Source organism: Bubalus bubalis, chromosome 24 (assembly GCF_019923935.1).
Source record: "Bubalus bubalis isolate 160015118507 breed Murrah chromosome 24, NDDB_SH_1, whole genome shotgun sequence".
Taxonomy (NCBI): Eukaryota; Metazoa; Chordata; class Mammalia; order Artiodactyla; family Bovidae; genus Bubalus; species Bubalus bubalis.
The window spans coordinates 18,427,378-19,481,743 of NC_059180.1; the positions used below are offsets into that span (position 1 = coordinate 18,427,378).

Sequence of the window (1,054,366 nt, forward strand, 5' to 3'; positions counted from 1 at the left end):
GATAACCATGTCTCCAATTTGTACAGGAGGCAAAGGGGCTTGAGGATTCCCGAGTGCATTGCAGAGTTTGGCCAACAGTGTCGGGTGGAGGGTGGTCAGGAGAATGGAAGGTTCAGGGAGAACTCTGGGTGTGACTATGGGCCTTCCATACATGATCTCTAAGGGACTCAGCTTGAGGGGCTTCCTTGGCAGGGCTTGTACTTTAAGAAGAGCAGTAAGTAGGAGTTTGGTCCAGTCCAGGTGGATTTCGAGGGTTAATTTGGTAAGGGTTTCTTTGAGTATCCTGTTCATCAGTTTCACCTCTCCTGAGGATTGGGGTGGTACAGGATATGGAACTTCCAGTGGATCTGTAAGAATTGAATGATCTGTTGTGTGATCTTAGAAGTGAGTTCTGGGCCATTGTCTGACTGGAGGGATGAGGGTAGGCCAAATCTGGAGATGATTTCTGTGAGAATTTAAGCTACAGTTCGGGCTCTTCTATTGGCTGTGGGAAATGCTTCTACCCATCCTGAGAAGGTGTCTATGATGACCAGAAGATAGCTGATCTGTCGAACCAGGGGCATATGAGTAAAGTCTATTTGCCAATCTGCCACTGGAAGGCTGCCTCACATCTGATGAGTAGGGAAGGGTATGGGTTTGAAGTTAGAGTTAGGGTTAATGCATTGGCAGATCTGGCAAGACTGGGTGAGATCATCTAGATATTGTCCATCTGTAGGTGATGTGTGGATGTGGTTTGGGATTAACTACTGGAGCACCTTGGTGGAGGGGTGGAAGAGAGAGTGTAGATAGGAAAGAATTTCTTTGGTTGTGGGTGAACCAGTCAGGGTTAGGGTTAGGACAGTGAGGGATTGGAGGGAGGGATGGGTTAGGGCTACTTCTTTGGCTTTTTGATCTGCAGCATTGTTGTATGTTGATATAGGGCCTCCCCTTTGGGGTCCCCTGCAATGGAGGATGGCAGCTCTCTTAGGTAGGAGTGCAGCCTCTAGGAGCTTGTGGATGAGGTCAGAGTTGACGATAGGTGACCCTTTTGAGGTAGTTATCCCCTTTCTCTCCATATTAGAACATTTGAATGGAGTATGTTGCAGGCATATTTACAGCCAGTGTATATATCGACCTGTGGGCCTTTGGCAAGGGCAACAGCCTTCTGCCTGTTGGGAAGTGGTGTGAGGTGGTAGGGGCAAGGCCTCTATGGTCTCCATCTAGGACATGAGGTGGAGGTCACCTTGGATTATGGCATATCCTGCTGAAAAAGGTGGGGACTTTTGGGAACTACCATCATTGAACCAGTTAGGGGTATCAGGGTCTAGGATATGTTGATTTGTTAGGTGTTGGAAGGGGTTTGGGGTAAGGCCAACTGTTTGGCTACAGTGGTGTGTGGGTTGGCTCCTGTTAGAGGGTGTGGGCAATAGGCTGGCAGGGTTGAGTGGGGTACAAGGGGAGAAGGAGATCTGGGGGTCAAGTAAAAAAGCATGTAGGATCTGTACCCAAGATGGAAGAAGGGAGAGAAAAGCCTGGTGTGACAGGAGATCTCGGAGTGTGTGGGGGGAACAGACCATAAGGGGAGCATGTCTAGAGAGTTGATTAGCCTCAGGTACCAGGACTGCAATGGCGGCCATGGCTTGTAAGCAGGGGGCCACCCGTTTGTCACCATGTCAAGCTGTTTCCATAAGTATGCTATTAGAGCCCAAATGCCCCCAGTCTGTTGGTGCAGGAGGCCCAGAGCTTGGCCTTGGTTGACATGAGTAAAGAGAAAAAATGGCCGGGTGTACTCTGGCAAGTGGAGGGTTGGCATTAGGAGGAGGCTCTGTGTGAGTCAACATATGGGAAAGGCCAGTGAGGAGGGGCTGGAAAGGGGTTCATCTAAGGGCCCCTTTGTAGCTTTGTACAGTGGCTTAGTGATGAGGGAGAAATTGGGAATCCAGATGTGGAAAAAGTTTAAGAGGTCAAGGAAAGACAGAAGCTCTCATTTTGTCCAAGGAGGAGGAGAGTCAATTAGGGCCCAGATCCTATCGGGCAGGATAGTCTGTTGCTGGTGTGTCAAGGAGAGCCCCACGTAGGTGACAGTTGTCTGGGCCCCCTGAGCCTTGGATCGGGACACCTGGTAACCCCAGGAGCCTAAGGCATTAAGGGGTTTAGCCGTATGTTGGAGACAGAGTTCTCAGGTCGGACTGTAGAGAAGGAGGTCATCTACATATTGAAGGAGGTGACTGGGGTCTAGGTTAAGCAATTGTAGGTCCTTTTGTAAGGCTTTTCCAAAGAAGTGAGGACTATCCTGGAATCCTTGGGGGAGAATGGTCCATGTCAGCTGCTGGGAGATTTGGGTCTCAGGGTCTTGACAGGTGAAGGTGAAAAGGGGTTGAGACCGGGGCTGAAGGAGGATGGTAAAGAAGGCATCCTTAATGTTTAGAACTGTAAAGAAGGTCACAGCCAGAGGAATGGAGGACAGAAGGGTATAGAGACTGGGGACCACAGGGAATGTGGGTACGGTGGCTTCATTGAATTTTTGGAGATCTTTGACCACTCCCCAGGAATCTCCCTTCCTTACTGCCAGGATAAGGGTGTTGTGAGGTGAATGGATGGGAACTAAGATAGAAGCTTGGAGAAGGCACATGATGATGGATTTAAGTCCTTTATGGGTTTCTGGGGTGAGAGCATATTTTCGGGTGACTGTTATTGATGTGTCTTTTAGGGTGACTAGGACAGGGGGATGGTGATCAGCTATGATGGGGTAATCTGTTTCCTAGACCCTGGGATGCATGTTCAATAGATCATGAGGAAGTTTGGGAGCTGGGGTCTGGGAGGATCCAGGTGCCATCTGCATACAGAGCGTAGAGATGAGTCAAGAGGAGGTATAGTAATGGAGACCCTTAGTTTGGACAGTAGATCCCTTCCCAGGAGTGGGATTGGGCACTGGGGCATTATAAGGAAGGAGTGTATAAGGGTCAATTTTCTGAATGTGCAGACTAATGCGGACTTATTTTAGGTCTTATGGGGACTCCAGAGACTCCGTTTATTGTTACTTCAGATATTTGGGTCAGACCGGAGAAGGAGGTCAAGAGAGAGAAGGCGGCTCCAGTGTCTACTACAAAGGAGATCTTTTGCCCAGCCACCACTCATGTCTGGGACACAGGCCGGAGGGCTGGAACCTGGGCCCCATCAGTGGAATAGTTCTTGCGGGGTTGGACTGGGGGTCCAAGGGGAAGCATGGACCTCCCCAGGGGAGCCAGGGTGTCTCTGTGGGCATTCCATCTTCCAGTGTCCCCACTGGCTGCAGGTCGGACAGGCTTTGGTGGGGGGCCGTGGGTTTGGACATGCCTTTGTCTAGTGCCCAGGTTGGTTGCATTGGAAAGAGGGTCCAGGAGGGGTCTTAAGCCCAGGTCAGGGAGGGTTTTGTCCGGGTTGATCCGGTTCTCTTATCGCTGCTGCCAGAAAGGCATACTTGGCCCTTCTCTTACGGTCTTTTTCCTTTTTGGCTTCATCTTCTCTGTTATTAAATACTTTTAAGGCCACCTCTAGGAGGTCCTTTTGGGGAGTCTCAGGTCCCTTCTCCAGTTTTCTGAGTTTACATCTAATATCTGGAGCAGTGGCTATTAAACTGGACATGGAGGTAGAGGATCCCAGTGGGGGTAGTGATATCTAAGTTAGTATAATTTTGGATAGTCTCCATGAGGCGGGCCAGGAACAAGGCAGGATTTTCATCTTATCCCTGAGTGACCTCTCTTACCTTATCATAATTGACATGGATATGGGCGTTTTTCTGCATGCCCTCAACAAGGCAAGTGATCATGTGATTGAGCCTCCAGGTGCCAGGGTCATCAGGCTGGTACGTCCATTGAGGTTCAGTATGTGGTACCAGCGACTGGATTATGTCGGTCCTGGGTGTGTAAGTAATCGGCATGGGCTCAAGCTGCTTGCCAGATGCGGTCTTTCTCGGCAGGAATGAGAGTGACATTAAGGATATAGTATATATCACTCCATGTGAGATGATAGGCCTGAGTAAACCTCAGGAATTCCTTTTTGTACTTGCTAGGATTTTCAGAGACGGATCCCAATTTCTCCTGTATCTGGCTCATGTCCGATAATGAAAATGGCACATGGACTGGAGTGTGGCCCTCCAGTTCTGCGACCTCTGTCAAGGGAAACGTGTGTTGGGTACGTGATCGTGTGGCGGGGAGCATATGAAGGGGGAAGGGGGTCTTGGGGAGTGTGGGGAGGGGGTCGAAGGTGGCTCGGAGGAGGCCCCAGCATCAGGGGGAGAATCGGGATATGTAGGTCAGCGGCCTGGAGGAGGTGGGGGAGGGGGTGAGGGCATGAGCGGTATGAGAGGGTTCATCTTCGGGGTCAGACTCAGGGAGTGCAGAAGGTTGTGATCAGCTGCTAGGTACGGAGGAGGGGTCTTTTTGTTTAGGAGGCAAGGTGCATGAGAACCTCGTGAGTGGAGCACCTTTTGCATAAGGAAGGTCTACTCCGAAGAGCCCAAAAAGCTTGGGCATAACAGACCTCCAAGCACTTACCATTCTGTTTGAGGAAATCAGTGAGGTCTTGGAGAATGTCGAAATCAAATGTGCCAAATTCAGGCCAGTGGTTTTGGTTATCCAAATGGTATTGAGGCCAGATTTGCATGCAAAGCTGCTCTAGGTGGTTGGCCTTGAGTTCAGTGAGTAAGAGCGGTTTGAGATTTTTGACGACACAGACCAGGGGAGTCTTTTGGAATAGATTGGCCAGACCCCATGATTGGGAAGCAAATAGAGGCTCTTACTGTGAGTCCGGATCATCACCTGTGGTCAGAATAGGAGTGTGTAAGGAGATCTCTGTATCGATGTGAGGCACCCCCCACTGTCGATTACAGAGTGGCTGAAAACCTAGAAAGTACAGTATTCTAGGGTACTGCTAGAATATGTCCAGATCTTACCTCGATTCAGGGGCCAGCGGGAGTGGAGTGTTGCATGGAGAGTGATCGAATGGCAAGAGTTCCCCATTCTGGAGGTCGTCAGAGGAAGAGGGGGAGATCAGTGAAGCTGAAAGCCTGGGGGTATGCAAGCCACCAATAAAGCCTTAGAATAAGACTTGCACCGCTCACGTAGGCACAGGGCGTCCCCAGAGGGAACTTAGGAGCTCGGGCAAGAAATGAGCTCGGCAGGTAGCTGTGCTCCCAGGTCTCTGAGTATAGAAAGAAAGGGAGAGTTAGGAGGGTGTCTTGCCCCAGTCCCGGGTTTCGGCACCAAAACTGCTGACTTTTCAGAACTCAAATCAAACATTTAAACCTCTTTCAAGCCATCCCCCAAAGCCTAGGATAATTCAACCTTATGCAGCCAATACTCAGAAAATAATCCATTGTCTCTGATCCCCCTGAAACTTTTACAATGATCTCAGAGCTCTTAACACATTCTGCTGTATTTATCTGCATGTCTGCCTCCCTCACTGGGAAACTTGGAGGTTTAGGGAAATATAGCCAGAGGTTGAGAATTCAGGCTATGGTCTCATAAAGTTCTAAGTTTAAATCTTGGTTATGTCACAGTATGGCCCTGGAGTATTTATTTACCTCTACACTTGAGAAATCTTAATCTGTAAAATGGCCCCAATAGTTACCAATTTGTGTTCTTTCTATGATAGGGACTGAGTATAGAATGCTTAGCAACACCACTGCTTGGTTTAGCGTATCGCACATAAAACATACAGAGGTAATAAGATGAAAATGATCAACATATGTTTCATGTCCATTCATCTTCTCATCCCTACAACACAATGCTTGGAACAAAGGAGGTATTAAATATTGTGGAATGAATGAAGTAAGCTTTCATAGTGAGGTGTGGGGACATACCCATGTCTTCTGTCTGTACTCATGGACTGGAATTTCACCATCCAGCTTTGTGTTCTTCCAGGCACAGAAATTGGAGATTTGATATTTTCCCCATCAACCATCCTTGAACCCTGTCTGTGCTTCAGGTTACTGTGCTGTATGCTTTCATGTGTAAGCCCGATAGGAGCACCTCCATTTGTATTTTATTTGTTGACCATGTGAGATGCGGGAATCCTAGTTCCCCAACCACAAATGAAACCTGTGCCCCTTGCATTGGAATTGCAGAGTCTTAACCACTGGACATCCAGGGAAGCCCCCAAGCATCCCCATTTATAAATGAGAAAATAGATGCAGTGAAGGTAAGTAAGAGGTAAGAAGCACTGGAAGGGCTTAAACCAAGATCTGCCTGATTCCAGATTCTAAACTCCAGCTCCTCTAGTTAGCAGTAGCAGGATTTTTCCCAATTGGAAAGCTCTCTCAGGTTTCCCAGGTGGCCCTGGTGTTTCTTAGCAGAAAAAGATTCAAAGCATAGTCCATTATGCCGAGGCTGTTGCCTTGAAACATAAATAGTCACTCACTGTGGAACTGTTTGTTATGAAGAATGTGCGGACTGGAGAGAAGTGAGACATAAAATCATTATTTCATGCAGAAAGACATTGCCAAAAGGATAGAATTACTTACTATATTAATTCTGTCCTTCAGCCCCCAGCTCATCTCTCTGCATAATGTCTTAGTCACAGAATGTATTGTTGGGGACTTTTCCACGCTGATTTTTTTTTTGCAGAAATTGAATCATCTAAGACTTCCCATTATATTCCCTTTCTCTCTAACTATCTCTCTTCTTTTGGTCCTTCAAATCGTCTCCCTCCACTCCACCCTGTTTCACCCTACTTGTTAGTCCCATTTCTTCCCACCAACCTCCCTTCCTTCCTTCTACTACTCACTCATATGCCTCCTTTATTCCCCTTTCTCTTCCTCCAAACCCCTCTGTTAACCCTCCATTTCTCCTCTCTCGTTTTTCCATCTGCCAAAGGTCATCTTCTACAATAGGCTGGAGGAGCTCCCAGTGGAAATTCCACATTAGCCTTAAAAATGGTACTGTGGGGAGGGTGCACATAAGGATCATTTAGAGACTCATCTAGAAGCATCCTGTAGAATCACTGGATGGTTATACGGGTTGACTCACTCTGGAGTCAACCTGTATATTCATCATGTAAAGCTATCCTAGAGAACTATCCTATAAAACCATCACACAGAGCCTTCATACAGCATCTCAGAGTTAGAATAACAATGACTAAGACAGAGGGGAGGTAAACAGCATCCGTTTACCTCCGTGTTTATATATCCACAAATCATTCTTAATCCAAGTCATTCTCCTTTTTTTTTTTTTTTTTGCCACTTTATTTTTTTTTAATTGAAGGATATTTGCTTTATAGAATTTTGTGGTTTTCTGTCATACATTAAGAATCAGCCATAGGTACACCCATGTCCCCTCTGTCTGGTAACTCCCTTCCAATCCCCTCCCTACCCCACCCTTCTAGACTGTCACTGAGCCTCTGTTTGAGTTCCTTGAGTCATACAGCAAATTCCCATTGGCCATCTATTTTACATATGGTATTATAAATTTCCATGTTACTCTTTCCATACATCTCACCTTCTCCCTCCTGCCCTCTCCCTATGTCCTTAGGTCTGTTTTCTATGTCTGTTTCTCAATTGCTGCCCTGAAAATAAATTTATCAGTACCATCTTTCTAGATTCCATATATATGCATCAATATGCGATATTTATATTTCTCTTTCTGACTGACTTCACTCTGTTTAACAGGCTCTATCATTCTTAATGGCAGAACATTCTTAATGGCATTTCCAATTCAGTTAGAAATCCAATAGCTTGAGCTTCCCTGGTGGCTCAGTGATGAAGAATCCGCCTGCAATGCAAGAGACCTGGGTTGGATCCCGGGTCTGCGAAGATTCCACATGCCACGAAGCAATTAATTCAGAGTGCCACAATTATTGAGCCTTCATTCTAGATCCTGCGAGCCACAATTACTGAAGCCCATGTGCCTGAGCTCATGCTGTGCAACAAGAGAAGCCCTGAAATGAAAAGCCCTTGCACGGCAACTAGAGAGTAGTCCCTGCTTCCACAACTAGAGAAAAGCCTGCACAGCAACGAAGACCCAGCACAGCCCCCCAAAAATAAATAAAAATAAAAATTTTAAGAAGAAATCCAATAGCTTTCATTTGATGTATTTGGATGGGTCTGGCAGGAAGTGTAAAGCAGGACTGAACAATAACAGAAAAAGAGTTGAAACCATAATATTCCAACTTGGATGATGTTTGCTGTCCTGTGGCCTCACTTCAAAAGATTTATGGGCTAATTGTACCAGGTGCATAGAGAGTTGTCATGTGTAAGAGGAATTTTCTTTGTGGTCTAGCATGATCGCGATTATCTAATGCTGTTCTACAGTTTCTTTTAAATTAACACCGACTCTTACCATCACGAGTTGAACACCTGGTGTGTTGGGCACTGCTCTGGGAGTTTTAAATTTACCACCTCATTTAACCCTCACAGCATCTGTGAGAGTCAGGCTGAGCATGTCCAGTTCAAACATTAGCAGAGGAAGCTCAGAAAGGGGAAGTAATTTTCCCAATATTATAATGCTAGAAATATAAATAGTAGTTATAACTGTTGCAAGGAGGACACAAAATTGTCAAGATCAATAAAAATAAATGCTACAAATACTTACTGAGAGTTCATAAAAGTAGACTGAAAAACTGAGACTTACTATGTTTTTGTCTGGCAGAATAATATTTTAAAACTACTAACTCTCCTAACTTATGAGTGTAAACAATTTCAACCCAAATCTGAGTAATTTTTCATATCTTAACAAAGTGATTTTTAAATTTTAGAAACAAACCTCCTGGAACAAATAGAAACATATTAATAAACAGTGAGAAGAATGTATGGAAGTGTAAACTAATAAACCAATTTACTAACATAATGTGTTGCTGTTCAGTCGCTCAGTCATGTCTGACTCTTTGTGACCCCATGGGCTGCAGCACACCACGCTTCCCTGTCCATCACCATCTCCCAGAGCTTGCTCAAACTCATGTACATTGAGTCGGTGATGCCATCCAAACATCTCATCCTCTGTCATCCCCTTCTCTTCCTGCCTTCAATCTTTTCCAGTGAGTCAGTTCTTTGCATCAGGTGGCCAAAGTACTTGAGCTTCAGCTTCAGCATCAGTCCTTCCAATGAATATTCAGAGTTGGTTACCTTTAAGATTGACTGGTTTGATCTCCTTGCAGTCCAAGGGACTCTCAAGAGTCTTAAAAGCATCAGTTCTTCAGCACTCAGCCTTCTTTATGGTCAAATAAAAAATCATTACATATAACAATGTAAAGATATGCTAATGAATAACATGTGTATAGATTATAATACTAATAAACTAATATACTTTTTAAAGCATTATGGAACTGGTTCAAGAATGGATGCTTTGATCAAAGAAAAAAGCAGAGATGGCCCATGAAGAGATCAATATATATATGAATACATACAATATGATAAATATGGCATTTTCCATTCGCAAGAGAAGGAAAACTCTTATTCTATATATGGTCCATCCACTATACATTTTAAAAATGATAACAGAAGAAAGACAAGCATAAAGGAAACATTGAATGGCTGCTTGAATATATTAAACAAAATAAATAAGTGGATTAAAGCATTGTAATTTTGCAAGCAAAGGAAGAAAGTAGGGAAAGAAGGAAGGAGTGGAAACTAAAAATAATGAAAGATACTCTGGGTAACAAAATGTGGCATAGATAGGAAGACTTTTTAGTGTAACTCAAAAGGAAAAATAAAAGAATATATTGACAGATTTGATTACCTTAAACAATTTTAAATAAAATACTTATATCAAAATATCATAAAACTGAAAGACTAATTACAAACTGTGAGAAAGGTTTTATAAACAGAAATAAGATAGTTACGTTTTTTTAATGTTTAGGTTTATTCCATTACCATTTATGTAACATTTTAAATATGCAGAGCTCTTATAGATCAATAAGAAATTATTGATAGGAAATTCCTGATAGGAAAAATGGGCAAAGGGTATGAACTAGCTGTTCCCAGGAGGAAAAAAAAAAAAAACTTAATAAACACATGGAGTGTTGGATTCACATCAGTTAAACAAAAAGCAAAAAAATGATTGTGAACCATGTTTCACTCATTGACTTGGGAGTGAATTAAAACCACTGCTGATGAGAGTGTGAGGTAAAATACATGTTCATACAATAATGAAAATGGGCAAGGAGCTATGTATCAAAAGCCTTAGGAAACATTCATAACGCTTGACCCTGCAATAAACATACGTGTAATCCAACTTAATGAGTCTCCTAGAAAATGCATTCCAAATAAGCAACATGTACAGCGATATGTATGTGGATGAAGATATCTCCAGCTAAGGGTGTAGATATTCACATCAACCTGTGGTAGGCAGCTTCTGACATTGAATTACTCTATCTTCTACTATTTACATCTCTGTGTCACCCCTCTAGCCATTTGCACTTAGCCACTTGCTTCTATCAGATCAGTTCAGTTCAGTCGCTCAGTTGTGTCCGACTCTTTGCGACCCCATGAATCGCAGCACACCAGGCCTCCCTGTCCATCACCAATTCCTGGAGTTCACTGAGACTCACGTCCTTCGAGTCAGTGATGCCATCCAGCCATCTCATCCTCTGTTGTCCCCTTCTCCTCCTGCCCCCAGTCCCTCCCAGCATCAGAGTCTTTTCCAATGAGTCAGCTCTTCGCATGAGGTGGCCCAAGTACTGGAGTTTCAGCTTTAGTATCATTCCTTCCAAAGAAATCCCAGGGCTGATCTCCTTCAGAATGAACTGGTTGGATCTCCTTGCAGTCCAAGGGACTGTCAAGAGTCTTCTCCAACACCACAGTTCAAAAGCATCAATTCTTTGGCGCTCAGCCTTCTTCACAGTCCAACTCTCACATCCATATACCACCACAGGAAAAACCACAGCCTTGACTAGACAGACCTTTGTTGGCAAAGTAATGTCTCTACTTTTGAATATGCTATCTAGGTTGGTCATAACTTTCCTTCCAAGGAGTAAGTGTCTTTTAATTTCATGGCTGCAGTCACCATCTGTAGTGATTTTAGAGCCCAGAAAAATAAAGTCTGACACTGTTTCCACGGTTTCCCCATCTGTTTCCCATGAAGTGGTGGGACTGGATGCCATGATCTTTGTTTTCTGAATGTTGAGCTTTAAGCCAAGTTTTTCACTCTCCACTTTCACTTTCATCAAGAGGCTCTTTAGTTCCTCTTCACTTTCTGCCGTAAGGGTGGTGTCATCTGCATATCTGAGGTTATTGAGATTTCTCCCAGCAATCTTGATTCCAGCTTGTGCTTCTTCCAGTCCAGCGTTTCTCATGATGTACTCTGCATGGAAGTTAAATAAGCAGGGTGACAATATACAGCCTTGACGTACTCCTTTTCCTATTTGGAACCAGTCTGTTGTTCCATGTCCAGTTCTAACTGTTGCTTCCTGACCTGCATACAAATTTCTCAAGCAAATAGAATATAGCAAAATGATGGGCTGTATCTTCTGTGATTAAAGTTACAAAGACTGATGTCTGTCCTGCTGGCACTCCCTTCTCCCTTTTGCTTTCTTGATTGCATTGATGAAGCAAACTACCAGGCTATGAACTATCCCATGCAGAGGTCGGTGTGAAACAGGACTGAGGGAGGCCTCCAGCCAATGGTGAGGACCTGAGACACTCAGACCACCAACCTGTTCAGAACAGAGTCCTGCGGACAACCACATGCATCTTTAAGAAGTGGATCCTTCCCAGTCAAGCCTTTCAGTTCAGTTCAGTTCAGTTCAGTTGCTCAGTCGTGTCCGACTCTTTGCAACACCATGAATCTCAGCACGCCAGGCCTCCCTGTCCATCACCAACTCCCGGAGATCACTCAGACTCCTGTCCATCGAGTCAGTGATGCCATCCAGCCATCTCATCCTCTGCTGTCCCCTTCTCCTCCTGCCCCCAGTCCCTCCCAGCATCAGAGTCTTTTCCAGTGAGTCAACTCTTTGCATGAGGTGGCCAAAGTACTGGAGTTTCAGCTTTAGCATCATTCCTTCCAAAGAAATCCCAGGGCTGATCTCCTTCAGTATGGACTGGTTGGATCTCCTTGCAGTCCAAGGGACTGTCAAGAGTCTTCTCCAACACCACAGTTCAAAAGCATCAATTCTTTGGCGCTCAGCCTTCTTCACAGTCCAACTCTCACATCCATACATGACCACTGGAAAAACCATAGCCTTGACTAGACGGACCTTTGTTGGCAAAGTAATGTCTCTACTTTTGAATATGCTATCTAGGTTGGTCATAACTTTTCTTCCAAGGAGTAAGTGTCTTTTAATTTCATGGCTGCAGTCATGCCTTTAGATAAGAGCAAATCCCCAAAGAATCAAGGGGTTCCTTGATTAAAGTCTATGAGGCCCAGCACATGCTCAGATTCCTGACCACAAAAACTGTGAGATCATAAATGTAGTTTTAAGCTACTAAACTTGGGGATAATTTGTTATATAGCAATAGATAGAATTATCTATATCTAGACACAGTCTTATTTATAATGATACAAAACTGGAAACAATAAAAATGTTCCTTGAGAAGAGACTGAGTCAACTATGAAGCATCCAGATAACCATATACTGTGATTATATTAAAATTTTATTTATTGCTACAGGAAAAAGTTTATGACATACAGTAAGTGAAAAAGCGAACTACCAAACAGTATATGCAATAGGAAATTATTTTTATAAACTAAATAAATCTGTATGAATGGAAACATACTGAAAGAATACACAAAGCTTTCCTTATGCCTTTTGTAAGACTCAATAATAATCTATGGGTGGCTAGAAGGTAGCAAAACATAAACAGCAGGAATCTCACTCATTCATTCCTTAATTTCCATTTAACAAGCTACTGTGGGTTAAACAGTGAACACAAAAGTCCTTATCCTCATGAGTTTTACATTTTAGAGGGAGACACAGTTAACCCATCAGTCCATAACATAAAGCCATGGGGTCAGGAAGGGATAAGTTTATGAAGTGGAGTGAATGATGTAAAATAAAGGGGCAGGTTTTCTTGGTGGCTCAGTGATAAAGAATCCACCTGCCAAGGCAGGAGACACGGATTCGATCCCTGGTCTAGGAAGATCCCACAGCCATTCGAGCAATTAAGCCTATGCGCCACAACTTAGCCTATGCTCTGGAGCCCTGACCTCAAAGCTCCTGAACCCACTTTCCACAACTACTGAAACCTGCTTCCCTAGAGCCCGTGCTCTGCAACAAGAGTAGCTACCACAATGAGAAGCCCACACACAGCAACTAGAGAGTAACCCCCACTTGCCAAAACTGGAAAGAAAAAAAAAAAGCCTGTACATGGTAACAAAGACCCAGCATGGCCAAAAATAAATAAACAAGTAAAATTATAAAAAGCAAAATATAAGGGAGAATGTTATTTTATACAGACAGGATGGGAGATCTTGAAATGACATTTGTGCAGAGACCTGAATGTGTGCATGCTAAGTCGCTTCAGTCATGTCTGACTCTGTGCAATCCTATGGACTGTAGCCCACCAGGCTTCTCTGTCCATGGGATTCTCCAGGCAAGAATACTGAAGTGTGTTGTCATGCTCTCCTCCAGGGGATCTTCCCCAACCAGGGATCAAACCTGTGTCTCTTACATCTCCTGCGTTGGCAAGCAAGTTTCTTACCACTAGGGCCACCTCAGAAGTCCCAGAGATCTGAATGAAGTGAAAGAAAGTCACCCAAACATGCAGAAAGTGAACTGAAAGTTGTTCAGTTGTGTCCAACTCTTTGCTACTCCATGGGTATAGTCCATGGAATTCTCTAGGCCAGAATACTGGAGCGGGTAGCCTTTCCCTTCTCCAGGGGATCTTCCCAACCCAGGGATCAAATCCAGGTCTCCTGCATTGCCGGTGGATTCTTTACCAACTGAGCCATGTAGGGGAGGTGATTTCCAAGCAACGATAACAGCACGGGTCCTGAGGCAGCATCGTGTTCCTAAAATCCAAACTTGAATTTGCTGCAGTGCTATAAGAAGTCATGACTGGAGACCATGAAAACAGGTTCAAGGACTCAACCCTACTTTCTTCTGGGGGCCCTTGAAAGAAGCTGATCAGAAAGTTTTAAGGCACAGTTTCCCAGAGTCTCTCCCAATGGAATTAAATCTTTCTCCCTCTCCAGGCTCTCCCTTCTCTATCTCAGACAGTCTTGACCAGCATGAGTGTTAATTGTTGGCAACTGGGACCTGGAGTCGTTACCATGGACCAAAGCATAGAGACGGGCTTTAAGGCAGCATCTCCCCACCCATGTCAGTTTGTTGGCGTCTGTCTGCACCAGGTGTTGCACAATCCACCTGGGCGAATATTGGTCACTACATGTGACTGGACTTCTAGGTTATGCTCTCTGTCATGCTGCTGATTAGACCAATGGCCAAAGCTCTTCCCCCAGTCTGCTTAGTACTAACTATTGCTATAATAACTGACAATTATCAAGTACTTGTCTGTTATAAGAGCATTGTAGACATAATCCCATTTAATCCTCTCCCAAATATGTGAGGTAGGTGTGACTATGAGAAAACTCGGGTTCAGTGTGGGGTGAACTCATTAGGTGTCACAAACTCATAAAGTGTCAGGATTGAGATAGGAGCCCGGATTTCCCTGATTTCAGGACTTTTTATTTGCCTTTCCCCAAGAAATCACATTTTGATGTCTTGGTTTTTTCCCCCTCCTTCCTTCCTATCTCATAGTGTCTGACTTGGGGTGCTTCTTGGTTTTTGGAAGCACATCCAGCAGAACTGTTTCCTGACCTTACAACTCCTCTACACCTGCAGTGCTAGCCTCCGAAATTGAATCTACCCTTCATCCCAACATCATCCCAGTCAGGCCTTGCCTTCCTCACCCATGCTGTCCCCTGCTATGAAATGATGGAGGCCAGTTGCAGTGCGAACTGTAAAGTGATGAGTACCTGAGGGTGACCCTATGGATGATGTGGGATACTCAGGGCTTCTGCTCTGGGTCCCTGTGTACAGCTTGTTCAGTGTATAACCTAGGGAGCTTATGAGGTGGCCCTGCATCCCTTATTGTAAGTTTTGGTGTCTAAAATCCACTGGTTTCCCACCCAAACCTAGGCTGCACAGCAGAATCGCCTGACATCAGAAAGAGGATAGAAAGACAGGGAGAGTGAGAGAGAGAGAGGCGGCAAGGGAGGAGTGCAGAGAGAGAGTGAGATCGGGAAATCCCCGAGTTTCACTCCAAACTCAGAGAATGGAAATTGGGGAGTGGAACTGGTAATCTTTATTTTTAATAAGTATTTCATGGAATTTTCAAGAAGCCTCTCTATGTCAGAAATTTCCTTTGCCTGAATGGATTATGGGCTCTCCTGGTGGCTCAGATGGTAAAGAATCTGCCAGCAATGCAGGAGACCCTGGTTTGATCCTTGGGTCGAAGATCCCCTGGAGAAGGGCATGGCAACCCACTCCAGTGTTCTTGCCTAGAGAATCCTGTGGACAGAGGAGCCTGGTGGGCTACAGTCCTTGGGGTGGCAAAAAATCAGACACAACTGAAGCGACTAGCATGCACGCAAATGTGTTATATCTATAGCACCATTCAGGTGATCGTGCAGGTGAATCCCAGGTCCTAGGGCTGGTTGTCCAGGAGGTGAATTACCTGGTCTCTCTTTCATCCTCTAGCCTTCATCACAGAGGATGGAATTTCAGGCATGGTCAGTGAATCTGTGGGAGGTCGTGTGAAAGACCGTGGAATTTTCTCACTGAGGGATGACCACTGAGCAGTCTATTGGCTTCACCCTTCAGCCATTCTTGTTTTTGAGCCCAGCCAGGCTTCAATTAATTTACTTAATCCATGTAACTCATAGACTGTAACAGTGTGCTAAGTCTATGTTACAGGCTTCCCATCATATGTTACATGATGTTCCCTCAAAATCCATGTTAAAGTCCTTACTCCCATAAGCCCCAGTATTTGGAGATAGTGCCTTCAAAGAGGTGATGAAGTTAAAGTCCAATATGACAAGGCGTCCCTGGTGGTCCGGAGGTTGAGAATCTGCCTTGCAGTGCAGGGGACATGGGTTCAGTCCATGGTTTGGAAAGATCCCATGTGCTGCAGGGCAACTAACCCCAGGCCCTGCAGCCTCTGAGCCTGTGATCTAGAGCCCATGTTTCACAACAAGAGAAGCCTCCGCAGTGAGAACTGGAGAGTAGCCCTCACTCGCTAAAGCTAGAGAAACCCCACGAACAGCAGCAGACCCAGGACAGCCAAAATATAAAATAAAATCCAATACGACAGATGTCCTTTTAAGAAGAGAAGACGTGAAGGACGCAGGCACACAGAGAAACAGCCCCACAAAGAGGCAGCAAGAGAGTGGCCAGCTGCGAGCCGAGGAGAGAGGCCCCAGAGGAAAACCAAACCTGTTTGTTCAAGCTCCCCATCCCTGATTCTTTGCCAGGGCACCCTGGGCTCATCGTCTAGGGCTGCCATAGGCAAAATGCCACAGACTACCTTTTCCCTGAGTGTCTGTGTCCTAATCTCACCTCCTTTTAAGGACACCAGTCATAGTGGATTAGGTCCCTTAGGACCTCATTTACCTTAATCACCTCTTTAAAGATCCCATCTCCAAGTTCACTCACCTTGTGAGGTCCTGGGGATTAGAACTTCTACATAGGAATCTGAAAGGGATACAATTTAGCCCATAACCGAACCTTAAGAAAGATAAGGAGAAAAACGGGGACTTCCCTGAGGGTCCAGTGGTTGAGATTCCACCTCCCAAGGCAGGGGATGTGGGTTTGATTCCTGGTCAGGGAGCTAAGATTCCCCCATGCTGCAGGGCAAATAAAGCCTGTGCCACAACTACTGAGCCCACATGCTTTTTGCCTGGACACTGCAACTAGAGAGAAGCCAGCAACAAAGATCCCACATGCAGCAAATAAGACCTGACCCCACCCAATAAATAAATAGTTAAAAAAATAAAGAAAGAGAAAGAGAAGAATACTGGCTTCTCTGAATAACGTGCTTTGGCCCAAACCCTGTACTGGGTGCACCCAATTCTTGCAAAAGCTCCAGGAGGGAAAGCAGATGGTCTCCCTTTTAAAAGTGAAAGAGCTGAGTCCTGGAGAGTAAACATCCATTCACCTCCACCCCCAGGTGGGCAGGGAAGGGCTTGCCTGGTCTGAATTTCTTCACAGTGCAGCCCTGGGTCACCTAATCAGCCTCTTCTCTAGCCTTTCACAGCTCCCCACCACAACCAATTTTTGTAGAACTGGCCAGTCCCAACTGGGAAACTAATGGGACTGAGCTCTTAGGCTCGCAAAGGCCTGAGATCGCTGTGCAGAGCACTCAGCGAAGTGCTCAGACCTGGCAAATGCTCTAAACAGTGAGGGCTCTGCTCATCACGGTGATTATTGTGTAGCCTCGAAAACTCTGGGTGCAAGAAAAAGAGGTCATCAAATTGGTGATTTTACCATCTGCCTCTAGGTACCTCGGCCGACACAGGGAAACTGAACTAAAGATGTTTTCACACACATTAGCAGCCCTGGGATTGCAGTCCCTGGGGTCTCAAAGAGACGGACACAACTGAGTGACTGAACTGAACTGAGCAACCCTGGGAAGGAGGCATTGTTATTATATTCTGTGTAGCGATGTCCCTAAAGAGGCCCAGATGAAAGTGCAGAAGTCCAAGCTTTGTCAGCTCACTTGAAGGGGCTCATCTCAATCGGAATGACCACCAATCTCAGCCACTGTCCCACCTCCACCCCTTATGCTTCACTGTGCTTATGCTCTGAGCATCCACATCCCTGAGATGTAAACCCCAGCAAGTCTCTTCTCAGCCAGAGAACACAGAACCTCATCCTGTGTCCCACCTTGACTCCTTCCAGTCTTCACTAGTCAAAGCTTCTCGGTCTTAAAAGGTCATCCCTGCAGGTCCATTCCTGGGTCTTTGCTAGTCCCCTGAGGAATCTTCCATGTCAAAGTGTAGAGGAAAAATACCTAGCGGAGATAAGCACCGAGGATGGACCCTTCAGACCCCATATTCTTTACTGCTCCTAACTGGCCCAGACTTTAGGGATGAGTGAGGTCATAAAAATGTTCATATATTTTTTTCTGTGTTTAATTTGTAAGCCTCCAACCAATGTTACCAATAACGAAACCAAGAGTGGTCTGGTGAGATGCTAAGGTCAATTAGCTCCTGAGATGAAGCCAGGATCAGAAATGAGTTCTTCTAAGTCCAGAGGTCCAATCAAGGATCATTTATGTATTCAACATAAATGAATGGAGCTGAAACAAAGAAGCAACCTCAATCTACTGATGGATGAATAGAGAAGCAAAATGTGTTCTATACATGCGATAGCATATTATCCAGGCTTAAAAAGAAATCCTTACATATGCTGCGACATGGAGGGACCTTGAGGACATTATGTCAAATGAAGTAAGCCAGTCATAAGTGGAAAAATACTGTATGATTCCACTTCTATGAGGTACATAGACTAGTCCAACTCATTAGAGACAGAAAGTAGAATGGTGGCTGCCAGAGTTTGGGGAAGTGGGTGATGGGGAGTTCCTATTTACTGGGCCCAGAGTTTCAATTTTGCAAGTTGAAAACAGCTATAGAGATGGAGGGTGATAACTCTTGGATGATATTATGAGTGCATTTAATACCAGTGAACTATATGTGTAAATACAGTCTGGATGACAAATTTTATGTTATGTGTATTTACCAGAATTAAAATATCAGAAAAATACATGGACTAAGCACCTGCTGTGCCTTAGGTCACCTTCTAGTCACTGAGCATTCGGTCTTTTCCATGCCTTTCTAGCGGGGGGGAGGGTAATGTACAATAAATGTAACAGGAATAATCTGAATACTATGTTAAGAAGTAGGGAAAGTTAAAAATTATGGGGCAAATGGTGGAAATTTTATTTTTTGTTTTTGAGATTTGTTGTTGTTTTTGTTGTTGTTGTTGTGGAACCTTTTTTAATGTCTTTGTTGAATTTGTGATTATATTGTTTGTTTTATGTTTTGGTGTTTTGGAGGCGAGGTACATGGGATCTTAGTTCCCCAACCAGGATTTAACCTGCACCCCCTGCATTGGAAGGCTAAGTCTTAACCACTGGACCACCAAGCAAGTCCCATGGCAATTTTAATGTTTTGTTTTTGGCTATACTGGGTCTTCAGATGCTGCTTGAGCTTTTCTCTAGTTGCCGTGTACAGGCTTCTTATTGCAGTGATTTCTCTTAGTGTGGAGTGCCGGCTCCAGGGCACACAGGCTTCAGTCATTGTAGTTCCGGGGATCTAGAGTACAGGCTCAACAGTTGTGGCATACAGACTCCATTGCTCTGGGCCACTTGGGATCTTCCCAGATCAGGGAGAGAACCTGTGTCTCCTGCATTGGCAGGTGGGTTCCTTACCACTGAGCCTCCAGGGAAGCCCCCATGGGGCTTCCTTCCCCCATGAGTAAGAAGGCAACCTTTGAGCTTGAAGGAGGAAGAAGAGCAAGGCCGTGGTTACCAGCATGAAGAGCATCCCAGACAGAGCAAAGACAGAGAATGAACAGGGCACTGGGGCACACTGGCTTGATACACAGCGAGAAGGCCAATATGAGTGAAGCCAAGGCAGGAATAGATGATGACAGAGAGGAAGATGAGCCATGAAAACCACTGGGAAGACATGGCTTTCTAATATGAGGAATACCGGAAAGTCCATATCACAGACTCCATTGTCCCCATGGGCCCAGCTGGAGATGTGCCCCCAGGATGGCTCAGGTGGGACTGTGGCAAACCAGAGTGCTTGCCTCATCTGAATGGAGCAACCCCCACTCACATTCATTACAAGTGTCCCCAAAGGAGAAGGCGAGCCTGATGTTGCATGATCTGCTTTTCAAAAGAAGCCAGAAATCTGGATTTTTATATGAAGACTCCTGATTTTTTTTTTTTTAATGTTAGCAATGAGTTCCTTTTTGTCAGAGCACCATGTCTCCCCCTGAGAAATCTCTGATTATAGAATTGCAACAAATTGACCCAGTTTGAGGTCTTTGCATTATACAGGGTTGCCATGTGATCCTCCATCACCAGACCTGTCTGATAGATTTTAAAGCATTAGAGAAGAATCAGGCCATTATACTCATTACCTATATTCAGACATGAGATTTAACCTCTGTCCATGCAGCTACCAGAGAAGGCAATGGCAACCCACTCTGGTACTCTTGCCTGGAAAATCCCATGGATGGAGGAGCCTGGTAGGCTGCAATCCATGGGGTCGCTAAGAGTCGGACATGACTGAGCGACTTCACTTTCACTTTTCACTTTCATGCATTAGAGAAGGAAATGGCAACCCATTCCAGTGTTCTTGCCTGGAGAATCCCAGGGACAGGGGAGCCTGGTGGGCTGCCATCTATGGGGTCGCACAGAGTCGGACGCGACTGAAGCGACTCAGCAGCAGTAGCAGGATCCAGCTACCTCCCTGCATTGCAATGATTTGTGTATATGTCTGTTTCTTGTACTAATTTGTGAGCTAGTCAAGGCCAGATACTGGGTTTTCCTTGGTTTTGCAGTGCTAGAGGAAGGCCACACCCATAAGAGGAGTCCAGTAGAATTTTTTGAATAAAACCATAACGGTGAATGTAAAAATAGCTTGCATAGGTATTGAGCATAGAACGGAAAGAAAAGACACAAAAATAAAATGTAGATTGTATTAGAGGTTGGCATGCAAGGAATTTATTTTCTTTTGTTTTCCAAATTCCTCATAATGTTATTACACTGATTTTGGAACTGTTAAGCGGAGAAGCTGAGATGGCTGGATAGCATGATCGACTCAATGGACTTGAGTTTGAGCAAACTCGGGGAGATAGTGAAGGACAGGGAAGACTGGCATGCTTCAGTCCATGGGGTTGCAAAGTCAGACACAACTTAGCAACTGAATGACAATAACGACAACAATGAGAGAAAATGTTACAATAAAAAAAAAATCAATTAGTCTTCCAGGCCTCTCCTTCCAGAGCCCTTGCCCTGGGATACAGATTCTACTGGGGAGAGTTCTCTACAACATCATCCTTGCTGGCTCTAAGCACTTGCTGGCATCACTGAGCTCAGAACCAGTACAACATTATAGTTGTACATATGGGAGTTCCCAATCCAGCCCAGCCCAGATAAGTCTCACTAAATTTCCAGGATCTTTCTAAGAGAGGTTGTATTTAAGAAATACTGGTGTTTCTGCAGCGAGGACAAGTCTGGAGAGAAGCAGGGTCTGGGTGATGGGACAAAAAGAGATGACATGTTGACCTCACAAATCATAGTGGATGATCCGCATACCATGTCTTAAGAGGTGTGAGTAACTGTGTGGGAATTCAATTTAGTAGACAAGGCATCAAAGAGCAGAAGCCAAGTGACAACTGAACACTGGGGACAAAATACATAATAAACATCCATCCACTTCTTTTTGAGTCTACCACTCCATGTACTCCATTTTGGTAAGAGGATGTGATTTGAGTATTTATAAACATGCCATCATATGCAGATGTACTGTGCATGGAGGGGAGGAGGGGGTCCATGTAGGCTCTGATGTGTGAACAAAACACTGGTATATGAGGCAGCAGAACTGATCATCCTAACTGGAAGGACCTATTTACAAAATCTCTGTCCTGTGGATTAAACCAAGAGGAAGAGGAAAATGGAACCCACTGGCTACGATGGATTCTGGTACTGAAGACCCAGTTCAATCCTGCTCCAGGGTCTGACTACAGAGAATAAAGAAGCTAGTAGTCAAGTGAGAACTCAGCCATCAGCTTTATGAGAAGCCAAGTCCCTCCTTGACCCCCTTCTCTCCACAGTGGGAGGGCATGGTTTGAGACTGACCCTAGAGTGGAGGTTTCCAATTCTACTCCTGATGTTTAGGGGTGATGTTGTTTTGTATAACAGACCCAGAGCTTTCCATTCCATGATTGAATAGAAAGATAATGGGGAACTGAGCTATATCCTCCTCCAATAACAGGCAGGTCCAAGAGATTAAGATCCAAGATTCATGTGAGCAGTGACTAAATCCATAGGCAAGTACTTCTCAGCACATGGCATGCTCTCAACAGTTACTACTCTACCTCACATGAGGAAGAACAAGGAAGATGGGTGAAAGCTCTCCTTACATCCTTTCTTGAAAGGTTGGAAGCTTTAAACAAACATTCCTTTTTCTGTGGAAACACAAAAATGAGGAGGAACACATCTACTGTGGATTAGACAGTGTCCTCTCTGCTTTGTAGGAATGCTACCATGGATCGAGGGGCCTCCCTGGTGGCTCAGCAGTAAAGCATTTGCCAATGCAAGAGACATAAAAGGTGTGGGTTTGATCCCTGGGTTGGGAAGATCCACTGGAGGAGGGCATGGCAACCCACTCTAATATTCTTGGCTGGAGAATCCCATGGACAGAGGAGCCTGGCAGGCTACAGTCCAGGGTCACAGAGTTGGACCCTACTGAAGAGACTTAGCATGCACGAATGCACCATGGATCAAGCCCTTCCAGTGCTCCAGTGTCTTTCCATATATTCACTCATTTAACCCTCCAAACAATCTTATGGGGTAACTAAAATGAGATGAGTCCCAGAGCGACCAAATGATGCAGTTAGGAAGTGACCACACCAAACCAAGAACCTAAGGACATCACACCAGAGTGTGAACTCTGCTTTGGAGCTGACGCATGCAACCCTACACCAGCCCTTTGTCCTTGTTTGACAGGTCAAACTTGAGGTTTGCCCAAGATGACAAAGAAAGGTGGGTCTAAACTATATGCCTGTTTGAACCCAGAGCATGTTCAAATACACCGTGAAAAGATTGCTGCATATAAACAGGTGTAAAGCCCTGAAAGCCTTGTATTGGATGGACAGGTCAAAACTCACCTGAGATGATCCCACAGTTCCAGTTGAGGCAAAGCATCATGGTTCAGGCCTGTTATTTAATCTTAAACTCCAGTCAACTGAATGCAAATGAGACCAGAGGAAGGCAGAAATTAATGTGCTGTCTACCTCTCTGGTCTGGAAGGTGTGAGTCTACAGTTGGTGAGGGTGCAGGCTGTCCTGTCGTCCACATTGCACAATAGACCCACTTGGGATAAATGTTTAAAAGCACCTTTTTTTTTTCACATTTCTTTAAATTTATTTATTTTTAATTGAAGGATATTTGCTTTACAGTCTTGCGTTGGTTTCTGTGTGTGTGTGTGTTTGTCATTCAGTTGTCTCCTACTCTTTGAGACCCCATGGACCGCAGCCCACCTGGCTCCCCCATCCCTGGGATTCTCCAGGCAAGAATACTGGAGTGGGTTGCCATTCCCTTCTCCAGTGTTGGTTTCTACCAAATATCAAAATGAATCAGCCATGTGTCTATAGGTTCCAATGTAACTGAGCTGAAGTGGAGCCCTGGCATAAAGGTGTTTTTGATTTAAGTTCCCCACGGGATTCTAATGCACAGCAATTGTAGAGAAACACTGGGCCGGAAAATATACCCTAAACTGACAATTAGAATTAAAATCTTCCCCTAACCTAAACTTCATCTAGGATACCTGGGGCTTGACTGAGCACTGACACTTGAAATGGAAACCATCTGCCATTATTTATGGAGTTTAATTTCAGCTCATGATACTAATGCTGGAATCTGGGAGGAGGGCTTGGGAAGGGGAACTTGCGGGGAGGGTGAAGGATGAGGCCATACATATGGGAAGAGATTCAGCAATACACTGCCCTTGTTTAGCAAACACACCCAGGGCTTAATGGTGCCTAATGGTGCCTGTAATTGATGTCTAAAGTTATTTAAAAATAAATTTACTAGAAAATAATTAGCAATTTTATAGTTCACTACTTCCTCATTTTGTGGATAAAAATTTCAGTGGTTTTGAAAAAATCAGGCACCTCAATACTATAGTGATGTGAAATCAGTTGCCCAAATGGAGGGAGACATGGATCCCCTAAAGAGATAAATACACTTAGAAATTGCTTAATTAGCTATTTTCATTCATTGGAATGTAAGCCTATCTTTCCCTCCACCACCACTCCCACCCTGCCAATCTCCCATTTGAATCTGTAATGAATTATCCTTAATCAACATCAAGGGGAAGTTGTAGAAAGGCCATTTGGGGATGGCTTAGATTTGACCTTGGGAGTTCTTAACCTTAGCAGAGGGAGTAGAGAAGAAAATTGTTTCCTCATTAGGCCAGACACATCTTTCCTTAATGAGCTTGTAGGAATATTCATTACCCCCCATTAGCTCACCTCTTCCTCTTTCTGCCCAGCTAGCCCAGGGCTGCAAAGACAGATGGAAGACAGAAATAAATCTACTAAAGATTTTGTTAAACATTTTACTAAAGAAGTTGCTTGGACGTCTCTTTCTGGAGCCTTCTGCTCACAGCCAGTGGGGAAAGGAGTTGCTGTTGTTTTCAGTTCAGATAGAGGCTCTCCATGTCTTTTACAGACTTTCTGTAAGTGAGTACCACTTTCCACATCTGTGAAATGGGTGAGATAAGTCTTTCTTCTGCTTGTTCCTAAAAGTTTGGTCCATGGCTCTGCAGTGTCAACATCCTTGGAAGCTTGTCAGAAATGCAGAATTTCATGCGCCTTCTCAAAACTACTGAAAAAGCATCTCCAGAGATGTGGACTAGATATTCGTGTCTTGGTAAGTTTTCAGGTACTTATGCATGCTTGAGTTTAAGAACCAGTGCTTTACAGGAATACTGTGAACAGCAAATAAGATAAGTGAGAATATCCTCTTGGAAAAAAATTGGAAGATGCTCTCAAGATTCTGGTTATTACTGTTTCTGCTCATATTATAAAGTGTAAATGTCACAAAAGTATTAGGAGGTTTCGGTCTAGAAGACTCATTCTGTAGCTTCTTCAAAATCCTCTATGTTGTTAATTTGAAACTTTTAGACGTAGATGCATACCATAAAGCAGACTAATGCAAGACTCTAAGGACAAGTGGGCAATGGGATGAAGTAGGGACACATACCCTTCCCAGGAGCACTCCAATTCTGTATAAAAACAATGCAATTGTGTAGGCCAGAGACAGTGGTTCTGCAAGCTGAATTTGGTCTGAGGACTAGTGATTTGCATGGGATAAATGTTTGAACTGTGCAAGAAAACCGTGTTCCCAATATTCTTTTTATTACTTTTCTTCAATTTTTGATATTATAGAAGTCAGTTGTTTAGGAGTCTAGTGAATGTCAGTCCAAAAGGTTCTGCCTCGTATGAGGTTTCCTGATCATTTAGTTTTATTTTCATATGACTTTTGGTTAGCTGTGTTTCACTGAATATTTTCATTTCTTGGATATCAGTTGTTAGAAAAATAGCGAAATATGACACTTTTTTACTGAATGTATTGGGTTTATGTCTGGGTATTTACTTATGACTTATTTTTGCTAGGAAAATATTATGGCTGCAATATTAACTTCTTTCAGCATTAACATTGTGTTTGAAATGTGAACTAAACTCTTTTAAAATATTTTTTTCCTATTTTAAAATCCACTATGGTATAATGTAGCAGTTAAGAATATGAGTTTTTAGAGAAAGACAAGCTTGGGCTCAAATAGTAGTTCTGTATACAGTAGTTCTGTATCTAATTGTGTATCTCTGGAAAAATAACTTCAGCTCTTTATACCTCAGTTGTATTATCTGTAAAATGAGGTCAATAATTTCTACCTTACAATGCTGTTTTAAGAATCAATGAAACCTTGTACCTTGCAAAAAAATAAAAAAATTAATCAATGAGATAGGAGGGAGTTTCCTCTCAGTCCAGTGGTTAAGAATTTGCATTCCAATGCAGAGGGTGTGGGTTTAATACCTGGTTGGGGAGTAAGATCTCACATGCCTTGTGATCAAAAAACTAAAACATAAACCACAGAAGCAATATTGTAACAAATTCAATGAAAACTTTAAAACTGGTCCACTTCCAAAAAAAATCTTTAAAAAAAAGAATAAGTGAGGTGAGAAATGAGTTCTAAAAGTTTAATTCAGTTGCTCAGTCGTGTCCCACTATTTGCGACCCCATGGACAGCAGTACTCCAGGCTTCCCTGTCCATCACCAACTCCTGGAGCTTACTCAAACTCATGTCCATTGAGTCGGCGAAGCCATCCAGCCATCTCATCTTCTGTCGTCCCCTTCTCCTCCTGCCCCCAACCCCTCCCAGCATCAGGGTCTTTTCAAATAAGGCAGTTCTTCCCATGAGGTGGCCAAAGTATTGAAGTTTCAGCTTCAGCATCAGTGCTTCCAATGAATATTCAGGACTGAATTCCTTTAGGATGGACTGGTTGGATCTCCTTGCAGTCCAAGGGACTCTCAAGAGTCTTCTCCAACACCACACTTCAAAAGCATTAATTCTTGGGCACTCAGCTTTCTTTATAGTCCAACTCTCACATCCATACACGACTACTGAAAACCAAAGCTTTGACTAGATGGACCTTGGTTGGCAAAGTACTGTCTCTGCTTTTTAATATGCTGTCTAGGGTGGTCATAACTTTTCTTCCAAGGAGCAAGCATCTTTTAATGAGTTAGTATCATGCTATATGTGTCATTTATTATTATCATTATTTATTTTAAATTTTATATAGTATAATATTGCTGCTATGTTTGTTCCTAGAACAGTATATTGTATTGGCAGATGATATCTGGTAGGAGAATGGTTCCTTATGAAATAAACCAATTTTGAAAAAGAAGCTAGTGGAGTCCAGTAGTTTTCCTAAGTGACAGATCATTTGAGGCATCTCCCCATGGTCTAATAAGATCACCTGGGAGAAGATGTTATCATTTCCCTCTGGGGAAGGGGCTCTGTTTATTCTTTCTGTACACAAAGTACTTTGTAAGATCAAGAATGCAAAAGGGAGAGGGGGCTGACTAGAGTAAGGTCATCTGGGGGAGGCTTTCCTCAAGGTCATCCTTAGTAACACTGGTTAACCATGAAGAATAGTCTTTTTGTTTGAATGAAATATAATAATACAATGGCCATTTTTTTTTAAAAAAGAAGAAAGGAGGGATTTTGCAAATGGAATGGTCCTTACCCAGCAAGTTGGAGAACTATGAGGAAGTTCCTTTCTAGCAAAAATGATCAATGCTGCTGCTAAGTCACTTCAGTCGTGTTCGACTCTGTGCGACCCCATAGACGGAAGCCCACCAGGATCCCCCATCCCTGGGATTCTCTAGGCAAGAACACTGGAGTGGGTTGCCATTTCCTTCTCCAATGCGTGAAAGTGAAAAGTGAAAGGGAAGTCGCTCAGTCGTGTCCGACTCTTAGCGACCCCATGGACTGCAGCCTACCAGGCTCCTCCGTGTATGGGATTTTCCAGGCAAGAGTACTGGAGTGGGGTGCCATTGCCTTCTGCGAAAAATGACCAATAGCCTTGCATATTCTGGGGGGCAGAAGGCCTTGGTATAAGTTCCTGTTCTTCCTGCCTGCTTCCTATGTGGCTATAAGCTGTTCACTGCCTGCAGAGGCAAGCCGGGAAAAGGAAGCTAGACAGAGTTGGAAAACTTCCTCTGTGGCAGATCACTTAACCTCTCTATCTTTTGTTTCTTTCTCTGCAGAATGGGAATCATAACTGAAATCTGAGTCCATGGATGGGAAAACAATTTATAACCTGCAAAGACAAGAAGTCAGCCCCATAACTCATCTGTGTCAGTCCAGCAATAGCTCAGTAAATCTCTTTCCTCTGGGGTCCACACGGTGACAGAGAATGGTTGGCCTGGGAAAATGTCGCACTAAGAACTTGAATGTAAAATCTCATCTTGGCTTTTCTAGAGGAGCCTAGAGATTCTCCAAAGAGGGAGATGCTCAACTGGACCCTGGGTGGGATTCTGGCACTGCCGCCTATTAGTTACATGACCTTAAAGTGACCTCTTAACCCCTCCAGGCTCCAACTTCCTCATCTATAAAATGGAACGATATGACTACCTACCTCATAGGGTTGTTTCAAGTAGAGAATGGCAATCCATTCCAATATTCTTGCCTGGAAAATTCCATGGACAGTCCAGGTGGGCTATAGTCCATGGAATGTGCTGGTCGCAAAGAGCCAGATGTGACTGAACATGCATGAGCTTAGGGTTGTTAGGTAAAGTTAAGTACAATAATCTATGTGAGGTGCTAGATATGTCTTCATTGGCTTGGTGAATATTTATTGAGTGCTTACTGTATGCAAGGTGCTCCTGTATTTCCAGGAGCTCAGGGCAGAGTGGTAGACCACATCCAGGAGGGTCTTTGCCCACCTTCAACGCCACCCCCTCCCCCCCGCACTGGGTTAGGTTCCAGTGGACGAGACAGAGAGTGAGCAATCAACCGCATCATGGTGATGCACACTGTCATGCAACAGCAGGCACTGAGAAGTGCTGTGTACAAAAATAGTACTGGTTAAAGGCACACAACCCCAAGGCGGAGGGGTTCTGACTGTAGACGGAGTGGTCAGGGATGGTCTTTCTAAGATAGGGATCTTTGAGCAAAGACCTGGTGGAATGATGCCATGGGTCACGCAGACATCGGGCTAAAGAGCATCCCAGGTGGTGGCGACAGTACTTGACACCTAGTGCTCAATGAACGCTAGCTTAAAATAAAGGGAACAGATGGCCTCTCATGCTTGTGCTCAGCTGCTAAGCCAAGGACTGGAGCCGGCCAGGCTCCTCTGTCCATGGGATTTCCCAGGTGAGAATACCAGAGTGGGTTGCCATTTCCTACTCCAGGGGATCTTCCTGACCCCGAGATCAGACCCACATATCCTGCATTTTGGCAGGTGGATTCTTTATCACTGAGCCACTTAGATGGCATTTCATCAGACATAAATGTGGGGAGTTTTATCCATGATGATAACATGCTGAAAGGAACATTGATTGAGATCTGGAGTCTCCAAGGCCTTGTCTCCAAAGAGATAAAAACTGTCTGGACAGTTTACCTTACCTTTTGGAGTCCTTAATGATGTTTTCCAGAGGAAAAATCAGATGCCCATCCCAACCTGGCAAAATACACAGTGGGGATGTGCACAGCTCTTCTCTTTCTTTTTTCCATCCCTTCACAAGAGAGCGGTATGCTCAGGGGGTAAACAAGCAACAATAGGAAAGTGGGATTAAGAGAAGGTAACCGGCCTGTTGTAAGTCAAATAGTGCATATTAACACACATGCACGGGATCTAGAAAAATGGTACAGACGAACCTGTTTTCAGGGTAGGAACAGAAACAGAGATGTAGAGAAAAGACATGTGGACACAGCGGGCAAAAGGGAGGATGAGATGAGCTGGAAGATCAGGTGTGACGTAAATACACCAGGCTTCTCAGGTGGCACTAGTGGTAAAAAACTGGCCTGCAAACGCAGAAGACCTAAGAGACCTGGGTTCGATCCCTGAGTTGGGTAAGATCTCCTGGAGGAGGACATGGCAACCCACTCCAATATTCTTGCCTGGAGAATCCCAAGGACAGAGAAACCTGGTGAGCTACGATCCATAGGGTCACAAAAGGAGGTACACAACTGCAGCGACTTAGCATGCATGCCCAGGACCATGTGTAACATATAGCATGTGGTAACAGATAGCAAGTGGTAACCTGCTGTAAAGCACAGGGAGCTCAGCTTGGTGTTCTGTGATCACCTAGAGAGTTAGGACGGAGGGTGTGGGAGGGAGGTCCCAGAGGGAAGAGATGTACGTATACATATAATTGATTCATTGCATTGTACAGCAGAAATGAACACAGCATTGTAAAGCAATTATATTCCAATAAAAAAGCCCCCCCCCACACACACCAAATAATTATGTAGCAAGGAGTGCACTCAAGTGAACTCAGATGAAGGCTGAAATCTCTTTGCCGGGTGCTCTCCTCAGCAAATAACATGTTTACTCACTCATTGCACTCTTCATTCATCCCTTTGTTCAATATTTGCTGTATCAATCCTAAGATGTGGCATCAGTGGAAAAGAGCTGAATGAGACATTCCTACCCTATCCCCCCAAATGATGGCTCAGAGAAATAAGTGATGGGGTCTCCATGGCATTGTAGAGTATTTAAAATGCAGAAGATGGTACAGCCAATTCAGCAAGGGACTCATGGAAGGAACATGTCCATCAGGCCTTTAAGCATGAATACTATTTTGTAGGAGAAGAAAGAATTGTTGGAGGGAAACTATCACAAGTACAGGTAGAGCAGAAACTGTATGGGATGATGACAAATCAGTGTGGCAGGACCGCTGAGCATGCAGTTAGGGTTAGGGTTAGGGGTTAGGGTTAGGGTTAGGGTTAGGGGTTAGGGTTAGGGTTAGGGCTTAGGGTTAGGGTTAGGGTTAGGGGTAAGGGTTAGGGTTAGGTTTAGGGGTTAGGGTTAGGGTTAGGGTTAGCTTTAGGGTTTTGGAGTAGGAGACTGGAAGGCATGATTTGGGAACAGATTGTAAAACTCTTTATGTGCTAATGAGGAAATTGGAATCTATCATGAAAATGAGAAACTGATAGAGAGCCATGAAAAACATTTTATCAACTTGCCAGCATGTCCTTTTGGAATAATTCTCCCCCTTTCAATAATTATGTTTTCCTAGTCATAAAGGCCAGGGGCTGGCTCTGTTTGGCCCTCAGGTGGGACTTAAGCTGGGCTAGGATAGTCCTTTAGGACTTTGGTCACAGTGATTGGTTCCCGAGTGGCCATGGGACCCATTCTTGATGGCGTTCTTAGGAAAATATGTTTTTTGGGGAACTGTTTAGTATTATGTTGGTTGGACTGCAAACAGTCATAGTAATATAATATGAAAAGACTCTGAGAATAAGACTCTTAGAAGAGATCCGTGAAAGAGAAGGCAAAATATTAGAAAACAGAATGAGTGAAGGAGAAAGTATTGAAAAAGATGAAACTCACTGATATTATTCAACCCTTGAATCTCTACTTTAAGCCAACACCTTTTAGAAATCTCAGGTTCAATGAGCCAGTAAGTTCCCCTTAGTCCCTAATCTCATTTGAGTCATGCTGTCTGTCGCTGCCAGTAAATGAGGTGACTGACTAATATAAGAGGCAGGAGTAGTTTATTAGTTGTTGCTCAGTTGCTAAGTCATGTCCAGCCCTTTGTGACCCCATGGACAGCAGCATGCCAGGCTTCCCTGTCCTTCACCATCCCCCACAGTTTGATTAAACTTGTGTCCAGTGAGTCGGTGATGCCACCCAACCATCTCATCCTCCATTGTCCCCTTCTCCTCCTACCTTCAGTCTTTCCCAGAAACAGGGTCTTTTCCAGCGAGTCAGCTTTTCGCATCAAGTGGCCAAATTATTGGAATAGGATGTTGTCATTAGTTTCCCTTGTCAGCTTGCATAGCTCCAGATTCAGAACTGATTATAAATAAGAAAGGGACTAAATTAGTGGAGGGGTGACCACTGATGATAAGACCTCAGAAGACCATAAGGGAAATGTAAATTTTGAGTATAAATATGTCTTATGCAATTATTTGCTAAAGCTGATAGTCCTAAGTGGAGGTGATGAGAAGCAGCTGAATTCTGGATATACTTGCTTTTAAAGTATATACAAAGGATAGAAGGAAGAGAAAAATGAGGATGAATATAAGTTTGGGGCTTGGAAAGACAAAGAAGCCATTTACTCAGATGGAAAGACATTGCGGGGGGAACGGAAGTGGCTGGGTTAAAACACCTGGAATTTGACTTGAGTGCATTATGATTGAGACACCTTTTGTAATCCCCAAATGGGCAAGTCAAGGGTTTGTTTGATATAAGAATCTGGAGTTCAATAGAGAGATCTGGGCTAAAAGTGTGGGAATGAGAGTCACCAGCATAGGGATGGTGTTTAAAACCATGAAAATATATGAGATCATCTGGAATAAATATAGATGAAGAAAGACTAAACCCTGGACAATGAGGAACCAGAAGGTAAATTTGAAAAGCAGCCAGTAGTGTAAAGAGAAAACATAGTAAGTCAGTGATGTGAGACCACATAAGGAAGGTGCTGTATGGACAGATGAGTGATCAGCTACTGAACACTGCTTATAGGTTTAGAGGGATGAATATACAATTACTCAAAATACATTAACTATCACTATTCTCAATATTTGTCCTTAACTCAGGATAGAGATTTTGGGAGTTGTTTACCCTAATAGGGGTTGTTGACATCCTGAGTGGGATTTAATAGGACTCCTCTAACCTGGAATTAGAAGAATTGATGCTTTTGAATGGTGGTGTTGGAGAAGACTCTTGAGAGTCCCTTGGACTGCAAGGAGATCCAACCAGTCCATTCTAAAGGAGATCAGTCCTGAGTGTTCATTGGAAGGACTGATACTGAAGCTGAAACTCCAATACTTTGGCCACCTGATGTGAAGAGCTGACTCATTTGAAAAGACCCTGATGTTGGGAAAGATTGAAGGCAGGAGGAGAAGGGAACAACAGAGGATGAGATAGTTGGATGGTGTCACTGACTCAATGGACATGAGTTTGAGTAGACTCCGGGAGTTGGTGATGGACAGGGAGGCCTGGCATGCTGCAGTCTATGGGGTTGCAAAGAGTCAGACATGACTGAGCGACTGAACTGATCTGAATATGCAAAAAAATTATTTATAACTACAAGTGTCTCAAGCCCCAGTGATGTTTCTCCTGTCACTTGACAAAAAGCTTGGAGGTAGGTAGTTACAGGGTTGTGTGATTCAGCAGATCAATAACGCCAACAAAGAGCTAGGCTCTTTTCTTGAGTCCTACTCCAACATCCTCATGTTGGCTATGCTTGTCCTCCTGGTTACAATATGGCTGCCACAACTCTAAATCTATCATCCTTTCACAATAACAGTCAAAAGAAGAAAAAAATGAATTGCTATCCTTCCTTATCTTATCACTGGCCACTTTTTATTTTTTAATCTTTAGAGATTATATTTCTCAAAAGCCCTGAGCTGTCCACTGTTCAATTTTCACTGGCCATAAGTCTCCTGGCAATTGGGGAATTAAATGAGCATAATTGCTTATATTGGTCTTGGTTTATTCCTTGGTGTTGTGGAAGAGGTCCACTTTCTATGTGTATATTGTCATGTCTTTCCAGAACAAAACCAGGGTTCTGTTGTTATCAAGAAAAAGGGGACTAGATAGTTGTTGAATAAGCTATCAACAACATTTGTCAAAATAATTATGGCCATTGGCCCCATAGGTGTGGGAGCTAGCTTATGACATAGTTGAAACCATAGGAGTAAATGAGACCACGCAGAACGTCCACATAATGAGAAATGGACAAAGGACAGCAACCTCCACCATTAATGGGGAAAAAAAGAAAGAAGAGGAGGCATCTACGAAGGAGAAAAGGAAAGAGGTGGGAGAAGTTTGAGAGAGATGATATGGCAGATAAAGCAGGAGTGCTCATGGAGCGCAGGGGTAATCAACAGTGTCAAATGTTAAAGAGAGACTGAGTAGATAAAGGTTGAAAATGCCCCTTAAATTTGGCAATTGCAAATTTTATTTTTGCTCTTTAAGGGTTGCCAAGAGTCGGACATGACTTGGAGACTGAACAACAACAGAAGCTGATAGCAGAGCTCAGGTCAGGGATGTGAGAAGAGGAAAGTAAGAGAATGCAGAGGGTAGAATCTATTTTCCAAAACTTGAGCTCCAAAGGTGGGATGGTGTATGGGGTCTTGAAAAGAGCTACATAATGTTTTTGTCTTTAAATTAATGACAGGACCATCTGTTTTAGATTGACATTAAATGTAAAGACCAGGGAAGACGGGGGTGAATGAATAAGGTACATGATTCCAGAGGTTAAGAACTGGGAATTCTTAGGAACTTCCCTCGTGGTCCACTGGTTAAGACTCCGAGCTTCCACCACAATGGGTACAGGTTCAAACCCTGGTCAGGGAACTAGATCCCACATGCCATGTGGAGCCGCCAAAAAATTAAATAAATAAATGAAATTAACAAAGCAAAAAAATGCTTTTAAAAATTGAACAATAACAATAGAAAAAGAGTTAGGGATTCGAGGCAAAGTAGGACATGAGTCATGTGTGGAGGAATTAAGGATTCATACCGTAGCTAGCAATTTATAATTTAGAAAAAGAAATCTATCATAATGATAATAATAGCTGGCTTACTGAGCTCTTTCTTCCCGCCAGTCCCTCTTTTAAGTCCCTTAACTGTGTCATCTCTTAGTCTTCACTCTCTCTTTTGAGGTAGGCACAATTGTTTCCATCTGATGGATGAGGGAAGGCAAGGCCAAGAAGCGGAGAAAGATGACCTTGACTTTCTCCATGACATCCACTTTCTTGACCAATCGAACACAGGGGAGGGGAATAGATAGGGAATACAAAGTTTGAAACAAGGTGGAAATCTCTGAAACAAATACAAGGGATCTGGGGGAAAAGAGTTATCCAGGGAGAAATAAAGGAATGAGTAACAGAACTGAGAACCTAACTGAGATTAGAAACCAGGAATTTATAGAGACCCCCCCATCTGCACTCTTTGCCAAGAGCTCCAGAGCAGAATATATAGATGATGGGATTTATCCTGGCTGGAGGACTGGTCTGTGAGTCTATGATTTAGACTCAGTGCTCAGATGTGCCGCCTGTGGCATAAACAGTTCCCATTTCATTTTATTTTTTTTGCTTTTTCTTTTCCTCTCAGCAGTATGGCCAGAGTAATGAAAGCCCTTATTTCCAGAGCCCTTCCCCCAAGCATTCCCAGAAGCAGATCCTTTCCCCGGCACCCTTTAGAAGCCCTATCTACTGGGATAAAAATGAAGAAATCTTTTCTTCCTGAAATGACAGAAGAGAAGCTATCTCCTGCTCCATCACACAGTCTTGCCTTTGATCGTCGAAGCCACAGTGGAATCTGTAGCCATTGTCTCGAATGTTACTTGCTCTTTCCTCTTGGGATAGAAGGAAGCAAAGTGATTGCTAAATATTGCTTTTTCCATGAGTTATCAAAAAGAACAAACACAACTTTTTTTTAAAATACCATTTATTGGAGTTTTTAAAAAAAATTTATCATTCCCAAGGCTGTTCCCATGATCTTAGAAACAAAAGCTCATCCCCTAAAGACATGTACATTGAAGGGGAAATATCCTTTATTACACAGACGCTTGTGTAATCGAGTTGCTAGTAAAGATATGGCAGAGGTGGGTCTGCCAAGGGGGTTGGGGTTCTTGAATTTTTTTAGGGAAAAAAAAAACTAACTCCTTTTATCCAGCACAGAGCTGAATGAAGGCTCCTCTGTACTGTCCCACCTCTGCCTTGGGGAACCCACTCTCAAGGTGTGTGGGACATGAAGTGAGAGGCTTTTAACCTTTCAAGAACTGCCATTTGTCATTTTTCCAACCTGGTTCTAACCTAATCCTACAATTCCAGCTCTTCTCATTCTCTTTTCTCTACCAGGATATTTTGTGTTTCTTCCAGGCAGGGAAAAGTTAAAAAAAAAAAAATTAGACATGTCCAAAAAGCTTAATACCAGCTCCTATCTTGAGTTGAAGCTTAAAGGAAAGACATGTCCAACATCTTCTATAGCCCCAGAGGCCCTTAATAATCAAATTCCAGAACTTAATGTCCCCTGGGAAGCCATTCTAGCCATTCTCACTTATTAACTGGATGGCTCTTGTATCTTTCCAGACAGATGGGCTTCTCTTTTTCCTATTAAAGCTTCATGAGGATAGGTCACCAGACTTCTTGTTCACCACCTTTCTCTTAACAGCTAGCACCGCTATGAAACAAATTCCTGCCAAGTAAGTGATGGAATGGAATAAGTGGCAGGGATTTCACAGCCTACTTGGTTTGCTTTTTTCAGTTTTTAAAAAAATTTTGTGTTTTTAATGTTTACAGTGTTGTGTTGGTTTCTGCCATACAGCAATGTGAATCAGCCATAATTATACATATATCCCCTCTCTCTTGAGCCTCTCTCCCTTCCCCCACCCACCCCTTCTAGGTCATCACAGAGTGCTGAGCTCCCTGCGTTATACAGCAACTTGGTTTGCTTTAACAACTATCACTGCCTAAAACTTCCCTCTTGAGACTAATTCAGTGGATTCGAGGTAAAGTTGATTCCCTGTGGTCTCCTTGGGACTTCATCTTGCTCCTTATCCAGAGGTGCCTCTCCTGGTTGACAGATGAAATGTAGACTTGACAAAGAGCAGTGGAAAGATGTGTGCAGTGGTCAAACACACGCAGGTCTAGGTCCACACAAAGGTGTGTTCTTTGCAGAACTCTAGAACACTCTCACCCCTGCATCATTGGTATCTTGGAAGGTAGGGCCTCTGACTTTAGCAAAACCATTAAGAAAGATTGGACTGCATTCCAACAAGGCAAGGTGGGGGCACATTCAGAATCAAGCACAAACTCAACCCTTGCTTCCTGTAAAAGTCTCCCTGTTAATTTCTGTAGAAGCACCCATTTCTGAGATGCATCTGTTAGACAAAGCTACTTTTAGTACCCTTGGTTGGTCCCCTTAATCTCTGATGTGAGGGTGTGGAAAGTGCATTGGGCTACAAGTCAGTACATCCAGGTTGGGAGAGTGGCTCTTCTGTTACCCTAAGTCAAACAGTGCTTGCATGCGTGCTGAGTTGCTTCAGTCATGTCTGACTCTGCTACCCTATGGACCATAGCCCACCAGAATCCTCTGTCCATGGGATTCTCCAGGCAAGAATATTGGAGTGGGTTGCCCATTTCCTCCTCCAGGGGATCTTCCCAACTCAGGGAATGGACCCTTATCTCTTATGTCTCCTGCATTGGCAGGTGGGTTCTTTACCACTAACACCATCTGGAAAGCCCCAAGTGAGACAGGATGCTCCTTAATTTTGCATGGATAAAGTGAAGACTTAAGACAAGATTCTCTACAAATTCTCTCCAGAGAATTCTCTCCAGATTTCCTCCAGAAATAGAGACACATTTCTCTATTGGCCTGCACCTGGAGTCCCACATTACCTTATTCTAGTTCTCAGAGAACCCTAAAGGTTCTTCCTAACTTTCTATTGCCTTTCTTCTCAGAATAACCTGTCCTGCAGCTCCAGGATCCAGGTTCCCCGGGCACATGGAATAGATTATCTGGCATCTCTGTAAGGGAAGGCTTCTCTCAGTAGAGACAGTGAGACATTAGGGTGGTGGAAGATGAGAGCCAAGGATGAAAAATTAATTAGGGAAATAAGCTGTCCAGGAAGGAGCCATCCAGGACATCTGCTAGATAGTACTTCCCGGGGCCAGGCAGCTGAGAGAGGGATCAGCTGCTCTGGGTGTCACTGTGAATACAGATCATGTTTTTCCTTAAAGTTGCCATCAAACTTGTTAGAATATTGCTTCTGTTTTATGTTTAGGTTCTTTGGTCCCAAGGTAGGGAGGATCTTAGCTCCCTGACCAGGGATCAAACCCACACCCTATGAACTGGAAGGTGAAGTCTTAACTGCTGGGCTGCCAGGGAAATCCCTAGATCTTTGTTTGATCTTGGACCAAGGGGCAGGGAATGAGTTCATGATGCTTAAGACTGGCCAGTGAGGTGTTAACCCAAATGAACTCTTTGTCTCACATTCAGCCCTACGTATATCCCACAAATGTCATAACAGCAGGGTGTCATGGGTCCACTCAGAGCCAGAAAGAAGCTGTGATGAAGAGCTTCCTGACGCCAAAACACGCAGACTGTTCTAACTCTTGTCTACTCACGGCCTCAAGGCTGAGCACTGACTGGTCATTCATTTTAAAATCATCCTTTTCCAAGTGGTCCAAAATGATTAGATGGAATCAGAGCTATTCAAGGAAAGCTGCTGAAGCCCAGGAGAGGTCTTTGAGAAGAGATTACAAAAATACGCTTTGAAACATTTCCTGCTTTTCTTTAGGACAGGCTGTACTGACCCCTTCTCTGCTGCAATCCACCAGTGCAGCAGCATGTCTTGTGGTCTTACTGCAGTCATTACGTAGATGTGCAACTTTGGGAATGTCCCTTAAATTCCCAAGCCATCATAATTCCCATCTGCAAATTATAAGGTAAGACTTGGTCATCCCCAACCTAGAGGACAAGTCTGTATCTAACTTAAGATGTGTGACTGCATGTGTCTTCATTTTCACTATTATTGCACATTTTCAGAAAAGTTGGATTTCTATTGATTTGAAATCTTTCTTGCTATGTGAATCAACAAGTAGCCAATAGCCAAGGAAAGAGTGGCACCATTTGACCTTGGACTTAGGCAATGCCTAGGTGGTGGTGGTGGTGGTGGGGGTCTCTGGAAGGACTTGTGTTCCCTATTAATGGCTTGGTTATGGTCACTTAGAGATACACAACTTTTATTCTGCCAAAAGATTATCTTTGATAGCAATGATCCTCATGCATAATTTTCTCTTTCTCCCCCTAGCCCCCCAACCCCAGCCAATATCTGCCTTGTAGCCTTCTTAATTATCCAATCTTGTATTTTTAACATTTTATTTTGCTAGTGTCTACCTCTTAGTGTGTTAGCCTAACTCTAAAGCGTAATAGTTTTATGATTTGAGATGAGGCAAAATGCTGCCAAGTAGGGTCTTAGATGCCATGAACCTGGTAGTCTTTGCTTTGCCTTAGTTATCACCACTGCCCCTACTTCATGTTTCCATAGCAACGTGTGCCCCCTCATAACAGTGCAAACCTATGTATTTCATTTTTCCCGTATCCATCTTCCCCACTAGGCTGGGATCCCTGTCAAGGCAAGTCAGCTTTGCTATCTACTGCCCCTTGGTTACTCTACACATATTTGTGGAATAAAATCCGAATGAAACACGGTTGTCTCTGGACCACAACTGGTTTCCTGAATCCAGGGACACTCAGGATGCTTGGCCATCTTCCATTCTGGGACTCACATTTCATGCATTTTCTTGGCCTTTATTTTTTGCCCTGATGGTGGATGATGTACTATTATTACCTTGAAATAATGTATTTTCACAATTTAAATAAGTGGTTTCCAGTATCTCTGATAGGTGGAAATGATACATCCTCACCCCCTTGATAACCTGGAAATCACATGAGCTCATCTACCCCCACCAGCACACTAGTTTGCTACACAAAGAAACCGAGGAGGTCTCCCAAGCCCAGTTTATTATGAGACTTGCTCCCAAGCCCCTGCCCTGATTCTCAGCCATCTTCATCTTCCAGGTAAGCTCTTAGGAGTCAGAGTTGTAGGTACCAAATTCATAGCTTGGAAGCTTGAAAACGTCATCCCCATTTCCATCTCAAAAGGATCTGTGTGGCCCTTTGTGAATGAGCCTAGGAGTCTTGTAGCATCTAAAAGAACCTTTTAGAGTGACAAGCAAGAGAAAGGCCAGAGTGAGGTGACCCCATCTGGGTATGGGGTGGTGGCAGAAGGGGCCTGACCTGGGTAGGGAGAAGTTTTCTCATTTAATTGCCTGAAATTCAGCCAGTTCTGAGCTATTTATAGAGGATTTTTTTTTTTTTCTTTTGACCTCAGCTCACAGCAAAATCAGTGGTGGTTCTCTTCCTCCTAGCATTCTTGTAATTGTCCAGTCTAAGTAAAGATACACCCTTGAAACACTTGTTGTTCTAGAACGGCTATCAGGAATCCCCTTTCTCTTCCTCCTTCTGCTCTTCCATAGTCTTCATCTTCTTCATGATTATCATCATCATCACTTCGATCACTATCCAGTGTTGCCAAGGAAGCACTTTATTCTTTTCAAATACCTTCCCATCTATTGATTCAATTTGGCCCTCACAGTCACTCTGGATGATATTTCAGTAGGGATTCAATATGCCCATTTTTGAGATAGGAAAACTAGAGTTCAGATGGGGAAGGCTACTTGTCCAAGATAGAAGCAAGGATAAAACCCGGCTACCTCTCTTCTGAAAGTAGTGAGACAGAGGTTTTTTTTGTGGGGGTGGGATGGTGAATAAGGAGGTGGAGGATGGGCAAACGAGAAGGGGCAGGTCAGACCAGGAAGATCTAGACGGCAGAACCAAGGGACTGAAGTTTTAAAGATGTGAAACTCAGATGAAGACTCCCAGTACCATGGAACTGAAAGGACCACTCTTTCCAGAACTTAAAATTGGGTCTTGTTTAGTTGCTAAGTCATATCCAACTTTTTTGCAACCTCAAGGACTGTAGATTACCAGGCTCCTCTGTTCATGGGATTTCTCAGGCAAGGATACTGGCGTGGGCTGCCATTTCCTAATCCAGGGGATCTTCCCAACCCAGGGATCAAACCTGAGTTTCCTGCTTGGTAGGTGGATTCTCTGCTGCTCAACCACCTGGGAAGCCCCAAAATTGGGTCTGAGAGGCTCATCATGGTGCAGGGAATTCCCATCAAATGGCCACATCCTTCCAACTCTGAAGTGAGGGCTTCCATAGACAGTCTTAAGATAAATGGGGCTACTGAATGTTTTTGTTATTATTGCTGTTGTGTTTTGAGCTGGGAGGTATCAGTTAAAAAGTCAAGGCATTCATACCTTTCAGGTACAAACTATTATGTGCAAAAAGCAATGAAGATGAGAACATTGCCAGCTGCACTATTTGGAAGGATGGATTCTCCCTTTCTCATCTCTGAACCACTCGCAGCCGCCTTTCCAGAGCTGTGAATCATCCATTCGAGGGAAGGGAGGGGAATAGAATGTTAAACACAATCTATGCTTTGCTAATTGAAATCAAATACAAAATTCAGTCTCCCGTGAGTTGCCATGCTCATGTTTAAGTAGGGTGGGAGTGTCACTAACCCGAGGCCGTTTTCATAGGCTGACTTAGCTTTGATGGATAGGAAGCAATTCCTTTGTCAAGTTTCCCCACCAAAGAAGGGGATGTGGCTTGGTGATTCACTCCAAGTCACAAGAATCAAGCTAGAGAAGACACTGCTGAAAAGAGAACTTAAACGTGCCAAGTTGGCAATTCTCTTCAGAACCGAGAGCTTTCACCCATATCACCAAACAGACGCTTAAAACAAAAATTCTCCAAATATCAAGGCTTAGGCCTCTGCCCTAGTTCTCCAGAGAACTTTAGCCTGCTGTTCTGTGCAAGAGGGATAAATACTTAGGGAGAGTTTCCTACTTTAATTTCCCAGGTCAGAATGGCTTGTTAACCATGGGCTAACCATTTAAAAAATGGATTTGCTTTTCCTAGCTAAGTGAGGAAGCAGTGTTTGAGGGCTTCCTTGGTGGATCAGACAGTAAAGAACCTGCCTGCAATGTGAGAGACCTGGGTTCAATCCCTGAGTTGGGAAGATTCCCCTGGAGGAGGAAATGGCAACCCACTCCAGTATTCTTGCCTTGGGAATGTCATGGACAGAGGAGCCTGGTGGGCTACAGTCTATGGGGTCACAAAGCATTGGGCACAACTGAGCGACTAACGCTTTAAGGTCTTGATATTCTGGGTTTATAGGGACAGGTAGACAGCCAGGGAGGTGGGACATGGACAGTGGTGTGACTGAGGGGCTGAGCTAGTGGATTAATATAGCTAATCCACTATATAAGAGATGGAGTAGGCTAGAGCAGTGGTCATTCTTGCGTGCGTGCATGCACGGTGGCTCAGTCATATTTGACTCTTGTGACCTTATGGACTGTAGCCTGCAAGGCTCCTCTCTCCATGAGACTTTCCAAGCAAGAATATGGGCATGGGTTGCCATTTCCTTCTCTAGGGGATCGTCCTGATCCAGGGTTTCCTGAATTGGCAGGTAGATTCTTTACTGCTGAGCCACCGGGGAAGCCCACTGCTCATTCTTATCTCATGGAAAAATATCTTTAAAGTTTTCCTACCATGAGCTGCTCCTTTGACCTCCTAAGTTATAAGATTGCCCCTTACTTAGTTGTCATTAAACTCCAAAAGAGACCTATTCCTCCAAGGAAGCCATCAATCCTAGGGACCACCTCATTCAGAAGTGATCCCCACAAAGGCATGAAAGCAGGGGAGGAAGGAGGATGAGAGAAACAAAGAAATACACAGGTGAGACTTCCCTCATTCTCCATCCCAGCTTCCATAACACTAGTTTTGAAAGGGTAGATGTCTGGGCCCCACCCGAGAGATTCTAACCCTTTAAAAATTCTGCAATGCACCTTAGGACATTGTAGCTTGAAAATACCCCCACAGCTGCCTCTAATACGTAATCAGAGCCACTCCTTGCTTTGCTCATGAAGTTAGTTAGTGTTAGTTAGTTGTGTTGGACTCTTTGCAACCCCATGGACTGTAGCCCACCAGGCTCCTCTGTGCATGGAATTCTCCAGGCAAGAATACCGGAGTGGGTTGCCATTCCCTACTGCAGGGGGATCTTCCTGACCCAGGGACTGAAAACTGCATCTCCTGCGTTGCAGGCAGCTTCTTTACTATCTGAGCCACCCGGGAAGCCCTTGCTCATAAAACAAGGCTCCAAATCAGTCATCCCACACTACATTCTTCTGATCAAGCAGGCCCTGTCTTCTTTCAAATAGGTGTGAATGTGTACGTGTGGCACAGTTTTATTTGTATCTTCATTTACTTTGGTGGTTTAGTCACTAAGTTATGTCTGACTCTTGTGATCCCATGGACTGTAGCCCACTGGGCTTCTCTGTCCATGGAATTTTTCAGGCAAGAATACTTGAGTGGGTAGCCATTCTCTTCTCTGGGGCATCTTCCCGACCCAGGGATGGAACCTGCCTCTCCAGCATGGCAGGCAGATTCTTTACCACCGAGCCATCAGGGAAACCCTTTTTACTTTGGTAGTAAAGGGATATATGCTGCCTTCAACTCAATAACTATTTTTTTAATCTGGAAAAAATTGTCAGATTGTTTCTGAATCTTGCACATCAGTCTGTTCCTTGGCAGGATGGGTTAAGAGGGGAGGACACCGCACCCTTTATAGGAACTGCTTCCTTTGTGCTGTTTCAAGAATCATCCTGCCCTGCAGATAGAATTCCCTGGCAGTCGATAACCTGGGTCGTCCTGGCTACCCCAGAGAAGGGATGCTCCCAGTATTCAGGGGGGTGGAGGTGGGAATGGAGGTAACCAATACAAACACACCATCAAAATCCATCAATCAGATTGCATTAAGCTTTATAACAACACAGTTTTCAGTTAGCGGGAGAAATGACAGTTTAATAACAGTTGAACAGATTTCACTCCCTCCCCCCACTCATACATATTTCCAATTTTGCTAGAACAGTTCCTGGTTCTGGAGATCTGTGAAGAGTGTTTTATGTCAAATGCTGCATTTTAATGGAATCAAACTAATGCGAAGGGACATCTGATGCAGCAGCCCTTGATGGGGGTGTCCACAGACAGCCCTTACCCTCCCCCACCCCCTGACACTGGATCTGACAAAGGGAGTCAGCCTGCTTGTTGCTGCCCCAATATGTGCCATCTCTGAATCGAGCAAACGAAGCATAAGATGACCACGAAGGGGAGATGGTGGGACAAAGAGAGAGATGGTGATCAATCCCCTGTGGGTTGGGTTGCTAAAGGTTATTGAATAACAAAAGACATGCCAGCTCTCTGGGCCCTGCCCCACTGGGGACCCTAAAGGACAGAGCCCCTCCAATAGCTCGTCTCAGATCCATGCTGCTGAGGGTCTCAGAGATGGAGACCTCCCACCAAGAAGACTGGTTTTCTTTTTTCACTCCCAGAGATGGCATTCATCTTTCCCAACCTCAGAGCTCTGGGCTCAGCTGCCACTCCCTTGCTCTAAGAGCAGTCCTGCGAGCCTGATTCTGAGGGCCTAGGCTAAGCTTCTTTACCACCCAGGATACTCATGAAGAGAGGGACCCAACTGCCCTTCGAAAGCTCTTAGAAGGAAGGCTTCCAGGGATGTCAGCTTTTTTTTTTTTTTTTTTTGGTGAGGAACGTGCATGCCTCTGCCTTCATCAGATGAGGAGTGAGGAAGTCAAAGGGTTGTGGGATGAGACCTTAAGGAGAAGGCTTGAGACACCTTAAGAGGGTGGGTCTTGCTCCCTAGGAGTCCTGGAGCAGTCAGCCACAATTAGTATTCTGGCGAAATGCCAAAGCAGAGGTTGATCGAGCAGGGGGCCTTTGCCAGATATGGGGCTAGAACTCGGGCTTCTCAAATTAAAGTGAGAGGCCCCTGCCCAAAGTAGACCGTCCCTTCTTTCTTATCATTTAAACAAACATTCATGGCACTGTCTCTGACCTTGACCGCTGTTTATCCTGTCTTCAGACTAGATTAACCAACAGAAGACAAGAATTAGCAGTGGATTCTGGTGGCCAGCTGGTCAACCAGATGCTGCTACCCAGGCAGGCCTGGTACCCTATGTGCATGCCAGGGGATCCATCTCTCTGCCTAAGCCAACAGCGTTGGAAGCAATCCTGACTGGACAAAGGAGGAGATCTACTTGGCACTCCAGCAAGGCTGAGGCTGCAGACCCTGGGGGATTCAGGACTCGGGTCAGGAGCCTCCCTAGAAACTCGCCAGCCTTCCCGCCCCATCGCGAGCCTCATTTGTCACCCTCTTCCTGTTCCCACTGGAAATCTTGACCAGTCATTTGGTAAAACATCATGTTGAAGGGTTTGTAGAACTTCCGCAGTCTGTGGATCACATCTGGGTCGATGCGAGGATGAGTCCGACCCTTGCTCTTGCCTAAGCACCTGGGGGCACTGCTGTCTTCTGGCTTCTTTAAGCAAGGGAACCCCTTGGTTTTGTTGAAATAGAAATGTTTCTCAGTCACAACACGCTTGAGGCCTAGAAAATCCTGTACTTTGGCCATTTCCCCGGCAGGGTCTACTATGAGTCGCTCACCGCTGACGAAGAGGATCTGAGAGAGGGGGAAATACTGGAGCCAGTTTTCCAGATGCAGAGCATAGATCCCTATTCGAATGGCGCTCCAGGAGGCGTCAATCAGCCCTAGGGTCCGATTTTTGAAGGCCAGCACCTCGAAGGTGGGGATCTCGGGTTTCTTTGACAGGGTCTGGGTGTAGTCGGAGATGGCCCTGGTCACAGGGTTCCTCACCACCACGATGAGTTTGATGTCCTTGGCCATGGAGTGGATGCGCTTGGGAGCCTCGTTTGTCACAAAGTAACTTGGTGTCTTCTCCATGGTTAACTGCCCATCCAAAGTCTTGGGCATCACATTTCTAGAAGAAGGAGGAAAACAAAAGAGTGGTTATTCCTATCCAGAAATAACTGAACTTGTCCCATGAAACATATGATATAAACATCTCAGTGGGGAGAGCTACCAAATAAAATTCATATACACTTGGAAGTTCTTTTTAGACTTGTTATTTGCTCAGTCGTGTCCGACTCTTTGGGATCCCATGGACTACAGACCCCCAAGCTCCTCTGTCCATGGAATTCTCCAGGCAAAAATATTGGAGTGGGTAGCCACTCCCTTCTTCAGGAGATCTTTCCGCCAGAAATTGAAGATGGGTCTTCTACACTTCAGGCAGATTCTTTACCATCTGAGCCACCAGCAAAGCCCTTTTTAAACTATATGTCCTGCTATAGTTCTGATTAAAGTATTTTCATAAAAGGCAGCAAAAAGCTTGTGCATTCATTCTTGGGAATGTTATACACCTGGCATTTAAATTGCAGCTCTATCTCTTGCCAGTTATGTTTAACCTAGTTGGACTCTTAATTTCTCTGTGTATTAGTTTTATAATCTCTGAAATAAAGATAATGATAGCACCTACTTCACATGGTTGTAAAAGGCTTAAAGGAGATAATGCTTTTAAAGCATTTAGCACAGAAGCTGGCATGTGTAAAAGCTTAATAAATCAAGGATAGATTGTTTGTAGTGGCTTTCAGAAAGCGTTTGAGCTCAGCAAGACCTCAAAGGTGATCTAGCCTAAGGGTGGGCAAACTACTACCTGCCTCCTGTTTTTGTATGGCCCACAGGTAAGAATGACTTCTCATCTTTAAAGTGAAGTGAAAGTGAAAGTCACTCCGTCATATTCTACTCTTTGTGACCCCATGGATTGTAGTTCAGATGGGGGAAAAACAAAAATAATAAGACTAACATTTTGTGGCACAAGAAAATTGTAGGTTCACACTTCAATGCTTATAAATAAATTGTCATTGGAACATGGCCATTCATTCCTTTCTGTAAAGTCTGTGGCTGCTTTTTGCATCTACATCAGCAGAGTTGAATAACTGCAAACAGAGACCCTATCACATGCAAATCTGAACATATTTTCTAACTGGTTCTTTAAGATATCATTTGCTGACCCCTGGCCACCTCATGCGAAGAGTTGACTCATTGGAAAAGACTCTGATGCTGGGAGGGATTGGGGACAGGAGGAGAAGGGGATGACAGAGGATGGGATGGCTGGATGGCATCACTGACTCGATGGACATGAGTCTGAGTGAACTCTGGAGTTGGTGATGGACAGGGAGGCCTGGCATGCTGCAATTCATGGGGTTGCGAAGAGTCGGACACAATAGAGCAACTGAACTGAACTGAACTGAATCTAGATTAAAAGGGTCCATCTAGTCAAAGCTATGGGATGGCACCCCACTCCAGTACTCTTGCCTGGAAAATCCCATGAATGGAGGAGCCTGGTGGGCTACAGTCCATGGGGTCGCTAAGTGTCAGACACGACTAAGCGACTTCACTTTCACTTTTCACTTTCATGCATTGGAGAAGGAAATGGCAACCCACTCCAGTGTTCTTGCCTGGAGAATCCCAGAGACGGGAGAGCCTGGTGGGCTGCCGTCTATGGGGTCGCACAGAGTCGGACATGACTGAAGTGACTTAGCAGCAGCAGCACGTATGGATGTGAGAGTTGGACTATAAGGAAGGCTGGGCACCAAAGAATTGGTGCTTTCGAACTGTGGTGTTGGAGACTCTTGAGAGTCCCTTGGACTGCAAGGAGATCAAACCAGTCAATCCTAAAGGAAATCAACCCTGAATATTCACTTAAAGGACTGATGCTGAAGCTGAAGCTCCAATACTTTGGCCACCTGATGTGAAGAGTGGACTCACTGGAAAAGACCTTGATGCTGGGAAAGATAGAAGGCAGGAGGAGAAGGGGACAATAGAGGATGAGATGGTTGGATGGTATCGCCGACTCAATGGACATGAGGTTGAGCAAGCTCCAGGAAATGGTGAAGGACAGGGAAGCCTGGTGTGCTGTAGTCCATGGGGTTGCAAAGAGTCGGATATGACCGAGTGACTGAACAACAACAAACCTAGTCAAAGGGTTTCCATGGTGGTTCAATGGTAAAGAATCTGCCTGAAATGCAGGAGACACGAGTTCAATCCCTGGGTTGGGAAGATTCCCTGGAGAAGGAAATGGCAACCCACTTGAGTATTCTTGCTTGGGAAATCCCAAGGACAGGGGAGCCCATGGGGTAGCAAGTGAGTCGTATATGGTTGAGCAACTAAACACACAATTGTCCAATCTAGTCCAAAGGCGTCTTTATGCAAATGAGGAAAAGGAAGCCCAGAGACAGGGAATCAAGCAGGTTTTGTGACTTCAGCAAGTTGAATCACATCCCTGAGCCTTATTATCTTCAACTTCAAAATCCTGAAACTTAACTCAAATTCAGCTGAGAATGAAATGAACGACATATATCAATAGTGTGACCTACAGTGTGACAACATCTAGCACAGATCTGGCTTCATACATGGGATTTCTTCCTTTTTGGCTCCCAAGTTTGCTCAGTAAGGCCATGATAGGTCCCACATGTGTGTGCTTAGTCACTTCAGTTGTGTCTGACTCTTTGTGACCCACTGGACTGTAGCCCACCAGTCCCCTCTGTCCATGGGATTCTCCAGGCAAGAATACTGGAGTGGGTTGCCATGGCCTCCTTCAGGGGATATTTCCAACCCAGGGATTGAACCCACATCTCCTGTGTTTCCTGCATTGCAGGTGGATTCTTTACCACTGAGCCACTGGGGAAGCCCGATAGATCCCACACCAGGTTCCATATCTCTTGGTTTCCTTCCCAAGATTGCTTCTCAAATCCATCCCTCCATCCCTGTTCACCTTAGGAGTGGCCTTGTCTTATTTGGGAGCTTCAAGGGACTAAAGGAGTTTGATGCTATTGGTCTTCGAATACCAATGTGGCCAGTCTATCAGTGAGAAAATGAGGCTCAAGATCCTATTATACAGTCAATTTGCTGCAGGCATATGTGGACCAAAGTTAATTGATGATAAACCCGTTGCATACCTGTTAGTACGGCAGGGCATCTGCCACCATGTACTCCATTAAGTCTGTTCACTCCTGAGCCTTGCACCAAAGTGGTACATTTAGGATTACACAAGACCTCTTTGTTATGATGACACGCTTTTAAATGTCTCAGCTAATAAAACTTAATACAGACGAAGATCCCTCAGCTTCCCTACCATAATTAAATTTATTTACTATCGCCTGTGTGGAGAAAGAATGACTTTTCTTTTATCTCTAATTCACATGCTCTGTCAATAATTAATTGCTACTGGGTTTTGAGCTTTCTCGGCAAGCACTTTTATTAGGCAAGAGGAATGTGCCTCTTGTCTAATGCAGAGATATTCACATGGCGTTTGACGTCGTTTGGGTATAATGATTGGGCAGCGAGCAGTTTTTAGATCAAAGCAGTAGCTCTGGCCATAAGTAATCATACTCATCTCGAACAGACATCATCTCCCCAGTATTTCGAACGTCTTCACATTTGTGTGCCTCTCTGGTTTTCGTCAGATTTAATTATGTTGCTTGGAGGGGCAGTGCTAAGGAACATAGTTTTGGGGGAGTCACACTTGTTTGATTTCAGAGTTCTGACTACCCATATCACCTTGATGAAGTGACTAAAGCAACCAGTATTCTTGGGCTTCCCTTGTGGCTCAGCTGGTAAAGAATCTGCCTACAATGAGCGAGACTTGGGTTTGACCCCTGGGTTGGGAAGATCCCCTGGAGAAGGAAAAGGCTACCCACTCCAGTATTCTGGCCTGGAAAATTCCATGAACTGTATAGTCCCTGGGGTGGCAAAGAGTCAGATACAACTGAGCCACTTTCACTTTCACAAACCACTCTGACTCTCCATTTTCTCATCCAAAAAATAGAGTTAATAAGTGAAAGTGTTAGTCACTCACTCATGACTGACTCTTTGTGACCCCCTGGACAGTAGCCCCCCATGCTCCTCTGTCTGTGGAATTCTCCAGGCAAGAATACTGGAGTGGGTAGCCATTCCCTTCTCCAGTGGAATCATCCTGACCTAAGGAGTGAACCTGGATCTCCTGCATTGCAGGCAAAGTCTTTACTGTCCAGGCCACCAGGGAAGCCCAGGGTCAATGAGAGTCCCTCTCTTATAGGATTGTAGAGAAGATAATACAGGTGAATCACTTTGAATAGTGTCCAACGAATGCCAGAATTTTAAAAGCTTAAGCCAGGGGCACAGAATCATTGGGACAGCAATTATTAGAGAAGAATAAGGAGAAAATATTTATGTTTAACCAAATGGAAAAGTTGAACAACATGGAAACTAAGGAACTGATATAGAAAAATAAAAAAGAATATTCTGATTCAAGCCCGTATCATCATACTTCCTGATCAGGGGAGCTGCTATTAGTTTATCTGGAGGTGAAGGAATATAGTGATATCCCACTTTTATTCCAATTACAGAGATTCTCTTATTTTATTATGAAACTCATGTCATAGTATAAAAATACTAAATAAATGTTGATGCAAAAAATACTAAAGATAGATATTTTTAATACATGACCTTTTCAGAATTTTGCCCCTCAGTATATATACATTGCTCTTTTATTTTTTTGCTTTTTTTTAAGCTGCTAGGGTTTTCTTCTCATCCAGTCTCTGCCGTTGACTTCTTAGAGCTCAGTGTTTATCTTTACACTGACCTCGTTCAAATTCATCTCCTTCACTTCAGCTAATTGCTGCAGTCTGTCAAGATCTTTGTGGATCTTGAGTTTTTTATCTGAAGCATCTGAGATAAATGGTATCCAGCCTGTAAGCCAGTGTACATAGGGGAGTAAGTGTGTGCCTAGTTCAGTGATCAATGCAAAAAAATGGTATCTAGTCCTTATGGCTGAGACGGTAAAGAATCTGCCTGCAAAGCGGGAGACCTGGGTTCGATCCCTGGGTTGAGAAGATCCCCTGGAGGAGGGAATGGCAACCCACTCCAGTATTCTTGCTTAGAGAATTCCACGGACAGAGGAGCCTGGCAGGCTACAGTCCACAGGGTTGAAAAAAGTTGGACACAACTGAACAACTTTCACTTTTATTTTTCAAGCCAGTGTGTATATAGGGAAGTAAGTGTGTGCCTAGCTCAGTGATCGATGCAAACAGCCATGAGAGGAAGGGGCTAGAGAAGGCAACAGAGAGAGTAGTGGGGAACAGAGATGCCTAAATGGCTTCGATTGTCATGTTACAGATGGATACCACCAGGCATTTGAGAGTTCCTGCATTTGGGGCACACATGGGAAAACCGTCTCATTTGTGGAATCTAGAAAAATGGTACAGAAGAACCTATTTCCAGGGCAGGAATAGTGACACAGACATAGAGGACTGATACATGGACACGTGGTGGGGGGAGGGGAAGGTAGGATGAATTGGGAGATTGGAATTGATATATATACATTGTTATCTGTAAAACAGCTAGCTAGTGGGAAGCAGCTATATAGCATAGGCAGCTCAGCTCAGTACTCTGTGATGACCCTAGAGGGGTGAGATGGGGGTGGGAGGAAGGTCCAAGAGGGAGGGGATATATGTATACTTATAGCTGATTCACTTCAGAAACTAACAGTGTTGTAAAGCAATTATACTCCAATTTAAAAAAAAGATACAACTATTGTTGTGTAAGATATACCGGAATTTTTGCCAGTAACAAGGTATCCAGTAGATGCTCAAAATCAATGAAGTAGCAGTCCCCCCTTTCCAAAAAAGATTCTGAATCAGTTATATTCATTCATTCATTCCATAAATGCTCACATCCATAAATGGCAATATACTAGTGAACACAACAGACAAGGCCCTTCCCCCCACAGAGCTTCTGGTATAACTGCTACATCCGATGAAAGGAGAGTTCTCTATAGTATCACATAAATAACTATTTTGATCAAAGGAGCAGGTATTATTACTTTTCACTTTTACAAAGAAGGAACCGGACTCAGAACCTGAAGATACTTTTTCAAAGTCTCGCTGGGTGAGCTTATTCTTGGCTCCTAAGCTCAGTGGCCAAGCAAACATCTACCCCCAGCTCCTGGCAAATAGCAGGTGCTCGGTAAATATCTGTTGAGTGAATAGATGAGTAAGCCATTAGGCTCCTGTTCTAAGGCTTTGTTGTGATAGGTTTTGCTGCCCTAATCTCACCAGTTCTCAGCCCTTATCCCCTCACCAATCTACTCACCTGGGTCCTTATTTCAGCAGCAATTTCTTTACATAGAAATAGCTAGATATTTCTTGATATCTGTCTGTCTATCTATCTAGGTATTTCTAGATACCAGCTATTTCTATATCTAGAAATAGAGCCTCCCTCTTCCTAAAAAAATAAAAATAAAAAAACAACTAGAGGAGACAGCTCTCTAACATGTAAGACCAACCCCTCCCCACATGGGCTTTGAATACTATCTCCTTCTACCGTCTCAGGAATTTTTCATCCCAACTTTCCTTCTCTCTCCTGGTTTTAGGTAAGTTCTTTTTGACTGGATCTGACATTTCACCAAGCCCATGCTCTCACATCTTTATGTGCTTGAGGAATGGGGAGGTGACCAGTCGTGCCAGAGGGGAGAGAGCAAAGCTAAGGAAGTAAGGAAAAAGGTCAGGGGGTGTGGAGGAAAAGACCATGAGGTTGGGGGGTGCTGGTTCTTATGGGCCACGGGCAAGACACTTGGTTTTATTCCATATGTGATGAGAAACCACTGGAGAACATGAAAGAGGAGAACATAAGCTTTACATTTTCGGAGATCTTTCTCCAGCTGCTTTGCTGAGAACACACAGGTATGTGGCAAGAGCAGAAGGAAGACTGCCTGCTAAAAGGCCATTGCTGGAGGGTGGTCAGAGATGAGGGTACAGGGATGCAGGTGGAGAGGGCAACCTGGGAAGTAGCGTTCAGAGTTGGGATGTCTTTAAAAAGTAGGGCCAACAGTCCTTTAGGATGGGTGGGATGTGTGTGAAGCGAGTGTCATAGAAGACTCCAAGACTGTTGGCCTGAGCTGATGATTAAGTAGTAGTTTATCAAAGTGGAGAACACTGGAAAAGAAGCCAGTTTCAGGGGAAGAAACCAAGTCTGATTTTGGACGTGTAATCTGAGATACTCACGTGGAGGAGTGGATACGAGAGTCTGAAATTCAAGGGAGGTTCCAGTTAGAGGTGGACATATACATCACGTGTTCACAATCCACTTGCCAGAAAAGCAGGGTGAAGGGATGTCAGAGTCTCTTCACCTTCACTAGGAGAAGGTGGGGCATGACCTTTGCCTATCTGGGGAGTCCTTCTGAAGAGACACAGGAGACACAGGTTTGATCCCTGAGTCAGGAAGATCCACTGGAGGAGGAAATGGCAACCCACTCCAGGATTCTAGCCTGAAGAATTCCATGGACAGAGAAGCCTCATAAGCTACAGTTCAAAAGGCTCACAAAGAGTTGGACATGACTGAGTGACTACGCACACACCTGAATAGGAAAAGTGTTTAGACACTGATGTGCAAAAATAAATTTTAACTCCATCACCAAGATTTTCACCAACTCTTTTGAATTCCCAGGGTCCCTGATAACTTTCTGTGTTACACAGCTTAAAATAATGTCATCATATGGTTAGGATAAATGTCATAATGAGAGAAGGAAGTGGCAACCCACTCCAGTATTCTTGCCTGGAAAATCCCAGGGACAGAGGAGCTTGGTGAACTACAGCCCCAGGGGTCCCAAAAGAGTAAGACATGACTAAGCAACTGAACAATAAACATCATAATAGGGTTGGTTCCCATGCCCTCCATGGCTAAGCTCAGTTTCTGGAAGACTTGGGCAATGTTTCATTCACCTGTGTATCCCCCGTGCTTGACGCAGTCCCTACTGCGTGGCAGCTGCCCCATAATGATGTGTGGTTGTTGGACGAATGAATGAATGACATACAAATGGAAACATGATCCTTGGAAGTCAGGAGAACTGGGGCAGTTTGGAGGGCTCCTCTAAGTAGGTTTCTAGTGCATGGGGTTCAGCATTTCTGAATTCCACGTCATCTCCTGTCTGAAGCACCCTGCACTGCAGCATGGACCATATGGTGAGGAAACACTGCATCTGTGCTTGGAACGGCTTCTTAACAGTATCTGGGGTGCCCAGAGCAGCCGCGACATCGGCATCAACACACCATCCTGAAGCCGAGAATCATCCCGCAAGATCACGCAGTTGCTCTCACAGCCCCAAATGTTTATGAGACACGAGCCAACACGCTCTCCAAGCTCCCCCACCTCCGCTCTGCTGGTGGGGGCACTGGGCTGGGCACAAGCCCCATCTGGATGCAGGTCACCATCTGGGACAACAGCTTTAACAACAGAGATCCCACAGTAGTTATCAGATGCCATTTACTGTACGTGCTGCTTGGAGGCTGAGAGTTCAAATTCTGACACCAGATCGAGGTCGCCAAGCACTTTCAGACACTGGGCTCCACAGCCTGGTGCTTAAAAAGCACAGACTCCAGATGAACCAAATCTGGATTCACTTACTGTGACAGAGTAGACCCTTCCCAGGACAGACCCTCCCCATATACTTTGCTTTAGCTCCGCTCTGAAGTCCCTAGATAATAGTAACTGATGCACATTTCCTGAGTTGTTTTACAGATGCTAAAACTCCCACCAAATTAGATGTTAACTATCAATACTAGTTATCTAGTTATCAATACTAGATAATCATGAGCACACAGCCCCCCTGGCTTCTCAGATCCTAAGGCCTGGTAACATTAATGCCTGTGATGCCACCATCTGATTGGCTGATACTTTACCATCAATCAGAGCATTGTGCACAAGTGCATCACATACCCTGTGGTCGCCCTCCCTCTCTTGGCCTTTAGAAATGCTTTCCTGAAACCTCTCTGGGAGCTTGGGTGTTTTGGGCTCCAGCTGTCATGGACTCCCTGTGTGCTGCCATGCAATAAGCATTGCATTTTCCTTCCCCACAACCAGCAGCTGGTGTCAGGTCAGTTTTATTTTGGGTGGGCGAGTGGACCTAAGTTTGGTTCAGTAACGTTATTACCCGTGTCACTCTGGGAAAATTACTAACCTAATATTTTGTGGCTCCATTGCATAATCTGGAAAAAAAAAAAAGCTGTCATATTGATAATACCTATTTCTTAGGGATTTGGGGAAGGTTACTTCATATGGCCACCTCATATGAAGAGTTGATTCATTGGAAAAGACTCTGATGCTGGGAGGGATTGGGGGCAGGAGCAGAAGGGGATGACAGAGGATGAGATGGCTGGATGGCATCACTGACTCGATGGACGTGAGTCTGAGTGAACTCCGGGAGTTGGTGATGAACAGGGAGGCCTGGCGTGCCGCGATTCATGAGGTCGCAAAGAGTTGGACACGACTGAGCGACTGAACTGAACTGAACTGAACTGATATGAGTTAATGGGCTTCCCCGGTGGGGCTAGTGGTAAAGAACCTGCCTGCCAATGCTGGAGATGTAAGAGACACAGGTTTGATCCCTGGGTTGGGAAGATCCCCTGGAGGAGATCATGGTAACCCAATCCAGTATTCTTGTCTGGAGAATCCCATGGACAGAGGAAACTGCAGGGTTACAGTCCATAGGTTTGCAGATTCTGAACTATTGAAGCGACTTAGCACCCACGCATATGAGTTAATATCTGAAAGAGTGCCTCACAGATAGTAGGTTCTCAATACATTGGTTGTGAATTTTTAAAACAACTTTCTCAAAAAGGTACTACTATCCTCCCTACTTTAGAGGTCAGGAAACTGAGACTCAGTGAAATTGATTTGTTGTCCAAAGTCACAAAAGGTGGAACTGCAACTCAAATCCCAGGTCCATCCTGCACATTAGCCCAATGCTCTTAGTTACTGCCTAGCAATGTTTCACCAAACAACAGAGGCTCAGCAAAGTTACATGACTGGCCCAAGGTCACACTGCTGGCAGGTGGCAAAGCTGGATTTTAAGCCTCATTATATGTGTTGTAAAGGTGGGCTGTCACTGACTCACCACTGGGAGTTACAGAAACCCAGGCCAGAAGCCCCAGAAATTCTTGCCAGATCAAACTCCATCGTTTAATTTCTGATATCTCTCTCTGGGGTATCATCAACTGAAGCAAATGGACACCATCATGGACACTGAGGGACAAGGTGATCACCCATGTAAGATGTAAAGAGTCCATTCTCTCTGGAAGGGTCAGCAGCTGAGCCTGCTTTTGGCTTGCCTGAATCAGATGTACACAGGCACCTCACGTTTTCCCAAATGCATTATCCAGTGGGATAAATGGTGCATAAATGAGCAATATTTTCTGAGCCCTCCTGATAAACTGTAACTCAAGAGAATGGTTGTGAGAGCAAGGGCATGAGGCAGGGCTGTCTCCTCTGCAATGAAGAAAGAAACTTAGAGAGTCAATCGGGTACCTGCTACTTGCCCAGCACTGAGCCAGGCAATTTCACGTATTATGCTGGCTCAAGCTCACCAGTGCCATATGAATCCCTGAGCCCATTACAGAGATGTGGAAACTGAGTCCAAGAGACAATAAACCCTGCTCCGGACCACAGAGCTAGACCCTTTTCTGCCTCATCCTGTTGGAGTTCATGCTGCTTTTCAAAGTCAACTTTTAGAAACCTTGAAATCCCTGAAGGTGAAAAGTCAAACCCTTGGGAAATCACATTTCTCATAAGGAAGACCCAAGAAAAGCAGCCTTTGCCGGGGCCATGTGGCTAAGGGCCAAATTGAAGCTGAGAAAGAAGGGATCCTGAGTGATAGCTCTGACTTCAGACTTGCCAAATGGGTTTAAGACAGGGATTTTTCTGTTTCTGGACCTGTACCATGAAAGGGCTTTGCTAATACAAATGCTCTCATTGATTACATCCAGCTTTGCTGGTGCTTAATATGTCAAGTATACAGTGATGATAAAGCGGGCATGATACCTGCCTGGCAACAGACCACGAGTTCCTTGAGGGACACACATGAATTTCCCACTTAAAAAAAAATTATTTATTTACTTGTTTATTATTTTTGGCAGCTCTAGGTCTTCATTGTTGCACACGGAATTTCTGCAGTTGCAACAAGCGGGGACTCCTTTCCATTTGTGGGGCACGGGCTTTTCACTGCGGTGGCATCTCTTGTTGTGAACCTCAGGCTCTAGGTGCACAGGCTTAATTGTCCCGTGGTGTGTGGAATCTTCCCAGACCAGGGGTCGAACCCATGTCCCCTGCATGGGCAGGCAGATTCCCAGCCACTGGACCGCCAAGGAAGTCTGAGTTTCCCATTTTTGTAAAGTGACCTGTGGCTCAAGATGCGGCGTCTCTGTTGTGGGCAGAAGTCTCTTTTCAGAGAAAATTGCACCTGCCTCTAAGAGAGAGAAGGGGCTGACAGAAAAAGTGTGGGTAGGGGGAGGAGAGGGGGTAGAGAGGAGAAGGGAAGGATGAAGGTGATTAGAAAGGAGAAGAAAGAGAAAGAAAGACAAGAGAAAGGGAAGGAGTGGGGAAGGAGGAGGAGGAGGAGCCTAGGCGGTGAGGAAAGGCAAAGAATGTAACTAACTGGAGAAGAAAGAGGAAAGCGTTCCAGGTTTGAATGACATGCAACCCCATGGTGGGAGACAAGAGCATACCCAGACCTCAGGAATATTTGTGGTTTCAAAGTTAGGGCCAGGCAGATACAGATACGTTAGGATTTATGAAAGAAAAGACAGAAAACCATTTCATTAATTTGGCCACTTCTTGTGCCAACTCTGTGCTGAGATCAAGAGAGAAAATGAAGAGCGAGGTCCTGAAGAAGTCTTCGTCTTCTAAAATAGCAAAGACAGTCTATTGCTGTGTTGGATTGCGGAGGCCAATCCTTGTGTCTTGGGATACACAGAGGTTCACGAGTTTCAGAGAGGGGAATCATTGACGGAGGGTTGACTTGATTCCAGAGTCCACGATCACCTTCTTCAGAAGTTCATCAGTGGGTGGTCGTCCTGACAAAGGCGGGTGACCCAGTGTTCAACTTTGGGGTTCCATCTCTGAACCACAACTCGCTTTGAGCAACATGTTTCATGTCTTCGATCCTCAGTTTCATCATCTGTCAAATGGGTGTAATAACACCTCTTCCTCATTCACAGGAAAAGGTGCCCAGCACAGCACAAATATTGGTCACTGTCCCCCCTTGTTATTACTGCTAGTGTAACGTAGCACATGGTAGATGCCAACAAATCTGTGTGTTGCATGAGTGAAGGAGACGAGTCCGCTTAAATTCTGAATCTAAACACCTATAATCGGTTGCCTAATACATATGTTGTTGTTTAGTCGCTAAGTTGTGGCTGACTCTGCAACCCCATGGACTGTAGCCTGCCAGGCTCCCCTGTCCATGGGATCTCCCAGGCAAGCAAATTGGAGTGGGTTACCATTTCCTTCTTCAGGGGATCTTCTTGATCCAGGGATCGAACCTGCATCTCCTGCATTGCAGGTGGATTCTTCACCACTGAGCCACCTGGGAAGACTCCATAATACATATCAGTTCAGTTCAGTTCAGTCGCTCTGTCGTGTCCAACTCTTTGTGACCCCATGAAATGCAGCATGTCAGGCCTCCCTGTCCATCACCAACTCCCAGAGTTCACTCAAACTCACGTCCATCGAGCCAGTGATGCCATCCAGCCATCTCATCCTCTGTCGTCCCCTTCTCCTCCTGCCCCCAATCCCTCCCAGCATCAGAGTCTTTTCCATCTGTATATGATGACCTTGATTCACAGAAACTGACTTCTTCAATGGGCATTAATACGACCCATTCTGAGAGCACCGAAAAGCTTCTGTTTGGCATAGAATCCAGGGAATTTCTAGAAATCTCATTTGCTGTGCCATCCCAGGGTGCCCAAGCACTTGGGAAGCTTCAGTGATAGACAGAGCTTGGCCACTTTATAGCGCCCATGCCTCAAACTGAACGAATCACAGGCTTGCTTTTATTTCTCCTTGTCATCTCTGGCTTCTCCCAGTTCGCCCACTGGGCTTCAGCATCAACAGACCACGATATGACAGAAGCTGAATCGCTCATATGGCCTGATTTCAGAAAACACATATGGACAAAAAGCAACTAAGAAGTCAACAATCCCTTAAAATGAATTTGTGACAGAGTCTTCACTGAATCTACATTTTTTAAATTGGCTATGTGCGTGCCTGTGGGATTTTTAGATTAAGTTGCCACTTATTGATTAAGTGTTTGGTATCTCTAGGGATGTGAGGGTCCTGTGCAATAATTCCCGAGCCCACAGGTTGGGAAGCAGGGCTCTAAAACCTAAGCCTGTGCTTACTGACAACCTCAGCTCCATCAGCGTCGTCTTATCTACAAGGCTCCCTCCAATCCTTCCTCTTTCGTCAGTGGCCCACCTCACTCCAGAGATTCGAAAGCAAGATGCTTCCTGATTTTAAAGGAACAGGATTATGGCTCACTTCACCTGCCCCTGACTGGGGACTCCACCCAGAATGTACTTCTCTGATACTTTACTCACACACATTCAAAGAGTGCCCCGCCGCAGAACCTCACACACCAACTTCTATCAGCTATTTTATTGTAGCTTCTTTCCTCCGGGCTCAGCATTTCCAAGGGCAGGTGCCACAATTAACTGATGATTACAGAGATGTCAGCATTGTCTGTCCGGGCACCGTGTGCTCATGATTTAACAGACGGTGACAGGAGAGGGCTCCTTTCGGGAAGGCGGCATTCCAGCTCTCTGCACCTCACACTGCGCTCCCAGCTGTGTGTCAGCTCAGCACTGCCTCGGGGATTCTGCCAGCCCTGCTTCCTTCTCACCAGCGTCCTGCGTCTGAGCCAAGCCCTGCTTGCTCCGGCTGAGTCTGCCTCTCTCACCCTTATTTATGCACGTCTTAACCCTCCTCCCTGGCTCTCTTCCTGGCTCTGCCATCCTCACCCTAAAGGACTTTGGGCTGAGACTTCCCTGGCAGTCCAGTGGTTAAGACTCCACACTTTCAATGCAGGGATGCCGGGGATGTAGGTTCCATCCCCGGTCTGGGAAATCAGATTCCACATGCTGCATGGCGTGGCCAAATAAATAAATAAATGATAAAAATAAACACAGGACTTTGGGAAACCTATTTAATCACCCCCAGTCTCAGTTTCCTCAGATGATGAGGATCCCAAGCAAGATATCTCAGAACATGTCAGGTCGAAAGGGCTGGTGCTTATGATACTGCAGTAGATAGAATGAGTGTTTGTGCCCTGCCCAAATCACATGTTAAGTCCTAACACCCACTGGGATGGAATTAGGCGGTGTGGCCTTTGAGAGGGGATTAGGTCATAGGGTGGTGCTCTCATGAATAGGATTAGCACCCTTGTGAAAGAGAGCCCAGAAAGCTCCCTCCCTACTTCTGCCAGGTAAGTACATAGTGAAAAGATAGCCCTCTCTGAACCTGGAAACAGGTCCTCAGCAGACAGTGAATCTGCCAACACCTTGATCTTGAAATTCCTAGCCTTCAGAACTGTAAGAAATAAATGCTTAAGCCACCCAGTCCATGGTACTTTTGTTACAGCAGCCCAAAAAATGAAGGCTCAGCACAGTGCCTGGAAGGAATTAACTGATCAGTACAAGTGTTAATTACTGTTGCTCTATTTATGAACCCTGTTTATTCACTGTGCATTCACAGAGGATGCCATCCCTGAGACTTGTGCTGGTGGTGAGGTTATTCCACGTTTACCTCAGGTGCACCTTAAAACAAACTTTGTTTCTGTAAATTGTACATGTCTCTTCCTTGCTGATGCAAGGAACCTGATCAGCTAGAGGGATAAGGCTCAGTCAAAGCACTCGATGTTTTATTGGTGGAAATGTTGCTCAGGTCAACTCATGCCTGGCCATGGACATTTGTAAATAACTCGATCAAGATAGAAGCATCCATCCATACTTGACAGGTGTGAATTGTGCTGGGAAGAAGAGTGCTTCATCACACGGCCAGGCACCAGCTCCAGTGTTGAAGGAAACTCTTCTCTGGGATGAGAGACTGCAGCCCAGGAACCCTTTTTCTCTATGTGTGGCCAGAACAGCAGGACCTCCTGTCCTACAAACTGCCCAGGTAAGAACCTTCCACGAATGTCCTTCAGATATGTCCTTCATAAAGTTGCATCCCCAAATCAAGATCTCTAGCTTCAACGATGCACAGCACAATCACTAATTAATCAGTGCACCCTACCAGGCCTGTACTTAGACCCGACTTTCACAACTTGGGGTGCATGAAATACTAAACAGATTTTCAAACCCATCCATCCGATCATATAACAGATGGAGAAATGACAGATAGGAAAGAAGATCAGTGCACACCTAGAAAGATATACACAAACACACACACAATGCCTCAAAGATTCTAATATTAGATCACCAGATATTCATGTATACCCATCCCTTACAGAGTGTTTCCCTCTGTTTCTTTCTCTCTCCCCACCCCACCCCCCCACACACCCCTGCTTTTCCCATTACTGGTTCCTTCTCATTATTCAACTCTTGGCTCAAACATCCCCAACTCAGAGGGCAATCCCCTTACCCAGGCACCATCTAAATCACTCTGCTTCACACTGGTCTCTTTTGTTCACTTCCTAGGGCTCCTTGTTATCTGACATTATCTTGTTTATGTGTTCATTTTCTTGTGCTTGGTCTGTCTGTGCTAAAGGAAAGTGAAATGAAAATCACTCAGTCATGTCTGACTCTTTTCGACCCCATGGACTGTACAGTCCATGGAATTCTCCAGGCCAGAATACTGGAGTGGGTAGCCTTTCCCTTCTCCAGGGGAATCTTCCCATCCATGGGTTGACCAGGTCTCCTGCATTTCAGGGGGATTCTTAACTAGCAAGCTCCAAAGAAGGAAGACAGTCTGGCACTCGTGTATATTGCTGAATCACTCAGCATCTCACTTAGTGCCTAGAATTGAGACATGGGTCACAATAAATATTTGCCCAAGAACTGGAAGAGATAAAGGAAGGAAGGAAAAGACAGAGCCCAGCTGGAAAGATGAGAAGGGAGAATAAAGGAAAAGAAGAAGGAAGAAAGGGAGGGAGGTTCAGAGAGAGGGAGGCAGAAAGGATGGGAGTAAGAATGGAGAGTTGGCTTCTTGTCATCATTCAGGTCTTACATTAAATGCATGACTTTGGGCTATTGTGAAAGCCATGAGTCACATGGAAATATTTAAATGTAAATTAATTAAAATTAAATTGAATTAAAGATTTAATTTCTCAGGGACAGTAGCTATATCTCAAGTGCTCAATAGCTACAAATGGCCAATAACTACCGTGTTGGAAGTACAGCTCTAGTACATTCCATCATCACCTAATGTTCTATTGGATGACGCAGGTCTGGTCCATCAGCTATAATTTTTGTGACATCACACAGCACATAAAATTCATCTCTCAGAGAGGCTCTCTCTGATCATTCTACCAAAAGTCATGCCTGCTCCAAGTCACTCTCTATCCCATTGTTCTGCTTTCTCTTCTTCTTCACACTTCGTGGCATTGGTCAAGATTTGGAATTATCCACTTTACTTGTTATTGGTTCACATGATTTCTGCTGCCTTTCTATCTGAAATTGAACTCTTCAATGGCAGAACTTTGTCTTGTTCACTAGGTATTATATCTATCTTTAATAAAGCATGGTATATAATAGGTACTTAATAAATAACAGGAAATAAATGGATGGCCCCTCTGAATGGGCACATTCGCATTCTTACACCCTATACACTCATTTCATGCATCCACACAGCGGGACAAGGGAGGTGAAGTAAGGGCTAAGTTGGTGGCAGGTGGGCCTCCATCTCTTCACCACTAGTTGATGTGTCCATGCTTTTCTGCTCAGTAGCGTCTGACCCTTTGTGATCCCATGGACTATAACTCGCCAGGCTCCTCTGTCTGTTGGATTTTGCAGGCAAGAATACTGGAGTGGGTTGCCATTTCCTCCTCCATGGATCTTCCCAATCCAGGGATCAAACCCTTGTCTCTTGCATCTCCCACATCGCCTGCATTGGCAGGTGGATTCTTTACCACTGAGCCACCCAGGAAAGTGAGAAGGTAGAAAAGGCTGAGTGCTCATACCTGCTCTTGCCTACAGCCCAACCTCCTTCACTGAGGCTCTACACAGCTTGCCAGACTCGTCAGGGGCTGGACTCAAGAGTCCTCACCAGGCTCTAGCACCTGGGGGAGGGAATCTTGGGACGATCCAGGTCCAGGGTGTGGAATCTGTGCTGCTGGCTGGTCAAGGAGGGGCATACACAACGTCACAGCCTTCATTTCATGTCTGATCAATTGCCTACAAACTTCTTCCTCTCATATCTATCTATCATGATCAGGCAGTCATTATATCAATGTGTTAAGATAGCTCCAGTTTTGGAGAATGTTTTCAGGGGGAATAAATATTCCCTTGCTGTTCTCTTTCTATGCACCTACCGAGACCCTCTCATGATAGTCCCAGCAGAGTAAGAGTCTGCTTTTGCTGAAAGATCCCAGCGAAGCACGGCACTGCCCTCAGATGATTGTGAATCTCATCTTCTGCTTGAACTCACTCTGCCTGGTCTACAGAATTTCTGGTCCCACTCTGGAGCTCAGCACACACTTGGTATGCTGCCTGGGGAAACAGGCTTCCCTTTTACTTGTCAACCTCTCTGGATACATTCTTTTTCAAAAATTTTTATTTAGATTTGGGGAATAGACAATTAACAAAGTTGTGATAGATTCAGGTGCACAGCAAAGGGACTTGGGCTTATATATACATGTATCCATTCACTCCCCAACTCCCCTCACATCCAGGCTGCCACATAACATTGAGCAGATTTCCATGTCCTATATAGTAGATCCTTGATGGTTGTCCATTTTAAATGTAGCCATGTGTACATGTCCATTCCAAACTTCCTAATTATCCCTTCCCTATAAGTTCTTCTATTTTTAAATAATTGTATTTATTTATTTTTGGCCGTCTGGGTCTTCGTTGTGGCGCGAGCTTTTCCCTAGTTGTGTCAGGCAGGGGCTACTTTCTAGCTGCGGTACACAGGCTTCTTTCTGTGGCGGCCTCTCCTATTGTGGAGCTTAGGCTCCAGGGCATGTAGATTTCAGTAGTTGCGGCTCCTGAGCTCTAGAGCACAGGCTCAGTAGCTGTTCCACACGGAATTAGTTGTTCCACGGCATGTGGGATCTTCCCAGACCAGAGATCAAATTCATGTCTGCTGCACTGGCAGGCAGATTCTTTACCACTGAGCCACCAGGGAAGCCCCCCATATGTTGTTGTGAAAGTATTAGTTGCTTGGTCCTGTCCGACTCTTTGTGACCCTGTGGACGGTAGCCCGCCAGGCTCCTCTGTCCATGGAATTCTCCAGGCAAGAATACTGGAGTGGGTAGCCATTCCCTTCTCTGGGGATCTTCCAGACTCAGGGATCGAACCCAGGTCTCCTGCACGGCAGGCAGATTTTTTACCATCTGAGCCACCAGATAATAAGTTGCAAACCAGGGTGCCTTGAGCTGGGATATGTATGCTACTCGGATTCCAAGGGAATCAAATGTTTCCCTGTCCAGACCCAAATGGCTGACTTGAGAAATATTAACACCATTGCCTCCTTTCTGGATAGATGCTTTCCACCCCCTAGAGCTCTCCATCTGCCTGCAGCCACCCCTGACCCTCTTGCCTCATTCGTCTCATAGCTTAGCGCTCCTGCACAGAGCCCTGTTCTTCAGGTGGGCATGTACACACACGGGAGTGTGCTGACACGAACAGCATCCCACCCTCCGTAGCCTTCTAAAATTTGGGCTTTCTACTCAAGAATGCTTCTTGCGATTGTCCTTTATCAGTTCACATCCCATTTTTCAATGGATGTTGCTTTCTGTAGCATATGCAAACCACAACATGCAAACCAAATATGTTTACATAGCCATTTCCCTGTACAGGGTCTTGGATTTTCATCACTTTTCCACAACAACAAATAAGGCTAAAGTGAGTACCCCTGCACATGCCTCTCTTGGATGTTCTTGTTTATTTTCCTAACAACAGCCCTACAGAAGTTGGATTGTTGGGTCATGGGAGTTTGAATCTAAAGGTCTTCATAGATACTGGTACATTGCCTTCCATAATGGTCATGTCAAATCATGCTTTCACATTATGTGTAAAGGCTTCCCTGATAGCTAAGTGGTAAACAGTCTGTTTGCAGTGCAGGAGATGCAGATTTGATCCCTGGGCTGGGAGGATCTCCTGGAGAAGGAGTTGGCAACCCACTCCAGTATTCTTGCCTGGAGTATCCCATGGATGAGGAGCCTGGTGGGCTACAGTCCATACAGTCATACTGTTTGGTCATACACAAACTGTGTAAGAGTACCCTGTCCCCTCACCTAATTTCCAATTCATTTTCACAAAAAGGAAAACTGAAAATGAATGTTTTTGGATTAAAGCTCAGGGGTTCATTTTTTTCCTTTTGTATGTGTCCAGATTCTAAATACTCCTGATGTGCATGCTGACCTTTTTCATTTCCACCACCCTGGTGGTAACCATCCTTCAGGACTCAGCTCACACGTGATGAGACACCTCCCTGCTCTGGACTCAGCTGCCTGCTCTGTTTCTACCATTGGCCCATCACACCATATGGCATGTATGTATTTCCTTGTCTTCTTTATCAGACACTGAGTAACTTGGGGAAAATGCCAAACTAGGCTCCCAGGAAAAGATTGACACCCTGCTCTGTCCAGATGCTACAACAGGCCTTTGCCAGGAATGCATGTGCCCCTGGTGGCACCAGGAACAGGTGGAGTGTCATGTGAACTTTGAGCATTAAGGAATATTGATGGGAAAAGAATTATTTGCAGGACGAATGTGATTGGATATAAGTGAGCAGAAACAGGACTTCCCTGGTGGCTCAGATGGTAAAACATCCGCCTGCAATGCAGGACACCCAGGTTTGATCCTTGGGTTGGGAAGATCCCCTGGGAGCTCAGCAGGTAAAGAATCTGTCTGCAATGCAGGAGACCCCAGTTTGATTCCTGGGTTAGAAGATCCCCTGGAGAAGGGATAGGCTACCCACTCCAGTGTAGAAATGTCCCATATATATATATATATATATATATATATATATATATATATGAAGTAAAGAAACAAAGCATGCAGCTCTCTGGGAGAAACCTGTTCTAAGCACAGGAAACAGCACAGGGGTCCTGGGGTAGGAGTGTTCTTGGTGTGCACAGAGTCAAGGTGGAGGCCAGTGGGGCTGGAGACCACAGCAGAAGATGAGATCAGAGAGGGAATGGGAGGTCCAATGATGAAATTTCATTCTAAGTGTGACAGTAAGTCCTTGAAGTTTTTTATGCAGAAGTATCATGATCTGACGGAGAAGGCAATGGCACCCCACTCCAGTACTCTTGCCTGGAAACTCCCATGGATGGAGGAGCCTGGTAGGCTGCAGTCCATGAGGTCGCTAAGAGTCGGACATGACTGAGTGACTTCACTTTCACTTTTCACTATCATGCATTGGAGAAGGAAATGGCAACCCACTCCAATGTTCTTGCCTGGAGAATCCCAGGGATGGGGGAGCCTGGTGGGCTGCCGTCTATGGGGTTGCACAGAGTCAGACACGACTGAAGCGACTTAGCTTATCATGATCTGAATTGTAATCTTCCAGGACCACGTGACCCGATACATTGGAAGGGACTAAGCAGGGATATAGAAGCAGGGTAGCTCTGAGGAAGTGATTGCAGCAGGCCAGATAAGAGATGGTGGTGGGAGTGATGCAGTGGGAAGAGTCTGGGCATCCTTGGAAGGAAGAGCTAATAGAATTTTGTAGATGGATGATATTTGGATTGTTAGGGGAAGGGAGGTATCAAGGTGACTTCAAGTCAACAGTCCTAAACAAAAACTGAGAGAAGATTTGGGTATGGAGTAGGGGGAGATCAGGAGCTCTGCTTCAGATATGTTATCCTCGAGATGGTTTGTAGACATCCAGATGGAAATGTCAGGTAAGCAGTGAGTCCAGAAGAGATGGGGAGAAACATTTAAAAGTTGCCATATACAGATGGTATACACTAAAGTATATACAGAGATGAGAAAAAGTCCAAGACTGCCTTGGGACATTTCTACACTGACCTCACAGGTTGTGGGTGTGGGGAGATGGACATGCCAGGAGATAAGCCTGCGAGGTGTCTTCAAAGGGACAGGGCATTTCTCCTCCAGTTCTCCGCCAATTTTTGCCTCCCAGAACTGTGATCCACTGCCAGGGTACCAGCACCATGCCCAGTTGCTCCCTCCCCTCTCTTCCTCCACCCTGAAATGAATTACTAGCACCAGTTAATGTTTGCTCTGGCTCATAAATGCATAATGCCTACCACACAAACCTCAACTGCCTGTAATTGAGACTCATGCACATGCAGAAAAGATTGTGTGCATGGAAGATATAAATGATGCTGTCGCCTGAGGTTGCTGCAGGGAACAGGGCCACTGACATGGAAATTGCATTCTGCATTTACTACCTAAACAGCCTGCCTCCCTTTGCCACTGCCACCCTGGAAGGTAGAAGGAATTAGTTGTAAATATTTTACAGTTGGTAATTTGTGGGAGTAAATCACAGTTCGTTTTGCCAGAGAGTGAATGGAACAAGCATGAATTTTTTTCCTTTTAGGGGTTATTTGTGATGTCATCGTCCTGATTTCATCCTGCATTTAATTTAGTCCTCAGCATGTTTATGTCTTTGTCATAGGGCTTCCCAGGTGGTGCAGTGGAAAAGAATCCGCCTGCCAATTCAGGAGAGGCAAGAGACGTGGGTTTGGTCCTTGGATCGGGAAGATCCCTTGAAGTAGGAAATGGCAACCCATTTCAGTATTCCTGCCTGGAGAATTTCATGGACAGAGGACTCTGGTGGACTACAATCCATGGAGTTGCAGAGAGTCAGATACAACTGGGCGTGTGTGCGCACACATGCACACACGTGCACACACACATAGTGTGAGTTATTGTGTTTCTTTTGTATGGGCAGGAGGGGTAAGGTAGGGGTGGGGTTGGGAAAGGAAGCAGGATTTCTCTTAGTGCACCAAGACTGAGGCCCACTGGGTACCAATGCTCATCACCCAGCAATTTATTCATTCATTTACTAAGCAATTTCTCATTGATAACTAGATGGTCTGCTAAGTCCTAGAAGATGAAGATCAATATTATTGGTCCCTGTCATCAAGGAGTTCACAGTCTATTTGGGAAATCCCTGATAATAACTAAAACTTACTCATACCAACAAATGTTCAGTATTATTATTTATTGAGATCTTACTGTAAGTTCCAAGTGCTTTACAAGATTAAACCCATTTCACCCTTACAACAATCCTCTGGAGTGAAAATTACTTTTATCCCTGTTTTACAGATAAGAAAAGTGAGGCTCCAGACAGTTCAATGACTGGTCGGAGGTCACACAATGAGCAGGATTCCAACAAGGCAGCTCCCTTAACCCCATCAATGTTTCCATTTCATATGTAAACAAGTAAGAAGAGGAGGTTAATTATGATTAAGCATCTATTTCATTTGCTTTATGATGTAGGTCTGTGCTTGGTGATTTCTACAACAAATTATTTAATTTCTAATTCTGGAAAATAAGCTCTATGATTTTATCCATTTTACTAAAAAATGAGGCTCAGAGAGTAACCCCCAAATATATCCAAACAACATGCCACCAGGCTGAGATTTGAAGCCAGAACTTTCTGACTCTACACTAGGCTCTTTTCATTCTTCCGTGGGATGAGGGCTGCTGTAGACAAAGATCTATTCAAGGCACCATGGAGCAGGGAATAACTAACCCTTGAGAGTTTGGGGGGATGGTGAAGAGCGGTGACCTAGTCTAAACTGTGAAGACAAAAAAGAACATTTTAGATAATCAAGGGCTGTAATGGCAAAAGCAGCAGCGACCAGCAGGAGAGCAGCACTGAAGTGAAATATACTTGCTGGCTTTCTTTGCCTAAGTTCTTGCACACAGGGCACTTCAAATCCTTCTGCCCCCAGCAGAGGAGATGACACAGTGAAGGTTCAGGAGAGAGGCTTGGGAACAGTTCCCAGGAGATCTCTCTCTCCCTCCACATCTGTGCTGGGGGACAAGCACCTGAACAAAGTTATCTGGTATCTGGTTCTATTCTTTTCCGCTTACATTTTTCTTGTTTCTGAGCAGGTCATTGGTCTGGATTTTTACCCAGCCTCACTGGTGTTAACTGTTGTTGTTGCTGTTCAGTCACTCAGTCGTGTTCAACTCTGCGACCCCATGGACTGCAGCACAACAGGCTTCCCTGTCCTTCACCATCTCCTAGAGCTTGCTCAAACTCATGTCCCTTGATCGGTGATGCTATCCAACCATCTTGTCCTCTGTCATCCGCTTCTCCTCTTGTCCTCAATCTTTCCCAGCATCAGGGTCTTTTCCAATGAGTCGGCTGTTTGCATCAGGTGGCCAAAATATTGGAGCTTCAACTTCACCATCAGTCCTTCCAATGACCACTCAGGGTTGATTTCCTTTAGGATGGACTGGTTTGTTGTTAATAATATTCCCAAAATTATCCAAAGGCAGGGGCTGAATGCACTGTCCCTGTTCTAAACAGAGTCTTGGTCTGAGTTTCATGATCATGAATGAAGCCCCTTCGGGTTATTTAAACTTCACACCCTTCAACGTTCAACTCTTGCTTTTCCTTCAAGTTATATGTATACTTTTTGGTTCATCATTTAGAACACTTATTTTCAACAGGAAAAGCTTCTGGCTAGCTATCATAAATAGGGAATTTATTCAAAGTGTGTATGAGGTGATTCATAAGGAATAGCTTGTGAATAGGCTTGGAAATGGTAGGAAATGGGGAAAATTGGGAACACAGGCTATAGGACCTGATCTATAGTTTTTTTTGTTGTTGTTGTTTTTTAAGGCATCACCATAGGCTTGGGACAGATTCAACTGTCTCCCTTTCTCCATTTGATTCTTCTTTTGTTCCTTATTTATCTCCTTTCCTTCTTCAAAACAAAAATCTTCTTTTTAGGCTTCACCACAGAGCCCCTGGGATTTTAGTTCCTTGACTAGGAATCAAACCCCAGTCCCTTGTCAATGAAAGCCCCGAGGCCTAACCACTGAACAGCCAGGGACTTCCCTTGTTTTTTCTCTTCCTCTTCTTCTCCTTTTACATACCAACCCACTAAAGATCCAAAGTCCTGGTAGAAAACATCTGATGGCTCCAGTTTATCATTCAAATGAGTGACAGTCCCAAACTACATACAATGCAATAGAGGCAATTCTCTGAGTGCAACCTGGGATGCCTTAAAGCATAAGACAAGGTCAGAGGTAGGATCTGAATAGGGTTACAGAATAAGCCTGGTTGTAAGCCACACACAGAAAGGTAGAGGAAACAGACCTTGCAAAATTCTGGGGTGAACGTGTGTCTGGTGTGTTCAAGGAGGGAGGGAGCAGAGTGACTAAAAAGAAGTGTGAGATTGAAAGAGTGGGAGAGGATCAGGGCAGGAAAGCAGCGAGGTCCAGATAATGTAGAGCCTTAAGGCCTTTGTAATATCTTTGGATTTTGAGTAAGCGAGGAGCCTGGACCTTGGACTGCAAAGAGATCAAACCAATCAACCCTAAAGGAAATCAGTCCTGAATATTCACTGGAAGAACTTATGCTGAAGCTGAAACTCCAATACTTTGGCCACCTGATGTGAAGAACTGACTCACTGGAAAAGACCCCAAATGCTGGGAAAGACTGAAGGCAGGAGGAGAAGGGGGTGACAGAGGATGAGATGGTTGGATGGCATCACTGACTTGATGGACAGGAGTTTGAGGAAGCTCTGGGAGTTGATGATGGACAGGGAAGGCTGGTGCGCTGCAGTCCAAAGTCAGACATAACTGAGCAACTGAACTGACCTGGACTGAACTGAGGAGCCTGGAGGAGGGCACGGCAACCCACTCCAGTGTTCTTGCCTGGAGAATCCTGTGGACAGAGGAGCCTGGTTGGCTACAGTCCACAGAGTCACAAAGAGTTGGACATGACCGAGGCGACTTAGCACACATGCACGCAAGCAGGGGCCAGTAGATGGCTTTGAGGAGGAGAAGGACTTGGTCAGCCTTACACATTGGGAAGATCATGGGGATTCCTGTGTTGGGAAGAGGTTCTGGGGGTAAGTACTGAAGGAAGACCAATTAAGAGGCTACGGAAATCATCACGGTGAAAGTCGATAGAGGCTTGGGCAAAAGAGTTGTAAAGACATGTGGCAACAACATCAGCCTTTGCTTATAGATTGAATTGAAGGCATGCAAGAAAGAGAAGAACCAAGGATGACTCTAAGATTCTTGTCCTAAATAAAAGGAAGAGCAGAGCCAAGGTTTTCTGAAAAGAGGAAGAAGACTCAAGAGGAGTGGAGTTTGAAGAGTTGAAAAACAAAGAATTTGCTTTTAGACGTGTTAATTTTGTAGTGCTTCTTAGATATCCAAGTGCGAATGTTGAAGAGGCAGTTGGATTTACAAACCAAGAATTAATATGTCTGGATTGAGAGCTGTCGGGTGAAAACCAGGATACAGGAAATGCTTAAAGCTTTGAAAGTGGCTGAACTCATAAAAGGAGTGGTGAAAACAGAGAGAAGTTCTGAGAACGGAGTCCTGGGTTCTCCATGAGCCCCGACTGAGCTTTCAAAAGAAGAGATCAGCTAATTCTTTAACAAGTGCTCCCAGCCCCCAAAACAGTCATGTTTCAGTCATTTAATAGAGTCAAAAGAGTGAGGCTAAGGAGACTTCATCTTACTGGCATATTGACCTTTGTCAACCAAGTCAATCACGACCAGCATTAAACCTGGAGACATGTAGAGACTGGAATGGGTTGGTGAGAGAAAGTCTGGGTTCTCAGGCTTTCATGAAGACAGTCTGGTCCCTGACATATTTAGGGAGGGTGACTAATTGGTTACAGTTAGGGTACCAGAAGAAGGGACACCTTCATACAAGATAATGCTTAGGTCTACAGTTGGTTTAACAGAAGCCAGTTCATCTAAATCAACTTCTCTTAATGAGCAACCCACCTAGTGGTCAGGTCATAAAACTCATACTTCCTTTGAGGAGTTCTAAATCTAGTCAAACATATTAAAAAAAAAACTAAAAAAAACCCCAAAACCCTCATTAACAGCACTTTAAGGTCTAAATGATATGTTTAAAAGCATTCCAATTTAGCTTTGTGTTTGTAGTGTATGTTTGTGTGTGTATGTATTTATCAGATTTGCACATTTTATGAAAGTTGGGCTTTCTCTCTATTGGTGTGGGCACTGTATTATATCTTATCTATTTTCAAATACTTCATGTAGCTTTTAGTGACACTGATAAAAACTCAATTTTTAAAATTTGGTTTCCAGGGGTAAAGAGTATAGGATACACAAATGGATGTAGAACACGCAAAGGTATTGAATTTTAAAGGATATGGTCATTAGGTGAACTTATTGTTTGATAAAATAGCATTAGATTAATTGAGCTTGGAAGGTTTGGGTTAATCATGTACCAAAAATCTCATTCATGGAGATCAAATAAAGTAGCCAGACAGACTCTTTGAAGGAATAAAGTCAATGTATTTACAGAGATGACATCTGGGGATATAGGAGGTAGGGTAGGTAGATAAGAACTTCCCAACCAAGATGGCAAATGTAACTCCTGTCTATCTATCCAATGAAGTCAATGGCGGGGGGAGATTATGCTCCATTACAGCTCTCGTGGCAATTTCAATGACAGCCAGAGTGGGATCTTTTTCTTAGAGAAGAACTGTAATTTCTGAGAAGAAAACTGAGGTGGAATCACATAGATCTAAGTTCAAATCTAGATCCTACGACATATTAACGGTAACAGTGGTGTGTTCTCTTGCAGTTTATGTCTTGGGCCTCAGTGTCTTCACTGATGAAAGTGATGACCAGATTTCTTTGCTATTGTGAGGATTAAACAAGGCAATTATGTAAAAACAGCCAACTTTGGGTGGCAGAGTTAGGCTAGCTACTGCCCCAAACTTATTTTCTCTTTCTTCTGGGCAGATAACTAGGGTGCACTTCTCAGCTTCCCTGACAGTTAACTGTGGTCACGTGATTGAGTTCTGGCCAAGAGGATATAAGCTCAAGTGATATATTCACTGCCGGGTCTGCCCCATAAAAGTTCCCCACTCATAATGTCCATGGTCTTTCTTCTTCTGCCTAATGGATGTTTGCATCCTAGACTAGTCTTAGCAGCTACAGAGCTTACTTACCGCATCAGAGCCTCTATGAGCCTGAGCTCCTGAATCACTGTGTGGAGGAAACCTTTTCTCCTCTCACCCAGTAATCTACAATCCCTTGACTGCTGTTGTAAGTATAAAATAAACTCCTACTGTATTAGCCTGTCCAAACAGAAACAGATTCTGACACCTAGTAACAAAGAACAGGAGCAAATGAGCAAAAACCCAGAGACAGTAAATCACCGAACATTATACAACAGAGATGGCAGGTCTACATAACACATGGCGATTGACGGGTGGAGGTGCGATGTATTTGTTTCGTATGTACCAGATCTTGAATGGGATAATGAGCCTCATGCCGCCCAAGGGAGAGCTGTTTCTAGGAATGGTATTTTGCTTTGCTTGATTTGTTACCATGTGAGGAAACGGATATGAAGAAAATGGTAACAGCAGGGGATAAAGAAAGAAAGAGGAATGGTGGTGGGACCCTCAAGAAACCCAGAGGCTTTTCCCTGCAGCAACACAGAGAATTCAAAGAACCACCATTTGTGAGCCTGGAGGATCAGTGACAAATGCCCCAGCAGGTAGGGAATATCAGAACTCAGGATCCTAGGTGATGATGATGTCAAATACCTTGGAGGCCTTCTTGATAGAAAAATCCTTGCGAGACTGAGCCAAGATTATAGAAACTGGATTTTTGCATTACTTTAGGCTTTCAAGTGTCATAGGCCAGTTTCAGAATTGTTATATTGACCCATTCACCCTGAATTGAACCACTGAATGTAAACTAAGAGTGCTCGTAGATGCAATATGCTTTTGTAGTACACAACTGGTTTTACTTATATCCTTGGAAGAAGGGAACAGATACCCATAAAAGGTAATACTTTCCAAAAAACCCTGGTATTGTGGTAGAGCCCCTCCAGTAGGGGTCACAGAAGAATCTCTTGCCTGTTAGGAGAATACAATCTTGAGACACATTTCGAAAGGTGATAGAATATTGCAAAAAGGAAAAGGGGCAATCACAGAAAGAATATAGCTTGGGGACTTCCTTCGTGGTCCATTGGTTAAGAATTCACCTTCCAATGCAGAGGATGCAGGTTCAATCCCTGGTCGGGGAACTAAAATCACACATGCCTTGGGGCAACTAAGCCTGGGTGCTGCAACTGCTGAGCCTACACACCACAACTAGAGAGAAGCCAGTATGCTCTAACAAAGAGCCTGCACACTGTAACAAAAGATCCTGCATGCCACAAGGGAGATCTCACCTGCCACAACTAAGGCTTGAGGAAGCCATAAATTAAGTAATTAAAAAATAATATAGCTTGGTCATTTGGTTATGAAAAAAAGAAAAAAATCTATGAGATCACAAAGTAAAAAGTATATATCCATCTTTCTATCCATCCATGCATGCATCCATCCCCACATCCATTCAATAACCATTAATTGAAGAACTTCAATACCTAAAATGGGCTTCCTTGGTGGCTTAGTCGGTAAAAAAAAAAATCCACCTGAAATGCAGGAGAGTGCCTGCAATGCAAGAAACCTGGGTTCGATCCCTGGGTTTGGGAAGATCCCCTGGAGAAGGAAATGGCAACCCATTCCAGTATTCTTGCCTGGGAAATCCATAGACCGAGGAGCCTAATAGGCTGCAGTACATGGGGTTGCAAGAGTCGGACACGACTTAATGACTAAACCATGAATACTTAAATACTATGCATATAAATGAAAAGTATCAGGACAACTAACCAGGAATCCTATGGAAAAGAAGACAGTGGGACATAATGATTAATAATATAAGTAACCAACATAATGCTTCATTTCACCCATATGTTTAAATTCATGCATTTATTCCACAAGTGTTTACTAAGCACCACCCAGATTCTGGGCAATGTGATGATAGCCACCTTCTTGCCACCATGGAACCTACTCTCCAGAGGTGATAGGGTGCCACGAACACAGGTAAACACATCACAAAATAAAGGACTAAGAAATTATAAATTTTAATGAAGGAGGGGTCAGGAAACCTCCCTGCAAAGGTGACACATTTAGGTTGAGATCTACAGGAAGAGAAATGGGGTCACAAAGAGTCGGACACGACTAAGCGACTGAACTGAACTGAAAGGAAGAGAAAACAAAGCCCAAGAACAGTCAGAGGCAGTAGCATTCCAGGTATAAGGGGTAGCATGTGTTTGGGCCCCGAGTCAAGGATATAAAAAGTAGCCAACTGGCCACAGCATAACCAGTAGGAGAAAGGCTGGAGGGGAAGGTGGGGTCCAGGTAGGGCCCAGCAGTCTGGATTTCATTATGATTTGGGGGGCGAGTCCACTGGAAGCAAGACCTCAGTCCTTGTCTTCTTTGAAGAAAGAATTCAGCAAAAAATCCCAAGACTGTGAAACAGATAAAGGGTTTATTAGAAAAGAAGGTCTTCGCTAGTAGCTCAGCTGGTAAAGAATTTCCCTGCAATGCAGGAGACCTGGGTTCGACTCCTGGGTTGGGAAGATCCCCTGGAGAGGGGATAGGCTACCAACTCCAGTATTCATGGCTTCCCTGGTAGCTCAGCTGGTAAAGAATCTGCCCACAATGTGGGAGACCTGGGTTCGATCTCTAGGTTGGGAAGAACCCCTGGAGGAGGGCATGGCAACCCATTCCAGTATTCTTGCCTGGGGAACCCCCATGGACAGAGGAGCCTGGCGGGCTACAATCCATGGGGTGACAAAGAGTCGGACACGACTGAGCGACTAAACACAGAAGCAAAGAACATGTGGAAGAGCACATGGGTGAACTCAGAGGGCGCTGTTCCCAGTAGAAGTGGGTTGGATTGCCTACGTGGGGCAGTCTTCTGGGCTGTCTTTGGCCAATCATCTTGCTTGTGCCCATGTCTGGCCTGACTCAAAGACCCTTCCTGGTGTTCCTGTGTATCTCTCAGCCAAGATGAATTCCAGCATGAGTGTTTCCACGAGGTTGGCAGGACATAGTACGGGCTGGCAGCTCCTCCCTCCTTTGGCCCCTTACCGCCTCTGAGGACCTTTTTCGCATGCATGTGGGCTGAGAAATCCCATGGACCACATGAATGAGAAAAATATGATCACTTTGTCTGACTTAGTCAGTTCTCTGCTCCTGCTGGTCTCTTATCTCAAGGGTCAGCAGGAGACTGGATGGAGCGGCTCAGCCTGGGATCCGTCTATCTCCTACTTCAAATAGAAAGCCCTTAAAGTAAAAGGATGCCTTGAAGGGGGTCGATTTTGAAGAGTCCACTCAAGCTCCAGTTGGGGAAATGGACTGGAGATGTGAGGGAATTTGAAAATAGAAGTGAGAGGCTATATAAGGAGAAAGATGGCAGCTTGGTCTTGGTGCTGTTTACACAACTGGAAGATGGTTAGACCCAGCCCTCATCTCTTGCCTTTGGCCCTGACTGAGCTGGGGAGCTCCTCCTGCCCTATCTGCAAAATGGGGATAATTGTAGCTCCTTAAATAGCTCCTAAAGCTAGTAAGAGGCTCGCAGGAAATAGGGGGGTGACAATGAGAAGGCTAATGCAGGAGTTGTGGGAAGAATGAGGCTCTCCACGATGCCACGTGATGGTTCAAGTACATTTTTTTTCAAGACCTGTCCAGATGATTCCAGTTTAGCTGCGGAGATTTATGAGGCATGAAAATAATACAAGGGGATTCATTTTCAAAATCAGAGAGGAAAAGTTTTCTCCTTGTTGTATGGTTGCACCACGCATCGGTAAGAGGTGGAAGTGAAGTGAATGTTTGTGACCGCATGGACTTTACAGTCCATGGAATTCTCCAGACCAGAATACTGGAGTGGGTAGCCTTTCCCTTCTCCAGGGGATCTTCCCAACCCAGGAATCAAACTGGGATCTCCTGCATTGCAGGCGGATTCTTTACCAACTGAGCTATTAGGGAAGAGGTGGGAGGGAAGGTGAAAATGGGTGACTCAAACATACCATAATGAGCCCTGCTTGCCTCAAAATCTAGGGCAACTAAGTCATGTTTAGATGCCTTGGGGAACCAAGAAGGCACTTGCTCATGGGCATGGATCTGGAGCATTTGAGAGGGCATCTGTGGCTGAGGGTAACCAGACTTGTCCCAAATGTGCTGCCACTCTGTGGGCTTGAAGCAAGCACCCAGTGTTAAGTAATCACACCTTTTCACACATAACACTGGGGAGGATAATGTGTTATGGGTACCATTGTGGTGAAAATGACATGATATAATAGATAGGAATGTTCTTCCCCCAGCTATCTACTTGGCCCCTCCATAGTTTCTGCTCTTTACGCTCAGGGACACCCCATTCCTTTCTCTACTGAATTGTTGTTCAGTCCCTAAGTCATGTCTGACTCTTTTGTGACCCCATGGACTGTAGCCCACCACTCCTCTGTCCATGGGATTTCCCAGGCAAGAACACTGGAGTGGGTTTCCATTTCCTTCTCCAGGGGATCTTCCCAACCCAGAGATTGAACCCACATCTCCTGCACTGGCAGGCACTGAACCACCCGGGAAGCTCTTTTCACTTTCACTTTCCATCACAGGTTCTAGAGTCAGCACCTAGAGCCTCTACCCCATTAGACCTAATGATCATCAGATAAGATGCCTTGGGGTAGTGATGATTAACAAAGAGCAGTGGGAGTCACACTGCTTAGCTGTGGCCGGTCTCCTAGTGATAGCCCTATGCTTATTGGCTGATCCAGTTCACATCACTTCACTCTGTAAGCCAAACAGAGCTGGGAATTGTCCTGTGGAGAAACTTCTTATGGCCAATTCTCCACCATGTTTGTTTGTTTGTTTTTCCTGCCAAGGGAAATGCAGCCATGAATAGGATCAAGCACAAGACAAAGACATCCCCGAACAATAATACCTCAGGAGGAGGGAGGAACCTAGAGGTCCAAAAATATAATTTCCTGTGCCTACCCCATTCTGTTGTCTTTTTGAGAAGACTCTGGTTTCCCCATGCAATGATGCTCAGAACATGTATATAATCATCAGGGACCTCAACTCAGCATTTCCAGATTTTATCCAAAACCTTTGACCTCCTACTACTCTATCACTTCTAATTCTATAACATGCGTACGTGCTAAGTCACTTCAGTTGTGTCCAACTCTTTTGTGGACTGTAACCCACCAAGCTTCTCTGTCCATGGAATTCTCTAGGCAAGAATACTGGAGTGGCTTGCTATGTCCTCCTCCAGGGGATCTTCCTGATCCAGGGATTGAACCCGTGTCTTCTGCACCTCTTCCATTGTAGGTGGATTCTTTTACCACTGAGACATCAGGGAAGCCCTGTCTAACGTGCCCCTTCAGTAGAATTTAAGCTCCATGAGGGCAGGGGTTTTCATCTCTTTGACCACAACTGTGTCCCCAAACCCAGGGCGGTACTTGGCACATGGCAGATGCTCAACATATGTTTCTTGAAAATGAATTCTTGAAATGTTTGCTTCCTGGGTCTCACTTAGATTTGGAGTCCTTGGTTTGAATTCTATAAAATTCTTGGCACATGATGGAAACTTCATCACTAATTCCTTCTCTTCTTCCTTCCTACCTATTCTTGATATTGGAATTACTGGCTGGGATTACTGCAGTTACTCTTTTGGGTGGCAACCCAAATATTCCATTACTAACTTCATTTTGGCATCTCCTTAGGACGTGCTATCTTCCTTTTGCACCCATATCTGTGGCTTAGTAGCACCTCCTTCAGTTTGTCCTTTGCACAGGGGTCTCCAACAGCAAAAGTGGAGCAAAGGCTGGTCATCATGTGTACCTAAGGTGTCAGGAAACCAATGCCCAAGGACATGAAAGATGGGCTTCAATAACAAATACCACCTTGGAAAGGCTGGAAGCAGGTGGTCATGTTCTCTGCTCCTTTAAAAACAAACCTGTATGTGGATCTGATCAGGCATGATTTATATCCAGCAAGCATTCATTGAATATCTCTATGTGCCAGATCCTATGCTAGATGTTTTCAATATATCTGTTGATTAATCCACACAACAACACACCTGACAACATCTACTGAAGTTATAGAGGCTTAATATGACCATAGATCAAGGGAAACATTCCAAGTGAAAAAAAAAAAACCACACGCACACTTCATAATTTCCCATATATTCCTCTTCTTTATTAGGAATTGGTTAATTATCCAAAAGGCAGAGTGATTTAAATGTGCAGACATCTGCATATAGACATTGCTTTTGCTTCTTTCTTTAGTCTAGCTTCATGGTTCTCAAACTTTAATGTGTCTAAGAAAAACTTTACAGGGTTGTATAATAAAACCTCATAGACTGTACTTTAAGGGTGATTTAAGGAATTCTCCAGGGTAATGCTCACTCTGGATGTTGAGTGAGTCTCACGTGCTCACTCTAGAAGCTAGCCTAATAAATGCGACTTGACTCCATTCTATGACCTCATCTTTAACACAGGCTCCTCACAAGTTCCCTGATGCGTTCTTAGGGCCAGGGGAAGGGGGCCCAGGCTGGCGGAGGATCCATTAGCTCTTTCTGGCACCATTCCACTATTTTTATAACTCAGTGTAACTGATTCTTCTTGTTGTTGCTTGGAGGTCTGGCATCTCCAAATTAAGACCTCTTACGACTCTGATTGCACACTCTTTGGATGGTGGTACCAATCTTCCACATGGCTCCCAGGGCTATCCATGGGGAGGGATGCCGTGTGGCAGTGCAGGACCCTCAGGTTCCTTTTATGAATCTTGCCACTTTTACGTCTTTATGTTGGCATTTTGGGTGTCTTTTACTGATTCTCGAGGATGCTCCTTTTCCTGGAGGAAATTAGATGTGCCCTTTCCATGTTCCTCTGCAGAATGAAAAGAATGGGCCGTTCTCTAGGTAGGGCCCTAAAGGCTTTATAAACAATCATCCCCAATATCTTTCAGCCCATATACCTTGGGGAATCCTGGCCAACTTGGACACAGCTCAATGATTAATGACTCCTCCAGGCTGGATGAAAGGACCATAAACATCCAAATGCTGGGAGGTTTCATGTGATTTATTCAATTCTTCTTTTCAAGGAGAACTCTGGAACTGCAAATGGCTTCCAGGCAAGTCTTGCTCTTTGCATGTTCCAGTTGTGTGATCTAGGAAAAGTTTCTCAACTAATCCAACTCCCAGTTTCATTTTCTGTAAAATTATCCATAAGAGAGTTGGGAAAATTTGGAGAAAGAAAAAGAAGGGACTGATGTTCAGTGATGGCAGTGTGCCTGCTACTCACAGATAGAATTTCATGGAAGGACTATTAACACAATTATGAAAGTGGAATTAATAATAATAATGAGAGAGGGGATATTTACAATGAACCTGGTACTAGGCCAACTGTTCTCTGTGCGTTTTCTCATAGGGTTCACAGGGTCCTATCAAGTAGGCGGGGCTATTTGTCTGCAGAGAAACTGAAGCACAGAGGTTAGGCAACTTGCTCCAAGTTGCACAGTCCAAACATGGGGATCCAGGATTCAAATTACCAACACACCGGGTTGTTGTGTTGGTACAAAAGCCCACGTGTGCTATCTTATCTCCTAGTATCATTGTTCCAATTTCTTGCATGTGGAAAATAAAACTATGAGAGACAAAACAACCGGCCTCCGGTGACACAGATTGTAAAAGGCCTATCCGGGGTCTGCCCGATCCTGAAACATGCTGCCTCTAGGATTTTCTTAATGGTTTTTATTTATTTTTGGCTGTGCTGGGTCTTCATTGCTGCACAGGCTTTTCTCTAGTTGCCGCAAGGGGGCGCTATTCTCCAGTTGTGGTGTGCTGGTTTCTCATTGTGGCCTCTCATCCTAGAGCACAGGCTCTACAGGGAGTGGGCTTCCGGAGTTACAGCACGTGGGCTCAGTAGCTGCAGTTTCCCGGCTCTAGAGCACAGGTGAAATAGTTATGGCACATGGGCTTAGTTGCTCCGTGGCATGTGGGATCTTTCTGGACCAGGGATTGAACTCGGGTCTCCTGCAATGGCAGGCGGATTCTTTACCTGTGAGCCACCAGGGAGGCCTGCCTCTAGGATTAATACGCCCATATTGTCAAAGCCAGCAGACCACTTCCTGGCACGAAGGAAGCGTTCAGCATACGTGAGCAGCCTTGCCTCTTTCCTTCAAGAGTCCTTGTCCTTCTAGCTGCTCTTCAGACACTCTCTGCAATGACACTTGGTGAGTTGTCCCTTTTCACAGACCTACCGTAACCTCTCTGGCTTGGGCATCAAGCCCTCGTCCTCCACCAGGCTTGACAACAGCTTGCAGAATCAGGCCGGATACACCTTCCGTCAGGTCTGACAGGTGGTACCTGCTCCGCTCTCAGCTGCCACAGGCTGGGAGCTGTCCTTCCACCTTTCAGCTGAAAGAAGTCAACCTGCACCATCTGGAGATGCAGACGGTCCTGCTCTGATTTCTAGGGGTTCTTAGGTTGCCTCCTCATATGCACCTTCTCAGAGGGGCTGAGAGGTTTGGATAAAGATCTTATAGGATGGAGAGTGGGGCTAGGACCACTCTGTTATACCTGCTAAGAAAAATTCGCAATTCTAAGGACATGTGTGTGCAGGTGTGCATGTTTGTGCATACACACACACACACACACACACATTTACACAGACCACACACATAGACATGGAGCCTCTGCAGGAACCCTGGAGGAAATCTCCAAGCAGGCAACAAACAAGAGAAGACAGATCCTCAGGGCAGACCCATTCAGAAGCAATTCAGCTTCCGTTATTGGTGTGTCTTGACTACACCAGAAGAAAATGGCTGGATGTATTTTGTGGATTTACAGGATGTCTTTTGGATGGTTTGACATGAAATGTAGCCTACATGGCCTAAGAATAATTTATGATTGGGGGTGCCAAATAGAAAGAGAGTTTTGCTCCAGTTTAGATGAAACAGGGAAAGTGAGAGGCCTGTGTGATGGCTAATTAGAGAAGGCGTGGCATCCCTGCTCACCCACCCAGGATGTATGAAGTGCGATTCACCATCTGATCTGAAGCCCCTGATCACAGGTGCTGGTTTGTAATATGCAGCCTCCCCCATGACGACCTCACACTGCAAACTCCTCCCTCACTCATTCATAGAGCATAACTGACATGGATGTGTTTGGGGCATCGTACCTGAAGTTAGAGTTGAATGAGCTCATCAGCCTCCCATTCACAGCACAGTCAGCCGGCTAATACCACCAACAACCAAACAACCCAAACATAATCCACAGTATCATCAAATACCATCATAACTAACCACACACCTTGACAGCCAATCAATCATGACAGCCAACCAAACCTCAGGGCACAAAACCAGCCATCACCATGGTTGGTCACTTCCTCAACCAACCATCCACTACAACCAACTAGACAAGATTGCAATCAATCACAACCATCCATCAACCACAACCATAGTTAATCAAAGACCATCAAAGCTAACCAATCATCTCAACCAACTTCTAACACAATCAACCACCAACATAAACAACCAATCAAATACCTTTATATTCAACCAGTCACCCTCACAACCCAACACCACCACAGGTAACATACAGCTAGTACATTCAGCAGCCACCACAATTAGGTAACTTTTATTTAGCATTTACTATATGCCAGGAGGGCTTCCCTGGTGCCTCAGATGGTAAAGAATCTGCCTGCAATGCAGGAGACCTGGGTTTGATCCCTGGGTTGGGAAGATCCCCTGGAGAAGGAAATGGCAACCCATTCTTGTATTCTTGTCTGGGAAATCCCATGGACAGAGGAGTCTGACGGACTACAGTCCATGGGGTCACAAAAAGTCAGACACGACGGAGAGACTAATGACTAACACTTGCACTTCACATGCCAGGAACTGCGTTAATTACTTCCTGTGGGTTGACTCATGTTATCCTACCTGACCCAGCAGGATAGACATTACTGCTGTTGCTGCTGCTACTACCGATAGCGTGATATTACATCATAATAGTTATATTATACCCCGAGGCAGGGATCATCACAACCACCGATGCAGAAGGTGTGCTGGAGAGGTTAAGTAGTTTGCTCAGAGTCACACAGCCAGTAAAGCGCAGATTTGGAGATGGAATTCAGGTGCACTGGCTTGACGCTAAACACTCATGCACTAAATAAAATTTCTCTGAATGCTAGGCATTGTAGGTAGACTGGGCACGTCCCCAAAGACCAGGGCTATGCACTGCCACCCCACAAGAAGTCTGTCGTCTTGGTGGGGACATCTCTTGTCAACACCATGTGGGTGCTGAGCACTCTGCTAAGTCCTGGGAGAGGCAGCCCATCACGTTCCCTGGTGAGCCCTGCATGTTCTTGCTGAAAGTGCCAAACCACCAGACTGCTCTGATACTGCTCTGATACTGCTCAGGTACTGAGCCATTTCTCCAGCTGGTCACATGGGCAACTTAGTAGGTCAAGGCAACCATGGACCTGCTCCTTCTCAGGGGAGGGCAGAACCTCGTTCAAGCCCGCTTCTTATGGTGCTGGGCTCTTGGCTCTTGGTTCCTCAGCAGTAAAACCGAATGGGCAGCATTTATTTGGGGAGTGAGGGAGCCAGAGGCATAGGTAGGTCTTGGATTTGGGCTTGGCTCAGCAGGATGACAGGTGTTCTTGGTTCCCTTAGGGAGCCTGGGTTCGGCTGAATCCCAATTCCGGTACCAGCTTGTCCCTTATGGGGAAAGGAAGGGTCCCTGGTGAGCAGGTGGCTCATTATGCAACTCTCTGGGGGCAGAATGGGGCTTGTTCTAACCAAATCCAGGGGATTGAAATCCTATTCATTGTAAGTAAATACATCTAGCCCCTCAGAGGCGCCCACTCTGCATGGCCAGCCTCATGCCTGCCACTGACTTGAATGGTCCAATCACATAAGCTTGAGCCCCATCAGGCATCTGTGAAAGAGACGCTGGCACACCCTTCATGATCCTGGCCCTTCCAAGTGTCACAAAATAAACAGGTGTGGAAACTGGAACCCCCAACGTGTTTAAAGAACAGTTAGTCAACATGTTCCACGTTAAAGGCTTGGGAAAACATCCCTGTACATTGAGGTGGTCTGGAGCAAGATTGTTTGCTTGACAATGACAGCAGCGGGTGAAGAAGGCGGGAGAGAAGGAAGCAGCAGCGGCTGCTTTGCATCTGGTCCAATATGTGCAGATGCCTGAGACCCAACTAAACTGTGGTCAGGTTATCAGAAAACACAGAGAAGAAAACCTAAAGATCCAACTGAAGATTACTTGATAGAGAGAAAAGTGAAGGAAGGAACCCATATTTCTTAAAGGTCAAGGGCTTCCTGCATTCATTCATTTGGCTATGAGTCAGGCATTGTTCCAGATGTTTGGAAAACAGATGGCAATCCTTACCCTCATGGTGCCAACGATCCAATGGGTGCATCAGACAACAGAAGATAAGCAAATAAACATGATGCACTTGTTTGTAATTATAAGGACCATACAGAAAAATAAAATAGAGTATTGAGAGGGAGGGTTCAATGAAGGGGTGACATTTGAACAGAGGCCCTGAGTGATGTGAGCAAACAAGCATTGGGATTAACTGGGGGAGTCAGCATTCCAGGCACGTCTCAGATAAATTCCATTGAAAGTTCACCACCTGTTTTATAAACCCATTTTACAGATGAGAACATCGAGGGCCAGAGAGATGAGCTGATAGTTCTGGAGTTGGAAAGCTTGTAATTGGCAAAGCTGAGATTTGAACCTGCACTGGTCTGCCTTTCCATCAGCTGCTCTTTCAACTACACTCAACTGCCTGTCTGCTGTGAGGTTTCATTGAGGCTTCTATCAGTGTTCTGTTCCTCAAATAACCAAAGATAGATTCTATTTTGTTTTTTTAGTTGTGAAGTTGTATCCAGCTCTTTTGTGACCCCATAGACTGTAGCCCACCAGGCTCCTCTGTCCATGGGATTTCCCAGGCAAGAATCCTGGAGCGGGTTGCCATTTCCTTCTCCAGGGGATCTTCCTGACCCCAGGATCAAACCCTTATCTCCTGCATTCGTAAGCAGATTCTTTACCACTGAGCCACCTGGGATAAGGCTGGCTTAAAGAGCCAGGGTTCAGCTGACAGGAGACATAAAAGGGAGTAGAGATGGACAAAACATCGGTCACAGAAGAAAGGAGGATGGATCTCTATTCCTAACTTGACTTAACCAGAAACTCTCCATGTGCTTCACTTCTCAGTATTATAAAATGTAGGTGCCAAGGTTAGGAGAACATTGAGTAGATCACAGCTGTAAACTAAGAGTTCAATCAGTAACAGCTATGAAGATGGCTACAAACCTCCCATGTGTTCTTTGAGACCCAAGGATCACCCCCTTGTTGAGATTTTCTGGATCCCTCCAAGAAGAAGTCATCTCTCATATTCTTGTTTTACAGATCCCCATTAAAGTATTTATTTACCTTTAAATAGATATATAAAGTATGCTTTTTGGAGGGTGAGACTAAAAACTTTTATGTGGCTTTAAAGGCCTCTGCTATACCCTGTGGAATTTTAATCAATGTCTTCATGGTTGACATAGGATATACAATCTAAGATGCCCTAAGGATTCTTTTGTATCAGCATATATGAAATTCTGAAGAAAAAAAAAAAAAGAAGTATCTGGAACATGAACCACAGGCTTTAAACAATCATTATAAGAATTAAAAAGATTCTGCTCCTACCCCAGAAAAGCAAGACCAAATAAAATAAAACCAGTGCTGAATACTCAAACTTCCAAGGTTTTAATCAGAATAATCTTGCTTCCTAACGTGCACAAAGCCATAAATTACAGCATCTGGAATTCCACCATTCTTTCCGCTATAATTGAGCAGCATACTTTATTGGTTAAGAACATGGTTTTAGAGGCAGGTTGATCCACCTAAGACCCAAATCCAAGCTGTGGTCCAATGGTTGTTTTTTCTTTTCATTAAATATTTTATTTTTCTTCGTTTAAAACTATTTGTTAAGTGCAAAACTATATAAGAAGTGAAAAATTTTCAAACACAACATACAACAGCAAGAAATACACAGTGGGAAATTCACCATTCCCATAGCATTTAAGGAGGTGGACTAGTTTCTGTCATTATTAATGTTGAAAGTGGGAAACCACCTTCATTTTCTCAGTTTGTGAAAAAGTTCATACGAGAAACTGGGCAGGCAGGAAGGAGAGAAAGGGAAGCTACAAAACTGAGAGTTAAAAACTACATTTTTAATGCAATGGATCAAAGAAATTACCACCAGGAAACAAAATTGGACCCCCAAAGTATTAAAAAAATCAAACTACAGGCAATCCTAGCTTGATACAAGGCAAAAAGAAATGGACACTCTTGGGCAGGATGAAGTTTTAAAAGATGCAACGAAGCTCTGTACTGTTAGAAAATGATGAGAGAAATGAATTCAGAAAATACCCAAAATATTAATAAATGGTTAAGTTTAAGAGGGAAAAAATGTCTAAGAAGGAAACCCAAAGATTTACCAGATTGGAAATCTATTATCTGTTGACCCAGGGTTAGTTGCATAGCTTTTTAGCCTCAATTTTCTGATGTCTAAATTAGGACTAATATATATCTTTTTCATAAGGACTAATGAGATCATTCATATGTAGCACAATGTGTGGTTAAAATAACATTCAATAAATGGCAGGATGTTATTATTTCTGCCCAGAGTGTAGGCCTCATAAAGGCAGTACCTGGGCCCAGTAATCTATAACACTGCTAAATCTCTGGATTCCTACACAGGGTCTGGTATATACAATACCCTCAATAAATGTTTGTTGAATGAATAAATGAATGAAATCACTTTGCAAGATGCTACCTCGTCTTCACACAGTCCTGTGAGATGGGTATTACTGATATGGTTCCCAAGTTTTGTTGTTGTTCAGCTGTTCAGTTGTGTCTGACTCTTTGTGGTTCCAAGGACTGCAGCACACCAGGCTTCCCTGTCCTTCACCATCTCCTGGAGCTTGCTCAAACTCATGCCCATTGAGTTGGTGATGCCATCCAACCATGTAAAGAGATGAGATAATGGAGGCTTCCAGACAGGGGGAAGATAATTTGCCCCAGGTATAGAATTGCTAGGGAAGGGTCAGGACTTGAATCTAATTTTTCTGGAGCTAAACCCTCGCCTCATTTCACCTCACTGAATTCCCTCCAGAAAATGCCAGGATGCTGAATGGGAGAGGAGCCAGTGAAGACAGGATTCTCATTCAAAGAGTCCTATCTGGAAGGCCAGGAGCTGTGTCCCACTGGGTGAGCCACTGAATGGATGAGAGTTACCTCCAGATGCAGGGTCTGTAGGGAGCATAGCAAAGGCATTAACAACCAGGACTCAAGGGATTTATAAAGAACAAAGAAAACTATGACAAACTCCGGTCCTTTGATTGGCAAAAGGAGGATCTTAGGAGATTATAAACGTGATGGGAGCTAGATCCCTGTTCAGACCAGGGAGCATTAAATACTTCAGTCCCAATAATCTTGCAGGAGAAAGAAATGGGAGATTAACTGTGGTGTGAGGTTTGAGACTTGACTTCAGAAAGCAAAGCAAAAGGAAGCAGGGCTGGGGAAGTGAATTCCAGTGGAAAGGCTATTTCTAAAGGTCCCTGGTGGCTTGGGAAAGACAAATTCTCTAAAGTCTCCACAGAAAGCTCTTGGCTGGAGGCACTGAAGCAACAGAGAGGGATTAAAGAAATTAAGTCTGCTTAGTTTGGATAAGCAGGGCTAAAGGGGAAGTATAATAACCACTCACCAACATCTTAAGAAAGGAAATGCCTGATGGGGATAGGGGCAGATATTATAGACGCTTGCCCATGGGGATCTGGCCAGGAACAAAGGAAAGAAGCTAAGCCAAGGCAAACTGGACCATCAGGGCAAAGTCTAAATTTGGCAGGAAGCCATCACTCCAGGAGCTTAGTCCTTTTGCTCTTCCTCAACATACAATGTCTGCTCCTGCCACAGGACCTTTGCACTGTCACTCCTCTGTAATTCTGTATTTCTTTGTAATTCTCTATTCCCCAGATCTGCAAGCTCATCTTATATGTTTGCTCCCTCAGAGAGGCTATCCTGACTTCAAATCAAGTTAGCCCTCTAACCTCCTCCCAGCAACCATCAAATGGTTTTCTCTTATTCAGGGCACTTGTCACATGTGAAACTGTTGCCTTTATTTAACTCTCTATGGGTTTATTTTTATCTTATCTGCACTAGAATATAAGAATGTAAGCCTCCATCTGTCTAGATCAGAGAATTGGCCAAGTACTGACCATGGGCCATATCTGGCCCTTCACTTGCTTTTGCAAATAAAGTTTTATTGGAACACAGCAACACCCACCCACTTACGTATCACCAAAGGCCAGTTCACTTCACAAAAACCAAGTTGGAAAATGTGACAGAGACCTTATGTTCTGCAAAGTGTAAAATATTTATTACCCAGCCCCTTACAGAAAAAGTGTGCCAACCCCTGGCCTGGATAGCACTGAATACTGAAGTGCGTGAGATAGATGTTATAGAATTGATGAATAGAATGAAATCAAGGCAGGAAGAGGACAAAAGTCTATGATGCTTAAATCAGAAGTATTTACATTAATGCAGCTCACTCAGTTTAATACATTTTTCCAAACACCCACTCAAGTGCCATGCACTGTGCCTACAGCTGGGGAAGAAATAATAGAAATATTAATAGATAGTGTTTGAGGGTTGGAGATTCTAAGAGTTGCTGTTGGGGAGAAACTAACAAATAAATTGTCATGATTCTATATGCTGCAGAGGTACAGAGGATGTGTGGTCAGAGGGCAGAGGAAGAGTAGGCAATTACTCAGACAAGGGAACAGAAGCAGGTGAGGGAAAGCATCACTGAATCCATGTCCTTTCACCTTGGCCTTGAACATCATGCATAATGGCTTCTATTTATTGAGCATTTCCTTTGTGCCAGGCACTGTATAAAGTCTTATCACATTCTGTCCTTATAATAGGTTAGGTTATACTGTAGTGACCACCGATGCCATGATTTCAGTGTCTTAAAGTAACCAAGGTTGATATATTGTTCATATAACTTGTGCAATACTGAGGGGATGGGGCTGAGTTGCATTGTGAAGTCAGCACATAGGACTCCAGGGTGTCAGACAGTCCACTACCTAATGAAGCGACAATTTTAACATGAAGCTCCAGTTTTGCTACTCCAGGGTAGGAGAGGATGGAGAATCACATCCTGTTCTTAAAATCTGTGCAGAAGTGGCATGTGCCATTTTTCATTGGTCCAAACAAGTCACATGACCATGCCTAATGTCAAGGTGCTTCAAGTGCCCCAGAAGGAGAAACAGGAAATAACGGTTGAGCATTAGTGATGTCTACCAAAGTGTTAATCTACAAATGATGAAACCGCAGCACAGCGAGGTTCGGTAACTTGCACAAGTAAACACGACTAGTGAGAATGCAGTCTGGATTCAAAACCCAGTCTGTGTGATCCTACCACATGTGCCCTTGACCAGGATGGCTAAAATGATCCTAAAGGTTGGACAAGAGCTTCTCAGGGATAGAAGGGGAAAGTTAAGACATCTTTAAGTCATCATTAAAAAAAAAAAAAGGGTAAAAATCAGCCAGGCACTGAGAACTGATGGACCACAGCATGTGTGCCAAGTCACTTCAGTCATGTCTGACTCTGCGACATTATAGACTGTAGCCCACCAGGCTCCTCTGTCCATGGGGATTCGCCAGGCAAGAATACTGGAGTGGGTTGTCATGCCCTCCTCCGGGGGATCTTCCCAATCCAGGGATCAAACCTGCATCTCTTATACCTCTTGCATTGACAGGCGGGTTCTTTACCACTAGCGCCACCTGGGAAGCCCCAGAACACAGCATAGCCATCACTGAAGCCTGGAAACGAAACTTCGTGAAGAACAACTGCAGTGATGTCAAGGCTTGGAGAATTTTAATGGAATATAGAGTGATTAACAGGATGCTCAGAACTCATCTCCTTAAAGGCAATGCTATGCAGACCCTATGGAATACGAGTTCTGCTAGTTTCTACCTCCCTCCCACTTCAAAGAATACATCCTCTGAGTTAAATGGCGTCTGCCTCTACTGGCTGTTCCTAAACGACTTGGTGTCCACTTCTTGGCTCCCAACTCTTGGTTCATGGCATTTCCCTCCCTCAGACATTCTTCTGATTGTTTTCACCTGGATCAGTCCCCCTGACCCCAAGACACAATTTGGACACATCCTCCCTTGGAAGCTGAGCAGAGTGTGTGCCCCAGAGTGGACCTCCCATGACAGCGTAAACTTACTTTAATCAACAGACCTAGTGCACAGGATTTGCAGTGCCTCACAAGCTCCTCAAGGGCCCAGACTGGGACTTATCCATCCTGGGCTCCTCTGCACCTAGCGGAGTGCTTGGCACACTTGAGATGCTCAATAAATGTCTACTGAATGAATGACTATATTTGGAAAGAATCCTGTAACCACTGCTTCCCAAACTTTGATGTGTATATGTATTATTTAGGGATATTTTAACACCATATTTTGACTTAATAGGGCTGGGTTGGTGCCTGAGATTGTACATTTCCAATAAGCTCTTAGGTGATGCTACCTGGTAGGTGTGGGTCCATAGACACACTTGCACTGGACACTCAGGCAAGGCTGTAGGGATGCTGTGGTACCCAACCATATCCTCTCGTCTCATTGTTTCCATAGATGTAAGCAGAATACAGCTGCCAGCACCTGCAACTTTTTGCTTGAGGTCTTTCTCTGGCTGCTGGACCCCACTCAGCCACATAGGGGGCAGACTGGAAGTGGCTTAGAATTAATACCTCCAGGAGAAGCCATCAATTGGTGACTGAAGGGTATTGGTGAATAAATACCCCAGCTCCCTCATCCTTGGTTGGAGGAGCCCTGATATGTCCTCCATGGTGTCTCCCAGAGTTTCCCTGTGGAACTATGCTTGCGTTGCCCACACTGGTCACCTGCCTGATCATGGATTAGCTATTTGCTTTCTTTGCTTCTGTCCTACTCCCTTCCTAGTGTTTCCTAGCATAACTACCCAAATGAACCACTTGTGGTCTCAAATGAACCCTCATGGTCTCAGGCATGCTTTCAGAGCAAACCAACTTAACTCAAATCTCTAAAACTGTAGCTATCGGCTCTGTCTGGCCTTGGGCTTCTATTAGATACTCATTCATTCGTTCATTCCATAAGTAGGCAGTAGCAAAAATCAATCAGTAGTTGGGGATAGGGAATACTTTTGGTTTTTTCCTCATGTTCCCAATTCCTAGCAGAAAAGCAGACAAAAACAGGTTTCCAGAAAATGTTGGTTGGTGAGGGAAGGACAAAAGGGAGGATGGTGCTCTCCAAGTATGAGGAGTGAGGCTGTCAAGTAGATATGTTCAATTTTCTCTTCTGCCAATTTCTCAAAAGGAACTTGAATTCTCTGCCCTTTGGTATCCTCATCTTTAAAACCAAGCTCTCAATAGGACTTATTTCTCAGTATAGTTATCATTAAGATTAAATGAGATAATGGATGAATATCAACTCCCCAAACACGCCTGACACGGTGCTCAGAAAGCAGTAGATTCCATGATGTCATTATCATTGCTGCTGCTGCTGCTGCTGCTAAGTCGCTTCAGTCGTGTCTGACTCTGTGCAGCCCCACAGATGGCAGCCCACCAGGCTCCGCCGTCCCTGGGATTCTCCAGGCAAGAACACTGGAGTGGGTTGCCATTTCCTTCTCCAATGCATGAAAGTGAAAGTGAAGTCGGAAACACAGTAAGTGTCCGACTCTTCGTGACCCCATGGACTACAGCCTACCAGGCTCCTCCGTCCATGGGATTTTCCAGGCAAGAGTACTGGAGTGGGTTGCCATTGCCTTCTCCGTCATTATCATTAGCTTCATCCAAAAAGTCAACTCTAGTGCTAAAGCCTTTATGATGACTATATTATCTGTAAAAGTCCGAACAGGGGCAGGAGGCAGAGCTTGATATGTAGGCGCTAAGAGGAAGTTCTCTTCCCTCCACCTGAACATAAATTGCTTTGCCTATCACAGTGGAGGTCCTGGAACCAGACAGACAGACCTGCATTCAAACCCCAGCTCTGCTACTGGTGATTCTGGACAATTACAAAAACCTCTCTGGACTCAGTTTCCTCATCTGTCTAATGGGCATAGTAATAGTACTCACCTTAAAATACTAAGATATTGTGATGTTTAAATGGTGTCAGGCATACGAAGTACCTGATAGATTATAAGAGATGGTAATGCTGCTTACATTATCATCATTTCTGTTATTCATATCAGACCACAGGAAGTGACAGGGCTTTTAGCTCAGCCAGCATTTGCTTTTTTGTGAATCCAAGAGTCCAGGCTGGACTGGTTCTCCTTGCCTGCCAGCTTCAAAAGAGGGCTTTATTTTTCAAAGGATAGGTTTGTTAAGTTTGTGAATTTGCATGCTGCCCAAAGCCCCCTGTGGCGCCTGTAAATCCAGATTATTCTGTTTATTCCTCCAGTCCCAGCTGCCGTTGATCATGTAGCGGTATCTCATTTATTATGTCTCTGACTTCCCAGGCGCCTGCTCAAGGCAGCCTTTGTGAACTCCAGCTGCCAACGCTGCCACCGAGTGATATGTTGACGGCGGCACCCGCGGTCCTGGTCAAGGGGCCTGAGAAGATGCCGGGGCTGAGACGTTCCCATGAAAACCCCTTCGTTGCATCCTTCCGGGCACCAGAAGCCACAGAGCTGCATATTTCACTATCATTTCTCCGAATTAGTACCAACAGCTGCTTTCATCCTCATACAAGACAAACATAGTCGTTTCCCTGTTTTATTATTAACACATTCTGGCATAATTGCTTGGGCTCTCAACTGTGACCTGTTAGAGATGCACTCAGCTGTGGAATTTTCAAGGGGAATACAGCATCATTGTTAAAGACAGCAATACGCCTGTTTCCTGACCAAATCTATTCGCTTGTAAGCCCCCAAGTCAAATCTCTTGTTGAATTTGTTCAAACATAAATTAATAGTTGAATTTACATAGATTTAATGTCTCATAATCTTTCTGGTCTGGGAATCTATATTCAAGACTAGATGCATCGGCTCAGATAGATCACATTTAAGGCTGGAAATAATTTTAATCCCTCCAAAGCCCAATCCTTTTGCACATTACTAAAGCAGAACAGCCAATCCTTTCCAATAAGACGCACAAAACCCGCTACCGCTGAAAAGTAAATACACATTTCTAGGATTTGGGCCATGTGCATGGATCTGTTAAAAAAAAAAAAATTAAAGCACAAACACGTTTTGCAAGGGAAATGTGGTCACTAGTTATTCTTGTTTCACCTCTGCCCCAGCAAGTGATGCAAACAGTGCTCATCACTGAGGGACATTCAAAGACACCAATGTCAGCTGAATGAAAATTCATGTGTGCAACCAATATTCATGGAGTCTCTGATATGTGCCAGGTCCCGGCCTGGGTGCTGAACGCACAGCAGAGAACAAACCCGATGAAGGCCCTGGTTTCCTGTCAATGGGGGAGGCAGACAAGCAAATCAACACAAATAAATGTGTGAGACGTGGCAGGTGGTGGTAAATGCTCAGAAAGTAAGTACAGCAGAATAAAGACTAGAGTGACAGCGGAGGGCAGCACACAGTGGCATTACAGCTTATTGGATGAAGGTGGCCAGCTTCCTGCAAAGGCTGAGTGAAATGGGCAGAGAGCCATGCAGACAACCAGAGGTTGCAGGGGGTGATCATCATGGCCCTGCATCAGTCAGGCCTCACAGGGACCACACCCTTTTGTAACATCCATGTTGCTGCTCCTCCCAGCAAGAGGAGGCATCTATGTCCGCTTGCATCTGGGCTTGCCATTGGTCAGAACAAGTCATACTTGCAGCCCTGCCTTCATTTACCCTCTTGGAAGCCTGAGACCATCATGATGCAAAGAAGTCCAAGCTAGCCTCCTGGAGACCAAGGTACCCCAGCAGCTGGACACATCAGTGAGGTCACCAAGGACCATCAGAGGATTGCAGCTGCGTGGATGATCCCAGGTGAGAGGAGCAGAAGAACTGCTCAGGTGCCACTCCACCAAAACACAGGAAAATATAAATCAGTGTTGTTACACAGCATTACGTTTTTAGGTAGTTTGTTATGCAGCAATAGCTTGCTGCAACAATGGGGGGAAAATATCCCCAGAAGAGGCAGTAGTAATGCAAAGGCCCTGAGGCAAACTCTATTTACTGGTGGTGGTAGGGAGATAGGGGTGCTTCAGAAAACCACAAAATGGCCAGTGTGGCTAGAATGAAATGTGTAAGAATTCTTAACCATTCTGAGTAATTTCTAAGGAATACAGAGTTCCAATTCTATGAACCTATAAAAGCAGTGGCTACTCCTGCCTCCTGCCATCCTCATATTTCAATAACAAGTGCTTCTTGGATTGAGAATCTTTCTTGATAACTCATCTAATTCTCACAGCATCTTATGTGGAAAATCTCATTATGCCCATTTTAGAAACAAGCAAACTTTGCTTGGAGAGGAGAAGTTTTATATCCATGTTGGCTTAAAACTCAACATTTAGAAAACTAAGATCATGGCATCCAGTCCCATCACTTCATGGCAAATAGATGGGGAAACAATGGAAACAGTGAGAGACTTTATTTTCTTGTGGCTCCAAAATCACTGCAGATGGTGACTGCAGCCATGAAATTAAAAGATGCTTGTTTCTTGGAAGAAAAGCTATGACCAACCTAGACAGCATATTAAAAAGCAGAGACCTACTTTGCCAACAAAGGTCCATTTAGTCAAAGCTATGTTTTTTTCCAGCAGTCATGTATGGATGTGAGAGTTGGACTATAAAGAAAGCTGGGAGCTGAAGAACTGATGCTTTTGAACCGTGGTGTTGGAGAAGACTCTTGAGAGTCCCTTAGACTACAAGGAGATCCAACCAGTCTATCCTAAAGGAGATCAGTCCTGAATATTCATTGAAAGGACTGATGCTGAAGCTGAAACCCCAATATACTGACCACCTGATGGGAAGAACTGACTTATTAGAAAAGACCCTGATCCTGGAAAAGATTGAAGGCAGGAGGAGAAGGGGACGACAGAGGATGAGATGGTTGAATGGCATCACTGACTCCATGGACATGAGTTTGAGTAAGCTCCTGGAATTAGTGATGGACAGGGAAGCCTGGTGTGCTGCAGTCCATGGGGTCATAAACAGTCAGACATGACTGAGCAACTGAACTGAACTGAGTGAGTGGAAAAACCGAAAATGGATCTAACTCCAAAGGCCGTGTTTTGAGCACGATGCTTCCCTGGTTCCTAACCAGGCTCAAACAGTGGGGTAACTTCTTCCAAACTCACTTCCTTGACTGCAGCCATTCTCACAGTAGGGGTGAACCTGAGATGCTCTTCCTCAATCCAGTACTTCGATTGATGCCAACACCTTTAGCCTATTAGAATGTGATCTTTGGGGTAGAGAAAGCCCATTCAAGCCAGAGTCACTGTTCTAACCATCAACACTGTGCCCTACTGGATTCCCGGGCTGCCCCTCTCCCTCCCTAGCAAATCCACACAGATACAAGCACAGACTTCTCTCTGCCAGTCCCTGATCTTGGTCTCTACTTGCGAGTGCTATTGTACTGTAACAAAGCTTGCAGTCTCAAGCTACAGCCTCTGATACAACCAAGATGTCTAAGAAGGTACTATAATTTAAAGTAGATCCATAAAACTGGCTGGTCTGGGACCGGTAGTAAAGGTTGAAAAGAGGGGGTTTTTTGGTCACTGATGGAGAAATAGATTATATTCAAGAATAAAGGCTGGGGATAAACTATTAAATTTCTAGATGACAATATTTAAGCCTTGTGGACATCCCAGGGAGGAGTGTTGGCACCAAACTGAAGATACAGAGAATTATCTCAAAAAAGGAAGTGTCCCACGATGCAGAAGATAATACATTCTTTTTCAGCGGTGAAAAACCAAGCTGGCATCAATGAATAACGAGTGTGTGAAATAACCTGAGGATGCCCTTTGGGAATGTATTAGGCAATATATTTAAGAAAAATGAATTGCAACCACGTTTATATCCCAATCAGTTGAGAAAAGTATCAGAGGTTCATGGTATATTGTTTCCGAACCACTTCAGTCCACTTTATTGCCATGTTCCCAGAGGTCCATGGAATATTTGCATAAAACTTCACGAGACCGCAACCTGGGATGGGCCATGCAGGTCTCTAGTTAGACTCATAAGTGATAATAACAAATTCCAATTGAAAGTATTCAGTTATTCATTCTTTTTTAAAATTTTATTGGATGAACACTGCTACATATTCATTCATTCTTTCAGCAAACCTTTGTTGAGTATCTATCATTGATCAGGCATAGCACTGTGTGCTAGAAATACAATGGTGTCCTTGTTCTCAGGGAACTATTATCTGCCGATAGGGGAGATAGCATGTTAATGATTGTAATAGAGTGTCCACCTCAATGTTCACTGAGCACTATTTACTACAGCCAGGACATGGAAGCAACATAGATGTCCATCAACAGAGGAATGGATAAAGAAGATGTGGTACATATACACAATGGAATATTACTCAACCATATAAAGGAACAAAATTATGTCATCTGCAGAGATGTTAAATGGAACTAGAGATGGTCACATAAAATGAAGTAAGTCAGAAAGAGAAAGACAAATATCATATATTAATGCATATATGTGGAATTTAGAAAAATGGTATAGATGAACTTATTTGCAAAGCAAAAAGAGACACAGATGTAGAGAACAAAAATCTGGATACCAAGGAGGTAAGAGGGCATGAGATAGATTGGGAGATTGGAATTGACATTTATATGTGCTGTGCTTAGTCGCTCAGTCATGTCCAACCCTTTGTTCCATGCACTGCAGCCAGCCTGGCTGCTCTATCCATGGGGATTCTCCGGGCAAGAATACTAGAGTGGGTTGCCATGCTCTCCTCCAGGGGATCTTCCCAACCCGTGGATTGAACCCAGGTCGATCTCCCACATTGCAGGCAGATTCTTTACCATCCAAGCTACCAGGGAAGCCTGTGTGTGTGTGTGTGTGTGTGTGTGTGTGTGTACATATATATATAAAGATATATGTAGATATATATAGATATACTATGTACAAAATAGATAACCAGAAAACTAAAAAATAAATGCTTGCTCCTTTCCTTTCTTGGAAGGAAAACTATGACAAACCTAGACCGTGTATTAAAAAGCAGAGACATCACCTGTTGACAAAGGTCTGTATAGTCAAAGCTATGGTTTTCCCAGAAGTTACATATGGATGTGAGAGTTGGATCATAAAGAAGGCTGAGTGCAAATAATTGATGTTTTCAAAGTGTGGTGCTGGAGAATACTGTTGAGAGTTCCCTAGACAGTAAGGAGATCAAACCAGTCAATCCTAATGGAAGTCAACCCTGAATATTCATTGGAAGGACTGATGCTAAAGCTGAAGCTCTAATACTTTGGCCATCTGATGCAAACAGCTGACTCAATGGAAAAGACCCTGATGCTGGGAAAGACTGAAGGCAAAAGGAGATGGGGCGACAGAGGATGAGATGGTTGGATAGTATCACTGCCTCAGTGGACCTGAATTTGAGCAAACTCTGGGAGACTGGAGGCAGAGGAGCCCAGTGTGCTACAGTCCATGAGGCTGCAAAGAGTCAGACATGACTTAGCGACTGAACAACAACAGCAGCAGATGAGAACTAACTGTAAACCACAGAGAACTCTGCTCAGTGCTCTGTGGTGACCTGAACAGCAAGAAAACCTAAAAAAGAGTGGATACATGTATACGTGGCTGATTCATTTGCTGAACAGCAGAAACTAACGCAACATTGCAAAGCAACTGTACTCCAATTAAAAAAAAAAAATTTTTTTTAAGAGTATCTTAAACCCCGGGGGCAGAAACAAGCTAGTCATAGGCAGTTTCCCTGGACATCAGCCAGCCCATGCTGTGAGGGAGAGAGTTGGGGAAAAAAGATAAACTGGAGAAGGTTCCTGGACGTAGTAGCATGCTTTTTAAATCTTAAAGTATAAGAGTTAGTTAGACAAAGGAAATATGGACAGGCATTCTTCCAAGTGAACTCAGAAGCTCTGCATTCTTGCTTGAAGCTCAGAGTCAGCTCTGAGCTGGCAGAATATATATAGGAACATGATAGTTGATGGACAGCGGGTAGGAGATAATATTAGAAAGTAAGAATACTCACATTACAAATGGCATTATACGCCAAGTCTAGGAACTAAAGCTTTTTTTTTTTTTTCTGATTCCAAATGTCAAGAATTCATATAATAAGAATGATAAAAAAAAGATATTCAGTTAATAAACCATGGCTTTTAGGGACCCCGCCTCTTTCTAATTTCCTCCCATCATTCTCAGCCAGTTGGCTTTCACCTTTGTGGCTTCTTTGTCAGATGGCTACCCAGCTCCAGGCATCACATCAACGTTCAAAATGGGAAGAAGGAGGGAAGGAGGTGGTACCCTTCCTAAGTGTCCTCTTTATCAAAAACCAAAAGCATTCTGGGAACTGCCTCCACAGATGTCTATTTACATCTCAGTGTCCAGAAAGTGCCACGGGGCCCTTATCTCGTTGTCACGAAGGACGGAAATCCACAGCCACAAAAGTGAACAAGGAGCCGTTTGAGACTGGACAGGCAGACAGTTGTGTCTGATGAGGGATTTTAAGCAAAAGATTTCATCTGTGGGAGGCAAAAACAAAAAGTGTTTCAGAAAAGAGGAATCCCTGGTAGTCCAGCGGTTAGGATCCCCTGGTTAGGTTCTCATTGCCAAGGCTTGGATTCAACCTGTGTTTGGGGAACTAAGATCCCACAAGCTTCCAGGCACAGCAAAAAAAAAAAAAAAAAAAAAGTATTTCTGGAAGATGTGGAGAAGCCACAAGTTTCCTGCCCTTAGGGGGTCCTGAGAAGTGAGGTGGAGTAGGGGCGAGGGGCTGCAGGGATACTTCATACTAAGTGAAGGGCATTTAGTTTGGAAACTAGAAGGCTGAGAGGAGACTGCTGAAATATTCAGTAAAAAGAATCAAAATCGAGAAACTAATGCAAGTTGCCTACCAATTTCTATCATTTTTCATAATAATATCCAGACAGTACATTAGCTCATACAACATAAATAGTTACGCTTTATCTTGTGACAGCTCAGAGCCAGAGAAAGCTAAGAAATCAGACTGAAAGCACCAAAGTATCCATCTCAGGTGATACAAGTAACAACTGGCAGTTGTCTCACCCAGGATTTTGGGCACCACAACCCTGACAACACCTTATCTCTTTGGAAGACTGTTAAGGAAATTTAATGATACCTAGAGTATGTATGCGGAGAAGGCAATGGCACCTCCAGGCAACTCTTGCCTGGAGAATCCCAGGGACGGGGGAGCCTGGTGGGCTGCCGTCTATGGGGTCGCACAGAGTTGGACACTACTGAAGCGACTCAGCAGGAGCAGCAGCAAAGTATGTATGCAGAGAAGGCAATGGCACCCCACTCCAGTACTCTTGCCTGGAAAATCCCATGGACAGAGGAGCCTGGTGGGCTGCAGTCCATGGGGTCGCTAGGAGTCAGACACGACTGAACGACTTCACTTTCACTTTTCACTTTCATGCATTGGAGAAAGATGGCAACCCACTTCAGTGTTCTTGCCTGGAGAATCCCAGGGACAGGGGAGCCTGGTGGGCTGCCATCTCTAGGGTCGCACAGAGTTGGACACGACTGAAGTGACTTAGCAGCTGCGGCAGCAGCAGAGTATGTATAATGCTTTAAAAATAATTTAGATTTTAAGAGCACAGGTTCTAAAGTCAAAAAGCATTGTAAGTCTCCAAATCTGTATAATCCTGAAACGTTTGCAAGAATAATTTTGACTCTATACAAATTCCACCCTCAATGTTGACATCAGAATCCACTCTCCCTGTAGAATGGGACTGAGCTCTTTCTAATGGCAGCTGTAAAATACAAAATAAAATAGTTCATGTAAAGTCCTCAGCACAGGGTCTGGCATAGATTTAGGGTTCCATAAATGTCTGTTAAATACATAAATGAACAAAATAGTAAGAACCTACAAAAGTAAGAACTTATAATAAGATCTTATTGCAGAACTATTAATAGGTGCTGAACACTATTCTAAGTCTTTGCATGTATTAACTCATTTAAGCCTCTGAGATAAGTGGTGGTATTTTGCCCCATTTCATAAAACTGCTCTTGGCCAGTATACTGTACTGCCTCTGATGGACAAGAAAATGATTTATTATCTCTTGGGTGCCATGTTAAATGTCTGAGGCCACCATCACACAGATATCCCTTCCAACCACGGCAGGGACTCTAGAGACCACTGGTTTGATGTGGGTACACATTCTGATGCTCCATGTCCCATACTGAAGGCACCACCAGCTCATCAGCCAAGATTCTTCCTGGCAGCTAGAAGAAGAAACATCCATCTTCTAGACCACTCTTCCAAAAGCTAAAACCCCCATCATCCAGAATCCTAGGCAGTCAGAATCAGAATGGCCCTGAGAAATAGCCCATTCAAGTATTTTCTGAGAGTTGGAAACACTGAGCCCCAGAAAGGAAAGGCACTTAGATAAGGTCACACAGTAAGTAGCTGGCCCACCTGCATCCAGAATCCATTCCTTTTGGTGCTGAGGTTTCCACATTACTCTGTGCTGACTTTCTCAAATGATCCTTCCAGGTTTGATGGTCCTTCCTCCAGATATGTCAAAACCAAGGACAGCAAAGTTGGGGCCCCTCGGAGGAAAAGGTGGGACGGCATTTGGCCCAAGTCACACATCTCTGATTGGGCTTATGATGAACACTCCAAATGAGATCATGCATTCAGCAATGGTGATACATTAGCATGACTAAAAGAAAAGATGCATTCCAGGAGGGCAAAGATGAGGGTGAGAACCATGAAGTGCCTAAAGCACCAAGCTGAAGGGGGCTCCATCCTGACAATGAGTTTTTCTTAAATTTTGCCCACTTCAAGCTTCACTTGCATTACCCTAGTCCTGGTATTGGAAGATCCTGAGCTTTAAACCTGAGTCCTAGGACCAGTTTCTGGTGTATTACTAGGGAACACATTGAAAAATAAATATTCTAATTATCTTGTGAACAGTATGACTATTTTGCATCTTATTTTCCTTAGCAAAAGCTTTAAATGTAAACATTTGATAAATGCCACCACTCATCACCATTTTGACAGTTCATAATGTTTTAATGTAGCAAAATCTCAAAAAAAAAAAAAAAAAAGAAAATGTAAGTGCCCCCAAGGGTCTCAGAAATGGAGATATTTCTAAGTTCAGAAATACTTTCTTTTCGCTCTGAAATCTGTTTTTGGACTCAGACGTCCTGACTCCTGGCTCCCTGTCTGGCCCCCCTCTTCTCTTCTGACACATCACTCAAACCACGCCCCCCTCACCTCACCACGTGACTTCTCTCTCTCCATCCCTTCCCTGACCCCCGTTCTCCCTCACCCCTCATCTAATCCCACTAATGTATCTCTGTTTCATGTGCCTCCTCCTCAGATCACAAAGAATTTCATCCCCAGGGTTTGTGGAGCTGTGTGTAGGGACGCCTATGGGGCTTCATGCATAATTAATGACGATTCAGCTACACATGTTTTCTATTAGGAATTCAGGCTCTTTTAGGACTTTTTAAAACATACTTTGCAATTCACCAAAATTCTGAGAGGCATTTAAATAGGAAAAATCCATAAAACCACAGAATGTTGGAGGGCTCTGGAAGGAGGCTTTAATGAAGAATTTCTCCCCAGAGGAGCATTTCCTGAAATGCTTTTTGCTCTGTACCACAAGTTTCTCCAGACGAGTACAAGACTAAATCGCAGGTCTCCTCAAAAACAATGTCAATGGAATGCATTTTTTAAAAAAATGGTCCCAGGTTACCATAACAACCAAGGTTCCAACATCATGTTGACTAACTGCAAAGTAATATGATCAGGAAGACCAGAGCAGAGAACAAAAGTATCAGGTTGCTATAGCAACTGGATATACAGAAAATGGAGTTGTTTCAATAGGGAAGTTTTCAGTGCCAAAGTAAATGTACAGCATCCTTCCAGGGTGAATGATCACCCAGGCAATTTTTACATTAGTCAAGCGTTAGTCCATCATTTTGTTTGGCTAGCAAAGCTGTAAGGCAGGAATTTTATCAGCTAGCTATTGCTGCATAACAAATAATCTGAAAACTCAGTGGCATTAAATAATAAACCATTTCTTTTTCCCATGAGTCGATGGGTTGCCTGGAGAGTTCTGCTCATCTAGACTGAGCTCAGGTCATCTGTTTCAGGTTCATCTGATTTCAGCTGGGCTTGTTTAAGAGTCTGCTGTCAGCTAGCTAGCAGGCCAGCTGCAGGTTGGCTAGTCTAGAAATATGTCAACTGGGATGACTTGCTTTGTTCCTTTCTATCTTCACTCTTGAGCAGACTGTCCTGAATTTGCTGTCATGTTGGAGCAGTTCCAAAAGAAAAGCAAATCTTAGAAGACTTCTTGAGCCCTTGAGTCAGAACGGGCAGGCTACCCCTTCTACCACATTGTATTGCCCAGATGCAAAGAAGTACAGAAACAGATTCCATCTCCTTATGGGAGAGCCTGTAACATCTCATTGTAAAGGGTGTGCATAGAGGCAAGAATGGAGAATTGAAGCCCTTTTTGGAAACAATATACCAAGATGCCAAATTTTACACATGCATGCGTACTTAGTTCTGTCTGACTCTTTGTGACCCCGTGGACTGTAGCCCGCCAGGCTCTTCTGTCCATGAGAATATCCATGTAAGAATACTGGAGTGGTTGCCATTTCCTCCTCCAGGGGATCTTCCTGACCCAGAGATCCAATCCACATCTCCTGTGTCTCCTACATTGGCAGGCAGATTCTTTACCAATGAGCCACCTGGGAAGCCTGTCAATTTTTATATATAACATATCCTTAAAATCTGAAGAAGGAAAAGGCAAACCACTCCAGTATTCTTGCCTAGAAAATTCCAGGGTCAGTGGATCCTGGTGGGCTACAGTTCGTGGGGTCACATAAGTCAGTCACAACTGAGTGCACATGTGCACACACCCATACACCCTTAAAATCATTCACAAAAGTTGAACATACAAAAGCCAAACAATCCACCTACATATCAAAAGTCATTTAGCTTCCAGAGAGCAAAACAATATTATAAAATGCCAAATTATAGCTTGTGCATTGTACATAATTTTTGACGATGTATTTTCAGGATTTTGTACTTGCTCTTTTATTTCATTCCCTCCCTTCAAAACTGAGGAGAGTCAAGTGACCACTTGAGTCCCAAAGGGCATGTAATTGAAGCTGGGTCTGAGATTGGCTGAAATGTTCATTCATCAGCTGCTGGGAAGAGACAGTTTGGTGACGTGATTAACACATGGGCTTTGGAGTCAGATTAGTAGTAGCAGTGTTAGGCACTCAGTCGTGTCTGACTCTTTGCGATCCCACAGACTGTAGCCTGCCAGGCTCCTCTGTCCATGGGATTCTCCAGGCAAGAATACTGGAGTGGACTGCCATTCCCTTCTCCAGGGGATCTTCCTGACCCAGGGATTGAACCTGGGTCTCCTGCGTGGCAGGCAGATTCTTTACCATTTGAGCTACAGGGAAGGCCCTTGGAGTCAGATTGGGTAGGTTCAAATTTTCTCTCAAACTCTGGTTACATGAATTTGGGTAAAATAACCCCATAATTCCCAGTACTCTCAACTGTAAAATGGTAGAATATTTTGTGGGTTCTCAGATACACTTTTCACATATTAAAATCTTTGAAATTGAAGTTGGGGTGCACCATATAATTGATGCCATGTTAAAGTCACACATAAAACTGTGGTGCATCCAATGAATGGTATCTTAGTGATGGCATGTGAGGATTAATGGCATCATAGTCATCAATGGGGACCGTGGTGGTGCCTTCTTCAAAGAGTTGAATTAAGCTAAGCTGACTGACCAGAACAGTGTCCCTCCCCAGTAAGGGCCACTAAATGAGAGATGTGAGGAGGAAAAGGAGAAAAATCCACATCTGGCTAACATGTTGGAGGTTTAGGGAAGCAGACATAGAATTATGTACATCCAAGTTGTGCACGGTTTGAGTGCTTGAAAGGGAAGGACAGTCTGAATCTGCTCTTCTGTAGTATCTTTTCAGAAGAAGTGAAGAAACTGAGCTTCCCTATGACTGGGTGGTGCCAGCAGCAATTTTTCCTGATTGCACAAAACTGTCACATCAACCCTGGGAGGACAGTATTATCTTCCCATTTTACTGAAGAGGAAACTGAGAATCAGCGAGGCTGGAAACAACGTGCTTAGGGTCATAAAGTCAACTAGTGGCAGAAAGACATTGAACTTAGATTTATCTGACTCTAAATTGCCTTCATTCATCTCCCCCCACTCCACCCCACCCCCGGGACAGGAACAAGCAGAAAAGGGAGCATGGAGGACTCCATTGTTTTAGTGCTTAGAATTACTGTGTTTACTATCAACTGGGGGCAGTAAGTCACTGCAGATCCAGAAACTCTCTCTAGAAGCACTCAAGAGGCAATAATTTCGTTGGAAGTGGGGCTGGTGATTTTGTGTTGTGAATTGAATATTTGTGTCCCTCTCAAACTTAACATTCAAAAAACGAAGATCATAACATCCGGTCCCAACATTTCATGGCAAATAGATGGGGAGACAATGGAAACAGTGACAGACTTTATTTTCTTGGGGTCCAAAATCACTGTGGATGGTGACTACAGCCATGAAATTAAAAGATGCTTGCTCCTTGGAAGGAAAACTATGACCAACCTAGATAGCATATTAAAAAACAGAGACATCACTTTGCTGACAAAGGTCCACATAGTCAAAGCTATGGTTTTTCCAATAGTCGTGTATGGATCTGAGAGTTGGACCAAAAAGAAGGCTGAGTGCCGAAGAATTGATGCTTTCGAACTGTGGTGTTGGAGAAGGCTCTTGAGAGTCCCTTGGACTGCAATGAGATCAAACCAGTCAATCATAAAAGATATCAGTCCTAAATATTCAGTGGAAGGTTTGATGCTGAAGCTGAAACTCCAGTACTTCAGCCACCTGATGCAAAGAGCCAACTCCTTAGAAAAGACCCTGATGCTGGGAAAGATTGAAGGCAGAAGGAGAAGGGGATGACAGAGGATGAGATGGTTGGGTGGCATCACTGACTCAATGGACATGAGTTTGAACAAGCTCTGGAAGATGGAGAAGGACAGGGAAGCCCTGGGGTGTTACAGTCCACGGGGTGGCAAAGAGTCGGGCATGACTGAGTGACTGAACAAAAACAATGAAAAGTATATGTTGAAATCCTATAGAAGGTGAAGACTTTGTGAGGTAATTAGGTCCCAAGGGTGGACCTGTATTTATTTAACTTATATGCAGAGTGAAGTGAAGTCGCTCAGTCGTGTCCAACTCTGCAACCCCATGGACTGTAGCCTACCAGGCTTCTCCGTCCATGGGATTTTTCCAGGCAAGAGTACTGGAGTGGGTTGCCATTTCCTTCTCCAGGAGATTTTCCCAACACAGGGATCAAACCCAGGTCTCCCGCATTGTAGGCAAACGCTTTACCATCTGAGCCACCAGGGAAGTATATGCAGAGTACATCATGCAAAATGCTGGGATTGATGAAGCACAAGCTGGAATCAAGATTGCCAGGAGAAGAATCAATAACCTCAGACACTCAGATGACACTATCCTTATGACAGAAAGTGAAGAAGAACTAAAGAGCCTCTTGATGAAAGTGAAAGAGGAGAGTGAAAAAGCTGGCTTAAAACTCAACATTCAGAAAACTAAGATCAAGGCATCTGGTCCCATCACTTCATGGGAAATAGATGGGGAAGCAATGGAAACAGTGACAGACTTTATTTTGGGGGGCTCCAAAATCACTACAGATGGTGACTGCTGCCATGAAATTAAAAGATGCTGGCTCCTTGGAAGAAAAGCTATGACCAACCTAGACAGCATATTAAAAAGCAGAGACATCAGTTTGCCAACAAAGGTCCATCTAGTCAAAGCTATGGTTTTTCCAGTAGTCATATATGGATGTGAGAGTTGGACTATAAAAGCTGAGTGCTGAAGAATTGATGCTTTCAAACTGTGGTGTTGGAGAAGATTCTTGAGAGTCCCTTGGACTGCAAGGAGATCCAACCAGTCTATTCTAAAGGAAATCAGTCCTGAATATTCATTGGAAGGACTGATACTGAAGCTGAAGCTCCAATACTTTGGCCATCTGATGCAAAGAACTGACTCATTAGAAAAGATGCTGGGTAAGATTGAAGGCAGGAGGAAAAGGAGATGACAGAGGATGAGATGGTTGGATGGCATCACTGACTTGATGGACATGAGTTTGAGCTAGCTCTGAGAGTTGGTGATGGATGGGGAAGCCTGACATGCTGTAGTCCATGGGGTCACAAAAAGTTGGATGTGACTGAGTGACTAAACTGAACTGAACTGAAGGGTGGAGCCCTCATGAAAGGGATTAGTGCCCTCATAAAAGCAGCCTGAGAAAGCTCCTTGTCTCCTCCACAATATGAAGTTACAGCAAAAAGACAGCTGGCTGTCTAGGAAGCAGGTCTTTACCAAATACCAAGTGTGCTGGCACCTTCATCTTAGATGCCTCAGCCTCCAGAACTGTGAAATAAATTTCAGCTATCTATATGCCACTTGGTCTATGACATTTTGTTACAGAAACCCCAATGGACTAAGAGAGTCTGGAAATAATGTCTTCAGAGAAAACTTGTGATTTTTACTTAGCTTTTATGTTATTTTCAGGGTGGTTGGGAAGTGTCAGTTAATAGAGATAATGAGGGACAAGCTACTCCATCAGAACCATATTCCAGCCTGTCAAATGCTACTCAATACCCTCTACCTCCCAGATCCATGTGCTTACAAGGAGCTTTCTACCATCCCTGGTCCTTAGTACCGACTTTACCACTAACTGTTGACTACATTAAATCTCCTGATGCCCAGGTAATTTTACTGGAGTTCATTCTATCTACAGGTTTGAGGTTGAAGCAACAAATGTCCCTGAAGTTCACACTGCAAAGGAACCTCCTACCTTTGGACATAGAAAGACTCTAGAGTGAGACTCTCATTACTAAGTGAGAAGCAAGAAATTCCTTGCAGTTTTGCAGAGCCAGTGAGGCAGGAGGAATTCAGCACTGTACTCCCACTGCACTGATGCCCGTGTACAGATAGTCTTCTGTTTATAACCTTTCACATGCATAAACACTGCAGCTGCTGGTGGTGAGTCTCATATTGGCTAGATTTCCATTTACCCGAGGGATAGATTTTTCTGTTGGGAGCCCACCCAGGTTTCTTGCAGATGTTCAGTGAGTAAGTAGAAAGAAATAGACAAGAAAGGACAGAAGGATCCAGGAACAAAAGGGAAGAACCTGAATGCACCAAAGGAGAATGAGATGAAAACATTTCCACTTTAGTTCATTTTAAATGTAGGAGAGATTCATTTCATGTTAACAAAGATAATACAAAATGACACAATGATAATATTCTTCCTCTCCAGGGGACTGTCTTGTTCAGTTGGTGCTGCTCTAACAAAGTGTCATAGACTGGGTGGCTTATAAATAACAGAAATCCATTTCTCATGGACCAGAAGTTCAAGATTCATGGGCCAGCATGATTGGCTCCTGGTGAGAAACCTCTCTGGTCACAGACTGCCAAGTTCTCACTTTATCTCACTTTATCTCCACATGGAAGAAAGACAGTGAGCTAGCTTCTGTTGTCTTCTTTTAAAAATTTTTTTTAAAGTCTTTATAGAATTTGTTACAACATTGCTTCTGTTGTTTATGTTCTGTTTTTTCTGTTGTTTGTTGTTGTTGTTCGAGAGGGATGTAGGACCTTAGCCCCCTGATCATGGATCAAACCCACACCCCCTGCATTGGAAGGTAAAGTCTTAACCACTGTACCACCAGGGAAGTCCGTGTCCTCTTCTTTTAAGCTCACTCATCTCATTTGTGAGGGCTCTACCCTAATGATTTCCCAAGGGCCCCACCTTCCAACTCTGAACATTCATTGGAAGGACTGATGCTCAAGCTCTAATACTTTGGCCACCTGATGTGAAGAGACAACTCATTGGAAAAGACTTTGATGCTGGGAAAGATAGAGGGCAGGAGAAGAAGGGGGCAACAAGAGGAAGAGATGGTTGGATGGCATCATGGACTCATGGGACATGAGTTTGAGCAAACTCCAGGAGATAGTGAAGGACAGGGAAGCCTGGCATGCTGTGGTCCATGGGGTCACAAAGAATGAGACATAACTGAACAACTGAACAACAACCACCTTCTAATACCATCACATTGGGATTAGAGTTTCAACCTGGGAATTTTAAGGGGACACAAACATTCAGTTCATCACAAGGATCACATCTGCTAAAATGTTCCCTATCTCTTGCAGAAAGAACACCCTTTGCCCCACCTCCTTTAACAAATTATCTTTGAGGTTTAGGGGCAAGAAAAGGAAGTTTTATATGATGGGCAAGTGTAATTTCCTGTATCTCACAATTGGCTCACTTCTCTCAAATTGTTCATGAGAACTCTTCAACGTCTTTGCCATTGCCCCACACAAAGGTGGTTGTCATAAGTAGCTCATTATCCAAGTAAACATCCTATTGAGAGGGTCTTCCTTGCATCTTGCATTTTAGGGTTCATAGTGGAGACCACCCTCTATCTTCTTTATGAGATTGTAATGACCTGGCATGTTATACCCAACACTCAATTCCAGTGGTCACATAATATCCTCAGGAAGGTCATCTCAAACACACCCTCCAGACTTTGTTAAATTCCACTCAGCTGTTTACAGTGGACATAAACATATTTTATTAACGTAGATGAGATATAGATGGTTGTCTTATTTTATTGTCTTATTTTGCCCTTTTGCACCATAATGAAGAAGCTAGAGCAAAGCATTTTTTTAGCACTTGGTATCAAATTGACTTCTCTCTGGGCTTCTTTGTATGAGGCTAGGAGTTCAAGAAGGCAATGGCACCCCACTCTAGGACTCTTGCCTGGAGAATCCCATGGATGGAGGAGCCTTGTAGGCTGCAGTCCATGGGGTCCCTGAGGGTCGGACACGACTGAGTGACTTCACTTTCACTTTTCACTTTCATGCATTGGAGAAGGAAATGGCAACCCACTCCAGTGTTCTTGCCTGGACAATCCCAGGGACAGCGGAGCCTGGTGGGCTGCCGTCTATGGGGTCACACAGAGTCGGACACGACTGAAGTGACTTAGCAGCAGCAGCAGCAGGAGTTCAAGGTGGGATCTGCATCCTATTTACGTTTGGTCTCCTGTAACTGGGCTTTCCTGGTAGCTCAGCTGGTAAAGAATCTGCCTACAACAGAGACCCCTGTTCGATTCCTGGGTCAGGAAGATCTGCTAGAGAAGGGATAGGCTACCTACCGCAGTAGCTCATTGCGGCTCAGCTGGTAAAGAATCCACCTGCAATGTGGGAGACCTGGGTTCGATCCCTGGGTTGGGAGGATCCCCTGGAGAAGGGAACGGCCACCCAATCCAGTATTCTGACCTGGAGAGTTCCAGGGACTGTATATAGTCCATGGGGTCCCAGAGCTGGACACAACTGAGTGACTTTCACTTTCACTTCCCTATAACTAGGCTGGTGTGTAGAACTTAGAAACTGGGGGTCTTCAAGATCTGTTGAAATCCAAGGGAAAATTTTTCCCTCACCTCCTTTTTTATTTCTTGCCTTGTGGTTTAGTCTATGCTGACTATCCAATCTTATTGCACTGTTTTTCTTTTACCAGAAAATATGAATTTTATTATTGACAACAAATACTGTCGGTAGTTTTCTTTTAAGTGAAGGGCTCATTTTGTTCAATTTTGATAGGTCATCCAGATAACCAATTCTGAATAATCAGAGTTTATTTCTCAGTTACTCTTTCAGATAAAAACGGGGCTCCAAGGAAACATTGGCTAGTTCAGCTCACAACAGGGAAGAGCCAAACTCAAGGTGAGGTTCATGGAACTCTAGGGTTCCCCGGGACATTTCTGGGAATTCACAAGATCAAGTCTAATTTCTTTTTTTTTTTTAATATAAATGTATGTATTTTAATTGGAGGCTAATTACTTTATAATATTGTATTGGTTTTGCCATATATTAACATGAATCCACCATGGGTGTACATGTGTTCCCCATCCTGAACCCCTCTCCCACCTCCCACTCCATACCATCCCTCTGGGTGATCCCAGTGCACCAGCCCCGAGCATCCTGTATCATGCATCGAACCTGGACTAGCGATTCATTTCACATATGATATTATACATGTTTCAAGTCTAATTTCATAACATCATTAAGACGTTATTTTTTCCCCCACTGTGTTGGTCTTTTTACTAATGGTGCAAAAGCATCAGTGGATGAAACTCTTGATAGTTTTGCAATGTCACTTGTAGCTATATTTCTCACTTGCAAAAGAAACCTTTAAAAAGCCAGTAAATTGATAATTATAATACATGTCAACCCCTGGGTATTCATCTTTTTAATAATCTTGTGACCAAATGGGAGTTGTGCAAAAAGAACTTAGACTACATATAGATTTTCTCAAGGGAAAAGGGGGAAAAAAAGCACTTGCACACCACGTTTTAAATTCAACCTGAAGTCCACTTTACCACTGGGCATGGAATAAATCAGCTCAGAGCTCAGTCGTGTCTTGTCCGATTCTTTGTGACCTCGTGGACTGGAGCCCACTAGACTCCTCTGTCCATGGAATTTTGCAGGAAAGAATACTGGAGTGGGTTGGCTACTCCAGAGGATCTTCCCAACTCAGGGATCAAACCCACATCTCCTGCATTGGCAGGCATATCCTTTACCACTGTACCATCTGGGAAGCCTATGGAATAAATAGCCAAGTATATAAGAAAAAAAATATATATATTCTGGCTGTCATCTCTGTTCCTAGGCTTTCCCTGCTCTTTCCTAAATTACATCCTCTGCTGGATTTATTCCCTAGATCCTGATGCTAACATACAAGGATCCCCCATGGCCCATGATTTCTATCTAAACTACTCTGGCTGACTTCAAGTCTCTTTCTTACTTAGCTCTTCTTACCCCATGTTCTTCCCGTCAGTCCTCAGTCCCTCCAGGCCATCACATGCTTCACTCTGGCTCCTGAAATGATGCTCAGTCCTGCTTCTGGGTCTCTGTCCATGGCCCACCCACACCTGGGCTGCCTCCTATTCTCTCCTATGCACCCTCAAGACCTGCTCTAAATACTAAGACAGGTGTTGGAAGCTATTTTCTTTTTTTTTTTTGCTAGTGATTAAAAATAGCCAGTATTTAAAAACCGAGTTTAGGAACTTCCCTGGTGGTACAGAAGATGGGAATCTGCCTGCCAATGCAAGGGACATGGGCTCAATTCCTGGTTCAGGAAGATCCAACATGCCATGGAGTAACTGGGTCCTGGCGTCATAACTACTGAAGCCTGCGTGCCTAGAGCCTGTGCTCTGCAACCAAGAGTCACCCCTACTCGCTGCAACTAGAGAAAGCCCACTTGCAGCAATGAAGAACCAGAGCAGCCAAAACTAATAAATAAAATTTCTAAAAATTGAGTTTAGTTAAAAAATCCAGATTTCCATCATCTCTTGAAAGAGTGGGAGATTTGGCTACACTGGTTTTAACTTCGTGTATGACAACTATTGGCGGGAGCTGAGAAACGGCTGGTTTCTTAAAAAGAGGACTGCATTGTCTGTGGATCGCAGCCCGCATCACCCTGATGTGTGTGTAAACAGCAGCCCTGGCTACTCATGTACTTTATCCACCTAGCTTCTTATTTATTTCAGTACTGAACCTCACTGAAGCCATAAGACCTAATTTAAGGTCATTATCTCCATAAGGTAAATCTTAATTGTGTTTTGTTTTCCTGTAGAAGTATGGGGTATCAATTGCTAACAGAATATTCTAATTTACTGGGGTTGACTACCTAGCCAAAGTTTTGTTGGGGTCCAAAATCACTGCAGATGGTGATTGCAGCCATGAAATTAAAAGATGCTTACTCCTTGGAAGGAAAGCTACAACCAACCTAGATAGTATATTCAAAAGCAGAGAAATTACTTTGCCAACAAAGGTCTGTCTAGTCAAGGCTATGGTTTTTCAGTGGTCATGTATGGATGTGAGAGTTGGACTGTGAAGAAAGCTGAGCACCGAAGAATTGATGCTTTTGAATTGTGGTGTTGAAGAAGACTCTTGAGAGTACCGTGGACTGAAAGGAGATTCAACCAGTCCATCCTAAAGGAGATCAGTCCTGGGTGTTCATTGGAAGGACTGATGTTGAAGCTGAAACTCCAATACTTTGGCCACCTGATGTGAAGAGCTGACTCATTTGAAAAGACTCTGATGCTGGGAGGGATTGGGGGCAAGAGGAGAAGAGGACAACAGAGGATGAGATGGCTGGATGGCATCACTGACTCAATGGACATGGGTTTGGGTGGACTCCGGGAGTTGGTGATGGACAGAGAGGCCTGGCGTGCTACAGTTCATGGGGTTGCAAAGAGTCAGACACGACTGAGTGCCTGAACTGAACTAGGGGTTCACAACTGGCTTCCAAACAACCCTCTCTATACCCGGCCCCAATCACACCACTAGGAATTTTCCCACAGGAGTGAAGCCAAATCAGATGACCTCTAATGTCTTTTCCAACGCAATTCAATATGGTGCTGTGAACATCTCACCCACTCACTTTCTCCTTATCACATCTCATAACAGGGCTGAGCATGGGCTTGTTAGCTGGAAATGGCTAGGTCACACAGGGAAGAGCCAGAGGCTAGTCAGTGAACTAAAAGGATTGGGGAAGATGTTACTGTGATGCAGATAGAGCTCTAAGCTATAAGAGGAAGTTAACTAACGAGAAAACTCCAGAGAGCATTGATAAATTCATGGGAAGATTCAGTATGGGGTAGGGGAGTACCCCATACTGAATGAAGCATGTGCATGAAGCATGGCAGTGAAGATGATTCAGAGATTGGACAAGTATTGCAGGTATGTATCAAAAAAAAAAAGTAGGATAAGGGAAAGGGATAGTTAGGGACTTTGAGATTGAAATATACAATTGAAATATACACACTGCTATATTTAAAATGGATAACTAACAAGGACCAACTATATACCACAGGGAACCCTGCTCAACGTTATGTGGCAGCCTGGATGGGAGGGGAGTTTGGGGGAGAATGGATACATGTATGTGTATGGCTGAGTCCCTCTGCTGTTCACCTGAAACTCCACCACATTGTTAATCAGCTGTGAAAGTAAAAGACTCCAATATAAAATACAAAAAGTTAAAAAACAAGTAGACTTACAGGTTTGCAGGCACATAGCCGAAGTTCAGGTATAGCAATCTCATCCTCGGAGAGAAAAAGAGGTAGATAAGAGTAAAGTAGGTATTCACTGGACTGACAGCACCAAGAAAGTTATCATGATAGAAATCTAGATAGAAAGACCAAGCCAGACCCCCGTTTGTTAAAGTTTAATGTACACCAGTGCCTGTGCTAAGCAATGTAAAAAAGCTACTACTATCCCCATTTTAAAGATGAGAAGACTAAGTTCCAGAGGCATTAAGCAGCAAATTAGTATGGAATCCAGCAATTGAACCAGATCTTATTCCTATGTTGTTTTCTATAACTTCTCTGAACTGGATCTGAGAATTTTAGTGGGATTTGGACTTGAGGATCCAGCTCTGAGACAGAAATCTAATGGTTGGAGAGTAGACACATGCTCTCTTAGCCACTCAACGTTCATTAACCTCTGACTCCCACTTTCGGTCCATGTGATTCAAGGAGAAATCCATTATCAACTCCAGAAGGTAGAACACATGAGCCGGCCTATGAAAGTTCGGTCTCCTGGCCACAGGGTGATTTGTTCAAGGATGAATGTGTCACATGAACCAATCCAAACAGGTATGAATCTCAAGAATTTTATAGAGTTTTGAGAGAAGGGGAAAAATGGCCCCTTTTTCCTCATGGGACCTGAACCTTGACAGAATTTGAGACTTAAGCTGTCGCTTCCATCTTGTCACCATAAAATCAGAATTGATCAGACAATAAAGGCAGCACACACAGAGATCTGAGCCCTGAGATGGAAGAAGAAAGAGAAACTGAGAAACAGTTTTGATGACATTGTTTGAGCCTGAGATCAAACTGCACTCGAAACCAGAATGACTCTTACAGTCTTCATATTTCTGAGCCAACAAACTCCTAGTTGCTTAGAACAATGTGGTCAGACTTTCTTAATTGTGTTAAGAATTACAGTGAATTACAATCACTTACAATGAAAAAGTCCTACCCAAAATCTGGTATGAAGTTAAGTTACAAGGATGCCAAGCTCCCAATGATCTGGCCAGGAAGTCTTAAATCCACCCTCCCTCTGGTCATAATTGTTCCCAGCTGCTGGTGTGCAGCCAAGACGGTGGGCGGAGGTCAAGGAGAGCTTGAAGAAGGAAGAGCGGTGTGGAGACCTGGAACTAAGTGAGTGTGGGTATTCTCTACCATGGACTAGGCGTGCACTCTGAGCCAGGGCCACACCACACGGCTCAGCAGTTAAGTACACATTGTGCAATGAACGCCTCTTATTAGAGAGAGACAGTGCCATATCTGCAGTCAAGCTCAGCCAATTTATTAGTGTTTTTTGACATGGCAAGTAGGCATCTGGCTAAAGGAGTCTGTGGAAATAATTTAATTAGACCCCAAAAGGAGAAAGACAAAAACCTTTGGCAAATTCCCACAGAGAAAGCTGTTCAAAACACCGCATCACCATGAGACGGGGGTGGGTGTGTGTGCCTTTTGCCATGAATAGACAATGCGCTCAGAAAATAAGAACAGAGAAGAAAACAGGCTCTTGAAAGGATGGGGACATGTAATTTAATGGTGCCCCTCAAGAATCAATGATAGCACTTGTGTTACTGAACATCTTTATGAAACATCGAGGATTCATTGTAGAGTAGAAAACACCATTACATGACTACTAGAGAATTCTTCCAGTTAGCGAGAGGCCAAAGGGAAGGGAGAAAGAATCCCATTGGAATTCTCAGACACTCAGTAATCAATGACTGATCAGCTCATTACAAATCCAGTCTGACCAGTTGCAGGGGGGGTGTTGAATCTACTCTGCTCTTATGGACTTTTCTAGACCAAAGAGAATTAGAAATTGCCTCCTTGTTTCCAATACAGTATCTGCTAGAAGGCTGAACACATAGCAGGTGCTTAATCAATATGTGTCAGTTGTTATACCAGATCTCAGATAACAAATACGCCATTACCCTGCATATCTTCCACCTTGTGGTTAATTAGAGAACCATGTTGAGAAAGAGTCCCAGTGCCTGTCATGGCCAAGTGTCAGTGTTATGATTGATTGGCAGTGTCTGCTATGAAGGGAAAAAAAAAGCAGAGGGCAGTGCAAATATGTTGAGTGTTTGAAGACTGTACAAACTGAGCAATCTGAGAGCAGGAAGCAAGGTACTCAGGTGAGAATGAATTTCAATGACTCAATGACCACCAGGAAACTCTCAGAACAAGCATGGAAGACAGCAGCTGCAGTGGAGCAGAAGTGGGGTCTACTCGGGTGGTAAAGTTTCCAATTAATGTGTCATTGGGCTTCCCAGGCGGCTCAGTGGTAAAGAGTCTGTCTGAGAAGTAGGAGACCCAGTTTGATCTCTGGGTCAGGAAGATCTGGAGAAGGAAGTGTATTCTGGTATTCCAGAAAGGAGATAGATTCCAGTATCTTGCCTGGAAAATCCCATGGACAGAGGAGCCTGGTGGGCTACAGTCCATGGGGTCATAGAGTCGGACACGACTGAGGGACTAAACAACAACATTGTGTCATTGGTGTCTATCCCAGGTCACCAGCCACAGCCCCTGTCAAGACTCCAGTAGGAGAGCATAGGTCAAATTCAGGCTCCTAGTACCTCTTACAGAGTTTGAGTAGTCATTCAGTCTTTCCATGGAGGGCAGGACGGGGCTTCTCTACATTGGCCATAAGGAAAACCCTATTGCACAGACTCAGGGCTCTGACAACAGTCAACGCAATCACAAGTAAAAGAACAATGATAACAGTAGAGCTTTGTGCTTTATGGATTTCAGAATGCAATATTTTCACTTGCCTCTTATTGTTAAGTTGCTAAGTCATGTCTGACTCTTTTGGGACCCCATGGACTGTAGCCCTCCAGGCTCCTCTGTCCATGGGCTTTCCCAGGCAAGAATACTGGAGTGGGTTGCCATTTCCTTCTCCAGGGGATCTTCCCAACCCAGGGAACGAGCCCAAGTCTCCTGCACTGGCAAGTGGATTCTTTACCACTGAGCCCCAGGGAAGCCCTCGCCTTCCTAGACTAAACTCATTTAATCCTATCAGAATCCAGTAAGGGGTCATCCCCATCATCACCACCTTTGCAGCTGAGGCCCGGAGTATTTATGTGTTCTGCCTGCCTCACATAGTAAAGAACAGAGCTGGGAGCCTATCATATAGTGAGGCATGCTCATGAATCTGTACATGAATGAAGGAATTGGTTAATGAAGCCAGCCTTTCTGATCTATGTTTAGCACTTTGCCTATTTTTTCAACATTGGTACCTAAAGGATCCTCTCCGGTTCACTGTTAAGATAATGATTTGTGGAAACAGTTCTGCCTCTTTGGCCTGGTAGTTTTCTGTAAGAAAGCCAGATCTCACACCTTAAGGATAGTATTCAAGAAAAAGAGAAAGAGGGGAGAAAAGAGAGACGGGGAATGAAGGAAAAGAAACAGCCCAAATAACCCCCAATATTCATCATCCCAAACCCATCACTTTGACAAGGCCTTTCATTGCCTTTGGATTATCTAATGCTGCCTTTTTACACATTCTGAGGTTCTGGCTGGCTATGGCTCATTCTTTAAACTAGAGGCTCAGGACAAGCTGGTCTGAGGATCTTCCCTGAAAGTCCTGACTTGAAATCATCACACTCTCTCCACCTCCCTCCAAAAGGTCTGACCCACAACTTGCTCCCTACCTTGCAGGCTGAACCCAGATGATGGATGGGGGTCAAAGGATGCTCCCCTGGCACATGTTCATTTGACCTGATTGTCGGAACATCAGGGTCCAGCTCTACAGTTCTGGTTCTATGACCTCCCTCATTCCCCCTCCTTCTCTGAGCCTCAGCTTCTCCACCTGGACCAAAAAGGGGCTGGGTGAGACATTCCATGAGGATGCTTCCAAAGCCAAGATTCTGGAATTATCTGCCTTCATGTGGAAGAAAGCAGAAGCAGACGATGTAAGAGAAGCAATTTCCAGCCCCTCCCTCACTCCCCGATTCTACCTTTGGGAGCAAGAAGGCCAAGCAGAAATACAGCAATTCTTCAGTGCTGCTCTGAGGCTGAGATGTGATGGACAGGAAAGAATCCTGTAATCACAGAGCAGGAGAGCCCCGCAATCCATTAAGACCTTTTAGTCAAAGCCGCCACCAAGCTGTCCACCTCCTCCTACACCTGTGAGTGCTATCACTCCCCGGGTTTGATGGCTGAGGGGCCTGCTCCTGCTGACCCCTTTAGCTGACTTGTGTTACCACCCTCCCCAAAGCCCACATTTAAGCCAACCGAAAGGTCTGCATGAAGCAACACAATCTAAAAATACTACCATCACTTGGGAGCCAATTTTTTTCTCTTCCTTTGACAAATGGAAAACCTCCAGGGGTTGCTCTGAGCTAATGCCCAGATAACACACCAGCGACCGGCACGTATGCAGCCCGTAACACGACCCCTTTCCCCTACAGATGAGGAAACTGGGCTTCAGAAAGGTGTGGTGGTTGAGACTTCCTTGATGGTTCAGTGGTTAAGACATCCCCTTTCAATGCAGGGGCTTCCCTGGTAGCTCAAATGGTAAAGAATCTGCCTGCATTGCAGGAGACCTGGGTTCAATCCCCAGGTCAGGAAGATCCCCTGGAGAAGGGAATGGCAACCCATTCCAGTAATGTTGCCTGGAGAATTCCGTGGACAGAGGAGCCTGGCAGACTACAGTCCATGGAAACACAAAGAATAGGATACAACTGAGTGATTAACACTTTCACTTCAATGTAGGGGGTGTGGGTTTGATCCCTGGTGGGGAGTTAAAATCCCACCTGCCTTGTGGCCAAACAGCCAAAAGGTAAAGAAGCAGTAACACTGTAACAAATTCAATAAAGACTTTAAACATGGGCCACATTAAAAAAAAAAAATCTTGTTTTTTTTTTAATGTGAAAAAAAAATAAAGGTGTGATAGCTTCCTAGAAATCACACAGCCAAATTATATAGCTCAGAGAATCGCTATAATTCAAAGCTCTAATAGGGCCATTTTCCTGCCATGACATGTGTGACTCCCATTTTTCATGGTACAGTTTTCTCCTCCATCAGGACCTGATTAAATGCCTCCTTCTCAGGAAGGACTTCTCAGATTGCCATCCCTCTCTAGTTTAACTCTCTCTCATACTTTCTGGGCAGGACTGTGCCCTCTACCTTGGACCCCCTCTGAGATGCCCCCCTCTTCTCCTCTGAGACACTCCATGATACGATGGAGACCCTGCTTGTTTCTAGGCTTCTGCATCTCTCCTCTTGAGACAGACAGACTGAGATACATTACTTGATCTTCATGAGCCTTGGTTTTCCCATCTATCAAATAGGGATAATATCAACTTCACAAGATCATCTTCAAGGTTAAATATGACAACATAATGTGAACAACTCAATAAAATACACTTAATGCTAAGTGTCAGAGAAGGCAATGGCAACCCACTCCAGTACTCTTGCCTGGAAAATCCCATGGACGGAGGAGCCTGGTAGGCTGCAGTCCATGGGGTCGCTATGAGTCAGACATGACTGAGCGACTTCACTTTCACTTTTCACTTTCCTGCATTGGAGAAGGAAATGGCAACCCACTCCAGTGTTCTTGCCTGGAGAATCCCAGGGATGGGGGAGCCTGGTGGGCTGCCGTCTATGGGGTCACACAGAGTTGGACACGACTGAAGCGACTTAGCAGCAGCAGCAATGCTAAGTGTAAACAGGAACACATCTTAAAATATGAATCATAACACATACATTGAAATTCACATCTGTGAATACATGCATGCTGAGAATGCCAAGTTGATAAGCTGATCTTTATTATCATGAAAGTTAACAAAAAGCAATCAATCAATAAATGCCTGTATCACAGCCCATTATTGGGTGAAACACAAGGATATACATTTGTGATTTTTTAGGGCACTGGGTGCAGGGCATTGGCAGAAACTCAGTTTAGTGAATAAGAGAAGAGCCTTGAGCTTCAAAGAGTAGAAACATGTGGATAAAGAACATGCTGTTTTGTTGCCCTGAGATGGATGTTGGAGCATCTCATAGACTTGACCTTCTCACTATGCATTCATGGATCCCATGACCATATTCTCTGTCCTCAGCTCAGGCTCCTTCTGGAGACTTTGGAGTCTGATGGGGTCTTCACCTTTAAAATAATGACCTGGTGCTGATCCACTTTGACTCCCATTCTTATCTTTCTATTTCCTTTGGGTGGAGATAGCGACTCTCCTTGTGGCTCAGTGGTAAAGAATTTGCCTGCCAAGCAGGAGATGTGACTGTGATTCCTGGGTTGGGAAGATGCCCTGAAGAAGGAAATGGCAACCCACTCCAGTATTCTTACGTGGGAAATCCCATGGACAGAGGAGCCTGGCAGGCTACATACAGTTCATGGGTTCACAAAGAGTCAGACGTGACTTAGCAACTAAACAATAAGCCATTCTTCTTACATGACCCCTTTCCTAATCACTAGCTCTCAAAAATTTCCAGCTTGGTTCATTGGCTTCAGTTCTGACCATTCAACTGTCCAGCTTTCCTTGCCCCTTAATAGAAATTGGCAAAGATTTGTGGAAGAGAGGCATTTGGCCCTTGCAATGGTAGGTAACCTGAGTCCACTTTCCACTCTTGAAACGGGCAAGAGTTACCATCCTTCTGAAAAGTAAGAGATCTTGATGCATATTCTTCTCTTTCTCCCTCTCTCTCAATGGTGAGGACACATTAAGATGTAAATCTATCCTGTCCGGTAAGGTATTGTGTTTACACTCCTAGGAGATATCATTAAATGTCCAGTGAGCCTGAACCACGGAGATAGACAAGCCAGGCTTTTTAGAACTCTGGGCCCAAACCGTAATGCTTCCTGTCTATATGAATCAAATCAATCAGATGTTTAGCATGTAACTTCTTTCTGTGCATATTCAACTGTTGTGAATTACAATATATAAGGATGGCATTCAATTCAAGGACACTGAAGAGGAAAGAAATAGAGTCTCCATATGCACCCTCAACGAATGGCTCTACAAAGTAGAAGATGTTTAGTAAAGGGACAGTGACAACTCAGAGGATTTTCTTATACAGGAAAATTTTCTTCAAATCCTTAAGTTTTGGGGTATATTTACAGCCTTATTTCCAACCCCTAGAACTTAGGTAACCCCTAGGAAACAGTAACCCCTGGAATGTAGGTAACCCCTAGAACTTAGGTAACCCCTGGAACTAGGCTGTTGCCATTGATCTGCAGTTAAGGCTGAGACTTCCCTGACAGCCCCTGGACCACCCAAATCATCACACTCCCCAGCCCCCATCACCATGACCCAAACACAGCGCCCAAGTTTCTCCTAAATCATCATCATCATTGGTCCCATGCCTGCTATGAGCTAGGCAAAGTATGGTGCTTTACAATGATCACCTCCTTTACCATTGTAACTGGGAGCTGAGTTTCAGAGAGGCTAAATAACCTACCTGAAGCCACAGAGTTTCTCAATGCCAGAGCTGAAAGTTGGGGCTGGGCCAGCCCAACTTCAAATCTTCTTGGATCTCAAGAAGCTGGGAGCCCCACCCCTCTTATTAGTGATTCACCTTAAATGGTAATCTTGAATGATCCAAAAGACCAGCTCATCAGTTTAAGAAAGGATAACAGAGATGTAGCAAAACCAAGCTGAGTGACTCTGAATTCAACCTCAGGAACAAAATAGAACAATGCAATCTAATCTTCATCAAGTCCTTAGAGAACCTCTAAGCCAGGGGTTGGGAATGCATATGACTTCAGGAGCCAGCTATGAGATATTAGGGAGCCCAGATTCTCTGCTGAGTGGGAGAACAAACACCTTTCTGTGGTCAAAGATAAAGCCTTCATAAATATTTTCTTCTCTTGCCCTGCACACACAGCAGAATTGCATGTCTTCACCTACTCATCCTCCCTCAGACATGACTGTATGAATTGCTTTGACCAATGAAGTGTGGGAAGAAGTGACATATCCGGGGAATCTCCTGACACACTGCCCTTTGCTGGATTTTGTGGTAGCAGATGTCTATGTTTCTAAGACGTCACCATCAGCTTCCATCCCTGAACCCCATGTTGGGCATACCCCCAAGTTGATGCATGATAGACATATTTTCTGAATGGGGAATAAAGAGTCTGAATTATTGATATTTCTGTTGTGATTGTTACTGCAACAGAGCCTAACCTATATTGTTATACTTGCCCAAACATCCATCAGATCAGATCAGATCAGTCGCTCAGTCGAGTCCGACTCTTTGGGACCCCATGAATTGCAGCACGCCAGGCCTCCCTGTCCATCACCAACTCCCGGAGTTCACTCAGACTCATGTCCACCGAGTCAGTGATGCCATCTAGCCATCTCATCCTCTGTCGTCCCCTTCTCCTCCTGCCCCCAACCCCTCCCAGCATCAGAGTCTTTTCCAACGAGTCAACTCTTCGCATGAGGTGGCCAAAGTAGTGGAGTTTCAGCTTTAGTATCATTCCTTCCAAAGAAATCCCAGGGCTGATCTCCTTCAGAATGGACTGGTTGGATCTCCTTGCAGTCCAAGGGACTCTCAAGAGTCTTCTCCAACACCACAGTTCAAAAGCATCAATTCTTCGGCGCTCAGCCTTCTTCACAGTCCAACTCTCACATCCATACATGACCACAGGAAAAACCATAGCCTTGACTAGACGAACCTTTGTTGGCAAAATAATGTCTCTGCTTTTGAATATGCCCTCAGAAGAAATGGAGTGGCCATCATGGTCAACAAAAGAGTCCGAAATGCAGTACTTGTATGCAATCTCAAAAACGACAGAATGATCTCTGTTCGTTTCCAAGGCAAACCATTCAATATCACAGTAATCCAAATATATGCCCCAACCAGTAATGCTGAAGAAGCTAAAGCTGAACGGTTCTATGAAGACCTACAAGACCTTTTAGAACTAACACCCAAAAAAGATGTCCTTTTCATTATAAGGGACTGCAATGCAAAAGTAGGAAGTCAAGAAACACCTGGAGTAACAGGCAAATTTGGCCTTGGAATACGGAATGAAGCAGGGCAAAGACTAATAGAGTTTTGCCAAGAAAATGCACATAAATATTTGCTTCTCTTGCCCTGCACGCCCTCTTTGTTTGTGTTTGTCATAACAAACACCCTCTTCCAACAACACAAGAGAAGACTCTACACATGGACATCACCAGATGGTCAACACTGAAATCAGATTGATTATATTCTTTGCAGCCAAAGATGGAGAAGCTCTATACAGTCAGCAAAAACAAGACCAGGAGCTGACTGTGGCTCAGACCATGAACTCCTTATTGCCAAATTCAGACTGAAATTGAAGAAAGTAGGGAAAACCACTAGACCATTCAGGTATGACCTAAACCAAATCCCTTATGATCATATAGTGAAAGTGAGAAATAGAGTTAAGGGCCTAGATCTGATAGATAGAGTGCCTGATGAACTATGGAATGAGGTTCGTGACATTGTACAGAAGACAGGGATCAAGATCATCCCTGTGGAAAAGAAATGCAAAAAAGCAAAATGGCTGTCTGGGGAGGCCTTACAAATAGCTGTGAAGAGAAGAGAAGTGAAAAGCAAAGGAGAAAAGGAAAGATATAAACATCTGAATGCAGAGTTCCAAAGAAGAGCAAGAAGAGATAAGAGAGCCTTCTTCAGCGATCAATGCAAAGAAATAGAGGAAAACAACAGAATGGGAAAGACTAGGGATCTCTTCAAGAAAATCAGAGATACCAAAGGAACATTTCATGCAAAGATGGGCTCGATAAAGGACAGAAATGGTATGGACCTAACAGAAGCAGAAGACATTAAGAAGAGGTGGCAAGGATACACAGAAGAACTGTACAAAAAAGATCCTCATGACCCAGATAATCACGATGGTGTGATCACTGACCTAGAGCCAGACATCCTAGAATGTGAAGTCAAGTGGGCCTTAGAAAGCATCACTACGAACAAAGCTGGTGGAGGTGCTGGAATTCCAGTTGAGCTATTCCAAATCCTGGAAGATGATGCTGTGAAAGTGCTGCATTCAATATGCCAGCAAATTTGGAAAACTCAACAGTGGCCACAGGACTGGAAAAGGTCAATTTTCATTCCAGTCCCAAAGAAAGGCAATGCCAAAGAATGCTCAAACTACTGCACAATTGCACTCATTTCACACGCTAGTAAAGTCATGCTCAAAATTCTCCAAGCCAGGCTTCAGCAACACGTGAACTGTGAACTTCCTGATGTTCAAGCTGGTTTAGAAAAGGCAGAGGAACCAGAGATCAAATTGCCAACATCTGCTGGATCATGGAAAAATCAAGAGAGTTCCAGAAAAGCATCTATTTCTGCTTTATTGACTATGCCAAAGCCTTTGACTGTGTCACAATAAACTGTGGGAAATTCTGAAAGAGATGGGAATACCGGATTACCTGATCTGCCTCTTGAGAAATTTGTATGCAGGTCAGGAAGCAACAGTTAGAACTGGACATGGAACAACAGACTGGTTCCAAATAGGAAAAGGAGTTTGTCAAGGCTGTATATTGTCCCCTGTTTATTTAACTTATATGCAGAGTACATCATGAGAAAGGTGGACTGGAAGAAACACAAGCTGGAATCAAGATTGCCGGGAGAAATATCAATAACCTCAGATATGCAGATGACACCACCCTTATGGCAGAAAGTGAAGAGGAACTAAAAAGCCTCTTGATGAAGTTGAAAGTGGAGAGTGAAAAAGTTGGCTTAAAGCTCAACATTCAGAAAACGAAGATCATGGCATCCGGTCCCATCACTTCATGGGAAATAGATGGGGAAACAGTGGAAACAGTGTCAGACTTTATTTTTCTGGGCTCCAAAATCACTACAGATGGTGACTGCAGCCATGAAATTAAAAGACGCTTACTCCTTGGAAGGAAAGTTATGACCAACCTAGATAGCATATTCAAAAGCAGAGACATATAATGGTCATCTGAGTTAAATTCACCCATTCCAGTCCATTTCAGTTCGCTGATTCCTAGAATGTTGACATTCACTCTTGCCATCTCTTGTTTGACCACTTCCAATTGCTTTGATTCATGGACCTGACATTCCAGGTTCCTATGCAATATTGCTCTTTATAGCATTGGACCTTGCTTCTATTACCAGTCACATCCACAGCTGGGTATTCTTTTTGCTTTGGCTCCATCCCTTCATTCTTTCTGGAGTTATTTCTCCACTGATCTCCAGTAGCATATTGGGCACCTACCGACCTGGGGAGTTTCTCTTTCAGTATCCTATCATTTTGCCTTTTCATACTGTTCATGGGGTTCTCAAGGCAAGAATACTGAAGTGGTTTGCCATTCCCTTCTCGTAAATGCTAATAATAATAGTAATATATGAAAATATATATCAGATCAGATCAGTCGCTCAGTCGTGTCCGACTCTTTGGGACCCCATGAACCGCAGCACGCCAGGCCTCCCTGTCCATCGCCAACTCCCGGAGTTCACTCAGACTCATGTCCATCGAGTCAGTGATGCCATCCAGACATCTCATCCTCTGTCATCCCCTTCTCCTCCTGCCCCCAATCCCTCCCAGCATCAGAGTCTTTTCCAACGAGTCAACTCTTCGCATGAGGTGGCCAAAGTACTGGAGTTTCAGCTTCAGCATCATTCCTTCCAAAGAAATTCCAGGGCTGATCTCCTTCAGAATAGACTGGTTGGATCTCCTTGCAGTCCAGGGGATATATATATATAGGGAAAAACATATATACATACAAGATTCTGATTTTCAAGTCTCTAGGCAAGTAAATTGGGTCCAGAGAGGTCCATACTTGACCCCAATGGTGCATAGGAATACACATGCTGCTGCTGCTGCTGCTAAGTTGCTTCAGTTGTGTCCGACTCTGTGTGATTCCATAGACAGCAGCCCATCAGGCTCTGCCATCCTTGGGATTCTCCAGGCAAGAACACTGGAGTGGGCTGCCATTTCCTTCTCCAATGCAGGAAAGTGAAAAGTGAAAGTGAAGTCACTCAGTTGTGTCCGACTCTTAGCGACCCCATGGACTGTAGCCTACCAGGTTCCTCCGTCCAAGGGATTTTCCAGGCAAGAGTACTGGAGTGGGGTGCCGTTGCCTTCTCCGAGGAATACACATAGCAGTCTCTAATCAAGATCTTCTTGTCCTTATTGATTAGGACCATACCCTGTAAGTCCGATTTGGGTCTTTCTGGGAAAGAATAACCCACGTTCCCTTTTGTCATTGTTGTTCAGTCACCTTGTCAAGTCCAACTCTGTGACCCCATGGACTGCAGCACACCAGGCTTCCCTATCCTTCACCATCTCCCAGAGTTTATTTAAATTCATGTCCATTGAGTCAGAGATGCCATCCAACCATTTCATCCTCTGCTGCTCTCTTCCCCCTTTGCCTTCAATCTTTCCCAGCATATATCTGGTCAATCCTTCCCAGACCCTTTCTCAGGGTCTTTTCCAACGAATCAGCTCATTGCATCAGGTGGCCAAAGTACTGGAACTTCAGCTTCAGCAACAATCCTCCCAATGAATATTCAAGGTTGATTTCCTTTAGGATTGACATGTTCCCTTACATCATCACAAAGTCTGCTTCTTTCCTAAGATACTACTATTTACATCTTCTGGAAGCAGATATATTTATTGTCCTCTACATGATGTTTCTATGACTTGGGAGGTTCATGCTGGATGATAAAGCAACAAGTGTTAACATTTATTAGTTGATCTCAGTGCTGTGATGAACATTGAAAATGACTTACCTCATTCAAACTTCCTAAATGAGAAACCTCAAACTTCCACCTGCTCTCACAGACCACTGCAGAAAGATGAGTCTCTCCACTTATGTGAGAAAGTGGGTGTTTGAGGGGTGTGTCTTATGTTGCCATGATATATTATACACATAGATGGCAGAACTGGAAGGATGCCAAGAGAGTGTCATTCACAGATGGGGAGAATAAATCCCATAGAGGGAAAAGGGCTTGCCCAAGGTACCACAGCAAACTACTGGCTTAGGACTTGAGCCTAGGCATCCAGTCTTGTGGTCTGCTTCATTTTCTCCAGCAAATCTCACAGAATCATCTGAAGGCAGCTAACAACCTGTGTTATATAAGATGAAAAGAGTTCAAGAAGGTAGACAGAGCATATTTTTAGTAAATCAGAAGTCCTAGCCTCAAATCAAATCATCTGCAGAGATAAAGGTCCCTACAAGGAAGAGAAGCAGCACAGAGTACAAAGAAGGGCACAGAAATATCATCTGGTTTCAGGGTTCAGGAAACGTCAGAAGTAGCAGGGACCAAAGCAAAGTGCAAGTCACATGGTCCTCACGGTTGCACACTCCAGTTGCTGTCACCATAGAGCACACTGCTAGTGTCACCAGATCTTTTGAGTTTTTTCAGAATAAGTCACAATTCTGGGTCTTGTGTTTTTTTGTTTTTTTGTTTTTTTTTTTTTTTAATATACACAGTCTCCTGACTTTTAAATGTTACCCCTCCCCACCAAAAGAACATTGTGTAAAACAGATAGAAAACTTTGGAAAAATTCGGAAAGCAGGAGTCTGGGTGAGCAAGCTCAAGGCAATGGGGAGGGGGAGAGGCAGAGGACAGGGTATTCCTGTCCCACTGGCTCACAGCTCCTTGTCAGCATGTGGACGGTCTCTCTACCTTGGCCTACAAAGCTGGACACGATCTGCTCCCAGCTGTCTCCTCTCTGAATGCATCTCCCCCCAGTCTCCCCATTGCTCATTCAGGCCCAGTCCCAATGGACCTTCTCACTATCCCTCAAACACACCAAACTCAACCCCACCCAGCACTGTGAGAGCTCAATGTTTGCTTTTCCCCCCACATTCGTATGTAGAAGCCACGACCCCTCATGCGATGGTACTTGGACACGGGGTCTTTGGGAGATTATTAGGTGTAGATGAGGTCATGAGGGTGGTGCCCCCAGGAGGGAATGTGTGCCCTTAGTAGAAGAGGAAGATACGCAGAGCCTCCTATCTCCAATGAGAAGGCGGCCGTCTGCAAGCTCAGAAGAGAGTCTTGCCCAGGAACCAAACTGGCCAACATCTTGATCTTGGACTTCCAGCCTCCAAAATTGTAAGAAGTAAATGTTGTTTAAGCCACTTTGTCTGTGTTTTTGTTTTTGTTGTTGTTGTTGTTGCAGTCCAGGGAGAGTAATACAGGCACCTTTGTGCTTGCTGCTTCCTCCACCTGGAACTCTCACTGGGCAGATTCCACAGAGGGCATTCCTTTATCCTATTCATATCTCAGAACAAATGCTGCCTTTATAGGGAGGCCTCCACTGGACCTCTGCTTGAATGAGACTTCTTGTTGTCACTCCCCATCACCTTGACCCTTCCCTGAACTTATTTTACATGCTCTCTTACTTGACATTATTTTTATTTCTTTCTCATCTGTCTACCCCAGTAACAACATAAATACGTAGAAGGTGAAACATGGCACAGCTTTTCCATTTCAGCATCTGCAGTGCTGTGACCAGCATGGATGGGTATTTCATTTATATCTGTTTAAGCAAAGAGGAAGAGAAGAAAGCAAAGAAGAAAGGATGGGAAGAAGAAGAGAGAAAAGAAGAGAAAATGGATAACAGAAAGAGAGGGGTAGGGAAAAAAAGAGGCTACAGAAAGAAATCTGTCCACTGCAATCTGAGTGATCCTGGACATGTCATTTCATATCTTTAAGCCTAAGTGTCCTCCTAGATAAATAAATAAACACAAGAAAACTGAATTAAAAGAAATACCCCAGGAGAAAAATATGAATAGATTTACTTGCCTGGGAAGGTAGGTAAGATTTTGTGAAATAATGTTCACCCTCATCAGGAAAGCTTGTGAGAAGACAGCTGTGTTGCCCGTGTAGAGGGGGCCTAGGCCACCTACACAGGGCCCCAGCACTTGTCAGTTTCTGCCTGAGGTTTGCCGGATAATTAAAGGTACAGTAGGCAGGTGTCATTAACTTGTTAACCTGAAGTTTTCTCCCATCCCCGCCCCACTGGAAGATAGCTTGCAAATGGGTTCTCGTGAACCCGGTCTGACTTAGATGATTTCCTTTCAATTATTCTCCCCAGAGCTCTGCATATTTGTTGGGCTCATTATTAAAATTCAGGGGCTGCGTTCTATTAATCTGCAATACCTTTTTAGATGAACACACTGAGGATGCCAGACTCCTTAAAAGTAACTGTTCCCCATAGGAGATCCAGGACCTGCAAACTGCAAGGTCCCCTCCGTCCCAGCTCCCTGCTGCAGAAAGGACTCCCCCCTCCTCGACATTTCCAGCTAAATTGTCCAAGTCAGGCAATTAGGTCTTCTGAGAAGCTGGATCTTTTGCAGGCTTCTGAGTGAGGGCTGGAAAGGCAAGGATTCTCTTAATGGCATGTTGGAAATATAGAATGCAAGGCTCGTGGTGAGAATGCTGCCAGCGTACTTCCCCATAATTTGCAGAATGTGTTGGTACCACTCGTCTCGTGTATCACCAGGGTGGATATATGGGGTAGGTCTCGGCTCTTTCCACATGGAGGGGAAGATAATGCTCAAAGGCTCAAAGAGTTCAAATCACTTAACCAAGGGAGCCTGGTGAGGAAGAGGGGTTGTAGGCAGTCGCAGACAGTTCTCTGACCTCTTAGCTGGGACCCTGTCTATTTTAATTCCTGATGTAACCATAGCATCTTGCACAGGTCATGGTACAAGGAAATGACTCAATAATTTTTTTGGAGTATAATTGCTTTACAATGTTGTGTTAATTTCTGCTGTACAATAAAGTGAATCAGCCATACACATGTATATATATACCCCTTCCCCTCCACCCCCATCCCACCCCCTCTAGGTCATCTCAGAGCACCAATGAGCTTCCTGCGCTTTATAGCGGGTTACCATAGCTATCTATCCTACACGTGGTAGTGTATAGATGTCAATCCCAATCTTCAAATTCATCCCACCCTCTCCTTCCCTCCCTGTGTCCAGAAGTCCATTCTCTACATCTGTGTCTCTATTCCTGCTCTGCAAATAGGTTCATTAGTACCATTTTCTAGATTCCATATATATGTGTTAATATATGATATTTGTTTTTCTCTTTCTGACTTACTTCTCTGTATGACAGGCTCTAGGTTGATCCACAAATGACCCTATTCCGCTCCTTTTAAAGGAAAGGAAAGTCACTCAGTCTTGTCTGACTTTTTGTGACCCCATGGACTGTAGCCCTACCAGGCTGCTCCATCCATGGGATTTTCCAGGCAAGAATACTGAAGTGGGTTGCCATTGTCTTCTCCAGGAGATCTTCCTGACCCAGGGATTGAACCCAGGTCTCCTGCATTGTAGGCAGATGCTTTACTGTCTGAGCCACCAGGGTTCCTTTTAGTTGCTGAGTAATATTTCATTGTAGAGTATTCCAGGTGGCCCAGTGGTAAAGAATCTACCTGCCAATGCAGGAGATGCAAGACACATGTTCGATCCCTGGGTTGGGAAGCTTCCCTGGAGTCGGAAATGGCAACACACTCCAGCATTCTTGCCTAGAGAATCCCATGGACAGAGGAGCCTGGTGGGCTACAGTCCATGGAGTTGCAAAGGGTAGGACATGACTGAGCACACACGCATGCAATACATTTCCATTGTGTCTATGCACCACATCTTCTTTGTCCATTTATCTGTTGTTGGACATTTAGGTTATTTCCACGTCCTGGCTATTGTAAACAGTGCTGCTATGAATATTGGGGTATACATGTCCTTTAGAATTGTGGTTTTCTCAGGGTATATGTCCAGTATTGTGATTGCTAGATCATATGGTAGTTCTGTACTTAGTTTTTTAAGGAATCTCCATACTGTTTTCCACAGTGACTGTGTCAATTTACATTCCCACCAACAGTAACTTTTGTTGATAACCATTTCAAGAAAAACAAGCAGAATTCATGTTATTATGTAATTTAGAGTGTATGGATGTAGTCAATTCTGTTTATAAAGAGAAAACAAACACAGAGTCAATCTTCCTAATTCAACCTGGTTGATGGGGGTGATTTCAAGGTATGAGAAAACATACCCATGCACATACACACAGGTGCCCCCTTAAATACGTGTTCAGGCACGCGCATACACACACACACCCCTACAGGCACACAGGTTCCCCTCCAACATACACACACACACACACACACACACACATTCACAACTACATCCTTCCCCAGATGCTTTTCCCAATAGTTATCACCATTCTCCTTCTTCTTTTTCCTTGCCTCAGTCCCACAACCATCTTTCCCAGGCTTTTGCATTCCACTTTCATCACTTTTGCCATGGCTTATAAAAATTAGTCTATTTTTTCCCCAAGATTTTCTTTAAATCCATCCACTTTAAAACAATCTTGGCTGCCTTTAGGTAATAAAGGAAAGTTTTCTATGATTATTGCAAGTGGAAGACCAGAATCATCTGTCACAAATGAAAGGCAAGCATAAAAATTAAAGAAGATAAGAACAAGAGAATTCTCAAGTTTGAACTGGATTCCATTATCTTCCAAGGTTCCCAGTCTTCCTCTTGGTTCAATAGGAGATATTAGCAAATATCAGAGAGGTGTGAAAGGCATATTAGCACCCATGGCAATACTCTTCCTGATAAACTGGAACAAAAATGAAAAGTTGTGACTTTCTTTTGGTGGGTTGTGGTTGTTTAGTCGCTCAATCATGTCTGACTCTTTGAGACCCCATGGACTATAGCCTGCAAGGCTCCTCTGTTCATGGGATTTCCCAGGCAAATCTACTGGAGTGGGTTGCCATTTTATTCTAAAGGGGTTCTTCCCAACCCAGGGATCAAACCCACTTCTCCTGCAAGTCTCCCACATTGCAGGCAGATTCTTTATCATTGAGCCATCAGGGAAGCACTTGTAGTGGGATGCAATGTTATTTAATGTTGCATCTTAGTACCGATTACAATGTCACATGCCATCACATTTGTGGGTGTGTTCACACACAATCAGGAGTATGGGTTTTATACAGTGAAAAGGTGATCCTGAGGGAGGGAAAGAAACCAGTTGGCAAAAAGCTAGATTCACCCTCACCAACTTCCCACTAAGACACCCATGGAAAAACACAATAACAAATGCAAATTTGCAGACAAAGAAGGCCAAGCCCTTCTGCAGCAACTCCTCCTGTGGGCCCTAAGTCACAGACACTTAGGGCCCAGGGCCTTGTATCAGCTAAAAGCAGGAAAGCTCCCTGCCCTGCATGAGAACTACTTCAGGAGGTGCCCATGTAGATGCTGTCATTTTATTCCTCGAATCAGTGCATCCCTTGCTGTACTCATTCAGGACTACGATGCTCAGTTGGAGAACTCAGCTATCACATCACTTCTTTTAAATGGGAAAGGAAATAAGAGATAAGAAAACCAAGGCAGTGGAAAGTGTTTTCCATTTTCTTTCAAGAAAGGAATGAAAAGGAAGCATATCATAGTAGTTAAAAGCACAGACTCCAGAGCCCCTTTCTTCAGCTTTGATTTCTGGCTCAAATACTTAATAACTGTATGGTCTTGGGTAAATTATACTGACTCAGTTTTCTCATCTGTCAAGTGGGGATAATAAGATTATCAACCTCATAGGGTTACTGTGCAGATTAAATAAATGTAAAAGGCTTTGAAATAGTGCCCAGTACCACCCTACTGTTCATTGGAAGGTCTGATGTTGAAGCTGAAACTCCAATACTTTGGCCACCTGATGTGAAGAGCTGACTCATTTGAAAAGACCCTGATGCTGGGAAAGATTGAAGGTAGGAGGAGAAGGAGATGACAGAGGATAAGATGGTTGGATGGCATCACCAACTCAATGGACATGAGTTTGGGAGTTGGTGATGGACAGGGAAGCCTGGCGTGCTGCAGTCCATGGGGAGTTGGACCATAAAGAAGGTTGAGAACTGAAGAATTGATGCTTTTGAATTGTGGTGCCAGAGAAGACTCTTGAGATTCCCTTGGACTGCAAGGAGATCAAACCAGTCGATCCTAAAGGAAATCAGCCCTGAATATTCATTGGAAGGACTGATGCTGAAGCTGAAGCTCCAATACTTTGGCCACCTGATGCAAATAGCCAACTCAATGGAAAAGACCTGATGTTGGGAAAGACTGAATACAAAAGGAGAAGGGGACAGCAGATGATGAGATCGTTAGATAGCATCACAATTCAATGGACATGAATTTGAACAAATTCTGGGAGACAGTGAAGGATAAAGGAGCCTGGCGTACTACAGTCCACTGGGTTGCAAATAGTTGGACATGACTTAGCAACTTAACATTTATTAAATAAACTATGCATGTGTGTATGTGTGTGTGTCTGTATGTGTATACATACTACACAGATACATTTCTCTGCTTAAAGCATAGATAGAAAATTCCTCTTGAGTCTTAAAAAACCACATTGGCTAAAAGTCTTCAAAGATGTCAGAAATTCAGCTCAGGGTGGTATCACTGAAAGAAGAGAAATCTAAGAACAACCAGAAGTACCATGTGGGAAATACAAATGAATCCACACACCCTAACCTGGGGAAACAACAGGCTTGAAAAAGAACTCTTCTTGTCTTTTCATGAAAAACTAAGTGCAGCCAAAACTTATACAGCAAGAAACAAAGATGCAGCATTCACACTCATGGAGCACCACTAAAAATGTCCATGAAGAAGACATACTCTAGGCAACAAAAGAAAATTTCTGAAAGCAAAAACGTGTTATGCTCTCTTTAAAGTTTCAAAACCATACACTCAATGAAATCAGAAATAAAGCAAAACCTATAAAACAAATAACTTCAATGGAAAGCACTGTTTCAGATAAGCTAGAATGGATGGAAAACAAGAATAACATCAGAGAATTAAAATGTGCATTAGGCGTGGTAAAGGAACAGGTCATCTTCGGTGGACAAAAATATAATCATTAATGTGAGAGGACCATCGGGATGTCATAAAGGTGCAGAGAAACAGCAAAAGAAGATGAAAACGTTGCGAGAGATGGAAAATTCACAGATGAACTTCTTTGTTCCTGAAGAAAAGGGCAAGACACACAAAAGCAACATTCACAGGTTTAGGAGGGCACCGTGGTGAAATGTTAGACACAAAGCCTGCATTAGCAGAGCTCACCATCCAGTATGGGAAGATCCTGGCAATGGGGTAGAATCCAGCAGGGACAGTCTACACTTTTCATCATTCTGCAAGTTCTACCGTTCTACTTTTGCACTCAACTAAATCAGTATTTTCTGAACTGAATCTCGGGGCAGGGCGGTGTGGACAATGCTTGCAATGGTACTGGCTCTTCTGAGTAAAAACAGTACTCTGCTCAAAGAAATTTGGACAAGAATATGCTAAATTAAACTAAAACCACATTCTTTACTGCATAGCTTTAATGCTGAGACGCATTATGAATTTTGAAGACAGTGCAATATGATGCCGCATTTTCAAAATTCAGAAAGGGAAGAGGTCGTTTTTGGCTGAATCTTTGGACCATGATGCCACCCCTCTGCCGTCTTTTTCATCTCTCGTAACAGCCACTGACATCTTCTAGACATGGCTCAGAAATGCCAAGGTAGACCCTGAACAAGCAAATGCCAGGATCATAATATGTCAGGCTCTCACAGACGTGCCCTCAACGCTACACCCGCAGCCTTTAGAGCAGCTTGATATACAAATTACACATCCACACAAGCTGTCAGTGTGATTTTGCAAAAATCATAGTTGGGGAGACCACTGTCAGCCTTGCAGGAGAACACTGAGATCCACAGACTGGTCAGCCTGCAATCCTGTCCCAGAACTTAAGTACCTCCATTTGTTTCTCCTGCCACTTTAGCACTGATGCCCATAGAGCATGGGCAAGCCCGGAGCAGCTGCTTCCGCCTGCCTGCAGCTTCACTGGAACATGGATGATGTGTCCCTACGATGCTATATACAGCATCGTGTCTACCTGGGATCTTGCTCCAAACCAGCAGCCTCTGCTCCCACCAGAATCCATTTATCGTGTGTGTGTGTGTGTGTGTGTGTGTGTGTGTGTGTGTGTGTGTGTTCAGTCATGTCTGACTCTTTGTGACCTTACGGACTATAGCCTGCCAGTCTCCTCTGTTCATGGGATTCTCCAAGCAAGCACACTGGAGTGGATTGCCACGCCCTCCTCCAGGGGATCTTCCCCACCCAGGGATGGAACTTGTGTCTCCTGCATTGCAGGCAGATTCTTTACCACTGAGCCACCAGGGAAGCCTCCAAGCATCATCCCAATTTGTAAACTTCCCATATCCAGCCCCACCCACTGGGCTGGATCGTGGAATGCTGAAATGGCTCTGAAATCCTCCTTTCTCCATCTCTAGTCCAGCCTTCCTCCTTTCTGTACGTGGTCCAGGTCTGCCTCTGAATAGGCAGATTATGCCCCCTGCCCCAGAACTCATTTGTCGATTTCTGCCTTTCCTCTTCCTCTTGCTCTCTTCCTGTGGAATGGCTTGGTTGCTCCTTGGAGCCCCTGCAGAGTCCATGTAACAATTAGAGCAGCTCTGATGGAACATCTGGTGAGAAAGAAACAGGACTCACTTGGGGTGCAATTACCAGATGTAGGAAGTCTTGCTGGGTTTCTTCATCCAAGTAATACACTGTGCCCAGAACTCCGAGGCAGAGAGGAGCAGAGGCCTTAGAGCTGGACTGCCTGGGTTAGATTTCTTGTAACACCACTGACTAGCTGTGTGAATTGGGGCTACTCATTGAATCTCTCTGCTCTCAACTTCTTGATCTATAAATCGGAACTAGTAACAGATCATGAGAGCAACCAAACTAAATACAGTGAAATTGGTTAAGCGATTCTTGCATTAATCCAAGCAAAAAGTAATAAGGCCAGGATTGAGTCAGTGACAGAGGATGAAAATAAGGAGGTAGAATTTGTAAGTTACTTAAAGGAGGTCAATTGGCACAATGTGGTGATCAAGTGACCATTGGGGAGGGGCTGCAAGAAGAAGAGGTGGGGTCAGATGAGAATGAAACAATTCAAGTGTAGTTTCTAATTTTATAACCGGGGTAGTTGAGTAATACTGTAGAGTTAGTAGCTTATGCGTGCACAGTCACTCAGTCATGTCCGACTCTTTGCAACCCCATGGACTGTAGCCCACCAGGCTCCCCTGTCCATGGGATTCTCCAGGCAAGAATACTGGAATGGGTTGCCATTTCCTTCTCCAGGGGATCTTCCCAACCCAGGGATCGAACCCCAGTCTCCTACATTGCTGGCAGATTCTTTACCATAGTTCATAAAAGAGATTCATATTTGCTGTGTGTGTGGTGGGGAGTAGTGTATTCCCAGGAGTTCTGTTGTAACCATGACTATCTTCTTTCATTTTTCTCACCACATTGTGGTTACAATCCTCAGATGAGGAAACTGTGTCTGTTACCTTCCTATTCCTCAAAGCAGCCCCTGGAGGAAAATGTTCTTCTCTTACTTCAATCATGTAACAAAGTAACTGAGCATCAGAGAAGGAAAGCAACTGGCCCAGGGAAGAGCACATAAGCTAGTATTTATTTAATTTTTTGGTGATTTTTATGCATTACTTGTTTCTTTTTTGCTTTCCAAGCTCTTTTTGATTTTTTAAAAATTTTATTGAAGTGCAGTTGACTCACAATGCTGTGTTAGTTTCAAGTGTATAGCACAATGATTCAATTTTTTCTATCTATACATGTTGTTGTTTAGTCATAAAGTTGTGTCTGACTCTTTTGTGACCCCATGGACTGTAGCTCACCAACCTCCTCTGTCCATGGAATTCTCCAGGCAAGGAGTTGGCAGCCACCCCTTTTCCAGAGGATCTTCCCAACCCAGGGATCAAACCTGGGTCTCCTGCATTGCAGGCAGATTCTTAAACATCAGAGCCACCAGGGAAGCCCATATCTATCTATCTACTTATCTATCTATATTCTTTTTCAGATTCTTCAGCTGGGATTTCAACCCAGGGGTGAGCCTCCTTGAATTGTCAGCCTTCCAATATTACACATCGCCTCTCAAATACACTCTACCAGAAGAGGCATTCTGAATACTATCGTCTGTGCCATCTTCCTGCATGAAATAGTTCAGAGTCCTCTACATAATTTTGTTTGAACCCTTCCTTGTATAAGCTACCACAAAGGTGTTTTACATAGTATGCATTGGTCACGGCTGTTTTACAAACCTGTGGGAGCAGGATGTTTGCATGGTGTGGTTTCTATGTCTAATGACGGTGTTGAAAGCTACAACATGCACAGATAGATATGTATACAGGAACACACAGCAATACCATTTTAACATCAAAGTACACATGCCTTAGAAGAAGAATAGCCAATTTTTAACTCTCAGGCACTATTTGCTTAGCTGATAGCTAAGTGAAATTGGGGAGTGTTAGAAAGCTGTGAATACTGTTCAATATTAATATTATAGGTTACTTGGGAAAAGGGGATTTTATGGTATAAAATGAGACTGCCCAAATCCAGCTAAGGGCTTAAAAAGTCCAAACCACTCTAAATATTGATTTGACTCAATTGTGCAATTTAAAACATTCCTATTTCCCCGGAGAGGAGTCATTCCTGAGGAAAATTGTGAAAATGGAATGTAAAAAAGAAGAGAGGCAAAAAAGTAATATTGTAGATCTGCCATGGACAGAGTTCACTTTCATCTTTGGGGAAATATCTTTCCACCTCCTGAAAAAGAGGGTTGCAAATAATGGTTCTCCCAATGAAGCCATCCCAGCTGGATCATGCTAAAAAGCTTTTAGGAGGGAAGCAGTAAGTAAATTCAACTGTTCAGATGCATTTGGATGTAATCCTAAAGCAGCAGCCCGGGTAATCGCCAAGCCATCAACAACTAAAAGGACTGAGACTATTAGATGCGGACAACAGAGAAATAATGGATGTTAAAGAGGTCGGGAAACAGAAATGATTGCATTCACCCACCACATAGCTAAAGCTGATGGTGAGAGACTTGAAGCTCCATTTTCTAACCACTGAACTATTAAAACACACACACACACACACACACACACATACCCTGACAAATGCCAGCATCAGTTTTATCCCGTAGGTGGTTGAACAGTTCTTCTTCAATGTTTTGAAATAGAAGAGGACTTTGGTTTTTTTACTTATCTCAGAGTAGAAGGAGAAGGATGTCTTTCTTCTCTGCCAACAGCTCAGACTGGGAGGATTGGATGCTGGGCCATCAAAGGTTCCAGAACCCTGGAGTCAGGATGCTGGAACATACGGCAGGCAGGGACACACAAAATGTCTATCCATGATCTTAAAGGATTTTTGAAGAAGAGCCAGTTCTGCCTCTCCAGCCAAGCTTCTGCTACTTGCCAGGAACATCACGCTTCAATAGATCTGGGATCCTTGCAGTATGGACCCATAAAGGCTGCCTGCATCAAATCATCCCAGTGGCTTGTTGAAATGTAGATTCTCAGACAAAGGTCTCAGTGTACCAAGGCAGAATTGCATGATTTGGGGGAAGGATTCTTATGCCTTTGACCTTGAGGATTACCATGGTCATCAGTGGCATCAGAAGTTGTGGTCTGAGTGGGACAATATTAAATTCCAGGCTCCTTGAAGTTATTATGATATAGAGCAAGGGTCAGCAAACTACCGCCTCCTGGCCAAATGTGACTGCCCCTTTGGCAAATAAGCTTTTAATTGGACCACAGTCATGTTCATTTATTTTTGTCTTTGAGTAGTTGCCACAGAGACCACATGGGTCACAAAATCAAAAATATTTACTATCTAGCCCTTTACAAAAAAGGTGACTCTCCTCCAAGGTAGATCAATGCTTTTCAATCATTTCTATGCATCAAAATCATTTACAGATTTTTTTTTTAATGTCACTTCCCCAGACCTATTCCCAGAGATTCTGAATCACCTCACCTGGTATTGGAATTGGATACAGATATTATTTAGAAGGTGGTTCAGATGATTCAATGCACAGACAGGATGAGGATCACTGTTATAAAAGGAGACTGCACATGGTTTGTAAACAGGTTGAAAAGAATTTGTTCCATAGTCCCGCCTCCCCACAGCTGAGTGTCTTTGGGTAGCCTATGTAATGTGTGTGTCTCAGTTGCCTTGTCTATAAAAAAGAGGTATCAGTGATCAGTTGGTTGGCCGAAGTGTTACAAAGATTAGAGACAAGGAATGCATACCTCCCAAGACACAGCTCGCTGCTGCTGCTGCTAAGTTGCTTCAGTTGTGTCCGACTCTGTGCGACCCCATAGATGGCAGCCCGCCAGGCTTCCCCACCCCTGGGATTCTCCAGGCAAGAATACTGGAGTGGGTTGCCATTTCCTTCTCCAGTGCATGAAAGTGAAAAGTGAAAGTGAAGTCGCTCAGTCGTGTCCAACTCTTAGCGACCGCATGGACTGCAGCCTACCAGGCTCCTCTGTCCATGGATTTTCCAGGCAAGAGTACTGGAGTGGGGTGCGATTGCCTTCTCCAAGACGCAGCTTAGCACCTAGGAAATCTACATAAATAGTGGTGGTGATGAAAGTGATGGTAATGATGACAACTCTGATGGAGGGTGATGCCTAGGGCTTTAATAATGCAATTCTGTGTGCATTCGTTAAGCACTAGCTGTGTGTTTGGGAAGGGGAAATCGAGATAAGTAAGACATCGTGATGACCTTTTGAAGGAGCTCACAGCCAAGTGAGCCAAGCACACGCATAAAAAGACATTGGCCATAACAGGAAAGAAAAACAGGCAAAGAATATGGGCAGACAAGTCACAGAAGAAGAGAAACTCAATTCCAATAAATATACACAAACAAGTTCAACCTCGGTAATAATCAGGGAAATGAGAAATAAAACGTGAGACATTTTCTCCCAGGATACATGCAAATATTAAAAATACTGCAAATAGTCTGCTTTCATGGAAGTGTAACTTTATAGACTTTTCAGAGGGTGAATAATCAAGTTAATATCTATCTTCTTTTCAAATCCTCTATTTCTCTTCTAGGTGTCTCGTCTGTAGGAATACATATGCACTTGTGTGAGTACATTCACTGTGGCATGGTCACAATAGAAACCATCCAAATATCCCATAAGATGGGGAATGGCTACTAAGTCATCACTCTATATAATTTATTGAGTTTTTTTTTTTAATGAGGAATGCATACAGGTTTAAAACAGACAGTCACCCAAAGTATTTTATGGTGACTTTGCAAAGAATAGAAAATGCCAAAACCCACCTATAATAAAGCACACATACCTACACACAAAACAAGACTTAACATTTTTATCCTCTTGTGCATATGTAAATTCCCAGACAAGATTCCTTCTGGGAAAGAAAGGTAGATTTAGAGTAGGACAAAGAAGATCTTTCACTTTACCTATATTGTTTGAATATTTAATAATGTGAATGAATGTATTCATGTACTTCTTATATACATTTTAAAAATAAAAAACAGGACAATAATTCAATATGGCAAGCATTATAATAGAAGTGTGTGTAAAGTATGATGGTACTACCAAAAAATAAATTCTGATGGGGTGGCTGGGGAAGCAGAGATGCCACAGAGCCAGGATAACATTGAGTTAGGTTTTGAAGGATGAGCCATGTGAGAAGTTGATGGTAGGCATCCCAGGCAGACAGGGGACCATGAGCACGAGCTCTGGGCCACGGACATAAACATTTCCATTCATTCATTCATTTATTCACTCAAAATACATTTGCAGTATCTCCTCTGAGCTCTAGAACATTTTGGTGCTGGATATACAGTGTGGAAAAAAAAAAAAAAGGTCCCTGGTTTCATGTTGCTTCTGTTTTAGTCAGTCTAGACATTAGTCTGTCTAGACATTTGCAAAGTCAAGTGGACCTTAGGAAGCATCACTACGAACAAAGCTAGTGGAGGTGATGGAATTCCAGTTGAGCTATCGCAAATCCTAAAAGATGATGCTGCACTCAACATGCCAGCAAATCTGGAAAATTCAGCAGTGCCCACGGGACTGGAAAAGGTCAGTTTTCATTCCAATCCCAAAGAAAGGCAATGCTAACGAATGTTCAAACTACCACACAATTGCACTCATCCTACACACTAGCAAAGTAATGCTCAAAATTCTCCAAGCCAGGCTTCAACAGTACATGAACCGTGAACTTCCAGATGATCAAGCTGGAGGTAGAAAAGGCAGAGGAGCCAGAGATCAAATTGCCAACATCTACTGGATCATCAAAAAAGCAAGAGAGTTCCAGAAAAACATCTACTTTTTCTTTATTGACTATGCCAAAGCCTTTGACTGTGTGGATCACAATAAACTATGAACAATTCTTCAACAGATGGGAATACCAGACCACCTTACCTGCCTCCTGAGAAATCTGTATGCAGGTCAAGAAGCAACAGTTAGAACTAGGCATGGAACAACAGACTGGTTCCAAATCAGGAAAGGAGTACATCAAGGATGTGTATTGTCACCCTGCTTATTTAATTTATGTGCAGAGTATATTATGCAAAATGCTGGGCTGGATGAAGCACAAGCTGGAATCAAGATTACCAGGAGAAATATCAATAACCTCTGATACGCAGATGACACCACCCTTATGGCAGAAAGCAAAGAACTAAAGAGCCTCTTGATGAAAGTGAAAGAGGACAGTGAAAAAGTTGACTTAAAACTCAACATTCAGAAAACTAAGATCATGACATCCAGTCTCACTGCTTCTTATCCACTTCTCATCTATGGGAAACAGATGGGGACACAGTGGAAACAGTGTCAGACTTTATTTTTGGGGGCTCCAAAATCACTGCAGATGGTGATTGCAGCCATGAAATTAAAAGACGCTTACTCCTTGGAAGGAAAGTTATGACCAACCTAGACAGCATATTCAAAAGCAGAGACATTACTTTGCCAACAAAGGTCCATCTAGTCAAGGCTATGGTTGTTCCAGTCATGTATGGATGTGAGAGTTGGACTGTGAAGAAAGCTGAGCGCCAAAGAATTGATGCTTTTGAACTGTGATGTTGGATAAGACTCTTGAGAGTCCCCTGGACTGCAAGGAGATCCAACAAATCAATTCTAAAGGAAATCAGTCCTGAATATTCATTGGAAGGACTGATGCTGAAGCTGAAGCTCCAATACTTTGGCCACGTGATATGAAGAATCAACTCATTGGAAAAGACCCTGATGCTGGGAAAGATTGAAGGCAGGAGCAGGGGATGACAGAGGATGAGATGGTTGGATGGCATCACAGATGTGACGGACCTGAGTTTGAGTAGGCTCTGGGAGTTGGTGATGGACAGGGAAGCCTGGTGTGCTGCAGTCCATGGGGTCACAAAGAGTCAGACACAACTGACTAACTGAACTGAAGACGGACGGCCAAGATAGAATCAAACAAGTAAATGCAGAGTGTGATGGTGAGTGCTATCTGGGGAGAAAGGTGATGGGAAGTGCTGGTGTAGAAATGGGGTCCCCCAAATCAGTTAGGGTTACCTAAGTGTGGCTGTGCTGGGAGGGAGGCACCATATACAGAGAGCTGAAGGAGCTGGGAGAACTAGCTATGGAGACAATTAGGGGAAGAACATTCCAGACATTAGAACATCAGGTGCAGAGGACCTGATGCAGGGCTAAGCTTGAGTCCCAGTGTCAAAGAACAGCACGCTGGGCAGACCCGCAAGAGGACTGGGGGTCAGAGGGCAGACAGATGCTGGGACAGGTCATGTAAAGCTTTGTGAAATATGAAAAGGACTTTGGATTCTTCCTGAATGATGGGGGTCCCTGGAGGCTTTTGAACAGAGCAGTGGCTTGATCTGTTACACGTTTTAAAGATTCCTCTGGCTGCTCTGCTGAGAAGACTCCAGGGGCAAGAGCAGAAGTAGAGAGACCCGTTGGGAAGGTCCTATATTTGTAGGAGCTGCTAAGGGTCTGGACATCTGGGTCTGCAGGGACTGGATCATTCGATACAAGTGTGCGAAAGAGGATCTCGGCAGCCTGTGGACATTCTTGGTGCCTCTTTCTTAGGTGTGTGCACGTGTGCTAAGTTGCTTCAGTCATGTCTTATTCTTTGCAACCCTATGGACTGTAGCCTTCCAGGCTCCTTTGTCCATGGGATTTCCCCGGCAAGAATACTGTAGTGGGTTGCCGTATCCTCCTCCAGGGGATCTTCCTCCCCCAGGGATCAAACCTGTGTCGTTTATGTCTCCTGCACTGGTAGGCAGATTCTTTACCTTAGGTATCAGATCCCTAATCCTCTTCAACAAATCTGCCCATGACATTGAAGAACCCAGGGTAAGAGTACAAACCAAGACCTCTATACCTTATGCCAAGGCATTTGAAAGTTTTAAAGCAATCTCATGGCAGCCCACTCCAGCATTTCTGCCTGAAGGATCCACATGCACAGAGGAGCCAGGTGGGCTACAGTCCATGGGGTCGCAAAGAGTTGACACGACTGAGAGACTAAGCACAGCATGTTACGGTGTTCTATAAACTGTGCACTATTCTTGATGACTTCATGATGACCTGAAGACCAAGTTCACGTTTAGCATCCTCTAACTTCTCAGGCTCCCTTGCCAAAATATGACAGCGTGAGGACAGCTGGTGCCTGGCTTATGGCTCCTGGACCCCTGCCCTCAGTCTGCCCCCCAATTTTCTTCCTCCTGCCAGCTTTGTGCCCCAACCCCCACCCTCACCCCCGCCCCAGCCCCAAGCTGTAGTGGCTTTTTGCACATGTGTGGGCATGTTGCAACCTGCACATTAAAAATTGGTACACAGCTGGCTTTACATTCCCTCTGGCTTTGGTATGCAATGTGTCCTCAGGAAGACAGATCCAGGGAAGAGACAACTTGGGCACGGCAATCCAGGCTCTCTGTTACCAAGAGAATGATCCAGGAGGAAAGTGCAGGCTCTGGTGAGCAAGTGCCATTGCCCCATGGTCTTCTCATCCCATGGGAAGACATGCAGTGGCAGAAGGGCTAAAGTGGAGACCTCTCCACTGAGGGGTACAGGTCCCAGGGCAAGGATGCTTCTTGCATGGGCATCTTAATCAAGATGGTGACGCTTAGGTCATGGCTCTTTCTTTATACCCAAGGGACACAGGATCCTTCGATTGTTAACCCTACTAAGAAGTCACCCAGTGCAAGGGGAGTTCCTAGGAATTTGAATTGTGACTGGAGGGGCTGAAGGAAAAGTTATGGTGCTGGTTTGTGCTATCCACTGGTTCTTGCAGAGACTATGTCTTAACTGCTATTCTCTGGAATATTGGAGATGCTCTGGTTCCAGTCCTTTCTTAGGACTCTTTGTTCAGCTATGCCTTCTATTCTGTGAGGTTGCCCCAGTGCATTCTTTTTAATGCTTGTATGGTTCAAGAGGTAAGTATGGTGCCTGTAACCAAGGCACCCTACAAGATGCAGGTCATGTTACAAAGAATTTCATGTGTTAAGACTTCCCTGGTGGTCCAGTGGTTGAAACCCCGCCTTGCAAGGCAGGGGATCTGGGTTTGATCCCTGGTCGTGGAACTAAAATCCCACATGCTGCTGAGCAACTAAGCCCTTGTACCACAACTAGAGAATGTGTGAACTGCATTAAAAGATGCCATGCGCCACAACTAAGACCCAACACAACCAAATAAGTAAATAAAAATTTTTTTTGAAAAAAGAATTTCATGTGTCACATGACAGACAGTTGGTAAACTTTAGCCCATCAAAAATTGCAGGCTTTTAAACAGAGAGGTTGGAGAAGGAAATGGCAACCCACTCCAGTATTCTTGCCTGGAAAATTCCATGGACAGAGGAGCCTGGCATGCTACAGTCCATGGGGGTGCAGAGAGTCGGTCACAACTGAGTGACTGAGCACAAACAGAGAGGGGGCCTGGGCTTTTTTTGTTGGTGGTGGTTTTTGGTTTTATTTTCAGTGTTTCTGGAGAAACACGGACGTCGGATGGGAAGGGAAGAAAGTATGTCTGGCTTTCCTATCTCCAGCAGCACTTTAATCGGTGCCATAAAGAGGCGTTCATGACGAAGTACAAGTTGAACCTCAAGAAAGAAAGAAGAAACATACAGGTGAGAAAGATGCCAGGAGATTAACAACGGGCTAATGAGCTCATTTTCAGACAAGACCTAAGAACACAAGGCTGCCTTCCAGGACCTACAGATTGGGCAGCGTAACATCAAACCCCAGTTCAATTCTAGAAAACATTGTGGAACAGATGGTTTCTGAGCAGAGAGAAGCCAACAGAGGTTCAGCGTGACCCAGCCATGCCAGACTCCTGTCAGCCCCAGCCTCCCCCTGTCCTGTTTAGCTGCACAAACTGAAATGCTTTAGCAACAGCCCATGTATTAGATGCCTCAGCCTCACTAGCTACTGTGCTCTTAATGGGGCTGCCATGAACTTGGAAGACAGGCTTTGATTCCATTTAGCTGAAGCTTTTCCCTAAACCTTCCAGGTTGCTCAGTCTCTTGCTGGAATCAGTACTTCAGTCCACCTGTATAGGGTCATGAAATTATGTACCACTTATGAAGTTATCCCTTTGAGAAATTCTCCCTGAGGGACTGCCTTTATGGGGACTGTCTGCTCTCTTTACCTGGCCAGTATCCATTTCCCCCGAGACTAATAAAAGCTCTGTATTTGACCTTCAGAAAAGACCCTTCCTCCAATCTCAGTTCCCATGCTCAGTGGAGTGGGAGGTGGGGGGGTGGGTTGTTGACTTTGCCTCCATCTCCAGAGCTTCATCTTTGTCATCTGACATAGGAGATACCACTGATGAGTTTTAGTCCCTGGTAGCTCAGCTGGTAAAGAATCCACCTACAATGCAGAAGACCCTGGTTTGATTCCTGGGTCAGGGAGATCCCCTGGAAAAGGGATAGGCTCCCCAGTCTAGTATTCTTGGGCTTCCTTGGTGGCTCAGATGGTAGAATCTCCCTGCAATGTGGGAGACCTGGGCTCGATCCCTAGGTTGGGAAGATCCCCTAGAAGAGGGCAGGGCAACCCATCCCAGCATTCTTGCCTGGAGAATCCCTATGGACAGAGGAGCCTAACAGGCCACAGTCCATGAGGCTGCAAAGAGTCAGACACGACTGAGCAACTAAGCACATGAGGACAGGTCAATGGCAAGATGATGGAGTCAGGTGTGCACTGGGGAACATCCCTGAGACTCACTCTGAGGAAGAGTTGGCATGCAACGAGACCAGTTGGGAGACTGTTGAGAGTTTTGAGGAAAGAAGATGGCAGTTTGGACTAACGTATTGGCAGGAGTAAGAAAAATAAATTGACTCAAGGTACTTTTAGGAACTAAAATCAACAGGCTGGTGATGAATTGTATGTGGGAGACTGAGGCAGAAAGAGATGCTGCAAATGATCCAAGCTTGTGTTTTGTGCAACTGAATGGATGCTGGTGACGTCACCAACAGAGGGAAACTCTGAAAGAGAATCAGACTCAAGGAAGAGATTCGTGAGCAGCAGATTTGGGATATTCTGAAACTTCCTAAGAGGAAGTGTTAACAGGTAGTTGGATACACAAATATGGAATACTGAGGATGTGTCTGGGTTGGAGACATTAATTTGCCAGTCTGTGTACAGAGCTAAAGATATGGATAAGGAAAAGCGAGGAAAGAAGACAGAGACCAACTTGGTAACTGCCCCCTCTGTGTTTACTCTGAAAACTCTTTCTTTCCACGTTACATGGATGCTGTTGGTTTTCCTCCCTTTCAAAAGGTACCTACCCATGACTTGTTCCTATTTAATTCAACCTTATCATCATTACGACTAGCTTCTGGGGATGGCAGTTTGACTTTGTTAACTACTTTATGTGTAGTTAACTGTGTTAGACTGTGTTAACTAGGCACAATGATAACAATGTCATGCATAGGAATGGCTTAAGAGATTTGAGCAGATGATAAGCCTAATTCTGCTTTTTTTTTTTTTCTTAAATTGCTTCTCTTAATGGAGAGTCTCTCCATCTCCCACCTCAAGGAGCATCACCAGTTTTTGGATTACACATCAGGGCCGAAGCGGACAAGTTAGGTTATGTCTTGTGGATAGAGATCCAGGACATAGAACACCTTGGAGGCATTCAGGATGGAGAACAGTTTAACCTGGGGATATTATCGAGAGGATTGACAAGGAAAAAAACTGATTTACTTCGTCCCTGTATGACCCATAGAATGAGAGCAGGATCTACGACTTATCCCCCTTGTGTTCTTGGACCAGCTGAAGTCTGGTACAATAAATGGGTGTCAAATGACTCTGTAGATGATGATGAATGTATGGGGCAGTGATGCAGCTTCGTTGAGGATGCTGAAGACGTCATTTGGGCATTCCATGCACACATCAGCCTTAAAAGCTGCCTGGCGGCTGGCTATCTGCATTTAACACCCAGCAGAGTCCTGCCCCTGATATCATGATATCCATGGTATCTATATCACAACCTCCAGCCAGTCCCTCCCTCACGCTGCCCTCTTCCCTGGAAACTGTGGAAGTCAGAGTCAGACAGCAGGGACTCCAGAAAGATCCTGGGGAGGAGACAAAAAGATGAGACTCCGTCATCTACTGCAGCTCTTCCTGTCTTTTCTGGGATCACCCAGAGCCGAAATCTGACTGTGGAGCCTGGGACTCTAGACAGTGGGGCCAAGGATGGGAGAATATTCATTAAGCAAGACAGTATGCAGCATTATCTTACAAGCCCCTTCTCCTGTCTTTGTCCATGTAATACTCATCTTACACCGGGATTCTCACCAGCTTTCTTTAGAGGTGAGGGAGTGGAGGCTCAGAGAAGCTGGGGTCGATCACCCAGCATATACGCCAAGGAGCATGCTTCAAACTCCAAGCCTGTGTTCTTTCCATTAGACTTCACAGCTTCTCTCCAAGCTCTTAATGAGCAGGTCTCATCTCCTATATGGATGTGAGAGTTGGACCATAAAGAAGGCTGGGTGCTGAAGAATTGATGCTTTTGAACTGTGGTGCTGGAGAAACTCTTGAGAGTCCCTTGGACTGCAAGGAGATCAAACCAGTCAGTCCTAAAGGAAATCACCCCTGAATGTTAATTGGAAGGAATGATGCTGAAGCTGAAGCTCCAAAATTTTGGCCACCACTTGTGAAAAGCAGACTCACTGGAAAAGACCCTGATGCTGGGAAAGATGGAGAGCAAATGGAGGAGGGGACAACAGAGGATTAAATGGTTGGATGGCATCATTGACTCAATAGGTACGAGTGTGAACAAACTCAGGGAGCTAGCAAAGGACAGGGAAGCCTGGTGCGCTGCAGTCCATAGGGTTGTAAAGAGTCAATGACTGAACACCACGACCACCTCATATACACCCTCCAGGGAATGTAAAGAGAACACCTTTACAAGAGCTCAAGCCACTTTTTCCCAATTTATGATGAGGCTACTTTGGGTCAGAAAGCAAGTCAAGGTTCAAACCACTTCTCACTCTATCCACCTGTGCTGCTGGTGGATTCGACCAAGAGTCCACTATTGACGTGCTTTGTAAATGATTACTCTTCCTGCCTTTTTTTTTTTTTTTTTTAAATTCAGCACCAATTTGCTTCTCTCTGCTTGCTGGGGATCTAACACTAGCCTAGCTGAAATGATGTCATGATAATCAGTGTTTGCCTGTGTACAGCCTGTTATTGGAGTAAGCCTTCCCCAGCCCCCCGCCTGGCTGGAATACAAGCTTCCTTGTATAAGTGAAGTCCGACCGTGATTCATTCATTTCTATCAGAATAGGTGATGCTAAACCTATTCTGATAGAAATGAATGAGACATCTCTGCCTGAGGGGGTCAGGGCTGGAATTGCCCCTACTGCTGCATGGCTGGGAGCTGCTAAGATATCTATAGATATCTGTAGCATCTCCTGTCCCTGGTTCTACTGGGAGGTCCATGTGCCTGGGTGTATACTTCGGTTCCTCAGCCCCTCATCTCAGCATCAGATCCCTCTGCTCCATTCCAGCAGCAAACCTGGGAAGGGAGCAGGAACTGGCAGTCCTGCTCCAAATGGAGCTCTTGGCTGGACCCTCAGTATTCCCACCCACCTGCCTTCATAACATCCACAGCTGTCGCCTTCCCGAGTCTGCAGTGTAGGTGCCCATCTCCACACTTGGCACTTGGCAGAAAACATGTTACTTCACTCTCTCAACAGTCCTTTCCTTCACAAATATTTACTCTGCGTTTCCTGTGCACAAGCCATGGCCCAAAGGGAGGCAGCAATGAACAAAAAGCAGGAAACTCTCTACTCTTCTGGGGCTCGTGTTCTTCAGTGGGCGAACATCTCTTTATTTTTTAAGAATTAATTTATTTATTTTAATTGGAGGCTAATTACTTTACAGTATTGTGGTGGGTTTGCCATACATCGACATGAATCAGCCATGGGTGTACCTGTGTCCCCACCATGCTGAACCCCCCCTCCCACCTCCCTCTCCACCCCATCCCTCTGGGTTGGCCCAGAGCCCCAGCTTTGAGTGCCCTGCTTCATGCATCGAGCTTGTGCTGCTCATCTATTTTACATATGGATATACATGTTTCATGGAGAAGGCAATGGCACCCCATTCCAGTACTCTTGCCTGGAAAATCCCATGGACAGAGGAGCCCCTTAGGCTGCAGTCCCTGGGGTCGCTGCGAGTTGGACACCACTGAGCGGCTTCACTTTCACTTTTCACTTTCATGCATTGGAGAAGGAAATGGCAACCCACTCCAGTGTTCTTGCCTGGAGAATCCCAGGGACGAGGGAGCCTGGTGGGCTGCTGTTTATGGGGTCGCACAGAGTCGGACACAACTGAAGCGACTTAGCAGCAGCAGCACACATGTTTCAATGCTATTCTCTCATATTGTCCCACCCTCGCAGTGAGCGAGCATCTCTTAAATGGGCTTCCCTGCTGGCTCAGACAGTAAAGAATATGCCTCCCAGTGCAGGAGAATTGGGTTCGATCCCTAGGTCAGGAAGATCCCCTGGAGTAGGAAATGTCAACTCAACCTGGTATCCTTGCCTGGAAAAATCCATGGACAGAGGAACCTGGCGGGCTATAGTCCATAGCGTCGCAAAGAGTCAGATGTGAGTGAGCACACACAGACATCTCTTTAAATGGTACTGTTATCCTCATTTTTAAAGAAAAAATAAAGTTAAGAGTTTTCATAACTTGGAACCTCACATAGCTGATAAGTATAAGAGATGGTACTCAAGCACTGGTTTCTAAGACTGAAACCCTCCTTCCTTCTACTACATTGGACCACTTCGTGCTGATGGCAGGTCTGACTTCTTGAATCCTATGACTGAGGGTGTGAGATAGGATATAACAGTTTATGCTTCAGTTTGTACAGCTAGCACATTCCCAGTGAAAGTATTAGTCGCTCAGTTGTGTCTGACTCTTTGCAACCCCATGGAGTGTAGCTCACCAGGCTCCACTGTTCCATGGAATTCTCCAGGCAAGAATGCTGGAGTGGGTAGCCATTCCCTTCTCCAAAGGATCTTCCCGATTCAGGGATGGAACCCAGATCTCCTGCATGGCAGGCAGATTCCTTACCATCTGAGCCCAGGAAGCCCCCAGGCATGTTCCCAGGAGCGCTGCAAACTGGTTCTGATTGACTCTAAAGGTCTCTGACTTAATCAGGTTATGCAGAGTGGAAGAGCATGGTAATTCTAGAATATCCACAGCAGGCCTCCTGTGCACTTAGGCAGGTATTGCTTCAAGGGCTTTATTTGCATTGATTCGTTTTCTCTTCATAAGTAGCCTACAAATACAGGTACTTTTAGGATCATTTCCTTTTTACAGATGAAGAGACTAAGCGATGGAATGTGTGTGAATGCTTCCCAGAGTCACTGAGCTGGGAAGGGGCAGAACTGGGTGTGACCTGAGGCTGGCTGGGCCCAGGGCTAGTTCCTGGGCACTCCTGGCTGCGTGAACATAAGATGCAGTTGCTCTCGTGTTGAAGGCAGTCTGGATCCCCAGATGTCCCTCGGGCCATGCTAGCTCATCACCCACTCTCTAGCTTGGAGGGTCTTGATCTCATAAAGAACAAGAGATTTGAAGGACCAGGAATCTGATTTTGACAGACAGACAGGGAAAAGGTGTACTTGGCAAAGAGGACAGTGTGAGCCAAGGTGCAGGGGTGAGGAAGGATGCATCCGGGTTTCTAAAAAGGACAAATTGGAGGATCATCACGACTTTGGACCCTGGACATGGAAACAGGGTCACCCAACCAGGAAGAGCTCCTCTCTGGTCAGTCCCTTCAGGCCAGCATCCTTCTTCTCTTAGGACTGGGGCAGAGATAGACCAGGGGACTGTCAAAGGCAGAGGCAGCTACCTACTTGGCAGGGCCCAATGCAAAGGGAAAATGTGGGGACCTCTGTCAAAAATTATTAACAATGTCAAGATGGCAACAGCAGACTATTAAACCAAGAGTGGGGCTCTTCTAACTGCAGGTCACAGGGACTTCCCTGGTGGTCCAGGAAAACACTCCTTGCACCCAATGTAGGGGGCCTAGGTTTGATCCCTGGTCAGGGAAGTAGATCCCACATGCCACAACTAAGACCCAGCACAGCCAAGTAAATAAACAAATGCAGGGTGCGGTGCCCCCAAGCCAGGCCTGCCCTCGCGTCTCTCTGAGCTACAATGACATCATCACCTCCTGTATCTTTTCCTCAAGGCAATTCTTGGAAATGAATATCATCACATCCAAGTTCCAGGTGAAGAAACTGAATCTCCAAAGCCAAGAAGGATGTGCTCAAGTTCTCAGAATTAATGAGAAACTGCGTCAAGATCAGAATAATAATGAAAAGCCAACCAACAGTTGACATTTGCGGAGTTTCAGGACTCAAAGCTGATTCTCTAAGCCAATGTCCACATTCATACATACACGTTGCCCACTCTGTCTCCTGCCTGTAGCTCGGGGCTCCTGTGTCTAATGCAGAGCTGAGATGGTTTCATGTCTGGATTATAAAGTCTGGCCTAGACCACTTTGGTTTTTGCCCAGAGATGGAATCAACACATGATTTAACAGCTGCCCAGTGCCATGAATACCTCCCCAAAGCTGGGTGAAGAGTCCCAACAGGAGACAATGGGTAGCATCTTTATAAACTGCTGTTGCTGCCAAGTCAGTCTCCACCTCAGACTGGCACAGGGGCCAGGCCATCATACTGCATTCAACACAGAGTTGGAGGGCTTACTTTTCTTGACAACTAGACAAGCTTCGGTTAGAGTTTTCTATTTAGTTATCATATTTTTTTTTTTTCTTTCCCAATAGCACAGTGGTAAAAGAATCTGCAATGCAGGAGACCTAGGGAGATGTGGGTTCAATCCCTGGTTCGGGAAGATCCCCTGGAGAAGAGAATGCAACCCACTCCAGTATTCTTGCCTGGAGAATCCCATGGACAGAGGAGCCTGGTGGGCTACCATCCAAGGGGTCACAAAGAGTCAACCATGACTGAGTGCATGCACACACACACACACACACACACACACATCACAATTTATAAACTGAGTTTAAAAATAGAGAGAAGACCCAGAGGGATGGTATGGGGAGGGAGGATGGAGGAGGGTTCAGGATGGGGAACACATGTATACCTGTGGCAGATTCATTTTGATATATGGCAAAACCAATACAATATTGTAAAGTTAAAAAATTAAATTAAATTAAAAAAGAAAAAAAATACAGCCCCTTAATCATACTCGTTCTGCTACCTTATTCAGTCTATTTAGTCCAAAATTAAGACTCTTTCTTATCCAGATCATTCCTTTCCTGTGTGGTACAATCTAACCATACCCTTAGATGAGTAATGTGTTTAACACCAAAGAATCAGGCATAATTGAACTTAGGTCTATCCCCTGGTTTTACCAGATGTGTCTACTCAAGCAAGTATTGCTTCATGTAAGCTCAGTCACTCAGTTGTTTCTGGCTCTTTGTGACCCCGTGGACTGTAGCCTGCCAGGCTTCCCTGTCCATGGGATTTTCCAGGCAAGAATACTGGAGTGGGTTGCCATTTCCTCCTTCAGGAGCTCTTCCTGACCCAGGGATGAAACTTACATCTCTTGCATTTCCTGCATTGGCAGATGGATTGTTTACCACTGAGCCACGTGGGAAGTCTCCAGCAAGCATTAAACCTCTCCTAAGCCTCAGTGGAGAAGAGGAGCCTGGTGTGCTGCAGTCCACGGGGTGACAAGCATTCGGACATGCCTAAGCAACTGAACAATAAGAAAGGCCCAGCTCTCCAAGTGTGCTGAGATTAAATTCATAAATGTGTTAAGTTTGTGGTGATTTCAAGAAGTACATCTGATGGATATTCAAGTCCTCCCACAAGATCTGCTTTGAGGTTTGAAAGCTGCAAACACTCAAATAAGAACAATCACATTTAATGAGTGCTTGCAATATGCGAGGTACTGTTCCAAGTGCTTTATAACCTAGTCCTTTATGAAGCAAGGGCCATCTTCACCATCCCCATCCTACAGATGTGAAAACTGAGGTAAAGAGATGCTAATTCACCAAAGATGGCAACACCTTGAGGGGACTGGATTTAGGTGCAGGCAATATGGGTTCCATCGTGGTTATCTGGGTCATGAAGATATTTTTTGTATAGTTCTTCTGTGTCTGCTTGCCACCTCTTCTTAATATCTTCTGCTTCTGTTAGGTCCATACCACTTCTGTCCTTTATCGTGTTCATCTTTGCATGAAATGTTCCCTTGGTGTCTCTAATTTTCTTGACGAGATCTCTAGTCTTTCCTATTCTATTGTTTTCCTCTATTTCTTTGCATTGATAGCTGAGGAAGGCTTTCTTATCTCTCCTTGCTATTCTTTGGAACTCTGCATCAGATGCTTATATCTTTCCTTTTCTCCTTTGCCTTTAGCCTCTCTTCTTTTCTCAGCTATTTGTAAGGCCTCCTCAGACAACCACTTTACATTTCTTTTTCTTGGGGATGGTCTTGATCACTAACTACCTCCTATACAATGTCATGAACCTCCGTCCATAGTTCTTCAGGCACTCTGTCTATCAGATCTAATCCCTTGAATCTATTTCTCATTTGCACAGTATAATCGTAAGGGATTTGATTTAGGTCATACCTGAATGGTCTAGTGGTTTTCCCTACTTTCTTCAATTTAAGTCTGAATTTGGCAATAGGGAGTTCATGATCTGAAACACAGTCAGCTCCTGGTCTTGTTTTTGCTGACTGTATAGAGCTTCTCCATCTTTGGCTGCAAAGAATATAATCAATCTGATTACGGTATTGACCATCTGGTGATGTCCATGTGTAGAGTCTTCTCTTGTGTTGATAGAAGAGGGTGTTTGCTATGACCAGTGCATTCTCTTGGCAAAACTCTATTAGCCTTTGCCCTGCTTCATTCTGTACTCCAAGGCCAAATTTGCCTGTTACTCCAGGTAGCTCTTGACTTCCTACTTTTGCACTCCAGTCCCCTATAATGAAGAGGACATCTTTTTTGGGTGTTGGTTCTAAAAGGTCTTGTAGGTCTTCATAGAATCGTTCAACTTCAGCTTCTTCAGCATTACTGGTGGGGGCATAGACTTGGATTACTGTGATATTGAATGGTTTTCTTTGGAAATGAACAGAGATCATTCTGTCGATTTTCAGATTGCATCCAAGTACCGCATTTTGGACTCTTTTGTTGACTATAATGGCTATTCCATCTCTTCTAAGGGATTCTTGCCCACAGTAGTAGATATAATGGTCATCTGAGTTAAATTCACCCATTCTAGTCCATTTTAGAAGGCTGCCGTCTATGGGGTCACACAGAGTCAGACACAACTAAAGTGACTTAGCAGCAGCAGTCCATTTTAGTTCACTGATTCCTAAAATGTTGATGTTCACTCTTGCCATCTTCTGTTTGACCACTTCCAATTTGCCTTGATTGACGTACCTAACATTTCAGATTCCTATGCAATACTGCTCCTTACAGCATCAGACTTTACTTCCATCATCCATCAGATCCACAACTGGGTGTTGTTCTTGATTTGGCTCCATCTCTTCATTCTTTCCGGAGTTATTTCTCCACTAATCTCCAGTAGCATATTGGGCACCTACCAACCTGGGGAGTTCATCTTTCAGTGTCCTATCTTTTTGCCTTTTCATACAGTTCATGGGGTTCTCAAGGCAAGAATACTGAAGTGGTTTGCCATTCCCTTCTCCAGTGGACCACACTTTGTCAGAACTCTGTGCCACGACCCGTCTGTTTTGGGTAGCCCTACATGCCATGGCTCATAATTTCATTGAGCTAGACAAGGCTGTGGTCCATTGATCAGTTTGGTTAGTTTTTCTGTGATTGTGGTTTTCATTCTGTCTGCCCTCTGATGGATAGGGATAAGATGCTTATGGCAGCATCCTGATGGGAGAGACTGACTGAGGGGAAACTGGTCTTGCTCTGATGGGCGGGGCCATGTTCAGTAAATCTTTAATCCAATTTTCTGTTGATGGGTGGGACTGTGTCTCATTAGGAACATCACTAGAACAAAGCTAGTGGAGGTGATGGAATTCCAGTTGAGCTATTTCAAATCCTGAAAGATGATGCTGTGAAAGTGCTGCACTCAATATGCCAGCAAATCTGAAAAACTCAGCAGTGGCCACAGGGCTGGAAAAGGTCAGTTTTCATTCCAATCCCAAAGAAAGGCAATGCCAAAGAATGCTCAAACTATCGCACAATTGCACTCATCTCACACGCTAGCAAAGTAATGCTCAAAATTCTCCAAGCCAGGCTTCAACAATACATGAACTGTGAACTTTCAGATATTCAAGCTGGATTTAGAAAAGGCAGAGGAGCCAGAGACAAATTGCCAACATCCTCTGGATCATCAAAAAAGTAAGAGAGTTCCAGAAAATATATATACTTCTGCCTTATTCCCTATACAAAAGCCTTTGACTGTAGACCACAACAAACTGTGGAAAATTCTTAAAGAGATGGGAATACCAGACCACCTTACCTACCTCCTGAGAAATCTGTATGCAGATCAGCAAGCAACAGTTAGAACTGGACATGGAACAACAGACTGGTTCCAAATCAGGAAAGGAGTACATCAAGGATGTGTATTGTCACCCTGCTTATTTAACTTATATGCAGAGTACATCATGCGAAATGCTGGGCTTGATGAAGCACAAGCTGGAATCAAGATGGCCGGGAGAAATATCAATATCCTCAGATATGCAGATGACACCACCCTTATGGCAGAAAGTGAAGAACTAAACTGCCTCTTGATGAAAGTGAAAGAGGAGAGTGAAAAAGTTGGCTTAAAACTCAACATTCAGAAACCTAAGAACATGGCATCTGGTCCCATCACTTCATGGGAAATAGAAGGGGAAACAATGGAAATGGTGACAGACTTTATTTTGAGGGGCTCCAAAATCACTGCAGATGGTGACTGTAGCCATGAAATTAAAAGACTTGCTCCTTGGAATAAAAGCTATGACCAACCTAGACAGCATAATAAAAAGCAGAGACATTACTTTACCAACAAAGGTCTGTCTAGTCAAAGCTATGGTTTTTCCAGTAGTCATGTATGGATGTGAGAGTTGGACTATAAAGAAAGCTGAGTGCCAGAGAACTGATGTTTGTGAACTGTGGTGTTGGAGAAAACTCTTGAGTCCCGTGGACTGTAAGGAGATCCAACCAGTCCATCCTAAAGAAAATCAGTTGTGACTATTCATTGGAAGGACTGATGATGAAGCTGAAACTCCAATACTTTGGCCATCTGATGTGAAGAACTGACTCACTGGAAAACACTCTGATGCTGGGAAATATTAATGGCAGGAGGAGAAGGGGATGACAGAGGATGAGATGGTTCAATGGCATCACAGACACGATGAACATGAGTTTGAGGAAGCTCTGGAGTTGGTGATGGACAGGGAGACCTGGCATGCTGCAGTCCATGGGGTTGCAAAGAGTCAGACATGACTGAGCAACTGAACTGAAACTGAATGTGGGTTTCAGACTTTGGGTTCTTCTGCTCCGTGGGCAGATTCTTTATCATTTGAACAACCAGGGAAGCCCATTGGGTTCTTAGTCAGAGCTTTTTACCCTTTAATGTATAGTACACACAGATCAACTGAAGATCTAGCTAAATCCAGCTTCTAGTTCAGGAGGTCTGGGTGGGGTTTGAGATACGTTGCTAACAAGTTTCCAGATGATGATGCTGGTCCATGAACCACACGTTGAGTGCTGTGTGTGTGCTCAGTTATGTCCGACTCTTTTGACCCCATGGACTACAGCCCACCAGGCTCTTCTGTCCACAGGATTCTCCCGGCAAGAATACTGGAGAGGGTTTCCATTTCCTTCTCTAGGGTATATTCCTAATTCAGGGATCAAGCCCCTGTCTTGTCTCCTGTGTGATTCTTCAGAGTAGCATCAGTGACAGTGTCTCATGGGAGCTCCTTAAAAATGCCATTCATCAGGTCCCATCCCAAACCTGAAAGTCTGGGGGGTGGGGTGCAGTGATCTGTGTTCACCAAGCCCTCCAGAAGATTCTAAGGAAAGCTCAAGTTCTTAGAAATGCCAGGCCTCAGTCATAAGGCGCCCACAGCCCCATCCTTTCTGGGCATCCATAGCTTGGCTATGGGAACACTCAGACTGAGCCTTCCTTCTGTCTCAGGACTTTGATTCTTGCTTGAACCAGGGAGACACAGCAAAGGGTGCCAATGACTCTGAGTTTATAATTCGTGGAGCCCCCCTAAAGGACAGTACTTCCTTAAATAGAAGCCAGGACTGTCTCTGTTATACACATTCAATCTTCTACTCAGATCAAGATCAAGTGAGATAAAATTATCCCAGTTTGACTCAAGTCACCACTTTGATTCCACTACCAATTGTCAAAGGTGACTGCCACTGTGTTCTCTGCACTTGACATCCCTTCTCAGAAGTTCCCCACATCCTGGGCTTCAAGGGATTCATAGACTTTGGGAGGATAAGGCTGGTGGGAGCTGGGTGTAGTTGGAGGTGGGTGTCGGGGGAGCATAGACTCTGCGCAGCTGTTATCTGGAGCACCAGAAGTGTTTTGACAGTTTTCGAGATGGACATTAAATCACACGCTGGAGAGAGAGTGAAGTGGGTGTCAGTCAGGCTGGGGATGGGGGTGGTACAGCTGGCGAGTAGCAATTGCAGTGACTGTGATGAGACTTAGAATGAGAATCATAAATCTTGATTATTCTCTGTCTCAGCTGATTTGATCCAACGCCGCGGACAGGGAGAGAGTTCACATCTCACTGAAAACTGCAAAAAAACTGATTAAATGTACAAACTGATATAAATAGCCCTCGATCCATGTTAATGTTCAAACTGTCACCACCAAGGAAAAGAGGTTGCATTTTGCAGATCGGGGATCTGTTTTGCTAAGAAGAGGCATGCTGGATCCCTGGGAGCCAGAGGGACCCACGCCCTTTCTCTGTGTCTTCATTCTAGTCCCAGGAAATAGCTAGCTATCTCCGAGTTGCCAGAATGCTAGCTACTCTTATAATGAAAGCAATTAGTACAGCCAACCCTCCTGATTCTGAGTGCCCTCCTGTTAAAATTAGGCACCCTATAGAAAAATGGAAATGCAGCGTCATTACCATAAAGCAATAATTAAGTAAACCATTAAATTATGGATGAAAAAAGGCACTTGGATTAATAAGAATATTGTATGCTTAAGAGCATTAAAATACCAGCGTATTACCATTTCTGCATACATAATGAATGAACTTGGGAGACCAGAATGATTAGAATATAAAAATACTAAATCATGGTGCCCTTCCTCATAAACCAATGTTGCTGCTTGGGGTCTAGGGGTGGGGGGGGTGGGGAATGGTGTGAACAGCACAAGACCCCTGGACATTCCCATCATTGCTTAGATATAGGGATTGAGGGGCAAGGTGGGAAAAGAGATGAAAAAGAGAAATTGAGTAGCTGGCAGAATCCACGTGCAGGATGGGGCCGCAAGAGTCGTCAGCATCCAGATGACAAGATGAAAGGTAACCGTGAGGAACAGGGGTTGCAAAGTCACATGCCCGCAGAGGCCAGACAGGTGACACCCACAGGTGAACTGGACCAAGTGAAAAGTAATGAGGGCGAGGTGACTTAATGAAAGTCAACAACTCTCTGCTACTCAGCTCCTGCCATTTTTCCGCCACCAGCAAGCATGGGTTCAATGTTGCCAGATCATCTGATTTTCAAGAGAACTTAGAAAAGCTGATGTTTGCCTGAAGTCTCCCAAGTAAAACGCTATGTGCGTGACACACCATGTTGGTGAGGGCCAGATATGGCTCCTGCACTAGCTGTGGACCTCGGCGTAGTCTCAGGTGCTTAAACATAGAGGGTGGCGTCAGCAAATTGTGTCCTTTCCTGACCTTGTCAACGAGAGTGTGAGTGTTGAGTGTTAGTCACTTAGTCCTGTCCAACTCTTTGCAACCCCATGGACTGCAGCTCGCCAGGCTCCTCTATTCATGCGATTCTCCAGGCAAGAATACTAGAGTGAGTGGCCATTTCCTCCTCCAGGGGATCTTCCTGACCTAGGGATCAAACCCGGGTCTCTTGTATTGCAGGCAGATTCTTTACTGTCTGAGTCACCACGGAAGCCTTATCATTAACTGTCTGTGTTACTCTAGAAAAATCGTATTGCCTCTCTAAGACTCAGTTTCCACATGTGTAAAATAAAATCTCCTAGACTATAAGTGCTCTGAGCACAATTATAATGTCTCTTTTGCTCACCGCAAAACTCCCAAAGTGTAGCAGCATGCCTGGCATTGAGCAGGTGCACAGAATATGTCTGTTGAATGACTGAATAAGTGAAAGAATGAATGAGAGTCCTGAATCTAGTCTCCTGGGTTCTTACCACCAGTTCTGACCAAGCCCATTCCCCCAGCTCCTCGGCCTGATCAAAATACAAACTCTGGCCCCTGACTGCATCGCTATCTTCGAAATCTTCAGGGGGTCTCCTGATTCTGGGTTAGGTCCTGTGCTGGGCACCGGGCACAGAGAGAGAAAGAGTGACAGCCCTGCTCTCGAACAGCATCCAATGTAGAGAGCTCAAATATCAAGTGAGCTTCGAAACGGAACACAGCGAGATCAGCTCTACGATGGAGATGTGTGCAAGGCACCGTTTTGGTTTACTTTTTTGATCCAGGAGTCAAACTTGCCCTACTTTGGAAAAATGACTCCGGAATCCTGGTGCTTCTACCTGACTTCTGAAAATTCATGTTGGAAGTTCTTCTCCACTCCTTCCTGACAGTCCTTATCAGCATAACCCTGACTGCTCTAAATCTTCCCTTAGACCCATTTGCAGGAGTTGCCTTTCCTTCCAAATGTTTGTTTGTTTTTTTTGTTTTTGTTTTTTTTAAAGGCTCTTGCCTCCTTCCACTCTTCAGAGCTAAACATCCTAAACCTAAATCTATATCCTAGCTTTATTCATCAAGGGACTATAAATTCAGTTGCCTGAGGATACTTTCCACCTAGAATGTCTCATAGTTCTGATCTCAGATAAACTCCATGAAGGGGTTGATGGCTTACAGGAAGAAGCATCTTCCTGGTATCATAAGACTTTCATTGTGCAATAACTCTTCAACAGAAAGTCTTGCTTTGACACAGCTCTGCCATAAAAGTGTTTCTACTTTTGCCCGATCTGCACACCTCCTGTTCTATCACTATGCAAATAATTTCTGGAATTTCAACTGCCTTTTATTTCTGACTGCAACCTGGCCAGTCTTTTTCTAGCTCATGGCTTTCATGCTATATATCTCCACCTGCAGCCGATATCAACCAACACACAGTACTGATGTCCTATTTTCCAATTCTTTTCCTGGAGCAACTAGTTAAGCAGGCACCCTGGCAGTCTGTCTCTCAAGTTATCTATCATGAGACAGTCTGACCCAACGTGGACCACTGCCTAGCAACGATCCCCATGCTAACAGCCTCTCATAGTTTCCCCATCCCTCACCTTCCAATTGTTGAGATGTTGCTGTTTAGTCGCCAAGTCATGTCCAACTCTTTTGTGACCCTGTGGACTGTAGCCTGTCAGACTCCTCTGTCCAAAATTCCTCTAGAATTTTCCAGACAAGAATCCTGGAGTGGGTTGCCATTTTCTACTCCAGGGGATCTTCCTGATCCAGGGATTGAACCCGTGTCTCTTGCGTCTCCTACACTGGTAAGTGGGTTCTTTACCGCTAGTGCCACCTGGGAAGCCTGTCCTGTATGTTTTAACAAGAGTTCTAATCCAAGATCTGGTCTCCTTTTTCTGACCTCTTCAAATACATTTGGACCTTTCCTATGAATTTCTTATCTGATGTATTTATTCAATGAGCATTTATCAAACACCTGCTAAATTGCTGGCCCTTGAACAGGCACTGAGAATATAAAGAATGTAGCCTGACCTCTATACATGCTGGAGTGTGGGCGAAGAGACAAGTGCAAAATTATAATGCACTATTTCAAGCCTTGAAACGTCATTTCACTTTCTCGTGTGACTTCCACTTGTCTTCCCAACAGGAATATGTCAACAGAGGTTGTGATGTATGAAATCTATGCTAGTGTATCTGGACATTTTCATAAACAATGGAAAAATATTAGCAGTGTGTGAGGAATAAAAAATTACAGCAGTAGAATTACACATTTTAAGAAGTCTTCAATTATGCTTAGAGGAGACTTTGCTAACCAAGTTTTCTCACCTTCTCGAACTTTGATTTTTTTGTTCATTGATCTTCCCTCTTTATTCAAAGCTCTGGCTCATTGAATGAGACACAAAGCTTCCTTTTTTTTTTTTTTTTTTTTGCTACTGTTGTGTATTATATTCTTCTCTTTCTGCTCCTCAAGTTTATACATTGGACAGGAGTCTTTTCCCCATGTGCCACATGAGAGGAGGTTAAGACATGAATCCCCGCCTCCTTGTTTTATAGTAAAATAGGATTGCCTGTGAAAACCACGCCCTGCTGGCTTACCTACTGAGACACAGGCCCTGTTCCTTGGTTGATTAATTCTTGAGATTGACTTGGAATTTGTACATATCTCCTTCATGACCATTAAAGAGACATTAAGTGATTTTTCAGGTGTAGAATCTACTCTGTTCTCCAACTTTACAGCCCTCTTAATCTTAGCCAGAAATTGCAAGGGCCGTTTGGCCTTGGAGTGGTTGTCATTCATCATGGCTTGAGCAATACATGGGAAAAGAAGCCTAGACTCTGTAGACTTCATGTCTGTAACTCATATCTCTACCTGATATATGCCTGATAATATTGAGGTGGCCAAAAATTTCCTTCAGGTTTTTCTGTAATTTCTTATGAAAAACCCTGAATGAACTTTCTGGCCAATGCAATATCTGTCCTAGATTAGTAAAACATAGATTTCACTTTCCTTTCTATTATACTGTCTGCTTGGTCTCCATTCCAACTACATTTCCTACACACACACACACACCCACACACCCACCAACACATGTCAGAATGTGACTAGGCAGTCCATCAGCCAAGCCCAGCCTGAAGTCATGTTTTACTGTCCCTGTTCATGTATTTTAAACAGCTTGGTTGAAATGCTTTCAAGTCATACTAGGGCTCTCCAGTAACGGTGGGTACCAGAGATCCCATCAATCTTTATTCTCCACTTTCATTTATATATCTCATCTGCCTGGCTGCTGGAGGAATCTGAATTGGCACTCCTCAGCCACAGAAAACTACTTCCAATTTCATAAGTATGCCATGCCATGCCTTCACTTGATGCCATGACACATGCTTGGAGACAGAAATGGCAACCCACTCCAGTATCCTTGCCTGGAGAATTCCATGGCCCAAGGAAACTGACGGACTATAGTCCATGGGGTCACAAAGACTGAGACACGACTGAGCAACTCAGACACACACACATGCTGATATTCATGCTTGGACTTTTTTCCTTCCCAAGCCAGGACTAAAAGCTGAGAGTCTGGTACAGGCAGGTCACTCTAATAAGCATTCAAAATTAAAGAGACTGCTGGCATCCCATCTTATAGAAGAGGAAACTTGGGGCTCCAGAGACTAGAATAATTGTGTAATATCATGAAGCTAATAAACAGTAAATCCCAGATTAGAAATCAGACCATCAGCTCCCAAACACATCTTCTTTTCCAGCAAGTTAACTCAGTCATTCTGCCTTATTCTTCAACAATCAATTGAGATAATCCCTCCTCTAGGAAGGCTTCTTTGAGTTCCCATGGGCAGAATTAGTTGCTCCATCTTGAGCATCCCCACAGGATTATACATAATGAGTCTTTGTGAAATAATCATACTTGGTTGCATTTATTTGATTTCATGTAAGTGAAAAAGGAGAGTGAAAAAGTTGGCTTAAAGCTCAACATTCAGAAAACGAAGATCATGGCATCTGGTCCCATCACTTCATGGCAAATAGATGGGGAAACAGTGGAAACAGTGTCAGACTTTATTTTTGGGGGCTCCAAAATCACTGCAGATGGTGATTGCAGCCATGAAATTAAAAGACGCTTACTCCTTGGAAGGAAAGTTATGACCAACCTAGATAGCATATTAAAAAGCAGAGACATTACTTTGCCAACAAAGGTCTGTCTAGTCAAGGTTTCTGAAAAACCAGTCTAGTCACTGGTTTTTCCAGTGGTCATGTATGGATGTGAGAGTTGGACTGTGAAGAAAGCTGAGTGCCGAAGAATTGATGCTTTAGAACTGTGGTGTTGGAGAAGACTCTTGAGAGTCCCTTGGACTGCAAGGACATCCAACCAGTCCATTCTAAAGGAAATCAGTCCTGGGTGTTCATTAGAAGGACTGATGCTAAAGCTGAAACTCCAATACTTTGGCCACCTGATGCGAAAAGTTGACTCATTGGAAAAGATTCTGATGCTGGGAGGGATTGGGGGCAGGAGGAGAAGGGGACAACAGAGGATGAAATGGCTGGATGGCATCACCGACTCCATGGACATGAGTTTGAGTGAACTCCAGGAGTTGGTGATGGACAGGAGGCCTGGCGTGCTGCGATTCATGGGGTCGCAAAGAGTCAGACACGACTGAGCGACTGAACTGAACTGAACTGAACTGAAATATCCCCCTTGACCAGTATTTCTCAGACTTAAAAATGACAGAGACACCAGAGTATATCCACAGATTCCCAGGTATTCCTTGAACCTCAGTTTAAAAAGCCCTACCCTAGCAAATACTTAAATATTTAAAAATTGCAGTTTTTACATTGTAAAGCCATTTAGACTATAAAAATATCAAAAACTTCCACTTAAAGTAGTCTTGAGAAGGAAATGGCAATCCACTCCAGTATCCTTGCCTGGAAAATCCCATGGACAGAGGAGCCTGGCGGGTTACAGTCCATAGGATTGCAAAGAGTCAGACGTCCAGGTTCGATGCAGGATACAGGAAGCTTGGGGCTGGTGCACTGGGATGACCCAGAAGGATGGTATGGGGAGGGAGCTGGGAGAGGGGTTCAGGATGGGGAACACTTGTACACCCAAGGCGGATGCATGTTGATGTATGGCAAAACCAATACAATATTGTAAAGTAAAAAAAAAATAATAATAATAAAAAAATTAAAAAAAAAAAGAGTCAGACACAACTTAGCGACTAAACAGCAACAACATTCTAGTCTATGCCCCCTTGAAGGCAGAGGCCATGTCTCATTCATTTTTAGGTCATTATTGCACATTTTCAGACTTGGCCCAGAATGCAGCTTCTGAAAATGTCAGTTATGTGAAAGAACGAAAGACAATGTGGGTTTCCTAAGAAGCGAGGAGCCACAGCCCATACTGTTAGGATAAATCAAGGTAAAATGAAAGGCTGTCTTTGCAGGGCTGATGCCCCAAAGTCAGTGGCTTCAGTTCATACCCGTCTCAAGAGTTGAGATAGTTGAATTGGTTTTTGGCCACATCTGCATTCTTCTTGCAACATAGAAAGGTGTTTCCCACCTCTAAAAGGGTTGGCATAGCATGTGACTTCCTTTAGCCAATTCAATGTGATTAGACATGAAATACATTGCTACTGGGTGGAAGGTTGTAAGAGCTGGTGAACAATCTGCCATTTTCCTTTATTTGGAACATTTCAGATGGCAGAGGCTGCATATACTCGCATATCCAAGCAAGGATGCCACATGGCAGAGGCTGGAGCCGATGGCAAAGGATGTGAATCATTGCTGAATGGGAAACGCCCCTTTGTGGTTGTCAGCCAGATACTTCTTGATTGTTGTTGTTGTTATTTAGTTACTAAATTGTGTCTGACTCTTTGTGACCCCATGGACTGTAGCCTGCCAGGCTCCTCTGTCCATGGAATTTTCCAGGCAAGAATACTGGAGCAGGTTGCCATTTCCTACTCCAGGGGATTTTCCCGACCCAAGGATTGAACCTGTCTCCTGCATTGCAGGTAGATTCTTTACTGCTGAGCCACCAGGGGCTCATTTACTTAACAAACATTTTTTGAGCACCTAATATGTTTCAGGCTCTGTGCTAGGAGCTGAGGATAGAATGGTGTGAGAAATCAGATAGGGTTTTTGATCTCATAGAAGTTGTAGTCTCTTGAGGAAGACAAATATTTATCAAAGAAAGACATACATTTAAATATACAATGTGACAGATGCTTGAAATGAGGAGCGAGTCACCATGAAATAAACTAACAGAATCAGGCAATGGGAAGAGACTTCTCCCGAGGAATTCACAGTTGAGCAGAGAGCTGAAGGAAGAAAAAAAGTGGTGACCAAGTAAAGCTGTGAAAGTGCTGCACTCAATATGCCAGCAAATTTGGAAAACTCAGCAGTGGCCACAGGACTGGAAAAGGTCAGTTTTCATTCCACTCCCAAAGAAAGGCAATGCCAAAGAATGCTCAAACTACTGCACAATTGCACTCATCTCACACACTAGTAAAGTAATGCTTAAAATTCTCCAAGCCAGGCTTCAGCAGTACGTGAACCGTGAACACCCAGATGTTCAAGCTGGTTTTAGAAAAGGCAGAGGAACCAGAGATCAAATTGCCAACATCCTCTGGATCATGGAAAAAGCAAGAGTTCCAGAAAAACATCTATTTCTGCTTTATTGACTATACCAAAGCCTTTGACTGTGTGGATCACAATAAACTGTGGAAAATTCTGAAAGAGATGGGAATACCAGACCACCTGACCTACCTCTTGAGAAACCTATATGCAGGTCAGGAAGCAACAGTTAGAACTGGACATGGAACAACAGACTGGTTCCAAATAGGAAAAGGAGTTCGTCAAGGCTGTATATTGTCACCGGGCTTATTTAACTTATAGGCAGAGTACATCATGAGAAATGCTGGGCTGGAAGAAGCACAAGCTGGAATCAAGATTGCCGGGAGAAATATCAATAACCTCAGACATGCAGATGACACCACCCTTATGGCACAAAGTGAAGAGGAACTAAAAAGCCTTTTGATGAAAGTGAAAGAGGAGAGTGAAAAAGTTGGCTCAAAGCTCAACATTCAGAAAACGAAGATCATGGCATCTGGTCCCATCACTTCATGGGAAATAGATGGGGAAACAGTGGAAACAGTGTCAGACTTTATTTTGGGGGCTCCAAAATCACTGCGATGGTGATTGCAGCCATTAAACTAAAAGATGCTTACTCCTTGGAAGGTAAGTTATGACCAACCTAGATAGCATATTCAAAAGCAGAGATATTATTTTGCCAACAAAGGTCTGTCTAGTCAAGGCTATGGTTTTTTCCAGTGGTCATGAATGGATGTGAGAGTTGGACTATAAAGAAAGCTGAGCACCAAAGAATTGATGCTTTTGAACTGTGGTGTTGGAAAAGACTCTTGAGAGCCCCTTGGACTGCTGCTGCTGCTGCTACTAAGTTGCTTCAGTCGTGTCCGACTCTGTGCGACCCCACAGACAGCAGCCCACCAGGCTCTGCCGTCCCTGGGATTCTCCAGGCAAGAACACTGGAGTGGGTTGCCATTTCCTTTTCCAATGCATGAAAGTGAAAACTGAAAGTGAAGTCGCTCAGTCGTGTCCGACTCTTCGCAACCCCATGGACTGCAGCCTACCAGGCTCCTCCATCCATGGGATTTTCCAGGCAAGAGTACTGGAGTGGGGTGTCATTGCCCTTGGACTGCAAGGAGATCCAACCAGTCCATTCTAAAGGAAATCAGTCCTGGGTGTTCATTGGAAGGACTGATGTTGAAGCTGAAACTCCAGTACTTTGGCCACCTGATGCAAAGAGCTGACTCATTTGAAAAGACCCTGATGTTGGGAAAGATAGAGGGCAGGAGGAGAAGGGGACGACAGAGGATGAGATGGCTGGATGGCATCACTGACTCGATGGACATGAGTTTGGGTGAACTCCAGGAGTTGGTGATGGACAGGGAGGCCTGGCATGCTGTGATTCATGTGGTCACAAAGAGTAGGACACGACTGAGCAACTGAACTGAACCGAAAGGCTTTGGAGGATGGGAGAACACATGAGGCAGGGTGCATGAGCAAAGAGCACAGGACAAGACTTCATTAGTTTAAGGAACTGAATGAAGGTCAGTGACATGTTATTAAGACCAATTTGGAACTTCCCCAGTTTCTCTGACCACCAGACAAGATGGAAGCACTGACATTCTATCACAGTGCAGTTAAGTGAGACAGTATGTGTGAAATTACTTAGGACCTGGAAGGTTCTAGAACCTAGTAGGTTCTTCACACATGCCAGTTAAGCCTGATCAGCAGGATATATGGAATTCTTGATTTCCTTCTTTTTTCCCTTTTATTATCTTCTTTTCCTTTCCTTTTTTTTTTTTTTTCTTTCTTTTTGCAATAGCAACCCAATATCTAAATGCCTTGGGTCCCTAAAATTTATGTCCTTGGAGGGAAAAGAAAAAAGCAGTATGGTGAAGCAGTTTCCCTGGATATGGCCTCATAAACCTCCATCCCTATTCATAATTCATGAAAACAAAGTGTGAAGTCCTTGCAGGACATGGTCACGTGATGGATAGATGCTTTGGTCTTCATTGCCTGAAAGTGCAAATTAGAAAGAGGAGATAGCCTAGTCTCATGCATGCACACCTTCTGAGAAGTACTGGTGGGGACATGAAAAAAGTGGGATGGGGTAGCAATGTTTTATTAAGTTCTAGGGCGCTTTCAGATACTGCTTCCATAACATCTCTAAATTGTACCTGGAAACATTCCCATTTTGCAGATGTGTACAGAGGCTAAACCAGCCAACAGATGGAAACTGAGACACAGAAGTCCCAAGGCTGGTAACTGGTCAAACTAAAAACCTGAATCCAGATCCAACGGACTTCGAATCTTCCCAAGGGTAACAAAGATTGGATTCTGCAAAAATTAAAGGAGAAGTAATAAAAGCAAATACCTCCAGGAACCTGTGCAGGGCAAATGAGGGGGAAGCAGCCTGAGAGAAGCAGGAGGGGGCCTCATGAATATATGCTTTTTTAAAAAGGGGCAGCTAGTAATCGGCTTCTATAGGTTATTGTCATGAGGCAAATGAGCACAGATCTTCCCATACTTCAAGAGAACCCTCAAATCCAAATAATTATGTAAAATCTCCAAGCTGTTAAAATGCTAGCATCTAATAGAGAAGGTGTACTTCCTAGGTGGCTCGTGGTAAAGATTCTGCCTCCCATTGCAGGAGACACAGGTTTGATTCCTGGGTAGGAAAGATTTCCTGGAGTAGGAAATGGCAATCTGTTCCAGTATTCTTGCCTGGAGAATCCCATGGACAGAGGAACTTGGCAGGCTATACAGTCCACGGGGTTGCAAAGAGTCAGACATGACTGAGCACACAATACAGATAGATAGACAGATAAACAGACGGATAGATAAACAGACAGATAGATGGATAGATAGATTGACATATAGATACCCAGCCTCTGCAGAGACCAAAGCTGTATTAAATCCTCATTTAACCCAATGGTTCTCAACTGGGTGTGGTTTTAGCTTCCAGGGAACATCTTCCAATGTCTGGAGACTCTGAGTTGTCACCACCGTGGGTAGGGAATGCTCTGTATTCTGCTGGATAGAGACGAGGGATGTTTATAAATACCCTACCATTCATACGACAGCCCCCCCACCCCAAGAATCATCCAGCGTCAAATGGTCATAGCACCAAAGTTGAGAAATCCTGAGTTAACCTGGAGTCCCTGAAGCTCTGATCTCTGGTTGAAAGGTTTCTTTACCCAGCTAAGTCTTCTCTAAGTTTCATCACCCCTCACAGCAATCCTGTGGCAGGGATGGCATGATATTTACTTGCTTTTCATTTGGTTTGCCTTGTTTCAGATCAGGCTAATTCTTACTAATGCTGAAGGTCTTGAGCTATACTTGCAAATCCAGCTTAATGTTCAAGTGTGTAAGAAATGGGAGCAATTCAACTCCAGTCAATAATGTAAACAAAGCCTGGTTTAGATAAACCCTATTACCAGGCCTGAAGTGGCCCAGGGCACCTCTGCTACTGCTGATTAGCGTAAATGCTAAACACAAACCAATTAACACACTCTAAGGCCGCTTATCTCCTGTCACTTAGCACAGAAATAAAGCCCAACGCTAAATACACATATTGATTTAGCCATTAAATCCAACATCACTCAAAATAAAACTCATTATATTATTGAGTAACAACAAAGTCACCTCAGTTTTCAGGATGGGCTGTACTATTAAGAAATTTCACTTTTCCACTTTTCCATTGATTTCCCAAACCACCCTGAGTACTTCCTCCCAACGTGGATCTTAACCAGCTCTAGGACAAACCTTGGAGAAGGCGATGGCACCCCACTCCAGTACTCTTGCCTGGAACATCCCATGGACGGAGGAGCCTGGTGGGCTGCAGTCCATGGGGTCTCGAAGAGTCAGACACAACCGAGTGACTTCACTTTCACTTTTCACTTTCATGCATTGGAGAAGGAAATGACAACCCACTCCAGTGTTCTTGCCTGGAGAATCCCAGGGACGGAGGAGCCTGGTGGGCTACCGTCTATGGGGTTGCACAGAGTCGGACACGACTGAAGTGACTTAGCAGCAGCAGCAGCAGAACAAACCTAAAAGGGAGTTTTGCATTCCCTTTAACGGCTGATCTTTGCTTTTAGCCCTAAAGAGGTACCTTCAGAAGGGAATCCTTTTCCTTTAACATGCTATTTCAGCATAGGCAAGGAAATTTTATGCTTGAAAGAAAGGATATTAAACGGGAAGCTGAACTAGGATATTAAACAACAAATACAAAAACCACAGGCGTTATAATAAAAATGAGTTAACTTTGAACATTAACCATAAGCACTGATCCGATGCTTATGGGAAGAAAAAAAAAAAAAAACAACCCTGCAGAAATATCTTCCTAGTTTAGGTGTAAACAACAGACTTAGGCATCTGAAAAACTAATCATGAAATCAATCTGAACAGGCATTTTAATTTATTCTGTATCAGGTGCCAAAAGCCCTGTTTCATGTTCTGTCATTTTTGCAGCCGTCACCTTTTACCAAAATGATTTAAATAGTGGGGACCAAGCCCCAGTGAATGCTTTGTTTTACTGACCTTTATATGCCATGTGATAGCTTGGAGTATTGGCATGCAGAGGACACTATTCCTTACAGGTAAGCCAGAAGACATCAGTCCTGAGTTATCTTAAGAAATACCTGCTTCTAGAAGTCCCCAGGGAGAAGGCAATGGCACCCCACTCCAGTACTCTTGCCTGGAAAATCCCATGGATGGAGGAGCCTGGTAGACTGCAGTCCATGGGGTTGTGAAGAGTCGGACATGGCTGAGGGACTTCACTTTCACTTTTCACTTTCATGCATTGGAGAAGGAAATGGCAACCCACTCCAGTGTTCTTGCCTGGAGAGTCCCAGGGACGGGGGAGCCTGGTGGGCTGCCGTCTATGGGGTCGCACAGAGTTGGACACGACTGAGGCGACTTAGCAGCAGCGGCAGAAGACCCCAGTGGCACTAGTGGTAAAGACTCCGCCTGCCAATGCATCAGAGATGCAGGCTCAGTCCCTGGGTCAGGAAGATTCCCCTGGTACCCACTCCAGTATTCTTGCCTGGAGAATCCCATGGACAAAGAGCTTGGCCGGCAACGCTCCATACGGTTGCAAAGAGTCAGACATGCCTGAAGCAATTGAGTACTCAAGCACAGAAGTTAAGTGTCTGCTTTTTGGGTTGTATTTTCCTGTAGATTTCATTTCTTTTACCTTCATGTCTGACTGACAGGATTGGACACGTGATCCTAGTCCTTGTAAATATCTCTCTACCAAATGCTGTTCTTACCAGAGCATCCTTGTAAAGTACTTAATAACCAGTTCATTCATCAGCTGCTCTTAACACATGGCTCTGGTGTGTTACAGATCGATAGTAGAGAAATAAGTACCCTTACAGTTCAGGAAAAACACATAATCCATTGTATCTGCTATTTATCCAACACACCTTATTGATGGAGATCTATTATACTCAAGAACCTTACTTATGAGGATAGCAAGAAGCCCTGTCTTTAGGGGAAAAAAAAACACCCACAAAAACCTTCCGTGGGGACTCAGAATGATAAGCTGAAGTGAACATATGCATTTATCCCCTTTCCCTCTAGAAAGACCATTAAAATGACAGTAAGTATATGTTAAACCATACTTTCTAGGTTTGTTAAATATGTATAGAAATACACACGGACAAAAAGAACTGGAAGGGGACAAGAGCAGATGAGGAAACTGACGTGTCAGGATGGAAAAAAATTGGAACTGAGCACCCTCACTGGCAGGCATCAAAAAGAGGCAAGAACATTTGTTCCAAGGAAACTTGGAAGCCCAGAGCTTGGAGGTTCCAGGCAGAAGGCGTGGGCACAGGGCATGGAGCTACACCCAGCGTTGTTAGTTGAAAGTCTACTCCCTGTGCTACAGTGCCAGGTAACTCGTCTACCTCACTCCATCCCACCATCAAATGCCAAGCTGAAAATACCTCCAACATGAAAGATAAGGAATCAAACACAGTCTGTGGCTTCAAAAGCGAGACACAATCAATGCTGTTCATCCAACTGTCCATAGTGACCAGTTCATGGGTGGGCATACTACAAAGTCGTTCCAATGAAAGTCACCCTTGGAAGGTTTTAAAAAAAAAATTTTTTTTTAATGTGGACTATTTTAAAAGTCTTTGTTGAATTTTGTTACAATAGTGCTTCTATTTTCTGTTTTGGTTTTTTGATCACGAGGCATCAAGGCATATGGGAATCAAACCCACACCCCTTGCATTGGAAGGTGAAGTCCCACCCTTGGAACTTTTACTGAAAATATTAAGTAAAAGACGCATTTGTCCTGATGGGACTGCTAAACTGGTATCATGCAAGCCTTCAGTTTCTGGGGGTCATCTTTCTCCCAGCAGAGACTGCCTGAGAACAGAGTCAATAGGAGCTGGTCCACAAAATGAGAGAGACAGATTCATGACGAGCATTGTTTGAGCACCAGGATCCAGCCATACCTGAAGCTAGTTATTCCTGGATAGAAATCAGCAAACACTTAGTGAGTAGTTACTATGTGTCAATCTTTCTTCTAAGAGATAGACTTAGTGTAATCAATTAACCCTCACCACAGCCCTGTGATGAAGGAACTCGAATTATCTCTGTTTTACTGATAAGAAAAGCGTTTGGACAAGTTAAGTAAATAGGAGATCAATGGTTCTAACTCAGGAGGTCTGGTTCCAGAGTCAACAAATTTAAAATATATTATATAATCCCTGGTTGTTAGCTCTGGGAGTAAATAAATTCCTATAAGTCACTTGGACTTGGATTTCTGTCTCTTTCAAATGATAGAGAATTAACCAATCTACTCTCTTGTCTGAAGGGAGCAAGAAAGAAATCTCTTCTGATGGGAGCCTGCCAAATATGTAAACATCATTTGTGCAAAAGGCCTTGATTTATCCTTCTCCTGTGAACTGTTTTCAAGTAAGGAATTCTAAGGATACTTCTGGGCATCCAAAGTCCTTTATCTGGAAACACCAAATTATCCAAATGTTTCTAAAGTTCAATTGTTCAGTAGCTCTTGTTTCTGGATTCTTCCTAAGATCTAAACCCACTGGTATTGGAGAAGACTTTTGAGAGTCCCTGGGACTACAAGGAGATCCAACCAATCCATCCTAAAGGAGATCAGTCCTGGGTGTTCATTGGAAGGACTGATGTTGAAGCTGAAACTCCAGTACTTTGGCCACCTGATGCGAAGAGCTGACTCATTTGAAAAGACCCTGATGTTGGGAAAGATTGAGGGCAGGAGGAGAAGAGGGTGACAGAGGATGAGATGGTTGGATGGCATCACTAACTCGATGGACATGGATTTGGGTGGACTCCAGGAGTTGGTGATGGACAGGGAGGCCTGGCATGCTGCAGCTCATGGGGTCCTGAAGAGTCGGACATGACTGAGTGACTGAACTGAACTGAAACCCACTTTTCCACTATTCCTCTGGGTTTGTCAGCTGATCAGATTTCTGGTCAGCAAGGGATTTAGCTCTTAACCCTCTCCACTATTTCTGGTTTACTTCTTATAATAAACAAACGAGACCTTTGCCTGACTTTGCCCTACTTGGTCTCATGAGGTACATTTTAAGTGTGGTGACTATTTATCATCCCAAGTGCTCTAGAGTTATCCTTAAAAAACATTTACAGGTTCCTACGTTAGTACCCTCCCCCCTTTTTTTCTATGCCTCCACTTTTCCTGAGTAATCTCAGCCATTTGCAAGGCTATAATGACCCCCCAACTTCACAGGGAGTTTTGACTCTTCTTCTGAACATTATACCTCTGATTCCAATTCCCTACTACACACGCGCACCTGGAAACTCCACGGAAACTCCACCAAAATAATTTGTTTCTTCCATGCTGCTCTAGAACCCCATCCACCTGCTCCTCTACTTACATTTCAATTCTGTTAATGGCACTATCAATCACTCAAGATTCTAAAACAGACAACTTGTTTTTTTTCATCTTTCTTGCCCAGGATCCCTTGTTCAGTTAGTTACCAGGTCCTGAAAACCCTCCTTTAAGATATCCCTCAGAGAAAAAGAAACCCTCTTACACTGCAGGTGGAATGTAAATTCATGCAGCCATTATGGAGAACAGTATGGAGGTTCCTTCAAAAACTAAAAATAGAGCTACTATATGATCCTACAATCCCACTCCTGGGCATATACTGGGTTGGGCAAAAAGGTTGTTTGGGTTTTTGTGTAAAAGCTTATGGAAAAAATCCTAATGAACTTTTTGGATAGCCCAATATCTGGAGAAAATTTTAATTTGAAAATATACCTGCACCCCTATGTTCAGAGAAGCACTATTTATAATAGTCAAGACACAGGAGCAAACTAAATGTCCATCAGCAGATGAACAGATAAAGATGTGGTACATATATACAATGGAATGATACTCAGCCTTAAAAAGGAATGAAATGATGCCATTTGCAGCAACATGAATGGACCTACAGATTATCATAGTGAGGAAAGCCAGACAAATAATGTATGATATCTCTTTGTGTAATTTTTAAAAATGATAAAAATGAACTTAGTTACAAAAGAGAAATAGACTCACAGACACAGGAGACAAACTTATGGTTGCCAAAGGGGAAAGAGCTGGAAACAGATAAATTCGGAGTTTGGGATTAACATATATACATTGCTGTACATAAAATAGATAAAGCACAAGGACTTACTGTATAGCACAAGGAACTAAATTCATTATCTGGTAATAACCTACAATAGAAAAGAATCTGTAAAAGGATAGATTTATATATATGTAAATGGAATCACTTTGCTGTACACCTGAAACTAATCAACACTGTAAATCAGCTATACAGTTGAAATAATAATTAAATGAAGGGGAAAAAAGGAAAAAAATATCCCTCAGAGACATCCTCTCTTCTCTGCCCTCACTATTTCTTGGCTGAGCTCTTGCCAATAGCCCCCTCAACCTCCCCACACCCCTAGGTCTTTTCCATCCTAATCTGCCCTCCTCACTGTAACCAGCGCAGTCTCTCTTCAAAAAACATTTCAGGGCCTTGGAAAAAAAATGGCACAGTAGGTGCAAGCAGTCATAAAACCCTTTCTTGAATGCCTTTAAAATGCCCTCAAACAACCAATAAGAGGATGGTGTGGTATCTTCGCAAACAGGATAAAATCAATCACATTCTGAATCAGGGCCGAGTTTATATTAATTGCAGTGTCTTTCAAAATGGGTTTTAAAACATATCTTATTATATCACAAGCTTGTTGAAAAATATCAATTACTTTGTTATTGCCTAGAGAAAGATAAATCCCAATATTTTTTAGACCTTTTATTTGGACCTAATTTCAAATTTAGAAGCTGCAAGAATAAAAACAGCACAAAAAACACCTGTACTCAGATTCACATATTTATACCATTTTGTCTTTTTTGGCTTTATCATCTGCTGTATATAAATATTCACACAGACACACAGGTTGATATTTTCCACACCAATTTTAGAGTACATTGTACGAATCCTGGTCTTCGACCTTTAAATAGTTCAGTGTCTATTTCTAAGAATAAGAGGTGTTTTTATACATCCACAGTACAGTTATCCTCTTCACTAAATTTAACACTGATTCAATATTTTTTATCAAATCTACCATCTAAATTCCAATACTATCAACTGACCCAATAGAGTCCTTTATCGCTTTTCCATTCCCTTTAGTACAGGACCTAGTCAAGGATCAGAGATTACATTAATCTGGAACGTTTCCACAACCTTTCTCTATCTTTTATAACTCTGACATGTTTTGAAAAATATAGTCCCCTTTTGTCTTTTAAATAGAACTTTCCTTCATTTGGGGTTTGTCTCATGTTTCCTCATGATTAGATTCAACCACTCCCCCATTGAATGCCATGTACGTATACCCTGCCCTTCTCAGGGTAATATGTTTGAAAGTCCAAACATGTCCAATGTACCATTCAGGGTCTTTAAATTCTGACTCTCCCTAGAGTCCACATACCCATTGAACCCTGCCTGGCTGACCTCCCAAAGACTAGTCTTTGGAGAATCTTATCTGCCCATCATCCATTCCTTTGAGGAATGCCCTCCTTCAATTCCTGATGAATCTTCTTTATTTTCATAGGGATAGACCCTCCTTCTCTTGTTTCAGAAATATCATCTGGGACCAGGAATGGACAACAAGATCCTTCCTCTCCTTAGACATGGAAATGCAATCAAGGATGGGCACATATCACTATGGAGAACAGTATGGAGGTTCCTCAAAAAACTGAAACTAGAACTGTCATATGATTAAGCAACCCCACTCTTGGGATATATCTAGAGAAAACTATAATTCGAAAATAGACATGTACCCCAGTCTTCTTAGCAGCGCTATTTACAGCTAAGACATGGAAACAATCTACATGTTTATCAACAGATGAATGGATAAAGAAGATGTAGTACATATATAGGATAGAATACTACTCAGTTATAAAAAAGAATGAAATAATGCCATTGCAGCTACATGGATGAACCTAGAGATTGATCACAGTAAGCAAAGTAAGACACAGAGAGAAAGACAAATATCATATGATATCTCTTATATGTGGAATCTAAAATATGACACAAATGAACTTATCTATGAAATAAAAACAGACTCACAGACATAGAGAACAGACTTATGATTGCCAAGGCGGTGGGGGTTGGGGGAGACAAAGATTGGTAGTTTGGGGTTAGCAGATGCAAACTATTATATATAGAAAAGATAAACAGCAAGATCCTACTGTACAGCCCAGGAAACTATATTTAATATCCTGTGACAAACCATCATGGAGAAAAATATTAAAAATAAGATATACATATAACTGAATCACTTTGCTGTATACCAGAAACAATCACAACATTGTAAGTTAACTGTATTTCAATTTAAAAAAGGATGGCACATATCCCAAGTTAGGCCATCCTGGACTTTCTCTGGACCTCTAGGACATGTCTTTTCTTTGAGATTTGTGAATTGTGAGGAGACCATATGTTTGGCTCTTCTAAGGAAGAGCATCTTATCACAATACAGGGAGACCATTCCTGGAATGAGGGAAAATTAGCTATAACTTGAAGTGAGTATACGAGAGAGAAAGAGATAAGTGATGGCCTCATTTAGGAACCTGATTCCTACCATACCTTCATCACCCAGGACTTTCTGGTTACATGAGCTAGTAACTTCCTGTATTGCTTAAGATAAGAGTGATTATCTATATGTTGTAAGACGCATTAGCCTGACTTTGTCACCTTTTCCACACTAGTCTATGTTGCTGATGTCCAGCATGATAACAGATTGGACAATAATACAAACCTTTGCTTTTGCAAATTTACCTACAGACTAGAACAGTATTTCTTAGATTCTGTGTTCACATATTGCTCTACAGACTGTTCAAACCTGCTCGTGAGCAGTCTGATAGAAGAGACAAGTACATTACTATCTGAAATTATATTTTAAACAGAAAGTTCAATATGAATTTTTGAAAGCCCTTAGGATGTGTCTAAAGTAGTTCTCAGAGGAAAACTCATAGTTCTAAATGTTATGAATTTTAAACTATACACAGGAAAATAAATTATACTTAAGGATCTAGAAAAAGAATAAGTACAAGGAAAACAGATGGCAGCAATTAAAAAAGACAAAAACAGAAATTACTAGATTACAGAATAAAAGAAAAATACTTGAAATGATGAATACAATCCCAAACTTAGTTTTCTGAAAAACCATCTGTTCACCTAATCAAAAGAAGAGAAAAATGCGAATTCACAATATTGAAGTAAGAATGGAGAAACAGTCTCAGATGCAGAGGCAATTTCATTATGCAAGAAAGAAATATATGCCCAGGAAGCTTCAGAAGTGAATTATATCATAACTGTTAAGGGAAAAAAAGTCTTGTGCCATTTAATATGTTACAGAGCATTCTTTCAAAAGCATAATGTGATAGATGCTTAGAGAGAAATCTTAAAAAACTTAGCAGGGCATTTCAGTAGGGCATTTTGCTAGTTCTCAGAGTTTGACTATGGATTCATCAAATGGACAAGAGCAGAAAGTACATCCCAGACAAAGAGAATTTGGGGAGAAAGACTTGGATTGTGAACATGCAGGGGAAATAAATATTCATCAAATGGCTGGGAAGAGTGGAAAAATGGATTAAATGCCAGGACCAGGAAAGAAAAACACTCTGATAATCTGGAGTGTTTTATAATGGAGTTGATTTCTAATAATATCTAGATATGCTACTGAACTTTGGTAGATAAGGCCAGGAAAGTAGTCACACCTGTGATATCAGGTATGCAGCACTAACTCATTTTGATCAGAAATATGATGTGGGTAGCAAAAATGGGAAGTAATCTTAGGTTATACTGCAGAAGTATACTACCTGGAGAGAAGAAGATGACAGTCTGCATCTGCAGTGCTCTGGTCAGTACAGTTTGATATAATGTTTAGTTACAGAGTATTGGTTTTTGTAAAAAAAGAGAGAACATATCCAGAGGAAGACTAGGATAATCAGTCACTTGATGGAAATTATTGTTTTGCTTTTTCTCATTCTTTGAGGAAAAATAATTCATTTCTCCTTCGGGAAGCATTTGCCATCATCCTCCTCCATACACATATGACACCATTCTTAGCCCATGTCGGGTCATAAAATCAGGCAGAGCAACGGAAACATGATCCAGGCATGCCCCGCCAGTCTTATCCTCCTGGAGAAAAAAAAGGAAATGATTAGTTTTTAGGCTCTTGATCACCAAATTAACTCAAGATTTGAGTTGTAACTATTAGAAAAATATTCACTGGGTTTGCTGAGTTGAGGGGACATAAATCTGAGGCTACTAGGAGTCATTGTGACCATGAAGCCAGTGAGGAAAATAAAATACACAAGAGAGGGAGAGAGAAAAGTTCCTGATGCCATTAGTGAGAACCTTGGTCCATTCAGTATAAACTCTACAGCTATACAAATCTAAAATGTTCTTTTAACTAGTTTTAGTTCAGTTTCTGCCATTCACCACCAAAAGATTTCTAGCTAATTCAGCATGCCATCAGAGAAATGATTAATGGAACTGATGGTTCTGAACTCGAAATGACACAGGGAAACCATGACTTCTCTTTTTAAACTCAAAAACAATTTCACTGAAATCAAGACAAGGTAAGGATTTATTTTGCATCATAAGTATTTATTTTGCAGTTTTTGATGTTTAAATAATACCATAAGACAAAAAAAAAAAACAATTTCTGAACTACTGGATAAAAAGAGGGCATTTTTTTTCTCTCTGGTGATATGATTATCATCTTGATAAATCATTTTGATCCAACAAGGTGGTTGAATCAAAGACAAATACACAAAATCAATACATTTTCTAAATCAAGAACTGTCTAACTAGAAATGAAAATTTAAAAAAATCATAAACATGATGGGAGAAATACTTAGAAATGCATTAAACCCAAAGAATGTGGTTCATATAAAGAAATATATTAATATAAAACTGTATCTAAGAATATCAATATACATATCAATAGATGGGAAGATACAGTAGGCCCATGGATAGAATGACAATATATTAATATTAATATATCAATTATTTGAAAATAACCTTATTAATTCAATGTAATTTCAATTGGATAACAAATTTTTGCTAATTTTATAAAATGATACTAGTTTTTACATGGAAGAATAAATTTCCCAGAGTAGTCAAAAATATGTGTCAAGAAGAATAGTGAGGAGTGACTTCCCTTGTAAGGTATTAATACTAAAAGATACTATGAAATTAGCATAATGTGGTATTGAAACAAAGAAATAAATAGATGGAAGGTGGCAGTGATGAGTAATATACATATGATATATATATGTAAATATATATATATATGTATCTCCAGTAATGAAAGCAGAGTTTTACTTAATAAATAGTGCTGACACAACTGTCTATTTTCTGAAAGAAAACAGAACCTATTATCTTATACTGTATATTCAACTTTTGATAGATTACATTTTCTAATGTAAAGAAATAATAATATAGTTAAATTCTAGGTTATAATTTAAAATTATATGCATATATCCAGATACTTAAACCACACAAAATACCCAGAAGCTCTAAAACTCTCTCCTGACACTTTATCTTGCCCTCAGTCTTATCCCAGACCTCTGGTGGAAGAAGATGGATACAAAACAGCCATAAAACAAATAGATGATTCTTAGAATCTATGAAGGTATTGGGGGATAGTGTTGTTACCACCAATGCCTGCAGAGAATTTCCATAAGTAATAATTAGAAGGCACTTGGTCCCAAATCCTATCTAGTCTCTAATCACATTTCTCTGCTAGTTCTCAGCCAAGGGGAAAATTTCCTGTATCTTATTTCTACTGAATATCTCCTGGTCCATCTTATCTACAAATATACCATTTTTTATAAGGAAGACAAACAAATCAACTGAAGCAAATGTGGTTCTTAGCAAGGTGCCACACAGTCAGTTTCAAATGCATAATCCTGGTAGAGTTAGGGAAAATGGAAGAGAGACATCAGAAGAAGAGAGAAAAATTTACACTGACTGTTCACCTACTATGTGTAAAATATTTTCAATATCAAAAAAAAATCACAAAAACAAAAAAAAACAGTGCATGTCATTATCCCTGTCTTATAATGAGGAGACCCAGCAAGTTTAAATAACTTGTTCGAAGACTGTGATAAGTATTCTGATGTATCTCCCTGCCTGCTCTCTCCTTTTAGCACTCTGATTTCTCTTGGAGAAATCATCCACCCCCATTCTCAGTCCTTGTTTATCCAGGGATGGGCACAGGGTTGAGGCACAGACAATCACTTTGTTTCATCCCCTTGCCACAGTGATTGGGATAGGCATGGGACTCAGGTCAGTTCTATTAGAGCAAATTTTAAAATTTTGTTGGATTTGTTGAAAAACATAAATTTATTTCCTGTTGGGTAGCTGAGCTGGTAAACTATCAGGCTAGAGCTGCCAGAGACTGCCCTGTGGACAATGTCAACCTAAGAACTGAACTGAATGGAGGAAAGCATTTTTAAGAATTAAGGCAAGAGACGGAGTCTTGATTCTACAGTTTGAGCCCCTGGATCCAGCCATACCTGAAGCAAATGATGACTTTGGGTTTTGCAAGTACAAAGATCAATAGATTCCTCTATTTACTTAAATCACTTCATGTTGGGCTGCTGTCTCGTGTGCAGAAAACATCTTGATTAATTGGGTCACCAGGGAGCTGACTGAACCAAGATATATATGTCTCTTTCTGACTCCAAAGGTCATAATCTGTCCACAGGGCCATGTTTTCTGGAAAAGCACTATTTATTAACTGGAGGAAAATAGTACAATTCACAAAATAATCTGCTGTGATTCCTGACATGCACTTAGCCTGCTGTGAACACTACACCGTCTTTGATGAATGGGATTAAGGAAGAACATTCTGGGAAAGTTGTTAATGGGATGTAAATCGTATTGAAAAAAAAAAAAAACAATGAAGTTCATTTCCCAAGGACTTGGCTTTATTCAATAGGTAGGTGGTACTTGAGTTAAAAGCACATGCTGAAGTGGAAAGAACGATGAAGTCTGACTCAACAGAACAGAAAGGCAGTTCTGGTTTAACCATTCAGCTATGTGATTTTAGGCAAGAGAGGGTAGTTCTCCGAGCCTTAATTCTTTCTTGTCCTTCTGGCAGAGATTTTGTAAAACAAAAATAAGATTTTGGCTGTTAAAGTACTTTTATTATTATTATTTTTAATTGCAAAGGGCTATAAAGTAATATTATTAGACGTTGCTGTGGCATTTGGGTACAGTTTACATTGCCGGTGCCTTTATTACAACATATAATAGTGAATTTTAGACTCAGCATTAAAAACAAATAACATAATTAAAGAAATGAATATTGGTGAAAAAATAAATAAGTAGGATCAAGTTAACTGCATTTACTAACAGAAGACATTAGCTCAAAGGCAGTATTGCAAAGATAAAAATGGTGACTCATAAACAGCATATATAATACTCTCATTTCATAAAGTGCTGTATGAAATGGTAAGATATGTAGATATTGTCAATAAGATAGAAAAAATAAATTTAAAAGATTAAAAATAGCAAACAAGACAATGTAGAATCAAAATTAAAACGTAATTAGGTCCTAATAGGGAAAAGAGGTATGTACTATAAAGCTTAAGAGAATTAAGTAAAACAATATACAAAGAGGAACAGAGGGATTCTAAAGCCAGAAAACGACCTGGATCTGTACATTTAGTGAGTGCATAATATGTTCCAAAAACTAGGCATTTTATATTCAGTATCCCATTTGTCCTAATGGCAACACTGCATTTTACCAACAGGGAAACTGAAGCCTGGAGTGGCTAAAGGAGGTGCAGTGGCCTCAGAGTAGGTACCAGTGCGGCGCAGATGCGAGCTCTTAAGTTTTAGTTTCTAAGGTGTACTTTGCCCCACACACTGCTTCTGAAACAGCTGTGGTTACATTTCAGCGCCCCCGCAAAGGCTGTTCCTAGGTGTCATTTGGATTTCAAGACAGAATTGATACCGTTAGGGTGTGAAGTAAACGCACAATGGAGCCCAAGGGCCACCCCACGTTATTTCAGTAACCACCCTATTCCTGCCTTGGGAAACCAGCCTATCGCAACTCTCGGCGCATCTCATCTCTGGGCGGAGCGCTTAACCCAGGCCTCCGCCAATCAGGTTATCGCACGCAGTCTCTTCCCCAGCAGGGATGCCTCCAAGGTGGTCCGCTGACCCAAGCCGGGCCAACTGGAGCTGTAATCAGATTACAGGGCTTCCTTTTGAACTCAGAGCACTGGATTCTTGTCCCCACTCAGCCCACATCGCCTAGCTTGAATGAAACAGAAAGTATGACCTATCACACTGGCAGCAGCCAGGTATCCCCCCCAGAGAGGAGGGCCTGCCCGATCATGGGGCACACAGAATGCAGGGCGGAGCAGTGGAGAAAGGACAGTGGCTTCGCGGCACTGCTTTACCCTCAGCCACACCAACCCTGCAGCAAAATCACCATCACATTTTATAAGCACTTGAACCAGTGTGCCTGAGGGTTTCTCTTACTCACAGCTTAAAACTTACAGAAACATCAACCGGAAGCTTTATATCCCTATTGTGAGAAGCCATGAAAGTAACCAAAAACATTTCTCACCCCTAGCCTCAAAGCCCCAACAAAATGCTGACTCTAACCAGGGGCCGTGGGTGTCACGGTCAGATTGCTATGTCCTAATTGGGAGCTCCCAGGGAAGATTCCCTGGAGGAGGGCATGGTAACCCACTCCAGAATTCTTGCCTGGAGAATCCCTATGGACAGAGAAGCCTCGTGGGCTACAGTCTGTGGGGTTGCAAAGAGTCAGACATAACTGAGCAACTAAGCACAGCGGAGCACAGCTCAGCACAGCTCACATCTAAGGACTGGGATGTTTCCTTAGAAGATTATGTGACTAAGAAGCTAACAGATTCCCTTTTGTGTTGGTTTCAGTAGAAAGAGTCAGATAATCCTGGATTCAAATATTAGCTTTGTAACATACTAGAAGCATGCATGATCTGTGGTAAGTTAGTGGCTTTTCCCTCCCTCTGTGCCTTGATACATATTCTTCTACCTGGAACATTCTTCCATCCCTTTTCCACCACCACCTCCCCTTTGCCTGGATTAGCACTGGTCATCATCTAGATCTCAGTTTAGACATCACTTCCTCCAGGAAACCTTCCTGGACTAAGGTGTAAATCAAGTTCGCTTTATCCTCTTCTCAAGGCACCTCCATTCTTGCCTTGTCTCTGCACTTGTCTCCCTATAATAATCATAATCAAAAGATAAATATCTGTCTCCTAGCAGAATAGAAGCCCCATGAGGCAGGGCGAGTGCCATAGTACTCACCACTGGATTCTCATGGTGAAGTAGAACAGTGCAAAAGTTTTGATGACTGAACAAACATCTCAGTCTTTCCATTTTCTCCTTTGTGTAATGGACATCATTATAGCCAGAATTATAGGATTGCTAGGAGATTTAATTCTGGATGTAGTTAGCCCATCAAATTACTGGCACACCCTGGGTGTTCAATAAATGTTAATCATCTTCTACTTCATTTACCTTTTTCAAGAAATTTATTTTTTTAATTAATTTTTACATTAATTTTTATTGAAGTATAGTTGCTTTACAATGTTTTGTTAGTTTCTGCTGTACAGCAAATTGATTCAGCTATACATATATCCCCCCTTTTTTGGATAGTCTCCCCATTTAGGTCACCATAGAGCACTGAATAGGGTTCCCTGAGCTAAAAAACTAGGTTCTCACTACTCTTGTTCAGTTGCTAAGTTGTGTCTGACTCGTGCGATCCCATGGACTGTGGCCCAGCAGGCTCCTCTGTCTGTGGGGTTTCCCAGACAAGAATACTGGAACAGGTTGCCATTTCCTTCTCCAGAGGATCAAATATGCATCTCCTGTATTGGCAGAACCAGGGAAGTCCCAGGTTCTCATTAGTTATCTATTTTATACATAGTATAATAGTGTATAATTCTATACATAGTATAATATATAATAGTCCAAATCTCTCAATTCCACTCCCTCCCTCCTTTCCTCTCTTGGTGTTCATATATTTGTTCTCTACATCTGTGTCTCTATTTCTGTTTTGCAAATAAAATCATCTATATACGAAATTTGTTTCTTTTGGAGTCATTCTTTGCTATTCACTCATTTGATCTCCTTGAATGTCAGTAATAAAATCCTCAGTATTCAGAAATCTATAACATCTCAAGGGTTAATAATAATCTTTCTCAGCATGACAGTAATTCCTGGGTCACAATCACCACAGAAAGCTCTTTTTTCCTCTTAGTAGCTGTCAACATGGAAATAAAGTGATTAAAACTGTTAAATATCATATATAATAAATGGCACCAATATAAAACTTAATGCCCCTAATATTTCCTTTGAGTTGCTACCTTTCACATTAATTGAAGCAAGAAATATTCCACTTAGTTAAAATATCTACTTAGTATCCTGCTCATAAACACCTCTGCAGCCCGAGCTCACTGGTTCAGTGCGTTTAAATTAGTTGGTATCAATGTTATTGATGATCCGAGGATTCAGAGAGCATGCTGAGGCTGTAATTAGGAGGGTGATGCTCTAGGTTTTCCTATTCTTCACAGGCATGGACACAGTTCTGCAGACATGTATGGGTGAGCTGACCGCAGCGCCTTACAACAAAAGTTACAAGGCTTTATGGAGACACTGGCATCCTAATAGAGCCTTTGCGAAAATGAATGGAAACTGCCCTGCTCTGTGCTGTCGGCAGAACATTTTTATTGAATGGCTATTGCCATATAAGGCAATGGGTATCACAGTGCTTAAGGGCACTGATCCCAGTCAGGCAGACTTGGGTTTGAATCTGCCTCTGCACTCTCTCTATATCCTTGAGCACAACACTTAATCTCTCTCATCGGCTGTTTCTTTATCTGCAAAATGGAGATAATAATAGTACCTGAGTCATGAGGTTGCTGTGAGGATTAAAACACTTAGCATAGTGACTGGCACAGGCCAAATGTTAGGTATTATCACTTAAATGTTAGGTATTATCGTCATACTTGTGTGATGTAGTTTCATCTTCACATGGGTCCTGTCAGATTGTATTATTATCGTACTAGAGGGCTCAATGGATTTAGAGCCAAAACATGTGGGTTAAAGTTTAGAATGGCCCAAATCTAGAATACAGACAACACGCAATGCCGACCAGGATGTGGAACAATGGAAAGACTCATTCATAGCCAGTGGGAATGCAAATGGTACAGCGACGCTGGAAGGCAGTCCCAACAGCTTCTTACAAAACGGAACCACTCTTACCACACACTCTAGCAGTCACACCCCTTGGTATTCTCCCAAATGAGTTGAAAGCTTATGTCTACACGAAGACCTTCACCCAGATGTTTACAGCCGTTTCTGTCACAATTGCTGAATGTCGGAAGCCACCAAGATGTACTTCAGTAGGTGAATGGATAAATACGCTATGGTCCATCCAGACAATGGGATATTATTCAGTTCTTAAAAAGAAACGAGCCAACAAGCCATGAAAAGACATGGAGGAAACTTAAGTGCATTTTACTAAGTGAAAGAAGCAAAATCCGAAAAAGGTGACATACTGTATGATTCCAACTACATGACTGCCTGGGAAAGACAAAACTATGGAGACAGTAAAAAGATCAGAGATTGCCAGGGGCTGGGGATGGGGGAGGCAAAGGAGATGAACAGACAGAGTACCGAGGATTTTTAAGAGAGTGAAACTATTCTGTACAATACTACCATGGTCGATATATGTCATTATAAGTTTGTCCAAACCCACAGACTGTACAATAACAACAATGAGCTATATTACGAATGTTCAGTGATTGAAAAGAAAAACATCCAAGAGGTTAAGTAGCTGTATCACCTTAGACCATATATTCACTCTCTCCAAACCTCCATGTTCCTACCCACAAAACGGGTATAAACAACCCAGGTGAGGTCACTATGCATTTCAATTGGTCGTGCATCAGAAATCCTCTAGTTCAGGGTAGGTGATCAACAAGTCAGTACTAGACTCAAAACTAAAAAGCATCAGGGATTCCACGTGGCCTCAGCTTGGGGGAGGGGCAGGTTACGAGAGGCACAGTCTAGGATGGTGGGGGCTGGAGACAGGCACCGAGCCAGCGCTGACTGGAGGAAGCCAGAGCTGTTTACATTCCTAATTACAGGAACCAAGGCTTCAGCACAGCCAGGTGTCATTCCAACAGACAAGGTTAATAGGATGTGAACGGGCCCAGCTGCCGCCACTCTGTTCACGGACGTCAGGCGTGGAGGCGAAGTCAGATGAATTAGCCGGCAGCCAGGCCACGCTGGTCAGCTTCAGAGGCTTGGAGGCACAGGTTAAAATTCAATCTTGCAGATCCCGAGTTTGTCCTACAACCTCCTCAAGGTTGCTGTAGGTCTGTTTTACAAAAAGGCACTGCCACGTGGGTGGAGGGCCTTGGCCAAGTCAGACATTTGGCCACTGGCTTCCAACATGGTTCTCTTTCCCCTCCAGAGGTGAAGTTTAGGGAGGAGAAACGCAGGTGGCCATTAAGAACAGCACAAGGTTCAGGGTCCAAAGCCTGGGGGACATCCCAGCTCCACCACCTTCAACTTGTATGAACAGCAGCGAACCATTTAACCATTTCGAAATTCAATTTCCTCATCTATAATAGAGGAATAGTCCTTTTAGGGTTGCTGTGAGAATACACTGCTTACAGGCACATAGCAAACGAGCTTAATAAATATTAGTGAAAATTATTTAGCAGTAATGCCTTAATGGGCTACCTGGGCAAGTTCTGAGCCTGGGCATCCATCAATCTACCGTCCTTGCCCTGCCAGCCGGCAAGAGGCTTTAACCAGCCGATTAACAACCTGTTTCTGATCAATGATTTATGGCTTATGTTTCCCTGTTAATGAAATGTAATTGCCAAGCCCGAGATGTAACGCGGTGGCAAAACAAACCGCCATCTGAAAATTACATCCCAGGTCCCAGAAGGAAAGCTGCAGCACCAGGCCGGAATGTCTTATGATCAGAGGCGAGCGCTGCCAGGCCTCGCCTTCCAGGCGCCTGTTCTGTTCGAAGGTGGAAGAGACACTGCTGGCCAGTGCATTACTCTCCATAAAAATGAACGCCGTAACAAGACGCCAAATGGCTTCGGCTAATAGGCTTTTGAATGAGGACTAAATTTTATTCATAAGCATCCATGTCAAGACTAAAACAACATTTTTATGGACACCGGGAGCATAAACAGCAGTGCTGACTCAACCAGGTCTGCTACTGAATTGACTTGTTTGCCTCCGTGTGGCTGTTCAGACAGAAGGGGACTGGAAACCAGAGAGCCCTGGGCTGGGGTCCTGCCTCTGGTCTCTCCTGTTTTGAGATATTGGCGGCAAATTAACCAGAAACAAAAATGCAAGCACACCACCCCTGACCTTCAGTCTCATCATCTAGAAACTGGGGTAATAATAAAACTCACTTTCAGAGAGATGCTGCGAATATTAAGCTCAACTTATTCATTCATCCATTATGCTGCTTTCCCATCTTGGTTCTGGGCACCCGATAGTCATCAAAATAGAAACAACACTGATCTCGTGGAACTTATATTCAGACAGAAGAAAATGAGTAAGTACAGTGGATATTATGCTAACGAGAGGTCATTGCTAGTGAGAAAAATTAATCAGAAGACAGAGATTGGTCATGTCAATGGGGGTAAGGATGCAGGCAATTTTAAAGAGGATCGTCCGAGAAGGCCATCCTGAGAAGATGACCCTGAAATAATTCTGAAGTGGTAGGTCTATAGACATCAGGACTCGAGCAAAGAGCCCGACTCACACAGTAAACAGTCAATAAATGGTAGCCGTTGTTGTTACTGGGAGAATGTTGCTGTTGTTGTTACTGGGAGAATGGTGTGCAAATACATGTGTGAGAGCTTTCAAAACATCAAAGAACCATGCAAACCAAGTCAATGAATTTGTGCATGTAAATGTCCAAGTAGACTTTTGCCACCCCTTCCTGCCCTAGAGATTACCCTTAAGATGGGTGCCCTGGGCAGGAAAAGCTGTCCTTGACCCCAGGAAACCCCAAATCTCCTGACTCACTTGTTTATCAGTGGCTTCCCTCTACTTCTGAGAGAATACCATATGGGACATTCAGACATATGCCCAATGACTAAATGAGGCCAGGAGATGTGGACAGGCAGGGAGGAGCCATGGTTTTTCAATAACTACCTGAATTCTTGAGGACTTTAGGGGATGGGAGGATATGCTACCTTGGCATGTGAGCCCTTGAATTTCTAGAGACTCCTAAAGTTAAAAATTCTAGACTATGATTTCCCCTTTCTGGAATCAAAAGACCAAAATTCAAATCTGCCCTTTGAAACTTAACAGTGTAATATTGGAAAATATCATGTACCTTAAAATGTGCATTGAAAGAGTAACTTATGAGGCTCAGAACCAGGACAGGGGTAGAAATGGGATGTAAATGCAGGTTTTTTTGACTCTAAATCCCCTGCTCACATGGATTTAGGATGGTGAGGGCATCCCTCTTTTAAAGGCACAAGGGAAGACGCCATGCAGTTTGACCCTGCCTTAGCTATCCAACTGTATTCCCTTCTAACAAAAAACTTTCTGATAACAAGAAGGCCATGAACTTGGGATTCAGAGCAAGTTATACCACATAAATGACTTACCTTCATCTGAGAAGAAGGAATCAGAGATGTCACTGAGCAGATTAAAAATTATGTCGAGAGACTTCCCTGGTGGTCCAGTGATTAAGAATCTGCCGACCAGTGCAGGGGATGTGGATTTGACCCCTGGTCAAGCAAGTAAAATTCCATCATGGGGCGACTAAGCCTTTGAGCCACAACTATGGAGTCTGCGTGCCTCCACTAGAAAGAAGCCCATGTACAGCAACAAAGATCCTGCATGCTGCAATGAAAGACCCAACACAGCCCGAAATAAATATTTTCAAAAATAAAATAAAAATTATGTTGAACAATGATTGAGCGTTAATATTACACAAGCTCAATGCTAAGCACTTTGGGGATGTTACTGGCTTTCATTCTTGCAGAAAGAGTATTATTACCCCCATTTTGCAGAATAGGAGACTGAGTCTGGCAAGTTAAGATTTAGCCCAGGGTCACACAGTTAGAAAATTAGGGTTAAATCCAAGCATTCTGATGCCAGAGTCTATGCAATGGCATGCCCTACTCCAGGGGATCTTCCTGACCCAGGGATCAAACCCAGATCTCCTGCATTGCAGGTGGATTCTTTACCACTGAGCCACCAGGGAAGCCCTTCCAGGTATATTGCTATTGCTAAGTCACTTCAGTTGTGTCCGACTCTGTGCGATCCCATAGACAGCAGCCCACCAGGCTCCCCTGTCCCTGGGATTCTCCAGGCAAGAACACTGGAGTGGGTTGCCACTTCCTTCTCCAATGCATGAAAGTGAAAGTGAAGTCACTCAGCTGTGCCTGACTCCTAACGACCCCATGGACTGCAGCCCACCAGGCTCCTCCATCCATGGGATTTTCCAAGCAAGAGTACTGGAGTGGGGTGCCATTGCCTTCTCCGAGTATATAGTAGGTGCTTAATCAAGAGACACTAGTTCTCCTCTTTCTGTAAAGTCAAACCCTATCCATAGTGTCTACACAAACTGCTCCTCTTCTCACGCCCAGACCTTTGTTTAGAAGGGTCTTCCTGCTTGAAGGGCTTCTCTTGCTTCTCTCCCCAACACAATAGCTGTCCTGTTTATCACACTTAAAGGGAAGATCCCCTTCCTTGTGAAGCCAACAGAAATTGTGAAGGGATGACTTGGTCCACCTTAAACTCCACACATTCTACCTGCAGTGCAAGTACAGTGTAAGTTTGGGTTTTTTTTGCCTGCCTATGTCTCTTTTCTTTTTCTTCTAAAAATAAAACAAATTTTACGTTGAGGGAAATTTCACATCCAAATTATCAGTCCAAGTTCAGTTTCAGTTTAGTTGTTCAGTCGTGTCCGACTCTTTGCGACCCCATGGACGGCAGCACACCAGGCCTCCCTGTCCATCACCAACTCCCAGAGTTTACTCAAACTCATGTCCATTGAGTCGGTAATGCCATCCAACCATCTCATTCTCTGCAGTACCCTTCTCCTCTCGCCTTCAATTTTTCCCAGCATCAGGGTCTTTTCCAATGAGTCAGCTTCCTATCAGGTGGCCAAAGTATTGGAGCTTCAGCTTCAGTATCAGTCCTTCCAATGAACACCTAGGACTGATCTCCCTTAGGATGGACTGGTTGGATCTCCTTGCAGTCCAAGGGACTCTCAAGAGTCTTCTCCAACACCACAGTTCAAAAGCATCAATTCTTCCGCACTCAGCTTTCTTTATAGTCCAACTATCACATCCATACATGACTACTGGAAAAACCATAGCTTTGACTAGATGGACCTTTGCTGGCAAAGTAATGTCTCTGCTTTTTAATATGCTGTCTAGGTTGGTCATAACTTTTCTTCCAAGAAGCAAGTGTCCTTTAATTTCACGGCTGCCATCGCCATCTGCAGTGATTCTGGAGCCCCCAAAAATAAAGTCTGTCACTGTTAACGAAGTCAGACCAGGTGATTTATCAGAAATAACTCCAACCCCAGGCTCCACATCACCCAACCTGGGTCACCTAGTATACCCCAGAATGTTTACTAAAACTGTATTGGGACACACACAACTTTCCTCTGGGATGTCCAGTCTGGTAGTGTGTCAACCCTGGAGAGGCTCATGCCCATCTTTGCCCTTACTGAGGAAAGGCTTGGTAAGAATTAAGAATAAAACAGAAGGAGACAGATATCTGATGGTATTGCTTGAACTCCTTGATCCAGCCATACCTGAATCACTTAAATGATCCTATACATCTTTTATTTTTTTTCCTAAAACCATTTCAAATTGGGTTTCTGTCACGTGCAACTAAATGACTCTTTTTTTTTTTTTTTTTTTTTGTTCCAGGAAGACAAGATTCAGTTTAATGTGAGAAATCCTCGAACACAGAACAGTCTGAAAATGGATTGGGTTCCCCCCGTTCATCTGAATCCTTCTTCCCTCTACATCCCTGGAGATCTTCCATCAGGGGCCTCCTGTTATTTGGATGAAGAGTTATGGCATGTATGTGAAAGGAATTCATGATAAGGATTTAATATTTCATTTGGAGACTTCTGAGAAAACTTTATTACTACAAGGCTGTGGGCTTGAAATCACAGCTGTAGTTAAAATGTGCTCAGTCACTCAGTTGTGTCCTCCTTTTTGCGACACCATGGACTGTAGCTCACCAAGTTCCTCTGTCCATGGGATTTTTCAGGCAAGAATACTGGAGTGGGTTGCTATTTACTCCTCCAGGGGATCTTCTCAAACCAGGGATTGAACCCCTGTCTCCTGCTTCTCCCTACATTGGCAGGCAGATTGTTTACTACTGAGCCACTTAGGAAGCCCAGTCTATCCCAAAGCCAGAGGAAATATTCTGCAAACACCATGTGTTCTCTTAATGTTTCTTAGAGCAAGGAAGAAACTGTTGAACTTTCTGATCTCACATTACTTTACACTCAGCTCACTGGTGAATAAGTGCTTAGTTTTTTGATGAGCTTTGATATTAGGTTCAGTTTGTGTAGTCACCGTGTGGGGAGATGTTTTTTCTCATTGTTTCTGTTCTTCTTGTATTTTGCACTCTTTGCCAACCCTTGGTCTCTCAGACGTTAAAGTTCACATAACCGGAGAAAGATAAAGTGGTGTGTGTGTGTGTGTGTGTGTGTGTGTGTGTGTGTGAAGTCGCTCAGTCGTGTCCGACTCTTTGCGACCCCATGGACTGTAGCCTGCCAGGCTCCTCAGCCCATGGGATTCTCTATGCAAGAATACTGGAGTGGGTTGCCATTTCCTTCTCCACTAAGTGACTCTTAATGCGCACACATTCTTTAACATTTTAGCCTTATGGTTCATTTTTTTTGGTAATTTTTATTACCAAAAAATGTATACCATTACTTGTAAGAGAGTTAAGGGTTCTTGGTGCCTGATCACATTAATTAGAGTAACCTATTTAGCAGCCTTGGATTTTGATGCTTATAGCATCTATGGTGTATGGACAGAGATGAGGATATGAAGTCATGTTCTAGAAGTTTACTGTGGGACCTTGGCAAAGTCCATTCACCTAGCTAAGTCTCAGTGCCCTCATATAAACTGGAGAAAATAGTAATGTCTAGGACATTGGGTGTAAAAGTGAAGTGATAAGATGCATTTCTTGAGAAAGGCAAGCAGCTTCCCCTAACCCTATCTCTATCCACACAGGCATATGCCTCTACTATTCCAGGCAAGCAAACAAGTAGAAATTGATTTATCTAGACTGACACATCAGCTCTGCTTGGAAACACAAGGGAAGCCTGTTGGGCTGGCTTATACCCCAGCAACAGGAAAAGCACCACCCGTCACCTACCACAGGGGCTCTTGTGTGAATTATATGAAGCTTGAGAAAATCATCTGCAAACTGCAAATCACTGCATTAACGTGTACCAGGAGACAAGTGTAAAAGTCGCTCAGTCGTGTCCAGCTCTTTGCGACCCCATGGACTATACAGTCCATGGACTTCTTCAGGCCAGGATACTGGAGTGGGTAGCCTTTCCTTCCTCCAGGGGATCTTCCCAACTCAGAGATTAAATTCAGGTCTTCTGCCTTGCAGGTGGATTCTTTACTAGCTGAGCTACCAGGGAAGCACTGCTGCTGCTGCTGCTGCTAAGTCGCTTCAGTCGTGTCCGACTCTGTGCAACCCCACAGATGGCAGCTCACCAGGCTCCGCCGTCCCTGGGATTCTCCAGGCAAGAACACTGGAGTGGGTTGCCATTTCCTTCTCCAATGCATGAAAGTGAAAAGTGAAAGTGAAGTCACTCAGTAAGTGTCCGACTCTTCGTGACCCCATGGACTACAGCCTACCAGGCTCCTCCGTCCATGGGATTTTACAGGCAAGAGTACTGGAGTGGGTTGCCGTTGCCTTCTCCAGGGAAGCACTAGACCCAGGTAACTAAGGAATACAAACTTTCTGGAAGTCAGCAAGGGGCTACGAATCCTTCTCAAAGTCCAAACAAATCCCTGAGATGATGCTTTCTTTTACGGGGCAAATAAAGTATGATACAATGCAAAAAAAAAAAAAAATCACAGAGTGCCTTCTAACTATTGGACATTACACTGAACTTTAATACATATCTCTAATCATCACAATTCATTCAAAAGACATGTATTGAGTCCTTGTTATATACCCCTTAACAAAGGGATTAAAGAGATGTTAAAAAAGAGAGATTAAAGAAACTGTCCCCAGAAACTTGGGTTTCCCAGGTGGTGCTAGTGGTAAAGAATCCACCTGCCAAGGCAGGATATGCAGAGACGCAGGTTTGATCCCTGGGATGGGAAGATCCCCTGGAGTAAGGAATGGGAACCCATATCAGTATTCTTGCCTGGAAAATTCCATGGACAGAGGAACCTGGCAGGCTACAGTCCACAGAGCCACAAAGAGTCAGACATTGATTTGAGTGACTAAGCATACACATACACACCCAGAAACTCAGATCAGTGTTGGAAAAGAATGTGTGAACAGCCACACAAGGAGAGAGTCTTGTTTGGGGAACTGAATGAGACCCCCATGTAGTAAACAGTCAGTCCTAGTCTGTATTCCTGGGACCCACTAGTAGAACCAGTGGCTGATGGGAGTTAATGCACAAATACCCCAGCTCCCTCACCCGTTGAGTGGGATGGTCCTGAAGTTCAAGCTCAACATAGACCCCCAGAGTTCCCAGTGGAATTAAAACCCCACAGTGGTAACTTACCCATTATTGGATGTCCTCCCTGTCTTCTTGCCCTCCCCCACTTCCCTACCTCTGTCTCCTAGAATCATTTTCCAAATTCACTATTTGCACTTAAGCTATTGTCTCAGGTCAGCTTCTGGGATAACCCAAACCAAGACATCTTATGAGATGAGAATCACTGTGCCTGCTTTATAAGCCAGGGAATTGAGACTTAAGGTCATATGGGTGCCTCCCCAGTGCCCTCCCAGTTGGATACTGGTGTTCACACCAGGTTATGTAGCTACATGCACCTCAGGCAAACCAGTGGGAGGTCTTTCCTGAGATTCTCCACCATCCCAGTGTTGGCTACCACTGCTCATTTCTCTCCTGCTGATGAAACACCAGGTGGCATTAAGTGGTGAATAATTCAGTCACTCATCTTTATTAATATGTACTGAGGCCTACTGAGTGCCAAGTGCTGACCTATGCCATGCTATAAATATTAAATCAGGACAAGGGCATGGTCCATTATTTCAGAGGCTTGGTTGTAGAGATGGAAGCAGATTCTTAACGCCAGATCATAGCTCTAGGAAGCAACTCAATGAAGTCTGAGAATGACATTAAGAAAGAAAGAGGGCCACGGACTTTCATGGTGGTCCAGTGGCTAGGGCTCTGAGCTCCCAATGCAGGGGGCCCGGACTCAACCCCTGGTCAGGGAACTAGATCTCACATGCTGCAACTAAGAGTTTACATGCTGCAACTAAAGATACTGCATGCTGCAACGAAGGCTGACAATCCCAAGTGCCAAACTAAGACCTGATGTGCAGCCAAATAAATAAAATAATACAAAGATTTACTGATAAAGATTTACTGAGCATGGCCCCGCCCATCAGAACAAGACACAGTTCCCCCCTCAGTCAGTCTCTCCCATCAGGAAGCTTCCAAACAAATACTAAAAAAATAAAAGAAAGAAAGAAAGAGGGCCAAAAGGCCAGAAGGTGTCTTCCCCAGCTCTGGCAGGTGGTGTCACTACCCTTGTCCATCACCCTGTTTTACTTCTATTACTTCTAATACTAAGCTGCCTGGAGCAGTGGTAGTGCTCAAGAAACATTGGATGGTACCTGTTTTACACTGTTTGGGCTGCTGTCACAAAATATCACAGACTGGGTGACTTATAAAAAACCAGAAAGTTATTTCTCACAGTTCTGGAGGCTGGAAGTCCAAGTTCAGGGTGCCAGCATGGTCAGGTTAGAACCTTCTCTTGGATGCAGACTTCTCATTGTGTACCCATATGGTAGAAGAATGAGGTGGTTATTCTAGACTTATTTTACAAGAACACTAATCTTATTCCTGAAGGTTCTACCCTCATGACCTAATCCCCTTTTATTACCATCACTTTGAGAGTTACAATTTCAACTTATAAACTCCAGGGGGTGTACAAACATCCAGACCTTAACACTACCATCATCATTATCATCCCCATCATCATCCTCACCACCAGCACCATCACCACCATCATCACCACCATCATCACCATCACCACCATCACCATCACCATCCTCATCACCACCATCACCATCACCACCATCACCATCACCACCATCATCACCACCACCATCACCATCACCACCATCACCATCACCACCACCATCACCATCACCACCATCACCACCACCATCACCATCATCACCACCATCACCACCATCCTCACCACCATCACCACCATCACCACCACCATCACCACCACCACCATCACCATCCTCATCACCATCACCACCATCATCATTAACACCATCATCATCATCATTACCACCATCACCATCATCACCATCACCACCACCATCACCATCCTCATCACCATCACCACCATCATCACCACCACCATCACCATCACCACCATCACCATCACCATCATCACCATCATCACCACCACCATCACCATCACCACCATCACCATCACCACCACCACCACCACCATCACCACCACCACCATCACCATCACCACCATCACCACCACCACCATCACCATCACCACCATCACCATCACCACCACCACCATCATCATCACCACCACCATCACCACCATCACCATCATCACCACCATCACCACCATCCTCACCACCATCACCACCATCACCACCACCACCATCACCATCATCACCACCACCATCACCATCACCACCACCATTACCACCATCACCATCCTCACCACCATTACCACCATCACCATCCTCACCACCATTACCACCATCATCACCACCATCACCACCACCACCATCACTTCACCACCATCACCATCACCATCACCACCATCACCATCACCACCACCACCATCATCATCACCACCACCATCACCACCATCACCATCATCACCACCATCACCACCAACTTCACCACCATCACCACCATCACCACCACCACCATCACCATCATCACCACCACCATCACCATCACCACCACCATTACCACCATCACCATCCTCACCACCATCACCACCATCATCACCACCATCACCACCACCACCATCACCATCCTCATCACCATCACCACCATCATCACCATCATCACCACCATCACCACCATCACCACCACCATCGCCATCATCACCACCATCACCATCATCACCATCACCATGCTCATCACCATCACCACCATCATCATCAACACCATCATCATCATCACCATCATCACCACCATCATCACCATCATCATCATCACCATCATGGCCATCATCATAATTACTATCATTATTATTTAACAATTCCTACTATGAAGTAGCTTCTGTAAAATGGGTAAAAAACAGGGATGTGTTATCATATTTAAACCCCAAAACTGATCCTTTCAAGATGCAAATCAGACCCCCTATTCCTAGGCCCTCATATTAGCTAAATTATTTTATTGATTTCCCAGTTTCCTTATGATGTGAATCAAAATTTCTGACTTGCTGTTTCAGGCTTCTCCCACTCTCTCTGTGTCAGCCACTCTGGTTCTCTTTAAGTTCCTGGAAACCCCCTTGCTTCCTCCCACCTCAAGGTCCCCACACCTGCTGCTGCTGTGTGTGCAAGGCTCTCTCCCTTTCTGGCTCTTAGTCTCTGAGTTCTCTGTCTGAGCTGTGCTCAAGCTCTCGAAGCTTTTATCTCCCTAGCTGACTACTGCCCTGCCTGGACTCTCAGAATACATACTCATTTCTTCACTGCACCTTTCCTACAGCTGATTTTCTTGATTTGTTGATACTTTAATTTCTATTTCCCTCCCTGAATCCTCAACTCCATGAGGGTAGAAAATACAAATGTCTCCTCTTGTTAAACATTTTAAGCACCTTGTTGGGTACCCCATCTTTTCTTTAGAACCCCAGCAGCACTGCACTATTTAGGCCTTAATATGTACTGAATGAATGAGGCAAAGTTTACTATCCATACGATTTTTTATTTCTTGGCCATGCCGCACAGCATGTGGACTCTTAGTTCCCTGACAAGGGATTGAACCCGTGCCCCCTGCAGTGGAAGCATGGAGTCTTAACCACTGGACTCCCAGGGAAGTCCCCCACTATCCATACTTTTAAAATGAAGGAGTTTAGAAAGGTTAAGTAACTTGCCCAAATCGCACAGCTGATAAATGTTAGAGCCAGGATTTTTACTCAAGCAGTGTAAAGCATTAAGGTCTTCAGGCAACCCTCACACAAAAAAGCATTGCCTGCCTCAGGCCTATACTGTCCCCTTTTCTTGATAAACCGGAGACCACAGGAAGTACTTTTCTCAGACTTGTCTTAAACATCTGTTTCTTATATAGCCCCAAACCACAGGATGTGGGGATCTATTTGCCCTGGGCTTACTTACCTTGGGTCATCTTTTCTGTGAACTAAGAATAGGGAATGATGGAACTCCCCTGCTGGCCCAGTGATTAAGAATCAGACCATGCAATGCAGGGGATGTGGGTTCAATTTCAGGTCAGGGAACTAAGATCCCACAAGTCATGGACAAACTAAGCCTGCATGCCAAAATGAGAGAGACCATGGGGCACACTGAAGATCCTGCATGCCGCAACCACGGCCAGACACAGCCAAATAACTAAATAAATACTAAAAAAAAAAAAAAAAAATTGGTGAACTAAGCTCTCAAATGCACTTCTCTAGATAGTAGACTCTCTGTTCTGGAAACTGACAACAATGACCTAATCTTATTAGAACTGCATTTCCTGCTTTTCAGTCCCCATCCTTGTGAACACATCACATCTCTCATAACTGTCGGGGGTCTAGCACAGTGTGAATTTTAGACTTTCTCCCCTGCTGTAGTGGAAATGAAGGTTTTTCTTTCCCCACCTGTTTGTCTGGTGAGTTCACTCTAGGACAGTGATTCTCAAGATGTGACGCTGAACTAGACCCATCTACATTCCCCAGAAACTTGTTGGAAATGTGAGTTCTTGGGCCCCATTCTACCTACTGCACCAGAGACTTTGCAGGAGGGGCGGGCAATCTGTGTCTTCACAAGCCCTCTGGGTGATTCTGGTGGAGGCTAAAATTTGAGAACCATTGACTGGCAGACAGTTTAAACCCCGTCCCATCTTCCCTCCGGAGAAGGCAATGGCAACCCACTCCAGTACTCTTGCCTGGAAAATCCCATGGATGGAGGAGCCTGGTAGGCTGCAGTCCATGGGGTCGCACAGAGTCAAACACAACTGAAGCAACTTAGCAGCAGAGAGAGTGTGGAGAAAAGGGGACTCTTCTACACTGTTGATGAGAGTATAAATTGGTGCGGCCACTATAGAAAATCGTAGGGAGGTTCCTTAAAAAACTAAAAATAGAACTACCATGTGATCCAGCAATCCCACTCCTGGACATATATCTGGAAAAAAACGAAAACTCTAATTCCAAAAGATATATGCAACTCAGTATTCACTGCAGCACTATTTACAGTAGCCAAGACAGGGAACCAACCTAAGTGTCCATCAACAGATGAATGGATAAAGAAAACGCAGTACACATATACAACGGAATATTAGCCATGAAAAACAAAGAAAAATGCCATTGGCAGCAACATAGATGGACCTATAATTATCATCGTAAGTGAAGTGAGGCAGAAAAGACAAATATCATATGATATCACTTATCTCTAAAAAATAGTACAAATTAATTATTTACAAAACAGAAACAGACCTAGAAAATAAACCTGTGGTTACCAAAGGGGAGCATGGGAGGAGGGATAAATTAGGGGTTTGGGATGAGCAAATACACACCACTGTATATAGACTAGATAAACAGCAAGGATGTACTGCATAGCACAGGGAGCTATATTCAATATCTTGTAATAAAATATAATGGAAAAGAATAGAAAAAGGAATATATATATATATTCTGTAAGATGTTATGTGTGTGTTTGTGTGCTCAGTCATGTCTGACTCTTTGTGACCCCATGGATGGCAGCCGGCCAGGCTCCTCAGTCCGTGGAATTTTCCAAGCAAGAATACTGGAACGAGTTGCCATTTCCTACTCCAAGGGAACATCCCAACCCAGGGATTGAACCTGAGTCTCGTATGTCCCCTCCATGGCAGGTGTATTCTTTACCCCTGAGCCATCAGGAAAGCTAAAAATATTATGGGAACATCTGAACAAACATGTTGGCCAACAGATATATATATATGGCTTCCCTGGTAGCTCAGCGGGTAAAGAATCTGCCTGCAGTGCAGGAGACCCTGGTTTGATTTCTGGGCTGGAAAGATCCCCCTGGAGAAGGGATAGGCTACCCATTCCGGTATTAATGGGCTCCCCTGGTGGTTCAGATGGTAAAGAATCCACCTGCAATGCAGGAGACCTGGGTTTGATCCCTGAGTTGGGAAGATCCCCTGAAGGAAGGCATGGCAACCACTCCAGTATTTCTGCTTGGAGAATCCCCATGGATAGAGGAGCCTGGAGGGCCATAGTCCATGGGGTTTCAGAGTTGGACGTGACTGTATCTACAAGGCAGCTCACAGGATATGGCTCAAAATATTACCTAGAGCCCTTGAGAGGAACTAAAGGTCCGTGACTTTGCTTACTATTACTGCTTTGTCCTGTCAGACTGCTTTTGTTTCTGCATTTTCTCACTTTTCTGATTAAACTTATTCTTTGGCTAAAGTTTTTCCGCAGACCAAAGGCAGGCAGAGGACATGGAGGGGCGAGGACCACAGGGTCCTGCTCCATTGCAGCACCATTACCTCCCTCCACTGGAATGGAAGCTCCATTCCAGGGTTTTTACCCATTTCCTTCATCCTTGTTTCCACACGGCCTAGAATAGCGCCACCTCAGTTCAGTTCAGTTCAGTCGCTCAGTCGTGTCCGACTCTTTGCGACCCCATGAATTGCAGCACGCCAGGCCTCCCTGTCCGTCACCAACTCCCGGAGTTCACTCAGACTCACGTCCATCGAGTCAGTGATGCCATGCAGCCATCTCATCCTCTGTCGTCCCCTTCTCCTCCTGCACCCAATCCCTCCCAGCATCAGAGTCTTTTCCAATGAGTCAACTCTTCGCATGAGATGGCCAAAGTACTGGAGTTTCAGCTTTAGCATCATTCCTTCCAAAGAAATCCCAGGGCTGATCTCCTTCAGAATGGACTGGTTGGATCTCCTTGCAGTCCAAGGGACTCTCAAGAGTCTTCTCCAACACCACAGTTCAAAAGTTCCACCTACCTGGTGTTCAATAAATGTGTGTGTGTGCTCAGTTGCTCAGTTGTGTCCAACACTTTGTGGCTCCATGGGCCACAGCCCGCCAGGCTCCTCTGTCCATGGAATTTTCCAGGCAAGAATACCGGAGTGGGTTACCATTTCCTTCTCCAAGGGATCTTCCCAACCCAGGGATGGATCCCACGTCTCCTGCACCTCCTGCATTGGCAGGTGGATTCTTTAGCACTGTGCCACCTGGGAAGGCCATTCAATAAATAATTGCTGAATAGACAAGCGATCATTGCAGAGTAAGGCTAGGACTTCCAGCAATGGACACAGGTTTTGAAACAGAGAAGTTTTATTTTAAAAAGACCTGTGGCTGGGGAGGCTTTTGGCCCCAGGAAGTAAAGCCAGGCACCTGTTTATGACAAGGGAGCAGAGGGCAAGGCAACAGAGGGTCAGGATGATCCTACACGTGACCAGATATTCCTCCAACCTGAGGCTTCTTAGCAATCATGACCCGATCTCCTGCTTGGGGCTTCTGGAAGGCACAGGGATGGCTATTTGTCCAAGAACATTAAGAAGTCGGGAAGTGAAGATCAGGGAACATGGTGAAGATGGAACGGTTCGTTCATCTCACGCTAACATCCTCCTGCAGTCATAGCTGGGTCCTAGGCCAAGTGAGATGCTTTTTACTTTCCTGAAGGTGGAGGGTGTAGGCACAAACAAGGGCCGTGGGGTACGTGGATAGAAATCCCATCATATGTGTACATATGTGTATGGATATACACATGCATGCTGGCATGCATTCGTGAAATATCTCCTACATTCCCCATGGAACATAACTGCAGCTGTTGATAAGATTTCAAGGTACCAGAGGCCAGTTTTTGAGCACTAATTACAGGTCACAACCATGGAGAGCATGTTCCATTTATTACCTATGTGATAGGAATTAGGGTCATATCCCCATTTTGTCTGTAAGGAATTGAGGCTCTCAGATCGGATAGTTCTCATAAGGGGAATCAAGCTTTGAGGCTGCACTACCTACCTTCAGGGCCTACACCCTCAGAACAGCTTCCCTGTGGAGGCTTGGCCCCTCCATTTCAGTCTTTCTTGAATGATAGGGCATGGTTACCTATAGGATGAGGTGGCAGAGGAAACCGTAGACCCAGTCCTATCTACGCAGCAACTCTAAATAGACCACAGGTGAAAGCTCTCTGCTCCCTGGGCATTTACGACCTACCTGAGTGGGCCTGGGACCCTGTCATAGAAACCAACTTCTCTGTCCTGTAATAATTACTCTGAATAATCACCACCAGAGTGCCACCCACCCTGAATTCTCCACTTAGAGAGTGGCAAATTACAACCTCTAAGCCATTTCTTGTTTATGCAGAATTAAGTTTTATTGGAAACACACCCACATCTATTCATTGATGGGTGCTCTATAGCTGCTTGAAGGCTGTGACTACAGAGATGAGTAATTGCTACTAAGACTGTTTGGCCAGCGTAGCCTCAAGTATTTATCATTATGCCCTTTAGGGATAGTTTACCAAGCCCTACGCTACTGCGTAATTTCCAAGGCTGGCGGAAGAGAAGAATGAGCCAATATTTTTGAGCACTTACTATTTATTTAGCCTTTAAAAATTCCTAAGAGAGTTTTTATTTCTTTTACTTAAAGTAAAAGTAACATTGCTATTCAGATAAAGCTCAATGTTGAAAATTCAAATTTAAGAAATCTGAGATTATATCTATATCTATCTAGTGTGTATTTATATAAAATGACTACCATCTGATTTTTCACAATGCAGAGTTAAATATCACTAACATTTGTTGAACAGCATTCCAGGCACACAGAGACATTGTATTTGTGTGTATGTATGTGTAAATTTATTAGGCTTCCCTAGTAGCTCAGATCAGAGAAGGCGATGGCACCCCACTCCAGTACTCTTGCCTGGAAAATCCCACGGATGGAGGAGCCTGGTAGGCTGCAGTCCATGGGGTTGTGAAGAGTTGGACACGACTGAGCGACTTCACTTTCACTTTTCACTTTCATGCATTGGAGAAGGAAATGGCAACCCACTCCAGTGTTCTTGCCTGGAGAATCCCAGGGACAGGGGAACCTGGTGGGCTGCTGTCTATGGGGTCGCACAGAGTCGGACACGACTGAAGCGACTTAGCAGCAGTAGCTCAGATGGTAAAGAATACACCTGCAATGCAGGAGACCCAGGGTTTGATCCCTGGGTCGGGAAGACCCCCTGGAGAAGGAAATGGCAACCCACTCCAGTACTCTTGCCTGGAGAATTCCATGGACGGAGGAGCCTGGTGGGCTACAGTCCATGGGATCGCAAGGAGTTGGACACGACTGCATGACTAACTTTCACTTTCTATGTGTAGATTTATATGTGTGTGTGTATTTAGACAAATAAGATCATGCTACACATGAGCTTTTGTAACCTGCTTTTCACATTTAATAATGTATTACAAAACTCTATGTGAATAAGAAATCAAATCAGTCAATCCTAAAGGAAAACAACACTGAATATTCATTGGAGGGACTGATGCTGAAGCTGAAGTTCTAATAATTTGGCACCTGATACGAAGAGCTGATTCACTGGAAAAGGTTCTGATGCTGGGCAAGACTGAAGACAAAAGAAGAAGCAGGCAGCAGAAGAGGAGATGGTGAGATAGCATCACCAACTCAGTGGACACGAATTTGAGCAAACTCCTGGAGATAGTGAAGGGCAGGGTAGCCTGGCCTGTGGCAGTCCATGAGGTTGCAAAGAGTCAAGCACGACTTAGCAACTAAACAATAAGACTAAACAATAACGACAACATATGGGAATGGATATAGATACAAATACAGTAAATAAAAGCAGAAGAAAGCAATTACTAAAACAAAGAACATTTTAACAAACTAGAAAAGAGAAGAATGATAGTGTTGGTAATCTCATATATTCATTTAACAAGTATTTACTGAGTGCCTACTATGTGCCAGACTGAGATTACGACACAGAGAAATACATCTGCACTTCAGCCCAATTACTTTATAGTCCAATGTGGGATACACATGCTTATTCTAATAACCCCATATTAAATCAGCTATATGATGAAAATGTATCATGTACTATGTATGATTAACAGTCTAACTGGAGAAGAGATTAGAGCTCAGGGTTGAAGTATGAGTAGGCATACTGAGCTTGTTTTTTGATGTGTTTTTCTTTTGAATTTTAATGTTTTGATAAACTGGGGCCTTGCTGGCACTAGAAAGGATTGCTCCACCCAGGGGAACAGATTCCTAGAATTAGCAAACAATTCAGCCTAAAGCATGCCTTTCATATGCAAACCAAGCAATCTGAAGCTCAATTCCTCCTTTCTGGGCTCTCACCTGTCAGGCCTCTGTTCCTCTGCTCTAACCACTCTAAGGCCAGGTACCAGGTGACCAGGGACAATCGCTAGCCACAGAGAATGTGGAAACTTCAAACTAGCCTATCCTAAACCTGCTTAGCCTGCTTCCCATACCTTGCTTGTTCCTTCCTAGTGAAGAGAAAGTCGCTCAGTCGTGTCTGATTCTTTGCGACCCCCTGGACTATACAGTCCGTGGAATTCTCCAGGCCAGAATACTGTGGCGGGTAGCCTTCCCTTCTCCAAGGGACCTTCCCAACCCAGGGATTGAACCCAGGTCTCCTGCATTGCAGGCGGATTCCTTACCAGCTGAGCCACAAGGGAAGCCCAAGAATACTGGAGTGGGTAGCCTATCCCTTCTCTAGCGGATCTTCCCCACCCAGGAATGAAACGGGGTCTCCTGCATTGCAGGCAGATTCTTTACCAACTGAGCTATCAGGGAAGCCCATGCCTTCCTAAGGAAACCCCAAAAAATGTTGTTTTTCTTTCCACTTTTACAGTCTTTAATGAATTTGTTACAATATTGCTTCTATTTATGTGTTTGGGCTTTTTGGCATCAAGGCATGTAGTATCTTAGCTCCAAACCAGGGATCAAAGTCACGCTCCCTGCATTGGAAGGCAGGGAGATGGTCACCTTGCTGGGCATATCGAGAGTAGAGCAGTGGCTGGCTTCTTGGTACTCACTGTGTAATATACTGCAATAAATGATGTGGTCAGGAAGTAACCAGGGGTTCCCAGAGCAAGAAGAGGGGAACTTGATCCAGAAGCAGAAGGAGAAAGAGGATCAAAGAACATCTCACAGACAAAATGACATCAGGTCCACAGGTCTTCAGGTCCTAGCTCATCTCATTCAGGACTTCTCCCCCGCCCCGTCTGAGCCATGCTGTGCTTCTTTCTGCCTTTCTCTGTATTTTCTGTTCCTAATCCTGAGGAAGTGAGTCAATAGAAGAATAAGAGGAAGAAAAAAGGGGAGGAGAAGGAAGAGGCTGAGACTTGTCCATGTTAGTATAAATTTTGGCACAACATTCACAAAGAAGACAATGATTTTCATTCTCATTTTCAGTTGAAGACTTGAGGTCTGACTTACTCAGGATCACCTGCATGAGCAACAAAAGAGATGATCTATGAACTATCTATCTCCATCTTCATTTCCATCTGTGTATCTATATCTATGTTATTGTTGTTGAGGCCCTAAGTCATGTCCAACTCTTGGCAACCTTGACCCCATGGACTGTAGCCCGCCAGGCTTCTCTGTCCATGGGACTTCCCAGGCAAGAATACTGGAGTGGGTTGCCATTTCCTTCTCCAGGAGATCTTCCTGACCCAGGGATCTGTGTCTCCAGCATTGGCAGGTGAATTCTTTCCCTCTAAGCCACCAGGGAACCCCATTTATATCTATGTGTGTGTGTGTGTGTGTTAAGTCACTTCAGTCATGTCTGACTCTTTGCGACCATATGGACTGAATTCTGCCAGGCTCCTCTGTCCATGGGGTTCTCCAGGAAAGAAGAGTGGAGTGGGTTGCCATACCCTCCTCCAGACGGGCTCTTCCTGACCCAGGAATTGAACCTGCGTTTCTTACATCTCCTGCATTGACAGGTGGGTTCTTTACCACTAGCACCACCTGTGTCTATATTGAAACAGGATAGCCAATTGGTGTCAGTTACAGTTCAAGTCCAAAAGGCAGAAGACCAGTGTTTCAGCTAGAGGACTGTCAGGTAGAGAGCAGATTCTCTTTCTTGCTCAGCTTTCTGTTCAATTCTTTCCTTCCGTGGGTTGGTTAAAGCTCATCCATTTTGGAGAAGGCAATCTTCCTTCCTGAGTCTACCAATTCAAAAGCTAACCTCACTTGGACACACCCTCACAGACACAGCTAGAATAATGGTTAACCAAATATCTGGGCATCCCAGCACCTGATCAAGCTGACATATAAAATGAACCATCTCAGAGGTTGAACTATGGACCCAGGCCAAATCCAGTACCCGTCAGATTTTGTAATAAAGTTTTATTGTAACACAGCCGTGCACATTGGATATATTTTATGACCGTTTTTGCACTCATAATGGTGGAGTTGAATATTTCCAACAGAGACTACATGGCCTGAAGAGACTAAAATATTTACTATTGGGCCCTTTATAGATAAAGTTGCAGACCCTTGCCAGAAAGTGCCTCTGTTCTCTCTTCTAAAGGTTGGAATTTCTGAAACTGGGAAAGCCAACTGCCATTGTCCCAGGTTATTGTATATTACACGGCAGTCTCCTTCCCTATCTTTAATTCAAAGCCAGTTTGGGCTGAAACAGTACTAGCTACACCCTCCAAGCTGGAGTGCCTATTGTAGGTCAGATATTTTAAGGGCAGCCTCACTCTTCTCCACCACATTCTTGCCCTTCCCCACCCCCCTCCTTTTCATTTTACATCAGAATATAGCCAATTCACCAACTCAATTCAGTTCACTGGGGTATAGCATCACTTAGTCAATGGACGTGAGCTTGAGCAAGCTCCAGGAGACAGTGATGGACAGGGAAGCCTGGTGTGCTGCAGTCCATGGGGTGGCAGAGAGTCAGACGCGACTGAACAACTGAACAACAAAATAGCCAATTCACAATGTTGGCAGTTTCAGATGCAGAGCTGAGTGACTCAGCCATACATATACATGTATCCATTCTCCCCCAAACTCCTCTCCCATCCAGCTGCCACATAACATTCAGCAGAGTTCTCTGTGCTACACAGTAGGTCCTTGTTGGCTATCCATTTTAAATATAGCACTGTGTACAAGTCCATCTCACACTCCCTAACTATCCTTTCCCCTCATCCGTAAGTTGAAGGGAACCGTACATTCATTCTCTAAGTCTGCAAGTCCCCTTCTGTTTTGCAAATAAGTTCATCTGTACCATTTCTTTTTAGATTCCACATATAAGGGATATCATAAGATATTTTTCTTTCTCTTTCTGAATTACCTCATTCAGTATGACAACCTCTAGTTCCATGCATGTTGCTGCAAATGGCATTATTTCATTCTTTTAATGACTGAGTAATATACCATTGTATATAGTAACTGTATGTTCTTTATCCATCCCTCTGTTGATGGACCTTTAGGTTGCTTCCATGTCTTGGCTATTGGAAATAGTGCTTCAGTGAACATTGGGGTGCATGTATCCTTTCGGATTACATTTTTCTGTGGATATATGTCCAGGAGTGAGACTGCACGATCATATGGTAGTTCTAGTTTTAGTTTTTCTTTCTTTCTTTTTTTCAGTTTTTTAAGGAACGTCCATACTGTTCTTCATAGTAGCTGTACCAATTTACATTCCCACCAACAATGTAGGCGTGTTCCCTTCTCTCCATACCGTCTCCAGCATTTACTGTTCATGGATTTTTTTAATGATAGCCATTTTGAATGGTGTGAGGTGATATCTCACTGTAGTTTTGAATTGCCTTTCTCTAATAATTAGCAATGTTGAACATTAGACTGTCAACAACTGTAACATCAGCTACTGCTTTAATTGAAAAATAAACAATACCCTTTCTCTTTCCTTCTATAGGCCAAGTATAGGACTGAGGATTTCAATTCCAAAGAAGCCAGCAACTTGCTGTGATGGTAACAGGGTAATATTGGGGAATGGGTTTCTCAAATTCATTCAAGGGAAATTCAGACAACTTGAACGTGATTCTATAGGGGGAACTATTGACATGTACACCCCGTTATATTTAAAACAGATAACCAACAAAAATCTCCTTGAGCACAAGGAACTCTGCTCAACATTCTGTAAAAACCTAAATGAGAAAAGAATTTGGAAAATCATATATATATATATATATAAAACTGAATCACTTTGCTGTACAAGTGAAACTAACATAACTTTATCAACTGTGCTCCAGTATTTGGCAAAACTAATACAATTATGTAAAGTTTAAAAATAGAATAAAATTTAAAAAAAATAAAATAAAAATTAAAAAAAAATAAAGTGAAGAACAATTAAACAGGTAAAGAAGTAAATAAAAACAAAAATACTTTGGGTTGGAGAATATAATGCTGAACGTATAAAGATCTCTTAAGGTCCCAAGGCTCTTTTAGTATTATTTATTGTCTCAGAATTTAGAGGAAACCAGTTGGGCTATGTTCAAAGGATTAATATACAGAAGGTGATGAGAATTGAAAGGTGAAAACAGGCACAGTGTGTTCAGAGAACTAAAAGGATTTCAGTGTACTGAAACACCCCGCAAGCAGTGGAGAGCAGTGACAAGCTATTTGCATTTACACAGGGCAAGAGAAACAAAAGCATTAAATATCTGTGATGTATCAAGGATGTCCAGGCAAATTAGATCATCTTAAGTCATGCTCCAACAAGAATGTAAAATGAGAATTAGCCCTTATTTTAAAAATGATGACTCTGATAATATATTACAAAATTGTATTAGTATAATAAGAATATTAATTATATGTGCTAAACTCTTAGTCTGTGCCAGACAACAGGCAAAGTTATTTACAAATATTTTCTCATTCAGTTGGCCCATAAGGGAGCCAATTCACTAGGACAGGGGTCAGAAAACTGTAACCCATGGCACAAATCCCACCTATGAGCTAAAGATGGTTTTTACATTATTATGTAATTTTATTTAAAAAAGGAGATTTCATGAAATGTGAAAATTATATCAAATTCAAATCTTAGTGTCCATAAATAAAATTGATTGGAACACAGTCACGTTCATTCATTTCCATGTGGTCTATGGCTGTTTCAGCACCACAGTGACAGAGCTGGATTGTAACAGAGACAATATGGCCCACAAAAGCCAAAAATGTTTACTGTCTCCAGTCTTTTAGAGAAAAAGTTTGCTGACTCGGGCTCTAGGAGATGGGCAGGCATTCTTCCTAGACCCATTTTACTGGTGGTAGAGTTTCAGAGAATTCTCTCTCTGGCTAGCTTTACACAGCCAGGATACAGGAGAGCCAGGGCTAAAAGCTAGTCCTCTGATTTCAGACACTGCGTGTGTAAATGAGACTCCACACTGCCTCCAACCAGCCGCTCCTTCCCAAATCTGGATTTACAGGAAACCCCAAAACTTCCCTGGAGTTTCAGAGATCAGGTAAGTCAATAGATAAACTGACACTCCTGCATAAATAAAAGTAGAATATACAAATAGACAACTCACACATGATCAATAATGGTTAGACGAAAAATATATATGAGCCACTTGTAATAAAATAAAAGTGCCATTAAAGACAGACATCATTTTAAAATCATAAAGTTGAGATACAGGAAATATTTGTAAAATGCATTGCTGTTGAGGGTATAGTTTTCAAGATCCTCATTTACATATTTGGTGGAAATATAAACTGGGACAAAGTTTCTGGAAATTAACCTGGCAGCATTATTCAAACTTCCCTCATGCCCTGATAAAACTGGAGAGTTTCCTTTATTTAGTTGCTTTTATTTAGTAACTCCACCTCCAATCCATCTTAGGGACTTTCCTGGTGGTCCAAGGGTTAAGACTTCACTTTCCAGTGTAGGGGTGAGGGTTTGATCCCTGGTCGGGGAGCCAAAGTCTCACATGCCTCCCGGCCAGTAAACCAAAACATAAACCAGAAGCAATGTTGTAATGAACTCAATCAAGACTTAAAAAAAAAAGAGTCCATCAGATAAATCCTATGAGATGCAAAGGAAGAGCATTGTTCACATGTATCATGGTACACTGTTCATAAAATTGGCAGAGGGGATAGAAGTCTATCAATAGGTAAGTAAATTTACTGGCATATCACATTATTTAGCCATACTAGCCATTTTTTAAAAATCATGTTTTTGAAGAATACTTTATATATGGATTTTATTCTGAGTGAGATCAGAAGCCACAGAGAGATTTGACAGAGAAGGAACCTGCTTGGACTTAATATTTAATGATCTCTCCACCACATAAAGAATAACTCAGAGGAAGGGTCAGATGACTGACGAGAAGGCTACTGCAGGGAACCCCTGGCTATTCAGTGGTTAAGACTACACACTTCCACTCCAGGGGGCATGGATTGGAGCCCTGGCCAGGGAACTAAGCTCCCTCATGCTGTGTGGCACTGCCAAAAAAAGAAAGAAAAAAAGGATACTGCAATACTCTAGATGAGAAATGATGCTGCTTTAGGCCAGTGTGTTTATGGTAAAAAGAAGAATTCATCGAGATATTTTTCAAAAATAGAGATGACAAGACTTGCTGACTTGTTACTGCATGTAACTGGTGAGAGCAGAAGTCAAGGATGATTCTAGGGTTTTTGACCTGAGCAACAGGACAAATAGAGTACCTATTTACCAAGATGGGGAAGCCGGCATCGGTGGAGGTTTGGGACGAAATAAATAAATAAGAGTTTGGTTTGGATAGATAAATCTCCAAATATTAATAATCATTATGGCAAGTTAATGTGATTCTGTAATTTTTTCTAAGATTTTTTTATGTGGATCATTTTTAAAGTCTTCATTGAATTTGTTACACCACTGTTTCTGTTACATGCTTTGGTCTTTTGGCCGCGAGGCATGGGGGATCATGGCTCCCCAACTGGGGATCAAACCCACACCAATGCATTGGAAGGCAAAGGCCCAACCACTGGGCCACCAGGGAAGTCTCGCTTTTGTGATTTTGAATGTCAGTGATCTATGACAAGTTATTAAAGGACTGGAATTATACCATATTTTAATGACATTTTTCTAATTGTACTTATTGTTAAAATTATAAAATAATGCATTCATTAGAGAAAATGTGTAAAAATATATACACAAAGAAAATTAAAATTGCTTATAATTCTCCCTCTCACAGATAACCACTGTTCTCTGTTGACTTTAGATCACAGATTTCATGCTATACTCTTGAAGCATGGTCCTCAGTCACTATCAAAGGGGAGTTTCTTAGCTATCCTGAGCTATAAAGCAACTTCCTTTGGTAGCTTCTCCAACAGGATATGTTTCCATCTCCAAAATCAGATGAAAGGACCCCTCTGGAGGAACTTAGATCGTTTAGTTTCTGAGCTTCAATTTCAACAGAATGTTCATATTATAACAGAGGCCTTCCTGAGATGCTGTGCTGCAGAGTGGCTCAGTAGCTCAGTGCCCCCGTGTCCTGTAATGCTATCGGAGACATCGCAAGGGGGAGTTAAAAACAGCTTCAGAGGGAGACCACAGAGGGCCAGCTTACGTCTCCCAAAATCCAATGTCAGAAAAAACAACGAATGAGTTGATGACTGCCAAAAAGGTATTAAACACAGCTCAGACACATGTAAAAGTAAATTCTTGAAAAGGAAGATCGGCAGATTATGGAGACATATGGAGAATATATAAAACTTAAACTCCTCCCATCAGGTCATACGTATACGTAAGAACCTTCTGTGGTCAGACCTGAACAAGAAGCTGAAGTAAGTCTTGCCTGCTCACTGTCGTGAGAAAGCTGTCTTGTACGTCTAATCCTCAGGCAGACATAAAGTCTCCTCCTTTTTTCTGATAGTTTTCTGATAGTTTGTCTGCAGAGAGGGAAGGGCCATTTCTTAAGTTCTTAGGCACTGGCTGGCACTACAGTAGAGGCACTTGAGCTACAAGATCAAATAGCCTGAGGTTTTGCTCTGTACGTCATTAACCTTTCAAGTCTCAGTTTTCTTATCTGTAAAACAGATTTAATAAAAACCTACAACACTGTTGCATTCTTAAAAAGTACTCCATAAGGGTAGCCATTTGTGTATGTGTGTGTGATTGTCAAAGCATTCAAGGTTAGAGAAATCATCCCAATGTCAGATGAGGAAAATGAAATGCAGAAAGTTCAATGGCAAGCCCGAGGTCACAGAACTAAGCTTGAGGTTCAGACTCAATGAGCCCCGAGTCCTTGGGATTATTTCCCAGTAGCCAAGCAGGACTCAGATTAGGAGGAAGAAAATGGTGCTCCCTTATGGAGAAGGGCCTTACAGAAGAAACAGTTGGTTTTCTTGAGCTGGATTTTCTTCTATTGGACTCTCATAACCAAGAAAGATTATCTCTTTTCTGAACTTTAATAGGTAACTTCAGAGCCTCTGGTCTTGTCCCCTCCTTTGCAGACTATTCATTTACACCTATAACATTCCCCAGTTTAAAAATCCTTCGTGGCTTCCCACCTCATAGGAAATGGACTCCAAACGCCTGTCACAAACTGTCAGTAACCTAATTTTCTAACCTTCAACTGTCCTGCTTTCCAGCCAATCTGAACAACTGCGAATCCCTGTGCACGTCCAGGGCCTTCCGGCGCTGCATCTCTGCCCTCCACTGACAATACAACAATCATTTTCTACTCTGTGGTCTTTACTTTTTAAATGAATATCCCTCCCGTGGTAGAGCAGGAGCTCTTTGAGGAAGGACCCACTTATAATTCATCTGCTTCTAGGGATCCTTCTAATAACTCCCAACAGCAAAGAAGAGGATGACGATATAGTAGAAAACTTAATAAATATTTGCTGGAAAAACAAGACATAAATAATAATAGTAGTAACAATAATCACTAAGAGTTTTTAAGTGTCTTTAACTATGTCCCTGACACTTCTAAATCAAGGATCCTCAATCTCTAGGATCTAATGCCTGATGATGTGAGGTGGAGCTGATGTAATAATAGAAATAAAGTGTACAAAAAATGTAATGCATTTGAATCATGCCCAAACCCTAACCCCCAGTCCATGGAAAAAACTGTCTTGCATCAAACTGCTCCCTGGTGCCAAAAGGTTTGGGGACCACTGATTAAAACGCTTACCATGCATGACTCATTTAATCCTCATGACCTCTGTGATGGGAGCTTTAGACATAACTCTCAAGAATCCCCCCATCCTGACATTCACACTCTGTATAATCGCCTCCCTTGAGTGTGAGCTGGGCAGGGAGACTTAACTCCTGTTGTAGAGAATACACAAAAGTGATGCGATGTCACCTCTGAGGTTAGGTTACAAACAACTAGGGCACCTGTCTGGTTGGCACTCTTTTTTCTCTTGTCCTCTCACTTGGTCTCTTTGATGAACCAGGCTGGCATGTTGTGAGCTGCTTACACAGAGATTCATGTGGCAAGGGACCAAGGGAAGTTCCTGGCCAACAGCCCTGAGACCTGTAACTCAGATCCAACAACCCTCAAGGAATTAAATCCTGACAGTACCCTCTTGAGTGAGTCTGGAGGTTGACTACCTCTAGCCTTAAAATACCTGGAGCTCCTACTCACACTTTGATGAGAACCTTTGAGTGGCCCAGAAGCAGGACACCCAGGAACACCATGCCTAGATTCTTGACCAACAGAAACCATGAGATGACGCATGCGTGCACACTAAGTCACTTCAGTCATGTCCAGCTCTTTGTGACCCTATGGACTTTAGCCCTCCAGGCTCCTCTGTCCATGAGATTGTCCAGGCAAGAATACTGAAGTGGCTTGCCATGTGTTTCTCCAGGGGAATCTCCTGGACCCAGGGATCAAACCCACATCTGCTACATCTCCTGCCTGCAGGTGGGTTCTTTACCACAAGTGCCACCTGGGAAGCCCCTATGAGATGATGATAAACGCTGTCTTTTCAAACCACTAAGCTTTGGGCTAACTTGTTACATAGCAATAGGTAGCTAATACAACCACTTAGGTACTCTTACTATCCCATTTTATGGTTGAGTAAACCAAGGCCTGCGAATGGCTCAGGAATTTCGTGTAAACTATGAAGCTAGGAAGCAGCAGTGCCAGGATATGAACACAGGCAATCAGTCTCCATAATCTTTACTCTTGACCATGATGCTACAAGAATAACAGGGGATGAATGGGGGAATAAACAGGTGGATGGTTTGCTCCCTTCCCTCATTGAAGTGGCCTGTTCCTCTCCCCTGAGAGAGAGCTCACTACTGAGAGAGAGCTCATCATCAAATGGCACTATCAGCCCCTGACAGAGTGTATTACTAAAAAGTAGCCCCTGCAAGAGTGTCTAGTCTTGGTGAAGGAGGTGTTTGTGTGGGAGGGATGAGAACAATGCATGGAAACAGACTGCATGTGTTGAGGAACAATGCAATTACGCAACAGCTGTGAGTTTAGAGAAGGCTCCTAACAGATATATCACCTTATCAAGTCTCGTATGTTATAGGTAACAATTTTATTTCTCTTGAAGACTGTAACATCGTCAAGTGAAGTATTTGGTGTTATTAATTTTTGTATTCCCAGTGCTTCTAAAGAGGGTGTCACCTTTTGAGGAATGAATGAGTGAATAAGTCAAGGGAAAATATGAATGAATGGATGGATGGACAGATGGATGGATGGAGGGATATATAGAATGTATTTATGATGATTAGCATATGGATTACTAAACCATGAGCTTCTTTAATATCTAATTCAAATATAAAATCATTATTCAAAAGCCAAAACTTTCCCTTCACTCTAAAACAACCAGAAGAAGGGGAAAAGGAAACTAACATATACTGAGCACCTATCTATTCAGGACAGGAAATCACCCCTAAGCTTTGGGTTCCAAACACTTTGGGGCCACCTGAGAGCATGAGAGAGGCATTAAAATAACACAAACTCAGTCATTAGCAATTCAAATATTGGTGTGGCAGGTATATACTATACAAGATGACCGGTGGTGGTAACAGTGATCTCTGGCAGGCATCATTAGCCTTTGCTGGATAGTGACTAACTCCAGGCACTATTCCGTGCCCCTCACTTGTATTAACCCAGTCATACCTCACAGCAACCTTGTTTTATGAATTTTAAAGTTGAGGAAATACAATGCACAGAGGGGTTAAAGAAGTAAGTCAAAGTAACACAAGCCAGTGAGGGGCCGAGGCAAGACCTAAACCCTAGCAATTGGGATTTAAACTCCATAGTCTTTATTTTTCTTTACTGAAGTATAGTTCATTTACAATGTTGTGTTGCTGCTGCTGCTGCTGCTGCTAAGTCACCTCAGTAGTGTCCGACTCTGTGCGACACCATAGACAGCAGCCCACCAGGCTCTGCCATCCCTGGGATTCTCCAGGAAAGAACACTGGAGTGGGTTGCCGTTTCCTTCTCCATTGTGTGAAACTGAAAAGTGAAAGTGAAGTCGCTTAGTCTCGACCGATTCCATAGCGACCCCATGGACTGCAGCCCACCAGGCTCCTCCATCCATGGGATTTTCTAGGCAAGAGTACTGGAGTGGCTTGCCATTGCCTTCTCTGAATGTTGTGTTAGTTTCAAGTATACAACAAGGGATTCAGTTCTACCTTGTTGCCATTGTTGTTTGGTCGCAAAGTCATACCCAGCTCTTGGTAACCCCATGGACTGTTGCCTGCCAGGATTCTCTGTCCATGGGATTTTCCAGGCAAGAATATTGGAGAATGTTGCCATATATATATATATATATATATATATTCTTTTTTATATTCTTTCCCATTATAGATTATTATAAGATACTGAGTAGTTCCCTGTGCTATACAGTAGGTCCTAGGAATCTATACTTTTGAATACAACCTGATACCATTTATCATTAATAGGAATACGGGAAGGAGACTGTATGTAGGACAGTTCAGTTCAGTCGCTCAGTCGTATCCGACTCTTTGCGACCCCATGGACAGCAGCACACCAGGCTTCCCTGTCCATTATCAACTCCAGGAGCTTGCTCAAACTCATGCCCATTGAGCCAGTGATGCCATCCAACCATCTCATCCTCTGTCGTAGGACAATGGAACACAAATGAAATAACCGACACCTGCTATTCAACCTCAGTGAATGAGTAGGGGTGATGGGGAACTGGAACGCTCAAGCCTCATCTGGAACGGCAGTTCCTGTCCATCTTCCGCTGCTGGCAGCCTGCAGAGGAGATGTTTCCAGACATCTTGCTTTTCCAGAGTTGAGGGGAAATTTCCAGGTTTTAAAATGTTGGGGCGGCACCAGCCACACAGAGCACACCTGCAGACCCCGAGCACCTGCACGCTGCCCACGTGCCACCATCCTCAGGTCTCAGGCCATGAGCCCTCCACTTCATCAGGCAACCCTTCCAATTCTGATTGTGGGATCTCTTCCTGAACCTGAGTTAAAATCTGCCCCATCCAGTCTCCATCCCCTGAAAGAGCCTCCCACTTCTATAATCGCTGAGAGATTAATCTCTCTTCCTTCTGTCAGCCACATATTTTGATCATTGGGATGATTTCTGAGCTGACATAAATCTTATCCCATCTAACAGGGATGATAAAGCATGTACCATATTCACAGGCAGATTAGAGCAGCAGACAGTCACTGCCTCTAGGGCAGCCTCCCCTGGCCCCAGGCCTCCCCCAAGGCAGGCACAGAGGCTAACAGCCACAAACTCCCCCCAGAGGCTCCCAACCCCATCACTGGGTCAGATGTCTCAACCTTATCTTCTTTCCCCTCTCACCTGAGTCCAGGTGATTCTCAGATTAACTCACTGAAATTAGGGCAAACTGGTGATACCCTTATTATGATCTGAATCAAGAAAAGTCTCAAAAGAAACACTCATAATGGTTATCTCCTACTAAGAGATAAGATTGATGGGCAAATTTTCTTTTTCAATTCCTAATTTTTCTAAAAGGCCTTCCCTGGAGACTTAGTGATGAAGAATCTGTCTGCCAATGCAGGAGATATGGGTTTGATTCCTGGGTTGGAAAGATCCCCTGGAGAAGAAAATGGCAACCCACTCCAGTATTCTTGCCTGGGAAATCTCATGGACAGAAGAGCCTGGTGAGCTACGGTCCCATGGAGTCACAAAGAGTCTGACACGACTTAGTGACTAAACGACACAATTTTTCTAAAAGAATATTTTACTTTTTATATCATAAAAGTAAAATATTATTTCAAATGTCTGATTTTAAAATAACTATAAAATATATTTCTTGCTCTGGACCAGCAGTCCTCATGCTTGAACTTGCCCCAGAATCATCTAGAGGACTTGTTATAGCTCAGATTTCTGGGACTCATTCCTAGAGTTTCTGAATCAGCAGGTCTGGGGAGGTGCCCAGAAGCTGTTTCTAGCAAGCTCCTGGTAAATGCTAAGGTTGCAGGTCCAGGAACCACCTTCGAGAATCACTGTTCTAGAACATTCTGAACAGATTTAAAGTTAGGTAGGGTACTGTCTGTTTCTGCCAGACACTTTAGTTCAGAATTGGAGGCCCAAGAGCTTTTCTTCTACAGGGCTCCAGGCAACATGCTCCAGGGACATCTCTCCCCTCCTTCACTGCCCACCAGCACCATTTCATATTCAGGAAGAACTGGGCAAGGATGTGTGTTGCAACCCCATCTCCCTGCCAGCCATCTCCACCTTCCCAGAGCAGAGCGGGAGGACACTCTGATGTAATTCTCACTTCTACTCAATGTGCAATTTCACTGGAACTTTCAGATTCTCATCATGTGGTCATTCCCTCATCAAACATCAACCTGCCCCAGCCGGTGGCCTATATCTGCAGGGGCTCATGCTATCAGAAAGACAGAGAATCCAGTGGCCGGCTACAGAGCACCCCAGGTCCAAGGCTGTGGGTGGGATACAAGGTACAGGCTCCCAGGGAGGAGACGGCTTGAACCCGAGTACAGCCTTGATAGAGCCACTCCATTCAGCCCTGCCAGGAGTCAGAGCATGGTTTCATAGGTTCATTCCTGAGAACTATACTGGTCCTACCAGCCTTCTAGTAGGGAAGAATTATAACATTATCACACACTGTAAAGAGACATACAGCACAGTGGTTAAGCATGCAGACACTTAAGTCACAACTGCATAAATTCAAATACCCAGCTCTAGTATGTGATCCTTGTGTGACCCTGAACATGTCCCTTAGCTTCCCTCAACCTTTGCTTCTTCCTCTGTAAAATGGGTATAATAACCCTGCCATCTTAATAGAGAACTTTGAAGATTAAGGGGCTTCCCAGGTGGTGTTCATGGTAAAGAACCTGCCCTGCAAATGCAGGAGATGGAAGAGATGTGGATTTAATCCCTGAGTCAAGAAGATCCCCTGGAGAAGGGCATGGCAACACACTCCAGTATTCTTGCCTGAAGAATTCCCATAGAGAGAGGAACCTGGCAGACTATAGTCCACAAGGTCACAGAGAGTTGGACACGACTGAAGTGCCTTAGTATGGCACACATGAAGATTAAATGAGATCCTCTGGACAGGTCACTTAGAATAGTACCATAGTACTTGGGAGGCACTCAGGAAATGCTAGCTACCACTTTTCAAAATAAAGACATAATATTAAATAACATGTACAAGGGAAGCACTTATAATCAAGTATTTGTTGTTATTGTTTAGTTGCTAAGTTGTGTCTAACTCTTGCGATCCCATGGACTGTTGCCCACTGGGCTCCTTTGTCCATGGCGTTTCCCGGGCAAGAATACTGGAGTAGGTTGCCATTTCCTTCTCTAGGGGATCTTCCCAACCCAGGATCAAATCTATGTCTTCTATACTGGTAGGCGGATTCTTTACCACCGGGCCACCAGGGAAGCATAATCAAGTATATCTGTAAATATTGGGTTGGCAAAAAAGTTCATTCAGGTTTTTCTATAGCATCTTATGGAAAAAAACTGAATGAAGTTTTTGGCCAAGCCAGTATTTTGTTCATTATGATCCAGGATAAAGAATAAAATGCCTCAAGTCAGTCTAGCTAAGTGAGCGTGGTGTGGAGAGTGAGAAGGAAATGTTTCAGTTAGCAACATATTTGAAGACGCAGGCATGATGAAAAGGAAAGGACTTGCAAGGGAGAGTTTTGCACGAGACCGTGGTGGAGCTCCTAAGCGCGAGGGTCAGAGTTATCCACAGAAGGAATTGCACAAGCCTCTGGACTCAATAACTCTTGGGCATGAAACATCCCAAGCTGGGAATTCACACTACCTGTACTGACTGTTAACATCAGTGTGTGGAAGCAGTCCAGCCCTGGAGGCAGGAGAGTCCATCTGCTCACAGCTTCATGAGTGGACTTGCCTCCCTGAGGATCCAGGATGCTCAAGTTAGCATCTTGCCGCTCCCCGGCTCCTCCACTAAGAGCAGCTGACCTCCCAGACATGCAGGGTGGGGGTCCTCCCGCCTCCAGTTCTCCAACCCCTTTCATACACAGAATACTTGGTACATATCTCTTGAGTTAAACCTATCACCCTTTTTGAAATGTTTTTATTTTACTGTAGGAAAAGGCACATCATATAAAACATACTGTTTTAACCATATTTAACCATGCAGTTCAATGACACTAAGTACACTCTCATTATTGTGCAACTCTCACCATCACGTATCTCCCCGATTTTTCACCTTCCTATGGACATCAAGGGGGGAGTGGTTGGGATGGATTGGGGATCGGGATTGAAGAATGTACAGTACTTTGTGTGAAGTAGATGACTGGTGAGCGCCTACTGTGCAGCACAGGGAGGAAGAAAAAATGAAGTGCAATCTGTTTGTAGGACATATGTTAAGTTAACCTTACAAATGCATTCCAATATATAAACATTGTTTGAGTCCACTTATACGAGGTACCTAGAGTAGTCAAATTCATAGAGTCAGAAAGTACATTGGTAGTTGCCAGGGGCTGGGGGTGGAGTGGGTAGGGAGGATGGGGAATTAGTGTTTAATAGGGATTCACCACATTCTTTTATCTGTTATGATGTCCCCGGTGACCCTGTCAATGCCTTTAGAATACAGACTCTGCCCAATTCATTTTTATGTTAACTAGTGCTTAGCCTATTGCCCGGCACACAGTAGCTACTTTTAAATGTTTGTGGAATAACTGAAACAAAATGAATGAATGGTTAAGGAAAGTGATATATACGGAACATCATGCCATGTGATAATGTATCATCATCAAGATAACTGGTAACACAAAGTAATGTTGATAAGCTAATGCTACATAAAATGACAGGCAGAGAGGTGACAGGCATGTGAGGATTGAAGTAATAGGGGAAATATTTACTTCTGGGCTGAAACTGGAATAAGTAAGAAGTGTTGTACTAATTATCCTTACTGAGTGGCAGAACCCAAGGGACCAAGAGTGCAGGCTCTGGAATCAGGTTGCCCGTGATCAAAACCACTCTACGATTTCCTAGCTGTGGGATTCTGGACAGGTATTTAATATGCCTCACTTTCCTCTTCCACAAAATGGGGCATCATAGGGCTACAATAAGCACTGTATCATTCAAAACACATCAAGCACTTAAAACAGTATCTATCACATGGTAAGTACCCAATGCTGTATATAATTTCATGATGAGGAGATGTGTGACATATTTTTTTCTCAAGGTTCTTTAATCGTGCTGAGTGGTCCATATTCAAGAGCATCCTTTAAATGCTGTCTACAAAGCCCACCGAGTCACCTCACCAGCTCCTCCCCCACCCCACCGGCCAGCAGCTCCCCAGCTCAGCTGTCCTGACTCAGTTGAAAGACCTCAGGTCTGCAAAGGACGGGGATGTAGGGCTAAAATGGAAGGATGATTGCCTCCAGCATTACAGCACTAAACTCTTTGATGATTTCCAGAATAAAATGCTGATGGAATCCCTATAGGAGTACATACTGGAGTGTCAGAATCGTTGAAGATATTCAGTCTGTCCAGGCAGGGAAATTGATAGGGCAGGCAGAGATAATAACAGCATCCCTGGATGGAAGTCAGAAGGGCAGGCCTGAGGTCTAGCTGGACCTATAACTGGCTGAGGTTTGTTTTACCAGAACATGGTGGGAATAGTCCCGATATTCCTGGGCTGTAAAATATGCCAAGATTGTCCACAGGGGGCAGCACTTCAGAGAGTCAATCTTAGACACTAATTAAGGAGGGGGGTGGAAAGTCTAGGGGCTTCCTGGGTGGCGCTAGTGGTAAGGAACCCACCTGCCAATGCAGGAGATATAAGAAACTTTGGTTCGATCCCGGGGATGGGAAGATCCCCCGGAGAAGGGCATCGTAAGCCACTCCAATATTCTTGCCTGGAGAATCCCATGGACAGAGGAGCCAGGCAGGCTACAGTCCATAAAGTCGCAAAGAGTTGGACACAACTGAAGCGACTTAGCATGCATACACAGAAAGTCTAGAAGCTGGCAAAGGTGAACTTGTACAGGCATGGACATATAAGCAGGAGCACAAAGAACCTGAATTGGGCAAGGAAGGGCAGACATGGTCAGCCTTGCCTGGGGAAGGGCACTGCTTCATGGTTCATGAACGAAATCTGGCAGCTGAAGATTCAGACTGTGCTGCATCTCTTTGCTTACAACTTGGGGTACAGGGACGACGCCAATGTAATACCAAGTAAGGGATTCTGCATTTGTTCAGAAGTCCACATTTGCTTTACAAGAGCGCACCTGACCTTTATTCCTCTTGCTAACGCTGCCCTGGAATTTCTCCCTGGCATCCTCCCTGCTTTGCTAGGACTACACTTTTCTCTGCATCTTAGGTGGGAGGAGGAGTGTTGAGGAATAACAACGGCTGTAGGCACCCCACTCCAGTACTCTTGCCTGGAAAATCCCATGGACAGAGGAGCCTGGTAGGCTGCAGTCCACGAGGTCGCTAGGAGTCGGACACAACTGAGCGACTTCACTTTCACTTTTCACTTTCATGCATTGGAGAAGGAAATGGCAGCCCACTCCAGTATTCTTTCCTGGAGAATCCCAGGGACCGGGGAGCCTGGTGGGCTGCCGTCTATGGGGTCGCACAGAGTCAGACACGACTGAAGCGACTTAGCAGCAGCACCAGCAGCAGTCACAGTATCTACTGAGTGCTTATTCCATGCTGGACCGTGTTCTAAGTGATTGTACACATGTTAACTGATTTAGTCATAGCAACCATGTGAGACAGCGTGGGAGAGATTCTTAGGGTTCACCATCGCCTCCTCCACATCTCCCAGCCCTCCTTGGTCTGGTCAGCCACACATCTCATTCTGAATGGAGTAGGACAATGTGTTTTGCTCCAGGCCGAGGTGCTTTTGAACTGTGGTGTTGGAGAAGACTCTTGAGAGTCCCTTGGACTGCAAGGAGATCCAACCAGTCCATTCTGAAGGAGATCAGCCCCGGGATTTCTTTGGAAGGAATGATGCTAAAGCTGACACTCCAGTACTTTGGCCACCTCATGCGAAGAGTTGACTCACTGGAAAAGACTCTGATGCTGGGAGGGATTGGGGGCAGGAGGAGAAGGGGATGACAGAGGATGAGATGGCTGGATAGCATCACCAACTCGATGGACATGAGTCTGAGTGAACTCTGAGAGTTGGTGATGGACGGGAGGCCTGGTGTGCTGCGATTCATGGGGTTACAAAGCATTGGACACGACTGAGCGACTGAACTGAACTGAGGTGCTCAGTGTCCATATTGCCTTCCCCATGTTTTTCAAGCCTGGATTTCAGGGCCAGGAATTCCAGAGCAGTAGAACCAAATGATGGGCACAGCTGGAGCCCTGAATCACTACTTGGAGGAGAGCCCTCCTGTAAAGATATGAGACCCTCATCGGTATGTATGAGGAAGAAATATTTTCTGTAGGAAGGCACCGATATGGGTTTGTTTTCTTTTTTTGTTGTTGTTTTTCTTTTTTTTGTTTTCATGGGAAGCTAGCATGAACTGTTGACTGATGAAAATAGGTAGAGACTCTTATCGTGTCCACTTTACAGATGAGAATGCTGAGGCAAAAAAAAAAAAAAAAAAAAAGGATACACAATATGTTCAAGATCAAAACCCAGTGACTGGTAGAGCTGAGACTGAACTCATTTACTGAGCTCTAAAATTTGTGCTCTTCTGGGTTTTTTTTTTTTTTCTTTCTCATCATGTTCATGTTTTTGTGGCCCTCTTTACATTTTCCAGGACAGACATCATCTTGCACCAGTTCCAACACTTGCAACAGAGGGGAAAATCTCTCCTTTTTCCTGGATATTTGGGAATAAAATTCATGATTCTCTACCTTTTGTCTTCCCTGGGTGTACACAAGAGCTACCCACACCAGAAGATGCTACTGAATGTGTTCAAGAAACATTTTTCTGTAATTACCTTCTTTTTATAATCTCATACTACAATCACACCCGGCTAAAGAGAGAATTAGTGACCAATAACCTTGCAAATTATCTCAAAGCCTAATGAGTTTTATTTTCTAAATAACACTACCATGATATCTTGCAAATCTCTTTCACACTTTACCGAGCAAATATGCATATATAATTGGGAGCACAAAGGAGGTACAGCCAGAAAGTTAATGTCATGAACTTTTTAAGTCAAAGAAAACAAGTTCTTTGTCTAACTCTTTCATTTACTCCCGTGTGACCAGACGTAAGTCACATAATCCGTGCATCAATTTATTCCTTTTTAATAACAGACATTTATCTCACCAGATTGCTCGAATAATTCAATAAAATATAGCTTTGGACTCCTAGGTTTGAATGAAGACTAAGCTGAGTGAAAAAAGGCAGTGTACACAGACATACTGCCCTTCTCCTAGGTAAGAAACATACCCTGTGTGTTTGCATGCGTGCTCAGGTGCTTCAGTCTTGTCCGACTCTCTGCGACCCTATAGACTGTAGCCCGCCAGGCTCCTCTGTCCATGGGGATTCTCCTGGCGAGAACACTGGAGTGGGTTGCCATGCCCTCCTCTTCCTGACTCAGCGAATGAACTCACATCTGTTTATGTCTCCTGCATTGGCAAGTGGGTTCTTTACCACTACCGCCACCTAGGAAGCCCATACACTGTGTGAGCGAAAGCCGCTCAGTCCTGTCCAACTCTTTACAACCCCATGGACTATACAGTCCATAGAATTCTCCAGGCCAGAATACTGGAGTGGATTGCCATTCCCTCCTCCAGGGGATCTTCCCAACTCAGGGATCGAACCCACGTCTCCCTCATTGCAGGCAGATTCTTTACCAGCTGAGCCACAAGGGAAGCCCATATCCTGTGTAGTTATTATTAAGTCTCATTTTCATTATTTCTTGGGGGCAGGAAACACATCATGGAAGCCATGTGGAGGGCACTGCCCAGTTACAGTCAGCTCCAGTGAAGAGCTAGCACTGATCTGCCAGCCTTATGAGTGAGACCATCTTAGAAGCATCTCCTGCAGAGCTGGCTCAGCTGATGCCACACAGATCAAAGAAAAATCTTCCTAACTGCCTTCTGCTTGATTTGCAGAATCATTAACCAAAGCATGATTGTTACTGAAGCCACTAAATTTGGAGGTAGTTTGGCAGCTAAGATAGCCAAGACTGCCCATGGCTTCTGTCCCATCAGAGTGGTTATTATTCCGAACATTGACTATGGTCTCTTTCGGGGTCTCTCCCTAATTTGACTCTCTAGGACTTGCTCCCTGTGGAGTACCCAGAGTCCAGAATGTGCCTGGCACATGTGTGTTAAGTAGCTTCAGTTGTGTTTGACTCTTTGCGACCTAACGAACTATAGCCCGCCAAGCTCCTCTGTCCATGGGATTTTTCAGGCAAGAATATCGGAGTGGGTTGCCATACCCTTCTCCAGAGGATCTTCCTGACCCAGGGATCAAACCTGCATCTCTTACATCTCTTGCATTGGCAGGTGGATTCTTTACCACTAGTGCCACCTGGGAAGCCCTGGCACATAGTAGGCATGCAAAGATTCCTCGCAGAAAGAACTGGACTGTGACTTTGAACCAGGCTGTGCTCTGTCTAGCCTGCAGCCAACACACCTGCAGTGATGCTGCCTGACTGCACACAGAATGAGGCTCCGATAGACTCCATCTGTCTCCACAGCTACCTGCATCTCAGAATTCACAGCAGCTCCCAGAAAACACTGAACTGAGCCAAACGACGAGCTCTCTTCCTTCACGCAGTTGTTTGGCGACATAAAGTGCTGGTGTTAAGAGGGCTGTGGAAGGTTCGCTGATTTTTCATGGGCTACGCAGCTGCAGATAAAATTTAATTAAACAGATCCCTGCAGTCACATGCTCACCACCCCAGATCGAGTCAATTACTTTCCTTTTCTGGCCTTTCTGAGAGAAGATGCAGGGGAAGGGGCTCAAGGTGGTGATATGCAGTGTGACTGAGGCACAAAAGGGTTTCCTCCCCAAAGTAGGAGTCAGGGTAGAGGAGGAGATCTGTAGGAGAGCCAGTGGTGGGAATCCTGGCCAGCTCTGACCACAGAACACTCCAGACCCCTCATTCTCTGATCTCCTCCCATCCTCACCAACACTAGCCCTGTGTGGGCTCTGATGGTCTCTCTACAGAAATCCTGCCACAGCCTCCTTGTCTCCAGTTTCACCCAGATCCACCACCAAACTCATACTTAAATCAGATCCCTTGTCCTTTTTTTTTTTTCTTTCACTTTTTAAGACAAACTTTGCCTGGCGTGCTGCGATTCATGGGGTCACAAGGAGTCAGACACGACTAAGCGACTGAACTGAACTGAATCATACTATCTCTTGCTCCTGGAAGGCATCCACAGGAAATTAAAATCTTTCATACTTTGGCCTTGCCATTTCCTCTTCACACCGCTTAGTTCTAAGGTGAGGGGGTTGGGTGGGGAAACTGGCCAGGGAGACTTCATTGTTGGGTTCTAGGAAGGGTTTGGGTGTGCTTGTGTGTGTGTGCTCAGTTGCCTAGCCATGTCCGACTCTTTGCAACCCCATGGACTGTACAGCCCACCAGGCTTCTCTGTCTATGGAATTTCCCAGGCAAGAATGCTGGAGTGGGTTGCCATTTCCTATTTCAGGGGATCTTCCTGACGATCCAACGAACAATGATCAAACTTGTGTCTCTTGTATCTCCTGCATTGGCAGGTGGATTCCTCACCACTGTGCTACCTGGGAAGCCCCAGGAAGGGTTTTATTCCATGAAAAAGAAAACAGGGAGGTGACCTGTCTCTACTTCATGCCATGAGCATGGTTTTGAGAGAATGTGATGTTCCAACTTGGGGTGGGCATCAAAAGACCTCGAGGCAACAAACCAGCCATCCCAGAGGGAAGCAGATTGGAGACCCAGGTAGAACCCTCACACTGGATGATATTGCTCAGTCACTGGACCAACTCTGCATTAGACTAAGAAATATTTTTGTTGTCCATGCCTCCAAGTAAGTATGTTGTTGCAATGAAACCTTTACTACCACTATCAATAATAATAATACATATAATGTACTGTGTGATGAATTACTTAACCAAACTGGCTACCATGCTGGCTTAGATCAACTAAGTTTTATCACCATGTCCTGACCTCCCAGAAATGTTGCCCTTTCTCCCCAGATAGGATTGGATAAACATGGAGAAAAGGAGAGCAACTTTTGGGTACACTACCAACACAGTTCTGCCACAGCCTCCAAATATGAATAAGATTTTGTCAAGAACAGTAGACAAGATAATGCGTCTAGGCAGAGGCATCAATGTGAACAAAAGGATGGGACTGTGTGAAGGGTGGAAAAAAGTTTAGTGCTAGGGGAGCACAGGTGGGTTGCCGCTTCTCCGACCCCTCCAGATGAACTTGGTTATACTTTTCTTTATTCAACACCTTAAAGTACATATGTCATTTTAATATAATTGCGTCTATTTTCCCCCAAGACACTGCAAACTACAGTACCACTTAGTTTATTATTAAACTAAGTTTATTACTAAGTTTATTATTACCTAAGTTTATTATTAAACTAAGGTATTATTACAGTCCCACTCATCTTATTCCTGCTGGTATCATCTTCTGCTATCCAGTGCCTAACACATACTAATCACTCAAATAAATGCTGTTGAATAAATACATTAAATGACATTATCTCATTAGAAGTGCCCTGGGAGTGAAAAAATCAGACAGAGGAAGACAAATACTCTATGTTCTTCACTTATATGCAGAATCTAAAAACAAAACCACCACCAAACTCAAAGAAAAAGACAGCTGCAGGGGGTGGAAGAGGGGAAATTGGAGTAAGGTAGTCAAAAGGTATAAATTTCCACGTATAAGGTAAATAAGTGTGAAAGTGTTCATTGCTCAGTTGTGTTCAACTCTTTGCAACCCTATGGACTATATCTACCCCACTGGGCTCCTCTATCCATGGGATTCTCAAAGCAAGAATATTGGAGTGGGTTGCCATGTCCTCCTCCAGGGGATCTTCCTGACCCGGGAATCAAACCCATGTCTCTTGCATTGCAGGTGGTACTTACAAACAAATCAGACTCTAGATCTTGCTCTCAGAATGGAACTCATTTGTGTGTAGGACACCTACTACATATACTATGAATTCTCATCCCAGGAAGACTGGTATTTTTTTTCTTTTTAGTGTATCTATATGAGATGATGGATGTTAACTAAACTTATCGTGGTAATCATTTCACAATATATGTAAATCAAACCATTATCATGCTTACACGTGAAACTTACACACTGATGTATGTCAATTATTCCTTGATAAAACTAGAAGAAAAAAAAAAAACAGCTCCTTGGGAATACATCTATCACTAGACAGCCTGTGGGCAAACTCTTTGAGTCCAGGGACTAGAGGGATGCCTGAACAGGAGATAAATATACTTTGCATACTCATCTATTTACAGAGCCATTGTAAAGATTCCTAGTGGGAAATGCATTGTAAATGCTCACAGCAAAGGCAATTGCTCACAACTCTAGGCTTGTGTGGGTTTCCTAGGGAAAAACTATCAGTAAATGAACACTTGCACAAATAAAGAAAGGATGTTTGCCCATGGTAGACTGGAAATGCATTCTGAAGGCTATGAAGTTGCAGACAAAGCGAATTACAACTGTAGGACAGCGTGTGGAGCCTGTCTTGTCTAGTCTCTCAGCTCAGTGCCGTGGCCCTCTACAACATCCATGACCATTGGCCAACCAGCCTGTGTTTGAACAACTGCAGGGGGGTCAGGGGTACCTACAAGGTTAACTGGTCACAGGTTCAGCAGATCAACAAGAGGAGCTTTGACTGGCAAGGGAGGGAAGGACTAGGCTTTCCAGAAATACCTTGTTCGGAGTCCCTCTCATGGGGACCAGCCATTACCTGGTCTGGCCTGGGCCTTACAGACTTCCTAGAAGAAGAGCTGATCCTGTCCTTTGCCATGAGCCACGGACTCAGCTCCTCATGTTGACATTTTATGAAAATGATCTATTTAATAAGCACGTTCACAGCTTCATCCCATCCCAGGTTTCTGTCTTTGCCAAGACTCGGGCTCTCCGGCGTTATACTTCAATCATTTATAGAATAAGATTTCTAAACTTTTTACCACAGCCCAGGGACTAAAACCTGATGAACTGGAGGGACTTCCCTGGTGGTCCAGGGGCTAACCCATTCCCACTAGGTTTGATTCCTGGTCAAGTAAATAGATCCCATGTGCCACAAGTAAGACCCAGCACAGCCAAACAAATAAATATTAAAACAAACAAAAAAAAAAGAGCTGGGGAACTGGAAACAGACTGATCAGGATTGAAATCTTGACTTTTCCTTTCATTTTTTCTCAGTTATTCCTCCATTCAATAAATATTTTTGGAATGCTTGCTAGGTATCAAACACCCTACTAGGTACCGGGCATGAAACAGGTCAGAAAAGGTCTTATAACTTTGTGTGGCGAGGGGAGGGACAGAGTCGACAATAACAGACTCTAATATGGTGCTGAAGCTTCACCACCTGATGTGAAGAGCCTATTCATTGAGGTGACTCATTGAAACAGATCCTGATGCTGGGAAAGATTGAAGGCAAGAGGAGAAGGGGAAGACAGAGGATGAGATGGTTGGATGACATCACTGACTCAATGGACACAAGTTTGAGCAAACGCCAAGAGATTGTGAAGGACAGGGAAGTATAGCATGCTGCAGTTTATGGGGTCACAAAGAGTAAGACATGATTTAGCAACTGAACAACAATATGTGGTAGCTAGCTTTATGACCATCTTAATCATCATCACCATTATTTAATGCATCATTTAGTATTAGGTTTGGCTGTGAATGATTGAAAATCCAACAATGGCTTAAACAAGATAGAGGGTTTTCTTTGACCTAAACTCTAGAGGTCAGCTGTCCAAGCCTGGTGTGACGGTGCCACCATCAGCAGGAACCAAGGCACCTTCTTGGACTTGGCCCACTCAACCTCTTGGTCTAGAGCAGTTGCTGCCAGTGCCTCTGTATCCCAAAAGCATTCGATATTTCAAACATGCTAACAGTTCATGACTGCAAGCGTCTGAGATTCTCAACCAATGGCAGACAGGTGTTGGTGTATTAATACCCCAGCTCCCCCACCTTTCATGCAGAAGGCCTCTGATGCATGTGCTTCCCAGTTTCCCTGAGTTTTCCAGTAGGATGATCCAGCATAATTGGTTCACGGACATACCATACACTAGCTTCCTTCCCTCCTGTTTCCCATCCCCTATCAGTGTTTCCTGGGATCACTCGGCACATTAACTCACTCTCAAATTTCTGATAGAATCTACTCTTCTGGGAGAATCTCATCTAAACATGGCTTAAAATGGTCACATGCTCCATTCATTTCATCCACATTTCAGTCAGCAGGAAGGAAGAAACAGTAAAAAGAGATGAGCCCCTCCCTTTAAACAAAATTTCCTGGGAATTCCATTGGATACTTTTGTTTATACCCCATTGACCAGAATCTACATGGCTTCTTTGGGTAATGAAGGAAGCTGGGAGGTTCATTTCCTGTGAGATAATGCATTCTATTACTAAGAAAGAAGGGGTAAAAGGGTTCGAATAACCAGCCTGTCAGTGTCCAGGGGACAGGAAAGGCAGAGCCTTGTTGTAGTGTCAGCTGAGGCCCTATGAGCAGGTGTCTGGGTTCCTGATCAACTATAAATAGCATTTCACAAACACCTTGGTGCCTGCCTCCCCACCTGCTCCCCAACACGGTCTAAGCAGAACTTACTTGATCTCTCCAATCCTGGGAGAAAAGCCAGAACTTAGCTACAGCAAACCATGCCAGGAGACAATTTGTATATTAAAATCACTCAAGCTGGTTTTTCCTTCACCTTCATTTTATTTTATTTTTAAAATTTATTTATTTATTTATTTGGAGGCTAATTACTTTACAATATTGTAGTGGTTTTTGCCATACATTGACATGAATCAGCCATAGGTGTACATGTGTTCCCCATCCTGAACCCCCCCTCCCACCTCCCTCCCCATCCCATCCCTCTGGGTCATCCCAGTACACCAGCCCTGAGCACTCTGTCTCATGCATCGAACCTGGACTGGCAGTCTGTTCCACATATGGTAATATACATGTTTCAATGCTATTCTCTCAAATTATCCCACCCTCACCTTCAAGTGGCATACAAGACCCCAGACCTCAAAGGGCTCAGATGATTCATAAAGAGGCATGACAAGTGCACTAAAGGATATGGGATTGTTGTTGTTGTTTCGTCACTAAGTCATGTGTGACTCTTTTGCTACCCTGTGGCCTGTAGCCCACCAGGCTCCTTTGTACATGGGATTTCCCAGGAAAGAACCCTGGAGTGAGTTGCCACTTCCTTCTCCAGTGAATCTTCCCGACCCAGGGTCAAATCCATGTCTCCTGCATTGGTAGGCAGAATCTTTATCACTGAGCCAGCAGGGAAGCCCTAATGAAGCATGATAGGCGCATTAAAAAGATGTGGGATGACATGTGCCTAATGACAAGTGAGTGGTCCAGGGATGAAAGCCACAAAGAATATCAGGGATGCAGGGAACTGGGGCAGTTTAAGAAAACATCCACCACACGCTTACCACATGCAACAAATCCACTGTCTGAAGACATTTAAAGTTCCAACCACTCCAGGAGGTAGTTTTCACTACTGACAACATTTTAAAGAAAAAGCGAAGGCTTTGATACACAGGATAGCCTGCCCTCAGTCTCACAGCCAGAAGAAAGAGACTAACAGTTTTTAAATGCAGATAATAATAATAATACACATTTTAGCTCTTTTTGTGTGCCAGGCACAGGGTTGAGTACCTGCCACGCTTTTGCAATCAAAGCCTCATGAGAGCATTTGAGGTAAGTACGATTATTATTTCCATTTTACAAATGAAGAAACTGAGTAAGAGAGAGAGTTAAAAGCTTGAAAAGAGTCACACCAGGATTTAAGATACGATCTTGTCCAACTGCCAATCAAATGTCTGAATCCCCTTTGTGGACATGTCTGCCCATGGGGCCAGCATGTCAAGTTCCCACCTCAAGTTCAAGGTCTAATTTCAAGGTTAGCCTGCAACCTGAAGACTAGAATCAAAAGTAAAACTCATATAGCAAGAGCCCATATAGGCTCACTAAGCAGATTGAACTTTTTATAAGTTGCCACTGGGGGCGTAGAACCATGTGACAGTTCCTGGGATTAGCGGGCTAGTGTTCTATTGCTGCGTATCACCATCATGACACAGGAATGTATTATTATCCCCACTTCATAGGTAAGGAAACCAAAACTCAGAGAGGTTAAGTGTCTTGCCAATGTCCCTCAGCATGTAGCAGGGATTCGCATGCAGGGTTACCTAATGTGTCTAAGCACTGCGGATCCTGCCTAGGATAAGCAGACTTGAAGCACAATCAGCTTTGCCCCTGCAAAGACTGGCAGTGGCTCCAAGTTCGTCTGCTGCATGTTCACTGCTTCAGGCCTTATCTAGGAACATGTACCGCTGACATCAATCTCAAACCTAAATCCCCTCTCAGCTTCCAGTGCTACTCAGAACCAAGAGATGCTGGAAGGCCTCTGTCTTAGCAGCAGGTGGGCTTCAACCTTACAGAGGGAGGGATTAATTAGAAGACTCAACGGGATGCCCCTTGTATAGAATCCGAGCTTCCTACAAAAGCAACTTGTGCTGGAGTCCACGTGCTGCTCAGGACAAGCAGTGCCTCCTATGGGGTGGGGGTGGGCAAAGGAGTTGATCCATAGGCATGTTTTCAGTAATAATGGCAAGCGTGATCAAAGCAGGCATGGTGGAGGACCTTTCCTCAAGCTGGGCTTGGGTCAAGAGACATCACATGTATGATTTTACTTAATCTTCAAGACAACACCAGGAGGTGGGTTTTACTGCACTTATTTGCAGATGAAGGAACCAGAGCTCAGCTGATCAATGCATCATGCTGAGTAGGACTGTTGACTCCAAAGTCCATGCCCTTTTACCTGCTGGGCTCAGGAGTGCAGCTCGAAGGTGTCAGTCTGAATCTTAGCCTTCTTTGGCTTACAATGCCTCAACAACCATTGACCGGGATAAGTTTGAAATGACCCAACAGAACTGGTTTAAACATCAACATTTCAAGGGGAGAATGGGCAAGGTCAGGGTATGGGGTGAAGAAATACAAACTATTATGTGTCAAGTAGACAAGCAACAAGGATATTGGACAGAACAAGGAAATAAACCAATTATTTTGTAATAACTTTAAATGACGTGTAATCTATAAAAATATTGAATCACTATGCTGTACACCTGAAACCAATATAGTATTGTGAATCAATGGTACTTCAATATAATTTTTTAAAGTATTTACATAAGGAAAAAAATGTTTTAAAGTAAACATTTCAGGCAAAGAGTAGTGGAATTCATACAGCATCAAACCAAGAAATTTGATAGTCATCATTCATTCATTTATGCATCTGGTCACCTATCCATTCATTCATTCATATATCCACATACTTGGCCATCCATCCAATTAATCAATTGTTCATTTAAACATATGATCAATATTGCCCAGGTGTCCCCTATTTGGCGGCCACTGTGCAGGGCCCGGTGGGACTCTTGGGCACAAGGCCTTTGTCTTCCCTATTTCTTTGATTACAGGAAATAGCCACAGGCAGGCAAAGGGAAGCAGGAACCTGCAGACAGACAGAAAACCACCCATTTTGGGTGATAAGAGACAAAGTAGCATAGGGGACGAAGAAAAGTGGGAAAGGCGGGCATCTCCTGTGTCCTGAATAAACTTTTGTTCATTGCGTTCTTATTACCATAACACTAGTCTTTTAGATAAGAAGTACTCGTCATGCACTGATGCTATGTCACTTCTGATCTAAGCAAAGTAAGGTAAAAAAAAAATGCCTCCTCCCCTGGGGAAAATGGAGCTGGGATGAAAATCAGGGAAGATGATCCCCAAACTCTTCCTTCCCCAGTGAATGTTCCACCCCTTCTCTATGACCTTCATAACCAGCTTGGCAAAGAAATCTAGGGCAGTGGCTCTTCGCTTGCCTGCCTGCTCTCCCTCTGACAGCGTATCCTTGCTTAAATAAACTCTCACTTGACTTTCTTAACCTCTTCGCTTTGTCTCCAAATTCTTTCATGACATAGGAAGAAGCTCAAATTCACTGGCAACAGTAAAACAAAGGTACTTTGTAAGGCTGTAAAAGGTTCTTCATTAGAATTGTCCTCCAAAGGGACACGCACTAGAAGGCATTGGTTTCTCTGGGGTTACTCAAGGAGACTCTGATGACCATGCCCATGTGCAAGATTCCCTCCTTGACCAAACTTGGGTCAAGTTGCCCACAGCTCCATGTTGATAAGACCTAATCTTGGGCTCTATCCTTGGCTCCTTGGCTCCAGTCTTAGCAAGAATGCTGCAGAAAGAGTTTAGCAAAAATCTCCCGCCTTTGACATCTGATTGGATGTCCCCTGGACATCTTATTACCCCAGTTTGTCTTCAGCAAGAATCCTGTTGAGTCAGTTTTGCCAGAATGGTACTTCCCCCTGATGTTTCCTCAAGTGATTTTTCCATCCACTAACCTCCACCTTGATTCTTGGCTCTAAATCGTTACTTGTCTTCTGTTGTGTTGGGAATGGAGCCCAGTTCATATTGAAGTTTCTTCCCCTAATTCAATGGTGCCTAAATAAAACTTGCTTTCACCTCTTTAAGTTCTATCTGGCTCTGGTTGGCTGTAACACATGGATGCCATGGAAGACAGGTCCACATGAAAGATTCATTTGTTCTCTCTAAAACAACTCACTAGGTGATACCTGTTCTGAAAAGCAATGTATCTCAGTGGTTGTGAGTCAGGGGGAGTAACAAATACCATCTGGACATGGAAAGTCTGTGGGCTGACTGTCAACTCAGTACTCTCATTGTCAGACTCTGGCTTTTCATAACTGGCAAAGTTGTAAATCTTTCTTTGTTCCAGTTTCTTCACCTGTAAAACAGACCTAATAACAACATCACTACAGACAGACCTGAAGATCAAGTCAGTTGATGAGTACCTAGCACAGTGGCTGACACCCTGCGATGCTCAACAGACACTAGCAATGATAACCACCACAGCTAATGGTACCTACGACTACTAGTCATTGATATCCAGTATGAGAGAAAGGACTAGGTGATGGATGTATATACCATTTGAATTAGAGGACATTTATGGAGTGCCGGGAATTTTACACAATCCCTAAACTCAAGAATCAATACAAGTAATTAGAACAAGAGGGTAGAGCGCTCAATGCAGTGATAAGGCAGCAGCAGGAGAAATTATGTCCAGGTTGGGAGATAACAGGTCTTCAAAGAATGAGGTGATAAGGGCAGGACTAGAGTTTATCCATGAAGAGGGGTCTGGAGGGCATTTTTTAAAACTTGAGGTTTTTTGTGTGTGTTGTGTGTGGCTGCTCTGGGTTATAGTTGCAGCATGTGGGATCTAGTCCCTTGACCAGGGATCAAAACCAGACCACGCATTGTTCTCAGACCATGTTCCCAGACCACGCATTGGGAACATGGGGTCTTGACTACTGGATCACTAGGGAAGTCCCTGAAAGGAACTTTAAGAGCAGAGCACAGCACACACCCAGACATCCACAGATACACCATGTTTCAAAGCTAACATTGGCCATCATCCTTTTCCCCCACAAGCCTAAAATCCAAAATGCTCTGAAAACCAAAATACGTTTATAACTAATTCTTGTGACAAAACCTGAGCTGATGTGATACAAAAATGTTTACCCCCTTTTTTTTCCATTTGGTGTGAATGATCACATTTCATGGCAGAATATTCAAGACTCTGGTTATCAGTTGTTGCCCCAGAACCCATTGGGGATGTTATATATTTATTACAGGGAGTGTGTATCACGTGATCTATCTAAAATTGAAATAATTCTAAATTTCAAAATAAGTCTGGTTTTCAGTAAAATGATATTTAACTAAATTAATCCTCCTGATGTAGGTAGATTCTGTTATCTTATTTATTTATTTATTTTTGCATGAATGAGAATAATTTGCCCAGACTCAAACAGCTAGGAAGTTTCAAAGCCAGGATTCAAAGCTGTACTTTAAACCTTAATTCTTAAATACTACCCTCAACCACCTCTATACATCATGATTAAGTAAGAGCAAGTGTGGTTAATTGTATTATTTTCTCATTATTCTTCTATCCTTCCTTCTTTCTCCTCTCTTTCCATGCATTCCCCAGAAACACTATATGTCCCACTGCATTGAGGTTGGCCTGCTTTAGCAATGAAATATTAGTAGAGATTACAGGTGCAGAGGCTTTAAATGTGCTTCTGTGGTTTGACTTGGCCTCTCATACTCTCATGATTTATTATAGAAAAAGCCTGATCCAAGTAGCTAATGCATCTTGGAATAAGGAACAAGTAGACCAGACCTGTAGCCAGTCCAGAGCATGAAACAGAACTGTCTTAGTCAACTCACAGACTCATGAAGGAGAAAAAAAAAAAAAATGCTTGTTTCTGTGAGCCCCTGAGATGTGGGGACTGTTTGTTACCCAGCATTATCATAGCAGTAGCTGTCTCATTTTAATTGCTAAGCATGAGATGGATAAGGCAGCATTTCCTGATTTGCAGATTTAAAGCTGACATTAGCCATCATGGGAAAAATCCTAAAAATAATGCTAAATATTTTGAATCCCATCCTGAAAGCAAGGAAGAGTCTTCAAATGATTCTATGCAGAAGCATAAGACGATACGATTTCTGTTATCTACATTGCAACAGTCATTTCCTGAAAATCCATAATGAGTCACTAGCTTATCCCCCCATCACCACATATTTGTTGTTGTTGTCTAGTTTCTAAGTTGTGCCTGACGATTTTGTGATCCCAGGAACTCTACCCCCGAGTCTCCTCTGTCCATGGGATTTCCCAGGCAAGAAGACTGGAGAGGATTGCCATTTCTTCCTGCAGGGGATCTTCTCGACCCATCAATCAAACTCAAGTCTCCTGCACTGGCACGTGGATTGTTAATCACTGAGCCTCCAGGAAAGCTATCACCACACATTCACTTACTTAATACCTGTCAACAGCTTTCCATTGATCTTAGGATAAAATCCTAAATCCTTAACATAATCCAAAGTCCTTGGGTTTGCTCAACTTCCAAATGCATCTTGCCCCAAGCTTCCGCTCCACCTGGCTCCACCTCCACTGTCCTTTTACCAGTTCTTTGGGTGTCATCATTCCTTCTCACCCCAGGACCTTTGTACCTGCTTTTCTTGCTACTAGAAAAGCTCTTTCACTAACCTTTTGCCTATTTAACTCTCAGTTTAATGGTCACTTCCTTCCAGAAGCCTTTCCCAAGCTCTTTGGTAAGTCAAACTTCCCTGTTCCAGGTGCTCTTAAGCCCCATGCATTTCTCTTTTATTTCACTTACACAGTTGTAGTTTCACATTTGCTCATAAAATTTGATAAGTGTCCATCTCAGCCACTAAATTGTCACCTTCCTGAAAGCAGCTGCTGCAGCATCTTTTTCTCCCAGTTATCTTTGCATCGCCAGGATTAGCACAGCCCTTGATACATGGCTGATGCTCAGTAAAATTCACGAAATGAAAGAATGCTGTCGAATGATAGCTCAGATACCAGTGAGGACAATGGATTATTGTGGTTGCCTGAAGCACAAGAACAGAAATAATCCTTCTTCCTTCCTCAGCCCTTTCAACTCCCTCTTGCATTCTCTGAGACCTGGCCAAGACAGAGCCCTCACAGAGCAAGAGTGCAGTGGGAATGCATTATTAATCTGTTAGGATCAACTGGGAACTAGGACCTCTATGCAGTGCAATATGATCTATCTACGTGGCAGGTGTTCATCATGTCTTCCCCAACATTGCCTTGTAATCTCACAATCCCAAAGACTCTGATAATTGGGTGAGGATGAAACATCTGGATGCTGCAAACTCCCTTGACAGGCTGTCTATACCATCACCTTCAAAATCAATGCACAAGAAATGAGAGTTTCTGGAGCAGCAGAAATAGTGGCTGGCATCAAAACATGCTGCTTAAATCCTTCATGGCATTAAGCAAAGACGACCTGGATTTCCTTTCGGAGTGATGGGAAAATGGGATCTGGCAAAAAAAGAGGCCACAGGTAAGACAGATGATGACTTCATTTCAAATGTGTCTGTGCTTGGGGAAAGGACATCCCTGTTATTTACATAATATCTGTGAAATGGGGCTTCCCTTGTGGCTCAAACAGTAAAGAATCCGCCTACAATGCAGGAGATCCAGGTTCAATCCCTGGGTTGGGAAGATTCCCTGGAGAAGGGAATAACTACCCACTCCAGAATTCTTGCCTGGAGAATTCCATGGACAGAGGAGCCTGGCAGGCTACAGTCCATGGGGTCACAAGTAAATAAATGAACTGAGTAAATAATTAATCAGTACCCTAGGATCATTCTGATCATAAGATGGAAGACTGTATCTGAATAGAGGTCAAAGGAGGGGCAATTAAGGGTGGGCATGAAGGCCACATGGAGAAGCTGGGACTGGAAAACAGGCAGTAAGCAAAGAGAGTGCTAGGAACTATGATATAAACTCACTATGATTCAAAAATCAAGTGCAATGGCACCAAAGAGAGAATCAATTTGAGAGAGCATAAAAATCAAATCAGTGATCTCAAACGTTGGTGAGGACTCGACGGGAGTAGAAATTGTCTTGACGGCTTTGGAAGGCACTTGGGCATTATATTTTAAGAATTGAGACATACTTACATTTGCCATACAAATCTTCTCAGAATATTCCTAGAGAAACACTCACCCAAGTGCAAAGGAAGGCAAGACGATGGGAAGTTCACTACAACATGTTCATCACAGCAAAAACTGGGAGCAACCCAGCTACCCAAGTGTTAGAGGACTGAGCCGACAAACTCAGCTACGCAGGCATCCATGGGATATTAGGTCACAGTGAGAAACATGTTAATACAGGTAAACATTTCTACAGCAGCACCATTTACAACATCCAGGACATGGCAGTGACCTAAATGTCCTTCGACAAATGAATGGATAAAGATGTGGTACATATACACAGTGGAATATTACTCAGCCATAAAAAAGAACAAAATTGGGTCACTTGTAGAGATGTGGATGGACCTGGAGTCTGTCATGCAGAGTGAAGTTAGTCAGAAAGAGAAAAACTGTTGTATATTAACACATATATATGGAAGCTAGGGAGAAGGCAATGGCACCCCACTCCAGTACTGTTGCCCAGAAAATCCCATGGATGGAGGAGCCTGGTAGGCTGCAGTCCATGGGGTCGCTAAGAGTCAGACACGACTGAAGAAACTTAGTAGTAGTAGTATGGAAGCTAGGAAAATGGTATAGGTGATATAGGTGAACTATTTGCAGGGCAGGAATAGAGACGCAGAAGTAGAGAATGGATGTGTGGACACAGAAGGGGAGGGGAGGGCTGGACTAACTGGGAGATTAGGATTGGACATATACACATTACTAAGTGCATAATAGAGAGCTAGTGAGAATCTGTTATAAAGCACAGGAAGCCAGCTTGGTGCTCTAACACGACCTAGAGGGGTGGGACGTGGGTGGGTGAAAGGGAAGTCCAAGAAGGAGGGATACATGTATACATATTGCTGAGTCACTTCACTATACAGCAACATTATTTTCAGATTAAAACAGAAATCCAAAAGATACTGTAAACAAGGTGCCAAATGACATGACTGGCTTGTTGTAATTATCCTAAATATCCATATCTAAAATAACAATACTCTATATTGTGCATTTTTTGCTGACATATGTATGTGTGCAGTGGAGTAGCAGGTGGCCCGATAAATGACACCCCAGATGGATAACAGCAGTCATCTTTGGAAATGAGCTGGGGACTGGAATTGGGTGTAGGGGGTCGTCAAGATTTTGGCACTGTCTATAATATTCTGTTCATTTCACAAGGAATAACAGAGGCAGACTAAACCAGTGAAATTAAACTTTTTTTTTTAAACCAACTTGTTCAAAAGCATGAATGTGTAATAAAGAAACCAAGGAACTGAGCTGAGTGAAATTGCACTCAAAATTGCTGCCGAGAGAAAGGGGAAAGCTGCTCAGAGTGAGACCAAGGTTTCTTGATGCCTCGATGTGGTTCGGAGGACTTTTATTGATGGCTGGGGTCTCTCTGTGGATATTCTCAGCCCCATGCTACCTCCCAGTATTAAGGAACTTCTAAAGGAGACTGTTTCATTTTGGAACAGCAACATGGAGGTGGAGGGGGTGGGGGGGTGTGGGGAATAGAAGCCAAGGAGGAGGGAAATCACCAAGCTCTGAGATCAAGAAAGGTTCCCCAGGCACGTCTGCTGACACCAGGCTTATTGAAAGTTTTTATGCATCATCTGAAAGGGATTTAGAGTTAAATATCGAAAAGGACAAAGTACGTTGGAGCTCTGATGTAGGAAAATACCACGCAGATAAAGATAAACAAACTACAGAGCAGAAATGACCAGAGCTCTGACCCAGTCTAATAATTCTTAACATCTCTTGGAGTTGTTGTTGAGGATTAAATAAGATTGCTCATGAATGCCCTAGGAAAATTGTAAAATGGTACACAAATGTTGCTTATGATTGTGATTATGTCGTAGCTGGTTTTACATCAGAATTTGATAACAGAGCTAAAAACAGAATCCTTAATGGAGTCTGGGATTCTATTCAGCCATCTACCCTGACTGGGAGTACTTTATAAGAATGATTTGGCTTTTACAAGTAATCAGCCTCAGTTTTTTGTTTGTTTTGGCTTTTTTAAAAAATAAAAATGCCACATCCAAATTTAAAAGCTGGGGAAATAGAATAAGGGAGAAAAAAGCCATCCATAGCCTCAAAAGGCCCTCAGTTCAGTTCAGTTCAGTCGCTCAGTCATGTCCGACTCTTTGTGACCCCATGAATCACAGCACGCCAGGCCTCCCTGTCCATCACCAACTCCCGGAGTTCAGAGACTCACGTCCATCGAGTCGGTGATGCCATCCAGCCATTTCATCCTCTGTCGTCCCCTTCTCCTCCTGCCCCCAATCCCTCCCAGCATCAGAGTCTTTTCCAATGAGTCAACTCTTCGGCCCTAATGTCACCCAATATTTGTTGTATGAGTGATGGAATGAATGAAACAGCGAATCCACTTTTATCATTTTGTACAGTCCTATCAGTTTGCTGCGTGAACTCACACACCCTACCTTGGCAATGTGGAGTCTCAATCACTGGAGCACCAGAAAAGTCTCTGGCTCTACATTTTTATAATCTCCACTGTCCATTGGCATCAGAGACAGTTCCTCATGGTCCTTCATAGCCTTCAGAACTGTGCAGTATTTCCTGGATTTGATGCACTCTAATGTATTTAATTCATCCTTCATGTTGAAACAGTTGAAAAACCCTCCATATCCCTTTCCAGGGATTATCTTGGTACAAAGTCTTCTTCTACCCTTTCGCCAATTTCCCAGTGCTAGGGAATTATATTTAATATCTTATAATAACCTATAATGAAAAGTTTTATACACACACACACACACACACACACACGCCTCTCTTTGCTGTACACCTGAAGCTAACACAATTTTGTAAATCAATTATCAGTTCAGTCGCTCAGTCATGTCCAACTCTTTGCGACCCCATGGACTGTGGCACACCAGGCCTCCCTGTCCATCACCAACTCCCGGAGCTTGCTCAAACTCATGTCCATCGAGTCAGTGATGCCATCCATCCATCTCACCCTCTGTCGTCCCCTTCTCCTCTTGCCTTCAATCTTGCCCAGCATCAGGGTATTTTCCAGTGACTCAGTTCTTCACATCAGGTGGCCAAAGCATTGGAATTTCAGCTTCAGCATCAGTCCTTCCAATGAATATTCAGGACTGATTATACTTCAATCAAAAAAAAGGATACCCCGTGCTTAGAATATGGTTGATGGCTGGTGGTTGGCAGGGGCTCCATTTTACAGACCTGATCATTAGTGCTATAGTCCTGGTTATTGTTACCATTTTGTGTTAATGAAGTGGATTGTCTTGTGAACTGCTTGGTTTATTGATTTAATGTTTAAGCTAAAGAAAGAAAACACTCTCCAGGAACTATAGAGTTTATGGTAAAAAGGAGACAGGGCAAAGAACACATGTTACCATAAATTTCAATATGAAATATTCTCCACAGAAATAATTCTATGGACAGACAGATGATTCAAAGGATGAATCAGCCTGGAATGATGAAAAGCTCTTTCAGTACTATTTGAGCAAGGATATGGAATAGCAGATGGCCCTTTTCCCTGAGGCCATCATGGAGCAGCAAATACAATAAGATGTGTGACTGTAATCCTGTGATACTAATTGCCCCCAAAATATACAGAATGTGTTGGTTTGTTCTTGACTTCCTTCTTCCTAGAATTCTGCTATTGGCCAGGTTTTTCAAGATCCACTTTGTATTGTTCACTTTGTGATGAATAATCACAAATATCACCTCCTGTTTCTTCTCCTCCGATTCCCAGGTGTGGAGCCTCAGGTCCTATACTACTACTGAGTTTTGGAGTTCATCCACTGGAACAGTCCCCACTACCTAAGATTTGCTGCCAAATAATTATGGGACCAAGTTACACATGGGGATTCCCAGGCACTAGTGGTAAAGAACCCACCTGCCAATGCAGGAGACATAAGAGACGCGGGTTTGATCCCTAGGTCGAGAAGATACCTTGGAGGAGAGCATGGCAAACCACTGTAGTATTCTTGCCTGGAGAATCCCATGGACAGAGGAGCCTGGAGGGATACAGTCCACAGGATTGCAAAGAGCTGGACACTGAAGCAATTTAGCATGCACAGCGTTACACAGGGGGATTCTATGTATATCCTGAATTCTTTTGAATAGGCTAATGGTGTCCATTGGTCCAGCCTGCTATTTGTTTACTGATTCATTCAGTAAACAATGATTCAACACCTATCTTGCCCCATGCATTGTTACCGCTCTGAAGCTTAATGAAAGAACAAAGATCCTGCCCTTAGGGAATTCCATTCTAGGGCTGGAAGATGCATCATTAAAATGGGAATCAATAAACAATGCAAGCACACACAGAGATGCTATGAAAGACACAGGACAGGGCATCGGACTGAAAGGAACAGGGGGTGGAGGGAGACTGCTTTCCTGTGGATGGTCAGAAGAGTGAGAGAAAGGCTCCACAACAGAAATGAAGTAGATGTGTTCAAAGAACAGTATGGATGCCACAGGTTGGTTTTTCTGGTTGAAGTTTAAAAGGCAAGGGGGAGAATAGAAGGAGATGAGGATGGTGAGGGGGCCAGAAATCAAATAATTTGGGTAGTAAAGGACTTGATAAAGAGTATAATATTCATTAAAGTGAAAAGCTTTGGCTTTGTTCAGCACTTTGGTCCATCTGGTCAACCTACCTTATGCTCCATTATCCCAAGAGAACTGGAGTTTTCTCCTAAACCCCTCTTTCTATATTTGTTTAGAGCTCTTATAAATCTTCCCTAGAGGATTGCCTCTGCTCTCCATGCCTCTAATCAAGACTTGCAGACTTGCCTAAAAAGGAGTTCTCTCCCAGCCCAAGGCACAGTGAGATCTGATTCCAACCTTCTGGTTCTCTCTGTAAATCTCTGCTCATAGCAGGGCTTTTGAACCATGTCTAATTCTACTTTGCCTTTTGGACTTGATATCTTGGGCATTTTGAAAGCAAGTAAGTACACCCTAAAACCTATATCCTCTCCCGACCCAACGGGGTTCCACTTGGTCCTGTGTCCTTCTTCCTCCCCAGTGGCCCTGGAGTAGATCTTGGCATGCCTTGTCCCAACCATGCTCTTGTTAAAGCTTAATTGCACATCACAGTGCTCCCAAAACAGTACTGTTAAGCTTAATCATCAGACGAATTCATTCGACTTAGCTCCAAATAACTGTTGGCTGTTTCAAAAAATCAAATATGGAGATTTGTCACGATTGAGGACATTTAAAAATTTATGTTCAGACTCTGATAACAATTTTCAAAGAGCCATTCCCAGCATAGCTGGGAAATTGCCATGTAATTGGAATAAAGCGATGACCTCCTCAGGGGTCCTCTTGGAAGAAGGACCACATCCAAGTGGATGCAGAAGAATCAATGAATTTGTTAATAATTGGCCTCATTACCTACCTACCACCCATGTAGCTGTGGTTGTAACTCCTGTAGCACTTTGGGGTCTAGATTCTTATCTGGTAAATTAGGTACCAAACTGGGAGAACCAGGGCAGCAAAGCTATGTGAAATAGTCCTATTAAATATTCCCATTTTGGGCAACTGCTCCTTTCATGGCATGGCTTCTAGAGCCTTCATCGCGTGGCTGCCCCATTTTCACCTGTAGCTTTCAATAAACGTTTTGTTGTTGTTGTTGTTGTTGTTGTTGTTTTAATGTTACTGAGGACAGAATTCTCTCCTCCAGTGCAGTCTGAGCAGTGCCAAGAGGCATATATACTGAGCTTTTCTCCAGAGAAGGAAACCCAATCCCCACAGGACCAAGGGCCAGTTCCTACATGTGACTACTTTGATCAATATAGTGTCTACTTTAAAAAAAAAAATATTGTTGTCAACATTAAAAAATTAGAACTGGGACTTCCTTGGAGGCCCGGTGGTTAAGACTCCACACTTCCACTGCAGGGGACATGGGTTCAATCTCTGGTTGAGAAACAGATCCTGCATGCCATGTGGCATGGCCAGAAAAGTAAATTAGAAGGAAACCCACAAAGTCAAGAACTTCAAAACTTTCTAAACAATATTGCAAGTCCTAGCCACATTGATTCCACACAGTTGCTTGGAAGGCTAATGTACAACAACTTAAGCATCTGCTCCTTTTTGGTTAGGATGTGAGCTCCCACTATACCACTGTCCCACTTGGCCCAGTGAGGTGTATGTGTTTCTGATCTCTGCATGTAGGTATCACAAGCCAAACGATTCACAGTGGCAAACATATCTGAATTAGAGTCAGAAGGGTCCACTTGATGAGTCCCTGAAATCACCACTGATCATTCATTAGGTGTCAGATATCACATTAGACTCCGAGGATACAGTTCTGAGCAAGAAGACACAGTAGTCACCCCTGCAGACTTCCAGTTTAGCTGGCAGGGGTGGGGGGGTGGGGGGCAGTGGGGGGGGGCGGTGGGGGCGGGCAGGGAGGGCATAAACAAATAGTTACCTGCTATTCCTTGTTAATTGCAAAAGTGAGAAAGGTTTTCAAGAAAAACAAGACAGCATCATTAAAACAAATACAAGAAGAAAAAAAAAAATCTGCTTTCTCCAGGGAATCAGGGAAGCCTTCTCTGATACAGTGACATTTAAGCTGAGGTCTCAAGGACAAGGAGAAGTAGACAGGAGATGTGAAAAATAGAGGGAGGAGAATTCCAGGATGAGAAAATACCAAGTACAGAGGCCTTCAGGCATGCAGGAGGTTGGTCCATCTTGGGAATTAAAAGAAGGTTTTCTTTTTGTTTTCATTTTTAATACTGTAGGTAAAACCTGGGGAGGATTTTTACAACTGTTTCTTAAGAACAGGTACCAGCTCCCTATCACAACAACGATCTTTCCAATATGCTCCATTGAGCAAGAGATAGGTGTGCGGGCTCCTGCCTGTGTCCTCACACACGAACGCATGAAATCCCAGCAGATGATGTGCACTTTTTTTTTTTTTTCCCTAAAAAGACAATGAAATATATGTAACTCATAAGTCCCCAACCTCATCAGCCCATGACTACAAAATGAGATTATGCTCTTCTTTCAGAGGCAAATTATTATGGCCTGAGGCCCTCCAACTGTCTCCCAGCTGTTTGTGAGAGCTTCCCTGGGCCTCCTGTGTGTCCAGAATTATGTTTTTAGTTTCAGTTTGCTCTGAGCTTCTTGTCTTGCTGGGCCCATCTGTCCTCATTGGCGACTACTGCTGATGGTGTTCTCAGCTTTAGGGAAAGATCTGTGGTTTAGGTCCAAAGGGACCACCTTGGTGAGTTTCAACACTTGCTTGGGCAATCTGAAGTGGAGAAGGAAATGGCTACCCACTCCAGTATTCTTGCCTAGAGAATCCTGTGGACGGAGGAGCCTGGTGGGCTGCTGTCCATAGGGTCACACAGAGTCGAACACGACTAAAGCAACTTAGCATGCATGCATGCATTGGAGAAGGAAATAGCAACCCACTCCAGTATTCTTGCCTGGAGAATCCCAGGGACAGAGGAACCTGGTGGGCTGCCATCTATGAGGCTGCACAGGGTCGGACATGACTGAAGCGACTTAGCAGCAGCAGCAGCAGCAGGGCAATCTGAATGCAGAAGCATCTTTGAAGCTGGGAAACTTGGCCAGAGCTGCTTCCAAACATCGGTTACCCCCAGGAAACCCAGGCTGAGGCGATGCTTTCATCCTTCCCGTCCCCTTCTGCCTCCCTGTGGCCAGAAGGCCGCTCATTCCCTCCATGGGCCCCTCAATACTGCAGAGCTGAGATTCTTCACTAGATGCTTGTGTTCGTGTTCAGTCGCTAAGTCATGTCCGACTCTCTACGACCCCATGGACTATAGAGCACCAGGTTTCTCTGTCCATGGAATTTCCTAGCCAAGAATACTGGAGTGGATTGCCATTTTCTCCTCCAGGGGATCTTCCCAACCCAGGAGTCAAACCCACATCTCCTGCATTGGCAGGCAGATTCTTTACCAATGAGCCACCAGAGAAGCCCTCTTTACTAGATAATCTTGAGTTAATTGCTCAATCTCTCTGTTCCTAATTTTGAATTTACAAAATGGTACACTCACCAATTTCACTGTGTTCCTAGGGGGGACAGAACAAGCAAATGACTGTAGAAGGATTCTGTACAACCTGAACAATAACCATAGAAGCCTCACACAACAGATCCAAGCTCTGCCCAGGTAAAGCTGTAATTATCATCTCAGTACCTACCAGAGAGCATGGCACGCTGTAGCCCAGGGGGTCCTTAAGACTCACCATAATCTAGCCTATCACTTCTTTCTAGCTGCATCGCCCACCGGAACCTGCTGCAAACCCAGTGACACACACCACTCAGATTCCATGAGCACACAATGCTTCCTGTGCCTCCACGTTTCACACATACTGTCCTTCTGCCTAGAATGTCTCTTCTCTCTCCACATGGGCACATAAAATTATATAGGATTTCCCAAATTTGAAACTGAAGAGATAATTCAACTCAAAGTCATATAAGAAAAGTAAAAGTGAATTGAAAGGTTAGTTTAACTAACCAGTCCGTGTTTAACTAGATCTGGGGCTTCCCTGACAGCTCAGTTGGCAAAGAGAACACTTGCAATGAAGGAGACCCCGGTTTGATTCCTGAGTCAGAAAGATCTGCTGGAGAAGGGCTAGGCTACCCTCTCCAGTGTTCTTGGGCTTTCCTTATGGCTAGCTGGTAAAGAATCCACTTGCGATGCGAGAGACCTGGGTTTGATCCCTGTGTTGGGAAGATCCCTTGGAGAAGGGAGGGGCTACCCACTCCAGTATTCTGGCCTGGAGAACTCCATGGACTGTATAGTCCATAGGGTCTCAAAGAGTCAGCCATGACTGAGCAACTTTCAATCACTCAGGGTTCAAGAGAGAAGGAAATGGCAACCAACTCCAGCATTCCTGCCTGGAGAATCCCATGGACAAAGGAGCCTCGAGGGCTACAGTCCACAGGTCACAGTCAGACACAGCTAAAGCGACTGAGCACAGCACAGCACAGGGTCCAAATGATAGCACTAGACAGAATTTCTCCTTGCTGCTCATCTTTTTTCCTGATATTGACTCTATTCTTACTCTCTATAAACTCACCACCCAGATCAAGTAGTTTCCAAATCTATTTTCTCTCTTGTTAGCAACCAACTAGACAGATGTTCAACTTTCCTATTAAACTAAAAAGTAGTCCCATAAAGGTATCGCTTTGTCCCTAATTAGTCCAACATGGATGGTCAGCAGAATGCCCTGAAGATGCATTCCACCTGAGAGGCTGGAGCTGGGTTAACTTCACAAATAGCACACGCTCTGAGAGATTCCCATAATTTCAGTGCCACATGCCAAATACTGCGGGCAAAAAGCACAAAGATCTACTACTGCTGCTCTTACAACTGTACTCTCTATTTTTCATGTGACAAACTCCTCATTGTGCTTCAAAACCCCATTCTGTAAAAAAGTCTGCATCACAAGAAAAAAAAATTGTAACCACATATGGTAATGACTGTCAACTAGATTTATAGTAGCAATCATTATGACATGTATTACAAATACCCAAGTAGCTATGTTGTATATCTAAAAATAATACAGTCGTCACTCTCTATTTGCAAAGTGGTGGTTCCAGGACCCCAGCCCTCCAGGATATTAAAATCCAATGCTCACACCCCTTATATAAACTGCCATAGTATTTGCATATAAACTATGCACAATCTCCAATATATTTTAAAAGATCTACAGTTATTTGTAATGCCTGAAGCAACACGGGCTTCCAAGGTGCCTCAGTGGTAAAGAATCTGCCTGCCAATGCAATGCGAGAGAATTTGCCTGGGTCAAGAAGATCTCCTGGAGGATCAAATGGCAACCTGCTCCAGGATTCTTGCTTGGAAAATCCCATGGACAGAGGAACCTGGTGGGATATAGTCCATGGGTCGCAAAGAGTCTGACATGGCTTAGCAACTGAGCACGCAGGCGCTAAAGCAACGTAGTTCAGTTCAGTTCAGTCACTCAGTCGTGTCCGACTCTTTGCGACCCCATGAATCGCAGCACGCCAGGCCTCCCTGTCCATCACCAACTCCCAGAGTTCACTCAGGCTCACGTCCATCAAGTCAGTGATGCCATCCAGCCATCTCATCCTCTGTCATCCCCTTCTCCTCCTGCCCTCAATCCCTCCCAGCATCAGAGTCTTTTCCAGTGAGTCAACTCTTCGCATGAGGTGGCCAAAGTACTGGAGTTTCAGCTTTAGCGTCATTCCTTCCAAAGAAATCCCAGGGCAGATCTCCTTCAGAATGGACTGGTTGGATCTCCTTGCAGTCCAAGGGACTCTCAAGAGTATTCTCCAACACCACAGTTCAAAAGCATCAATTCTTCAGCACTCAGCTTTCTTCACAGTCCAACTCTCACATCCATACATGACCACAGGAAAAACCATAGCCTTGACTAGACGGACCTTTGTTGGCAAAGTAATGTCTCTGCTTTTCAATATGCTATCTAGGTTGGTCATAACTTTTCTTCCAGGGAGTAAGCGTCTTTTAATTTCATGGCTGCAGTCACCATTTGCAGTGATTCTGGAGCCCCCAACATAAAATCTGACACTGTTTCCACTGTTTCCCCATCTTGTAAATATAATGTAAATACTATTAAGTTGGCAGGGTGGCAAATTCAAGCTCTACTTTTTGGAATGATCTGGAAATTTTTTTCTGAATATTTTGCTCTGCAGTTGGTTTAAGCCTAGGATATGGAAAATGTGGATACAGATAAAGAAAATGTGTATAATGTTATATGTCAATTATACCTCAACTAAAAACAAAAAGTCATCTACCTCCTATGTGAAATTACATAATACTAGAAAAGCTGGCACTGTATATTCTAGATTCCCATAATCCTCTATAGGGATCTTCTCTGTAGAATTTATCCCACTGGATGGTAACATATCCAAATCTGCTGCTGGGAAAGCCTCAAATGCAGAGATGTGGCCTTATTCATCTCTTTATTCCCTGAATGTAGTATGTTCCTGGACTACTGAAAGTGCTTAGTAAGAGTTAAACAATGGATGATGATCTGTATATTTTTGGCCCCATTTTTTTTATTATTATCTTTATCAAATCGCTGGTTATATTCATCTTGTGGTCAAACAAATCCCCCTAGCTCTGATCTTTTCACCCCTTTTATGTGGACACATTCCAAGTCGGGTGTTTTTTCTCATTTGGTGAGAAGATATTCATATTGGTGAGAAATGCAATTCACATTTCAGACCTAAACACAGACTCTGCCTTGTTGTTGCTCAGTCGCTAAGTCATGTCTGACTCTGCAACCCCATGAGCTAGAGCACACCAGGCTTCCCTGTCCTTCACCAGCTCCCAGAGTTTGCTCAAACGCCTGTCCATTGAGTCGATGATGCCATCTGCCTTAGCTCTTAGAGAGAATGTGTCTCTCATTCTCCAACTTGATCAGAGAGTTCTGAGTCCTGATTTCATCATTCTTCCTAAATACTATTACACTTGGCTTGGTGTCATCAGTAATCTGATTAGTAGACCTTCTAGGTTCTCGTCATATCACTGATTATAATGTTTACTAGGGCAGAACCAAATACAGAGGATCATTAGTGGACTCATGGATCATGAATAAAAGTCTTTCTCCAGGTGCAAAAAGAACTATTCATCACATTTCAAGGTTGGGCCAGCCGGAAATCCACAGAATGGTGTCATCGTCAAGGAAATACATCACTATCTTAATCAACAGGGACAGACAGTGATGCTCCCTCAGTTATCCATCAGAAGTCATGACACCCTGGTACCCACAGTGCTTTGTTGGTGCCATAGATTGTTTTTAAACTTGACTTTATTTTTTTAATGTGGGAGATTTCACATAAAGGTCTCTATTTCTGGCTTTTAAAAAAGCCCCCAAGGGCCTTTCCTGATGGTCCAGGGGTTAAGAATCCACCTGCAGGGGATATGGGTTCTGTCCCCGGTCGGGGAACTAGGATCCCACATGCCACAGGGCAACTAAACCCACATGCCACAACTAGAGAGTAGCCTGAGCCGTGGTGAGAGAGCCCACATGCCACAACTAAGACCTGACAAAGCCAAAAAATAAATATGAAAAAAAAGAAAGCCCCCCCAAACCCAACACCATGGGCCCCACAGCACCAAATTGCTGCCACCAACTAGAGCTTGGTATTACAAGAAAACGTCCTTCAGTCTGCCATAGTCCACATCCAGACTCTTCATTTACCTGCCTGGCCCTCACCAGCATGGGAATTTACAAGCCCTGGCCCTTGGCATTCCTCCAATATGCTCAACCAACTGTCAAGGGCTTGCGAGAACACCAGGTGCAGACTCCCACATGGGTACCTCCTTAAAGGCTCCAGCAGCAGAAGAGCACAGAGCGAACATTCCCAGTATTGAAAGCCCCCCAGGCTGCAGTGTCAACTCTGTCTTTCCTAACAGTTGATCATTAATGTTCTTTCTTATGGGCTTCCCAGGTGGCATTAGTGGTAAAGAACCCACCTGTCAACGCAGGAGATCTAAGAGACCCAAGTTTGATCCCTGGGTGGGGAAGATTCCCTGGGGAAGGGCATGGCAACCCTCTCCAGTATTCTTGCCTGGAGAATCCCATGGACAGAGGAGCCTGTTGGGCTACAGTCCACAGGGTCACACAGAGTTGGACATGACTGAAGCGACTTAGCACACACACACACGTACCCACGTTCTTTCTCATGAGAAGGTAAAGTCTCCCCCTCAACCTCCCTCTTTCTCGGTTAGACTGGATCTTATCCTCCAGCACCATGTTGGAAATCATGACCACTTCTCCCATTCCCCAGTGCCTCTATATTTTGAGGACTCTGCCTTCTGTCTCCCCCTGGTTGAGTGAGTCTTGTCTTTTCCCATGTAAATAACCTCAGTTCCTTCATCATTTTAATGGGTAACAGTTTCTAGATCCTACTTATATGCCTGATCACCTCCTCTTAACCCTGTGAATGTGTAGAAGAAGTCTGCAGAGGGCAGAATAACATCAAAAACCAAACAAGGAGCAGACCCTTAGAAATAAGTCAAAAAAGTATTTATCTTAAAGGCAAGCACCTCCTGCCAGGAATTATCACAGAGTCTCAAGGTTGGAAGAGACCTCGGCAATCACCCAGCCATTTCTAAAATAAATGTGAAGATGTCACAGACACAGAAAACCAGGTGTGATTCACCTTCCTTGAGGTGATCAGAAGAAAGAGCGGATGAACTTGGACAACAAATGACCTCGTGATAACTGCCAGAACATTCCTAGGGCAGGGTCAACCTTCACCACGGCATCTAAGATTTCTTCTCTGCCCCCGAAAACAGGGATTTTTTTTTTTTCCAACTGTGCTAACCCTCACTTTGAATGCAACTGAAGGTGGAAAACCAATGCAAGACGCCTCTGTTCAAGGCTTCACCTGGGAACCAATTATCACCAGGAAGAGTGTTAGAGAATTAGGGAAACTAACCTCTTCTAATCCGCTGTCTAACAGGAACGTCTCAGCAGCCAATCAATAACGGCTGCGGCGGAGGGGCACCTGAGGTCCCTCTCTGCGCCTTCACATAAGTAATTAAAGCCGGTTTAATGAGATTGCCCACGAGCTGGGTGTCGGAGAGCAGGAGGGGAAGACAGCAGCACGAGCCAGAGCGAGCTGGTGGGTGTGAATCACCCTGGAACCTCTCTGGCAAAACGGGATGAGGAGCGCAGGAAACAGGCCCCTGAATAAAACAGAAAGGCTGTGATTGCCTGCTGCAATTGACAGCCGAGGGAAGGAGAACTTGAAAAAGGATCCGCATTGTCTGAGATTTGCTCTCCCATCCCCCGCCCCCATTCCCATCTTTGCAGAAAACTTCTCAGCTCTGAAATTTCACCGACCCCTGTGGAATGGTGGCAAGAGTCTAGATGTAGAAGCCAGACTGCACCAAGTTGAAAGGCCAGTTCTGCCATTCTATTTGGAGTAAGTCCCTTCTATCATAATCAAGTCCTTTCAGCTTCTTAGGCCTCAATCACCTCTTCTATAAAATGGGATCATAACAATACATACCTCCAAAGGATTTTGTGAGGGGTAAGTGGGATCATGCATTTATTTACGAAACAGAGCCACAGATGTAGAAAATAAACTTATGGTTACCAAGGGGTAAAGCGAGAGATAAATTGGAAGATTGGGATTGACACATCACGCTACTATTTATAAAATATCAATAAATAACTAATAAGGACCTGCTGTACAGCACAGGGAATTCTACTCAATACTCTGCAATGATCTATATGGGAAAACAATCTAAAAAAGAGTGGAGATAGATATATATATATATATATATATATATGTTGTTCAGTGGCTAAGTTGTATCCAACTCTTTTGTGACCCCATGAAATGTAGCCTGCTAGGCTCCTCTGTCCATGGGATTTCCTAGGCAGGAATACTAGAGTGGGTTGCCATTTCCTTCTCCAGGGGATCTTCCTGACCCAGGGATCAAACCTGTGTCTCCTGCAATGCAGGCGGATTCTTTACTGTTGAGTGGGGAAGCCTGCTCCAGAAGATAACATACTACTTTAAGGGATGTTTCATAAGAAGAGTTCCAGGTATTTTCACTACTGCTGAGCCACCAATCAACTATACTTCAATAAAAATTTTAAAAATTAAAATTAAAAAGCGCCAAGCACAGTGCCCGGCTCTAAGTGAGCATTTGCTCCATCATGTATGGTTATCAGCTATTGTTTCCCTCTTTATCTCAGGCTCCTCACCCAGGAAATAGGAAGAGGAACATCCCACACTAGGATAATGTTAGGTTGCTACAAGATATAGTGTATAAAGGGCTTAACTAGACCCAGCAGGAAGCAGCCACAAAAAACAGCAACTCCTATTCTTTCTCTAGGCTAAACACTGCAGATAGAACATCAGTAAAGAATTACTAGGTAGAAAACTGCTTTACAGAGTGCAAACACTGCAAATTTTAGGGTGGCAGGCAGAGATCAGGGGAATGAACTTTCAATACGGTGTTCTGCTCCTGTCCTTTCAAAAATCTCCACTCAGGGAAAACACAGCCTTTGGAAACCAAGTCCCATCCAATAGAATCGTGTCCCCCACAACCCACCCATTGGAAGCAGCGAAGTGGCCTTGGCCTTGACACCTCTCAGAAACAGAAAGCCTCGAAGGCAGAGCAGCTGCAGCCAGGGGTGCTGGCAGCTCCCAGGCAGAACCATCTGGCTCGATACACGTTCCACATCAATTACCTTTTGGCACTGAGCTAAACAAAAGAACTGAGAATCCTCCTGCATCTGAATAACAGCCTCCCTTTCTGCAGCATCCTTTCCCACCAAACAGAATCTATCTGCATATGCCGGGGCCACGCGCATTCTGATCAGCTGGCCTGTGATTTAAGACCAGTTATTTCTCATCTCCATCCTGCATAATGAAGTCAGTCACATTTTATTGCCAAACGGCCCTGGTAATGCCTCTGTAACTGCCCATCAAGGGTGCTTTGGCTTTCGGGAATAAAGAACGCATCTGAATTTCACCAGGATAAACTCATGAGTGGGTCAATACATCGGATGGTTATCGTGGGTGCGTTGTACTTTATTTTTAGGCTCTGTTCCTACATGAAAATAAATAACGTATCACCTGAGTATTTAAAAGCCAGGGGCCTAAGGGAGAGGATGAGGAGCATTTGGGAACTGTTTCTTGTAAGGTGGGGAACAGACAAAGCAGGCCTTCACTGCTGGTAGGAAAAAAAAAAAAGAAAAAAAGCAGTGGGAGGGGAAGGCAATAAAAAGAAGAAAAAATCACTTACTCCAGCACCAACTTTGCACGTTTATAAAGCCTTTTCCCCGCCATGGGTGACAATCAATCCTCCAGGAGTTTTGAACAATGAGCTTCATTTTACACAAGGGGAAACTGAGGGCCATCCAGTGGAAGGGGGTGTTTTCAAGGCCCCACGGGGATTCTGGAACTTAGACGGGAACCATGTTTCCAGTTCTTTCCTTCTAGACACATGGGAAACTCACACTCCTACCCCTTTCAGAGTGAGGTGTGACCCATGACGTATTTTGGACCATACAACTTGAGCAAAGGGAAGAATATCACCATTGGTAGAGCTTGGACAGCCAGAGTACAATTCACAACTCTCTCTCTGCTGTGATCAAACAGATATTCCAGGTGGGGGCCACCTGGCAACATGGGAGTGAGAGGACATGAAGCAGAGCTCCAGCCTAACCCTGATGGGCACAAGAAAAGTGAGGAAGAATACTTGGCCTTTTCTTGCCCCCGTGACCCTGGTGCTGACTGTTACCGCGGGACAACTGAGCCCATGCTGACTCTCAGCTCCTATGCCAAGCTCTGCCCTCCACCAAGCAAAGCCAGAAACTGAGCTCAGGCCTCCCACATCTACGTTCGCAAGTTTTCTTTGGTCCTCTTTCTTCTATTAGGAGATCTTCATTTTTAAATTTTTTTATCCCTACTTTGTAGAATATGAAATTAAATTTTGAGAAATTACTTGCCTGACAGCACAGTGTGGATGAGTAGCCTGATGACGTCTGCTTTAGGAGCAGAGCTTCTCTCCGCATCCTCTCCTTTTACTTTCTGGTCCCCACCTCCCAGGAAATCCCTTAGTCCAGGGATTAGCAGCACGGGCTGTGAGGCTGGATTCAAATATGACTTCAGGCAAGTATCTAATCTTTCTGAGCGTTCATGTCTTCATCTATATAAAGAGTACTAATAGTAATAGTATCTACCCCATGGGGTTATTGCAAACTGTGTAAAAGTGCTCTACACCTGTGGTCACCAACCTTTTTGGCACCAGGGACCTGTTTCATAGAAGACAATTTTTCAAAGGACCAGGAGGTAGGGATGGTCTGGGGATGATTCAAATGCATTACATTTATTGTGCACTCTATTTCTATTATTATTATATCAGGTCCACCTCAGATCATCAAGCATTAGATCCCAGAGGTTGGGGATCCCCACTCTACACCATTCATGGCAAGCATTAAGTGCCCAATGTGTGCTCCCCCTCACTGTCCTCCATTCAACAATACCAGGCTCCTTATAGAGCATGCCAGCTTCCTTTGGGCACAGTTACTGCCAACTCAGTTCTCCCACTGTGTCCACTCCCACCAGCCTGTTTTGCTGAGATGTCCGCAACTCTGCCCTAAACCTCAACAGTGCAGAAAGGGGACTCCGTTCAAAATATGCACCCTGAGGGTCCACGAGCAGATGGCTTCTGTCCGTGGGCCAAGGTTGCCCAAATTTTGTCCTCTGTTGCTCACTCAACTTCACAAACTATTGATATAATCATCTGTCTTAACACTGTTATCACTACTTCAGGTCTCTAAGAACTTACATTCCTTTTCTTCCATTTTCATTCATTACTCAGGGAGTGCCTGCCAGATGCCAGGCATGGTGCTAGGTAGCTGGAATATAAATGGTGATTCAGACACAAGCCCCCAGGATTCATGGTGAAGCAAGGGAGGTAGACCCCTAGGAAAGCAAATCGAAAACACTTTGATCAGCACTTATGATAGAAGATGCATATGGGGTCCTGGAGACATACTGCTTTATTCAGCAAACATTTACTGAGCACCTGTTCTGTATATGACATTTTGTTCAACACTGAAAACACAGTGGTGGAAAAGCCAGGAACTATTTCTTCCCAATATTCATTGGAAGGACAGATGCTGAAGCTCCAATACTTTGGTCACCTGATATGAAGAGCCGAGTCATTGGAAAAGACTCTGATGTTGGGAAAGGTTGAAGGCAGGAGGAGAAGCGGATGACAGAGGATGAGATTGCTGGATGGCATCACCAACTCAATGGACACCAGTTTGAGCAAACTTCAGGAAATAGTGAAGGGCAGGGAAGTCTGCATCCTGCAGTCCACAGGGTTGCAAAGAGTCAAACATGACTGAGTGACTAAACAACAACAAATTTCTTCCCACATGGAGTTTAGAATCTAGTATATGCCCCAGTATCTCTTCTCCCCACATCCTCCCTATAGCCCGTCTAGATGGCTTAGGCATGCCTGACTCTACTCTGAATCCAAGGATGGGTTTGTAATCAAGACTTGGCTGGTGGGAGTTTGGTCACAGTTACTGGTTCATGAGTAGGCATATGATCCAAGTTTCCATTGAGGGATAGCACCTAAACGCTTGCTGGAGCTACCAAAAATAAAAAATAAAAAAGAGGTCATTTCAATTTGCTGGGATTCTTACATTGGCAGGATGTAAAACCTGGAGTGACTAATATATCTTTATCAATATTTAGGGAGGGCCAGGCTAAGGCCGGCTTCCCTGGTGGCTCAGATGCTAAAGCGTCTGCCTGGAATGTGGGAGACCAGGGTTCGATCCCTGGGTCAGGAAGATCCTCTGGAGAAGGAAATGGCAACCCAATCCAGCACCCTTGCCTGGAAAATCCCATGGACAGAAGAGCCTGGTATGCTGCAGTCCATGGGGTCGCAAAGAGTTGGACACGACTGAGCGCCTTCACTCACTCACTCACTCACTCAGGCTAAGGCTGAAACCAGCAGCCAGGAAAAGAGATGAGGAGAGAAGGTCTTTGCTGACATCCTCTTAGCCAGTCATGCTGAATGGTGCTGGATCTAGCCATACCTGAACACACTATTATATCTCTATTTTATAGTTAACTGAGCACTTTTTTTACTTCAGCCAGTTTGAAGGGGTTTATGTCACTTGCAAACAAAAGAATTTTAATTCACTAGACAAAGAACTAGAAGGTATAAGATCCTGAGAAGGGAGAACAGCATTTCCCAGCCTAGAACTTTGCAGATCTTGTATCAGGTACAGATGTGTGGAAAGAGAGGTTCGAGGGACAGGCAACTTAGTGTTCCAGTGATTCCACTGGATGGGCCTCAAGCACCAAAGCCAGAGGTTACAAACTGGCCCGTGGACCAAATCCGACCAGCGAATAGGATCTATCATTTGTCTACGTGTTCCTAGCTGTCCAGGCAAGACAAAGGCTTTGCCTCTTCTGTTCAGCTATACCCTCAGCACAATGAGTATGCTCACATAATTAATGTTTAATAAGCATTTACTGAACTGCTAGGTAAATGGATACTGGAATTGTGTAATGTTCAATCAACATTCAGACTTCTAGCTCCTTTAAAATATCAGGAAAAACATAGGAGAAAAGTAAGCTGAGCCTGAGGTACAGCTGTTCCCTAAAGACAGAAGCCATTCCCTCCTCAGTCCTCACCACTCTCTATTGTCTCATTCTGAACCCACTTCATTTCTATACATCATTGCTGGCATGTAAGAATTTGTGTTCTCTGATCTAAGCCATTATGAGAATTTTCCCAGTTAAGTCAACTCTAGTCCCTAAAGAGGGTGCAGCCAGACAGTCTGGTTATCACTTGCCTGACTAGTAAGAGAATCTATGGGTCTTAGGAAGTCAAAAATGTCACAGACTCATCCCATATCTTTCTTTGCTTCCAACATTTCCAAAATGGGGAACATGAATCCTTCAAAATTCAAAATAACCTAGCTCAGTTTTTTTTTTTTTTTTTTTCAGTAAGACCACAGGCAGTTTTCTTTCTTAAAAGCTTTACAAATGCTAGGTGTGTTATTATTACTGCATATTCCACTGGACAACTGTCTGCAAGGAATCAATGGGGAAGGCAGACACGTAGTTAACAGAGCAAGAAAATCAAATGGCTTCTCATTAAATTATTTGAAGACCATGGTCCCACTCCTGTCGTGCAGTGGGGGGCACCCAATGACCAAATCACAAAGTAAAGTCTAAAAGGTACAGACCTACTGAGATCCCAGGAAACCCACTAGTGTTCTTGTGGACACAGTCAGCAGCTGGGAGGCACTGCAGTTTGATGGTTAAGGGTATGGATTAACTGGCTAAACAAATCCAGGTTGGAGGTCTGGCCCTGTGGCTCAGTGTTAAAGAATCTGCCTGTGATGCACAAGACCTGGTTCGATCCCTAGGTCGGGAAGATTCCCTGGAGAAGGGAATGGCTACTCACTCCAGTGGACTTCCCTGGTGGCTCAGATGGTAAAGAATCTGCCTGCAATGCAGGAGACCTGAGTTCAATCCCTGAGTCGGGAAGATCCCCTGGAGAAGGGAATGGCTACCCACTCCAGTATTCTTGCCTGGAGAATCCCATGGACAGAGGAGACTGGCAGGCTACAATCCATGGGGTCACAAAGAGTTGGATACAACTGAGCAATGAACACTTTCACTTTTCTTTCTGTCACTGACTATCTGAAAGCTCTGAGCTTCTCAGCCCCACTCTCCTCAGTTTCCATAAATGACAATAAGAAGAGAAAAAACTTCTTCAGTTGAAGTGAAGTTTCAATAAGGATCATGAGGTTGCAGTGTTAATGCAAACACTGAGCAGAGCTTCTGGCACCCAGGAAATGCTGAGTATACATTAGCTACGCTATTCTAAAAAACAAATGGCATGAAGTGTTCCCTGGATCAAGCAATAAACTCAGGCTCTCTCACATATAGACTGATCTATTTGACTACCATTAGCAGGTCTTCCGCTAAGTCCCAGGATAAGGAAGTGATCTTGGTATTTAAACTCAACTTGGAGAAACACACACATGAACAACAATTACCAGACCATTTTACAAGTTCATACAAAGGATGTGAAGAGCCTGGAGGATGAATGACTCTGCCCGGGGGAGACTGAAGTTCTTAGAGAGGCAAATCTAAAGCAGCAGAAAGTAGATTAGTAGCTGCTTGGGGTAGAGGGTAGGAATGGGGATTGATTACAAAGGGCATGAAAGATCTTTCTGGAGGATAAGGAAACGTTCTAAGTAGAACTCTGTGATGGTTGCACAACTATGTAAATTTGCTAAAATCCATTGAGTTGCACACTTAAGTGAATTTTAGTAAACCATATCTCAAGAGAGAGTTTTGTTGTTGTTGGAGTGTAATTGCTTTCATCTCTCAGTTGGGAAGATCCCCTGGAGAAGGGCCTGGCTACCCATGCCAGTATTCTTGTCTGCAGAATTTCAGTGACAGAGAAGCCTGGCGAGCTACAGTCCATGGGGAGCAAAGAGTCAGACATGACTGAGCGACCATCACTCACTCACTCATAACTGCTTGACAGCATTGTGTCAGTTTCTGCTGTACAGCGAAGTGAGTCAGGTATATGTACACATATATCCCCTCCCTCTTGGACCTCCCTCCCACTCCCCCTCAATCCCACCCATGTAGGTCGTCACAGAGCACTGAGCTGGGAGTCATTTTAAAAAAAGAGTTCACAGAGAAAGTGCCATGTAAGCTAAGGCTGCAGGATGGGTAGGATTCACTATACAGAGAAGATTTGGTTTCCTCCCAGGTCCTGGCACAGAAGCAAAGGCAGACAGCCAGCACAACTCAGCTGATCAGGGACCAGCAACATGGCAAGTGGAGGGAGAGATGGGTGCAGAGGCAGAATGAGATATCCCACCAAGTCCTGAACGGTGGGACAGCAGGATTCCCAGGACACAGCTGTATTCTCCCAGCCTCGGCAATGACTGGCCTCTGCTGTTCACCTTCGATCTTTCAAGCTAATAGGGGACTCTGCCCTAAGCAAAAAAAAAAAAAAAAAAATCCATGCTGACTGAAACCAGAAATCCCCTCACAGGAGAACAGAGTCAAGTGTTTGATTTTGCTGTTTCCCCAGTTGAAGCTTCCCCTTCACTGGTACTTAGGGGATCTGTAGCTTCTTTGTGGAAATGGCACAAGAGGTTTCTCGGCTTAATCCCCAGGTCTTCAGAGTCTGGCCTGCATTCGGCTTCTGTTTCAAGAGCGCCATGGTGAAATGTGACAGCAGGCTTCGAGCTCTCTGTGCAGGGAGCAAGCAGGAGGAGATCAAGGCACTCAGGAAGCTTTTCAAGATGAGAAAGCCGAGGCCAAAGCAGCACCTGATGTCAAGATTTCTACTCAGACCACAATTTCCTCTCTGGCATCCCCACCTGCCACCTCCGCAGATGGGGTAACAGTCTCTGACCCCCACCCTCCTAACCTATGGTTATTGGATCCCAGGTCCCAGCTGGGACAGTCACCTGATCTCATCAAAGGATGGGGAACCAAACTGATGAGTGTGCATTGTTCTGGGCAGGTCAGTGGGCCTGCACCCATGAGAAACTGACATCTGCCCTGGAGAGACTGATGGGAGCTCACCTTTCCTCCCCACCCACCCATTCTGACAGCTGTCTAGTTTCTGAGCCTAGTCCTCCCTGAGGTTTGGGTTCAATTTTTGACACCCCTGGGATTTATTAGGCGCTCCGGATGCTTCCAGTAAATTCCTAAACAAGTTAGAAATGGATTCCTCTCACTTGAAATCAGTGTCCTAACTGAGTCAGAGAGTGCTGGGTCCAAATCACAACGCAAAATTAACACCAGATTCCTTCTCTCCTGCCAGACCAGGGATCTTGGTGTTCATTACCCAAGACGGTAGATAGGTCAACTGCTCATCAGGTCTGGGCACCACATAGAATTCACATGATTGTTTCCAGAAGCAAGTCCACCTCAAGTAAGACCTGAGAAGGGACTGCATTTTATAAGAGGGAAAGGGTGCTAGTTACTATTAAATAAGAATGATCATCCTAAGGGTAATGGGAAGTATGGGGCTTCCCAGATGGCTCAGGGGTAAAGAATCTGGAGACACAGGTTCTATCCCTAGGTTGGGAAGATCCCCTGAGACTGAAATGGCAATCCACTCCAGGATTCTTGCCTGGGAAACTTCCTGGACAGAGGACACTGGTGGGCTACAGTACCTCAGTTGCAAAGAGTCAGTCACGACTTAGCAACTAAACAACAACAACAGCAGGAAGTACTTGAAAGGTTGTTAACACAGGTAATACCACTTTTAGATTTTGCAAGGTCCCCTGGATTTGGGGTGGAGGATGAACTGATCAAGAGCTTCAGAGGGTCGAGGAGGCAGATGGAAGGCTATGGTCATCCCTACCGTGTGAGAGGACAGTCTCTTTAACTAGAATGGTGTCAGTGGAGGGAAGCGGATATATTAGAGACATGCTTAATGGGTAAAATTGACAAGACTTGGTGACAGACTATTTGGAATAAAAGCACACACTTTAGAGAGGGCTCTCAGATTTTGGATTGAACAACCAGATGGCTTGGCCATGTCATTTAACTGAGACAAACACTAGAAGAAAACTAAGTTGTGTGGGGAGGTGATAAGTTTCATCTCTGGGCACTTTGAATGTGAGATGAATGTGAAATAGCCAAGTGAAGATGTCAAGTAAGCATCTAGATATTGATGTCTGAAGCTCAGAGGAGAAACTTTAAAAAGGAAACATTTTGAGTCACTAGTATTGCAAAGTTGGAGCCAGGAGTATAGGTGAGATGTTCCAGAGGGGGTGCCCAGGGTCACGTTCCAGGGAAAGCCAATGCGATCTACTTAAGCATGTGGATACTGTAGCCTGCGGAGCCCCGCCCCCACCCATGCCTCAAGCCCCAGTTCAATCAATAGGTACTTATTGAATAAACAAATCAATCAATCAATTCATGAGTGGGACTGAAAGCTGGAGCAGCATATTAGATCCTTCTGTGGAGACAGTGAGAGAGAACCATGGCCTGGAACCAAGTTTTGTGGTTCTTTTTTGCTTCTCCCATTTTTACTGGTAAATAATTGGCGTGCATCACTGTATATGTTTAAGGTATACATGATGGTTTAATTAACAGATACTGTAAAATGATTACCACATCACAGCTAAAATCCATCTTCTGAGATAGATACAATATAAAGAAAAGAAAGAAATTTTCTCCTTGTGATGAGAACTCTCAGGATTTAGTCTCTCTCCTATACATCATACAGCAGTATCGGCTAGTCATCATATAAGATACATCCCTGTACTTACTATAACTGAAAGTCTCTAGCTTTTGACCACCCTCCTCCAATCCCCCCTCCCCAATTTTGATAACCACAAGTCTGATCTCTTTCTATGAGGTGTTGTAGCTGCTATTTTGTTTAAAAGATTTCTCTATCTATTGGCTGTGGTGGGTCTTCATTGCTGGGCTTCGGCTTTCTCTAGTTGCGGTAAGCAGGGGCTACTCTTGCTTGCAGGGCTCCAGCTTCTCATTGTGGTGGCTTCTCTTGCTGCAGAGCACTGGCTAAGGTGCGAGGGCTTCTGTAGTTGCATCACGTTGGCTCATGGGCTTGGTTGCTCCCTTGCATGTGGAATCTTCTTGGCGAGGGGACTGACCCTGGGTATTCTGAATTGGCAATAGGATTCTTAACCACTGGACCAAGCCTGATTACTGTTGTTTTTTAAGATTCTACATGTAAGTGATATCATACAGTATTTGTCTAACTTAGGTCACTTAGCATAAGACCTTCAAATGCCATCATCCATGTTGCCTCAAATGGTAGGCATTCCTCATTTTGAAGGCTGAATAATATTCATATATATATATATATATATATATTTACATACATGTTCACCATATCTTTATTCGTTCATCCATCAACCACTTAGGTTGGCTCATGGCTTGGCTATTGTAAATAAAGTTCCTAAATAAATAAAGATGTAAATAGCTTGGCTATTGTAAATAAAGATAAACATGAGAGTGAAGATATATTTTTGAATTAGTGTTTTCATTCCCTTTGGATATATTCCCAGAAGTGGAATTGGTGGATCATATGGTAGTCCTATTTTTTTTTTTTGGTGGGTTTCCCATACTGTTTTCCATAGTGACTGTACCTGTAAGCAATGTTTATTCCCTGAATTCTGGGCTCTCTCTCTCTCACACACATACATACATACACACACACAGAGTCATGTCTGACTCTTTGTGACCCCATGGACTATATAGCCCGTCAACCTCCTCCATCCATGGGGATTTGCCGGGCAAGAGTACTGGAATGGGTTGCCACTCCCTTCTCCAGGGGCTCTTTCTGACCCAGGGATCTAACCCTGGTCACCTGCACTGCTGGCAGATTCTTCACCATTGAGCCATCAGGGAAGCCCATATATAATATACATACATATATATATGCATGTGCATATTAAGATAAATGCAGATGCAGAAGTTGCAGGTAAATGAAACATATCTGAAGTCTCACTCTCAAAAAGAACAAAAAAACCCCAAACTTGATTGTATTGTAGAAATCCGTTCATTATCATTCTTCCATTACTGTCTTTCTCTTTGATAGATGCCTTAGATTTCAGGCAACAGAATTCTGGAAGTGCCAAGCTCTGAGCATTCCAGCATGGACAGATCGAAACAGAAAAGAATCAGGCAAGCCTGGCTGGGAGAAGATGTTTAATAACTCTGTTTCATACAAAGGCAGAAAACAGCCTTGAGTATTGTACCTTCCAACTAACATCAGCTTTCTCTCTTAAGTCCAAAAGCTCTTAAAACCCTGCCACCTCCTCAAAAGAAATTTCAGAGAAGAGTTAACTCATTCTGAAGCGTGTCATCCCATAATGCCTTGGTTGAAATTCATGCAGCTTATGGATTTGTGCAACAGTAGTGGAAAAAAAAAAATGGAAGAACCAAGAACAATAAAAACAAAGTCAGTGAACTCCATGTAGTGGAGTCAGAAAACCTAATTTTTAAGGGTGGCTGCTATGGTCATCCAGCAAACGTGTTTCTATCGAAAAAGCTTATATTACATTCTAGATGCTGCCACTCCAGTGGGCCCTTCAGAGGAAGACTGACTGATGGCCTTGGCCTTCTTTCATGGCTGAGTGGATCAGGGTGAGACCTAGCCCGGGGGCAGGTATTCTATATGGCAGCAGCTCTTAAATCTTAATGCACAAAAGAATCACCCAGAAAATTTGCTAAAATACAGTTTTCGAGGATGCATGCTCTGAGATTGGAATCCAGTAGGTCAGCGTGTAGCCATGTATGTGTATTTCTCTCAAGCTCCTCTGTTGTGATGCCGATGTTGCTGGTGCCCAGGACAGGTTGCCAGCATTGTGCTTAGCAGCTGTTATTTCTGCCATGGCAGGGATGCTGAGGTATCCAGCATAACCAGAAGGGTGCCAGGCCACAGGAACTGCTCAATTAAATATTTGTTGACTACACAGTTCTCTCATAAGGAGTTGCACTATTTATTCATAGCCAGTTAGCAGATAAGACAAAGACCAAAAACACAAATACAGAAGGTGGTAGAAGCCATGAAGAAGAAGCCATAAGACAACAAAAGGCATAGGCTTGCATGTAGCCATATATGAGTCAAACTTTAGAGAGAAAAGGGAAATTCATCAGCAGTGTCTAGGGTAGTAAAAGCAAAGCCTAAGGTTCATTGACTTTCCTATAAACAGCAAATTCTGGAGAGCATGTGAAGAAAAGGGAACCCTCCCACACTACTGGTGGGGAAGTAAATTGATACAGCTACTATGAAGAACAGTATAGAGCTTCCTCAAAAAGCTAAAAATAGAGCTACCATATGATCTAGCAATTCCACTCCTGGGCATGTGCTATGCTCAGTCGCTCAGTCATGTCTGACTCTTTGTGACCTCATGGATAGTAGCCTGACAGGCTCCTCTGTCCATGCAGATTCTACAGGCAAGAATACTGGAGTGGTAACGATAACCCTATATGCAAGACAGCAAAAGAGACACACGTGTACAGAACAGTCTTTTGGACTCTGTGGGAGAAGGCGAGGGTGGGATGACTGGAGAGAATAGCATTGAAACATGTATATTATCATATGTGAAACCGATCACCAGTCCAGGTTCAATGCATGAGACAGGGTGCTCAGGGCTGGTGCACTGGGATGACCCAGAGGGATGGGATGGGGAGGGAGGTAGGAGGAAGTTCAGGACAGGGAACACATGTACACCCATGGCTGATTCATGTCAATGTATGGCAAAACCACTACAATATTCTAAAGTGCTGCTGCTGCTAAGTCACTTCAGTCGTGTCCAACTCTGTGCGACCCTGTAGATGGCAGCCCACCAGGCTCCCCTGTCCCTGGGATTCTCCAGGCAAGAACACTGGAGTGGGTTGCCATTTCCTTCTCCAATGCATGAAAGTGAAAAGTGAAAGTGAAGTCGCTCAGTTGTGTCCAACTCTTAGCGACCCCATGGACTGCAGCCTACCAGGCTCCTCCATCCATGGGATTTTCCAAGCAAGAGTACTGGAGTGGGGTGCCATTGCCTTCTCCATATTCTAAAGTAATTAACCTCCAATTAAAATAAATAAATTAAAAAAAAAGAATACTGGAGTGGGTTGCCATGCCTTCCTCCATGGGATCTTCCCAACCCAGGGATTGAACCCAGGTCTCCCACATTGCAGGCTGCTTCTTTACCATCTGAACCACCAGGAAAGCCCAAGAATATTGCAGTGGGTAGCCTATCTCTTTTCCAGGGGATCTTCCTGACCCAGGAATCAAACCAGGTCTCCTGCATCGCAGGCGGATTCTTTACCAGCTGGATGAAACTATAATTCGAAAAGATGCATGCATCTCTAAGTTCATAGCAGCACTATTCACAGTGGAGGCACCCTAAATGTCCATCAGCAGATGAATGGATAATATGGTATATATACAATCAAATATTACTCAGCCATTAAAAAAGAATGAACTAATGCCACTTGTAGCATCATGGATGGACCTAGAAATTATCATACTAAGTGAAGTAAGTCAGAGAGAGAAAAACAAATACCATATGATATCATTTATACGTGGAATCTAAAATGTGACACAGATGAACTCATTGACAAAAACCATCTCGCAAATATTAAAAAATAGACTTGTGGGGAGGGATGGATTGGAAGTTTGGGATTAGCAGATGCTATTATATACAGAAGAGATAAACAACAAGGTCCTCCTGTATAGCACAGAGAACTATATTCAACATCACATAAGAACCATAATGGAAAAGAATATGGAACAGATACACACACACACACACACACACATATATACACATACATAACTGAATCACTTTGCTCTACTCATATAACAGTGTTAATCAACTATGTGCTGTGTGCTGCGTTTAGTCGCTCAGTTGTGTCCACTCTTTGTGACCCCATGCACTGTTGCCCACCAGGCTGCTCTGTCCATGGGATTCTCCAGGCAAGAATACTGGAGTGGGTTGCCATGCCCTCCTCCAGGGCATCTTCCCAGCCCAGGGATTGAACCCAGGTCTCCCATATTGCAACCAGATTCTTCACCATCTGAGCCACCAGGGAAGCCCAAGAATACAGGAGTAGATAGCTTATCCCTTCTCCAGGGGAACTTCCCAACCCAGGAATTGAACTGGGATTTCCTGCACTGCAGGTAGATTCTTTACCAGCTGAGCTACCTGGGAAGTCCAAATCAACTATATGTTAATAAACATTTTTAAATTAAAAGAAAACAATGACAAGGTGGAAAGAGGAGCAGATCTCATAATTACATGAAGCAAAAGACTTTGATCCACACCTTTTGCCTTATAGATATTTAGCCCCTGATTTCACTGATCGTGAGAAGGAACCGGCCCTTTTATTTGGGTTTCTTTTAAAACAAAGCTTCTCAGAAGACATTTATTGACTGAATTTAGTTCCTTTCCTCCCTCTCAATTTTCAACCCCCTCAAATATGGATTCTTTCCTCATCACTCCTCTACAATGATTGACAATCCACAGGGCACTTTTAGGGCCCCACCTTCTCACACCCCCCAGTAGCCTTCAGGCACAAGTGGCTATGCCATCATTTTGAACGCTATCCGTTCTCAATGTGGGTGGCACCAGTTTTTCTAATCTCCCACCCAAATCATCTGGCCACTCTTTCTCCTAACCTGGTCCTCATATTCTTCTTACCATGTTGAATCTGCCAGGACTCAGGCCTGGACCACTTCTCACTCCACACCATCTCCCTAAATGATGGCCTAAGTCCCATGACCTGCAAACCCAATGACTGCCGAGGACATCCTAAAGTCACTGATGTTCTGACCTCAGGTTGACACATTCAAGTGTGTTCTCAGCCACTCCATTTGTCTACTAGGCATCTCATACTTAACATATCGAAACAGAATTCTTTTTTTTAAATTTTTAATTGGAGGATAATTGCTTTACAATGTTGTTTTGATTTCTGCTGTACAACAGTGTGAATCAGCAGTAAGTATACATATATCCCCTCCATCTTGAGCTTCCCTCCCATCTCCCCTATCCCACTCCTCTAGGTCATCACAGAGTACTGAGCTGAGCTCCCTGTGCACTGATCCTTCATTGCTACATGCAGGCTTTCTCTAGCTGTGGAGAGTGGGGGCTTCTCTCCAGTTGCGGCGTGCAGGCTTCTCATTGCAATGGCTTCTTTTGTAGTGAAGCACGGGCTCTAGGCTGGTGGTCTCAGTAGTTGTGGCACCCAGGCTTAGTTGCCCCAAGGCATGTGGGATCTTCCTGGACCAAGGACGGAAACCGTGTCTCCCACATTGGCAGGTAGATTCTTAACCACTGGACCACCACGTATCTTAACCACTGGATACGTATTGCTGGGTAGATCAAGCAAAACCATGAGGTAGCATACCATTGTATTACATTTTTATTCTCCAGAAGAGAAAGACTATTCTACTCATATTTGTATCATTAGCATCTGGTATAAAGTTACTGGCCCATGAATGTGTGTTGAATTGAATTGCTATTATTATTTGCCCACAGAAAGATCAAAGCAAAAGTTGACGGCAGCTCCCCAGTCCACAGTTAATGCTCCTACCCATCTGTCTCAAAAAGATGCTTTGACTTGATCATAAGGTTTGGAGATCTTAAAGTCAGCATGTTTGGGGTGAATCAATACATTTACAGCCCAGGGCAAAAGGGCTTTTCTGTGGATATTTTTTTGCTCTGAACAAGTTTGTTTCTTACCTGTTTGTTTTATCTCTGGAAAGGCATCTGAGGTTTATCAATAAAGGCAATGTTCATTACTTGGAGGCTTAGCCAGCAAAAGAAAATAGCTGTAGATTATTAGAAGTCTGTTTTCACCCAAAGACGTCAAATATTTAGATCTCATGAACAACAACGGTTAAAGCTAAGTTATACAAGGATGGGGAGTTGATGCCCAAAGCTGGTCCGTGGGTGTGGGCAACGTAAGGATACTCACATGTGTCCAATAAGCTAACCCCCATGACGCGCCAAGGCACATGTGAGAGTAACCCATATAGATTCAGTCTACACAGCCCATCTATGGCTCCCCGATCTGGTTCATAGCCTGGCGTGATTAGAAAGTGTGATAATATGCTGCGTGTTTACTGAGCCCCTACTATCTGCCAGAACCAAGCGGGGCATCTTCTCAGCTCATTTAACCCCTACCTAGGAGGCATTGTTATCTCTTTTTAGAGATGTGGAATTGGAAGTTCAAGTAGGTTAACCTACCGAAGATCACAAAATTGGCCAGTAATGAATGGCTGTGGTACCCGTGTTGAAGAATGGATTCCAAGAACAACACACCAACAACAAAGGATGCAGTACGCTTGACACATGTGCATTTCAGAGACTCTGATGCCCCACGGAGTATCAAATAGCCTACTGCTTTCTTCTTGAGCTGGCATGGCCATATCTCAGCACACAGCATGATACTGCTGAAGGAGTGTGTGATTTGGACTCGACATCTCGATTTGAGTTCTTCTGCTACTGACAAGCTATGTGCTGCCAAGAGATGTGCCCCTCTCCACCTCTGATCAGGTGATCACATGCTCAGTGTTTGTCTGTCCAATAACAGACCCAGAATGAATGATATTTCCACTTTTTCTCCTTCCTGCTTCAAGGAAGGAAAGATCACTATGATGTTTACCCTAAAAAGTGACACTAATAACTTCTCTTTCTTTTTTTTTTAACATGTCAGGCACCTAGCTAAGCCCTGGAGAGGTTAAATAGTTTACCCAATCTTAGTAATCTATCTGCAATGCAGGAGACCTGGGTTCTATCCCTGGGTCGGGAAGATCCCCTGGAGAAGGGAATGGCTACCCACTCCAGTATTCTTGCCTGGAGAATTCCATGGACAGGGGAGCCTGGCTGGCTACAGTCCATGGGGTTACAAAGAGTTGGACACAACTGAGTGACTAACAACAATGACAACAACAAAATCTTAGTAATGGGGCAGGACTCTGACTTGAACCCTAGCCTATTTTAAGCTGGAGCACAAACTACAGAACTGCCATGCTACACTACCTCTCTCCCTACACTCCAAAACAATAAGTACTGAGAAAGCATACACTTTTTTTTGTTCATCTGTGTTTTTCACAATAATATTCCCTAACTGGGCATTCTGTTTATGCATAATCACCAGGAAAATGTAAAGGTAGAAAGATCAGGAGACATCAGCTCAAGCTGTGTAAAAATCAGCCAGCCCGATCTGTTATCACAATGGACAGGAAATTACTAGAAGTTCAATATCATCTGTGGGGGTCTACTTTGGGCATTATGTTACCTTTAAAAGTATCTTTAGAACTCCAAACACATCCACAGACATTAAGGACTTGAAATTTTCATGACATGATTGTATTTTCCTCGACAACTCCTCCTGCATAAAGAAGAAGGAAAGGGCCCAGAAACGGAGAGAAGAGACCAATAATTCTGTTACTTTTAAAACAGAATTGAGAAGCAGGTGCATTATGCACTTCTCACTCCAGGCCAGGGTCTCCTCTCCTCGCTGTGTCTTTGGAAGAGCAGCAAAGCAGATCGATCTGGCTCAGAGGTGGTGCTCTTCACAGAACCTATTCCAGACATCTTGCAGGGCTACTGAATACTTGAAGGATCCAGGCTTCCACGGGGAGAACACAAAGAAGAATGAAACATGCCGTGCTTTAGAGCAGCGGTTCTCATCCATGGGCTATTTTGCACCCCAGAGGACATCTGACAATATCTGGGATCATTCTTGGTTGTCACAGCTAGGGGAAAGGATGTTCCTGGCAGCTCGTGGAGAGACACAAATAAATATGCTGCAATGCACAAGATGGCCCTCACAAGGAAGAGTGATCTGGCTGAAATGTCAACAGTTCAAGTGGCTCAGTGGTAAAGAATCCACCTGTAAATGCAGGAGACACGGGTTCAATCCCTGGGTCAGGAAGATCCCCTGCAGAAGGAAATGGCAACCCACTCCAGTATTCTTACTTGGGAAATCCCACGGTCAGAGGAGGCTGGCAGGCCACAGTCCATGGGGCTGCATAACAGTCAGACACAAATTAGCAACTAAACAACTATAATGTCAACAATGCCCAAATCAAGAGACCCTGATTTAAGGAAGTGTCTCTGTGTTTTAATTAGAAAAAAAAAAAAAAATATATATATATATATATAATTGGAAAAACAAGTTACCGTCAGCCTGTCAATGAAATGGTCTTTGTAAAACATACTCCTTTCGATTACTTCCTGAAGAGACTCCACGGCTTCCTGCCTCAGCCTTACAGGGTGGTCTAAAGCCCTCAGCAGAGTGTGCAAGAGTCTTCACCACCCTGACTGGCTACCTTCTCTGTCTCATGTCCTATCCTGATAAGAGCCAGATGAGCTGGGCTTCCTGCCATCTCCCAGGATCGTCGCGAACCTGCACTACCCCCCATGTCTCTGCGCACCACTCTCCCTCAGCGTGGGAGTCCTTTCATCTCTGCTCCACCTCGCAAAACTCGATTCATCCCTCAAGGCTTCGTGACGTCACCTTCCCCACCTTTCTGAAAACCCTTTTCACCAAAGCTCATGGACCAAGAGATCAGCATTACCTGGGGATTTATTAGAAAATTAGAATCTCAGGCCCTCATCCCAGATCTAGTGAATCAGAATCTGCCATTCAGCAAGACCCTGGGTGCTCTATTTATACATTTAAGTGCAAGAGAACTGTTCTAGGGAATGTGAGCTGTCAGCCACATCCTCTACACTCCTCTGTCCATCGGAGTTTCCAGGCAAGAATACTGGAGTGGTTTGCCATTTCCTCCTCCCGGGAATCTTCCTGACTCAGGGATTGAACCCACAACTCTTGCATCTCCTGCATTAGCACCGCGCCATCTAGAAAGTCTGTCTATTTTATTTACCTTTGTATCACTGACATCAAAATACAAGGGACACAGAGAAGAAAACCAATGTATGACTCCTTAACAATGAATAGCCTACCCATCCATTCCTCCTCCATCCCCGCTGGATGAAAATCCTACATCCTCCTGCAGAGCCTGCTGAGCCCAGCCACAGGCATATGAGGACACCCTCTGCAACCCACCCGGTGGTTGCTGCTGCTGTTCAGTCATCAAGTTGTGTCCGACTCTGAGATCGTGTGGACTCCAGCACACCAGGCTTTCCTGTCCTTCACTATCTCCTGGAGTTTGCTCAAATGCACGTCCATTGAGTGGGTGATGCCATCCAAACAGCTCATTCTCTGCTGCCCCTTCTCCTCCTGCCTTCAATCTCTCCTAGCATCTGGGTCTTTTCCAATAAGTCAGCTCTTCACATCAGGTTGCCAGCTCTTCACTTCAACTTTAGCAAAAGTCCTTCCAATGAATATTCAGGGTTGACTTCCTTTAGGATGGACTGGTTTGATATCCGTGCTGTCCAAGGGACTCTCAAGAGTCTTCTCCAACACAATTGGAAATCATCAATTCTTTGGCATTCAGCCTTCTTTATGGTCCAACTCTCACATCACACACATGACTACTGGAAAAACCAAAGCTTTGACTATACGGACTTTTATCAGCAAAGTGATGTCTCTGTTTTTTAATATGCTGTCTAGATTTGTCATGATTTTCCTCCCAAGGAAAAAGTGCAATACTTAGAATTAATAAGATGCAGAACCCACTCTGTAAAAGCTCACTGAAACTTACTGTGTACCAAGCCCTGTGCTTGGCAGTGGAGACATAATACTAAAGAAAATACACCTGAAGAGCACTCACACCAGAGTTTAGCTGAGTTACCAATCTGCACATGCATGTGAGAAACCAAGAGACCTAATTCAGGGAGGGGACCCTTTGAAAGGATTAGCTGGAACCACATATGTCAATCAAGGTCAAAACAGTGCCTATCCCATCAGCAAGACCAGAAAACGATTATGGAGTACTGGGTGGAAAACTCAGCGAGTCTACCCTCAATAGTGTGGACTAGGTAAACAATGTTTTAAATATTCAACTATCCAAAAAATTTAGTAGAGACATGGAAGACATAAAAACATAAATCACATTTCTAGCAAGGAAAACTACAATGTCTAAGATCAAAATTACACTGGAGTGGATTAATGGAAGATTTTATATCAGTGAAGAAAAGATCAGTGAACTTGAAGGCATAGGAATAGACAACCCAAAATGAAACACAGAGAGGGAAAAAGTACAAGAAAAAAATCACTGACCTGTGGGTCAAATTCAAGTAATCTAATATACCTGTCATTTTAGTTTCCCAAGTCAGGTGGACAGAAAAACACTTGGAAAAATAGTGGCTGAAAGGTTTCCAAATTTAATGAAAGTTGTAGACCTAGAGAACTGGGGCATCCTGGAAATCCCTAGCAAAGGAATAAAGAGCCCTGGAAATGGAAGGAAGGAAGGGAAGGAGGGAGGGAGGGAGGGCAGGAGGGAGAAAGGGAGAAAGAAGCAGGGAGGGGGAGGGAGGGAAGAAGAAAGAAGCAAGGAAGGAAGGAAACACCTGGTCCCTAGTTACTGGGAGCTAATATTCTGGAGAGGAGATCAGCAATGAACAAAGCATCTTAGGGCTATCTTAGGTGGAGCTTACCTTCCTATAAGGGATAAAGGCTCTCTTCCCTCCCTTATCCTCAACTCCTGCTCCCCAGTCCCTGGCAGAGTCCAGAGAAGGTGGACAGGGTTGGAATTCTTCAGACCAGATACTGGAGTGGGTAGCCTTTCCCTTCTCCAGGGGATCTTCCCAACCCAGGGATCGAACCCAGGTCTCCCACATTGCAGGCAGATTCTTTACTGGCTGAGCCACAAGGGAAGATGGTGATGGGCCTTATCTTCTTTGCTTGACTGGTGCTTACTTTCCGAGCTGGATCTGAGATCTTCTCAATCAACAGCCCTCTTAGCCAAGACCTAGACCCCCTTTCTAGGCTCCTTAGAAGGCTAGACCATGCTTTCCCAAGCCCCATCTTTTACCTGTTTCCTGCTGCATTTAGACAGGTGGCTCTCCCTCACTCATTCATGCACTTACTTGGTATATTTATTTTGAGTCCTTCTTTATGTAAAGTCCTGGAGACAGAGAGGTGAATAAAACAGATATAAAACAAAACCAAACCCTGTCCACCTTCTCTGGACTCTGCCAGGGACCGGGAAACAGGAGATGGGGATAAGGGAGGAAAGAGCACTCAGGTAAGCTCCACCTAAGACAGCCCTAAGATGCCCCACCTGCCCAGAGACCCATCTCCAGGGCACTCAGACCTTCCCACCGCCCCTTCCAGTCTACCATGGTAATCCCCGTTTCTGCACACCCCCTAAATAAATGGGGTGGTGTTTTCTAGTAATTCGGCTTGTGTGATTCTTTAAGGAGCTATCGGGCATGGAAAGCGCCCGGACGGAGCAGCCTCCTGTGACTGATAATACCTGTCTGGGTTCCTCTATCTCAAGGAGATTCATTCTGCAATTTCTGGGGCCTCAGAGGGAATGTCTTTGTATTTCTCAATACAATAAAATACAGTCACTATTCATTGGCTCTAACAGCTCCACTATCAAAGAGTCCAATATTATTACCAGGCATTAAGTTTCCTACAATTATTTTGTTTTATTCTCTATTTTGGTGAGATAAGCCATGCAGAATGGGCAAGTTGGGGCATCATTTGCAATTTGTTTGTGAGCTCAACAGAGCTCCATCTCCAGCCCAGAGCCTTATCTAAACTTCTTCCTGGGCTTTCTCACTGGACCTCTTCTGTGCCTTCTATTTAGTAAGAATATTATAATAATGTTCTATCCCAGGGGTCAGCAAACTATGGCCTGTGGCAATTCTGGCTGCTTCTGCAAATATAATTTTCCTGGAAAATGGCCACATCTGTTTGTTTACGTATGGCTTGTGCTGCTTTCATGATAAAACAGCAGGGCTGACTAACTGCAACAGAGATCTCGGGCCGGTAAGCCTAAAATATTTACTATCAGACCTTTTTCAGGAAAAGATTGCCAATCCTTGTGCAACAGCTTAGGTTTCTAGTGTATAAGTCCTGTGCAAAAGTCCTTTATGTGGTCTGCGTCTTTTAATCCAGGGGTCCCCAACCTCCGAGTGTGTGCGTGCTTGTGTGCTAACTCACTTCAATTGTGTCTGATTCTTTGCAACCCTACAAAGTTGCAAAAACTGTAGCCTGGTGGGCTACAGTCCCCCAGGCTCCTCGGTCCATGGGATTCTCCAGGCAGGAATACTAGAGTGGGTTTCCATGCCCTCCTCCAGGGGATCTTCCTAATCCAGGGATCAAACCTGCATCTTCTTTACCACTAGTGAAGTCGACTGTATTGACAGGCGACTTCTTTACCCCTACTGCCACCCGGGAAGCCCTGCCATGGACCAGGACTGGAGTCAGATCAGTGGTGGCATTAGATTAGAAATAAAGTGCACAACAAACGTAATGCTCTTGAATCTTCCTGAAACCAGCCCCCCAACCCCTAGTCCGTGGAAAATTTGTCTTCCACGAAATCAGTTCCTAGCACCAAAAAGGTTGAGGACCACTGCTTTAGGCCACCTAAGAGCCCAGTTTACAGATGAGACTCTCAAGGCTGAGAAGTGATGGCCTCAGGGTCCCAGAAGTGCTAAATAGAAGAGACAGGATCCAAGCCTTTGCTGCATCAGCTGTGTCTGACTGACACATCCACACGCCTCTTGAGATCTGAACTTGCACTGACCCTCACCAGCTAAGGGACCCTGTCAAACGAGGCAACTAAATTACTTTGTCTCACTCTGCACATTAGTTCAAAGAGGCCCCTGATAAAACCTAGCCAGCTGTTTGGAGAGTTGGATGAGGTACAGTAGGTAGAAACACACTGAGTCTTGGTTAAACATTCCAGCTTCCCAGGTGACATGTCCATCTGCAGATAGCAGGCTGTGTTCCCTGATGCTCTCCAGCTGGACACAGCCTGATAAGGCTCCTCTACTCCTTCACTTCTCAAAGCGTGGCCTGCAGACCACCTAGGAGCATGCCAGAAATGCAGAATCTCGGGCCCCACCCCAGACTTACTGATCCAGGATCTGCTGGCCAACAGGATCTCCAGTGACTTGGTGGGAATTCAAATTCTCTTTTTTAACCCACACCCTGCTGAAATCCTGATGATAATGCTGTCAGCCTCAGCCAGTGTCACGGACTGGAGCATCTCCACAATGTCACCACACTGGCCAAATGGACTTTTGTCTCAGCTTCCTCTCTTTAATCCTTTCCAAAAAGGGCACTGCAGTCTGTCTCCCAAGATGACATGGTTGGGCTCTGATGCCTTCCTGGGGCCTTGCGGGTCTCTTCTAAGAATTCACCCCTTTACACCTCTCCTGATCTCTTCCATACCTGCTGTACTGTGGTTCCCGAAACTTAAATGACAACACACTCCTGGCATTGAGTATTATACTCCATCATGCTGGGGTGAGACAGGCCTCCTGGACACTGGTAGAGAAGAGCTGATGCTGTCTCCCTACTTTCTTGACCTTGAGGGCTTATCCTCACCCTGGCTCATATTCCTGATGCCCTAGCAGCCTCATGCCTAGGATGTGACACTCAGGAATTCCTCATGGGCAATGCAAAGGATATACGCCTTCACCTTAGGGTGGGCTGCCTCATCCATGAGGCTCTGGAACGCGCCTCACAGAGCCCCAGCTTCCAGCACGAGGCCCAGCAAACAGCATACCCTCATTCATGCCCTGATGATTAACCAACCAACCTCCAGAATCTATGAATCCCAAAGCTGTATTTCTGACTGCAGGCCTGCCATCCCTTGCCTCCTCCATCTATCTCTCTCAAGCATATAAGAAACAAAGGAGACTTCCCTAGCAGTCCAGTGCTTAAGACTCCCATGCTTCCAGTGCAGAGGGCATGGGTTCGACCTGTGGTCAGAGAAGATCTCACATGCCGTATGGTGCAGCCAAAAAGATAAATAAAAAATAAACTAGGAGATGTCACTGCTGGTCCAGTAGTTGGGAATATGCCTTCCAATGCAGAGGATATGGGTTCAATTTGTGGTTCGGGAACTATGATTCCACATGCTGCAGGGTAACTAAGCCTGCATGCCGCAACTATTGAGCCCGTGTGCTGCAAATAAGACCTGACATAGCTAAATAAATAAACATCAAAAATAATTTAATTAATTGATGTTTTCAAATTGTGGTGCTGGAGAAGACTCTTGAGAGCCCCTTGGACTGCAAGGAGATCAAATCAGTCCATCCTAAAGGAAATCATTGGAAGGAATATTCATTGGAAGGACTGATGCTGAAGCTGAAGCTCCAATACTTTGGCCACCTGATGGGAAGAACTGACTCACTGGAAAAGACCCTGATGCTGGGAAAGATTGAAGGCAGGAGGAGAAGGGGACAATAGAGGATGAGATGGTTAGATGGCATCACTGACTCAGTGGACATGAGTTTGACCAAACTCAGGGAGAGAGTGAAGGACAGAGAAGCCTGGCATGCTGCAGTCCATGGGATTGCAGCATAGTGACTAACACTTTTACTTTCATAAGGCCCACAGACTAGCCTGCCAGGCTTCTCTGTCCATGGGGACTTTTCAGGCAAGAATATTTGAGTGGGTTGCCATTCCCTTCTCCAGGGGATCTTCCCAACCCAGGGATAGAAACTAGGTCTCCTGCATTGCAGGAAGATTCTTTTTTTTTTTTAAATCTATTTATTTATTTTAATTGGAGGCTAATTACTTTACAATATTGTGGTGGTTTTTGCCACACATCGACATGAATCAGCCACAGGTGTACATGTGTCCCAGGTTCTTTACCATCTGAGCCACCAGAGAAGCCTGATGCATGCCTCTTGGTGTGGCAAAAAAAGTAAATAAAGTAAATAAATTAAAAATAAATTAAAATAAAATAATGAATGTGAGTTAGCACTACAGCCAAGTGAAACCAGAAAACACATCACCCTATGAACTTGACCTCATCCCTGCCCTGTCATCTGGTATCTCAGCTTCCCAGGGACTCAGCAGTGGCGAATGATACCAGGTCCAAGTACCCCCAGCCAGGCTGAGCCCACACTGTTTGCCAACCTCCTAAAATCAGTCAGATGTTCCGGTGCAGATGCCAGCCGGTTTCTCATCTCTCTCCCCACACCTATGATTCATCCTCCTCCTCCCCTCTTCTATCACAAACACACATCTGTTCCGACTTAGGATAACTAAAGGAAAATTAAATGAATCTGTTTTGTGTGCCTCCAAGGTTATTTATAGAAGACTTTAATACAGGCTGATACAAAAAGAAAGAAAGAAAGAGCAAAATAAAAATAAGTTATCTCCTCGGGAAGCCAAGCAAAGTTCAAGGAAGAGAAAAATAAGTCATGTCCTTCGGGCTGATGAAGCTGTATGCGTCTTTGGCTTATCACAGCCTTTCTTCCAGGTCCTGGGAAAATCAATGAGGCCTGTTGGATTTGGAGGGATCAATATTAAAAAGACGCGCTTTGCAATGCAGAACATGTGCGCGGTGTGTGTGTTTCCAGGGGCCGCGTGCTGACAGAACCATCGTAATCCAGCCCAGGGAGGAGTGTAAATATTGACTGTGGGGATAAGGGCATCACAGGTCCTTCTCCGCACTGTCCCTTCAACTCAGCACACTCTGTGCTGTGGTGGTGGCCGGTGGCCCAGGCTTTGGGTCATTGATAAACTTCAGTTTTCTTTAGTCCCTGCTTGTGAGGACATCTTTCAGAAATCAGCCAGAGATGAGATTTTATAATATTTTTTACTAGATTATAACCTATAAAAATGTTGAATAACTATGCCGTACACCTGAAACTAGTACAATATTTTAAGTCAATTATAAATCAATACAATTAGGTGAAAATGCTATTAGGGTCCTGCATAGCCATGGGGACCCAGTATATTGTTTCCAAAGAAGCACTTTCTGAAGTGCCATGTTAGTGAATGAAAACACAGCATCGCTTCTTTTTTTTCTCATGGTGGGAGATACAAAACTAGCCAGAAATGGTGTTTGTGTGACATTAAAAAACACAAAGAGATGGTTCCTGGACATGAACAGGAAGAGATGGTGCCTGGAACCCTACAAAGAACCTTCATGTCCAACTCTGTGCGACCCCAGAGACGGCAGCCCACCAGGCTCACCCGTCCCTGGGATTCTCCAGGCAAGAACACTGGAGTGGGTTGACATTTCCTTCTCCAATGCATGAAAGTGAAAAGTGAAAGTGAAGTCACTCAGTCGTGTCCGACTCTTTGCGACCCCATGGACTGCAGCCTACCAGGCTCCTCCATCCATGGGATTTGCCAGGCAAGAGTACTGGAGTGGGGTGCCATTGCCTTCTCCGTCATGAACAATACCAGACAATAAACAAGTATGTAAGTACCTCTTCTAGAAAGAGAGAAAGAGAGAGAAAGACAAAAATAAAGAGAAAGAAAGAGGTGGGGAGGAAGGAAGGAAGGAAGAAGAAAAGAAAAAGAGGTGAGAGAGAAAACTATAGGCTTCAGAGCAAATGACCAGAAGGGCTAGGCCAACATTACTTTTAATCTGGGCGAGTAGGTACCATGTCCACCCCAGACACTTTTCACTCACTCCCCTCCCTGCCTGCACCCCCAGAACCATCCTCTGCTCACCAAACTTCCCTCCTGTCTGCTAGAACCAGTCCCCAGGTCCAGCTTCTCCACCTCTCCAGTACGGTCTTGGTTTAACCTGTCTGCCATCTTCCACACAATCACCAGCAGACCCTTTATGAAGACAGGCATCTTACTGTGTTTTTCTAGAGCCTGAAATCGAACTCTTTTGGCAGTTCGTTAGGAATCGATTTGATTTTACCTTCGTCAGGAGCTATCCCCAAACACACGTCCCCAACACCATCACGTAACATGTCCTGTGGTTTCACACCTCCACACAGTTGCTAAGTAAACAACTAGCTGTGGAAGTGCTCTTGCAGGGCCTTCGCTGTCTTCTCATTTCCTGATTTTCTGCGGCAGGTATAAATGTGTGTTGTTTTTTTTTCTGTGATCCCACAGGATCCCTCCGCTTCAGTATTTACATAATAATATTATCACAGTATTAACGTTATATTTCATATTGTCTGTTTACCTGTTTCACTGTCTTCCCCACTGGAATACAACCTCTCTGAAGACAGTGATTTTGTCATGTTTATGGCTGTAACCCCAGCACCCTAGGATTACTTCCCGGCACATAATAATCCCTTAAAATACATTTGTTGAATGAATGAATCCCTGAAAGTCTACCCCCGCCCCCAGGGGGATGAAGGGATAGACTGTGAGTTCACTGAAGTCAGAATTTCTCATTCATTTCATATTCTGGGTACAGGGTCTGGCACAGGGTAGGACTTCAAAAATAATGTTTGGCTGAATGGAACTGGCTTGAAAAGGAACTTTGCAGAGGGGAACTTACCAACGGGGTCCTCAGAACTGCTTCTCCGTCTCTTTGTACAAAGCCAGATTAAAAGCTAAAAACTGAGACTGCCTTCCACACAAAGAGAAGGAAGTCTTCAGTGAGACTCAAGGACAAAAGATCCCCAAGTCTCAACACCCCAAATTGGCAATTATGCTTCTCAGGCTTCACAATTCTATTTATGAACATAAATCCTCACCTTATCTCGAGGAAACATACTGCAATGTCAACTTGATTTTCAAAGACCTTTATAGTCGCCACAACTTTGATATATACATTTTATTGTGGCACCATTTGCACTGCTAAAGTTAAGGTTGAGTCAGCACTTCTAGAAGGAAATCCATGTTCTGGGGATTTATAACTCAGCCATAAACACTTAGCTTTGGCTCTGGTGATAAAGAAAACAAAATCTGCCCCAATGTGCAAAGATGTGTAAGTGAACCCAATGAATTCAAGGAGAAACCATGGATGCCCCTTTTTGGAGGTCTAATTCTAAATCAATATGAAGGAGAAAATATCATTAATGAGGAATATAAGCTTCTTCCATTTCTAAAAAAGCAGAATCCAGTACATATGTGTGCTCAATTATGTGGACACCCTAACTCCTAATTAGTTATAGCCCTTTCACCCCACACCCAGGTGGTCACCATATCCTAGTGGGTCTATCTGTGAATCAGCTGGAAATCTTGCTGGCATGCAAGCCTCAGTTTGAGCCTGAAAGTATGTACTTCAGGGTTTTTTTTTTGGTTGAGTGGCATCTTAGTTCTTAGTTCTCTGACCAGGGATCAAACCAGTGCCCTCTGCAGTAGAAGCACAGAGTCTTAACCAGTGGACCACCTGGGAAGTCCTGAGTGCATTTCTAACAAGATCCCAGGCCTTTTAGATGTTGCTGCCCCAAGGACCAGTCTTAGTGAAGACCAGTATTAGAGCCTCCAATCTGTCCTTGGGCTTCGCAGGTGGTGCTAGTGCTAAAGAACCCACCTTCCAATGCAGGAGACCTTAGAGATGCGAGTTCGATCCCTGGATTGGGAAGATGTCCTGGAGGAGGGCATGACAACCCACTCTAGTATTCTTGCCCAGAGGATCCCATGGACAGAGGAGCCCCATGGGCAGGCTTATAGTCCATAAGGTCACAAAGGATTGGACATGACTGACACTACTTAACAATATGTCCCCACCTTTGCACTACCCCCTTCCTTAATGCAGACCCTTCTCATTTCACATCCGGTCCATTTAACACCTGTCGCTCTATCTACTTTTCTGCAGCCCCATCTGCCTTCATTTTATTTCATCCTTCCTTATGCCACCAAGGAAGTTTTAGAGGAAAAACCAAAATCATATCACTTCCCAGCTTAAAACATTTTATCAGTCCACATTACCTTCCCAACATTATTAGGCCAGAATTTCTTAGCCATCCCCAGCCACACTCCCCATCTCCCCCACAGAGAGGGTGATTCATTCTTTTCGTGGTCCTACCACTTCCCACACTCTGCCATTAAATCTGTCAGAGTTTCTAATTATTGACCCATGTATCTGTCAACCTCGACTGACTGCGAGGTCTCAAAAGGCAGGAAGCACATTTTACTCAGCTCAGGGCCTGCCAGTCAATAGGAGTTCAATACGTGTTGGATGACAGGAAGAATTAATAAATTACGGGGTTTATAATAAGAGCTATCATTTATTGAGCACTGCCTGTTTACCAGGCACTGTGCAATAGGCTTTACATTTATTAAGCCATGGGCTTCCCTGGTGGCTCAGCAGTAAAGAATCCACCTGCCAATGTAGGAGATGCAGGTTTGATCCCCGAGTCAGGAAGATCCCCTGGAGGAGGGCATGGCAACCCATTCCAGTATTGTTGCCTGGGAAAGCCCATGGACAGAGGAGCCTGGAGGGCTACAGTCAATGGAGTCGGACACAACTTAGAGGCTAAACAACAGCAACAAATGCTTGGAAAAACCCTGAGAGTTAAATACAGTGCAGTCTACACTAGGCAGGAGAAGGCTGAGGCTCAGAGAAGCTACATAACCATCCCAAAGATGCACAGCTACTAAGGGCAAAACTGAATCCAAACTCACTTTGATTAAAATTCCAAAGTTCTTTTCCTTAATTGCCAAGCTATCATCAAGGACCGATGGCACAGACAAGTGAAGACAGGAATGAAGTCATGAATGACTTCCGTTATTCATTCTGTTTTCCTTGGGGATCTGTGAAGCCAAGCAACTTTCTTCTCTCCCACAAGTCAATGAAAGTACCCTGCTTGGATGGCCAAGTGCTTATATATAAGAACAAAAAAAAAAGGTGACTTATGCCTCTGGCTTACTGCTCTGACCTCTGGCAGCTCAAAATAAGATTTGATTTTTAGAAATCAAATGCCTCTACCTGTTATTTCAGCTCCTTGACACCAAGATGAAGGACATGAAGATGCTTGACCGATATTCTGGACCCAAGGATATTAAGAGAAGTGAATTCTTTACCTACACATATCACTAAGGTGTGAGAGGCCAGAAATACCATACATCATTCACTCACTCATCCATCCATACATCCATACATCCTTTCACTCACTTATCTTTCCATTCATTTCATTTTTTTCACTTATCTATTCTTTGATCCATCTTAATGTTGATTTTTTTTCATTCACTCAATATTGATCAAATCTTAGTGTGTTTTAAGAACTATTGAAGTCTGAATATATGGTAGGGCTGGAAGGGAGCTGTCAAAGGAATTTTCCTACAAAATTACCTCTTAACTGATACTTGAAAGATACATAAAAAGTATTCAGGCAAATAGGTGCAGGGATTAGAGTGTGTTACATATTGGATAAGGAAGGGATGAAAGTAGTTCTTGACATAAGTAACAACATGCGTACAAGCTGTGCATGGGGTTGGGGGAGTCCGGCATGCTTAAGGCATGGAAGGAGGTTTGGGATAGCTAAACAGAAATGAGAGTACAGAAGCACCAGGAGGAAGGGAGAACGATGAAATACAGAGATGTGGGGGGAAGAGTGCTCCGTCCTCTTCTTTGCTTCTAGTAATTAGAGGATGTCAGTAGCTCTGTGGATCTACAAGGGGTGCCCTGAGAAAGGACTATGTGAAGTTGGAGGGATTTGATATAACCATATTCATATGTACATCCATAGCCTTTGTTGTTGTTTTCATTGATTAGTCGTTAAGTCACGCCCGACTCTTTTGCAACCTCATGGACTATAGCCTGCCAGGCTCCTCTGTCCATGGAATTCTCCAGCCAAGAATACTGGAATGGGTTGCCATTCCCTTTTCCAGGGAATCTTCCTGACCCAGGGATTAAACCTGTGTCTTCTGCATCACATTGGCAGTTGGATTCTTTACCGTTGAGCCACCAGGGAAGCTCGTCCATATCCTTACAGATCAACAATTAAATGAAGAATCAGATGTGCATATAGCACTCATATATAGAAGTACAAATACACACCTATACACATGCATATCTATATCTGTGTTTGTCTATGTGTCTACCAATCATTTTTGTCTTTCTGTAAAGCAATTTCAGTTCTGACCCTAAGCCTTTATTATATATACAGGGTATAGCTGGGGGGTGGGGGGATATCCCAGGTTCTTCCTGATGCCTTTCCCTGACCAAGAGGTTCAAAGCCACAGTGCTGGAAGTTTGAGCGTAAGATGCTGATGACTCCAGTGATCTATCCAACCAGTGTGGCTGTTTTAGCACTGCCCTGCTGCCTCGGAGGTTCTCTGCTACTTCTGCAGCATACTCAGCACCTGAAATATTTTTAAAGCTGCCTGGGACCTCAGTTGCCTAGAAGTTCCATATCGACATTTTCCTGTGGAGTCTTATGGTCTCCCCTGTATGCATCCAGGAGGTGTGGCCTCCTCTTTTTGGCATCCAGAGACCTCTCTCTCTCTCTCTCACACCGCTTGGCACTTATTCTCCACCTAGATGGGCTGAAGGGAGTGACTCTCTTTCTGGGATGGTAAGGAGGAGGCCCACTCTCTCCCCTTAATGCTACTTCATATCCCAAATCCCTGCTTCAATTTCTGAACACAAAAGCCACAAAGAAAGTGTGGAGCAGGCAACACTGGTTTTCTTCCTATCAGATTCCCTCCCCTTTTAAGCAATGAGTACTGAGTTCAGTAGCTCATTTACTGGGGCAGGACCAAGAGAGAGAAGAAAGAAAAGGCAAGAGACTTGCAGAAAAAAGAAACGTAACTGAAAACCATATAAGCATAAACATGTGCTGTGGAGATGAATATAGCTCAAGCCACAGTGATAGAACCAGTAGGTAGTAGACATATGCATAAGATAAAAACAAAGTGAATATGCTTGTATTTCCCATCTTCTAATCCCTGTAGGCTAAACTCATTTTCCCAAATTCTAAGGAAGCTCCTGAATGGACTGACAGTTTAAGGGGGAGTTTTGTAATGGAAAAAATGACAGCAGGAGGCAGAGGACAAGAGAAGACTGAGGGCAGCAAGGGCAGAAGAATATTGCTAGCTGGTTTAGCAAGAGAGGTGCTGAATCAGCTCTTCTGTGTGAGACTAGGAAATAGAAGGGGAAAGAAATGAAAGGAAGGGAAAGGAAAGGAAAGCATGCTGCTGAACATTTCCTACCACACCTTGGAGCTGGAGGTGGGATACTGTGCTGCCAGCTCCCATGGGGTTGGTTAAGTTTCTGCAGATGCTGAGAGCTGCATTCAGATGACTGTCTGTGACCCTGGGACCCCATGGAGCCACAGTGAACATCCTGAGGGTGGAAATTGAGAAATGTGACTGAAACAGGAGAAAACGGTGCAGGGCACAGTCTTTAAAAGAATGACATCGCATCAGTTCAGTTCAGTTCAGTCGCTCAGTCGTGTCCAACTCTTTGCGACCCCATGAATCACAGCACACCAGGCCTCCCTGTCCATCACCAACTCCCAGAGTTCACTCAGACTCGTGTCCATCGAGTCGGTGATGCCATCCAGCCATCTCATCCTCTGTCGTCCCCTTCTCCTCCTGCCCCCAATCCCTCCCAGCATCAGCGTCTTTTCAAATGAGTCAACCCTTTGCATCAGGTGGCCAAAGTATTGGAGTTTCAGCCTCAGCATCAGCCCTTCCAATGAACACCCAGGACTGATCTCCTTTAGGATGGACTGGTTGGATCTCCTTGCAGTCCAAGGGACTCTCAAGAGTCTTCTCCAACACCACAGTTCAAAAGCATCAATTTTTTGGTGCTCAGATTTCTTCACAGACCAATTCTCATATCCATACATGACCACTGAAAAAAACCATAGCCTTGACTAGATGAACCTTTGTTGGCAAAGTTCTGAGCCGACCATCAAAGACCAAAAAGTGGGCAGTGGCCCAATTCCTGGACATACCCACCCCTTCCCCGAAATAGTTGGAATAATCCTCATGCTCATTAGCCTATGAAATAACCCAGTCCATAAAAACAAACCACCCCATATTTTGAGGCCACTCTCACCCTTCTGAAATGGCCCACACTGTCTGCGGAGTGTTTCCCTCTGAACAAATCCACTTTTTATCTATCACTTTGTCTCTCTGAATTCTTTCTGTGATGAGTCATCAAGAACCTGAGCTTCATTAAGTCTTGAAACCCGGTGTGTGATATTAGTTAAAAGACCCATGGGTTCAAGTTCCAATCTGAGTTACACGAGTTCCTGTTTAGGGACAGAGATGAACTCCAACTCAGGTTTTTTATCAGAATCCAGAAGGGGAGGAGGGAAAATAACTACTAGCCATGAAAGAATGAATGCATATGGGCTCAAAGAAGCAAAGAGACTCTCCTAACACCACAGAGGCACACACCCAGCTTGTTCACTCCAGGGATGAACCTTAGGGTCCCTGTACTGTCTTCTAAGGCGAATGGATCAGATTTCAACAGTAAGGTATCATAAGGTCCTCCCAGATGGCTCAGTGGTAAAGAATCTGCTTGCTAATCAGAAAATTCAGGTTTGATCCCCTGGTCAAAAAGATTTCCTGGAAAAGGAAATGGCAACCCATTCCAGTATTCTTACCTGGAGAATCCCATGAACAGAGGAGCCTGGCAGGCTACAGCCCACAGGGTTCCAAAAAAAGTCAGACACGATTTAGTGACTAAACAAAAACAAGAAGCAGGTATCATTCAGGTAACAGAGTAGGCAGAACAAAACATCCAGAGTTCCACAGGCTGCATCTTCAGTCTTCCTAAATCTGCCCTTCCTTTGGTAAGAGCTACATCCCAGTGTTGCTGTGTTACATTAGTCCATACACCTAACTCACTTAGTACATAAGAGGATCTGAATCGACCCTATCTGTCTCCCTTTACGGCCCCCCTAAAAGCTCAAGAATATACATTTTCATGAGTTCAAATAAATGAAGTTGGAAAAAATAAAAACAAAATACAGAAAAAACAACAGAGCCTCATCTTTTAAATCCTAATATAAACTCTAATAAAGTTGTGAAGTAAAATTGGCATAGAAACCAATTTCTGCAGATCTTCCTGCTGATAAGTTATTCATTCATTTATTCACTCATTTCACTTTGATCAACCACCAGAATTATACCATAGGGTGAAGGATGCTGGCTCTGGGAGCCAGACAAACACAGAATTTGAATAACTCGCAGCTGTTTTCATTGATAATAAAAGTAATAAACACTACCATGCTCCAAGCCCTATGTGAGTGAGGGGATTATAAAGATAAACACTCTGTATCTATCTTAGAATTGCTCAACATCCAGCCAGGGATGGAGATCAGTAAAGAAACTCTGTTAGAGATTTTTCAACTACATGTAATAGAACTTCTAGTTAATTGTGGCTAAAACCATGAGGACATTCCTAATTTATTTAACAATAAGATTGAAAGTAGGTAGCCCCATGGTTGGTCTGGTAGCCCTGTGATCTCCCAATCTGATGTGTATCTTTGCACTCCTGGCTTATTATTCCTATACATATTTCTATGTGCTCATCACAAGGCTGCCCCCAAAGGAGGCACCATGTTTGCCTACAAAACAGAAGGAGGAGGAAGGGAGCTTTCAGGTGGAACCTTCTCCCAGGCTTGCTTTAACCATCAAGAAGCAGATCATCTTTCCAGAAGGCATTCAACAGACTTGTCCTAAGATCTCATTAGATAGAACTGGGTCACAGGTCTTTCCCCTGTAGGTTCAAGGGAGGCTGAAAAGCTTGAGCTTTTCTGTTTCTAGAAGATGAGGTGATGATGTCTGTCGGGTTAGCCAACTAACAGTGTGCCTCTCTTAGAAACTTCCACCATGTTAGGACACTGAAATGAAGGGGGCACATTTAAACTAGCAATAGAGGAGAGATGGGCCGATTCTCCTTTGAGATCTGGGAAACACCTTAGAGAGGAGGCAATGCTGGAGAAACAGCTGGAGGAAATGTGTGGTGGTGGGCCAGCTGGAGTTGGAAGGGCTTCCTGGGACGGAGAACAGTGATGCAAAGGCAGAGATGAGAAAGAGTAAGAAATTTAAAAATTGTGCAACTGGAGTCACTAGAGGGAAAAACGATGCTGGGAGTGGAGAGAGACTTACACAGTCCAATAGAAGAAGCTCCCACTGAGCTTGAGCTTGTCACGCAGTACTTTTCAAAATGAGAGACCGCTTTAGAAGACAAGGAGATGATTTTTATTTTTTTTTATTTTTTTTTTAATTTTATTTTATTTTTAAATTTTACATAATTGTATTAGTTTTGGAAGAGAGAGGAACACAGTACTGAAGAGCACTGGTCTTATAAGGATATTCCCTTCATTGATATCTTGGTTTCACATCAAGGAGAAAGTCTTGGTTTGGGGGTTGCTGTATCTTTAACATTTAACTCTTGTTCACATCCCTTTGTAACACAAAGAATACAAGCCTCAGGCAGGGAATCTTGTCAACAGTCCCCAGTTAGGATCTAACAACTTTGTTTAGTTTTGCTTGCATGATATTTATTCTCTTGGTTACCTTCTCTGGATGGCAACTGACACTGCATTTGAATGACACCATGCATTTCTTTGATTTTGATCTATGCAAATTTGCTTTCAAAAGGGAGTTAATTTAGAGAAAAAACTTGAGTAACTCATGCCACAGGTTCTATACCATACGATAGATTCATGATTACTATCCACAGTGATATTTTTCTATTAGAAAACCATGAAGATGGTGGGCAAGCTGGGGAAGTTTGAAAAAATCTCACCCCAGCTCCCAGGGAGCCACGCATATTAATGCAGAAAGGGATGATCAGATCTGTTTTACAAAGACTTGCCGTGATGAGTATATGAGTTCATACATGCAAATAGCTTAGAATTGTGCCTGGCACATAAAATAAATATTAACTATTGGAGTCCTACCAGGACCACTAATATCATCATCAGTTGAAAGGCAAAATGAGTTCGAGGATGGATGACTGGACACAGAAGATGAATCAAGAGGTTATTAGCTTGATAGAAACTAAACAAAATCTGGGGTTTGCCAGGTGGCTCAGTGATAAAGAACCCACATGCCAAAGCAGGAGACACCGGTTCGATCCCTGGGTCAGGAAGATCCCCTGGAGGAGGAAATGGCAACCCACTCCAGTATTCTTGCTTGGGAAATCCTATGGACAGTGGAGCCTGGCGGGCTACAGTCCATGGGGTCGCAAAAGAGATACAACCTAGCAACGTAACAACAAAAACAAAATCTGGGGACTGTGGGGATGATGAGAAAGAGTGGACGTGTTTAGGAAGAAGAATCGGCAGTTCTTGGTGCAACGGAAGTCAGGGTGAATGTCCCCTTTCTCTCTGCTGAGGCTGAGGCTGCCTGAGACCCAGGCTCACTGTGGCACACCGCCTGGTCTCCCTGCAGACTGACTCAGATAAACACCAGGCACACAGGATGAAACTCCCGGAGCACATTCTGTCCCTAATGTGGTGCCTTGTCATCTTCAGAGTATCAGCTGTCACACATAGCGAGAGTTCTGCTGAAATGAGAAAGAAGGGAGGAAAAGGGAAAGAATCTGAACATAAACTAAAAAAAGATCCAAAACCTCGGTCTGAAGAACATATCATTGGCCACAGAGTCCTATTAACAAGACAGCCTCTCCAGGAACACACCTCATATCTTCCCCAGGCAGGAGGAAGGGGGAGGGAAGAAGCCTGGGCTTCCCTGGTGGCTCAGTGGTAAAGAATCTGCCTGCAATGCAGGAGAATCAGGAGAAGGTTTGATCCCTGGGTTGGGAAGATTCCCCAGAGGAGGAAATGGCAACCCATTTAAGTATTCCTGTCTGGGAAATCCCATGGACAGAGAAGCCTGGCGGGCGATAGTCCATGGGACTGCAGACTCAGACACGACTGAGCAAACACACACAGGCACACCTCTCCAGCAACCTGCCCCCACCTACCAACACCACAATCTCCATCTAATTCAGTCCTCATCAGAGCCCTGTAAAGAAAACAGCACAGAGGAATCACATAGATTGCCAGCACAATGTTGTCACACAATAACCAAAAGGTGACTCTGGGACATGAATCATGTTTGACCAGACTATGTTTTGCCCAAACTGTATCTATGGGCCAATATTTAAGAAAACCCAAAGAGTGAGCTCAAAATTCACAACTGAGGATTCAACAGTATATTAACCGAGAACTTCCAGATGTTCAAGCTGGTTTTAGAAAAGGCAGAGGAACCAGAGGTCAAATTGCCAACATCCACTGGATCATAGAAACAGCAAGAGAATTCCAGAAAAACATCTATTCTGCTTTATTGACTATGCCAAAGCCTTTGACTGAATAGACCACAACAAACTGTGGAAAATTCTTAAAGAGAGGGGAATACCAGACCACCTTACCTGCCTCCTGAGAACTCTGTATGCAACTCAAGAAGCAACAGTTTAGAACCAGACATGGAACATGGACTGGTTCCAAATTGGGAAAGGTGTACATCAAGGCTGTATATTGTCACCCTGCTTATTTAACTTATATGCAGAGTACATCATGTGAAATGCTGGGCTGGAGGAAGCACAAACTGGAATCAAGACTGCCAGGAGAAATATCAATAGCCTCAAATATGCAGTTGACAGCGCCCTTATGGCAGAAAGCAAAGAGAAACTAGAGAACCTTTTGATGAAAGTGAAAGAAAAGAGTGAAAAAGCTGGCTTAAAACTCAACACTCAAAAACTAAGATCATGGTATCTGGTCCCATCACTTCATGGCAAATAGATGGGGAAACAGTGACAGACTATTTTCTTGGGCTCCAAAATCACTGCAGATGGTGACTGCAGCCATGAAATTAAAAGATCCTCGCTCCTTGGAAGAAAAGCTAGGAGAAAGCTAGACAGCATATTAAAAAGCAGAAACATTATTTTGTCATCAAAGGTCTGTCCAGTCAAAGCTATGGTTTTTCCAGTAGTCATGTATGGATGTGAGAGTTGGACCATAAAGAAAACTGAGCACTAAAGAATTGATGTTTTTGAACTGTGGTGTTGGAACAGACTCTTGCGAGTCCCTTGAAAGGAGATCAAACCAATCAATCCTAAAGGAAATAAGTCCTGAATATTCATTGGAAGGTCTGATATTGAAGCTGAAGTTCCAATACTTTGGCCACCTGATGAAAGATTGACTCACTGGAAAAGACCCTGATGCTGGGAAAGACTGAAGGCAGGAGCAGAGGAGGACAGAGGATGAGATGGTTGGATGGCATCACCGACTCGATGGACATGAGTTTGAGCAAGCTCTGGGAGTTGGTGATCGGCAGAGAAGCCTGGCATGCTGCAGTCCATGGGGTCGCAAAGAACTGGACGTGACTGAGCAACTGAACCAAACTGAAAGAGTGAACAAAATGAGGGTGTGAAGGCTAATAGAACCCTGGAGCACTATTTTTAACCTGACTATGTTGACTCACCCAGGACTCTTCTCACTTCACTTTGCTCTAACCTAGTCTTAGCTTCTTTTAATATTTACATAGATAGCTGGGTGGCAGATTTAATAAGCAAAAGGGCCCTGGAATCAGATGACACTAGCTTCAATTCCAGGAGAATCTCTAAGCAGGGACTGAGATTCTGTTGGTCAGGGGTGGGGCTAAGAAGAGTTGGTGGCAAGGGACAGGGGGCGGGGCTGAGCCTAGCCCATCACTTCCTATTCTGTGAAATAAGTCACTTCATCACTCCCCAGGGCTGTTGATATTATATCTACTCCATCTCCCTTCCTTTCCCTTCCCTTTATCTCAGCCATTGCTATGGATGGAATGTTTACATGCATGCAAAGTCCCTTTCAGTCATGTCTAACTCTGGGCAACCCTATGGACTGTAGCCTGCCAGGCTCCTCTGTCCATGGGATTCTCCAGGCAAGAATACTGGAGTAGGTGGCCATGCCCTCCTCCAGGGGATCTTCCTAAACTAGGGATTAATCCATGTCTCTTGTATTTCCTGCATTGGCAGACAGGTTCTTTACCATTAGCACCACCTGGGAAGCCCAATAGAATGTCTGTGTCCCTCCAAATTCATATGTTAAATCCTCATCCCCAGTGTGATGGTGTTTGGAGGTGGGGTGTTTGGGAGGTGATTAGGTTGAGGGTGGGGCCCTCATGAATAGCATTAGTCCTTTACAAGAAGAGAAGCATGAGAGATGATCTCTTTCTGTCTCTTTGTCTCTCTGTCTTAAGAGGAGACAGCAAGAAGATGGTTGTGAGCAAACCAAAAAGAGAGTTCTCACCAGACGTTGAATCAGCCAGCACCTGATCTTGGACTCCTCAGGCTCCAGAACTGTGAGAAATAAATTTCTGTTGCTTAAGCCACCCAGTCTTAAGTTTGTAGTAGGCTGTTTGTAGCAACCTGAACAGACTAAAATAGCCACCATCCCAGCTGGGGTTTTCATCCTTCTCTAGTCCACTGCTTGCTCATCAGTCTCCTGTCACTGGTCCCTTGACCACCCTAGTCTCTGCCCATGCTCTACAAATTCATCAGAATGATCTTTCTAAAACACAACTCGATTATGTCACTGCCCATGATTGAAACTCTCAATCATTCCCCACTGCCCTCATATACCATGTCCAAACCTAAATTATCTGATCCTTGTCTACCAGCCAAGCTTAATATCTGGCCACTGCCCAGCTATTCTTCCTCCCAGTCATATTTGAACCCACATTACCCTGTTCTCTCAGGTCCTGCTGACTTTCTTTGTATACAATGTTCCCACTGCCCAGCACACATGCACGCACACACACACACACATGCCCTGCCTCCTTCATCCATCCTTCTTCTCACAGCCCCAGTCTCAGATACCTCCTAGAAGGATTTCCATTAGCATATACTCTTATTCTAAATTAAATTTTATTGGAGTATAGTTGCTTTACACTGCTATGTTAGTTTCTACTGTACAGGAAAGTTAATCAGGCATACATATACATATACCCCCTCTTTTTTGGATTTCCTTCCCATTTAGGTCACCACAGAGCACTTAGTAGAGTTCCCTGTGCTATACAGTAGGTTCTTATTAGTTCTTATTAGTTTTATTCAGAGTATCAGTAGTGTATATCATCAATTCCAATCTCCCAATTCCTCTTCCAATCCCACTTCCTTGCCATTACTGATTCTCTTCTCTGTCTCCCATCCTAGAGTCCAGGAGATGCATTTGCTCCTTTCTACAGCCCTACGGTCCAGTACCTGGCATGCAAAAGGTACTCAACAGATGCTTGCTGAGTAAATGTATGTCTATGAAACACAATGAAAGCCACACCAGAGGAAAACAAGATGGTATGGGAGAAATATTTCTACAACTTTGCTCCTGTTAATAAAAAAGAGGTCCATCCATGACCGGACATCACAAATGTTACAAAGAACCCAAAGACCCCCAGGACTATGTCTTCCTAGTAACTCCCATTCTGCTTTTTTTAAATTACTTTAATTGGAGGGTAATTACTTTACAATATTGTGATGGCTTTTGGCATACACCAACATGAATCGTCCATAGGTATACATGTGTTCCCTCCATCCTGAACCCCCTCCCCAACCCCATCCCTCCAGATTGTCAGAGCACTGGCCCTGGGTGCCCTGCTCCATGCATCGAACTTGCACTGGTCAGGTTGCTTTTTGTTCAACTGGTCTCCCCCATATTGATATTTATTGACTAGTGACTTCTTTGTTTAGAGCTGGAACAACTTCATTTGCATATCAGACTGTTTTATGTCAGGCTAAATCAGGTTTCAAGTAAGAAATGACTCCTGCGAAACTAGGAGTCCCCTCTCCATTAGGACATTCTCGAGGCTCGTGCCTCAAGAGCTCAGGGTTGCCCTGAGTTCATCTGAGAGGCCCCGAGAAAAAGCCATAAAAGTTTCCTAGCACCCTTTCACAGGCGCTCAGTAGTTGTTTAATGAGCAGATTGTTAAGAAGCTAATGGGAGAACGTGCAAATTGACTTAGCTGCTGTGATGCTTGACTTAAGTACAGTAATTGGAAAGTATTTTGCAAAAAAAAAGTCTCGAGGCATCAACCCAAGAATGTCCATCCTTGCCACTATATTCCCTACAGAAAACCTGATGACATCCCAAGGAAAGCATCCAGAATGGTAAAGAAACTGTGACCTAGGTAGAGAAAGGCATGAACTGTGGTTATTTAGGGCAGAAAAATAAATATTTGAGATGTTGCCATTCCCTTCAAAAGGGATACATGGAATGGAATTTGGGCTCACCCAACAGGCTTCAGAAGGTAGAACAAGTACTCATGCAGGTGAAAACTGCCCTAGTTTAAAATCTGGAAGAAATGCCTTGCCTTCAAGCAACTCCCTAGTGGCTACTCTGGTGAGTGATGGCAAGATACTCCCTGGATATCACTGAATTTGCTCAGAGATGGGATGCCTGCACCTCAGGAATTCCATGAGGGGCACAGAGGACGTCTATCACTTTTGCCTATCCAATACTCATCACCCCATTTGCTAAGTGTACCCACAATTTTCATTTAGGGAACTACCCTTTCATTCTTCATGGCTGGACCTCCAGAAGTGGGTATGGGATAATTCAAAATACCACATCATCATGGCCACAGTGATTGGCCCAATGAATTTTCATGTTACCCAAGGATGACCAATGAGATCCCTCCCTGGGACTTTGTCTGGAGGGTTTGCTAACTGGAAAGGATGTCAGCCTGAACCCAAGAATGTCTATCTTTGCCACTACATTCCCTACAAAGCAGGAACAGTGAGCTTTAAAAAGTTGAATAAGAATAAATATTTCTCCTACTTTAAAATCACCAATGGCTTCTCCTTACACTTAAAACCTAAACTCATGGCCACAATCCCTGAACCATCTGCCTCTCTCACTTGTGCTCACATGACTTTTCCCTTTGGTCACTAAGTCCCAGCCATAATAGCATCCTTTTAGCTCTTCAAACACAGCAAGGTCATCTCTGCCTCAAAGTCTTTGCAGGTGCTGTTCCTCTGCCTACAACACTTTTCCCTGCATCAGAACATAGCAGGCTCCCTCTCACTGCACGTGAGCCTTCTTACAGGTCACCAACTCAGAGAGATGCTCTGGGATCATTCTCTGCACTCTCACTCTCTATCACTGTATCCAGCTTTATGGCCTCCATTACACCATTCACTGGAATTATACACACATTTTCATTTGTCTACCGTAAGTCTCCTGCATACAAACTTTCAAGTTGGGAACTTTCAAAGATGTGAACGCAAGTTTGTATGTCCAATCACGTAAGTTAATTCTATTTGAGGAGGCATCGTTAGTTTTTGAGGCCCAGGACTCAAAGGTAGAATAGAACACAAAGGTTGCAGAAGCCATTCAGAATGCAAACTAGTGTTGCCGTATCATCTATATTGAGAAAAAAAGAGCTACTATCCAGACATCATTGGATTTTTTTTTTTTCAAGAGGGTAGATAGAATTGAATCCAGCAAGGAACCAGAACCTGTGCCATCAACCTCAGGCGAGAGGGAAATTGCAGCTTGCCCTCTGTCTCCTATTGCTGACGATCTTTCCGCTCTACTCTCTCCCACCTCCTCTCCCTCCTCCAGTCAGTAACTCTTCCTGCCTGTTCACTCGATGTCAGCCCCTGGATGCCAGTTGTACTGCACCACGATTCTTTTCAAGGTACTGTGCTGTAAGATTAAAAATGTTTTTCTCCATTTTTTGTGTGTTTGTTTTTTCACGTATTACTTGTGTGGAAAATCTTATAAACCTATTACAGGCCAGTACCACACGGCTGATTGTGTTAGTTGGGTACATAGGCTAACTTTGTTGAATTTACGAACAAATTGGCCTTACAAACATGCTCTCAGAATGGAACTTATTTGTATGTAGGGAACTTACTGTATTTATTTATATCTTTCCCCCATGGAGATAAAGTCCATGAGATCAAAGACTTTACCGTCTCATTCACTGCTGCACCCCCAACACCTAGAACATGCCTAGTGCAAATGAGCCACTAGAATTTGGTGAATGAAAGAATGAATGGATTTAGTCCAACTGAGAATAGGGACAAAAATTTTAAAATAATAAAAAAGATAAGAAACTTTGGAAAATAGTGAGACAAGATTCCTAACCACATCTTTGAACACATGGATCAAACCAAGGTTATCTTTACCTGTACTTGTCAGTTAAGCAAGCAAATAAATTCCTTTTTCAGCTTAAGCTGGCCTGAACTGGGTTTCTGTCACTTGCCACCCAAGAACTCTGACTTACATCCAGGGGGTACATTTAGCTAGTGGTGGAAGCTGATCAGCCAATCACTCTCTTCTGCTTCAACTCATATATTCCCCAAAACAGATTCGGACAAGTTTTGGGCACAATGGGTTTAGACCTGTTTCATCTGTCACCTGCTGATAATTTAACAGGGCTTAGACCCATGCCTTCTACCTGGATGTAAGATGAGACACTGAGGGGCTTACACTGAAAAGGGTGAAAAGAAGTGTGGTGGGGCCAGACATTTATTAGATGTGGCAGAACCAGACTGTGTATTCTTTGTGTGTCTGGGGCCAATCTCACTCCTATAGGGCCATTGGCCCCCATATCCTGCCTCCCCTTAAAAGAGAAACCCTATCTCAGTAACCCCAGTTCTGATCCAAAAAAGAAGCAGTTAATCAGCTCTAGTCCCACACTGTATGTCAGTATTAACACCTACTTCCTAACAGTCAGCCTGACACTTGTTTCTTGGTTTGAGTTTCTGAATGTTCCTGGCTGGTTCCCTAAGCCTGAGTTTCTGCCTTGGAAGCCTTCTTAGTGATGATAATAATAGTAAACACTTGCCTTTAGTTCACTACGTTCCAAGCTCTGTTCTGAGTACTTTTCTTGTTCTTAGTTCTTTTAACCTTCCCAACAATCCAATAAGACAGATATTGTTAGCAGTCCCGTTTCTCGGGAGCAGGGAAAGTTTAAATGACTTCCCCATCATCACACAGCTAGTAGGTGGTGGGGTCAGGGTATGAAGCCAGGCAGTCTGGCTCCAGAGCCTGGGCTATTAATATTCACACTGCAATACTTTGGTTATATTGTAAACACCTGTGGCAGATTAGATTCCAAAAGCATGACACTTTTCTGATAGTGTCGCTCTGACATCCCTCTCACAGCAGAGTTGGGCATGTGTTTCCTCCCCTTGAACCTACAGTATGTGACACTATGTGACTTTGCGTCTTGATAATAAAAACACCATGCACTTCTGCCTTGCTCTCATGGGACACTTAGTCTTAACCCCTAGCACCATGTTGGCTTTGGGAGCCTGAACTGCCCACATGGAGACACCACAGGGAGCTATCGCTTGTAGATGTTCTGCCTGACATCCCAGCTCTGGGCCCAGGTATAACCAGCATCATCACTAGACATGTAAGTGGAGATGCCTGCAGATGGTTCCTGCTGTGAGTCACTGAGTTATTCCCACCCTTGAGTCTTCTGAAATGAGGACCCAGACATCAAGGGGCAGAGATAAGCCCACCAAATTCCTGACTCACAGGACATGTGAGCCTAATAAAATAGTCATTGGATGTCCCTAGGTTTTGTCATGGTTTGTCACATAGCAGTAGTATTCAGGACATTACCTGCAACCACAACCTTGTATATACTGTCCCTAGAGCACCACCTCTGAACAGTATCTGGCTCAGTCCTTAATATCCAATGACAGGTTCATCATATTCTGCTAGCCCGATATGTCACCCCATCACTCCTTGTTGGACTTCCTGAGTGCCAACAGCCACTCTCAATTACCTCTCTTGTCTGTAGCCAGATCTTCATGACACCAAGCGTTACCAGCTAGACTGAACTTGCTCCTACTTCCTGACCTCTCCGAGCTTGTCCAGACATCTGTTTTCTGTCTCATTCCCTCTCTCATTCAGGCCCATCCATGTTCATATGACTCATTCATGGGTTAGAAATGAAGATAATCCAGTTTCTCCATTTGAGAGACGTAAAAACAGAGGCCCAGCAAAATAGTGGGGACCAATCAAGACGGCAGAGTAGGAAGATGGGGAGCTCACTGCCTCGCATGGACAGATCAGATAAAATCTACAATGTGGAACAATTGCCACTGAAAATGAACTGTAAACTAGCAGAACGACTCCTCTATAACCAAGTCTGCGAGAAAAATCCACACAGAATCCAGTAAGAAGGGAAGAGAAGCAATCAGGTCAGGGGAGGGCACTCAGAGGAAAAGGGAGATGACTGGGTACTTCCCTTCTGGGGTCTAGTAGGGGGAGATGGAGCCTCTTGCCTGGTTGGAGGACCACTGGGGCTAACAGGAAGGCTGTGGGAAGCCTGGACTCCACTTGAGAAGCGTGTGCACTCATCTGCCCCAAGCAGAGCTGCGAGGGCAAACCAAAACCTCACAACCAGTTGACTCGTTTCCCACAACTGCCTGGACCCATGCGGCAGCCAGAACCAAGGAAAACCTTCAGCCCCACAACAGTGCAACACTGGATCTGGGATGACCAATCAGGAAGGAGACTCAACTATGGACACAGAGGTGACCTGGTCCTGGGGCAGAGCCTGGGTGGGACACGGACTTACTCACACAGGGCATCAGAAGCAGCCCAGTTCTCTGATGTCAGCTGCTCTGCCATAGCTCATGCCCGATACACATCGAGGGGCAGTGCGGGTCCCACCTGCCCTGCAGTGTGGCTCCACAACACAGTAGGAGAGGCAGAAGCTGTGGGGGCTGATTGGCTGTGAGGGACAAAGAGAATTTGGACTTGGGGCTACATCTGAGCAGAGCAAGGGATGCAAGGAGTCAGCTCAGACCTCTGTCTGCGGCTGACACAAGCTGAGAGCTGACATAGCTCCTTACCCCCACCCTGCTTTTATGCTCCCTCTCTCTGGAACAAGGATCCCAGTGCTGGGAGAGGAGAAAATACACACTTAAGGAGAACTGAGTCACCTTGGGCAGAGAGGGGAAGACACACACTTAAGGGGAACAGAGTCACCTTGGGCCCAACCCTCAAATCTTGTGCTCTAGCAACTTGAGATAAGACCCCACCCTGATAAGGTGCTAACAGCCACTGAGCAGAGGGGAAACCCGGTCTCATACCCAACTCCAGTTCTAGCCTCTCCTTCTCCAACCTCACCCCACCAGAAGTGAGAGCTGCCAGCAAACTCTGGGGAAAGACATGACTTGTGTCCACATCAAATCCAGATTTCTCACCAAAAGCACTGGGAATACAGTATGTATGGGGATGCTGTCACACAAGAACACCCTTTCAAGACAGTACTAGGTAACTGCTTCACCTAAATTCATGTGTGCTCAGTCGCTCAGTTGTGTCTGACTCTTTGTGACCCCATGGACTGTGGCCTGCCAGGTTCCTCTGTGCATGAAATTTTCCAGGTAAGAATACTGGAGCAGATTGCCACTTCCTAATTAGAGGCAGAGTTAAGCAAAATGAGAAGGTAGAGGAATTGGTCTCAATTAAAAGAGCAAGAGAAAATTCCTGGAAAAATAAATAATGAAACAGAAATCAATAATTTATCAAATAAAGAATTCCAAACATTCATAATAAGAATGTTACCTGAACTAGGGAAAAGAATAGATGAATAAAGTGAATTTTTTAACAAGGAACTAGAAAATATAAAAATGCCCCAGAAATGAAGAATTCAATAACCAAAATAAAAATAAAACACTAGAAGGACTGAATAGCAGACTAAGTGATACAGAAGAACACAAAAGTGATCTGGAAGATAGAATAATGGAAATCACCCAATTGGAATAGCAAAAAGGAAAACAAATTTCAAAAAAGTGAGAACAGTTTAAGAGATCTCTGGAATAATAATAAGCATGCCAACATTCACATTATAGGAGTCCCAGAAGGAGAAGAGAAGGGGATCAAAATGATTTGAGGAAATTAGGGCTGGAAAATTCCCAAACCTGAAGAAGGAGACAGATATTCAGGTACAGGAAGGACACAGAGTCACAAAAAGATGAAACCAAACAGACCCACATCAAGACACATCATAATTAAAATAGCAGAAGACAGATAATTCTAAAGACAGTTAAGAGAAAAACAAAGAGTTTTTCTCTCTCCTCCTTCATATGCAAGGGAATCCCCCAAAACGCTATCAGCTGATATTTTTGCAGAAACTTTACAGTCCAGAAGGGGTATATTTAAAGTGCTGAAGGGATAAAACCTGCAACTTAGGATACTTGGTCCAACAAGAATATAGTTTAGAGTTGAAGGAAAGAGAAAGAACTTCCCAGACAAGCAAAAACTAATTCAGAAATATTAAATCTATTCTAAAATAACTGTTAAAGGGGTTTTTTTTAAGTGGAAAAGAAGCAAAAATCCATAGGAAGGGGAAAACCCCACTAGGAAGGACAAATATGTAGTAATCAACCATTTAAACAAGGCAATAAGAAGATTAAAATAAAAAAATTCTAATAGCAATTATAAATACAATAAACAGTTAAGGGATAACATGAAGATATAAAATATAACATTAAAAAATGTGAAGGAGGGGAGTAAAAGTGTAGAGATTTTAGAATGTGTTTGAACTTAAACTGCTGTCAGTTTAAAATAAGATGATATAGGTCAACATACATGAACTTCAATGGTAACCACAAATCAATAAACTACAGTAGACAAAAAAAAAAAAAAAAAAAAAAACAGACAAGCATACTACAAAAGAAAATAATCAAAATGCAAGGGAAGAAATGAAAAGAAGAAATGAACAGCGAGGAACTACAAAAACAACAGGAAAACAAGTAATAAAATGAGAGTATGTACATACTTATCAATAACTATTTTAAATATCAATGGACTAAATGCTCCAATCAAAAGACATAGAGTGGCAGATTGTATAAAATAATCCTAAAATCCATAACCACAAAAGACCCTGAATTGACAAAGCAATTTTGAGAAAAAAGAACAAAGCTAGAGATATCATTCTCTCAGACTTCAGACTATATTACAAAGCTACAGTAATCAAAACAGATAGTACTGGCACAAAAACAGACATATAGACCAATGGGACAGAACAGAAAGATGAGAAATAAACCCATACACCTATGGTCAATTAATCTATGACAAAAGAAGCAAGAATATACAATGGAAAAAAAGTCTCTTCAAAAATGGGGCTTGGAAAACTGGACAGCTACATGTAAAACATAATGAGATTAGAACATTTCTTCACAGCATATACAAAAACAAACTCAAAATGGATTGAAGACCTAAAACTATTAAACTCCTCTAAGAGAACATAGGTAGAACATTCTTTGGCACAAATCCTAGCAATATTTTTTGGCTTTGTTCTCCTAAAGCAAAAGAAATAAAAACAAAATGTGGAACCTAATTTAAAAGATTTTGCACAGCAAAAGAAATCAACAAAAGAAAAAGCCAACCTATAGAATAGAAGAAAATATTTGCAAATGATAAGATTGACAAGAGGTTAATATCCAAAATATGTAAACAGATCATGCAACTCAATATTAAAAAAAAAACAAACAATGCAATCAAAAAAAATGGGCAGAAGATCTGAATAAACATTTTTCCAAAGAAGACATACAGGCAGATAACAGGTACATGAAAAGATGCTCAACACCACCAATTATTAGAGAAATGTAAATCAAAATGAGATACCATCTCACACCTGTCAGAATGGCTATCATTAAAAAGAATATAAATAACAAATGTTGGCAAGGATGTCAGAAATGAAAACCTTATACATTGTTCATGGGAATGTAAATGGGTGCAGAACTAGGGAAAAAATTATGGAAGTTGCTCAAAAGAATAAAAATGGAACTACTAATATGATCCAGAAATTCCTCTCCGAGTTTATATATGGAAAAAACAAAACCACCAATTAAAAAAGATACATGTATTCCAATGGCCAAAGCGGCACTACTTACAGTAGCCAAGACATGGAAACAACTAAATGTCCATCAACAGACAGATGAATGAAGAAGATGTTGTTATATATAGACAGTGAAATATTATTCAGCCATAATAAAGAATGAAATTCTGCCATTTGCAGCAGGGTGGATAAACCTGCAGGATATTAATGAAATAAGTCAGATATAGAAAGATAAACACTATACATCATTTATATGTGGAATCTAAAAAAAAATAAAACACATGAATGCATACAGCAAAACAGAAATGAATTGACACAGAAAACAAACTAGTGGTTACCAGTGGGGAGAGGAAAGTGGGAGAAGACAGGTATGGGATTAAGAGATACAAACTACTATGTATAAAAGAGATAGACAACAGGATATATTAAATATTATACAGCACAGGGAATTAGAGCCTTTATTTTATAATAACTTTTAACGGAGCTGCTGCTGCTGCTGCTAAGTCGCTTCAGTCGTGTCCGACTCTGTGGGACCCCATAGATGGCAGCCCACCAGGCTCCCCTGTCCCTGGGATTCTCCAGGCAAGAGACCTGGAGTGGGTTGCCATTTCCTTCTCCAACGCATGAAAGTGAAAAGTGAAAGTGAAGACGCTCAGTCGTGTCCCACTCTTCGAGACCCCATAGACTGCAGCCTTCCAGGCTCCTCCATCCATGGGATTTTCCAGGCAAGAGTACTGGAGTGGGTTGCCATTTCCTTCTCCAATGCATAAAAGTGAAAAGTGAAAGTGAAGACGCTCAGTCGTGTCCGACTCTTCGCGACCCCATAGACTGCAGCCTTCCAGGCTCCTCCATCCATGGGATTTTCCAGGCAAGAGTACTGGAGTGGGTTGCCATTTCCTTCTCCAATGCATAAAAGTGAAAAGTGAAAGTGAAGACGCTCAGTCGTGTCCCACTCTTCGAGACCCCATAGACTGCAGCCTTCCAGGCTCCTCCATCCATGGGATTTTCCAGGCAAGAGTACTGGAGTGGGTTGCCATTTCCTTCTCCAATGCATAAAAGTGAAAAGTGAAAGTGAAGTCGCTCAGTCGTGTCCGACTCTTAGCGACCCCATGGACTGCAGCCCACCAGGCTCCTCCATCCATGGGATTTTCCAGGCAAGAGTACTGGAGTGGGTCGCCAGTGCCTTCTCCGTTTAACGGAGCGTTGTCTTTAAATGTTGAATTACTACGTTGTGCACCTGAAACTAATATGATATTGTAGATCAACTATACCTCAATAAAATAAATACTCCTGGGACTTCCCCGGTGGCCCAGTGGCTAAGACTCCACACTTCCCATGCAAGGGCCTGAGTTGGATCCCTGATTAGGGAACTAGATCCTACATGCAGGAACTAAGATCCAGTACAGCCAAACAAATAAATAAAAACATTTTAAAAATAAAACACTCCTATATGATATAAAGGAAAGTTCTTAAGAGATATGATCCTAAGAGTTCTCATCACAAGGAGAATTTTTTTTCTTTATTGTATCCATATGAGATGATGGATGTTAATTAAACCTATTGTGATAAACATCTCACAATATTTGTAAATCAAACCAGCATGCTGTATACCTTCAACTTACACATTGACGTATGCCAATTATTTCTCAATAAAAATGAAATGTAAATGCCCTTAAAAGAATAGCAGCAATCGACATTGATGAAATCCCTAATGTACATTACTGAATTTAACCCTCATAATTTAACTTATGTAATTAGTAATGTTGATTCCACTACACAGAGGGCTCAGAGACAGTAAGTCATTTTCAGTCATGCAGTTGTGTTAAGCTGCCTTGGTGTCCCCTGAGAAGTCATATCTTGAAAGGTAGAAAACAAGATAAATTATGGATTCCAAGACGGAAAAACCACTGAGTTTTTCTCCAGGCAGAGAAAGAATCCACTTGATATTCCAGTAAGTCTGGTCCAGATTTCCTCTACCTTAGAAATACAACTTTTAGCCTAAACATATCTAGGGAAGAAATGGTCCTTCCTCCTGAGTTGCTACGGCGGGTGTGGCCAATACAGAGGATTTATGTTGGCCAGAACCCTCCAGTTTTTATTTCTCTGTGTCACATTCCAGGGCCTTATAGTATGATATCCCCCTTTGATGAGTGTACAATGGCTTCTCATGTTCTTTTAGGATGGCTCTTAAAAGAACACGCTTTTAGCGTCAAACAAAGATACATAAACACAGGTCCCAGTGTTCAGCAATAATAGTCGTGTGACCTCGGGCAAGCGGTGAACTAGATAGGCTTCCATGCTGTCATCAGCAGAGAGGGATAACAAGACCCATGTCATGGGGTTGCTGTGAGTGCTAAGTGAGATAATGCAGAGAGCCCAGCACACAATACCCTTCACCCCAAAAATGACCATTACAGTTGTTATTATACACGGAAATGGAATGGGTCACTATCAAACAGAAATAAGCACACTTAACTATATTCTATAAAAACCACCAAATGATCTCAAACTACAGTATTAATAATCCCTAAAATCCCATAAGCATTTCCCAGGTAGCTCAGTGATAAAAATCCCCCTGCAATGCAGGAGACACAGGTTCAACCCTGGGTCAGAAAGATTCCCTGGAGAAGGAAATGGCAACCCAGACCAGTATTCTTGTCTAGGTAATCCCACCGACAGGAGCCTGGCAGGTTATAGCCCATGGAGTTGCAAAGAGTGGGACTCGACTGAGCAACTCAACCACAGCAACAAAAAATCCCACAGAGAAGCAAGCAGGCCAACTCCCAGATTCCCAAGTCTTTACCACACAATTCCAGCCCCTTGTTGCTAAGAAACACTTTACACTCATCATTCCCTGCCATCTCAAGACACTGATTACTACATTTCAATCTTCTCTGGTCAGTGTAGTGATTGGAAGACCCAGCGTCTGACCTAGGGGCTAGAAGTGGGAGCCCTGACCTTCTTAATTTCTGGTCTAAAATAAAAGAAGAAAATTTAGGCAAATGATATCAGAGTTCCACCCTTCTGGCAGACAGGAAAGTCCATAAAAGCCAGTGAGAAAAGATTCAATTGTAATCCAACTAATGCATCTCCAGAAGGGTTGCTATCCGCTGCAGAGCACTCCCCATTAAAGAAATCGATTTAGCATTCGACTTCTCCTGTGGCACATATTGAAGTGAGATCTGACAAGGATGGAAAACAGATTTGTGTTAAATACTGCCAATAAAGCCAGTAGCTCAAGGTAAGAGCAGTCAACAGAAATCCAGTGCTGTGGATACCCAAAGACCCTCATCTATCAGCCAGATAAGCCATATGTCTAGTTCAGGAAGGGGGACAGTTAACAAAATTGGGTCTGGGGGTGGGGGCATAGTAGCCTAAGATGCTGGTTTTGCATTAGGTCCTTAAAGCCTGAGCTTCCAGGTCTCCAAGGATCTTGCTGGTTGCTTTTTCTTGGTTGCAGAGGAAAGCTTTTATTTCCATTTGAATAGCATCCATTCAACTCCTTTACTATCAATAGCATCCACTTTATCTCAGGGAACAGCCCCTTTTCTACTTCTAAGTCCATGAGATTTGGGTGGGATTTAGCCCACCTTTAGCTCTAAGGGTAGGCAGGCATGTTAACTCACCTTGTCCAATCAGAGCTAAACAGCATCTTGACCCCAGCAAATGCTTCCAGGATGCACACTTGACCCACAAAGACCAGTCAGGGCCAGAGTGACTCAGTCTTGAAATTTATTGTTAAAAAATAGATTAAATAAGTCTTCTTACCACTGAAGTGGGTGGGAAGACAGGAGGAAAACTTAAAAGCTTGTGGAAAATCATCTTATTATCATAAGAGAACAGAATCAGCCCAGAGAAAGACAGAGATAAGAGATGGAAAGACATATCCAAAATCTGATTAGGTCACTGGAGCTCCTAGAATCAAGCTGTGTGTGTGAGTGAGTCACTCAGTCGTGTCTGACTCTTTGTGAACCCATGGACTGTAGTCTGCCAGGCTGCTCTGTCCATGGAATTCTCTAGGCGAGAACACTGGAGTGGGCCGTCATTCCCTTCTCCAGGGGATCTTCCCAGATCAGGGATGATCTGATCTGCAGACCAGGTCTCTTGTGCATTGTTGGCAGATTCTTTACTGTCTGAGCCACCTGGGAAGCCCGTGAAGATCATTTCCTGGATTTTCCAAGTCCAAGATCTGTATGTTCGGTTTTTCTTGGTTTTAAGCCAATTCGAATTAAGTTTTCATCACTGCAAGTAAGAAAGACCTCATGACTCCAAGGTCGCTGTATGTCCATGATGAGGCAGATTTGCTTAGACAGCATCAGCTCCCTGGGGAGCCCAGTTGAAGGCCATACTCAGCAGTCAGTCACATCCTCAAATCAGATTCAACTTTTCAATATATTAAGAACATACAGCACACTGTGGAAGACTGAACATGATTCCTGGGAAAGCAGGTAGGGGTGTGTGTGTGTGTGTGTGTGCGTGTGCATGTGTGCATGTGCACACACACGTGTGTGTGTGTGTGTGTGTGTGTGTGCCCAGCTGTGTCCAACTCTTTGTGACCCCACAGACTGTAGCCTGCCAGGCTTCTCTGTCCATGGAATGTTCCAGGCAAGAATACTGGAGTGGGTTGCCACTTCCTTCTCCTGGGGATCTTCCTGACACAGGGATCAAACCCACATCTCTGGCATCTCCTGCATTGGCCAGTGAGTTCTTTACCACTGAGCCACCCGGGAAGCTGAGAAAGCAGATACAATGTCCCAAACCAAGATAGCAGGTGCTGATGACTCTCACATACCCTCTCAAACTCCCCACCATATCCATGCAGTCCATTCAGACTTTCAGCAGTCAAAGCCTCCATCTTCCTGTGAAAGATGTCTATGCAGTCCATTCAGACTTTCAGCAGTCAGAGCCTCCATCTTCCTGTGAAAGATGTCCCAGGCTTCAGAATTCTGCTTTGCCCATGCCCGTGACAAATCGGAAATGCTTGAGAATTGAGCAGACCTTCCTTCACCATTTACTCACTCTTTGGTAAGGCTGATTCAGGGGCATTTTTGTTATGTGAACCATTTTTAAAGTCTTTATAGACTTTGTTACAATACTGCTTCTGCTTTATATTTTGGTTTTTTGGTTGTGTGGCACGTGGGATCTTAGTTCCCCAACCAAGGATCAAACCCTAGGCCCCTCGCATTGGAAGAAGTCTTAGCCACTGGACCACCAGGGAAGTCTCGATTTGGAGGCATTTTTAAACCTCATTTACAGGATTGAGTTTTAGGCCCCCAGTGTGATAGCTGGTTTGCTAATGCACCCCAATCAGTCGCCTCCCCTTCCTCATCACCTCCCCACCCTCTTGGTGGTGTCCCCACAACTCCTACATCAACACTACGAGCCGCATCACTGTCACAGTGCTGCTTCTGCCTTGAGAGCAGAAATGTCATCAATCTCCCATCAGTCACCTCTGTTACTGCCCTTATGGAAATTCTACCTGCAAAAGACTTGTTCTCTTGAGCTGCCCAATTTTTTACAAATTCCCTTTGTGAGCTCCAGAAACTCATCTTTCCCCTCAGCCTGCATATCCCATGATACAAAACAAAATGCTGGAAGCTCTCATACCTCTTCCTCCCACCCCTAAAACGTATCAATATATGTATGCAGAAAAAAATAGACTTCTTCTAGAAGGGAATGCTGTGGCCACCCAAACAAGATGCATAAATACCAGTGCAGAGGTGGCAGCAAGCACTTGGCTGCTGCCAAAGCTGAAGTCAAAAGTTTAGGAGCCTGGCTTGCTGCTTCCCGGGGGTCTGGGCTGTCCCCCACCCCTCAACTCACCTCTCATCACCTTCCCATCAGCATTTTATGTGGATCCAGACATACTGAATCAACTACTTGTGATTTCCCTAAAATAGGTCATGCTGTCTCTTTCCTTCTGTCTTGTTAAATGCTGTTCCATCTGCCTGAAATATCCTGTCTTCTCAGAGGTTCCTAAGGACTTGAATGCTTGTTACTCCACTCAGACTCTATTGTTCTAGGACCTCCTCACCCTAAAGAGACAAATCTTGGAACAGGCTTCGTCAGAAAACTGAGCTTCCTTCAGAGCAGATGATCAAGATGGGTCTGATGATAACTTGGCCACGTGTTAGAGACAGGACTGCAGATTTGAATAGTGAAGTGGTTCCTGATGTTCTGGGCAAACAGTGATTATTTCAGAGGTTTTCCAGATCTTGTTAAGGGATACATAAATATAGCAGCCGGCTGTTAAAACACACAGCAGAAAACACACTCCTCAAATTTCTTCCATTCCTTGTGATAACTTTAAACAAGGAAAGTCTAATGATCATTAATCATATGTCTTTAACACCTAATATTTACTAATCTCTCATTTTTAAAAGGCACAGCATTAATAATATTGTTTTCCTCTCGTATTATGTTTATAATTCCCTTCTACTTCAGGTTAGTGATACCTTTGGTTTCTTTTCTATTTATATAAATGATGTAAAATCTTCATTTAAATGCAGAGTCAAAATAATTAGAGATATTAAGTAAATGCTCCCAGGTGACGCTAGTGGTAAAGAACTCGCCCATCCATACAGGAGGAGTAAGAGACTCGGGTGTAATCCTTGGATCCAGAAGATCCCCTGGAGGAAGACATGGCAACACACTCCAGTATTCTTGCCTAGAGAATCCCAAGAACAGAGGAGCCTGGCGGGCTATATAGTCCATTGGATCGCAAAGAGTTAGACACAACTAAAACGAATTAAAACACTGCATGCACACAAGTAAGTGTTAGATATGTGCACAAGTAAATGCACAGATATTTACACATATATGGGTAATACATGTCTATATTACATATATAACATAAAATAATATTATACATATAATTTCCTATAGTAACTGCACGTGGTGCTTGGATATGAAAAAAATCTGTGAAGTTGGCACCCAAATAAGTCAAGTTTAAGGACAAAACCTAGAAGAAGGAGCTAGAGCAGCTGACTTTAAGATGCCCTCCTTCCATGATACCCATGAAGGGTTTAGTGGGAAGAACCCAAGGGCAGGTGTACTTTAAATTCTCCAAAGAAGCATTAATTTGTGAAATGGGCTGAAGCTTGTCTTCCGAGCTTCATAAAGGGCTTCAGAAACCAGCTAATTTGAAATTTCCAATTCTACCTCCTCTTAAGAGTGTCTTAGCAGAATTTTCACATTCCTGGATTATTTCAGAGTTGAAAAGCTACTGTTTTAGCTACATGTGGCTCCTCTGAAGTTCAAGACCAAGGAAGTTCCCATCCTGCCAAATCTCAGCAGTGAGATGGGACAAAGGCTCCACTGTCTTTGATAAACAAATGAAGCTAAACATTAAAAAGTGCTCTCTGGTCCTCACTTAAAGAGGCAGCGCCAAAGCAAGCCAGCCAGACCTTCCTAAGCAGCTTCTGATGTCCAGGTTGAAAAGTAATGAGTGGTTAATTTTGTCATTTTTATTCGGAAATGTGGTTTAGAGATATGCAAGATGGGGCTTTTCTCATCCTCGTCTTTCTGATCACTCCTTCTCACTCAACCAAACTCGTTCAAATACATTTATCGAGCAGGCTTTCCTGAGCCCTGCACTATTCTAAATACCAGGGATAAACAAGGGGCCACAAAATACCTGGGCTCCAGAGGGCCTAGAAAGGGGAGACAGACAGCAAACACATATGAACATCAATAAATGAAAAGATGATTTCAGAGGAGGTGAGGCTCTTTAAAATCTAAAATTCTGTTGTTTAGTTGCTCAGTTGTGTCCAACTCTTTTGCCATCCCAAGGTCAGTAGCCCCACTAGGCTCTTTGGCCAGGCACGAATACTGGAGAGGGTTGCCATTTCCTTCTCCAGGGGATTTTTCAGATCCAAGGATCAAACGTGAGTCTCCTGAACTGGCAGACAGATTGTTAACCACTTGAGCCACCAGAAGTGAAGTGAAGTGTTAGTCGCTCAGTCCTGTCTGACTCTTTGCGATCCCGGGGACTGTAGCCTGCCAGGTTCCTCTGTCCATGGGGTTCTCCAAGCAAGAATACTGGAGTGGGTAGCCGTTCCCTTCTCCAGGGGATCTTCCCAACCCAGGGATCGAACCTGGGTCTCTTGCAATGCTGGCCGATTCTTTATCATCTGAGCCACCAGGGAAGCTCAAAAGAGAAGTCACCAAAATATGTTCTAGCAGGTGTATGCGTGTGTGTACGTGGTGGGTGATTAGCTTGGTGATCGATGATGATCTCTATAATATTTCGTTCTGAAACTTGAATAATGAAAGGACCCACACTTAAAAGATATGAGGGAAGAGCACTCCTGGTAAAGACAGACACAGGTACAACAACCTTGCACTGAGAGCCCTTCAATTTCTCTTTTTTTTCCTTTCAACTTGCCTCAAGTATTGACTCTCCTTCATTCCCTCCACTTTTTTTCACATGACTTAAAAATATGGCTCTCAATAGTTTTGATTCTTAGTTCCATCACTAACTAAGCATGTAACTAATCTCTCTTTTCCCATACATAAAAATTAGTCTCAGTTTTCCCATTCATAAAATGGGAACAATAACACTTAAAGGATTGCTGTGAAAATATGATGGTGGATCTAAAATGCTCAGTTGAGGGACTTCCCTGATGGTCCAGTGGTTAAGAATCCACCTTACAAAGCAGGGGATGGGGCTTTGATCCCTGGTTGGGAAATTGAGATCCAACATGCCACGGGGAAACTAGTGCCACACACCTCAATAAAGATCCTGTGTGCCACAACTAAGATTTGAGGCAGACTGTTGTTGTTCAGTCGCTAAGTCATGTCCAACTCTTTGCGACCCCAACTGCAGCACGCCAGGCTCCCCTGCGCCTTCATATCACCTGGAGTTTTTCAAACTCATGTCCGTTGAGTTGGTGATGCCATCCTAGCATCTCATCCTCTGTCACCCCCTCCTCCTCATGCCCTCAGTCTTTCCCAGCATCAGGGCCTTCTTAAATGAGTCAGCCTTGGCATGCAGATAGCCGATAAAAAATTAAATTAAATTAAAAAATAAATATTTAAAATGTAAATAAAATGCTCAGTTGACTTCCTGGGTAAACTCGACAACGGTTACTCATCACTCTAGTCTCTTCTTTCCATTGCTTTCCTTGAACAAGCTTCAGAACACACTGAGGTTCACACAAACTAAAGGACTAGTTTTTTGCAAATGCTGACCTGAATTTGGATTCTGAGTCTCTTCTTATTTGAATGAATTTGGAACTGAGGATTACGTAATAGAAGCTGATGTAAATGTTATTTGAATTTTTATGGTTCCTGGTATTTCCTGTTACCCTTTCAATATCTAGAACATTCTATGCTCACTGTCTTCCCTGTAGGGTTTTGTTTTTTTTTTCTTAGCAGGGATCCAAGGAGAGAGTCAGTTTGGCCTTTGAGGTTCAAAACATTCCTTTGAAGCTCAAGGCAAGGACTACAGTCTTGAGAAAAAAAAGGCTTTCTGAGTTTTAAGAGTCTATGTCCTTTGAGTTTCAAAAAACCAAAATCCCATGCTAAACAATAGACATAGAAGAATATGCTCATTGATCTGTGAGAATGAGGTTTCCTTCTGCCACAAAAAAGTCCCACAGGCTGGGGAGAAGTAACAGAGAAGACACATAAGGGTTAGAATACGGTCAGGGTACCTACAGAAGCCAACTCCACTGGAATATAAGAGGAATAATGTTGCAGATATGAGAGAATAGGGGGAACTCTTCTCTCCTGAGTGGAAGCCAGAAAAGTGAAAATGAAACCAAGCAGGACCCCATGGGGCTCCTGAGCACAGACGCCTGTCTGTGTCCCCTTCCCTGAGTCTCAAAAAGCAGGTTCAAACAGCCATCTAATCCGGGAAGGGCACAGCTGCAGAGACAAGGAGGAGCAGTCAGGAAACAATAGTGCAGCCTTGGGGCAGTTGTTCAGTGGCCTTGGAGAAGCCTTGTGCAAACTAACGCACACCTGCACTCACCTCACACCTAGCAAAGTAATGTTCACAATTCTCCAAGCTAGGCTTCAACAGTTCATGAACTGAGAATTTCCAGATCTTCAGGCTGGACTTAGAAAAAGCAGAGGAACCAGAGATCCAATTGCCAACATCTGCTGGATCATAGAAAAAGCAAGAGAATTCCAGAAGAACATCTATTCTGCTTCATTTACTATGCTAAAGTCTTTGGCTCTGTGGATCACAACAGACTGTGGAAAATTCTTAAAGAGATGGGAATACCAGACCACCTTACCTGCCTCCTGAAAAATTTGTATGCAGGTCAAGAAGCAACAGTTAGAACTAGACATGGAACAATGGACTGGTTTCAAATTGGGAAAGGAGTATGTCAAGGCTGTATATATCACCTTGCTTATTTAACTTATATGCAGAGTACATCTTGTGAAATGCCAGACTAGATGAAGCACAAGCTGGAATCAAGATTGCTGGGAGAAATATCACTAACCTCAGATACGCAGATGCACTGCCCTTATGGCAGAAAGTGAAGAACTAAAGAGCCTCTTGATGAAAGTGAAAGAGCAGAGTGAAAAAGCTGGCTTAAAACTCAACATTCAGAAAACTAAGATCATGGCATCCGGTCCCATTACTTCATGGCAAAATAGATGGGGAAAGAATGGAAACAGTGACAGATTTTATTTTCTTGGGCTCCAAAATCACTGCAGATGGTGACTGCAGCCATGAAATTAAAAGACACTTGCTCCTTGGAAGAAAAGCTATGACCAATCTAGACAACATATTGAAAAACAGAGACATTACTTTGCTGACAAAGGTCCGTCTATTCAAAGCTATGGTTTTTCCAGTAGTCATGTTTAAACGTGAGAGTTGGACTATAAAGAAAGCTGAGCATCAAAGAATTAATGCTTTTGAACTGTAGTGTTGGAGAAGACTCTTGAGAGTCTCTTGGATAGCAAGAAGAACAAACCAGTCAATTCTAAAAGAAATAAACCCTGCATATTCATTGGAAGGATTGATGCTAAAGCTGAAGCTCCAATACTTTAGCCACCTGATGGGAAGAACTGACTCACTGGAAAAGACACTGATTTTGGGAAAGTTTGAAGGCAGGAGGAGAAAGGGACAACAGAGGATGAGATGGTTGGATGGCATCCCTGACTAGATGGATATGAGTTTGGGCAACTCTGGGAGTTGGTGATGGACAGGGAGCCTGGCATGCTGCAGTCCATGACGTCTCAAAGAGTTGGACATGACTTAGACAGAACTAACTTGGGGCAGGGTCCTGGCTTCCCGTCATGGGATATACATAACAGTATCTTTGAGCTCTTCTGAAAAACTAAAATTCCCAACTAATGGAAGGTGTTAACAACTTGATAAAGCACTCTTCATTCCAGAGAGAAGGTCAAAGTTCACCCATCATCACCTGACACTAGATAATCTTTGGATTGAAGCAATGTGGGCCCTGCATGCACCTTGATCCTTATCTGCATCCAGCCCTGGCTATAAGACTTCTCACAGCCTCCCCTGGGTTAAGACACACAGTTCTGAGGGCATTAGCCTGCTGTGACCCACTTGGCCTGGCCAAGCAATAAAGCTATTATTTTCAAAAAAAGTAAAAGTGTTAATCACTCAGTCACGTCCAACTCTTTTTGACCCCATGGACTATAACCCACCAGGCTCCTCTGTCCATGGAATTCTCCAGGCAAGAATACTGGAGCAGGTAGCCATTCACTTCTCCAGGTGATCTTCTCAATCCAGGGATCAAACCCACATCTCCCACATTGCAAGCGGATTCTTTACCATCTGAGCCACAAAGAAAGACCCCACCCAAAACTCTGTCTCTGAGATTTATTTCAGTGCCAGCTTATAGAGGCTGGGTTTGGCATCAAACAGGATTCAGGCATTCTCCAGAACCCTCCTGAAGGTCAACACTGGCCTGGTGTCATGGATCAGGGCAAGAAGCTAGGGCACCTGGATCTGGAGGCTCTTTGGGGATAAAAGCTGAAGCCCGTGTCTGCCTTCTATCATCCAAGTGAGCACTAGGCCTCACCATGTTAATGACTCTTCTCCTGGACATCTGGTAAGGACAGCAGCCAGCATCCTGAATAAAAAGAAACCTGTCTCTATCCCAAGACTTGGCTTAGCACCATCTGAATCACCTCATATGGACAAATCCCCTTTACAATGGCTCAGAGTAGTCATAAGCCCTCAAGATGGAATGACGGCTCTAAAAATCAAGATGAATCAGCCTCGGCATTGATACTTCAGTGGGAATGAAAGGACCCCCGGTGAGTTTCCCCTGGAGCTAGGAGGACACTAAAACACTTCATTATACAGTTGCAATCAAAAGAGATTTGCTGGAAAGACAACCCACCATCAATAAACTAATGGTCTAGAGAAAAAGCAGCTGAAAACGGCCTGATGTGAAGTTGCCAGAGCTCTCCGCTTTTCCCTCTTTGTTCATTCACCTCTCCCAGAACTGAAATGAAATTTCAGGAACATAAACTTCTGCAACCTAGAGTTAGATGGAGGGAGAGTTTCCCAAGCTCATTCCTTTCAGTAGCTGGACTCCACGCTTCAGAAACTTTTCATGGGATGCTAACAACTAACTGGGAGAAGGATATGGCACCCCACTCCAGTATTCTTGCCTGGAGAATCCCATGGACACAGCAGACTGGCGGGTTACAGTCCACGGAGTCCCAGAGAGTTGGGCACGACTGAAGCGACTTAGCACAAAGCACACAACAACTAACTTGACAAAGCAAGGATGGTGGAAAATTTCTCAAAGGTATATTCCGTCAAGGGACAGGCCTCAGTCCTGGGCTGCCATCTGAGCCCTGAAGCAGATGAAACAGAAGCCACTACCAGGACTGAGTCTACTCTATGCATATTCACACCAATGACAGTGAGGGACGGAAAGTAACTGCCTCTGTCTCCCCAGGGAGACTTAGGTTTGCGAAGCCAAAACAACCTGAAGATACTAAAAACAAAACATTAATACAGGAGTATGGGAGTTGGTGATGGACAGGGAGGCCTGGCGTGCTGCGATTCATGGGGTCGCAAAGAGTCAGACACGACTGAGCGACAGAACTGAACTGAACTGAACTAAGGGGAGAGGCAGGTACAAACTGTTGGTGTAAGATAGGCTCAAGGATGGATCGTACATCAAGGGGATATAACCTATATTTTGTCATAACTGTACATGGAAAGTAACCTTTTTAAATGTTATAAATAAATAAAAATAAAACGGTATAACATAAGAATGTCTGACCACCTAAAAAATAAAAATAAAATTCCACCAATGAGAAAAATAAAAGCAAATCATTAAGAAGTAAAAGGTTAATTGGCTGACTCTACTCAAAAAGTAGAACTTTCCATTAAAATTGCCCCTAAAAACCACTGTTAGAGACCAGATTCAGACTCTGAATCTGAATAACTTTTCTTATAAATGGTCATAAAATACTGTGCACGGTCAATGTGACTTGTACTCAACATGAACAAGCCCTCCGGGTCACTGGGTTTGCTGAGGGCTGAGAATTCAGTTGTTCTAGAGCTCCAAGGTTCTAGAGCTCCAGGAACCATGTGCTGCTCCTGTCCAGATGTTGGCACCTCCGTCCCACTCCCCAGGCCAGCCCCACCCAGCCAAAGGGAGCTTGGCAGAATGAAGGCAGCCCAAGAACTGCACTTCTAGCAATGTATCCTAAGGATATAACCATGCATCTGTGTGGAGGATTAATTACAAGGATGCTCATCCCAGAATCAATTAAAATAATGAATAATAATTAGTGAAAACTGTAAATACTTAAATACATGACAACTAGGTAAGGATTAACTACATTACAAGATATCTATGGGATATTACATTGTCCTTAAATGTTCTGTTTTGAAGAATATTTAATAAGGTGGAGAACTGTTTAGGATCAAACGTTCTTAAAATTATATTACTGTGAGTATGTACAAGGTTTGCAAATATTCACATGTATAAAGAAGTTCACCAGAATAAAACAGCAACTCTCTTAATGATGGCATCATGGCTGTATTTAAGCTTATTACGTGTGAGGGTTCAGGCCAACTGCAAAGTTTGAGGGCATGGTCCCCAAGAGTGCTCTCACTTCTGCTATCAACTGTGTTTGCCGGCTTGCTGGGCTTCAGTTATCCCCAGGTCATGCACACTTTTTAATTGTATTTGCGAGAAACTGTGATTGTATTTTCACTATAGTATCTAGTTCTTTTGTTTGTTTGTGATTTCAAAAGGGGAGAGAAAATACACAGACACATAGGGGCTAATTAACAATGTTTCTTTTATTCCTTGTTCTAGAGCTAATTACTCTAAAATTGTTTGGTAATGTCAATTAGTGTATGTAATTATTCCTATTCTTTTAAATAAATTGAGTTATTGATGAAATTTTTTTAAAAAAGCAAAAAACAACCAAAGAAAACAAAAACAAATAAACCTATCACAGCCTCAGTTCAGTTCAGTTCAGTCACTCAGTCGTGTCCAACTCTTTGCCACCCCATGAACCGCAGCACGCCAGGCATCCCTGTCCATCACCAACTCCCGGAGTTTACCCAAACCCATGTCCACTGAGTCAGTGATGCCATCCAACCATCTCATCCTCTGTCACCCCCTTCTCCTTCTGCCCTCAATCTTTCCCAGCATCAGGGTCTTTTCAAATGAGTCAGCTACCACCAGCCTAACGTTGGGTAATTGACTAGAAAAACCTCACACTTACTGAAAGCTGGAATGCCCATGGTTACAGATGATACAGGGAAAGGATACAAACTAGAATAAGTCAATCAGAAGAGATGCCAAGGCCAGAGTCCAGGAAAAGGACCAAAAGGGAACCTTCCATTGCTTTCTCTCCACAGAATAAGGATGCATTACTCTGGGGGCATCCATGTGCAACAACCCTCATGGCATACTGTCAACCAAGAACATACCCTTAGCCTCAATGTCCAGTTTTTTGGTGGTTCCATTATGCAAGCATGACTGATGGCCCACGCCACTCATCTGTCTCCCATCTCCACTGGGTATGACCCAAAGCCTCCATCCCACACCACATCACACTGTTGGTCTTTCTGGCATGGCTCCTCCTCATGTGTGATCATCCCTCATCCTAAATCATATGTTATATCATCCTGTGTGACCCAAGGTCCCAAGCAAACACATTCCATTAGATCACTTCCCAGGAGTCAAAAAAAAAATCAAGACTAGACTTCCTAAGCAAGGTTAAATTCTTCACTATACACTATGAGAAATAATAAAGTCACTTAAACAATAATATTAAGGAGTATTCCTGCATTAGGGAACTAGTGCATTTGAAATCTGATCCTGAACACCCAGAGATGCCAAAGAGCTAGTCTGAGCCCATCCTTACTATCTGGACACTGTCTAAATGGGTCTCACTGTTGTTTGGTTCCACCTTTAAATCTTCAGTGGGGCTCTGACCCTCTGCCATTTTCTTGTTGCCATTTTTATTCCATTACAATTTCAATAACGCCAAAGGTACTAAATAGCCATTGGTGCTATCCTATATTGATTCCTGACAGTGTTCCAAGATAGAAACACATTTTTAACACAAGCAATTAAGTATTTTCACCTAAGAATCTGTTCCATATGTGCCATTTTAGCCCCATTTTGCAGATAAGAAAACTGGAGAATGAACAGGTGAAGTTCTGCATCCAAAAATCTCACTGCTATGAAGAGACAGAAATAAGATTCAAACTCAAATCTGTCTCATTCCAAGTGCCCTTGACTTTGCTGTTGCACTCACAGCCCCTGCACTGGGGATCACCATTCTCTGGTTCACAGTCCCCTTCTCTGGCTAGTCCTTCATCAACCCAGGATGACCACCTAGGAAGCCAGGCGGCCACCCACCTGAGGCCAAAGATGAAGCTTCTACCAGCCACAACAAATCCTTCACGCATAACAAGAGAGCCCTACGTGTATAACAAGGCCCAGGAGACTTCTGTCTGGGTGCTGGATACCAAGAAAGATCTCCTCCTCTTCTACACCCAAAAAACCACTTCATCTGGACTCAGATCACCCCCCAAAATTCATTCCCTTTCGGGTGTCTGTCCATTCATCCATCTATTCTTTGCTCTCAGTCTCTGACACCTAAAGACTAAGAAAACAAAACAAAACTAATTTGCCGAAGGACAATTTCATCATAATTTTACATGTCTAATAAACACTGAACAAATCTCAAATACATTCTCATAATGTTCTATATGCTGACTCCTTTTTCAGTTTACTTTTTTTTAACTTTGACTGTCTAAAGAGTCAAGTTTCAGTTAAGTTCGTTACTCTAAAATGTGTTTTAATTTGTACTAACAGATGGAAGGATATGAAAACACACAAAAAGGAGTGAAAAGTCTTGGTCATAAAGTGAAAAGTGAAAGTCGCTCAGTCGTGTCCGACTCTGTGCGACCCCATGGACTCTACAGTCCATGCAATTCTCCAGGCCAGAATACTGGAGTGGGTAGCCTTTCCCTTCTCCAGGGGATCTTCCCAACCCAGGGATTGAACCCAGGCCTCCCACATCGAAGGCGACTTCTTTACCAGCTGAGCCACCAGGGAAGCCCCATGAAGTGAAAGGGCTTAGACAAATTTGGCTGCCAGGGGCTTTCATGAAATGAACTGGTCCTCACCCCTGTCCCCTGACTTTGGCTGTTCCTATTTATTTCTCTTTCCCACTAAAGGAGCACCACTGTGCATTTCCTACTTGTTTTCAATCATTGCCTCAAAGGCGTTTTCCAGTACTGCTTTGTTCCTGCTCTAGAAGCCAGCTGGTTCTTCTCACTTAACTTCTTGACGGGCAAGCCATCTGCACCGAAATCAGAGCCGAAGAAGACAAACTGCCCTCATTCCACAGGACTTCAGGCAGAACTAGAGGAGACCACCCATCAAATACAGCCACCGCCTCCTCTCTCAAAACCACTGAGCTAGCCCAAAGTCTATAAAAATTCATTCTTGCAATCCTAACTCAAATCATGCTCTTTGTTTAAGAGACATCCAAGCAGAGCAAACCTCCGTATTGGGACGTCTCTATTCATTCCACACGCCTGTTCCTATTTTCACTCTATTATTTCATCTATTAATTTAGCAACCCAAGTGCTCTGTGAGTTATTTAGCAATTACTGGGGGACGCACAGGAAGGGGAGGAGGTTGACAAACACCCATTAGCACAGGGCCCACTAATGGCCCCATAATGCTGCCTTGCACTTAGCCAGATGAAAGCAGCTATACATTGTAAGGAATTTGAAAGGGTGTCACCAACCTTAATTAATTCTCAACGCTCTGGGAGGAAAGGATTTATGCCCATTTGGGACTCAGGGAACGGTGCCCAAAGATGGTTGCATGTCAAAAGAAATAAACCTTAAATCAAATTTGCCTTCCAGTCTACTGAAGTGGTTTCCAGTCCATTCGTGTCTGGAGCCCTTAGCTCATTAAACAAATATTTACAGAGTTGTTAGCCACGTGAGGGGGGCAGGGTGCTAGGCTATAGGGGAGGAAAGGCAGCCAAGAAGACATGATCCCTGACCACATGAAACTGAGTCTCAAGAAGCAAATATACTTCATTAACTGGTTAATTACACAAGCATCCCTCTGAACTTGACTGAAGGCAGGAGGAGAAGGGGACGACAGAGAATGAGATGGTTGGATGGCGTCACTGACTCGATGAACATGAGTTTGGGCAAGCTCTGGGAGTTGGTGATGAACAGGGAAGCCTGGCATGCTGCAGTCCATGGGGTGGCAGAGTCAGACATGACTGAACGACTGAACTGAACTGAACTGATCCCTCTGAGCTATACACAGAAAAGTCACCTGATGCTAAGAGAGGAGCCGGGTGTAAGCCAGAGTCTCAGGGAAGAGAGACCTGGGTTTGAGTAATCATAGGGCTTCCCAGGTGGCACTAGTAGTAAAGAATCCACCTGCTGATGCAGGAGATGCAAGAGACATGGGTTAGACCCCTCGGTCAGGAGGATCATCTAGAGGAGGAAATGACAACCTGCTCCAGTATTCTTACCTGGAAAATCCCATGGACAAAGGAGCTTGGTGGGTTACAGTCCACGGGATTGCAGAGAGTCAGACATGACCAGGCGAGCTAAAAGGACCCGTTAGTAGCCACATGACCTTAGACTGCTTTGCAACCTTTTTTAGACTCAATTTCCACATCTACCAAGTAATGTTCACATCAAAATTCTGTTCAAAGGATTAAGTCAGTCAGTGCATGGTACCTGCCCCAAAGTAAGTGCTGAATCTAAGTGAGGGGGTATAGTTATGATTACTATTCTCCAACAACTGCCAAAAGTGAGGATTCACTGCTCATCCAAAGACACACCAGTTAACCTGGAAGAAGTTTCTGAAATCTTTGAGAACTAACTGGACCTCTTGTGGTCCGGTTGCTAAGTCATGTCCAACTCTTTTCCAATCCTATGAACTGTAGCCTGCCAGGCTCCTCTGTCCATGGGATTTCCCAGGCAAGAATACTGGAGTGGGTTGCCATTTCCTCCTACAGGGGATCTTGCTCACCCGGGGATCGAACCGGCGTCTCCTGCATTGCAGGCGGATTCTTTACCAATGAGCCACTGGAGAAGGTCTACTAAGAGCCACTGTGCCTAGAGTTACCCCAGGGAATTCGGCTTAGATGCTTGAGGCAGCAACAGTCACCCATCCTCCTAGGATAGGATCCTTGCCTGAGGTTCTTCTGAAAGAAATACCAGAAAAGAGCAGCAGTGCTCTTTCAAAGCAGAGGATGGCTGATTCAGGTGCCTTTTCTGAAGCCACCACAAGGGGCCCCAAGATAATGCCAGAGTAGAGTCCTCACGACTTAGCCAGAAGGGAGGGTGGTCTCAGCCTCTGGCCCAATAGTCAACATTTTTATCAAGGGCTTGAATAAAGGCTCATAAAAATCTGCATGTGATACAAAGTTGGGACTCAACCATGTAGGCAATATGCTACATAACGGAATTAGGTTCCCAGAAGACCTCCACCAGCTGGTGTGAAGGCTGAATTACACAGCATGAAATGTATCAGAGATCAATGCAAGGTCCTGCCCTCTGGGCCCAACAACCATCTGGACAAGCTCTGAATGGGGAAGCAGGTGTCAATGCACCTGGCTGGTATTCATTACCTATAAGCTCAGTATGAGTCAGCAGTGTGATGTGGTTCTCAAAGGGCACTTTTGGTTGCATCACTCAAAGTCAAGGTCTAGAGAAAGGGAGGTGATATTTGTGTTCCACTCTGCTTTGCGTTATAGGACTGAATGTTGTTCTCCTACATATTGAGCTTCCCTGGTGGCTCAGTGGTAAAGAATCCATCTGCCAATGCAGGAGATGTGAGTTCGATCCCTGGGTAGCAAGATCCCCTGGAGAAGGAAATAGCAACCCACTCCAGTATTCTTACCTGGAGAATCCCATGGGCAGAGGAGTCTGGCAGGCTACAGTCCATGGAGTCACAAAAGAGTCGGACATGACTTAGCGACTACGCAACAACTCTTCAGTTCAGTTCAGTCACTCAGTCGTGTCCGACTCTTTGCGACCCCGTGAATCACAGCACGCCAGGCCTCCCTGTCCATCACCAACTCCTGGAGCTCACTCAAACTCATGTCCATCGAGTCGGTGATGCCATCCAGGCGTCTCATCCTCTGTCTTCCCCTTCTCCTCCTGCCCCCAATCCCTCCCAGCATCAGGGTCTTTTCCAGTGAGTCAACTCTTCGCATGAGGTGGCCGAAGTACTGGAGTTTCAGCTTTAGCATCATTCCTTCCAAAGAACACCCAGGACTGATCTCCTTTAGAATGGACTGGCTGGATCTCCTTACAGTCCAAGGGACTCTCAAGAGTCTTATCCAACACCACAGTTCAAAAGCATCAATTCTTCAGTGCTCAGCTTTCTTCACAGTCCAACTCTCACATCTATACATGACTACTGGAAAAACCATAGCCTTGACTAGACAGACCTTTGTTGGCAAAGTAATGTCTCTGCTTTTTAATATGCTAGCAACTCTTAGACATTAGCACTCTTGAGCATCTCTGGAATAAATGTAACCAGGCAACCCACTCCAGTATTCTTACCTGGAGAATTCCATGGGCAGAGGAGTCTGGCAGGCTACAGTCCATGGAGTCACAAAAGAGTCAGACATGACTTAGCAACTAAGCAACAACTCAGATATTAGCACTCTTGAGCATCTCTGGAATAAATGTAACCAGGGAGGCAATGGGGACATCAAATCACATCCTTTGTGGCTGAAGAAACTAAGAATGATTAACAGACAGAGGAAAAAACTTGGAGTTGCACGATCATTATTTTCAAATTTTTAAGAAGCTATAAAAACAGCAACAGATTTGGGCCAGGTGATGGTCTGAACACTTGACATGCAACAACTCTTTCCATCCTCATCAAAACTCCATATGATTCCCAACTGAAAAAGGAAATTGAGAGTGACATGGGTTAGATGAATATTTGCCCAAGATCATACATCTGCTGAGCAGTGGAGCTTGGCTATGAGTTAAGTCTTTCTGAGTCCAGATTCAGCACATTAACCAAGATGCAACATGTTCTATGGAAGATACCCCTCTGGGAGACACATCATAGAATAAGGCTGATACGTGGGATGCCTAGGTGCCTGCTCCCTTGCCAAAAAGATCCTGACCATACGGGCCCTGACTTGGCTGTCATCACATATGCAGAGCCCAGAATATAGTCATATCTGATAAACGTGTGAGGAAGAAATGAGTGAATTAATGAACAAAGACAAGCTGCAGGCTTGCATAAGGAATCTTGCTATTCTCGATAGCAAGAATCATCACTACTGGATCCCAGGGCTGTTGTAACAAAGCTTCACAAACTGAGTGGCTCAAAACAACAGGAATTTATTCTCTCACAGTTCTGGAAGCTAGGAGTCTGAAACCGAGGTGTCAGCTGGGCTCCATTCCCTCTGCAGGCTCTGGGGAAGCATCTGTCCTGACTTTCTGGTTTCTGGAAATTGCTGCTAATCCTTGAGGTTCCTTTACTTATAGCTGCATTTCTCCAATTTCTGCCCCTGGCTCTGTGGTTCCTCCAGTAGTCATGTACAGATGTGAGAACTGGGCCATAAGGAAGGCTGAGCGCCGAAAAATTGATGCTTTCAAACTGTGGTGTTGGAGAAGACTCTTGAGAGTCCTGTGGACAACAAGGAGATGAAAGCCAGTCGATCCTAAAAGGAATCACCCTGATTATTCATTGGAAGGACTGATGCTGAAGCTGAAGCTCCAACACTTTCGCCACCTGATGTGAAAAGTCAACTCAGTGGAAAAGACTCTGATGCTTTTCCAATGAGTCGGAAAAGCAAGAAAGATAGAAGGCAGGAGGAGAAGGGGGCAACAGAGGATGAGATGGTTGGATGGTATCACTGATTCAATGGACATGAGTTTGAGCAAACTCTGGGAAATAGTGAAGGACAGGGAAGGCTGGTGTGCTGCAGTCCATGGGGCTGCAAACAGCTGGACACAACTCAGTGACTGGGCAACAACAAGCACTCTGTGGCATTCTCCCTTCTGGCCCTGTGTCCCTAGAGCTCTTCTTATAAGGATCCAGTCTTCGGTTTAAGGCTCACTTTAGTCCAGTATGTGTGTGTGTGTGTGTGCTCAGTCATATCCGACTCTTGGTGACACCATGGACTGTAGCCCACCAGGCTCCTCTGTCCATGGAATTTCCCAGGCAAGGATACTAGAGTGGGTTGTCATTTCCTTCTCCAGGGGATCTTCCTGACTCAGGGATCACACCTGTGTCTCCTGCACTTGCAGGAGAATTCTTTACCACTGAGCCACCTGGGAAGCCCAGATATGACCTCATGTTAACTAATTCTATGTGCAAAAGTCCTGTTTCATGATAGGATCACATTTACAGGTTTGGGGTGGACATGAATTTGTGGGAACACTAGTGCAGTCTTTGAATAAGATGAGCAATTTTTACTAGGCATGGATGGCTCCACAACAGGAAAGATTAGGCAGAAGTTTTTAAATTTAATCATGAGGACTCAGGCTGAAAAATTAAAGTTCTATCTAGAATATCGTCCTTTCATTCAATAAACATTTATGAATCCCAACTGTCTACCTAACTCAGAGTCATATGGGTGAATTAGCTCAACATGAATAAGGCACCATGGATCCCTTGATGGGTCTCAAAGCTTGGTGGAGGAAACAGCACACAAAAGCACAACCAAAGTATAACACATGGAAGTCTGCTCTGAAGACCTATGAAAGCACGGAAGTCAAAGTAATTATTTCAGCCTGAAAAGAAGATAGTGAACTAAAGAGGCCATTCTTCAGGCAGAAAAAAATATGGCCAAAAAAAAAAAAAGAAATGTGTCTCCAGCCCAAGTTCCATCCTTCTTTCCTCCTTCTAGTAAAAACACATAAATTTCCTCTGGGAAACCACCCCTTCTCCATTCTCATCACTGCTGACTGAGTAGACTAATCTCAACCAAGGCTCCTGGAGTTTCAGGCCAGTCAGTATATCCCATGTTTTTGTCTAATCAGAGCCAGTAAGAGACCAGGAGACTGGCTGAGGGTGAAGGAAAGAGAGGTTTGGGTTCCACTCATTCGGTGCTATAAGAATGTGAGATTTGCAGCAGCTGGAACCATTCTGCAACCTAAAGCAGAGAATCTAGAAGCTGCCAAGTAAAACAGTAGATCCTGGGAACAGAGCCATTCACAAGAAGCACAGCCAAAGGCTGGTCCTGTTAGCATTATTTATGCCCCGAACTTAACCGTACCTGAAGCTAGATCTATCCATGGACCCTTTATTACAGGAGTCAATAGATACATTTCTTCTTGCTTAAGTCTTTGTGACACCTCAAGCTAAATGACTCTCCATTGAAACCGCAGTCCCGGATGCAAAAATGGTATGTCAGCAGTTACAGAGGCCAAAATAGCAGGTTTCTTTCTAGAAATGGTTGTGAACTTAGTGTGGTTGATAAGTAAGCAAAGAGATGTTGGAGGTCTCATCAGAAGGGACTTTAGGTCAAGTGGGGTTTGGGTTTCATTGGGAAAATTTTACATCCCTTCCAATTCTGAAATTCTTAAGTTTCTGAGTCTGCATTTCAGAAACTTTTGCAGGAAAAAAGGAACTTTAGCCCAAGAGTAGCAGCCTTTCCTGAGTTACAGCCTCAGATCTGAATGTGCCTGTTATTTGGGCATTTTATCTGCATCCATCAATCTACAGGGAAGCAGGGAGTCCGTGCTAAGAATTAGTGCCCAGGGCCCCTGGAGCTCATGACCCTGAGTATGTTGATCACACACGTGGTAGTAACCTTCACAGATTGCATGCGCTACACCTCCATGGCTAAGTCTCCCCCATCCTCAGGTTCCTGCAACCCAATCACACTTAGGGATGCTGGAAATTTCCACTTCTGGGCTCCTGAGCAATCACAAGAGTAGGCAACAGAGCTGAAGCCCAGTCACATCTTAACATTCACACAGTCCCTAACCCTCATACCAGGCTTAGCAGCTGCAAGTTACCCAGGGATCACCAGAAATTTATTCCAGCCACTCCACACAGGATATGTCTGTCTGCGTCTGGGGAAGAGATGGGGCTCAGAGTCAGCAGTCAGAAAGCAGACTGGACTGGGCACACAGACACCAGGAGACTGCTTGGCATTCTCATCAGTGCCATGAATAATCCATACAGAAGGAGCAGTGTCCCCTCCCCCCTCAAAAGAAGCCAAGGGGAAAAGTAGCAAGGCCCCCATCTACCTGGGTATCTAAGAATCAATGTCAGGGACAAGGGGACAAATTCAGGGAAAAGTAACACTGCGAGTCTGCTTATCTGGACTTGCTTTGGTTACCTGGTTGTTTGCCAGATGGTTACCTGAGTAATTCACCAAAACGTAGGTTTCATGACAGCAGTGACCTTGTCTTTTTTTTGATGAACACTGTATCCCATTTTCTGAGTGATGATAAAGCAATAAAACTATGGGGGAATGGGGGGTACAGTGGTCAAGAGGTAGTCTAAGTGTGTGTGTGAGAGAGAAAGAGAGAATGACCTTTATCCTTTCAATAATCCCAGGAGGTAGGCACAATCATTAACCCCTTGAATGAGTGAGTAAGCTGAGACAGAAGCTGAATAACTTGTACAAGGTCATACAACTAGGGTTTCAAGCCAATTGGCTCCAGAGTCCACGCTTTCATGATTCCTATGCTTATACTGCTTTCCAACTGCCTGGAATGTTCATTCAACAAGTACTAATGGACTATTGATGACAGTCCAGGTACATTTCTAGCTTGCAGGGATTCAGCTATGAATAAAAAGAAGTCAGGAGTTCATTAAACATTTGCTGGCTGGGTGGATAGATGGATGTAGAATGGATGGCTAGAAAGATGAATGAATTGATGGATGAATGAGCTGATGGATGGGTGAAGAACATAGTGGAAATTAGAAATATGGAAAGGATCTGTTGACTATTACAGGTGAGCCATCAATAAAAGAGACCATGGATCTCTCTTCAAGTGTTTTTTTCTCCTGCTTTTGACAGCAATTTGTCAGCAGAATGCATCATGTAGTCTCTAGGACCAGAAGCCTAGCTCCATTCCTCTACCATCTGCGTCATCTGGAGCAAATCACTTAACCCCCAGACCTGTTTCCTCACTTATAAAATGAGAATAACCCCAGCTACTCACACAGTTGCTGTGGTTTAAATGTCATTTGCTACTGTTTGGAGCCCAAAGCAAATGTTATCTCTTTCTCTGTAGCTTTCAATTCAACTCAATTCAGTGTTTATGAAATGTGTCCTCTTTGCAAACATTGTGCTGGGGGTAAGGATATGACAGTAAATTAGACAAATACAGTCCTTTTATTCGAAGAAATTTTAGTTCAGCAGGGAAAACAGCAGAAAAACATATCAGATTAGCATTAAGAAAGGGACACTGTGGGGTGCTAGGGGATTGTTCAATCAGGATAGAATTAGTTTCTCCTTGATGCTCCCGTATTATTTCACTTGGTTTGGCTACTAGCGTACACATCATCTCACCTGTCAATCAAGGCGCTTAGAGAGAAGTCTACACAACCCTTAAAGAGGGATCAATTGTACCAAATGCGTGTATGGATGGATGATGAACAGATGGAGGGATAAATAGATGAATGGAAGGAAGATAGGGAAGATGGATAGATGGATTGATGAATGGAAGGAAGGAAGGAAGTACTGACATATGGATGGATGCATGGATGGATGGATGAATGGATGGAGGGAAGGAAAGAAGGAAGGAAGGGGAGGAAGGAAAGCAGGAGGGAAACACTGAAGTATGGATGCATTGATTGATGGATGGATGAAAGAGAGAAAGGAATAAAAGATAGATGTGTGTATGTATGGAAGCATGGATGGACAGATGGGCAGAAGGAAGCTGAAGCAACAGCCCACAATCACGGAACAGTCAGGACTTCATAAAAGCCAAGTCCACGGGCAAAGCACGGTCTACTCTGAGCCAATGTCCACATATTTGAAACTTGAATGGAACAAGAGGCTCAGATGCAGATCTGGGGCAAAGCCAGCAACTTCAAATGATGGCACGGGGAAGATGAAAAACAGGGTCCAGTAGTAGGAGATGATATTGGCAAAAAGAATCCTTTAGATAGTGGGATCCAGCGGGACATACGTAGAACATTACAAAAATAGCCACAAATGTCTCCCACCCTTACAGAGGCTCCCCTTCCCGATATGACTTTGCAGCTCCTCTCATCAAGAGGTGGAATTTTTGATTTGCACTTGAATTTGACCTTGCCCATGCGGTCAGTGGGACTTTAGCAAATGTGATACTAGCAGAAGCGGAAAAGCACTTGAACACTGGAATTCACTCTCTCACTGCTTTGGGAGCCCCTTGATCACTATGAACCACCAGGCTCACTAAACTTGCTGGAGAAGATACTCACTTCTGTCTCAGCTCACTGAACATGAGTCATGGCTGAGTCATGCCCATCACCCTGGCTGATACAAAGCCAATCCTCAGGCATGGATGGGACCATCCTAAAGAGGCAGTATCTGATGGCTTGCCATCTCACTGCAGACATCAGGTGGTGTTGACCCATAAGTAGAAGAACCACTCCCACCAGCCACAGAATCAGAGAAAATAATAAAATAATGACCCTTTCAAGCCACTAAATTTGGGATGATGTGCTATGCTCTGAAAAGTTCACTGAAATACAGGGAATCGTGAGTAGCCATGGACACCCCAGGACACTCTGCAAACGTCTGAATGAAGTTGCTTGTTTCTATTTGCTAATCCTGGGAGCCAAGGGATAATTTCAGCAAAAGCCCTTCTCATCAGCTTGAGCACATAAGCTGACCATTGCTGGAATTCAAGAGGCGGCTTGTATGCATGTGTTTAGTCCATCACTTAAAAGAAAATCCATGTATTTGTTTCTTTATTTATTTACTTGGCTGCACTGGGTCTTCATTGCTGCTCATGGGCTTTCTCTAGTTGTGGCAAATGGCGGGGTGGGGGCTACTCTTCATTGCTGTGTGTGGGCTCCTCATTTCAGTGGTTTCTCTTGTTGCGGAGCATGGGTTCCGAGGCATCTGGGCTCAGTAGTTTCTGTGCAGGGGCTTAACTGGCCCATGGCATGTGGGATCTTTCCAGATCAGGGATTGGACCGGTGTCCCCTGCATTAGCAGGTGGATTCTTAACCACTGGACCATCAGGAAAGTCTCTCCTCACTTTTTAACTGTTGAATAATTTATTCAGGAAACATTAATGGAGAGCCCATAGAGTAAAGTTCTGCAAAGAAAGGGAGGCAAGATAGACGTGGGTCATGTCCCGGCATGGCTATGCGATCTTATCGAGGTCTGGGAGCCAATTTTTATCAGAGAGTTTTGAGCAGAAAGGGGGCATGATGACAATTGTCTGGCCTGATCCTGGACCCTTAGCCAAAAAAAAAAAAAAAATCCACCTACACCCTGCTTGCCAGCACCCAGGAAGGAGGAATGACAGTTGTCCTCATTTCTTCACAGAATGGTTAACACGGCAGTCTCCACTGTATGAGTCTGGATTCAGGACTCACTATTTGTGTTAATTAATTTCCAGGAAAAAGAGAGCTGGTAACAGTCACTAGTTCGTAGGGTTGTTGCAAGGATTAAGTAAGGTACACCTAGAGTGCCTGGTCCTAGGCACAATATACACTGTTTTTAAAATTGTATTTTGTTGGCATGTAGTTGATTTACAATGCTGTGTTAATTTCTGCTGTTCAGCACAGTGATTCAGTTATACAAACACATACATTCTTTTACATATTCTTTTCCGGTACAGTTTATCATAGGATACTGAGTAAAATCCCCTGTATTGTACAGAGGGTCTTCTTGTTTATCCATTCTCGATATAATAGTTCGCTCCTGCTAGTCCCAACTCTCAATCCATCCTTCCCACACCCCCCAACCATGATGGCAACCAGAAGTCTTTTCTCTGTTGTCTGTGCGTCTGTTTCACAGATAAGTTCATTTATGTAATATTTTAGGTTCCGCATACATGTCATTATTCTTTATTATCCTTCTTCCTTGTCATCCTATTCTCACTCTTCACTCTATGAAGCTCCTGACATGTGGCTCTGACTTTTTCACTCCCAAATGGATTTCCTTCCCCAATTTAGATCCTGGGAAACCTCTTTGAGGCAGCCATGAAACTTTCCCTCTTTTTCCTTCACACATTCCTCTAAAACTCTCTTATGTTTCATCTTCTACTGGTATCTGCTCCTGCTCCTTGTACAAGCTTCCGTGCTAAGTCATTTCAGTCATGTCAGACTCTTTGCAACCCTATGGACTGTAGCCTGCCAGGTTCCTCTGTCCATAATATTCTCCAGGCAAGAATACTAGACTGGGTTGCCATTCCCTTCTCCAGGGGATCTTCCTGACCCAGGGATCAAACCTGCATCTCTTACATCTCCTGCATTGGCAGCCGGGTTCTTTATCCACTGAGCCACCTGGGAAGCCCCTTCTTCTCCTTGGGAGGATCCAAAGTAACACAGCCTTTGACACTATATCCTACCCAAGTTCTCTGATTTCCTCTGCTTATTGCTACCGCAAGCAACAGCCTCCCAAACAATTGGATTTCAAGACCTAGAGCATCCAGGAGAGATGTGCAAGAGTTAGAAGCATCAGTCTACCTCATAGTCACATCTTATCACCTCTACCTTAAAATACGGCTGGAACCTAACCACGTCTCCCGCCACCATCTCGGCGCAGATGCCACCTACTCCTGCCTGTGTGCAGCAGTAGGATCCTGGAGGCTTCCTGTCTCTGCGCTGGACTCTCTCCAGTCTACTCGGTTAGAACGAAGCGATGGCAGCAACATGAATACACCACTATATGGAAAACAGACAGCCAACACGGCCCTACTGCACAGCACAGGGAACTATATGCAATAGTCTGTAATAACCTGTACTGGGAAAAGGTCTGGAAAAGTATATATATTTATATATTGTTGTTGTTTAGTTGCTCAGTTGCGTCCGACTCTTTGCGACCTCATGAGTAGCCCGCCAGGCTCCTCGGTCCATGGGATTTCAAAGGCAAGAATACTGGAGCGGGTTGCCATTCACTCCCGTGGGGATCTTCCCGACCCAGGGATTGAACCTGCAGCTTCTGAATTGCAGGCAGATTCTTCATCACTGAACCACCAGGGAAGCCCATATGTATTTATATATATATATGTGTGTGTGTGTGTGTGTATGTATATACATATGTGTGTGTATATACACGTGTATATATACATGTGTATATATATATATATCAGATCAGATCAGTCTCTCAGTCATGTCTGACTCTTTGCGACCACATGAATCGCAGCACCCTGGTGGCTCAGCAGTAAAGAATCTTCCTGTAATGCAGGAGACCTGGGTTCGATCCCTGGGTCAGGAAGATCCCTGGAGAAGGGAATGGCAACCCATTCCAGTATCCTTGCCTGGGAAATGCCCTGGATTGAGAAGCCTGGTGGGCTACAGTCCACACTAATGCACAAATATATATAAACATATTCAATATGTTTAAATAAATATAAATAAATGTATACAAATGAGTCACTGTACTGCACACCTAAGACTAACACAACACTGTCAATCAAGCATACTTCAAGTTTTAAAAATTAAAATCCAAAACCATATGTTCCTATTCAAGTGGAGTCAGATGATGGATCCCCTCTGCTTAATGTCTTCTGACAGATAGATCCCACAACTCAGACCAAAGGTCAGAGTCCTCACCATGTTCAGAAAGGCCCTCCCTGACCTGCTCCAGCCCAGCCACATGCTCATTTGACTATATTTACATTTTTCCTCTGATGTTTCCACCTCAGGGTTTCATCACTTGCTGTTCCTCTGTCTGTAAGTTTCCTTCTGAAGACACCATTTGGTTTAATTTCCTCTCTTTACTCAAATGCCACCTTCTTAGGGAGACCCTCACTCTCCACACTGCCTGAAATTCCACATTCCCCTCCCTACCCTCTTGCACCATTTTCCCCACAACATTCCTCATTATTTAACACAGTTTATAATTTAATTATCCTATCTTGGGTATGGTGGATCACTCCCTACTGCTACTGCTGCTGCTAAGTCACTTCAGTAGTGTCCGACTCTGTGCGACCCCATAGACGGCAGCTCATTAGGCTCCTCTGTCCCTGGGATTCTCCAGGCAAGAACACTGGAGTGGGTTGCCATTTCCTTCTCCAATGCATGAAAGTGAAAAGTGAAAGTGAAGTCACTCAGTCATGTCTGACTCTTAGCGACCCCATGGACTGCAGCCTACCAGGCTCCTCCGTCCATGGATTTTCTAGGCAAGAGTACTGGAGTGGGGTGCCATTGCCTTCTCTGGGATCTCTCCCTAATAAAATGTAAATTCCAATGACTGCAGGTAATTTTGTCTGTTGACTCTTGTATTCACAATACCTACTATGGTAGCTGGCACATAAGGGAAGGAGGGAGGAAGGGACGATGGATGGATGAATGGATAAACGAAGGGAGAGCCAGAGATGGATGAATAGAGGGAGAGATGAATGGAGGGAGAGATGGAGGAATGGAGGGAGGGACCCCGGAGGGAGGGTAAGGGGTGGTGAATGAATAGATTCAAGAGGGATGAAGGGATGGAGGGAGGGAAGGAGAGAGGTAGAGAGGGGTAGAGGAGGACTTGAAAGAGGGGTGGAGGGATGGAGGGACAGAGGAAAGGAGAGGAGAAAAGAAGGGAAAGAGAGAAGGAAGTATGGGAAAGGCCCAGCCAGGTGCTGGAAGTACCACAAGGCTCATCAGAGAAAAGCAAATTGCTACCGGCAAGGACAGAACTGATGCCCATGGAGACTGAACCCATGTGTTTACCCTGAACAATCTTCCACTCTGATTTAATGTCATTCATCCTTCAGGCCCTGATGTGAGTGCAATAACAGATTGGATGGCCTGGGACTTCCACCTGTTCATATCCCAAAGATGCAGACGAACATGGCAAGAAGATCTGAAGCTTTAGAGTGAGACAGACCAAGATATGAATCCGGATCCTGTGCAGTCGTGGCCAAGTTACTTAACTTCGCTGAGCTTTATCTTTTTCCTCTCTAAAACTGAGATAACAATACATTTATATCAAGATAACAACAGAGATATTCTCAGAATTAAATGACACATACCAAAAGCTTGAATAATTCCTGGTGGCTCAGATGGTGCCTTCAAAGCAGGAGACCTGGGTTTGACCCCTGGGTTGGAAAGATCCCTTAGAAGAGGGCATGGCAACCCACTCGGTATTCTTGCCTGGAGAAGCCCATGGACAGACGAACCTGGCGGGCTACAGTCCATGGGTTGCAGAGAGTCGGACAAGACTGAGCAACAAACACACAGATATAAAAAGCGTAACACAGAGTCTGGGATCTATTAAATGCCAGTCACTCCCAGAGAGAAGTTATTCTATGTCTTAGATTCCCTAAGAATCTAAGAATTCCCTAAGAATTCCCTAGAATGAAGGGGTTAATAACACTACCAACTCTTATACTCAGGCTTCCCAGGTGGCGCTAGCGGTAAAGAACCCACGGGCCAGTGCAGGATACATGAGTGACATGGGTTCAATCCCTGGGTCAGGAAGATCCCCTGGAGGAGTGCATGGCAATCCACTCCAGTATTCTTGCCTGGAGAATCCCATGAACAGAGGAGCCTGGGTAGGGGGGAGGCCTATAGTCCTCGGGGCATAGAGTCAGACACAGCTGACGAGAATTAGCATGCATGCACTATTAGAGTCGCTATGAGGATGACACAAGCTGACGGTGGGCTCTGAACAGGTAACAGCTCAATAAATAAGCACAGTATTGCTGCTTCTGTTGTTAAAGAGGATAAGCTTTGCAGATCTGAGATGTGCACCCAAGGTCCTGCAGATACTCTGGAATCAGCCACTCAACTCCTGAGCCCTCCCTTGTAACTACCAAATTGGCCAAAAACTTCATTCAGGCTTGTCCATAAGATGCTATGGAAAGACCCGAACAACTTTTTGGCCAACCAAGACTCACAGTCAAAGAACTTGCCCGAAGCCCCAGAGTTTACAAGTGGCGGCACTAAGATTAAATCCACAGGTGAGGGAGGTCAGCCTTCAGCATCTTCACCCCCCCAAATCTCCCAGGCCATTCTGACCATCCCCACATGCAGGGGAAAGTTGTCACAATCCATCCTTCTCCACTTGTTCGGAGACGGATATTATTTCACAGTCCAGACTCTCTTCTGCTCAAGGGGAATCTGTGAACTTGTACCATCCGTGCTGTTTCTCCATGGAGAACCAATCACCAGCCTGGCCCCTGGTGCTGGGACTCAACACAAGCCCCGCCTGCTCCCCAGGAGCAGATGGTTGTCTCTAAAGCCATCTTTCACTGAGCTCCTTTCTGGTACCCTAGGAACTTTCAGTAATTACTGGTATTATTCTTACATTCAATGAGTTCATAAAATCAGAATGCCAAAGGTACAGTGGAAACACTCACACACAGAGAGACACATAAGCACAAATATAGACACACACAGACAGAGGCACTTTGATGCCACAGGGATTCTTAGAGGCTGAGACACAAAGAAGTTCCAGGAATGGGCATCATTCTACCGGAGGGTCTGTCTATGCAGAGATCTTTTCATCTTGCTTTCTCTTCCAGGCAGAGGCAATGTTTATTAACCACCTTATTCACAACATACCTGCAAGGAACGTGGCAGGGGGGCAGGCGATGACCACGGTTGACAAGGGCAATCCCTGTTTCTCTTGACCCCTAACCAGTTTTTAAAGCAGACAATTCTACAGCACTTGCTCCTTAAGGAAATGACTTACAAAGAGTTTTAGCCTCTGGATGAAATGCTCGGGTTTTCTTCTGTTGGTTTGAATTCTGAACCCTTTCAAAGTGAGGGCTCACCAACTGGTTTCTGTTGATGAAGTCTTTTCCTCTCCAACCTAAACAGGGGTTGCAGTTCTTTTTCTTTTGAGACGACCCAGCAGGCTGTCACTCTGTGTCAAGGTGCCGCTGGGCATCTGCTACAGGCTGACAGGGGGACATCTGTTGTCAGGGCCACAGTCTCCTATGGAGGGGAGGGGTGAGGTGAAGAGAGGAGCTGGTTGAGATGCCTGCTGTTCCTTCCGGATTTAGTAGCTTACAATGAATCTTCAATTTGTAAGAAAAAAAAATAAAACGTCTATGCCTCTTGGCATAGAAGTCATTGCGGCCGCCCAAGTTCTAAATCTGTTCCGTTCTCTTTTTCAGGATTCCCAAGAAAGTGGTCCCGGCGTTCTCCATCCTGGCAGCACCCATACCTCATTCAAGTTGGGGGCAGAGGCAATAGGAGCAACAAGACAAGGACATGACTGCAGATTCCGATCTAGCTGATTCCTGTGCATCCGATACAAACCATCCGAGGATCTTTACTGCTTTATTCTTGTGACATCTCCCAAGAACACAGGCTTCCCAGGTGGCTCAGTGGGAAAGAATCCACCCGCCAGTGCAAGGAGACTCAGGAGACGTGGGTTCAATCCCTGAGTGGGGAAGAGCCCCTGGAGGAGGGTGTGTCAACCCACATCAGTGTTCTCACCTGGAAAATCCCACGGACAGAGGAGCTTGGTGGGCAACCATCCATGGAGTTGCCAAAGAGTCAGACAGAGCATGCATACCAAAGAACACGCTGAAGGAGATACATACAAACCTAAATCTACATACCTATCTGTCTATCTATCTACTTTTCTGTGTGTACATTTTGAAAAAGTGAAAGTGTTAGTGACTCAGTCATGTCTGACACTTTGCTATATTTTACAGCTGAGTAAACTGAGGCCCAAAAGATACTTACCAAGCCCCTGTTGCAGGTCATGCTCTGCAAGGTTTTAGCAACTTGCTTGGATATGAGTGAGTGGAGATTCACTCAGCTCTCCCAACCTCACTCCCAATGTTCTTAAGCAAGATCCTGCTGACTTGCTAGTTCTTAATTGTGACTAGCTTAACTTAAGCTTGTTCTTAACTGTGACTATAAATGATCTCAGCATTCATTCAATCTCGATTTACTGAGCATCTAATATCTGCCAGGGCCTGTGGCTAGTGAAAGAGATACTGGCTGAGTCATAGGGATTAAAAGCCCCATAGAAAATGCATCAGTAGGCCTGTGTGCATTGAGTAGTGTGTGTGTGTGTGTGTGTGTGTGCGCGCGTGCGCGCGCACGCGTGCGTGCATGCACCCACATCTAACTGCTAAAGGTGAAGATGGATGATACACAAATCTAAAGCAGAGGGACTGCACTGCAGCAGGATGTGTTTGGTTACATGACAGAAGTCAGTCCGAGGAGACTTTCCTGCTGGTCCAGTAGCCAACACTCCACGCTCCCAATGCAGGGGGCCTGGGTTCAATACTTTGAGAAACTAGATCCCATATGCTGCAGTAAAGATCAAGGACTGTCAGTCTGCAACTAAGACCCAGTGCAGCCAAATAAATAAATAATATATTTTTCAAAAAAAGGAGTCAGTACTACTAACACAAGATCCTAAAGCCACACAGAGGGTACTATAGTATCAGCAGACTGCGGACTCCTCCATCAATAAGGTTGTTAATGGCCCCATCACCCTCATTCACCCTAACCCTGTCCCGTGATTATCCTCTGTGAATCCTCCTTAAGCCTTTGTGGATTTCCCTAAAGCACTCCAGGGCTCTATAACCTGGGCCCCAGAATCCAGGCTGGACATAAAGTTTAGAATTTGACAAGTCTTCTTTACTCCTGGTGGAAGGCAGGATTTGAAGGATGGATTTTATTTTAAAGTTTGTTTTAACTCTATCAGAGAAAATACAGCCTGAGTTGGATATGTTACCTGTGACTCTGTGGTCGGGTAAGAATAGGTCCACTCCTTCTCTATGTGAAATGGATGAGTGAGCCTTCCAGGGAACCAAAAATCCCTAAACATTCATAAAGCAGGAATATACGGCTCAGAGAAACCAATGAGATGGATGTTCTGACCATTAAAATTCCTCTGCAAGATCCCAGTGCATGGAAGAATAAACCTTACTGCCTCCTCTGCAATAAATGTTATCTTTAATATAGAAGAATAAGCCCTCTAAGCACAAGGCAAGTCTCTAGCCCTTGAGAGAGATCTGTGAATTACTTAGAAGTACAAGTGAGCTCACATCAATGGATGACACATAAGAAGTTTCAGATCATTAGGCTCTGTTATGGACTGAATCATGTCCCCTCAAAATTTATATGTTGAAGCCCTAGCCTCAATACTTCATAATGTGACTGGATTTGAAGTTAAGGCCTTGGGAGAGATGATTCCATTGGAATGAGGTCATCAGGTAGACCTGGATTCAATGTGACAGGTGTTTTTATAAGAAGAGATTAGGACACTCAGAGAGACACGGGGGGGTGTCCTGCACAGAGGGATGACCATGTGAAAAGGAAGCAAGACGACTGCCCTCTGCAAGCCAAGGAGTTGTTGTTGTGTTAGACGCCCAGTCGTATGCAACTCTTTGTGACCCCACAGACCGTAGCTCGCCAGGCTCCTATGTCCATGAAATTCTCCAGGCAAGAATACTGGAATGGGTTCCCTTCTCCAGGGGATCTTCCCAGCCCAGGGATCGAACTCGGGTCTCCTGCATTGCAAGCAGATTCTTTACCATGTGAGCCACCAGGAAAGCCCTCAAGCCAAGGAGAGGCCTCCAAATAAAGTCAACCCTGCTGACACCTTAATCTTGGACTTCTAGACTCAAGAAGTGTGAGAAAATAAATAGGTACTGTCTAAGCCCCCCAGTCTATGGTATTCTGTTTTGGCAGCTGGCGAAGACTAACACATGAGTCCAAACATTGGAGATCTTGCATAAAATGAGGAAGCACTGGAGGAAAATTTTATGCACAAAGTTTCTATGTTCAGGTGACTTTAAAAGGAAAGAGATTTTTAAACCTCTATCTAGCTTAAATATATCTTTCCAAATGCACCCTATGGCACTTGTCTGTAAAATCAAAGTGATGTTTAATTTTAGTGGATGGCTTGATCTTTTAAAGTAGGATAGAATATTTTAAAAATACATATCCAACTGGTCAAAATTACAAGACTTTTAGGGGATCATATAAGAGAATACCTCCATGCTATCTTAGTGGACAGAGACACTTCAATAAAAATTAAGACGTTCAATTTATAAAAATAAACAATAAGAACTTCTGATTAAATTAAAATTAATAAGTTCTGTTTCTCATAAAACATCATTAAGAAAGAGAAAAGTCAAGCCACACGGTGAAAAATACACTTCAAACACATAAAACAAACAAAGGATTCACATTCAGGATATAGTATAATACGAAAACAGGCTACATAAGAGAAAAATGAGCAAGATACAAGAAGGAAAAACATCTAAATAACCAAAAACATAGTTCCCAATTCCACTAGAATTAGGGAAATGTCTAACAAAAGTGCAATAAACTACCACTACACATTTTTGGCAAAGAAGAAAAATTCAAACAATATCAAGAATAAGCAACATGAAATAACAAGAACTCTCATACACTGCTGCTGGGAGTAAAAATGGACAGGATAACTTTGACAAGCAGTTTGACATTATTCTCTGAAGTTGAGAATACAAATACCCAATGAACCAGAAATGCTACTTTCAAGAAGTACTCTAGAGAAACTCTTAAATACACATACCAAGTAATGTTTCAAAAACATTCACAGCTATTGTGATATTGTGATATAATAAGAAATAAATAGTTTGGTCTTTATTCTCAGCTCCTAGCCAGAGCTCCATAACCTTTATAATTTGGGGGTATGTACAGGGAGGTTGCTTGCTTGTTTCGTTATTGTTTTTTTTTTGTTGTTGTTGTTAATTCTACCTGGACAAGATAAGATTTATATCACAGGATATTATCAAAGCATAGTGCTCAAAAAATGGTGGGCATTCATAGGGGCAGGTATTCATAGCAGAAGCCAGGTAGTTCAGCTTTGTGTTTTGTTTTTTAGGTTGTTAAATGTTATCAGAGAAAAAAAACAATGCAGCTGCTTAGAGGAAAGCATTTGTAAGGCACATCAGAAAAACTGATTATGAAACTGATTTTGTCCTGACCCTATACTTACAAGGCAAATTTTCTACCTCTCTGAGCCCTTGGTTTTCTCAGCTATAAAATGGACATCATTATATAGCTACTGTACAGTACAGTTATGAAAATTAAACAAGACAAGGGACATGAACTAGCTTGACAGACTATGCGTGCACAAATGCCCAGTCGCTTCAGTCCTGTCTGACTCTTCTGCAACCCCAATGGCCTGTAGCCCGGATTCCTCTGTCCATGGGATTCTCAGGGCAAGAATACTGGAGTGGGTTTGCATTCCCTCCTCCAGGGGACCTTCCCAACCCAGGAACCCATCAAACCTGCCTTTCTTACAGCTTCTGCTCTGGTGGCTTCTTTACTTCTGGCGCCACCTAGGAAGCCCTGAGAGACTGTGCCCCTATTTAATTACTTCTTGTTTGCCACTATTCTTTTTAGAAGCTTGCGAAGAATTCCACTGTATCTGTACTATCTGTCCCAACAAACTTTTGTTAAAACTGCCAATCCATTAGAAATACACATAGAGATGGAATTCATGTGTGATTTTAGAACAAGTGTCTTTGTTCTCCAAAATTCCAAGCAATGCCGAAAAACACATTTTTAAAAGAGTAAGTTCAAAAAGGCGAGGAATTCTGACTGATCTCTTGGGGAAAATGCTGGAATAGCCCCCAAATTGCAGGAAATGACTGTGTTTCAGAGAAAAGAGTGCTTGACACCTTCCAAACCTAAAATGAACAAGTACAAAAAGATGTAAGTCCCCAGGGATATTCCCAAGTTGAAAAACTAGGGAGTAACATTCAGAGCTGCCAGACAAATAAAGAGAAGATACATACACAGCATTCAGAGGTCTACAGAGGTGGGGGAGAATTTTTAAAATGATATGAAAGCACTATGTAAAATTTATAATAATCCTGAAAATCCATGCAAAATGAATGACCTCTTGGGAAAATATCATTTCCTGAAACTGACTCAAGAAGAGGTGGAAAACTAGAATAGACTAATAATTATCGAAGAAATTGGAAATGCTGTCAAAAAACTACTCAAAAGGAGGAACTGGTGAAAGCAATTTGGAAGTAGCTATTAAAATTAAAAACACACATACCTCTCAACTCAGAAATCCCACTCCTGGGAGTCTATCAAATAGAAATGAAAGTACCAGTACACAGGATATATGTTAGGGTTGTTAATGCAGAATTATTTGTAGAAGAAAAAAGCAGGGGAGAAAGTGAATGACCTACATGGAAAATTGTAGAGTCATAGAAAAAGTGAGTTAGATTTTTATCAGCTGATTTGGGGCAATCTACAGAATGTATCAGGGGCTTCTGTAATGGCTCAGATGGGAAAGAATCTGCCTGCAATTCAGGAGACCCGTGTTCAATCAGTACAGATCGATACAGAATATACTGATAGAAGAAATAGCAAGACACAGAGAAGCACACATAAGTGTATTCTGATTTTGCAAAACAATCATCAAAACAATTCCCTGTGTGTGTCTGTATATATATATCTATTTGCATATTTTATAAATACAGAGAAAGTTCTGGAAATGTACTTAGCAGGCTGTAAATACTGGTTATAGAATGACGGTCAGGGAATGAGTTGCCAAGTGGAGGGAAATTTTTAAAAAAAAAAGCAAAAGAAGAAGAAACAAAAGATTACATGTAAATTAAGGATTCCATAACAAAACGTTTTCATGCTATGACTCTTTTTATATAGCATTAGATATATGTATGCACGGAGAAGGCAATGGCACCCCACTCCAGTACTCTTGCCTGGCAAATCCCATGGACGGAGGAGCCTGGTGGGCTGTAGTCCATGGGGTTGCTAAGAGTCAGACACGACTGAGCGACTTCAGTTTCACTTTTCACTTTCATGCATTAGAGAAGGAAATGGCAACCCACTCCAGTGTTCTTGCCTGGAGAATACCAGGGACAGGGGAGCCTGGTGGGCTGCCGTCTATGGGGTCACACAGAGTCGGACACGACTGAAGCGACTTAGCAGCAGCAGCAGCATATGTATGCATGTGTGTTTAAGTTGTGTGTATTCATCAGTGCAAAAAGTGAAAATAAAAAAACAAAAACATGAGTAAATGAAAAAGACACTGACACAAGCTTTTCACAGGCTTCCCAAACCTTTAAGATACAATAAAAAGCCCTAGAATTTAAAAGGAAGGAAGCTTATTCTTAACTCATTCTGATTCCTGATGGCAAACTTGTACAAACAGGATACACAGACCAATGGAAAACAACAGCCTAGCCTAAGTGGGTTTCCCAGGTGGTGCTAGTGGTAAAGAACTTGCCTGCCAATGCAGGAAACATAAGAGATGCAGGTTTTATCCCTGGGTTGGGAAGATCCCCTGGAGGAGGCAATGGCAACCCACTCCATTACTCTTGCTTGGGAAATTCCATGGAGAGAGGAGCCTGGCGGGCTACAGTCCATGGGGGTGCAGAGAGTCAGACATGACTGAAGTGACTCAGTAACTCTGATGCTGGGAGGGATTGGGGGCGGGAGGAGAAGGGGACGACAGAGGATGAGATGGCTGGATGGCATCACTGACTCGATGGACATGAGTCTGAGTGAACTCCGGGAGTTGGTGATGGACAGGGAGGCCTGGCATGCTGCGATTCATGGGGTCGCAAAGAGTCGGACACGACTGAGCGACTGAACTGAACTGAACTGAAAGCCCCACTGGTGGGCAGAAAAGCACACTCTGGGGTGATCCTCTCCAGAAGTGAATGGAAGAACACTGTGGCCATGGAGGATTCATTCAAACAATAAGGAGACTTCTGCCTTTAGTTCCAGAATATCATGAAAGTGATGGGCATGATGGGACCTTGGAAGTCATCACACCCATCTGTCCAAGAAGAAAAAGTTGAACAAGTAAAAAATCAATGACTTCTCTTGGATCTATCAGAGAAGTGAAGTCATAAGGCAAACCTCCTTGTAATGGACAGGTGAGTCAACAGAGTTATGGTCAAGATCTGCTTGTCTGGAGCAATGGTAGGAACACTTACATGGTGATTTTGACAAATTCACCAGGTATGGACTCGTGTGAGAGTGAGAGATTCCTGGGGACTCCAGTCTTAGGGAGTCTCTGATTCTTTGACACCAACTGGGTGTCCAAAAATTCAACTTAACTGTGACACTAACTACCCAGAGTTAGTGTAGCCTCAACAGAGTCATGGGCTTAGGCCAACAAGACAGCTCCATGTGGGCCACAAAAGGGGTGCTCGGGCTACCCACACTTTTGCCAGCCAAATACAAATTTGATGGTTCCTATGACTGCCTTCTTAGAATCTATAACTTGCTAGAACAAGTCACAGAACTCAGAAAAACACTTTATCTGCATTTCTCAGTTGATTACAAAGGACAGAACTATTATTAAATTATTATGACTGCCTTCTCAGATTCTATAACTTGCTAGAACAAGTCACAGAACTCAGGGAAACACTATTGCTTACCTTTTATCAGTTTATTACAAAGGACAGGACCTCCCTGCTGGTACAGTGGATAGGAATTCACCTGCCAAGGCAGGGGACATGGGTTTGATCCCTGGTCCAGGAAGATTCCAAGAAGCACCTAAAGCCTGTGTACCACAGCTGCCGAGGCCTTGCTCTAGAGCCATTGCTCCACAACAAGAGAAGCCACTGCAGGAAGAAGACCACACACTGCAACGAAGAGTGGCCCCCACTTGCCGCAACTAGAGAAAGACTGCGCACAGCAACAAAGACCCAGCACAATCAAAAATAAATAAATAAACATTATAAAGGATACAGCTCAGGAACATCCAAGTGAAATGGATGTGCAGAGCAAGGTATGGGGGTGAGGTTTCCATGTCCAGTTTGGGGGTGACACCCTCCCAGTGCCCCAGTGCACCCATTAACCCAAAAGGTCTCTGAACACCATGTATGTTTAAGGGTGTTTTGGAGGCTTCATTACACAGCCATGATTGACCCCTGGTAACTCAATCTCCAGCCCTGCTTCCCTCTCCCGAGGTTGGAGTGTGGGGCTGAAAGTTCCTATAATCAGGACCTGGTCTTTCTGGTGACCAGTCTCCATCATGATGCTCTCCAGGGAGCTCCTGCCAGGAATTATCTCATTAGCACACAAAGGAGAGTAAACTCCAAGGATTTTCGAAGCTCTGCACCAGGACCTGAGAACAAATACACATTTCTTTTTTAGTATACCACAGAGGATATAATACTACCGGAAACCCCAAGAGCATCTTACAGTGAGGAGCTGAGAAAAATCAGTTTGTGGTTCAAACGGGGGGGGGAAGAAGTGGACCTAACCACAGTAGAATGTATCCAGTGTATGTGTGTGTGTGTGTGTGTGTGTGTGTGTGTGTGTGTGTGCGTACTCTCAGTCACTCAGTTGTGTCCAACTATTTGCGACCCCATGGACTGTAGCCTGCCAGGTTCCTCTGGCCATGGGATTTTCCGGGCGAGAATACTAGAGCAGGTTGCCGCTTGCTCCTCCAGGGGATCTTCCCGACCCAGAGATCAAACCCACATCTTTGGCATCTCCTGCAATGGCAGATGAATTCTCTACCACTGTGTCACCTGGGAAGCCCGAATGTGTCCAGAGAATGTGCATAACATATGATAATTTTCTGGGGATGAAGCTGTATTTGAGTTTTATCCCACCTGGGAGAAGGGCATTCCTGCACTCCTGGACTTTGAAGTCCCTGACGCCTACAGCTGCAGCAACGTTAACACAGCCCAGCCCGCAGCCACGTTACATCAAACTTCACGCTAAGCGCCTATTCACCTCAGTTCCTGTGCCGTGTTGTGCTTAGTCGCTTAGTCGTGTCCGCCTCTTTGCAACCCCATGGACTGTAACCCGCCAGGCTCCTCTGTGCATGGGGATTCTCCAGATAAGAACACTGGAGTGGGTTTCCATGCCCTCCTCCAGGGGTTCTTGCCAACCCAGGGATCGAACCCAGGTCTCCCGCACTGCAGGTGGATTCTTTACCAGCTGAGCTATCAGGGAAGCCCACCTCAGTTCGTTCCTACTACCCAATATATCATGTCCAACTTTCAACAAAAAATTACCAGGCATGTTAAAAGACAAAGAACTGTTGAGCTTTAGGGCTTCTATTCATATCATTCACTACATTACAGCTTAAGAGCAAATGTATTTGATTATTTATACAGACAGTAGAAAAGCATTTCATAAATTTCAGCCTTTATTTTGTTATGGAAATTCTCAGAAAAGTCTTTCCCAACTCAAGAAAGTATATCTACCAAAAGTCTGTTAAAAATGTCCGCGTTAAAAAAATATTCTTGGGGATTCCCTGGCAGTCCAGGGGTTAGGGCTCCACGTTTCCACTGCAGGGGGCACAGATTTGATTCCTGGTCATGGAACTAAAATCTCAAGGCCAGTCAAGGGTCACTGAAAAATGTTGCCTGCCATATCAGTAAACAAAGGATGCTGGAGCCGTCAAGACGCTACAGGCAGTACTGTGACGTGGTGAGCCTGAGGGAACTCAGGCTGTGCCCACCGTCAAGCCCTCGGTCACTGCACCCACCCCCAACAGTGTACCCTGAGGGGACTCAGGATGGGAAAGAATAGGATACTGGCCCAAGATAGCTAAGGTGGGCACCAAAGGAATCACTTCACTGAGCCCAGACTCCTGCATCTTCCCATATATAGAAACATACTGAATTCCTTAATTTGAGATATCGGGTTTTCTTTCGATGTTTTGACTACCTGATTTTTTGTTGCAAAAACTCCTATATAAACCAGCTCCTCCCTTACCTCTTTGGAGCTGCCCCTCAGAGCTATCTCAGGGGCTACTCCCAGGATGAACTTTTCAGTGAGTGAAGTGAAAGTCACTCAGTCATGTTCGACTCTTTGTGGACCCCATGGACTATATAGTCCCTGGAATTCTCCAGGCCAGAATACTGGAGTGGGTAGCTGTTCCCTTCTCCAGGGGATCTTCCCAAGCCAGCGATCAAACCCAGGTCTCCCACATTGCAGGCAGAGTCTTTACCAGCTGAGCCACCAGGGAACTTTTCAGAAAGTCTGCCAAATAAAACATAATTCTCAACTTTTAGGTCATGCATATTTTTTTTTAGTTGACACAGGAAAGACAAAATTGCTGATATCATATTTGCTATAATGTTATACTAGAGTTTGAATGAAAGCAGTAAGACATGTAAAGGAAATGAAATACTGGAAGAGAAAAGGTGAGAGTCATTATTAGTAGTAGATATGATTGACTTGCCTTGTTAAATGAAGAACAGCAACCAAAAAAAAAAAATCCATTCAAACTAATAAAACAATCTTATTAGGTGGTCAGATACTTTATAAATATACAAGTTTTTTTTCCTGTTCTGTACACAAACAACAGTGAATTAATAAAATTAATGATAAGATGGATCTTCTCCAAACAAATGAGATACACAGGAAAAACTAGGCAAGACAAATATAAAGAAAACTGTGTAAGTTTCTAGAAGTATCTTAATGAAGATCTGAATGACTCAATAAGGCAAATAGTTATAATCTTCCCCTTAAAGTATGTACAACTTCAGTCCCCTATAAATTAAAGTATCCACAGTATTTTAATCAAAATTGACAATCTATTTTTAAAGGAAATATTTTTTAAAATCATAAAAATTCTGTAAAAGAAAAAAAAAAGTGGTGGACACATTCTCTGTGTGCAACCAGAACACATGAGAAAGCCAAAGCAATTTAATAAGTGTGTTGAAAGGGAAAATGTTAGTCGCTCAGTCATGTCTGACTCTGCGATCCCATGGACTGTAGCCCGCCAGGCTCCTCTGTCCATGGAATTCTCCAGGCAAGAATACTAGAGTGGGTAGCCATTCCCTTCAGGGGATCTTCCCGACCCAGGGATCAAACCCAGGTCTCCTGCACTGCAGGCAGGTTCTTTACCTTCTGAGCCACCAGGGAAGCCCCAGGAAGTGTGTTATGGACATAAAAATAGATAGATTAGCAAAACAGAACAGAGTCCAGAAATACAATCATGACTTGAAGGAAAGTTTGTGAGCCATGAAGGTGACGTTGAAAATCAGAGGAAGCTCATAGAATTGACTTCAAAACAGGGGTTGGCATAACTGACTATACATTTGAAAAAATTTTACTGATATTCCTCCTTCACATTACATACACACAATTAAACTTCAGATGGAACTTCCCTGGAGGTCCAATGGTTAAGACTCCAAGCTTCTTTTTCAATGAAAAGGAAAAAAGAAGAATGGGTTTTTCTTTTCTTTCCTAAGAACGAAGAAGGGAACAGTGAGCAAGTCTGACCACTCCCAGTTTTTACTTTAACTGTTCCTAATCTGTAATCCCTTGGACTGCAAGGAGATCCAACCAGTCCATTCTGAAGGAGATCAGTCCTGGGATTTCTTTGGAAGGAATGATGCTAAAGCTGAAACTCCAGTACTTTGGCCACCTCATGCGAAGAGTTGACTCATTGGAAAAGACTCTGATGCTGGGAGGGATTGAGGGCAGGAGGAGAAGGGGACAACAGAGGATGAGATGGCTGGATGGCATCACTGACTCGATGGACATGAGTCTGAGTGAACTCCAGGAGTTGGTGATGGACAGGGAGGCCTGGCGTGCTGCGATTCATGGGGTCGCAAAGAGTCGGACACGACTGAGCGACTGATCTGATCTGATCTGATCTGAATCTGTAATCCATAACTAAGTTTGCTTTGGGGCCCCTAGCTCTGCATGAGCTAAATTTTGCACCTATTATGCTTTGCCTCTATGCTAATTATACCCTGTATCTGGTGTTCACCTTTACAGCACTCTCTTTGCAGACCACCCCGGGTAGTTTTCCTCTTTGGGCATTATAGAAAGAAGGCCTCAGTACAATACACTAAAGACAAGGGACCCAACTACCCTGCTATAGGACTGCCAGACTCAATTACTGGGTTACCTGATGCCAGACTATGACTATGCTTGAAAACAACTCGAGAGAAAGAATACAAGATCCTTACACCTTTGTTCCTCATCATTGACCCCTGACTTCATATAAGCCTTCATCTTACATAAGCCCCTAGATCCTTGGTGGCTCAGAGGGTAAAGAATCAGCCTGAAATGCAGGAGACCCAGGTTCGATTCCTGGGTCGGGAAGATCCTCTGAAGAAGGGAATGGCTACCCACTCCAGTAATCTTGCCTACAGAATCCCATGGACAGAGGAGCCTGGTGGGCTACAGTCCATGGGGTCACAGAGTCAGACACGACTGAGCCACTAACACTTTCACTTTTCATACTCCTCGTGGAAGGGGCAGCAGAGTTCTTGAGACAGGAGCCTACTGTGTTCTCCCCCACTGCCAGCTGAGGATTAAAGCTTCCTTTCTATGTCCTCCAAACTCTGTCTCCATATTTTTTATTCCACTTCGGTGGGCAGAGAAAGCCAAGATTTTGGCAGCAACACTTTCAACGCAGGGGTTCTGGGCTTGATCTCTGGCCAGGGAGCTACGAACCCACATGACGAGTGATGTGGCTGAAACAAAATAGAAACTGCAGATGCATTAAAGACTTGAGCATTAAAAGCTAGATTAGAGGAAAATAAAGTACAATACTTTTATAATCCTGGGATGGAAAAATATTAAGCTGTAAACAAGAGAAAGAATAAAGGAAAAAGATGATTGATCTGACCTTGTGATAAATTCAAAACGTCTGTTAGACCAAAGACTCTGTAAAGAAAGTTGCAAGGTCAGATTCAAGGATAAATTATTGCCATCATATATGACAGAGACAGGACATTGAAATCCATAATATTTCAGAGCTCTTACAACAGATTTTTTTAAAGAAAAAACAAAGACTACCCATTTTTTAAATGGTGGGAAAGATACATAAGAAATTCATAAATGAAGAAATATAAATAGTAGATAAATATTTGAACAGATGTTCAAGTTTACTAGCAATGAGGGAAATGGACTTGACTCTCAAGCCATTGGAATGGAGACTGTTTAATATGATCAACAAGAAACACAATTTGTTCCTATACCCAGGCCCCAGAACTGGCTGAGTTCCCAGTCTTTCTGCAATCTTTTTATTCAATGTGATCTTTAATCCCACAAGCTACCCCGTATCTTTCCACTGTAGTTGCCCTTATGCTTTCTAGGTATATCTTCTGTTACTTACAACCTTAGATGACAGAGACTTTAAGGAATATTTAGCAATTCAAAAAGCCACATTTTCTACTTGTATTATTCCCGTTGTAATGTGGAAAATTCTGAAAGAGATGGGAATACCAGACCACCTGATCTGCCTCTTGAGAAACCTATATGCAGGTCAGGAAGCAACAGTTAGAAATGGACATGGAACAACAGACTGGTTCCAAATAGGAAAAGGAGTACGTCAAGGCTGTATATTGTCACCCTGCTTATTTAACTTATATGCAGAGTACATCATGAGAAACACTGGGCTGGAAGAAGCACAAGCTGGGATCAAGATTGCCAGGAGAAATATCAACAACCTCAGATATGCAGATGACACCACCCTTATGGCAGAAAGTGAAGAGGAACTCAAAAGCCTCTTGATGAAAGTGAAAGAGGAGAGTGAAAAAGTTGGCTTAAAGCTCAACATTCAGAAAATGAAGATCATGGCATCTGGTCCCATCACTTCATGGGAAATAGACTGGGAAACAGTGTCAGACTCTATTTTTGGGGGGCTCCAAAATCACTGCAGATAGTGATTGCAGCCATGAAATTAAAAGACACTTACTCCTTGGAAGGAAAGTTATGACCAACCTAGATAGCATACTGAAAAGCAGAGACATTACTTTGCCAACAAAGGTCCGTCTAGTCAAGGCTATGGTTTTTCCAGTGGTCATGTATGGATGCAAGAGTTGGACTGTGAAGAAGGCTGAGCACCGAAGAATTGATGCTTTTGAACTGTGGTGTTGGAGAAGACTCTTGAGTGTCCCTTGGACTGCAAGGAGATCCAACCAGTCCATCCTAAAGGAGACCAGTCCTGGGTATTCATTGGAAGGACTGATGATGAGGCTGAAACTCCAATACTTTGGTCACCTCATGCGAAGAGTTGACTCATTGGAAAAGATCCTGATGGTGAAAGGGATTGGGGGCAAGAGGAGAAGGGGACGACAGAGGATGAGATGGCATCACCGACTCAATGCATTTGAGTTTGGGTGAACTCCAGGAGTTGGTGATGGACAGGGAGGCCTGGCGTGCTGCAATTCATGGGGTCGCAAAGAGTCAGACATGACTGAGCGACTGAACTGAACTGAACTCAACTGAATAAAGTATCATGAATTGGATGCCTTAAAACAACAGAAATTATCATCTCATAGTTCTGGAGACTATAAGTCTAAATCAAGATGCCACTGGAGGGCCTAACTCCCTCTGATCCCTCTAGGGAAGGAATTTGTCTTTGCCCATTCCTAGCTTCTGATTGCCCTGGAGTTCCTGGACTTGTGGCAGTATCACTTCAATCTCTCTATCTTCATCTCCCCCTGGCTGTCTTCTCCCTGTGTGTTCTCTGTGTCTTCCTTTTCTTTATATAAGGACACCAGTCACAAGAGGTTAAGGACCCACCCTACTTTGCAATGACCTTATCTTAATTAACTATATCTGCAAGGATCTTATTTCCAAATGTTGCATTCAGAGGCACTAGGGAATAGGACTTCAACAAATATTTTGGAAGGGGGACACCAAACAAATATTTTGAAGAGGGGACTCCATCTCTCTGCAATAAAGAGAATGAAGTATAAATACACACAGACTTGGATGGCTCTCAAAGACATTATACCATTAGACCAATGAAGGTCACATAGGCATGGTTCCATTGATAGCATATTCTCAAAAAGATTGAACTTCATGACAGAGAACAGATCCATCAGTGGTAGGAGTTGGCGGAGAATGGGACAAGAAATATTTGGGGGTGGCGGGGGGGGGGGGGTTGTTACAGAACTATTCTGAATCCTGACTGTGCTGGTGGTCACATAAATCTCTACATGTGTCAAAATTCAAGTATACTATGACTTTTATGGCATGATAATTTAAGAAATAAAAATTTTAAAAGCCACAAATTAGAGTGCTGTTAGACCTTCAGACTGTACTCCCAGAGCAAAAGGCTGATGCTTTAAGGATCGTCCAAATATTTAGACTAAAATCATACCCTGTGTTCTTTCTGCTTCATAAAATCAGCCCCAAGCAGAACTAAATGATTCTGACATATTCCCAGCTTTACATGTATAGCCCAGGATTTGATAGTTTTTCCTCCATTGAGAACTGTAATGCAATATTGTTTACTCATCACATACCTCACAAATTGATGATTATAGAGTCAATCCTATAAAAACCATGGAAGTTCTTTTTAAATAAAGAAAAGGAATAGTGGAAACTGAGCTATTGTGATGTAATTAATACAGCTCAGATGCAGAAGCTGTTGCTATAGACAAATTTGTAATGATCTGAGCATTCCACTTCCATCAGAATTATTATCTTTAGTCTTGCCCAATGATCATGTTATTTTGCTCTTCCCACAGCAAAATACCTGCCACATAACACATACTGTGCATTTCTTCTTGATTCAGTCCCTACTGATATGTAGACTTACGTCCAGAGCAATGTATGACTTTTATGGATGGTGCTGTGCTGTGCTCACTCGCTCAGTCATGTCTGACCTTTGAAACCCCATGGACTGTAGCCCGCCAGGCTCCTTTGTCCATGGGATTCTCCAGGAAAGAACACTGCAGTAGGTTGCCATGTTCTCCTCCAGAGGATCTTGCCAACTCAGGGATCGAACCCAGATCTCCCTCATAGCAGGTGGATTCTTTACCGTCTGAGCCACCAGGGAAGTCCAAGAATACTGGAGCGGGTAGCCTATCCCTTCTCTAGGGCAATTTCTGACCCAGGAATTGTACCGGGGTCTCCTGCCTTGCAGGCAGATTCTTTTACCAGCTGAGCTATCAGGGAAGCCCTTTATGGATGGCATGGAGGCCTATTCTTGGTTTTCACATTATGGCATCTGAACAATTTCATCCCATCATTCACCAAAGTGCATTGAGCCCCAAAATGTGCCAGTATATTAGCATGGACATCATCACCATCTCCATCAGCAGCAGCAGCAGCACCTTGAAGAGCTGGCATTTATTTATTTCTTACTCTCACTCTATTCCCCTGGGCTAGCTGGCTGGCTGGTTGCTGAGTCCCATGTCTCCTCTTTCCAGGAACCAGTCTTCTGGTCACTTTGGCCAAAAAACTGGGGAAGAGTCTGAACATCTCAGGTGGGGTCATGGGGGATGTGCCATTGGAGGAAATTGGCAGCAAAGGCTAATGGCTAAGAATGGTCTCTAGATTCACACCACCTGAATTTGAATCTCTGCTCCATCACTTACTATCTCTACGACCCTGGAAAATAAACCTCTCTGCACCTCATGCCCTCATCTGTATAATGAGGGTGAAAGTGAAAGTGAAGTCGCTCAGTCGTGTCCGACTCTTTGGGACCCCATGGACTGTAGCCTACGAGGCTCCTCTGTCCATGGGATTTTCCAGGCAGTAGTACTGGAGTGGATTGCCATTTCCTTCTCCAGGGGATCTTCCCGACCCAGGGATCGAACCCAGGTCTCCTGCATTGTAGACAGACGCTTTACCATCTGAGCCACCAGGGAAGTATAATGAGGTTAAATAACAATAATTACTTCATAGAGTTGTGATGATACAGAGAACCGATGCTCAACAAATTGCTGTGTTCTATGTCTGATAGATTCTTAAAAGTGATGGAGACCACTTAGGACTTGAACTAAGGAGTAACAACATCTGCCTTCATTGCTTTCAAAACAGAACTCATTCTCACTTTGCTATGGAAAATGAATGGAAGGGGGGTACAGTGGATATCAAGTGGACAATGAGTTTGCTGTCCTTCCTTATATGCTGGGGTGGTTAGGCAGTGGAGGCACCTAGCATCGAATTTCAAGTTTCTATGAAGAAATTTAATTAATCAAAAGAGTTACCAAAATGTTGAGCTGGGGATTTGTGAATCATCCAGACAGGAGCACCCAGCATACGTGTGTCACTAAAGTTAGGGAAAGGTGTAGCCTGTGGATGTCAACGTGGGACAGTCAACATACAGGTTCAGGGGAGCAGAGAGAGGTGATCATAATCCAGAAAGATTTTGGTGGAAAACATGTGTAATATCATGTATGAAAAAAAAAAAGAAAGAAGTCAAGGCCAGGAGTACGTAAGGACTTTCTGAGGGAAAGGATTCAGAAAAGAGATGGACAAAGAGGATTCAAAGAGAAAAAAGTGAAACTAAAGCGATTGTTTCTGTTGTTCAGTCTCTAAGTTGTGTCCGACTCTTTGTGATCCCGTGGACTGTAGCCTGCCAGGTGCCTCTGTCCGTGGGATTTCCCAGGCAAGAATACTGGCGTGGGTTGCCATTTCCTCCTCCAGCGGATCTTCCCGACCCAGGGGTCGAACTCACGTCTCCTGCACTGGCAGGCAAGTTCTTTACCCCTGAGCCACCTGGGAAGGCCAGAACTAAAGGGAAGTAAGAGCCTATTTGTCATGAGAGGCCCTGCTGGTTTTCTCATCTCACCTTAGCAGCACTGATTCGAATCCCAGCTCCATCATCTATTTACCCGACTGTGGGTGAGTCCATGACCATCCTCATCTATAAAATCAGGTAACACAGAACTCACCTGACACCACTGTCATGGACCATTCATGAGTGTGTAAAATGTATAGATGAAAACATGCAGCCCATGGTCCCTAACTGCCCACCATTGTTATTATATCATCAAGGCCAGACCTTTTAATAACCTTTCTGAAGTGTCAGTAGCTATTTTTTTTATAAGATATTGTATGTCGCCATCAAAACCAAACTGAACGGTACCTTTTGGAAGCAGTATCAACCTATGATAAAATTCTTGGTTATTGACTAGGTCTAGCATGAGTGTTTCAAGCACGCTAGCTCCTGATCTGCCTGTCCATACCCCACAGTTCTCCCACTCAACCCCACTCCCTTCTATTGAAGCAACAGAGACTGTCCGCCCAAGTCCTCTGACTGCGCCCCACTAACTATGCTCCAAAGCTTTCTTTCAGAGGAAACTGAGTTTCAACTACCTCTGGGTCACTGGGATACGGGGAGGTGGGAAGGGGGTATGGCAGTTTCAAGAGTAACCACAAAAAATAACAGTGATGGGAATTATGGAGCGCATGCAACAAAGACAAGAAGCTGGCTCTCAGTAGCAGAGGAGAAATGGGAGGCTCTTTCCTCAGTCAGCCCAGCCTACAATATCACACGAGCATCCATGCTCACAGAGAGCGGACCAATGGGAAACGGTCACGTGCAGCTTGCCCTTCTGCATGGAATCAAGGATAGTGAGCAAATAATAAACACGAAATAAAAGGGGCAGAGCACCCAACCTGCCAGGCACCTGTGTGGAAAAGCAAGCATATATTAGAAATCTCCAATGCAATCAAGTGCTAGCAGGGATGGGGCAGAAAAAGGGAATGTGTGGCATTATTTATGAGAGCCACAATCCTCAGCCACGTTCCAGTTTCCTTGGAAAAATATTCCTTGAGGGATTTCTCTGAGTTAAGTTCCCATTCTTTAGGAGTCCAAGGATTACCAGCTCTCCAAGTCTAGGAGTTAAATGGGAAATTACTAGGTAGAAGGTCCAAGCTGAGCCCAAAGACTTTGTAATGGGCCAACAGACTCAGCATCTCCTTTTGCAGTGAAAGAGGATTTCCACATCAAACACTATACCTTCTTCATCCTCACCTACCACCAATTCTTGTTCCATCCCTAATAGAAAAACAGTAAAGTCCCAAATGACCTGCTAGTAAAGTGCCAAACAGGCCTAGTTCTTTCCTGCCTTGGTGCCTCTATATGAAATTTCCTTTTCTTTCTTCACTTTGCAATCCTTCTGCATGCAGGAGGGATATAGCCTCTGAATACTCCGGAGACCCTAGGTCTCTGCAGGGGGTGTTCAGCCAAGAATAACAGTTGTAATTGTTTTTACAATTGAAAAAAAAAATTGAAATAGCCAAGAAAATAAGAATTTTGTTTTCTTTTCATGAATCCTAGAGAAAGTTAGTTGAGCTAGAATTTAAATGTAATAAAGTGACAAAAATAGAAAGGAGAAATCCACTTATACTCAGGGCTAAGAATTTCTAGAAAGGTTTCATATGGGAGGTGATATTTGAATATCATCTCAAAGGCTGAGTAAGATTTCTCAAGGCAGTCAAGATGTGAGGTTTTTTTCCCAACTGATACAGAATTTTTGAATTTCTGATGCCATAAGGAGAATTTTTTAAAATCTATACATAGATGCTCCTGACAAGAAACACTCCTGAAACAAAGTAACTCAAAAAGATTGAAAATAAAATAAAAGGGTAAAATGTCAGCTAAACAGAAAAAAAGAAAATGGATGAGTAATTTAAATATCAGAGGGAAAAAACAGAATTCAAGATAAGAGACATCATCAGGGACAGAGGAAGATATTTTATTAATAAAAGATGATCAGGTAAGAAGCTACAAAAGTCGTGGAAAGTTATGCATCAAACAAAAGGACTTCAACATAAATATACGAAAATCATTTGGCATGCCAAGGAAAGACTACTTTTCCTGCTCTGATTTTCATAGATCAAAAGAAAAATACAGAAAGGATTTCAAGTTAACAAGTCTGGGTAAACAGAGATATGTTCATATAAACGCTTGCATGCATGTGTATATGATTTGGACTCTTCTCCAAATTATTTTCTATTAGTTATTGTTGCTGTTGTTCAGTTGCCCAGCCGTGTCCAACTTTTTGTGACCCCATGGACTGCCGCATGCCAGGCCTCCTTGTCCCTCACCTTCTCCTGGAGTTTGCCCAAGTTCGTGTCCATGGCCTTGGTGATGCCATCTAGCCATAGCATCCTCTGATGCCCTCTTCTCCTTCTGCCCTCAATCTTTCCCAGCATCATGGACTTTTCCAGTGAGTCAGCTGTTTGCATCAGGTGGCCAAAATACTGGACCTTCAGCTTCAGCATTAGTCCTTCCAATGAATACTCAGGGTTGATTTCCCTTAAGATCGACTGGTTTGATTTCCTTGCTGTCCAAGGGACTCTCAGGAATCTTCTCCAGCACCACAGTTCAAAGGCATTCATTCTTTGGTGCTCTGCCTTCTTTACGGTCCAGCTCTCACAATCCTAGTTTAATAAAAACTATAGTATTTATACACATATCTTAATGTGTTATGGAGAAGGAAATGGCAACCCACTCCAGTATTCTTGCCTGATAATCCCATGGACAGAGGAGCCTGGTGGGCTACAATCTATGGGGTTGCAAGAGTCAGACACGACTTAGTGACTAAACCACCATGTATGTAAATGGACTTCCCGGGTGGCACTAGTAGTAAAGAAGCCAATGCAGGAGACATAACAGACGCGGGTTCAATCCCTGGGTAGGGAAGATTCTCTGGAGGAGGAAATAGCAACCCACCCCAGTATTCTTGGGCTTCCCTTGTGGCTCAGCTGGTAAAGAATCCGCCTGCAATGCAGGAGACCTGGGTTTGATCCCTGGGTTGGGAAGATCCCCTGGAGAAGGGAATGGCTACCCAGTCCAGTATTCTGACCTGGAGAATTTCATGGTCTGTATAGTCCATGTGGGTCGCATGAGTGACTTTTCACTTCACTTTTGGAGAAGGAAATGGCAACCCGCTCCAGTATTGTTGCCTGGAGAATCCCATGGACAGAGGAGGCTGGAGGGCTAGTCCACTGGGTCGCAAAGAGTTGGACATGACTGAGCAACTTCACTTTCCAGTACTCTTGCCTGGAAAATCCCATGGACAGAGGAGCCTGGTGGGCTGCAGTCCATGGGGTCACAGAGAGTCAGACACAAATGAGCAACTATGCCATAAAGCAGGGAGGATGTATGTAAGTACAGTTGGCCCTTGAGCAATATGGGGACCTCGGACACCGATCTTCTCCACAGTAAAAATCTGCATATAAATTTACCACTGGCCCTGTATATCCAAGTTTCCATATTCATGCATTCAACTAACCACAGATCGTGTAGTAATGTAGAATGCACTTATTGAAAAAAATCCATGTGTAAGTGGGCCTGCATCATTCACACCGATGCTGTTCAAGGGTCAACTGCATGCAGGTCTGAACTTTACACATACACTTTGTACCCAGAAGACATACATCCTTCAAAACTAATACAATTATGTAAAGTTTAAAAATAAAATAAAATTTAAAAAAATAAATAAATAAACTTACCAAAACTTCTAATGTTTTTCTCAGGCCATAAACAAAATCTCAAATTCAAAAAAAGCCCAAACTATTAAAGGTGCATAGGGGAATTAATGTGGTATATTCAGAAATTATTAACAAACAGACAAAGACTAAACGTAAATAACATCATCACCAAATTACCTGTTTTGATACTGAACACTGTTTTCAGAATAACTCTTGGGTTAAACAGAAATCCTAAACTGAAACTACAGTCTGCTTAGAAGAATGGATAAAGAAGTCATACACATATGTGGTAGAATATTACTCAGTCGTGAAAAGGAATGAATCTGAGTCAGCTGAACCGAGGTGGTTGAACCTAGAGCCTGTTATACAGAGTGAAGTAAATCAAGAAGAGAAAAACAAATATTGTATATTAACACATATAGAAGGAAATGGCACCCCACTCCAGTACTCTTGCCTGGAAAATCCCATGGACAGAGGAGCCTGGTAGGCTGCAGTCCATGAGGTCGCTAAGAGTTGGACACGACTGAGCAACTTCACTTTCACTTTTCATTTTCATGCATTGGAGAAGGAAATGTCAACCCACTCCAGTGTTCTTGCCTGGAGAATCCCAGGGACAGGGGAGCCTGATGGGCTGCTGTCTATGGGGTCGCACAGAGTCGGACACGACTGAAGCGACTTAGCAGCAGCAGCAGCATGGAGTCTAGAAAAATGGTACTGATGAACCTATTTGTAGGGCAGGAATAGAGACACAGATGTAGAGGACAGATCTGTGGACACAGTGGGGGAAGGAGAAGTTGGGACAAATGGAGAGAGCAGCACTGAAATATACACATCGCCAAGTATAAAACAGCTAGAGGGAAGTTGCTGTGTAACACAGGGAGCTCAGCCTGGGGCTCTGTGATGACTTAGAGGGGTGGGATGGGATGGAGGGGGAGGGAGGCTCAAGGAGGGGACATATGTATACACATGGCTGATTCACACTGCTGTACGGCAGAAACCAATGCGACATTATAAAGCAATTATTCTCCAATTAAAGATTTTAAAATGTAAAAAGAAAGAAGTGAACAGCTAGAATGCTTTGTATCTAAATGATGGAATATTGCAGCACTGAGGGAAATCTATAACAGTAAATGCTTGTATTAGAAAAGAAACAAGCCTGGAAATAAATGAACTAAACACTCAACTGGGAAAGCTGGAAAAGATAAACAAAAACAATAATAAATGGAGATGCAGACATAGAGAACAGACTTACGGACAAGGGTGGCGGGGGAGAGGGAGAGGGTAAGATAAATGGAGAGTGTAGCATGGTTGCATATACACTAACATATGCAAATAGGTATTCAATGGGAATTTGCTGTATGACTTAAGGAGCTCAAACTGGGGCTCTGTAATAACCTAGAGGGGTGGGAATGGGTGGGAGGCGGGAGGAAGATTCACGAGGGAGAGGATATATGTACACCTATGGTGATATATGATTCATGCTGATGTATGACAGAAAGCAAACCAATACTGTAAACCAATCATCAATCAATTAAAATAGATAAATATTTTTAAAAATGAAGGAGTAAAAAGAAATAATGAATAAATATAAAAGTAGGAATAAATGAAATAGAAAACTAAAGAAAAATAGGAGACTGCAGTAATACAACTAAAAGTCAACTCTGTAAAAAGAGCAATAAAATACACAAATTTCTAGCAAGACAGATCAAGGAAGAGAGTACAGAGAACAACTTCAAGAATGATCAAGGGTATATAACTAAACATGTAAGGGCTATTACTATATATATATAAAAACTATATATAAACTTATATCCAGAAATCTGAAAATTCAGACTCAATCTTTTATTTGTTGTTTTTGTTCAGTTGTTAAGTCAGGTCCAATACTTTTGAGACCCATGGACTGTTGCCCATCAGGCTCCTCTGTCCATGGGATTCTCCAGGCAAGAATACTGGAGTGGGTTGCCATTCCCTCCTCCTGAGATCCCTCTTAGGGGGATCGTCTTAACCCAGGATCAAACTCACATCTCCTGCATTGCAGGCAGATTCTTACCTCTAAGCCACCAAGGAAGCCCATTTTATTACTAAGGATGGTTAGCTTACCAAAATCAATTCAAAAGCCTTTTCAAAACACCAAAGATACATTTTTAAAAATTAAAAGTCAGCAAAATGACACTCCCAAATCACCAGACCTAGATAGTTTTACGAATGAGTCCTACCAGCATTCTCATAGCAAATAACCTGTACTTTATTGGGACAATTTTAGAACATTGAAAAAGACAGAAAGCTTTGCAAGCCATTCTCAAAGACAAACATGAAACTGATACAGAAACCAACCTGTATTTCACCAGAAACAAAAAGAACAATCCAACTTAATACATAAATATAAATGCCAAAAATTAAAACAAAGATCAGTGGTCTTAATCTATCCATGTCTTCACCAATAATATAACAGGAACAAATAAGAGATTTCTCAGGAATACTATGATGATCCATCATTAGGAGCTGAAATTAAGTACTTTCATGAAATAAAGAAGAAACTCCATCTGACCATCTTGAAACACAACAATAACTTTGATAAATATCTATTTAAATTCCCCAGAAAAATTCACAGCAAGCTAGAAATGGAAGGAGATTTGATTTCACCTGATAAAGGATATCCAGCAGAAATCTATCAGAAATGCCACACTTAGGAGTGAAACAATATAGGCATTTCAATTAAGATGAAGGATTACATTCAAAAGTTTATTACCACTGTTATTATTCAAAATTCTTTGGGATATTATAGACATTGCACTTAGTAAAAAAGGGGGGGAAAAACCTCAGAGGAGTTAAAATTATCAAGAAAACCACAAATTGTCCTCTTTTGCATGTGTTTTAATATCTGATCTAAGGGGGAAAAATCTGCTAAAATCAACTTAATTTTTTAAATTAATAAGAACATTATAAAGTGCCAGCAAAAAAAATCAATAGCTCTCCTCAACACCAATATGAATTTACAATGGGAAGAGATCTGAATTATAATGAGAGCAGTATGGAATACCTAATTATACGCATTGTTGTTGTTCTGCTGCTCAGTCATGTCCGACCCCTTGAGACCCCATGGACTGCAGCACACCAGGCTTCCATAACAACAACAGTAAAAACAACTACAGGGTGAAAAAAAATTACATGATTTTACTGAAGTACGTTAAAATACTTAAAAGGTTCAGTATTAATCTTTTATTTTACTTATTTTATTGAATATCATTTCAATGCAATCCCATGGAAAAAAATGTGAGTGTAAATGAAACTTAATAAACTGCTTGTAAAATTTATCTAGAGAAGCAAATAGAGGATATGCCAAGATAGAAATCTGGTGTTAAGAGGCGGTTGGAATAGGCAAAGGTATTTGCCACTCTGGGCATTTGTATTAGCACATACGAGAAGCTGCAGTAATTAAAAGAATATGGTTCTGGGAGAGAGATGAATGAGTGGAACAGAATGGACAACATAGAAACTGATGGAAAGTTTGATTATGGTGTGAGAAACTCACTAACCAGAGAGCGACACTGGCAAGATGGGGGGGCTAGGAGGTCCCCCAACAAAAACGGTGGTTTAACAAGTGTTGTCAATTGTTTGTTGTTAAGTGTCGCTCGATAAGTCGTTTTCAAATATTTCACAACCCCATGGACTGTAGCCCAGCTGGCTCCTCTGTCCATGCAATTTACCAGGCAAGAATACTGGAGTGGGTTGCCATGCATACCCTCTTCCAGGGATCTTCCCAACCCAGGGATCAAACCCACATTTCCTGCACTAGCAGGTGGATTCTTTACCACGTGAACCACTAGGAAAGTCCAATTGAACAAGTACCCACCAACAAAAACCATCCTGGAAGAGCTCTGGAGTATAATTAAGAAATGGTAGCAACCCAGCTAAGAAGCACAAAAAGAGGATGACTGCAGAAAAGTGCAGAAAGCATTTCACTTGTATTATTTCATCCCCTGGCTGGCATCCCAGTATCAAAAGGGATCTCCTTGGACACAGTTCTACCCCATGGGGGAAAAGAGAGCGGCAAGACTCCAGCAACCTCCTCTGCCACAGAGGATTTCAGCAACCCTTGTCACACTTCAGATGCCTGCGCCTTCCCTGAGGAGAGCCCTGAAATCTTGGCCGGCACCAAGCCTGACCCCAGCTAGTAGAGCTGCCTGCAGTCCACGGCTCTGGGAGCCAGAGCCCCAGTTGCCACTGCTCACCCCAGAAATGAAGCTGTTCCACCAGAACAAGCACCACATACGTTCTACCCAGCCCATGCCCATGTGCTCAGTCACGGATGAAGGTCTTTCCCCACAGAAGCCAATCCATAAAGTCTGGAAGGAAGAAGTGCTCATTCAAATGCACAGAGAAGCAAGGTACATGGAAAATCAAGGAACATGATACCACCAATAGAACACAATAGATTTCCAGTTGTTGTTCAGTCCCTCAGTCGTGTCTGACTCTTTGCCACCCCATGAACCTAGCATGCCAGGGCTTCCCTGTCCTTCACTATCTCCCGGAGTTTGCTCAAACTCATGTCCATTGAGTCAGTGATGCCAGCCGGTAACCATCTCATCCAGCAACTGACCCCAAAGAAACAGCCATCTATGAACAAAGAGGGGCTTCCCAGGTGGCATTAGTGTTAAAGAATCTGCCTACCAGTGCAGGAGACGCAAGAGACATGGGTTCAGTTTCTGGGTCAGGAAGATCCCTGGACTAGGAAATGGCAATCCACTCCATTATTCTTGCCTGGAAAATCCCATGGACACTGTAGCCTGTCAGGCTATAGTCCATGGGGTTGCAAAGAGTTGGACATGACCGAGCGACTACTGAGCACAGGAACAAAGAATTTAGAGTAATTATTTTAAAGATGCTCACCAAGCTACAAGAGAACACAGGCAAGTCAATGAAATCAGAAAAATACAAGAAGTTCAACAAAGAGTTAGAAATCACATACACACACAAAAAAACCAAAGAAAAATTCTGAAGCTAAAGAAAACATTTTTAAAAATGTAAATCCCTGTGAGCCAAAAGATACTGGAAACTTCATTAAGTATTTCCAAACTGATGACAAATGGGGAAATGTGACTTAAATGGCAAATAACAGGAGGTGTTAATACCAACATGGTAGGCACTGTTGATGCATCAACCCAACTCCTTATCAATGTCTTTTGACTCTTCCTGTCTTCACTCCAGCCATTATAAACTCCCTTGCAGATTCGAGGAAAGCTGTAGCTTTCTGATAAAAAGGACAGATGCCACTGGCATTAATATTTTGTGATCAAGAAGAAAAAAACAAATCACACACAAAAAAACAAAAAACCAAGAGACCCCACTACTGACAAGACTGAGCCACAGAGCAAAAGCCAACAGCTGTACACCTCTAGGCTTCTTGTTGCATAAGGACACTCAGCCCCTATCCCTTAAAGTTACTGTGAATCCGGTTCCCTGTTCCTTGCAGGGGATATTTTCAAATACCATCAGGAACATAAAAAGAGCATAATAGAAATCACCAAGATGAAAACAACCCAGCAGAAAAACAGACAAAGGCCAGAACTGGTCATTTAAAAGCAAAGAGAAACAAATGTGCATTAAATTCAAAAGACTAAACTCATAACAAAGGACAAAATAAACAGTGAGATGGCATTTTTCAGCCTTGAGACTGGCAAAAATTAAAGAGAGAGAAATATAGTATCCAGTGTTATCAGAGCACAGGGAATCACTATCATTATTACATGCTATTCCTTGGCACAGCCACTTGGAGAGTCAATTTTTCAGCATCATTTCATCAAAATTTTAACTAGGCTTTCTTTTTGACCCTTGACCCAGCATTTCTACTTCTTAGACTCCATCTTACAGAAAAAAAAGTGTTGTGTGTGCCCAAAGGTACATGTTTAAAAAAGATCATTGTTGGATTGTTTATAATATCAAAAAAAAAAAATGGAAATACTATGTGACCATCGTTAAAGGAAGGGTTAAATGAACAATCTTATTCAGCAACTGAACAGTGTGAGGACAACTATATGTATTGATGCAGAAGAATGGTTGAGATATGTTGTTTAAAAAAAGAAATAAAACTTCAGACCTCCTGGCACTCAGCAAATCATTTCTGAACCAATAAACATGGATGTTTAGTTGAATGAACAAATGATCCTAACTTGGTTTAATAAGCAACAAAACTATAAAATATACCTTTGCAAGAGAACAAAAAGCAGTGTAGGAGGATGGGCGCCATGGTATTGGAAAGAAACACATATAGGGAGAATAATTAATTAATAATTAATGATGGGCCAGAGTGGAGATGACGCTTCTTGCTGCAGATAAGCTCAGGGATACCAACATAAAACTTAAATTGGAGGGAAATACTGTTTCAAGAATCTAGGATACAAACTTAAGGAAGCTAGGCCAACTTGAGAGAAGACGTTCAAAACCCATTAGAATGAAATTCGAGCTGTGTCACAGCCGATCACCTTGCATCAAGCAATCCCCATTCTTCAAATGATAATGCAGTCCAAGACTTGCATGATAATCAAAGAATCCTGCACACGATGCCGCAGGCTGCTGCTGTATTAGTAGGACTCGTTAATAGCCGTGACTGAAAGACTGAAGTTGATTATAGTAGTTAAAGGTAGAGGATCATCTGACAAATCCCCCCACAATGTTTATTTCCAGACTGTCTGCCAGAGGAGCTGAGCTCACTTTGGTAGCTCATCTCAAAAGAGAACCTCCAACCCCTCCTTCCCCCAGAAAAGCATGTCTCCTGGTATTCACACCCAGATGTAGCTTCCTTTACTCAAATCTGGGCTTACCCTGGGATTTAGTTTTGACAAACAGAATACTGTGGAAGTGATGCGGCTCTAAGACTAGGTCAGAGAAATCCTGAATTTTCTTGGAATGCTTCCTCTTAGAACTGTTCCCTGTTAGAAATTAGCATCTTAACAATCCTGCAGATGTATTCTTGGGCTTCCTGGGTAGCTCAGGGGTAAAGAATCCTCCTGCCAGTGCAGGAGACATAGGTTCAATCCCTGGGTTGGGGAAGATGCCCCAGAGGAGGAAATGGCAACCCACTCCAGTATTCTTGCCAGAAGAATCCCATGGACAGAGAAGCCTGGCAGGCTACAGGCCATGGGGTCACAAAGAGTTAAGACATGACTGAGGACTAAACAACAACTACAAGAAATTAACTGTCCTAGAAACGGACTAACTACTTTCTTGAGACAGTCATAAAAATTCCAAGCCTTATGGAGAGGACATGTATAGGAGATCTGGCAGAGAGCTCCCAGCTGACAGCCAGTAAGTACCAACTGCCAACAAAGTAAGTTCAGTTCAGTTCAGCTGCTCAGTCGTGTCTGACTCTTTGAGACCCCATGAATCACAGCACGCCAGCCCTCCCTGTCCATCACCAACTCCCGGAGTTCACTTGGACTCACGTCCATCGAGTCAGTGATGCCATCCAGCCATCTCATCCTCTGCCATCCCCTTCTCCTCCTGCCCCAATCCCTCCCAGCATCAGAGTCTTTTCCAATGAGTCAACTCTTCGCATGAGGCAAAGTAAGTGACCCCAGACAAATCTTCAGAAGCCACCATGTAAGCAGATAGGTTAGGAGATCCCTGGAGAAAGAGAATGGTCTAGTGGTTTTCCCTACTTTCTTCAATTTAAGTCTGAATTTGGAAATAAGGAGTTCATGGTCTGAGCCACAGTCAGCTCCTGGTCTTGTTTTCGCTGACTGTATAGAGCTTCTCCATCTTTGGCTACAAAGAATATAATCAATTTGATTTTGGTGTTGACCATCTGGTGATGTCCATGTATAGAGTTTTCTCTTGTGTTGTTGGAAGAGGGTGTTTGTTATGACCAGTGCATTTTCTTGGCAAAACTCTATTAGTCTTTGCCCTGCTTCATTCCGTATTCCAAGGCCAAATTTTCCTGTTACTCCAGGTGTTTCTTGACTTCCTACTTTTGCATTCCAGTCCCCTATAATGAAAAGGACATCTTTTTTGGGTGTTAGTTCTAAAAGGTCTTGTAGGTCTTCATAGAACCATTCAACTTCAGCTTCTTCAGCATTACTGGTTGGGGCATAGCCTTGGATTACTGTGATATTGAATGGTTTTCCTTGGAAACGAACAGAGATCATTCTGTCATTTTTGAGATTGCATCCCAGTACTGCATTTCAGACTCTTTTGTTGACCATGATGGCCACTCCATTTCTTCTGAGGGATTCCTGCCCACAGTAGTAGATATAATGGTCATCTGAGTTAAATTCACCCATTCCAGTCCATTTCAGTTCGCTGATTCCTAGAATGTCGACATTCACTCTTGCCATCTCTTGTTTGACCACTTCCAATTTGCCTTGATTCATGGACCTGACATTCCAGGTTCCTATGCAATATTGCTCTTTACAGCATCGGACCTTGCTTCTATCACCAGTCACATCCACAGCTGGGTATTCTTTTTGCTTTGGCTCCATCCCTTCATTCTTTCTGGAGTTATTTCTCCACTGATCTCTAGTAGCATACTGGGCACCTACTGACCTGGGGAGTTTCTCTTTCAGTATCCTATCATTTTGCCTTTTTATACTGTTCATGGGGTTCTCAAGGCAAGAATACTGAAGTGGTTTGCCATTCTCTTCTCCAGTGGACCACATTCTGTCAAATCTGACAGATAGAGTGCCTGACGAACTATGGAATGAGGTTCATGACATTGTACAGGAGACAGGGATCAAGACCATCCCCATGGAAAAGAAATGCAAAAAAGCAAAATGGCTGTCTGGAGAGGCCTTACAAATAGCTGTGAAAAGAAGAGAAGCGAAAAGCAAAGGAGAAAAGGAACGATATAAACATCTGAATGCAGAGTTCCAAAGAATAGCAAGAAGAGATAAGAAAGCCTTCTTCAGCGATCAATGCAAAGAAATAGAGGAAAACAACAGAATGGGAAAGACTAGGGATCTCTTCAAGAAAATCAGAGATACCAAAGGAACATTTCATGCAAAGATGGGCTCGATAAAGGACAGAAATGGTATGGACCTAACAGAAGCAGAAGATATTAAGAAGAGGTGGCAAGAATACACAGAAAAACTGTACAAAAAAGATCTTCACGACCCAGATAATCACGATGGTGTGATCACTGACCTAGAGCCAGACATCCTGGAATGTGAAGTCAAGTGGGCCTTAGAAAGCATCACTATGAACAAAGCCAATGGTGGTGATGGAATTCCAGTTGAGCTATTCCAAATCCTGAAAGATGATGCTGTGAAAGTGCTGCACTCAATATGCCAGCAAATTTGGAAAACTCAGCAGTGGCCACAGGACTGGAAAAAGTCAGTTTTCATTCCAATCCCAAAGAAAGGCAATGCCAAAGAATGCTCAAACTACTGCACAATTGCACTCATCTCACACACTACTAAAGTAATGCTCAAAATTCTCCAAGCCAGGCTTCAGCAATATGTGAACGGTGAACTTCCTGATGTTCAAGCTGGTTTTAGAAAAGGCAGAGGAACCAGAGATCAAATTGCCAACATCGGCTGGATCATAGAAAAAGCAAGAGAGTTCCAGAAAAGCATCTATTTCTGCTTTATTGACTATGCCAAAGCCTTTGACTGTGTGGATCACAATAAACTGTGGAAAATTCTTCAAGAGATGGGAATACCAGACCACCTGATCTGCCTCTTGAGAAATGTGTATGCAGGTCAGGAAGCAACAGTTAGAACTGGACATGGAACAACAGACTGGTTCCAAATAGGAAAAGGAGTGCGTCAAGGCTGTCTATTGTCACCCTGTTTATTTAACTTATATGCAGAGTATATCACGAGAAACACTGGACTGGAAGAAACACAAGCTGGAATCAAGATTGCCGGGAGAAATATCAATAACCTCAGATATGCAGATGACACCACCCTGTGGCAGAAAGTGAAGAGGAACTAAAAAGCCTCTTGATGAAAGTGAAAGTGGAGAGTGAAAAAGTTGGCTCAAAGCTCAACATTCAGAAAACGAAGATCATGGCATCTGGTCCCATCACTTCATGGGACATAGATGGGGAAACAGTGGAAACAGTGTCAGACTTTATTTTTCTGGGCTCCAAAATCACTACAGATGGTGACTGCAGCCATGAAATTAAAAGACGCTTACTCCTTGGAAGGAAAGTTATGACCAACCTAGATAGCATATTCAAAAGCAGAGATATTACTTTGCCAACAAAGGTCCATCTAGTCAAGGCTATGGTTTTTCCTGTGGTCATGTATGGATGTGAGAGTTGGACTGTGAAGAAGGCTGAGCGCCGAAGAATTGATGCTTTTGAACTGTGGTGTTGGAGAAGACTCTCGAGAGTCCCTTGGACTGCAAGGAGATCCAACCAGTCCATTGTGAAGGAGATCAGCCCTGGGATTTCTTTGGAAGGAATGATGCTAAAGCTGAAACTCCAGTACTTTGGCCACCTCATGCGAAGAGTTGACTCATTGGAAAAGACTCTGATGCTGGGAGGGATTAGGGGCAGGAGGAGAAGGGGACGACAGAGGATGAGATGGCTGGATGGCATCACTGACTCGATGGATGTGAGTCTGAGTGAACTCCGGGAGTTGGTGATGGTCTGGGATGCCTGGCGTGCTGTGATTCATGGGGTCTCAAAGAGTCAGACACGACTGAGTGACTAATCTGATCTGATCTGATCTGGAGAAAGAGAACCAGGAATGGCTTTCTTGACATAAGAGAACCCGTCTTATTCTAAGTCATTTTGTGATCTAAGCTTGGCCACGATGCTTGCCCTTGAATAAATCTCAGTAATCACTGATCTGAAGGGAACAAGGAAATGAAAGAACAGGGAAATGGAAGTCAGACAACATAGGGTCCTGGTTTCTCCTGACTGGGATACACATAGGAATACACCTTTGAGTTCTGCAGGACCTAAGGCTCCGCTCCAAGTGGAGGATGCAATGACGTTGTTGACCCTCCTGACTTTTATCAAGTAAAGCTTGGGTTCTGTCGACCCTTGCCCCAATTCTATGCTGAATTCTCTTCTGCTCAAAATTCTTTCATGAATATGCATGCGCATGTTCAGTTCAACTCTTTGCCCAACTCTTTGCAACTCTATGGATTGAAGCCCACTAGGCTTCTCTGTTTATGGGATTTCCCAAGCAAGAATACTGGAGTGGGCTGCCATTTTCTTCTCCAAGGGATCTTCCCAGCCCAGGGATTGAGCCCGTATCTCCTGCTCCTGCTGCATTGGCAGACAGGTTCTTTACCACTGAGCCAACAGGGAAACCCTGAATATGCACGTACTCATCCCTTAAAACTTCCCTAATTTTACTGTTGATGAGACACTGTTTGGGGAAAGGTCCCTGGAGTCCTCCTTACTTGCTGCAAGAAATAAATCCTTCCTTCTTGAAATCTTTGGCTTGGTTGTGTCTACTGGCTTGACATCCACCAAGAGGTAAATCCGGTTTTCTGTTATCAACTATTTTAGAGGAGCTGCTTCAGAGACCAAAATGAGAAGTGCCCAGCTAAGGCAAATCAATGCACAGAACTCTGAGAGATAATGATAAATTGTTGTTTTAATCCACTAAATTTGGGGGTGCCGAGGACAACCATTCACTTTCCAAGAAGACAATGGAAGGAAAGTTCTGCTAGGGAAGTGCAGAGAGGCCTCCATCCTTCTCATCAAGACTTAGCCAACAGCTGATAGTTATGACTCCTGCTGCTCATCTCTTCACATGCTAATTTCAGGAACTCCACTACCTCATAGATAGATACTATTCTGAAAGATTTTTTTAATTTAATTAATTTATTTATTTTTGGTCGCATCATTTGGCATGCAGGATTTTAGTTCTCCAACCAGAGGTTGAACCTGTGCCCCCTGCAGTGGAAGCATGGTGTCTTAACCGCTAGACAACTTAGGAAGTACCTGGTAGATACTATGATCAGCATCATTTTCTAAATGAAGAAACTAAGGCTTTAGAGACAGAATAACTTGTTCCAGGTACTACAGCTGGTAAACAGTGGAGCTAGTACATTCAAAAGTACTTATTTTCTCAGGAAATACTAATAGAACACCTATGTGTACATGTGTGTTCAGTTGCTCCAGTTGTGTCTGACTCTTTGCGACCCCAAGGACTATAGCCCACCAAGCTCCTCTGTCCACGGGATTTCCCAGGCAAGAATACTGGAGTGGATTGCCATGCCCTCCTCCAGGGGATCTTCCCGGCCAAGAGACTGAACCCAGGTCTCTTTTGTCTCCTGCATCGGCAGGCAGGTTCTTTACCCTTAGCACCACCTGGGAAGCCTGAGAACACCTATACGATAAGGTATATTTACAAAATGGCACTAAGCCTCTTGAGTACAAAATAGTCATTGGTCCCTGCAGATTCTGATTCCTAGGATTCTGGTGGTAGAATCATATTTCAATGACTTCCTAATTTAAAGAGTTTAATAAACAAAGACACAAAGAAGGTTTTCAGGACTCAATTCAATGAATTTACAGGGTATCCAAAATGTGCCCATCCAGGTCTATATTCTGGGAATAAAAAGATGAAAAAGACACAGTTTCTGCTTTCAAAAATATCCCAGCTCATACTAGGGTAAGCACGAGAAGGAAAAAAGAAAAGCTACAGTACAGTATGATACATACAGATATCAAGTCGTTCAAAGTGTTTTTAAAGTAGAGAAGAAAAAGCCCACATTGTTTCAGTGTATCCATTATCCAAACTTATTTTAACATAAACTCAGCTCTTTGGGTGTGAAATTGTGAGATTTCTACATCAATACTGCAAGTATTTCACTCAGCTTAAAAGAAGTGCTTCACAGCGCCATATGTAACCCCCAAGCTTAAGCCAAAGCCTCAAGACTCCTGGAGGTGACCTTTCTTTCAACAAAACCCAACCTCATCTGAGCCACTTCCCTGCCCACTAGAAAAGGGCACGGTCTGAAGCTGAACCTACCATATGATGAAGACTCCAAAATGTCAAGGAGCCATTGACTTCCATATTTGTGCCAACGCATCACAAATATGGTTTCTTATTGTGGCGGGGCTGGGCTCAGCCCCAAAGTGCCAGATGGTCCTGAGTACTCAGAATAAAGCCATCTGTAGAACAATTCCTTCTACGGCCGTTACAATTTGTACTGATTATAAGCCTCCATCAGAATGTGTTTAGAACTCTTATCTATGGATAATCCTGAGCCTCTTCATTACAGCTCTGGGTTTAAGACTATACTTTCATCTGTAAGAATGGGAAAAACACATTGCATGCATGTTCTGCTTATTACCCACTGAGGCAGGTCCTAATGAGCACTACGCCACCTTCACGGGAAACTCACAGACGAGAGGACGATTCAGACCCACTTGTGAAAGCTAATCTAAAGATACAAGATGCTACCTGGGAATAACCCTGGTCTCGAATTAAATGTGAAGGAATAAATGTTAGAAGTAAACAGTGGGTTTTATTTGGCAAACGATTAGAGGCTTCTGTCTAGGACAAAACGCCTGCTTGACCATGGATGGCCTATGGATTGGGAGCAGCACCACAAGCTCACCCATGTGTAATATTTACATGGGTGTGCCTGTAACCATAAAAACTCTGCATTGTTTATTTGATCCAGGACATTAGGATGTGTAGTATCTAAAATAAGAGGATATTCCCTAGGTGATGAAATCCTTTTCTGAATCAATTTTGGCCCCAGTAGGTTGATACATTATTTCCTCATCGTGCTCAAAGCATTAAGGTACTCATAAAATGAGTTAATGACCCATTTAAAAATGCCCTTTATGGAAAAAAAGCACTTTTCTCTTCCAGGAAGCTGACATTACATTATCTTTATCATTACAATGTGATAGCATCTGAGAACTATTTACACGAAGGCACTGGCTAGGCCAGAAGTTACACGATAACCAACAATGTATTTGATACTGGGAGTAAAATAAAATATGAAACTTACTTAATGTAACCTATCAAAACACTCTCTAATGGAACAGTTGAGATGTCATGCTGACTTGACAGAACCATACCATGTAGGGAGACTTCTGGGTCATAGACGATTGCTTCTCAAAATGGCAAGAGGAATACTAAGCCAGTTGGAAATTTCTGTTGTAATAACCAAAGCTTTCGGTCCAATATTTGCAAGAGAGGGCTTCCCACAAAGATTTTTCATATATTTAAGGAATTCTGGACAAAAGTCTTTTCTTAACTGTCTCCCTTACACCCCTCATATTCCAGTGAGTTATCAGGATGAAAGGGACGATCGAGACATCTTATGTTTCTGTAAAAAGATAGCAACCAAAAAGGACATTCTGGTTTCCGTTGATCAGCACATCATAGGCAGTGTAACTCAACCATTTCATTCTGGACTGAAGCAATGTCTTATATGACAAATATTTCATACGGAAAATATTCCAGGTTTAGCTTCTTCTCTTCCTATACTTTTCTACTTTTAATTAGTAGTGTTTGCCTTTTCCTTGTAAAGGACTAGACCTTCCCTAAAACTCAGCCCAGGATCCCCAAGGCACATAAAGCTCAAAGTACTGGTTGGCTTTTGTGATCATTTCTTTGTCAATAAAATTAGGGGACAGGACAAGGACAGAAAACCTTGTCTAGGACTTCCTACGGTTGGCATTTATTGAACGAGAAGAGCGATAAAGGTTGGCATTCTAAATCCTCGCTCTGCCAACTCATCACAGACAAAACAGTAGTGATGGGCACTGACCACAATGGTTGTTCTTCAAGGTCACTGTATTTTAATAAACATTAGAATAGAGCATAATACCTTCTTCCCAGAAAAAACATCATGTAAGTAACCATGGAAGGATCTCTCGAATGTCAGAGATCACTGAATCAGTAATTTTGGGCATGGGCCTAGAGACTATCACACTGAGTGAAGTGAGTCAGACAGAGAAGGAGAAATATTGCATGACATCCCTCATACGTGGAGTCTGAAAAGAAATGATAGAAATGGGCTTACTTGCAAAACACAAAGAGACTCACCAACTTGGAGAATGAACTTATGGTTGCTGAGGGGAAGGATGGGGAAAATGGATAGACAGGGAGTTTGGGATGGACATGTGCTAACTGCTATATTTAAAATGGATAATCAACAAGGACCTACTGTATAGCACAGGGAACTCTGCTCAAAGTTATGTGGCAGCCCAAACAGAAGGAGATTTGGGGGGAGAATGGATACATGTATATGTGTGGTTAAGTCCCTTAGCTGTTCACCTGAAATTATCACAACATTGTTAATCAGCTGTAATACAATACAAAACAAAAAGTTTTTTTAAATTAAGCTAAACATAATAATAATAATTCTGTGCATTTGCATCTGTGGGGGGTGGGTGGCAGATGGGAAATGAGAGGGGGGTGTTTTAATTTTGCTAAAAACCCCTCATAACTGCTGAGGAACTACTACTAATTGTCCTAAGGTACAAAATTCTGGAAAAAAAAAATATTTAAAACTAGAGGAAGTGGGAGGGGAGTCTAAAAGGGAATGTTATCTTTTTTTATCCTTTTGTCTCTCATGAGAAGAAGGCCATGGTAGAAGGACAAAGAGTCTTGTTTTGCGAGATTTCCTTTCTTGTCTGTATGATGTCTTGATCCACCCAGATATTTCCAAAGAGATGCATAAATAATATATTCCATTAAGTCATTATCTTTGTTCCAAGAAGTTAATCTTTAAAGATCTGTTTTTAAAGGATCAATACCAAAGAGGATATTCACAGAGTGCTGGATTTACATGTGTCAGATACTTTAATTTTCCAAGGCTTTTTGTGCAGGGTTGGTTCCTGTCTGGTAGCCAGTCATTAAGTTACTTGACAACCTCAAAGCGAGGATGTACCTAAACCTGCCAGACCCCCTTAACCGACGGTCAAATTTCACAGCGCCAAGGCCAATCTGGTTCCACTTTATTTATGTAGAGCAGTGACACCTAGTGGCAGGGAAGGGAAATCACATCCGAATTCTCTGGTGGTACCTCCCCATCCCTCAAGGGATTCTTCATTTCTTGTTGGTATTAGTGGCAGTAAAGTGACCCCAAAAGGGCTTAGGTATTTTACTGGTTGAGCACTGATCTGATTTTGAAAGTATCCAGTGACTTATGATTCAGGGTCAGCTCAGTTGGCTGGATCTATTCCAGCTTCTCTGGGAAAATGCAAATCCAGTATAGTGCTCAGAAATGGGAGGCTCCATAAAAAGACACAGAAGGTACTGGTGTTCTAAAGAAGGACCATGAGCAAACAGGGCATCACAGCTCTTCAACAGCCAACCGAGAGTACTGGATGATTATCCAGAGATTCTGGAGTGAACAGCACGCTGAGGACATTTTACCAGTACACAGAGAGATGGAGGCACGCCCTGCAATATGATTCACCATCACGGACTCATTGGTTTTCTGCCATTAGACTGTGAGTTCCCTGAGAGCTGAAACTATCATCTTCTCCTTTTGTTAAAACCAGCTACATGTGTCTGACAAATAGCAGGTAACAGTAAATGTTGAATGAACGAGAAGAGCGATAAAGAGAATGAATCAGTCAGGGAAGTACTTCTGGGAAGACTGCATAAGATAAGAAGCCTGCAGTATATGTCCACTAAAGCTGAGACAGCTTTTAGCAAACTTGATGCAGTTAAGTCATAGTACTAGCAGTTGATATGCACGGAACACTTATCATACACTATTCAAATGTATTCTCCTCTTGGCATTCCCATTTAGCAGCTGGGAATCCAAAGCACCCTTCATTCCATCTAGGGAACTGCGGTGTTGGGATTCCAACCAGGCAACTGGCTCCACCAACCATGCTCTTCCCCATGACACTATACTGCCTCTCTTCAACAAAAGTGAGTCTTGAAGTTCTCAAAGAAGCGTTTCACTTAAAACAGGACTTCTTAAAGTGTGAGATCCATTATTGCACTGAAAATATGATATACATAGATTATTTCTGCAATGAATCTGTTATATTGAAGGAATCAACCCTTACATACACCACGCAATGAATGGGCTATCCTGCTTATGTGTGCTCAGTTACTCAATCCTGTCCGACTCTTTGCAACCCCATGGACTGTAGCCTGCCAGGCTCCTCTGTCCATGGAATTCTCCAGGTAAGAATACTGGAGTGGGTTGACATTTCCTGCTCCAGGATCTTCCTGACCCAAGGATGCAAACCTGTGCCTCCTGCATTGGCAAGTGGATGCTTTATCACTGTGCCACCTGGGAAGCCTGGAAATCCTCCTTGGAACATACACACACTCCCTTCAGATGGAGCCCTCCCCTACCCAAAGGCATTTGTTTTTTTTTTTAATAACTTAGGCATATTTTACAAAAGATAAGCTCTTCCCTTCCTTTGCTCTCCCCTGCTGCAGACATTTTCAAGAACAAAGTTACATCATTTCCTGGAAAATGTCTAGAAACTGAACCTCATAGATTTCTTCCTTATTGAAAAACTCCTTCTCCTGAGGCCACACGGAACCCCAGCTTGTCTACTTAATGCATTGTTCATTCAGAGTGAAAGGAAAGCAGGATATGGGTATATTTCATATTTGGAGTTCATATGTCTCATTTGAACATGAATGAACCGTATGGCATCCAATGAGTTCTCTGATTTGCTAACATTCTGCAGTGGAAAGATCTTAGTTGGCCTCAGTTCCCCAAATAAGTTCAGCTGTTTAAGAAGGAAATATAATATCTCCCAAGAATCATCCATGAACTGAAGATTAGAAAATCCATCAAGATTGGCATCAACCCATACTGAGCGGAGAAGATGTGAGGTCCCCAAGAGGGGCCATGAGCACATAACCACATAGCTACTCCACTCTAAATCCTTTTTCTCATTATTATCGTACCCAGTGTTATTGAAAAATAGCTCTGAGATACATTTGGGGGTGCACTTAGAGACCAAATCAATAGTCTCAAAGTCACCTTAACTATAAATTGCACAGCCTTTCTTTCATCTGAATTCTCGCTACCTTGGGTTTTCTGTTCCTCGAACCCTTTATTCAAGAATTATGCAAGGTTATATTCTAGGTCTATTATAATTTAGCGTTTATAGTCCACGGTGCCTTTGGGACTAGATTACCTCCCTGCGTGATGCTGGTTTTCATTTGTATGCTGACAAATACACCATTTCAACTGTCACTTAAGCAACCAGTTCAAGCTCTACTGTTATTTTAGCTCCATATTGTCAACCAGGTGGATTTATAAATGTGTTACCTGAAGGAAACGTTCCCCCAAATAGCAGAAGTGGAGACTTTATTTATTTATAATTATTTGTTAGATTTGTAAAAATGTTCCTGTTGCCGGAAAGCCTCTGGCTAAATACAAATTAAAACACTTTTGAATGTAGCAAAAAACAGCAGTGGCATCATTTTAATTACCCATTGGGGGATGGCAGGCAACAAAGATGTATTTATTTATTTCTTCCCTTGTTTAATGTGACTGCCTGCTTAGGGATATGAACTTCCTGTCTGCGTGTCTGCCACCCTGATTGCATTGCCAGCATCCATTTACCTCTTCCTAATAGCTTCCTGTGTTTTTGTTTGCTTGTTTGTTTTGGTGGGGGCCAGTGGTAGCAGGGAGGAACAGATTATTCTCTCTTATTTTGTAGGTTTGGGAGGAAGGGAATTCAGGATGACTCCCTCCCAGAAGAGGAGACTCACTCTTCCTTCCTCCTGGCCTGAACACAGTTGTGGTTTTTGCTGCCCAGCCCGCCAGAATATTCTTCCATACATTTCCATTTCTTCAAGTCTTCTTTTTCATTTCTCTTGATGTTTTCCCACTAAGTTCTCTTCTGTTTACATGAGCCAGCATCAATTTTTATTACTTGCAATCAAGAAACCCGACTTACACAGGAGGTTAAAACAAAAAGAAAAACAGCATGGACCACCCTTTAGTGTAATAGACAGTGTATAGATTTATTTCAAACCCTATCAGTCTTGGGCTGGTTGGGAAACCACATTGCTTAAAGATCATTGACACAAGGTTTTACCTTCATAAAGATCGGATTTTGACTTCTGGTTCTGCACATGCTGGACTTGAACAAGTTCCTTTAAACCTCTCCAAACCTCAGTTTCTTCATCCATCAAATGGGGTCACTCTAATGGCTACATGAGATAATGTGCATAAAGCACTTCTCTTCTGAGATGGCAATAAATAATGCTCAATAAGTGTTGGCTCATTTGATTTTTTTCATCATCTGTCAACTGAGGAATAATAACATCCACACTCACTTGCAGAGTTATTTTCAGGATGAAATGTGTGAGACAATACTTTGAAATATATAGAGTCTACAAATATGAATCCAGAAAAAAATAGACAAGCTGCCCTCTGGTTCGTGCACAGAATTGAACTGACTCATATAGCAAGGCAAAGCTGGCCCAGCGATTCCTCCGGTAAGAAATGTTTAGCAAGTAGTTGGAAGTTTTCATGTTCCAACAAAGGTGGGTAAAGGGGAATTTGCCCTGGGGACAAAGAGATATATTTTAGGAAAACTTTTTTTTTCTCCCATTGAGTCTTTCTATCCATAAACATGGACTATTGTTACATTGATTTCGTTCTTTTTAAATTTTCATTCATGAGAGTTTTGTAGTTTTCCTCGCATAGGTTTTGCACTTGTTTTGTTACATTTACACCTAAGTATTTCTTATTCTGGATGTTATGGAAATGGTACTGTGGTATTTTTTAATTTATTCTTTAATTGGAGTATAACTGCTTTACAATGTTGCATTAGTTTCTGCTGTATAACAACATGAATCAGCTCTGTGTGTCCATATATCCCCTCCCTCTAGAGCCTCCCTCCCACCCCTCTAGGTCGTCACAGAGCACCAAGGTGAGCTCCTGTGCTATACAGCAGCTTTCCACTAACTATCCGTTTCACACATGGTAATGTACATACATCAGTGCGACTTTCTCAATTCATCACCCCCCTCCATTCTCCTCCTGTGTCCACAAGTCCACACTCTACATCTGCGTCTCTATTCTTGCCTTGCAAATAGATTCATCAGCACCATTTTTCTAGATTCCAGATATACAGAAAGCTTCTCTTTTTAAAATTAGTTGATGATGGTACATTTTAGACATTCAAACATAAATAATAATTTAACGAAAACCAACATGCTTATCAGTCAGCTTAAGAAATAAAACCTTACTAATAGTGATTAAATTGTTCATGTAGCTTTTCCAATCACATTCCTTACCCCATCCCCTAATTTTTCTACATATGCATTCATCCCTGAGGGCTTCCCCAGAGGCTCAGTGGTAAAAAAAATCCGCCTGTCAAGCAAGAGATGCAGGTTCGAATTCTGGGTTAGGAAGATCCCCTGGAGTAGGAAATGGCAACCCACTCCAGTGTTCTTGATTGGGAAATCTTACAGAGAGAAGAGCCTGGTGGGCTACAGTCCATGGGGTCGCAAAAGAATCAGACATGACTCAGAGACTAAACAAAAATCCCTAAACTATATGTAACTATACACACATATAATTATTTTTGCAAATTTTAAAATTATAAGTAGTGGTGATATACTATCTGGATTCTTAGGAAACTTGCTTTTTTTTCCCTCTCACAACATTTTTTTGTTTCAAATTTTATTGCATTTGATTTCCAATGTTGTTAATCTCTGCAGTGATTCAGTTATACACATTTATATTCTTTTTCATACTCTTTTCCATTATGGTTTATCACAGGATATCGAATATAATTCCCTGTGCTATCCAGTAGGACCTTGCTGTTTATCCATTCTATACATACAATAGTTTGCATCTGCTAATCCCAGACTCCCAAGCCTTCCCACTCCCACACTCCCCACCCTTGGCAACTACAAGCCTGTTCTCCTCAGCATTGTTTTTGAGATTCAATCTTTGCTGGGTCTGGTTTTTCTCAGTCCTGAATTGTATGATTTCATAGGAATATATCATAATGATGGTGATGCTCATTTAGATCATTTCCAGTTCCAACATCCTCTCATCCATCTCCTTTGTGCTTCAATTCCAAAGTCTCTCTAGTCTAGTAGTTCTCAAATTTGAGTCCACCAGCATCATCTGGACGGCTTCTTAAAAAAAAGGCTTCTGGGCCCCTCCCCCAGATTCAATAAATCTGAGATGAAACTCGAGAATTAAAACAGTACACAAGCCCCTGTGTCCCTGTCCTTTGAAGGAAAGGGCTTTCGGTTTAGTCTCCAGATCTCCCTTACGTTTCAAAAGGCTGACTCAAGAGTTAAAGATTCAGTTCAGTTCAGTTCAGTCACTCAGTTGTGTCAGATTTTTTGCGACCCCATGAATCGCAGCACGCCAGGCCCCCTTGTCCATCACCATCTCCCGGAGTTCACCCAAACTCACGTCCATCGAGTCAGTGATGCCATCCAGCCATCTCATCCTCTGTCGTCCCCTTCTCCTCCTGCCCCCTAGTCCCTCCCAGCATCAGGGTCTTTTCCAATGAGTCAACTCTTTGCATGAGGTGGCCAAAGTACTGGAGTTTTAAAGATTAGGAATGTGAAAATGTAGAAACAAAGAATAGCTGTTGGCCTGGAAAACTAGTAATACATTAGACTATAAATGTCACACATGGCAGAATCACAGAACTCACCGGTCCCTGAAAGATGTAGATAAAGGCCAGAGACACATTCCCAAGTTGTTTTTATAGGAAGCAGACCCCCTCCAGATGAAAACTGCTGACTGCAAGAACATAGACCTCAGACTGGTCGGAACCATAAAATTGATGATGATTGAAACTTTGACCTTGATCCAACGATCAGAGAACTGTGCCTGAACTGATCACTCAGCCTGCAGCCATCACTCCCACCACCAACATCCTTCTTTAAAATGTCATCCCCAAAAGCCAATGGGGAATGTGAGTCTTTTGAGCATGAGCTGCCCCTTCTCCTTGCTTGGCACCGAGCAATAAATGCTCCATGCCCCTTCACCACAACCCAGTGTTAGTAGACTGGCTTTAACACACACGAGCAAGACAACCCAAGTTTGGTGAAAGTGAAAGTCACTCAGTCATGTCCGACTCTGCAACCCCATGGACTATACAGTCCGTGAAATTCTCCAGGCCAGAATACTGGAGTGGGTAGCCGTTCCCTTCTCCAGGGGAGCTTCCCAACCCAGGGATCGAACCCAGGTCTCCTGCATTGCAAGCGGATTCTTTACCCAGCTGAGCCACAAGGGAAGCCTGAAAAGTGCACTTTTAACAAGTTCCCTGGGGAGGCAGACATTGCTGGTCCAGGGACCACACTTTGAGAACCATTCCTCTGGGTTATATTTAACAGGGGAAGTGGTGGGTCACAGAATACAAACACCTTCAGCATTCCCATTCTCCAAATTCTCATGGACCCTGGAAAAATACCTTTGTCATTTTTTTTTCAAAGTTGCCAATTAGGATCTCCCACCAGGCAGAAAGCGTCTCATACTGTATTAGTTTCATCAGACCTAGCACACAGCACACTCCAAAAAGTTGGTTACGAATGGATGAGTACTTGGAAAGCCTCCAAGTTCACCCAGAGCGTCTTTACCCTGGAGGTAGAGAAAACCCCAGTGTGTGAGGCTAGAATATCTTTCGTGACAGGGACATGCTTGGTGACTCTATTAATTTCCTTGGATTCCAAATTCTGCATTTACATCCAATAATCCTCTGTATATAACCCAAATGACACTCATGCTGGCCAAGTCTCAGCTGTTCTTCAGGGTTTATATTATGTGAGTCCTCATGCAGGTGGGGGTGAGGGGGGTCTGTCCTCAGGGGAGAGGTAGAAACCCTCATGTCCTGAGTTTCCACTACGTGTCAGGCACTTGATCTTGTTTAATTTCCATAGAAGTCTATGTTGCAGGCATCATTATCTCCAACACGTATAGTCACAGTGGTAATAATAACAACATCAGGTAAAGTTATGGAGTGTATCCTGTGTATAAAGCACTCTTTGAAGCTCCTTGTATGGATCAACTCATTTAATCCTCACCACAGTCCACAATATGATGAGCAATGGTTTAGAGCAATTAAATAGTTTGATCCCAGGTGCGTCAATGAAATCCTAATCTGTTTGACTCCAAGATTACTGTTCCCTCCTTTTTTACCATCAGCATCAGCCAGTTCACTTGTTCACACATAAATGGAATCCCAGGTTTGGGAAGATGCAATCTCAGTTTTATTTCTTTCTATCAATTCAGTTGAAATTAGTCCCAAAGATCCCAAGCCATTAAGGGGAAACACACAAAGAGTTATTTGAACAACCTTTTTTTTTCCCCCCCAAAGGAAACTAGCTAGTTTCAGTGGACCAAAATTCCAACTGGATAGCTATTAAGGATGACAGAAAATAAACATGAAATTTAATTTGAAAATATATTTACCAGTACCCCTCTGTCAATCAGATGTCCACCTTGCATTTTCAAGGGTCTAGCAGCTGTGAACTTCAACTGAAGAAAGGCTCTCTGCTACCAGTCAAAATTACTGTATCACAGACTATTCACAGGCAGAAGCTGCTGCCTTTCCTGTTTCTTATTTTTTTGTTTTGGAAAATACTGAGAGGTCTTTGCTACAGATTATGCTATCACACAAGATGGATGATCATCAAAATACAGTCAGCAAAATTTTAAAAATATGGATAAAGAAAAGATATTAATATCCTTTCTAAGGTAATCAGTACTTTTTGTTTGACAAAGAAATTGCCCACTGTTTATGGTTTATGCAAATAATATATGTTAATGTCAAAGCTGCAGAGTATATAGCTTTGCATATAAGTGTTTGTGGAAAATACATGCCAATACATTTTAAACCTTTCCTCATATAAATACAGCGATTTCATAAATATACAGTACCTTGTTTTTAAAAACATTTATTATAATTTTATGCAATGCAAATCACATTAGAATAAATTATTTTTTGCTAAAATGGCAAAGTCAGCAAAATTGCAGGGAAAATATAAAGTCCCTGCCATTATGTGCTCTTCAATTACCTTAAAATGAGCGCAATACCAAGATGAACAGAAGTGGGGAGAGAGACAAACAACCCAGTCAAAAACTGGGCAGAAGACCTTAATGGACGTTTCTCCAAAGAAGCTTCTTTGGAGAAAGATGCTCCACATCACTACTTATTAGAGAAATGCAAGTCAAAACTACAATAAGGTACCACCTCATACCTGACAGAATGGCCATTACTAAAAGACCTACAAATAACAAATGCTGGACAGGGTGTAGAGAAAAGAGAACTCTCCTACACTATTGGTGGGAATGTAAGTTTGTGCAGCCACTAATGGAAAACAGTGTGAATGCCCTTCAGAAAAATAAAAACAGAATTACCATATGACCCGCCAATCCCACACCTGGGTATATACCAAGACAAACCTATAATTGAATACAATATATGCACTCCTATGTTCATAACAGCCAAAACATTCACAATAGTCAAAACATGAAACAACTTAAATGGCCATCTATTAGAAAAGGCAGAGGAACCAGAGATCAAATTGCCAACATCCGCTGGATCATGGAAAAAGCAAGAGAGTTCCAGAAAAGCATCTATTTCTGCTTTATTGACTATGCCAAAGCCTTTGACTGTGTGGATCACAATAAACTGTGGAAAATTCTTCAAGAGATGGGCATACCAGACCACCTGATCTGCCTCTTGAGAAATTTGTACACAGGTCAGGAAGCAACAGTTAGAACTGGACATGGAACAACAGACTGGTTCCAAATAGGAAAAGGAGTTCGTCAAGGCTGTCTATTGTCACCCTGCTTATTTAACTTATATGCAGAGTACATCATGAGAAACGCTGGACTGGAAGAAACACAAGCTGGAATCAAGATTGCTGGGAGAAATCTCAATAACCTCAGATATGCAGATGACACCACCCTTATGGCAGGAAGTGAAGAGGAACTCAAAAGCCTCTTGAAAGTGAAAGTGGAGAGTGAAAAAGTTGGCTTAAAGCTCAACATTCAGAAAACGAAGATCATGGCATCCGGTCCCATCACTTCATGGGAAATAGATGGGGAAACAATGGAAGCAGTGTCAGACTTTATTTTTCTGGCCTCCAAAATCACTACAGATGGTGACTGCAGCCATGAAATTAAAAGACGCTTACTCCTTGGAAGGAAAGTTATGACCAACCTAGACAGCATATTCAAAAGCAGAGACATTACTTTGCCAACAAAGGTTCGTCTAGTCAAGGCTATGGTTTTTCCTGTGGTCATGTATGGATGTGAGAGTTGGACTGTGAAGAAGGCTGAGCGCCAAAGAATTGATGCTTTTGAAGTGTGGTGTTGGAGAAGACTCTTGAGAGTCCCTTGGACTGCAAGGAGATCCAACCAGTCCATTGTGAAGGAGATCAGCCCTGGGATTTCTTTGGAAGGAATGATGCTAAAGCTGAAACTCCAGTACTTTGGCCACCTCATGCGAAGAGTTGACTCATTGGAAAAGACTCTGATGCTGGGAGGGATTGAGGGCAAGAGGAGAAGGGGACGACAGAGGATGAGATGGCTGGATGGCATCACTGACTCGATGGACGTGAGTCTGAGTGAACTCCAGGAGTTGGTGATGGACAGGGAGGCCTGGCGTGCTGCGATTCATGGGGTTGCAAAGAGTCGGACACGACTGAGCGACTGATCTGATCTGATCTGATAGATAAATCTATAAAGAAGATGCAGCACGTGTAGTCAATGGAACACTACTCAGCCATTACAAAGAACGAAATAAAGCCATGTGCAACAACATAGATGCAACTAGACATTATCAAATGAAGGAAGTCAGAAAGGGAAAGATAAATACCGTATAATATCCTTTATATGTGCACTCTAAAATAAGGTATAAAAGAACCTACCTATAAAACAGAAACAGACTCACAGAGAGAACAGACTTGTGCTTGCCAAAGGTGTGGGGAGAGGGAGGGATGGGAGTCTGGGGTTGTTAGCTACAAACTATTAATTATAGAATGGGTAGACAACAAGGCCCTACTGTATAGCACAGGGAACTATATCCGATCTTCTGGGATAGACCATATTGGAAAAGAACGTGTGTGTGTGTGTGTGTGTGTGTGTCACTGTGCTGTACAGCAGAGACTGGCACAACCTCCCATACCCTCCCAAACAGCATTCACTTTGATGCTCTCAGCCAGCAGGCCTTTCAGTCAACCTAGGGATTCTCTGTGTTCATGGCATTAGTCTCACCTTTGCTGCTTGATGTATTTGCAAACCAACATGGTTTATTATGGGCTTCCCAGGTAGTGCTACTGGTAAAGAACCTGCCTGCCAATGGAGGTTAGATGTAAGAGATGTGGATTCGATCCCTGGGTCGGGAAGATCTTCTGGAGGAGGGCATGGCAACCCACTCCAGTATTCTTTCCTGGAGAGTCCCTTGGACAAAGGAGGCTGGCAGGCTACAGTCTATATGGTTGCACAGAGTCAGACACAACTGAAGTGACTTAGCATGCATTCAAGTGCTTTATTATGGATTGATGATGAAGATTTTCAGCCAAGATAATTCCTGAAGATGTGAGAATCAACCCTAATTATTACAGATGGAGCAAGAACAGGCCCTGATAGAGATCATTCTAACAGGGCTCCAAAGAAAGACCTAAGAGAAAAAGATGTATGTAACTGCAGAGAGTCACTAAGATGAATCCTAACCATTTCTTCATTCATGGATCCACGCATGTATTCATTCAGCAGGTAATTAACTGTGCCCCTAATATGCCAGATATGATTCTATCCTTGGAGATGTTGCAATGTACATGTCAGAAAAGGCCCATGATGCTTAGATAAGTGAGCAAATGAGGACATGTGATTATTTCAAAGAGTGATGAGTAAATGTCCCTATCATGGAAGACACTTGATGGGGTGATGTGGGGACACTTGTCTGAGGAGGTGACATTTGAAAGAAAATCAAAATGAAGAAATGCAGCCAAACATAGGATGATCAGAGGAAGGTACTCAAGGTCTAGCCAGAGCCAAGGCCAGAAGTAGGATGAGAAAAGTCAGGGTGGCTGGCACAGAGAGGGGACAAGAGAGAGGGAGGCAGAACACAGGCTGGAGAAATACCGGGGCCATGTCTGGTGGCATCCTGGAGGCCATACTACAGACTTCAGAGTTAATCCTAAGTGCACAGGAAGCTACTGAGTGCTTACCCTGGGCACTGACACTTTCTGAAATGTGACTGTGTGAAGAATGACACGAAAAGCAGAAGTGGGGAGCCTGGATAGAAGCCCATTGCCGTCTGCAGGATGAGAGATGGAGGTGGGCTGGACCAGTGAATCAGCAGTGGGCTGTAGACATGTGGTCCAATGCAGGATATATTTGAGAGATAAAAAGACAGAACTTGCTGATGGATTGAAGGTAGAAGGTGCAACAGAAGAAGGAATCAAGACTGACTCAATGAGTTTTTTATATCAGCAGGTCAGAAGACAGGGGGTGGGCATTTACTGAGAAAGGATTAAAAATAAAAATGAAAAAAGAAAAGAAACCAAAAAAAAAAAAAGGAAGAAGAAATAACACAGAAAGACACAAGCATGAGGGAAAGCGAGACATCCATCTGTCTCCCCCATCACCCGTCCACAAATGCCCCGTGACTGCCCTCATCTGACACTCCTTGGTCTTTATTCAGAACTCAGGCCAAAAGAGAGGGATGCTATTTATTCACTGCCCACCCACCCTGCCCTGAAGACCCCCACAGGCACCCTCAAGTGCATGAAAAACTCCCATCAACTTTACACTTTCAATCCTATGATCCGCCTTCAAGAAGAGAAAACCAGTGTTCAGGGAGGTTAATTACTTATCCAAGTTCACAAAACTAACCAGTGACACAGCTTCTCTGAATCCGCAGCTTCTGAAGACAATAGTTGGTTGAAAAGCCAGCTCTACCGATGGCAAGTTCTGAGGGTTGCAATGAGTTTCCTCATCCGTTAAATGGAGGTTAACAACTTCACAGCAAAGTACTGTGAAGATGAAATGAGATGAAAGTCACCAGTCAACCTGGCACGTCGTAGGGCAGATTTGCTCTTGAAAGTGGTGCTTGCAGATTAATTTTAAAACTTTAAAGTTACCCGATACAGGGGAGAAATCAAAATAGACTACATGCATCTTCAGAGATCTTTGTTCTAAAAACTTTAGTTGTTTAAATCTGATTCCTTCAGTAAAAGAGTTCAACCCAGATAGAAACAAAAAGTCTGCTTTTTGATGAAGAGCATATTTTATGTTTTGTTTTTTTTTTTACAATGACAATTAATAGTAAGTTTCAAAGAAAAATCTTCAAAGGATTTGCGGAACTGCAGTTGATTTCCTAACTGTCAGTTCATGTTTTAGATGCCAAGACTCCACTTGAATGATGTCTGTGTCTGTCTTAGACACTCATGGCAGGGGCGGGGGTGGAAACGGGGCCTGGATGACCATCACTCCCTGATTATTGCTTGAATAGAGGAGACACAAGCTCTGAGACAGTTGTGAGGCTGACCCCACACTTACATGATCAGAAGAAAGCCAGTCTGTGGGGCCGTGTGGCTCTATGTGTGGCTTCAAGAAAGAGACTGAGAGAGCAGCTACCTTGGATCTCAGTGGCTTTCTAACTCTTGGTTCTGGGTCCCTCATTCCTGCTGAGTTTCCAATTTCGGATTCTAGCCTCCCAAGAGGTCTAGCTCTATTTCTTATTAAGTTCCACGTTACATCTTTGAATCCTTATAATAAATCTCCCTTTCATTTTTCCTTAGCCTGATATGAATGATCTCCTGTTACCTGCAAATAAAGGCATCACAAGAGATGCAGCTTTCACTAAGGTGGGAGCTAAAATCGTGGATCATCATTGTCTTGAAGGGTGCATAGTGTGGAAGGCTTGAAAAGGGCAAGCGTGTCTATGCTTTATAAACAGACAAATGGCTGAGAGAAATTATATACCACGGAAGGTACTGAAATCACTAACACAATCACCCCACTCTACAATGGCTTACCATCCCTCCAACTTGCCTATTCAACTGCTTCCTTCATGACCCCCTTTGCCTTTATCAAGACATTTTGTCTCTGGTTCTTGTACTATCTTCCCTTTCTTTTTGTGCCACCCCCTCATACTTTCATCTCTCTCTCTAGTTCCACAGTCCTGGGTCTTATTTCTGCAATTTTCTTGATAATATCCTTACTACCCTGGCCCTTCTCATTTCCCTACATTCACCAAGACAAAAATCCCAGCCCCAAATGAACCATAGTCTCCCCTTTTCCATATATCATAGTCTGAACAGTGTTCCTCCCAAAATTCATGTTGAAATCTTAAACCCCAGCACTTCAGAATGCGACTGTATTTGGAGAAGCGTCTTTAGAGAGATAGGTAAACTGAGATCCTGGAGGTAGGTCCGATCCAATATGACTGGTGTCCTTAAAAGAAGAGGAGCTAGGACGCAGACACACAGGAAAGAAAGACTATATTAAAAGAGAGAAAAGATATGTATCTATAAGCCAAGGAGCGAGACCCTCATATAAAACCACCTTGGCCTTGGACTTCTAGTCTTCAGGACTATTAGAACTAAATGTCTGTTATTTCAGCCACCTCACCTAAGGTACTTTGTTATGACAGCCATAGCAAAATGATACACAATCCAAGTCCCTGAGCATCTGAGAGGTGCTGGAGAAACCTACACAACTGGGCAGAATGCATTCACTATCAACCTATGATCACTGCCAACCCTCACTGGACCCTCGGCCTAGGAATTCTGCTACAGTTCTGAGTAACTTGCATTTCCACTCTCCTTGACGTATATTTCTACTTTTTTTCAGATCTCCAAATATCCCCCACTACACTTTCCATCCCTCTTCATGACGACATTCATTCCTACTGCACACTCCAACCAGAGTCAGGAGCAAATGCATTCAACTTCCTACCTGTGTGACTACAATCTCACCTACACCCTGCTTCACTCATGCTCTGGTTCCCATGGCACACCCTACCCCTGCCTTCTTAGAATCTTCTCTGCTTTCAATCATTCTACCTCAACCAGCTTCTTTCCATCAGTATTAATAAAAAGTGCTCAAGTCTCTTCCAGATTATATCAGTCTCCTCGACTATAAAGTGAACATAATTACAGATCCCTTAAATAGCTCTTATGAGTGCTATGTGAAAATATCCAGCATATGCCTGGAACACCATAGAAACATATGATCCTGCTTACATTTCCATCAGAATGGCAATGTCTCTGTCTCTCTCTCTATCAAACACATACCGTCTGTCTCTCTCTCTATATATATAATATATATAAAGAGATTTATATCATATAATTACATACACACACACACACTCATATTTGGGGCTTCTCAGGTGGAGTTAGTGGTAAAGAACCCACCTACCAATGCAAGAGACATAAGAGATGCAGGTTTGATCCCTGGGTCAGGAAGATCCCCTGGAGAAGGCATGGCAATCACTCCAGTATTCTTGCCTGGAGAATCCCATGGACAGAGAAGCCTGGTGGGCTATAGTCCATAAGGTCGCAAAGAGTCAGACACGACTGAAGAGACTTAGTATGCACACATGCATGCATATATATATGTGTGTGTGTGTGTGTGTGTGTGTGTGTATGTATATATATATACACACACATATTATATTATATATGAAACCTGTAGTCATAGATTTTGCATATAAGGCAGAAGAAATCCCAGTAGGTATTTAAAGTTTAAAAATAATTATTTTTGGCTCTAAACTCTGACACTCTGATGTAGACTGTGCTTGATGAGACCCCTAGGGAATAAAACACATTTTGTGTTACATGAAGAGGGCAGAACGAGCTGTTTAGCATAAAGCCAGTGATGTTGCTGGGACTGCTTCTAGTGATGTACATGCAGAAGCTGACACTATAAAGAGAATGCTTCCTCAGTTAAAGTAAAGCACAGGTCCTTTTCCGGACAACAGAGAGGGAATAAGAGGACAAAGGATGTGGGGAGCGCCTCCCTGGACAGTCAGGCTGGGGAGGATACACTCTGGAGTGTAAGTATGAGCAAAAATCTCCATTAGAGTTGCTGCTCTGGGATGGAACCACCAGTCCCACAGCCTGGATATCATCACCATGGAAACAACATTTGAACCCCCCTGGGTATCACCATCAAGAGAACCAAAATCACCAGCGTATACAATTGTCATTGTGGATGCTCTAATCCTTGTCATCAGACAAGAAGGACCATATGCCCTTTGTCATCCATCATTACTGCTCTGACCTGGGTCCCTTCACTCTGAGTCCAGTGTGCCCTGATACCTGAGGAGGAGGAAAAACCAATGGTGCTTGCTGAGCAGCTCCTGGAGAAGCTGTGTGGCCAGCTGTGTGTTCAAGAATTTGGTGGGCACAAGTTCTGCAGATGTCCTTTGAAGTCACAGCTGTGTCTCAGGACAACACCAGGCTGATGGTGGTGATGCAGTTATTCAGCAGATCAACGGGCTCCTCATCCACGATGGGCATGTCTGCAGAGCTGCAGAAGGTGGGGCTGTGTCAGGGTCCCCATCACTGTCAAGTTGGCAGTGTCCCACATCTGACTGTGGATAGGACATGGGAAGACTGGGTTCGCTCACAAAGTATGCAGGCCAGGCCTGGGCTCTCCTTGGAAGGGTCCTGAGTCTGTCTGAGCTAGGCCACCTCATCAACAGGCTTCTCTGCTATTGTCTGCCATGCAGGGATGTGTGGCTTATCCAGGGCCCTCCCAGCCCCACCCAAACTTAGTGAGTTTCACTCTCCACTCAGCCCTGTTTCTCCCAGGGCTGCCAAGACACCACCAGGCCACTCACACTCTGTTACCAGGAACAGTGCCACTTCATGCCACCCTTGTTCCTTCCCAAAGGGACTGCAAGGTCTTCTATTCAAGGCTTCTATTGTTTTCTAGACTGTGTATAAATCCGATTATTTTCTAATTTAAACAAAAACTGAGCAGGCAGGCTTCCCTGGTGGCTCAGTGGTAAAGGATCCAGCCACCCACACAGGAGACATGGGTTCAATCTTTGGTCCACATGTCATGGAACAACTAAGCCGCCCATGTGCCACAACTGTTGAGCCTGTGTGCCAGAGCCCGGGAACCACAACTACTGAGCTCACGTGCCAAAGCTACTGAAGCCCAAGGGCTTCACAATGAAAGAGACACTGCAATGAGAAGCCCATGTATGCAACTGGAAAGAAGCCTGTGCAGTATCGAAGATCCAGTACAGCCAAAAACAAGTAAATAAATAAAGTTATTTTTTTAAAACTGAAAAAGCAAAAATACATAAAGAAATAAATAGTAGCCTTAAAGGAGATTTCCTGAAAGTCTTACTAATCCAATATATAATAAATCATCTCAAATGGTTAAAGGAAAATTTAGATCGGGAAGAGTTGTGTAATGAGATTCACACCTCACTCCTGTGTTTCCTTTTACCTGTGGCCCTTCTTCCTTTTGGACAGGTAACGGTCATTGTCAAGGGGTGGTTAATCAGAGAGAAGCATGGAGTTCTTCTCCTGCTTTTGCCTTTGAAAAGTTTAGGTCTTTGAATTCTGGAAACATAAGCCCTGAGGGAAATCAGGAGGCAGAAAGTACAACGTGTAAGCACATCCTGTGGAGAGAAAGAATTCCCTGGGCTGAAAGAATCAAGGGCACAAATAGGACCACTGGTGAAAATTTCTAGGAATCCTTTTTCGACAAAGCAGGGATAGGACTAAATGTCACAAAGAAACTGGGATCTGAAATGCAAGTCTTCCTGAGAAAGCAGCTTGTTGTTAGGGAAGTGAAAGCAGGAACCTAGGGGAACACCACCAGGCCCATGTCCCCCTCCCCCAGTGGAGGAACAAGTACAGAGTCACAGGCACACTGGTGGGGACTAGAGGGATCGCTCTAGCCCAGTGGTTCATAGCAGGGGATGACTTTGCCCCCGAGTGAACACTTGGCAATGCCTGGAGATAGATTTGGTGTCATAAGTGGGAGGGAGGTGTCACTACTGGTATCTAATAGGTAGAGGCCAGAGATGCTGCTAATGACTCAGCAATGCACAGGTCAGCCCCCAACAAAGAACCATCTGAACTGAGATGTCAGTCGCAGAATTCTTAAGGAGGACAAGCTGCATAACTTGCAGGGCCCAATGAAAACTAAAATATAGATCCAACCATGTTCAAAAATGTTAAAGTGGTGATGGCAGAGCATTAAACCAAACACAGGTCTTCCTATGCATGTGGACCTGAGAAAGTATACAGGCTGCATAACCAACCATAAAGCTAGCCCTGCTGCTGAGAAGTTTATACAGACGGCCCTTTCATCATCCAAGGGCCAAGAGGCCACGCCCCTCGAAGAAGGTCTGGGAATGGCTGGGCTTCCCAGGGACAGTCCTCTGACCTACAGAAGCTCCAAAGCAAAGAGGGGACCTAGATGTATCATGTACCAGGAATGCAGGGGAGGACAAAAAACAATACAAGTAGATTTAGGAAGCCAGACTATGAAGCTTCAGATTCATCCAATTAGAGAAGAAATATCAAGTATGCAAAGCTCCCCAACTGTGACTGCAGAAGTGAAAGTATGTTTCTAAAAGCAATTACAGAGAAAGAAATCATATTTAAAAGACTGATGGATTTAATCACATAAAAATAAAAATCACCTATAAGCTAGCAAGTAGCCTTCCAAAGGAAATGACAGTCAAGGAAAAACCACTTATAGCTGATCAGGCAGATACAGAGCCAAGAGTAGTACTATGTAAAGAGTTCTTATAAATCAATAAAAGGAAAATGCATTAGAAAAAATAGGCTATCCACCCCTCCCCAAACTGTAAATGTCATACTCAGAAATGTAATAATAGATTTAGTACCACTAAAAAATTTAAAGGTACAAAACTGAATAATAAAACACTGTTTATCTATCATTTTGAAGAAAGAACAAAAATAATTATAACCCTGAGTTTGGTAGAAGAAAAAGAAAGTAGAATACTTTTCACACTCTGCTGCTAAGTTTATATATTGATATTATATATTGATAAGAGTTTTCTGGATGGAAAAAGACAATATGCATCAAAACGCTAAAATGATGGACTCTTCCTTCAGTAATTTCATCCATGTGCCTTAGTCCTGAGGAAATCTTCAGGCAAGTGAATTAAAAAATCAGTTAAAAAAGAGGTTTCCTAACTTGTCTAAATTCTTTCAGCTCCTAAATAGCAGAACAGGTATTTGAACCCAGACCTGCCTTCTCCAGAGGAAGGTATATCAAAAATAAGCAGGTAAAAGATGACACAGAAGGTCGATAAGCAACTCTTAGCGAGTCAAACTCAGGGCCTGGACCATCCCTCTCTCTGCACATGAGGTCAGAATCATCACATGAGATGCGAGGATGGTACACTTCTAGGGATCTAAACATTCAGCAGGAAGAGGAAGATAACTCAAATCCTTCTTACACAGTGGGCATTTCCTCAGGACTCCAGGTCAGGATCAGACTTTGTGATGAATATTGAATCCCTTGACCTGTCTGTTCTACAGCCAGTCTATAGCATGAATGAAAAACATCTCTCCCATTAGTAAGAAGCTTCAAGTTATGAATGAGAAGTCACATTCTTTCAGAGCACCCCCAGAGCACGTGTCCAGGGGAGCTGAAATGACACCCAGGACTGCAGCTCTGTGAGTGATGACTGAATCCCATGGATGAATGACCGTAGAATCACCAGCATAAAACAGATGGGCCATGCATTTTCACAGGCAGAAGTGACTCTGATGGTGCCATTAGAATTAAGAAGGAATGGACACAAGACTTTCAGGGGGAGACTCGTGATCTTTTTTTTTTTTTTTAATTTTATTTTTAAATCTGAAACACTGTATTAGTTTTGCCAAACATCAAAACGAATCCGCCACAGGTATACATGTGCTCCCCATCCTGAACCCTCCTCCCTCCTCCCTCCCCACACCATCCCTCTGGGTCGTCCCAGTGCACCAGCCCCAAGCATCCAGTATCGTGCATTGAACCTGGACTGGCAACTCGTTTCATACATGATATTACACATGTTTCAAAGACTCATGATCTTTTAGTGCATTTTATTTCTGGAAATATGCCTCTCTACAGAACACACATACATCACCAGAAACTGCCCAGGTTTCAGTGGGACCATGACCCCCTTTGGAAACTCTTGGATGTCATGTAAAAGAGAAGACCCAGACTCCAGTGGGTTGATGGAGGAAAACCTTTTGTGTGAGAACAGACTGTTCACGTGTGTGCATGTGTGTGTGTGGTGTGTTTTCTGGTTCTTCCCAACTCTGCAGGATTGCAGACTCTGGAAAGTGCAAGTGTTAGTCACTCAGTCGTATCTGACTCTTTGGGAACCATGGACTATAGGCCAGCCAGGCTCCTCTGTCCAAGGCATTCTCCAGGCAAGAATACTGGAGTGGGTTGCCATTCCCATCTCCAGGGGATCTTTTCGACCAAGGGAATGAACCCGGGTCTCCCGCATTTCGGGCAGATTCTTTACTGTCTGAGCCACCAGGAAAGACCTGGAGCCCCCACCAATGGATCAACTTTACCATGTTTCTTAAGCCACATTCTCCTGGGAAGATAATGGTCCTACCAACAGCTGGGGCCTGGGTGACCCTGGGCCGATCTTCTCTGACTTCTCCTCACTGCCTCAGTCCTCCTGCCTCTTATGCAGGCCATGCAGAGTCTGGAGTCCTGTAGGGATCCCATGTCTATACGCTTGTCCAGTTCACACCCTGCATAGTTCTCTGAAGTGACTCATTGATGGAGGTAAGTCTGACTTCCATTCTCTAATCTGTGCCCTCTTCACAGCCCCAATGCCAGCACAGCCTGTCTTCAAGGATCACCACCCCTGAGAACAGCTCTGGATGAGAAAGACAAAGGTAGAATGTGGGAGTGAAAACAGAAAGAAATCAAGACTTAACAATCAGATGCCAAATCGGGAGCTTTTACAGCATCACGTGGTGGCTAAATGCAAACACCCAGCAAGTTCTTTTCTCTCTTGCCTGTATTTTCTAACTTTCTCATTTCTTTATTGAAGATCTTTAGAGCAGCATTGTTTATTATCTACTTCTTGATACAGAACTGACATGTCTCATAGGAAATAAGCATGCTCTCTACTTGGCCAAACTAAATCATATGTAAGCCAAAAAATATGCTTGCAACCTAGATACTTTGGACTGGTAGAACATTTACTCTGCAGGTTCTGTGACATCTTATAAACATGAAGTCATATGTCCCACCCAACACTGATGGATCCATGTTTCCCTGGTGGAGAAATGTTGGCCAGGAAAAGTCAACTGACTTCCCCCAAGATGGTAGTGAGTACCAAGGCAAGGGTCTTTATGACTCCCAAGTTCCAGGCATCAGCTGGGCAATACACATTAATTCCAGCCTTCATCCACCAGTCTCACCAGAAAAAAGTATTAACAGCATCACAAATGCATAATTATAAACCATAATAAGCAAAACTGGAGCTCTATCTCCAGCAGCAGAGGAAAAGCCAAATAAACGATGGTTCATCCATAATAATAAATTATTGTAGGCAATAAAAATGAATATGCATAAATACATTTATGTATTTACAATATGTCCTCCATATGTTGATAAATAAAAAGAAAATAGGGTATAGAACAGATTATAAAATGTGTTCCTATTGTCATTAAAAGAAAAATAAAAGACAAAAATACATAGTCCAGGTTTTTATTTTTATTTATTTGGCTGCTCCAGGTCTTAGTTGCAGCATGCAGGATCTTTGATCTTCATTGAGACATGCAAGATCTTTAGCTGTGGCCTGCGGGACCTATTTCCCCAACCAGGGATGGAACCTGGGCCCCGGCACTGGGAACGCAGAGTCCTAGCCACTGGACCACCGGGGAAGTTCCAGTCCAGGCTTTTAACTGTTATCTGATACTGCCCTCCGTCTGGGTACAGACCATCCTGTTAGCTCATGCCTTAGTACACAGATGAGAAAACCATAGTCCATGGACCATATCCACCCTCCTGCCTGTCACTGCAAATAAAGTTTTATTTATTTATATATTGTCTATGGCTCCTTTCACACTACAACAGCAGAGTTGATCAGTTGTGGCAGACGCTGCATGACAGCAAACCCTAAAATATTTATTATCTGGCACTTCACAGAAAAAAATTGCCAACTCTTGTATTAGTTTATCCAGGAATATGGGGGATATGGATACTCTGAAATTATAGCATCTGAATTCCATCTAAGTGCTGGTCCTCCTGTGAGAATTTTGCAAGCATCCCTCACTTCATTCTCTCAACAACCCTATGTGATAGGTACTGTTATTAACTCACTTTGTGTAATAAGGCAGAACAAATATGATTCCATATTAGATCTGTTTGTTTCATTGTAACCTTTGTATTCTTATTGCTTTTACACGTTAAGAATGTCACATATAGCCTGAAACATACAAGATAGGCCATTCTCAAGGCTCTGGGCTTTAAAGGTATTACATTTATCCATTCAGAAATAAAAAGTTGCAGAATAGAGAATAACATGTTTATTGTTGGAGGTTTGTAGAAACCTTATGACTGGACCTACTTAGACATCTGCAAGAACAAAGGATTCCAATGCCAAGAAGTCTGAAGCAACTAACCATGCCCCTCCTTTTAATACAAAACAAGCCTGAATTATAACTTGGAGAAGAGGTTCCTTACAACTCTACTCAACCATTTTCTCAGTCTGCTGGCTTTCTGAACAAGGTCGTTCTTCCTTGCCCCAACATCTCATGTCTTGATTTATTGGCCTGTCATCCAGCCAACAGTAACTATGACCACAAACTCAGTAACATTTGCAGATGAGGAAACTGGAGTTCGTGGAGGTTAAGTAACCCGACCAAAACTGCACTGCTGGTAAAAGAAGAAGCTGAGATTCAAACACCTTTCACAGGCAAGGATGGGCTGGCTCCAAAATTAGCTTAAGAGAGATTCATCCTCTTGCTTCTCCTCCTTACCTTTTTGTTCCAGCCTCTGGCTTCATAAATAGAGCCACTGTCTAACTTTATCTCTGCCTGAAGTCCTATAAATCTGTCATTATCTCTAACTTTGGATATAAATGATTAATAATATTAATCAGCTTGGACATCAGTGGGAAGGTTATGATACAGTCAGAGCAAACCACAAGTCTGGATGGATGTCAGAGGTACAGAGGGCCATGGTATTGATCACCGCTGGAGCAGTCAGCTATCAATGGAAAGTTCTGGAGGGGGTGAGATGAGGGTCACCATCTGAGCCTTGATTGTGGAGGATTTTAAAAGATAATACAATGGGGGAAAGGCAGTCCAGAGAGAAGGTATAGGGCATGCTAAGAGCAGAGTTGTAAATGGTTTCATGGAATGCTTCCCAACATTAAAGGCACCAAGCCCTGCAGGGCAGTGGGGAAAAGAAAAGAGGAGGACAGAAAATCATACGTATATATTTAGCCTTTTGGTAAAGTCATGAACAAGCATTTACACAGTGGTATGTATATTACTGTATAATAAATTCTTTTCATTTTTATTTCTCCTTTATATTACAATTAGGTCATACTGATTTTTTAATTATCCATGTGGATGGGTTACAATATCTATGAATTTCATTTCAGGGGGTCTTACAAATTATTTTTTTTAGAAATGGAACATTGAGTTTCAAATGGATGTTGAAAACCAACAGCTTAGTAAACTCAGGGAGGTAGTGGGAGTTCCATGAGGCTGGAACTGGGTGGAGAGGTGGAGATACGAGCTCTAAGGGGATGCACTGAATGAGACAGGAAGGAAGCAGATTATGGGAAAATCCTTAAGCACAGAGTCCATTTTACCTTGAAGCCAATGAGGCAGAAGCTTTGGTTAAGTCTGCAGATGCTTAGGGCCAGTCCAAGATCTTGGAGAAAACCTACAACATGTTCAGATGGTCATTTTCTTTTTAATTTGAAATATATTTTAGTTTCCATTTTGCTCAAAGGGGGGCCTTCCCCATAATTGCATATGGAGGGCCCCCAAAACTCTAAACAGCCTTGCTTGGATGGCATTCATGCTTCAACAATGAGGAACAGGGACTTTCCTGGTGGTCTAATGGATAAGACTCCATGCTTCCAATGCAGGGGGTGTGGGTTTGATCCCTGGTTGGGGAACCAAGATCCCACATACTGTGCAGTGTGGCCAAAAAATATAAAATAAATAGGTAAACATATTAAAAATAAATAAAGGCACTCTTTTAAAAAATGGGGAACACAGAGGTATGTTTAAGCAAAATGACACATTCCATGATACAGAAAAATCACTGAGCGCTCTTCTTTCAAGGAGATAAATGTTCTTATTTCTCATTTCCCATTCCAGAACAGTGAAACAGGCAATGTGGTTCATGTTTGCCTTGTAACCATCCATATATGGATCCAGATACATCAATGAATGGTCATCGTGGTCTCTCCACCATCAGGCTCCATCCGTCGAGTCCTGCATGTCCGACTGTCCTAGCCACATTTCCCTCACAGAACAAATGAACTACTCCTGGACTGGAGGTGTGAAAACCAGTCTTTTCACCAATTCTAGCAGTTGCACACATCTATATTTCTCATGCCTGTGTGTGTGCTAAGTTGCTTCAGTCATGTCCAACTCTTTGCGACTCTATGGACTGTAGCCCACCAGGCTCCTCCGTCCATGGTCCATTGGATTCTCTAGGTAAGATCTGGAGTGGGTTGCCACTCCTTCCTCCAGGGGATCTTCACAACCCAAGGACTGAACCTGTGCCTCCTGCGACTCCTGCATTGCAGGTGGATTCTTTGCCGCTGAGCCACCGGGGAAGCCCTTGTTTCTCGTACCTTTCTGAATTTGTGACCTGGGTAAAGGAACAACTACACCAGTGCTCATTGCTAATTACAAAACATTCACTGTACTCCTGCTACACCCCAGATTTTGTGGTAGATGCCAGAAAGATGGTTAACAGGGTGGTTCCTGTGTAGCTTCTGGCATCTTTGCACACCATGTACTAGTTAAGGGAACTTGTGCATGATGTGAAATGATTTCAAATTTGTCTTTACCATATAACAAAAATGGTGACAGTGAGAATCTTCTGTTTCTGTCTGTCTCACAAGTTTTTCTCTTTGTTTAATTTTCCACTGTATTACATAATTATTCTACGAAGTAGAGTTTTCATAGGATAAGGTACAGTTCTTAAGTGTTTAGCTTGATGGGTTTGGACAACTGTGTTCTTCCAAATACACTCCACTGGGAACAAGACATAGAACACTTCCATCACCCCAGGAAGTCCCTTTAGGCCCCTTTCAGGTCAGTCCCCTAGAAACAACTGCTTCTTATTTCTATGATTATGAATAAATATTTTCATACATGTATCTTTCATGCCTGGCTTCCTCTGCTCAATAGCATGTTTTTTGAGCCATATTCATGTTGCCATGTATATCAGTTGCTTGCCTTGTCATTATTGTTGAGTGGGATATATTCCATTTCCTCTGCATATCCACAATTTATCTATCCTTTTCCCCAACGATGGACATCTGGGTTATATCCAGAGTTAGGCTATCATGAATATAGCTGCTGTGGGAATGTGTGGGCAAACCTTTTTGTGCCCACATGATTATATTTCTCTGGGTAAATATCCAAGAGGGGAATTTCTGGGTCACTGGGTAAATTGATGCTTAACTTTATAAGAAATTAACAAACAGTCCTCTAAAATGGTTGTAACATCTGATACTTTCTCCAGCAAGCAATGTAATGTTCCAGCAGCTGCTCCAGATCCTAACACTTGTTTTGCCAACTTAGGTTTCTGTTTTGTTTGTTTTTGCTATTCTAGTGGTCGTAAAATGGTAATTCATTGTGGTTGAAATTTGTATTCCTTGTTGAGTAACAATATTGAACAGCCTTTCCATCCACTTATTGGCTATCTGTACATCTTTTACAAAGTGTATGTTCAAGCCTTTTGCTCATTTTAAGGTGTGTATCTGCATTGTAAGAAGGATCAGCATTCTTTATACATTGTGTACATGAATTCTTTGTCAGATAGCTGTACAATAAATATTGTTTATCCAGTCTGTAGGATGAACCATAAATGTACCCATACCTACCACCAGGAATTTCAGTGATATGAACCAATAAAATCCTGCTTTTTAAAGGTCAACTAAATTGAGTCTATGGACTCTGTCCTTTGCAATTGGGAGTTCTGATCAGAGACATTCAGAAGTACCTACCCTCAAGGAGTAGACGTGAGGATTAAATGAGACTGAGTATGATAATACATAGAAAGTGTTTAACACAGCCTCCAGCACATAATAAAGTGTTTTCTTTACTAACATAAAAAAACAAACAAAAAGCAGCCCTTTCTATTATCAAGAAAATAGTATTTCTATAGGAGAGATGCCAGAAGAAACTATGAGAATCCATGGGATAATCTTGTAATCAGACATGAAAAGTCATGTCAAATAAACTTTCCAGCAAAAGACCGGAAGATTATTAGGCAATAGAAAGACTTGGAAAGGAAGATGGCAGAGGGGATGCAGTTTCTAGGCAAAAGAAAGGGTAGGTCAATAGGATGAAAATAACTCAATAGGATTCAAATACCTGCAGCATTCAGGCAAGGCTGCAGCGTGGAGTGCAGGCTAGGACATGATGGGAGATGAGGTCAGGGATGTAGGTCAGGTCAGATTATTGATCAGCATTATCAACACCAACATTAAGACCTGGAAAGACCCCCTATTTTCAGCCAAGTGGTTCTACAGGGACTGACACCACCCTTAGCTCCATCTTAATGGTCAGTGGACTGGCTTCCCTGATAGCTCAGCTGGAAAAGAATCTGCCTGCAATGTGGACCTGGGTTCGATCCCTGGGTTGGGAAGATCCCCCAGAGAAGGGATAGGCTACCCACTCCAGTAATCTGGCCTGGGGCATGGGGTCGCAAAGAGTTGGACTCGACTGAGTAACTTTCACTTTCAGTGCTGCTGCTGCTAAGTCGCTTCAGTAGTGCCCGACTCTGTGTGACCCCATAGACAGCAGCCCACCAGGCTCCCCCATCCCTGGGATCCTCCAGGCAAGAATACTGGAATGGGTTGCCATTTCCTTCTCTAATGCAGGAAAGTGAAAAGTGAAAGTGAAGTCGCTCAGTCGTGTCCAACTCCTAGAAACCCCATGGACTGCAGCCTACCAGGCTCCTCTGTCCATGGGATTTGCCAGGCAAGAGTACTGGAGCGGGTTGCCATTGCCTTCTCCGTCACTAGTCAGAGGTAATTGGTTCAGTACGGTCACATGATCTGGTGAAAGCCAATGAGAAGCAAGAACATGTCTGGGGGCCTTGTGAAGGAGTTCCTGTTGGAGCTGCAGAAGGAGATGCTCACCTTGTCTATGTAAACTGTGATGGGAAGGTGAGAACCTGTGACATCTGGAACAATGGAAGTTATTTACACTACCAAGAGGGATGGCACTCCGAGGGTAAAACTGCCACTGAAGACCACAATTACAGAAAATCACAAAAAAATATAGCTAGATTCTCTAATGAGAAAATGAAGCTAAGACTGGTCAAGGCACACCTGGGATGAGTTACTTCTGAAATTTTCTGTTAAATAAACCAATTCTTTGTTGTTATTTAGGCCAGCAGTTCTGTCAACTGTCACCAACAGTTGCCCAGTTGACAAAGTGCCATCATTTTCATTTTCCAACTAAGAGGCTGAAAATTAAAGAAGCTAAATTATCTGTTTGATCACGCAGCAGATATTTAAAATCAAATTTGTCTCACCCAAAAGCCCATGCTCTTTCAACTGAGTTGTGATCCTTCTCAAACTTAACAATTTTTGAATCAACATTAAAAAACATAAATGAGGAATAAGACTTAATTGAAAACTATATAATGCATAATTTATACAACCAAGGGGGAAAAAAATCACAGCTTGAGAAAGTAAAGTATTTTCCATCTTTCACTCATGTAATTATTTAATTTTAACTTGCTAAGTCATTTGGGGAATATCTGCTGAAAGCCTATATTATATGTGGGCACTGTATTAGAAATACAAAAATGAATGAGAATGATTCTAAATGTGCATTCACCAAACAACAAAGCCTCAAAAAATAAATAAAGACAGTTTTTAAAAAAGGAGAAACAGACAAATCTGCAATAAGAGTTGGCTGCATTAACACTCCAATCTCAGCAAACGATAGAATTACTAGACAGAAAATCAGTAAAGAAATGGAAGTTCTGAACAGAATCAGCCCACAGGTCCAGCGAACAAAAACATTCCATCCAACAAAGCAGAATGCATATATATTCTGAGATATATATATATATATATATATATATATATATATATATATATATATTCACTAGATACATAGATTTATTTAATGAGAATATATATTCTTCCAAGATAGATCACAGTCTGGCATAAAATAAATCTCAACAAAATTTAAAGAACTGAAATCATACAAAGAATTTTCTTTGACCACAATAGAACCAAACTAAAAAGTGATAATAGAAAGATAACAGGTAAAGTCTCTAAACATTTGGGAAATACACAACATGCTTCTAATAATTTATGAGTCCAAAAGAAATCCTCAAAGGAAATAAAAATTATATATAACTAAATAAAAATATATCAAAATATTTGGGATGCAGCTAATGCAGAGCACAAATCTATAGTATTAAATGCTTACTCTAGAAAAATGGGAAAGTAACAAATCAAAAGGCTAAACTTCTACCTCAGGAAACTACAAAAAAAAAGCAGAATAAACCTAACGCAAGCAGAAGAAAGCTATAATAAATGTAAGAGCAAAAGTCAACAAAACTAAAATAAGAAAACTGGAGAAATCAATGAAACAAAAAACTGCTTCCCTGGGGGTGGGGGGGGGGGGGGGAAGATCCATAAAATTGGTAAAGCACAAGAAAAACTGACAAAAATAAAAATAGAGAAGATACAAGTCAACAATATCACAAATGAAACTGAGGATACCACTATAGATCTTAGAAACATTAAAAAGATAATAAGGAACAACCACATACAACATTACATTCATAAACTTAACAATGTAGAAGAAATGGACAATTCTTCAAAAACCACAAACTACTAAAATTAATGAAGACAAAACAGAAAGTTTGAATAGTCCTGTAACCTTTAAAGACATTGGATACATCATTTTATCACTACCAGAAGAGGAAATCTCCAGATGCAAGTGCTTTTACTGGAGAATTCTAACAAACATTTCAAGAAGAAAATGCTAACTGTACATAATCTCTTTTCAAAAATAGAAGAGGAAGAGCCACTTTTCAAATCACTTCATGAAGCCAGGACTATCTTTTTTAAAAAAGATTAAGATAATACCAAATAGAAAAACACAGATCAATATTTCTCATGAATTTAGATGCAAAAATGCTTTAAAAATATTAACTAATTTGACAACGTATAAAAAGAATTATACACCATGACCAAGTGGAATTTACTTCAGGTGTGCAAGGTCAATTCAAAAATCAATCAGAAAAAAAAATCAATCAGTATAATTCATCATAACAACAAACTGAGGATGAAAAAATAATTGTACCAAAATCATTTGACAAGATGCAATCCTGCTGGCTCAGTGGTAAAGAATCTGCCTGCCAATGCAGAAGATGCAGGTTCGATCCCTGGGTAAGCAAGATCCCCTGGAGAAGGACATGGCAACCCACTCCAGTATTCTTTCTGGGAAATCCCATGGACAGAGGAGCTTGGCAGGATATGGTTCACGGGCTTGCAAGTAAAAAAGTTAAAAAGTAAAAGTGTTAATTGCTCAGTCGTGTCCAGCTCTTTGCGACCCCACAGACTGTAGCCCGCCAGGTTCCTCCATCCATGGAATTCTCCAGGCAAGAAAACTGGAGTGGGTTGCCATTCCCTCCTCCAGAGGATCTTCCCAACCCAGGGATGGCAAGAGTCGAACACAACTTAGCAACTAAAACAACACCATTCATGATAAAACTGTCAGCAAGTTAGAAATAGAGGGGAACTAGATCAACTTGCTAAAGATCATCTACAAAAAACCATAGCTAACATCATAACTGCTGAGAGAAATGCATGATTTTTCACTATTATCAGAAACAAGGCAAGATGTCCACTCTCAACACTCTCATATGACATAGTACCAGAAAGTCTAGCCACTGCAAAATGGTAAGGAAATAAAAATAAAAGCTAAATAAATTAGGGAAAAATGAAACTACCCCTTTGTGCAGACATGACTGTCAACATAGAAAATCCCAGGCAATTTACCTCCAAAAAACTTCCAGAACTAATAAATGTGTTCCTCATAGCTGCAAGATACAAAATCAATACACAAAAATCAACTGAATGTTCATACTAACCATGAATGTGTATAAACCAAAATTTAAAATATAGTATCATTCACAACTTCTCCAAAGAAAATAAAACACTGAATTATAAATTTAAGAAGACAGGCACAGGATTTGTATGCCAAAAATTACAAAATACTAATAAAAGTAATCAAAGAACATCTAAATAAATGAAGAGGCATATCATGTTCAGGAATTGGAAGATTCTACATAGTAAACATGTCAAGTCCCACTACTTGATTTGTATATTTAATGAATTCCTGTCAAAACCCACACAAGGGTTTTGTAGAAGTAGACAAATACACTCTATTTGTTTGGCAAATTTATTTGGCAAAACACAAGCACTGAAATATTTAAAACAATCTCAAAAATAAAAATGTAGGAGGAGGAATCGCTCACTTTAAGGTTTACTATAGTAATCAGGACAGTGTGTATTAGTAAAAGGTGAGACACATAGGTCAATGAACATAATAGAAAACTCAGAAATAGATGCAAAAAGAAATACGCCCAATTGATTCTTGTCTAAAGTGCAAAAGCAATTCAAAGAAGGAAAGGAAGCCTTTTCAACAAATGATGTTGAAGCAATCAGACAGTTTGTATAGGCAAAAACCTGAAAATGGACCAAAACCTGAAACCTTAGAGGAAAGTTAACTCAAAATGGATCATGGACTTAAGTGTAAAATTATAACACTTTAAGAATAAAGACAAGAAAAAATCTTCGAGGCTTAGACAAAGAATTCCTTTGAGATCTAGGTTAGACAAAGGATTTCTTAGGTACCAAAAACCCGATTCATAAAAGAAAATTTTGATAAACTTCATCTTATCAAAATTACAACTTTTGCTCTGCAGAAGACCCTAGCAAGAAGATAAAAAGACAGTCTACAGACTAGAAGAAAATATATGCAAATCACTTATCTGACAAAGGTCTAAAAATCTAGAATTTATAAAGAACTTTCAAAACTCAGCATTAAAAATCAAGCAATTCACAATTACAAAATATGCACAAGGCATGAACTGGAATTTCATTTCATTATAGCAAATAAGCACATGAAAAGATAATCGACATCATTAACCATCAGAGAAATGCAAATCAAAGCCACAATGAGGTGTCACCACACACCTAGCTTAAAAAATAGAAATGACTCAAATGTTGGCGAACATGCAGAGACACTGGATCACTCATACATCACTGCTAGGGATGTAAAATGGTACCACTCTGGACAAAAGTTTGACAGCTTCTTATAATACTAATCATGTGACTATCACATGGTTCAGCAATTGCACTCTTGGACAGTGAGGCCAGAGAAACGGAAACTTATATTCACACAAAAACCTGTACATGAATGTTCACAGCAGCTTTATGTCTAACTGTAAACAGCCCAGAAGTCTTTAAACAGATGAACAGTCAAACAAATTGAGTTACAGCCATACCATGGAATACTGCTGAGCAATAAAAAAGGAATAAATTATTAATATATGCAACAATTTGGATGAATCTCCAGGGAATTACGTGAAGTGAAAACAAGCCAACCTCAAAAGGTTACATGCAGCATGCTTCCATTTATATAACATGCCTGAAATGACAAAGTTCTAGAAGTAGAGAAGAGCAGGAGCTGCCAGGGCATTGTGGGGAGTGGTGCTGGAGGAGACTGGGTGTGTCTGTAACAGGGCAACATGAGGGAACTCTTGTGTTGCTAGGAACTCTGCTATCTTTTGGCTGTGGTCTCACAAACCTGTACATGAAATAAAACTGCACACAACTAAACATTTATGCACCTATGAATACATGCACGCACATGAATGAGTTCAAGTGGAACAGTAAATCTAACTAAGATCAACAGATTTCATCAATGTCAGTATCTCGGATGGGATATTGTATTATAGTCCCTGGTGGCTCACATGGTAAAGTATATCTACCTGCAATGTAGGAGACCCGAGTTTGATCCCTGGATCAGGAAGATCCCCTGGAGGAGGAAATGGCAATCCACTCCAGTATTCTTGCCTGGGAAGTCCTATGGACAGAGGACCCTGGCAGGCTACAGTCCATGGGGTCACAAAGAGTCGAAAATGACTGAGCGACTAACACTTTCACTTTTCACTGGCAACATGTTACCAAGCTCCCATTCAGGAAAACTGCATTAAGTGTCAGGTGCGATCTCTCCCTATTATTTCTTACTATTGTCTGTGAATTCACGATCATCTCAGAATAAAAAGTTCGATTTTTTTTAATGAGTGACAAGTCTCCACTCACTCATTTTGCAGGAGGTGGTGATCAAAACCATCCCCAAGAAAAAGAAATGCAAAAAGGCAAAACAGTTGTCTGAGGAGGCTTTACAAATAGCTGAGAAAAGAGAAGCAAAAGGCAAAGGAGAAAAGGAAAGATATATCCATCTGAACACAGAGTAGAATATTCCAAAGAATAGCAAGGAGAGACAAGGAAGCCTTCCACAATGAACAATACAAAGAAATGGAGGAAAACAATAGAATGGGAAAGACTAGAGAATTCTTCAAGAAAATTAGAAATAACAAAGGAACATTTCACGCAAAGATGGGCACAATAAAGGACAGAAATGGTATGGACCTAAGAGAAGCAGAAGATATTAAGAAGCAGTGGCAAGAATACACAGAAGAACCATACAAAAAAGATCTTCATGACCCAGATAATCACAATGGTGTAATTACTCACCTAGAGCCAGACATCTTGGAGTGTGAAGTCAAGTGCATCTTAGGAAGCATCACTACAAACAAAGCTAGTGGAGATGATGGAATTCCAGCTGAGCTATTTCAAATCCTAAAAGATGATGCTGTTAAATGCTGCACTCAATATATCATTAAATTTGGAAAACCAGCAGTGGCCACAGGACTGGAAAACGTTAATTTTCATTCCAATCCCAAAGAAGGTCAATGCAAAAGAATCTTCAAAGTACTGCACAATTGCATTCATTTCACATGCTAGCAAAGTAATGCTCAAAATTCTCCAAACTAGGCTTCAACAGTACATGAATGGAGAATTTCCAGATGTTCTAGCTGGATTTAGAAAAGGCAAAGGAACCACAGATTAAATTGCCAACGTTCGTTGGATCACAGAAAAAGCAAGAGAATTCCAGAAAAACAACTACTTCTGCTTTTTTGACTATGCTAAAACTTTTGACTGTGTGGATCACAACAAAGTTTGGAAAATTCTTAAAGAGATGGGAATACCAGACCACCTTATCTGCCTCCTGAGAAACTTGTACGCAGGTCAAGAAGTAACAGAACTGGACATGGACCAACAGACTGGTTCCAAATTGGGAAAGGAGTACATCAAGGATGTATATTGTCACCCTGCTTATTTAACTTATATGCAGAGTACATCATGCAAAATGCCAGGCTAGATGAAGTAAAGACTAGAATCAAGACTTCAGGGAGAAATATCAATAACCTGATATGCAGATGATACCACCCTTATGGGGGAAAGTGAAGAGGAGCTAAAGAGCCTCTTGATGAAGATGAAAGAGGAGAGTGAAAAGCTGGCTTAAAACTCAACATTCAAAAAATGAAGATCATGGCATTGGGTCTGATCACTTCATGGCAAATAGATGGGGAAACAATGGAAAAAGTGACTGACTTTTTTTCCTGGGTTCCAAAATCACTGCAGATGGTGACTGCAGCCATGAAATTAAAAGACACTTACTCCTTGGAAGAAAAGCTATGACAAACCTGCTGCTGCTGCTGAGTCACTTCAGTCGTGTCTGACTCTGTGCGACCCCATAGACGGCAGCCCACCAGGCTCCACCGTCCCGGGGATTCTCCAGGCAAGAACACTGGAGTGAGTTGCCATTTCCTTCTCCAGTGCAGGAAAGTGAAAAGTGAAAGTGAAGTCGCTCAGTCGTGTCCGACTCTTAGCGACCCCATGGACTGCAGCCTACCAGGCTCCTATGTCCATGGGATTTTCCAGGCAAGAGTACTGGAGTGGGTTGCCATTGCCTTCTCCATGACAAACCTAGCTAGTGTATTAAAAAGCAGAGACATTATTTGATGACAAAGGTCTGTCTGATCAAAGCTATGGTGTTTTCAGTAGTCATATATGGATGTTAGAGTCGAACGATAAAGAAAGCTGAGTGCCAAAGAATTAATGCTTTTGAATTGTCTTTGAGAAGACTCTTAAGAGTCCCTTGCACTGCAAGGAGATCCAACCAGTCCATCCTAAAGGAAATCAGTCCTGAATATTCATTGGAAGGACTGATGCTGAAGCTGAAGCTCCAATACTTTGGCCACCTGATGCAAATAGCCGACTCATTAGAAAAGACCCTGATGCTGGGAAAGATTGAAGACAGGAGGAGACGGGGATGACAGAGGATGAGACGGTTGAATGGCATCACTGACTCAAGGGACCTGAGTTTGAGCAGGCTCCAGGAGTTGGTGAAGGACAGGGAAGCCTGGTGTGTGGCAGTCCATGGAGTCACAAAGATTCAGACGCAACTGAGCAAATAGACAATAGTCTTCATTCAACAGAAGCTCACGGTCTTAGAAGAGGACAAACATTTAAAGAAACAGCTAAACTTGAGTGTGATAACTTTCAAGTGTGTGTGATCAATGCAGGGACAGAGTGGATGTGACTCTGACAGGTGAGCTGACACTTTATGACGTGTGAAGACATGAGGGGGAAACAGAACTGGAAGGATAGAACTAATGTCCTGTCTCCACTGTGGACACGCACTCACACACACAGAAGAACTGACCAGAGAAGCATCATAAAGGGGGGATTTTGTCCAGATAATGAATCTAGCAAAGGGTGCCACTGACTTGTCAATACTTTTTTAAAAAGTAAGATGACATACACTGTAGACACAAGGACACCAAAAAAATGACCACAGACAAGCTCCTTTCTGGAAAGTACTGGTAGCAAGATATAATTTGAGGCAAATTGAATAGCATCCCATACAGGCCCTCTTAGGATAGGAAGCCCCAAATCAGTAACCAGTAAGTAGCATCACAAAAGGAGCTTCATTCAGTCATACCACTTTGCCATCCAGCCATCAGACAGAGGCACCAGAATTTTAACAGAGAAGTTGCTGACTGGACTGCCTCAGTCCCCAGAGGACCTTTCATCCTATCTGAGTCTGTGGTCTCTTTGACCTTCTGATGCCAAATTCGATCATCCTCTTCTCCAGCTTGAGAAAACACTATAATAACAATAACAGTAACTAATAATTATTAAGTGCTGCTGCTGCTGCTAAGTCGCTCAGTCATGTCCGATTCTGTGTGACCCCATAGACGGCAGCCCACCAGGCTCCCCCGTCCCTGGGATTCTCCAGGCAAGAACACTGGAGTGGGTTGCCATTTCCTTCTCCAATGCATGAAAGTGAAAAGTGAAAGTGAAGTCATTCAGTTGTGTCCGACCCTCAGCGACCCCATGATTGCAGCCTACCAGGCTCCTCTGTCCATGGGATTCTCTAGGCAGGAGTACTGGAAGCATTGTGGAGAAGGAAATGGCAACCCACTCCAGTGTTCTTGCCTGGAGAATCCCAGGGATTGGGGAGCCTGGTGGGCTGCCGTATATGGGGTCGCACAGAGTCGGACACGACTGAAGTGACTTAGCAGCAGCCTCAGCAGCTAGCATTGGGCTTCCCAGGTGGTGCTAGTGGTAAAGAACCCGCCTGCCAACACAGGAGATGTTAAGAGACTGGGGTTCAATCTCTGGATCGGGAAGATCCCCTGGAGGAGGGCATGGCAACCCACTCCAGTATCCTTGCCTGGAGAATCCCATAGACAGAGGAGCCTGGTGGGCTGCCGTCTATGGGGTCACACAGAATCGGACATGACCGAAGTGACTTAGCATGCAGCAACAAGCATTAGTCAATGAATGAAAGTCATTTAATGCATTATTTCAGTTCATTATTCATGTTACATGATCAAAGATAAGCATCCCAGAGGACATAAGGGCAAACAGAAGAAACCCCTGGAAAAATGTTGTGAAACTTTGAGACAAATAACAAGCTGGAACATGACTGTCCACATTCGAGGACAAATTTAAAAGAGAATGAACACCACCTCCACCACCACAAGAGGCTTGTGAAAAGAACGTGGAACTTTGAAGGAGGATTTAAACATAACATACAACAAGCAGAGGAGGATCATATTTTCAAGAAAAACTGCTTGGGAAATTTTAGATACCATCTGCTTTTCGCTCTCAAGGAAATCACAGAAAACACAGACCTTGTAAAATAAGAAGAAATAATAAGGCAATTTACTGCAGGAAAAATAAAAGAGAATGCTGATAGAGTTAGGGAATTAATTCCAGAAAAGAAATAATGGTTTGCAGAATTAAAACATTAAAGGGGCTAAAGAGCTACATTGACAATACAGGAAACGTCAGCACCTTGTTGAGCAAAACAAATTGAAGCTCTTTCTGAACGCACAAGAAAAAGGAAAGGAGATAAAAGTAATTAGAAATGACTTTCATAGTGATTCCTACAGATATGTTGATGAGAGTGATGCAAAATAGAGACCCTGAGGGAGAACACAGGACCGATGGGATAGAAACTATCTGACCACAGCCAGAATGATACAGTTGGTCCTCACTTCATACTGATGAGGCAGACACTTTTTATAAGCTACATTCTATAGACAAGGAAACGGCAACCCACTCCAGTACTCTTGCCTGGAAAATCCCATGGACAGAGGAGCCTGGTGGGCTACAGTTCACAGGGTTGCAAAGAGTCAGACACTGTGCGATCGAGCAATCACAGACGAGGAAACCGAAGCCTTAATAACCTAGGTATCTGCTTAGGATTATGAGGCTTAGAAACAGAGCTGGAATTCACAGCCAGAGGCTAGTCTGCCTCTGGAGAAGAGACAGGGAAACCGAGAGAGCAAGACAGAGGAAGAAGAGAAACCAGAGGCACAAACAGAAGGAACCCAAAAACTACAAAATGGAAGGGCTTGTTTTTTAATCATAGGAAAAAAGTGAAAATACAGCTCCATCTGGACACACCTTGATACCGCACGAGTTGGTTCTAGGACCCCCACTATTGATACACATCAAAGCAAATAAAAGCTGTACTTTCTGAACTTTCTGGATCCCTCTCTTACCCACCCAATCTTTCCCCATCTGAGGATATGGAAGCTGCAGATAAGAACAGCCAGCTGTATGCAGTTTTGATGAAACATTGTTGTAACCAGGAGACTGTATATACAAGTAAACTGAAACTCCCTTGTTAAAGCAACAAAAAAGAAATTCTCTTGACTGAAACTGACCAAGGAAATGAAGCCCTTGTTTACCTTTCAAGAAAGAAAAAAATAAAGTCTGTAAGAGAACTCGATAAAATAAGGAATGAATTAAAAATATAAAAATAAAAACCTCCCCTGTGGGTAAGGCATGTCATAAAAGAACCAAACTTATGAATTGAGTGCTGAAAACATCTGCATGTAAAATTCCCCAGACCTCCAGCACAACACAACGCCTGGAAAACTCTGAGGGCTCGAGAAACGCTGGCTCCATCACACCTAACGGTGGTACAAGGGAGGAACTCTCGATACAGCCAAGAACAGGGAAAGGAAATTGTCTCAAGTTGTATTTTCACATCATTCTGGGAATTTGGGGCAACGTGAAAGTATAAGACAAAGCAACAGATAAATTTTGGAAAGGAAGAAGTAACTATAATACTATTGTTGGATCATTCATACCACTTAAAAATCCAGATTCCACTAAACGTATTATAATTGTTCAGTTGGGGGTCCACAATACATATCATTAAGTTATTATAGATTAAATTATACATATAACTTAAAATCCACTAGCTTCTCCATATGGCAATAATATCCAGTTAAAAAACATAATACCTGATCACCACATTCAGAAGAGCAACAAAAAATGTAAAACATCTTGAAATAACTTTATAGAAAAATACACACAACTCAGGTGAAAAATATTTATCCTTTGATGGAAAACATAAAGTGAATAGAGTACACTGTTATACAAGCCAAGTTCTTAGATAAGACAACTCAATACTGTATTGATTGGTGTTAAGTCCTTAAACATTAATCTACACATTTAATGCCACTGACTAAAGTCCAAAAGCGATTTTACTTGAAACTTGGTAACATGATTCTAAAAATTATCAGCAAGCAAAAGAAGATCAGAATAGTCCAAAAAACATTGCAAAAGACTCAGCAGAAAAGGTGCAGTCTTAGCAAATAAAATATACAATAATAACAACAACAAAATTATTTCTAAGACCATAACAGAGGTAGATCAATGGAATGAAATTAAAAAAAAAAAGAAAATGACCCAAGTATATATGTTAAGTGTGCCCTAAAGATATTTCAGATAAGTAGAAAAAGAAGAATATTTTTAATACATAAATTTAGATAAAAGACAAGGTAACTTATAAATGAATAAACAATTAAAAAATAAATTATAAAAATAAACAGAAGAAAATTTAAATCTTATATCAGTTATTATTTTGTTTACTATCTAGAATGGAGGTTCCCAGGTGGCGCTAGTGTTAAAGACCTCACCTGCCACTGCAGGAGACATAACAATTCCTAAGTTGGCAAGATCCCCTGGAGGAGGGCATGGCAACCCACTCCAGTTTTCTTGCCTGGAAAATCCCATGGACAGAGGAGTCTGGCAGGCTAAGCCCATGGGGTTGCAAAGAGTCAGACACAAGGGAAAAGAGTGGGACACAGCTGAAGCGACTTAGCACGCACACAAGCATGCACCCAAGATGCCAAGGTTTTTAACTAATTATCCCTAGTGCCTTGGGAAGCTTCTAGTATGTAGTAACTGAGTAAAAATTACATGCTAACTAAATAACAAAGAATATCAGATTATGAAAAGTATACAATGTAAAAGAAATACACATAAAATGTAAGACAAGTTAAATTTTGTCTTCATCAAAAAAGCAAATAAAATTATATGACAGAAGGGTAAAATATCTGCAACCCTAAAAGCTGACTCAGTTCAGTTCAGTTCAGTTCAGTCGTGTCCGACTCTTTGCAGCCCCATGAATTGCAGCATGCCAGGCCTCCCTGTCCATCACCAACTCCCGGAGTTCAACCAAACCCACATCCATCAAGTCGGTGATGCCATCCAGCCATTTCATCTTCTGTCATCCCCTTCTCCTCCTGCCCCCAATCCCTCCCAGCATCAGAGTCTTTCCCAATGAGTCAACTCTTCGCATGAGGTGGCCAAAGTACTGGAGTTTCAGCTTTAGCATCATTCCTTCCAAAGAACACTACCTACGATTAAATGACTAGCTTTCATAAAACAGTAAGAATAAAAAGGGACAAAGATGATGTCCAAAAGAAAACATGCTAATGACCAATAAACATTTTAAATGTGTCACATCATAAACACAAAAGAAATCATATAAAAAGTGAAATGTAATTTGTTTCTCCTTTGACTGGCAAGGAGTGATCATACTCTGGAGAAACTCTTGTGCCAGGAAGCTAAAATAAATTTTGGTATGACTTTTCTGGAGAGTAATGAAAATGTGTCAAATTTTATATGAACATGCCCATTTAGCAGCAATTCCATTTCACAGAAATTGTCCTATAGAAACGCCTGCACAAATACAGTATCCGGACAAATAGGAACATGGATTTTTGATGCATTGCTATCATAATAATAAAATTACCACAACTTAAATGCCTCTGATATCAAATTAGGCTACATCAACACAATGGAATAAGGTGTGTTTTGTTACATACACTGGTCAGTCAGAACTACATGAATACGATCTGTGATAAGCTGGGCAAAAGACAGGAAGTTACTGAGCAGTATGGTCATCTTGTCTGCATGTCTATACAACAATTGTTCTCAATTTGTGGTTCCCCAGGCCAGTATCGTCAGCATCACCTGAGAGTTTGTCTGAAATGTCAATGCTCAGGCCTTACCCCACACCTACTGAATCATAAACTTCAGGAATGAGATGCAGAAATCAGTGTTTGAACAAGCCCTCCAAGACATTCTAAACGCACACTAAACGTTGAGAACCAATAGCAAATTTTGAAAGACAGACACCAAACTAGGGTATAGTTTCAAGGGAAACGTCATTTTTCCTCTTTATATATTTTGATATTCCAATGATGCATACTGCACTTAAAATTAGGAAAATTATTTATATCAGAGAGAGAAAGAAGGGAAGAGAGAAAGAGAGTGGGAAAAAGACTGAGAGAGAGACGTATGACTAACCAATAGAAAAATGGACAAGAGATTTAAATAAGTGGTGAGATTCCCACAAAAAGGCCAAAAAAATTTCTAACAAAACATACTAAATTGAGTGTATGTTTTACACACTCAATTTGACTAGAATTAAAATAAATCTGTATTAAAATGTAGCAGTTGTTCCCATTTATCTGATAAGTATCATTAAGAAAAATACTAAAGCTGTATGAATTCATAGCTATAGTGGACTCAGAGGCTTCGGGCAAATGAGAAAGTACCAGGGAATTTATAGCAAAAAGCGTACAACTGGTCATGTATTGGACCCAGTAACCCAAATTCTAAGGATTTCTCCTAGTTAAATATTTAAGGGTATATTTTTCAATAAAAATAAAATACTGAAAGCATTCTAAATATTCTACCATATAAAACTGATTAAAAGAACCATGTTATACTGTGCTATTGTAACAATTATTTCATCAAAAAGGATGGTATGACGATAGATATATGGATATAGAAATCATATGTAGACTATCCAGAAAAAATATACCTGTCAACACTAAGAATTTAATATGGTAGGAGGTATTCTAAGAACTTTGTAACAGAATAATTCACTCAATCCTAACAACCATATGAGAAAGTAAAACCACCACTTTACAGCTGAAGAAATGCATTTGGAGAGTTGGAATAACCTGCCTAAGACCACCAACATATGAGTAATGAGGCCAGCTTGTGCTGTCAGCGTCCACATATAATGCGTGTAATATGATTTGTGTTGTTGGTGATGATTCACGGAGAAAAGTCTGAAAGGTTAGCCACTAAAATAAGAACAATGGTTATCTCTGGGTCACAGAATCAAAGGTAATTTAAATTTTGTTTCCTTCCAGTTTATCTTTTGTCTTTGAAGGTTATATAAGACTTGTGATAAATATTTAACTGGGGACATTTTTTTTTTTTTTGGTATATTAACAGAAAAGAATGAGTAAGAGCTCACTATGAGGGCAAGCCCTACAAAATCCAGCCAGCAGAGAAAGAACCTTTGAAAGGCAGAGAGTTTTAAAAAGAAATGGTACTTTAAAGTAACAATGAGGCTCTGAATGTGGGTGGCATGGAAACCACTTATAACACCATCATCATCTCACTTCAAGACTGCAGCTACCAAAAAAAAAAAAAAAAAGGTAAAGCTCAGGAAAATTGTGGCTCCAGCCTGCTCTGTGAAAATTAAAATGGCAATGTATCCTCATTGAAGAGACTCCTACAACTGGGGTATTCAAATTGCACAGGACCTCTCTGTTTCATATATACCACCACCGAGATTATACTTGGATTCTTCCAGAAAGCCTTTATTTGCTCATTCAAGAGGTCACATATGTTAACACCTGAGCTATGGAATCAACAATCTCAACTCAATGTCCAGGGAAATGGTAAAGGAGTAAGACAGGTGAGCATTCCTGATGCATACAGGTCTCTGCATAAGACTATATCATACAAAATCACGGCTCCAAGAGAGGACTGGAGGCAAACATCAAGATGCTTCAGAACCTTATATGGCTCAGCGCTTCCCAAATGCCAGCAGTCAATGATCAGCTTCCTCCAATCAAGCCATCCTGGGGCATCCAGTCCCCTTTTTTGTGGGTGAACGTGTCCTTGTAGATTGTATGATTGCTCAGTTTTCACTGCTTCTCCTGTGGAAGGCTTATTTTTCTCCATCTCACTGACGTTGGGCTTCCCTGGTGGCTCAGATGGTAAAGAATCCGCCTACAATGTGGGACACTGGGGTGTGATCCCCAGGTTGGGAAGATCCCCTGGAGAAGGGACTCCAGTATTCTTTTTGTTGTTGTTGTTGTTTTTGTTCGTTTTTTTTTTTTCAATTTGTTTTTTTTTTAATTTTATTTTATTTTTAAACTTTACATAATTGTATTAGTTTTGCCAAATATCAAAATGAATCCGCCACAGGTATACATGTGTTCCCCATCCTGAACCCTCCTCCCTCCTCCCTCCCCATTCCGTCCCTCTGGGTCGTCCCAGTGCACCAGCCCCAAGCATCCAGTATCGTGCATCGAACCTGGACTGGCAACTCGTTTCATACATGATATTTTACATGTTTCAATGCCATTCTCCCAAATCTTCCCACCCTCTCCCTCTCTCTCAGAGTCCATAAGACTGTTCTATACATCAGTGTCTCTTTTGCTGTCTCGTACACAGGGTTATTGTTACCATCTTTCTAAATTCCATATATATGCATTAGTATACTGTATTGGTGTTTTTCTTTCTGGCTTACTTCACTCTGTATAATAGGCTCCAGTTTCATCCACCTCATTAGAACTGATTCAAATGTATTCTTTTTAATGGCTGAGTAATACTCCATTGTGTGTATGTACCACAGCTTTCTTATCCATTCATCTGCTGATGGACATCTAGGTTGCTTCCATGTCCTGGCTATTATAAACAGTGCTGCGATGAACATTGGGGTACACGTGTCTCTCTCCCTTCTGGTTTCCTCAGTGTGTATGCCCAGCAGTGGGATTGCTGGATCATAAGGCAGTTCTATTTCCAGTTTTTTAAGGAGTCTCCACACTGTTCTCCATAGTGGCTGTACTAGTTTGCATTCCCACCAACAGTGTTAGAGGGTTCCCTTTTCTCCATACCCTCTCCAGCATTTATTACTTGTAGACTTTTGGATCGCAGCCATTCTGACCGGTGTGAAATGGTACCTCATAGTGGTTTTGATTTGCATTTCTCTGATAATGAGTGATGTTGAGCATCTTTTCATGTGTTTGTTAGCCATCTGTATGTCTTCTTTGGAGAAATGTCTATTTAGTTCTTTGGCCCATTTTTGGATTGGGTCATTTATTTTTCTGGAGTTGAGCTGTAGGAGTTGCTTGTATATTCTCGAGATTAGTTGTTTGTCAGTTGCTTCATTTGCTATTATCTTCTCCCATTCTGAGGGCTGTCTTTTCACCTTGCTAATAGTTTCCTTTGATGTGCAGAAGGTTTTAAGGTTAATTAGGTCCCATTTGTTTATTTTTGCTTTTATTTCCAATATTCTGGGAGGTGGGTCATAGAGGATCCTGCTGTGATGTATGTCAGAGAGTGTTTTGCCTAGGTTCTCCTCTAGGAGTTTTATAGTTTCTGGTCTTACGTTTAGATCTTTAATCCATTTTGAGTTTATTTCTGTGTATGGTGTTAGAAAGTGTTCTAGTTTCATTCTTTTACAAGTGGTTGACCAGTTTTCCCAGCACCACTTGTTAAAGAGATTGTCTTTAATCCATTGTATATTCTTGCCTCCTTTGTCAAAGATAAGGTGTCCATATGTGTGTGGATTTATCTCTGGGCTTTCTATTTTGTTCCATTGATCTATATTTCTGTCTTTGTGCCAGTACCATACTGTCTTGATAACTGTGGCTTTGTAGTAGAGCCTGAAGTCAGGCAGGTTGATTCCTCCAGTTCCATTCTTCTTTCTCAAGATTGCTTTGGCTATTCGAGGTTTTTTGTATTTCCATACAAATTGTGAAATTATTTGTTCTAGCTCTGTGAAGAATACCGTTGGTAGCTTGATAGGGATTGCATTGAATCTATAGATTGCTTTGGGTAGTATACTCATTTTCACTATATTGATTCTTCCAATCCATGAACATGGTATATTTCTCCATCTGTTAGTGTCCTCTTTGATTTCTTTCACCAGTGTTTTATAGTTTTCTATATATAGGTCTTTAGTTTCTTTAGGTAGATATATTCCTAAGTATTTTATTCTTTCCGTTGCAATGGTGAATGGAATTGTTTCCTTAATTTCTCTTTCTGTTTTCTCATTATTAGTGTATAGGAATGCAAGGGATTTCTGTGTGTTGATTTTATATCCTGCAACTTTACTATAGTCATTGATTAGTTCTAGTAATTTTCTGGTGGAGTCTTTAGGGTTTTCTATGTAGAGGATCATGTCATCTGCAAACAGTGAGTGCTTTACTTCTTCTTTTCCAATTTGGATTCCTTTTATTTCTTTTTCTGCTCTGATTGCTGTGGCCAAAACTTCCAAAACTATGTTGAATAGTAATGGTGAAAGTGGGCACCCTTGTCTTGTTCCTGACTTTAGAGGAAATGCTTTCAATTTTTCACCATTGAGGATAATGTTTGCTGTGGGTTTGTCATATATAGCTTTTATTATGTTGAGGTATGTTCCTTCTATTCCTGCTTTCTGGAGAGTTTTTATCATAAATGGATGTTGAATTTTGTCAAAGGCTTTCTCTGCATCTATTGAGATAATCATATGGTTTTTATTTTTCAATTTGTTAATGTGGTGTATTACATTGATTGATTTGCGGATATTGAAGAATCCTTGCATCCCTGGGATAAAGCCCACTTGGTCACGGTGTATGATCTTTTTAATGTGTTGTTGGATTCTGATTGCTAGAATTTTGTTAAGGATTTTTGCATCTATGTTCATCAGGGATATTGGCCTGTAGTTTTCTTTTTTTGTGGGATCTTTGTCAGGTTTTGGTATTAGGGTGATGGTGGCCTCATAGAATGAGTTTGGAAGTTTACCATCCTCTGCAATTTTCTGGAAGAGTTTGAGCAGGATAGGTGTTAGCTCTTCTCTAAATTTTTGGTAGAATTCAGCTGTGAAACTGTCTGGACCTGGGCTTTTGTTTGCTGGAAGATTTTTGATTACAGTTTCAATTTCCGTGCTTGTGATGGGTCTGTTAAGATTTTCTATTTCTTCCTGATCGAGTTTTGGAAAGTTGTACTTTTCTAAGAATTTGTCCATTTCTTCCACGTTGTCCATTTTATTGGTGTATAATTGTTGATAGTACTCTCTTATGATCCTTTGTATTTCTGTGTTGTCTGTTGTGATCTCTCCATTTTCATTTCTAATTTTATTGATTTGATTTTTCTCCCTTTGTTTCTTGATGAGTCTGGCTAATGGTTTGTCAATTTTATTTATCCTTTCAAAAAACCAGCTTTTGGTAGTTTACTCAACGTTTAAATGCTCTTTTGATGAATTTGTGGGGGAGAAAGTGTTCTCCCTGTCCTACTCCTCCGCCATCTTGGCTCCTCCTCCTCCAGTATTCTTGACTAGAGAATTTCATGGACAGAGGACCCTGGTGGGCTACAGTCCATGGGGTCACAAAGAGTGGACACGACTGAGCAATTAACACCACTGATGTCAAAACTGTCTGTGTGACTTTCTTTGGCCAATAAAATAAAAGTGGAAGTTTCCCATAAACACTTAAACTTTAAGTCACTGTGTACCTACAGCATCCAGCTGCTATGTCCTCTTTTCTCTCTGCCATAAAACTATTGATACAGCAGCTCTCTTAGCCTGAATTCTAGAGCAAATAAGTTATGTAGCTTAATTACAGGAGACCCAAAATGGACATGAAGTGTGAGAAATAAATCTTGTGGTTGTTAAGCCAGGGACTTTGGAGCAGTTTGTTACTGCAGCATGTCTCAGCATAAACTGACTTATACATTATCATATCCATGCTTCCATATTTGGAAATGCACTCAACACCAAGACTCGCTTCTTCTAGGAGCTCTGTGACCGCTGTCTGCATTGTCACAGATTAAAAAAAGCTGGCCTGTGTGCCTCTTCCGTGTTGGAATTGAAAGAGTTTTGAACTCTCCCTTGAATTTGATGGTTTCTATCACTAGTCCCACTCTGGCACAAAATGGCAGGCTGATGCCCCTGTCCCTTCCATCTAGCCCAAGCTCACCATGCAATTATATCAAAAACCTCTCCTTTCTCCCAGGATGTCACACACCCTCTGTCACTTCTGTGATGACAGGATATGAGACGCAATGGACAGCTTCCGCAGCAGAGAATGACGTGGCCTTCAGACAGCAGCCAAAAGATGACAAAACAGGAAACCCCTTGTTCCAGCCAATATCCTCGAGGGCCTGTGGTTTCGCCCGCCTTGCATAAAGAAATTTACAGTTTGAGTAACACTGTTTTCTAGGAATCTAGGATTCTGGCTGTTATTCATGGTTCTACCCATCGACAACAAAGCATAGCTGTCACTGGCAATAAAATGCAAGCATCTGAATGGTTTTTGAGCAGTACTTTTGGACCTCTGCAAACCTATCATTGACTATTACAGGGGAAGACTTGGAAGAAAATGAAAATATAGGGAGCATTGGGAATGGTCAAGAAGCACCAGTCACAACAACAGGAAAAACAATACTAACATTAGTATTAAATATTAAATATAACACCTAATAACAGCTCATGTTGGATGGTACATGGTTTTCCAAGGTCCCCACATGTGTTAGTTCTTTTGCCATTCCTAACTTACCTGAAAATAAGGCACAATTTATTATCCATACTTTAAAGATGACAAAATTAGGAGATTAAAAAAGTAACTTGCAAAGAATCATATCATAATTTAACGAAATATTTTAAATTTGCATGTGGATCTCAGCATCAGAGTCTGAGAACCAGTTCATCATATTATATTGCCTGAGATTAAGGACACAAATAAATACCAATACTTGTGCGTTCTTCCTTATCTAGAATCTTCTTTCAATAAAAGTAACAAAGATGAAGGAGAAAAATTTGCTACATAGATGGCTTTGTTTTGAGTCCAAACAATGTACTTTTTCACTGTATGATCCTGAATAAACCATTTCATCACTCCTAAAAGATGTTACCTCATTTACAGAATGAAGAAAATGATTCTCATTTTACAATATTGCAATGAAAATAAAAACTGGTAATGAATGGGAACCACTATAAACCCCAACATGCTAGTCATTTATAATACATAGTTCATTTTTGCAATGCCATAATTGGTTGCTCAGTGGCAGCAATGAACTGATATTGACCAGCACTATTAAACCAAAGGCAGGATATCTGAGTATAATATCAAATTCAAAGCATCCAGTGTCTTCTAAACTGTAGGAGTTTGTAAGAGACCAACATTCTCACCAAGAACGATGATAAAAAAAAAATCAGTAACATATCAAAAGTCATTTGCTTGAAAGCATCAGAGTTTCTGTGGAAGCCAAAATTTAAAATCCAGTCCCCAGTGAAAAGGAAAGTTCACTGAGGTGAGCCCAACTTTCTGAATGCTGATGTTGATAGGACATCTGTCAGTTCTTGCCACAAGTTAGGAAGCAGAAAGGAGAAGTAGGTTACAAGGGATAGAAACCAAAAAAGATACAGGTAATTGCACAGGGCTCTGGTCAACATAAGCTGGATTTGAGGGTTGCCAAGTTAGCCAGAACTTGAGGAGCAAAGATCAGAGACAGAAGGAAAGAGCAGAGATCTGAGACCCATACTCAGTATCAGTTTTCTTCCTGAGGCATTTATCTATAAATGTCACAGAAAAGAAGGTTAAGAAGCCAAACTAAAAGAGATAAAAAGGGGTTTTGACAGTCTCACAGTGCTAGAGAGACAAAAATTAGATTTGAAGACCTGCCAAGGGGACCAGTTCTATGAAATGTGATAAGCTCTAAGTTGGGACCCTAGGACTGAGGTTGAACAATAGGTAGATGGGGCCTTATAAAGAATTCAATCCAACTTCAAGTCAGTTCTAACCATGATGGTATGAGATGATCTGTCCCCTGCTGCCTGCTAAAGAAAAAGGTGAATCTTCTCTGAAGAGCAGGAACACCATCCAGAAATTCTACAATTTGACATCCATAATAACCAACATTAAACTGAAATCACCAGATGTATCAAAAAGTAGTATCCATGGGAAATAACTAAGCGATAAAAAGAAACCCACTAGTGACTTAGTTATTGGAGTTATAAGACTCAGATTTTAAACTGCGATCAGAATGCCCAATAAAATAGATGAGACGTTAGACAAGTTGACCAAATAACTGAAATATATTTTAAAAAGTAAAATGGAAATTCTAGAGCTGAAAACTACAATAACTGAAATTTAGAACACAGAGGGCAGGTTAAATGGCAGATGGGACATAAGTGAAGAGAGCTGAAAGACACATGAGTAGAAATACTCAAAATAAAGCACAAAAAGCAAAAAAAAGGTGACAAGTACATAAAAGAAAATGAGAGATATATCTATCTATGTCTGTATCTACATGCTCAGTCATGTCCAACTCTTTGCTACCCCATGGACTGTAGCATGCCAGGCTCTGCTGTCCATGGGATTTTCTAGGCAACCTGGAATGGGTTGCTGTTTCCTCCTCCAGGGGATCTTCTCAACCCAGGGATTGAACCTATATTTCCCATGGCTTCTGCAATGGCAGGTGGATTCTTTACCACTGAGCCACCTGGGAGGCCTACAAAAATGATTATCATGTATTGTATTCGAGATCTCAAAGAGCAAAATAGAAAGAACAGGCCCAGATCAATATTTGAATAGTTAATAACTCAGAATTTTCTAAAACTGATGAATGGCATTGAAGCCATTAAAGAAGTGATACAAAGGACACCAACAAAGAAAACTACACCTACATATCTCATATATAAATGACTGCAGATGAAAGAAATAGAAAATCTCAAAGCATGCAGTTGAGGGTACATCTTCAAAGGAGTAAAGTTTAGACGAGCAGCTGATTTTCCAATAAAACAGTGAAAACCAAACACAGTAGAATGCCACCTTGAAAGTAGAGAAGGAAACAACCATCAACCTAAAATTTTATACTTAGAGAGAACATTCTCCACTAAAGAATTAAGTGAAATAAATGAAATGGATTAACTGAATAAAGGTGAAATAAAAATATTTCCAAACATACAACACTTCAGAAAACTTAGTGCCAACAAACCTTCACGAAGAAAATACTATAAGAAATTATTCAGGAAGAAGGAAAATAATTTCACACAGAAATAAGAAATGTAGAAAGGAATTTTAAAGTTTAAATATGAGAATTAACTTACTGAAACATGTACAGTAAGTATAAAGTTTTGTAGTATATGTCATATGATTCACTTGCTCAGTTGTGTCCAACCCTGTCCATGGGATTTTTCAGGCAAGGATACTGGAGTGGGTTGCCATTTCCTCCTCCAGATCTTCATGACCCAGGGATGGAACTTGGGTTTCCTGCATTACAGAAGGATTCTTTCCTGCTGGGCCAGAATTAAAATACATGACAACAATAACATAAAAGGCTAGAGGGGTAGAAGAACTTAAAGTATTCCATAATCCTAGCATTATTTGTGAACTGATTAATATTAGGCTATTAACAATTCAAAGATTCATGTTTAACCCCTAGGGAATCCATAAACTAACAGAAGGGGCAAATGCGATATTTTTGTAAAATGTTGAGCTAATGAAAAAGTAATCAAACATAGAAAGAGTAAGAAATATAAAACACTGGGAAAATTAAAATTAAATATTTATGTAAAAACAGCATCTCAGTAATTAAATTAAATATAAACAGTTTAAATGCACTTCTTTAAGGTATGCTGAATTAAAATAAAAAACTATACACTGATTTTATGAGACATACCTTTAATATAAGAACACATAAAGGCTGACTGTAAAGGGCTGGAAAAACTTACATCTTGCAAACACTAAATATTGATGTAGCTATAGTTATAAAAGGCAAGGTAGACTTTAAAGCAAGAGATGTAACCAAAGATAAAGAAGTATATCTCATACAAATAAAATGACCAATCCTCCCAGAAGACACAAACATTTTAAATTAGTCTGCAACAAACAGCATAACACCAAATATATAAGGCAAAAAATATATGCCTAAAAGAAGAAATAAACAAACACATAAATACAAGACTTTAACAAACTCTTTCAGTAACTAACAGTATATAGTAAAACATGCAAAGCAAAACACCAGAAAAAAGTTTTTAAATCTTAACATGACTAACACTAGTTACCTAAATGAAATATACAGAATGCTTCACTTAACAATGACATAATAAAACAAAAAATTTTCAAATGCATGTGTTTATTAAAATTTATCATATTCTGGATCATAAAGTAAGTCCAAGCAAATATAATTTGAGTATAATGTTTGACTACATTAGAATTCAGCAAAAAATCAATAATTAAATAAAATCTAGGAAATTAGAAATGTTTAAGGACTAAGCAATATATCTGTAAATAACCATGGTGAAAGAACTTATTAACATAGAAATTAGAAAATAGTTTCCTCTGAATCTTAATAAAAATAAAATTGGTAGAATGCAGCTCATGCTGTAATTGGAGGGAAATTTATAACCTTAAATGCACCTACTAGAGAAGAATAAAAGCTGAAAACAATGATCTATAATTTAGTTCAAAAAAATTTTTAAAAGTAAACTGAAACAGAAGAAACTAAATAATAAAAGCAAATTTAATACTACAATAGAGAAAATCAAAGAAGGTAGTTCTTCAAAAACAAACAAACAAACAAAAAAACCATGCAAGTTCATAAACACCTAACAGACAGTCAAGAAAAAAGAGAAAGAGCATAAATTACAATATCAAGAGCAAAAGGAGCATCAAGTCACAAAAAAATATTAACAAAACAAATTCAATAGTACATTAAAAGGATCATACAACAAGATTAAGTGGGATTTATCCTATGTATGCAAGGATGGCTCAATATCTGCAGATCAATCATTGTGATATATCACATTAACAAACTGAAGAATAAAAGCCATATGATCATCTCTATAAACCCAGAAAAAGTTTCTGGAAAAATTTAGAATCCAAATTTGTGATTAAAACTCTCCAGAAAGTGGGTATAGAGGGAATATACATCAACGTAATAAAGGATATATATGGTAGGCCCACAGCTAACATCATATTCAAAGGTGAAAACCTGAAAGCATTTCCTCTAAGATCAGGAACAAGACAAGAATGCTCACTCTCACCACTTTTGTTCAACATAATATTGAAAGTTCTTGACACAGAAAATAAAATATTTAAAAGGAATCCAAATTGGAAAGGAAGAAGTACAACTCTCACTGTTTGCACATGGCAGGATATTATACATAGGAAATCCTAAAAGATGCCACCAAAAAACTACTAGAACTCATCAATCAATTCAGTCAAGTTGCAGAATGCAATATTAGTATACAGAAATCTGTTGCATTTCTATACACTAACAATAAACTATCAAAAAGAGAAATGAAGAAAGAAATCCTATTTACCATAATATGAAGAGAATAATACAGCTAGAATAAATCTTAACTAAGGAGGTAAAAGATCTGTGGGAAAACTATACGATGCTGAAAAAAGAAATTAAGGACAACACAAAGAGATGGTAAGATAAACTGTGTCCATGGACTGGAAGAATATTGTTAAAATAAGCATACTACCCAAAACAATCTATGAAATGCAATGCAATCCCTACCAAAATGTCAGTGGCATTTTTCACAGAACTAGAACAAATAATTCTAAAATTTGTTTGAAAACACAGAAGATTCCAAGTAGCCAAAACCATCTTGAGAAACAGCAAAGCTGCAGGTACCACACTCCTTGACTCCAGGTTATACTGAAAAGGTACGGTAATTAAAACAGTATGATTCTGGCACAAAAACAAACATAGATCAATGGAACAGACAGACCAGAAATAAACACACGCACTTATGATTAACTAATCTATGACAAAGGAGGCAAGAATACACAATGAGGAAAAGACAGTCTCTTCAATAAGTGGTGCTAAGAAAACTGGACAGCTTCACATAGATGAAATTAGAACATTTTCTGACACCATATATAAAAACACACTCAAAATGAAGACTTAACTGTAAGACCAGAAACCATAAAACCTCTAGAAGGGAACATAGCGCATTCTTTGACATAATTTACAGTACTATTTTTTGAATCAGTCTCCTAAGGCAAAAGAAGTAAAACCAAAATAAACAAATGGGACCTAATTAAAAGATTTTGCACAGCAAAGGAAACCATCAATAAAACAAAAAGACAAGTAGTTGAATGGAAGAAAATATTTGCAAATAATATGACCAATGTGGGGTTACTGTCCAAAATATATAAATACTTCATACAACTCAATATCAAACAAATAACTCATTCTTTAAAAATGGGTAGAAGACCAGAATAGACATTTTTCCAAAAAGATATACAGAAGACCAACAGTCACATGAAAAGATGCTCAACTTCAATCACTAATAATCAGAGATATGCAAATCAAAACTGCAATGAGATGTCACTTCACAGCTGTCAAAATGGCTATCATCAAAAATTCTACAAATAACAAACGCTGGCAAGGATGTGGTTAAAAGGGAACCCCTGTACACTGTTGAGAGGAAACATAAATTGGTGCAGCCTCTAAGAAAACAGTATGGAGGTTCTTCAAATAACTAAAAATAGAACTACCATATGATCTAGCAATTCCACTCATATATATATGTCTGAACAAAACAAAACCACTGGTTTGAAAAGATACATAAACCCCCAATGTTCATAGCAACATTATTCATAAGACATCAAGATATGGAAATGATTAAAGTGTCCACTAACAGATGAGTGGGTAAAGAAGATGTAGTGTGTATATAATTCCATATATACACAGATATATATATAATCCATTTCCATATATAAATATATATAATTTCATATATATATATCCATATCCACATATCCATATATATTATCCCAGGCAAGAATACTGGAGTGGGTTGCCATTTCCTCCTCCAGGGGATCTTCCCAACCCAGGGCCTGAATCCAGGTCTCCTGCATTGCAGGTAGATTCTTAATCATCTGAGCCACCAGGGAAGTCATATATTATATATATGTAATTCTACATATATTATATATAGAATTTCATATATACATGTGGAGAGGGAAAGAAAGCACGATAAGATGGGATAGAGGATTAAGAGGTAAAATAAATTATCTACATGGATATATTGTACAGCACAGGGAATACAGCCAGTATTTTATAATAACTTTAAATGAAATTTAATCTATAAAAATTCTGAATCACTACGTGTACAACTGAAATTAACATAATACTGTAAGTCAATTATACCTCAATAAAAAAGCAAAAAACAGCAACAGCATTAAACATACTACAGACATTTAAAAGATATTGTGAGAATATTAAGAACAATTTGAGAATTCAGATGAATGAAAACACTCCTAGAACAACAAAAATTTGAAAACAAGTCTGTGACATTAATTTAAAAGTCCTCAGCTAAAATCAGGGACTTCCCACATGGTACTAGTGGTAAAGAATCCGCCTGCCAAAGCAGGAGATGTAATAGAGGTGGCCAGATACCTGGGTCGGGAAGATCCCCTAGAGAAGGGCATGGTAACTCACTCCAGTATTCTTGCCTGGAGAATACTATGGACAGAGGAGCCTGGCGGGCTACAGTCCATAGGGTCAGAGTCTGACAAGACTGCAGCAATTTTGCATTCACGCAGCTAAAATTAGAGACCATACAGGCCTGGAAGGAAAGTTCTCATACCCAGCCATACATTGACAATGACTTCAAACAGGAAAAGACTTATGCATACACGCATGCAACACACATCTCCTACAAGAAGACCCTGCCTACTTTACTATCCAGCAGGAAGCAAACCGTCTGACCTAAGACAGCCCAGCCAATCAGAGGCTGTGGGAGAATGAAACCAATGAAAAGACTCTATACTTTGAACTTCCAGCTTCCTCCAATAGACTCTTTGGTTACTGCAGCCCTTGCAAATACCCTCTTTTTCCCTATAAATTAAAGTCCCCCTACTCTGATCTCTTGGTTTGCCTAGGTCTGCCTTAGTTCATTGGAGAAGGCAATGGCATCCCACTCCAGTACTCTTGCCTGGAAAATCCTATGGACAGAGTAGCCTGGTAGGCTGCAGTCCATGGTGTCGCTGGGAGTCGGACACGACTGAGTGACTTCACTTTCACTTTTCACTTTCATGCATTGGAGAAGGAAATGGCAACCCACTCCAGTGTTCTTGCCTAGAGAACCCCAGGGACGGGGGAGCCTGGTGGGCTGCAGTCTATGGGGTCACACAGAGTCGGACACGACTGAAGCGACTTAGCAGCAGCACCAGCAGCAGCCTTAATTCATATATACTGAATTGCATTTCCTCTGGCTAGTTCCAAATAAACTTGGTTTTGATAGTAAAGTGAAAGTGTTAGTCGCTCAGTTGTGTCTGATTCTTTGCGACTTCATGGACTGTAGTCCACCATTGTCCTCTGTCTATGAGGATTCTCCTAGCAAGAATATTGGAGTTGGTTGCCAGTAAAATAACTGGCTATTGTATTACTAATGTTCACAGATTCAAGAAGAAATGGTAAACCTGAATAGTTCTATATCAATTAGGAAGTTAAATAGAAATTAAAATTTCCAAATATAGAAATCTCCACGTCCTGATAGATTCATCAGTGAATTCTTACAACCATCTATATAATTAACATATTATATATTATCACAAAACCTTACTGAAAATAAAAAGAAAAATCAAAAACAAACAAACAAACAAAAAATCAGGAGCACATGCCAACTTTTTAGGCTGCTGCCGCTGCTAAGTCACTTGAGTCGTGTCCGACTCTGTGCGACCCCATAGACTGCAGCCCACCAGGCTCCCCCTTCCCTGGGATTCTCCAGGCAAGAGCACTTGAGTGGGTTGCCATTTCCTTCTCCAATGCATGAATGTGAGAAGAGTGAAAGTAAAGTCTCTCAGTCATGTCCAACTCAACGACCCCATGGACTGCAGCCTACCAGGCTCCTCTGTCCATGGGATTTTCCAGGCAAGAGTACTGGAGTGGGTTGCCGTTGCCTTATCTGGAACTTTTTAGGCTAGCATTACTTTTATGCATTGGAAAAAGAAATGGCAACCCACTCAAGTGTGCTAGCCTGGAGAATCCAGGGACGGGGGAGCCTGGTGGCTGCAGTCTATGGGGTCACACAGAGTCAGACATGACTGAAGTGACTTAGCAGCAGCAGTAGCAACCTTAAACAAATACGGAAATCTAGCATTACAAGTACAAGATAGGAACATTACAAAGCAATCTAACAGGCATGGATGTAAATATACTAAATAAAAATTATCAAATGTATCCAACTAATTAACATAATAATATATCTCAATATGTTTTTTAAAAATCAATGCAACTCACCACATTAACGGAAAAAAAGGAAAATCATAACAGATGTATAAAAACCTTTTCCTGAGATACAATACCCACTCATGATTATTTATAAGCAAAGTACTGATGTATTTCCTTTATCTAATAAAGAACAACTTAAAAACCCTACAGCAATTATCATAATTAAATCTGAGGTATTGAAAGATTCCTCTCTGAAATAAGGAACAAGAACTTTCTGCAGCTGCTGCTAAGTCGCTTTAGTAGTGTCCAACTCTGTGTGACCCCATAGATGACAGCCCACCAGGCTGCCCGGTCCCTGGGATTCTCCAGGCAAGAATACTGGAGTGGGTTGCCATTTCCTTCTCCAATGCATGAAAGTGAAAATTCAAAGTGAAGTCGCTCAGTCGTGTCCAACTCTTAGCGACCTCAGGGACTGCAGCCTACCAGGCTCCTCCGTCCATGGGACTTTCCAGGCAAGAGTACTGGAGTGGGGTGCCATTGCCTTCTCTGAAGAACTTGCTATCCCCACTGTAATCCAACAATATGTAGGAGATAAAGTGCCATAAGACAAGAAAATGAAATAAAACAGTCTTATTCACAGTTCACTGGTTCATATACATTAGAAATCCAAAAGAATTTACAAATTACAAGAAATGAAACAGACTTTGGACAATATCCAAAAAATCTACTGTATCTCTATATATTAGTAACAAATGATTAGAAAATGAAAAACTTTATTAAACATACCATTTGCAGTATCAGCAAATACTTAGGGCCAAACCTAGCAAAAGATGTGCCTAACCTGTACACAGAAAATTAGAAAACATTACTGAGATAAATTAAGACATTTGAAGAGATGGGAGAATATACCACATTCATGGATTGAAAGAGTAAAGTTGCCACTTCTCCTACAAATCAGACCATAGATTTGATGCAGTTCCAAACAAACTCAACTATGTTACTTTTGCGAGAACTGATGCAATGATTCTAATATACATATATATGGAAATACAGTGCATGTGTGCTCAGTTGCTCAGTCGTCTCTGACTCTTAGTGACTCTATGGACTGTAGCCCACCAGGCTACAACCCACACACATACCCACACACACATACACAGACACAAATATATATTTATACACATATACATAAATATATATACATACCACATATATATGTATATGTATACATATATATATATAAAACACACACATATATATACATAAACCACATCATCTTTGTCCATTCATCTGTAGGATAGCTTTTTGATGGAATTATGTGACAAAAAGGCCAAAATTGCCATTGATATTGATAACTTTTGAACACAATCCTTAGCATTGCTATTACACTGTGAGATTCTGCCCAAGAATCAAGAAAAAACAAAGAAAAGCAGAAATGATAATGATGACAGACAGATAGACAAGAGATGACAGAAGGAGCCACAGACAGACAATACACAAATGATAGATGGATGGAAAGAGAGAATAAATAGATTATGCATAGAGACTGCCTTACGATGACATATTTCTGAGAACCTGGATATAACACATCCAACTTGGACTTTTCAGTTTTGCAAGCCAATAAATTCCCTCTTTTGCTTGAGGCAGTAAGTTGGGTTTCTGTCGCATGCAGCCAAGAACCCTAACTGTTAAAATTTTCAAGGCCACTTCCAGCTCTAATTCCATGACTAGGACAACGCATCCCAAACTTTTCCAAATAAGCCTCCTTTATGGCCTAAGGAGAATGAACAATAGATTCAGGAGTCAACCCTTTCAGTCACAAACTTGATGGTTCTTTGAAGTCTTAAATATTATTTTTTTTAACAAAGAAAATCATGCAAATTTTCAAATCTATTCCATATTTTGTCTTAATATTAAGATACTTCCTCCATATCATGTTGTAAAATCAACACGCCAAGAAGATGCACCACATTACTTTGAAATTATCCATGTAACCCATACAGTACCAGGTACTCCTAGGGGTGGCATATCCCAGGCTTAAAAGGATAGACATAGGGAAGGGTTTCAGAGTCAAATTCCTGGAAGGTCAGGCAGGTAAGAAAACGGGGTACAGAAGAGAGTGAATACAAGCCGACCAAAGTGGGACGCTCAACTTCACTCCACTGTTGCTACCAAGGAATGTCTTTCCAATCCTCACACGGGCCAAACACATCTGCAAGATGAATAAAGTCTGGGCACAATCCCTTCCCCACCTCTGATTTTGAATGCATGTTGTTCTATTTTTCCATCTAAGACTCAGGCAATACTTACACCATTGCTAACATCTGTTCTCCAAACACCCAATATTTTTCTTCTTATAAAAGATATTTCTTTCAAACAGAGATAAGACATAGAAGCTTTGGCATATATTTATTTAGTGAAACTATATTACACTCTCTGAAAATCAGATGGCTTTACCTATGCGAATTCTAGAAGGAAAATTACCCTATTCCAATAGGCACCTTCATATTTTATGTGACATTTTTAACAGCCTTGAAGTTTCAACCTCAACCAGCAATGTTTGAATTGCTTTTAATTCAGAAAGCATGGAGAAGAGAATAATCTGGCAGCTCCTTCTTGATACATGTCAGAGGCGGGATCTTCCCAGGAGAATGTGGCATTCATAAAAGTAATTTTTCCCATTCATTCTGCTGAGAGCATCCTCTTACAGGAGTCATGTGGCTGTCACTCTTGAGACAGAAACCAGCCTCTGAAATTACAGGGTGTTTTTTTTTTTTTTTTTTTCTTTTTGGATAACTTCATGTAATCAAGAATTTGATCTGAACTATTAAAGGAAAAAATTAAATTAAAAACTGACACCCATGACCTTTACAATTATGTATTGTGGCTCTTGTACAACATGCATTCAAAGGCGACTGTTTGCTTGATTTATTTGTAATACAATGTCCTTTACGGGGGACAAGATCGTATTGTTCAAGGAGTCCATTGTTAAAGTCAGGAAGAAGGTTTAATTGGTACATTCTGAAAAAGTAAAGAATTATCTATCCTGCCTAGAAGTCCTCCAGTATTTAGTTACAAATCATTTCAGAATAATAACAATGGTGATAATGATAAAGATCTATGTAGATTGAGTACTTACCATCTGCAGAACATTGCATTAACTGCTTCACACACATTTTTTATTTAATCCTCTCAGTGCCTTAGGGCAGGTATGGATAGTAGCCCTTTGACCCAAAAGGAGACTGAGTGAGGCTCAGGGGACAGACTCGAAGCTGCCAGAAATTTCAGAGCATGGGCTCAAGTCCATGTCTGATGCCTGAGAATATGTTCATGACTCCTCAACCATCAGACTATGAAGCTGGAGGGCCTTTCAGAAATCAACTACCCAACGCTCAAAACTCTGCACATTAATACCAACTTCATGATCTTTCTCCCCAAGTCTTGCTATTTTCCTGTCTACCCTCCCTCAGCTATCACCACCTCCCATTTAGCTGCCCAAGCCAGAAAACCTAGAAACATTACTCACTCATATTCTTTCTCCCTCCCTCCCTGCCCAAATTCAGTGCAGCTCTAAGACCTGCTGACTCTACCTGTTTAACAGCAACTGTGAAACCAATTCACTTCTCTCGCATCTCCACCACCAGCAGCTTTATCCAAGCCACCAACATTTCTCCAAATAATGCAACAACCTCCACCATCCACTCTGATCTGTGTTCAATATGTTCTTAGTACGCCTGACATCTTGTAGAAATACAAACACCACACTTCCTGCTTAGAATAATTTGATGGTTCCCTAGTATTCTCAGAAGAAGGACCACAAACCATATCTGGCATCACTAGCCCTGGGCCCTGCCTGCAGGAACCCCGTCCCTCCCCACTTGCCTCACCCACTTCCCCTCTTCGTATCTGTGTGCCAGAAGTCATAACAGAGTCCTGGATTTCTCAAAGCTCTGTGCTCTCCCTCCGATTACAATTGTTGTGCATGTTGCTCCCTCTGCCCAGAATTCTCTTCTCTTCCTCTTTACCTGGTTAATTTCTCTATGTCCTTCAAGTTCAACTCATTATCATTTTCCCAGGGAAGCTGACAGAAGGAAAATTGGACCAGATCAAAGCCCTCTCACAGAACAGTGGACTTCTCTGGTGAAACACACTCACCATAATTACAATGCTATATTTGTATGTGTGACCACATGATGCCTGGCCCAATTATTGAACTCATTAGAAACAAATTCTTTCTGAATTCCTGAATTAACAAGCAGTCAGAGGCAGCCTGGTGAAATGGTCGTCATCCACGTGTCAAGGTCAGGGACCGAAGGATGTTGTGACTCTACTTACCAGCTGTGTGACTTTCAACAAACCACCTGAACTCTCTGACTCTCCATTTTCTCAAATACAAAATGAGGATGGTGTCTAACACCTATACCTTCCTCCGACCCAAGATGGTTGTTAAGATCAAATGAGGCAGAGAGATGGAGATATTAGCTCATTGATCCCGCCATGAGGTAAGGACTCAACTAGCATTTGTTTGAAGCTTGCATATAATAATTTTGGATTCATTCCCAAGAAATCAGTTCAATTCAGTTCAGTCACTCAGTCGTGTCCGACTCTTTGTGACCCCATGGACTGAAACATGCCAGGCTTCCAGGTCTATCACCAACTCCTGGAGCTTGCTCAAACTCATGTCCATCAAGTCAGTGATGCCATCCAACCATCTCATCATCTGTCATCCCCTTCTGCCCTCAGCTTTCCCAGCATCAAGATCTTTTCCAACGAGTCAGTTCTTTGTATCAGATGGCCAAAGTATTGGAGTTTCAGCTTATCAGTCCTTCCAATGAATATTCAGGACTGATTTTCTTTAGGATGGACTGGTTTCATCTCCTTGCAGTCCAAGAGAGTCTCAAGAGTCTTCTCCAACACTATAGTTCAAAAGCTTCAATTCCTCAGCACTTGGCTTTCTTTATAGTCCAACTCTCACATCCATACATGACTACTGGAAAAACCATAGCCTTGACTAGACAGACCTTTGCTGGCAAAGTAATGTCTCTGCTTTTTAATATGCTATCTAGGTTGGTCATAGCTTTTCTTCCAAGGAGCAAGTGTCTTTTAATTTCATGGCTGCAATCACCATCTGCAGTGATTTTGGACCCCCCCAAAATAATGTCTGTCACTGTTTCCATTGTTTCCCCATCTATTTACGATGAAGTGATGGGACCAGATGCCGTGATCTTAGTTTTCTGAATGTTGAGCTTTAAGCCAACTTCTTCACTCTCCTCTTTCACTTTCATCAAGAGGCTCTTTAGTTCTTCTTCGCTTTCTGCCATAGGGATGGTGTCATCTGTGTATCGGAGGTTACTGATATTTCTCCCAACAACCTTGATTGCGCTTGGATGTGCTTGTGAAGCTTGTGCTTCATCCAGCCCAGCATTTCGTATGATGTACTCTGTATAGAAGTTATATAAGCAGAGTGACAATATACAGCCTTAAGGCACTCCTTTTCTGATTTGGAACCGGTCTGTTGTTCCATGTCTGATTCTAACTGTTGCTTCCTGACCTGCATACAGATTTCTCAGGAGGCAGGTAAGGTGATGTGGTATTCCCATCTCTTTAAGAATTTTCCAGTTTGTTGTGATCCACACAGTCAAAGGCTTTGGCATAGTCAATAAAGCAGAAGTAGATGTTTTTCTGGAACTCTCTTGCTTTTTCAGTGATCCAACAGATGTTGGCAATTTGATCTATGGTTCCTCTGCCTTTTCTAAATCCAGCTTGAACATCTGGAAGTTCACAGTTCACATACTGTTGAAGCCTAGCTTGGAGAATTTTGAGCATTACTTTGCTGGTGTGTGAGATGAGTGCAATTGTATGGTAGTTTGAACATTCTTTGGCATTGCCTTTCTTTGGGATTGGAATGAAAACTGACCTTTTCCAGTCCTGTGGACACTGCTGAGTTTTCCAACTAAAGAGCCTCTTGATAAAAGTGAAAGAGGAAAGTGAAAAAAGGAGCAAATTGTAGGTGGTCAAGAAGTACAAACTTCTGGGTTTGCAGTTCAATGGTAAAGAATCCTTGCTTCCAGCACAGGGGGCAAGGGTTCAATTCCTGTTCAGGGAACTAAGATCCCATGTGCTGCACAGCATGGTGAAAAAATATAAATAAATTTGTACTTTTATACAAACTTCCAGTTAAAAGATAAATAAGCATTAGGGATATAATATGCAGTAGGATGACAATAGCTAACACTGCTGTATAGAGCTTCCCTGGTGGCTCAGTGGTAAAGAATCCACCTCCCAATGCAGGAAACGCGGGTTTAATCCCTGGGTTGGGAAGATCCCCTGGAGAAGGAAAGGGCAACCCACTCCAGTATTCTTGCCTGGGAAATCCCATGGACAGAGGAGCCTGGCAGACTACAGACCATGAGATCCCAAAGAGGTAGCATTTGACTTAATGACTAAACTACAACAATAGTGTATTTAAAAGTTGTTAAGAGAGTAGATTCCAGGAGTTCTCATCCCAAGAGAAGAAAAAACATTTTTTCTTTTTTTAATATCTATATGAGCCAGTGGATATTAATTAAACTTACTGTGATCATCATTTCATGATGTATGTAAACCACATCATTACACTGTACACCTTAAATATACACAGTGCTGTATGTCAATAATAGTTTAAAAAACTGGGGGAAAAAAGCAACTTGTTCAGCCATACACACAATATAATAGCATTTCTGTTTAAACAGCCATGAAACAGGGCTAGAGAGTACAATATCTATGGAGAAAAAAAGACTAGACTAATATAATCCAAATACATTACTGGGATGGAGTTTGAGAGAATGCTAGCAATAGAGATCAAAGTAAGGAGACTGGCTTATTTTTCTGAAAAGGATAACATACTAATTAATATGTGTGTATTAAGTAAATGAGATGTAAATCACTCCAGCCAACTCACTAATCTATGAGCCTTGTGTCTTTCTAGTTATCACTCTATCACTATAATGAAGCCTACATTAGCAAAAACACTCAATAGATACATGTTAAATGAGTAAAAAAAAAAAAATACTGAAGGATAGTTGATGTACAATGTTATATAAGTTACAGGTGTACAATAAAGTTTCACAATTTTTAAAGGCTATACTCCATGTATAGTTTTTATAAAATATTGGCTATAGTCCACATGTTTTACAACATATCCTTATGACTTATTTTATACATATTAGTTTGTACCTCTTAATCCCCTAGCTCTATATTATCCATCTCTCTTCCCCTCTCCTCACTGGTAACCACTAGTTACTTCTCTGTGAGACTGTTTCTTTTTTTATATTCACTTATTTGTTATATTTTTAGGTTCCATATATTAAGTGATATCATACAGTATTCATCTTTCTCTCTCTGACTTACTTCAGTTAGCGTAATACCATCCAAGTCCATCCATGTTGTTGCAAATGGCAAAATTTCATTATTTTCATGGCTAGCAGTACTCCATAGTATATATATACTATGTCTTCTTTATCCATTCATCTGTTGATGGACACTTAGGTTTCTTCCATATCATGGCAATTATAAAAAAATATATTTTAAAGAATAAATAAGAAATACATAATGATACAAAAAGTGCCTTAAAGGTGTTCAACAAACTTGGTCATCTAAGTAGTTCAAAATCTCTGATATCTATATAAGTTCTGAAAATGGATATGGTGATGTTGGTTGTACAGCATTGTGAATGGACTTAATGCCTTTGAATGAGACTTTTAAAAATGGCAAATTTGATGTTAGGTATATTTCACTAACAACAAAAATGTTCACACATATCCTTCTTCTGAGTGTAGGAAAAAAAAAGTCACCTCCATGTCTGAATTACCACAAATTCTTTTACTAACCGTATTTTTCACTCTCACCTCACCCTACCCTTCAACAGAATAAGTTTCTCCCTGAGAGCAGTTGCAGCTTCAAAATGGCTCCAATATCTGGAAATCAGGAAACTGTCATCATGCCACTGGCATAAAAAAAAACCTAGAATTGGCTTGATTGCCAAAACTCTGGTGGAAAGCAGCGATGTGATTTTCAGTGACAACCACCAACAATGGTTGATGTTAAAACCGAGGGCAGTCAAGCCAAATCTCCATGGTTCTAACTGCCAAAACTAGAAATATGGGCAATCCACAGTAGCTTTAAAAAACAGAACCATTCTGGAAAGTCTTAGAAGGTTTGGAAGAGAAGTCACAAGCTATAAATAAAAGCCACGGTGAGTTAAAGAGATAATTAGATTGGTGGAAAGAAACACAGTGGAAAATTGAAAAACAATCCTTTCACCAACAATTACATCTTCAGATGTATTTGCAGCCTACAAAATATGAAGAAAAAAAAAAAAGAACAGGATTCCTCTGATATAAGAAATTGGCTAAATAGCTCTCAATCTTCCTCTCTTTTTTTGTAAAGAAAGCAGTAAGATGAGGGGTGGATTACATTTTCTTTGTGTTAAGTGGAGAGAGAAAATGCTGATGACAATGAAAGCATCTGACAAGAGACCCAATACCATTGAAACAGACAAGCTATTACCACAAGAGAACTAAAATCTATGAAAAATATTTTTAAACTGCTAAGCCAATAAGACTGGCAGGTTGATTTCATAAACTCATGTTTGCAAAAATATATGGGTCAATTTTATTTTCACCTATTTGATCTTCTAATTTAATAAAATCTCATTGATTTTAAATGAGGTTAGAACATTCACAAAAAACTAGCTGATATTTGATTTGCTTGCACTTGATTATCCAACATTTTTATTCAAGAACAATGAACTAGCCAAGCAGTGACAAGGCTCATCCTTCCTTAACAGTCTAGCACTTTCTTAATCAATTTGGCTTTGAAATAATCCTGGGACAGTAGATATATATGTAAACAGATACAGAGGGTATGCCATATAAACTGAGGGAGTGTAATATATTCTCCTTATAAACTGAATCCAAAACTAAACTATTAAAATGTGACAGTGGAGAAAAACCTAAGTGTGAGCTGGAGAGAACTGGTGTGAAACACACAGAAAGGGCAAGAGGCACAGAGAGAGCCCCTGAGAAGGGAACTGGGAACCACTGAGACCAAGGGTCTAGTTCCAGGATGCCAGCAAAAGACAGGGGGGTTTCTGTTTGGTGCTTGAATTTGGTTCTGTTTTTCTGTATAGTGAGGTCTTTTTGGAGGGAGAAGCAGGAGGGAAGAAGACCACTAACTGAAGATGAATAGAACTTTTTTCAGCCTCATTCAGTTCAGTTCAGTTCAGTCACTCAGTCATGTCTGACTCTTTGTGACCCCATGAACTGCAGCACGCCAGGCCTCCCTGTCCATCACCAACTTCCAGAGTTCACTCAACCTCATGTCCATAGAGTCAGTGATGCCATCCATCCATCTCATCCTCTGTCATCCCCTTCTCCTCCTGCCCCCAATCCCTCCCAGCATCAGTGTCTTTTCCAATGAGTCAAGTCTTTGCATGAGGTGGCCAAAGTATTGGAGTTTCAGCTTTAGCATCAGTCCTCCCAAAGAACACCCAAGACTAATCTCCTTTAAAATGGACTGGTTGGATCTCCTTGTGGTTCAAGGGACTCTCAAGAGTCTTCTCCAACATCACAGTTCAAAAGCATCAATTCTTCGGTACTCAGGTTTCCTCACAATCCAACTCTCACATCCATACATGACCACTGAAAAACCATAGCCTTGACTAGACGGACCTTTGTTGGCAAAGTAATGTCTCTGCTTTTTAATATGCTATCTAGGTTGGTCATAACTTTGCTTCCAAGGAGTAAGCATCAGCCTCATAACCCTCCCCCCTCCCAAAAAAAGCCACCAAAAAATACATAAAAGAAGAAAAAGAATTGTACATAATCTGTATACATCTTTTCTTAGAAAATAAAGGAAAACAATAACACTAACTTTTTAAGTTGAAAGTATGACTCAGGTGGTCCAAACTTCGGGCTGTGGGGTCACAGGACCTGGATTAAGATCTTGACTTCATCACTGGCTAGATGTGAACTCCTGAAGAAGTTATATGCATGCCCAATAGCTCAGGTTCTGCCTCTGTCAATGCAGATAGTAACAGGCCCCATTCCACCAGGGTAGAGAAAGAAAAAAGGAGTTTGTGAGGAAATTCACATGTCTGCAGCTCAGATGGAAGCCACGAGTGAGAGAAGGTTCCGTTCAAGAGAACTACTTGGAAGAAAAAATGGAAACTCAGTGGAAAAAGGATGGAATTAAGAACCTTCCTTCTTAAGGGTGGAAGAAGAAGCTGTAGGTGACAATGCAGAAATAGAGATACAATTACTGCCATCCAGAGAACTGCTGGTGAGAAGGCTTCAGCAATGAGGAATGGATATGTGTACGGGAATCTCTAAAGAAACCCTTAAAGCAACCGTGAGAGGAAAAGACTGCTTGAAACATCCACCAGTTCCAGAAAGGAACAATACCAGCTCACAACAATTCCGGTCATCCTCCCGCCTCCCCCTGGGGCCCTTGCCAACCCTGGAGAAGGCAGAAACTGACCAAAATGATGAGCAAGGAGCTAGAGGTTGGCCACCCCACTTTCATGACAGTCAGCTGCCTTGCATGTAGCAAATCCCAGAAAGCAAGTTCAAGATGTCAGCAATTGCACTGGATTGGATACTTTAGTTACTGATGTGCATGCAGCTCAGTTGTGCAACTTACGGAGGCAGTGTGCATACGTGCTAAGTCGCTTCAGTCATGTCTGACTCTTTTCGACCCCATGAACTGTAGCCTGCCAGGCTCCTCTAACCATGGGATTCTCCAAGCAAGAATACTGGAATGGGTTATCATGTCCTCCTCCAAGGGATCTTTCTGACCCAGGGGTTGAACATGTGTCTCTTATGTCTCATGCACTTGGCAGGCAGGTTCTTTACCACTAGCACCACCTGGGATTTCCACAGGGCCTGTAGGACCTTCAATTACTGAATAGGTACCAGAAAGTGAATAGGACCTTTCAGAATTTTCATCCAGAGGCAGCCACAGAACTAGCCCCACTGCCTGAAAGTAAAAGTGAAAGTTGCTCAGTCCTGTCCGATTCTTTGTGACCCCATGGACTATACAGTCTATGGAATTCTCCAGGTCAGAATATTAGAGTGGGTAGCCTTTCCCTTCTTCAGGGGATCTTCTCAATCCAGGGATCAAACCCAGGTTTCCCACACTGCAGGCAGATTCTTTACCAGCTGAGCCACAAGGGAAGCCTAAGAGTGGAGTAGGCTACTGGAGTGGGTAGCCTATCCCTTCTCCAGCAGATCTTTCCAACCCAGGAAATGAACCAGGGTTGCCTGCACTGCAGGTGGATTCTTTACCAACTGAGCTATCAGGGACGCCTCCACTGACTAAATCTAAAGAAACAAAACAATGCACAAATAAAGTCATTTTTAAGATGACACCACACAGATCATGCTTATTTAACACAGTCGTGAAATGTTTGAAGGTACAGAGTAATTGCTCAAAATGATTGTGTCCAATTACTGAAATTAAAAATACTCTAGGAGGAATCAATAGCAGAATATCTTAAGCATAAGAACGAATCAGTGAGCTGGAAGATAAAATGGTGGAAGTAACTTCTGAAGAGCAGAATAAAGTAAAAAGAATAAATAGAGCTGAGGATAGTCTCAGAGACCTCTGGGACCATATCAAATGCACCAACATTCGAATTTTAGGGGTCCCAAAAGAAGAAGAGAAAAAGAAAGGGTATGAGAAGTTTTTTGAAGAGATTATAGTTGAAAATTTCCCCAACATGGAAAAGGAAATAGTCAATCAAGTCCAAGAGACATAAAGAGTCCCATACAGGATAAATTCAAGGAGAAACACACCAAAACACAGATTAATCAAACTAACAAAGACTAAACACAAAGAAAGAATATTAAAAGCAGAAAGGGAGAAGCAACAAGTAACATACAAGGGAAACCCCATACACTTAACAGCTGATCTTTCAGCAGAAACTGCAGGCCAGAAGGGAATGGCAGGATATATATAAAGTACTCAAAGGGAGAAATCTACAACCAAGATTACTGTACCCAGCAAGGATCTCATTCAAAACTGATGGAGAAATAAAAAGCTTTTCAGAAAAGAAAAAGAGAATTTAGTACCACCAAACCAGCTTTACAACAAATGTTAAATGGACTTATATAGTAAAGACATACAACAGAAGAAAAAAGATCTACAAAATCAACCCCAAACAAGTAGGAAAATGGCAATAGGAACATATATATCAATAATTACTTTTTTTAATTTTTTTATTTATTTTTTAAGAGATTTTTTTTTAACTTTACAATATTGTATTGGTTTTGCCATATATCAAAATGAATCTGCCACAGGTATACATGTGTTCCCCATCCTGACCCCTCCTCCCTCCTCCCTCCCCATACCATCCCTCATAATTACTTTAAATGTAATTGGATTAAATGCTCCAACCAAAAGACACAGACTGGCTGAAAGGATACAAAAACAAGACCCATATATATGCTGTCTACAAGAAACCCACTTCAGACCTAAAGACACATATAGACTGAAAGTGAGAGGATGGAAAAATATATTCCATGCAAATGGAAAGCAAAGAAAGCTGGAGTAGCAATCCTCATATCAGACAAAATAGACATTAAAATAAAGAAGATACAAGAGATAAGGACAGACATTACATAATGATCAAGGGATCAATCCAAGAAGACATAACAATTGTAAATATCTATGCACCCAACATAGGAACACCTCAATACATAAGACAAACACTAACAGACATAACACGAGAAACTGACAGTAACACAATAATAGTAGGAGGTTTTAACACACCACTCACACCAATGGACAGATCATCAAAAGAGAAAATTAATAAGGAAACACAAGTCTTAAATGATACATTAGATGAGATGGATCTCATTGATATCTTCAGGACATTTCACCCAAATGCAGAAAAATACAGCTTCTTCTCAAGTTCACATGGAACATTCTCCAGGACAGACCACATCTTGGGTCACAAATCAAACCTCAGTAAATTTAAGAAAACTGAAATTGTATCAAGCATCTTCTCCAACCACAGCACTATGAGACTAGACATCAATTACAAGAAAAAAAAAAACTGTAAGAAAGACAAGCACACGGAGATTAAACAACACGTTTCTAAATAACCAACAGGTTACTGAAGAAATCAAAAGGAAAATTAAAAATTTCTAGAAACAAATGACAATGAAAACACAACAACCCAAAACCGATGGTATGCCTCAAAAGCAGTTCTAAGAGGGAAATTTATAGCAGTACAATCCTACCTCAAGAAACAAGAAAAACATTGAATGGACAAACCTAACTTTACACCTAAAACAACTGGAAAAAGAACACCCAAAAGTTAGCAGAAGGAAAGAAATCATAAAGATCCGAGCAGAAATAAATGAAAAAGAGATGGGAGAAACAATAGTAAAGATTAATAAAACTAAAAGCTGGTTCTTTGAGAAGATAAACTAAATTGACAAACCTTTAGCCAGACTCATCAAGAAAACAAGAGAGAAGAAACAAATCAACAAAATTAGAAATGAAAAAGGAGAGGTTACAACAGACAAGGCAGAAATACAAAGGATTATAAGAGACTATTATGAACAACTATATGGCAATAAAATAGATAATCTGGAAGAAATGGACAGATTCTTAGAAAAGTTCAATCTTCCAAGACTGAACCAGGAAGAAATATAAATTATGAACAACCCAATTACAAGTGCTGAAATTGAAGCTGTGATCAAAAATCTCCCAAAAAACAAAAGCCCAGGACCAGATGGCTTCATAGGAGAATTCTATCAAACATTTAGAGAGGAGCTAATGCCTCGCCTTCTAAAACTCTTTCAAAAAATTGCAGGGGAAGAAACACTTCCAAACTCATTCTATGAGGCCACCATCACCCTGATACCAAAACCAGACAAAGATAACACAAAAAAAGAAAACTACAGACCAATGTCACTGATGAACATAGATGCAAAAATCCTCAACAAAATTTTAGCAAACAGAATTCAGCAACACATCAAAAAGCTCATACACCATGATCAAGTTGGGTTTATTACAGGAATGCAAGGATTCCTCAATATATGCAAATCAATCAATGTGATACACTATATTAACAAATTGAAAGATAAAAACCATATGATCATCTCAATAGATGCAGAAAAAGCCTCTGACAAAATTCAGCACCCATTTATGATTAAAACTCATCAAAAAGTGGGCATAGAAGGAACCTACCTCAACATAGTAAAGGCCATATATGAGAAGCCTACAGCAAACATTATTCTCAAAGGTGAAAAACTGAAAGCATTCCCCCTAAGATCAGGAACAAGACAAGGGAGTCCACTTTCACCACTATTATTCAACATAGTTCTGGAAGTCCTAGCTACAGCAATCAGAGAAGAAAAAGAAATAAAAGGAATCCAGATTGGAAGAGAAGTAAAACTCTCACTGTTTGCAGATGACATGATACTGTACATAGAAAACGCTAGAGATAGTCACAGAAAATTACTAGAGCTAATCAGTGAATTTAGCAAAGTTGCAGGATACAAAATCAATACACAGAAATCACTTGCATTTCTATATACTAACAATGAAAAATCAGAAAGAGCAATTAAGGAATCAATCCCATTCACCACTGCAACAAAAAGAATTAAATACCTAGGAATAAACTTACCTAAGGAGACAAAAGAGATGGGAATACCAGACCACCTGACCTGCCTCTTGAGGAACCTATATGGAGGTCAGGAAGCAACAGTTAGAACTGGACATGGAACAACAGACTGGTTCCAAATAGGAAAAGGAGTACGTCAAGGCTGTATATTGTCGCCCTGCTTATTTAACTTCCATGCAGAGTACATGATGAGAAACGCTGGGCTAGAAGAAGCACAAGCTGGAATCAAGATTGCTGGGAGAAATATCAATAACCTCAGATATGCAGATGACACCATCCTTATGGCAGAAAGTGAAGAGGAACTCAAAAGCCTCTTGATGAAAGTGAAAGAAGAGAGTGAAAAAGTTGGCTTAAAGCTCAACATTTAGAAAACTAAGATCATGGCATCTGGTCCCATCACTTCATGGAAAATAGATGGGGAAACAGTGGAAACAGTGTCAGACTTTATTTGTTTGGGCTCCAAAATCACTGCAGATGGTGACTGCAGCCATGAAATTAAAAGACGCTTACTCCTTGGAAAGAAAGTTTTGACCAACCTAGATAGCATATTAAAAAGCAGAGACATTACTTTGACAACAAAGGTCCATCTAGTCAAGCCTATGGTTTTTCCAGTGGTCATGTATGGATGTGAGAGTTGGACTGTGAGGAAACCTGAGCGCCAAAGAATTGATGCTTTTGAACTGCGGTGTGGGAGAAGACTCTTGAGAGTCCCTTGGACTGCAAGGAGATCCAACCAGTCCATCCTAAAGGATATCAGTCCTGGGTGTTCATTGGAAGGAATGATGCTAAAGCTGAAACTCCAATACTTTGGCCACCTCATGCGAAGAGTTGACTCATTGGAAAAGACACTGATGCTGGGAGGGATTCGGGGCATGAGGAGAAGGGGATGATAGAGGATGAGATGGCTGGATGACATCACCGACTCAATGCACATGAGTTTGGGTGAACTCTGGGAGTTGGTGATGGACAGGGGGGCCTGGCGTGCTGTGATTCATGGGGTCGCAAAGAGTCCAACACAACTGAGTGACTGAACTGAACTGAATGAAAGAAATCAAAGATGACATAAACAGATGGAAAGATATCCATGTTCCTGGGTAGGAAGAATCAATATTGTGAAAATGACTATACTACCAAATGCAATCTACAGATTTAATGCAATCCCTATCAAATTACCAATGGCATTTTTCACAGAACTAGAACAAAAAATTTCACAATTCATATGGAAACACAAAAGACCCCAAACAGCCAAAGCAGTCTTGAGAAATAAGAATGGAGCTGGAGAAATCAACCTTCCTGACTTCAGGTTATACTACAAAACTACAGTCATCAAGACAGTATGGTACTGGCACAAAAACAGATATATAGACCAGTGGAACAATATAGAAAGCCCAGAAATAAACCCATACACCTATGGGTACCTTATTTTTGACAAAGGAGGCAAGAATATACAATGGGGCAAAGACAGCCTCTTCAATAAATGGTGCTGGAAAAACTGGACAGCAACATGTAAAAGAATGAAATTAGAACACTTCCTAACACCATACACAAAGATAAAATGGATTAAAGACCTAAATGTAAGACCAGAAACTATAAAACTCTTAGAGGAAAACATAGGCAGAACACTCAATGACATAAATCAAAGAAAGATCCTCTATGACCCACCTCCTAGAGTAATGGAAATAAAAACAAAAGTAAACAAGTGGGACCTGATTAATTTACAAGCTTTTGCACAGCAAAGGAAACTATAAGCAAGGTGAAAAGACAACCCTCAGAATGGGAGAAAATAATAGCAAATGAAACAACTGATAAAGGATTAATTTCCAAAATATACAAGAAACTCATACAACTCAATACCAGAAAAAACAAACAACCCAATCAAAAAGTGGTAAAAAGACCTAAACAGACATTTCTCCAAAGAAGACATACAGATGGCTAACAAACACCTGAAAAGATGCTCAACATTGCTCATTATTAGAGAAATGCAAACAAAAACTTCAATGAAATATCACTTCACACCAGTCAGAATTGCCCTCATCAAAGTCTACAAACAATGCTGGAAAGGGTGTGGAGAAAAGGGAACACTCTTGCACTGTTGGTGGGAATGTAAACTGATACAGCCACTATGGAAGACAGTATGGAGATTCCTTAAAAAACTAGGAATAAAATCACCATATGACCCAGCAATCCCACTCCTAGGCATATACCCTGAGGAAACCAAAATTGAAAGAGACGCATGTATCCCACTGTTCAATAGCTAGAACATGGAAGCAGTCTAGTTGTCCATCAACAGATGAATGGATAAAGAAGTTGTGGTATATATACACAATGGAATATTCAGTTCAGTTCAGTCGCTCAGTCATGTCTGACTCTTTGCGACCCCATGAATTGCAGCACGCCAGGCCTCCCTGTCCATCACCAACCCCCGGAGTTCACTCAAACTACTCAGCCATAAAAAGGAACACATTTGAGTCAGTTCTAATGAGATGGATGGACCTAGAACCTATTATACAGAGTGAAGTGAGTCAGAAAAAGAAAGATAAATACCATATTCTAACACATATATACAGAATCTAGAAAAATGGTACCAAATATTTCATTTACAGGGCAACAATGGAGAAATAAATAGAGAACAGACTTGTGGACATGGGGAGAGGGGAGGAGAGGGTGAGATGTATGGAAAGAGTAACATGAAAACTTACATTACCATATGTAAAACAGATAGCCAATGGGAATTTGCTGTATGGCTCAGGAAACTCAAACAGGGGCTCTGTATCAATCTAGAGGGATAGGATGGGGTGGGAGATGGGGGAGAGGTTCAGGAGGGAGGGGATATATATACACCTATGGCTGATTCATGTTGAGGTTTGACAGAAAACAGCAAAATTATGTAAAACAATTATCCTTCAGTAAAAAATAATTTTTTTTAAATGATTGTGTTCATTAGACATTTACTAAATGCCAGAGACTGGGGTCAATGCTTTCCAGGCAACATCCCATTTGACCTTCACAACAATGCTCTGAGTGAGCGTGTGGTTAGAAGAGGAACCATCGTCATCCCTATTTTACAGAAAACTTGTCCACAGTCATGTTAATTAGTGGCAGATCTGGAGTGTCTAGCAACCGTGCCAATTCTCTGCTTTTCTGGTCTTTTAAGATGACTACATAATACAATAAAAATAATCATTCTCATTTATTTAGGGTTTACTCTGTGATTTAAGTGGATTAGCTCAAATTTCTCTCCACAGGAGCCCCCTATGAATGTACATGCTTTATTGATGCTAAAACCAAGGTGAAGAGAGTAGGTGACCCAAGCTTATCTACCCTGTGAAGGCTAAACTGGGATTTGAACACAGACAGCTTCCCAGGTAGTGCCAGAGGTAAAAGAACCCACCTGCCAATGCAGGAGACACAGGTTCAATCCCTGGGTCAGGAAGATCTCCTGGAAGAGGCCCTAACAACCCACACCAGTATTCTTGCCTGGAGAATCCCATGGACAGGAGAGCCTGGCTGGCTGTGATCTATGGAGTCCCAAAGAATTGGACATGACTGAAGCAACTGAGCAAGCACAGATGCAGTTGGGTTCCAAAAACCAGGCTCTGAAGTACTTTGATCTACCTCCTCTCTAAAAGGAGGAGGTATATTTTATAGTTTTACAAACTATAAAATGCTCCCTGAATGTCAAAAGGGACCGTGATCACTATTATTACAGCTTGGCCATGTGGGAAGAGCAGGTTTTGAATTGATCTACAGTAACAGGGGGCTTCCCAGGTGGCTCAGTCCTAAAGAGCCTGCCTGCCAATGCAGGAGCCACGGGAGAAGAGGGTTTGATCTCTGGGTGAGGAAGATCCCCTGGAAGAGGAAATGGCAACCCAATCCAGTATTCTTGCTGGGAGAATCCCATGGACAGAGGAGCGTGATGGGCTATGGTCTGTAGGTTTGCCAGAGTCAGACATGACTGAGTGACTGAGTACCCACACACAATAACAGGGAGGGCACATCAGACAAAGGCAAGAGCAAAGGCCCAGAGGCAGGAGTGAACGTGGCAGGTTCTAGAAGCAGCAAGGCCAGGGTTGCTCTCACAGCGGAACTCATTCATGGGGGCAGGCAGGAGAGTGAATCAAACAGCAAAGAAACAATAAATCCATGAAACAACTGTTCACACTCGTAGGCTCGCTTGCCTCCTAGGACACCCTCATCACTCACGTAAAGAAGAAATGGAGCAATAATCAACCCGGGGACCTCGGGAGGAAAGGAGTGGAAATGGACCCCTCCTTTGGCGACACCCGAGCCATAAATCCTCAGCTGCCAAGATGCAGAGCCAGCTCCGCGCACGGGCGCTGTACATCTTCCTCTGAGCCATCAGGAAGACCTCTCTCTTGTAAGCTGCGGTGGGTGTTGCTGTTGTTATTATTGTTGTCTGTCTGACTTCATGCGGTGAATTGAAAATGAGTGAACTTGGTGGAAAAAGAATGCGTACTCATCTCTGAGGACCAATCTGGATTTGAATGCCCCTGCTCTGAGAAGCTCAAGAAAAGCAGATCTTGTTCAGAATATCTGAAAAATGGTCTCTAGCACAGAACGTAGTTTTTTCTCTTATGAGGGATAATTTTAAGGTCAGATGGTTTGAATTCCTCAGGGTCCAGCACAGTCTATGCCTGTCAATAGAGCTGACTTTTTGCAACCCCACAGGTAGAGTCCTGAGAATTCTCTAGGCCAGAATACTGGAGTGGGTAGCCTTTCCCTTCTCCAGGGGATCTTCCCAACACAGGGATCGAACCCAGGTCTCCCGCATTGCACGTAGATTCTTTACCTGCTGAGCCACCAGGGAAGCCCAAGAATACTGGAGTGTACCCACTTAAGTGGTACACCTACCCCTTCTCCAGGGGATCTTTCTGACCCAGGAATCAAACCAGGGTCTCCTGCATTGCAGGCAGAATCTTTACCAACTGAGTTATCAGGAAAGCCCAAGAAACAAGTAAATATTAGCTTAATGTGGGCTGTTTGGGTGGTTGATTGCTTGATGAATGAATAAGTAAATTAATCAATGAAATGATCTGTACAGAGGAAAGAATATAGACTTTAAGATCAGGCCCCATAGGCATGGATCGTACTCAATCACCAACATCCTGTTTGACTCGGATCAAGTCACTTAAGCTCTCTGAGCTTGTTAACAGATTTGTAAAAGGGAATAATGTTAGTTCCAGTGATGGACTTGTGTTCTCTGCCTTGTTTTTTCTTTCCAGCCTCCATTTATTTTACTTCCTGTAAAATAAGTTTGGTGACCCACCTCTCTCCCATCCTTGGTACTCTGGTCATTTGGATAGATCTATTAATAACTCTATTGTAGAAGGAAATGGCAACCCACTCCAGTGTTCTTGCCTGGAGAATCCCAGGGATGGGGGAGCCTGGTGGGCTGCCATCTATGGGGTCACACAGAGTCGGACACGACTGACACGACTTAGCAGCATTAATAACTCTACCCACAGCCAACAGGAGTGAATGTATAACCATAGGCTAGGCCAACCAGTGAGTTCCATTCCCATCGAGAAAGTCATTGTCTCAAGGGAAGTACCAGGACTCAAGCCAGGCTAATCACAGCTGTATTAGTCAGGGTTCTGCAAAGAAAGAAAAACAATAGGGGGGATATATAAAGAAAGAGAGAGACATCCATTTATATAGACACAGATGGTGCCATTCCATGCTCAGTCACTGAGTCCTGTCTGACTCTGCAACCGCATGGACTGTAGCCCACCAAGCTCCTTTATCCATGGTATTTTCCAGGCAAGAACACTGGAGTGGGTTGCCATTTCCTACTCCAGGGGATCTTCCCAATTCAGGAATCCAACCCAAGTCTCCTGCATCTCTGCATTGGCAGGCAGATTCTTTACCACTGTGTCACCTGGGAAGCCCAGACATAGTACAGACAGAGAACATGATAGAAATGGAGGTGGACACAGAGATGGAACTGAAGATGAAGACAGAAGGAGACAGAGATCGATTAAACTGATCTGTTGAAGCCCACCCACATTATGGTGGGTAACATGCTTCACTCAAAATCTACTGGTTTAAATGTGGGATGGATATGTACACACTGCTATATTTAAAATGGATAACCAACAAGGACCTACTCTATGGCACACTAAACTCTACTCAGTATTGCCAGTCTGGATTGCCAGGGAGGGGGGCTTTGGGGAAGAATGGATACACGTATGTGTGTGGCTGAGTCCCTTTGCTGTTCACTTGAAACTATCACAACATTGTTAATCAGCCATCAGTTCAATTCAGTCACTCAGTCGTGTCTGACTCTTTGAGCTCCCATGGACTGCAGCACACCAGGCCTCCCTGTCCATCATCAACTCCCGGAGCTTGCTCAAACTCATGTCCATTGAGTCGATGATGCCATCCAACCATCTCATCTTCTGTCATCCCCTTTTCTTCCCACCTTCAATCTTTCCCAACATCAGGGTCTTTTCTAATGGGTCAGCCCTTATATCAGGTGGCCAAAATATTGGAGCTTCAGCATCAGTCCTTCCAATGAATAGTCAGGACTGATTTCCTTTAGGATGGACTGGTTGGATCTCCTCACAATCCAAGGGACTCTCAAGAGTCTTCTCCAACACCACAGTTCAAAAGTATCAATTCTTCAGGGCTCAGCTTTCTTTATGGTCCAACTCTCGCATCCATATATGACTACTGGAAAAACCATAGCTTTGACTCTACAGACCTTTAATCAGCCATAACCCAATACAAAGTAAAAAGCTTTTTTAAAATGTTAATCAGATCTTTAAGTATTTCTCATTCCTGCTGTACTTGAGTCAAAAAGGATGTAAGAGCAGAAAACTCAGGGCAGGAGGTCCAAGGCTCAAAGGGAGGACAGGAGACAGGACACTGGGTTTCGAGCTCAGGAAACCAGCCACCGACCATGCAGACCAGACAGGCTCAGGACTGACTGTCCCAAGTCATGTGGCCAAAGTCCCTGGAGAACTTCTGGTGATGCCAAGAAGAAAATCTCTTACATAGATGACTGTGCAGCCTTCTAACTAGTCTCTCTTTCCACCTTTGGGCCCATACAGTCTGTCTTCAACACAAGAGCGAGAGTAATGATGTGAAAACATGAAGTTAATCATGTTTCTCCACTTGAAACTCACCAGTATATTCCCACCTCACTCAGAATAAAAGTCAGAGTCTCTCCACTGATCTTCCATCCCCTACGCGATCTGCCTCTGTGATGAAATCCATCAAGCCCTCTTCCTCCTCAGGGCCTTTGCACGTGCTGATTCCTCTTCCTGGAATGTTCCTCCCCCAAATATCTGCCAGGCTTCTTCTACCACCTCCACTGTTCTCCACAGTATCTCATCTTCTCTTCATAGTATTTCATTTAGTGATGTATACAATGGATCCACTATACATGATTGTACTTTCTGCTGTATCCCTACTGCCTGGAGCAGTGCCTGACACAGAAGGCAAACAATAAATATTTGCTGGGGGGAAAAAATCAGTGATTACTGAATCCTAGCAAAGCTATGGAGGTGTGAAGGGTATTGGCAGGTTTTGCATAACGGATTCAAGAAACAAACAAAACAGACAAAGCAGAGACAGGTAATGCTAATGTATCAGTTGCGTCCATTTCCACATGAGTTCAACCCGCCAATGTGGAGACCAAGGTGCTTGTGTTAACAGAGAATTCTGCCCCATACTACAAAGGTACATCATAGATACATAATGGTTTTCAGAGAGGAAGGGTGCAGGATGGCCCTGATCCAGAGGGACACAAACGAAAACAAGGAAAACATGAACTTCCCCAGTGGTACAGTGGTTAAGAATCCACCTGGCAATGTAGGGGGCATGGATTCAATCCCTGGTCTGGGGAGATCCCACATGCCACAGAGCAGCTGAGCCCTGGCGCCTAGAGCCAGTGGTCTGAAACAAGGAGAAGCCCTTGCACCATAATGAACAGTAGCCCTGCTGGATGCAACTAGAGAAAGCCCACGCACAGCAATGAAGACATGTGTGTGCTCAGTTACTCGGTCGTGTCCAACTCTTTTCAACCCCATGGACTGTAGCCTGTCAGGCTCCTCTGTCCATGGGATTCTCCAGGCAAGAATATTGGAGTGGGCTACCATTTCCTCCTCCAGGGGATCTTCTCGATCCAGGGATCAAACCCAAGTCTCCTGCATCTCTTGCACTGGTAGGAAGATTCTTTACCACCCCGCCACCTGGGAAGACCTGAGGTGCATGTATCGTTAAAATTATGGTTTTCTCTAGATATATGCCCCAGATTGGCATTGCTGGATCATATGGTACCATGAACTCATCTTTTATTTCTCTAATAAGCATAAGGCTAGGATTATGCCAGGAATTCAAAGATAAATGGCCTCTGCCATTGAGGAATATGAACTGGGGTGCTTAGGTGTTCAGTTGTGTCCAACTCTTTGCAGCCCCACGGACTATGGCCCACCAGGCTCCTCTGTCCATGGAATTTTCCAGGCGAAAATACTAGAGTGGTTGCCACTTTCTACTCCAGGGCATCTTTCCAACCCAGGGATCGAACCTGTGTTTCTTTCATCTCCTGGATTGGCAGGCAGATTATTTACCACTACTGCCACCCAGGAAGCCCCATGAACGGATAGAGAGATGGAACAAAAAGTAAGTGAATCCATTATCATGTCAGAGAAGAGTGTGGCAGATGAAAAGAGGGCAAGTAATTTGGTTTATGGATCTTGCAGAGACCTTCTGCAAAGGGAGAGTTATCACATCTGGGTTTCAAAGGATAAGCAGGAGTTTGCCATTGGAAAAACGAAGAAGGGCATTCCATACAAAAGGAAGAGAATATGCAAAGGCAAGAGCTATAAATGAGTATAAAATATCTGCAGATAACTCCAAAAATTCAATGGCAAGTGACCACGGGTGGGTGCCTGTATGCATGCGTGCTCAGTTATGTATGACTCTCTGTGACCCCATGGGCTGTAGCCCACGAGGCTCCTATGTCCGTGGGATTTCCCAGGCGAGAATACTGGAGTGGTGTGCCATTTCCTCCTCTAGGGGATCTACCTGACCCAGGGATCAAACCCACATCTCCAGTGGCTGCTGCACTGGCGGGCAGATTCTTTACCACTGAGCCACCAGGGTAGATGTGGTGAAAAGGGGTGGCTTTCTGGATACAGCTGGAGATGGGGTCCCTAAGACTGCAAAGGCTTTATGTGCCATGCTGCGGACTTTAGGGTTGACTTTGCACCTAAAAAATAGCCAGACGAGGTCAGCAAGGAGGCAGGTAAGATGACTGAACTGGTGTAAAAAGCACTTTTTCCCACCGAACCATCTAACAAGCTGTGATTTTTTTAATGACAGAATCGGTGTCCTTTCAGCCACATAACACTCTGCAGTCATGTGCTGCCTTCTTTTGTGGGAGGGCAAGAACCAGGCAACAGCTACTCATCCTGCAGACACACGCCAGCTATACTCATTGTCCAGATCCATTCTCTAGAATCTTCGGTATTGACGTCCCGTGAACTGGGGGCCCATAGCAAAGCCATCCTCCAGTATATCAAACAGACAGGGTGGCCAAGGCCTTCGCAGAATAACAGAATAAAATGTGCTTCTGCTTCTGGAATCCTTGATGAATCAATCTGCCAGTTCGCAAACGACACCCAAACACGGTGGGTGCAACAGCAGCTTAGCCACCAAGGTCCCTGCATAAATAACATCCTATTTCATCAGCGCTAAAAGAGAGATCTCTGGGATGTACTGTCTTGCAGAAGAAAAATAATAAAGACACCAGATTTTTAAGCTACGAGCCAGGGCATTATGCAGCAAAGGTTTGCGTGTCCCTGGAAAGTCAGTGCTGCCCGGGAAAGGGATGGTGGGTGAAAAGCACATTGTGATATGCAAACAGACTCTGCTGTCAGCCAACTGGCCCATCAGGAAGATGAATGCAAAACTACACAACAAATAGATCAAGTAAGTATTGTGTGTGCATGGAAGAAGCAGTCCTCCGTAATAATAGTAAACGCTTGCGCAGTGCCTGCTGTATGTCAGACACCGTTCTTGGCACTTGACATGTATTACATCATTTACTTCTCACAATGAGGTAGGAAAGTATCATTAATCTTGGCTTTACAGATGAGGCATTAGAGACACAGAGAGGTTAAGCCACTTGTCCAAGGTCACACAGCTTACATGCAACAGAGCTAGAAGCGAAAGTCAGTCTGGAAACTTGCCTTCAGAGTGCATAGATGATCAAAACCGTCATGGCCACAGCAAGGGAAGAGACTGTTTCTTGCAAGTGGGAGGCCTGAGTTTGAATCTTAGTCCCTTCAACGCTCTACCTCTGTCTTTGGGAAAGTTGCTTAATCTTTTGAACCTTGATTTTCCCAACTGGGAAATGAAAACCCTGGTAGTGCTTATCTCCGAAGGTCTTGAACCAACTGAATGAGAGCCTGGCACATAGGGGACAGCCAGTGGATGTTGGCTAACATCCAAGCTGAGAAGCTATCCAAAGGGCTCTCCCTGTGGCTGCTTATTCTAATTTATGAGTTCACCCAGTGAGCTTGAATCACTTCCTAAAGTGACTCCTTTAACCTGTTCACCTTGCCCTCCAATCACCCTGGATCAAACCTTCTTCTTATCTGCATAAGCACCGTAACTATTACTAGTCCACAGTGTCAAAACCTTCAGATCCTGGTGTGCTCCTTAAAAAGTGGCTCCTTTCTCTAGGGCTCCCATGAAAAACACCCTACAAGACTGATATTTGGAATCACAGTGCTGCCAGCGATCAAGCCAATCACAACAGGTTGTGAGTTATTTTCTTCCTCACCAAGATGCTCTGAGATTCATCACAGACTTATTAGCAGGGCTGGTTTAGAAGCCTGGACCACTCAACTTTGAAGTCATCACAAAACTTTTACTTTGCAGACTGCCAGTATTTCCTAGACATTTTCAGTATATCAACTTGCACACATCTCCACATTTATAAATAATTTCCTATTTACAAATTCAGCAATATGTATCAGGCTTTTATTAGGCACCTGCTACCATGCTAGGTCCTCAAGCTGAGAGAATTAATAAGATATGGTCCCTGTCTTCAAGGAGCTTTTAATCTCTTAGGGAGACAAATTCACAACTAAAGTCAATACCACGTTGTAAGTGTTCCTTGAAAGTGAAAGTGTTAGTTGCTCAGTCGTGTCCAATTCTTTGCGACCTCATAGACTGTAGCCCACCAGGCTCCTCTGTCCGTGGGATTTCCCAGGCAAGAATACTGGAATGAGTTTCCATTTCCTTCTCCAGGGGATCTTCCCGACCCTGGGATTGAACCAGAGTCTCCCGCATTGCAGGCAGACTCTTTACCATCTGAGCCACCAGAGAAATGTTCTAGGGTATTATAAACAAAATGCTGTGGGGCTGGACCAGAAGTAGCATTTCTATCTGCCTTGGGAAGGGGCCAGGTCATGGCCACAAGATATAAAAGATCACCAAAGCTCAGTGGTATAAATCATGAAGATATTGACGCGAAGGAGCCTGGAAATCAGCTTGGACCAAACAGAGACATTTTTGAACATTTGCAGAGATGCTGTCTGGGAACAGAACTGGGGAAATGTGGGCAGATGCAGAAACTGACAGTTCTCTGTGTGACATTTAATTGCCCTACACCATATGGAAGTAGTTGCAGAAAGTGTAAACTTTTGGTGTGTGGTGTGCATAGACGTATTATGGTGGGTTAATCCAGTCTCTTCTTCTTTCTGATGGAGAGTCTCAATTCTTACTCCTTCTGGCCCCAGATCATTTCATAAGAGTCCCTTTGATATCTTGTAGGTATCAGATCTACCTGCCTTGAGGAGCTGAGCACAGCGTCTCTGCCCTGGTCTGCCGACCACTTACCCTGCTGCTGCCCTTTTTTGTGTCCTCTGACGTCACAGCCTCCTTTGAATCCTAGGCTTGCATTAGACTTGTAACATTACAGGTGTGAAACTGAAAATGTCAAAATGTTCTCACTCTCTCTCCAAAAGAATGGTGAGATGGTTAGAAACGATGAATTCCTCAGACTGAAATGTCTCTCACTTTTCAAACACTCCTTCTAGAATTCCAAAGACACCGGGGCCTCCCTGGGCTCTGCTGGCTTTCACAGTTACATTTCCATGTTTCGGTTGAAAGGTTGAGCTTTTGGATAAAAGTCTGCAAGAAGACAAAGTAACTAGTACTTACTCAAATTCTATTATGTGCCTGAAACACACTAAATATTTTCTGCCCGTTAGAACCCTACAAAGTAAGGATGAGGATTGAAGTAACAGAATTGACAAAAGTGAGGATCACAGAGGCTCAGTAATTCACCCAGGATCACACAGCTCAAATGCAGAATTCAAAACAGTTGACTCCAAAGCATAAGTAAGTCCTTTCCAACATAACCTCTGGTAAAACGATACCTAAATGGTATAGAAGTGATGTATTCAGAGTGACGCATACATGACATCGAGCACATAATCTTTTCTTCAAGGTCTTGTTGTTCAGTCAGTAAGTCGTGTCCGACTCTTTGCAACCCCATAAACTGCAGCACGCCGGGCTTCCCTGTCCTTCACTATCTCCTGGAGTTTGTTCAAACTCATGTTCACTGAGTCGGTGATGCCATCCAACCATGTCATCCTTTTGCCTTCAATCTTTCCCAGCATCAGGGTCTTCTCCAATGAGCTGGCTCTTTGCATCGGTGGCTTAGGCATCTAAGCTAATCTTGTCTGTGATAAGAGACACCCAAGTGCCACCTTGCAGTGTTTGTCATGACAAGAATACTCCGGATTGGGGATCAGTGAGCTCCAGCCCTGGACCACATCTAGCCTGCTGCCGTGTTTGGTCAGCAGAGTTTCAGTTCATGCTACAACAGCAGAACTGAGTGGTTGTAACAGAGACTGCACAATCTGCAGAGCCTAGAAAACTTACTATCTGTCCCTTTGCAGAAAAAGTTTATCAACCCCCAGACTAGAAACATCATTCCATCTTCCACTATACGCGATTTGGAGCTGGAAGATAACAAAGAAGGAAGAGAGGGAGCAGAATGATGGAAAACCATCATTAAAAACGCATGGAGTACTGTGATGGTTAATTTCATGTGCCAACTCAACTGGACGAAGGAAGGCCCAGACAGCTGGTAAAGCATTGTTTCTGGGTGTGTCTAGGACGGTGTTTTTGGAACAGACCAAATCAGTAGCTTGAGTAAAGAAGATCCACCATCATCAAAGTGGAAAGGCATCATCCAGCTAGTTGATGGTCTTGAAGAGACCAAGAAGAATAGAAAGTGAAACTGTTAGTCGCTCAGTTGCCTCTGAGTCTTTGTAACCCCAGGGAAAGTAGGCCACCAGCTCCTCTGTCCATGGAATTCTCCAGGCAAGAATATTGGGGTGGGTTGTCATTCCCATCTCCAGGGGATCTTTCCGACTGAGGGACCAAACCCTGGTCTCACACATTGCAGGCAGATTCTTTACCATTTGAGCCACCAGGGAATCTACATAAAGGTTAGACAAAGGGTGAATTCTCTCTTCTTGAGCTGGGACACCCATCTCCTGTCCTCAGGTATCAGAGCTCCTGGTTCCAGGGTCTTTAGACTCAGACTGAATTATGGCCCCTGCTCTCTTGATTGTCCACCTTGCAAGTGGCAGATCCTGGGACTGCCTAGTCTCCATAAACATGTGTGAACTAAAAATCAGTAAACAAAGGATGATGTAGCCATTGAGCCTTCACATTATAGCCGCCCTGACAGTGAGCCCTGGGGGAACTCAGGATGCAGGCAGGGTTTGCACCCCCATCTAGCAGTCAGAAACTGCAGCCACCTCTGACAGTGCACCCTAAGGAGACTCAAGATGAAAAGCACAGGATACTGACCCCAGAGAGCTGAAGTGCGTATCAAAGGGATGATTTCAATGAGCCCAGACTTTGCACCTTCCCATACATAGAAAAGTGCTAAATTCCTTAACTGGAGAGTTCTGGTTTTCTTTGATTAACAGTAATCTTTTGATGTTCCAACTTCCTGACCTTTGCTGCAAAATCTCATATTTATGCTGCCCCCACGCCCTTGCCTCTTCAGAAGCAGTCTCTCAGAGCAATTGAGATGCTGTGTCCCAGGCTTAAGTCCTCAGTTTTGTCTGACAAATAAAACATAACTCTCAACTTTTAGGTCATGCATTTTTTTTTCAGTTGACATACATGAGAGCCAGTTCTTAAAATAAATCTCCCCTTACATGCATCTATAAAGGCCCTATTGGTTCTGTTTGTCTCATCCAAAACTGCAGTGGCTTATATGGTAAAGAATCTGTCCACAATGTAGGAGACCCAGGTCTGTTTATCTGGAAAGCCTAATCAAGCACCTAATACAAGTGACTTATCAGAAGTGCTTAATATGACTGCTGCTGTGTTCCAAGCTGGGAGCAAGAGAAGGGCTCATTTACTCACTCAGCAAATATTTACTGAGTACCTACTATGTACTGGATGTTGGAGCAGGGGCTGGGGAGACAATGATAAATAGAAACTGCATATTCTAGTGAGATACATACCTCATAATTTCCACCTCCAAGAATTTACAACTGTGTGAGCTATATAAATTACAATAACACAGTGTAAGGAGGCTAATAAGAGTCTGAGACACTGGGCTTCCCTGGGAGGAAGAAGGAAGAAGCAACTAGATTTTTTCCCCCAGAAGATGAGGAAAGCTTTTGAGGATAACATCTGAACCAGGTGCTAAAGAATAGTTTGTTAAGCAGAGAAGAGGAAAGGTGTGCCAAGCAGTGAGAAAAGAACGTGCAAAGGTCCCATGGTAGGAAATCACTAAGCACGTTAAACCAATAGCAGGGAACCATCCTGGGGCTGCAGCAGAGGCCAATGAATGGGGGAGAGCGGAGAAGAAAGTTACAATATCATGGGCTGTCTGGTAGGTTCTGCAGACAGACTCCACAAATTCAATCTTAATTATCCATCCTGGTTCAAATCCTGGCTATAGGCTCACAGTCAGTGACTTCATACTCAGCTCTCAAAGTTACTGTGCAGGCCAATCTGAAAACACATTCAAAGCACTTAGAACTCTCCCAGATATATGAAAAGCACTGAATTTTTTCACTTCAATTGTTAATATCATCTTGTGGGGCTGACTCCAAAGGTCCTGCAAACTAAGCTTCATAAATTGCAACATTCAGCCTCCACTGATCTTCAACTGCTGCTGCTGCTGCTAAGTCACTTCAGTCGTGTCCGACTCTGTGCTACCCCAGAGACGGCAGCCCACCAGGCTCCCCCGTCCCTGGGATTCTCCAGGCAAGAACACTGGAGTGGGTTGCCATTTCCTTCTCCAATGCATGAAAGTGAAAAGTGATAGTGAAGTCGCTCAGTCGTGTCCAACTCTTAGCGACCCCATGGACTGCAGCCCATCAGGCTCCTCCATCCATGGGATTTTCCAGGCAAGAGTACTGGAGTGGGGTGCCACTGCCTTCTCCGATCTTCAACTAATGGAGAGCAAAGTATCAGGAAACAGGAGCGAGATGAAAGGTATCAACACAGGCTATAGTATAAAGGTGTGTTCCACTTAAAGAGTATAGGCAGAGCTCAAATCCAAACACCACCTTCCACACTATGTGGCCTGAGAGAGGTTACCTAACCTCTCTGTGCCTTGATTGTGCCTCTGGTCTCTTGATTCATAAACTAGGGATGATAACAGAACCAACTCCCTCTGTAGTTGTAAGGACTGCAAGAGACGATCGGGGAAAGCACACAGCAAAATGTAGAGATGTAGGGAGCAATCAATACATGTTAGCTATTCACTTACCATCTTCAAGGCCATCATTACGCAAGTGAAACAAGCATACATTGTCTTTCTCACACTCTAGGAAGCCCTGATGGCAGAGCAAGGGCTTTTACTCATCTCTTGGCAAAACCACTTTAGATTCCAGACATCTCTAAGAAGAAAGAACAATCTTCACAAGGTGGGAGGCAATGATGAATCCTGAAATTCCTAAGTTCCATTTTAATAGTCAATGCTGTCTCATCATCTTTACTGGAAACCCCACTACATAAACAATCAAATAATACTATCTTGTCTGTGTTTTGCTTTTAGAAGTGGGGCAAAAAAAAAAAAAAAAAAAAAAAACAACTTATAGAGTAATGACAAAAATATGGCAATGGAACTAGACAGAGAATTAGAGGCAGGACGGAGCCCGCATTGAAAGGACTGGGGAGAGGAGAAAGAAGGCCATGTGTAACTGCATTGGAGTCTTCTCCATGCCCCCCCATCCCCAGTTGTCAATAACCTTGTAAATGTTAGGTTTGTCCCCAGGCTAGTGAGGAATTACCCACAGATGGCCCCTTTCATGATCTAGGAGTGGAATCAATTAGAATGTTGTTTGCTTGTTGGAAGAATATAATCCAGCCTGTACTTCAAGCATCAACAGTTAAATACATGCTGATTTAAAAATCAATCTGAAAGTCAAGGTTTCCTTTTCAAATGCTTTCCATAGGAGGGCAGTGGTGGCGGAACAGAGGGACAAAGCTTTGATTGGTACCACCTGCTGAATGCCCGCATCTCAAGGAGACTGCTACAGATTTCAGAGCATCACAAATGGAAAATGATTGTGAGATGGGAACAATAGGCAAAATGCCAAGATCACCAGGCACTAAGGGGTCATGCTATGAGCCAGAAGATGCCTGGACGTCCCTGCATCAAATAGCAAAAAGTCACTTCACCAAGCCCTCAAGTCAGTGCTGAAGACTGCAGGGATAACCACGAATAATCTGAAAGATTGAAACACACATGACAAGGATCAAACCAGCATGACATGTGCATGCACAGAATAAATGCAGGTGTGTATGCACACAGAGGGCATTCCTGGAGGCTCTGCAGTAGAGAATCCATCCGCAATGCAGGAGCCGCTGGAGACACAGGTTCAGATCCCTGGGTCTGGAAGATCCCCTAGAGCAGGGCATGGCAACCCGGTACTCCAGTACTCTTGCCTGGAGAATCCCATGGACAGAGGAACCTGGCAGGCTACTGTCCATAGGGTTGCAAAAAGTGGGATATGACTGAAGCGACTTAGCTCATGCTCTCTCTCACACACACATCCCATGGACAGAGGAACCTGGCAGGCTACTGTCCATAGCGTTGCAAAAAGTTGGATATGACTGAAGCGACTTAGCTCATGCTCTAGCTCACGCACACACACACTCAAAACCATACAGAGATACACAGGCACACAGACTCATGCACAGAGATCTTATGCCAGATGCAGGTAAAACAGAAATGAATCTTGAAGTGAAATGATTCTGCCAGGACTTGCTTTGTTCCTGAGAGTTATTACCTGCTTGGGAAGAGCTAGTGCTCTGATTCTTGCTGGTTTTTGCTGTCAGTCCACACTGATGCCAGGTGAGAAGGAACGCCCCTTTTGTGTTCTGACCCAACAGAGATTTCAACCTGGGATCACACATTCAAATGGCTATAGGAGCCCAAAAGAGCACACTGGTAAATGAAATGGGCCAGAGATCACCATAGGGAGTGGTGGGGACTGTGGCAAAAACAAAGAGCACCTAACCATCTGGAGGGATTGCCACCACTCATCACCAGCAGGCCATGACTGGGTAAGAACGTGGGCCACATGTTGTCCACTGTTCACGATTTTTTAAGAAGACAGAAACCCAAATTTTTATGTGAAAACTCCAATTTTAAAATATTAGACATGGATTCAAAATAGTCTTCAAACCCTGAGAGCTAAACACAGCAAATGCCTCACCAGGCTGGCAGGCCAGGTTCCACTTCACATCCGGTCTGCAAAATGTCTCATCCGCTCCCTCCAGCAACATTCTGGCTTGTCAACTCCTGGTCTGCTTGCACCCAGGGGGACCCCCTGCTCTGAATTCCTATCACTCAGGAGTTGGTCCTCTGATCACTGTGTTCGTTCACGAAACCAGAAAAACAGAGAAAGAGGTAACAGAGCTACCCTCCTGGGGCCATGGGATCAGTCTGATTTCCCCAGGAGACACACTCCTCTTTCAAGTAAATAGCAGTGCTATGATGACTGGGAAAGAATAAATGACACTGGAAGGGTACAATCCACAGGAAAGTTATACACACATATATATATATATGTGTGTGTGTGTGTGTGTGTGTGTGTGCATGTGTGTGTGTGTATCTATTTATATATATAATATATAGGTGTATATCTATTTATATATCTATCGATAGATAGACAGACACATATATGGTGTTTTGTCCACTAATTGTTGGAAGTCTTTTGTGATCCCATGGACTGTAACCCTCCAGGCTCCTCCGTCCATGGGATTTCCCAGGCAAGGATGCTAAAGTGGGTGGCCATTTCCTTCTCCACAGGACCTTCCCAACCCAGGGATCAAACCCACATCTCCTTCATTGGCAGGTGGGTTCTTTACCACTGAGCCACCAGGGAAACCCATATATATACATGTGTGTGTGTGTGTGTGTGTGTGTGTACATGTATATACAGTATGATTTCATCTCTGTTGACTAAAATGTGCATGGGGAAAAAAAAGACAGGAAAGCCTAAAGTTTAGAGTTTTAGGAAAAGTGTAGGCTTTTGGACAGGAGGGGAGTTTGGGGGAGAATGGCTACATGTGAGTAGCCATTGGCTGAGTCCCTTGGCTGTTCGCCTGAGACTATCGCAACATTGTTAACCAGCTATACCCCAACACAAAATGAAAAGGCACAGAGATGGCTAATGAAAATATGTTCAACATCACTCATTATTGGAGAAGTATAAATCAAAAATACAATGAGATATCACCTCACACTGGTCAGAATAGCCATTGTCAAGAAATCCACAAACAATAAATGCTGGAGAGGATGTGGAGAAAAGGAAACCTTATTGCACTGTTGGTGGGAATGTAAATTGATACAGTCACTATGGAAGACAGAATGGAGATTCCTTTAAAAACTAGGAATAAAACTACCATGCATGCGTGCAAAGTAGCTTCAGTTTGCAACCCCATGGACTGTAGCCCTCCAGGCTCCTCTGTCTATGGAATTTCCCAGGCAAGCATACTGGAGTGGGTTGCCATTTCCTTTTCCAAAACTACCATAGAGCCAGCGATCCCACTACTAGGCATATACTCTGAGGAAACCAAAATTGAAAAAAACACATGTACCCCAATGTTCATTGCTGCACTATTACAACAGCTAGGACATGGAAGCAACCTAGATGTCCATCGGCAGATGAATGGATAAGGAAGCTGTGGTATGTATACACAATGGAGTATTGCTCAGCCATAAAAAAGTATGTATTTGAGTCCATTCTAATGAGGTGGATGAACTTAGAGCCTGTTACACAGAGTGAAGTAAGTCAGAAAAAGAAAAACAAATATCATATATTAATGCATATATGTGGAATCTAGAAAGATGATACTGATGAACCTATTTGCAAGGCGGCAATGGAGACACAGACATAGAGAACAGACTTACGGACACGAGCAGGGGGAGGAAGGAGAAGGTGGGGTGAACAGAGAGAGTAGCATGGAAACATATACACTGCTGTAGTAAAACAGACAGTCAATGGGAATTCACTGTATGACCCAGGGAACTCCAGCTGAGGCTCTGTAACAACCTAGAGGGGTGGGAAGGGATGGAAGGGAGGTTCCAGAGAGAGGGGACATACGTATACCTATGGCTGATTCATGGTGCTATATGGTAGAAATCAGCACAATACCGTAAAGCAATTATCCTTCGATTAAAATAAATTGATTTAAAAAAGAAAAAGCATAGGCTTCAAAAACCTAGTTCTGCAACCGACTCCACCTCCCATCTGTGACATGGGCCTGGTCCCGTCATCACCTGTGTCTCTGCTTCCTCCCTTATAAAATGGGAAAGCTGGGCCTTAAGCTTTAAATGTCTAATCTCTACTGTGAGGTCCACGGTGACACGGATGTGATTCTATTTGTCCACATACCCTCATGGTGAAGGCACAGATCTGCTCAGACACCATAAGAAACTAAAAAGACCAGCCAACAAGAGTCTGAGTGGGAGGTTCATCGCTTACTAGCTGTGCAGCCTTCCATGTGTGACTTAACCTCTCTGAGTTCCTGTCTTCACTGAGAAGCGTTTATTGAGCATTTGCAATGAGCCAGGCATTGTTAAGTACTCGGGCACAAAGTAGGTGCTTTGAGGAAAGCAGCCATCATTGTTCCACTGCCAGTATGCAGTAACCCAGAGATCGAAACCTCTCAGCCTATGACCCAAAATGCCCTGGCCCCCAGGTGTGTGTGGCTTGGCCCACAGTATGGGTTTTGCTTCTTTTTGTTGAAACTGAATTAAAATTTAAGTTCAAGAGAGTACACAGGCAGGGTTTCCCAATGGCTCAAAGGGCAAAGAATCCACCTGCAGTGAGGGAGACAAAAGAGACATGGGTCCAGTTTCATCCACCTCATTTGAACTGATTCAAATGTATTCTTTTTAATGGCTGAGGAATACTCCATTGTGTATATGTACCATAGCTTTCTTATCCATTCATCTGCTGATGGACATCTAGGTTGCTTCCATGTCCTGGCTATTATAAACAGTGCTGCGATGAACATTGGGGTACACGTGTCTCTTTCAATTCTGGTTTCCTCAGTGTGTTTGCCCAGCAGTGGGATTGCTGGGTCATAAGGCAGTTCTATTTCCAGTTTTTTAAGGAATCTGGAGCCTATTATACAGAGTGAAGTAAGCCGGAAAGAAAAACACCAATACAGTATACTAACGCATATATATGGAATTTAGAAAGATGGTAATGATAACCCTGTATGCAAGACAGCAAAAGAGACACAGATGTATAGAACAGTCTTTTGGACTCTGTGGGATTATTTGGGAGAATGGCATTGAAACATGCATAACATCATATATGAAACGAATCACCAGTCCAGGTTCAATGCATGATACTGGATGCTTGGGGCTGGTGCACTGGAATGACCCAGAGGGATGGTACGGGGAGGGAGGTGGGAGGGGGTTTCAGGATGGGGAACACGTGTATACCTGTGGTGGATTCATGTTGATGTATGGTAAAACCAATACAATATTATAAAGTAATTAACCTCCAATTAAAATAAATAAATTTATATTAAATAAATAAATAAATAAAAAGACATGGGTTTAATCCCTGGATCAGGAAGATCCCCTGGAGGAGGGCATTATAATCCACTCCAGTATTCTTGCCTGGAGAATCCCCATGGACAGAGGAGCCTGGCAGGCTACAGTCCACTGGGTCACAAAGAGTTGGATATGACTGAGCAACTAAGTACAGCACATAATACTATACAGAAACGTTTCATTGGTGTTTTTCTTCAACTAGAAGCACTGACAATATTGAGCACCCTGAGCACCACCCCTGGGTGGGAATGGACGGAGTAGAGTGGTGGCTGCCCCTGAAGAATGGTTCACTCTCAGGTCCCCAGCATCCCCACCAGGCTCCCTTCAGTCATTTTGACACCTCTTCATTCCCACAGGGCATTTGCTTTGTGGTCCCTGGACTCATCCAACAAGAAAGGAGGAGAGTCATCGAGAATGCAAAGCTAATGTCAAAGCAGAAAAAGACTACGCACTTGACCATGGCATTATATTATCTGTAAGGATACATATTTGCCTGGCGTTAGGAGAAGCTGAAATGACCTGAACCACTCAGAGAAAGTGTGCTATGGGAATTTAAAACCAGCAATGAAAATAAAAGTAACGGAGTACGCTATTTTTTCCTCCTTTGCCATTCATGGAACTTCTTAGGGTTGATTTACAAACTTTTATTTTGAAAACTTTCTCCTTTTTTCTGTCATTTCATATTTCTTCCTTCCGCCGGGAAGTTACATGATGGAGAAGTCCATAATAGGCAGGATTTGGAGTCAGGAGGCTCTGCCCCAGACTGGCTGTGGCTGCCTGGTGAAATTGATCCCCCCCACACACTGCAGAACCCTATCTTCCTTATCTTTAAAATGGGATGACAAGACCTGTAAGAGATGCTGCGAGGACAGAGGAGGTGATCCACAGAGAAGCTCATCACAGTGTCCCTGTTCGCAATGAGTCTGCTTTTATGGATCATCTTTTGCATCATCATTGCACTCCACATGTAAGCTCTATGAAGTCAGGGGGTTCGTTTTCTTAGTCACTGGATTCCCAGTGCCTGGCACATAACAGGCATTCAATAACTATTTCTTGGTGAAAAACATGATGTGTGTGCCCACAATGAATGATAGGTGGAATGACAAATATATGATACAGAGAAAAAAGTGAACGTGTTACTCGCTCAGTTGTGTGTGACTCTTTGCGATCCCATGGACTGTAGCCCACCAGGCTCCTCAGTCCATGAAACTCTCCAGGCAAGAATACAGAGTGGGTAGCCATTCCCTTCTCCAGGGGATCTTCCTAACCTCGAACCCAGGTCTCCTGCACTGCAGGCAGACTGTTTACTCTCTGAGCCACCGGGGAAGCCCCATGATACAGAGAAAAAATGGGTTAAATGGTGATTAAGAAAGATAAATAGAACTGTTACCTCTACTACCATCTATATCTCTCCACTCCGGACACTGATCCAGAGTTTGGCCACAGTCTGCCAAGCTTTTTTATCCACAATTACTAAAATCTTTACACATGTTATGCCCCTGGGTGGACACACTCATGACAGTTCATTCCACACTGAAAGGTCACTTGTTAGTGACCTCGACTGTCGGGACACTATGTGAGGATGTGACTCCGGATACCAGGAGCGATGGCAGGCACCGTCTTCCCACCTCATCCTCACAACCCTGGGGGTGGGTTCTGACGTTCTTCCAGCTCACAGTGCAAGAGACGTGAGGCTCTGACTGATTCGCTGAACTCCCCAAGACCACACAGCTATGAAGCAGTGGTGCCTATTTCTGAACCCTGCCATTTGATTCAAGTTCAGAGATATACCCACTACCCTGAGAGAACAGTCCAGATAAGCCTGGGAGGGTCTTTGCATCATCCTGGGATTCTTGACTTGCTACTCAATGCATGTGTTCTTCTGGTCCCATTTTCTAAGCACAGCAGCTGAATAACACATCAATCTGTTACCCAGTCTGGTAACTCTGAGCCACCTTTTCTCACAAGAGAGTGTGCCTGGGGCCATTCAGTCATGGTTTAGCTACATCCAACTCCCCCCTTCCATCATGGTGCACTCAGCAAAGTAACAGGGTTTGTCTGAGTTGGTCACTGATCAGTCTAGAAGGGGTACTCTACTTTTAAGAAGATAGATCCACAGGTTGGCCAATTACCAGGAGGCTTGCTATAGAGGGTTCCATCCACTAGGGGGCAACAATACTTGGTTAAGCCAACGAGGATGTGCCCTCTGGACAAGCCGAGCAAATTTACAGAGATGCAGAGAAGCCAAGAGCCAAGGCAGGATCTAAAAGGGACTTGAAGACTGTCACGGCCCTTCAAGTTAAGACGTTCCAGTCCTGAATCCTACTCACAGAAGAATCTCACTATCAAAGCAACAACAGCCTCTCTTTGGATCTGATTTAGAATCCCACCCATGTGCTCTAGGATGTCCCTGGTGGCTCAGTGGTAAAGAATCCGCCTGCAGTGCAGGGGCTGCAGAAGACACGAGTTCAATCCCTGGGTTGGGAAGATCCCCTGGAGAAGGAAATGGCATCCTGCTCCAGTATTCTTGCCTGGAGAATCGCACGGACAGAAGAGCCTGGCAGGCTATACAGTCCATGAGGTCACAAGAGTCGGACACAACTTATTGACTAGACCTCCATCACCGTGTGCTCTGATTCCAGCTCTAAACCCCATCTGCGTTGGCCCTTATTTCAGGGACCTTTGGGAAATCAGCATTTTCTGTCCCAGCTCAATTCTAACAATGTCAAAGGCAACCAGCTCCTCACGAATGTGTCTTGACAACCAGAGTCCCTTGGAAACGCCATCTGGGTGGCATTCCTGGATTTTCCCCAATGCCTTGGCACACTAAACAGAAGCATCTTTCAGAATAAATGACTCTTTGCCAACTCGTCCCGACCCCAAAGACTATACAGTCCATGGAATTCTCCAGGCCAGAATACTGGCGTGGGTAGCCTACCACTTCTCCAGGGGATCTTCCTAACCCAGGGATCAAACCCAGGTCTCCACATTGCAGGCAGATTCTTTACCAGCTGAGCTACAGGCAAGCCATTAAATAAATGGTGGAACAGAATTTCACACCAGGACTTATCTCCTTTACACACACACACACACACACACACACGTCTGCTTCCAAGGATTAAAACATAACTTTTAATAAGATGACGGTGGCCTCTGGAAACCCAGTGCCTGTGGCCTTGTCCTCTGCTATTTCACAGACTGTTTCTCACGATCCCACCCTGTCACGCTCCAACAGCCAAGTGCTCCACAGACACGGCTGTGCTACCCATCGCTGCTATTTATTTCTTCTCCCTCTTCCATCTCTTCCCCTTAAGCTATTTCTCTTCTTTTATGTCTCAGCTTTTTTCCGGGTAAAGGAAAGAACTGGCAGGATCAGAAGTGGCCTTTTGCAAGGTTACTCTTACCTCAAATAATTCCACGGCAAGTTCATGCACACACAGCGCTGAGTGGAAATATGTTCTGATCTCGGGTTCTTCAGTCGGAAAGTGATTTTACCAAGATCTACGTTCATGGCCACGGCAGCCGCCCATATGGCAGGGTGCAAAAAAGAACTTGTACATCTTGCATTCACCACTCATGGCTACTTTATTCTCCCTGCGCTTTCCAATCCATCCAGCTAGCACCGATTTGAGTCCCAAGTTCCTGGTATCAATGTGCCATCCCTTTCTAGGGGCCGTCAACACTCGATGGCCCATAGAAGGAAGCCAGTGATATGCGCCAAGTTGGCAAAGGCAACTGTGATATTTTCAAACACGGGCTGGCACATGCAAGAGTGATGACAGGAACGCTTCTTGGGGAAAACACACACAAAGGGTGCCATTCGAATCTTGGCTTGGATACGGAGCCATGTATGGGTCTTAGCCTGATGTGCCTCTGTTTTCTCACCTGTAAAATGGGGTTATAGTACGGATTTTAAAGGAGATGATGTCAATCAAAGTGCCTGTTCCAAGTAGGGACTAACCCACCCTTTCTCACCCTCCCCTTCTCTGGCAGCTCTGCAAATCAACTCCAGCCCAGATCAACTGCTGGGCTCACAGTCTGATTGCTCACGGGCACCTCCCTTCGATGTCCCAACACGTCCCCAAGAGAATTCATCATCTTCCTCCACACACCTGCTCATCCTTCTGTGTTCCCTGCATCCTTCCCATCCCTGCATCGCTGCCCAGGACCACCTTCCGCCCGAGCCTGTAGTCAGCCTGGAATCTGTGCTCTCCTTCACGAGTCCTTTAGAATCTGCCTCCTATTTCCTGATTTTATCCATTTCTCTCCATCCCTGCTTGTCTCTCTAATGCGATCCAGGCCATTACCTAGACACACTTTCTAACTGCTCTTCCTGTATCCTTCCTTGGCCTGTCTCATCCATCTCTAAGCCCACACAGCTAGAGTGATTTCTCCAAACATTCAAATCTGAACAAGTCACTTCTTTGCTTAGAAATCTTCAGTGACTCATCACTGCCTCCAACATAAAATACAATATGTTTACCCCTAGTTTAGGAAGGCCTTCACTGTCTGACCTTCTCCCTCCGTCTCTGCAGCCCTACTTCTGGCCCCTTCGAGGCAAAGAGGAGGCATTTAAGAAATGTTTATGGAGTGAATAAGTAAATTCTGCCATTTTAAGATCTTGACAAAGTGAATTTTTTTCTGTCTCCTGAATGCACCCTTCAGAACTCTGAATATGTTCCTTCCCTCTGCCTGCAAGACCCCAAGTTCCTCTCCCAAGCACACCCCCTCAATCTGGCTAACTTCTCATCCTTCCAATATTTGACCTAGACCTTGTCTGTCCTGTCTGTGCCTGTATCCCAGCGCCCATCACAGTGCCTGGTACTTGACAGATAATTGATAAACGCATGAAAAATGTGACGCTCAATCAGAGATGACAGCAGAATATCTGTTCTGGAGCCCTGAGGGCCTGGGCTGGGTTTACCTTTGCCGAGTTCATCCTCACAGCTGGCTGAAGCCTGTGGGGAGGAGACCTGGGAGGCTGCTATCGATGGCATCTCCTATTGCCTGGGCTGTCTTCCACCCTGCAGAAGCAGCTGAGCACAAAGCAAAACAGCCTTGGAGATCACAAGTGCTGTAATGTCCCCAAGGGCAAGTTTCTCCTTTAAATCTGAAGTTTCCTCCCATAACTCCTGGGCCTCCGATGACCTTGCCCGAGGTCAGAGCAGCCTTCTTAGGAGGTAGCTTGTCTACCTGAGCTTGCTGTTGCTCTAAGATGGATAAGGTGTGGCTGCCAGAGAGGTAAGGGTGTAGGAAGTGATGAGAAGCAGGTACAGGAGACCAGCTCCTCAACTTTCCTCATCCCCTCTGCATCTTGGGCACCTGGGTGTCTGTTCCTGTCCCCACCATGCATTTCGCGACCCTATAGGTTTATGAAAATGCAGAGCAAACTTTGCATTTCACCATCAGCTTTTCCCAGGCTTTTGCTTGAATTAAATCCCTTGGCAGATACCTGCAGATGCCATGCCCAGAGCATCCTCCTCACTCCAGCTCATCTTGCACGCGGCAGCATCTCTACAGCCAATCAGACGTGCTCCTTGTCTTATTCTTTGTGGAATACACCCTGGCCTTCACCCCTCACCTGCACCCGCTCTCCAATCAGACCTTCCAAAAGAGGACAGTGATTATGAGTGTGGACTCTGGAGTCAGACTGACCCGGCCTCCCATCCTGCCTCTTCCAATGACCTGGGCAAGTCAGTCAACCTCTCTGAGCTCCACTCTCCTTGACTATAAAATGAGAAAGAGAATAGTTACCTCATTGTACATATGGTAATGTACACACTTCAGTGTTATTCTCTCAAATCATCCCACCCTCTCCTTCTCCCACTGAGTCCAGAAGTCTGTTCTTTACATCTCTGTCTCCTTTGCTGCCTTGCATGTAGGATTGTTGGTACTATCCTTCTAGATTCATCTATATGTGTTAATATACAGTATTTGTCTTTCTCTTTCTGACTACTTCACTCTGTAAAATAGGCTCTGGGTATGCCAAAGACGTTACAACATTGTAAAGTAATGATCCTCCAATTAAAATAAATAAATAAAAAAAATTTTAAGGTATATGGATAATAGCTACCTCAGAGGATTGCTGTGTGGATTAAATTAATATATATAAAGCATGAGTAGCTGGCACATGGCAACCACTCAGTAAATAGTCTAATTAGGTAATAACGATTACGCCAGTGGAGCACAGCGGTGATGCTGGAACAGAGGCACAGGGTAGGCACTTAAGAGATATTTACTGAATGAACAAGTAAACTCTGCCCTTTATTTAAGATACCGGAGAGCAATCTCCCCGGAGCCGGTTCCCTTCAGCCTTTTGGCTCAGTCTCCATGTCAAGCAGATATGGACAAACCGCTCCACGCAACACAGGCAGCTCTCAGGAACCACCCCAGCCCTGGTTCATGGAGACCCCAAGACCCCAACTTCTTCTTGGATGATCCACCACTCAGTTCAGATCCAGGCTGCACTGTCCAGGTCTGAGGTATCCAATGTGGTAGCCACTAGACACACGGGACCTTTTAAATCTTTTTCCATAGCCCCCAAAATGAACTTTAATGCATCCTTTGCTCCACAAACAAAAAAATAACACAATTTATCATGCATTTACATTTGCATTTTCCTTGTAAGTAATAATGTTTAGTATATTTTCAGATGGCCATTTGCCATCCATATGTCTGTTTTTGGTAAAGTTTAATTCAAATTTAGGGAATTCCCTGGCGGTTCAGTGGTTAGGACTTTGTGCTCTCACTGCTGAGAACCTGAATTCAATCCCTAAGATCCCATCAAGGTTAAAAAAAAAATTAAATTTAAATTCATTAAGCTAAATTAAAAGTCTCAATCCCATTCACTAGACACATTTCAAGGGCTCAGCAGGCACAGGGAACTGGTGATCACTATGTCTGAGTGCACAGAGAACATCTCCATCTTGGCAGAAGGTTCTGTTGAACAAGGAAGGTGCGGGGCCATCTGAGTTAGACGGTGACTGCGGAAGAACGCACGGTGATGACCTGCTGAGCAAGACGGACTGCAGGAAAGTCACCAGAGAGAGCCTCACCAGGCCCTGCTTTCCCCAGGACCTGAACTTTACCTGGGCTCTGACCTGCCTCTCTCTGACTCTGCTATCTAGTCTGGAGAACACTCTGCGTGCATCCAGTCACCCCGGCAAGCCATAAAACCCCCTGCCCCATCTGGCTTGGCTTCCTGTCCCAAACCCCATATCTGAGAGGTTCTGGAGTTCATCCATCTTATCCCTGAATCAGCACCACTTCTACAGCCCACTTCCATAGACTATCCTAAGCCCTCTCTTCAGGGGAGGCTCACTATGATGGGCTGAATTGTGCCCCATACACACAAAAGGGGCTTCCCTGGTGGCACTAGTGGTAAAGAACCCACCTGCCAATGCAGGAGACATGAAAGAGACGTGGGTTCCATTCCTGGGTCAAGAAGATCCCCTGGAAGAGAGCATGGCAACCCAGTCCAGTATTCTTGCCTGGAGAATCCCATGGACAAAGCAGCCTTGTGGGCAACAGTCCATAGGGTCGCAAAGAATCAGAAGAGACTTAGCTTCTGCTGAAGCAACTTAGCACACAAGCATGCATCCTACAAAAATTCTCATTAGGCTGAAGCTCTGGCCCCTACTTACCAGAATATAACTGTACTGGGTTACAGGGACTTTAAGGAAATGATTAAGTTAGAATGGGGTGATTAGGGTGGGTCCCCAATCCAATATGACTGAAGTCCTTCTAAGAAGAAAAGATTAGGACACAGAGAGACAGACAGACACAGGCACACAGAGACCAAGGGACAACCATGTGAACCCACAGAGAGAAGGTGACCGACTGCAAGGAGACAGACCTCAGGAGAAACCGATCCTGTCGGTACCTTGATCTTGGGCTTCCAACTTCCAATACTATGAAAAAAATATGTTTCTGCTCTTGAAGCCCCCATGGTACACGACATTTCATTAGGGCGGCCCAAGCTGACAAACACAGTTGCCTAGCAGGGAGTACAAGTCTCTTTCATTTACATCACCTTAGGCGGCTTTCTGAATCAAAGCCTGAGTTTTCCTATTTATAAAAGAGGGAAACGCCCATCTGCTATTTCCAATGGTTTCCGTTCCTCCAACTTATCACTTTTGCTCCATGTCTGTTTCCTCTACTAAGGGAGTCTTTCCCTCCCTCCCCTCTTCAGTCACCAAACCTTTGCCTCCAGATCTCAGTTGAACAATCACTCCCCAACTTCCCATCCAAGGCCTGTTCTAAGCGTGTAGCTCCTGTTGTCAGCTCAGGCATGGCCCTCTCTTCGCCTAACACCTGTTCTCAGTGTCTATGTGGTTAGTTCATTAACATCGATTCGCACAACTAGACTGTAACCTATAAGACACGGGCCATGTTTTCCTGCTCATCTTAGCATCCTCAGACCTTGTACTGTGCCTAGAACATGGCAGACACTGTTGAATGAACAAATAAAAAGGCTACTGGGACAATCAAATTAGATAGTCCATACAAAGCACCTAACACAGTGCCCGGGGCAAGGCAGGCACTTCCCAAATACCATCTGTTGCATCTTAGTGAATTCTTCAGTGAACAATGCTCTGATCATCTGCTAGTTAACTGTGTGACCTTATCTAGCCCCTGGTTTCCTCTTCCTAAGCATTGTCTCTGAACCATGCTGACCTTTTGCAGCACCTTGTTTATACCAAAAGCCTCTCTTCCTCTCTGGCTACAACTATTTGGAGCCAGACAACCAACTATTAGCATGCAAACCACCCACTTTATCTGCCTTCATACAGTATAAAAAGCTCTGTACAGGTGCCTGAAGCCTTCCTGGCTAAGGTGGGAGGGGATGGAGGATGAGCAAATGAATGATCCCTTCTGAAGTTCACATAAAAGAGGAAAGCCAGGCCCATGTTTGATCCAGACCCTCTTAAGGACCCTGGTAGTTTTGCCCACATGGAAAGAAGAAATTTGAGAGAAGCAGGCTTGAGCCAAGGACAGAGGAAGAGATAAGACTGGGTGCCCTTGAAGAATGCTGATGATGGGTAAAATATACCAGGCAATGGCAGTCTGAGCACAGGTATTGATGGCAAATACGATCTGCTAGCATCCACCAGCATTCACCTGGTGGCTCAGACAATAAAGAATCTGCCTGCAATGCAGGAGACCTGGGTTCAATCCCTGGGTCAGGAAGATCCCCTGGAGAAGGGAATCCCAGTATTCTTGCCTGGAGAATTTAATGGACAGAGGAGCCTGGTGGTCTACAGTCCATGAGGTCCCAAAGAGTCGGACATGACTGAGTGACTACACTTTCATTTTCACTTTCACGATCTGCGAGGCAGAGACCATTATTAACATCTATAATCAGAAATACTACAAACAGGATCGATGATAAGATCAATACTGGTATAGGATTGGAATGATACAATGATTAGAGCACAGACACTGTTGAAAAGGGTGAGAAAGAGTAGGGAAGTGCCTGCTCTGTTCAGAATTTCTTATTCCGTGCTCACTCAGGATGGATAGAATTGGGGAAGATGTGAGGAAGGTTCTCCAAGGAAGACTGTACTGCAGTGGCCAAAAAGTTCGTTTGGGGTTTCTCCACCATGGAAAAGTCCATATATCTCTCCTAGTCCATCTGGGGCCCAGAGAGCCTTTTCCTGACATCATGGAAAGGCTGAAAATTATTTTGGGGGCTCAGGGGAGGGGCAGGCGAGACAGAGTGCAGGGACTTTATGTGGTTTAGATTATCTCTGCAGAACAGACGCTACCTTCAAGGTCCCCACCGGGAGCATACATATTAAACTTTTATTCTGAATTTTCAGTGTTCTCAACAGCATAATAGGGGCTGGAAACTCAACAAGACAGGTTCAGTCCTTGACTCCCCCATGGTTTTGCTTCTCCTTGTTCTCCACCTGAATAGATACCCACACCCAGACGGTCTCCATCTTAGTGTCTATGAAGAAAAGCTGAAGAGTCTGAGATGCCCCTTAAATCAAGTACTTTAGGAAATGCAAAGAAGGAATCCCATAACATAGGACAAGAGTGTAATGGTTAGATATAAAACTCAATTCAAAAGGCTGTCCCACCTGCTGTATAACACAGGGATCTCAGCCCATGCTCTGTGATGACCTAGAGGGGCAGGATGGGGGTGGACAGGAAGGAGGGGACATAAGTATACTTATGTATACTCATCCAAGCTGTAAAGCAATTATCCTCCAATTAAAACTAAGTTTAAAAAAAGGATGATCCACATCATATGTCATGAAGAAAATGTGAATTAAAGAAACAGAGAGACCACTACATACCTATCAGGATGGCCCACATCTGGAACACTGACAACACCAAACGCTTGCAAGGATGTGGAGCAACAAAAAGAGTTTCATTCACGGCTAGTGGGAATACAGAGTGCTACAGTCCCTTTGGAAGATAGTTTGGCAGTTTCTTACAAAGTTAAACATCCTCCCGGCATAGGATCCACCAATGGTGCTCCTTGGCATTTATTTACCCAGTGGAGTTGAAAACAAATGTCCACACAAAACCTTCACGTAGATATTCAAAGCAGCCTTCCCCACAGCTGCCAAAACTTGGGTGTAACCAAGACGCCCTTCAGTAGGTGAATAGATAAACTGCAGTTCCTCCAGACTATGGAATATTATTCAGCACACAACAAGAAATGAGCTATCAAGCCATGAAAAGACATGGAGGAACTTTAAATGCATATTGTTAAATGAAAGGAGCCAAAACGGAAAGGCTATATACTGTATGACATTCTAGAAAAGGCAAAACTATGAAGGCAGTAAAAAGAAGATCAGGGGTTGCCAAGGGTTGGGGACAGAGAGGTGACTAGGCAGTGCCCGGAGGAGTTGGGGGGCAGTGAAAAGATATTATACAATATTATAATGCCTGATGCATGTCGTTCAAAATTTGTCCAAACCCACAGAATGTAAAGCATCATGAATGAGAGCCTATGGACTTTGGTAACCATGATGTGTTGCTGCAGGTAACAACAAAGGTACCATTACACTGAACTTGTAACAAAGGTACCATTCTGGTTGGGGGATGCTGACAACGGGGGAGGCAATGCGCGTGTGGGGAAGGGAAATCTCTATACCTCCTCAGTTTTGCTGTGAATATAAAGTTGCTCTTAAAAAGTCTGTTTTTTAAAAGATGCAAAAAATGGCAATCAATAAATTTTAAAGTATAAATGGCAAATTAATTAATCGATTAAAGTATAACTTTAAAGTATAAAAATAAATTTGTGTCTTAATTTCTTTTTTTAACTATTTTTTTTATATTGGAGTACAGCCAGTTAACAATGCTGCGATAGTTCCTGGTGCACAGCAGAGGGACTCTGCCATACATGGACATGTATCCATTCTCTCCCCAAACTCCCCTCCCATCTAGGCTGCCACATAACATTAAGCAGAGTTCCCTGTGCTATACAAAAGGTCCTTGTTGGTTATCTGTTTTAAATATAGCAGTGTGTACATGGTGATTCCAAACTCCCTAACTATCCCTTCTCCCTATCCTTCCTTACCCCCAGCCCTGGCAACCGTAAGTTTGTTCTCTAAGTCTGTGAGTCTCTTTCTCTTTTGTAAATATGTTCGCTTGTATTATTTCTTTTTTAGATCCCATATGTAAGGGAAAAAACCTTTAAAGTATGAAATTAAATATATTTTTATACAGAGTAGGACTCTACTACTATTCTTTTGGGAAAAGAAACTCTTATGATCTCCCACTTCAATGGCTTGAACTGGGATTACTTCATTCTAGGCTTTTAAAAACCCGATTGGCAAGGCTGATGTACCTTCCCAGGTGGCTCAGTGGTAAAGAATCTGCCTGTCAAAGCAGAAGATGTGGGAGATGCGGGTTCAACTCCTGGGTCAGGAAGATTCCCTGGAGGAGGAAATGGCAACCCACTCCAGTTTTCTTGCCTGGGAAATCCCACAGACAGAGAAGCCTGACAGGCTACAGTCCATGGGGTCGCAGAAGAGTCAGACATGACTTAGCAACTATGTAGCATATATCAGTCATCCAACTAACTTAACACCTACTATGTATCAGTCCCTGAGATCTTCTCAAGGCCCTACAGAGCCAGGGGCAAGTTCAAGGGAGGATATAACATCCTAAGCCAACAAAACAAGCAATATTTTGCTCTCAGAGTTAAAATAATCATCTTCATCGTGCTATTACTATAGACCAGATACAGCATCAAGCATTTACCATAGCGAGACCTGGCCTTTATAACACCTACTATGGGCAGTGCTCTCTTCTGCACACTTTACATATATTCACTCATTTAATCCTTGATAATTCTATGATGTACACGTGCTACTATCATCTTATCTTATGAATGATAAAATGACAGCACAGAGAGTTTAAGTGAGTTTTGTCAAAGTCCCTCAACCAGAAGGTGGCAGAAAGGTGCAAACCCAGGCAGTCAGGCCCCAGAGCCTAGGATGAAGGTAGGTATCATAACTGTATCTCATTTAAAGGTAAGGCACATAAGGCTCAAGGCAGTTAAAGGTCTTGCCCAAGGTCTCAAGCCCGTAAGTGTTTGATATTTGAACCCAGGTTTCAAATGAAGTTGGAGGAGTCTTACTTCCCATCTTCAAACATGTAACAAAGGTACAGAAGTCAAAACAGTGTGGTATTGGAATTAATTTAATCTAACAGGGCCACTTTCTATAGTCCTGTGGGGTTGAACAGGGCATACATCTAGAAAGCTTCATTTACATTGGGTTCTAGGTGAAATGTCCTCCTAGAGTTGTACAGGGCACAAGCTGTTCAATCTTACATGACAACCCTGAATATACAGGAAATTGATTTTATTAAACTGTAAACACAGGTAAGGGTTTGCTAAACTAGCATAGGAAACATATGGCTAGGTCACTACCCTCAGGTTATTCTTGATCTTATTAAATAGATTAGACATACTTTCGGGACAAGAGTTGAAGGAGCTATTCTAATGAATTTTTGCTCCACTTGTTTCAATGAAACATGAAGTTTCACAGACTTTCACCATCAGGTGCAGAAGAGATAACATCAAAGCAGTTTCGCTTCTTTGCTGTGCTACGTTGTTAGGTCTTTTTTTTTATTTTTACAAAAACAGTGTTTTCCACTCCAATGTAATTCTTTATGTTTCCTTATCTTTCTGCACCAGCACCAGTGATATCTGTTTCACTAAAGATCATCTTTATTAACAAAACTGCTTCAGTACAGGGAAAGAGCGTAGGTTTTGAGAGGCTGCAGGTCTGTCTGCCTCCACAGGAAGGTTGTGCTCACTACTGAATCTGAAGACCTGAGATCTCCTTTGGGGTGAAATGAGAGAAGGAGAAGGGGTACAACTGGTTGTTATGTGACTCATCCCTTACAGGTTCCATCTCAGTCTCTCATCTTGCCCTTTCTCTCAATTCCTCCTGCCGCTTTCTTACTCTCATTCAGACCCGCCTTCAACTAGAGAGTTGGAACGCCCTTTCTATTTGTCCAGCATCTTCCCCTCCAACTGTAAAACCATCATCATCAACAACCAGAGTGATTTTACTAAATCACGGTTCCAACCACATCTGTGTCACTTCTCTGCTTAAAATTCTTCCAAGATCCTGTGGCTCCTGCAATAAGGGTTACAGACTCAAATGTCTTTCAAGAGCAAAGAGGTAACATAAAGGAAAGAAACAGGCAGGCATTTGGGGGAGAATGGATACATGTATTTGTATGGCTGAATCCCTTCACTCACTGTTCACTTGAAACCAACACAATATTGTTTGTTAATCAGCTATACTCCAACAGAAAATAAAAAGTTAAAAAAAGATAAAGAAACAAGCAGGCATGTGTGTGTGTGTGTGTGTGTGTGTGTGTGTGTGTGTGTATCTATGCCACCCAGAGCTGTATCCTTTCCACACTGACATATTTTGTTTGCATATTAAAGATGAAAGAATATTCTCCACTTCCACAAAGAAATATGTTTTCTCCCTCTCTTTTCTTGAAAGAGACAGACCTCTCAGTCTAGCTTTTGTTTTCCTGCTTTTTAATAGAGACATAAGGAAAGGAAATATTTTACTTTCCTCTTTCTTCTCAGACAAACAACAGTGCAAGTGTGATGATAAAAGAAAACTGATATGGGGAGACTGTTTCAATATGGGGAGACCATTTGGGAGGGCAGGACTGATGCAGTGTGGAGGGTGTGTGCCCCAAAGGAAAAGAGCAGCCTTGACTGGACGGTCATCGCAAAGTGGACCCAGCATTGCTGGATTTTCTGAATTTTCCAAGAGAAGCTAGAAGTCTGGAGATCTGTGTATGAATCTCCTAACTAAAACTGGGAAATGGGATTTACTTTTGAAAATCTCCATCCAGGCTGAACGAAGCAGAGCGGCAGGTCAAGTGTAACCTGTGACTTTCATTTTATAACTTCTGACCCAGAATACAAAAGTGTCCTCACCTCCTCACATGGCACAGTCTCACTCCATCACTCTTATGGCATAGATTATGGCATCAATCTATGGGTGCCATAGATTTCCTAAAGGAAATCAGTCCTAAAGGAAATCAGTCCTGAATATTCACTGCAAGGACTGATACTGAAGCTGAAACTCCAATACTTGGGCCACCTGATGCGAAGAATTGACTCCTTGGAAAAGTCCCTGATGCTGGGAAATATTGAAGGCAGGAGGAGAAGGGGATGACAGAGGATGAGATGGTTGGATGGCATCACTGAATCGATGGATGTGAGTTTGAGCAAGCTCCGGGAGTTGGTGGAAGCCTGGCATGCTGCATGAGTTGCAAAGAGTCAGACACAACTGAGCAACTGAACTGAACTGACTGAATGGGTGCCATGGTTTACCCACCTTTGCATCTTCGTATATGCACTTTCTTCTTACTCCTTTTCTACCTGGGAAAACCCCTTTTTCTCCAAAGCAGGGATGTCACCTCTTCAGTGAAGTCTTCCCTGACACTCCTGGCAGAGTTCATCACTGCCTCTTTAGGGCTCCCTTAGTACGCTGAACATTATGTGCTGTACACACTTTTCACATCGTTTATATTAATTTCTGTCTTTCTCAATAGCACAGAAACTTCTTAAAGGCAAGAATCATGTCTTACCCATCTCTCTGGCTCTGCTAACGATGGGGCTCATTGTAGAGTAAATCTGCATGAATATTGATTGGATGGATGGGTAGCAGGCTGGATGACTGGCTGGATGGGAGGATGGGATGGATGACTGGCTGGCGGGATGGATGACTGGCTGGCTGGGTGGATGAGTGGGTGGGTGAGTGAGTAGATGGATGAGTGCATGGGGGGGTGGGTGAATGGATGGATGAATGGAGTATAAATGAAGGCTCCTCACCAAGACCTTAGGAAGAACTGTCAAGGATTAGTCCAGACACTGGCTTTATTTAAGTCCCTCAAATTCACCACGCTCATTCCCTTACCAGGGACTTTGAACTTGTTCTTTCTGTAGCTCTTTCCAAGACGAGCTCCTTCTTATGATTCAGGCTTCAATTCAGATGAAACCTCCTTTGAAAAGCTTTTCTCAAGCACCCCAATCTTAAGAACCGCAACAAAGTCAATAATTATTACACTGTTGTGCTTATTAGTAATTCTCACTGAATAAAATTTGCTTTGCCTATATTTTTGTTTACCTGTGTTTTTTATGTCTCCCATCCACCTCCTTTAGAAAGCTTCATGAAGACATTGCTATAGATTTATGTCCATCACTGTATCCGGAACATTGTAGATGCTGAATAATATGAATAAAATGATTACTAAGGGAGGAAACAATCAATTGAATGAGTAGAACCCACTTCTTTGGTGCTTTTAACTGGGCTTTGTGGCAAAACAAAATAACACAAAACAACCACTGGGAATAAGAAATCTCTTGTCCTTATTAAAATGTTCTCTACGAAGCCTTATATTATAGCTGTTGAGAGTCTGGGGTTTAGAACCTGATGACAGATTTAAGATTGAGATGAGGACTTGTCTCTTATCATCACTAAGTGACCTTGGGAAAACCACTTAACTCACTAAACCTCGGTTTCCTCATCTGTCAAACAGACATGATAATAACAACACAAACTCATAAAGTGCTTCTGAGGATTAAACAAGATCATTGTGCAGGAAAAGCACAGAACACAAAGCTGCCTAACCAAACACCCAACGGAAAGGCAGCAGCACCGTGGGGAGAAGAGCCTGTGAGGCCATGCTGCCCACTGAGCACTAGGGTCATGAGACCTGGCCTGTAAAACTAAGGTTCCAACACTTGACTCCTTCCCAAAGCACTTTACCTACTGGGGCTTTGCAAACCTCCACATCTCTGTGAAAGCCCATTGGTCTGGACAAATGCCTTGAGTCACCCTCTGCGCTATTCATGAGATTCAGGGTTCCCCACCCCCTGTCTGCTGCAGCCGAGGAGGTAAGGCGTCCACACCCAGTGCCAGCCTGATCAGAAGCAACCCGTGCCAGGACAACACTTGTTTCCAGACTGACTTCCTCTCGGCAGTGCCATCCTCCTGGGGAAATGTCTCCCGAGCCCCATTGCCTTGGAGGTCAGGCCATCATATAAGTGAATCTTCTCTGCAAGCCTGGCATATGTCAACATGGTATTTTGCTAAGAAAACTCATAAAGAGGATTGCCGGCTGCAATACGACACTCACTCTATAATACCGTCAGTCTAATTGTTTCCAGAAGCAAACAATTAAACGGTTTATGAGAAAAACTCTATCTGTAATTGTGTGGCCCCCGCACAGCTGCTCCCTAAGTAAGGCAGTTGGAGCAGAGTTGGTGCAGATATGAAAGTACAGTATGTATTTAGCAATATGGCACCTAAATGCATCATAGAAGACCTATCGGGGAAATAAACAGCCTTCAAGTGTATTTTTGGAAGACAAATACTCGATACTTCATTTAATGTATGGTTTGCAGTTAGTGGTTAATCTCAGACAATGAAGAGAGAGCCTTGTTTCACGTGGCTATTGAGGAAATGCAGAATTGATTGAGGATTCTGAAAGAGCCCAATTCCCAAGCCAGCAATGCCCTTTGTTGCTTTTCTCCTCCTTCTTTTAAATTTTCCTATAATCCATTCAGACAAATCTTTTTATCAGGTTGATTTCCTCTCCTCATTATAACCAACGTGATTAATTGCTAAACTTTTCTCTCATTCTTGCCCAACTCTAAGATCTCATTTTTCATGTGCAGAATGGCCTTTCTTGTCCAAGTACGCGTATGTGCACACCCCTCAAAGCATCTCTATTTTATGTCTCCAGGTTATTAATAATAGTGTTCAATTGGCCCATTCGGCTGGTCATTTGCAAATGTGAAATATATCTAGAGTGGGTTGAGTGATACGGAGAAGAGTCCAACACCTTGATTTGATAATTAGTCTGCATAATTAGTGACTGTGACCCTCAGAGTCTTTCATGAAAGTCCTCTTTTCATGACATATTTATTCACAGAGTAAAAGGAACTGGGATGGCCCTTCCTAGTCCAATCTCCACCTGCATTTCCCGAAGCTGGTCTGAATTGCTCCCTGGCTTGGAAGCTTCCAGACAACCCCAGATTAAATCTTAGGATAAAAAAGAAAATAAAAGGAAATGGAAGCAGTAGAGCAGATTTAAAACTTACACGAGCCACAGAAACACAGTGGGGAAGCCATTTTTTTTAACAATCGAATGCATAACAACTTAGGGACTTCCTTTCAACCACCAATGGCAGCAGACCCGTCTTTTCTAACTCTAACCTCCCAGCAAACAGTCTAATCCTCATTCCCCACAAATACTACCACTGCGGGTAAGACAAATAGCAGTGGAAAACATGAAAGGCAATTAGATTGAAATCTAGTCCTGCCTACTCCCCACAAGTTCATTTTTTTTTTTTTTCCACTAAGAGGCTCTTCAGTCTAGTAACAAATATGATTCCTGTTTAGCACAGTGTGAAGCACGAATGAAATGCAGGTCTGTTCGCACTATTCAGCTAACTGATGACATTTCAAACTCCTGAAAGGGGACTCGAAACACAGATTCCTAACAAAAACCCAGAGCGTTTTGTAATTATTTCCATGTCATTCCTACATAATCAACGTCGCTCCGGTGCTCCCGGAGCTTAATTCCTGACTTTGTGTAACATTCTCTGACATTCTGTGAGTCAGATTACGAGGATCCTCAGCTCGGTCTCTGCCACCTCCTGCCTTTGCCCAGCGATGGCCACAATGAACGGACATCTCCACGACTGGAGAGCACAGAGCGGAAAATGAATGAAGCCAGGCACTTGGGCACATTAGCACACATGCATCCACCAGCATCCAAACACACTTGCCGGGAAAAGCCCTCTTCTCAAGTGCGCAGAGATGGCGATGAGCCATTTCAAACCTGGCTCTGGCCAGGACCCACGTGACACCTACCTGTAAGGTCCTGAATCTCGGCATGTGCAGACACAAGGGGTGGGGGCACAGGGGCGGCCTTAAGCATCTTTCATCAATTCTTTATGTATCGCAGGCACATCAAGTGGCAGCCTCTTGGCTCCTCTTCAGCAGCCTTCCCACCACACAACAGGGACTCCCTGCAAATTAACATTCCTCTCCTCCTGCCTGCCCTGCCCTCAAGTTTTCAAACATAACAACAATCTCAATGAAATAATGAGAGAGGTTCATTCGAATGCTGCAGAGGGAACAGCTTTATTGCTAAAGCAGCAAAGAGAACTAACTGAATCCACTGGAAAGAATTAGAAGGAAAGAGGAGAAAAGGAGAATGAAGTAATAGGTTGGAATGATGAACACACACACACACACACACGAGGCAGGATAGGTGAGTGGCAACCTAAATACTCATAGAAGAGAAACTGTACATGGGTGAATGCAAAGAGCTTCCAAGATGGCAACACCACCGAGGGCTGGGCTCACGAGTACTGAGAAAGTTCCTCAAGCACTGAATAGTCTGAGCTGTCCAAGAGCTACACCATATTAGCTGAAGCAAATAATAGTCTACATCCAGACACAAAGGTAACATCAAGTCCCAACAGCATGTATGGTGGCTAAAAAACACTGCTAAGTGTTTGAGCCTGCCGCAAAGCCTGAGACACTTGTTTCATGGAAAAGGGAAGTCAATGCAGGTGGGCTCATCACCTTTGACCCCTGGATAACAAGATGATGCCATGTGACTTCCTCATTAAAGACCATGAGGTTTCTCTCTGTGTGTGCTTAGTCACTCACTCGTGTTCGACTCTGCAACCCCATGGACTGTAGCCCACTGGGTTCCTCTGCCCATAGGATTTTCCAGCCAAGATACTGGAGTGGGTTGCCATTTCCTACTCCAGGGGATCTTCCTGACTCAGATATCGAACCTGTGTCTCTTGAGTCCCTTGCATTGGCAGGCAGATTCTTTGCCACTAGTGCCACCTGGGAAGTCCTTGAGGCTTCTACCTGTCACTAGAGGGCTCACTCTGGGAGCCCTGAGCAGAAGTGTGAGGAGTCTGACTGCCCTGAGGTCACCATGCTGTGAGGAAGTCCACATGATGGCATCGTAATCAACCATCCCGGCTGAGCCCAGCCTTTGTGACATACCAGCCCAGGCCCCAGAAAAATGAATGAAGACGCCTTCAGAGGATTCCAGCACCAGGCTATTCAGGTTCGCCCAGCTAAGGCCCCAGGCACTGTGAAGCAGAGACATGCCAACCTTGGGCATGGTGTGTTCCTTCCCCACAGAATCCACGAGCCTAATAAACTGCCTCCTGTCACACAGTACAAAATTCTGTGAGTCAGTTATACGGCAACAGCAAACCAGAATAGCACATGTTTATTCTCTCAGCTTCTTTGGAAAATAACCCATTTCTACGTTATTAGCCTTAATGTCAGCAACTGGAAAACGGAACTAATAATGTCTAAAGTTTTTTGAAAAGCCACTAAAATATCATAATAATAACAGTAGTAACAATAATAACAATAAACTATCAACATTTGTTTAGAACCTCTTGTGTTTCTAGACCCATGTAACATAATTTAATTCTTTTAACAACCTCATGCAATACAAAGTTGTGATTAACCCTTTTAAAAATGGGAAACTGAGACAGAGAGAGAAGAGCAGCCTGTTGAAACTCAGACATTAAGAGACAGAACATGAATTCAAAACCAAAGCAGGCTTCTTTCAGCTTCTTAATCACTCTAAAAAACGGCTTACAGATAAGACAAGCATGAAGACAGTGCCTGACATGTATTTAAACTTGAGTGATGCTTTATTGGTGTAATTATCATTGTTGTTGCTGTCATTGTTGTTTAAGAATCTGATCATTAATAGACACAGACTCAGGAAATACCAAGATGGGCTTTTCTGCTTCCTCTGTGTTAGCATCTACAGGGGAATTTGGCAGCAGTTGGTCCACTGTATAATTCCCAGAAAATGGGAAGAACTATTCATATTGTACATTTCATATACCAAAAAAATTTCAATTTCATGCTGTACTGAACCTTACAAATGCCCTCCTTTAATCCTGTTTTTATCCTAAACCAATATACAAACCTTTAATATTTCCTAATGGAGTGTACATTTATTCATTCCTACCAACCTAATGGCAATTCTTGAGAAGTCAGGCAATAGACAGTAAGATAAGCTTGACGCTTTGGTTCCAAAAGTTCAATCAGTTAACCTAGGACAGCAATCACTTCCTCAGAATGAATAATGATGTGGAATAATATTTGGATGGAGATAAACCCTTTTTGCATAGAAAATTGCATTATCATGGGCAGTATCTCAGCTGGATATGTAGGTTTACCAATAAGGATATTGCTTCATGCATTTTTATCATGGAGCTTTTTGATTCTGAGATTTCCAGAGGATTCTGCCTTGAGAGAGGAATCCTTAATGTCTGTATAATGTGTGATGCTCTCTGAGCTGTAGATGTGAGGGTGGGAAGGCAGGAGCTGGGCTCTGCAGCTTGTGAAAAACTGCCACCACACTCTCCCAGGGGTTCTTCATTCCACTTAGCACGAGGGAAAAGCAAGCAAGGCACAGCAAGACAGAGTTCTTTAAAGAAACGGCATTGAAAATAACCATCATGTCAATTTCAGCTAATGGGGCACAGTATGGGCTCATTTTAAAGCAAGGAGGAGTGGCATGCAACCATTAAGAAAGAAATGCATATGCCATATGTAAGCACACCCATCCAAGCAGAGCCAGGAGTTCTCTGGGGAGAACTCAACACATCTCTCCCACAGACTTGGAACTTGACCTCCCACTGACCAGAACCCAGACCATCATTAAGGAAGCATAATTACAAATGAGATTAGTGAGATAGCAGCCAAGGTTTTTTCCACTGGAGCTTCAAAGACTCCTACTGGTAAGAGAGAGAGAAAGGGACTTAATTCCTGAATTTCACTAACTTCCCTTTCACAGGTGCAATCGATAGAACATTAAGATGCATACACCTGCTTGCCAGCTGACATATTTATCTGTGAGCATCCTTTCAAACTCAGGAGGAAACAACCTAGGAAAAACCCTCTTGCCTTCCACCACTTCTGGCTATTACTGAGCTGGCTCAAGCAAGATTCCAACTATGAATTATCTACAAAGCTGGTGCCCCACTGAGAAGAGGCCCATGCCTGGGCATCAGAAGGAAGTTGGAGAGTTCCACAAGACTCTTTTCGTGCTGGCTGGAAGACAAGTGTAGTGGCCCAGAGCACAGATACTGGTGTCAGGAAGACCCAGCTTGAGTCCTAGACCTGCCACCCATCTCTTCTCTGTGTGCCTCAGTTCTCTGTAAAAGAGCAGCAAAAATGACACCTACCTGAGTAATGAGAATTCTATGGGGAAATGCAATATCCCTGGGCCAACAAGGTACTTGTTACTTTTTTATTTGGAAGCATAAATGCTCTGGACCACAGGTTTAGGGGCTTATCCTGTCCCATGTCCTGCATGGAGACATGCAGACATGTTAAATATCTTGGCCTCTTGGCCTGTTACTGTTTAGTTGCTTAGGCATGTCTGACTCTTTTGTGGCCCTACGGACTGTAGCCTGCCAGGCTCCTCTGTCCATGGGATTTCCTCGGCAAGAATTCTAGAGTGGGTTGCCATTTCTTTCTCCAGAGGCTCTTCCAAACCCAGGGATCAAATCCGTGGCTCCTGCATTGGCCACTCTTTACCACTGAGCCACCAGGGAAGCCCCCATCTTGACCTGTAGAAGGCAGCAAAAGCTCAACTTTGCAATAGGTGCTGTCCACAAGCATGGTGCTGAAACAGATTTCTAGTTTTACCTTCAGGACTAGCACTCAAGGCTGTCTCTGACTGTTATGTTCACAAGCCTCTACTTGGCCAGAAATCAATGGAAAGAAGACTTACATGAGTGTCAAGAATAACGCCCAGGGTGTTTTCCCATGTCAGAGATATGCTTCTCTCCCTCTTTTCAGTTGAATTCAGTCACTCAGTCATGTCCGACTCTTTGTGACCCCATGAATTGCAGCACACCAGGCCTCCCTGTCCATCACCAACTCCCAGAGTTCACTCAGACTCATGTCCATTGAGTCAGTGATGCCATCCAGCCATCTTATCCTCTGTCGTCCCCTTCTCCTCCTGCCCCCAATCCCTCCCAGCATCAGAGTCTTTTCCAATGAGTCAACTCTTCGCATGAGGTGGCCAAAGTACTGGAGTTTCAGCTTTAGCTTCATTCCTTCCAAAGAAATCCCAGGGCTGATCTCCTTCAGAATGGACTGGTTGGATCTCCTTGCAGTCCAAGGGACTCTCAAGAGTCTTCTCCAACACCACAGTTCAAAAGCATCAATTCTTCAGCGCTCAGCTTTCTTCACAGTCCAACTCTCACATCCATACATGACCACAGGAAAAACCATAGCCTTGACTAGACGAACCTTTGTTGGCAAAGTAATGTCTCTGCTTTTGAATATGCTATCTAGGTTGGTCACAACTTTCCTTCCAAGGAGTAAGCGTCTTAATTTCATGGCTGTAGTCACCATCTGCAGTGACTTTGTAGCCCAGAAAAATAAAGTCTGACACTGTTTCCACTGTTTCCCCATCTATTTTCCATGAAGTGATGGGACCAGATGCCATGATCTTAATTTTCTGAATGTTGAGCTTTAAGCCAACTTTTTCACTCTCCACTTTCACTTTCATCAAGAGGCTTTTTAGTTCCTCTTCACTTTCTGCCATAAGGGTAGTGTCATCTGCGTATCTGAGGTTATCCCTCTTTTAGGATTATTTTAATAAGTATTAGTCACTCAGTCATGTCTGACTCTTTTTGATTCCATGGACTGTAGCCCACCAAGCTCCTCTGTCCATGAAATTCTCCAGACAAGAATATTGGGAGTGGGTAGCCATTCCCTTCTCCAGGAGATCCTCCCAACCAAGGGATCAAACCCAGGTCTCCTGCATTGCAGGTGGATTCTTTACCACCTGAGCCAACAGGGAAGCCCAATGGTTAACACCAACTTTTGGTTCACAGCTTGATCCCCTCCTCACTTTCTATACATCTCATGCTCTGATCACTTGTAACTCTTCTTTCCTCTTCAAGCACCTCACATTCACTCATAACTCCATGCCTTCTGCACACACGGACTGCTTTACTCAGGCTGCTCTCATCCCATTCTTTGCCTAGCAAATTTCCTTCAAGGTCCAGATGACAATTTCTACAAGTCATTCTCTGAACCTCCTCAGCCATATAAACCTATAGCACTTTACATCAAATTATTGCACTTGTAACACCATTTTGTGTTCATTTAATCACTTGAAAAAATAAAAGGTATTGTCACAAAAAGTAGGCACTAGGGATTCAATGGTGAGCAAGGAATAGGCACTGCCCTTAAGAAGCTCACTGTCTAATTAGAGCAGACTTAGAGTAAGCTTAGAATCAACAGAGTAAATCCATGAAACAGTGAAGTGTATAGAACAGGCATATCTGATGCATGACAAGAGGAATGAAGAAGACTTTTCAGTGGAAGTGAAATCTACATTAAGACCTAGAGGATTACTTAATTGGATTAAAAGGAAAGGGAAAGCCAGTATACAGTGGAGATTTATGTCTCAAAATTTGTCAAATATAATACCTGACAAATTGTCCAATGATCCTATAGACACCAGACTAAGATGAAACAATAGTTAAGTCAGAACTTCTTTTCACTGAAATCACGTAGATCACTGCATATCAAATTTTAATGATGTACAAATAACTATGTACTATGTAGTCTTTTTATATAAAATTCTAGGCAAGGCAAACATAAAGCTGACATAAATTATATTTCTTAGGAGGGGACAGCAAAGGAACACAAGGAAACTTTCGGGGTGATATAAATGTTCTGTACCTTGATGGTACACGTGACTGTACCATATATTCATCAAAACATGACAATTTAACACTTGAATTTTGTGAATTGTATTGACTGTAAAGTATACTTCAATAAAATTGATTTTTAAGGGCATAATAAAATATTTAATGTGTATAAAAATATAGGACATGGCCCAGGATTCTGCATCTTTAATAAGCATCTCTAACAAATTGGATATAGTCTAAGAACAACCCTTTCAGAATGCTGATGGAGTGATCATCTACTCAGAGTCATATTCAGGAAGGTCTCTGGTTGTGCAATACGTGACCGAGTGCTTGACCTTGCTCAAGATGTTATCAACAACATACATGTGGCCAATGCTGTCCATTGCCCTTTAGTCTTTCTTCCACTTTTAGTAATAGAATTCTCATTTTTATTTGGGTACATAGCTCCTTAGCCAAAAGACTATTTCCCAGCCTCCCCTGCAACTAGACATGGCTATGTGATTATGTCCTGGCCAATGAGAAGTGTTCCTCAAGATTTCCAGGAAGACTCCTATAAAAGGAAGAAATGTGTCCCGTATTTTCTCTCCTCTATTCCTCCCACTTAGAATATGAATGCAATGGCTAGAGTCGCAGCAGCTGTTTTGAACTCTGAGGCAGCATGTTAAAGACAGAGAAACACCTGTTAAAAGGAGCCTGAGTCCCTGATGGCCATGGAGAATCTATAGACTATGCTACAGCAAGCTCAACTCTGGGATTTCTTTTATGTTGAAGAGAGAAACAAACTTCTGTCTTATTTTAAGTCACTGTTATTTGGGACATTTCTACTATATGCACCTGAACTTCTTCCGTCTCATATATGCCATTTATTAATTTTGTATTTCACACCAAGCTTGTTTTATTACCCAGTGTGCTGGATGACAGAATTAAATTTCAGGCAAATCCCTACACCCACTAAAAATACAACTATAAAAAATATCTGGGGTGTGAAGAAAAAGGAAAAGCAACCCTCCTACACTGTTGACCCAAATGTACATTGAAAAGAACTATGGAAATTCCTTAAAAAGCTAAAAACAGAGTTACCATATGATCCTGCAACCCAATTCCTGGGCATATATCTGAGGAAAATTCTAATTTGAACAGATACATTCACCCCAATGTTCACAGCAGCACTATTTAGAATAGCCAAGACATGGAAGCAACCTAAAGTCCATTGACAGAGGGATGGACAAAGATGTGGCATATATAATGGAATATTACTCGGCCATAAAAAAGAAACAATGCCATTTGCAGCAACATGGATGGACACAGAGATTATCATACTAAGCAAAATCAGGCAGAGAAAAACAAATATCATATGATATCATTTATGCTTAGTCACTCAGTCATGTCCAACTCTCTGCGATCCCATGGACTGCAGACCGCCAGGCTGCTCTGTTCATGGGATTTCCCAGGCAATCATACTGCAGTGGGGAGCTATCCCCTCCTCCAGGGAATCTTCCCAACCCAGGAATCAAACTCCTGCATTGCAGGCAGATTCTTTACCGTCTGAGCCACCATATCACTTACAGATATAATCTTTAAAAAATGATACAAATGAACTTATGTACAAAACAGACTCACAGACATGGAAAACAATCTTATGGCTACCAAAGGGAAAAGGAGGGAGAGGGATAAATCAGGAGCTTGAGATTAACATACACACACTACTATATATAAAACAGATAAAATAACCGGGACATACTGTATAGCACAGAACTATATTGAGTATCTTATAATTACCTACAATGGGAAAGAACCTGAAAAAGAATGTGTGTGTGTGGCTGAGCCATTTTGCTGCATACCTGAAACTAACATCACATTGTTAGTCAACTACACTTAAATTAGAAAAAATGGTTAAATAAAGATATCTGGTCAAAATTGGGACAAATGGAAATGTCTACTGGGAATCCTAGTTGACCACGGGCTCATTTTTAGTCAACTTTGTGATGTAGATAATTTTTAAAAAATAAATTCAATGTCAAATTACATTAGTGGATTAAAGGAGGTAGAGTATAAAGAACAGAGAAGATGAGCCTTCTAAAACAGGCATTTTAGACAGTAGATGGAATATTGAATTTATTTCTGAACATTTCTTTTGAAGAAGAATGTTGACAAAACTGAGGTGATCCAGAATGGAACAGAGAGGATGGTCAAAGGCCTAGAAAATGTCAACTAGACATTTAGACTAGAATTTGGACTATCTAAACTGGAGAAGGGAATAATGGGATGGGATTATGCAAATGATGGGAAAAATCTGCAAAGCTACCATGTTCTAGACTCATTCCGAGTAGTAGAGAAGAAGGAGGTAGAACAGCATGTGAGAGTCAAAGGAAATGAGTATAAGACCCATCAAACAAACAAAAAAAGATTAACTGCCTTACAAAATATTGACTTCTCTGATATGCTGATTGATTAATTGATTTACTCTTCACCTTGTGCCCAAAATAAATATCTAACATTTTTAAATGATTATGTGATAACACTCTTCTGAGTGCTTTATATGTATAATTCATTTGATTCACACAACACTCTTAAGTAGTTACTATTATTATCCCTATTTTTATGGATGAGCAAACTGAGAAAGAAAAGTTCAATAACTCGCCCAAAGTCACACAGACAAGAGGATGGATTCAACAGCCAAGATTCAAAGGCAAGTGTACTGGCCCTGGAAGCCCACGTGTTTATCATCAGACAGCTCCATTGCTTCTTCCTTGCTGAAATATGCAAGGCTTCCTATGACTGTCCTGTTACTGGAGCAGACCATAATAGTTAACTGTCTGGAATGCTAAGGTGATAACTGGGTATTGTGGACCCCTGATACCTTCAACGACTTGGGATATGGGGAAGCCCAGTGGGATTCCATGGAACTATGGATATGCTGGGTGTGTAACATGGAGAGTTTGATGTGAATGCAAACCTAACTGGAGGGTAGTTCAAGACAAGCATTAGAAATCAGAGGCACACATGTGTCACAAATATCAAAGCTAGAGATACACAATCTGAAATCCCTCTTTGGATATGTGACCAATGAAGCCATGAAGCACTCACATTTGAGAAGGTAGAAAGCAGAGACCGAGGGAGGAAGATGCTAAGGTTTAATCATGGATTAAGCCATGCCCTGCACACAGAGACAGGAAAGAAAAGCCAAAAGCAGCTAATCATGGAAATAGCCTCATGCTCCAGAAGACAATACAAAAGTCTTTGAAACACTGGGAAGTGAGATCTCTGTTGCTTCTGTTTGCCTGGAATTCATCCCCCCTTACTCTTCCAACAGCCCCCTACATTTTTCCTCTGGAAACCATCCCTCTCTGTCATCTTCTCTTAATGTGGCTGACCCCGCTCCTTGGGGAATACGAGGTTGCCCGTGTTTCAAAGCTGGTCAATAAGAAAAGACTTTGCCCTGATTCCCCACAGTTGCTTGAGAGTAAACGTAAGACCCAAATGGGTCCAGTGAGAATCAACACTGAAACATTTGTTGGAAATATTAGGAAAGACATTTTCCCTTTACTACCCAGGGGACTTAAGCCAGTAAGATGAACCCATGGAGCTACCAGGACCATCTTTGCTGCTCTGCAGAGAGCTTGTCCATAAACAAATCAACATGTCAGAAAGTAAAACCAAAGGACTGGATGGGATGGAGAGGGGGTCATTTGTGCATTAGATTCTGCTATCTGAATATTTACCTATATTCCCTGGATTTTGTTGGCTATGTGAGCAAATAAATTCTCCTTTGCAGTTGGCTTCTGTCATTTTCCACTGAAAGTGATGGCCAGTATATGATCTATGTTTCAGAGACCTCTTTCATATGTACCCATGCCTCTCTCTGCCGTGCTGTGCTGTGCTAAGATGCTGCCGTCGTGTCTGACTCTTTGCGACCCTATGGACCATAGCCCATCAAGCTCCTCTGGAGTGGGTTGCCATGCCCTCCTCCAGGGATCCATGCCTCTCTACTACATCAGAAACCCCTTGAGAGCAATAAATGTGCTTCCTCACATGGCAGCACCAAGCACAGGGCCAGGCACATTCTTGGCAAGAACAAACCTCACTGAATGATTTTGAACCAATTAAATGAAATAATGCTGGCAAGAGGGTGCTATAAGCCACAGAGCATTGTTTCTAACTATTATTTCAAAGAAAGATGATATAACAGCCTCTCTTTATTTTTTAAGCTTACCAAACATGAAGTTCAATCCAGTTCATTAAGAAGTGGTGCCCTCAAAGTATCTGTTCAGCTACATATAATCCTACCCATCTTGGCTCACTGCCTTCCCCCTCCTCTTCTCTCTGGAATGCACCTTTTAAGGAAATGGAGAGCTGGTACTTAAAATCAAATCTTGGCAAGGTACATGTTTTTTTATAAAAAAAAAAAAAACAGACTTAGGAGTACATCATTTATTTTTTTTTTTTGGAGTACATCATTTAAAGTAATAAAAAACAATTTATGATCCATCTCTGATGTTCAAATGCAAAATGGGATGGGAAAATGTCTGTGTATAATGAATTCTGCAACATTTGCTAAAGTCCTGCAAGAGAAGGAAAGAAGACAAATGATTCAAAAATAGAAATCTCCTCAAATATTTTTCACAAAAGGAAACTACACACACACACACACACACACACACACACACACACACAAACTGTATAGTATAATCAGAAATGTAATAGGGACAGACTCAAGACAGAAACTAAAAATCTGTGATAGGCTCAATAATGAGAAACTCTCACCATATCTTTCAACTCTCTTCACTCATATACTCTCTCTTTCCCTGGATCTGAGCAGAGATTAAAAAGTAAATAATAAGAGGGAAGGAAACCCTATCCAGCATAGCAATTAGGAATGCGGGTTTGGCTATTATATATAAAATAGACCAACAACGAGGTCCTATTGTATATCACAGGAACTACATTTAATATCCTGTGATGAACCATAATGGAAAAGAACACAAAACAGGATGTATATGTGTGTATAACTGAGTCACTTCACTGTACAACAGAAATTAACACAACATTGTAAATCAATTTTACTTTAAAAGAAAAATGTGGGTTTGTGAGAGCAAGGAACATGAGAGTCCCTGGCTCTGGCACTGTGACCTCAGACAAGTCACCCCACCCCTCTGAGCTGGATTCCTCATCTATACCAGGGTTAACACAGTAGCACCTTCATAGATTGGTGGGTTCGCTTGAGAAAATGGCATGGAGAGTGCCTGAAGTGAAGTGAAGGTCGCTCAGTCGTGTCTGACTCTTTGCAACCCCATAGACGATAGTCCATGGAATTCTCCAGGCCAGAATACTAGAGTGGGTACCCCTTCCCTTCTCCAGGGGATCTTCTGAACCCAGGAATCTAACCCAGGTCTCCCGCATTGCAGGCAGATTCTTTGCCAGCTGAGCCACAGGGGAAGCCCAAGAATACTGGAGTGGGTAGCCTATACCTTCTCCAGTGGATCTTCCTAACCCAGGAATCGAACCAGGGTCTCCTGCATTGCAGGTGGATTCTTTACCAACTGAGCTATGTGCTTACCACAAAGGAATTCTCATTCTTTAAATCATCCTTTCATTGTGCATGGCTTAAATCAGCGACCATGACATCAACAAGCCTTCTTTACAGGAAGGGGGCCACAACCAGAATACCTGGTTGCCAACTGTGGCTCTAACTATGTATCCGACCCTAACCAAGTTAAATTCAGCCTCTTGCAAAAGAGTCACTCAGAACCTAATATCTTTGAGGCTCATTCCATCTAACAGGCTCGACTTGTTCAGAGCAGCCAAGTATTTATCTTATGGGAACTGGCAGAAATGTGTTGTTGGCTTAAAAGGAGCCCGGAGCACTAGTTAAACAGTCTCTCCTGAGTCTCCTCTCTTCCTTTCTGAAGGAAGAGGTGCTGATACTTTAGTCACCTCAACCACAGGAAGAGGCCAATGCATCTTTGCTCCCCTGTAATCAAAAGGTCTGGAAATCTCAAAGAACGCTTAAGTGGAAAAGACATCTTTCAATGACCAACATCATAATCCTCCCCACGTCCTGCCATCCCAAATAGAGACATCCAGAGAGTCGTGGGCCAGAAAGCACTTTTCAGGAAGCAATCAGCTTAAGACATCACCCATCCAATTCAGTTTGACAGTGATGAGCAACGACACTGTTCCTTAGAAAACAGAAACAGGAATGGCAGAAGGTCACTACGACAGCCAGCTAACTATTGGCGAGGCTTTTGAGTCGCTTCTTTTCTTTTTTTAACTGTGTCATTCACCAAAAAGGAGACAGGGAAAGTGGGCAAGTAAAAAGCAGCTCCCTATCTAATTGGAAGCTCGAGGTAATTAGCAGACAATTCTGAGACTTCGTTCATTTGTTCACTTATTCAATAAACACGTAAGAATGAGGTTCTGTTCTGGATGCTGAGGACAGAGCAGTAAACAAAACAGGTGAGAGCCTTGCTCTCAACGCATATGCTAGTGGAAGGATACCAACCAAAATTAATTAAGTAATAACGCCGATCTTTTCCTATCAGTGTTTTCATTTTCTCTGGCTAAATACCTAAGAGTGATATTTGTTAAACTGCTGGATCACACAGTAGTTCTATTTTTAATTTTTTGAAGAACCTCCATGGAAGCAACCTGAGTGTCATGTCCATCAACAGATGAGTGAATAAAGATGATGTGGTGTGTGTGTGTGTGTATGTGTGTGTGTGTGCATACACTCAGCCGTAAAAAAAGGAATGAATTTTTGCCATTTGCAGCAACATAAATGGACATGGAGGATACTGTGCTTAGGGAAATGTCAGAGAAAGATAAACACTGTACGTTTTCAATTACATATGGAATCTAAAAATAAAAACAAACAAACAAAAGAGAAACAGACCCACAAATACTGAGAACAAACTAGTGGCTACAGAGGGGAGAAGGGTGGGGGAGGGCATCACAGATGAAGGGGATCAAGAGGGACAAACCATTAGGTATAAAATAATTTACAAAGATGTAACGGACAGCACAGGGAATATAGTCAACATTATATGGAGCATAATCTACAAAATCTTTAGTCCCTATACTGTACAGCTGAGACTAATATAATTTTGTAAGTCAACTATACTACAAGGAAAATAATAATCAGGTAAAGAAACAAGATAATCTCAAGCTTTGACAATTACTGCAGTGGGAATAAACCAAGCGGTATGACAGAAAGTGATCTGGGCTGGAAGGAGCAGGGCTACAGCCAAGGCAGGCAGGTAGGCTGTGCTCTGAACCCTTCTAGTAGATATTATTCATACTGCGACTGAGTGACAAGGGAGAGACAGCCAAGAAAAGTCAAGGGCAAGAGCCGCTGACGTCAGGCTTCCTCGAAGGGAGTGCTATTGGCATTTGTGTGGGATTGTTTTCCTTGTGTGGGTCTGTCCTGACCACCTCAGGACATTTAGCACCCCTGACCCCACCCAATATCTTTTTTTTTTTTAAGTTAAATTAAATTAAAATTTTTTTGCTTCCCCAGTGGGTGCAGTGATAAAGAATCCATCTGCCAATGCAGGAGACAAAAGAAATGCGGGTTCAATCCCTGGGTCAGGAAGATCCTCTGGAGAAGGAAATGGTAACCCATTCCAGTATTCTTGCTTGGAAAATTCCATGTTCAGAGGTGCCTAGAGGGCTATAGTCCATGGGGTCACAAAGAGTCAGACACAACTGAGCGTGCACACGCACACACACACAAATACCCATTGACAAGCTGATTTACAGTGTTGTGTTAGTTTCAGGTGTACAGAAAGTGATTCATGTGTATATATATATACACACATTCAAACACATACATATGTGTATACATACACATATCATATGTGTATACATCTATATGTGTATATATATCTGAATGTATGCATATATATATATTCTTTTTCAGATTCTTTTCTCTTATAAATTATTATAAAATACTGAGTAGAATTCCCTGTTTCCTGTGCCATACAGTAGATCCTTGCTGCACAGGAAATTCTTAAAAAAATAATAACAGCAAAAGCACCTGGGCCTCCTGAGAACCCATTGTAACTTTTTTTTTTAATTGTAGCATAGTTGCTTTACAATGTTGTATAAAAGAGTTAACTAATGAGAACCAACTGTGTAGCACTGGGAACTCAACTCAATGCTCTGCAGTGACCTAAACAGGCAGGAAATCCAGAACAGAGGGGAATCTATGTAAACATACAGCTGACTCACTTTACTGTATACCACCCACCCAATCTCTATAGGGTCCCCTGTGTAGTCACTGGGGTAGCAGAAAATGTCCCCACTCCTTTCCCCAAAGGAAGGGCCATCACATCCCTTGTTGAGAACCACTGATACAGGAGAGAACAAAGGCCAGGGCCCCCAGTTAGAAAGAAGCCTGGGCTGTGTAATGAACAGGGAGAAGGCTGCTGTGCCTGGCACATAATGAGTGATGGGGAAAGAGGCGAGAGTTGACTTTATGGCCATAGATGCTTAGCTGCGGCAGACTGAGTTTGCTTGCTGTCAGCTGGGGAGATTTCATGTAGGAGAAAGAGGATGAGCGGAACGCAGAAGTTACCCACACACTTTCTGAACCACATCAGAAAAGGGGACATGATTCTCTGGGCAATTAGATGACATTTTGCTGCCCCAGTGCTGCAATTAGCAAAGCTGGGAGGAGCAGAGGAAGCTGGGCAAGCTACCACACTTCATTAATCCTAAAATGTGTATTTTTAATTCACATTTTAACCTATCTGAAATTAAAATATGTGTCTCAGTCATCATCCCATATTGTCACTTCCCGAGCCTGTGCGTCAAAACCAACAGCAGCCTGCAAAAAAAGTTCTGGGGACAAGGATGGAGTGCTCTTTAAGAAATGCTGCCAGGGCAACCGCCTGGGTGAATTAAGAACTATACCGCAAGGAACATGCAAGAGAAAGACACTGCAAACTGAGGGTGGCTTAGACGGGTCAAACTCTGAATAGGAAATGTTAAGGAGTCCATGGGCCAATTTAGTTCATTTGTTTTTTTACTGATGTATGAACGCAGGAGACTGACGGATGATAAATGTTCAAGCATAAGGATGCTCTTTCCAATAAATACAAAAATTTTTAATTCTAAATGTAAAAGTACTACTGTGATGGTTTAATTTGCAATGTTCTATTCCTAGTGATCCTAAGGGTAACAGGGCACAGGATAGATTCAGGGAAATCTGAGAACCTTCACTGAACATCCAGTGGGTGCCAGGAATTTTATATACGCTATACAACATGTAATCTCACAGCAACTGTCCGAAATCCACACAATGAATTTCGCTTCACAGACACTAAGAAGCAACTTCCTGTGGCTTGCTTTCTTTTCTCACTTCAAATGAACCACATCCAATATTTAAGGGGCCGAGGTCACTCTGCGGGGACAAGATGACCAAGAGTGATCACATCTTCAAAGACAGGTTCTAACATCGTTTTGGATCGTCACTCCAACCAGGCTTCTCACTCCGCCTTTGTGATGGTTCATGTTAAGCATCAACTTGATTGGGCGAAGAGATGCCCAGATAGCCAGTACAACATGATTTCTGGATGTGTCTGAGTGTGTTTCCAAAAAAGACAAGTATTTGAATCACTAGAACTGAGCAAAGAGAAGCCACTCTCACCAGGCTGGGAGGGTATCATCCATTCTTTTGAGGGCCTGAGAAGAACAAAGAGATGGAGGAAATGGACTTCCCTGGTGGTCCAGAGGTTGGGAGCTCGCCTGCCAGTGCAGGGGACATGGGTTCAATCCCTGGTCTGGGAGGATTCCACATGCCGTGCAGCGACTAAGCCTGAGTGTCACAACTACTGAGCCTGCACTCGAAAGCCCAGGAACCACAACTACCGAAGCCAGGCACCTAGAGCCTGTGCTCCACAACAAGAGAAGCCACACAACGAGAAGCCCACGCACCTCAGGTAGAGAGGAGCCCCTGCTTGTCGCAACGGAAAAAGACCCAGTGCAGCCAAAAACAAATAATTAAAAAAAAAAAACAAAAACTACACTTTAAAGGAAAAAAGATGGAGGGCAAATCTGCTCTAGGCTTGAGCTGGGATGCCCACCTTCTCCTGCTCTCAGACACTGACACTCCTGCTTCTTGGGCCTTCGGACTCGGAATGAATTACACACCGCCAGCTTTCCTGGTTCTCCGACTTGGAGGTGGCAGATCATGAGACTTGAACCAATTCCTATAATTTCTATAATAAATTAATATCTTCCTATAAGTGATGTAGAGACACAGATATAGGTACAGATAGAGATTACTCCAGCCCAACTCCAGACATAGATAAGGTATAGGTAAAGGCATGCATTCAGTCTTCTTTAAAAAGAAGGCTGAGCACCGAAGAATTGATGTTTTTGAAGTGTGGTGCTGGAGAAGACTCTTGAGAGTCCCTTGGACTTCAAGGAAATCAAACCAGTCAATCCTAAAGGAAATCAGCAGGGGGGCAGTGGTGCAATGGATAACACATCTGACCACCGATCAGAAGATTCTAAAGGAAATCATCCCTGAATATTCATTGGAAGGACTAATGCTGGAGCCGAAACTCCAATACTGTGGCCACCTGATGCGAAGAGCTGACTCATTGGAAAAGACTCTGATGCTGGGAAAGATTGAAGGCAAAAGGAGAAGAGGGTAGAAGATGATGAGATGGTTAGATAGTAACACCTACTCAATGGACATGAGTTTGAGCAATCTCCAGGAGATAGTGGAGGACAGAGTTGCCTGGCATGTTGCATTCCACGGGGTCGCAGAGTCGAACACGACTTAGTGACTGAACAACAACAAACAGGTGTAGTTAGAGGGAGAGATCGAATACTATTGGTTCTGTCTCTCTGGAAAACCTGAATACAGCTTTGGAAAATATCCTTTCCCACTCCAGTACTCTTGCCTGTAAAATCTTATGGATGGAGGAGCCTGGTAGGCTGCAGTCCATGGGGTCGCTAAGAGTCGGACACGACTAAGTGACTTCACTTTCACTTTTCACTTGCATGCATTGGAGAAGGAAATGGCAACCCACTCCAGTGTTCATGCCTGGAGAATCCCAGGGACGGCAGAGCCTGGTGGGCTGCTGTCTATGGGGTCACACAGAGTCGGACACGACTGAAGCAACTTAGCAGCAGCAGCAGCTGCTCAGACACCACGGGGAGGTGGTATCTCAGAGGCCACTCTGAGGCAGGAAGGGATACAACCTGCACTCAGACAGATGGAGAATGTTTCCTAAGAATCATTGCAAACTGGGATGGAACTTAATGATTAATAATAAAAAAAAATTCAACTGTTACATAAAGATCTTAGGCAAAGACTTTGACCCATTAAAGCCTCTCTGCCTAGGTTTTATTCTGCAATCTCTAGTAATTACTACCCCAACTTTTGTTTGGGGAACAGCCCTGCTTCCTCTTGGTCTGTGTTGTTCGGGGCAGGATGCCTCCAGCCCAGCTCCAGGGATGGCAGGACACCTGGTCTGTACCACCAGCTTTACAGTGATTGGTTCAGGGATGGGTATGTTACCCATCAGGGCCAATGAGAGCCACCCTTGGAACCTCTGCTGAATCTTCTTGAGAAAGCCACATTCCCTCTCTTCCACTGTGGGCGGGCCATCTGAAAGTAAGCCTGGAACTATTGGCAGTCACCCCATGCAGGAGGCCTGTCTCAGAACGAAGCCAGCAAGAGCAGAGCAAAGAAGTAGAGACAGACAGAGCCTGGATGGTTTTGAATCCCTGGATGCAGCTGTGCCTGAAACCACTGCAGGATGCTAGATTTTTCACTTAGTTAAACAAATCAACTCCTTTCTTGGGGAAGGATGATGTCACTTGCAAAATACGGAGCCCTGACTTACAAACATATAGGCATCCCTCATTTTCAGAAGGCAATGGCACCCCACTCCAGTACTTTTGCCTGGAAAATCCCATGGATGGAGGAGCCTGGTGGGCTGCAGTCCAAGGGGTCCCTAGGAGTTGGACACGACTGAGCGACTTCACTTTCACTTTCATGCATTGGAGAAGGAAATGGCAACCCACTCCAGTGTTCTTGCCTGGAGAATCCCAGGGACAGAGGAGCCTGGTGGGCTGCCGTCGATGGGGTCGCATAGAGTTGGACATGACTGAAGCGACTTAGCAGCAGCAGCAGCATTTTCAAAAGTTTGCTTTATGCCACCTTGCTTTTACAAAAGACCGATACACTGGTATCGCAGAGTCGGACACGACTTAGCAACTGAAAAACAACAAAAGTTACCTATTTATGCTAACTGAAAGAAATTCTAAGAGGATTTTTCACTGTTATGAAAAAAGGTAAAAAGCAAAAATACCATCCAGGGTTTGTTTTGCTGCAAGTTCAGCCATTATGGAGGCAGAAATCATCCCCTGCAGTGAGGGGGCACCACCAACCGCCTTCCCGGGAACCACACTCAGCATCTCAGCCTCAAACCGCCATGGCTCTGAACTGTGTCCATGAGCACCTGTGCTTTACCTTAATTGATTTTGTGCATCAACAAGCAGAATGTGTCCTAAGGTAACTTGCTTCTTCGCCTCACACCACTTCAGTTTACAAAAAGGTTTCACGCTCTACTTTCAGATAGCGGGGGAATCCTGTTCACTACTAGACCCTGGAGGGCTGGTGGCTTAAATGTTCAAGCAGGTAGACTGTGTCGGCCTCTTGCCTGAGGTTAGGATGAGACTTCTTCTACAAGAGTGTAAGTGACTAGAGGCCATGCCCTTCAATGCACGGACACCGCTGTGCATTCAACAACATACATGGAGGACACAAAGTGCATTCACTGTGATATCCTAGGCAATCAGTTACATTGCCAAGGGTTTTCTAGATCAAAGCCTGACTCAGAATTCACAAAGCACACTCCACAGTAGACAGGACTCCTGGTAAGGTCAGCCTTCCATAGCCTGGCATGAATGTCCCAGGGAGAATAATGTAAGAAATAGAAGAAAACTCTACTGGGCCAATGAAGCAACTCGTCCCTTCATCATTCCCATTATAAAGCCTGAAATCCCCACCAACAGGTGCTCCCTTTGGTTTCTAGCACTCTCTCTCTCCCCCAAAGATTTATGGTGGGAATTGTTTGTGTCACATAGGAAGGGTCGCCTGAATTCACTAGCTCACCTGTCCAGAGCACACAGGGCTGCTCACTACACTGGCTGCAGCCTCCTAGAAGAATCAGAAAGGCCTGGGATTGTTGGCTTGTTTGTGGCTCCACCACCTTGTAAATTCCCTAAGGAAGAGAAACTGAATCTCCTTGGGCTCCACTGTACTCCAGCATCTCATATAGTGCCTGGAACACAAGCACGCAATCAATATGTGTTGGATAAATGGTTGATGGTAGACAGCCCTGAGGTGGGAGTTAGGACCTGGCTTCTGATCCTAAAACTGCCAAGTCTACACGCTCACTCATGCCACACTCCTCTGGGGCCCTGGGTCCTCATTCCAACAAATGAGGAGGTGGGCCGCTTAGATCTGAGATCAAAGCCAGGAGTCCTGCACAGCTGGGTGTGTTTGTCTCATCGTGCAATTTTACACTTTGGTAACAATCTAAAGGGCTTCCCTGGTGGCTCAGATGGTAAAGCGTCTGCCTGCAATGCAGGAGACCCAGGTTCAATCCCTGGGTTGGGAAGATCCCCTGGAGAAGGAAATGGCAACCCCCTCCAGTATTCTTGCCTGGAGATTCTCATGGATGGAAGAGCCTGGTAGGCTACAGTCCATGGGGTTGCAAAGAGTCAGACATGACTGAGCGACTTCACTTCACTAACAATCTAAAAAGCCGGGAGATTTCATATGAAAATGCATATTTGTGGTTTTGGAGGCTCTGGCAACACAGAGTCCACAGTGCACATGCCGTGAAGGGCCAGCGAGAGTGAGGGTTGTGCCACTGGATGGATGGAGCCTGAAATCTTCCCCACTCCACAGTCCCCATGTGGTCCCTGCACCGAGGCCAAAGGTCAGCTGTTCATGATCACATGACTGTGCTTTCTTTTAGTAAATAAATATCTATAAAGATAGACCAAGAGAGCCATGTTTTAAAAAATGTTTATAGAGAGAGCCCACTTCTTTGTAGGAGCGAATTTAACCTTCATATAATAATAATACATCCTCATATAATAACAATAGTAATATATCCATCACCCATGCAGCATCACTAGAGACGCCAAGTACCATTCTAAGCACATTACATTCATTTAACCCATTCAAGCCTTCCCTGATCACTCAGTTGGTGAAGAATCTGCCCACAATGTGGGAGACCTGGGTTCAATCCCTGGGTTGGGAAGATCCCCTGGAGAAGGGAAAGGCTACCCATTCCAGTATTCTGGCCTGGAGAACCCCATGGACTGTATAGTCCATAGGGTTGCAAAGAGTTGGACGTGACTGAGTGACTTTCACTTTCAAGCACTTTCATTTAACCCATTTAGTCCTTATAGAAACTTTACCTATGAACATGAGATAGATACTATGACTATCCAAATTTTTAAAAGGAAGAAACAGAGGCTCAGAAAGGTTCCGTAATCTAAGATCATACAGTCAGTGAGCAGCCTCTAAGCCTGGAATCCAGGCAGCCTCCACTCACCCATCATATGTCACTGCCATGTGCTTTTAAGTTCAAAGGACCAAGCCTAACTGAGGCCAGACTTTTGTAGTCACCTATTAACCAATTTCAGAGAAGGCAATGGCAACCCACTCCAGTACTCTTGCCTGGAAAATCCCATGGACGGAGGAGCCTGGTGGGCTGCAATCCATGGGGTCACTAGGACTCAGACACGACTGAGCGACTTCACTTTCACTTTTCACTTTCATGCATTGGAGAAGGAAATGGCAACCCACTCCAGTGTTCTTGCCTGGAGAATCCCAGGGACGGGGGAGCCTGGTGGGCTGCCGTCTATGGGGTCGCACAGAGTCGGACACAACTAAAGCGACTTAGCAGTAGCAGCAGTATTAACCAATTTAGTCTCCTCTGCTTCCCCACCATTTTTCAGAAAGGGACACTGAGTCTGATGGGAAGTTATTTTTTTCCCAATTTTCCCAAAAATTCATACCAAAAAAAAAAATGGGGAGAGGACAGAGGCCAAAATCCAAGCCAACCAACTTCCAGCATTGCTCTTTTTTCTAAAACCAGGAATATTAGTCCTAGAGCCTAGACTGGAGATAAATTCTCATGTAGCTTCTTCAGGAACCAAGAGAAGAGAGTCATTTTAGAAAGTCTCACTCACTACCTCATTGCTACATGGCCAGGCTTGAGGCTCACAGACCTGAGGAAACAAGCCCAAGTACAGGGGGTGTCCAGTGTCGCCTTGCACATGGGAGTCTCCTGGCGGACAGATGGCTCCCAGTGAGCTCCTTGTACCATGCCCTAAGATGCTTGAGAAAAGAGAATATGTAACAAACTCAGTTACTTGAGCCCAGGCTCAAGATGTAAACAGTCAAGATTACTCAGAGGTACAATAGCCAAAGACACTAAAGAGTATCTCATGTCACCAATGTACTGGCACTTCTAAAATAATAAGATGTGTGTGCATCCATCTTGATAACCTCTAAAATACATCATTCACTGTTTCCAGTTCCCCATATCTTGGAGGAAGAGGAAGTCTAGGCTCTAGAAATCCCCTCCATGGGATGGATCTCAGAGACTATCTTATTGGGAAGGCATCTTTCATCTATAAATCTACAAGGTATATACAGAAATCCTTAGCTCAGTATCAGTTTAGTATCAGAATGTAACATCTTTACTACTACTATTGATGCTGGCAACAACGTTGTCCTTACATGGCTGTGTACTATGCAGCCAAGGCTTTCCTGGCGGAAAGTCTTACTAGCTCTACCCTGCAAATCAGCATTAACGATCCAGTAAAATAGTTACTATTGTTACCCTGCTGTAATTGATGAGGAAACAGACAGCCTGAAGGATTAGATGACACATCCCAAGTCCCAGGGCTAGGAAGCATCAGGAGTAAGATCAACAAGTAAAATGCATAGCCTCCAATAACCCACACAACCCTGCCTCCTTCCACAAATCTAACTGATCTTATTCATGCAGTGGGATGCTTTGGGGATTGTTATTCCATCAGCCAAGACTGCATGACCCGATTGCCAAAACCCATTTCTTAATGCCTCTTCAGGGTGTCAAGAGCCCCATGGGGTCACCCAGGCTCTACCCATCCACTATGGCACTCAGAATGCCAGCTGAAGGTCAATGGGTACCAGTGTGAATAGCCAAGGGGAAAAAAAGCTTGTTGTTCTCCAGTGCTTGTTAGCATGAAAATAATCATTCATTTCCTACTGTTTGGGTGGCAGGGTTACAAGGATCAGCCCAAGAGATGGCATATCAATGCAGTTCACCAAATGAGTCATCAGAATGAGAATATCCATTTATTGGAGCAGACATGTGTTGACAGAATTCATCCAATGTAAAAAGGTAGCTGATGTAAACTGCCTCCCAAAAGTACCACCTGTTCGGCAATCTCTCCTGATGTTCATCTGCTGTCCTGGGTTTGAGGAGCTGGGGCGGGCGGGGAGGGGGGCAGGGAAGGCAGTGAGAGAAAGGAAAGGAGAGGGAAAAGCTACCATCTTTTCTTTAGAATATTTGTTTTAAAGACAAGTTTCAAAACTGAAAAGCCTGATGCAGTTGCTTTGACTGCCACTTATTCCCTGGATCCTAAAAGAGGACAGGCCATCTCTAGCAGGCCTTGTGGGTTTTGCAGTGTTTCTACCCCAATCTTGGATCAGGAGAGGCCAGGTGGAAATGCAGCAATATGATGGAACTGCTCCTTTGCAAACATTATGAGAAGTTTTATCCTTCCATAATAGACTCTAACCAAATGGCCTGCTCGCTGTGGGACAGCAGAGTGACAAAAGCAAACCTCCTAACAGCCTCCAAGCAAGTCTTCAGGTTTGCATGTAATGGAAGAAAGCATCTTTATTTTCCCCAGAAGCTTATACTTGCCTGACCTACAGTCCGTGCTGGGATGGGAGTGCATTAAAGGGTTAACTCAGCAGGTTTGTGGGCCCCAAACCCTGCACACTCCAAAGAAAAGCATGACCCTTGACCATGCCCTGGGAGGTAAACTCTGAACCCTTGGAATAAATACCCCACCTGAGAAGGGTCTGTATAACTGAGACATTGGAACATGCCAGTTTATGCTAACACTGTGATTTACAGGGAACAGCTGTTTTTGTGTGGGCCGTGCCAAATCAGCTGGATCTTTGGAGGGGCGGATCTTGGAGGCTGAGTAGCTACGGTCTTCACACGTGCACTCCAGGCCTAGGTGACTGGTCCCCAGCACGATTCCTGGACAGCAAGCCTCGGTGAGCATCCCTGGTTGGCACCGCTTAGCACATCTGTCACTGTTGCTGGGAGAATTCGTGCTGTCTGTGCGGCTCCACTGGGAGGACACATATGGAAGCCTGGGTCTGGTTTCTCCTGGACTCTGCCCTCTATGTCTTTGTCCTTTGCTGATTTTAACATGCATCCTTTCAGGACTCTGAGAATAACAGCTTTTCTGAGTTCTGTGAGTCCTGCTTGCAAACCACCAAACAGGAAAGTGGTTTTGGAGATCCCCCAACTCAGGAAGGGAGGGAGAACAGGAGGGAGGGAGGAAGGAGAAGGGGAAGAAGCAAGGAAGGGAGGAAGGGAAGGGGAAGAGGAAGGGAGAGGCAGGAAAGGAGGAAAATGAAACAAGAAGAAAACAAGCCAAGAATTGTTCAAATGTCAAATCTCTTACTGTTTGGGCTCAAAGTAACAACAGGAAAGAAAATACCATGTATACAAGCTCCTCAAAAGACAAAGAAAATAGATAAAAATCAGAGGCTGCTGGTACAACACCCAGGGCATCATTGAAGACTCCAGCATGCACTTATCCATCGAGATTGCTTTGTCTAACTGTTTCCCCAGTATAATGACTAACCTCCGCCTTTGGGAAATCCTGACTATTCCCTTTTGATGAAAACACTCCACTTCAGAAATAAAACTTTCAGAAGTGATCTGGGAGAGACTAAAACAGATTATAGCATTGAATAATGTTTTTTTGTGGTCAGACAAGAGAATCAAATGGATTTCTGCCTATTACTGCACCACCAAGGCAACTGCACATCCACCTCGAAGGCTCTGGCAAAGCAGAGGGGATACACTCCACACCTGGACCCGATGCTGGAAATTCAGGCCTCCATTCATACTCTTAACCCTTCTCAATTCATTGAAAACCACTTCAAGAAAAGTCATTTGAAGAAATTACCTCTGTGTATTACACCATGACCAGTGAAAAATGTCCCACCCGAGACTCGATGGTCCCGAAGCAATAAAATTTTTGCTGAAGTGCAAGATGTAATAACTCAGGGAAAAGAAGTCCCCATGACAACAAGGAGGGGAAGGAAATGAGTGAGAATCTGAGGCTTCAAGTCTCTCACAAGAATCTGAGGCTTCAAATCTCTCACAATACAAGACTCCACCACTTTGTACTTGGAAATCTGTCTTTGGGATTGAAATCGCAAAAAATAACTTCCTCTCTTATCGCTTTCCTGCCTGCTCAAGTGGTATTGTTAAACCAAAGTACATTTCATCTAAAGAGGATGAGAATCCAGGCACCAGGACAGAACTTGCATCTATTCTATGTCTTCTGCATCTCTCGAATCAAAATGATGCAAGTGAGTTATGGATCTGATGGCAAGACCAGTATTTCAGAGGCTTCAATATGCAAACATGTGGAAGTTGTGGGCAGTAGAGAAAACCACAGGCTTTCACACCATGAGATGTCTGGGACATTTTCCAAACACTGTGTCCCATTTCTTTTTTTTTTAAGTTTATGTTATTTTTATTTTATCACAATAATTTTTTAAAGGAGGGAAAGGCATGGTCCTAGAAATAAAAACAGTAATAGTTTCAGCGTTGACACACCTTCAATTATACTTGATCTCTTCTGTAATCTATATAATCTGAAGGAGCATTGGCAATTAATGAGTCAAAGTTTTATGCAATAGTTTGCTTTTTAAACAAGTCTACAGCACTCAGTATTCCCAGGTGGTATCCCACCCAAGTGCTAACCAGGCCTCACTCTTCTTAGTTTCCAAGATCAGACAAGATCAGGCATGTTCAGTGTAGTATGACTGGAGACAGCAATGATTGCTTTTAGAACGGGTGCACCTTTTCCCTGGCAGCTCAGTGATAAAGAATCCGCCTGCAATTCAGGAGACGTGGGTTTGATCCCTGGATCAGAAAGATCCCCTGGAGAAGGAAATGGCAACCTATTCCACTATTCTTGCCTGGGAAACCCCATGGACAGAGGAGGCTGGTGGGCTACACTCCACTGGGTCGCAAAGACCTGGACACGACTGAGAAACTAAACCACACTACTGTAGTTGATTTACAATATTGTGTTAGTTTCAGGTACACAGCAAAGTTATTCAGTTTTATATACATATATATATGACATATGATATATATGACATATGATATATATATATATATGCTATATATATATCTATCAGTTCAGTTCAGTCGCTCAGTCGTGTCCAACTCTTTGCAACCCCATGGACTGCAACACATCAGGCCTCCCTGTCCATCACCAACTCCTAGAGTTTACTCAAACTCATGTCCTTTGAGTCAGTGATACCATCCAACCATCTCATCCTCTGTCGTCCCCTTCTCCTCCTGCCCTCAACCTTTCCCAGCATCAAGGTCTTTTCAAATGAGTCAGCTCTTCGCATGAGGTGGCCAAAGTACTGGAGTTTCAGCTTCAGCATCAGTCCTTCCAATGAACACTCAGGACTGATCTCCTTTAGGATGGACTGGTTGGATCTCTTTGCAGTCCAAGGGACTCTCAAGAGTCTTCTCCAACACCACAGTTCAAAAGCATCAATTCTTGGGCACTCAGCTTTCTTTATAGTCCAACTCTCACATCCATACATGACCACTGGAAAAACCATAGCTTTGACTAGACAGACCTTTGTTGGCAAAGTAATGTCTCTGCTTTTTAATATGCTGTCTAGGCTGGTCATAACTTTCTTGCCAAGGAGTAAGGGTCTTTTAGTTTCATGGCTGTAGTCACCATCTGCAGTGATTTTGGAGCCCCAAAAAATAAAGTCCGCCACTGTTTCCACTGTTTTTCCATCTATTTGCCATGAAGTGATGGGACCGAATGACATGACATGACATATATAAATATATATACATACGTGTGTGTGTATTCTTTTCCAGGTTATTTTCCACTATAGGTTATTATAATATATTGAATATAGTCCCCTGTGCTATACAGTATATCCTTGTTGTTAATCTATTTTATTTATAGTGGTATGTATCTATTAATCCCATACTCCTAATTCATCCCTCCTCCCCCACTTTCCCTTTGGTAACCATAATTTTTTTTTCATATGTCTGTGAGTCCACTTTTGTTTTATAAATAAGTTCATTTGTATTATTTTCCAGACTCCATATATATTTGACATCATATTAATATATTTATCTTTCTCTGTGTTTCATTTCTTTTTCAGGAGAATATCCCAGGAAAAAAACTCCTAATTTCCCTACTGAATTCTCCCAGCTTGGCTCCTTGGTCATGCCCCGTCTCTCCAATCCTATGGATTTTCATGACCCCCCAAATCCACAGTACTAAAACATTTTAAGGTTTTAGCTATCATTGCTGAGAAACAGGAGACACAAGCACTGAAGATTCTTCTGGAATCTTGATTTGTACAGCCACTTTCCCACTGAGTCTCTGAGTCCTTATTTCTAAGGGGTTGTTGCTGTGGGTCTCCCAGTCCTGCACAGCCCAAAGACCTTCTTTTCTTATAAGCTTTATTCAGATACAGTTAATACACAAAACTGCACACATTCAACATATGCATCTTAATGAGGTTTTGTGTTTTTTTGGCCAGGCCATGTGGTGTGCAAGCATCTTAGCTCCCCAACCAGGGATGGAACCCATGCCCCCTGCAGGGGAAGCTAGGCGTCTTAACCACTGGACAACCAGGGAAGTCCCTGCCCCAGGGACCTTCTCAGTTCCCACGAACACCTTGTAAACAGGAGGCCTCTTTTCCAAGAACAACATAAAAACAAGAAGCAGCTTTCAATTAACCTGGCTCTACTAAGGGACAGCATCAGGGTAGGGACTTGATATAATTTTGGCTAAGATGGTAAAGCGTCTGCCTACAATGTGGGAGACCCAGGTTCGATCCCTAGATCGGGAAGATCCCCTGGAGAAGGAAATGGCAACCCTCTCCAGAACTCTTTGCTGGAAAATCCCACGGACAGAGGAACCTGGTAGGCTACAGTCCATGGTGTCGCAAAGTGTCAGACACAACTGAACCCAATCAACAGTCCTATGGCAGAAGTATTATAATTTTCACTTTGTAAGATCAAAAAATAAAGTTCAAAGAAGCCAAGAAACTAGCTCAAGGTCACACAGCTGGGACTGGGCAACCCTGAGATTGAAGTCTGGGTCAGAATGATGCTAAATCCTGACTATAAATCTGCTAGGAGGGGTGGAGGGAAGAAGAGGGTGGGGTATATGGACAGAGTAACATGGAAACATACATTTTAAAGAAAAATCAGCTGAAAACCCAATCAGAATGAAAGAGTAGTTAAATTCAGGTGATAAATGGTGTAAAGTGTATAACACACATTCTCAGGGTCTTCACGTGAAGCCAAACCTCCTCCCTTTACACTCGCCCCAGTATTTCCACAAGGCCCATAGCACTGAAGTCATAAACACTGACTTTTTCATTTTAAAGTGTGTGCCTCGGTGTCTGGGCATGCACATGTGCTTTTTGTCAGTTTCACTTTTCCATAAAACACTTGAATGATCAGCAACCCCAGAAGTGGATCATAATTCTAGTCATGAGGTGTACCAACTGGCATAATTCAGCTTTGAAAAGGCTCCCTCTTAATGGATTAAGTCTGACTGAATGATGCAGGTTCTCCCTGGGTGTGCATAGGGTGGTCGTGGACGGGCAATCGGGGAAATGGGGTTAATTCCTTCCAAGTGTCTACTTGAACCCCAGTAGATTTCCACCACCCTGGGAGGACTCAGCTCAAAATTCCCAGGGGAAGAAAGGATGGGGGTGGGATAGAGTGGGAAGCTGGGGTGAGGAGGCATAGACTGGATAAACAAGGCCCCGCTGTACAGCACAAGGATCTATGCTCCATATTCTGTGATGAACCATAACAGAAAAGAATATGAAAAGGAATATACATATGTGCATAACTGCATCACTCTGCTGTATAGTGGAAATTAACACACATTACAAATCAACTATCCTTCAATAAAATAAACTTTAAAAAAATTCTCAATCAGAAACAACACAGTGTCAACATTAGACAGTCCAGGTGTTGTGTTTTTCTGACAAACAGTTTTGCAAAATATCTTAGAGACTTGCTAATCTTTACTTTTTTTCCATTATCTATTTTGATTGAAGTGATACACTCACAGGATGGTGCACAGTGTCAAGGATTTACACTAAACACTTCTCTGCAGCCTGTTCTTTCTCATCAACCATAGATCTTGGAGACTGTTCCATGCCTGTATGCACAGTGCTGCCTCATTCTTTTTAACAACTACATTGTATCCTTTCTGCGGATAAGCCATAACCTACCCAACCAGTGTCCTCCTGTGTACACTTAGGTGGGTTTCAATCTATTGCAATTAAAAATAAAACAACTTGCACATGCTTTTTTGCTGGACAACTACTCCTCCGCCCGGAACACAGAGTAGTGTTGCTCTCAACGAGGGCATATACCTGTTCTTACAGAGATGCTACAATCCAACTCAAAAGTAAGGATAACAAAGAAATATAACTAGACCAAGGGACAGCAGGCACACGTGCAATGAAGTCTGTCCTGAAGATGGCATGACACATGGTTACTGCATCTATATTCTTTCTGAAAGAAGCAGAGGGCCCCATGGCCAAGGCCAGTCTACAGAATCTAAAGAGCACTCTACCATGTTTAAAATACACACTTCTTTTTGGAGGCACACAAGAGAAATATGCATACTAAACCTCACCTGCAGAGCATGCTGCACGGGACATTAACATATACAATTTAGACACAATAGCAATCTTCAGTCATAGAGCAGACCTCGATCACTGCCAAAAACATTTCTCCCCTCACCATTGAATGCTCTGTGAATTTCATCTATGACTGAGATTCTAAGTGAACTCAAAGAATTTCATTTTTATGGGTGATGGCAGGGAGAACTGGGCATCCCCATACACAGCTGGTGAGAGTGTAAATATTTATATAAGCTTCCTGGAGGGAAATTCAGCAATGTGTACAGAAAGCTTTAAAATCATGCTCACTTGCTCACCTTTTGACCCAGTAATCATATGTCCATGTATGCCCTGGAACTTGTCCTCAGAAAGTGTGTGTGTGTGTGTGTGTGTGTGTGTGTGTGTGTGTGTGTTTCTGTACCATTTACTCACTGCAATGTTGTAGGACCAGGGAAAGACTGGAAGCAAGGTGAATGGAATGTCTGCCTGTAGGACTTCAGTTAAATACATTATGATATACTCATGCCATACAATGAACACTACACAGCCAATAAAATTCATGTGATAAAGGAGTAGTTTGCAAACCGTGGGTCACAAATCCCTAATGAGACATGAAACCAGTTTTTGTGGGCCATGGACAGCTTTTTAAAAAATATTTACTTATTTGGTTGTGTTGGGTCCTAGTTTTGGCACATAGGCTCAGTAGCTGTAGCACACAGGCTTAGCTGCTCCAGGGCATATGGAATCTTAGTTCCCTGACCAAGGATTGAACTCACATCCCCTACATTGCAAGGCAGATTCTTAACCACTGGACCACCAGGGAAGTCCTCCCATGAACAGCTTTTTACATAGAAGAATATCAGAGTGCACCACACAAAGTTTCACTATGGTTTTATGAATTTTTTGAAATGCATGTGTGTTTATTCTAGGTCATTATATGAAATGTATCTCTTGCTGCAGGCAACCCAGGGGTTGAACCCAGTTCTCCCACATTGCAGGAGGATTCTTTACCAGATGAGCCAGCAGGGAAGCCCACTGCAGGATACAGTAAAAACAAAATTGAAAACCACTGTAGTAACAGAATTTTCTTTCATGAAAATATGTCAACAATCTATATTTAAGTGGGGGAAAAATAAGTTAAAAATTATAGAGGATAATCCCAAATTTGACAAAATACCAACAATCAAATATATATGCATATACGTGCACAGAAAATAAACATCCTTTGGATAGTAATATTATGGGTGAAGGGAATTTTTCTCTGTTTTTCCCTACATGCTTTTGATATTTTCTAAATTTCCTATAATGAACAATTATTATGTAAAGATGCAGGAAAAAAATAGGTTATTTTCAAGTGAGGTTTTGGTAAGTAAGTTAAGCGTTTTAAGATGCTCCTAAAAATGAGTCAAGGGTAACAATAAATGAAGGAGGTCACCTGGCAACCATTCCATCCTGTGACATCCTCCTGTAAAAAATCCTTTCAGAAATGCTACATGCAAAGCACTGGGGCAAGCAGCATGGTCCTATGAGAAGGTTCACAGAAAAATAAAATGATAGCAGTTCAGAAATTAAAGCATTCTGTATCGAAGTGTACACCGTTAAGTGTTGTTTCTTTTTTTAAGAAAAAAAAAGGAAGTAAGGAAGGAAGGGAGGGGAAAAGCAAAATAAATAGAAATGAAGAATGAGAAGGAACGAAAGTATCAAAAATGCCTGATATCTTAAAAAGAGAGAGAAAGAGATAGAAAAAGGTTATCTTTAATATATAGTCACAAAAAATTGGACAGAACTTTCATTTTATAACTAGAGGTTTCAGCCACCAAATATGCTTCTGAGGTTAATAAAGTTTAAAATGTCCAAGAACTCAATAATCCCTTTGTTTTAATTCATAATGAGGCAATGAAGTGGCCAATGACCTGACCTCTCTTCGAAGCAGATGAGAAATTTGATAGTCAGCGCTAATTCAGGGTCAGGGGATGCCTGCACTGTTGGAAAACCTAGTTACCTGGAAAAAACAGTGTGGGGAAGGGGCTTTAGTTTGGAAGCATAATCATTAGTGATGCTATTTAAAATCTCCTGCTTCACCTCAGTGGTACCCCCGGCAGGCATGTGGCTGATAACATTGCCAAATATGAAACAAGGCAGCTTTTCTGTATGAATTCCATTTCTTCATTTTCCAAATCTTTCTCAAGTAGAGATGCGACCCTGAACTCATAATGATTCTCTTCTGGTGGGAGAAACAGTGGCAGCTCTGGGATTTCTATTTAAGTAGGTGATGTAGAGGTTTACTCTGCTTGGAAGAGAATCCTTGCTGATGGAAATGACTGGTGATAAGACTTAAAGCCACCCTTCCACATATAAGCGATATTCTACCATATTTGGTTTTCTCTTTCTGATTTATAGGTGGAATCTAGAAAAATAGTAGAGATGAACTTATTTGCCAAGCAGAAATAGAGACATAGATGCAGAGAACAAACTTATGGATACCAAGGTGGAATGGGGAGGTGGGATGAGTTGGGAGATTGAGACTGACATATATACAGTACTGCATATAAAAGAGATAATTAATGAGAACCTGCTGTATAGCACAATGAACTCTAGTCAGGGTTCTGTGGTGACCTAAATGGCAATGAAATCTTAAACAGAGGGGATATATGTATACATATAACTGATTCACTTTGCTGTACAGCAGAAACTAACACAACTCTGTTAAGCCACTATAATAAAAAAAATTTTTTTAAGCCACCCTTCCTATTGCCACTCAGATGAGATGTGAATAACAAGATATGAAGACCAATGTGCTAACTCTGTAAGAGTGACATCACTTGTAGGTTGAAGGGAAAAAAAGCATTTCAACCTCACTAATTCTATTTTGGGAACAAGAGGTACAAAATTGTTAGACAGATGGACAAACCCATCCTTTTGGATGCTACTGTGAAAATTTGGAGCCAAACTCAAGTTGATTACATATGATTTTCAAAGAGTGTATTGGTCAAATTTATACCACTCTTTTCAAATCTCGTGATTTACTTGTGTTTTCCCAGCAATTTGCAAAGCACTAGAGAGAGCAGACAGTTATAAAGTAATTATCCAATATTAGACAAATACAGCTGCTTGATTTTTTAGTGCAATCCAGTAAGGATTTGTGAAAAGAAACAGATGCTTAAGGAGAACAACTGGTATTTAAAAAAAAAAAAATACCAAAGGCACCTGGATTCATTTGTCTAGACTGACAGATAACTGACTTCTCATTTTTAAAAATGCTCACATTATCCACTTTGCTTTATTGTATTTCTTTTCCAGAGCTCTGTATGTGTATCTCATTTAATCCTTATAACTAACCCATAAAGTATATACTATTAATATCCCCATTTTACAGATGAAGAAACTGACTCGCAAACCAGTTCAGTAATTCATTCAAGGTCACACAGCTCATACAAGGTCAACAGCCAAGCTGTTGGCTCCAAAGCACACGTTACCCGACTGCTCCATATATCCAAGGCAGTCTACACACCCGGCACCTTAATTCTTTCTCCCCAAAACCACTTTAAATCACTTGTTAAAATACTGTGACCTTTCCCAAGTCACTTTATATCCACATGCTCTTGCTGGGTATTGTCTGAAAGACCAAGGTAATTTCCCAGAAGGCCAGCATCATTCCTCATGAGCTGAAAAGCAAAGCAAAATGAACCAAAAGAAAAGGAACACGAGGCATTTGTTGGGCATTCTGTGAACTGGACATAAACAAAACGGTTTTAATAAAGGGCTGGCAAGTGGGAAAATATATCGTTACCTTGTACCTTGGTAGACCAGATGACCCTTTGCATGGAGTCTCAGAGATATGAAGATGTACTTTATGTCCTAGTTTTTGTACCCTCCGAGAGCTGACAGAGGTCTGCAAGTTTTAATAAAAACAATTTGCATTGTGGGATGCTCAAGGTGGCAGGCTAATTTTAGGGTGGAGTTAGTTGGTCAGCTTTATTCTCTGAAAAATCTGGTTATGTCAGCCCACTCCCAGGAGAAATTCCCCAGACAGTTATCTAATAAACTTGAATTTCCCAAACAAGCTACACACTGCCAAAACACAATGCTGACAACAAAGAGCCTTTTTTCTTAGCATGGAAGAAAACTGGGTGCATTAAGGTAACCTGGTCAGACAAGAGCAAGAAGACACACAAGGGCTCCCCAACAGGCCTTCCTCCCAGCCTGATGTTTCTTGTCAAGAGAAGGAAAACTTTCACTGTAAATATGCATTTGAATCATAAAACAAATCCACCCAGTACTTTTGCAGAGAATGAGAGGGAAAAAAAGAGGCTCCAGGACAAATGCTAAGGAAAAATTATAAAGTGTTTTTGACCCCTCACCTCTCTTCACAACGCCCTCCCTCCTTCTCTCCCACTTGCCTCTTGCACTGAGCAGTACATACACATTACACAGAATGTCAGCTGTAATTCAACAGCGTCACTGTGAACATGGAGCAGGCAGTGGCCAGAAACAGCCTCTCCAGGGCTGTCTGCAGAAAAAGCTACTGACCGGCTTTGATGTTCAAGGCAGCGGTCAGCTGCACATGGTCAACCCAGGTGTAAGCACAGAAATTTGTTCCTGAGTCAGGTGAGATGGGAATGCTAATTCATTTGGATGAGATTTGTGAAAAATATTCCTTTCAGTGAAAGAAGGGTATATCTCACTGCTATGCAGACATGTGCCATTGGGGTAGGGGATGCAAAAAAAGACTAAGGCTAGCCCGATTAAGATAGTTGGCCCAAATAAGGTAGTTCTTCAAGGCAACCCTCAATTCAGAATATAAGGGCGCCTCAGGGATCACCACAGGTAGACTGCGGTTACAGTTCCCAAGCCCCAGTCTGTAGTAATCCACACTGAAGTCACATTTAAAGACAAGAATAGCATCATGTCCCCATCAGATGTGTACCTATCACATCTTCTCTCTCCTCCAAGCCTCTGCATACTGTTCCTCATGCCCCAAACACTTCCCTCACCATTGGCCTTTAGCTTAAATGGCTAACCCCTATAGGTCCCTTACTTCTCAGCTTAAGAGTCACTTCCCTTGCTTTACCTTCAAATGTGCCTGGCAGATAGCAGTGATGAACAGATTTTTTTTAGAATAAATGACTAGGACCCACTTGTGGCCAGTGGGTATAAAGAAAATACACTAGATTCTTCTAGAAGGCATTTTCTCCTTAATGAAGGCAGGAGCTAGCTAGAGAAATAGCCTTTTTCACACTTTTCCTCCCTCCCATCTTTGCAAACTCTCAGGCAAGAATACCTGTAACAACCCATAGTTCAAAATCCAACAGGCTAACGTGGCAGCATGAAAGGACATCAACAGCCTGAACCCTTTACAGCCTGGTGAACTGCTGACTCTATCCTGGGACCGTCCTCCTGGATTTTTTACTAAGTGAAATCTAAATATCCTAAGTCAGTGTTCATTAGAATTTTTCTCTTACAGACAAAATCACCCAGACTGCCACATTCTGCACTTATTAACCTAAATTGTGACTGGCATTTGCTTGTCTGTCTTCACACCTAGACCATGAGATCCAGAAGGATGAAAGTGTCTCACTGTTTACCATTTTCCTGGCATCTACAACACTTGGCAAAGAACCAGTTGCCTTAAACATTCGTTAAACGAGAGATTCATTTTCCTCACACCCGCCTCCCCTGTTCCCAAGAACTAACACTCAATGCTGACCCATTTCTATCTTTCTGAACCTTTAGAGATATCTTTCATGTTGGATCTGGTATCTCTTAGCTCTCAGAATGCTGTGACACGTCTTAAAAAGTCAACTTTTCTTCAAGCTTTAGAGTAAGTCAAACGGATATTTTTCAGACTTCAATTTAGAAAATGTCTTAGTGACATTCAACATAGTAGATCATGCCTCCCTTTTTAAAACCCTTAGTGCCAAAAATGCATTTGCTTTCTTTTTATTGAAGCAACACTGACTTACAGACTAGAAGAAAATATTTTCAAATGGTAAAATGGACAAGGGGTTAATATCCAAAACAGACAAGCAGCTCATACAGTTCAATAAAAATAAAAATTAAAACATCCCCCCAAATGGCCAGAAGACTGAATAGACATTTTTCCAAAGAAGACATATGAATGGCCAACGAGCACATGAAAAGACACTCAATATCACTAATTATTACAGAAATGCAAATCAAAACAATAATGAGATATCACCTCATACTGTCAAATGGCTATCATGAAAAAGTCTACAAGCAATGAATGTTGGCAGGGACATGGAGAAAAGGAAACACATGTACACTGTTGGTTGGAATGTGAATTGGTGCAGCCACCATGGAAGACAGTATGAAAGTTCCTCCAAACACTAAAAATAAAACTACTATATGATCCAACCATTCTGCTCCTGGGTATATATACAAAAACCACAAAAACAGTAATTCGAAGCATATACTCCAATGTTCACAGCAGTACTATTTACAATTGCCAAGATATGGATGCATTTGCTTTCCTATAGTTCCCTTACACTTTTCTTTCTTTTACAAGTTCATCTTTATTTATTCTGCACTAAATTTCTAAGCCTTCCTTTCTAGCCACCATATGCTGGCGCAATCATCATTGACCATGCTTTCAACTTTCACCTTTATGTTGATAACTCGCAAAGTTATACCTTCTAGCCCTGCCCTCTCCCCTGAGCTCAAGCTACATGTATCTAACTCCACTTTGATATTTATGTATAGATGTCTCATAGAGAGACCAACTCTCCAAACCTCTAATAGGTTACAGCTCTTAGTAAATGTTCAAACTGCACTCCCTTCGTTACTGTCTTTTACAGTACTGGATACTTTTTACAGTACTGGATACTGGTCTTTCATAGTACTCATCCTGCTCATAATTTTAACTTTTTTGAATATTTATTTATTTGGCTGTGCTGAGTCTTAGTTGCAGCACACAGGATCTTCAATCTTCATTGTAGCCCATGGGACCTTTAGTTGTGGCATGCAAACTCTTACTTGTGTTGCAGCACGTGGTATCTAGTCCCCTGACCAGGAATCGAACCCGAACCCCCTTCACTGGGAGTCACTGAAATACCAGGAAGTCCCTTCTCATTTTATTTACCTTGGTTGATTACACTTTTCTTCTCCACTGGAAGACAAGTGCCACAAGCCCAAGAATCGACTGCTTGCGCCTACCTGTGTGTCTGTAGCCCCAAGCACAGTACCTGGCTCACTGAGAGGCAATCAATAGGAATGAGAGATGCCTGGAACCATTTCTGGAAAGCACGTAGATTAAAAGGAGAGAGAGTGGAGTCAAACAAGTTAAAATCCCAGGCCCACAGAAAGACAAGGTGTGTCACCTTAGACATATCATTTACAGTCTTTCTTTAAGTTTCAATTTCCTCATCAGTAAAATATGGACAATAATAAAGATTCATAAGACGATCTTCCTAAAACACTTAAAACAATGCCTGGAATGCAGAAGGCAGACGTATCCATTGCTATGAAGTTTATCCAAGAGCAATTAAAACCCAATATAGCATGGCTGAAGCAATACCGAAGCGTATCTCTGTCTTATCCAGAGGTTTCCAACAGGCTCCTCCAGTCCTCCTGGTTCTTCATCCTCAAGATGATGCGCTCCCCACATGGGGCCAAATTTCTGCTCAACTTCAACTCTTACATTCGCATTTTCATCCACAGCAAAGAGCATCCTTGTAAGGACCTTCCTCTGAAGTCATACCCAGGATCTGCTCGCAAATCCCACTGGCACGAACTTAGCCTTGTCAGCCACATCAAGCAGAAGGAAGGCCAGGAAACATGGTTTTTATTTTAGATTGTCACGTGCCTAGCAAAAATTGAGAGACAAATAGCAGTCTCTTTTATAGCTAGACAGTGAAAGGAAAATTCTTACACAGAAATTGGGCGTTTTATGTCAAGGAGTGCCTCCATAAAAGATGATGTGGATGAATGAGATTGCGGAAGCACCCTCCACGGAAACACATCTGGGCACAGTGATGGGCACATAAATGCATTTGTTGGATTTTAATGAAATCCACCACCACCATCCCACTATGTGAACCCTCTAAATCCCTGGGCCCCAGACTCCAGTGGAAGTATTCAGTTCTGGTCTTACCCAGAAAGAATCTTTCAGAGGTTCATCCCATTGTCACTCACATAATGCCTGTCTTGAGATTTGCTCTCTGAGTGATGCACAATGCTAACAGGTGCCCAACTGGACTTCTCAGGGGGCTCTGGGGCAGACTTTTGCCCATGGAACTCCCCCCTACACCTGCTCAGGGCAGGTCACCAACAGAAGGACGGTGGCTTTACCTACCTGACACATTGAGGGCTCCCCCACCTGTCACTAACCACCACCTCAAAAATCTAACCTTGCTTTACAGCTAAAGCAATCCTGTCCCTCCACTTAAATTCGCTTGGGAAAAGTTAAAAAAAAAAAAGGAATCTTTGCCCTCCCTGTGAATCCTCAAGACTGAAAGAGAAAAAAAAGAAAAAAAAGATTCTGCCACAGTTCAAAGAGAGAAAGGAAGTATTTACTTTTTCCCCCTTTCATGCAGACGGGAAAGGAGTATTGATTATTATTTTGATAATGGAAACTAAACTCTAAATAAGATCATCCAATAAGGATAAACATATTCAAACTGCCTATTTTCCTTCATCTCATGGAAATGGTACATGGAATCACCATCCTTACTATTAAAAGCTTTTTATCAAGATGCCTGGGGCACAAAGGGGGCTGATTTTTACTAAATCTGTAACATTACTTGGGGACGACATGGAGGTCTCTCCCAAGAACTTAGAAATAAGATCGCCACCTGACAGCTTATCAAAATATATCAAAGTGTATCAAAATTTTAAAAGTACATCCTCCTTCTATTTTCTCTACAGACGCACACATCCAAGAGCAGAAGGGTATCCTCGGCAGCCTTGTTTGTAAAAGCAAAGGGTGGAAGTGACAGAGATGTTCACAAAGAGTGGGGAGGTTAATTATATATCATCATATAACCCTACTGAGAACATACAACGTCAAGATTACAAAACACCAAACTCAACCTCTATAGAGTGTCGTGGAAGGGTGTTCACAATCCGGTGAGATTGCTAGTGCAAATGCAGGCTATGAAGCCAAAAGGTCTGGCTTAATCATTTCCTCGCTCTGTGACTGTAAGTTACTCAAGATCTCTAAGCCAGAGGATGTTCATCTGAAAAATGGGATAATAAGAGGACCACCTCACAGGGTCCCATAAGGATGAAATACTTAGCCTAGAAGATGGTGAGCTGCCATGGGGTAACTGTTAACTCAGTACAGATTTGTGGCAGTCCTAGCAGTATCAAGGACATGCCATCACTGTCAGCAAACTATATCAGTCTCCACATCTTCCCCTATCCTGTGTGAATCACTCAAAAAGAAGTAAAGATAGTCATCGGTAAGCAATGGTGCCCATCTGGGAACGAAGCTGGCATTACAGAAAGCAAGATGTGAGCGCTGGGGAAAAGAAAAGTCTTTGGCTTTATTTTCATTTATGTGTTAGTGGGTTTTTTCCTTCTAAAAACCAGGTCATGTCTCTTTTATCATAAAGTGTTTTTTTTTTCAAGACTGGCCTCTAAGAATTAAACGTTAATTGCATCTCTTCCTCGATGCAAGCAGAGATATGCGAAGTCCCCAGGTAGGAGTTTCGGAGTCTCAGGACCTGATGCAATGGGACTGAAAATAGTCACATATCTAAAGAAAGGATGTGACTGCCTATGGGCTGGAGGTGGGGTTGGCACCGAGTCCTGGTAGTTCAGGAAGAATAGGGACAGCAGAAGTGGCAGGGTGCCCAAGCAGCTCACAGGGAGAGGAAGCCTGTAGACTCTGTTTACAGATGTGTCCTCCGGGCTCTTCACTTCACTGGATTGAACTGCATCCCCCAGCCCACATTCATGTGTTGAAATCCTAAGCCCTAAAACTCCAGAACATGACCCTATTTGGAAATAGGTCTTTCTTTTTTTAAAAAAAAATATTTATTTGGTTGCATCAGGTCTTAGCTGCATCATGCGGGATCTTTCACTGCAGCAGACAGACTCCAGTTAGCACATGGACTCTCTATTAGGGCATGACGGCTTAGAGGCCCTGAGGCATGCGGAGCTTGGTTCCCTGAACAGGGATGGAAGCCAAGTTCCCTGCACTGCAAGGCAGATTCTTAACCAATGGACCACCAGGGGAGTCCCAGAAATAGCGTCTTTCAAGAGATAATTAAGGCAAAATGGGGTCATGAGGGTGAGTCCTAATCCAATATATCTAATGTCCTTATAAGAAAAGGAAATCTGGACACAGACACACTGAGGGAAGACCATGTGAAAACACAGGGAAGACAACCATCTACAAGGCAGAGAGAGAGGCCTGAGAAGAAACCAACCCTGCCGACACCTTGATCTTGGACTTCCAGGCTCCAGCACCGTGAGAAAACCCACTTCTGCTGTTTAAGCTCCTCAGTGTATGGCATTTTCCTATGGCAGACCTGGCAAACTAATACACTCTGTTAGTGATTCTTTTTCCATACATGAATATTACATTTTCTATGTGCAAATCCATCCATCTTCCCCTTTATGGATTCTGGGTTGTCATTTTCTTTTTTAAATCTTGATTTAAAAGGACCCTGCCATCCCCACATTACAAAGATATATCCACACCGCCTTCTTATCATTTTTGTCATTGCTACCTTTGCTACTGTTGTCCTGTGTACCTCTTTTGTGTCATTCCTTATCTGAAATATACTTCTGTAACTTGGGTGTGGTCAGGCCCTAACTTTGGGGTGGCCCATTGTCTATATTACTTCTGTGCTCATAACACTGCTATAACTATTGTTGAAGTGGATTTTGGACACAGGAAAACATTCATGATACACATTTAGGTGAAAAGAGGAAATAATATTTAAAAAACACATTTTTGAAGTAAAATGATTCATATATACTTTGTAAGTACTGTAAAATGTATGAAAAACAGACACGAAATTATTAGCTACAGTTATCTCTGGGTGATAGGCTTTTTATGCTTTCAGGACTTTCTAATTGACTTTACCAAAATAATATTAATTTAAGTGAAACCCTACTGTGTCTCACATTGCCTTTTCTTATAAGGACACTAGTCATATTGGACTAGGGTTCACCCTAATGACCCCAATTTGTCTTAATTACCTCTTGAAAAGACCCTCCTCCATTCTGAGGTCTTGGGCTTTTAACACATGAATTGGTTGGGGCGGAGCAACAATGACCATAATATAGAATCTGATAGTGAGACCCTGGGATTCAGACCAACCCATGATTGGATCAGGGTGACCCTGGACAAGTTACTTCACTTCCCCTACCTTAGCTTTCTCATGTATAAAATGGGTATAAGAACAGGTGGTCATAGGGCGGTCATGCAGTCTGTTGTTTGGGAAGAGAGTGTTCTTGGTGGGAATAACACCCATTCAGTCAATGGCACTGTAATGTCCCCGCCAACTTCAAAGAAGGGCAAAGCTCCAGGAGCAGCAGGTGGAGAGGCAATTCCATAGGCAGTGGAACAAGACATAAAGCTGGAATCGAGACAGCAGCATTGACATATACATACTCCCATGCACAAAACAGATAACTAGTGGGAAGCTGCTATGCAACACAGGGAGTCCAGCCTGGTGCTCAGTGAAGACCTAGAGGGTGGGGTGGGAGAGAGGGTGGGGGCTGAGGGAGGCTTGAGATGGATATATACACACACGATTACGACTGATTCAAGTTGCTGTACAGCAGAAACCATCACAGCGTTGTAAAGGAATATTCCTTGAATTAAACACTAAATTTAAAAACAGAAAATAAATATATGAAATAAAATATTTCCTTTAAAAAAAAGAAATATTAATAAAGTTGGGCTTAAGGAGGAGCAAGGATTAGGAAGGTCTTCTACTCCACACCAGCCACCTTGCACTTTTATAAAGACTAGGAGTATTCATGTCACAGAGATTTATAACAAGCGGTGATGTGATTACCAAAGTTCCAGCCTAAGTACTGTTCATGAAAACACTTTCCCAAAGGCAGCTGTGAACGTGGGGGCGGGGGGAGACTTTCTTCATCAGGAACAAGAACGTGACCACAATGTTCCTGAGCAAAACAGCCTCTGCCACCAGCCCCTCCCTGAAGAGACATCCCGTAAGCAGAGCGGCAGGTGGGAAATACCCCTAAGCAAAATGCAGGCAAAGAGACGCCTTCCCTCCCTCACGCAGCTTTGAAATAGCCAAGGCCGAAGGATTTTTTTTTTTCCCCTTCCCTTTCTTTTTAAAAAAAATACACAACCCAGAGCAAATCTCATACTTCTTCTGCCCCAGGGAAGGGGTAGCTGAGTCACGTGGTGTCTGAAGCTGCCAGCTCACAGCAGGGCCTGGAAAATCAATACCTCTCTCTGAAGTTATCCCAAGTGCTGAGACCTTTAACCAAACTCCAGTAGGCGGACACTATCAACAGTCTTTCACAGTATCAGGAGATGCGGGTTTATTCTCCCAAACAGCCTTGAAATGCGACAACGGGAGCTGTTCTCTAAGATGCAGGCATGCGGAATTCAACAGCGGAAGTGGCTTCCGACTCTGTCTGCCGACAGGAATAAGAGACAGCTGGACTGTGGATGGAACACGCTCTCAGTATCACAGCCTTCTGGCCAAAAGAGCACGCGCTAAATGCCTATGTTGGCATCCTGCTCACATCGCTAATGACGTGTGTATCTTAGGGTATCGTTCTTCACCTATCTGTGCCTTAGTGTTCACCTAATATCAGGCACCCTAGCTCGACAGGGATTGCTGTGAGGATTAAATAAGAGGGACATGCAGGCGCTGGGGTTTTCCTTTAATCCTATAAGCACTCCAAGGAAGTTAACAGTTGTTATTAAAGAATGTATAATTTGCAAAAGCACAGTTGCCAGAAAGGAGAAATCACAAAGGTTCACTTCCCACCTAATCTATTCGTCTTGAAATTCTGCCTTTTTCCAAACTAAGAATTTTGAAGAGGTCTTCAGACTCTCAAATCACAAGGAATCTGGACTCTTCCAGAGCTAAGAACCTGAACCCTCTGAAAACAAGGGTTCAAATACACTCTGTTAGGTGGAAAGGCTAACAGAGGCTGGATGTATTTATGGCTCTTCCTAATTCATCCGACTCTTTTACCTCCAGCAGTGTGTTAGTCGCTGTCGTGTCTGACTCTTTGCAACCCCATGGACTATGGCCTGCCAGGCTCCTCTGTCCATGGGATTCTCCAGGCAAGAACCAGCAGGCAAACCCTTACAGGGAAGTGTTCTGTGGCTTTCTTTGCTGAGTGTGGGGTGTGAATAAGGAAACAGCTAGACTTCCATTCCCACAGAGGATAGGGGATGGACCTTAGGGGGGAACATCACTTTGTGCTAACGAAAAACCCCAGACAATACACAAGGTACCTATTTTTAAACAAAACACCACGACCCTAGATTTGACCCAAAAAAGTTTTTCCCTAATATGTAGGTTTATTTTCATAAGTCTTTCAAAAGCGTAAAAAATTAAATCACACTTAATGCTCTAACACCGGCCTTACCTTAACTGCAAAGAGGAAAAATGACACAGAATCAGGGTTGTTCTAGAAATTCTGGGCTATCAAGTTGTTACATGAAGGCTGATGAAATGCCAAATCATTTCTCCCTCTCGACTTGAAGGGAATCTGGGCAGGAAGACTTCATGTGATGAAACGATTTCACTTGCTATTTGAAGAATTTTCTTGTAAGATACACAATCCCTTTAAATTTTCCCAGGCAGCTGCTAGAGGTTGCTAAGGAAATGATGGAAATAGAAAATATTCTAAATAAATAATTAGTGATTTCTGAGGAGCAGGTTCTTGAGATATTTTTTTCAGGCTGTCACACATCATAGGTACCGACACTCGACAAGTGTCCTGTCTTGCCTTCCCTCCCTCTCTCTCTTCTCCCCTTCCTTCCTTTCTTTCTATGTTAAAGAAGATGACATAGATAACCCATAAGGATCCCCTGTATAACCTAGGCAACTCTACTCAATACTCTGTAATGGCCTATACAGAAAACAAATCTAAAATAAAGTGGATATATGTGTATGTATAACTGCTTCACTTTGCTGTACACCCGAACCTAACAAAACACTGCAAATCAACTATATTCCAATAAAAATTATTTTTAAAAGGAGCAATGGAATCTTCAAAGCAGTGAGCCACAGAGGGAGCTTTGGAGTCACACTGTGCCCACCTTGGTGGAAAGACACAGACGAGGACCCAGGCCCCCCAACCCCATGCAAGTCAGCGGAACACTCACTGTATCTGTTTTATTCTGTTGTGCTTCGGCAAAAGATTATGTCTGAACAGAAGAATCTTGAAACAGACATCTGTTGTTTTGGCACCAGCATCCATTTCCTTTCCTTGATAACCGTATCCTGGTTCTGCTTTGGGAAAATGCCCGCATCTCATCCTCCATGCCCCCAGGAGAAGCAGCCGCCTCTGCTCCAAAGAGGCACATACCTCAAGCCTCACACCCGCTCTGGCAACAAGGGCTGGTGGCAGGATGTCTGTGTGCGACCCCATAAGAGGGAATGAGGCATCAGCAGACACTTTTGGGACAAAGATGGTGCATTTTCCTACTGCATTTGGGCTGAGAAGACTGGGCTGGCACCCACTGCCATGCACAAGGGGACAGATTTTCAGAAAGCAACCAACCACCTCAGAGGCAGTGGAATCCAAAAATGAGACATCTGCTGGGACTTCCCCAGCAGTTAAGACTCTGAGCTTCCGCTGCAGGGGGTACAGGTTTGATCCCTGGTCAGGGGACTAAGATCCCATGTGCCACACAGCACAGCCAAGAAACTTTTTTAAATTCAAAAATGACAGATTTGCTGACACTGTTTAAGCCCGACTTAGGCCGTTCCCGGGCTTCCCTGGTGGCTCAGATGATAAAGAATCTGCCTGCAATGCTGGAGACTCAGGTTCAATCCCTGGGTCAGGAAGATCCCCTGGAGAAGGGAACGGCTACTGACTCCAGTATTCTGGCCTGGAGAATCCCATGGACAGAGGAGCCTAGTGGGCTACAGTCCATGGGGTCACAAAGAGTGGGCCACAACTGAGCAACTTTCACTTTCCAGTATTCTTCCCTGGAGAATTCCATGGACAGAGAAGCCTGGCAGGATACAGTCCATGGGGTCACAAAGAATTGGACACAACTAAGCTACTAACACTTTCACTTTCACCTTTTTAGGCCATTCCCACCCAGGACTTCTCAAACATATAAACTGTTAAATTCCTTTTTGGTTCATGCTTGGTTCAGATACTATGTGGAATTTACGCATATTATAACCAGGAGAACCCTAACCAACAGAGTTCCACAGCTACACTTCTAACCACTGGGAAAGATTTTCTTTAAACATGCTCTAATATATTATGATGGGGACAGTTTCTTCCTCCTCGTGGAGGAAAGGAAAAGAGACTAGAAACAGACATAATCCCAAGAAATCTAGGAGCATCAATGTCAAGAGTTGAAGGTAAACTCAAAGAAGACGCTCACACAGCAATTCATACATGAATGAGAACCAGTGAGTACCGAAAATAAAACTCTTATTCTAAATAAGAAAATCAGTGGTTCTGGGTAAGGTTACGGGGGTTTTGTTGGCTGAGATCACCATGCAATTTTCAGAGTCTAAATGGGTAATAATCTATTTAATACCTGGCATATACATTATTATAATAATTTATAACATTAAATGTCTTAAATATTTATGGAAACATGGTATGTTCATTTTGTTTGTCCATATTCAGATATTCATCGCTAATAAGGAAAGAAAAATGCCACCTGGCAATATACTCTTTGTATCCAAAAACAAATATTAAAAATTGGCTAAGAAATGGGTAGAGAAAAAAGATAGCCAACTGTGTTTGAGTTTGTTTGTTTTAAACATTCTCTAAACATCTGTTTTGCCTGTTTATTGTTTACTGAATGTGAGCCTTTTATAAAGTCTCTTCTTTTGCAGGGGCAAAATACGTGGGATTAGCCCACTTTGGAAGCAACCTGAAGTCACGCATGTTTTAACTCAGGAAAAGCCTTGCTTTGAGAGCAGTCTGTGTCACATGACCACCACCTAGTGGCGAGGTACTTAAATAGCAGGAATAGCTGACAGTTCCATTAAAACTTTTAAATGGACCCCAGCACTGTCCTGGTCTTTTTTTTTTTTTTTTTTGGTCATGGTCATTTTGATCAGAACGAGATCTTCCCTCCAGGATGGCAGAATTAAAAACCAAGAAATTAAGAAACCAGACTCAATGGACATGAGTTTGAGCAAACCCCAGGAGATGGTGAAGGACAGGGAAGCCTGGTGTACTGCAATTCATGGGGTCGTGAAGAGTCAGACACGACTTAGCGACTAAACAACAACAAGAAAACAGAAATCTGGGCAGGATCAAAATAACTATGGAATTAAGAAAATATTAATGATGACACTGGTTTATCAGCACTTTCCAATGACTGGAGCTCTTACCACTAGGAGTGCACAAAGTAAGTCCAGGTAAAAAGTGAAAGTGAAATTCGCTCAGTCATGTCTGACTCTTTGCGACTCCATGGACTGTATAGTTCATGGAATTCTCCAGGCCAGAAGAACAGAGTGGGTAGCCATTCCCTTCTCCAGGGTATCTTCCCAACCCAGGGACTGAACCCAGGTCTCCCACATTGCAGGCAGATTCTTTACCAACTGAGCCACCAGGGAAGCTCAAGAATACTGGAGTGGGTAGCCTACCCCTTCTCCAGGGGATCTTCCTAACCCAGGAACTAAACCAGGGTCTCCTGCATTGCAGATTCTTTATTAGTCAAGCTACCAGGGAAGCCCTGGTAAGTTCAGGTAGTTCAAGATACAGTCATATTGAGAAGAGATAGTTTACCAGAGGCCCGAAAGAAGGGCAGATGTAAACTATGCAGTTATCTAAGGAAAAAGCATTACAGTGGAGGAGGCAACAAGTGCAAAGGCTCCATGACAGGCAACGTTTGGCTTCTTGCAGCACATACAAAGCGAGGAGATTAGTATGATTCAGGCAAAGAAGCAAAGACAAGAAGGCTCTTGACTGTAGGTAAAGAGGTGGGCAGGGATCAGGTTCTTTAGGGCTTTATAAATCATGATCAGGACATAGAATTTTCTTTTCAGTTGATAAAAAGCCATTGGAAAATGTGAAGTAGGAGAGTGATGTGGTCTGCTTTATGTCCTGAAAGTATCACTTACTCTAGTCAATGTGAAGAGCAGACTACAGAGGTCAAGGGCATTAGCAGAGGGACTTCCCTGGCGGGCCAGTGGTTAAGAATTCACTTTGCAATGAGGGGGAAACAGGTTCGATCCCTGGTCAGAAAACTAAGATCCCACATGCTGAGGGTCAAATAAGTCCAAAAGGCATAATACTGAGGCTCACACACCCCAGAGCCCGGGCTCTGCAGCAAAAGAAACCACCACAATAATAAGGCCACACGTCACAACTAGAGAGGAGCCCCTGCTCGCCACAGCTAGAGAAAGCCTGTGCACAGCAACGAAAAGCCCATGAGCCAAAAATAAATTAATTAATCTGAAAAAAGAGTGTTACCAATACAGTATATTAACATATATATATGGAATTTAGAAAGATGGTAATGATGACCCTTGGAGAAGGCAATGGCACCCCACTCCAGTACTCTTGCCTGGCAAATCCCATGGACAGAGGAGCCTGGTGGGCTGCAGTCCATGGGGTCGTGAGAGGCGGACATGACTGAGCAACTTCCCTTTCACTTTTCACTTTCATGCATTGGAGAAGGAAATGGCAACCCACCCCAGTGTTCTTGCCTGGAGAATCCCAGGGACGGGGGAGCCTGGTGGGCTGCCGTCTATGGAGTCGCACAGAGTCGGACACGACTGAAGTGACTTAGCAGCAGCAATGATGCCCCTATGTGCAAGACAGCAAAAGAGACGCAGATATAAAGAACAGCCTTTTAGACTCTGTGGACGAAGGCAAGGGTGGGATTATTTGACAGAATAGCATTGAAACGTGTATATTACCACATGTGAAACAGATGACCAGTCCAAGTTCGATGTATGAAACAGGGCACTCAAAGCCAGTGCACTGGGATGACCCAGAGGGATGAGATGGGGAGGGAGGTGGGAGGGGGGTTTAGGACAGGGGGACATATGTACACCCGTGGCTGATTCATGTCAATGTACGGCAAAAAACTACCACGATATTGTAAAGTAATTAGTCTCCAATTAAAATTAATTAATTAATTTAAAAAATAAAAGAGAGTGTTAGCAGACACAAGGCTAGAAGTCTACTGGGCAAGAGCTGTGTGTGGTACCAAGGCAGACTGACAGATATGCAGACAGATAGGTAGACAGCTACCTATGTATACAAACACAGGTGTGTGTACATACATATATCTTCATCTGATCAAATACATTTATCATAATAACATAGTCTTTACAAATACAGAAGAAAATTATTATTTTTAATATAAAAATCAATATAAGTACATTTTTATGGCAATAAAACTTAAGACTGATGTTTAGAAAATATCAAATTCTTAATAGAAGTAGAAAATCAGGTGCATTTCATGTGTCCTTCTAAAATATCCTGTGACCTCCTAAAATAGTTCTATGTTCCACACAAAAAAGCACTGCATGTGTGCTAAGTTGCTTCAGTTGTGTCTGACTCTGCAATTCTGTGGACTGCAGCCTGCCAGGCTCCTCTGTTATAGGATTCTCCAGGCAAGAATCCTGGAGTGGGTTGCCATTTCCTCCTCCAGGGGATCCTCCTGACCCAGGGATCGAACCCATGTCTCTTACATCTCCTGCATTGGAGGAGGGCAGGGGGAGAAGGTTCTTTACCACTAGCACCACCTAGGAAGCCCAGCAAAAAGCATTATGCCCACTCAATTTATTTCGTCCTTCCAACTGGATTCCTTTCTGGATGGAAGATAATAAAAAGAGGTGAAGTATGACCACATCCTTGTGTTAGTTACTTTAGCAGATACTTTAGCAGATGACCCCAGACTCATTCTCCCCTCCTTACTGGACACAGAAACATTCATATCGTTCCTAGAATCCCCTGCAGTTCCATGTGGTCCTGTAGTGGAATTATTACCAAGAGAAAGAACAGAAGTCATGAGTGTCATTTACTCCACTTGCTTAAGAGGAAATTACTTCCTGCACTTTGCTCTCTTTGCCAGACTATTTGCTGGAAGGAGAAGACTCTTGAGAGCCCCCTGGACTGCAAGGAGGTTCAACCAGTCCATCCTAAAGGAGATCAGTCCTGGGTGTTCATTGGAAGGACTGATGTTGAAGCTGAAACTCCAATACTTTGGCCATCTTATGCGAAGAGTTGACTCATTGGAAAAGACCCTGATGCCGGGAGGGATTGGGGGCAGGAGGAGAAGGGGACGACAGAGGATGAGATGGCTGGATGGCATCACCGACTCGAGGGACATGAGTTTGAGTGAGCTCTGGGAGTTGGTGATGGACAGGGAGGCCTAGTGTGCTGTGATTCATGGGGTCGCAAAGAGTCGGACACGACTGAGTGACTGAACTGAACAGAACTGAAATGGGGTAGAGTATCAGCTCTGAACCTAGGAGAAAAATCCTTTAAGGCAGGGGTTCTCAGTCAACCACAGGCAATTTTGCTCCCCAGGGACACCAGGCAATGTTTGGAGGTATTTTTGGCTGTTCAGATGGTGGGGGGATGGGGGTGAGGAGCTGGGAAGGGCAGCAGTCAGAGGGGTTGCGAAACATCCTACAATGCGTAGGACAGCCCTCCACCACGAAGACTTTCCTGATCCCAAATGTCCACAGTGCTGAAAGTTGAACAGGTTTACTATAAAGAAACCTTCTTCAAACTTTGTGCAAAATAATTCCCCAAGTGTATTCTTAAAATGTAAATTCTGGGGCTTCTCTGGCGGTCCAGTGAGTAAGAATCTATCTTGCGATGCAAGGGACACGGGTTTGATCCTTGACCCAGGAGGATCCCACATGCCTTGGAAAAACTAAGCCCATGCGAAACAACTACTGAGATCCAGCTCTAGAGCCTGAGAGCCACAACTACTGAACCCACACACTACAACTACTGAAGCCCATGTGCCTAGAGCCCCAAGCTCTGCAAAGGGAGAAGCCACAGCAGTGAGAAGCCTGAGCACCACAACAAAGAACAGCCAGCCACTCACCGCACCTAGAGAAAGCTGCAGGCAGTAATGAAGACCCAGCATGGCCAAAAACAGATAAATAAATCTTTTTAAAAATAGTAAATTCTGCTTCAGAAAGTTTGGGGTGGAATCTGGGGTTCTGCATTTCTAACAAGCTCCCCAGGGGATGGCAGAGCAACAAGATGGAAAGAATGGAACTTGATTCTCTGATTGGTCTTCCTGAGCACGGTCACTCCAGCAGTCCAGACTGGAGTACCCAGGGGGTGCTGCTACTCAAACATACACGCCCACACACCTGAACTCATAGTTTTCAGCTTGTGTTCCTTCTGAGAGGCTGATCTCAGGCAGCACTGATTGCTACAAACTCTGAATATTGACATTTCAATTTGAATATTGAATATTCAATTTGAATACTGAATTTCAGAGAAAAATCGTCTATCTTATGTAAAGCCACTACAGGTTGGGATCTCTTTGCTGCAACAGTTCAGTTTTTCCCCTAACTAGTACAGTGTATATATGCATGTTCGGTTGTGTCTGACTCTTTGTGACCCCCTTGGACTGTAGCCTGCCAGGCTCCTCTGTCCACGGAACTCTCCAGGCAAGAATACTGGAGTGAGTTGCCATTTCCTTCTCCAGGGGATGTTCCTAACCCAGGAATAGAACCCGCGGCTCCTGCATTGGCAGGCAGATTCATTACCACTGCACCACCTGCGAAGCCCAACTAGTACAGTGACCATCTGCAAACAGCCAATGGTGACGTCTATGCTGCTGTTTGGCAAGACACCTCAAGAACCCCAGAGGTGATATTTTCCGGAAAAAGAGGAAAAGGAAAGGGAAGGAAAGGAACAAGATGGTGGCTTCTAGAGAGCTCTGGGAAGAGTGTTTCGCTGCCGTAACAAATGACCCCAAACTAATTGGTGGCACGCACTGGAAGTCAGAAGTCTGAAATGGGTCTCCGTGGGCTACAAAGTGTCAAGAGGGCTGTATTCCTTCTGGACCTTCCAAGGAAGAACCCATTTCCTGGCCTTTGTTGTAGCTTCTGGAAGCGGCCTGAATTCCTTGGCTCCTGGCCCCTTCTATCTTCAAAGCCAGCAACGGAGGGCTGAGTTCCTCCCACGCAGCCATCCCTCTAAATCTCTCTCTTCTGCCCCCTCATCCATTTGAAAGGACTCCTGTGATTACATGGGGGCTCATCCAGATAATCCAGGATAATCTCCCCCCTCGGGTTTAGCTGTTGAGCAATCATAATTCCATCTGAAAACTTAATTCCTCTTTGCCATGTGATGTAGCATGATCACAGGTTTTGGAGATCAGGATGTAGTTATTGGGAGGATGTGTTATCGTGCCTTCCACAGCTTAGAAAGTAGGCTAGTCAGGCAGCCAGAAGGTGGGACGTTACTATGCCCACCTGGTAAATGCAGAGAGGGTGCATAGGAAGAAGGGATGACAAGCCATTTGGGAGCAAAACGAGAGAATCTTCTGGTCACTCCCGGAGCTCATCCACTCCAGGGCAATCCTTAAAAGCACATGTGCTCTATGGCTTTTTATGTCCTCTCAGTGTGAAAGAAAGATGCCTCAGTGGTCATGAGTCAGGTAAAAGAATTATACAGACAGAGGTTCTCCAGGAATTCTCTGGATCTTCATGCAGTCTGCCCTCACAATGTTTGATATCCATGGTATATAACAGTTTCTGTAAATTAAACTTCTTAATCTAACTTTATGATAAGAGTGCCTGTCCTGTATTTCAGGGACTCCCTGGAGTGCAACATTCCAGAAAACCAATTACCTGGGGGAGTTCATGGAAACGTGTGTGGATTAACAACAACTAGAGGAGGTGGACAAAGCAGATGCAAGCACACCACCATGATTCTGCCCTTGCAAAATCACTCGGGGCTTATTAGAAATGGATGTTCCCATTTTAGAGATGAGAAAACAAAGGCTCAAAGGCTAAATACTCTCTAGGCACCCAAAGCAAGGTAGACACAGCACTCCAATCTTTAATTTCTGATTTTAGGTTCAGCTGTCTTTCCTAAATATCACAGAGCTCCAAACAGGCAAGCAGCCCTAGGATAAAGGCACTCAGACTGAAGAAATGACTCACATGTCCTCAGCTCCAAATCTCCAACCCTTTGCTGAGGCCTTAACCTGGAGGCAGAAGGGTGGATTTACACCTATCATGTGTAACAAATCGCACACAGCCTCCACTTCACTGTTTGATTAAATAGCAATTATGTCATTTTGATCATGCATTTAGAGAAAGATAATACCAACTACTCCTGAGCATAACAGCCTATCAGGAATAATCCAGGCTCTCCTAAAACTTTGGCAACTATAGCAACAAAAGCCAGGAACCAAAGGCCACCTGTTAACCATGGCTTGGGAAGGCCTGCGGTGTGACCCCGTGACTGTCACTGCCCTACTGAAGTCTCATTCTCTTGATTTTGTAACACTGGGATAAGACGGTACCTACTTCATGAAGCTGCTGTGAAGGATAAATCAGGTAACGTGGTGTGCCGGCAGGACCTTTTGGGGAGACTGTCTAGCCCACACAGCTTGTTTGAGTGGGTTTCTCTTTCTTGTACCCAAAATAGTCTTGCAAAAATAGTACTTGAAAGAACTGAGAACAATTCTTAGCCAGAGTTCCCAAGGAGTGTGAGTGTGTGATTTCTTTGCAGAAGCCTGGAGTTTTGTAAGAAAATGGCACAGAGAAGGTACCCCTTTCATTCAATAAACTGTCACTGATTCAGAATTAGTGATGAATACGCCACCGTCATGAAGTGCCTACCTGTGCCAAGTACTGCTTCTGGCTCAGAACCCTGGCGAAATCAGGTGGGACAAGACCCTGCTCCCATGCACTTGATCTTCTGGGAGGGAGAGTGAAGTCATTAGGATGATTTGGGAGAGTAATACATCCTCTGAAGAAAATAAAACAGTGGAACAAGCTCAGAAGTGGAAAAAGGTCTTTAAATTAGGTAGTGTGGAGAGGTCTTTGGGGGAATCTGAAATGTGAGCCAAGATCTGAAAGACAGATAACCAGATACCTGCATTGTAGTAGTGGGATTGGGGGAGGGTGGGGAGGGCAGCGGGGGGCAGAGAATTCCCAGAAGAGGAAAGAGAGAATTAAAATGTCCTGGAGCTTCCCTGGGAGCTCAGTAGTAAAGAATCCGCTTGCCAATGCGGAAGATACGGGTTTGATCCCTAATGCGTGAAGATCCCGCATGTCATGGAGCAACTAAGCCCAGGCACCACAACTACTGAGCCTGTGTTCTAGAGCTCTCGAGCCTCAACTCCTGAAGCCTGGGGGCCCTAGAGTTGGTGCTCCGAAACAAGAGATGCCACCGCCACGAGAAGCCCATGCACTCAACTAGAGAGTAGCCCCTGCTTGTCACAGCTAAAGAAAAACAGTCCTCAAAGCATCAAAGACTTGGCACAGTCAAAATAATTGCATTTAAAAATTTTTTTAAAATAGAATGCCCTGAAGTGAGAATGAGCTTGGTCCCAGAAGAGAAAAAGAAACATTTCCACAGTCCGTTTTGGGGGCAAAACCCCACAGTCAGCCTGTCCAGTAGGCAGGCCATGCACACATGGGAAACCAAAAGCTTCCAGCACAGAAATACCAGCATTTACTGTTCACTCCCAGGAAGCCGGAAGACCACCCTTCCACTGGAAGACAGCTTGGGGACAAATGAAAAGAAATGCTGTGTGTTTGGAGCCAAACACCTAGGTCTGAATCCCAACTGCACATCTTGACCAAGTTCCTTGACTTCTCTGTGCCTTGGTTTCCTGACCTGTACAATGTGACTGATCACAGTACCTGTCTCACCAGGTCCTTGGAATGATTGAAACCACGGCTTGGGGCAGAGCCTAGCACCCACAACATGTGTCCACCACTGGCATTCTTACATATTGCTACTACGATTCTTTCAGGTCCAAATCTTAAATCATCACCTCCCCGTTTCATTAAATAACCATCACTTGTCTGTGATTCATTTTTTGGTGTTGCTTTGTAACAACAGGAGTGCACCTAAACTCACTCATTTACATTAATTCAACAGTTAATCTACACTAGGAATGATTCTTGCTGTTGTTTAATCACTAAGTTGTATCCGATTTTTGCAATCCCACCAATCTCCTCTTTCCATAGAACTTACCAAACAAATATACTGGAGTGGGTTGCCATTTCCTTCTCCAGGGGATGTTCCCAATCTAGGGATCTCTCTCTTTCTTTTTTTTTAACTTATTTATTTTTTATCGAAGGAAAATTGCTTTACAGAATTTTGCTGTTTTCTGTCAAACCTCAACATGAGAAACCATGTCTCTTGCATTGGTAGGTGGATTCTTTACCACTGAGTCACGAGTGAAGTCCCTTCAGTCTGGGATATAAAGCAGTCAGTACCAGCCCCCTATGAGCAATGCTAACACTGTTTATGAACCTGAACAGTAGTAGTTATCTTACAATCCTCCCCTCAGTTAAATAAAAGGTAGAAAGTAAGGGAATCTTGTCTTTGAAGTACAACATTTTGGCTATGTTCATAGAAACAATATCTTCAGACTACTCTCGAACACACCTGACACACCTATAGTAGCCAAGATGGTCAATAAAAAGTGGGTAGGGAAGGAAAAGGAAGAAGTGCTATCCCAGAGAAAGAGGACTCCTTCTAGTTACTGTTTTCTTCTCTGACACCCCTCCCTAAAGTATTAAAATTTTGTTCTTGCAAGTCCTTTGCAAGTTTTGCTAAATTTATTCCTGGTTATTTTGTCTCTTTGCTTGGTTCTATAAATAGGATATTTTCTCTCATTATATTTTCAAAATGCTTGGCATGGACATATAGGAAAACTATAGATTTTTCATAGTAATTTCCTTACCAGTTACCTTAAAGAATTCCATTATTATTTCTAATAGTTTTACACATGGGAGTGGGGATTACTTATCTTAGGTCTTCCAAAAAGAGGTTAAACTACTAGCAACCGGTGATAATTCTATCTTCTCCATTCTTATTCTTTTTCACCTCACTGGATTATCTATCTATTCCTGAGCAATAGTAAATAGCAATGATGATAATGGGCATTCTGGTCTTGTTCTGGATTTAACGGTGATATTTCTAGTGTTACACCATTAAATACGATGCTGGCTTTGGGTACGATCTGATTTTATCAGCAAATGTTCTAAAAATCAGGAATAAATGCTTAGCTTTACCAGACTGTTTAGCATCCACAAAATAAATAAGATTTTTCTCTAAGTGAAAAGTATGAAGAATAAACCATACAATTTTTTAGGTTTCCCAAGATCAAACCATCCTTCCATTCCTAGAATAAATGGCACTTTGTCAGGACTTTACCCTGTAATGTAATCGCTTAATTGTCCATTTCTCCACTTGAGTTCTTTCAGATCACTGGCTATGACTGATTTATGTCTGACATATAGGTGACATTTAATACATGTTTAATGAATAAATAACTGAACTAACAAGTACACTCAACCTCCTCAAACTAACCACTTGTACCTCTTTCTGACCTAAAAAAGTGGGAGAGATCATACACCTTTCCCAGAGTGGATCTTCAGATGTTTACTGTATATGTATTAGTACAGTTCAGTTCAGCTCACTCGCTCAGTCGTGTCCAACTCTTTGCGACCCCATGAATCGCAGCACACAAGGCCTCCCTGTCCATCACCAACTCCCGGAGTTCACTCAAACTCACGTCCATAGAGTCAGTGATGCCATCCAGCCATCTCATCCTCTGTCATCCCCTTCTCCTCCTGCCCTCAATCCCTCCCAGCATCAGAGTCTTTTCCAATGAGTCAACTCTTCCCATGATGTGGCCAAAGTACTGGAGTTTCAGCTTTAGCATCATTCCTTCCAAAGAAATCCCAGGGCTGATCTCCTTCAGAATGGACTGGCTAGATCTCCTTACAGTCCAAGGGACTCTCAAGAGTCTTCTCCAACACCACAGTTCAAAAGCATCAATTCTTCAGCACTCAGCTTTCTTCACAGTGGTCCCTAATTCTTTTATCAATAGAACCCCTGAATATCTCATTCTTTATGGGGAAACTCTTCCCTATGGTTGCAATGGGAATAAGCCTCCTTCCCTACTCCCATCACCACCCCAAGCCAAAGGGGTGGCTACATCCCCCGGGCCTGAAGAGAGCACCACACAGATTGTTTGGGAATGGGCACATGATCCAATCTGGGTCAACAGCATCTCCAGCAATTTCTTACAGAAACCCTTAAGAAAAAAAGTTTTCTGAAAGAATTGAGAAACCAAAAATTGCTTGTCTAGGGTTGCTGCTTACCGTCTTGCTTAAGGTGTAGTGAGATAACCTGAGAACGAAGCAGGTACAGCAAACGTGAAAAAGACCAGAAAGAAAGAGAGACCTGGATTCAACTCTTCCTGAAGCCATTACCCCTTAGACTTTCTAAGGAATAAACCAATAATTACCCCTCTTGATTTACAATAGTTTAAGCTCAATTTCTACCACTTATAACCAAAAAAATAAGGCCTAATGCATGTGCTGATTTGTTTTCCTGCATATGTGCTTTATACATTCTTAAATAAAGGTTGAAAGTAAAAAAGTTTTTTAAAGGAAAGTGATCCTAACTAGCGTGTGTTAAAAATCAACTGCCTGCTTTTAATTAATAGCAAGATAGGCAGAAGGGCTCCCTCCGTGAATTATAATTTCAGATTGAAATTCCCAAGACAGTTATAGAAGAGCTTGTTAAACCGCAGAAACCAATAGAATCAAGAAATTACTTTAACAGGGTGGTGGTTCCATCAGTTCCAGAGATATCATCCATTATGCAAAACCAAAACCTTTAAAACTTTCTATCGTGCAACCCTAGCAATCCCTCATTCACCTGGAGTCTCACAGCTTCTCTCCTGACTCAATTTAAAAGTAAAAATGACTGGCATGATTTACAAAAATAAAAATAAATAAATCATGACGTGATGGCTGGAGAACTCCCTAGTGAAAACTGCCAAATCTCAAGACAGGGAGTTCTGCGGGGTCTGTCTGAACCATCCTGCATTCTCAAAAGCTTTCAACTCTGCTGAAAAACTGAAGACAAGCATGGCCTTGGCATCCTAAACTCCTCTGTACCTATCGGGGCCAGTGGCATCCATTTCTATCATAGATAAAAATGTCAGCCGGCCAACCCAGAGAGCCTCACCAGCTCCCTGTCCCATCCCCTTTATGGGAGAATTTTGGCTTCACTTGCCTCCTGAAATCAGACTCTTCTCCTTCAGCTCAAGTTACAACAGACTAAATTCTGGAATCTGGTTTTGATTATTCTCTGGAGAGCTACTTAAGAGATGCTTCAGGGTTGGAAATCCCTCATTCGGACATAATCTTGAAATAAAAGGCTATGTTCAAATGAAAAATGCATTACAGCATCTCTTTAGGGCCTTCTGGGCCCTAAAGGGAAGGATAAAAGGAAGGAATGGAAGGAAAATGAAGAAGAAAAGCAAAAAGAAGAAGGAAAATGGGAGAGAGAGAGGAAAGAAGGGGAAAGGAAAATATGTCATAAACTGTGTAGGGCACTTTGAATGTCATTTCATTTCATTCTCACATCATTCCCTTGGAAGGAAATACTATTGAGCCCATTCTGCAGATGAAGAAATTGAGGCTTGGTGATATTAATTCATCCAAGGTCTTACAGTGAGGATGCTGTATGACAGGTTCAGAGATACAAATACACATTCTAAAGTACACTGCTTCTAGCCGACTAGCTTCTTTCCTCCAAAGAGTCCAAGACAAGTTTGTTCTAGAACCAAAATATGTTAGTGACTGAATGGACCTTATGGAGCTTATAAAGTCTCATCATGTAAGTGGGCTTCTCTGGTGGCTCAGTGGTAAAGAATCTGCCTGCCAATGCAGGAGACACAGGAGAGGTGGGTTCAATCCCTGGGTCGGGAAGATCCTCTCGAGAAGGAAATGGAAACCTACTCTGGAATTCTTTACTGGGAAATACTATGAACAGAAGAGCCTGGTGGGCTACAATCCATGGGGGTCACAAAGAGTCAGACGCAACTGAGCATGCATGCATCATGTAAACAACAGAGAAGGAAGGAAGAAAGGAGAGGGAGGAAGAAAAGGAGGAGAAAGGAAGAAGCTATTAAGAAAATTGATATCTAATAAAATAAGTGTGTGGCAAAGAAAGACCTAGAACCCAATTTTTCTAACTCTTAAGTCTTTACTTAAGACTTAAGAGTTAGTCTTAAGTCTAACTCTTACTGTTCACAGGACTCTGTTCACAGGACCAGAATCTATTTTACTGGTGCAACTGATCACATGGATCAAATACAGGCACTCCTGATTACGCAGTGAACAACTGAGAATTTTCCCGCCCTCAAGAAAATGTTTGCTGGGAACAAAAGGGAAATGTATTTGTAATTGTCTTTTTCTGCTTCATGCTCCTGTTTATATCCAGCTTCCTTTGTTGTTGTTGTTGTTAAAATATATCTGAGAGACTTCCCTCATGCTGTTGCAAAATTGGTTAAGGGGGAAAACATCTAAATTGAAAAAGCGCACTTAAGCCACAATTCTGGCAACTGCAGAGGGTACCTAATTCTGGCAACTGCAGAGGGTACCTAATTCTGGCAACTGCAGAGGGTACTGGTATGCCAGTTACTTTCAGAAATGAGTTTAAACCAAAGGTCACTAACCAGTAGCCAGCTGGCTGTAACCAGCCCACAGATGTGTTTTGCTTGTCCCGCAGTGCTAGCCCACATGGCACTTTTAAGAAATCTCAATCTGCTGCCAACGTTAAAAACCAGGCCACTTCACATCAAAACCCAGATTTCCAGTTTCTCTTCCCAAGTGGAAGACAGGGTTCCCCTGATGCCACATTTGCAAACGGAAAAGGCGTGGCTGGAACAGAACAGCGGCTGCCCTTTTGGACAGAGCGTCTGCGGCCCAGTTTCTCCCCACCTAGTCTATTTCACTCCAGTGTATTACCCACATGAGCCCTGAAGGCATCTGATGAGTGACCCTTGATTTAAAAGGTTAAGCAGATGTAGACTGCAAAGCCCATCGTTATTAGTCTTTTCCCAAAAACATCCCCAATAAAAGCCTCCAGTTAATGTTATGGCAGCTGTGAAGGGATATTCATTGTTTTAGAATATATATTCACTTTTTATTATTTCACTTATTCCTCCCAACAACCCTGCAAGGAAGGAATTACTATCAGGTAAACTGAAGCTGAGTGATATTTAGGTCAGTTATCCAACCCAGATCATTCAACTAGTAAGTTGCAAAGCCGAGTTTTGAACCCAGTTTTACTCAGTTACAAACACTGTAGAATGCTTTGAAAAGAATACTTTGAGAAGCCATGAGGTTTGTTTCTACCTCAGAGCCTTTGCACTTGCTCTTCCCTCTGCTTGGCAACCTCTCCACTCAGGTCTTCACATGGGAGGATCTTACTCATTCACGATACTTATACCACCTCCAGAGAGTTTTTCCCTCATCACTGATAACACGTACACACACACACACACACACACACACACACACACACTCATTACTTTCTATGCCCCTGCTACTCAAAGAGAGGTCCAGAAATCAGCAGAATCAGTATCACTTTGGAAATTTGAAATTCACACTCTCAGGTCCCTCCCCTAACCTATGGAATCAGAACCTGCATGTTAACAATACCCCCAGGTGATTTGTGTGCATTTAAAGTTTAAACAGCGCTGCTCTACAGGATGGAAATAAATACAGCAGGAGTCACACATGTAATTTCAAATTTTCCAGTAGCCACATTAAAAGAGTAAGCAGAAAGACCTGTTCGTTTGCTGTCTCCCCTTCCCCACTCCCACCCCCACTAAAATGTCAGTTCCAGGAGAAGAGGTGCTTCATCTGTCTTGTTCACCCTTGTATCCCCAACACCTAAAACAGTATTGGAAACAGGGTAAGTATTATTAAATGTCTGTATCATTAAATGTATCATTGTAAGTATCATTAAATGAATGAAAGAAGGAAGCAAGGAAAAGATTTTGCTAGCACTCTACCTACCAGCCTTTGGACAACCGCGGCTTCAAATCTCAGCTCAACCCCTGAACGGCTAAGCAACTTCAAGCAAGTTGTTTTCCCCTCTGAGGGCCAACTGTAAAGCAGAAAGGCTGCTCATTTGCTCACAGCCTCATCATGCCACCTAGATGTGATTACACGTCTATAAAGCGTGAACTGCCATGATAACACATGTTCAATTCACGCCAGTGCCTTACACAGCCGTCCTTCCTTCTCTCTCTAAACACCTCATCTGAACGATGCTGTGGACTACGCTCCTCTCAGTAGCACAAGCAAAACTACTGAAGCTGCTTCCCCAGGCTATTTCCCTCCAGCCAACAGGACGTGTGTCATAACTGCTGGCAGTGGAGACATCTTGACCCCATGGAGGGTCACTTCCCATTGCCCTACGGCTGAGAGGCTTCCAAAGCCAAGAAGTCACAGTCACTGGACAGTCTGTGATCTACAAGATAGACCACGGCTCATGTCATCTCCATCACTTTGACAGTTCTGCCATGGCAGCCACTTGGCTTGCCACAAGGCCCCACCCCTTAGAGGACTGTAAGGTGTCTGCCCAGACAGTATGTATCAGCTCCTATTGAAAAGCATATTGTAGCTCTGTCCTTTTACTTTGGGGGGAGGGGGTGTTTGATCTACCCCCATTTATTAATCACTGGCCTGTGTCAATCCACCAAGTGAGGCTTGCTGTTCCATAGCTTTAACACACATCCTAATCCATCAGCCTATCTTGCCCTGCAAATCTGATGCACACGTTCTAATCTCAAACGTGTTTTTAAATCATAGTACATCCACAGCATAGGCGAAAGCAAAACCCGGATTTAGACATAACTGGAGTGACACGGAGGAAATAAAACCCGGGCTGCTTAGTTAAATGCGACAAAACTCTCGCCAGCTCTGCCAAGAGCAGCCCCAGTTTCTTCTTGCTCTCCCTCTCGCTGACATCACAACCACCAGAATCACTTGCAGAATCAGTAGGCTACTGGGAAGCACGTTGAAAAGAAAAGGAAAACAAATAATGGGGAAAGGGGATCAAAACCTTTAATTAACCTGTGAATCTCCATTCAGGCAAACAGTAGAGTAAGATTTCAGATAAAACACATACCATACTATAACCATTTAACAGGGAGGTACTATAACCATTTAAGTAGAGATGCCACTATTTAAAAGACTGGAACCAGGGAACCAGGAAGAAGGGTTTCTGTTACTGGTTTGAATCAATGCCACTGCTTCCCTTCTACAATATGGTAAGGATGCCATCCCCTCTTCGCATATGGGAGGGAGAGAGAGAGAGTGAGTGTGAGTGTGTGCTCAGCTGTGTCCAACTCTTTGCAACCCCATGGACTGTAGCCTGCCAGGCTCGGCTGTCCATGGAATTTTGCAGGCAAGAAGACTGGAGTGAGTTGCCATTTCCTCCTCCAAGAGATCTTCCCAACTCAGGGATCGAACCCACATATCCCACATTGCCAGGTGGATTCTTTACCACTGAGCCACCTGGGAAGCCCATGAAGAGAGAGGGGAGCTAAAGAGATGGAGTCAACAGAAATCCCTAAAATGCCCTCAAAGCAAGGCTGAATCTGTTAAGGCTGGAGAGCTATCCTAGGATCTGAAAGGTTTCTAGGAGTCTTCTCAACATCCAGTTTTGGGTGGAAAATGACTCCTCGATGTTAGATAGATTCTCCTGCAGTAACTGCAATCAGCTTCACTAAGTGTAATAAGGACTTACCCTGGGTGTGATGCTGGGGCAGCAGATGGAAGATACAGAGATAGCACATGGTCCTCTTAAGTGAGGATCGGGTGAATCTAGTTCCATTTGCATCTCTTAGTCCTATGGGATGCGGAGTCCCAAATACCACCCGTGATGGCTGAGGGTACCACATGTTGGAATAAGATCTTCAACAGCCATGTCCTATGAGGGAGGCAATTTACACACCTCCTTTTCCCAGCTGCAATGTAAAAGAATGTGGCATCTGTCAGCATCATCTATCTTTTTATTCAGAGAATGCTCCCGACCCTACAATGGGACCTCGTGACATGCAGTCCACATTACACCGTTCATCAACTTTATTTTAAGTCACCTGAATAAAACACCTCCTTCTCCATTTCCAGCTGCCACAGAGCAACCCAAACACATGTTGGAAAGATTTGATCTTTATTCCTCCCTCTCCCCCAAAGGGCATTTGACACTTCTCACAAGATATACAGCTTTAAAATTAGAATCGGAAAAAGCCATGGTTACCCCCTTAGAGCCACCGTTACCCCACAGCAGAAATCTGAACATTCCTACAACCAACAATTTAACAACTGAAACCTTCCCAGACATCATACCCCTTTTTTTTTTTTTATTTTGCTGTTGTTGCATTAATCATCCTAACACCTTTTTAATTATAATTGCAAACTGGAAGCCATGGCTTGTGATGTTATAAATACTGATTTTCCAGTTAAATTAGGCATTTGCTGTTTTATGTTTTGATAGAAAGGGACTGTTTGAAGCCTCCTAAAACATTGCAATTAGTTCTCTCTGTTGAAACAGACAAGACATGAACAGACACATTTGCTGTTTCAGTTTAATGTGCTGGAATGTTTATGCCTAAGTGTACTTCTCTCAAGCTTTGAAAGCATAAGGCATTTTTTAAAAGGGGGAAAAAATCAATCACAATACACACATTCTATATTTCCAAAGTTAAGTTATTTCTAAAACTTCCCCAGTCTGTAATTTAAACTTAAAAAGCACATCTCTTCTACAAGAAGGCGACCTGTCAGGAAACAATCCCTATTTTACCTACTGGCTCTGTTAAGATGATAACATCACTTTAGCTGACAAAGCCTGTGTTTCTGGTTGACAATTGCAATTAATTACTGAGATGCAACCGAGATGCAGCCAGCCATCCAGATCTGTTTTCCAGAGTGATTTAAAAAAAAAAAAAAAGGAAAGAGGGAAGGGCAGGAGAGAACGCTGGTCGATTAATTTATTTTACCTGCACTTAACTTACTACTTCTCCCTTCCCTCGCTGCTGGCAGACGGTGGGAAAGGAGGGAGATGAACAAACAACTCACTAGACACAAGCTCCAATCTGTTGCAATGAGGCACGGGTTAGAAAGGGCACAGGTGCAGGGCATGAAAACTCCTAGGGCATCAACTGTCATGTAGACACAGATGCTCCTGATGCAAAACTAACCCGGGGTTCAAGCAGCCCAAGAGGGACGGAAAGTTCTGGAGGTGGGGGGCATCTTGAGTCTTTACAAGAAAGCCCAAACTCCCAGCATCATCTTGTTAACTGTTCCCGGTTCATTCTGCTCTAAACTGAGAACAATGAAGTTGGATTCCAGCCACGTAAATGCGTTTGAGGGCGATCTTGAGAGATTCCAGGAAATCCCAAAGCCCTTTAGTCAATCCAGCTTGTCCAGCTCCATTCCTCGGCGTCCCCAACACAGAAGCGCACCGCCCCGCAAGAGCCTGGCTTAGGAAACACCCCGCGGACACGAGGGCTGGGGATTCCCAGACTCGGAACTAGGCAGATTCCGAAAACAGCTCTCTGGGCGAGTCTGAAGCAGGCAGAGCAAGGAGACCCCTCTCTCCTCGCCCTGGAATAAAGTGATCCCTGGCGAGCCTCCAGCCCTGCCCGCCTTTCCCCCCAGGCTGCCCCTCCAGGATGCGCAGAGCCCTCCGGGGCTCACGGCTCTCGGAACGCTGCCCGGATCCCCAAGGGCAGGGGGAGCGGCTGTTTCCCGCGTGGGTCTGTCCCCACGCGCCCATCCCATCCGCCGAGCCCGGGGTCCTACCTGTACCACTCCAGCCCCTTCTCGTAGTTCCTGTCGAAGAAGTGAGGCTCTACGCCCACCGCCCGCACGTCCGGGTGCACTCGGATTGCCTCCAGCAGCGCGCGGGTCCCTCCTTTCTTGACCCCGATGATCAGCGCCTGGGGGAGCTTCTTCTCGCCGTAGTCGGGGGTGCTGGCGGCGTTGCCGCTCCCGTTGGCCGCCCTCCGGCCTGCGAGCTCCTCGTCCGTGGTGCTGGACTCCGGCGCTTCTCTCTCCACCAGCGCGCTCTGCGCCGTGACCATCTCGCCGGGGGTCAGCGGGGTCCGGAGCCAGGCGTCCCGGGCGCCCCCGCTGCCGCTCGCCAGTCCCCAGCCGTCGGCCCCGGGGGCGGCGGGCTGCCTGGGGGGCTCGGGCGGCTCCCCGCGGCTCGTGTTGTCCGGCGGCGGCGGCGGCGGCGCGGGCGGCTGCGAGGGGGCGCCGAGGCGCACGGGGGGAGGCGGCAGCGAGGGTGGCGGGGGCTCGGCGGCGCCCGGCGGCTCCTGCAGCGCCAGGGGGAATTGCAGGGAGCCCGAGCCGCCCAGGAGGCTGTAGCACAGGTAGGTGACGGACAGGGACAAGGTGCACATGAAAAGCAGCTTGCGCGCCGGCGGGCCCTTAGCCGAGACGCCGGGCGGCGGCGGCGCGGCGAGAGACGGAGGCGGAGGCGGAGGCGGAGGAGGTGCGGGCCACGGGGCCATCGCGGCTCCCGGCTCGCGGCGGCGGCGGCGGCGGCGGCCCCCGGCGCTGCCCGGACATGGTTTCAGCCGCCGCCCCCGCCGCCGCCGCCGCCGCCGCCGCTGCCCAGCCGCCCCGGCTGCATGAAGCGACGCCGCTGCGCCCCCGGCCCTGGCCGCTGTCCCGCTGCGCCGGGGGGGAGCCCGGCCGCATGGCCCCCCCTCCCCGCTCTCCTCGCGGCGTCCGGGGGGCCCCCCACCACCCCCCTCAGCCTCTGGCAAGGGGACCGAGGGGGGCGCGCGGACCCGCCGGCTGCACCTGCTCCGTCTGCAGCGCCCCCGCTTCCCCGGCTCCGCCGCGGCTCCCGCTCCAGCTTCTGCCGCCGCCGCCGCGCGCTGTGGCAGCCCCGAGTTCCTTCCCCGCTGCTAACTTTCTGCCGGGAGAGCGGAGAGACGCGGAGGGGGCCGGGCGCGCGCCCCGCGCCGCCGAGGGAAGGGGGAGTGCGCCTCGCGCGCGCCTGTGGAGGGGGGCGCGGGCGCGCGGGCGTGCGCTCGGGCTGGGGCACCCGGGGAAGCGGAGATCGCGCCCCCAACCCCGCGCGCCGCACGCACTCGCTGGAGGTGTTCTCCGCCCCGCCCCGCGTGCTTCCCCTCCCCTGGGAGCCGGGGACGCCGGGTTCTCCATTCCTCTCCCGGTACTTTTGAGGGACGTAGAGCCGGACGCCCGCCGCCGGTGCTGCTCACCAGCGAGCTGGGGGACCCGAGGGCAGCGACCTCTTGCTTCCTCTTTTCCCCTGGGACTCCGAGCAAAGTCGGCCCATCCCCCGACCCGCCCTTCTCTCACCCTGGATAGCCTCTTGCCTTTAGTCCAGGAGTGGTTTCTTCATAACTGCTCTCTCATTCCAACTTCCATCTTTCCATCCTCCCCATCTTATCTTGAAGCTCCTGACGGGTGGAGCGTTGACACAAACCCCCAGGTTTCTCTACCCCTAGAGCTTTCGCGTCCTTCCCCGCCACCGGGTGACTGCGCATTCTGCTCCAAAAGATGAGGCTGTTCCCTCTCCACACCCTTAACCACAGGTACACCTGCGCCCCTTGGAGGCGTTGCCACTAAAGGAGTTAGATTTCCCTGGACTGAAATAGACTGTGACCATCATCGCTCTAAACACCTTATAAGCAGAGGCAAGTTGGATTGCAGGGTGTCTATGCATCGCTTCACTGAATTTTTTTAAGTACATTCTTTTCAGTGAAATGTCCACCCCTCACGTCCCTCTCCGGTGGAGGTAATGGTAAACATCAAAAGGCTTTGGAAGATTCAAAACTAGACTTGCTTCCCGGAGGTGGGGGAAATCGGAGTCTGCAAAGGGAAGATGAGGCAGAGTCATTAAAGGAGCAGCTCTAGCGAACTCTGAGTTCTGGGGACAGGGTTGGCTCTGCACACACCCGCGAACAGTATCTCCCAGGGGCCAGCTCTCGGGATCCCATTCACCCTGCCAGCCACAGCTGGGTGCCTGGCGGGTCTGTCTGTTTTCACCTGGCGGCTGATCTGGTTGACATCTCCGGGTTTTGTTTGATCACATAATAGGAACAACAGTTGAAAGAAAATGTATATAGTGTCTAAATATTAACCAGATACCTAGTGCCAGAGAGGGGAAGAAAATGTTAATCAAATAAGATGAAGAACGCGGACTTTTCCCTGAGTGAACAAAAGCTCACTGCTGCTCTCAGCTGGACACGAGTTTCCTTCACTACAGCTTTAGTTCAGATAAAGATTATTCCTTTATAATATATATATTTTTATGGTACACAAGAGACCTCTGAAATGCAGAGTCTGGTGTCCTGTAAATCATTCCATGTAACTACTGATGCTTTTTTCAAACACCACAGGACTGTATTACTGTAATGTTAATGGGAAGAAGCCAACTAGAGCTAGGAGAAACCACAGGCTTGATCCATCCCTCTTCCCACTGGGAGGCCCCCGCGGCAGCAAATATTGCTGCTGCTGTGCCCCCATCTCCCTTCCAAGGCCCAGATACCAGCCTCCAAAGGGATGCTCAGCATGTGGTCCAGGGCCGCCCTGTAATGCACGTTCCCAAACTTTTACATCTGCGGTCAGCAATCCAAATGAACCTGCTAGGCATCTAGTTTCACTAAATATGTGCTTTCTCGTTCGGAAAGGTTTTGATAAAAGGATGTTAAAATTTAACTCAGAGGTATCACACTGGTGACCAACAAAGCTGAATGTGGCTCGCACAGTGAGGTGAAGAAATTTCAACTAGCTGCAATATTTAAGCGTAAAGGGCCTTCCACCCCCCAACATCTGGACATGTGGTTTCTGTTGAAATAGCAGATTCAGCAGTTTTGGGCCCCTTAGCCAGAGCTGAGAATCCCTCTATAGGAGGGGCATGGATGCCCTCTTCTTCATGAGGCACCCAGACTGCCACTCTACATTTATGTTACTTGCCTGGATGACGCTAATGAGAAAATTTCCTGGGATCCCTTTTCCCTCTTGTCCCCAAAGACTCTTGGAGGAAGAGAGCGCCACTAGTCAGACGATAGGTCCCCCAGTGGATGGGAGGAGCTGATTTGGGGGACAGAGGAGGTTTGTAGGTTTCTCACTTAGGCAGCTGTCTATTTTTTTTTCTAGTCTTGATCCAGCTTTTCTGGGAGTGAGTTCTTGAAAACCCTGCGATAAAAAGCAGAAGCTATCTACATAGGGAGAACTCAGCCTTCATTCAGCAATTCCCAGTAGATCTGGAGACCAGATAGAATTTTTTTTTTTTTTTTTTTTGCTGTTTCCACTGCCAACACCCATGCTCATTCAGGCCTATCCAACTGTTTGCAATATTCCTCCAACTGCTCTCCAGGCCTCCTGTGAGCCTCAGGAGCCTGTTTCTATCCATCTTAGGCAACAGTGTTTCTGAGACAGAGCTCTGCAGATGCTCTGTGACTCAGAACCCCTCTTCTCACTCCCAGACTAATAAGTTCCAACCTCTTAACCTTTGCACTCAGAGTGCCCTTCCACCTTTTACATATCTCACATTCATTGCCAAACCAAACAGCACCTACCATTCAGACATGCACACTGAATCCTTGTTTCATCTCTATGTGACCAGACAATAGAGTTAAAGCTGTCATTTGCTAGCTAAGTGACTCTCGGACAGGTCATTTCACCTCCATGAGCCCCTTTTTCTGCATATATAAATTATGGACAATTAGACTCACTCCAAATGGTTTTAATAGAGAATCAAACTGACTTACAGAGCATATGCAAAAATACCTGGCTCCCAGCCTGCATGTAGTAACTACCAATGATCATTTGGATAGAAATATTGGCTCATCCATGTCAGGCTTCTTTTCCTATTAAAACCTCATTCTCAAAAAATGTGTGTACCTTTTCTTTTTTTATTTTTATTTTAAATTAGGAGCATAGTTGATTAACAATGTTGTGTTAGTTTCAGATGTACAGCAAAGTGATTTAGTTATACATATACATCTATCTATAGGCCTCCCTGGTGGCTCAGATGGTAAAGAGTCTGCCCGCAATGCGGGAGACCCAGGTTCAATCCCTGGGTTGGGACAATCCCCTGGAGAAGGAAATGGCAACCCACTCCAGTATTCTTGCCTGGGAAATCCTATGGACAGAGGAGCTGACAAGACTATAGTCCATGGGGTCGCAAAGAGTCAGACATGACTAAGAGACTTCACTTTATTCTTTTTCAAAAAGTTTCCCATTTAGGTTATTACAAAGTATTAAGCAGAGTTTCCTGTTCTATATAGTAAGTCCTTGTTGGTTATCTATTTTAAATATGGCAGTGTGTACATGTCAATCCTAAACTCCCAATCTATGCCCCGTCACCCTTCCCCTCAGTAACCATAAATATGTTTTCTAAGTCTGTGAGTCTGTTTCTGTTTTGTAAATAAGTTCATTTATATCATTTTTTAGATTCTGCGTATAAGCAATATCATATGATATTTATCTTTCTCTGTGACTTAACTTCATTTAGAATGACAATCTCTAGGCCCACTCCAGTATTCTTGCCTGGAGGATCCCAGGGACGGGGGAGCCTGGTGGGCTGCCGTCTATGGGGTCGCACAGAATCGGACATGACTGAAGCGACTTTGCAGCAGCAGCAGCAGGCCCATCCATGTTGCTGTAAATGGCATTCCATTCTTTTTAATGGCTGAGTGATATTCTATTGTATAAATGTACCACATTTTCTTGATCCATTCATCTCTTAGACATTTAGGTGGCTTCCTTGTCTTGGGCTTCCCTGGTGGCTCAGCTGGTAAAGAATCCACCTGCAATGTGGGAGGCCTGACTTTGATCCCTGGGTTGGGAAGATCCCCTGGAGAAGGGAAAGGCTACCCACTACACTATTTTTGCTGGAGAATTCTATGGACTGTATAGTCGATGGGGTCGCAAAGAGTTGAACATGACTGAGCAACTTTCACTTGTCTTGGCTATTGTAAACATTACTGCAGAGAACACTGGTATGCATGTATCCTTTCAAATCACGTTTTTCTCTGTGTGTACACCCTTCCTTCAAATTCAGCCGAATGTGTGAGCTGAAGTTCACTTTCTTAAGCTGATCAGCTGCATTGATAATGCCAAATCCAGTGCTTTTGATAGTTTTTTGGGCTTTTATAAGCAATAGAAACTAACTCTGGCCAACTTTGGTTTGGTTTGTTTTTAAAAAAATAAAAGAAAAAGAAATTGACCAGAAGGATCTATAACTCACTGAGGGAGTTTTTAAACATCAACAACAAACAAAATGCAACAGTCAGCTCTGAAAAGACAATAAATGGAGTGGATAAGAGTATGGTGCCATCACTTCCATTTATCAACTATTGGTTCTCTGTGGGCCCCAGGAGGGGTGTGTTTTCTCAGCCTCTTGAAGTCAGGTGTGACTCTGTGCCACGTTGGCTAATGAAACAAGAGGAAGTGACACAGCCTTTTCAGGGAGAAGCTTTGGCAGCCAGTGGGAGATTTCCAGGTGGGAGTGATTTTCCTGCCTGGCAATTGTGCAAGAAGGGGCTTGAGGCCCTCTTTGCCACCATCTACTCAGTCTTCCACACTGAGCAAAGACAGTAAAGATCCAGCCCCTGATCTCTTGTTCCTCAATCACTAAGTCGTGTCCTGCTCTTTGCAACCCCATGGACTACAGCACTCCAGACTCCCTTTGTCCTTCAGTATCTCCCGGAGTTTGCTCACATTCCTGTCTATTGAGTCAGTGTGTATCTAACCATCTCCTCCTCTGCCACCCCGTCATCCTTTTGCCTTCAATCTTTCCCAGCATCAGGGTTTTTTCCAAAGAGTCAGCTCTTCGCATCACATGGTCAAAGTATTGGAGATTCATCATCAGTCCTTCCAATGAATATTCAAGGTTGATTTTCTTTAGGTTTGACTGGCTTGATCTCCTTGCAGTCCAAGGGACTCACAAGAGTCTTCTCTAGCACCACAATTCAAAAGCATCAATTCTTCAGCACTCAGCCTTCTTTATTGTCCAACTCTCACATCCATATGTGACTACTGGAAAAACCATAGCATGATCACTTGTAGCATGAATGGAATATAAACCTTGCCTGTTTTCAGCTCCTGGGACATGGGGGTTGGTTGTGAATACAATACAGCCTGGACTATCTGACTGATGAAAACATACATATTATGAATATTCTCTGCTGTTGACCAAAATGACTTCCACAAGCCAATATTAAAATTCCCTTAGAGGTGGATGAGTGACAAATTAGAAGTCTGTACTGTCCAGCGGTGTAAACAAAAGCTTTACTTCATATATAGAAAATGTATTTCCCCGTTTTGCCTTTTACCTGTCAACAGAGAGGATACCTATAGAAATCCAGAGGTAAAGCTCCAGTCAAAAGCAACATAGTGCCAAAAAGGAGCGTTATATTCTTGTAAAAAAAAAGCAAAAGATTAAAAAATCATAATAATGGTTACAAATTTATAGGACCTTGCATTGAAAAGGATCTCCCATGGAAAATCAGGAAATACTTAGAGTTGAAAGTGTTACATGACAAAATCTGGTGGATGGAATTCAGCAATACTTATAAGAAAGATTATATCTTCAATATACTTATCCAAAAAGAAGAAAGATTAAAAGGAAATGAGCTACGTGTTCAACTCAAGAAGCCAGAAGAAGAGCAAGAGAGTCAAATAAGGAAGAACTGAAATAATAAATTTATTGCTGTGGTTTGAATTGTGTTACCCCCAAATTTATATGTTGTAGCCCTAACCCTCAGTGTGGCTATATCCAGAGACAAGGTCTTTAGAAAGTAAGGTTTAAACACGGTCATACTGGTAGAACCCCAATTGGATAGGATTGTGTGGCTTCGCAGGTGGTACTGGTGGTAAGGAACCCGTTTGCCAGTGCAGGAGAGTTGAGAGATGCAGGTTCGATCCCAGGGTCGGGAAGATCCCCTGGAGGAGGGCGTGGCAACCCGCTCCAGTATCCTTGCCTGGAGAATCCCATGGACAGAGGAGCCTGGCGTATTACAGTCCATGGGGTTGCAAAGAGTCGGACACGACTGAAGAAGCGACTTAGCATGCGTGCATGTGGCCTCATAAGAAGTCAAAGCCATACCTCTCAGTTTCTTCACACACATGCAAACTCCCCACCATCTGAGGACACAAGAAGAAGGAGACCTTCTGCAAGCCAGGAAGAGAGTCCTCACTAGAACCTGATGGTGCCGGCACCCAGATCTCAGACTTCTAGCCCCCAGAACTGTAAGAAAATACATTTCTGTTAAGTTACCTGCTCTGTGGTACTTTATTGTGTTAACCCAGGCTAAGACTTTATGGTTTGTAAATAGGTCCTTGTACCAGTTCCAGTGCGTGTAAGTTTTTCTGAGGGGGAGAGGCGTGGGGGGCAGTCTTCACATCAACAGGAAATTCTTGTGACACCAGCTGGGTGCCCTGTAACTCAACTAATTCTGACACCATCTGGCTGGAGATGCCTTCAGATTCCACAGATGAAGGGCTTAGCCCCACAAGACCTACCGCACTGCAGATGCCAATACAAATTCAGGTTGTTCAGTGCTTCTGACCCACTGGCTATAAGTCAGAGGTTCCCAAAGACCCCTCCTCAGGTTCGATTAATTTGTTAGAAGCATTAGTCGCTCAGTCTTGTCTGACTCTTTGGGACCCCATGGACTGTAGGCCACCAGTCTCCTCTGTCCATGGGATTCTCCAGGCAAGAATACTGGAGTGGGGTTGCCATTCCCTTCTCCAGGGGATCTTCCCAACCTAGGGATCGAACCCAGATCTCCTGCATTGCCGGCAGATGCTTTGCCATCTGAGTCACCAGGGAAGCCTAGTTTGCTAGAAAGGCTCACAGAACTCAGACAAACATTTTACTGACTAGGTTACCAGTTTATTAGGATACAATCCTACAGTCAGGAACAGCCAAGTGAAGAGATGCTCAGGGCAAGGCCAGGGGCAAGAGCACCGAGCTTCCCTGCTCTCTGAGTGTTCCATTCTTCCCAGGTTCACCAACCTAGAAGCTCTCCAGACCTGCCTTTTTGAGTTTTTATGGAGGCTTATGGACCGAGGATCCTGGAAGGCCACAGTCCACAGGGTCACAAAGAGTTGGACACAACTTAGCAGCTAAGCAGCCGCAGTGCTTTACAGTCTGGACTGATTAAGTCATTGGCCATTGGGGATTGATTCAGCCTCCAGTTCCTCTCCCCGCCAGGAGGCTGGAAGGGTTGGGGGGGTGGGGCAGGGACTGAAAGTTACAAGGCTCTGTGCATGTGGTTTGTTTCCCTGGCAACCAGGCTCCATCCTTAGGCTACCTATGGCCTTTCCAAAAGTCACCTCACTAACGCAACAAATGGCAGCTTTATTGCTTGATATTGTCATGAAGATTCCCAGGATTTTAGGAACTCTGTGTCTGGAACCAGGGTGGGAATTAAATACATTTTTTAAAGATTTTTTTGATGTGGACCTTTTTAAAAAATCTTTATTTGAATTTGTTACAGTATTGCTTCCATTTTGGTTTTTTGACCAAAAGGTATGTAGGTTCTTATCTCCCCAACCAAGGTTTGAACCCGAACCACCCACATTAGAAGGTGAAGTATCAACCACTGAACCACCAGGGAAGTCCCTTATATTTCTTTTATGACTCACAGTATCTCGGTCCATCCCCTGGTTTTCTAATGAGGATCTCTTCTAGCTAAACAGTCATAAAGGTAAAAAAATATGGACACATTACTAGAATCCCACTCTGTCATTAAGAACTGTCATCAAATGGTATGAAAAAGCCTCCCAGGACCGGCCCACTCAGGTTTTCAGGCTTCCTTTCGATCTTACCGCGTTCCATCGCGTCCCAAAAGCACAAATCGTGTGGGCAATATATGGCTTCAGCCTTTCAGGCATCTGGTATCATCAGGCTAAGAGACCATAGCATCTCTTGCCCTCAGCCACTGGAGGTGTTAATGTAATACTAGATTTCCTTCATTGTATAGCCTACCCCCTCATTCTCTTTCCCTCAGCTACTTTTTTTTCCTTTTATTTTTCCATTTTTACCCAAACTTTTCCACCTTTGGAAGGGACTGTAGTTTCAGCCACTGCTCTGGTCTGGATTGAAGGCAGCAATACTGGTCCAGCAAATGCCTCTCTTTCAGTTCCACTTCTGTTCAGATAAGTGATACTTATACAGGCGCAGAGCTCGCAGGCTGTCTTTCTCCCCAGACAGTATAGCTACATGCCTGTATGCTAACTCACTTCAGTCATGTCTGACTCTTTGCAACCTGCCAGGCTCCTCTGTACATGGGCTTCTCCAGGCAAGAAAACTGGAGTGGGTTGCCATGCCCTCCTGCAGGGGATCTTCCCAACTCAGGGATGGAACCCTCATCTCATGTCTCCTGCATTAGCTGGTGGGTTTTTGCCACTAGTGCCACCTTGGAAGCCCTAGTATAGCTATGCTGCTGCTGCTGCTAAGTCGCTTCAGTCGTGTCCGACTCTGTGCGACCCCATAGATGGCAGCCCACCAGGCTCCCCCTTCCCTGGGATTCTCCAGGCAAGAACACTGGAGTGGGTTGCCATTTCCTCCTCCAATGCATGAAAGTGAAAAGTGAAAGTGAAGTCGCTCAGTCATGTCGGACTCTTCGCCACCCCATGGACTGCAGCCCACCACCTCCTCCGTCCATGGGATTTTCAAGGCAAGAGTACTGGAGTGGGTTGCCAATGCCTTCTACTTACTATTAATTTCAATTTTGCTGGGTGGGGTGAAGGCACAGCCTGCCTTATCAGGCCCTTAGAAATTCTGTCTGACATAAGGTTAAAAATATAGTCACAGTTTTTTGCTTATGAATCATCGCTACTTCTCACCCCTGTCATTGTAGCCCTTGTCCTCTGACCACTGCATCTAGTAAGCAGCCAGGAAAGTTCAGAAGACATAGGGAAGAAAAAGAGAGGTATAGCCATAATGATCAGTGTTCTCCCTGGAGTCATACTGAGGTAGGAGATAGATGGGCCGCTGGGCTAGACAGCTGATGTTTGCCAAGTGGAGTAAAATTGAAGTTTTGTTCTCACCCAGACACATCTAGGAAACTCCTAGGATTAGCTTTAGTGGTAGAAGCTGAGATTTGCTAAAGTAAAGAGATAAGATGACCACTCTTGAGGTCAAAGAAGACTTCCCTGTCTGTCTATACACAGGAAGGCTCGTCAGGGATCAAAAGGGCAGGGGTACCACCCCATAATAAGTGTGGACATACACCCATAGGCCTCTGCAGCAGGATCCATCTTAGCAAAAAGTTGTGCATATATCATGGGAAGGGTCGAAGGACAAGTCAGGTGTGAGGAAACAAACAAGATAATTGGCCAAAGGTAAACAAAGACCCAGAAGGACTGTCCTGTATCAGTGATTTGTGACTGAGTGAAACTTGTGCAGTCGTGTCCGACTCTTTGCAACCCCATGGACAGTAGCCCACCAAGCTCCTCCTGTCCATGGACTTCTTCAGGCAAGAATACTGGAGTGGGTTGCCATTTCCTTCTCCAGCGGATCAAACCCGGGTCTCCTCCATTGTAGGCAGATTCTTTACCATCGGAGGCACCAGGGAAGCCCATATAAATGATTTAAGTCATACCTCATCCCTTTACTGTACTTCCCCATTCCAGAGGCCTGCACTCCTCTCCAGGTGGATATTTCTGCTTGGCTTCAGACTTACTGCACTCCTCCTCATTAGAGAGGATGCCCATACCCTTTCTCTCTGGGTGTGTATTTCTGCCCAGCAATACATTGTTTTTCTGTGTCCTCTCCTGTACTTCATGTTGTGTATCTCCAAGATCAATACCAGCGTCCTTCCCCACCCCTTCTTCCCCAGATCCAGCAGAATAACCAAGAACTCCATCCATGGGGACATGCGTTTAGCCCCATGCATGTTCATGTTGAGTCTGAGCACACTCTTGTGAAGAAGGTGTTTATTTTTATAAACTTTCTATTGGTTTTCCCTGGTGGCTCAGTGGTAAAGAATCTGCCTGCAATTCAGGAGACCCAGATTCAATCCCTGGTTCTGGAAGATCCCCCGGAGAAGGGAATGGCAACCCACTCCAGTACTCTTCCCTGGAGAAGTCCAAGAACAGAGGAGCCTGGCAGGGGTTGCAAGGAGTCAGACACAACTGAGAAACAACTTTCACTTTCATTGCCTAGTTGCTATTTCTTACTGATTAAAATGATAAATCATCTTAATAAATAATTTTAATCACTGATAAAAGCCTCTAATGTAGTAAGGATATCAGATTTTTCATCTTTCATACATTTTCAATTATTAAATTATCAGTTTGCCTTTATCAGTAAATTGCTTTTTAGCGTTTTTAATTATTTAAGTTTTTCATTTTTAGATGCACAATCTCTCTGTTATTTCCTTTGTAGTTTCTACCTTTGGTGGAAAACCATGTCCCCAACATATGCAAATGTACATTTTCTTCTAGTACATTTTTTGGTTTATTTTCTACATTTAAATGTTTAAACCATCTGAAATTTATTGAAGTCTTACATGAGGATCTAACTTTATTTTTTTCTTCACTTTCCTCAGTTCAATTCAGTTCAGTCGCTCAATCGTGTCTGACTCTTTGCCACCCCATGAATTGCAGCACGCCAGGCCTCCCTGTCCATCACAAACTCCCGGAGTTCACTCAGACTCAAGTCCATCAAGTCAGTGATGCCATCCAGCCATCTCATCCTCTGGCGTCCCCTTCTCCTCCTGCCCCCAATCCCTCCCAGCATCAGAGTCTTTTCAAATGAGTCAACTCTTCGCATGAGGTGGCCAAAGTACTGGAGTTTCAGCTTTAGCATAATTCCCTCCGAAGAAATCCCAGGGCTGATCTCCATCAGAATGGACTGGTTGGATCTCCTTGCAGTCCAAGGGACTCTCAAGAGTCTTCTCCAACACCACAGTTCAAAGGCATCAATTCTTCGGCACTCAGCCTTCACAGTCCAACTCTCACATCCATACATGACCACAGGAAAAACCATAGCCTTGACTAGACAGATCTTTGTTGGCAAAGTAATGTCTCTGCTTTTGAATATGCTATCTAGGTTGGTCATAATTTTCCTTCCAAGGAGTAAGCATCTTTTAATTTCATGGCTGCAGTCACCATCTGTAGTGATTTTGGAGCCCAAAAAAATAAAGTCTGACACTCTTTCCACTGTTTCCCCATCTATTTCCCATGAAGTGATGGGACTGGATGCCATGATCTTAGTTTTCTGAATGTTGAGCTTTAAGCCAACTTTTTCACTCTCCACTTTCACTTTCATCAAGAGGCTTTTGAGTTCCTCTTCACTTTCTGCAATAAGGGTGGTGTCATCTGCATATCTGAGGTTATTGAGATTTCTCCCAGCAATCTTGATTCCAGCTTGTGTTTCTTCCAGTCCAGCGTTTCTCATGATGTACTCTGCATATAAGTTAAATAAGCAGGGTGACAATATACAGCCTTGACATAATCCTTTTCCTATTTGGAAACAGTCTGTTGTTCCATGTCCAGTTCTAACTCTTGCTTCCTGACCTGCATACAGATTTCTCAAGAGGTAGATCAGGTGGTCTGGTATTCCCATCTCTTGAAGAATTTTACACAGTTTATTGTGATCCACACAGTCAAAGGCTTTGGCATAGTCAATAACGCAGAAATAGATGTTTTTCTGGAACTCTCTTGCTTTTTCCATGATCCAGAGGATGTTGGCAATTTGATCTCTGGTTCCTCTGCCTTTTCTAAAGCCAGCTTGAACATCAGGAAGTTCACGGTTCACGTATTGCTGAAGCCTGGCTTGGAGAATTTTGAGCATTACTTTACTAGCGTGTGAGATGAGTGCAATTGTGCGGTAGTTTGAGCATTCTTTGGCATTGCCTTTCTTTGGGATTCGAATGAAAACTGACCTTTTCCAGTCCTGTGGCCACTGCTAAGTGTTCCAACTTTGCTGGCATATTGAGTGCAGCACTTTCACAGCATCATCTTTCAGGATTTGAAATAGCTCCACTGGAATTCCATCACCTCCACTAGCTTTGTTCATGGTGATGCTTTCTAAGGCCCATTGGACTTCACATTCCAGGATGTCTGGCTCTAAGTCAGTGATCACACCATTGTGATTATCTGGGTCAAGAAGATCTTTTTTGTACAGTTCTTCTGTGTATTCTTGCCACCTCTTCTTAATATCTTCTGCTTCTGTTAGGTCCATACCATTTCTGTCCTTTATCGAGCCCATCTTTGCATGAAATGTTCCCTTTGTATCTCTAATTTTCTTGAAGAAATCTCTAGTCTTCCCCATTCTGTTGTTTTCCTCTATTTCTTTGCACTGATCACTGAGGAAGGCTTTCTTATCTCTTCTTGCCATTCTTTGGAACTCTGCATTCAGATGTTTATATCTTTCCTTTTCTCCTTTGCTTTTTGCTTCTCTTCTTTTCACAGCTATTTGTAAGGCCTCCCCAGACAGCCATTTTGCTTTTTTGCATTTCTTTTCCATGGGGATGGTCTTGATCCCTGTCTCCTGTACAATGTCACGAACCTCATTCCATAGTTCATCAGGCACTCTATCTATCAGATCTAGGCCCTTAAATCTATTTCTCACTTCCACTGTATAATCATAAGGGATTTGATTTAGGTCATACCTGAATGGTCTAGTGGTTTTCCCTACTTTCTTCAATTTCAGTCTGAATTTGGCAATAAGGAGTTCATGGTCTGAGCCACAGTCAGCTCCTGGTCTTGTTTTTGTTGACTGTATAGAGCTTCTCCATCTTTGGCTGCAAAGAACATAATCAATCTGATTTCAGTGTTGACCATCTGGTGAGGCATGTATAGAGTCTTCTCTTGTGTTGTTGAAAGAGGGTATTTGCTATGACCAGTGCATTTTCTTGGCAAAACTCTATTAGTCTTTGCCCTGCTTCATTCTGTATTCCAAGGCCAAATTTGCCTGTTACTCCAGGTGTTTCTTGACTTCCTACTTTTGCATTCCAGTCACCTATAATGAAAAGGACATCTTTCTTGGGTGTTAGTTCTAAAAGGTCTTGTAGGTCTTCATAGAACCGTTCAACTTCAGCTTCTTCAGCGTTACTGGCTGGGGTTAGACTTGGATTACTGTGATATTGAATGGTTTGCCTTGGAAACGAACAGAGATCATTCTGTCGTTTTTGAGAGTGCATCCAAGTACTGCGTTTCGGACTCTTTTGTTGACTGTGATGGCTACTCCATTTCTTCTGAGGGATTCCTGCCTGCAGTAGTAGATATAATGGTCATCTGTGTTAAATTCACCCATTCCAGTCCATTTGAGTTCGCTGATTCCTAGAATGTCGACGTTCACTCTTGCCATCTCTTGTTTGACCACTTTCCTAGCACTAGCTATTTCCCAACAATTTGAAATGCCAATGTCACATAATAAACCCAGAATGTTGGAGTTTTCTCATCCAGAAATGTAGAAAGCAAATCTCCATTCAATCTTCATTTTTATCTCTTATTGGACATCTGTAACTTTATTGACATAAACTCTACACAAATCTTTGGGTGAGTGTTTTGACAGCTAATTCTGCTTTGTTCAGTTTTATAGTTTCTTGCTCTCCTTTTGTTTCATTCATTTACTCATTCTTTCAGTTGTCATTTTGAAAAGACTAACAGTCTGGGTCCTGGATTAGACCTGGAGGATAAAATAGTGAAGCAGAAAGCAGTGTCCCTGTTTTCATGAAGGCAGAAATAATTACACAAGCAAGTTTAATAAAGTTATGCATTTAAAAGAGAAAAAACACAAGATATTATGGAACACATTGTTGGAGATTCCTAATTAGTATATGGGCTTCCTTGGTGGCTCAGCAGTAAAACATTGACCTGGAATGCAGGAGATGTGGGTTCAACCCCTGGGTCAGGGAGATCCCCTGGAGAAGGAAATGGCAACTCACTCCAGTATTCTTGCCTAGGAAATCCCATGGAGATGGAGAAGCCTGGTGGGCTAGAGTCCATGGGGTCACAAAAGAGTCGGATGCAACTTAGCGACTAAACCACAACAACTAGTATATAGGCAACAGGGAGCCTTCAAAGAAGAAATGACATTTAAGTTCAAGTATAAGGGAAAATTGAATTAAGCCAGGTAAAACAAGTTTATTTTTAGCATATGCAGCACCTCACCCACTTCATTCATTATACATACACTTAGCAAACTAAATTGAAGGTAACTTCCCTAAGAGAAAGGAAGTTTTTCCCCTTATCTGCCAAAAACCTACAGCAAACATTATAATGAGATATGACAAAATATTAGAGCTGAGCCTTTAACGACAGGAATAAGACAAGTATGCCTGACGTCACAGATCCTATTCAACCTTAAATTGGGGTTCTAAGTGAATGCAGTAAGACAAGAAAGAATAATTAAAAAAACACAAGAGGTGGGAAACCAAAAACAAATGATCATTATTTGCATACTATGTGTTCATTAGCCAAAAAAAAAAAAAAAAAAAACTATATGGAAATCTACAAACGGAAGACTTTGGCAAGATTGCTGAATAAAATTCAAAATACAAAGAGTAATAGCATTCTGATATATAATCTGGATACAATTAGAAAATAAAATTTTAAGAGAAGATAGCTTCCTTGGTAGCTCACCTGCTAAAGAATCTGCCTGGAACGCAGGAGACCCCAGTTCGATTCCTGAGTCAGGAAGATCCCCGAGGAAGGGATAGGCTAGCATTCTTGGGCTTCCCTGGTGGTTCAGATGGTAAAGAATCTGCCCACAATGCTGGAGACTTGGGTTCAATCCCCTGGTTGGAAAGATCCCCTGAAGAAGGGAAAGTCTACCCGCTCCAGTATTCTTGCCTGAAGAATTCTATGGACAGAGGAGCCTGGCAGGCTACAACTATGGGGTTGCAAAGAATTGGACATGACTGAAAGACTTACACTCACTCACTATTCATAACCACAATAAAAATACATTTAGTACTTAGAAATAAACCTGATAAAAGGCAAGCAAGTCCTTTATAGAGAAAATTATACAGCTATTCAGAAGGGCATTGTATTAGTCTCCTGCATGCATGCTCAGTCCCTCAGTCATGTCCGACTCTTTGCAACCCCATGGACTGTAGCCCACCAGGTTCCTCTGACAATGAGATTTTCCAGGAAATAGTACTGAAGTGGGTTGCCATTCCCTTCTCCAGGGGGTCTTCCTGAATCAGGGATCTCCTGCATCTCCCGCATTGGCAGGTGGATTCTTTACCACTGAGCCACCTGGGAAGGAAGCCCTCTTAGTTTCCTAGGGCTTCCATAACAAAGTACTACAAGCTATGTGTCTTAAGATGCAGTTTATTCTCTCACAGTTCTGGAGCCTGGAAGTCTGAAATCAACTTGTCAGCAGGGCCATGCTCCCTCTGAGACTCTCACCAGAATCCTTCCTTGCTGCTTCTTTGCATCTGGTGGTGACCATCCACCCTTGGCCGTCCTTGGCTTGCAGCTACATCACTCTGATCTCTGCCTCTGTTGCCACATGGTCTTCTTCCTGTGTGTCTCTGTCTTCATATGGCACTTTCCTCTTCTTACAGGGACACGAGTCATGCTTAGGGCCCACCCTGATAACTTCCATTTAACTTACTTAAATCTACAAAAGTCTTATTTCCAAATAAGTTCCCATTCTCAGGTACCAAAGGGTAGAACTTCAAAATATCTTTGGGGGAGATACAATTTAAGTTACAACAGGCATAGACATGTGTGCATAAACAAACCTACACATTTCATTTGTTCATTTACCATATTTATAAATGAAAAATGCAGCACTGTAAAGATAAAATTTCTTACCATTAGTCAATAAATTCCAAGTATTTTCAAGCAAAATCCCAATAGGATCACGTGTAGACATGGATTTTGTATATCTTAATAAGTTATTTCTAAGTTTCACATGGAGTTATGGAATCAAAATGACATAAACTTTGCTCTTTGAGCAAAGAAAAGAAAATGTGGAATCTGAAAAACTAGTCTCCCTTTAAGAAATAAATTTAAAGAAAAATGTTATTGGAGTATAGTTGCTTTACAATGGTGTGTTCATTTCTCCTGTACAGCAAAGTGAATCAGCTATATCTATACATATATCCCGTCTTTTTTGGATTGATCACCACAAAGCACTGAATAGTTTCCTGTGCTATACACAGGTTTTCGTTAGTTATCTATTTATACATAGTATCAATAGTGTATATATGTAAAATCTCAATCTTCCAGTTTATCCCATCCACCCTGCTTTCCCCCTTGTCATCCATACATTTGTTCTCTATGTCTGTGTCTCTATTTCTGCTTTGTATATAAGATCATCAGATTTTTTAATTAAATAGAAAAATTAAAATAAATTTCTTAGTCTGAAAATTATTTTGTTTATTCAGGTACTGTGATATAAAGTCTTTCCATATTCTGATAAGAAAGCCATGACAACCTTATGAACTAATCAAGGAGCTTAGGTTTGTTGATATTAAACTAAGATGAATTCTCAAGTAGGAATATTGCAAGTATAAATACATGTAACTTTATAATCTGATCTCCATCATAAGTGACAGGCTTGAGCCTGTGTATTTTCTTGCCCTTCCGTGTACAAAGCAAAGAAGTCCCTAGCTGTGAAGTAATTTTTATAACAGAATATGTCTTTACCTATGTGAAAGGTAAATATTTACATGTGCATGAATGTTGAAATGTGCAAAATACATTTTCCATAATTATGAGAAGCCATAAAAAGTGACTCATGTAGGAGAAAGTAATGACTGTTGTCAGTGAACTCATTTCCAATGAACTCACTGCATTTTTAAAAAACTTTTTATTTTACAATAATTTCAGAATTACAGATGGGCATCAAGATAGCACCGAGTTCCCTCATACCCTTCATGCAGCTTCCCCTAAGGCCGCAACTTACATGAAACAGGGTTCCTGTGTCAAAACGGAGAAGCTAACCTTGCTACAACACTACGAACCAAACCGCATGTTTTATTTGTATTTCACTATTTTTCCACTAATATTCTTTCCCTGCTCCAGTAGCCAATCGTGTTGCATTTTATTGTCATGTCTGCTTCGTCTCTTCTGGTCTGTGCATTGAAGGAGGTCATTGAGGCGTTGTGACCACTGGTGACCCTGGAGCTGGACTCTGGCAACTGGAGGCTCCTCACCCTCATCCTTGTCCTTGGAATGTATGTTCTGCTCACTGTTCCCACAGTTGGAGCCTTTTTCGAGGACACAGCCTCCAGAGAGGAATGTGTTGCTGAGGCTGTCTGGAGGGTATACATAACTAAGCCCAATTAGGTTCTCTATATAAACCTTTAAGATTCTAGAGGGCAGGTTTAAAGATTTACTCACATTGTGGCCGCTCCAGACAATCCTTGTAAATTTCCTTGCTTAATACACCACCCTCTGTGTAATGGGATTAGTTTCAAATTTCACCCCAGGGGAACTTCGGAGGCTGTGAGCCAACACGGAAGAAATTTCTCAATCTTCTCTTGTCTTTCATGACCTTAACACTTTTGAAGAACATCAGATGGGTATTGGGCTTCCCAGGTGGCACTAGTGGTAAAGAACCTGCCTGCCAATGCAGGAGACTTACGTAAGAGATGAGGGTTCCATCCCTGGGTCAGAAAGATGCCCTGGAGGAGGGCATGGCAACCCACTCACCAGTATTCTTGCCTGGAGAATGCCCTGGGCAGAGGAGCCTGGTGGGCTATAGTCCATAGAGTCACAAAGAGTCAGACAGACTGAAATGACTTAGCACAGATGGGTGTTGTGTAGAATGCCCCTCGATTTGGGATGTTTTTTGTCTCATGATCAGTTTGGGATTATGGCTTTGGAAGAAGACAACCACAAAAGTAAAGCACTCTCCTTATCACACCCCATCAAGGGTACAGGACAGCACCATGACTTCCTGATGATAACGAGATTCACATGGTGTCTGCCAGATTCTCTGCTGTAAAGTCATTTTCTTTCTCTTTCTAGACTGTTTTAGAAGCGAGTGACAGTCCAGGCCATGCTCAAAAGACGAGCAAATAAGTTTCACTTCCTGGATGGAGGACTATCAAAGATTATGCAAACATATGTTAAAACCAGCACAATAATTAATAATTATTTGGGGGGAGATATTTGAGGTTATGCAAATATCCTTTTTCTCTTTAAAGTTCCATCCACTAATTTTAGCATTCAGCAGTGGCTGTTACCTGCAGCGGTTATTACTGTGGTGGTTATAATGTTGATTTTCTATTTCTCTCATTTTTTTTAATCTTTATTAATTGGAATTTTCATCTACGGAAGACTTATCCTTTTACTTCCATTTGTTTGTTTATTCAGTTGTTTACTTACATCAGTATGAACTCATGGTCATTTATTTTATTCTTTGATCTACACAATCAGTATAATCCTATATAACTGTAATTTATTTTGTTGTTGAAAATGTTCCAACTTTAGTCACTGGGAGTTCTTTCATGTTGACTTCCTGTGTCCTTTGTGCTTGCTCTCACATTTGTTTATTGCTGTTGTTTGACATTTCCTTACTTCTTTCTGACCACTTCAAGATGCTCCAGGCTCACCTATCTGTCTATATATGTACGTGTGTGTATGTATGCATGTGTGTATCTATCTCTATTTGTATAGAGATATGTATGAATATAATTTTTTATATATATATATACACACACACACACCGGAGAAGGCAATGGCACCCCACTCCAGTACTCTTGCCTGGAAAATCCCATGGACGGACGGAGGAGCCTGGTGGACTGCAGTCCACGGGGTCGCTAAGAGTCGGACACGACTGAGCGACTTCACTTTCACTTTTCACTTTCATGCATTGGAGAAGGAAATGGCAACCCACTCCAGTGTTCTTGCCTGGAGAATCCCAGGGACGGGGGAGCCTGGTGGGCTGCCGTCTATGGGGTCGCACAGAGTCAGACACGACTGAAGCGACTTAGCAACAGCATATATATACACACACATGTGTGTTCATGCTCAGTCGCTTCAGTCACGTCTGGCCCTTTGTGACCCTATGGACTGTAGCCCGCCAGGCTCCTCTGTCCATGGGATTCTCCAGGCAAGAATAGTGGAATAGGTTAAGTTACCATTTCCTTCTCCAGGATATCTTCCTGATCCAGGGATCAAAGCTGCATCTCCTGCATCTCCTACACTGCAGGTGGATAATTTACTGCTGAGCCACCAGGGAAGCTCATTTATATACATATATATATATATATATATATATATATATATATATATATTTTACAAATAGAGATAAATATATATTTATATATGCTTTTTACAAATTCAGTTCAGTCGCTCAGTCATGTCCGACTCTTTGCGACCCCATGAACCTCAGCACACCAGGCCTCCCTGTCCATCACCAACTGCGGGAGTCTACCCAAACCCATGTCCATTGAGTCGGTGATGCCATCCAACCATCTCATCCTCTGCTGTCCCCTTATCCTCCTGCCCTCAATCTTTCCCAGCATCAGGGTCTTTTCAAATGAGTCAGCTCTTCGCATCAGGTGGCCAAAGTATTGGAGTTTCAGCTTCAACATCAGTTCCTCCAATGAACACCCAGGACTGATCTCCTTTAGAATGGACTGGTTGGATCTCTTTGCAATCCAAGGGACTCTCAGAGTCTTCTCCAACACCACAGTTCAAAAGCATCAATTCTTCAGCACTCAGCTTTCTTTATAGTCCAACTCTCACATCCATACATGACCACTGGAAAAACCACAGCCTTGACTAGACAGACCTTTGTTGGCAAAGTAATGTCTCTGCTTTTTAATATGCTGCCTAGGTTGGTCATAACTCTCCTTCCAAGGAGTAAATGTCTTTTCATTTCATGGCTGCAATCACCATCTGCAGTGATTTTGGAGTCCCCCAAAATAAAGTCAGCCGCTGTTTCCACTGTTTCCCCATCTATTTGCCATGAGTGATGGGACTGGATGCCATGATCTTAGTTTTCTGAATGTTGAGCTTTAAGCCAATTTTTTCACTCTTCTCTTTCACTTTCATCAAGAGGCTCTTTAGTTCCTCTTCACTTTCTGCCATAAGGGTGGTGTCATCTGCATATCTGAGGTTATTTTTACAAGTAGAGATATATAAATACATGTCATAGATATATATTTTAAATATATATAAATATTTTAAATATATATCTATTTTACAAACCTATTTGTAACATGAAATGAAAATTAAACTAACTCAGTCATGTCTGACTCTTTGCAACCCCATGGACATGGAATTTCTCCAGGACAGAATACTGGAGTGGGTAGCCTGTCCCTCCTCCAGGGGATCTTCCCAACCCAGGGATGGAACCCAGGTCTCCCACATTGCAGGTGGATTCTTTACCAGCTGAGCCACAAGGGAAGCCCAAGAATACTGGAGTGGGTAGCCTAACCCTTCTCCAGATGATCTTCCCAACCCAGGAATTGAACCAGGGTCTCCTGCATTGCAGGCAGATTCTTTACCAGCAAAGTCAGGAACAATACCCCCTTATTCAAGAAAGCATCAGCCTTTTTGCTTTATTAAGGCTTTCAACTGATTGGAGAAGGCCTGGATTAGGGAGGGCAATCTGCTTCATTCATTCTACTGATTCACATGTTAGTCTCATCCAGAAACACCCCTATGGGAATACCCAGAATAATGTTTGAGAAAATATCTGGGCACCCTGTGGCCAGTCAGGTTGGACCATAAAATTAACTATCACATCGCTAATGTAAAATAAATTATCCAGCTTTTATTCTCAGCTCCTCTCAACCTGTCAACCAATTCCTCATATAAACTTTGAAATTTTGGACTTATCATTGCTAAATCAATATTTTAAAAATATATCTTCTTTGCTATTACATGTGTTTTCCGTCTTTGTCTATATAATCACATATTCTCAATGCATACTATGTTGAACTTCAATTATTCATTCCAGTCCTTTTATATTCCCTATACTTGAGGTATTTCAATTTGACTCTTGGTTTTCTGGAATACATTGTTCCACAGGGTTTGAACTTCTAACTGGAGACCAGAACCTGGCAGAGTACCCAATTAAATATAGTCTGCTTTTATATAAAAAACAAAAAATGATTGGTTGTTGCTCTGGACACAAAGGATTCTCCTGCCATGTTTAGATCCAAACAAGTAAACAAACCCAACACATTTTTCATAAGACTATAGACATGTACCAAAATGCAATTCATTCAGCCCACCAGTAAATAACACAATTAAAACACATCTTCGTGTTCTATTGTTTCCTGGTTTTGTAATTGCAAAGTGAAATATGAATACATGGTAGTGAATTTAGCGAAAAATAAATCCAAGAAGGCAGATGTAATTGGAAGCTTCTCTATTAACAAATACTGAACTTAAAAATTCTCAATAGATACCATGAAAGAGAGTCTATCGCTAGCTGATGATGTGATCCTGTTTACCCTGATCCTCATGGTACCTCTCAGCCTACACTGTACTTCTCATGCTTCGACTTGGTGTGGAGATGGTTTACAAATATTATTGAAACCATCGTACCTGATAAATAGAAAACCAGCAGCAGGGATTTTGAAAAAGTTGCTAAGAAAGGGCACATGATTAGAAAAGAATAAGAGAATTTCTGGAAATAAAAAGCAAGAGAAGGAAGAAGGTGGTCTGTGTGCATGGCATGAATTGAGAGTATGAGTGATTTTGAAGTGAGAATGAATTGTGCAAGAAGAGAACTGTGACTATGAAACCCGGTGTATTCATCAAGAAGAGTGAAGTTAAGTCAGAAAGAGAAAAACAAATACTGTATATTAACGCTATGTATGGAACCGAGAAAAATGGTACTTATGAACCTTTTTACAGGACAGGAATAGAGACTCAGATATAGAGAAGGGATATGTGGACACAGTGAGGGAAGGAAAGGCTGGGTCAAACTGAGAAAGTTACATTAATGTGCATACACTGCTGCTGCTGCTAAGTCGCTTCAGTCGTGTCCAACTCTGCATGACCCCATAGACGGCAGCTCACAAGGCTCCCCCGTCCCTGGGATTCTCCAGGCAAGAACTCTGAAGTGGGTTGCCATTTCCTTCTCCAATGCATGAAAGTGAAAAGTGAAAGTGAAGTCGCTCAGTCGTGTCTGACTCTTAGCGACCCCATGGACTACAGGCTACCAGGCTCCTCCATACCATGTGTAAAATAGCTAGCTAGTGGGAAGCTGCTGTATAGCACAGGGAGGCCCAGCCTGGTGCTCTGTGATGACCTATAGGGGTGGGATTATGGTGGTGGGGGTAGGGAATGGACCAGAGGCTCAAGAGGGAGGGTATGTGCGTGTGTGAGTGTGTGTGCGCGCGCGCGCGCGCGCACGTGCGCACACACGCTCAGTCGTGTCCAGCTCTTTGCGACCCCATGGTCTGTAGCCCACCAAGCTCCTCTGTCTGTGGGATTCTCCAGGCAAGACTACTAAAATGGGTTGCCATTTCCTCCTCTAGGGGATCTTCCTGACCCTGGGATTGAACGTGCATCTCTTGTATTTTCCGCATTGGCAGGGGGATTCTTTTACCAACGGTGCTACCTAGGAAGGCATATATGTGTGTGTGTGTGTGTGTGTATTTATGGCTGATTCACGTTGTTGTATAGCAGAAACCAACATAACATCCTAAAGCAATTATCCTCCAATTAATAAAAAACTGGAAATAGAACTGCCTTATGATCCAGCAATCCCACTGCTGGGCATACACACTGAGGAAACCAGAAGGGAGAGAGACACGTGTACCCCAATGTTCATTGCAGCACTGTTTATAATAGCCAGGACATGGAAGCAACCTAGATGCCCATCAGCAGATGAATGGATAAGAAAGCTGTGGTACATATACACAATGGAGTATTACTCAGCCATTAAAAAGAATACATTTGAATCAGTTCTAATGAGGTGGATGAAACTGGAGCCTATTATACAGAGTGAAGTAAGCCAGAAAGAAAAACACCAATACAGTATACTAACGCATATATATGGAATTTAGAAAGATGGTAACAATAACCCTGTGTAAGAGACAGCAAAAGAGACACTGATGTATAGATCAGTCTTATGGACTCTGTGGGAGAGGAAGAGGGTGGGGAGATTTGGGAGAATGGCATTGAAACATGTATAATATCATGTATGAAACGAGTCGCCAGTCCAGGTTCGATGCATGATACTGGATGCTTGGGGCTGGTGCACTGGGACAACCCAGAGGGAGGGTATGGGGAGGGAGGAGGGAAGAGGGTTCAGGATGGGGAACACAGGTATACCTGTGGCGGATTCATTTCGATATTTGGCAAAACTAATACAATATTGTAAAGTTTAAAAATAAAATAAAATTTAAAAAAATTAGTTGTAAAAGGAAAAAAAAATATTTAAGAGCGAGCAAAGCTATTTGACTGAGTGAGAGAAAGAAGTCAGCCATCCATCCGCCTAGTGTTCATTGTTGACAAGACTTGATATGGAGAATTGAAGGGCAAAGTAAGTCTTAACAGGCCATTCCTGACTCTTTTGTGTCACAGATTTTTCCCACCAGGGCTGAAAGCATATCTGAATCAAGACACCATCAACGTGAGTGGCAAACTGGCACACGTGGACTTCAAATTGCTAAAGAATAATGTATGACACCTGCAAAGATTATGCAGGAAGAGACAAATACCTGCCTTAACAGATTTCCAAGGAAGACAAAATTTATCTATTTGGGGAAAATAAATCTGTTGGAAAATATGCGTGTAAGAGGGAGAAGAATATGCCTGCTTTTCAAGCTTCAAAGAAATTGATTCACGTTCCTGTTAGGCAGAAACGCAGTGGGGATCACAAGTTTAAATCTGTCTTAGTTACTTTGGAGTTGAAAACATATGGGCTTACAATATCCTTTCAGAACCTATTTTATCCCGGAGTATAGACTTGCTTTAAGTAACAATTATTAAGTTTGATTGCCACTGGTCTGTCTTTTTTGTACACAAATAAAAATAGGATTCTACAAAAAAATAATATTACTTATCAAATTCATTTTGTCACAGAGGTTTAGGAGACCTTTTAAAAGTGATTTGTTTATTCACTTCTGGCTGGGCTGGGTCTTTGTCACTGCACAGGATTTCCTCTAGCTGGGCTGAGCTGGGGCTACTCTCTCGCTGTGGTGTGCAGGCTTCTCTTGTGGAGCAGGGGCTCTAAAGGGCAAGGGCTTCATTAGTTGCAGCTTTTGGGCTGAGTAGCTGTCGGAGAAGGCAATGGCACCCCACTCCAGTACTCTTGCCTGGAAAATCCCATGGACGGAGGAGCCTGGTAGGCTATAGTCCATGGGGTCGCTAAGAGTCAGATATGACTGAGCTACTTCACTTTCACTTTTCCCTTTCATGCATTGGAGAGGGAAATGGCAAGCCACTCCAGTGTTCTTGCCTGGAGAATCCCAGGGACGGGGGAGCCTGGTGGGCCACCGTCTATGGGGTCGCACAGAGTTGGACACGACTGAAGCGACTTAGCAGCAGCAGCAGCAGCTGTGGCTGTGAGCATAGGCTCAATTGTGGTGGCACTCAGGCTTAGTTGCCCTGAGGCCTGTGGGTTATAAAACATTTAAATCCTTACTTATTTTGGTACTCAGTTTTCCCCAGATCTGGCCAGTGGGATCCCCTTTAAGTAGAAGCATGTGTCCTTTTGATGAATCCTTGTAACTTTTTTTTTGGTTTTTTTTTCAGTACTTGCTTACCTCTTGGCACAATAAGATTTTCCAAGTTCTTGGATGTTCTAGTCCTGTAAATAGTACTTCCTCCAAGGATTCCTGGTCTTCTTTGGTGGGGACTGGAAACTAAGTTCTGGGCTCTGGGTTTATTTGTTATCACTGAGATGTCATTGCTTTTAGGTCTTTTCAGTTGCCAGAGCTATGAAATTTTTATATTTATTTGTACATTAGAAATCATGTGTTGATATTGATACTCCCTCAAATTACAGTCTAATCCTACCAAGTTCTTCCTTGCTGCTCCATACACCCCAGTGAGAACCGTGGCTCCCAGAACATCAACATACTTACTCTTTTGCACAGTCTGGAATCACACAAAACAGAGTTTCAGAATTGCCACAACCATGTACTATGGAAAGCATATCTAATAATAAAATGTTTGAGATTAATTTGTAGGGTTTTGTTTCTTAGATCGATGGTCTATAGTAAAAGTGCCTGCTAAGTAGCTTCAGTTGTGTCCAACTCTTTGCAACCCTACAGACTGTAGCCCGCCAGCCTTCTATGTCCATGTTCTCAAGGCAAGAATACTGGAGTGGGTTGCCATGCCTTCCTCCAGGGGACCTTCCCCACCCAGGCATTGAGCCTGAGTCTCATATCTCCTGCAACAGGTAACACTTAGGAAGCCCATAGTAAAAGTACTATATGCAAAAGTTATATCCATTACTATTTTCCTCTGTAGTTGATTGTCTTAAATTTGTAAAAAAAAAAAAAAAAAAAAAAAAAAGAGTTCATTTGTCTCTTTTTTCATTCAATTTAGGCTTTGCTTTTTCCATTATGATGATTAAATTTTGTTTTTGAATATGTAGAACATCCACATTCATAATTGCATTTGTCTACATTATAAGAATACATGATATTTACATACTGTTCTTTCACATGTGTCCCTTCCTTTGTTTTAGTCTTTTTGCAGTTAAATATAATTATATATTATTACATTTAAATGTAATATATTTACATTTAAATATATTTAATATACTTATTAAATGCAATTTAAAATATTAAATGTTCACCATTAACCCTTTTGCTCAAATTAAAAATAATTAAATTTTAATTATCTTTTGCTTGACTGAAGTTCATGTTCAAATAGATTATTCAGAATGGGTACAAGGGTACAATGTTTCCTGAATTCTCGCATATTCAAAACTTATCTATAGCAGAGGTTCTCAACCTGAAAATTTTATTGTTTTGGGCTGGGTAAGTTGACTTAAAGCTCAACATTCAGAAAACTAAGATCATGGCATCCAGTCCCATCACTTCATGGGAAATAGATGGGGAAACAGTGGAAACAGTGTCAGACTTTATTTTGGGGGGCTCCAAAATCACTGCAGATGGTGATTGCAGCCATGAAATTAAAAGACGCTTACTCCTTGGAAGGAAAATTATGACCAACCTAGATAGCATATTCAAAAGCAGAGATATTACTTTGCCAACAAAGGTCCATCTAGTTAAGGCTATGGTTTTTCCTGTGGTCATGTATGGATGTGAGAGTTGGACTGTGAAGAAAGCTGAGTACTGAAGAATTGATGCTTTTGAACTGTGTTGGAGAAGACTCTTGAGAGTCCCTTGGACTGCAAGGAGATCCAACCAGTCCATTCTAAAGGAGATCAGCCCTGGGTGTTCTTTGGAAGGAATGATGCTAAAGCTGAAACTCCAGTACTTTGGCCACCTCATGTGAAGAGTAGACTCATTGGAAAAAACCCTGATGCTGGGAGAGATTGGGGCAGGAGGAGAAGGGGACGACAGAGGATGAGATGGCTGGATGGCATCACTGACTCAATGGACATGAGTCTGAGTGAACTCCGGGAGTTGGTGATGGACAGGGAGGCCTGGCGTGCTGCAATTCATGGGGTTGCAAAGAGTCAGACATGACTGAGCGACTGAACTGAACTGAAGTCTTTGTTATGTAGGACTGTTTTGCACATAGTAAGAAGTTTATTAGTTTTTCGGGCCTCTAAGAAATAGATATCAGTAACACTTTATTTATTACCTCGCCCCTTACTACCCCCTCTTCCCATCTTGACAATGGAAAAGTTCTTTAGACGTTGCCAAATTGTCCTGTAGCATTGGGGAAGAAACTGCCTCAGTTGAGAACTATTACTCTACAGCCTAGACACATGAAGGACAGCTTGCTGGATATAAAACCTTTGGTCAGCACTTTCTTTCCTTGAGATCCCTTATTCCCTTGAATTGTTTGTTGCTTTTAAAAAGTCTGATGCCAGTCTAGTTTTCTTATTCTTATAAATAAATTTTATTTTTATTTTCTACCTAGAAACCCAAAGGACTTTTTCTTTGTCTCTGAATTTTAATCATTTTACTACGATTGGCTTAGAATTGATTGTTCCAAGTAAGTTTTCCCAAGACCACTGTGGTACCTTTCAAAATGAATGTTTAAGTTATCAATTTTTTCCAGAAACTTTTCTTGAATTACTAGTTCTATTCAGTTATTTTTTTTTCTTGGAGAAGAAAATGGCAACCCACTTTAGTATTGTTGCCTGGAAAAAAAATCCCAATTTTTTTCTACCCTACTCCCAAACCCCAGAATCTCCAATTGTGTGTAGCTTGGACCTTCTTGGCCTATCTTCCATTTCAACTGTTTGTTGATTTACTGCCTCTTTTCAATGTTTTCATTAAATTTGCACATTTAAATGCATTCTTGCAAGACACCTTCGATTTTAATCTTCATTTCTTGAGATACATTTTTTCCCTTAAGTTTGATCCAATTTCTCTTTCTTTCTTTCTATGCTATGTCCATTTCTCTTCTTAGTATTTGGGTTTCTAATTCTAGGTTTTTTTAAAAAACATTTTCAAATGCTTGTTTAAAATAATTAAATGTGGAGTGTTATGCTATAGTTTTTCTCCATGTGTTTGGAAGAAAGGAGGAGAAAATTTTTATTAACTGAGATGTTAAAATTTTATTAACTGAAATGTTATGATTCACTTTTTCTGTTTTATTCTTACAGTTTAATGAAAAAAATTTCCTGTTCCTACATATTTTATGGACAGAATTCCAAGTTTTAGAGAACCTACTTCTGTCAGTATAAATAATTAAGTGCAGTTTCTTTAACCAATAATGTTACTGGGAAATAAGAAATATATTTTGTTTCTTTTTCATATATAGAAGATCCTTGCTATTCCTTTCTAGTTTCTTTACTGCATTGTTCCTTCATTGCCACATCTTTAAGGAGTATTACCTCTTTTCCAAATTTCTGATTCTCCCATAAAAGCAGTGCTTTCATGGCTGACACCTCCAGAGCCTTTCACTTTCTTTTTTTTATTTTTTTATTTTTAAACTTTTCATTTTGTATTGGAGTATAGCTGATTAATAAACAATGTTGTGAAGTTTCAGGTGAACAGTGAAGAGATTCAGCTATACATATAATGTATCCATTCTACCCAGAGCCTTTCACTTTCAAGCTACTTGCTTATGGCCAATGCTCAGAACCACCAAGTCTGAGACCTGTATTTAGTATTTTAGCATTTAGTACTGAACTTATTTTGGAGGATGATTTTATCTGTGTTTCATATGACTCCCCCATGACTCTCTCCTCCTTTTCATCAAGTCTCTTAAACCTTCTAATCTTCCATTCTCCTAAAGACTTTCAGTAGTGGTGGAACTGGGTTGGAATTTGATGTTTGTTTGTTTTTTATTAACATACAGATAATTTAAAGGTTATGGTAGTCTTTATCTTCTTGTAATGCCAAAGTCTTGGTTATATGTAGTTCTGTCTGTTCTTCTTCCTGATTATACTTATTGGAGGGAGATGACTGATGACTGTGGAGAGATTTGGATTCAGAGAGCTATAATTATCTTTCAGACCCTGAAAGCTCTCCCTATGATTTTACAAGTACCTATTTTCATGTGCTTTTCCTTCACACAATATTATCAGCATTATTCTTCTTCTCAATATGATGATTGAGGAGGGTGTTCCATTGTCAATTTCATTTTAAATTAATGAATTCTAATGTCTTTGCCTACAGGTTATCTATATTTATTTCTAAGTATATTGTTTATTTCTATCTTTTACCTGTTTATTAATTGGGTTTATGGAGCTCCTTCTTCAGTATTAATATTAATCATGTGTCTATTTAGTGTGTTGATAATATTATTTTCTGACTCATCTTTCAACTATGTTTATAGAATTGTTACTAAATGGGATAGTATATAATGTATTTTTGAGACCTTGCTCATGAATGCAAATGTTTTTTTTTTCTTTTTGTTTTCACTCGTGAATAGGAGGAGCTTGTTTGACTATAGAATGTTTATCTCACATAATTTTGCCCCTCATCCTGATCTAAAGACATAATTTCATTCCATTCCAAAATTGCAGATGAGTGGTTTAATGCAACATGACCCTTTTTTTCTCTTTCTTCCTAGATACCTAGAAAATTTTATTTATTCTTTAAATTTAAAAACTTTCTCAATATGTGCTATAGTATATTTTTTCTTATTGAAAGTGTTAGCTGCTCAATCATGACAACTCTTTGTGATCCCATGGACTGTAGCCTGCTAGGCTCCCCTGTCCATGAAATTCTCCAGGAAAGAATACTGGAATGGGTAGTCATTCCTTTCTCTGGGGCATCTTTACAGTGAAGGGATCAAACCCAGGTCTCCAGAATTGCAGGCAGATTCTTTACTGTCTGAGCCACCAGGGAAGCCCTTTGCCTTATTACTTTTGCCTAGTATAGGATGTGTGCTTTTGATGATTGGGGCTCTTTTTGACTTCAAGAAAGTTTTTCTTTCATATCTTTAAATATTATTTTCCCTGTTTTCTCTATCAGATATGGCAGCCATTCTTATAGTGGAAATCTCTTCCATTTCTGGAATCTTCTCACTCATTTTATCTCTTTTTCCTCATGTCCTTCTTTCAGAGAGAATTTCCCAAGAATGGTTTCAACATTATTGGTTTCATTCCCAGGAGCAGAAATTCTATTTTTTATTGTTTCTAAGCTTCATTTAATCTTGAGGGAAATTCATCCTTTTCAAAATATTTCCTTTATCTATTTCTATTTATTATACTTCAACCTCCCTTTTCATCTCAATCTCTCCATTTATTGTATAATTTTTTGTTTATTGGTTGATAGAAGCAAACAATTTCCTGAAATTTTATTTAGAATACAGACACAACTGATAGTTTGCAGGGTATGTACTCTTTTAAAGACCCTTCCTCTGACTCTTGATCTTAACATTTCTATCCTCATGCTGTATAATCTTGAAAAAATAAGGCTAAGCTAAATGGCTGAGATATACATTGTTCATATTTCTACTTCTGCTTATTCATCAAGGAACAAGAAATTTATAGCTTTTCCTCTTTGCTACACATATAAATTTCCTCCTTAGTTCCCCTGAGTGCCCATCAGGTTGCAATGTGATCTATTCCTTCTTTCTTTTCTAATGCTGGAGAGTTATTTGATGTGCAGCCTTTGGCCAACTTTTTAGTTTAATATAGCCAACTATCCTTAAACTTTCTAGTTGAAAAAGCCAATTATTATTAACTATTCTGGTGTTCTAAAGAGGGATATTTTAGTGCTACTCCCTCATTGTCCTCTACAGTATTTAGAATTTATTCCTGAATAGACTATTTCTGCATTTATGACTAAAAATCTACAATCTTTACCATGGCCACTCCACAGCTCATTTCTTTGCAAATGCAGATTTTATATCACAACTGATGCTGTGTAAGGGCGTTCAAAGGCTCTGAATACTCTAGTCAACAGTTTCCATACGAGGCTCTGAAGGAAGAAAGTCCAAGTTTTTGAGATTTCTTGAAATGTTTTTCCACTGATGGTTCCACCATTATACCTATGGGCTTTAAAGGTTTGACTCCTGGGTAGTCTTCCTGTTTTGCAGCAGGTCGTTGTATAATATTCCTAATTCCCAGTGCTACTGAAATTCTCCATCTCCTCTTGAGTTTTACATCTGTCTGGAATAGCTAATCAGAAGTCATTGTATTTCTACCATCATAACTCAGAATGAAGTAGGTTGTGATTATGTCACTCTGCTGTTTAAAATCCTTCAAGAGTTTCCAATTATATGTAGTGAAAGGTATAAAAGCCTTACATGTGAATTCTTTACAATATGGCACCAGACTATCTCTTCAACTTCATTTTTATTCACCTGCTTCCATGTATCTTAAATTTTCAGCAAGCTAGATTATTAATCCCTTTTTCTAAATATGCCAGGTAATTCCAAACCTTTTCATTTTTGATCATACACTGTTTCCTCTGCCTGAAATGCCTTGCCTCTCTTAGATCAGTGGGAAATTCCCATTTACTCTTTGGAGTGGAACAGAAATGGCTCTCTTCCTTAAAAAAATTTTTTATTTTATATTGGAATGTAATCAATTAACAATGCTGTGATAGTTTCAGGTCAACAGCAAAGGGACTCAGCCATAATATATATATGTACCCATTCTCCCCCAAACTCCCCTCCCATCCAGGCTGGCACATAACATTGAGCAGAGTTCCATGTGCTATACAGCAGGTCCTTGTTGGTTATCCATTTTAACTATAGCAGTGTATACATGTGGGTCCCAAACTTCCTAACCATCCCTTCCCCCATCCTTCCCCCTGCCCCCACTCCAGCATTATTCTCTAAGTCTGTAAGTCTGTTTCTGTTTTGTAAATAAGTTCATTTGTATCATTTCTTTTTAGATTGCAGATATAAGTGAAAATATCTCTTCTTTGTTGTGCACCCAGATGCTCAAAGCAAGATGAATTGTACCATTCTCTGTGGCCCCATTGCTGTGGTTTGAATGTTGTGTCCTCTTAAAACTTGTCTGTTAAATCCTCACACCCAATGTGATGATACTCAGAAGCTCTGCCTTTGGGAAGTAATTTGGTAACAAGTGCAGAGCTCTCATTAATGGGGTTGTTGTTGCTGTTCAGTCACCCAGTCATGTCCAACTCTTTGCAGCCCCATGGACTGCAGCACATCAGGCCTCTCTGTCTGTAACCATCTCCAGAAGTTTGCCCAAGTTCATGCCCATTGCATCAGTGATGCCATCAAGCCATCTCATCCTCTTATGCCCTCTTCTCCTTCTGCCTCAATCTTTCCAAAAGCTGGCTTAAAACTATTAAAAAAAAAAAAAAAACTAAGATCATGGCATTCAGCCCCACTGTGTGTGTGAAGTCGTTCAGTCGTGTCTGACTCTTTGTGACCCCGTGGACTGTAGCCTGCCAGGCTCCTCTATCCATGGGATTCTTTAGGCAAGAATACTGGAGTGGGTTGCCATTTCCTTCTCCAGGCGATCTTCCCAACCCAGGGATAGAACCCGGGTCTCCTGCATTGTAGGCAAACGCTTTATCCTCTGAGCCACCAGGGAAGCCCACTTCATAGCAAATAAAGGGGGAAAATGTGGAAGTAGTGACAGATTTCCTCTTCTTGGGCTCTAAAAACACTGCGAATGGTGACTGAAGCCATGAAATCAGATGATTGCTTCTTGGCAGGAAAGCTGTGATAAACCTAGATAGTGTGTTGAAAAGCAGAGACATTACTCTGCCAACAAAGGTCCATATAGTCAAAGCTACGGTCTTCCCAGTGGTCATGCACAGTTGTGAGAGCCAGATCGTAAATAAGGCTAAGTGCCGAAGAACTGATGCCTTCAAACTCTGGTGCTGGAGAAGACTCCTGAGAGTCCCTTGGATAGCAGGGAGATCAAACCAGTCAATATTAAGGGAAATCAACCCTGAATACTCATTGGAAGGACTGATGCTGTAGCTGAAACTCCAGTATTTTGGTCATTAACAGAGTAGTACTTTTATAAAAGAGGCCCAAGGGACCTCCCCAGCCTGTCTCAGGGAGATTATTTTCTAATAGAACATTTCATTTTTCCTTCTTTGTATTGCCTCTGTTCTCTGTCTTCAGAATCCCAGTAAAAAGAAATAGCAGACACCCATGCAGCTTTACATTTCTTTCCCTGTTGTTGTTGTTCAGTCGTTAAGTTGTGTCTGACTCTTCAAGGCCTCATAGACTGCAGCATGCCAGGCTCCTCTGTCCTCTGCTATCTCCCGGAGTTTGCTCAAATTCGTGTCCATTAATTTGGCATTGCTATCTAACCCTCTCATCCTCTGCTGCTTCCTTCTCCTTTTGCCTTCAAATCTTTCCCAGTGTCAGGGTCTTTTCTAATGAGTCGGCTCTTCGCATCAGGTGGCCAAAGTACTGATGATTTAGCTTCAGCAACAGTCTTTCCAATGAATATTCATGGCTGATTTCCATTAGGATTACATTTCTTTCATACATTCCATACATATTTCTTGCATGCATTCCATTATTTGGCTTTTGGCTCAGGTCTGAGATATTCCACTGACTTTATCATCAGATCATCGACATGGTTGTTAAACATAGTCATTCTCTTCTTCAACATGTTTTTAATGCCAAACATATTTTTAATTACCAGGTACTCATTTTTGTTCTGATTGCTCCTTTTTCGCAGCAGCAGTCTGTTATGACTTATGTGTGTGCCATCTTTCCAATCTCACTGGAGTCCTTTGTTAATGTTTTTTAAATTGTTGTTTCCTGCATGATCTTTATTTCCTAAAAGCACAATTATTTTATTTGTGAATTTTAACATTTCTCATTCATGTGACTTCTTTTCCTCTCATGTTTGTTGACCTTTGGTTGTTGATTTGTGCTTATGAAGAAAGATCTGGCTATCAAGTAATGAGCATTTCATTTGCATTTGTATAGATCTGTTCCCCTGAAAATGTCTCCCTTGATGATTCTGTACTAGTAGGTGGGGTGTGAGAACTGGAAAACCATATTTAAGAGTTGTTGACAAGAAGTCAGTAGGCTGTGGACAGCAAGTCAGAAAAAGGAGGACTTGACTTTAGCAGTGGGTTATTTTGCTGTATTTTTGTTGAGAAAGGTTGTCTTGCCTTTCTTTTTCCACTAGGTAGCTAATGTGTTCCAGAGTTTTCTAGAACTCTGCTTTGCTTCCCATTCATGATCTTATACTCAAATAAGGAGGCATCTCTACATGAGTGAGACACTTTCTTTAGAGTGCACAGCTTGGATTTTTAAGTGGGGGCCACAGGTTATCTGCTATATATATTTGGGAAGAGATCAGAGAAAAGAGATGGCATCCAGCTACCCAGACTTCTTAGCTTCAGTCCTTTATATCAAATGTATTCAACATTTATTTATTTAATAATATGACCAGAGTTAAAAAAAAAAAAAAACAATAGAAATTCTGCCTATCTCTGTCCCCATGCACCTTTGCAATGTGACTTTGGAACTCCCCCTGGACATGAGCTGGGGTCAATTTCTCCACCCCATTGAATCCGGGCTTGGCCACGTGACTTGCTTTGTTCAATAGGACTATTAAAAAAGTGACCTGAAAGAGAGACTTGAAAATCTCTTGAACACTGGGGCTTATTCTCTGTTGCTGCTCTTGTAAAGAAGACAGATGAAAGGCCAGACAGTTAAAAATACATTCTTTTACATATGAATTCTGAGATATCAAAAGCAACAGCCCTGACAAGAAGCCCAAGAGGCTATAAGAAGAGGCATGTGGCCCATTTGCCTTTATGACTCTGATCAATGGCCTGTTAGACATTAAGCATGTGAAAAAAGACTTCCCTTGATTATCCATCCAGCAGCCAATCCACGGCTGACCATGGATGCTTGAAAGAGTCCAGCAGAGATGAGCTGAGCTCACACAGAGAAGAACTGCCTGGCTGATCCAAATCATGAACTGAATAAAGAGTTTTTATAGGTTTCTTGTTTGTTGTTTTGTTTTCACTAACACTCCTTTAAAAAGGTGAGGAACTCTTGATGGTAAACTCAACAGCTGAGAAACGGGATGATGGTTCAATGGTAGGTGAGTGTTATTATTTAAAGCCATTAAGTTTCGGAGTAGATTGTTATACAGCAAAAGCTAACCGATACAAGTGCCAAATTGTTTTAGTATTCCAGGTACTATGCATACAAAACAAAGTAGATAAGGCCCCTGCCCTCAGATGGTAATAAACAAATAAATGAGTAAGACAATTTCAGAGAATAATATACATTGTGAAGGAACGGAAACAAGACGATGTGACAGAGTGGCTGTCTAGGGTTGGAATCTAATACAGATACTGTGATCAGAGAAGAATTCTTTGAAATCCTGAAGTGTAGGTAAAGATCTGAATAATAAAGAGGAGCCAACTATGAGAAGGTCTAGAGATATTTGTTCCAGACAAAGGAAACAGCACTTGCAAAGGCACTGAGGTGGGAACACACTTCATATATTAAAGGACATAAAGTTCAACAAGGCTATAATAAAGTGAGCAAAGGAGAGACTGAGTGGAAGACTGTGAAGTCAGGGAAACAGACCATGTGGGAGGAGCTGGACTATAATTAATGCACAAATTACCTTAATGCTTGTGCTATATCTCATTCTTGTGCTTTATATTTGTGGACTAGGAGCTTGGAGCTTTCTTTGTTGTTCAGTTGCTAAGTCGTGTCCAACTCTTTGAGACCCCGTGAACTTCAGCACACCAGGCTTCTCTGTCCTTCATTCTCTCCCTGAGTTTGCTCAAACTCATGTCCATTGAGTCAGTGATGCCATCCAACCATCTCATCCTCATTGCCCCCTTCTCCTCTTGCCCTCAATCTTTCCCAGCACCAGGGTCTTTTTCAATAAGTTGGCTCTTTGCATCAGGTGACCAAAGTATTGGAGTTTCAGCATCAGTCCTTCCAATGAATATTCAGGGTTGATTTCCTTTAGGATTGACAGGCTTGATCTCCTTGCAGACCAAGGGACTCTCAAAGGTCTTCTCCAACACCACAGTTCAAAAGCATCAGTTCTTCAGTGCTCAGCCTTCTTTATGGTCCAAGTCTCACAGACTACTGGAAAAACCACACCTAGACTATAGGGACCTTTGTCCGCAAATTGATGTCTCTGCTTTTCAATACACTGCCTGGGTTTGTCATAGTTTTTCTTCCAAGGAGCAAGCGTCTTTTAATTTTGTGGCTGCAGTCACCGTCCACAGTGATTTTGGAGCCCAAGAAAATGAAACCTGTCACTGTTTTCACTTTTTCCCCATCTATTTGCCATAAAGTGATGGGACTGGATATCCATGATCTTCGTTGTTTGAATGTTGAGTTTTAAGCCAGCTTTTTCACTCTCCTCTTTCACCTTCATCATTGGTGCTTTTAAAAGACTCCTATGAGAATGATGCCTCTTCCCTCCAGCATTTTGGGCTACAACTTCCCATGATCCATTTTCATCAATCAGATCCATCTGCTTTTCTTCTAGGATTTCTTCAAAATGTCCTCCAGCTGCCTGCCTTTCTAGTTTTCTAACATTATTGTGCATTAATTTTTTTAAAAAAGGTATACTTGATTTACAATGTTCTGTTAGTTCCAAGTGTACAAAAAAAGCAATTCAGTTTTATATATATTATATATACTCAATTTTCAAATTCTTTTCCATTACAGATTATTATGAGGTATTGAATAAACTTCCCTGTGCTATAGTGCAAGTCCTTATTGTTTGAATCAATTCTTTTTGAAACACAGAATTGTTGGTCTTTTGTTTTGTTTTTACATATTTAAGGATCTTGGTATATGTCAGTCCTCAAGTCAGTCTGTAATTGAAATTCTATTATCTCATATAAAAAATTGTAGCTTTTTAAGCTTATCTTTGGAGAAGGAAATGGCAACCCACTCCAGTGTTCTTGCCTGGAGAATCCCATGGATGGAGAAGCCTGGTAGGCTGCAGTCCATGGGGTCGCACAGAGTCGGACAAGACTGAAGCGACTTAGCAGCAAGCTTATCTTAATCTCTTTTTGCTATTCTTTTTATCTTTGTTTCTTCTCCTTTCAGCTTGTCTTTAGAGTGGCTGGTCAGAGGTGAGGCCTCAATAGTTTATTTGCTCACTACCCAGAAAGTATTTATTTGGCATCTTTTGCCTGCAAACAAAATTGAAGTTCTTCTCCCCAACCAGTTGTCCTTGAGGGCACCTACCTTGCTTGATTCGAGCTGACTGACAATAGCTCATCAAAAAAAATCTCATTCTGAGACACTGAGGAAACCTAAGGGTTAATTCCTCCCTGTACCTTAAGTTTCACTGGACACTTCAGGTGTTTCATTTCGTAGGGGGGTGCTGCTTTTGATACATCAGAATCCATATGCTAAAAAAATGTATTTTAACTTCCTGGTTTCCTTCCTATCTATTCATCCATCCATCCATCCACCTATCTATTATCTATCTCTGTCTACATATCACCATTAGTTTTGAGATGCCATAAGTCAATTGAGGATGGCACATAGGATGTCCTACCTGGGAGGGATGGACCACATTACACTGCTGAGAGCAGAAGACGCTTTGCCCTTATAAACCAAGATTTTGGCCTTCATTGGGTCTTTTTCAGACTCCAAAGTACAAAATCGGTTGCCTATTCTGCTGTTGCCTTATGGGAACTCTATTCCTTTATTAAACTCAGAATCAAGAGGCCAAACCATCTTGAAAGAGAAAAGGAGGCCAACATCTTCTTCTCTGCCCTGGGGCTACTCCATATGCTATTTCTTCAACCTGGGACACCCTTCTCCTTGCTCCTCCCCCTCCTCCAAGTCTCTTGCTGCTGCTGCTGCTAAGTCACTTCAGTCGTGTCCGACTCTGTGCAACCCCATAGACAGCAGCCCATGAGGCTCCCCTATCCCTGGGATTCTCCAAGCAAGAACACTGGAGTGGGTTGCCATTTCCTTCTCCAATGCATGAAAATGAAAAGTGAAAGTGAAGTCGTTTAGTCTTGTTCGACTCTTAGCGACCCCATGGACTGCGGCCTGCCAGGCTCCTCCGTCCATGGGATTTTAAAAGGCAAGAGTGCTGGAGTGGGTGTCATTGCCTTCTCCCCTCCAAGTCTCTTACTTATCCTAAATCTTACCCTTCTGATCTCAGCTTTAAGCTGTTTATTCAGAGAGCCTTTCTTTCCTGCTTTTCTAATTTTCCCTACCTTCCCACCCCTGAAAGTACAGAGGATGCTGCTGCTGCCCTGCCCAGTTCCCCCTCACTGGTAGGGTGCACACCCCTCAGCTGCTGTGCATATTCATTGCTAAAATGGAGCTGCCTGGCCTGGGAAGTTACTCCTGACCAGGCGACAGTCAGTGGCCAAAGGCTGTATCAAAGGCTGGCCGCCTGGCCTCAAAGTGGACCAACCTTTCCAGGGTATTGGGCTAAAGTTGGTCTCCAGCTGAGACCCCAACTTTGCTTAGTTTTCTTCTCCAGTTTTGCCCTGCTTCCTTCACACCCCCTCTCCAGAAAGCACTCTTCCAGTAATTCATTTCTACCAGGGTCATCTCAGGCCCTGCTTCTGGGAATTCTTACTTTAGCCACTTGTATGCACGCAGGCTTCTCTAATGGCTCAGCGGTAAAGAATCTGCCTGCAATTCAGAAGACACAGGAGACTTGGGTTCAAGTCTTCCCTGGGTAGGGAAGATCCCTTGGAGAAGGACATGGAAACCTACTCCAGTATTCTTGCCTGGAGAATCCCATGGACAGGGGATACTAGGCTACAGTCTATGGGGTCCCAAGGAGTTGGACATGTGCTGAGTTGCTCAGTCGTGTCCAACTCTTTGGGACCCCATAGACTGTAGCCCACCAGGCTCCTCTGTCCATGGGGTTCTCCAGGCAGTAGAGTGGTTGCCATGCCCTTCTCAGGTGATCTTCCCAATCCAGGGTTCAAATCCGTGTCTCCTGCATCTCCTGCATTGGCAGGTGGATTCTTTACCACTGAGCCACCTGGGTAGGTGTCAGTCACTTAGGAAGATTTATTTAAGAGGTTTATCTATTTACATAACTGAAAACAACTTTTCTCTCTGACCCCTGAACATCTAACCATGGTAGAGATTCATATGGGCATACACAAATGTGAATGGCATCCCCGGAACTAGCCACACAGTAGCTCCCACAGCCTAAGGCGCATAAGAGTTTCTCATCTGGGAAGTGGAGGTGGGGACAAAAAAAAAAAAAAGGAGAGACACTGCACACAAAGAATTCACCCTGGAGGCAGTGCTGGCATTTCAGAAGCAGAGCTGTTTGTCTGACCTGATAAAAAGTGCTATTTTTTTAGAGGCTCTAGTAAAATCATTTAATCTAAAATTCAATATAAATGCTACTCTGTGTTAATCTTTGAGAACCAACAAGTCAATCCCAGATCTGTTCTTTCCCAGAAATGAAACTAATTTGGTTAAAGACAGGGTTTTGTGGGGTTTATTTACCAGAAAGTTCAAAGTTCAAAGACATGATTAAGTATCTTTTCCCTAGTGTAACCCCTCGGGAGCCACAGTAACAGCAGAAACTAATAAAACATGATGAATTCATGTTTGAAAAGCCTATGGAGACATTGACTAATGGCATGAGACCTACAGAATGGGTTAGAAATGAGTTTATATGCAAATATTGTTAAACACCAGTCCCCTGTTGCTTTACATGTTCAGTACTTAAAATTTAAGACTATTTGAAAATGATTCTGAGATATAACAATTGTGAATTCGTACATGAGGTAGCTTGGGGGGAGCATGAACTGAACTCACACATGGAATTGGATGCTGAACTTGGTAGATGGTGAATGAACCAGCTGACCACTGAGCATTGACTTGGCATATGCGTGGAAACTCATGAAGTGATTTCAAATCTTTACAACTGTTACTGTTCCTCATGGAAATGCAGAGGTAGAGGAAACAAATGGCAAGTGTGGATTTGAGCAGGGGTCCCCAACCTCCAGGCCACAGCCTGGCACCTCTGCTCAGATGAGTGACAGCATTAGATTAGAAATAAAGTATACAGTAAACGCGATACACTCGAATCATCCCCAAACCATCCCCTGCCACCCCCGGTTCAGGGATAAAATTATCTTCCATGAAATCAGTCTCTGATGTCAAAAAGGTTAGGGACTGCTGATTGAGGACATCCAAGACCTAATATGGTTTTTCCAGTAGTCATGTATGGATGTGAAAGTTGAACTATAAAGAAAGCCGAGCGCCAAAGAATTGATGCTTTTGAACTGTGGTGTTGGAGAAGACTCTTGAGAGTCCCTTGGACTGCAAGGAGATCCAACCAGTCAATCATAAAGGAAATCTGTCCTGAATATTCATTGGAAGGACTGATGCTGAAGCTCCAATACTTTGGCCACCTGATGCGAAGAACTGACTCATCAGAAAAGACCCTGATGCTGGGAAAGATTGAAGGCAGAAGGAGAAGGGGACGGCAGAGGATGAGATGGTTGGATGGCATCACCAACTCAATGGACATGAGTTAGAGTAGGCTCTGGGAGTTGGTGATGGACAGGGAAGCCTGGAATGCTGAAGTCCATGGGGTCACAAAGAGTCGGACATGACTGAGAGACTGAGCTGAACTGAACTGAGGACCAAAAGTCTTGCAGCTGTCAAGTTATTACCATAGTGCATCCCTGTCAGTCGCCACGCTGGGTGCTTTAGAAACTGATTTTCCAAGTGTACAAATAAGGAAACAAAGGGACTAACATTCTGCCTTAAGAAAGTCAAGATGGATCTTAGACATCTGTTGAACCAGAATTTGAAGAGGGTCAAAGTGGCCGTTTTCCCTCTGATTTCCCCAACTTCCCTACCTGCAGTTCAAGAAGCCATCTCTTTACAGACTCAAGCAGGCTCATCTTACCCAATCCCTTCATAGTGTATGTTTCCTTTTCCTTCTGCATCTTTCTTTGTATTGAAGGCATCATCATCATCTTAGTTGCTGAAGTTTCAAACCTAGGCCTTTGGCTCCTATACCTTTATTTCTTATTCTGCTATATTATCCTCAGGGCCACTATATCCATAGTCTGTTGGCTGTGATTCCTTGACCTCCTCTTGAGATGTGACCATCACCTTCATACCACCTGAGTCATTTGCAGGCCTGGCCACACCTTGGATCTTTGTATTGCTCTGAGTCTTTCCTCCCCTAAGAGCATCATTATGGGAACCCACTAGGAGAATCCTCTACTTTGGCTCTACTATCTATATTTCCTCCTATACCAGCTTGTGTTGATTTTTTGTTACCACTTGAAGCATCTAAGATTAACTGTTTTGACTCTTTTATCTTGTTTGAAGGAAAAGAACACCAAATTCTGTGTGTTTTCTCCCAGAAAGCATAGATATATACAAGGATAGAGATTTTCTCAAGGAAAAGAAATATGTGTTTGCAAATCTGTTCCTTCAAGACCTATGTATTTAAAAATCATTCTGCTTTTTTTTACAAAAAAAAAGATTTTTAATGCAGACCATTACTAAATTTGTTATAATGTTGCTTCTGTTTTACATTTTGGGTTTTTTGACCATGAAGCACGTGGAATCTTAGCTCCCTGACCACATCCTGCATTGGAAGGCAAAGTCTTAACCACTGAACCACCAGGGAAATTCCTAAAAATTATTCTTGTTAGATTTTTATATTCCTATAAAAATGTATAGAGAATCTTATCCCTCTGTATTCCAAATAAGGTTCAAAAAGTTTGTGTTTGAATAGTACATAAAAGAGGAGGGGACCCTGTCTATCTGCTGCCCATGAACAAAGCCTCACCTGTAAGCTAAAACAATCACGCTGAAATCTGTTCCACTGCTAAATGAACCGTAGTAGCTCTCAGTCCCAGGGCTGTCCTGATTATAACCAGAAGACAGGAATAGTGTAGGTAAGATACAAACTCCAGGCCATAGTGGAGGACAGGGAAGCCTGGCATGCTGCAGTCCATGGGGTTGCAAAGAGTTGGACAATGATTTAGTGACTGAACAACAACAATATTACCTGAATAGTACCTAGTATTAGGTTTGGTAGATAAACCCTTGAACCAGTTTCATTCTTTTAACATCTTATTTCCATCTTATCTTATTTCTTGTTTATTTCCAGCTTCCCAGGTGGCTCAGTGGTAAAGAATTCACCTGCCAATGCAGGAGATCCAGGTTCAATCCTTGGGTCAAGAAGATCGCCTGGAGGAGGAAAGGGCAACCCACTCCAGTATTCTTGCTGGGAAATCCCATGGACAGAGGAGCCTGGCAGGCTGCAGTCTGTGAGGTCGCAGAGTAAGACACAACTGAGTATGCACACACACAAACGTTTATTTAATTTCCAACAAATGGAGTAAAAGCATGCTATTGGCTGGCGAGCAGATGTAACCCTTATGTTGGCCTTCCCAGGATCAAACCTAGGTCTCTGGCACTGAAGGCAGATTTCTTACCATCTAAGCCACCAGGAAAGCCCTATGTTGACCTACCCTACAACTTAGTATGAATTCTGCAATCCACCCCATTGGTCATAGCTTCTCCTTCTACCTCTTTGCCTCTCTTTCCCCCTGGAACAGTCTGTCAAGCTCAGAAGCTCCAATCTCACAGCTCTCTGATCTCACATGTTTCAGTCCAGGGTCAGCCACTTCCCTGGTTCTCATGAGCATCCCCCATGCCCTTGCCTCCATGGATTTCTGTTACCCCTGCCCATTACACATCCTGAGTATGCCACTCACCACCCCTTCAATATCTAGAATGTCAGGCAACACTTAACAAAGTCACAAGAGTTATTGGCTCTTTATCTGCTGGGTCCTTTGGTAGCTCTAACATCCTTAACTTTTCCCTGGTTGAATACATAACACATTCTTAAAGGACTTCAAACCTATTCTACTCTGATCAAGGTACATATTCCGTTACCACCTCCAGACCCTACAAAACCATGTTTTGTGGGGACCAAACCCATCCAACGTGAGTTTTCTCAAGATCTCTCTTATCTACATCAAACTTATATTTGTATTTGCCTCTCTTTTTTTCTTTCTCACCTGAAATGAAGAAATTTCCTTTGGCATTATCTAATAAGGTTGAAAATGTACATAGTCTATGACCAATTTTTTTTTCCTGTCTCCTATTTTCCTATTGACTGACTGTACTTACTTTTTGCTGCTGCTGCTGCTGCTAAATCACTTCAGTCGACTTAGGGGTCTATGCAACCCCATAGACGGCAGCCCACCAGGCTCCCCCATCCCTGGGATTCTCCAGGCAAGAATACTGGAATAGGTTGCCATTTCCTTCTCCAATGCATGAAAGTGAAAAGTGAAAGTGAAGTCACTCAGTCGTGTCCGACTCTTCGCGACCCTATGGACTGCAGCCTCCCAGGCTCCTCCGTCCATGGGATTTTCCAGGCAAGAGAACTGAGTACTGGAGTGAGTTGCCATTGCCTTCTCCGGTACTTACTTTTTAGAGGCTCTCTTTCTTTATTAGGGGCCTGAGACTGTAGATAGAGCTATGCTAATTTTGTAGATTTCTTTCCTCCAGAATCTAAACCTTCCCCCAAAAAGACACAGAGGGGCTTCCCTGGTGGCTCAGTGATAAAGTCCCAATGCAGGAGACACAGGTTTCATCCTCGGATTGGGAAAATTCTCTGGAGAAGGAAATGGCAACCCACTCCATTATTCTTTCCTGCAAAGATCCCATGTGCTCCAAAGCAACTGAGCCCACCCACCACATCTATTGAGCCTGTATTCTAGAGGCTGGGAGCTGCACACCCTAGAACTCCTGTTCTGCAACAAGAGAAGGCACCGCAAACCACAATAAGAAGCCCACCCACCGCAACTAGAGTGTAGCCCCCACTCTCTGCAACTACAGAAAACTTTGTGCAGCAACAAAGACCCAGCACAGCCAAAAATAAATAAATAAACAAGTAAATAAATAAATCTAAAGATCCCACATGCCACAGCTAAGCTCCAGCAGAGCCAACTTAAAAAAAAATCAATATTTTTTAAAAAGAGACACAGAGGTCAGACACTGTCATCGTGGAGCTCAGAGTTCAGTGGGGAAGGTAGTGTATCCGTTACAATGCAGCATCAGTCCTATAATGCATGTCTACTCAGGGTACTCTTGTGGCACAAAAAAATGGATTAGCTCTCTAGGGGTGGAAGAAAAGCATTATAGACAAGGTATAGCTGAGCCAGGTCTTACAGAATTAGTAGTTGAGTAGACAAGATGGGGAGGTATCCATTCAATATCTGTTAGATCAGCAAATGAAGGGCATATCACATGGAGAAAACAAGCTGTGCAGCCGGAGTGACAAAGTTCACTACTTCAGTCTTTTCAGGAAAAGTGCCGACTCAGTGTAGCTAAATCGAGAGGGAGGAAAAGAGTGGGAGCAAGTGGGCCTGAGCGCTCAGAAAATAAAGAGTATACTGAAGGAAAAATTTTAGAGGAAGGAAAACATATTAATACAAGCAGAAATTACTGAAGAGCAGAAAAACAGGAGAATTAAGAAGTAATTCCAGGGACTTCCCTGGTGGTACAGTGGTTTAGACTCTGCCTTGCAAAGCAGGGGACATGGGTTCGATCCTTGGGCAGGGAACTAAGAACCCACAAGCCTCAGAGCATGTAAGCCTGCTCACACAACTAAGAGTTCATGTGCCACAACAAAAGATCCCACACTGGGCAACGAAGATCCCACTGCCCCAGCCAAGACCCGATGCAGTCAAATAAGTAAGTAAATATTCTTTAAAAACGAATCCCAAGAGTTGTTTCTACACAGAAAGAAAAAGCAAGGAAAGAGAGGCAAGAAACAGGATGGAAAGGAAGCAGAAGTTGGTGGAGGAAGGATAGACAAAGGTCTTGCAAGTTTAATCAAGGGGAAATGGAAACTACAGAGAAAGTAAATTTACTGAAGATGTATTTACAGAGTGCTTAATACTTGCCAGGTCTTAGACTAGCTGTTGGGAGAAAAAACAGCTGTATAAAGAGATACGTCCTCTGCCTTGGAGGAGCTGAATTTTGGATGAGGAAGTGCTTCTTTAAACATATAATTATCAGATGAAAATATAACTACAAATTGAAAGTGGTAAGAAGGAAAAGTAAAAAGTCCAATGAGAGGTTATGGCAAGATCAAAAATTAATGTGAGTCTGGGTGCTGTATCATGAGAGGCTTTTGAAGTTTTGACATTTAAGCCAATGTCTGGTGAAAGAGAATGAGTTAACCAGGCAAGAAGCAATTGGAAAAGCAATCCAGGAGGAAAACCAGCCTGTGTGAAGGTCTTGAGGTAGGAAAGAACATGGTTAAGTTCAAGTAACTGGAAGCAGGTCGAGGGGTAGAGCAAACAAAGGAAGCAGAGAGTTTCAAAGACTTACAGGTAGGGTGACCACCCATTCCAGTTTGGCTAGGAATGAAGGGTGGGGATGGGTCCTGGGATATGGACTTTCTGTTTCAAAACTGAGACAGTCCCAAACTAAACTGGATAAATTGATTACCTTATTTACAGGCTTTATTCAAGATTTGGGACCTTAGCAGAAGAACAATACAGTAGCTATAATCAAGGCAGCTGTAGTGAAGATGGAAAGATGTGGATGGGTTTAAGAAATATTTAGGGGTAAACAGATAGAACTTGATGACTAAATAACAGCCAGGGAAGGAAGCAGGATAGAGGGAATAATCAAGAATGAACTGACAATATTTTTTTTGGCTTTAAAAACCAAAGGAATATGCATAAAAAAGAATGAAAACACAAACGAATAACACTAAATTTGTTCACTGACATCAATTGTCAAATCAAGGTTCTCAACTTTATCACTATTGAGTTACAAAGGTATACATTTTGGTACCTTCCATCTCTTCCATTCCCTGCAGTTGAAATGGAAAGGAAGCCTGATGGAAACCCAAATGTGCTCCTGAAAGAATTCAAAAGTTAGTTTTAACTTGTAACGAGAGGGGAGTGTTCCTCACCCTGGTAAGGGGGTATGACTCAACATAATGAGAAAAGAAAAACAGGAAGCCTTTAATACAGAGTGCATTCATCTCACATTCATATGGCATGTCAAGGAATGTATTATTCTTGCTCCTCCCCGCTCCCCAACTCTCAGACTTCAATATTTAACCCAGAGGAAATTGTAACTGAATTATGAAGTCCTTTCAAAACTAGATATTTGACACATCTGTTATAGAAGCCTTATAAAAAGCACACTGGATGCCTGTAAATTTTATAATTATGTTAATTCTAACTCAAAGACACTCCTATGAATTTTTAAAAAAATATTTCCAGCTCAGATCTCAGAGTTTGTTCTGCTTGCCTTTGAGATGTGGGGAATATTTGCTGTATGCACTAAATTCTCTTCTTTAACTGCCCATGTCAGGAGAGCACAGGACCTGAATGAAGATGAGCACAGTAGACCAAACACGTAGACTTAATCCAGGTTCAAAAGCACAGTCCCAGTGAGATCTAAATCAAGTATCTGACAGGTGAGAATTTGCCTTCCAATACCCCAGAATCCCAAGTGGAAGGATGATTTTTTTTGGACATGGGAGCAGAATGCCAAGGCTGGGATGGGCCATCAAAATCATTCAGGCCAATCTTATATCTTTGGCTTGTGTTTCAAGCAATTATTTACTCATCCATTAGTTTAACAAATAGTTGTTGAACACCTACTGTACATGAGGCATTCTTCTAGGAATCTGGGATATGTTAGTGAAAATAGAAATCTTTCCTCTCAGTGACTTTAGATTCTAAAGGAAGGATTCAAGTAATAAGCAATAAGAATAAGCAACACACATAATGAACGAGTAAGTTATACAGTAACATCTGTTGGAAGGTGAAAACAGTTCCATAACAAAAAAAAAAAAAAAAAAAAGGAGGGCAGGATAACTGAGATCAGAGTGATGGTGAGAGGAGGGGCAGGTTTCAGTTGAAGTAAGATGGTTGAGTAGCTCTCCTGGTGAAGATGATGCTTGAAAAAAAGATTTGAACGAGGTGAGGGAGTCAGCCATGGAGATTTTTAGAAGGAAAATCTGGTCGATTGTTGTTGATTTCTCCAAGGTAGTCCGGAGTCATTTAAAATGGGATTTTTAGCCAAGCGCACCACTAGGCTCAGAAGCTGGCTTTTGCTTAGGTCCTACCCATAAGTCACATGACCTGATCAATTTCTTCCTTAATACTCTAAACTTAGCCCACCACCCTTACAAGTTTCATGCTTCCAGAGCCTCCTCTCCAGCCCTTCCACATTTCAGCTTGATGGGATGTCATGAACTTGCCTGTTTGGATGTTTATCTACTGTACGAGTCAGTAGAGAAGCTCAGAGACAAGGGCAAATCAAGATAAACTCGGACTCATCACTTAACACTGACTGTCCTTGGGCAAGTTATTTAACCTCTACTATCTCAATTTTCTTATCCGTAAAAGTAAAATAGTCTCTACTAGAGTTGTCATTAGTATTATCAGAGAAATTGTAGACCACTTAGTATAGTGTTTGGCACACAATAGTGAAAGTAGTTCCTCGGTCATGTCTGACTCTTTGCGACCCCATGAACTGTACAGTCCATGAAATTCTCCAAGCCAGAATACTGGAATGGGTAGCCTTTCCTTGCTCCAAGGGATCTTCCCAACCCAGGAATTGAACCCAGGTCTACCACACTGCAGGCAGATTCTTTACCAGCTGAGCCACAAGGGAAGCCCAAGAATACTGGAGTGGATAGCCTATCCCTTCTCCAGCAAGATCTTTTCGACCTAGGAATCAAACCAAGGTCTCCTGCATTGCAGGTGGATTCTTTACCAACTGAGCTATCAGGGAAGCCCTAAGCATGTCATTAAAGGTAATACTTCTTGGTGGTACTCACATCAATGCCATCTCTTTTGGGCAAGCTCCCACTCATCTTCCATGCTAGTTTACTAGTGCTCAGCTTAAAGTCTGTCATGAGTAAGTATGATTATGAGCAATGGAATCTAGTTTGTCCAAGAAAACCTGGAAAAACATGCCTGAAGTCCCCCTGGAGAACTCAGCCTCTGGTTGGTAAATAGCTATCCATTTATTCACCAGGATAAGACGTTCAAACACAGAAACAGTCATAGGATTTTATCTCTCTCTCTCTTTTTTTTTTTTTTTTTTGCCCTGAATTTACTATTTTGGATAAAGAGGAGTAGCCAGGTAAGGAAAATGTTTGACAAAATTTTCTTTCCTTGTAACAGGCTATTAAAGGAGACCATTTCTTATCCAAATTATAGTATTTCCTGGTCCTCTTTCAAAATGTATTCTTTGTCTAAAATTAAAACATAATGATAATAATAAGATTAATTCTCTGGTGTGTCAGGATGTAAGATAAAGGTAGGATGTGATTCTATATATAGAAGGACTTCATAAAAAGAATCAGTTCTCTGATCCCAAATGCCTTGCAGTGTGGGAAGAAAGTTAGGTACCAAATTAAAAAGATTTTCTACAAACCTCCTTTCTTACTGCATTTTGAAGTTTCAGAATTGTAACATTATGGTGCTCAGACTCTGTTAGTAAGCATTAGTCTCTGGTGGCTAATGGGCAAAGTCCATAATTATCTGGGCCTTCTGGATGTCCCAGTGAGAACCAAATGGTTATGACTTGCAGACATCTCTAAAGTGTCTTAAAGTTGAGGAGATTTGTGTAGAAACCACACGCTGGGACAAGGAAAGTGGCAATGTGATCATTCTTGCTGTGGGCTGGTTTGGATACAGATGTTAGGGAAAGAGGTTCCGGTTATCTCACACTTTTCTATATCCAGAGTTGACAAATCATGGTTTGTGGGCAAAATCCAGCCTATTGCCTCTTTTTGTAAGTAAATGTTATGGCTGGTTGTCGTGGTGGTTGTAGTGGCCGTAGTGGTGATTCCTCTGTTTTCGTGGTCTCTTGGCCTGTCAAGTATACGTCCACAGCTGAAGAGCAATCGTACCAATTTTCCACTTTCCTGGTGGAAGTCCATGATCTAGAATAAAGGTTGCTGCTGCTAAGTCGCTTCAGTCGTCTCCGACTCTGTGCAACCCCAGAGATGGCAGCCCACCAGGCTCCCCCGTCCCTGGGATTCTCCAGGCAAGAACACCAGAGTGGGTTGCCATTTCCTTCTCCAATGCATGAAAGTGAAAAGTGACAGTGAAGTCGCTCAGTCGTGTCCAACTCTTCCCGACCCCATGGACTGCAGCCTACCAGGCTGCTCCATCCATGGGATTTTCCAGGCAAGAGTACTGGAGTGGGTTGCCATTGCTTTACCAAACTATAATAGCCCACAGGCCAGTTCTGGCCCACTGTTGACTTTGTCAATAAAGTCTTATTGGAACACATACACATTCATTCATTTATGTATTATCTGTGAGTGCTTTCAAGCCATAACAGCAGCACTGAGTAGTTGCAACAGGGGCCTGCTAGCCTAAAATATTTATCATCTGATTCTTTGTAGACAGTTTTGCCAATCCCTCATTCTGTATGAATAAAGTTTTCTGAAGAATTTGCACCCAGAGAAGCTTGTGAGAGAATTAAATCATCACCACGTATGGCAGTAGATACCTGCAGTCACACTCAGGCGAATCTGGGGACTGGCCCTGGGCCTCAAAGCAGCAAGCTTGTTGCAGCAGAAAGCTATCATCTCTCATATCAAATTAAATCTGTGGTTGTGAAATGCATGGTTCTTACAGTTTTGTTTACTTTTTTCAAGTTTTTTTTCTTAGTTTTATAACACCGTAAGAACAAAAAGAGTAAAGACTTTTTACCAAAATGCCTGTTTGTAAATATTTAATTTACATTTGAATAAAAATAATTTAAGTGACATTAGAACTCCCGGAGAAGTTTTGTAAGGGAAGCTGTACATTCTTCAGGTTTGAGAAGCAGAGGGGAAGAAACTTCTCCCTCACACCTTTGCACTGAGTTCCCTGGGCTCTGTTTTTATTTGTTTCGTTTAGGCTGCACTGGTCTTCATTGCAGCGCATGGGCTACTCATTACAGTGGCTCCCCTTGCTGTGGAGCACAGGGTCTAGGTGCAGGAGCTTAGTACAAGGGCTTAGCTGCTCCATGGCACGTAGGATCTTCCCAGGCCAGGGATCAAACTTGTTTCCCCTGCATTGGCAGGTGGATTCTTAACCACTGTACCACCAGGGAAGCCGTCCCTTCTGTTTTATCTCTGCTCTAATCTACATCCTTTAACCAGCAGCCATCAGACTTTTTTTATAAAGTATAGAGAGCAAATATCATAAATGATCTCTATTATTAATATTTAGCACAAGGCATGAACAAGTGGGCGTGGCTGTATTCCACTAAAACTTTATTTATGGACACTGAAATTTGAATTTCATAGAATTTTCATATGGCATGAAATCTTCTTTTGATTGATTTCCAATCGTCTAAACATGCAAAGAAACCCACTCTTAGCTGAGCCATAAAATAAAAAGATGAGGGACTGGATTCAGTCCACAGGCCATAGTTTCCAGAATCCTGTTCTTCATTTTTAATCAAGTATCTTTTTAACAGTACATTTTATTGTATTCCTGCTTAAAATCAACACTTGATCCTGTGTTTCTTATAGGACTAAGTCCATTCACCTAAGCATAGCATTTCTTTTGTTTTTTTTTTTTAATTTTATTTTATTTTTAAACTTTACATAACTGTATTAGTTTTGCCAAATATCAAAATGAATCCGCCACAGGTATACATGTGTTCCCCATCCTGAACCCTCCAATGGCACCCCACTCCAGTACTCTTGCCTGGAAAATCCCATGGACGGAGGAGCCTCATAGGCTGCAGTCCATGGGGTCGCTAAGAGTTGGCCACAACTGAGCGATTTCACTTTCACTTTTCACTTTCATGCATTGGAGAAGGAAACAACCCACTCCAGTGTTCTTGCCTGGAGAATCCCAGGGACGGGGGAGCCTGGTGGGTTGCCATCTACGGGGTCGCACAGAGCCGAACACAACTGAGGTGACTTAGCAGCAGCATTTCTTTAGGATTTTTTTTCTAGTTCCACGTTTTTCATACTCCTCCATGAAACCTATGCTCTGAACACACTGACCAAAGTCCCACATTATTCTGTTGTTGTTTTAATGTCACCTTACCTTTCTAAATGGTCTCATTAGTTCAGAATACCTTTCCCTCATTCTTCATCTGGCATGGCACCTAAATGTTCTTCCTGACTCATCTCTTCTAAACAGCATCTAACCATACGCATAGCTAGCTGCTCCCTACCCCTAATATAATCAGTACCCCTAATATAGAAAACATTTACAATATTGAATTCTTTTTTTTTAAACTTTACAAAATTGTATTAGTTTTGCCAAATATCAAAATGATATTGAATTCTAATGGTTTATCTAAGGGTTTAATTACCTGGATCACAGAGCCTTTGACAGCAGGGATTATGGCAATCCCTATAACCCTAACATCTAGCATAGTATTCTAACACCAAGTAGATGTACTACAAAAATTCTACTTAATGAATGCTCCAGCAATTATGAGTAATAGAAAAAATAAAAGCTACTATTTATTAAGTACTTGTTATGCTTCTGTTATGACACTGTACTGAGTATTTTGCATATATGATCTGATATAAGCTTAATGTGCTTTTTTCCCTCCTTCTTTATTTGTTTTTACTGGGTCACACTTTCATAATTTCGTAATATACTTACTATACACTCAACAGCAGAATTTTAGGCATCAGAGACAGACTGATGGGGGAAATACATGGGCCCCTCAGATACCATTGGCTCTGCTTCATGATTAAGCTAATTCTATCTACTTGCCCTATAGCAGCCCCATGCCCTCCAAGGAGGAAAAGTCTACCAAGTTCTTACTAAAGAAAAAATAAAAATAAACTGTTGGCATTTCAGCAGAATGCTGCTTCATTTTTGTGACTGGGCAAAATTAGGGGTATGTCCTGCTTTAGTGGAGTTGCTGGAACATAAATGAAGGCCAAGTTGAGTTAAAGAGGGCCCCGGGGACCTGACTGTGCATCCTCCCCCTGGCTGAGGCGAGAAAAGAGTCCCTTTGTTTGGCAGTGGATGCTTTCCAAATTTAGAGAGTCCTTAATGACTCTTCAACTGCATTACATCCTAAGGATAATTAGTAATGTTGCTGCTCGGCAGTTCAGCACCAATCAATCAACGAAGATACACAGAACATGCAATAAATCCAGAATCTGAACCTGCTCCAGGGAGGAAAAGACATCGCCTTCAAGGTTCAATAAAAGAAGTCCATCCTTCTGGGAAATGGATGGAGAGGGGCAAAAATTAAATAAATAGAAGGCCCTTGTTAATTTTTGTGCAGTCACAGTTTGTCTTGTTCTCCAGTTGTATAGGATAAATGACAGGAAGGTATGTATGGGGAAACATTATCAAGTGCAAAGCAGGTGAGATACAGAATTTTTCTGAAAACCTGATATAGCACCAGGTAGCATTTTTTCTAGCTACCTGTCCCAAAGCTACTTTTCAGAAACATTCTCTGTGTCCTTCCTAGTCCCTGGCATGAGCTATGCTAGATACTGGGCAAGTGTACACTGACTCAGTATAATGTCTGCCTTGGCACTGTCTAGGCCAGAAGAGTCTTCCAAAAGGTAAATGGAGAGGGGAGTTTCAACTCTTCAGGGGATGTTGCTGAGCAAGGTTGAGAAAGATGATTGTAAAGAAATGCTCAATGGATTTAACAACATGAAAGCAAAGGTGAAGTTGGTTGAGGAGCCTGTGGAAAGAAAAGTAATGGGGGAAAAATGGTTTTTGATAAAATTTATTGTGAAAGTGGCGTTGGAGAAGACTCTTGAGAGTCCCTGGACTGCAAGGAGATCCAACCAGTCCATTCTGAAGGAGATCAGCCCTAGGTGTTCTTTGGAAGGAATGATGCTAAAGTTGAAACTCCAGTACTTTGGCCACCTCATGCGAAGAGTTGACTCATTGGAAAAGACTCTGATGCTGGGAGGGATTGGGGGCAGGAGGAGAAGGGAACAACAGAGGATGAGATGGCTGGATGGCATCACCGACTCGATGGATGTGAGTCTGAGTGAACTCCGGGAGTTGGTGATAGACAGGGAGGCCTGGCGTGCTGCGATTCATGGAGTCGCAAAGAGTCGGACACAACTGAGCAACTGAACTGAACTGAACTGATTGTGAAAGTCAAAACAATATTAGCTATAATGTGCAAGAGAGGCTGAGATTCACAAGAGTCTTTTGTGAGTTTTTTTTTTTAATAAAGAGTCTTCTCTATTTAAATTTCAAAGTAATTCCTGTTGATAATTATTGATCTGTTTACTGTCCTTATGATTTTCTAAAATGTCATACAAATGGAATCAAATAGTGTGTCCCTTTCTGAGTCTGTCTTCTTTCACTTAACAAAACACTTCAGATTCATCAGTGTTGTTGTGGATACCAATAGTTCATTCCTTTTTATTACTGAGAATCCCAGGGACCGGGGAGCCTGGTGGGCTGCCGTCTATGAGGTCGCATACAGTCGGACACGACTGAAGTGACTTAGCAGCAGCAGCAGCAGCAGAAGTGAGCGACTTCACGTTCCCTTTTCCCTTTCATGCATTGGAGAAGGAAATGGCAACCCACTCCAGTATTCTTGCCTGGAGAATCCCAGGGATGGGGGAGCCTGGTGAGCTGCTGTCTCTGGGGTCGCACAGAGTTGGACACGACTGAAGTTACTTAGCAGCAGCAACAGTAACGCATTACATGGATGTACCACTGTTTCTTTATCCATTCACTACTTAGAGGGCATCTGCATAATTTCCAGGTTTTGACAATTATGAAGAAAGCCGCAATAAACATTCACAGGCAGGTTTTGGTGTGATCATAAGTTTTCCTTTGTCTTGGGTAAATCCCCAGACATGGTATTGCTGATCACTGTATGTTCAATTTTATCATAAACTGCCAAGCTGTTTCTAAAGTGGCTATACCATTCTGCTGGATGTAATTTTTTCAAAAAATAGTGACTGAAATTAAAATGCATAAAGAGCCAAAGACAAGAACCTGGTACAGAGGAACAGAATGAAGATACAGAATGGAGTAGGGATAGGTGAATCTTAAAGATTCCAAAAAAAAGAAAGGGATGGGATCCAGAGAACAGAAGCGGAGGCTGGCCTTTCTCAGGGAAACATAACCTTTCTCACTGTGAGAGAAGAGAGGGAGAGAAGGTTGATGCAGATATTGACTTGTTCTCAGAGTTGAGAGGCAGTTTCCATCGCTGAAGCAGAAACTAGCAAAAGAGGAAAGGAGGTTGAAGTTCAAGAAGACTGGAGAAAGATTTAAAGCAATCTTTGCAGAGTGTAGACAAACAAGTTGCCTAGAGAAATGTAGTGAGATGTACGAGTGGGGTTGGGTGGGTAATCAGTGCTACCAATCTGCTTGTTTGGAACAAATGAGTTTATGATATCAGCCAGAGAGTAACTGAAAGGCTTATAATTAATCTGAAGCTGGACAGACAAGGAAGTGAAGACAGGTGGGAATGATGGATAGGAAGAAAGTAAAAGAGTTGTTTCAATTATTAAGCTATTGTTTCAGCTTCTAGCTCACCTCGAGCTGGCTTTGGTACTCTGCAAGTGACATTTCAGCATGGCCAACTGGCTTCCTATTAGCCAGTACCAACAGATAGAGAGACAGAAAGAGAGAGAGAGAGGACAGAGAGAGAGAAAGGGAGATCTAGAGGGTGATTGCGAGGCTGGAGGTGGAAGAAGGGATTTGCTCATACCTGTATGCCTATTGTTCCTCTGACCATCACCCCAGCAATGCTTCTTCATATTGGCAGTGACACTTCCTTCCTGAAGCAGCAGCTGAAGCCAGTTTGTAGCTTTTCCAACACTCTCAGACCTGGCTTCAGGGCACCCTCTCAAAGACAGCAGTCTCTGCCAACCAGTTCCCCCTCCTCAGAGATCTGGGACCTAGCACCAGGGGACCCCTCTTCCAAGCTTCTGTGTTTTAGCAATTCCAGCATCTTCTCTTTGTTTTCTCTTTTAGTGATATTAGCTGCTTCCTGCAGATATTCCTGAAAATGAGAGAGGTTAGCCTTTTCAGTTCTTTGATACTCATTAATACTTTTTCATATTAAATTCTTTACACTCAACTAAGTCACATGGCGCTTTTCTTGAATGCGCTCTGAGAGATATAGGAAACATTGAACTAGAGGCACCTAAGAAGTGCAGGAAGAGTAGTAATAAAAATATGTGAGGAAGTAAATTGGAAGGATAGGAGGTGCGCATGCTCAAATTAGGAATTTTTAGAGTAGAAGACTTGGAAGTGATGACAAGGTGGAGGGTGCTTTGGTCAGAATAGATGGCTGAGATGGAGAGGAGGGGAAGGGTATTAGAGATGAAGAAATCATAGACCTGACATGTATGGCAAAACCACTGAAACCAGCTCAGAAATGCTGGCTAGGGCTGGGATGGAAAGGAAGAATGTGTGCCAAGAATTAAATGAGTAGAAGGCGGTCAAAAGGTACAAACTTCCAGTTATAAGAAAAATAAGTACTTGGGATATAACCTGCAACATGAAGACTATAGCGAAGACTGTCGTGTGGTATATCTGAACGTTGTTAAGAGAGTAGATCCTAAGAGTTCTCATCACAAGGGGAAAAATGCATTTTCTTTCTTTCTGTATCTGTAAGAGATGATGGGTGTTAACTTACTATGGTAATTATTTCACAATATATGTAAGTCAAGTGATTATGCTGTATATCTTAAACTTATGCAGAACTGTATGTCAGCTGTATCTCAGTAAAACTACAGAAAAAGTGAAATAAATAACAAAGTCCAGAATGACATTAGATGAATAGGATGTGGAGGGGATAGGAGATCAGAGTTGAGTGACTTGAACTTTAGAAGAATAGTCTGTTTTTTAATGAGACGAAGTTATAAAATTTTACTTAGAGGTCTGGGAGATGGTAAGAGATAGAGGAAGCTGGTGTACTGCAGTCCATGGGGTCACAAAGAGTTGGACACGACTTAGCAACTGAACAACAATGAATGCAAAGACTTGAATAAATGAAAACGAAAACATACTCCCAGAAACCTGAAGGGAAAGACTCAGTTATCTCCAATTATTTCTAATCTTAATCCCAATGGAACTTCTTTAGACTTTGATGATAAATTTCTAATCCTCATCTATAACAATATCATGCCAGAAACAAAGAATAAAACTTTTGGGGGGCGGGGGAAGGGTAATGAGATTCAGTAGATTCTAACATGTACTATAAAGCTAAATTATAAAACGGCAAATTGATGACAAAGGAATACACAGATCAATGGAACAAACGAGTCTAGAAATAGATCAAAGAAAATTACATGGAAGTTTAGAATGTGATAAAGACAGTATTTCATATTTGTGGTGATAATAATTTGAAGACAATTGCTTAACCATTTGTAAAAAATGTTAGACTTACACAGGTGAATACATAAAGAAAAAAAAACAAAAAACCTTTCTCTTTAAGTGACAGAAGTAAGGTTAGCAATAAGTGGAGACTGACTTGATGCCTTGAGCCTGTGTCTGGCATCTAAAAACAGTCCCTTTGGTCAGGAATCTTAATGGGGCAAGTGACAGAAAACTAAACTCGAGGTGTCTTAAGATAAAAAAGGTTCATATATGCAGTTTAAGAGCTTAAAGATGAAATTGGGATATGGCCTCCTCAATAGTTTGAAGTTGTGTCATGTTAATCTGTTTCTTATTATCTCTGACGGCCGCTCCCTTAGCTTCATTCTCCAGTTCTACCACTTGGCGGCAGGCAAGATGGAGACCAGCATTTCTAAAGCCAATTCCTCTCAGGCTCAAGTATAGCAGAAAAGAGGGCAAATTCTCTTCCAGGAGCAGCTCCCAAAGTCTTATTGATTCTCATTGGCTCCAACTAGGTCACATGCCCATTCATGAACCAATCATTATTACCAAGAAAACACAGAGCTTCTATTGGTCAGATCTGGGCTAGGATTGTGGGGTAGAGACACTTTAACTCCATTCAAGTCTCGTGGACCAAGAGTCAGCAAATGATGATGGAACTCAGGGGTCTATTATTAAAGAAGAAGAAAATAATAGATAGCTTAAAACAAATAAACTAACAACATCAACAACAAAAACAGCAAATGTCTTCTATAAAAACTGATATGGTTGGGTTCTCCTAATCAGTTCAGTTCAGTCGCTCAGTTGTGTCTGACTCTTTGCAACCCCATGGACTGCAACACGCCAGGCCTCCCTATCCATCACCAACTCCTGGAGTTTACTCAAACCCATGTCCATTGAGTCGGTGATGCCATCCAACCATCTCATCCTCTGTCATCCCCTTCTCCTCCTGCCCTCAATCTTTCCCAGCATCAGGGTCTTTTCAAATGAGTCAGTTCTTCTCATCATGTGGCCAAAGTATTGGATTTTCAGCTTCAGCATCAGTCCTTCCAATGACTATTCAGGATCGATTTCCTTTAGGATGGACTGGTTGGATCTCCTTGCTGTCTGAGGAATTCTCAAGAGTCTTCTCCAACACTATAGTTCAAAAACATCAATTCTTCAGTGCTCTTATTTTTTGTTTTCCCGAACCCCTCCCTAGTGTCCTGGAGTTCTGACAACACTTGCCTGCCTGCTTATATTAGGTGTGTATCTATGATATGACTTCCCTTAGCCTCAGGTGATTGGATAACGTACTTTATCCTTAAACATCCTCTTAAATGAGACCAAACCCTTTATCTGTAGGAACAACCTAGAGAACTTAGATGTAATGATTCTTACTTATTCTCAACATCAGCATTCTTTCATTCAGCAAATATTTATCAAACATATTCTGTGTGTAGGAACTGAGCACACAGTGGAGAATAAGGCAGAAAAGAGGAATTCATTCAAATGTTACATTAAAAGTTTAATTTATATTGAGATGCATCACCCTTGGTGGCCAGCCTTTCTTGCCTGTAAGAGTACCCTGTGTATCTGACATTTTGAGACCCCATGCACTGTAGCCCACCAGGCTTCTCTCTCCATGGAATTCTTCAGGCAGGAATACTGGAGAGGATAGCCATTCCCTGGAATTCTTCAGGCAAGAATACTGGAGAAGATCCCTGGGGATCTTCTCAACCCAGGGATCAAATCTGGTCTCCTGCATCACAGGCAGATTCTTTACAATCTGAGGCACCAAGGAAGCCCGTATATCCCTGGTTTATTGTCCTGTCTCCACTGGCCCAACTTGAAAGTTTTAGTATAAATTATCCATGGTGTATATAGGTATGAATCATTTCACATCACTACAGTGAAAACGTCCAGAATACTTACCGATACTTTAATTTGTCTTTTCAGTCTCCATGAGTCTATCGCACTCATGGACATTGTACTCCAAGCCAAGACAACAAAGCAGTTTGACTGGTTTTGAATGGAAGTCCATCTGTCAGCCACATGGCTTCAGAATGGGAGCATTCATCCCCGAAACATGTACACGGCAGTGACCAAAGGGTTGTGTGCAAAGAGGATGATGAATAAAATGTGAGTTGAGCATACCAGGAGCTTTCCATCTAGTTGGGAAGAAAGGCATGTCCACAGCTGGTAGCTCAACAAGGAATAGCATAATGAAAGACATATAGTAGCAAGAACAAGGAGTCATGGAAATGGAAGCATTTTCTGGCTGGGTTTCAGAGGGCTCAGGATTGGAGACAGGAAGAGTTGCTTTTGGAAAGTGGACTCTGTGAACTTGAGCTTATGGAATGGCTGTTGGGCTTTATCATTTATCCTAAAAGTTTCACTCCTTCTTGTCAATTCTCTATAAACTCTGAGTTTCAGTTCCAAAATATCAACTGTGCATATACACTGAAGATAGAAAACATTCTCAGGCTAGTAGTGATTATGTGCTGTGTAACAAATTCCCCCAACACTTAGCAGTTTAAAACAGCACACATTTATCTTCTAACAGTATCTATGGGTCAGGAGTTCAGAGCAACTTAGTTGAGTGGTTCTGATTCAGGATCTCTCACCAGGTTACATTTAAGATGTCAGCTGAGGTCATGGTCCCTGAAGGTTTAAGGGATACCAGAGAATCTGTTTTCAAACTCACTCACATCACAGTTGGCAGGTGGCCTCAGGTCCTTTCTGCCTATTGGCCAGATACTTCGTATCCTCACCATATGGATTTCTCCAGAGGGCTTCTTGAGCATCCTTACAACATGTAAGCTGGCTTTCCTCAGAGCCAGTTATCTGAGACAGAGACAGTGAGGATGTAGTCACTGTGCTTTTAACAACCTAGTCTTCGAAGCCACATGTGATCACTTCTGTTTTCTTGTATTCATTAGAAGCAAGTCACTAAATCCAGCTCAGACTCAAGGAGAGGGGAGTTAGATACCACCACTTGCAGGAAGAAATATCAAAGAGTTGGACATCTTTTTAAACCACCACCATACATCCATGCCTTTGATGGCATTGATGCTATGCTCTTTTGGGTAGTATGGCAAAGAGGCTAAAAACACAGGCTCTAGAGTCAAAATGCCTAGGTTGGAATCTCAGGTATACTGCTTATCATTTCAGTGTGACTTTAGGCAAATAAGGCTTCCCAGGTGGCACTAGGGGTAAAGAACCTGCCTTCCAATGCAGGAGACGTAAGAGATGCTGGTATGAGCCCTGGGTGGGGAGGATCCCCTGGAGGAGGGCATGGCAACCCACTCCAGTATTCTAGCCTGGAGAATCCCATGGATAGAGGAGCCTGGCGGGATACGGCCCATGGGGTCGCAAAGAGTTGGACACCACTGAAGTAACTGAGCTCATTCTTAGGCAAATAACTTCTTGGGCTTCAGTCTCCTTTATCTTAAAAATGGTAATAATATTAACACCTACTTCGTATGGTTGTTATGAGGATTAAATGAGTTAATACATGTAAATAGCATATGCATAATACAGACAAAGCAGTGATTTTTTTAGCACCAGGGACCAATTTCATGAAAGACAATTTTTCCATGGACTGAAGGTAGAGGGGGATGTTTTGGGATGATTCAAGTGCATTACCTTTATCGTGCACTTTATTTCTAATCTAATGCTGCCACCAATCTGATAGCATGTACCAGTCTGCAGCCCAGACACCGGGGACCCCTGATATAATGTACATAGAGGGGCTTCCCTGGTGGCTCAGTTCTGAAGAGTCTGCCTACCAATGCAGGAGACTGTTTGATTCCTGAATGGGAAGGATCCCATACACCTCGGGGCAACTAAGCCCCTGGGCCACAACTATTGAGCCTGTGCTCTAGAGCCCAGGAGCTGCAACTTCTGAAGCCAGTCACCCTAGAGGCCCTGTTCCACTGTCCGCAACAAGAGAAGCCCCCGCAGTGAGAAGCAGCTCGAGAGTAGCCCCTGCTCGCCGCAACTAGAGAAAAGTCTTTGCAGCAACGAAGACCCAGAACAGCCAAAAATAAATAAATAAATACAATTATATAAAAAAAATAAAGCACATAGAACAGTAACTGACACACACTGAGTGCTCAAAAATGTTATATTACTATTCACTCTCATTTCCACTTAACTCCTGTTCTTTCAAGACTAAATTTGAATGCTTCCTCTTCTTCTAAGTTTTCCAGATCTCCTGGGCATATTTTCTTCTTCCTACCTCTAAGGTACTCTAGCATTTTGATTATTCTTAAAATTGGTACTTTTCAAACTGTGTCATCACTGCTTAATTATGCCTCTGTGTCCCCCACCAAATGGTGTGGCCTGTGAGGACAGATTTAGATCTTAGAGGCAGATTCTCTGGGACAGGTAAGAAGGCAAATTATGAGCAGCCTGTGGAAGACTCAATTTTTCACCCCAGAGTTGGGGCCATCAGGAAAGAGAGGACTGAGTTTTTATGGAAAGTGGTTTCCCCACCATAGCAGCCTGAAGTTAACACCAACTGCTCCCCAGGGCGGCCTGGTGGAACATTGGCTCCGGAAGAGAATCCTCTCTATCAGCGATCTGACACCGGGAGCCTGGGCTCTCATTATGTGTTCAAACACTTCCCGGGGGAACTGTTAGCAGGCTTTACATACAAGGAAGTGCATTTTCAGGAGCATGTGATAATCTGGAAATGTCTTTATGCAGGGGAAGAACAAGTAAGGAGGAGGGATGACTTCAAATTTCCTGAGCATCTGGGGACCCTTCTTTTTGCATAGTGAGGTATTAGAAGGACTCAAATTAAAGCAAAACTGTGCCCCTTCATCCAGTATGCCACAACGAAGGGGTGGGGACTGAAGAGGACTCAGGCTGCTCTCAACAGAAAGTTCCTTGCGTAGAAGGGCTTTTATCAGCCTTTCCATCATCCAAAAATAACAGACTGTTTTGCTATTTAAAATGATGGTTAGTGAATTCCCTGGCAGTGCTGTGGTTAGGACTCCGCGATTTCACTGTCATGGGCCAAGGTTCGATCCCTGGTTGGGGAGCTAAGACCCTGCAAGCTGTGCATGCAGCCAAAAATGAACAAATAAATCAATGGTCCTATGGCTGTTCCAAGTTCAGACTTTCATCTCTGTTGATTCCACATCATAGATGTAACAGGCAAGTACATTCCCTCTTTCCCCAGCCAGTAACACTGTAACATTGAAAAATATAGCCTAGGACTTCCCTGATGGCCCAATGGTTAAGAATCCATCTGCTAATGCAGGGGACACGGGTTCAGTATATGGTCCAGGAAGATTCCACATGCTTCGGGGCAACTGGGCCAGTACAGGCGCAGCTACTGAAGCCCACAAGCCCTAGAACCCATGCTCCGCAACAAGAGAAGGCACTGCTATGGAAAGCCTATACACCACAACGAGAGCAGCCCCACTCTCTGCAACTAGAGAAACTCCATGTGCAGCAATGAAGACCCAGTATAGCCAAAAAATCAATAATTACAAAAATAAATGACTATAATCAACATAATCAAAGTTTGCTTAAAAAAATTAAAACCTAGATTCTAGAAGATGTATAAAGTGGAAATAACTGATGTTATTTCAGTTATTTCAATGGAAATAATTCATGTTATTATGCCCAGATCATTCTGAACATTTTCAAAAGCAGCTTTTATCTAGTTGAAGGGTGTCCTGAAGGCTCCATGTCCATATTATGGGCCTTGTTGACATCTGTTTTGACTTGCCTACACCATCTCCATGAACTCTCCTAGGTCATAAATTGGAGTAGAGGGACATCAGTTGATAACTCCCACAACATCTGCCTCCAAGAACGGGCATGTAACATGGACCTGACCTGGCTAATCAGAGCTTTCAACCACCAGAGCTGAGGTGAAGGACGAAGCGTAGACATGTTTGTCCTGATTCACATCAAACTCCTGGATCAGGTCATACCCGAAATCCACCATGCTACATTGCAAACTCCCAAGTTATCTGCCCTTTTTAATTATTTTATTGATTCAAGCCGTTTTTACTTGATGGGATTCTTTCCCTTGAGACTCCAAACAGTACTGACTTATATGGTAGAGAAAAACAGAATAAAAAGTATCAATCACTGTTGCCCTCTTGCTCTATACATCAAACATCTATCTGAAATTCTTGTACTGGAAATTCTTCCTGACAGATAGCAACACTAATAGTTTTTAGTATCCCTTAAAACTCTGAGGAGACACTTTTATAAGTACTTTAATTAGAAGATTTTTGAAAAGTAGGTTAGCAATATATATCAAGAACCCTAAAAAAGCAACCTTGTCTACTGTATCTCAAGAATTCCACATTTTAGACATTGAACCTAAAAAGATTATTTACAGTGTGGGTTTATGATAAGAATACCTGGGAAATTAGGATAGACAAGAATCTCATTTGCTACACTCCCAGTTCTCACAGAGACTAGAATGTCGTTCAGGATTAGATCATTCAGGATTTTAATACTCTTGTAAACCCTACGTTATCTTGACACATGCTCAGAAACATGTTGCTTCCTACCCTCTATGATGGTGAATTACTTATACTCTGTACTTAATCTATACTATTACTGCTAAGTACTCTCTACTCATGGGCTTCCCTGGTGCTCAGTGGTAAAGAATCTGCCTGCAATGAAAGGAGCCACAGGAGATGTGTGTTTGATCCCTGGTTTGGGAAGATTCCCTAGAGGAGGGCATAGCAACCCACTCCACTATTCTTGCCTGGAGAATCCCATAGACAGAGAAGCCAGGTGGGCATAGTCCACAGGGTCATAAAGAGTCTTATGACCTTTATGTAAAGGACATGACTGAAGCGACTTAACACATATGCACTCTCTCCTCAACTTCTTGTTACTCTGTAGCCTTTGCTTAATCACGGCTTTCCACCATCTATGGCATCAGCAGCAGCTTCCAAGTCTGGTGCTGGTCTTTTTCTGTGTGTCTTTTAGCCTCTGCTCCCACTACCTACTGCTGACTCTCTCTGGCTGATGTATGCTTCCTACTGACAATAGGTCCTACTGACCCATGGTCCTGATGGATAAAAGCTCCTATTGAACCCTATCTCCTGTTGACCTATGGCCTCTGCTGACTCATGACTCTTGCCAACTCTCGGTTTCTATAGATCCACAGTTCTTCCTGACCCATGGCTGCTGTTAACCCTTTGCTTCTATTGTTCCATGGATCCTGCAGAACTATGACTTCTGATGACCCTGACTCTTGGCCCCTATTCACTTAGGTCCTTTGCTGACCTATGCCCTTTGCTGAAACATAGGTCCTGCTGACCAGTGCCTTCTGTTAACCCATGACTTGTAGTGGGAAGATCCAACCCTTCAGAAGATTCAAGGTTTCAGAAACTAGATCTCAGTTCAGGGTAGGCCTGGAATTTCAACAAAGATCTGTAGCCCTGATTATGGAAACTTCCCAGTGGTGCATGACCCCTGTACATGCATTTTGTGCCCTTCCCAACCCTCCTCAATTGACTCCACTGCCCATTTTCAACCATAAGCTATCTGAAAGAGACCATGAAAAATCTTCCAGCTCTAGGCTAGTGAAACTGGGCTAATTTTTGCAGACAATCTCTAATTCAACTTTTTTAAAGCCTTCTTTCTCTGTGAAGCCCCAGAGAACCAGCTTATGCAGTGTGTGAGCACTCGAGAAAAGTTTATCTTCTGTTTTAAAAAAATAAGTTCCTTAAGTGGAAATACTACCTGAATAGGAAACATTAAAAAAGAAAAACAGAAAGAAACACAGATTTATAGGATTTCAGGGATGAGAGAACGCTTAAACTTTGAATCCTTCCTCTTTTGTATGAATGTCTTTACAAGATCCTGTCTAAGAACAACCCAGTCTCTCCTTGAATGCCTCCAGTGAACACGAGCTCATTAATTCTGGAACTAGACCATTCCATTTATGCACAGTTTTATTATGACAAAAATTTCTTACCCTGATTCCAATATCTTTCTCCCTGTAGTTAATTCAGCCCTATGGGCCAGTGGGTTTTGGGAGGGGGGGGGGGGTAGTTGAATTTCTCATATCGTAATTCTCCAAATATTTAAATGGAGACTGTTGAATCATTCACTCATTTATTCACTCACTAATTTATTCTTTAGTCCCCAACAATAAATAATTATTTGGCCCCAGATGTCAGTAGCACCCAGTTTGAGAAACATTCCATAGCCCATTCTAATACATAGAAATGTTACTGTTTCCAAAGAAAGGATTTACCTGACATGAAGGATTATCTTTTCTCAAAATGAAATATGCTTTAGGATTGAAGAGAGAGAATGTCAGCCCTCAAATCATTTCTCTTTTCTCTAAATTTACCAAAGAGCATGAAAATGAAGCTCTTATCTGTCTTTGACTTCATAGTCTTCTAAATAAAATCTTCGTTACATTGTTTTCTACCCCCTTGTACTTATTTGGATAAGGATGGTGAGGAACTCAGTGCCTGGTGCTGCACAGAAACCAAAGACAGCCCTTTGCTCAAGTCTTACAGTCAACCTCAAAAGATCCTCTATGTATTTCCTGGCTGCCTCCTGTTTGGGCTGATTTCTACCCTGAAGGTGCGAAAGCACAGCCCAGCATGCTTGCAATCCATAGCAGAGTCTGTACTAGAAGTCATGACTAAGACTCTGCTTGGGATTTCTAGCAACCTGGCAAATCCTACTCAGAGAGGAAGCATTTGCTTTTGTTACTACTCTTGCCGTTAGATGGGTTAAATGCTAATGATCAGAATATCCTTTTCTATGCATAAGATGACAAGTAAATGGCGATGAGTTTATTTTCCTTTTAAAGGTAAATGAAAATCTAGGAATAATATTTGCCAGAAAAAGAACTAGTAATGTCTTTAATAGATAAAGGACTCTGACAAATCCATAAGAAAAATATCAAAGTCCTCAGTCAGTCAGTTCAGTTCAATCACTCATTTGTGTCCGACTCTTTGCGACCCCATGAATCGCAGCACGCCAGGCCTCCCTGTCCATCACCAACTCCCGGAGTTCACTCAGACTCACATCCATCGAGTCAGTGATGCCATCCAGCCATCTCATCCTCTGTCGTCCCCTTCTCCTTCTGTCCCCAATCCATCCCAGCATCAGAGTCTTTTCCAATGAGTCAACTCTTCACATGAGGTGGCCAAAGTACTGGAGTTTCAGCTTTAGCATCATTCCTTCCAAAGAAATCCCAGGGCTGATCTTTAGAATGGACTGGTTGGATCTCCTTGCAGTCCAAGGGACTCTCAAGAGTCTTCTCCAACACCACAGTTCAAAAGCATCAATTCTTCGGTGCTCAGCTTTCTTCACAGTCCAACTCTCACATCCATACTCAAAGTCCTGCTGCTGCTGCTGCTGCTGCTGCTAAGTCACTTCAGTCGTGTCTGACTCTGTGCAACCTCATAGACGGCAGCCCACCAGGCTCCGCCGTCCCTGGGATTCTCCAGGCAAGAACACTGGAGTGGGTTGCCATTTCCTTCTCCAATGCATGCAAGTGAAAAGTGAAAGTGAAGTTGCTCAGTCATGTCCGACTCTGTGCGACCCCATGGACTGCAGCCTACCAGGCTCTTCCACCCATGGGATTTTCCAGGCGAGAGTACTGGAGTGGGGTGCCATTGCCTTCTCCACTCAAAGTCCTACTATGTAATAAAAATTAAAGTAAAACTTTTAACATTTTAATTCACAAAATAATCAAATTTTTTAAAATCAGTTGTTTATTTGGGATTCAGTATAAGTGACCTACTGAGGGGAATGAAAATTAGCACAAATTTTTTACAAATCCAATCTGGAATTATGTATAAAGAATTTTTAAAATAATTGATACCCTTTGGAGCAATCATTCTTCTTCTAGGAATTTATCCTGGGGAAATAACTGGAGATTCAGAGAGAGATTTATATACAGAATTTAATCAAATCATTTATGATAGAAAAAAATAGGAAATATCTAAATTGTTGAAACTGCTACATTCTATAATGAAAAAATATTCAATTATTAAAATTATAATTTTGTTAATAATTCAAGAAATCACTGTCAATCTTATGTGATTAGTAAAAATACACAAAATATTTTATTTAATATGAAATTTATGTAGAAGGAGCTTGGATCAAGATGGGGAAAGAAGCATCAGATTGATAACAGAGATTATTTGGGGTTGAGGAATAATGAGTGTTTCTTTGTCACTATCTTTATCTTTATAATTGTTCTAGTTCTTGAACAATAGACACGTGCCACTTTGATAAATCAAAATTTGTGAAAGATTTTTAAAATCTAGAAGCAGCAGGTCTGGAGGGAAGATCACTGAACTTAGAGAGACTGAGAATCAGAATCTAACTTCAACTTCTCATGAAGAATGGACCTTGAGTATTTTACTTTATCCTCTGGGAACTCAGGTACTAAGTGGGGAAAACAGTGCTACTTTACAGAGTTGTCCTGATAGTTAAGTAAATAGATGCACCATGATAGATATGTTGAGGCTGCCAAAAATTGTTACATAATTAAAAAACTGAATCTGGGGTGTGGGAAGCCTGCTGATGAAACTTCCCTGGGAAGGAAAAAGCTTACCTGGATACTATCTTCTGCCTTTTCTAAAACCAGATCAAATTGCCAACATCCGCTGGATCATCAAAAAAGCAAGAGAGTTCCAGAAAAACATCTATTTCTGCTTTATTGACTATGCCAAAGCCTTTGACTGTGTGGATCACAATAAACTGAGGAAAATTCCAAAAGAGATGGGAATACCAGACCACCTGACCTGCCTCTTGAGAAATCTGTATGCAGGTCAGGAAGCAACAGTTAGAACTGGACATGGAACAATAGACTGTTTCCAAATAGGAAAAGGAGTATGTCAAGGCTGTATATTGTCACCCTGCTTATTTAACTTATATGCAGAGGACATCATGAGAAACGCTGGGCTGGAGGAAGCACAAGCTGGAATCAAGATTGCTGGGAGAAATATCAATAACCTCAGATATGCAGATGACACCACCCTTATGGCAGAAAGTGAAGAGGAACTCAAAAGCCTCTTGATGAAAGTGAAAGAGGAGAGTGAAAAAGTTGGCTTAAAGCTCAACATTCAGAAAACTAAGATCATGGCATGTGGTCTCATCACTTCATGGGAAATAGATGGGGAAACAGTGGAAACAGTGTCAGACTTTATTTTGGGGGGCTCCAAAATCGCTGCAGATGCTAATTGCAGCCATGAAATTAAAAGACTCTTACTTATTGGAAGGAAAGCTATGACCAACCTAGATAGCATATTCAAAAGCAGAGACATTACTTTGCGAACAAAGGTCTGTCTAGTCAGGGCTATGGTTTTTCCAGTGGTCATGTATGGATGTGAGAAGCTTTCTGTGAAGAAAGCTGAGTGCCGAAGAATTGATGCTTTTGAACTGTGGTGTTGGAGAAGACTCTTGAGAGTCCCTTGGACTGCAAGGAGATCCAACCCATCCATCCTAAAGGAGATCAGTCCTGGGCGTTCTTTGGAAGGACTGATGCTAAAGCTGAAACTCCAGTACTTTGGCCACCTCATGCTAAGAGCTGACTCATTGGAAAAGACCCTGATGCTGGGAGGGATTAGGGGCAGGAGGAGAAGGCGACGACAGAGGATGAGATGGCTGGATGGCATCACCAACTTGATGGACATGAGTTTGAGTAAACTCCAGGAGTTGGTGATGGACAGGGAGGCCTGGCATGCTGCAATTCATGGGGTCACAAAGAGTTGGACACGAATGAGCGACTGAACTGAGACACTATCTTGTATAAAGTCCTTAGTTGTGTGGATGAAAATGTTGCCTGCCATATCAGCAAACAGAAGATGCTGCAGCCATCAAGCCAACAGGCACTCCAGCTACCCTCAACAGTGCGCCGGGAGGGGACTCAGGATGGAAAAGAACAGGATACTGGCCCTAGATACCTAAGGTGCATATCAAAGGAATGGTTTCAATGAGCCCAGACTCCTGTGTCTTCCCATACAAAGAAAAAACAGAGAATTCATTAGCAAGAAATATCTTGTTTTCTTTAATTAACGGTAATCTATTGAAGTTCCAACTAGTACCTGGTCTCTGTTACAAAACCCCCTATGTATCCTGGCTCCTTCCTTACCTCTTTGGAGCAGTTCCTCAGAGAAGTCCTCAGAAAGTTCACCAAATAAAATATAATTCTCAACTTTTAGGTTGTGCATTTTTTTTTCAGTAGACATTTCAGTCCTAAGTTTACCACTTACTGCTCTGGGATCTCATGCAAGTTACTTCGTCTCTCTTGGATTCTGTTTCTTTATCTGTAAAATGGGGAAGAGTAATAGTACCTGCTTCCCAGTATCATTTGGGTCAATGAGATAATGCATAAGGAGTTAGCATCCTACAGCTTGTGCTGCAAATTGGCCCACCATATGTTTTTTTTTTTAAATAAAGTTTTATTAGAACACAGCACACCCATTTGTTTACTTATTACCTAGGGCTGCTTTTGTGCTCCAAGGCAGACTTGAGTTGTGACAGAGAGCACATAGCCCACAAAACCTAAAATAATTACTGTCTAGCCCTTTATAGCAGAATTTTGCTGACTTCTGAGATAATGTATTTAAACTACCTAGAATGATGTCTGTCACTCAAAAAATGCTGCTGCTATTATTATCAATGTTACTACTATCATTATTGATTGATTCCTCTGCTTAGAAATAATTCTGAAAAATTATATCATCCAATTTGGTTTCCATCAATATTAGACCAAATGAATCCCAGATGGCCGAGTCATTCTTGCTGCCTCACTCTTTAAAAATGATTGGATCAAGAGTTTCCAAGGAATTCTTCTGCAATACATCCCAATACATATCTATCATCACCTTTAGGAAAATATCTTGTCTCCTAGCTTTCCCTTTCACTGATTTTCCAATGCACGTTGTGTTTCCAATCAAGACAAAGAAGTTTTATGATTCTAAGTCTCTGCTGTTTACTCAGGCTGGATCCTGGGACTCCAGGAGCTCAGCCTGTGTTGACAAGGAGAGAAGGGGGCATCAAAGAAACTGACCTCACCATAGAGCTGGTCCAAATGCACTGGCAGCAATTCCAGGTTAGGCTGAGAATGATCTGAGGAGCCCAATTCAGTGAATATGGTGAAATCATGGGAGCCCAGCCAGCAGGCAGGACCGAAAGTCAGGACAGAGAGGTGGCAATGGCACTGGCTGGAGAGCTGTCCAGTCAGCTCTCAAGTGTCTCCTGGGGAAACCAAGGCAAGAGATGCTTTATCTGGATTTGCCAATGTGGTGAGAGTAGGAGCCACCTGTTCCATGAGCCTGTGAATGCCCCGGTTCACTGTAGACTATCCAGATACCAGGTCTCAGCCCAGCTCATTGGCTTAGGATGAGATCATAGGTGAGCCGCCAGGTGAGACATGCCAGAATTCCAGAGGAAAAGAGATGTGCAAGCTCCATCCTACACATCCTGACCTTTCCCCTTGGTCTCTCTCAGTTGCAGAACTTCATCCAGCCACAATTCTTTTTTTTTTTTTAATTAACTAATTTATTTTAAAATTTGGAATATAATTGCTTTACGTTGTGTTAGTTTCTGCTGTATGGCGACGTGAATCAGCTCTATGTATACATGTATCCCCTCCCTCTTGCTCCTGCCTCCCACTCCTCCATCCCAGCATCACAGAGCACCGAGCGGAGCTCCCTGTGCTATACAGCAACTTCTCGCTAGCTGTCTATTTCACACGTGATAGTGTGTATGTCAGTGCTTCTCTCTCAATGTGTGTCACCCTCCCCTTCACTTGCTGTGCCCGCAAGCCCTGCAAATAGGTTCATCAGTACTGTTTTTCTAGATTCCATATATAAGTGTTAATATACAATAACTGTTTTTCTCTTTCTGACTTCCACCCACAAGTCTTGATTGAAACTTCACAAAAATTATGGAGATCATAATGAACTTTTGATCCTGGTGAAATTCACACAAAGTTCCACCATGCCTCGGAAACACCTATTAAGCAATTTAGGTAATTCACTAAGCATTTAGGTCGCAGGTTAAGCCTGAAAAATTATATTTTTAGCAAGCTCCCAAGTGGTATTGGGGCTTCCCTGGTGACTCAGATGGTAAAGAATCTGCCTGCAATGCAGGAGACTTAGGTTCAATTCCTGGGTTGGGAAGATTCCCTGGAGGAGGAAATGGCAAGCCACTCTAGTTTTCTTGACTGAAGAATTCCATGGACAGGCTACAGTGCATGGGGTTGCAAAGAGTTGGACACGACTTTGAGTGACAAACGCTTTCAGGTGGTGAAGATGTAGGAGATAGGTTACATGCTAAGTCATTTCAGTTGTGTCCAACTCTTTGCAATCCTATGGACTATAGGCCACCAGGCTCCTCTGTCCATGGAATTCTCATGCCCTCCTCCAAGGGTTCTTCCCAAGTCAGAGATCAAACCCGCATCTCTTATTTCTCCTGCATTGGCAGGCAGCCCTACCACTAGCATTTACCACTAGTACCACCTAGGAAGCCGAAATGGCCTCCTGTTTCCATTTCATGGGTATGAAGAAGTGGGCTTCACCTTGGATACTCACAACTGTTGCATTTTCTGAGACAAGAGATAGGGAGGCTCCAGTTAGGGCATTTACAATCAGCCTCCTGTTTGCCTCCTGAAATGGAAGTGACAACAGCAACAGGATAAACAGCCAGTGTTTGTCTCTTGTAAACACCTCAAGGTGATAGTCATGGCAAAGACAAAGCGGGCAAGACCCTATTTGAGTAAAGGATTGAAGGATCTCTATCCTCCCCCTGTTTTGGGACAAGGGAAACACTACACATGTGCAGAAAGGCTCCTTGTGGGTCAGAATTCAGGGGAGAATGCCAAACCATAATGACTCTTGCTCCTCCCAGAAGCCTTCACTTTGACATCCATCTTGGCTGAGAGGTACGTGTGCACCCTGGGGGAGGGTCCCAGGGTAAGTCAGGTGTGGAAAAAGAAACCAGATAATTGGCCTGCAGGAAGACAAAGACCTGGAAGAACCAACCTACATGAATGACTTAACCACCTCTTTACTGCACTCCTCCTCACTAGCAGGGACACCCGCACCCTTTCCCTCTGGGTGAGCATCTCTGCCTTGCTTCTATCTTTTACTAAACAAACCATTTCTCTGAGTGCTCTCCCACTATGTCTCTAATAATAAGCTTTGTACCTGCATTTACAGTTTCTGCCTCTGTGATAAATGCTCTTTTCACTGGGGGCAAAGATCCAGGGATAATAGCTTATAGCCTCTAGCTCTTACTGGTCTGGTGGCTAGGATTCCTGGCTCTCATCCAGGCTACCCAAGTTCAATTCCTGGGCAGAGAATTAAGATCTCACTTCACACCACCACTGACTGCTGCCTCCCAGAGACCAGTGTGAGTGCTTCTGATCAAAGGACCATACTTGGAGAATAGAACTCTGGGAAACAACTTGTGTGCAAAACAGACATCCAGAGCTCAAACCACCATCTCCAGTTCCACTGAATATCAGAATCCTGAGTAGGTGCTACTTAGCCATTTTACAGATGATCAAGGGAGGTGCAAAGAGATAAAATGGGCTTGCTCAAGATGAAATGCTTAGGAGCAGTAATTCTCAACTAGAGACGAAGTGGAGACTTGAGGGCATGAACCAAGAGCTGCAAACAGAAACGCCTGCAGAGACCAGGCAGACAGCCTTAGTGAAAGTGGTTTCCTGGGAGCTGGGAGCACGTGTAGTTTGTTTCCAGTTGTCATCATGTGAGAATGGAGCCCCAGTGGTGCTCATCTTCCAATTTTTCAAGAGAAATAAAAACATCCCAACTTTTAAGTTTGTCAATCAATTCTAAATTCCAAAAAATACCATGCAATCCAGGAAATATCCACCTGCCAGCAAAATTTGGCCAGAATGCTGCATGATTGCACTCTCTACATAGTGATGGTTTCTAATCCTATGTACGTACATATTCCCTAGAGCCCTTTTAAAAGTATAGGCTCTGATAACAGGTCTGGGATGGACTTCAGATTTTTAATTTCTAACAAGCTCCTGTATGATGCTAAGGCTGCTGCTCCATGGAGTACAGGCAGAATAGTAAAGAACAGAGCTACTCAGTGTATGGTTTGTGGAAAGACAGCAACAGCATTACTGGGGAGCTTGTTTGAAATGCATATTCTCAGCCCAACCCTAGAAATACTGAACACAAATTTCTGGGGTTGGGACTTGGAAGTCTGTTTTTATTAAAACACATCCTACAGATGATTCTTCTGCATATTCAAGTTTGTGAAGCACTGAATAGATCAGTGGTTGTACTACTTTAGTGTGTAAAGGAATCCTTGTGATTTAAAAATACTGATGCTTACAGCCTCTTAAAATTGATTGAGAGTGGAGCCGGGCAGCAGGGCTTTTAGAACTTAGTTATATTAGTCATATTGGAACTCAGTTGGTACTAATATGCAAGCAAGTTTGAAGACCTCCACCCTAGGAGTTCACATCAGATTCTTCTGTGCATTTGGTCCAAACTGCAGAAATAGGAATATATTTTTTGAATAGAGAGGTGATTTCAGCTGAAGCTTGGGAATGGGAGTCGCATTTTCATGAAGTCCATTGTTCCTGCCCAGCAGCCCGCATATCTGGGAGGAACTGCTGTGAAGCTATGTGGGATAGGAGCCCTGACTCCACCCCACGTGCCAAGAAGCCGGCACCATTGCTTCCCCTGCCACTTCCAAATTCTCCCCACAGTCAAGACCTTGCTGAGAAATGAAGCTACATCACACTCGGCCAATTGGAGGGTGACAACCAGCCAATGCCTGGAGTGGCCAATGGCCAAAGTAACTGATCCACAAATGGCCCATCTGGTCAGGAATCAAAGCCTGGCTTTGGTGCTTGGCCTGATCGTGTAGTTATAATGCAAACCACTCTATTTTCTGGTTTTATAAGTTAATTCATGGACCAGTTAAGTGTCTGAAATAGCAATATTAATCACAGTGGGAATGACCATATGAATTCATCTCCTGGGATGTTGTTCAAATGCTCTGGCCTGGACTGTCTCTAAAGACCCGTTGAGCTTGAGAGAAAATGAGACTCATACAGGGCTTCAAAACACAGAGGAAAAACTGATATCTCAGAAGGAATCCCAGAGGAAAATGGGCCTGTTTCCAGTGGCTGAGGATGGAGCAAAAGGAGAGAGCAGTAAGTAGAATCGTAGGGTCACCAAGCATTCAAAGAGACAGAATGGGAGCTACAGCAGGTAATCTGCAATAGAGAGGAAATGAAACCAAGTAAGTGGGTTCCGGAGGCAGAATTTGGAAAGCATCCCAGAGGGCCATAGGATGCAGGTGGAATGCCTGTGGTGAGTTGATGGACTGGAAAGGAGATGCTGAGGACAATAAGCCTGTTTGGGCAATATCTTTCATTACCTCCTTCTACTGATACATTTGCCAGTTGGTGAACAAATATTTATTGATCCCCCACTATGATCCCAGAGAAGGCAATGGCACCCCACTCCAGTACTCTTGCCTGGAAAATCCCATGGACGGAGGAACCTGGTAGGCTGCAGTCCATGGGGTTGCAAAGAGTCGGACACGACTGAGCGACTTCACTTTCACTTTTCACTTTCATGCATTGGAGAAGGAAATGGCAACCCACTCCAGTGTTCTTGCCTGGAGAATCCCAGGGACGGGGGAGCCTGGTGGGCTGCCATCTATGGGGTCGCACAGAGTCGAACACGACTGAAGTGACTTAGCAGCAGCAGCAGCAGCACTATGATCCAGGCAATGGGTTAAGTTGGATTGCACTCTCCACTTTCACTGATGAATAGTTTTAACTTGAATCAGCATGTTCTAAAGATTCATTCATACATTTTACAAATGTATCTTCTGAATTCCAGGTACTGTGTTAAACATTAGAGAAACAAGAGCAAAGAAAACATACTCTAAAATTGCTTTTACTTTCATGGAGATTACAGGCTAGTGGTGGAAGCAAATTATAAATAAACAAGTGAAGTGAAAGTTGCTCAGTCGTGTCTGACTCTTCGTTTCCCCATGGACTATACAGTCCATGGAATTCTCCAGGCCAGAATACTGGAGTGGGTAGCCTTTCCCTTCTCCAGGGTATCTTCCCAACCCAGGGATCAAACCCAGATCTCCCACATTGCAGATGGAATCTTTACCAGCTGAGCCACAAGGGAAGCCCAAGAATTCTGGAGTGGGTACCCTATCTCTTCTCCAGCAGATCTTCCTGACCCAGGAATTGAACTGGAGTCTCCTGCATTGGAGGCGGATTCTTTACCAACTGAACTATCAGGGAAGCCAAAGGAATGAATAAATATTTTTCAATACCATGAAGAAAAACTATAGGGTACTAACCAGAAAAGTTTTCTTAAAGAAAATCTTTCTTTTAGAGGCTTGGATAAGTTTCCCAGAAGAAAAAACATTTAGGTTGATAGCTGAGGGGAGAATGAGAGTTAATTAAGCCAGGGCTATAATGAGACTCTGGCAAATGGAACAGAATGTACAAAGGCCCAGGAGCAGGGAGGAGCATGATGCTTTCAAAAATGGAAAGGGGGTTGGAACATAGTGAATGAGGAGAAGGAACCAGCTCTTGCCAGGACTAGTGTGCAATGAGAGAGACTTGGAACTTCATCCAAGAGGATACCATTTAAAGGCTTTAACCAAACAGCATTTCCTGAAGAGTGAATCTGGATAAATTCTTCAAGGATGTTGATGACCCAGCTGTCCCTGAAAAAAAAAGAATTTGCCTGAATTCAAGTTCTCTCCTGATAGGGAGTTCTCAAAATTTCCAGGCAATGGAAGCTGTCATTTTCCAGCAGTGAGTGCCCCTAGCTGGCAACTAAATTCAGATTTCTTAGCATCTGATCCCCAGATGTTTAGGGGGCCGATGTACCTTCTGATCCTCTTACTCAAGAAATACAGCCAGGACTAAGCGACACTGCTGGGCTCACCTGAACTCTTGGCTTCACCATGGCGTAGTTTTTAACAGGATCCCTTGGGGGTACTGTGTAGAGGAGAGATTAAAGGCTCAAATGCAAATGCAGATCAGTGCATTGTCTCTGTGTGTTCATGTATTACAATGGCTGAAGTAGATCTGGGATATTAGTGTGTTCTCGCTGTGTGTATTTGTCTATTAGAGTGATTGAAATGTGTTCATCATCTCCTCATTCTGGTTTCTCTATATATTTGTCCGCTGTAATGGTTGAATCAGATTCTTAGTGTGCCCTCGAGGTAGGTAGGTAGGTAGATAGATGAATAGATAGATAGGAGGGAAGGAGGGAATAAGACAAGTTAAGATAGGTGGATAGATAGGTGGATAGATAGATGGATAGCTATCAATATAGTAGATACCAATATAGGTAGATATAGCTCTACCACTTTCTATCTAGGAGAACTTGAGCACCCCTCTTTGCCTCAGTTTCCCCATCTGGATAAGCTGGAAGTAATAACAGATCCTAAACAAGAGGGTTATTGTGAGTCAATATACAGAAGTCCTTAAAATATTCCCTGGCATGTAGTAAGTGTGACAAGTGATGACCATTATTTCATGAATGTTATCTCATTTAATCATCATAAGTATCATAAATTCAAGGTGGTGAATACTATCCCTATTGTACAAATGAGTGTATCTAGGTTCAGAAAGATTAAAGGATGTTCCCACGCTCTACGTCACTATGTTGCCAGAGCTCATCACTGATGTACTGCCTCTTCCTTATTCCTGCAGATGAGACTCATTGAACCCCACAGAATACAGCCGTGGGTTGTCATTTCCTCCCCCAGGGGATCTTCCCAATCCAGGGATTAAACCCGTGTCTCTTATGTCTCCTGCACTGGCAGGCGGGTTCTTTACCACCTGGGAAGCCACCCAGGAAGCCCAAACCCCACACCACCCAGAACAAAAACCAAGCTTGCTATAGACACGTATTGGGCTTCCCAGGTGGTACTAGTGGCAAAGAATCTGTCTGCTTATGCAGGAGACTTAAGAGAAGCCGTTTCAATCCCTGGGTTGGGACGATCCCCTGGAGGAGGAAATGGCAACCTGTTTCAATATTCCTGCCTGGAGAATCCCAGGGACAGAGGAGCCTGGCAGGCTACAGTTCATCAGGTCTCAAAGAGTCAGACATGACTGAGGGACTGAGCACATACATGTAGGCATTGAATTTGCCAAGTTAGACTTTAGACTCCTTCCCGAGTTGGCCTCTGCACCCTTTTCCATCTACCTGGTATTCCAGTGGACCGTTGTAACACCAAGTCACACAGAATTAATTCAAGAAGGAGCTAAGCATACCTCATTGGTGCTCAACTCAAGGTAGGTTCATGTCTTTCAGGCCCTGGTGTCAGCAGGTAGCATGAAGGACAGAGTCCCTGCCCTCTTGGTGCTTAGCCTCTACTGCAAGAGAGAGATAAGTGAAAATGTAATATAACAGGTGCTAACAAGTGCTATAAAGAAAGAGCAGGAAAAAAGATAGCACCATAAAATTCTTCAATTTCCCTTAAACGGTTGCTCTCTGTCTTAAAGCAATCACTTTTTGTGACCTGCCATCTGACATGCATGGTCTCTCCAAGTGGCCAAGACATTTCAGTGCAGACAAGAGAGTAACACTTAAAAGATCAACTCCATGGAACAGATGGCTTAGTTATTTCATGCCAATTAAATCAACCATTCAGCTGTCTGATCCATTGCTCGCTGATCAAGCTACAAGGAGCCTCTTACGCTGGTGCAGATATCTGATTGAATGTAAAAGACGTTAATAGAGACAGACATGAGGGTCACGCAGACAATGGGGCATATATTGAGATAACGAAATTATACAGGGGCATCGTGGGGTGGTAGAGGAGCAAGGGGCAATTGCAGGAGGAGAGACTGGGGTTAAAAAAAGCTTTATGTGCAGAGGATAATGTTGAGGGGAGGTGTGACAAGGGTAATTATTCAATCCATTTAGACAAAGGTTATTGCAGTAATGCACTTACTTTGTGCCAGGCTCTGTGTTCAGCCCTGGAAAGCAGGACAAGAAAATTTAGAAGTACAGAAGAGGGGACTTCCCTGGTGGTCCAGTGGTTAAGACTTCAGCCTCAAATGCAGGGGGTGTGGGTTCGATCTCTGGTCAGGGAGCTAAGATGCCATAGGCCTTGTGACCAAAACACCAAAACATAAAACAGAAACAATATTGTAGCAAATTCAATAAAGACTTTAAAGCTAAATAAGTAAGGACACAGAAGATATTGCATACGTGCTAAGTCACTTCTGTCGTGTCTGACTCCTTGCGACCCTTTGGACTCTAGCCCACCAGGCTCCTCTGTCCATGGAATTCTCCAGGGAAGAATACTGGAGTGGGTTGCCATGCCTTCCTCCAGGGGATCTTCCTGACCCAAGGATCGAACTCTCTTCTTTTCTCTTATGTCTCCTGCATTGGCAGGCATGTTCTTTACCTCTAGCACCACCTGGAAAGCTCCATAAGATATTATCCCTGCCTTAAAGGAGCTCACAGTCTAGAGCCTGAGGCAGATTCAGAAACAGAAAGCTGTTTGGGATTCGCATATGTAAACTATTATACGTAGGATGGATAAACAACAAGGTCCTGCTGTATAGCACTGGGAACTATATTCAATATCCTATGAGAAACCATAATGGAAAAGACTATAAAAATGCATATATACATATAAATGAACCACTTTGCTGTACAGCAGAAATTAACACAACAATGTAAATCAACTATACTTCAATTTAAGAAAAAAAGAGAGAAACAAAAAGCTGTGGTGTGAAGTCCAATGATAAATAGGCAGCCATGTGGTCCTGGGTGCAACCGGAGTCTGTGTTTATTTTTTTAAACACGAGATAAGAAATTGACTAGTAAGGAGATTGACTGGCACATCCTAAAACTCCCTGGGCAGTGACATCACATGTGATAAGAACCCAGACACTGTGAAGTCACTGATGCTGGACCATTGTGTGGGTATCCTGCAGTGGCCATCCAGAAGGCCCTGTGCTCCCACATTTGAGTGGAGTTGGCCCAAAAGTGAACAATTCCTGCTGCATCAGTCATCTTGGCAATAGCTGAGTCCTTGGACATGAGGATTTGAGAGGCAGGCCTAGACTGAGATGATCCGGGAAATTTTCTGTCTTCTTTCTGTGATTATTAGTACATTTGGGCAATTATAAAATTATGAAAAGACCTGAATCTCTTCCAGGGGTGAGCATAAGCTTCCCCTAGCCTCCGAAAGGGGCTGAGGCAGAGTTACTGAAGAGGCCTCCGGGCATGGGTGAGGGTTTAAGTTATTCTCTCATCAGGGGCTTCTCAGGTGGTGCTGGTGGTAAAGAACCTGCCTGCCAATGTAGGAGACAAAAGAGAAGTGGGTTTGATCCACTTGGGTCTGGAAGATCCCCTGGAGGAGGGCATGGCAACCCACTCCAGTATTTTTGCCTGGAGAATCCCATGGACAGAGGAGCCTGGTGGGCTACAGTTCATAGGGTCCCAGAGAGTAACTCCTTTCCATGATATCAAAGCTCCAGGAAAGCCTCCTTAAAAGATGCAGCCTGGACTTCCCTGGTAGTCCAGTTGTTGAGAGTCCACTTGCCAATGCAGGGGCCATGGGTTCCACCCCTGATCCAGGAAGGTTCCACGTGCTGCTGGGCACGGAGCCAGAGAACTGCAGCTACTGAAGTCTGTGGGCCCTAGAGCCCATGCTCCACAACAAGAGAAGCCACTGCAAACAGAAATACACACACCAAAAATAGAGAAGGCCTTCGTGCAGGAAGGAGGACCCAGCCAAAAAAATAATAATAATTAATCTTAAAAAAAAAAGCTACAACCTGGCACTTCCCTGGCAGTCCAATGGTTAAGACTCCATTCTTTCAATACAAGGCAAGTGGGTTCATTCCCTGGTCAGGGAACTAAGATCCTACATGCTGCATGATGCACCCCAAAAAAGAAAAAGAGTGTATGCTAAATAAACAAATAAAAGTAGAGTATTTTAAAAAACTTTAAAAAGCTATACCTATCACAATGTGTGTCTGGTATGTGCTTTGTGCATGCGTGCTCAGCTGTGTCTGATGCTTTGATATTCCATGGACTATAGCCCTTTAGGCTCCTCTGTCTGTGGGATTCTCCAGGCAAGGATACTGGAGTGGGCTACCATTTCCTCCTCCAGGGGATCTTCCCAATCCAAGGATGGACCCTTGTCTCATGTGTCAGCAAGGGGATTCTTTAACACTGTACCATCTGGGAAGCCCCGTGATGGAAGTGTTAGCTAGTGCCATGGTGGTAATCATTTTGAAGCATATAAGTGTATCAAATTAACTCATTGGACATCTTAAACCTACATGATGTTTTATGTCCCAAGAATGCTGAAAAAATTAACCAAAGGCTTGATATCCAAATATATAGAGATTTCTCCAAAATCAATAAGATACAAACACTAAAACAATAGAAAACTAGGCAAATAATATAAACAATGCACAAAAAGGAGAAATGCAAACAAAACAATGTTTAATCTTATGAGTAACCAAGAAAATGTAAAACAAAATAACAATATTTCATGGGTTTTTTCCACAGTGAAATAGGAAAGTTTAGGCAATATTAAGTGCCTATGGACAAACATTTCCATACAATGTTGACAGAAAATCAATCTGATAAAACTTTTCTAGAAAGTAATGCAATAGTATATTAATTTTTTTTAAAAAAGAAATGCATCTGAGTCCCTACCAAGAGATTTGGATGGATATCCTTTGTAAACTCATGGATGCAGAGTGGTACATATAATTGGAGAGGAAGAAAATATAGATCTTCCTCAGCTTCCAAGGTTTACTTTCTGATACCCATATACATGGGTGTTTATGCTTGCTCAGTCGGGTGTGACTCTTTGTGATTCCATGGACCACAGCCTGCCAGGCTCCTCCATCCATGGAATTTTTCAAGCAAGAATACTGAAGTGTGTTGCCATTTCCTCCTCAGGGAATTTTCCCGACCCAGGGACTGAACCCATGTCTCTTGTACCTCGTGCATTGACAAGCAGATTCTTTACCACTGTACCACCTGGGAAGCCCCATACACCCATAATAAGTTGAATAGGGCTTCCCATGTGGCTCAGTGGTAAAGAATCTGCAGCCAGTACAGGAGACACAAGAGACTTGGGTTCCATTCCTGGGTCCAGAATATCCCCTGGAGGAGGAAATGACCACCCACTTCAGTATTCTTGCCTGGAAAATTCCATGGACAGAGAAGCCTGGTGGGCTATAGTCCATGGGATCACAAGGAGTTAGGCACAATTGAGTACATGAGCCACAAGTTGAAAATGCTGTAAGTCAAATATGCATTTAATACAGTTAACCTACTGACCACGCAAAATTCCAGATTTGATGACGCACAAGATGGAATCAAGATTGCTGAGAGAAATGTCAATAACCTCAGATATGCAGATGACACCACCCTTATGGCAGAAAGCAAAGAGGAACTGAAGAGTTTCTTGGTGAAGGTGAAAGAAGAGTGAAAATTCTGGCTTAAAACTCAACATTTAAAAATCTAAGATCATGGCATCTGATTCCATCACTTCCTAGCAAATAGAAGGGTAAACAGTGGAAACAGTGACAGACTTTATTTTCTTGGTCTCCAAAATTACTGCAGATGGTAACTGCAGTCATGAAATTAAATGACACTTGTTCCTAAGAAGAAAAGCTTTGACAAACCTAAACAGTGTATTAAATAGCAGAGACATCACTTTCCTAACAAAGGCCCATATAGTTAAAGCTATGGTTTTTCCAGTAATCATGTACAGATATGAGAGTTGAACCATAAAGAAGGTTGGGCACCAAAGAATTGATGCTTTTGAACTGTGGTGTTGGAGAAGACTCTTGAGAGTCCCTTGGACTGCAAAGAGATCCAACCAGTTGATCCTAAAGGAGATCATTTCTGGGTGTTCTTTGGAAGGACTGATGTTGAAGCTGAAACTCCAATACTTTGGCCATGTGATGCAAAGAGCTGACTCATTGGAAAAGACTCTGATGCTGGGAGGGATTGGGGGCAGGAGGAGAAGGGGACGACAGAGGATGAGATGGCTGGATGGCATCACTGACTCTATGGACGTGAGTTTGGGTGAACTCCGGGAGTTGGTGATGGACAGGGAGGCCTGGCGTGCTGCGATTCATGGGGTCGCAAAGAGTCGGACACTACTGAGCAACTGATCTGATCTGATCTGAAGGTCGAAAAATCATTAATCAAGCCATTGTTAAATCAGAGACTGTCTGTAAACAGCAGTAGCAGAACACTTAAGTGATAGTGTGAACACTATGGAGCTGTTAAACAAAGGCAGTAAATTTATAAATGTTTATCTGGAAATATCCTCAGCACATACTGTTAAGTAGAAAAGTAAGTTGCAGTAATATGATGTATCAACATATAGCGTGATGCTATTTCTGTTAAAAGAAAGTCACACAAAGGCAAACTGTATTTTTAAAAGAATGCACAAACACTCATTATATATTATACATATAGATTCAAATGTAGATGACATAGACACAGCTGTGGGTATAGCTTTAGATGCTGACACAGAGATATATACATAATACATGTAGAATAATTGGAAGACTATACATCAGACTGATATCAAGGGCTACCTCAAGGGTGGCAATTTGGGTGTGTGGGTAGAAGAATAAGAAAGGGAATTTTCACTTTGTATTTTGTATATATCTGCCTTAAATACACACACATGCTTGTGTGTAATTATGATAAGAATGTATCTAGATAGTCTGCCACTAGAAAAAGGGGCACATGGAAGAGGCAGGGGGTGGGGTAAAGAAAGAAAGGAGAGCGGGAATAAAGGAAGGAAGGGTGATAAAGGAAGATGGATGGATGAGATTTGGAGGAATTGGCATGAAAGTGATGAAATTTTGATTTTATCCTTGAATTGGGACGAAATCACTGGAGGCTTATAAATAAGTAACGGGTATTCTGAGATCTGTAAGTCATACATGGGATCAAGTGATTCTCAGGATACCTGGAGACAAAAAAAGATCAATCAGAAACATGTTGCAACCATTCAAAAAGACACAGGCACCCCAATGTTCGTTGCAGCACTATTCATAATAAGCAATATATGGAACAACCATCTACAGAGGAATGGATAAAGAAGATGTGGTACATATATACAATAGAATATTATTCAACTATATAAAAGGAACAATATTGGGTTATTTGCAGAAACGTAGATGGACCTAGAGTCTGTCATGCAGAGTGAAGTAAGTCAGAAAGAGAAAAATGTAGAAATCAAGAAAAATGGTACAGATGAACCTATTTTCAAGGCAAGAATAGAGACACAGATGAAAAGAACAGGCATGTGGGCCCAGGTCAGGGAGGAGAGATGGGATGAACTGATAGATCGGGACTGAGGTATATGCACTGCCATGTGTAAAACAGCTAGTGGGCACCTGCAGTATGGCACAGGGAGCTCAGCTGGGCGCTCTGTGGTGACTGAGATGGGTGCGATGGGGTGGTGCAGAGGGAGATCCCAAAGGGAGGGGATATAGGTAGACAAATAGCTGATGTATTTTATTGTGCATTGTGCTAAGTTGCTTCAGTCATGTCCAGCTCTGCACAAGTGTGTGTGTGTGTGTGTGTGTCTGTTAGTCACTCAGTCCTTGTAAAGAAGCTATATCCTAATATAAAAATTAAATTCTTAAAAAAATGATGAAGGCCTGAACTAGGGCAGTGATCCAAGAAAGCTTCTTGGAAAAAGGTTAGATTTCCAGGCGGGACAGTTTAAAAGCTTCCAGTGAAAAGATGGGGCACAGAGCTGTGGAATGGTAGAAGCACACTTCAGCTTAGCAATTCTGACGCGGAAGTCTCTTCTCTTAGCATCTATGCTGCACAGTGACTTTGTTATTGTTTTCACCACGTCCTCACTATTTTGCCTAGAAGGCCCAGAAAGACTTAGTGAATACTTAACAGTCACAGCCAGCCTCCTCTGATTTCAAATTCTGTGTTCTTTCACAATATCTTTGGACTGAATCGGCTTCTTTCTCATAATTCCCTGTGAGCTGTTCACTTTCACTTCCATTTTCACAGGAAGAAACTCATCAGGCTGCATCTGAGAAAATGTTTTTCATTGTTAGTACTAAGGACACAATGGTAAAAAAAAGAAAATTAAATTTTCAGTCGGTTGTGTAAATGCATTACTTTTAGTTGTAAAGTTTAATTCCCTAGAAATAACTTTATTTTGTAATAAATGTTCCTAAGAAACTTTGCTAGCAGTGGTCCAGTGGCTAAGACTCCGCACTCCCAATGCAGACAGCCCGGGGTTTAAACCCTGGTTGGGGAACTAGATCCCACACACTGCAACTAAGAATTCACTTGCTGCAGCTAGAGATCCTGCGGGTCACAGCTAAGATCAAAGATCCCACGTGCCACAAATAAGATGGGGCATGGTCAAATAAATAAAAATAAACATTAAAAAATTAAATAAGTATTTCTAATTTTTTTAAAAAGAAAAGGTTGTTCAATTACTGTCTGGAGGGGCTAGATTCACAACTAGGTCATTGAATGTCAAAGATCATGTTCTTCCTCAGGTTGCCCATGAATCAACCTTGCAGCCTGCTACTATAACAGAATCATTGTCTGTGATAATGATAGCATTCCTGAGCCATGTATTCACGGAGGAATTGTGGTGGATGTTCTTTTGAGTGCCTAGCCAATCCGTGCCTCCCTCTCTAAGAACTGTGCTCACCAAAAAGCCCCGATCCCCGAGTCCCATTTGTGCCATGCGCCTCCAGTTCCTTATGAGTGAGTGAAAGTCATGTCCAGCTCTTTCCGACCCCATGGACTATACAGTCCATGGAATTCTCCAGGCCAGAATACTGGAGTGAGTAGCCATTCCCTTCCTAACCCAGGGACTGAACCCAGGTCTCTCACATTGCGGGCAGATTCTTTACCAGCTGAGATTCCAGCTGAAGTCCGTTCCTCAAATGGGGCTTCCAGTTCCTTAAACTATAGGTAATCAAGCTTGTCCCAAATGGCCATACTAAGTTTCTTTCACACAAATGTTTGGAACTGGGGTCAGGAGCTATAGGTCATTTACCATGGATTCTCTACAGAAAGGTCATGTAATCCCAGAACTGGGGGTGCTATATGGGGGCAGCAATTGGTGATTATGTATGAGCAAGAATAAGAAACCTGCCTTAAGAAAGGAAAGTGAATCAGACTCACTGAGAAGAGCAGAGATAAGAAGCCTCCGGGACTCTGACCAGAGAACCAGAGCATGGCAGCCTTGGTTCTTTGATATTTTCTAGTTCATTATGGGGGTTTCCCAGGTGGCCCAAGTGGTAAAGAATCCGCCTGGCAATGCAGGAAACACAAGAGACACCAGTTTGATCCCTGGGTCGGGAAGATCTCCTGGAGAAGGAAAGGGCAACTCACTCTGGTATTCTTGCCTGGAAAATTCCATGGACAGAGGAACCTGGTGGGCTATGGTCCATGGGGCTGACGTGGTCCAAAGTGTCAGACGTGACTGAGCGACACACACATAATTCACTATGAGATTCAGTTGTACATGAGTTTCCTGAAATACCCTATTTCCTTATGTGCCTGGTCCATACATATTCCTCCATTCATCTTTCCCTTCATTCATAGAAGTTGGATCTACACTCGTTGGTTCAGAGGAGAGAGGCAACAGAGTGGAAAAATCAGTTACCAAATTCGTCTTCTTCTCTTGGATTTTCTTTTCAAAATCAATGTCTCGGGTATTCTCAGGCTCAGCAAAGGAGGGCAGTTCCCTAGTCTGGAGGTGGGGTTGGGGAGAGGGTAAACATAAAGTTCATTGTCTAGGGCCTCCCAAAAAGGACCCTATTCCTTCCTTCCCAGTCACACCAGCAAGACAGCAGCTAGACTCCAGAGAGGAAATGGCTTTGCCGTGGTTAGTTTTACGTATCAATTGGACAGGCTCAGAGATGCACAGACAGAGGTAAAATGTTACTTCTGGGTGTGTCTGTGAAGGTGTTTCCAGAAGAGATTAGCATTTGATTCAGAAGAGTGGAGAAGGGCTGCCTTCACCAAGGCAGGTGCGCATCTCCCAATCCGTTTAGGGCCTGAGCAGAACGAAAAGGTGGAAGAAGGGTAAATTTGCTCTGTGCTGAGCTGAGCCATCCACCTTCTCCTTCTCTCAGCCATCACTGCTCCTGTTTCTTGGGCCCTTTCAGGCTCTGACCAAGACTTTACGACCTTGCTCCCCTGGTTCTCAGAACTTCAGGTTTGTACTGAAACTACACCAACAGCTTCCCTGGGCCACCAGCTTGTAGGTGGCAGATTGTGTTACAGTAAGTCTCCAACTTACAAAACTTCAAGTTCTGGGCTTTCAAAGATGTGACTGTGCATTCCATCAGTGTCAGGCATGAGTCTGCAGCTTGTCCTCTGTCTCCTATCGCTGATGATATTTCACTTCTACCATCTTCTACCTCCTCTCCCTTCTCCAGTCAGTAACTCTTCATTTTATATATAATAATATAATCTATAATAGTTCATTTTATATATATATATATATATATATATATATATATTGTAGTTTGCATCTACTAACCCCAATCTCCCACTCCTTTCCTCCCCAGCCCTCTTTCTTTTGGCAACCACACGTTTGTTCTTATGTCCGTGAGTCTGTTTCTATTTCATAGCTATGCTCATTTGTGTTGTGTTTTAAATTCCATATATAAGTGATATGACATGGTATTTGTCCTTCTCTTTTTGACTTACTTTCTTTGCTTAGTATAACCTCTGCTTGTATCCACACTGTTGCAAATGGTATTATTCTGTTCTTTTTTATGGCTGAGTAAAGCTTACCCTATTTTTAATACACAAGTTTGGAAAGTAACTTCAAGAATACATCCAGTGGAAAGTGCGATGGTTTGAGAACCTCTTCCTTTACTTGCTTTTCACTGGTCTTGGTTTTAATGTGAATTTTGAAAAGGAAAAGAAAATCTCCGTTCTTTGTTCAATTTAATTTCCCTCAAGCTATGGTGATGGGGACAGTCAAGGACAAGGTTCTCTTGGACCTGGTTCCTGAGATTCCTCCAACAGTTGGAGCTCTCTCAGGATCCAGTGACAAGGCTCAGAGCACTAGCTCCATCAGATTCCTTGGACTGACAGCTTGGGAAATCTCGGGACTTTATTTACCGAGAGTGGTCAACCTCAAAAGGTTCTCTCCAAGTGCCAGTCTCCCTCAGCAAGTTAAACCAAATGTATTCAGCAGAGGACTTGACAGAATATACTGGCCTGAATTACTGTGAACAAATTACCCGAGGCTGTTGTACACTCCATCATCTATCCACGCCATACTCTGGGAACTCGATTTTGTGTTTGGGAGATAGTGAGGGCATGACTTTGCATAACAAAGGCAGAGCGGGGTGCCGCCTGCTCTGTCTGAGCTGCTAACTTCCGTGAATCATTCATTAGCAGGGCTGGTGCATCTGAGAGGGAGAAACACCGAACCTGATTAGAAGGAGAATTTATCACCCTGCCTGGAAGAGTAAACAAAACACAGGAGCTGTCCATCACAGTGGGCTCTGGTGCCACCTCGGCAGCCAACATCTGCTCCACTGGCTGAGCGCTCACCTTAGGTAGGGAAGAGCAAGCAGGACGTAAAGCACTTTTCCAAATGGACCAGAAGTGCCTAGGGTGCTGTGAGTTCCAGAGCAGCAAGGTAGTCTTTAGGAAAGAGGCTGCGTTAGTGTTACCAATCCACCCATGTTCCTGTGCCCTCCTATACATGCCTCTCCTCGTGGGAGGGCTGTGCCTCCTCATTCCAAAGACATCAGCCTTTGTCATACAACTAACTTGGGCCGCTGAAATGTAAGCAGAAGTGATTCTTCCAAATGCAAGCTTTAAAGGACAGTGTGGTTTACCATGCTGCTTTTCCCTTAGCCATGCATGCTGCATGGACCGACCCCAACAGAAGCTGCTCTGTTAGCCTGACTCCGGATGAAGATGCAGTGCTGCAAGACTGCAGCTAGCAGTGATGGACATACAACAAAAGCCAGAAATAAACATTTGTGGTTATAAGTCACTGAGATTTGGGATCATTTATGACTATAGCATCTTCTAGCCTAGCCTGACTGAAAACATATCTATCCAATTTCCCTCCCATACATCTGTTTTGCATTGCATTCTGTTATAAATTGCACCAAAGTGGTGCCACTGTTTTGTAAGTTTTGGTGAAACAAATCCTCTAGTTTTTATAGTAAGTGCAGGTGTTTCTGGGCTTCCCCGGTGGCTCAGCTGTAAAGAATCTGCCTCTGTGATGCAGAAGACACAGGAAACATGGGTTGGATCCCTGGGTCAGGAAGATTCCCTGGAGGAGGGTATGGTAACCTGCTCAGTATTCTTGCCTGGAGAATCCCATGGACAGAGGAACCTGGAAGGCTTCAGTCAATAGGGGCACAAAGAGTCAGCACAACTGAAGTGACTAAGCACACACAATTGGTGCACAGGGCTAAACAGGGACAAAATCTGGTGGATCCAAAAAAAATCCTTAACTGTAATCACCACATCTAGATACTGGGTCAAGTTTATCATACCTGACCTATGTGTCCAACAACTGAATCACTTTCAAAGAAGGTTTTTTGTTGTTGTTTAGTCAGTAAGTCATGTCTGACTCTTTTGTGACTCCATGGGCTGTAGCCAACCAGGCTCCTCTGTCCACAGGATTTGGCAGGCAAGGACACTGGAGTGGGTTGCCATTTCCTTCTCCAGGGGATCTTCCCGTCCCAGGGATCAAACCTGAATCTCCTGCATTGGCAGGCGGATTCTTTACTGCTGAGCCACCAGGGAAGCCCATTTAGGAAAGTCATCCCTAACTAAATTTTACATTACATGTTTACTAACATTTCTTTCACATCGTGTTATGTTTACTTTTCCCATTTAATTTCTTAATCTATTGGAGATTTTTTTTTTTTTGGTGTATAGTATTAAATGGGAATTTAAACTTTGTTCCCAAATAGTTAACCAATTGCTTCAGAGAAATTTACTGAAAGTTTATCATCTTTTTACTTATTTAAAATGCCAATAAACCTGTACAATACACAGTTATTTGTACTTAAATCTATGTCTTTGTTTTCTGTTCTGTTTCAAAGATCTGTTGGTCTTTGTGTGAATGACACAGTTCCAGTAGATTATGCCTTCATAACATGTTTAAATACCTGCATGTATCACATTGTATTTCTTTTTCAAAATATTCTTTGCTATGATCTTATGTCTTCTAAGAAATGTGCTGTTATTTTGTCATCCTCCCTGCTTTTAAAAACTATTTTGGTATTTGTATTGGGATATCCTTAAACTTCAGATTAATTTCAGGAAATCAGAAATCTTTATGAAATTCCATCTTCTCTCCAAAAACTTGATAGGTCTCTTCATTATTTGGCTGTCTTTATTTTTAAGTCTTTTTTCACGTCCCATAGCCAAGTTAATTTTTCATAAGAATGCCACTCTTCTATTTTAAGTTTAAACCTAGACATTTTATTTTTAGATCTTTATATGAATGGCACCTTTTGATCCATTCAATTTTCTCACTTTCTAAAGTCATATTAAAAGTTGCTAATTTTATATTATTTCTCTTGTATTTGGCCACATTACTGAGCTTTCATATTAATCCCAATAGGTTTTAAATTAATTTTCATGGGTTTTCAAGGTAGACTTTTGTATCATTTAAATTAGTAAATTGTTTAAATTAGTTTATCTTAGTAAATTTAAATTGTTCTGCCTTTCCAATATATAGACTGATACTTTGTCTTTTCTTGTTTTATTAAGTTGGCAAGAAGCTCTAGAGTAGTGTCCAGTATGTTTTTTTTATAACTGAATTATTTTTTTAAAACACATGGTAAAAGTTTCAAAGATGCATTGTAAATGTAGAGCCCATTGGAAAAAAAGATAATTGTGGATCTGGAGAGTTTTAGGTTTACAATTGTTTTTTGTCCTACAAGAATTTAAAGTGTAATGCTTTCTATTTTTGTAATTATAAGCTAAAAATGCCAACTCAAAGCTCACAAAACCAGACCTAAACATTTCCTTATTTGTTCTTCATTTTACATACTCAGCTATTTCTTGTTCTCCCCTATTATCCATGACCTTGACTTTGAAGTTTTGACTGATATTCAACAACCAGCCCCAATATAAAGGAACAGTCCATCTTTAAAGCAAAGCAAGTGTGTGTTTCTGGCCTAAACAATAGCTTTTTTTCTCTGTGTATGTACAGCAAGTCCCCTACATACAAACCTTCAGGTTTTGAACTTTCTAAGATGAAACATGCATTCACACGTCTGATCACATAAATTAGTGCGTGCATCTGGCATACTTTGACATGTGTGTGGTTGAGCTTCTGTGTACCTTACTATGCAGCACTGTATGTTATGTTCAGTAACTCAGTCATGTCTAACTCTTTGCCACCCCATGGACTGCAGCACGCCAGGCTGTCCTCCACAATCTCCCAGAGCTTGCTCAAACTCACGCCCACTGAGTCAGTGATGCCATCCAACCATCTCGTCCTCTGTTGTCCCCTTCTCCTCCTGCCTTCAATCTTTCCCAGCATCAGGGTACCATAATACAAGCCCAGGATGTTTGGAAGCAAGTATAAAAGAAACATTCATATAGCTGGTACTTCTAAGAATTGCCAGCTGTTGTACTATACTACTGTACTTTTCAAGATAATGTACTATAAGGTTAAAAATGTTTTCTTTATTTTTTGTGTTTGTTTTTAGGTACTATTTGTGTGAAAAGTATTATAAACTTACTACATTATAGTACTAAATAGCCGACAGTGTTAGTTGGATACTTAGGCTAACTTCATTGGACTTATGAACAAATTGGACTTACCAAACACACTGTTGGAATGGAACTCATTAATATGTAAGAGACTTATTGTGTTGAAAATGGAGATTTTGTTATAACTTTAGTGGACTACATGGTACAAACTGTGTTCCCTAATTAACTAGTCATGTTTTATCCAATTCTTGTTTTGAAAATTTATTATTTTGTGGAAATGCCTATAATCGTGATAATTACTACCATTCTTGTCTTTGCCCTTGACTGCAGTGGAAGAGTATCATCTTACTTTATACTGTTAAGTACAATGTTGGTAATATCTGTTTTAATATGGCCAATGGTTAACAACTTTAGGTATAATCTCTGTCTAAATATGACAAAGACACTAAAGATGAATATTTACAGCAAAAATAAATGAACAAAACTGACAAAATCTTTAATGTGTAAATCTGGGGAGAATTTAATTCAGTTACAGGGTAAATGGATCTATGGGTAGAAGTGTGTTAGTCACTCAGTTGCGTCCAACTCTTTGTGACTCCCTGGACTGTAGCCTGCCAGGCTTTTCTGTCCATAGAATTCTCCAGACAAGAATATTGGAGTAGACAGCCATTCCCTTCTCCAGGGGATCTTCCCGACCCAGGAACTGAACCCACATTTCTTGCATTGGCAGGCAGATTCTTTACCATCTGAGCCACTGGGGAAGCCCAGATGGATCTAAATGAATGAAAATAAAGACTTGCTTGGGTTTCTGTTTATGTTGATTCATGAAAGCCAAGGGCACCAGAAAAAAGCAAAACAACTTTTCAACAGTCCAATACTTCCCTTGGCTCAGATAAGAGGTGGCTATAACCATAGAGAACTGGTCAACCCTCCTTCAAGGACTGCCCAACACATCCCCACATTCAGTCTGAGAGAGAGTGGAGGTGGATGGAACTTGTGGAGGTGCTGTGTCCATGAGAAAGGCACCAGGGGTGAAGTAGTAAGAGTCTGATAGAAACACGTGACAGCAACTGCTGCTTTACATGTAGCATTTCAGGTCAGAGGTGTGTGGAAGCTGGCAGTGGGTTTAGGGAGAAGCAGTCACTTCAGAGGATAGGGCTTCCTGAGGAAAGGAACTGAATACAAACAGAATTTGACAGGAGAGCTGCAGCCTGCCTTTTGTTGGAAGTTTGGGAAGATCTTATCAGTTCCAATCCATCATTCTCCCTGACTTGGGCTTCTTCAATGGCTCCCTGAGGGTCTCCCTGCACCTTCCCTTGCCATCTCCCATAGTCAATCTTGCAAACAGAAGCCACAGAGATTGCTTTGTGAAGTAAGTCAGAAAGACCTTGTATATTTGTCAATATAAAAATATTGAATATTAACACATATACGTGGAATCTAGAAAATTGGTATAAATGAACTAATTTGCAAAGCGGAAATAGAGGCACAGACATACAAAACAAACATATGGATACCAAGGAGAGCCCAGTGAGGAGAGACAGGTTGGAAGATTGGGATTGACATACATACATTATTATGTATAAAATAGATAACTAACGAGAATCAACCATATAGCACAGGAACTCTGCTCAGTGCTCTGTGGTGATCTAAATGGAAAAGTGTGTTAGTCACTCATTCATGTCCGATTCTTTGCGACCCCATGGACAGTAGCCTTCCAGGCTCCTCTGTGCATGGAATTCTCCAGGAAAGAATACTGGAGTGGGAATCCATTCCCTTCTCCGAGAGGAAGGTCCTTGAATTTCCCGACCCAGGGATCAAACCCGGGTCTCCTGCATTGCAGTCAGATTCTTTACCATCTGTGCCACCAAGAAAGCTTGATCTAAATGGGAAGAGAGGATATGGGTATATGTATAGCTAATTCACTTTGCTGTACAGTAGAAGCTAACACAACATTGTAAAACAGCTGTACTCCAATAAAAATTGGCTTTAATTTTTTTTTAAAAAGTGTAAGTCAGATCATGTCCCTCCTGCTCAAAATGCTGTAGATGGTTCTCATCTTATTTGTATAAAAAATTCAAACTCCTAACCATTGTCTCAGAGCCCCATCCACCTATGTGTCTGAGTTCCCATCCTAACCATTCTCCCCTCTCATACACTGCTTCAGCCAAGCACGCCTCTTGCTCTTCTTCAAACTCTCCAACAAGCCCATTTTCAGCTCACGTCATTTGTACTTATGATTCCTTCTTCCCCGGGATATCTGCCTGGGTTGTTTGTTCAGTTCATTTGGGTTTCTGTGCAAATGCCAACAACTTGGGGAAGAGCAATTTACCTTCCCTCCACTCTCTTCCTTGAGACCACTCTTCTTCTCTTCCATAGCATATTTGTTAATGATTTTCTTCCCCCCACTAGGAAATAAGTTCCACATGAGTAAGAGCTCGGTTTCTTCTGTCTGCTGATATAACTGCAGTGTCTAGAAGAGTAATTGGTGCAGAGTAGGTGCTCAACAAATATTTGGTGGATGGATGGATGAAGAAATGATGGGTAGATGGGTGAAGGATTGGAGGGGATTTAGATATGTAAGGGTAAACAGTGAAAACAAGAGCTTTTAAGGTGGTGTTTTTATGAACTCCTGAGCCTGGAAAGATTTCTTCCTTTTCGAGAATGAGAAAAGGAAAAGGGAACACGAGGGACACATAAAAAAAAAACATACTGCCAGCCTAATACCCTTTGTAGGTAATGGGTATTGCCTTTGTAGGTAATGCTTTTCATATAGTCATTATGCTTATAGAATTCTTTCTTTATCCTTTAAAAAAAAAGATAGCAGGGTTCATTTTTTTTTCTTCTGTTAAATTTGCCCACAACTAGCTGGAACCTGGACATCAGTGGGTTTGGTTCTTTCTTCTGTTCAGGAGGGCTGTTTTCAATTTTGTCTTTGATTATTATATAACACGTATTCGCTCTCTTTCTCCCAAGGACCAATTCTTTATGTCGTGAATCTCCATCCTATAAGCTGTAACAGTCTTTCTCATGGCTTTCCTTGCCTTTTCTTGTATTTTGCCTTCTAGAGCTTCCTAGGTTTTGTGTGTTGTCACACAGATTTAGTTTTCTAATGTCATTTAAAAGTCTACACTGTCATTATTGGCTTTCTTGTATTTTCTCTTTATCTCAGCCTAAAATTTCATCACAGACTACTGTGATATCATCCTATCTTTCTCCTTTCACTTCACAGAGAGTGGAAAGTACATGTTATCTAAATTGTGCTTCCTTTTTTTTTTTTTCTAAAAATATCTTCTTTTGAATCCTATATTTTCTTTCCTCTTTTCTGTTGAAATATCTTTCCGTGAGTCTCAGGTTGTTTCTTTTTCTTATTTTTTAGGCTTGATAGAAGATATTTTGATCCTTGCCTAATATTTCTGAAAGATTGTGTGAACCATCACCTTAAGTTCTCTCCTGTCCATCTGGATGCTTCAATAGCATCATGATTTTTTTTCCATTATCAGTTACAGGATCTAACAGACTGTACAGATTGGATGAGAATCTAGGTGCTATAGAAGGTCTCTGATTTCCTTTGTATTTGGTAAGGCTACTGAGCTGGGCACCCGTTATCTTTTTCATAGTCTATGAATCTTGACCACTGCTTCAAGTAGGCACAGCGATTCCATTGACCTTCCCAGTTGTGCTGCTACCTGGATCGGGGAAATCATACTGTGTCATGGAAAAGTCTTGTGTCTTCCAGTGTCCCATTGGATGTTACTGTCTTTGACCATGGAAGCAGCAGCTTATTGACCGATAAATGAAATTCATATGTAGTTTTCCCCTGACATACCATGATTTATCCTTCCTTGGACAGCTCTTCTCCAGATTTAAAGAGCAGTGCCATGTCCTTCTAACTTTCCAAGTCTCTTGTTATGACTTTTGCTTCCTTTCTGTAATAGTCAGGCTTCTCTGGAGAAACAGAACTGATAGGATGCATATAGATATGTAAGAGATTTAGTGTATGAGAATTGGTTCACATGATTATGAAGGCTGAGAAGTTCCATGATATACTGTCTGCAAACTGGAGAACTAGGAACACTGGTGGTGGAATGCAGAGTCCTAAGACCTAGAACAGGGGAGCTGCTAGGGTAAGTCTCAAAGTCTGAAAGCCTAAGAACCAGCTCTGATGGCTGAGGGCAGGAGAAGATGGATGTCCCAGCTCAAGAAAAGAGAGATTCATCCTTCCTCTGTCTTTTTGCTTTATTTGGAACATCAACAAATTGGGTGATGCCCACCTATATTGGTGAGAACAGACCTTATTTATTCATGTACTCTTTTCAAATGCTAACCTCTTCCAGAGACCCTCACAAACACATCCAGAAATAATGTTTAACCAGCAATCCAGGCATCTCATTGCCAGTCCTGTTGCCACATAAAATTAACTGGCACACATCCTTTAATCTAGTCCTAATTTCTTTAACTCTAGGAGAAATTTCTTGAAGTTTGGAGCCTATATTTGCCGTCTTCCTTAACTTTCCTTTGTACTCCTCTTTGTGTCCTCCTTGGATCATTTTTGGCAAGACCTTGAACACTGAAAGAAAAGAGAGAGGAATTAGATCACTGTTTCTGGATCTTCATAATTCCGTGCCTGTGACTTAGTAGAAAATTAATAAATCCTTATTGGATGTATTGATAGATATACAGGACCCTAGAGATTGAGTGATTTCCCCAAATTCTCACAGATCATCTGTGATCTGTGATTCTGATCCCTTTCATAAGGTTCTTGTTTAGATTTTATTCATGCTTCAAAGCCTGGATTGAATATGTTTTGTTTTGTTTTTTTAAACCCGGTAAAGCTTTTTCTGTTCGCCAAGGTCTAAAGTAGTTTTTCCCACACTGAGCTCACAGAGTACCTTTCTCTGTATCTCTTTTGCTACTATGATTTTTGTGTTATAGTTATTTATGGACCTTTCTTACATCACCTATACCTATACAAAATAAAAATACTTCCTCTTTAGATGGAGCAGACTTTGATGCCCTCTAGCATGTTTACAGGGCTTAAGACTGGAAAAGGAGAAGCAAGTTTGAATTAAGTCAGCCCATATGATTGCCTTGCAACTTTCCCAATGTATCCTGGAAATTCCAGCCATTTCATGAGCAACAGGACACATATGAGCTATTGATCTAAAACAAGGGTTGGCAAGTTTTTTCTACAATAGACCAGATAGTACATATTTTAGGTTTGCAGGCATTAGAATATCTGTCACAACCACTCAAGTCTTTTGTAATAGCATAAAAGCAGGCATAGACAATTTGCAAATGAATGGGTGTGGCCATATTCTAATAAAACTTTATTTACAAAAACAGGCAGTGGCCCTTGGGCCACAGTTTGCCAACCCCTGTTCTAGACCATGGACTTCTGCACCAAGAAAATGGAAAACAGGCAGGATTCTTTCTTCTCCTGTGAACATTCACTTGGCAGGCCAGTTGGCCACTGTGGAAGGAGGCAAGTTTTCCCCTACAATCAACCAAGCACCACATCTGCACTTGTGTAGCGGTCGTCGCCAGCCCACAGCAGAGTGGGTTGAAAGTTTGCCAGAGTTTATTGACAATTTGGGGTTTCAATGGGGTTGTAAGTGGGGTTATTGAAAGTTTGTTGTTGCTGTTGTTTAATAACTCAGTCGTGTCCTACTCTTTGTGATCCCATGGACTGTAGCCCACCAGGATCTTCTGTCCATGAGATTTTGCTGGGCAAGAATACTGGAGTGGGTGCCATTTCCTTCTCCAGAGGATCTTCCCAACCCAAGGACTAAACTCACAACTCCTGCATCTTCTGCATTGGAACACAGATTCTTTACCACTGAGCCACCAGGGAGGCCCATTGAAAGTTTTGTGGTAGCATTTAGAAGAGAGTTTGCACTTCCAATCAGATGTTAGCAAATTTTGTGGAAGAAGTGACCTATTTCTCAATAAATCAGTACGGAAACATCTCATAAAACAAACTTTAGAAAATTCAACAGCAAGCACCACTCTATGGCATATTTTAAAGAGGTCCCATCTGTGATTTTTTCCCAAGCTAACACAGGTTCCAGCTAAGGCAGCTGTTTGCAGAATCTTATGACAGCTAACTCTGCAAACTGACCTACTTCTTCCAAATTCAGCTTTGGAAATTGCATGGTTTGAACAAGCCCTGTGTGTGACAAGTTTCTTTTTCAGAGACTGCAACCTGACTGCTATTTCATTATTGCCAACTTTGAAATTTCCCTTGGTGATGTCCCAGGTCTTATAGGAAATCTTAAGGAAAAGATAGGCAATCAATAAAAAAATGGTCACATGCTGAACATGAATGAGGTTTTTCTGGGTTCCCATCACATCCTCCCAGGCTATGTATCTTAGAACCAAATTCATTTCTAGTTCATTCAGTGTTATCCACAAATCCTAGTATTAAAAACCGGAGACATCACTTTGCCAACAAAGGTCTGTATGGTCAAAGCTATGGTTTTTCCATAATTATGTACGGATATGAGAGTTGGACCATAAAGAAGGATGAGTGCCAAAGAATTGATGCTTTCAAACTGTGGTGCTGGATAAGACTCTTGAGAGTCCCTTGGACAGCAAGGAGATCAAATCAGTCAATCCTAAAGGAAATCAGTCTTGAATATTCACTGGAAGGACTGTTGCTGAAGCTGAAGCTCCAATACTTTAGCCACCCGATGTGAAGAACTGTCTCATTGGAAAAGACTCTGATGCTTGGAAAGATTGAAAGTGAAAGGAGGAGGCAGCAGAGGATGAGATGGTTAGATAGCATCAGTGACTCAATGGACATGAGTTTGAGTGAACTTCAGGAAATAGTGAAGGACAGGGAAGCCTGGTGTGCTACAGTCCATGGGGTTGCAAAGAGTCAGACGTGACTTAGTGACTGAACAACAGCAAGGACATAGAAGCTGCTCAATAAATATCAGTGCAGTGAGTACATGCATGTATGAGTGAGGATGAGAAGAAATAAGGAGAAGGACAGATAAGGAAAGTGTGGGTAGGAGGAAAGAATGCTTACTTTTGTTTCTCAGGTACATCAGCTCTATTCACTCATTTAGTTATTCATTCATTGATAAATATTTATTGAGCGTCTTCCTTCTGCCAAGTATTCACATGATCATTGGTTATCCACCACTAACAGGGGCACAAAATTTGTTTGGCCAACACTGGAAATGGTTTCATAGAAGTCTTGTGTGGGACTTGACTTTCAAATGAAAGCTGTAAATTTGAATTCCAAATATAACTCTTATTTGTATCCGTGACTGTGTCATTAATAAATGTTAGATATTTTCATGTCATATTACTGTTGTTGCAGATACATAAAAATATCACTGATGTTCTTCCTCACTTTAAAATGAGTTATTAGGGACATTCCTGGAGTTCCAGTGGCTAAGATTCTGAGTTCCCAATGTAGGGGGCCCAGGTTTGGTCCCTGATCAGGACACTAGGTCCCATATGCCACAAGTAAGTGTCAGCATGCTGCAATCCAAGATTCCGCGTGATGCAGTGAAGAGTGAAGATCTCGTGTACTGCAACTAGACCCTACACAGCCAAATAAGTAAATAAATATTTTTAAATATAAAAAATAATAAAATGAGTTATTATACCTACTACAGGGCTTCTCTGGTGGCTCAGCTGGTAAAGAATTCACCTGCAATGTGGGAGACCTGGGCTCGATACTGGTTCTTTTTTATTTAATATGTTAAATATATGTGTTAAAAGCACATATATTACCATATTACCGATTTGGGGTTCTCTTTGTACTTTGGTAACTGTATTTCAATATAATTAACTTCCTTTATGTATTTCATTTTATATACTTAAAAGCATTATTTTGAGAAGGAGTCTACAAGTTTTACCAAACTCCTAAAGGGGCCCATGGCATAGAAAATGGTTAGGAATCTCTGTCTTAGAATCATACAACATTTTTGCTTTAAGAATCTCAAAGCAAAGCACATGAAAAGATCTATTAATCTGCCTCAGATCTGCATGGAAAAGAGAGTGGTTAAAATTGCTATTCCTTTTAGTTGCCTTTCCAGTTTTACTAAGGTATAACTGACAGATAAAAATTGTTTAAAAAGTACTGGTTGACATTTTAATATATATATATATATATATGTGCATTGTGGATGGTATCACTGATTCAATGCACCTGAACTTGGGCAAACTCTGGGAGATGGTGAGGGACAGGGCAGCTTGGCATGCTGCAGTCCATGGGGTCAGGAAGAATCTGACATGACTTGGCAACTAAACAACAACAACATTGTGTATAACCACCACAATTATCCATCACCTCACATAGTTACCATTTTCTTCTTTTTTTTAATGGCAAGAACACTTAAGGTCGGGAATTCCCTGGCAATTCACTGGTCAGGGCTTTCCCTGCAGGGGGCATGGGTTAGATCCCTTGTCAGTATGCCCTTCTCCCCCCAAAAAACAAAAACAAACAAACAAAAGCACCTAGGATCTACTCCCTTAGCAAATTTCAAGTATCTAAGTACCTCAAAAGTTTGTTTTAATTTGAAGTATGGGTGATTTACAGTGTTGAGTTAGTTTCAGGTGTACCTACCGCACAGTGATTCAGTTATACGTACATTTATTCTTTTCAGCTTCTTTTCCCTTACAGGTTCTAATTTAGTATTGTTAACTATAGTCAAGGTGCTGTACATTAAATGGGAAAATGCTGGTCAAGGGCACGCAGTTTCAGTTATGCAAGATGAATAAGTTCTAGGGATCCATTAATTTACTAAGATTTGAATGCTTTCGAGTTTTTTGAAATCTTTGGTGGTCATCACTTAGAACCAGAATGAAGAAACCACCAACAGCATGCAATGGAATTCTGGATTCAATTCTGAGCTGAATTAGGGAGAGAGGTATTTTTGTTGTTTATTTTTGCTCATTTGTAGCACATCTGTATAGGTTTATACTTTCAAAGCATTTTATTAATCAATTCTATGTGTTTGAACTGGAGGGTAGAGATCTCTGATGTCCTCTCTCTACCATGTTGCTTAGAAGTCTTCAATCCATTTTGATTCTGTTACCAGAATGGAGTTTCTAAGAGGTGAATTTAATGGCTTCTCACTTCCAGCAGAATGAAGGAAGTGGCAGACAAACCTGGCTTCATCCAGTCTTTTCACTTTGATGACAGACAATTCCCTTCCCTGACTGTATGCTTCAATCATATTACTTTATTTTCTCTCTTCTCATAATGTCTGATGAGTTAATAACATGAGTGAATACTCAATGCCCAGAAAAAAAGTCATCTCTCTAGCTTTCTGTGATGCAAGTTAATTACCCTTCATCTGTGTTTCTAAGCACTACAATTAATAGTCTATTAAAGCATTTACTATAGCCCACCAGGCTCCTCTGTCCTTGGAATTCTCCAGGCAAGAATACTGGAGTGGGTAGCCATTCCCATCTCTAGGAGATCTTCCCAACCCAGGGATTGAACCCGAGTCTCCCTCATTGCAGGCAGATTCTTTACTGTCTGAGCCAATAGGGAAGCCCAATCACATGATATCCTAGACTAAATGTCTTTCTTCTCCATGTAGCTGTGAGCCCCTCTAAAATATGATGCTTTATTCTTTATCTTTGGAGTCCCATGAAGTGCTATACATTAAGTGTTCAAATGTATGTAATTTGTGGAATTACAGCATGTCAATTCGTCACTCCCTCTGAAAGCATGTTTCAGGTGTATATTCCATTTCATTCCCTTGGGGCAGTTGATCAAAATCTATAGAGCAGCAGAGAACTTGAAATAGAGTGAATTAATTTTGATTTAATTCACACAGTCACATATTCTCAGGCTAGGAAGATATACTAACAGCTATGCAGTCCAATCACCCAGCCATCATACTAATATTCTCTGCAACTTCCTAACTTAGCAGTCACCTAGAATTTGACATCTTCTAGTTGGCCTGTCTTTATCCCATGCACACACAGTAACAGCTGGATCTCCATTCAGTCTCTGGGACCTTCCAACCCTTCAAAGTTCAACAGTATTGAAAAGGGATTTAGAGTCCAGTGGTCTCAGATGCCTTCTAGCCTTTTCCAAGCTAGCAGATGATGGATGTTTTATTCATTTTCTACTGTAATTTTAAGAAGGAGAATTGGCTTCCCAGGTGACACTAGTGATAAAGAACCCACTTACCAATGCAGGAGATACAAGAGACACGGGTTCCATCCCTGGGCCAGGAAGATCCCCTGGAGGAGAAAATGGCAACCCACTCCAGTACTCTTACCTGGACAATTCCATGGACAGAGGAAACTGGTGGATGACAGTCCATGAGGTTGCAAAGGGTTGGACGTGACTGAGCACAACACAACAGTGTGCCCTTCCGCACTGATTTCTTTTGTATTCTGGAAGAAGCTCCTTATCTCTCTTGCCCATGGATGGAATTCTCTCCTAGTTCTATTGCAAATGTGGATTTAAATCCTATTTTCACATTCCTTTGATGAGATCAATGAGAATTTGAGAAAAGAGGGCAAAGTGTAAGGGTTAAATGCTTGTTCCAATAAAGAAACTAGGGCAGACACTTTCTCCTACCCTCAACCTCATTCTTCCTCAGAAGGGATAAATGCTAATCATGTGTGGTCAAAGTAAAGGGTATGGGCTGGGACATGTTTTCTAATGAGCAGAGGTCATACATGGTGAAGGTCATACCCCCTCCTTTATGCTTCTGTGAGACCAGCAGCAAGTCTGCTCTGGACATCTCTGACCTTCTCATCACCTGAGCATGTTGGGACATTTTCATCTTACTGATGGACCTTCAAGATGTGAATTTGGGGCTTTACAGGAAAGAGGGAAACCCTGTAAGCAATACCCTTGACCATATATTGTAACCCCACTTGTTGGAACTTATGAGCTGATTACAGGACATATGTCCTCATGATAAGATTGAAATGGCATTTGATGTCCAATGGCCCCTGGATGGATTCCCAAGTAACTCATGGGTAAAGAATATGACAGCCAATTCAGGAGATGGAGGAGACACAGATTCGATCTCTGGGTCAGGAAGATCCCCTAGAGGTGGAAATGGCAACCCACTCCAATATTCTTGCCAGGAAAATCCCATGGACAGAGGAACCTAGTGGGCTACAGTCCATGAGTGGCAGTCAGACATGACTAAGCTACTGAGCACGGATTTACAGCCCCTGGATACAACTCCATCCAGAAGAATCTATCAGATGGCCCGGGCACTCGACCTGAATATAGCTAGGTCAGATACTACAGGCCTAAATAAATAAAGGGTAGTTTCCACTTTGAGCAGGACCCATATGAAAAACTTAAAGAAGATGAAGCTTGAAAAGAGGATCCTTCAGTGCCAATGGCCCTCTGGATTCCAGTGGATGAGGAAGTCAAGGGAAAAAGTCACTAAGGCTTTCAGAGAAAGCAGAAAACGTGACCTAGCTTCCGGGCTGGAGAGACCCTCATGGCAGAACCTTCACATGCTGGAATAATATTATTCTTTCAATAAAGAGAATTGGTTTTTGCCTCAAAATCATCTCTCTCTATCATGCTTGCTTTGGAAACCAAAAGAAGTGAGGGTGTAATGCCCAGCACAGAAAATAGACATCTGCCACTCATGGTCACGCACCATCAATTCAGCCAAATAACTTCATTCTCCAAATGCATAATACCTCTTACATTTGGACAGCTGTCAGCAAACAGACATGGACTCAGAGCCCTTCCCAGACAAATCCTTCTTTAGCAGAGCCAGGTGGGGGAAGAGGTGGGCTCATTTGGAGAGCTGAGATTTCATCTCAGGGGATTTCACTTCAACTTTCAGAGGACACTGACTATGTGTGCTGCTCTATGTCTTTTTTATGTGGTTCCTGGGCATATAGAAGACAGTAAAGAGCTGTGCTGGAAAGGAAACAGCTGTGATATAGTAGGAAAAAAGAGCTAGGTGCCAGAAGTAAAATGAAGAGTGTAAACAGACCTGAAATGTACAGTTTAGTATAAACCTATTCTTGTATCATCCACAGACATGTAAAATGCACTCTCTAAATTGAAATGGACACATGCACTGGGTTCTCATTCTCCAAGTGCCAATGCAAAAAAAAAAAAAAAAAAAAAGTAAAACCTTTGAGAAAATACAGGATTCAGTCTCTAATCTGGACTGCAACTATAAAATTAGAGGTAAAAGCCAGAGACAGTTTAAAGAAATGGTGTTCCTCTAGCTATATTCACTCTTCCATAGGCCCTTAATGTCATTGAATACCAGCTCTACACTAAGAAGCTGTGGAATCTGGCACAAGTAACACCATCTCTGCCTCTCGGTTTCCTTATGTGTTAAATGGGGATAATAAAACCAATGTGATAAACCTTAGATGAACCAATATTTCCAAATATAAGTCCAAAAGATTGAAACAAATAGTTTTGTTTATTCAAACCCATCCCAAGAAAGATTGGGGAATTACAAATTCTACTTCTTATCACTTGTTCCATCGTTCCATTGCAAGAATTTAGTACTACAGCACGTGAGAGGATTCTCCCTCTCCTGGGATGAGGACAAGGACAAGAAAATTACAAATAAAAATGAAGCATCAAGTAATAAGAAGAATCCACTTCCCCAGAAACTGTATGAGGTCTTCTCTGTTGCCTAATCATTTTCCAAAACCTGAGGCCACTGCAGGGAAAGAGTGGTGGTATGTGGCAGTGAGGAGGATGGATGTTGTTGAGGACTGGCCTGGGGAGCAAGTGGAAGCCTCAGCCTGTCATCTGAAAAGGAAAAGTGTATCATGGGAAAACTCCAAGAACAACTAATGGTCTCCTCTGTGCCACTGACTTTCGTTTTCTCTCTCTTTGGACTACATCAGTTCAGTTCAGTTCAGTCGCTCAGTTGTGTCCAACTCTTTGCGACCCCATGAATCGCAGCACATCAGGCCTCCCTGTCCATCACCAACTCCCGGAGTTCACACTCAAACTCATGTCCATCAAGTCAGTGATGCCATCCAGCCATCTCATCCTCTGTCATCCCCTTCTCCTCCTGCCCCCAATCCCTCCCAGCATCAGAGTCTTTTCCAATGAGTCAACTCTTCGCGTGAGGTGGCCAAAGTACTGGAGTTTCAGCTTTAGCATCATTCCTTCCAAAGAACAGCCAGAGCTGATCTCCTTTAGAATGGACTGGTTGTATCTCCAAGAGTCCAAGGGACTCTCAAGAGTCTTCTCCAACACCACAGTTCAAAAACATCAATTCTTTGGCGCTCAGCTTTCTTCACAGTCCAACTCTCACATCCATACATGACCACTATATGTTGGACTACATATGGAGCCACTATTCCAATTCTGCTAACTTAAATCTACCCTGCCATTTGTGATGGACACAGTCATACATGGGAAAGTCAGCTTTCTCACTGAATTCTCTCCCAGTTGGAGGATTAGGAATTATTATACCCAATTCGCAGGTGAAGAAACTGAGGTTCCAAGGAAAAATCACTGATCGATGCTATTAATGCATGGTTAATAAAGAGAGGAGTTGAGTGTCTCTGCAGTAGCCTAGTAGAGGTTTTGTGATTTCATGAGTCCTTTTCTCATCCTCATTGAAATAGACATTGTGGTTATTTATTGTATCTGCTCTCAAGGTGAACCTGAGTCTGCCACTCTTCAGTAACTTCTTCAAGCCCATTTCTCCTAATGAAAAGTAGCAGCAGGAGTTCAGGAACACAATTATGAATCTCCATTTACAGATGGAAATCAATGAAGCTTAGATATTCAAGGTTATTCAAGATTCAAGAGAGAAGAGGAATGAAAATATCTAACCAAAAATGTCAAATTGAGATTCATTCCTTTTGATAAAGCTCCAATTACTAGCTATAAGATGCTGGGTAAGTATCTTAACTTCTCTGAGCCCTCACTCTTAATCTGCACCATGGGAATAATAATACTAATCTTACACAGTGTTTGAATAAAAATAATAAACAGTGCTTATTGTTGAGGGTTACCTTATGCCAGGCATTATCTAAGTGCTTCTTACATTCTCCATCTACTGCTAAATGCAAGATTCTACCTCAAGGGTAAAGGAATAAGTTTCAGTAGACTGACACTCCTACAGAAAACAGCTATAAACTCAGGACAAAATACCCCCAAGACAACCACCTGAATGCTCTAGAGCATAAACAAAGGCAAGAGATTTTGGAGGAGAGTCAAAACTTGGAAGGAACAATCATGATAAAGTGAGCTTCCCGTTGAGGATGAAGGCTTTGCTCTGATAGCACACTCCAATCATAATTTAGGGAATCTAAAACCATAGAAAACCCAATTTTCTGATCTAAGGAACAAAGGGATGGAAACTGGAGCAACTATGACTGCTGAAGACCAGTGGAAGGAATCTCCATAAAAGGAGAGAATCAGAGGAGAAGAACCCTAAATTCTGTATAGAGATTCTGTATAGAGATTCCAGGCTGATGCATGGACCACAAATGTATGGACTACAAATAGCCCAGCTAAATGTACATTATGAAAACTGAGATCGGAGTTGCCATCTACCTAACCAGATTAATGTAGGCTATATACATTAATAATCTTTGGAAAAATATAACTGAAATCACAGCATTTACAATGTTCAGAATACAACTCTGAGCTATTCAACATATGCAGAATAAAGAAAATGAGACCCTTTCTAAAAAAAAAAAAAAAAAACTCTAAAATGGCATAAATATGCTCCACAGGTAAAGGAAAGTATGCTCATAATGAATGAAAATATAGGATAACTCAAAAGAGAAACTGAAAATATGAAAAAGGATTGGTTGGAAATTGTAAAACTAAAACCATAGTATCTGAAATTAAAATTTATTGGATGGCATTAATAACAGAATGGAGATGACATAGGAAAGAGTCAGTAAAAGTAAACTTGAAGAGAGGTCAATAGAGATTATAAAAAATTAACAAACAAAAAATACTAGAAAAAAATGTACAGAGATCTGTTGCGGGTAATTGAAAGATCTAATATATGGGTTTTTTAGGGTTGCTGAAACAGTGTAGAAAAAATAAAGCAGAAAAAATAATTTAAAGAAATAGTGACTGAAAACTTGCCAAATGTGGTGAAAGACATACATTTATAGAATCAAGAAGGTCAGCAAATAAAACAAATATGAAAAAAACCCTGCCTAGGCAAGTCGTAATCAGACTGCTGAAAATCTATAACTAAATCCTGGGGGCAATGTCTATCTAGAGCTCATCTTTCTGTAGGAGCATATGTCCTTTGAGACTCTTTTTGTTGTTTGGTTGCTCAGTCATGTCCAACTCTTTGCGACCGCATGGACTCCTGCTAGTCTTCTCTCTGTCCATGGGATTTCCCAGGCAAGAATACTGAAGTGGGTTGCCATTTCCTTCGCCAGGGGATCTTCCCGACCCAGGGACTGAACCCGCATCTCCTGCATTGGCAGGTGGATTCTTTACCACTGAGCCACCAAGGAAGCCCATCTGTTTAATCAGAGAAATAACTTGTCTCAAATATTAGCTCTACTTCTCCTTATTCTTCACGACCACCTTAGAGGCTATGATTTTTCCTATTTTATAGATAAAGGAACCGAGGTACACACAGATGACATTCACTGCTTGGTATCACATATTAAATACGTGGTGGGAGCAGAACTTGAACTTGACTCTAACTTCAAAACCCATACAATTAATCATCCTGATTGGTTCCATCAAGTAGGAAGTTAATAGCTGTGAAAGTATCAAGACAGTGTCTTGTGTATGAAAGTGAAACTGTTAGTTGCTCAGTTGTGCCCAACTCTTTGCAACCCTATGAACTGTAGCCCACCAGGCTCCTCTGTCCCTGGAATTCTCCAGGCAAGGATACTGGAGTGTGTAGCCACTCCCTTCTCCAAGAGATCTTCCCAACCCAGGGATGGAACCTGGGTCTCCTGCACTGCAGGCAGGTTCTTTACCATCTGAGGCACCAGGGAAGACCAACAGGTGCCAAAAATTTTGACTACAGTCCTTCCTTTCTTCCTTCTGCCTCTTGGTGGCATTTGCTGCTAACATCCTCAATTAGTCAATATTTATTTATTCATAGTGTAACTATTCATAAGTACCATATTGGTTTCCTGTGGCTGCTGTAATAGACTGGATGGCTTAACACACACACAAAAAGTATTATTTCATAGATCTGGAGTCCAGAAGTCAGAAATCAAGGTGTTGGTTGGGCCCCCACTCTCATTTTTTCTTGCCTCTTTCAGTTTCTGGCACCTCCAGGTATTCCTTGGATTGCAAATATATAACTTCAACCTCTGCTTTTATTTGTACATGGCCTTCTCCACTGTGTCTATGTCTTCTCTTCTGTCTTTAGTACAGACACTTGTGTTTAGATTTAGGTTCCAGAATGGTCTTCTGCATTGCAGGTGGATTCTTTACCATCTGAGCCACCAGGGAAGCCCCCTAGGCAAACATTAACCTACTTTCTGGCTCATTTGTTTTGCCCTTCTGAACATTTCATATAGATGGAATCAAACAATGGAAGCATTTGTGAGCAGCCTGTTTCACTCAGCATAATGTTTTCAAGTTTATCCAGATTGCAGAATGTATCAGTACTTGATTAATTTTTATTGCCAAGTAATATTCCATTGTATGAATAGACCAAATTTAATTCATCCATTCATCGGTTGATGGACATGTGGGTTGTTTTCACTTTTTGACTACCACAACAACACTGCTATGACCATTCACATAAGGTGTTTGTGTGGACACGTTTTCATTTCTCTTGAGTATATATAAAGGAGTTGGATCTGCTGGGTCATAGCTGACTCTGTGTTTAATTTGGAGGAACTGAGAATATGAAAGACATACTCAGCAGTAATGTATGAAGGCTTTGGCTTCTCATATTTTACTTATGCTTAACATCTGTCTTTTTTATTATAGACGAGTAGGTGTGAAGTAGTATCTTAAAACAGTTTTAATTGCATTTGACTAAAGGCTAATGATGTTGAATTACTTTTCATGTGTTTATTGGTCCCTTGTATATTTTCTTTGGAGAAATATCTATTCAGATCATTGGCCCTTTCTTTAAAAAAATGAAAATTGGTTGGTCTTTTCCACTGTATCACTTCCTTGGCAGCATAAAAGCTCTTCATTTTGATCAAATCCAATTAATCTATTTTTTTCATTCTTCCCTTTGCTGACTTCAGGTCAGGTCACCTGACCTGGGTGATCCTCAGGTCACCCATGTTTTCCTCACAGCTTTTATGTTTCCATGTCCAGGTGGTTCAGTGGTCTGCCAATGCGGGAGACGCAGGAGATGTGGGTTTGATCCCTGGGTTGGGTAGATTCCCTAGAGGATGAAATGGCAACCCACTCTATATTCTTGCCTGGGAAATCCCATGGACAGAGGAGTCTGGAAGGCTACAGTCCATGGGGTCGCAAAGATTTGGACATGACTGAGCACACCCACATGCAGGATATTTATTTATTTGTAGTTATCCTTGGCTCTTTGCTCTCTCCCACTAGACTATTAGCCCTCTGATGGCAGAAGCTTATCTATTGTGCTCACACTTCCATCCTCCCTGCCTAAAAAAGTCCTTTTCCAAAGTAGACATTTGATAAATATTCTGCATAAATAGACATAAGATTATTTGTACTGTCCCAGCAAAAAGCAGGACTGTGAGGGACAACACGTTAGCCATGAGAAAAGTATAGGGTTAAGTGGTAAGTTTGTTCCCCCCTCCACCAAAAAAATCGGTTTTAGGAACAGTCCCTGCACCGCCCTCCATCCTCACCTAGAACCAAGGCACTGCTTCTGGGGAAGCAAAGACTCTTGCTCAGAGGCTGCCTGGGACAGGGCATGGGCTGCTTGCATGGAAATGAGGCTGAGCTGTGTTAGGCAACATCTGCTCATTGAAACCAGCCAAAGACATCAGCAGCCTCACACAGCTTTATTCCAAGGACTGACAGCCACTGCATATCCCTGAAGGGCTCTCACTTGGATATGGTTGATAGCAAACCCAATAGTTGCTCAACTCTGCAAGCTAATGGATTATTGTTTGGCCATTAGCATTGCTTACCTCCTGTACCACATTCCAGGCTCAATCCTCTCTCTGCACATCACCATCATCCATAGGGTTTGTTTTCAGATGGTTTTCTTTTCTAGTTAACTCTGTAAAAAGAAGGCGCTTGGCCCATTTCACTCGAAAAGAAGGCTCTTCAAAGGCCCATTTTATCTTCTACGCATCTCAGGTCTATAGTGTCCTCTTACTGTAACAATTTAAAGGAGACTCCTGGAATGGTTTTATGTCAGAGAATATTATTACAGATGTAATTTTAATGGGAAGTGTGGTGTTAACAAAATGTCAGTCCCCAATACATCCAGGTGTGGTCAGTGGGGCCTTTCACTTCTAACCTCAGTTCAGTCCAGTCCTTTAACTGAAATGCACCAGAGAGTTCTTTGGTGGTCCACTAGAAACCTCAGCTTTTCAGTTGGTGGGGAAGGAAAACATAGATTAGACTGCGACTGGTAGACCTGAGAAATGCCATGAAACTGGTATATGTCGGCCTAGTCTGTGATTAGGTTTGCTTTCTTCTTCTGCTTCATATTCCATTTCCAAGCCAGAGCTGGTACCTTCAATCTGATTGCCACCAGTTCAGTTCCAGTTCAGTCGCTCAGTCGTGTCCGAGTCTTTGCAACCCCATGAATTGCAGCACGCCAGGCCTCCCTGTCCATCCCCAACTCCAGGAGTTTACCCAGACTCACGTCCATCAAGTCAGTGATGCCATCCAGCCATCTCATCCTCTGTCGTCCCCTTCTCCTCCTGCCCCCAATCCCTCCCAGCATCAGAGTCTTTTCCAATGAGTCAACTCTTCACATGAGGTGGCCAAAGTACTGGAGTTTCAGCTTCAGCATCATTCCCTCCAAAGAAATCCCAGGGCTGATCTCCTTCAGAATGGACTGGTTGGATCTCCTTGCAGTCCAAGGGACTCTCAAGAGTCTTCTCCAACACCACAGTTCAAAAGCATCAATTCTTCGGCGCTAAGCTTTCTTCACAGTCCAACTCTCACATCCATACATGACCACTGGAAAAACCATAGCCTTGACTAGACAGACCTTTGTTGGCAAAATAATATCTCTGCTTTTGAATATGCTATCTAGGTTGGTCATAACTTTCCTTCCAAGGAGTAAGTGTCTTTTACTTACTCCTTGGAAGTAAGGAGTACTCAGTTGGCTGCAGTCACCATCTGCAGTGATTTTGGAGCCCAAAAAAATAAAGTCTGACACTGATTCCACTGTTTCCCCATCTATTTCCCATGAAGTGATGGGACCGGATGCCATGATCTTCGTTTTCTGAATGTTGAGCTTTAAGCCACCTTTTTCACTCTCCACTTTCACTTTCATCAAGAGGCTTTTTAGTTCCTCTTCACTTTCTGCCATAAGGCTGGTGTCATCTGCATATCTGAGGTTATTGATATTTCTCCCAGCAATCTTGATTCCAGCTTGTGCTTCTTCCAGTCCAGCGTTTCTCATGATGTACTCTGCATAGAAGTTAAATAAGCAGGGTGACAATACACAGCCTTGACGCACTCCTTTTCCTATTTGGAACCAGTCTGTTGTTCCATGTCCAGTTCTAACTGTTGCTTCCTGACCTGCATACAGACTTCTCAAGAGGCAGGTCAGGTGGTCTGGTATTCCCATCTCTTTCAGAATTTTCCACAGTTTATCATGATCCACACAGTCAAAGGCTTTGGCATAGTCAATAAAGCAGAAATAGATGTTTTTCTGGAACTCTCTTGCTTTTTCGATGATCCAGCGGATGTTGGCAATTTGATCTCTGGTTCCTCTGCCTTTTCTAAAACCAGCTTGAACATCTGGAAGTTCACGGTTCACATATTGCTGAAGCCTGGCTTGGAGAATTTTGAGCATTACTTTACTAGCATGTGAGATGAGTGCAATTGTGTGGTAGTTTGAGCATTCTTTGGCATTGCCTTTCTTTGGGACTGGAATGAAAACTGCCCTTTTTCAGTCCTGTGGCCACTGCTGAGTTTTCCAAATTTGCTGGCATATTGAGTGCAGCACTTTCACAGCATCCACCAAGCTCTAAATCCTATTCCCTTTTGGCCGGTAGTTCTCATTATGGAGACCATGCATTTGAAATTTCTAAAGCTCCCTTCAAGATTCCAATGTACTAAAGTGCTAAAGTGAAGAGCCACGCTTAGCTTCAGATGATGGCAGGTGACATTAAGAAGGAACTGGTTTCCAATAATACCAGTGCCTACGGTTGCCTGACTTCAAACACTAGCTGATAGAGGAATCCGAATCACTTTGTCACTCTCTTGCAGAGTGTCAGCCTGTCACTCTTGGAAAGTGTCAGGGTCAGCCTGAGTTCATGGTGGTGCTCCAGTCTTCCATCATGCCATATCTTGGTTTACTTCTCCTTGCTACTCAGTTTCTGAGTACCTAAGCACCTAAGCTTTAGAACTGCAGTGTTGAAGACCCTTGAGATCCTTGGACTGCAAGGAGATCCAACCAGTCCATCCTAGAGGAGATCAGTCCTGAGTGTTCATTGGAAGGACTGATGTTGAAGCTGAAACTCCAATACTTTGACCACCTGATGCAAAGAGCTGACTCATTGGAAAAGACTCTGATGCTGGGAAAGATTGAAGGCAGGAGGGGAAGGGGACGACAGAGGATGAGATGGTTGGATGGCATCACTGACTCAATGGAGATGAGTTTGAGTAAGCTCCGGGAGTTGGTGATGGACAGGGAGGCCTGGTGTGCTGTGGTCCATGGAAGTCACGAAGAGTCAGACATGACTGAATGACTGAACTGAACTGAACTGAACTGAAGCACATCTAAGGGATCTAGACAGGCTGCGGTTGAACTTGTGGCTAAAGCTGAGTCTATGCCATTAAGTAGGATCACTGACAGGACTGTGGCATGGCCAATCAAGCTGGAGTTCCAGTCTCTTGGATGAAATAAAAACTGGGTGGAGCCCTATATGCCAGAAGTGCTGCTTCCAGCCCTGTGGGCACTGAAAGATCACCTGGGACTCTGAATCTGGTACCTAGTGACTGATTACCAGCAACTTATGTCAAGGCAGTCTTCTGCAGTGGCTTATTGCATCAAGCTCTTCCAGAAGTTAATGTCAGCTCCATTCTGTTATTGGTAAGTCCATTCCAGGTTGAAAGAAATGTATCAGTTATAAGAAAGATATAAAGCAGAGCAAAGAATAAATCAGTTTCTTAGATTTCTTTTGATGTCATAGGATGATGGTATGGATGGGACTGGCACTGATAAAACTGACTTGGCATAGACAGGAGGACTAGACAATGTAAACAGAGCCGAAGGCTCTATGACTTCCTTCCTCAGCACTAATTCTTGGAGGCATCTGTAAAGGATGGGGAAGTGATCATTTAGGCCATGGTGTCAAGTCCAGTCAGCTGGGGAATATTTAGGAGTCAAATGGATGTGGTTACAGAATGTGGTTACAGAAGAGTAAATAGGGCTCCAGAGAGTTATGCTGAGTTTGAGCTTGAGGTGAGCCTAGGGAATTCCCTGGTGGTCCAGTGGTTAAGGATCCTCCTTGTAATGCAGGGTACATGGGTTTGAATCACTACAGATGGTGACTGCAGCCATGAAATTAAAAGACGCTTACTCCTTGGAAGGAAAGTTATGACCAACCTAGATAGCATATTCAAAAGCAGAGACATTACTTTGCCAACAAAGGTCCATCTAGTCAAGGCTATGGTTTTTCCAGTGGTCATGTATGAATGTGAGAGTTGGACTGTGAAGAAGGCTGAGTGCTGAAGAATTGATGCTTTTGAACTGTGATGTTGGAGAAGACTCTTGAGAGTCCCTTGGATTGCAAGGAGATCCAACCAGTCCATTCTGAAGGAGATCAGCCCTGGGATTTCTTTGGAAGGAATGATGCTAAAGCTGAAACTCCAGTACTTTGGCCACCTCATGTGAAGAGTTGACTCATTGGAAAAGACTCTGATGCTGGGAGGGATTGGGGGCAGGAGGAGAAGGGGACGACAGAGGATGAGATGGCTGGATGGCATCACTGACTCGATGGACGTGAGTCTGGGTGAACTCCGGGAGTTGGGGATGGACAGGGAGGCCTGGCGTGCTGCGATTCATGGGGTTGCAAAGAGTCGGACACAACTGAGCAACTGATCTGATCTGATCTGATGTGAAGGGAACTAAGATCCCACATGTAGCAGAGCAACTAAGCCCATGAGCCACTACCACTGAGCCCGGGTGCTCTGGAGCCTGTGTGCTGCAACAAGAGAGTCTGTGCGCCTCATGGAAAGATCTCTCATGATGGGACAAAGATACCACAGGCTGCAAGAAAGACCCAATAGTCAAATAAACAAATGCATAAATATTTTTAAAAATAAATAAATAAAAGTGAGTCTAGAGCATTTAACAGTATTACTGGGAGGTCAATCAAGCCAGAAGCCCTGTTGCTTGAGTAGATTAAACATTGAGTGAAATTCCATATTCCAGAAGTTCTGCCTTGAATACTCTGTGGGCAACTAGGGATCTCCTGGAACTCTCAGTCCAGTGAGGGGTGTCTGATTGCTAGCAACAGAGCCTGGGAAGGAACAAGGATGAGGGAGGCAGTCAGATGCCCAGTTATTGTGTTGGCTCTATTTTCTGAGAATATGAATTCATTCTGCTCCCTAACAGTCTGGGGGTGGAGACTATTAATAAACTCTGTGCCCCAGAGGAAGTCTCCCCGGTACTGGGGCAGGTTCATTCAGGAGGTGGGAGGTCTTTGAGACCCCAAATTTGGAATTTGGGGAAAGGTAGAGGTGGGACCTACCAAAGATGGGGAGCCAGGGACAGCCAGCTCCTTCTCAGTGTGTGTGGGGTTACCCTTCTGGTCTTTCTCACCCCTTCTTTCCAAGCTCCTTTCTGTATTCAAATTCCAGCTAACAGCCAGACTCCACAGGGATGAGAGCTCTCTTTAAAGGCAAAAGTAAAGACCTCATTAAATCAGGGAATGCAGAGAATAGAATGAATAGGAATGAAGCACTTTCAGCTACCCCTCAGGAGGCCCCAGTAGAATAGCACTTCTCAGTGGAAAGCATTAGCATCAAGCTAATTCCTTAATGGACTGCATCTCTACAGTGCCCCCAGAGGCCCAGCGGCACTGATGGGGGGTGGAGGAATTTAGACCCAGCCCTCCCCCACCCCAACTCTTTGGAAAAGACCCTGATGCTGGGAAAGATTAAAGGCAAAAAGAGAAGGGGCGGAGGTTGAGATGGTTAGATGGCATCACCGATGTAATGGATATGAATCTGAGCAAACTACAGGAGACAGTGAAGGACAGGATCCTGGCAGGCTGCAGTCCGTGGGGTCACAAAGAGTCGGATGAGACTTAGCAACGGAACGACAACAGGAACCTCCCTCACCCCCACATTCAGCCTCAGATGCACCGTCCCAGGACTGTAGGTAAGGCCAGGCAGGGAAAGACCTGGAGAATTTGATTTCCAACCACTCACGTGCTCTCCCAGAGAGCTGTGTAGAATCCTCGTAGCAGGCCAGGCTTTTTGAGATAATAGATTATAAAAAGGAGAAGTGAGGAATGGTACAAAGAAAAAGAAAAGGTAAATAATTTCAGTTGTCCTGATGACCTGGAAATCTTAGATAAAGAAAAACATCTGCTTGGGCCAAAAGTGCTCTCCATTAAAGAGAATGAGCTCTTTCATGTAACCTGCTGGTACTGAAATCTGGAGCCCCATGAAACCCAGGACATCAATAAAGACAGCATGGTGGAGTGGGAAGCAACGGGATTCAGAGTCATGGAACCTCAGTTTGAATCCTGACTTCATCGCTAAATTGCTGTGGGATACTGTTCAGCCTCCTTAGGGGTTAATAATTTTGCTATTTGTAAGTTGGGGATAATAAATACCTATCTCATTAAATGAAATAATATCTATGAACATGATCAACTCTTTGCTCCAGTGAAAGGCAGACATCATCACAAGTCTGTGGCATTTTAGGTAGTCCAGGAGACCTTCCTGATAATGACATTAATACCAGATGTTGAGACTTCTCTGGTGGTCCAGTGATTAAGAATCTGCCTTCCAAAGCAGGGGATGCTGATTGGATCCTTAGTCCAGGAACTAAGATCCCACATGACAGGGGCAGTTAAGCCCATGTGCCCTATCCGCTGAGTCCACACACTCTAGAGGCGAAGTGCCCATGCTTCAAAACTAAACAAGCCTTTGTGCCACAAGTAGAGAAGTCTCCATGTGCTGCAACTAGAGAAAGCTGGCATGCCTCAATGAAGACCCAGAGCAGCCAAAATAATAATGATAATAATAGACAAGACAACAGGCCCAAAATGGAGTCACTTGTGCTAAGCCCCACATCAACAAACCTAGACTCAGCTAACATTTTAGTTCTCCCAGAAGTGGAATCTTAAACCAGCCACTCAGGAATCACATGATGAGAATTAGCTAGGTCATCTCCTGATAAACCCCTGCCATTCCAAGTAGGAAAGTAACCTTGCAATAACCAAGTGCCTCTTTGTCTTATCCAACTTCCTTGCTCATTTTGCCCACAAAATCCCTTGCCTTGTACAGCTCTTTGGAGCTTCTTTCCATCTGCTAGATTGGATGCGGTCCAATTTGTGAATCGTTGAATAAAGCCAACAAGATCTTTAAAATTTACTCAGATTAAATTTTGTTAACATAAATAAAAATTTTAATCATTTACTATGTGCTGGGCCCTGTGCTCTAAATCTGCAAGCATCAACATAGTTATTCCTCTTAACGATGTTCTGGGTCAAGTACTCTTTTTTATGCCCATTTTACATGCTAGAAAACAAAGGTTCAGAATATATAAGCAATTTGCTCAAGACCACATACTTAGTGAGGAGTAGCATTGGGACTTGAATTTATCCTATGCCAAGTACCTCTGTGCTACATCGCCACCCAGATAAACAGAGGAGCAAGATGCCCCATGATGTGCCACGCCCACTTGGGGAATAGAAAAACGCCACAGCTGCACAAGGAGTACCTGGTGTTTAGGACTGGAATTACCCCCAGTAGTCTCAGTGTCCGTGACAACAGTTCACCTACTTGATGTCTGGCGTATGTGCTAAATGATATTTTTGTTTTGTTGTATTTATGTTAAATCTGTGACAGACATGTAAGGTGGCACCCAGGGATCCCCACTACCTGGTGTCACTCTCTGTAGAACCCCTCTTCCCAACTGTAGGCTCAATCTAGTGGCTTACCTTTAATAGATAAAGTAGCAAAAGTGATGGAAAGTAGGTTTCCTATATTTGCATGCATTAGTCAGCTATGGCTGCATAAAAAAATACCACAGATGAGAGGCTTGAACAACAGACCTTTATTTTCCCACAGTTCTGGTGCCTAGACGACCAAGATCAGGTCCAAGCCAATCTGGTTTCTATCCCTTCATGGCCTTTCCTCTGGTGAGTGTGTATGGAAAGAGTGAGCCAGCTCCCTGGTGTTTCTTCTTTTAAGGACACTAACCCTATTGGATGAGGGTCCCACCCTATGACTTTACTCAACCTCAATTACCTCCTTATTGGCCTTACCTTCAAGGTGGGGGGTGGGGCCATGGTTAGGGCTTTCAGATGTGAATCTGAGGGTAGAAGGAGACACAGTCCAGACTACAACAGGGCACAACAAATCACCACAGAGAGAAGCTTAAAGCCACACACATTTATTACCTCACTCTTTCAGGGCCTCCCTGGTGGCTCAGACGGTAAAGCGTCTGCCTGCAGTGCAGGAGACCCGGGTTTGATCCCTGGGTTGGTAGGATCCCCTGGAGAAGGAAATGACAACCCACTCCAGTACGCTTGCCTGGAAAATTCTGTAGACTGAGGAGCCTGGTAGGCTATAGTCCATGGGGTTGCAAAGAGTCGGACACGACTGAGCGACTTCACCTTCACTCTCACTTTCTTTCATGGCCAGAACTCTGGGTATAGGTTAGCTGGGTTCTCTGCTCTAAGTGTCATGAGTTTGAAATCAAGTTGTCGGTCAGGCTGAGTCCTTGTCTACAGATTCTGGAGGAAAATCTACCTGCAAGCTCATTCTTGCTGTTGGCAGAATTCAGTTCTTGTGGTTGTAGAACTGAGGTTACTGTTCCCCTGCTAGCTATCATCTGTGGGCTCTTCTCAGCCGCCAGGGGCCCCAGCATTCCTCACCACCTAGCCTCTTCCATCTTCAAGTCAGTGAGAGTATGTCTAATCCTTCTTGTGCTTGAATCTCCGACTTCCCTCATCTCTGACCTTGAGACCAGCCTCCTTAAATATACCTGTGGTATCTACCCTTCTAAAGACCTCATGTGATTAGGTCAGTTCCACCTGGATAATCTCCCTATCTTTAAGTCAACTGATCTGAGACCTTAATTATATTTGCAAGACCCTTTTGGCCATATGATATAATAGAATCATGGGAGTACCATCCCATCATATTTGCACTCCTGGGTCATACAGGACGTGTACACCAGGGTAATGTCTTATAATTCTGTATTCCATAGTCACCTCCAAGAAAACATGATGACTTCTGTCTTGCTGACACTTTCTTTCTCTAGCTTTATTCTCATCTTCCTCTGCTGAAGCAAGTTGCCCTGTTGTGAACTGCCCTGTGGAGAGACTCATGTGGCAGAAATTGAGCATAGCCTCAGTCCCACAGCCAGCGAGCATGTGAATCTCACCAACAGCCAGATGAGTGAGCTTGAAAGAGGACTCCTTTCCCCCTTTTTGAGCCTCACAGTGAAGCCCTGACCACACCTTGACTATAGTCTCATGAGAGATGCTCAGCCAGAGGACCCACGTAAGCCACACCCCAATTTCTACATGCTGCTATTTTGAGCTGCTGAGTTTGGGGTGGCGGGGGTGGGGGCAATTTCTTACACGGCAGTGTATAACTACTACAAGATCTCTTAACAGAAGCAATGTAATAAGAACTATGTATGTATGACCTCTATTTGGGTTATTTCCAAGAAGTTGAGTGAGGAAAGAATGATATCATACCCAATAATATTTCATAAAACATGGCTCATATAAGTTACATATGAAGATGCATGGCTTATCATGTTGTTGTTTAGTCACTAAGTCACATCCAACTTTTTGACACCCTGGACTGTAGCCCAAAAGGCTCCTCTGTCCATGGGATTTCCCAGGCAAGAATACTGGAATGGGTTGCCATCTTCTTCTCTAGGGGATCTTTCTGACCCAGGGATCGAACCCATATCTCCTGCTTTGGCAGGCAGGTTCTTTACCATTGAGTCACCTGGGAAGCCCCTTTTCTGTTTAAACAAGGCAGTAAATCTTTTCCATGTCTCATGAGCTACTGCAGGGCCACATAGAAAGCAGTGAGGATTCTCTAGGCTCTAAATGGTATAATCCATCAGTGATTAGCAATTGGTACCTGGGTACCATCTGGCATCTTGTGGCTATGCCCAGAACTAGTATCTTCATGTTGGCAAGACATACACCATGAAACACCTCTCCCTGGGAGAAAATAAAATTTACCAGATTTGGCTCCTTTATGAAAGATAACTGTACAATGTGAGCCCATCTCTAACATTTACAAGAGTCAAGAGCAAGAGTAAGAACATAAGACCCTTATACCATATGCTAAACTGTTACAAAAAGAAAACCTAAATAAAATACACTCTATCTTCATAACAACCTGAAGGCCAAGTTCTCATGCAGAATTCTCAAACCCATTCCATGGATGGGAAAAGCCAACTCTGAGCCCTGGGCCCTCTCTCAGCTCTGTTCTACACCACATCCTCTCATATAAGCCTGTGGATACCCTAGCCTGCATGTCCAAGACCATCCACACTCTGCTTCAAACAGCCCTCGGGCCTCAAAAGGCACAAACCCACACAGCCCAGCCTCTGAAACACAGACACAGAAAGACTCCCAAACAGGCCTTGAATGTGAGCGTGGGGCCATGTGAACCAGGAAATGCAGGATTCTGACGAGCAGAGTATGGTCTAGGAAAGCACTCTCTCTGGATACGTATGTTCTTTGGCATGTTAATTTGTTGTTGCTGTTGTTGATTATAGCTGATTTGCAATGTTGTGTCAATTATTTCTGTACAGCAAAGTGACTCAGTTATAGATACATATATATACATTCTTTTTCATATACTTCTCTGCTGTGGTTTATCACAGGATATGAAATGTAGTTCCCTGTGCTCTACCATAGGACCTTGTGACAGTTTTTCATATTGTATGTGTGTGTGTGTGTGTGTATGTGTGGTGTGGGGAGGGGAGGTAGGCAGAGAGGAACCAGAATGGAGCCTCCAAAACACGGGGATCCCTCTTGCCCAGCTCTGAGAGTGGTGCCATAGCCTTTTTCCTAAAGCCTGAAGTGGGGTGAGCTGCATGATAGAAGGGGAATGAAAAGGCCATTAGCTGGGACTTAACGGAACCACTGCACTGGAATCCACACTGAGGGGAGTGCAGAGTGAGAGTTGGTTACGGATGAAGAGAGAAAGCCTAGAAGACGGGCAGATTTTCCAGTGAGGTTATGTCAATAACAGAAGTGGTAGCTCAGCCCAAAGTCAGCACAGCCCTGTGTGAAGTCACAATAGAAAGGGAGATGGGGACGGCATCCAGACAGGGAGGAAAGCCAGACTGTCAGGGAGACAGCCTCAGTCGCTGGTCAGGGAAGAGGAGCTGGAAGGAGGGGCCAAGTTCTCTCAACCCAGACACTGAAGTGCCTGATGAGATGGATGAGCTTGCAGGTTCCCGGATGTGGTCACCAGGACAAAACCAGACCAGCAAAATGAGGCGATGCCGTGTCCAGTGTCCCATGTCGTTTATCTCAATTAATGGCATGCCAAATCACTCAACTCACCTGTGCTTAAAACCTTCAAGATGCCAAGTGAAATGCACTTTCCCTGTGAACATTTTCTAGACCCTTCTCCAAGAGAACCAGCAGCCTTCCCTGGCCTGCCTTCTAGATACATCACTCACATCTGCAAGGCCACAGAGAAGGCAAGAGAGGCCAGGCAGCTAGGTACGCAAGCAAGTGGATATTTGAATCCCAAAGATCTGGGTTCCAATCGCAGTTCATAACATTGTGAACCTATCTCAACATTTGTGCCCTCATCATTAACCTAAAAAAAACATTAGTGCCCATTTCATAGGATTGTTATAAGATTTAAAGGCAGTAGCAGGCAATAAGTTTTGAGCCTGGTGCCTGGAATATAGTAAGAGTTCAATAGGCTTTGGCCACTATTACATTAGAGTTAGCTGTTCACAAAACTGTTTTCCACCCTAAATTATGATCTCCTTAAGGTTAATGGCAGGAGAAGGCAATGGCACCCCATTACAGTACTCTTGCCTGGAAAATCCCATGGACGGAGGAGCCTGGTGGGCTGCAATCCATGGGATCGCTAAGAGTCGGACACAACTGAGCGACTTCACTTTCACTTTTCACTTTCATGCACTGGAGAAGGAAATGGCCCAGTGTCCTTGCCTGGAGAATCCCAGGGAAGGGAGAGCCTGGTGGGCTGCCGTCTATGGGGCCGCACAGAGTCGGACACGACTGATGTGACTTAGCAGCAGCAGCAAGGTTAATGGCAATATCTTATATCTCCAGAATCTGTCACAGTGTTTGTTTAAAAAAAAAAAAAAACGAAAGAAACTCATTTAGCATCCATTCTACGCCAAACACTGTGTGAGGCTGATAATAAGCCATGGCTAAGTATGGATTTGCCAAATCAAATAAAGAGTCAAGAGATTGTAACTTATAATTAAGAATTTCCCAACTCTCAGTTAAGCCCACAAAGTATCTATAACTAATCTTGAATCTTCCTTGTTTGAACGTTAGGTTTTTTCCCCTCCCTTTTTAACTTCTTGGGGAAAGGAAAAAAATTTTTTTCTTTGTTTTTCAAACAACTTGATATTTTGAGTGGCTCCACAAGACAAGACTTCCCCTTGGGATTTCTCTGGTAGTCCAGTGGCTAAAACATCTACCTGCCAGTGCAAGGGACTGGAGTTCGATCCCTGGTGCGAGAAGATTCCACATGCCACAGAACAACTAAGCTTGAGCATCAGAATTACCGAAGCCCACGTGCCTAGAACCTATGCTCCATAAGAAGAGAAACCGCCAAGATGAGAAGCCCATGAGAAGCTCACGAGCAATGAGAAGTGACTTGAAAGTAGCCCCTACTCACCACAACTAGAGAAAGTCTTTGCACAGCAATGAAGAAGGCCTAGTATAGCCAAATAAAATTAAGTAATTTAAAAAGAAAAAAATTTTTAATAAGGACAGTAAAAATAATTTTAAAAAGAATCCCCCTTGGACGTCTCCCGTTTCCCTGATCTCATGTGGGCAAAACTGTTATCTGTCTTTCGGTTGTTATATCAGCAAAATAGCTCAGTGGGTGTAAAATCACTCCTTTTTAAGAGGCAGTGCTGAGCAGAAACATATTTATAAGAGTCACAATACATATTCACCACATCGCTTCCAGCAGCATTGCCTGTGTGGAAAGTACCTCTACTGATTACCGGTAAACTGCCACCAGAATTGATTTCCACATTTCATTTATAAGCATTAATGCAGAAGGTTGAAAAATAAAAGATAGAAGGAGAAAGAATGCATTATGTTACCTGTCTCCTCCAATTGATTTGGCTAGAATGCCTCCGCCATGAGACCAGGTTGATTTCACCCCTGGATCTCAAGTTCCTAGGATGAGAAAAATACCTGGCATAGAGTAGGAATTTGATAAGCATTTGTTGCATGACTGAACGAATGACTAACTAAGTGAATGAATAAATCCTGCCTGAATATTTTTACTACACCTGTCACCTTTGCTGATACCTGATCCATAGTGGTGTGATCTGCTCAGATCTTTCATGGACTTGTTCTGATGAATTTTGAAAACATGCTCCTTTCAGAATCTGAATTCATTTTCAAACTGCTACACAGAGAATATCAACTCCTATAGCTAGATGAGAGGATGACACGTCTGGGCTGGCCTGCAGACGTGGTGGAGTGTTAATTTCCTGTGATCTGCTTGCCCTGTCTGCTAGAGGCTCCTGCCTGAGTTTCGTAGGCAGCACGTGTATTGAACATTGCTCCTTTAAACTTCTGAGACACGCGGAGTTCCACTCAGAGGACTGAGAAAGTTTTCTTCTGGAACAGCTCCTTGGTCCCCCTTTCCTATCATATGTTCTATATCCCTCTAATTTAGCTCTTCCCATCCCCCACTCTGTGTAGCAAAGGACCTGAGAATACGTGAGGAAAATTAGAAGTAGCAAAATCTGAAAATCATCAGGTCTGAAAGAAAGTAGACAAAGATGTATTCCAAGGATTTAAGGATAAGGTTTTCACCTTGGGAGGGGCACCTTTCTTTACTCTGAGAAAAAAAGGCAAATCGGTGGATGCCTGTGGTGGCAAGATGTTTGTGTCAGGCTGGAGGGGAAGGAGGAGATTCAGGTTGTCGATTTTAAAAAATGCACATGGTGAGTGTTGCAAATTAAGTTTTATTGGGCGCAAAATGAAGACTTCAGGGACTTCACTGGTGGTCCAGTGGTTAAGAATCCACCTTCAAATGCAGAGGACACTGGTTCAATCCCACGTACCCAGAACTGAGATCCCACATGCCACTGGACAACTAAGCCGCAATGCCACCACGAAAAATCCCACATGGTATAGTGAAGACCCCACGTGCTGCAACTAAGACCCGGTGTAGCTGAATAAATAAATACATACTTTTTTTAAAAATGAGGACTGCAGCCCAGGAAACAATACTTCAGATAGTTCTGAGAAACTGCTCAAGGAGGCATGGGGGAAAGGTTAGTATGTATGTGATTTTGGTGAAGGGAGAATAACATGTGATCTTATTTTCCCAGAAGGTTTCCGCTCCTCTCATGAACCTTTCTGCTAGTCACAAGAAACAGTTATCACCATAAAGGGTTTCAGTGCTTTTCTAGATATAAGGAGATACAAGAATTGGGCTCATAAAATTGGCTCCTGAAAGTATCTAATTATCCCAAGACCTGTTCTGCCACTTCCAGCGCCCCAACCCCTACCCTGGCTGAGCACAGAGTGTCTCATTTCTACCCTCCACCCTGAACTCCTTTCAAGGGTGTTAAAAATCAGCAGCTGCAGCAGCGCATGGTTTAACCCTTGTAGAGGAGAGACAAGTGCCCGTTTGTAGTTGACAAGATAGAGGTAAACGGAAGAAAAGTCAGTGAATGACTGAGCTCTGGATGCTCGAGGATCTACAGTGCTGCATGCGCTGAGGATGAGAATAAAACTTGCCTCCAGGAAGCTCCCGCGTGCGTGCTCAGTCCTCCTTGCGATCCCATGTACTGTAGCCCACCAGGTTCCTCTGTCCATAGGATTTCCTGGGCAAGAATACTGCAGTGGGTTGCCATTTCCTTCTCCAGGGGATCTTCCCTACCCAGGGGTCAAACTCGTGTCTCTTTTGTCTCTTGTGTCCCCTGCATTTGCAGGCAGATTCTTTACCACTGCGCCACTTGGGAAGCCCCTCCAGGAAGTCCATCCTTTCTCAACTCCTAGTCCCAACTTGGAGTAACAAGAGTAGATGTCAGGGTGGACCACAGAGGAGAGCTAGACACAAATGACCTTCAGAGATCAGACTAACATGGTCAACAGGCCCATGAAAAGATGCTGAACATCACTAGTCATCAGGGAAATGCAAAGTAACCACTGTGAGAGATCCCCTCCCACCTATTTGGATGGCTGTCCTCAAGAAGGCAAGGGATACCAAATGTTGATGAGAATGTGGAGAAAAGGGAACCCTTGTGCACTGTTGGTCGGAAAGTTCCTCAAAAAATTAAAAAGAGAGCTACCAGCCATTCCACTTCTCGGTATGCATCCAAAGGAAATGAGATCACTGTCTCAAAGAGGTATCTGCATTCACATGTTCATTGCAGCATTATTCACAATAGCCAAGATATGAAAATGATCTGTCTGTCCAAGGATGGATGGATAAAGATGTGGTATATTTATACAATGGAATATTGTTCAACCCTGAGAAAGAAGGAAATCTCGCCATTTTTTAAAAACTGGGAGGAACTTGAGGGCATTATGCTAAGTAAAACAAGCCAAAGACAAATACTGCAGGTATCATTATATGTAAAACCTAAAAAAAAGAAGTCAAACTCATAGATTAGAAATCTGGTTGCCAAAAGCTGGGGATAGGAGAAATGGGGAGAAGTTGGTAAAAGAGTGCAAATTTTCAGTTATAAAATGAATTACATGGTGACTAGAGTTGAAAACACTGTATTGTATAACTGAAATTTGCTAAGAGAACAAAACTTAAATGTTCTCACCGAAAAAAAAGAAAAATACGTGAAGTAATGGATGGGTTAATTAAGTCAGGGAAATCCTTTCAGAATGTAAATGTGTATCAAAATACCATGATGTACACTTTTAAAATCTTATAACTGTATATGAAATATACCTCAATAAAGTTGAAATTAAAAAGATCCAAAAATTATTTAAGGTGGACATATTTGCTGGGATTGGCATTATTCTTTGTTTTATGGTGATGTCGGGCTTCCCTCATAGCTCAGTCAGTAAAGTATCTGCCTGCAATTCAGGAAACCTGGGTTCGATTCCTGGGTCGGGAAGATCCCCTGGAGAAGGAAATGGCAACCCACGCCAGTACTCTTGCCTGGAGCATCCCATGGACGAAGGAGCCCGGCAGACTACAGTCCACGGGGTCACAAGAGTCGGCCACGACTTAGAGACTAAACTACTACTACATGGTAATGTCACGTCACCATTGCTTGTCTTCTGACAGGTTTCTTGCTATGAGGCAGGAGAAAGAGAAAAGATAGTTTATTCCAGATATCTCTCCTTAAACCTGAACCACCCTAGTACAAGCATTAACAGATAAACAGACTTTGCAAATACAGTCATTTAAACAATGTGGTACATCAGTTCAACTAGACATAACAGATAGCTTAGATTATACTCCACTATATGTGAGAATTCAGTATATAATAAAGAGAGGGAAAATAAGGGTATTGAATAATTTGTATTGGGACAAATGATTATGTGAAAAGTGTCTTCAATGTTATGCAATAAAACAAATTCCAAATAGATCAAAGAGCTATTTTTTAATCAAAGTATAAATAAATTATAAGAAAAACGAATACTTATCACCTTCTGCAAAGCGGAGTGTCTAGATTTAGAAAAGAGTTTAAAAAATCACAAAGGAAAAGATGGGTAGATGTGGTTACAAAAAATTTAAATCTTCTGCCCATAAAAAAAACTAATCAAACTTAAAAGGAAAACAACAAACAGGGAAACACATTTGAAGCAGATATAACCAAAAGGAACCATGTACCTATACATTTGAATTAATACAAATCTTTAAGAGAAACAGAGATACCATGGATGAATGGGGAGAAGGCTTAAACAAACATTTCCCCGGAGACAAAACGTTACTGTTTAAAAAACATGGGGAAATGTTCAATATCACTACTAATCAAAGCCATGCAAATAAAAACAATCCCATTTTATGCTTTTTAAATTAGCTGGTCTTTTAAAATGGTAATAGGTATATTAACACAAGTGTGGCAAAATGGGTATTTTCTTAACATTGCAGATCAGAGTGTAAATTGGCCCAGCCTTTTTTTAAGAGAGTAATTTGTAAATGCATATCTAGTGCCTTAAAATGGTCACACCGTTTGATCCAGTAATTACACAATGGAGTGTATTGCTTAATGAAGTCACTGGAAATACTGGTGGTGGACTGGGAATTGAGAAGGGGTGGATGTATGCACCAAGATTATCGGCACAACAGCATAAGTAATAGTGAGATAAATTCTTTTTTAATTTAAATGTTTCATTAACTAATCTATGTCATAATCCTAGCATGAAACATTATGGAACTGTAAAAATGCAAAGTTCATAAAGTCTGTATAATATGGAAAATGCTTGTGAAAGTCTGTATAATACGGAAAATGCTTGTGATATAATAGACACTGAAAAAAACAGATAAAAATTGCATATAGGGAATGGATATAATTATGTTAACAAAAAACTATGCATAAAAAATGCCCAGAAGAAAAGACATTAAAATGTAAATAGTGGCTAAGCATGGATGGTCAACTTATGGATGATTCTTTGTTTTCTTTTCTATGTTCCAGGAATTTACTCTTTTTTTCCAATAATATGAGAAAAAAAATGCATTTATAAACATGCAATATTTCTATTCCCTTTGAGATCTTTGGTGGCTCAGACAGTAAAGAATCTGCCTGAAATGCAGGGGACACGGGTTCGATCCCTGGGGTGGGGAAGAGATGGGAATGGCTAATCACTCCCCAGTCCATGGGGTTGCAAAGAGTCGGACATGACTGAGCGGTTAACACTTTCCCTTTGACATCTTGGGTCATTATGGATGTCAAACATTTGTTTCAGACAAAAGGCACCTTTGGAATGTAGTTCACGTACAAGGTAATGCCCAATAAGACACTGAACATAAAACCTCTGTCTTAGTTCAGGCTGATAGAACAAAGGTCCACAGACTGGGTGGCTTATACATAAAAGAAACTTATTTCTCACAGTTCTAGAGGCTGGGTGTCTGAGATCAGGATGCCAGTTCTGATGATGACCCTCTTCTGGGAGGTAAACTTCTCCTTGTGCCTTCACATGGCAGAAAGAGGGCAAGAGAGCTAGCCCTCTGGGGTCCTTCTTATAGGACAGTAACCCCATTCATGACGGCTCCACTCTCGTGACCTCTTTTCCCTCCAAAGCCTCCATCCTTCCCAGTGAAACCGAAAGTGGTGTCCAGCTGCTAGGTGCTCAAAAGCCAATACAGAGGCCAGTTTAGGGGAAAGGAAAGTTTGCTTTATTTTAGATGCTGGCAACCAGGAGGGTGGGGTGGGGGTGGGAGTGAACACCTGTCTGAAGGCTGACCCCCACTGCCCCCACCAAACACACACACACTGATGATCAGCGAGCAAGAGCTTTTATTGGATGAAGGAGGGTCCTACTTGTAGAAACAATATAGTCAGCTCCGACAGTCATCTCGAAATTAATCACTGGTGGTCTGGCCAGCAGCATCTTGACTTTCAAGCAGAGTAAATCTCCAGTTCCATGGTCAGTTTGTTCCCATTGCCTTGAGGCTGATTCTCAGAACTGTGGCAGCTTATGTCATGGCTAGCCACAATCTGGTCATCATGTAGTTAACTTCTTGAACTTGGGGGTGGGGTGGGCTGGGGTTCCAGTATCTAAAAGACAGCTCACTGTGAATGGCTCAGAATATTATCTATTGCCCTTGAGAAGGAACTAAAGGTCCTTGACGATGCTTAATGACTACATTATTATTATTTGGTGTCCTTTGACTGTTTTCCTTTGTTTCTGCACTTTTCTCACTTCTCTGATCAAATCCATTCTTTGGCCAAAGTTCTGCCACAGATGAAAAGGAGGCAGAGGACATGAGGGGCAAGAACCATAGAGTCCTGCTCCGTTTCACCAACACCATCACATGAGGGATTAGAATTTCAGCCTATGAATGTGGAGGTGTGGGTGGACACGAACATGCAATCTACTGAAACCTTTCAATGCAAAATTGAGGTAGAATCAAAGTGCTGGCCATAAAGTGATACTCAGTAAAAAACTGTAGAATGAGCAAATCACCGAATGCTGATAGCTAGTACTCACTGAGCACTCACCATCTGCCTGGTACTGTTCTAGTACCTTTATACATTTAAGCTCATTCAATCCTCCAACAACCAGGAGATAACCTTGACAAAGCTCTACAGAGTTGTTTTTGTTCAGTCGCTAAGTCGTGTCTGACTCTTTGTGACCCCATGGACTGCATTATGCCACATTTCCATGGCCTTCACTATCTCCCGGAGTTTGCTCAAACTCATGTCCATCGAGTCAGTGATGCCATCCAACCAACTCATCCTCTGTCGCCCCCTTCTCCTCCTGCCTTCAGTCTTTCCCAGCATCAGGGTCTTTTCCAATGAGATGGCTCTTCCCATCAGGTGGCCAAAGTACTGGAGCTTCAGTTTCAGCATCAGTCCTCTCAATTAATATTCAGGGTTGATTCTTTTAGGATTGACTGGTTTGATCTCCTTGCAGTCCAAGGGACTCTTAAGAGTCTCCTCCAGCACCACAGTTCAAAAGCATCAATTCTTCAGGGCTCAGCCTTCTTTATGGTTCAATTGTCACATCCATTCACGACTACTGGAAAAACCTTAGCTTTGACTACACAGACCTTTGTTGACAAAGTGATGTTTCTGCTTTTTAATATGCTACCTAGGTTTGTCATAGCTTTTCTTCCAAGGAGCAAGCATCTTTTAATTTTAGGGCTGCAGTCACCATCCACAGTGAATTGGGAGTCCAAGAAAATAAAATCTGTCACTTCTTCCACTTTTTCCCCTTCTATTTGCCATGAAATGATGGGATGCCATGGTCTTCACTTTTTGAATGTTGAGTTTTAAGCCAGGTGTTTTCACTCTCCTCTTTCACCTTCATCAACAGGCTCTTTAGTTCCACTTTGCTTTCTGCTACTAGAGTGGTATCATCTGCACATCTGAGATTGAGAAAGTTGATGCCTTTAAACAATGGAAATTTACTCTCTCACTGTCCTGGAGAAGTCCAAAATCAAGCTATTGGCAGGGTTGTTTCCTTCTGGAGGAGAACATACCATGCCTCTTTCTGACCTCCTGTGGCTCTGGATATCCTCTGGTTCCTTGACTTGTAGAGGACTCATTCCAATCTCTACCTCCATCCCTATGTGGTTTTCTCCTCTGAGTGTGTGTCAAATCTCCCTCTCCTTTCTCTCATAAGGACACCAATCATTGGATTTAGAATCCACCCTAAATCTAGTATGATCACATTTTTATCCCTTAATTATATCTACCAAGACCTTATTTTCAAATCAGGCCACATTCGTAGGTATTGGAGTAGGACATAGTTCAGCCCCCTACAAGGTTTTACAAAAGAAATGGGAAAGCGTCAAGAATCCCTGGAAAAATACTAAGTGGAGGTCACTTGAAAGCATTTTTTGTCTGTAGTGCAATCTAAATTTCAGTCTCCACCACTGAACTATGAGCTCCTCGAAGGCAAAGACCTTTTTATTTTATGTCCCCCAGGCTTGGCATATTGCCTGATAACACTCAGTAATATTTGCTGATTTGAGCTCTTAATCTCTTCTGGCTGTCATAACAAAATACTGTAGACTAGACAGCTTAAACAACAGAAGTTTCTTTTCTCACAGGTGTAGGGGCTGAGAGTCTGAGATCAGGGTGTCAGCAATGGTTGGGTTCTGGTGAGGGCTCTCTTCCTGGCTTGCAATCAGCTGCTTTTTCACTGTATCCTCATATGGTGGGGAGAAGAGAGAGAGCTGAGCTCTCTTTATAAGGGATCATGGGGCTTCCCTGGTGGCTCAGTGGTAAAGAATCCACCTGCCAATGCAGGAGACATTGTGTTCAATCCCTGGCTGAGGAAGATCCCTTGGGGAAGGAAATGGCAACCCACCCCAATATTCTTACCTGGGAAATCCCATGGACAGAGGATCCTGGTGGGCTACAGTCCATGCGGTCTCAAAGAGTAGGGCATGACTAAACAACAGCAACAAATCCCATCATCTGAACCTAAGTATCTCTGAAAGGCCCCACCTCTAAATACCATCATTTCAACATTACGAATGTGGACAGGACACAGACACTGAGTCTACAGCAAGTTTATAGCCAGTTGAGAGCCAGGAGTCCTTTGGAGAAGAGTACTCTACCAGCTGTTATAAAATTTTCTTCATATGTAGAGGGATCTGAGAAATGGAGTATCTGCTGCCACATCAGTAAACAAGGATGTCATAGTCATCGGTGATTGCAGCCCTCCAATGTGATGCTCCCGATTCCTGAGGGCACTCAGGGAGAAAAGAATACCTACCATCTAACAGCCCCACTACTGCCACTCCCTATGATGAGCCCTGAGGAAGTTCAGGATGTGAAAAACACAGGGTGCTGGCCCCAGACAGCTGAGGTGCTTATCAAAGGGAGGATTTCAGTGAGCCTCTTGCATCTTCCCATACATAGAAAAGCACTATATTCCTTAACTTGGGTTATCTACTTTTCTTTCATTAAAAATAATCTTTTGATCTTCAGACTACCTGCCCTTTGTTGCAAAACTTCTATATAACCTGGTTCCTCCCCTCATCTCCTCAGAGCAGTTCTCTCAGTGTTAGTTGAGCTGCTGTGTCCCAGGCTTGAAGTCTTAAAAATTCCTACCAAATAAAATGTAACTCTTTTCATTCCAATCCCAAAGAAAGGCAATGCCAAAGAATGCTCAAACTACCGCACAATTGCACTCATTTCACACGCTAGTAAAGTAATGCTCAAAATTCTCCAAGCCAGGCTTCAGCAATATGTGAACCCTGAACTTCCTGATGTTCAAGCTGGTTTTAGAAAAGGCAGAGGAACCAGAGATCAAATTGCCAACATCCGCTGGATCATGGAAAAAGCAAGAGAGTTCCAGAAAAGCATCTATTTCTGCATTATTGACTATGCCAAAGCCTTTGACTGTGTGGATCACAATAAACTGTGGAAAATTCTGAAAGAGATGGGAATATCAGACCACCTGACCTGCCTCTTGAGAAATTTGTATGCAGGTCAGGAAGCAACTGGACATGGAACAACAGACTGGTTCCAAATAGGAAAAGGAGTACGTCAAGGCTGTATATTGTCACCCTGCTTATTTAACTTATATGCAGAGTACATCATGAGAAACGCTGGACTGGAAGAAGCACAAGCTGGAATCAAGATTTCCGGGAGAAATATCAATAACCTCAGATATGCAGATGACACCACCCTTATGGCAGAAAGTGAAGAGGAACTCAAAAGCCTCTTGATGAAAGTGAAAGTGGAGAGTGAAAAACGTGGCTTAAAGCTCAACATTCAGAAAATGAAGATCATGGCATCTGGTCCCATCACTTCATGGGAAATAGATGGGGAAACAGTAGAAACAGTGTCAGACTTTATTTTTCTGGGCTCCAAAATCACTGCAGATGGTGACTGCAGCCATGAAATTAAAAGACGCTTACTCCTTGGAAGGAAAGTTATGACCAACCTAGATAGCATATTCAAAAGCAGAGACATTACCTTGCCAACAAAGGTCCAGCTAGTCAAGGCTATGGTTTTTCCTGTGGTCATGTATGGATGTGAGAGTTGGACTGTGAAGAAGGCTGAGCACCGAAGAATTGATGCTTTTGAACTGTGGTGTTGGAGAAGACTCTTGAGAGTCCCTTGGACTGCAAGGAGATCCAACCAGTCCATTCTGAAGGAGATCAGCCCTGGGTGTTCTTTGGAAGGAATGATGCTAAAGGTGAAACTCCAGTACTTTGGCCACCTCATGCGAAGAGTTGACTCATTGGAAAAGACTCTGATGCTGGGAGGGATTGGGGTCAAGAGGAGAAGGGGATGAAAGAGGATGAGATGGCTGGATGGCATCACTGACTCGATGGGCATGAGTCTGAGTGAACTCCGGGAGCTGGGGATGGACAGGGAGGCCTGACCTGCGCAAAGAGTCGGACACGACTGAGAGACTGATCTGATCTGATCTGATCTCAACTTTAAGGTTGTGACTATTTTTCAAGTTAACAGATTCATCCTCAGTGTTAGATATTGGATGAATACACCATTGTCAAAACTCACCCTTCCTTTTCTTGTGCACACGGAAATTTTCCTGCCTTCACCCTTCTTAAGATCACTATAATCTGTAACTATACCAGATCAGAAAGATTAAGCATGCAAACACAGAGCCAGAGCCAGGTTCCCATATGGAAAGTCATATGCAGATTCCGTGGAGCCCTATACCAAGGTCACAGGTGTGGAACCCTGTACCAAGGTCATGGGATAAAATTCCCTGGAACTGACCAAGCCCCATAACAGCTGTTGCCATGAGCCTCTGGATCAAAACTGGCCAGTTCCCTGACCCCATATTAGGTAAAATACCCACCCTATTACCCTGGGTTGCCATGCCCTACTCCAGAGAATCTTCCCGACCCAGGGATCAAACCCACGTCTCTTATGTCTCCTGCATCATGAGGCAGGATCTTTACCACTAGTGCCAACTGGGAAGCCGATAGCGTCCTAATCAATCACCTAATGCCAAATTCCAGTGGAATTTTCTGTCTTGAAGCTATAAAAACTGGCTACTATCCTGAGAAAGGGGTTGGCTCTCCCTTGAGCTGGTCTGCTGTTCTAACAGCATCTTCCACTCTGATAAACTTTATTCTCCTCTCATTCTGCCATATGTCTGAAAATTCTCCAACTTGTGCACAGACCACTACATGTTGGTTTGAAAACCAACCCAAGATGAACATCCTAACCACGTACTCAAGTGGAATCCTAGAAATAAATGTTTAGGCCATACAGATTACTCCAGCAGTTTTCCAGAAGGACTGACAGTCTACATGCTGCTTTTTCAAAGCATCCATCTAACCAGAGATGATTATATTAGGACATTTATATGTTTATTGTCTTCCTCCCTACTCCAAATTGTAAGTTCTTTGGGGAAGAGAAGATCTGTCTTATTTACTGTTGATTCTTCATTCCCTCATAAATAATGAGGATCCCAATAAATAGATAACAGATGAACAGACCCACCTGATCTCTCCCACCACCTACAAGTGACGGAATAAGTTAAATGTTGTGAGAAAGATGGCTAAGACACAGAGGGAAGGCAGTTCAAAAGAGGTGGCACATGAGTGGTACAATGCTGTGATTTGTAATAAGAAATATGTATTTGGTCTTCGTCCACAGTCCTGGCTGGCAGTTCTCAAAACCCTAGGAATTTCCTAGTTTGGAGAGTGATAAAGTGTTTATTTTTATGTTAATGAGGTGACTTCTGGACTACACATAAGACTGTGGCCTGGTTGCCAGGGGAAACAAGCTATATTAGAGAGTTAGAATTTACAGTCCCACTGCTTGACCTCCCAGGGATGAGAAAGCGGCTGAAGATTAGTTCAATCAGCCATGGCCCATGATTGTGATAAGGAAGAACTGACTCCATGTTGAATCTATTTCTTTCACTTTAACTTATGCTTCCCATTGCTTTTGTTTACTGAAAGGATACTATTTAGACGTAATGGACTGCCTTGGTGAACCCTGCCTCTCTGCCTGAATATCAAATCCAAATGTTCAGGACCCTGTCCACCTGTGGATGGCTGCAGGAATGAAGAAATGAACACATCCAGTCCCCAAGTCTAGCCATTTCGGGAGATATTTGCAAGATTAATGGGCTTTTTACTTTACTTCCTCACCTCTCCCCTCTCTGTTCTATAAAAGAACCTGGCATCCAGACCCCAATAAGATGGTTATTTTGAGACGTTAGTCTTCCATCTTCTCAGTCAGCAGACTTTCTGAATAAAGTCATGTTCCTTGCCTTAGCACCTGTCTCTCAGGTTGACTGGCCTGGGTTAACTAGCCTGTCATGCAGTGAACAGAGTGAACTTGGACTCAGTAACATGATATAATCAATCATACCTCAGTAATGAAACCTTCATAAAACCCCAAAAGGACTAGGTTCAGAGAACTTCCAGGTTGGTGAACACATGGAGATTTGGGGAAAGTGTTTGTAGAGAGCATGGAAATTCTGCACCCCTTTTCTAAACCTTGCCCTGTGCATCTCTTCTATCTGGCTGTTCCTGAGTTCAATCCTTTGTAATAAACCAGTAATCTAATACATGAAATATTTCTGAGTTTTATCAGTCACTCTGGCAAATTAATTGAACCTGAGGAGGGGGTTGTGGGAAACTCTGTTTTACAGCCAGTTTGTCAGAAGTACAGGTAACAACCTGGACTTGCGACTGGCATCTGAAGTTTTGGGGGACAGTAGGACTGAGCCCTTAACCTGTGGAATCTGACTGTATCCAGGTAGATAGTGTTGGAATTGGGTTGAACTGTTGGACCCCAAGACGATGTCCATAGATTGGCTTGTTGGATGTATGGGAGGAGCCTCCCCCACAACCCCCAACACTGGAATTTAATAGATAGAACACAAAAGAGGTGGAGTTCTGAAGAATGAAGGGGCGCCAGGGAATGATATGGGGAACAGAGTTCTGAGCAGAAGGAACAGCCAATGCAAATGTCCCCTGAGAGAGACCAGTTTAGCATTTTCAAGGAAAGAAGAGGAAACCAGTGTGACCAGCCAGAGCAGAGGAGCAGCATCATGGAGTGGATGAGACGAGGTCAGAGAGACAGGTGGATGGCACAGCGCATCTAGGAGCTGAGGATCTGTGATGCTGCCCCTGGTGCAGTGGGCAACTGTGTAGGGCCTGGAGCAAGGAAAGGTTGAGAGAGGCCTTATTTCTGCTTTAGTAACATTGGAGTCAGTGGATCTCATGTGTGTGTGTGTGTATGTGTGTGTGCTCAGTCATGGTCTGACTCTTTGTGACCCCATGGACTGTAGCCCCGACTGTGAAGAAGGCTGAGCACCGAAGAATTGATGCTTTTGAACTGTGGTGTTGGAGAAGACTCTTGAGAGTCCCTTGGATTGCAAGGAGATCCAACCAGTCCATTCTAAAGATCAGCCCTGGGATTTCTTTGGAAGGAATGATGCTAAAGCTGAAACTCCAGTACTTTGGCCACCTCATCCGAAGAGCTGACTCATTGGAAAAGACTCTGATGCTGGGAGGGATTGGGGGCAGGAGGAGAAGGGGATGACAGAGGATGAGATGGCTGGATGGCATCACTGACTCGATGGACGTGAGTCTGGGTGAACTCCGGGAGTTGGTGATGGACAGGGAGGCCTGGCGTGCTGCAATTCATGGGGTCGCAAAGAGTCGGACATTACTGAGTGACTGATCTGATCTGATCTGGACTGTAGCCCACAAGTCTCCTCTGTCTGTGGAATTTTCCAGGCAAGAATACTGGAATGGGTTGCCATTTACTCCTCCAGGGAATCTTCCCAACCCAAGGATCAAACCCAAGTCTCTTGCATGTCTTGTGTCCCCTGCGTTAGCAGGCAGATTCTTTATCACTGCACCACCTGGGAAACCCTCAGTGGATCTGAACTCATCATCAAAATTCCACTTGTTGCTAGTTTGGTATTGAGATATGCCCTCCAATCACTGCATGTGCTACAAAGGCCAGCAACAGGGAAGTAACAGAGCAACAATGTGCAGAGAGCACTTTTGTCAGAAGAAACACTGACTGAAACCTCCCATCCTGGTCAAGTACCACAGTAGCGATTTGCATGAGTTGTTTTATGACAGGAGGTCCTGGTAAGGAATATGGAACTAACAAGCCACCACCAATCAGAATAATTTGGGAAAAGTCAAAAGAAAATGTCACATGTCCTTCCAGCCTCCCAGAATCCTCCTTGCTAAAATTCATCTTGGTTGAACAATGCGTGCACCACCAGAAAAGACCTTGAGTCAGAATGATTGGCCACATAGGACCTGGAAACTAATTCCATCAACAAAAAACCAGGGACTGCCAGCCACGTGGTAGAAGAGTTCTCCTGGGTTCCCTTACCCTACTGCTCTTCACCTGGGCGCCCCTTCCCAATAAAGTCTCTTGCTTGGTCAGCATGTGTGTCTCCTCGGACAATTCATTTCTTAATGTGGGACAAGAGATTCTTGGGCCCTGGAGGGGATCTGCCTTTCTGCAACATTTTCAGTTGCCTTGAGTTCCCGATGCAGGAATGGATGCTCTGAAAAGCCTTTGCATTAAAACTCACGGAACTTCTCTGCTGGTCCTGAGGTTAAGAACCCACCTGTCGGCACAGGGGAGCAGGGGACATGGGTTCAACCTCTGATCAGGTAAGATTCCACATGCCGTGGGACAGCTCAGCCCATACACCACAACTGCTGAGCCTGTGCTATAGATCCCCAGAAATGCAATCACCAAAGCCTGTGTGCCCTGGAGCCCACGCACCACAACAGGAGAAGCCACTCCTGCAACAAGAATTCCATACACTGCAATGAGGAGTAGCCAACTGGCTGCAACTAGAGAAGGCCTGCACACAGCAATGAGGACCCAGCACAGTCAAAAATTAATTAATGAATTTTAAAAACTCACAGATGTTATTATGGAGAGAACTGTGTTCCCTCCAGTTTCAAATGTTGAAGCCTTAACCTCCTGTATGAGTCTGGAGATAGAATTTTGATAGACGTAATGAAGATTAAATGAGGTCATAAGGGCAGTCCTCTCATCTAATATGATCCGTGTCCTTTTAAGAAGAGGAAGAGACACCAAGGATGCCTTCAGACAGAGAAAAAGGTTATGTGAGGACACAGCCAGAAGACAGCCATCTGCAAGCCAAGGTATGTATCATACATTTTTAAAACTTAATTCTCCTGATGCCTCCCCATCCCCATAAACAGCCTGTGAGCCCCTGCCCAGGTGACCAGCTACATCAGTGTGATAAGGTTGTTCCATGTCATAAGCTCCCCTTCTCGCCTTCCTCTGAGTGGCCTAGTAGTAGGGGTGTGTTCGTCACTCAGTCATGTCCAACTCTATGTGATCCGATGGACCATAACCCGCAAGGCTCCTCTATCCATGGGATTTCTCAGGCAAGAAAACTGGAGTGGGCAGCCATTCTCTTCCCGGAGGATCTTTCCCAGGGATAGAACCTGGGTCTTCTGCATTGCAAGTAGATTCTTTACTATCAGAGCCACCAGGGAAACCTGAGTGTGACCTAGTGATGTTCAAATGCACCAGTGAACCCCCTCATGCTTCTGTAACTCCACCCCGACTCCCAGTCAAGGTACTTCCTACAGGTCCCCGCCCCTCCTTGGCATCCCCAACCTACTCTCTGGACTCTCCGCCCATGTGTCCCCCTGTATGGTATGCCACGTCTCCCCTTCTAGGGATCTCCAGTGACCTCGGCCTGCAATGGCTTGGAGCAGGGCCTGGGTTCCCTGCCAGAGGTGGACTGGATTGTGGCGGTAAAAGCACCAGATCCTATTCACTAGACCAGTGATCAATGACAAGGGCCCTGGCTCTTCAGCTCTGCAGAAAAGAATTTCCACAAAGATGGAAATTAGTGAAGCAAGTCAAGTATTTAGTAGGAGGAAAAAGAGTACAGCACATGTGGATAGACACACAACAGGCTCAGAGGGAGCGTTGTTGAGTTCCGTCCTCATGGTAGTTTGAATTATTCTGTGGTATTTCTTCTGGGTTTTCTTCAGCCATTCATTTTGATTTGCTTGGTTCATGGTCGATATTTGGTGTTTCTCAGGATCCTCTCATATGCACATGCATCTCTTAGCCAAGATGGGTTCTACCACAAAGGCCTATAGGTAGAACATCCCTTATCATGACTCCCCTTTGGCCTCCAAGGAGCCTTTTCTGCACATATGTGGTTGGGGAGGTCTACTGACTTCTGGAACAAGAAATATGTGGTCGGTGCAGGCTTCAGCCTCCTCCCTTAATTGCCCTGAGATTCCTGTCTTGGAGTTTCAGCCAATAGAGAATGAATCTCCAATTGTTTTACCCTGGGTGGAGGGGGGCCCATCTGCCTCCTGCCTCACTAGCACACATCAGTATAATAAATCTAATTTCCTATGCCTAACCAAGTATAATTTCCATGGCTGTGTTGGAGTGACCCTTAAAGACCCCACAAGGGGACTTAAATCTCCAACCAAAAGACAAGGAGAAAGGCTTCAGGAGAGCCCACTCTCACTGACACGTAGACCTGACTTCCAGCATCCAGAACCATGAGAAACAAATTTCTGTTCTTTAAGCCTAGTCCCTGGTGTTTTGTTATGGTGACCCTAGCAAACAAATACAGTCTCCAGTCATACACTCATCCTCCCCAAAGCCCAGTGTCAGCACATCTTACTTCCTCCTGGTTTGTCTGAAACTGGAGAGGGCTCCTTGAACCTGGGACTTGGGATGCTACCCCCTGGAAAGGCCCAGACAAACCAGGAAGAAGTTGGCCTCCCTATACTACCACAACCTTCCCACACCAGGCCCTTGGGAAAGGACAGGAAAGAGAAGAGGAAAAGTTGGCTTTAGAGCCCCATGTTCTGTTGCTTATCATCTGTAACATAGCGATGACCCACCCAGACCTGTGAGCAACAATGCAGAACTTCACCTGGCCTGAAAAGGTGAAGCAGAATTTAAAAGTTTCAATTAAGAAATACTTATATCTATTAATGCATATATATGGAATCTAAGGACTTCCCTTGTGGCTCAGCTGGTAAAGAATCCTCCTGCAATGCGGGAGACCTGGGTTTGATCCCTGGGTTAGGAAGATCCCCTAGAGAAGGGAAAGGCTACCCACTCCTGTATTCTGGACTGGAGAATTCCATGGACTGTATAGCCCATGGGATCCCAAAGAGTTGGGCACAACTGAGCAACTTTCACATTACACATTACATTACATGGAGTTTAGAAAGAAGTTACTTATGAATCTATTTGCAGAGAAGCAATGCAGACAGAGACATAGAGAACAGAATTATGGACACGAGGTTGGGGAGGAAGGAGAGGCTGGGATGTATGGAGAGAGTAACATGGAAGCATAGACACTACCATACGTAAAATAGATAGCCAATGGGGATATGTTATTTGACTCAGGGAACTCAAACCGGAGCTCTATAACAACCTAGAGGGGTGCAGTGGGGAGGGAGGTGGGAAGGAGGTTTGAGAGGGAGGGGACATGGGTATACCTATGTCTGATCCATGTTGATGTTTGGCGGAAAGCAACACAATATTGTAAAGCAATTATCCTTCAATTAAAAATAAGTAAATTTAATTTTTTTAAAAAAAGAAATACAGTCTTCAGCGCATGCCAGGTGCTCTACACACAGTGATCAGGGAATCCCCATATAACCCCGTAAGCTGGGAGCACTATTATCCAGTTTCGGAGAGGAGGGAAGCGAGGTGCCAATGGAATGACTGGTGCCAGGTCACACATTGTGGCTGACACATCACTGTATCTGGAGTCTCAGGCGTGCCTCTCCACACGCTGGTCATGGTAGGACACTGCAATGCATCAGTAAATCTAAGCAACCAAGGCAACCAGCGTGAGAGTTACCCTGGTTTATTCTCCACAGACACATGTGGCCATGACCTTGATACTAGACAGCAAGAAGCTTCCCAGGGCTATCTGTCTGGCCCGCCAGATTGGGTGGTATCCCAACAATCTCAGTGGTTGTTAAGAGGCTTAATGAGGATAACTCCTGTGATGCCCTTAGCAGAGTGCCTGGTGCAGAGTCCAGAGCATTCAGTGAATGCAGTAACTACAATAATGGGTTTCCCTGGTGGCTAGCAGTAAAGAATTGCCTGCCAATGCAGGAGACTCATGTTTGATCTCTGGGTCAGGAAGATCCCCTGGAGAAGGAAATGGCAACCCACTCCATTATTCTTGCCTGGCAAATCCTATGGACAGAGGAGCCTGGTGGGCTGCAGTCCGTGGGCTGAAAAGAGTCACACAACTTAACAACCAGACAACACAACAACAGCAAAAATAATAACCACCACAGCCACCAGCCCCTTTTCGATGTCAGTCTCTGCATTTGCTTTAAGACTTTACTGATTTTCCAAGCAAGTATTAAAGAGTAAAGTGATCTTCCAACTCAACACCTTAGACAAACTTCAATTGAATAGTTTCAAAAGACAAGGTCAGAGCGCCCTCACACCCTGGACCAGCACTTGAGAGCAAAAAAAAAAAAGCTGCCTGGTTCCCATGATGGAAAAACTCCGCCATTGATTCTGCCCAGTCCACCGGAGAGCAGTAACCTATCCCATCTCCCATTTCAGAGATAACGCCTTAGAAGCCCCCAGTTTATTCACAGCAAACGTTGAGCTGCTGGTCCTCTCCGATGTAAGTGAATTTCAAAACACTTTAAATTCAGGATAAAGCAGTGAAATGGGAAAATCTTTACACTCCAATAAGACATCATTACTGGCAAGCATATTGCACTTTCAATATCAGACTGAAAACCACCAGTGCATGAAAGGGAATGAGGGCATCTGTGTGGGCATCAGGCAGCTTGATAGATAGGACTCTGCTGGGGTGGAAGACGCTCGGGGGGACTCCTGATGAAGGGTTTCCCCTGCCTTTCTGGACTGTTAGAAGTTTCAAAAAGATCACACGGTTTCAAGCCCACATCCTGGACAAAAAGGTGGGGGAGGGGAGCATAGCTCCTGTTTGCTTCCCTGCAATTCTTCTAGGGGGTGTTCTGTTTATCAGTAGAGGGAGATAAAGAGCAGGTTAGGCAGGGATCATTAGCATTTAGATTGCACAACTAAAAAACTGATGAGTGGAAGAAACAGGTTGGGAGGGGAGACCAAGAGCGGATACCACAAGTCCCTGAAATTGATCAACTGCCCTTAAATGGACATCTCAAGAATGGGAAACTCCAGGGAGAGAGGAGGGAGGTAAGGAAGAAGGGAAGGAAATCAGAGCAGGATGGAGGGAGGAAGAGAAAAAGGGAGAAAGAAGGACAGAAGAGAGAGAAAAGAAAAAGGGAAAAAGTTAAACTGAGAAGGAAAAGAAAAGGAAGGCAGTGACAAAGAGTGGCATATTGCCTGAGGATGCCAAGCATCATGTAGGCATCCTCCACTTTATTCTGTGGGAGAAGGATCTATTGTCTTCATGTGTTAATAAGGAACTGGAACTCAGAGAAGTTCAAGTTCTTTATGGTCACACGGCAGACTCCAATCCCACGCTCTTTGCACCCCACCATGCCACTTATCTTTCTGTTTTCCCTGAGCCAAATGTTCAAGAGCATCTGCTCATTCAAGTCCATTAAGAGTAGAGTAGCAGGAATGCTGACCATCACTATTTTCTGCTCCATGTCAGATGCTGTGCTGGATACTTTTGAATAGTGTCTCATTTAACACCATTTAATAACACTATCCCCATTTTATAGATAAGAACACAAAGCCTCAGAGAAATATGACTGAGGCCAAACAGCTACTCTGCCATGGAGCCAGAATTCTCACCTGTTGTGTCTTAATTTAGAACCATTAACCTCAGTTCTAGTAACAACTCAGCTATTAAGTTAAGGAGTGACCAGGGGGTTTTGACCTTCATAGGCCTGTGGTCGCTGAATAATTGTGTCCTCAAAGATGTCCATGTCTTAATCTCTGAAACTTGTAAATATGTTACCCTACAGGGCAAAGAGGATTTTGCAAATGTCATTAATTTTGGATTTTGAGATGGGAAGATTTTCCTGGATTACCTGGGTGGGCCTATATGACAAAAATCCTCATACAGGAAACAGGGAGGCAGAAAGGTCAGGGACAGAGTCAAGGAGATTTGAAGATGCTGTGCTTTTGGCTTTGAAGATGAAAGGGAGGGTCACCTTTACAAGCTGGAAATGGCAAGGAAACAAATTCTCTTCCTGACCCTCAGAAAGAGAGCAGCTATGCTAACACTTTGATTTTAGCCCAATAAGATTCATTTTGAACTTACTTTGTGTCATTTTAAGCCACTAAGTTTATGGTAATTTGGTGTAGCAACAGTAAGAGGCTAATAAATGTTGAGGCAGTCCGAGCGCAGGTTAGAAGAGAATTTCCAGATGCAGAGCATTTTAGAAGGGAGTGAGTTTATTAAGAACAAGGAGCAGAGATAACGTGAGCACTGAGAGCACAGTGGGCCGACCTCCTGACAGACCAGGGAGAGTCGACAGTTTTTGTGGGTTAGTAGCCAATTTTTAGAGCCTCAAGACAAAGAAAATTCCTGCTGGAAGGTTGACATTAGGTGATTGGTTAGGGCTTCCCTTGTAGCTCAGTTGGTAAAGAATCCACCTGCAATGCAGGAGACCTTGTTTTAACTCCTGGGTTGGGAAGATCCCTGGAGAAGGGATAGGCTACCCACTCCAGTATTCTGGCCTGGAGAATTCCGTGGACTGTATAGTCTATGGGGTCGCAAAGAGCTGGACATGACTGAGTGACTTTCACTTTCACTAGGGCACTATAGGGTGACTACCAAGGTGGGCATTTTTGCCAAATTTGGAGTCAGGAAGCTTGTTAATGATGATCAGGGGGCTTTGGGGCAATGGTTACAGAAGGGCTCAGTCAGTTTTGGAGGTGTCCTTGGTTCTGGGCTCTGCTTCTGTGGCCTTGGTACAAGGCTTGCCCCTGTGGCCTGGGAGCAGGACTCAATAATACAGAGCTTCAGTTTTTTTATCTGTCAAACAGAAATTGTAATCTTGGATCTGCCTATTACATGTGGCTTTGATGTAGACGCAATGTCTTGGATCCTTATGTTGGCCCTGAATGTCGATGTCAGTGCCATGCCCTAGGACATCCCACAAGAAAACCATGCTGCCCATACTAACTTTGCTGTACCCAAAGAGGGCTGTCAAGTATACTTTCCACATCTCAGTCCATATTCCTTCAGAGCTCTGTGCTGCTTGCTTCAAAAAATAACCAGCTGGTCTGCTGGACTCAGTGAAAAATAAAGCCAAACACTAAAGAAAACTGTGCCCCAGATGGAGAGAGACTGAGTCCTGATGGCATTGCTTGAGCTCCTGGATCCAGCTATGCCTGAAGTCAATTCACGCTTGAACTTTTCAGTTAGGTAAGCCAGGAAATTCTCATTTTGCTTAAGCTGGCTTGAGTTGAGCTACTGTCACATATAACTTAAAGCATTTAGGCCATCTACTATGTCCCAGGCCCTGGACCACAAAGCTATGATGTAAGAATCCTATACAGTGGGATTTCTGCCTTTAACAGATGAGAAAACCGAAACACAAATTAGTTAAGCAACTTGACCAAAGTGCAATAGTTCATAAGTGAGTAACAGTAGCATTCTAATCAAAGTTTGAGTCCAAAACCTTCATTCTTTCCCCAGCACTAATTTTTAAACTTTCATTTAACTGGAACACAACTTCGGGGACCATAAAGTCAAATCGAAAATACTATTTCTCTCAGGTCTTCACACTTGCACTCAAAAGAAGAGATCACAGTTGTTGTTAAGTCCTACCATAGATCCTCTTAAAATCGCCACTGAAAATCTTATTAAGTTTTCCGTTCAGAATGTAATGCTTGGTAGTAAAAAGATAACAAGCTCTTTGTGAAACAGTTTGTATTCGAAAATATGTTGTAAAAGCTGTGGGCTGCCAGGTAGTCGCCAAAGGAGTCATTTTATTTAAATTCAAATAACATCTAGAACACTTAACAGCTGGAGATTTCTGTTAGGAAGGGGTTGGTTTGTTTGTTTGTTGCAATGTAAGGGAGATTGAAAGTTGCAACTAGAATGGCTGGAAATATTAACCTTTAATCCACAAATCATCTCCTTCCATCTCACCTCAGAAGGTGCTTTCTATATTTGTCTGATCAGCTGGGTTTTTGGTTGCTCATTTGATCTGGACCTGGGTAGGTGAGAGGGGGTCTTTTTGTTCTGTCAGTCTGATCTACAGATCATAAACTCAAGTGCCAATAGGAATATTTAGATGAGTGACAAGCCAGAAGTGTAGTCTTTTTTCCAAAGACCCTTGATCTACTTCCTTTCTTTTTAATCTTCAAACATGGATGCTTACTGTTTGCATTCAAAGTGAAATGTGGGGTCTTGACACAGGCAATGTGTCAATGTGTCACTCTGCCTTTCAATGTTCTTATTTTTAAGGACACCTAGAAACAAGCATGGATGGAACCAAGTTTCAGGGATGAGGAGACAAGCGGGGTTAATGGTGGGGATGAGACACATAGGAGAGTGTGTGAGTGGGTAGCCAGGGATGTAGCCCGACTCTTGCTCAATCTTTTGGAAATGAGGCAAAGTCAAGCCAGAAATTTGGAAGTCAGTGGGAAAGCCACCGATTTTTCAGTGTTAACCTAAAATTATTTTTAAAATTGCGTTGGCCAAACAAAAACATGCAGGTGGCTGAATACAACCTCTGGGCCATTGGTTTGGGGCAGTTGGTATAGAGAGGAGAATTGAATAAAGCCAAGAACGGCTTGTAGGCATGAAATTAAAAGACGTTTACTCCTTGGATGGAAAGTTATGACCAACCTAGATAGCATGTTCAAAAGCAGAGACATTACTTTGCCAACAAAGGTCCGTCTAGTCAAGGCTATGGTTTTTCCAGTGGTCATGTATGGATGTGAAAGTTGGACTATGAAGAAAGCTGAGTGCCAAAGAATTGATGCTTTTGAACTGTGGTGTTGGAGAAGACTCTTGAGAGTCCTTTGGACTGCAAGGAGATCCGACCAGTCCATTCTAAAGGAGATTAGTCCTGGGTGTTCTTTGGAAGGACTGATGCTAAAGCTGAAACTCCAGTACTTTGGCCACCTCATGTGAAGAGTTGACTCATTGGAAAAGACTCTGATGCTGGGAGGGATTGGGGGCAGGAGGAGAAGGGGACGACAGAGGATGAGATGGCTGGATGGCATCACTGACTTGATGCACATGAGTTTGGGTGGACTCTGGGAGTTGGTCATGGACAAGGAGGCCTGGCGTGCTGCAATTCATGGGGTTGCAAAGAGTAGGACACAACTGAGCGACTGAACTGAACTGAAGAACGGCTTGATGAATTTTTATTTTAAAAGGAACAGAGCTACTTCCTTGCAAAAAGAGATCTGAGATGGAAGGAAGAAAAGAGGGGATAGCAATGGGGAGTTTGGGGAGAATAGGGGAGAAACTATATGTATCATCCATGTTATGATGTGTGAACTCTTAGAAAAAAGGTGGAAAGAGAGGATTATAAGAGGCTTCTTTTTATATCCAGCAATGTAATTCCCTTTGCTGCTCCTATAGAAGAGTTCAGTATGTATTAAATTGCCCCCCTTTTTTTTTGAACATAGGTTGAAAGTTTTTTTGGCTGCACCACATAAGGGCTAGGTGGCCTTGAACCCAGCATGTCATACCTCACTGTGCCTCAGTTTCATCATCTGTAAAATGGGACTCCTATAGAAACCTACCTCTTGGAGTTAATGTTGGCAAAACTCTTGGCATTGCTTGATGCTTTTAAATTCTCAGTGCATGTTAGCTGTTATTATCTCACTTACCTTGGATAAATTGTCTAAACTCTTGGAATTTCTCTTTCCTTATATTTCAATGGGATATTTTAAGAAATCTGTCCCTTATATGTATAACAGAATCAGTCTGTGGTACAGTAGAAATTAAAATAACATTGTGAAACAACAAAACTTCAATTTTAAAAAGAGGAAACCTATCTGCCCCTTTGGGAGGATCATTAAATAGCCTGGTATACAGCAGGTCCTCCCCACTTATTAGTGGCTTCAGTTACCTGTGGGCAACTGCAGTCCAAAAATACTAAATGGAAAATTTCAGAAATAAACAATTCACAAGTTTTAAATTGCACACTGTTCTGAACAGTGTGATGAAATCTGCCTGTTCTGCTCTGTCCCGCCTGTGACATGAATCACTCCTTTGTCCAGAGATCCTGCCTGCTGGACACGTAATAGCTGTCTCTGTTATCAGATGGACTGTCCCAGTATGGCAGTGCTTGTGTTCAGGGTTCAAAGCCTTGGGTATAGAGTTTAGTACTCTCCACATTCCAGGTGTCTACTGGGGATCTTGGAAAGAATCCCCCATGGGTGTGGTGGCAGCTTTTGTATATACAGCATTTGGCACACTGCTATGCTCCGGGAGTTGCTGATGGACAGGGAGGCCTGGCGTGCTGCGATTCATGGGATCGCAAAGAGTCAGACACAACTGAGTGACTGAACTGAACTGAACTGATGCACGTTGTAGACACTCAATTCATTGTTCCCAATGTCCCTAAATCTCATCTTCCTCCTGTTTCCCTCTTTCCTCTACTCTCCTATTTTTCCTTCTTCCAGGGAAGCTCTGCTAAAGGCTACTTGCAAATATATTCCAAAAGGCAGGCTAGGAGCAGATCATGCAGCTGAGAGTCCATGCCCATGGGTTTTATTTCAAGGTAATGGGGAGTCATGGATGGTCATTAAATAACAAGAGGGTCTACAACAATTTTGAGTGTGTGTGTGTGTGTGTGTGTGTGTGTGGAGAGGTGGCGGGTAGGGGGAGATCAGAAGCTTTGAAAGCAGCCAAGAAGCTACACAGGTAAAGAAAGAGGCAAGCTTAACTAAGGTGCCAGAGGTGGACAAGGAGTGGAAGAATCAAATTAAGGAAATGAGGAGGCAGAATCAACAAAGCTGGGCAACAGATTCGACATGAGGTTAACAGAGAGAGGAGTGAAGAGTGAAGACGAGGCTCAACTTCAGACGACAAGGAGATCATGATGCCCTTAACAGAAGTCTGCCCAAAAGAAAGATAGGTTGGATGAACAAAGAGAATATATCCTCCCCGGGAGAGGTTTGAGGAACACAAAAGCCTAAACATCTAACAGACAGCTAGAAGAGCAAGGATGGGACTTCCCTGGTGGTCCAGTGGTTAAGAATCTGCCTCCAATGCAGGAAACAAGGGGTCAATCCCTGGTCCAGGAACTAAAAATCCCACATGTCATGGGACAACTAAGCCCTTGCACCACAACTACTGAGCCCATGCTCTGAAACAAGAGAAGCCGTCAATGAGAAGCTGGTGCACCATAACTAGAGAGGAGCCCCTGCTCACTGCAGCTAGAGAAAGCCCAGTTGCAGCAATGAAGACCCAGTGGCGCCAAAAATAAATTAAATAAATTAGAAAAAAATTTTTAAAGGATAAAGTTTCCATGAAGATCATGTCCGTCTTGTCATATGTCCAGTGCCTATGGCAAGATCTGGCATATGGTCAATGAACAGTTTCTGAATGAATGCATGAATGGACGCTGGGCCAGAATTCACACAAGAAGTTGAGGCTGGAAATGACTATTTTGGAGTCTTCTTATATAGATCCATTAGCTGAAATTGCACAACTTAACTGGGCAGCCCAAGCAGAGAGTGAAGAGATAGAGAGGAAAGGAGGTTCAAGGAAAGATCTTCCTGGGGAAGATGCTGACAGATGCCATAGGTCTTTATACCAGGGTTGCTAAGAGGGGAAAGAAGAGTCAGCAAGGTGAGTGTACACCAGAGAGATTATCAGAAAGTGGGTCTTCTATTCTGAGGCTGAGAACCGTTATATCAGCCTTCTAAGGAGCTACAGCTTGGAATCCTAGAAGGAAGGATGAGGGCCCGCTGGCACCTGAACAAGAAAAGAGATGCAGAAAAAGCAACAGAGTGAAAACCTCCCTGGCTTGTTAAATCCTGCTAAAAGCAAAAGAAATTCCAGCAGTTTCCAGGAAACTGTTGGGAGGAGGAATTGCCCTCCCCAAGACAGCACGACAACCACATCCCAGTAAGCCCAAGACACCTTGCCAGGGTGTCCTGGAGCAGGACTGCCAGCAGCAATGAAGCCAATCTGCCAATTAAGTATTGATCCCCCATTGTCTCACTCTGTCCCTCCCAGTGATTCCAAAGATTCCCACATTCCCCCTGGGTCCGAGCTGCTTGCAACAAAGTAAAAGTATCCTGTTGGCCAAAAACTTTGGTATGATATTACAGGAAAACCTAAATGAAAATTTTGGCCAACCTGGTAATTTCCCACTCGCAACTATGATCTTTGCTAATCTTGCTTGGTCTTTCTTGACTGCCTGGGCTCATAATTGACTCATCTCCTTGCTGTCTTTCCTGGGTTACCCCCAAGTTATTGGAGGTAGAAGGAATTTCACTCTGCTATAACAGGGCTTGAAACTGATTTTCAGAAAACAATGCTGTTATTTTTTTTTTAATTGTCATGGATGCTCTCATGTTTCTTTAGAAGGGAGGAGGAAATATCCTTGCTGGCTCCATTGGAAGAGAGGGAGAGAGACAAAATTTTCAAGTCCAAAGATTTTCTTGAAAAAACAAAACAAAAGATTGTTTTGACTTTTACCCCTGACACAATCCCTGTTTTCAGTTCCCAGAATATGGTTGTTGTTGCTCAGTCGCTCAGTCATGTCTGACTCTTCATGACCCCATGAACTGCAGCACCCCAGGCTTCCCTGTCCACCACCAACACCCAGAGCTTGCTCAAACTCATGTCCATTGAGTTGGTGATGACATCCAACCAGCTCATCCTCTGTTGCCCCCTTCTCCTCCCGCCTTCAATCTTTCCCAGCATCAGGGTCTTTTCTAATGAGTCAGCTCTTCCCATCAGGTGGCCAAAGTATTGGAGCTTCAGCTTCAGCATCCAACCTTCCAATGAATATTCAGCACTGATTTCCTTAAGGATTGACTGGTTGGATCTCCTTGCAGTCCAAGGGACTCTCAAGAGCCTTCTCCAACACCACAGTTCAAAAGCATCAATTCTTCTGCACTCAGCTTTCTTATGGTCCAACTCTCACATCCATACATGAGCATGAGGTCTCAGTAAATGTTTGATCAGGCAAATTCATGCAATCAGAGGGCATTCACCCACAGACAATGCTTATTATGGGTGAAATACAAAGATTTCAGACTTCAAGGTCAAAAACTATTCTTCCAGCTGGGTGTTCTGTCTCTTGGAGCGAAGTCACTGTTCTCACCAAGCCAAACACAGAAAGTCATTACTGACATCCCTCCTGCTTCTTCATTTAGTTGCTCACCAAGCTATTGGTTTTTACTCCATAGATTCCTTGCAGATCTGCCCTCATTCCTGTATCCCCACTGTCACTGCCTTCCTTCAAGGTTTGTCATCTGGAGCTAGATAGCATCATTACAATCATTGTGTCTCTCCTGGTTCTAGCCAGGAGGAATTTATTCTAGTAACTATACCCAATATGTTTGCTAGTTATCTTTGTCAAATACATTAGATGATTATTCTCATATATAATAAGCCTCCTGGGAATCACATTTTTTCCCAGAATAAACTGTAAACTCCCTACAGAACTTTCCAGTCTCACCCCCCAGCTGCTTCTCCTATTTCTGCCTGTGTCCCAACCACTCTGAGCTATTCATTGCTCCTCAAATGCATCTGATGTTACAGTGTTTGTGTATATTTCCTTCCTTTCTCTCTTTTGCTTGAAGAGCATTTTATCTTCTAGAATCCCCTTGCCAGTCCTTCCTGGGTCTCAGACTTGGTCTCACTCACCCTAACTCCACTCTGCTTATGTCCTAAGTGTTGAAGCAAGTGAGCCATCATCCTTTGTCCTTTGGGGAGAACAAAGACATCCCTTGTACCTCATAAGAGAGGACACAGTCCTTCTCGATGGAGTCTATCTCCACTATTTCTTTCCTGAAATGCTCCCAGAGTGTAAAAGATAAACAGTATTGTGTCCATTAGATATGTGGAAGGAGACAGTCTCAGGCAGGAGTTGTCTCAGCAAGGAAAGATGTAGAAAATAGCACAGGAGTGCTGTCTCTGTACCTTCTTGACTCACTCGCCAAGCATATCTACAAGGAATCACATAGTACCTAAGAGTTTTTCTTAGAATTCCAAGGAAAAAAAAAAAAAAAACCCAGCTCTCAGTGGGAGCCTAGGAGGACCTGTTCTGTCCTGCCAGCCAGCAAGCCCGGTGATTCATTCTAGAAAGCTGTAGTGTGTGACGCCCTGTGTGTGTGGTCAGTCTGTCAGTCATGTTCGACTCTTTTGCCACCCCATGGACTGTAGCCTGCCCATAGGATTTCCCAGGCAAGAATAGTGAAGTGGGTTGCCATTTCCTGCTCCAGGGGATCTTTTTGATCCAGGGATTGAACCTGCATCTCCTGCACTGGCAGGTGGATTGTTTTACTACTGTGCCACCTGGGAAGCCCATAATAGTCATTAGCCATATCCAAAGAGGCAGAGAAAAGACTTTCAGTAATTTAAGATCTAGGACTTCCCTGGTGGCTCAGATGGTAAAGAATCCACCTGCAAAGCAGGAGACCTGGGTTCAATCCCTAAATTGGGAAGATCCCTTGGAGAAGGGAGAAAACCCACTCTGGTTTTCTGGCCTGAAGTATTCCATGGACAGAGGAGCCTGGCAGGCTACAGTCCATGGGGTCACAAACAGTTGGACATGACTGAGTGACTTTCACTTTTTTCACACTCAATTAGAAATAAAGATGTAAATGTGGAGTTGCAAACTCATATACCTACATAGCCCCATCACCACATGTATACAGAGACACACACCTGTGTTATGACCAAGCTGAGGGGAGATCTCAGGTCCAGTCCAAGGGGAGCTACCACGACTCAGTTCAGTTCCTCTTCTGTCCCTCCCGGGAGATCTGGCCTGCTATCACAAGACTCTACATGCCTCTGGTGGCTCAGATGCTAAAGAATCTGCCTGCAATGCAGGAGACCCCAGTTCAATCCCTGGGTCAGGAAGATCCCCTGGATAAGGGAATGGCTCCCCACTCCAGTATTCCTGTCTGGAGAATTCCATGGGCAGAGGAGCCTGGCAGAACTACAGTCCCTGGTGTTGCAAAGCATCAGACATGACTGAGTGACTAACACACACAAAGACCAATTAAAAATCTAGATTTGTATGTAAAGCTTCTTAATTTTATAAAATTTGAAAATAATATTTTAAAAAGTTAATCTTAGGGGAGCTGAAAAAATGCATATTGTTAAATTAGGTCCACGAGTCCTCAGATCTCTCTAGTCTGTTGCCCCTCCTTCTCCAAACAAAACATCCTAATACTCAGCACCAATGCTTCCAACCTAAGTAATAGAAATACACTAAGGTCTCCGACTTATAGCTGAAACAGAGGCTAGAAAGCAAACCCACTAATGTTGAAAGGAATGTTCTGAAGGAATCTCTGAGCCTTGTTCCAGCTGTCAGAATGAGGCTCATGTATTTAGCATTCTGAGGACCTCACAAGACAACTTATAATTAAGAGCTAAATTATATATGACCAGCTGGCAAATTGAGTATGTTGGGCCATAAAACAATGATCAGTCAGATCGATTTAAGAAAGCGAGATTGCTTCATTGTCAACCCTAAAGCTGCTTCTTATCTGAGCCTTCTTGACCATTTCCTACCCCCCAGGTGATATTCTTTCGTTGATTCTTTGAAATGAGCCATGTACTCCTTCCTAAAGTACCTCAGAGGAAGCACAGAAAATCTGGGGGCTCCTCACACCCATCCTTTCCATTCCCTCTTTGAGTGGGATGTGCAAATTTGCTTCTCCTTGGAACAGCATCTTGTACATATGGCATGTTCTTGGAGGAGATGTGCCTGCATCTCGGGGAACTCACTTGGGGCCAGGCTGGCACTAGCATATGGCCTTCCCTATCAGAACTGGAACAGCAGGGCATGAGACTTTGGGTCAGCAGTCAATAGCACCTCAAATCTGGCTACTATTGTGTGTACATGAAAACAAGGATGGATTTAGATGTATTTAACCCTGATTTTTCTGTTACTATGCTGAAATGTGAAATACTGGGAGATATCTGAAGTTTTCCATGTTATATATAAACCTTGCTGGGAAATTAAAAGCATCTCTGTACATAGCCCCAACTCTATTGGCTGCCCAGCACCCATTCAATTGTCTTTTGATAATATCACCCTGATTTCCTTTTGGAAAAATTATCTCTTCCCCACTGTCTTAGGGACTATTTTTCCAAATGTTTTATCTTACCCTAGTCAGAGTGAAATACTGTCATTTCTTCACTGGTTCATTTCACAAATATTCACTGAGCATCTACTTTGTTTCAAGCACTGTCCTTGGTGCTGAAAATATGGATTCATAATTAATAGTCAGTGTCTTCTCACTTTTCACTTTATGAAGCTTACATGCTAGTGTACAATCTGGTTTCCTTTGACATAAGTAGGACTGATTGTCTAGCTCCCTCTATGGAGTTAAGAACTTATACAGAATGACACAATAACTAAAGATGATTGGACTCATCTATTCCAATATACCTCCAATAAAACACTCTTGTTTTTGTTTGCTAGTATCGATTTTTATTGCTTGTAAGCAAAGAGGCTGCCCTAACATTGGAGCTGCTTCTCAGTCCATCTGGCCACTAAGTTGCCTTAGGTACAACATCTTACCAAAATCTGGAAGTTTTTTTTTAAATCATTTTGATAAAGATTTGATAAAACAAATTAGTTGAAAATAACTGAAGCTGGGCTTCCCCAGTTGTCCAGTTGTTAAGAATCTACCTCGCAATGCAAGAGACGCTGGCTCAATTCCTGGTCTGGGAAGATCCCATATGCCACGGGGGAACTAAGCTTGTGGGAAACAATTACTAAGCTCGAACTCTAGAGCCGCAACTACTGAGCCCCCTGCACCTAGAGCCTGTGCTCTGCAACGAGAAGCCTCTGCAATGAGAAGCCCGTGCACCGCAACCAAGAGAAGCCCCCACTCATCACAACTAGAGAAAGCCCACGTGCAGCAATAAAGACTCACCACAGCCCCCAAAATAAATAAATCTTAAAAAAAGAATAACTGAATCCATGCTGTAGAGAACATTACATGCAGTTTCAGTTCAGTTCAGTTCAGTCACTCAGTCGTGTCTGACTCTTTGCAACCCCATGAACTGCAGCACGCCAGGCCTCCCTGTCCATCACCAATTCCCGGAGTTCACTCAGACTCACATCCATCGAGTCAGTGATGGGATCCAGCCATCTCACCCTCCGTCGTCCCCTTCTCCTCCTGCCCCCAATCCCTCCCAGCATCAGAGTCTTTTCCAATGAGTCAACTCTTCTCATGAGGTGGCCAAAGTACCGAGTTTCAGCTTTAGCATCATTCCTTCCAAAGAAATCCCAGGGCTGATCTCCTTCAGAATGGACTGGTTGGATCTCCTTGCAGTTCAAGGGACTCTCCAGAGTCTTCTCCAACACCACAGTTCAAAAGCATCGATTCTTCGGCACTCGGCTTTCTTCACAGTCCAACTCTCACATCCATACATGACCACTGGAAAAACCATAGCCTTGACTAGATGGACCTTTGTTGGCAAAGTAATGTCTCTGCTTTTCAATATGCTATCTAGGTTGGTCATAACTTTTCTTCCAAGGAGTAAGCGTCTTTTAATTTCATGGCTGCAGTTGCCATCTGCAGTGATTTTGGAGTCAAAAAAAATAAAGTCTGACACTGCCCCATCTCTCTCTCTCTTGAATCCCCATAGAAATCAAGGATACCCAAAGCACAATTTTAATGATAACTATTGGTATCTTCTCACTAGGATATCGATGCTGTCCTTAGGCAGTGGTGGCTAGAAGTATGCATGCTCTAGTTCTTGCCTATCTTGGTTTCTTCCATATTTTAACTTATCCACTTTTCCATCCCTCAGTGACTGGCATAGCTTACTGTTTGGAGCATGCTTTCGTAATTGTTTTTGTATCCGTGCATGCATGCTAAGTCATTTCAGTTGTGTCCCAACTCTTTGTGACTCGATGGACTGTAGCCTGACATGCTCCTCTGTCCATGGGATTCTCCAGGCAAGAATATTGGAGTGGGTTGCCATTTGCTCCTTCAGGGGAGCTTCCCAACCCAGGGATTGAACAGTCTCTTATGTCTCCTGCATTGGCAGATAGGTTCTTTACCACTAGCGCCACCTGGGAAGCCCTCTTGTGTCAGTGCAAACATCCTAATGGCTTGTCTTTCCTTCTCTCTGTATAGTGTAGCTTCATGGGAGTCATGAAGGGAAAGTGAGTCTCTGAGATGTACCACTAAGGCAGCCTATCCCTTTCTAAGCTGAACTGCTACACGGCAGCAGAACACAGAACTTGCTTTGGTTATTTTCAGAGTCTAAGCAGAAAATGCAAACAAATAAATATAGAAAGACATAGGGCACTCTAAGGTGGTGGAAGCCTGGGTATCAGAGAGTATGTGCCTTGCTTTATAGAACCAGCGACCACTCAGCTGTTGCCATACAGAAATGTGGGGTCAGAATTGCCAGATCTTCCCAATTTTTAAAAAAATATTTATCTATTCATTCATTGATCTATTTTTGGTTGCTCTGGGTCTTTGTTGCTGCATGTGAGCTTTCTCCAGTTGTGGTACATGGGCTTCTCACTGCAGTAGCTTCTCTTGCTGCTGAGCATGGGTTCTAGAGCATGCCAGCTTCAATAGTTCCTACACGTGGGCTCAGTGGTTGTGGCTCATGGGCTCCAGAGCACAGGCTCTATAGTTGTGGTGCATAGGCTTAGTTGCCCTGAGGCATGTGGGAAACTCCAAGACCAGGGGTCAAATTGATGTCCCCTGCACTGCAAGGCAGATTCTTAACCACTGGACCACTGGGGAAACCCAGGTCTTCCCATTGTTCAAGAGAAGTCTTGAAATCTGGACTTGTGGGTAAATCTACCAATTTTTGGATTTTGATGATTAACCAAATGGGAATTAATGCTTGAAGACCAAACAAGACAGGTTTATGGATAGATTTTAGTCTAGGCACTCGGTTTTCAGCTCTGGACCTTTCTTCATCTCTGCAATGCATCCTGTAATATATCAGTTTCCTGTGCTTCTGGCTACTTTAAACTTTATGCTTTGTTCTTCCTTATTCTCTTGCCTTGTTTGAAATTGATAACCTTATTCCAGACCACTTGCTTTATGGTGTTGCTCTAGGAATTACCCCACACTCTGATCCTTAGTTGCCCTTTGACTTCATTCCAAGCCTGAGGATGGTTGGCCAAGCCTTCCAGCCTCCAGCCTCTGCTTGAATGCTCTCCATGACAGGGAATTTACTACTGCCCATCAGCAGATTGCATCATATAAAGCCATATAATGTAATGGAAAGCCTGCAGATTTTGGAGTAAAATAAATACAAGTTCATCCCAGCTTAGTTACGTAGCCTGGGAAAGCCACTTTCATCTGTTAAACAAATACTCATTTGTGGAATTAAATGTGATGACATTGGTCAGCATGGTGTCCCTTTCACATCAGAAGTGCGAGGATCATAGCAGTGGTTTCCAATCTATCATTTCCTGTCCATTGGTCTCAGGAATGCCCTCCTGAGTATATGTCAAATCTCACTGTCACATTGTGGTCTTTCAAAAGTAAGAGCCATGTTCCTATCTCCTTGTGTGTTTTCTAGACTCAATGGAATTGGTCATTTCAAGTGTAGAGAGACCCCATATGGACATTAACCCCAGTCATTTCTGGGTTTCAGACAAGATGGGGAGGTGTTTATGATTATTGGAGAGACATGATTATTTGGAGAGACAGCAATGAGCAGTCCTTATGAGAGCTCTTGGTTCCTTCCCCAGGAATTGAACCTGGGTTGCCGGAAGGAAAACCAGGAATCCTAGACCACCAGGGGCTAGAGGCTAAAAGAAAATTTCCCCTGGCTGTTGCCCCCACTGAAAGCAAGAACGTTTCAAAGAGGCAAAAACTGTAAAAAGAGGCACAAAACTTATTATTAAAGACAGCACGATGTGTGGGAGAGCACACAGAGAAGCAGTTTATATATGTAAGTCAGAATCAAGGCAGAGACACACACCCAGTGAGAAGGTGTACGGGCATCCTCTATAAACAGGAGAGCTCAGTAAGGAGGCGATTTAAATCACTTATATAGGACGTCCTTCCGGGTCTTTGTTTACCTTTGGCCAATTATCTTGTTTCTTTCTTCCCTCCTGACTGCTCCTAGGACCCTCCCCACGATGCAAGCATGACTTCTGCTAAGATGGACCCCAACCCAGAGCCCTGTGGGTTCATATCCACACCTATTATGGGGTAGCACCCCCTCCATTTTTGACCCCCTAGAAGGCTTCCTGAGCATGTGCAGACAGGAAAGGTCTTCCTTGACCTTAGGAGTAGTCATCTTATCTCTTTACTTAAGCAGAACTCAGCTTCTGCCATTAGCTTTGTCCTTGGAGTATCTGGGTGAGAACAAAGCTTGAATTTTACTCCACTTGACAAACACCAGCTGTCCAGCCCAGGAGCCCATCTATCTCCTACCTCAGTGATAGACAGGGCCTTCTGGAAACCTGTGTGGGGGATGGAGGATCTACCAGGGGAAGGGGTCATCTCAGGAAGAGGTTCTCAATGGAGGGGGTTTCATTCAGTTCCAATGCTCCAATTTGAGAGACAGAGGTGGGAGTAGGGTAAAGGTCTTTCTCAGCACTGGGATTTGTGTCCACAGCACCTGTGGACACATGCCCAGCTGAAGGCAGTGCATCAACAAATGAGCACAAGAAGAACAAAAGGAAAAGAGCTGATCTGATTCTGTAAAACACAGGGACTCAGGACAGGATGGTTTGGAAGCTCATGAGACTAACTGGACCGTGAGGGTGAGAGAGTGTCCTCATTGACACAACTTTTGCTTCTCACCACCACCATCCCCAGTAGACAAACCCCTCTCAGGATTAAAGGAATACTGGCTTATGCAGTGCTTTACACATGAGACTTGCAATAATTGCTATTATTCGGTGTGATGGTGTGTGGCTTATAGCATCTGTGACTTGACAATCAAGTAATGAGCTATTGATGAAGGAAATGAACCTGATGACAGCTGGGGCTGGAGACCATTAATGTATGAGCCTTTTCCTGCTGATATTATCACCTGGGACTCTTTGATAATAGCTAATAATTATAATCACATTTATTGAGATGTTACTCTGTGCAGGGAGTGCTTTATATGGGTTATCCCATGTAAGCCTCACAACAATTCTATGAGAAAATTGTTATTACTGTTCTTATTTACAGATCAGGAATCTGGGCAGATGAAAGCACTTCCCACTCAGTGCTGGGAAGTGCGGGCTTCCCAACATCTAGAGAGTTTAAGAGACACAAGTAGAGAAGTAACAGAGTGTAATAGGGAATCTAACTCCACATTAGATCTTTTTCTTTCACTTTAACCTTTTTATTCTATTGCTTTTGCTTTGAGTTAAGAACACTGCCTATAACTTGAGATACAGGATAGTCCATTCTCAAGGCTCTGACCTTTAAGGGCATAACACTTCTCCATTCATAGAGAGAGAAAAAGTTGTAGAACAGAACAACACTTGTCTTGCTGGAGGTTTACAGGAACATCATGAACTGACCTACCTGAACAGGTGCAGGAACAAAAGATTCCTGCCCCAAGAAGTTTGCAACAAACAACCACACTCCTCCCCATTTTAGTATAAAAGAAGCCTGAATTCTGACTGAGGTAAGATGGTTCTCTAGGATGTCTGCCTGCCATCTTCTCAGTCTGCTGTCTTTTCAAATAAGGTTGTTATTCCTTGCCCCAACGACTCATTCATCTCCCAACTTATTGGCCAGTCTTGTGTTGAGAAGAACAAGTTTGGACTGAGTAGCAAGAGTACATGTGGTCCACTGAGCTCTGCTTGTCCTCAAGGAGGGCTGATGTTCAGACTGAGCAGAGATGGGCTAGAAGCATCATAGGTGAGGATTCCATGGAGATGGAATCCTCTACTTGACTCTACTTTCCTATGGTAATAGGGAAACAGCAGTGTCCGTGCCTTCCAGATATTAATGTGCTTGTGAATCAGATGGGGATCCTATTACAATGCAGACTCTGAGTCAGTAGATCTGGGGTGAGGGGCAAGATTCTACTAAGCTTAAAATCCCCTGCTGCTTCTGCTGCTGCTAAGTCGCGGCAGTCGTGTCTGACTCTGTGCGACCCCAGAGATGACAGCTCAGCAAGGCTCCCCTGTCCCTGGGATTCTCCAGGCAAGAACCTGGGGTGGGTTGCCATTTCCTTCTCCAATACATGAAAGTGAAAAGTGAGAGTGTCAGTCGTGTCCAACTCTTAGCGAACCCATGGACTATAGCCTACCAGGCTCCTCCATCCATGAGATTTTCCAAGCAAGAGTACTGGAGTGGGGTGCCAATTCTGCAGGTCCACAGATCACATCATGGGTAGCAAGGATCTAGGCAACTCTGAAACAATGGAGCCTGTGGTTAAAGAACTGACCTTGTGGAGAAGGAGTAGCCTAATTCTGGTCTCAACTTATTCTGCCACTGAGCTAATTCAAACCTGCCAAATCAACTCTTGCTATATTAGCAGAGGGGACAGTCACAAGGAAATGAGGCCCCACAGCCACTCACATGGATCTTTCCTTAGTTCAAATGAAGCTAAAATGCTTTGCCATTACACAACTTTAAAAAATTGCACATTCAATGTAGCAAAACCACAAAGTTAATAAAGCTAATTTTTTAACATCAGTTTAATGTGATGGTAATATGTTTAATATTGTGGTAAATCAGCACCTATTAAGTGAACAGGATATAAATTACTATAGACAAGTTTCTCTTCCTTTTAGCAGTGTCCCTCTGATTTTTAGTGTGAAATCACTGCAAAATTTATTTTTGTAAAGCTCATGATGATGCTATGTGGCCTTCATTTGATTCAAAATTATCTTTTATCTGTTATGCTCACCTCTCTCATTTTTGCATTAGCCTGTGACAATGAAAGTCATATGTTATTGCTTTCATGATGACAAATCAAAATTTTCTTTTAACAACATTAGAAGCCAAAGTCTTCTCTCATCAAAATGTCTTTGGATTGCAAAAAGGAATCTTTGTTTTTATTCCTGACAAAATAGTTCTAAAGGAATACAAAAACCAGAAGATGCAAAATTATGTCATCTTGTTTGTTTATTAATTTTTAAGTTATTTTTTAAAAATGTTTATTTTTTTATTTCATCAAACCAGTATATTTTTACTTCCTACTTCCTCATGTGAGAATATAGAGTATCAGTTCTGTTTCCATCTCTATTTCCCCAACTTCTTCTGAATTGTTACTTTTATAATGCCATATTTACAGTACCTACATTTGGTTCTACAATTGTGATTAGTCCTCTGAACTTTATCAGTAGATTGATTCTGAAAATTGAAAATCAATAATGATTTCATTATTATGACTGTTTAAACATGACTTGGAGAAGGCAATGGCACCCCACTCCAGTACTCTTGCCTGGAAAATCCCATGGACGGAGGAGCCTGGTAGGCTGCAGTCCATGGGGTCGCTAAGAGACAGGCACGACTGAGCAACTTCCCTTTCACTTTTCACTTTCATGCATTGGAGAAGGAAATGGCAACCCACTCCGGTGTTCTTGCCTGGAGAATCCCAGGGACGGGGGAGCCTAGTGGGCTGCTGTCTATGGGGTCACACAGAGTCGGACACAACTGAAGCAACTTAGCAAACGTGGCTCACAACACAGCATTTCTATGATTAAATCTTCTTTCTTGTATGACTTTTCATCTGGAGTTCAATTTTTTGGAACTAATTACTTTTGGCATGTTTTAAATTTTGTTCAACCTCTTCTACAAATTTGGTATTCTATCAAGTCCTCCTGTTTCCCTGGAGAACACCCCCTGAGCCTCATGTGTCTGATAATGTCTTTATTCTACCATTTTCTTTATTGATACTTTAGTTATGTACTGAATCCTAAACTGAATTGGTTTTTCCCCCAAAAGTCAAAAGTTCCTAATGTCTCGAGTTGTTGGTGAGTAGTATAAAGCTGCCTTTTTGTTTGTGTTTTGAATTTGCTCGTTACTTCATTGCTACTCTTCCCTATCATTCATCTCTTGGTCAGATGTTCAGGGCTCCTGTGCTGATCTGAGGGTTTTGGTTGTTGTTGTTTGTTTTTTTTTCCACCTCTGTGTTTTCCCATTCTACTTCTGAGATATTTCCCAGATCATTTTTCCAACTTTTCGATTGAATTATTTTCTACTCAGACAAATATATCTTTACTATCTGGGAGAAAATTTCTTGGTCTGTGTTTATTCCATTTTTTTGGTATGTGTTTATCCCTAACCCTATGCTTCTTTTACTATTTTCTTAAATCTCTCTGAGGACGTACCTTAGAGTCTGGGTATGTTCCCTCCTGTTCTTTGCAAGATTCCTGTTCCCTCCAGAATCATGTTGTGTGTCTGCCCCTTTTAATGTGGGAAATTCTCTCATTTGAAGACTTTGAGCTCTGTAAGCTCAAGAACAAGTCAGTTAAACTTGATGAGGTTCCTGTGGCATGAGTGGATTTTGCTCATTTTGCCAATTTGCTCTAAGTGAGACCAGGAGGCAAGTAAATCCTAACCTGGTGAGTCGCTAAATGATCAAACGTAAAAGACATTTCTCTGGCGCTTTCCAGTTTCTCTAGATGAGAATACTCCTTTTTAAAAGTATTGGAATAGAAGCCAAGTTTCCAAGAATTATGTCTTCCAGAGTGAAGTGGATTTCACTATTTCATATATAGACTTTTTTAAATGAACTTTTACATTTTATATTGGGGCATAGTCAATTAGGCAGTTTCCTAGGTGGCTCAGTAGTAAAGAACCCGTCTGCAATGCAGGAGATGCAGGAGACGAGGGTTCAGTCCCCAGGTTGGGAAGATCCCTTGGAAAATGAAAAGGCAATCCACCCCAGTATTCTTGCCTGGAGAATCCCATGGACAGAGGAGCCTGGCGGGCTACAGTCCACAGGGTCGCAAAGAGTTGGACACGACTGAAGTGACTGAGCACGCACGCATAGTCAATTAACAATGTTGTGACAGTTTCAGGTGAACAGCCAAGGGACTCAGCCCTGCATATACAAGTATCCATTCTCCCCCAAATGCCCCTCTCATCCAGGCGCCACGTAACATTGAACAGAGTTCCGTGTGCTGTATAGTAGGTCCCTGATGGTTACCCATTTCATTAATCACCTTGTTTTCTACCCTACAATAGTAATCTTTACCCTCTTTTATACCTGATATTTCATAGTTTGCTGCTACTGCTGCTAAGTCGCTTCAGTCGTGTCCGACTCTGTGCGACCCCATAGACGGCAGTCCACCAGGCTCCCCCGTCCCTGGGATTCTCCAGGCAAGAACACCGGAGTGGGTTGCCATTTCCTTCTCCAATGCATGAAAGAGAAAAGTGAAAGGGAAGTCGCTCAGTCGTGCCCGACTCTTAGCGACCCCATGGACTGCAGCCTACCAGGCTCCTCCGTCCCATGGGATTTTCCAGGCAAGAGTACTGGAGTGGGGTGCCATTAGGGACCCTTAAATATGCGGAAAGACATACTGGCTCCCTCCTCATTTAAATCTCCTTCCTCTACTTATGCTGGGCTGTGGCTTTCTGGATTCTGCTTCACCAGTTTCCAATTCTTCATATCTTATCCATCTTCCAGAAATTAGAAGAAATAATTCTTCTGATGATTCTTTTTTATATTCTCTTATCATTGAATATTGAGATGTTATTTTCATTCCTTTAGTAACATTTTATGGAGGTATTTGGGAGAGGGAATTTTGTCAAACATTCAACTTCAACCAGAAGTCATTATTCTTCCCTTGACATCAGAAATGCCAGTCTACTGGCAGCCTAGCCCTCCCTAGATCATTAAAGGTAGGTGCTTCCTTTAATTGGCACCAATGATTACTTGGTGTCAATGAAATTATAAACCACATGCAAAGACAGTACTTGATCATAAGAGTATGTGTCAGTTAAGATGGTACTTCCTATAAGTAATAAGTGGCCCCAACTCAATGTGTTTAAACAACTAAGAAAATGTATTATCTCATATATCATTAAGTCGGGGGAGGCAAGACCATAGTAAGTAGAATCAGGACTCTGTTTATTATTGAGATTTTGTTGGCTGCTTTTCTCTGTATGTGGACTCACAGTAGCTTCCACGTGGTGACAAAATGGCTTCCTGCAGGTACACAAGGTGATTTCCTGCATGAACACAAGACGACTTCCTGTATGTGCAGAAGCTGGCTTCCTTCACGGACACTACAGGCAACGAGGGAAATTGTTTCCCCTCTTTTGAATCGTGTGAATGAGAGAGGAGGGAAAAAAACCTTACCCCAGCCACAAAAGAGAGAAGTCATCCTGGCAATCTTAAGCCTACCCTACACTGTGAAGTCACCAGGAATGCTAGTTTACTTAAATCTGTGTTTCTGAAACAAATAATTGCAAGAGAAATAGGATTGCCATGGTTTTCAAAAAGAAGCCAGAATCCACTTTGAGAACGTGGACTGAGTGAGATGTGGGCATGCCTGAAGGGAAGATGGGGCTTTGAAAAAGATGACTGGGAAATAGGACACAGGATGGCTCAATAACAGGGCCCACCATTGGTGGATGACCAAGTACATGCTTACACTTTAAATTATTAGTGCCAGCATGACAGTGTACCATTTAAGGATCCTCACAGAGAACCCTCAGGCACCTGACAACACATTTATGAAACGCCTTATAGCCCTCACCACACCACACTTTCTCTAAGGAGCAGGTCTTTCCGTCAGTCACTGCCTCTGTGCTCCCTATTGCAAGTAGACTCAATGTGCCCTCTGAAATGAAAGTTGCCTGGGGGGCTCTTTTTATAAAAATATTGACTTATTTATTTTGGCTACTGGATTTTCACTGTTACGTTTGCTGTCTGTAGTGACGGAGAGCAGGGGCTACTCTCTAGTTGCGGTATGTGGGCTTCTCATTGTGGTGTCTTCTCTTGTTCCTTAGCACGGGCTCTAGGGCATGTGGGTTTCAGTAGTCACTGCACTTGGACTCAGTAGTTGCAGCTCACGGCCTCCAGGGTGCAGGCTCAGTAGTTGGGGCTCATGGGCTTAGTTGCCACACAGCATGTGGGATCTTCCCAGACCAAGGATTGAAATAGTGTCCCTTGCATTGGCAGGTGGATTCTTAACCACTGGACCACCATGGAAGCCCTGTCTGGAGGATCTTAATTGCTGATACTGAGAGGAGAATCCCTATCAGAGTTTTGAGTCAGCTTTCTGGGAGGTAAAGCCATGATGCTGTCCCAATCCTGGAGACATTTAAAAAAGAGTGACCGTTATTACTATTCTCCAACACTACCATTCCTTTCTACTGCCTGACTTCAATTTATAGCTCATGCTCAGTTCTTGATCACGCTGCTATCTGCCTCCACCTCCTATATTAATACCGTGTGTGGGAGTAATTCATCGTCCAATGTATTACAAAAGTGTCAACCGTGCTAGGTTCATCCAGGCAACAATAAAGTTCAATTAAAACAGAAACTTGCAGAGTAAGTGAATGTTATCTTACCTAGGCCCAAGAATAATTTCTCAGACTTTGAAGGTCCAAGTTCTGTTAGTAAAATTAGAAAAAAATTATGTAACTTGGGAAAGCTGAGCAGGTCAAATTTGAATGACTTTGCTTTTATTAATGGGTTTATTCTACACATGTTCCTGAATGTCTCCTATGAGAAAGCAGCTGGATGAGACCCTTAGGGAGACCTATATGCTCTCCACCCATAGCTGCTGTTGCTGCTGCTGCTAAGTCGCCTCAGTCGTGTCCAACTCTGTGCGACCCCATAGACGGCAGCCCACCAGGCTCCCCTGTCCCTGGGATTCTCCAGGCAAGAACACTGGAGTGGGTTGCCATTTCCTTCTCCAATGTATGAAAGTGAAAAGTGAAAGTGAAGTCGCTCAGTCATGTCCAACTCTTAGCGACCCCATGGACTGCAGCCTACCAGGCTCCTCTGCCCATGGGATTTTCCAGGCAAGAGTATTGGAGTGGGGTGCCATTGCCTTCTCCGCTCCACCCATAGAGCAGTGTCTTAAATTGTTGTTTAGTCACTAAGTCATGTCCAACTCTCTTGCAACACCATGGACTGTAGCCTGCCAGGCTTCTGTGCCCATGGAATTTCCCAGTCAAGGATACTGGAGTGGGTTGCCATTTCCTTCTCCAGGGTATCTTCCTGACCTAGGGATGAACCCACATCTCCTGCATTGTAGGTGGATTCTTCACCCACTGGGCCACCAGGGAAACCTCAGTGTCTTAAATAAAGTTCCTCAAAGACACAGACTACTGAGATGGAGGTCTATTAGAGGTGCTCTTGGAATTAGCACCTGTGAAAGGGTGAGTGAAGCAAAATTGACAAAAAGAAGAAATTGAACAACAATGCAATTGCAGCAAAGGACTGAGCTCATTCCCACAGGGAGCTCTGGATGGGGAGTGGCCTTTTACTGTTACCCTGAATTGAAGCAAAGAAGCCAGCCAGTGTGCTTCATCCACTTGACCAGGCACCAGAATTTCACAGCTGCTGAGGAAAGGCCATAACTTCCAGCAAGGCAGCTCCCTTCAGCGGAAAACAATTCTGGCAGAGTGACTCAGCTGTGAGCCGTCCCCAGCCAACCTTTCCAGAAGCTGAGGAATAAATGCTTTGGTTCTGAGGGGAATCTGGGCAGTTGCACCCCAGGGAGTGGAGTTAAAAATGTATAGCTTGACTTCTGGTCAAGGGAGAATTATAAGGTATGTGTCTTAAAGCTCTACTGCTATTCCCAACACATGGCAACAAATGAGAAAATGTAGAAAGTAATTAGTGAACTTCCTTGGTGGTACAGTGGATAGGAGTCCACCTGGCAATGCAGGGGATGTGGGTTCATTCTCTGGTCAGGGACGATTCCACGTGCCGTGGAGCAACTTAGCCCCTGTGCCACAGCTACTGAGCCCCAGCTCTAGAGTCCACGAGCTGCAACTACAGAGCCAGCGTGGCCAGAGCCTGTGTTCCACAGCAAGAGAAGCCACTGCAATGAGAAGCCCGTGTACCACAACTAGAGAGTTGTCCTGATCACTGCAACTAGAGAAAGACTGCACACAGCAGTGAAGGCCTGACACAGTCAAAGATAAACAAACAAAAAGAATCTTAGGTTTTATAAAAAGTAATTAGTGAAGATGTGCTTTCATATAAGGTATAAAAACAAGAATTTTAAGGATATATTCATATATTGAAAAGTGAAAATGTTAGTCACTCTTCATGACCCCATGGACTGTAGCCCGCCAGGCTCCTCTGTCCCTGGAATTCTCTGGCAAGAATACTGGAGTGGGTAGACATTCCCTTCTCCAGGGGATCTTCCCGACCCAAGGTCTCCTCCATTGCAGCTGGATTGTTTACCGTCTGAGCTGCCAGGGAAGCCCACATATATTTGACACGTTGTCCTAATATGAATGCTCTTCCTGGGCCCAAGATGAGTCTTCATCGCAATGAGGTGACTTTCTACAGTAATTAGAGCAAAGTTTCCTTACTTGTATCCTATGAGAGTGAGAGCGAAAAATCAACCTCTCCTATAACCTCAAAATTAACCACAGACTTACCCTCCAGTCTGTGTCACCCCAATCCAAAAGCAGTCAAGAATCATTATCTGTAGAGCAGAAATGGAAGGTAGTATAGGGGATCCTGGAGCAGTCAAAAGGCAGGTTGGGGTTTGGCTCCTGTGAGAAGATGGAGACTAAACATTCCCCACAACAGGAAGGGGACAAGAGCCAAGATTACTGCTTCGGTGCAGGAGATAGACTCTCTTTTCTCACCTCTGAAAGAAAGCTGAAAAGGCTGAGACTTACTACAATGAGAGAGTGAGGCAGTCAGGAGGGAGTAAACACAGCCTCTCTCCAAAATTTGGATAAGCAGCGCAGTGGCTCAGTAGAGGCATCTGTGTTAGTCCAGTACGATCAACATGTACCTTAATTCAACCACAGAAAACCCGGTTCTGAATCGGGGCTTGTGGAGAGCCAGCTGCAAACCTGGAAGCAGAGAGGAGTGAACACAGAGAAAAAGAGGAGGGGGAAAAAAAGCTTTTCACTGCAGATGAGACAATAATACAGAATAATGAAGTATTCAGTGAGGTCTAATATTAAGAAAGAGATCCTATAGAGTCCACAATGAACAATCAACAGAGTGGTGATTGATAAAAATAACAATAAGCAAATAATAGAATAACCTGAAGTTAATGTTAAAATAATGTTCCAGAGGGTGCTATCAGCATCATGGTGGCATAAGAAGCCCCTCACTTTTGTCCCCCTCTCTCCCAAACAACAACAAAGAAGCAGTAGCCATCCATGGCCAGAAGTATGTTCATGGAGCTGCGAGATCCAGCATCATATAGGACCTGAGAGGAGCCGTAACCACGTGTGTGGGCTAACGTGCAGGTAGACCCTGGTCCTGGCTATGGACCTGCTGTGGGCCATGAATTGGCTCCAGCCCCTCTCTGTTGCAGCCCGTGAGCCCCCGGTAAACACTGTCTTAGATAATCACCCACAGATAAGAGAGCCTTTGCAAAAGTCTAGGTTTCAAGAGGAGAGGTTCCAGTACACTGTTGGGGGAAAACAGATGAGTTGGGATGCACCATAGTGCATAAGATGAACAGTTTTATTAGTGTACACATACAGACACACATGGACACACATACACACATGTGAAACTGCAAGAAAATAAATTTAATTTAGTTTTTCACCATATATACAAAATTAGAAATAGTCTAAAAATGTAAAAGGCAAAGCTATTCAATCTTTTAGGATCAGTATAGAAGAAAGTCTCTCTAGGTAGCGAGGCATTTCTTAACCAATATAGAGAAATTACTAAATATAAAGGAAAATATGAATAAACACAAGTACATTAAAATAAAGTACTTTGTTTACCACATTTCACTAGAGAAATTGGAAAGGTAGGTTGTAACTTCACATTTGTATGAATCTGGATTTTATAGTCACTTGGAAATGGCAATTCTGAATTTCCAAAGATTATTTTAAAACACTATATGCTCTTAAGCAAGTTCAAGTCTTTTCCTCAAACTGGATTTATACCCTTACTTTTTTCATAATAAGGCTTTGTATTTGTCACCATTAAAAGTCTGAATTTTAAACAGAAAAAAAGAATATGTGGGATATGTGTGTGTGTATGTGAAAGTGAAAGTGTTAATCGCTCAGTCATGTCTGACTCTGCTATCCCATGAACTGCAGACAGGCTCCTCTGTCCATGGAAATCTCCAGACAAGATTACTGGAGTGCTTTGCCATGCCCTCCTCCACGGGATCTTCCTGGCTCAGGGATTGAACCCAAGTCTCCTGTGCTGCAAGCAGATTCTTTATCCCTGAGCCACCAGGGAAGCCCCGATATAAACTCTAGACTGATATAATTAGCAAGAATTGGTGAATTGAAAGTACTACTAGAGTACTGTAAGATGCAGACAGACAAAAATATTTTTTCATTGAACAATAATTAAGAAACATAGAGAATAAATTGATAGTATCTAAAATACATCTAACAGAAAAATTTTAAGTATAGAATAAAGTGAATAGCAGAGTAGAAATATTTAAAAAGATAATGGCTGAGAATTTTCCGGATTTGCTGAAAAATGCACCAAATCCAAGTAAACTATGTGAAAATGAATGTTCATCCAAATACATTGTAGGGAAATTTAAGGACATCAAGAAATATTGGCCTTTAAGTTACCAGAAGAAATAGATTACCCACAAGGGAATGACAATTACATTGTCAGCAGACTTCTCATCCACAACCATTAATGCCAGAAAACAATGGAGTAATGTATCTTCAGTGCTGAGGGGAAAATAACAATAACCTATAATTTCATACTTGGCTAAATGTAAAGGAAAAATAATGGTAGTTTCAAATATCAATGATTAAATTAAATACTGCCTGTAGATCCTTCCTTTGTAACTCATCCGGTAAAAGAATTCGCCTGCAAAGCAGGAGACTTCAGTTCGATCCTTGAGTGGGAAGATCACCTGGAGGAAAACAATGAACCCTGGTTCAATTCCTGGGTCAGGAAGACCCGCTGGAGAAGGGATAGGCTACCCACTCCAGGATTCTCGGGCTTCCCTGATGGCTCATATGGTAAGGAATCTGCCTGCAGTGTGGGAGACTTGGGTTCTAGCCTTGGCTTGGGAAGAGCCCCTGAAGAAAGGAATGGCTACCCACTCCAGTATTCTGGTCTGGAGGTTTCCATGGACAGAGGAGCCTGGCAGGCTACAGTCCATGGGGTCACAAAGAGTCAGACGCAAATGAGAGATTTTCACTTTCACTTTTTCATAGGCCCTTCTGGGCACTCACAGAAAGATTGTCAAAAGGCATAATTCAGGAAGAAAGAGATAATTCTTAAAATTGCTATTGGAATATAGTTGCTTTAGAATGTTGTGTTAGTTTCTGCTGCACAGTAAAGTGAGTCAGTTACACACATACATATATCCGCTCTTTTTTTTCAAGTTCCTCCCCTTTTAGGTCACCACAGATCACTGAAGTAGGTTTTCATTAGTCATTTATTTTATACATAGTAATGTATGTCAGTCAGTCCCAATCTCCCAATTCGTCCCATCTCTCCCATTCTCCCACTTGGTAACCATAAGTTCATTATCTACATCTGTGACTCTATTTCTGCTTTGCTAATAAGTTCATCTGTACTATTTTTCTCAATTCCACATATAAGTGATATTATATGATATTTGTCTTTCTCTTTCTGACTTACTTCAGTCTGTATAACAGTCTCTAAGTCCATCCATGTCTCTGCAAATGGCACTATTTTGTTCTTTTCCATGGCTGAGTAATACTGCATATTATCACATTATCGTATCTTCTTTATCCATTCCTTTGTTGATGGACATTTAGGCTGCTTCCATGTCCTAACTATTGCAACAGTGCTGCAATGAACAGCAGGGTGCATGCATGCTTTTGAATTATGATTTTCTTCCGCTATATGCCCAGGAGTTGGATTGCTAGGCTCTATTTTTAGTTTTTTAAGGAACCTCCATACTGTTCTCCATAGTGGCTGTATCAATTTACATTCACACCACAGTGTGGAATTTACAATCCCACCTTTTCTGCATTTATTACTTGTAGACTTTTTGATGGTGGCCACTCTGATTGGTGTGAGGCAATATCTCATTGTAGTTTTTATTTGCATTTCTCTAATTAGTGATGCTGAGCATCTTTTCATGTGTTTGTTGACCACCTGTATGTTTTTAGAGAGATGTCTATGTAGCTCATTCAGCCATTTTTTGATTAGGTTTTTCTTGATACTAAACTACATGAGCTGTTTGTATATTTTGGAGGTTATTCCCTTGTCAGTTCCTTCATTTGCAAATATTTTCTCCCATTCTGAGGGTTGTCTTTTCATTTTCTTTTTGGTTTATTTTGCTAGGGCAAAAACTTTTAAGTTTAATGAGATTCCATTTGTTTATTTTTGTTTTTATTTTTATTACTCTAGGTTGTGGATCAAAAAAGGCCTTGCTCTGATTTATGTCAAAGAGTGTTCTGCCTACATTTCCCTTGAAAAGTTTTGTAGTGTCTGGCCTTACATTTAGGTTTTTAATCCATTTTGAGTTTATTTTTGTGTATGGTGTTAGGGAGTATTCTAGTTTCATTCTTTTACAAGTGGCTGTACAGTTTTCCCAGCACCATTTATCAAACAGGTTGTCTTTTCTCCACTGTACATTTTTGCCTCCTTTGTCATAGATTAGGCGACCATAGGTGCATGGGTTTATCTCTGGAGAAAGAATTTTTGACCTGAATCAGGCAGCCAGTAAATAAACATTTATTGAGCGTCTATTATGCATCAAACACTGGGCTTGACACTGTAGGTAAATAACTCCTAGCCTACAGAGTTTATTCATTGTTGTTCAGTCACTAAGTCATGTCCAACTCTTCATGACCCCGTAGACTGCAGCACCCCAGGCTTCCCTGTCCTTCACTGTCTCCTGGAGTTTGTTCAAACTCATGTCCATTGAGTCAGTGATACCATCCAACCATCCTATCCTCTGTCACACCCTTCCTCTCCTATCGCCAATCCTTCTCAGCATCAAGGTCTTTTTCAGTAGGTTGGCTCTTCCTATCAGGCAGCCAAAGTACTGGAGCTTCAGCTTCATCATCAGTCCTGCCGATGAATAGTCAGGGTGGGTTTCCTTTAGGATTGACTGGTTTGATCTCCTTGCAGTCCAAGGGACTCTCAAGAATCTTTTCCAGCACCTCAGTTCAAAAGTATCAGTTCTTCAGTGTTCAGTCTTCTTCATGGTTCAACTCCCACATCTGTACATGACAACTGGAAAAACCACAGCTTTGATTATATGAACTTTTATCAGCAAAGTGATGTTTCTGCTTTTGGTCTAGCTTTAAAGAACTAAGTTGAAGAGCATCTCAAGCAGAAGGAATGGATGGTAGAAAGGTCTATGGGCATGAAATCACATGGGTGTTGTAAGGGTAAGTAATCAAGAGTTGAGGTCAAATGGCTCATGGTTGAAAGAGCTGAAACTGAAAAGACTGACTGAGTCCAGAATACTCTTAAAGGCAATGGGGATCCATTAAGAGCTTTTAAGAGTGATTAAGTCCTGGTAATTTCAATTTGGTATCAACATGGGTTGTTAAAAATGGGAATATAGAATGTGTGAACCCCCAAACCCTCCTTCCAGGGAGATTAAAGATGTCAGCCCTTTTCTGCATATCATCTAATACATCTGAATTTTTCCAGTTCTAGTTATTGACCATCTTTACATTTTGATGCTGTGGGTCAGAAATGGAGAGAGTGAAAACAGGGTAAATCCCAAATGAAACAGTGACAAACTAAAACAAAAGGGTAACTTCTGACCTTTAGTCTGTTTTGTTTTCTGAAGCGAGATGTGCACATGAATTTGTTTCCCTAGCTACCATGCAGAAAAATAGAAGATGCGGTATTTGGTAATTTTTATGGCTATTAGGATAATAAAGTGTCACAGAAAGTTATTGCATTTTAAGACAGTATTCTCTTTCATGCACAGACTCTGGGGAGCAGGAAAAAATGAGGAAGACATTATATGCAGAAATAGTTTGTGTGTTTATGGGTCATTTTAGAAAAGTTCTGTGTTACTAGGCAAAATGCTAGTCACCAGTGGCTGTATTATTAATGTATGCTATGCTCTCAGGAATTAGCCCACAACGTAGCTCCTCTGAAGGTAGATACTATGTGATGAGTCTGATACTGGAAGTTCTTCATCAAAAGCATATAAAACTGTCTGGCCATTTTGATTTTGTGTTGGAGCAAAAAACACACAATGTAGCAAACATAGACAGGAGCTTTCAAAAGAGGTTATAAAGGACCAAAGTGTGTTTGTTACTGTAAATAGTCAGGGAATGGGAATGCTTCACTTTTGTCTAGGGAACCTAATGGGTTTTATATCCCGAAAATTGCAAATTCAGTCATGGTAGTTGAATGAGAAGAAATTTAAGGGAAGTAGTTTTTATGAAGCTAAAAGTTGTCTTTACAGGTAATCCAATCCGATCCTTGGAATCCAAGTACTTCCTAATTACAATCACAGAAAGGGGAATGGATATGCCAACACTGTGATGGCCTTCTCCAGGATTCTGAGAATAGAAAGTCTTTCCTTGCATTCTAAGGGGACTTGAGTAGATTACTCAACCCTCAACTTACCTTAGGCAATACTATAGAGAAACCTTATCAGATGAAAACCTGTCATTCAAAGAAAATGTCAACCATGCCTACTCTTTTTGTAATCTATCTCACCACCATTGGGTAAACCTTTCTAACATTTCAACACATTGATATTGCTAATATTCTCTACCATCCACTGGTTTATATCCTTAGAATATAACCCTTAGAATAACAAAACCCCTTAGAATAACAAATATGCCTCCTCTGATCTTTCCCCTACATTCACTTTTCCCCAGATTACTCTGTGAGCTCATTTTACCACACAACATGTTTGTGGTTTCTGTGTTTAAGTGAAAGTCGCTCAGTCATGTCCACTTCTTTGCAACCCCATGGACTGTAGCCTGCCAGGATCCTCTGTTCATGGAATTATCCAAGGCACGAATACTGGAGTGGGTTGCCATTCCCTTCTCCAGGGGATCTTCCTGACCTAGGGGTCAAACCTGGGTCTCCTGCATTGCAGGCAGATTTTTTACCATCTGAGCTACCAGGGAAGCCCCATGTGGACGCATCTGTGTTTGAGTCATACCAAACCATTCATGCTTTTCAGGACATGCCATTCTTCTTAGTCACCTGTTTCAGATGATCCCTGAGCTAGCTTGAGGAATAAAAGAGTGTGACCTGGGATACTCAGTCCCTTCCTAACCCAGTCTCACAAGCAGATACATGCACACCAATGTTCACAGTAGCATTATTTACAATAGCCAAGACATGAAAGAAAACAAGTGTTCATCAACAGATAAATAGATTAAAAAAGATGTGGTATGTGTGTGCATGTATATATATATATATACACATATACACATATTTATGTGTATAAACATACATACATTTGCATGTGTATATATAGAAACACAAGCTGGAATCAAGATTGCCGGGAGAAATATCAATCACTTCAGATATGCAGATGATACCAACCTTATGGTAGAAAGCAAAGAAGAACTAAAGAGCCTCTCTATGAAAGTGAAAGAGGAGAGTGAAAAAGTTGGCTTAAAACTCAACATTCAGAAAACTAAGATCATGGCATCTGCTCCCATCCCTTCATAGCAAATAGATGCGGAAACAATGGAAACAGTGACAGACTTTATTTTCTTGGGCTCCAAAATCATTGCAGATGGTGACTGTAGCCATGAAATTAAAAGAGACTTGCACCTTGGAAGAAAAGCTATGACCAATCTAGACAGCATATTAAAAAGCAGAGACATTACTTTGCCAACAAAGGTCTGTCTAGTCAAGGCTATGGTTTTTCCAGTAGTCATGTGTGGATGTGAGAGTTGGACTATAAAAAAAGCTGAGCACCAAAGAATTGATGCTTTTGAACTGTGGTGTTGGAGAAGACTCTTGAGAGTCCCTTGGGCTGCAAGGAGATCCAACCAGTCAATCCTAAAGGAAATCAGTCCTGAATATTCAGGAGGAGGAATATCCAGAAGGACTGATGCTAAAGCTGAAACTCCATACTTGGCCACCTGATGTGAAGAACTGACTCATTGGAAAAGACTCTGATGCTGGGAAAGATTGAAGGCGGGAGGAGAAAGGGACGATAGAAGATGAGATGGTTGCATGGCATCACCGACTCGATGGACATGAGTTTGAGTAGGCTCCAGGAGTTGGTGATGGACAGGGATGCCTGCCGTGCTGCAGTCCATGGGGTTGCAAAGAGTCGGACACGACTGAGTGATTGAACTGATACACACACACACACATACACATGCATGTGCATGCTAAGTCACTTCTTCGTGTCCAACTCTTTGCAACCCTATGGACTATAGCCCACCAAGCCCTGCTGTTCATGGAATTCTCCAGGCAAGAATACTGGAGTGGGTTGCTGTGCCCTCCTCTGGGGGATCCTCCCAACCCAGGGACTGAACCTATGTCTCTTATGGCTCATGCAGTGACAAGTGGGTTTTTTGCCAATAGTGCACCCAGTAAGTCCATATATACATATATGCATTTATATATATATATATATATATATATATATATATATGTGTGTGTGTGTGTGTGTGTTTGTGCGTGTATATATATATATGTATATATATTTGTAGCAACATGGACAGACTTAGAGATTATCATATTAAGTGAAGTAAGCCACACTGAAAAAGACAAATGTATGTTATCACTTACATGTGGAATCTAAAAAAGATAAAAATGAACTTATTTATAAAACAGAAACAGACTCAGACATGAAAAATAAACTTATGGTTACCAAAGGGAAAGAGTGGGGAGGGATAAATTAGGAGTATGGGATTAACAGATGTATATTATTATAAATAAAAAAAGCAACAAGGATATATCATATAGCACAGGACTCTATATTCAATATCTTATAATAACCTATAATGGAAAAGAATCTGAAAATATATATATATACTATGTTTCATATATATAATAATCAATATATGTCATATATATGTACATATATATAACTGAATCACTTTGCTGTATGCATGAAGCTAATACAATATTGTAAATCAACTATAGTTCAATATTTTTTAAAGTCATGAGTGAATATAGGTAATAAAGCTGAGTCTCAGAGAGGTTAAATAACTTACCCAAAGTCACAGAGAGTTATCAATGGAACTGATTGGAATCCATGACTATCTGATTTAAGTAAAGCCATCAATCATGCAGAAAGTGCCCATTCATACTAAACTAAACTTACAGAAAGCTGACCATGTATTTCACTTCAGCAATGACAGGTCGTGTAAAAGTACTTGAGGTCAAGAGTAGATACTTTTCTCTAAAGAAATGTGAACTATCCAGAGGCTAAGAAAGTTTCTTGGTTTTGATTATTTTTTGAGTGTGCTAGGCCTTCTTATCTTTGAAGAAGAATAAAAGGATGAAAAAGCATTCACAGGTTTTTTTCAGCCTAATTGAAATATTCTCTACATCAAATATGCTCAATGTAGTAGAAACTACAGATGTTATTGCTTTAATTTTATAACCCAATTATTCTTTTATTTCTAGTTGTCTTCAGGATAAATTAACTCTTATCAGCTATTCAAATAGGTAATTATCATAAAGCTAAATACCATACAACCTCATAATCCATGTCAATTTATAGACTAAACTGAAGTAAAATCACACTCTGGAGTTATAGGAAAGGAACTGCAGATTTTTATTATTTCTCAACATTTTATCCCAGAACACCCAAATGAAATTTAACAAGGAGATGATTTCTTTTTGTGAATAAAAGGATCTAGAATCAGTTAGCTTTTTTTATTGTAGCAAAATGAATGCCAAACTTGAGGTGAAAGATAATAAGTTTGGATACAAGATCTATAATTTATCAGCTATGTGTTGGTCAAATTATTTTATCCCTTTAAGTTTCAGTTTCCTTTTCTCCAACAGAAAGATTAGGATATTTTACCCCAAGATGATCTCTGTCTATAAAATCCCATGCCCTTATGCTTCTAATAATGCTGTAACACTCTGGCCAGAATGTCTCAAGACTTAAAGCTTTGTGGTAATAATAGATGATAAGGTCAAGTCACGTAATCTTCAAGAATAAAATTGTATTCATCTGCATCACCTCAGGGCAGAGCCATGATTAAGGAGAAGAAAGTGAGACACTCACATCAGAGCAAAATTTAAGGGTGCTCCCCAAAACTCAGTAATCAAGATGAACATTATTTTAATGCAATATTTTTAATCAAAATTAGTGCAAAAATCCACAATGAACAAATATCAAATATTTCAAAATAGGATCAATACTCAGAAAAAATTTGTATTAGTCAGAATAGGCTTGTTCATATTGCAGTTTTTTAAAAGCATAATTTTCATATCTCTGGTGGTTCAACTGGTAAAGAATCTGGCAGCAATGTGGAAGACCTAGGGTTCAATCCCTGGGTCAGGAAGATCACCTGGAGAAGAGAATGGCAACTCACTCCAGTATTCTTGCCTGGAGAATTCCATGGAGAGAAGAGCCTAGTGGGCTATAGTCCATGTGGTCCTGGAGAGTCGGACACAACTGAATGACTAACACCTTTACCTTCACCTTCTGATATCTCAGAGGCTAATGGAAAAAAAAAATGTTGAGTTATTGTTTCTATTACAAATTTGATGAAAGTCCACACAGGTCTTTTCTCCCCACAGTTACACAGGGAATCATGGCAGGCAGGCAGTCTCTATGATTGCTGCAACAGAAAAGAGAGCTAGAGGGTCAATGTATGAGTCAGCAGGCTTACGTGTTCAGTCACTCAGTTGCGTCTTACTCTTTTCAACCTCATGGACTGTAGCCTGCCAGGCTCTTTGTTCATGGGATTTTTCTGGCAAGAATACTGGAATGCATTGTCATTTCCTCCTTCCAAGGATATTCTTGACTCAGGAATCGAGCCTGAGTCTCCTGTGTCTCCCGCATTGGCAGATTCTTTACCGCTGAGCCACCTGTGAAGCCCCCAGGATCCCTTTACACTCAAAAATTATTGAGGACCTCAGAGTTTTGCTTGTGTGGGTTATATCTATCAATATTTACTGCATTAGAAATTGAATCTTATAAATTTCAAAAATATTTATTAACTAATTTAAAAATGGTGATAGTGGTTTAGTCACTAAGCTGCATCCAACTTTCGTGACCCCCATGGTCTGTAGCCCACCAGGCTCCTCTGACCATGGGATTTCTCAGGCAAGAATACTAGAGTGGTTGCTATTTCTTTCTCCAATATGAGTCACCTTAGGTTCAGTAATGCTGCAATAACAAGTGGTCCCAAAATTTCAATGGCTTCCAACAACAAAGGTTGATTTCTAGCTCACATTACATGTCCATCATGAATCAGCTGCTGTACATTTTTTTCACTCCAGGCCCAAGGCCGAAGAAGCAACACTCATCAAGGACATGCCACTCTCAAAGCAGAGGGAAGAGATAGAAGGCAAGGATTCTACGGTAACAGTAAAATTCCTGTGCACAATGGCACACCTCAATTCTACTTGTATTTCATGGCCAAGGAAAGTTATATGGTCTATCAGGTATCAATGGAATGGAGAAGTAGAATCCTCTCCAAGGAAGAAACAGCAAATATTGTAAATATAAATCTATGCTCCACAGTCCACCTTCTTTTCATGGATATTCAGTTCCTTTCCTTCTATATATACACACACTCTCTGAAGAGGGCTGCCTGAAAGTCCCATTCAATCATGACATTAGTCACAAAGCCCAAGATCTCTACGTCTTTATCCCCAAACCTATGGACTAAAAGTTTTCTGCCCCACATATTACTATGATTAAGGGCAGAAGAACTTCATTAATTATCTATTTCTGTATTTACAGCAGAGACAAATAATAATGGTCCCTGTTTTACCTTAATTGAACCCCATATCCAAATAATTATGATCATAATAAGCTTGTTTTTGTTTTATGCCTGAAAGATTTGTAGTGGTTGGTAATAGAACAATTAAAGATCAGATCATAAATTGATACTTGCAATGGGGTGTTGTCATTAACAACACCATTACCAGAAAAAAAAAAAAAACAACCTCACTAAGACACGTGACATTGTCTTTTGGACTGAGATGTAGATAAGAACTAGAAGAGCCTCAGGGAGTCTTTGTGAAGTTGACTCCTTGAAGGCAAGTAAAGAACTTGTTATTAGAGACTGGAGTGAAAAGGATATATATTCTTTTTAATGGTGAAAAGTATGACAACATTGTTGCCTGGGGTAATGTGGAAAACAGATTTCCAGGAATAATGGTGAAACTGCCAGTTGATTTTCTTCAGCTATGTATAAAAAAAAACAACGACAAATGGAAAAAGGTGAACTTGTTTAGCTTTCAATTTCAATAATAATTTAGAGGAAATATAAGTGAGCCAGGACCCGTAGGTTCAATAAAACTGTTTCTCATTCCAAGTCTCAAGACAGCAAAATGGTCTCAATACAAGAAATGGCCTCAAGGTAAAGATCATCTCAAGGATGAGACTCAGATCCTTTGCTAATAATAAGGAAACATGTACAGGTATGTCTTGCAGACTCTCAACTAAACAATAAGGCTTCTAAACATCTTTAAAATGTTGTTTCACAGCACTGTGACTCTTAAATGAAGCCAAAGAGAGCCCATCATGAAGAGATCTGTGAGTGTTGTTTTTGTCTAACGGAGTAAAGCCTAGTACAATTTATAGGAAACTCACATAATATTTAAGATAATTAAATTTGTGGAAGTACTGGCAACTTACAAAAGGGACTGAAATAGCTTAAAATTATGAGTCTTCAACTTTCCAGGAGAAGGCTGAGAAGTCTACTCAATTGCATACCTGATGGATTTCTTATGGAAAGGAACGGTCTTAGATGGTATAACCAAGAACCATGGAAAATCATTCAATTCAGTTCAGTCACTCAGTTGTGTCCAACTCCATGCAACCCCATGGACTGCAGCATGCCAGGCTTCCCTGTCCATCTCCAACTCCCAGAGCTTACTCAAACTCATGTCCATTGAGTTGATGATGTCATCCAACCATCTCATCCTCTATCGTCCCCTTCTCCTCCCACCTTCAATCTTTCCCAGCATCAGGGTCTTTTCAAATGAGCCAGTTCTTTGCATCAGGTGGCCAAAGTATTGGAGTTTCAGCTTTAGCATCAGTCCTTCTAATGAATATTCAGGACTGATTCCCTTTAGAATTGACTGGTTGGATTTCCTTGCAGACCAAGGGACTCTCAAGAGTCTTCTCCAACACCACAGTGCAAAAGCATCAATTCTTTGGCACTCAGCTTTCTTTATAGTCCAACTCTCACATCCATACATGAGTACTGAAAAAAACCATAGCTTTGACTAGATGGACCTTTGTTGGCAAAGTAATGTCTCCATAAAATTTTTAATATGCTGTCTGGGTTGGTCACAGCTTTTCTTTCAAGGAGCAAGTGTCTTTTAATTTCATGGCTGCAGTCACCATCTGCAATGATATTGGAGCCCAAGAAAATAAAGTCTCTCACTGTTTCCATTATTTCTCCATCTATTTGCCATGAAGTGATGAGACTGGATGCCAGGATCTTAGTTTTCTGAATGTTGAGTTTTAAGCCAACTTTTATACTCTCCTTTTTCACTTTCATCAAGAGGCTCTTTAGTTCTTCTTTGCTTTCTGCCATAAGGGTGGAAAACCATTACTGGGAAGTAAAACTTGGGCCCAAATCAAGGTACCAACAACACCTTCCTGGATGTATTTCAGAACTGCTCTAGACAAACAACTGCTGTGTGCACCCCAATTTCACCACTTTTAGTGTCTTTTGTGTCTCTCTATTGCATGGTAGTATACTTAGGAGATAGCTTAGTTTTTTAATGTGTGGGCCTTCAGGTCAAGAGAAAACATACTCATGACCAAATTCAAAGAGTCTCATCTATACCAGGACATGATTTAAATGACAACTTGGAATTTGAGTCAATGCCATAATGAGGTGGGACTTGGGAGGTGTCAGAAGGGACTAAGTGTGTTTTTCATGTGAGAGGAATGTATTTGTGGCCAGAGAGAGAATTATGGCAGATGAAAGATAACCACAAATTCTTTGACACCTTCTCCAATCCATTTCCTCCTGTTTTGAATCTGAGCTTGTCTGTGAATTCTTTGATTAACAATACAGAAGTGACACTGTACTATATGCAATAAATTTATAGTTTCAGCTAAGAAGAGTCCCAGGAAGAATGTTGAAACTACTGGTTGATTTTATTTAGCTACACACAATAAAGTGAAAATGGAAAGAGATGATCCACAAAAGGAACTCTCTAGTTTTCAATTTCAACAATTTGGAGGAAATATTGGGTTGGCCAAAAAAAGTTCTTTGGATTTTTCTGTTACATTATATGGAAAAACTCGAGTGAAGTTCTTGGCCAATGCAATACAAAGGAGCCAAGACCCCTAAATTAAAAACAAAACTATTTCTCATTCCTAGACTGTCAAGACAGCAGAAAGATCTCAATAAAAGAAATGGCCTCAGGGTAAAGATCATCTCAAGGATAAAACTGAGATCCTAGACGGAGCTTTGTTCAGAGCTTACACTTTAAGAGGACCTACGGTTTCTGCCATGGTCTCTTAGAAATATGGTTATGCTTCAGAAGGAAAAGATGTCAAAATCTCAGTGATTTGATCCTTATTCCTATTTAAAGTTCACTGCGAGTTAACTGCAATTCTAACCCACATCATCTTTATGATCGGTCACGGGATGAATAAAGTGCTTCTATCTGGACAATTTTATGGCAAAGGGAAAAAATAAAATAGAGTAACCATATGTTGGCTGTTTCAGCTTCTCAATGGACATGACACGTCTCACATTTCTTCACAGCCTGTTGACAAAAACCAGTCACATGGCTCAAACCTAACTGCAAGAAAGCTTGGAAATGCAAAGGAGTTCACAAATATTTGGTAGATTTCTTTGTCATGGAGGGAATATTATTAAACTCATAGAAATCCCTCTTGCTCTGAGGGCTCCTTAAATGGTCAGCAGTGTTTCAGGTTTTAAGTCAGAAGACGCAATACAAGTTAACACCAAACCTCTTATTTTTCTGAAGCATGGGATCCTAGTGGGATTTTAATCTAATTCTGAGAAACTAAAAAATATGGCCAGAGTTGCACTCTGAAAATTGTAGAGTAGTTCAAACTGCTTCAGCTAGCATCTTCCATGGAAATTTTGCAGGAAAAAAAAAAAAATGACTATGCTCAAATCAAAATCTTTCCTGGAAGTCCCCCAGGAGTGCTTTTGAAAAACTGCTCTGCCAACATCTGGGATTGAATTTTAGAATTCTCAGGTTGGAAGCAGGGAAACTAGTTAAGAGATTGTTGCAATAATGTAGGCCAAAAATAATGAGTTCTTGGCCAATGTAAGGAAGTTGGAGGTGGAACAAGGGGATATATTCCAAGGATATTATAGAGATAGAATGAAAGAATTTCAGGGACAAATGGCTGTGGGTGGAAAATCCAAAAAGTTAGAAACTAGGGTGGTTCAAATATTTGAAAAATAAAAAATAAAAGTCCCAGAATAAAATATGGGTGAAAGCTATTGCCTTTCATTTCATAAGCAGGAAATCCAGGAAAAGATTAAAAGTTGAGAAATTTGACTACAGAGGCTTTAAAAATACCTTCACTCTTTCAGTATATATAAATACAAGATCAAAAATCAAAGGAAAAAAATTACAAAGCTGGAAAAAATGTTGCAACTTAGATAACAGAGCTCTGATATGTAAAGATTGCTTACAAATCAACATTAAACTATAAACCCCCAAATCAAAACTGGTCAAAAGGCAACTCACAAAATAAGAAATATCAGTCACTGATAGTCATGTGATATCCGTTTTCATTGGTGATCATATAAATTTAAAGTTTAAAATGTAACATGAACTTTTCCACCAGATTACAAATACTGAAGCTATTTACAAAATCTAGTGTTGGTAATAATTTTGGAAAAACTGTATCTCACAATCACTTTTAAAAGAAGTGCAAAGTAATATAATTTGGGGGAGGGAAGTATGACAATGTGTAAATAATTTTCAATGAAAATATCTTTTTTTGCCAGCAATCTGACTTCAAAGAGTTTATGGGAAGAAGATAATTGTGCAAATTTTTTTAAAAATTATATTCAATGATGTTCATTGTGGGAAGGAGCATATTGGAAAACTTAATACTACTTAGAAAAAAAAAGAACCTGTTAAATGAATTATGGTATGTTTATAAAAAATAAAATACAGCCCTTGTAGATTTATATTTATTGACCTGGAAAATTGGCTAAATTATATTGCTTAATTAAGAAAAACAAAGCTACAGAATTGTATTGTCTGATCAAAAATATACAATTATATGTTCATAATCAATCTAGCTTATTTGAAAAGGAGAGTTTTCCATAAGGGTGTTAGGGAATCCTACAGCCACTGAGAACAAAACAGCAGCTAGACCCAGCACACACATTGTTATAACTCTCTCTCTCTATCCCTCTCCTCTCCTCCTCTGCATTGATTAAAAAAAAAAAGAACAATGTAAGAGCTGTGAATTAAGCTTTTGGGGGGACTTAAATGAGGACTATAGCCTGGGAAATAGCATTTTAGATAGCCCTAAGAAACTACTCTGAAGAGGTGGGGGAAATGTCAGTATATATGTGAGTTTGGTGAGGCAGCTACATGTAATCAAACATACATTTTTGCAGACGGCTGCTGCTAGTCTCATAAAGGTTACTGCTAGCCACAAGGAGCAGATGTCACCATTAATAATTTTACTGCTCATCTAGACATGATGAACTGTAAGAATTGGGCTCGTAAAATCTTCTGAAAATATCTATCTGAAGTCCTATTCTGCTGGTTTTTCCCAGAATACAGAGTGCCTCACCCCTGAACACTCTGAATTCCTTTCAGGGTGTATTGCAGGTTGGAAGCTGCAGGAGCTCATGATTTAATCCTAATAGAGGTAGATGTTATTGTTGTGTGTGTATGCTCAATCATGTCCGACTCTTTGTGACTTCATGGTCTGTAGCCCACCAGTCTCCTCTGTAAAGGAATTTTCTAGGCAAGAATACTGGAGAGGGTTGCCATTTCCTATTCCAGGGGATCTTCCTAACCCAGTGATCAAACCCAAATCTCTTGTGGCTCCTGCATTGGCAGGTGGATTCCTTACCACTCTGCCACCTGTGTCAATTTTCAGTTGGCATTTGTATACAGGAGGTTGTTTTTAAAGTCACAGTCCACCCTTCCATTTCTGTTTTCCAGTTCATATAGCAGAAAACAGGTCACCAATATCTTATCCTAAATGAGCATTTCTTTGACTCAACGAAGTTGCCTATTTAGACCAGAAAATTATGGTCTCTCTAATATTCCTTGGTCTCCTTGGCTTTCCCTGGTGACTCAGATGGTAAAGAATCCGCCTGCAATACAGGAGACCTGGGTCCAGAAGATCCCCTGGAGAAAGGAAAGGCTACCCACTCCAGTATTCTTGCCTGGAGAATTCCATGGACTGTATAGCCCATGGGGTCGCAAAGAGTCGGACACAACTGAGCGACTTTCACTTTCACTATTATGATCTCAGCTCCAAGTCCTCAGGGACCCACTATGATTGACTCAATTCAGGAAATTTTCAACGCTGGTTTAAGCAACTGTTAACTGGATAATAGTGTCATATTTTATAAAACTTACTCTTGTGGTAACCAAGAGTGAGACTGAGGTGGTATTGCCTCCTTCACACAACCTGGCTTGTATCCTAATAAGTAGGTTTGAGGGATAAAATAAAAACCATCCATCTTTTCTTGGCCTCTCCCTAATATCCCCCAATCTAGAAAAATCAACTCTACTATTACTTTTCTAATGCTTGCATTATATTTATAATATAGAAAAGAATGTGTGGATCACAAAAACCTGTGGAATACTCTTAATGAGATGGAAATACCAGACCACATTACCTGCCTCCTGAGAAACGTATGCAAAACAAGAAGCAACAGTTAGAACTGGACATGGAACAACAGACTGGTTCAAAATTGGGGAAAAAGTACAAAAAGGCTGTACACTATCACCTTGCTTATTTAACTTATATGCAGAGTACATCATGTGAAATGCTGAGCTGGATGAATCACAAGCTGGAATCAAGATTGCCAGGAGAAATGTCAACAGCCTCAGATATACAGATGATACCACTTTAATGCCAGAAAGTAAAGGGGAACTAAAGAGCCTCTTGATGAAGGTAAAAGAGGAGAGTAAAAAAGCTGGCTCAAAGCTCAACATTTAAAAAACAAACATCATGACATCCAGTCCTATCACTTCATGGTAAATTGACGGGGTAAATGTGGAAACAGTGTCAGATTTCATTTTCTTGGGCTCCAAAATCACTGCAGATGGTGACTGCAGCCATGAAATTAAAAGATGTTTGCACCTAGAAGGAACAGCTATGACAAACCTAAAGAGTGTATTAAAAACCAGAGACATCACTTTGATGATAAAGGTCCTTATAGTCAAAGCTATGGTTTTTCCAGTAGTCATGTGTGGATGTGAGCATTGGATGATAAAGAAGGCTGAGCCTGAAGAATTGATGCTTTTGGACTGTGATGTTGAAGAAGACTTTTGATCAAAGAGATCAAACCAGTCAATCCTAAAGGAAATCAATCCTGAATATTCATTAGAAGGACTGATGCTGAAGCTGAGGCTCAAATACTTTGGCCATCTGATGCGAAGAACTGACTCATTGGAAAAGACACTGATGCTGGGGAAGACTGAAGACAGGAGGAGAAGGGGACATCAGAAGATGAAATGGCTGACTGACTCAATGGACATGAGTTTGAGCAGGCTCCAGGAGATGGTGATGGACAGGGAAGCCTGGTGTGCTGCAGTCCAGGCAGGTGCAAAGAGTCAGACATGACTGAATGATTTAGCAACAACAACAACAACATTACATTTAGCAACTAGGAGTTCTTTGGTGACCTTGGAAAGTCTTAGTTCAGTGACTGGGGAAGTGGTCAAAATATGGCAGCTGAGGAGTTATTGAGAAGAGAGAAAGGAGAGATAACAAATTTGAGCAGTGGATAACTGTTGAGTAGTATAGAGTCAGGAACTGCCTCTGGGTGAAGGGCATGAAAAAGATGGTAAGCCTAAGATGGCTCTTGACAAATAGAATGAGAACTCGGAGTTTGAGTCTATAATTCAAACCTCAATTTATAGAAAAAAACAAAAATTGGGGGAATCAACTGAGGGAAAATTGGAGGATATTCATGAGGAGAGTAAATGTCAATTTAGGGGCAGCTGAACAGAGTCCAGGAGTAATTTTCTCCTTCATGGAGCAATGTACTTAGAAAAAGTCCAAGTCCCAAGGAAGCCAATGCCTGCCCCACTCCACTGAGCTCCAGACTCACAGAGGACAAGTCCATGCGGATGTCTACAGGTATTTAACCACTAATGTAACAAAATGAACTCATTGTCTTAATAAAGTACTCACCTTCTTACATTCTGAACTTGAACTAATAACATCACCATCCACTTAATTTCCAAAGTTAGAAATGTCATGGTAAGCTTTGATTTCTTCCACATCTAGATGGTCACCAAATGTTCTCGATTTCAACTCCTAAACTGCTATCAAATTTTGTCTTATGTCTTGCTCCCTGCCATCTCTGGATGTCGGTTCTTGGTCTCATCTTTTCCTATGGGACTCTGTTTCACAATTGGTCTTTCTGTCTGCAGTGTCAACCTTTTCATTTCATTCTCTGTACATGTATACAGAGTATTTCTTATAAAAACTTAAGATTACTTAAAATCCATTAATGTCTGTTCATCACCATTAATTTAAACTACTTTACAAACATCATCACCACTTTCTCCTACACATCGTATACTCTTAACTCCATGCAATTACCTTAGGAAGGTTACAGCTGGGTCCCTAGGGCAGGAGACAGATGGACCCCAGGCTGAACAGTTTCTTCCCTGTGACAGAAACTCCATAAAAGGAGGAGGATGGAAGAGTTTGCGCCCTGCTCAAATAAGAGATGAAGGACCACATACTCCTCATCCTCGAAGTTAAGGAGGCCTCCCCAACTAGACATGTGCAGAAAGGCTCTTTGAGGGTCAAAAACAGAATGGGCATCACCTCATAGTAAGTGATGTCAACCTACCCATAAACCTCTTCACTAGAATCCATCTCTTGGATAAGAGATGCAAACAAACACAGTGAGGAACCTGAGCTATACCAAATACAGACTCAGAACCAGGCAAATCAAATGACTGACCAAAAGAAAACCTGAGGAAAAGTCCCATGAAATTCAAATGCCACAAGGGTGCAACTCAGCAACTCCCTCTCTGAGCCCAGCTCTGTGTTTATCCACATGAACTATATACTCTTTTTTCCTCCTAACAAACAGTTTGCTTGTTTCACTGCTTTTTGTCTCTGTGAGAATTCTTTTCTCCAAAGCCAAGGGGTCAGGGCTATGCCACTAATCACTGCTCTAGTGGTTAGGATTTGGTGCCCTCACCACCACGACCCGGCCTCAATCTCTGGCCGGAAACCAAAATCTGCTTCAAGTCACTGTAAGCCAAGGCCACCCCAGATCACTAGCATGTAAGAGTCTATCTACTTGGAATTCTTTCTCCTTCTCTTTACACGGAAAACTACTTATCACTAAATGGAGGGTGAGAATGTCATTTATTTTGTGACACTTTGAGCTTCTCAGGGGAAAGCACGGTGTCTTTTTTTAATTTTTGCATCACTCATGCCTTGCATAGTACCTGGAAACCAGCAGGAGATTAAAAAAAAAAAATTGAATGTTTTTGCTCCACTCTGAGCCCTTGAAGTGCAGTCAAAACAACCACTGAATAAGCTTCAGCCAGCTCACTTAAAAAGTCACGAACAGGAGATAATGTTTCTCTTAACTTCTAACCCCTTTCCTTTTAAAACCATTGATCATTAAGTTAGTCGTTACATAAATAAATTTTCCAGGCGCTGCACCAGGGACTGGGAACACAATGGCAAACAATACACATTCCTTGCTATGGAGGAATTTAGAATCTAGCGTAATTCTTAACTGTTTGCACTTACTTTCATTTCTTTGCCTCTGAACTCCTTGCTAAATAAAGCAACTTACTAACTAATGCCTCACCTTACATTTTTGGACATTGATCTACAGGATGGCTTTTGGCTTCTCTACCTCCTCTGGCTTTGGACTATTCTACAATTTCTAAGAAATTTCCATCTTATTTATTCATGTTTTAATTGGAAGAAAATTACTTTACAATGGTGTGTTGATTTCTGCCATACAACAACACAAATCAGCCATAATTATACATACATCACCTCCCTCCCCTGCACCCACCCCATCCCTCTAAGTCATCACAGAGTGCCAGGCTGGGCTCCCTGTGTTATACAGCAACTTCTCACCAGCTATCTATTTCACACATGGCAGTGTACATACGTGGATGATACTTTCTCCATTTGTCCCACTCTGTCTTCCCCGTACTGTGTCCACAGTCTATTCTCTATACCTGCATCTCCATTCCTTCTCTGCAAATAGATTCACCAAGGCCATTTTTCTACATTCCATATGTATGTGTTAATATACTATATTTATTTTTATCTTTCTGACTTGCTTAACTCTGTATAACAGGCTCTGAGTTCATCCATCTTCCTAGAGCTGACTCAAATTCATTCTTTTTTATGGCTGAGTAATATTCCATTGTATAGATGTACCACATCTTCTTTATCCATTCATCTGTTGATGGACATCTAGGTTGCTTCTATGTCCTAGCTACTGTAAATAGTAGAACTTTACATTTTAACCCTGGGAAATTATGAGAACACAAATGCAGCTCTAATCCTTGATAGTATCAAGGAGGTGGGGTCCGGGGGAAGCACACACACATTTTCCCTACCCGTCTTAGGTTCTCTGGCTGGGACCCTATAAATTAGATTGGCAAAAGGCAGATCATCAAGAGAAAAACAAAGAGAGATTTACTAACAGGGGCATTGTTGGAGGCACCCAGTGATGAATAGTTCAAAGGGGTGGTCGGAATTTGGGCTTTATACTATCTTAAGCTAAACAAAGGAGAAAGTCTGGAGCTCCTGAGTAGAAGAGATGGGAAGGTGATCAGGGAAAGCATAGCAAACAAGGCTTGTTTGATAAGATGTGTCATGCAAATCAAGTTGGTGCCATCTCCAGGGATGAGTTGTTTTAAGATCTCCTCTGCTTAGTAGGAGAATGAGAGCCCTCTCTACAAATGGAAATTTCCTTTGTAAATGGAAATTTCCTTTACAAAAGGAAAACTTGTACCCTGTTTTTAGAGCTTTCCTTGCATCTGCTGGCTCTAAATGGCCTTTAGCTCAAAATAATCCATATGCCAAAGAGGCATATTTTGAGGTGGCATATTCTGGTACCCTTTACTAGTAACCCAATTTTACCAAACTTAGGCTTCCAGATGGCTCAGTGGTAAAGAATCTGCCTGCCAATGCAGGAGATGCAAGAGGTTCAGTCCCTGGGTTGGGAAGATCTCCTGGAGGAGGAAATGGCAACTCATTCCAGTATTCTTGCCTGTAAAATCCCACGGACAGAGGAACCTGGCTACAGTCCATGGAACGCATGACCCCTGTGAAAAGATTTTCAAAAAATAGGTAACTGTAGAATGTTTCAGCCCCAATCTCTCCTATGAGTTGACTTCGTACTCTTGACCCAGAGTAGCATTTGTAGTGTTTTCTCCACTTGGGTTGGGCCCAATAAGAATGCAATCTGGGGGTCTTACATCCAGACAATAAATTTTCAAACTGTCCTTTCCAGCTTTGCAAGTGCAAGGGAGATAGAAGACTGAGAAGAGAGGGATGAACAGCCAGAGTGAGCTGTCAGTTTCAAGAAGGTCATTGAGTTTGCTCAGGCTGCCAAGTTCCTGGGATTGTTCCCAAACTCCCACGGTGCCGCTTCAATTTGGCTCCAGACACTATGCCAATAGACTAGGATCTCTGGCTCATTCTATGGAACCAAGCCAGATTCCTCTGGGGTTTCAGATGCTCTATGGGTGTTAACTGGGCATCTCAAGAAGTCACATTCTTGCTTTCAGCCTCCTCATTGATATTTTCTGTTCAGAAACAAAAGCTGGAAATGGTTTATTATACTCTGAGTTCCATCCATATTATACTCTGAATTCCATCTTCCTGAGTTCACTCAAGGCATCTTTAAAACCCTCAGAATGGCCAGACTGACAGGAGCACAGCCTCTATTGCAGTCTCCCATGGTGTCTGATGCACCTCTAGAAGCATTACCATAGTAATAACAATGAAAAATAATAATGATGCCGCTGGTTAAGTTTCCAGCTGGATTTGGGCTGGATCATGCTGATTATATTCCAACAGAGAGCTGATTTCAAGATTCATCCTGGCTTACAAGCTGGATACTAAAAACTCTCTTAGCATATTAGCTTGATGTTGAGTGAAAGGTTCCTCCTGTTTTTCAGTGAAATGAGGCAAATGTTGAGAGAAAAGCCAGAAAGGACAACAGATCTGAAGCAGGAGGTAGATGAGCCCCCAAGGTAAAGCAATTGGAGATTCATCCCCTGCAGGACAATTGAGAGAGGAGGCTGGGCTCTATCCAAATAGAAGACAAGACACCACACATTTTTCTAAGTCTTGAAGTCAAGAGACCTCCCCTACTACATATGCACAGGAAGGTACCTCAAAGGTCAAAAGGGGAATGATGCTAACTGATGCTAAGCTACCCACAGACCTCTTCAAGGGAATCCATCTTGGCTAAGAGATGTGTGTGCACACAGGGAAGGATCCTGAGATGTACTATATATGGACTGTGAACCAGGCAAATCAAAATGTTTGGTCAAAGGAAAACCAGGAAGAAATGCCCCATGTAAGTGATGCAAACCCCCATGAGGGTGCCACTCTTTCTCTGAGCCTGCCCTTGTGTCTGTCCACACATACTGTACTCTTCTTTTCCTCCTAATACGTACTTTACTTGTTTCACAACTTCCCGTCTCTGTGGGAATTCTTCTCTGCAGAGCTGAAGAGCCAGGGCATTGTCACTGACCAGTGGTCTAGTGGCTAGGATTTGGTGTTCTCACTGCTGCAACTTGACCTCAATGTCTGGCCAGGAACCAAAGGCCTGCTTCAAGCCACCTGAGGTCAGAACCATGGCTTCCATGTGCCAGAACCAAAATAGAGGAGAAAGGAAAAACAGGCATGAAGAGATGCTTACATTCCCACAGAGGCCAAGTTTATTTTATAAATCAAAAAAGTAACATGAATAACTAAAGGATCATGAAGAGACCATATGAATGTTTTAGTTTTAACTCCCACATCTGATTCTGAGGCAGGACCTAGATGAGCCCCAGAACTAACAGCTGGAGTTCATCCCCTGTGGATGGAAACTCTGTAACAGCAGGATAACTGGAGAGGTTAGTTGAGTTCAGTTTAGTCGCTCAGTCGTATCTGACTCTTTGTGACCCCATAAATCACAGAACGCCAGGCCTCCCTGTCCATCACCATCTGCCAGAGTTCACTCAAACTCACGTCCATTGAGTGGGTGATGCCATCCAGCCATCTCATCCTCTGTTGTCCCCTTTTCCTCCTGCCCCCAATCCCTCCCAGCATCAGAGTCTTTTCCAATGAGTCAACTCTTCCCATGAGGTGGCCAAAGTACTGGAGATTCAGCTTTAACATCATTTCTTCCAAAGAACACCCAGGGCTGATCTCCTTTAGAATGAACTGGTTGGATCTCCTTGCAGTCCAAGGGACTCTCAAGAGTCTTCTCCAACACCACAGTTCAAAAGCATCAATTCTTCGGCACTCAGCTTTCTTTACAGTCCAACTCTCGCATCTAGAGGTTAAGCCCTGCCCAGATAGAAGGCAAGACACCACGTAGTTCTCATTCTCAAAGCCAAGGAGACCTTCCCAACTATAAAAGCCCTTTGGAGGTCAAAGAGGGAGTGATGTCAAGCTAACCATAGGCCTCTTCCCTGGAATCCATCTTGGCCGAGAGATTGGCACACACCCACGGGAGGATTCTGAGATAAATCAAATATGGACTCAGAACCAGGCAAATCAAAATGATTGGCCAAAGGAAACCCAGAAGAAATGCCCCATATAAGTGATTTAAACTGCCTTGAAGGCAGGAGTCTCTCTGCCCCTGTGTCTATCCACACCCACTGTACTCTTTTCCTCCTAATAAACACTTTTCTTATTTCACCACTTTCCCTCTTTATGGGAATTCATTCCTTCAAAGCCAAAGGGCCAGGACCTCGTCACTGACCACAGCTTTAGCACCCTCAGGGTCACTGCCCGACCTCAGTATCTGGCCAGGAACAAGAATGCTGCTTCCAGCTGATGCAGGCCAAGGCCACTGGAGATCAATTCCTCTTTCATACAGGGAAGCTAGTTAGTATTGACTTGAACAAGCTGGAAACTACAGAGCCATTGAAAATGTGAGGATAACTTCTTGGTTTATGGAATTGGAAGTACCAACTCAAGACCTAGAATAGAAATTCTCAACCTTGGCTACACCAGTACCCAATCTTCTGCTAGACCGGTTACATCAGAATCTTTGTGGATGAAATCTAATCATTAATATTTGAAAGCTCCCCCAACAATTCCAGATTGGAAAGTTAAAGTTAAGTGGAGAATCTAAAATGAATAGCAGATATATTTAAAATGGATAACCAACAAGGACCTACTGTATAGCACAGGGAACTCTGCTCAATGTTATGCAGCAGCCTGGATGGGAGGGGAATTTGGGGGAGAATGGATACATCCATATGTATGGCTGAGTCCCTTGCTTTCCACCTGAAACTATCACAACATTGTTAATTGGTTATACCCCAAAACTAAATAAAAAGTTTCAAAAAATTAAAGATTAAAAAAAAAAAACAAAAACAAAGTGAGCAGCAGAAAATGGAAAGTAAAACTTAAGACAGTTAAAGATCCAAGAAAGAACAACAGAGGCTTAGCTGTGCGGGTAGGGGTCAACACTAGACTGTTTAATGGGACAGGATGAAATGAACATTGGTATTTGTAAGCCTCTGCTAAAATCCCCATATTATTTTCTAGGTCTTACCTCACTGAGGGGACACAGAAAGATCCATTTATATTCGTTCATCCCTTCTTTAAGCAACCATTTCCTGTCACCTACATCACTTACGCACTGTGGTAGATGGTGGAGCTACAACAATTAATGAAACCTAAACGTATCCTCCAGAAGTCAATAACATGGCAGAGAAACAACTAATTATGGTCATCAGAGTAAATCTTCTAACAGACAAAATTAGAAATAGCTGTGGGAACAGTGAGGGGAGAGTGATACAATTAAATCAGACTTATGGCTATGGAGAACCAGAAAAGACTTCAAGGAAGAGGTAATTTTTGAGCTGAGATTTCATATATGAGTAGAAGTTTTCTGGATAGCAGTAGAAGGTAGAAGGAAGGAGGCAAGGAAACCAGAAAGAAAGAAATAATCATATATATGAAGAGTTTGTTTTGATGACTGTGTCAGAGTGATCATGACATGCTGTATGGGGTAAAGGGTAGTAAGAGATAAGATTGAAGAGGAAAGACAGAGCTAAATTTTGGAGACCATTGACTTGAGGAGTTTGTACTTTGTGGGCAATGGTACCATTTACCAAAACATGGAACAGAGGAGAAAGAACAAGGCAGTAAATAAAATAGGCTCAGTTTTTTACTTGAAATTGCCCATCCTACTTTCAACAATTGAAAGAAGACTCTCAACTAACGTTATTTCTCTTAAGCATATAGAAAAATAAGTCTCTGAGTTGCTTTAAGATGGAGACAGAAAGATCCTTGGGGAAGGATTCAGTTACTTTTCATGACAGCAATCTGAAACTATTAATAATGATTTTTACATATTAAATTATTTATATTTATTTAGGTTCAGTCATTGAGTTTATAAAAGCCAAGGATTGTAAACTCAAAGGACTTTTGGGCAAACAAGTGATACGGATCAGGGGGTTACTGAAGTGAAAGAGAAAGTTTAAGTTCTATCAAAAAAACTAAACTCTTATTTAGCTCCAAATGTTTTTTCCTGAGCTTTAATACAGGGTCTGCATTGCCAGATCTTCATATATTTCAAAGTAAGTCAAACTTTCATGTACACAGATTCTTATGTAAACTCTCCCATTTGTACATGTTGACAAGTATTTCATTAAAAAAAAAAAAATACACTGTGTTAGCTGGCGGGATTCATTCATAATCCCAGAACTCTTAACCTTCTTGAAGTTAAAAGTTTACAATTTGAGATAACTTTGTAAGGAGTTCCAAAAGTTTCTTTCAGTTACAAAATTAGCTCTTGTCATTGGCCTTAAGTCTCATTCTTCCAAATCTCTCAGAATCTACGCTGTGCCAGGAATTTAGGAACTAGACCCTGTTCGATTCATCCATGTCTTTTGTTATTTTGCTGATTTCAATCATAGCCCCATTCAGTGTTCTTGTTTCTGAACAAATACTACAGATGAGTCTATGTTCATAGGACAGTAATTCTATAGATATGGAAAGTTTGTAGCTAAAGTCGCTACTATATCAGATCAGTCGCTCAGTCGTGTCCGACTCTTTGCGACCCCACGAATCGCAGCACGCCATCTAAAATGAGTACAATATCCTCACATTAGAAGAAACCAGAGTCAGATAGATAAAACGCGTGACTCAAAGATAATAGAATGAGTTTCTGTCAAAGTGAATTTGAGAACAAGTTTTGTGGAGTATCTCACGCCTGGGCTGAGGGCTCATTGTGTGTTTGATTAATCTGTTCTTGGTTGCAGCAGTTAGCTATTTCTGCATAACACGCGACTATAAAATATCAATGGAATACCTTAATAGGTAATTATTTCTCACTCATGTGTCTGCAGGTCAGCTGGAGTTCAATCGTCTTCAGCTGCACTCTAGTGTAGAATCTAGTTCTAGAATCTAGTTCTAGATTTCAGGCCTGGCTCAACTCATCTGACATAGCTCTGCTCCCACTTCTGGGGCCCAGGCTACCTGGGAAGAATAGTGGCTGCCTGAGGAGCAAGCAGAAACATACAATGCTCTTAAAGATGAGCCCAGGCTCACAATTCATATGCTATCATTTCCATCTATATTCCTCAAGCCAAAGCAAGTCATTCGGCAAAACACAACTTTAATGGAGCATCAAGTACACAGCCCCATAGAGATCTGGATGGGAGGCAGAAATGAATAGACACTAAATATTAATCATATCTATCACAGTATTCGCTGAGGAAATATATTGTGCATGGCACTGCATCAAGCACTTCATTTTATTAAAAGCAGTCTTCACAAGAGCCCTGTGTAGTACACATAATCACCTCCATTTTACAGGTAAAGAAATTGAGTTTCAGAGAGATTAGATAAGCTGATGAATGGCACACACACTTGCTAGTAAGTCTGTTACTAGAACAGACTTTGAAAACAGATCACCTATGCACTTTGTAACACTGAGTCTTTTCTCTCTTCCCACATCTAGAAGTCATTACCCATCGTCAGAAGCTCAACACATTTTTGAGTCTTTGAAATGTATCACTGGTATCAATAGTTGATCTTTGTCTGCATGCTGGACAGTCACAGTCATGATCAAACCCCTGTATGGGCAAACCCCTGTGGTTATAAGACATGAAAGGAATAGAAGAGAAAGGCAGAGAGGACTGTAGCAGGAAGACTGGCTTCTTACACGGCAGCAATCCCATCCATATGTTCCTAGATAGAAATTCCAAAAAAAAAAAAAGAGAGAGAGAGAAAGAGAGAAAATGTAACTCTGAGCCAAAATAATGTGCAACCATTCGGTGACATGATAGCTGTTTCACATTACAGTTTAGCCTTTGAGTAGAATCATAAATAAAAGAGAACACTTATTCTCTTAAAACACAGTTCCAGAGACCATATAAATAAATGGAACTGATTCAACGTGGAAGTTCTAATAGACAGACAAAAGACCATGACATTAAGTCAAATGCTATTCTCTCTCCTTTGTACTAACACAGATTCCTAACCAGAAAGGGCAAGACCTGGCTAAGGCACTGGCCATAAAGGGATGTGTGATGAATCAGGTCCTGAGTCAAAGATCACTGATTCCTCTGATGTTCTTCTTCTGATAATGAGGTACCCTAATCTTCCTATCAGCTTTTATTGTACCTTAAATCTTAATGCTGGGTTTCCAATTTGGTCCTCATTGAAAGTTGCTGTTCTGATAATTTTCTGGTTTCCCTGACTATCTCTAGAGATGGAGGAATCTCCTTAATCTAACAAAATCTTTTTCCCCAGAATTAAAACCCCAGACATGAATTTGTTTCATTCTCTCTGTTAAGGATGACTTTCAAAAAATTCATGAAGGACCTACTGATAGGCCTGGCTTTGCTGTCCACAAGCAAAGACTGACCAATCACTGTGCTTTCATAGAGAATTTGCATTGCTGCATCTTTGAATGTTCCAAAAGAAGTTGTATTTTTATGTAAATGAATCTTTATGTGAACTCCCAGCTGGCATTTTCATCATTAAGGGAAACTTATGAGTAGCTTCAGACTCTCAGCCCCCATCAGAGGTCAGGAGAGAAAGGGTCTAAAGATACCTAATGCCAGATATGTCAATGTCAGCACCACTTTTAGGTATCTGTCCCTAAGTACTGCCTTCTCCATGGCTAGTCAGGAGCACAGTAAACAACCATGGTCTAGTCCAGGGAGTCAGAAAACTACCATCTGTGGGCCAAATTTGGCTCACTGCATGTTTTTATAGATAAAGTTTTATTGAAACACAGTCACAATCATTTATGTTTGGTCTATGCTGGTTTTGTACTGTAACAGCAGAGTTAAGGACTTACGACAGAGACCATATGGCCCACAAAGCCTAAAATATTTACAATCTGGCCATTTGTAAAAAAAACTCTTTCCAATCTTGGGATAGTCCTTTGGCTATCTCAGTTCAGTTCAGTCACTCAGTCATGTCCAACTCGGCAACCCCATGGACTGCAGCACGGCCAGGCTTCCCTGTCCATCACCAACTCTTGGAGCTTACTCAAACTCATGCCCATTGAGTCAGTGATGCCATCCAACCATCTCATCCTCTGTTGTCCCCTTCTCCTCCTCCCTTCAATCTTTCCCAGCATCAGGGTCTTTCCTAATGAGTCAGTTCTTCACATCAGGTGGCCAAAGTATTGGAGCTTCAGATTTAGCTTCAGTCCTTCCAATGAACAGCTAGGACTGATCTCCTTTAGGATGGACTGGTTTGATCTCCTTGCAGTCCAAGGGACTCTCAAGAGTCTTCTCCAACATCACAGTTCAAAAGCATCAATTCTTTGGCACTCAGCTTTCTTTATGGTCCAACTCTCACATTCATACATGACTACAGGAAAAACCATAGCTTTGACTATACAGACCTTTGTAGGCAAAATAATGCCTCTGCTTTTTAATACACTGTATAGGTTTGTCATTGCTTTTCTTCCAAGGAGCAAGCATCTTTTAATTTCATGGCTGCAGTCAACCACCTGCAATGATTTTGGAGATCAAGAAAATAAAGTCTGTCACTGTTTCCATTGTTTCCCCATCTATTTGCCATGAAGTGATGGGACCGGATGCCGTCACTTGGATATCTAAACAGAGAATTGTTCAGGTTCCTGAGCTGAGAATTATCTTCTGCACAGCTCACTGTCTATCAGTTTTTAGGGAAATATTCTATCTTCTATTTTGAGTGGTGATATCATGTGTTTAAAGCTTAGATAATATATCAGTTTTAAGATAGTCCTAAGATATATTCATATATCTTATATTTTACATATGCTTATATATATAAATGTATATTCTTGGACAATCTTTCCATTCAGAGGTTGGATCTGAGGCCCTAGGCAGACTGGTAACTCACGTGTAACAAACAGTGTGGCAGAAGTAATGCAGTGTGACTGCTGACTCAGGCTCGTGTTCAGCTGTGTCCGATTCTTTGCAACACTTGGGACTGTAGCTTGCCAGACTCTCTCCGTGGAATTTTTCAGGCAAATTTTCAGGCAAAATACGATAGTGGGTTGCCATTTCCTTCTCCAGGAGATCTTCCCAACCCAGAGATCAAACCCACGTCTCATGTCTCCTGCAATTGGCAGGCAGGTTCTTAACCACTGGTACCCCTGGGAAGCCCCATGCACCATGCTGATATCTGACTACAATTGATAGAGATCTCCAGCTGTGTCTTGCCTGAATTCTTGACCCATAGATCATGAGAAAACTTAAATGGCTATGTTATTTTTTATTGTGGTTTAAACAAAAAACAATAAATTTACCATCTTAACCATTTTTAAGTGTACAGATCATATTGTTGTACAACACAGCTCTAGAACATTTTCATCTTGCAAAACTGAAATACTTATCAACCATGAATTTCCCCTCCTCAAGTCCATAGCAATCACCTTTCTGCCTTCTGTATCTATGATTTTGAGGATGTCAGATAATTTGTATGGGAAGAATCATACAGTTTTTGTTCATGACTGGGTTATTTCACTTTGCATAATGTCCTTAAGGCTCATTCATACTATAGCATGTGAGAGAATTTCCCTTTTTAAAGGCTCTGTGATATTCCATTGTACAGATATTCTGCATTTTCTTTATCCATTCACCTCTTTATGAACATCTGAGCTGCTTCCACTTCCTGACTATCATCAATAACTGTGATGAACATGGGTCTGCTAATATCTGTTTAAAATTCTGCTTTGAATTCTTTTGGATATATACCCAGAAGTGAGATTGCCAGATTATCTGATAAGTCAATTTTTAATTTTTTAAGGAAACTCCATACTGTTTTTCAAGTTACCATTTTATCTTTCCATCAACAGTGTACAGGGTTCAGTCTTCTCCATATCCATGCCAACACTTGTTAATGCTCATCTTTTTTATAATAGCCATTCTAACAGGTATATAATGATGTCTCATTGTGGTTTGGGTCGGCATTTTCTTATGAGTAGTAACGCTGGGCAATTTGTAATGCGTGTGTTGGCCATTTGCATACATTTTTGGAGAACTGTCTGTTCAAACGGAGAAGGCAATGGCACCCCACTCCAGTACTCTTTCCTGGAGAATTCCAGGGACGGGGGAGCCTGGTGGGCTGCCGTCTATGGGGTCGCACAGAGTCGGACACAACTAAAGCGACTTAGCAGCAGCAGCAGCAGCATGGAAAAACAGTATGGGGGGTTCAAAAAAAAAAACAACAACTGAAAATAGAACTACCATAAGATCCTGCAGTTTCACTTCTGGGTATATATCCAAAGGAAATGAAATCACTATTGTGAAGAGATAGCTCTACCCCATGTTCAGTGCAGCATTATTTATAATAGTTAAGACATGGAGACAACGTAAGTGTCCATTGATAAATTAATGGGTAAAGAAAATGTGAACACACATACACATTTACTCAGCCATAAAAAGAAGTAAATCCTGCTATTTGTGGCAACATGGATGAAACTTGAGTGCATTATAGCAAGTGAAATAAGTTTGACAGAGAAAGACAGATACTGTATGATCTCATTTATTTTGTTGTTGTTCATTGTTGTTTTGTCCGACTCTTCCGACTCCATGGACCATAGTCCGCCAGCAACTCTGTCCATGGGATTTCCCAGGCAAGAATACAAGACTGAGTTGCCATTTTCTTCTCCAGAGGATCTTCCCAACCCAGGGATTAAACCCATGTCTCCTGCATTGCAGGCAGATTCTTTACCATTGAGCCACAGGAGAAGCCCCTATCTCACTTATAAGTGGAATCTAAAAAAAATTTTTTTAAATATTCAGAAGTAGAGAGCAGATTGGTGGTTGGCAAAGATAGAAGTGGGTGGGTGGGGGTGGGGAATGGGTGAAGGTAGGGGTCAAAGTGTACAAATTTCCAGTTTTAAGATGAGTAACTCCTGGGGATATAATGTATAGCATAGTTAATGACACTGTACTGCCCATTTGAAAGAAAGTGAAAGTCGCTCAGTCGTGTCTGACTCTTTGTGACCCCATGGACTATATACAGTCTATGGAATTCTCCAGGCCAGAATACTGGAGTGGATAGCCTTGCCCTTCTCCAGGGGATCTTCCCAACCCAGGGGTCAAACCCAGGTCTCCCACATTGCAGGTAAATTCTTTACCAGCTGAGCTACCAGGGAAGTACTGCACATTTGGAAGTTGCTAAAAGAGTGGATCTTAAAAGCTCTCATTGCATACACAAAAACTGTAGCTATGTGAGGTGATGGATGTGTTAACCTTATTGAGTAATCATTTTGCAGTATATCATATATCAAATCATTACATACCTTAAACTTACAAAATATTATATGTGAATTATATCTCAATAAAGCTGAGAAAAGAAAAACAAGGAAGACTGACTCAAAGTGTAGAAATAGAAGCTCAGAATATGAATACCAGAGCCATGCAGAACAACTCCCAATGTACAAGCCATTTGCTTCTCCAGGGGATCTCCCTGACCCAGGGATCAAACCCAGGTCTCCCACGTAGCAGGCAGATTCTTTACTGTCTGAGTCACCAGAGAAGCCACCCCCAAAGTACAAGACTGAGTGCAAGGAACTGACATTTGCCTGGCTAGAATTCAGAATTGTGTTGGACTGGTGGCTGATACATATCTGTCTCCCACACACAGTTTTTTTAACTGAATTGCCTATTGCAGTAATTTTATCCTTAGATCACCAATGTATCTTAGAAGTGCAATAAGGCAGATGATTTGTCTCTCTAAGTCTTTAAATTTAGAGGACACACCCTGACCGGGATCTACTGTAGATAATAAAATCCTGAAGTCTGAACCTGATACCAACTCAGGCTGAAGTATCATCTAATAGATAGCATCAGCTTTCAGTAATGTGAGTGAGTAAACTTTGGAAAGAATAAAGCATTATGAAAAAGGGGAAGTATATTTGAAAAGGGCCAAATAGAAATTACAGGAGAGTAGCTTCCCTGGTGGCTCAGACATATTAAAGTCTCAATGATAAGCAAAAATGGAGACTAAGGAGATATGCTTGACACCTTTGTAATTTAGCAAACTTAAGAGCAAGCTTTTTTTGACCACAGTGACATCACCTTGTTTAAAATAGCATCAGGCAACTTTCCTTGCTTCCTGAAGGCCAACCAAAAGCTGACCTCACCACCCCACCTCACTTGTACCACATACTGAGACTGACCAATGAACAAGTGACCCAGAGGCCACCTTGGTGTTCACTTTTAAACATGGCTCAAAGAAATTGTTAATTTCTCTACATTGTGAGTTAGAGAGCACTATTTGGGTCACCAGTTGAGCAGCACAGTCTGCCTGCTCAGTCACCCTCTGATCCCAGACTGAGCAGCAGAGGCACCGGTAGAATGGTGTAGAAAGGAAACTACCAGTTTGCCAAGTTTATCCTAAACCCGAGCCTATCTTAAGATGTTTGCAATGATTCCTTTTAAAAAATTATTTATTTTAATTGGAAGATAATTAGTTTACAATACTGTGGTGGTCTCTGCCATACATCAACATGAATTAGCCACAGGCATCCATGTGACCCTCCCACCTCCTTCCCCACCCCATCCTTCCAGGTTGTCACAGAGCACCAACTTTGGGTTCCCTGCATCATACATCAAACTCCCACTGGCTATCTATTTTACATTCAGTAATGTATATGTTTCAACGCTACTCTCTCAAATCATCCCCCCCCCCTCCCACTGTGTCCAAAAGTCTGTTCTTTATGTCTGTGTCTCCTTTACTGCCCTGCCCATAGGCTCATTGGTACTATCTTTCTAGATTCCATATATATGTGTTAATGTATGATATTTGTCTTTCTCTTTCTGACTTACTTCACTCTTTAAAATAGGCTCTAGGTTCATCCACTTCATTAGAACTGATTCAAATGCATTCCTTTTTATAGCTGAGTAATATTCCACTGTGTATATGTACCACAACTTCATCTTTATCCATTCATCTGCCATCTTTATCCATTCATCTGCCATATTTATCCATTCATCTCGGTTGCTTCCATGTCCTAGCTATTGTAAATAGTGCTGCAATGAACACTGAGGTACAAGTGTCTTTTTCAATTCTTGTTTCCTCAGGGTATATGCCCAGTAGTGGGTTTGCTGGGTTGTATGATAAGTTCTATTCCTAGTTTTTTAAGGAATCGCCATACATTTATAATAAGAATACTTTTAGTCCAAAGTAGCATCTGCTGTTATTTACTACCTGTGGCAGGAAGATAAACTTCTTGGTTTTGCTTTATCAAACCCACAAGAGAAAAATCAAGCCTTTGTGACTGAGGAAAGGGAAAAGGGGGTAAACTGAGATCTGGACGTAAATAGCAACCAAGTAACAAGCAGAATTAGTTGTAAATGGTATTTTACCCATGTAGCTTTTAGAAGTCATTTCAAGATGGAAGATAGGGGACTTCCCTGGTGGTCCAGAGGTTAAGACTTCATGCTTCCACAGCAGGAGACATGGATTCAATCCCCAGTCAGAGAACTAAGATCCTGCCTGCCATGTGGTTCAGCCAAAAAGAACAAAACAAAACTGAAATCACTGTGACTTTAAAAAAAAAAGACTGGAGGCAATTAAAAGAGTGGGGATTAAAGGCATCTTCACCTCTGAGCCTGTGTTGGGTTCAATCTTGCCAACTTTACTCACCATCTTGTATAAAATAGCTGGGACATTGTGGGGAAAAACTTAGCAAGGAAGAAGTAGGAAGGAGAGGGACATTGGGACATTTAAGGCCACTCTAAGGAACAAGAATGAAGTAGGGATCCTGTTAGGGATCCTGTTACTTTCAGCAGTATTTTTTGCCAAACCCATTGCCGGCCATGATCCTGCTTCCTCGGGACAATTACAAGGAAGAGCATCTGGCGTGCTTCTACGAGCAGAAGCACACCCCTGAAAATCAAGGGGGACTTGAAACTGGAAAAACCAATTATTAATGGTGATCACTATGAACCATGCATGTCTACATAGGAGTGACAGTTCTCTGAAACAAACACCTTGTCATTTACACACCCAAAACACAGGACACCATGAGCCCCACAGGCAGTGTCGCTGAATATCAAATTCTGCATTTCAGGCACCATCCTCTCAGGGGAACCAACCAACACAGAAAATATCAGTGCAGACACATGCACAGTTTTATCCAGTAGAGAACCTTTCCACCAGTATCGCAGGGTTAAGTAGCACAGCAATAGTGGCAGGGCAGGGAAGACAGAAGCAGAGGCAGGGCACAGAGAAACTTTTACCCAAGATATTAAAAGACCCAGGGAATTAATGGGGGAAAGAAAGGTGGAAATGAAAGAAGCAGCACAAGAAAAAAGAGAAAAACTAAGTAGGAAAACAGAGAGGATGAAAGAAATGAAGAAGAGTAGTTTAAAATGGAGAAATGATGAAAATAAAACTATTTTCATCAGTCTCATAGTTTTCAGAGTACAAATCTTTTGCCTCATTAGGTAGGTTTATTTCTAGGTATTTTATTCTTTTTGATGCAATGGTAAATTGGATTCTTTCTCTTTCTGATCTTTTGATGTTAACATGTAGAAATGCAATGAACTTCTGTGTATTAATTTTGTATCCTGCAACATTACTGAATTCATTGATGATTACCAGTAGCTTCCTGGTAGTATCTTTAGGGTTTTCTATGTGCAGCAAGTCCCCTACATAAGAACCTTTCGATGATGTGAACATTGTTTGCATGTCTAATCATGTAAGTTAGCTCATGTGCATCCTTTACAAGTGGCTGTCTCTTATGTACTTTACTGTACAGTACTCTATGGAGTACGGCAGTATAGTATCTTTATTCCAAGTGCAGAATGTCTGGAAGCAATGGTGATGTAGCTGGTACTACTGTACTCTTGTAAATCTATTCTAGTACAGTACTATGGAATAGATTGTGTTAGTTGGGTGTCTAGGCTAACTTTGTTTGACTTACAAACCAATTGGACTTATGAATGTGCTCTCAGAATGGAATTCTTTCACATGTAGGGGACTTAATTTATAGTGTCATGTCATCTGTAAACAGTGACAGTTTCATTTTTTCATTTTCAGTGTGGACTTATTTCTTTTTCTTCTTTGATTGTTGTGGCTAAGACTTCCAAAACTATATTGAATAAAAGTGGCAAGAGTGGACATCCTTGTCTTATTCCTAATCTTAGCGGAAATGCTTTAAGTTTTTCACCATTGAGTATGATGTTAGCTGAAGGTTTGTCACATACGGTCTTTATTATGTTGGGGTAGATACCCTCTGTACCCACTTTCTGGAGAGTTGTGTTGAATTTTGCCAAAAGCTTTTTCTGCATCTATTGACATGATCGTATGGTTTTTATAATTCAATTTTTTGATGTGGTATATCACACTGATTGATTTGTAGATACTGAAAACTCCTTGAATCCCTTGGATAAATCTTGCTTGATCATGGTATATGAGCCTTTACATGTATTGCTGGATTCAGTATGCTAGTATTACTATTTTGTTGAGGATTTTTGTGTCTGTGTTCAAAAACCTTTACTACAAAAGCTAGAAGATGCTGTTGGAAGAAATCAAATATGACACCAACAGATGGAAATATATACCATGTTTTTGAGTTAAAGGAATCAATATTTTCATAGTGATTATACTGCTGAAGGCAATCTACAGAGTCAAAGAAATCTCCATCAAATTACCAATAGCACTTTTCAGAGAAATAAAACAAAAAATTTTTCAATTTGCATGGAGACAGAAAAGACCACCGAATATCCAAAGCAATCTTGAGAAAGAAAAACAAAGCTGGAGGAATCAGGCTTCCTGACTTCAGACTATACTACAAAACCACAGCCATCAAAGCAGTATGGTACTGGCACCAAAAAAAAAGAAATACAGATCAATGGAATAGGATATAAACCCCAGAAATAAACCCATGAACCTATGGTCAATTAATCTGTGACAAAAGAAGCAAGACTATATAATAGAGAAAAGACATCTCTTCAATAAATGGTGCTGGGAAACTAGACAGCTACATGTAAAAAATGAAATTATAACATTCTTTAACACCACACACAAAAATAAACTCAAAATGGATTAAAGACCTAAATGTAAGACTGGATACTCTAAAACTCTTAGAGGAAAACATAGGCAGAACACTCTTTGACATAAATCACAAAAATATCTTTTTTGAGTTGTCTCCTAGAGCAATGGAAATAAAAGCATAAAGAAATAAATGGGACCTAATTAAACTCAACCAGTCCATTCTAGAGGAGATTAGCCCTGGGTGTTCTTTGGAAGGAATGATGCTAAAGCTGAAACTCCAGTACTTTGGCCACCTCATGCGAAGAGTTGACTCATTGGGAAAGACTGATGCTGGGAGGGATTGGGGGCAGGAAGAGAAGGGGATGACAGAGAATGAGATGGCTGGATGGCATCACCAACTCGATGGACGTGAGTTTGAGTGAACTCTGGGAGTTGGTGATGGACAGGGAGGCCTGGCATGTTGCGATTCATGGGGTCACAAAGAGTCGGACACAACTGAGTGACTGAACTGAACTGAATGACTGAATTAAACTCAAAAGTACAGCAAAAGAAACTGTAAACAAAACAAAAGACAACCAACAAAAACAGAAGAAAATAATTGCAAAGGATGCAACCAACGAGGGCTTAATCTCCAAAATTTACAAACAGCTCATGCAGCTCAATATCAACCCCCCAAAAAAAGGCCAAACCAAAAATAGGCAGAAGACCTAAATAGATGTTTCTCCAAAGATTACATACAAGTGGCTGAGAGGCACATGAAAAGATGTTCATCACTGCTAACTATTAGAAAAATGCAAATCAAACCTACAATGAGATCACTTCACACCAGTCACAATGGCCATCATCAAAAATCCTACAAGTAATAAATGCTGAAGAGGGTGTGGAGAAAAGGGAACCCTCCTACACTGTTGGTGGGGATATAGTATAGTCACTATGGAGAACAGTATAAGATTCCTTTAAAAACTTGAAATAGAGCTACCATATGACTCAGCAATCTCATTCTTGGGCATATATCTGGAGAAAATCATGGTTGAAAGGATATGTGCACCCCAATGTTCATTGAAGTGCTGTTTATAATAGTCAAGACATGGAAGCAACCCAAATGTCCATTGACAGATGAATAAATAAAGAAGATGTGATACATACTCACAATGGAATATCACACAGCTATTAAAAAGAATGAAATAATGCCATTTGCAGCAACGTGGATGGACCTGGAGATTATCATACTAAGTGAAGTAAGTCAGAAAAGAAAGACAAATACATGATATGTCTTATATGTGGAATATTTTTTTTAATTATACAAATGAACTTATTTATAAAATAGAAACAGACAGACTTAGAGAACAAACTCTGGTTACCAGTGGGGAAGAGTGGGGGTCAGGGATACATTGGGAGTTTGGGGCTAAATGTATTTAGATACATTTCTGTATCTAAAATAAATAACTGACAAGAACCTGCTTTACAACACAGGGAACTCTGCTCATTATTCTGTCATAATATAAATGGGAAAAGAAGTTGAAAAAGTATAATTGTATAATTCAGTTATACATACATATACATATGCATATGTATATGTATACAGCTGTACACCTGAAACTAACACAACACTCAATTATACTCCAAAATAAAATAAAAACTAAAAAAAAAAAAAGACATTTAAAGCCCAGATAAGATAGAAAGAAATTTATACATCAATGTAGAATAGATCTAGAAATATATAATCAAGGGTTCCCTGGTCTGTATCAATTGATTCATGTGTCATTAGGAACCTCATATGCAAAAATTTATACAGGAAAAAATAATGAAGATGACCTAAGAAACCCAGATTTGTTTGATTCTTCATTTTGCATATAAACATCTCATTGGTCCAGAACTGTTTATTGAAAAACATTAGTCATTCTCTATTGAGTTGTATTTAACCTTTGTTGAAAAAAAATCAATTGATTAGGAAACTTATTTTCCAAAACTGTAGTCCTTGTCATGTAGCATTATAATTATTAGTTTATATCTCTGATCCTGCCTTGAATTCAGGACAGATAAAACTGCCTAGATCACTACTATAATTCTCACAGCATCTTTTTCTTTTTTTAATGTGGACCATTTTTAAAGTCTTTATTGAATCTGTTATAGTGTTGTTTCTGTTTTATGTTTTGGTTTTTTGGCTCTGAGGCATGAGATCGAACTTGAAACCCCTGCATTGGAAGGCGAAGTTTTAACCACTGGATCACCAGGGAAGTCCCCCTCATAGCATTCTTGAAGTAGATATTTAATAAATACAAATGCTAAAAGAGGCAGGGGTCGGGGAGGGCAGGCAAAAAAGCTGAAAGCTCAAAAGCTCAAAGTCTTTCTCTACTATTTAAATTTGCTGCCTTCCTCTCTCCATCTGAATTTCACAGCCTGGAAGGCGTCCAGGCGTCCATAATTCCTCCCTCTTCTTTGCCCTAATTCTCCATCACTTTCCTTGCTGACATTGCCTCCAAATGTTTCTTGTGTTCATCACTGTCTTCCCATCTTTGGCATCTCTGCCCTAAATCTTTAAATGACAGTTTCATAATGCCACCTTCTCTTTAGCTGCCAGTGTGATAAGAGCCAAAACAGAAGATAAATTATATCATGTCCTTGTGTCATAGTCTGTGATGGCTCCTTATCACCGACAGGGCAGAGTTCAAGGACAGGAATGGTCCAATACTGGACACTGTCAGGGCTTAGCCCAGCTCCCCTTGATTCTCTTCTGCTTTCTAAGTACCTAGCCCTTCTACCAGCTTCTATAAGCTTTGCTCCTCAGGGCCATAGCTTAGACTCTCCCTGGAGGATTGTCCCTGCATGAATGGAACCTCTGTGCCCACAGGTTGAGAGAGTCAGAAGTGTCAGGGCAATTTATCAACTGACTGAAACAAGAGTAGGGAAACCCAACTTCCTTGCTTCAAGTAAAGGCCAACTTTGAGGTGTAACTTACACTCCAGAGCTCCTCTGCAGGATTGAGTTACGTCTAGGACTTTGCCTGATGTCACAAACCTACTTGGTATACTTGTGCCTAACAACCCCTCCCCCTAAATTAATGGTTTAAAACAACAGATATTTATCTCATGCATTATCTGAGGGTCAGGAATCGGGGAGCAGCTTACCTGGCTGTAGTCAAGCTGTCAGCTGGTGCTGTAGTTGTCTGATGAGGGTAGAGAGCACGCTTCCAAGATCACTCACATGGTTGTTGGCAGAAGGCCTCAGTTCCTTGCCAGATGGGCTTCTCTGTAGGGCTGTTCACAAGACATGGCAGCTTTCTTCTCACAAATCGAATGATCCACAGAAGGAGGGAGCTGGTAAGTAAATGAGAGAGCACCCAAAACATAAACCTAATCTCAGAAGGGCCATGCCATCACTTCTGCTAGAAGCTACTGGTCACTCAGATCAGTCTTGGTACAATGTGAGAGGGGAGAGCAAAAAAGGATACCAGGTAGTGGAGAATTGCTGGAGTCATCTTGGACACTGGATACCACAGGTGGCTTCTCCCTCTTCTCTACCCTGCTCCAACCATTCTCTTATCAGATTTTCCTAGCATTGCTTCTAAATCAGTCACTTGCAGCTAAATCCTGTCCTCAAGTACTGCTTCTGTGGAAGCCAATCTAAGACTTTTTGCAAAGTCATCCATGATATCATCCTTGTCTTCTTCTCCAACTTCACCTCTTGCCAATCAATGTGGTATCCTTAATGCAACAGAAATAATAAGATGACTCTTGAAATCATCTATACATGGCATGCAATCTTTCTATGCCCTTCCTCAGATCTTAGTTATCTTTTTAGCTCTATCACTTGCTACAATTAGATATTTGTCAAATGAATGAATGATTGAGTGTATCTTAAAATACTCTTTATCCTTAATTTGCTATTGCTGATTAGATAGAGGAAAGGATATAGCTTTGTTCTGTCACCTCAGGCAAAGTGAAAACCTTTGGAAGTGCCTTCCAAAATGGAAATCAGAGAACCCATTCATTCATTTATTCAGTCAACAAGTGTTGTTGAAAGGTTACTGTGTGCCTGGTTCTTTCCTGAGCACTGGAGATATTGTAGTAAAACAAAGTGACCAAAAGTTACTTTTAGGAGCTTACATTCTACTGTAGGAAATAGTAACAGCTAAAAAGAATTGAGTGTTACCATAACCCAGGCATTGTCATCTAGATATAGATATAGGTTATAAACATAGATATATCTCTATATATCTCACTTCTTTAATTCTTACACAACACTTAAAGAATATTTAATTCTAACACAACAGGTAGTTCTCATTATTATTTTCATTTTACAGATAAGAAGAATAATATGTAGAGAGTAAAGGTACACCTGGAGTTCAATCCCAGGTAGTAGTACTAAAGAAATTGTGTTATGACACATTAAAAACTGTAAGTCAGATTTTGTCAGGGGACTGCTGCAATGGGGGCTGTAGAGGGGAGAGAGATGAGACTCAAATCTGAATACAACAAGGACAAGTGGATTTATAGCTAAGGATCAGGGCAGGAGTCAGTGGGTGAAAAATTATTACAAAGAAAAATCAGGGCTAGGGATATTCTGGCTAAACTGACTTGATAGGATTTTTGCTGCAGGCAAGAGTGACCAGATATGAAGAGTGGAGGATGATAAATTTGATCAGGTATAAGGGTGGGGGGTTTTTCACTAAATTGTCCCAGCAGACTTCTTCCTATTCAGTTCAGTTCAGTTCAATCACTCAGTCATCTCCGACTCTTTGTAACCCTATGAATTGCAGCACTCCAGGCCTCCCTGTCCATCACCAACTCCAGAGTTTACTCAAACTCATGTCCATTGAGTGGGTGATGCCATCCAGCCATCTCATCCTCTGTCGTCCCCTTCTCCTCCTGCCCCCAATCCCTCCCTCCCAGCATCAGAGTCTTTCCAATAAGTCAACTCTTCGCATCAGGTGGCCAAAGTATTGGAGTTTCAGCTTTAGCATCATTCCTTCCAATGAATACCCAGGACTGGTCTCCTTTAGGATGGACTAGTTGGATCTCCTTGCAGTCCAAGGGACTCTCAAGAGTCTTCTCCAACACCACAGTTCAAAAGCATCCATTCTTCAGCACTCAGCCTTCTTCACAGTCCAACTCTCACATCCATACATGATCACTGGAAAAACCATAGCCTTGACTAGACAGACCTTTGTTGGCAAAGTAATGTCTCTGCTTTTCAATATGTTATCTAGGTTGGTCATAACTTTCCTTCCAAGGAGTAAGCGTCTTTTAATTTCATGGCTGCAATCATCATCTGCAGTGATTTTGGAGCCCAGAAAAATAAAGTCTGACACTGTTTCCACTGTTTCCCCATCTATTTCCCATGAGGTGATGAGACCAGATGCCATGATCTTTATTTTCTGAATGTTGAGCTTTAAGCCAACTTTTTGACTCTCCTCTTTCACCTTCATCAAGAGGCTTTTGAGTTCCTCTTCACTTTCTGCCATAAGGGTGGTGTCATCTGCATATCTGAGGTTATTGATATTTCTCCCGGCAATCTTGATTCCAGCTTGTGTTTCTTCCAGCCCAGCATTTCTCATGATGTACTCTGTGTATAAGTTAAATAAGCAAGGTGACAATATACAGCCTTGATGTACTCCTTTTCCTGTTTGGAACCAGTCTGTTGTTCCATGTCCAGTTCTAACTGTTGCTTCCTGACCTACATATAGGTTTCTCAAGAGGCAGGTCAGGTGGTCTGGTATTCCCATCTCTTTCAGAATTTTCCACAGTTTATTGTGATCCACACAGTCAAAGGCTTTGGCATAGTCAATAAAGCAGAAATAGATGTTTTTTCTGGAACTCTCTTGCTTTTTTGATGATCCAGAGGATGTTGGCAATTTGATCTCTGGTTCCTCTGCCTTTTCTAAAACCAGCTTGAACACCTGGAACATCATCTTTCACGTATTGCTGAAACCTGGCTTGGAAAATTTTGAGCATTACTTTACTAGCATGTGAGATGAGTGCAATTGTGTGGTAGTTTGAGCATTCTTTGGCATTGCCTATCTTTGGGATTGGGATGAAAACGGACCTTTTCCAGTCCTATGCCCACTGCTGAGTTTTCCAAATTTGCTGGCATACTGAGTGCAGCACTTTCACAGCATCATCTTTCAGGATTTGAAAGAGCTCAACTGGAATTCCATCACCTCCACTAGCTTTGTTCGTAGTGATGCTTTCTAAGGCTCACTTGACTTCACATTTCAGGATGTCTGGCTCTAGGTGAGTAATCACACCATCGTGATTATCTGGGTCGTGTATTATCTGTGTATTCTTGCCACCTCTTCTTAATATCTTCTGCTTCCATTAGGTCCATGCCATTTCTGTCCTTTATCAAGCCCATCTTTGCATGAAATGTTCCCTTGGTATCTCTAATTTTCTTGAAGAGATCTCTAGTCTTTCCCGTTCTGTTGTTTTCCTCTATTTCTTTGCACTGATTGCTGAGGAAGGCTTTCTTATCTCTCTTTGCTATTCTTTGGAACTCTGCTTTCAGATGCTTATATCTTTCCTTTTTTCCTTTACTTTTCGCTTCTCTTCTTTTCACAGCTATTTGTAAGGCCTCCTCAGACAGCCATTGTGCTTTTTTGCATTTCTTTTCCATGGGGATGGTCTTGATCTCTGTCTCCTGTACAATGTCACAAACCTCCGTCCGTAGTTCATCAGGCACTCTGTCTATCAGATCTTGTCCTTTAAATCTATTTCTCACTTCCACTGTATAATCATAAGGGATTATATTTAGGTCATACCTGAATGGTCTAGTGGTTTTCCCTCCTTTCTTCTCCCTATAGCTGGGCTAAATGTACCCAGGACAGAGCCCAAGGGCAAGTTCCAGTGAGAAAGAGTACTCAGAATAGCTTGACATGAGTTAGGTCAAAGGGAGAGTCTTTCAGAAGCATTCCAGAATCTATATCTTTGTCTACTGTAATCGGTGAGTGGAAATGAAACAGAGCAGGACCTTGTGGGGTTTCTGGGCACAGGGGCTTTTCTGTTCGGCTTCCCTGACCTTCCCTGAGTTCTAAAGGGCAGGTCTAAACAGTTGCTAATCAGAGGAGGGAGGGGATGCAGAGACAAGGGAGAAGCAGCCAAGAAACAATAGTGCAGCCTCCTGGCAGGGTCCTGGTTTGCCTTAAGGGATACATGTAAAAATATCCTTTAGCTCTTTATAAAGGAGTAGGCTCCCTCCCCACTAATGGAAGATGTTAGCATTCTTCATTCCAGAGAAGACCACCTGAGGCCAGATTAAAGGAATCAGAGAAACTCATCAAGAGATTACCTGAGATCAGATTAAAGGAGTGGAGGCCCTGCACATACCCTAAACCCCACCTTTAAACTATGGCTATAAAACTCATCAGACTCTTCTGGGTTGGGACACATAGTTTTGAGGGCACAAGCCCACTGTGTCCGCCTTTGCCTGGCAAAGCAATAAAGCTATTCTTTTCTACTTCACCCAAAACTCTGTCTCTGAGATTCGATTTGGCACCAGCGCACAGAGACCAAGCCTTCATGATCAGAAGAGCATGAAAAATGTCTTGACATGGCAATACTAACTGCAAATCTGTCTGCCTATCTGGCTTCCCAATGTGTCTCTTTCTAAATTCTGAGAGGGTAAAATAATGAAACTGTATTGAGATCTAGTTAACCTAGAATAAAACTGCCACTTGGAGCAGGAATCACCCAAGAGGCAATGCAGTGGAGAGGTCAAAGTGGGAGTCAGGAGTCAGGCTGGGCTAGAACGAACCTGTACAGTAGTATGATCCATGTCCTCATCTGCATGATAAGAGAGCTGAGAAATGTGGTTCTAAGATTCTTTCCTCTGTTCCCTTGACAGCAACCTTAATGGTCTAGCTCTTAAGATCCCACCACCTTTACAGCACATAACCTTGCATTATTTTTATCAGCCTGCATACCTATCTCCCCTGCTTAACAATAATCCCTGTGTACAATGAATGCTCCCTTACACACCATGATACACCATATATACTATTGCATCTTGGTCATGTTTTCCCATAAAGAATGGGTCTCTATATCCAGGAGATTCCCTTGCAAAGGCTCCTTCAAGTTCACAGAAGGAATGAATAAAACAGTCAAGATTTAGATGCAGGCCTGCCCCATTCCAAAGCTGGCACTCTCCATGTACATCCAGTGACTCAGAAAAGAGCAATTGCTTAAATAGAATTCAGCTTGGTCAGTATATCATTCCTGATAGCCTACTTCAAATATTTATCCCTCAGAGACAAACACACTGACACATTCACACACAAGTTCAACATTTACTTTTCAAAACACCCCAGATGGTATATTTCACATTGAAATCTGTCCTCCTGGGAGCAAGGCAGGTCCTGACCTGGATTTTCAGCTTGAAAACACCATGGGAATATACTTCAGAGGATTTAAAATAACAAGATTTCACCAATATTGATACTTTAATTTCTTTAGATTCATGGCAATTCATTGTATTGTTCCTGGCATGCCTTTACATTTTAAATTGCTAAATAATTTTGAATAAAACAGGCAGGTATTTTTTTCCCCATGGAAACTGGTTTCATTGAAGATTCATGTAGCTTCAACTTCCTGTGATACCTTTGTTCCCACAAGTCTATAAGGGTTGAGATTCTAGCAAGAAATATAATGTATTCAGAAGAGGTAAATGAGAATTTACAGAAGTGACCACTTAGAAAGTAGTGGGCAGAGATGAGGGAAATTGATGAGGGTGATATGACAGTTTAAGACCAGTATTAGTGGAGTTCAGGTCTTCTGAGCACAAGCCACCTATTCTCATTGCTTGGTCCTTGCAATAAGCCTTTCTCTGCTTTAAAGAAAAAAAGACTACTATTAGCAAGAAGCCATTAGCATCTTGAGTGTGAAACAGTAAGGAGAGGGAGCATGTAAGGAGACCTAGTGAGAGTTGGAGAGAGATCTCCAGAGAAGAGCCCAATCTCTAACCCTCTGCAGGCTGAGCAAAGTAGGGAGGGGTAGATATCTGTCTCATCCCACCTTCCTGTCTCTTGCTGGTGCTTCCCATTGGGCTTACACAATCAGGAGTTGCACATAAGGAAAAGTGGGTGATGCAAGTGCCAGGGCACAGAGCAGGGAGAAAACTGAAGAGAAAGCTGGAAAAGCAAAGTGAAATTCTAGTTCAAAAGTCAACCTCTTTTGCCTGAGCCCCTGCTCTTCAGAAATCAGGTGTGAGAAAAGGGACAGTAGAGGCTGAATGCAGAGTGTGGCCTGTCTGCTATTCTGGGGGTGAACAAGCATCCATTTGGCTAAAATAGGAAATCTTCCTCTTCAGTAACCAATGGTTGGATGGGTACATTAGCTTTGCTTTCCATAAATGGGAAAAGTCAATCAACAATGTATAGAAGAGAAAGAAGTGAATCAAATGCTATAATTAGGAAGCATAGCATAACTGAAACAGCCACGCACTTAACATCTGAAAATTCAAATATGTTGCGGGGGGTAGCCAAAGGGGAAAAAGAAACTTTAATAATGCAGGATGTTCTGCACATCAGGCACTCCATAAGCTGATGTATGGAAGTGAGAGTAAAATAGATGACATTAATCCACTGTTCACCCATCAACCTCAGGTGCCCTCAGCCCTCTCATGGTGCAAGCATTTGCCCCTCTATATTCTAGTGCATGTAGACAGTCACACATCCTTTATTACATATTTAAGATGTCTGTGTATGTTAATATTTATGCATATGTGCAGGATTGTAGGGAGAAAATCATGTGGACTATTCTTTAAAAGCAATTTGAGGAATTTTCAGGTGTCTTTGGATCTGCAAACAGCACTTTTGGAAAACTGTAAAACCCAATGAAAAGATTTTTAAGAACGAACTATTTTATTTTGTTTTCTGTTCACTGACTTTAAAATCTCGCTCCTGCATAAACTATGACTCTACTGTTATCCCTCAACCACCAGATAGGAATTAAGAAAGGAGCTTAGGGAAGATCCATTGTGGAAAAAGGTATTCAGATCAGTTCAGTTCAGTTCAGTCGCTCAGTCATGTTCGACTCTTTGCGACCCCATGAATTGCAGCACGCCAGGCCTCCCTGTCCATCACCAACGCCCAGAGTTCACTCAAACTCATGTCCATTGAGTCGGTGATGCCATCCAGCCATTTCATCTTCTGTCGTCACCTTTTCCTCCTGCCCCCAATCCCTCCCAGCATCAGAGTCTTTTCCAATGAGTCAACTCTTCCCATGAGGTGGCCAAAGTATTGGAGTTTCAGCTTTAGCATCATTCCTTCCAAAAACCACCCAGAACTGATCTCCTTTAGGATGGACTGGTTGGATCTCCGTGCAGTCCAAGGGACTCTCAAGAATCTTCTCCAACACCAAAGTTCAAAAGCATCAATTCTTCGATGCTCAGCTTTCTTCACAGTCCAACTCTCACATCCATACATGACCACTGGAAAAACCATAGCCTTGACTAGACAGACCTTTGTTGGCAAAGTAATGTCTCTGCTTTTGAATATGCTATCTAGGTTGGTCATAACTTTCCTTCCAAGGAGTAAGCGTCTTTTAATTTCATGGCTGCAATCACCATCTGCAGTGATTTTGGAGCCCACAAAAATAAAGTCTGTCACTGTTTCCACTGTTTCCCCATCTATTTACCATGAAGTGATGGGACCAGATGCCATGATCTTAGTTTTCTGAATGTTGAGCTTTAAGCCAACTTTTTGACTCTCCTCTTTCACCTTCATCAAGAGGCTTTTGAGTTCCTCTTCACTTTCTGCCATAAGGGTGGTGTCATCTGCAGATCTGAGGTTATTGACATTTCTCCAGGCAATCTTGATTCCAGCTTGTGTTTCTTCCAGTCCAGCGTTTCTCATGATGTACTCTGTGTATAAGTTAAATAAGCAAGGTGACAATATACAGCCGTGATGTACTCCTTTTCCTATTTGGAACCAGTCTGTTGTTCCATGTCCAGTTCTAACTGTTGCTTCCTGACCTGCATGTAGGTTTCTCAAGAGGCAGGTCAGGTGGTCTGGTATTCCCATTTCTTTCAGAATTTTCCACAGTTCATTGTGATCTACACAGTCATAGAATGCCTTTAGAAGGTCACAAAAAGTAACCCTTAATTATACAAAGGGGGCTTCCCTGGTTGCTCAGCAGTAAAGAATCTGACTAATATGCCTGCCAATGCAGAAGCCAAAGGAGACCGGGGTTTGATCCCTTGGTTGGGAAGATCCCCTAGAGAAGGGCATGGCAGGTCACTCCAGTATTCTTGCCTGGAGAATCCCATGGACTGAGGAGCCCAGCAAGCTACAGTCTATGGGGTTACAAAGAGTTGGGCGTGACTAATTATACAAAGAACTTAAAAATCTATGTATTTATTGGCCATTCAGTCATAAAAACAGCTTTTTATGAATAGGACCATTTATTTTTAAGTCTTTATTGAATTTGTTACCATATTGCTTCTGTGTTTTTATGTTTTGGTTTTTTGGTCACAAGGCTTGTGGGATCTTTGTTCCCCAACCAGGGATTGAACTTGTACCCTCAGCATTGGAAGGCAAAATCTTAACCACTGGATCACCAGGGAAGTTCCAAGGACAAGCCTTTTAATACTGGATGGATTTGAGCTCCCCTAGAACATACTTGGGGTTTTCTGGTGAACTTTGATCTCAAAATCAGCATAGATTATGTAGTGCTGTGGTAACAGATATGCCCTCAAACTTCAGGGGCTTAAACAGATAAGGGCTTATTTCTCTTTTTCCAGCTTTATTGAGGTATAACTGACAAAAAGTGTGCATATTTAAGGTATGTAACATGATGATCTAATATACGTATACATTGTGAAATGATTACTACAATCAAGCTAACACATCTATCACCTCATATAATTATCTTGTTTTTGGTTTTTTGATGAGAACATTTAAGGTTAACTCTCTTAGCAAAATATTATACAATATAGTATTGTTAACTATAGTTACCGTGCTGTATGTTACATCCTCAGAAATTATGAATCTTTTTAATATAACTGAAAGTTTGTACCCTTTGACCAATATCTCCTTATTTTCCCCACCCCACAGCCCCTGGAAACCACCATTCTACTCTCTGGTTCTATGAGTTCAAAGTTTCTAGATTCCACATGTAAGTGAGATCATATGGTATGTATCTTTCTGTGTCTGCCTTATTCTATGGACCATGATGTCTAGTTCATCCATATTGTTGCAAATGGCAGTATTTCCTTCTTATCTTTAGGTAATATTTCATTGTATATGTGTATCGCCTCTTCTTTATCCCTTCATCCATCAATGGACACTTAGGGCTTATTTCTCACTCACGCATCCAGGGGCTCTGCTCTCTGTCATCTTGTCTTCTCTTTAGGACTCAGAATGATGGGGCTCCTCACAATATCAAACATTGCAGGAAGAGTCTCACAATAGTAATCAAATATTTCTATTGAGTGACACATGACTCTAAAAATCATATCTCACTAGCCAGAATTGTTCACATGGCTCCACTCAATGGGGTTAAGAATAGCAAGTATGTGGCATCCAGAAGGTGGAGATTTCTTGTTTTATTTAAAGTCACTCAGTCAAGTCCGACTCTTTGCAACCCCACAGACTATACCATCCATGGAATTCTCCAGGCCAGAGAACTGGAGTGGGTAGACTTTCCCTTCTCCAGGGCTCTTCCCAACTCAGGGACTGAACCTAGGCCTCTCCCATTGCAGGTGGATTCTTTACCAGCTGAGCCACAAGGGAAGCCCTTGTGGAGAGTCAGAAGCACTTGCTGTTTAGAATTACCAGCTACCATATCAATATAATGCCCTTTCCCATTTCCTGAGAACAGCAGGAGGGACCTGGAAATCTGAATGGAGTGGAAAGCTGGGATCATCAGATTTCATGGTCAACAAATTCAGAGCTAACCAGTTATATCACTGAACCTGTGCCCAAGTCATCAGGACAGTACCATTTAGAAGACTGACAATGTGCTTGTTGATGTTACTTGTCAGGGCTTTGGTAACTTAACCTTAGCAATACAGTCACCATTTTAAAATCATGAAACTCCATAGAAATGTATGTGACATACATACACATATCTATAAACTTCTATGGTTTTTCCAATAGTCATGTATGGGGAGGGAGTTGGACAATAAAGAAGGCTGAGCACCAAAGAAATGATGTTCGCCAAAGAATTGAATTCTGGAGAAGACTCTTGAGAGTCCCTTGGACTGCAAGGAAATCAAACCAGTCAATCCTGAAGGAAATTAACTCTGAATATTCAGTGGAAGGACTGATGGTGAATCTGAAGCTCCGATACTTTGGCCACCTTTTAAGAGCCGACTCATTGGAAAAGACCTTGATGCTGGGAAAGATTGAAGGCAAAAGGAGAAGGGGACAGCAGAGGATGAGATGATTAGATAGCATCACCGACTCAATGGACATGAGTTTGAGCAAACTCCAGGAGATAGTGAAGGACAGAGAAGCTCCCAGTCCATGGGGTTGCAAAGAGTTGGACATGACTTAGCGACTGAGAAATAACCACAACATAAACTTCATACATGTACTAGTGTGCTAATTTGTTATTAATATGTACATTACTGAACACAGAAATATAAACCTTTAAAGGATGAAAAAAATAAATATATGGTCTAATATTTCCCACCCAATATATTATCTCACACTCTCCTTGGAATATTTGCACTCCACCCTGGAGACTCTCTCCCTTACAGAACCGAGAGGTTTAAGCCACATTCTCAAGTAGGGGAGACTAACAAGGAAGGAGTATGTGGCTCCATAAAATTATGTGTAACCTCAGCTACAACCCTAAAATAATAACTGTTAATATCTTGGTACATTTCCTCTCTCTCTGCACAGCTACCCACACATGGAAGTATTTTAAAAAAGAAACTATAATGGACAAACTGATTTGCAATCTCCTTTCCCTACAGAACACATTGTGAACAATATATTGCATATTCTTTTACATAATTTTTATAACTTTTATCATTTATTTCAGCATATTCATTGTGAAATATTATTAAATGGGTATAAGCAAAGAGAAAAATAAAAATCACCCATTTTCCATTACCCAGATGTAACCACTTTTGGAGCCTGGCAAGCTACAGTCCATCGGGTCACAAAGGTCACAAAGGTCACAAAGGTCAGACACAACTGAGTGACTAACACTTTTTCAACCACTGTTAATACTTTGCTGTTCTGGGGTTTTTTGTCCAGTTTCTTTTCAGTACATTCATCCAGTTGCAGTTCAGTCATTCAGTCATGTCCCACTCTTTGCAACCCCATGAACTGCAGCACTCCAGGCCTCCCTGTCCATCACCAACTCCTGGAGTCTACCCAAACCCATGTCCATTGAGTTGGTGATGCCATCCAACCATCTCATCCTCTGTCCTCCCCTTCTCCTCCTGCCCCCAATCCCTCCCAGCATCAGGGTCTTTTCCAACGAGTGAGCTCTTTGCATCAGGTGGCCAAAGTATTGGAGTTTCAGCTTCAACATCAGTCCTTCCAATGAACACCCAGGACTGATCTCCTTTAGGATGGACTGGTTGGATCTCTGTGCAGTCCAAGGGACTCTCAAGAGTCTTCTCCAACACCACAGTTCAAAAGCATCAATTCTTCAGTGCTCAGCTTTCTTTATAGTCCAACTCTCACATCCATACATGACTACTGGAAAAACCGTAGCCTTGACTAGACGGACCTTTGTTGGCAAAGTAATGTCTCTGCTTTTGAATATGCTATTTAGGTTGATCATAACTTTCCTTCCAAAGGAGTTAAGTGTCTTTTAATTTCATGGCTGCAATCACCATCTGCAGTAATTTTGGAGCCCCAAAAAATAAAGTCAGCCACTGTTTCCGTTGTTTCCCCATCTATTTCCCATGAAGTGATGGGACTGGATGCCATGATTTTAGTTTTCTGAATGTTGAGCTTTAAGCCAACCTTTTCACTCTCCTCTTGACTTTCATCAAGAGGCTCTTTAGTTCTTCACTTTCTGCCATAAGGGTGGTGTCATCTGCTTGTCTGAGGTTATTGATATTTCTCCTGACAATCTTGATTCCAGTTTGTGCTTCTTCCAGCCCAGCATTTCTCATGATGTACTCTGCATATAAGTTAAATAAGCAGGGTGACAATATACAGCCTTGACATACTCCTTTTCCTATTTGGAACCAGTCTGTTGTTTCATGTCCAGTTCTAACTGTTGTTCTTGACCTGCATACAGGTTTCTCAAGAGGGATCACATTATGTGTACCTTTCTGTATACTGTTTTATCATTTTGTATGTATTGTATATGCTTCCCAGGTGGCACAGTGGTATAGAATCCACCTGCTAATGCAGGAGGTGTGGATTTGATCCCTGGGTCAGGAAGATCCCCTGAGTAAGAAATGCCAACCTACTCCGGTATTCTTCCCTGGAAGATCCAATGGACAGAGGATCCTGGTGGGCTATCATCCATGAGGTCACAAGGAGTTGGACATGACTGAACAACTGAGCATGCACACACATGTATTGTTTATACACTTCCATATAATGAAGTGCTTTCCTACAACAGCATTGGAAGGGCTCTACATGACAATGTTTCAAAAACTGCAGTTCTCTGCAGGTTGTTCTAAAAGAGTCTAATAGGTACATTGAGAAGAAAATGTTTGGAAAATACTGCCTATTTGAATTGTTATAATGCACATTTGCTATTAAAGTCTCTGAAAATCCTACAACTAAAGAAAATATTTAACTTTGTTTAACATGATGTTTCTAAAATTTATTCAAGCATGACTCACTTTTTTGAGACGCTTCAAATAACATCCTTCAGAGCAGTGCCAGTTACTCTGTAATTATATTCCAGTCCTGCCTTCTTAAACATACAAGTTGTCACAATTATTAACCACAAATACCTGCACTGTAATGAACACTCTTGTTACTATATATTCATACCCTTCATATATTTTAATATAAGTTTAATAAAGCACAATTGTCAACTTGAAGCTATGCAGATTTTGGAAGTTTCTTTCCTGACAAATCACTTTCCAGAAATGTTGAACTTATTTATACTCCAATTTCCATACAACCATGTCAGCACTGGATATTATCACTAAAAATGTGAATAAATACATGCATAACTGGTCTTCCTATTTTCACAACAATTAATGTTTATTATAGAAAAATTTTAAATTAATATTAGAAAAGAGAGAAAGGTAAATTACCTATAATCCACAACTCAAAGCTAATCACTGTCAACATGGGTGTCTTTTTTAAAACAAGCCTATAATTATGCAAATTATATATCATACTACTTTACAGTTAATATTATGGCTATAAAATGTTATTTCTTTGCTTAAGTTTGCAGTTGTTTTAATACCAGCAAAGCAGAGCAGTTTTTCATGTTTATTATCTCTGGGTTTCTTTTAGATAATTGTTTATTCACATCTTATGTTCATATTTCTGTTGAGATCTTTATGCTTTTCTTATTGTTTTAGGGGTGCTATTTATATATATATTTATAAACTTCACTATTTTTCAGGTTTGTTGTAAATATTTTCCACAGATTAGTGTTTAGTTTTCAATTTTACACATGAAGCTTTTTCCTTCAGAAGTTTCTGGTTATTTATAGCTTTTTTCTTTAGACATTGGTCACACAAAGATTAGAAAAACCTTCTGTTCTTCAATATTTATCATTTTCAGAAAATCCGAATAGACCAGTCACCAGTACAGAGATTGAAGCAGTAATCAAAAAAATCCCCCCAAAAAACATTCAAAATTAGATGGCTTCCCAGGTGATTTCTCAAAGAAGATGTAATACTTAAATTTTCCAAACTATTAAAAAAATTTGAAGAGAAAGGAACACCTTCTAGTTCATTTTATAAGGCCAAAGTCACCCTGATGCCAAAACCAGATAAAGACAACAGCAACAACAACAAAATTACAGGTCAATATATCTGGTGAACATAGATGAAAAATCCTCAACAAAGTATTAGCAAATTGGGTTCAGCAATACATCAAAAGAATACACTATTCACCATGATCAAGTTATTCCAATGATGAAAAAATGATTCAACATCTGGAAATCAATCAATGAAACATACCACATTAACAGAGGAATGTGATAATTTCAGTAGATGCAGAAAAAACATTTGACAAAAATCCAGCACTCATTTATGATAAAAAAAAAATCTCTCAATAAAACGGGTATAGAGAGACATACCTCAACATAACAAAGGCTGAATATCACAAACCCACAGCTAACATCACATCCCATGGTGAAAACCTGAAAGCTATCTTCCTAAGATCAGGAACAAGACAAGTATGCTCACTCTCACTACTCCTATTTCACATAATATGGGAAGTCCTAGCCAGAGCAATTAAACAAGAAAAAGAAATAAAAGATATCTAAATAGGAAACAAAGAAGTAAAACTGTCATTTGCAGATGACTTGATTTCATATGTAGAAAACTCTAAAGACTCCACCCAAAACAAAACTTATTAAAAATCATAAATGAATATAATAAAGTTTCAGAGTTCAAAATCAATGCATAAAACTCTGTTGTATTCTATGCAGTAACAGTGAGCTAGCAGAAAGAGAAACCAAGAAAGTAACCTGTTTAAAATCACACACACACACACACACATATCTTGGAATAAATTTAACCAAGGAGATGAAACACCTTTACACTGAAAACTCTAAGAAATTGTTGAAAGAAATTGAAGAAGACACACACAAAATGGAAAGATATTCTGTGCTCATGGATTGTAAAAATCAACATTATCAAAGTGTTTTATTAACTAAAGCAAATTCTACAGATTCAGTGCAATCCCCATCAAAATCCCAAGGACATTTTTCACAGAAATATAACAAAAATTTCTAAAATTTATCTGGAGCCCCAAAAGACCCTGAATAGTGAAAGCACTTCTGAGAAAAAAGAACAAAGTTGGGGGTATCACACTCCCTGATTTCAAACTATACTATAAAGTCATAACAATAAAAATATGATGATATTGGCAGAAAAACAGATCAGTAGATCAAAGGAACAGAATTGAGAGCTGAGAAACAAATCCACACATATATGGACAATTAATTTACTACAAAGGAACAAAGAATACATAATGGAGAAAAAACAGTCTCTTTGACAAAAGGTGTTGGGAAACCTTGACAGCCACATTCAAAAAAAAAAAAGAGAACCTAGATCACTATCTCACACCATACACAAAAATTAATTCAGAGTGTTTTAAAGATTTGAATGCAAGACCTGAAACCATAAAACATCTACAAGAAAGCACAGGCAGTATGCTCTTTGACACCAGTCTTAGCAATATCTTTCTATGTACATACCACCAAGCAAGGGAAACAAAAGTAAAAATAAACAAATGGAATTACACTAAAAAGCCTCTTCACAGCGAAGGAAACCATCAATAAAACAAAACTACAACCTACTGAATGAGAAAAGATATTTGCAAAGTGGCGCGAGTGGTAAAGAATCTGCCTGCCAATAAAGGAGATGCAATAGATGCAGGTTTGATCCCTGGGTTGGGAAGATACCCTTGAGGAGGAAATGGCAACCCACTCCAGTATTCTTGCCTAGAAAATCCCATGGACGGAACAACAAACAACCTGATTAAAATTGGGCAGAGGAGCTTAATAGATATTTTCCAAAGAAGACATACAGGTGGCCAACAGGCACATGAAAATATGTTTAACATCACTAATTATACAGCAAGATATCACCTCACACTGTCAGAATGGCCATTACCAAAAAGACAAGAAATATTAAGTGTTGTCAAGGGTCTGGAGAAAAGGGGACATTCACACATTGGTGGTGGGAATGTAAATTGGTACAGCCACTGTGAAATAGATTCCTCAAAAAATTAAGAACAATAATACCATATGACTCAGCTATCCTACTTCTACATATTTATCCAAAGAATAAAAAAAATACTAATCCCAAGAGATATCTATATCAAGGCATTATTTACAATAACTAAGATATGGAAAAAACTCAAAAATATTTGAATAGATAAAGATGTTATGTACAGCTGGGACATAGAAGCAACCTAAATGTCCACTGAAAGATGAATGGATAAAGAAGATGTGGTATATATACAATGGTGTTGAGGTCCTTTGATGGACCGGAACCTGGTGGTCCAGAGTTGATGATAAGAAAGTAAAAGAGAAAGAGAAAGAGGCTGATATTCCTTGGTTTACACAGAAAACCAATAAAGCCCTTGACACGGGGCTTGCACTGCTTCATGTAGGCACAAGGCACCCTCTCACGAGGGTCTTGCAAGCCCGGGCAAGAAAGTGAGCTCAGCAGGCTTCTGCACTCCAAAGAATTGGCCTGAGAGAAAGAAAGAAAGAGAGAGAGAAAGACAGACACGGGGACCCAAGCTCTGATGGAACAAGGGTGTTTCATTCAACGTAGTGTGGGTATATATACTGTCTTACAAGGTAGCTTTGTTCAGCAAAGATAAAGATCAAAAGTCCAGACTTAGAAATTATCAAGGAAACATAAGGCAATCCATATCAAAGAGAGAGGGTTGTAAATAATCACTTTTACCATACAGCTCATAAAAAGGAAGAGGGTCATAAATAGTTACTTATCACCATATGGAAAAACTAACAAAGGAAATGCATGCATCCTTCAGCCGCAGGAGCGGTTTGAATATTCAGGAATTAATAAGGAGCAGAGGATTCATGACAGATCCAAAAGAGTATACAGGAAGCCTCCTGTTGAATGCTTCCTGGCACAATGGAATATTACTTAGCCATAAAAAAGAATGAAATTGGGTCATTTGTAGTGATGTGAATGAACCCAGAATCTGTCATACAGAGTAAAGTAAGTCAGAAACAGAAAAACAAATATCATATATTAACACATATATATGGAATCTAGAAAAATGGTACAGATGAACCTATCTGCAGGACAGGAATAGAGATGCAGACATAGAGAATTGGCGTGTGGACAATGTGGAGAAGGGGAAGGTGGGACAAACTGAGAGAGGAGCATTGACATATATACAGTACCATGTGTAAAACAGATAGCTAGTGGGAAGTTGCTCTACAGCATAGGGAGCTCAGCTCGGAGCTCTGTGATGACCTAGAGGGGTGGGATGGAGGGGTGGGAGGAAGGCTCAAGAAGGAGGAGATATATGTGTGCATAAAGGTGACTCACTTCATTGTATAGTACAAACTATCACAACATTGTAAAGCTTTGATTGTACTCTAAAAAAAACAAAAAAGAAGTTTTACATATATGTGTATGTATACATATATGTATATATACTGTATGTATATACAATGAAATACCACTCAGACATAAGCAACATTAAATCTTGCCACTTATGACAACATGAATGGAGCTTGAGGGTGTTATGCTAAATGAAATAAATCAGACAGAGAAAGACAAATACCTCATGACTTCACTCATATGTGAAATATAAAAAACTAATAAAATCAAAATGAACAAACCAAACATGTAGAGATACATAGAACAGAGTTATGGTTATCAGATGGGAAGAGGTTGGGGGGAGGGAGAAATAGATAAAGGGGGCCAATAGCATGGTGATGTACAGAAAACAGATTTTTAGTGGTGAGCCTGTTGTACCACGTTACAGAAGTATGGATAGAAATACAATGCTGTACACTTAAATTTTCCATAATATTATAAATCAGTGTAATAGAAACAAATTAAAAAAGTAAATAAGTATTGACAACTAAAAAAAAAACTGTATTATTTTCTTACACTATTAATGGTTTTACATCTTTGATCCAGCAGGAGAAACAAAAAGCAGATGCCAAACCCAGGAAGACAGGATTTATGCATCCTTTGATTTACATTCAAACTTTGCCCACATGATTTAAGGTATTGTGCTATGCACAAACATCTCTCAAATTCCACCCAAGTTCTTTAACTTTTGTGATCCCCAGAATATTAAAAGTATACCATGTCTTTCTCCTTATCATCTCTACAAATCTAAATATCCTGTTGACTGAGGCATGTTCTTTTTGCCAGCAAGTTCTGTCCATTAACTCTACTGGGTGAGGGTGCGCGTGCTCACACACACACACACAATATGTTCAAGTACATATACCCTTTTAAAGAATCTATGATCATATATCTTTTCATCTTCCTGTTATTCAGTCTAATACATTTCCTTTTTCTGTTTAAACAGATTTGTGCTGATCAACACTACCCATCACATAGCATCTGATATAATGAACACAGTGCTTGGATGAAGTCTCAGGAGGGGAAATGGTGAGATCAGCTTTACACGTTAATGAATTTGACTACATAAAAATTACAAACTTCTGCTAATAAAAAAATACAATTAAAATAAATATTTAATATCACTAATAATCAAAGAAGTTTGCACTAAAATAATAATGAGAAACATTTTTCATCTATATAATTAGTAGAGATTAAAGAATGATAACACCCAATGTTTGCAAGGGCAGAAGCAAAGATGAGGTTGCCACAGTGGTTGGGAATATAAAACCTTACACTACATTTCTGGGGGCCAAGTGGGCAGTACCTATTAAGAGTTTTTAAAGATCATTTGTCTCAGTACTTCTATTTCTAAAAAACTGACCTCTAGAAATAATCATAAGTATGCAAAGCGATTTTTGCAGAGTTTTCATTGCTGAACATTTGTGATATCAAGGGGGAAAAAAAACAGACAATAACATTAGTGCACAATTTGGAGTTGGTTAAATACATTTTATACATCTACACTGTGGGTACTATGTAGCTATTAAAAATCATGTTGCAAAAGAAAAATTAATGACATGGAAAAATGCTTGCAGTATACTGCTTGGTTAGTGATGGTGGTATGAGAGCTGTGCAAGTGAGGAGCTGACGCCAGGAAAGACACAAGGTGGTAGATGCCTTTAATGAGCTTAAATGGGCCAGTTCAGAGACAGGCTGGAGGGGAAAATATGATATAAGGAAACAGTTTGGGAGTCTGGAGCCCTATGCATGAGTCAGCTAGAGTCAGGGTACATATAAAGCGACAGGGACAGAGAAAAGCAAGGGAAACCTTAGTGATTATTTCTTAAATTCTCCATCACATATGAAAATTCTTCTTATGATCAGGGAATTTTTTTTAATAAGACTATAACTTTAAAAAATTATTTAATTTTTGGCTGTGCACTGCTTCTTGGGCTTTTCTCTAGTTGTGGTGAGTGGGGACTACTCTCTAGTTGCAGGACAGGAACTTCTCAATGGAGCAGGGCATGTGGACTCAGTAGTTGCAGCTCCAGGGTTCTGGAGCACAGGCTCATCTTTCTGGGTCAGGGATCAAACCCACATCTCCTGCATTAGCAGGCAGAGCCTTTATCACTGAGCCACCAGGGCAGCCCTGGTCAGGATGAGGATGAACTTTGTTCCCATCTTTGTACTCCCCAACTTTGATTCAAGCCTCTTAAAGATTCTGAGAAGGAGGTACTTGTTGTCCTATATATAGAAACTATAATACACTGATGAAAGAAATCAAAGATGACACAAATTGGTGGAGAAATATACCATGTTCGTGGATTGGAAGAATCAATATAATGAAAATGAGTATACTACCCAAAGCAATCTATAGATTAAACGCAATCCCTATCAAGCTACCAAAGGTATTTTTCACAGAAGTGGAACAAATAACTTTACAATTTCTCTGGAAATACAAGAAACCTCAACTAGCCAAAGCAACCTTGAGAAAGAAGAATGGAACTGGAGGAATCAACCTTCCTGACTTCAGACTATATACAAAGCTACAGTCATCAAGACAGTATGGTACTAGCACAAAGACAGAAATATAGATCAGTGGAACAAAATAGAAAGCCCAGAGATAAATCCATGCACCTATGGACACCTTATCTCTGACAAAGGAGGCAAAAATATACAATGGAGAAAAGACAATTTCTTCAACAAGTAGTGCTGGGGAAATTGGTCAATCACCTATAAAAGAATGAAACTAGAACACTTTCTAATAGCATACACAAAATAAACTCAAAATGGATTAAATAAACGTAAGATCAGAAACTATAAAACTCTTACAGGAAAACATAGGCAGGACATTCTGACATAAGTCATAGCAAGATCCTCTATGACCCACCTCTCAGAGTAACGGAAATAAAAACAAAAATAAACATATGGGGCCTCAGAGATCAGATCAGATCAGTCGCTCAGTTGTGTCCAACTCTTTGCGACCCCATGAATTGCAGCAAGCCAGGCCTCCCTGTCCATCACCAACTCCCGGAGTTCACTCAAACTCACGTCCATTGAGTGGGTGATGCCATCCAGCCATCTCATCCTCTGTTGTCCCCTTCTCCTCCTGCCCCCAATCCCTCCCAGCATCAGAGTCTTTTCCAATGAGTCAACTCTTCACATGAGGTGGCCAAAGTAGTTTCAGCTTTAGCATCATTCCTTCCAAAGAAATCCCAGGGCTGATCTCCTTCACAATGGACTGGTTGGATCTCCTTGCGGTCCAAGGAACTCTCAAGAGTCTTCTCCAACACCACAGTTCAAAAGCATTGATTCTTCGGCACTCAGCCTTCTTCACAGTCCAACTCTTACATCCATACATGACCACAGGAAAAACCATAGCCTTGACTAGATGAACCTTTGTTGGCAAAGTAATGTCTCTGCTTTTGAATATGCTGTCTAGGTTGGTCATAACTTTCCTTCCAAGGAGTAAGCGTCTTTTAATTTCATGGCTGCACTCACCATCTGCAGTGATTTTGGAGCCCAGAAAAATAAAGTCTGACACTGTTTCCACTGTTTCCCCATCTATTTCCCATGACGTGGTGGGACCGGATGCCATGATCTTCGTTTTCTGAATGTTGAGCTTTAAGCCAACTTTTTCACTCTCCACTTTCACTTTCATCAAGAGGTTTTTGAGTTCCTCTTCACTTTCTGCCATAAGGGTGGTATCATCTGCATATCTGAGGTTATTGATATTTCTCCGGGCAATCTTGATTCCAGCTTGTGTTTCCTCCAGCCCAGCGATTCTCATGATGTACTCTGCATATAAGTTAAAAAAGCAAGGTGACAATATACAGCCTTGATGAACTCCTTTTCCTCTTTGGAACCAGTCTGTTGTTCCATGTCCAGTTCTAACTGTTGCTTCCTGACCTGCATACAAATTGCTCAAGAGGCAGATCAGGTGGTCTGGTATTCCCATCTCTTTCAGAATTTTCCAGTTTATTGTGATCCACACAGTCAAAGGCCTTGGCATAGTCAATAAAGCAGAAATAGATGCTTTTCTGGAACTCTCTTGCTTTTTCCATGATCCAGCAGATGTTGGCAATTTGATCTCTGGTTCCTCTGCCTTTTCTAAAACCAGCTTGAACATCAGGAAGTTCACGGTTCACATATTGCTAAAGCCTGGCTTGGAGAATTTTGAGCATTACTTTACTAGCATGTGAGATGAGTGCAATTGTGTGGTAGTTTGAGCATTCTTTGGCATTGCCTTTCTTTGGGATTCGAATGAAAACTGACCTTTTCCAGTCCTGTGGCCACTGCTGAGTTTTCCAAATTTGCTGGCATATTGAGTGCAGCACTTTCACAGCATCATCTTTCAGGATTTGGAATAGCTCCATTGGAATTCCATCACCTCCACCAGCTTTGTTCGTAGTGATGCTTTCTAAGGCCCACTTGGCTTCACATTCCAGGATGTCTGGCTCTCGGTCAGTGATCACACCATCATCATTATCTGGGTCGTGAAGATCTTTTTTGTACAGTTCTTCTGTGTATTCTTGCCATCTCTTCTTAATATCTTCTGCTTCTGTTAGGTCCATACCGTTTCTGTCCTTTATCGAGCTCATCTTTGCATGAACTGTTCCTTTGGTATCTCTGATTTTCTTGAAGAGATCCCTAGTCTTTCCCATTCTGTTGTTTTCCTCTATTTCTTTGCATTGATCGCTGAAGAAGGCTTTCTTATCTCTTGTTGCTATTCTTTGGAACTCTGCATTCAGATGTTTATATCTTTCCTTTTCTCCTTTGCTTTTCACTTCTCTTCTTTTCACAGCTATTTGTAAGGCCTCCCCAGGCAGCCATTTTGCTTTTTTGCATTTCTTTTCCATGGGGGTGGTCTTGATCCCTGCCTCCTGTACAATGTCACGAACCTCATTCCATAGTTCATCAGGCACTCTATCTATCAGATCTAGGCCCTTAAATCTATTTCTCACTTCCACTGTATAATCATAAGGGATTTGATTTAGGTCATACCTGAATGGTCTACTGGTTTTCCCTACTTTCTTCAATTTCAGTCTGAATTTGGCAATAAGGAGTTCATGGTCTGAGCCACAGTCAGCTCCTGGTCTTGTTTTTGCTGACTGTATAGAGCTTCTCCATCTTTGGCTGCAAAGAATATAATCAATCTGATTTCGGTGTTGACCATCTGGTGATGTCCATGTGTAGAGTCTTCTCTTGTGTTGTTGGAAGAGGGTGTTTGTTACGACCAGTGTATTTTCTTGGCAAAATTCTATTAGTCTTTGCCCTGCTTCATTCCATATTCCAAGGCCAAATCTGCCTGTTACTCCAGGTGTTTCTTGACTTCCTACTTTTGCATTCCAGTCCCCTATAATGAAAAGGACATCTTTTTTGGGTGTTAGTTCTAAAAGGTCTTGTAGGTCTTCATAGAACTGTTCAACTTCAGCTTCTTCAGCGTTACTGGTTGGGGCATAGACTTGGATTACTGTGATATTGAATGGTTTGCCTTGGAAACGAACAGAGATCATTCTGTCGTTTTTGAGATTGCATCCCAGTACTGCATTTCGGACTCTTTTGTTGACCATGATGGCCACTCCATTTCTTCTGAGGGATTCCTGCCCGCAGTAGTAGATATAATGGTCATCTGAGTTAAATTCACCCATTCCAGTCCATTTCAGTTTGCTGATTCCTAGAATGTCGACATTCACTCTTGCCATCTCTTGTTTGACCACTTCCAATTTGCCTTGATTCATGGACCTGACATTCCAAGTTCCTATGCAATATTGCACTTTACAGCATCGGACCTTGCTTCTATCACCAGTCACATCCACAGCTGGGTATTCTTTTTACTTTGGCTCCATCCCCTCGTTCTTTCTCGAGTTATTTCTCCACTGATCTCCAGTAGCATATTGGGCACCTACTGACCTGGGGAGTTTCTCTTTCAGTATCCTATCATTTTGCCTTTTCATACTGTTCATGGGGTTCTCCAGGCGAGAATACTGAAGTGGTTTGCCATTCCCTTTTCCATGGACCACATTCTGTCAAATCTCTCCATCATGACCTGCCCGTCTTGGGTTGCCCCATGGGCATGGCTTAGTTTCATTGAGTTAGACAAGGCTGTGGTCCTAGTGTGATTAGATTGACTAGTTTTCTGTGAGTATGGTTTCAGTGTGTTTGCCCTCTGATGCCCTCTTGCAACACCTATCATCTAAACTTAAAAGCTTTTGCACAACAAAGGAAACTATAAACAAAGTGAAAAGGCAGCCTTCAGAATGGAAGAAAATAATAGCAAATGAAACAACTAACAAAGAATTAATCTCTAAAATATACAAGCAGCTCATGCAGGTCAATACAAGACAAATAACTATCAATCAAAAAAGTGGGCCAAAGAAGTAAACAGACATTTCTCCAAAGACAGACAGATGGCTAACAAGCACATGAAAAGATGCTCAACATCACTCATTTTATCAGAAAAATGCAAATCAAAACCACAATAAGGTACCATCTCATTCTGGTCAGAAAGGCTGCCATCAAAAAGTATACAAACAATAAATGCTGGAGAGGGTGTGGAGAAAAGGGAACCCACTTACACTGTTGGTGGGTCAGCCACTGTGGAGAACAGTGTAGAGATTCCTTAAAAAACTGGAAATAGAACTGCCATATGACCCAGCAGTCCCACTGCTGGACATACATACTGAGGAAACCAGAACTGAAAGGGACACATGTACCCCCAACATTCATTGCAGCACTGTTTACAATAGCTAGGACATGGAAGCAACCTGATGTCCATCGGCAGACAAATGGATAAGGAAGTTCTGGTACATATACACAATGGAATATTATTCAGCTATTAAAAAAAGAACACATTTAAGTCAGTTCTAATGAGGTGTATGAAACTGGAGCCTATTAAACAGAGTGAAGTAAGTCAGAAAGAGAAACATCAATACAGTATATTAATGCATATATATGGAATTTAGGATGGTAACAATGACCCTATATGCAAGGCAGAAGAAGAGACACAGCTGTAAAGAAAAGACTTTTGGACTATATGGGAGAAGGGGAGGGTGGGATGGTTTGAGAGAATAACATTGAAACACGTATATTACCATATGTAAAACAGATGACCAGTGCAAGTTCGATGCATGAAGCAGGGCACCCAAAGTCAGTGCTGTGGGACAACCCAGAGGGATGGGTTGGGGAGGGAGGTGGGAAGGGGTTCAGGATGGGGGGACACATGTACACCTGTGGTTAATTCATCTCGATGTATGGCAAAAACCACAATATTGTAAAGTAATCAGCCTCCAATTAAAATAAATTAATTAATTTTAAAAAAGAAAATAACATCCCATTTCACTAGCTACAGGGAGTTCAATTGTTTGCAGTCAAGCACATCGGCTAACAGACTCTACTATAGTTGCAGTGCCCATTATATGCTCAGTGTTTTAAATATGTTTATCTCATTTAGTCCTTCCATCCCACTGTTACCAAAAAAGTCTAAGGGGTCCGACTGCTCACTGCTCAAAACCAATAAACAGGCCAGATTGGTGGAAAGGAAAGTTGGCTTTATTTCAGATGTCGACTACTGGGGGAGGGAAGTTGGTGGACGTCTAACTAAAAGCCGACTCCCCTCCTCTACCGCTGCCAACCAGTGGGGCAAGAGCTTTTATAGACAGAAGTTAAGGGGGACTACATGCAGAAAAATAGCACAGACAGCTCTGACAGTCATTTTCAAATTGGTCATCAGCATCGTTTTTGTTGTTTTAGGTACAGTTAGTCTTCAGTTCCAGGGTTGGCTTGTGTCCATGTCTTTGACGCCAGTTCTCGGAACTGTGGCAGCCTTTGACATGGGTGTGGTCCACTGGAGAAGGGAATGGCAAACCACTTCAGTATTCTCGCCTGGAGAACCCCATGAACAGTATGAAAAGGCAAAACGATAGGATACTGAAAGAGAAACTCCCCAGGTCAGTAGGTGCCCAATATGCTACTGGAGATCAGTGGAGAAATAACTCGAGAAAGAACGAGGGGATGGAGCCAAAGTAAAAAGAATACCCAGCTGTGGATGTGACTGGTGATAGAAGCAAGGTCCGATGCTGTAAAGAGCAATATTGCATAGGAACTTGGAATGTCAGGTCCATGAATCAAGGCAAATTGGAAGTGGTCAAACAAGAGATGGCAAGAGTGAATGTCGACATTCTAGGAATCAGCAAACTGAAATGGACTGGAATGGGTGAATTTAACTCAGATGACCATTATATCTACTACTGCGGGCAGGAATCCCTCAGAAGAAATGGAGTGGCCATCATGGTCAACAAAAGAGTCCGAAATGCAGTACTGGGATGCAATCTCAAAAACGACAGAATGATCTCTGTTCGTTTCCAAGGCAAACCATTCAATATCACAGTAATCCAAGTCTATGCCCCAACCAGTAACGCTGAAGAAGCTGAAGTTGAACAGTTCTATGAAGACCTACAAGACCTTTTAGAACTAACACCCAAAAAAGATGTCCTTTTCATTATAGGGGACTGGAATGCAAAAGTAGGAAGTCAAGAAACACCTGGAGTAACAGGCAGATTTGGCCTTGGAATACGGAATGAAGCAGGGCAAAGACTAATAGAATTTTGCCAAGAAAATACACTGGTCGTAACAAACACCCTCTTCCAACAACACAAGAGAAGACTCTATACATGGACATCACCAGATGGTCAACACCGAAATCAGATTGATTATATTCTTTGCAGCCAAAGATGGAGAAGCTCTATACAGTCAGCAAAAACAAGACCAGGAGCTGACTGTGGCTCAGACCATGAACTCCTTATTGCCAAATTCAGACTGAAATTGAAGAAAGTAGGGAAAACCAGTAGACCATTCAGGTATGACCTAAATCAAATCCCTTATGATTATACAGTGAAAGTGAGAAATAGATTTAAGGGCCTAGATCTGATAGATAGAGTGCCTGATGAACTATGGAATGAGGTTCGTGACATTGTACAGGAGGCAGGGATCAAGACCACCCCCATGGAAAAGAAATGCAAAAAAGCAAAATGGCTGCCTGGGGAGGCCTTACAAATAGCTGTGAAAAGAAGAGAAGTGAAAAGCAAAGGAGAAAAGGAAAGATATAAACATCTGAATGCAGAGTTCCAAAGAATAGCAACAAGAGATAAGAAAGCCTTCTTCAGCGATCAATGCAAAGAAATAGAGGAAAACAACAGAATGGGAAAGACTAGGGATCTCTTCAAGAAAATCAGAGATACCAAAGGAACAGTTCATGCAAAGATGAGCTCGATAAAGGACAGAAACGGTATGGACCTAACAGAAGCAGAAGATATTAAGAAGAGATGGCAAGAATACACAGAAGAACTGTACAAAAAAGATCTTCACGACCCAGATAATGATGATGGTGTGATCACTGACCGAGAGCCAGACATCCTGGAATGTGAAGCCAAGTGGGCCTTAGAAAGCATCACTACGAACAAAGCTGGTGGAGGTGATGGAATTCCAATGGAGCTATTCCAAATCCTGAAAGATGATGCTGTGAAAGTGCTGCACTCAATATGCCAGCAAATTTGGAAAACTCAGCAGTGGCCACAGGACTGGAAAAGGTCAGTTTTCATTCGAATCCCAAAGAAAGGCAATGCCAAAGAATGCTCAAACTACCACACAATTGCACTCATCTCACATGCTAGTAAAGTAATGCTCAAAATTCTCCAAGCCAGGCTTTAGCAATATGTGAACCGTGAACTTCCTGATGTTCAAGCTGGTTTTAGAAAAGGCAGAGGAACCAGAGATCAAATTGCCAACATCTGCTGGATCATGGAAAAAGCAAGAGAGTTCCAGAAAAGCATCTATTTCTGCTTTATTGACTATGCCAAGGCCTTTGACTGTGTGGATCACAATAAACTGGAAAATTCTGAAAGAGATGGGAATACCAGACCACCTGATCTGCCTCTTGAGCAATTTGTATGCAGGTCAGGAAGCAACAGTTAGAACTGGACATGGAACAACAGACTGGTTCCAAAGAGGAAAAGGAGTTCATCAAGGCTGTATATTGTCACCTTGCTTTTTTAACTTATATGCAGAGTACATCATGAGAATCGCTGGGCTGGAGGAAACACAAGCTGGAATCAAGATTGCCCGGAGAAATATCAATAACCTCAGATATGCAGATGATACCACCCTTATGGCAGAAAGTGAAGAGGAACTCAAAAACCTCTTGATGAAAGTGAAAGTGGAGAGTGAAAAAGTTGGCTTAAAGCTCAACATTCAGAAAACGAAGATCATGGCATCCGGTCCCACCACGTCATGGGAAATAGATGGGGAAACAGTGGAAACAGTGTCAGACTTTATTTTTCTGGGCTCCAAAATCACTGCAGATGGTGAGTGCAGCCATGAAATTAAAAGACGCTTACTCCTTGGAAGGAAAGTTATGACCAACCTAGACAGCATATTCAAAAGCAGAGACATTACTTTGCCAACAAAGGTTCATCTAGTCAAGGCTATGGTTTTTCCTGTGGTCATGTATGGATGTGAGAGTTGGACTGTGAAGAAGGCTGAGTGCCAAAGATTCGATGCTTTTGAACTGTGGTGTTGGAGAAGACTCTTGAGAGTTCCTTGGGCTGCAAGGAGATCCAACCAGTCCATTGTGAAGGAGGTCAGCCCTGGGATTTCTTTGGAAGGAATGACGCTAAAGCTGAAACTCCAGTACTTTGGCCACCTCATGCGAAGAGTTGACTCATTGGAAAAGACTCTGATGCTGGGAGGGATTGGGGGCAGGAGGAGAAGGGGACGACAGAGGATGAGATGGCTGGATGGCATCACTGACTCGATGGACATGAGTCTGGATGAACTCCGGGAGTTGGTGATGGACAGGGAGGCCTGGCGTGCTGTGATTCATGGGGTTGCAAAGAGTCGGACACGACTGAGCAACTGATCTCATCTGATCTGATCTGATGATATGGGTACAGTCTGGTCATCATGTAGTTACCCTCTTCCACCTAGTGGGGGTTTCACTATCTGTAAGACAGCTCACAAGATATGGCTCAGTATATTATCTATTGCCCTTGAGAAGGAACTAAATGTCCTTGACTATGCTTAATGACTACATTATTATTATTTGGTCTCCTTGACTGTTTGCCTCTGTTTTTGTATGTTCTCATTTCCCTGATTAAACTTATTCTTTGGCTAAAGTTTTCTACAGGCAAGAGGCAAGCAGAGGACACGGGGGCAGGGGGGGACACACAGGATCTTGCTCTGCTTCACCAGCTCTTCAATAAGTAAGTGGCAAAGCAGAAAATGTATCCCAAGATCTGTAAGAATGCCAAACTCATTCTCAAACCAAGAGCAAGCTTCTACTCTTCTGTAACATTCTGTGTTCTAGCTACAGAATGAGCACTTTGGAATAGAAAGATCTCTGAATTTCCTTCCATGTTAAGTAAGTAGATAGCTCTGTGTCCTGGAGGATCTTTCCCAACACTATAGGAAATTCAAGAAATCTCCATTGGGTGTCTGACCTTGTAGCCATCTTTCTATCATTCTTAAAAGAAGCTGGTGAAATGAGATTAATCTAGAACCTGTCAGTGACCTGGGGGCTAGACCACAAGGCCCATCAGTGTTGCCCAGTACTGGACAGGCTCTGGAGTTACTCTTGCTAGCCCTAACTCACATTCCCAGGGGGCGGTTTCCCACCCTGACTGCCCTCAGCCAACTGAAGCATTGCCCTCATAAGCATTTTTTTCAGGTGGACTTCCAACGGCTTTGATGGAGAAGCTGAAACATAGATTCCAATGAACCAAGTATAGGAATGGCGCTGGGGAAACAAGCTGCTCTCCCAGCCCTGTTGGGCTTCCCTGGTAGCTCAGCTGGTAAAGAACCCACCTGCAAAGCAGGAGACCCTGTTTCAATTCCTGGGTCAGGAAGACCCCCTGGAGAAGGGATAGGCTACCCACTCCAGTATTCTTGAGCTTCCCTGGTGTCTCAGACAGTAAAGAATCCACTTGCAATGTGGGAGACCTGGGTTTGATCCCTGGGTTGGGAAGATCCCCTGGAGGAAGGTATGGCAACCCGCTCCAGTATTTTTGCCTGGAGAATCCCACGGACAGAGGAGACTTGCAGGCTATAGTCCATGGAGGCGCAAAGTTCAACACGACTGAGCAACTAAGGACAACACAATCCTGTTACCAACTGGATGACCCCTACATAAGCCATGGGACTGTTCTCAGCCTCTGTTTCCTCCCCTGAGAAATTTAGGACTGTGATTCAGACAAAATGCAGTAATGCTAGTGGAAGCTCTTTGAAAAATGAGAAGAGCATTGTACAAATGTGAGGGGCTATTATTAATTCAGAGAGGAATTGAAGAATCTAAAATTGTCTTGCATTTGAATAGCGTTTCTTATTTTGCAACGTGCTTTTCTCATTTTGTCTTCACAGCCACCATGTGAGAAAGTAGGGCAGTTATTATTATCTCCATTTTATAGATGAGGAAACAGAAGGAAAAGTGGTGATGCCAGCCCTGGAAGCCAAGCATCCTGATTTCCAAGCCCAGATTCATTCTTATATATTTGCAAGTAATTTTCTCCTATCCATCGTGCAGACGTTAGAGTACACCTGTCAGCAATGGGGTTGGGAAACTGTCAGCAAGATCTAAACCAACAGAAGGATGGCTAGCCTACATTGTTCATTTTGGACTAACGTGAGCTTTCTATGAAAAAAGAATGTAGAGTTCTGGCTTTTCTCCATTGCAATGGAGGACAGGTTAAAAACCAGAAACAGACAAATACTAAAAGCTAGAAGAGATTCGGCATACCTTTTTTAGAATATGCACCCCACAACGGTCATCTTTCTGCCAGCCTAAAACTCAAGGGTCAGCATCAGCAGTGTGGTCTGTGTGGTCTGCGCCAGCCTCAGGCCGACCCTGGAGCCATCCCACAAAAAATTCACGTCTAACTAGGAAGCACGGGCTGAAGACTCACAGCCAAGTCTGAGTTTTATCATCTCCATTTTAACAATTATGAAGAGGACATTTTAAGTGCTTTGACTTTTAAAGACATTTTTTAAAGTATTTATTTATTTATTTTTGGCTGTACATGGTCTTCATTGCTCCGTGGGCTTCTCTAGTTGCGGTGAGCGGCGGCTACTCCCTAGCTGCGGTTTTTGGGCTTCTCACTGCAGTGGCTTCTCTTGTTGCAGAGCTTGGGCTCTCGGGCACACAGGCTTCAGGGGTTTCAGCATGTGGACCCAGTAGTTGTGGTGCATGGGCTTAGTTTCTCTGCGGCATGTGGGATCTTCCCAGACCAAGGATTGGCCCTTGTCTCCTACATTGACGGGCAGATTCTTTACCTCTGAGCCACCAGGGAAGGCCATGCTTTCATAGAACACTTCTGCACTTACCGGGGTTTCCAAATAAGCCTGTAAGTTAGATTGATACCACTCTTAGAAATAACTCAGATGCAAAGAACATGCATGCTAAGGAGGTTTTATCACTTGAGTCACAAGCAAACCCAACTGTCCTCTTATGTGACTGTGGTTATTGTCCAACATACTCCCTTGAGTTTTGGCCATGTAATTGGTTTAACCTCACAAATGTATATACAGTTCCAGACCTGAAGAAGCTCCATGTGTTTCTATTGTCCTCTTTCCCTTATGTGATCCACTCCAACAAAAGTGTGCCCTAGAAAATGGAGAATCCAAAAAGAATGAGGAAACAAATACCATATATTAATACATATATGTAGAATCTTAAAAAATGGTATAAAGTGAAGTGAAAGTCACTCAGTCATATCTGACTCTTTGCGACCCCATGGACTACATGGTCCATGGAATTCTCCATGCCAGAATACTAGAATACTGGAGTGGGTTGCCGGTCCCTTCTCCAGGGGATCTTCCCAACCCAGCGGTTGAACCCAGGTCTCCTGCACTGCAGGCGGATTCTTTACCAGCATTTGCAAAGCAGAAATAGAGAGACAGACTTAGAGAACAAATGTACGGATACCAAGGGGGAAAGGAGTTGGGTGGGAGGAATTAGAAGATTGGGACTGACATATATACACTATTGATATTATGTATAAAATACACAACTGATGGCAACACACTGTACAGCACAGGAAACTACTTAGTGCAGGATGGTGACCTAAATGGGAGGGAATCCCAAAAGAGAGGGCGTACACGTATATGTACTGTCTACAATGTGGGAGACCCGGGTTCAATCCCTGGGTCGGGAAGTTCCCTGGAGAAGGAAATGGCAAGCCACTCCAGTACTATTGCCTGGAAAATCCCATGGACAGAGGAGCCTGGTAGGCTACAGTCTATGGGGTCGCAAAGAGTCGGACACGACTGAGCAATCTTCACCACCATATGTATATGGTGATGAATATCTGATTATTCAGATATTCATATTCAGCAAAGTGAATATCTGATTCACTCTGCTGTGCTATGGAAGCAAACACAACATTGTAAAGTAACTATACTGCAATAAAAATTAATTAATAAAAAAATGAATGAAGAGATACATGGAGGGGCTCTAACCCAGCCTAAATGCTGATGTTCAAAGCATGGAGTCTAACCTAGCAAAACTTAAAAAAAAAAAAAAGTCATGGATGAATAAGCATGAAATAAATGCTGGGTGTTCTAAGCCTGTACACTGTGGAATAGTTTGTTATGCACAATATTGTTGCAAATAGTTGACTAACACAATTGCCTTTAAATTTTAGGGTCCATGTAGGTTTTTAAAAAGGATTCTTGATTTTTCATGGGTGGCAGGTAAGAATGTCTCAATATATAAAGCCAGAAATGCTCCATTTCTTTATCTTTCCTAAAGCAAACTAATTACAGCTGTAAGTTTCCAGGTACTGAAGTGATGACATGACCAATATCATTCAGTATTAAACTCCCTCCCCAGTATATAGTCTCATATAAATATACCAGGCATATATATCACCAGCCAAATGGAGAAGGGGCCAAGGAGGTGCCCAGTTTTGCCCTTACTCCTTCATTACTCTGGAATTCCACCAGTATTATCACTGTTGCAGGCAAGTTCAGAAGTTAGTGGTGAAATGGGAGGTTTCACTTTTTACTGATTGACATCATCCCTTACTTGACTGGGTCAGACTAAGTGGAAAGTCCTTAGGTGCTGTCAAATCCAATGGTAAGAAGAGTTGGATGATAATATACTTTAGAGAGTTTACAATGAGTCTCAACGATCTCAGGAATGCAAAGATAACTCTATGTTTCTCCATTCATTCAGGACTTCTTTGATGCCTCTCAAAGATATTTATATTTCTGTTTGTTTGGGCCCTGCATGTTTCTTATTAAATGTATTATTAAGTTATTTCCAGAGGTTCCTCATTGCCAAGGATAAATGCCAAGTTCCTTTGAGTGCCTAGAAACGGTCTTTATTTTCTGACCCCTACCTCCTTGGAAGAAAAGTTATGACCAACCTAAACAGCATATTAAAAAGCAGAGACATTACTCTGTCAACAAAGGTCCGTCTAGTCAAAGCTATGGTTTTTCCAGTAGTTATGTATGGATGTGAGAGTTGGACTATAAAGAAAGCTGACAGCCAAAGAACTGATGCTTTTGAACTGTGGTGTTGGAGAAGACTTTTGAGAGTCCCTTGGACTGCAAGGAGATCCAATCAGTCCATCCTAAAGGAAATCAACCCTGAATATTCATCAGAAGAACTGATGCTGATGCTGAAACTCCAATCCTTGGGCCAAGTGATGCGAAGAACTGACTCATTTGAACAGACCCTGATGCTGGGAAAGATTGAAGGTGGGAGGAGAAGGGGACAACAGAGGATAAGATGGTTGGATGGCATCACCAACTCGATGGACATGAGTCTGAGAAAGCTTCGGGAGTTGCTGATGGACAGGGAGGCCTGGTGTGCTGCAGTCCATGGGGTCACAAAGAATTGGATGCGACTGAACTGAACTGAACCTACCTTAGCAGCCTCATTTCTCTTCCTGATGGCCACATGATGTTTCATTCATGGTGAATGACGTGAATCTACTATTATATTTCCTTGCTTTATGCTTTGATAGCTACCTCCCTCTTTGCTTTGGATATTCCTCTGGCATCACCTGCTTATGCTTGAAAGTCTACTTTTAATAGCATCTCATCTTTAGTAGGGCCAGGAGTCAGATGAGGTGAGAGAGGTACCCAGGACACAAAATTTAGAGGCACTCAAAATCAGGTAAGTGACTCCTTATATTTCGTGTCCCAGGGACCTCATGCACCCTATCCTACTCCTGATCCTTCTCTTTGATGCCTTCCCTGTTATACTCCACACCTTCCCAAGAATAGATCCTTCATGTAGACTCCATACCTTTCCATGCTACAGTATTTCCCACAGTGAATTGTATTTTCTTAGGACAGAGACCATGCCGTCTCGTCTCTGTGGCACCAGCACCCTGCCTGGTATAGTATATTTTATGGATAAAAGTAAAATAATAGCCATTATGTTGTTGTTCAGTCACTCAGTCATGTCCGACTCTTTGCGACCCCATGGACTGCAGCACACCAGACTTCCCTGTCCTTCACTATCTCCCGGAGTTCACCCAAACTCATGTCCATTGAATTGTTGATGCCATTCAACCATCTCTTCCTCTGCCATCCCCTTCTCCTCCTGCCTTCAATTTTTTCCAGCATCAAAGTCTTTTCCAAAGAGTGGACTCTTTGGATCAGGTGGCCAAAGTGTTGGCGCTTTAGCTTCAGCATCAGTCCTTCTGATGAATATTCAGGGTTGATTTCCTTTAGACTGGTTTGATCTCTCTGCAGTCCAAGGAACTCTCAAGAGTCTTCTCCAGCACCAAAGTTTGAAAGCATCAATTCTTTGGTGCTCAGCCTTCCTTATGGTCCAACTCTCACATCCGACCTGACTACTGGAGAAACCATAGCTTTGACTATACAGACCTTTGTTGGCAAAGTGATGTCTCTGCTTTTCATACATGAGCATTTATTTGGTATCCAAGAGGGTTCTAAGTGCTTTAGTTGAGTTGCAGCTAAACCCCTAACAAAGGCCTAAATGGATAATATTATCCCAACTTAATAGCTGAACGGACTAAAAGAAGTGAAGTACATTGCAATATCACACAATCTAAAGTGGTAACACTGGAATTTGAACCCAGGTCCTTCTGATGCCAGACCTTGTGTGCATAATAGAAAAAAAAAAAAAGATTCATCACTAACTTAAACTGAATAAGAATAAAAAAGGAGAAGAGCATTTTTTGGTTATGTCAATCAAGATCTAGGACCATCACTGCAAAGGGCAGTGAGGCTTGTGAGAGGAGGTGACTCTTTGACATATTGTCCTCCTGGTGAATGAAGTCCTAAAATGCTGACTTTTTCTCCAAAGGTACCAACATTGGTGGGAGAGATGATCCTAAGTGCTGGTCCCAATCTAGAAATGTAAAAACAAAACCAAGACTACTGCTTTGGATGGCATTGACCAAGGACAATTATTGCCCAGAGGACTTTAATCCAGCCAGAAAATTCTGCCTCATTGGCAGTGGATCCCTTGCCAGTCAGCAAGTTAAAGAGATATTGTGTCTCCGCCATCAACCCAAATCCATCAGCCCTGAGAGATGAGCCATGCAGCTGGTATGTCATTGCTTCATGTTCTGCAGTGTTACTTCCTACACCAGACAACTACCTTGTACTTCTAGGTTCTCTGCTATTCACAGTGTGTAACTGAAAAACAGGTAGCTAAATCCTAGGCAGAAAAATATTCTTCACCACTATACCAGTGGAAAATAATTGACCAAACTAGGGACTCCAGACTCAAATGCACGTAACAAATGAATGGCCAGCTGGGGACTAGGGCAAACTATAACCTACATGTTGTATTGATCATGTCCTTCTATTTTCTATATTTCTGATGCTTTGACATCTTGGGAGATCCTATTAGAAGTGTTTTGCCTGTGTGCTCAGTCGTTCAGTCATTTCCGACTCCTCATGACTCCATGGACTGTCACCTGCTAAGCTCCTCTGTTCATGGAATTTTCTAGGCAAGAATACTAGAGCTGGCTAACATTTCCCTGGGCTAGTCAATTCCTAAAGATAGTAAAGGATTTGCCCAATAGCAGGCCTTTCATATGCAAACCAACCAATCCAGAGCTCACACCTCCAAACCGTGTCCTTCAAAAGGGTCTTACATTCTGAATCACTAGTGCCCTGCAATTCTAATCGCCCCAGGACCAGATGCTAGACATCTAGGACAGTCCCAGAGACCCTTGAAAGTATTCACACTGGCTATTCCTATACCTGCTTATCTTGATTTGCCTTGCCTTGTCTTTGCCTGCAGATACCATGATAAGGTTCTGACTCATGTTTTCTTCCCACTTCCTCTGTCTGCTATCAACCCTGGTGCTTCCCTGTGTGCCCCCTACCCAGTGGCATGGCGTGAAATACCCCCTCCTCTATGTGTAGAAAGCTATCTTTCAATGACCATTTTCTCCTAATCAATTGGCCTCACTGTGTATAAATAATAATACATCAAACATCCGTTTTAAAATACATGCCCCTGTATAGGGGAGAAATCTCTACTCGTTTCCAGCTGATTGTTGTCAAACAAGAATCTGCCCAATATTATAGACATTCTGAATTTTTCAGAAAAACCAGAAACCTGATTTTCTTTACTTCTTAAAGTTTTATTGTTTATAAGTAATTCAGACATAAAATTCTGTGTGGTTCATGCATATATTAAAACAATAGAAAGCTGAGGTTAAAACAAAGACAGAGGAAATATAATAGCCAGACACCGGAGCTGCAGATTGTAATCTATGGTTTTCCATGTATTGGCACTGTGCAGACCAGAGTGAACACATAGTCTTAGCTCTGAGACATAATCTACTTGATCATTACAAAAGTAAACATTTTTCAAGCTTTCTAACCTGACTCCCTGTAAGAAATACATTCTACATTACAACACACACACACGTCTATCTATCCACCTAAAATAAAAATGTTACTCTTCCTATGTGTTAAGCACTTTGACATTTTCTATTCTATTCCATGTACTTTTATTTATGATGCTTGTTGCCACCCACTACTCCATTGATTTCACAATTTGTCAGTGGATCTTAAACTGCAGCTTGAAAAAAAACACTATACATTTAGAAATTAGCAGTACCAGTCCACCATATTACAGATGAGGAAGCCGAGATTAACAGAGTAAGGAATTTGTCCAATATTACACAAGATGAATGGCAGAGTCAAGCATAGAATTAATTACCATCTTCCAAATATGTTTATATTCCTAAATAAACAGTATAAACATGTATCAGTGTGGGTGTGGATATCAGTCAGGATTCAATGGAAAAAGTGCCACTAGAATGCACATACACACACACACACAATCTAATCGTACACAGCCGAAGTCATTAAACAATTTCTGGAAGGCTATTCTGTTCATGTTTAATGCTAAGTCCACAAAGGCTATCACAGGCTAGATCTCATGAGCTCTCTGATCTCACTTCATCATGGACACACATATAACTCAGGAATGAAGGAAGATCCAGGAGAAGTCTTATCTCAAACCAAGGACTGGAGGCAGCAGATCAACAACTTATGAGCTGCAAAATGGCTGCTGCTGCTCATCAGTCCTGAACATCTCCCAGGAAACTCTCTCTGTGGCCCACCCTCTCATTAGCAACTTAGAAAGTATACTCATGGCTCACTTTTAAAAACTGAAGATTCATTTTTTCAGTTATTAAAATCAGAAATACATTGTATCTGCAGATGAGAAAAAGAGCATACTTTGTTTTTATTACTCTCCCTTCTTTCTCCCAGTTAGTTATTATCTGAAAATTTAAGCTCGAATTTTTATTTTCAAAATGATACTGTTTTGTCAAGGGAATCTTATAAGGTTTGTTCACATTTGCATGCTGTTAGTTGACAACAATTATATGTCTTAACTCTATGTTCAATTGATTCCATCACTTTCTGCCAATCCTTTTAGCCTCAAATTTCCTTCTCTAAGATTTACTTCCTTTAATTTATCAGTACATTAGATTGGTAAATTTTTTGTGGAATTTATTTATTGGCTTGATTTTAGTAAAATACTTCCCTCACCTTGCATATCTAGAAATTATCCTTCTATTGCATTCAAATTTGAGCAAGAATTTTACAACTTTTCCTCCTCAAAACTGTGTATGTGGTATGTTCCCCAGGTTACATTGTTAAGTGAAAAAGCAAGTTGTTAAAATGTATGTATACAATACTACCACTTACATAAGAAAAAGAAGATACAAATGCACACACATGTAAACACACACACTCTCTCTCTAATTAATACATTGCTTATGTAATTAACATGGGTTAATACATATATATGTTACAATATGTTAAATTGTGTTAATTCACATATGTGTTAATGTAGCAGTATTGGCTGCATGTTGAATTATGCTAAATTAACATAGTATATTAGTGATATCATACAAGTGTTATAATAACATGCAACATATGTTGGTTATATGATAATTATACATATATTATGATCAGTATATTCTATGACATCATGTGTTAAATATGTTAAATTAACACATATGTGTTAAGAATAGAATAAACCTGAACACTTAACATGGTTAAATTAGGAAAAGCTATGGAGAACAGTATGGAGGTTCCTTAAAAATCTAAAACTAAAACTACCATATTGGTAGCAGTATGATAGCATATTGGTAGCAATCCCACTACTGGGCATATACTATGGGGAAACCATAATTCAGAAAAGACATATGTAACCCGTGTTCACTGTGGCACTACTTACAATAGCCAGGACATGGAAGCAACCACCCATCCATGTGAATGTCCATCGACAGATGAGTGGATAAAGAAGATGTGGTACATATACACAATGGAATATTACTCTGTCATAAAAAGGAATGAAGTTGGGTCATTTGTAGTGATGTAGATGAATATAGAGTCAGTCATACAGAGTAAAGTAAGTCAGAAAGAGAAAAACAAGTGTCATATATTAATGCATATATATGGAATTTAGAAAAAATGGTACTGGTGAACCTATTTGCAGGGCAAGAATAGCGATCCAGGCATAGAGGATGGACTTGTGGACACAGAGGGTGAAGGAAAGGGTAGGATAAGTTGAGAGAATAACATTGACATATACACACTACCATATGTGAAATAGATAGCTAGTGGGAAGTAGCTGTATAGCACAGGGAGCTCAGCCTGGTGAGCTAGATAACTTAGATGGATGGAATGGCAGAGAGGTGGAGGGAGATTCAAGAGGGCAGGGATATATGTATGCATATATATATATATATATATATACACATATATATGAACAATAACTTTAAAAAGAGTATTATAAACCTTTAAACTTTCATAAGAGTTTCAGAAAGCCTGTTGACCCAAAATGAAAAATGCTTGCATTTTATGAAATATGAGTTAGCCATTATTTCTAGAACTTTTCAGTGGATTATATATATTTTTTAAAGATAAAATATATCATGAGTTTATGAAAAATCCTTTTTTTATTATTTATTGTTCTTTTATTTTATATTATTTGTTCATACTCCTTATACAATTTCCCTTTTAATCAGCCTTATTTGGTGAAAGATCTAAATGGCCCTGGATTTTATCACCAAACATGGTGACTATGTTTTTCATGAGTTCTACATCTTTCCATTTGAAAGCTTCTAAAATATGACTGTCTAATCTTATGCCAGAAGGCTGATAAAAATAGCTCATCTCTTCTCAGTTATTAGGGTTTTTTTTTCTTCTCCTTAATGCTTAAAGGATTTTTTTCTCCATCCTCATGTCCAATGTCACTGAATATATGTTGGTCATTTGATATCAGTGCTTCTTAGTTGACGTTGTGTCCTTCTAATTTTCAAATGTAGATTATCCTTTATTCAGGGAAGTTTTTTTTCTATAATATTATAGTTTTGTTGTTGTTGTTACATTTGCTCTGTTCTCTTTAATCAGGGCTGCCAATTACACATACATTGCAATGTTTTTGGCTTCCAAACCTTTCAAACTCTTTGTTCTTTTTACTCCATTGTATTCACTTATCAAGCTTGTTTATGTTCCTCACTGTATTTTTAGAAATCTTAGCTCTTCTTGGTGATGCTTCCCACCATTGCTTCCCTGGTGGCTCAGATGGTAATCAGCCTGCAATGTGGGAAACCTGGATTCGATTTCTGGATTGGGAAGATCCCCTGGAGGCGGGCATGGCAACCCACTCCAGTATTCTCGCCTGGAGGATCCCCGTGGACAGAGGAGCCTGGCAGGCTACAGTCCATGGGGTTGCAAAGAGTCGGACACGACTGAGAGACTAAGCACAGTACACAGCACCATGCATTTTATTCACTTTATGGGTTTATATTTCTCCTCCATTTTTTCTTAGGTTCTTCTAAGTTTACTTTTTCCCTTCTCTGTCTTAATATGTCTTCTCTGAGCCTTTGTATCTGTTACTTGATTTAAAAAAAATTTTTTTTTACTTAATAGAGAAGTGTTTATATAAGCTTCCCCTAAATTGCTACATAATTATTCTAGGCCTTATTTCACATTTGCCTTGTATTTTATTTTCTAAATTTTCTTTGTCTTTTAATGAGAATCACATGTTTCTAGAAAAGCTCTGAGACAAAGAATGGTTTGGAGGACAGGCTGGAAGGGTGAGCTAAGGCAGCTGGTCACAGAGTTAGGTATTCTGTCTTAGAATATTTTCTTACCAATTGTGTTATTTAGCCTTGTCTCCCTTCTATCAAATTTCTCCCCTCCTTTAGGTGGCATCTCTGCCTGTGTGTGTTGGGAGAGATTGTTCTATTTAGCTTGTAGTGATGTACAGGCTTGAGTACCTTGTATGACGTATCTTCCAAGTTTTCATCTTATGATTTAATGTTTATTTTTCTTCTCTTTCCATCTCTCCTCCTCTCTTGTAAATATTATATGTCTTCATAATTTCTAAATCACCCCCCACCAGTGTGTGACATTTGAATGGCCTCATCTTTACAGGCAACAATATTTGGCCCATATATTTGGATAACTCTGAATGATGACTGAAACCTCTAGAGGTATATCTTCTCTAGATGTACAGTTTTTATTTTGACCCAATTTAACTATATTCTTCATATGTTGTAATTTGGAGCTGCAAATCTTTCCTAGTTTTATTGAATACAGAATTCTATTTATTGCTTTTCTTTATTTTTGTTTACTGTTGGTTTTACCCAAGAGAGAGGATAAAATGCTTTAAATATATAAAAGATTTTGGAGAGTCTAGATTTGTATTTTAGAAAGATCACTTTGGCTCAAACAAGAAACATTGCAAAAGATGAGGAAGCAGGAAGGATGTAGGGAGCAGGAGTTTGCTCAAGACTGGAAACAGGAAAACCATTGAGAAAACTAATGAATCCATGCAAAAGAGAGATGATGAGGTCTGAGAAAGGTCATGAGTGAGAAAAAAGAAGTAGGAAGGAAAAAGATGTAGAGCTTGGGGGTCATCAGCTTATTGATGATAATTTAAGTGATAAAATTAGGTGGAAGCCTGGAGAAGTTTCATAGAAGAGAAGTGAGCTAAGACAGAACTCCTTAGAATAAACTCTTTGGAGTAAAAAATGATGGAGGATCCTACAAAAGAAAATGAGAAGTAGATACTTGAGAAGCAAATGGAAAATAAAACGAGGACTATTGAAAAGGCAAAAAGTGTCTCCAATCAAGCTGAGAGTTTGATAAGATAAGGTCATAAAAGTTGACATTGGACTTAGTTACATGAAAATCAACCCTGATGAGCGCAGTGGCAGAGATGGAAGTGGAAACTCAGTATTAGGAGGTTGAGGTGGGAATGGATGGTTTCAAGGTAGAGATGGTAAATACAAAAAACTCTCAGAGAAGTTTGATAGTAAACAGGAAGATACAGAATACAGGGTCAGCTTGAAGGAAACTTCTTATATAGTAATAAATTAGCACTAGAGCTTTAGGGTACCCCTATACCCACAATAGTTCACATTTATACAGAAGTTCAGCTCAAAGAGGTTTTTGCATACATAATCGCATTTCACATGCACCTCACTGACTCACCTCAATTTTATTGATGAGGTAACTAAGGCTGAGAGAAATAACAATGAACTGCCTTCCCAAAAGACACAAGAAGAAACAATTGAATCATTGCTTTACTTCACTCAGTATGACAATATCTAGGTCCATCCATGTTGCTGAAAATGGCATTATTTCATTCTTTTTTATGGCTGAGTCATACAGAGAAAGACAAGTATCATATGGTATTGCTTACACGTGGAATCTAAAAGAAAATGGTACAAATGAACTTATTTACAAAACAGAAATAGAGGCACAGATGTAGAAAACAAACCAGAGGGGAAGCTGGGGTTGGGGGGCATAAATTGGGAGATTGGGATTCGCACGTACATACTACTGCCTATATAATCAGGCTTCCTTGGTAGCTCAACTGGTAAAGAATCTGCCTGCAATGCAGGAGACCCCGGTTGAATTCCTGGATTGAGAAGCTCTCCTAAAGAAAGGGATAGGCTACCCACTCCAGTATTCTTGGGCTTCCCTGGTGACTCAGATGGTAAAGAATACGTCTACAATGCAGGATACCTGGGTTTGATCCCTGGGTTGGGAAGATCCCCTGGAAGAAGGCATGGCAACCCACTTCAGTATTCTTGCCTGGAAAATCCCATGGACAGAGGAGCCTGGCTGGCTACAGTCCATGGGGTCACAAAGAGTCAGACATGACTGAACAACTAAGCACAGCACCTATAAAACAGATAACTAATAAGGACTTACTGTATAGCACAGGGAACCCTTTTCAATACTCTATACTCAATACTCAATACTCCTATATGGGAAAAGAATCTTAAAAAGAGTGGATATGTGTGTGTGTGTGTGTGTATAACTGATTATATATATAACCAATAACCAATTCACTTTGTACAGTAGAAACTAACACAACATTGTAAATCAACTAAACTCCAATAAAAAATTTTTTTTTTTTTTTTAAAGCATCACTTTACTACATCTTAGGCACAATCCCACATCTCAAGTCCTGAATCAACCTAAGTTTTAGCATCCTTGCAAGAAGCAAAACAGAGCCAACATGTTACCTGAGCCCAAACTCACCATGCAAATTGTTTGATTGAAATCCTTACTTTTATTTACAATGGAATAAAATTGGCTTCGCATTAACTTCCCCAGAACATTTTCTCTGCCCAGGTATTTCCATGCAAGGTTGATACTAGTTAATTACCTGAATTAAATATTTTACAGCCTAAAAGGCTTCTCTGTACTACACGATTTATAAATATTCATTCTTCAGAAAGCAGGATGCGAGAGAATGTTGGTTTCCAGTGGCTGCCTTTGTAGCAAACTACTGAATAGTAACCCTCTGAGGCAGCTTCCGTGCCTGAGTAAAATGTTTTTGGATCCTCAAATCCCTTATAGAAAAACAATTTCTTCAACACAAAACCATTTTTTGCTGAGCCACTAAATAACTTCTGCCTGCCTGTATCAGGGACAGCCTTAAGGTGATATGATAGATGCCAAGCAAATAATCGATCAATACACTGGTTTCGGTCTCCGTCTATCAGTTGGGCATTGTGCGGACTAATTAGATGATAAAATGTGATGAATGCGTATTAAACTCAGCCTCTCCCTGGAAGCTCCCAGGGGTCCTTCCCCATTTTCTAGCTGACCTTTTAGAGCTCAACTTTATTGTATGTGAATGCAATTAAATCAATTTGTCAGATATTTGCATTAGTCTGGCTTGTTCAGAATTCAATTATTCAGTGTCACTTTACTGCCCTTCGGAGGCTTGTGCACTGGCTCATTTTCAAGTAGTGGATAAAGGCAGAAATGGCTAGTCTTGTCAGGATTCAAGCCAGCGAATGCCTTCCATCGACGATAGCTCTGAGATCCAGCTTTGCAGATCCTTTCTCCTCCCAGGTCTCTGGAGAGATAATGATTGGGCTTTCAACATGGTTGAGCTTTAATTATGACTCTGCTGCTTACTAGAAAGATGACTTGAGTAAGTTATTTAATCTGTGCTAGCCTCAGTTTCTTCATATGGCAAATGAATCACTTTACTTTAGGTTTCCTCCAAAGCAGACCCCAAGAGTCATATTGGCATGCAAAAGGAGAAGGGGGTGGCAGAGGATGAGATGGTTAGATAGCATCACTGACTCAATGGACATGAATCTGAACAAACTCCAGAAGATAGTGGAGGACAGAGGAGCCTGGAGAGCTGCAGTCCATGGGGTTGTGAAGAGTCCATGACTTAGCAACTCAACAATGAACAAGTTTGAGAGGTGACAGCAGCAAACACAGGTAAGGCAATAGGGCAGTGAGACAGAGATGGGGAGCAGCAAACATGAGGTACATTAGCAAACAGGTTACTGCTGCAACTGGTGCTCAGTCCCTCTGGGGACCCCTGGCAGATGAAGCAGAACTTTCACCAGAGTTGTCCCTCCCAAGAGCCAAGGAGCTTGGACATATCCCACCAACTGCTGTGCATTACTGATTGAGAGCTGCTCCAGGGTGTTAACCCTCTGACACTTCAATGAGGCTCCCCTAAATAACACTGGCCAAGCATCCTCCTTAGATGAGTAAAAGCCCTCAAGCAGAGAGTCATGGATGCTTTCAGTCAGAAGCCATGTGGACACAGGAATATGGTGGCTCAACAATGGCACCCACTACAGGGATATGCCCCAAAGTGGTAGTGCATGTCAAGTCCTTAGTTCTATGACTGGAACAAAATAAAGCACTTGATGTAATAGATCATTTCTGGAAATGTGAAAATGTAGGAAAACAGCTTTCACCAACACAGGTATCAAACTGTGATCTTAAGTGTATGGCAGAGGGAAAGCCACTACATTATATGCTTTCCTTGGAGGAGCAGATGGTAAAATCATGGAAGACTTTCTGAAGGTGGTGGCATTTGTACTAGATTTTTAAGGATGAATAGGAATTGATGGAGTTCAGGGCAGGCTGCTTTGAGACATGGATTATTTTGAACTGAAGACAATCAAGACCCAATAGACCCAGGAAGAGATTTTTTTAACCTCTCCTTGACTGCCTAAACAGAAAGTGAAGAGGAACTAAAAAGCCTCTTGATGAAAGTGAAAGAGGAGAGTGGAAAAGTTGGCTTAAAGCTCAACATTCAGAAAATTAAGATCATGGTATCTAGTCCCATCACTTCATAGAAATAGATGGGGAAACAGTGGAAACAGTGTCAGACTTTATTTTTTGGGGCTCCAAAATCACTGCAGATGGTGATTGCAGCCATGAAATTAAAAGACGCTTACTCCTTGGAAGGAAAGTTATGACCAACCTAGATAGCATAATCAAAAGCAGAGATATTACTTTGTCAACAAATGTCCGTCTAGTCAAGGCTATGGTTTTTCCAGTGATCATGTATGGATGTGAGAGTTGGACTATAAAGAAAGCTGAGCGCTGAAGAATTGATGCTTTTGAACTGTGGTGTCGGAGAAGACTCTTGAGAGTGCCTTGGACTACAAGGAGATCCAACCAGTCCATTCTAAAGGAAATCAGTCCTGGGTGTTCATTGGAAGGACTGATGCTGAAGCCGAAACCCCAATACTTTGGCCACCTGATGAGAAGAGTTGACTCATTGGAAAAGACCCTGATACTGGGAGGGATTGGAGGCAGGAGGAGAAGGAGATAACAGAAGATGAGATGGCTGGATGGCATCACTGACTCGATGCACATGAGTTTGGGTGAACTCCAGGAGATGGTGATGGACAGGGAGGCCTGGCATGCTGTGATTCATGGGGTCGCAAAGAGTCGGACACGACTGAGTGACTGAACTGAACTGAACTGACTGCCTAAAAATACCAAAGATAAATTTTTATGCCAAAAAGACTTATCTGCATGGCAAACATTTGTTTCCCAAATATCTATCCTTCTCATCTTCCTGTGTTTTGTTCCTGTGTTTCCTTCCCTTTGGGAGCCCAGACCCCTATCCCCTTCTCCTTAGCTCATGATGGCATATAAAACTTAATTACCTGATTGCTAGGGAGCCTCTCATGTCTTGATGAGGCTCCTGTATGTACCAAATTAAATTTGTTTTTCTGCTGTTCGTCTGTTCTATGTCAATTTAATTGTTAAACCACTCAAAGAACCTAGAAGGGAAGAAGGGAAATTTTTTTCTCCCCAACAGCATTCACCAGGCACACATGGGGCATAAAGACATTCTACACAGAAGAAATAGCAAATCCAATGACCCAGAGATGTGACAAAGTATATGTTTGGTGACCTGCTTGTAGTTCAAAATGGCTCAAGTGTAGGAAGAAGGAGAGTTTTATGTCTTGATGCCAGAATTCAAGTCATGAGACAAAGTTTACATTATTCAAGGGCATTATATATAGTATCCTATAAGCAACAGAGAATCATTGGATGTGTTCCATAAAACGTGTAATAGAGAACCCACCTGCCAATGCAAGAGAAGTGAGTTTGATCCCTGGATCAGGAAGTTCCCCTGGAGAAGGAAATGGCAACCCACTCCAGTAGTCTTGCCTGAGAAATCCCAAGGACAGAGGAGCCTAGCAGGCTACAGTCCATGGGGTAGCAAAACAGTGGGACACGATTTAGCAACTAAATAGCAACAACATGATGAGCAGCAGAGAGTCATTGGATCTGTTCCATAAAACTTAGAATAGACTCTTGGGTGACACACAAAGAAATCCATTTATAATAGAAACAAATAGGTTAATAAGTGTGGGTTCAAAAGATCTTCTGCACAGGAATGAGAGAAAGTGTAGTATTTTATGTGAAAAGTACTTCAGGGTTTTCTTTGAACCAGCATGTTACATGACTTCAAAGGAGGGAAAAGAAAAAACAAGCTAATTCAAACTTAGATTGCATTCATAGAAATAATGTAGGATCCAGATTAAGGGTGTGATAGAATCCTACCTGTTCTGCACCTTCTGAGAAGCTCAGAAAGTAGTTGACCAATTTTAAATGACATATCTTTGTAAAGAGACACTGGTTACACTGGAGCAAGCCCAGCAAAGAGTGAGCAGGATGTTAGAGTCTAAAAATTGTATAAGACATGGAACGGCGAAAGAACAGAGCAGGCAAGCACAGACGGTAGACACACGGAACATCCATGAACTGGCTTCTGTTGTGAGGAAGAAATTACATCTATCCTGTGTGGTTCCAGAGCCTAAAGATTCAAACCCCAGTTGAAATGTGTTTCAAGCCAGTGGAAATAATCAAAGTCATCCATTGCTGGGATAACCAGCCCTGGGAGGGAGAATGTTCTCGCTCCAAGGGAGTGGTCAGTAAATGAGATGAATATGTGTCTAAAAACTCTCTTCAGCTCTGACTCTGTGGCAGGGATTCCTCTCCAGGTGTCCCCTGCTGGAGGCTCTCCACAGAAGAGGGCATTTTTCAGGGCACACCACAACAACATCATTCTCAGTGGTTATAAAAACAAAAGGCATTCTGTACGAATGGACTTTGTGGTTGTTTCTGCATGTTCAATATAGAAGTTCTTGTTCCTTTGGAGGTCATGGCCTTTGGATATGCACACAACCTTTGAATTGTGCTTACTAAATTATAGCAGGGGACTTCAGCACCCGAGGAATTTTGACTTTCTGGGCTTATAAGCAGTAATTTTCAGCTGTACTCCAGACTTAATTTTGCAAACCATAATTGAGCAACTGTAAAATACTGCTATATTAATGTTTTAAAGCACTGGGACCATCTCATTCTAACTTGTAATTAATTTTGCTTGCCAATTATCTGTTTGAAATAAATTTGTGTCTGAACAGCTATAAAAAACAAAACAAAACAAAAAGACAGCATCTCTGTGTGGCCAGCTGCAAAGCTGGATTAAAGAGAACAAGAAAAAATGAGAAGTTTCTTTTTGCTGTAAAAGGAAAGAATAGGCATTGAGTACTAGCTATGCTCCACAAGCATATAACGTTAGTAATAGCAGTAGTGGTAGCTATTGTGGTTGTTTAGTCAAAAAGTCATGTCTGATTTTTTTGCAACCCCATGGATTGCAACCCCCCTGGCCCTGCCAGGCCCCTCTGTCCATGGGATTTCTCAGGCAAGAATACTGGAATAGGTTGCCATTTCCTTCTCCAGAGGATTTTCTGGGCCTAGAGATCAAACCCATATCTCCTGCTTGGCAGACGGGTTCTCAACCAGTGAGCCACAAGGGAAATCCCAGTAGCAGCATTAGCAGCGGCCAAAATTTATCTTATATAAATCTATTTAATTCTCATAAAAGATCTCTGCACATGTAAGTGAAAAAAAGGAAGAAAAAGATCACTGAGCTTAATCACTTTACTAGATGAATTCTCTTGCTATGAACAGTATTCTGTGAACCTTGATGCAGTCCTATGAAGACTCCTTTTGGAGAAAGAAAAGGAAGTACTTCCCATTTAGCTTGTGCTTAGTCACTCAGTTGTGTGACTCTTTTCAACCCAGTGGACTGTAGCCCACCAGGCTCCTCTGTCCATGGGGATTTTCCAGACAAGAATACGGGAGTAGATTGCCATGCCCTCCTCCAGGGGATCTTCCCAACCCAGGGATTGAACCCAGGTGGATTCTTTACCATGTGAGCCACCAGGGAAGCCCACTTGCCATTTAGAGTTTGGTCTAAAAGCAAGTCTTTCCTTTAGACAACAGAAGGTACTTTCTATGAAACATCATACAACATCCCTCTAGAAACAATAATTCAGGAGATTATAATTGAATCCCTCCTGTAAAAGCATATGTAGGCTTTTAAGCATCACTTAAGGTGCACCTGTTAGATCTTCCTGCTTCTTTAGCTCAGACCCTCTAAGTAATCATTCTCCTGAATCGTGGTACCAGATCGCTAAGTTACTTTGACTTCCTGCTTTGCCCATTTTGCTCATCTTCTGGATTAACCACCGCACCAAAAATGGAAGCATCTAGTGCCAGTCCTGATTCCTCTCTCCCACTGGACCATCTACTTGCAGTTCTAACGAAGCTGCAGATGCTGCACCTTTCTGCTGAGGGTGAGGGGACTTCCCAACACATTCTTTCTACGAAGTCAATCTGCGTTTTCATGGGCTGACGTCAGCAGTCCCAGGTAAGCTCCTTTGTGTCACTTCCACCCATGCAGGTTCACCTGTTGGCCCAGCATGCTCACTGGCTTCTGTTGTTTTGTTATACCACAACTGGAGAGGAGCCAAAGAGCAAGTGTGTCTTAATCAAGGTTCCTTCTGTTATCTCAAACCAAAAAAGGGAAATGAAAATAATGCAGGAGTATGGCTTGGAACTGAAGGCTAGAGAGTACAGCCAAACCTCCCAACAAGGGGCTGTCTCTCTCTCTTTCCCTCACCCTCATCCTCCCCATATACCTCTTGTTCCCCACTTTACTCCTTCTCTCCCTTCCTCACACCCTTTCTGAGGCCAGATGGCCTTTCATCTCTGCTTCCATATGTCCACTTTATTCCCCCTCGAAGACTATCTTTGGCTGACTTAGAGAGCAAATGGCCAAATGTAGCTGCCCTACAGCTCCCAAATTTGCATATTCTTGTTTCAAAATGACCAGCAAAGATTAAATTACAATTCTAAATCCAATTCCAAGTTCCTGGCAGGAAGAATGGGCTTTCCAAGTGAAGCTAGTGATAAAGAACCCGCCTGCTAATGCAGGAGACATAAGAGACATGGGTCTGATCCCTGGATCCAGAAGATCCCCAGGAGGAGGGCATGGCATCCCACTCCAGTATTCTTGCCTGGAGAATCCCATGGACAGGGAAGCCTGGTGGGCTACAGTCCACAGGGTTGCAAAGAGTCAGACACCACTTAGCATGCACTTAGATGCAACTTAGCACACACGCAAGCTCCATTTAAGGTCAGGTATCCATCTTACTAATGTGGCATAGGGCAGGAGTACATGGCTCAAAAATAGCTCCTCAATTTCATCTCTGTGAGGTGGGTGCAATGGTTCTTCAGGAAGAGGAAATACTGGATGGGATGGGCTTTATGCCTCTGGCTTTATATCTCAATCACAAATCATCTTGGAAAGCTGCCTTCCACTTTGGCTAGTACTCTGAGATCTCCTTAATTTATTGGCAAGCCTTATTTTAATCTCTTCTATCAGGCATTTTGCTGATTCATGGAGGAAAACAGACCCTGTAAATTAAGTTTCTAATAGCAAATACTTTCCTAGAAGTAGATGTTCATGCTAGTAGGATGGGTGGAGAAGGAAAGGAGTTAGGAGAGTTCATGGAAGAAAGCTCAGGAAAGGTAATATTGTATCTTAGAGATTAGGTTGGTTGGTTTACTTTAAATATTATGGAATCTAGTAAGTTAGTCTCCATCAAAAAAGAGTGAGTCATCAATAAAAACAACAACAACAAAAAAGAGTGAGTCAGTCAAGAGACCAGATACATGTGCAAGCCTTAAAAGAGGCAGGATAGAAAAAGATAATTTTCAATGAGATATCAAATTACAACTTCTCAAGTGTGCTAGAGTCTTCAGAAATACAGAAGGAGCCTAACATAAAAATTTTGAGTATACCTCTTTCTTCAGGCAGGTGAATTTTGAATTTATTTTCAAACTTTTTTCACAGGGGATATGAGGAGAAATCTTTTTTATATATGTTTGGGAAATGCTTGGATACAAGCCTGCTTGCTGCTGGAGAGGTGAGATAGTGAAGAAGTTCAGGACAGAATCAGATAAATCTATGTTCTAATCCCATGATTTAGTAGTACTAACTTCTTTGAACCTCAGTTGTTATCAAAGTAATATTGTAGAGATTAAGGTTGTGAATACATATCTGGTGTATAGTTAGTGCTTAATGTATGATGCCTTTTAAAATTTTTTTAAATTTAAATTTACTTATTTTTAACTAGAGGATAATAGATTTATAACGATGTGTTGTTTTTGTTCAGTTGCTAAGTCATGCCTGACTCTGTGACGCCCTAAACTGAAGCACGCCAGGCTCCTCTGTCCCTTACTATCTCTTTGAGTTTGTTTGAACTCTTGTCCGCTGAGTCAATGATGCTATCTAACCATCTCATCCTCTGCCGCCCCCTTCTCCTCTTGCCCTCAGTCTTTCCCAGCATCAGGATCTTTTTCAATAAGTCAGTTCTTCACATTAGGTGGCCAAAGTATTGGAGCATCAGCTTCAGCATCAGTCCTTCCAATGAACATTCAGGGTTGATTTCCTTTAGTATTGACTGGCTTGATCTCCTTGGTGTCCAAGGAACTCTCAAGAGTCTTCTCCAGCACCACAGTTTGAAAGCATCAGCTCTTTAGTAACATAGCCTTCTTTTTGGTCCAACTCTCCATGATGCTCCTAGACACTAGCATACTTCTCCTTCGGGCTGCTTTCCACCTTCATCCCCAAGTACATTCTGCCTCCTTGCCTGGGTCTGAAACAATATTGTGCTGATTTCTACTGTATATCAAAATAACCATAGATATACATATATCCCCTCCCTCTTGAACCCCCTCCCACCCCATCTCACCCCTCTCCCACCCCTCTAGGTTGTCACAGAGCACCAGATTTGAGCTCCCTGTGTCAAAAAGAAAATTTCCACTGGTTATATAATTTTACATTTGATAATGTATATGTTTCCATGCTACCCTCTCAATTCATCCCACCCTGTCCTTCCCCCACTGTGTCCACAAGTCTGTTCTCTATGCCTGTGTCAGCATTGCTGCCCTGTAAATAGGTTCATCAGTACCATCTTTCTAGATTCCATATATATGCATTAATATATCACAATGGCATCACTGACTCAATGGGCATGAGCTTGAGCAAACTCAGGGGGATAGTGAAGGACAAAGAAGCCTGGCATGCTGCAGTTCTTGGGGTCACAAAGAGTTGGACATGATTTAGTGACTGAATAACAATACGATAGTTTTCTCTTTTTAACTTACTCTGTATAATAGGCTCTACGTTCATCCACCTTATTAGAACTGAGTCAAATGCATTTATTTTTTATGGCTGAGTAATATTCCATTGTACATATGCACCACAACTTCTTTATCCATGAATGATGCCTTTTAATTCTATTGTTGTAGTTATAATCATTTATTATATAAATGATTTTATTGTGGAGGAAACCATTGTGCTGTACAGAATGACAAAATGTAGCCAATACTATTGTGCTTGCTTGGATCTGTGATTTCTCCAGGGCTTTCCTAATCCCTTTCTCCCCTTCCTTGTGTTTAAATCTCAAAACCTAAGACCTAGAGCCTAATCTCTCATCATTGCCCAAGTGACTATTTATAAGAAAAATTAACCATATTGGGCTCCAGATTCATCCTTCAATGACTCTCCAAACTCCTTAGCATGGAACACAAATTACTTCAAGATCTACCTATTTCTCTAGCCTCACTTCCTCACTTCTTCACAGTTTATACTCTTGCAATAATACAGTATTTAATGATACCTTGATCACATTATGTTCCTTCATGATTTTATACCTTCACACATGCAATTCACTATACTTAAACGATGAGTGGCAACTGACATGGGACTAACTAGTTCAGTTCAGTTCAGTCGCTCAGGCGTGTTCAACTCTTTGCAACCCCATGAATTGCAGCACACCAGGCCTCCCTGTCCATCACCAACTCCAGGAGTTTACCCAGACTCACGTCCATTGAGTCAGTGATGCCATCCAGCCATCTCATCCTCTGTCGTCCCCTTCTCCTCCTGCCCCCAATCCCTCCCAACATCAGGGTCTTTTCCAATGAGTCAACTCTTCACATAAGGTGGCCAAAATATTGGAGTTTCAGCTTTAGTATCAGTCCTTCCAATGAACACCCAGGACTGATCTTTAGAATGGACTGGTTGGATCTCCTTGCAGTCCAAGGAACTCGCAAGATTCTTCTCCAACACCACAGTTTCAAAGCATCAATTCTTTGGTGCTCAGCTTTCTTCACAGTCCAACTCTCACATCCATACATGATCACTGGAAAAACCATAGCCCTGACTAGACAGACATTGGCAAAGTAATGTCTCTGCTTTTCAATATGCTATCTAGGTTGGTCATAACTTTCCTTCCAAGGAGCAAGCGTCTTTTAATTTCATGGCTGTGATTTTATGAAATTAAAATTAATTTCATCTGCAGTGAGTTTGGAGCCCAAAAAAATAAAGTCTGACACTGTTTCCACTGTTTCCCCATCTATTTCCCATGAAGTGATGGGACCAGATGCCATGATTTTAGTTTTCTGAATGTTGAGCTTTAAGCCAACTTTTTCACTCTCCACTTTCACTTTCATCAAGAGGCTCTCTAGTTCCTCTTCACTTTCTGCCATAAGGGTGGTATCATCTGCATATCTGAGGTTATTGATATTTCTCCCAGCAATCTTGATTCCAGTTTGTGCTTCTTTCAGCCCAGCGTTTCTCATGATGTACTCTGCATATAAGTTAAATAAGCAGGGTGACAATATACAGCCTTGATGTACTCCTTTTCCTGTTTGGAACCAGTCTGTTGTTCCATGGCCAGTTCTAACTGTTGCTTCCCGACCTGCATACAGGTTTCTCAAGAGGCAGGTCAGGTGGTCTGATATTCCCATCTCTTTCAGAATTTTCCACAGTTTATTGTGATCCACACAGTCAAAGGCTTTGGCATAGTCAATAAAGCAGAAATAGATGTTTTTCTGGAACTCTCTTGCTTTTTTGATGACCCAGTGGATGTTGGCAATTTGATCTCTGGTTCCTCTGCCTTTTCTAAAACCAGTTTGAACATCTGGAAGTTCACGGTTCACATATTGCTGAAGCCTGGCTTGCAGAATTTGAGCATTACTTTATTAGCGTGTGAAATGAGTGCAATTGTGTGGTAGTTTGAGCATTCTTTGGCATTGCCTTTCTTTGGGATTGGAATGAAAACTGCCCTTTTCCAGTCCTGTGGCCACTGCTGAGTTTTCCAAATTTTCTGGCATACTGAGTGCAGCACTTTCACAGCATCATCTTCCAGGATCTGAAATAGCATAACTGGAATTCTATCACCTCCACTAGCTTTGTTCGTGGTGATGCTTTCTAAGGCCCGCTTGTCTTCACATTCCGGGATGTCTGGCTCTAGGTGAGTGATCACACCATTGTGATTATCTGGGTCATGAAGATCTTTTTTGTACAGTTCTTCTGTGTATTCTTGCCACCTCTTCTTGATATCTTCTGCTTCTGTTAGGTCCATACCATTTCTGTCCTTTATCGAGCCCATCTTTGTGTGAAATGTTCCCTTGGTATCTCTAATTTTCTTGAAGAGATCTCTAGTCTTTCCCATTCTGTTGTTTTCCTCTATTTCTTTGCATTGATCGCTGAGGAAGGCTTTCTTATCTCCCCTTGCTATTCTTTGGAACTCTGCATTCAGATGCTTATATCTTTCCTTTTCTCCTTTGCTTTTCCCTTCTCTTCTTTTCACAGCTATTTGTAAGGCTTCCTCAGACAGCCATTTTGCTTTTTTGCATTTCTTTTCCATGGGGATGGTCTTGATCCCTGTCTCCTGTACAATGTCACGAACCTCCATCCATAGTTCATCAGGCATTCTGTCTCTCAGATCTAGTCCCTTAAATCTATTACTCACTTCCACTGTATAATCATAAGGGATTTGATTTAGGTCATACCTGAATGGTCTACTGGTTTTCCCTACTTTCTGCAATTTAAGTCTGAATTTGGCAATAAGGAGTTCATGATCTGAGCCACAGTCAGCTCCTGGTCTTGTTTTGCTGACTGTATAGAGCTTTTCCATCTTTGGCTGCAAAGAATATAATCAATCTGATTTTGGTGTTAACCATCTGGTGATGTCCATGTGTAGAGTCTTTATCACACAGCTCTAATAATTAAGACAACTTGATATTGGTTTTTAAAAAAAATCAGTAAAATTCAACAGTGTTTCAAACAGATCCATGTTTATATGGAAATTCAGTTTGAGTTAAAGGTGATACTTTATACTTAATTCATGGTATTGGGACAATGTCATTTCTTCTTTAGAAAGAAATTTAAATTCTCATCATGCACACACACTACATATAAATATATATCCCAGATAGAAAAAATACAGTGTGAAAAGTAAAGCTATTGAGATACTACCTGAAAATGCAGGGAACTATGTTTGTAATCTCAGAATCCAGAATGACTTTTTAGGCAAAGCCCATAAAGGAAGATTTACTGTTTTGACTAAATAAAATTAAAAACTTTTTAAAGTCAAAGGAGAGTGTAAACTAAAGTTTTAAAAAGACAAATTTCCTCCTCCAAAGGATCTTCCCAACCCAGGAATCAAACCTGCATCTCCTGCGGCTTCTGCATTGGCAGGCTCATTCTTTACCACTGAGCCACTTGGGAAGCCCAATACTTAACATAGTCATGGGTATTTCAAATATGAGTTGGCTCCTGTCTCTTAGCAACACTCGACATCCTTGGATGTCTGACAGCCACAACCCTAAGTCCAGGCTGGATTCTTGTCCAATTCTACAAATAGGTCCTCATATGTAAAGTGTTCTTCACAGTATCTGATGCAGTTAGAGCTCACCCAGTATTAGTAATATGCATATTATTGTAGTTTTGGTACATTAAGTAGCCATTAAAATAGAAATACATTCATCCATGAGAATTGAAATGTAATGACCTTTTGAGACTCTTTTTTTAACATCAAAGTGGGAAAAAAAAAAAACTGCATAGACCTCAACTTCTGGCCAAAATGGAATACCAGGGACCACATTTATTCTCCTACCAAAAACAACTAAAAATGTACATAATATATGAAACAACAGTTTGTAAGACACTGACCACCTAGCAGTGAAGAACAGTGAACCCAAGAGAATGGAAACAAAAGAGGTAAGAATCTGTGGGCTGCCCCTAAAGCAGAAGTACTAATGTTCTATTATTTTTCTGAGTTACTAATATTCTAATATTAGTTACTAATACTGAGTTACTAATGTTCTAATAATATTTTATTATTTTCCATGTTACTAATATTCTTATATTTTTGCCCAATATTCTCAGATCATTAACTATATGATATGTAAAACCAATAATAATGATTGCATGTGTGTGTGTGCGTATGTGTGTTAGTTGCTCAGTCATGTCTGACTCTTTGTGACCCCGTGGCAGACTGTAGTCTGCCAGGCTCCTCTGTCCAAGGGATTCTCCAGGCAAGAATACTGGGGTGGGCTGCCATCTCCTTCTCCAGGGAATTTTTCCAACCTAGAGATAGAACCCACATCTTTTGTGTCTCCTCCATTAGCAGGCAGATTCTTTACCAGTGCGCCACCTGGGAAGCCCTAATAATGATTATGTTGATGCAAAAAAAAAAAAAAAAACAGCACAGCCTAACACTTGAGAGTAATGCTTTATTTGTTGGACAAACCTTTGTACTTAACTCCAGGAAGAAAGTTAAGAGTTTGTACTTAACTCTGGGTTTGGAAGAAACTGCTTCCAAAGAGGTAAGGGAGGAGCCAGGATATACAGAAGCTTTGGCAACAAAGACCAGGTAGTAGGAACATCAAAATACTACTATTAATTAAAGAAAACCAGGTATCTCAAGTAAAGGAATATAGTGTTTTTCTATGTATGGAAAGATCCAAGAGTCTGAGCTCATATAAATCACTCCTTTGATATGCATCTTAGCTCTCTGGGGCTAGACTCCTGTGTTTTCTCATCCTAATTCTCCTCAGGATGCATTGTTGGGGGTAGCTGCAGTGGCTGATGACTTGATGGTGGGCATCCTGTTTCTATTCTGAATTCCGTCAGGGCTCACTACTGGGGCCGCTGTAATGTGATGGCTTGATGACAGCAACATCCTTTGTTTACTGATATGTCAGGCAATCTTTCTTATTCACAATTATAAAGAAAAACACAATGATTATAACTGATACACTATGAAGACTGACTAGGCATTATCTCTTTTAATCCACAGAACTCAGGTGGTATGTACTATGAATATAGATTAGGAAAATGAAACTCTGAGAAGTTAAGTTACAACTGGCCCAGTGCTACACAGCTAGGAAGATTCAGAGCTAGGATTTGGATTAAGTGACTCTACATAGAAGTTGGTTTGTGGAGACAGCATAAAGATGGAGAAACAGGTTCTGTAAGTCAGGCACACAAGCTAGAGCAGGTCTAGAAGGGTCCTTTTGAGGCCTGTGCTTCAAATTGTAGTAGGCATGTGTTTCCCTGGTGGTTCAGCTGGTAAAGAATCCGCCTGCAATGCAGGAGACCTAGGTTCAATCCCTGGGTTGGGAAAATCCCCTGGAGAAGGGAACAGCTACCCACTTCAGTATTCTGGCCTGGAGAACTCAGCTGGAGCGACTTTCACATGGATCTAAAGAACAAGGAGAACAGCCCTGGGAACAAGAGTGAGTTGATACTAAGCCAATGGTCTTGTGAGATAAAATTTTATTCAACATTTCATGGGCAATGCTGACCTCAGAGTATGAGCAAAAATAAACCAACAAGAAGCACTGAAATTATTGATCGGATTAGAAGATAGGAGGAAGGGAACAGTAAGAAGCTAGTATGGAAGCACTTGAAGTGAGAAGAGGCTGGTGAGGTGGGATGGCATTTTGATAAAAGCCCAGAATCCTGACAATTAGCCCAATAGTTAATGTAAGATAGCCCTAGGGAGGACACAGAGCTGATCTATAGGTGGAATTGTGAATCCTTGTTTGGAAATGGAATGCAACCATAGAGAGAAACAAGGTCATCAAGAAAGGTCATAAGAACATAAAGATGTCATTTTCCCCATCCCTGTATGTTATTGTTTAGTCACTAAGTCATTTCCAATTCTTTTGTGACCCAACGGACTATAGCCTACGAGGCGAGGCTCTTCTATCCATGGGATTTCCCAGGCAAGAGTACTAGAATGGGTTGCCATTTCCTTCTCCAGGTGATCTCCCCTACTCAAGGATCAAACCCATGTTGCCTGCATTACAGGCATGTTCTTTACCTCTGAGCACCAGGGAAGCCCCTTCTCTATGTGTACCTGAGTTCTCTCCATAGATCCCTTGAAGGTCCATAGGTCTCAGATTACAAACTCTGCTTTAGCTCCATAACACCCCAGAATCCCTCCAAGTCATTAGTTTCAAGACCACAAAATTGAAATGAGCCTATTCCTGGAGCTCCATGAGGGTAAAGTGAGGGTAAAGATATTCATCCTTGGATCACTGGTATCTGATAGTTCTCAGGTATACAGTAGGGGCATAACAAAAGGTACCAGATATACAATGCATGCATTGTTCAAGATGCTAATGGGATATGAACAGGATACCCCAATTGGGTTTTATGAAGACTAGAGTTAGGATATCAGCAACTGGAAGCCACCAGAGAAATGTCAAAATCTGCCTCATGGGACAACAGAAAAGGCTAGAGGTGGAGTTGGGGGAGATCTAAAGCCTGAATGAATCCAAAAAACACAGTCCTAGGGGACGGAAGACAGAGTCAGTCAGGATATTCCTGATATTCCTCCACTGATCACTCCTTGAGAAAACTCAAGGATCCTTCCTTATTTGTAAGCCTTCATGTGATAAACACAAGCTTCTCAAACACAACTAATGTCTGAGAAAGCAAGGTTTCTTTCCCATTAAAACGTCTCCATTGACTCTGCTGCTGCTGCTGCTAAGTCGCTTCAGTTGTGTCCAATTCTTGCGACCCCATAGACGGCAGCCCACCAGGCTCCCCCGTCCCTGGGATTCTCCAGGCAAGAACACTGGAGTGGGTTGCCATTTCCTTCTCCAATGCATGAAAGTGAAAAGTGAAAATGAAGTCACTCAGTTGTGTCCGACTCTTAGCGACCCCATGGACTACAGCCTACCAGGCTCCTCCATCCATGGGATTTTCCAGGCAAGAGTACTGGAGTGGGGTGCCATTGTCTTCACCATTGACTCTATTGCTTTGCAAACAAGAGCATCTATAGACACAGAGAGAGAGAACAACAAATGTATGGATACCAATGAGGAAAGAGGGGTGGGGTGGAAGGAAATGAGAGATCAGAATTGACATATATACACTACTGATACTAAGGATAAAATAGATAACTAAAATCAATAACAATAAATAGATAATGAGGAACTACTGAATAGCACATGGAACTCGACTCAACGTGTGACCTAAATGGGAAGGAAATCCCAAAAAGAGGGTATATATGTATACATATAGGGCTTGTCAGGTGGCGCTAGTGGTAAAGAATCTGCCAGCTAATGCAGGAGACATGAGACATGGTTTGATCCCTGGGTCAGGAAGATCCCTGGGTCAGGTCTCTTGCTTGGAGAATCCCGTGGACAGAGGAGCCTGCTGGGCTACAGTGCATAGGGTTGCAAAGAGTCGAACATGACTGAAGTGACTTAACACACACGCCCGCACCCACGTATGGATACATATAGCTGATTCACTTTGCTGCACAGTAGAAGCTAATACAACATTATAAAGCAACTATACTCCAATAAAAATTAATCTTAAAAAATAGTCCCCATTGGCATCCACTGAAAGATTAAACTCTGATGTAATCCTCTGCAGGAGTGACTTGCATTTCCAGTCCTGCAGGCAGGAGGTTCAAGTGTCCTCCTCCCCCAGTGCACTACACCTCAAAGGTCTTGCAAGTGCCTTGTTTGTTCTGAGATGAGATCCCCCCACCCCCACACCCACGCTCTGGAAGCCACAGCTCCTTAACCTTATGCAGATTACGCCGATAAGTAAAAGAGGCTTCATACTAAGTGTGTCGCTTCCCCTTCCCAGGGAGAAAGTACATTCTTTCCACACTTCGGTGGCCCTGGACCCAGAAGGCATACTTCTTCACAGTGCCCTCTAACTGTGTGGGGAGCACTGAAGTGGTAATTACCTTAGAAAGTGCTTTTTCCATGTCTTTGGCTGCAGAAAAATAACACGCTGCCTCTCTTTCCATGCGTCTCACGGAATTATGTAAATAGACCCAAAGCAAACCAGTTTAAATGATTATAAAATGGATTTCTAAGTGATATCTGTTACCAGACAAGAATACTAAAACACCCTGCTCTTTCTCAGTCACCAAGATGAAAGGATAAAATATTTAGTAAGGGGTGTTTCTCGGATGGAAGATGGCTTCTGCATGAGGGGCTCCTGGGGCTTTGCTGACTCAATCATCAGGGACCCAAGGATGTATGAGTGATGCCTTCCCCAGGCTCTGACCACATTTCACAAAATGACTGAAGAAAGAAAGTTGATCTAGAGAATGTGTAAGGGACTCGCCAAATGGAAAATGATTTTCAAAATTGAGCACACACAAAAGCACATGAAAGACTATTAAAACGGGATTCCTGATTCAATGCGTCTCAGTTGGAGCTCAGAAATCTTCAGGCTCCCTGGTGATGCTGATGCTGGTGGCCCATAGACCACACTTTGGGTAACACCTGCTTAGAGGAAACAAAGGCATATTTCAGCCCAATATTGGCAAGTTCCTTGCCCCATACTCTTGAGGATGACCTCTCGCCAACTCCCAGGCTTGTGAAAATGGGGCCTGCCTTTCTTGACCTCAGCTCTCCAGTCAGTATACCTTATCTCACCAAACACAGTGATTGTTCCGAAAGTGGGCTGGTGACTCATCAGAGCCCCCATGGATGCTGGAAAAGGGATATTCTTTCCTTCACTTCAAGATCTCAGATACTATGGACTGCGTGATTCTGAAGCTACACATATCTATTTCATAGCCAATTGGAAAGAGACTGTCTAAAACTGAAAGAATCCGGGGAGGGGGAGGGGAGGGGAGGGGAGGGGAGGGGAGGGGAGGGGAGGGAAGGAATGAAGAAGAAGGAAGGGAGAAAGAGGAGAAAGATCTGACAGTGTTATCTAAAGCCCTGGATCCAGTCTTGCATAAAAACCAGCTGACATAATGGACTTTGCTGGTGAGTCCAGAAACCCCCTTCCCACGTTTTTTGGACTTAAACCAGTTTGAGCTTTCCAAAGAAAGCTTCCTCACAAATATATGTTCCTTTCAATGGCTATAGAAACTTTAACTTGGGGTGTCTGCCAAAGACCCAGCATTGAGTGAAAAGAGACCACATATCCTAACTTGGGTGACTATAATCACATGAATAATATGACCCTCCAAGTCCAGCCTTGTTCATCTCAGCTCAGATGGCACACAAGTGGCCGTGCTCATGCCTCTCATCCGTTGAGTTTTATTTATTTTTATTTTAGTTTAGTTTTTAACTTTACAATATTGTATTGGTTTTGCCATATATCAACATGAATCCGCCACAGGTATACACATGTTCCCCGTCCTGAACCCTCCTCCCTCCTCCCTCCCCGTACCATCCCTCTGGGTCATCCCAGTGCACCAGCCCCAAGCATCCAGTATCGTGCATTGAACCTGGACTGGCGACTCACTTCATATATGATATTATACATGTTTTAAAATGACTCTCCTTGAGGGTGTGGGGAAAAGGGAACTCTCCTATACTGTTAGTGGGATTGTAAACTGGTACAGCCACTATGGAGAACAATATGCAGGTTCCTCAAAAAACTAAAAATAGAGTTACCAAATGATCCTGCAATCCCACCCCTGGGCATACATCTGGAGAAAATTATAATTCAAAAAGATACAGGCACCCCAATGTTCACAGCAGCACTATTTACAATAGTCAAAACATGGAAGCAACTGAATGTCCCTCAGCAGGTAAGTGGATAAAAAATATGTGATACAAATATACAACAGAGTATTACTCATTCATAGAAAATAATGAAATTCTGCCATTTGCCGCAAAAATGGATGGACCTAGAGATAAACTTTGTCTCTCTGGCGTTCGCACAGTTTGAGTTGCTATGTCATGTTCGTCCCTTCAGAGTGTCCTCAGGGCATTCAACCCCAGTCCTTACCCTAAGGACCAAGGACGAAGCCTGCGCCTCCGCACCCAGCATGCACGCACTGCGGGCGGATGCGAGCTTGTGAGCCTCTTCTCCACTGGTAATTGCCATTTGGCGCGAATTCTGTGGTGGTTTTTTTTCTTTTGTTTTTTTGTTTTTTTGTGTGTGTGTGTGTTTTTTTCTGTTTATGCTGCCCTCTGAGATTCCAAAAGTCCCCACTGACCCAACCTGTGAGACAGTTTCCTATTGTGAGGAAACTTCTCCTCCTTCACTACTCCCTACCCAGGAGCGATCTCCTTCCCTGAATTCTCTGTCTCTCTTTTGGTCTTTATCTTTTGCCCTACCTCATTTTGAAGAGATGGGGTTGCCTTTCTGGGTATCTGCGGTCCTCTGCCAGCGTTCAGAAGTTGTTTTGTGGAAGTTGCTCCACGTGTAGATAATCTTCTGATGTATTTGCGGGGGAGAAAGTGGTGCTCCCTTGCTATTCCTCCGCCATCTTGGGACCGCCTCCTAGAGAATATCGCAGTAAGAGAAAGACAAACGTTGTATGATATCGCTTATATGTGAAATCTAAGAAAGATACAAATGAAATTATCTACAAAACAGAAATAGACCCACAGACATAGAAAACAAACTTTTGGTTACCAAGCGGGAATTGGGGGGGGGGGGGGGTGGTATTAGGAGCTTGAGGTGAATATATACATATTACTATATATAACTAACAAGATGTGTAGTTATATAGATAACCAACAAAAACCTACTGTACAGCATAAGAAACTATACTCAATATTTTGTATATATAGGCTTCCCTGGTGGCTCAGTGGTAAAGAATCCACCTGCCAATGCAGGAGACGTGGGTTTAATCCTTTTGTTGGGAAGATCCCTGGAAAAGGAAATGACAACCTGCTCTAGTATTCTTGCCTAGGAAATCCCAAGGACAGAGGAAGCTGACAGGCTACAGTCCATGGGATTGTAAAAGAGTTGGACACCACTGAGTGACTAAACAACAACAACATACATATATATGTAACAACACATACATAAGTATGTATGGTGATGGTTTAGTCACTAAGTCATGTCCAACTCTTGTGACCCCATGGACTGTAGCCTGTGAGGCTTCTCTGTCCATGGGATTCTTCAGGCAAGAATACTGGAGTGGGTTGCCTTTTCCTTCTCTCTCTCACTCACTGGCTCTCTCTCTCTCTCTCTCTCTCTCTGGGAAATAGATGGGGAAACAGTGGAAACAGTGTCAGACTTTATTTTTCTGGGTTCCAAAATCACTACAGATGGTGACTGCAGCCATGAAATTAAAAGACGCTTACTCCTTGGAAGGAAGGTTATGACCAACCTAGATAGCATATTCAAAAGCAGGGACATTACTTTGCCAACAAAGTTCTGTCTAGTCAAGGCTATGGTTTTTCCTGTGGTCATGTATGGATGTGAGAGTTGGACTGTGAAGAAGGCTGAGCGCTGAAGAATTGATGCTTTTGAACTGTGGTGTTGGAGAAGACTCTTGAGAGTCCCTTGGACTGCAAGGAGATCCAACCAGTCCATTCTGAAGGAGATCAGCCCTGGGATTTCTTTGGAAGGAATGATGCTAAAGCTGAAACTCCAGTACTTGGGCCACCTGATGAGAAGAGTTGACTCATTGGAAAAGACTCTGATGCTGGGAGGGATTGGGGGCAGGAGGAGAAGGGGATGACAGAGGATGAGATGGCTGGATGGCATCACTGACTTAATGGACGTGAGTCTGGGTGAACTCAGGGAGTTGGTGATGGACAGGGAGGCCTGGTATGCTGCGATTCATGGGGTCGCAAAGAGTCAGATATAACTGAGCGACTGATCTGATCTGATATGTACATGTATCTGAATCTCTTCACTGTATACCTGAAACTAAATAATTCTTTAAAATCGCACCCCTATTTGTCGAGTTGATGATCCCATTTGCTCTCTGGGCTAGTCCTCTTACACATTGTCTTAATTTTTCAGATGATCAGAAGTGAGATCCTGGGATGCCACAGTCCTGTTCTCTGAGGAATATGACACCTCATCTATCCAAATAAGCTTTTTTCAGATAGATCTGGTTCACCATCTTCTGCAGAAACCAGTGGTTTCTACAGGACTCACCTTAGGAGGAATTCACTGAATTCCTTTTTAATACCAGAGCATCATACCAAAGAAAACACTTCTAATTGTACCTGCCCCTGACAACTCCAGATCAAATTTCCAATGTGAAGATAAGACTACCATTATGTTTCTGACACCCTGGGTCAACCTTTTGGAAAAATTCCACATGCTGCTTGCTATTGCTTATATTACTTGGCTTATCTTGCTCTTACTCTTTTCAGAGCCTCTTCTTTCTGCCCATCCTACTTGTCCTCTCAGTGTAATTTCTCTTTTTCTTTCCCCTAAAATGCTATTATATCATCAGTGTCACTTCTCCTTCTCAGACTCCTTCCATCCTGTCCTGACCTTTCAGCCACAGTCAACTGCTTAATCAGTTATTTCAACCAGACCAACCCCACTCCACACTTTAGAGCCTTGTTCCTCAATCACTTCCATAATCGAAACCCTGTGAATCAATTTTCTTAGCCCTTAAGGTACTCCCAGGCTAATGTGTAGTGGTTAAATGTTTGGGCTCTGAAGCCAAACTCCCAGCAGTCAGTGCCCAGCTTGACCCTTCATTCATTAATTAATCTTCCTGGGTTTTAGTTTTCTTCGTCTGTGCAAGGGGTATTATGACAATAATAGTAAATGCTTTGTAGGTTTGTCATAAGTATTAAATGACAATGAAAGCAAAGCATTAAACAGTTCCAAGTGCATAGGAAGCATTCCATGTAAGTATTAGTCTCTAGTACTAATACTTTGACGCTCAGCTTTCTTTATAGTCCAACTCTCACATCCATACATGGCTACTGGAAAAACCATAGCTTTGACTAGACAGACCTTTGTCAGCAAAGTAATGTCTCTGCTTTTTAATATGCTGTCTAGGTAGGAGAAGGCAATGGCACTCTACTCCAGTACTCTTACCTGGAAAATCCCATGGACGGAGGAGCCTGGTGGGCTGCAGTCCATTGGGTCACTAAGAGTTGGACACAACTGAGTGACTTCACTTTCACTTTTCACTTTCATCCATTGGAGAAGGAAATGGCAACCCACTCCAGTGTTCTTGCCTGGAGAATCCCAGGGACCAGGGAGCCTGGTAGGCTGCCATCTATGGGGTCGCACAGAGTCGGACTCGACTGAAGTGACTTAGCAGCAGCAGCAGCAGCAGCTAAGTTGGTCATAGCTTTTCTTCCAAAGAGCAAGCATCTTTTAATTTTATGGCTGCAGTCAACATCTGCAGTGATTTTGGAGCCCCCCCAGAAATAGTCACTGTTTCCATTGTTTCCCCTTCAAGTTGCCGTGAAGTGATGGGACCGGATGCCATCCGGTTTTTTGAATGCTGAATTTTAAGCCAGCTTTTTCACTCTCCTCTTTCACTTTCAGCAAGAGGCTCTTTAGTTCTTCTTCACTTTCTGCCATAAGGGTGGTGTCATCTGCATATCTGAGGTTATTGATATTTCTCCCCAGCAACCTTGATTCCAGCTTGTGCTTCATCCAGCCCAGCATTTCACAGGATGTACTCAGCATATAAGTTAAAGATGAGTAAAACTGATTTTTGGAAAGGTTAAGTAACTTACCTAAGTAAAAATGTGAGAACTGTTACCATTACGTCAGTTTTTTCCAACCTCTTTTTGACTCGTGGTGGTGGTGGTTTAGTCACCAAGTCAAATCCGACTTTTGTGACCTGCTGTGGACTATAGCCTGCCAGGCTTCTCTCTCCATGGGATTTCCCAGGCAAGAATACTGGAGTGGGTTGCCATTTCCTTCTCCAGGGGATCTTCCCAACCCAGGGATTGAACCTGTGTCTCCAGCATTTGCAGGCAAATGCTTTACTGCTGAGCCACCAGGAAAGCCCTTGATTTATGGACCCCTCTCTTAAATAAATATACTACTGTAAATCCTTAGGGGCTTTTAATCATTTCAGCATTTATACATGTGTCTTCTTTTTTAAAAAAATTGGTTCCTTATAGGTCTGTATTATTAAGCAGCATGCTATAAAGATCATGCTACAATCTTTACAACATTAAGACAAGTGTTGACTTGTCCCCATTTAATTTGTGATATAAAACTGGCAGATTTACCTTAAATAATTTATGAAAGAAAGAAAGAAGTCGACTTCAGAAAAGAGTTTTACTATGTTGTAAGGCATCAACAAGACAGAAACTCCTTTTATGAACGGATGTTTAGAATTCTAAATTTTATGCTGAATTTTAAAAAACATATAATTGTTGTTCTAAACCATAAGCCACAAGAAAAGGTTTCCAGCTGATGTTTGCAAGCACTTCTCTGCAAATAACACATTGCAGGTGTGGAGAGTCATTATTCTCAATAAATGAAAAGCAAAATTGTATATAATTGTCACTGTATTTTCTATTTTTAACTGTAGTTTTGAAGGATATTTTGGTGTACCATATCAGACCTTTATCAGATGAATATGACTTGCAAATCTGGTGAAGATCAGTCTGAAGTAGATTTGCTGATTTATTATCATATCTTTCTTCCTGGTTAACTTGCTGCATTTCTGTATCACCCTGCTGTATACTTTCTACTGTCAAATAATGGTGTATGCTACAGAATCTATTGCTTGGATGCAAACAGCCAAATCATCTCAGCGTGACCCTGAAGCTCACCCTGGATTGCTTGGTCAAAGAGAGAACAGGGATGATCAAGCTCCCCCCTTCATCTTGGTGGGAGTGGCTGCACCATGGGACTAATGGAATCTTCCCAACCCTGGAAGCTGCTGCTCCTGCTAAGTCGCTTCAGTCATGTCCTACTCTGTGCAACCCCATAGACGGCAACCCACCAGGCCCCATCGTCCCTGGGAATCTCCAGGCAAGAACACTGGAGTGGGTTGCCATTTCCTTCTCCAATGCATGAAAGTGAAAAGTGAAAGTGAAGTCGCTCAGTCGTGTCCGACTCTTAGTGACCCCATGGACTGCAGCCTACCAGGCTCCTCCATCCATGGGATTTTCCAGGCAAGAGTCCTGGAGTGGGTTGCCATTGCCTTCTCTGAACCCTGGAAGAAAGTACTACAATTTCATATGGGCCCAGATGTCTCCAAGGGCTGAGAGCTGGCATTAGCAGACAAACTCTGGCAGTCCTTCGTTGTCTATTAATACCCCCCCTGATATGTCAAAAAGGAAGGCAGGATGGACCTAGAGACTGTCATACAGAGTGATATAAGTTAGAAAGAGAAAAGCAAATATCACATATATGTGGAATCTAGAAAAATGGTGTAGATGATCTTATTTGCAAAGCAGAAATAGAGACACAGACGTAGAGAACAAACATATGATACCAAGGGGGAGGGGAGGCAGGTGGGATGAATTAAGAGATTGGGATTAATGTATAAAATAGATAACCAATGAGAGTGTTTTGCTCAGTCTTTTCTGATTCTTTGTGACCCCATGGACTCCTATATCCATGGAATTCTCTAGGACAGAGGAATACTAAAGTGGATTGACATTTCCTTCTCCAGGGTATCTTCCCGACCCAGGGATCAAACCTGGGTCTTCCAATATTGCAGGGAGATTCTTCACCATCTAAGCCACCAGGGATGCCCTTAATTTTGTAAGAAACCTCCAAATTGTCTTCCAAAGTGGCTGGTACCATTTCGAATTTCCACCAGCAATGAATGAAAGTTGCTAGTGCTCTACATCTTCACCAACATTTAGGGTTGTCAGTATTCTGGATTTTGGCTATTTTAATAGATGTGTAATGGTATTTATTGTTTTTTAAATTTGAATTTCCCTGATGACTTATGAAATAGAGCATCTTTTTATATGCTTATTAGTCATCTATATGTTACTTAATTTTAATACATAAAGCATAATTAATTTTTAAATGAACACAAAGGACAGATGCAAGGTAAATATATAAAAATAAATCATATTACCACACACCACTAGAAAAACAGAAAGAGAAAAAGAAATTCTATTCAAAAAGAACTTCAACCAAATAAAAACAGATATATGAATAAATTCTATTCCCTCCAAAAGGTGCTATTTATAAAATTTTATTCCTAGTTATGAATAAATAAACCTTATAAAGTGAAGGTATGGATCATAACCCTGGATAAGAAAGCTAAAAATACCGTGAAAATGTAAAATTACAACAAATTAATGTGTAGAAACAATGTAGTGATTAGCCTTACATCTCTTACAATGACAGATGCTTTCATTATTCTTGTTGTTCAATGGAGAGAGCCGATGCTTAGAGATGTTAAGTAACTGACTAAAGTCAAAACAGCCAATTAGTAGGAGAGCTGGATTGTCTAACACTAAAGTCCTTAAGAAAACTACTGTATTGCTTTCCAAACTCAAGTAACATCCAAGTATTAATAACATTCCAATGAGTTTTTTTTAGTGCAGAATGGCATAAAAATGTTAAAATGTAATCTTGGAGGACATTTTAAAAAGAAATCTAACATGAAATCAACAACTAGTTCTACCAAATAATTAAAATATATTGCATATATTTGCATATATTGCATGGTAGGACAAAGGCCATCAGAAGAATCCATTATACAGATGTTCGGGGAGGGTGGATCAGGTGAAAGACAGAGGACAGAAAGAGAGAAGTTCATCAGGAGAATTAAGGTTCTTGCCCCAGTTACTATCTGGAGATAGGGCTAGTTGTCCAAAATTGCTCAGTGGCAAAATGAAAGAACTGGGTTGAAAGATGATGAATATGCTCTGAGAGCTAGAAAAGAATGGGGAACAGCAAAGGCTTTCATGGAGACAATACAAGAGAGACAGGGGTGCTCCACAGTGACTCACTTTGACCTCTAAATCTTGTGTATCTAAAGGGAAATAGCTTACTTTCCAATAACCACAGGTAACTGCGAGTCCATCAAAGCTCATCACAAGTTGAAAATGAGGTGTCATGAATGTCTCATAGTTTTTTTAATTTTTATTGGTGTATAGTTGATTTACAATGTTGTGTTCGATTCAGCTATACAGCAAATTGAATCAGTTATACATCTATATACATCCATTCTTTGTTTTTCTGTTTTGTTTTGTTTTTAATCCTTTTCTCATTGAAGCTGCTACAGAGTATTGAGTAGAGCTCCCTGTGCTATACAGCAGGTTCTTATCAGTTACTTCTTTTATATGTAGTAGTGTGTATATGGTAATCCCAATCTCCTAAGGGGGGAGGCATAAATTGTCTCATATTTAGACTTTTGACTTTCTCTCAAAGTGAGGGAAATAGACAAAGACTCAGAAGTAGGCAACATTGACCTAAAGCAAATAGAATGCCAGATATTTCTTCACCAGTGGGTTTGAGATTAGCAGAGAACTGCAGTCTAGAATCTGCCACTCTGGTGAGCCACATGCAAGACACCACACAGCAAGGGAAGAAGTCTTTTATAGAGGGGAAAGGAAGTTGGGAGTGCTGTAGTAAATAAGAAGGTCATAGCTTTTCACTGGCAGAGTCCTTGAAAGGGAAGAAGAGTCTTTCTTCTTCCTGTTGGGCTCCACTATCGGCACAGGATGTGAGAGCTCCCCCTTCTGGTCTCCCAGCTCTCTTGTATATTAACTTTTTACAGGGAACTAGAGAAACCTATCGGAGAAGGCAATGGCACCCCACTCCAGTATTCTTGCCTGGAAAATCCCATGGGTGGAGGAGCCTGGTAGGCTGCAGTCCATGGGGTCGCTAGAGTCAGACACGACTGAGCGACTTCACTTTCACTTTTCACTTTCATGCATTGGAGAAGGAAATGGCAACCCACTCCAGTGTTCTTGCCTGGAGAATCCCAGGGACGGGAGAGCCTGGTGGGCTGCCGTCCATGAGGTCCCACAGAGTCGTACATGACTGAAGTGACTTAGCAGCAGCAGTAGCAGAGAAACCTATATGCAGGTCAGGAAGCAATTGCTAGAACTGGATGCCAAGCAACAGACTGGTTCCAAATAGGAAAAGGAGTACGTCAAGGCTGTATATTGTCACCCTGCTTATTTAACTTCTATGCAGAGTACATCATGAGAAACGCTGGGCTGGAAGAAGCACAAGCTGGAATCAAGATTGCCAGGAGAAATATCAATAACCTCAGATATGCAGATGACACCACCCTTATGGCAGAAAGTGAAGAGAAACTCAAAAGCCTCTTGATGAAAGTAAAAGTGGAGAGTGAAAAAGTTGGCTTAAAGCTCAACATTCAGAAAACGAAGATCATGGCATCTGGTCCCATCGCTTCATGGGAAATAGATGGGGAAACAGTGTCAGACTTTATTTTTGGGGGCTCCAAAATCACTGCAGATGGTGACTGCAGCCATGAAATTAAAAAAACGCTTACCCCTTGGAAGGAAAGTTATGACCAACCTAGATAGCATATTCAAAAGCAGAGACATTACTTTGCCAACAAAGTTCTGTCTAGTCAAGGCTATGGTTTTTCCTGTGGTCGTGTATGGATGTGAGAGTTGGACTGTGAAGAAAGCTGAGCACTGAAGAATTGATGCTTTTGAAGTGTGGTGTTGGAGAAGACTCTTGAGAGTCCCTTGGACTGCAAGGAGATCCAACCAGTCCATTGTGAAGGAGATCAGCCCTGGGATTTCTTTGGAAGGAATGATGCTAAAGCTGAAACTCCAGTACTTTGGCCACCTCATGCGAAGAGTTGACTCATTGGAAAAGACTCTAATGCTGGGATGGATTGGGGGCAAGAGGAGAAGGGAACGACAGAGGATGAGATAGCTAGATGGCATCACCGACTCGACGGATGTGAGTTTGAGTGAACTCCAAGAGTTGGTGATGGACAGGGAGGCCTGGTGTGCTGCAATTCATGGGGTCACAAAGAGTTGGACACAATTGAGTGGCTGAACTGAACTGAACTAAACTGAAGTAAGTAACTGAAGTCACTCAGTCGTGTCCAACTCTGTGACCCCATGTACTGCAGCCTGCTAGGCTCCTCCATCCATGGCATTTTCCATGCAAGAGTACTGGAGTGGGTTGCTATTTCTTTCTCCAAGGGATCTTCCTGACCCAGGGATTGAACCCAGGTCTCCCACATTGTAGGCAGATGCTTTACTGTCTGAGCCACTAGGGAAGTCCTACAGGGAACCAATAGAGTGCAAATGTTTATTTTTTAATTTTAAAGTTGTTTTCTGTGCTGGATTTCTTCCATGTGCTCCTGTAGATCTTATTTTCCCTTTTCCCTCTCATCTTGACTACAAAAGGCTAAGCTGTATAGACCTCATTACACATACTCCTGCCCAAGGCTGGGACTAGGATGAGGGGAGTGAGGAGCTGAAGGTACAAAATTTAAGGAAGCCCATGCTATCAGGGCTGTGCAAATGCTCCAAGCCCAACCCTGCATTTTCACAACCTGTGAGTGAGCACAGTCTCAAATGTTGACCCCTTGATGCCTCACTTTCCTTACCATAATCTCAGCATTAGAAGTGAGTTCTGCCAATGAAGAGTCCTGGAAAGAAGTCAGAAAGAGGATGGAGACTTTCCTGGTGGCCCAGTGGTTGAGAATCCGTCTTGCAATGCAGGGGACAAGGGTTCAATCCCTCATCAGGAAGCTAAGATCCCACATGCCATGGAGCAATTAAGCTCATGCACCACAACTAGAAAGTTCATGCATTGCAGCAAACAGTCAAATAAATAATAAATACATATGTATATGATTAATTCATCACCCATACTCCAATGTTTAAGAAGCAAAAAATGATGAGGATGGACAGTGAGGTCATATCATTTATCACCTGGGTGCCCTTAGAGGTCACTCTAGGCCAGCTATTGTACTGACAGGTCAGCATTACAGCCACGGTGACTTGCTCTCCAAAGCTCTGCCTCCTTCCACTTGTCCCTAGGATGCTAGAGACGGAAAGTCAGCTGAAACTAGCCCAGATGGCAGCACTGTCTTTCATGGTTCCCCTATGTTCATGCACGCATGCAAAATCAATTCAGTCATGTGAATTGTCCCAAAGAGTCATGTCACTCTTTGTGATACTATGAACTGTAGCCCACCAGGCTCCTCTGTCTATGGCATTTTCCAGGAAGAATACTGGAATGCATTGCCATGCCCTCCTCTAGGGGATATTCCTGCCCCAGGGATTAAAGCCTAGTCTCATGTTGCATTGGCAGGTGGGTTCTTTACCATTAGCACCACCTGGGAAGCTCTACCCTACACCTACACATCTATAACTCATCCCTTTGTAACTAAACTCTCCTTGAATAATCTTATTCTGAGTATGTCATTTTCCTGTTGAGACTCTGTCTAATATATGTTCCTCACTCAAGCTCTGCTCTTATAGTGTACTATGAATTAATATTTTATGAACCTTATAATTATCTTGTGAATAATCCAATGATATTGCATTGCACATTTTTACATTAAAACCATTAATTATGTAGATGGAAATATTTCTCTTTAAATGCTTCATTTTTTGCATAACTGTTTTCACCGCAAAAAATAAAAGTTGTCCTGGGCTTTCTTAATTTCCATGAGACCCTAATCTGCAAAACTTTTTCCCACAACAGTGACACATCACGATTCAGAACATGGGCTTTGGGGTTAGACGCAAGTCCCAGCTCACCTCCTTGCTAGCTGAATGACCTTGGGTTAGTCACTTTCTCTAACAGCCAAGGAGGCTCCAGTTGGTCCTTCTAAATTTAGATTTTTCCCTCTGATAATATTTCCCATCTCAGTATCTGAGCCCAGCCCCTGTATTGAGTTGTGGCCCCAGTTGGGACAGCACCCTACTACTGCCATATAACACACTAAGTCTTGTCTCTTTAAATTGAAGTTCTCAAGGACTTCCCTGGTAGCTCAGACGGTAAAGAATCCGCCTGCAATGCAGGAGACCCAGGTTCGATCCCTAGGTAGGGAAGATCCCCTGGAGAAGGAAATGGCTACCCACTCCCGTATTCTGGCCTGGGGAATTCCATGTACAGAGGAGCCTGGGCAGGCTACAGTCCATGGGGTTGCAGGAGTCGGACACGACTTAGTGTCTGTGCAAAGTCCCTGGTAGTCCAGTGGCTAAGACTCTGCAATCCCATAAAAGAGGACCCAGGTTCAATTCCTTCTTAGAGAACTAGTGAAGATCCCACGTGCCACAACTAAGACCCAGCACAGTCAAATAAGTAGATAAAAATAAATTTTTATTTAGAATAAATTAATTGAAGTTCTCAGCTCCAGGGAAAATCACACACACTATCAGCTTCCATATTTGTTCACTGGCACCTTTCCTTGCCAACTGACAGTGAACTGGATACACCTGAGGGAAGCAAAGTTGGAGACAGATTCCCGGGGCGGGGGGAGGCGGTGCGGGGGTGGGGGGCAGGCCAGCTGAAACAACAAAACGGGAGTTATTTTTGAAATGTTTCCTTTGCAAGCCCTCCCACTCACTGTAATATCTGGCTGAGGTGTGAGTGGCTGATTCCAGCAGGTATCAGTAACAGATGGAGCCAGCTAATTATGTCTCTTACATGTGAGTAGAGATAAAGGCATTAATTGTTAATCGTACACGTCTCCCGTTTCCCCACCGCAGGGCACTGGGGCAGAGGCCACTTCCCAAACCAACACAAACATGTCCTGTGCCTGTGGCTGAAGAAGAGAGTGGAAAGCAGTTGGAGAATGGCGTCCCCAAGATGGCCAGCCCTTCTCTAGACTGGCAGTGAAGGAGCAGAGTCTTGAAATGAGAAGAGGCCATTTGCATCTCCCCGTGCCCCTGGGCCAATGAGGACCCAAACAATGAAGGCTCAGCTAATGAAAGCTCAGCATGGAGGTGGCAAAGTGCTGCTTCCCCACCAGGAAGTAACATCTGGTAATTGTAGCCAGTGTGCTCTGCAGGGAACTTAGCTCCTTGAGAATCCATGTAGTACTGAGGTCTCTACACACCAGCTTGCATGCCCCCCTTGACGGGATGCTGAAATTACTGCCATCTTGAATCTCCCTCCATCTTCTCAGCCTCAAGACCATATCCGCTGGTAGTCCCAAGATTTTCATCTGCTCGTTGTCTCTTTCAGGGAGTCAGCCTTGCCTCATTTTCAGTAGAGGAGATTTGGAGTGGTGGCCGGATCATACACCCCAGTGTGATAGAACACGCCATTCTGGACACAATGATTGGCCCAGTAATGGTCATGTGGCGTGAGTCCAGCCAATCAGAAGTACTCCCAACACTTAAGTTGAAATTCTTGAGAAGAAATGGTCTCTGGGATTGCTATTCTTAGAGATAGTGTAAGCCACTAGTGGCCCCAGGTTTGTTTTGTTTTGTTTTGTTTTGCCCACCATGAGGGCAGCAGATGCTGTCGATGCCTGCATCATATTCCCTTGGCCCACTGGTGTTACCTACAGCTGTGATGGGTTGTCTCCCACCTCAAGCGTCTGAATCTTTCTTCTTCTCCATCTGAATCTTTCTTCTCCATCTGAAGGTTTTTGCTGGTACCCCAGGACCCATCTAGGCAAACCTGGAGTGTGAGAGAGCTGATGCAGTCTTCTGCCAATGAAGATTGGAAAACAGTAGATAAACACCCTAGTGTCCCTGCCTCTGGTGGTATGATCCTGAGCATGCCCCACATGGTCTCTACAAAAATGCCAACACAACTTGCCCACAGTGGTCACCTGCTCACCTGTTGCCCCCTTTATTACCTTTTCTCCTGTCTCTCTTTCACCTTCCCCATGGCCTCACTTGTGCTTCCTCAGATTACTTCCTGTGTTAGTCCTATGCCTTGGAGAATCTACCTGCCAATGCAGGAGACACAAGAGATACAAGTTCAATCTCTGGGTCAGGAAGATCCCCTGGAGTAGGAAATGCAACCACAGTATTCTTGCCTGGGAAATTCCAAGGACACAGGAGCCTGTTGGGCTACAACAGGCTTTTGTGATCTTAGGATCGCAAAAGAGTCTGACATGATTTGGTGACTGAACACACACACACAAACACACACACACAACAGTTTATAGGAGAAAACAGAGCCAAAGGTCATCATTGAGCACCTAGATCCAGCCATTCCTGAGGCTATAACCCTTTGAATGATGCTGTAAATTACAGCATCACATTTTCCTTTTTTGTTTGTTGTTTTTGTCTTTGTATCTGATATTTTTAGCTAATTAGCATTGGGTTCCTGTCAATTGCAATAAAAAGGATACTGACTGACTTGTGGATATTAATTATACCTAGTGTTGGTGTGAAATCCATTTTTCTTCCTTTGGAATTAGTAAACTAACCATGGTGATGGTTGGCTTTCCCAAGCCTTTTCTATGGCAAGCCTTGACTCTCTCCCTTCTCCTTACCCAGAATAGGATGGCAGAGATAGAACTAAAACCCCTCAGATTTGGTGTCCACTTCAGTCCCTCTGGGCTTCTCTTGTGGCTCAGCTGGTAAAGAAGCCGCCTGCAATGTGGGAGACCTGGGTTCGATCCCTGAGTTAGGAAGATCCCCTGGAGAAGGGAAAAGCTACCCACTCCAGTATTCTGGCCTGGAGAATTCCATGGACTATATAGTCCATGGGTTTGCAAAGAGTCAGACACGACTGAGCGACTTTCACTTCACTCAGTCCCTCTACCTGCACTGCGCCTGCCCAGAGCCCAATTCTTGGGTGCAATAAATGCTGGCTGAATTGAATGAAATTACTTAAATGTGACTTACTCTAAATTGTTATTGACCCTGCACATGTGGGCTACTGGCAAAGCTGCTAATTAATCCAACAATCATTCAAAGGCAATCAAGTTTCATTAATGTGGGTTCTGGCCTCATTTCTAGAAGCACATTTAGATTGACAGCTGTGGCCTGGCAGCTGGAGCAGACCCTTCTGGCCAGTGAAATGTGATGCTTCATGGAAACTCTACTCCCTGGCAATTTAGGAGGTTCAGTCAGCACTCCTTTCCAACCAGCCTTCTCTACTCACAAAGAAAAATTCTGTGCCAAGGTTTCTGTCTGTCTCAGCAGCTTGCTCACCTGAGTTCTCCCCAACCAGCTTCTTCTGCAATTTTACAAAAGGAGGCATTAAGCCTTGTGTGTTTCCACTCTTCACCACCAACTGCAGAACCTGAAAGCAAAGTTCTGGGCAAAAGATGGACAAATACGCTTTGGACACAAAAGTTAATTATTTACAGTTTAAGATAAGTGATCTTTACTTTTCAAAGGTAGAAGTGAACCTGAATAAGGAGTATAAGCATTTTTTAAACTATTCTTGCCATTTTTCTATAAAATTAAAATACATAAAAGTTTTAAATACTGAAAAAAGTAAGTTCAGCCCATTCCAGTATTCTTGCCTGGATTAGTCCATGAACAGAGGAGCCTGGAGGGCTACAGTCCATAGGATCGCAAAGAGTCAGACACGACTGAGTAACTAACACTTAATTCCTATCACTGATAGTGATTTTTTCCCTTATATTTTAAATATTCTTTTGGCCATTTCAATTATTTGAGCCATCTTGAACCACAGATCTCACAAGAAACCATTTAAAAACCCCATTCACCAGTGAGTGGAATTTAGTTTCTTATCCATACTTCAATATGGGACCCATTCTTATTTCTAGGCACATGAATCATATACAGACTTTCATTCCAGGAACTTCTTGATCTATTCTTGGCTTCTTGCTCCCACTGAACAGAATAACTGCTCTCTCTTTATTTTAAAGTATGTGCCACTAATAGTCCACTTATTAAGAAATAAGCATTTTTGCCCAGCAGGACTCATTCTGAGCCTCTGAATGACCCAAGTATTTCCTGGTGGTTCAAGTTGAAGCTCAGCCAACCTCCCCAAGTAGTCTATGACAGCTCATCCTTCAAGAGGCTTTTTTTGTCCCTTCCCCTAAAGTGATTTTACAGAATTCACTTCCATTTTGGAATGTCAAATGTATTATGTGGACTGAAAATAACAAATATACAGGTAGTGAACACTATTTTTTCAGGAGAACACATTATCTTAGGCGGGCAAAGAGAGGAAGGGTCTCCCTGCCTTCCATGCAATCATTCATTTTTTGAAACAAATACTTATTTAAGAACCTGCACTGTGACAAAAATTGTTCAGGACACATGGGATAGGAAGAAGAATCATAATCTCCATCCCTGATTCATATTTGTCAGGTCAGGATTTCCCACCAAGGGTTATAGGTATTTTGAAGTTTAATCCCCTTAACCATCAGGGCAGCTAGGAAGGTCTTGAGGTGGGTATAAGCCTTTCAGCCAGGTCATCTTAAACACAAGCTGCCTCAACCATTTATCCCCATCTACTGTAAAAATCAGATCAGTTTCCATGTTTCTTATGACATGGTAAGATTAAGAAATACTAGAGGAGTCAGAGAATTTGAGAAATAAAGCCAATTTTCTTTTTTCTCCATGTTTATTGAAAAATGATTGACTTACATCACTCTATAAGTTCAAAGCATAGAACATGATGGCTTGATTTACCTATATTGTAAAATTATTAACCACAATAAGTTCGGCTAACACCCACCTTCTCATAGAGATACAATGAAAAGAAAGAGAAAAGGAATGGAAAGGAAATGGCAACCCACTCCAGTATTCTTGCCTGAGAAATCCCAGGGACAGAGGAGCCTGGTGGGCTGCAGTCCATGGGGTTGCAGAAGAGTTGGACACGACTTAGCAGCTAAGCAACAACGTGATGTCTGTTCACAGGTAAACCAAACAGTGTACTGTGTTTACTTTGGCTTTTCTAGTGCATTTTGTTTTCCCTGGAGTAAAATGATTTTCTGGTGTGTTTTTATTGGTTTAATTTTCTCTTTAAGTGAAGCGAGTGAGTGAAGTCGCTCAGTTGTGTCCGACTCTTTGCGACCCCATGGACTGTAGCCCACCGGTCTCCTCCATCCATGGGATTCTCCAGGCAAGAGTACTGGAGTGGGGGTGCCATTTCCTTCTCCAGAGGATCTTCCTGACCCAGGGATCGAACCCAGGTCTCCCGCATTCAAATCCAAACATTTCTCCAATTTTGTAAATCTCTTTTCAAAATCTTCTGGCACATTGGTGTTGTGTTAAGTGTTCTCAAAGAAATCACTCCTGAAGACTTCTCTAACAATGTGGGTCCCATGCTCTCTTGGCCTGAGTGCCCATTACTGTCACCCTCAGGATTCCTTCTGATTCTGCCTTATGCTGGATCTTCTGAATCTTGGACCCCATGAATGTATTTATTTTATTCAAAAAACACATTTTTTGGTAAAGGACATTGTCCAGTAGTTTTCCAATAAAAGGAGTTCGGGAGATGAAAAAAAAAAAAGGAAAGGAAAATGGAAAAAAAATTTTTTTAATCATTCTGTTAATAACTCTTAGTACTCTTTTTTATTTCTCTTTTAGACCCTTATGTTTATTTATCAGGTGAACAGTGCATTTAAAAATCATCATTGCTGGCTGGTTCATGTTGTTGTATGGCAGAAACCAACACAACATCATAAAGTAAGTAGCCTCCATTTAAAAATAAATTAAAAAAAAAATCATTGCCCAAAACTCTTAGTATTTTTTTAACAACTTTCCCATATCTTTTGCAGAAGTGTTAGCTAAATGCTTCATGTCATACATTACATCCCTAGTACTTACCTATCTTATTACTTGAAATTTATACCTTTTGACCACCTTCACCCATTTTTTTTTCACCCTTGATTCCCTGTCTCTGGCACCCACCAATCTGTTTGCTGTATATATAAGTTCAGGGTTCATGATTTGTTTTGCTTTATGATTCCACATATAAGTGAGATCGTATGGTATTTGTCTTTCTCTATTTGACTTACTTCACTTAACATAACACCCTCAAGGTCTATCCATTACTGAATAATGACAACTTTTATGAGTACTTACTATGCATTCGGGCTTCCCTGGTGGCTCAGATGGTAAAGAATCTGCCTGCAATGCGGGAGACCTGGGTTGGGAAGATACTCTGGAGGAGGGTATGGCAACCCACTCCAGTATTCTTGCCTGGAGCATCCCCATGGGCAGAGGAGCCTGGCAGGCTAGAGTCCGTGGAATCACAAACAGTCAGACACGACTGAGCGACTCAGCACAGCACAGTACACACTCACTTCTTTTTCTTTTTTTAAATTTATTTTTGGCTGCACTAGGTCTTAGTAGCTTTTGTGCAGGCTTTCTCTAGTTTCAGAGAGCAGGGCTACTATTTACGGTACTTGAGCTTCTCACTACAGTGGCCTCTCTTCTTGCAGCGCATGGGCTCTAGGCGCACGGGCTCAGTACTTGTGGCCCACGGGCTTAGTTGCTCCGAGGCATGTGAGATCCTCCCAGACCAGGGATCAAACCTATGCCCCTGCATTGGTAGGTGTATTCTTATCCACTGCATCACCAGGGGAAGTCCCGTATTCATTTCTACTCTAAGGACTTTACACATATTACCTCCTGTTCTCCTCATAACAACTCTATAAGTTGCATAATGTTATTCTCATTTTTCAGACAAGGAAGCTGAGACAAAGGTTAAGTAACTTTCTCAGGTTTACACAACTAATAAATGACAGCTGGGATTCAAAGTCAGACTTTCTGGTCCTAGACCTGTGCTCCTTATCACCCCACTGTACTGCTTCTAATCCCACTGCTGGGCATACACACTGAGGAAACCAAAAGGGAAAGAGACACGTGTACCCGAATGTTCTTCGCAGCACTGTTTATAATAGCCAGGACATGGAAGCAACCTAGATGTCCATCAGCAGATGAATGGATAAGAAAGCTATGGTACATATACACAATGGAGTATTACTCAGCCATTAAAAAGAATACATTTGAATCAGTTCTAATGAGGTGGATGAAACTGGAGCCTATTATACAGAGTGAAGTAAGCCAGAAGGAAAAACATCAATACAGTATACTAATGCATATATATGGAATTTAGAAAGATGGTAATAATAACACTGTGTACGAGACAGCAAAAGAGACACTGATGTATAGAACAGTCTTATGGACTCTGTGGGAGAGGGAGAGGGTGGGAAGATTTGGGAGAACGGCATTGAAACATGTAAAACATCATGTATGAAATGAGATGCCAGTCCAGGTTTGATGCACGATACTGGATGCTTGGGGCTAGTGCACTGGGACGACCCAGAGGGATGGTATGGGGAGGGAGGAGGGAGGAGGGTTCAGGATGGGGAACACATGTATACCTGTGGCGGATTCATTTTGATATTTGGCAAAACTAATACAGTTATGTAAAGTTTAAAAATAAAATAAAATTTAAAAAAAAAAGATTTAATCACAATGCATGATGGTAAATTCTTTAACTTACTCATGCCTAAAATGCTATGAATACACAGAGGAGGGCCTAAGCATCTCTTCCTGGGAGAACTGAAAACTTTACCATAACATCCTAAATATTGGCTGACAGAACTTGACACCGAACAACATTTACTGGATTTCAAAACAAGACTTTGGAAAACACAGAATTAAAAGTTTTTTCTCTAATTAAGGACCACTGTGATGTAATTATAACATGAATCAGACTAACTTAAATGTAAATAACAGCAGGACCACAATGCCAGGAGCTATGAAATCAAAATGTTGACACAAACCTTTCTTGAACAAAAGCTTATAATCTTGATTTTCAAACCACGTACTTCTTTCTGTCCTCATGTGGTACGTGTGTGTTGTTGACCTTTGGTGTGAAGTTTTGATGCATTTAATTTTTGGATTTCTGGGACATGATTTGATCGATTTTTGTACTAACCTATTCCCAAGTACTTATCAGAAATTTTAGTCAGGATTTGGTGAATTTTAAGATTAAGAAATATCCTGCCTCATTTTCTTATTGGACTAGTCTCTTCTTCACTGCCACTTACAGTAATTTCCTGACATGAACAAGTTACCCATTTGCTTGAAAACTTTCAGGAGTCCCACATCATTCACAGGGAAAGCCCAAGCTGAATTCTTTATTCCAAGGGGAGAAGAACTAACATGATCCTGGTTATCTTTCCAGCCTGGTTTGCCATCATCTGCACTGAAAAATCCTAGTCTTCAGCCACACCACATTTTCCTCCTCTTCCCACATTACAGGCTCCATTCTTACCAGTTTCTACAGCTTTTTATATGTTATCTGTTCTGCTCGGTGTCTTTCCCCTAGGGATCCAGTTGAATAACACCTATTGCGTATTCTTACATCAATACAAAGCTCGAAAGAGAAGTTTTTCATGATCCTTTGCACTCCAAGTCTTGCGCAAGTTGCTGTTAAATATTTCTCTATGCTGCTTTGCACAGTATATCTATATTTTATCTATCTACATGTCTGTAAATATATATGTATCTATATTCTATTTAAACAGATAGATGATAGATCTGTATAGAGATCTACATACATATATATCTATAGATACAGATAGATGGATAGATATATAGATAATCGATAGATAGATATTGACAATCTTTTAGGACACTCTGGGCTTATCTGGTGGCTCAGCTGGTAAAGAAGCCGCCTGCAATGCAGGAGACCTGGGTTTGATCCCTGAGTTGGGAAGATCTCCTGGAAAAGGGAAAGGCTGACCCACTCCAGTATTCTGGCCTGGAGAATTCCATGGACTGTATAGCCCATGGGGTTGCAAAGAGGCAGACACGACTGAACGACTTTCACTTTGGGACACTGTATTTGCATGATTCTGAATTCTCCCTGGAAAGAGCTTCCCACAAATGCATCATCTCTTAGCACAGGGATTGATATGGAGAAGACATCGATGTTTGTTGAATTAACATTTCTAAGAAAGTGTGACAGGAGGAGAAGAAAAATAAAACATTGTTTTCAAATTAAAAAAAAAAAAAGGAAGCTTGAGAGCTGAGCATTACAGGAGGAGGAGAACTAAAACATAAACTAAGATAGAAGAATTTCCTAAAAGCACAAACAGTGAGCTCTCCAATTGAGAGAGCCTGTGAAAGGCAGAGAGAGGAGGACTTATGTTACTAATCTTAATGCAAGCCTGGGGCAGAATAAGGAAGATTGCTTGGATGTCGGGGAGAAGGTGCAATTCTAGTAACAAAGTGAAAGAAATCTGGCTTTGAAACAAGGAATCCAGAGTGAAAGAAGATTTAAAATATTTATAAGGATAAAAGCAAATGTTGTATTATACACTAACTAACAGGCCACACAGCCTCTGAGCACATCTCCAAAGCAAGGCTTCTGAAGTTCTCTCTGAAGAGGCAGTGTGTACATGTACGGCTTGACACGCCATCTCTCTCACCAACAAAACTGGAAAGTCTCCTTTATCACAGCACATATTTGTCCTTGCTGTATCCAGCAAAGCCTTTTTCTGCTGAGCTTAAAAAAAAAAAAAAAAAAAAAAGAACGAAAATAAAGGGGGAAAAATAGGAAAGAGAAATCCTATTTAACCAACTTGCAGAGGTTATCTCCTGATAATTGAGCTTGGAACGAGGCAAGCTACCTTCTCTTTGCCAAGGTCATGGATGACTCTTGGCTAGGTATCAGGCAAGGGGCAGGAGTGCAATGCAGGGTAAGTGGCTTTCCTCAATCATGGCTGCTTCAGAGCCATTGTAAAGAGAACGCTTTCCTTGTGGAATGCTTAATAATCTTTGCAGCCAAGGGGATGACAGCTAAGATTACAAACTCAGAAAAGAATCCAAGAAAAACCAGCCTGCTCCAGCCCCAGTGATTCTGTAGCCATTAATCGCAGAGACACCACCTGGGGAAGGCTGGTGCTCGACACAACGAAAAGAGAAAACCAGGCCCTAGAGTCCTTTATTGGAGAGCTGGATGGGCGTAAATGAGGCAAATCTGGGGTAAAATTGCAGAAGAACCAGCCCAATGATCTGGTAGCTTCCATACTGCATTGTCCTCCCTCCCCCCACCCATTCACAGGTGGGTTGTCATGAAAAGAAGGAATATAATGTTCCTTCAATGTTTACCAAAAGCCCTAGGGACTTTGATATATTTTATTTCATTTCATTCTCACAATAGCCCTGTCAGATGAGTGTGATTATCTTCATTTTCTAGTTGAGAAAATTAAGTCTCCGAAAAGCTACCTTCTCAAGGCTGTGCAACTAGGAAGAAGAGGGGCTGGTTTTAACATAGACTTCCTCATGGTAAGAAATATTTCTCTATTTATGTTATACTGTCTAGATCCTGGGTTAGATAATAGGAATACAGAGGCAAAAAAAAGATACCATTTTTAAGCCTCAGGGAACTTAACAGTCTGGAAGAGAAACAGGTATATGAAGAATTACATTGCAATGTAGTAAACTGAGTTAAAATTGAAGCTCGGTACTAAGTACAAAAAAATGAGCCAACCTTCTGGGAGTGGGATCCTGAAATGATACCAAAATGAGATGACTCCTAAGATGTCTCCATCTTACGGTTAAGTTTTAACCTAAAATCTTGGACCTTTCCATGAAGAATATGCACATACAGGAGAAAATGAACACATCTAACATTTATTGAGCACTTACTCTGAACAGAGAAAGAAATGTCTGGATGTCATCCTGTGTAAGTTGGACCCCTGGTCTTCATTATGGAAGAGAGATAAGAGAAAATGCCACCGTATGCACCATATCTTAGAATTGATAAGGATAAATTAGGATAATTAAATCGTTTAGAAATTCCACCAGGAGGACTTCCCTGTTGATGCAGTGGCTAAGAATCCTCCTGCCAGAGGAGGGGACATGGATTCGATCCCTGGTCTGGGAAGATTCCACATGTCACAGAGCAACTAAGCCCACATGCCACAACTACTGAGCTGCCCTCTAGAGCCCGCGAGCCACAACTACTGAGCCTGCGTGCTTCAACCACTGAAGCCCATGCACCTGAGCTTGTGTCTGCAGTTAAGAGAAGCACCGCAAGGAGAAGCGGGTACATGGCAACAAAGAGTAGCCTCACTGGCCACAACTAGAGAAAGCCTACCCACAGCGACCAAGACCCAGTCCAGCCAAAAATGAAACCAAATAAATAAATAAATATTTTTTAAAGTTAAAAAATAATAATAACACCAGAAATTCCACTAGGAGATTAAAGACAGAAAGGGCACTTTAAGGGAGTTTGGGAGACTGTTGTAAGCTGACGACCACTCAAGAAAAGAAGAATCCAGTAACCTAGCAACCATCAACACTCCCTTGAAGAAGACCAGGAACATTCAACCACCAGGCACATTCAAGCCACAAACTCTCATAGTTATAAAATACAAGACAATAGAAACGGGGCCTGAATCTCATTACATGAAGTCAAGGGGTTAAGGGTCCTTGAAGAGTACCATTTCTACACATAGCCAAGGTAGGAATATAGGTAAAAGGGGAAAGAAACCAGGTGAAAGAGGGCATTATACCAAAACCTGAGATGAATTACCATACTTTACTGTTATCACCCTGCTAATATACACATGGTTTAAACAGTGCTGTGATAGTCCTGGTTAGACCATTCAGAGTCAAAGGAGGAATTAATGATGTAAGCCTAGACAACTGCCCAAAAAGGAGGGGGAAAGGTGGTCTTCTCTCCCTCTCCACTTCTTCTTTGATTATGAAAGTGTAGCCCACTTTGTTCCTGGGGCTGTGGAACAAGTATCCTATGCTAATAAACTCACTCACTGCCTAACACTGTCTCACAATGAAATCTTTCTGTGTCCAGTCTAAGAACCTGAGCTTCAGTAAATCTTGACACCAGGTGAACAGTTTCAGTTAAAAGCCAGCAGGCTTGTGTCCCCTCCTAAGTCAGGGATCGTGGGTTCAAGTCCCAGTCTGAGGTGCCCCTGGGTTCAAGTCACATCTGAGAAGCAGCGTGGTTTCAGAATGACCACACCCACTAAGGCCTGATCAAATGTATGTATGTTAAAGATTATCAGGACATGCACTCTTTTCTAAAGGTGGGAGAACACGGGAAAAACCAGGACTGGGGTAGACTTACCATCTCCTAAAGTACCCCAAAAATGGAAGTGAGAACATTTCTATTGTTTGGGAAGTGAGAAGGTTAGGATAGCTATTATGATGAGAAATGAGAAAATTAAGAGTTGGTGTCAGAGGACAAAGTTTCAGCCGTAAAGTAAGACCAGTGAATCCCATGGCCTCTGGCAGGTCTGTAAAGTCTTTCTTCCTGAGGAACAATGACCTCGGATGTGTCCCTTGCTACCTGTGAAGGCAACATTGCAAGCCTCTCTCGTTCAAGGTTTCGTCCCAATAACTAAGAGAAAGAGCAGGAGATGAACAGGATAGACTGGAACACTCCCTCACCAACTGAACCTCAACTCCAGCTGAACCTTGCCGAGCTGCTGTGACCTCTGTGCCTGGTTTACTTCCTGACCTTTCTCCCACTAAATCCCTCTCCTCAGCCCAGGCTGGAGCTGCATGGAGTCTGGAGTGAAGTGATCATTTCCCCATGTTATTACTTATGGGCTGGGTGACCACAGAAACTTCTTCAGCCTCTTTGAGCCTACGTGTCCTCTTTTATAAAAGGAAATCATTTCAGTTAGCCTCTTTTGCATCATTAATAAAATACACCAAAACACAGCAGCTGAAAAAAAAAAAAAACCTACACAGCCATTTTGGGACTTCTCTGGTGGTCCAGTGGTTGATGAATCCATCTTGTAATGCAGGGGACACGGGTTCCATCCTTGGTTGGGTAACTAAGATCCCACATGCTGTGGAACAACCAAGCCCATGCACCACAACCATGAGCCCACAGCATGGCAACTAGAGAGTCTGCACTGCAGTGAAAGATGCCAAGGGCTACAAGGAAGACCCAAGGCAGCCAAATAAATAAATACTCTTAAAACAAACAAAAAAAAAACCTTCTTAACTCATGGTTATAGATTGGTAATTGGGGTTAAATTCATCTGGGCAATTCTGGTCTGAGAGGTACTCACTCATGCATCCGGGGTCAGCTGCCAGCTGTTTGAAACTGGCTGGTGGTCAGGTAGGACAACAGGAGCCACTGATCTATGAATGTCTCATCACATGGCAGCCTGGCCTGGGCTTGTTCACACAGCAGCTCAAGTTTCCAAGAGGAGCAAAAAGGCAAGTCCTGAGGCATCATCACTTCCCAGGTCTCTGCTTGCACCCAGGCTATCAGTGACCATTCGTGAGAAGAGTCATATGACCAAACCCAGAATCGGTGTGGGAGGGTGCTACCCAAAGGCATGAGTATGGGGCAAGCATACAGAAATCATGGGGCCTAAACCCACTGGGGCCACCTCTGAAATCAATCTACTTCCAGGATAATTATAGGACATTTGAAAGAAATAAATAACACAAGGCAAGACAAAAAATTAATCACAGTTTCTGGTACATAGTAAAGGCTCAGTGAATGTTATCATTGCTGTTGTTGCTGGAGTGGGAGAGGGGTGGTGAGAAATACTGCTCAAATTTTTGTAAACAAGAGAGGATTTCCATTCTGAGTTACAAAAGGAAGGAATTTTAAAAGAATAATTTCCTATCCTCTTAACACCCTCACTCCTTCCCAAGAAAGGGGGGAGTGATTCATCTAGTTGGTGAGCTTCATTTCTCTGACGGGTGGTTCTCGATGTCATGGTCTGAAAAGGGAATCATAAACCCTGCTTGCCTCATAGATTAACTGAAATGACATATGTAAGCATGATTCGTAAAGTGTCAATCATGGTATTAACACAAACTGAGGTGTAAATGCACCACGGCAACACGGCATAATAATCCCAATTACCATTTGTTGAGTGTTTACTATGTTCAAGACTTTTACAGGCATCATTTTGTTTTATCTTCCTGATCATCTTGGCTAAAATATGTCTTCCTTTCATCTTAATTTATGACATAATTGAGCCTCAGAGAGCAACTTGCCCAAAGTCACACAGCTGGCAAATGGTTAAGCCAAGCTTCAAATTAATTTTGCTATCACCACCACCTCCCCCCCACCCACCCACCCGCCCCCACACACACACACACACGCACGCACAGTCAATGTCTGGAGACATTTTCTCATCACAACTGGCAAGAGGATAGAGATACTGACATCTAGTGGATGGAGGCCAGGGATGCTGCTTAACATCCTACAATTACAAGGCAGCCCCCACAGTGAAGAATTACCTAACTCAACATGCCAGTACTGCAGAGGTCAAGAAACTCTGCTTTAATTCCTATTAGTGATGGAGGATAGTTGGACAGTGCAATTAGTAGACTCCTAAACTACATTGCTTGACTCCTCCTACTGTGCGATGCTGAGCAAGACATTTAACAACCCCATGCTTCAGTTCCTCACCTCTGGAACAGGGTTAACAAGAGTTCCCACATCATAGGAGTATTGTGAAGATGAAGTAAATTACTACATGTATTTGGGATAGTGCTTGACATTTAGTAAAAGCTCGATAAATATTCACCATTGATGGATTAAGAAGCCATGTGCATTGTAACCTCTCTCTCCGGCCCATCTCTTCCCAGCCCTGCTCACACTTCATGCTCATGATGACTGAAGACTCTGAAGTCAGACAGCTTGGATTTCCTGGTCTGTATCCTGATTGTTAATTTGATGGCTTAGGGAATGGGATTCTAAGTGGTCAAGATCAGATAAGGTGCACTTTCTTCAAATAACCTTATGAAACTGGTACTATTTCACAGATGAAACTTTGGAGGGTTCATTCATTTGCCCAAAGGTCCAGCCAATAAGTGGAGAGTCAGGATTCAAACCCGACCCTGAAGCTGGTAGCTGCCACCTCTTAAGGAGCTGCCACTGAAAGCGTTCGGTGCCATCACCAGTGGATTTAGAGTCGAGCCCTGCCTCTCCATCTACGGAGAGGACGAATCTGCAGGCGTGAGTCAAATGCCCGTGCTGCCACTTAGTAGTGAGAACTTGAGAAAATAACATAATCTCTCTGAGCTGTCCTATATAAAAAGATTGCAACTTTGTTGATTGTTGATATCAACCACTATTTAAAGACTTTGAGATTTCAGGAGGTAGATGTCCCCTTAGAATGCCTCAGAAAATCCATCTGTGAAGCTAGATTTAGTGGCTTTGAATAAAGTACAAATGGTCATTTAGTAATCCTTGAAATGCCTCCATTTCTAGTCTGACCTTGCCCAGTTATGGGGGTTTATGGAGCAGGGTTGATGGCCAGGTACGTATCTGAAAAATGCCATATGGCTACCCATGGACCATTCAACTGTGTCTGGGTCATAGCACACAAACGTGAGAGGAGAGGAAAGGTCATTTAATAGGACTATTGTACTCTCAACTTTACCGGTTCAATAACTTCCTCAGCATTCTCAAGAAACTAATATTCCCCAGCCTGCTCTCTTCACTGAACTTTTTAGGTAGCTCTGACCTCTTAGCTGTTTCTTGGAGACTGCAGGTGAACCTCACTTATTCTCCCATCTTCCCTGTGAGCCTGTAAATTCTCCTTGATTCTCCAGAACTGTGCTACTATAGATGAAGCACTGCTCTCAAAGTAAGAATTTCTAGGTGTGAATGAGCCCTGATGGGATAACTCTGGAAAAACGACTAAAATTCTCTGAGCAGTGGTTCTCTCATTCATAAAGCAGAAACTAATAATATCAGTGTCAAGAGCAATTGGAGAATAAAATTGGTTTAGTTACAGTTAAAGTGCTTTATAATGTGTATAATGTATAATATGCTATGATTATTTCTTACGTAGATATTGCTTTTGCTGTCATTTATTAAGCCTCTCTGATATACCATGAACTGGGAAAGAACTTATATGCATTAGCTCATCTATTCCTCACAAACAATCCTACTACATAGGACCCATTGTTGGCCCCATTTGAGGGCTAAAGAAAGCAAGGAGGGAAGAGGTTGAAGAATTTCTCCAAGTCAGTAAATGGTAGGACCAGTACTTGAAACTGGTCTCTCATAGTTCAAGTCTCTGCTCTTACACTGTGCTATAGAGTCTCTGGCTCTCTCCAAAACAGAATAAAAGGGTGAAAAAAAATGGAGGGAACCAAAGTTATTGGCACTGAGACAATTGTTCTTTCTTTTAGACTTTAGGAAAACAATATGTAGTGAAGTAAACAGACAATGCATACAGACCACTGAGTGGCAAAAGTGTTTATAATCCTCATGACAGCTTCATAAGATAAACATCCTTTTTTGACAGCTGGCTCAGGGGTTTAGGGCTTCCCTGGTAGCTCAGAGGTTAAAGCATCTGCCTGCAATGTGGGAGACCTGGGTTCGATCCCTGGGTCGGGAAGATCCCCTGGAGAAGGAAATGGCAACCCACTCCAGTACTCTTGCCTGGAGAATCCCATGGACGGAGGAGCATGGTGGGCTACAGTCCACGGGGTCGCAAAGAGTCAGACACGACTGAGCGACTTCACTTTCACTTTCAGGGGTTTAAGAGATGTGTGTCCAAATCATAGAACTAGTAAATAAAGGAACCAAGACTTGGACCCAAGTTTTCTGGGACAAATTCCTACCATCTTTCCACTATTCCAGAATAAATTGAAGCTTGGTTCAGCCGTTTGCCAGCTGTGTGACATTGGACAAGTTACTCAAGCTCTCTGAGGCTCAATTACCTCAGAGTTAGAGGGACGACATGGGCATCCCCGCTGGCTCAGTGGTAATGAATCCACCTACAATGCAGCAGACTTAGGTTCAATCCCTGGGTCAGGAAAATCCCCTGGAGGAAGAAAATGGCAATCCACTACAGTGTTCTTACCTGGAAAATCCCACAGACAGAAGAGCCTGGTGGGCTACAGTTCATAGGGTCATAAAGAGGTGGACACAACTGAGTGGCTAAACAACGACAAAAGGAAGGCATGTCATCAAGATCAGGACCATCAAGAAGATAATAAAATGAATGAGTTGCCAGTCCAGATTTGATGCAGGATACTGGATGCTTAGGGCTAGTGCACTGGGACGACCCAGTGGGATGGTATGGGGAGGGAGGAGGGAGGAGGGTTCAGGATGGGGAACACATGTATACCTGTGGTGGATTCATTTTGATATTTGGCAAAACTAATACAATTTTGTAAAGTTTAAAAATAAAATAAAATTTAAAAAAATAAAATAATTTTGTAAATTGTAAAAAAAAAAAAAAGAAGATAATAAAATGATGCATGTAAAGATTCTGAAGGTAGCAAGCACTCAAAAAAATGATTGCTGGAATTATTATACCACATCACTTCAATGTGTCAGTGCCTCATTTTGTATCATGATTAATGATATTTATACATTATGCTGAATTTTTTGAACTGTTTTATTTTTTATCGTTATTATATCATATGGTTCAAATTGCAAATGCACAAATCTTCCAGGTTTATTGAGATAGAACTGATATATAATATTGTGTAAGTCAAAGATATATAATGAAATTATTTAATACATGTATATATTATGAAATGATTACTGGAATAGGGATAGTTAACATCTAGCACCTTAAAAGTTACTATTTTTTGTATGTGTGGTGAGAACTTTTAAGATCTACTCTCTAGCTGCTTTCATATATACAACACAGTATGGTTAACTGCAGTCACCATGCTGTACATTACAATACCAGTAATTATTCATTCTAAGGTCATTGTTCAGTCACTAAGTCAAGTCCGAGTCTTTGCAACCCCACAGATGGCAGCACGTCAGGCTTCCCTGTCCTTCACTGTCTCTCGGAGTTTGCTCAAACTCATGTTCATTGAGTCTGTGATGCCATCCAACCATCTCATTTTCTGCTGCCCCCTTCTCCTCCTGCCCTCAATCTTTTCCATCATCAGGGTCTTTTCCAATGAGTCAGCTATAGCTGGCACTTTTTACATTTTGACCAACTCCATTCATTTTTGCTATACGCCCTTGCCCCTGGCAATCAGCAATCTGCTCTCTCTTCCTATGAGTTCAGGTTTTTAGATTCCACATATAAATGATCCAAACATAAATGATCGGGCACTTTTGTGTTTCCATCTCTGACTTGTTTCACTTAGTATAATGCCCTCAAGGTTTATCCAGGTACTTGTAACTGGCAGAATTTCCTTCCTTTTATGGTTAGGTAAAATTCAATTGTGTGTATATACCACATTTTCTTTATCCATTCATCCATGGATGGACAAACACTTAGATGGGTTTCATGTCTCAGCTATTGTGAATAATGCTGCAATGAGCTTGGAAGTGCAGATATCTCTTTGAGATGGAGTTCACTTCCTTTGGATATATATCAGAAGTGGGTTTGCTGAATAATATGGAAGTTCTAGTTTTAATTTTTTTAGGAACCTCCATGGTGGCTGTACCAGTGTACATTCCTACCAACAGTGTACAAGGGTTCCCTTTTCTCCACATTCTCCCCAGCACTTACCTCTTTTTTTTTTTATCATAGATATTCTACCAAATGGGAAGTGAATCCCATTGTGTGTGTGTGTGTGTGTGTGTGTGTGTTTTCTTTGCTTTTCGATTCCAACAATAGACTTACTGTCAAGGATAACAGAAACATAGGGAGAGGGCCTACAGAACCTTTCCAGCACCCCCTTAATGCACACATAAGCCCCCTAAAAAGCTGGCCCAGAGAACCCATTATAAACAGCACAGGGCCGGGAGTGAAGACAGTCTAGTTTGGTTGCCACTCAGCCATGTACAAAGAGGAATTTAATGAGTCACTTCTGCTGTCTGGGTCCCAGTTTCCTCATTTGTAAAATAAAAGTCTTGAGCTAGTTGACTTCAAGGTCACATCCAGCTCCAGCAAGCTGGGATTCTGTGTTGACAGCACCCTTCCGAGTGGACCATATGATCATCTGGATTTTGAAGAAGTTGCCTGCTTGTCACAGTACCGTGAAAGACTTCCTGGCAAATCCCGAATGAAAACCTTTTACTCTCCCCTGGAACCTCCCCACCCCTCAGCTCCCCTTTATCCCTGAAGGTAGAGAGCATGGCCCAAGGAAACATTTAGCTCCAATTCCATATATGTATAGATAGATAGATAGGTTGGTTGCTGGACTTCTCATAGAATTACCCCATTTGTTCTGTCTACAAAACTAAACTGCACACTAATGACAGGATTTTTTCGTTTTAACATGAAGAGCTAATCATGCCCAACTCCTGCTCAAACATCTATCATAGTTGTTTACCACCTACTGTAGCAAACGCTGTCGATTGCCAACTCTGCAGTCATTTGTCCCCTTTCCCTACTTTCTCTCAGGCCTGATTTTGCTCCACTATCCTCTACCTGGCCATATACTTCAGAATTGGGTCTGTCTCCCTCCAGGGGGCGAGTCAAGGTTAGAGTGAGCCAGTCACGGTGGTTGCATTCCCCTTGCCAGCGAGTGGTTTAGGATCGGGCATGTCATGCAGTTTTGGCCACTGAGCCATGAGGATGAGTGGATGGGAGCTTCTTACGAAAGCTTTTCCTCACTGATTAAAAAGATACATATCAAGAAAGAAAGCAAACAAACAAACCACTCCTTCTTTTCAGTCATCTTCTGATCAGGAGAAGAGCGAGTCTGAGGACAAACCATCATACCAAGGATGGCAGAGCAGAAAGGTGGAAGGAACCTAGGTCCTTAATGCTAGAGTTAACCACTGTGCTTTGGTTTGCATTTCCCTATTCGTTAGTTTCTTGAGCAGTTTTGTTTACCGGTTGGCCATTTGAATATCTTCTTTGCAAAATATCTATTTGGGCATTTTGCCCATTTTTTTTTTTCAATCAGATAATTTGCGGTTTTGTTATTGAGTTCTTTATATATTTTGGATATTAACCCTTTATCAGATAGATGGTTTGAAAATATTTTCTCCCATTCTGTAGATTGATGATGTTTCTTTCACTATGCAGAGCCTTTTTAGTTTGATGCGGTCTCACTTGTTTATTTTGCTTTTATTGCTTGTGCTTCTGCTGTCATATCCATAAAATCATTGCCACCACCAATGTCAAGAATGTTTTTGTCTCTGCAACCTTCTGGGAGTTTTATGGTTTCAGGTCTTACATTTAAGTCTTTAATCTATTTTGAGTTAATTTTTTATGAGTGGTGTAAGATACAGGTCCAATTTCATTCTTTTGCATGTGAAAATCCAGTTTCCCCAACACATTTTTTAAAGAGACTACTTTCTCACCATTGAGTATTTTGGCTCCCTTGTCAAATATTAGGGGACATTAGTTGAGGTATGAGTTTATTTCTGGGTTCTTCATTCTGTTCCATTGGGTCCTCTTTGTATCTCTTTGTTTCTCTGTCTTTCTCTCTTTTGTTAGTCCAGGTAGGAGTTGTCATCTTGTTTATTTTTTCAAAAACTTGACTTACGGTTTTGTTCATCTCTTCCACTGTTTTCCTATTTTATAGTTTACTTATTTTTGCTCTAATTCTTACCTGTTCCTTCTTTCTGTTAGCTCTCAGTTTAGTGTATTCTTCTTTGGCTAGTTCTTTGGGCTATAAGATTACAGTTGAGCAAATCTGCAGAGTGGGCTCCATAGTCACTCCTGGCTGGGTAGCATCTCAGGCTGTTCTTCCCAGGAGGCTATTGCCACTGGCTGGACTCTATGTTCAGGCAGGGCTGCAGGCAGAGCAATGCAGTCAGATAAGACTATAGGCTGTGCTCTGCAATCAGGCAAGGCCACACGCTATGCCTCAAAGTGGGGCAGGACCTAGGCAGGGCTTCATGACCAGGAAGGCTGCCTGGCTATGCTCCACTGTTGTACAAGGTGACTGGCTGGAATCACTGATTAGGAGGGTCCTCTATATACTGCATCTGGCCAGGGCTAAAGACTCTGCTCTGGAGTCAGGCAGTGTTGCTGTTGCTGTACAGTCTCCCTCATTAGGACTGGATCACGTCACTGGCTGGGCTCCCAGTACAGGCAAGGATGCAGTCTGTGTTGAACAATCAAGCAGGATTATAGGTTGAGCTATGCTGTGGGGCAGGGCTGTAGATTGAGTTCTGCCTCTCTATAGTACTGTAAGCTGAGTTCCAAGGATGCCTAGGATCACTGTCCAGGGTCCCTGGTGGTACAGGATTAGAGACTATACTTAACAGTTGGGTAGGGTCTCTGGCATAGATTCTGCCCAAGCATAGCTGTAGGATGGGCTCTATGGCTGCCTGGGTTGTCTGGCTAGGCTTCCTGGTTTGGTAGAACTGGAGACTAGACTGAGCAGTTGGACAAGGCTGCATATTTGCTTTCTTGTGAGGGCAGAGCCATAGGAGGGCCTCACAGCCAGGACAGCTCATTGACTGGGAACTCAAATCAGGCAGAACTACCAACTGAACTCACTGGCCAGAAAGGTCATCAGCTTGGTTCTACAAATGAGCAGAGTCACTGCTCGTGATCTCTGCTCAGGTTTTGCTCAAGCAAGTGTATGACCCACCAAGTTCTGAAGATTGATGACTATCAGCCTTGTCCCCCTTCTCTGACTCTGTCTGATCCCTGATAATTAAACCCTGCAGATTCTCCTGTGACCATCATGAGTCAAGACACAGGTGGGCCACCTGGGAGATACCCCACTATACTGAGAGAGCTGAGTGTCCACCTTGGGTTCTCTTTTTCCCACTGGAGAAGCCATAGGCCCAGAGGGACTCACTAGGTTCGGCAATGTGCTGGCCTGGGGAGGAGCAGTGTGGTCTGAGAGTAGCCACTCCTCTTACTGTCTGATGTGGTCCCTCTCTGTCTCTGTGACCTAGAGTGTCCTTCAGATTCACGCCCACTTCTAGGATTTTCACAGTGCTGTCTTGTCTATGGATCTTCTTGTGAAACACACTGACCTACATTGAAACAGGAATTGACCTACATTGCCATCTTGATGCGGTCACTTACACATTGTGCTTAAATAAATACATCACTTCAGTACATCTTTGTGACAAGCTGGGGTTACAGCTCTCTTTTTCAGATGATGACATTGAGATGGTAAATAATAATGACACTTGTTCAAATCACATAAATGGTAAGTAAAGGATTGGAGATGCAACCTGGTCTTCTGATCTCAAATAAAGAATAATTCCTATTGTACTGTGCCAGGCATTGAATACAATGTACACAACCTCTTCATCCATTTATTTACTCAACAACTATTGAGTTATCCCTCAAGTTTAAAAGTGAAAGTTGAATTCAATTTTCTTCTCATGTGGGGTCACCTTTTCCAGTCACAAAATTGAATTTCTTATGGGTGATTGAAGAGATCTCTCCAAGAGGCAAAAATACATTTTATTCATTTAAGCACCTACTGTATGCTGATAAATATGCTACCATCAGTTCAGTTCAGTTCAGTTCAGTCACTCAGTCGTGTCCGACTCTTTGCAACCCCATGAATCGCAGCACGCCAGGCCTCCCTGTCCATCACTAACTCCCGGAGTTCACCCAGACTCACGTCCATCAAGTCAGTGATGCCATCCAGCCATCTCATCCTCTGTCGTCCCCTTCTCCTCCTGCCCCCAATCCCTCCCAGCATCAGAGTCTTTTCCAATGAATCAACTCTTTGCATGAGGTGGCCAAAGTACTGGAGTTTCAGCTTTAGCATCATTCCTTCCAAAGAAATCCCAGGGCTGATCTTCAGAATGGACTGGTTGGATCTCCTTGCAGTCCAAGGGACTCTCAAGAGTCTTCTCCAACACCACACTTCAAAAGAATTCTTCAGCACTCAGCCTTCTTCACAGTCCAACTCTCACATCCATACATGACCACAGGAAAAATCATAGCCTTGACTAGATGAACCTTTGTTGGCAAAGTAATGTCTCTGCTTTTGAATATGCTATCTAGGTTGGTCATAACTTTCCTTCCAAGGAGTAAGCGTCTTTGAATTTCATGGCTGCAGTCACCATTTGCAGTGATTCTGGAGCCCAAAAAAATAAAGTCTGACACTGTTTCCACTGTTTCCCCATCTATTTCCCATGACATGATGGGACCAGATGCCATGATCTTCGTTTTCTGAATGTGGACTTTTAAGCCAACTTTTTCATTCTCCACTTTGCTATGATATAAGTGCTGTGAGTGTGTGTGTGTGTGTTTGTTCTCAGTCACTTCAGTCATGTCCAACTTTTTGTGCTCCCATCGACCATAGCCTACCAAGCTCCTCTGCTCATGGGATTTTTCCAGCAAGAATACTGGCATAGGTTGCCATGCCCTTCTCTAGGGGATCTTCCTGATCCAGGTATAAAACCCACATTTCCTGCATTGCAGGCAGATTCTTTACTTGATGAGCCACTGGGAAGCCCCAGTATAAGTACTATGAGGGAAAAAATAGAGTCACCATACCAACCTAGAGACGTCAGGAAAGCATCCATAGAAAATGATATCCAAATCCACCTGTGAGTGATAAGTAGATGTTAGCCAGGTAGTAGCTTTTCAGGCAAAGGAAAGCATGTACAACAGAGAAGTGTGGTGCATTAGAAGAAGTGGTAGGAGTTCCTGGAAAGCCAGATTACAGAGGCGAATGCAGAAAGTCAGGCAAGAGAGGAAAGATAGGGGAAGAACTTTGCAGATTTGCTATATAAGTCATGCCAAGGAGTTCTTACTTTATCTGAAATCCTTTGGGAAATCATTTGGAGATTTTTAAGGCAGAGGTAAACAAACCAGGTTACCGATCAACTTAGTGATAATTTAGAAATATCACTGTGGCTGGCTTGAGGATGGTTGGACTAGAGTAGGGGAAAGACTAGAAAGAGTAAGACCAATTAGCATTGTTTGCAATAATCCAGGTGAGAGCTGATACTGGCCTCTGAGTAGCAGTGAGCATGAAAAAAAAAAAAAGGATGGATTCCTGGGATATTTGGGAAACAGCATTGACAGTGTTTAGCAAATTAATGAGTTAAACTGATCATTTCCTCATCTCTGCTACTGTCTCAATATTTGCACGGGCAAATGAGTAGAGCTCAGCCCTGCCAGATCTGAATTTGGAGAGCTACCAGAAGATAGGTGGTGGGGTCAGTTCTGAGGATCCTTCAAAAAGGTGAGTTTTGACTGTTGAGCATCTTTCCCATAAACATACTGGAAAGTCTCCTAGCCAAGGGGCCAGTGGAAAAAGTATATAATGGGGATCAAGGTCTCCTTGGGGATGACAGCTGACATATCGACACTCTTGTAGCAATGGGGCCAGCAATGGCCTACAGCAAACTCCTCCAATCTGGAATTGGCTAAATTGGATGCCTGACAGCTTCAAACTCAGAGACAGAGCCTGCATCTCAAACAGAAGAGGGAAAATTGTCTAAACGCTTCAATTTCTGTAATTGAAGCAATTGCGCATCATTTTACATGCCAGCGCTGACAGGATAACCAGTTTGAGCTCAGTGTGGGAATTCAATTATGTATCTTCTGTCTGTATCTTTGAAAGAAAGCCACCCGACGGGCCTGTCAAACACCCAGCATGTTTGCCTGTTGGAAATTGCTGTCTCTTCTTGACACAGGAAATGTCTCCACAGAAGAGAAACCTATTATATTTTACAAAGCTAGCATACCCTATCACAAAACTTGACAAAGAAAGCATAGAAAAAGAAAACTACAGGCCAATTTTATCTATGAATATAAATGAAAAATTCCTAAATAAAATACAAGCATGTGAAATATGGAAATATAGCACTAGAGCTTTTCCATTAAAAACTGAAGCAAGGCAGTATGTTCACTATAACCTTAATTATTTAACATTACTCTGTAATGTCTGGCCAATGCAATATGACAAGAAACATAAATAAAGTTTATAATTGTTGAAAAGGAAGTAGAGAAATTTTGCGTTATTTTCATATATCTATCTAGAAAACTCAAGCAAATGAACTGAAAAGCTGAAAAAACTTTAGCACTTATAAGAGTTAATTAATTTCTCTTCTTGGAATTTAATCTGAAGAAATATTCAGAGATTCAAAGCTTTATAATAGAGTCAATGGCACCCCACTCCAGTACTCTTGCCTGGAAAATCCTATGGGCAGAGGAGCCTGGTAGGCTGCAGTCCATGCGGTTGCTGAGGGTCAGACACAACTGAACGATTTCACTTTCTTTTCACTTTCATGCATTGGAGAAGGAAATGGCAACCCACTCCAGTGTTCTTGCCTGGAGAATCCCAAGGATGGGGGAGCCTGGTGGGCTGCCGTCTATGGGGTCGCACAGAGTCAGACACGACTGAAGTGACTTAGCAGCAGCAGCATCCCAGCATGATTTTTATTAGTGACAAAAATTGAAAATAATTCAAATATCTAATAAGGGCATGATCAAATATTTTAGATCCAGATGATGAAATATAAAGCCATTAAAACTTATACTTAGAAAATAAAATAAAACTTTAAAAAACTTGTACTTTAACAAGTATTTAACAACATGAAGAAATGCTCACATATCATGAAAATAAAAATAAGAGTAAAACAATACAAGCCTAAATTCAGTGTGATTCCTCTTGTAAAGTAAGTAAATATGTATATACATATATCTATATAGAAAATATATTGGAAGGATGGAATATAGAAATGGGATTACAGTTGTCACTGGGGTTTTTCAGCTTTTATAGAATTTACATGAATCAGTCTCACAAATTACACTATATATATGGTGGTGGTTTAGTAGCTAAGTCGCCTCCGACTCTTGCAACTCTCTGCCAGGCTACTCTGTCCATGGGATTCTCCAGGCTAGAATACTGGAGTGGGTTGCCATTTCCTCCTCCAGAGGATCTTCCCAACCCAGGGATCGAACTCAGATCTCCTGCATTGCAGGCAGATTTTTTACCAACTGAGCTACGAGGGTAGCAAATGAACTTTTGGTGGTAGTTTAGTTGCTTAGTTGACTATACACTCTCTCTATATATATACTATAAAACACACTTTAAAATTAGGAGATTAAGTCAGATGATATTCATGGTCCCTGCCCTTCTGTTCTTGGTGTTAATATGACAATTTTCTATGAAAATTTGACACTTTAAAGCATAAAATGATCTGCGACCTTATTATCCCCTATCAATCTGTATTGGACTGTCACATAATATCAACTAACTTTTCTCAGAGATTCTGGGCAGCTGGCCTTCCTGGACACAGAATCAACGTTCAACCTTATCATTCACAAAGACTTTTCTTACCTAGCCCACTCTGGAGTTCAATTTGTTACACAACTCATTGTTTGCCATACTTGGTGTCTCCCCTGGGCCCTTCTCACCAAGCCTTATCAAAACCACATCTGAGATGAGCTTCCCAGGTGAGCTTATTTTCCAGCATCATTATATCAAGAAGCACTTGGATTCCTAGGTCAGGACCCTCCCCTGGGACATCTACCAACTGCAGGGCTCTATATTTACTTAGGATCTCCCTTGATAGATTCCTTGTCTAAATTTTCCCTTACAGTAGATAACAGCAGACCCCGCATGGACATCAACCTAGCAGACCAATACTAGGGATTAAGTACAAAGGATCTGCTCTAGTAGAAATATTTTACCTACTAAAAGTGTCCTGGAGTAGGAAAACCTTGGGGATTTACCGAGCCGAGTAACTTTAGAGAAACTGAGAGTCAAATCCAGAGACCGTAGCCATGAATGTCCCATCCACAGGAGGACAGCAACACCATAAACCAGAGATGAAATCAAGGATAAAAACAAGTCAGAAATTATGCAGAAAAGCCTGGACACAGCTGCAGACCCAAGACTCAACTTCAGTCATTAGCTGTGGACATGTTGTGATGGATAAAAGCAAGGGACACAGGAACACAAACTCAAATGCCCAATGAGTCCAGGAGGTAATCTGAAAAAATGAAGCAGGTTACCAGGAGAATGCATGTCTCTATGTAGTAATTTTTATCCACTGCTACCAGATCTGTTTTTATTTTTTTCTTTTCTTTTTTTTTAAATAAAAACTGTGTGCTATGCTGTGCTTAGTTGCTCAGTCGTGTCTGACTCTTTAAGACTCCATGGACTGTAGCCCACCAGGCTCCTCTGTCTGTGGGGATTATCCAGGCAAGAATAAAAACTAGAGCCCCAAATATTTGTATAAAATGCTTCCCAGGTGGCGCTAGTGGTAAAGAACCCATCTGCCAATGCAGGAGATGTAAGAGACATGGGTTCGATCTTTGGGTTGGGAAAATCCCCTGAAGAAGGAAATGGCAACCCACTCCAGTATTCTTGCCTGGAGAATCCCATGAACAGAGGAGCCTGGTGGGCTCCGGTCCATAGGGTCACAAAGAGTTGGATACAACTGAAGCGACTTAGCACATACACATGCTTAAACTTTTAAATGTTGCCAGATAACATTGTGAATATTATATAAATAAAAAACAACAAAAAAAAATTCAGACTTGATTAGGTCAATGGAGCTCAATTTATGACTTCTGATTAAAAGTTAGAAAGTTGAAAGGACATAAGGAATTGATTTTTATAACATTGGCATATCCTCAACTAAACCCAGCTAAGAAACTTTCCTTCTTAGGAGTGTAAGAAAGGAAAAATCATGCTTTTATTTGCTCCAAATAATGATCCATCATGCCTCAGGGTGTTGCAAGGCAGAAACTGTCACCCACCCAGCCTGAGCCCCACCTATTCCCCCGTATCTAAGCATCTGGTCAGTTCCCAAAGATTGAGTATGCACACCCAGGGAAACCAATTTTGAGGAACTTAGAGGTACAGCAGTAGTGACAGCAGAAATCAGAATGCCATCAGACTTCTAATAGGCTCTGACCCATTGATAGCTTCTTTGATCTTTTCTAGCCACAGAAGACTTCTGACACTAACAGTGTGGGGTTTTTTCCCACCAATTTTCCAACTCTCCAGACACCAGCTGGGTGTCCTAGAATTTAACCCAACTGTGATACTAACCACCTGGAATAAGCATCAGCTAAAGGGCTCACAGGAGAAGGCAATGGCACCCCATTACAGTACTCTTGCCTGGAAAATCCCATGGATGGAGGAGCCTGATAGGCGGCAGTCCATGAGGTCACTAAGAGTCGGACACGACTGAGCAACTTCACTTTCACTTTCCACTTTCATGCATTGGAGAAGGAAATGGCAACCCACTCCAGTGTTCTTGCCTGGAGAATCCCAGGGACGGGGGAGCCTGGTGGGCTGCAGTCCATGGGGTTGCACAGAGTCAGACACGACTGAAGCGACTTAGCAGCAGCAGCAGCAGCGAAGAGCTCACAAGTTAAGCTCTCAGCCCCAAAGACTGCCTCCACTTCAGATGCTAGTTGCACCAGGACTTTTAATGAACTGGATATATAGTCAAGGAGTTCCCACAACCTCCATTTCAGGTTCAATCATTTTCTCTAACAGCTCGCAGAAGTAAAGGAAAGCACCTTACTTACATTTACAAAGAATAAAAATGAAGAGCCAAATGAAGAGGAATAGAGAGCAAAGTCTGGAAGGGTCCTGAGCACAGGATCTTCTGTCCCATGGAGTTGAGGTGCACCACCCTCCCAGCACTTGAAGCTTTCTGAGCCCCATAGTTTAGAAGTTTTTAATGGAGGTTGCATTACATAGGCATGATTGATTAGATCTCTTGCCATAGGCAATTAACTCAATCCCCAGCCTCCCTCTCCTCCCTGGAGGTCTTCTAATCATGCTTTGGTCTTTCTGGCAACCAGCCTCAATTGTGAAGTTATTTAGGAACCCCAGCCACCAGTCATCCCCTTAGCATACAAAAGGATACTCATCACCCCAGGGACTCCAAGGTTCTTAGAAGCTCTGTGTCAAGAAGACCAAATATTTATAATAACATATGTTCCTATAATTCCCTTTCACTTGGAGGGTTTTAGGAGCTCTGTACCAAGAACTGGGGACAAAAATCAAATATATATTATTATATCATGATATCACTAGAGCTAATCTGTTGGACTAGCTCTAGTTGATCATTGTCTATTAATATGAGTCTCCAAGGAATGTGAACTAGTCCAAGTCAGAGAGATATGTCCTCACTGAGAACAGTGGGTTTGTAAACTTTCAAAATTCCCTAACTCAAGTTTCAGATGTATATTGACCAACACATGGTCCATAATTTATCTCAGAGGCCTTTTGATCCTTTCTTGGAAGCTTAAGAAACGTACAAAGCATATATCTCCATGTTGTTGGCATGAGTAACCTAAAAAAAAAATATATATATATATATATATATATTTCACCTGAAATTTCTTCCACAAAGGGAAACCAAAAACCAGACATAATTAAAGAAATCATAAATTTCTCCAAAACTGAAGGACTTGAATTTTCAGGTTAACATACCCTCCTGGCACCCAGCACAAAGAGTGAAGCCTCATATCAAAGCTTATTTTGATGACATTTCAGAACAATAGATAAACTGAAGATCCTTCCAGGAAGGAAAAAACTAAGATACTTTCCTTCATTAGGAGTGTGGGAAAGGAAAAATAGGTTGTATATTAAGATAGAACATTACAACGACATCTGGAAGCCAGAACACTCTAGAGAAACACTTATAACATCTGAGGAGAAATAATTTCTAACCTACAATTTCCAGCTAACCTAGAAATCTATTTGTGAAAGTAAATAAAAGTCAGTTTTAAATATTCAGAATCTCAACCAGTTTCCCTTCTTTTCACATTTTCTCAGAAGCTACTAAAGAAAATACACCAAGGAAAAAAAGACATAAAGCCCAGGAAAAAAGGTGAGCCAAAAGAAGATGTCAAGGAAGTTTCCAAGATGGTGGTGAAGATTCAGGATAGCATCTGTATAAATGGCCGAAGGAGTGATGATCAAAACTGGAGCAAGAGATGGAAAGTTCCAGGGGTCACAAACACAAAAATCTGGAAACTTATGGAATACAATTGATACTGATGCTGCTAAGTCACTTCAGTTGTGTCTGACTCTGTGCAACCCCATAGACGGACTCCTACCAGGCTCCTCTGTCTCTGGGATTCTCCAGGCAAGAACACTGGAGTGGGTTGCCATTTCCTTCTCCAATGCATGAAAGTGAAAAGTGAAAGGGAAGTCGCTCAGTCGTGTCCAACTCTTAGCGACCCCATGGACTGCAGCCTACCAGGCTCCTCCATCCATGGGATTGTCCAGGCAAGAGTACTGGAGTGGGGTGCCATTGCCTTCTCCACAATTGATACTAAATGAGTTTTTTTAGAATCTGTTGAATAATTTGGAAAGGAATAAGTATGTAGAAAACTAAGCAGATGAAGTTTAAAAAGAGGCAATTATTAACTCCTGGAAAAATTAAAAGTAAGGAACTATAATCATAGGACGACCATATGGACTATCAGAGAACAGTATTTTTATAATCATAATAATGTAAGAAACTATTTAACATAAAATTTTGATATAACCATATTGAGAGAGTGAGGAAAGAGGGAGAGGAAGGCAACAAAGCAAGGATTGGAGTAGTATAAAAAAGCTAAATTCTTGTGTCCCGGGGTCTTAGAAAGCCAAAGATTATTTTTTAATTAAAATTCTTTAAAAATCAAGAAATGGCAGTATAGGCATATAATTTATAAATATGAAGGTAAATATTAGCAAAACTGGAGATTTTAAAGTGATTCCCTTTCATAGACTAGTCTCAAAGCTGAGATAAAGGTGAGTGGTGACTACCATGTTTTGTTAAAATGTTCATAATATTATATGACTTTTTGAATTATGTTTGTGTGTTGCATTGATAAAAAATGTTTAAATTAAGTTTAAAAAGATACTTGAATAAGGAATATAGTCTTTCTTACATTATGATTCTCAATTATTACCTAAAACATCTCTACCCATAGCAAATATCCTACCATTTATTCCAGTACTGGTCAAGACCACTGAAGCCCTAGGTCTATCCCTGACCTTTCTGCCTTTTGGTCTTATAAATTTTACTATCACTAACATGCTCATAATAATCACCTTCCTTCTGAAACTCTCTTCTTCATCTGGGAAGAAGTTAAGGGAGAAATGTTGGAAGAGAAATGCAAAATAGAACAAGTTGGAAAGATGACAAGAATGATGATTTAACTTAAAAACAGCCAACCCATTAGACATGGTATAAAACTGGAAAAGTTACTGTTGTTTAGTCATTAAGTCATGTCTGACTCCTTTGCAACCCCATGGACTATATATAGCCTGCCAGGCTCCTGTGTCCATGGGATTTTCTGGACAAGAATACTGGAAAGGGTAGCCATTTCCTTCTCCAGGGGATATTCCCAACCCAGGGATTGAACCTGGATCTCCTGCACTGGCAGGAAGATTCTTTACCACTGAGCCACCTGCAAAGCCCTTGGAAAAATTTGCTAGTTGCCAGAAAGTATCCATTCTCCCCTCCTTTAGCAATGGAACTTGATTTTTTAGATTAATTTATTTTTTATTGAAGTATAGTTGATTTACAATGTTGCATTAACTTCTGCTGTATAGCAAAGTTACTCAGTTTTACAAATACATATACATTCTTTTTTATGTTCTTTTCTGTTATGCTTAGGTCTTGAAGCTGCGCAAGCACAGTCCTGACAGGCCTTCAGGGTGCAGCCCAACAGTATGATAATCCCTAGTTGCATCCAGGTCACTACAGATGGCAATATTGCATAGAATTCTATTTTATTTGGAGTGGCAATGCCTTCTTTCAAGACTGCTTTTCCCCACCTCCCTTGAGGCCAGATGTGACCCTACGAGCGCATTCTAGTCAATGAAATGTAACCCGAAGTGTGGGTTGGAGGAAGGCAACTACCTCAAATGGGCCATCCACCCATTTGCCTTCCTTTTCTTCCTTCTCCCCGCTGCCTGGTGATAATTAGAGTTCCCGCAGGCATCTTTGACCATGAGGTGCCCTTGATAATAAAAGTCACACACTGGAATGGCTTATATGTACCAGGAACATAAAAGGAGCTGAATCAATAATGAAGATGTCTCCCCAGACTTGAGTGTTGGCCTCCAGACTTCTTTTACATAGGAGAGAAATTAACTTCTCTTTTTAAATCAGTTTTAATTTTAGCTTCCTGACACATGCAGCCAAACCTAATTCTAACTGATACAGAAATGATATCAAGTGTATGTTTAATTCTTCTATAAATGTCTCCAAAGGGACTGTATTCCTTTAAGAAATGTTTCTAAAGCAATTTTTATGGGAGACTTCTAATATGTGAACTGAACTCAGCTGCTAAGAAAAACTATCATGGAATTATACAATGTATCAATAATCTCTTCTAGGAACACTAAGTTCACCGGAAAAGGTTATTCAAGTAGAGAAAAAAGCTGAGGCAAGTAAAGCAAGGGGAAAAATTCTCTTTGGATGGGTAAAAGAGAGAAAATAAAGCTTTTGACATTGTAGGGAGGAAGAAATGCTATGTTCTGCCTAAGCAGGGGCTCTTGTATTTTCCTTTCTCCTGAAAGCTTTGATCTTAAAGTCTCTGAAAAGAGATTAAAGAAGGAAAGACAGATAGTGAAAGTGTCAAAGATTTGCTGACTGAGCAAGGACGTTCCAGGCAGTAAAAGAGGGAAATCTGGCTAATACGCGCAAAGCTATGAGCAACCGATAGGGGAAAAGAAAGGGGAAAAAAACACCTGGGAAAGTGAGCCAGTGGAAGCTACTAGGAACCTTCGGTAACAACGCTTGCCTGTTTGATGGAAATCTGAGTTAGTTCTGGGAAGCCTGGACACCAGGTAAGGATTCATTTATGTTGTTCAGTCCCTAAGTTGCATTCGACTCTTTGCGACCCTAAGAACTGTGGCTCACTAGGCTCCTCTGTCCATGGAATTTTCCCAGGCAAGAATACTGAAGTGGATTGCCATTTCCTTCTGCAGGGGCTCTTCCCTACCCAGGGATCAAACCCAAGTTTCCTGCATTGCAGGTGGATTCTTTACCACTGAGCCACCGGGCAGTTGATAAAAGAGTCTACAGTTCCCTGGGTGAGGCCTAAGCTGCAGATGGAAATACCCAGGACCCACTCAACGAGATTTTGATGTAAAGATCTCCCAAGTAGCTCCAATGTACAGCTAAGGTTAGGAGTCCCTGGAATTGTTGTTCATTCACTCAGTCATATCCAACTCTTTGTGACTCTGTGAACTGCAGCACAGCAGGATTCCCTGTCCTGCACCATCTCCCAGAGCTTGCTCAAACTCATGTCCATTGAGTCCGTGATGTCATCCAACCACCTCATCCACTGCCACCCCTTCTGCTTTTGCCTTCAGTCTTTCCCAGCATTGGAGTCTTTTCCAGAGTGGGCTCTTTGCATCAGGTGGCCAAAGTATTGGAGCTTCAGCATCAGTCCTTCCAATGAATATTCAGGGTTGATTTCCTTTAGGATTGACTGGTTTGATCGCCTTGCTGTCCAAGGGACTCTCAAGAGTCTTCTCCAGGACCACAATTTGAAAGCATCAATTCTTCGGCTCTCAGCCTTCTTCCTTAGGCTTCCCTGGTAGCTCAGCTGGTAAAGAATTGCCTGCAATGCAGGAGACCCTGGTTCCATTCCTGGGTTGGGAAGATCCCCTGGAGGAGGGCACCCCACAGGCAACCAACTCCAGTATTCTTGCCTGGAGAATCCCCATGGACAAAGGAGCCCAGCAAGCTACAGTCCATGGGATTGCAAGGATTTGGACAGAACTGAGCGACTAAGCACACATACACAGCCTTCTTTATGGTCCAACTCTCACATCCATATATGACTACTGGAAAAACCATAGCTTTGACTATATAGACCTTTGTCAGCAAAGTGATGTCTCTGCTTTTTAATACGCTATCTAGGTTTGTCATAGCTTCTCTTCCAAGGAGCAAACATCTTTTCATTTCAAGGCTGCAGTCACTGTCCACAGTGATTTTGGAGCACAAGAAAATAAAATCTGCCACAGTTTCCACTTTTTCCCCATCTATTTGCCATAACGTGATGGAACTGGATGCCATGATCTTAGTTTTTTGAATGTTGAGTTTTAAGCCAGCTTTTTCACTCTCCACTTTCACTTTAATCAAGAAGCTCTGCAGTTCCTCTTCACATTTTGCCATAAGGGTGATGTCATCTGCATATCTGAGGTTATTGATATTTCTCCCAGCAACATTGATTCCAGCTTGTGCTTCATCCAGCCCAGCATTTTGCATGATGAACTCTGCATATAAGTTAAATAAACAGGGTGACAATATACAGCCTTGATGTACTCCTTTCCCAATTTTGTTCCATGTTCGGTTCTAATTGTTGCTTCTTGTCCTGCCTACAGGCTTCTCAGGAGACAGGTAAGGTGGTCTGGTATTCCCATCTCTATAAGGATTTTCCACAATTGGCTGTAATCCACACAGTCAGAGGCTTTAGCATAGTCAATGAAGCAAAAGTAATTTTTTTTTTGAATCCTTGCTTTTTCTATGATCCAACAGATGTTGGCAATGTGATCTCTAGTTCCTCTGCCTTTTCTAAATCTAGCTTGTACATCTGGAAGAAGTTCTCAGTTCACCTACTGCTGAAGACTAGCTTGAAGGGTTTGAGCATAATCTTGCTAGCGTGTGAGATGAGTGCAATTGTGCAGTAGTTTGAACATTCTTTGGCATTGCCTTTCCTTGGGATTGGAATGAAAACTGACCTTTTCCAGTCCTGTGGCCACTGCTGAGTTTTCCAAATTTGCTGGCATATTGAGTGCAGCACTTTAACAGCATCATTTTTCTTAAACTGCTCTCAATGTGCTTTGTGCAACACAGCAACCAAGTTCAGCTATTGCCTATCAAAATAAAAATATTCATTTTGTTTAAAGTTATGTTTATTGTTGCTATGTGTATGACATAATTACAGCTTACAATGAGTTTCTCTACACATTATCTTATGCAATTAGCACAGCATACTTATAGAGTTATCAGGAAAGTAAGATTCAGAAGGTTAAATGATTAGCTTAAATCCCAGGATACATCTTCTGTTTTCAAATTTTGGACACATAATTTAGTACGCACTCCCACTAACTGATGCTGAGTCAGGACTAAATATGGAGAACTGTGATTTTATGTTTCACTGATCAAAAATCAGTTTCCCCCAACGTGATGTATAGATATGAACCAGGAGAGAAAATAAACCCCATCCAAGGTGACTTTCTTGGGATACTAGTGAAAATAAAGTGTAGGCTTCATTTGTGATTGGTTAGGTTTGTCTGAGAAAAGCAAAAGTAATTTTTTTTTTTTTTTTTTTTGTCTCCTGTTCCCCTGCTAGAGCAACGTCCACAATACTGGTTAAATCCTCAGTCTAACCTCCTTTTCTCTGGCCATTTAGTTTAAGATTATTGTTTTTATAAAAATGAGAACTATCTTTTCCATCACTGCTCACAGAGAAACTACTGAAATTTCTAGTCATTTCAAAACCATTTGTCTACTTCTTCAGCCCTCATCCAAGTCAAGTGTGTCATGAATTCTGGCAGCTGGAAGCAATCTCAGAAGGACTGACCATCAAGATTAGATTCAGAGCAAGTTATATATGTCAGTACTGTAGTTTATAAAGTATTTTACATGTGCTCTATGTAATTTGAGCCTTAGAATAATCCAGCATCACAGCCATTAGCATTATCCTCAATTTGTATCTAAGAAAACCAAATCTGAGCGAGTTAAATGCCTTAAGACAGAAAGTAATGGAGCTGGAAATTAAACTTAGAAATTTTTTTCTTACCCCAAACTGCAAGCTTATACTACAATACTACATTAAATTAAAATATCTAACTCGTCTCTGTATTAAATCAGTTAAAGCCAACTGATTAACCACAATGAAGAAGATACTTTTTATTTTTTATTTGCCCATGTTATATAAACTGTTTCAGAGATTTAAAAAATAAATCCTCAAAGGCAAGAATTACATAGAAAATATAAAATACTTTATAAATATTAAAAATACATAGAATTACTATTCTTACTACATAAAAATCTTTTAAGATCAAGAAAATATTCTAATTCCATTATAAAAAAGCAAAGATCATGAAAAGGCAACTTGGTATAAGAAAAATATAAATAAATATGAATATTCTATGACACTGATAATCAAAGACATTTTTAGGGACATGTGGTCATCTTTCACCTTTGGAGTCTAATTACTGAGTGCTGACCAGGGCCTATGAAACCATCAGGTATTCTGATGGGAAGGTGAAAGTCCTCCCATAAACTATCTTTTGGAGTGTACATTGACACAATGGTTCTGAAAGTACAAAATAGTCTGGAAATGTGTGGTAATATGGGTCAGTTCAGTTCACTCACTCAGTCGTGTCCGACTCTTTGTGACCCCATGGACTGCAGCATTCCAGGCTTCCCTATCCATCACCAACTCCCGGAGTTTGCTCAAACTCATGTCCACTGAGTCAGTATGCAAGTTGCTCTAACCATCTCATCCTCTGTTGTCCCCTTGTCCTCCTGCCTTCAATCTTTCCCGGCATCAGGCCTTTTTGGAAGAGTCCAAAAACACTAATACCAAGAAATTTGGGATTAATATTAGCACCCCCTAAATTTTTAAAACTCCCAGTATGCATAAACTAGGATTGACAATTAAGTTACCATCATTATATCCTTTAGTAAGGGAACACTGGCCAGTGAGTATTAGACTCACAAATCTGGATGTAAAATCAGCGATGGACCCACTATCCTAAGGCGAAAACAGAGCCTCCAAGTTGTAACCGACACTTAGAGGAGGATATTTGCAAGGAACGGGAAGACGGCTGGCACACAGTTGGGAAGACAAAGCACTGACCTGTCTCATTATATCCTGTTAGGAAAGGGTTAAATATGGAACAAACTGTAGATGATATTTACCATGAAGATTCTAAAACTATAAACATTAAAATGGATGAGGGTGAAAGTCCATTCTCAGCACACTTATACTGGTTCTATACCTTATGATCATGAATGACATACTGGCTAGTTTATTGGAAGTTCCCTAAGATATCATGACTTCAAAAGTTGTTGTATTCTTTCAAATGTTACCCCCAATCCTGAGACAATACATAGGTCTACCTTGGGAATTTTTTTGTTGGTGGTGTAATGTTTATTATGTGAAAAGTTCATTTACCCAGAAGTTGCAATGTAACATCGGCATTATGATAATTGACTCACTCTCTATGACCTCATTGACTTAATTTATAACATCATTTTTAAGTTATTTAACTTGGCTTACAAATCAGAAAACATCAAGACAGCACTTCCTTGGTGGTCCAGTGGCTAAGGCTCCTCCCTCCCAATGCGGGGGCCCAGGTTCAAACCCTGGTCAAGGAACTAGATCCCACATGCTGCGTCTAAAGGTTCTGCATGCCTCAACTAAGACCCGGTGCAGCCAAATCAATAATTTAGTTTTTAAAAAAGGAAAACATCAAGACATACATGTTTACTTTCTTCCATAGACCTACTGGAGGGAAGGGAGAGAATTCTAACAGTTTTATTTCTAGATAAGCCAAGTAAATTTAAGTTCTATATATGATAAGAATGATGGAAGATTTCTGGAAAAAATCTGCTGTTACCAGAAGAAATTTTGGAAAATGTCCAGCAACTTTAAAGTGGCCAGAAGTGCAGGGTTAGGCTAAACAAACACCTCAAGGGTACCCAGGCATCCAGTACACAGGCTGCCAAAGCACAAGTAACCCACCAATCTTGGCAAACATACAACATACACCTAAAGCCAAGGCTTCCCTAAAGAAATCCACCTGCCAATGCAGCAGATGCAGGAGTCATAGCTTCCATCCCTGGGTTGGGAAAATCCCCTGAAGGAGGGCATGGCAACCCACTCCAGCAATCTTGCCTGGAGAATCCCATGGACAGAGGAGCCTGGTGGGCTAAAGTCCATGGGGTTGCAGAGTCAGACCCAACTGAATAGACAGGGCACACATGCAGCTAAAACCAATCACATGCCTATATTTCACATATGGCATTTACACCTAAGTTGAAACCACTGTATTCTAACCAAGGTTAGAATTGACACCTAAGTTCAAGCCACTGTCTTCTAACCAAGGTAAGCTTCAACTTCCTTAGGAGACACTCTTGTGATCATAGAAATAGAGTCTTGTCCCACTGTGGAATTTGCTTTGGGGTGTCCTTACCAAAACACCTCAACATTTCCTTGGTTACATTAGAAAGCCTCAGGTGAATCTAATATGATGCTGCTCATCACCTTGACCTTAATATATTGGATCACATCTGTGTACTTGACCCAACTGTGTCAATGAGAACCTTTCTTCTTGGCAACTGGAAATAGGATTAAGACTCCCATCTCTGATGACTAACTAGCGGAGAGCTATCAGCAGTGATTATTGCCAATTCTATATGTGATATCTATGGCTGGTAACATATTAACCCCAAACTTGACAGATTAAATAGTAAACGTGTTATTTCATAGTTTCTGGGGATCAAGAATTCAGAAGGCACTTAGCTTTATGGTTCTGTCTCAGGGAGTCTCCTGAAGTTGTAGGCAGGATGTCAGCTGGAACAGCAGCACCAGAAGGTTGGATTGGGGCTGAAGAATTAACTTCTGAAATGACTCACTCATATGGATGTTGGCAATTCCTCCTCATATGGACCTCTCCACATGGCTATTGACATGACATGACATGACATGACCTCCCCAGAACAAGTGATCCGTAAGAGACCAGCAAGGAAGCCATGATACATTTTTGGTCCTAGGCTCATAAGTTACAAAGTATCATTCTGCCACATTCTATTCATTCAAAGTAAGCCACTTAAGTTCAGCTCACACACAAGGGGGAACTAAGCTCCACCTCTTGTCAAAGAACTGGAGGACATATTTTCAACCCCCTCCCACTCCCACCCAAGCATATATGTAAAGAGAAACAGAAGTGAGTAAATGAGAGAGAAGTCTGCTGGGTTTCCTGACTCTAGTCTACTTCTGAGACCAGCTGCACCCATGCATTATAAAACACTGCTTATTTTTTTTAATTTGTTTATTATTTATTTTTGACTGTGCTGGGTCTTCATTGCTATGCACAAGCTCTCTCTAGATACAGTGCATGAGTTCCTCATTGTGGTAGCTTCTCTTGTTGCGGAGCACTGACTCTAGAGCTCATGGGCTTTAGTAGTTGTAGCTCATCGGCTCTAGGGCATGGGCTTAGTTGCCCTGTGGCATGTGGAATCTTCCCCGACCAGGGATTGAACAGGTGGATTCTTAACCACTAGATCACCAAGGGAGTCCAACACTACTGTATTTTTTTTTTTATTTTATTTTATTTGTAAAATTTACATAACTGTATTAGATTTGCCAAATATCAAAATGTATTTTTAAAGACAGATTTTCTTTCTGAAGTTATCTTGAAGTAAATGTGTTAGTCACTCAGTCGTGTCCAACTCTTTGGGACCCCATAGACTGTAGCCCACCAAGCTCCTCTGTCCTTGGGTTGCCATTTCCTTCTCCAGGGGATCTTCCTGAACCAGGGATCAAACCCGGGTCTCCTGCATTGCAGGCATATTCTTTACCATCTAGCCACTAGGTACCCTCCCCGATGTTATCTTGAGTTGGTTTTAATTACTTTTCAACCAACAGAACCTTAATCACTAGATGGATCCCGCCAATTAAAAACTTTGATTCTTTTGTCGATTCTGCTTAAGCTACTCTGCTCACTCACCCAGAGACCTGGGCATTGATTTTTCACAATGGATACACCCAAAGCCTCTTATCATTCTTCCAGACGACCCCCACCTACCAAAAACTGCAATAACCACGTGTACCCTTCTTCCAGCCCTGCCACTACCCTGTTCTGGATGCCACCTTGTATTATAAGAAGAGAGAAGATAGAATAAAATACCAGAATGGAAGATCTTCCAGAGCACATGTGGTCTGGACAGTAAGAACAGGATTTCTGAGAAGGGCATGTCCCTGAAAGCTTGAGTTCAAAGTCACCTGCTACTGAAGCCAATAACAACATTAATGTCTAACGAATGACCTTAGTCTTTTGCTAAAAGTGTCTCTCTTTACTCAGTCTCAACTATCTGGGCAATATTTCATTAAGTATATTGCTGGGAAAAGAAGAGAGGTCTCCAAAATCTCCAAATAGGAAAAACTATGGTTAAAAACACAACAGTACATACTGATATAAGAGAAAACCCTCTCTTATTACTTACTGGGAGGTTACAGGTTCTGGGGTGACAGACAAAATAAATTGGAGATTAAGGCTTTATGATTGCTTGTTTGTACTACCCGAGGCAGAGAGATGTTTCTGGTGGGTGCCAAGATTTTGGTGATTGGGGAGGTCCGGTGCAGCATAGATAGGGAAAAACATCAGACTTTATCAAAGTCATTGACAAATATTTCTCAAAGGGAAGGAAAGGAAAAGGATCAATATTCCTAGATACCCTCTGGTATGGTTGACATTTTGCTAAGTAATTTTCTGACTGCCTACAGACCTAGAGTGTATATTCATAGTAAATCCTGGGGGAACACAACCAAGATCTCCTCTTCCAAGACAATGCAGGGACTTCCCTGGTCATCCAGTGGCTAAGACTCTGCACATCCAACGCAGGGGGCCCAGTTTCAGTCCCTGGTTAGGGAACTAGATCCCACATGCTGCAACTGAGAGTTTGCATGATGCAATTAAAAAAGATCCCACATGCCACAAGTAAAATCCCACCATGTGTAAAATAGACAGCTAGTGGAAAGCTGCCATTTAGCCCAGGGAGCTCAGCTCAGTGCTCTGTGATGACCTAGAGGGTTGAGATGTGGAGTGGGGTGGGAGGGAGTCTCTGGAGGGTGGGGTGGGAGGGAGTCTTTAGAGGGTGGGGATATATGTATACATATAGGTGATTCACATTGTTGTAGAGCAGAAACTAACACAACACTGTAAAGCAATTATGTTGTTGTTGTTCAGTTGCTAAGTTTTACCCAGCCCTTTGCCACCCCATGGACTGCAGCACGCCACGCTCCCCATGTCCTTCACTATCTCCCGGAGTTTGCTCAAATTCACGTCCATCGAGTCGGTGATGCTATTTAATCATCTCACACTCTGCCACCCCCTTTTCTTTTGCCTTCAATCTTTCCCATCATCAAGGTCTTTCCCAATGGGTCAGCTCTTTACACCGATTTTAAAATAAATTAATAAATAAAAGAATTTTCATATAAGTTTTTTAAAACAAATACCCACATGCTGCAATGAAGATCAAAGATCCTGCAGCCCACAGCTAAGACCTGACACAGTCAAGTAAGTAAATAAATAAATATTAGGGGGGAAAAAAGCCAAAGCAGTCCACCTGGGAATATAGGCTGCTGGAGGCTCACAGCTGTACCTCTTACTAGAAACTGCAATCAGTTACAGGGAACTACATCACCCAAGGTCACACACCGTCCCAGGGGACGGCATTTGGCCAATAATCCTTTGGATCAAGGGTTCAAAGGCTCAGCACCTCTCTCTCAATTTGGGACTCTGGAAGTCTGTCCCAGGTCAAGTTCTTGTCCAAGTTCTAGAGGCCTCAGCTGCAAGAATATTGCAGGTCAGCTCACCCCTCTGCCCACTTTTTCACAAGTGTATCTCCGCAGTAAGCCTCTACCTCCAGCTGTCCATCTCAGAGTTTCCTTCCAAGGATCCTACTAAAGCAGTACTGTGATCTCCATTATCCAGATGACAAAAATTGAACTGCAGAATTTCATCCACATGCCTGTGGTCATGCGGCTGATGCTGGAGCTCTGATTTGACCTGAGACTGTCTTGTTCTCAAGTCATATTGTTCCCAGGTGAACTCTCCACCAATCATACATTTAATATCTTTTCCCGTTTTTCAACTTTAGTGACTGGAAGACATCCTGAAGGTTAGACCTGAAAATTCTTATCATTGGAGTGGTCTGCCGGCTTTGTTGTAACAGTCAGTACAAATTTTGTTTGTATATTAGTCTTGATATATCTAGACAATGCGAACCTGTCTCTAAAGGGATCCCATTCTAAGGGAATGGAGAAAGCAGTTTGTCACTTTGAGGTCTTGCCTAAGGATCTGCCCATCACCACTGCAGCTACTCTAGTCTTCTATATAATTTTACTTAGTAGACTATATGTTTTTCAGTTTTTCTGGCAGGACCAAAGCAAACTTCTGTGTTCTCAATTGCAGTAAGTTATTTATGGGCACTTAGGGAAACTGAGGAGGAGGAGCAGCTCCAAAGCATAAAAGGGAGACATGTGGAGAGGAATGTCCAGTTCCAGATTCTTCCAGCCCAACCCATCAGGGTTGTAGGCAATGGGGATGAAGACCAGTGGTGTCTGGGGAGCCAGAGACACATTGAGAGTTGTGTCTCCAGACATTGAATTTCTAATACATCGACCAGCAGAGTGATTTATTAGACTGACCTAACAGATCTATATCAGACAAATCTCACCTTCACATTAGGATCAACAAACCCAGGAATTGCTTTAATATTAGAGAAAAAATATATACTTTTTATGGCTGCCTTTGTGAATCTCATACAACCAGTGACAGAGAAATAGTTATGTTTTCTATCAGAGAAGATGGAAAGAGATTCTCTGCTTGGTCTTATCTCCATTTTAAAGTGTCTTGGTTCTTTTGGTTTATTTTTGTTTTCCCATTACAAAAACAAATACCATGGCCAGTTGTATAATAAAACAGAATAATATAAGCTAATAAGTAAAAGTTCCCTTTTCATTATTTTCCAAAGCCACTCCTTGTTTTGCCAAAAGTTTTCACTTTCATCTCAGGTTCAAAGGATTTGTTAACAAAATAAGCCACTCATTCTATACAAATTAGTAATACCAATATTTATTAGAGAATTATCTAGGTTACTTTCAATATAAAAGAAAAAAGAAATAGAAAGAGCAGAGGATACATCACCAAATTGGGTTTTGACCAACATCCAGATTCAAACAACGCTGGGAAGTCCTATGTCACAGCACATCTGGAGTCTCAATTGGGAAAAGGTCCCAGGCAGCGAATCTGCTCTGTGGATGAGACTTCAGAGAATGCAGTTTGGTTCTGGTTTATAATCCCAGGATGCAAATTGATATCATCATCAATCTGTGAGCAAATTACAGCTCTGGTTTCATGTTAATGCTGTTTGTTTTGTCTTGTAAAACTTGGAATGTTGTTACACATTGGGGTTTGGTTGGCCAGGGCCCCTCCAAGGGCTCAACAATTTCAAGGTTTGTCCCCTATCTTATCCATGGTGTGGCAAGTCTTACACTGCAATGAAGCGTAGCCCCTGCTCACCGCAACTAGAGAAAAGCTTCCATACACCAAGAAGACCCAGCACAACCGAAAATCAAATCAATAAATAAAAATTTTAAAAATAGAATCATATTATACACCTTGTTTTACCACATTTTTCTCCCTGAATGTATCATAGACACCCTTCCAGGTCAATCAATTGAGATATAATTTATTTTTGTTGTTAATTTTTTTGTAAATTGCTATACAGTAAAACCAACATTTTTAGGAGTTTGCAATTTTATGAAGTTCAGCACATCTATGCATTCATATAACTAACCACTGCCACAGTAAGGATATACATTTCTATCACCTCAGAAAGTTCCCTTGTTCTCCTTTATAATCACATCCTGCTCCAACCCCTAATCTCTGGCAACCACTAATTTGTTTGCCAGCTTTCAGTTGTGTTATTTCAAGATTATATCAATCACATTGCATGTAACCTTTCAAGTTGGACTGTTTTCACTCAGCGTAATGCCTTTGAGATTCATCTAAGTTGGTGTATGTATCAATAGTTCACTTCTTTTTATCACTGAGTAGCAATATCCCACTTCTGTATTCTTGCCTGGAGAATCCCATGGACAGAGGAGCCCGGCAGCCTACAGTCCATGCAGTCGCAGAAGTCGGGCACAACTTAGCAACTAAACCACCACCAGTATCCCATTGTATGGAAACACCAGCTTATTTATACTCTTTTTTGTTTTTTGTTTTTTGTTTTTTGCTGTGCTGTGCTGTGCTGCGAAGCTTGCAGGATCTTAGTTCCCTGAATGGGGACTGAACCCAGTCCCATGGCAGTGAAAGCTCAGAGTCCTAACCACTGGACCACCAAGGAGTTCCCTATACTTATTCCTTTTTAATGACTGTAATAGATTCCTCAGTGGGTACAGAACGATGTATTCAACCAGCCTTATGTTGAGGAATATCCAGGCTGGTTTTGAATTTTCCCCCAGAGATTGGAATAAAGATCCTTGAACATCTATTTTAATATAGAAGCGATTTCTTTAAATAAGATGATTCTTAAATGTTGGGTTGCTAGGTAAAAAGTGTGTGTAGTTTATTTTTAACAAATATTTAATTTTTTCCAGTATTACTTGTTGTCACATCTCCTATTCCCACCAGAGATATATGAAAGGATTTTTTTCCTCACATTTTTGTCAGCTTGAGATGATTTCTCTTTTTAGCTCTTTTCCCCCAGTTGAATGGATTAAAAAAAAAGTACTATCTTGTGTTAGCTTTAATTTACATTTCCCTGAACCTTTTGGATTCCAACTGGTCATTTGGAGACCCTCTTTGGTGAGAGGTCTAATTATAGTCCTTTTGCTGAATTTTCTTTTACATTATTTACCTGTTTCTTCTTAGTTTATAGGAGGTCTTTGCATGTTAGGAATATTAATACTTTTTCTACCATATGTGTTATTGAAAAAATTCCCCATCCTATTGTTTGGCCTTTGATTTTGTTTTGTTCTTTTGCTGTATTTTTGGTTTGGTTTTTAATATAGTCAATGGGTCTATCTTTTTCTTCTTGGGTTCTGGGCTTATAGTCTGGTTTGATTGGAAAGTCATCCTTTATCCAAGTTCTTTTAATGTTTTCAATATTTTTCCCCAATATTTATTTCTCTTAATGTGTACAAACACCTTAAGAGTGAACTATTATCATTTCCATTCCTCTCTTACAGATGAAGGTTCCTGGGCTTGGAGGGATGGCGTTACCTGCCCAAAGATTCACATCAAAGAGGGTGCAAAGCAGTGACTTGGACCCCAGTGGTCCAGAGAGAGCCCAAGGAACTTAACCACCAAGCTTGCCCTCGCCTTCATCAGCTCCAAGTCATATCCCAAACCGTCCTTAGGAAGTGTTGTCCTTGGTCTTCTACACAGGCTGAGAAAAAATCTTTACAAATAAGTGACAAAACAAAAGGAGTAGGATAAGAGCCCACGGCCACTCAGCGATGCAGCCAGTATCTCTGACGTCAAAACCACAGCTTCAGAAGGTAACAGCGAGGATAGGACCTGTGCGAGGGCAGTGGGAAGAGAAAGGGCAGCTATTTATTTGCTTTGGAGCTGGGGAAGTCATGTACACCAGCGGTCCACAACCTTTTTGGCACCAGGAACCAGTTTCATGGAAGACAATCTTTCCCTGGAGCAGGGTTAGGGGACAGTCTCCAGATGATGCAAACACAGTAGGGTTCCCACTCCTATGAGAATCTAATGCCACTGCTGATCTGACAAGAGGTGGAGCTCAGGTGGTAATGTGAGTAATGGGGAGCAGCTGCAAATACAGATGAAGCTTGCTTACCAGCCCACTCACCTCCGGCTGTGCACCCCAGCTGCTAACAGGCCACCAGCTGGTACCAGTCTGTGGCCTGGGGTCGGAGACCCCTGATGTACACAGTGGAACCAACACAAAGTTTGGAATCAGACAGACCTGGGAGAATAGCATTTCTGCCTCTTACTAGCTGAGTGAACCAGGTCAGGTCAGGTTACTTCATCTTTCAAGCTCTAGCTTTCTCACTTGTAATATGGCAATAATATTAATAGTATTAATATCTGTTTTCTGAGAGAGGTTATGATCCTGTCATGATGCGTGGCACATAGTAGGTGATTAAAGATGTACCTTTCTCTGTCTTTTAATGCAAACACTGATCCTGGCCCAAGAAAGGACAGCCCATCTTGCCAACCATGCTTTTCACAAGTTTAAGGAAGCAGAGTTGTGAATTCAAAAAGCACAGGGACGTGTAGACCTAATAGGCATACAGCCTTTAGGCATAATAACAGTTAATATTTACATACGCTTGCCTTGTGTCTTGTACTTTGTCAACTCATTTAATCTTTATGACAACCCTGTAATCTAGGTACAATTATTTCTTCATATTTACAGTTAAAGAAACTGAGTCATAAAGAGATTAGGTAACTTTCTCAAGACCATGTAGCCTGTAAATGGAAGAGCTGAGATTTGAACACAAGGGCATCTGGTTCCAGTATTCACAATGTAGTCAGCATCCCATGCTATGTACAGTCCTCTATATTACACCATACCACACCATTATATCACACCAGACCATGCTATACCATGTGTGTGTTAGTAGCTCAGTCATGTCCGACTCTTTACAATCCCATGGACTGTAGCCTTCCAGGCTCCTCTGTCCATGGAATTCTCCAGGCAAAAATACTGGAGTTGTTTGCTACTTCCCTCCTCCAGGGGATCTTCCCCACCCAGGGTTGAACCCGAGTTTCCTGCACTGCAGGCAGATTCTCCATCTGAGCCACCAGGGAAGCCCAAACTATATCATATGTCTATCCAAATGCAATACCAGAGACTCGTGATGAACTAAGGATGATAAATTGAATGAACTGGGGAAATGGGCTAGCTGACGTATGAGCTGAGAATGAAAACTGGGCATTGAGGTCTCCAACAAACTTGAGCAAAGATTATCCTGTGGCCTCCTGTCCTGCTAAGGGTCTAAAGTGTGCCTTTTCATTTCAAGCCGTGTGAAAGACCACTCCTTCTGACAGCTTCCTGTGGAGCAGACCCAGCATCTGTCAGGATATTCTGTAAGCAAGCGGCAGAAATCAGCTCTAGCTAATTTAATAAAAAGGGAATTTAATGGAAGGATGTATGGAGAATCTCTGAGAAGTGAAGGAAAAACCGAACAACCAGAAACAATGTGAATTGGAACCATTCTGGGTGTCAAAGTATCAAGAACTGAGGACTAATCTCTTTTGGATCCCAACATGAAGATGAACAGACTTGTCATTTCCCAGCCCCTATGTTACTTTTCTCAAAATTCCAGGAAGAGGGCATCTGATTGGACCAGCCTGGGGCTTGTACCCACCTGTGGTGAGAGGAGGATGTGGCACTAAGAAGCTGCTGCCCCATAAGTTCCAATGCAGGGGATGTGTGTTCAATCCCTGATCGGGAAGCTGAGGTCCTGCATGCCGGGTGGTGTGGCCAAAAATGTTAAAAAACAAAACAAAACCCTGCTGTTAATAATTCACATCATCTTACTCACCTGAGTTGGTCTATAATTTTGGTAGACAGTTGCCAGCCCAGGAACAACATCTCATCTCAAGATCCTGAGTCTTCTTTTGACTCTCAAACAACAGAGATAGAAGTCAGAGGATTCCTCCCATTGCTAGCCCCCAGTAGGATGACTCTGAAGCATGTCTCGGGTGGGACTAGTCCTCATTGCCCAAAGCAGTAATCTACTTGTTTGCATATTTGTACTGTTTCTTTACCCTTCCCCCCTCTTTCTTCAAAAGTGCATCTAATATCATCTTCCAAATAAAATACCTTCACTTGAGTCCTTTACCCAGGGTCTGTTTTGGCAGAAACCCAAATCAATACAAGTACCACATTTAACAGTTCAATGATACAGTGTATAGTGTGGGGAGGGTAGTTACCCTCCTCCCAAAAAAGCAGGGTGCTCTCACCAAAAGAAAAAAGACGTTGGAAAGAAAAACAAAAGACTCAAAGCTCAGGCAGGAAGATCTTAGCTTTCTCTACACAGACACACCACTTCAGAATCATTACCCAAAGCTCTGTCTGCCCAACAGAGTCCGTGTGAATCAATTCCTCTTTGTTCCTCTTCGAAATCCTCAAGGCCAGAGCCAAGATATTCAGACAAAGGAAAGTCCGACTCAGACACTTTAATGCAAAAGAAGAAGGCCCTGGAGACCTGTAAATCAGGAGGCATTACTGTTGTCATGGACAGTAAGTGGGAATGTATCTGACCATCTCACCTTCTGTGATGAGTAGACATCAAATTGCTCCTTGTCACCGTGCAGACCCTTAGATCATCCTGTAACATGTCCTGGGTACTTAGTAGCCTGGAGATTGTCCAACCTTATAAAGCACAGATTACACTTAAGAATTCATGATGATAAGAAAAGAGTCATAAAATCAGGACCCAAGGGAGCAAACGCTGAAATCCTTAGGAATTCAGCAGGAATCTGATTTGGCTCCTGGCTGATTATTCAGTACATAGAAGCTGAGGCTGCTAATGAGACCTGAAGAAGCCTCAGACCTATTCTAGAAAGTATTCAGAGGGCCCATCACTTACCTGGATCATAGGTTGCCCTTAATGTACAAAAATGTTAACACCCCTTGCCCCCAAACAGCTCCATTGTTGTTCTTTAGTTGCTCAGTCATGTCTGATTCTTTTGTGACCCTATGGACTTTAGCCAGCCAGGCTCCTTTGTCCATGGGATTACCCAGGCAAGAATACTGGAGCGGGTTGCCATTTCCTTCTCTAGGGGATCTTCCCGATCCAGGGGTCAAATCTGTGTTTCTTTCATTGGCAGGAGATTCTTTACCAGTGAGCCAACAGAGAAGTCCCAAAGAGCTCCATACAGACCTATAAACAAACAATTATGCCAGAAACAATATGCATTTATTCAGTGAATATTTATTGAGTTTATATTTATGTTAAATTCACACTAAATTTTTGCTCACACATCTGTGGGTCAGTTGGGTTTTGACTGATCTAGATTGGGTTGGATTCAGGTGTGCTGAACCTGTCTCTCCTTTTCTCTGGGATGAACTGGACTCTTAGGACATTTGTATCCTATAGTAATGACAGGAATGCAAGAAGGCCAGTCCTAATATACAAGTGCACTCCAACCCTGTGCCTGTACATGTCCACTAACATCTCAATGGTCAGAGTAACAAGGTCAAGAGGCAGGAAAGTGAATCCCACCCCCCATGAGGTCAAGATAGATGGATAAATAATACTATTACAAAGGAGATGAAAATAGAGGCTCATAATTTAATTTATTGCAGCCTTGTGAAGATCAAAGGAAATGAGCTGTGTCTAGAATCACCCACAGGTAACAGAAAGAGCCAACAGCCATGATGAGGTTAGAGAAACATACAAGAGGGGTACGCAATCCAGTTTACAGGGGTCTATGTAGCTTTTCATATGTCATAAAGGTTCTCCTACACTCCCTACCCTAGTAAAGACCTACCCTCAAACAGAATGAGACAGTTCCAGATGTCCAACTGCTGGACAAAGGGAGTCAAGGGCTAATATTCTTTATTCTCTTTATTCTTTAATTTAATTCTTTATTCTTATTCTTTATTCTCAGATTACTGCCATACCTAAGAAGACATTGGTGGCCACCAAAGGAACAACTTCAAGCAAGCAAGGAAACAGTTGTAAGCAAGCAGTTGGTGCAGAAACCAGGCCACAGGGAATGAAGATTTTAAAGACATAGTTCCTATCTGAAAAATGTATAGATACTTATTCTGAAACTTACTGGAGATGACAAAAGAGTAAGAAAAAGAAGAAAAGGTAGAAGAATGTACCATTCCAACCTCAGGACATTTATACATGCTTTTCCTTCTACCTGGGATGATTTCCCACCAGATCTCTCAGAACTGATTCCTCCTTACCCTCTAGATCTCAATTTAACTGTCACCTCCTCAGACTTACCCTGACATCTCTCTCCCCATATAAAGCATCCCGCCCTACCCCATATCACTCTCTAGTACACACTGTTTTCTTCATTGCATTTATTAGTACCCACATTTGTGGTTTTTATTTTGTTTGTTGACTTGCTTATTTTCTGTCCTCCCCCATTAGAGTGGGTTTAGATACCTTTGTTCTGTTTTATTCACTGTACCCCAGTGCCTTCAGTAATGTCTGGGATATAGTTTCTCAAAATGATTGTTAAATAGATAAATTGATGGAATAATCAATGAATAGCTCTGAAAATAGTGAAGAAGAGAAGAAAGTGGGATGAAGTGATAGATGATATAGATAAAGAAACAACAAATAATAGAAAAGAAATAAAGAGAATATAGATAATTGAGAAATGCAAAGAAAGCAGGTAACGAAAGAGAAAAAGAACTTTACGACTTCTCTGGCAGGCCAGTGGTTAAGACTTTGCTTTCCAATACAGGGGGTGTGGGTTCGATCCTTGGCTGGGGAGCTAAGATTCTACATGCCTCACAGCCAAAAAGTCAAAACATTAAAAAAAAAAATCAGAAACAATATGGTAACAGAATTCAATAAAGACTTTAAAAATGCTCCACGTCAAAAAAACTCTTTTAAAAAAAAAGGGAAGGAAAACAATTTCAGAAGAAAATTGCAGAGGGAACAAAAGAGTTAAAATCTGCAGCCGATGCTCAGATGCTTGGTGTCTGAACAGGATGATCAAGGGGAAGAGTGCTGAACAAGGGTCTTGCATGTCATTTGCATCACTTTATCCATCAAAATCTGACCAGGAAGCAGAGTTGGAAATTGCTACACATGTTGCATTCTTGTTTGTGCTGAAAACTATTACAATAGCTGAGAACCAGCCCTGCAGGAATAGAAAGGTCAACAGACAATCTGTTTCTTGTAAGTAAATAATAATAAATTACCATGTTTGAATACACTCAGGAGCCCCACTGCGCTGCAGTGCCATTCCGGATTAGAATCTCTTGGTGACAGCCCAGGGGCTTGGGGCCCAGAAGGTCCCCACTGTTTGCCTGAATACCATGTCCCATTTTCATTCTGGCAAATTACTGCCTCCTCTCCATTTATTCTTTTTCTCCTTCTGAGATTCCTACCAGAATTCTAATTCTTAACTTTTCTCTTTTCTTGCAAAGATGTATCCCTCCCAAATGCTTTATGGGGACTTCATTGGCTGAATCCTTCAGTTCACTAATTTGTTCTTCAGCTGTATTCATTCTGCTGTCTAACTTACCCATTGACAATATATTTTCCATTTTTTACAATATACTTTTCATGTCCCAAATCTCCAAATGCTTCTTCAAAACTTCTTTTTTTTTAATTTATTTTATTTATTGATATTTTTGGCTGCACTGGGTCTTCATTGCTACTCACAGGCTTCCTCAAGTTGTTGTTCAGGGGTTTCCCATTGCAGTGACTTCTCTTGTGGAGCACAGTCTGTAGGGTGCTCAGGCTCAGTAGCTGCAGCTCAAAGGCTCTAGAGCACAGGCTCAGTAGCTGTGGTGCACTGCTTGTTCTTGCCTGGAGAATCCCAGGGACAGGGGAGCCTGGTGGGCTGCCGTATGTGGGGTCGCACAGAGTCGGACACGACTGAAGCGACTTAGCAGCAGCAGCAGCAGCATGTGGGATCTTCTCTTAGCAGGCGTTGAACCTGTGTCCGCTGCATTGCAAGGACCACCAGGGAAGCCCTCTTCAAAATTTCTTATTTCTAGTTTATGTTCCTAAGATCTTTGCTTATTCCTATCAGGTTATTGGTTTCCCTTATTTTAAAAAAAACCTGTCTGATTCATTATTTCTGCTTCTTATAGCATAGATTATAGAATCTGATGTCTTGTTATATTTTCCTATGAGATCATATTCTTTGGAACTATCAAGTACTTTGGCTGTGACGAGTAAAAGGAGGGAGTAGATGGGGTTGATGGCAACATCCTTGACCCCATTCTGTATTTTTTCTGGTAAACAGGGTTGTGGGAAGGATAGTTCAGGTCAGAGAGGCTGGTGTAACAATTCCTTCACAGTCCTTTCCTTTATTGCCTCTATCCCTCTCCTCTCCTGGGAATGGGCCAGGTTCTAGACTGCAGACAGTGCTGCTCTCCATGAGCAGCCACCCTCTGTAGGGAATATCCAGAGGCTGGCCAGCTCACCAGCAGTCCTTGCCATCAGCTCTCCACCCCCACAGAACTCCAGCTGTATTTGGTTATCATGCCAACTGCCTCAGGCTAGCACTGGGGTAAGGCCCCATTTCCCTGCCTGCAATAGCTAAAAGGGGGCCAACTCAAGTTCTCACCTTGCCTACCTGTCATCTGTGGCATCTGAACCTCTTTTCATACCAACAGTCTATCACTTTCACCCTCTCCAAATGATTCCATAGTTTTAGTTATGTTCTAGGATCCATGATATGAGAGTTGGACCACGAAGACAGTTGAGCGCCAAAGAACTGATGCTTTCAAATTGTGGTGCTGGAGAAGATTCTTGAGAGTCCTTTGGACAGCAAGAAGATCAAAGCAGTCAATCCTAAGGGAAATCAACTCTGAATACTCATTGGAAGGACTGATGTTGAGGCTGAAGCTCCAACACTTTAGCCACCTGAGGTGAAGAACTGACTTATTTGAAAAGACCCTAATGCTGGGAAAGATTGAAGGCAAAAGAAGGGCACAGCAGAGGATGAGACGGTTGGATGGCATCACTGACTCAATGGACATGGATTTGAGCAAACTCCTGGAGGTAGTGGAGGACAGAGGCACCGGGCATGCTGCAGTCCATGAAGCCACAAAGAGTTAGCCATGACTTAGCAACTGAACAACAACAGGATCCATGAATCTCTCTCTCACTCCTGCAACATCTCCAGGATTAAATTCAGAAAGGAGTGAGAAGTCTTTATCAATTCTCCATCTTGGCTAGTCTATTCTTCATTCATAGACTAACACACACACACTCAATAAAGCGTAATAGTTGGGAACTCTGGTAAGCATATTTGCAGGACAAATTTTCTGGAAATGCTGCAACAATAAATAGACTCATCTTAAATTTTGATAGAAATTGTTCAAGTGCCTTCAAAATGGTGTACCAATTTGCACTGTCAATCTCAGTGCCAATTCCCCTGCAAAAACTGTATACATGGAGTATTACCAAACATGTCAATGTTTACAACAAAAATATATAGAAAAAAAGCCCTTGTCCCTTCAATGTGCTGTACTTTAGTAATGAGGAAAATTGGTTGTTTTTTCATATATTACAGCATTTCTTATACTAGTTAGAAAGAGCGCTTGACCTAAATATCATCTAAGTGGCTTGTTAAATAATTTGTGGAATATTCAACTTATACAAAAAATAACAATGATGAATAAATACAAGGAAAAATACTCTAATTATAATTAAAGAAATAGGAAATAAAGCAATAAATATGAAACCGTTATTTTTAACCTCATACAATTGGGAACGATCTGAAAATGTAATAGCTTCCATAGTTGGCAAAGTCCCTCTGCTAACACTAATTCAAATAAAAGTGATGACCTCTGTCATATACTTTTGCCCCAAATCTTGCCTTTCCTACTTTACTACAAGCTACTGAAAAGGTAGCATTAAAATCTTTTCTACCACCTATTTTCTTACTTTCTCTGAACTTAACATCCATACTCCCTAAACTCTTGATGAGAAACAAGGTAAAGAGAGAAAGAAATCAACTAGAATTACACTTGCCAAAGTTTAGTCCTCCAAGCATTTGACACACAAGAGATTACCTAATGTCATTTTTTGTAATTTTTTTATTGGAGTATATTTGGTTTACAATCTTGGGTTAGTTTCTGTTATACAATGAAGGAATTAGCGATATGTATACATACATCCCTTCCCTCTTCAACCTCCCTCCCACACCCAACTCCACTCATCTAGGTCATCACAGAGCACTGAGCTGAGCTTCCTGTGCTATAACACAGGTTCCCACTAGCTATTTATTTTATACATGGTAATGTATTTGATGCAGAAGGAAATGGCAACCCACTCCAGTGTTCTTGCCTGGAGAATCCCATGGATGGAAGAACCTGGTGGGCTATAGTCCATGGAGTTGCAAAGAGTCAGACACAACTGAGTGGCTAACACACAATGTATTTGAAAGTCGCTTAGACATGTCCGACTCTTTGTAACCCCATGAACTGTAGTCTGCCAGGTTTCTCTGTCCAGAGAATTCTCCAGGCCAGGATACTGGGTTCCCTTCTCCAGGGGATCTTCCCAATCCAGGGACCAAACCCAGGTCTCCCACATTTCAGGCAGATTCTTTACCACCTGAGCCACCAGGGAAGTGGTAGTGTATTTATGTCAAGCCAAATCTCCCAATTCATCCCATCCCTCCCTTTTCCCTTCTCTATCTGTATGTCCATTCTCTGTGTCTGTGTCCCTATTCCTGCTCTGGAACTAGGTTCACCTATACCATTTTTCTAGATTCCACATACATCAAAGGAAACCCTAAACAAGACAAAAAAGACAACCCTCAGAACAGTAGAAAATATTTGCAAACAAAGCAATAGAAAAAATGTACAAATAGTTTAATATTAAAACAAAAAAGCAGGCCAACCAAAAAAAAAAAAAATGGCCAGAAGACCTAAAGAGACATTTCTCCAAAGAAGACATACAGATGGCCAAAAAACACATGAAAAGATGCTCAAAATCACTAATTATTAGAGAAATGTAAATCAAAACTTCAATGAGGTATCACCCCACATGGTCAGAATGGCCATCATCAAAAAATTCACAAACAATAAATGCTAGAGAGGGTATAGAGAAAAGGGAACCCTCCTACACTGTTGGTAAATGGATACAAGCACTATGGAGAACAGTATAGAGGTTCTTTAAAAAACTAAAAATAGAATGAACCACCTAGTGTCTTAATATGGTCCCTTTGAAGGCAGTGATATCTGAGGACTTGAGTACTTACTTGGACTGTAACCCCTGGAAGCAACAGTAAGGGGGTGATGAGAATGAGGCAGGAAAAGGGTAACCATCCCAAAGGAGCAGTTCTGAGGTTGTTAATGCTGTGGGCAGCTGGGGGTCAGCCCCACTGTGGCCCTGTGAGGAACAGTATTGCACCTCAGGATTGTCTCTATGAAGGAGAGGTAGCAAGGATCTTTGTTCACTGCCTCCCATCCCTTATCCTTTGAGGGTTATCTAGAGGCTTGCTAACTTTCCTGCTATTCCAGGCTATCATGTGGCTTCAGGAAAATACACTGAGGTGTAAGCATGGAGATTAGATATTAGCAGAATGTTGGCAGCCTCCATGGGAATGGACCTCCAGCATCAACTCTGCAATCAGTGGTGAGCCAAGGGCATGAAGCAGATGCACAAGACACATCCACCCGGTCCTACCCTGGGCCTCTTGTGACTGTGATTAAGGAGGAGCTCATAGTGAAGAAAGTTCTTCCAGCTCTTAATAAGGCCTTGCCTTTTCCAACATGGCTACTCCTAACCCCAAACCTGTGGGACACTGTAAAAGCAGTCCTAAGGGGAAAGTTCATAGCAATACAGGCATACCTCAAGAAACAAGAAAAAAGTCAAATAAATAACCTAACTCTACACCTAAAGCAACTAGAAAAGGAAGAAATTAAGAACCCCAGGATTAGTAGAAGGAAAGAAATCTTCAAAATTAGGGCAGAAATAAATGCAAAAGAAACAAAAGAGACCATAGCAAAAATCAACAAAGCCAAAAGCTGGTTCTTTGAAAGGATAAATAAAATTGACAAACCATTAGCCAGACTCATCAAGAAACAAAGGGAGAAAAATCAAATCAATAAATTAGAAATGAAAATGGAGAGATCACAACAGACAACACAAATACAAAGGATCATAAGAGACTACTATCAGCAATTATATGCCAATAAAATGGACAACGAGGAAGAAATGGACAAATTCTTAGAAAAGTACAACTTTTCAAAACTCGACCAGGAAGAAAGAGAAAATCTTAACAGACCCATCACAAGCACGGAAATTGAAACTGTAATCAAAAATCTTCCAGCAAACAAAAGCCCAGGTCCAGACGGCTTCACAGCTGAATTCTACCAAAAATTTAGAGAAGAGCTAATACCTATCCTACTCAAACTCTTCCAGAAAATTGCAGAGGAAGGTAAACTTCCAAACTCATTCTATGAGGCCACCATCACCCTAATACCAAAACCTGATAAAGATCCCACAAAAAAAGAAAACTATAGGCCAATATCCCTGATGAGCATAGATGCAAAAATCCTTAACAAAATTCTAGCAATCAGAATCCAACAACACATTAAAAAGATCATACACCATGACCAAGTGGGCTTTATCCCAGGGATGCAAGGATTCTTCAATATCCGCAAATCAATCAATGTAATACACCACATTAACAAATTGAAAAATAAAAACCATATGATTATCTCAATAGATGCAGAGAAAGCCTTTGACAAAATTCAACATCCATTTATGATAAAAACTCTCCAGAAAGCAGGAATAGAAGGAACATACCTCAACATAATAAAAGCTATATATGACAAACCCACAGCAAACATTATCCTCAACGGTGAAAAATTGAAAGCATTTCCCCTAAAGTCAGGAACAAGACAAGGGTGCCCACTTTCACCATTACTATTCAACATAGTTTTGGAAGTTTTGGCCACAGCAATCAGAGCAGAAAAAGAAATAAAAGGAATCCAAATTGGAAAAGAAGAAGTAAAACTCTCACTTTGCAGATGACATGATCCTCTACATAGAAAACCCTAAAGACTCCACCAGAAAATTACTAGAACTAATCAATGATTATAGTAAAGTTGCAGGATATAAAATCAACACACAGAAATCGTTTGCATTCCTATACACTAATAATGAGAAAACAGAAAGAGAAATTAAGGAAACAATTCCATTCACCATTGCAACGGAAAGAATAAAATACTTAGGAATATATCTACCTAAAGAAACTAAAGACCTATAGATAGAAAACTATAAAACACTGGTGAAAGAAATCAAAGAGGACACTAATAGATGGAGAAATATACCATGTTCATGGATTGGAAGAATCAATATAGTGAAAATGAGTATACTACCCAAAGCAATCTATAGATTCAATGCAATCCCTATCAAGCTACCAACAGTATTCTTCACAGAGCTAGAACAAATAATTTCACAATTTGTATGGAAATACAAAAAACCTCAAATAGCCAAAGTGATCTTGAGAAAGAAGAATGGAACTGGAGAAATCAACCTGCCTGACTTCAGGCTCTACTACAAAGCCACAGTCATCAAGACAGTATGGTACTGGCACAAAGACAGAAATATAGATCAATGGAACAAAATAGAAAGCCCAGAGATAAATCCACGCACATATGGACACCTTATCTTTGACAAAGGAGGCAAGAATATACAATGGATTAAAGACAATCTCTTTAACAAGTGGTGCTGGGAAAACTGGTCAACCACTTGTAATAGAATGAAACTAGAGCACTTTCTAACACCATACACAAAAATAAACTCAAAATGGATTAAAGATCTAAACGTAAGACCAGAAACTATAAAACTCCTAGAGGAGAACATAGGCAAAACACTCTCCGACATACATCACAGCAGGATCCTCTATGACCCACCTCCCAGAATATTGGAAATAAAAGCAAAAATAAACAAATGGGACCTAATTAAACTTAAAAGCTTCTGCACAACAAAGGAAACTATAAGCAAGGTGAAAAGACAGCCTTCAGAATGGGAGAAAATAATAGCAAATGAAGCAATAGACAAACAACTAATCTCAAAAATATGCAAGCAACTCCTACAGCTCAATTCCAGAAAAATAAATGACCCAATCAAAAAATGGGCCAAAGAACTAAATAGACATTTCTCCAAAGACATACAGATAGCTAACAAACACATGAAAAGATGCTCAACATCACTCATTATCAGAGAAATGCAAATCAAAACCACTATGAGGTACCATTTCACGCCAGTCAGAATGGCTGCAATCCAAAGGTCTACAAGCAATAAATGCTGGAGAGGGTGTGGAGAAAAGGGAACCCTCTTACACTGTTGGTGGGAATGCAAACTAGTACAGCCACTATGGATAACAGTGTGGAGATTCCTTAAAAAACTGGAAATAGAACTGCCTTATGATCCAGCAATCCCACTGCTGGGCATACACACTGAGGAAACCAGAAGGGAAAGAGACACGTGTACCCCAATGTTCATTGCAGCACTGTTTATAATAGCCAGGACATGGAAGCAACCTAGATGTCCATCAGCAGATGAATGGATAAGAAAGCTGTGGTACATATACACAATGGAGTATTACTCAGCCATTAAAAAGAATACATTTGAATCAGTTCTAGTGAGGTGGATGAAACTGGAGCCTATTATTCAGAGTGAAGTAAGCCAGAAAGAAAAACACCAATACAGTATACTAACACATATATATGGAATTTAGAAAGATGGTAACAATAACCCTGAATACGAGACAGCAAAAGAGACACTGATATATAGAACAGTCTTTTGGACTCTGTGGGAGAGGGAGAGGGTGGTATGATTTGGGAGAATGACATTGAAATATGTATAATATCATATATGAAATGAGTCGCCAGTCCAGGTTCGATGCACGATACTGGATGCCTGGGGCTGGTGCAATGGGATGACCCAGAGGGATGGTATGGGGAGGGAGGAGGGAGGAGGGTTCAGGATGGGGAACACATGTATACCTGTGGCGGATTCATTTCAATATATGGCAAAACCAATACAATATTGTAAAGTTAAAAAATAAAATAAAAAATTTTTTTAAAAGGCCTGTTTTTCACCCACACTAAAGTCATCCAATTACTAAGACCTTCTGCTTCTAAGAGCTGACTTTGGCCATGGGGGCTCCATCAGTAGCACCTGTTACCCCACATTGTTCTTTTCCTCAATAACTAGTCCTTTTGTGGAATTATCTTCATTTATTTTTATAGTTTCTTTTTTACCCTTGTGTGGAAATTTTAAGACTTCCCAGATAGCCCTCTATATGTTGAAAATTCAGGGATGCCAATCATGCCTTTTCCTTCCCATATGGATTCTAACCAATTTGAGTAAAAGATGCAAAGACCCAGAAGAGGATCAAGAGAAGGATGAGTTTTTACTTACAGAGTTGAATTGGAGAGCATTACATGGCTCCCCTTATAAATCTGCATGACCTACATGGTCCAGTTTTACCCACCTAGTTACAGGCTGAGAAGCTGGAGCAAACACAGAAGAGGCTGCCTGGTCTTTAAAAAGAGAAAGACATTCAAGTAAATAAAATCTTTAAAAAAGAATATGAAGGACTTCCCTGGTAATTTAGTGGCTAAGAATCCACCTGCCCATGCAGGGGACACATGCTCAATCCCTGGTCCAGGAATACTCCACATACTGAGGAGAAACTGAGCCCAAGCGCTCCACAGCCACTGAGCCTGCGCTCTAGGGCCTGTGCTCCACAACGAGAGAAGGCCACACAATGAGAAGCCCACGCACCACAACCAGAGAGTAGCCCTCGTTCACACCAACTAGAGAAAGCCAAGGCACAGCCACGAAGACCCGGTGCAGTCCAAAGGAAAGAAGTAAACATTTTTAAAAAGAATGTGAAGAAAAGAAAGTATTGGAAAAAACTGAGATATCATCCTCAAGATATTTTGCTTCTCTACCAATCAGTTTCTCACTTGATAAGTGAGCATCTATGTACTATCCCAAACGTGTGTTTCAGTGAATGCTAGAACAATCTAGCAGCTACAATGAAGACTTAGATGTCCCTCCTCTGAAATGTCAAATGTTTAAATTGATTACTGAACATTTAATAATAAAATTCCAATGTTATTAAACAAAAAAGGAGAGGGGGGAGAAAGGCCAACACGTGTGGTACCTGGGAGGAAATAGGTCCAAAAAAAGAAGGAAGAGAGACAGAAGGAAGCAGGGAGATTCATAGAGAAGAAGAGAGAGAGGGAAAGATGGAAGGAGGAAGACCATGGACAGAAAGAGGGAAGGATGGAAGCCTGCCCACTGGAATGCCCAACAAGGAGGTAAGCCCAGTCTTGCCCAAGTGCATATGCTTCCTCCCCACACTTATTAAAAAGCAAAAGAGTTAACTGAGCCACCGAAAGGCTACAGGCTAAAGGCGGGAGTAGAGAAAATAGGAATGGCACCCACTTACAACCTGCTGCTAATTTCCTTTAGACCTTGAACTTATAGCAGTTAGGATGTCTGCTTCAGAGGCTAAAGAAAATCACTGACATTAACAGAAGGTTTCATATGCAGAACATTTGAAATACCAATAATCCTAAGAGGTCCCCAGTAAGCTCTTTCCTCACTGCACTCCTATATTTATACAAAATGAGGCATATTCCCTATTGGAAAAACCCAGGCCTACTTGGACATCTCCAGGCATGTCTACCCCCCTGCCCCAATTCTGAGCACCAAAGGCTGCCTCTGAGAAATCATTATTTATTGCACACCCATCCGTGGGGGAGATTTGTCACAGCTGCAGAAACACTTGCATTCTCTGCACATCTTCATGCCTTTGGGAACCCTGACCACAAAATGAGTTGATTTTAACTGTGTCTTGCAGGGAGGGTACCTATGTTTAGCAATTATCTTTGGAGTCACTGAAATAAAAGCTTCTGAAAATTAATGATTTTCACCAAGATGTTGGCTTCTTTATATGCAGAGTTAAGCTGCACAAGATCAAAATAAAACCAGGCAGATAGTATTAAGGGAAGAGTGGTTTTTCCAAGAAGAGGGTACAGAGAGGGAGATGGTACAGGATAAAGAAAAGAACTATGGACACAGACATAGGAAGCATTAGTCACTCAGTCATGTCTGACTCTTAGTGACCACATGGACTGTAGCCCAACAAGTTTCTCTGTCCATGGAGTTCTCCAGGCAAGAATACTGGAATGGGTAGCCATTCCCTTCTCTACTAACTAAATACTAAATGACCATGGGTGAATCACTCCCTGTTTCTGACTCACGGTTGTCATTTTTTTTTTTTAATGGAGAAATTATATGTGAAGAAACAAAAATGAGTCTCTTTAAAATTTGACCTCAGAATTTCTCCTAAGAAGAGAACTGATCTAACTTTTCATAAAAGCATATTTCAGTAGGTAGTTTGGTGTATAAAATGAGACATTCTATCCCTGGGGGTCCAGGGATTAGAACTCTGCCTTTTCACTGCTGAGGGAGAGAACTCAATCCCTGGTTGGGGAATTAAGATCTCACAAGCTGCATGGCACAGCCAAAAACAGAGAGCAAGACATTCTAAACAATATGGATTAATCTGGAGCAAGTATAAAGGAGATCTAAACTTTTTTGAATAAGAAATGAACAGGAATTTAGCATTAAGTCAGCTAATAGGAAGAGTGGAGAAATTCAAAGGACAGGGGAAGGGATTTCAAGTAGGGTAGGGAACTGATGTTAGAAAATAAGAGATGACCAGTTAAACATGAGTGGAATGATGTCTGTCATTTTTCACAACGAAGCAGTGAAAAGCATATGCATAGTTCTCTTTCACCCTCAGCACTAGAGGGCTTCCTGTTCCCTTTAGAGCTCACCAGAAGAGAGAGTACCATTTGCTTGGGTTCCTGAGTGCACGTATGGAGCTGAGCCCTGCTTGGCAGTAATACAGGGGCACGCCACTATAAGACACAGAGTTTCACTGTTACAGGAGTATAACCTAGTTTCTTCTGGGTCTTCTTTCCTGCTTCTAGCATAAGGCCCCTAACAACTTCTAGAAAAAAATGGGTTTCTACCACACACGGGATTGAGATTGGTGCTGGTCCCATTTCACTCTCTTCACTGCTCTTTCTGTGCTTAGGGAGTAATGACTTCTGTGGATCAAATCCCCAGGTATCCCTCACCTGTTGGATAGAACAGCCAATAGGAGGTGACAGCAAGAGCTCAGAGATTGAGGGGAGACAGATGGTGGGGTATTTACTCCTGGGCCCCAGCTGGGCTCTGGTTCTGCCCACCTGCCACTACCAATCCTGGCTGGTTGGCCCCCTTCCACCTGCAGCATTTCCAGGTTCTAGCAACACTGCTTCTCCCCACATCCGTCCCTCACAGTGGTGATGTCTCCCCACTGTTGCTGTTTGTGGGTGCCTCACCCACTGTGGTTGGCTCCTTCCTCCTGACCACACCTCTATAAAGAGAGGGTACCATTCCTCTCTCCAGGAACCCTGATGTTTACAAGGCCAACACCAGTTTTATTTACATTTCAGAGGACGAGGTGAACCTACTGTGCTGAAGGACGTAAGAATACCCAGACAATCTAATACAAATAATGACTTTAAAAAATTATATGAAAGGGCCTGGAACATAGGATGTATGGTACACATATGGATCTGAATCAAAGAAATAAAGCTTTTGTTTCAATGAGACATCTGAGCACATCATATCTGTCCATTTCACACCTGCCTTGAAAGAACTGTCAGTCCTTAGGTGACATAGGCTATAAATGGAGGAGATTGTCAGTATCTCCTTAAACAAATCTCTTGTGGATTTCATCTCAGCTTTAACAGAGGCTCCTCGGGATGGGGTTGCAGGGAACTTGAGGTGACACTGAACTCCTGGGGATATTCTTTTTACTTCCCCTACAAGATCTCCTAAATGAAGAGAACAGATATCCATCAGGCCCTTCCATCTCTTCCCTCTCCCTGCACAGGTCTCAGAGAATGTGAAAATCTGCATGCGTGCTAAGTCACCTCAGTCGTGTCCGACTCTTTGCAACCCTATGGACAGTAGCCCAATAGGCTCCTTTGTCCATGGGATTCTCCTGGCAAGAATAGTGGAATGGGTTGCCATTTCCTCCTCCAGGGGATCTTCTCAATCCAAGGATCGAACCTGTGTCCCTTAAATCTCCTGCATTTGCAGGCAGGCTGTTTACCACTAATGCCACCTGGGAAGCCCATAAAAATCTGAGGGCTTTCTTTTTTTGATATGTTATTATTTTCCTGGATATCACTTTTTAAATTTTTTATTGGACTGCTTAGTTGATTTACAATGCTGTTAGTTTCAGGTGTACAGTAAAGCAATTCAGTTATACATACACATATATTCATTTTTTAAAAGATTCTTTTCTTATATAGGTTATCACAGAAGACTGAGTAGAGTTCCCTGAGCTTTCTTTTCTTTCCTCACTCAGACACTGATTCAGGCACCTACACAATGAGCGGGCAGCATCGAATAAGAGTGGAGAAGCCAAAATGCTGTGATTTGGTATAAGCATAAATTAGATACTAAATCATGTTTGATGAGGTAAGAGCAGACTTGAAGATCTAATCATTGTCAAGGAGGCATGCTAAATATTGACGTAGTAACTTATGAAGCAGTCTACAGGAAAATGGGAAACTGATGCTAATGGTAAGAGTGAGGTATGTCAGTACAAGAAGCAACTCCAGAACTCATCCCTCAAATGGAATAGGATGTGAGTGATGCCCCTGGGGCCCGCAGCGTAGGGCACTCATTCCTCCAGAGTCTAGAAGACAACTCAGCAAAGATGACTCCTTGCAGTTCTTTGGAAAACTGTGGTGGCTACCTCTATCCCTTCACAGACATTCATTCTCCTGTTGGTTTTAAAGACATAGTCCTCTGAGCCAGGCTTACGATGGGCTGGGCTGTCCTTCCATGAAGTGGGGAAATCTAAGAGGAGCTGCCATGCCTTCAGATGGCCCATCCAGCTAGGACTGTTTAACAAATTTGCTCAGTCCTGCTGCTCTCAGTGAGGCCAGAGGGAAAGAGTGAAACGTATTATCCTTTCTGACATAAGTGACTTTCTTTTTAAGGCTGTAATCTTTTTTATTGGCATATAATTGATTTATAATATTGTGTTAGTTTCTGCTGTACAATGAAGTGACTTGGCTATATGTACTTATATGCATATATCCCCTCTCTCTTTATCCTCCCTCCTATGCCCTCCCTCATCCCACGCATCTAGGTCATCACAGAGCACCGAGTTGAGGTCCCTGTGCTATACTGCAGGTTCCCATTAGCTAGCTATTTGACACATGGTAGTGTATTTATGTCAAACCTAATCTCTCAGGTCATCCCACTCTCCTTGCTCCACTCTGTGGACACAAGTGACTTTTTGATAGAATTTACAAATATACAATCTAATGTTTGGGGCAACCCAGAACTCTCTTTGAACACAGGACTCAGATCATTAACTAGCTATTAAGCATCAAGAGATAGAAGAACGGGATGAGAGAATAGCATCAAGAGACATAATAACATACTGTCTAAATAACACCATAATGTCCAAGACCCAAGTACTTGGGTATCGGTCACCAGTCACTTTGCTAGCTGGGTGATCACTTCACTTGGATGAATCATTTCAGTCCTACGCCTCGGTCTCCCATGACTGTAAAGTAGGGAGAATACGAATACCTTCTTCATTAGATTGTTGTCTATATTAAATGAGTTCATATCTTTGGAGTCTAAAATAATGCATAGCACATAGTAATAACAAGTACTTAAGTACTTGTTATTTTTAACTCTGGATAGCCCATAGGCAACCCAAATTCAAGTGTTCAAAATGGAAATCATCTTTTCCTTTCCTTTCAAAACACACATTTCTTCCAGGCATTCTGAGTTATTGATCTTATGAATAATTTCAACATTTCCCCAGGACCAAAACTCCACCTCTTAAGACTTCTTCCCCTTCTCCTACTTCCCCACAACTGGTAACCAAATACAGCTAATTCTGTCTTTGATGCATCTTATACCTGTCCTATCCTTGCTGTAACCTTCTACCGTAGCCTCAGTTCAGACCCTACACTGGACCACTGAAATGACCCCACAATTCACTTCCCTGTTTTCAGTTTCATCCTGATCATCATCCCCGTCCCAATCCAATCCTTCCCACCACTTCTGAAATCACGTCCCTAAAGTGCAGATCTGAGTGTGCATGTTAGGCACGTTAGGTTAGGCTGGGCTACATAACAAACTCCAAACCTCAGGGTCTTAACACAATGGTTTATTTCTCATTTACATACCAGTCCAATGTGAGTTGTAGGGTTCTTCTCAGGGTCCCAGGCTGCTTCTCTGTGCTAATTATGTTATCTGCAGCTCATGGCCTGGTAGATAACAGCTAAGCCTAGACCCCAGTGGCTCAGCTGGTAAAGAACCTGCCTGCTGATGTAGGAGACACAAGGGACAGGAGTTTGATACCTGGGTCAGAAAGATCCCCTGGAGAAGGAAATTGCAACCCACTCCAGTATTCTTGCCTGAAAAATTCCATGAACAGAGGAGCCTGACAAGCTCAGTCCATGGGATTGCAAAGAGTCGGACATGACTGAGTGCACACACACACAAGCTTAGACCAGTAATTCTTAAACTTTGATCTCAGGATCCCTTTACAGCCTTAGAGAAATCTGTTCATGTGGATTAAAACTAGCAATTTTTACCATATTTGAGATTAAAACAGAAATTTTAAAAAATTGTTAATCTACTTGTTCATTTAAAAATAACTAACTCATTACATAGTAATATAATAAAATAAAATACTTTTTATGAAGAATAAAACAAACAAGTAAATAGAATATTTTGTTCCAAAACAAAGCAGTTAGCAAGAAGAGTAGTGTTGTTTTGCATATTTTTTTCAAATCTTTTTAACATATGATTTAATAGAAAAGAGCAGAATTCTCATATCTGCTTTTGTGTTCAATCTGTTGTGATATGTTGTTTTGGTTGAAGTAATAAGGAAAATCTAGCCTTATACAGATGTGTAATTGAAAGGAGTATTGTAATAATGTTTTCAGATAATTGAGGATATTCATCTTTGAAACAATCCTCAAACTTGACAAGTGCTTATTTTCTTAAGGGTTATTTGCAATATAAACAATGAAATCCTATCAATGAATTTTTCCTATTCTGCTACATAAACTATATCGGTCAATCATACAGTTTGAAGAATCTTTTACTTGCATGGTTTTGCAACATCATGCATTGATCATTTGGAAACTATTGGTTCCCTAAACTACGCAGAACTTCAAAAAAGTGACACATATTATTATGCAACATTTAAAAAATTACATCCCTTAACGTCCCCCATTTCATCAGAAATGCCTTTAAGAATTGGGAAGCTGTTGAGCTCATATTGGCACATACACATTTTTCCAAAACTCTCATTTTCTCTTGGAGGATAAACTTTATGATCTGCAATGTTGTCAGTTGCTTTCCCTGAAGTTATAGATTTCATTCATTCTCAAGAAATACCCATGTCTGAATAACCATCATTTATCTGTCATTGTTCTTTCAAGAAAAAATGGAGTTACATTTAAAAGCAGCTAGATCACTTTTTTTCCTAAGCTGTATTTTGAAATCAAAAATTTAGCAAGAAGAGTGGCATTATTTTCCATCTTGAAAATTCTCTAATGTTGGGCTTGCAGATGAATTGCATAAGCACCTTTTCTCAAGACAACCATCTTACCTTAATTGGCAGCAGAAATGCTTTGTACATTCATCCCATTTCATCACTGAGAATAATAAAGAAACTCAAGCCTCAAGAACTTAATAAAATTAATCACTTTGACTACTACCCCAAGGATATTTACAAGTGCAACTAGTATTCTTTATAATTCAGGTGTGTAGCAATGAAGAATACAGTGACTACTGATAAGAGTTTGTGCCATGGCTTTGAGTTATCTGAGTGCCAGTTTTATTATGAAACAGTTTTTACATCAGTATGACTATGAGATGCCCTGGGATCAGTTTTCCACACTTTGAGAACTCTGGCCTAGTCCACTCTGATTAATACAGTATTTTATATACACTCCTGTCTAATCAGCTTCCCATCCCCAACCACAGTGCTGCTGCTCAGAGCTGTTTCATGAACTGGTGCCAGTCCACAATGCACAACAAAATGCAGAAGTTGCGAGTGAGCATTTAGAAACTTTTATACTAAATTTATGTCTGTAGAACCTGACCCCCCCCAAAAAAAGGATGCTTTGTACACCTTTGTTTTTTGTTTTCTAACATTTACTTTTATTATATTTTACAAAATATCTATGACAAATTAAAATTTTTAAAGCTCTTAATTTCCAAGTAAGAAAATAAATTTTTTAAATCCCATTTGTAACAAAGCCAATACCATACAGTCTACATTATTGTGGCTATGTACAAGATATTCATATCAGGAAGTAATTCCTCCTACTTTATTCCTTTTTAAAATTGCTTTAGCTCTTCGAACTTTTTCCTTTCTGTGTAAATTTTAGAATAGTTTTGTCTGTCATCTGCAAAATATATTTCTGCAATTTTGAGAGAAGTTGTGATAAGCCTATCAGTTTGCGGAGAATTAACATCTTGACTATGTTAAGGCTTTCAATCAAGGGACATGGTATGTATCTACATTTATTAAATCTTTGATTTCTTTCATCAACATTGTGTAATTTTCAGTGTACAAATCCTGTACATGTTTATTATGAAGTATTTTATTTTTGAGAGGTTATAAATGGAATTGTAGTTATAACTTTAGTCCCCACATGTTCACTGCTAGTATATAGAAACACAATTTTTTAATGTTTTTAAATGTTTATCTTGCATCTTAAAACCTTTCTGATTCACTTATAAGTCCTAGGAGTTTTGCTTATTTGTAGATTTGTAGGGACTGTTTTATTTTTTTCTTTTCCAGGTTGTATACATTTTATTTCCTTTCTCATCATTGCATAGGCTAGATCTTTCAGCATTATATTGGTTTCTAGTTTGATTCTATTTTGATTATAGAACACATTCCATATTATTTCACTCGAACTTGTAAAATTGTGATACCAGTAGACTGTAGTAAGTTCTGTATATATACTGTAATACCAAGAGCAACTACTAAAAGACTATACAAAAGATGTGTACACCAAAACATTACATATAAATAAAAATGGAATTTAAATAAATCAAGAAGACAGGAAAAATAAAATAGAGAAATAAAAACTGAGGGAACAAACCAGAAACAACAAATAAAAAGGTAGACTTAAGCCCAACCTTTCCCTTCTCCTGGGGATCTTCCGAACCGAGGGATCAAACCCAGGTCTCTGGCATTGCAGGCAGATTCTTTACCAGCTGAGTCACAAGGGAAGCCCACATTAAACGTAAATGATCTAAATATACTAATAAAAGAAAGAGATTGGTAGACTAGACTTAAAAACATGATCCAAGTTCAGGTGAAGTATAGAAAACTTACCTTCCTTTACATTTCGTCACCTTCTATGATTTGCAAATGTTTTAAATATTTCCTTTATATATATATTTAGAATTACATCCAGTTGTGTTATATTTTTGCTTCAAATGTGAAACATGATTTAGAACACTCAAGAGAAGAATGAAAATCTATCATAGTTCTTATATTTTTTTTCTTACTTCTTTCCTCCTTCCTGGTATTCTAAGAGTCTTACTTTTATCACATCCTTTCAGTTTAAAGAATTTCCTTTAATCATTATTTTAGGGCAAGTCTGCTGGTGACAAATTCTCTTTGTGTTCTATCATCTGAAAATGTCTGACTTTACTGTTATTCATGAAATATACTTTCACTGGGTATAGGATTCCAAATTGCCAGTTACTTTATTTCAGTACTTTAAAAATGTTATGCCACCTCTTTCTAAACTCCATGGTTTCTGATTAGAAATCTACTATCATTCACATTCTTTTTCCCCTACAGATAAGATATCTTTTTCCTCTGGCTGCTATCAAGTTTTTTCTTATGTCTTTAGTTGTCACAGATTAACTCTGACATTTCTTGGCATGGATTTCTTTGGGTTTAACCTTTGGAGAGTATATTCATCTTCTTAAATCTGTAGGTTTGTGCCTTTTGCCAAATTGGATAGTTTTCAGTCATTATTTCTTCAAACACATATTTAGTTCTATCCTTGTTTTACTCTATTTTTGGAATTTTGATGACATAATTATTAGATCTTTTTGCTATAGTCCTACAGGTCCCTGAACCTCTATTTTTTCAGTGCATTTATCTCTGTTCAGATTGGGTACTTCCTATCATTCTAATCTTCCAGTTCATTGATTCGTCCTTCTATCTCTTCTACTCTGTTATTAACCCATTTCCTGAATTTTTTATTTCAATTATTATGTTTTTAAGTTCCATTATTTCCATTTGGTTCTTCTTTATGTCTTATATTCACTAGGACTTTCTATTTTTATTTGTTTCAAGCATGTTAACAATTTTTTGCTGAAGCATTTTTATCATGGCTGCCTCAAAATCTTTGTCAGATAACTCTAACATCTCTATCATTTCAGTTTTGGCATCTATTAATTTTTCATTCAGTTTGAGATCTTCCCAGTGCTTGGATTGATATGTTATTTTCAACTGAAACCTGTACATGTTCATATCATGTTGTGACACTTCATATTTTAAACCTTCTATTTTGATTGGATTTTTTCTGATACCGTTTTGGAAGCAAAAGAGGGCACGCCACTCAATTCCTGCCAGATGGATATGTAAATGCAGGTTCTCCACTTGGTCTTTGGGTTGACATCCATGTATAGGTTTCCTCATTACTGTAAGGGGTGGGAGTAACTGCTCCCCATATGCTCTCAATGGACACCTTTGTGGGAGTGGCCTTGTTACTTCTGACCAATGATAAAGATTTAGGCCTCCTCTGGCACCACCCCAGAGGGTACAGGAAGAGGAGCCTCATTACTGTCAGATGAGGGTGGAAGTTCAGACTCATCACATGGTCTCCATTGATACTACAGGATGAGGATGGGGGACTTGTTACTGGCTGGCATAGATGAAGTCCCAGCTTCCTTATCACCCTTCTCTGATATTACCCATTGTGGGAGCTGAGGTACCTAACAAGAGTCTCACAAAAGTGCAAACAAAGGCTCCCCACTCAACTTTTGTCAGTGTGGTTGGGCCATAGTTTTGTGGTGTTTGGCTGCAACAGAGCAGTTATTATCTAAAGTTCAATCTCTTGGGACTTCCCTGGTGGTCCAGTGGTTAAGACTCCGTGCTTTCAATGCGGGGAGGGGGGGTTGGCGGGGACGGGGGGGGGGCTGTGGGTTTGATCCCTGGTTGAGTAACTAAGATCCCACATGCATGCAATGTGGCTAAAAAAAGTTACAAATCAAAATAGTCTTATCACTTGCTGGGCTTCTCCTTTACTGAGCCTTTGGCTACAGAGATGAGGCTTTTATTCGGGTGTTTTTTGTTTTGTTTTGTTTGTTTTTCTGCCTCACTAGCACTTCTGGATTGCTGACTTCTTCAGCTCCAAGTCTGGGATATAGGGGGAAAATAAAACCAAGTGAACTCACCACTATATTGCTCCCTGGTCCTCAGCCAATCTGGTTTTTTCTCTCCACCTTTCAGAGTCTTCTGATGCTTGTTTTATATATAATGTCCAGGAATTTTAGTTTTACTTAGCAGGAAGATTAGGGAAGAGTACCTCTACTTAATCTTTCCAAAAGTAGAAAATCTGAAACCAGTTTTATTGAGGGGGAAAACCCTTATGAAAAAGAAATAGTTTCTTTTACATTCTCTCCTTTTCTCCCTCCTTCCCACTGAAGTTGTAAGATCCTGGATATAACCTTACAGTCTTTATTCGTACTCTCTTAAACATTTACAAATGCACAATACACCCATGAACCAGAGTTTTGTCATGGTTTTTGCCCAAACAAAATCATATTCTATATATTTTCTATGTAACTTGAAATCCTCTTTAATAATGCATAATGAACATTCTTTCAAGTCAATAGTTATTCATCTAACTCATATTTTTTTCATAGTTTTGTTAAGTTACCTAATATTTCATGATATGGAAGGATCATGCTATCTATTTTCAATTTTATTGTCTCAATGAATAAAATTTATATAGGATAGGTTACCAAAAGCAGGGCCAATTAAAACAAAGCAAACCGTATGCATATTTTTAAGTTAAACAAATATGGCATGGTTATGGTGCCAAAATGACTCATGATTTGCATGTTCACCAATGATACATGAGAACACGTATTTCTTCCAGCATCCTCAGCAGCTCAAGGCATTTCCCCTCATTTCAGATTTTTGCACGTCCGCCATGGGTAAAATAGTATTGATACCTTATTTTGATTGCCATATATTTATTGGCCACTTGGATGGTCCCATTCATGCTTTTTTCTATTTTTCTGTTGGCATTAGAATATTGTTCATCAGTCTGTGACACTCACGCTACAGCCTTAACTGTCATATGTATTACAGATATGTTTTCCTAACTCTAGCCTATTGCCAGAGCATTTGTGAACATTTTCCTTATCACACTTACAACATTGCATTTTCCTTCTCTGACAACTGCTGCTTCTGCAAAGGCTGTGCCCCTTAAACTAAGGACCATTTGCTCAAGTCTGTAGCCCCAGTCCTAAGCAGAAATCTGTACATAGTAGGTACTCATAGGATATTTAAATTGGTTGTTGAATTTCCATCTCAATAAAAGCATCCCTTCGTGTTCCCTCTCCTTTGTGCCACCTGAGTGACACATTAATTACAGATGTTCCATTAAGTGTCACCCTAAACCTCAACAATTACAACCTGAAGCAAACAGCCCAGACAAAATGACAGCATGCTCTTCCCCAGAGCTGCACTGTGGACAGGAGGAAGGGCAAGAAAATTGCACAATCTGCTTGCATTTAGATGGAAGAAGTCAGTTCATATGGGGCACTGTGGGAGAGGGGAGGGAATGTGCTTATTTGTTATTCCAGGTTATAAAGCCTGTTTTGGTGTTATGTGTCATTTAGAGAACAATCTGACATTCAGATGGCTCAAAGCTTTTATGCTGAGTGATCTGCTTCTAGCGAGGGAGTGAGATAAAGGAGGAAGAAGTAATTTCTCCTCAGTCTTACAGACCGTGCTCCCTCCTCTAGGAAAGGGGAAGACTCCTGGTCAGCCAACACTGCCAAAATAAAGGGTGACAAAAGCGGAGCTTGGACGAATGATGAATGGAGGAGGCAGGGATGTGTGGAGAATGAGAAGTAGACAAAGGAGACTTCCCTGGTGGTTTAGTAGTTAAGAATCCACCTGCCAATGCAGGGAACGCAGGTTCAATCCCTGCTCCGGGAAGATCCCACATGCCTCAGAGCAGCTAAGTCCACGTGCTTCAGTTACTGAGGCCACACTCTAGAGCCCACAGTTCACAACTATTGAGCCCACATTCCTAGAGCCTGTGCTTCACAACAAGAGAAGCTGCTGCAATGAGAAGCCCGCACACCACAACTAAGAGTAGCCCCTGCTTGTCACAACTAGAGAAAGCCCATGTGTAGCAACAAAGACCCACTGTGGCTGAAAATAATAAAATAAATAAATAAGAGAAGAGAAACAAAAGTTTTTTTTAAAAAGAAGTTGAGGAAGATGTGGAGGAAATAGAGGGGAGACATGTTCGAGGGACTGACTGGACAGCCGTTTGTGGGGATCACCCAGAGATAGAAAAAAAGAACCCAGTCTCCAAAGTGGAACAAATATCAGTTCTAATCTTAGCTGTGTTACTTACTTATCCCCTTGCCATGTGGTCCAAACTAACTGGTCACCTAAATGGCACATGAACTCACAGCTGCAGGCGCCAAACCCTCCTCTATCTCACATTCCTGTGTGTTGTTGACACAGACAGGATTCAAACCCAGCCGAAAGTCAGACTGGGACTTGAACCCACAGGCTGGGACTCAAACCCACCGTCTTATAATTAGAATCACTCACCGGCTCTCAGGTTCCTTATGAAGCTCAGGATCCTAATGTCTCAGTGCAAAAGGAATTCAGTGAGAGAGGAAAGTAATAGGTAAGACGTGCATGTATTGGAGAGACACACATTCCATAGATAGAGTGTTGTCCATCTCAGTGGAGTGGTGAGGGTGGCCCTGGAAGAAACACACTGCACAGAGTGTGGGCCATCTCAGAGGGTGAGAGGCCCAGAAACAGGGAGTGGCTAGCTTTTATGGACTGGGTAATTTCACAGGCTAATGAGTGGGAGGATGATTCAAACTATTTGGGGGAAGGGGTGGAGACTTCCAGGAATTGAGCCACTGCCCACTTTTTGGTCTCTTATGTCAGCCTCAGAACTGTCATGGTGCCTGTGGGTGTGTCATTTAATTAATGTATTACAATAAGTATATAATGAGGCTCAAGGTCTACTGGAAGTTGACTCTTCCACCATCTTGGGCATAATTGGTTCTAACCACTTTCTGTCCTATCCCCAGTGGCTACGCTCAGTGCTGAAGAATTGATGCTTTCAAGCTGTGGTGTTGGAGAGGACTCTTTAGAATCCCTTGGACAGCAAGGAGACCAAACCAGTCAATCCTAAAGGAAATCAGTTCTGAATAGTCATTGGAAGGACTGATGCTGAAGCTGAAACTTCAATACTTTGGCCACCTGATGTGAAGAATGGACTCATTGGAAAAGGCCTGATGCTAGCAAAGATTGAGGGCAGGGGAGAGGGGGACAATGGAGGATGAGATAGTTGGATGGCATCACTGACTCAATGGACATGAGTTTGAGCAAATTCTGGGAGACAGAGAAGAACAGGGAAGCCTGGCATGCTGTAGTCCATGGGGTTGCAAAGAGTCAGACACGACAGTGATGGAACAACAACTCATTGGCTACGTCATTCTTTTACAGGTTGTGCCCTGCCCCCTTCCCTCCTGTTTCATTGCCACAGAAAATCTCTCTGTATTCCATTCCACACCTAATTGTTCTGTGTGCTTGACTGCTGTTGCTGGATTGGAGTTTTCTGCTAGGCTGGCCTCTTACATGGAGAAAGATCATCCTTTGTTTCTGGAGGTCACTCTAAAATACTTAGGATAAAAAGTCTAATTTTTCCCAATTCCATTTCCATAGCAGATCCTTGCCTCTGAGATCCTGATGTTAGGAGAGCCCAGATGGCTACATAATGCAGCCAGTCCCAGAGAGGCCATGCCTGGCCTTGCCAGGGCATCCCCTATTGGGCTAATTAAATGCTCCCAGGGAGCAGAGACATGCTGCCCCATATGGCGGCTCCTGCAACAACCATGTGACCTGAGTGTGGTGGGCAAAAAGGGAAATGGTTCCAGGCAGAAACACTGTTCAAAATGAATGTGATTCATGTCTCACAGGAAAGTAAAATGGAGATAACACTCTTACGAGTTATCTGGGAAAACTTTTAATTAAAAATATGCAAGAAATGGAACTTCCCTGGTGGTCCAGGGGCTAAGACTCTGAGCTCCCAATGCAGGGGGCCCAGGTTTGATCCCTGGTCAGGGAACTAGATCCCACATGCTGCAACTTAGAGTTCACCTGCCAAAACTAAAGGTCCCTCACGCAGCAATGGAGACTGAAGATCCTGCATGCTGCAACTAAGACCAGGAGCAGCCAAACAAAGAAATAAAAATACATTTTTTTACTGTGAAAGAACTATATAGAGAAAATATCAAAGGGCAAAAAAGAAAGTGAGTAAATTGAAATACTCCCAATTAGGAAAAGTCACTATTTTAAATAGGTGCCATTTCTGCCTGCTTTGGAGTGAATGTTTGCATTACCCCTAAAGTCATAAGTTGAAGTCTGCTTTTTTGTTTTTTGTTTTTAAGTCTTGCCTGCCCCCCCACCCTGCCCCCACCACACCATGCAGCATGCAGGATCTTAGTTCCCTGACTAGGGATCGAACTCATACCCCATGCAGTGGCTGCAAGGATTCCTAACCACTAGACCACCAGGGAAGTCCCTTATGTTGAAGTCAATCCCAATGTGATGCATTTGGAGGAGGGACTTTGGAGAGGTAAGTGGGAGTAGGTGGTGTCTTCATCAAGGAATGAATGCCCATATATAAAGAGGAAGAGACACGAGAACTCTATTTCTCCACCACATGAGGCTAGCAAGACAGTGGCCCATTACAAGCCAAGAAAAGGTCCCTCATCAGAACCAGACAAGGCCAGTACCCTGATCTTGGACTTCCAGCCTCCAGGACTGTGAGAAATAAATTTCTGTTGTTTGAGCCACCCAGTCTATGTTATTTTCATATAGTAGCCCAAGCTAACTAAGAAATTCCCTGAATACCTATAGAATTGTAAGTATTAACAGTTAGAATTGAGTCCCAGTATTTTTGGAACTTAGTAACTTAATAAAAACCTTCATCTGGGGGGAAAACATATGCCTAAGAACAGCCAAGAAATCTTGAAATAGAAGAACAATGTTAAAGGACCACATATACAACAGATTATGACGCTGCAAGAATAAAACAGCAAGACACTAACCCAGGAGTAGGTGAGTGGATTAATAGAACACAATTTGAGTGCCCCAAAATGGACAGATCAGAATTCAGTGTGCGGCAAAAATGGAATTTCTCATTGATGAAGGCAATAAATGGTGTTTGGTACAATTGTCTATTCATTCAGGAAAAAATTAAGCTAAATTCCAACCTTACACCAGACAGAAAAATCAATTGAAACAGTATTAGAATCTAAATAGAAAAAATAAACACTAAATGTACCATAACACATTTACTTATTACAACAATCCTAAAGGATAGCTATTTGATCCCCATTTTGAAGATGTAGAAACTCGGGCTATGGATAGATCAAGCTGCATATCTGAGGTCACACGAGGTCACATGCCAGCAGTTCATAAAAGAATCACAGACACTTTTTTCTCCAAATGAACCTATTAGGTGAATTCACCTTACAATTGTCTTTTGATCTAGTTCCTAACAATCATTTGGAAGTGGCAAATGACTGTCATCTCCAGCCTAACACAGAGCCCAGGCAAAGAACCTGATGAGACCTCAAGTTCAAGAGAAAATTCAGGGTCTTCCCTGGCAGTCCAGTGGTTAGGACTCTGTGCTTTCAATGCGGGGGGCATGGGTTCCATCTCTGGTTGAGGAACTAATATCCCACATGCTTCAGTGTGGCCAAAAGAGACAGAGAGAGAGAAATTCAGGTAAAAACCTCCAGTTTCAAAACCTAGGTTTCTACCCAGTGAGGGAAATGAACAGGTGCCATGGAGAAGAATGGGGGGATTTTGAATCAGAATTAGTAGTCTTCAGGTGCTTTAGCATTATAGCTTAGTGATCTTAGTAGAGATTGTCCTCCAAGAAGATGAGCAGGTACCTCCTAAAGGGACTGAGCTGGATGGAAGTGGGGGAGCAGGGAGGGGCCAGGGGGCTGCCTCCCAGCCCATTCATTCTTTATAGAGAGTTTCTCCCATGGGAATGGAGACTCAGTCACTGCACACTTCTTCCACGTGTGGCAAAGGACTGAGAGAAGAGCTCACTGATTACAGAAGGCCAGTGACACAGCACCCCATGTGTTCAGTGCTATGTGAGGGTCTCCAAGGGGTGCTGTAGAGGACAGAGGTGTATACAACTGACTCTCCCCAGCCCTAGCTTCTACTGCCTCACAGCTGTCTCCACATGCATGCATGTGTGCTAAGTCACTTCAGTCGTATTCAACTCTTTGCAACCCCTTGGAATGTAGCCTACCAGGCTCCTCTGTCCATGGGATTCTCCAGGCAAGAATACTGGAGTGGGTTGCCACGCCCTCCTCCAGGGGGTCTTCCTGACCCAAGGACTGAACCTGTGTCTCTTAGGTCTCCTGTATTGGCAGGCAGGTTCTTTACCACTAGTGCCTTCTGGGAAGCCCCCAATCTCCTCTAGGCCCTCCTATGTCTCCAGTACTTCCCAATTGCCTGTTTTAGTTTCCATCCTATCCTGGATTACCTCCAAGCCCCTCTCTGTCTGCCCCTAGCACACAATTTTCCACAGTCACTCCCCCCCCCCGTGCTTCACATTCAAAACAGTCTCCTCATGTCTCTTCTACTTGCTACCTAATTCACAGAAGAAAGAACTCCTTCAAGAAGGGCACAGAAAGATATGTATGAGTTTTCCAGGCAGAAGATCAGAAAATGGAATTCCAGGAAAAATTGACAGGGAGAGAACAGAGGGAAAGTGCTCTGTGGGCAGTAAACATTCAGAACGGCCTGAGTGAAGTGTCGACCGGCATGGAGGTCTGCGAGGTGGACACCAACCAAGTTGTGAAGGACCTAGTATTCTGTGCAATCAGGAACTGAGCTTCATCCAATAGGAAATGGATAGTCATTGCAAATGAGGTTTTAGAAGGCATGAGCCTTTTCTTCTACTGGATTTACAAGATACAAAGGACATCCACACCAATGGCCTCTCACTACACCAATGGCCTCTCATCTTGAAAACCCTAAAGATGTCAGGAGTCTAAGACCCTCAACTGAAGGTTATTTCAAGTGATTCTGGATATAAGGTTAGTGTTATCTGTGTGTGTGTGTGTGTGTGTGTGTGTGCACGTTCAGTCATGTCCAACTCTTTCACAACCCCATGGATTATAGCCCACCAGGCTCCTCTATCCATGGGATTTTCCAGGCAAGAATGCTGGAGTGCGTTGCCATTTCCTCCTCCAGGGGGTCTTCCTGACAGGGATGGAGCCTGTGTCTCTTGCACCTCCTGCATTGGCAGGCAGACTCCTTACTGCTCGGCCTCCGCCACTGCTAGTAATCTCTATTTCGGGTGACTCTGGACAGCCACGCTGCCGATCAGTGCCTCGCATGCTGCTCTCTGGATACTGCTGCTGTCTTCAGACCTATCCTCCAGGCACTCCCCTAAGACTAACGAGGACCTCAGCTCCTGCCTCTGCTCAGGACAAACTTACCTCCACCACTGATCGATGGCAAACACTGCTCTCATATCCTGACATTTCGACCCTCTGGTCATTTCACCTGTGACAAAGATTGGAAAGCATGGCAAACAATATTCCTCTCTCTCAACCAATCTCTTTCTCAATCTCTCTTTCTCTCTAATTCACTAGGGCTCACTCCCATCTAAGTCTCTCTAAGTTTCTATGTATATCTATCTCTGTCTCTTTCCTCATCCTCCTCCTCTATTCCTCTCCTTCCTTCTCTCTCTCTTTAATCTTTTTTCTTTTACACACATGTGCACAGAACATTTTTCACAGTCTCATTATTTTAATTCAGTTTGTGATGGGTTGATTTTTAAATTACTGGTATAGATAATCAACCCTAAATAAAATTGATAACAGCTAATACTGCATCCAGCACAATCTGTTACTGACTAAAAATTGACAGAGGAATCAAACTTTATTTTTTAAAAAATTTAGATCTGCAAATTTTGACCTAGGGGGAAAATGGACTTAATAGAATTAAGGACTATCACACAAAATAGAAGCCAGAATCTGTAAAATTTGCTATGGATAATACCTAATCAATACATCAAATTTTGTTTCAAATTTAAAATGGAGAAGAATTGATCCAAATGAAAATAAGCTCAGTGAGAGTTAACATTTCTGGAAATGGTTTAACTTGTGCTGTGGAGAAAATTGATCAAGGGATTAAATTGGCTTAATAGAATTTACTCCAGAAAACACTTTCTGGATGAAAAGTCCATCTGAGTTGATATAATGCTAATTAAAAGTCTTGGATTCAAAATGTTCTCAGGTCAAAAGAGCAGGAGCAAGTCTTAAAATCAAAACAAAGGGGTCATAACATCCACTGGTATAGCAACAGATTTACAGGGACACCACCCCAGGCTACTTCATTTTGCCTGGAAGCAGACCTTTTGATCTTCTAAAATAATTTTAAAATGAAAACCATATGACTGAAGGAATAAGTCAGTCACACGGAAACATGTGAGCTTCTTGCTGCTGCTGCTGCTAAGTCACATCAGTCATGTCCGACTCTGTGCGACCCCATAGACAGCAGCCCACCAGGCTCCCCCATCCCTGGGATTCTCCAGGCAAGAACACTGGAGTGGGTTGCCATTTCCTTCTCCATGAAAGTGAAAAGTGAAAGTGAAGTTGCTCAGTCGTGTCTGACTCCTAGCGACCCCATGGACTGTAGCCCACCAGGCTCCTCCGTCCATGGGATTTTCCAGGCAAGAGTACTGGAGTGGGGTGCCATTGCCTTCTCTGTGAGCTTCTTAGGTGCCAGAAATATTAGCAGAACAGAAAGTAACATGTGAGAATAACCTACTAGGATTATAGAAGGACTACTCATAGAGATGAGAGGATCAAGTAAAACAATCCCTAAAATGCCTTTGGCTTCCCAGGTGGCTCAGTGGTAAAGAATGAGCCTGCCAATGCAGGAGCCTCAGGAGACACGGTTCAGTCCCTGAGTCGGGAAGATCCTCTGGAGAAGGAAATGACAACACACTCCAGTATTCTTGCCTGGGAAATCCCATGGCAGAGGGGCCCGGTGGGCCACAGTCCACAGTGTCACAAAAAGTCAGACACAACTGAGAACTAAGCATGCACGCAAACTGTGTTTAACTCCAGACCAAGTAAGACAGCAACAAGTGCTAGTCCTGTGCCAGTAGTAACAGCAGCATGGTAGTCATAGTCCTACTGATGGCATTATTGGAGAAGCTACACAGAAGCTTTACATGTCAGCCCTAAAACTAGGTTCAGTTTAGAGAAATTTCTTAGACTTCCTGCTCTCCTCCTCAAAACCACCTCCAACCAGCTCCTTCTCATTTCCCAGTGCTCATCCGGGTGCACACAAAGGCACACCCCCCACCACGTGTGTATGCAAAGCTCTGCTGTGGTCTCTGTTCTGGCTGTCCTTCCTGGAGTGCCCTCTCTCTCTCATCCCCACCTGAAAAATATTCCTGTGTCCTTCACAACCCAGCTCAAAGGTCATTTCTTCTATGAATTTTCTATTGGCTCTTCCACTATGCTCCCAGAGCCTTTTATCCATATTTTATCAGCTCATATTTTAAAAATTAAGTTGCTATTTCCCCCTTAAACTGAGTTCCTTGAACGTCTTTCTCTTCTTGAGTCCCTGGCAGCTGACACCCAGTAGACACCCAGGAAATGTTTATTTGGGCTAGATTTACTAATAACACTCAAATTAGGATAAATCTTCCTTTTAGAGAGATTCATTAGGGTAATCTGGCCTATTTGGCGTAGAGAATTAGATTATAGTGCCTTCAAATAGGAACACCTCTGACTAGTAAGTGATGTTCTGATGAAATGCCCATCTAATGCTAAAAAAAAAGGTTCCAGAACATTCCACAGAGCTGTGCAGACATTTACCTGTGAAGACTTGTGACCATTGTGTTTGCAAGAAGTTTCCCGAGTCAAGGAGACTCGGAGGCGATGCCCACCCAGCCCCCCAAACCTGTGGACATAGCCTCAGAAACCCTGGAGAATTTCACCACATTAACATCTAGAATGGTTTGATGCCAGGTGATACATTCTATTCCGAATTACCATTATAGCAAGATAATTTATTGAGATGTTAATGTGTTGAAGAATTGCAAGAACAAAAGTGCATTTTGTGCTTTGGAATGTGAACTTCTTCCTCTCTTAGTCTAAGAGGCAGTCAGGCTTTTGTTATTTTTTTCTTCAAAGTGTTTTCAGAGCAGAAAGTCAAAGCTCCTGAAAGACAACATCTCTCTCTGGCCTTTGTGAAAACCTCAAATCACAGAGAAGATGATGTTGACCATTCTAGAGGAGGATGGGAGAATGATAAATAAGAGGAAATGCTGAGGGAGCATGATTCCAGCACAACAAGAAAGAGATGGGATCCTCAGTAGTGGGATTACCAATCTACATCCCTATAGAGCCTGAAAGACTCGGTAGAACTTCGTGTGGTACATCAGGGAGGCTGGGCTTTGAACACCCCCAGACTTTCATCTTTTAGGATTTAATAAGCTCTTTGGCCACCTGAGGTGAAGAGCCAACTCATTGGAAAAGACCCAGATGGTGGGAGAGACTGAAGGCAAAAGGAGAAGAGGGTGGCAGAGGATAGGATGGTTGGATAGCATCATCGACTCAGTGGACATGAATTTGAGCAAACTTCGGGAGACAGTGAAGGACAAGGAAGCCTAGTGTGCTGCAGTCCGTGGGTTTGCAAAGAGTCAGACACGAATTAGCGACTGAAAAACAACAAGACTTTCAACCCCAATGAAGATTTTCATGTGAAGGCACAAAATGGAGGCTGAATGTCCCAATTTCAAGGTGCCATTCGAGCTTATTATTACAGATGAGGAGTATTGACTAAGATTAGAAATAACCTCCCCAAATACACTTGCTGTTGTTGTTTAGTCACTAAGTCATGTCCAACTCTGCCATCCCGTGTACTGTAGCCCACAAGGCTCCTATGTCCATGGGATTTCCCAGGCAAGAATACTGGCATGGTTGCCATTTCCTTCTTCAGGGGATCTTCCTGATCCAGGGATCAAACCCATATCTCCTGCATTGGCAGGTGGATTATTTACCACTGAGCCACCTTACTCCACCTAATTTTTTACCTTCAGGGAAAGTCAAAAGAGTAAAGTGACTCTCAGTAAAGATAACATAGAGCTTCCCACCAGCTAAGCAGATTGCTGGTTCAGCACGGAATTTAAGAAAATAAAGAGGAGTGACATTTCTTGCATAACCTGGATGGTGCTTGTGAATCATTAGCTACATCATATGAATGCCTTGATGGAGAACACATGTGGCACCTGGCCTCTTATACTGGAGGCACCTTCCAGATGTGTTCTTTCTGACAAGACAGCTCCTGCAACTTCTCAAGGGCATTGCAAACATATCTGTTTCCTCCTGGCCTGGAAGCTGCTATGTGGATGTTGATTTTCCTTGAGTGTGTTACAACTGGACCCACATCAAAGTTCTCAGTTTCAGAACTTCCCTGGCAGTCCAGTGGTTAAGACTGGTTTGGTTCCTAGTTAGAGAATTAAGATCCCACATGCCACAAAGCCAAAAAATAAAAAATTTAAATCCTCAGTTTCACAACCAGCATTGAGATTTAAGGAACTCATGGGTGAGTGCTAATATTTAAAGTTCCAAATCTCCTCAGCTTTTTTCATTTTTCATAAAGTTTTCATTTTCATAATATAGTTCATTTGATCAATAAATATATATTTAATGCTTATTGTGACTCAAGCACTGTGCTAGGCCCAGAGCAATGGGGCACAGCTATTTCTAAATAACAACACATTCTACTGTTTTCTCATAGGGGCTGAGTTAACAGCTGATTCCCTGGGAATTGTACATTGTGTGTTTATAGCAAGAAAGCAAGAGGAAGGAGCTCTGTCTTTTGGTCCAGATATTTTGAAAACCTCATTTGTCAAGGGCAGTGACGGCTATCTCCCCTGAAGTGGATGACTTCTGAAATCATGGTGGAAAGTTAGAGAGAATATCTGTACTATATCAGCACATGACATCACCGCCTACCTGGTCCTCTGACTCCCAAACTGGGTGACATGTGATTAGAAGAATCCTGAGGGAGTTTTTTTAAATATATTGGTTTCCAAGTCCTACCCCAAACCAATTAACTCACAATCTGGGGCCTGCCAGACTTAAATGTATTAAACCAGCTCCCGAGTGATTCCAAAATACTGATGTCTGGATCCTAATTTAAATTATTGGTATGTGGGCTGATGAGGCATTTTTAATGTATAACAACAACATAAACATTTTATTATTTCATTGAGCGTCTTAGTTTCTTCGTATCACGATGGAATGATGAGAAAACAAGAATCACCAAAAAAAACCCCATGAGCAGAGACTTCAAGGCAATTGATGGGGACAGAGGGAGAGGCTTGGCAGAAATGCCGTCACAGTCCCAGCGTCATGCCCCTCCAGAGCCGGCTGGGCTGGAGGTGGGGAGGTGGAATGGCGAGAAGGTGGCACTGTTGCAGCTGTCCTTGGCATTTCTGCCTGGTGACTGATACACAGGTGCTAATCGGGCATTTTAAAAGCTCTCCTCTTGGACTAAAATGTGGCCCCTGGATTGACAATATCATCTGGGAACCTATTCAAAAGGCAAATTGCCAAACCCCATCCAGTAGTCATGTACAGATGTGAGAGCCAGACCATAAAGAAGGTTAAGTGCTGAAGAATTGATGCTTTCAAACTGTGGTCCTGGAGAATATTCTTGAGAGTCCCTCAGACTACCAGGAGGTCAAAACAGTCAATCCTAAAGGAAATCAGCCCTGATGCTAAAGCTGAAGCTCCAATACTTGGCCACCTGATGTGAAGAGCTGACTTATTGGAAAAGACCCTAATGCTAGGAAAGATTGAGGGCAGGAGGAGAAGCGGGGGACAGAGGATGAGATGGTTGGATGGCATCACCAACTCAATGGACATGAATTTGAGCAAACTTCGGCAGATAGTTAAAGGACAGGGAAGCCTGATCTGCTGTAGTCCATGAGGTCACAAAGAGATGGACACAATTTGGTGACTGAAAAACAACAACAAACCCCACCCAGCATCAGAAACTCTGAAGGCAGGGTTCAGCAATCTGCATTCTGACAAGCCTTCCAGGTGTTTCTGAAGCAAGCTAGAGTTAGACAACTACTGCTAACAGTCGCCCAAGCCAGAAACCTGGGAGTAATCCTCATTTCTCCTCATCCACAATCTCCCCACATGTAGCTGAGCCTGTCTATCCTAATCAAAAACGCATCCCAAATTCTAATCTTTATCACCACTGTTCTGGTCCAGATGGTCATCATCTCCTGCCTGGGCTGCCATGACAACCTCCCAAAGCAGTGGTTCTCAACACTGGCTGCACACTGATGCCTGTACCCCATCCCACAGGTTCTGTTTAAATAGCCAGGGGGCAGAGAAGCAGCTGGGCATCAGTGTTCTTTAGAGACCCCCACCTCCTGCCACAGGGAAGTGTAACATGTAGCCCGGGGGGAAACCTCTGTCTGAAATGGTCTTCTCCTCCCACTTCTGCCTTTGTAGAAGGGCTATGGCCAGGATCCAAGCTCAAGGGGTACCATTCAAAGTGCAGTGTATATAAAAAATATCCCCTGGGTGGTGCATTGGGGCAGCCCTATTCTCTCCTAAAGGTGGCTCAGTGGTAAAGGTGGCCTGCTAATGCAGGAGACACAGGTTCAATTCTTGGGTCAGGAAGATCCCCTGGAGAAGGAAATGGTACCCCCAACTCCAGTATTCTTGCCTGGGAAATCCCATGGACAGACGAGCCTGGCAGGCTACAGTCTATGGGGTCGCAAAGGAGTTGGACATGACTTAGACACTAAACAACAACATTCTCTCCTAAGCAGGAGGAAGGATCTTCTCAAAACATAAATCTTATCAAGTCTCTTCCCTGCTTAAGCCCTTAAATCTTACCGTGAAAGTCTTTATCAAGGTCTAAATGCCCTGCACCTTCTAGCCCCTACCTGCAACCTCATCTCCTCTCCCAACACTATTCTCTCCCCAAACTGGCCTTAATCAGTTCCTGAGATCCACGAGGTCCTTTCTTGCCTAGATCTCTTCGTGCAGCTTGCTCCCTCTGTCCAGAATGTGGTTTCTCCACTGGCCTCATGGCTGACATCTTCTCATCCCTTGGGTCTCAGGTCCAGTCTCCTGTTCAGAGTCACTGTCTTTGGCCACCCCCCTTTCTTCTCAATTATTCTTTATGTCAGTCCCATGGTTATTGTGATTTTTTTTGGAGGGGGCTGTGCTGCATCTTGGTTGCTGCATGCAGCTTTTCTCTAGTTGCACTGAGTGGGGGCTACTCTCCCGTTGCGCTGCTAGTGCTTCTCACTGCGATGGTTTCTCTTGTTGTGGAGCACAGCCTCTAGAGCACTCAGACTTCAGAAGCCGTGGCTCAAGGGATAGCTAGAGCATGGGGTCAATGATTGTGGTACATGACCTTAGTTGCCTGCAGATCTTCCTGGACCAGGGATCGAACCTATGTCCCCTGCATTGGTAAGTGGATTCTTAACCACTGGATCACTGGGGAAGTTCTGGTTGTTGTCTTACAGCACTTATCATAACTTTTAATTGATTCATCTATCACTTTAATTACTTGTTTCCTCTCTCTCTCTCTCTCTTTTCTCAACCAGCCTAGTTTAGATTGAAAGATCTGTGGAGTCAAGGATAATTTTTGTTTTGTCCACCTAAGCACACTACCTGACATATAGTGTACAAGAAAAATTTGTTCAAAGAATTAATTAATCATTCCTACCTAGATCTCTTCATGGAGCTTGCTCCCTCTGTCCAGAATGTGGTTCCAAGAAAAGGTAAATCCAAAAAAGTCTGGACCTCCACAGAGAACACATACTAGAAAGAGGAAACTGGAACCCTCAATGGCCTGAGCACAAATTCAGGAAGAAGGACCAAGGTGTGATTCCAATATTGCAAACTAAGGCTGGAGAAAATAGCCCTAAAATGTGGATATTGAACCCTTCGTTGTTCAGCTGCTACACTGTGCCCAACTCTTTGAGACCCCATAAACTGAAACATGCCAGGCTTCCTTGTCCTTCACTATCTTCTGGAGTTTGCAGAAACTCAGGAAGAAGGGCCAAGGTATAATTCCAATCTTGCAAACTAAGGCTGGAAAAAATAGCTGTGATGTGTGGATATTGAACCCTACTGGTAGAAAAATAGCAGAAGAGAATAAGAAAGTACAGCAACCTAGGGGACCACAGAAACATCAGTAGATATTCCTGGAAACAGAAGTTACAGCGGCCCAAGCAATGCCAAACTCCTCGCAACAGGAACTGCATGTGTCCTGGGACTGAGGGGTTTGCAGAACTGCTATTCCCACAGTTTCCCTAATACACGCATTGAACACCTTCTTCTACGTGCCAGGCACTAACATAGATGCTGGCTTAAGGGCCATGAGAAAAACAGACAATGAGCAAGCATAGAGTCTAACAAGAAAGCTAGATAACAAACAAGGAATTTGAGTAAAAGAAATTCAAATTTTGTGGGGATGAAAGTTTATATAATTCGGGGAGGAAGGAATGTCCTCTTAAAAAAATACAAAACTACAAATACAGAGCCAGATACAAAAGTAAATATCTATGTATGTGTCAAACTCACAGAACTATACAGCAAAAAAGCATATGTAGGGACTTCCCTGGAGATCCAGTGGTTACGAATCTGCCTCGCAATTCAGGGGCTGCAGGTTCGATCGGGGAGCTAAGATCCCACATGCCTCATGGCCAAAAAACTAAAACATAAAACAGAAGTAATATTGTAACAAATTCAATAAAGACTTTAAAAATGGTCCACATCAAAAAAAAAGTCTTTTAAAAAACAGTATATGTAAATTAAAAAATAAATTCTGAACCAAAGCAAAAATCAGTGTATGGCAGAGAAATGCACTCAATAAATGTTATGTTGCATTACCATCTCCAAAGCAAAAGGCAAGTATGTACTAAGACTGAGTAGAGAAATCACAACAAATCACAAATTTTTCAGTTCAGTTCAGTTGCTCAGTCATGTCCAACTCTTTGCGACCCCATGAACTGCAGCACGCCAAGCCTCCCTGTCCATCACCAACTCCTGGAGTTCACCCAAAACCATGTCCATTGTGTCAGTGATGCCATCCAACCATCTCATCCTCTGTTGTCCCCTTCACCTCCTGCCCTCAATCTTTCCCAGCATCAGGGTCTTTTCAAATGAGTCAGCTCTTCACATCCGGTGGCCAAAGCATTGGAGTTTCAGCTTCAACATCAGTCCTTCCAAGGAACACCCAGAACTGATCTCCTTTAGAATGGACTGGTTGGATCTCCTTGCAGTCCAAGGGACTTAAAAGAGTCTTCTCCAACACCACAGTTCAGAAGCATCAATTCTTTGGCACTCAGCTTTCTTCATAGTCCAACTCTCACATCCATACATGACTACTGGAAAAACCATAGCCTTGACTAGATGGACCCTTGTTGGCAAAGTAATGTCTCTGCCTTTTAATATGCTGTCTGGTTGGTCATAACTTTCCTTCCAAGGAGCAAGTGTCTTTTAATTTCATGGCTACAATCACCATCTGCAGTGATTTTGGAACCCAGAAAACTAAAGTCTGACACTGTTTCCACTGTTTCCCCATCTATTTCCCATGAAGTGATGGGACCGGATGCCGTGATCTTCGTTTTCTGAATGTTGAGCTTTAAGCCAACTTTTTCACTCTCCTCTTTCACTTTCATCAGGAGGCTCTTTAGTTCTTCTTCACTTTCTGCCATAAGGGTGGTGTCATCTGCATATCTGAGGTTCTTGATATTTCTCCCGGCAATCTTGATTCCAGCTTGTGCTTCTTCCAGCCCAGCGTTTCTCATCATGTACTCTGCATAGAAGTTAAATAAGCAGAGTGACAATATATAGCCTTGACGTACTCCTTTTCCTATTTGGAACCAGTCTGTTGTTCCATGTCCAGTTCTAACTGTTGCTTCCTGACCTGTATACAGGTTTCTCAAGAGGCAGGTCAGGTGGTCTGGTATTCCCATCTCTTTTGGAATTTTCCACAGTTTATTGTGATCCACACAGTCAAAGGCTTTGGCATAGTCAATAAAGCACAAATAGATGTTTTTCTGGAACTCTCTTGCTTTTTTGATGACCCAGTGGATGTTGGCAATTTGATCTCTGGTTCCTCTGCCTTTTATAAAACCAGCTTGAACATCATGAAGTTCACAGTTCACATATTGCTGAAGCCTGGCTTGGAGAATTTTGAGCATTACTTTACTAGCATGTGAGATGAGTGCAATTGTGTGGTAATTTGAGCATTCTTTGGCATTACTTTTCTTTGGGAATGGAATGAAAACTGACCTTTTCCAGTCCTGTTGCCACTGCTGAGTTCTCCAAATTTGCTGACATATTGAGTGCAGCACTTTCACAGCATCATCTTTTAGGATTTGAAATAGCGCAACTGGAATTCCATCACCTCCACTAGCTTTGTTCATAGTGATGCTTCCTAAGGCCCACCTGACTTCACATTCTAGGATGTCTGGCTCCAGTTGAGTGTGAGTGATCACACCTTCATAATTATCTGGGTCGTGAAGCTCTTTTTTGTACAGTTCTGTGTATTCTTGCCACCTCATCTTAATATCTTCTGCTTCTGTTAGGTCCATACCATTTCTGTCCTATATTGAGCCCATCTTTGCATGAAATGTTCCCTTGGTATCTATAATTACAAATTTTAAAAAGACTGACAAATGCCACAAACCACAAAATCCAGGGGAAAAAAATGTATATTTCTTTCTCTACGTATTTCACCTCAAACTCTTTAGTTGCTTCTTTGTATGAAGACAATTTTGTATAATTTTCTACAGAGAGATTAGAAAGTTAATTTAGTATTTCTTCTAGGGTGGTTGATTAAATTTTATTTCTTAATTAATTGTTTCTTTAAGCGTCATCATTTTTTTATTGGCATGTTCAGTAAATTTAAAAAATTGTTTGTCTTAAGCTGGAAGACTTCTATTAAGTTGCTTTCATATGTAAGTTATAAGATTTGGAAGACTCTTCTATAGAGGAGCTTTTATCAGTGCACATTTCAAACTTGGTTTCTCATTCATTACCCATATAATTCTGGTGCCAGGTACTAAAGGGCACATTTCAAATATGGATTTAGTCCTGGCTCTGCACTGTCATGACACATCACCTGTGAGTCGTTACAGTAGGCAGCAGAAGTACACTTGAAAGCCATTTTTATCATGGAATTGCTAGCAATCGTTTAACCATATGCATAAGGAACTGCAAGCTACATAAATATATCTCATTAACCTCAAACTAAAATGCATCCTTGACTTAACTCCTACTTAGTTACAGAAAACTGCCTGCAGTTTCTCCAGTGTTATTCAGTCTGAAGGAAATGCAATGGGGAGGGCAAGTCAGAGCAGACACAGACATGAGTCTTAATGAAATGCACTTAAAATATTTTACTATTGGGCTTCCCTGGTGGTCCAATAGTTAAGTATCCACCTGCCAATGCAGGGGACAGGGGTTCAATCCCTGGTGTGGGAGGATCCCACATGCCACAGGGCAACCAAGCCTGTGCACCCCAGCTACTGAAGCCCATGTACTCTAGGGCTGGCAAGTTGTATCTGCTGAGCCTGCATGCCTAGAGCCCATGCTCCACAACAAGGGAAGGCTCTGCATCAAGATAAGCCACCACAATAAGAAATCCATGCAAAGTGGATAAGGAACTAGGATTCGGAGGATGTTTGGGTTTGGCTTGGCCACAGCCTCCAGGCATTCAAGCCCTATTTTCTGAGGATCTCAGAGCTGCTGGGGAGCCTGGTGGGCTGCCATCTATGGGGTCGCACAGAGTCAGACACAACTGAAGCGACTTAGCAGCAGCAGCAGCACTGATTGGATAGGAGTGAGAGAGAGATCAAGCCCTGAACCTTTGGAGTGGGAGTGCTGACTCTAAGATCTTAGACTACCAGAGAACTAATCCTGCTGCTGCTGCTGCTGCTAAATCGCATCAGTCATGTCCAACTCTGTGCGACCCCATAGACAGCAGCCCACCTGGCTCCCCCACCCCTGGGATTCTCCAAGCAAGAACACTGGAGTGGGTTGCCATTTCCTTATCCAGTGCATGTAAGTGAAAAGTGAAAGTGAAGTCATTCAGTCACATCCAACTCTTCAAGACCCCATGGACTGCAGCCTACCAGGCTCCTCTGCCCATGGGATTTTCCAGGCAAGAGTACTGGAGTGGGGTGCCATTGCCTTCTCTGAAAACTAACCCTAGGGAGTATCAAATAGTGAGAACTCACATACATGAAACCACTTGAATACAAGACCCAGCATCACCCAACCACCATAGCACCCTGTGCAGGATGCCTCATCTAAACAACAAACAAAACAAAAATACAAACCAAATCATCAGCAGACAGGAGTACCACCTCACTCAGTCTTGCCCATCAGAGGAAAAACGAACAAACAAACAAAAACTCAGCACAAATCTCACCCTATATGAAGCTTACACAAACCACTGGACCAACCTTAGGAGGGTAGAAACCAAAAGGAAGAAAGAATTCAACCTTCTTAAAGGAAAGAATTCAACTTTCCTTGAAGCCTGGGAAAAGGAGACCTCAAACACAATAAGTTAAAAAAAAAAAAAGGCAGAGAAATACTGCACAAATGAAGGAACAAACTAGAAACACAGAAGTCCAAATAAATGAAGAAGAAATAGGTAAACTACCTGAAAAAGAATTCAGAATAATGATAGTAAAAATTATGAAAAATCTTGAAAAGAAAATGGAGAACATGCAAGAATCAATTAACAAAGACCTAGAAGGATTAAACTATAAACATACAGAGACAAACAACACAATTACTGAAATTAAAAATACTCTGGAAGGAATCAATAGCAGAAATCTGAAGCAGAAGAACTAATCAGTGAGCTGGAAGATAAAATGGTGGAAATAACTTCTGAAGAGCAGAATAAAGTAAAAAGAATGCAAAGAACTGAGGATAGTCTCAGAGACCTCTGGGACAATATCAAATGCACCACATTCGAATTTTAGGGGTCCCAGAAGAAGAAGAGAAAAAGAAAGGAAAATTTTTGAGGAGATTATAGTTGAAAATTTCCCTAAGATGGAAAAGGAAATAGTCAATCAAGTCCAAGAGGCACAAAGAGTCCTATACAGGATAAACCCAAGGAGAAATATGCCAAGACACATACTAATCAAACTAACAAAGACTAGACATAAAGAAAGAATATTAAAAGCAGCAAGGGAGAAGCAACAAGTAACATACAAGGGAAACCCCATACACTTAACAGATGATCTTTCAGCAGAAACTCTGCAGGCCAGAAGGGAATGGCAGGATATATTTAAAGTACTGAAAGGGAAAAATCTATAACCAAGATTACTGTACCTGGAAAGGATCTCATTCAAAATTGATGAAGAAATAAAAGCTTTTCAGACAAGCAAAAGGTAAGAGAATTCAGTACCACCTAGCCAGCTTTACAACAAATGTTAAAGGGACTTATATAGTCAAGAAATACAAGAGAAGAAAAAAGATCCACAAAATCAACCCCAAACAATTAAGAAAATGGCAATAGGAACATATATATCAATAATTACTTTAAATGTAAATGGATTAAATGCTTCAACCAAAAGACACAGACTGGCTGAATGGATACAAAAAACAAGACCCATAAATATGCTGTCTACAAGAAACCCACTTCAGACCTAAAAGACACTTATAGACTGAAAGTGAGAGGATGGAAAAATATATTCCATGCAAATGGGAAGCAAAGAAAGCTGGAGTAGCAATCCTCATATCAGACAAAATAGACCTTAAAATAAAGAATATTACAAGAGATAAGGAAGGACAGTACATAATGATCAAGGGATTAATCCAAGAGGAAGACATAACAATTGTAAATATCTATGCACCCAACATAGGAGCACCTCAATACATAAGACAAACACTTACAGACATAAAAGGAGAAATTGACAGTAACACAATAATAGTAGGAGGCTTTAACACCCCACTCACAGCAACAGACAGATCATCAAAGCAGAAAATTAATAAGGAAACACAAATCTTAAATGATACATTAGATGAGATGGATCTCATTGATATCTTCAGGACATTCCATCCAATTGCAGAAGAATACACCTTCTTCTCAAGTGCACATGGAACATTCTCCAGGATAGACCACATCTGGGGTCACAAATCAAACCTCAGTAAATTTAAGAAAATTGAAATCATATCAAGCATCTTCTCCTACACAACACTATGAGACTAGATATCAATTAAAAGAAAAAAGCTGTAAGAAACACAAACACATGGAGATTAAACAACACATTTCTAAATAACCAATAGGTTACTGAAGAAATCAAAGGGAAATAAAAAAAATTTCTAGAAACAAATGACAATGAAAACACTACAACTCAAAACCTATGGGATACAGCAAAAGCAGTTCTAAGAAGGAAGTTGATAGCAATACAATTCTACCTCAAGAAACAAGAAAAACATCGAACAGACAACCTAACTTTACACCTAAAACAACTGGAAAAAGAAGAACAAAAAAAATTAGTAGAAGGAAAGAAATCATAAAGATCTGAGCAGAAATAAATGAAAGAGAAATGAAAGAAACAATAGTAAAAATTAAAAAAACTAAAAGCTGGTTCTTTGAGAAGATAAACAAAATTGACAAAACTTTAGCCACACTCATCAAGAAAAAAAGAGAGAAGAATCAAATCAATAAAATTAGAAATGAAAAAGAAGAGGTTACAACAGACAATGCAGAAATACAAAGGATTATAAGAGACTATTATGAACAACTATATGTCAATAAAATGGATAACCTGGAAGAAATGGACAGATTCTTAGAAAAGTTCAATCTTCCAAGACTGAACCAGGAAGAAATAGAAATTATGAAAAACCCAATTACAAGCACTGAAATTGAAGCTATGATCAAAAATCTGCCCCCCACCATTGCCAAAAAAAAAAAAAAAAGCCCAGGACCAGATGGCTTCATAAGAGAATTCTATCAAATAGAGAAGAGTTAATGCCTATCCTTTTAAAACTCTTTCAAAAAACTGTAGAGGAAGGAACACTTCCAAACTCATTCTACAAGGCCACCATCACCCCGATACCAAAACCAAAGACAACACACACACACACAAAAAGAAAACTGCAGGCCAATATCACGGATGGATATACATGCAAAAATCCTCAACAAAATTTTAGCAAACAGAATTCAGCAACACATCAAAAAGCTCATACACCATAATCAAGTTGGGTTTATTCCAGGGATGCAAGGATTCTTCAAAATATGCAACTCAATCAATGTGATACACCATACTAACAAATTGAAAGATAAAAACCATATGAAAATCTCAATAGATGCAGAAAAGGCCTTTGACAAAATTCACCACCTATTTATGATTAAAACTCTTTTAAAAAATGGGCATAGAAGGAACCTACCTCAACATAGTAAAACCCACATATGATAAGCCTACAGCAAACATTATTCTCAAAGGTGAAAAACTGAAAGCATTCCCTGTAAGACCAGGAACAAGACAAGGGTGTCCACTTTAGCCACTATTATTCAACATAGTTTTGGAAGTCCTAGTGACAGCAATCAAAGAAGAAAAAGAAATAAAAGGAATCCAAATAGGAAAAGAAGTAAAGTTCTCACTGTTTGCAGATAACATGATACTGTACATAGAAAACCCTAAAGATTGTAACAGAAAATTACTAGAGTTAATCAGTGAATTTAGCAAAATTGCAGGATACAAAATCAATACAAAGAAATCACTTGCATTTCTATATACTAACAATGAAAAATCAGAAAGAGCAATTAAGGAATCAATCCCATCCACCATTGCAACAAAAAGAATTAAATATCTAGGAATAAACTTACCTGAGGAGACAAAAGAACTGTAAACAGAGAATTATAAGACACACAAGCTGGAATCAAGATTGCTGGGAGAAATATCAAGAACCTCAGATATGCAGATGACACCACCCTTATGGCAGAAAGTGAAGAGGAACTCAAAAGACTCTTGATGAAAGTGAAAGAGGAGAGTGAAAAAGTTGGCTTAAAGCTCAACATTCAGAAAACGAAGATCATGGCATCCGGTGCCATCACTTCATGGGAAATAGATGGGGAAACAGTGGAAACAGTGTCAGACTTTATTTTGGGGGGCTTCAAAATCACTGCAGATGGTGACTGCAGCCATGAAATTAAAAGACACTTACTCCTTGGAAGGAAAGTTATGACCAATCTAGATAGCATATTCAAAAGCAGAGACATTACTTTGCCAACAAAGGTCCGTCTAGTCAAGGCTATGGTTTTTCCTGTGGTCATGTATGGATGTGAGAATTGGACTGTGAAGAAGGCTGAGCGCCGAAGAATTGATGCTTTTGAACTGTGGTGTTGGAGAAGACTCTTGCGAGTCCCTTGGACTGCAATGAGATCCAACCAGTCCATTCTGAAGGAGATCAGCCCTGGGATTTCTTTGGAAGGAATGATGCTAAAGCTAAAACTCCAATACTTTGGCCACCTCATGCGAAGAGTTGACTCATTGGAAAAGACTCTGATGCTGGGAGGGATTGGGGGCAAGAGGAGAAGGGGACGACAGAGGATGAGATGGCTGGATGGCATCACTGACTCAATGGACATGAGTCTGAGTGAACTCCGGGAGTTGGTGATAGACAGGGAGATCTGGCGTGCTGCAATTCATGGAGCTGCAAAGAGTCAGACACGACTGAGCAACTGATCTGATCTGATCTGAATGAAAGAAATCAAAGATGACATAAACAGATGGAGAGATATTCCATGTTCCTGGGTAGGAAGAATCAATATTGTGAAAATGATTACACTACCAAATGCAATCTATAGATTCAATGCAATCCCTATCAAATTACCAATGGCATTTTTCACAGAACTAGAACAAAAAATTTCACAGTTCATATGGAAACACAAAAGATCCTGAATAGCCAAAGCAGTCTTAAGAAAGAAGAATGGAGCTGGAGGAATCAACCTTCCTGACTTCAGATTATACTACAAAGCTACAGTCATCAAGACAGTATGGTACTGGCACAAAAACAGAAATATAGACCAATGGGACAAGATTGAAAGCCCAGAAATAAACCCATGCACTTATGGGTACCTTATTTTTTTACAAAGGAGGCAAGAATATACAATGGGGCAAAGACAGCCTCTTCAATAAATGGTGCTGGGAAAACTGGACAGCTACATGTAAAAGAATGAAATTAGAACATTTCCATTTCCTAACACCATTTCCTACATTTCCTAACACCATACACAAAGATAAACTCAAAATGGATTAGAGACCTAAATTTAAGACCAGAAACTATAAAACTCTTAGAGGAAAACATAGAATACTCGATGACATAAATCAAAGCAAGATCCTCTATGACCCACCTCCTAGAGTAACGGGAATAAAAACAAAAGTAAACAAGTGGGACCTGATTAAACTTAAAACCTTTTGCACAGCAAAAGAAACTACAAGCAAGGTGAAAAGACAACCCTCAGAATGGGAGAAAAAAATAGCAAATGAAACAACTGACAAAGGATTAATTTCCAAAATATACAAGCAGCTCATACAACTCAATATCAGAAAAACAAACAACCCAATCAAACAGTGGGGAAAAGATCTAAATAGACATTTCTCCAAAGAAAACATACAGATGGCTAACAAACCCATGAAAATATACTCAACTTCGCTCATTACTAGAGAAATGCAAATCAACCTAGAGGGTTGGGGAGGGAGATGGGAGAGATGTTCAAAGGGGAGGGGATATATGTATACCTATGGCTGATTCATGTTGAAGTTTAACAGAAAACAACAAAATTCTGTAAAGAATTATGTTTTAATAAAAAACAAATAAATTGAAAAGAAAGTCCATGCACCCCAACAAAGAGTAGCCCCCATTCATCAAAACTAGAGAAACCCTCAATGTGGCAATGAAGACCCAGAGCAGCCATAAATTAAGTAGCTTACTTTTGCAAATTTTCAAAAGACTTATGCAAGTAAGGGGGCCCTAGGCTAGCAAACACTGGGGCTGATGGAAATGGTTACTGTTGTATTATATGTTCAGCATCCTTCCTCCCTTTCTTGGACAGAACCCATCTTTCCAGACAAGAACACATTCTTCTAGGTGATTTGAAGTAAACATGTGAACTAGGCAGACAAGCAAAGCACAAATACCACATCCCCCTGGTTACAATAATTGGTACAGGGATAACCAATTGATATGAGAAATGTCAATTAGCATCTTCTCTAGTTTGACACATGGTTCTGGGAGAATTATGTACTTACTGTCTCTGTGACTGTGGGCTATAAGGTTACTGTAAACTAGAACTAGAACTTCAGTGGCACAAAATGCCAAAAGGAAGAAAGGGGGAAAGAAAGTGGAAGGAAGGAAAGAAAAAGAGGAGGAGGACTTCCCTGATGGTCCGATGGTTAAGAATCCGCCTGTCAATGCAGGGGACACGGGTTCAATCCCTGGTCTGGGAAGATCCCACATTCCATAGAGCACCTAAGGCCATGCGCCAAAACTACTGAAGCCTGTGTGCCCTAGAGCACATTCTCTGCAACAAGAGAGGCCAGCACAATGAAAAGCTCATGTACCACAACTGGAGAGTAGCCCCGATTTGCCACAACTAGAGAAAACCCTCTCAAAGCAATGAAGACCCAGAGTAGCCAAAAATAAATAAATTAATTTTTTAAAAAAATTTTAAAGAGGAGTGAAGAAGCAAATGGCAACCCACTCCAATATCCTTGCCTGCAAAATCCAATGGACGGAGGTGTCTGGCCGGCTATAGACCATGGGGTTGCAAAGAGTTGGACACGACCTATCGACTGAGCGTGCATGCATACTAGTTGAGTTTCCCAGTAAAAAGCTCTGTGTTGTGGACTTTGATCAGTGTTCTCATCTGATCTTCAAAACTCTATGAAAAAAGGAATGCTTTTGGCAATTAAATTTTTTAATTATAAAATACATACTAATTGCACACACAAAAAAATTGTTTGCACTGCTGGTAGTTGGCAGATCCGGACTCTGAATGAGTCTCTAACTCCCAGGACCAGAACTGTGCCCTAATTTCCTTTTCCTGTCTTTTTAGTGGTCCTGTCTCCTGCCCATTCCCAGCTCTGTTGTACCACTTCTCTATCCCGTCTAAGCCTTTGGTTTCAGCTATGAATAAGTGCCTACTTCAATCATGAATTAGTGATGGCTTAAAATACTACATTTTTGCAAATAAAATTCAAAACTGAGAGCTGATTAAGGGCAAGAATACATTGTTTTATTCATCTTGGGATCCCCCAGCACTTAGTATGGCTTCTGATTTAGAGTAAGTGGAGATTAAAAAATGTATAAATGCATAGACATTTAAAAAAGAGGAGGAAGTGGATGGGGGCGGGGGAAAAAGAGGAGGAAGAGGAAGAGGCAGTAATAACAGTTAAGGTAAGGAGAGATGGAAGACAGACAAAACGCAGGACAGAACTTCAGCTCCAATATCCACCACAGTTCTATCCATGAGGGCCACAGTCTTCTTACTACGTGACTCAAGAAATTCCCTCTCTGCTTAAACAAGTTTGAGTACCGGCTCCTCACAACGGAAAAGGGCCTGACCATTCAGAGAGTGTGCTGCAAGGGGAGTTAACCTAGTCTATGGAGTTGGGAAGGAGTTCCCTAAGAAAGTGACATTTAAGCTGAAACTGGAAGGGATAGTGGACAGTAACCTCCAAATCATTCCAATTTTCAAGTAACCCAAAGCTGCCAGGTTGGCTTCAGAATAGAGGATGCGATCTGATGGATTTAATGAGACCTCTGCTCCCTTCGAGATGAAGAAAGCCCATAACAGTGCAGGAATTCTTCTCCTCCATACATGCAACTTTGCACATGGACATTCACTAAAGCTGAGAAGTAGGAGAGAACATTTGTACCCTCCAAGGTCAGGCTGCGGTTCAGTGTCTAAGCTTACCTGAGGCTCCAGCCTCTGCCCTCAGTCACTGGAAAGTCATGGTCCTGACACTGATATCAAGGACCAATACCAGAGGATAAAGGGGGTCTGGAGGGATAAAATAGGAGGTTGGGATTGACACATACAATAAAATAGATAACTAATAAGAATGTACTGTACAGCACGGGGAACTCTATTCAATATTCTGTAAGGGTCTATATGGGAAAAGAATCTTAAAAAAAAGAGTGGATATATGTGTGTATATATATAACTGGTTCACTTTGCTGTACACCTGAAACTAACACAACATTATAAAGCAACTGTATTCCAATAGAAATTTTTAAAAATAGATAGGAAAAAAGGACCAATTCAAGGAACACCATATAGAATCATAAATTAATGGCTACTACCACAATAGTGGTAATAATAAACATGATGCATATTTTACAACAGTTCTATGCTATTCTCAGGGAGAGTTCTAACATATATTATTATTTTCCTATAAGCATAATAACCTTTTGTATAGCTCTTACTTATAATTTGTATAAAACTTTTGTATACAGATCTTTTCCCCACCAAAAAGGCAAAGAATTACACTTTGTAGTCATTTTTCCTGTGATATCATTTAAATTTCTTATCCCCATTTTGTTGATGGACTATCCCCTCTTTATTGATAAGAAGATGAAGGTGCAAAGAAAACCAGAACTGAAAATATGAGAAGGTCCAACAAGACAGAATAGTTATACGGCATGAGAATCATTCAGAACCTGTAATCATTCTTGGTCACAACCAAACTTAATAATATTATATTTCACAATTTTTTATTTATTTATTTTTGGCTGTGCTGAGTCTTCATTGCTGCGTTCGGGCTTTCTCTAGTTGCAGTGAGCAGGGTCTACTCTCTAGTTGCGATGCACGGGCTTCTCGTCGCAGTGGCCTCTCTTGTTGCAGAGCACAGGCTCCAGGGTGTGTGGGCTTCAGTAGCTGCAGCACACATGCCCAGTAGTTGTAGAATGCAGATTTAGTTGCTCCACAGCAGGTGGGATCTTCCTAGGCCAGGGATTGAATCTGTGTCCCCAGTGGACTCTTAACCACTGGACCACCAGGGAAGCCCACAATATATTTTAAAATAAATTTAAAAAATGGAGAGAAGCTTATGGTTCAACATGGCAGGCAGGGTGTCCCCAGTCTTTCCACATCCCATTCCCTTCATGAGGTGTTAGAAGAGGTGGGGTACCAGAGAAATACACGCGGTAATAGAGAGGAAAAGCTGAAGACACAATAAAGGAACAGCATGTTTTTGGCATCAAGTTAAAGGGACAATTAGAAACTCCAGGCTTTAAAAATTATAAGAAAGTCATGGTATAAATATCAAACTAGTTAAATGTGGCATGATTTTAAACAAACTGATGTTAAGAATAGGAAATCTTTAAACCTCAATGCTTTTGTCATTCTCATTTGAGCAATCCAAGGGCTGTGACTTTAGATTGACAGGGAAAAACATGTAGCTGCAATTCAACCCTTGGTCCGGGCATGAATGATAATTAAGTCATTGTAGTAATGAGGATACTGGTTTGTGTTTAGTTTTTAGTGTCAACCTACTGGCGAAGAATTTGACTGTGTTTGAAGAACAGGATGTAGCTGTTAACCATCTTGGCAATATGAAAATAGCAGGGGAGCAGTCAGGGGATGGGAGATAGGAGGATAAGCTGAGACAGAAGGAAAAAGGAAAGGAAGCAGTAATGTCCTCATCTCACCAAGAATGCAGGAAAATAACACTGATGAAATAAGAAATGGGAGGATAGAGAATAGCATTTAAACTATATTATAGACAGTAACAAAAGTAATTTTTAAGGAACTAAAAGCAAATGACTAACTATTTGGAGGAGAAGGATAGAAGGGGGAGTGTTCTTTACCTGAACTAAATTCTCATCTTTCATAGAAACGAAGAGATTAAAAATTGCCTGCAGCTGATAAACCAAAAAATAGAGATCTAAGTGTATTATTTAGAGTTTTGGTGGCAATAAACAGAAACAAAGTTACCTCTGGAGAGACGACTGCAGGTAGGTGAAAAGCTGTTGCTTTTCGTCAATAAGTATGTCTGTATTATACGACTCATCACTATGTATGTATATTCCTTTGATTAAAATTTTAAAAATTTTAATAGATAAAATTCTGGAGATGGATTCTCTGAATCAATGACAATGTTGTGATAATATCTTTTCATGATGTTAGAAAAGAATGGACCTGGCTTAATAGTGCCCTGGGGAGCAGTGGTATCCCCCACAATACAATTCTGTGAACATTTATTGAGTAAATAGATTCTCTGTGACAGGACCTCTGTTAAGCCATGGGGAGGATAAAAAGATGAATCAGACATGGTTCCTGCCTCCAGGAGCTTACAGGAAAGTAAAAGAAAAACATGAACACACAAGATAAGGCGGAATATACTAAAGGCACATAGTTCCATCAAAACACAGTGGGGTGGGGGAAGAGAAGGAAGGGTTGGTTACGGGATTCAATATGAGGCAATGGGGAAGTATAGCTGATGCCGTCAGAGCCCTACCCATACCCTCTTAGCTCTCTCCATCCCTGTGTATACTGACAACATCCCAAAGAAAATACCTGTAATTCTTCACATGAGGGTTAAGGGGATCTAGACAAAAAAATACCGTTGTCTTGAGTGATCCTGGACTATAGCATCTCATGATGATTGGTAGGTTAGTAAAGAAATTCTCTGACCACAGGATTGTGGTCCTATTAAATAAAGTACTTCCTGAAGTGAAGAATGGGTAAAATTTGGACAAGCTGAGAGCATTGCAAACAAAGAGTAGAAGAAGCAGAGACAGGGAAGGTAAACAAAGCTTTCTCTATGGAATTTCCCATGGCCTCTGAATCCCTCTATTTATTTATTTATTTTTGGTCGTGCTGGGTCTTCACTGCTGCTCTCGGGCTTTGTCTAGTTGCGGCAAGCAAGGGCTACTCTCTACTTGTGGTTCGTGAGCGTCTCACTGCAGTGGGCTCTAGGACATATGGGCTTAAGTAATTGCAGCCCGTGGGCTGTTTCCTCAAGGCATGTGGATCTTCCCAGACCAGGGACTGAACCTATGTCCCCTGCATTGGCCAAGTGGATTCTTAAGCACTGGACAACCAGGGAAGTCCCCAAATTTCTCTTTTGAAGAATTTACCTATCACTCTTAAAAGTATTGGGTTCATATCCTGTCTTCTTCAGCTGGGTAAGAGTATGAAACTAAGAACTGAATTATTTAGTAACTGAATCCCTAATAATAACTCAACATCTAGAAGATGCTCAACAAGTTGATGAAATGGGAAATGACAAAATGAGAGAAAGAACGGGGAGAGACGGGATGGAAGGTTAGTGTACAAGTCCACTCTTTGCCCTGAATGGCTACCTCCCTTCCTGTAGAAATGGCAACTGGTATCTTATAAGAGGCCCTCTTGTTTCAGAAACTCAACCTCTGGTCGAGTGCCATATACAAATATGGAGACAGAGTTTTACATGAAGTAGAAAAGAGTAGCCTTACTGCTTTGCCGGGCAAATGGGGCCACAGCAGGATAATGCCTTCAGAACTGTGTGTCCCACTCTGAAGGGGGTGGTGAGGAGTCTCTAGTGTTCAGGAGCAGGACATGATTCACTCCTGGACATTCTTCTGGTTGGTTGGTGGTGAGGTAATTGGAAGTCAGCATCATCAACCTTCTGGTTCTAATTGGTCTATGTGCCTGTGGGCAGCATAAAGTTAACTTCTCCCACCTGGCCTGGAGTTTCAATATCTGCAAAACAGCTCAAGGGACGTGGCTCAGAATATTAACTATAGTCCTTGCATTGCATATGCATGCTAAGTTGCTTCAGTCGTGTCTTACTCTTTGTGACCTCATGGACTGTAGCCCGCCAGGCTCCTCTGTCTGAGGAATCCCCAGAATCCTCTGGGATTCTCCAGGCAAGAATACTGGAGTGGGTTGCCATGCCCTCGTCCAGGGGATCTTCCCAACCTAGGGATTAAACCTGCATCTCCTGCATTGGCAGGCAGGTTCTTTACCACTAGCTCCTCCTTGAGGAGGAACTAAAGGTCCTTGACTTTGTTTAATGGCTAAAGTATTATTGTCTTCCTTTCTTTTATTTTCTCACTTCTCTGATTAAATTTATTGTTTCTCTAAAGTTTTTCTACAGACAAAAGGCAGGTGGAAGACATGGGTGAGGGTCTATTCTGGGAAGGCCTCCTAGGGTCCTTGCCTGGTTACACTCTCCCCGTGACCATTTGTCTTTGGTCATTTCTCCATGCACCACCCTTCTCACAACCTGTTTCTGTCTTCACTGGATCCTTCTTTATTTCCACTCATCTCTCTACATTTGATACCTCAGACTATCTCTGGCTTCTTCACTCATGTGTGATCTAGAGTCAGATTTGCCCCTTTGATCAAAAAATATTGAGTTCTTACTGTATACCAGGCAACAGACATAATTTCTGTCTCCTCTGAACTTACATTCTCCTGAGGTAAGCAGATAATCATGCTCAGAAAATATTACAGACTGTGTTTGAGTGATATGGAGGAAATGGACAAGATGTTACGAGGTAGAATAATAGGTGATCTAAATTAGTCCCATGTTGTGGGGGAAGGGAGAGTTATAAAAGACTTTTCTGGGGGAAGTGACATTTAAGCTGGGATCTGGAAGAAAAATAGAAGTTACTCAGGTAAAGGGGGAAATGTTTGAGAGATACGCTGGAGAACTTAGACCAAACCATTAAATCATTCAGAGCCTTACAGACCACATTACGTTTTGCCATAGTAATAAATATCAATGGCTTACAACAGCCATCTATTTTCAACTCATGCTATGTGTCCATTGTGGGTCTTGTCTTCATGTTGCCTTCATGCCTGATGGATCAGCCTTTATCTGGGCTGATGCCAGCCTTATAAAAATGGAAGAGAGAAAAATAAAGAGCTCTTAAACCTTCTGCTTAGAAATAACACATATCATGTTGACCCTCATTCCACTAACCAAAGCAAGTCACTTTTGTGTTCAATAAGGTAGGAACATATGATCCTCTTACATGGGGGTGGGGGGTGGGGTGGGTATCCCTTCAAGTCACATAACCAAGTTTATCATCAGAAAGGTAGGGAAGTAGAATCCTCTGCTAGGGAAGGACGTCAACTACTTTGAACACAAATACGATTTCAGACAAATATTTTATTCTAAGAGCAATTGAAAGTCATTGAAAGGTCTTTGTGATAAGATTCATAATTTTTAAAAGATCCACTATAGTATGGATAATGGTTTGAAGAGGGTCAAAATTAGATTTTGGCTGGTTACCATAATGGTAAAGCTGGAGCTTCCCTGGTGGCTCAGACAGTAAAGAATCTGCCTGCAAAGCAGAAGACCCAGGTTGGATCTCTGGGTCAGGAAGATTCCCTGGAGAAGAGTATGGCTACCCACTCCAGTATTCTTGCCTAGAGAATCCCATGGACAGAGGAGCCTGGCAGACTACAGTCCATGGGGTCACAAAGAGTTGGACACGACTGAGCAACTTACACAAGCACATTCAAAGCTGTACTTTTTGGGCTTCCCAGGTGGTGCCAGTATTAAAAAATAAAAATAAAAATGTCTGCCAATGCAGAAGATGTAAGAGACTTGGGTTCAATCCCTTGATTGGGAAGATCCCCTGGAGAAGGGCACAGCTACCCACTCCAGTATTCTTGCCTGGAAAATCCCACAGATAGAGGATCCTGGAGGGCTACAGTCCATAGGGTTGTAGAGTCAGACATGATTGAAGTGACTTACTGTGCATAGTGAGGAAGAGAGAGGAATCAACAATGCTGCCCAGATTTGACTCTCCCTACATTCACACCATAGTTACCTACTCATTCGTAGCCACCTACTCATTCGTAGCCACCCTCTTCTCTCACCATCCGGGTGTACCATTCTGCTCTCCATTCCAAATCCTGCCACTGTATCAAGTGATTTCGGTATACATTTGAGCAACCCATCTATCTGCCTTTCAAATCTTGTGTGTGTGTATGTGTATTAAGAACCATGAACATGAGATTTTCATCTTAACCAAGTTTTAAGTGCACAATATAGTATTGCTGATAATAGGCAATACACCATATAGCAGATCTCTAGAACTATTAATAATTCATCTTGCATTTTTTAAAAAACAGCTCTTATTGAGGACTCTAAGAGTAGAACACACTCTACACCTCAGTCACCTACTTTACTCGCTGTTTACAGGGAAGCCGCCAGGCTTTTGGAGGACATGGCAGCCCACTCCAGTATTCTTTCCTGGAGAATCCCATGGACAGAGAAGCCTGGTGGGCTATGGTCCATGGGGTCGCAAAGAGTCAGACACGACTGAGCAACTTTCAGTCTTTTACCAAGATAAATACTTTTGCTGAGTGCTAAAAAATTGATGCTTTTGAACTGTGGTGCTGGATAAGACGCTTGAGAGTCCCTTGGATAGCAAGGAGATTAAGCCAACCAATCCTAAAGGAAACCAACCCTGAATATTCATTGGAAGGACTGATACTGAAGTTGAAGCTCCAATACTTTGGCCACCTGATACAAAGAACTGACTCATTAGAAAAGACCCTGATGCTGGGAAAGATTGAGGGCAAGAGAAGAGGTGACAGAAGATGAGATGGTTGGATGGCATCGTGGCCTCAATGGACATGAGTTTGAGCAAACTCAGGGAGATAAGGAAGGACAGGAAAGCCTGGTGTCCTGCAGTTCATGGGGTTGCAGAGTCAGACACAACTTATCAACTGAACAACAATACTTTTGACTGCATGTATTTCTTAGCCAAAAACACACACACACACACACACACATATAAACTAGCTTCTCCTTTCTCTCTTCAGAGCAGTTCTTCAGAGTTATCTCCCAGGCCGCGGTCCTCAGTAAGACCATGAATAAAAACTGAAATGCACAATTATCATGTTATGTGTTTTTCTTTAAGTTGACATTATGACAACAGAACTGAGTAGTTGTAACAGAAACTGTAAGCTTCCTAGGTAACTCAGCAGTAAAGAATCTGCCTACAATGCAGGAGACACGGGAGATATGAGCTTGATCCCTGGGTCAAGAAACCCCCCCTGAAGGAGGAAATGGCAACCCACTCAAGGGTTCTTGCCTGGAAAATGCCATGGACAGAGGAGCCTGGCAGGCTACAGTCCATGGGGTCGCAAGAGTCAGACATGACTTAGCAACTGAGCATGGGCACGCAACAGAAACTGCATGGCTCAGACATCCAAAGTCATTGCTCAAGACCCCTTGTTTCACCATTGCATCCATATAACCAAACTTGGCATATGGCAAACCTTTGAAAAATTATTTGTCCATGTTAATCTCTCTCTCTCTCTCTCTCTCATTCTCTCTCCCCTATAAACTGTCAAGATTTTTTTTTTTAACTTAGCTTTATGGTTCAGTAGAATGGATTCAGTAAGTCTTGAAGACAATGCCCTTCATGGAATGTTTCACTAGCACCAGGACACTTCATCAAAACAGGGCTCATTTTACTTTTCCACCAGTAAGTAACTGCAAACAGAAATGGCTCTCCTCTTCTCCAATGAGCAATGGTCCTCTGGGAGACTTGACATTCTCAATTTAATTACCAGTAACAGTTAGATGATTTCCTCTGGGTGTTACTGTGTCTCAGTCGGGAAAGTCACTCACACAAACAAGAAGAGGAGGTGTGTTCACTGTTCCCAAGGCTGCTCACCCACACCATCAAATCAAACAAAAGGAATTTTACTTTCGGTCTTCTTTTGCTCTCATACCATCACATCTCCTCCTTCTGAAAAAAGTTTCAGTTCATTTGGCTCCAGATTACCTCAAAAGAATGAGTCCTTTTCCAGCCTGTGGAGAGATACCAAGAAAACAGCTACAGATTTAAAACAAAGCATTTTACCTATGTCAGCCCTTTCCAAAGTTTGTCAGTAACGCAAGAATAGCGTGAACCTGGAATGAGACATATACCAGTCTCAGGGCAACCGGGGAAGAAACTGGTGAACATCATGAATTATAATCTTCCAAGGTCCCAGCCACTCCTTGGAGGCTCAAATAGCCCCCTTCCTTAGCACAGTGTGATTTTATTAATAGTTCTATTAATCTCCCTCAACTGCTGGGGAGATCCCAGACTTAGATCTTGGGAGGCTCCCAGGCAATTATTTAATAACTGATTTACTCTGGCTCCTGAGGAATGTTAGTTCTTATGCAGCATAATCTGGTTTCTGCAAAATAAGACCAATCATCTCTTCATCTCTTATCTGTTTTTACAGTGGTGCTCTGAGGAGAAATTTTGGTGAGATAAGTAAGTGGGTCGTGTTGCACAGTCACTCAGTCGTGTCCAACACTTTGAGACCCCAGGGACTGCAGCATTCCAGGCTTCCCTGTCCTTCACTATCTCCTGGAGTTTGCTAAAACTCATGGCCCCTTATATATAGAGGTCAGGGTTTGTATACAGAGATCAAGGTTTCTCAACCTTGACACTTTGGACGCTTAGGGGAGGATGATTCTTTTTCTGGGAAAGATTGAAGGGAAAGGAAAAGGGGGCAGCAGAGGATGAGATGGTTAGATAGTATCAGAGACTCAATGGATGTGAATTTGAGCAAACTCTGGGATATAGTGAAGGACATGGGGAGCCTGGTGTGCTGCAGTCCATGGGGGTGCAAAGAGTCAGACATGACTTGGAGACTGAATAACAATAACAACAGTTCTTTTGGTGGGGGCTGTCCTGTACATGGTAAAAGGCTTTGCAGCATTCATGGCCTCCACCTTCTAGATAACAGTAGCAGATCCACAACCCCACGTGGTGGCCTTGCCTTTCAAACCAAGATAGCTATCCCTCCAGGCTCTAATGCCTAGCTTACCCTGGTTCACTATGTTCTAATCCCACTGTCCGACCTTTAAACTTGTTCCCAAATTTATATTTGCTGCCCCTCTGGCTGAAAGGTTCTTCTCCCAGGTCTGCACATGGCTCCTTCCTATCACCCAGATCTCAACTCAAATCATCACCTCCTTAGAAAAGTCTTCCCCAATCGACCTTCGTAAAGCAGCCTGTCTTCCACTCTCCACCCTATATTCCATATATCATTGCCCAGTTTGTCTCCTTCATAGCATTTACTAGGACTTGAAATCATCATATTCATTTGTTTGGTCTGCGGTATTTTCCTAGACTATAAGCCATGAGAGACCGTGGTCCATCCTGCTCTCCTCTGCATCCCCAGTGCCTAGCTAGGGATTAGTAGTGTATAGTAGGTATTCAATAAATAGCTATTAACAAATGACTCAATGAATGAATAAGTAAGATTAGAACCTAAGTCTGCAAGGACTTTACAGGATTCCTTCCAAGAGCCCAACAGAATTGGATTTCAAGAGAGAAATTCAAGAGAGATTTCATGAGAAACCATTCCTGGTTAAGAATATATTTCCTGCATTCAGATACCAACTCTGCCATGTTGCTAAGTTCTCCAACTCTCTGGTTTTTTTTTAATTAATTTTTAAATTGGAGTATAATTGTTTTACAATGTTGTGTTAGCTTCTGATGTACAACAATGTGAATCAGCTATATGTATATATATATCCCCTCCCTCTTCTTTCTATTTTCTTGTCAATAGAATGGAAATAATAATGGTCTCTTCCTCTAGGACTGCCTCAAGTATTAATCGAGATAATAAATATAAAACTCTTAGTGGTATTTTATACTTAAATATAAAAACTCACAGAGTAATAACTTCATGGGAAATAGATGGGGAACAGTGGAAACAGTGTCAGACTTTATTTTGGGGGGCTCCAAAATCACTGCAGATGGTGATTGCAGCCATGAAATTAAAAGATGCTTACTCCTAGGAAGGAAAGTTATGACCAACCTCAACAGCATATTCAGAAGCAGAGACGTTACTTTGCCAACAAAGGTCCGTCTAGTCAAGGCTATGGTTTTTCCAGTAGTCATGTATGGATGTGAGAGTTGGACTGGGAAGAAAGCTGAGCGCCGAAGAATTGATGCTTTTGAACTGTGGTGTTGGAGAAGACTCCTGAGAGTCCCTTGGACTGCAAGGAGATCCAACCAGTCCATCCTAAAGGAGATCAGTCCTGGGTGTTCATTGGAAGGAATGATGCTAAAGCTGAAACTCCAGTACTTTGGCCACCTCAGGCGAAGAGTTGACTCATTGGAAAAGACTCTGATGCTGGGAGGGATTGGGGGCAGGAGGAGAAGGGAACGACAGACGATGAGATGGCTGGATGGCATCACTGACTCGATGGACATGAGTCTGGGTGAACTCCGGGAGTTGGTGATGGACAGGGAGGCCTGGCGTGCTGTGATTCATGGGGTCGCAAAGAGTCGGACACGACTGAGCGACTGAACTGAACTGAAGTACTGTGTGTTCTGTGTGTGCTGTGGTGGTGGTATGGTGTTTTTACCAATCAAGAACTTTTCAAAATGATGACAACCACTGCAGTATACAAGATTCCAGTGCCTCCCCATAAATCTACTTTGAAAGAGGAAAAGCAGCCCCACAGAACTTTCTACCAGGAACTTTTCCCCTAAAGCTATTTCCTTCTAGTTAAATCTGACTTTATCTTGGGCCCCAGCTGAAAACTACTTACATCGTAGTAACCTTTAATAGACCAGAACAATATAATTGCCACCTCCTAGCATTCTCTTCTCCAGGGTGAATAATTCGAATGCCTTGAATGCCTCCTTGCTTTTCCCTCTTTCTGATCTTTTATATTTATTGTTCTCAGCTTGGAAATAGATCCAAAAGAAGGAGGAGAGCTGCTGTTGTCTTGGTAACTGTGAAGGGATGGACAACCAAGTTTGGATGAAACAAGAAAAGTTGCGCTGTTTTTGTTTTTTCATTTTTCTTTCTGATCAAAAACATCTCTTTGCTTTGAAACAGAGACACGTGGCTGACACTGTCATTTTTTGTATATTGCCTCCTGATCTCCCCCGTTCTCAATCCTCAATGGGAAGGGAGAATTATCAAACCATTTGATGGGAGGAAGTGCTTGATGACACCTCAGTTTATCGCCACTTTTAAGACTTAGTTTTGTATTCATCCTACAAGGCACATAACCTCTCTTCCTAGTTTCTCTTTTGGTTTACATTACAAACAGTTGGGTCCCTACCTATTCTCTAGCTAAACATATTAACTCCTAAAGATCAGGAATCGTGTTTGTTCCTTATATTTTTTAAAAAATCATTTTTAATTACACAAATAAAATAATAGCATACAATAACTTCAACAATCTATGTGCATACCCACTACATGCCACCACTAATTCCACATCATCAACACACACATGTTAATTTTTGTTGACATAAACAAAATTATATCATATGCGCTGTTTTCAAAGTTGCTTTGTGTACATCACGTAACACAGATATTAATAGTATGGTCCCCATCTCCTTTCATTTTTGTTATCATTTCCAACCCTTTATTTTCAGATTTTATGTATATATTTTAGCCTTGGCTTTTCTCTTATAAATAGCATGTAGATAATGTTAATTTAATAATGTATAATAATTTAAAATAATGCTATTTTAACCAAGCAGAGTGGCAATTTAATAGAATGATAAGAGCATAGCCTTAAGCATCAAAGAGCTTGGGTTTAAGCCTGGATTCTGACTTTAAGCAAATGGCTAAGTCCTTCTTAAGCTTCAGTTTTCACATCTCTAGTGGGAGAGTAAAAATAGAACCCACCAAGCAGAATTTGAGCAAACTCAGGGAGATAGGGAAGGACAAGGAAGCCTAGTGTGCTGTGGTCCATGGGACCACACAGTCGGACACAACCTAGTGACTGAACAACAACAAAGGAAATTTCACATGCTTTATTGTGGTTAGGAGTACACACTGAAGCAGCACCTCAGGAGGGCAATACATGAAAAATATAAAAACTGAAGAGTATATATACCTTCTTTAAGTGATTTTTTAAAATTTTATTTATATTTTGAGATAATTTTAAGAAATAATAGTTGTAATAATATTGTAAATAATAGCTGTAAGAAATAGTACACAGGGACTTCCCTGGTGGTCCAGTGGCTAAGACTCTGTGCTCCCAATTCAAGGGGCTCAGGTTCGATCCCTGATCAGGGAACTAGATTCTACATGCCACAATTAAGAGTTTGTATGTCACAACTGAAAGATCACTCGTGTAGCAACTAAGACACGCTGCAGCCAAAGAAATAAAGAAATAGTACACAGAGATCCTATGTAATCTCTATTCAGTTTCCCCAGTGATAACACTTTGAAAAGCTATATAGTACAGTATCACAGTTAAGATATTGACAAAGACTCCATCCACTCATCTTATACAGATTTCCCACTTGTACTTATTTGTGTGTGTATTTAGTCTATACATATTTAGTGTATATATACACATGTATATATGTGTGTGTGTTTAGTCCTATAAAATTTTATCACATTCGGGTTCATATATCCACCACCACAGTCTAGACGATGAACAGTTCTGTCACCATAAGAATTACTATCTTCGCTTTTTCAAAAAATATTTATTTATTAATTTGGCTGGGCCGGGTCTTAGTTTCAGCATGTGGGATCCAGTTCTCTAATCAGGGATCAAACTTGGGCCCCAGCATTGGGAGCACAGTGTCCCAGTCCCAGGACCATCAGGGAAACCCCTCTCTGCTTTTGTATGAATAAAAATAATATTTAAGTTTCTTAGATTTGATGATATCTGTAGTATTAACCAGTTTTTTTCCCCCTTTGCCATTTTATAACCACTCCCACCTCCCTCCCACCCTCTACCCACCCTACCCCCATCCCATCCCTAAACCACTGTAATCCCTAATCTGTCTGTAAAGGGGATGATACATTATGTAGTCTTTTAGGATTGGCTCTTTTCATTCAACATAATTCCTTAGTTACATCCAAGATGTAATGTGTACCAATATCCTTTTTTATTGCTGAGATGTGCCTCGGTTTGGAATGCAAAGCAAACCACCGTTGGCTTAATCATTTACCTGTTGAAAGACATCTGGGCTGTTTTTAATCTAGCAATGCAAAAATCTGGAAATGTATCCCTCAGATACAATAGTAAAGAAACAAAAGAAACCCAAAATTCATCAGTGAGGACCTGGTTAAACAAACTGCATTAGTTCACCATAATGTATACATATCTTTGTAGAGATATTCCTTACATTTAACTGATAGAAGAGTAAATCTAGTGTTTTTTTATGTGCTCTTTTAAGTGTTACTGACAGCAAGGGAGATGGAGAGACAGTGTTTTTGTGTTTCTAATAATACCATTCTATAAATTCTATATTCATGTCCAATATTTCTCTCTCTCATATTGCATTGGCCAGGTTCTCACTAGAATTGTAATTATCAGTAGCTAAAGCAGGCATCCATGTGTTGCTTAATGACAATGTTTCTAAAGATTCACCATTAAGTATATTTCCTGTATACTTATGTGACTATTCCTTCTATTTCTAGAGTTTTTGATCATGAAAAGATGTTGCATTTTAGCAAATGTCTTCCCAGTATCCAATGAATGATTTTCTCCTCTAATCAGTACATACAGTAAGTTACATTGATAGTAACATTCATCCCCAAATTTGAATTTCTCAAATAAATCTTGGTTAATCAAGATGAACTTTTACAATATACCATTAGATTCAATTTTCTAGTTCATTTTTTATAGTTTTTGCCTCTATATTCATAAGTGATATCAGCCCATAATTGCATTTTCTTGTCTTGATAGCAGGATAGCCTTATAAAATAAGGTTGGAGGGTCCCCATATTTCTTCTATGTTCTAAAATATGTCAGTGAGCTCTTCCCTGACACTTGGCAGAACTTGCCTGTGTGCTCAGTCACTTTCAGTCATTTCAGTCACTCAGTTGTGTCTGACTCTTTGCAACCCCAGGGACTGCAGCACGCCAGACCTCCCTGTCCATCACCAACACCCGGAGCTTGCTCAAACTCATGTCCACTGAGTTGGTGATGCCATCCAACCATCTCATTATCCTCTGTCATCCCTTTCTCTTTCTGCCTTCAATCTTTCTCAGCATCAAGGTATTTTCCAATGAGTCAGTTCTTCGCATCAGGTGGCCAAAGTATTGGAGCTTCAGATTCAGCATGAATCCTTCCAGTGAATATTCAGGGTTGATTTCCTTTAGGATTGACTGATTTGATATCCTTGCAGTCCAAGGGACTCTCAAGAGTCTTCTCCAACACCACAGTTCAAAAGCATCAATTCTTTGGTGCTCAGCCTTCTTTATGGTCCAACTCTCACATCCGTACATGACTACTGGAAAAAGCATAGCTTTGATTAGATGGACCTTTGTTGGCAAAGTAATGTCTCTGCTTTTTAATATGCTGTCTAGGTTGGTCATAGCTTTTTTTTCCAAGAAGCAAGCATCTTTTAATTTCATGGCTGCAGTCACCATCTTCAGTGATTTTGGAGCCCAAGTCACTTTGTGTGAAAGTCACTCAGTCATGTCGGATTCACCTTTGTGACCCCATGGACTATACAGTCCATGGAATTTTCCAGGCCAGAACACTGAAGTGGGTAGGCTTTCCCTTCTCCAGGGGATCTTCCGAACCCAGGAATTGAAGCCAGGTCTCCTGCATTGCAGGTGGATTCTTTACCAGCTGAGCTACTCTTTGCAACCCCATGAACTGTAGCCCACCAGGTTCCTCTGTCCATGGGATTCTCCAGGTGAGAATACTGAAGTGGCTTGTGATGCCCTCCTCCAGGGGATCTTCCCAACCCAAGGATCAAACCCGTGTCCCCTGCATTTTCTGCATTGCAGGTGGATTCCTTACCTGCTGAGCCATCAGGGAAGCCCCAGAACTTGCCTATATAACTACAAAGGACTTGTGTCTGAGATGATAAGGAGGGAGAGCTGGTTGGTAGATGGACCTCTAACTATCTTTTCTATTTTAGTGGGTGTTTCTCTCGGTCTTCTTGGGCCAATTTTCGAGAATTCATATTTTTCCCTGAGATTTTTAGTCCATTCATCTATGTTTTCAAATGAGTTGATATAAAGTTATATAGTTGAATAGTTGATATAAAGATATATAGTTATATAGTTGAATCATATCAAACATGCATCCAACATATGTGAATTCAACTATACATGCCCCAATTTTTTTATTTTTTAAAGAAAAGAGGGAGCCTGATAGTTTAAACCGTGTGGACAATACCTCTGGTTATTCTAATTATAGAGGCTATGCCTCACCTGATAAAGATGTGACTCTACTGTTCATGCAGCCAGTCTGTTTCTACATTTGAGTATTTCCCCACTCCAAGCATGATTCTACAGGTTAAAGGTATTTTTTAAGTTATTTATTTATTTTTGGTTACACTGGTTCTTTGTTGCTATGCGCGGGCTTTCTCTGGTTGTAGCAAGTGGGAAGTACTCTCTAGGGGCCACATGCAGGTTTCTCACTGTAGTGGCTTCACTTATTGGGGAGCATGGGCTCTAGGCAGCAGGCTTCAGCAGTTGTGGCTCATGGGCTTAGTTGCTCTGCAGCATGTGGAATCTTCCTGGACCAGAGATCAAACCCACGTCCTCTGCATTGGCAGGTGAGTTCTTAACCACTGGACCATGAGGGAAGTCCAAAGGTATTTTTCATATAAGTTGGCCACTAATCAAATAAGCAGGGATGAGATTCAAAGATGAAGAAAAATATTAGATTTTTGCAAAAGCATATCTGTCTCCAACATGAGCACAACTTACAAAAAAAAAAAAAGTCAATGACAATTTTTGTTACATGCAGTTTTTATCTCACCTCCTGACTTCTGTAGAGCTGCTATACAAAGCAGTCTCCTAATTTGAAAAACCTCCCCTGTATCCATCCTGTATCTTTCCTAACACTGTGTGTGTTCTCTCTCTTTGCCGTGATCATGCTTTCAGAAAGTTTGTGTGTTTTTTTCAGTTTTTCAAAAAATCTAGCTTTGGGTTTTACTGATCATCTCAACTGTTTGTTTTTTTTTTTTTCTCTCTTGTTTCATTTGTTTCTGCTTTCATTTTTTATTAACTTGATACATCTGTTTTATATGTAGGTTTATTTTGGTTTTGTTTTCTTGCCCACTTCTGATGGAGTGTAGTTTGAGATTTCAAAGGGAAATAGCAGTCCATCAGTTTCATATCTTGGAATCTATCCTAGAGGAGGATTCACACATTTGCCCAAACAGAAAACATAAAAATTTTCTTTTCATGCTATTGTTTATAACAAAAAAAGAAGAAAACCTAAAAGTACATCAATATGAATATAACTTACTAAACTATGCTGTACGGAAACTATGGAATAGCACATAGCAGATAAAAAGAGAAGGAGAGCTTTGTGAATTCTGCTTTATTTTTTTTTCCTCTAAATACCTATCCAGTTGTCTTTAAGCTTTTCATTGAATAATATGACTTTTCTCCCCCACTTGGAAATTCTATCCTCATAATATACTAAATCTTCATCTGTCCTTAGATCTATATTTCCATACTTTAGTCAATGCCATAGAGCTATCAATCTATTTCTCTTGTCTATATATCTGTTATAAATTTTATTGCTTTATAATGTATTTTAATACATGATGGAACAGGTTATTTCTCATTACACTTCTTTTAGAGAATGTTCCTGGTAATTGCCGCAAGTTTCAAGAAAAAACACTATTGAAATTCTGATTGGAGTTGCATTGAATTTATAGATTTCTTTAGTGAAAATTGACATCTTTATAATTTTGAGTCTTCCTATCCGAGTGCAAGGTTTGACACTCCATTAATTCAAATCTCTTCTTTTATGGCCCTCAATAGAGGTTTATAGTTTTATTCATATGGATCCTTCACATTGCTTGTTAAGTTTATCTGTAGATATTTTATAAGCATTGTCTCACAAGTATATGGAAACAGGTATATCCCAAACTAAACTTTTAATCTACCTCCTGAAATCTATTCCTTCACCAGGTCATTCCCAGTGCTATTAAGGCACGTGTATTCCCCTGCTGCAACTGTCAGGCATCCGAGTCTCCCTCAACCTCACATCCAACTCATGATCAAGTCTAACCATTCTATTTCTAAAATATATTGCAAACCTGCTGACTTCTCTTTACACTATCACTCTCTTTGTCCAAGCCCAGCCACCATCTTAACTCATTTCAATGACTTCAAAGCTGCTTTCTCCATGTCCTCTCCTTTCTTCCTCCAATCCATTCTTTTCATGGCAGCACTTTTTTAAAGGTAAACTCATCATATCACTCTCATGCTTAAAAATCTACAATGGCTTTGCATTGCACTTACTGCAATTCAATGTCTTTAGCAAGACCAACAAAGTCCTAAATGATCTGGTCCCTAACCAGCTCTTCAGCCAGATATCCCACCACTCTGCTTCTGAGCCATTGGACTAACTGCAGTTCTTCAAATTATTGATTGCGGTTGATTATATTATTATTTCTAATTCTTCACTTCATCCATGTAAGAGAATTATATAACTTTGTCCCATTGATATTGGACTTGCCATGTTATTCACTTTGCCAATGGAATGCAACTATATGATGCAAACGGAGGCTTTAAGTAAGGGCATGGTTTGGCTTGTCCTCCTGCAAGTTGGCAGAACAGCACACTGTGATTAGCTGCTGGTTGCAGATTGACAGACAAGTGCAGCAGATCTGAGCCCATCCCTTACACTAAAATTGTTTTTTCCTAAGCAACCTGAATACCCTTGGGCAGAACAATTTGCTGTTTTAAGCCACTAAGATTTTGGGATTGTTACACAGCATCCATCACAGCAATAATACATTAATGCACTAAGTTCTTTCCTATATCCAGGACTTGATATAGAATATAAGTTCCTATGTCAGGGACCTTGCTTAATGTATGTTCTTCTCTAGACTATAAGTCTCACGATGGTTAAATCTGTATCTATTCTGTGTACCTCTGTAAAGATAGGGCCTAGTATAATACTCACTATGTGGTAGTGGCTAAATAAATACTCATGAAATAAATTATCAGAGGTATTATAGATACCATCTTTGATGTCATTAAACTTTGTAACACTGTTTTAGGTATATAATTGTTTTATCTGTCCTATTACCAATAATTTGACTGAACTCCTCTATTGTTCCTAATCACTTTTCAGTTGATTCTTTTGGGTTGTCTGTAACTAAAGTCATATCATGTAGTTGTCATCTGTTAAATCATGGTCCCAATAAACCATACCTCCCAGTATTTACACACTTGTGTAGTCAGTCCATTGCCCTTGATTTTGGGCAAGGCCTGTGATCTGTTTTTTTTGTTTGTTATACTTCTTATCTTTATTGACATATAAATACTATGTAGGGAAACATGTTTATAAAATACCAAAATGCTATAAATTAATAAAGCAATAATAAGGTCCCAAAAGAGATATCAGTTTAGTTCAGTTCAGTTGCTCAGTCGTGTCCGACTCTTTGAGACTCCATGAATCGCAGCACGCCAGGCCTCCCTGTCCATCACCAACTCCCGGAGTTCACTCAAACTCACGTCCATCGAGTCAGTGATGCCATCCAGTCATCTCATCCTCTGTCATCCCCTTCTCCTTCTGCCCCTAATCCCTCCCAGCATCAGAGTCTTTTCCAATGAGTCAACTCTTCGCATGAGGTGGCCAAAGTACTGGAGTTTCAGCTTTAGCATCATTCCTTCCAAAGAAATCCCGGGGCTGATCTCCTTCACAATGGACTGGTTGGATCTCCTTGCAGTCCAAGGGACGCTCAAGAGTCTTCTCCAACACCACAGTTCAAAAGCATCAATTCTTCGGCACTCAGCCTTCTTCACAGTCCAACTCTCACATCCATACATGACCACAGGAAAAACCATAGCCTTGACTAGACGGACCTTTGTTGGCAAAGTAATGTCTCTGCTTTTGAATATGCTATCTAGGTTGGTCATAACTTTCCTTCCAAGGAGTAAGCATCTTTTAATTTCATGGCTGAAGTCACCATCTGCAGTGATTTTGGAGCCCAGAAAAATAAAATCTGACACTGTTTCCACTGTTTCCCCATCTATTTCCCATGAAGTGATGGGACCAGATGCCATGATCTTCGTTTTCTGAATGTTGAGCTTTAAGCCAACATTTTCACTCTCCACTTTCACTTTCATCAAGAGGCTTTTTAGTTCTTCTTCAGTGTCATCTGCATATCTGAGGTTATTGATATTTCTCCCCAGCAACCTTGATTCCAGCTTGTGCTTCTTCCAGTCCAGCGTTTCTCATGATGTACTCTGCATATAAGTTAAATAAGCAGGGTGACAATATACAGCCTTGACGTACTCCTTTTCCTATTTGGAACCAGTCTGTTGTTCCATGTCCAGTTCTAACTGTTGCTTCCTGACCTGCATACAGATTTCTCAAGAGGCAGGTCAGGTGGTCTGGTATTGCCATCTCTTTCAGAATTTTCCACAGTTTATTGTGATCCACACAAAGGCTTTGGCATAGTCAATAAGTAGAAATAGATGTTTTTCTGGAACAGAACTATAAAAATTGTAACTTAAACACATAAATGTTTTGCTAAAGATTCATTTGGAAATTAGTCCATTTTACTTTCTTTTTTTAATTTATTTTTAATTGGAGGTTAATTGCATTACAATGTTGTGTTGGTTTCTGCTGTACAACAACATGAATCAGCTCTAAGTTATGACCTGCTTTTAATCAATAGACTATAGGGGAAGTGACACTGGGCCAAGATTTAAGGAAGCCTAGAAGATTCTACTTTCATGTTTTTGAGAGCTCACACCCATCTTGTAAGAATCTGGTTCATCTGTTGGAGAGATCACATGGAAAGGCCAGAGAGAGAGACATACACAGTGGCAGGTTGGGGGAGGGTGTGGAGAAGGGGAGGAGCCACCACAATTGGCAGAATTTTGAACAAATGAAATGATTGTTGTCCTAGGCCACTGAGTCTTGGGGTAGTTTGTACACATCAATAGATCACTGAAACATCTGTAAATAACAACTTTGTGTCCTCAGTTAAAATTGCTGTGTTACTTGATGTGCTGTGCTTAGTCACTCAGTTGTATCCAACTCTTTGTGACCCCATGGACTGTAGCATGCCAGGCTCCTCTGTCCAGGCAGATTCTCCAGGCAAGAACACTGGGGTGGGTTGCCATGCCCTCCTCCAGGGAATCTTCCTGACCCAGGGGACCAGACCCATATCTCCTGCATTGCAGGCGGATTCTTTACCAGCTGAGCTACCAAGGAAGCCCACGTTACTTTATACGCCTATCTAAATATATTGACTAGGGCTTCTCAGGTGTCTCGGTGATAAAGAATCCACCTGCCAATGCAGGAGATGTGGGTATGGTCTCTGAGTCAGGAAGATCCCCTGGAGAAGGAAATGGCAATCCACTCCAGTATTCTTGCCTGGGAAATCCCATGGAGAGAGAAGCTTGGTGAGGTACAGTCCATGGGTCACATGACTGAGTGACTAAACAACAACAGTAAATGTATCAGCTAGTCTTTGATCCCATTTTGTGATAAAATACATAATAAATTACAAAATACATAATAAAATACAAAAATACATAATAAATTGCAGTATTTGCTTAGGAAAATAAAGTCAGAGAAAAAAAGGCATTAAGCTATTCATATTGGTTATTTCAAGAGTGTAGAATTATGGAGGAAGAGGCTTTCAATTTTCATTATATTTTTCTGTAATGTTTGAATTTTATATCAGAACATGCATTATTTGCCTCATTTTACTCCTTACTTTAGAAGAATTTTTTTATTATCTCACAATTATGTGAACCCTGGCTTGCTTTCTTTTTGCTATAGGTATAAATGTGTACCAGTTTACATATTTTATCATGTTAAGTATATGTACCTTTATTGTTATGTAACCAAATGTTTAAAAATCAGCACTGGATTTTCAAATGCATTGATTATCCATTTTTCATTTATCTAAATTAAGTATTTTTTATCCTTTGATCTGTTAACCTAATATTTATGATCATTAGGTTATATATCAAATCATCCATGTATTACTGATTGTCCTGGTAAAAGAAAAATCTTAATACAGTAGGGGATCTGCCATAGGAGAATTCCATGAAGAAGGACTGGGGTTTGAGAGAGAAGCAGATCAGTGTCCCCAAGTTCCTTCCAACTGGCCCAATAGACAAGGAGTCCACATATTCAGAGCATAAGCACTTTCTGAATTCTTCAAAGAAAAATCCACCTCACACCAAATGCCTTTTAATCACAATCCACATTCACTGCCTGAGCTGCAGTGATTTTCAACTGTGCTAACAGAACCCAACCAAATAGTTCAAGCAAACACCATAAAAGATGTTGTGTTGGGGAAAGAGAGGTATGAGGCTAAATAAACAAAGGAACTAACCCCAAATGAAATAGAGTTAATACAAGAATCAGAAGATAATTCTAAAATAAGTATAGTTGATACACTAAGAAATATTTGAGTAGATATTACATTCTTAAAATTAGACTGCCAACAATAAAAATAAGCAGAATTCTTGAAATTTAAATCATGAATACTAAATTAAAAACCCAACATAAAAGCTGAGTAGCAGGACAAATGAAGAATACAGGAGCAGGACACATGAAGACCAGTTTGGGGATCCAGAAATCACAACAGGTTTTTCTCTGGAATGTAGCACTAAAGTAAAATTAGGAATTTCTCTACACCTGACACCCTCTCCATCCATCCAACATAGCTCGAAAATTTGAAGTCACCTTGTTGAGCATGCCCTTGGAGCAGGAAGACAGAGGCTGTCACTTCACTTTAAAAAACCTTTAAATAAAGTTTTTAAATTAAAATTTAAAATTTTAATAAAATTAAACATAAATAATATCTTTCAATGAAATTTGAAATATTACATGGAATATGCTAAAATAAGACTTTTCCATGGTTTGAGGTGAACTGAGTGACTAATAATGACCAGGAAAATCCTGACACTTCCCTGGGACCTCTCTCAGGGCTCTAGAATGGGTTTGATTCTATGATTACCCCTACAGTCCTGCTAGTTCCATCTAATGGCTCCATTTGGTTTTCAAACTATAGAGTACATCAGAAACTCCAGCAGAGCTTGTTAAAAGTAGATCTGGAGGCCCCAAGCCTCAAAGAGTCATACTCAGGAGACCTGGAGGAAATGCAGCAATCAGTATTTTAAACAACCCCCACCAAATAATTCTAACCAAGTTTACTTGCTCACCACACCTTAAATAATACTCTTCAAACCCACAGCCCAACCTACAATTGCTTTCCTCTGTGCCTCAATGCAAGCTTTTCATTTCCCTTAAAAATCCATTTCAATAGCCCGAAATGCCATTTCTTTAGCAAAGCTCTCCTGGATCCCCTTCTGGGCTCCTATTTTCTTCCTGTACCTGGGGGCATTTGTAACCTCCCCTAAATTTTAGCACTCTGGATAAAGTCATAGGCTTTGGATTAAAAGCCTGGGGCTCAGGTCCCAGTTTTGCCACTTTACTAGCCATGTGACCTTGACCAGATCATTTAAATGTCACAGGCCAAAGCAACAGTTGAGAACGGGAGACTAGAAGCCCAAGATGCTGGAATGAGAATATACATACAATAAATCCAAAGGACCAGAGGTGAGAAATGAGGTTAGAGCTGCAGATCAGGTGAAGAGTTCAAACCAGGGACAAGGAAGATAGAAGAAAGAAAACGTTGGGGTAAAGAAATCAGCAAAACAGAAAGGAAGATAAGAAATCAGCTGAGAAGGGGGGAGAGATTTGGGTACAGAGCATTTGTAGCTGGCTCATATGACTCACAGGACTCATGAGGGCCACTGTACACACTTCTCCCCTGATCCTCCTTCAGGGACATCACCTTGTACTTAATTTCAGCCACTGCAGTGTTTACACCAGGGAAACTGGCAAACCTTGCAAATCAGAGTTGTTGGTTTTTTTAAGCAAGTTGGTTGTCCAACCTGTCCCAGCCCACCACTGAGTCTACCTGAGATTAATTGTTCTTAAGCATCAAATTTTGTGAGTCGTCTTTTTTGGCAGGCAGGTTCACACAAACAGGCAGAACAAGCTCATTCAAATGGCCATTTGTTTTTGTTCAGCTGCTAAGTTGTGTCTGATTCTTTGCGATCCCAGGGACTTCAGCGTACCAGGCTTCCCTGTCCTTCACCATCTCCCAGAGTTTGCTTAATTTAATGGCCATTGAGTTAGTGATGCCTTCCAACCATCTCATCCTCGGTCTCCCCCTTCTTCTCCTGCCCTCAATCTTTCCCAGCATCAGAGTCTTTTCCAATGAGTCAGCCCTTTGCATCATGTGGCCAAATGGCCACTGAGGGGAAAGGAATGAACGCACAGATGCATGAATAAATTTTCCTGAAGATGTTCCTAACATGAATTCCTAATGGAAAGGAATTATAAGTATTTTAGTAATTGCAGCTTTTCAGGTGGCAAATGAGAGAGGCATTCCCCACAGACTGCAGTCAAGAACTCAAGCATCATTATTCAATCACAGACACCTCTTCATGAAGCAAATAAATAGATATTTCCAGGGAATTTGGCAAAGCCAATTTTTGCAACCTCCTTTCCCTTTTAGCAAGGAGAGTGGGAAAGTTCATGATGGAAGTTTCTCAGCTGAATGAAAGTCATAAACAAACATGGACTGGACTCCCCCAGTAGATGAAGACTCTCTGATTGCTCCAGGATCAAATACATTAATACAAATCTGAGGTCTGACAGATTTCAGACCTCAGCAGTCTCTCTGCACTCTCTCCACCAAAACCATTTCAGCTGACTTGATCAAGGAATGTGTTACTGATTTTTTAACATTTGCACAGGAAGTGGTAGTGGGCATATGGTTAACTTAAGCCAAGACTGGATTACAATTTAGCTGTGAGAGCCATAACATACTTTCTGCCTCTTTGCATGTGTGCTAAGTCACTTCAGTCATGACCAACTCTATGCAACCCTATGGACTATAGCCTGCCAGGTTCCTCTGTCCATGGGATTTTCCAGGCAAGAATACTGGAGTGGGTTGCCATGCCCTCCTCCAGGGGATCTTCCCAACCCAGGGATCGAACACATGACTCTTATGTTTCCCGCATTGGCAGGCAGGTTCTCTACCATCAGTGCTACCTGGGAAGCCCTTCTGCCTCTTTACCTGATCTATAGCCATGTAGTTAGTGTAGACTGAACACGGGTTGGTATATGCTTTAGAAAAAGCCAAGGATGTACTTAGAGGTTATCATGCTAAGCGAAATCAGAAAGAGAAAGACAAATACCACATGATGTCGCTTATGTGTGCAATCGAAAATACAATGCAATTCAACGTATCTATGAAACAAAAATAGACTCAGAGATACAAAGGATGACTTGTGGTTGCCAAGTGAGGGGAGGGGACAGAAGGAATGGGAGTTTGAGATTAGCAGAGGCAAACTATTACATATAGGATGGATAACCAACAAGGCCTACTGTATAACACAAGGACCTATATTCAATATCCTGTGACAAGCCATATTGGAAAAGAATATGAAAAAGAATATATGTTTAACTGAGTTCACTTTGCTTTACAGAAGAAATTAACACAATATTGTTAATCCACTATACACCAATAAAATTTTTTAAATTAAAAAAAAGAAAAAAGCCAAGGGACTTGCCTAGATTCCTCAACACATTTTGAACTTTCCAGATCTTTATTTGGAGGAATCATTGTATAAACTCACTAAATAATTTTAGTGTATACTTTAAAAAGCTGGAAAATGTGAATGTGTCCTTCAAGTGTATTTATTATCAGAGCAGCAAGACAATAAAACAGCTGCAGGTAGAGCCTAAGTTGCGATGCTTGACACCTACAGGTGCTCAATAAATTCTTGGTGTTGAGTGGATGTGGAGGAGAGAGAAGAAGAAAGCTTGTAGGAAGGCTCTCTCTTACCCTTTTTCATCTTAGACCAAGCTGCTCAAAAACAAAACATGATTAGTTCGGAATCAAATGTTCTCCTTCCTGGGAAGAAGGCTCAGAGGAGGCAAAATGAGCAGGATGCTGTAGGCAGTTATACTGATTAGGAAATTAGGAAGCAAAATAATCTCTTCTCATCAATAAGTGAAAGCAGGTCATTAGAGGCTTCTTGTGAAATGTGAAGACAGTCTCCTGTGAGGACTGTTGATGCTCTAAGGTTCAAACAGCAGAAGCTGAGTCCCATTTGGGTATGAATTCGGGTTTTAAAACTTATCCTTCTCCTGAGTCCTAGTAGTACAATTAGAATTAAATTAAATTGGATCATGAACATTTGAACTGTATAAAGAAAAATACCACATCATATTGAGGCATTCATATGTCTTAAAGTTTTGCTCTAACCCTTCCATGTTTTTATTTTTTAATGAAGTATAGTTGACATATACTAGTTTCAGGTGTACAGCATAGTATCTTGATATTTTTATAGATTATATATTGGCTATATTCCCTGTGCTATACATTACATTCTTGTAACTTATCTGTGTTATACCTAACAGTCTGTACCTCTTAATCCCCTTTACCCCTGTTTCCCCTCCTCCCACTCCCTCCCTTCTTGCAACCACTCCTCTGTTCTCTGTACTCTTATTTCTTTTGTAATGTTTGTTCATCTGCTTGTTCTTTAGATTTTGCATACAGATGAAAATACATAGTATTTGTGGATATTTTTAAGTGTTTATATTCATAGTCAGTTAATTATGACTTATTTTATTTAGAAGCTTTTTTATTTTCAGTGTAATTGGCTAAGGTTTGCAGTAGAGACTAAGGAAATGAGCCTCTGATCCACCCCCTTCTCTGAGAACTGCCTTTGCTCTTCTGGACCTCAGCCACAGTGACTTTCCTTTGTGGCCCTGATTTCCAGCATGGCTGAGTGGATCAGCATGGACACTGGCTCAGGCTGAGACAAAATCTCTCTGGAGAATTTGAACTTGGGAAGCGAGGAACAGACTCTAGGGAGTGTGGGAGGATGTTTGAATGCTAGACATGTAACTTGGGAGTTTGGGGCCAAATAAGGGTTTATTTAACTTATATGCAGACTATATCATGTGAAATCCTGGGCTGGATGAATCATAAGCTGGAATCAAGACTGCTGGTAGAAATATCAACAATCCCAGAAATGCAAATGATTCTACCCTAATGGCAGAAAATGAAGAGGAACTAAAGAGCCTCTTGATGAAGGTGAAAGAGGAGAGTAAAAAAGCTGCTTAAAATTCAACATTCGAAAAACTAAGATCACGGCATCCAGTCCCATCACTTCACGGCAAATAGATGGGGTGAGGGGGGGGAATGGAATAAGTGGCAGATTTAATTTTCTTGGGCTCCAAAATCACTATGGATGGTGACTGCAGCCATGAAATTAAAACATGTTTGCTTCTTAGAAGAAAAGCTATGACAAACTTAGCATATTAAAAAGCAGAAACATCATTTTGCCAACAAAGATCCATCTAATCAAAGCTATTGTTTTTCTAGTAGTCATGTATGGATATGACAGTTGGACCATAAAGAAAGCTGAGCACCAAAGAATCGATGTTTTCAACTGTGGTGCTGGAGAAGACTTTTGAGAGTTCCTCAGGCTGCCAGGAGATCAAACTGGACAATCCTAAAGGAAATCAACCCTGAATATTCATTGGACGGACTGGTGCTGAAGCTGAAGTTCCAATACTATGGCCAGCTGATGCGAAGAGCCCATTTATTAGAAAAGACCCTCATGCTGGGAAAGATTGAGGGCAGAAGGAGAAGGGGGTGACAGAGGATGAGATGGTTGGATAGCATAACCGACTCAATGGATATGAGTTTAAGCAAGCTCCAGGAGACAGTGATGGACAGGGAAGCCTGGCATGCTGCAGTCCATGGGGTCACAAAGAATTGGACATGACTTAGCGACTGAACAACAACAACAAAGGTCTGTAAAAGCGGACAGAGCCAGTTTAGTGCAAGAGCATAAAGCACATATGCCGACCAAAAAGTAGAGATGGAAATAAGAGACCTGAGAACAAGAAACTCCCTGGGTTCCCAATGGCTTGACAGATTCTGCTTCTGGCCTCACCAGGTTCTAAGTGTTCTTATGTGAAAAATCCCAGCATTCCTTTTTTAACTGAAGCGAGTTGAAAGTGGGTTTCTGTCACTCATCACCAAAAGCAGCAAAAGCTAAGTATTCTGACACAGTTACTCCTAGCTCCTGGGAAAACCTCGCTCATTGGTCCAGCAGCCACAAGTCAGGCATCACCTGTATCCTATGCTATTGTTGTTGTTGTTGCTCAGTCATGTCCAACTCTTGGTGACCCCATGAACAGCAGCACACCAGGCTTCTCTGTCCTCCACTATCTCCTGGAGTTGGCTCAAACTCATGTCCATTGAGTTGGTGATGCCATCCAACCATCTCATCCTCTGTCATTAGGCAAGAACAAAACAGAGGTGTGTCCTGGAGCTGGACGAGTGCCTGGATCCTAGTCTCAGGTCTACCTCAATCCAGCCATGTGACCTGGAGCACACTGTACACCTCACTGTGCCTTTGCTTTCTCTTCTACAGTATCCCAAGTCCACCTCTTTCCATTTGCAAGGTGCTGAGTGGGTCCTCAGTAGATACTGATCTTCTTCCATTAAAGTGACAGTTTCTTCCACTTAGGAAATGTGGGGGTTTAGCTCCTCTATTGATCTGATTTTTTTCTTTGAGACTTTGAACTCTTAAAATAAAGATCTTAAAAAATACCCAGAGTATTTCATGCTAATTCAGGGTCCATTTCAAAAGATGGAGCCAGGCTGCCTGGCAGCATGGATCTACTGGTTGTCTTGCTGCAAGACAGAAACGAACCAAATAACATGAAGGGACATGATCAGGGAGTTGAGGATCTTTATAAGCTTTATCACATTTAATCCTTACAAACAATCATATTCCTAATATACAGATAGGGAAAATGAGTCCAGAGTATCTTAGTAACTTTCCCAGGTGTCACAGGGGACAACTGGGAGGGCCAGAACTATACTCAGGTCTGAGTGATCTTAACCACTGCTCTCAATTTTCCCACTGCCTGCAGTTTGATATACAACCCACCCTTGACCTTTGTAGAAATTCTGCTGTCCAGACCTTGTTTTTGTGGTTTTGATATGACTCATTGATCTTCCAGAAAGCAAGAAATGGGGAAATGGGCCACTTTCCCTCATCCAGATATGAAATCCTTCCTGACTGTGACTGCTATCTCCATCCCTTCACCTCTCCATTATCAGTCTCCTCCTCTGGAAACATAAGTTTTAAAATAACATCAACATTGGCAAAGTGTTCTGAGAATGACACAAATAAACCATGGGAAGCACTTCAGGAAATGTCTAGCAAATAGTGAACACTTGAAAAATGTTGGTTATTAAACATAGCATCTGCTTACCTGCCTTCCCCTGGCATAAGTGGCATCCTTCACTTTTAATCAGATTTACACCTTTATTCAGCAAGGAGATCAAACCAGTCAATCCTAAAGGAAATCAATCCTGAATACTCATTGGAAGGATTGATACTAAGGTTGAAGCTCCAAGACTTTGGCCACCTGATGCAACAGATGACTCACTGGAAAAGACCCTGATTCTGGGAAAGATTGAAGGCAGGAGGAGAAGAGGGTGACAGAGGTTGAGATGGTTGGATGGCATCACCGATTCAATAGACATGAACTTGGGCAAACTCCAGGAGATGGTGAGAGACAGGGAGGCCTGGTGTGCTGCAGTCCATGGGGTCGCAAAGTCGGATGACTTGGTGACTGAACAACAACAACACCTTTATTCATTTATTCCTTTGATCCACAAACAAGTATTAGTGACCATGCTATGAGAGCACAGACATGGATCTAAATCGACATTTGGAGTTAGGGAAGTGAAGAAATAGGGAGGGGTGTTCAGAGAAAGAATAATGTAGATTAAGGCTAGGATGCAGGAGGAGATATGACACGTTCTAGGGAACAAGTAGCTCATTTTAAGACATAAAGTTAGAGCATATCATTCTTACGATCAGAAGGATTGATAGTTTTCCATATCACTCACAGTTGTGATATAAGCTGAAGTCATCACAAGGAATGGTCTACAAGACCTCTGATGATATGCCTCTGCCCACTTCTCTCTGCCCTGCTCTCCTCCAACCCACCAGCCTTCTCACAGATCCTTGAAATCACCCCCAGGGCCCTTGCACTTACAGCTCCTCCTCCAGATATCTGCATGTCTCGCTATCTCAGCTCCTTCAAGTCTTCATTCAACTATCACCTGAGATATATCAGTGAGATATTCCCTGAACACCTCCCACCCTCTCCTCTCACCCACTACTCCTTTCTTGCTTTAAGTCTCTCCACTGAACTTATTGCCTTCAGATAGGTTTCATCTGTCTACCCAACTAGAATGAAGCTCTGAGGTTTTGTTTCTGTTCACTGTTACATTCTCAGCACAAAGAAAGGACTGTTCCTACGCCTGATAAAGGTTAACTGAATGAATGAATGTGGTCAGTCACAAAATGGCTAAAACAAAAGAGAAGTTGTCAAGAGCCAGATCACAGGGAGGCCTGTGACAAAGAGACAGAATCTAAGCTTAAATCCTGTGAGGAACCATGAGGGGTGACGGCAGGGTGTGGTGTGATCAGAGTCACACTGTAAACAATCCCTTAGACTAGGGTGTGGAGAATAGGACAGGTAGCGAGACCATTTCAGAGACTGAAGCTGTGATCTCCATGAGAAGTCAAGGCGGCCTTAATGGAGGCTGTGAGCACAAGGATGGGGGAGAAGGAGCCAAGTGACAGGCATCTAAAGGGAGAATCTGTGGGGCATGGTGACTGGCTGACAATGGCAAATACCTAAGGGGGGCAGGCAGCATCTTAAATGACTCCTTTGGTTTCTTTTAGAGAATATGAGTGGCAATTTGAAGAAGGAGTGAGTTTGATTTTGCATATATTGCATTTTATGTGCCAATGAAGATGCCCATAACTAGTCACAGAGATTTGATGTTCAGTGAAGATCTGAGTTAGACCAAGGAATCTCATTGCATAAACGGTAGTTGCAGGGGTTCCAGCTGAAATCATAGGTCCTGGAATTGTAATAGAAGCCTTATGGTGGCACCCTACAGTGTGGGGGGTGAGAGATGGTAGGAAGTATCAATAAAAGCTGATAGAAATCCAGTGGGAAACAGATTTTACTCTCTCTCCAGGTAGAACTTGGAATGCGTTATTCCAATATAATCCCCTATGGTAACTGACCCTGCATAATAATTAGGTACAGTGCTATTGGTCATCTACATTGTGGGTGAATTTGGTCTTGTGTGCTAGCGTAGGAAACTAACCACCTGCTGCATAATACTGTTTCCCTGATAAAATGTATAGCCCATTCACAAGCTGAGCACTGCTGATACTACAAGATGAGAAATCCTCATAGCAGCCCACATTTTTCAGAATTCCAGCTGTACGTTGTGAATTCTTCCACCTAAAGGACAACTGTTTCATAAAATGTGAGTAAAGTATGTTTCTAATTCCCAAATGGGTTGCTGATGCTGAGGAATGTAGATCATCTACATAGTATCACAGCTGAAGCTCTGAGATGGGAGGGATCCTTGAGCAGTAGAGCACAGAGGAAATAGAGGTGAGCTCCTAAGGCATGATAACTGAACTCTGGGAACACAAATATCTGAGAGTACATTATAAAACTTGGTAAATGTGTTACACACAGAGTCTGTGGAATTCATAGTGCAGGATCTGGATAACAACTGGCTATAAATAGTTGGGATCTTTACTTACTTCCACAGCCCACACCCAGATCTTGGTTTCTAATGGTGGTGGTTTAATCACTAAGTCATGTCCAACTCTCTGCAACCCCATGGACTGTAGCGCACCAGGCTCCTCTGTCCATGGGATTTCCCAGGCAAGATTACTGGAGTGGGTTGCCATTTCCTTCTCCAGGGAATCTTCCCAACCCAGGGATTGAACCCAAGTCTCCCACATTGCGGGTGGATTCTTTACAGACTGGAGCCACCAGGAAAGCCTGGTGGGATCTTTGGGTTGCCACTAAAAAAAAACTCAAACTGACTTAAGAAAAAGGAGAGAGAAAGAAAGGAAAGGAAAAGAAAAGAAAGGATGGAAGAAGTTAGGAAGGAAAAAGAGGAAATGCTATTGGCTCACTTATCTGTAAAGTCCGGGGAAAACTTCTACAGCTTCAGGCATTACTGGATGCTGAATGATGGTTTCCGGTCAGTTTAGCTTTCTACCACCTCTTGACTGATTTCTTGTGTGTTGGCTGCTTGCCAAGCAAGCTGACCCTTCACAGAAGCAAGATGCCTGCCATTAGTTTCAGGTTTATGTTTTATTTTCCCAACACATTCACAGAAAGAGGATGCCTCTTTTCCAATCACTCTAACAAACGGAGTGAACACAAGTGATTGGACAAGCTTGGGTCCCATGCCATCCCTAAAGTGACACTAATACACAGAGGGAATAGAATCCATATCAGCCACACCTGAGTTACATGCAACCTACAATGCAGTCAGACCTGAAGTAGGAGAAATAAGTGATTCCCCAAGGAAATTATGGATTCTATTACCAGAAGGAGGATTAGATGCTGGGCAGCAAGAATACCAGATGTCTCAGGGGAACCAGGCTGGAGAAAAAACTTCCTTAGGGGCTTCTCTTCCCAGAAGGCCTCTTTAAGGGCTGATTCAAAGGTGTTAGTGATCTCAAGGAGTCAAAAAAAATAAATAAAAAATTTCACATTAAGTGTAGAGAGAATGGGTTTGACTGAGGACATATCTCCCACCTATGAATGGGAGAATGCCTATCTCCAACCTTTCTGTTTCACCCACCTTCTGCTACAAGACCCAACAAGTTGACTTTAGTACCCAGCCTTCCCCCGTATTCAGTGTCACATTGATCTCTGCTGTTATTTGGCAGAATGATTAAGAAGGAGAAAATAAGAAATTAAGTTCAGCAATTCTTGAGATTGGCGTTGAGTATGGAAACAAAAGTTACTTCTGAAACTTGTGGGTGTGCTTTCTTTTAATTTGGCTGCACTGGATCTTAGCCGTAGCACATGGGATCTTTAATTGTGGCATGCAGGATCTTTTAGTTGCAGCATGTGGGATTCAGTTCCCAAGCCAGGGATCAAACCCAGGTCCCTGCATTGGGAGCCAGAGTCTTAGCCACTGGATCATCAGGGAAGTCCCTACAGGTGTACTTCCGTGTAGAGTCTACCCCTACTTCCCCTCACTCTAGAAATTCATACTGTATGTGGCTCACCCTCAGGTCATACTTCTTTAAAAAGAGAAATTGTTATTCTACATGCAGGGAGATTGAATGATAGGGCCTGCCACATCCTCTATTTTCTGTGACAGGGAAAGGGGGATGGGTTGGAGCAAAGAAGGGCTGGGGTGGACTCAGCTCAGGCACCAGCCAAGGGACCGGTGTCAGTAGTTGGTTTAGTAAAGCAGGCTGTACAGGTCACAGGATGGGTCTAAGATGAGAAAAGTAAAGTCCTAAGTAGTGACAGGGATACCAAGAGAAGGCAAATAAGGAGTCTAAGGACACTGCATGAAGCAACACAGGCTCCAGAGTCCACTCCAGTTGCTCTAACAGAAGTGCTGCAGCCAGGTGGGAGAGTGTGAGAGTCGGTCCCTAGAGGTGATTCAAGCTCAAAGACAACAGGAATTAACAAGGAGAGAACGCATAATGAAAGCCGAGTAGGTACATACTAATGTACGTATGGACTCGTGTAGATAATACCTGGGACTCTGGAGTAGGGCCAAAGTCATGATGCTTGGACATTCCTCCATAAATCTAAAAATGTAGCCCTTTAAATTCAACCTCTGATATCAACCAATAATATGTTCAAAAACCTTCCTAAGTCCTACTCTACCAGAGCCAACTTTATAGCCTGATGTTAAAATAGTGTTTTCCCACAAATTCTTTATTAAACTTGTTTCTTGACTTATGATCTGTCAACAAAGGGGTTGTTGTCTCCTAAAATATGGATCCAGCTTTTTTAAGGCCCACACCTTGGCTGGGCACTCCTTTAAGAAAGCTTCCTCTTTTGATGGCTATTTTTCTGCCGAAACAGATCATTAATTCTTTCAGTCTGTGTTCTTGTCATGCCTGAAGCATTTATGCCTTACTTAAGCCTTTCATTATAATCAGCTGCCCTTACTTTGCTATTCCCTGCAAGGGCTTTGCCTCAATCACATAAGCATTAGAACAACTGCCCTTTTAGCTATGGATCAAGTTTTCTTTGGGGTGCCCTATGTAAATGAGAACACTTCAAAATGCTAATTTATAATAAGTCAAAAGTTGACTGACAGAGTAATAATACTACTGCTATGAGTGGACTGTTGAGAGGCTAAAAGAATGGATCAAGAAAGAACACAGCTGGGAAGAAGAGATGAACTGATCAAAAGCAAGGATAGAAAAGGAAGAAAGAGAAACACAGGCAGTGGTTGCCATCAGAGGTGTGAGGATGCTATTAGGCTGGAACTGGCAGGGGAAAAGACAAATTTCTTTGTTACTGTCATGACAGCTGTGTAACAGAAAACAATATAAGATTTGGAAGTCTCCAGGAAAAACAAATGAATTTGATAGAGTAACTGATAGGATAAAGCACTTTTAAAAACTATGTATATGAGAAAGCCAAGTATTACAAATAAAAAGGACAAAAGAAGGATAATGGGAAATTTTTCAAGATAAGAAATATAATCACTGTATACCTTTTGACTCTTTATAACAATAATAGATATTGTTCACCAGTATTCATACGATTAGTTTACCCTTGAACAACACAGTTTGAACTGCATAGTTCCATTTATACACCAATTTTTTTCAGTAAATATATACTACAGTACTACATGACCCATGGTTGGTTGAACCCATGGATGTAGAACCATGGATACACATGGCCAAATCTAAAGAGATACATGGATTCTTGATTGTGTGGTGTCAGCATCGCTAATCCCCATTTGGCTCAAGGTTCAATTATATAAATAGTGACATCACTATAGTAGTAGGATGGGAGATAGGGAGTATAAGTGAGCTAAATCCTCAACTATTACTTCAGGATGTACATAAATAATACCTGAAGTTGATACATCAAGAAATAGGTAAAGGAACTTATCATTTGGGAAACAGCTTGAAGAGTTCAAAACAGTTCTCTGCCTTCAGAGAACAGGAAATGAGGGTGGAACAGAGATTGTTGCTTCTCATCACAGTTCTTGTGTTATCTAACTATTTTTAGTTAGCACCAGACTTAGTGTCAGGAAAAGTTTTACCAAGGACCTGCCCTGTGCTAAGTATTGTTGTTATTTAATCAGTAAGTTGTGACCGACTCTTGTGACTCCATGGGCTGTAGCCCGCCAGGCTCATCTGTCCCCGGGATTCTCCATGCAAGAATACTGGAGTGAGTTGCCATTTCGTCCTCCAGGGCATCTTCCCGACCCAGGGATCAAACCCATGCCTCTTGCATCTCCTGCATTGGAGGGCAGATTCTTTGCCACTGAGCCAAACGACAAACACTTCTCTGGCTTACTGCCAGATACTAAGCACTTTACATTTATCAACTCCTTCAATCTCTGCAACAACTTGATGAAGTGGTTAATCTTATTTTTCCCATTTAACAGAAAAGGAAATTGAGGCACAGAGGATGAAAACCTTGCCTGAGGCCACAGTTGAGAGTGGTTGCGCTAGCATCTGAGCCCAGGTAACCCAGCTCATAGCCTCTGCACTTTGCCTGCTCCCTAACAAAACCAAGGCATGGATATCATTATCTCAACTTTGGAGACAAGGAAACATGGGGACATAAAAAGTCATTTTCTAAAATCACATAGATAGTGGATAGGATCTGTATGACTATGGGTTTGATTAACTTTAACACTCACGCTCTGTCTCTCCATGGCATCATGCAACTTTGTGTTTAAAAAGGTTAGACAGTTGTGAACAAGGCAAGAACATCCATTTCTGTCACTGCTATGTAATATAGTGCTGGAAGTTCTAGCCAGTGCAGTAAGGTAAGAGAAGAAAAAAGGTGAGGAGAGAGAAGAGAAGAGAAAAGAAAAAAGCATACTGATGAAAAGAAAGAGAAAAGGAAGAAATAAAGTGGTCCATATTTACAGAGGACATGATATGCTACACAGAAAATTCCAAGTAATCTACAAAATACAACTAGAATAAATGAGTTCAGCGAGGTGACGGGATATAAGATAAATATTCAAAAATCAGTTCTATTTCTACACATTAATAATAACATATAAAAGCCAAAATTAAAAATACAATACCATTTATAATCATTCCCTTCTGCCCAGGTGACACTTGATGTGCTGAGACATGAAGAGTAAGGAGTCTATAGAGACTAAAGCAGGAATGATCAAAGTAAAAGAAGTAACACAGGCTCTGATGTGATGGAATGAGTCTGAAAGTGTTCCAAGAACTAGAAAAAAGTCCAGTACAGCTGGAGTAAAATGAGTAAGATGGAAGAATGGACTGAAGGGAGTTTGGAGAGAGAAGCAGGAGCCGTGGAACCTTGAAAAGGCATAGTGAGGCATCTTCTCCTTGGGAAATGATTGAGGGGAAATGAAACAATTTGATTTCACTTCAGATTGAACGATCACTCTGGACACTGCAGAGACAGCTTTGGAGAGGAGCAAGAATGAAGACAAGAAAAATGGGTGAAGATCACTGAAGTAAATAATCCAGGAAAGAGATAATGGTGCTGATTCTAGCTAAGATAGTGGCAGGAAAACAGGGGATTAAGAATGAATTTTGGAGGTAGAGTCAGCAGTACCTGTTGATGGACTGAAAAAAAAAAAAAAGAGGACAAGGAAAAGGGAGGGGATCAAAGACAACTCCCAGGTCTTTGGCTTCAGCAACTGGAGAAACAATTACGCTATTTGCTAAGATGATGAAAAACATGGGAGAAATAAGTAAGCAGAGGAATGGAGCTGAGAAATCAAGTTTTCAGTGCGGGACATAATAAGGCTGAAATTCCTAAGGGACAATCAAGTGAACATGCCAAGTAGACTCTCCAGATCCAAAAGAGAGCTGAGATACAGACTGAAAGGGGACAACTTCAGCATATAGATGGGTGGTTCTTGATTCTGGCTGCTCAATACATTACCTAAAGGGCTTTTCAAATGTGCTACTGCCCAGACGCTACCACCATATCAACTAAATCAGAAGCTCTGGAGGTAGAAACCAGGCATCAGACCTTCTGAGGAACACTTAGATTTAGAGATTAGAGGAAGGAGAGGGACCAGCAAAAGAAGATTGAGAAGTGGCCAGTGATACAGGAAGATGCCCAGGAGCTATGGCTCATGGAAGCTGAGTGGGGTATATTTCAAAAAGGAGATAAAACATTGCTACACCGGATGTTATAATTCAATGAGCAACACACGCAAAGCACTTTGTAAATTTTTAATTGATAAACACTGGGCTTCCCAGGTGGCGCTAGTGGTAAACAACCTGCCTGCCAATGCAGGAGACAAAAGTGATGTGGATTTGATCCCTGGATTGGGAAGATCCCCTGGAGGATAGCATGATAACCCACTCCAGTATTCTTGCCTGGAGAATCCCATGGAGAGAGGAGCCTGGTGTCCATAGGGTAGGGTTGCAAAGAGTCAGACACAACTAAAGCGACTTGGCACAGCACAAACAAACACTAGGTGAGATAGTAGCATCATCTAAGGAGAAAAATTACTCTCCTCCTGGTACAATAGTCCTACCTGGGCCACGGGCCCAACAAACCTGAACCTTAGATAAATGCTGGCAAGGGAGGTCTACCCCTGGCACTTCTTACACTTATAAGAAATAATAAAAAATATTATGGCTATGAGGATTAAACAAATTTATACCCATTCTCCTTAGCTCAATGCTTAGCATTTCATCATCAGAGTAATAATAGTTATCATTATTATTTACTCTAACAATACTAAATTATTTCTAATAATAATAAGCATTGATTTCATTACATAGTATTATTATTAATGCAAACATAGTGCTTTCTATTTGCTAGGCAAAGTTCTAAATGCTTTACATATACTTACTCTGTTAGTATTCCAAAAGGTTAGCTATTGATTTGTTGCTGTTGTTAACTCCAAATGACTTGTTAATTCCAAGTGATTTGGTTTCCCGAGTGGGCACTAGGGGCTTCAGCATCCCAGAACCATTGTTCTGATGTGCAGGTCAATAATGGCCTCATGAGGCTTCTCTGGATGTGGCAGAGAAGATGGGATCTGTCCTGAGGGAAGTCTATGGGCCTCCAGCACCATGAGTCAATTCCTAGGACCACCTGAAGGACAGCAGGGCTGTCCTATAGGAGAGCTGTGTTCCACAGTGATGTCTGAATTCCTTCATGGAGGCTATGTCATAGGCAAGTTCACATCTGGGCATAGAGACAATTTCATCTGGGTTCTTCAACTCAACTACCGATCACTCGTACATATCAGGTACTTAAGCCTCACGTTGGCTTTGGAAAGTAGAGATGGTTATTCCCCATTCTACAAGAGAGGAGACAGAGGCTTAGGTTAAAAACTTTTGTGCAAATTCACACAACCAGTTAGGATCAGAGTCAGGACTCAAACTGAATACCCTAAATCCACATTCAGACCTTCTTGTCTACCATGCTAATCTTTTTTTTTTTTTTTTACCAAATTTTAAGGAGTAAGAGCTATGGCCAAACTAAAAGAAATCAATGACAAAGACCCCAGAAGAGATCACCTTCAATACACTAAGGAAAAAAAAATGGGCAAGGAATATGAACAGGTAATTTGCAGAAGAGAAACACAAATGCCAAAAAAAAGAGGTAAATAAAATATAAATTTTAAAAAATACATGTATATTATTTTACACTCATCAGATTCATTTTAAAATGTAAAAGTCAGAAAACAATAAGCACTAGAAAGGATAATGGGTACAACCCTTAGACATTGCTGTTGGAAGCTATAAATTGGGGCATAGAATCCAGAGAACAAAGCAAGGTATCTAGAAAACTTAAAAACTCATAACCCCATGATTCTACTTCTAGATATTGTTCATAGAGAAACTTCTCTCATTTGTATACAAGGAGACACGTATAAGGATATTTCCTACTGGTAGCATGGGAAAAAGTAACTATTTAAATATCTCTTTATCAGGGAATGAATAAATAAGATTGTGTATTCATTCCATAGAACACTGTCTAGAAGTTAAAGTGAATAAACTAGATCAATGCATATCATCATGAATGAATCTAAAATATACATACTTGACTGAAAATGGCAAACTGGCCGAATGATACATGAAGTACAATATCAATGAAAGAACTGATTTTTAGAAGCAGAGGTTCTAGGATTAGTGCAGAGTGAAGAGCGAATGTATTTGGAACCAGAGCAATCTTTGGTTAAAACTCTTCAACAAATCATTTCTGAAGTCTCCCCAGTTCTTTCTGATATCTTTACTTCTGTCTTCCTTTTTTCCCCTTCCAGTTTCTCTCTCTCTCCTAAAAACCCCTAATCTAATTTCCATGAATCAGTTTCAGAGAAACTGTAAATTCTCTGACATCAAAAGTAAAGCTTTGAATTTCTAAGTATTATCCCTGGGAAATGGGTCCATAGTTTCCATCAGATTATCTGAAAGGTCAGTGTCCCATTAAGATTAAAAATTCAGAGGAAAAAATTTTTTCAAAAAAACATGCAGTTCTGATACTGTTTCCTTTGTTTATCATGCCCTGGGAGTAACAGTTATTTCTCGTCAGAAGAAAAAAATAATAGAGAGAGAAAATGTAAAGTGATTTGTTCTACCCTGTTTCCACTAGCCCCTTGCCCTGGGAGAAAATGCCCTGCCTTTGGAAACATAAACGTCTCCATGCTCCCCAGGCCTCCCATCCATCATTACAGGCAGGCACGGGGCAGCAGCAGCCAGCCTCCTTCACTGCCACTCATGACCCTTTCCATCAGATGTCTAGCTCCGGCCAGTTTGTTGACAATTATGAAGATTTTTTCCCAACCCAGCCAAACAGCCTCTGCACCATCAGAGCTCTCCAGACCTGGGGAAACTATAAGAGACCAGGAAAGCATACCTTGCTTTGTAGAGGACGCCCCAGCAGAGGGCCCAGACCCAGGTCCAGACATAGCTACAGGGGCTCCCCAGGGCTCCTCTGTAACCTGGAGCTCTGGGCCCCACAGTTCTCTAAATTCATAGGCTGTCTGGAGAGACCAGTGGGATAAGGACATTTAATACATATACTTGGGGTGAGCTGAGGGTCAGCCAGGTGGCTCTGCTGAGCTTGGCTGGCTTGCTCACATGGATGTCAACTGGCTATCAGCTATCTGGATTAGCCTCTGCCAGGTGCCTGGGCTCTGCTTTGCTCTAAATGTCTCTCATTCCCTAGCACTCTAGCCAGGGCATGCTCTTACGGTAAATAGGAAAGTACAAGACAGCAAGCACTGAGCCTGCACTAAGCCTCTGCCTGCATCATATCCAATAATACTGGTCAAAGCAAGTCACAGGACCATGCCCAGAGTCGAGGACAGGGCTTGTTACCCTGCCCACAGTGAGCAGGCTCTGCAAGCCAGGGGTCAGGCTCTACCTTTTATCAGGGATGTCTTTTCAATTTTTTGAGCAAATAAGAGACTACTTTCCACCTATCTGATTAGTGAAGGAAAAAAAAAATTTTGTAACACTGTGTTCCAGGCACCATTTAAATGAGGATAGGGAGTGTTAAGAAGGGATGCAATGAGGCTTCCGTGGTGGCTGAATTGGTAAGTAGTCTGCCAATGCAGGAGATACAGGTTCAGTCCCTGATCTGGGAAGACCCCACATGCCACATAGCAAGTAAGCCCATGTGCTACAACTATTGAGCCTGTGCTCTAGAGCCCAGAAGCCGAAAATACGGAGACCACAAGCTCCAGAATGAAGACTACATGCTCCTGAATGAAGACCACACACTTCTGAATGAAGACTACTGAAGCCTGAGTGCCCTCGAGCCTGTGTTTCCTAACAAAAGAAGCCCACATATTGCAACCAGGGAGTAGCCCCCACCCACCACAACTAGAGAAAAGCCTGCCCAGCCAGGAAGACCCAGCACAGCCAAAAATAAATAAATGAAATTATTTATAAAAAAGAAGAAGAAGAAGGGATGTGAAGAAGGTGAGCAAATAAGCCTCACTGAAATCTTGAGTAAGAGTCATACTGGAAGAGGGAAGAGTAAAGCAAAGATGGGCTCCCAAGGGAGAGCTGGAGCCAGGGGAGAGTACAGGATTTGAAGGCAGAGAAATGAAAGGGAGACCAGGCTGTGTAGGGCCACTGTAAGGAGTTTCTTATAAACTCTTGCACCTTTCTAACCTTTTAAAACCAAATGTGTGTTCCTTTCAAACCCATAATTTTAAAGAAATACAGACAGCAAAAACAAATAACAATCCTGAGCTGCTCTCCAAGATTCCAGTATTAGTGGACTCTATGAGCATTTTCAGAGAAGGCAATGGCACCCCGCTCCAGTACTCTTGCCTGGAAAATCCCATGGACGGAGGAGCCTCGTGGGCCGCAGTCCATGGGGTCGCTAAGAGTTGGACACGACTGAGCAACTTCACTTTCACTTTTCACTTTCATGCATTGGAGAAGGAAATGGCAACCCACTCCAGTGTTCTTGCCTGGAGAATCCCAGGGACGGGGGAGCCTGGTGGGCTGCCGTCTATGGGGTCACACAGAGTCGGACACGACTGAAGCGACTTAGCAGCAGCAGCAGCAGCATGAGCATTTTATCCTAATTCCCGGCCACCACATCCTCGAGCTTCCTGGAGCCTGCAGAATATTATCATTGTTGAGCACAGGCTGCCCTCTGCTGTTCACTTTTGGATGCGCACCTATGAGTATCCCCTGAAGCAGCAAAGTCATTGTCCCAAGAGAAGGCAGATAAACCGTTGTCAGAATGCCTCGTCTTCCTTGCCAGCAAGTTTGATATCTCAGGAAGCCCTTGAAGGACAGAATACAAGAACAGGTCTCCCAAAGCTTTGCACACTCATTTTCCATCATATATTACACTTTTGAAAGGACTCAATTACTTGTCAACTTGCTCATTTGGTCCTCCACAAACCCATGCAGGGCAAAGCAGTGGGGCCTTGGTAGCCCATTTTGCAGGTGAGAGGACTGAGGTTTCAAGAGACTGTAAAACTGGCACTCAGTCCCATTAGCCCGTGCATAGTAAACCGGGTGAGAGTCACGACCCTCCAAGCCCACTCCAGCACAGCTGAAGGGCAGCAAAGGGGAGATGATTTGTTCACAGTCTAAATACGAAACAGAAAATAAAAATCTTTTTTTCAGGATAAAAAGCTGTGACTTGTCATCATACCAACCAAGCCTCCTTCTCATGGTCTCTTCCTACCTTGATCCGAGTCCCATCACTGGCCCACAGTGATTCTCTGGTTTCTGATATGAAGATTTTGCAGCTTTTGGCAGAAGGATGGAGAGGCGGGAGAAGGCCGTGACCCTATGCTGTGGCCCATGTCACTCTGTACCTCTTGAGGAGCATTTTCTAACTTTAATCTGTGTTTCATTCCAGAGCATCTCCTACTTCTCTATCTTCCCCACCCAGGAAGTAGCAAAAGCTTCTAAGACCCATGCCCTCAGGGTAGAGTTACAGAGATACAAAGAGAAAGAAAAGCATGGGTGCTCACCTTTTTAGTTTTAAAAATACGCTTTTGAAACTCCCAGCAGAGAAAATCATTTGAGAGAAAGGGTTTCTGTTTCTCCAAACCCTAGGCTTGGGGTGTCAGTTATGAAGATCCTGAAGAACCCAACCATCAGACTTAGGTCACAGACCATAAAATTAAAGGGTGAGAGGTTATGTTTTCCTGCCCTGGAAAAAGAGGACAATTCTCAGGAACAGTGAGGGAAAGAAGGTAGTTGAAGCCTGACAATCTGGAAACTTTATCCAAAGAGAAACAAGCTAGGAGACACTTCGCAGAAGGGTTTTTTTGGAAGTTGTGTGCTGCGTGGAGTGTCATGTAAAACTCTCCATCGCTTCCCGACAAAATCTTCAGTAGGATCTGCACTGCCTACTAATGCTTAGGGAAGTGTGACTTACTTTTCAGGGGATGTGAAAAAAAAACAAGTGCTGCATTACCTGTACCTTAAGGTGCAAACTGAAGTGACACATAAGCAGAAGCCAATATACCAACTGCTGTAACATCCTTGGCCTTGGGAAGCTCAAACCTGAGAGAATGAAATCTCCTTATCAAAGCCATCATTAAAACATAATTTGAAAAACATGTTAAAGGCTATTCTAGAAATACAAAATATTGTATGTACATATTGGAGACAGTAACTAGCTCTACCTGGGAAACCGAAGAACATTTCACATTTCAAGGTGAAATGATAGCTTGACAGATGGAGAAGTAAAGAGAAAATCGTTTTGTTAGAACTAACAGAACAGTCTCAAAATGGTCACGTTTCTCTTGACTGGGTAACAAAGTAAACGAGAGCAGAATCCTAGGAAAACTGATTGGATTAAATAAATGAATAGGCAATGAGTTAGAGTGCTAAAAAATAAAATACAGATGATAAAAGAAAGCATGAACTACACTGTAATTGTGAGATTTGATTTAAAGAAGAAAGTATTAAACTAAGCAAAGAGGTTTATGTTAATGATGACAAAAGTACAACCCACATGAAGATCTAACCATCATAAATGTTTATACGCCAAATAGCATGTCTTCAGAGTGCTTACAGCAAAAACAGCAGAAACTAAAAGACTTAGACAAAAACACAGTGTAAATGTTCATTCAGTTCTCTCAGCCCGTGACAGATCAAGTAGATAAGACATTCATAAGGATACAGAGCTTACAAACAATATAGCTGATGAAGTTGAGCTTACAAATACAGGCATCAACATGAATATGATATTCAGCCAAAAACTACTTGCTGAGCATCTACTACGTGCTTAGCACTACTCTAGGTGTTGAAGGTACAGAAGTGAATAAAACAGAAATAAATTCCCATGCTTGGGGACTTACATCATAGTGCAGAAAGAAAGACATGTGATCATTGGGCTAAGGTGATGGCAGACAGGTTTTTCTACCATAAAGTTAATATTTTTCCTTTTGTAAACAATACATTTCCTTTTGGGAGATACTCCAAGATGATATAACTAGCCTGTTTCTCATCATGCATGTATTTACCAGTTTTAACATTCATTAATGACTCTTACCTAAAAAAAATTATTGCTCTGGTTATTGCTGAATGGTGATCTTCTAGTTCCCTCATGGCTTCTATTAATAGATTTACTAGTTGGAATTCTACTGTAAGCAAAATGTTTCCCTCCTCACCATTTATTTATTCATATAGTAACATCTATATGGACTCATGGATTCTTATTTTACTCATCATCCAGGACTATCATTATTTATTTTGTTGTTCAAACTGTCCCAGATTTGGTCAGTGGGAGACTCTTAAAACTGACTCCTGAGGCCTTTTCCCATGTCCCTATCAACTGAGCACTTTCCTTGCTTGCTGGTATATGATATTCCAAGTTCATACTGTACTTTTCCTACCCTTGCCTTGGAGTCACACATTTCTCCAAGACATCTTGACTCTTTTTATTGGAGAATGGGATTTAGACACCAAGATATGAGTATTAGGTGTACTCATTATTACTGGGTTGTCACTGCTATGAGACCATCTCAGACATTAGATAGAAAAGAAAGACATATATATATACATAATACCATTTATATAAATAATACATTAATAAATCTATTTCTGTATTTTTCTACCCATATTTAAAATCATGAATTCACATGGATATTTCCAGGTCCAATCCAACACCACTGGATTTATTCAAGCCTTTCCTTTTTCCACATTTCCCCCCATTTGTCTGGCAGTGAGAAGCTTGTCTCTCATTTTTCACAATATATTTCCTTTGGGATACACATAAAACAGTTTCAGAATTGTTATTTTAAACACACACACACACACAAATTGAAGAGTTCAGTTTCTAAAACATAAAAAGACTATTGGGTATGTCTTTTTTATGTTAAAAAAAAAGAGAGAGAAAGGAGAGAAAATTAGAGTCCAAAATATGCACTGAAGGATGCCACAGGTATAAAAACAGATCTTTTCAACAAATCAGCAAGAAATCCCAAGTTTACAGATAAGAATCTCTCATTCCTTTTCCAGCTGGATGAGAACCTCACATGTGATGCTAGTTTAGCTGAATATAAGTCTGAGTTCAAAACTGCTTTGCCTCACAAATTTGAAATCATTGGTAAATTGCTTTGCAGGGACTTTTAGATTCACCTCCATATTAACTTTTGTCTCATAGTTTCTTTTCTTTCCTTTTTGTTGCCCATTTGTACTGCACTTTGGGACAAACCATCACAGATTTGTTTTTAGTGGTGTCTTTTCAATGGTTTAGTCTATCTTGAGGGATTTTTTTAATGTCAGTGTGCTCGTTTCAAGATCTTTAGTGCTTCTTTTTCATATCAGCCTATAAAATGTTTTGTGAATGCTATTTCTTGTCCAATAACTCTTAAAATATGAGTTATTTGTATTTTAAAGTCTTTCTATCCCATATTTCCTATTTTCCTGTTTCTTGTGTGTTAGTTTTTTCAGTTTACTCAATTTGTTACCTACTGTTTAATAACGTTATTTCCCAAATATTTTTGTGATTCCTGAAGGTATGCTTACCTTTCAGTTGACAAAAAGAATAACCTAAGAGTTCCAAGAAATTTAAAAAATGTAAAACCAGTTACCCATATAAGAAAAAATGATCATAATATCATCAGACTTCTTAACAACACTATCAGAAGACAGAGAAGCAATGTCTATGAAGTTTTGAGAGAAAATTATGTGGAGTCCAGACTTCTAGCTCTAGTCCAACCTATGAAGAAAACTAATGCCATAAAAAAGCTTTGAATCTATGAAAGAGAAAACTAACCCCTAAAAAATGACAGTTACTTGGAGAGGCAAAAGAAAATGTTAAATTCTATAATTAATAGTTTCAGAAATATTCAATAAGAAATCACATTAAAAACACATTAAAACCACATTAAAGGGCTTCCCTGGTGGCTCAGTGGTAAAGAATCCACTTGCCAATGCAGGAGACATGGGTTCAATCCCTAATCTGGGAAAATTCCACATGCCGTGGAGCAATTAAGCCTGTGAGCCACAGCTATTGAGCCAGTGTCCTAGAGCCCAGGACCCACGACTACTGAAGTCGCAGGCCTCTGCAAAAAGAGAAGCCGCTGCAATGAGAAGCCCAAGCACCACAACCAGAGAGTAGTTCCCACTTGCAACAACTAGAGAAAAACCCACACAGCAGTGAAGACCCCGCAGAGCCAAAAATAAATAGTTTTTTAAAATCATATTTAAAACTCCTGTTAAGAAAAATAATTATTAAAACTATTTAAACTTTAAATAATTAAAAATTGGAAATTTATAAAATATATTCACTATAATTTGACAATATATGGACAGCACAGAATCATGGAGCTAAAAGCCTCAATTTATGATCAAACTAAGAGACTCCCAGAATGAACATAAAAGAACAAAAAGATTAAAAGTCTTATGTAAATAAAGTTCAGAGAAGTAGAGAATAAATACAGAATTTCTGCCATTTGTCTGTCAGTAGCTCAGAAAAAGGAAACACAGAAAATGGAGGGGATAAAATAATAAAATAAATAATAAGGGAAAACTTTCCCCACAGTAAGGAAATGTAAATCTATGAATAACCAAAATATGCATAAAATGTTATACAATAAAGTTATTTTTCAGACATTCAAGGATTCAGAAAATTGATACTCGTTCTTTTAAAAACAAAAAAAAGCACTCATTTTTTCAAAAAAAGAGGAAAACATAGCACCTAAGATACAATGGCTCTAACCTAGTAATACATAAAGTGAGTGAAAGTCGCTCATTCGTGTCCGACTCTTTGCTACCCTGTAGACTATACAGTCCATGGAATTCTCCAGGCCAGAATACTGAAGTGGATAGCCTTTCCCTTCTCCAGGGGATCTTCCCAACCCAGGGATCGAACCCAGGTCTCCCGCATTGCAGGCAGATTCTTTACCAGCTGAGCTATCAGGGAAGCCCAATACATAAAGGGAGACCCCCTAGACATTTGTGTAGCAGGTTGCAAAACAATTAGTTTAAACCCAAGGTGGAAGTCAGAAGCCTCTGGCAGAGCTAGAGATGTCTTTGTAAAAAAAGACCATACTCAGCACAGAGTGGAGTTGGACATCTGTTAGAAATATGGTTATGCTTAGGGAAATTATAAAGACAAGCTTCTTGAGCTACAGAGAGAAAAATAAAAAGAAAAGCAATTAGAAATTCCAGAACCACTTTCTCCCAAAGAAAGCTATATAAGGAAGTTAGAGTCTAAATATAAAGCCAACCTAAGTGTGAAGTGATTTTTGAGCAATTGATGGATTCTAAGAAAAGATAATCCAATTTATTTTGATACCATGGAACACTTACCTTCACGCATACATGTTTAGCAGCATAAGATCCTATTTTCCTTTCGACAAGTCCAATGATAGTACTTAGCTCTGGAATGAAAGATATTTATATTATATTTATAATATCATAATAATACATGTATTTATTCATTTTCAATTATTTCTGTGTTAAATCTATTAGCAAAATATAAATATTATGAAAGTGGCAATACACAGAAGTTGGGAGCCAGAGGAGAGCAAAAAAATGTAGGAGTACTAATTTCTACATCTTTGGTAGTATCAGATGATATTGTCTGAAGATAGATATTGGAAAAATAAATTAAAGTTTGTAGATCATATTAACTTTAGAGGAATAATTGCTAGAACTATAAATAATTAGCTAGCTAAATTTGGAGGTGGGGACTTTTAAGTAAGATTTCCTTTTTCCTTTTTTTTTTTTTCCCCTGTTGACAAAGATTTATTCACTTTATTCCTTTGTCTAAAGAAATTTTCCATAGGTTTGACAGTATTATCACTGGTTTCACAAAGATATTATGGCATTTCTTTTGTTTTTTAATCTGGAACTATTTTTACTTTTTAATTTTTATTTTATATTGGACTATATAGTTGATTTATTAATACAGTGTGTTAGTTTCAGGTGTACAGAAAAGTGATTCAGTTATACATCTACAGATATCTAATCTTTTCCAATTCTTTTCCCATTTGGGTTACTACAGGATATTGAACAGATTTCCCTGTAGGTCCTTTTTGGTTATCTATTTAAATACAGTAGTATATATGTCAACCCCAAACTCCCAGTCTGTCCTTGTCTGCAACCTTTCCCCTTTCATAACCATAAATTTGTTTTGTCTGTGAGTCTGCTTCTGTTTCATAAATACAATCATTTGTATCATTTTTTAAAGTACCACATATAAACCATATCATATGATATTTGTCTTTCTCTTGTCTGATTTACTTCACTTAGTATGATAATCTCCAGATTCATTCATATTGCTGCAAATGGCATTATTTCGTTCTTTTTAATGGCTGAGTAGTATTCCATTGTATATATGTAAGATAAGACTATCCCTTAACTTTCAAAACTGAGCTTCAATAAATACTGTCTGTATATAACAAATAAAAACAGTAAAAGTATAAAAAATTATTTGCTATGAAAGTAACAAGCATAATAATTCAAAAGAGAAATGGTTCAAAAGTAGATTATGCTGAGGAATGGAGGCAGGGGTCTGGAAAAGTCTTGCTTTTCATGTTATGCCTCCTTTCTATATTGCTTAGCTTTTTTCCCCCACATTGTGCTCTAATTTAGTGATGAGTTTTTAATGTGTTAAAATATTAGGGCAACCACTGAAGAATAGAATAGGATCTATAACTTCTAAAAACCCAATATGAAAAAAGTGAACCAAAGAAACTCAATCAATGCAATAATATGCAGCAGAATAGGGGAGGGAGACAAAGAACAAGGAAGTATTGTAAACAGAAACATAAAGTATGATGGAGATAAAAAGACACATAACTTGAAAGGCAAATGGATCCAAAGGTTAATCTATTTTATTAAATGAAAGAAACATATTTAAAAAATAAATTGACAAAAGCTTTGGCTATGTTATATATAGCTGCTGCTGCTGCTAAGTCACTTCAGTCGTGTCCGACTCTGTGTGACCCCATAGACGGCAGCCCACCAGGCTCCCCCGTCCCTGTGATTTTCCAGGCAAGAACACTGGAGTGGGTTGCCATTTCCTTCTCCAATGCAGGAAAGTGAAAAGTGAAAGTGAAATCACTCAGTCATGTCCTACTCTTAGCGACCCCATGGACTGCAGCCCACCAGGCTCCTCCGTCCATGGGATTTTCCAGGCAAGAGTACTGGAGTGGGGTGCATTGCCTTCTCCGGTTATATATATAGCAATAAAATTCAAATCATGAATTCAGGGAGGATCTTAAGAGAAAAAGAATTGAGAAGAAGATAGAACAGAGAGATGTATATTCTTAGGACCACAAAGATGAGGTGAGCCCAAACCACAGCTGAATCTAGCCAGGTTCAGCCAGGGGTCTAGCTGTGACTGAATGGGGCCAAAGCCATGTCTGACCACCCAGAGAGTGTTATGGGCTGAATTGTGTCCCCCTCCCACCACCAATCATATGTTCAAGTCCTAACCCCTAATACTTCAGGATGTGACTGTATTTCAAGATAGGGTGCTTTAAGAGGCTATTAAGTTAAAATGAGGTCATAAGGGTGTGTCTTGATCCAGTATGACTGGTATTCCTCTAAGAAAAGGGATAAGAGATAGATACACACAGAAGATCACGTGAAGACAGGGAAAAAACGGGTATCTACAGTCAAGGAGACAGGTCCAGAAGGAAACCAATCCTATGGACACCTTGCTCTCAGACTTCTAGGCTCCAGAACCATGAGCAAGTAAATCTCTGTTGTTCAGGGCACCCAGGGTGTGGTAGTTATGGCAGTCCTGGCAAATGAAAACAGAGGGTCTCCTTTTATTAGAGACCATAGCAAAAATCAACAAAACCAAAAGCTGGTTTTTTGAAAGGATAAATAAAATTGACAAACCATTAGCCAGACTCATCAAGAAACAAAGGGAGAAAAATCAAATCAATAAAATTAGAAATGAAAATGGAGAGATCACAACAGACAACACAGAAATACAAAGGATCATAAGAGACTACTATCAACAATTATATGCCAATAAAATGGACAACGAGGAAGAAATGGACAAATTCTTAGAAAACTACAACTTTCCAAAACTCGACCAGGAAGAAATAGAAAATCTTAACAGACGCATCACAAGCACGGAAATTGAAACTGTAATCAAAAATCTTCCAGCAAACAAAAGCCCAGGTCCAGACGGCTTCACAGCTGAATTCTACCAAAAATTTAGAGAAGAGCTAACACCTATCCTGCTCAAACTCTTCCAGAAAATTGCAGAGGATGGTAAACTTCCAAACTCATTCTATGAGGCCACCATCACCCTAATACCAAAACCTGACAAAGATCCCACAAAAAAAGAAAACTACAGGCCAATATCACTGATGAACATAGATGCAAAAATCCTTAACAAAATTCTAGCAATCAGAATCCAACAACACATTAAAAAGATCATACACCATGACCAAGTGGGCTTTATCCCAGGGATGCAAGGATTCTTCAATATCCGCAAATCAATCAATGTAATACACCACATTAACAAATTGAAAAATAAAAACCATATTATTATCTCAATAGATGCAGAGAAAGCCTTTGACAAAATTCAACATCCATTTATGATAAAAACTCTCCAGAAAGCAGGAATAGAAGGAACATACCTCAACATAATAAAAGCTATATATGACAAACCCACAGCAAACATTATCCTCAATGGTGAAAAATTGAAAGCATTTCCTCTAAAGTCAGGAACAAGACAAGGGTGCCCACTTGCACCATTACTATTCAACATAGTTTTGGAAGTTTTGGCCACAGCAATCAGAGCAGAAAAAGAAATAAAAGGAATCCAAATTGGAAAAGAAGAAGTAAAGCTCTCACTGTTTGCAGATGACATGATCCTCTATATAGAAAACCCTAAAGACTCCACCAGAAAATTACTAGAACTAATCAATGACTATAGTAAAGTTGCAGGATATAAAATCAACACACAGAAATCCCTTGCATTCCTATACACTAATAATGACAAAACAGAAAGAGAAATTAAGGAAACAATTCCATTCACCATTGCAACGGAAAGAATAAAATACTTAGGAATATATCTACCTAAAGAATCTAAAGACCTATATATAGAAAACTATAAAACACTGGTGAAAGAAATCAAAGAGGACACTAACAGATGGAGAAATATACCATGTTCATGGATTGGAAGAATCAATATAGTGAAAATGAGTATACTACCCAAAGCAATCTATAGATTCAATGCAATCCCTATCAAGCTACCAACAGCATTCTTCACAGAGCTAGAACAAATAATTTCACAATTTGTATGGAAAAACAAAAAACCTTGAATAGCCAAAGCGATCTTGAGAAAGAAGAATGGAACTGGAGGAATCAACCTACCTGACTTCAGGTTCTACTACAAAGCCACAGTTATCAAGACAGTATGGTACTGGCACAAAGACAGAAATATAGATCAATGGAACAAAATAGAAAGCCCAGAGATAAATCCACGCACATATGGACACCTTATCTTCGACAAAGGAGGCAAGAATATACAATGGATTAAAGACAATCTCTTTAACAAGTGGTGCTGGGAACTCTGGTCAACCACTTGTAAAAGAATGAAACTAGAACACTTTCTAACACCATACACAAAAAATAAACTCAAAATGGATTAAAGATCTAAACATAAGACCAGAAACTATAAAACTCCTAGAGGAGAACATAGGCAAAACACTCTCTGACATACATCACAGCAGGATCCTCTATGACCCACCTCCCAGAATACTGGAAATAAAAGCAAAAATAAACAAATGGGACCTAATTAACCTTAAAAGCTTCTGCACATCAAAGGAAACTATTAGCAAGGTGAAAAGACAGCCTTCAGAATGGGAGAAGATAATAGCAAATGAAGCAACTGACAAACAACTAATCTCGAGAATATACAAGCAACTCCTACAGCTCAACTCCAGAAAAATAAATGACCCAATCAAAAAATGGGCCAAAGAACTAAATAGACATTTCTCCAAAGAAGACATACAGATGGCTAACAAACATATGAAAAGATGCTCAACATCACTCATTATCAGAGAAATGCAAATCAAAACCACTATGAGGTACCATTTCACACCAGTCAGAATGGCTGCGATCTAAAAGTCTACAAGTAATAAATGCTGGAGAGGGTGTGGAGAAAAGGGAACCCTCTTACACTGTTGGTGGGAATGCAAACTAGTACAGCCACTATGGAGAACAGTGTGGAGATTCCTTAAAAAACTGGAAATAGACCTGCCTTAAGATCCAGCAATCCCACTGCTGGGCATACACACTGAGGAAACCAGAAAGGAAAGAGACACGAGTACCCCAATGTTCATTGCAGCACTGTTTATAATAGCCAGGACATGGAAGCAACCTAGATGTCCATCAGCAGATGAATGGATAAGAAAGCTGTGGTACATATACACAATGGAGTATTATTCAGCCATTAAAAAGAATACATTTGAATCAGTTCTAATGAGGTAGATGAAACTGGAGCCTATTATACAGAGTGAAGTAAGCCAGAAAGAAAAACACCAATACAGCATACTAACACATATATATGGAATTTAGAAAGACGGTAACAATAACCCTGTGTACGAGACAGCAAAAGAGACACTGATGTATAGAACAGTCTTATGGACTCTGGGAGAGGGAGAAGGTGGGAAGATTTGGGAGAATAGCATTGAAACATGTAAAATATCATGTATGAAATGAGTTGCCAGTCCAGGTTCGATGCACGATACTGGATGCTTGGGGCTGGTGCACTGGGACGACCCAGAGGGATGGAATGGGGAGGGAGGAGGGAGGAGGGTTCAAGATGGGGAACACATGTATACCTGTGGCGGATTCATTTTGATATTTGGCAAAACTAATACAGTTATGTAAAGTTTAAAAATAAAATAAAATTAAAAAAAAAAAAAGAAAACAGAGGGTCTCCTTTTATTGATAATGATATTATAATTAGAAGTCACATGCCAATGACACGGGCAGAATAAGCAGCAATTACCAGTAGAATAGCACATGGTCTAGCCAGTTCCACTTTAGCAGAAGGTCTGGTGAGTGGTTTGGGAGGTTTATGAGCAATTAGCAAAGGATTAAGAGAGAGAGAGATGGGCTTGGGATATAAACTCAAGGAAGCTGGGCTGAAGCTGTGAGCCCCAGACATTTTTAGCTACTGCAGCCCTATTCTTTCACTGACATGGTCAGAACTAAGGTAGAAAATGTTGGCAAATCCATGTTGCATAATCCTTTTATCTGGTGACCACTGATTAGTAGAAGGAAACCCCCACTAACAATAAGCAGGCTCATTTTCCTGATGGCTTTGTGAACTAGTTTACTAGTGGCTGGATAGTCATCTGCCTTATCTGCTTTTCGTATCCGTCCCTTTTTTACCAAGAAAGTTTGGACCTAAAGAAATGAGGATATATAGCAGGCAGTCAACAAAGTACATCAATAATCTCCAATTAAAAGACAAAGACTCAAAGTAAGGATAGGGAAATAGATCAGTGGAACAGAATAAAAGCAAGAAGACTCACACCTACTCAATCCACTTATTTTAAACAAAGGTGTCACGTCAATGCAATGAAGAGAAGAATTTTTAACAAATGATGCTGAACAATTAGGGAAAAAATAAAAAGAACTTCCTCCCTCTGTCTCCTTTATAAACAAACATGAATTTTAAATGAACCATAGACTGAAATTCAAAAGGCTCAAAGTCCTACTTTTTTAAAGTGAAACACTTGAACAGAAATATCATATATCAATAAACACTGGAAAAAGTGCTCAACATCATTATTTATCAGGGAAATGCAAAAGACGGAGACTCACTGTTTCTATGTCCTGCTACGCAAATATGGGCTGTGCATTCCTAAAAATGAAAATAACTCCCTTAAATGTGGGAGATGAAAGGGATGGAAAAATCAACACTCTCATTCTTTTTTTTAATATTTATTTGGCTGCCCTGGGTCTTAACTGCAGCATGCAGGATCTTGGTCTTCACTGAGGCACGCAGGACTCTTAGTTGCAGCATGCGGGCTCTAGTTCCCCGACCAGGGACGGAACCAGGCCCCTTGCGTTGGGAGCACAGAGTCTCAGCCGCTGGACCGCCAGGGGAGTCCCCAGCACTCTCATTCTTCATTAGGAATGTAATTGGCACAGATTTTGGGAGAGCAATTTAGCAGAACTTAACATCATTTTACGCAATCATCTTCGACCCAGTGATATCAGTTATAGGGATAATCTAAAGAGAACGCACCCCTGTGCACAAAAATGCCTAGACAAAAGTATTCACTGCAGATTTGTTTGGAATGAAAATCTAGAAACTCTCTAAAATATTAGCCCATAAATATGGGAAAAGGTTAAGTTATGGTACATCCATTATACATATGATAGATGCAATTGTTAAAATGACAGAGTACATGCCTACTTACTGACATGGAGAGACCTGTAAGGTATACAGACCTGCTGCTAAGCAAAAAGAAAGAAGTCACCGAACACTGTAAATGGCTCTATTTACATTAAAGACTCAACTCTGGGAGATAGTGAAGGACAGAGAAGCCTGGCATGCTCCAGTTCACAGGGTCACAAAAAGTGACTGAACAACAACAACATCTTTAAAGACACATAAACAAAAGCAAAAGTAAATTTCTGGAAGGATGCACATAGGAATGTGGTAATGTCCACCTCTGTGCACACAGGGAGTAAGGATACCTTTCATCACTTTTTACTCTTTCTGTTATTTGTTTATAACTAGGATGAATTTACTTGTTACCACTGTAATTATTTACAAAATAATGCAATAAAAACTGCTTTTTAAAGTACTGAATATGAATTACTAACAGAACTAACACAAGATTATGTGCCACACGCTCTGCTAAAGAGTCTTACATACCTTTTTTCATTTAATCTCACAAAACAAGCACTGGTACTCATTTTTTTAACTTTTTATTTCATCCTGGAGTACAGCCAATTAACACTGTTGTGCTACTTTCAGATGACAGCAAAGGCATGCAGCCATGTGTATACATGTTATCCATTCTCCCTCCAACTCCCCTCCCATCCAGGCTGCCATATAACATTGAGCAGAGTTCAACACTGGTACTCATTTTTTATTACATGAGAAAGCTGAAGCTTAGAAAGTTTGTTGGTAGTACAATGGCCTCTCAAAAATCATCTGAGGAGTGACTCTGAAAAAGAAACTCTGATGATTGGACCTCATGTCAGATCTACAGAATCAGAATTTCTGTGGATGGGGTCCAAGCATCTGTATTTTGTAGTTAAAGCTCCCGACAGTGATTCTAATGTGCTCACAGGGTTGAGAACCAATGACTGACATTGATTCTCAGTCTGAGGTCATATTGCTTGCAATTGGAAGAGCAAAGGTTCGGATTCACTGACACTTCATATGCAAGAAATGATAGAGATAAAGAGATGACAGAGATGTAGACAAAGATATACATACTGAATTTTTTTTTTCAGCTATTGAGAAAGAGCATCTCAAGCATAAAACGGTCCATGCACTAATTCCGCTTCTTCCTTCTCCAGAACCCATCCTCTGAATCTGTCTTCTGCAGTGGTCCCTGAAACTCCTGTGGGATGATGTTTCAAATAGTTAACGACCAGACACCACAGGCACAGACCAATCAGAATGGACCCTGAACTCAGCACTGGGGCGGGAGTCAGGCTTTCAGCTTTTGATCAGTGAATCCTAGAGAGCTGAGGCGGTCCCAGGGAAAACAGCAGTGGGATGCCACTTAGCAAGCTCAAGACAGCAGCTGTTTACTAACCAACACGGAAATAGTTCAATATTTTACCAACTAATACAGTAGTAGCACCAGTGTCTGTCTGCACCTAGACTAAGATCTGAGGATTTGGCGGGGGGTGGGGGGGATGGGTGGGGGTGAGTATTTTTGAAGGTTGTTCTACGATGGTCTGCCTATCAGGCCATTTTATGTCTCTACCCAAAGACTGCTTATTGACTGTCGGGAGGGAAAGTAAGAGGCTGGCACACAATCTGTGATCCACACCGAGCTGCCCCACCAGCTGTTGCATGCCTAGCAGCCCCGGCTCCCAGCCCGATTCATTCCCAGCTCCTAGGGGGTTTGTCACTTTGCTGGTTATTGCTATGTTTCCATCCTGAAATGGCAGCTCCAGTTGTGTTTCCCAGATAATTTCGAAGATGCTAATTGCCACCTGCTGATTTCCTGTATAAACACTGTACTTCACACATGAGATTAATCAGAGTGCTGTGGACTGTTCTGAGGAAATGTGTGTATGTGTGTGTGCTCACTGAGTTTCATTACTGTGGCGGATTTAAATCATAGGCAATGTTTGCTCACAAAGCTGCATTAGCAAAACGACAGGGAAAACAAAATTACAAAATACCATAAACTGCAAGCTCATAGACTGTATAAACAACTACTCGAGTCAGCCGACGATGCACTGACTAAATTCTAGAACCGAGCATGAGGAAGGTAGCCTCTCTAAAGGAGACTTTGACGCACAGATGCTTATGTTTCTAAAAGAAACCAAACCTGAAAACATTTTCAAAGGTTTAGAGAAAGTACATTCTCTTTAGATTCAAGATTGGCCTTGTGTCAAATCCTAGCTCTTTCAGTGACTACCTGTAATATTCATGCAAATTACCTGGGTCTCCAAACCTCCATTTCCTCATTTGTAAAATGGACATTATAATATCTAGGTTGCCTGAGACAACATGTATCAGGCCTAATTGCATGTTAGTCCGAAATGTATGGCTTGTGACAGAAATTTAATTCAAAGTGACCTCAGCAAAACAAGAAATGTATTGGCTCAAAATATTAAAAAATTAGGCCTCTGGCTTCAGGTCTATGAGCCCAAATGATGACTATGGAACACTTTGACACCCTCTCTACTTTCTGGCCCTGCTTTCCTCTGCCAGACCTCATTCTCAGGTAGACTTTACTTATGGCAAGCTAGTAGACTAGCCAACAGCCCCACATGTTTTATCCTCTCAGCAACCACAGAGAACTGGTATAGATTGCATTTCACTTGGAAAATGACCCACTAGCCCATTCTCAGATCACATAGTTGGGTAGGAAAGTGTCTACTCACATAGCCCTAGTCAAGCCCCGGAGATATGTACAAAATCAGTCACATATATGATAACACAGATGGACTTCTGACCCCAAAATCATTGCGAAGTTTGAAGGACAGCCAGCCTCATAAGTTGGACCATAAAGAAAGCTGCATGCCAAAGAATTGATGCTTTCAAACAATGGTGCTAAAGAAGATTCTTGAGAGTTCCCTGGATAGCAAGGAGATCAAACCAGTCAATCCTAAAGGAAATCAACTCTGAATATTCATTGGAAGGACTGATGCTGAAGCTGAAGCTTCAATACTTTGGCCACCTGATGTGAAGAGCTGAATCACTGGAAAATACCTTGATGCTGGGAAAGACTGAGGGCAGGAGGAGAAGGGGTGACAAAGAACGAGATGGTTGAGTAGCATCACCAACTCAATGGATATGGATCTGAGTAAACTCCGAGAAACAGTGAAGGACAGGAAACCCTGGCGTGCTGCAGTCCATGGGGTCTCAAAGGGTCAGACATGACTTAGTGACTGAACAACAACATAAGGAAAAATCAGTATTCCATCATCAGAATCTCAACCCCAGATTGGTACTCAACCTTCTGTATAAGCAGACGTCCCGAGTGACAAGACAGAGAAGTTTGCTCAACTCAGAGATGCTGGTCAACCCTCATGCTCACATGGGATGAGATGATTTCGGTTCTAAGCCAACAGTGGAAAGTGGTAGTTCGCAGACTCAAACCCAGGCCCATTTGGCCAAGGTAGTCATTTGTCATTTTCTGTTTCCAAGCATCTCTGAAAGCTTACTGCATTTCCTATAGGAAACTCTCATAGTATTCCAGCCAGTGGTCCTGGTCTCCACCTAGTCACTTTATCCCTTTATCTAGCCCCATCCCCACAAGTGGGGCAAGATGGGGTCCTCTACCCCTTCATTTCCATTGTCCCTCCTCCTCAACTTCCCCCCTGATGTGAACAGGGTCTCCAGAGTGTGGTAATGTATCAAATTTATCCTGTGATAGTTGGTCAATATTAGCCACAGGATTTCATGGTCTTTAGGTATCTTGCTCTAAAAAAAAAAAATTAAAATGTGAGAAATCAGGGCAAATGGGTCTTATCAGGACAGATTAAAAAGAGTAGGTGCACAAGAAGTCTAGCTGCTGCTGCTGCTGCTGCTGCTGCTGCTAAGTCGTTTCAGCCGTGTCTGACTCTGTGCGACCCCATAGATGGCAGCCCACCAGGCTCCCCAGTCCCTGGGATTCTCCAGGCAAGAATACTGGAGTGGGTTGCCATTTCCTTCTCCAATTCATGAAAGGAAAAGTGAAAGTGAAGCCACTCAGTCGTGTCTGACTCTTAGCGACCCCATGGACTGCAGCCTACCAGGTTGCCCCATCCATGGGATCTTCCAGGCAAGAGTACTGGAGTGGGGTGCCATTGCCTTCTCCACAAGAAGTCTAGAGCTCTTGTTAAATAAGAATGGAGGGATGCCAAGATAAAGGGGACTTCTTGGTGTCTATGAAAGTAAAAACTTAGCCTGATTGAAAAATAATACACATAAAACAGAAATGTTGGTAGCAGCATCTGGACTCTGATGCCCTTCCTGACCAGCTATGAGGAATATTAAAGTCCTTTCTATAATGAGTTGAGTTTATTCGCCTTTCTGGTCACTTGGTTAAAGTACCAGTGTTAGCTACAGCATAAAGTGACATGCTCCTTAGCACAGCTCCTGATTCAGACCACCCGGATCTGAACCCAAGATCCTCCACTCCACAGCTAGAATGCCTTAGGCACATTACTTAACTTCTCTGTGCCTCCATTTCCTTGTTAGGAATAATAGCATCTGCCTCCCAGTGTTGGCACAAGAAAGAAATTAACATCTATACAGGAACTAATTCAAACTAAACCTGGCTCATAATAAAACTGAATACACTTAGCTGTTCTGCAAGCAGCAACCTAGTCTCCCTTCCTTCAGGAAACTAAGCTCCTTGTCTGCATGAACTTGGTTGATTGGGTAATACCTCAGGACAGTGTTAGGTCTCTCTATGGACTCACAGAGGCAAAGCTGAGGTACCATAGGGATGTGACTTGCACCCACGGAGCTTTGATTTCCTTACAAATTGCTACTTGCTTTTGTGCACTTGATTTTCTGATCGGCAGGGATTTTTCTTCTGTTTGACAGTGCTGGAGTAAGCTCGTCCGTTGGCTTACTCTGAAAGGGGGGAAAGGTCGGCAGCAAACTTTTCTTGCCCTTAGGCTGAAAAGACTTGGCACAGTAAATTACAAGAGGTGAGCTACGCTGGTCACAGGAGGGCATAAAACGGATGTCAGACTTTGCTAACAACTAGGAAGCAGCATCACAAAGCAGTAGCAGGTGTTACCAAAACTCCAGAGGCAACGGCTACAGAACCCGGAAGGGTAGTTATCCAGGCATAGAGATGAGGGTGGAGACTACTCGATGGGCTGGCATAAGCCAACTTTGCCTGAAGGCTTGTCTGCAGCTCTTGTAGCTCCAGGTATCTTGTTAAGGTCATCTTTGCATTCTGGCACTTCCAACCTCCCTCCTTCACCAACTTATACACTCGGGTCACTCTGATCCCTTGCCTGTACTCCACTCAGTCACCTCTAGAATTCCTTTTATCAAGTCAATTCCTACTCATTCCTCAAGCTTAACTAAATTTGTTTCCTCCAGAAAGTTTGTTGCCCACTTCCAAATCCTTTGAACTGATGGCTCTCTTTATACAATCAGGTGGAATTAAACACTGTCTTATGGCACTCCTTACACTCAAGCTTTGTAAGACAGCAAACATCATTGGTTTTACCTGGGTAGCATCTTTTATTCTTCCCTCTGGTAGCAATACCTACCTGATTTTTTTCTTTGGGAAAAAAAAATGCTTCCAAACTCTTGGTCCATGTGGCTGTTGGAGGAGGTCATCAAAAGGACATGACCACCAGGTGACCTCCGAGCTGGACCAGGGCAATCAGAGGCTCTTCAGGCCCTTGCCCTGTCCTTGAAGTATAAGTATACATCCTGTCCTCCAGTCGTACAGTGAAAGCTCTTCAAGGATACAGCCTTGAGAGAGTAATGTGCAGTAGAAGGCCAACTAGACTGAATACATGATTGAATACAATCAAAGCCTCTATATAAACTACTACAATTCTAGGGTGGGTACCAAGATCTACTCATCCACAGGCACTAAGACAAGCCTTGTATGTAAGTTCTCTCACATGCTATCAGGCGCTGCAGAGTGTGGAGACCCTCCAAATGCTCCTGCCCCCAATCCTGGGGAGAACCCTGTAGTCTGTAGGGACGGAGTCGGGGAGATTCCCGCTAATGCCTGTTGCACGAGTCCGGTTGGGGTGGTGACCCGTTCACATGGACTGCAGTCGCTCTTCAGCCCAACACAGACACCATCTGGAGGGAAACGGGAATGGACTGCAGTTGCCAGAGGGCTGAACTCAGCATTTGGTGATCACTTCCAGCAGGTGCAGTGGTAAAGAATCTGCCTGCCAATGCAGGAAACTCAGGAAACACAGATTCGATTCCTGGGTCAGGAAGCTCCCCTGAGATGGAAATGGTAACCCATTCCAGTATTCTTGCCTGGAGAATTCCATGGACAGAGGACCCTGGCAGACTACAGTCCAAGGGGTCACAAAGAATCGGACACAATTGAGCCACTGAGCACACACACACACACACACACACACACACTTGAGCTCTGGTCATTAGCCCTTTGCACTGACAGTTGGGCTGTTCTAAGGGGATTGACCCCACAGCTTAGAAAATGGAAAGCTGAGGGGTGGCTGATTATGAATAAGCCCTTGTGGAGTCAGGATATGTGCAAAGTCATTTGAGTTTGCCTGTTTAGAGCTTCAGTCAGTCCTCACTGTCCTCCACATCCTGGCTCAGAGTGTGCCAACACCCCAGGGCAACCAGAAGTTGACGTGGCCTAGGTGCAAGCCCTGGCAGCTGATCCTTCAGTAGATACAACAGATGGGTGCACAGAAGTGACCACAGTAGTGCCTGAGTGGGATGGTGCACTGCCAAGATTAACTGCACGCCCCTGAAATACAGTGACTTGGTTAATGCTCGAACAGCATGACCTGCGTGTTCCAAATATTTCCAAGGCAGCTGCAAAAGTCTAGGGTCACCCACTGGGGTTCCCAACTGGAAAGGGACTGGAAGACTGAATGATTATACTGGCCCCTCCCTCTGAGTGAGGGCTCTAAATATGCCTTGTTTTGTGTGGTTACTGTATCTCGCCTAACCCAAACTTTCCTCTGTCACTATGCAAACCAGGCAGCCACCACTAGGGGATTAGAGAAACTGACTACCCTCATCAAAAAAAAAAAAAAAAAAATCAGTGATCAATGGTCACTTTTCAAAGGTCATGATATGCAAGACTGGGGAAAAGAACATGACATCAAATGGAGGTCCCACCTCCCCTATAAGCCACAGGCTGCAGTGTTGCTAAAAGTCAGGCCCAACTGAGCGACTTCACTTTCACTTTTCACTTTCATGCATTGGAGAAGGAAATGGCAACCCACTCCAGTGTTCTTGCCTGGAGAATCCCAGGGACGGGGGAGCCTGGTGGGCTGCCGTCTATGGGGTCGCACAGAGTCGGACACGACTAAAGCAACTTAGCAGCAGCAGTGTCGGTAAAAAAAGGAGGAGGAAACATTAAAGAAGCAGATTAAATTACTTACAGGTAAAATCTCCCTGGTCAGGTGGACTAAAGTACTGTCCCAGCCTTTAATATATTTGAATGACAACCAGTAGGGTCTGTTGCCCCATCTGCCAGTAAGGGGACCCCTGCCCCAAAACTCAATGCCCTAAGGGTAGGCAGTCTCTGGAGGCAGACATTGCCCTGACTCCCCCATCTGGATCAATGTGCTGAGAACACCAAGCCCTGCTGCACCTGGGAAGGGTGTTATCTACTGGAATCTGTGAGGGGACATCCCACTGCGATGGGTGGATTCCTTCACACCCCTGGGTGAGGGGGCACTACTCAGTCTCCACCAGGATCCTGTTGTCTTGCTGCAGGCCGGACCAGCTGAAATGTACTCTACCTGGAATGGAACGTACCATCAAAGAGGGGAGAAGGTGAGATCCTGGTCTGGCATTCCCCACCCATCCCCCATCCATCTCCTCACACCTGACAGTGCTACCTTCCCCACAAGCACAACTGGGTCAAGTTCTAAATGCTGCAGCTGCATTAACATCCAAGGGTCAGGCCACAGTTGTAGTTCTTACAGAAGGGGAAGACCTCTGCATATAAGTCCCTGCTATGTTTCTGTCTTATTGACCTTGGTCTTCTGCTGCTCCTGTGGTTTCCAGTCCTGGGATGGGCACCTGATGGAGATACCCTTCTACAGTGGGCCCACCTGATGTCTGGCAAACCAATCAATCCGCCTGTTGGGTATGTGGGCAGCTACCCATCTCAACTCGTCAGGACTGGCATAGTGGGTATCACCACTCCAGGGAGGGGACTGGAAGGCCTCTAAAGCAGTACCTTAAGGAATGACAAGCCAGAACTAATACTCTTCATTCATCTGATATCACCAACACTGATCCAGAAGACTGGCCCCTACGATCAATAACACTGAACAGAGCACACTTTTTCTGTCAATCAAACTACACAGCCAGGCCATCAAACTGCTGACAGGAAGGGTCCTAAAAATATCACTGGAGTCATGGGTGGTTCTCAAATTTGGTTTGCACTCAAATGGTTTGCACTCAAATTTGGGGTGGGTTCACTTGGGTCCATGCCAGGTGGCGGACATTTGAGCACCTGGGCAACTCAATGTTGGGAACAGAAAAATCACTCTAAAAAGAAAGGACCCAGACTTCTCTGGTGGTTTAGTAGTAAGAATCCACCTGCCAATGCAGGCGACATGGGTTCAATCTCTGGACCAGGAAGCTTCCACATGCTTTGGGGCAACTAAGCCCATGTGCCACAACTACTGAGCCTGTGCACCCTAGAGCCTGTTGGTCTGTGGTAACAAAAGCCACGTCCATGAGAAGCCCACGCATCACAACTAGAGAGTAGCCCCTACTCCCCTCAACTAGAGAAAGCCCACATGCAGCGATGAAAACCCAGAGCAGCCAAAAATAAAATAGAAAAAAAAAAAAAAAACAATTATACCATGGGTGTGGGATGGCTATCACTGAACTGTGTGGTCATTCTGTCACATTAAGAGCTAGTGACTGATTTGGCACTAATTGGTCACACCACATATCTGCTAGATGACCTGGAATGTGACCCAATGGCTGTGTGGCTCAGGTCTTTGGCCATGCCTTCCACTTGTGGTTGGGCCGCTGTGACCCTGGGTTTTCCTGAGCCCAGGGGAGAATCCACCCAGAGTAACAAAAGCTGCCAAACTCCCTGCGGTCAAGGCCAGATGGGCATGTCCTGTTTTCCACTCCATCCACTCCATCTGGCCTCCATCTTTATCCCCTCTATTGGCCTGGAGGACAATCATAGCACACACAGAAGCCCTTACTAAGTTCACCCAGAAACTCTTCTAGGACAGCTAGCAAAGGCTGTCCTTACTAGACACTGAAGTATGTCCAGTGAGAAAATCCATCCTACAAAATAGGATGGCCTTGCATGTTGTTACTACAAGGTGTCACCTGTGCCATGACCCAAACAAGATGTTGTGTGTTCACACCGGATGAGTCAGCTAACACAGCATCTTTAACAAACCTCACGAGGACACAAGCGCTTGCCCTGAGTGATCCGGCCCCTAGCCTAGGGGGTTTAATAAACCAATGGCTCAGATCATGGGCTTCTTGATGGGAAAAACTGTTACTTATGTTGAGAATCATTATCTTGATGTGTGTTTTCTCTTGTATGTGCCTCTACAGCTGCTGTGGCTTCTGCCTCTAGTGACCAGATAACCACCCAACAAGCCACCTCCCTGCTGGCGACACCCCTTGCTGACCACTCAGGGCCCACTGTGGAAGTGGGGGCTAGGTGGAGTGTCAGAGGAGGTCACCAAGAGAACATGCCCACCAGTTCACCCATGAGCTGGACCCCACTAATCAGAGGCTCCTCACTCCCTTCCTTTGTCCTTGGAATGTATGTTTTGCCCACTGCCACAAAGTGCGGGCTGTTTCAAGGACAGAGCCTTGAGAGAGCAGTATGTTGTTGAAACCATCTGGACAGTATTCATGACTGAACCCTATTAAAGCCTCTACATAAACTATTAAGATTCTGGGGCTGGGTGCAGAGATCTAGTCATCTTGTGGCCCCTAAGCCAAGCCTTATGTGTCAGTTCCCTTGCCTGTTACACCCACCACCTACCCATCTGGAGTGGCTGCCTCTTTTTGGTCTCTCTTTGTCTTCCATGTACAGGGACATGTTTACCGACCCAGAAGTGGCTCAGAAAGCTCAGCTCCAGAAACGGACATGTGGCCCAGGTCTAACCCATCAGGTATTCCACCACCCTGGTCACAATGATTGGTTGAGGAATGGCACATGACCCAAGTCAACAAACCTCATCAATGTCAGCCCCAGGATTTTTGCTGGATTGGGAAAAAAATAAAAGAGCAGGTACTCTCTTCCGAAAGACCAACAGCTACCATAGGATGTAAAGAACCTTTATGAAAATAAAGCCAAGTCAGAAGAAAGCAGAGCTGAATAAATGGAGGAATCGGATACCTGATTATACCTGAGGGCATAATCTGGATAGAGCTGTGCCTGAATTTAAACTTTCCCTGGACATTTCAGTTATATGAAACAAATTCCCTTCACTCAACAAATATTTATTTTTTTTTCAACAAATATTTATTGAAGGCCTACTGCTCCAAACACTAAAACACATTAGTTAACATTTTTGTAACTTAATATGATATAAACTAGATTTCTTCACTTGCAACTGAAATAGCTTTCAAAAAGACTTCATGTTGCTTAATTACTGCATTGCCATTTAGCATCCTTCATGTGGATGGCTCTTTTTCCTATGTAGATCATGAATTCATTAATAGAGACCTTATATTATATCTCTCTGTATCACCAACTACGGTATGTACATAATTGTAAATAACTGACAAATCATTTGTTAAGTCAATAAATAAAGGCTACATTTATTGGGCATCCAAATCTAATAGCCCAGTTCACAAGAAATGTCCAAGGAGACTGGCCAGTGAGCTCTGATTAGACCCTGGATTTCAGGAGGCATCAGTGCTCCATGAGCACAAACATAGCATGATAATAAAATCAACACTCATCCACAGAAAAGGAACATATCACAGTCAGAACATATGCACGTGCCTACCTCTGCTCTCAGCCCAAGTTCCTAGAAATGACCCAAGAAAAAATATTGTTAAATAATAAATACATAACATTGATGACAATCAAGAAAAAGTACAGCAAAGGAGCATAAATTCTGAACAGAAGAAAAAAAGAGCTAAAAAGATGCTTAGAAAGGAATTGGCCGTGAAGATGGAGTGGTTTCGGGATGATCCAAATTCAAAACAGGAAGCAGTGAGTAGTGAATGGTGAATGGAGTCATCAAAGAACCCAGTTCAAAGCAACTGAGTGGTCAGTCCATTCACTGAGACTTTTACGCTCCTGGGGAGTAGGTAGCAACCATCTTTTCCTACAAATCAAAGCCGTGACTAAACACAAAGGAGGGACACATGACACTGCAACTCTCAGGAGAAATGAGAAATACTCAAACCAGAACAAAAACTATCAGGTCACTCTACCTGGCAGCACACCAAGTCCCTTCTAACACTGAAAACAAGCTGATGCATTATTAACAGGTGAATACTGAGTGTCAATCTCAAACATGAGCGGTTTGGGGTGGGGAGGGACAAGAATTCCCAGATATAATGCAAAATCTAATCCTCCTATTTAATCTCTCAACAGCCTTTAATAAAAATGGCCCCCTTTCTCCTTCTTGAGACAGCTATTTTCCTTGGCTGCTATGACACCACACTCAAATGGTTTTCCTTCTACTTCTCTGGTGAGTTCTACTCAGTCTGCCATGCAAGATTCCTCTATTAGTTAGTTAGCTAGGGCTGCTGTACCAAAATACCACAAACTGAGGGATACAACAGAAATCTATCATTCATGGTTCCAGAGGCCAGAAGTCTGAAATCAAGGTGTCAGCAGAGTCACGCTCCCTCTGAAGGCTCCAGGGAAGGATCTTGTCCAGGCCTCTCTCCTAGCTTCTGCTAGTCCTTTGACTGTGGTAGCAAAACTCCAGTCTTCACATGGACTTCTCCCAGTGTGGGTGTCTATTTTCAAATGTCCCCTTTTTATAAGGACAAATGTCATAATGGATTAGGGCCCCCCTAGTCCAGTATGATGTCATATTAACTAACTACATCTTCAATGACCCTATTTTCAAATAAGGTCACATTCTGAAGTACTGCATGTCTCTACTTCAACATATGAATTTGGCAAGGGACAAAATTCAACCCATGACAATTCTTGTTCACTGTCTGCTAAACAATAGGGTGCTCTAGGGCATGAACCAAGCTTCACTTTCCTTCGATATCTATGTGTGTGCACGTATATGTGTGCTCAGTCATATCCAACTCCACCTATACTCTTTCCTTATATGTTCTTTTCAAGTCTGATGACTTTTAATACATGAGGATGACCTCACCAAGGCCTCCCCCTTGAGGTACACCACCTGTCTACTTGACACATCTCTAATAAAGATCTCAAAATATCACAACCAAATAAGCATTAATGATTTTCCCATCACCGCGCATGCATGCTAAGTCACTTCAGTCTATTCGACTCTTTGTGACTCTATGGACTATAGCCCATCAGGCTCCTCCATCCATGGGATTCTCCAGGCGAGAATACTGGAGTGGGTTGCCACGCGCTCCTCCAGGGGATCTTTCTGACCCAGGGACTGAACGCAAGTCTCTTAGGTCGCCTGCACTGGCAGGCAAGTTCTTTATCACTAGTGCCACCTGGAAAGCCCCCCTTCCCGCCACCATTTCCCTCTAAAAAAACAGGTCCCTATGAGTTCTTTCCATGTCAAATACTGTAGTACCATCAACCCAAATACCCTCAAACAAAAAAATCTAGGAGCCATCCTCAATTCCTCTTTCTCTTATGCTCCATAACCAAGCTGTTCCAAGCCTGCTAGTTCTACATTCAAAATATATAGAACACAACCATTTCTCTCCACTTTTGTTGTCACTCCCAAATCTGAGTCACCATCACCCTTTGCCAGAACTAAATCTAGAGGCCGATTTCGCTACTCTTCCTTCATTCTTACCTCACTTCAATTCGCTCTCAACATCAGCCAGGGTGATTTTGTTAAAGTGTACATCAGATCTTGCCACTTGCTAGTTTAAAATCCTTAAATGTCCATTTTTAGAATCAGTTACCAGGACCTACAAGACTCCTGCAACATGGTCTGGCCCCTGCCTGACACTGCGTCTCACTCCGGTCCCACTGCTCCCCTTGCTCAGTATGCACCAGCCACACTGGTCTCCTTTCAGCTTTTATGTTTTTAATATATTATTTTTTTAATCTTCTGGCTGTGCTGCACAGCATGTGGGATCTCAGTTCCCCAACCAGAGGTTGAACTCATGCTGCCTGCACTGGCAGAGCACAGTCTTAACCACTAGACCGCCAGGGAAGTCCCTCCTTTCAATGGTGTGAACACTCCACGCTTTCCTACCTCCAGGTCTTTCATTCTCTTGCCTTTTCTCCTTCCGGAAATGCTCTTCCACTAGCTGCATATCTATGGTTCCATCTCATCCTTCAGACTCCAGCTCACAAATATCAAACCTTAGAGAAACCTCTCATTGATCAGCCTTTCTAAAGTAACCTCTGCCTAGTTACAGTCTATTCCATCATCTTATTTATTTTCTTCATAGCATTGATAACAATCTGATGTTACGCTATTTATTTATGTTTCCTCGTATGTTATTTTCCTCCTTCTCCAATCTCCACCTAGAATGTAAGCTTCTTAAGGGCAAGACTCATGTATGTCTTTCACCACTGTATCTTTGGTATTCAACATTTTGCCTAGAACATAATTAGCTTCAATATCAGACCAGTCAATCCTAAGGGAAATCAACCCTGAGTGTTCATTGGAAGGACTGATGCTGAGGCTGAAGTTCTGATACTTTGGCCACCTGAGGTGAAGAGCTGACTCATCAGAAAAGACCCTGATGCTAGGAAAGACAGAGGGCAGGAAGAAAAGGGGACGACAGAGGATGAGATGGTTGGATGGCATCACTGACTCAATGCACATGAGTTTGAGCAAACTCTGGGAAGATAATGAAGGACAGGGAAGCCTGGCATGCTGCAGTCCATGGGGTCACAAAGAGTTGGACACAATTTAGCAAGTGAACAATAGGATGGTGTTTAAAGGATGGGTGCATGAAACATTATATAGAAACATTAATAGACCCTAGAAATCATCTTACTCAATTCCTTCTATGCTGAGTACTCTCTCGAATACTGTTTCCACAGTGGATCTGGCCCAGGAGTCTATACGGAATCAGATTTTCTCCCAAAGACACAGAGATGCCCTCACCTTCCTACAGAACAGGCATACTTTCCACTGCCTTCCTCATAAAGTTCAAATGCTCTCCACACCTGTGCACAACTTCATCTTTCATCACTTCCTTCCCCTGAGCTAAGGTCAAAGGAAGGCACACTCAACTTCACACCATTACATGAAAATACCACTCATGCTCATGGTTTTGCCTCTCTTTCGAATACTAAACATCCCTCAGCTTCCCTCTATGAAGGTTTTCCTGGTAGCCAGAGAGGCTATACTCTGTACTGTCACAGGCCTTCATGCATCCCTCCACTACATTTATTCTTGTTGTTTAGTCACTAAGTCACATTTGACTCTGTGCCTGTCAGGCTCCTCTGTCCATGGGATTTCCCAGGCAGGTTTATATGACAATTCCATGACTAATTTTCCCCATTTTACTGTTAATACTTCAAATAAAAAAGTTATGTCTTATGTCTCTGCTTATCCCACCAGTGCCTAGCATAGCACCTCATAGCGATGCAGAGAAAAACCGTTGACTATTACATATGCGTATCAAGAAATAATTGAGAATTTTTCATTATTGTATTACTCAATGTGGTGAAAAGAGCTGGAACATTTAATTGGTTATTATTCTGTCAACTATCTGACCATCATTATCAAACCAGTGGGAGAGGCACTTCTTAATCTGTGATATGGAAATTTATTTCAATTAGTTATAATTTGGTTAAGAAATCATATTTGAAAATATTTATACTATGTCTGAAATAGACACACCAATACAAACATACTCAACTTTTTCACTTTTCACTTTCAGCTTGGATTTTTTTAACTAAGCATAAGCACTGATAGAATTTCTTGGAACTATAATGTATTAATATACACTTAATATACAATTAATGTTCACTTTTATGGTAACCCTACATTAAATCTCATTGGCCAAAAGCAAGTTATAGCTGCTCTAGTTGCTGGCTAAAGGCTGGCAGATCAGCACCATGGACAGAGGACAATGGTACAAAAGGTCACTCCAGGGCTACTTGTAAAATAACAGCTGTGATAGCAGATGTACTAACAAGGAGAGACTGGTATGAATGTTCCTCTGGGGATCATGGGAAGAGCATGACATTAGGGTTTGGGTATTAAGAAAACAACCACTCTGCCAAGATGGTTCTGAGTAGCATGATCTGCTTCATTTATTGACCCAGATTGATTCACTACTTTTTCAACAGCTTGATCTTCTGTTCCCAAGGTGCCAACATTTTCATACTGAAGTAAATGTAAATACCTAACTAGAAAATATGAAGAATATTTGTTCTTTTTACCTGTCCAGCATCTATGACCCTTTTTTCCTTTCCAAACCACCTTTCAAACAAATAAGACATCTTTAAAAGATGACACTATGGAATTTTTGATACTGTTGGGAAGCATTTATGATGATATTGAAGTTGTGTTTACGGTGGAAGTTCCTGTCTTTTAGCAGTACATCCTGACAGTTACAGATGACATAATATGGTATCTGGGACTTGCTTCAACATAATCCAGGATTAGGGGAGTGGACAGAGGTATAGGGAAGATAAGACTGGCCATGAATCACTAACTGTTAAAGGCAGAGAATGAAAACATGAGAGTTAATTCTCTCTACTCTTTTATATGGGCTTTCCTGGTGGCTCAGACAGTAAAGAATCTGCCTGTAATGCAGGAGACTTGGGTTTGAGCTCTGGATCGGGAAGTTCCCCTGGAAAAGGAAATGGCAATCTACCCCAGTATTCTTGCCTGGAGAATTCCATGGACAGAGGAGCCTGGTGAGCTACAGTCCATGGGATCACAGAGTCAGACACGACTGAGCAACGAAAATACATACACACTTCTATATGTTTGAAGTTTTCCATTAAACATATACTTATAGGTGTGTATGCATGTGTCACTGAAAGACCACACACAAAAAAATAAAAAGTGATTCCTGAAGAATGTATAACCCTGCTCCTAAAAGATAATGCAGGGCAAGCCTTAATACCCTCTGCTCCAAGAGTTCCTTTAAGGAAGCTGAGCTATAACTGTCCACTGCAGACTTGAAACTTTGAGCTATAACTCTCCACTGCTCCCTAATGTACCTGAGCTGCTTGTGACACTTGCTTCTCCTAAAAACACCAGATGGCTCAAGGAGCTTATAAAAGACCTTATTTCTTAGCTGACTCAGAATTGTGGGTGGCCACTTAAGTCTGAAGTAACCTGGGGCAGTTATATCACCTCACTGAGGAGTCAACGTCGTTAACTCTAAAACAGAGGTAATCTTACCTGCTTTGTAGGATTTCCATGAGAACTAAACTTTGCCTAGTCAGGTCTTACTCCTCCTTTGTTTCTCATCTCTAGCTTCCCCTCTTCAAGAAACTTTCCCAGACCTCCTGACTAGGCCATTTCCTCTAATACACAGACTCTCAGCACCATGTTCCTCTCGTTGGCAGTACCTGCCGCAGTTACAACTATCCATTGTGTAATGTCTGCCTCTCTCAACAGCAGCAGGGGATGCTGTTTTTTCTCACCATCTATCACTATGTCTGGAAAAGGAAAAAAAAAAAAAAGGCTCAATAAAAATTATTTTAAAGAGACAAAAGAAATGAAGCAAAGTAAACTTTGTAGCCAGCTGTGTAAAGACAACTTCTGGTATATACTAGATGCCCAGTAGAGTCTCACCTTGGAGAAGGCAGTGGCACCCCACTCCAGTACTCCTGCCTGGAGAGTCCAGTGGACGGAGGAGCCTGGAAGGCTGCAGTCCATGGGGCCTCTGGGGGTCGGACGCGACTGAGCGACTTCACTTTCACTTTTCACTTTCATGCACTGGAGAAGGAAATGGCAACCCACTCCAGTGTTCTTGCCTGGAGAGTCCCAGGGACGGGGGAGCCTGGTGGGCTGCCGTCTATGGGGTCGCACAGAGTCGGACACGACTGAAGTGACTTAGCAGCAGCAGAGTCTCACCTAATGTCTCTTGGCTGTTAGAATCTGCATGTCAAAATTTAACTAAGACTTTTTCTGAGAAAGAAAAGCCACTAAGTTGTATTTTCTAAAAGGCTATCTACCCAAGTCCCCACCCCCAGCACAGGGAATTTTTTTTTTTTTTTTTTTTTGCTTTGCACGCTGAGGTATGCCAAATGCCTAAAACTGCCTGGCACCTAATCAGTAAAGGGATGGAGAGAGGGATGGATGGGTGGGCACTGTTCGGGGGGTTCACATATAAGTTGGGTGACTGGACAACTCCTCCCGGCACCACCAGGAGGAAGCCGCAGCCCGTTGGAGGGACTCTGAGTCAGAGACGACACCCCCTCCGAAAATTTTTACACTCCCCCTCACCCCCCGCAGACTTGCTGGGTGCCCGAGACAGTAAGAATCTCCCAGGCGAAGAGCAGACCCTCACGCTGCACTTCAGGCAACTGATGGGACATTTACAGATGCAGATATTCACAGCAGCTCCCACAGGGGATGGGCCAGTGCGGCGCCATGTCCCTCCGCAAGGGCTGCAGTCCCGCCGTCCGACCGCCTCACGCAGGAGTCCCGCCAGCACGCGACAGGTCCCAACGGTTCACGGAACCCTCCGCCAGGCAAACGAGTTCTCACACCGCGCGACAGAAAGAACTTCGCACCGCCTCCTCAGTAGCGCTCCTCCACCTCACAGTCTCCCCGCCTCCCAGATTCCCCGGCTGAGCGAGGACGCCCACTCCCCTTTCTTGTGCAGTTCCACTGCCTCCAGCAAAGTGCCTGTGCTGTGTCCCTCCGCCCCGCGGACGCAGCGCGTAAGCTCCGCCGCGCCCCTTCTCATTCCTAAAGTGTCTCAGCAGCGAGTCACTGCGCCGCGCGCTCTCGCGAGAGTCCACCGCGCAGCCCCCTCCCCCCAGCCCCTCGCTAGCGAGGGAGGCTCCCCTGAACCCCACGGCGCACGGGCGCGAGCGGCGCATGCGTGGCCGCGGCTCCCAGCGCCCCCCGCGCAGTCCGGGAACAGAGCGGATGAGCCGCCAGCGAGGAATCCGTAGCCTCTACCCTGCGAAGCGTCGTTTGGTCCCCGCAGCTCCTCTCCCTTAAGGGGCAGAGCCGCTTAGCGGCTTTCCTCAGCGTGCGGAAGTTTCCTGAGGACGGCCCAGGCCACCTTGAGCCAGAAAAACCAAGCGCTGGCCTCGGATAACGCCGGCCCCTACCAGCTGCCCGCAGCGGCCTGGGCGCGCCGCCGTGTCCCGAGCCTTGAACCCGGAGCCGGGGGGGCTTGCACACCCGGCCCCACCCACTCGGGGCCTCGCCTCCCCGGGCCCCTGACACACCCCTCCCGGCCCCACTGACCGCCCTCGCCCTCCTGTCCTCGGTCCCCTAGATTTTCTGGTCCTCTAGCCTCGCTGTTTCAGACATTGCACTAAAAGATGAATCCTGAAAAACCACATCGCGGGGACATATATTGTGGCGAAAAGAGGCCGAGTTTTTGGACCTTAAAGTACAAGTTCATCTTTTCAAGGGCCTAGGATAGATTTGAGCTATCAGCCTAGGGTACCCTGTTCCTGCTGACACTGCTGTTCTCACCTCCCTTCTTCCCCATACTTCCAAAACCATTAGCAGGCGGCTCTCGGAGGTTTGACTTCTTTGAGTCTCCTTAGAATCAGACGTGAGGTTGACCTCCGGGTTAGAGCATGGCTGCATCCGTGGACCCTCAGACCGACGCGCCCCTGGAGGTTGAAGGATGCCTCATAATGAAGGTGGAAAAGGAGCCCGAGTGGATATCAGAGCCCATTCTGGAAGGATCGGATAGCTCTGAGTCCGAGACCTTTCGCAGATGCTTCAGGCAATTCTGTTATGAGGATGTGACTGGACCCCATGAAGCTTTCAGTAAACTCTGGGAACTTTGCTGCCGGTGGCTGAAGCCAGAAATGCGTTCCAAGGAACAGATCCTGGAGCTGCTGGTGATTGAGCAGTTCCTTACCATTTTACCGGAGAAGATTCAGCTGTGGGCACAGAAACAGTGTCCGGAAAGTGGAGAGGAGGCGGTGGCCCTGGTTATACATTTGGAGAAAGAGACTGGAGGACTAAGACAGCAGGTGAGAGAGGCTTTTCCAAATTTTTATGTTTAGCAAGGAGAGGGTGGAAAGGAAAGTGGACAAGAGATGCATTGCAGAAAATGCAAATTACAGAAGGATAAATAGTAATGAAAGACCTTTAAAGGGGATCTACCTAAAAGGGATCAGAATTTCATATCAAATAGGAAGAAAGCTTTGGTTGAACTATTATCTTGCAAATGACACTAAACATTATGCATCTGAGTATTTGTTTTAAATCTTTCCATAATGTTTCCCCAAAATTTTGAGAGATCAATACATTATGCTTCACAGGATTTGACTTCTGCAGCTTGCTCCTAAAGAGAGCTGTTTTGATCCCTCTCAAAATAAAAAAAATTTTTTAAAAAGAAAGGACTTCATCAGTTATCCCAGGGCCTCCTGTAGTCCTTTAATATTCCAGTCCATTCTTCTGAAGTGCCGTCCGTGTCATCATCCTTGTCACCCTTCTCCATTTTAATCTCTGATCCTTATTGTCAGTGACTTTGCATGCTCCTCTAATTGTTTTTCAACAGCCCCTTTCCCTAACCTCATGAAATCCTGCAAGATTTGCACTTTCACCTGCCAAGGGATTTGCATTTATGTAAAGACCTGTCTATTAGTAAGTTGCTGTGCTGGTCAGAAATAGACACTCAATGTCAAGATTAATTTTCTAAGTTTTCATTTCACTAGTGAATTAGTGTTCTGAGAACTTTCACTTCTCTGTGAACCTAATAGTATCAGAATACTCAGTATTCTGATACCAAGGAGGCTCTGTATTTTACTCTTAACAGATTTTCCCTCTCTGTATATTCCCCCTCTCCTGTTCCCTTCTGCCTAGACTTTTTGGATAGCACTATGGACCTGATGTCCTCAGAGGTCCCATTGGGAATGGAATGAAATTTTCACTCCTTCTCACATCTTCTATCCTTCTTTGATATCTTTCATGGGGGAATTTGGCCCTGATCTGGCCCTCTTTTCCTCCCTTTTTCCATTATGGCATTGACTTTATTTCCCAGGTTAGCAGTCCTGTGCACTTGGAGAAGCAAGCCCCCCTTGGAGCAGCCTGGGAGGTGGCAGACTTTCAGCCAGAGCCAGTGGAGGCCCAACCCAGAGTGATGTCTCAGGAGGAAGCTGAAAGCCTCCACTCAGGACGCCAGGAGCAGCCGAACCAAAAGAGAGAGCTTCGACCCTTACCCAAAAATGGTAAGAAGAACATAGTGCATGCCCTATGCAGAGACCGTGGCAGATTTGTTTTGTAGCCCTAACATTCTGACTTGTTCACTATAGGGCCCTCTCGATACATACTTGAAAATAAATTGAATATTTGGGGAGAAGGACTTCATTAGCTTCAAGAGTTGGGAATATGGGTGACGACTCTTTGGGACCCCATAGACTGTAGCCCACCAGGCTCCTCTGTCCATGGGGATTCTCTCGGCAAGAATACTGGAGTGGGTTGCCATGCCCTCCTCCAGGGAATCTTCCCAAGCCAGGGATCGAACCCAGGTCTTCCACATTTTAGGCAGATTCTTTACCGACTGAGTCACCAGGGAAGTCCAAGTAAAAGGGATCTTAAGATGAAATTTGAGAAAGTTTAAATTGTCCAGACTGGCCTTAAGGTCTACTAATGTTATTTAAGAGTCTGCATTCTGCAATCAGCTTGTGGGTTTTAGTTCTGCATGTATATGGTTTCTTGGCTGGCTATAAACACCTTGAAAGATTGGAAGAGGTAATGAGATTTATTTTCAAAAGTGACTCAAAGTAAGGTACAACAGAAGTGATATGTGAGAGGGATAAGACTTCGCAGAGAAGGGACCACTGATGCTCATGTCTGCCCTGGACATTAATGAGTCAAGTCAGATACAAGGAAATGAAGACCTGTCCTCCCCATCCCCTGCAGCGTAGTGTCAGGCTTAAAGAGAGGAGTGGAAAGATCACTGGACCTTGAGCACAGTATAAAAAAGCATGGGTTTATATCCTTTCTCTGCTCTTCTTTCTTTGTGATCTGAGCAAGTAATATTAATTAACCTCTGTATTAATGCATAGAGATTAAGAGATTAGACTTTAGAAGCAGACAATCTGGGTTCAAAACCTAATTCGGCCATTCTTTATCTGTGTGACCTTGGTCAAGTTGCTAAACTTCTTGAACTTTTCCATTCTATCATCTCTAAAAGGAAGATAGTAAGATTTTAGCATAGAGTAAAAGAAGTGCCATGAAAAAGTCAGTGCATAATAGTGCTCAATAAATGTTAGTTTACTTTCTCCCACAATGGCATGGTTATTTTTAAACTTTCAAATCTATCTGATTTACACAATCCCTCATCAAGAGGCAAGATTCACTGCTTCAGACACCACCTCCTTATCTGTCCTGAAATTCATGTTATGATAAAATGCTTTGCAAATATTAATGGTTTCTGGATTCTTCAGTGTTTGTTCATCAACATCAAAGTTCCTGTGTTCACATGGATTAGATGTTGTCAGTTACTTTACCTGGTAAATGTATGGTATTTCTGGGTTTTGCTATTCCAGGGTGATAAGGAGTTCCTAAAGTGGGAAAGTTTGTCTGTGGAGGTTCTTACTGGGCGTATGGAGGACACGAAATTTGAGGGATAAGTATCTCAGAAAGGTGAATGCCTTCTAAAAGATGACATAGGATTTCAGCCAGGTGTGCCAAAGGAAATAATATGTTTCCAAGGAAATGGTTCCATTTGGTTTCGTAGAAAGTAGTAAAGCAAGCTTCTGAGTTCTTGGCCACAGTAACATTTATTTTTGAAGTTTTCCTAGATAGTGCTAGGGCAGAAGTTAGACTACAGATTGTCTTATACTATATAAGTTTATTTATTTTCTTTCCACCTTTCTGGGGGCACGTTTGTCTGTAGTATTCAGTACTGCATGTCTATATTTGTTAACTTTATAAGGATGATATGTACTCAGAGGGGATGAATTTATGCTAGAGATTGCAAACTGGTAACTCATGTGCCAAGTCAAATTTGTTTCTCAAAGAATTTGGGGATGGAGGTTTTGTTTGTCTGTAGTTCTCAAGGTTTAAGACTTGAGATTGTACATAAAAATCCAGCTTTCTGACTTATCTTGAAAAACGTTAAAAGCTCTGGCTATGGCAGGGCCATAGTCTTTAACAGGGAGGCATCACCCAGAACCGAACACTGGACCTGTGCTCTCCAGTTCCCCACAGTCCTCACCTCCCCCCTTTCATGATGTACTTTACCTGCATACTTCCTAAAAGCATCTGCATTTGTGAGCCCTGCTCATGGTTTGGAGCACTGTTCTGAACTCATTGAGAAAATGACCGATTTGTGTTGGTTTTTTTATACATGCTTATCCATAAAAGGAGAAGCAGATGAGTAAAAGGGCCAGAGCCCACAGCACTAATAGTTTATTTTCTTCTTACAGCTCGGCCTTCTCCCTGGGTTCCTTCTCCTGCTAATGAATGGAACACCATAGATCAGGAAGTAACAGCCACTCGAGTTCCTGTCAGGTCCCAGGTAAATTGTAACAGTTCTCTCTGGCCTAACTTCCTAGGATATTCAGTCACAATGATTTCTTCAAACCTCTGTACCCACTCCAAGAGACTTTTCCCCCATTACTCCTTTCCCAGAAAAGACTGCACGCAGCCTTCTGAGTAATCAGACTCCTTGCTGAATCCTTTCTTTTATGATTCTTTATAGTACCTTCGCTTCATTTGGCACATAATGTATACTTAGTTCTTTGATTTCAGTTTTTATCTAGGGCTTTCCTATCCTTCATCCATGATCATTCATCCTTCAGAACCTGTGTGGTTGTCTTGGTAGTCATTACTCTTAGTGTGTTACAGGGACCAGTGAAAGATGTCCACATGGCAAGAGGTTTTTCCTACAAAAAGAGTGTGCATCAGATTCCTGCTCACAAAGACCTCTACCGGGATATTAGAAAGGAGAGTGTTGGGAACATGGTCTCCCTGGGTAAGGATTCTATCCCTTTTCAAATAAAAGATGTGAGGATTTCTAGTGTATTCACTTCTACTGATAGTAAAATAGTTATAAAAATGTTATTTTAAGGACCATGGGTTTTTCTAGTCATTTCTGTGCTCTAGCATACCATGTTCTCTTACCTCACTCATTCCTTTCTTCCAATTTATCTTATAGATTTATACATATTCTTATAATTTAGTGATTAAAACATTAGAGAGGTTTATAGATGATTGTCATGTTATTTAAATATAAAACTCACCTACATCCACTAGACTAAAAACTCTATCAAATCACAAGTTATTTTTAGGATTTGTTTTTGTTTAACATACAGTAACCCCAACATTGTGCACAGAGCCTATCTATGGGTGGTGTCCAGCAAATATTCATTGAATGGATGGAAATCTTATAAATGGAAGAAAAAAAGTGATTTAAATATAATACCCTTGTGAATTATTTAAATAGCACACATTTTTACAAGCACACATAACCACTTGTTAAGTGTAATTTTACAAGCAGACTTTTGAAGAACTGTATCATCTGCTTTAACGGCAGGGATAAATATGCTTCATTCATATGTAAGCTGCAAGTCAAAGATTACTTATGAATAGAATTAAAGGCCTAAAATGTGTACAATACACACTATAGATACTACAGACCTGTGCTGTTTAATAGAGTAGCCACTAGCTACCTGTGGCTATTTAAATTTATAAAATTAATTAAAATCAAATGAAGTTTAAAATTCAGTTTCTCAGTGGCAGTAGCCATATTTAAGTTATTCAGTGACTGTACTGGACAGCACAGTTATAGAACTTCATCACAGAAATTTCTGTTTGACAATACATGTAGACACTAAAGTATAGAGATTACAAAATGGGCCATGTCAAACTGAATGAATGAAGATAAGCCAACGGTTGTTTGTGATCAGAAAGCAATTAAAGCACTTGGAAAAAATTGCCAATTTAAGATGATACCAATGACACACCAGTAACAAAGCACTCTTCCCAAAACAGCAGGACCCTTGATTTTAACTTTCACTTAGGGCATCCGTGCCTCATTGCTGACCATTCATCCTTCAAAGACTGGTGTGGTTATCTCAGTAGTCATTGCTGTTAGTTACAGAGACCAGTGAAAGGTACCCACGTGGCAAGTTGCCCACACAATAGGTGTTTCCTAGTGTTGCCTTGGATCGCACAGCATCCAGACCTAGTAAAATGATGGATTAGAGGCCTTGGTGAAAGCTGCCGTGAGTGGGTTAGAGACCACACTCTGCACCTTCAGCTGTAGCCCAGTGATTCCATGTGTAATAATTATATATGGAAAGGCTCAGGGACACCTGACACAGTGTTTTATCTTAGACTGTAAACTAAAGGCTCGTAAATCTAGCCTGAAAATTTATTTTGGCCTTGCACAGAGTTGTAACTTAAAATTTTTTCATAAATCTGGATTTCCAGCATCTCTTAAAAAACCTACCATCAGGCACATTCTCACACTGCAGCAGGTGACCAGAGCAAAGTGGAGGAACTTGTGCTGAACGGCCAGGGCTCTCACTCCAGACTGCCTGGTCCTTGTAGATGTTTGAACTTCCATTGTCCGTGCCCTTCTCTCATGTGAAAATGAAGAGCAGATCCTCAGCCCCAGGGTTCTTTCAGCAAAGATTTGATTTAATGCTGCTTCTCTAGGAGGGGCTTCCTTGATAGCTCAGTTGACAAAGAATCTGCCTGCAATGCAGGAGACCCCGGTTTGTTCCTGGTTCGGGAAGATCCCCTGGAGAAGGGATAGGCTATCCACTCCAGTATTCTTGGGCTTCCCCTGTGCTTCAGCTGGTAAAGAACCTGCCCGCAGTGCAGGAGACCTGGGTTCCATCCCTGGGTTGGGAAAATCCGCTGGAGAAGGGAAAGGCTACCCACTCTGTATTCTGGCCTGGAGAATTCCATGGATTGTATAGTCCATGGGGTCACAAAAAGTTGGACATGACTGAGTGACTTTCACTTCACTCTCTAGGAAAATTCCATGAAGCTCTTGTGTGTGTTTTCTATAGAGGAAAACTAAATGTTATTACATACCTATTAGACATTAGACATGTTATAGATGATCACTTATTTAATATTCCTAGCACCTTGTTGAGATTCCTAGGTGGCTCAGTGGTAAAGAATCTGACTGTCAATGCCACAGGAGACATGGGTTCAGTCCTAGGTCAGAAAGATGCCCTGGAGGAGGAAATGACAACCTATTACAGTATTCTTGCCTGGGAAATCCCATGGACAAAGGAGCCTAGTGAGCTACAGTCAACAGGGTCACAAAGAGTCAGATGCAACTGAGCATGCACACACGGACCTTTGGATAGATGATATTATTCCCTCGGAAACTGAGGCTCAGAGAGATTAAGAAACTTCCCCTTGTCAAAAAGTAAAGTTAAGTGGTGGAGCTAGGATTCAAATTGAAGACATTTTGATCTCCACAGTACTGTAAGGTAAAAAATTCAAGTTGCTTTCCTATTATTGCATCTCTTTCCCATTAATTTTGCTAGAGTGTCTCCAAAACTTCATGACTTCTCACCTCCCACAGCCCCGGTGTGTGTGTGTGTGGGGTGTGTGTGTGTGTGTGTGTGTGTTGAGTGGGGGAGTGAGGAGATACAGGGAACAGCTGTAAGCACACTTGATAAGTAACAAACACCAGTTCACAGGAGCATGCTGTGAGTCTAACAATGTTAGATACTTGAGAGACAGTCAAAGGTAATAAGTGTTTCTTACCCCTAAAGATTTTCCTTTAAGAACTAGCTGGGGAAGGAAGTGGTACATGCATGAGATGTGAAATGATAGTGTAAGTTAGTAGGTGATTGTGCGGAATAACTCATGCAGGAATCTAGTGAGCACTGTCATTGTTGAGGAAGGCTTTAGAAAAAAGACCAACTGGACAAGATCTTTAAAGGATAGCTGTGAACAAGTGGTCCGGGAGAGCATGCTAAGCAGGACCCTGGAGCATGCAGTCGTGATCTCTCTAGCCTGAAATGTGTTTGTCTCACTGTAGGAAGCACAGGGTCTGCAGCTAACAAGATAGCCCAGCTGGAGCCAAGAAAGGAGCCATGGACCATAGGTCTGCAGTCCTCTAATAAGAGGACTGTCCTGCGAAGCAACTACATCAAGGAAAAGTCAGTTCATGCTATTCAGATCCCTGCAAGGAATGCAGGGAAAACATGGAGAGAGCAGCAGCAGTGGGGCCTGGAAGATGAAAAAATAGCAGGTGTGCATTGGAGTTACGAGGAAACTAAGACTTTTCTTGCAATTCTCAAAGAGTCTCGCTTTTATGAAACACTTCAGGCTTGTCCCCGAAACAGCCAGGTATATGGTGCTGTGGCTGAGTGGTTGCGAGAATGTGGCTTCCTCCGAACACCAGAACAGTGTCGGACCAAGTTCAAAAGTCTGCAGAAGAGTTACCGAAAAGTGAGAAATGGCCACGTGCTAGAACCCTGTGCCTTCTTTGAGGACATGGACGCTTTGTTGAATCCTTCAGCTCATGCTTCATCCACGGATAAGCCAAGGGAGATTCTGTCTCTCCCCAGACTGAAGAGAATTGGCATCAGTGCTAAAGAACAGATCGATTTGGTGGAGGAGGAAGAAGCTGCAGAGGAGTCTGATGGTGATGAAATGGGCGTTGAGTTTATCCGGAAGCCTGAGCTTCATGGTGCCCCTGTCATATTTCAAAACCTGAGTGGTAAGAATGGCGCTTTTATTCTGGTATGAGAATGGATGATGTGGTCTTGTGGAAAAAGGAGTAGACCCCCCAGAAGTGACCAAACGCAGGGAATTCTGACACACACCTTGCCACTCATCACTGTGATTGGCCACGTAACTGAAAGTGCTCCTAGGTGTTCGTTGCTGCCCCCAGTGCAGTCTGAGTAACAGCCATGAAGGGTTCTTTTTCAGGTTAGAGCACAGCATTGAGTATTTGGAGTCTGGGGAGGGAAGATAAATGGAGTCCAGGGGTACTAAGGATGTAACATTATCTGAGAATTGTTATAATGCAGTCAGTTGTGTTAGATTATAAAAGTCAGGGACCCATTATCAAGGATAGCCGGTAAAAGAATGTGTAACCAACAAAAAAAGAATTGAAAAAAATGAAATTCTGAAAGAAGAAAGAGAAAAAGGAATACGAAGTAGATGCAACAAATGGAAAGAATAAAAACAGGATGGTAGATGTGTATCTACATGTCATTAATTACAAATTTAAAGGACAGGCTTTTCAGATATATTTTTTAAAAACTATATTTACAAGAGATACATCTTTAATATAAAAACACAGAGACATTAAAAGGATAGAAAAAGATATTATGCAAAAGAATGATGTTGAAATTTGGGGACTGGGAAATGCAGAACTAAACCACCAGTTGACAGTCATTGTATGACAGTTGACTTATCATATAACTACTTAGAACTCAATTTTCTGTCTTTAAAATACAGCTTAAATTATAAGCATTGTTGTTAGTGTTAAATGAAATCATATGGATGAAGGCATTCTGCAGATGCTAAAATGCAATAGGACATTGCCTGATGTCACAGTTATTAGTACCACCTTATGAAAAAGATGATAGTTTCTTAGATAAAATGGAAAAATAAACCAGACTAGAAGAGCTGAGACTGTAGCCATGATTGTACCTATTCACAAGAAACAAATCTCAGGAAAAAGATGGGAAAATGTATTACACGTGTACAGGTAATCACCATTCTGGAGATCCATAAACATGAGGCTCAGACAGTTTCAAATTTGGGAATCCAGTGAGACTGAAGGAAACCAGTGAGGCAGAGGATAGAAAAGACTTTCCTACTACAGATTACAACACCCCAAAAGCATGTTTAACTATATTCAAATATACTCTTAAAACTTTAATTCTGCTATAAAAGCAGGACATCTGCTTGTCTTATAGATCATTTCATCTCTTGAAGTAGAGGACTCAGTAACATCAAAAACTACTCTGGATATAGTTCTGCTCTTCAAAGAAGATGGGTTAAAGAGGGGATAGCAACTCTCATGCTGTTGGGTGTCTTAGTCCATTATTCCTAAAAATTTTTAAAAGGCAGGCAGCTGAGTCCTTAATAACCATAGCAACGGCAGATTTAGGGGCTGCATTTTTATTCTACCAGATAAACTTTGAGATCAGTATATCAACTTTAAAATCCTTTTGGGTTTTTTTTACTAAATAGATTCGAGAATTGATATCTGTACAGTTTGCGTCTTCCTACCCAGAAGTATAGTATCTCTCCATTCTTTCTAATTCTTTTATGTCTTTCAATATAATATTATAGAATTTTTATACAGACCCTCTCCTTTCTTGCAAAGCTTATTCCAAGACATATCATTGTTCCAGGGAATGGGATTTGTTTTCCTGTACTTCTTATATTTTGTAATGTATGAAGGCTACAGACAACTTATATCTTTGAACTTCACCCTTGAATGGCTGCAGACACCTTGTATCTTTGAACTTTATCCTTGAATGGCAGGTGTGCACTGGGGCTACGAGGAAACCAAGACTTTCCTTGACATCCTCCATGAGACTCGGTTTTACGAAGCGCTGCAAGCCTGTCATCGGAAGAGCAAGTTGTATGGGGCCGTGGCTGAGCAGCTGCGAGAGTGTGGCTTCCTCCGAACTCCGGAACAGTGCCGGACCAAGTTCAAAAGCCTTCAGAAGAGTTACCGCAAAGTGAAAAATGGCCACGTGCTAGAGTCTTGCGCATTCTACAAGGAGATGGATGCTCTGATTAACTCTCGGGCATCTGCTGCTCCCACCAGCTCCCCAGAAGAAGCCCCGTCACCCTCAGGTCAAGAAAGAGAGGACATGGAAATTGAACCCCAGGAACCTACGGTCTGGGAACCTGAGGAGGACTCCCAGGAGGCGCTTGTTGAAGACTCTGGCAGTGAGAGAATGAGTGAGGAGGAAATCATGCAAGAACCAGAATTCCAGGGACCTCCATGTTTACTGCAAAGCCCGAGCGGTAAGGATCATTGGGGCTCTGGGGTAAAGGAGGAGTCAGTGGGATTACTGACAAATTAGGAGAGCTGGCACATCACATGTGCATGTATGTTCATTAAACAGTATTTGTGTGTCCTGTGCTATTTGAGGAGAAGAGTAAAGTAGCAGTGAATAAAACAGAGTCCCTGTACTCATGGTGCTTCTGTTCAAGGGCAGAGCTTACATTTTTGTGATTTAGTCTTTGGGATCTCAGCCTTTGTTTTTGTGTGTCGGGGGCAGATAATGTTTTATATCTCCTAGAAATACTGTTGGGAAGAACTTGGAATTATATGTGAGAAAAACTCAGGTCAAGGAGACATGTTGGTAAGCTCAGAGCAGAAATGTCTGTTATGTGTGATATGCATAAGAAAAAGGCAGAGACAGACTGTATTCTGGTTCTGAGCTCTACCTGCGGGTGTCCCATCAACCACTGGATGCCCTCACAGGCATCTCACCAGCAGCCCAGCCTTAAAAGTTTCAAAAGGAATATCAACACCTTCCTTCCCACACCGTGGCTCTTCCTGGTGCCCTCCCATAGCACATCCGACCTGGAAAGGTCGGGATGTTTTTTGATGCCTTCTCTTTCGTTTACATCCAGGCAGATGACATATTTTCTCAACTGTTGGGGAATTTGCATCTGCCCCCTCTTTAGTTGCCGTAACCACTAGTTTAACGTTTCTCTGTCTCTTGCCTAACCTATTGTAAAAGTCCCCAAACCAGTTTTCCTCATTAGATTTGTGTTAAGCTTCCACAGCCATCCTTAATCTGAGCTTGTCTTTTTAATCTTACCTGTCATTATTTTCCTTCCTATACTCTATGCTGATTCAAAACAAACATTTGAAAAGGGAGTTCACACACATGCTCTTTGGTATTTTTATGAGAATTTGTAGTAGGCAAAATGAAATTGTTGACTCTGGAACTGCTGAGTTGATAACTTTGGAAACAAAGTCTTTCTGTACCATCTCTGGTGAACCTTGTATTTTAGGATGAGCTCCAGACCTGTCACCAAATTACCAGGCTCTGTGTAAGCCAACTGCTAGGCTGTAACTTCCTCCAAGGCCCAGATGGACCCAATCAGAACACTTCCAAAGATGACATGATTAGGGCTTCTTACGTAAGTCAGTGGATTCACTGATGGCTGTCCATGGGACTGAAAGAAAGTAAGGCCCAGTGAATCAGAAAAGAGTCCCCCTTGCCTGAGGTCAGTGAAGCACACAGAGGCCTTAAGGTACAGGGACTGTCAGCTGTATTATTTATATTAACCCAGAACTGGTCTGAAATTTTTATTGTCTTCTTTTTTTCAGATTTTGAAATTGAAAGTAGTATCAAGGAAGATGCAACACAGGTGATCTGTAAGGACATGGAGCAGCATAGGGCATTCATAGAAAAGTCTAAAAGGGTCGTTTCCCAGAATGTTGATCCAGGTAAATATTGTAAAAGAGATTGCATCTCAGGAAGACAGTGGGAAAACCTTCACGGAATCCGACAGGGAAAACTGATGCCTCAGCCTCGAGATTTGGGGAAAGCCGTAGTGCATCAGAGGCCTCTCGTGGGGAAGAGGCCCTTTCGGCTCCTCAGATATGGAGAAAGCTTTGGAAGGAGTGCGCGTCTCATGTGCCGCATGACCCACCAGAAGGAAAACCCTTCTAAGTGTAGTGTCTGTGGGAAGTGCTTCGGTAGAAGCAGGAGTCTAGTCCGACACCAAAGAATCCACACTGGAGAAAAACCTTTCAAATGTCTCGACTGCGGGAAAAGCTTTAACGACTCCTCCAACTTTGGTGCCCACCAGAGAATTCACACAGGAGAGAAACCCTACAGATGTGGAGAGTGTGGGAAATGCTTCAGCCAGAGCTCAAGTCTCATTATACACCAGAGAACCCACACTGGAGAGAAGCCCTACCAGTGTGGAGACTGCGGGAGGAGCTTCACCAACAGTTCGCACTTCAGCGCCCACCGGAGAGTCCACACCGGCGAGAATCCCTACAAGTGTGTGGACTGTGAGAAAAGTTTCAATAACTGTACGAGATTTCGCGAGCACCGGCGAGTACACACCGGGGAGAAGCCCTACGGGTGCATCCAGTGTGGCAGACGTTTCAGCAAGAGTTCTATGCTCACCAAACATCGGGAGGTTCATGTGAGAGAAAAGCTGCTGCCACCCCCGCCAGCATTCTGCTCCCCGGAGAACCCCCTCAAGGGCAAGACTGATGACTTCAGGCAGACTTTATGATGATGAGCTCTTCTCTTGCTAAACGTTCCCTTAGCCATTTTACCCTGATCTCACTCTCGGAAGCAGTCTTTTCTTAGCTAGAAAGAGTCATTGCCAAGATAAGCTTGAGAATATAAACAAGCTAAAGGCTTGGATCCTGTTCTTACCTCTGCCTCTTACTTGATTAGTCTATCCCTCTCCTTCTATGTGTCTCAACCTTTTCCCTTTAATAAAGTAAAGAAGATACAGGGTCTGAGTGCAGAGGGAAATTCTCTTCAGTATGTCGAGGCCACTGCCATGGGATCACTAAACCCAACAACATCCAGAATCCTTCAGCGCAGGGGAGAGTTGTTGCCAAGGAGATGAAAAGTGTTCAAAGTCGTTTTCATTATCTGCCATGTGTGATCCTGGATGCGACTCGATCACAGTTTCCTGTTTGGGTAGAAATTTTGGGAGCCTGATAAGAACCACATCGGATCTGTCTTGGGTTTGAAGGTATTCACTAAAGGAGACTGAAGATTTTTTCATTCCCTTCAGGAGTCTGTTGCAGTGTACCTTTTTTGTGTCAAGAAGTTGATCTAAAGAGCTCGGGTAGTGTTTCTGTATTGTCACTGAAACAATGCCCTGCCCTCCATAGAGACAGGGCACAACTGATCACCCATTGTCCTTTGTAGACTAACCCTCTCTGTACCTGAAGACTGACATGCCCTTGGCTGTTGCCTCTCCAGCCCAGGAGTAATGCAGTTCCCTTTACTGTTTCTTGTAAGTCCTACACTTACCTCTTCATTGTTCTGGGTGCCCTTGTCTGACTCTTCTGAACTACCATGCCTTCCTCAGACTGAGTAGCATGCATGCTCCTGGTGTGTCTCATTAAAGTGGAATTCAGACACTTTCTAGTTCTGAATGTGTAACTGCTCTGGTTTTTATCTAGAATATGACTGATAGGTGGCAAATTTTCTGCCTCCCAACCCCACACGTAGATATAATGTTATATAATTTTAGATAGTTTTTTAAAACTCTGAGGAGCCAGGGAAGAAGTGTGTTAGAGACCTGAAACATTCACTATTTCAAAGACCAGTTGGACTCCTTAACCCTGCTTTAGATCAGGTAGTCGCCTTGGTCCAGACCAGCACTCCAGGGCAGTTTGTTAAGTATACCGTTGTCTTTTTTTGAGGCCAGCTCTTGTTCCTGTGGTCATAAACCTCTCTGTAGAGCCGAGTAATCTGTACAATTCTACAGCTCACTGAGTGAAGGTGGAAATACTTTCTGACACTTCCAGCCCAGAACACTTTCTGTTTTCCACACTTAACCTGTTGTCTGAAAAGTCTCCTTGACAACCCCCAGCACTGACCCAATAACTACTGAAGGAAGAGTTCAGATGGGGAGATAGTTCACTTACGGATGTTGCAGATAAACACCTGGGATTTGTCATCCAAAGCTGTTACTTCAGGATGCGACCAGTGGCATTTATACCCTTAAGATGACGGTGACCTCAGGGGACTTTGCTTTGGGAAAGGAGAAGTCACAAGTTTAGTGGAAAAATAACCAGAGTCAAGGCTGTGTGTAGATCATTTTTTCACTTTTCTCCTTTCCTTTGTCAGATGCTGTCTTATTAGAAGACATCTGAGTATGTTTGAATTTTCTGAAACTTAGCCAAGAAGGTACCAAGGAGGATATAGGCAGGAAGGAAGGAAACCCAACCTATGGTGTCAGAATAGGCTGTGGCCTGTTGGAAGGCAGGTGACTCAGGTAAACGTTGATAAATGTTTCTTTCTGACATTCGTTAGGAGCGTTACAATTGTTCACATCTCACCAGGTTGATTTCCACTGTGTTGTCCAAATTATAAATCCCTAATAGTTAAGTGAAGTTTCATGTCACTAGTGTGCCCAGCACAGAGAGGTGTGTGTGGTGCCAGTGGGTGTGTGCTTGTATTGTGTAGATGTTCTGGAATTCCTGCTCTAGAGAAGATGCACATTAATAGAATCACCACTTAGTAATAGGTACCCAGGGTTGATCATTATATCAAAGCATGATTCAGGAAAGTAGATGATTTACTATAAATATTAATTAAGCACTGTTATGTGTAAGGCTATGTTCTAGGCACAGTGAGGGATATAAAAATGAAAAAAGGCTTGGTGTCTGTGCTCAAGAAATGTGCAACATGGTGAACAAACTATTGCAGCAAAAGATAATGCCAATTACATTCATGTCAGTTATGGAACATTATTTGTTCATTAATGAAAGAGCCACCTTCTCTTGCAGAAGAGTTTTTCTCAATGCCTAAAATCATATTCTCTACCTCCATCTCTTAAATTTCCCCAGTGGCCAGAAAGGCTCAGGAACCATTCCTTCTCCAAGTGGAATAATCCAATTCTGTCTGTCATGTCTGGGATCATGCCCAGGTGGAATTTGGGTCCCCTTACCTATTCTCAGTTGTAAGTGGGCATTTGGACTTGTATTAAATTAACTTAATGAACTTTGCTTCTATAGAAGGAGACAGTCCTACCCACCATCTTAGACCAAGGCTATTTGTATTTTGTCTTTTTTCAGGTGGAACATGAAAGTCAAAAGTGAAGTCACACTCTGATTACTATGTCTCATATCACATAACATTGCCTTCATGACAATCCATACAAGTTTTTTTTCCTAAGTTTCAGTAGCAGGGAAAGCTCTGATCCTAAAGCAAAAACAAAGTTACCTTACAAACACTGTGACTTTTTTTTTTTAGCAACTTACTACTATTCTTTCTTCGTTCTGGCTGGTGGAACAAAGAAACTTACAAAAACAGAACTTTTAAGTCACCTCAGCCAACCACTTAAACATGTATTTACTTAATCCTGTCTTATATCTTTATACCCCATATCCTATTTTTTTAAAGTGTACATAAGTAGTCATTTTATTCTCTTGACTTCTTAACCAAGACCCTTTGGAGCCTGGCTGTATCCCTGTCTGCGCTTACTGTGTTACTCCCACAAATACCCTAATTCTTACTGGCATTTTTATTACACATACAACCTACTTTATTCATCTGGAAGGAAACATTTTTTTTTAAGAGGAAAACTTCACAGTATGCTTAAAACATCTCAGGGCAGCCTGCCACCTAGAATGAGCATTAGACCAGAAGCTGTAAGACAGGTTTCATTCTTGTCACTACCACTTTCTGAGTGTTGTTGGACAAACCAGTCTCTCTCTCGGCCTGAGTTCCTTATCTGAAGAGAAGTTGAGCATGATTGCCAAGACCACTCCAGCTCCTGTGAGGCTGTGGGGCATCAGAAGAGAGAAGTTATAAGACCAGGCCACCACCCTGGCTCGTCACTGCAGGCAGTATTCAGGCCATACTGAATCCATCCCATGAGTCCATCCCATACTTCAGCAAGAGGTTGCTGTGAGCAGTCCAGGAGCATGCTCAGTGAGGAGAAGGGACAAATCACTCATGTTCAACAGCAGGCGACAGACAGTGGCAGGTAGCTGCAGTGAAGAAAGCGAATTTGGGGACCCTGGTGCCCCATGACAAGCCTCAACTCTGAGGGAGCCGGGGACCCCCCAAATGCAATGCTAAGCCCTTACCTCTGAATGCATTCCTAGTATAAATGTATGTCCACTCATTGTTTTGTGTGAATGTTCACTTAGATGTCTTCTTGAAAACTTGTATGTGAAATAAATGCCTAAATAAATGACTCCCATTGGTTTTTGCCATAATTTGAAGGCTGTCTTCATTAAGGAAAAAGAGAACTTATTCAAAGGTAATAAAAGCTGATTCTCACAGCTAAAGAGAATCTCAGTCTCTTTTCCGGTCCACTGTTCTGCCCCGCAGCTAGCAGGGGTCTCGTGTGGGCCCACAGCTATTCCCCTGCAGCAGTCCTCTGACAGCTATCACTGCCATTGTCCTAGAAGATGCTTGGCTCTAATTCCAGAGTAGATTGGCCTACTAGATTAGATTAGTAGAGGCACACACTGGGTGTATGCTCGGTGGGGCAGGCACACACAGCCTCTCCTGGTGGAACCAGTCAACGTGATTCCCCCAGACACAGTGCTGCTTTTGGTTCACTGTTTGACTTAAAGAGTTTCAGTGGCTTCCACTTAGCCCTCCTTCCCGTAGCAGCCCCAACTCCATAGGTCACAGAGTCAATGTAGAGATTTTGCCACTTGTTGAGGATGTTTTTCCAACTATACTCTTAGAAACTGAGAAGAACTGCAGGATGAATTTTGAGCTAGCTCACCTAAATATGAGGTGGATTCCAGACAAAGAGTCGCTCCCATCTAGACCTTACAAGCAGCCGACCACAATAGCACGCACCCAAGGTTCTCGAGAGTGATAACTGCTCGGGGTCAGTACCTGAGAGTCCCTGTACATTTTCTATACTTCCCTTGAGCAAATGACCATGACCTTTTTGGAGGAAACAAAGGCTCAGAATATTCATGTTAGAGTTCTTCCACAAGATTATCTGATCTTCCATTTCTCTATGGAGATTTAGGTCTGTGAACTGACTCACAGAGTTAGTTAGATGAGAGATTTTAAATCTCAGGCATCAGGAGGTGGCGGGTGTGGGAGGCCTTCTCTGATGGTCCAGTGGTTAAGAATCCACCTTGCAGTGCAGGGGACACTAGTTTGATCTGTGGGAAGATCCCACCTGCCATGGGACAACTAAGGCCACGCACCCTAGAGCCTGTGCTCCGCAACATCAGAAGTCATCACAGTGAGAACCTGTGCCCTGCAACTGAAGCGAGTAGCCTCCACTCGCCACGACTAGAGAAAGCTCATGTGCAGCAACAAAGACCAAGTGCAGCCAAGATATATATTTTTTAAATCTCTAAGGGGAAAAAAGATCTATCTTAAGGCTACAAATGTTCAGTTCCTACAAGTACCAGTTAAGACAATTAGATTTCAAAGGAAGAAGAATGAATCCTTTGTGTTTCAAACACCAAAAGGAACACAGCTAATCACAACCTCCAAACCCCATGATGGGTGCAGGGATTTGGAAAGGAGGCAATGGTTTGGGGCCCAAGACTGGCAAACTGCCTACCCTGCTCTGAGGTGGTAGATGCCGCGGCAGCGTGGGAGTAGAGGGGACGGGGAGCAGGCTTGGAAGGCCGGCCCTAAGAGTTGGTTGGGTACATGCACATGGAGCCGTGGGACAGGCAGGTGTGCTTGCAACCCCTCTTGCTAGAGATCACCCCAGCCGAGACAAGCGTGACTCAGCTGTAGAACGTGCCGTCTCTGAGGACCGCTGCCAACAGCCCCGTGTGGTAGACAGACGAATGGCAGCCGCAGAGGGCACACAGTAGGGCGTTAGGACCTGAAGATCATGGAGAGAGGGATGGGTAAAGCAGATGTGGTCTATTTATGTAATGGAATATTAGCCATAAAAAAGGATGAAATAATGCCATTTGTGGCAACCTAGAGATTATCATATGAAGTAAACCAAAATCAAATAGGTGGTATAACTTATATGTGGAATCTAAAAAAACTGATACGAATGAATTTATTTCCAAAACAAACTCACAGACACAGAAAACAGGATTACCAAAAGGAAAGGGTGTAAGGAGGGGTAAATTAGGAGTTTGGGATTAACAGATATACACTAAAGGTAAAATAGATAACAACAGCCTACTGTGTAGCACAAGAAACTATATTCAATATCTTTTAATAACCTAAAATGGAAAAGATGCTGAAAAAGAATATCTGAAATCACTTTGTTGTGTGCTTGAAACTAACACAACATTGTACCTCAACTATAATAAAAAATTTTTTTAATTTTAAAAAGTTAGGACATGAAAGTAGAAGATTGGCATACTTCCCTTTTGGGTTGCTTAAATTCAGAGTTCTTGGACAGTCTTCCGAGGGTAAGATGCAATAACATAATACTAAGCCCCTCAACAACATAGCATGTGAGGACTTGGGCCAATCCTGGCAGAAGGAAAAGAAGCAGTACTTATGCTTCCTGCAGTAGAAAGAAACACTAGAGAATGTGTCCAAAATCCTAGATTCTAATTGAGTTCTGCCTTTAGATCACTGTGTGATTATAGTCAAATTATTTAGTTAGCCTCTCTGGATTTAGGGGTTGGACAGCATGAGTGGTTCCCAACATTTTCCCCTCAAGAGGTCTAAAGGTCCTTATGTGAAGGTAACTGAGAAAATACATGTGTGCAAAGTCCATTCAGAATCTCCTTGTCAGAGATCCACCCCCCTGCCATGATTCTGATATCCGCAAGTTTCAAAACCTTTGATTAGATGACCTTAAATATAAAAACCACCACACTGTCCACTTACAGTTTTGAGGCAGTGTACCAATGCTTTATAAACATCTTATTTATTCTCAAAAGCATGCCAAAGGAGGTTTTCCATTGTACAGGTAAGGAAGTTGAGACTGAGAGAAATTCAGTGCTTTCTTCAAACGTATACAGCAGACAAGCAGTTCTCAGACAAGTTCTGAGATTTAAACCTGGATCTTTCTTAAAATCCAAACTCGTAGCAACTGCATTTTACTACTGTCATACAGTTTCAAGCTCCAGCATCCTCAAATTCTGTGACCTCATTGTTCCTGAGAAGATGAGAGGTGGGGTAGAGGTAAACAGGTGATCTGTTTCAATTTTGGATTTGACTCAGAAAAACATCTACTTCTGCTTCACTGACTACACTAAAGTCTTTGACTGTGTGGATCACAGCAAACTGGAAAATTCTTAAAAAGATAGAAATACCAGACCACCTTACCTGTCTCCTTGAGAAACCTGTATGCAGGTCAAGAAGCAACAGTTAGACCCAGACATGGAACAAAGGACTGGTTTAAAATTGGGAAAGGAGTATATCAAGGCCATACATTGTCACCCTGTTTATTTAACTTCTGTACAGAGTACATCATGCAAAATGCTGGGCTGGATGAATCACAAGCTGGAATCAAGATTGTTGGGAGAAATATCAACAACCTGAGATACACAGATGATGCACTCTAAAGGCAGAAAGTGAAGAGGAACTAAACAGCCTCTTGATGAGGGTGAAAGAGGAGAGTGAAAAAGCTGGCTTAAAACTCAACATTCAGAAAACTAAGATCATAACATCTGGTCCCATAACTTCATGGCAAATAGATGGGGGAAAATGGAAACAGTGGCAGATTTTATTTCTTGGCCTCCAAAATCACTGCAGACAGTGACTGTAGCCACTAAATGAAAAGACGTTTGCTCCTTGGAAGAAAAGCTATGACAAATCTAGACAGCATATTAAAAAGCAGAGACACCATTTTACCCACAAAGTTCGTATAGTCAAAGTTATGGTTTTTCCAGTAGTCTTGTACAGATGTGAGAGCTGGACCATAAAGAAGGCTGAGTGCCAAAGAATTGATGCTTTTAAACAGTGGTGCTGGATAAGACTCTTGAAAGTCCCACCCATAGACAGCAAAGAGATCAAACTAGTCAATCTAAAGGATATCAACCCTCAATATTCATTGAAAGGACTGACGCTGAAGTTGAAGCTCCAATATTTTGGCCACCTGATGAGAAGAGCCAACTCATTGTAAAAGACCCTGATGCTGGGAAAGATTAAGGGCAGGAGGAGAAGGGGGCAACAGAGGATGAGATGGTTGGATGGCATCACCGAGTCAATGGACATGAATTTGAGCAAACTCTGGGAGACAGTGAAGAACCGAAGTGCTGCAGTTCATGGCGTTGCAAAGAGTCAGACAGAATTTAGCAACTGAAGAAGAACTGCAGCAGAATGCATTTGAAAGTCATGAGGATCAGCTTATGCCGTTCTTTCAGTCATTGAGTACTCAGTCCCTTCTATACAGCAAACACTAAACCAGATAACATGGAGTCACAAAGAGGAATTAGCATCGCTCTTCCTCTTGAGAGCTTATGGTCTAGAAATTGACATGGAGACCCAGACTTGAAATCCAATTACAAGTGAGGAGTGAGAAGAGTTGTAATACACATCCTCTGTCCCTCCCCTCGTGGGGGGAAGAGGCACGTAGGTGACAAGGCAGGAGACATACTGTCCCTTATTCAGCAACAGTAACATGTGATGACGAAGATCATGTGAACCCTGTGTTTTTCAGGTCTACTACATCCTTCTAATTTTCTGTATATTCATTCTCTAATTTTTGAAAGTTTGATATTGAAATTCCAACTAAAAATCTTAATTTATCTACTTAAAATATAATTGTAATATATACAGTGAAACTATATGTAACTTTGTTCTGTATTTTCCAAGTCTCTTGTAAATGTGTCATCATACTTTCATCATTTAAAAAAATAAGAAAGAGGAAAAAAAAAAAGAGATCATGAACTCTGCAGTCACATGTACCTGATCTTAAATTTTGGCTCCACTAATGTACAATGTGACTTTGAGTAACATCTCTTGAAATCTCCATTTGTTCCTCTGGAAAAAAGGAAAGACTAAGAGTTCCCTGGTGGCTCAGATGGTGAAGAATCCACCTGCAATGCAAGAGATCTCCCCCTGGGTCAGGAAGATCCCTCGGAGAAAGGAGGGGTTACCCATTCCAGTATTCTTGCCTGGGAAATCCCATGGACGGGAGCCTGGCAGGCTACAGTCCATGGGGTCACAGAGTCAGACACGACTGCTACCTGTATTCACTTCCTGAGGCTGCCATGAAAAATGACCACAACCTTGGTGATGTAAAAAAGAGCAGAAAGGCATCCTCACCATTCTGGAGACCAGAAGCCTGAAATCAGGGCATCATCCATCCACACTCCTTCCAAAGGCTGTGGGGAAAAACCCTTCCTCACTTCTCATAGCTCTTTTTGGTGACCCCACAACTCTGCCTCTATCCTTCTTCCAGACGCGCCTTCCCTGTGTCTCTATGTTCTTTTCTGTCTCTTATTAAGTCACTCTCCCGGGAGTTAGGGCCCATTCAGATCCAGTATGCTACCTTTCTTTGCGTCTGCAAAGCCCTTATTTTCAAATAAGGTCACTTTTTTTTTTTTTAATCTTTTGGCTGCAGCACGTGGCATGTGGGATCTTATTCCTCCCCCCGGGATCAAACCTGTGCCCACTGCAGTGAAAGCCCAGTCTTAACCACTGGACCACCAGGAAAGTCCCAAGTAAGGTCACATTCTGAGGTTCCAAGTGAACATGAATTTTGGGGGAACACTCTTCAACCCACATACCTCACAGAATTATTGTTGCGAGGAGTAAATGAAATAATACATGGAACGCCTCCTGCACAGTGCTGAGCACACAGTGAACACTCAGGAAATGTTAGCCGTACGCATGTATGTGTGTGTGAGTCTGTGGATATATATACATGTATCAGATCAGATCAGATCAGTCACTCAGTCGTGTCCGACTCTTTGCAACCCCATGAATCGCAGCACGCCAGGCCTCCCTGTCCATCACCAACTCCCGGAGTTTACTCAGACTCACGTCCATCGAGTCAGTGATGCCATCCAGCCATCTCATCCTCTGTCGTCCCCTTCTCCTCCTGCCCCCAATCCCTCCCAGCATCAGAGTCTTTTCCAATGAGTCAACTCTTCACAGCAGGTGGCCAAAGTACTGGAGTTTCAGCCTCAGCATCATTCCTTCCAAAGAAATCCCAGGGCTGACCTCCTTCACAATGGACTGGTTGGATCTCCTTGCAGTCCAAGGGACTCTCAAGAGTCTTCTCCAACACCACAGTTCAAAAGCATCAATTCTTTGGCACTCAGCCTTCTTCACAGTCCAAATCTCACATCCATACATGACCACAGGAAAAACCATAGCCTTGACTAGACGAACCTTTGTGGGCAAAGTAATGTCTCTGCTTTTGAATATGCTATCTAGGTTGGTCATAACTTTCCTTCCAAGGAGTAAGTGTCTTTTAATTTCATGGCTGCAGTCACCACCTGTGTATATACAACTATTTTGTTGCTTTTTAATGTGTGTGTATTCATTTTTGGCTGCACTGGGTCTTTGCTGCTGTGCACAGGCTTTCTCTAGTTATGGTGAATGGGCTTCTTATTGCTTCTAATTTTATCAAACTATTTCCTCCCGTCCCCCTTTTTTAATGGTGATTGTAGCAAGCTTTTCCTAAACATTTACTGTATGCAAGGTGCCATGGTAAATGCAACCAGTCCATTCTGAAGGAGATCAGCCCTGGGATTTCTTTGGAAGGAATGATGCTGAGGCTGAAACTCCAGTACTTTGGCCACCTGCTGTGAAGAGTTGACTCATTGGAAAAGACTCTGATGCTGGGAGGGATTGGGGGCAGGAGGAGAAGGGGACGACAGAGGATGAGATGGCTGGATGGCATCACTGACTCGATGGACGTGAGTCTGGGTGAACTCCGGGAGTTGGTGATGGACAGGGAGGCCTGGCGTGCTGCAATTCATGGGGTCGCAAAGAGTCGGACACGACTGAGTGACAGAACTGAACTGAACTGAACTCATTTGATCCTCACAGTATGCCTGTTGCTAAGGAAACTGAGGCTCAGAGAGTTTAAATAAATTACCCAGGCAGGGTCACATGGCTAAGAAGTGTGGGGAAACTGGGATTCGAACCCAGGTTCAGCCGACTCCGGGGTCCTAGTTCTTAACTGAAGTAGGTCCATCAAGCATCATGCTGGGTCTTGAATTTGCCTTCATCGAGTTCTTTGCCTTCCCTCTTTTCACTTGGATGTTTTGAGCACATCATTTGCCATCTCTTCCTATCTCACCCTACTCCTTTGGTCTGCTGCTGCTGCTGCTAAGTCGCTTCAGCCATGTCCAACTCTGTGCGACCCCATAGATGGCAGCCCAGCAGGCTTCCCCGTCCCTGGGATTCTGCAGGTAAGAACATTGGAGTGGGTTGCCATTTCCTTCTCCAATGCATAAAAGTGAAAAGTGAAAGTGAAGTTGCTCAGTCGCAACCCCATGGACTACAGCCCACCAGGCTCCTCCGCCCATGGATTTTCCAGGCAAGAGTACTGGAGTGGGGTGCCATTGCCTTCTCTGACTCCTTTGATCTACTAGATATATTACAAGTTCTTACTAGATGTTCTTCCAGCAAAAACTCCTCCTTTCCTGACTAACCCTAATGGCTCTTCCCCATCATTTGAAGTTTCTGTTCTATTATTGCACAGTTCCCCTGCTCAGTGGTAAAGAATATGCCTGCCAGTGCAGGAGACGTGGCTTCAGTCGCTGGGTCGGAGAGATACCCTGCAGAAGAAAATGGCAACGCACTCCACTATTCTTGCCTGGGAAATCTCATGGACAGAGGAGCCTGGTGGGCTACAGTCCCAAATGTGACTTAGTGACTAAATAACAATAAACAGTCCTTATTCACAATTCTGCTTGTTCTTAATCCCAAGAGTTAATGTTTAAGTATAACTGTATGTCTTTAGATTACACAAACAGTGTAAGAGCCCAGCCTCTGGAGCCAGACCACTGGGTTTGAACCTCAGCTCTACCACTTCCTGAGTGACCTTGAGTAAGTCATTGGACTTCTCTGGGCCTCACTTTCCTCATATGCAACATGAAAAATAATAATATAATAATAACAATAATATGTACCTGTACAGTTGTTGTGAAAATGCAATAAATTACCACATGTTTAGAACACAAAGCAGATCCTGGCATGCAGGAAGTGCTTAATAAGTGTTAGCAGCTTTTTTTTTAATGTGAATGATTTTTCAAGTCTTTATTGAATTTGTTACAATATCTCTTCTGTTTTGTGTTTTGGTTTTTTGGCCAGGAGGCCTGTGGGATCTTGGTTCCTTCCCCAGCCAGGGATCAACCCACACCCTCCTGCATTGGAAAGTGAAGTCCTAACCAGTGGATCTCCAGGGAAGTCCAACTAGCTATTTTTATAATCACCTTCATATTGTTTTGGTTTTATTTTTTGGCTGCGCTGGGCGTTCGTTGCTGTGTGCAGGCTTTCTCTAGTTGTGGTGAGTGGGGGCTTTTCACTGGGGTAGTGTCTCTTGTTGTGGAGAACAGGCTCTATGCGAGCGGGCTCTGTAGTTGTGCGCGGGCTTAGTTGCTCTGCAGCATGTGGAATCTTCCTAGACCAGAGATCGAACCCCTGTTCCATGCTTTGGCAAGCAGATTCTTTTTTTTTTAATCTTTTGTTCTCTTTTTTTAAAATTGTTTATTTTTAATTGAAGGATAATAATTGCTTTATAATATTGTGTTGTTTCTGCCATACATCAACATGAATCAGCCATAAGTATACATATGTCCCCTCCCTCTTGAAACTCCTTCTCACCTCCCTTCCCATCCCACCCCTCTAGGTTGTTACAGAGCCCTCCCCCAACCAGGTTTTTACAGACCCAGCCCTGGTTTGAGTTCCCTGAGTCATACAGCAAATTCCCATTAGCTATCCTATTTTATGTAGATCCTCATAGAGAAGACACCGGAGAAGGCAATGGCACCCCACTCCAGTACTCTTGCCTGGAAAATCCCATGGGTGGAGGATCCTGGCAGGCTGCAGTCCATGGGGTCGCTAAGAGTCAGACACGACTGAGCGACTTCACTTTCACTTTCCACTTTCATGCATTGGAGAAGGAAATGGCAACCCACTCCATTGTTCTTGCCTGGAGAATCCCAGGGACGGGGGAGCCTGGTGGGCTGCCGTCTATGGGGTCACACAGAGTCGGACATGACTGAAGTGACTTAGCAGAGAAGACACACACTCTACTTGTAAGGTATGAAGTTTGGAATGTGTCGTTTTATTCTTTTTTATCTTTAGTTATTCTTTATGCTCTTATCTTTCATCAAACACCTCTGTCTCCCTAGACTTGTGCTATGACACATTACATATTTCCTTGGAAAATCCTTGCAGCTCTGGGCCACCCCCATATCCACCCTCATCCTCAGCTAAAGTGCCATGAGTGGGTAGATTCATGTCCTGGATAGCCCTGGGAACTAAACCAGACCCTCGAGTCTGCAGTGGGCTTTTCAGCAGGGTCTTGAGGTCTGTGATCTGGAACTGATTTTGAGTCCAAACAGGACTCTAGAATGGACTTAGCTCCAGACTGAGTTCCCACGGGTCTGGCCCAACCTGGACTTTTGCTTCCTCCCCAGCAGTGTCCATTTCTGAAAGGAAAGGCCAGCCAGTGGGCACACAGAGGAAATATTGGACTATTTATTGCAAAGCTGGATTGACAGCTCAGGCAGCAGGGAAACAGACCACAGAAGGCCCTTTTGTAACAGAGAAATCAGGGACTAGAGAAGGAGAAAGAGGATGAGGGAAATGACCAGAGACACACTAACAATCACCTCCTCTACTCCTGGGACCTTCCCTGGCAAAAGCTCTTCTGTTGCGCTGTTTCTACCTCCCTCTGGGTGGCGCTGGCGACACATTCCCTAGGCTGAAGTCTCATGAGCACAAAGGAATGCGAAGGACCTAGCACCACTGAGAAGCCAGGCCCAAGTCAGGGGAAGCGTGTCAGTCAGTCCTTGGAGGCTCTGCCCCGGCAGGAAATGCAAAGCTGTCTGGTCTGTGGTCCAGGATGGATCCACTGAAGGTCCCTGGGGTGGCAGGAATTCCACCATCTCAGCCTCACCGTCCCTTTAGGATTAGACGAATTTTCGCATCTCCAATGAAGAACCTACAAAAAAAGGTGGCTCAGTGAGGTCTCCAAGTCTCTGGAAGAGAGTCCTTCATCACATGTCTCCAGGTCCAGAAGAGATGCCTTCCTGGGCCTTTCCAGCCTCAATAGCCAGATCTCCTGGGGTAGAGGGAGAAACTCTCTTCTGTTGGGTTTCCAACCCCTTTTCCTGAAGATCCTCATCTGTACTATTTTGAAAACATCAGAGAATGATTCCTGATGCTTTTCACTAAGCCACAGCCCAAGCCAGGACTGCAGATGGGCAGCGATGCAAGCAGTCTAGATCAGCCCAGCCCAGTGCCTGTCCCTGCCCAGACAGCGGGCTCTGTACCAACTCGCATCCCTACACAACTTGGAGCAGAAAGGAGAGGACCCTATGGATCCTTGAGGCTCACAGATGACAGCTGGAGGAGAAGCAGTCAAGCAGATATTACCCTCCTGATAATAACATCAACCTTATCCATTGCACACAGTCAGGGAGCACCGCTCACAATGTGTCTTATGTGAATGGCATCTCCTGACATGCATGCTCTTGGAGGCACCATTGACATGATTTTCTATGTGGATAGGGTTCCCTGAGTTGTATGACACCCCTGTGGGGAGCTATTCCTCTCCTACTCTCAGTCAATTCAGTTGTTCAGGAGGGGCTGACCTCACCCGAACTCCAGGATTAGGCTCATGCTCAGACATAGCCAATAAGAGAGTTGGCCCCAGGGCTACAGAGACCAGTTCAGAGGTAGACATGGCTCACACCAGGCCAGTTCAACCCAGAGAACAGCAGATCCAGGACTTTTGTAAGAGCTGTTGTTCTATTTCCTCCGGTCTCAGTTATTGAGCTGCTAGGATGGAAGCCTGGAATGCCTGGTGGGCATCTTTGCCTCTATTGGAGAGGCTTTGCCTAAGCACAAAGCCTATCCAGAGGACAGTAGAGCCTGTGAGAAGGATCAGCCTTACAGACATTGTGTGAGCTCCCACCAAAGTCAGGGCTACCTGTAAACTTTTCAGTTATGCCAGCCAATGAGCTTCCCTTTATGACAAAAGCTGTATTCAAATGAATTTCCATCACTTGCAGCCAAAGGTCCCAGAGCCATAATCTTTGCCTCTTCTCTGCTCTCAACCCAAGCGAGACCCTAGCTCCCTACCCCTCGATGCCCTGGAAACTATCCCCATGCCCTAGATGGGCCACGACCCCGTGTCACATTCCTACCTGATGAGCACTCCTACAAGCAGGCTGGCCAGGAGGGGCCCCAGCCAGTAGATCCAGTGGTAGTCCCAGTGGTTGGCCACCATGGCAGGTCCAAAGGCCCGGGCAGGATTCATGCACGCTCCAGACACAGCACCCCTGCCAACGCCCAGCCACACTCGTCAGCAGGATGCCAGCCAATGAGCCCCGATGCACCCTGGTTCATCCCCTATGTGGGCCTAGATCACACACTACCCAGAAACCCTCTCTACACTATGATAGCACGGGCGTCCAGAAGTTTCCCAAGAAGACACAGGTGAAGAGACTTCTAACACGAGGAAGTGAAAGGCTTGACTCCTCCCTGGGGTCCTCCCTAAGGTCTGCCACTCCCCCGACACCCCTGTGGAAGAATGGCCAGCAAGCAGGGCCGGCTCAGTGACGGCAGGAAGGAAAATGGACCTACGCCTTCTCCAGAGTTGATAAAGTCAGGCAACTCTTAGCTATATGAACTTAGGGTCAAGTGGGCCTAGATTTAGAACTCTAGAGATTTCTACGGGTGACATTTGTTTCACCTTTCTGTGTTTCAGTTGAGGTGAGCGTGCATATCTCATAGGTTGTTGTCAGGGATGGATGAGACAACACATACAGAGCCCATGTTTCTCATATAATTCATTCCAAGCGTTAACTCTAACCCAGATGACCTGGTTGAGGTCTTTGTTGTGCCACAAGCTTGGGGCCCAGCATCTCCCACAGGGCGGCTGTTCCCCAGGAGCACCTCTCTAGTCCTGGTGTCTGTACCCTCGCCCCATTGACTCAAGCTGGGGTCCTCACTCAGGCCTCACCCCGCAAGGACGCCACCTGTGGCCAGTGGTCAAAGCCGGATGAATGAGTCAATAGGTTTGTAAGTGAACCAAGAGCCACTAGGGGGCAGCAAAGCCCTGCTACTGCTCTATACGCCTATTTTCCCAGCCTCCCCAGGCGCCACCTCCCAGAAGATGACTTAGGGTCAGAGGACAGAGCTAGGAAAGGCTACACCTGGTTAGAAGCTGGCCTTCAGGAACGAGTTCCCTCATCCCCCCTTTAGCAGGGGCTCTTGTCCCAGATCTTTCACTTAATTTGCCACTGCCCAATGACGTTTGATGCTTCCTGGTGGCTCAGATGGTAAAGAATCTGCCTGCAATGCAGGAGACCTGCGTTCCATCCCTGGGTTGGGAAGATCCCCTGGAAAAAGGAATGGCAACCCACTCCAGTATTCTGGCCTAGAGAATTCCATGGGCAGAGGAGCCTGGCGGGCTACAGTCCATGCTAAGTCACTTCAGTTGTGTCCGACTCTGTGTGACCCCATAGACGGCAGCCCACCAGGCTCCTCTGTCCCTGGAATTCTCCAGGCAAGAACACTGGAGTGGGTTGCCATTTCCTTCTCCAATGTATGAAGTGAAAAGTGAAAGTGAAGTCGCTCAGTCGTGTCTGACTCTTAGCGACCCCATGGACTGCAGCCTACCAGGCTCCTCCATCCATGGGATTTTCCAGGCAAGAGTACTGGAGTGGGGTGCCACTGCCTTCTCCATAGGATCGCAAAGAATCAGACACAACTGCGTGGCTAACACACACAATAACTTTAATGAGGGACTTCCCTGGTAGTTCAGTGGTAAAGAATCCACCTGCCAACACAGGAGATGCAGGTTGGATCCCTGGGTTGGGAAGATCCCCTGGAGAAGGAAATGGCAACCCACTCCAGTATTCTTGCCTGGAGAATTCCATGGACAGAGGAGCCTGACGGGCTATAGTCCCTGAGGTCACAAAGAGTCAGACATTACTGAGCAACTAAAGAACAATGACTTAAATAAGTCACCGGTGTCTTCTCTGAGCCTGTTTCCTCAGGTATGCTGCCGCTACTGCTAAATCGCTTCAGTTGTGTCAGACTCTGTTCGACCCCATAGACGGCAGCCCACCAGGCTCCCCCGTCCCTGGGATTCTCCAGGCAAGAACACTGGAGTGGGTTGCCATTTCCTTCTCCAATGCATGAAAGTGAAGAGTGAAAGTGAGGTCGCTCAGTCGTGTCCAACTCTTGGAGACCCCATGGATTGCAGCCTACCGTGCTCCTCCACCCATGGGATTTTCCAGGCAAGAGTACTGGAGTGGGGTGCCATTGCCTTCTCCATTCCTTATGTATAAATGGGGAGACATAACCCTTTGTCTCCTTAATGCCTTCCCAAGCCTACTGAGAGGCTCTTGATAAACAAGACAATGGGTGTGAAAACTCTTTGTAAGTCTGAAGCTAAAATCTGGCTGCCTGCTGGCAATATAAACACAGTCTACAGAAATGATTTCTTGATACTACAAAATTAGGACATACACATAAAAACCCAGTCTTCTGACTTCCCTGGAATGAAATTTAAAAGGTCACCCCAAGCCCATATTCCCACACACTGATAACTTATCAGAGGTGCATGGTGGGGGCCTCCCAAGACTCCGCAGTCCCCACCACTCCCTGTTGTATGCCTCCTATGGCCCACTTCCCGGTTAAACTGTCTGCATGGCTTCTGTTGGCTACCGACCCTCAGGCATATGACCCTCAGGGAGGCTCTGCAGGCCTGCGCTCCTCCAGGACCGAGCCTCGGCCCAGGGCTGAACACTGCAGTCCCCCTGCCGAGCGGCACTCACCCCGCCAGGATGTCCACGGTGACAGAGAAGCCGATGCAGAATGGGGCCAGAGGACCTAGCGTCTTCTCGTTGATGGCGCCCATGCACACGGTCAGCGCCAGCACCGTCGTCAGGATGACCTCCGCCACCACTGCCCCGGCCACCTGCTCCGGCTCCTGGACTGTCACAAAGGCCGCCCCGGTCGCATTCCAGAACCTGTCCTCGGGACTCACCGCCTGTGGAGCGCAGTGCTCAGCCCCACAGTGGGGGTGGAGAGATGGCTGCGAACTGGGTTGGTCCGGGGGTGGGGGGTTCACACGCTTTACAGCCAGGGAAGGGTCCTGTCCAATGTGCAGCCAGACATATCTGGAACCACATCCCAGCTCCACCAGTTCCTACTGTGTGGCTTCACCTGAGCTACTGGACTTCTCTGAGCCTCATTTTGCTCATCTGTAAAATGGGGATAACCTAATGGTGGCTCCAGGTGTGGTGGACCAGAAGCATATGAAACTTAGATGACCTTTTTTTGAAAAGAATACAGAAATACCTAATTTTTACAAATTTTGCAAACACATACACTCAGGTGAACACATTGCCAGCCCCCTAAAAGACCTCTTTGAAGGGATGAGAAGAGCCATGGAACTTAAGCTCATTGGCTTCCCAGGAAGTCGGCCTCTGGGTCATCACGACCCCTGGGAGGGCAAACAAGCTTCTGGACCCAGAACTCAAATCTGGGCCCTGCTGCACCTCAGCTTATCTGAACCTGGGCAAGTCACTGCCTTCTCTGCCCCTCGGCTTCCCCCTCTGCAAAGTGGGGGTGCTGATAATAACGGTTTCTGGCCCAGGTGGTGGGTGCTCTCTAAGGACAGCTGCTGACTTCTGGTCAAGCTGGAGATTAAATGAGAGGATTCTGTCAAGTGCTGGGCAGGGGTGCGGGGGGAACACTCAGTGAGCTCACTGCTGCCCCACACTCATCTCCATCATGTTGGATGAGTCTGCAAGTGGCCCAGCCTGAAGGAGAGTCCAAGCATTGCTTTCCATGGGGAATCAGAGCAGTCCCCATTCTAAACAGACAGGGCAGCAGGGTCTCAAATGGGGTGTGCGGTTACCAGGGCAGGGAAGATAGCAAAATGGGGATCAAGACCATAGTCTGCAGTGGGCAGCGCTTAGAGCCACAGACCAAACCCTAGCCAGCCTAATAGGCACCCCCTTCACTCCTACCCACCCCAAACTCCCCCACCCCGCCACAAGCCAAGCAAAGCCTTCATGTTGAAGGACTCCTAGTTAAGACGTAAGAAGAGCAGGAAAGAGAGAGACAGAAAAGAGAAGAAGGAAAAAAGAAACTCAGGTGGGCAAAGAGAGATAAAGAAGTCTATGCATGGAGTTTGGTGTATAACCATAGCAATTCTGTGGCTGAGAGGAAGAGCTAGCCTTTCTGTTGGAATGGGAGATTTCCAGTAAATTGAGTGTTCACTCCCATCAAAGGTAGAGTAACTCAGTTTAAAGGCAGGCAAACTGGAGAACACACAGAGAAGTTAGTTCAGGAGTTTCTCAAGGAGAAAAACCATATGCATCCTGAATCCTCAGCTGGTGCTTAGTGAGATGTTTGTAGAAGGAATGAACAAGTGCGTGAATGGATGAATTTTAAAAATCAGCATTATCTAAAGCCACAAATGGACTCAGGAAGAGAAACTTTCAGTTCTGAATTCTGATTCCTGGTCTCCCCAGGGAAGGCTGTATCCAGACATGGACAGAACAGGGTGGGTTTAGAAAGAACCAAAGGCCCTTTGAGTGTTCCCTTCCGGGTAGAAATTTGGTGGGCTTCCCTGGTGGCTCAGATGGTAAAGAATCTGCCCGCCAATGCAGGAGACCCAGGTTTGATCCCTGGGTCGGGAAGATCCCCTGGAGAAGGAAATGGCAACCCACTCCAGTATTCTTGCCTGGAAAATTCCATGGACAGAAGAGCCTGGTGGGCTACAGTCCATGGGGTCATGAGAGTCGGACACAACTAAGCGACTAACGCGTTCACTTCCAGTCCCATTGGAGGCAACAGGAAAAGAGTCAGACAGTCCCCACTCCCCACCCCCACGCACCCCAGCAGCCCTGGCAGAGCCAAAGCCCCCAGCCCAGCCCCCTGGGGGATCACCCACCTTAGCCAAAGCGGCCCCGATCAGCCCCCCACACAGCTGGGAGATCCAGTAGGGAAACAGCATCGTCAGCTTGAGGCCTCCAACCAGCATGGCTGCCAGGGACACTGCAGGATTGAAGTGTCCACCGCTATTGCCCAAAAAAAGCAGAAGGAGTCATGAGGCCAAGGCTTAGAGCCTGGGTGCCCACAGCACCCTGGCTGGCCCTGCAGGGCCAACGTCAGTCAAGGGCAGCCCAAGCAGAAAACAGGTGCCGGATCATCCCCACTTTCCCTGAGGTGCGGGGTGGTGGAGGGAAGGTAATGAGAGGGGAGGCTGGGAAGGGAGGGCAGCCCAATTCCTGTCCTACCCCCAGATCCAGGATGACCCAGAGGAAGAACATGATGGAAAAGCATCTCTCAACTCCTTGTCGACCCCCGCAGAGCTGTATCCAGCCCTTCAGAGCTGTGGCCACAGAGCACAGCGAGATCCCAGGCTTCAAATGCATAGCCCAGGAGAGGTATCCCGGCCTCCCCGTAAAAGTAACCAGGCCCTGAACACTAGCTCCTGACTGGTTGAACTGCTCAACCAATAAAAATCCTAGTTTGGGTCTGAAAGTGTGACTAGCGTTGTGTGTTAAACTTGAGGTTAAATGTTCCTGGAAATGGCATTGGTAATCGGGAGTGAGGTTAGAGGTTCATGATTATATTGGGGGTTGGGATCTGGGGTTTGCAATGTGCAGGGAGGTTAGACAAAATCGAACCTAGGTCAAAGGGCTGGTTCAGGTTGGCTCCATGGGGCAGTTCCATTGGTCCTGGGTAAAGAGCCTTCCTCTTGACCAAGCTACTCAACCCATCTGAGTGCCAGGGCCAGGAGGCCCCTGAATACCCTGCTACACCCACTGGCATCCTGTCCAGCCCCACACAGATAGAAGAGCTGTCCTGAGAGGCTGGCTCAACAAGCCCTCAGGAGCATGGGATGGACACTCCCAATAAGAGGGACAGTGACCCCAAGACCCTCCATGTCTCCCCACCTGTTCAGAGCCCACTAATGGGTCTGCCCACCCAGTGGGCACAGGACACTGAACTGATACTGGACAAAGGACCCTGGCTCTGGACACAAGACTTGGTCCAACATTTCAGGACCAGCTGCCCCAGCTTGTCTGGCCGAGCTCTGCACACAGGCCCTCGGGGAGCTTCCTGCAGGGTCAGGAAGCACTAGCTGATCTCAGACTCAGTCGATTCGGGTCCATGACCAAGCTTAGCCTGGGTTCTGCCAAAGCAGAGAGGTGGGGGGCAGGGGCAGGGGCAGCCTCCCGCTGGAGACTGCAGAGTTAGAAGCCTGTCTGCCATCAGGCCCCCCACCAAATCACCCAGTCCAAAATGCGTAAGAAACTCACTCAGAGCATGGCTCAACCAGGAGAGGGCTGGAACACCACACATGTTCAAGAAACTCACTTCACACTCATTAACGATAAAACAATCATCCATTGTTTATTCACTACAGGCTTACTGAACACCTACTCTGCGCTAGGTGCTGGGCTGGGTACTCCAACAACCTCAAAGTCAGTGCCTGGTTCGTGGTAGGTACCCAATAAATATTTGTTGACAAAAAACAGATGGTTGGATGAAAGGCTGGCATTTCAGATAGGCAGTCTCCTGCAGTGCAAAGCAATGTCCTCTCTGGCCAGCTGGCCTGGGTTCAAACCCCAGCTCGGCCACAGAAGAGCTGTGTGACCATGGGCAAGTGATAAAACCTCTCTGTGCCTTAGTGATCCCTATCTCATAAACTCTGTTGCAAAAATAATTAATACATGTTCCTATAGAGTGGTGGCAGATAGTTGGTATTCAACAAGTATCAGCTATTATTATCATCTCCCTTTTATTCTACCTAACGTAGGTGCAGTTACTTGCTCTGGTCACCCTGCTAAGCCATGACAAATGTTGCCTTCATCCCTGAACCAATGAGAACAGAGGACTCTAATTTTCATCCCACCTGCAGCTTCCCTTAGATATTTAAAGAGAAATGTAACAGTTCTCTTTCCATTCTGTTTTTCTGAGAAACAGTATTTTAATTTCCTTACTCAGATCAGTTTTCTGTGAGAGATTAAATACAAATGAACCAGATTCTAGATCTCCCTGCCAGACACCTCATCCAATGGGTCGTTTCTCCTGGGAGTCCACGACCTCCCGGTGGAGCCTCCATTCAGGGGAGGGCTAGGCAAGGGGAGCCCCTCGGCCCTCCCTACCCCACCTGGTGGGTTCTTCTGTGAGGCATTGCCTTCCCCTAGGTTGGAGCAAATCCCTGTCCTAATGGTAACTATGGGCTTTCCAGGTGGCTCAGTGGTAAAGAATCCACCTGCCAATGCAGGAGACATGGGTTTGATCCCTGGATTAGGAAGATCCTCTGGAGAAGGAAATGGAAACCCACTCCAGTATTCTTGCCTGGGAAATCCTGTGGACAGAGGAACCTGGCAGGCAACAGTCCATGGGGTTGCAAAGAGTTGGACACAACTTACTGACTAAACAACAATAACAAAGGTAACAGTAACACAGCCACCAACAGTGATTGAGCGCTTACTATAGCCTGAGCACTTCACAACATTTCATTCTTGTACCTCCACCAGGAGGGTCTGGGTTTAGGCAACAGACAGCTTGGGTTTGCATTCTGGCTCTGCCCTGGGTCCTTGGATGAGTTACCTGACCTTTCCCCTTCACAGTGAAAAAATGGAACTAATAATAGTACCAACCACCCAGGGGTGTAAGGATTACATGAATTGCTATACACAAAGTGCTTGGAATAGTTCATGGTAAGCATGAGCATTATACCTGCATTGGCCTGAGAAATAAGATTTAGAAAATGCTGTTCCCATTTCATAGGTGAGCAGTTGGGTTTGGAGAGTGACTTAACCAAAGCTGCAGAGCTCATGGACTGAAGAGCCAGGATTCTAACCCAGGCAGTCTGACCCCCCAGCCCACATTCTTATCCACACTGTTCTCGGGATCCTGGGTGTGTGCCCCTGGGTGCCTGCCCACCATGCCCCTCCCTGCCCCCAGCTCCCCGCAGCCGGCACCAGGCTGAGTGCCCAGAGCTGTTCCCACCTGATATTCCCCAGCGTGGCAATGACCAGCCCCAGGGCCAGCCCGTGGGCCAGCGCTGGCTGCAGCCGCCCGGTGTCCGGCCCATTCTCGATGACCGACAGGCAGCCGATGAAGATGAACAGAGCAGAGCCCAGCAGTTCCACCAGGCAGGGCTGCACCAACCGCTCGTACCAGCACCCATGCGACCGGCCCCTGTTGCTGGGCTCCTTCACCTTGACGCTGCCCGACTCCAGGTCACACATGGATACAGCTGCCTGCGGGGGTGGGCAAGAGAGAGAGGGAGCCGGATGAGAGGAGAGCCCAGAAGGAAGCCCCCAGCACCTCCACCTTTAATGAATCCTCAGCCACCCACTTGGAGGGCCAGGCTGCAGAGGAAGAGGCCAGGAGTGGACCCACCTCTGTAAACATTGGGGCGGAGATGACTCTTGGAGGGACTCTGTCCTGCCCTGGCTGGGAGACCCACACCTGCTGTCCCGGACAGGACAGTCTTATCTCCAGGACCCGGGCTGCCAGCCCACTAACAGGCTCTGCCCCTTTTAAAGGGCTCCAGACGCTACCGAGGGTGCCGAGAAAGCAATAAAGACCAGTGGGAGGTGGCCCTGAGGTCATGGAGAGGAAGCCTTTTTAAAAAAAAAAAAATCTCAGCTGGGCAGGGCAGGGGGGTGGTCAAGGATTGCTGAGTTTTCTACCAACAAAGGGAAAAGGCGTTGTCTTTGCTGCGTCACCTGGAGAGAACTCTAGGTCTTCCCCAGCAGGAGATGGAGGGGTCCAGAGGAGACCCGTGTGTGTGAATGAACATGGGAGGCTCCCACTAAATCGGGACCACAAATGGGAAGTAAGGCTGAACTCAACTTCAGTGATGTTTTCCACCAATTTCCAAGGACACCTCCTTGTATCTGAGGCCCTGACACCTCCACACACTCACACTGAAAGGCTGATCCAGGGCTGAGGGTGTAGACGGATGACCATCCTGGGAGATTGCAGAGGCAATGGTAAAGCCCGTGGACTTTGGAAACAGGCTGCCTGGAGTTCAACCCCAGCTCCTCCATGAACTACTGAGTAACCGTGAGCATTTGCTCACCCTCTTTGTACCTTAGTTTCCTCCCCAGTGTAGGGATGATAGTGGTGGGGCCAATGGGATAGAGTTGTGTGGTTTAAATGAGTGAAGATCAGGGGACTTCCCTGGTGGTCCAGTGGTTAAGAATCCACCTTCCATCGCAGTGAAGTGGATTCGATTCCTGGTTAAGGAGCTAAGATCTTGCATGCCGCAGGGCAACTAAGCCTGCGGGCCGCTACTACTGAGCTATCTCGCCGCTATGAAGACCCAGCATAGTCAAAAAAATTTTTTTAATTAAAAAAAATAAATGAGTGAAGATCATAAAGTGTTTAGACACAGATGTTTATGATAGACACAGGATAAGTGCAATACCAGTGCCAGCTGATTTAGAATATGTATTTATGCAAATTGATATTTACTGAGAACTTTCTACATGCCAGGCACTTGGTTAAATACCTTATACGTATTATCTCATTTAAACCTCACAATAACCCTATGAGGTAGGTACGATTATTACAGCCACTTGAACAGATGAGGAAGTGGAGATTAGGAAGGTTAAGTTTCCCAGGATCACAGAGCTTTTGTGACAGCAGAATGTATGGGCTAAGTCACAAAAGGACAAATACTATGTGATTTCACTTATATCAGGTACTGGAATAGACAAATTTATAGAGACAGAAAGTAGAGTGGTGAGCCTGGGAGGAGAGGAGAATGGGGAGTTAATTTTTAATGGATACAGTTGCAGATGGGGAAGATGAAAAAGTTTTAGAGATGGATGGTTGCACACCAATATGAATGTACTGAATGTCACTGAACTAAATGCTTAAATGGCTAAAATGGTAAATCTTGTGTTATACATATTTTATCACAGTTGGAAAAAAAAGTGTATGTTAAGCCACTTCACTCACAATTTTTAAAAAAATCTTGTGGGTTAAGCCTTTCTAAAGGGATGGATGTATGGATGGATGATGGGTGGGTGGACAGATGATGGAAAAGATGCATGGAAGATGGGCAGAGGGGTGGATGGATGGATGGAAAGAAGGAAGGGAGGAAAGAGGGAAGGGCAGGGGAGAGAGATGGGTTTCCTTATTCATCCATTCAATAAATATCTAAATATCGACTGTGAACCAGTCACTGTCCTAAGAGCTGGAAGGAAACGTAGCAGTGAACAAGAGAGGCAAAGATGCTGTTCAGTGTTTATAACTATTATCTGCATGTTGTATATAGTCACAGAGAAGTAGTATCTGGGATAAGAGAATTTTAATGAAAACTTCCACCATTAACTGATAACTCATTATGTATCTAACGCTGTGCTAAGCACTCTGCACGTATTTACAACTCAGTAAGTCCTATGACTTCTTATCCCCATCTTCAGATGATAAAAACGAGATACAAAGATGCTGAAGAACCTGCCCAAAGTTGTGTAGATAAAAGTATCTACTTCAGGACAGAAGCAGATGCATCCGGACAAAGGTTTGACAATTTGCTGAGAACTCGTTTCGGCTCGCCGCCCGGGAACACAGCACCTCTGTTGAGTATCTGCACATCTTGGAAGGTTTCAGGGCCGCTCTCTTGCTGGTTATCTCGAGACTTGTTCTCTCCCTGCTTCGCACCCACAGCACACTGTACACGTTGTTCCTTACTCCCTTCCTGCCGTGTCCCTGAAACATGGGATAGCATCCAACCCTCAGCTCCCCATCTCCCTCACTCTTTGCTCAAGTCCTGCCAAGCGCTGCTTCCAGAAGATTCCTCTCCTATTTTCACCCAGGCCTTCATCAGTTCTTGCTTAGGCTCTTGAAAAGAAAATCAAATGTTTATTATACACCTGCCAACTATAGACCCTGCACTGGACACCTCTTATGCATTCCCTCGATAGTTAATATTCCCAATAATCTATTATTTTCTTACTTCACAAGTGGGAATGCCCAGCTGGTATTACTATAACAACTCCTCATCTGGTCTTCTTGCTTCAACCGATTTCTTTTCTTTTTTTTCAATTTTTCAATTGAAGTGTAGTAGATTTATGTTAATTTTTGCTGCTCAGCAAAATGACTAAGTTATATACATATATATACATATATATATATATATACACACACAATCTTTTTCATATTCTTCTCCATGATAATTTATCCCAGGATATAGAATATAGCTATACAGTAGGACCTAGTGGTTTATCCATTCAATATATAATAATCTGTATCCACTAACCCCAAATTCCCAGCCCATCCCTTTCCCCCACCCTCGGCAACAAGTCTGTTCCCTATGGCTGATGTCTCAGCCAATTTCAATCCATTCCTTTAAAACTAGCAGCCAGCAGGGCCGAGTTTAGCATTTGGGTCCAGGTTTGGGGATCAGGTTTCTGCACCTATACCCCCAGCTATTCTCTCTCAGCCTCAGTTTCCTCCTCTGTAAAAGTGGGCTAATGGTGGTACCCATCCCCATAGGATTGATGTGTGGATTGAGACAGCCCTTAGCACAGTGCCCAATTCAGAGCAGGAGCCCAGTAACCAGTAGCTTTTATTATGGTTTGCATTAGTCAGAGTAGACTCACCTGTGTAACAAATAACCACCACCACCCCGCCCCCCAACATCTCAATGGCTTAACATAGTGAAAAGTGATTCATCATTCACAGAATAACAACAGGCCCTTCATGGTGACTCAGGGAGCCGGGTTACTTCCATCTTGAAGATCCACCATCTAGGTCCTCAGATCTTCTCCACCAGCCAGTAAATTCGGGAAGAGAATGTGGAGGATTGTGCAGGGGGTTTTGTGGGGTAGACCTGTGACTCAGTCATCTCCAACTCTGCAACCCCTTTGACAGTAGCCCACCAGGCTCCTCTGTCCATGGAATTCCCCAGGCAAGAATACTGGAGTACATTGCCATTTCCTTCTCCAAGGAATCTTCCCATCTCAGAGATCAAATCCAGGTCTCCTGCATTGCAAGCAGATTCTTTACTGTCTGAGCCACCAGGGAAGTCCTGCAGTAGACCTAGAAATGGCAAATACCATTTCCATTCCAGTTGATTGAATACAACTCAATCACATGGCCTCAGAATAGTCTGGAAAGGACTTCCCCGGTGGTCCAGTGATTAAGACTCCACACTTACACTACAGGGACACAGGTTCCGTTCCTTGCTTAGGAACTAAGATCCCGTATGCTGTGCTGCATGGCAAAAAAAAGTCTGGGAAATGCAGTCTGACTCTGTGCCTAGAGGGAAAAAGAGGCATTTTGTGAGCACTCAGATATTTCTACCATGTGGTGGCTACTGTTGTTCTCCAGCCTGTCAGTCTAATCCTATTTTTCCTTGACTTCAAACTTTCTAGCACCTTCTGTGGCAGTCAGGGCAAAACCAAACTCCCATACCAGCCATTCAGTTCAGTTCAGTCCCTCAGTCGTGTCCAACTCTTTTCGACCCCATGAATCGCAGCACGCCAGGCCTCCCTGTCCATCACCAACTCCCGGAGTTCACTCAGACTCATGTCCATCCAGTCAGTGATGCCATCCAGCCATCTCATCCTCTGTCGTCCCCTTCTCCTCCTGCCCCCAATCCCTCCCAGCATCAGAGTCTTTTCCAATGAGTCAACTCTTCGCATGACGTGGCCAAAGTACTGGAGTTTCAGCTTTAGCATCCTTCCTTCCAAAGAAATCCCAGGGCTGATCTCCTTCACAATGGACTGGTTGGATCTCCTTGCAGTCCAAGGGACTCTCAAGAGTCTTCTCCAACACCACAGTTCAAAAGCATCAATTCTTCAGCACTCAGCCTTCTTCACAGTCCAGCTCTCACATCCATACATGACCACAGGAAAAACCATAGCCTTGACTAGACGAACCTTTGTTGGCAAAGTAATGTCTCTGCTTTTGAATATGCTATCTAGGTTGGTCATAACTTTCCTTCCAAGGAGTAAGCGTCTTTTAATTTCATAGCTGCAGTCACCATCTGCAGTGATTTTGGAGCCCAAAAAAATAAAGTCTGACACTGTTTCCACTGTTTCCCCATCTATTTCCCATGAAGTGGTGGGACCGGATGCCATGATCTTCGTTTTTTGAATGTTGAGCTTTAAGCCAACTTTTTCACTCTCCACTTTCACTTTCATCAAGAGGCGTTTCAGTTCCTCTTCACTTTCTGCCATAAGGGTGGTGTCATCTGCATATCTGAGGTTATTGATATTATTGATATTTCTCCCAGCCATGCTGCTGCTGCTGCTGCTAAGTCGCTTCAGTCATGTCCGACTCTGTGCAACCCCATAGGCGGCAGCCCACCAGGCTCCCCCTTCCCTGGGATTCTCCAGGCAAGAACACTGGGGTGGGTTGCCATTTCCTTCTCCAATGCACGAAAGTGAAAAGTGAAAGTGAAGTCACGCAGTCGTGTCCGACTCTTTGCGACCCCATGGACTGCAGCCTACCAGGCTCCTCCGTCCATGGGATTTTCCAGGCAAGAGTACTGGAGTGGGGTGCCTTTGCCTTCTCCGTCTCCCAGCCATATCTGGACTCAATTCCTGCCACACAAATCATAAAGGATTTGTCAGAAGGGCCGTGCACCTCATCCCCTCCCTGCCCAGGCCGTTCCTTCTGTTGGAGCTCTCTTTTGCTCTCTTGGCCAACTTCTGCTCCTAACTCAAATCTCAGATCAAATATTTGTCCTTTTTCCTGGGCCAACTACATGCCAAGTGCCCCTCTCCTGCTAGAGCCAGGATTGGAGTCAGGAGCTACAAAACCAGTGGTTGTCCTCAGAAAATCTGAATGTCATTCAAGCAGAATAACATGTCCTCACAACATGAGAATTTTTCTGTGATCTGAGGTCCCCATGTGCAATGTGGTGGTCTCCCCAAACCACAAGGATGACTAGTAAGTACACTGGGGAAATGGTACCATTCTAAGAAATTGTTTTACTGGAAAACTCTTCAGCCTTCCAATCCCAGGTCTGGTTGACATGACCAAAGCCTCTAATTTTTATCTCTGCTTGGATGGCAACATCTCTGCATCCTTAGGTACCTGTCTGCCATCTGCCATCAGGTCTAAACAGAGTATAAGAGCAGGTTGCCTTTTTCCTAACAAAGCACTTTCTCCTCCTTTCTCATATTGATGGCTGCACTATTATGGAGAAAATGTAATGGTGGCGCCATGGCAACCACCTTGGGATCATGAGGTGCAACTTGCTAGACGTGTGAATCCTTGATGACATCACCAAGGCACCAGACAGGCCCAAGACCAGCTACTCCAGACTTCTTGTTAAATAAATATACACTTCCCAGAGAACACCCCAAAGAGAGTGACTTCATAAAGGAGCTGTGGGATATTTTAAATTTTCAAGGAAAATAAATTGATGCTCAGTATCTGTCAGACACAGTGTGAATTACTAGCTAAGTAGTTCACACTTTTCTATTAGATGGTCCTACATTCTTTTCAATGACATCATATCTTTGCAACCTGGTTTTATGGGGGTTGCCGTAAAAAGAAAAGTGCCACATGAAAATCAGTCTGGAAAGGAAGTGAGATTGGCAGTGTTTAATCCGATTTCAAGCCTTGAGAAAGTGTGCAGTGCTCCAAAGGCATACATATCCCATGGTAAGCAACTGTAGTATTTAAAAATGAAAGTTATTAAAGAGTACAGTTAGTTATTTGTGTTATTAAATAACAATTGAGTTATTTAATTATAGTTATTTAAGAATGAAATAAAATATTTCTTCTTTCAATATACATGAATTTTCTTTAATGGTGACTAAGTTCAGTTCAGTTCAGTAGCTCAGTCATGTCTGACTCTTTGCAGCACGCCAGGCCTCCCTGTCCATCACCAACTCCCACAGTTCACTCAGACTCACGTCCATCGAGTCAGTGATGCCATCCAGCCATCTCATCCTCTGTCGTCCCCTTTTCCTTCTGCCCCCAATCCCTCCAAGCATCAGGGTCTTTTCCAACGAGTCAACTCTTCACATGAGGTGGCCAAAGGACTGGAGTTTCAGCTTTAGCATCATTCCTTCCAAAGAAATCCCAGGGCTGATCTCCTTCACAATGGACTGGTTGGATCTCCTTGCAGTTCAAGGGACTCTCAAGAGTCTTCTCCAACACCACAGTTCAAAAGCATCAATTCTTCAGCACTCAGCCTTCTTCACAGTCCAACTCTCACATCCATACATGACCACTGGAAAAACCATAGCCTTGACTAGATGGACCTTTGTTGGCAAAGTAATGTCTCTGCTTTTGAATATGCTATCTAGGTTGGACATAACTTTCCTTCCAAGGAGTAAGTAGTTAGGCAATAAATGTTGTGTTTTTTGGACTTAACTAATAAATGTAACTATTAGATATTCTTTCTGGCCAAGGAACACAGTGAACCAACAAAGTCTGAGAGCCTCTGAGTAAATAGTACATGTCCTTCTTTTTCAGGCACTGGGGGCTGAATTTTTTATCCTTTGCAGCAGAGAACAGTTATTGCTGATAAGCTCTGTCCCAATATACCAAAGATACTGGGCTTTCAGTTTAATAATTTCTTCTTAAAACAAGTCACTCTTAGTAGTGATGCAGATGCTTGCTCATTCAGGCTGATCATGAGATCTGTGCTCTGTGGACAGCCACAGAAGCACGCAGCAGAAGAGTGACCAACCAGGCTTTTGGACTCTTTAATCAATGGAAACTGATAAGAGACCAGACAAGAAAATCAGGCAACACTTTACTGAGACTCCTGCTCCAGCAGGAGGGAGTAAAAACAAGTAAAATGTCCCCTTGATCACTCCCAGGTGCAGGGCTGGGGGGAGGGTGGCGAGCCAGTTCCTTAAATAAGGTGAAGGTAGGGGTGGATTGGTGGGTCGGGCCAGAGGGGCAGCTTAGGTGGTCTGCCCACCCCCTTAGTGGCACTGTGTGCAGGTGTGTGTATACACAGCACCCTGTTTTGCTCCCAGCACCTCAGTTAGATTTTGGTCTTTTTATATCTTTTGTGTCCTTAATTTGGCCCAACTGTGCATGCAGGCAGTTATTGTTAATCCCTTATAGTTTCTTTGTATTTTATTGCTCCAGGAGACGTTTGTCCAGGAGCAAGCACTGCAGCAAAGGGTTTCAGGTCCCAGCCTGTCTCAGAATGCCTCAGTATCTTCTGAAACTGTGCCTTTATTTCTATTTAAATAATGCTGCCAGTTGTTTGCAGCTATGAGTGCTCACTTGGAGCTCAGGGCAGGTTGGTTGATAGAAATGAATCTGGTTTTCACCTTTCTGGCGGCTCAGATCACAGATTTAGTTTGAACCTGAGCATCTTCCTTCCCTGGAGAAGCCACCAGCACCCTATTTTCTCCCCTGCCATATCAAGTTCAAATATCAATGTCTTTGGAGTCACTAGTAACCAGAATCAGACATGTGGGCCCCGTTGTGTCAACTTAAAAAAAATGCACAACGTGAGAGTTGTGAGTTTAGTTTTATTTGGGGCAACACGAGACTGCGGCCTAGGAGACCCCACCGCGGCTCTGAGAAGCTTCTCCAAAGAGTCAGGGGGGAAAGGCCAGCATATATGTGATTTCAGTGAAGGGGGAATACACTGAATCCAGGACGTATTTTCCCAGAAGCTTTCTGCTGGTCTCATGAAGCTTTAGTAGTCACGAGGAACAGTCATCAGCATGAAAGATGTTAGTGCTTTTCTAGATATGAGGAGATACAAGGATTGGGCTCATAAAATCAGCTCCTGAAAATATCTATCTGAAGACCTGTCCTGCTGGGTTTTACCCTGAGTACAGACTCCCTCCTTTCTGCTCTCCACCTTGAACTCCTTTCAGATAGTGTTGGAGGTCAGCAGCTGCAGCAGCACATGAGTTAATCGTTGTAGAAGTAGACGGAGGAGGAAATGGCAAACTACTCCATATGCTTGCTGCAGGAACCCCATGAACAGTATGATAAGGCAGAGTGCCCATTATTGTTGCTCAGTCGTGACTGACTCTTTGCAACCCCATGGACTGCAGCACGCCATGCTTCCCTGTCCTTCACCATCTCCCAGAGCTTACCCAAACTCAAGTGCATTGAGTAGGGGATGCCATCCAACCATCTCATCCTCTGTCATCCTCTTTTCCTCCCGCTTTCAATCTTTCCCAGCATCAGGGTCTTTTCAAATAAGTCAGTTCTTTGTATCAGGTGGCCAAAGTATTGGAGTTTCAGTTTCAGCATCAGTCCTTCCAATGAATATTCAGGACCGATACCCTTAAGGATTGACTGGTTTGACCACAGTTCAAAAGCATCAATTCTTTGGCATTCAGCCTTCTTTCTGGTCCAACTCTCACATCCATACATGACTACGGGAAAAACCATAGCTTTGACTAGATGGACCTTTGCCATCAAAGTAATGTCACTGCTTTTTAATATGCAGTCTAGGTTGGTCATAGCTTTTCTTCCAAGGAGCAAGCACCTTTTAATTTCATGGCTGCAGTCACCATCTGCAGTGGTTTTGGAGCCAAAAAAAAAGTCTGTCACTGTTTCCATTGTTTCCCATTCTATTTTCCATGAAGTGATGGGACCAGATACCATTGTCTTGGTTTTTTTAATGTTGAGTTTTAAGCCAGCTTTTCACTCTCCTCTTTCAACTTTCATCAAGAGGCTCTTTAGTTCCTCTTCACTTTCTGCCATAAGGGTGGTGTCATCTGCATATCTGAGGTTATTGATATTTCTCCTGGCAATCTTGATTCCAGCTTGTGCTTCATCCAGCCCAGCATTTCACATGATGTACTCTGCATATAAGTTAAATAAGCAGGGTGGCAATATACAGCCTTGACGTATTCCTTTCCCAATTTGGAACCAGTCTGATGTTCTATGTCTGGTAATAACTGTCCTGTTCTAAAAGTGCCCATGGCAAGCGCCACCTTGTAGCTGACAGTCAGAATTCTTTACAGCCAGAAAGTCATTGGGCTGAAGGAGAAGTCCACTAAGTCTCAGTGTTTACAGGAGGTCATTTGCTCACCATCTGCATGTTTGGGACAACAATGAAAATGGTAGCAATGGACTTCCATGATCGTCCAGTGGTTAAGAGCATTTCCTCTGCAGGGGCCATAGGTTCGATCACTGGTCAGGGGAGTTCCTCATGTTGTGCAGGTAGGCCAAAAAATTTTTAAAAATTTTTAATGGCAGCAATAATGTCTACATTTGCTGAAGAGCTTGACACTATGAGCATATTTCATACAAAAAAATCAGAATGTTCCCATGTTGTCATTTTTTTTGCTTTTGTTATTTTATCTACTATTTGGATAGTAATAATCATTAAAATTAAATAACTCTACCCAGTGGCTCAGCAGTAAAGAATCCTCCTGCAATGCAGGAGCTGGAAGAGACATGGGTTCAGTTCCTGGCTCGGGAAGATCCCCTGGAGGAGGGCCTAGCAACCCACTCCAGGATTCTTGCCTTGAGAATCCCATGGATAGAGGAGCTTGGTGGGCTATGGTACATAGGGTTGCAAAGAGTCAGACACAACTGAAGTGACTTAACACGGCACAGAAGAAGAAACCCAAAGTGTCAACAAACATGAAAAGATAATAACCAGGAAAAAAACTCAAAGGAAACAACAGAAGAGAAATTTTAAAAACATGATTAACATTCCATACTGACAAAGAGGGAGAAAATGGGCAAAACCATATATTTCTGGGAAAAGTGTACAAAGCTACAATATTTTGTAACACAATCTTGCAATATACATGAAGTCTTTAAATTCACCTACCCCTAGGCCCAAGGAGCCTTATGTTTGAAAAGCGATCCTATAAAAACAAAAACTCTAGAATGTTCTTGGTGGTACAGTGGATAAGAATCCACCTGCCAGTGCAGAGGACATGGGTTTGATCCCTGGGCTGGGAAGATTCTGGATGCCGTGAGGCAACTAAGCCCACGCACTGCAACTCCTGGAGCCCTCGCACTCTAGGGCCCATGAGCCACAGCTAAAGAGCTCCCTGTGGCTCAACCACTGAAGCCGGCGCACCTGGAACCTGTGCTCCTCAACAAGAGAAGCCCCTGCAATGAGAAGCCTGCACACGGCAATGAAGAGTAGCCCCCACTCACCACACCTAGGTAAAGCCCGTGCGCAGCCGTGAAACAGCCAGGGTAACCAAAATAAACAAACACACACTTACAAACACACAAAAGCTCCAACTGGTGAGGGACATTGATTTCATTATTCTTTATTGGTAGCAAAAGCTGAGAACTATCTGAATGGTCATAATGCTGGAAACAGTTGAACTAAATAGGAAGCATCTACCCTAGAAAGAATGTCTACTTTCAGAGTCCTGAACATCCCATTGTTTCACTCAGCATCAAGCCTTTGGACAGTCTATTTCTTTTACCCAAACTGCTCCCTAATGCTGACAAAATCTTATTCATTCTTCAAGTCTCAACAAAGATATGATAATGTTTTGTAAAGGTGTAAGAGAGAAAGCATCATGAAATGTAAATCACGTGGACAGGCCAGCAATTGAATGAATCTCACAAACAAAGGGAAAGAAGTCAGACACGAAACAGCACAAACAGTGAAACAGAAAGTTCAAGGACAAGCTTTGGGAGGTAGTGACTGAGACGGGCACGTGGAGACTTCCCAGCTCCATCACTTTCTGTTTCTTGATTGGGTTCTGGCTAAGGGTAAGTTCACTTTGTGAAAATTCATCAAGCTGTTAACAATGTATGTACTTCTCTGTATGTACATTGAACTTCAATAAAAAGTTTAAAATAAACTCAATCTATTATATTTTAAGAAGTCACCTTCCGGACATAACCAAGAGGAAATCTGTAGGTGAATCAACGGTACCGAAGAAGAAGACACTGAATTCTATCTCTACATTGTTGCCTATAACGTTTTATCCCCATAAAATACAAAAATGTGTACATTTAGAAATTGCCATTAAGAATCAGAAGCCTTGGACTTTGCTGGTGGTCCAGTGGTTAAGAATCCGCCTGCCAGTGCAGAGGACATGGGTTTGACCCCTGGCCTAGGAAGATCCCACAGGCTGCGGAGCAACTAAGCCTGAGGGCCGCAACCACCGAGCCTGTGCGCCCTAGATCCTGTGTCCATAACAAGAGAAGCCACCGCAATGAGAAGCCTGCATACCACTAGAAAGTAGCCCTCGCTCATGGCAACTAGAGAAAAAGCCCTTGCAGCAGCAAAGACCCAGTGTAGCCAAAAAATAATAAATAATTTAAAAAAAATCAAAATCTTCACTCTGCTGTTTGTTACTCCAGTAATTGAATTGTCATCAGTAGCAATACAGGTTAACAGCCAGCAAGACCTCTTTCAGGCCTTGTACTGAGCATTTAACAAACATCACCCTTTTGGCTCTCATGACAGTCCTGTGAGGTGGGCGTTGTTCCCATTTGGCAGCCAAGGAAATCGCAGTTCAAAGATCTAGTGACTCACTAAAGGTTAGAGGTAATTAGGGTCAGAAATAGTTTGCTAACTCCAGAGCCTATGCTGTTACAGGCAAAATGTCTCTGTAAGAGGTGAAAGTGAAAAAAGTTTTGAAAGTGTTAATCGTTCAGTCATGACTGTTTGTGACCCCATGGACGGTAGCCTGTCAAGCCCCTCTGTCCATGGAATTCTCCAGGCAAGAATACTGGAGGGGGTTGCCATTCCCTTCTCCAGGGGATCTTCCCGACCAGGGATTGAACCCAGGTCTTATGCATTGCAAGTGAATTCTTCACCATCTGAGCCACCACCAACTAGCAAAAAAAAAAAAGAAACGAGAGATATCTTTTGAGAGACTCATTTGGTTTTTTATTATTTCTAAAAAAGCTTTATTGAGGTACAACTTATTGACAATAAATTACAGGTTAAGTGTACCACTGATGCTTTGACCTATGGTATACCCATGAACGGAGAAGGCAATGGCACCCCACTCCAGTACTCTTGTCTGGAGAATCCCATGGATGGAGGAGCCTGGTAGGCTGCAGTCCATGGGGTCGCTTGAGTTGGACAAGACTGAGCGACTTCCCTTTCACTTTTCACTTTCATGCATTGGAGAAGGAAATGGCAACCCACTCCAGTGTTCTTGCCTGGAGAATCCCAGGGACGGGGAAGCCTGGTGGGCTGCCATCTATGGGGTTGCACAGAGTCGGACACGACTGAAGTGACTTAGCAGCAGCAGCAGCAGCAGTCATTAACAGCGAGGAAGGGGGAGAGGAGCAATAAAGGGTTGGGGAGTGGAGGTACAACCTGTTGGGTGTAAGACAGGCTATGAGGATGTATAGTATAACATGAGGAATATAGCTAATATTTCGCAACCACTGCAAACAGAGTGTAACCTTTAAAAATTGGGAAAATTTTTAAAAATTAAAAAAAATAGAAATAGAATCAAACAGCATGTATTCTTTTTTATCTGGCTACTTTCATTCAGTGTATTTACTTTTGATTCATCTGTCTTGTTGTGGGTCCAAAATTAATTTCTTTTGGTGGCTGTGTAGTATTCTATTTTTTATCCATTCATCATGAATGGACATTATCCCAGTTTGGGGATGTTACCAGTAAAGCTGCCATGAACATTTTTGTACAAGTCTTGGTTGCTGCTGCTGCTGCTAAGTCGCTTCAGTCGTGTCTGACTCTGTGCGACCCCATAGACGGCAGCCCACCAGGCTCCCCTGTCCCTGGGACTCTCCAGGCAAGAACACTGGAGTGGGTTGCCATTTCCTTCTCCAATGCATGAAAGTGAAAAGTGAAAGTGAAGTCGCTCAGTCATGTCTGACTCTTTGCAACCCCATGGACTGCAGCCCACCAGGCTCCTCCATCCATGGGATTTTCCAGGCAGGAGTACTGGAGTGGGTTGCCATTGCCTTCTCCACAAGTCTTGGTAGTAATATATAATTTCATTTCTCTCTCTTTTTTATTACTTATTTATTGGGTTTGTTTTTTTTTTTTTGGCTGTGCTGGGAAAGACCTGCTTTCTCTGGCTCTGCAGTGATTGGGGGCTACTCTTCAAAGCCCAGTGCATGGGCTTCCCATTGCAATGGCTTCTCTTGTTGCAGAGCATAGGCTCTAGGTGCACGGGCTCAGTAGTTGTGGTGCATGGGCTTTAGTTGCTCCTCAGCAGGTGGAATCTTCCCAGACCAAGGATCGAACTCATGTCTCCTGCATTGGCAGGCAGATTCCTATTCACTGTACCACCAGGGAAGTCCACTTTCACTTCTCTTGAGTAAATACCTAAAAGTAGAATGGTAGGTGTATTATGTAACTTTTAAGAAACCACCAAATTGTTTTTCAAAGTGATTATAGATTCCCATATGCAAGGCTTTTAGTTGCTAATAGATGGATAGTGGTATCTTATTGTGGTTTTAACTTGCATTAATTATAACTAATTTTGTTGAACATCTTTTCATGTATTTACATGCCATCAGCCTATCACTTTTCACTTTCATGCATTGGAGAAGGAAATGGCAACCCACTCCAGTGTTCTTGCCTGGAGAATCCCAGGGACAGGGAAGCCTGGTGGGCTGCTGTTTATGGGATCGCGCAGAGTTGGACACAACTGAAGCGACTTAGCAGCAGCAGCAGCAGCCTATCTTCTTTGCAGAAATGTCTGTTCAACTGTTTAAGCCATTCAAAAAATTTTTGGTTCTTTGTTTTCTTATTACTGATTTTGGATGATACTATATATACTCTGGAGACTGTCAACTACATATTGGCACTTGCAGTGATCACTTGCCATCTGCCTCTACAAAGATGAAAGCATATGCTGCTACAGCTGCTGATTTCCAGCACTACCTGAGAGGAGCTCAGTGTGGAGAGCACAAATGAGGTACTCTGTGCTCGGGGAAAAAACCGGCAGGACAGGTCTTCTGATAGATATTTTCAGGAGTTAATTTTATGAGCCCAATTCTTGTATCTCCTCACATTTAGAAAAGCACTAAAATCCTTCATGGTGATAACTATTCCTCGTGACTAGCTAAAGCTTCATGAGACCAGCAGGAAAGTTCTGGAAGAATATGTGCTTGATTGCATGTATTCCTTCTTCACCAAAATTAAACATATACTGACCTTTCATCCTACCTCTCTGGAGCAGTTTCTCAGGGCTATTTGAGGTGCTGTCTCCCCGACCGCAGTCCTCATTGTGCCCCAAACAACAAACTTGCAGCTCTAATGTTGTGCATTTTTTTTGTGTGAACAAGACAAAGACTTCATCAATGATGTGTTTGGCAGCTTTTTCTCCTAGTCTGTGTCTTGTCATTTTTTGTCTTGTAATCAAACTCACTTGGGTTTATCTCACTTGTGAAAATGAACTTCCAGATAAGAGAACTCTGCACTGGGGCCGAGTTAAGGAAAAGGCCTTGGCCTTAATTAAGGATATTCTCCAAATTTATTTTATTCTCTGTCTTCTCCTTCTCCAGATTTTCTAACTTCTTCAGAAAATCTAGCCTGAGTAGAAAAAAATGCTTTTCTCAAAAGTTTAAAATAGTATTTTACCCCAATAATAGGAGAAAAATTGGATGGTAAGCTTAGGGATAAGGTGAAGTTGATAAACAGCAAAAAAAAGTTAAGTCTTAAGACTTTTTAAAAAAGGGTCTAGAATTCTGTGACAAACTTAGAGAAAACCATTCAGACTTGTTTTTACACAGAAAGAGGGGAAAAATTTATTTGGTGGGTTTGAAAATGTCTGAGCCTAATTCATCAGAAGTAATTGGGTGTAAAACAATTCAAAGCAGCAGAATAAATAAAATAGTGAAACTACTTTGCTTTTGCTTTTATTTTTATGATTTTGTTGTAAAAGTGAATTTCTGTCAGTCAAATGTAAAATTTAACTCCTGACTCTAATAAAAGTGTCAGACTGCAAATAATACCACCTTTCATGAAACATAAAAATGATAATATTTATATATTTCTCAAAATAAAGTTGTATAATCATATTAAACATAGTTTTCCAAACAACATATATTCCTTTCCTCACCTCCAGCCCCCTCTCCGGCCTCCAGAAGGTCTGCTTGTGTGTCAAACTTGATTGACTGGCTTACATCTGTCTGTTGAGGTCAGCAGGTTCAAGAGAACTTGGTAGGAAGGACAGCAAGGTCCTTTTTTGTGATACAGCTAAGTCAGAATGCCATTCTCCCTCCCTTTATCTGCTCTGTTAAATATAAAATTCCAGGCACAGAACTAAATTCAAGACAAACTTATTGCATGGTCCTTTGCTTTAAAGGATATTGAGCAAGAATCTAATTTTAGAAGTTTATTTTTATGCTATAAACTTCTTATAACTCACTGAAAATTAACAGAGACCAGGGAGATGTCTAGGAGGGCATAGGTGAGGGTAGGTATGTATGCATGTGTGTGCCTGTGTGTTTTGCATGATTCTGTGTGTGCATGTGTGAGAGAGAGAGACAAAGACGGAGTCCTCGGAAAGGATTCTGAGGCTGGCTCACACACCACAAAACTGACACTTAGGACTGAATATTCTTGGTTGGGGGTTTCCCTGGTGGCTCGATGATAAAGAATCCACCTGCAAAGCCGGAGACCTGGGTTCAACCCTCAAGTTGGGAAGATCCCCTGGAGAAGGGAACGGCAACCCACTCCAGTATTCTGGCCTGGAGAATTCCATGGACAAAGGAGCCTGGCAGGCTACAGTCCATGGGGTTGCAAAGAGTTGGACATGACTGAGCAACTTTCACTCCACTTCACATTCTTTGCTGGGGGGCTGTTCTGTGTAGGATGTGTGTGTGCTCAGTCACATTGTCGGATAATCCCCAGCTTCTCTGGTCTTATACTACCCAGAGTTGTGACAACTAAAAATGTCTGCGGATATTGCCAAATGTCCTCAGAGGCGGTGGAGTGTGGAACAGAAGGGAATTTGAGTTACCCAATACCCACAAGGTGCTGATGAAGCCCCTGTAAGACCAGAGGGCCCAGACCCAAGCATTCAGGGCTGATGTGGCATTTGAAGGACGATGACCTCAATAATTGCTCAGATATTATTGCTGGTAATGGGGCCTGAACATCTTATGTTGCTTTATAATGTATCCAGCAAATTCTTGATGATTTCTTCTGTTTGCAGAGCGCTGCACTAGGCAAAGTCTGGGAGGCATGGGGTAAAATGTTTCCTTAGTTTAGGAAAGAAGGGAAAAGTTTTCCCAGTTATAAGTGGTTCTTTTCTAATTTAATTTTTTATTAAGGTAAAATACACGTAACACGAAATTTAACATTTTAGGGCTTCCCTGGTGGCTCAGTGATAAAGAGTCTGCCTCCTAATGCAGGAGACACAGTTTCCACCCCTGGTCCAGGAAGATCCCACATGCCATGGAGCAACTAAGCCCATGTTCCACAACTATTGAAGCCTGCAGGCCTAGACCCCCTGTTCAGCAGCAAGAGAACTCACTACACTTAGAAGCCCACACACCACAATTAGAGAGTAGCTCCCGATCGCCATAATCAGAGAAAAAACTAAGGTTTTCTCTCTGGTTATAAATAATTAAATAAATTTAACATTTTAAGTATACAGTTAAGCAGTGTTAGGTACATTCACACTATTGTGCAATCGTCACTATTATTCATCTCCAGAACTTTCTCAAACTGAAATTCTGTCCCCTAACTTCCCATTTCCCCCTCTCCCTGCCCCTACTAAGCAACCACCATTCTACTTTCTGTTTCTGTGACTTTGACGATTCCAAAGACTTCATATAATGCAATCATACAAGCTCTGTCCTTTTGTGACTGGCTTGTTTCATTGAGCATAATGTCCTCAAGGTTCATCCATGTGGTAGCAGGTGTCAGAATTTGCTCCCTTTTAAAGACTCTACGATATTCCGTTGTATAGATAGACCTCATCTTGTTTATCCATTCATCTGTTTATGGATATTGGTCTTACTTTCACCTTTTAATTATTGTGAATAACGCTGCTATGAACATGGGTGTAATAATTCTTTCTCAATTGCTTTCTATTAAAAAGGCACTTGTTTTCTTAAAATTTTGTCTCCGTTTTTCTGTCACTGCTTCTCTAACAGTCTCTCTCTCTCCCTCTCTCTCTCTCTTGCTCTCTCTGCTGTCCTACCCCCATTGTGGATATCTGACATTAGTGTCTACTTAAGATCTAATTTCTCCTTCCTTTGGTAATCAGTTCAGTTCAGTCTCTCAGTCCTGTCCAACTCTTTGCAACCCCATGGACCACAGCACGCGAGGCCTCCCTGTCCATCACCAACTCCCAGAGCTTACTCAAACTCATGTCCATTGAGTCAGTGATGCCATCCAACCATATCATCCTCTGTCATCCCCTTCTCCTCCCGCCCTCAATCTTTCCCAGCACCAGGGTCTTTTCCAATGAGTCAACTCTGCATCAGGTGGCCAAAGTACTGGAGTTTCAGCTTCAACATCAGTCCTTCCAATGAACACCCAGGACTAATCTCCTTTAGGATGGACTGGTTGGATCTCCTTGCAATCCAAGGGACTCTCAAGAGTCTTCTCCAACACCACAGTTCAAAAGCATCAATTCTTTGGCACTCAGCTTTCTTTACAGTCCAACTCTCACATCCATACATGACTACTGGAAAAACCATAGCCTTGACTAGACGGACCTTTGCTGACAAAGTAATGACTCTGCTTTTTAATATGCTGACTCCAGTGTTCTTGCCTGGAGAATCCCAGGGACGGGGGAGCCTGGTGGGCGGCCATCTATGGGGTCACACAGAATCAGAACGACTGAAGCGACAGCAGCAACAGCAGCAGCTAGGTTGGTCATAACTTTGCTTCCAAGGACTAAGCGTCTTTTAATTTCATGGCTGCAGTCACCATCTGCAGTGATTTTGGAGCCCAGAAAAATTAAATCTGACACTGTTTCCACTGTTTCCCCATCTATTTCCCATGAAGTGATGGGACCAGATGCCATGATCTTCGTTTTCTGAATGTTGAGCTTTAAGCCAACTTTTTCACCCTCCTCTTTCACTTTCATCAAGAGGCTTTTGAGTTCCTCTTCACTTTCTGCCATAAGGGTGGTATCATCTGCATATCTGAGGTTATTGAGATTTCTCCCGGCAATCTTGATTCCAGCTTGTGCTTCTTCCAGTCCAGCGTTTCTCATGATGTATTCTGCATAGAAGTTAAAAAAGCAGGGTGACAATATACAGCCTTGACGAACTCCTTTTCCTATTTGGAACCAGTCTGTTGTTCCATGTCCAGTTCTAACTGTTGCTTCCTGACCTGCATACAGATTTCTCAAGAGGCAGGTCAGGTGGTCTGGTATTGCCATCTCTTTCAGAATTTTCCACAGTTTATTGTGATCCACACAGTCAAAGGCTTTAACATAGTCAATAAAGCAGAAATAGATGTTTTTCTGGAATTCGCTTTGGTAATAGAATCTTGATTTCCTTGAGAGAACCACATGTCTTCGACTCTCTGTTCACACAAAATGGGCTTCCCTGGTGACTCAGACAGTAAAGAATCTGCCTGCAATGCGGAATACCTGCATTCGATCCCTGGGTTGGGAAGAGCCCCTGGAGAAGGGAATGGCAACTCACTCCAGGTATTCTTTCCTAGAGAATCCCATGGACAGAGGAGCCTGGCAGGCTACAGTCCATGGGGTCACAGAGTTGGACACGACTGAGCAACTTTCACTTTCACACAATTTGGGTAGAGCTGTCTCCACCGCCCCCCCTATCATTCAGCTCCCCAACCCTTCAGGGGCATCAAGCCAGTGAGACAGTCCATGTCCAAGACCATCCTGACTGGTTGAGCACTGAGCATATGATTCAAATCAAGCCATTAACATGCAATCCTGAGAATTTTTCTGAAGATTTTGAGGACCTTTCTTTATTTATTAAAGTGCTCTTTCAATAAAGAAGTGTCCTTACTCTGGGGTTACTGAGGGGGACAATAGAGGCCTGGAACCACTAACCACCATCTTTGTCACCAGAAGAGATGAGTCCTAAGAAACAGAGCCATGTAGAGGAAAATAAAACCAAGAGGGAGACACGATTGATGACATCTATATTATGGCCCTGATCCAGCCACTCTGGACTGTCTTCTTAGATCTTTTCCTTTCTGAAGACAGCTGGAGCTGGGTTTCTGTCACTTGAAAGAGAGAAAGAAAGGGAATGAAACAGGAGAAATGAAGGAAGGGAGGATGAGAGAGAGGGAGGAAGAAAGAAGGAAAGAAAGAAAGAAGCATCCTGCTTAATATACTCTTTTCTTCCATGGTTACTATTTGCTTTTCAGAATTCTTGAAATCTAAGCAAGCAAATATTTCCTTGGTGTTTCAGGACCACAGAGAATTGTTCCTGTTCACGGGGTGGAGGGGTTGGGGTAGGGCAACGCTTCAGTCATCCTGTGACACACCTATCCACCCAGAATGGAAAGGATCAAGAGATAATGTCTTGTGAACTTTACAGTCAAATCAGGGAGGTGTGTCAGGCACAAAAATAACTGTTGTAAAGGAAGAATGGGAGAGCAAAAGCCACCTTCAGATGAACTTCCCTGGAGTTTATGGCTGCTCCCAAGTTGGCCTGACCCTGGGCCAACAGACAGGTTGCACCTCCTCTGCCACCATGCCAGAAATTATGACTCTAAGAGTAGTCGCCTGCATTCCCATTCCCTTTGGGAATGCAAGTGCCAAGGTGAGAATTACATATCGTCATTATCCTCAAAGGGAAGGGAAGGGTGTCAGGACCAAGCGGGACTCCGGCCAGCAGCCCATTGCAGCAAGTTCAAAGGTTATGGTGACCTCTGTTAGGAACTTCAATATCTCACCCACGGGTGGGCAAGGACTTTCTGGGCTGGGGCAAGAATGGAAGTCAAGTGATGCTGGCCTGTAATGAAAGCAGGACTGCAGGAGTCATGGGGTAGGAATGGAGGGGAACAAAGCCAAAGATCAAGGACTCAGCTAGCGTACTCCACAGTCAGGACCTGGCTTGTTACATAAAGGAACAGAAGCTGTAGGTGTTACTGTGTGTCCTGGGAGGGTTAAATTAAGGCCACAGGTCTGAGGGTACCTGGATATAAATACCCCGGGCATAGTGAGTTCCTGCTTTATTTCATTTAGTCCTCCTAACTTGTGTGAGGCAGGGTTTATCATTATGAACCCATTTTACAGATGAGAGAGCTGAGGCCCAGAAAGGAGAAGGGCTTTGCCATAAAATGTGGAGCTGGAATTTAACCAAAACTGCTTCCAAACTGGTGCCTTTTTATTGTCTGAACTTGGTGAAATGTCATCTTACAAATTTTTTTAACTCTTTAGGTGTGGCAACTCACTCTGCGAACTATTTTATATTATTTTTTAAATGAAGCAAAGATGAATATTTTTCATGATAAAAGGTACAATTCACAAAGAAGATAGACATCATAAACCATTAGATACCTAACAACAAAGAAACAAAGATACATAAAGCAAAAATCAGAAGAATTATAAGGGAAAAGAAAAAATATATAATCATAGACATATTAACATTTCTCTGAGAATATTTTATCAAGTACAGAAAAAATAAGATTAGGAGCATGTTGAATGATGTCATTAATAATTTAAATATGATATATATCTATTTATATTGATTTATATGAATCTTATATCCTACACAAATAAATTTAAAATTTTGTATCTCATACATTGTTGTTAGATGTCCATAGGACATTTGGAAAAACTGGCAAAAAGATAAACATTACTAAATTTCAAACAGTAGAATCCTTTTTTGTGTGTGATTCAGTTATACACGTATATTATTTTTGAAATAATTTTCCATTACAGGTTATTACAAGATATTGACTATAGTTTCCTGTGCTATACAGTAAATTTTTGTTTCTTGTTGCACATCTATTTTTTTTAGTTAGAAATCTGCTAACTATTTCATTCCCACAATCATGGTTACACATACATATAGATAGAGTACAAATGGATAGCACTTATTCAGCTATATTTCTCAGTTCTAAACACCCTTATTTTTGTGCTTAGGAGAAATAAAAACAATCCTATCAACATGAATAATAAGAGTTTTACCTTTGATACACACATTGCTATCAGGTAAAAAAGCTTCCAGTTAAAGATAAGCCATACATTGCTTTTTAAGAAATTCTACATGTAGTTCTGGGAGTGAATAACTTGCTGGAGTCATAATATTCAGTTCCTTGATAGCGGTAGGCTTTTAAAATGAGTTCTTTTAAACCCAAATATATACATGGAAGGGCTTCCCAGGTGGTACTTAGTCATTCAGTTGTGTCTGACTCTTTGCGACCCCATAAACTGTAGCTCCTCTGTCCATGGGGATTCTCAAGCAAGAATACCAGAGGGAATTGCTATGCTCTCCTCCAGGGGATCTTCCCAACCCAGGAATTGAACCCAAGTTTCCCACATTGCAGGCAGATTCTTTACCATCTGAACCACCATGGAAGCCCTCCCAGGTGGTACTAGTGGTAAAGAACCTGCCTGCCAATAAGGAAGACATGAGACTTGGGTTCGAATCCTGGGTCAGGAAGATCCCTTGGAGGAGGGCATGTCAAACCACTCCAGTATTCTTGCCTGGAAAATCCCATGGACAGAGGAGTCTGATGAGCTGAAGTCCATAGGGTCACAGAGAGTCAGACACGACTGATGCGACTTAGCACACACACATGTAAGCATATGCATAGAAATATAAATTGGGGTTCAAAATCATGGATTAAAGATACTTAAATAGGAAAACTGATTAGGCTCATTTTTTAAAAAATAAAATATTTGTCTAATTCTATACTTCAAAATAAATTCTAAATGAGCCCAAGTTTAATATGTAAAAGAGAGATCCATTTCTCTATTAGTATGGAAAGACCATGGTGTTGAGCTGTAGAAAAGAAAAACTACCTTGTCCACTTCTTTGATGAAACCTTCTGGTCACGCATCTGTGATTTCACATGGTTGGAGCGTTCATCGTCTCCCTGGGAGTTGCAACTTTCTGTAAGTTTTCTCCTGACGAACCAAGGAAGGAGGCATATGCAGATTTCTACAGAAATTATGATTCTATGGAAGATTTTGAGGACATAAGGAAAGCTAGTATCTTTCAGAGTGAAAAGTGAGTTTTGAACATAAAGAATTTCTTGGGTTGAGTTCCATAGAACTTTGTCACTTACCTATGTTCCTGAACTATGGAATGATAAATATCTGGGCTAAGGAATAGTCTCTCTTGATAAATAAATGATTAACAAATACTATGGACACTAAAAAAAAATGTAAGAAAGAGATCATAAAAGCCCTAAAATAAAACATGGGTAAATATTTTTATAATCATGAGAGGCTTGACATGCATAGACGTCTATTATACTGGAAAAGGAATCAACCTAAAACCGATAAAATACATAATTTCTAAACCAAGAAAGAAAAAAATGATTAGCATAGACAAGAAAAATTAAAAACCGGGGGAAAATACTGCACATAAATGACAAATGTCACTGACCTTACTGGGTAAAGAGCTCTTAGAAATCAACGTGAAAAAATAACCACAGAGAAAAATGGGGAAAAGACACAAACAGGGAATTGGAAATAATAAGTTCACAATAATGTGTGAAAAGAGTCATGGTAACTAAAGAAGTGTAAGAACATCAAAGAGATGTCTTTTTTTCACTTATTTGAGTAAATTCCAGGAGATAGTGGAGGACAGAGGAGCCTGGTGTGCTGCAGTCCATAGGGTCGCAAAGAGTCAGCCGTGACTTAGCAAATGAACAACAACGTCCTTTGGAGGTAAACAGATAAGTGTGAAAAGATTTATACAGAAGGATTGTGCCTAATTGCCACAAATTTATAATATTGAATTAATATGGAAGCAACATAGATACACATTAACAAAAGACTACTACTTAGTAAGTGGCTTTTTATTTTATTTATTGGAGTATAATTGATTTACAAAGTGGTGTTAGTTTCAGGTATTAGCGGCTTTTTGAATATGATGTAAGAAGCCTTTCACACTTCAAATAGTTATTAAGTACAAAATATCCTCTTGATCCACCGAGTCTAAAATATTAATTATCTGACCCTTACAAAAATTGTCCCACCTCTGTTGTAGATCTCTATGTGTGCTGTGCGTACAGATCTCTATACATTGTTGTGAAACTTTGGGGTAAAAATAGTTTATAATACAGTATGTAGCATATAATTCCATTTATATGTAAAATCAAATACATATATTGAATTGGCCAAAATGTTCATTCAGGTTTTCTATGAGATCTTATGGAAATACGTGTCTGCACAGAGAAAGAGAGAGAAATTAATACTTCTATAAATTTTCTGTGAACAGTGACTCTAAATGTTGTTTATTCCTTTATGGATTGAGTTATCATTACAATTATTATTAGTAGACAATTGATTGACATACCCCAACTATACTGCACATGTTGATAATGATTAAACATAAAAAATAAAATTTTATAAGAAATATATCTTTTAATGAGATGGATAGAGTGAGTTTTGCTTATTTATTCAATGAGTTCATATATCCCAAGATGACTCTAGCTTATTTTTGTAAGACAGGGCTCAGCACCAACTCAATTTCTATTTTTCATTTTTACAGTAGGCAAGGAGAGAACTTTCACAAAAACAAATAGAAGGAGGTTTCTATAGCAATGCTACACATTTTTTCAAACACCTTTTGAGTTATATGCCGAAAATAACCTATTCCTTAAAAAAACTTCTTTCAAATCTATTGCTTTAAAAAAAAAAGTTCAAAGCATGCTAAGCTATTGTATCCCCCTTCAATTTGGTTGAGAGCGAAGAATCCTTCAAATCTAAAAAAGGACTTGTTTGATACTTGGTCAGTATTATTTACTTTCTCAGTGCCAGCCAGTACCAGTATTTCTTTGTTCTCCCCTCTCCCAGGTTTTAATTCCCAGAGCAAAACAGCAGCACAGATGTGAGATGGGGCAGAAGGATGCTCTTTGGCGAAGTGGGAGGGTATGGAGAAAGGGAGCAGGTTGCACAAAGTGAGGCCCTGGATATGGATTCCCTTAAAACAGTGTTTCTCAACCATTGTTTTCCATGATCTCCCCTCTGCAGAGACTTATGGGGAGGGAGGAGGGAGGAGGGTTCAGGATGGGGAACACATGTATACCTGTGGCGGATTCATTGTGATATATGGCAAAACCAATACAATATTGTAAAGTTAAAAAATAAAATAAATAATATATTAAAAAAATTATTACCCATTAAGCACTAATACCACAGGTAATATCTCATATCTGTTTGTGACCCCATGGACTGTAGTCTTCCAGGCTCCTCTGTCCACAGAATTCTCAGCCAAAATACTGGAGTGGGTGGTCGTGCCCTGCTCAGGTCTCCTGTGTTGCAGGTGGATTCTTTACCGTCTGAGCCACCGAAGAAGCCCACTAATGCCACAGATAATATTTCATATCTGTTTACATACTGTGGTTCTTTGGAGGGCTAATAACCACCCTAAACCTGGGCTTCCCTGATGGCTCAGTAGTAAAGAATCTGCCTGCCAATGCAGGAGATTCAGGTTCAATCCCTGGGTCGGGAAGATCCCTTGGAGGAGGAAATGGCAACCCACTCCAGTATTCTTGCCTGGAGAATTCCAAGGACAGAGGAGCCTGGCAGGCTACAGTCTACAGGGTTGCAAAAAGTTGGACAACCCTCACCCTAAGCAATTTTTGCTCCCGTGGGGGCAATATCACCTCCGTTGAGAATGGATGCCTTAAAAGTACACCGTGAGCACCCTGGGACATCTCCGTGACCTCCCAAAGGAAACATTTGCCGCTGGGCAGCACACAGCCGGTCTCTTCTAAATGGTCCCACATTACAGTCAGGGGCTCTCTTCTCTCTCTCTTTCATCACCCCGCCCCCCAACCCCTGCCTCCAGGGCCCACTCACCTGGCACATCCTCAGATGTCAGCTCACACATCTCTCTCTCTCCCCCCGGAGCACCCTCCTGGACTTGCCACAGGGTACTGAGATAGCCAAGTTTTTTGTTGATGGGGAGGTGGGGGGCACTGATGGCTGGTGCTCTGTGAGTGCAGACAGCATGCCTGCCATGTCCATCATTAGATCTTAATTCATGGCACACAGCTTGACACAGAACAAGCATTTGTGAAGTGAGAAATGGAGTGTTTCCTATAAACAAAGGATGTCCCAGTCATCAGCGATTGTGGCCACCATGGACGGTGAGCTGGTGAGCCCTGAGGGAACTCGGGAAGGAAGAAACACCTGCCATCTAGCAGCCATCAGACTGCAGCCACTTCTTGGAGCAGTTTCTCAGAGCTATCTGAAATAGTGTCTCCCAGGATACAGTGCTCATTTTTCCCCAAATAAAACTCGCAACTCTTAGCTTGCAAATTTTTTTCAACAGCAGGAAACATTCAACCAATACTTTGCCTTCTCCTCCCAACCTGCACCCCCACCTGTAAGGGTTAACTACTGTGGGGTAACAAACTATCCCCAAACATAGTGGCTTAAGACAAGAACCAGGCACTTAGCTCACGATTCTGCAAGATGGCTGGGCAGTTCAGGTCAGGGCTCCCTTGACCTTCTGTGGTCAGCTAGTGAGCTGCCTGAGGCCTGGGTCTGGGGAGGGCCTCATCCATACAGCTCATTTCAGCTCCACGTGATCGTCTCATCCAACAGACCCGCCCCACCCAGGCTTATTTTCATTGTGATCACCACGTGGTTCCCAAGAACAGTGAGAGAAGGTGAACCCGAATTCACAAGCAACCTGTCAAGTTGCTCATGTTTTCGGTTTTTTTGACCATGCCATGTGACAGACACATGGGATCTTTATTTCCCCACCAAGGATCAAACCTGCACCTCTAGCATTGGGAGCACAGAGTCTTAACCGCTGGACCACCAGGGGATTCCCCACTCACCTTTTCTTATCACCCTATTGGCCAAAGCAAATCATGTGGCCGCTCCTGATGCAAGGAGTGGAGACAGAGACTCTAGAAGTCTTTAAGGCCATTCTTTGCAATCTACTGCGCTTCACCAGGATCAACATCAAAGCTGCCTTTGTGACGCCTTTTCTAGTGGGTTTACTGTAATGTTCCATTTAGCATCATTTCACCAAGGCCCTGCTCCCTGGTTCCCACTCCTCAAGAACCAACCCCATCTCTCCCTTCCATAATAGGTTCCCTCTCCTTATATCTCTAAATTATCTTTCTTCTGGTGTCAGGAAGCCATGATCCACCCTCGGGTTTCAGACCCCAGCACTCAAACTCACCCACAGTTGGGACACAACGGGTGGGTAAGACCAGAACAATGGGCCCTCCCTGCGTTCGCAAGGCTCTGCCTGGTCATTTAATGACTCACTTATCACTGAGTTCAGCAAGTTCTATTGGCAGACAGTGCACAATGATTTCCCCAGCACTGGGCTTAGCAAGCTCTTGGATCTTGTTCCCCGACTCCCTGCCTCTCCTCCCAGAGGTTCAGTGGGTCTGGCCTTGAGAGGTACCCCCATGCAAACAGCACTTGGAATACTGCAAGAGTTGCTGCCATTGAAGTCATTGCTTTTCTCTTGTGCTGATCTTCAGATTGACAAGCTGTGAAACAACACGTATTATGAACCACAGTCATAACCTACTGGGGTGTCCATCATTGGTGATAGGTCCTGAGGCCCCAACATCTGAATCTCAAATATTTTCATAGAGGGGTTAAAAATCAAATGTGCAATAAAGGTATGATTGCATCATCGTGCGAAGACATGATGGCAATCTTGAGTCACTTGAGTACTTGAGCAGTGCAATTATTGTGTTTTATTTGTTCACTTGCTCTACTGTTTCTTAGTGCCTCCTACAGAGAATGTGCTTGATAAATGAATGAGTAAATTGCGGAATGAGTAAAAATGATGACAAGTTCACACAAGGACCATAAAGGCAAAAGCATAGGACGCTGTTACAGCCCCAGGGGATATTTACACAGGGTGATGGGGAGGTGATGTTTAACCTCAGCTTTAAGGGCGAAGGCTGACTCAGGAAAAGGAACAGCAGGTGCAAAGGCCAGCAGAGGCAAAGGGTCATGATGTGAGTTCTTGAGTGTTATGATCCCTACTCATCTTGTGTGAATCTTATAGGATTTAAGATAGTAAATTTAATTTAAGCTAGTTAAGTAGTTCAAAAGGGAGTCACGGGGCTTCCCTAGTGGTCCAGTGGTTAAGAATCTGCCTGCAAATGCAGGGGATATGTGTTCAGTCCCTGGTCTGGGAAGATTCCACATGCCATGGAGTAACTAAGCCTGTGTGCCACAACTACTGAAGCCAGAGCTCCCTAGAGCCTGTGCTCTGCAATGAGAAGCCCGCGTCACAATGAAGAGGAGCCCCTGATCTCCACAACTAGAGGAAGCCCTCGTGCAGCAGTGAAGACCCAGAGCAACCATATATAAAACTTCTAATTATCTTGTTTAAAAAATGGAGTCACAGTGGCCAATGTGAACATCCACGTTAGTTGTTTTGAAACATCCGCAGTAGGAGTGTGAAGAGTCCTAGAGGAACAGACTAAGAGCGTTACCTTAGGAATGTGATGCGCAGTGTACCTCACTGGAACAGAGGGCCAAGATCTCCTCCCCTGGAGGAACTTGACTCCTCTGAGAGAGGTCACTGAGCCGAGTGACTTGCAGCCACTTTGCTGGAGGACCCGACTCTCTGCTCTGGGAGACCTTCCAGATGGAAGCTGCCCGACTCCGTTGGAGCAGAAGGTGACCTCCCACCCACACCTACTGTGACTTATTGCCGGTTGGGAGACAGCTGAGATGACTTCTTTCAGGACTTCTTGGAGTGGTCTGCTACCCCTTTTCCCTACCTTAAACCTGTGTTGTGTGCCATAAACCAAGTGATTCATGAACCGAATATTGGCTGTTTCTTACATCTCCAGCCCCCTGACTGCGGGGCCCTGTGGCAAACAGTTTGGTAGGTTGGCACAGCTGGGAGGAGGTCGTGGTTAGGGCAGAGAGGCACAGAGGAGGTGGGGGAGCTGAGGAGAGATGCCAACTCTTGGGTCTCATAGGCCATAGGATGGAGCTGGATTTCATACCAAGAGGAGGAAGTGAAGTGAAGTCACTCAGTCATGTCCGACTCTTTGTGACCCCATGGACTGTAGCCTACCAGGCTCCTCTATCTATGGGATTTTCCAGGCAAGAGTACTGGAGTGGGCTGCCATTTCCTTCTCCCACCAAGAGGAGGAAGTGGGGCTTAAAGGAGGATTTTTAAGGAGGGTGTGGAATAGTTCATTTGATATTGGAAGTAGCAACCTTGGAATGAAGCTCTGCCTCTGGAGTAGCCTCACTTTCCTATGAAGACCTCTGCCCTCCACTGGGCTGGCCCTGATAAGCATTTTCATCTGGACCACTCAGTCAATTTGACCTCCCAGTCTTCGTCAAAGGTTCCGACCTCAAACTTACTATCATGGAATCTCGTATAAAGTATCCAGCTTTGAGACATTATTTTAGCACATCAGTCCTGCGGGCCTTTCATTTTCCCCAGGTTTTCTAGATCCTACTCTTGTATGCACTACAGCATCCCAGAGCTATGTACTTGGACTGTGCTGCTTTGGTCCAGAGTAATTTCACTTCCGTCATCAGCTTGCATCAAGGGAACCTGAAGCAGCAGCTGCAAAGCCAGGCCCCACACATCCCCAGATCCCACTGATGATGCTCTGGAGAAGCGTCCTGGGTCTCTGTGCAGGAAGATGTGTGCCTCTCTAGAGCATGGAGCTGGCTGTGGTTTTATGGAAGCAGAATCATATTTCAATCCTGAGGACTTTGGGGGAGCCAAATTTGTAGCCCACTTCCAAGACCTGTGTGAGACAATAAAACATGCACATCTCTGGGCCTTTTTTGCCCCCTCTAAACTCACGTTCCAGCTGCCCAAGGGCTTTCTAGGTAAAGAATCCGCCTGCCAAGGCAGGAGATATGGGCTCGATCCCTGGGTGGGGAAGATCCCTGGAGGAGGAAATGACAACTCACTCCAGTATTCTTGACTGGGAAATCCCATTGACAGAGGAGTCTGGTGGGCTACAGCCCATGGGGTTGCAAAGAATCAGACATGACTGAGCGACTGAGCACACATCTCCTCTCTCCTCTCCAGCTCCGCCAAGGCATTTATTTTTGCCTTTTGTGTTAATGTAGTTTTATTAGTGACCTCAATTCCTTTTGTGGAATAAGGGGGAATATAAAAAAGTAAAGCAGAATAAAATTATATATCCTGCCTATGACAGGCACTTTATTCATGACCCTCCACACTTTCCTCTCCTCCCCTTCAAAAAAATAAAAGTAAAAAACTCTAAGATGAAAATATAGTTTGACTCTGCTTTGGACTTCATAAATTTTCTGATATTATGCAAACATATTCTCTGTGCAGGAGAGCAAACACAATCAAAATGACTCCACATCGGGTGGCTGATCACCTAAAAGCTTTAGTTTCTTTCTCTTTTGCCCATCTTGCATTACAAAAGCCAGAAAGTAAGACATTTTATTTCCCAGCCCCTCTTGCAATTGGACCCAGTTTTAGGGTTGCCAGATAGCAAAAATTATTAATATTTTTACTTATATAAAATAACAAAATAACTGGGGATACCCAGTTAAATTTGGATTTCCCATGGGACATACTTACACTGAAAACAAAAATCTGTGTTTACGAAAATTTAACTGGCTAACCTGTATCTCATTTGGCAATCCTACTCAGTTCTTATCATAAGGTATAGATGAAAGTTATGTTTGAGCACATTTGGGGACCACTTTATTCTGTTGGCACAGATGGTAAAAGCGTCTGTCTACAATTCGGGAGACCTGGGTTCGATCCCTGGGTTGGAAAGATCCCCTGGAGAAGGAAATGGCAATCCGCTCCAGTACTATTGCCTGGGAAACCCCATGGACAGAGGAGCCTGGTAGGCTACAGTCCATGGGGTCGCAAAGAGTCGGACACGACTGAGCGACTTCACTTTCACTTTCTTCTGGATAAAAAGAGACTACTAAAGAAAAGACATCTTTCCTGCCATGAATGCAATTGTGATGCCTGACACTCTCGCAGCTACTTTATCATTATAAGGCAACATCAAAAAATTAAAGCCAACGTGCTCAGCAAGACAGAGCACAGAGAGCAAACCCAGGTCCTTGATGGTATTCTCCAATCAATATCACTGAAAGCATCCTAGATACCCACTGGTGGTGCTGTCTTTTGGGTTTGTTTAAGTGTATCTGGTGTATAATGCTGTGTTAATTTCAGGTATATGGCGAAGTGACTTAGTTATAAACATATATTACTTATAAATATTATATATAAATATACTGTTATATATTTTTGCAGATTCTTTCCATTTATTATAAGATACTGAATATAGTTCCCTGTGCTAGAGACTAATAATAGGTTTATTTTATATATATAGTAGTGTGTTTCCGTTAATCCCAAGCTATCTATGCCCTCCCCGCTCATTCTCCTTTGACAACCATAAGTTTGTTTTCTATGTCTGCGAGTCTACTTCTATTTTATAAATAAGTTCATTTGTTTCATTTTTTAGATGACACATGCAAGTGATATCACACAGTGTCTGTCTTTCCCTACCCAACTTCCTTAGTATGCTGATCTCTGGCTCCACCCATGTTGCTGCAAGCGGCATTATTTCATTATTTTTTAAGGCTGAATAATATTTCACTATGTGTATATACATCTTTTTAAATATAGTTTTAAAAAAACTTTTAGCTACCTCGAGCAACAGATGGAATCTTTGTTCCCCAACCAGGGATGGAACTCGTGTCCCTTGCATTGGAGATGCAAAGCCTTAACCACTGGACCTCCAAGGAAGGTCCTATGCCATACCTTCTTTATCCATTCATCAGTCAATGGATATTTGGGTTGCTTCCTTGTTTCCTTGTCTTGGCTATTGCAAATAGTGCTGCTATGTACACTGAAGTGCCATGTATCTTTTTGAATTAGTTTTCACCTTTTCTGGATACATGCCCAGGAGTGGGATTGCTGGATCATATGGTAACTTAGTCATGGTGTTTTCTTAACATTATTTCTGCTAAATATTCAAAATCCTCACTAAAATTTCTGCAGAAAAAGATCACTCTTCATTAACGGCACATAGGGCAGCCCCCCAAATGGGAAATAAGCGAATGTAATAAATGTGAAAAATTTATCAGAAATAAGGAAATGAGGCATCAGGGCAGCCATGGGGGAATATTCTATGCTATCTGGGGCAAGGGGAGAAGGGATATATATATATATAATGCAGCAGTCAAAAGCACAAGTTCCAGAGCCAACCTGCCTGGTTTCAGATTCAGTTCCATCATTTATTGGCAGTGACAATATTTCAAGGAGAGAGGTGGTCGCCCACATCAGATGCTACTGAGAAGTTGAGACAGCCAAGGGCTGAGAAAGGGTCCCTGGATGTGATGGTTTCAACGTCGCTGATGTCCTTCCCAAGAGCAGCTTCAGTTAAGCAGTGTGTGCAGAAAGGATTAGAGGTTTTAGATGAGTGGGTGGGAGAACAGGAGAGGCAGGGAGTGACTGTAAATCCTAGGTGAAATCAGTTCCAAGCTCCAACTCAAACACTAAAACCACACTTTGGAACGCATGTCTTGGTTGTGAGAAGTACGGGGGTGGGGGTGTGGGAGGGCATGAAAGGGGACTCCTGGCGAGATCCTCTAAAGTGCTGGGTCAACCATTCCCTCTTGCAGTGCTGCTCAACGTCAGTATTTCCAAATGTATCACTTTCGCCATCTCTGCTGCATTCATTTTTAAAATGAGATTTATTTTTATTTAAGGGATATTTTATAACACAACCATCAACAGTAATGGTGTATCCTTAGCTTCGAACAGAACGTAATCCATTAAAAAATGTAAGGAAAAACAGAAATATAATTGAAGCCAAGCAAAGTTTTGAAAACTTCAGCCAAATGCTACTGCTGCCACAGTTGGTAAAGTGCTATAACACTCTGACCTTCACTTATGATCAAAACCAAAACCGATGCTGAGGAGGAGGAGAGGAGGAAGCGGGGTGGGTTGGGAGTTTGAGGTTGGCAGACACAAACTGTTATATATAGACTAGATAAAAAACAAGGTCCCACTGTATAGTACAGGGAACTAGATCCGATTGTAATGAACCATAATGGAAAAGAAAATAGAAAAGAATGTATACATATGTATAACTCAATCACTTTGCTGTACAACAGACGTTAATACAACATTGTAAGTCAACTGTACTTCACTTAAAAAACAAGACCAAAACATTAGGAACAATGCTAACATGTTAGGGCAAACACACACAAAAATGAAACAAGTTATAAAAAAGTACGTTCCCTGACCACTGATAATGTGCTATGAACGCTTTCCATTCCATTCCTTATCTTTTAAAAATAATGGACTTGATTCCCCAGATGGATTCACCACCCATTAATGGCTAGTACATGGTTTCAGAAACAATGAATTAGTAAATATGACATTAGTGTTGAAGACCCAGCAGTACCAGCCTGCGATCTTTTCCTTGAACTAATTCTTAAGATCTGAAAGGTAAGTGAAAAGCAAGTAACTTTCTCACTGGGTTCACGCTGTTATCACCACCAACTCCCGCCCACAAGCACACTGTTGTGTAGTGGGATGCAGGTCACACTCTAGGAACACTGATCTCTGATTCTGCAACCTTTAGGAGAGGAGGGTTGGGGGGCTGCCTTGCTGCCATTCTGCATACTCAGGTCCAAGTTCACAGCTCACTCACATAACCAAGAATGTTATCAGGCATGGACAGGCCTTACGATTCTGAATCTCCAGGGATCCTTTAATCTGTACTAGTATTGTATATGTATTAATTTCTTACTGCTGCTATAACAAATGACCACAGACTCACTGGCTTACAACAATACAACTTTATTCTCTTCTTTTCCTGGGAGTAAGAAATCTGAAATTAGTTTCACTGGGCTGAAGTCCAGGTGTTGGCAAGACTGGTTCCTTCTAGACGCTCTGAGATATTCTCTTGCCCTTTTCAGCATCCAGTGGCCACTTATATTCCTCAACTTTCGCCCTTCCCTCATCTTCAAAGTATATCACTCCGGTCTCTGCTTGTGGCGTCACACCGCCTGTTCCTCTGACTCTGCCCTCCCTTCTTCCCTTAAAAGGAAGGACTCTTGTGATTACATCTGGCCCACCTGGATGCTCCCACCTCAAGATCCTTAACTTAATCACATCTGCAAAGCCCCTTTTGCCATACAAGGTAACATACTCTCAGCTGGGGGGATTGGGAAGGGACGTTTTAGAGGGTCATCATTCAACCTGCCACAGTGACCAAGGTGAAGGAGGACTTGAGCAGGCAAGGGCAGAAACGGG

General features: G+C 42.6%; 3 protein-coding genes, 1 long non-coding RNA gene and 1 other non-coding gene across 8 annotated transcripts; 2 read left to right on the top strand and 3 right to left on the bottom strand.

Moving 5' to 3' along the window:
- Positions 1–42,809: 42,809 nt before the first annotated feature.
- HS3ST4 (heparan sulfate-glucosamine 3-sulfotransferase 4) lies at positions 42,810–540,368 on the bottom strand. The gene is made up of 2 exons (XM_006071180.4): positions 539,638–540,368; positions 42,810–44,857 (listed from the first exon to the last, which is right to left on the bottom strand). The coding sequence occupies exons 1-2, from the start codon at positions 540,351–540,353 to the stop codon at positions 44,221–44,223; spliced, it is 1,353 nt and encodes a 450-aa protein (XP_006071242.2). The 5' UTR covers positions 540,354–540,368; the 3' UTR covers positions 42,810–44,220.
- On the top strand, positions 496,242–496,313 carry TRNAC-GCA. The gene has a single exon. It is a non-coding gene; the product is annotated as a tRNA-Cys (tRNA).
- A 379,041-nt stretch (positions 540,369–919,409) lies between the features above and the next one.
- On the bottom strand, positions 919,410–983,071 carry LOC102402106. 3 transcript variants are annotated; one of them, XR_328686.3, is made up of 4 exons: positions 983,013–983,071; positions 959,106–959,176; positions 949,703–950,155; positions 919,410–920,601 (listed from the first exon to the last, which is right to left on the bottom strand). It is a non-coding gene; the product is annotated as an uncharacterized LOC102402106 (long non-coding RNA). The 3 variants fall into 3 exon arrangements; XR_006548202.1 differs by lacking the exon at positions 983,013–983,071 and adding an exon at positions 967,237–969,048; XR_006548203.1 differs by lacking the exons at positions 919,410–920,601; positions 983,013–983,071 and adding exons at positions 943,697–943,948; positions 967,237–969,048.
- Positions 983,072–984,004: 933 nt separating this feature from the next.
- On the top strand, positions 984,005–1,001,262 carry ZKSCAN2 (zinc finger with KRAB and SCAN domains 2). Of its 2 annotated transcripts, XM_025274668.2 has the most exons (7): positions 984,005–985,390; positions 986,404–986,590; positions 988,796–988,887; positions 989,217–989,343; positions 992,380–993,063; positions 994,848–995,339; positions 996,661–1,001,262. In XM_025274668.2, exons 1-7 carry the CDS (start codon positions 984,986–984,988, stop codon positions 997,581–997,583), a joined length of 2,910 nt encoding a protein of 969 aa, XP_025130453.2. In that variant the 5' UTR covers positions 984,005–984,985; the 3' UTR covers positions 997,584–1,001,262. The 2 variants fall into 2 exon arrangements, with proteins under 2 accessions (XP_025130453.2, XP_006071205.3); XM_006071143.3 differs by lacking the exon at positions 992,380–993,063 and having other exon boundaries at positions 984,006–985,390.
- Positions 1,001,263–1,010,170: 8,908 nt separating this feature from the next.
- AQP8 (aquaporin 8) lies at positions 1,010,171–1,020,681 on the bottom strand. The gene is made up of 6 exons (XM_006071145.3): positions 1,020,530–1,020,681; positions 1,020,134–1,020,387; positions 1,017,057–1,017,183; positions 1,014,928–1,015,142; positions 1,012,288–1,012,422; positions 1,010,171–1,011,080 (listed from the first exon to the last, which is right to left on the bottom strand). The coding sequence occupies exons 1-6, from the start codon at positions 1,020,539–1,020,541 to the stop codon at positions 1,011,032–1,011,034; spliced, it is 792 nt and encodes a 263-aa protein (XP_006071207.3). The 5' UTR covers positions 1,020,542–1,020,681; the 3' UTR covers positions 1,010,171–1,011,031.
- Positions 1,020,682–1,054,366: the final 33,685 nt, after the last annotated feature.

Coding starts and splice junctions, on each gene's coding strand:
- AQP8 (XM_006071145.3), bottom strand. Junction 1,012,423..1,014,927: donor ACCGTGGACATCCTGGCGGG/GTGAGTGCCGCT, acceptor GGGCGTTGGCAG/GGGTGCTGTGTCTGGAGCGT. Junction 1,011,081..1,012,287: donor CTTGTAGGAGTGCTCATCAG/GTAGGAATGTGA, acceptor CTTTTTTTGTAG/GTTCTTCATTGGAGATGCGA.
- ZKSCAN2 (XM_025274668.2), top strand. CDS start 984,986: ATGGCTGCATCCGTGGACCCTCAGACCGACGCGCCCCTGGAGGTTGAA. Junction 986,591..988,795: donor TCGACCCTTACCCAAAAATG/GTAAGAAGAACA, acceptor TTCTTCTTACAG/CTCGGCCTTCTCCCTGGGTT. Junction 995,340..996,660: donor TTTACTGCAAAGCCCGAGCG/GTAAGGATCATT, acceptor TCTTTTTTTCAG/ATTTTGAAATTGAAAGTAGT.
- HS3ST4 (XM_006071180.4), bottom strand. CDS start 540,353: ATGGCCCCGTGGCCCGCACCTCCTCCGCCTCCGCCTCCGCCTCCGTCT. Junction 44,858..539,637: donor AAGGGGCTGGAGTGGTACAG/GTAGGACCCCGG, acceptor TCCTTCTTCTAG/AAATGTGATGCCCAAGACTT.